The sequence below is a fragment of the Symphalangus syndactylus genome, chromosome 18, assembly GCF_028878055.3.
Source record: "Symphalangus syndactylus isolate Jambi chromosome 18, NHGRI_mSymSyn1-v2.1_pri, whole genome shotgun sequence".
NCBI lineage: Eukaryota > Metazoa > Chordata > Mammalia > Primates > Hylobatidae > Symphalangus > Symphalangus syndactylus.
The window spans coordinates 33,591,127-34,655,512 of record NC_072440.2 but is presented as its reverse complement, the minus strand read 5'-3'; the positions used below and the strand labels follow the sequence as shown (position 1 = coordinate 34,655,512).

At 38.3% G+C, this 1,064,386-nt stretch overlaps 10 protein-coding genes, 1 long non-coding RNA gene and 4 pseudogenes across 74 annotated transcripts; 9 read left to right on the top strand and 6 right to left on the bottom strand.

The window, feature by feature from the left end:
* Positions 1 to 63,822: 63,822 nt before the first annotated feature.
* On the bottom strand, positions 63,823 to 82,223 carry LOC134733420 (uncharacterized). Its single transcript, XM_063622347.1, has 5 exons — positions 81,983 to 82,223; positions 64,870 to 64,999; positions 64,534 to 64,655; positions 64,042 to 64,174; positions 63,823 to 63,994 (listed from the first exon to the last, which is right to left on the bottom strand). Exons 1-5 carry the CDS (start codon positions 82,221 to 82,223, stop codon positions 63,823 to 63,825), a joined length of 798 nt encoding a protein of 265 aa, XP_063478417.1.
* Positions 82,224 to 125,382: 43,159 nt separating this feature from the next.
* ADAMTS6 (ADAM metallopeptidase with thrombospondin type 1 motif 6) lies at positions 125,383 to 453,597 on the bottom strand. Of its 6 annotated transcripts, XM_055252144.2 has the most exons (25): positions 451,531 to 453,597; positions 443,725 to 444,099; positions 440,837 to 441,201; positions 430,220 to 430,388; positions 422,864 to 423,075; positions 422,292 to 422,375; positions 421,632 to 421,777; positions 307,270 to 307,313; positions 302,618 to 302,723; positions 275,082 to 275,228; positions 266,452 to 266,593; positions 248,173 to 248,280; positions 237,678 to 237,823; positions 235,460 to 235,523; positions 216,510 to 216,612; positions 194,832 to 194,965; positions 193,669 to 193,792; positions 193,062 to 193,142; positions 187,510 to 187,673; positions 186,980 to 187,118; positions 169,515 to 169,644; positions 160,511 to 160,715; positions 145,379 to 145,555; positions 141,495 to 141,651; positions 125,383 to 128,596 (listed from the first exon to the last, which is right to left on the bottom strand). In XM_055252144.2, the coding sequence occupies exons 2-25, from the start codon at positions 443,819 to 443,821 to the stop codon at positions 128,487 to 128,489; spliced, it is 3,354 nt and encodes a 1,117-aa protein (XP_055108119.2). In that variant the 5' UTR covers positions 443,822 to 444,099; positions 451,531 to 453,597; the 3' UTR covers positions 125,383 to 128,486. The 6 variants fall into 6 exon arrangements, 5 of the variants coding, with proteins under 5 accessions (XP_055108119.2, XP_055108121.2, XP_063479307.1 ...); XM_055252146.2 differs by lacking the exon at positions 237,678 to 237,823 and having other exon boundaries at positions 248,173 to 248,276; XR_008652403.2 differs by lacking the exons at positions 125,383 to 128,596; positions 141,495 to 141,651 and adding an exon at positions 186,224 to 186,312 and having other exon boundaries at positions 145,447 to 145,555.
* On the top strand, positions 147,532 to 153,761 carry LOC134733526 (uncharacterized). Its single transcript, XR_010117093.1, has 2 exons — positions 147,532 to 148,380; positions 149,529 to 153,761. It is a non-coding gene; the product is annotated as an uncharacterized lncRNA (long non-coding RNA).
* Positions 182,464 to 183,233, top strand: LOC129468483 (large ribosomal subunit protein uL18-like; annotated as a pseudogene).
* Positions 453,598 to 455,796: 2,199 nt separating the features above from the next.
* Positions 455,797 to 540,776, bottom strand: CENPK (centromere protein K). Of its 33 annotated transcripts, none has more exons than XM_063623246.1 (16): positions 540,566 to 540,623; positions 538,968 to 539,035; positions 532,601 to 532,750; positions 530,263 to 530,319; positions 529,325 to 529,397; positions 528,744 to 528,836; positions 520,568 to 520,614; positions 498,922 to 499,004; positions 498,726 to 498,824; positions 498,262 to 498,388; positions 494,409 to 494,531; positions 491,321 to 491,374; positions 485,318 to 485,334; positions 485,152 to 485,198; positions 476,356 to 476,430; positions 464,837 to 466,552 (listed from the first exon to the last, which is right to left on the bottom strand). In XM_063623246.1, the coding sequence occupies exons 3-16, from the start codon at positions 532,709 to 532,711 to the stop codon at positions 466,197 to 466,199; spliced, it is 1,362 nt and encodes a 453-aa protein (XP_063479316.1). In that variant the 5' UTR covers positions 532,712 to 532,750; positions 538,968 to 539,035; positions 540,566 to 540,623; the 3' UTR covers positions 464,837 to 466,196. The 33 variants fall into 33 exon arrangements, 27 of the variants coding, with proteins under 27 accessions (XP_063479327.1, XP_063479323.1, XP_063479326.1 ...); XM_063623245.1 differs by having other exon boundaries at positions 538,934 to 539,035; positions 540,566 to 540,599; XM_063623257.1 differs by lacking the exons at positions 464,837 to 466,552; positions 540,566 to 540,623 and adding an exon at positions 455,797 to 456,349 and having other exon boundaries at positions 538,934 to 539,034.
* PPWD1 (peptidylprolyl isomerase domain and WD repeat containing 1) lies at positions 540,707 to 564,617 on the top strand. Of its 4 annotated transcripts, XM_055252151.2 has the most exons (12): positions 540,741 to 540,974; positions 541,268 to 541,304; positions 544,948 to 545,050; positions 547,069 to 547,169; positions 547,316 to 547,436; positions 549,280 to 549,727; positions 554,083 to 554,273; positions 556,545 to 556,734; positions 560,138 to 560,319; positions 562,086 to 562,167; positions 563,064 to 563,246; positions 564,322 to 564,617. In XM_055252151.2, exons 1-12 carry the CDS (start codon positions 540,906 to 540,908, stop codon positions 564,463 to 564,465), a joined length of 1,851 nt encoding a protein of 616 aa, XP_055108126.1. In that variant the 5' UTR covers positions 540,741 to 540,905; the 3' UTR covers positions 564,466 to 564,617. The 4 variants fall into 4 exon arrangements, with proteins under 4 accessions (XP_055108125.1, XP_055108126.1, XP_055108129.1 ...); XM_055252150.2 differs by lacking the exon at positions 541,268 to 541,304 and having other exon boundaries at positions 540,707 to 540,974; XM_055252154.2 differs by lacking the exon at positions 540,741 to 540,974 and having other exon boundaries at positions 541,145 to 542,417.
* Positions 564,618 to 566,443: 1,826 nt separating this feature from the next.
* On the top strand, positions 566,444 to 566,598 carry LOC129468760 (uncharacterized; annotated as a pseudogene).
* A 420-nt stretch (positions 566,599 to 567,018) lies between these two features.
* TRIM23 (tripartite motif containing 23) lies at positions 567,019 to 601,488 on the bottom strand. Of its 4 annotated transcripts, none has more exons than XM_063623243.1 (12): positions 601,289 to 601,488; positions 595,177 to 595,339; positions 591,154 to 591,275; positions 588,653 to 588,931; positions 587,920 to 588,102; positions 586,302 to 586,517; positions 581,963 to 582,097; positions 574,093 to 574,222; positions 573,472 to 573,582; positions 571,567 to 571,691; positions 568,888 to 568,993; positions 567,019 to 568,554 (listed from the first exon to the last, which is right to left on the bottom strand). In XM_063623243.1, the coding sequence occupies exons 1-12, from the start codon at positions 601,367 to 601,369 to the stop codon at positions 568,496 to 568,498; spliced, it is 1,710 nt and encodes a 569-aa protein (XP_063479313.1). In that variant the 5' UTR covers positions 601,370 to 601,488; the 3' UTR covers positions 567,019 to 568,495. The 4 variants fall into 4 exon arrangements, with proteins under 4 accessions (XP_063479313.1, XP_063479314.1, XP_055108134.1 ...); XM_063623244.1 differs by having other exon boundaries at positions 568,917 to 568,993; XM_055252159.2 differs by having other exon boundaries at positions 567,019 to 568,993.
* On the bottom strand, positions 581,713 to 581,813 carry LOC129468782 (uncharacterized; annotated as a pseudogene).
* Positions 601,489 to 602,143: 655 nt separating the features above from the next.
* On the top strand, positions 602,144 to 640,824 carry TRAPPC13 (trafficking protein particle complex subunit 13). Of its 4 annotated transcripts, none has more exons than XM_055252164.2 (13): positions 602,144 to 602,285; positions 612,560 to 612,628; positions 613,205 to 613,304; positions 614,958 to 615,042; positions 621,963 to 622,090; positions 625,710 to 625,782; positions 627,382 to 627,426; positions 630,497 to 630,514; positions 633,220 to 633,353; positions 635,515 to 635,713; positions 636,854 to 636,954; positions 638,991 to 639,138; positions 639,270 to 640,824. In XM_055252164.2, the coding sequence occupies exons 1-13, from the start codon at positions 602,240 to 602,242 to the stop codon at positions 639,375 to 639,377; spliced, it is 1,254 nt and encodes a 417-aa protein (XP_055108139.1). In that variant the 5' UTR covers positions 602,144 to 602,239; the 3' UTR covers positions 639,378 to 640,824. The 4 variants fall into 4 exon arrangements, with proteins under 4 accessions (XP_055108139.1, XP_055108138.1, XP_055108141.1 ...); XM_055252163.2 differs by having other exon boundaries at positions 638,988 to 639,138; XM_055252166.2 differs by lacking the exon at positions 630,497 to 630,514.
* SHLD3 (shieldin complex subunit 3) lies at positions 602,185 to 607,903 on the top strand. The gene is made up of 2 exons (XM_055252178.2): positions 602,185 to 602,285; positions 606,653 to 607,903. The coding sequence occupies exon 2, from the start codon at positions 606,773 to 606,775 to the stop codon at positions 607,523 to 607,525; it is 753 nt and encodes a 250-aa protein (XP_055108153.1). The 5' UTR covers positions 602,185 to 602,285; positions 606,653 to 606,772; the 3' UTR covers positions 607,526 to 607,903.
* On the bottom strand, positions 640,679 to 703,027 carry SGTB (small glutamine rich tetratricopeptide repeat co-chaperone beta). The gene is made up of 11 exons (XM_055252177.2): positions 702,796 to 703,027; positions 701,567 to 701,688; positions 692,323 to 692,426; positions 687,870 to 687,939; positions 683,639 to 683,738; positions 660,003 to 660,107; positions 655,249 to 655,387; positions 655,087 to 655,149; positions 646,829 to 646,866; positions 646,498 to 646,581; positions 640,679 to 644,950 (listed from the first exon to the last, which is right to left on the bottom strand). The coding sequence occupies exons 2-11, from the start codon at positions 701,664 to 701,666 to the stop codon at positions 644,839 to 644,841; spliced, it is 915 nt and encodes a 304-aa protein (XP_055108152.1). The 5' UTR covers positions 701,667 to 701,688; positions 702,796 to 703,027; the 3' UTR covers positions 640,679 to 644,838.
* NLN (neurolysin) lies at positions 703,019 to 806,971 on the top strand. 4 transcript variants are annotated; one of them, XM_063623239.1, is made up of 14 exons: positions 703,533 to 703,560; positions 733,972 to 733,981; positions 742,092 to 742,351; positions 746,451 to 746,599; positions 760,948 to 761,055; positions 763,704 to 763,806; positions 765,109 to 765,269; positions 769,605 to 769,740; positions 772,141 to 772,507; positions 776,321 to 776,522; positions 793,287 to 793,473; positions 793,809 to 793,937; positions 795,926 to 796,062; positions 806,398 to 806,971. In XM_063623239.1, the coding sequence occupies exons 1-14, from the start codon at positions 703,548 to 703,550 to the stop codon at positions 806,530 to 806,532; spliced, it is 2,097 nt and encodes a 698-aa protein (XP_063479309.1). In that variant the 5' UTR covers positions 703,533 to 703,547; the 3' UTR covers positions 806,533 to 806,971. The 4 variants fall into 4 exon arrangements, with proteins under 4 accessions (XP_055108243.2, XP_055108244.2, XP_063479309.1 ...); XM_055252268.2 differs by lacking the exons at positions 703,533 to 703,560; positions 733,972 to 733,981 and adding an exon at positions 703,019 to 703,269; XM_055252269.2 differs by lacking the exons at positions 703,533 to 703,560; positions 733,972 to 733,981 and adding an exon at positions 703,034 to 703,269 and having other exon boundaries at positions 776,321 to 776,468.
* Positions 806,972 to 909,921: 102,950 nt separating this feature from the next.
* On the top strand, positions 909,922 to 1,059,746 carry ERBIN (erbb2 interacting protein). 15 transcript variants are annotated; one of them, XM_055254318.2, is made up of 27 exons: positions 909,922 to 911,046; positions 967,524 to 967,571; positions 971,624 to 971,821; positions 973,632 to 973,749; positions 991,077 to 991,155; positions 992,562 to 992,651; positions 993,683 to 993,739; positions 1,000,180 to 1,000,243; positions 1,002,163 to 1,002,237; positions 1,003,186 to 1,003,330; positions 1,004,365 to 1,004,437; positions 1,004,736 to 1,004,865; positions 1,005,196 to 1,005,311; positions 1,007,161 to 1,007,230; positions 1,017,458 to 1,017,557; positions 1,022,190 to 1,022,311; positions 1,023,236 to 1,023,397; positions 1,025,376 to 1,025,561; positions 1,027,650 to 1,027,764; positions 1,029,426 to 1,029,609; positions 1,032,063 to 1,033,605; positions 1,047,773 to 1,047,916; positions 1,051,090 to 1,051,209; positions 1,054,286 to 1,054,492; positions 1,055,583 to 1,055,675; positions 1,056,136 to 1,056,210; positions 1,057,660 to 1,059,746. In XM_055254318.2, exons 3-27 carry the CDS (start codon positions 971,633 to 971,635, stop codon positions 1,057,765 to 1,057,767), a joined length of 4,365 nt encoding a protein of 1,454 aa, XP_055110293.2. In that variant the 5' UTR covers positions 909,922 to 911,046; positions 967,524 to 967,571; positions 971,624 to 971,632; the 3' UTR covers positions 1,057,768 to 1,059,746. The 15 variants fall into 15 exon arrangements, with proteins under 15 accessions (XP_055110293.2, XP_055110290.2, XP_055110297.2 ...); XM_055254315.2 differs by having other exon boundaries at positions 1,023,236 to 1,023,409; XM_055254319.2 differs by having other exon boundaries at positions 910,492 to 911,046; positions 1,023,236 to 1,023,409; positions 1,054,364 to 1,054,492.
* Positions 962,464 to 963,213, top strand: LOC129468575 (T-cell leukemia/lymphoma protein 1B-like; annotated as a pseudogene).
* Positions 1,059,747 to 1,064,386: the final 4,640 nt, after the last annotated feature.

Below are 1,064,386 nucleotides of genomic sequence, written 5' to 3'. Positions count from 1 at the left end.
CCTTTTTTCCTATAATTTGTTATTAACATAGAAGCCAGTTAAACTTTTTAAAATAAGTCATGTTGTTATACTTATCTGTTCAAAACCCTTCAATGGTTTCCCATTTAATTCGGAGTAAAAGCCTAAGTCCTTACAAAGGCCTAAGACTCTTTGTAGTTACCACCTCTTCCTCTCAGTCTCTCTGACTTTCTCTCTTACTACCTTCCCCATCACTTACTCTGCACCAGCCACACTATCCTTCCTGCTGTTCATCAAGTAACCTAGGTGTGTTCCATATCAGGGCCTCTGCAATGGCTGTTCCTTCCACCCGGAATACTGCCCCCAGGATGTCCATATGGCCAACTCCCTCAGTTCCTTCAAGTCTTTACTCAAATGGCACCCTCTCAATGAGTCCTACAATAAGCACTCTACTTTAAAATTCCAGCCACCCCTCCCACATTCTCAGTCTCTCAATCTCCCTGTTTAGTTGTATTCAATAGTGCTATTAACTCCCACGTAATTTGCCTTATTTGCTTAATTCTTACAAACAACTCTATGAAGTAGGAACTTATCAATTGTACAGATGAGGAAACTGAGCCTTAAAGAGGTTAATTTATCCTTTATCATCCCTCTCCCACCCTAGAATGACCTCCATGAAGGAAAAGATTTCTGTCAGTTTTGTTCCCTGTTGTTCCAGTGCCTAGAACCCTGCCTAACAAATAGTAGACACTTAATAAATATTTGTTGGATTAATGACTAAACCACTCAGGATCCAGTGTAGGGTTATTACATATATTATAGTTTAATGTCACCATCATTTCACAAAGATAGGACACGTTTACACTAAAAATGAAGGAAGGATACAACCTCACTTCAGGGACTGCTCTAACAATTGAATAAATGTAACTTTAGGGAAATATCACCACAGTCTTTTTCTCATTTAACATAAGACACTTTGTCACAGATGGGCTGTAAGTCCAGAGATTATGAAGAATTGAGGGCCAGCATGTGATATATAGAAAGCAAGGCTGTAAGGCTTCAGAACTGCAACTGATTTAACAGGCAAATGATACAACCTCTTGACATCTGTTTCCTCCTGTCTCAGACGGGAACAGTCACCGCTGCCTTACCTACCTGTCAAGGTGTTGTTACAGTCAAAAGAAAGAATAGACAAGAAAACCAAGCTTTTACAAAGGTAAAGCCCCTGTAGTGGTAAGTGCTAACGTTTAATGGATATCTACTTGATGCCAGACTCTTGTCTAAGCACTTTATCAACTCATTTAATCCCTATAAACAATTCTATGAAGCAGGCTCTATTACTGTTTCCATATCATAAATGAGGAAGAGACTTGAGGCTTACAGAAGTTAAATAATTTGTCCAAGTCACATGGTAAGCAGAGGAGCTGGAGTACAAAACAAGACTAACTTCCAGAGTTTCTGCCCTTTGTCACTGGACTGCTGAGCCTCTCACTACACAAGCCCAGTTGTTTTCATTATATACCTCGGATTCACCTCTGGAGTTTAGGATCTAATGGGGTTGAGGAGGAGGACAGTGCCCAAAAATAAAAAGACAAAACACAGTGATTTCAGTTGAAAAGTATTATACATGTAGAAACTAAGCGAATGCCAGAATGAAGCAAGAGATGGGTTTAGTGGGATTAATCTAGAACTGCTTTGTGGCAGACAGAATTCTGAACATAATTTGAAAGAAAGGGAAAACATGGCGTTGAGGAGACAGGTCATGTTCCAGGTGGGGAGAAGGTTGTGCAGACAAGTTATTAAGACAAATGTCGGAGACAGCAGTGTGTCTACGTGATGCCAAAACATCTGGTCAACTCAGTTTAAAAAAAAAAGAAAACAACTCCATCAATGCAGTGAATTTCTTCAGTCAATCCAGATGTTTGGCATCTTGTAGACAAAACATCCAGATGATTGAAGATTTGACAGAATTGACTGGATTAACCAGATGTTATAGCATTGTATAGACATAGTGTCAGGCCGTTTGCTTGGCTGAAGCAGAGTCCAGCTGTAGAGGAGATAGAAGGCCCAAGCAGAGAGGCGGGATTTGGAAGAGAGGACCTGGAGATTGGATTTGATGAAATTGGTAGCTGCTAGAAGAGGAGGGTGATGGAAATGATGCTTAAGGAAGAGAATTCTGTGTGTGAAAAGGCGAAAAAAATGCTGAAAGGAAAAGTTGTAGACAGGAAAAGGATATTAGAAGAGTGCAGGTGTGTGTGAGGTAATTAAAGCCTGGACCAGACCCAGGCCTGGGAAGGCAACAGGAAGAAGCAGATCTGAAAAACATTACAGAAAAAGAACAGGAAGTCATGATGGGCTAGACAAGGGAGTGAAACTGCACATCACCCCAAGCCTGGAAACTCTGAGGCCTGGGAAAGCAGCCGCCGTCAGCCTCATCACAGTAATGAACCAAAGGACCCCTCCCCACAGCCTCCCATCCAAGGGCTACAGCCAGGCCTACAGCCAGAGGGAACTCAGAGACCACAACACAACCCTCATATTCCAGTTCCTTAATTATTTTAATGCTGCCTAAATTGATTTCCCTTTAAGCCCAGTTTCATGAAGTGATCAGGAATGCTAGATTAGGATTATCAGGTAGAAACAATTTCAGTGAAAAGCCTTAAAAAACTAAGATGTAAAGTCTTAAAAAACTAAGATGTGTAAGTAAATTAGATAAAATAAGATTATGAGAAATTGCACACCACCTGTTACCTGACAGATTAGCATTAGAGAAGCCTATTAACAGGCAGAAATAAAAGTCTGAATTCAAGAATTTATGATATTTTTAAATCTCTAATTTATGAAATTTTAGAAGGTACAAATCTTGGTTTAGATATTTCACAGAACTTTTTAAATTCCAAATATTGTATTTGATAAGAATCAAGTTGATCTTATAGTCACAAATTCCACTTTATTAGGATTTAACTGTAATAGTTATATGACAGAGTATACTCCATCTTATTTTTTAAAATTCTCAATATCCATACACTCGACGGTTTTGCAATTTTGCAGTTTCAAATATTTTTAGCCCCAGGCCTATCAGCCCACACAGCCAGTTGTGTGCCCTTTATAAATACACCCAGATTTTCTCAAACTACTCCTTTGTTTATTTCAACAGAGAAAGAACCTTCAATAGAGACTAATCTCTCTTTGTTCGTGGATTGGTACTGCATTGAGAATCTATCTCCATCCTGCTCCCGACAACACAGAATGTGAACTCGTAAATGTATTAATGTGCTTCAGAATCACCCTGCAGGAAGTGGAGGGGCAGGAATCTTGTCAAAATCAGTTTCCCAGGCCTCAGAAATGACAAGTCCGTTGATCTGGGTAGGGGTCCAGGAATCTGTTGCGTTTGTTTCTTTTTGAATAAGCTTACTCAACTAATTCTGATGCCTATTTTCTGAAAATCAGAAATCAGACTTAGACACTGCCCTAGAGCAGAAAGCTAAAAGAATGAAAAACATCGAATGGACATGAGAATCTTAAATGGCAAAATAGGCTTTTTTTTTTTTTTAATCAAAGACTCACATTCTCTTGGGTATTTCTTTATGTAACGAGCCCCTATGTAAATTTACCATATTCTTTGATGTGCAAAATTTTTCACAGAAACTGCATAACATCAGATCCACCTATACAATCAGAGAAGCCAAGAAGACAAGTAGGACAGCTTGTCTATGCCCGATTCCCAGAACTGCCTACTACACCCTTCCTGAACATAGTGTTTACATGATGGGAAAATGCAATTAATGATCTTGGTAAGTCTTTCTAGTGCTCCAAGTTTAAGTCAGTCACTTATTTATAAGACAGAAAATAAAAGAAGTTCGGTTCACTGAAACAATGAGTGATTTCTCCAGGTATTTAAATATAGCCTTCCAATAGCAATTATTTTATAATAAAGACCTCAAACTTAGTAGACAGCAGCTAGTTATTCAAAAAGCTAATCAGGGAAATGTCCCCTATCAAAGCATCAAGATTAGAGTATTTGTTCTCTACCTATAATCATCTAACTGCCTCTTTTTCGGCAGCACAAACTATACCTACAAGAAAGATCAGTGGATTTTTTTCTGGTACTATAGTTCCATTTGCCTTAAACCTGACTCATTTTCCTAAACTTCTTTTTCCCAAAGGTATAGGAAAGAAAATAAGAAATTTGGAGAATTTTACTAGAGACTCTTCATTACCTACGATGTCACAATTAAAAGTCTAATTTATCAACTTGCTTTGAATGATGCTTTTGAAACACATCAAGAATTTTATATGTAAGCCAAGTGGCTTTGACTTGAGTAGTAATTCTTTCCCACTTATCCATTCTCCTGCTACCTTCAAATCACATCTAGCAACCACAGGAAATGGTCTCATGCCTAGTGGGAGGGAGTTAGGACCAGATAGGATTGCAAAAGAAAACTCTTAGGAATTTTCAGAACATATACAACATCAGTACCTGTGTTCTGATGCAGGTTAAAACAGAGAGATTCACTTCCACTGATCTCTTTCTTATCCCCCACATAAAAATATTAACCTTCAATATCTCCATCTGAACCATAATATTGATCAGGGTAAGAAATAAACAGAAGATTCTTCTTTTGCAAATTTCATTGATTCTACTACTTTAGTAGAATCATAGAATGCCTTTTGAGGCTTTTGAGCTTTTTCGCCTCAGGAGTATTGCTAGTCCATAGGCTGTGCTTGTATGAATTGGAAAAAGGTAGCCGGTCCCCAAGGCATTTTACTTCCATATGTCAGAAAATTGTGATAATATACTTACTCTGTTAAAAAGAAACACTACTAAACCTGCAAGAAAAAAAAATCGTCATGCTAATTATCAAAGCTATGTTGTTTGTGATGTGAATTATGTTTTTTAGACATGGCACCCTTATGCAGTGCTTACCTGTACAGCTCTTCCTCCCTCCCCCTTCACTGTCAGTCTTCTGCATTTGCTAGCCAGCCCAAATGCTCCTTAGACTCCTACTGAAATTCTGTTAAACGGCTCCACGAAAACCACTCATGCTGTTCTTCCTGCCAAATCCAAGTCTACCTTCTCGGAATTATTTGCCTTCTCTTAATCCTGATTCTCTTCCTCTCTTTCCTACCAGCAATTCTTGTCCTGCACCTGTTTTCTGTGGACCCCATTCTTAGACTTCAGTTCTGAGGAATCTGGTCAGTCCTCCCTGAGATAAAATGGTCCCCGGAGCTAACAGGTTTAGCATAGTGGAAGCTTCAGATGCTGTCTTTTCCACATGACTTAACTTTTACCACTTCACTGTTTCCCACAGTGAAGATTCCAGTCAAATACTTGCCTTCCTGTAAAAACTTAGGGCACAGCCCTCCAGACTTAGTGACATAATCTGTGACTTGAGCCATATGTTGTTCCATGTCATCTGCCGAGGCCCATGGCTTGTTCATAAAAAAGACCTAGAAGTCAGACTCCATAGGAACTAAAGAGTCTTCAGTGCAATTGAGAGACAGGGCTAGCTGGATTTTCTAGGCCAACTAAGAATCCCTAAGCCTAGCTGGGAAGGTGACCACATCCACCTTTAAACACAGGGCTTGCAACTTAGCTCACACCTGACCAATCAGGTAGTAAAGAGAGCTCACTAAAAAGCTAATTAAGCAAAAACAGGAAGTAAAGAAATAGCCAATCATCTGTTGCCTGAGAGCACAGCAGGAGGGACAATGATCAGGATATAAATCCAGGCATTCAAGCCAGCAAAGGCTACCCTCTTTGGGTCCCTCCCTTTGTATGGGAGCTCTGCTTTCACTCTATTAAATCTTGCAACTGCACTCTCTTCTGGTCCGTGTTTGTTACGGCTGGAGCTGAGCTTTCGCTCACCATCTACCACTGCTGTTTGCGGCCATTGCAGACCAGCCACTGACTTCCATCCCTCCAGATCCAGCAGGGAGTCCGCTGTGCTCCTGATCCAGTGAGGCGCCCATTGCTGCTCCTGATCAGGCTAAAGGCTTGCCCTTGTTCCTGCACAGCTAAGTGCCTGGGTTCACCCTAATCAAGCTGAACACTATTCACTGGGTTCCACGGTTCTCTTCCGTGACCCATGGCTTCTAACAGTGCTATAACATTCACCGCATGGCCCAAGATTCCAGTCCTTGGAATCCGTGAGGCCAAGAACCCCAGGTCAGAGAACACAAGGCTTGCCACCATCTTGGAAGCAGCCCGTGGCCATTTTGGAAGCAGCCCGCCACCATCTTGGGAGCTCTGGGAGCAAGGACCCCCTGGTCACACAATCGCTGAACTACAGCCCTCTGCTTCTGGCTCCCAACTTTCTGAAGCACTCTGGGGAAGATGGTTCTTCACCAATCCTGCAATCCAATGGCCACCCAGTAAAATGAGGAACAGACATTCTTCCCAGCCCTGTGGGCTAGATGAGTAGCCAGTGTCTCTTCTATAGGTTGGTAATGGTTCCAGGTTGTAGAATGAGGTCTTCATGACCTACTGGGCTGTGGCATCATTGGGTTCCTGGATGACATTCTAATATGGTCCATGACCTGCCTCAAGCTCCTGGGTAAACCCTCTCCGCATACATAATGTGGATAATGTATTTAGCGTCTTTCTCCAAAGAAAATCTCTATGCTAACAAGGGTTAGTAGTGTGCTAGAATGGTACACTCACCTCTCTTGCGCACGGTAGCCCACCCCCTACTCCCTTTAACTATCCAAAACACTCGATGTCTCCTGAGGCTTGTTTAATAATAGGGCCTTTTTTCCCTCCTGACAATCCCATCAAGAACCACCTAAAAAAAAAGACAGCTATTTGAAAATCTGTGACACTCAAAAAGCCTTCCAACATATGAATGCCAGCTCTTTTTGTCTTTAATCCTCTATTTTTCTTACTGTTGGTAAGTAAAACTTATGGGGAGGGGAGGGGGGTTTTGTTTTATTTTTTTTTTATAAGTGCACTTTTTCTTCAACCACCTTATATGCAGGAAGTGAAGTAAATATTGACCTAAAAACATTAAAGTACCTTCAAAAACCAAGTAGTTTTTCCCCTAGAATTAATGTAGAACTAGAAAATGACCTTGGTTGTCATTGACCTTGGTTTAATGCCTGGTTAAACCCTAAGGAAACTGCTTCCAAGACAGGATTTAGATGCTCCAGAAGTTGTTGGAATGTGGTGCACAAAAAATATTTCATATCCTGGTTTACTTGCCTGAAGAACCTCCATGAAGTAGACTCTATACAGGAAACAATTCCATCTTCCAGAGTGAATATTCACTCATTTGCTTTTCCAGCCAGGAGATTGGAAGAAGCCAGCAGGCAATGTAGTCATTTGGTAATGTTCTTCCTACTGCCAAGATGGATTAATGCTGGGAGACCTTACAACGGGTGAGTAATCGGTAGTGCGTGCAGGCCCTCCGAGATCCCGGAGGTGTGATTATTTTCATGCGTACATTTCTGTCATCGTCCTCCAAAGGGTGCTTTGTCATTTCCTTCACTCTTTCCTCACTGGACTCTCAAGTCTGTATTACAAGGATGACATGATATCCAAGTCATTGCCAATCTCCTCAAACTGAGTTGGTGAGCACTTTAAGGATATTACTAAAATGTGAGGGTTGTACTAACAAGATTACTCTGGTTTCCCTTTAAATGATTCTGGAAAAGTATGAATAGTTGTTTATTAAAATATGATTTAGAACCTAATCATCCCCTAGGTCCACTGCCTTGTTTACTATGTTCCCACCTAATCCTCAGGTTGACATTAAGATGGCATGGACCTACTAAGATCTCAGACTATGAGCAACTAAATTGAAATGACAATGTAAATATGTAAGATGTGAGTTTTAAAATTAATTGCACTTTGCATTTTTTAGCATTACTATCATTTACTCCCTGAGCTGCTCTCACCACCACCACTCCAACTCTTCAACCTGTGTTCAACTCCCTTCTGGAAGTAAACAGGCCTGTGAAATGGGAAATCAGACATCAAAAGAGCTCACACTCTAACCTTTTGTTCAAGTTCTGTCCCTGCCATCAACTAGCTGGGAGTCCTTAGAGGATATACCTAAACTTTCTGAGTTCAAAGTATAAAGTGATTAGCACAATGATCAATAAATGCTAAGCACAACAGCATTAGTTTAGTAATGTCTATCATTAGTATTATTTCCTGCTTTAGCCAAAGCTTGAGTAGTATAGAATCCTTGTCTAATATTGGGTTCCAGACTCCTATAAGCTTTACCTTACATCTCTTCTTTGCTGGCTGAGCAGGTAACCAAATGGATATATGCTCAGCAGAGCTGTGCAGCCATCTTGGATCCTCCTGTTACTCTCACCACTGGTGGTTCTTGGACCAGAGCCCAAAACCCTCTCTCTGTGTTTTAGGTACCTGCTAAGCTTTTTCCTACTGGTTACTCAGGAGGTTAGATGCTTCTGTCCTCTTTCCAGATCCCTTCTGCTCTGATTCCCAGGTATTAAGGCTATCTCCAATAGCAGGGCTAGAATTTTAGAAGACTGGGCCAAACGTATCTCTGAAACCTGGGAAGCTCTTAGCTTGATCCCTCAGAGGGCTCCCCAGGGATCAGTCTTCTATAGTTCTAAAAGCAACCCCAACCCCACATATGCCGTGTCGCCTAAGCTGGGTGCTGCTGCTGATTTGAGGTGGTCCAAGCCATAAGCCAGAGGCCCTGCTCTGGCTGATGTTAGAATCACTCAAAAACTTCAAAAAACACAGATGTCTGTCCCATTCCCAACTCTGGGACTCGATATTTTTTAAAGTTTCCTGGATAATTCTGATGATAAATGACAGTTTGAGAAGCTCTGATTTGAGCAGCTACCAAACATCCCTATCTACTCCTCCCATGTCTTGGAACTGGACTGTCTTTCTGAGCTACATAAACCTGCTGCTGTTTCTCCTAAATCCAGTTAGTTGTTGACTCCAGTTACCATGAGCTCTAAACAGGTGATAGGGAATCAAGCTGCTGATTGTGGCTTAGGAGCCTCTTCTCCCCACACTTAGACCCTTGAACCCAAAAAACATTAAAGATATCATATTTCATCCAAAGAAATATATCAAGCGAGAACAGGGGTTATAGAATCAGTAGCAGCTAGTGTGGAACAATGGATGTAAGTTCAAAAGATTTAAAGGCCTGAGACTCCAACAGTGATCAAAAGCAGATAAAAGGCCCTTCTCCCCAAGGCAGTCTAACATGCTGTAGCACTTACTGTACTGGTGAACTTCATGAAGCAACTCTAGTGAGACCTTTGTTTTGTAAGGGAAAAGAAAACAGAAAGATTGTGACAGCCTTGATGTGATTAAAACAAATGAGCAGAGCAATATGTTTGTAGGTATTGTTGAGAGGTGCCGGTGCTGCCCACCTGGCCCAAACTCCAGCTCTATCTCCGTCCATCTCTGGGTTCCAGGTACTTTCTTACACGCTGCCCACTGGACCACGGGCCTCTGTGGTTCACTGGTTAACACTTGTCTAATCAACTAGACAAACACAGGACGGGACAGCTGGGTGCCGAGCTGCCAGGGCACATGTGGGAGCTGCTTCAAGACTGACCACGAGGCCAAATTAATCTAAGAACCTGTTGCAAGAGCAAATGCTGTGAAGGCAAGATGGAGGTGTCCCTCAGGGCCGAGTGGCTTCTCAGTGGGTGGGCTTCCATTCTTCTTTTCTGTTGGACCAGCCTAAAAACAAGAGGCTGGCCTCACAGAGGATTCTTCTTAGAAGATATTGCAGAGCCACTTATAAGACCAATATGTTTCACAGCCCAATATCCTTACTGACATCTCAGACCACCCCTCTCCCCACCTTCTTTTAATCACTTTCTTTTCTCCTCCAGGGCACAAACAGCTTTTATGCAAATTATCTCTCAGGACAGGTGTGAGGGCTTTCCGCAAAGAAAGACTGATCGCATCCAAGGTCCTTTATCCCTCAGGGGGCTCCCCAGGGATAAGCAACCTGTTCTGCCCCAGGGCTGCCAGACGCCCAGTTTTCCCTGCTGTCTCTCATCACAGGGGCGGTGGGGTGCGCCCGCCTCCAGCCTGGCTCCGGACCCACGGCCCCGCCACCTCCCAGCAGCGGGCGCAGAGAGCCTTCCGGTTACCCCCAAAGCTGCGGATTGCAGTGTTCTAGCAATGGATGAAATCCTTTTTAACGGACTGTAATAAAAATAAGATTGTGAATAACATGTGACTATAGACCTCCACAAAACTGGCGGCTGTGAAACCCATACTTTAAGAAGCATGGCCTCTCTCTCGAAGTGGCTTCCAGTGACGGTCCAGGATCTAATTCACCCTTTTTGGCTCGGGTACTGGAACAGGTCTCGGCCAAACTACTGTCTCACCGCCATAGTGATAATCATCTTTAAAAGCACAGCTAGTCGGTGCGCGACCACTGCGCGGTACAATAAGAACCTGTCGGGGGATGGACCACGGCAGGCGATTGGGAGCTTGTGGGCTGCCAGGGTCTGGAGCGGCCCGGCCAGCCCGCCGCTGCGCATGCGCCACCCAGGCAGCTGGCCGGAGAAACCTCGGGCAGGCGGGAGGCTGGGAGTACGCGGGGGAAGCGGGAAGCGGAGAGACGCGAGGTGGGGGCGGGGCAGGGTGGGCCAGACATTGGGGGCGGGGCGGGCCAGCATTGGGGGCGGGGCGCACCGGCGTCCCGGCTGGGCGTGACGGGCCAGACCCCAGCCCGGTCGCGGCGTCTGAGATTGCAATCTCGTCTGGGGCACTCTCGCGCCTCGCCCCGACCCGACTTCTTTTCAGGGGTTAGTTCTGACTTCATGATTAATCAGCACCTTCTGGTTTCCTTAGGGTGACGTCATCTCTGCTCAGAGATAAAACAGGCTCCTCTTTGAGGGCTGCGGGCCGCCTGGGGGTCCGGGTCCGGGAGGCTGTCCCGGGGACCGCGCCCCGCCCACAGGCGACAGCCAGATCGCTCTGCCGGCTCCTCGAACGCTGGGTTCCCTGGCCACAGCGCGTCTTGTTTATTGCTTTTGCGGACTGGTTAAATGCAAAAGCTCAAGTTTTTCTTTCTTTTTTCCGTAATTATAAAAGTAGGACATGCTCTTTTAAAGGGTGGAAAATTACAAAGAAAAGAGTAATCACCCAAAGCCCCACCCTCTAGACTCAACCTCTGTTAACGTTGATGCATTTCCTTCCTGTCTCCCCCCACAACCCCCTTTCTTTGCAGCAGATCTTCAGGTTTTTAACATCATTTCGTCATGTTATATCATTTTGTAGGCTACCTTTTTCACTTCTATTGTGGCAGAAACTTTTTTGTGCTTTTTTCAAACATTTATTAAAGATCATAGTCTTTTTAGTGGAGGTATCATCAAGTACATAAATATTATTTCCGTTTATGAGCATCTAAGATGTTCCCAGTTTTTACTAGTATATGAGGTAGACCATCCCTTCACACTTAGGTTTGCCAGGGTTTGATGGTTGGTGGAGCATACAAGCCCAAACTAAAAATTTGATCAAATGTATGTCAAATTGTGAGCCAAACTTGAAAGCTTCTGCTCTTTTCTATATTGCTAATGGTAGAGAACCTGGGCAGAAGCTGATTATTTGCAGGATGAGCTTTTGTGCCTGTAAAGGAAGGCCCTGACCTGAATGGGACGTGGAGAGTTTTGCAGTGGAGATGGAGGCTGGTGGCAGAAGGCAGAATGAGAAAGAGGGGCCAAAGAAAAGAGAGTCAGCTGGCGCCTAAAGGAAAAACTCTCCATGAAGATAAATGGCTGATGATTTTTGGAACACTGATGTTGAACATGCTAATTCTGTTAGTCCAAGCTCCAGTGTCCTTGTTTCTTTTACTAAAAAACTAGAGAAGTACAGGAGAAAGAACTGGGCCTAAATGAAGGGAGAGTCACACTATTTAGTGCATTCTGTCTTCTGATCTGTCCCCCTTCTCCAAAGTCCTTTTCCCACTTCATGAAAGGGTAATATAAGCTTTCTGTAAGATTCTAGATATCTAGGATAAGCACAGGACATGAACCACCCAGATCTTCTCTCTCTCTCTTTTTTAAGATGGGGTCTTGCTCTGTCACCCAGGCTGGAATGCAGTGGTGATCTGGGCTCACTGCAGCCTTGACCTCCTATGCTCAAGAAATCCTCCCGCCTCAGCCCCCAAGTAGCTTGGACTACAGGCACACACCACCATGCCCGGCTAATTTTTATGCTTCTTGTAGAGATGGGGTTTCACCATGTTGCCCAGGCTGGTCTTGAACTCCTGCTGACCCCAGGCAAGCTGCCCGCCTCAACCTCCAAAAGTGCTGGGATTACAGGCATGAGCCACCATGCTGGGCCCATCTAGAACTTCTCTGTGAGGTCTGGCATGAGCCTACTTCTATTTATCCCCTGCAAATCACTTTAACTGAAAGCTGTTCACTTCTAAAATGAGGTTACAGGAAAAAAAAAAAGTATGAAAGGGTGACTCTGTAGGCTCAGACTCAGACCACGCCACACCGGTTGCAGTCAAGAGATCTTTATTGGAGGAGTCCGAGGGAGAGCCGAAGTGGAAGAAGAAAAAGAGCGAGGGCTCTGCAGCCTCCGTCTTTTATGCCTAGGGACGTTACGTGGGGGTTGCTGGTTGGCTGACGGGCTGGGTCTAGGCTGAGGCGGGAAGGCGTGACCTCTGATTGGCTCCTTTTGGCGGGCCTGTGTTGGGGAGGAAGAAGAACCCGGAACCAGCGCCATTAGGGTGCTCCTGTTACCTAACATTCCTCCCTTTTTTGTTTTTTAAGAAGTGGCGAGGTGGGCGTCGCTGTTCGTCTCGCTACTTCCTGCTGAACGGGGGTGTCGTGGGGAAGGGATATTGGAGGACTATAGGGGCGGAGCAACAGCAGGAGGCCAAAGAAGACGGCGCTGAAGGTGAACACTTCCCGCGATGTGAAGTCTAAAATGTCCCTTGTAAGTAGAGGTCATCTATGGACGCGAGCCATCCGTATGGCAGGGAAGGATCTGCTATGAGCCACATATCTTCTTGGAGGGCCTGGAGGAAATCTAAGAAATTATAGGTCCTGGAGGCGGAGGCCATAGGTACGGGAGTCCTAGTAGTCTTCCTCGGTTGCTAGGAGTTGGTATTGCCTAATGAGAGGCTGGTTAAAAGTCTGGTTAGTTAAGGAGGAGATTCGTTGTTGTATGAACTTTATTAGGCAAGGGAGGAGAATACACAAGGCCGCTATGCCTAAGAGGGGTCCGAGAAATGGTAGGACCCAAGCTAAAAGAGGCATTTTTAGAGTGTCCCAGGAGAAGGAACGAGAATCTGAGATGTGTTGTCTGATCTCAGAAGCCTTGTCCTGTATACGCTGGGCAGCATCTCGCACTATCCCTGACTGATTAGTGTAAAAACAACACTCTTCCCCTAAGAAGATGCAGAGTCCTCCTTTTTCAGCAGTGAGGAGGTCTAGGCCTCAGCGGTTTTGGAGAGTCACTGCTGCTAAAGAGTCTATTTGAGATTGTAAAGTAAGAATAGATTTTGTTATTTCCTGTAAACTGTCTGAGAAATCTTTTGAGAGGGTGTGGTAGTAGGATAATGACGTGGACAAGCCGGCTATTCCAGTCCCTGTGGCAGTGGCTATTTCTAATCCTATAAGTAGGGGTATTAGTTGCACGGCTCTCCGCTGACGGACTTGAGCTTTGAGGGGTACTGATAAGGTCTGATTTCCTGGGGCAATGTCAATGTGGGGGCTTAGAAAGACTAAGGTGCAGGTGCCTGTCCAGTTAGTGGGGAGGCAGATATAGGTTGACATTCCACATAAGAAGAATATGCCTTGGCTGGGTAGACAGAACTCGTTATGTATGTTTAAAAGGTGTGTGAGTTTGTTGTTTTCATTTTCCCATACTCCTAGAGTACTTGCTAAGGTAGCTCCAGTGAGTGGCTGGAAAGGGGTGTTGGGAGCAAACTGAGTGGCTCCCTGTGTTTTATTTTCCCATTGGAGGAAAAAACGTTTTGTATCTACTAGGAGCCATTCGAGAGAGCGATTGAAAGAGGGGATGAGAAGGCACTCACTAGTGGTGGGGGCGCTGCTGCAGGGAGTCCAGGGGTGAATGGTCATGCAGGGAGTATGTCTGCCATTACAGAACCCGGACTGTTTGTTGAGTAGGGAGGAGGTGATGATTTTGGGGGGCCCAGAGAAGCGGACAGGCTGGTTGAATTGAGCTGTTTGGGTGACTTGAAAGCTAGCATGATCCATTGGGGCTTGAAGTTGTAAGATGTAATTACACTGATGTGGTGGTAGGTGCCCTAGAGGCAGGCCAGATGACAGGTTGCATTGTATGCATAAAGGGGCTTGGAAAGTTAAAATAGTGTTTGTGGTTACAGGGCCGTGTATGGGCTTTTTATTGTTTGTGTAATGGGTGATGTTGGAAATGTAAGAAAGCAAAAGTTGGGTTGCACGTCCTGTCATGGTATTTTTGGTCATATCAGAGATGGGGAAGTCGGCTAATGACTGCATGTTTAGAAGTTGGAAAGGGTCTTTTCCTTCATAACGAGGGTGGTAGGTCAAGTTGGTGAAGACCTAGTTTTTTGCGGGAATGGGAGTGGCAACATAGCTAGAGGTTGATAGAGAGATACACAGCCAACAGTCATTTGCCAGGGAAGGATTGGACTGGTTTAACAGAGTGTGAGTTAAGTTGAGAGTCTTGTAGAGGTAATTAGGAGCTAGTGGAAGGGGAGGGGTGGTTGTATGAGGTATCCAAGGAAGTAGGAGGGATATATAGGCAAAGAGCAAATAGGAAAGTAAAGAGGGTGCTCTGGAAAACGAGATCATTTTATCTAGTATGAGTTCTTTCACCTGTGTTTTTTGGAGGAAGCGGTCGTTCCTCAGGGTTAGTGGTAGGAGCCTTTTAGTCTGGGATGTTTCTTTCTGAAATAGGAGGTGCAAGTCCTCTAATTGTTCACAGGTGTCTTGGGATTCCTGAGCTGATGATCCCCGACTATGGGAGGGCCAGAGGTGGAGACAGTGCCCCAATACCCCTGCAGAACCGAGGAAGTAGCTCCGGTATTAAGGAGGAAAATGACGAGACGCCCATCCACTGTAAGAGGCACCCTGGGCTCCTGCGTGGTGATGGTGTGTGTCGGGGAAGAGGTCCCAGGGCCCCGTCAGTCGTAGGCCACTAACCCAATGAGATCGGCTTCAGGACGGGGGTCTGGCCCAGCTCCCCCGAGGGAGCTGGGGCAGTCGGTTGCCCAGTGGCCGGATTGTTGGCACTTGGGGCACGGTCTTTTGGGTGGCCTGGGATTAGGACACTCACGAGCCCAATGACCTTTGTTCCCACATTTAAAGCAGGGTCCAGGGGGTTGGCGGTGAGTGGTGGACATAGAGGCATGGCGTCTGATAGGCTGGGTTGAGGCCTTGAAGGCCTGGGCCAACATCTGGCATTTTTGCCTCCTTGCCTGCTCGTCACAGTTGTGGTAGACTTTGAATGCAGTGGCGAGGATCTCGGTCTGCGGGGTAAAGGGACCTCTGTCTAGCTTTTTTAGTTTGGCCCGAATGTCTGGGAAGCTTTGTGCGAAGAAATGGGACATGAAAAGTTGCCTGCCGTCGGGGGCTTCGGGGTCTATGTTGGTGTATTGTTGGAGTGTCTATGTAAGGCGGGCGAGGAAGGCGGACGGGTTTTCATGTTTTTCCTGAATGATTTCGTGAAGTTTTTCAAAATTGACTGCCTTTTGGGCTGCCTTGCAGAGACCTGTTATTAAACAGGTGGTGAAGTGGTCTCAGGCCAAGACACTGTTCTGGGAGTTATAGTCCCAGCCAGGGTCGTGTTCGGGGACTGCCTGCGCCCCGATGGATAGGGCTGGGGTTGTTTGGTGAACCTGATCTGCATAAGTACGGGCCTGCTCCTAGACCTGCCTGCGCTTCTTGAGGAGGGTGTTAGAGAAAATTTGATATAAGAGGTGGAGTTAGAAGTGTAAGAGCCTAAGCGTTTATAAGTTAGCCATAGAGAAGGGAACATGGACACAAAGAATGCCTTCTGTCCCTGCAACTTCTGTAAGAGGGGCGAGGACGGAGAGATGTGATCTGGAATGAGTGGTGGGAGGGCTGAGCAGCGGAGGTTGTGGAGGAAGGGGAAAGAAAAGAGAGGTTGGGGGGAAGTGGTAAGGGGCGGGGCCGCCGCTGGCTGGGCGGTGGCCGGAGGGTGGGGTTGAGGGTGGTGATATGGAGTTAAGATCGGGGGAAGTTGGGGGCAGCGATAAGATGTTGAGGGTTATGCGGGGGCTGTGGGCATAGGGGATCTCTTCCCATTCTCCTGTTCACTCACAATATTTAGAGGCCTATAAATGGGCCATTTATTTTGGTTGCTTAAGGGGTTGTGAATTTGATTAAGCGTTTAAGTTTGAGGTCAGCGGCAAGGCCTAGGGTAGCCAGATTGTCTAGAAGGCATTTTAGGGGAGAGTCGGCCAGCAGGGATGCGGAGCCTCCCATAGTGGGAGAAGGGGCAGTGATGGCTAAGAGGGCGTCCCCTAATTAGCCGAACACTGTAACCAGGTTCAGAGCCTTTGGTTGGTCATCACCAAGGCGAAGGGACCGAAGGGCCAACAGGATGGCCGAGGGACCGTGAGCCACCTGGTACCAGGATTTTGTATGTAGCCAACAGTATGCCGCGGGGCGGAGGCTTGGGGTGGAGGCTCAGGCCAGAGGGGCGAGGAGGAGAGGGAGAAAACTCCATTCCCTGCGGGTCAAGGAGGGGAAGCAAATGATAGGGGCCTACCACTGCCGTAGCGGCATTGGGCGAAATGTGTTTGTCACGGGAGTGGCTACGGTCTGGCGATTTGCCCAAGAGGTAGGCCCAGGAGGGGAAAACTTACCGAGATGAGGCCGGTGGTGGGCGAAGAGCGTGGCGAACAGGAAAATGGGCGAAGGCTGACCGGGGCCTGGTCTGAGCCTGAGAGGGATTGGGGTCCCACCAAAGGCAGGGAGTCCCAATCCGAGTCACGGCACCAATGAAAGGGTGACTCTGTAGGCTCAGACTCAGACCACGCCACACCGGTTGCAGTCAAGAGATCTTTATTGGAGGAGTCCGAGGGAGAGCCGAAGTGGAAGAAGAAAAAGAGCGAGGGCTCTGCAGCCTCCCTCTTTTATGCCCGGGGACATTACGTGGGGGTCGCTGGTTGGCTGAGGGGCTGGGTCTAGGCTGAGGCGGGAAGGCGTGACCTCTGATTGGCTCCTTTTGGCGGGCCTGTGTTGGGGAGGAAGAAGAACCCGGAACCAGCGCCATTAGGGTCCTCCTGTTACCTAACAGAGTATGTTTTGGTAACTGAAGGTGATGGTGGGAGAAAGGCTGGTGGTTTGAGAATAAACTCAGCCTCCCAGGGTCTTTTGCCTAGAAGGTCTTACCCACTCTTCCAATGGTTAGCCTGGTTAGTAAAGGGCATGCAACTCTACTACTTCTAAGAACACTGTAGGTCCTTCCTGTGCTCAGAGTTGTGTGACTATCTGTAACTCAAGGGAGAAGCTGGAACAGCCAGCTTTTGACATCTCCCTTGTTGCTTGGTCTGGAGCAACTTTCCGTTTATGAGAAAAAGTGTGACACAAACTCTGTCTCCAACCAAGCCAGTTTTCTCCATGCTGAGTATCTGTAAGAAAAGCCAGATTGATCAAGAGGCATTCTCTGCTTGGTTTAAATTCGCATGACAAAGTAGGCAATTTTGTGTAATTGGCACGTGCTTTGCAAAGTAGCTGTCCATTCTTGATCCACCTGAGAACTGGCAGTGAAGCAGTGATTTAACTTCAAAAGGGAGAGACTGGCTGTGGTGGCTTTCTTTTCCCTCTTAAGGCGGAAGAGTTGCCTGTCTCCCTGTCTCCTTCCCAGAACAGCTCCCTCTGCTGACGGTACGGCTGTCATCCTCCCTCTAACCCACTTCCTCACCTCTGTGGTCTCTACCTAGAATGCAGGTGACTGTCTCCATAGGGTGAGATTTGCTCAAAGAGTAGAGAAAACCCGGCGTCCTGAGGGCAACACTCCAGACCTGGCTGCCAGCCACAAACCCACTAGCTCCTAGATCTCCAAATCTACTCCTTTGTTTAGTACCCAAGGATTCTCACTGTTTCCATTAGTGGAGGAAGGTTCCCTTCTAGCCATCCAGTTCACATAGGATTGGGAAGAAGCTAGCTCCATTATCATCATAGCCAGTGAGATCAGTCCCTCCAGGCTTGGGTTCCCAGCATCCCTTCTCCGAGTCACAACATTCTCTAGACACTTGCTGACCCTGCTATGTACTGCCTGTTAAAAGGTCATTTGCTTTTTGAATTCTTTCCACTCTCCTCCCAGTTATTTGTGATAGTCTCTTAGAAGGTTAAAAATAACATTTATTTCCCCAGTGGTTTTGTATATTTCCATTTGGCAAACTTTATTTTGTTCCATGTGTTTCTAAGGGAACAGAAGTGAAAATGGTTTATGTCCTACTTCCTACACTGGGCTCAATGATGTTGTCAGAAATGGAATTGTCCTTTGGTCCAAAGTGGGTACACCCAATCGTAAGCTAGGCTTTAATGCAGAAACTATATAAACTACAAAGACAATGGACATTGTTTGGCTACTGGAAAATCTACTGCGTTATACTTCCTTTAATCAAGCCATGAATTTTTTAATAGATTCAAGCCACTTTGCACAAAAACAGTATAAAAGCCTGATAAGAGTATAAAACTGGGTCACATTATGAGCATGAACCGTGACACTGTGTCCCATTACTGAAATAAAACTAAAGGCAACATAAGAAGTCAAGATGGAGGGTAGTTGTTACTGGAAGGAGCACATGGAGGGGCTTCTGTGATGCAGGAAATGTTCTATTTGAAATCCAGGTGATAATTACATGAGTATGTTCAGATTGTGAAAAATCACTGAGCTCTACATTTATAATCACATTTTTCTGCATTTATGTTCCACTTACACAAAACACTTAAACAGAGATTTTGTTGAGGTAGACAAGGCAATGGGAGCAATTGTTCTTTCATTCAACAAACATTGTTTTAGTTCTCACTTGGTGCTCAATGGTAAGCAAAGACTTTGTACATATTACAGAAATGAGTAAACTAAGGGCCACACAGCCTGATTTCAAGGATTTTACAGTTAATAGTCAGCTACAACGTAAGTTACAAGTGTTCAGTGTATATACCAATATTAGATTCTTAGTTGGGACAAATGGACCATAGTAATGTAAGATGTGAACATTGGGGGAAACTTGCTAAGGAGTACGTGGGAAATCTCTGTGCAATCTTTGCAAGTTTTCTGTAAATGTAGCCCTCTTCTAAATTAGAAATTGTTTAAAAAATACTCACTTTCATGAGAATGACTATGAGGGAGACATTATTTTTGGACCAAGGAAATCAGAAGTGACTTTGTAGAAGAAAAGAATGATTGAACTGGACCTTAAAGAAGAATGAGATTATAATAAAGGGAAATGGAAAAGAAGTTTTTTAGATACGGGAAACATGATACAAGAAACTATGGAATGTGTGAAAGGACAGGACAGGGACTGATGAATTGGGAGCATGAAAAGGGTTGTGTGCAATAGGACCCAAAGGGCAGAGGGCCTTGAAAGCAGATTGCGAAAGACTTAAATTTTGTAAGTTAGCTAACAGACAAAAATGAAGCTCTGAATTGCTATAGAAACCCATTGTTTTACAATGAAAAGTAAATATATTAATTACAAAACACAGGCCGGGTGTGGTGGCTCACGCCTGTAATCCCAGCACTTTGGGAGGCTGAGGCAGGTGGAACACCTGAGGTCAGGAGTTCAAGAGCAGCCTGGCCAACATGGTGAAAACCCGTCTCTACTAAAAATACAAAAAAATTAGTTGGGTGTGGCAGTGCATGCCTGTAATCCCAGCTACTAGGGAGACTGAGGCAGGAGAATCACTTGAATCTGGGAGGCAGACGTTGCAGTGAGCCGAGGTCACACCACTGCACTCCAGCCTGGGCAACCAGAGTGAAACTTCTATCTCAAAAAAAAAAAAAAGATAAAAATTAATATACTTAAATCATCTCCCCAAATCTCTGTATGTCTACCATAGAGCTAAAGGAATTAAGTCATAATATTTACAGAACACTTACTATATGACCACTACTTTATGTCTATTATCTTATTTAATTATCCTAAGGTTCTTGTGAAGTAGTTCTTGTTTTATTTTACAAATAGAAGATTGAGAACATGTTTATTTCCAATAAGTACAAAAGAGTCATAAATATAAAAAAACGGTTACAGCCACCTGACAACTTGTTTCCAACAAACACAAAAGTCATAAACATCAAAAATAATAAAGGACTTAGTGCTAGGATGTGCTTCAGGGGTTGAAATGGAACTCTGAGTTGGAAATATGTTTACATTTACAGTTTGTTTAAATTCCTTTTTTAACTGAAAAGATAGTCATCTGGGACTAATATGAGTTATTCAAGATATAATGGTATTGATAAGCCCATTAATCAAGTGTGTTTTAGGGAATAATTCTGACAAGTGTGTTTGGCAAGGGTAATTATCACACAGTACCAAAAACTGATAAAGTCTGGCCTACATAGACTAGACACAATACAGGAGAACTCTTTTCCTGTTCAGTTAGAAACTCGTGTTTTGTAGAGTCAGAGACAACACAGCTAACTCCGTGGACAATAGAATGGACATCCCAGCTCCAAGCTGTGAATGTTTCCAAGTAGTTCAAAGAGAATGAAAAGAATTTAATCTTCCCATCTTGGGGTTTCCTAGAAGCATTGTGACTTGCCTTCAAAGCCAAGTTACTACGTGTTTGGGAGTCAAATGGCTCAATAGTCGTTAATGTCATTTTTCTCCCTACTAAATACTTGGATAACACACAGTAAGAAGAAAATAGGTTTTATTTTGGCTTTTAATAATTCTCTAATCATGCAGAAATGAAAAGTTCATCAAAGATCCATAGTTTCCATTGAGAATTTCCTTATTTTGTTTTTTCTAAGAGTTCTCTTCCCCACAATAAACCACAAAACAATTTTTCCTCTCTTTATATTTGTTGAAAGAATTCAATTCTTGAGTGGAAATTTTGTTTTCCTTTAATTCCCAACAAACTGCATCCCATACCTGATAGCCTCAAGGTAGGAAGGCAGCTGAGTTATTCAAAGAAGGATTTTGTTCTTGGTCTTGCCATTCAATATCACAGGGTGTGATGAAAACTGGAACAAATATGGAAATCACAGAGGTGCCAGAACATTACATTTAAAAAATGGAATTATTTGAGTCAATCTGGAATGTCTGGTTCTTTTGGTTTGGGCCTCATGGGTAGCATTGTGCTTCAAAAACAACTTGAATTGGCTACCAGGATTCCAGAAGGGTAACATAATCCTGTACCTTTGTGGAGAGATGCTTATCTTTATGTCTACTCTTAGCAGAAAGAGGCTGGATTCTTCCACCTTTTCATGTTTCAAAATAAAAATTGTTCAAAAAGTTCCAAACCTGAATGGAATTTGGAAACAAGAGTGGGAGGAGGTACTTCCTCAAGTCTTTTTGGTTTGTGCTGTATTTTATTTGAAATAAATACTCCACCATGAGTCAATATCCTCTAGAGCTACAGAAATGTGGGGTTTGGGGAAGGTTCATCCTCACCACTTCCCCTTATGTGATTTGGAATTTAGAGAAAAGGTCCCAGAAAAGATTAGTAATTCTGAATACAGTGCTCATATCTGCTCAGGAGACAGAGACACTTAAAGGAGCAGGAGCTGGCAATAACTCAATTCCTGGCAAATGCAGCCCGCAGCCCAGTGACCTCCACCCCTTGGAGTGATGCGGCTACCACTTTTCTCTTGTCAACAACACACAAAGTGGTAGGGGTGTGTCTGACCTTGATAAAGGGCTGGAGAGAACCAAAGGGAATTACAGCATATGAAGAAATGAATTTTAAACTGTGTCATCCAACAATGGGGAAAAAATCCCCACCGAGTTTAGGGAACACACCCGAACTCCTAACCTCTGTTGACTTGCTGTCCTATAGTGGGAATGAATCCCTAGGTACCTTCAGGACTCAAGGGCCTCATCCCTTGGGGGTTTGTCTACCTCCAGCATTTTTCTTCTTCCTAACGTAGTACACATCTCCATCCTGGTATATCCAGCCTAGAAGATTCTAATGGTTTCCACAGGACAATCCATGGTGCTACCCAATAGTCTTGGATCCAGTTCCCTTGAAGGCCTCACCTTCAGGGTGGTGTGGATTGCAGACTGAATTCTCCCACTTAGAAGGCGTATGTGTATACATACACACATACACACACTGATTCATCACACAAGGACATTCTCCTGCCATACCATTCTCACATACCAGAAATGTAACATCGACACAGTAATATTGTCTGATATAATATTTCCCAATCTTCAATGTGTGGATAAATCACTTGGATGGGGCTGGAATTCTTCACTTCCAACAAGCTCCCAGGTGACACTGCCACCACTGCTGGGCCACAACGCACACTCCAAGTAGCACTGATGTAATATACAATCCATATTCAACTTTCTTCAATTGTTTCAAAATATCTCCTACAATTCTTTTCTTCCCTCCCCATTCAGGAACCAGGCAGGAATGGTGTGTTGTATTTGGCTGTCACGTCTCTTTAGGCAGAGGACATGAACTTTTTATTGGCAAAGACCCAGAAAGAGTGTGCAGATTTCTGCTTGTGAGACCCCCTCCTCCCAGTTACACTTAGAAAAGGACCACCCTCCTCACAGTCTCAGTAAATGAAGGGCAGAGAGAGAGTGGAAGGAAGCACCTGGAGATGACACTGTGAAGTGCTGAGAGGCTCTATGATGGCTAGGCTCTATGATATGTTTTTTTTTTTTTTTTGCAAATCACACACATTGACCACCAGGGATATGAGGCCTAACGCATATGAGGCCTAACAGCACAACATTCAAAAATAGCTTCAAAGATGTTTTGCTATTCTTATTCCCAGACTTAAAGAGTTGATTCCATCTCTCCAGAGAAATTAGAGTCCAACACTATCAACAAGCATGATGCATTCCTGCAAGGTGGACAAATGTCATTTCCTATTTTCTAGGGTTTAGAGTCTAGATAGACATAATCCTTTCTAGAAGAACCCTCCAAAGGGCTCCAGGCAGGATGGGCCATGGGGACCTGTAACTGTCCAAATCCCACTACTCTCTACAGTGTGGGTGGCAATCCCCTCTCGCTTAGTGTGCCCATAACCACTGAGCCCTGCTACCTCTTCATAGTGGCCTCTGTTAAAAGCAAATGTTGCCTGGAAAGAAGTATGTTAGACTAGTCCTTCTAGACAGCTAGCTGATGGAGACTCTCACCTGAAGAATTGGGAATGAGGATAGGTTATTTCTCAAGTTGACGGGGAGGGGCGTGTTATGTGGCATAAGGACTTCTCCAAATAGGAGTGGAGGGGCAAAGGGAACTCAGATAGCAGGAAGCACAGCAGATCACTGGGCATCTGCAACAAGAATAAACCTCTCAAGAAAAGAGGTGGCCCTGAATGGGGACTGAGAAGTTCCCTGTTCACCAGCCTCACACTTCGTCCTTAGGTCAACACGTTGCACTCCCATGCAGCAAAGGGATTTTTTCATAGAATAAAGAAAGAATCCAAGATTAGATGCTAGATCCAGCACCCCACTTTCACCACAATACGATATCCTACTCTCCTTACAACATTTTAAAAGAGTATTTTAGTCTCTTCTTGAGCATTTCCTTTGCGGGGTCCAAAATGTGCCTGCACTCTTAAAGAACTTATAACTCTAACAGCTATCAGTTATTGACTGCTTTCAACACAAGCACCATTCTAAGGGCTTTACACACAGTCATTTAATCTCCACAGTAGTCCTAAGAGGGCAGTGCTGTTATGATTCCCATTTCACAGATGAGGACACTAAGGCACTGAGAGATTTAGTAGCTAGCCCAAGATTACTTATTTCTAATCTGGGCCCAAGAAGTGGAGTTCCAAGTTCACTTCTCTAAACTACCTTCTAAGGAGACACAAAACGAAAACAACTGCTGCCTTACAGAAGCTTCAATACTAAAATAGGTAGCACATATCTATTAAGGACTCATTTAACTTATAATTTTTATTTTATTTTATTTTAGAGACAGAGTCTCGCTCTGTTGCCCAGGCTAGATGGAGTGCAGTGGCACAGTCTCGGCTCACTGCAACCTTCACCTCCCGGGTTCAAGCGATTCTCGTGCCTCAGCCTCCTGAATAGCTGGGATTACAGGCGTGTGCCACAATGCCCAGCAACCATTCAACTTATAATTTTTAAATTTATAATTCATTGCAATATACTTGTCTTTAAAATTTCTTGCCTTGGTTTTCTGCTTTTTCTATTTTCTAAGTTTTGCTTGTGGTGGGCGCAGTACAGGCCTCCTGGGGAAAAACTTGTGCCAGAGAGGAAAGATAAAGGTTTCTTCCATAACTCACTCATGACAGGAAGCTTCCCCACAGCTGCAGGTGGGATTTGAGAAGGGATTTATGGGGGAAGGAAAAGGGAGGGAGACGGAGTTGGGAGGTTTGCTGGGACAGAGAGACAAACACCAAAACATTAGGTAGATAACGGTATTTGTGAACACACTGAGGTAGCACCCTTGAAGCTCTCTTTTCCACATCCTTCTTATTACCCCCACCCCATCCCCACTGCCATCCCCCACCCCAGCACCCCCCACCATCACTGAATCTTGCCTCCTACTTCAGGGAGAACATAGAGGCCATCAAGTAAGAACTTCCTGACTCTTGGACCATTATGTGCATCTCTTTCCATCTTTGCCTCCTTCCTCTTACCTTGAAAGAGTTGTCCCTCCTTCAGGGTGAGTCCTCCACCCTGTGCTCTAAATCCTCCCTCTTCCATCCACCATCACCCTCTACTCCTGCACTCCCATCTTCTCCTTCCTCTCAACATATGTTTATGCTGAAATCCCTCTTCCTGAAAAATAAAAATTTCCCTCAACTGTGGCTCCTTATAGCAGTTTTCTCTCCTTCCTTCTCAAAGAGTGGCCTGAGTTTATTCTTTCCATTCCTCACCTCTGTTCCTTCCCCACAGAACACACCCTGGCCTCTACCTTTGCCGCCATTGAAATTACCTCTGTTAAGATCACCAAGAACTTCTTAACAGCTAACTCCAGAAGTCCTTTTTATCTGGGCCACCTGCAACATATGACTTTGCTGACCACCTCCTCCTTGCAACCTCTCCTCTCTTGGTTTCTGGGCCATGGTACTTTCCTGCTTCTCCTATCTCAATCTATCTTCTGAGGAAATTGTCTCCATTTCTTGATGTTTCCTAAGGTTCTATCTCCAACTCTCTTCTCATTGCAATCTACACATTTTCTCTGGGCAATCTCAACTGTGCCCCCCATTTCAGATACTGCCTTAACCATTTGTCTCCACCCATTGCACTGCCTCTTGTTAGAGCTCTGTTCTCACTGACCCCACTCTTATACTTTCTACTCACTCTTTTTTTTTTTTTTTTTGAGATGGAGTCTCGCTCTGTTGCCCAGGCTGGAGTGCACTGGCGTGATCTCGGCTCACTGCAACCTCCACTTCCTGGGTTCAAGCCATTGTCCTTGTTCAGCCTCCCGAGTAGCTGGGAATACAGGTGCCCACCATCACACCCAGCTAATTTTTGTATTTTGAGTAGAGATGGGGTTTCACCATGTTGGCCAGGCTGGTCTTGAACTCCTGACCTCGTGATCAACCCGTCTTGGCCTCCCAAGTGCTGGGATTACAGGCGTGAGCCACCGTGCCCGGCTCTACTCACTCTTGAACCCACTCTAATTAGTCTGTCATCCCCACCACACCATCTAAACTGCACTTGTCAAGGTCCCAGCAGCAACCTCCATGTTCCAGTGGTCAGTTCTTAGAATCTTTCTTTACTCAATCTCTTAGCAAGTTAAGAAATGATTGGTCACTCTTGGATGGGCGTGGTGGCTCATGTCTGTAATCCCAGCACTTTGGCAGGCCTAGGCAGGTGGATCACGAGGTCAGGAGTTCAAGATCAGCCTGGCCAAGATGGTGAAACCCCATCTCTACTAAAAATACAAAAAATTAACCAGGCGCAGTGGCAGGCACCTGTAATCCCAGCTACTTGGGAGGCTGAGGCAGGAGAATCGTTTGAACTCGGAGGGTGGAGGTTGCAGTGAGCCGAGATTGCACCACTGCACTCCAGCCTGAGTGACAGAGTGAGACTCCATCTCAAAAAAAAAAAAAAAAGAAATGATTGGTTACTCCTTCTGTTTTGAAACTACTTTTTTTTTTGACTCATGAAACACCGCAGTCTCCACAGAAGGAGCTAGTTTTTATCAATGAGTAAAAGAATACCAGGAGAGTTGGTATTCTTTTATTCATTAATAGAAATTAGTTTCTTCTCATCTGTTCAAATGCTACCCATGGGCATGGCCAAAAGGCTCAGTCCTAAGTCTTCTTCTCTATCCACATTTACTGTCTGGAGACTTCATCCAGTCCTGTGGATGGGTGTTCCCATCCTGTCCTCCAGTGACCTCACCTGGTTCTGTATCTGAATATTGTTTCTGAATTAATGATTTCCGAATTGATAATTCTGGTCCTAGCTTTTCAATTTTGGTGTCTCATGTCACTTTCAATTAATATTCAAGCCAAAATATTTGATTTCCACTACCAAGCCCCAATCCTGCCCTCACCCACCTCATTAAATCACACCACTGGTCACCTAGTTCTTAGGCCAAAAACATGGGAGTCATCCTAGATTTCTCTCTCTCTAATACTCACAGTAATTCCATTGGCAATCCTGTTGGTTGCACCTTCTAAAGATATTTGGCATTCAACGATTTCTCACCACACCACTGTTTTCATCACCTTCTTAGTCTAAGCCACCATCATCTTCTGCCTAGATTAAAGTACTAGCTTCCTGACTGATCTACCTTCTTCCACTCTTGTGACTCCCAAAGACCCCACAAGGCAGCTGTGAGAGTTAAAAGAATAAGTCACCTCATTTCTGTTCCTGCTCAGAGCCCCCTCATGGCTTCTTACCAAACTTAGAATGAAATGAAAATTTCTCATGCTGATCAAGTATATAGACTCTGTATCATCCGATCCCTGCCCACTTCTCCAAGATTATCTTCTGCCACTATCCTCTTACACCACTCTGGCCACATTAGCCTTCTTGCTCCTCCTTAAACACCCTCAGCTTATTTTTCTCTTTGCATTTGCTGTTCCCTTTGCTTAGAGTGTTTTCCCATGTCCTCAGAACTTGGCAGGGCTCACTGCCTAGTTCTGTTCAAATGTCACCTCCTTAGAGAGGGATTCCCATGGACACTCTTCTAAAACAGCTGTTTTAACCGTCACCCTTTATCTCTTCATTCTGCTCTGCTTGTTTGTTTGGTAGCACTTATCACTCTCGAGATCATTCTTTTAAACTGTTTACTTATTTCTGATTTATCCCATTAGATCATAAGTTTTATGTGAGCAGGGATCTTGTCTTACTGTTGTTTCCTCAGTGTCTGGACCGTTATAAGTACTCAATTAGTGTTAATTAATAGGTAAATATATTCTGACAAGTCCAAAATCTGATTTTAGCCCTCCTTGCAGATATCAAGGTTCATATTTTTCACCACCTTTGACTCATATGTTCCCAAAGAAATTCAGACTCAGTATTTCGAAAACTGAGTTTTCCCACTCTCTCCCCTAAGCTGCTCCCGTTCTCTCTCCTAAGCTGCTCTTTCCCACTCATTCCTAAGCTTACTTAGCAGCGCTATCATGCACCTAGGTACCTGAGAAAGATAGGGATGTTCTAAATTTCACCCTCTTCCTTACTCCCAGTTTATCTCCAAATGCCATCATTTTTACTTGTGTCAGATCATGTTCTAAGTTGCAGAAAACAAAAGTCGTTCTAGCTAACTTAAGAAAAAAAAACAAATGTATTAATTTATTAGGTAGCATGTAGAATCTTCAGGAAAGTCCAAGGGCCTGACTTGGATACTTTGCAGAGAGGAACAATGCCGAAGTCACCCTGCCAGGCTATCCAGTAGAAATCCTGCTGCTGCCACGGACTGCATGCCAACTCTGGGGTGAAAAGTGACTGCTAAGACTATTGTGCCTCAAAACTCACACTCACGAGGATGGTAGTCACTACCATCCTTGTTCAGAATGAATTCCATGCAATATCTTCTTCACATCTTTCTCTTCCAAATCAAAGTCCTGATGGCATCTGATGGGCAGAGCTCAGGTCACACACTTGCACCCTCCTGCCAGGGGTGAGAAAATGAGTTTCTCACTTCTTCCTTGAGGAGGACGGACTGTAATTGGGAAATTCTCTAATCATAGGAAGGGTGTTCAAGAAATACCCAGCAGTTACAAAGCATCACAGATGTCAACTAACACTATCTTCTATTTACCAACTCCACCCATGCTCCCACCACTGACTCAGTTCTAGTCTTTATAGTTTGTAGTCTTGACTAATGTGGTGACCACCTCCTATCTTGTTCCTCTGCCTCTTTTCTCCCCTCCACACCAATGCTAGAGCAGTATGTCTAAAAGCAAATCTTACCATGTCACTCCCTTCCTTACCGCACATTATTGTAAAACAAAAGTCCCTTAAAAGCTCTTCATTGCCAATAGATGATGTCAAACTTACTCAAATTGGCATATAAAGCTTCTTACAACGTGGCCCTGGCCCATCTTTCCAGGATCCTCTCCTCTCTCAGGATCCTGTGCTTCTGCTGCACTAAATTATTTGCCCTCTGCAAGTGTTGCCCATACTCTCTGGCTTCCGTTCCCTTGTTCATACTGCTTCCTGCTCCTTGGAATGGCCCTTTCCTCAACAAACTCTACTCAGCCTTCAAAACTCATCTCAGGCATTACCTCTTCTCTGCATCTACCCTAATCCTTCATTCGAGATGTGAAACCCCCAACTAGGTTGACACTTCTCTCCATATTTTTTCTATTTTTAAAATAATTGTTAGCTTCCACATCTGTCTTCAGTACAGGAAGGAACAAGACCGTAGCTCTGTGGAGGCAAAAACCATTGCCTTGTTTTCTTGATTATTTGTTTGTTTTTGTTTTTTTTTTGAGATGGAGTCTTAGTCTGTCACCCAGCCTGGAGTGCAGTGGCATGATCTCAGCTCACTGCAACCTCCACCTCCCGGGTTCAAGAGAGTTTCCTGCCTCAGCCTACTGAGTAGCTGGGATTACAGGCATGTGCCACCATGCCAAGCTAATATTTTATATTCTTAGTAGAGAGGGGTTTTGCTGTGTTGGCCAGGCTGGTCTCCAACTCCTGACCTCAAGTGATCTGCCCACCTCAGCCTCCCAAACTGCTGGGATTACAGGTGTGAGCCATTGCACCTGGCCCATTGCCTTGTTTTTGTATCCTGAGCATGGCATCTGGCTCAAAGGCAGACACAATAACCTTGTATTGGATGAATAGTGATGCTGCTGCTCCTGGCAGCAGCAGCTCCATTTATGGAATACTTACTATGTGTTACGAACTGTATTAAGCTATATATGTATATATATGACTATATATTCCAACACATTGTGTTACTTAATCCATATAATGATTCTGCAAGATAGGAATGATTATCCTCATCTTATAAATGGAGAAAATGAGCCCTAATGAAAATATATAACATTCCTGGTATCACATGACTAGAAACCAACTGAGCTAAAATTTGAATTTGGATTTATTTGACTTCAAAGCCAATGTATTCTTAACCACTTAACCAATACATTCTACAGTCCCCTGTGAATAAATGAATATGTGAAAGAAAAATCAATACTTGTAAAGTGTCATATTATACTCTGTAGTGAGAATTACGAATTCTCTAGCCTGAACAGACAGAGTGCTTCCTTTACTTTTTGTTATTTTACTTATTTCATTCTGCTTGAAATACAGCTGTTTCTTTCCAGGCCTTAGGAAACAGTAAGCTTCTTGGGGGCGGGAAGTCATATTTTTTCTATGTCTTTGCCCATTTGTATCAGTTTCTGAGTGTTTCCAAAATAAAGTGCCACAAACTGGATGTCTTAAGCAACAGAAATTTATTGTCTCTCAGTTCAGGAAGTCTCAGATCAAGGTGTGAGCAGGGCCATGCTCCCTCTGAAGGTATGAGGGGAGGATCTGTCTCAGGTTTCTGTCTTAGTCCACTCAGGCTGCTATAACAAAATGCTATAGGCTGAGTGGCTTATGAACAGCAGAAATGTGTTTCTCACAGTTCTGGAGGCAGGGAAATCTAAGACCAAGGTGCTCACAGATTTGGTGGCCAGTGAGGGATCACTTTCTGGTTCACAGATGGTCATTTTCTTGCTGTGTCCTTACATGGCAAAAGGGGTGAGGGAGCTCTTTGAGATCCCTTTTATAAGGGCTCAGATCCCGTTTGTGATGGCTTTGCCCTCATGATCTAATACCTCCCAAAGGCCCCACCTCCTAATACCATCACATTGGGAGTTAGGATTTCAGCATATAAATTTTGTGGTGATACAAACATTCCGTCTGTAGCAGGCTGTCTCTTACCTTCTGGAAGTTCTTTGACTTCTGGCACCATACCTCTAATCTTCCTATGGCATTCTCCCCATGTGCTTGTCTCTGTGTCCAAACTTCTCATTTCTATAGGGACACCATTTATATTAGGGCTCACCCTAACGACCTCATCTTACTGTGGTCATCTGCAAAGATCTTTCCAAATACGGTCACATTCACAGGTACTGGGGATTAGGACCTCAACAACTTTTGGGGGGACACAATTCAACCCATAACATCATGTGTCTAGCAAAATGTCCTGCACTTATCAGGTGCTCAGTTAAGGTTTGTTAAGAGACCTTGAGAGCCACCAGTGAGGCATGGCTTTCAGCCAGTGTGTTTGAGACCCATGGGCAGAGGTGAGGTGAATGAGCTTTGCCTAGTGGCCGCATCACTTCCTGCTAAGTTTCTGTAGGGCTGATGGGTGGGGAGGGGACACAGAGAAGCAGTTCATCTTCTTTTAAAAAAAAAAGTATTTTCTCCCATGAAGAATAGAATGTCCTCGGGCTCATTAGTACCTAAGAAGAAAGGGCTGGCTGCCTTTATGGCAGCAGTGTCAGGCCAAGAGGTTGTAAACATGCCATCCTCTGGAAAGCATCTGCTTGCTTCGCTTGGCAGATTCCTCAAGAGTTGGATGAACTCCAGCCAATGTCTGAGTTCTGCATCCCATGTGGGGCCCATGAGAATATGTCCTGGTGTCTCCAGCCCACCCCTCTGTGCCCTCCTGTCCTAACCCTAGTACTGGCCTGAGGTAAACATTATTTTATTCTATTTTTTAAATTTGGACACTTCATATTGAGCACTTCTTAGATGCTTGGCACTTTATGTGTCTTGTGTCATTCAGTCTTGGCCACAATATTACAAAGCTGACTTTTCATTTAATTGGGGGAATATATCATATATAAAAATGAATAAATGTTATCTGGAGAGTACAAAAAAATAATGAAATGTGCAGCAATTACCCAGGATAAGAAACAGAACATTACCAGTATCTTAAAGACCTCTGTGTACCTCCCTCAAATTATAGTGCCCTCTCCTCCCTGCAAGAAAAACAGCATCTGAATTTTGTATTAATCATACCCCGCTTTTCTTTATAGTTTACTAAGTATGCCTGTATCTCTTAGAATTTAATACTTAGTTTGGCTAGTTTTTGTTCTTAATATAAATGAAACCATACTGCCTGAGTTTTCGTAGCTTATTTCTGTTGATCATCGTTCATCTGTGTTTTTGAGATTCATCCGTGTTGATACATGTTATAGTCATTTGTACCTTTTTTTCTGCTGTGTAATATTCCATTATATAAATATACCAAATTTATCTATTCTACTTTTTATGGACATTTGAAGAGTTACCAATCATAGCTGTTATGCATAATACTGCTAGAGCATTCTTATACATGATTTTTAACACACATGCGATTTCTTTAAGCTACATACTTAGAGGGGTAAGGGATGGATTTCAGATACGCATGTATTAACTTTACTAGGTAATGTCAAAGTGTTTTTGAAAATGCTTACACCAGATTATATTCCTGCTAACAATGAGTTAGAGATCTCATTACTCCACATCCTTGCTAACATTTGGATTTATCATAATTAAATTTTTGCCTATTCAGTGGGCATGAAATTGTAATTTTATTATGTATTTCCCTGATTACTAAAAAAGATGAGCACTAATGATGTTGAACCCTCTTTCATTAAATGCTTGTTTTTGATCATTTTTCTATTGGAAGGCATTTTTTTCTTATAGAATTATAGGAATTTTTAATATACTCTGGATACTAGTTGTTTGTACATCTGTTGAAATATTGTCTTCATCTTTGTGATTTCTCTTTTTATTCTCTAGATAATGTCTTTCAATAGCAGACATCTAACAGAATTAGATTTTCCCATTTTTATTTTATGGTTTAGGTTTTCATATCTTGCTTAAAGAATTCCTTCTTTACATTAGAATATCATAAATATATTGTCCTAATTTATCTTCTAAAAGTATTATATCTTTGCCTTTCATATTTAAGTCTTAACTCCACTTAGACATGGTGTTTATGTATGGTATAATGAGAGACCCAACTTTAGGTTTCTCTATGTATGTAACCAATTGTCTCAACACTATTTCTTTCTTTCTATGCTGATCTATTAATACAGTGGCAATTCAGTGTTTTTCTTGGTACAAACTTATGGGATACATGTGAAATTTTATTACATGTATATAATGCATACTGATCAAGTCAGAAAATCAAGGGCGTCCATCACCCAAGTGCAATATATTTTTGTTAGCTATAGTCATCCTGCTCTGCTATCAAACACTGAATTTATTCTTTCTACTTTACTATATGTTTGTACCCTTTAACCCACTTCTCTTCACGCCCCTGCCAAATCACCCTTCCTGGTCTCTGTTATCTATCTTTTCACTCCCTACCTCCATGTGATCAAATTTTTTAGCTCCTATATACGAGTGAAAAAATGTCTTATCTGTCTTTTTGTGCCTGGCTTATTTCACTTAACATAATAACCTCCAGTTCCATCTATCCTGCTGCACATGACATGATTTCATTCTTTATTATGGCTAAGCAATATTCCATTGTGTGTGTATATGTGTATATATATATATATACATATACACACATATATATATATACACACATATATATGTATATATGTATGTGTGTATATATATATATACCATACTTTCTTTACTCATTCATCTTTTGATGGACACTTAGATTAATTCCATAGTTTTGCTGTTATGAATAGTGCTGCAATAAACGAGCAAGTGCAGGTATCCCTTAGATATAGTGACTTCTTTTCATTTGGGTAGATTCTAAGAGTGGGATTGCTGGGTCAAATGGTAATTCTATTTTGGTTTTCTGAGAAAATTCTATACTGTTTTCTATAGTGGCTGTACTAGTTTATATTCCCACCAACAGTCTATAAGAATTCCCTTTTCTCTTTATCCTCACCAAACATCTGTTATTTTTTATTTAATAATATCCATTAGGGTAAGGTGATATCTCATTGTGGTATTAATTTTCATTTCTCTGATTATTAGTGATGTTGAGCATTTTTTCATATACCTGTTGGCCATCTGTATGTTTTCTTTTGAGAAATGTCTACTTATATCCTTTGCCTATTTTTAAGGGGATGATTTGTTGTTGTTGTTGTTTTTCCTGTTGAATTGCTAGAGTTCTTATAAATTCTGGATATTAGTCCCCTGATAAATGAATAATTTGCAAATATTTTCTCCCATTCAACAGGTTGTCTTTTCTCTGTTGATTATTTCTTTACTGTGCAGAAGCTTTTTTGTTTAATTAAGTTCCATTTATCTATTTTTGTTCTGTTGCCTGTGCTTTTGAGGACTTAGTCATAAATTGTTTGCCTAGACCAATGTCTAGGAGAGTTTTCCCTAGGTTTTCTTCTAGTATTTTAACAGTTTTGGGTCTTATGTTTAAGTCTTTAATTCATTTTGAGTTCATTTTTGTAAATGCTGAGATAGGGGTCCAGTTTCATTCTTCTGCATATAAATATCCAATTTTCCCAGCACAGTTTTTTGAAAAGGGTGCCCTTTACCCAATGTACTGTTTTTGGCAGCTTTTTTGAAGATCAGTTGGCTATAAGTATGTGGCTTTATTTCTGGATTCTCAATTCTGTTCCATTGGTCTATATATTTTTATACCAATACTACAATACTATAGCCTTGTAATTTTTTTTTTTTTTTTTTTTTTTTTTTTTTTTTTTTTGGAGACAAGGTCTCACTCTGTCATCCAGGCTGGAGTGTAGTCTCAATCTTTTGGGCTTAGGTGATCCTCCCACCTCAGCCTCCCAAGTAGCTGGGACTACAGGCATGTGCCACCATACCCAGCTGCTTTTTTTTTTTTTCTTTTTTTTTTAAGTAGAGACGAAGTATCACTATGTTGCCCAGGCTGGTCTTAAACTCCTGAGCTCAAGCAATCCTCCTGCCTTGGCCTCACAATGTGCTGAGATTGTAGGTGTGAGCCATCACACCTGGTGCCTTGTAATATATTTTGAAGTCAGGTAATGTAATGTATCCAGCTTTGTTCTTTTTGCTTAGGATTGCTTTGGCTATTTGGGTCCTTTTTGGGTTCCATACGAATTTTAGGATTTTTTTCTGATTTTGTGAAGAATGACATTGATATTTTGATAGGGATTGCACTGACTCTGTAGATTGCTTTGGGTGATATGATCATTTTAATGCTATTTATTCTTCCAATCCATGAGTATGGGATGTTTTCCATTTGTTGGTGTCCTCTTTAATTTCTTTCATCAGTGTCTTATAGTTTTCATTATAGAGATCTTTCACCTCCTTGGTTAAATTCATCACTAAATATTTTACTTTTTGTGCCTATTGTAAATTGTACTGCCTTCTTGATTTTTTTTCTCAGCTAGATAATTACTGGTGTATAGAAACACTGCTGGGTTTTGTACATTGATTTTGTACCCTGTAACTTTACTGAATTCATTTATGAAAGCTAATAGTTTTTTGATGGAATCTTCAGTTTTTTTTTTAGATAGAAGATCATATCATAAAGAGGAACAATTTGACTTCCTCTTTTCCAATTTGGATGCCTGTTATTTCTTTCTCTTGCCTTATTGCTCTGGCAGAACTTCCAGTACAATGTTGAATAGGAATGGTGAAAGTGGGCATCTTTGTCTTGTTTCAGTTCTTTTTTTTTTTTTGAGACAGAGTTTTTGCTCCTGTTGCCCAGGCTGGAGTGCAATGGCACAATCTTGGCTCACTGCAACACCTGCCTCCCGGGTTCAAGCAATTCTCCCACCTCAGCCTCCCGAGTAGCTGGGATTACAGGCATGTGCCACCACACCCAGATAATTTTGTATTTTTAGTAGAGATGGGATTTACCATGTTGGTCAGGCTGGTCTCAAACTCCTGACCTTGTGATCCACCCTCCTCAGCCTCTCAAAGTGCTGGGATTACAGGCATGAGCCACTGTGCCCAGCCTCAGTTCTTAAAGGAAAGGTTTTCACCTCTTCCCCATTCATAAAGACATTAGCTGTGTGTTTGTCATATATGTCCTTTATTATTTTGAGGTATGTTTCTTCTATTCCTAGTTTGTTCAGAGTTTTCATTATGAAGAAATGTTGAATTCTATCAAATAACTTTTCTGCTTCTATTGAATTTTATCAAATGATTTTTCTGCTTCTATGATCACAGTGTTTCTTCTTGATTCTGTTGATGTGATGTATCATGTTTCTTGATTTGCATATGTTGAACCATCCCTTGCATCCCTATTATAAATCTCACTTGATTGTACTCTATTATCTTTTTGATGTGCTGCTACATTTGGTTTGTTAGTGTTTTGTTGAGGATTTTTGTTTTTGTGTTCATCGTGGGTATTGGCCTGTGGTTTTCTTTTCTGTTTTGTCCTTGTCTGGTTTTGGTATTAGGCTGGTGTTGGCTGCATAGAATGAGTTAGGGAACATTCCCTCCTCTGCAATGGTTCCAGGAGGATAAGTATTAGTACTTCTTTGTATATTTGGTAGAATTCAGCTGTGAATCCATCCAGTCCTGGACTTTTCTTTCTGGGAGACTTTTTATTATCACTTCAAACTTGCTACTAGTTATTGTTTTGTTCCAGTTTTCTGTTCCTTCCTGACTCAATCTTGGTAGGTTGTATTTATGCATTTCTCCTAGGTTTTCTAGTTTGTCAGCTTGTAGTTGTGCCTAACAATTTCTGATGATCTTTTGTGTTTCTGTGATATCAGTTGTGTTTCTGTGATATTAGTTGTAATGTTTACTTTTTCACTTGTGATTTTGCTTATGTCTTTTGCTTTCTTGGTTATTTAGCTATGGTGTATCAATTTTGTTTATATTTTCAAAGAACCAATTTTTGTTTCATTGATCTTTTGTATTGTTTTATTAGTCCCTATTTCATTTAGCTCTGCTCTGATCTTTATTATTTCTTTTCTTCTGCTAATTTGGGGTTGTGTTTGTTCTTGCTTTTCTGGCTGCTTGAGGTGCATTGTTAGACTGTTAATTTGTAATCTTTCTCCTTTTCTGATGTAGGCATTTATTGCTATAAACTTCCGTCTTAGCACTGTTTTTGTAACCCACAGGTTTTTGTGTGTTGTTTCCATTTTCAGTCATTTTAAGATCTTTTTTGATTTTCATCTTAATTTCTTTGTTGACTCAGTGGTCATTCAGTAGTATGTTGTTTAATTTCCATGTATTTGTATAGTTTCCAAACCTCCTCTTTGTATTGATTTCTAGTTCTATTCCATTATGATCTGAGGAGATATTTGATATGATTTTGATATTTAAAAATTGTTGAGACTTGCTTTGTGGCCTAACATATGGTGTATCTTGGAGAATGTTCTATGTGCTGATGAAAAGAATGTATATTCTGCAGTTGTTGGATAGAAATTTCTGTAAATGTCTGTTAGGTTCATTTTGGCCTAAAATACAGTTTAAATCCAATGTTTCTTTGTTGATTTTCTGTTTATGATCAATCTAATGCTGAGAGTGCGATATACTGTAGAAGTTCCCCACTATTATTGTATTGCAGTCAATCTCCCTATTTAGATCTAGCAATATTTGCTTTATGAATCTGGGTGCTCTGGTGTTGGGTGCATATACATTTAGAATTGTATCCTCTTGCTGGATTGATCCCTTTATCATGATATAATGACCTTTTTCTTTCCTTCTTCTTTTTTTTTTTAACTGTTATTGACATAAAGTCTGTTTATCTGATATAAGTGTAGCTATTCCTGCTCCTTTTTGGTTTCTGTTTACATGGAATTTTTTTTTTTCATTTCTTTACTTTCACTCTAATTGTGTCTTTACTAGTAAGGTGAGTTACTTGTAAGCAGCATATAATTAGATCATGTGTATTTTTAAAAAGTTTTTCATTTAGCCATTCTACATGCTTTTGTTTTGTGTTTTATAACTTTTAATTTAAGGGCTACATGTGCATGTTTGTTATATAGGTAAACTCATGTCACAGGTGTTTGTTGTACAGATTATTTCATCAGCCAGGTATTAAGTCTAGTTCCCATTAGTTATTTTTCCTGATCCTCTCCCTCCTTCCACCCTACCACCTCCAGTAGGCTGCAGTGTTTGTTGTTCCCCTCTATGTGTCCATGTGTTCTCATCATTTAGCTCCCACTTATAAGTGAAAACATGCAGTATTTGGTTTTCTGCTCCTGTGCTAGTTTGCTAAGGATAATGGCCTCTAGCTCCATCCATGTTCCTGTAAAGGACATGATCTCATTCATTCAACATGTTTTCAGTGGAAATTTTAATTCATGTAATATTGTTCATTGTTTTCTGGTTGTTTTATGTATTCTTTCTTCCTCTCCACTTATTTTATTGATTGTTTTTGTGGTTAGGTGAATTTCGGTAGTGATACAATTTGAGTCCTTTCCCTTCCTGTTTTGTGTGATTGCTTTACCACTAAATTTTATATTTTCATGTGTTTTCATGATGGTAGAGGGTTCCAAGAAACTGTTCACCTTCCCAGCCCACTGTGGTCACTACCAGCATCCATGAAAGCTATCTGGAGGCCCAAAAATTGGCCTACTGGTAACTACCAACATACACCAGTATATACCACCCTAGAACACAAAGATAAGCATACTCAGTTCACTGTTGCCACCAATGGGGTCTGAAGAATGGCTAATACAGTTTGTATCTGTGTCCCCTCCTAAATCTCATTTTCAATTGTAATCCCCAATGTTGGAGTTGGGACCTAGTTGGGGGATGATTGGATCATGGGGTGGTTTCACAGGAATGGTTTAGCACTATTTCCTTGGTGCTGTTCTCATGATAGTGAGTGAATTCTCATGAGATCTGATTTTTTGAAAGTGTATAGCACCGCCCTCTTCTTTCTTGCTCCTGCTCTCACAATGCCTCAATTCCCTTTGCCTTCCACCATGATTGTAAGTTTCCTGAGGCCTCCTCAGAAGCCAAGCAAATGTCAGAATCATGCTTCCCCTATAGCCTGTGGAACTGTGAGTCAATTAAACCTCTTCTCTTTATAAATTATCCAGTCTCAGGTATTTTTGTATAGCAGGGCAAGAACTGACTAAAACAGAGATTTTGTCTCATAAGTGGGGTAGAGCTATAAAGATACCTGAAAATATGGAAGGGAAGCAGCTTTGAGATTAGGTAACAGGCAGAGGTTGGAAGACTGTAAAAACTTAGAAGAAGACAGGAAGATGAAAAAGTTTGGAACATTCTAGAAACTTGCTAAATGTTTGTGACCAAAATGCTGATAGAAATGTAGACAGTGAAGTCCAGGCTGAGAAGGTCTCAGGTGGAAATGAAAAATTTATTGGGAACTGGAGCAAAAGTCACTTCTATTATATCCTAGCAAGGAACTTGGCTGCATTGTGCCCCTGCCTTAGGGATCTGTGGAACTTTGAACTTGAACATGATGATTTAGGATATCTGGTAGAAGAAATTTCTAAGCAGTAAAGCATTCAAGATGTAGCCTGGCTGCTACTAACAACATATTACATGAGCAAAAAAATGACCTAAATTTGGAGCTTATATTTGTATTTATATATATATTTTTTTGAGAAAGAGTCTCACTCTTGCCCAGACTGCAGTGCAGTGGAACAATCTCTGCTCATTGCAACCTCCACCGCCCAGGTTCAAGCGGTTCTCCTGTCTCTTTTTTTCTCACTCACTTTTTCTAGGAAATGCTGGCTTTTAAAAATGTCTCCAACACACGAAATGCTCTTGCCTCATTAGGAAAATAGTTCATAGTGGATCTATTTTATCAATGTGGTAGGTCATTACACAGTCTTTTGTGGTCCTCGACTCCTCTGTAATGCTGCATCAAAGAGTTTGTTCAGGGTGGAGGCCTGGCTACCTTTCTCTCTGTAGCCCAGGGCAATTTGATGACAGTCTGATGGTAACAAGGAAGCTTCTCTGCTCCTCTTCATGTGTTAAGTTCATGGCAAAGAGCCAGCTAGCACCCAGACCTTGTTTCCCGTCAAAGCGCCTGTCTCTCTCAACATGATTTTTTTCTTTCCACTTTTGAGGCTTGGTAAAGCCACCCAGAATTTCAGGCAGAAATGTAGCTGCAGGCAAATGCTGACAAAACATCCTTGTGATTTTCCACCATCAGGAGCCCAGGTGTGCCGCTGGTGACTTCATGCCCTTCCCCCTCACACTCCACAGACCTCAGTTACTGTTGACTGCCTGCAGCAGCACCAGGCCACCGAATCTGGCCAGAGGAGACACAGGCTGCTGATTTTCCAACCCCAGTGAAATTTCTTGAAATTTCACACAGGTTTCAAGAAATGGCCGTGCGCACAGAGCAGCCTTCTGAGTAGCTGGGGTTACTCCTGGAAGGCTGCTCTGTGCGCATGGTCACAGCCTTCCCAGAGTGGCTAATGTTTCCCCAAGGTATACTTCCTCCTGGCCCCTGGGGTTCACTGGAGATAGGAGAGGCAACATGTTCATTGGAAAGTTCTGTGACTCTGTAGGAAGTCAGATCTGGGTTCAAATCCTGGCTTAGCCACTCACTAGTTGTGTGATCTCAGAAAAGCTAAACGTTTATTTCCTCACCAATAAAATCTTCTGTAAAACATGAGGATGATAATGACTACTTTGAAGAGTTGTTGAATGAATTAGGAACAGTTATATAAAGAGCCTAGTATGAGGTGAGCATTTAGAAACTGACAGCTACCATTCATTAATAGTAGCATTTTGTAGCATTAGAACCTTAGGGTATTAGACTGCAAGATTTCAGTTTCTGAGAACAGAGGGTGGACGTGCACAGTTTCCTGCCAGGTCAGGCAATGAGGTAGGTTAGTGGTAGGGAGGTGATCATGCCCTGGCCTCCAGGGATTAAGAGCCTCTCCCTGATTATTGTCCTGTTCCCCATGGGGCAGTAGGGAGGTTAAAGGGTGTATCTTTTTCAGTAATTCACCTCTTCTCTGGGCAAGGGCATAGATTCCCTAGCTTCAGGGACTCCTCTGTCTTCTTTAGAAACCTCTTTTGCAATTTCCCCAATGCTAATATTTAATACATAATTTTATAATTAGCACGTCCCAGTCACCATCTCCAAGTGGTCTGCAACACCCTCTGGAACTTCAGTGTGATGGAACCTGTAATGCTCCCCTGTCCTCCCTCCGCAGAGTTGGCTGTGGGAGTTTCTCTCCTCATTCCTATTAGGTCTATTCCAGGCATATCCTCACTCACTGCAGGTTGGTATCTCAATCCAGCGGCATTCTTTGTTCTGGAATCATTCCAAACAGGGAAGGTCAGATATAATGCACATACAACCTACCTTTCAGGCACATAAACTTCAAATCCCCTCTACAACTGTGCCTGAGCTGTAGGCGTGGCAGGAAAAAGCAGAATGCTGCAAGGCTCCTCAAGTCAAATCCTTTGGGATTTGAGCAATCTTCCCAGCCAGACGTTACAATATGCTAACACCCTTGTGAGTCATGAAGTCACTCATGGTCAATTCTGTTTGGAGAACAGGATGAATAATTGAAAGTGACCGGGTGTTTGCCTGAATCCAGGCCTAACCCAGTATTTATTCTGTTTTTTTGTCTCTTTTTGCCGAAAACAAACATGTCTGGTTTCTCATCTTCCCCCACGTACCCTGCCTACCCTTCACTTGATCTCAGAGGAAAGTTCAAAGCCTTTCGCACAGTTAGACCCTATAGGGTGGCCCTATCTCCTTCTCCAGCATCTCTCTGCTTACCTAGAAAGCCCAGACGTGAGGGCAGCCACATCCTTAGGGTACGGACCTAAAAGTCATAAACTTAATTTTCTTTAACTTTTTCTGTTGGAATAATTTAAGACTTACAGACAAGTTGGAAAAATAAAACAGAACATTCCTCCATTTCCTTAAACTATCTCCCCTTGTTAACATCTTATGTAACCATAGTACAATGATCAAAGCCAGGAAAATAACATTGGTACAATATTAACTACACTACAGTCTTTATTCAAATTTCAACACTTTTTCCACTAATACCTTTTTTCTGTTTTAATAGTACCCAATCTGGGTTCCCATGTTGCATTTAATTGTCATAGCTTTTTAATTTCCTTCAATCTGTAATCATTTCTCAGTCATTAATTATTTTTCATGACCCTAATGACCTTAACTCTTTTTTTTTTTTTTTGAGACAGAGTCTCACTCTGTCACTCAGGCTGGAATGCAGTGGCATGATCTCTGCTCACTGCAACCTCCACCTCCCAGGTTCAAGCGATTCTCCTGCCTCAGCCTCCTGAGTAGCTGGGATTACAGGCACGTGCCACCACGCCCGGCTAATTTTTGTGTTTTTAGTAGAGATGGGGTTTCACCATGTTGGTCAGGCTGGTCTCAAACACTTGACCTCAAGTGATCCACCTGCCCCAGCCTCCCAAAATGCTGGGATTACAAGTGTGAGCCACCGCGCCCGGCCGACCTTGACTCTTTTAAAGAGTACTGGTCAGTTATTTTGTATAACATGCCTACATTTGGACTTGTCTGATATTTTATCATGGTTAAATGGAGATTATATGGTATTTTTTAGCAAAATTACCACAGACATGAAGGTGTGCCCTTCTCAATGCATCATATCGGGGTAAATGCTGTTGATAGGTCTTATTACTAGTGATGATAACCTTGAACATTATTGATTAGAATTATATTCTTTATGCTTAGCTCCTAAACATTTGTTCCTCTTCTCTAATTATCCTTACTCCCTTGGTGAACTCATCCTTTCTCATGGGTTGGAGTATCTTCTATCTAATCTCCAAAGATACCCAAATTTATGCATTTTTTTCTGGATCTCTCCTCTGAGCTTTAGTCCATATATCCAACAGCCTACTCAATCTTTCCACTTGCTTATTGAAAAAGGGCCTCAAACCTAATTCAAAATCAAACCCCTGGCTGGGTATGGTGGCTCACATCTGTAATCTCAGCACTTTGGGAGGCCAACACGGTGGATCACCTGAGGTCAGGAGTTCGAGACCAGCCTGACCAACATGGAGAAATGCTGTCTCTACTAAAAATACAAAAATTAGCTGGGTATGGTGGTGCATGCCTGTAATCCCAGCCACTTGGGAGGCTGAGGCATGAGAATAGCTTGAACCTGGGAGGCGGAGGTTGCTGTGAGCTGAGATCGCACCACTGCACTCCAGCCTGGGCAACAGAGAGAGATTCTGTCTCAAAAAAAAATTAAAATTAAAATAAAAAAAATAAGACCACTGAATTTCCAGAAGTCTTCTATAGTTTAGTAAATGGCAATCCATCTTTCCAATAGCTCAAACCAAAAGCTTTGGTGTCATCCTGTTCCTGTCTTTCATTCTCACTAAAACCAGTTCATCAGAAAATGCTGCCAGTCCTATATTCAGAATCTATCCAGGAACTAGCCACTTCTCACCACCTTCTCAGCCAACACCTTGATCTAAGCCACCACTACCATCTTCTATCTGGATTATGGTAATTAATGGTAATCTGGATTATTGTCACCCAACTGGTCTCCTTGATTTTGGGCTTGTCCTCCTACAAGACAGACTCTGCCTCCTTCTCCAATCATGCCTCTGTGACTTTAACAGCTACTATGCTCCCCTTGCTCTTCCTTGAAAACACCAAACATGCTTCTGCTTCAAGGCTTTGCTCATTATTTTCTCCCAAAATTTAGTTCCTTTTTTCAGTATTCCCCTGCTTAGTAAATGTGCAACCAATCCGGTTGTACAAATTGGAGTCTTGCAATTCTCCTTGATGATTACCTCTGCTCTATTCCTCATGTTCAACCTATCATCAAACCTTGTGGCTTTTTCCTCCACATAAATAATGCTCAAACCTGCCTACTTCTCTTTTCCACTGCTGACACCCAGCTTTGCTGTTATCCTCCTATCAGATCTCTTTGGCCCCTGCTAATTGATCCTCTCCACTGCAGCCCAAGTTGTCTTTTCAAAATGCAAACCTGACCAAATCACAACCCTGCTTAAACACTTTTTAATGGCTCATTTTAATGGTTAATTGAGAATATAGACCTCAATTCTTAACATGAGCTACATAACCTTCCCGGTGTGGCCCTCACTCTCTGTACTTCCAGCCATGCTGACAGTCTCTTCATTCCTCGAATGGCGTCATACTTCCCCCAGCTGCAGCCTTTCCTCTGATTGGAAAGCACTCCACCCACCCAACCCTGTCTATCCTCCCCAGCCCCTTTTCTGCCAAGTTGAGACCTGTTCATGCTTCACACTGCAACTTAATTATCATTGCCTTGGTGGAGCCTCTCCTGACTCCTCAATCTAGATGAGATTCCTTTATTTCACACTACCAAAGAATCTTGCTTCTTTCCTACGGTACACTCTTTTTCAAAAATTCGCCCCTTCTCTGGGCAAGGGCATAGACTCCCTAGCTTCAGGCAACTCCTGTGTCTTCTTTATAAACTCCTGTACAATTTCCCCAATGCTAATACCTAATATATAATTTTATAATTAGCACTTCCCAGTTACCAGCTTCAACTGGTCTGCAACACCCTCTGGAACTTTGATGTGATAGAACCTTTAATACTTTCCTCTTCCGCCTCAGCAGGCTTGGCTGAGAAGGAGGGTGCTGAAGAAGGGGTTGAAGAAGGTGCTGAAGAAGGAGGTGAGTTATTGAAAAAGAGTCTTCTGTAGGCAAGAAGCAAGATTATAATTGCTTATAATTATATGTCCAGGAGTGTGATTATTTGTCAAACATCTGTTTCCTCACTAGACTGTAAATTTTATTTATTATAGCAGGGAGCAAAGTGCTTGACATACAGTTGGCATTCAACAAATATTTGTTGAACAAATGGATACATAGATGGATTGATGAAAATCATGCTTTTGAAAGACAAATCTAGCAAATCAGTAGAAGGAAGAGAAAGTGAAGGGAAGGAATTCTGAATAATTAGGAGGCCAGTAGAACAACACAGGCCAAAAAAGAGGAAATGAAATCCTAAACTAGGGTGTTAAGAGAGGGAATGGAAAGTAACTGTCTTTGGAGGGACTGTATTATGCTACTGATATTACCAGGTCAACCACAAATAGCCTAGCAATATCCAAGACTCTGCTCTGTGCCAGCTGCTCACCCCACATGTGGGCGGGGAAATCAACAAACTCTTGGCCTGACCAGCAGTCTCAACACTGAGAGGGAAGTTCTGTGGCAAGGACAAAAGGCACTTTCTAGGACATCTTGTCTTTTAAAAAGACAAAGCCATTTGAACAATAAAGAAATTCCAGCACCGTTTTCTCATCCTCTGGACCTTGGGGGCTCATAAATAAGCTGGTTCTTGTGCTTTTAACAGCCTCTGATGTATTTGATTACATTTTCAATTCAGATGGTTCCATTACTACAAGAAGCAACTTCATTACCAGGAGGGCCCAGAGCCCAGACTATACTAGCTCTCTGTCATATAATTTAGCCTCAGTCATACCTCAGACAATATTTATACAAGGTCACTTCTTCAAACCATGTCTAGCCTTCCCAAATGACAATATTATTTATGCCAAATGCTTCTCCTAAGGGATGGAAAACTGCCAACTCTGGTTTAATAGGCTATACGGACAGGCTAGAAAAACATCATTTGTAGCACACACAGTTTATGTATTTAGTATATAACTAGGAGTACAGACTGATCATTGGAAACATAGCTGAAAACTGGCCTCAGGAAAAAAAAAAAGCCACAAAAGCACTAAGGTTTGGATCTTTCCTCCCTGATATTAGTTTTGGAAGCCCTAGGTTTAGCCAGAATTATGAATGCACAAGAGAGAGCTGCCTCAGACTTTAGTGGCTACCTGAATAACCAAAATAGGGAGAAAACCTGCAAAAGGAAATTTAACGTGGGCGTATGTGCCCAGCAGCCATCCTCCTGTGGCTGCAAATTAATGTGACCATCCAGTGGAACAGGCAGCCCAGGGGCCTTTGGTAACAAAGAACAGTCTAACCCATTGATGTTAATTTACCAAATTATTCACATCCCACAATCTGGAATAGAAATCAGCGGCCAAAAAAATGCCTCCTCTACACCTCAATCAAAACACCTATAAAAATCTAGATACCAGGAGGCAAAGTCTGGAACATAAACTACTTCATAATGCTGCCAGTGAGTTATTAAAGTACAGAATGATGGAGCTGTTAGAGGCGGCTGGGCTACCGTTGCTTCCAAGCTCCATTCTTGGTGGTGTCTTTAATAAGGTATTTGGTCAAAATATATTGGTGACAACTCCTTTCTCTTAAAATCGAGCGAAGGATACAAGTCATACATTCCACTTAATCCTTTATAGACCACTAGAACTTAAAAATCTCTCTACTAGAGAATGAAGAAACTTCAAGTACTGAGCTTTCAAATAAAGTGCAGAATGCCTGTTCATACTTGCATGATTTATTGATGATGAATATCACTAATAATTTATATATTAATGTCCTTTAAATAGATGCTTACGATTCCTACATTTGAATACTGTATCAATTTAAATTTTAGGAAGCAAAAATGTCAGATTATAGAGCGGTTTCGAAATTCAAAATTGTTCCATTGTACTGATACATTTGGTATGGTTTTTGTTCCTTAAGATGCATTTTTTTAAAAAGCTTTAAGTATCTTTTGTTTTTAAAAGCTCTCTCCAGAGGAACTGCTACCCATTAACCCATATTTAGTAGTATTTGATATCCTTATCATTACTTATTTACAATAATAGCACTTCTTATAATTAGCATAACCTATGGCCAAGCAATTTCATGCCCAAGGATTTATTTCAGGCCAATAATTTGAGATATATGCAAAGATGTATAAGCAAAGACATTCACCACAAAGTTTTTTTTATTGGAAATAAATATACAACAATAGAAGACTGTTTAAACAAATTATCCATGTGATATAAACATAAACAATCACGTTATGGAAAAAATATCTAACTCATTGGAGAAAGTTCATAGTAAACTACAAGTGAAAAAGAAGATGACAAAGCAATATGCATCAAATGTACATTCATATGGAATGACATCAAAGTATTAGCCCAGGCTGGACAGTCTTGGGGACACCTGGAAATAATATAGGTAGGCTTTGAGAAGGAGGTTAAGGAATTGATACTGATGTGACCTCATTGACAGCTGTAGGCAGGTGATACTTAGGGGTATTTGAATATTAGAATTTTTACATGCATTTTTATTATGGAAGTAAGTAGCTTTCTATGTGTTATTCCCCAGCTGAGGAAGGGATAGCATGGACATTTTCTGCTGCTCCTAGCCCAGTGGTGGTTTGGACAGGATCTGTGTAAGACTCCTTCTTGTCCTCCCTTTGAATCTCTTTCCTTAAGTCAAGTGAGAGAAACTTGACTTCAGTATCATGCAGTGAGGTCCCTGTGTCCTCAACAGTAAAGCATTGCCATCTGCTTCCTAACATTACAATACTCCTGGGTAGCCCCTGAAACTGTCCACATGTCCATATGATCCTGCAACATAGAGATTTGTTAGGATACTGTAAATAAAACTTGAATAAACAGAAGCAAGAAATGAGAGACCCCAAGGGCAAAAAAAGAAAAAAGAAAGAAAGAAACGACGTAAGAAAAATAGACCTGCTTCGTCAGCTTCTCTGTCAAACAGATATGGCCCATGATTTATTAAAATAGGAGCTTTTTCAAGGCATGATTACAGGCAAGAGAAACCTGAATAAAGCTTTTACTTAACAGTGTCTTTGTGTGCACTGGGGGAAATGTTTCTGTTGGACTTTTCTATTTAGACATCCTGTGGGCTCCCCAAGCTCAATGCTTTTGAAGTAGGGATCATTCACTTCTTTTTCTGAGCATTACTCTTTAGACAGCACCTAAATAGAAGTGACAGGCCAAACAATATGGATGACTAAAATCTCTGCAGTGAGGAGAGATTGGGGAAGAAGACCAGGCATAGACCTTTGGGACAGGCCCACATTTGAGGGAGAGGAAGACAGAAAGGAAATACAAAGAGATCATCCAAAAAGTCAGAGTATGAATGAGTCTTTTCTGTATCAAAGAGTATAAACATCATTTTCTTTAAGGTGAAAATTTTAGTCAAAAATATAGTTTGAAGACAACATAGTTTTGTGTGATGCTAATAGATCTTTGCCTAGGGCTAAAATAATCCAGATGTACTGGATAAAACAAAGCAGAACTACACTTAAATATTTCCAAGAGCTCAACTATTTCACTCTCCTGAAAACCTTAAAAAAATCCTTCTCAAGGAGGTAAGTAAATAATTACAGGCATATAAAGGAGAGCCAAAATCTTGAAAGTATCAAGAAAAATTTACAAATGAGTATGCTTTAAAAGGGTCCTACTTGCTTGATAAACCAAAAGATTCTCATTCTTAAACATTACATTGACATTTTTGCTTGAAAATACAATATTAAAAGGTGGGTGCTAATGTGGGTTGACTTTTGTTTCCTAGGGCCAACTGTTGTCTGGCTCACTCTGCACTGAAGTAACCAAAGGGCCAGTTTATTCAGCAGCAATGCTGGGAGCATCCTTGGGACTAGAAGATTGAAAACTGTTACCTCTGTGGTCTCTGAGGCTGGGTTCAGACTAGAGCAATTGTGCAGTGAATTTGGCCCGTCTTGGGGACTTTGGCTCTCAAATGGCAGGGACTGTTCAGACTAAACTAGAGGTTATTTTACAAGGACCATCAAAATTCTCATTTGCATGTGTGAAATTCCTGTGGAGAGGCTGGCTTTTTCAATCAAGCTGGTTGGGCCAGATTACAAGTGGAGTCTGCTAGAGTGCATGTGAACAGCATCAGACAGCTCTCAGCCCTTCCCAGTTGGTCTTTCCCTTCTCTGGTGGAAATGACCAATAGTTCAGTGACCCCTAGCACCTTCTATTCCCCAGGTGGAGAAGTGGTCTGCTAGCTAACAGGAAGACATCAGGCTTTCTTAAAACAAATTTTTATCAACAGCTACCACTATCACAATGACGTTATTGAGTGCTTACATTGTGCTAAGTGTATTACATCCGTCATCTCTTTAGAGCCTCACAATCCTTCTATGAAGTTTGACATTTTTTATTTATTTATTTATTTTGAGATGGAGTCTGGCTCTGTTGCCCAGGCTGGAGTGCAGTGGCACAATCTCAGCTCACAACAACCTCCGCCTCCTGGGTTCAAGTGATTCTCATGCCTCAGCCTCCCAAGTAGCTGGGATTACAGGCACCTGCCACCACACCTGGCTAATTTTTGTATTTTTAGTAGAGACAGGGTTTCACTGTGTTGGCCAGGCTGGTCTCGAACTCCTGACCTCAAGTGATCCACCTGCCTCAGCCTCCCAAAATGCTGGGATTACAGGCGTGAGCCACCGTGCCCGGGCAATATTTTCATTGCTTTTTTTTTTTTTTTTAAAGGAGAAAGCTTAGTCTCCATTAAGGTTAACTTATCTCAGGTCACACAGGTTGAAGGAAATGGATTTGGATGCAGATAGTTTAAATTGCACATCCATACTTTTTAAGCCTTTTTACATAATGCCATGTTGCTTCCCTATTAGTAGACTGGCCTCCACTGGCAATTAATAGCAACAATGAGCACTGGGCTCAAAACCAAAATCCTGGGTGATATGGAGCAAACCATAAATTTGATTAGGAATCAGTTACCTGTGTCATTTTTTTCTTATAATGGAGTTGTGTGGTTCACAGGAGCCCTACCGCTTCTGGATGGTGTCATAATTCTCACAAAAATCTGGACCTCATGTCAGAAGCACTGCCCCATCCCTTTATTTTCCATGGCATCCTTTTATTTGATTCCATCTGCTCTGGGATTCAGAGCTTTCTCCACAGAGGCTTGGGAGGGGGAAGAAAGCAACCTATAAACAAACTCCAAATTCGGGCTGTCGGGGGCAGTGCCCATAGCGTTGCAGGTGCACAGTCCACTCCCGACCACTGTTTCCGGTACAACTCTAGGGATTGTGAAGAAAATGGGCCAATTATTCTTCAGCTTGGACATTCTTCTGAGGCCAGGACACCCTCGGTCTGGGAGCTGTGTGATTCAGATCTCTAATGTCTTTTTCAGGGAGGGAGGCAGCACAGTAGTTAAAAATTTCCCAGCTCTCAGTCCCTCCAGATCATCTTCCACATGTGAAGGGGGGGTGTCCTGTACTCATCACCTGGACGGCAGTCTGGCAACCGCTGGCCAAAGTGGTTTATAACATCTGGATTATTGTTTCCAGATGTGGCATTGAAATACTTGATTAAAAGTTTCACACACAGCATCTTGTAATAACTGACATATGCACAGAGAGTTTCTATCATCTGGAGCCAGGGTGGAAGCAGCAGGGACACTCAGAAGATGAGACAGAGCAAGGACAGTTTCTAGGATCTAAGCGGCCTGAGAAAACTGTGAGGCTGAGTTTCTACTGGGTCCTCATTAAAGTCAAGCAAATGGTGCTGAGCCTGGTGGAAGTCAAGTAGACTGGACAGAGCAAGGCCTCAGACAGATGTGCATTTAAACACCAACTCCAGCAATCACCAGCTGAGATTTCTGTGAGATACCTAACCTCCTGCCTCGGATTTCTCCTTTGTACGATGGAAATGGCCATACCTACCTCAGAGGAGGATTGTGAAGTGTCTAGCACATAGCAGGCACTTAAGAAACAGTTGTTTCTCTTTTTTTTTTTATTATTAGTCAAGTCTATAAACACAATTCACTATTATACTCATTACAAAACTGTTAGCAAAGCACATAGGACTAGAAGTTCCTTTTTATTCTTTATACAGAACAATAACATTTTTAAAGGACAAACAATAGTAGCAGCTGTTTATTATGTGCCCCTTGGAGGAAGAGCTCAAACAATTTTCCACCAAGTACAAAAAGCTCTGCATTTGTCTTATAAACAGATTCAGACCAATCCTGACCCTCAGACTAAAATCCTGAAGTCCCTTACATCTTCTGGAGTGAGACATCTTGATGTTGCAGGGAAAAGGGAGCTCAGCTAGAGCTAATGTTAAGATGCGCAAGACCTGAGAGTGCATCAGACAAAGCAATCCTCATTTAATAGGTGTGGGGATGCTGAAGAATTGGCCCAAATGAGTAAACTAATTTTATTCATTCCACAGTATTTTCCCTTTTAGTTTGAAAGTCATTGCCAACATAATAATGGTTATAATTAATGGAGCATCTGCAATACTCACGGGTGGTGATAGGCACTTTACTTACACCATTCCCGTGTCATCTTCTCTACAACTTGCCTGTAAAGTAGGCATTATTAGCACCCTCATTTTCCACATGAGGAAAGTGTAGCTGAGAGTTACATAGTTTACCACAAATCATGAAGCCACCAGCAGCAGAGTTGGAATTTGAACTTATCAATCTAACTTATCAATCTAACTCCAAGGGCGTCTCCCAACAGTCCTGAAACAACTTCACCTTACCATTTGGTGCACAGAAAACTAGTGAAAATTATTTTTCTGCTCATCACTTAAAACAATCATGATAGTTACACCTGTGGCATCTCTTGTTTAGCATGTCCACAACCGGTGCTCTGTCCATTGTACCACGTGGCCTCTAGAACACTTCAGTTTTTTGGTCCTGATGGCTGAACAGGTGTTCAGTACAATAGCTCCCTTTTCTCCCCATCTGCTTCTCCATGCACGGTGGGGCCCCGAGCCGTCACGGGCGGATGCTTCCCACATGTGTTTGCAGCCCCGGTGATGAGAAATGGCAGAAGCAGGTATTAAAGGTGGAGGTTATGGCTTGTTACTCTGAATGTATTAAAAACCATTTCCAGACTCCACATAAAGAGTTTTACACACACAGCACATATGATACAAGGGAGACAGAGAAGCAGACATGGGGATAACCACAGTGAGACATGTAACCACAACAGAAGTCTGGAGAGATGGGCTCAAGGAAAGCTACTTTCACAGACTGGGTGATGGATCGTCTCCTTAGCAGACAGACAGACAGCTAGAGGTACTTATTTTTATAAAAAGTTGACAGAAGCAACTCCAGACATCCAGGCCTGCTGTCTTCTAATTCTCATGTCCAGAGCTGACTCAGCCCTGTCTGTTTCCCTTTGCAGGATGGTGAGTTATTCCATGCGCTCGTGCTAATTATCCACAACCCGCTCCTTTCTTTTCTCACAGGTCGTTTAAATGTCTACTTGTCTGGGTTAGAACTTGGATGGATGTTGAATTCCCCTCTGTAGTCCTCCCCAGTGATGAATTTCTCATACCTAGGGTATTGTTTGTAGGGAAATTCTTTAAATTTAAAGGCCCTTGAGATGGCTTTCCAAAGAATTTGTTTTACTAGGCTCTTAAAGAAGGTACTTACCATTTACTGAGTACATAGCAAGTGCCAAATATTTCCATAAGCTATCTCCTTTAATGCTCCTAGTAATCATAAGAGGTAGGTATTTGTCCCATTGTACAGATCAATAGTATATAGGACAGACACAATAAATGAAAGGGAGAATAAAACCGGATTGCATACAAATTTCCTCAGGGCTTCCCTTAGTGTCCAAGACGCAGAGTGGCATGGCGAAGGAGCTGCACCAAGTCCAGGAGACCCGCATTTTTTTCCTGGCATTGCCACAAAACAACTCTGTGATCTGGGCAAGACACTTTACCTCTGGGCACTTCTGCTTATCTAAAAAAATATGTATAGGTAGCTGGACTAGGTGATTTCCTCTATAAGACCCCTTCCTCCTCTAACTTTCTATGACTATTGCCTATTTTCATACCCAGTTAGTGTTCATAATGTCAGACTCTCCAAGAATAAATTACTAGAACATAGCTAATCTATTAGCACTGAACTGATGTCCACCATCACCCAGCTCTGGAGAATAGCTCATCCAAGCCACATCTGGATAGCAAATTAAAGTAGCTACTTTACCCTTTCTAGAGTAATTTAGCATGCCGTATCTATTAAAGCCAAGTAGAAGCAGAACTTCCAACCCTGTGGCACAGTCACAGATGCCATTGCTTTGCTACCTTGGATCTGAAGGGTTTTCTTACAAAAAATAGATACTTGGTATTCCAGTTATCTATTGACGTACACCAAACCATACCCAAAACTTAATGGTTTACAGCAATAATTTAATATTATATTTCAGCTGGGCGCCGTGGCTCATGCCTGTAATCCCAGCACTTTGGGAGGCTGAGGCAGGTGGATCACCTAAGGTCGGGAGTTCAAGACCAGCCTGACCAACATGGTGAAACCCCGTCTCTACTAAAAATACAAAAATTAGCCGTGCATGGTGGCCAGCACCTATAGTCCCAGCTACACGAGAGGCTGAGGCAGGAGAATTGCTTGAACCTGGGAGGCAGAAGTTGCAGTGAGCCGAGATCGCACCACTACACTCCAAACTGGGTGACAGATCAAGACTCCGTCTCAAAATAAAATATTATATTTCATGGTTCTGGGGGCTTAAGGGCTCAGCTGAGTGGTTCTTTTCTGAGGTCCCTCATATAATTGCAGTTGGATGGAGGCAGAGGCTGGAGTCTTTAAAGGTTTCTTCACTTGTACGTCTGGCATGTGGGCTGGGATGGCTGCGGGCTTATTGGTCATATTTTTGTTCATGTGGCTTATCCATGTGACCATGTTGGGCTTCTTCACAGCATGGTGGTCTCAGGGAAGTCTGATTTCTTATATTGTGGCTGGATTTTCCCAGAGTCAAAATTCTAAGACAGCCATGAAGAAGCTATAAGCTTCTATATTCTATTTATCATGGTATTCACAGACCAGCCCAGACTCAAAGAAGTGGAGGCATAAATTCTACCCTCAATGGGAGAAGGAATACAAGAAGGGAAGGACTTGATGGCTGCCATTTTGGAGACAAGTTACTTCACTTTACCTATCTCAGAGCAAAATGAACTATAGGTAAATGTCAGGTAGTCTCTCTCTCTCTGTCTCTGTCTCTCTCTCTCTCTGTTTCTCTTTCTCTCTTTTTCTCTCTCTCTCTGTCACACACACACACACACACTTACACAAACTGTTCCAAATGGTGCTTATTATAGTACCGTGCTCAAACACAACAGTTATCTACCTAAACATAAAGGGCGACTTACAGGTTGAATCCCATATGGAATAGTAGAGGAGAGAAAGCATACTTCCATTTCTATATGGGATAACATTAAACTCTGTCACTGATGGAAAGGAGAGAGTAACTTGATTGGAGAATATCTGTTCAGAAGAAATTGTAAAAGCATGTAGGTGATCTAGGCAAGTCTGTCAGGATGGATACTGATATTCCAGTAATTTTAAGACAACCAGATGCCATTTGCAATCATCTCTGAATGAAGGTAAAACCAACGGGATGAAGTTGCCAGACTCTCTTCCAGACATCCACACAGATAAGCAGGCCTGACGTGCAGCAGCTTTGACAGGGAGGCTTAAGAAACAAACTGAGGATCTGGACAATATCACTATCAAGAAAGCATGTCATAAACTTCAGAATGTGGCATTGTCCCCCACCAAAAAAACCAGCAACTGAGAAGCCAGCTGAAAAACTGGAGATGCTGGAGGAGAAGAGCAGGTCAGCTTTGAAAGCAGCAGGGAGCAGAGAAAAGTCTGGACAACATGTTGGAACCCAAGGAGAATGGCATAAGCACTGGAATCACAGACCCCTACAGGGCGGATATTATCTGTGAAAGAAAATATCTGCAGTTCCTGGGGAGGAAAGGAGACTTAGGGAACCATCAAGGAAGCAGCACAGTGATCCTTTGGGTTATAGATGCCAGAACAAAGCTAGAATTACTGTGGCTTGGAAGGTGAATCTAAAGGCCCCCGAAAGAAGCATTTCTTTTTCTTCATGACTCAGAGAAAGTCAGGAATGAATTCTCTAGACATGTAATTTAAGGAGGTTTCTGGCCTGTATCTGGAATATTTAGGAGTTGTCAGCTTTGCAATCTGATGGGCACTGCAAGAAGCTCTGTGAGTCTACAGGGCAGGGAGACGGAACAGAAGGTTATTTTCCTCTCTGGCCCTGCCTCCAGATGAGAATACGAGGCTTGCTCTTCAAATTACAAGACGTTTAAAGGCAGAGGGCCCCAACAGATCAATTATAATTCCCTCCCTACAGGGGGCACTAACTGAACCAATCTTCAGGTTATATAGCCTTTGGCCACACCCACCCCTCTGGCTCTTGAAGTACCTTCCTTAAATTGTGGCAAGCATACAAATCTGCAAATTCTCGGAACTCATAATCTCACTTCTGGGAATGGAATACAATGAAACCATCCCCAAGCAGGGGAAATATATGTCCATGAAGATGTGCACAGCAGTGTAAGTTGTAAGGAGACTCTCAGTGCTTCTCAAACTTTGATGTGCATCACTTGGAGATCTTAAAGGCAGGTTCAGTAGATCTGGGGTGGGGCTTACAACTCTGCATTTCTAGCATACTCCCAGGTAATATCCAGCGCTACTGGTCTGCAGGCCATACTTTGAGAAAGAATGGTTTACTTTATACGCTGCAAAAAAAGAAAAAAATCAAACACTGATAAGACATGACTAAATAAATGGTAAAGACATCTCCTTGGAATTATACTGAGATAGATGTTAACATGATCCTGAAGACTAGCCTGAATTCGTTGATGAATTTCATGGCCATGTTAGTTATAGGACATGTCTGGAGTCCGCTTGTGTACTTTCTCTGTCACTTTGAAGCATTTGAGAAGCTGAACTGAAGTGCCTGCAGGGAGGGTTCCGGGGCGGGCAGAGGTCATCTGGTGTGCCTGTTGTCTTTTGAAGGTACGTTTGGATTGTGGTATGAGGCCTTAACAGTGTATGCATAGAAAACATCCAACAAAATCATGAAAGCTAGAAATTCTGAAACGAGGGGAAGTCACGTAAACCTTTGCTGTACTTTAAAAACGCTCTTTTTTAGGTAGCCTTTTTTTGATCTTTTCTCATTATTGTATACTACAAATAATCTCATAAGACAATGTCCCAGACGTTTCAGGGCAACAAATTTTTATTCTACCGCTGCTGATTCTCTAGTAGGGTAATGTTTGAATCAGTTGAATTTTTTTTAAGGTATTATTTAAGGGAAAAACTATAAAACACCAACTAAATTAACTACTACAAACCAAATTTGTACTTAGTTAATTGTACAAATTCCAAAGCACTATTCCAATTCCTCTATTGACTTGGAATTTTATTATATTAAATATTGTTTTAAAAATATGAGCCATCAACTGCAACTTGGAAAATATCTTGCAAATACAACTTCTGCTGTGTTTTTTTTCATTATTTATTTTTTTTTGAGACAGAGTCTGGCTGTCGCCCAGGCTGGAGTGCAGTGGCGCGATCTCGGCTCACTGCAAGCTCCGCCCCCCAGGGTTCACGCCATTCTCCTGCCTCAGCCTCCCGAGTAGCTGGGACTACAGGCGCCCGCCACCTCGCCCGGCTAATTTTTTGTATTTCTAGTAGAGATGGGGTTTCACTGTGTTAGCCAGGATGGTCTCGACCTCGTGATCCGCCTGCCTCGGCCTCCCAAAGTGCTGGGATTACAGGCGTGAGCCACCACGCCCGGCCTGCTGTGTTTTATTAAAATTGAATTTAACTTGCAATGTTATTTCTTTTGTCCATGACATTCATCAATTTTTCTTTGTTCTTACAGAAATTATCTATCCCCCCCCTACACACACACGCACACACGCATCTTGATATGAAACACCTGAGTCCTAGACCTGGGGTGTTGTGCTGAGTCCTTGTTTGCTAATGATTACATAGGTGGGAACCCAGAGAATGAGGGAGTCTTTGTTTTTTTGTTCTCCCTGGCATATATTCTATTTCATCTGAGCAGAGCTAAGCTTACACCCCAAAGGACAATTGAGCTGGGTGGATGACAAGAGAAGATTCTAATTTGAGAATAGCTATTCAGTATGAATGTAAGTTCTGATTGGTAGTGCTTTTAGAAACAAAAAAATCGGGGCCCTTGGGTTGAGTATTGGACTTCAGCTTTTGGGTCATTTTAAATAGCAACGAAAGAAAGACAGGGGAGAAAGAGACAGAAAGAGAAAGGGAGAGAAACAATAGTTTGCTATTCCAAGGAAATAGAAAAAGAAAAAAAGGCAGTGGATAGGGCCGAAAAGCCATGCCTTCTTAAAATACACATGAAAAAAGAAAGAAACAAAATAAGTAAAATGGAGTATCAACAAATGCAAGGAAAAGCGAAAAAATGTTTAGGGACAAAATGTTACTAAAGAAAGGAAATCCTAGCTTCTGAGACTTAACTTGAAACAGGAAGATAAGAATCCTTTAAACAATCAGCAAACAAAAGCAAGGAAATATAAATTTTCAAATCCCATGGAGAGCCTGGAAGGGAAGTTACCGAGACAATGCTGAGCATACAGTTGAGAAGATAAATCATTTCTTTACCTCACTCTATGCAAAAAGAAGATAACAGACCAGGGATGAGACGCATTTTCCGGCATAAGCATAGGGAATTGTCGAAATGATTTTCTCTTACCACAAAAAGCTAACAGAACACACAATTCAAATGAGCACTATTCTCACAGAGAGACAACATTCTTTTCTGTTGTTGACATGGGTGAGGTACTTGAGTATGGAGGAGAAAGGGATGGTCCCCTTCGATACCACATGAAATACTCATTGATTCACTGTTAAAGGAAGATCAGTGAGGACATTAGAAATCACTGGAGCAGCCTCTCTTAAGGGAAAATTTTGGGGCTTCCCGGGGGTGCAATCCTTGAGCGCTTGGAAACTTGGATCATTGAAGCACGAAGACTATGAAATTCTCACCCATACCTACATTTGTGAGAGGGAAATTTTCTCAAACATGTACTTAAAATAACACATGTTTCAATGTTTACTTAAAAAACAACACACACACACACACATGTGCACACACACACATACCCTTTAAGACACTACATTCCAGAAGTAGAAGTCCACTAAGATCTTACAAACTTAAGAAAAAAATATCTGGCACAAAATCGAACCAAATATATTTTATCTTGGCCAAAAAGCATTTAAAGATTATTTTTCTGATAAAACACAAGACTGAGGAAGAGTTCAGCACATATACAGAATGTTTATTTTTGAAAATGCTTGGAAAAACAGGTAACCAAAGCGTGAAACATCAATGAACCTTGTACATCAATCGTCCGGGATCGGAGATAGGGGGTAGGTCAAAACCAGTGACATGAGCGGCATGTGTAATTAGATAGGAGCATTCTTGTGGTTGGATTTTAGAACCATTGGTAATTCTTGACTCTGACATACTCTCAACGTTCACCTGCAAAAATGGGCTCTGTGATAATACTGGCTTTTCTCCACACTGGCTTTTTATTAAAACTTCTGTTCAAATCTATTTTTAAACACTCAGGAAAAGATCTAAGCTTCTTTGAGAAGCCATTTTAAAAACAACTAGGAGCTTAGAATTCAATACAAATTAATTTTTATACAAAATTGGGCTTCAATTCTGTAGAAAGAGGAGAGAGTTTACAAAAAGGAGTGCTTTTTCCTGTGAAATCTTTTCTAGTTAGAAAGAAACCATCATGGAGTTTTTACAGGCTATGGAAAGTCTCATTGACATCTTGATCATCCTGCTTTTTCCCCCTTGTTTTTTTATTTAGAAACTTCCAATTTGGAAAGGAAACATACAGTATAGGCAAATACGAGTTACATTTTCCCTAGTAGAATGTAGGTTTCTCTCCCACAGCTTGGAAGCAGTCTAGATCCTTTTGGGGCACAAATAGATAGTTAAACCCTTTTGATGTGTATGAGCAGTAAGTTTAAAGGAGATTATTGTGAGAGAATTTCCTGCTGTTTGAAGCACTGTGTGGAAATAGCATTTTCTTTAAATCAAAATAGAAAAAATAAGGTTGGTAAAACAGTGGTTAAAAATGACTGAAGTTCAAGAAAGTACTTAATTTGCACCTAGGTAGTCATGTTTCTTTAAGAATTTGTTTAGATTGTGTGAGCATATATCTTATAAAAACATTCTTCCTTCCTTCCTTTCCTTTTTCCTTTCTTTTTTCTTTCTCTTCCTCCTACCCTCTCTCCCTCCCTTCCTTTCTTTCTTCCTTCCTTCCCTTTTCATTCTGTTAGTACTATTATTGCCAAAGGAAGGGCCTATAATTTTTCTACATGATAAACAGAAACCAAAGCTAACTATTTTACATTCATACTTATTTTATGAAAGCTTTTGCCTATTACATGTGGTTCTAGCTGGTAAGCTGTAAATATCTTTAAACTACATATTCTGCCTTGTGCGTTTAGCTCTAACTGCAACATATAAGCCTATTTCATTACTTATAAAAATTTTTTGAAACAAGAAAAAAATTGCACTATTACAAGAGGATAAAAGGTAAGAAAAGATAAAAGGTAGGAAAAGAGATATTAAAGGAAAGAGACTTTTGAAGCACAATTTTCTTGTTTTTATTAATGATGATTATTTTGTAATGAGAAGCTTCTGTTAAACCAGGAAAGCCTATTAGAACTGAGAAATTTGTTATAGATTATCTGAGGTCAATATACTTTTATTAGGTCAGTGCAAAAGTATTCACAGTTTTTGCCATTAATTAAGGTTTTTTGTTGTTGTCGTTGTTTGTTTTCCGTTTGTTTGGGTTTTTTTTGAGACGGAGTCTTACTGTATGGCCCAGGCTGGACTGCAGTGGTGCAGTCTCGGCTTACTGCAACCTCTACCTCCCAGGCTCAGGTGATTCTTCTCCTGCCTCAGCCTCCCGAGTAGCTGGGATTACAGATATGCACCACCATGGCTAATTTTGTATTTTTATTAGAGACGGGGTTTTGCCATGTTGGCCAGGCTGGTCTCGAACTCCTGACCCCAGGTGATTCTCTCACCTTAGCCGCCCAAAGTGTTGGGATTACAGGTGTGAGCCACAACACCTGCCATTACTTTCAATGTAGTAAAAGTACAATAGTTTGTAGTGAATCTCTCTATTCTAAGCTACTGGGAATGAAAGCCAGGGTCTAGAAAATAATCTTTATGGTTTGTTTGCATGTTCAAAATAACTAATTTGTGGATACCGATCTCTTTCAAATGCTGGTTTTTTTAGATGAACAAAAGGGTCATTTGTGAGTAATAATAAGGAAGAGGCTGCCTCCAGGCTATGCATTCCATTCATTACCAGGCCATCCCTGCAGGACCCGTTCTTTGGCCTCCAGCCTGCCTTATGGCATCACTTTGAATTTTGATTTCTTTTTTCCTTTTCATCTTTGCTTGTTCTTCCTTTTTCCCTTTCTCATTTTTCCAAAATTAGAAACTGTAGTATATAATTTAAAAAGTATGGATAAAATTACTCTTCAGGTTTAAACTACTTCCAAAGGTAGAGAAAAATCTTAAATTGTTTAAATTGTGAAATGTCAAAGAGTCATTGAGATGACTCTTTAGCAGTTAAATATTTTATATGAAAATTATATATATTTGAAATATATGTATGAAAATTAGACTTTACTAATTATGGATTTGTGATAATTCAACCTGGTAAAGACTAAAGTTAAGTTTTTCACTATTTAGAAATGACTTAACAGAGAAGCAATACTATACATATGATTATAGAACTAAGTTTAAATTACTTAAGACAAAGAGTATTTGAATATATGTTTAGAGCCAAAAGATATTGTTATCTATTCAACAGAATACATCTAACAAGAAGTCTTAGTACATTTTCTTAGCAGATAATTGGAGTCACTTTTTTATTTTGAAAGCAAGAGGCGCATATAACTTTAAAGAAATACTTTGTATGTGTGTGTGGAGACAGGGTTCCATTATATTGGCCAAGTTGGTCTCAAATTCCAGGCCTCAAGCAATCCTCCTGCCTTGGCCTCCCTAAGTGCTGGGATTATGGGCGTGAGCCACCATGCCAGGCAAAAACTACTGTAAATGAGATTTTAAAAAATTAATTCAGAATATCTTTCCTTTTTGAGTCGTTCCATATTGGTGAGGTTTTATTGTAATTAGCTGTTCTGTAGGCAACAGGAATCCTTAAGAGGAGGTAACTATTTGCCTTCCACTGACTTCCATGAAGAAAGCTAATATACTGTATAGCAACATTACACTTTTATAGAGGTTTTCCAGATGATCTCAACTTCAAAATATAATTTTCAGAGCCAGGACATGAACATAAGTCTCTGAGCAGTCAAAAACAACTATTAAAAAGCACAAAATCTCATACCTTAACTCTGAAAGAGATCTCTTACATGCTCAACTCATATCCTACTCATTTTTACTTTGCATATATTTCTAACAAGCTTCCATATTAGTTTCCCCCCCTTGAGAATGAAATCAACACATTAGACATAACACAATGTTAGAAGCGAATTCATTGACAGTAGCAAAAAGGAAGAACTCACAGTCTTTAGATCAAAGGAGGAATCGAAAAAGAACTATAAGAGCAGAAATATTTTCTCAAAAAATCTGAGACCATTTAATATAGGAACACACAGTTCAATATTTCGATAATACCTGACAATATGAATGAATTTCAGCATCATTCTGGAATTGACAATCCATGATAGTGGCCCTGAATCATCAAGAAAAGATAGAAGTAATTTAAGGTAGCAAAGTAGGTATACTGTATTTTATAATTATTCTACCTAGAATTATTACAATAATTTTTAAAATTTAAAGGCAAGAATCATATTTATCTGGAAAATGTTTATATTAAAGATTATGTTCCTTGAAAATGCCAGAAAAACGAGGCATCTCTGTGACTGTCAGATTTGGAATATTTTAGAGAGCAGCTGGGTAATTGCCTCTGAGCTATAATCTCTACTGCTTTCAAATTTTCTGCTGGGAGGAAAGAGGAAAGCACCACAGATATCTCAACTGTGTGGCCAGTTAGACCATTAGCTCTCTCTTTTTCAGCATTCTCTGTGTGATGGAAAGGGCACAGGCGTTGACGTTCAATCTGTTTGACCCCTGGTTCTGCCGCTCAATAGTTTGATAACATTGGACAAACTACTTCAAACCTCAAATTTCTATCTGTAACTAGGGATTATGTTACCTACTCAGGGAACTGTTTTAAGTGTACAGTGCCAGAGTCCAATTCTGAGCTTAATCTTGTACATTTCTTTCCTGTCGTTTTGCTCTCAGTGACCAGCTTCTGGGCACTTACACAGAGAGTAGAAGTGGAGAAGAGTCAGAGGAAGGAGGTGGCTTTTGCAAGCTAGTGTTAAAGAATTGGTTCAAATACAGTTAATACAGAAAGATTAGCCCATTGAGCTCCCTACCATCACTGTGACATTCCAGAATGTCTTTCTTCAAATGCTTGATGTGGAGTTTCTTTTCCTTTCCAAGAAGAATTTTAAATGCATAAAAATGATGAAGCATGGGAAAGGTAAGAGGCCCTTCACATTGCAATTATTGTATGGCCAACTTATCTTGGGAATTATTATGAACTGTTCAATACCAAAGACATACTCCTAAGAGCATAGACTCATGCATTCCTCATTCACCAACCATTCAACCAGCATTTGTTATGTGCCTGTCATGTTCCCAGCACTGCTCCAAGCACTGGGTATTCAAAGGCATAGTCTTTGACCTCAGGAATATTATAGCCTTGTAGACGAGTGCTCTAAAGTCTTGGCACTCAAAGTGTGAACTGTGGACCAGCAGTATCAGCACCACCTGGTAGCTTGCTAGAAATTCAGAACCTCAGGTACCAACTCAGGCCTAATGAATCAGAATCTGCATTGTAACAAGATTACCAGGTAATTCACGTGTACATTATAATTTGAAAAGCACAGCTTTATCATATTACACCTGATGGGATTGGGAGATATTCTTGGGACAAGCTAGGGTTCAATGGTAGGCTATTCATTTTGATGTTATGTGGCTCAAGAAAGGTTGTACACCAAAAGTGACATGTATTAGTTTGCTAGAGCTGCTGTAAGAAAATATTACAAACTTGCTGGCTCAAACAACAGAACTTTATTGTCTCGCAGTTCTGGAGGTGGGAAGTCTTAAATCCAGGTGTTGGCAGTGTTGGTTCCCTTTGAAGGCTGGGAGAGAGAATCAGTTCCATGATTCTTTCCTAGCTTCTTGTGGCCCGAGTCATTTCTTGGCTTATGGATGGCCATCTCCTCCCTATGTCTTCTCATTGTCTTCCTTCTATGCATGTCTGTCTCTGTGTCCAAATTTCCCCTTTTTGTAAAGACAACAGTCATTTTGGATTAGGGCCTACTTTAATGACCCCGTTCTTGACTAGATCATCTGCAAATACCCTATTTCCAAATAAGGTTACATTCACAAGTATTGGGGTTTAGAACTTGAATATCTTTCAGGGGGATATATTTCAACCCTTAACATGACCCATGATCTCAACTTGGAAGATGATTAGTAGGCCAAGTGCAGTGGCTCATGCCTGTAATCCCAGCACTTTGGGAGGCCAAGGTGGGCGGATCACCTGAGGTCAGGTGTTCGAGACCAGCCTGGCCAACATGGTGAAACCCCGTCTCTACTAAAATATACAAAAATTAGCCAGGCGTGGTGGCAGGCGACTTAATCCCAGCTACTTGGGAGGCAGAGGCAGGAGAATCATTTGAACCTGGAAGGCAGAGGTTGCAGTGAGCCAAGATCGAGCCATTGCACTCAAACCTGGGGGATAAGAGTGAGACTTCTCTCAAAAAAAAAAAAAAAAAAGAAAAGAAAAGAAAAAAAGAAAGATGATTAGTAAAGCAAACTGGGAAAAAGCGAGGGATGGCATTTTAGGAGGTGGTGGGACCAGCATGAGTAAAGGCATGAGTGAAGCAGTCTGCTTAAGAAACTGCCTGCCTCTTAGTAACCATGGCTGAAGGACAAGAGGTGGGGTAAGGAAGGAGGCAGATCTACTAGGGAAGTAGGCAGATCTCAAAATACTGTGGCAGGGTTGAACTTTTATTTTGTAGGCAATGGGAACCAACAGAAAGCTTCTAACTTTTGGTGATATGGCTACGTTTTCAGCTCCCTGGAAATAGGGCATAGGGTAGACTCAGTTTACTTTGGGGATTAGAGTCATCTCTGAAGAGGTCACCCCTCTGGTCTCAGTGATTGATGATGAGGGCCTGAGCTGGGGTAACATCAAAGAAGAGTAGGGGAAATGATAAAAAGAAATGGTGCTGTATGCCAGCCCCGGAGTTTGTTTAAATCCCAGGTTCTCACCCAGTCTGCAGGTGTGGGGGGTGCTTAGCCTCAGGGGGCAGGGATTACCCTACCCACATGAGCCTTGGGATTTGTGTTGGCCCAAAAAGTAAGCAAGACAAAGGATGCTCCCTGCTCCATCTCCCCTACTGTCGGCCCTCTGTAATCAGCCTAGGGGTACATCAGCAGACTGAAGATTTTCCTTCAAGATACCAGCAATATTCAGACAAAGCTGCAGCAGCAGAAACATTCGTGACTCTCCTGGGATCCAGATCAAAGAACAAAGAAGAACCTGGACTGAAAGGCAGTCTCTATCTAACTGGAGAATTTAGGAATTAATTTAGAATCTTATCTTTCCAAAACTTTGCGGGGGGGCCAGCTCTTAAAGAAGAGTATTAGAGGAAAAACACCAAAGTATTAAATGGCTCCAAAGCTCTGATGAACATGTGTAATCGCTGAAAGGCTGGCTGTACTGGAAGCCCTGTTGTGGTCTGGGGAATTAGAGGGGATCTTTCTAATTCATGTTCAGTGTAATTTCTGTAAGCTCTTGGTTCTCCATCTAATGACCTGCTGAGCACAAACATAAAGCACTGTTAGGTTATACTAAGGCCTACCTGAAAGTGGTGCAGGAAACCCCAAAACTACACATGGTTCTCATAGAATCCCTTAAGTCAAAGTCAAAGTCCTCTCCTGGGCCCACTGACAATTCAGGTGGACTCTGAGGAAGACAGAGAAGTGGTATGGCAGCTAGAAATGAAAAACTTATCTTCATTATTGCACCCTATTGCTTAGATATTTTTACTGTAAAAGATCAGATAGTAAATACTTTAGGGTTTGTGGGCCACATACAGTCTTTGTCCCGTATTCTTCTGCTTTTGGGATTAAAAAAAAAAAATAACGCTTTAAAGACATTTTTAGTTTGTGAGCCATACAAAAACAGGCTAAAGGCCTTCATTAGCAAACCTTGGCTTAGAGCAGGCTCATGATGCCTAGAAAACAATAGATAAGCAGCCAGTTTTACTTAATCATTTGAAGACATTTGGGTTTTTCTTCACACTTCTTCCGACCATAAAGTCTGATTCACTGGAGTCTTGTAGTTTGCTCACTTGTTTGAGTGCTCTCCAAGAATTCAGGAGTGAAGCTGTGTGGCCTGCTTTCTGCTGAGGCCTCAGGTCCAGAAGTGATTGATTGATGTGCAAGAAGCAAATGGCCTCTTGTCTTCCACTGACTGCAATAAAACCATCAGCACTAATAAGAAAACAAGCTCCCCACTGAGAAGCCAAAGGAATGGGCCTGCCTCTAGGATGGTATGATTTTGTCTTCCCCAAACAGTCATGGATTATACTTCCAATTAGCTCCAACCGTCATGGCATCCTGTACAGCATCTCTTGGGGAGATGTCTGGCCAGTTCACACATGTCAGGTGTTATATTAGTAACACACCTCCTGGTATCAATACAACAGGCCTGGTGTTTGCTTTCTGACTCATAGACATGGTTTCCATGGAACTGCAGTACATACCACCAACAATGCCCAGTCTGTTCCATGTACAGACCCTTTTGGAGTGTCTGGCCTAAAGCAGAATAGAAAAAAGGAAAAAATCTGAGAAAGAATTTTTTAAAAACAAACTAACAAAAAACTCAATATAGGTGTATCTCAATTGCAAATCCAAATCTCTATTCCAACATCATAAAATGCAGACAACTATGTACAATGATATGGATAGATAAATACTATGTACAATGATATACATAGACACAATAGAATGAATTAGGCTGTAACATATATGCAAAGACAAAAAAATATGGTGTGTATCTGTGACCCCAAACAGTGGTAGCATTTTATTCCAGAAGCATTATTAAAGAAGTTGATTAGCATCTCCATAAAGATAGTTAGGTACTGACTATAGGGGAAATAAACTTCTGATGTATACTACTCATGCTGGGGGAAAGAAGAAAAATTGTTTAGGCACTTTGTTATCTTCTCACCCTGCAATTCTGCTTAGCATGCAAACTACTATAGTGGACAACCTGCCAACAAACAGAAAGAAAAAGATGTGTCTATCATTCAAGTGTGAGTTTTTTGTCACATGAGCCCAGAAGAAAGTCACTCTCTTCCTAGCAGATAAAGTTGTTCCCTGGCTATATACATGGATGTTTCCCTGTGTGCCTTGAAATCCACACAGAGTGAGTTTGCAATTGTGTTTTCCAGAAAGGTGTAAGGTGAAAAATAAAAGCCCACTTCTCAGCTGTTGTATTGCTGGCTTATTTTATGTGCAGAATATTTAAGTAGAGCATTTGTAGAAAATTTTATATAACTTGAAAAATTCTCACTAGAATTTCTACAACATCAATGTAAATCTCATGTTGGCTTAAGATTTAAACACACACATGAGCTACTATTGAAATGCACAAGTTTAAAACTGTCTACAAAGAAATATAATTGACTAATATGGGAGGAATATACAACAGTACAAATGATGTAAAGTAAATTGCCCTTTAAATTATATGCACTTTAATAACTAAAAACATTGTACTGCACATAAGGGATTTTACAAGTCATAGCATTTAAACTGCTGTTCCTTAATATATCTTCTTCCTATCTGTTTCATCTCCTTCTAAAATGCCACAACCCAATGTCCTGCAAATGCTAAGACAGGACAGATTTTGAGTTATAATGTTGGGTTCTGCCACGCACAGCTGCCTTCTTAGAATAGTACAACCCACTGCCAAAATAAATGAACAGCATCTTTTTTGTGGGACTTAGCTGTCAGAAATGCTCTAGTCTCAGGTCTGCAAGTTTGATTGGTAACAGAAGCAACCCAAGGAAAAACGTGTGATGCCTGCACCCTGCTAATGGTGCTGTCTCTGTATTTGTTATTTCAGATCTAGCTTTTCATAGGAACCATTGAATATACAAAATGAATTTAGGGGTGCCAGAGTTAATCACACCAGCTCTATTTGATGGACAAGTTTTGTAAACAATCAGGATTCTAACTTCTCTAGACTTGAATTTGTATCCCTTTATCGAGTTAGAAATTTTGAATAATGTATACATAGACAGATGAGTTCAGGTCACATTTACTTGTCCAAAGATGGAACACAGATTGGTAAAGATGCTTGCACATCTATAGGCTACTGAATACAGAAGGATTTTCACTTTCTTTTTTTTTTTGAGACAGGGTTTCGCTCTGTCACCTAGGCTGGAGTGCAGTGGTGCATGATGGCTCACTGCAGCCTCGAATTCCTGGGCTCAAATGATCCTCCCACCTCAGCCTCCTGAGTAGCTGGGGCTAGAGGCCTGCACCATCACATCCAGCTAATTTCTTTTTATTTTTCATAGAGATAGGGTCTATCTATGCTGCCCAGGCTGATCTTGAACTCCTGGGCTCAAGTGATCCTACCTCTTTGACCTCCTAAAGTGCTGAGATTACAGGCATGAGCCACTGCACCCAGCCGAATTTTCACATTTAATCGCTAGCAGTAATATTTCGTTTAAATTTGGAGAGATGCCCAGGCTTTCCCTCCAGGGAAAAGCAATAATAAAGTTTAGTTCTTGGGCAGGCTCTTCAGAACTCCTAGGTTGTAACTGACTTTTTTTAAAATTTTCTCCTACACATATCTTCAACAATAACTACCACTTTGTTGTCCTCGAAGTGACAAGGTAGTTAGTTGGATGCAACATAAGAAAGTTTAATTTTTTTCCATGTAATACACAGTGCCCTAAAGATATTTAGCATCATTGCATCTTGCCAAAACCAAATATTCTTCACATTCCCCTCAAGTTACTTACGACCAGCTCCATACACATCATCCCCCCATACAAATTCATCCATATTGCCACAAAAGTACTCATCTCACATCTGACACCTAGCAATGGACACTCAACACTCAGAAGTTACAAAACCAGGCAGGTGCTCCTCTCCTAGATGACAGTAGACTCCAGTAAGTTTTCTGTTTTCCAGGGGTTGAATGTCCAGGTTGCCGCTCTTCCTTTGGCCACTTGCCTCCTGGCCTTCATTACCCATTTGCACCTTCACCAGAGCCTGTGCAAGAGAACTAAGTGAAGTTAAAATTCAGATCTGCCAATCTTGGTTTTTCTTAGATACTGCCTGGTAAAGGAGTTGGCCATGAAGAATGCTGAAACGTCTCGATCATTAAAAAATATGTCATCTATGGATTGCAGGCATTCGTGTTAGTGACTACAAAAAGTTACACTTTTTGTAAATGAGCAGCATATTCCTACAACCTAGGAGGAATGTTGGAGTCAGGATTCAAAGAAAATTAATCGAGAACCAGAATGTGGAGGAAGTTGAAAACTGTGTTACTTCATCTAGAAAAGAAAAGGCTCAATGTTGTCTCTCGATCTGCAATATGAAGGAGTCGTATTGGATGACAGCTGCAGTTCCCTCCGGTTGTAACTTTCTATACTTTTAATGGCTAAATATATGATTGATTATTATTTGTTCTGGTATGGAGTGGTAATTATGAGAAAAGAACCTGGACATCAAGGGCAGGACTATCTTACTTTTTTCCTCTGCCAGGAAACTGCTCTAAGGTTGCTAAAAATATCCTAGCAGTCACTGTGAATCCATCAACCTCTATTTACAGGAACACCTACTACGTACCAGGCACTATTTCAGGAGCCCAGGATATAAAGATGAATAAGACCCAGTCCCTGCCACCTAGGATCCCAGAATCTGGCAAGGGAGTCACATGTAAAACCCATCCCAGTAAGAGCTCTGCTTGAGATGATGTGTGAGATGCTATGAGTTGCGTGAGAGTGCGACTAACTCTAAGAAGGATCTGAAAAGGTTTCTCCTGATGTTTTTGCCAGGTCTTAAGGAATAAGGTCAGGGTGTTCCAGGCAGAGAAAAGGAAGAAAGGGCATTCCTGGGAAAAGTGATGAGTGAGGAACGGCAGAAAGAGGGACAGCTTGTGTGGCTGCCGTTGAGTGAGAAGGTGAGGAGAGCAAAGTGACCAGAAGGTGAGGACAGAAAAGTGAAATGTTGGTTTCCAGAGTTTAAAGCATCTTTTATAGCCCACTAATTAATTTGATGTCATCTCTAAAGCCATGGGTCTCAATTGGTGGTAAGTAGTCATTGCAAGGCATTCACCAATCCACCAATCATCGTCTCCAGATTGAATACATGTTATCTTTCCAAATATATATTACTATTGGTTCAATGTATGTAAATTCCATGCTTATTAATCATAAAAAATTTAACATTATTGCTGGATTCAGAGTAGCTTTTGGTTTACATAATTTCTTAATTAATATATATGTAGGTATCCACAATGTTTCTTGACACGAAAAAAACCAATGAACCGTTGTTTTGGGTAACAGCAAATGGTTACACATTTTAAAACAGAAATGTAGGATGATCAGCTTGTTATTTTAGAATGATCACTCTAAACAGATGTTGGCAATGGATCTGAGGGGAATGGAAGGAAAAGCAAGGATATTGGTTAGAAAGCTGATCAACGTGAACAATAATTAGGACCTCTGACAGGGAAGGGGAGTGAGAGAGGAGACAATCAACACAGGAGGTATGTAGAAAGTAAAAATAAAAAGAGTTTCAACAAATTTAACATGAAGGAGAGAGAAGAAAGGCAGAGTGAGGACCACCCCCAAGTTTCAAGTTTAGACTGTGAAATGGGAATGGAAATAGAATATGTAGGAAGTAGGATTGTTGGAGAAGATAATAAATTTGATTTGAGATATATTCATTCAGGGTTCCTGAGGGACAGAGAAGACAAACCCTTGGTAAGAGATGGGAAAGAGGCAGAGGCCACAGATAAAGACACAATAGAGTAATAGCTGTGACCTGTGGCATATACATGGAAGATGCACGAATCTCTTTTTGAAACAACTAGCACCTTTCTTTTGCTCCCTTTTCCCCATACCCTTTTCCATTCTACTGTCTAGCATTCTAATGGTTACTTTGGATTCCGATAATGAGCGCCACACCCTAGGGATGTGGAGCAGCAGGCTGGGGAGAGCCTGGGTTCCGAGGACTTTGTGGAACACAACTGTCATCGTAACCTTGGATGTCTTTGGACTCTTTTTTGAGAAAGAAAGGAATGTCTCTTTAGTAAGTTGCTGTGATTTTTTCTTTATTTCATGCATTGAACCAAATCCTAATTAATTCATAGTATGTGCTGGGAATTATATTTTTCCTGTATCATATGTTCTCAGAATCAAGGAATCAGAGAGGAGATAAGAGTGTAACATTTCAACATTCTAGAAAACTGGACTAGAAAGTATACTGATATGGTTTGGCTCTGTGTCCCCACCCAAATCTCATCTCTGATTGTAATCCCCCTAATTCCCATGTGTTGAGGAAGGGACCTAGTGGGAGGTGATTGGATCATGGGGGTGGTTTCCCCCCATGCTGTTCTCTTGATAGTGAGTGAGTTCTCACCAGAACTGATGGTTTTGTAAGTGTTTGACAGTTCCTCTTTCACATGCTCTCTCTTGCCTGCTGCCATGTAAGACGTGCCTCCTTCCCCTTCCACCATAATTATAAGTTTCCTGAGGCCTCCCAGCCATATGGACCTGTGAGTCAATTAAACCTCTTTCCTTTATAAATTTTTCAGTCTCAGGTATTTCTTTATAGCAGTATGAGAACAGACTAATACATATACCTAGCATCTTCATTCTTGAGAAGGGGAATCCATCTGCTGAACAAGACAGTGAAAGGGACAAGGCAATCACCACCCAGTCTGTTGGCCAATACCAGATCTGGATCTATCTCTTCCTATTTCACAATAACTGAAAAGGTAAAATAAATAAAATGAAATAACTATTTATATAAAGTTTTAAACCAGGCAAAACTAATAGATGGTGACAGCAGTCAGGATATAGAGATTACTTTAGGAGTGGTAACTGGGAGAGGATGTGAGGTGTGCTTCTCTCATGCTTGCACTGTGCTCTTTCATGATTTGAGTGGTAGTTACATTTTGAGAAAATTGATGGAGCAGTCCATTTATGTGTTATATATAGTTTTATATATGTAAGTTATTAAGCAACAAAACACTTATAAAAAATATAAAATAAGAGAAAGAATGAGAGAAAATTTTTTGCTGAAACAGACATCTGAAAACTATGAATATTTGATAAAGCTATTTGGCATCATCAATAAGACATAAGGGGATATGTACTTTATGAAACAAGACCAGAAAACTATGAGTAGTAAACAGGCTGGGATGAAAAGAAAGCTGCTTGAGATTTTAAAACATTTTAAAATAAAAGACGTAATAGTAGATGTGACATATGCATCACAGCCCCAAAAGTGTACAATTGACATTCTTGATAACAGAGTGGGGGCAGAGCAAGATGGCAGAATAGAAGACTCCCACTGATCAGCCCCCCTGCAGGAACATCAAATTCAACAACTGTCTACACACAAAAAAAGCACCTTCATTAGAACCAAAAATCAGGTGAGCACTCACAGTACTTGGTAAGAGGCACTGAAGAGGGTAGGACAGACAGTCTTCAATCACCGACATTACCCCTCCCCCACCCCCCACCCCAACAGTGGCAGTGTTGCATGGAGAGAGGCTCTACACTTGGGAGAGGGAAGTGCAGCGGATTGTGAGGCTTTGCACTGAACTCAGTGCCGCCCTATTACGGTGGAAAGCAAAACTGGGCTTACTTCAGCTAATACCTGCTCATGGAGGAAGTATTCAGACCAGCCGAAGTCAGAGGAGAATTGCCCATCCCAGCGGTCAGAACTTTAGTTGTGGCAAGCCCTGCCACTGTAGGCTGCAGTGCCCAGGGGCCCTAAGTAAATTTGAAAGGCACTCTAGCCCACAAGGACTGTAAGTCTTAGTGCTGAGCTGGGTTGAGAGCCAGTGGAGTTGGGAGGCATGAGACTTACTGAAACACCAGCCGGAGAAGCTAAGGGAGTTCTTGCACCACTCCTCACCCAACCCCAGGCAACACAGCTAGCACCTCCAAAGGAGACGTATTGCTTCCACTTGAGGAGAGGAGAGGAAAGAGTAAAGAGGACTTCTGACTTACCTCTTGGATACCAGCTCAGCTACAGTAGGATAGGGCAACAGTCAGAATCCTGAGGCCCCTATTCCAGGTCCTAGCTCCTGGACAGCATGTCTAGGTACACCCTAAACCAGAAGGGAAACTGTTGCCTTGAAGGGAAGGACCAAGTTTTAGCAGGATCCATCACCTACTGACTAAAAAGCCCTTAGGCCTGAATAACAACAGCAATACCAAGTAGCATGACAGAGGCCTTAGGTGAGACTCTGAGATGTGCTTTCTTCAGGTACCACCTCAGCCACAGTGGGGTAGAGAACCAGGCAGGCTCCTGGGGTCCCTGATTCTAAGACTTGGCTACTGGATGGCATTTCTAGACCTTCTCTGATCCAAAAGACAGCCCACTGCACTGAAGGGTGAGTCCTGGGCCTGTTAGCATTCACTACAAGCTGCCTGAAGAGTCCTTGGGCCTTAAGGGAGCATCAGTGGTTACCTGGCATTACTCTCAGTGGGCCTGTGGTGGTAGTGGCCATGGGGCGAGGCTCCTCTGCCTGTGCAAGGGGGAGGGAAGAGTGAGAAGGACTGTGTCTAGTGGTTTGAGGGCCAGCTCAGCCACTAAGGTTTTTAACTCCAGTCTCTAGCTCCTGGATAGCATCTCTGGACCTGGCTGGGACCTGGGAGAACTCGACACCTTGAAGGGAAGGACACAAGTCTGGCTGGTTTCAACACCTGCCGATTGTAGAGCCCCAGGGCCTTGAGCAAAAATAGGCAATAGCCAGGTAGTGGTTACAGCAGGCCTTGGGCAAGACTTAATGTTGTGCTGGCTTCAGGTCTGATCCAACACAGTCCCAGTGGAGGCCACAAGGTGCTTGTGTCACCCCACCCCCAGTCCCAAGCAGCTCAGCACAAATAAAAAGACTCCATTTGCTTGTAAGGAAGGGAAAAGAACAAGACTCTCTGCCTGGTAATCCAGAGAACTCTTCCAGATCTTATCCAAGACCACCAAGACGGTACCTCTGAGTCTGCAAGAACCACAGCATTACTGATCATGAGGTGCCTCCTAATGCAGTTATGGCTTAGATCACAATGCCCAATTCCTTTCAAATACCTGGAAAGCCTTTCCAAGGAGGACAGGTACAAATAAGCCCAGACTGCAAAGACTACAATAAATACCTAACTCTTCAATGCTCAGGCACCAGTGAACATCAACAAGCATCAATACCATCCAGGAAAACATGACCTCGCCAAATGAACTAAATAAGGACCCAGGGGCCAATCTTGGAGAAACAGAAATACGTGATGTTTCAGAGAAAAGGAAATCTTTATACACTGTTGTGTGTTGGTGGGAATGTAAATTAGTACAACCACTATGGAGAACTAAAAACTAAAAATAGAGCTACCATATAATCCAGCAATCTTTCTGCTAGGTTTATACCCAAAAGAAAAGAAATCACATTACTGAAGACATATCTGCACTCCCATGTTTACTGCACAATAGCCAGTTTGGAAGCAACCTAAGTGTCTATGAACAGATGGATAGATAAAATGAGGTACATATACACAACGGAGTACTATTCAGCTATAAAAAAGAATGAGGTCCCATCATTTGCAACAGCATGGATGGAATTGGAGGTCATTATGTTAAGTGAAATAAGCCAGGCACAGAAAGGAAATCTTCACATGTTCTCAGTTATTTGTGGGAGCTAAAAATTAAAATAATTGAACTCATGGAGATAAGAGACTAGAAGGATGTTTACCACAGGGTAGGAAGGGTAGTCGGGGATTGGAGGGAACTGAGGATGGTTAATGGGTACAAAAAGCAGTTAGAAAAAATAAATAAGTATTTGCTAGCACAATAGGGTGACTACAGTCAAAAATAATTTAATTGTACACTTAAAAATAACTAAAAGAGTATAATTGGATTGTGTGTTACACAAAGGAGAAATGTTGGAGGTGATAGATACCCCATTTACCCTAATGTGATTATTACACATTGCATGCCTGTATCAAAATATCTCATGTAACCCATAAATACATACACCTAGTATGCTTCCACAAAAATTAAAAATTAATTTAAAAAATAAAAATAAGAAAACAGAATGAGAGGTATAGAAGATAAGGTTGTAATTTTTTTCAATTTTGAGAAGGCAAACTAAATAGAAAAATAATTTTAATTCCTTACCTTATGCCATTTGCCAAAACTCCTTCTAAATATACATTAAATGGGCAAACTGATAAAAATTAATGATTGATATAAAGGAAGAACCTGGGATCCAATCTCAAAACCAGTCATGTTTCTGAAAATGGATCCAGAACAACTGTACAAAACAGAAAAATATATAACAGAAAAAAACTTTCCTGAATTTAAGAGTGACTTAAATTTGAAGATTAAAAATGTCTCATTTTTTTTCCAGGTAAAACCAATATAAAGAAACCAAAATATAGACATACCATGGCAAAATGTTTAAATGTAAAAAAAAAAAAAAGACTAAATAATTAAGTTCGTTGGAAAAAGAGAGAGACACAAGAACATTATTCGGGAGTAAAAAGTAGATTTATCACAGAAAAAAAAGTCATGCTTTTATCATAGAACAGAAGGACATTCTATGATGTGCAAAGGCTTAAATTCTTCATTCATGCATTTATTCAGAAAACATTTATTGAGTACTGACTATAAGATACTTTTTTGAAAACAATTACTTGAGGGCATATTTCAGTTATCTGAGTGATATAAAAAATTAAGAACTCAAGCCGAGCGCAGTGGCTCACGCCTGTAATCCCAGCACTTTGGGAGGCTGAGGAGGGTGGATCACCTGAGGTCAGGAGTTCGAGACCAGCCTCAACATGGAGAAACCCCGTCTCTACTGAAAATACAGAATTAGCCTGGCATGGTGGTGCATGCCTGTAATCCCAGCTACTCGGGAGGCTGAGGCAGGAGAACTGCTTGAACCTGGGAGGCGGAGGTTGCAGTGAGCCGAGATTGTGCCATTGCACTCCAGCCTGGGCAACAAGAGCGAAACACCGTCTCAAAAAAAAAAAAAAAAAATTTAAGAACTCAAAATAGGAGAAAGTGACATATGAAAGGATCAATGATGAGAACAAAAATCAATTTAGCAGAGTTAAGATTAAATCACAGTTACAAAAATGAATACAAAACTATATGCAAAATAAAATTGAAATGGTTAAAAAATTAAAGCTGGGACAATGATCTTAGGTAAATGCAGTCATCAAAACCAGAGGTGACAATATTAATTTCAAATACAGTAGAGTCAAAACAAAAAACACTACAATGAACCAGAAGAATCATACTCTTTTACAAGTATCAACAATCCTCAACTGTTAACGTGCTAAATAACACAGCATTGAAATACTTAAGATAGAAACTCTTAAAAAAACTCTGAGGAGAAATTAATAGACATACAACAATGGTAAGCTTTTTGATAAATCAGGTACACTTTTAAAATAATGTGATAAATTTCAGGATTAAATAATTGCATTACAAATGAAATCCTTAAAAAAACTTAGGAGAGCCAGGTTCAGTAGTATGTGCCTGCTGTCCCAGCTTCTTGGGAGGCTGAAGCAAGAGGATCGCTAGTGGCCAAGGAGTTTGAGGCTGTAGTGTGCTACGATCATGCCTCTGAATAGCCACTGCACTCCAGTCTGAGCAACATAGTGGGGCCCTGTCTGTAAAAACAAGGGAAGTGAGGGGAGAAAATATAGGTGAAGAATTAACTATTTGGGGAATAGGTAGACCTAAAACAATGGAACAGACAACAAAGGGATAGTGACAGATTCACCTACATTGTTTGAATATAAGTAAATAAAAAGAATAAACAAAATTAAAAGGTTAATGGCATAGTGGAAAAACTACAACAAATAGGATAGACAAAAACTAAATATATAAAGTTTCCTTATAAAAAATATCAAAAGCTCTAGCTCCATGCTAGTGCTGTCCAGTTGAACTTTCCACTATGATGGAAATGTTCTGAATCTACACTGTCCAATATGGCAGCCACTACTCACAAGAGCACTTGAAATGTAGCTAGTGCCAGTGTTGAAATGATAATATTTGGGGTGTATGTAGTTAAATAAATTTTATTATTAAGATTTTTATTACTAAAATAATTTTATTATTAAATTTTATTTTACCTGTTTTTTTTTTTACTTGTTTAATGTGGCCACAAGAAAATTTGAAATTACATACATGGTTTGCATTAGGTCTCTATGCAGTACTGTTCTAGAATAATGATCAAGGAAACAATGAGAAAATTCACAAAAGAAGAAATACAAACAGCCAATAAACTATGAAAAAAAGTTCCACCTCACTTATAATCCAAGAAATACAAATTAAAACAAGATACTATGTTTTCTCTATCAAATAGACAAAGTTTAAAAAAAATACTCATTGTTGGCAAGCGTTCTATAAAATGGGCACTCTCATACACTGCTGGTGGGAGTATAAATTGCTTCAACCTTTCTGGAAAGGCATTTGGCAATCTGAATCAAGAGCCTTAAAAACTCTTATATTCTTTGACCTAGTGTCTCTATTTCTAGGAATTCAGCCTAAAGAAATAATTTTTTAATGTGGTTAAAGTTTTATATATATATATAAAGACATTCATCACAGTGCTATTTCTAATAGTGAAAGATTGGAAACAACCTCAAAAGCCAATAATAGAGAAATTGTTAAATTATGGTACTTCTACTTTGTTAATAGTCCATAGCCTTAAAAAGTTTTTTTCTAATATTTCCTAGTTATGAGGAAAATGTTCACAACAAAGAGTGAAAAAAGCAGAGCTTATCATACAGTATAATCATACAGAATACTGTAAGCATATATAAAAAATGCATAAACACTTTATTTCATAAAAGTAAGATCATAATTTCATATTTTCTAGCACATGTCATAGAGTTAGGATCAAGGTTAAGTAACACAAAAAAGGTTACAAGTGGTTATCTCTGGGGAGTGAGATTTTTAATTTTCACCTTCATACTTTTCTGGGTTTTCTTTCCCCCAAAGTTCTTATGACTATATTTTTACTATAAAAATCAGAAAAGTATTAATAATTTCGTTAAAGTATTTAATGCCACATCAATGCTCACCTTCTCTCTTAGGTTTCCGGTCCTCTATAAACTGGGTCCCTTTTCCCTTCCAAACTTCCTTCCCACTGCTCCACATTAGTCATGTCCGAATTCCCTCTATGGGATATCTGTCCTCACCTCCTTTCCCTAATGCGGTGCCATCTAACTTCCCACTGAGCACCAGGCAGTGTCACAATGGAAATGTTCACAGACACTCTCATTTATCCTGCCTAACAATCCTGAAAGGTAGAGATTATTATCTGCACTTTAAAGATAGAGGAAGGCAAGGAAACAGTGTTTGTTCCACTAAACGACAATTTTCCACCCACTTTTTCTCTTACTTTCTCCTATACAAATGTTTTTGGCTTAGTTGTGCCATTTTCTTGCAGGGTGACCTCAGGCAAGCTCCTTAACTTTTTTAAGGCTCAGGTTCCTCATGTGTAAATGGGGGGAACAATGGTACAAATATCATAGAGCTGGTGTGAAGATGAACAGAAATGACCTACTCAGTCCATTTGGCACACACAGTGCCTGGCCTGCCATATTATCACTACTACCTCAGGTCCCTCCTTGCACTCCAACCCCTCAGACCCAGGCCCTCCTTGTACTTGGTACTTGGTTGTTTTGCGTGTATTAGCTTCAAATCCTCAACTACTCAACAAGTTTCCAACAGGAAGAGACAGTGCCTTCTCCTCCTCCTCCATCTCCCACCACATTGAGTGCTATGGAATGTTCTGTCTGGAATCAATAAATATCTAATTGTTTGAATAATCAGTAGCATTGTTTCTTATGCCAACTCCTGGACAAACTTTTCCATAAATTCTCTTACAGAGTGAGCAGCCAACCATGTGGATTTAATGGGGGTCTCCCAGATATGTTCTTATTTGCCAGCCAAAGACGGAGGAGAGGCCTGTCTACTTTATTCAAGCAAACTTAAACAACCTGCATGTTGTCCTGAGCTGAATACTCACACTGCATTCCTTAGTAGGCTCCCGACAAATACCAATTTTCTAGCTAACTGCTTTCCTTGCCTTCCTGTCCTAAGCCCAAACATCACTTGCTAGATTTCAGTGAGATAGAGCATCTCTGTAAGGAAACTTAGATAAGCCATGTCTGACAAAATCCTTAAGGATTTCCCTTATTCCTTATGGGTTAAGAAATCCTTAACCCATAAGGAACAAGGGAACTCCACAAGGAAACTTTTAGAAGAGATTTCATGAGAAATGCCAGGCCTGCCTTTGGGTCAATGCACACGGACTCCCATCTCCTACAACCTCTGGCTGCAGTACTCACTACCGACCAGTTGCAATCCAAGATCGGAATGTTGAGTCTATAACCATCCAAGAAGAATGTTGAGTTTATAACCATCCAAGAAGAAAAATAAAATAAACCAAAAAACAGCTTTGTGGCTGGGTGCAGTGGCTCAAGCCTGTAATCCCAGCACTTTGGGAGGCCAAGGTGGGCAGATCACGAGGTCAGGAGATTGAGACCATCCTGGCTAACACGGTGAAACACTGTCTCTACTAAAAACACAAAAAATTAGCCCAGTGTGGTCGCAAGCGCCTGTAGTCCCAGCTACTCGGGAGGCTGAGGCAGGAGAATGGCGTGAACCTGGGAGGCGGAGCTTGCAGTGAGCCAAGATTGCGCCACTGCACTCCAGCCTGGGTGACAGAGCGAGACTCCGTCTCAAAACAAAAACAAAAACAAACAACAAAGAAACAAAAAAACAGCTTAGTTTAGCACACAACATTACTAAAGTAGTATTGTTGCCAGAAAAAGGCATCCTGATCCAGGCCCCAAGAGAGGGTTCTTGAATCTCACGCAGGAAAGAATTCAAGGCAAGTTGCAGAGTACAGTGAGAAGAGATAGTTTATTAAAAGCTACTCAGATACAGAGTAGGGCGTCCTTAGAAAGCAAGAGGAGAAATACATCATCTTTGTTGTAAATTCTTCTACAGGGGTCTTATCTATGTAAAGGGTAAGCTAAGTTATATGTATGTGTAGGTGGGCTGACAATGTGACAAAATGCATTACTTTGTTGATATAATGAAAGTTATCCTTGGCATTTTAGTGTGTGGGCACATCAAAGCATGGCTATAATCATCTTAAAAGTATATATTATCCTGTGATATTGGTGCATCTGGGCATTTTGTCGTCATAGGAGTTTGTTCTTGCTGGTATTATGAAGCTGCTTCCTTAGCTGTAAACATCTTAGGACATGGTCATGACTGTGCCTTGTTAGATTTAAGATGCAGTTGATTTTAAAATGGTGTCACCCTGGCTCTCCTATGCACCTGTTTACCTAACAGTATCGATAAAAGATACTTAATAAGTTGGGAAAAAAAGTTGGCTTAGGAATAACATAAAGTCACCCACAATATTTCATCCTTAAAGAGATTTAACAAGTATTTCCTGAGCACACCCACCTCCATCTCCTTTTGAAGTAAGAAACACCATTTGCAGCAGAATGCTTCATTTCCTGAGCATCTGCTTTGTGCCAGCCACAGCGCTAGACATGGGCATACGGCAGCTTTACTGCTGCTCAGCTCCTGTGTGCCCATCCTCTCTCCTTGCCTTTCCCCATCCTCATCACTCCCCACGATGACTCAGAATTCCCCCCTCACCCACAAGCCTGCCTCCCTTGATAGCCTGGTGAAGAGTGATATGGACACAGCAGGTAATCAACAAATACTTGTTGAAAGAGTGAATTGGAGGAGAATCCAAATCTTCAGATTCCTCAGGCCTTCAGCTCATGACACATAGAGAAACAGTCACTGGTCCCCTGGGAAGCAGGGTCCTCCAAAGCTGTCCACACCACCACCTGGAAAGGGGGAAGAATTCCTTTCTAGTTGAGCCGCACACCGACTTGCACCAGGGGGCAGAGTGAGCAGCACTTTTGGAGTTTGACATGGAGCCAGGGCCTTTTCAAGGGAGTCCTCCCGGAGCCACTTGAGACCTCCCAGTAAGACAATATGTTTTCTGTGCTTCTCAGCACATTCATGTTTCTAGTCAAAGTGCTATTGGGAAATGTTAACTTTTTCTACCCCTGAAGGAACGGTGGCCACCGAGAGACAGTGTGACAGAATTGTGCTGTCTGAGGGGTCTTCCAGTCTGAAAGGCCAGTTCCAGGAAGCCTGCAGTGGGAAGTAAAGGCCAGTTACAGTAATCCCATCAGTGGGAGGTATTCTTAGTTTTATGTACCAAGAAGACAGTATAATATTTAGAGGACAGTAAACCAGACCCACACTGTTTCATTAGACTCTTCCTTACTAGGTCAGAGGCAGCACTCAGGCACTGTAAGCCCAGCTTTATCAAGACATAATTCAGAAATGCAAACGGAAGAAATTTTACTGCAAATGGTATTTCTTACTTCAAAAGCGAGAACTGTTTTGCCTTTTATGGTATCTTAGATATCCATTTTTTGAAAATGTTTTCCCAGCACATTACAAATTATTCAGAGTTGGGAAATGCTTCTGCTAGGAAGAGGCTGAGTGCTCGGAGGGTTGGTCTCGAGTCCCAATCAAAACATTGTTTATTTGGGCAACTACATTCTTCTGTCAGTAAGGCCTGGGGAGTTTACTATTAATCCCAAATGTAAACCTCAGAGTTGCTTACAAAAGGCGACTACTATTTAACCTTATGTTCACAGCACATCTTGTTAATTCCTCCAATAAAGGCGAATTCAGCTCTTGCGTTTGAAATTTCCAATTTTTGGTTAGGTGACCTTAAACTACTTCACCCCGATCTCTACTCCCATCTTTATTCTCTCCACTTACGGTGGGACTTCCCTAGAAAACACCTGAGGTGTACCAACTTTAGAGGGGACCGAGGGAGAGGCAGGAAATGGAGCCTGGTGAGAGCACGCTCCCTTCCTGTCTCAGAGGGTTGCTGTCTGGACGGGAATTGAAGAAGAATCAGAAATACGTACTGAATTAGGATTGCTAGAGTTAATAAAACAAACGCACACGAATTTTTGTGTGGGTCATACTTATGCTCAAAATTTGTCGTTGTCTGATATTCATATGGAACCCAGTGTGCTGTATTTTATGTGGCAACCCTTTACTGAATGGATAACCCAGACTTGGACGAAACAGTGGCTGGAAGGCGGAGGCCCTCAAAGTCTCAAAGACAGAGGTCCTCAAGATTTCTTTTCTAGGGCATCCTCTAGTACTCAGGGTAGAAACACAGAGTCTGTGGTGGCCTTGGGGGCAAGGACGAATGAGTCCTCTAAGGCTGGCCCACCATGAGGAGGAATCCGTGTTGAATGGAGACAAAGAGAGGTGTTAGGAAGCAGCACTGGCGTCCTGCTTCCTCACCCTATGGGTTCCCTCTGCCTTTTCTCTCCCGGAGGGCTCTCTCTCTCCCCTCCACACGCCTCCTCCCCAAGAAACCAACATAAGATAACTCTCTTTAGTTCTCCTGTGCCTGGGTGTAGATGGGAATAAAGCGATGAACCTATGGGGCGAGCCGTGGGCAAAGCTTCCTGTGTATTTGCAGCTCAGCAGTCGAGCGTCCACCCTAAGCTGCATAAACTTGGGTGCCGTCGCCTCCGGCAACCCCGGAGCCTCAGTGCTCCCGACCTTCCTCTGCCGCCCCTCGCCTCGGCGGCCGCCGGGAGCGGCTATGGGGTGCGCCGGTCGCCCAGGGCCTGCGCGGGAGGAGAGTCCCGCCCCGCCGCGCCCCGCCTCCGGGCGCACCGACGCTGCCGGCGCGGACGCCATTGCCGCGGCCGCTGTTTGTTATTAAACTGCCCACAGAAAGGGCTTCGAGTAAAAACACCAACTTTCCAGTCGGGGCGGCGCAGGTCCCCGGGCCCTGGAAAGTTCTGGGACGGCCGAGGTCTCCCCGGACACCCGCACCCACGCCCCCGTCGTGCCCTTTCTGGCTTTTGGCTTCTTCTCCTCGACTTCCCTTCTGTGCGGCCCCCGGCAGCTTCCTCAGGCCCTGCAGCCCCCACCTGCCGCCCTGGGAGCTGTTCCTACCCCAGCAGCAGGAGCATCCAGCTCGGGTTTTATTTCCTCCCGAGACACCCGAGGAAGCCTCAGGTGGGTTTCCATGTCAACCTTCACTGAAATCCAAACATTTGGCGTTCTCAAAGGCAGTTTAACCTCTGCCACCATTTTTTTTTTCAAAGCTTAAAAAAAAAAAAAAACCTAGAGCTTTCAAAAGCCGCAGGCTTCTGGGGGTTTCTAGTCAGAGGGTGATAACACATCTTGAGACAGGATATGTATAATTTGTTTGGTTTCACGTTTATCCTCACAAAGCTAAACAGTAATGGCTGAGAGCTGTGAAAACACTTAGGTAAGGAGAGGGGCTAGAGCAGAGATAAAAGGGATAATTGGAAACAGAGGCGAAGCCTCCAAGTTGCACCTTCTTGAATACCGTCACAGCCAGGCAGGCCGGGGAGCTCATGGCAGGACGCGGCAGCATCTCTTAATTCTGGGCACTCCGCAGCCTCTCCTCTTCCAACGTTTACTTACGCAAGCTTAGCTGCAATTTTCCACAGATACTCGTCCTGGTTCCGGGCCACCTTCCCCAGTAAGAGACCTCCTGAGACGGGAGCTGGGGGTTGAACATGTGGTGAATGAACACAGGTTCCGAGCTTTGGAACAGGCCACCTGGAAATGGGAGATAACCTGTTGAGATAAGGGATTTACTGAGGCCAGGGCGCACTGTAGGGAGCGGGGAGCAGAAGGGGTGCGGCTCCACATGTCCAGTCATGGGATGCATCTGGGAGGTAATATATGATTATAGTGAGACCACACGGGGAATACTGTGTTCCTCATTGCCTCCCAAGGAAGATGCACATAATGAGCTGGCTGCCTTTCAGAGAAGAGCAATTAGGATGCTTAAGGGGCCAGAGGGAGTGACTTAGGGGGAGAGATTAAAAGAATTAAGTATGTATACCTTGGCTGAGCTCAAAGCACAGGGAATGTGGAAACTCTATAAGCATCCTCCGAATATAAACATAAGGAGAGTGGAATTGTTTCTCATGGTCCCTGAGGGATGGAACTGGAAGTAATAGGATAGAAGAAAAGAAAACTTAACTACCTGTTAGAGAAAGCTTCTGAGCAGTCCCAGATACCAAAAGTGTCAGAGTCACACCTAGTATTTTTAAAAATAAAGTCAACAGAGGAAGACACGACATGATAGGAGAGAAATACGTTTAGATAACAGGGACTGGTCTCACAGGGATGCTTCGAAGGGGTAAGAAAATAACACAAGTCAGTTTCTTTTAGGGAGTATCTGAAACCTTTGAAGGCTGCCTACTAACTAAAGTTTATTACCAGGTGTTTTTGCTTGGCATTCAAGACCCTCTCCATCTGGCCAAGCTTACCTCCTAAAATAATCTGTCATCAGTCCCCAACATAAGCACATCTCCTGAGTGCTCCTGGTGTAGTTCTTCCTTTGTGTGTGAAATTCCTCCAACCTGAAATTCCTCTAACCCGAATTTCCTCTCTCCGATGCCAGTGTCCAGCTATTCAAGTCTTACTCACTTTTCAGGGTCTACTTACATCCTACTTCCCCTGGCTACCCCAATCCATAATGCTCCTGCTCTCTTCCTCCTCCTAGAACTCGTGTTGGTACCTGTCATACATTACTTGCATTGTTAGCAGATGTATTCTGATCTGATCTGGTCTTACAGATTGTGAGCTTCTTAGAAACTAGAGGGCATGTCCTCTCCCTTCCACTTCCCACCACTTTTTAATTCTCCGTGCTAGCTCTCATAACCATTATGAACCATAATTCACACAATAATAGGATTCTTTCCTGGTTTCTTCCTCTCTCTTGCTGCTTCGTAGTTTTCTCTTATCTTCCTTTAGATGTTGGTGCCCCCAGACTTCCTCCTCTTTTCTCACTCTCCATTCTTCCTGGAAGATCACATCCAATCCTGAGGCTGCAGTGACCCTGCCAGTGCTGATGATTCCCAAATCTCTGTCCAGCTTGGCTGTTCCTTCTGTGCATCAGGCCCTTATTGGGCATCTCAAATTGGCAGTCCCATGTGCTGTTCAGCACTCCTGTGGTACAAATCTGAACTCATTTTCTCTTTCAAATCATCTCTTTCTATTCTTGTGTTTCCTGTCTCAGAGAATGGCTCCTACATCCTCCCATTTTCCCGAGCTAGAAATCTACATGTCATCCTTGGCTCATTGCTGCCCTTGCCCCACAATCAATCACCAAATTCGGTTAATTCTACCACCAGAAAATCTGAAGTGCTTTTGTATCAATTCTATCACCTGAATATCCGGAGTGCTTTTGTGTCTGCCCGGGACTGCCGGCATCTTCCCACAGCCTTCCTGGTAATAGACCTTACATCCTTGACCATTGGGGTGACCATGTCCCTTAGACAATGCTTTTATCTCTCCAAGGGGAGAGGTACTTTGGCCACAGAACTGAGTCCAGACATTAGCACATGATCCGAGCCCAGCCAGTCCCAGCTTTTCTTGGGACCTTATATTCTGAATCTATTCTGAATCAGAGTGAAAAGGTCTCCTTTAGTTAGAAGCTGTAGAGATGTGATCGCAGAGCCACCAACAGACCATGTACCCTACCAGGCCTGAAAGATGAACAGCAAACTTTCCAAGATGTGCAGAGATGAGGGCAAAAATAGAAAAGGGGTCCTGGCAGCACTCCATTCCCCCATCCATCCCTTGCTGGCCAGCAGCTCCCTTGCCTTTCTGTGATTCAGTTACTGAAGCCAAGAAGTTTCTCACTTTTAATTGAACTTTTTGAGGTGATTTCTGTCTCCTTGAAATAATTCTTATTAATAAGTCAAATCTGTTATTTTCTTCATTCCTTCTGTACGGACTGCCATCAGTCTCATCTAGGCCACTGAAAGCCTTCTAACTGATTTCTGCAAACAACCTCACACCCTTCTATGTCATTCTCTTGTGAGGCACCATGACCTTTCTAGAACTCAGTCTTATCAAGATACTCCCAACCCAAACACCCAGATTTATTTCCAAGGCTTATGAGGCCCCTCACATCCTCACTCCTGCTTGCTTCTTTTCCCCATCTCTTGCATTCCCTGCTCTAGTATTCCTGAATGTCCTTCAGGTCCTCAGGGGCAGTGCTGTCTCTCCTTTAGGCCTTTGTACATAGTGTTCATTCTGCCTAGTTTCTCTTCTCCAGCTAATTGCAACTTGCCCTTAAAGTCAAAGTGGAAATGTTATATTGTCAGAGAAGCTTCCTCTGACTCCTAATCTGGGTTAGCTATTCTGTATTTCATTGATTACAACACTGCTTTTCACACATCTTAACGTATCTACTTGTGAAATATCTTACCTATCCCCACTAGTCTATAAACCCCTAAGAGCAAGTCCATGTCATAGCATCATAGAACTTAATACCTTGCTGGACATAATGAATTAATGATACCAGCTACCACCTATTCTCAAATGTGTATCTCCCCATTGGGTTCCACATATATACAGGTGTCCTTCTGTATCTGTGGGGGATTGGTTCCAGCACCTCCTGTGGATACCAAAATCTTTAAATGCTCAAGTTTCTAATATAAAATGGTGTACCATTTGAATATAACCCATGTACATCCTCCCATATGCTTTGAAGCATCTCTAGATTACTTATAATACCTAATACAATCTAAATGCTATGTAAGTGGTTGTTATACTGTATTGTTTAGGGAATAATGACAAGGAAAAAAGTCTATACATGTTCAGTACAGATGGAATTTTTTTCTAATATTTTCAATCTGTGGTTGGTGAATCCAGGGATGTGGAACCTATGGATACAGAGAGCTGATTATATTTCTGACTGTATCCCAAACTGCTCCTCTTCCTGTGGTCCTTATCCTCCAAGGAGCACAATCTAGAAGCCTAGGGTCACTTTTTTGGTTTTGTTTTGTTTTTTTTTTTAGACACTCTTGTTCTGTTGCCTAGGCTGAAGTGCAGTGGTGCCATCTCAGCTTACTGCAACCTCCACCTCCTGGGTTCAAGCAATTCTCCTGCCTCAGCCTCCTGAGTAGCTAGGATTACAGGTATGTGCCACCACACCCAGCTAATTTTTGTATTTTTATTAGAGATGGGGCTTCCCCATGTTGGATAGGCTTGTCTTGAACTTCTGACCTCAAATGATCCTCTTGCCTCAGCCTCCCAAAGTGCTAGGATTAGAGGTGTGAGCCATCACGCCTAACCCTAGAGTTACTTTTTGATGCCTCCTTTCTCTCCTCCAATATCCGTTCAATCAACAACATTTGATTCCAAGAGTTTTAATCTTTATATTAAAGTCTTTAGTCTATTTGAGTGAATTTTTGTATATGGTGTGAAGTGAGGATCCAAATTCATTCATTCTTGCATCTCATCAGTTAAATTTATCCAGTTGTCTCACCGCCATTTGTTGGAATTATTTTCTTAATTTTATTTTTATAACTTTCATTGCTACTGTATAGAAATGCAACTGATTTTTGTATGTTTTCTTTAGAATTTTCTGTATATTAGATTATGTCATCTGTGAATAGAAACAGTTTTACAACCTCCTCTCCAAGTTGGATGTGTTTTATTTCTTTTTTCCCCCTTTTTTCCTAGCTGCTCTGACTAGAACTTCCAGTAGAATGTTTAATAGAAGTGGCTAGAATGGATACCCTTGTCTTGTTCCTAATCTTAGGGGAAAGCTTTCATTGTTTACCATTAAGTATGATGTTAGCTGTGGGTTTTTTCCATATGTGGCTTTTATGTTGTTAAGGAAGTTGTCCTTTATTCCTAGTTTTTAAACTGTTTTTGTCATAAAAGAGTGTTACATTTTATCAAATGCTTTTTCTACATCGGTTAAGGTAATCATGTGGGTTTTCCCTCCATAATTAATATGGCATATTACATTGATTGATTTTCATATGTTGAAGTACTTCTGCATCCTGGGATAATTAGAAATCAATGTTAATGGGCATAAAATATAGAGAGATGTATTGTCAAAATAACAGCATAAGCAAGGTGAGAGAGGAGTGGAACTCCATAGGAGCAAAGTGTGTGCTGTTGATATTAATTCAAAGTAGATTTTTATAAATTAAGATGTTAATTGTAATCCTCAGGGCAACTACTAGAAAATATTTAAGAAATATGTAGTAAAAGAAATGAGAAAGAAATCAAAATGGTACACTAGAAAAAATCTAACACAAAGAAGACAGTAGTAGAGGAACTGAGAAATAAAACAAAGATAGGACACATAGAAAAATAGCAGAAGTAAGTCTTTCTTTATAATTAACTATATTAGATGTAGATGGATTAAACTCTCCAATTAAGATGCAGAGATTGGTAGAATGGGTGTGCTGTCTTTTAAATTATATAGAAAAAAAGAAAGTTATGAGTCAAAAATAATTTAAAACTGAGTCTTCACCTATATAGTTACCTTCACTGGTGTTTTTTATTTCTTTGTGTGGAATTGAGTTGCTTTCTGGTGTCTTTTCATTTCAGCCTGAAGGATTTCTTGTAGGGCAGGTCTATCAGTGATAAACTATCACAGTTTTTGTTAATTTGGGAAAGTCTTAATTTCTCCCTTATTTGTGAAGCATAGCTTTGCCAACTATAGAATTCTTATTGACAGTTTGTTTTATTTTTTATTTTGAGTATGTTGTCCCACTACCCTTTAGCTTCACTGATTTCTGATTAGAAAGCTGTTTATCTTATTGAGAATCCCTTGTCCATGATAAGTCACTTCTCTCACACTGCTTTCGGGATTCTCTTATCCAGTTTGGGAAGTTTTCAGCCATTATGTCTTCAAATCAACATTTTCAGTATAGTCAATGTGCTAAAGGAAGCCATGTACACAGAACTAAAGGAAAGTATGAGAATGATATTTCACCAAACAGAGAATATCAATAGATAGACTTATAAATTATAGGAAAAAAAAACAGAAATTATAGTGTTGAAATGTATAATAACCAAAATTTAAAAAAAATTGATTGGAGAGGTTCAACAGCAGAATTGAGCAGGCAAGAGAAAGACAGCATTGTAAACTGCCCGGCTGAGTGTTGAAGGCATGCCCCAATATACACACACAACCTATTTACAAAGACTGGGAGTTTGGTTTTTGTTTTTGGCTCCAGTTATTTCAGGGAATCTCTGTTGAATCACTAGATGACCACTAAGCTAAAGGAACAAAGACTTCTGTGGCCACACACAAACACAGACTTTACAAAATTTGTTCAAAAAATGACAACTGCAACAACACCAACAACAAATCTCAGAGGAGAGAGAACCTGATTTCTGGAGTTGCAACATTATAATCCCCAAGATGTCCAATTTTCAGCAAAAAAATTATAAGTCAGGAAAAGAAACAAGAAATTATGGCCCATCCACAGGGAAAAAATTAATAGAAACTGTTCCCAAGGAAGCCCAAGCATTGGACTTACTAGACAAAGACTTGCTCCAGGTGGCAATGGTTAATACATTTGCCTTTCAGTATTTTCAGCAAATTCCTCCTGGGTAGCCACCTCAGTCCTAGGAGAGTTCCAGATAAGGTTACATAAAGGTAAGTCCTTTGAACTGGTCCTTCAGAGAACCCTGAGAGAGGTCAAAACAACCACAAATCTTTGAGAATAAGATCTGTTCTGCTCCCTTCAGTATTAGGAACCTATACCAGAAATGTGGGCTGTTGTCTTCAATTTTGCCAACAAGCTGAGGTATGGTGTCAAGATTAAGATAAAATGCCATAAAGCTCTCTTATGAAGCTTCAGGTCGGGGTGCAGTGGCTCACGCCTGTAATCCCAGCACTTTGGAAAGCCGAGGCAGGCGGATCACGAGGTCAGGAGTTCGTGAACAGCCTGGTCAACATGTCGAAACCCCGTCTCTACTAAAAATACAAAAATTAGCCTAGCATGGAGGCATGCTCCTGTAGTCCCAGCTACTTGGGAGGTGGAGACAGGAGAATTGCTTGAACCCGGGAGGCAGGGGTTGCAGTGAGCCAAGATCACACCACCGCACTGTAGCCCGGGCGACAGAGTGAAACTCTGTCTCAAAAAAAAAAAGATTCAGCTGGGTTTATTTTTTTTGGCATTCAACTACTTGCTGTAAACTTTTGATTCATTTCCAGAGTTCCAGTAAAGTTGATTCTGATAGTTTTTGCTAGTTCATTTGCTGCTTTTAGGGAGGAACAAACCTTTGGCTTTCTCCACTCCACCGTTTTCACTGATGTCACTCTCTTATCCAGTCTTTTGATAGCTGAATTCATGGGAATTACATTCAGAATGATGTGACTGCAACAAATTAAGTGCACTTCAAAGGGGAAAAGGAAAGAGTTTACCAAGTTCTCTTTGGGAGTGCCTAAGGGGTGGTTAATAACAGGTTAATTGGGCTGGGCACGGTGGCTCACGCCTGTAATCCCAGCACTTTGGGAGGCTGAGGCGGGCGGATCACGAGGTCAGGAGATCGAGACCATCCTGGCCAGCTTGGTGAAACCACGTCTCTACTAAAATACAAAAAAAAAATTAGCTGGGCGTGGTAGGGCATGCCTGTAGTCCCAGCTACTCGGGAGGCTGAGGCAGGGGAATCACTTGAACCTGGGAGGCGAAGCTTGCAGTGAGCCGAGATCGCGCCACTGCACTCCTGCCTGGCAACAGAGCAACACTCCGTCTAAAAAATAAAAATAAAATCATAATAATAACGGCTTAATTGTTAACAATCTACTGTAGGGCAGTAAGGTAATGGCTACATAATGGGTGACCCTAGAAGGTTTACAAGGAAAGTGTGGAAGTTACCAGGAACTGTGTGAAGAGTGAGCTAAGGACTGCTTGCTTATATTGAGGAAACTGCTCCAAGGACCTTACATTTAAGGACTCTGATCCCTACTTAGCATAGTCCCTAAGTGTGTTCACTACAGATGCAGGCTGGTCTCTCTGCTGAGGGAAGCCAAAAGGCTCAAGAGACATGGGCCTACTCTCTAGCATACTAGAGAGGATGATGATTTTCTTGGCAGAATGGAAGAAATGTAGAAAGTCAAAAAAAAAAAGAAAAAGAAAAAAAGAAAAGATGAAAAAGACATATAAGAAACGATCAATGTAAAGGAATGAATTAAATAATACGATCCGGTAGAAAACCATGAGGAAAATAAATTGTGCTTTCATAGTTACTAGTGGCTAGTCAACTAAAAATAACCTTTGCTTCAGTTTGATTTTAAAGCCTGGAATACTAAAGCTTCCCAGATATCATCACATCAGAAAGCTCCTGGCATTTGTTTGGGAAGAGTACAGGGGTAATATTGGCTGATGACTCCCACTCTAAAGATTGTGGAATCAACCTTAGCTGTAAGCTCTGGAACTTGTACTTGAGCCTGTTCATGTCTGCTGATTCACATGTATAGAACTAGATAGAGTCAGAAAAAGTCTGGAACGTGTTTCTAATGACAGAGACGGTGGGTAGAAGACGGAATGATTTAGGAATCGATTTTCTTTCTTTTTTTTTTTTGAGACAGAGTCTCTCACTCTATCACCCAGGCTGGAGTACAGTGGCGTGATGTTGGCTCACTGCAACCTCCGCCCACCGAGTTCAAGTGATTGTCCTGCCTCAGCCTCCCAAGTAGTTGGGCTTACAGGTGCCTGCCATCACGCCTGGCTAATCTTTGTATTCTTAGTAGAGACGGGGTTTCACCATCTTGGCCAGGCTGGTCTTGAACTCTTGACCTCGTGATCCACCCACCTCAGCCTCCCAAAGTGCTGGGATTACAGGTGTGAGCCACCGCTCCCGGCCAGGAATCAATTTTTTTTTTAAAACCTTTTCTGCTATTTTGTGATTCTGACTTTGAAAAGTAAACGAACAGCTTTGCCAGTGATGTCAAGAAGTTGTCGAGTTTCCTGGCTGTGAGCCAGAAATCAAGGGACAGAATATGCCACAAAAAGTCCTGCAAGAATGTATTTGACAGAAGACTCACCAAAGAAATCAAAAGGGTTATAAATTGAATTTCAAGGGCAAATCATTTCAAAAAAAGCTAATTTTTATTAAGCTCTATGTACACTGACCTCAACATTTTAGATGTATTCACTCATTTAATTTTTACCACTTTATAATATAGGTACTATTATTATCCTTATTTTATAGATGAGGAAACTGAAGCACAGAAAGGTAAAGTACTTGCTTAAGAAAACAAAGCTCTTAAGAAGTAGAATCAGGATGAAAAATGGACTTTAAAAGGATCTAGGCCAGGCGTGGTGCCTCATGCCTGTAATCCTGGCACTTTGGGAGGCCGAAGGGGGGTAGATCACCTGAGGTTGGAAGTTTGAGACCAGCCTGGCCAACGTGGTGAAATCCCATCTCTACAAAAATTAGCTGGCGTGGTGGTGCACATCTGTAATCCCAGCTACTCGGGAAGCTGAGGCAGGAGAATCGCTTGAACCCAGGAGGCGGAGGTTGCAGTGAGCCAAGATCGCACCACTGCACTCCAGCCTGGGCAGCAGAGTGAGACTCCATCTCAAAAAAAGATACCTGAATAAAAAATGGTGAAAGTCTACCCTACTGAGGAATACCAAGGTGCCCGAGGAAGAAGAAGCGTAGTGAAGAAAGTACCAAAAAATTCCCTGTTGAAGAGAAAAATGAAAGAAGGCTGAGAAACAACTTTTGGCTTTGTTATTAGTGTACTAATGGACTGAAGGTAGAGACAAGCATGGCAAACCAATAAAATGCTAACTAAAATTTTTAGAAATGTAAGCTTATACAGATCTACTGAAAGTACACTGGCTTTATATGAATAAATGGAATATTATACTGAACTAAGATCATTTGAAAGAAGCTTAAGATAGAATAAGGGTTAGGGAAATAGGACTTGAGTCATGAAGCTATGTACCTGTATGGGAATTCATAAACCTGAGGGCAGAAGCAAGGCAAAGAACATCTGGATGAAAAATAAAAGAATTCAGAAATGGATATGATAATGTCACAGGAGCATATTGCAGACAGCCTGGCCAGACTGAGCATGTGAGAAATACTTTAGTTTTAAATAATATTTTCTTAATACAGGTTATTAAACTGACGTAATAGCAATAAAATGTTTTAACTATGTAGACATGTGTTAAAAGTATTATTCAACCAAAAGCAGAACATTTGATAACATTTTGGCCTTTCCTACCTACAATTTCATCTCTTAAAAGAATGAGTAAACAACAGGGAAGCTGCTAGTCTGGACTTAATTTTGGCCAAGAAGAATTTGGTTGACGGCGGGGAAATAAAGTACAAAAACTTGAAAGAAAGTCATAAAGTCATCTCATTTACTGTGTATAAATGTTTCTTTTAGACTTTAGGAAATCAAATTTAAATTTATTATTGATTTCTAATTCTATTGGAGTGTGGTGAGAGGATGGGATAAATGTTATGTCAATTATTTGGCATTTGTTGATATTTATATTGGGACTCAGTTTTAAGTATTCCCTTTTTGTCTAAAAAGACTATCTCTATCTTTTGCATGCAGGATTTGATCTATGTCCATTGACATACACTGTGGTTAAGTGTGTGGTTCAAATCTTCTCTATCCTACTATTTTTAGTCTATTTGATCTTATCAGTTTCTAAGTGATAAGATTAATATCTTCCCAATTTCTCCTTGAATGTTTGTCATATTTTGCTTATATGCATTACTGTTAGGTGTGTATATAGGTTCAGGATTATTATATTGCCCATAGTGTTATATTACTCATAGTATTATTGTGTAAAATTTTTATATTTTCATAAAGCAAGTAAATTGTTTATATTCTAATTAAGTAGCTTTTTCATATTATATAGAAGTAAATTGTTTATATTATTATTTGAAAGTTTATATTATTTTATTCATATAATACCTTTTTTTCTTTTCTTTTTTTTTTTTTTTTTTTTTTTTTTGAGATGGAGTCTTGCTCTGTCACCCAGGCTGGAGTGCAGTGGTGCAGTCTCCAATCACTGCAAGCTCCGCCTCCTGGGTTCACACCATTCTCCTGCCTCAGCCTCCGGAGTAGCTGGGACTACGGGCGCCCACCATGATGTCCAGCTAATTTTTTGTACTTTTAGTAGAGATGGGGTTTCACTGTGTTAGCCAGATGGTCTCAATCTCCTGACCTCATGATCTGCCCACCTCGGCCTCCCAAAGTGCTGGGATTACAGGTGTGAGCCACCGCGCCCGGCCTACCTTTTTTTCTTAAAATCTGTTTTTTTCAGATAGAATTCTTGCCACACTAGCTTTCTTAAATTTAAAATTTGCCTGGTACATAGTTTTTCCATTCTTTTATTTTCAAACTTTCTGTGTACTTATGTTTTAATCAGTCTCTTGAAAACATCAAATAGCTGGATTTTGTTATTATAATAATACAGTCTCAGAATTGCTATCTTTCAACAATTAAATTTAAGCTACTTAGTCTTAGGATTACCAATATATTTGAACTTATTTTTACCATATGATTTTGTTTCATCTTTTTAATGTGCTGTTTCTTTCCTTTGTAACTTCTCTTTTCTTTTCTTTTAGATTGATACAGATTTGTTTGGTTTTAATTTTTTATTTATTCCTTTTACTGGTTTCGAAGTGATGATCCTTTTATTATTCTTTTAGTGCTTACCTTCAAATTTTAAATGGACATTATTGAGGCTTGTCAACTTCTACAAAAGTCTACTGGAATTTTGATTGGGATTATGTTGAATCACTGGATCAATTTTGGGAGAACTGACAACTCAACAATATTGAGTGTGTAGATTTATATAAGTGATATAGCTCTCCATGTATTTAGATTTTTAGTTTCTCTCAGCAATCTTTTATAGTTTTAATTAAACAAATTGCACACATATTTTAAAAAATGTATCCCTAGGTATTTTATTTTTGATGCTACTGTAAATGCTATTGGGTTTTTTAAAAAATCGTTTCAATTTTCTGTTGTTTTTGTTAAATATAAAAATGCAAATAATTTGTGTTCATAGACCTTATATCTGGAAACTTTGCTAAATGCATTTTTTTATTCCATTAGCTCCTTTGCTTATTCCTTACTATTTTCTTTGTAGGCAGTCATGTCATCTACAAATAAACAGTTTTACTCCTTTTCAACCTATATAATTTTATTTCTTTTTCTTGCCTTATTGCACAGGTTAGGACCTCTATTTCTATGTTGAATAAGATTAGGAAAAATGGACACACTTGTCTTGTTGTTGATATTAAGGGAAAAGCATTCTGTCTTTCACCATTAAATATGATGCTAAGTGTAAGTTTTTTTCTCTATTGACTTTATCAGGTTGATGAAGTTCCCTTTTATTCCTTGTTTGCTGAGGGGTTTTCTTTGGTTGTTGTGTTTTGTTTTGTTTTGTTTTCTTTAATCGTGGATGGGTATAGAATTTTGTCAGATGCTTTTTCTGCATCTATTGAAATGATCATATGGTTTTTCTTTTTAAGTTTACTAATATAGTGAATTACACTGATTGGTTTTCAAATATTAAGCCAATCTTGCAATCCTGGGATAAACTTCGCTTGGTCATAATAATGTTTTATCCTTTATATATATAGTTAGATTGGATTTGCTACATTTTTTTCTTCATGATTTCTCTTTCAGTGTTCCTGAGAAATATTGGTCTTTAGTTTGCTTTTCTAGTAATGTCTTTGTATGATCTAGTATTATAAAATGAGTTAAGAAGTGTTTCATTAAATTTTCCTGTTTCTTGATCAACAGAAATGTCTCTTAAGCTTTGAGCCTTGTGGAAGAGGATCAATTCTGACATGAACAAGGCCATATTTCCTTCCAAAGCCAATAGAGTATAGCACTGAGGGCCTTTGGGGTGAGGGTCTAGGTTCATTAGAATCTCATTAAAACCCTAGACCCTTACCCCAAAAGGGCCTCAGTGCTATACTCTGTTGGCTGCCAACATAGCAACTTTTGATTACTGCTATATTACATCAATTTTTAGTTATTATTATAGTTCATATTTCTTTTTATGGTGGAAGGGGTCTAATCTATGTCAGCTTAATCTGCCGTGTTGCCTAAAGTTAAGGAAAGAAGATTTCAAAAATGTCAGAAGAAATACAGACAAGATTTCACAGTTAAGGCCAAAGAAAACTATGTATAAGTTAAAAAGTATGAGAGGTTATTGAAAATTAAATACATAATCAAAGAGGCCAGGCACAGTGGCTCATGCCTTTAATTCCATCACTTTGGGAGGCCAAGATGGGAGGATCACTTGAGGCTGAGAGTTCAAGAACAGTCTGGACAGCATAGCAAGACCCCCATCTCTAAAAAAGAAATGTTTTAAAGTAAAAAATTTAAAAAGACTTTTACATAACTGCAAAATCTTGATATTAACTCCTATGGTGACAAGAAAGAAATTGTCCAGCTTCTGGGAGTGCTGTCAGTGGACAGACTTCATTTGAGGGGTCCTTGCCAAGGTATTAAATTCTGAATTTAATTGATAAGTCACTGCTAGGATAGCTCCTAGTAGCATGAAAAAAGTGATGGTTATGCTAAGTGAGGTTGAGATGCCAGAATTGCTGTAGCAGTTGGTGAAGGAGGAATTAAAAGACTTGGAGAGGTGGGCATGTTGAAGTAGATATACTATGTGAGGCTGAAAAACTTATCAATGTTTATGTTCCATGGGAAGGTCCAGAGAATTCATCATTGTTATGGTTGGAATGTTTGCGTCCCCCCTGAAATTCATTAGTTGAAATCCTCATCCCCAAGGTGTTAGGGGCTGGGGCCTTTGGGAGATGGTCATGGGTGCTTTGCCCTCATGAATGGAATTAATGTCCTTGTAAAAGAGGTTTGAGGGAGCTTGTTCACCTCTTCCATCATGTAAGAACACAGCGAAAAGACTGTTGTCTAGAAGTGCCTGGCACAGAATCTGTCAGAGTCTTAATCTTGGAATTTCCAGCTTCCAGAACTGTGAGAAATAAATTTGGGTTGTTCATAAGCAACCCAGTTTATGGTATTTTGTTATAGCAACCCAAATGGATTCAGACAATTGCTATCATTTGGATGTTTGTCCTCTCCAAATCTCATGTTGAAATATGATACACGTGTTGGAGGTGGCGCCTGGTGGGAGGTATTTGGGTCATGGGGGCAGATCTCTCATTAATGGCTTGGTGTCCTTCTGACGGTAATGAGGTAATGACTGACTTCTCTCTTAGTTCAGACAAGAGCTGGTTGTTTGAAGGGCCTCCTGCCTCCTTCCTTCCTTCTTGATTGCCCCCTCACTTGCCATGTGACACGCTGGCTCCCCTTCCCTTCTGCCATGACAGAAACTTCTGAGGCCTCACCAGAAGCAGATGGTGGCACTGTGTTTTTTTGTACAGCCTGCAGAACCCAGAGCCAAATCAATCTCCTTTCTCTATAAATTACCCAGCCTTGGCTTTTCCTTTATAATAATGCAAAACGGACTAACACAATAATCATTTACCACGGCCAGCAGGGGTACACTAGTGAGGAGGCAGCAACGTCATTAATAGATGTTTGATAGTGGCCATTACAGAACCAGATTCCCTGATAGCAATGAGGATGCTACAACCCTGAAACAATAGAGTTGAGACAGTGGCATGTAACCCTCAGAAGCCAAACAGTAATTATAGATCCAATTATTTTAATGTGATAAGACGGGAGTGGCAGCCAAGCAGGCCTGACTCTCAGAGAGTTATGGAGATAGATAATAAAACATGGGTATATTAGTCAAGGTTCCCCAGAGAAACAGAACCAACAGCATGAGTACATATAGAGAAAAATCTATTTATTTTAGGGAGTTGGTTTACATCATTTTGGAGGCTTGGTCAGAAATCTGCAGGGTAGGCTAGCAGGCTGGAGACCCAGGGAAGAGTTGCAGTTTGAGTTCAAAGAACTCTGCAGGAAGAATTTCTTCCTGCTCTGAGGAGGTTAGCTTTGTTCTGTTAAGGCCTTCCCCAGCAGGAGCCAGGGGAGTACACCTCCCCTGAATTCTGAAGGTACTTGATTAAGGAGGCTAGAATATAAGATTGGATAAGGGAGAGTTTATTGACTGAGAAAGGAGAGCTTATCAATTAAATTCAGAATTTAATATCTTGGCAAGGACCCCAGGAGGTGAACATACATCAACATCACCCCTGGGCTCCTTGCCAACATCACCTTCTGGGGTCCTTGCCAAGGTATTAAATGAGGCCTAACCACATTATGGAGGTTAATCTGCTTTACTCGAAGTCCATTGATTCAAATGTTAATCTCACCCAAAAAGACACCTTCACAGAAAAATCCAGAATAGTATTTGACCAAATATTTGCGCACTTTGGTCCAGCCAAGTTAACACATAAAATTAACCATCATAGTGGGGCAGAATAGATGAGCAGCCCACAAGAGTAGTGTTCTCTTTGTACTATCAGAAGAACCAAGGATGAATGATCAGGAAGCTGAAGGAAGTTGCCCTAATAAGAAGCCATTACCTTATCCAATTTCCAGACCTGAGCCAGTTTTTAGGCCTGAAACCACTAAAAGGAAAAATAAAAGGATCCTAAAATACCCTAACAGATGTACATGGTAATGATTCCACAAATACTCCCTCAAAGGGATCTACAGACATTTAATTGGTTGACCGAATGCTGGGGAAAGGGGAATGCCCAATATTTTGAGGACTGTTGGACAGAAGGTCTGAGCTGACATTGATTTACCTCATCGATGACATCGAGCCAGAGACCCAAAACATCATCATGACCCCCTATTAGTGTAGGTGTATTCAGGGGTCTTAGACCATTCATGCTGCTGTAACAAAATACCATAGACTGGGTGGCCTATAAACAACAGAAATTTATTTCTCATAGTTCTGGAGGCTGAGAAGTCCAAGATCAAGTTGGAGGCAGATTTTGGTGTCTGGGGAAGGCCCACATTCTGATTCACTGATGGTGTCTTCTTGCTGGGTCCTCACTTGGCAGAAGGAGCAAGCAAGCTTCCATTGGCTTCTTTAGTAAAGGCACTAATTTCATTCATGAGGGGTCTGCCCTCATGATCTCATCACCTCCCAAAGGCCCCACCTCTGAATACCATCATACCCCATACAACTGGGGATACAGTTTCAAAACATGAATTTTGGGGGGGACACAAACTTTCCAACCATAGCAATAAGGGAAGTAATAAATAGAATGTAATGGGCCATGGTCCCACTCACAGTGGGTCCACTGGGGCCATGGACATTTCCCCGTTCCTAAATGCATAATTTGGAAAGATATACTGGTGATTGGTGTGACCCCAGATTAGCCTGTGGGATAAGGAATATCATAATGGGGACTGTCAAGTACAAATGTCCGAAACTTCCCCCCAAATAGTGAATCGAAGTCAATATGGAATCCCAAGATGATGGGAGAAATTCTTGGCGTGCTACTGGGCCCTGATCAATTATCTGACCATGGGACACCATGTGTCCAGAACTGCTCATCATGAGCTTGGTTACGTGACTCACCAAGTCATATGGTCGAGAGGGCCCAGCAGCAATCTACCCAGGGTTGAGCACAAATAGGACCAGAACGCATGTGCACACCCATGTGTCATCCACCGCTGTTGCATCAGCTCCCCTCCCACACACCTATTGCTGCATGAGATAGTCCTTAAAACCAGCTCTCAGAGGAGGAGAAAACCTGAGCTTCGTTCACAGGTAAATCTGCTTGGTATGTGAGTGACAGTGGAAAACAGATGCAATTATACTACAATCTGACTCACAAGTGGTCTTGAAAGAGAATGGTGAAAGAAAATGCTTCCAATAGGCAGGGATTTTAGTGATGTACTTGATCATCTATTTTGTGTAGATAGAGAAGTGGCCTCAAGTTAGAATATAATCTGACTCATAGGCAGTGGTGAATGGCCTGGCCAGCTTGTCAGAAGCTTGTCAGAAGAAATATTGGAATGTAGGGGCAGGTTTTCTGGGATAGAAGCATATGGATGAATATATCGAAGTGGGTGCAAAGAGTGCAGACCTTTAATATAGCATGTTTATTCTCACCAGAGAGCATCTTCTACAGTAGAGGTATTAAAAACAGACAGATACATGCCAATGAGTAAATGAACAAAGTGGTCTTAGTGGCAGAGATGGACACTATAAATGGACCCAACACTGTGGGCAACCACTTACCAAGATTGATTTAACTGTGCCTGCTGCTAGTGAATGTCCAATCTGACTGCACCAGGGATCAATGTTCAGTCATTGATATGGTCCCATCCATCAAGGAGACCAACCATCTACTTGGTGGCAAATTGACTTCATTGAGTCCCTTCCACTTAGGAAGGGCTAATGATTCATTCTGAAAGGAATAGCTAGACACATAGTCTGCACATAGATTTGCATCCCATGTCCTAAGACCCTTAGCCCCATGATCTGAGAGCTTTTGGGGCATTCGATCTGTTGGCATAAGATCTACATAACATCATATTAGAGCAGGGGCCCACTTTATAGCAAAGGAGATGAGAGAATGGGTTTCTTAATCATGGGATCCACTGGTCATATCACCTACTATATCACACAGAAGCTCCCAGCCTGATAGGACATAGAAACTGCCTATTTAATACAGAATTGGAGTCCCAGCTTAGACACTTTAAGAAGATGAGGCCTCATCCTCTGTGATGCAATGTTTACTTTGATCAAAGTCTTTTATATGTATGTATTCCCCGTGAGGAAGAATACACGGGTCTGGGAATCAAGGGATGAAAGCAGGAGTTGCCCAGTGGCTCAGTGTTTTTAAAATATGGTGCCTAGAGGTTTGTCTGAAGGTAGCAAGTGATCTCAATGAATTGTACAGTTACAGATTGAACCCCTTGTTCTATCCTTTCCCCCTTCTCACTACTGCACTTGACCAGATATAAAAAATAAAATAGGCCAGGCGTGGTGGCTCACACCTGTAATCCCAGCACTTTGGGAGGCTGAGGCGGGTGGATCATGAGGTCAGGAGATCGAGATCATCCTGGCTAACATGGTGAAACCCCATCTCTACTAAAAATACAAAAAATTAGCTGGGTGTGGTGGCAGGCACCTGTAGTCCCAGCTACTGGGGAGGCTGAGGCAGGAGAATGGCGTGAACCCCGGAAGCAGAGCTTGCAGTGAGCCGAAATCACACTGCTGCCCTCCAGCCTGGGCGACAGAGCAAGACTCCGTCTCAAAAAAATAAATAAATAATAAAATAAAATAAAATAAATTGTGGTGCCTAGAACGGTGCACAATATTCCAGCTCTTTTGTGGAGCACAGAGGGACCCCATGTTCTGTACTCCAAACAATACAGTTATCTTCTCAGAGTCTGCTCTCATGTTGAGCTTGAGGCCGACTTTCTTTCTATGAACTGGTGTCAAGACATGTAACCCCATCCTGTACTTACTTTTAATGAAAAAATTTATATTTATCCATAGGAAATTACTCCTTGATACTTCAGTCTCTTGTTTGTGACATCTTTTGCATTTGCTATTCTACTTAGTTTTTTTATTCTCAAATGTGACAAACAGGTCTTCCATACATATTTATCAAAAATCATGGCTAATATTGAATAAGATATGGGCAATGCCTAATATTCATAGCATGCCACTGGGGACCCCCCTATAGAGGTCCCTCTGTGTGCCACAGAACACCTGGAATATTGTGCTCAGTTCTAGACACTGTATTTTAAGAACACTGATCCACTGGAGTAGGTTTGGTAAATGGCAGGTAGGATGTGAGGGAACCTGGAAATCACACCATTTAAAGAGAGGTGGAAGGAACAAGGACCAGAACCTAGAGAATACAGAACCAAGAGAAACAGGGTAGTTATCCTTGAACATTTGAAGGCCTTTATGTAGAAAAGAGTAACTTGTATTTTGCTCCAAATAACAGAATTAGGAACAATATCACTTGGTGATAAAGTGTGATGGAGTACAGTCACGTAACCCCAAAATATGGCCCCTTTGCATACTGAGTATTTAAAGCTGAAGGAAACTGTAAAAAGCTCAGAAGCAGAAAGGTCTCTCTGAGCTTCTCCCACTCCCTCTCTTTCAAAGACCCTCATGTGGCCAGTGTCCTGCCCTATGCACGAAGGGAAGGCATGTTATACAGAGAGGCCAAGAAGCATCTGAACAAACAGACCTGGCTAAGGTCCCCACAGTTTATTACCATTAGGTCACACCCCCTTTTTTTCCAGTCATACCTCCACATGGACTGTCCATTCCTTGCCAAACCTAAACATAAAAATTCATTATTTTCTTCAGGTCTTTGGGTCTTCATTTCCGAAGGCTCTCCTGTCACATAAAACTTTGGTTAAATAAATTTCTTATGTTTTTCATTTTTTAATCTGTCTTTTGTTATAGCAGTATCAGCCATGAACCTTGTGATGGGCAGGAAAAGATACTGCTTTTCCTCCCCTACAAATTCCAAAGAACAACCCTGCCACAGAACTGTCCCATAGACTGATATTGTTCACAGGCCACTTAGAAAGGTATAATGTAGGAGTGGGGCATTGGATTTGATTTCTTTCTTTGTTTCTTTTTGACACAGAGTCTTGCTCTGTCACCCAGGCTGGAGTGCAGTCGTGCAATCTCGGCTCACTGCAGCCTTGACTTCCGGGGCTCAAGCGATCCTCCTGTGTAGCTGGAACTACAGGTGCACACCACCACATCTGGCTAATTTCTGTTATTTTATTTTATTTTTTTTGTAGAGACAGGATTTCGCCATGTTCCCCAGGCTGGTCTTGAGCTCCTGGGCTCAAGCCATCTGCCTCCCTCGGCCTGCCAAAGTGCTAGACGTGAGCCACTGCACCTGGCCTAGATTTGATATTCTTTCTGTAAGCTGTTTCCACTCTAACATTCTATAATTTTCTATCAAAATCTGCTCTCAAATCTTTTATTCAGATTCAGGCATAAACAACAGATGATAAATTTGTAGCCTCCCCAGTCCCCTGGTAGCTAAATTTTAAAGAGTTAAAGACATATTGAAGATAGAATTTGCTAGCTCGTGGTGTGAGGCATTTTGCCTATGGTTGGAGTGAGCCTGGGAAGGTCCGAAGTCCTTTCCCCTGCCTTGTGTTCACATGGACACAGCGGCTTTCTTTCCCCCATGAAGCTCAGAGCCTTTTGCTTTCCTGGCACAAGGAAAAATTCTGCAAGAATAATGTATTTGTTGTTAAATCCGCTCTTCCAGCAAAGGCTGTCATTGCTTCCCATGGAACATCTTTACATTACAAAAGCATCAGCCTCCTTTTAAAATGAATGAATGAATGGACCAAAATGTCAATGCTTTCATTTCTTTTGATCAAAAGCCATGCTTACAGTAATAAAGGACAAACCAGGGTAACTGAGTATACATGAAAGAGAAAGGAAGTACCTAGTAAAGCTTACATTATAAAAGCTCCTTTGGCTGACAGATATGCCTGTCTGGATATGAAATTGCCATTTCAGAGCCATACAATTTATGTAAACAGTAGCCACTAACACATTTTATCTTGGTCATGTGCCCAATCTGAAAAGAAAAAACTTGAGATTCTCCTTGAGAAGAATTTCCTGCTGGAGCTTTCTGGAGGATTTCTCATGAGACTGCACATGTGGCCACCTCTTTAGGTGGTGGACACTTTAGATGTAATCTTCATGACCACTATCTGAGCGCCACTGGAGTCTGGGCTCGGGGACCCCCTCCCTAGCCCCTCGGGCTTGCTGCCACCTCCTGAACAATGGGTCTGACAGCTGTCTCCACGCAGTCTTGCAGCATCCAGCTTCACTGGGAACGATTAGCCCGTCCTGACGAAGCTCTTCCCCCACTGAGACACGCTGGCAGTGCTTTCCTTTGGAGACAGCCCGTGAGTGCTCCTGGCTTGGCATTTGCTGTTCTCATAGATGTCTGGGGAGCTTGGCCAGAACCAGCCAGGCCGGCAGTTTACAGCAGCGCTTCAGAACGAATGTGTGGTTTTTTGGGAGCTGGGAGGTGGTGGGGGTTGGGGGTTGTCTATACTTAGTATAATTCCATGCCGGGGTGAGAAAACAGTAGGTGCAGTGAGGAGGTTGGGAAAGAAGTGGGATAAAGATGAATCCCAAGCAGTGAGATGTCCGGGGCTCTCTCACTGCTCTTACTGTTCACGCCCCCACAGGCCTTCAGAGGACCCACTAGGGTCAGCTTCACTGCAGTTTCCTGGTGGCACTTTGACAATTTACAAACCAGCTGGAAAGCAAAGACCATCATCAGGAAAAGGCCCTGGGCAGCAAACAGAGCCCCGCCTTCCATCCAGAGCTCAGCCTGAAGGAAAGCTCCAGCCAGAGGCTCCAGCCACTGGGTCTCAGAGCTACAGGCACTTTTACACAGGGGTAGACAGAGATGAGGTGGGAGCTGATGCATTATGCCCGGAAAGTACCAAGAAAATGATCATGGATATTTCTATTTGACACTTTATTGTGTGTTTCTTTTTAAAAGATTTGAAATCGTTCAGGACAATTTCTTATTTCTAGCAACAGAGTGATCTGAACCACTGATTGCTTGGAAATCAAGAGATTCTGTTATGGATCTGAACTTAGGTCTAACAACTCTGTTTCACACTATCGGTGGGCTTTAGCAGTGCAGTTTCCAGATAGTACCTGAAATTTAAGAAAAAGGAAGCGGGGGGGAGAGAAAATAATTTGGGAGTAATCTGAGCCTCTTGGAAACGGATAAGATCCAAGAAACCTCAGTCTCAAATGACATGCAGAGCAACTTCTACATTCATTTACTGACTCCTAAATGGTCTCATTATTACTGAATCGGTTTTTGTCCTGTTTCTTTTAAAACCTAACGTCCTTAGCTGTTAGCAACATATTTTTAAATGACATTAGAGTGCCCTTTTCTAATTGGTAAAAAGCAATCATCATGAGGATGAGTCACTCCAGGACCCAGACGTCCCCTCAGTGTCCAGTTTCCTCCAGAAACACTTAGGTACGAAAGTGGGTCAGAAGTGCCCATCATCCCAGGCATATTCCTTCTTGAATGTTTAAACCAACATTGTTTTGTACTTATAAGGAATTGTTATACTAATCATTTTTTTGCCAAATTGGCCATAATATAATCCACCTACCACTGACCAACTGCAGAAGAAAAATTAAACAAAAGTTTTGCTGTTGTTATCCTTTTTTTTTCCTAGGGGTTGAGCTTCTGAAGCCAGGAGGTCACTTGGATTATGTATACAACCTTAGTAATTGCATTCCAAATTCTACGAAATGCCACAGCACTCACTACAGTCCAAAATAGCTGTTGCAAACAATGACAATTACTGCCCAGACATTTTCAAACACAGCAGGTTACTGGCTGAAGCTGTGATGGAAACCCTAAAAAAAATATAAATATTTTGAAATGCTCTGTAAATCAAACTGATGCCCCAGACACAGAGTGGATTGTCTTGAAGAAAACTGAAGTCATTTGGAGGCTGTGAGGCTTTGTTGAAGGGTGTTGGAAAATGTTGAACTTGTTAATATTAAGCCCAAATGTCATAATTAAATGATTTTTAAGCTTTCTTTCTCTCCGGGAATAGAGATCTCAGTTTTGTCTGATCACCCCCACCCTATAAAGGCCCCTACTCTATTGGAAAAAAGATGACAAACCCTTAAATTCCCCCACTGCTTTCATATGTTCAGTAATTCCAGCATCTGATGAGCGCTAATGGGTGACTGTGACAAGTGTTAATGGAAGGGAGATCTGAGGCCACTGCCTGTGGCGATCTGAGAGGCCTTGAGGATAAGCAGCCTGGGCCAGAGGGTAGCAATAATGGCTGCCAAGGGGCCAGAGCCACAAGGAATTTTGCTTAAACATTCCAGCAGCTTCTGCCGCTCTGGGCCAGCCTGTGGAGGTTCCGCTTGCAGAGTCACGGGGCTTTCTGTCTGGTCGGGCTGATTTTCCCATGGTGACTTTTGGAGGGAGCTTCTGTATCTGTTGGGGTTGAGGGGTAAGATAAGAAATCTGACACTAATATAATCCCTCTGCCAGGGGCCAACCTGCCAGAAGGGCCAATCTCATCCTGGGACATGAAAGAACCTGCTTCAGACACCCATATAGGGCAGGCCTCCCTCCACTGCCCTAAGCAAATGGGAAATTAGAATTAAATACAGGACACAGGGCCATCTCCTCCAGGGAGGAGTGCACCTGGGGTGAGTCTAGGGAGAGTTTCTTGTCCTAGTGAGTATACTTGGATTTTAGATAAATCTCTGAATTCAAGTAATTTCCTTTAAATGCTGCAAATTATTAAAACGAAAACAATCCACCTACATTCTAATTTATTAAGAAATGTTTGTGCCAGGTGTTGGCACAGAGGAGATAGCTATTAAATAAAGATGAGTAATAAATTCCCATTGTAATTGAGTATAGTATTAATTTATTTATATGATTTACTGGCTTTTTATTTTCATATGGCATGTCTGATGCATCGTTTTCAGCTTCCCAGTGAATAAACTGCAGGGAGAATGTTACTATTATGCAGTAATCAGGAGGTGAGGAGGGGTCACAGTTAGTGCAGACAGCATCTTCTTGGTTTTTCGCTCTTCTTTTTTTTTTTTTTTTTTTTGAGATGGAGTCTTCCCGTGTCGCCCAAGCTGGAGTGCAGTGGCACTCCACTCAGCTCACTGCAAACTCCACCTCCTGGGTTCAAGTGATTCTCCTGCCTCAGCCTCCCAAGTAGCTGGGACTACAGCCGTGCACCACCATGCCTGGCTAATTTTTGTGTTTTTTTGTTTTTGTAGAGACGGTGTTTCACTACGTTGGCCAGGCTGGTCTCAAACTCCTGACCTCAAGTGATCCACTCGCCTTCGCCTCCCAAAGTTTGGGAATTACAGGCATGAGCCACCGCACCCAGCTAGTTTTTCAATCTCTGAAGCGACCTCATGAAGCTACTTCTTGGCCCTCTGTGATCATGCCGCATGGTGGGAACTCACTGCTTAGAAACTGCCTGCTTCTTGTCACATCACTATTATAAATCCTGGGCAAGACTCTTTCAGTTGCTTGCAACACGGATCCAACTTGGCTTCACCAGGAAAATGAAATTCACAGGTCATGCAGCAAACAATAGAAAGGGACAAGGTATACATTCCCTGAGAGGCCCTGCCTCTTGGGTCATAGGCCCACTGTGTGGCACTGCTACTAGAAGAGGTAGAAAAACCATAAGAACTATGTAATGTTGGGACAACAACGATGTTGGTTGTTTCAGATGAAAAATATGTACCTGTGGTCTATCCCTCTGGAATAATCCATGACAAGCTTAATTTCTCTCCAACTTGAAAATCTTTAAGATATTTAAAGATATTTAAGATATTTAAAGACAGGTATAAAGATAACCTGCAAAGGTTATCTTAGGACTGCTATAACAAAATACCATAGGACTACTATAACAAAATACTGTTCAGGACTGCTATAACAAAATACCATAAACTTCGTGGCTTTTAAGCAACATAAATTTATTTCTCACAGTTCTGGAGGCTGGGAAGTCCAAGATCATCAAGGCACCAATAGATTCTGGCGAGGGCCCTCTTGGTAGATGGCAGTCCTTTCTGTGTCCTCACAAAGTGGAAGAGGGCAAATAAGCTGCCTCAGGCATTTTTTAAAAGAACATGAATCCCATTCAAGAGAGTGGACCTAATCACCTCTCAAAGGCTCCACCTCTTAATACCATCACATTGAGGATTAGATCTCAACATATGAATTTGGGGCCGGGGATCCATAAGCATTCAGACTGCAGCAAAGACATCTTCATGCCAAATATTCTCTGATCCAAGACCTTGTTCTTGAATGTTTTCTCCTCACCATGGTATTTTTATGTGTTCATTCTCTAGTTTATCTGTGTCCATTACTCTGGGGTTTTGAACACAGTCTCCAAATACAACATGAGGCTGGGCCTGGTGGCTCACACCTGTAATGCCAGCACTTTAGGAGGCCAAGGTGGGCGGGTTACTTGAGCTCAGGAGGTTGAAACCAGCCTGGGCAACATAACAAGACCTTGTCTCTATTAAAAATAAAAATAAAAAATTAACCAAGCATGGTGGTACACACCTGTATTCCCAGCTCCTCAGGAGCGCTGAGATTGGAGGATTGATTGAAGCTGGCAGATCAAGGCTGCAGTGAGCTATGATCATGCCACTGCACTCCAGCCTGGCTGACAGAGCAAGGCCCTGCCTCAAAACAAACAAGCAAAATCAAATCTAGCATGAGTGAAGAGTTGAGAAGTACTGTATTGCTGGAAAGGAAATATCTAGGTTTCCTCTCTTAGCATTTTTCTAATATTTATATCTATTTGGAAAATACCTATTCCTGGAAGTATTTTGTCTGTAATTACCATACAGAAAAGAAGACCTCATTAACGTTGCCTTTCTTGTACTATCTAAACACTATTTGATGCCAGAATATATACACATATTCTGAAAAATACACTACTTAGAAGAGATGAAGCCCCTGCCATTTCCTAAATAAATAGATTATTTAATTGTTAGGAAGATCAGTGAGAGGTCGCAGCAGTTTGTTTTCATTGTTTTGCTCTCCGTTACTAAACTACAGTATTAGTCCTGCACTTGACTTATATCCTATCTTGATGTTTTAATTCAAGGACCATATATTGAGAGACCATGATGTGCAAGATGTTGTGTCAGACACATTCCAGTGTTGTATTTAAGTGATAGTTTGAGGAGCTTCTGCTTTACTGGCTGTGTACTGTTCCCATTGCTTATGAGATAAGGGCTAAGAATTTTCATCTGACCTGCAAGGTTCTTGATGGTTAGCTAAGGTTATTAGAATTGCAAATAGAAGTGAACTCAAATCTAGTGGGAGTTTAAAAAAGAGAACGTGGTATAAGAATTTAGGAGGGTCTCATGGAATAGCAGTGAAAGAGCCACAATTAACAAGGGACTGGACTCGGACTCTGCGATGCTGTCTGGAACAAAGGCAGCCACTCTCTCTGTGGGGCCAGACAGACTCTCTTCTTTGGCTGTCTCTCTGTGGCTGCTTTCTCTCCTATTTAATTTTTTATTGATTTTTTTTGAGGCAGGGTCTCAGCTCTGTTGCTGAGGCTGGAGTGCAGTGGTATGATCATGCCTCACTGCAGCCTTGACCTCCCAGGCTCAAACGATCCTCCCACCTCAGTCTCCTACATAGCTGGGACCACAGGCATGCACCATCACACCCAGCTAATTTTTTTTTCTTTTTTGTACAGAGTCTTGCTTTGTTGCCCAGGCTGGTCTTGAACTCCTGGACTCAAGTGATCCTTCCTGCTTGGCCTTCCAAAGTGCTGGGATTACAGTCATGAGCCACTGTGCCTGGCCTCCTCTCTATTTAAATCAGCACTCTCTGTGCCTCCACACACATGGCAGATGTCCACCCCACAGAGCACAAGTGTATGTGTCCTGCAGGTGCCACCATACACATAGATGGGCTGCATCCTTGAATCCCAATTCCACATTCCCAGGGAAATTCCACTGGCTCATCTGCACCAAGGTTCCATGCGATTAGCTGCGGATGAAGTGGAAGGCCAAGCCCCTACATTGACAAGGATGGTGGGACAGGACCACTTTGAGCTCTACAACAAGCCAGGGTAATGGTGGAATAGCCCTGGGGCACCCACAACCTTACATCTGACACATAGAATGTCATTCGAGCCTCAAGTCAACACACAGGGTAGGGAAGTATGAACTCCACTTTACCTATAGGGAACTGAAGCCGGTGATGTACAGAGAGGTTGCAGAAGCAGGGGTAGGACTCAGCTCTTATGATCCCTCATCCAGTGCTCTTTCTGCCAGTGTCACCTTGGCCCTCTGGTTAACCATGCTTGGAAGATTCTTCTCAAGACAGGGCCACTGTTCTTCCGAGGGGACTGCAGCCAGGTTTCTGAGGCACAGGGCTTGGAATATAATCTTGTGTAATATTCCAAGGAACAGATGTAAACAACTGTGATCATCCCAGAGCAATACCATCCAAACCCATCTCCCTGGAGGACTCTCCCCATCAACAACAATCTTGTCATTTTGGCCAGCTGGTGCGCCACATTCAATATGCCATGTCTCTAAGGACTGGCAACTCCTCCTGGCTTTGTATTTTATCCTCTTTTCTGGCTTCTAGTGAATTTTTAAAAAACGGAGTATTTTTCCTCTTTGGTTAAACTAGTTGGCTTCCATTTCATTTTTTAAAAAAAATTCAATATATTGATTTTTCCTTTTACTGATGATCTCTTTGGCAACCATGCTTGTAGAGAAGCCATTTAGTTTTCTGGTTAAGTTGGACTAGGCGTTTCAAACTCTCCCAGACTAGCAGCCCCTGTGGGCACTTCCAGGGGTTCTGAGCCATGCGCTCATTTTCAGAGATGGGGCTGGGCCGAGCCAGCCAAGTGTGGAACCTGTTGTTCGCACCCGTGTTAGCCAGTGCCTCAGATGGCCAACCGAGCACTGAGGGGTGAGTCTCTCCCATTTGCCAGGCTGGGCATTGTCTGTGGGGCCCACTGGGGAAAGCAGAGGTGTCTAGTGTCTATCTGCTCCCTCCAGCAGAGGACACTGGGGAAGTGGAGCCACACTCACCTCTTGCTTGGCTGTTTCCCTGCCCCTTCTTGGAAAGGTCTCCATTTCACATTGCCAATCATTTGCCAACTTAAGTTCCAAGCCAAAGCCATGTTGGGCCTTTTAATTTTTTGGATGTTTGGCAGGTGACATTTGTATCAGAAGAGTCCCGTGGAAGAGGCAAGAGGCCGGAAACATGCGTCCCTTGGTTGCAAGGCAGAAAACCTAATTCTGGGGCTATTTGCACTCTACAACCATGGAAGAGCTGACTCACACCTCCATAACTCAACCTCTCCTCCTCAAAGATGGGGATGATGTGGTCAGTCAGAACTTTCTGAGGCCACTGGACACATTCAGGAACTGTGTTCAAGAGTACCTTGGCCTGTGGGATCAAAAGCTCTCTGATCATAAACAAGCATGATTACTTATCATTTTGTTACAACTTCTCAACCAGGCCAGACTCGGACTGCTGGCTGAATCCCATTTCTCTCCTCTTGGACTGAGTGCCTGAACTATTCAGATCCAGTATGTCCTTCCCTCCCCACAGCCTGCCAGGTCTCCAGTGATATTTATTGACCAGCCTGGTGCACAGGGCACACCATTGGCAGCTTAGACTACAAACTCCCCCAGCACAGATTGTTTCTCACTCTGTGTTCAGCACGGTAACTAGAAATTAGCAATCAAAAATAGTTGAGATCATCATGTTGGGCTGTTTTCTGTCTGGCAAGTGTGTGCATCCTGATCTCTGCCACAGGCTCTCCTAGGAAAAACCCACTCTCATTCCTTCTGTCTGTTCCATAGCCCAGGGGACAGCAGCCTGCATTTTGTGGGCAGCAGCAGCTCTCATGACTATACCTATTTTGGTCAGACACTGAAGGAACAGGCAAGAATTCCTACAGAGTTACACAGGGGAAGAAGGGATCTGCCCCACATTTAGCAACCTACACATCTCAAGTGAGATGAGGAGAAAAATTCTGAAGATTGGAATAGAAAAGAAAACCAAGAATAATGGGGAATGTATTCACATGGGCTAAAGACAAAAGTTCAGGGACCAGGCTATTGTCAAAGAGCATTCTCCCTCCACTCTGAGTTTGGGCACCCTCCTCTGTCTGGAGCAATGGCCTATCCCTTCTGATGCTCTGGCAAGAGCTCCAGGATTTTCCCATAGGCTATGAGGATGGACTCTTTTCATTTCTCTACACAAATTTGGAGGAAGAAGATTTCACCACAGAATCTCAGAATAGTCACCCTTAGCTGGGACCTTACTCACAAGATAGGGAAGCCAGGCATGTGATGGAAAAGAACACTCTATGAACAGGCAACCTACAGAACGGGAGAAAATTTTTGCAACCTACTCATCTGACAAAGGGCTAATATCCAGAATCTAAAATGAACTCAAACAAATTTACAAGAAGAAAACAAACAACCCCATCAAAAAGTGGGTGAAGGATATGAATAGACACTTCTCAAAAGAAGACATTTATGCAGCCAAAAAACACATGAAAAAATGCTCATCATCACTGGCCATCAGAGAAATGCAAATCAAAACCACAATGAGATACCATCTCACACCAGTTAGAATGGCCATCATTAAAAAGTCAGGAAACAACAGGTGCTGGAGAGGATGTGGAGAAATAGGAACACTTTTACACTGTTGGTGGGACTGTAAACTAGTTCAACCATTGTGGAAGTCAGTGTGGTGATTCCTCAGGGATCTAGAACTAGAAATGCTATTTGACCAGCAATCCCAATACTGGGTATATACCCAAAGGATTATAAATGATGCTGCTATAAAGACACATGCACACGTGTGTTTATTGTGGCACTATTCACAATAGCAAAGACTTGGAACCAAGCCAAATGTCCAAAAATGATAGACTGGATTAAGAAAATGTGGCACATATACACCATGGAATACTATGCAGCCATAAAAAATGATGAGTTCATGTCCTTTGTAGGGACATGGATGAAGCTGGAAACCATCATTCCCAGCAAACTATCGCAAGGACAAAAAACCAAACACCGCATGTTCTCACTCAGGTGGGAACTGAACAATGAGAACTCATGGACACAGGAAGGGGAACATCACACTCTGGGGACTGTTGTGGGGTGGGGGGAGGGGGGAGGGACAGCATTAGGAGATATACCTAATGCTAAATGACGAGTTAATGGGTGCAGCACACCAACATGGCACATGGATACATATGTAACAAACCTGCACATTGTGCACATGTACCCTAAAACTTAAAGTATAATAATAATAAAATTTAAAAAGAACACTCTATTTAGGGCAAATGCTTTCCGGAACCATTCCCCCTACTGAGCAAAGTGAGGTTGAGGATTATGGAGAGAAGAGAAGGCAGAGGATGCACTAAAATGAGCCTCCAAAATGGAAACCATCCAAGCAGCGCCTATTTGGGAGAAGCCGATGTCATGGCAGAGGGAAAAAAGAAAGCGTCAACCACTAATGGCCAGGATACAGAGTATATCACATTTGCTCACATTCCACTGGCTGAACACAATAAGTAGGATGGCCAGGCCAAAGTCAATGGGGCAGGGAAACAGACTCTTTTCCATAGCGGGAGCCACTGTAAAGCACACGGCAATTGGCAGGGATGAGGAAGGCAGGGAGCAGCTGGGAGCAACCATGCATCCCACCGCAGGCCTGTATCATGAACCCATACATGTATGCAGCTGGGAGATCCCTTTCCTGTGGACATGGAAGCTTTTCCCCAGTCTGCACAGTGCCCTTGGTGATGGCAAGTCCTTGTGGCTTGTCTTTCTGTCTTTTTTGTGTGTGGTACCATATACATAACATAAAATTTACCCTTTTAACCATTTTTTAAAATTTTGAGACAGAGTCTTGCTCTGTCACCCAGTCTGGAGTGCAGTGGCGTGATCTTGGCTCACCTCCACCCCTTGAGTTCAAGCGATTCTCTTGCCTCAGTCTCTGGAGAAGCCGGGATTTCAGGTGTGCACAACCATGCCCAACTAACTTTTTTTTTTTTAGTAGAGATGGGGTTTCGTGCCATGTTGGCCAGGCTGGTCTCGAATTCCTGACCTCAAGTGATCCACCCACCTCAGCCTCCCAAAGTGCTGGGATTACAGGTGTGAGCCACCATGACTGGCCATTTTAACCATTTTTAAACATAGAGTTCAGTAGCATTAAATATATTCACACTGTTGTACAACCGTTGTCACCATCCAACACCAGAACTTTTTTATCCTCTCAAACTGAAACTGTATACCCATTAAGCGCTCTTTCCCCTGCCCCCTAGTCCCTGGCAGCCACCATTCTACTTTCTGGCTGTATGAATTTGACTGCTCTAGATAGCTCATGTATGTGTTAGCATTTCTTTCCTTTTAAAGGCTAACATTCTATTATATATGTTATATATGTATATGTGCATAACATATATATATTTTGTTATATATATCACATATATATTTTATTATATGGATTATATATACCACATTTTGTTTATCCATTTATCTGTTGATAGACACACAGGCTGCCCCACCTTTTGCCCTTGCGAATATTGCTGTGAACATGAACATGTAGGTATCTCTTCAGGCCTCTGCTTTCAGTTCTCTTGGGTATATACACAGAGGTGGGATTGCTGGATCACATGGTAATTCTGTGTTTAATTTTTCATGAGAAAGGCCCTTACTGTTTGTCATAGATTGTGGCCTTTCTTGTCTCTGAAGTGCAGCAGGCAGGGGCTTCTGCTTGTGATAATTTTTTCTTGTTTTTGCCAGAGCCACCTGTGCAGTCCCTCGGTCTGCTTCTTTCCCCATTTGAGTGCATTAGTGAGAATGTTCAAGAATCTGTTGATTCATCTTTCCTGAGTGCCGTTTTTTAATACTGACAGCAGAAGGCTATTCTGTGTCTCTTGCTTGTTTACTGCTGGTGATTTGGGGCGTGGGGGTCTTTTTATTCTTTTTTGTTTGTTTGTTAGATTTTCTTAAGTTGCGGGGAAGAGAAATTCTATATTATTGTTTCATTCTGTCATCTTATCCAGGAAATCTGTTTCTTCAGTTTTTGCTTAATATTATAATGTATCTTCTATCCAATTTCAGTGATGGTGCATATCATGAAAGAGACAGCTACTGCAGGCTAAAATGCTGTTTTAAAATCACTGTGTGTTATGGCACTTTCCATAGCTCTTCAAGATACTAAAAAGTTCCTTTTAATTACACCAACAACTCTAACTAGGAGCTGTTACAATTTCTTTTATGTAGCAAAGGAAGGCCGATTCTGAGGGTTTGAATATCTTTGTTTTCATGAATATTCAATAAGACTCTTAATAAAGAAAATAATATGCAATTGGGGATGAAATGATAGGAAATTATTCAAGCTTTTCTCAACAGAGCTGTGATATCTGGCTAGGCTTCTTCAGGCTCCCTTGAAATGCAGGAAGACTGATAGTTATTTTTACAAATCTTTGCTCTAAACTTGGATGAGGCTAAATAAAAGATACTTAGATTGTGGATAGATGCTCAGCAGGCACTGCAGGCCTCAGCATGGGAAGTTCTAATTGATTCACTCCTAAATATTGGGCTTGTTAGCCCCAGATGAGGCTTTTCCAGACCTGATGTGATCTCCTGGTCTCTACTAACAGCCATTCCTGGCTTCCCTTTGCAGAGGCAGCTTCCAGTACAGAGGCAAAAATACTGCAGATCTTCTCAGCCTCCCTCGTGCTAGGGCGTAGGCATGTGGCTTGGCCCTGGCCACTGTGTCCTGAGGGTAAATTTACTGGGGTTTCTGGAAACACTATTTGTCCAGGATAGAAAGTGACACACATGCAGAAACAGCCTATCCTCTTTGCTAGCCTTGGCGTCTTCTGCATGTGTCCCTGGCACTGCTGCTGCCATTGTGCAGATGAGGGAAGCCACACATGAGGGTCGGTGGTGGAGATGGAAGAGGAGCACCTGGCACCTTGCAGAACAGGGACCTGTTTTAGTGTCTAAGTCACTTGTTCAGTCTTCTACTTTTGCAGCTAAAATCCTTATTTGAAAAGGACACTAAACAGAAAAATAAGGGCAATGTAGTAGCTTCTACTAAAACAAAAATGTATACACTTTGTGATGGTATTATAATGTACTTTCTTTTAGAAAGGTAACTTTTATGGTAATAATAAATGAAAGATTTTTTTTAAATGCCCTTACTTGGCAGAGCAAAACGTTAGCAACCCTACATTAGTCTCCAAAGTATTTTTGAAATTTTACTGATCCATGAAATCTGAAAGTCTGGGAACCACTGCTCTAACTTGAGAAAAACTCATTCTCGGACTAAGGCTCAGATTGGTTTGTAGCCCGGCAGCTCTCCTTTCTGACCACTCTTTTACATGCAAGGTTTGTGATTCTCACTCCTGCCCTTCATTCGGTTTCCTGCTTAGAGAGAAGGAAAAAAAGAGGAAAGAGTCATTCACTGAGCTTTAACTTTTTTGACTGAGATACCAATAAACCCTTGTGTGCCCTCACACACTCTGTCTCTATACACACGGACACATAGACATGCACACACTTTTCAACTTGCTGATTGTAAAGAAAAATAGAGCTGAGGGCATCTGCATCAACAAAGCAGTTGCACCAAGGCAACACTGTCTTATGCAGCTAAGGCTCGATCTAGCCATGACCCAAAAGGCCAAAGAAGGAAGATTTGTTTTCTTCATGAGTTACTTATTTTTATAACATTCTTCTGGGCCCAAGAAGCAGAGGATGATGTTGGATGTTTGTCTTCCTGAGTATGATTTGCGCTGGAAAAACAAGACGGGCACTGGTGGTAGAAAGGTTTTCTTATAAGTCTTGATCCTCTGCAGTCTTGCTGGGCTGGGACTTGCCAGTGGATGAGTGCCTCAATCTCTTAGCCTCAGTTTCCTTTTCTATAAAATCAATAATGATGATGATGATGATAAGATAATGGACAAAAAGCACCTACTATTCTGCCTGGAATATAGTATATACCAGGTGCTCATTAGGTGGTATATACAACTACTATTACTTTCCCTAAGTTTGGTGACAGTAGTTTAAAAAAGAGCAAACTCAATTCTACAACAAACATATGAATTAATAGTAGTGTAGTTTAAGAGTCCTTAGCTTGTAGGAATGCATTTCAAAGTATTTCATGATGAAATGATATAATGATGGCCTAAATAATCCAGGGTAAGTCAGTATAGTTGGAAACAAGATTGGTCACATGTTGATTGCAGATGCTGGGTGAAGAAAGAGTAGTCATTAAATGATTCCCTCTACTTTTGCATATGTTTGATGATTTCCAAAATAAAACAAAACAAAAATAAACAAATAATAGTTGATAAGTTCTTGCCCAAAGCAAAGAACACCAAATTAAATATTTTCAGTGGTGTAGGAAACACCATTTGTTAGCATCCCATTCCCTCATAAGGATATTGCTTTAACTAAATACATAACCTCTCACTCTTTCCTGCATTAGAACTCCTTGAAGGGACCCCATCTGTCTGTCTCATAGGGCTTTTCTCTTAATCATTTATTGGCAATTGAATTATTATGAAATTGATGGAAAAGAATGATCTGATTAGAATATTTTTATGTGGAATTTTTTTTAAAAAAATTTCAACTTTCATTTTCTTTTCTTTCTTTCTTTATTTGAGCTAGAGTTTCGCTCTTATCACCCAGGCTGGAACAATGGTGCAATCTCGGCTCACTGCAACCTCTGCCTCTCGGGTTCAAGTGATTCTCCTGCCTCAGCCTCTTGAGAAGCTAGGATTACAGGCACCCGCCACCACACCCAGCTAATTTTTGCATTTCTAAAAGAGACAAGGTTTCACCATGTTGACCAGGCTGGTCTCGAACTTCTAACCTCAGGTGATCCACCTGCTTTGGCCTCTCGAAGTGCTGGGATTGCAGGCATGAGCCACTGTGCCCGTCCCAACTTTCATTTTAGATTCGGGGGCACATGTGCACATGTGTTACTGGGTATACTGCCTTATGCTGAGGTTCGGGGTATGATTGATCCCATCATCCAGGTAGTGAGCATAATACCCAATATATAGTTTTTCCATTCTTACCCTCCCTCCTCGAGTTGTCCTCAGTGTCTATTGTCCCCCTCTCTATGGCCATGTATAACCCAGTGTTTGCCTCCCACTTATAAGACAGGACATATATTTGGTATTCTGTTTTTGTATTTGGTTTTCTGTTTCTTCGCTAACTCACTTAGGATAACGGCTTCTAGCTGCAATCATGTTGCTACAAAAGACATGATTTCATTCTTTTTTGTGGCTGGGTAGTACTCCATGGAGTGTATATACCACATTTTTTTTTTTTTAAACTTTTAAGTTCAGAGGTACATGTGCAGGTTTGTTACATAGGTAAACTTGTGTCACGGGGGTTTGTTGTACAGATTATTTCATCACCCAGATTAAGCCCAGTACCCATTAGTTATTTTTCCTGATCCTCTCCCTCCTCCCTTCCTCCACCCTTCAGTAGGCTCCACTGTGTGTTGTTTTCCTCTATGTGTCCATGTGTTCTCATCATTTAGCTCCCACTTATGAGTGAGAACATGTGGTATTTGGTTTTTGGTGCCTGCATTAGTTTGCTAAGGATGATGGCCTCTAGCTCCATCCATGTTCCCACAAAGGACATGATCTTGTTTTTTTTATGGCTGCATTTTCTTTTTCTTTTTTTTTTTTTTTTTGAGATGGAGTTTTGCTCTTGTTACCCAGGCTGGAGAGCAATAGCGTGATCTTGGCTAACCACAACCTCCACCTCCTGGGTTCAAGGATTCTCCTGCCTCAGCCTCCCAAGTAGCTGGGATTGCAGGCATGCGCCACCACGGCTGGCTAATTTTGTATTTTTAGTACAGACGAGGTTTCTCCATGTTGGGCAGGCTGGTCTTGAACTCCTGACCTCAGGTGATCTGCCCACCTCGGCCTCCCAAAGTGCTGGGATTACAGGTGTGAGCCACCACACCCGGCCTATATGTACCACATTTCCTTTATCCAGTCTATCATTGTTGGGCATTTAGTTTGATTCCATGTCTTTGCTGTTGTGAACAGTCCTGCAATGAACATATGCGTGCATGTGTCTTTGTGGGAGAACAATTGATATTCCTTTGGGTGTATACCCAGTAATGGGAGTGCTGGATCAAATGGTATTTCTGTTTTTAGGTCCTTGAGGAATCACCACACTGCTTTCCACAATGATTGAACTAAATTACACTGTCACCAACAGTGTATAAGCATTCCTTTTTCTTCATAAACTTGCCAGCATCTGTTATGTTTTGATTTTTTAATAATAGCTGTTCTAACTGGTGTGAGATGGTATCTCACTGTGGTTTGGATTTGCATTTCTCTAATAATCAGGGATATTGAGCTTTTTTTCATATGCTTGTTGGCTGCATGTATGTCTTCTTTTGAAAAGTGTCTTATCATGTCCTTTGTCTACTTTTTAATTGGGTTATTTGTTTTTTTCTTGTACATTTGTTTAAGTTCCTTATAGATGCTGGATATTATACCTTTGTCAGATGCAAATTTTGCAAATATTTTCTCCCATTCTGTAGGTTATTTACTCTGTTGATAGTTTCTTTTGCTGTGCAGAAGCTCTTTAGCTTAATTAGATCGCATTTGTCAATTTTTGCTTTAGTTGCAATTGCTTTTGGCATCTGCCCATTGCTAGATTCAGAATGGTATTGCCTAGATTGTCTTCTAGGGTTTTTATAGTTGTGGGTTTTACATGTAAGTCTTTCATCCATCTTGAGTTGACTTTTGTGTATGGTGTAAGGAAGGGGTCCAGTTTCAATCTTCTGCATGTGGCTAGCCAGTTCTCCCAGCACCATTTATTGAATAGGGAATCCTTTCCCCATTGTTTGTTTTTGTTAGCTTTGTTGAAGATCAGATGGGTGTAGGTGTGCAGCCTTATTTTGGGCTCTTTTTTCTGTTCCATTGGTCTATGTGTCTGTTTTTGTACCAGTACCAAGCTGTTTGGTTAATGTAGCCTTGTAGTATAGTTTGAAGTTGGGTAGTGTGATGCCTCCAGTTTTGTTCTTTTTGCTTAGGATTGCCTTGGCTATTGGGCTCTTTTTTGAATTTTAAAATAGTTTTTTTTTTTTTTAACTATTTTAAACATACACATTTTAAAATAGTTTTTTTCTAGTTCTGTGAAGAATATCATGGGTAGTTTGATAGGAACAGCATTGAATCTATATATTGCTTTGGGCAGCATGGCCATTTTAATGATATTCTTTGTATACATGAGCATGAAATGTTTTTCTGTTTGTTTGTGTCATCTCTGATTTCTTTGGGCAGTGTTTTGTAGTCCTCATTCTAGAGATTTTTCACCTCCCCAGTTATTATGTATTAATACCACATTTTCTTTATCCAGTCCACCATTGATGGGCACCTGGGTTGATTCCAAGTCTTTGCTATTGTGAATAGTACTGCAATGAACATATGAGTGCATATGTCTTTTGGCAGAATGATTTATATTCCTTTGGGTACATACCCAGTAATGGGATTGCTGGGTTGAATGGTAGTTTTATTTTTAGTTCCTTGACAAATCTCCAAATTTCTTTCCACAGTGGCTGAACTAATTTACATTTCCACCAGCAGTGTATAATGTTCCCTTTTCTCTGCAGCCTCACAAACACCTGCTATTTTTATTTTTTTAACAATAGCCATTCTGACTGCTATGAGATGGTATCTCATTGTGGTTCTGATTTGCATTTCTCTAATAATCAGTGATGTTGATCTTGTTTTCATATGCTTGTTGGCCATTTGTCTGCCTTATTTTGAAAAGTATCTGTTCATGTTCTTTGCCTACTTTCTAATGGGGCTATTTGCTTTATGCTTGTTGAATTATTTAAGTTCCTTCTGGATTCTGGATATTAGACCTTTGTCAGATGCATAGTTTGCAAATATTTTCTCTGAGGGGGAGAAATTTAAACATTACTTTTAAGGTTAAGTTTTCATCTTGATTTAGGGACAATCAACTCTAACAGTGTCCATAGCCATAGCCATCGTTGCTAAATTTTGGCATAGGAATTCCTGGCCACCCATGGAGCCTTTAAAAGCTGTTTAGAGGGGCTATGTATTAAAAAGGTTCTTTCAGGGAGAAAAAGATGTAAAGATTGTGGACTTTAAGGCAAGTTTCCACAGAAATGTTAGGAAAAAATGTTTGTGTCTTGATATATATATATATATATATATATATATATATATATATAAAACATTTTAAAAAAAACTCATGATGGGAACTCAAACTTCAAAGTTAAATAAAGGAGTAATTATCCTCTCCAAAAGATTCACTCTTGGAATTCCTTAAAATAATAGTATTCTCCCCATAGGTTTAAGTATTTGTTTACATATCATTAACAACTTCCTTGAAAACTCTGGAAGGAAAGCAGGCTGAGGGGGAAGACACTCAATGCTGGAATGTCAGTTGGTGCACACAGTCCATTAAGGATCAGTCAAAAGTCAGGCTCATTTTGGAATTCTCGTGTAAGTAAATGGGAAATGATTCAAGCTACAGAACTTGAGCAAACACAGTAGTGTGAAAAGGGCACATCTGTATGGTCCTATCTCCCTGACTCTGCAGTCAGGAGCAGACTCTGGGGCTTGCATGCTCCACAGTGGCTTCATTAAAGTTGCTGACAGACTTCCCTTAATTAGTCCCTTGGGAAGGAGACTTTGTACTCCAGGGACTCTAAGAAAGAGAATCCCGTAAGGACAGCTGTTTGCCCATTTCCAGTTTCTGGAGAAGTGGTTTGTTTTCCTGGCTTTAAGGGTTACTCAGTCCTCAAAGATGTCAGAGATCTTTCTCTACCCTGACAGACAGATATGCCATTTAGGTGGTTCAGGTTCCAGCTAATTTTGGAATTGGAAATAACAGTATATTTAATGAAATGTTGTATTATATGAATTTTAAGTAGAATAATGAAGACATCCTAATAATTTTTAGGCAAAAACACTAGCTTTTTTTTTTATCCAAATGAACAAAATCCTTTAAAGATCACTTACTCAAAGCATATTTGGAATACCTTTCATGGTATTACCTTGGGTCAGTTTGTAAGATACATTTGGGGCCAAAATGATTATATGCAAATTACCTACCGGATTTTATTTTGAAAGAGTTAGGGCTTTTGTGAAAATCAAATTTATCCTACCCTGGGAGACAGTCTAAAAAGCAATTTTAAGACTTTCTTGAATGATGATTTTACTCTTACAGTGAGTACAGAGTGATCTCCAGTTGCTACATGGAAGGAGACAACATTCATTTGGAAAGTGAGGTTCTAATGTGTTGATTTTAGAGGCCAGTACAGGATAGTCTGTACAATTATTTCTGTAATTGAATTTAAATGTGAGATAAAATGAAACAGTGGGTCCCCCTACTACTTCCCTCTAGCAGGAGCTTTCCACATTGGTGGGGACCTGGACCCTAAGCACATCAGGTGGGGTCCTGGCCCTACCTACACTGAGATACTCCTCAAGCTAGATGTGCCCGCAGCTTATTATCGTATTTCGTAGTTTCAACATAGAGTCTCTTTTAAATCTCAAAATAAAATACTTGATTTCTCAATTTTGCTTTTTTCCTATTCTAAACTTCATGAATAGAATTATTTCTTATTGCAATTAGCCTGGCTGTGATAACATGGATGTTGCTACCCTCTTTCATTCAGCTCATATTATATTTTAGCCACTTCTGTGGGTGCTTTTTCAGTATATCCAATCATGCTCCTGTGGTCGTTATTATCTGGGCACCTAGCATGGTCTCCCAGATAGCATTTTGCTGAAGTTGGGATGTAATCCTTTTTTACCTTCATATTTATTATAGATACATAGCAACAGGAAAAGATTTTTATTCTAACAGTAATACAAACAAGAAACAGGAACTAAAGTTCTATTCATTTACATAACATTAATTTGAATGAGTAAAAATAAAATACCAAAATTGATGATATTGAAAGAAGTATTCTCTTGTTTATTGCCTTTGGGCCACGAAACAGGTTTATGAGTACATTTAATACACAGTGTATCTACCCTTTGGCTTTCCTTCTCCCTAGTCCCTGAGTGACCTGGCTCAGGGAGAAGTTGGGGCACAGGAGGGTCCATCTTGCCAGGATGAATCAGGCCAATGCAGCTGCTGGCCTGGGCACAAGCGTGGGTGGCCACCTGTGTCTCCCCAAACAGCTGTTTGGTAGAGGGCCAGCCAAAGCCCCGCTGGTGGGGTGGAGGCAGGCGGCCAGTTGGGCGGCCAATACATTCTGGCATGGGCTGAAAGAACACCTGGTTCCACTCTGTGGACCCACCACAGAAGGTCAAAGAATGTGCTTGCTGGCGGCAACCCGATGGCCCAACTTTTCAAGCCCTGATGGTCTTGCTGTGATTGAAACAGAAAGAAACCCACCTTTCTCCCTTATAATGTATCCTAGAGTCAACATGGAAATCATTCTGTTCCAGTTATGTTGAAATAGGTCAGCTAGGCCATCTGTCTGGCAAGTCTGGAAATGGTACAGTAGACTATCAGGCAGGGATAGGCTCCATGATTTACGACAAGGTATTTCAGGGAGATGAGAGCTCCCTGTGCTGTGTTTGGTTGCTAACTGTCATTGAGACATCTTCCATCCTAGAATGTTTCTGACCTTCCTTTTCCTCCTCTTGCCATTAACTCTTAGAAACCACTTTAGGTCCCCACTTGTAATTCTGTTATCACACACTGAGATTCCCATAGTCAATACCACCAGCTACCAAGACGGGAGCCCAAAGCTCCCTGTTCCCTGACTCCTGAGGCCCCTCCTAAGGCCTCAGGACCATTGTTCCTCAGGAAAGAGGACGTTATTTCCTGTGGTTTGGTGAGTGGGTATCTCTCTAGCCAACAAGCACCCTTCCCAACTTCCTTGCCCCAGATGCAGATCCAGCAGCTGCCCCTCTATGTGCTGACGAGGTGATATTTCTCGCATTGGTCCTGTGACCCCTGGCAACTTAACCTCTCTGTGCCTCAGTTTTGGCACTTGTTAATGGGGACTGATAGTACTGTCCTCCTAGTTTTGTTGTAAAACACTCAATGAGACAGCGTATGTTAAGTGCTTAGCACAGGACCTGGGTGCAGCAGATGCTCAGCAAATATTAGCTGTATGAATGAATGACCATGATTGATGCCACTCTCCCGACACAGAGGCTCACACCTGGCCTGGAGTGGCCCTGGACTGGGACTTCCTGCTGCCACCTTTGCTTGGAATTTCAGGGGCCTCATCTCACAATTACTGCTCTGCCAGCAGGAATTTCAAAGTGAGCATAGTTCTGTGAGCCCATAAGGTAACTTGCTATCCACAACTCCCCTTGCTGGGGGGCACAGACTACACTTCTCCCAGAATCCTATCAGCCTTGAGCTAGTAGAAGCCACCTAGTGTTGAACCATCGACCTGAGGAAGGCACTCTGACTTCTGAGAGGCCTAAAGTTGGTGGGATAACTTGTCCCCTCTTACATGAGAACTTTCTGCAAGGTAGGGTATCCAACCCAAGAAGAAACCTCTTGATTTCACAAGCCTTAAGGGCTGGGCAATGAAATCTGATTGGTTAGGCATAACGTCTTGTGCCCTGAGGTAAATGGGAATATTCAGGCTCCCGAATCCCTGGAGTCAGGGACATCGTGTATTATTGGGCCCTTATGCAAACCACACAGTGTCTTTCTGGTGAAGACAGGACATAGCTGTGGAAATTCACTTCATTACCTATGCAGCTGAAGGCTTTCAGTGGGCTAAGGGGAGCCATTGATCAAAAGACAACACGGGCATAACCTTGGTTTCCCCACAAAGTGGAGCCAGCTTTCAAACCACAGTTCCATTTCAGGCCTCAGATATCATCTGTGGATGGAATGAGGGACAATGAATGCTAGAAATAGCCCTCTGAGAAAAAGATGGGAGAAAAGACCATTTTCTTTTTAAGTTGAAGCTTGAGGTTTTGAAGTTAGGCAAAAAACCATTGTGAACAGCTGTTCTTTTTAAAAACGTATGTTAGTTTATTCCACACATTCTGATATGAATGAGAGAGAATTGCAAACAAAGCTTATCTGTCACTTTTTTTTTTTTTTTTTGAGACGGAGTCTTGCTCTGTCGCCCAGGCTGGAGTGCAGTGGCGTGATCTCGGCTCACTGCAAGCTCCGCCTCCCAGGTTCACGCCATTCTCCTGCCTCAGCCTCCCGAGTAGCTGGGACTACAAGCGCTCGCCACCACACCCGGTAAATTTTTTTTTTGTGTGTGTGTGTGTTTTTAGTAGAGACAGGGTTTCACCATGTTAGCCCGGATGGTCTCAATCTCCTGACCTCGTGATCCGCCCGCCTCGGCCTCCCAAAGTGCTGGGATTACAGGCGTGAGCCACCGCGCCTGGCCACTTATCTGTCACTTTTAAATGCAGCGACTTTCCTGTGACCACTTAATTAGAATTTTTCAGTTCTCTTGGGCTGTGACTTCTTTTTCTACCTGAACAAGATTTCTTTTTCCTTCTTTAAAAAGTAGTAAGTCTTATACTAGCCATGCAAATTCACGTTTTTGTTACCAACACCTAACTTTTTCCCGAATTTGCTTGGAAAAACATCTGGAGTTTTGGAGGATAAAGGCTTAAGGATGATCCCCATGCTCCCTGAGGAGTGGCCAAGTCTCCATGGAAGGCAGACTGTCCTTGGAGTCAGTACCCTAAGCAGGATAGTGTCCTTTTGATACGTCAAAGGGAAAAAAGGCATTTAATTGGAAACTTGAAAACAACTGTAGCTGAAAAGATACTAGACTCAAGAATCTAAGCTAAAGTAAATCTTGTTTCTTGATATTCTTCCCTCCCTAACCCCAGCAGAACTATCCTTTGCAACTGCAGTGGGAGGTTAAAATGGTTGGTATCCACGGTCTTCTCATGAACTGAGTATTCATAATTCAGCAGCTTTTGGCTGCTAGGGTAAGCTTGGAGAAATACTCTTCCAAGACTATCTAATTGTCTCACGTGATGCAACCTGATTTCTTCTAATGAAGAAACAACTGGGTATGGTGTGTATGAGACATCAGAGTGGGTAGAATAAAGCACCATCAAGCCTGGACATTTCACATCTTTTTTTTTCTTTTTTGGTAGAGATGACGTCTCACAATGTTGTCTAGGCTGGTCTCCAACTCCCGGCCTCAGGTGATCCACCTGCCTTGGCTTCCTACAGTGCTGAGATTACAGGCATAAGCTACTGCACCCAGCCAATTCCACTCTTATGTAACTGATGAAGTTGTCATTATGAAAGTACTCCAATAGCTGACTGGGAGTGGTGGCTCATGCCTGTAATCCCAGCACATTGGGAGGCCGAGGTGGGCGAATCATGAGGTCAAGAGATCGAGACCATCCTGGCCAACATGGTGAAACCCCATCTCTACTAAAAATACAAAAACTAGCTGGGTGTGGTGGCGTGCGCCTGTAGTCCCAGCTACTCAGCAGGCTGAGGCAGGAGAATCGCTTGAACTCAGGAGGCAGAGGTTGCAGTGAGCCAAGATCACGCCACTGTACTCCAGCCTGGTGACAGAGTGAGACTCCATCTAAAAAAAAAAAAAAAAGAAAGTAAAAGAAAAAGAAAATAAAGTACTCAAATAGCTAAGCATGCAAGAGGGTCAGCTTCATATTCAAATTTTTTTCTGAATTCCTTTGCATATCATTGTATTCCTCAACTCAGCAAAGACTGAGCCATTAGTTCATCTTCAGCCCAAAAGGAAACGCTAAAGGTAGAAAGTGAGCTCATCATGTTTCTTTGCCCTGACTAGAAAAATCCCTCAAGTATGAATTCATTTGGTTTAGTGACCTTGGCACAATGAACTATCTTGCATCCTCTAATATACTAAATAATTTACATGGAAGGCAAGAAAAGGAGAGCAGGGCCGGGCGCGGTGGCTCATGCCTGTAATCCCAGCACTTTGGGAGGCCGAGGCAGGCGGATCATGAGGTCAGGAGATTGAGACCATCCTGGCTAGCACGGTGAAACCCCATCTCTACTAAAAACACAAAAAATTGGCCGGGTGTGGTGACGGGCGCCTGTAGTCCCAGCTACTCGGGAGGCTGAAGCAGGAGAATGGCATGAACCCGGGAGGCAGAGCTTGCAGTGAGCCAAGATCGCACCACTGCATTCCAGCCTGGGCGACAGAGCCAGACTCCGTCTCAAAAAAAAAAAAAAAAAAAAAAAAGGAAAGGAGAGCAAAAGAGTTGTGCACTAGCAGTTGAGGGGGTATGGCAGTGGCCAGTCTGGACTTCTTTTGGGGCCTTAGAAGAGTGGCTGATGATGGCTGGGGATGTAGCCCCACCAGTAATACCTGACGCTCTTGCATTTAGATAGGACTAAAACACACAGAAATAGATGCAATCTCTGAGGAGGGTAATAAGGATACAGCAAATCATCCCAACCGAGATACTACTTGGATAATTTGGATAATGTAGGTGTGGTATCCCAAGGGAATTCATTCCCGGTACTACAAGTTTAACAGGCTTTTCAGGGAATAGACAATTTCAATCTGTATCATCATTATTATAAGCTGAATTTTTATTTTACTAAATTATCTATGTCAAAAAAATTCTGTGCCTGGCGTGGAATTTCACTCCATCAAGTGTTACAATGATTTTTTTCATTTTCATTACAAGCAGGGGAATGAATGTAGGACAAGTGTTAGGAAACATGGCAATAAATTAGAATATAATTTACAAAAGCAAAAAAATTAACAGTGTACCACATTATTACTGAGTATAAAATAATAAGCAACAACTAATCACAATAATACAAAGGTAATTTCGTTCTGTGTTACTGAGGATACCTATGTGACATTCATTCAAACAAAAAAGTTCCTAATGAAATGGACTATTTGGAAATCATATGTATCTCACAGGGTTTAATCATTAGGGTACATTATTTACCTTTCCTTTTTTAGTAGGCCTTTATCCCAGTGGCAGATACTGCTCCCAGGTGTAGGGTACCAGTTTCCCCCGGGTTCCCTAAGTAGTCTATGTAGCTCACTACTTTTGGAAGGTCTGCCATGGTGGCCCAGCCTCCACTGACAATCCTGTTGTTATTATTTAGGAATAGGGCATCATGTAGCCATGGGGGTGGCTACAGAGTAGCAGCAGTATTGTGATGTGCTATGAAAGAATTGTTTTAACCTACTCAGGTTTAAATTCAAGGTTTACTTGAAACTGTTTCATCCTGTTACATTCTGTGTGTGGCTCCCTCTAGAAAGGCATTCTGATGCTGCCCCGGGGGGGTGCCTGCATTTTGTTCTCAGTGCTGGGGCACATCCCGGAAGTGACACTGCCTGCCCTCTTCCAGCATCAGCTAAGGTGCTGTGCAGTGCCTGGGGGATGGCCCTCACAATGGTAGTTTCCAGGTGAGGTAAAAAATAGCTTTTAGTCGGTAATAAATCTTTTTCAAATAAGAACATGAGCTGATATTTATGTTGGAGAAAATCAGATCTGGATTGCACACCTATGCCTAAAATGCCACAGAAACCACCCATCTTTTATTTATTTCACCAGGGCACACTGGCACCAAGTAAACTGTTCTTTGAAAAGGCCCAAGGGAATTCAGTGCTTGGGCCATGCTGCCCATGGGCTGTTTGCCCTTCACTGAATGGCTAAGATGGCACTTGGGCTGGTCTTCTAAGGGCATCTTAGATCCGGGCCCTGGTGATTCCTCTTGTATCATCAATAGCTCTCTCTGGAAGGCTCAGGGTTGAGAACTGTGGTGTTGAGAGAGAAAGCAGGTAACAAGATACAGATGGTCATGACTGAAAGTGCAGAAAACATTCCATGCTGATTGTCCACAGCAAACCTGGGAGTTTAGATTGGCTTTTGGTGTCTGAGGGTCCGTCTTCCTTTTGGAAAAAGCCTAGTCATCTGCATTAGATCATGATATATGTGATGCACTGACATGTAATTTAAGAGCACCATGATGGAATCAAGTCAAACATGCTGTTTAACTGAAAGTATTAACCTTACAAAATAGCCATTTAGTTTTGAGTTTTAGGTGTTGGTGCATGCATGGTGTACACCTGTGTACAATGGGGAGGCATTTTGGACACAAAGCACATTCATCAAGAACCTGCTGCAAGCTACACGTTCAAGTAAAAAATATTAATATAAACAAGTACCCTTTTTCATTCTAAGTCTTGCTGTCGAGTCTTTTGATAAGCAGGATGTGAAACTTGAAGATAGGGAAAATACGAGCTAGTCATTTTAATTTAGGTGGATATGATTCCAGAATTTGACTTGCCCAAGAAACTGGGCTTCACATTTAATTGCCATTCAGAGTATCCATAAAAAATAAAAAATACTTGGTTGAGTGACTATTAAAATTATGCTTTATGATGTCTAGTCTTCATGAAATTTTCCTCTTTGGTTATTATCCCTTGCCTACTTTAAAACTCACAGAAATAGCACATTATGTGCAAGCACACTCATCTATCCACACACTTAAAAGCGCCCGCACACACACACACATTTGCTCTCATATAAATAAATGCCCTTCTACCATATCAAAGAAGGGACATCTGGAACTCATCGTAATTGTCAACAAACTGCAAAAGGGTCTGCCTGGTTACCGAGCCAGTCTATCTTTTGCATGGTATCATCTCAGTAAGCTCAACACACGTGCAGCAATCCAAAGGGCAGAAGCCGTGCTCTGGCTGGAGAGGATGTAAACACAAGTGAGTTGGGGGGACTCAAATAAGAACTAAGGCATCCTGTGTGGTGGCAGCAAAGAGCCTGGTCCTTTGGTCTCTACCATACCCCAGGTCTGGTTTCTGCATGAAATTGAAATGTTTTTCTCTTAAAGTTTTAATGGAAATCTCAGCTTTACTTGCACAATGGCAAGTTGGCCACAGTCTTTCAGCACTGAGTTTATAGACTCGCACAGCTGCAGTAACTGATGCACTGCTTTAAACTACGGCCCTCATTATTGTTCAGTTTAATATCGTTTTCTACATGGCTCACAGCAGTGTTCAGAACCGGGGGGGGGGGGGGGGGGGGGATTATTCCTAAGGAAATTAAGTGGAATGAAGAAAAATAATACAAACTTTCATTACTTTTGATTTATAATTGCTCCTTAAATTATAGTTCAAAGCCCGTTTTATAATTTAAATTGTGGTGCTGTTGTAGTGAGATAAAGTACAGTAAATATTTCTAAGCTGTGACTTAAGAATTCTGAACCTTCTTCACTTCCAAAGTTGACCAAGTCATAACAGCTACATTTTAAACAGTTTTAAATACAAATGGATTCAGTGTCATTGCTAAGTCCATAATAAAAATTATCTTAATGGTCCAAGGAGGTAAACAGGCTATTGGATTTACTCGAAAGAACACAAACGCTCCACAGTAAGCAAGTCTCCCTGTGTTGTTTGGATCTCTCCAATCTGGCATTCCCTCCTAATACCGTGTCCAGCACTTTGGATCAATAAATCCCACTTCACAGAAGTTAAAATAATATTGAAATTTTGTCAGCTAGGGCTGACCAGTGGTTACGTTTTCCACAGGGTAATGCATTTGCAAGGACATCAATTCTCTTCCTCTGGGTGGCTCTCTTTGATGGATGCATTTCCATGATGAAATGACAAGGCACTCTCTCTGGCTTTCTGTGGGTCAGTGTCCTTGGCAGGTCTTACAACACATCTGTCTGAAGTATGCTCGACTGCAGAACTTGAACTTCAGCACCAGTGGGCAATAAGCCACTTTATTCACATCTTTGCACTCTAACGAATGGGGGCAGAAAATGGAAAACAATTAGAGGCACATAAACATGTACATAAACAAGTCGATGTGCCTACATGTTCAGCAAGGACCCCCTTTGGGCCAATCCACCTTGGCTTCGACCTCCATGTGGTTTTTGTTTTTGTTTTTAAGCATACCCTGCCTGGTACAGTCTACTAGAAACATTCTTTTGATATAATTTAACACAATTTAAAAAAAATGTTTGCAAGGCTTTCCTTCCAGATTTTTGTAAGTATGGTGTATGCCCACTGTGTCTTGAAAGAATTACCATTTGCTAGGATAAGTGATCACTTTAGACAGCTTGGAAACATGAGTCATTTTTCTTAACAGCGCTTTTATTGCTTCTTTCTCAAGGGTTATTTTATTCAACAGTGCAAGGTTATCCAAAATCAAACATGAGTTGCATTGTTTGATACCAAAGTACACATGTCTCCAGAGAATCTCTGCATCTGTGAGGCGTGGGGATGGGCCTGGGTGAATGAAAAGGATTTCTGAGAGTGGCCTAGATTCAGCAACTACACTAGACAAAGAAGAAAGCTTTGAGGGGTTGGCCTCAAATGGCAGCAGTCTGTGGGTTATGGAAACATGTAGAAATGTCTTTTTTTAATTTGGAAGTGAGACATGGTCTTCTTTTTTCCTATGTGTATTTTCTCCTCAGTGCTAGAACTGCCACAGTTGCAGTCTGCAGTTCTTGCAGCCAGAAGGTGAATAAATGATTCTTTCTCCATCTCCCCTTGAGGCTGGTTGCAGAAGGTGGGATGAGGGTCCAGTGTAGAGAAAGGGACATGGGCCTTTGATTCTCAGAACTCCCCCTGGCTCCATACAACCCCACTGCTAGCAATAATATTCTTTTCCAGTATTCTGGTCACTTTTATTTGGAGATTTTAGGATACTCTGTAAACTTAGTAATGAAATTTTCACATGCCTGCTAGAACCAAAGTTCCACCCTCATTTTTCCAGGTAGTTATACTGAAGCATCCTGGGTAAATTATTGAAGGTAATTAGGAATGCAGGCTGGGCAGTGGGTAATGTTCAGTGTTACAGACAGTTTTTGTTGTTTGCTTGTTTTTTCCTGGCTTCAAAAACCCACCGAAGTTCTAAGAGATCAGATACATTGTAGTTTATCATATGAGCCATATGATAAACATGGAAAATTAAGTACAAAGAAATGGGGAAGTTCCCAGTTCCTATCATTGAAGATTAAGGTAACAGTCTTATTGATCTCAATTTTTAAAGGCTCCTTTGGTGAAAGTCTTAAAATTTGAAACTGGAACTCTGAAATCCACTGAAAACATCTCTGCCACCACCCAGCTCCCTTACTCAACATTTGACTTACAAAGAGATTAATAGCTAGAAATCTGAATTAAAACTTTTCACACTAGGATTCTCAGTAAATTTAAGTTTTAGCTGGAAGAAGGTAGAAGGGACAAATCACTTAACCTCTTTGTGCTTAAGTTTTCTCATCTGTAAAATAGAAATGATTAGAGAACCCACACTCACGTGCAGATAATGTAAGACTACACGTGTATCCTTATGAACGTCAACTAGAGCAGTGCCTGGAACACAGGAAGTATGGGATAAGTGTAGGATACTGAATTGCTATTATTATTACAATTGTTAGTTATTAGTATCTTTATTGCCTGACAGAAAGGAAGTAAGGAGTTACACTCCAAATATCTCAATGAGGATGCAACATTTGAACTACTACTGAGAAAATACTGCCCTAAAGACATGAGTCAGTTTGAAGACAAAACAAAGTGGAGTATTTCCTGGGGAACAACTTCATTAGATTTACTACTCCATTTTTGGAAGAGTAGCTGGACCGAGAAAACTCTGAGTTGAGCAAATTGTAAGTAAATTCACCAATTTAAATTATAATACATAATGAATGAAATAGAATATTCATAAATTGCTTCTCCCTTCACCTGTCTACCCACCCACCCATTAAGGCTATTATAAATAGTTGGCTGGGCACGGTGGCTCACGTTTGTTATCCCAGCACTTTGGGAGGCTGAGGTGGGTGGATCACCTGAGGTCAGGAGTTCGATACCAGCCTGGCCAACATGGTAAAACCCCATTTCTACTAAAAATACAAAAATTAGCCAGGTGTGGTGGCACGCACCTGTAGTCCCAGCTACTCAGGAGGCTGAGGCACAAGAATCACTTGAACCTGGGAGGCGGAGGTTGCAGTGAGCTGAGATTGTACCACTTCACTCCAGCCTGGGCGACAGAGCTAGACTCCATCTCAAAAAACAAACAAACAAAAAACCCAAATATGAATAGTCAGGGATTCTGTTCCTTAGATGAGTGCTAGCAATAAGACTCTTCTCTACGTGCAGAGGCCCAGAACACAGCCTTTTGTTCAGAGGCAGTATCTAGCCTGTGGGCAGGCTGGAGGCCAGCTATCAGGATGTTCCTTTCTGAACTTCCCAATATGCTTGTTAAGTTAGTTCCCACTTAACTTGATTGAAAGCAGGAAGCCAGTAGGTCCTGGGAACAGGATCGAGCTTAGGGACGCTGGGATTATGAGTGTCCCCTGAGTTGCCTGCAGCGGCAACACAACCCAGTAGTTAGGGGCAGGAGATCTGGATTCAGGTGGGCCTGGGAGTGAATTCTGGCTCTGCCTCTTCTAGGAGTTGATTGTCCTCTGCCAAGTTACTTCACCTCTCTAAATCTCAGATTCTTCATCTCCAAAATAAAGACTATGATAAGGTCTGCCCACAGGATGTTGTGAGGTTTGCATAAGGTAATGCAGATAATGCATGTGCCATGGCACCTGGCTCAGAGTAAGCATTGTTCATTAGTTCTCATTATTAACAGCAAAACATCTGCCTCTGAGAACAACCATCATGTATTATTTCTCTGGGATCCCTGTCAAAATAAATATAGTCTCAGGAAGGGTTACACATTTACGCATTTAAGCAAAATATCAGAAAACTATTAAACAGAAAGCAAGAAAATTATGATGAGGGCAGGAGTGGGGAAAGACCTGTGGGAGATCTGGAGACTTCAGGACTCAAACATTAATATGGAGATTCCTAGGCTGTATGGAAGATCCAGTTCCTACTTCTTGGTTTTGCCTTCTAGGAACTGGCCTGACTAGAAGAATCAGTTCATTACATCTTTAGATTTGATGAAAATCTATTCACCAACCACGACTCATCATTTATTCCCTTTTAACTCCACAAGAGCTTAATTTAGTAGTGACAGCATTAAAAATTATAATTTATCAAGCATATCATTTGTGTAAGGCACAACGTAAACATATATTATATATATATATATGTTAATCTTTTAAGTTCAGTCGTGTTGCTCAATGATGGGGATATTCTCTGAGAAATGCATTGTTAGGTGATTTTGTCAATGTGCAAACATCATAGAGTGTACTTTCACAAACCTAGATGGTGTAGCCTATTGTACACCTAGGCTACATGGTACAGCCTCTTGCTCCTGGGCTACAAACCTGCATAGCATATTACTGTACTGAATATTGTAGGCAGTTGGAACACAATGGTAAGTATTTGTGTATCTAAATATATCTCAACATAGAAAAGATCCAGTAAAAATATTATAATCTTACAGGACCACCTTTGTATATGTAGTCTGTTGTTGACCAAAACATCATTATACAGTGCATGACCATATATAAAATGTCAGCTTTATATAGACAGCAAAACATAAGCTCAAAAAGATTATGAAACTCATGCTGGGTCACACAGCTAGTTGGTCTAAGAACAGGTTTATCTGACTCCAGAGCCACTCTATTTCAGCAATATTCTTAGCATCTAAATGCAAGAAGTTTTTACCTGTCTCTGACTCTGTATTCTTGGCTGACACCACTGATAAATCAACTTGGAGCATCATAGTCAGGTTTCGTTTCTTTAAGAGTTTGCTGTTCCACATTAGAGAAGGGGATCTATGTTTTTTAAAAGGAGGTTTCCAGAATAGCATCTGAATTATTTAGAATAGCCTGAATTATCCCTTTATACTTTTTGTCACTAGATATTCCTCCTCAAATTTTGTAAAAGTAGACAAGTGAAAAGGTGACTGTAGACACACCAAGAATTTTTAAAGCCCCATTATTACAGAAAACTGAATGTAATCTTCAAAATATTAGTACCAGTTTTAAATTATATTGGGGCATTCAACCCATCTACCACTTTTAGCTTAGCTAGAGAGGACTGATTTGCTGTGCTCATTGAAATTATGCTGATATCGTTGAGAGGCCTTAATTATAAAACTTATTTCATTAATCTGCCTCATCCTTAAAGCCCAGTGAAATTATGAAAGCCTTTTCTCTTCTACCCTTGAGCAGTACAACTTACTTTTGTTTAAAAAAAAAAAAAAAAAGGCTGGGCGCGGTGGCTCACGCTTGTAATCCCAGCACTTTGGGAGGCCGAGGCAGGCGGATCATGAGGTCAGGAGATCGAGACCACTGTGAAACCCCGTCTCTACTAAAAATACAAAAAAAAGTTAGCTGGGCGTGGTGGCGGGCGCCTGTAGTCCCAGCTACTTGGAGAGGCTGAGGCAGGAGAATGGCGTGAACCCGGGAGGCGGAGCTTGCAGTGAGCCGAGATTGCGCCACTGCACTCCAGCCTGGGCGACAGAGCAAGACTCCGTCTCAAAAAAAAAAAAAAAAAAGAAAACAAAACAAAACAAAAAAACAAAAAAACACCAAAAAAAAAAAAAAAAAAAAAACACCCAACAACAACAATAAAAATATTCTGGAAAAGTTGTATATAAATTAAATCACATATCCCATTGAAATTAAAACAATAACAAATGTTCTGTTTTAATTTCTGAATGATTTACAGTTGGCACTGATTTCTAGCTGATACTTAAAATGTTTAAAAATTTAAAATTCCTCTATACCCAAGTAGTGCATAATGTGCAAATGGATAATACTAAGAGATCCATTAAAAAGAATTACTTAGTTTGAGTTTTTTTGGTATTATAATCACTCTGTAGTTAATTTGTTTTGAAGGTTTGAGCTTTACTGTCATATTTTCTTCATGCAAACACACTTATATCTATCTACTTACTGCTTTCTAAGTAGTGGAATCTGAGCCAGTGGGTCAAGGATTTTAAGATGAAGGAGGCTTGTTTTCTCTTCGACTATCATCATGTACCAGCTAAGTACTCTCCTAGGAGAAGAATGACAAGACACCCTTTCTACCCTTTTCCTGTGAGGATATTGGAAAGGTAAGAGGTCCTTATCATGTGGTTTCTAGTTAACATTTTGTAAACCTAATTATTCTCTCCTCTTTTTACACCCCACTCCACCCCTGAAAGAAAAGTTACACTTTACCCAGGACTAGAGACTTCTGGTGGGAATGACTTTATGGAGAATTCCCAAATTCTTCTCAGGGAGACTTGGGAAGACATCAAGGGCTGAAAGCCAGCCCCTAGGCCCTGCAATGTGAACTGGATCCATTATTAGAATCTGAAGTAATTTGCCAGGCATGCTGGAGTGGTTCCCATTGGTAATCTGGGTTTTGGTAGAGTTGAATGATAAAATTAGACAACCTGTTTCATAGGCAACACATTAGTCTACTTATCATTGATGTGCCAATGAGTTTTTCCCCAGGTGCTTTACGTTAATCTTTCAAAACTCTGACCTAAAAGACATGCTTTCAAAATATACTGAATAGAGGTTTATGAATTTAGAATGCAATTAGATTCAGATTAATTGTGACTTTGAAGGCTTGATTTGGTCCAAGAAATACAAGACCAAGTCCTCAAATGCAGGGCTTTTGCATTTATGTCATTGAATGTTACAAAGCTTGCCTACTTGTCTCACTGGAGTTGGGAGATAACCTTCATGACCAGGTTGGACCATTAGCATCTCTCTTTGGAGAATGCATGCCCTCTGTTCCTGTAAACTCCTTATGTGGTTCAGAAGAAGAACACAGTAAGTGAAGAGTTACGACTTAAGCATCTAAAGGTCTATCTTTTGGATTTAAAAAGTACAAACAGCTGTGCTTCTGACAAACTGCCCATGGAAATACAGAACCTGATGATAAGTGAGGTAGCAAAGGCTGTGCATGCGTGGCGCAGGAGTTGGGGTGGGGAATGTGAACTCAGCGTAATTCTCCTAATAGTTGTACTTGACCCCTTGACATTTTACATATTCAGACTAGAAAAGGATGAAATGGCAACTTTTGCTTGGGAACCTAACATTATTCATTGTAACAGAACAGTCCACCAGCTTATTTTTATCCTTGAAGCAAGATGGTATCAGCTATCGAACTTTACACTGATTTCAATTTCCCATAGACTAGACCATTCCTTTCTCTCTTTGCTTTCTCAAGTTTCTTTTTATTTAGTCTTATTCCCTGGATGCCACCCACATTCAACCTGGAGGTGGTATAATCTCAACCCAAATCCAGGGTTCCCTCCAGACCAGACAGCCAGGAATGTGAAACTGCATGCTAAGTGAATTATGAACTCTTTGAAGTGGTAAAGAAAAAACCTGGCCTTCCTCACCTCTTTGAAACCAAAGTCTTCAAATGACCTTTGTCATTCCTTTACTGATTTTAATACATCAGGTTCCACATTAAAACCCAAATGCAGTAGCTAGTTTGACCAAAATTCTTGGTTTGAGATTTCTGGAGCTGCCTAAGCTTTCCCAGAGCTATTTACATGAGGGAGTCTGAGAGCCACCAAAGCCACCATTAGACATCCTGGGCTGGTAAACCATTGTACACTAACTAACTGCACCTTTCCTGGATTGGTTACCAGCCCATGGCACACCATGAATCACGACCTGGCAGCAGTAAATACTCTGTGACAGAGTTCCTTATGCTATTGAGAAGCTGAAAAGACTCACTATATAAACTACAAGGGAATCTGAAACTGCATGAAAGATGAATAAAATGGCATTTTGGATAGAATTTCAGGTGAGCTTGAGTAGGTTAGTCCCAACTGACATATGTGCTTTAAAAAATTACTCTGAGTAGTATTGCAAATGTACTGATACCCAGGGTGTCTTTAATTCACTGTTAGCAGCAACATAGTGTTACCCTCATCAGTGGCAGTCTGTCAAGATCATGCCTATAATGTTTTAACCCTTTGCCAAAGGCTTTCAGAAACAAAAAACTAAAGCAGATGTTGAACACAGCAAATTGTTATCTCCCTTCTTCTTCCTCCCATTTCCCTCTTGCTATTTTAATTTTTTGAAAACCTGCTTCTGATTCCCTTATCATTTGTTGCTTGACCTCCCTCCATTTCTTCAATCTCTCTCCATTTATTTTATTTTTTAATCTTATTCAAATTCCATTATCTTATTAAAGCTTCGGGGACTAATGTGTTTAATTTCCCTACAGATGCCTGAATTCCTTCATGATTAATGATGGTACACAGTTACCTAAATCTGAAATGTGGGAGTCATCCTGAATGCCTCCATATCTCTCATCTCCATGTCTAATTGTTCATCAGGCTCTTTTTATTCTCCTTTCATTTTATTATTTTTCCCCCAGTTCATCACTCTCCTTTTAATCCCTACAATATCTGCCTTAGTTCACGCCTCCATCCTCTCTTGCCTGGACTCTTAGAGCAATTCTTTCTCATTCTACTCCCACACAAGGCTGCCCTCCCTCTGCTCCTTTCCCCTTCTGTCATCCTGAGCATATCATGCCCCAGTTTTTTTTTTTTCACTTGTTCCCTATAACCCAAAGATAGAGTCCTAGCTTCCTTCCACTACATGTGGAGTCGCCAAAACCAAGTCCCTGCCTCTCTCTCTGTAGCCTCATCTGCACTGCCTGCTCATCTGCCAACCCACAGCAGCAATAATGAACTGCCTCCATGCCCCTGTGACTGCATACACTTGTCCTCTGTCAGGAATGCCCCGCATTTCAATGTCTTCTGGGTAAACTGTTTCCTACCTTCTATGTCCAGCTCAGCTTGCCTTCTCTGTGATGCTTCTGCTGATTACCTGCTCCTCTGTGCACTCATGGTCACTTCTTCCCACGCCTGGAACAGTACTGCTCATATTGTCACAATGATCTGTATGTTGCCAATCCTACTAAACCTTTGAGAACAGGGAACCTGTTGTATTGCGTTCATAGTCTCGGTGCCTAGCACATGGTAAGTATGTTTGCTAAGTAAATAAATGATTGGATGAATGTAGGATGTTATTTAAAAAATCATAAGCTTGAGGAATGGACGGGCGGATATATGCACATATATGAAAAAAGCATGTTCAGTAAATGATAATGCTATGGTTTGGTGCAAAAGTAATTTCAGTTTTTGCCATTAAAAGTAATATAATCTAGATGGTGGATGTTCATTGTAAAATTCTTTCAGCTTTGCTGTATGTTTGAAACTTCTAATTTTTTTCATAATGAAATACTGATAGGAGGGAGACGATTACCTAAACCTTGATAGTCAAAACAATTCTCAACATTCTATCTGTGGCCCATTTCATTAATAGAGATTCAACTGAAAGACTATTTTAGATCCCAATACATCTCCCCAAATTCTGCCCTGTCTTGGGGTAGTGCTGAAGTGGTTTTTCAGTAGCCTCCTACTATGAGTCATGGGAATTTGACTGTGCTGGAGGAAGGGGGAGCCTCTTCCACCTCTTCCACTCTCCTCCATTAACCAGAAACTGCTCCTTCTCCAACTTTCTTTTTTTTTTTTTTTGAGACAGTCTCGCTCGTCGCCCAGGCTGGAGTGCAGTGGCGCAATCTCGGCTCACTGCAAGCTCTGCCTCCCGGGTTCATGCCATTCTCCAGCCTCAGCCTCCCGAGTAGCTGGGACTACAGGCGCCCGCCACCACGCCTGGCTAATTTTTTGTTTTTAGTAGAGACGGGGTTTCACCATGTTAGCCAGGATGGTCTCGATCTCCTGACCTCATGATCTGCCCGCCTCGGCCTCTCAAAGTGCTGGGATTACAGGTGTGAGACACTGCGCCCAGCCTCCAACTTTCTTCTTAACTTTTCCTTGCTAAAAGGCATTTCTTTCCTCCATTTTTTTTTTTTTTTTTTTTTTTTTTGAGACAGAGTTTCGCTCTTGTTGCCCAGGCTGGAGTGCAATGGCGTGATCTCAGCTCACCGCAACTTCTGCCTCCCAGGATCAAGAGATTCTCCTGCCTCAGCCTTCCAAGTAGCTGGGATTACAAGCATGCGCCACCATGCCTGGATAATTTTGTATTTTTAGTAGAGACAGGGTTTCTCCATGTTGGTCAGGCTGGTCTTGAACTCCTGATCTCAGGTGATCCGCCCGCCTCAGCCTCTCAAAGTGCTGGGATTACAGGCATAAGCCACCATGCCTGGCCTCTTTTATTCCTTGATCTACCTCCTACAAACCGTAACAGACCACTTTTGCATTATTTTCACACTGGAACCTCTTCTCTCTCTCTCTTTTTATTTATTTATTTTGAGACAGAGTCTCACTGTCACCCAGGCTGGAGTGCAATGGTGTGATGATGGCTCACTGCAACCTTGACCTCCCAAACTCAAGTGATCCTCCTACCTAAGCCTCCCAAGTAGCTGGACTACAGACGTGTGCCACTATACCCAGCTAGTTTTTAAATTTTTTGTAGAGAAGGGGTCTCCCTATGTTGCCCAGGCTGGTATCAAACTCCTGGGCTCAAGCAATCCTCTCCCCTCAGCCTCCCAAAATGTTCAGATTGCAGGCGTGAGCCACCGTGCCCGGCCTCCTTGTCTCTTTTGAAATCTATGTTATCTGTCCATTCCATATCTCTATGGATGAAAACTTGTAATTCAGCTTATAATGTTTTACTCACTTTTCCCAAGGTACGCACTGGGTTTTTCCAACTATGTGTTATATAGATGGCTTACTGATTACTTAGTCTACGAAGCCTGCCTTGATGGAAAATGTTAAGTCATTGGTCCTTCATTCAAGCACTTGTGTAAACTGCTCCACACAACACATTTCACCTTCCTTTCTTAAAATTTTTTGAATTAAAAAAATTTTCATTTAAGTATTTGCCCTGAAAGACTATGAACTTATAAATATATTTGAATTTTCCATAATAAATAGCAGAGGCTGGCCACAGAAAGCATTCAATAATTAGCTGCTGATTAAATGAACAAATAGTTTCAGATATTTAAATGCATTCCATATATGCTATTGGGAAATTAAAGAGAACACAAAACAAGTTATGACAGACGTATCATTTGTACTTTAAATCTAATTTTGTAAAGAGAGTTATCTTCTTTCTTTTAAATGAGTTGACAGCTTTAGATAATAATGATTCTAACATGAGTCATACTTTGCAGGATTAGTAATTTCCTAAAAATTTCCTCCTTTACTGAGAAGTCTAAATATATTGTTCTTACTGCTTACTTTAGAATAATATTAATAAAAAGCGATTTAGCCAGGTAGATGAAATAACCATGAGGTGTTTCTCCAAATAACCCAAGAAACCTCAAATTAACACATATCCATTTTAAGACAATTCCCTTAAGGCAGAAATTAGCACAGGTACAAATGATATTCTGCCTACTCTGAAAATAGTTTTGAAACTTATTATACATAAACTGCAAAGTTTATCTATAATGATTATGCATTATAGAGAAGATTTTGGAGAAATTATTAAAATTGTCTGAAATGAAGCTATGAGCATAACTCCCACAGATACATTGTTTTAGGCATGTCAAAAGGCAGTTCTTTCAGCAATGACTTAGGCTTAATCTATTGAATTAGGCTGACAGTCATGCCAGAAATGTTTTACTTCAAAATCAGAAACTCTTGCTTTTATGTCAAAATACCCTACTTTAACGACTAAATTAAGAATAGCATGCAAATATAGTTGAAATGGACAGGTACTTGGACCCTACCAAATGTGGGTTCAGATCCTGACTCAACTACTTCCTAATCTTTAAATTGGGCAAATCACTATCTTCCCCTGTGCCTCACTTTCCTCATTAATAATACCAACTCTTAGAAGCTTGTTGTCAGGATTATATAAGATACTACACACACACACACACACACACACACACACACTTGCAGAGAGAGATCTATTTGTGTATGTGAGATATATGACAGATAATATATATAAAAGACCTAACATAATACCCAATATAGAATAATTTAATATGATAGTTATATCCTCTCTCCTACCTTAACCTTGTATCTTCCAATTCTGAAAGAAAAAGAGAACCCCAAACTCATGTGATCTATTGCTAACTAACTTACAATGGATAAAAGAAATTATTTGCTGGAGTCTTACAGAAGACAGATTTTGTTCTGTTTTGTTTTGGGGGGGTTCTCTGAGACAGAGTCTCAGTCTGTTGCCCTGGCTGAAGTGCAGTGGCATGATCAGGGCTCACTGCAGCCTCAACTTCCTGAGTTCAAGTGATCCTCCTGCCTCAGCCTCCCAAGGAGCTATGATTACAGGCACATACCACCATGCCTAGCTAACATTTTTATTTTTTGTAGAGACAGTGTCTATGTTGCCCAGCATGGTCTTGAACTCCTGGGCTCAAGTGATCCTCCCACCTCAACCCTCCCAAAGTGCTGAGATTACAGATGTGAGCCACTGCACCCAGCTGAGAGATTTTTTTTTTTAAAGATAATTTAAAAGATAATTTTTTTCCACGAAAAATATTTTTGTTTGTTATGGATTTTTGAGCCCTTCTCAAGAGAGGGAAAGCTAGATTTCCAGAATCTAAAGGGACAAAAAAGAAGTAGCAGTAAAGCCAGAGATTCTGCAAAATTTAAAGTTGTGATTTTGAATTAATGTAGCATAGGGTTATACATTTTGAAACAGTGAATTAGGTGTATAATAAGTGCATTGTGTTGAGGCTTAAGTATAAAAAAACAGACCATTTGCAAAGATGCAAGGTGTATGGATCTTGTCATGCAAGATCACTTTCTTAAAACAAAATTCCCAAGAAAACACTTTTAAATAGTGAGTATAATTTTTAAGAATCCTTTGAATTAGACAGAGTTGATCAAAAGAAAGAGCTCTCTCTTGAAGATGTTTATAAACATAGAGTTTTCACTTGAAAAATATTAAATTATTTGACTATATATTAATGATAGTTTTTTTTCAGGGCCTTATAATTTAAATTTGTGGCTTCAGCTGTTGTTCATGTGCATATATTTGACCCTGCCTGTATTTTCATGTGAGAAGGCAGTCTAAACTTCTGTACTTTGCCATGTCTGTCTTCACATTCTTGATAATTTCTGTCATAGTGACTCGTACATAGTAGCGTTCAAGCAATCCTAATGAATGCCTAAATGAATACAGAAATTACTTTCATTTAAATAACAGATTTTAAAAAGTCACGATTGTGGCCGGGGGGTGGGGCATCTGCTGTTAATAAAGGGATTTCCCAATGAATAAAAAACAGAAAGAGAAATTCCAGAGCACAAAGACCTTTGTCCTCCTTTATAAACAGCTACATAATTATTTTTCTACTTTTCTACGATAAGAAAATTAGCATTTAAAATGCAAGTAGTTTCAAACATATGCTTTCATTATATGTATAACAAGAATGAATTTAAATCTTCAGAATGATAGAGATCCACTGTCATATCCAAAAAGAAACAGAAGTTTGCATTTCAAGAGTAGTTCATTAGGAAAGAGCTCTAAAGTCCTACTATAAATCAAACATAGAATACAAGGCTGGATATGATGTTTGTTAGAGATTATCTACTCCAATTTCTTATTTTACAGATAAACTTAGTTCCAGAGAGGTTAAGTGACTTAACAAGGTCATAAAGTTACTTAAAAAGTCAGGAAAAATCTTTGGTTTCCTGATTGCTGTCTGCATATAAGCAGCTTTCACAAATGCTCTACTCAAACTACATTATAGTAGTGGGTTTATTGTGCTCTTCAAACCCTGGGAACAGTAAAAGTGGGTCATTAGAGACCACAGGCCCCTCCTCCATGGAAAAACTCACCTTCAGTATTAGAAATGGGGGTACTGTCACATTTGCTTTCACACTGCTGCATTGATGGAGGCCGAACAGTTTCTGGACAGTCACTAGATGCCTGTCCGGTGTAGGAGAGACACTGCACAGTTCTCATCTGCTGTCCAAGGCCACACTGAGCAGAACACTAAATCCAAAGACACAAAGAAACAAAATATTAATCTCCACAATTTTCAGGAGGTAAAAAATATGCTATGTCATTTCAAATACAACACAATGTGAACTTTTTTTTTTCTTTTGAGACACAGGGTCTTGCTATGTTGGCCAGGCTGGTCTCGAACTCCTGACCTCAAGCAATCCTCCTGCCTTGGCCTCCCAAAGTGCTGGGATTACAGGCATGAGCCACCATGCCCAGCCACAATATTAACTTTTTTTTTTTTGAGACGGAGTCTCGCTCTGTCACCCAGGCTGGAGTGCAGTGGCACAATCTCAGCTCACTGCAAGCTCTGCCTCCTGGATTCACGCCATTCTCCTGCCTCAGCCTCCCGAGTAGCTGGGACTACAGTCGCCCGCCACCACATCCAGCTAATTTTTTGTATTTTAAGTAGAGACAGGGTTTCACCATCTTAGCCAGAATGGTCTCGATCTCCTGACCTCGTGATCAGCCCGCTTCGGCCTCCCAAAGTGCTGGGATTACAGGCATGAGCCATCACGCCTGGCCACAATATTAACTTTTAAAGCCCACATGTGGTTCATTTTTGAGAGGTGTATGATTAGGTCATTCTACTATCAATCAAACTGGTTTGGAAAGTCAAAGATCATGTTATTACCCTAGCAAATAGACTCAATATGCTTCCCAGAAGATAATACATAGAGATTTCTTGTTGTCACTCCAACAATTCCCAGCAAGGCTGGTGAACTCTAGCAGGAGTGTCATGAGAAAATCCTTGTGATAAAGTAGAATAATGAGAAATTGTAGGGCTAGGAAATCACTATTGCTCCCTATTTATTATAGGTGTGCAGGTAAATAACCTGATGGCTTATTGGAGTGTCCTGTATGTGATTAAACTATTAGTTCAATGTAATAGCAGTGACAGCTGTGGAGCCTGGTGATGGGGTCATTTAAAAAAAAAAAAGAGCTTAAATAAGTCCCTCAGGTTTTCTAAGGGATTGCCAGCCACACAAACCTGAGAAGTAATCTGTGTTCTCAAATGAGCGTTGTCTCCCTCTCCTTTTGCATCTACTCTGGGATTCAGTCACTTCTGGACTGAAGTTACTGTCCGAGAGGCTTAGTTTCACTTGGGACTGATCAGCTGCTGAGGCTGAAGAATGAAGCTGGGTTAGTCTATGGGCCTTCCATCGAGAATACCAGAAAGCCTATGAAAGTTGGAATCAAAGGCATGAGGAAGTAACTGGTGCCAACACAGAGGATGGTGATGTTTACAGGGTCAACACATTGAAGCCCTGTTGGATTTGTTTGCAAAAACTCTGAAAGCACCCACAGGACTTGTAAGGATATTCATGAAGAGCCTTAAAAATACATATATTTTTGGCCAGGCACGGTGGCTCACACCTGTAATCCCAGCACTTTGGGAGGCCGAGGCAGGCAGATCACGAGGTCAGGAGATCAGGACCACCCTGGCTAACATGGTGAAACCCCGTCTCTACTAAAAATACAGAAAAATTAGCTGGGCGTAGTGGTGGGCGCCTGCAGTCCCAGCTACTCGGGAGGCTGAGGCAGGAGAATGGCGTGAACCCCAGGAGGCGGAGCTTGCAGTGAGCCGAGGCTGCGCCACTGCACTCCAGACTGGGTGACAAAGCAAGACTCTGTCTCAAAAAAAAAAAAAAAAGTTTTCATACAGAATGACAAATAAACGTACTATAAAATATATTAAAGCATCTTTGAAAATGTATTTTCACTGGTTATTTTGAATTTTAGGAAACTGAGTTGAAATTGTAAATGAGAACAAAAGGACTTAACAACATTTAAAAGATAATCTCAAACTGACAATGGTAAATTCAGCAAAATTACTAAAACACAAAAACTTCCAACTGACTTTTATACAGTAGACTGCAACAAAGAATATAGAGAAGGAAATGCCCACCTGGTTTAAAATAAAAATCATGTAGCATGTCTGCTCTGATTCTTTAATAGCATCATATCAATCATGTGTTGTGAAGCTGTCACACTTCTATAGTAGAACATAATTTGACACTTAACTGTATACAGTGCTTAACACTGTCATGTGTATTCTACTTGAACATTTTGTGAATTAAACTAAACACTGCTACAGAGATGCCAAGCATTACTTATTTTATGATTATATTTCTTTTGTCTCCTCAAAGTGCTGAGCACAGAGCAAGTATACTTAATTACCTTCATGGGTACCGAAAATCTTTGCCCTCTCCAAAATGAAACAAAAGAGGTGTCTAGATGTTACTGTACTCTGGCAATATTGAATTTTGGCCAGAGTTTTGGCAACTACTTATATGAAATGCCATTTTTAATAAGTAAAGGCAGACCCAGAGCACAAACAAAATCATGCCGGCATAAATCACAATATGCCATTATGATTTATTTGAGTCTCAAATATTAGAAAATGACTTGCTACAGGTCAGTTATGAAACTACAGGATAAGGGCATTGATTATAGTTAGATATTTACTTTCTGGGGCATTATTTTTTAATGCAACCTAATAGATTTCCTCTTTGATATTTAGAAGAACAATACTTAATTTTCCTTCTATCTAAATATACCAACTTGGTCTTTTTTATTAAGAATTTTTTTAATTGGCAAATAAAATTATGTCTGTTTACCATGTATGACATGATGTTTTGAAGTATATACCCACTGTGGAGTGACTAAATCTAGCTAATTAACATATTACTTCACAAAGTTTTAATATTGTGCTGAGAACCGACTTGTTTTTATAGAATTTAAGGTGGCCTACAGAAAGATAACACAATTTAAAAGCAGATAAGACAGAAAAAAAGAAAAAATAAGAATTGGAACTTAAGGTGGAAATGAGTCTAATATAAAAATACATACCAAAATTCCTATATACTTGTTTCCCAATTCATAGCGTCCATCAGATAAAAACAAATCAATTCATGAATAAGTATTAATAATATGTCAAGGATTGTCAATCACATTATCAAACTAATTAAAAACCCCACAATTTTTTTGTGAGTTTAAGAGTAATTATCTCGGCCGGGTGCAGTGGCTCATGCCTGTAATCCCGGCACTTTGGGAGGCCGAGGTGGGCGTATCACGAGGTCAGGAAATCGAGACCATCCTGGCTAAGATGGTGAATCCCCATCTCTACTAAAAATACAAAAAATTAGGTGGGCGTAGTGGCGGGCACCTGTAGTCCCAGCTACTCGGGAGGCTGAGGCAAGAGAATGGCATGAACCCAGGAGGCGGAGCTTGCAGTGAGCCGAGATCGCACCACTACACTCCAGCCTGAGCGACAGAGCGAGACTCCGTCTCAAAAAAAAAAAAAAAAGAGTAATTATCTCTATTTTGCAAGTGGGAAAATGAAGACACTGGTGTTAACTGATTTGTTCCTTTTCAGTTGAGCAAGCTGGGACTAGAATCCAAAGTTTTGGTAGCTTGTTCAAATCTCTATCGGTTATTCTATTTCTCTTTTAATTTTAACCTACAATGGATCTGAAGAATAGAATCTGAAGTGGGAAGTGTGTGGGTGTGGGAGAATCAATCACTGGCTCACTCTGTATGTGTCCACATGTGGTGGCTGTGATTTGTGCACTGTTTCACACTCATGCCTCATACTTAGACTTCTATGTGTTAATTCTTACTCATCTCTCAAGCCCTTACGATGATCACACAAGGAACCTCAGGTTTGTGTCTCAAGGTGCTATTTCAGCAGGAGCCCACAGTACAAACGCCTTACCTGGCCCCAGTCTCCTGTGACCCAGCGAGGAGGAGGGCAGCGGCCCAAACTGCAGCGGATGCGGACAGGAGGTTTGCTTTCCTCTGGACATTGTGCAGCTGGGAATGTCTTAGAAAGGTCATTGCTCTTGCACAGAACAATCCGATGCTTGAATCCTGGACCACATTTTGGAGTACACTGGAAATAAAACAAATAGTAATGAATCACGACAGTTTAAAGACAGAGGAAAATTTGAGGAAAGTCTTTCTTCACGTAAATGTGCGTTTTAGTATAAAATATACACATATACTACGTTCTAGGCAAAGTCTCTCAGATACAAAGTTCCTTAAAAGATTTTAAGCAGAGGTACTTTTATCTTTTTCTTAAGGTCTTGAAGAGCTAAATCCAACATTTGCTTTTCTTGGCTAACTCATTTTCTTGCTCTATTGGGGATAGGTTGATTCCTCTATTCCTCTCTATCCTTAGCCTCGTCAGCTGTGATAAGATTCTGCTAATTTTTGGAATGTGGAAACCTTCGTTTCCTACTTGGTGGGTGTGGTCTTCCAAAAGGAATTTGTATGTTATTAGTAGACCAAAAGAACTTGTCTCTGTGAAGCAAGCTCAGGGTTGATTTAGATAAACTATTCTTATGTCGTGTCGCTAAGAATACTTGGTCACAGGTGAAGGTTTCTTGCACAGAAAATCTCTGGACTTTTCCCCGTCCATCAGTTACAAATCTAAGGAAGTTGTTCTTTAGAATTGGGTCTGTTTTTTCTTCATACTGAGGGAAGGATGTTTTTCCCTATGTCACAAATCTTATGTACCTCATCTCCAGGTGTTTCTAGAACTCACCTGTTTAACATGGTAGCTGACTTGAGTCTTCCAGCTTTCTCCCCTGTATGTCTGGACCCTTCCTTAAAATCTGTAATTCAGGCTGGGCACGGCAGCTTACGCCTGTAATCCCAGCACTTTGGGAGGCTGAGGTGGGCAGATCACGAGGTCAAGAGATCAAGACCATCCTGGCCAACATGGTGAAACCCTGTCTCTACTTAAAATACAAAAATTAGCTGGGTGTGGTGCTGTGTGTCTGTAGCCCCAGCTACTTGGGAAGCTGAGGCAGGAGAAGTGCTTGAACCAGGAGGCAGAGGTTGCAGTGACCCGAGATTGTGCCACTGCACTCCAGCCTAGAGACAGAGCAAGATTCCATCTCAAAAAAAAAAAAAAAAAAAAAAAATCTATACTTCCCCTCAATCAAGTGAGGACCTTACCCACCACATCTGGAAGCACTGTATATATACCTTTCATGTGAGAAACATTTCCAGATCTCCTACAAGAACTACACTAGACTGGAGAGATACAAAAATGAATGAAATAGGAGCTCGGCTGTTGGAGACGTGAGTCTTGCTGAAGCTCCTGGCTGAATAAAGCCCTTCCTTCTTTAACTCGGTGTCTGAGGGGTTTTGTCTGCAGCTTGTTCTGCTACATTTCTTGGTTCCCTGACCGGGAAGCGAGGTGATTAACGGACAGTCGGACAGTTGAGGCAGCCCCTTAGGTGGCTTAGGCTTGCCCTGTGGAGCATCCCTATGGGGCACTCCAGCCAGCTTGAGCGATGCAGATCCTGAGAGCATTCCTGGGTAGACAATTGGCCTGGTGGAACGCCTCGCCAGAGGAGCGTGTGGCAGGCCCCCATGGAGGATCAACGCAGTGGCTGAACACCGGGAAGGAATTGGCACTTGGAGTCTGGACATCTGAAACTTGGTAATACTAGTATTTGGAACTTGCCCACTCCATTTGAGTGGAAGCATGGCCTGATCACCCACAGTCTGCCTGTACTGGCACTTTGGTTTTTGTTTTTGACTTGACTTGCATTGCTTGGTACTTTGGTTTTGGTTTGGACCTGGCTTGGATTTCTGGATACTCTGATTTTGGTTTTGATTCTGGGTTTGGTGTAAACTGTAAAAGTGTGTTTGTGTGTGCCCTTTTTACTCGTTCTTTGTTTTGTGGTGTGAGAGTGGTGTTTTGTCTCGAAGAAGCATGGGTCAGGCACAAAGTAAGCCCACCTCACTAGGAACTATGTTGAAAAATTTCAAGAAAGGATTTAAGGGAGATTATGGTGTTACTGTGACACCAGGAAAACTTAGAACTTTGTGTGAAATAGACTGGCCAGCATTAGAGGTGGGTTGGCCATCACAAGGAAGCCTGGACAGGTCCCTTGTTTCAAAGGTATGGCACAAGGTAACCTGTAAGCCAGGGCACCCAGACAAGTTCCCATACATAGATCCTTGGTTACAGCTGGTTTTGGACCCCATACCCTCCCACCAGTGGTTGAGAGAACAGCAACATAAGTGGCTGGCAGAGGCAAGGAAAGACCAGCAGAGAGAGACAGAGGAGGAAAGAGACAGAAAAAGGGGCAAACAGAGAGAGAGGAAGAGACAGAGAGACAAAGAGGGAGTCAAGGAGAGAGAGAGAGAGAGAGGCAGAGAGGCAGGAAGAGACACAGGCAAAAGCAAAGTCAAAAAGAGAGAAAGTCAAAGAGAGAAAGAGAGAAATATACAAGTAGTTAAAAAAAAAACAGTGTACCCTATTCCTTTAAAAGCCAAGGTAAATTTAAAACCTATAATTGATAATTAAAGGTATTCTCCATGACCCTGTAACACTCTAATACCACTTTGTTGTCAGTAAACAAGGGTGTATTCCCGAAAGCACTGAGGCCTTCCTATCAAAAATCCTTAACCCAGTAACCTGTGGATGGCCCAGATGCACTCAATCTGTAAGCAACTGCTTTGCTAACAGAAGAAAGTAAAAAAAATAACTTTAAGAGGAAACCTCATTGTGAGCACATCTCACCAGTTCAGAAGTATCCTAAGGAAAAAAAAAAAGGATGATTTAACATTAACCACTGAAAATTCCCTTAACCCAGCAGGTTTCGTAACAGGGGATCTAAATCTTAATTACCATACAAAGGTCTGACCAGACCTAGGAGGAGCTCCCTTCAGGACAGGACAATCGATGGTTCCTCCCAGGTAATTGAAGGAAAAAAAAAAAATCTATACCAATTCTAAGTTAATTTGGACTGAACAAGGTCTTATTAATAGCAAAGGATAATTGAAATCCCAAACTTACAAGGTTTTCAACAAAAGTAAAGTTTGCTAAAAGTTAACAGTGTAACATGTATTATAGTAACTTCTAATCCTGTGGCCTTAGACAGTCTAGTCCACAGACATAAAAGAAGTTCGCTTTGGAAAAGAATGGTTATCATCTTCGGGAAAAAAAAGGGAAAAAAAGGGGGGGGGCAGAATTTATGTAAAAAGAGTGTTATATGGTAAATTCTTGTCCTGAAATAAATTAACTGGTTGTTTAAAGAAAGAAATGTTTGTAATAAGTCAGAAAGTTGAGGCATGTCGAAAAATTGTCTGTGAAAGTCATGAAAGAAAAAAATTTATTAAAAAAAGAATTTATGCAAGAAATGTTGTGTAATTTAAAAGTAACTAGGCCTCCTGAATGTAGAACAAAACAGTTTATGTGCAAGGTGTATAAGGAAAATAAAATATACCTTTGGTAAAAGGATTATAAGGAGGCATAATAATGTAAATTTTTACCTACATTAAAAGGTTAAAAAATATATACTGTTTTGAAGATTTAACCAAGTTTTAAAACGTTAATTGTAAAGAAAATTCTGTGTGTAAACATACTGGCTAAAGTTAAAGGGGTATCATCCAGTTTTTCTGTGAACTGGACATTAAAGTAAAAACACAATGGGTTTTTCTTAAAGCACTAACCTGCTCTTTAACAGAGATTATAAAATGTTAAAAAGAGTCTATAAAAATCTTACCTTATGGTCTACCATTAAAAATTGAATAAATATCTACAAAGTTTATTAAAACTAAGTTTAACATTAACAGCACAGTAATATAAAGGTGAAATTTAGCTTATCTGGTATAAAAATCGTACAGGAAGCATTGTCAGATATAAAATGGTGTTTGGCTTCTTTGGTCTAAAAACTAATAAAAATAGGTGCTAAAGGAAATTTCTCAGTAGAAAGCCACCAAGGACTATAAAGTCCACTGGTGATGTCCCCACATTTAAAACAAAAGGTCAATTTCTTAGAAATTATATACTCAGTTTATCTTCCACTTTCCTTTCCCTCAAAACTAAAAGTCTTTTACCACAGGTACCACCCCTAGAATTTCCAGTAAACCAGCACCAGCCTGAAGATCACCTTCTCATCAAAGGGTGGAAAGAAGAAATACTCGAGCCAGCCTGGGAAGGACCCTACCTTGTGCTGTTAACCACTGATACTGCCGTTCGTAGAGCGGAAAAGGGATGGACTCATCACACCCAAGTCAAAGCGCCCCCACCTCCAGAGTCGTGGGCCACAGTCCGAGGGGAAAACCTTACCAAACTAAAGCTAAGAAAAATTTAACTCTTTCATCTATTCTATTATTCTTTCTTCTTCCCTCGCTCTATTGCTGACCATCTAGTTATTAACATAACCAAGTCAATTTCACCTCAAACTATTGCATTTAATGCTTGCCTTGTTATACCCTGTGGGGACCTGCCAAATCAAAGACAGCTCTCTACTTCAGAAAAGTACCTCTGTCCCTCCTGACTCTCCTCAGACTGGGCATTAGTAAATTAGGACCATTTAATCCGGGGAAATTTCGATAAAGACCCCAGTGTCAACCAGGATTCTTGCCCCACAATGTAGAGCTTTTATGCCGTAGTTGGTCCAACGTTCTGTGGACCACTAAAGAGCAAGGATGGACTGCCCCAACCAGTTTTTGTACTTTCCTAAAATCATACATTCATTTTACTAGAGGATCATAAAAGTTAGACTTAAAACAAACTTTGGCAATTAAAACAGGATACCAAGATGCAAATGCCTGGTTGGAATGGATCAAATATCCCATCTGCCCGTTAAACAAAAGCAATTATTATGCTTGTGCACATGGCAGGCCAGAGGCCCAGACTGTCCCCTTTCCACTAAGGTGGTCCTCCAGTCGACCAGGCGTGGGCTGCATGGTAGCTCTCTTCCAGGATTCTACAGCCTGGAGTAATAAGTCGTGCCAAGCTCTCTCTGCTATATCCCAAGTCCAGCGCACCTTGCAGGTCAGTCCCCGAGGGCCATCCAGCCTCCATCTTCCAAGACTAAGTTCACTTCGTGTCTCTCATGACAGGGAGGAAACTTAGCATTCCTTGGAGACCTGAAGGGATGCAGTGAGCTTGAGAATTTTCAAGAGCTTATCAATCAGTCAGTTGGCTCTTGTTCATCCCCGAGCGGATGTGTGGTGGTATTGTGGTGAACCTTTACTGGGCACTCTGCCGAATAACTGGAGTGGCACTTGTATTTTAGTCCAATTAGCTATCCCTTTCAACCTGACATTTCATCAACCAGAGGGAGGAAAAATAAGACATCATGCGAGAGAAGCCCCTTATGGGTCTTTCAACTCTCACATCTATTTAGACACAATTGGAGTCCCATGGGGAATACCTGATCAATTTAAAGCTTGAAATCAAATAGAGGCAGGATTTGAGTCAATATTTTGGTGGGTGACAGTTAATAAAAATGTAGATTGGATAAACTACATCTATTACAACCAACAGCAACAAGCTTTTCATGAGTTAAAAGAAAAACTCATGTCGGCCCCAGCCCTGGGGCTACCTGACCTGACAAAACCCTTTACACCCTATGTGTCAGAAAGAGAAAAAAATCGCAGTTGGAGTTTTAACCCAAACTGTGGGGCCCTGGCCAAGGCTAGTGGTCTATCTCTCAAAACAACTAGATGGGGTTTCCAAAGGCTGGCCCCATGTCTAAGGGCCCTGGCAGCAATGGCCCTATTAGCAAAAGAAGCAGATAAACTAACCCTTGGGCAAAACCTGAATATAAAGGCACCCCATACTGTGGTAACTTTAATGACTACCGAAGGACATCATTGGTTAACAAATGCCAGATTAACCAAGTACCAAAGCTTGCTATGTGAAAATCCCCGCATAACCATTGAAGTTTGCAACACCCTAAACCCCACCACCTTGCTCCCGGTATCAGAGAGCCCAGTTGAACATAACTGTGTAGAGGTGTTGGACTCAGTTTATTCTGGCAGGCCCAACCTCCAAGACCATCCTTAAACATCAGTAGACTGTGAGCTGTACGTGGACGTGAGCTTCACCAACCCCTGCAAAATGACTCTGAAAAAGACGACAAGCCCTGCTCCAGTCACACCCGGAAGCTGACTGGTCCACGAACGGCCGAAGCATGAGAAAACTCATCGCGGGACTCATTTTCCTTAAAATTTGGACTTGTACAGTAAGGACTTTAACTGACCTTCCTCAGACTGAGGACTGTTCCCAGTGTATACATCGTCACTGAGGTAGGACAAAAAGTTGCTACTCCTATCATTTTATGGTTATTATAAGTGTGCCAGGACTCTAAAAAGAACTTGTTTGTATAACGCTATTCTATACCAGGTATGTAGCCCAGGAAATGACCAATCTGATGTGTGTTATGACCCATCTGAGCCTCCCATGACCACAGTTTGTGAAATAAGATTAAGGACTGAGGACTGGTGGGGGCTCATAAACGATACAAGCAAAGTGTTAGCCAAAACAAAAGAAAAAGGGGTGCCCAAACAAGTCACCTTGAAGTTTGATGCCTGTGCTGTCATTAATAGTAATAAGTAAGTTAGGAATAGGCTGTGGTTCTCTTAATTAGGAAAGAGGCTATATGGCAGAAAATAAGTACATTTGTCATGAATTAGGACTGTGTGGAAATGAACATGGATACTGGTCTTGTGTCATTTAGGCTACTTAGATAAAAAATAAAAAGAATCCTGTCCACCTTCAGAAAAAAAAATGAATGAAATAGTCTCTACCCTCAAGGAGCTCAGAGTCTTATTTAGGAGACAGACATGGAAACACACGTTAATGTTAAAAGTACCATATAAGTGGATGTAGAACACATAAATTATCATGCCCCTAACACCATCAGCCTGTTTTATAATTGTGTATTTACATGTCTTTCCATCTCTACTAGATCATAAGCTCCTTAAAATTACTCCATTTGTTTCACCTTTGCATGCTGGTGTGCATGCAAACACACACATGCGCACGCACACACACACACACACACCCCAGGAGCCAGCTGAGGACTCTAAGTAAACACTTGATAAATATATGCTCTTCTTTATCTGGAAAGGTGACAATTTTGATTTACCATTAGGTAAATCAAGATGTACTAGTTGTGGATGGGGCTATCTAGGTGAACACCGTGCACATGTACACACATGGATTTTGTTAGGGGCAATCTTTGAACTTGGTGTATGTCATAGAAAGAAAAATATTAACAAATTTTTCAGATGAACATCAATGATTCAATGCAAACTCTTCATCACAATGAATATAATCACAATGCATTTCCTCTAACTTAGAAAAGGTTTCATTAAGATGCATTTTGAAGGGGGATAACACAATTTTTTTCAATGTAGCTCGAGAAGAGGCTTTAGTTAGGGAGTGAAGATCAAGAGAGAAATTACGGATTCCTTTTATTCCTCTTCATAGCCAAATCAATATCCTCATAACCTGGTGCTGCCTCACTCTACCCCTACAATCCATCAGTAGATCTTATTAATCCAACTCCAAAATCTGTCTCACACCTGTTGATTTCTCTTCATCTCTACTGCCACTAACCTTACTTCAGACAAACATCATTTCCCATATGAAATTTTGTAATGGCTTTCTAGTAGGTCTCCTGTTTCCTCCTCTTGCCTCACTCAAATCCACTCCCTAAACTTTACTCAGAGGGATCTTTCTAAAGCACAAATCCAGTTATACTGCATTTTGATTTAAAAAAAAAATCCCTTAATGGCTTACTATTGCCTTCAAGATAAAAATTCAAACTCTATATATGCTTAGTACACCACAGTAGTAAGGCTCCACTTACATCTTGAGGCTCATCTCTCTATATGTCAGCCATATAAAATAATTTCCAATATTCTCCAGTGCTAGCCCAGTGTCAGGCACAAAGCGAATAGTGTTGCTGTTGCAGTGACAGTAACTACTACTACTACTGCCAATAATAGCATCTGTCATTTAATAAATACTGTATATACCAAGTGTGCTAAATGCTATAATTTATGTAGTCCTTACAACTCTCCTATGAGGTGGCAATTATTATTCTGTTTTTAAAATGAGAAAACAAACTTACTTAGAGTGGTAAAAAGTCACACATTTATTAAATGGTGGAGCCATTCTAATACTAATTCTTACTAAGTGTTTTCTGGATGTCAGGCACTGTACTATGTACTTTGTATGTATTGTCTAATTTAATACAACAATCACTTATATTTCAAGAAACCAAGGCATGCAATAATTTCTGTAGAATGAATAAAGCCCTAATCCAAGTCTTTGAGCTTGCCTCACTTGTGTCAAGTCCATTTCTATCTCTTGAACTTGTTCCACTTGTTTTAATCCTCTTCACTTCATGCCAAGTCTCCTCCACTGTTCAAACAGAAGACTTCAGAGGATTTCTGCCTCTCTTAAAGCTTAATATTATCATTGGTAACAAAAACACTACAATACTACTTTACATATCATTAAAGATGAACGGTTCAGAAAATATTTTCAAATATTAAATATTATTAAACCAATTTTTAAGAATTATTATAGATGAGGAAAGCTTAGGAGACTTCATTAAGGATAAACAGCAAATGGTAAAGCTGGAACTAAATCCTAGGCCTTGTGACCCATACTTTAGGGCCTACTCATTATCCATTTCTCTGTTATTATTGTATTCACAGGCTGCTGTTAGTATTGGCAGAAACAAACTCATGACAATACATAGTAAATATGAATTATTATAAGAATGAGTTGAGGTGAAGTACAAGAGGATACAAGGCCACTTCATCCACATGCTAGGCAAAAACATATAGGATGTATAGGGAACTCAGTTTTTGTATTTTGAGGCTATGATTAGTTTCCTAACGGAAGCATTCATTGAAAAATGCACTTGTGCCACTCCCCTGCCTCCTTCACATTTTAAAATCATGTGTATGCATATTAAAGTCTGGGACATACATCTCTTGTTTATTCTAATAACTAACTTTTTCCAGTGGCAAGAAGCTTCTGTTATTATTTTAGGAATGTAGTAGTATCTAGCTGCCTTTCCTAAAATCATATGCCAGGTTGTGCTTACAATTAGGGGAGACAAAGAATGCGAAGACAGACAATTCATTCATCTCCATCTGAGAAGTCCCCAGGAAACCCAAACCAAAACCAAACCAGATATGATTGACAATAAGAAGGATAAGCCTGGGCGCGGTGGCTCATGCCTGTGAATCCCAGCACTTTGGGAGGCCGAGGTGGGTGGATCATGAGGTCAGGAGTTTGAGACCACAGCCTGGCCAACATAGTGAAACCCTGTCTCTACTAAAAATACAAAAAAAATTAGCCACGTGTGGTGGCACGTGCCTGTACTCCTAGCTATTCGGGAGGAAGAGAATTGCTGGAACCCAAGAGGCAGAGGCTGCAGTGAGCTGAGACTGTGCCACTACACTCCAGCCTGGGTGACAGAGCGAGACTCCGTCTCAAAAAAAAAGAAGGATAAGAAGACAAAGCAGCACTAATATTTACTGTGTCAAGTAGTGTTCTAAATCCTTGGCACGTAATAATCTACCTAATCCTCATAGAAACTCCATGAAGTGAGTACTGTTACACATCCATTTTACAGGTGAGGAAACTGAAATGCTAAGAGGTACAAACAAATCCTGATGGCAGTTTCCTACTAAAAATAAAGCTCTGAAAGATACATCCACAAAGACTAACCCTCTGTAGAACAATGTGCAGTTATGTGTAAAGCTAAACACATAATAACATTTACTTAGGCAAGAAATCATTTTAGAAAAATTACACCTCAAAATTCACTATTTTAGCCAAGGATATTTTATCTTACAGTAACAGAGGTACAGACATTTTCAACCATATTTTCAAGAAAATGACTGAAAATCAACCAGATTTTCAAGACAGTGAATGACTGAAAACTACATTGCTATCACATTTGTTACTCAGTGAATACACCAGGCCTGAACCCTGCAGATCCAGCCACAAATATTACATGTCTACAGCCAGTCTCAACTCTGTTCTCAGCAAATATTGTACTTCTTACAGGTGATTATAAAATTAAATGTTTAAAAATTGCTTGTAAAAATAGTAAAGGCACAGGAATGCCACTTAAACCTGGTTCATTTAAGTAGAACTCTAGCAAGTCCTTCTGACCTTATGTCAGAGATGTTCAAGCAGAGAAGTCCTCAGTTTGTTTTTATATTTACTTATTCCTTCTGCTTTCTTGAGCCTAAATTTCATTTTTCCCTCTTTACCCTACTGATAAATACAGAATCCCTTCCTTATCCACAGTTTCATTTTCCAGTTTCAGTTGCCAACAATCAACTGAAGTCTGAAAATAGATGAGTACAGTACAGAAAGATATTTTGAAAGAGACGTTACATTCACAGAACTCTTATTACAGTATGCTGTTATAATATTTTAATTTTATTATTATTGTTAATCTCTTACCATGCCTAATTTATAAATTAAAATTTATTATAGGTTTGTATAGATAGGAAAAAAGTACATAGTATATATAAGGTTCAGTATTATCTGCAGTTTCAGATATTGACTGGAGGTCTTGGAATATGTCCCCTGTGGATAAGGGGGGACTACTATCAATGTGTTTGTCCGTCTGAAGTCCTCTGTTTTATTTAGCTATGTAAAACATAAAAATAAAAATTAAAAATAAAATAAAATAAATAAAAATCTCTAGAAAAGCAAGATGAGCCACAGTTATGTATGTATAGACATGTATGTTATGTAATGTATAGACATTAATTTAATTATGAATGCTTCAGCGCATTCTCCAGAGATAATCATTGGCCTATACCCATGCAAAGAGTGTTTTTGCTTAACTTTTGAGTGTGCATTAAAATCTATTAGTAATAATTAGAAATTGGGATATTTAGTTCAATAATAACTTTTTTAGATCAAAGAATAGTTATAAACATCAAAATTCATCTCATTCTTTCTCATAATAAACCTTTAGGTAGCAGGGTAGAAGACATAGAATTTAGAAGACTAGTGGTCAGTCTCTTCTTTAGTAAAATTATTTCTCATTATTTCTCCTTACCGTGGGTAAATGCCTATTTTTTCCTCTTTATTCACATAATTATAATCTCATGATCATTTAAAATCCGACCAGACCTTCTGTTTTTTGTTTTCATCTCAGTGACATAGGAGGTGACTTTTATGAGAGATGCATTTATGCTTCAGCTTAATGTTCCATGATTAAAAAGAAGCAAAAATATATTTTGCAGAAAAAGTATTTGAAACCAACCAGGGAAAACAATTTGGCCCTCACTTGTAAAAGACAGAAACATCAACATTTCGGGGTACACTGAGTTCTCCCTGGAAAGATGAGTTTAAATTACTTAGTCAAAGGACCAGAGTAGAACCTAGGAGCATGCAAGGTGCTGACACAATTGTCTTATCAAACAAAACACAGTCCCTTGTAGGTAGATTTTCCCCAACTTCCTTAAGTAATGCTATCTAAACATAAGTACTATAAAGTCAGTTGAGTAAGATGCCAGTTACCCACTTGTCCAAGAGTAAGTATAAGAAATGTATCTTTTTCAATGGGCATTATTCTATAGGAGTCAAATAAACCATTTTGATACATCAAAAGGATGGGTTAGGGCTGCTGGACCCCATCCACAGTATGCAGCAATGCTTTCAAGAGCTACTTGCCAAGTGAGGGCAAAAACAGAAAACTATTTAAAGTTCAAATAGCCTGGGTGATCCCAAGTACAGATTATAGGACATGCGAAAGCTGTGGCTTCATTAGTTCCAGAAAAGGCTGCTGATGAGCCATTTTCCGCCAAGGTAATTTAACTTTTTTTTTTTTTCCTTTTGCCATAAGTACTGGGTGGGTTTCACTGACGCTGGCTTTACAACAATGGAAATTTTATACTAGAGTAGCTGGCAGAGAAAAGGAAAGGGTCAAAGGGCAAATTCCTCTTGCTGCAATATGTTTTCACCAGTTGAACCTCACCCTTGTGATTAGCAGAGCTCAGACAGCTGAGAGTTGGAAGTGGGGAGGGGGCAGAAAGGGGAGGTTTTCATGGGTGTGTCAAAAAAATTGTGTGAAATATTTGCCAAAGGTTAACTGAAAGAGACTGAATACCGCCTGCTCTTCTGCTGGGACCTTCTCTTTTTGTTAGTGGGAGGTGTTCCATTCCTTTGGGAAGAACAGGCTCCTTGTTCTCATTTTGTTCGCAATAGCTACTCAGACATCTATTTAATTTAACGTTATTTATTCTTACTTATTGTTAACCCATCTAGGGAAGGAAAGAGGTGGGCTGCCTGGTAAACTAAGGGAATGGAAGTGTGAGAGTAAAGACACCCCACATACCCCCCTTGGGGAAATAAACAGGAGAAACAGTATGGGGCAAAAACCATCTTTCCTCTTGAACAAAGGATGATGACAGTGGTAAAGATGGTGCTCAATTTCAAATTTCGAGACAGTAACAGCAGCAGTTTTCGACCTGTGCTTACCCCAGAATTGTTTTCTGTCTGTGGAAAGACAACAGCAGCTCCCTTGGACAATGCTTTACCTGAGGTAGTAGTCCCCACATGTGTACTCCAGCCCCTCAGCACCGTTTCTTGCCCCTAAGCTTTGACTCAGCCATGTTAAAGAGTATTGCAGAAATGTGATTAAAAGTGTCCTCAGCTTAGATGTACATCTTCAGGCAGCCTCCAAAAATGCCTTAGAGCCTCTTAGAGCCATTTGAGTGAGTCACTTCAAAGACTGGATAGATAAGAATCAAAATTCTAATGGAGGGGTAAGATCAACCTATGTGAAGTTGAATTCTGAAGGAAACTTTAAAATAGCATTTGGAATGGAAGCATATCAGTTAATATACACAAGCTCTCTCTCAAGGTGATTATATTTGGTTGTTTTACTTAAAAACATACAATGATACAGAATAGTGTAGGTCAGAAGATCAGTGTGAAATGAGGCTTACATGAAGTTTTGATATTTCAGTGGTTGGCAGCAATTTCTTCTAGAAATTTCTCAGAAGGCATTCCTTCTGCTTATGAAGGGTGATATAGTATAGAGTTCTGTATTCAAACCTTCCTAGTACCTATCACTATCAGTCTTTCATTTATTCTTAAAAACAAACCCTTTTCTCTCACACTGCTTTCATCATCCACTCATTGTGTTTCTGTTCAGTCGTTTCTCTTTTCAGGCATCCTTTCTCTAGCTTCCCTATTCTCTTCCCTACTCCCAACTCTATATCCCTCCATATTCAGCTTAAATCCCATCAACTAAAAAGCCTTCTGATCCTACTCCAGGCTATTCTGCCCTTCTCAGCTCTGAATTTCCATATTAATTATGTATTTATACCTCACAATCCACTGTTTTATTACACACTGCCTTATATGTATTATTCTCTAGTTGTTTCATGGGTATTTTTCATTTGCCCAAGCTTACAGGATTCTTTCATATCACCCATGGTGCCTATCCCAGTATGTTTAGTAATCACTCAAACTGACTGACTTGACCTGAAGCCCTCAAACTGTGGCAGCCAATCATCAGGTCTCCTATTATGATTTTCCCATAACAAATTTCTCATACCAATGAATATTTATGGATTTCTATAAGGGTCCTGGGCATTAACATGTGTACAACTCTGCAGAATGTCTATTCTTTATCAATGGATTTTATCTTTCAAATCAATTTAGGAGTTAACGCATCCCATTAGGGAACAGAAGAGTCCATACTGTTTTCCGTAACCACTGACAGAATAATACCAAGGATATCTCTACATATGATTGAAATATATAACTAAAAAATCTAACTTAGGTAGGCAGCATGTAATTACTGAAGCTGGACTATGGCCAGGAAACTTGGAAGAACACTCCCAATTCCTGCCAAAGATTCCATGGATAACCACAACTGGTCTCCACTTCCATGTACCATCTTAAACACAGTGCTTCTTTCAGCCCTGTGCTCCAGCAAAATAAGGCCACTCAAGCAGTAAGATTCACAGGGGAATAGTTGCATCCAAAGGTTCCTAAAGAACAATGTTTAATATTTTTGTTTGTATTTTGACAAATGTATGAGGTCTACAGGAAATACCCAAAGCAAGTACCACAATGTTTCTGGCAGGATATATTAGAATAGAGTCTGAGATGCATCCTGTTTTGCTAAATTGAAAGAAATATCTCTGGTTATATAGCAAGGTCCTCATTCTTAACACTTAACATACTCTACAGAAGGCTTCAGCTCTTCTTTGGGAGATGTGGAAAATGATATAGTATGCGTATGTATGTGTCTCATGGATACTGAGGAGTCAAAAATTAACTATCTCTTACCTAATTTTTCATAAGGTAATTTTTCTGAGTGGCTCTGGATTTTATTAGGCTATTTTGTACACATCTATGCCAAGAAAACATTATCTTGGTCAGGTCTTCCTCATGTAAGTGAAGGGAATGATCAATTCAAATTTGATGTTTTCCTGTGTTATAACCTTCAGCTCCATGTTTCTTCCACAGTTGAAATAGAAGACATAAAATATATAGATATGGATATGTCATAAGTGATAATGAATTGACAACAATTCATATCTAAGAGTTATGTAATTAGGCTGCTACATTACTTGAAAAAAGATATTTTAAAAATTTTGCTTTCCAAATGAGATCCTAGAAAAGGTCATTCGAGGTCTTCAATAACTTTTGGGGTAAGAAAGGTTCTTGACTTTCCTTTTGAACTTCAATTTTTAATCACGTATCACAAATTCTAAACTTGTGATGTGCTCAATAGTAAGAAGGAGAAAAACCACTTATAAGAGTACCCACTATAATGTTATTTCAAATTTACTTTAGACTTATTTTTAATCAAATTGATGACAAGTTTCTCGCTGATTTCCCTTACCCACCCAAAAAATATCCTTATTTCCTGACAAGCAGCAATAAAATATAACATGGTCACTATTACACAGCTCTTACTTGTTGAGTTCTAAGATGCTCAGGTGTCCTTAATATTAACTGCTTTAGGATAGATAGATAGGACATTTCAAAACATATACATATAGCCTCAGATTTCCTTACCTCAGACCAGTCCAAAGCCACCCACTGTGGTGGACATGACTGGTTGTTGCAGGGCTCTTTTTCGACAGGCCGGTGTGTTAAACAACCACTGTAGTCCAGCGTCTCCTCCTCAGAAGGTCCAATCTTCCTGATGCAGAGCACTGCCCTTGTGCGCATCCCACCATCACAAGTCTTGCTGCACTCCAACCAATCCCCAATGAACCACCTGCAGCAAGACATGGAAGAAACACAGAAAAGCATTTCCTCAGTGCATCCAGAGATTTTTAGCTAAGTGAAGGCACTTTCACTGATGGACTACGAACTGACATTTCAATGTTGGTTGATAAGACAAATGGCAAATGAAAGAGCTGCTAAGGAAAAGATCTTTACTGTCATTTGCTTTCTAAAGTGTAGTGTGTGGGCAGAACCCAGGTTCAAACAAGTGCACTGTGTCTTTAAACCTCTTTTATTTTTCTCCTTTTTAATTACATTCTAAAATGAGGATAACAATGATCAATCTCATAAAATTGTCACAAGGGTTAAATAAGGTCATATATATATAAAGCTCCCAGTGGTGTGCTAATAAATGTTTAACCACTGGCTCCCCATGGCGGGGGGTGGGGGAGTTCTGATTTGTGGCATTTGCCAATTTTTGTAGTGTAAAAACCTCACTATGGCCAATTTCAAGCTACCAGCTTGATATACTAAAGGTAAACAGGAGAAGATATGCTAATAATAGGGTCCTATGAACCAATACTAGCTGGCTCCAGCACACCACTGAATGCTTCTAACATAGTGTCTGTCATATAACAAACAAGAAATAGTAGGTATTTTTATTATTATCACATTGAGGCAGGTTCTCCCATAATTAAAAATTTTATGCTAAAACCACTCTAAGGAAGCTGGGGATTTGTTTTTCAATTTCTAGAAATAAACCTCTATGAAGATAGGACTTGAATGTCCTTACAAGGACAGAGAAGGCCGGGTATCCATCCTGAGGACGTAGGAGTCTTAAAACACCTTCGGCAAGAGCACAGCTCGAGCTAGCTCTATGAAAACAGGCAGATCTCTTGTTTCAACGTTTTGGCTCCTAAAAACAGCTTCTACACAGCTAATGTGGAAAGAAATGCAAATATCTTAGAAAAAAATAACATGTCTCACATTTGTAGGTATACTACACCTTTACCCTAAAGTCATAAACTTTCACATACATAATTTCAGGGGGTTTGTGGTTTGTTTTGGTTTTCTTTGCAACACTTCTGCAGGATTCACTCTTCTGGACACATTAATCAGTCTAAGGGATGTAACTCATGATCTAAACCAGATCAATGAGAATTCTGGTTTAGAATTTTTATATCTCAACTAGAGCAAAAGAGACCCTTTCCTTTCTGGTCACAAAGGTGCATAAGAAGATGAGTCCAGAGCTGCAGTGGCTGGGTTCCCTGTCAAGTGGAATTAGCTGATTTCAAAGAATGCAGAGGAGCTAGAAAGTCTGGATAGTGTGTGAGTCCTTGATTCCAGCCATTTCTCAAGCTAGGTTCCCCCTTACACTTCCCTCAGCTGTGTTACGTAAATCTTATGTGCTGAAGCCAGCTCAAGTTGAAGTTTTGTTATCTGTAACAAGGGTCTTGACTGACATATTGTATTTCATTTATTAAATATTTGCTGAATGTCTACTATGTTCAAGGCATTGTGCTTTGTTTTATAGAAGAAAGTAAGATCCAGTGTTATGAAAACAGTTCTCCAAAATCATGAAAAGAGCAATGATGGAATCAGGACTAGATTCCCCATTGATTGCTATTTCAATCGAAATTCATTTTAACATTGCTGAATAGTAAAATATAGGTTACAAGCATGGGATCACAAGACATTTTCTTCAATCCATAATTATAAATCATGCCGTTATTCTCAATGGACATGCTCATGCTTTTAGGTGGGAGACTCCCAAGAGAGAAGAATATGGAAAGCTTAAGAGCAAATTTCTCACTATTTCTGTGAGCATAGCTCCATTGTGCCAGTTTTGTATACGGAAGATAATACTTTAGTGAAGTCAGAGTACTAGTATCCTAAATTTGAGCCTGCATTAAGCCAATTAAGCAACACTGGCCTTTGTTCATTATTATTTGTATTGTCTTTACTTATAAAGAAAACCAGCATTTAGAAATATAGTTAGCCAGTTTTTCAAATTTAAATTATATTTTATCAACATCTACAAAATTTCAGCCTAAAATTCATTTAAAGAATGATGATTTAATTTTGAATTTTAAAAATCTGACACAAACATTTTTTCTAAGTCATTTTCCAAGGGATATTTAAAGTAATTTTCATATTCTTTCCTTTCTGTTTTCCACATATGAACATGATCCCCAGTTGTTAGTACCATTTTTGGTAAGGAGGAAAATGTGTACTGAAAATAATAACTTGCATGCCAGCCATAGTGAAACTCTGATTCAACTTTGCAACAGTGATTTCATCACCAAGATTAGGGGATAAAACAGAAATGTGTATTACAGTCACAAAAAGTTCAGTCACACCACCTCCAGCCATGATCTCATTAGTTCTCATAATGTAAGAGGGAGGGAGGCCTTCAAATTAAACACAGGTGCCCCAAGTAACCACAATGATTCAGAAGTGTTGCAAAGGGTCAGGGACACCTCTGTCTTTTTATGCTTTGTCCCCTCAACCATTCCATCTCTCCTCAGAAACTTAACCTAGATGTATCACTCTAGCCTTTACCTTGGAATATATGAAATTAAAAGTATTAATCACCCTCCCAATTTCCTTTCTGACTTTAACACTGATTTCAGGCTTCACACTCAGTCCCTGTTGCATCTTTATTGCTCATCATATCATCCCTTCCCATGTCTCTCTGAAGGATGAAATCACACCCTAGTTATTTAAATAGTTTTGCAATTCTACCACTGCATCTGCTTGTCTCAGTTTCTCCACTCTCCCACCTAGTTTAAGACATACTGCTTTCCCTTGTCTTCCTTCTCCACATATTTGACCCTCTGATGGCATTCTTTTCTTTCTCTGTCTTCTTTCCCTCCTCTAGACTTGGCGGTAAAAACATGAATACAGAAATTCTCTCTGGGAATATAAATTGCTGAATCGTTATAGCTGGAACAATTCTGGGGCTATTTCTTTCTGAGCTTTTCTCAATACACAAATTGTCTTTATCTTCACAAGTCCTTCATAGCCATTAGACGTTAACAATTAGTGGGATTCATGTTCGAGTGTCTGAAATAAGAGTGGCTTGCTGCAGCCTGTGTAATCTGACCTACAGTCCCAATCTCTTATTATTACAAAAAATAGTATAATTTGGAGAAGGGAATAAGAGAGACAGTATAAAAAATTTGCCCCAACCTTGGTAAACCAGAATATTTTTGAAGAAATAATCATCATAAAACCAGAATATTATTTTTGCTTTTTAATTTAAAGGAAAATGGCAGAGCATATGAAAATAAACTGATATTAAATATTTGGATTAAGAGAGAGATTTCCTAGGCTTTGTCCCAGAGTCAGGGTCTAATCATCAACCCTTTTTACAAACACAACATAGCAAAATTGTAAAAATCTTCAGAATTTGACAATAATATCTTTACTCAACGAGAAATTCAGTTATATAACCTATTGTCTACTTACAAAGATAAAGAACTTTCCTACGTTTTAAATTAACTTTAAAAAAATTTCAAAACAAAAAGTGGTTAAAAAAATAAAAAGAATTTTTTTTTCATTTCTCAGCTAATTGGAAAGTGAAACTAATATTAAGCAGAACACTCTATGCCCTAAACATTATACAGTCAAGGTTTTTCTAAATTTTTAAAAATCAACATAATAAACATCTCTGAAGTTGTAGCAACTGAGAATGTGTCAATGAAGCAAGCAAAATTAGATGTATCAAAGTGCCACCAGACATTTGATTTGTACCTTACAAAGCTGGTGATGTCTGATGTAATGGAAAAGACATCACTGGATATTAGCATACCTCAGTCTGTGAAATGATGAGAGTTGACCTAAATAATTTCTATGATTCTTCCTAGGTCTTAAATTTTGGAGATTTATAGATGACTCTGATGAATCTTTTTCTAAACTTAAAATAAGAGATGACAGTTGTCCATGGGTGAGGTCCAATGACTCAAAATAATGGTTATTAAACATTATACCTTAAAATATACCAATTAAATAAAACCTAGCCACTGGATAAAAATCAATCTCTTCTCACCCTGTTTCCTTCAGCACTTTTGCTTATAACTCTCTTATTGTACTTAACAGATTTTGTCTTGTACTGTAGTTATTTTTGTATATATTTGCCCATTTAGATTACCCTCAGGAAAGGGAACCATTTCTCCCAAAGTACAGTGTCTTCCAACTTGCAGTTGATTAATAAATGTTTTTAAATTCTTGATCACAATATTATTAAAATGAATAGTTCTCTTGTTTTCACCTCTCTGTTTTTCACAATTTTAAAAACCACAGTATCATACAGGAATAATATTTATCACTCAAGGATTCTTCACATGAGGTCATATGCAGAAATACTCTTGCTATTAAAACACGGCATGGTAAAAACTGAACTCAGCCTTTCTCTTTGGATTCCAACTTATTTTTTTTTCTTATGGTTGGGGATTAGCTTCTTACCAATCATATCCCTTAATATTAATTCCTTTCCTTTTTTTTCCAGTTATTTAAGGCTATGTCATGGATCCCACTACTTTCATTCATAGTCACTTTACTACCTTGACTACTATACTCTTTCTTATAAAAAGGGTTGCTGCTATGAACATGGTAACTTTCCCCAGCAAGGCCTCCTCTGGGCCTTCAAAGTCTTCCAAATAAACATAATATTATTTCTCTATCAATGCCTGTTTTGTCCATTTTTCCTAGTCCTCCGTCATTTTCTCTATAAGGACAAATCTTACTGTTCTCCCTTTTTGTACACTGTACTTATAAATTCTCTCAATATAACTAAAGACATTTGAAATATTTCATTATTTGAAAAAATACTTTCTGATAAAAAATATGATTTAGAATTTTAAACTAATGCTATAGGGAAAACAATCGTAATTGAAAATAAGTATAGATCCCTTCCTCAAATCAGGCAAAACATTTCAGATAGGTCAATGTTTACATTAAAAATAAAAAAAGAAACTTTGAAAGAGTGGGGAAGACCTTTCTAAACAGTATACCAATGAAGAAATAAAGGTTTGACAGCTTTCTTAAATAAGATTTTCTAAATTTTGTAAGTAAAAATAGATCAAAACACCATAAATAACATGGAAAATAGATGACAAACTAGGTAAAAATACTTAGAACACAGATAAAAGAGTTCATATCCTAAATACATTAAGAGTTCATGCAAATCAATAACAAAATAATAAATACTTCAATAGAAGTATTGATAAGTAGTTCAATAGGAAAGGCCATGATGATAAAAGGCAAAAGAGAAGTAGTACAAACAGCCACTAAACAAAATTTTAAAATGTTCAGTCCCATCAGCAGTCCCATATATGCAAAGTAAAACAGCAATTAGATATCAGGGCTTTTCCCCTATAAAATAATGAAAGATTATTTTTAAAATAATAATACCCACTGTTGTTCACTTCCAGGAAATGGCATTCTCATAGACTGTTAATGGGAATATAGATTCACACAATCTTTCTGGAAAGTAATTGGACAGTGTGATCTCAAAGACTAACATGTGCTTCTATTTGAACTATAAATTATTTTCTTCTTTATTTAGCATATATAATTATAAAGAACAGTTTCAGAAGCAAAAGTGGTTAATGCTGCATTATTGCAGGGGATCAAAATAAAAAATACAGCCAAAATTGTTTAAGAGTGGAATACCAATTTAAATAAACAGTCACATATATACTAAATGTTGTCAAAGACTTCAAATGTACAAAATGTTGAGAACTGACTATAAAGTGTCATAAATAGAATAATACAATTTTTTTATAAACACACGCCTCTGTATACATAGAAAAAATACTGGAAATATATACATCAAAGTATTAACAGTGGTTTATAGGTTTTTTTGTTTTCTTCTTTTTGCTTATCTGCCTGTCACATGATCATCTAAAAAAAAACCTATCTGCTTTCTTCACACTTGTAAAGTTTTACTGAATTCAGTAGCCTTTCTATGATTTCTATCTCTATAATAACAATGTCAACTGGGAATCTCAGATGGTCCCTGATGTTTGATGGTTTAACCTAACGGTTTTTCCACTTTACAATGATATGAAAGCAATACACATTTAGTAGAAACTACTTGAATTTTTGAATTTTAACCTTTTCCTACCCTAGCAATATGAGGTACAATAGTCTCTCTAGATGTTGGGCAGCAGCAGCAATCTTCAGCTCCCAGTCAGCTACGCTATCACGAGGGTAAATGACCAATACTCTACAGTGTACTGTGTTGCCAGATGATTTTGCCCAATAGTAGTGTTCTGAGCACATTTACGGTGCACTGGGCTATGCTATGATGTTCAGTAGGTTAGGTGAAGTAAATGCATTTCAACTTACAATGTTTTCAACTTTGTATAGGTTTATCAGGATGTAATCCCACCGCAAGTCAAGCATATACAATAACCATTTTGAAGAATTAAAATTTCCTTTTCCATAGTCTGAATTCAAAAGACTAAAGAAGAAACTAAAAAGCAACTAAGAGAAGTAGGCTAATAATGAGTAATATTTTAAATATCTACATTTAGGTCTTTAAAAAAAAAGCCATCAGACTGAACTTTCTATTTTTCCCATATTCTCTGTATCTTTTCTTTTGAATTCCATTCCCCATCTCCAAACTTAAATAAGTAACTTCACTTCAGAACTACATAAGGAGACAGAAAGCTTAATTTTAATAATGTACATCAATATGTCAATTATCCTTAAACTGTTAAAAAACAAAAACCTCCAATGTAATACTCAAACACACAACTTATGGGATGAAACAACCAACAACTGAAATCTCTAAGGACATTGGACATTTAAGCTTTTAAGCTTAAACAAATGAAAAAGCTTAGGCCAAAATGGAATAGGGTGTGACCAGGCTCACTCAGATGCCTTCAAAGGCTGATGAAATGCCAAATATACTACTTAAGATCCTGAATGTCAGAGAATTAACATAATAGACTGAGACTCACAATGACATGAAAATATGCTGAAGTTACTGGAAACATAAAAAGGGACAAAATTGGCCCATGGATTTTGAGTATCCCATTGCTTTACAGTTTCTCAGTTTCTCTTGAGATAAATTTATAAAAATACTTGGCAGAAAAGAGGAATGTGAAAAAAATTTAATAACTTGTCTTTATAACACATATGATAGGTCACATTTCGATACTTTCCCATGTCTGGATTTTAAGAGATTAGTTATATGGTGATAATATTTTGAAAAGAACTCAATGTAAAATTACAAAAGTCTTAGAACAAAAACTATCACTCTAGATTCCTTGTGCTTCTTATTTGGTTGCCAATACCCTACACCTCTTCAAAGGACTAGTAGTGAGTATCACCTTTAAGATTCAGATGTTAAGGCAGACACTGACTTTAGATAATAGAAGTTCATAAGGCATTATTGCTTTGGAACAACAAATGCACCTTGAACAAGAAATGCACCTTGGTTTAAACGTTATTTGGGACATGGATTATTTATGTATTTTAAGTTCCATGTTTTTGTAGCTCCACTCTAGTCATTTTTAGAAAAGCTTCATTATAAAGTTTTTCTCTCCAGTTGTAGAGAGTTTGGAACATACAAATTCATTTGCTTATTCTCTTTTGCCTTATCAGTTTCATGTTGGGATGATTAACTAACCAGGCAGATAACAGTTCATCCAATTTCTCAAACAAGAATGAAATACCATTCACACATGTTTTCTCTTGCAGTTTTCAATCAGGCAAAATCTCTACAAAGATTACTTTTGTCGTGATCAACTCAACATCACATAATCATCTTGAACCTTTTGCTCAATCAAGAAACCTTTCTGTTCTTACAGATTATAATGTGTGGCTCATTGAGAGCAGGTCTCATTTAAAACCATCATTAAAATGAATGGGCTCTCTCCTTCTTAATCCCTTTACAGTGAGTTGTAATTGCTGCATTAATCAACAGAAAGAGACTAAAGTATACCTCTATGCCTGTACCCAACACTCAGAAGATAGGATGCCTTACAACAACAGAACTTTAAATTGGGTCAGCAAATTAAAGCCCTGATATTCTATTCCAGAGTATTTCTAAACCATTTTAAAAGTCTTTAGGTCTTGGCTGGGTGCGGTGGCTCATGCCTGTAATCCCAGCACTTTGGTAGGCTGAGGCTGGCGGATCACGAGGTCAGGAGACGGAGACCATCCTGGCTAACGCGGTGAAACCCCGTCTCTACTAAAAATACAAAAATTTTAGCCGGGTGTGGTGGCAGGCGCCTGTAGTCCCAGGTACTTGGGAGGCTGAGGCAGGAGAATGGCATGAACCCTGGAGGCAGAGCTTGCAGTGAGCCGAGATCGCGCCACTGCACTCCAGCCTGGGCGACAGAGCGAGACTCCGTCTCAAAAAAAAAAAAAAGGTCTTTAAGTCTTCAGGACAAATATGTAGAAAAGACAGGAGTGTAAATAAATCACTATATTTTATTACATCTAAGACTTTTTTTATGTGCCATTAAGATTGGGGAAAAGTGTCAATTATTATGGTAAGACACCATTAGCTGCAAGTTGAATCCTAATTTCAGAGATGTTAAAATGTGAAAAGATGTGTGCTTTAGAACTGATGAAATATGATCATTTCCAGCATTGTGTCAGAACAAAATTCATTGAAGTTCCTGCTTTAAAGAAGTTAATGACTGAAATCTATGGATAAATAGGAATCTTTGCTCAGTAAAAGAGACACCAAAATTCCTCCCTCTCAGGATGTTTTCTAGCTTTTTTCAGCCTAATTTATTCTCATCATATAAATATGTTTCCAGACATGAATACATAAGGTTTTTCTCTTTGCACCTGGAGAAAATAATTCTCATTTCTTTCCCTTACTTACTCAGGTGGGCAGGGCTCAGTGTTGCAGGCTCTTTGATTTTCAGGTGGCTTACTGTCAGGGTCACAGTAATTGTTCTGGACAATGGAGTTGTCATCCAACCTTTTACAGACCACCTCCTGTCTTTGGACACCTTGAGAAAAGGAGGACATCATTAATTGAAGAGAAGTTTACCTTCCATTAAGTTAGGTATGCATAGCTTTCCTCTGTGGGGAATTGACCTCACTGGATCACTGCCGTCTTATCTGCTCCACATTGGACTGCTTCTCTAAAATGGAGAGAAGACCTGGTCATTATACTGAAATTTTAGGCAAAGTTATTTTTCTCATATTTAGAAATATAACTATTTCAAGTCCAGAAAAGAAACTATTGGTAATCTTAAACAATTTTATTCACATTTGTAAATTTTTCTTCGTGCTTCCCTTAACAAATAAACAAAACAACAGATTACAATTTCCCAAAATAATATTATCAATAAAATGTACGAATATGCATTTCAATGCAAAACAATGATTGTGTATTTATTTAAAAATAGAACAATAGGGACAAATTTACTTTTTGATATTTTGTAGAACAAATCCCATCTATTTAGTTTTTGTTAGGAATACATCCCATCCACACATTTCATTTTTTCTTCCATTTATATATTTATCTCTCTAAAAGCCCATTCATTGTTTAGAAATTAGAGATTGCAGTGGGCCTCTTTTGGACTGTAACCAACTAGTCTGTTTATTCCAACAGAGTTGATCCCTGTTGATTATACCATTGTCAAATAAATACATACATAGTTCATTCAAATATTAACTGATCTCATTTTAAAAAATTAGTCTATGTGATCTGTTTACCACAGCTAAAAACATTCCCATACAGTTTATTAAATATATGTCAATTAATCATTGGCAAAGATATTCACCATAACTTGCTCACATTTCACAAAATACAAAGACACACACAAACACACACTCGTATTTTTAAATGTTCCTGGTGAGCAGATTTTATGTATACTCATTTTCTCTTTAGTGTCAAGGAATCAAAAGAAGCAGATAAGTATATCAAGATATCAAAGAGAAACAAGTCAAACTACAAGACAATGCTAAATGTTTCAGATCATATAGCGGTAACAGGTTACTCCTGGCAATAGAAATAAAAGCACACACTAAGCTATTCCCCCACTCACCCACCCCATCTCTATAAACAGGTAGGCTAAATTACCCAGAAAGAGTTGTAAAAGCAGCATTAGCAGTATCCAGGAAACCACAGCTTCACACCTAGCTAATCCCACAGAATCCTTCAGTTGTTTTTCTTTTTTTTTTTTTTTTCCCAGTTGTTTTAAGTAATAATGCCCTAAAAAAACAGTGTGATCACTTGTTAGGGAAATATATGTGAAACAGGATCATTCAGTGAAAGAAACTGTCACCTAAAGGGCTAGACACCAAATGCTTCCCCCAAGTTCCCCTAAATCATAGAAATTCTGCAGGTAGGAGTGCCTCCGTTATCATGTTATGCACACCTTTAACTAAGCCCTTTAAATTTAAAGACTGACAGGGCAAACTATTAAATCCACCAAGCTCATGATACTTAAATCATGTAGCCTCCATGACAGTGGTGAGCAGTTAAAGAAAGTCTTTTTTATTGCTTGCAGTGACCCAGGGTTCTTGCTGATCACCTTCTGCAACCATTTTTTATGTTTTCCTAAACTTAGCGGTCTTAAACATAGTCAAACAACTTACTGGCAAAATGTCCTAGAGTATGTATTGTATTCCTTCCCTCCCAACCCCTAAAATAAGCCAAACAACGAAGTTTATGTGACGACAACAGTTTGGAATTTTTTAACTATTAAACTTTAGAATTTTTGAGGGAAGAATGATTCACACCAGGCATAGTTATGATCCATTCACAGATGTTCCATGATATTCATCGGATATCTCCCCATTGTGTCATTCCAGTGGGCAGATAACTAGGTCCATGTGGTCCACCTAGACAGATACCTCTACCATTAGTCATAGGAGTCAACTACCAACTGCAATAGTGGCTCAGATTATCCATCCACCCTGGTTAAATATTTTGCCTCTATCGGGGAGAGCAGGGGATTTTTTTTATCGGTTAGTGTGATTATTTTTTTTTAAGTCATTCAAAGATCACTATACTTGAAACAAGAACATTGGCATTCAATAACATATCTTGGTTATTTCTCAGGAAAGAATAAACATTCTCAACACTACAAAATACAACTGATCTGGTTTTGTTTCAGTGGCAGAAACATTAACTCAGCTTCCTAGGGTTAAGTTAAAGAAAGGAGAATTTTATCTTGACTTGTAGGAACTGAATTAAGTCAAGATAAAATTCTTCTTTCTCTAACTTAACCCTAGAAATGTTGTTTGGCTATAATTACATTTGTTTTCAAAAGTAGCCTTTATTGCAAAAGCAGGGCCTCTGCAATTTGAATCACAGATATGAGTTAGTAGAGCTGCGATTTATATTTCATTTTAAGATAAATTCTAACAATGTATGTATCTTTAAAAAAATTTGGTACATAATATTTGTTATCAAAAATTTGGAAAATTACACAAAACCACAAGGAAGAAATAAAACTGACCCATAGTCCAATATTTTGTTTCAGACCCCTTTACTTTCAGGGCTATTTTGCTCTTTAGTGGGATCCAGTAATTAATTTAAAAATTACATATATACCCAAACTAAAACTGTCAAGCTAAATGCAGTTGGCAGGTCATTCATTCATTTACTCATTCATTCATTCAACAGAGATAGTTACTAAACCAAAGCATTGTGTTTATGAGATATAAACACAGTATCTCTTAGGAGATATTGGGCTAAGTGCTAAGAATTATGAATTGACTTAATTTTGATCATGCCTTCCTACTATACTTCTTAAAAACTGGGAATCAAGAGTACTTGGGGGTTCATTTTAGCTTCATGATTTCAGAATGCTATCTTTTATGAAGTAAAAATTAAAGTCCTTGAATAGACAGCTGAAATTGCTCTATATTTTATGAAGATACATTTTTTTCCTTACATTTGTCTTTTATTAATTTTCTTCTAGAATGTTATATTAGACAGTGTGGTATTTCACACTCAAGAGTTGACTATATCAGTAATCTATTCCAAATCTTCCCACAACACTGTACTATCTTCCTCCAACAGCATACAAAGCTCCTTCCAACTATTACTCCCACACCTGGCAGGTTTACAGATTTTTTTTTCTTTTTAAGTCAGTAGCAACAGGATAACTCTATAAACCAATGCATCTAAATGAATGGATTTTTAAACACATACTTTTGAATTAAGGAAAATGAAGCTTTTAACTTTAGAAAGTAGAAAATACAGATCAACTGGAAATAATCTAAACTAAGTCCACAAGAGAAATGATTGAGTTTAGATTCTTTTTATATGATCAAGCCTCTTGTATATAACTTCTTCTAAAGTAGTCTGTAAAACATTGCTAAGATGCTGATTTTAAACCCAGTTGGGAATAATTACATCCAGTTACACGAAACCACGATGCTTTCAAATCTAAAGACTTATAGTTTATAACCAAAACATAAAATGTCCACATGACCAGTCAGTGTGTACCTAATCAAAAACAAAATTCTAGTGGCTTAGTGTCCAGATCCCCTGGAGATAAGCAGATGTTCTGCAGAATTTAATAAAAATGCACTAATTATATTTTATTCTTAAACACCTAAAGTTACTGGCATGCAAACTGTATGTATATGTTTTTTTAATGCAATCCTTCCTCCATGCTTAAAAAACTAATGGCTTCATACTACAAAAGTTAATTATAAAAGATGATATTGCCAATATATATTTACTTTAAACCCTCTACAAAAGGTATATTCTGTTTAGAGACTTTTAATTTGCTTATCTTTTTATTATTTGATACTAAAGATTCAAATATGATGGTCCTTACCATGGAAATGTAACCCTCACTTTTTGTCCATAAGTTTAAATGTCAGATCCTATATTTAATTTTCTGCCTATAGTTAAAAGTTAAAGATCTATTTTCCCATCAAAGGTTCTTTTATACAATGAGAAGAAGGCATATTCCACTTGAATCACTGCTCTAGCTACATATCAAGAAATGGCTTTAATGGCATTTTTATACAGTACATACCAAAGGAAAAGGTGCAAGAAGCCCATCAAATGGCAAATGAGTCCTGGATGGAAACCATCTGCTGTTCTTACTCTAGGGGGTGGTGATGGTTCAAGTGAATCCCAGTCTGAGCAAAGACTTCAGAGACCATCGCTCCTCTTCATTTCTTGCCTCCATTCCAGTCCCTCTACTCCTCTTATCAGCTGCCCAATGTTCTCATGTGTTCCTATCTTTCTCTTCTTTCAGAGAATTAAATAATTTTGTAAACTCATTTGTAACATAGTATTTGGCAATATATTGCTTTTCTCAGGGCAATTTACCACCTTAAAAGTAGAAAGAAGGCACTCAAGGTACAGAAATTACAACTTGAATTTAACTTGAAAGGGTGATATGTGTTAAACCAAGAAGGATGGGTCGGGGATGGTTAAGGGCAGGAGAAAGACCTTCTAAGTCTTCTCAACTCTACTCATCAGTCCCATCATTTCAGTGATAGACCATGTAATGGATAAATGGGCATTCTATAACCACCTGTGAATGAGTCAATAATAAAAAGAAAAATATAAATGTATTCTTGGAATTGATAGGCTAACCAACATCTAAACAATTTAACCTAATGACATAGCACATCATATCTACCCAAGAAACAGTTTTCTGAAGAGAAGGGGGGAACATTAAAAAGTCAGAGCTTGTACTAAAAATGTGTCTGGTGGCTAAGGCAACAATTTGCTTAACCACAGCATCCATAGTAGCTAGCAACCAAGACAACACTATATAACTACAGTATACAGAGCATATGGCCAGCAATATTAATTTAATTTAAATCTTTAATGCAGATAGCATCCAAAGAGTGACAAGTGCCAGGAAAAAAAATGTCTCTCCGCTCTGCCTTTCACTGCTGGAATCTGGCTGTTGTGCCTTGTGATTGTTGGCCAGACACAAGCATTTGCAGGGCAGAGCAAAGCCCATCTGCCTTGGATCTAACAGCTGGTACCCAGGGTACCAATCAACTCCACTCATATGGTTCCTTCTTCTGAAGAGCCTCCTGCTAGTTTTTATCTTTCAAAGGCTTCCCTTCTCTTTTCAGTGTCTTTCCTTCTGTCCTTTTCAGTGTATTTCCTTCTGTCCTAAGCAAAACTGAATGTCCTAAGTAAACACAGGATGATCAAAAGCAAAATGTAGCTCTAAAAATATTGTATTCTTCTAGAACAATTGTGTTTAGTAATGGTAAGGTAGGGTGGAACATACATATACTGAGCTTATCCCTGGAGAGAATTCCTATTACTCCTTAGCTATTAAGAGTAATCTTTTCCATATAAAGTATCTAACTTTTTAACTAATTTAGTTCCTACTATGTCTAATGTATACTTTTTTAGTACTATAAGGGAGAAAGTTACTGAGTAAGACAGTCTTGACCTCAGTGAGATTACATTAAAATGGGGGTGGAGTGGAATAGGGCAAGTACCATTATAATTATAGTACATGATGGAAGATATCTAAATAAATAGTGCATTTTCAGGTCTAATATTTTTAGTTTATAGTTTCCCCATTTTATCTTATTACTGTCTGATTTCTCTTTTCCTGATCCTCACTGATCTGAAGAACTCTTTTCATAGCCAAATTTCATAGCCAAACTCTTTTCATAGCCAAATGATATCATTACCTTTCACTTTATCTTGTTCCTTTGTTTTTTCTCATCCCAAATTCTGCCAGGTTTAGTTACCTCTTTTTGACTTCTAAGTGGTTTAGGTAAATGACCTAAGGCAAGTTTTCATTCTTCTTTGTAAAATGAGATAATCAAATACATAGAGATAGTTTAGAATGCTTCTTCCAGATCCAAAATTCTATAAAAGTTGCCTTCTCTTCTCTTCCTCCACATTTCAATTGTTCAACATTTTTTTCCACCAATTCTCTCTCCCTTATGTGTCTGCTTTTCCTCTGTATTCTACAGAGTAAGTCTAGAAAACAGGCATGTTTCTTTTCATTTGGTTTTGCAGTCTTGTTTCAGTGCCTAAGTTTGTACCAGTGTGAGGTACATGTCAAAGGGGTTACACATGTCAAGAGGCAGAATACTAACTAGAAATAGGAAATTGTGAAAGGCCAGTTTCCTAATATAAAGAATTAAATCATGCTGGTATACCTAGCATGGGTGTACATGCTCACGCCTGTAATCTCAGCAACTTGGGAGGCTGAGGCAGGAGGATCACTTAAGGCCAGGAGTTCTAGGCTGCAGTGAACTATTACTGTGAAACTGCACTCCAGCCTAGGCAACATAGCAAGACCTGTCTCTAGAAAAAAAAAAAACAATTAGTTATATTATACTAGAAAGTAATCTCCATGACCTTAAGTAAGAGCTTGTTTTTGGTATTTTATTTAAATTTTAGAGGAATATTGTTGAGAGTACAAAGGCCTTGAGCTTCTTCCACACAGTGTGATGTATTTATCATCAATAGACAGGCTTTTCTTTTAAACATATATAAAATCCCTTTCTAGGAACCAAATCTTGAAATATTTCAAATTTGAGTTAAAATAAGGATATAATCATATACAAACTGTATAGCTTTTAAACTAAAAATCTTCATTTTTTTCAATTAAAAATGGAAATAGTAATATCATAAGTTCCCACAAAATCAGGATGATCATGCTTACCATAATAAAAGGCTTTATTTTTAAAAGGCTTTATTTTTTCCAAAAGTATTTTATGCATTCAAACATGTAAAGATGAATAATGTTATGACTGTTAAAAATACTATTTTGGAAAGAATTTTTGTGAAGTGAAACATGACCTGTGATATATAGATCGTTAATACAATAGGAATGCACTCAAACTTTGGTTTCAGATTCACCCAAGTTTTTCAATGACTGAATATGTATCCAAACCCTCCTCGTGTTAGGGAAGAATATAATCACTAAAGCAATAGAAATGATGAAAGAGGACTGATGAAATGATGGAACAGTACTAGGAGAATATTTTGGCTTAGCAGAGATTTCTTGCCTTCAGTTATAAATCTTCACATTAGAGAAAATGCAACCCACAACATGCAGAAGTAAACAGCAAAACATGTCAAGATTATCAAATAACCCTTCATATGTAAGACTTTAAGCTTAAGTTATATTGAAAATATACAGGATAATTCAAAGAATTTTTGTAAAAGTAGTTATATAGGAGAAGCCATATGCTTAAGGAAAAAAGATAAATGAAAATTATTATAGATAAATAAATGAACACACATATTAGCTTCCAGAAGTGTGAACCAACCATGAACATGAGTTTGTATAGAAGAGTTACTCTGCAATCTCAAGAGTCAAGTTATATAAGAACTAACCCAGTAAGGTTAATGATTACAGAGCCTAGGATCTTGGGGGCTGTGATGTTCACAGGTGCCCTGTTATGATGCTGGGTACAGCTAATCCCAGGTTAAAGGACACTCTTCCTTCACAACATTGAAAGTGACCTGAGACGAGGGAACTGTGGGAGACAGTGAATAGGGGGATGTCATAGTTAATGCTGCGACAGACCATTGTCTAGTCCGATAAATATATTATTTTTCAAAGACCAAAGTGAAAACTAGGGAATAATGATGAACAAAGCTGAATGCAAACCTTTGTTCTTTCTAAACTCAAGTCATTTTTTTAATAGGGGATTTGTATTATTTTAAAAATCTCAGTGATAGGTTTTATATCTAAGTTTGATATATACAGGACTCAAATGTAAAAGGACCTTCCGGATTTCAAAAAATAATAGTACATTGTACAATCCCACACAGAAACTATCTTTCACAGGGAATTTTTCTTTAAAACTAACTATATAACTATGTTTCTTCAGAGGGAAATGAATGGCATTGAATAAAGTGCTTTTAACTATTCAAACTAAAGTTTCCCTCTGTAATCTTTTATTTAACTCTGAAAATAACTTCTGGATTGGTAACTCCTAAGTGAAAGATAAGCACATTTAGTTATAAGATTCAACCTTTTTTATGTCTTTTGCTCTTAATTTCAATCAAGTCTATTTTGAATCTTGAAAAAAAACAACTGGACTTTGTTTTCCTATGCTCCATTTTGGGCTCCCCTGCTTTGAGTTTCTGTGAAAGTTATAGTGAATGTGTCCTTTCTAAGCTGCAATACAAGTGTTAGTCATTATTTTTGTTATTATGTCTGTAAAACGTAAGTCTCAGAACTCTTGTTTGTTTGAAGCACATTCTGTTAGTTCACTAATAATGTGAATTAACCTCTTAGTGATATTAAATGTGTTAGACATCTTAGAATTGACAAAAAATTAAAAGGACATCTGTGAAAATGTAAAGCATTTGTCTCTGTTTTATCTGGTACTTTGAGAACTGTTCTCTTTTAGTCAGCTATTAGTACTGGCCTAAAGACTGTACTACATATTTTCTAATAATTACTTTTTAAAATAATTTAAAAACTGTCATTTTAGAATGGACTTACTATACTTTAAAGTCAACATTATGCTTTGTTGTATCATTCCTGAAATATATAACATGAACAAACAACATTTCCATAGAAACAATGTAGAAATACCCAACTTTTTAAAGGGGCCAAGGCATGATAGATTCGTTAAAAGTAATCTGAAAATTGTGTTATTAATAAATGCAATAGTATAGGTTATCACATAAACTTGTTAGCTGTCACGAAAGAAGTTGCTAGCAATTTCTCCTTTAATTATATAGTTCCTTCTTTCCTTCATTTCTTTTTTTCCTTTGCTTTAATCACCCACCATTCTTACCCCAAACTAACAGAGACGGAGGAAGGAAACATATTCAGAGGACGCATCAGAAGGAATACAGATATGAGAGAGAAATTTACATATTATTCAAAACCTCTAGTCTCTTAGCTAGAAGTACAGAAGTCTCCAGTTTTAAATTCTGAACATCACCAGGGCCCTGAATAATGAGCAGCTTATATGCATTTATTTTCTCTTCTGAAATGAAATTCAACATCTAGTGAAAGGAAGTTAGGTGACATTTTTAATCCAACTTTAATGATACTCATTTTACCCTAAATCAGGGGTTCTCAAACTTTTTCAGTTCACAGTATCCTTAGTATCTCTAATTTTAAAAATAACATCCCCAAGACAGAAAAAAAAGACTGAGTTTTACTTGTAGTTAGTTCCAAATAACTTATTTGTAATGATTTGTATGCTGTAAGATCAATATCGCTACGTTTCCCCTGAAAATGTACAACGTTCTGCAGTGCCCTTGGGAACCTTCGTACAGTTTGAAAAACATGGTCCCACATCAGGAAAATTCAAAATAGTAGTTGGAAATCATATAAATCATCTTAAAAATCTCAAAGAGTAGAAACCAGCCACAACATGTATAAGAATCCAGATGATTTTGGGAGGCTGAGGCGGGTGGATTGCCTGGGTCAGGAGTTTGAGACCAGTCTGGCCAACATGTGAAACCCCGTCTCTACTAAAAATACAAAAAAATCAGCCAGGCATGGTGGCATGCGCCTGTTAATTCCAGCTACTTGGGAGTCTAAGGCAGGGGAATTGCTTGAACCAGGAAGGTGGAGGTTGCAGTGAGCCATGATCATGCCACTGCACTCCAGCCTGGGCAACAGAGCCAGACTCCATCTCAAAAAAAAAAAAAAAAAAAAAAAAAAAAAGAATCAGGTAAAGACTCAAAAAGTAAAATAAAAACAATTTGTCCTAGCTCAAAAAAAAAGAAAGACATAAATATCTTCTATGTTTATATGCTGTTTTCTCTCTCTCTCTCTCTCTCTCACACACACACACACACACACACACAAATACACACACACACACACAGACTCATAAATTAGGCTTAAAATGACATTCAGGGAAGAAAAAGTATAATAAAAGAAGCATCAAACATACAAATAAAATTAGACTATGTAGATGTAAAAGAAAAAGTAATGATAGCATTTTAAATAGTCAATGATGATTGATCAGAAACATTCCTGTATAACCATACAGTATATGTAAAATAATATCTGTGCTCTTTGATCTTCAAACAAAATAAAAAATATCTCTAAGACTAAACCTGTCTCCTTCCTAACTACTCAGTAATCTAAGCATAGCTTTATCTCTTCCCCCAAAGACCTGCAAAGCAATGTTTGGCAGAGAGATGCTTTTGTGTGTTAGCAGAAACTTTGGTACACAATTTTGCACTTCTATTCAAAGAGGAAGAAAGAAAAATCTAGGAAAAAAAATTGGAGAAAGTAATCAGGAGTGTCAATAGAGCCAATGGCAGGACAGACTGTATATTTAGAGCACAAATATAAAATTGCAATAAATATAAAATATCATATGTATTTCTGATATTTCTTTGTACTGCAAATAAACTATTCTTAAGGTTTATTTTCTAACAGAACAGGTACAAAGTTAAATACAACACTATAGCATCAATTATCAGTTAATGGGCTTTGGAAGGTTTCACATTAAAGCCTAAGCATTGTATAATATTAAATAAGAGGAGGGGATGCGAGTGAAATGAGAATGGAATGAACAGAGGGAAATGAGAACACACTCAGAAAAGTAGGGTAGAAAATTATCATGAATATTGCTGCATTCTGCAAAGATTCATTCCCTTAAAGAAAGTAATTTCCTAAAAAATAGAAGGCCTTCTCTGATTAGAACTGTAATTTAAAAGAAAACAAATTGTATCAGTGTTCACAATAACTGAGTTCTGTTATGGGGCCATATGCCTCTTCTGTTCTGACTTGTGCATCTAAATTAAAGTTGGTTGAATACCCAACCATCTACTCATTTTAGCTCTGTAAGTATCAGATAAACTTGAAATCAGAATAAAGAGCTTTGGGAAATCTGTTTAGCACAATTTCAGTCAGTTTTAAAAGTATTTATTACATTAATTGGATGTTTATAAATGATCCATCAAGTGAAGGAAGACTGTAAATATATAGGCATGCCCAAGGCCAATGGCCATATTAAACAAAATTATGAAATTAAGTGGCATGCTATCCCTTCTTTCATTCCCTTCTCTGATGCTCCTCTCTACTTTCCCATCCCAGATACTCATTCCTAAGTCTCATAACCTTAGAATTCAACTAGTAGCCACTTAAAAACAGAGTTATGTGTTAGTAATGCTCCCAGAGGTATTTGCATCTGAATGTTAATTTTTTGAAGACTAAAACTTTTAATCAGTTTCAAAAGCAGTACTTCTCAACTGTGGCTGTACATTAGAATTACCTATGGAACTTTTCAAAGCCTGATGCCCAGGCCACACCCCCAGCCAATTAAAGAAGACTCTCTGGGGGTGCGGATAAAGTATCATCATTGTTTAAAGTTCTCCTTGGGTATTCCATTGTGCAGTTAAGAACCATTGCTCTACGGAAGGCATTTGAAAAAATGAAATTTCCAGCTAGTGAAGGAGATCTTTATGGGTGGGGATATATCATGTTTCCCTACTGAGGCAGCCAACTGGTGAAAAAGCTCTTTTTATTACAAAAGAACACCTCATTACTAAATTAAAAAGGTCACTAGAGACTAAATTGCTAGGTCTTGATTTCAGCAAATTACTTGAATTCTATCTATAAATTATGACTAATAATTTCAATGCCTATCTTATGTAGCTACTGAAGATGATCAAATGAAATACAGTACCAGAAAATGTTTTAAACTTTATAATTTTATTATTACGTAGCTGAGCAGTAGAACCACCTGTCACCAAAAAGATTAGTGATACTATGGTTACAACTATAATACGGATTATTACCTAAAAGACTTGTCACTCTGTTTAGTGGGCATTTACTTTAGGAAATCTAAGTGTCTACCCCAGAGCCTCGAAGTATAGTTCCTGAGCCAGTGGCACCAGCAACACCTGGAAACTTAGAAATGTAAATTCTTAAAGCCTCTCCTAGACTACTGAATCAGAAATTGTTGGTAGAACATTGCAATCTGTGTCCTAACAAGCCCTTCAGGTAACTCTGATGTGTGCTTAAATTTGAGAACCACATATCTAGCCAAACATCAGTAAAGAGAGAATACGTATGAACAAAATCAAAGGATGAATATACAATATTTGTTATATGAAACTTTAGAAGTCACAGTGCATAGGTATACTGGCATAAATTACTACTTTTAAAAATCTCCTACAGCTTTGTATTTTAAAACAATACAACTTTTCCTACCCAGTCAAGATTTATTAATTAGCACTTGATTATAATCACTAATCCAATGGTAGCACATAAATTTGGGAGTCAGTAAATTACAAAGTATAAATGTGTTTGGGTAAGGAATACAGAAACAAATTCTAGTAGCAATGGTTCTGGAAATAGTCATGTTTTTGGGCTTGGATTTCTCTCTGAGGAAGAGTCGCAGCAGTATCTCAAAAATCACACATATAGTGAAGACAACACCCCATAGCATCTCAATGTTCCTTATGAGGCAAAGGAAGTGTTTCATTACTGACTCAGAGAAAAGACCATTACATGGACTGAATCACCAATGTTTCCTGTGGCATTAGATTTGTCACTGGATCTGCTAAGCAACAGAAAAAGTCCCAAGCTTCTTATCTTAAAAGATCACATAAGAGAAAGCTATCATTATTGCTCCCAAACTCAATTAAAGCCCAAAGGTCTGGATATTAATAAAACATATGCAGGACAATAACAAGTGAGAACACTGAAAGACTTTGTGAGACTGCCACCGAAAGTTCTTTGCGATCTTTCTTGTTTTCTCTTTGCCACTTAAAAGAATTTTGACAGCCTCAAGACACCCAGCACCTCCTTGGAGAGATGAACATGGAGTATTCCAGTTAAGAACTGACTTTATCCCTTTTTCCCACCTAGCACTGCTGGGCCTGCAGGTCTCTGTCAAGCGGTGGACAATAAATAAATAAAAAACACACAACCAAATACAGGCTGATAGCTCATGTAACAAACAGAAATACCATTTGTCAGATTGCTTATGCCCATATATAAGGGGATATGATAGTTTGCACAGCATATGCACATGAACTGCCAAAATATGGTGTGAAGATTGGCCTGACAAATGATGCTGCAGCGTATTATATTGGCCTGCTCCTGGCCCACAGGCTTTTCAATAGGTTTGGCATGGATAAGATCTATGAAGGCCAAGCGGAGGTGATTGGAGATCAACATAATGTGGAAAGCATTGATGTTCAACCAGGTGTCTTTATCTGCTATTTGGATGCAGGCCTTGCCAGAACTACCACTGGCAATAAAGTTTTTGGCACCCCGAAGGGAGCTACGGATGGAGGCTTGTCTATTCCTCACAGTACCAAACAATTCCCTGGTTATGATTCTGAAAGCACATAATTTAATGTAGAAGTACACCAGAAGCACATCATGGGCCAGAATGTTTCAGATTACATGTGCTACTTAATGGAGGAAGATGAAGATGCTTACAAGAAACAGTTCTCTCAATACATAAAGAACAGTGTAACTCTAGACATGATGGGGAAGATGTATAAGAAAGCTCATGCTGCCGTAGGAGAGAATCCAGTCTATGAGAAGCCCAAGAAAGAAGTTAAAACGATGAGGTGGAACAATCCCAAAATGTCCCTTATAAAGACAATAGACTTAATGACAGCAAAAACAAAAACAAAAAACCAACAAAAAAAAGAACTGACTTTAGAATTCATCCTTAGTTTCTGAGTGAAAGGTAGGTAGAAATGACTTCTTCTTGAAAGGTTTCTTAACTATAAAATGAAGTTTCATTAAGGAGAAGATGATTCTGGCTTTTTCTTGGGTCAAAGTTCATAAACTCTAAAGGGACTTTACTTCCCTCAGTCATAAGCTTCTTAAGAACCTGGGGTTAAAAGTGAGGGTATGTGTAAGAAGAGCAACTTCAATAATTGATTCCTGCACTCTATATACTAGGAAATATTTTCCACCTATTCAAAGTAAGCAAGATGGCTGGGTGCGGTGGCTCATGCCTGTAATCCTAGCACTCTGGGAGGCTGATGCAGGTGGGTCACTTGAGGTCAGGAGTTCAACACCAGCCTGGCCAACATGGTGAAACTCCGTCTCTACTAAAAATACAAAAATTAGCCAGGCGTGGTGGTGGGCGCCTGTAGTCCGAGCTACTTGGGAGGCTGAGATGGGATAGTCGCTTAAACCCAGGAGGCAGAGGTTGCAGTGAGCCAAGATCACACCACTGCGCTCCAGCCTGGGCGACAGAGTGAGACTCTGTCTCAAAAAACAAAAAAACCCAAAACAAAACAAAAAACAAACAAACAAAAAACAAAGTAAAAAAGAGAGGAGCTTGGTTTTACTTACCTATGCTAATTAAAATTATACTGTTTTTCCTTGGCAAAGCTTTGCCTCACTCTATAAGAAAAGTAGCAACTCTAAACTTTCATCTCCCACATTAGAAAGGACAAGCACAAATATATAATTGCCAAAATTAATTCCTTTTACTCATTCACTCATCTAGCATTTTGGGAGGCTGCCATTGGCCTCATTAAGGTGCTCAATAAGGTGCACTTATTTGGCACCTACTATGTTTCGGATACTGTTCTAGGGGCAAAATGAGTCTACAAAGATGCACAGACTTCAGTGATGAAGACAAGGATTCCATGTGTCTAGAGTGCTGGGTTTGGTTTCTCTGGCAGCCAAGACCAGTGTTACACAAACTTGAGCGAGCATCAAAATCACCTGCAGGGCTTGTTACAACGCAGCTTAATGCGCTCCACTAGAAGAGTTTCTGTTCAGTAGGCCTGTAATGGGGCACTCAAATTAGCATTTCTAACAAGTTTCTAAATGATGTTGATGCTGCCGCGGGTGGGGACCAGACTTTAAGAAACACTTACCAAAACAAATGGCACTCTTTACACCACGCCCTCTATATCCCTCATTTGAAGAAGGCAATAGCCTCAAGAACGCTCATAATCACCCACAACCAAGCCTAATGTGAGTTCCCAGAACCACCTCCAGTATCTAAGACCAGTAGCTCCAGATCATAGAAAGAAGAATAAATAACAAGGAAGAGAAAGCTCTCCCTTCCAGAGGCTTTTCTGTCTCCCTGTCTTTTTTTTTTTTTTTTTTAACCCCCTAACACAAGAAATCACTTCTATTTCTCAATACAAGTGTTATGGAAAAAAATAACACTCATTTAGACTTTTTACTTTCTGACTTCAACAAAATTATATTTTTTTCTTCCAAATTCAGTTCTCATGGCCTTTTTCCTCTTCTTCTTCTTTGTTTTTTTGTTGGACTATCTCCTTTCTGAACAAACAGAATCATAGGATTGAAGGAATATTGAGAATTCATTTAATCCCTTCTTGGTCTCAGACAAGACTGTGTCTAAACCATCCCCAAATATAGCAATTTCAGTACAAAGATGAACCGGCTCTAAGAATTTCCCATTCAACCTTCTGTCACATACTAATATGCATCCCCTTAGCTTTCTTTTCTCCAAGCTAATCCACTTTAAGTTTAGACTATACTTATTAGATTTCCTAAACTTTAAATTATTTTAATTATTCTTTAATAAGTTTATCCCACCTTGCCTCAGGGCCTGAATTGTGTATGCATTGTTCTAGAAGACTTTTTGTTGGAATATGCAAAGGGAAAAGTTAACTTATAGAATAAAAAGAATTGAATTGGATAAAAGAAAGATATATGTATAAATGCCACTAAAAATAATGCAATGGCATATATGTGATCAATTAGTTGCAAATATCTCTATTTAAAAATGGTAATGTCCTATGGCTTTAAAAACTTTACATTACAAATCACCAGCCATTTTACACATAAAATGGATGGGAACTAGAGATCTTTTAAAATATGTCACAAATTATACATAACCATGTTTCATGATACTTTACACAGTAGAGAACATTAATATATTATTATTCATCTTCTTTTTTGTTTTTTTCATGTTGTATAGACTTCATATTGAAATTGGAGTTGTAGTTAATCATTACTTTAATTCTGTGTGAGACTAAAAATACTGAATTAGGCTGGGAGTGATGGCCCATGCCTGTGATCCCAGCATTTTGGGAGACTGAGGCAGGAGGAATGCTTGAGGTCAGGAGTTCAAGACAAGCCTAGGCAACACAGTGAGATCCTGTCTTTACAAAAATTTTAAAAATTAGCCGGGTGTGGTGGCATGCTCCCTAGCTACTCAGAAGGCTGAGGTGGGAGGATCACTTGAGCCCAGGAGGTTGAGGCTGCAGTGAGCCATGATTGTGCCACTGCACTCCAGAGTGGGCAACAGAGCAAAAACATGTCTCAAAAAAAAATAGTAATAAGTAATAAAATAAAATAAAAATACTGAATAGATTATATATTAATTATTTCTCTAAAATAATCTCTCTGATTTAAGACTTGAAAATCAGAAGATGCAAATACAAGACAGGATGAAGTCTATATAAAAATCATATATTTCTGCATAGTTTAAAAAAGGAGTATAGGTAATATATTGGATGATTTACTTTATTTTAATTTTGCCCAAAATAAATATGACTATTTAAAATTTAATCTTTGCTTCTGGAATGGTGAGGTGATCTAGTCCAGCCTAGGCCTGAAGGACAGGTTTGTTTCCTTGCCTATTAGGATCAAGGTGTACGGTGGAGGCGATGCATTTAGTCTCCAGAGAGAAGGAAGATGCTGCTTGCACAGCACTTCTACTCACCAGTCCATGCAGCAGCAAGGGTGTTGGCTTTGAAGGAAGCCAACTGTCCTGCTCTCCCAGCCAGAGGTAAAGAATTGCATTGGTGGCCACTAGAGGGAGGAGGATTAGGAATAGAGTAAATTGTAGGGAAAAGGCACCCATGAAAAACGCACATGGGACAACCAACACATCACCAACCACCGCCTAGCAGCTACCTCTGAGGGACTGTAATGGGGTCAGTATACACCATTAACCCAGAACCCAGATACCAGTAATTATTGTAGCATCCCAGTATACAGCCCCTTAACTTTGATGGCAGGAGAAGGGAGTTTGAACAGGATTGTGGCAAACACACAGGCACACAAACACACACAACAAGCACACAGCCGTACATTCTCATCTCCCATTACAAGAAGTTGCATCTGTGATGTCTGATTCTTGCTCATTTTCTTTTTTAAAACTTTTGATGTTCTTTACCAAGAATGTGTTCACGAAAGGCAAACAGCCCACCTTCAAGATAGTCTTGGGAGAAGCACCAGCAGAGACACTCATTGTGCCAGGATGTATTTTACCAACAAATCTGCACAAATTACATGAGGTTGAAAACAAATGGAATATAATGTAATTAAAGCAAAGTTTCTTTTGCTAAATTACAGCTTGAAACAAACCTGCAAGAAATGTTTCCAATTAGCTTTTTTAACAAACACAAAGCATAGCTCAGAATGTGTTTTGTTCTCCATCTTGCCCTCTGGGTGGGCTCCCTAGTGGGCATCTTACCTCCAGCACAAGTAGCTGAGCATTCTGACCAAGGCTGATGATTCCATGTAAAGCCAACTTCATTATCTCCACTGCCAGTTCGAGTGATGGGAACATTGAACTTATACCTAATTCCCAAATTCTGTTCTTGAAGCAGAACCTGCCATTGAAAACAACTGGTGAAGACAATTAAAATACAATGAGCCTTCATTCAGATATTTACTATTCCTTTTGAAGAAGAAAATGTCAAAACAAGTCTTATAGGAAACTTAACATAAAACACATGCATTTATATCAAATTTTCTCCTCCCATTTTCATGGGTATTTTGGAGCCATTGCTTTCATCTGTCTTGTTTGGTTATAAAAATACTATTCAAGCAAGAGCACTATGGCCTTAACTCCGCACAGTTCTAACACCCTTGGGTAAATCATTTTATCTTTATTTACCTTAATTTCATCACCTGTAAAGTAGAGATAATAAAACCTGCCCCTTCCTCTCTCACAAGGGGGAATTAAAAACAGAAGAAATACAATGGCAAAGACGCATTTACCATGACGATGAGATTTTCTGAGGTAGGACCTAGAGCTTCCAAGGATTCTGGTTCATCAGTTGGTCTCTTGTAGTGAAAAGCTGTCCCAGCGACATCAAATTTCCTAGGCCAGTCAATAGTCCAGGCACCATTAATATAGTAATCATCTCCTTCAGATTTTAAAGCTAGAAAACAAATCACAATTCACCTAAAAATGTGAAATTTCATTTACCAAAGTGTCACTGATTAATTACTGCAATAAAGTATACAATGAATACCGATTTCCATTTAGAGATATGACTCTTGGCCATATTCTTAAATACAAATTAAAATGGTATTTTTCATGTGAATGGCAAGAAGATATTACTTAAGTATTTATAATGTCACTAACAGAAAGCAACGAAAGCCTAACCTGGAGGAATAAACATGTGGAACTACAAGGAAAATTATGAGAAAAGGAATAACTAGGGATGAGAGTTAACATGAGGGTGGGGAGCAGGCTTTTCTTTCCAAATATTGAAATAGTAATTAAATGGATATGGGGTGGGGACAACCTGTTGCACTTGGACACAGACTGATCGATCGAACATGAATCAAACAGATTTAAGAAATAGACCCAAGTTCATATGGGAATTCTGTTTATGATAAAGGAGGTATCTTAAATTAGTAAAGGAAAGAACAAGAAATGGGGCTAAGGCAAAATACTACTCTTTTGGCAAAAAAATGCTGAATTTATATTTCCTTCTTTATATAAGAATAAATGCCACAATTCAACTCCTAGGCACATATCCAAAAGAATTGAAAACAGGTACTCAAACAAATACTTGAACACACATATTCATAGTAGCACTATTTCCAACAGCACCAAATCAAAACAACCCAAATGTTCATCAGTGGATGAATAAATAAACAAATTGTAGTATTATAATGTAACAGAATGTTATGCAGCCATAACAAGTAATGAAGTATTGATAACCAGCTATGATGTGATGAAACTCAAAAACATTAAATGGAAGAGACCAGACAGGAACGATCACATATAATATGCTTCCATCTATATAAAATGTCCAGAGTAGGTAAAAAGCCACAGAGACAGAAAGCAGATGGGTAGTTGCCAGGGGATGGGGAATGGGGAGAATGGGGAGTCACCTGCTTAATGGATATGGGTTTTTTTCTGGGGTGATGTAAATGTTTTGGAATGTTCTAAACGCCACTTAATTGTTCACTTCAAATGGTTAATTTTGTGTAATGTTAATTTCACCGCAATAAAAACAAAGTTAAAAAAAGAGAGAAAGGATAAATGCCAGATGGGTAAATATTTAAATATAAAAATAGTTAAATCTTAAAATGTCAGGAGAAAATATAGAAGAACTTTTTTTTCTCATAATATTGGGGTATGAAAAGTTTTTCTAAGCATGACAAAAACTCAGAAAAAATGTTGATAGATAAACATGCATACTTTAAAAGAAATCTCTTACAAGAAATACACACACACACACACACACACACACACACAGTTTAAAAGCACATGTGGCTGAAAAAGTATTTTTAGTACTACCATACAAAAACTCCTATAAACAAACAGGAAATAAATAAACATGTCAGTTTAATATTTTCTTAGTATGCTAGCTGACTGTAAAAACTTTGATTCGTCAGACCTGATAAACAAGTAGCCCAAAAGGACTAAAGGGTCATGGTGCAGAGTCTCTGACTCCCTAGACCTCCAGCTCTTTCCTTCATACTACAGACCATTGTCATCACCCGACCCCATTTGCCTGGCAAAAATATTTGCAGTTTCTTAACTTCAGATATGTTTTGAAGATTCATTTAATTGCCAAAAAATAAATCTAATTAACCTTTTGAGATAGGAACAAGCAAATGAAAGAAATACCTGGCCTTGAACTTTTTGTGTACTTAAAAATTTTTATTTTCAGCTCTCACTTGCAGTGGTTTTCTGTCTAGTTTAAAACATTTGGTTTTATAAGGACATCTGAGACTGTCATATATGAAATAGTAAAAATAAAGATAAAAACAACTATGCGGCTTTAAATTCTCCTTCAGTTTGAGCTCTCGCTTCCTTTTTTCCTTTTTTTACAACTACTAAATGAAGGAATTCTAACATCTCTTGGCTGTTAGGAATATATAACTAATGGTGCCATAATGTAGCTCAGAAAAACACCAACCATTTAAGAGGCATTAAGGAAGAATGACTAAAGGAAGACAATGTGCATTATGAAGAGAGAATTACCAAAGGGGGAAAAAGCTGAGGCTAGAAATCTTTTTGTTTTGAGTATTATCGATGCAGAAAATAATTCAAAATTATGGTGTAAAAATAAAGGAGTCTTCTTAAATAAAAGAAGAGCCTGATGATACTGGTGTTCTGTCTGAAGACACACTCTGGATGTACCCTTATTTTTAAAAGCTTTAAGAGAAATGGAATGATATTTTAACTAAAATAAAAACTCATTTAGAACTCACTAAGGGTTTCTGGAGAGACTAAAACTATCTCAAAGGATTAAACATCAAATAAATAGAACTTCTCCTCACTTTCATGTTAAAATAACTGGTATTAGACTTGCCCTCCTATTGTAAATAATCAGAAAACTCATAAAATATATGAATCAGCTTTTCTCATGCATTGAACAGGACTGTGCAGAGACCATGATCTCCACAACTTTCTGCTTGGAGACACTTTCTTTAGGTGGAGAACCCAAGCAGAACATAGTGGTCTCACCAAGTGAAGAAGACAGATCAGAAACTGGGAAGGCTGACATAGCTGGAATATGCAGGACCAGAGAACAAGAGAGGAGGGAGGAAATCTGTTGCTGAATATTGATCTGCATATGTATAGGATAAAATTACATAAAGCCAGGCAAAAAATCTACTGTGGAGCTGTAAGCAGAACTACTGCATTTCAATCACCAGGCCATTCAGTAGAGACCCAAGAAGAATCATGCTTTTATAGGAGGGCTGAGCAAGCTCTAGAATAAAGAATATTCTGGATTTACCCAAACAAAGCTCAAAAGCAAACATCAAAAGGATCAAGCAGATCTACAAGTTACTTAACATCCTTTAAAGAAATAAATCAAAATCCAGGCTCTCAACAAAGAAACATTCACAATGTACAACATCCAATGAGAAATTACTACCAATGTGGAAAAGGAGGAGAATGTGATTCAAACAGGAAGAAGGCAAAGCCAAAGAAACAGACCCAGAAATAACAAAAATTATGGAACTAGCAGAAAATAATTTTCAAGTAGCTATTATAAATATATTCAAGAACTTTAAAGGAAAACATAAATATAATGAGAAGAAACATGATGACATTACATGTATATACACACATATTTATAACAGATGGAAACTGAGATCTATACAAAGAAAGGAAGTATGCCAAATAATGGTAAATATGTGGTAAATACAAAATAATTTTGCTTGTTTTAAAATTTTTTAAAAAGATAATTGGCTCTTTGAAACAAAAATAATTACCATATATTGTGGGATTTATAACATATAAAGAAGATGAAAGTATTAAAAAAAAAAGCACAAACAATGGAATGGGACAATGGAAGTAAACTTGTAAGAGTCTTACATTATACATAAAATGGTGCAATATTATTTGGAAATGTATTATGATAAATTAAAAACGCATTTTGTAAATCCAAAGCAACCACTAATTAAACAGAGCAAAGAAGTATAGCTAATAAGCTATTTATTAGAGATTAAGTGGAATACCATAAAACCCATGGTTAATCTAAAAGAAGGCATGAAAGGAGAATTAAAGGGAAAAAAACACACAGGACAAATAGAAAAACAGCAAGATGGTAGGCTTAAACCCAACGATATTGATAATTACATTAAATATAAATGATGTAAACAAGAAGTCACCAAACTTATGACCCACCTCTTGTGTTAGTAGATAAAGTCCTATTGGAACACAGTTACACCCATTTATTTATTACCTATGTCTGCTTTCACACTACAATGGTAGAAGTGAATAGTTGTAACACAGACTATAAGATTTACTGTCTGACCCTTAACAGAGATAGTTGCCGACCCCCGACCCCCCCACCAAACTAAAGATTAGAATTTAAAAATGCAATGATTGTTAGACATAATAAGAAATCAAGATCAAATTACACGTGTTCTACAAGAAACAGATTTTAAAGACAGACGTATCTACATATGAAAAGTGAATAGATAGAAAAAGATTTACCATGCAAACACAGATCAGAAGACAGCTGGGGTAGCTAGATTAGTATCAGATAAAACAGACTTTGGGTCAAAGAATATTTTTAAGAGATGGGTATCTCACTATGTTGCCCAGGCTGATCTCAAACTCCTGAGCTCAATGATTCTCCTGCCTCTGCCTCCCGAGTGGCTGGAATTACAGGCATGTGCCACCATACCAAACTGGTCATAGAATATTATCAGGAATACAGAGGAACATTTGAAAATCATAAAATGCTCAATATATCAAGAAGATGTAACAATCATAAATGTCTATACACCTAAAACATAGTTTCAAAATAAATGAAGCAAAAATCTTACAAACTATTGGGTTGGTGAAAAGTAATCACGGCTTTTGCCATTAATAAGAACAGTAAACAAATCCACAATTCTAATGGGAGATATCAACATAATTCTTTCAGTAGTTCTTCAACAAGAAGGCAGCAAATAAGAATATAAAAAATGTGAAAAAACTATCCAACCAAAGTATAGTTGTGTCCTTTAATTTAATGAACATTAATGGAATACTAACCCAAAAACAGCAGAATATGCATTCTTCTCAAGTGCACATGTGCTAGACTATAAAACAACATTAACAAAAAAACTAAAATCAAATAAGGTGTGTTTTCTGTCCAAAATAGAATTAAACTAGAAATCAGTATCAGAAAAGTAATTGTGAAACACCAAAATATTTGGAAATTAAATAATACCTTCTAAGCCACGAGTCACAAGATAAATAAGGAAATATTTAAAACTTCATAAGGAAAATGCAATGTATCAAATGTCTGACAAATTTATAGTAAAAAAATGCTTGTTTTATAGCAGAAAAAAGATTTTTAATCAGTAATTTAAGTTTGTATCTTGAGAAGCTAGAAAAAATAAGAACAAATTAAACAAAGTGAATAGAAAAAAAGGAACAAACAGAAGAGTGGGAATCGGCCAGGCGCGGTGGCTCACGCCTGTAATCCCAGAACTTTGGGAGGCCGAGGGGGGTGGATAATGAGGTCAGGAGATCGAGACCATCCTGGCTAACATGGTGAAACCCCGTCTCTACTAAAAATACAAAAAATTAGCTGGGTGTGGTGGCGGGCACCTGTAGTCCCAGCTACCGGAGAGGCTGAGGCAGGAGAATGGCGTGAACCCGGGAGGTGGAGCTTGCAGTGAGCCGAGATTGGGCCACTGCACTCCAGCCTGGGCGACAGAGCAAGACTCCGTCTCAAAAAAAAAAAGAAAAAAAGAAAGTGATCTGCCTCAAAGCAGCATGCCTTTTCCTTCATGATACTGTGCTACTTTTCCTCATTTACTTTTAAAATCCAGCAAACTAACATACCAGTCTAACATACCAATATAGTTCTTTGACATGGCAACTTCTCTGACTTCGATGTGAACAGAGCCTCTTGGTATCTGCACCACTTCCATGTAGCCTGGAACAGAGAAGATAGCCAGTATTAAGCAGCCTAGGTCAGGAAATGAGTATTTGGTAACCATTCAATACTAATAGTTTCCTTATTATTCCATTCTTTCTTTGACTTTGCATTTTATGAATTATGAAATATGGGCAAATTACCCTTTGGGTTCATGAATACATTTTAGAGAAACAGTATTTAACAGTCCTTTTCTCTAAAATTATCTCAAGATATTTTAAAAGCCTCAACACGTATAATAATGGTTCCTTTTCTTCCTCAGCACATGCCCCTCATATCAATGCTCTGTGAGAATGTACACCTTAAAGAAACATGGCTAAATGAAGTTAAGTAGAGAGAGAGAATATTTCCTTAAAATATCTTACATGAAGCCACATTTAACACTAAAACGACTGAAAGCAATTTGGGGAAGAAAACATTGTCTGCCTAAATAAAGAAATCTGAAAAACAGGGGGAGGCAAAACAAGGGTTTTGGCTCCTCCAAGTACACCAGAGGTGTGAGGAAGAGTTCTCTCTACATACTCACCTCCCCTGGGCAGTGAATCATTGAAGAACCCTTCAATGGCATCACATGTGCTTCCGTCCCCTCCACAGACTCGACATCTATCTTCCCTAGCATCAGATCCCAAAATATTATCACAACCTACGTGCTGAAAACAGAGAGGAATATTCAGTGTGTCAAGAGAGAAATTCTTGGAATCATAACTAATGAAATACATATAACTTATTTATTTGCTTGTTTTTCCAGTAAAGGAAAGAAAAATAAGGTAATCCGTGAATAAAAACCATACTTGGGTCTTTGTTATTTGAAAAACTTGAATACTACCACAAAAATAACTTTTTCTTCATGAAAATAAACTACCCCTTGCCCACAGATACATAAACACACACAAATATCATACACAAACTGAATCATCAGATATATTTGTAGACAAGTAGCCAGAAGGATAGAAACTTTTCCAAGAAATTATGAGACTAAGTAAAATGGTGCTTTTTATCTTGTCTTTCTCAGTTTGAAGCACTCAATTTGTCCTTCTCTTTAAAGTAAAACAAAACCAGACAAGTAAAAAAATTTATGAAAATAGTGGTTTTTGTGGCTTTTCTTATTACGTTACAATCATACACAGGTCTAGGAAAATAGCATGGGTTTGCTCCTACAATTCCCAACTAGTCTGACTAATTCCCTAAAGCAAATGCTTTAATAAGATAAAGACTAACTCCACAATGAAAACCACTGTAAATGCTTCAAAAGGAGATAAAGTAGGAGGAGCATGGCTGTTTCACACTTTGAGGAAAATTTATGCTATGAAATGTATCAAATAATCTTTCAAAAAGAACATATGGTAGGCATATGAATAAGAGCTGAATCCTCATTCTCTCTCTTTTTCCATCATCTTGTTCGTAAACAGAATAGAAGAATAACAGAAATTAAAATCCAAAATATTTTCATACTTCTGGAAATCACTGTAAAAATAACTAGAATACCAGAATAAAGCACATTTGTACGGTGCTTGAATATGAATGGGTCATTTTACCTTTACATATTTTATTATTCTTAATGGAAATTGAATTTCTCTAAAATGTGGCCCCCTTTTTTTAAAAAAATTAAACATAGTATTAAATAGGAGTTAATGAGAAAAAGATAAAAGTCTCAAAAACCCCAACAGAAAGGAGTAAAATCTGAGCAACCTTGCATTCTCCATTGATGCAGATATCCAGTGAATCCGCATTGCACTGGGTCCCATCGATCACTGCAGGAGCACGTTCAGTGTAGAAATTATAACCTTCAGCCAAGCAGTTTAATGCACAAGGTTTTACCCCACCTGGACAAATACAGTAGAAGAGAAATAAGTGGAGTGGCTGTCCTAATGAACAGTGATTCAGTATTATCCATGGCAAATTTATAATTCACATAGACATCATTTCCTGCTTATATGCCTGATTGTGTAGGTTTCTTTCCTCCTTTTCTAGAATTTCACCTTTATTTTAATTGGTTGTGCAATTTAAAGGGGGACTTGCTCAGCAGTTTTCAGGTTTAAAATTTTCAGGTATTTCCATTATGTATTTATAATATAATTATATATTTATAATGTATTTTATATTTCTATATTCCATTATATATTTACAATTTAGGTAAAAAGGGATCATAGTGAAGGTAATTGAATGTTTAAAAAAAAAATGAAAGGAAAACAATTTTTTTTTTGAGATGGAGTCTTGCTCTGTCACCTAGGCTGGAGTGCAATGGCGCCATCGCAGCTCAATGCAACCTCTGCCTCCTGGGTTCAAGAGATTCTCCTGCCTCAGCCTCCCGAGTAGCTGGGATTACAGGCACCTGCCACTATGCCCGTCTAATTTTTGTATTTTTAGTAGAGACAGGGTTTCACCATGTTAGTCAGGTTGGCCTTGAACTCCTGACCTCAGGTGATCCACCTGCTTTGGCCTCCCAAAGTGCTGGGATTACAGGCGTGAGTCACTGTGCCTGGCCAAGAAAAACTATTTTTAAAAAAAACCCAAGAAAATAAACTTTAAGGATGCTTGAAAAAATAACCTTGTCTAACAAATAGAAGTTTCTGCTACATATGTTACTGAAGCTGATACAAAAACTCTGCTACATCAAGCAAGGATATGGTAGTTATAAAATAAAACTAAATTTGTACCTGCCTTAAGCATATCATAGTCTGTGAACTTGGCTTTAGCATGGATATAAATTTTTATGAGATTAGCAAATCAAAACTAAAATTAATTATAGCTTTAAATTTGATTAATTCTTATGAAATTAATTAAAGATAAATATAAAATATAGTATTACATTTGAATAATTAAAACACTAATTTTGAGAATAAATACATACAGCAACTTGAGCATTTTCATTTTGTCATTGAAATTTGTGTTTTTTAAGGCTGAAGTTAAAAACAGGCTTGGTAACTGCAATTTTAAAAAACAGAGTACATATCATAACTACAGTATATTGGAAAAATAGCAATAAATGTGGACTTCTTGTATTAAAAGCAGCACAAGATAAAGCTACTATTTGTAAGTATGTAATTATTGACTAAAATCATGACAAAATATTTTCTTTTGTAATTCTATTTCATCACTTTGACCATATCTAATTATGCTGCTAAAATTTCTCTTTGAAATAAAGAAGACTACTTCTAATAAAGGAAATAAAGCAGAAAGATGAAATGACATGCCTGCATCTCAGTGAAGTTCTTAGAAATCATGTTTCTGCAGGTTGACGGTAAGCAAAGAAAAAGAAAATAGACTGGGTGGTAGAGTCAATGATAAATTAGAGAGAGCACATTCCAGTACAGGAGATCATTGCTACAGTTGAATGTTGTTATGCAAGAAGATAGTCCAATATTGTCAGTCTGTTTTTTCAAGACAAGATGAAAACAAGTTTTTTTTTCCATCTAATCTCTTCTTGTTTTTAAAAGTAACGATTCGAAGTTTTGTTAAAAAAAATACTGTGGCAGGCTAAAATATGTATGTAGATAAAAACTGGTCCCTAAATTGCCAACTTACAATCTCTGGCCTCAGTCTATGTTTTCTTCCATTTTCAATGTTTCTAGGCTATAGAGATTCTATCGAACTTATAAATGTGATTTTTAGTGTTAGGTTAATGATAATTTTGCCATACTGAGCATAGAAACAACAAGTAATAAATAAAATAATTTCTTCCCAAACTGATAATAAAACTACTTGCATTTATTTTTATATGATTCTCATGAATTAAATTACCCTAAATGTCCATGAATCTTACTGGAAATTTTTTCATTATTACTCAATACAGTTCTTCTCTCATTTTTTATCATAATGCTTTGGAAATTAATATAGCATTTTATGCATTAGGGTTTAAAAAGAGAAGCTGAGTCTTCTGTTTATTCAATTTTAACATTAATTATGTAATGTAATATTTGATAAGCAGGACATATAAATACTACGGTTATATTCCTTAGCCCACTATACTATGTGATGAAAATGGGAAGAAGTTTCTTGTTTACTGCTAAAGATGTCTTCAGCTTCTTCTGATACAATGAGCTTTCAGAAAAGGTACCATTACAGTGACATCAGCAAGACGGTGGAAGAGGAGCTTTCTACTATCATCTCCCTGCAGAAGGATCAATTTTGACAGCTACTTATAGACAAGTGTACCTTTATGGGACTCCAGCAGAAAAGTTCCAGCATGCCATTAGAGGAAAAAAAAAATCCCCAAACAGAAAAATTAAAGAGGTTTAAGACCAGTTTCATTTCACCTGTATCACACCTCCCTCAAGGCAGCACAGCTCAGTGAAAAGAGAGACTCCCTGCCACCCTCCCCAGCCTGTGACTCTCCCACAGGGGAAAGTGAGAGTATAGAGAGTAGGCACCAAGTTCCCCTAGCTGTGTGGGATGCTGCCCAAGAGTCCTACTGTTTTCTTGCCTCATCCAGAATACTGAGGTGATCAGCATGGCTAAGTGGTTGGAAGAGGCTGGGAGCAGAGAAGAGAGGCCATAGGCCCAAGTAACCACTCCACGGACTCTGTTGGAAAGCCAACTCGTGAGCCATTTGAGATGTTTTGCCTATGGGCCACCTCACAACTAGTCAACAGTTGCCTCAAAAACTCTGCATGCCCCATCCTCCCCCAACTGCTGTAGGCCAGCAGCCCAAGCATGCTCCCATGGACTGAAAGTAAGCATTTTATGCAGACAGCCAACACAACTTTGCAGGACTGGGAGAAGTCATACAACTTGAGCATTTAGGGAACCACCCTAGAAAAAACAAACAGGAGGCTCTCAGCACCTGGTCCAGCTTTGTGGAATCCAGAGACGGACACATTCTTAAGAATTCCTCCCCAAGAGAGAATAAGAGGTGTGGAGTAGGCACATCCATAGAAAAGGTCTGAGAGAGCCTCAGAATCTTTAACTGGGCTGTTTGGTGAAGACATTTTTCTATGGAAGCCAGTTAGTAAAGACTGCGTTCTCCAAACGCAAAGACAGCAACACAATACTTCAAGGAACCAGAAGAAAAATCAAGAAAACATGATACCACCAAAGAAACATGGTAATATTCCAATAACCAACCCCAAAGACATGGAGATCTATGAATGGCATGAAAAATAATTCAAAATAATTGTTTTAAGGAAGGTGAGGGAGCTATAAGAGAACACAGACAACTTAATGAAATCAGAAAAACAATACATGAACAAAGTGAGAAGTTCAATAAAGAGAAATCATTAATAAAAACAGATTCTGGAGGTAAAGAAAACAATGAATAAAATGAAAAATGTAATAAGAGAGCGTCAACAGTAGACTTGATCCAGCAGAAGAAAGAATCTATGAACTTGAAGAGGGGTCATTTAAAAATCTCCAGTCAGAGGAAAAAGAATAAAAAGGATTTATGGGACATCACCAAGATAACTACATTTTCACATTATAGGAATCTTAGATGGAAAAGAAAGTGGAATAGGCTTATTTAAAGAAATAATGGCTGAAAAATTCCCAAATCTAGAGAGTAATATGGACATTCAAATACATGAAGCTCAAAGATCTCGAATAAGGCTGAACCCAATGAAGACTTCACACACACATTATAATTAAACTGTCAAAAATCAAGGACAAAGAATTTTGAAGGCAAGAGAAAAAAGATTCAGAACATACAAGGGAACTCCATAGGTCTATGAGCAGATTTCTCAGCAGAATCCCTGCAGGCCAGAAGAGGCTGATAGCTACACTAATTTGTGAATGGACTACAATATAAAAAGATGTAGACTGTAACATGAAAAATATAAAATAGAAGAGTAAAAGTGTCAAATTTTTGTATATGATTAAAGGTAAGTTGCTAACAGCTTAAAACAGACTATTATAACTGTAGATTTTTCTATAAGCCTCATGGTAATCACAAAGCAAAATACCTATAGCAGATGTGTATGTGTGTGTGTATATATATATATATATGAAATCAAAGCATACTACTACAGAAATCATCAAATTACAAAGGAAGACAGCAAAGAAAAATAAAGGAACAAAAAAAGTCTACAAAACTGCCAAAAACAATTGACAAGATATAACTAGTAAGTAGTAACTAGTAAGTAATTATTTTTCAATAATTATTCAGTAATTATTGAAAAATAACTACTTTAAATGTAAATAGATTCAATTCTACAATGAAAAACAAAACGAATGTTTTTTTTAAAAAAAACAAGACAACTCTATATTGCCTACAAGTGACTCACTTCAGATTTAATAACACACATAGTCTAAAAGTTAAGTGATGGGAAAATATATTCCATGGAAACAGAAACCAAAAGGGAGCTGGGAGAGCTATACTTATATCAGGCAAAATAGGCTATTAGTCAAAAACTGTAATAAGACACAAAGAAAGTCATTATATAATGATAAAAGAGTCAATTCATGAATTCAGTACAATTTACCATTGTAAATATGCACCCAACATTGGAGTGCCTAAATATATAAAGCAATATTAAAATACAATGAGACAAATAAACAGCAATTCAATAGGAAGATACTTCAGTAGTCTACTTTCAACAATGGATAGATCATCCAGACAGGATAACAATAAGAAAAAGATGCACTTGAATTATACTTTAGAGCAAATACAATTAATAGACATACAAAAAAAATTCCAGCTAGAAGCATCAAAAGATACTGCCTTTTCAAGCCCACACAGAAAATTTTCCAGGATACATATATGTTAGGCCACAAAACAAGTCTTAACACATTTAAGATTGAAATCATATCAAGTATTTTTCTGACCAAAATGGTATAAAACTAGAAATCAGTTACAAAAAGAAAACTGGAAAATTCACAAATATGTGGAAATTAAAGAACATGCTCCTGAACAATCAATAAAGAAGAAATAAAAAAGTCAATCTAAAAGTATCTTATGACCTGCGGCCGGGTGCAGTGGCTCACACCTGTAATCCCACCACTTTGGGAGGCCGAGGTAGGTGGATCACTTGAGGTCAGGAGTTCGAGACCAGCCAGGCCAAAATAGTGAAACCTAGTTTCTACTAAAACTACAAAAAGTTAGCTGGTCATGGTGGTACACGTCTGTAATCCCAGCTACTCGGGAGGCTGAGGCAGGAGAATCACTTGACCCTGGGAAGTGGAGGTTGCAGTCAGCCAAGATTGCACCACTGCCCTCCAGCCTGGATGACTAAATGAGATTCTGTCTGAAAAACAAACAAACAAACAACAACAAAACAAACAAAAAACCTTAAGGCAATCAAAAATAGAAACACAACATTCCAAAACTTATGAGATGCTGCAGATGCGCTTCAAGGAAAAAGGATTATAGCAATAAATGTCTAACATGAAAAAAGGAGAAAGATTTCAAACAACTTAACTTTACACCTCAAGTAACTAGAAAAGGAAGAACAAACTAACCCCAAAGTTAGAAGAAGGAGAGCGGGGAGGAGCCAAGATGGCCGAATAGAAAGAGCTCTGGTCTACAGCTCCCAGCGTGAGCGACGCAGAAGATGGGTGATATCTGCATTTCCAACTGAGGTACCAGGTTCATCTCACTGGGGTGTGCCAGGTAGTGGGTGCAGGACAGTGGGTGCAGCACACTGTGCACGAGCCAAAGCAGGGCGAGTCATTGCCTCACCCAGGAAGCTCAAGGGGTCAGTGAATTCCCTTTCCTAGTCAAAGAAAGGGGTGACAGATGGCACCTGGAAAATCGGGTCACTCCCACCCTAATACTGCGCTTTCCCAAAGGGCTTAAAAAACGGCACACCAGGAGATTATATGCTGCAGCTGGCTCGGAGGGTCCTACGCCCACAGAGTCTCATTCATTGCTAGCACAGCGGTCTGAGATCAAACTGCAAGGCGGCAGCGAGGCTGGGGGAGGGGCGCCCGCCATTGCAGAGACTTGATTAGGTAAACAAAATGCCGGGAAGCTCAAACTGGGTGGAGCCCACCACAGCTCAAGGAGGCCTGCCTGCCTCTGTATGTTCCACCTCTGGGGGGAGGGCACAGACAAACAAAAAGACAGCAGTAACATCTGCAGACTTAAATGTCCCTATCTGACAGCTTTGAAGAGAGTAGTGGTTCTCCCAGCACGCAGCTTGAGATCTGAGAACGGGCAGACTGCCTCCTCAAGTGGGTCCCTGACCCCCGAGTAGCCTAACTGGGAGGCCTCCCCCAGTAGGGGCGGACTGACACCTCACACGGCCGGGTACTCCTGTGAGACAAAACTTCCAGAGGAATGATCAGGCAGCAGCATTTGCGGTTCACCAATATCTGCTGTTCTGCAGCCACCACTGCTGACACCCAGGCAAACAGGGTCTGCAGTGGACCTCTAGCAAACTCCAACAGACCTGCAGCTGAAGGTCCTGTCTGATAGAAGGAAAACTAACAAACAGGAAAGACATCCACACCAAAAACCCTTCTGTACGTCACCATCATCAAAGACCAAAGGGAGATTAAACCACAAAGATGGGGAAAAAACAGAGCAGAAAAACTGGAAACTCTAAAAAGCAGAGTGCCTCTCCTCCTCCAAAGGAATGCAGCACCCCACCAGCAACGGAACAAAGCTGGATGGAGAATGACTTTGACGAGTTGAGAGAAGGCGGCTTCAGACGATCAAACTACTCTGAGCTACAAGAGGAAGTTCGAACCAATGGTAAAGAAGTTAAAAATTTGAAAAAAAAAAAAAAAAAAACTAGATGAATGGATAACTAGAATCACCAATGCAGAGAAGTCCTTAAAGGACCTGATGGAGCTGAAAACCAAGGTATGAGAACTATGTGACAAATGCAGAAGCCTCAGTAGCCGATGTGATCAACTGGAAGAAAGGGTATCAGTAATGGAAGATGAAATGAATGAAATGAAGTGAGAAGAGAAGTTTAGAGAAGAAAGAATAAAAAGAAATGAACAAAGCCTCCAAGAAATATGGGACTATGTGAAAAGACCAAATCTACATCTGATTGGTGTACCTGAACATGACGGGGAGAATGGAACCAAGTTGGAAAACACTCTGCAGGATATTATCCAGGAGAACTTCCCCAATCTAGCAAGGCAGGCCAACATTCAAATTCAGGAAATACAGAGAATGCCACAAAGATACTCCTTGAGAAGAGCAACTCCAAGACACATAATTCTCAGATTCACCAAAGTTGAAATGAAGGAAAAAATGTTAAGGGCAGCCAGAGAGAAAGGTCGGGTTACCCACAAAGGGAAGCCCGTCAGACTAACAGCTGATCTCTCGGCAGAAACTCTGCAAGCCAGAAGAGAGTGGGGGCCAATAGTCAACATTCTTAAAGAAAAGAATTTTCAACCCAGAATTTCATATCCAGCCAAACTAAGCTTCATAAGTGAAGCAGAAATAAAATACTTTACAGAAAAGCAAACGCTGAGAGATTCTGTCACCACCAGGACTGCCCTAAAAGAGCTCCTGAAGGAAGCACTAAACATGGAAAGGAACAACCGGTACCAGCCACTGCAAAAATATGCCAAATTGTAAAGACCATCGAGGCTAGGAAGAAACTGCATCAACTAATGAGCAAAATAGCCAGCTGACATCATAATGACAGGATCAAATTCACACATAACGATATTAACTTTGAATGTAAATGGGCTAAATGCTCCAATTAAAAGACACAGACTGGAAAATTGGATAAAGAGTCAAGACCCATCAGTGTGCTGTATTCAGGAAATCCACCTCACGTGCAGAGACACACATAGGCTAAAAATAAAGGGATGGAGGAAGATCTACCAAGCAAATGGAAAACAGAAAAAGGCAGGGGTTGCAATCCTAGTCTCTGATAAAACAGACTTTAAACCAACAAAGATCAAAAGAGACAAAGAAGGCCATTACATAATGGTAAAGGGACCAATTCAACAAGAAGAGCTGACTATCCTAAATATATATGCACCCAATACAGGAGCACACAGATTCATAAAGCAAGTCCTTAGTGACCTACAAAGAGACTTAGACTCCCACACAATAATAATGGGAGACTTTAACACCCCACTGTCAACATTAGACAGATCAATGAGACAGAAAGTTAACAGAGATATCCAGGAGTTGAACTCAGCTCTGCACCAAGCAGACCTAATAGACATCTACAGAACTCTCCACCCCAAAACGACAGACTATACATTCTTTTCAGCACCACACCACACCTATTCCAAAATTGACCACACAGTTGGAAGTAAAGCACTCCTTAGCAAATGAAAAAGAACAGAAATGATAACAAACTGTCTCTCAGACCACAGTGCAATCAAACTAGAACTCAGGATTAAGAAACTCATTCAAAACCACTCATCTACATGGAAACTGAACAACCTGCTCCTGAATGACTACTGGGTACATAATGAAATGAAGGCAGAAATAAAGATGTTCTTTGAAACCAATGAGAACAAAGACACAACATACCAGAATCTCTGGGACACATTCAAAGCAGTGTGTAGAGGGAAATCTATAGCAATAAATGCCCACAAGAGAAAGCAGGAAAGATCTAAAATGGACACCCTAACATCACGATTAAAACAAATAGAGAAGCAAGAGCAAACACATTCAAAAGCTAGCAGAAGGCAAGAAATAACTAAGATCAGAGCAGAACTGAAGGAAACAGAGACATAAAAAACCCTTCAAAAAATTAATGAATCCAGGAGCGGGTTTTCTGAAAAGATCAACAAAATTGATAGACTGCTAGCAAGACTAACAAAGAACAAAAGAGAGAAGAATCAAATAGACGCAATAAAAAATGATAAAGGGGATATCACCACCGATCCCACAGAAATACAATCTACCATCAGAGAATATGATAAACACCTCTACGAAAATAAACTAGAAAATCTAGAAGAAATGGATAAATTCCTCAACACATACATCCTCCCAAGACTAAACCAGGAAGAAGTTGAATCTCTGAACAGACCAATAACAGGCTCTGAAATTGAGACAATAATCAATAGCTTACTAACCAAAAAAAGTCCAGGACCAGATGCATTCACAGCCGAATTCTACCAGAGTTACAAGGAGGAGCTGGTACCATTCCTTCTGAAACTATTCCAAGCAATAGAAAAAGAGGCAATACTCCCTAACTCATTTTATGAGGCCAGCATCATCCTGATACCAAAGCCTGGCAGAGACAAAACCGAAAAAGAGAATTTTAGACCAATATCCTTGATGAACATTGATGCAAAAATCCTCAATAAAATACTGGCAAACCGAACCCAGCAGCACATCAAAAAGCTTATACACCATGATCAAGTGGGCTTCATCCCTGGGATGCAAGGCTGGTTCAACATATGCAAATCAATAAATGTAATCCAACATATAAACAGAACCAAAGACAAAAACCACATGATTGTCTCAATAGATGCAGAAAAGGCCTTTGACAAAATTCAACAACCTTCACGCTAAAAACTCTCAATAAATTATGTATTGATGGGACGTATCTCAAAATAATAAGAGCTATCTATGACAATCCCACAGCCAATATCACACTGTATGGGCAAAAACTGGAAGCATTCCATTTGAAAACTGGCACAAGACAGGGATGCCCTCTCTCACCACTCCTATTCAACATAGTGTTGGAAGTTCTGGCCAGGGCAATCAGGCAGGAGAAGCAAATAAAGGGTATTCAATTAGGAAAAGAGGAAGTCAAATTGTCCCTGTTTGCAGATGACATGATTGTACATCTAGAAAATCCCATCGTCTCAGCCCAAAATCTCCTTAAGCTGATAGGCAACTTCTGCAAAGTCTCAGGATACAAAATCAATGTACAAAAATCACAAGCATTCTTATACACCAATAATAGACAAACAGAGAGCCAAATCATGAGTGAACTCCCATTCACAATTGCTTCAAAGAGAATAAAATACCTAGGAATCCAACTTACAAGGGAGAACTACAAACCTTCAAGGAGAACTACAAACCACTGTTCAATGAAATAAAAGAGGATACAAACAAATGGAAGAACATTCCATGCTCATGGGTAGGAAGAATCAATATCGTGAAAATGGCCATACTGCCCAAGGTAATTTATAGATTCAATGCCATCCCCATCAAGCTACCAATGACTTTCTTCACAGAATTGGAAAAAACTACTTTAAAGTTCATATGGAACCAAAAAAGAGCCCACATCACCAAGTCAATCCTAAGCCAAAAGAACAAAGGGGGAGGCATCACGCTACCTGACTTCAAACTATAATACAAGGCTACAGTAACCAAAACAGCATGGTACTGGTACCAAAACACAGATATAGACCAATGGAACAGAACAGAGCCCTCAGAAATAATGCCGCTTTTCTACAACTATCTGATCTTTGACAAACCTGACAAAAACAAGAAATGGGGAAAGGATTCCCTATTTAATAAATGGTGCTGGGAAAACTGGCTAGCCATATGTAGAAAGCTGAAACTGGATCCCTTCCTTACACCTTATACAAAAATTAATTCAAGATTGATTAAAGACTTACATATTAGACCTAAAACCATAAAAACCCTAGAAGAAAACCTAGGCAATACCGTTCAGGACATAGGCATGGGCAAGGGCTTCATGTCTAAAACACCAAAAGCAATGGCAACAAAAGCCAAAATTGACAAATGGGATCTAATTAAACTAAAGAGCTTCTGCACAGCAAAAGAAACTACCATCAGAGTGAACAGGAAACCTACAGAATGGGAGAAAATTTTTGCAACCTACTCATCTGACAAAGGGCTAATATCCAGAATCTACAATCAACTCAAACAAATTTACAAGAAAAAAGCAAACAACCCTATCAAAAAGTGGGCGAAGGATAGAACAGACACTTCTCAAAAGAAGACATTTATGCAGCCAAAAGACAGATGAAAAAATGCTCATCATCACTGGCAATCAGAGAAATGCAAATCAAAACCACAATGAGATACCATCTCACACCAGTTAGAATGGCCATCATTAAAAAGTCAGGAAACAACAGGTGCTGGAGAGGATGTGGAGAAATAGGAACACTTTTACACTGTTGGTGGGACTGTAAACTAGTTCAACCATTGTGGAAGTCAGTGTGGCGATTCCTCAGGGATCTAAAACTAGAAATACCATTTGACCCAGCCATCCCATTATTGGGTATATACCCAAAGGATTATAAATCATGCTGCTATAAAGACACATGCACACGTATGTTTATTGTGGCACTATTCACAATAGCAAAGACTTGGAACCAACCCAAATGTCCAACAACAATAGACTGGATTAAGAAAATGTGGCATATATACACCATGGAATACTATGCAGCCATAAAAAACGATGAGTTCATGTCCTTTGTAGGGACATGGATGATGCTGGAAACCACCATTCTCAGCAAACTATCGCAAGGACAAAAAAACCAAACACCGCATGTTCTCACTGATAGGTGGGAATTGAACAATGAGAACACATGGACACAGGAAGGGGAACATCACACACCGGGGACTGTTGTGGGGTGGGGGGAGCGGGGAGGGATAGCATTAGGAAATATACCTAATGCTAAATGATGAGTTAATGGGTGCAGCACACCAACATGGCACATGTATACATATGTAACAAACCTGTACATTGTGCACATGTACCCTAAGACTTAAAGTATAATAATAATAAAATTTAAAAAAATGTTGGAAACAATCTTTAAAAAAAAAGAAGGAAGGAAGGAAATAACAAAGCTCAGGGCAGAAATAAATAGAGAAAAGAAAATAAATTGAAAAGATAAACAAAATTGAATTGATTTTTTTTTTGAAGATAAACAAAACTGACATACCTTTAGCTATACTTGGAGAGAAAGAGAAAAGCCTCAAATAAAAATCAGAAATGAAAGAGGAGACATTACAATGGACACTACAGGAATGCAAAGGACCATGAGACTACTATGAACACTTATATGTCAACAAGTTAGATAAACTAGAAGAAATGAATAAAGTTCTAGAGACATACAATAAAGACTGAATCATGAACAAATAGAAAATCTGAGCAGAACAATAAGAAGAAGAGAGGTTGAAACAGTAAAAAAAAAAAAAAAAAAAAACCTCTCATCAAATAAAAGTGCAATACATTATACTTCACCAGTGATTATATCAAACCTTTAAAGAAGAATTAAAACCAATTTTTCTCACACTTTTTCAATAACATTGCAGAGAAGGGAATACTCCAAATACATTTTATGAGGGCAGCATTACCCTGATAACAAGCTAGACAAGGATACTAACAGAAAAGAAAATTAAAGGCCAATATCCCTGATGAACATGGATGCAAAAGTTTTCAACAAAATACTAGCAAATTAATTAAATGGTAAATTAAAAGGATCATTCACCGTGATCAAGTAGGGTTTATCCTGAGGATGCAAGGATGGTTCAACATACACAAATCAGGCACTGTAATACACCATATTAACAAAATGAAGGACAAAATCCAAATGATCATCGCTATAGATGCAAAAACAGCATCTGACAAAATTCAACATGTTTTCATATAAAAATTAAGTACAGAAAGATATACCTCAACACAATAAATGTACCATATGACAAGCCCACAGCTAACATCATACTCAGTGATGAAAGGCTGACATTTTTTCCTCTAAGATCAGGAACAAGGTAACGATGCCCATTCTCACTATTTCTATTCAACATAGTACTGAAGTCCTAGTCAGAGCAAGTAAGCAAGAAAAAGAAATAAAAGGCATGCAAGATGGAATGGAAGAAGAGTAATTGTCTCTGTTTGCTGACAACATATTCTTATACAAAGAAAACCCTAAAGGCTCCAGTTTTTTAACTGTTAAAACTAATACAAAAATTCAGTAAATACAGATAAAAAAATCAACATACAAAAATCAGTCCATTTCTATACACTAACAATGAATTACATCAGATAGAAATTAAGAAAACCATCTTATTTACAATAGCATAAAAATACTTAGGTATAACACTGATGAAAAAAATTGAAAAAGACACAATTAATGGAAAGATGTGTTCATGGATTGGAAAGATCAATATAGTCAAAATGTCCATACTTCCCAAAGTGATCTATGGATTCGATGCAATCTGTATGAAACAATCCTAAAATTTGTCTGAAACTAAAAAGGACTCCAGATAGCCACAGCAATCTTGAGCAAGAACAACAAAGCTAGAGGCATCATACTTCCTGATTTTGAACTATATTACTAACCTGTAGCAATCAGAACAGTATAGTACTTTATTAAAACAGATAAGTAGAGCAATGGAACAAATATTAAGCCTGAAAATAAGCCTGTGCATATACAGTCAACTAATCTTTGACAAAGGTACCAAGAAAATAGAGTGAGGAGAGGATAGTCTCTTCAATAAGTGGTGTTGGGGAAAATAAAATTCACATGCAAAAAAAAAGAAGAAGAAAGTGAGAAAAAGAAATTGGATACTTATACCATACACAAAAATCAACTGAAATGGGATTAAAGAATTAAACGTAAGACTACTAGAAGAAAACATAAGGGCAAAGCTCCAGCACAATGGTCTTGGCAATGATTTTTTGGATATGACACCAAAAGCACAGACAAAAAATGCCAAAATAAATAAGCGGGACTATGTCAAACTAAAAAGTTTCTGCACAGCAAAGGAAACAATCAACAAAATGAAAAGGCATTCCACAGAATAGGAGAAAATATCCAAAACATATAAGGAACTCATACAACTCAATAGTTAAAAAAAAATCTAATTAAAAAATAGGCAAAGAATGTGAATAGACTTTTTTTTCCCAAAGAAGAGATACAAATGGCAACAGGTACATGAAAAGGTGTGCAAAATCACTAATCATCAGGGAAATGCAAATGAAAACCACCATGAGATATTACCTCACATATGTTAGGATGGCTATTACAAAAAAGTCACAAGATCACAAGTGTAGGTAAGGATGAGGAGAAAAGAAAACTCTTATATACATTATTGGTGGGAATGTAAACTGGCAGTGCCATTATAGAAAACAGTATGCAGGCTTCTCCAAAAATTAAAAATAGAATAACCATATGATCCAGCAATCCCACTTCTGGGTATATATCCAAAGGAAATGAAATTACTATCTTGAAGAGATACCTACACTCCCACATTCATTGAAGCATTATTCACATTAGTCAAGATATGGAAACAACCCAAGTGTCTGTCAACAGATGAATGGATAAGAAAATTGTTTTATACAGACATATATTATGAAATATCATTCCATCTTAAATGAGAAAGAAAGAAAGAAATCCTGGGGCACATTGCTAAGTGAAATAAGCCAGATACAAATACTGTATGATCTCATTTATATGTGGAATCTAAAAATGTCAAACTCATAGAAACAGAGAGAGCTTATCAGGGATTGGGTGGAAATAGGAGATGTTGCTCAAAGGGTACAAGCTTTCAGTTATAAGAGGGATCAGTTCTAGAGATCTAATATAGTATAGTTAAGAATAATGTATAGTATACTTTAAATTTGTTAAGAGAGTAGATCTTAGGTATTCACATCATACACACAAAAAAGGTAAATATGTGAGGTGACGGATACATTAATTAGCTTGATTATGGTAATCATTTCACAGCATATATGTATATCAAAACATTACATTGTACATCTTAACTATATACAATTTTTATTTGTCAATTATATCTCAGTGAAACGGGGGAAAAAAAGGTAAGGCTGTTGTGATGGTTAATACAGAGTGTCAACTTGATTGGATGGAAGGATACAAAGTATTGATCCTGGGTGTGTCTGTGAGGGTACTGCCAAAGGAGATTAACATTTGAGTCAGTGGCCTGGGAAAGGCAGACCCACCCTTAATCTGGGTGGGCACAATCTAATCAGCTGCCAGCGCTGCTAGAATATAAGCAGGCAGAAAAATGTGAAAAGAGAGACTGGCCTAGCCTCCCAGACTACATCTTTCTCCCATGCTGGATGCTTCCTGCCCTCGAACACTTGACTCCAAGTTCTTCAATTTTGAAACTCAGACTGGCTCTTCTTGCTTCTCAGCCTGAAGATGGCCTATTGTGGGACCTTGTGATCATGTGAACTAATACTTAATAAACTTCCCTTTATATATATTCCATCAGTTCTGTCCCTCTAGAGAACCCTGACTAATACAGTTGTTAATTCCAGAAAGAATTTAAAATGATTTTCTAAATGAAAGGTCATATTAACCAATTACCTTAAGTTAATGCTTAGTATGAACTTAAGATTAATTCACTATGCATGAAATTATGTAGATGGTAATTATTAAGTCTGTAAATTATTTCAGACACTTCTTCTTCTCCTATACTATGGCAAAACAATCTCAAAGGTATATGCACCTAATAAAAAAGATTCAAATACATGAAGCAAAATCTTTCTAAAAATGAAAGCAAAGCCATATAATAGTTGGAGATTTTAACACAGCACTCTCAATAATTGATAGAACATGAGTAGAAAAAAATCAGAAATATAAAAGACTGAAAACAGCATTCTCAACCAAGCTGATCTCATAGATATCTGTAGAACACTATATGTAGCCAATAACTGCAGAAAACATTACTTTCCAAGTATACATAGAACATTCACCAAGAAAAGAGTATTCTCTAATCTTTTTCTTTCTTTTTTTCTAAGACAGGATCTCACTCTACAGTGGTGTGATCATAGCTCACTGTAGCTTCCACCTCTTGAGCTCAAGTGATCCTCCCACCTCAACCTCCTGAGTAGCTGAGACTACAGGCATGTGCTACCACACCCAGCTAATTTTTTATTTTTTGTATGGACAAGATCTCACTATGTTGCCCAGGGTGGTCTCCAACTCCTGGGCTCAGGAAATCCTCCCAACTTGGCCTCCCAAAGTGCTGAGATTACAGGCATGAGCCACCACACCTGGCCTATTCTCTAATCTTAATGCAATTACATTATATATGAACAACAAAAAATTCTAGAAAATTTCAAATATTTGGAAATTAAAACAAAACAGTTCTAAGTAGGGTCAAAGAACTCACAAGGTAAATAAAATAGTTTGAACTAAAAGCTATAAAATATCAAATTTTGGAAATGTAAAAGAGCAAAAGAAACTGAAAATAAGAAAATAATAACTATAAGAGCAAAAATTAATAAGCTAGAAAAAAGACAAATTACAGAAAAGAGTACCAAAGCCAAAATTTGGTTCTTTGAAAATACTAATAAAATTGATAAATCCCAAACAAGACTGACCAAGAAAAACAGTGAAAACACAAATTATCAATACCAGAAATGAAAGCATACATCACCACAGATTTTATAAATATTAAACAGCATAACAAGAGAATGTTATGATCAATTTTATGTCAATAAACTGGACCACATGGATATAACATAAATTTCTTAAAGACACAAAATAAAAAACTGAAACAAGGCCAGGCATGATGGCTCACACCTATAATCCCAGTACTTTGGCAGGCTGAGATTGAAGAATCCCTTGAGCTTAGGAGTTCGAGACCAGCCTAGACAACATAGGAAGAAGTAGTCTCTACTAAAAATAAAAATTAAAAATTAATTAGCCCAGCGTGGTGGCCAGCAACTCAGGAGGCTGAGGAGGGAGGATCTTTTGAGCTCGGGAGATTGAGCCTGCAGTGAGATATGATTGGGCCACTGCACTGCAGCCTGGGTGACAGAGGGAGACCTCATCTCGAAAAAAAAAAAAAAAAGAAAACCCCACAAGAAATAAAAACAAAAAAACAAAAAAAACCAAATAGCCCTTTTCTCTTAAGGGAGTTAAATTTTTAATAACAAGTTTTCACAAAGAAAATATCAAGCCTGGCTGCTTTTACTAGTGAAATCTATTCTAAGGAAGAAATAATACCAATTCTAAATTCTTTTAAAAATAAATAAAGATTCTATTTTGGGAAACCAGAATGTATCTGATACCAAAACTTATCAAAGACATCACAAGAAAAATATTTATAAATTATAAGAAAAATATTTACAAGTTTAAACACAGATGCAAATATCCATAATAAAACATTATCAATTAAGTTAAATACAATAACAAATAAAAAAAAAATCATGATCACATGAGGTTTATCTTAGAAATACAAGCTTGGTTTGAGGTTTGGGCCCATTGGTTCATGCCTGTAATCCCAGCACTTTGGGAGGCTGAGATGGGTGGATTGCTTGAGCCCAGGCACTGGAGACTAGCCTGGGCAACATGACAAAACCCCACCTCTACAAAAAATACAAAAATTAGCCAGGCATGGTGGCACACACCTGCAGTCCCAGCTACTCAGGAGGCTGAGGTGGGAGGATGCTTGAGCCCAGGAGGTTGAGGCTGCAGTGTGCTGTGATCACACCACTGCACTCTAGCCTTGGCAACAGAGCAAGACCCTGTCTCAAAAAAAAAATCTTGGTTTGAGATTGTCAAATCTATCAGGTCACTCAGCATATTAATAGGATAAAGAATAAAAAATACAATCAATACATGTGCAAATTATACTCTAGGCCCAATCCAGTTCATTAAGGCAAGAAAATGAAATAAAAGGCATAAAGATTCAAATAGATTGTCTCTATTTCAGGACAACATGACTGTTTATCAAAAAAATCCTGAGTATCTGTAAAACAATTAGAATATGGGAATTTAGGCTGGATGTGTAATTCCAACACTTTGGGAGGTCGAGTCAGATGGATCACTTGAGCCCAGGAGTTGGAGACCAACCTGGGCAACATGGCGAAACCCTGTGTCTACAAAAAATACAACTAGCTGGACGTGAGAGTGTGCGCCTGTAGTCTCAGCTACTCAGGGGGTTGAGGTGGAAGGATCGCTTGAGCCCAGGAGGTGGAGGTTTCAGTGAGCCGAGATTGCACCACTGCTCTCCAGCCTGGACGACAGAACCAGACCCTGTTTCAAAAAAAAAAAAGGAATATGGGAATTTAGAAAGGTCACAGAATACAAAGTTAATATACAAATATCAATGAATTTTCAAAAGTTTTATTAACAATAGTGTCAAAACCATGAATTACTCAGGAATCGATTTAGTAAAGTACATGCAGGACCTTACACTTAAAAGTACAAAACATAGCTGGGAGAAATTAAAGACATAAATAAATTGAGGGATATACCATGTTCAAAAACTGTAAAATTCAATAGGGTTTAATACTCAGTTTTTCCCTCAATTGATCTATAGACTCAACATAACACCATTCATAAGTCCAGCAGGTTTTTCTGTGGACATTAACAACTGATGCAAAAATTTACATGAAAATGCAAATCAGTTAGCATATTGGAAGAACTCTTATAAAAAACATCAAAGTTAATGGAACTTAAACTACCTGTGTTCCCGCATATTCTCACTCATAGGTGGGAATTGAACAATGAGAACACTTGGACACAGGGAGGGGAACATCACACACCGGGGCCTGTCATGGGGTGGGGGGAGGGGGAAGGGATAGCATTAGGAGATATACCTAATGTAAATGGCTAGTCAATGGGTGCAGCACACCAACATGATACACGTATACATATGTAACAAACCTGTATGTTGTGCACATGCACCCTAGAACTTAGTGTATAAAAAAAAAAAAACAACTACCTGTATTCATGACTATATAGTTACAGTAATCAAGTCAGTGTAGTACTGGCACAGGACTGACAGATCAACAAAAAAACAGAAAATCCAAAAATACACTACAGATACAAATCATACCAAAAATTATTTTGAGATAGATCATAGATGTAAATGTAAGGACTAAACAATAAGGCTTTTGGAAGAAAACATAAGAAAATATTTTCTTAAGTTGAGGTAGGCAAAGATTCCTTAGGACACAAAACACAATGACTAGAAAGAAAAATTATTTAAAAATTGGAATTAAAAACAGAAAAATTAAAAGCTTATATGAATAAAAACACCATTTAAAAAGCAATGAGAAAGCCACAGAATGTGACAAAACATTTGTAAAACTTATAAATGACTACCACTTGAGAAGGTAAACAACCCAATTAAAAATAGGGAAAAGATTTGAATAGACAATACAAAAGGAGATATATAATGGCCAATAAATATATGAAAACATGCCTAACATTATCATCAGAAAATGGAAACGGAAATTTTGCTGAAATACCACTCTACTCCCACTAGAAGAAGACTGAAAAGACCAAATATTGACAAAGATGCGCGGCAAATAGAACCCTCAGACATTGTCGGTGGGAGTGAAATATCCTACAATCACTTTGGAAAAACATCTGGCAGTTTCTTTTAAAACTAAACTAAATTCACATCTAATCCATTGCCCAGCAATTCTACTCCTAAGTAGCTACCCAAGTAAAATGAAAACATATGCTCACAAAATGATAGTACACAAATGTTCATAGCAGTTTACTCATAACAGCTAAAAACTAGAAACAACCCAGGTGTGCATCACAGCAGAATGGAAAAACTGGTTATTATGATGGAATACTGCTCAGCAATAAAAAAGAATAAACTACTTTTTTTTTTTTTTTTTAAGAGAACTCCTAGACCCAAGTGATTCTCCTGCCTCAGCCTTCCAAGTAGCTGGGCTTACAGATGTCTGCCACTGCGCTTGGCTAGAGTGAACTACTTCTATACACAACAATGTAGATAGATCTCAAAAACATTAGGCTTAAAGAAGATTTACAATAGAGTATGAGGTTCTGGAACAGGCAAAACTAAACTATGGTGAGAAAAAAATTAGAATGATGGTTGCCTCTTAGGAGGAGTAGGGTGAGGCAACTATTGACTGCAAAGGACTATAATGACTTTTATGGACTGAATGTTTGTGTCCCCCCAAAACCCATATGTTGAAATCCTAATCCCCAATTTGAAGATGGTAGATAACTACCATGGGAAGGTAACTAGGTCATGACAGAAGATGGTAGGTTACCTACCATTGGAAGGTAACTAGGTCATGACAGTGGAGCCCTCCGAATGGGAATAGTAGCCTTATAAGAAGGATCCCAGCGAGCTCTTTTTCCCACTCTTTCTGCCACGTGAGGACACAATGAGAAAACAACAGTTCACAACCCAGAAGAGGGCCCTCACCAGACTCTAACCATGCTGACACTTTGATCTTGGATTTCCAGCCTCCAGTACTGAGAAATAAATTTCTATTTTAAGATCTCCAGTCTATGGTAACTTGTAATCACAGTCCAAACTGACTAAGGCAAAGATTAGAGGAATTTTGGAGGTAAAGCCAATGTTCCATATCTCAATAGGATTTTTTAAGTGTGTGCATTGGTCAAAAACCAGAGAAAGCATAGTTAAAATTTCGCATGTCACTGTATATAATCTTGCCTTAACAGAAAAAAGTAAACAAATAATTGAACTGTGGATAATGTTACTATGCTGAAGTACTTAGAGGAAAGTACATTAATGACTGCAATTTACTTTGAAATATATCAAAAAATAAGATGGATTAATAAATAGAGAGAAGAACAGACATGTATGAAGAAAGTATAGTAAAATGTTAATGGTAGAATCTTGGTGGTAAATATAAAGTTGTCACTATAAAATTCTGTTAATATAAGATACTGGAAAAGCAAGCAAACAGTAAACTTATCTTAAGAGTATATTTCTTTTATTTTCTTTTCTTTTATTTATTTATTTTTTTTGAGATGGAGTCTCACTCTGTCGCCTAGGTTGGAGTGCAGTGGTGCTCTCTGCAACCTCCGCCTCCTGGATTCAAGTGATTCCCCTGCCTTAGCCTCCCAAGCAGCTGGGACTACAGGCACATGCCACCATGCCCGGCTAATCTTTGTATTTTTAGTAGAGACGGTGTTTTGCCATGCTGGCCAGGCTAGTCTCGAACTCCTGACCTCAGGTGATCCACCTGCCTCGGCCTCCCAAAGTGCTGGGATTACAGGAATAAGCCATTATGACTGGCCTCCAAGAGAAATTTTCAACAAAATGTAATTTATATTTTGGGAGTGTAAAATACTTCTGCTTATTGAACAATCAGTGCCTGATACATGCCCAAATTAAAGAGCAAAAATGTTTTCTAACTCTGAAAAAGAATAACAATAATCTTGGCCTTTGACTAAGCAACAACACAGAGTTTCCTGATTTATATTCTCATAACTTGTTTTAGGGTGATAATTGCAAACATTTAAAGATTGTAATTTAACTTACATATACCCCAAGAAAGCCTCAAGCAGAACTCAAAAAATACTACATGGTTTTGATGTCCAGATATCCTTTCTAGGAATTTTATACCTTGTTAAACATAATTAGGTTTTAAGAAATGATTTCTGATCATTTGTACTAATATATAAACCTTATTACAAGGCAAATAAACCATGAAGCCTTTATAGTACTATAAGCATTTCCCTGCTTTTGTTGGCAAACACTAATTTTAACTAGTATGTACATGAATGTATGCATGTGTTTGTATGTATTTGTATATTCTTTGATATTTGCAAAGTGCTCAAGCATGAATGCTCTGTCAGGTTATACGTTACCTCCAGTATAGGGTTTCCAGTTATAATACTTTCCTCGGAAAGGCATATTGTCAAAGTCTGCACACTGTTTCTCTCGAAAATCTCGGGAACCCAAAGGGCATGGCTAAAATAAAATAAAATCATAAATGGTACCATTGTTGGAAAATACCAAAAGTAAGGGACAATGTCCCTAAAATGAACTCCATCAAATTAACTCACTACCTTATTCTGTGGCTATAATTCTGGCACTTGCTTTACTGTTTTACAATCAGTATTCAGATTGAAGTGTGTGAATTATAATCTTAACTATAGAAGATATAACTGAGGCAATTTAAACAAAGCATTACACAATTTCCCTATAAATTTACAGTTGGATACATGTCGTAATCCTCTTTGTAGTCCATCAGGTATCTCCTTATAAAGACACATAAAACCTAGATGAAGAAATTAAAACACAAAATCCTTTGTGGTAACAGTATTTGAGGTCCAGTTGCCATAGCTACTCCCTGATCTTTATTTTAAAAAATCAAGAAGCAGGTTTGTAATGACATTCAGCCCTATTAATTGTGGTTTGGACTCCTACTACTATAGGTATTTACTGTTTAGCCTTGACAAAAACCATACTTTAAATGAGGAATAAAGTAGGCAAAATGCTAGACCTCAAGTATAAACATCTTTAAATTAAAGGGATTTGAACTTATTAAGATTTACATTTAATTTATTAACATCACAGAAAATAAAATACAAAATGGCCAAAAACATATACATTTGTTTGAGGTGTGGAGAGGGATGTTAAGAGGGTGAAAAAAGGATTATCTGTTTTTAAAAGTTGGAAATGTTCCTTCTATTCGGAAATGCTTCTGAAGTTTTTTAAAGAGAAAAATCCTGCCAATCCAGCTAGCTCTAGATTCTATATACCACAGGGTCATCCTAAACTCAACCTTTAAGTTCACAAAGAATTATAAAGCTCATAGTGTTTGAGTGATCTGACTTAATTTGACTTATCTTGTAAAGTTCAACAGCCGTAGTACTTAAAAACTAAAAATATTGATTTTGAAAGACTGAGAAAATATTCTCCTTAAATACAGAAAAAAAAGAATATGTCACTAGAGAAAATTGTGAATTGGGAATAAATAACAAGTATGTTACAGGCACACTCAGAGATTGTTTTGAGGACTTTTTACTACCCTCCCTTAGATCTCTGTGTTTGCTTTATATAGTTTTCTGAGGACAGTACATTGTAAATGGTCACTTTGAAGCGTATGCAGTAATAATAGACCACAATGTGCATATATTTGCATGGTCATCATTACTTCCTATATAATACAGTTCAATTTTCACCACATCAAGTCCAAAGCCTCAGATTCTGAAAATAGTGGCAGCAGGTCCATACTCTGTTATGAGCCCTGCATTTTAAAATGTTTTTAGCACATTAAAATATGACATTCCAATGCCAAATCTAGCAACTAATCTTGTCAAATTACCTTCTTGCTTGCCTTAAAAAAAAATGAAAAATATTTACCATAGGCTAATAGGTGTATCAGGCTGGAAGGATATGTTTTCAGGGTCTTTTTTTTCCTGGTCTGCTAATCTTTGGATCTTCAGAGTGCTCTAGGTTAAAGGAGTCCTTGACTTTTCAAGCTATTTTTAGTGAATCCCACACAAGGACTAAAGTTGTTAGTGACTTTTGTCATGCAGCAAGACTACTTTTAAAAGCAAATAACGATTTCAAAAACAAAACAAAAAAAACAAACAAATAATTTGAACTCTAGCTATAAGTTTTCACACAGCACTTAAGTATTTGTAAAGCACCAGTCACCTAAAGTTCATCCAAGCATGGCTTTCAACTTTGTTGGAAAAACAAGACACAAATGGAAAAACGACCATGAATAAAGAACCATCTCGAGCAATATATACAGTATATGACAGCATGTTACAGGTTGTCTATATGTGCTGGATACAAGTGAAATATAAATGTGTCCTATGATTAGCTAAGGATATATCAGTTAAGAAAAAAATCTTCAGCATGTACCAAAGTACTATAGAAATTGTTCTAGTTAAGAAAGAAAAAGGACTTGTCGGGGAGTGGGAGACTATTAAGAATGAAGCCAAGAAAAGCCATGGGAATAGGAAGGAAAAGGTCACATATTGGGAATGGTTGGAAAAAGGCCAACCTAGATGAAAGAGATGAACTATATAGAAGCGTAAGAGGAAATGATATTTCACATGTATAAGCACTGGTACATTAAAAAGACCTTGAATTAAGAAACTAAGACATCATGAGGGCCATTTGCTTAAAGGCAAATAAAACAAAAATGCAATTTTTTAGTATCTTCTAACAATTCTCCTAAATGGAAGAAAAATAAAATGCCCAATATGAGGATATTACTATTTAATGAAGCACTTGATAACATTTCATGACATTTTTGATCCACTTTTTTCCTGTGATAACCACTCTCAGGGTGAGCATAATAAAAAGATTAACAATAGCGAGCTAGTATTTACTAAGTACTTATTAAGTGGCACACTGTTCCGGGATCTTTAGATATATTATCTATATACTCCTTCTCAACACTCTTTTGAGGTAGATATAATTAATAATCCCATTTTACAACGAAGTAAACTGGGGTACAGAAAGGTTGCTTAGTAATAGTTTCAGCGTACAAGGATACTTTCACGATAAGTGTGGGAGTCTCCTCTGGACACTCTCCAAATGCTACAATAATAGCATTACAGGTTTTAGCTTCCTTAAAATGTACAAAAACCTAATAGGAACAATTTGGGTTCTAGACTTGGCCCTGTCATTAACCAGATGCAAGTTTCTTATCTTTCCAAATTACGTTTTTTCTCACTTGTAAAATGAGAGGGATAAAAGCAAGAGTTTTGGAGTAAGGCAGACCTGGATTATTTCTAACTTGGTCATTTATTTAATTCATGGCCTTGAGAAATTTACTTGTCTAAGCCTCATCTATAAACTGGGGGTAATACTCGTATTTACTTCCCAGGCAACATATTCACGCAAACTGTTTAGCTCTGTATCTGGCCTAAGGTAGCACTTAATAATTATTAGCAGCTATGCAGATGTCCTTACACTCATTCCTTACTCTTCTGCTCTGCTCTGTATTTTAGGGGAACAAACCCTGAAAGCTCCATTTCCCAGGCTTTTTTGTCAGCTGACTTGTGGTTGGGTTCAGGTAATGGGAGGCACTAGTTGGAGAAGTCAGGGTATTTTTCTCTTTTCCTCTGTGCCTTGGGCATCTCAGGCAGAAGAATCTTTTTTGTAGCTCCACCTTCAGGTAACAGTTCCATCCTCCCTACTCTTCTACCCTATGATTCCAGCTTCTGCTGTGTGATTCTAGCCTCTGGGCTCTGACAAAACTACCTCTTACGTATCTTTCTGGAAGGAACTAGTCAAACTCTCATATTCCATGTAATCAATTTCCTGCATTAAATTCCCTCTATTCTAATATTCAGAGTGGTCTATTATATTATAGTTAAATCTTAATTGATACAACAGTTATCGTCATCATCATCATCATGAACTACTTGGAAAACTGAATAAAGATAGGTTTCCACATAATATTTTTTCGCTTTAGGGCAGAAGTTGTCAAGCTTTACCTGTAAAGGTCCACATAGTAAATATTTTAGGCTTTGCAGGCCATGTGTCTCTGTTGCAACTACTCAACTGTGCATTATAGTATGAGAGAAGCCATAGACAATATGTAAATAAATGGCCATGGTTGTGTTCCAATAAAAATACTTACAAAAAGAGTTAACCAATAAGATTTGGCCCAAGAGGTACAATTTGTCAACCCCTGGTATAGGGTGTTAACATAATATAGATATATCTGTCTGGCAGCATTTCACAGAAGAACTGAACTCAATTATTAATTTCTCAGTCAATATAGAATCATACCTTTTAAGAACTCAGGTTAGAAGTGACATAATCTAATTTGCATAAGATGCTTGGATTTCCTCTATAATTATCCCCAAAGTGGTCATACAATCTATATAAACATCTACAGAAAAAAAGATTAAACACTTTTCAAACAGCTGCAATTATTCGCAGGTTCTTCCTTACTTTCAGTCAAAACCTGCCTTCCTATAACCCAATTATCTTTCTCCTTTCTTCCCGATCCACACTGAACAAATCTTACCCTAAACTGAAAGGTATATGGATCTTGATGGCTTTCCTTGGGGCACATCATAACTTATTGTTAGCCCTATTAAAACAAGGCAGCAAGAACAGGCCTTAAGTATCTTTTCATTTTAGCAAGTATTAATACAATGCTTAAGATGTGGCAGATATAATCTAGGCTGCAGGGTTACATAAAAACAAAACTCAAATAGATTAGAGTTCTGCTTTCATGGAGTTTACTCTAGTTGGAGATGAGAAAGAAGAAAAATCAAGCAAGATAAGGAAATTGACAGTGAGGTGGGAGGGAAGTTGTTTTAAATAGTATGATCAGAGAAATCCTCTCTGATAAGGTGGCATTCAAGTGGAGAGTGAAAAGAAACTGAAGGAATGATTTATGTACATATCTGTGAAAAGAATCTTCTAGAACACAGTAAATCCAAAGGCCCTGAGGCAGGAGTGTATTCAGAGTGTTCACAGAATAGTATAGAGAATGGAAAGGCTTCAGGGAATTGAAGTAGACTTGGGGACTTGATTCCATGCCATTGTTTCTAGAATACATCAGCCAGTATTCTGCTTTCCTGATTTCATTCCATCAGGGAATGCTCTGAATTTGCATTGATTAAAAATAGACTCAGTTGGAATTATATATGCTGGTTTGAAAAAATGAGAGTGAAAGAGGAATTCCTTAAGGAAAAATTATGTAAAATACATTTTTGTTTTGTTTAGGAATAGTAGAGCGTTTAAAGAATAATGCTTTTTAAATTACTTAAGGATAATAAATGCTGACACTATGCAGAAACCATAACAGAAAGCAGTGGGCATAAGCAACAGATATTTAAAGTAAAAGCGTGACAGATTTTCAGCCTTCTAGTGCTAACACTCATCAAGCATCTTCTCCTTTAAAAAACAAACTAGCAGGGCCCCACATAAATCTAGAGAGCAAAGCTGCAGGTCTCAGCATCTTTAGATCTTAATATTTTCAAAGAAATAAATTAATAATAGCATCTTTATCACCACTCTCTTTCCCAAAGATCTGTGTAAGTTAACAACAGTCTTCCAACTATCTTGTTTAGAAGTATCTCCTTCTGACTAAACTCAATACTTTGTACTGGTAGATAAATCTAAAAAAAAGAATAATTCATTGAGGCCTAAAAGTTGCTACAGAAAGAAATCTAGCTTCTGCTTACAAACTTTTCAGTGGCATTTCTATTACTGGGGTTCTAATCCTGGTTTTGTCCCAAAGAATAGGGTGATGTTGGCAAGTCCCCAATCCTTTTTGTGCCTTCTTTTTTTCATTTGCAAAATATACCCCCAAAACGCTTACCTTCAAGAGAAATACACATCAAAATGTCTTGCAAATGAGGAAGATTCTGAAAATGATGTATCATTTCTTATTGGTAATATGATAAGAGAGCCAAGAATGAAAACGCCTTTGTCCCTTTCCCTTTCCTTTCCTCTCCTCTTCTAAAGGAAGGTATGCAGGCTGGAAAGAGAGAATGACTCCTATGGCCTCAGGGAAAATTGCAAACTGAGCAAAACTGGCCTTCTGTTCATCTGCTTCCTTTCTCTACTTCTTTCCCGCCTTCTGCTTCTTCCGTTTTGCTTTCATACCAAATTCACTCTTGCGTCATCCCTGTTAACACTAGATCAACCTTCAACACTTTCAAAATTTCATTTACTTCTTCCTCTACAGGAAAACAACATATTCTTAGCAGATTGTACCCTCTTTGTTGAGGGAGTTTGAAATCCAACCCCTGCCCTGCTTAGCAAGTCATGCATTTGACAAGGGACTGTGAAAGGATACATTTTTATGTGTTCACCCAGATGGGCATCTTTTTATAAATTACACAAAGGTACCATACACGCTAACAAAAGCCTTGCTTCTATACCCTCTTTTAAAAGTTGCAAATAGATTTCCTGATTCCCTAGTTATCAGATAGTACTGATAAAGTAATTCATACTAGGGCATTCAAATAAAGTTAAATTTAGTGGTCAATGCCTGTAGTGAAGCATCTCAACCTCAGTTTTTATTCAACTTTCTTCTCTTTTTTCTCCCAAATAGTTTCTGATTTTTTTCACTATATATTTACTTTTAAAGCAAAAGAAAACAAAGGGCAGATAACCCACATTGTCCAGACAAACTTGAATCTAGTGTCATGCTTGATACCATAATCTTTTATGCAGGTTTTAAAAATTAAAGTTACTTGTATATGCCTTAACTAGTCTGAATTTAATTAAAATGCCATCTACCTATATCAAAACTCTTTCCCCGAGTTTATAAACACATTAAAAAACAGGTCAGGCATAATGGCTCACTCCTGTAATCCGAGCACTTTGAGAAGCCAAGGCAGGGTGGATCGCTCAAGTTCAGGAGTTTGAGACCAGCCTGGACAACATGGCAAAACCCTACAAAAAATACAAGAATTAGTCGGGTATGGTGGCCCATGCCTGTAGTCCCAGCTACTTGGGAGGCTGAGGTGAGAGGATTGCTTGAGCCTGGGTGGCAGAGGTTGCAGTGAGTCCAGATCATACCACTGCACTCCAGCCTGGGCAACAGAGCCTGACTCTGTCTCCAAAAAAAGGTTAACAAACAAACTTTTACTTTGTAATTTTTAAAAGTATTTTTAAAGCACAAAATAAACAAACAAGCTCTATTTTGTGCTTAAAACCTAGTCCTTATTTCTCAAAACATAATATAATAAATACAATATACCATAAATATATAAATATAATACACCATAAAATTCATATTAACTTAAGAAAGATTACCAAGATATTGTTCCTGTTTTTTGCTGTGTGTGTGTGTGCGCGCGCGCGCGCGCGCGCGCGTGTGTGTGTGTGTATGTTACAGGTAGTTAGATAGGCATGAGCAGGGCAGGAAAGGATTTTCCTCCACCCACTAGGAATGTCAGGTGACAGTTTGGCAATTATCATATTGCCTCTCTAAAAGTGATAAATTGGCAGCTGGCGCCAGGGACAGGCCATTTCCTGATGGTCCACACCTGTTGCACTAAAGTGTTAACTGAATGCAAGTGCCGGGGAGAAGCAACTTCCTGGGCATGCACATTAAGAGACAAAATGGTGGAGTATGACCTTCCAGGGTCACTCCACCAGAAAAGGGAAGAAAAGCTTCAGATGGGAATGCGTACAACTTCCTAAACACACTGGGAATGCTCACCTCCCAAGGGCAGGAGGGTACTGCATATGTGGGCAGCCCACCCTAAGGGAAGAATCATGAGAAAGGGGCCAGCCTATTAAGTTCTAGGATGAAGGTTAAACACTGCACTTGACCTCGGTGCCCACTTGAGTCTCTTCCAAGCATCCTTTCCTTTCCTTTCTTTCCTGTTCTAAAGCCTTTTAAATAAACTAAACTTCTACTCCAGTTCTGAAACTTGCCTCAGTCTCTTTTTCTGCCTTATGCCCCTCAGTTGTATTCTTTCTTCTGAGGAGGCAAGAATTGAGGTTGCTGCAGACCCATAGGAATTCACCACTGGTAACTGGGATACCTTCTACCAGTAACATATATAAAGTATGTTTATAAGAATAAAGTGATTGACACATATTTGTTTTCTAATTATAATTTAAGACATGATTATAACACTGTTCGTCAATGGATTAACTCTGTACCTTGTCTTCACTTACCCTGCAACTCTCCCTGAGGGCAAGATGTGTAGTTTCAGAATGTTTTCAGCTATCTGGTTCTCAGCTATCTGGTGAGGTTACACTGGAAGTAAGACAATGTCTAACGTGACCCAATTCTTTCAGAGAAGCTTACCTTGCCACACCCACCTCCCAAGGGCTTAATCTCTTTTAAGAGCACTAGATAGAAATTCCATGCTTTACTGGACATAAAAATTTCCAGTGTGGAAATAAAAATTTCTTTACTGTGTAAGAGTTCACAGCACTAGCCTGTTGCTAAGCTTTAGTTTCCTCTTTTTAAAAATACTTGTCTTTCCTCTCCAGAAAAGTGATTTGAAGATTTGATGAGGTATTGAATACCAATTAGGTACCAGAAATAGCACTAGATGTTTTATGTATGTTACTTCTTTTAATTGTCAAACAACTCTGCAAGTTTCATAGAGCCTATTTATATAAGAGTCAACTGAAATTTAGAGAGGTTAGGTGATTTGCCAAGGTCAAATAGCAACATGTGTCACAGTCAGGATTCACACTCAAGTCAATTTAACTTCCAACTGCATGCTTTTATTTTCACCACAATCTTACTTCCAAATATATAATTTTCCTGTCTGCCACAACCAAAGCAAAAACACTGTTTAATGATCTTAGGCAATGCATTGAAAAGGAAAAAAATTGCTGAATAATATACTCCTCTAGCAGAGCTGACTGAGAACACACCCAAGTACTACATAACCCATACTTAAATCTTAGAACAGACCACAAATGACCTGGAAAACCCTTTTCCTCCATATATTTTTTATAGCTTTTATGCATAAAGAAGGGAAATCAAATGTTTAATATGCAAGAATAATGTGCCTTTCCATCCCAGCCAAAGCAGAGCTTATATGTTTCACCAGACGTTCTATCATAATCATATTATCAAGTAAACACCAAATCACCAGTAATATGGAATAAGAAAAATACAAAGATCATTTTGGTTTTGGAAAACAACTAAGCACCAGGAAACTCCTTTTAGAAATGTGGAAAAGTCCTTTTCATAGTAGCTAATATTTCTTCTTTAGGCTTTGATATAAAATTTGGTTTATAACTTTTATATAGCCATATTTTTACTCTTTACAAAAATTAAGTTGTCTAGTATTCACAACACTAACCTTTAACTTCTGCTACTTAAAATAGTTATAATATGTACATCAATTTTTATCCTCTTAGAATATTCTGCATGATAGTTTTAAGTCATTTGAATGAAAAATTGTTCAGAAAAACAGAAATGCCTGATTAGTAGTCAGTGTTCTTTAGGCCAGTAAAAAGAAGATTCCATATACATAATAATTAAAAGTATATTTTTGAGCAGCTCCTAAGCAAACATTTTTCAGAAGATTGAGCACAGATCTGGGGTCTTCACTTTTCATAATGGCTCTGCCAGAAAATCATGTTAGTTTCTACCTTTGCATATTTATAAAAACTGTCAGGACCTAATCAACCATTTATCTCTATGTGCAAAAACAAGAACTGTGTCCTCAACCAATGAACTCTCAAGCATTATGAGTTCCATAAAATTCTGCCCTCCAAACCCAGGTTCCACAAGGCCATGTGTATTAGATTAGCTCATGATGCCAAAAACTCTATTGTAGTTCCTGGCTTAATAGAAGGACCAAATTTTATACAGTTCTCCTATATATCTTTAATAAATGCTCCTGGTTTCTCAGTAGCTTCAAGATGAAAAGTATATTAATTTGTTCCTACTGCAGCTATTGTCTTTACCTGTTATTCCAGCCTGGAGACCATAATGTGTATATCAAAGAAAGGGTCCTTGTGTAGCTGCTTTTGAAGACTTCCTAGGGTGAAAAACAGTGATACAGGAAACAAACCGCCCATCCAACACATCCTGATGCAACTAATCAGCCTCAGAGTCTAGTAACTGAATACCTTTGGCATCTAGGCTGGTTATGTTGCTGTTGAGAGTGGGCAGGCCAATTTTACAGCTTGACATCCTTTTCTGATCTATTCTTAAATTCTTAGAATGAAAGTTTTGTCTTCATAAGTTGCTTCTTCTATCCCTGTGGATCTTTTCTTTGAAATTGGGTTAAGAGGGATAGGAGTTAATGGCAACACTGTTCCCTTTCCACCAAAGAGCTCTCTTCTCTTCCTACCATTTCTATACCTTTTAAGTGTTTGGGGTAGAAATTAAAACAGCATTAGAAAGAAACTGCAGATATACTGTTTTTGTGCTTGCTACTTTTTAAGACTACTTGGCCTATGTTGACTCTAGGTCCTAATTTCTCCATTAACCTAAGCAAAAAGAGTCCTACAAGCCTTGTATGTTTCAGTCTGATTCACCAGTGTAGGGATCCACACAGGAGGAATACCAAAGCTTCAAAATAATAAAGTATTCCTTTTTGGTTGTGGATGTATCTCCTTTTGTCATGACCACATGACATTATGAATCTTAGAACTGATAATATTTGTCTCTTTACTTGGGTTACTAGGAAGCTCAGAGCAAAATTTGTGACCAATCTTTTTTTTTTTTCTTTTTCTGAGATGGAGTCTCACTCTGTTACCCAGGCTGGGGTGCAGTGGCACGATCTTGGCTCACTGCAACCTCTGCCTCCCAGGTTCACACCGTTCTTCTGCCTCAGCCTCCCGAGTAGCTGGGACCACAGACGCCTGGTTAATTTTTTGTATTTTTAGTAGAGACGGGGTTTCACCGTGTTAGCCAGGATGGTCTCAATCTCCTGACCTCGTGATCTGCCCACCTCGGCCTCCCAAAGTGCTGGGATTTTATAGGCGTGAGCCACCGCACCCAGCCGTGACCCATCTTTTTTAAGTGGAAGAACCTTGTGGTACATATTTAACATACTGCTTAAAATATACATTATATATATATACATATATATATATATATATATATACACACACATAGTTTTTTTTTTTTTTTCTAAGACAGAGTCTTGCTCTGTTGCCCAGGCTGGAGTGCAGTGGCACGATCTCGGCTCACTGCAACCTCCACCTCCTGGGTTCAGGCAATTCTCTGCCTCAGCCTCCTGAGTAGCTGGGATTACAGGTGCCCGCAACCATGCCCAGCTAATTTCTTGTATTTTTAGTAGAGATGGTGTTTCACCATCTTGGCCAGGCTGGCCTTGAACTCCTGACCTCATGATCCACCCGCCTTGGCCTCCCAAAGTGCTGGGATTACAGGCGTGAGCCGTTGTGCCTGGCCAATTTTATATATATTTTAAATTATATATATTTATATTATTTTCCTTTTCCTCTGATCTTCTAATTTATTTTTTAGTTTTGATTTTAATATAGTGCTATAAGCTAACAACTCCAATCAGAGTTATAACTAATAACAATTATTATATGTAAAACCATGAGAACCATGCAGTAATCCATAGCACCAACTACTCAGCCACAGAAATGAGAGGATCAAGACTACTATATTACATGGGCTATGTAGAATGGGTTGCAAGGTCTTAAAAGGAATTCAGGTAAAATCTATTGAACACAGTTGAATCAGCCTAATATTCTGGATTTTCTATTTTCTTTTCTGTTTCTTTTTTTCTATTTTTTATTTGTTGAGACAGGGTCTCTGTCACCCAGGCTGGAGGGTAGTGAGCCTCTCAGCTTACTGTACCCTCAACCTCCCGGGCTCAGGTGATCCTCCCATTTCAGCCTCCCAAGTAGCTGGGACTACAGGCATGCACCATCATGCCCAGCTAATTTCTATATTTTTTGTAGAGATGGTCTCTTGCCATGTTGCCCAGACTTGTCTCAAACTCCTGGGCTCAAGTGATCCACCTGCCTCCGCCTCCCAAAGTGCTGGGATTGATTACAGGCATGAGCCATGGTACCTAGCCAATTTTCTATTTTCTATTGTAACTTACACTTTGAGCATACATTAGAAAACACACAGCAAGTCTCAAAGATTCATGGCAATAAAGAACTCTGGTTCTCCAGCTGTTTGGCTATCTGACATTATCTTATTTTTTTGAGCACTGATTAGAAAATTCTTTCAGGATCATTTGAACTTATTCTTTGTATTACTTCTAATTAAGTTTCAAGAAAAGTTTTGGGATTGCAAATGACCAAGGCAAAAACGCTTATGAATTGTTATCTAGTCCTTGACTGTCAAATTAATTTTAACTAGTTGGAAAGTTTTCTTTCAAATCTTATTTATAAGACCATTCAATGTGATATGCGTAGTATTAAATTATGTAAAATATGTACTAAGGCAGGAAGCTGGTTTGATAAAAGAAAGGTATATTCTTTTAAATCCTTTAAATTGGGGTGGCTCACACATAACAGACACCTAGGCATCATTGGAAAAAAGAACATTTAAACTATTATACATTTAGAAAAAGCATCAAAGTTAATTTAAAGAACACAGACATAATACCATACTGTTCCAATAGTAACACCTATTCTTTGTTAACTGGAAAATACTAAAGTCTTGCTTACATTACTCAATCTTTTTTTTTTTTTTTTTTGAGACAGGATCTCCCTCTGTCATCCAGCCTGGGGTGCAGTGATGCGATCTTGGCTCACTGCAACCTCCGCCTCCTCGGCTCAAGCGATCCTCCCACCTCAGCCTCCCAAGTAGCTAGGACTACAAGCACACACCACCATGCCCAGCTAATTTTTGTATTTTTTGTAGAGAAGGGGTTTCGCCATGTTGCCCAGGCTGGTCTCAAACTCCTGACCCCAAGTGATCCCGCTCACCTTGGTCTCCCAAAGTGCTGGGATTACAGAAGCAAGCCACCACGCACGGCCACATTACTCAATCTTAACTCCAATCACCTCACCTTTTATGATTTATTATTAAATTCCATAGGTTATATAAGCTGTTAGAATAGATTTTTAAAATGTAGACGCTTCTGCTCTAATATGACACACACGCATTCATGAAAAATCTCTTTCCTCAAAATTGCACACTAAAAATAACAGGCATATGGGAAAAATTGGGTTAGAGGCTGACGATTCAAAGACAGGGCATTAAAACAAAAAGAAAAAAACTATAATAAAATACTAGCACAATATTTTAAACACATGGCAAATTCCTAGCAAAGAAATACTGGAGTAAATGTAAGATTTTATCTTTTTGAAAACTTGAAAAAATAAGGAAAGCTTATCAGTTGAGTCTGCTGAGTTAGAGAAACAGGAGGCCAGTGTAGGAAAAACAGGCAGAAACACACAATAAGGGCTCCTATGACGCTACACGTGGCCAAACTGAGCAAAAAAAGGAATGTGGGGTGAATGGTCATCATGTGCAGTACAATTTTCCTTTGCTCCTCAGCTATGCTGATGTTGTTTGACTCCCACTGCTATGTTATTTAATATCACAAAATAATAATCAAATATAAGATAATTTGTGTTGCAGAAGCAAGTTTGTAAAAGAGCAAACTATACCAAAACTTTATATTATCATAGTTTTTCTAGATTTATGTTGAAAGAATGGAAATATAAAATACTCCACCAAACCAACTCACTACTGACAAGGAGGAGGAGAACTTCTCTCAGTATGGGAAGAGAATATGATTACAATAATATGTTTGGTACATAGTAGTGCTCAGTAAATGTCAGCAGCAGTTGCTCCTACTACTACCACTACTTCTGTGGCTACTACGTCTACTAGTAAAGATAGAAATTAAAATAGCTCTGAGGTAGACACCTGTGGCTTACCCAATATCCATTACTCTCTGCTTTCTTGCTAACAGAAGTTCAATATTTTGCTTACGAATCTCCTCTCAGGAAGGGTGACCCTAACCCCATTTTAGGGCAAATCACTACTAATCTAAACCAATTCCGGTAATCTCATTCCTTTTGTCAATGGCTGCTTTAAGGGTGGCCACAATGACCTCCTGGCAAATAAAACCTGAAGAAATTTTTTTTTAATGTTAATTTTTTTATTTCAATAGGTTTTTGGGGAACAGGTGGTGTTTGGTTACATGCCTAAGTTCTTTAGTGATGATTTCTGAGATTCTGCAGTGGACACTGCACCCAATGTGTAGTAGTTTATCCCTCAATCCCCTCCCACCCTTTCCCCCAAGCCCTCAAAGTCCATTGCATCATTCTTATGCCTTTGCATCCTCATAGCTTAGCTCCCACTTATGACTGAGAGCATATGATGTCTGAAAACCTGAAAAAAATTTGCTGAGGAGCAGCGGAGGAGATCCGGGAACAACTTTCGTAATACTTAAGAAACGACACTGGAACAGTTTATCTTTTCTCTTCCTCTCAATATCGTCAGGGCAGAAGTACTTTAGGTGCTTGGATGCTCTACTTATCTTTTTATGTTCCCCTTTCTCATAGAATTTGACCTCCTGACATCCCCTTCGTTATCTTGTCAGTTCTTTGCTAATTTTTAAATGATAAAAAAAAATCTTACTGAGCAATTTAAAAAAATAATTTTGTTAGAATAACCTAGTCTGTCATGACCAAAAATGGAAGTCTCTCTACATTTATGTATTTATTCATTTTTAATTTAATTTTTAAAATTTATTTATTTTGAGTCAGGGTCTCACTGTCACCCAGGCTGTAGTGTGGTGGTGTGATCATAGCTCACTGCAGCCTCAAACTCCTGGGCTCAAGTGATCCTCCCACCTCAACCTCCTGAGTAGTTGGTACTACAGGCATGAACCCTTTATGAGCTAACAGTGATTTGTTTTGAGAATTTTACACATAAAATTTACAATCTTCTTTATAACAAGAATTTTTCTGTTGCATAGCTAGACTGTCGAGCTCTGTACTGTCCTATATGGTTGCCACTAGCCACATGGGGCTGTTCAAATTAAAACTAATTAAACTTGGAATTTCTGTTCTTCAGCTGTACTAGCAACATTTCAAGTCCTTAATAGCTAATTTGGCTAGTGGCTATCGGGCTGGACAGTGCACACATACAATATTTTCATCACTGAAGAAAGTTCTGTTAGACAGTGCTAGTGTAGATTAGGTATTTGGGAAATTTTTATATATTAGATTACATTAAAGCAAGCCCCAGCTTAAACAAAATTACATTCAGACAACTTTATTAACTTGGATAGCATGAAAATACATTTTAGTATGACAGCAGAATTGTCTCAAGTTCTGAGCTAGTAGAGTCAATATTAATGAAGAAAACATAAATATATATGTATCCATAATATAATCTGCTGAAAGATGAAACAGAAGACAAAGATAGTAATAGAAATCTCAACCCACCAATAGTAAGTTCTACAATCTGAACATCTAACACATAACTCATGAATAAAATGCAACAAGCTGAGATGTTTGGCATTTTTTTCCTGTTACCATTATTCACATTACAGTATATAATACATATATCATTAGGGTCTAAATGTATGCCCAACCCTGCGATTATATAATAATGGAATGAGTTGGGAATTGAGAGGTGGGTTTGATTTTCTCACTCCTACCTAAAAGTGTGATATACTGTAGACAGGTATTCAGTTCTTCTACCCTTATATAAAACTTACATTCTTCTGAGATTCATACCATTCATCCAAATCACTATCTGGCTTCAAATCACTATCTGGCTTCACCCCTATCTGGTTTAATAAATCAGGGTCACTTTCTCTCTCTCTCTCTCTCTTTCTCTCTCTTTTTTTTTTTTTTGCTTAAGACAAGTTTTCACCATGTTGCCCAGGATGGTCTTGAACTCCTGGACTCAAGAGATCTGCCTGCCTCAGCCTCCCAAAGTGCAGGGATTATAGGCCTGAGCTACAGTGCCTCGCTTTCTCACTTATTAAGGAGTTTGATAGCCTGTTCACAGTATTACCCTATATTTTAAGTTCCAGTAGCATCCTGAGTGACTTTAACATCCACATGTTAAAGGTCCCCCTCCTCAAGACTTAAGTTCTTTGAACTCCTTTACCTCCAGTCAACTTAGGCACACACTCGCATGGCCACACTCCAGATTTGTCATCATTGAGAATATTCTCACTTGTCATATCTTTAATTCAAATACATTTCGTTCTCTTATCTCCTCACCTTCTATCTCTCTCACCCTGTATTTCCTACAATTCTGGTTCTTTGATTTTTATGGCTTTTTAAGTTAGGCCCTTAATTTATTCCCTGTTAGCCCTCTTTGGACTCCACTGTTTTTCCTAGCGCAGAGCCCATGGCTCAGCACTTCAACCATTCTTACCAATATCCTTACATTTTTCTTGATTTATTGTTCTGTTGTAATCTTGTCTTTCACCAATCCATTCTCATCTAAAGCATCAATCTGAGGCTCTTTCAATGGTTTCTTAATGTCTCAAGATAAAGATCACACTTCTTAGCCTCTAGGCCTTGCACTTAATTTTCCTTCTAAGATGCTCTCATTGTCACTTTTTTCTGGTCTCCTTAGATTTGCCCTTCATGTCTCTAGCTTCCTGTGGGACAAAGTCCTTAAAGTCCCTAATTAGGTTAGGTGCCATTCTACGCACTTTTATAGCATCCCATACTAATCCCATCATATCACTTACCACTCTGTATTATAATTTTCTGTACCTAAGTGATTTCCCAATAAATTTATAAGCTCTTTGAGGGCAGAGATTGTCTTTCTCACCCAAGCATGGTCTAATATACAATAGGCATTCAATTATTTTTTAAACAAATGAATAAATAATATTGGTAACTCTAAAAGATCATCATAATTGAAGCTACATGTAATTATTCCAAAATACTCCAAAATACAATTTTAATAGAATTAAATATGGCAAATCAACTATATAGGTGATAGAAGGGCAGAAAATAGAGTAGGGTAAGGAAGATTAGGAGTCCTAGAGTTGTAGGGAGTGGAGAGGGTTGCAATTTTAAATTCAGTACTCAGAATGGTCTCATTGAAAAGGTGACAGTTGAGTAAAGGTGAGGCGAGAGAGTTAACCACATAGATATTTTGGAAGAAGAGTACACAAGGCAAAGGGAATAGTCACTGCAAAAGCCCGAAGGTAGGAGCATGTCAGCCACGTTTAAGGAAGGAGACCTATGTTGCTGGAGCAGAGATAATGAGAAAGAAAATAGCAAGAGATGAGTTCAGAGAAGTAATGAAAGCCAGATTGTGTAGACCTTGCAGGCCATTGTAACGACTTTGGATTTAAGTAAAATGGGGAGCCACTGACGGGTTTTGAGTAAAAGATAATCTGATTCACTCTGCCTCCTATATTGAGGACTGTATAGTAAAGGGGAATCCTCATAAAAGGCTATTAGAGTAATCCTGTGAAAGATAATGGTAACTTAGACCAGAGTGGCAGTAGTGAAGTTAGGCAGCACCTACCATATACTTTGGAGGCAAAACTAATGGGATTTCCTGAGGAATTGGATATAAGCTATGAGACAGAAAAAGGTGTCAAGAAAGACTCTAGGATTTTTGGTGCAAGCCAAATGGAATTACATCTGAGATGGGAAAAACTGCCGGAAGAACGAGTAGAGAAAATGTTTTGGGGATAACAGTTGGACATGTTAAACATTAGATGTCCATTAAAAGTCTATTTAAATATAAGATATGAACCTGGAATTCATGAAAGAAGTACAGGCTGAAGATATAAATTTTTGGGTCAAATGGCAAATAAATGGTACAAAAGCAATGGAACCAGATAAGATCACCAAAGAAAAGAGTAGTGGTAGAGCAGAGACACAGGCCACTGACTAACTCCTGGGTACCCTAACATTGAAGTCAGAGTAAAGAGTAGTAGGAACTGGCCGGGCGTGATGGCTCACGCCTGTAATCCCATCACTTTGGGAGGCCGAGGTGGGTGGATCACCTGAGGTCAGGAGTTCCAGACCAGCCTGGCCAACGTGGTGAAACCCCAGTCTCTACTAAAAAGTGTGTGTGTGTGTGTATATATAGATATATATGTATATATATAAAATTAGCCAGGTGTGGTGGCACACACCTGTAATCCAGCTACTTGGGAGGCTGAGGCAGGAGAATTGCTTGAATCCAGGAGACAGAGGTTACAGTGAGCCAAGATGGTGCCACTGCACTCCAGCCTGGCCTGGCCAACAGAGTAAGACTCTGTCTCAAAAAAAAAAGAGTAGGAGCCAATGAAAGAGGAAGAGGAGTAAGCATTAATGTAAAAGAACAACTAAAATGTTATAGTTTCCTGGAAGCCTATTGAAAGTGAAGTAGTAAGCTGAAGACTCAGAATTGACTATTAGATTTAACAGCATGGAAATCATCTGTGACTTAACAAGAGTATTTCCATAGAATGATCAAGGCAAAAACCTGATAGGAGCAATTCTAGAAAAAAAATGTGAAGAGAGGAAATGGATTCAGTAAGTATAGACAAGTCTTTTGAGAACATGGAAACAAGGCAATGGGAAAATAACTAGCATGGTTTTTTGGTTTGTTTGTTTACAGATAGGAGCATGTTTGTATGTCTATGAAAAAAATCCAGAAGAGAAGATGTTAGGACAATCATCTGCATATTTATAAAATCACCAAGAATTAAGACAGAAGTAGAGGTGGAGAGCATGAAAATGTTAGCAGTCTAATGACATTAATTAAAAGCTGTGGTTTTTAGATAGCGGGAGGAAGAGTGATCTGGAGGAGTAATGAGATATAAACATTGTCAATCCACTTTGAGTCTCAGTCATTCGAGGGCTAAGAGAGAAAACAAAAGCCTATCCAGTTTGAAGACTATAGGAGAAGGAGTATCTTCAGAGGAGGAGCTAGTTTCCATTAAAGTAAGAAGGTGAAAGGAAGGAAAATTCAGAGAAGTGAGTATTAGGGGTTTTGAATTCCTGAAGGTACAGAAGAAGTTTCAGTAGTTGGGCAGGGATAGAAAACAGAACAGAGGAGGAAATATACAGCATCTTATCTATTGGATGAGGGATAATGTAGGAGTCTGGGGCTTCTTGCAGTGGCAAACATAAAATGGAATAAAGGGCATAGTAAGATTAATGTGGAGTCAAGAAAGATAGTGGTGTTGAAATTGTGAGTGTGTGGGGCAGGGCAGTTCAGGGTGTGTGTGCCTCTCTTGATATCTGCTGGGGAAGAATATACTTGTTCCCAGTACTGGAGCTCCTCCTTGACCCTTATTAATGGAATTGATGGAGCTGAGGCCAGCTCCATTCATTATTAACAATTTAGAAAATTAATGTGACCTTCACACACATGTATTTTTTATTAAATAGTTTAAAATTAAAAAAATTTCCCTACTCTAGGGAAAGAGTAAGCTAATTTTTCATAGCAGAGTTTGGTTTTACTTACATCTGTGTTACAGGAGCGATACCGTTTCCTTTCCCCAAGGCAATATTTTCCGCCTCCTGAAGGTCTGAAAAAACATTGTGTTTAAAATGTGAATATAATATATCTATCCATACAAAGAGTATATATATTACTTGATGAAAACATACTAAAGTTTACTTTCAAAAAATATATCATTTGACATGTTTTAATTATTAAAGTAATCATGCTGGTTATTGTTAGCAATAATTATGGTTGTTGAACATAAAAATTAAGGCAATTTATTATTAATTTGTATTAATAGTACTATTAATTTTGTATTAATTTACTAGTAATTTATAAGATTCTTAATTGTCATGATTTACATTCTCAAGAGAATCAATTGAATCAGTATATTTTCTAATTATCATAGTAAAAATCACTTATTTACAATGAAAAGCCATTTAAATCATATTCAACAAAATCCATGATCTGATGCTATATGTTCACCAACTAGGAAATGGAAAGTTTGTTTTTACTCCAGACGGGAAGCAAGGAAACATGAAATAACTCCTTGGAAATAGCTTTCATTCAAAGTGAATAATGCAAAAACAAATTTCCATCTTATTTCAAAATAGTCTATGAAGTTTAAAAATTTAAATCTAAAAATCAGATGGCTTTGCATTATAGAAATACTAAATATTTTATATTTCACCAAAATTAATGAAACAGTAAGACGTCAAATATTTGACCAGTATAAGTTAATCTTTAAAGGATTTAACATTAGGGAAAACTATTGCTATTATTTGGGCATACTACCATTGAGTGATAGAAACAACTGATTTCCTCTTTTAAAAGAGGTCCAGTTTTTTCCCTTAAGTACCTGGGTATATTATTTATCACAGGGCTTTTTATACTTTGATTAATTTATAGCAGCTTTCAGTTGAACTTACGTTAGTTATTCTGTAATTTTTTTTAAAAAGATCAAGTCTAAATTATAATTTTGGCTCACTGGTATCAATGGGATCATTAAAGCTACATTTTGAATATATTTTGAATGCCAGTGAATGCTGACTCTAAGGAATGAAGGGAAATGGCTCAGCTTGAACCAGCTTGAGAGAAATGGGTTGGTCAGACAAAAACAAGATAGTGGGGATGGTGGTAGCATGACTGGTTTATGAATGGGTAACAGGAAGCTCTGTTTAGCAAGAGGGGAATAATTGATAGGAAGTGGGAGAATGGAAACACAGAACTAACATAAAGCAAAACAAGCTAAAAAGAGTAAAAGAAAAGAAAAAAGACAGTTGGTGACAGGAACCAAACAGAGGGATCCTGAGTTAAAAATGGAGAAAAACTAAAAAATAAAAACAGACCATCTTTTATTTCAGGGAGAAAAAAAAGGAAAAGCCATTATGATAACATCATTCTCCATCAAATACTAGCTGGGAAAGAAGGTCCTCAGCCAGTGTTCTAGACAAAAATGGGCACTTGACATGCGGCAGCCAGAGAACAGTTTAGTCTCAGGGAGGACAAGAAAGTACAACTAGAGGAACCGTCCACCTGTAATGGGCATGGAGCACTGGTAGGAGGGAGAAGCAACAGAGCTAGCAAAGAATACTGATGGCACTGGCCTTGTGCCAGGGGGACTCTGGCTGGAGAAAACAGTGGTGGGAGAGGTGCAGTCTGACCTGCATAAAACAGTCACGGGGAGAAAAGTGGTGGCAGCTCCGGAAGATGATTAATGGGGGCATATGAATGGAAACTATTTTAACACATGGGCAGTATTCTTTTCATTGTGATTTGTGATGCGAATCAAGGCATTTCAACCCTTGAAGTGCTCTCATTGGTCCTTTTAATACTAATGTAGCAGTAATAATTTTATGTGACATGTGAAAAGACCTTAGGTTTCCTGGGAATAATAGTAATGTAGCTAAGACCAGATCTGGATTCATCTATAATTCAGTAGTTTTTGGAGGAGGAAATCTATCTGATTATTATTAGATTAAAAGTCTGGCTTATCTGGGACAGATACACAATACTTTCTATTTTTTATATTTTATTTTTAGTTACACAATAAGGGGAAAGGAAGAAAAAGAAAGTCTGTCTAACAAAGCTCCTCCACTTTCCTGTGCCTATGGCTTGTTCTGAAGACAAGTACTTGGCTCACTAGCGAAACGTTTTTACAGATAACATGTGAAACCACAGCTTTGAATCATTTCCAACTGTGTCTTTTTGTTGGCTCCGGCTTACTTTAGCTACTTACGCTGGACTGTCACAGTGTCTTAGGGATGAGGAGACGCCTCCCCCGCAGGTCCTGCTGCACTCTCCCCATAGTGACCAGGGACCCCAGCCCCCATCTATGCTCTGGGGCCAAGTGCCAAAAGGAACACAATCTCCCTGATAACACCACTGCAAGATTTCACAGAAAACACAGAATTAGCTTTTAGGCAGATAGAGCTATCAGGATAGAAATACATAAGGGTCAGGTACTGACCAATTATAGGCATTAGCATTCTCTCAATAGATAACAGACAGATAGTTCTCTAACTGTGTTTAGACACTGGTGAAGGTGCATGTGACTTGCAAATTATCTTAGCTAGACCATGATTTATAAGCCTCTAACATGTATCAGGAGTTCTAAAAAAAAGTCACATTGCTTCTTTTCCCTTGTTTCTGTTCCTCTAGACTTTTAATGTTTCTCATTATAGAGCTAGCTATAGACCTCAAAGTCTTTTTTAGATATTTTAGTATTTTCTTTAAAATGTCTTTATATTCCACTATTATTAGACTCATGGAATGATAACACAATATGGAAAGTTCCCCAGTAAGGAATTTTTATGATGGTAATTGCTCTTTCCTAAAAAAAAAAAAAAAAAAAAAAAAAAAAAGCCAGTTGAGGCTACAATAGTAAAAGAATGTGTTGTGGCATTTCATCTACGTGAGCACTGCAGACATAATAAAAGTAATGCCAAGACATTAGGGACTAGGTACAAAAAAACCCTTATATACACTGACTAGCCATGTGTATGGCCCCCACATGAACATATGTACTGGAATTCTGCTCAGCTCTACTCTCCGCAATAAACCACACATACTGCACCTAAGTAGAAAGCCAGGAATAATTTATCGAGACACAGACATCACAAAATCAACTCATAACTCTAGCATGATAAATCTTATTTGCAGAATATGGCAAAATGAAAGTCTTTTTTAAACCAAGCATTTGTAGACTTTTGTTGATGCATTTTTCAAATTATCAAACTTTGACAAACCAAAATAATGCTACTATGAAAGTCATTTGTTTATATGAATAACAATAAGGAACATGGTTATCAGCAAAGTTGAACAAATGTCATCAATGTTAGGTTGTTTAATAAAAATTCAACCTTATATTAAAATGAAAAGGGATCATGATGTGGTACTTAGAAAGTGATCAGTTTATTATACTAATTCTACCACCAAGCTTTGTTGGCTTTATCTCCAGAATATCCCTGGAATTCTTTTACTTTTCACCTTCTTCATCACTATACTCTAGATCAAACTGGCAAATGGAGTAGCTTGTTACCTGATCATTGTGCTTCTACGTTTTTCTCCTAGAATCTATTTTCCAGAGAGCATTTAGCAAGATCTTTTAAAAACATTTTATCACATTATGTCACCTTTTTGCTTAAAAAAACTCAGTGGTTTCCTACTTCCATAACACTGATAAACAGTAGATTTAGTGATCTAGCCCCTGCCTCCTTCCTCAGCCCCATCCTCTCTCTTACACAGATTACTCCAGACACATTGGATTTCCACCTTCATACACTAAGCTTGTTCCTCCTTAGAGCATCTAAATTTACTGGTCCTTCTAGTAATGCTTTGTTCCCAATTCCTTCTACTGCTGTCTTCTCATCTTTCAGTCTCAGGTCAAGTGTCATTTCAACAGAGAGATCTTTCCTTGACCATCCTTATTCTAAAATGATACCTCAATACTCTTTCCTGCTCCCAGACCACGTAATAGTGATTCTGTCCTACTGCTTTAGTTCCCTCTTACCACTTAACACTACTTTAAATTGCCCTGTTTACTTATCAAATTACTTCTTTGTAATGTAAAAGCCTCAAGAGTCACTTGTGGCTATTTAACTTTAAATTAATTAAAGAATTCAGTTCCTCAGACCCACTAGCCACAGGTAGCTAGTGGCTACTATGTTGGACAGAGCAGATGCAGAACATTTGCATCACCACAAAACGTTTTATTGGAAACAATGAATGCCTAGAATAGCACTTGGCATGTAGTGTGTAACAAAAATTTATTAGATTAATTAATTGGCACATAGTATGTATGCAACAAAAATTAATTAGATTAATTAATAAGTAGTTAAATTAAGGAATTGTGTCCTATTTTGGTTATCACATGTCAGGAAGGAACTGGAGATTCTGAAGGGTAAAGAAACCAAATTCATATTTGTTTCCTAGTAGGTGGTACCAAATTGACAATCAATGAGCTGTGGTAGTTGTAACAGCATAACGGACTTTTTAGAACAGTGCTGAGCAATTATTTGTCTATAAAAAATTAGGTAAGAGGAAGTTAACATTTCCTTGGCTGTAGGGAAGAATATCTGACCCTAAGTCTGATAAATATTAAAACAGGATATTAAGAAAGATTATTGAGTTTTGAGCAATAAAAATTATCATGAAGAAAAAAAGATCATCTGTCCAAAATGATGAAGAAGAGGCAGCTGGCTAAACCAATAATATAGTATCAACCCTGTGATCAGGCTTACTGATAATGTATACTTGAGAGGGAGAAAATGTTCCACTTGAAAATTTACGACTTAGCTAGTTGGTCTTGAAGAACAATAATTTTTATAGTGATATGTTAATTGTATCAGATCTGCACCTATACAAAAGTCACAACATCTGGCCAAATAATCTCCAGTTTTGTGGTTTTCTTACTAGAAGTAACTGTGTGTAAAAATATTTATGTCTGCACCCAGTTTTCCTATGCAAATAACTGAGCATTATAGTCCTGGCCAGCAATTAACTGCTTTTTTTTCCGTCTGCAATTAATGAGAACTGACACTTTTAGAAACTTCAAATCTTAAAACATGCCTATTTTTTCAAATTGGAAACTTAGCATTATTGATTTCAAATAACATTAAAGCTTGATTTTACATTTATTTTATATAATCACAGAATTGAATCTAAAGCTCAAAGGAATTTCAGAATTCAAAAGGCCTAAGCACTTCAGTTTTTCAGATGAGGAAACCAGAACCTAAAGGAATTGACTTGCCCAAGATCACATACTAGTAGAAAAGGGATTATCTGTCTAAAATACATAAAAAAATTAGTGGTAAAAAAAAATCCATTGGAGGTGTATGATTATGTATTTGAAGACATTAAAGAATAATATGCTTTACTGGATTTTTATAACTACATAAAATACAAAATAATACTAGAGATTTTTTTTTAAACACAGGTGTAGATACACATGTTATTTCAGACCTCTTTGTATATACCTATGATTTGTAGAGAAAAAATAGTCAGGTTTTTTCATTTGTCAGGTGACGAAAGAATTGTGAGAGCTACAAGAATACTTAAAGATGTAGGTTCCAAAGTATTTATTAATATTATTACACATTTCTAGAATGCTCACAAAATGTAGGGCAGTGAGAAAAGTCACATGAACTAAAGTCATTCTTTAGGTAAAAGATAAATACAATATTCACTTTGTAAAATGCTGCTCAGTGTTCATCACTAAAGTCTACACAGCAGTAGTATTTCATAAATGGTTTGCTAAAAGGCCTTATACTGCATAAATTCATGCTTTGGTTGTATCTATTCCATGGAGCTATATCATAATAGGTAATTTTATCAGAAAGTTAAATAACAAAGATTAATGGGTAAATAATTCATAATATAAGTATCAGTCACCTAGCAATTGACAAGAGCGTAGTCTCTAATGTAATACTAGTTAACAACTTAGTTAACTAGCTAACAAGTTAACAACTTTGGTCTGTGTAGGACTTTATGTTACAAACTTCAGTTCTAGCAATATCTTTGGTCCAAAGCAAGTCATTTTTCTTTCTTCTCTTTTGTTTCCTTAACTATAAAATGGAAACTAATTTTAGTTCTTGATTCCAATATGGTTTAGATTAGGAAAACTTTTAAAATAGTTCAATGCATACATACCTTCAAAAAAGTTAAAAACCTATGTAACAACTTGTTTGATTTTGATCTCTGCAGAAGTGTTCTTTTGTGTTTTGTTTATCTCCTTTGTTATTTATAAAAATGGATCTCTTTATAATTATGGCTACTTTTCTCCTTTGGTAGTAGTAAACATCATTGCAGTATATGATTTTAAGAGAAGAAACTTATTTAACTTAACAAAAGGGCTTTAAGAAGCCCATGGGGACTTCATGTGGATCAAGTGATTTGAATGACTCTTCTAGCTGATTGCATTAATCAATATAAATTAAGAGTTTAATGTGTGCAAATAATGAGTAGAAAGATTATACCAAATAAAGCACCTTGGAATATATAAATCTTATAAGCACATAATAATGAGATTCTGAGTGTTGCGCCATCTGTTTTTACTCTTTCTTTTACCTGAAGTTACCAAACCTGTAAAAGCTCTATTTACAGAGACATAGAATTTTACTTTACATTTTAAACTAGAAAAGTTAAATATGTAGATGCAAACAAGTTTCTAATCTTTATTTTCAAAGGTTATCCAATCCAGTGATTTTGGACTATTCTAAATAACAGTCATGTTACTTTAGCCTAAATTATCCAGATAAATTGGATAAATTTGGCCTTCTTCTTGCTAATTGGGGTATGTTTAACCACATTCATAAAGGTGAAAGAAGTGAAGCCACCATATTTTTTTCCAATAATAAAATCTTGTATTGTTCATTATTGCTTTTCACATTTCTTCTAAATTAAATAAATGTTTTCAACACAATCTAGAAAGATGGCATATTCCAGTCAGGCTTTAAGAGCCTTCTTTAGAAACACTACTTATTATTAAACAACATCTCTTGCTATTATACTACTAAATATTATGATCTACATCAGGGGACTTTAAGAAAGATACATTATAAATCAAATAATTTAACTTTGAAAATTTGTCACATTCCCATGAAGGAAAACTTCAAAATGAGTATATGCAGTATTTTTTAAATTTTTTTTTAGATGTGATTATGGTATATCTTGTAATATCCAGTACTGGGTCCAGGCAGCATCTGGAATAAGAGACCTCTAAGGAAATTCTAAGATTTTGCAGGAAGTAATATTAGTGATTCAATACAGAACATTCTTCCCAAGTCAGAAGAGCTGAGTGTTGGAGCACAGCACTATTAAAAGCCTTATCTTTCCACTGTGCAGGTGCAGGAACGCTAAAGCCACATTTCAGCCCAAATTCTAAATCAGAAGTTGTCATCCCATACTACGTAAATTTCTACAGCAATTGGAAGAACTATTCTTTCTTCACTTCCTGTGTTTATAGCTTGGGAAGCAGTCAAAACATACTGTATTCTGCCCTAAGTAAATTAAGATCTAAGGCTGCAAACGTCCTATTATATATCCAGTGCTTTAGAAGGGCATTTAGTAATACTATTCTAATCCAGCCCTATGTTTCCTATGGAAAGATATTAGGAATCAATGTCACTTACATGTAAACCCAAATGCTGGGCTATATCTCTAATTGGGTCTTGTGGAATCATTAAATCAATCTATTGGCTATAAGCCAGTACTTGAAGCCTTCTTTGTGGTCACCAACAGGGATTACAAGGATTGGGTTTTGATTATCCTTAATATCGTGTTCAGTAACAATGCCAACACTACTATCAAAGTTTTCACAATCTAAATCCTTATTTACTATTTCGTCAATTATGGCATTGCTCTGATTCCTGTCCAAAGGGCTATTGCTGATGCTGTATCCAAGGAAAGCTCTCTGGATGAAAGTTATATTAATTGATTTGTAGGCGACTGACCCATAGACACACAGTACCAGCGCACCGTCTGGGCTCATCAGATTTCCTCCTTTGGTTAATGCTACTGTCCCTGGGCACATCCATTCAGACCATATGGTTCTTATTCAATCCTTGAATGGCTTATTCAGGCGAACATCCAATGGCTGTAATAGCGATGTCAGACCCCCCAGGACTCACGCAAAGATCAGTTTTTAATTTTTTGGCTATATTTCTTACTCCATCTGTTAAATGTGCATGGAACAGTTCCCATACTTACATGGAACATTTGTGGAACTGCGCCCCTGGGCAGGGATCCCATATCTTTTGCAGCCAGAGTTTGAAGAGATCATCATGGATTCAATCCTTTGGATATGTCTATGCTATCACTCGAGCAGTATTTCTACCCCCTCCCTTTTTAAAAAGATTTATTCAGAAAACTGTGAGTAGCTTTGGTTTTATTCTGCTGGCTAGACAGTGTATAGGTTCTTTCTTGTTCCTTCTGGTGAGAGTAGTTTTGAAACTCAGAGTTAAGATCAGAGGTTGTGAATATTTCATCCATTTCTCGGAGACACACAAACTCATGCTTATACTCTCTACTGCCAGCTAAGGCAGTCTGCCAAAGAATTTTCTGCCCACCATCATCTAAGGTTGGCAAATAATAATCAAAAGTATTGATGATACTCTAGTAATATGTTAGCACTTTCCGTCTGAGGAGGCCCGCAAAAAGCTCACTGAAATATTATCTAATTCTATCCTCATATTATCTCTATGAAATATATAGAAATTGGTTGTCTCCCATTTTAGAGATTCATTATTTTACCAATTGTCACACAATCATATATGCTTAGCTCAATGTTCTACTCACATTTCTATCTTATTGTGATTCCTAAAAGGAGACACTGCTTACAGGTAGAAAATGAAAAATCTATTTAGTACTAAAGGGCGAATTACATTGTCACCACCTAGATTAGGCTTAGTGACCCACTTGATTCCTGTGACAATGAAAAATTGCTTTTTAACTTTGCAAAATTTCTCATGTGAAGATAAAGTAAAATTAGAGTCAGCATAGAGAGGCAAAGATTTCAACTCTGAAATTAGAAAGACCTGGGCTGAAATGTCAGCTATGCCATTAAATTACTGTTCAATTTAGGGCTAGTAAGCCTTATTTTTCCCTTCAGTAAAATGGAGTTAAAACTGTACCTACCTCATATGATTTCTCTTAAGATTAAACAGAAGAATGATTGTAAAGCACTTAGCAACATGTGCTGGGCATAGTTTAAGTACTTTTTTTTTTTTTTTTTTTGAGATGGAGTCTCGCTCTGTTGCCCAGGCTGGAGTACAATGGTGCGCAATCTTGTCTCACTGCAACCTCTGCCTCCTGAGTTCAAGTGAGTCTCCTGTCTCAGCCTCCTGAGTAGCTGGGACTACAGGTGCCTGCCACCACGCCTGGCTAATTTTTGTATTTTTAGTAGAGACAGGGTTTCACCATGTTGGCCAGGCTAGTCTCGAACTCCTGACCTAAGATGGTCAGCCCACCTAGGCCTCCCAAAGTGCTGGGATTGCAGGCATAAGCCATCAGGCCCAGCCGTAAGTACTTCTTAAATATTCATCATCTTTGTCATTATTGTTACTGGGATGTCAATTATTTTTAGATGGCAAGTATACAAACTAACCACAGAAAGCTGACTAGATTAATTGAAAATTCCACTTTAATTTTGTCACTAGTTCTTTGCAGGGCTGTTTTGCTTTGGGTCAAAATTCTGAGGTCTGGTTTACTTTCCAAATATTATAGCCCTAAGGGCAAAATCTCCATTTGGCAACAGTAAATATTCTTCCTTCTTCAGGAGAAAAAAATAACAAAAATTAACAACAAAAATTCATACAAGAGATAACATGGTCAATACAGTTAGTAAAAGATAAAAAATAAAGAAGTGTTTGGCTCACGTGTCTAGTTCTTTTTGTTTGTTTTTTCTTAAAAATGCAGGCTGATTTAGTTTTCTGAAAGCTTCTTCGTAAGTTCAAAATTAATGATAAGGTTATTCTGAGGACCATCTACTGCTCTATCCTTTTCCTTTCTAGGAGTCTGCATTTGTATTTTTTTCATTCATTTATTCATTCTTTTTAAGACTTACTAGTGTCATTCCTAAAACTTTATCTATCTTCCAGGTCTCTGGAAAAACAACAAAGATTTGTTTTGTAGATAAGTTTTAGACAGTGATATCTGCTATATTGGCCTTATGATAGTACACTCTTATGTTGTGAATATAAATGACCCCTTGACATATAAACTTTGCCATATTTACAAGGTTTTTAAAGAGTTTTTCATGGAGGCCGTTGGAGGTATGTCAGAAGCTGGCAAAGGTCCAAAGACAGGGTAAAGGGCAGGCAAGAGGCTTTTTAAACCAGAGCATTTCCATTTTTTTCAAATGTATATATATTAGAATTCTATAGACTTCATTTAAAGAAAGCGTTTATGGACCAAAAAGTTGATGACTAACCTAGATTAAGAATGTGAATCTTTAGAAATCAAACATATTTTGCCCCATTTTATTCACTTTCTCTTGTCTGTGATCATTCTTATTTGTGCTTAGAAGTAATTATATTTGGTTGGGCACGGTGGCTCACACCTGTAATCCCAGCACTTTGGGAGGCTGAGGTGGGCAGATCACAAGGTCAGGAGACGGAGACAAGCCTGGCCAACGTGGTGAAACCCCATCTGTACTAAAAACACAAAAATTAGCTGGGCATGGTGGTATGTGCCTGTAATCCCAGCTACTCAGGCAGGAGAATTGCTTAAACCCAGGAGGTGAAGGTTGCAGTGAGCTGAGATAGTGCCACTGCACTCCAGCCTGGTGACAGAGCTATACTCCCGTCTAAAAAAAAAGAGAAAAAATTACATTTCCCCTCTATTTGCTTATTGAAATTTAAATTCAATACTGTTAGCTTTAAAATTGTCTGAGAGTGTTTCTAGTTATCCCTCAAATTGTAATTTCCAAGAAATTTATCATCTCTATCATATATATGCACATATATGCTATAAGATACGACATTTGATGGCCCTGCTTTAAGCACAAATGATAGGTATTAAATATGTATTTACAATATAATTTACTGGTGGAGCTGAGCTATGTGTTCTCAGATAGCCACTACTAGTGGTTTACTGTGGCAAATAAAGAAACAGATTCTCCCTGTGACTCTCCCTCTTTATGGTTGTGTATTTCTTCTAAGTAGAGACAGGTAAATTGACAAGAATTATTGGTTCCAAAGTAAATATAGATTGTTGTTTCAAGAATGCAATTCCTAATATTTTCTATTACTTCAGTGAAAAAAAAGAGAAGGAATTTTTTGGTAGTGCATGAATTTCTTTGTATTTTTATTGGCTACTTACAATATCTAAAAAAAAAAACATTCTAAATCCTTTTTAAATTACCCTATCAATTCATATATTTAGCATAATTTACCAACATTTCCAAACTTAGCATGGAAAAGCCATCAACATGGCACTAGGTCATGGGTCCTGAATGAAGCCGTCAGCAAGGATTAATAAACTGTGACAGCTGCCCAAAAGCTTTCATTCTTTTTTACTTAAACATCAGATTGCAAGCTGAAACTCAGTATAATCCTTGTTGAAACTAGCCCAGCTAACATGGAAGAAGTCAGAACTGAGAACAGACGACAGTAATAGTTACTGCAAATTCAGTCTATAGAAATAAATTCTAGAATTTAAATTTACATAAATAGCAATTCCTAGAAAATTTTAAGAGTAGTACACAAACTGCTACTATCTGTTTCAACAATTGTTGCTGTTTTTCCTTTTTTTAGAGACAGAGTCTCTCACTTTGTTGCATAGGATGGACTCGAACTTCTAGGCTTGAGTGATCCTCCCACCCGAGCTTCCCACTTAGCTGGGACTACAGGGGTGGGCCACTGTGCCACGCATGTTTAAACAAGTCTTAATAATTATATTTTTGAAAACTAGATTGATGAATCTAAAATTATTTGCTCTAATTTCTATGTTCAATAAGTTATTTAATTATTATTTTTCTACTAGTCCCTTCTCTCATACTGCAATCTAAAAGTGACTTTAGATGGGGTGTGGTGGCTCATGCCTATAGTCCCAGTACTTTGGGAGGCTGAGGTGGGCAGATCACTTGAGCCCAGGAGTTCGAGACCAGCCTGGGCAACATGGCAAAACCCCATCTCTACCGAAAAATACAAAAATTAGCTGGGCGTGGTGGTGTGTACCTGTAGTCCCAGCTACTTAGGAGGCTGAGGTGGGAGGATTGCTTGAACCCCAGAGGTGGAGGTTGCAGTGAGCCAAGATTGTACCCCTGCACTATAGCCTGAGCAACAAAATGAGACCATGAGACTCAGTCTCAAAAACAAAACAAACAAACAAAAAAAAACAGTGACTTTAGTAATACTATAGTTATAAAGTCTACTTCTGGGTCACATAATTTTCTGGGGAATTATTTATCAGAAAAACTAGACTATGTTATATGAGTAAACAGACTAAATTACATAACAAAAAGACTGTTGTTGCGTTACTTTTGGTACAAATATAACATACATATACCAAAATAAAGGTGAAACTGACCTAAAAGATAGTTACCAACTGTAATTTCCTAAATAATGCATATTTGCAGCTACCAAGGTATGATAATTAACCTATTGTTCTAGGAATTAATTATTTTTAAGTAGATTTTAAATGAATATATAAGACTTCCTAGTGGTTGAATATCAGCACAAGCAATTTATCACTTTTGTATACATGTCAAACAGGTAGTAAATCACTGAGCTTACCCCTTTTTCAATATTCCCAGTTTGACACAGTGTCCCCTCAGCTGCTGGAATACTGTTGGTGACACAGCGGTTGCTTTTGCTGAGACACCAGAGCTCTCTACACACTTCCTAGGAAAGAAGGCAAAAGCAAGTTGATCAGAAATAGAGTCGTGTCCAATTCTTCCATAAAATACACTTACAGTCATTCTGCATTACTTTCAAGAGACCCTGGGTACCTTTTGCTGCTGAAGCATCAGAGATGAGGATTTTGGAGGAGGTTTTTATGAAACATCTTGCAGTATCATTTAACTATTTGTCTTTATAATTCTTATTTTAGCAGATAAAGTATATCTTAGCTTTTAATATTAGTTAGGATCTTTTTGCAATAGCGTATAGAAATTTCATTAATATAGATGACTAGGGAGAAAAAAATGACTATGTAGAAAGGAAATATATGTTTATTACACTCAAGAATATACAATAGTACAAACTTACCAATTACTAATAAAGAGATGCCAGGAAAATGACTTCTTAGATCTACCATAATATTCAAATGAAGACAATTTTAAAACAGGAAAATAGACCATGGAATGGATAGGAATTTAATGTATGAATTTTCTAAATTTTGAAGTATATTTTGGAGTAATTTTTAGCATTCATATATGCCTAGGCACAATCTAACAATGTTATTTTCAGTACATCAATATAGCCTACCTCCATGAAAGGAAACTTGGTTTTGAACAAATGCTGCTGTTTATAGAATGCTTTGGGTATGTTGCGTGGAGTTGTCCTGTCTCCTTTCTTATGATTTTCCATTATCCTACCTCAGCATAGGAAAATTACAATACTTATTCTAATATCGACAATATAAAATACTTTTTTGTTAATACTATGTTAACATATCAGATTTTAAAATAAGCTGTCCAACATTATTCCTACATAAAGTGTTTCAACAGCCTCCAAAAAGCTTACTTTTGAAGAAAATACTCAAATTTTCAGTTTATTTTTATATATAATCACCAACTAGCATCATTACCAATGTTACAAGTTTTTAATTTAAGCTAGAACTTAGTATAATATATATTTATAATAAAAATATGATTATCTGAAATGCAAAAGTAAACTAACATGACATTTAATCTTTTTGCTTTTATTCCTCAACTGATCTTTTAACTCCCAAAACATAAGAACTCATATTACAAACACAATCAGAATTAAGGCAATGAAATATCGATGTCACTAGTTAACTGGTCCAACAAATGGAAGTGCCCCACAGAGTATAACAAATTGAGGGGATCTCTTTGAGTTCCTCTTTAGGGTGCCTCCTACCAGGCAGAGAGGAGACATATAGTGTCTATTAAGGTTTTTTGTTTGTTTGTTTGTTTTCTGAGACAGAGTCTCACTGCGTCACCTAGGCTGGAGTGCAATGGCACGATCTCAGCTCACTGCAACCTCCACCTCCTGGGTTCAAGCGATTCTCTTGCCTCAGCCTCCCAAGTTGCTGGGACTACAGGCACCTGCCACCATGCCCAGCTAATTTTTGTATCTTCAGTAGAGACAGGGCTTCACGATGTTGGCCAGGCTGGTCTTGAATTCCTGACCTCGTGATCTGCCCCCGCTTGGCCTCCCAAAGTGCTGAGAATACAGGTGTGAGCCACCGTGCCTGGTCCTATTAGGCTTTTAAATACCTAAAAATGTTTAAACTCCATTTGGAGAACTAGTGGCCTAGAGAGAGATAAAATATTAGAAAAGAAGAGTATGGGCCAGGCGCAGTGGCTCATGCCTGTAATCCCACAGTTTAGGAGGTCGAGGTGGGAAGATCGCTTGAGCCCAGGAGTTAGAAGTTGCAGTGAACTATGATTGCACCATTGCACTCTAGCCTGGATGACAGAATGAGGCTCTGTGTCAAAAAAAAAAAGGAAAGAAAGAAAGAGAGAGAGAGAGAGGGAGGCAGGGAGGGAAAGGAAGGAAGGAAGTTAGGAAGGAAGGGAGGGAGGGAAAGAAAGAAAGAGAGAGAGAGACAGAGAGAAATGAAGAAAGAAAGAAGAGAAAGACAAAGAAAGAAAGAAGGAAAGAAAGAAAGAAAAAGAAAGAAGGAGAAAGAAAGAAAGAGGGATCATGTACTATGGATCATAACATAAACATAAAACGTTCTCATGTTTATAATCCAATATTACAAATTCACTTTTCTTTTAAAGCTTTAGTTTTTGTTTTAAGAGGTTATTTATACTACTCTATTCTTTTTCTACAGAAGATGGTTTTTAAACCTGCAGGTTCTGCACATGTATCCCAGAACTTAAAGTAAAATAAAAATAAATAAATAAATAAGTAAAATAAAAATAAAATAAACAAATAAAAAGAAGATGGTTTTTTAGTTTATATTCTTTAATATATTCTTGTAGTTTAATATTTAAAAAGCAGTAAGAGTAACATTTAAGGGCTTTGAAATATTGCTCCATATATCAAAAATCTATCCAAATTCAAGGAAAAATGTGTTCATAAAAACAGAGGAGCATTAATAGAGATTAAATAGAGATTATGAAAAATTTTCATCCATAGTCCTGGATAATACTCCTGGTCTTTTGTGATATTTATGAGGTTGCATTCTTACTTTAGGCAAAGGTAAAAGAAACCTAAAGTTTACTTTAGACAAAACTAAGCGATGAAAGTTCTGTTATTGAAAAAGACGATACTTATTGCATCTATCAGGAAAACACACAATTAAGTCAGGTTACAGAAACTTTATTTTCCAAAAGTGCCTTGAAAATCTCTACCCAAAGTAGCAGGTGCTTAAGATACTTTTTTCAAAACCTTAATCTGAAGATTCACAATAGAGCCCTCTTACCTTTTAGAGAATGATGCATTTTGAAAACTAGATCCCCACTTCTAATGCATTTTATTACCTGGTGGGCTCCTGGGGATTCAAATTTTGTTACCACATTAACTTCTCTGTTTACAGTAAAATCACTGTTTAAAGTATGGGAGTGGAATTCTATGTTGAGGAATACTCCCAAAATGTAGAACTAGTCATGGAGAAGGCTCTGAAGAGTTTTCAGACAGATCTTGCAATTGGAATCTCAACTTGAGTAAGAAAGATACTGATATCCAATTTAGGAATGTTTCCCAAGACTTTTTTTTTTTTTAAAGGATACTCTCTTGAAAGATAAAAAGAAAATTTCATTTCATACAAAGTAAACAAGAAGTACACTTCCTGAATGAACTTGAGATCAATTCCACACTTTCAGAAATACACTTCTTTCTCTAAACTGCTAAATCCTAGAACATGGATGATATATTTGCATAGGTATGTCAGTTTCATTTGCACATGCATATTAGTTGCTGAATAAGCTGCCTAACATAGGTTCCAGGCTCTAATAAAGTTAAATGGATGCTGAAATTGTTTGCCTCTTGGGGAATTTGCATGGCAACCATCATAGTAGGCAGATTTCCCTAAATAAAATATAGGAGGTGCTGAAGTATAGTGAGAAAGAATAATTTTTTTCTTTTTACTATCCACCAGCTTAGCTCTAGTTCTCTTTCACATACTCATGAATCCTGATAGAAATTAAGATGTATTAAGATTAGTTTCATAACCTCTGTGAATTAACAAATCAGCCCCTGTGTGTTAGAATCCCCTTGATAATCCTAAATTTTGTTTTGGGAAGACTCTGTAGGGGATATTTGGGTCTTTGTGCTTGCTCTTGAGTTTAAGGAAGGAGAGAGAAGTTATTCACAGTCCCCACTAGAGGACATTTCTGTTATATGACACTGGAAATTTGAATTGGAATCTCTAATGTTATGGGGTCAACTTCTAATCAGCCAGGAAGAATGCCTGGCAATACAAAAGTAATAGCTTTTTCCCAACTCATTCAAGAATATTTATCAAGAATCTGCTATGACCAGGCATTATGTTGGTTTTATAAAAAAAAAAAATCACTTAGAATTCATGGGCACTTCAGAGGAAAAGGTAGGTTATAGTCAGACATGTAGCCCAAATGGCATGGATTGGTATTGCTCTATGATAAAGTTTTTAATGTTCTTTGACAAAATTAGAAGGATGATGTCAATGTGAACAGGTGCTTGCTTTATTTTGTTTTGAGGTCTCACTGCAACCTCAAACTCCTGGGGTCAAGAAATCCTCCTGCCTCAGCCTTCCAAAGTGTTGGGATTACAGGTGTTAGCCACCATACCAAGCCTGGACTGTTTGTTTTTTTTTTCCATAAAACTAATGCTTTTTATTTTAATGGACTGTCCTTATTTGTTAAGTTGTAATCTTTTTACTTTATTGGTGTTACAGTAGACTGTAAAATTCCCAAGGGCAGGGTCTGTATGCTTATGGCAGGCTTTGCAAAATGTCCCTTCCTGGCAAAGTTAAGAATTGACATCTCTAGCCTTGTCTGCTAGTTTTTAGAAGGAAATTTTCCTTGCCTACAAAAGTCTAAAAGTGTCTGAACGACCCGCTGCCCAAGACTTTTTTTTAAATTTTTTATTTCAATAACGTTTGGGGTACAAGTGGTTTTTTGTTACATGGATGAATTATATTGTGGTGAATTTTGAGATTTCAGTGCACCTCTCACCTGAGTAGTGTACACTGTAACTAATGTGTAGTTTATCTCTAGACCCCCCCACCCTCCCCCTTGAGTCTCTAAAGTCCATTATATCACTCTGTATGCCTCTGTATACTCATAGCTTAGCTCCCACTTATAAGTGAGAACATACAATGTTTGGTTTTCCACTCTTGTGTTACTTCAATTAGAATAATGGCCTCCAGCTCCATCCAAGTTGCTGCAAGACATACTTTGATCCCTTTATGGCTGAGTAGTATTTCACAAGGTGTATATACCACAGTTTCTTTATTAACTCATTAGTCGATGGGCACTTAGGTTGGTTCCACATCTTTGCAATTGTGAATTGTGCTGCTATAAATATACGTGTGGAAGAGTCTTTTCCATATAATGACTTCTTTTCCTGTGAGTAGATACCCAGTAGTGGGATTGCAGATCGAAAGGCAGACCTACTTTTAACTCTTTAAGGAATCTCCTTTATGCTTTCCATTGAGGTACTAATTTACATTTCCATCAGCAATGTGTAAGTGTTCCCTTTCCCTCACATCCATGCCAACATCTATTGTTTTTTGACTTTTTAATAATGGCAATTCTTGCAGGAGTAAGGTGGTATCTCACTGTGGTTTTAATTTGCATTTCCCTGATGATTAGTGATGTTGAGCGTTTTTTCCATTGTCCAAGACTTGACAGTCAATGTTTGTTTAGTTGTATCTATGTGTTTACCAGTGCTTTTAATGCCAGTTTCTTCTTATATCTTACCCCTATCTTCTGAATCCAATTTCGTTCTTTTTGACATACATCCATTAGCAGTTAATTTAGCAAGGGACACTTTTTCTTATTTTTCTGAAAATATCTTAATTGTATTCTCATTTTTTTTTTTTTTTGAGACGGAGTCTCGCTCTGTCGCCCAGGCTGGAGTGCAGTGGCGCAATCTCGGCTCACTGCAAGCTCCGCCTCCCGGGTTCACGCCATTCTCCTGCCTCAGCCTCTCCGAGTAGCTGGGACTACAGGTGCCCGCCACCACGCCCGGCTAATTTTTTGTCTTTTTTAGTAGAGACGGGGTTTCACCGTGGTCTCGATCTCCTGACCTCGTGATCCGCCCGCCTCGGCCTCCCAAAGTGCTGGGATTACAAGCGTGAGCCACCGCGCCCGGCCTCTCATTTTTTAATGATATTTAAATTGAATATACTAGGCTGACATTTATCTTACTTTAGCATTTGAAGGTGTTAAAATTCATTGTCATTTGACTTCTGTGGAGGCTGATGAAGAATCACTTGTCAGTCTAACTGCTGTTTCTTCTTTAGTCTTTTTTTTTTTTTTTTTTTTTTTGAGTCAGGGTCTCACTCTGTAGCCCAGGCTGAAGTGTAGTGGTGTGAACACAGCTCACTACAGCCTTAACTTCCCAGGCTCAAGTGATCCTCCCACCTCATCCCCCAAAGTAGCTGGGACTACAAGCACACGCCACCACGCTCAGCTAATTTTTGTATTTTTTGGTAGACACAGAGTTTCACCATGTTGCTGAAGCTGGTTTTGAACTCCTGAGCTCAAGGAATCCTCCCGCCTCGGTCTCTCAGAGCACTGGGATTACAGGTATGAGCCACCGCACCCAACCTTTATAGTCTTTCTTGTTGCTTTCGGTATTTTTTTTATCTGCTTTAGGACAATTTCATCACTGTATCTTTTATTTATTTATTTTTTTTGTGAGACATAGTCTCGTTCTGTCACCCAGGCTACAGTGCAATGGTGCAATCTAGGCTCGCTGCAACCTCTGCCTCCCGGGTTCAAGCAATTCTCCTGCCTCAGCCTCCCGAGTAGCTGGGATTACAGGCGCCTGCCACCACTTCTGGCTAATTTTTGTATTTTTAGTAGAGACAGGGTTTCACCACATTGGCCAGGCTGGTCTCGAGCTCCTGACCTCAAGTGATCTGCCTGCCTCGGCCTCCCAAAGTGCTGGGATTACAGGCATGAGCCACTCTGCCTGGGCTTCATTACTGTATCTAAGTGTTCTTTTTATTTATCTACTTGAGATTCATGCTCTGATTTCTATGTCTTTCTTTGATTCTAAAAAACTATTAGTTATTATCTCTTTTAATGTGTATCCTTCCTGTTCTTTCTTCTAAAGCTCCTATTCAACTTACATTAGACCTTCTCATTTCAATCACCTATTTCTTAACCTCTCTTAGATATTTCCCTATCTTTTTTTCTTGGGTCATTAATCTTCCTACCTGTCAACTTCATGGTGGATTGTTTCCTCGTGTTGTTTGTTATTTTGTATTCAAGCTTATCTTCAGTGAATATTATTTTTTCTTTGCGTATATTCTGTGCCTCGAATTGTAGAAGTGCACCTTCATTTATTTCTATCACACATCCCAAGGTTTTCACTGAACCAATTTGTCATGTTGATTTATTTGGTCAGCACCATGTAGGCTGTATATGGTTTTACTTTGTTCTTATGTGAGGCACAAGCCTGGGGCTTCGGTTTCTTATGGGAGCCATTTTTTGCCTCATTAAAGCATTTGCACAGTTAAATCTCTGCTGGCATATGTTCCCAGCATCCCAATCAGCTGGTCCTTTGCAGCCTTAATCTCTGTGGTTTGTAATGCTTCCTTCTTAGAGGCATTGGCTTTTGAGGACATTTGCCTCCAATAGAGACCTCTTTCATAAAAATTAAGAATTGGATCCAGACTTTAGCTTTATCAATCAACCTTTAAACTATAACACAAATGATACAAAAGATGTGTATCTTCACAGCTTCTTCATCTGCCCTCATGGCTACAATAGAGAGCTTAGTGTTTTGGAAATAAAGCCACTAAGCCAACCACCATGTTGAATTAAAAAAAAGACCTTTCTTTAGGCCTTTCTAAGATTCTTTAATGCTATAGACTATATCTTTAAATGTGAGAAAGCTTGCCTGGTAACTTCAAATCATTAATATACTAGGAAACATTCACACATGAAAAAAACAAGGCTTGTGCATTATACTGGCCTCATTCCTCAACTGTTCCTATGTCCTTTCTGATTACATAAGTACATGTTGTAGCTAAATGAACTAAATTTAGTTGAGTTTATTAGTTTTATTTTATCTAGCATTTTTGTTTTCATACCTGAAGGAATGATTGTGTTTACTATTTGTCCTGTTGTTGAAACTGGAACTATTTTCCTAGAGTTTAGAAAGTCAATTTTATAAATGATTGGGGAAAAAATGTACAGGTCAACCTAGAAAAGAAGTCAGTTCAATCAATGCGTAAAAGCAGATTTCAGTTCTATATATAGAAGAATCTTCCAAAAGTCAGAGTGAACCATGATGAACTAAAACTGAATCCCCATCACTGTAGATACTTCAGCAGGTATTTCATGATCACTTAGCAGGGATGTTGTAGACAGGAATAAAAGAAAGGAACTAATGTTTTTTTCAGGGTATACTATCAACTACTATGCCAGGCATATTCATATTTGTATCTCATTTATTCATCATGGTAATCTCTTTAGAAAATGTGAGAAACTTTAGGTTCAGAATAATTTAACAATTTGTTTCAATTCTAACTAGATGTAGATTTGAATCAGCTCTGTTCGATATCAGTGTCCCAGATAATCACCACACACCTAAGCTACTTTCCCATTTCTCTTAAATATATCAGAACTGAATAATGTCACTGGCCAATTAAGGCTGATTAGTAATGGTTTACTTTTGTATTCCAATAAAATATAAAACCTCACTAAACTTAATACCCTATTTTTTACTTTGATTTTAACGGACAATATCTCCAAATTATAACTATTATGTACTAATTTATAACATCTTCACTCAATATATGAGTTTAGGAATCAACTTATGCATTATTATTACTGGAACTTCTAAATGTAATATCAACACTTGTGTGTGGATTTTAAAAAGACACCGTTAACATATTTCACAAAAGTGTTTCATGGTCTTCCAAGAAACAAGACATTTAAAAATACTCCTACTTATTTAAAATTTTAGTATCAATTCACAATTTTCAGTTTACATGAGTTTTGAAATGAACAACACTATTTGCAAATATTAACAATAATTTAAAATATTAACAAATATAACTGTGTAATAAAAGTATATTTAGAAAACAGAGTTTTATGGTAATCATCTAATGTAAAATAACTTACCTAATATGCAGAAAATAATCTTGTAAAGAACTAAAATAGGGCTTTTTTGATCAGAATAGAATGATTGTTTCACAAAGACTATAATTTCTAAAAAATGTTAGAATTACCTTTTCTAATGTTTTCATTATTTTTAAGAAACTATATATGGTAAACCAGACTAAAAAATGGGAAGAGAAACTCTTCTATTTACTGAGGAAAATTAAAATTAGCAGCTTACACAAGGGGAGGAGGTGACATCATGAAAGTACAAAATCATTTTACAATTATTATGTCACTAAGGAAAGCAGTATGTGAAGAGAAAATGGTGTCTTTATTGTGTTGGCAAAACAGTGTCAAACTCTGTAAAATATTTGAAGAGATTTATTCTAGGTCAAATATGAGTCATCAATGGCCCATGACAGGGCCCCAGAAGATCCTAAGAACATATGCCCAAGGTGGTCAGGCTACACCTTGGTTTTATACGTTTTAAGGGGTGAGGAGTTCCAGGTCATAGATGGAGTAAAAGATTTTCTGATTGGCAATTGGTTGAAAGAGTTATTATCTAAAGACCTGGAATCAATAGAAGAGAATGTCTGGGTTAGGATAAGGAATTGTGAAAATCAAGGTTCTTATGATGCAGATGAAGCCTCCAGGTAGCAGGCTTCCCAGAGAGAATAGTTTGTAAATGTTTCTTATTAGACTTAAAAAGGTGCCAGACTCCCAGTTAATTCTCTGCTGGATCAGGGAAAAGACCTGGAAAGGGAAGGGGATTCTCAGCAGACTGTGCATTCTCCCTACAAGAGACAGCTCTACAGGGCCACTTCAACATATGCCAAATAAATAGATTTTAGGGTAAAATTCTTCCATTTCTTTCGGGCCTGCTATCCGTCATGTGATGCTATACGAGAGTCAGATTGGAATTTGGTATCTTATTGCTACAAAGAGTCTGTTTCATCAATCTTAAGATCTCTGTTTTAATGATAACGTTGGTCAGCTCTATCTTCCAAAGAGAAGACGGTATAATGAGGTATGTCTGACCCCACCTTCCCATCGTGGCCTCAACTAGATTTTCAGGTTTACTTTGGAATATCCTTGGCCAAGAAGGAAGGCAAGGGTCTAACAGTTGGTTGAGGAGCTCAGGATTTTATTGTTGGTTTACAGTTGCTGGCTGGCTTTAAAATTTTTTTTTAAATAAAGTTTAAAGACTAAAAAAGAGACATGCGAACACTTTTGGCCCTTGGGAAACTCTAAATTCTATGCATGTTGGGTCCTTGATTCTAAATATGAAACATCCTCTTTGTCCACATTAGCCTATCAGTAACACCTCTCAACAGCTGCTTGCAATAAAGGATCCTGAAGGTAAAGAGGGAGAGCAGAGCCCTAAAGGTCAGGAAGGAGCATCAGTGCTTAGAAAGGTTACTTATCATTTGATCACACAAAGGAAAATTGAAAACCAACATATGGTGACCTTATGGCCTAGTTTCAGGTGTTTAGTAGCCATCTGAAGAAAGAGGATAATGTACCCTTATTTTTGCCTTAAATAGTTTAATCCTGTTACGTTACGGGTAATGGGAAATTTAAGTGCAACAGATCCTAGAAAGGCAAAAAAACAAAAACTAAACTAAAAAAAACCCTTAATCCACAAATCCCGTTTATATAACTAATCACCAACTTAAAAGTATTCAAAACTGACTAAATGGTAAAAGAAAAGAAAAGAAAAGGAAAAACCTCTAAGAAGCAAAGGCAGGGTAAAAACTAGTAATCTTTAAAGATACAAGTGATCATGGACTTATGATTTTAGCTTAGAATTTAAGAAAAAAATCAAATAAACTTCTTGTCAAGTATATGCCTGATAAATACATGTTTGGATTTCAAAAGAATATTGAGGTGCTAAAATAATTACACACGTTTTATTCCCTAAGCCCGTAAAAAATGACACTGTAGAATATTTATACCACCTTAAAATCTTCAAGGAAAGTGTGATTCTGTAATCTTTCTCAGTTTAACATTCCAATATTTAATAACTTGAAATTCTTCCTAATACCTAATCTACAACCTTCCAGCTGTAAAAATTAAGACAACTGTGGGATATTTTATGCTCTTGGTAGGGAAGCAGAACAATTTGTTACCAGCAATCAAACTGTAATAAGTGTTCCAAAACCAGAAAATGGTTTTTGAGGCCAACATTTAGCTTTCTTTTTTACAGGCTACTCAAACTCATTTTCTCGTTCCCTTATATGTACTTCTCAGTATTTCCCCGCTATCCTCTCCCAAGTTGTCTGTATCTCTTAAAAAAGTTGCATAGGTGGCCAGTGATATCCCCAAAAGACTCGTACAACTAACGTACAATTATATGAAAGAATGATTCTCAATAACAATGCAATAATAACTGAATCTTATTTAATTGGTGGTGATAAAATAATGAAATAAACAAAAGGGAATAAGCATGAGTCTGAGAGACAAAGTATGTGGGTTTTTATTAAATACTCTCCAGGGAAAGGATACCCTGATCAGAGAACTCAACTATCTTGTCTCTAGCAGTTACCCTGACATCAAAGAGCTATATTCAGGTAGGCATAGCTTGATGGCATTATTATTATAGTTATTAATTAATATATTAAGAAAATAATCTATGCACTACCCCATATTTTTATTCAATGCTTACTGAATAATTTTTCAATAATAAATTGGCCTACCCGGGTAGGTTTGTTTCAGTGAGAAAATATGCAGATTTCAATAGAATTGAATGAATATAAACTATGTGGCTAGATTTCTTATTATAAATTAATAAATCCAAATTTATATCTATATTTACTCTTTTGATCTTCATTTCTAATATTAAATCCTAAAAGTCTCTTATCACTTAAAGTTTGGAACAAATACGGTACTCAACCACTTGTAGATTATTCTATCAATCATCTAATTGAGGTAAGTAGAAGAGAAAACTTTCAAGTTTGGTGATCTGTAAGTAAAATATAACAATGGCCACAAATATATTTCCACTGGAAAGAGTAAAAATTAATGTGAAGTCTTAAAGTTATGTCATATTCTCTTTTTATAAGTTATTTTATGTTTCCACTACAACACACTGGGATTCTGCAATCTTAAATCAAAATTACGGAGCCCACACATCTTTACACACAAACATCTCCATTCATCTCATTTCAGAGTTATGAGCACCCTCTAGTATAAAAAGAGTAAATTCTATATTTACCTAGAAAAGTAAGGACATTGCTACACTGAGAATTATTAGTGGCAGAGCTGTTTTAGTACTCTGCGTAGGGTGTGTTTGGAGTGCAAGAGAAAAGGGAAAAGAGGACACCACAGATCACTTTACAAAAGCCTTTAACTTTCTAACATGGGTTTTCCAGATTACAGAATTACATTTGTTTCCTAAGACATAATATGCCTTAGACATTATGTTATTTTCTGGCATCTCGCTGCTTTTAAGATAAAAACTTAACGTGGCCTATAAGGTGCAGTTACACTTGGCTTCTACCTTTTTCTCCTGTTTCTTTTGTGTGGTGTTTTAGAGCACTGGGCACAGTGGCTTTCTCTCAGCTCTTCAAATACACAGGCTCAGGGTCTTCACAACGGTCCTCTCTCCACTCTTCACCAGATAACTCTTCTCACTCATCTATTTATCAAATATTTATTGAGTTCCCATATGAGCCAGGCATTGAGCTAGTCACTACACAAATAGCCATAAACAAGTCAGGTGGAATCCTTCCCCTCATGGCAATTACACTCCCATTATAATTATCAGCTCATTCATTCGACAAATATTAACTGAGCACCTACCATGAGCCAGGCACTGTTCTAGTCACTGGGGATACAGCTGTGAATAAGACAAAATATCTGCCCCCAAGGAAAATACTTTCTAGGGGGGAAAGTAGTAATAAGCAAGATAAACAAGTAAAACAGATAGTATGTCAGGAAATGATAAATGTTAAGGAGAAATAGAAGACAAGGAAAATGATAGGAAGTGTGTGTGTCTGTGTGTCTGTGTGTGCACATGGATGTACAATATTAAGTAATGTTGTTAGAAAAGGCCTCATTTACATGATCACACTTAAGTAACCAAATAAGCAACATGATTATGGATTTTTAAAAGTGCTATGAAAGAAATAAACAGTATAATGTGAAACAGAGTAACTGAGGAAAGCCTTTTTAATAGCGAATAATCAGAAGGCCTGTCTGAAGAGAAACTGGCATTTGAGCTGAGACTGAAGAGTGAAATTGAGTCAGTATGTGCGCCTTGGAATATCTTAACATGCTCCCCAAAGTACAAAAGGTTCAGATTCTCCTAAAGCAGTACCAGCATTATCAGCTATACTGAAATGTTATCACGGATGACAGAGATTCATAGAGGAAATGAAAACATTTATTGAATGTCATGTGCCAGGTAAATAAAGACAATTTGCATGCTTGTCATACCTTTCTGCTATCTGAAGTTTACAAGAACAACCTGGCTGCTGTTCACTGAAAAAAAGTGTCCAAATCTATTAATGGTCAATTTTAGGTCATAGTAATAGTTTATGGTGAACATTTTTTTAATTTAAAATATTCTGATAAAAATATGCTGTTCCATCCATCATGACACCATGTATTAGATCATGTGTTCCCATTTATGGTTCAGGATATATGGCCTACTGATAAAACATTCTTCAGTTCTACATGTAAAATAAGCAGTAACATGTACAACACACTGTTTATGCATTTATGTGCGAACACTTAAGTCCATGTAAACAGTGACAAACTTCATAGACAATAAAAATTTCCCATAAATAAACAAAGCTATGATGTCTATAAAGTTTCTTTGATTTTGCGGTCTTAAATCTACCTGTAGATGAACAATCAGCTCTTAATAATTAACAGTAAATTATGTACTGGATATTGTTAACCTATACTGAACCATTAAGTGTACTGGAAAACAATATTTGAGATATGATTTAAGTGACAGAATAAAGAAATAAAGAGCTAAAGCTGAGGCTGAGCCTTGAATTAATCTATGCTTTTTGGGAAGCAGTCAAAAGATTACCCACGGCCCCTACATTATATAGGCTCATTAGTGACTTCCTTCCTACGTTCAAACTTATTGTTATTACTGCAGTATGCTTTTTGGTAATTCAGTTTTTGTAATTCTTTTCTAATAAAAAAGAGGAGATTAATGGAAAATGGAAGAGACAACAGATTCTCCAGAGTTTTACAGGAAAGATCTTATTACTCTAAAAAGGCAAAGAAACATTTCTTGGACATACTGATACTGCTGTTTTATTTGCAATGTATTTTCATCCAGGAATCATCCAAGGCCCCTTAGAAACCTACAACAGAGCTAGCAGATATTTTCAGATGATCTAGTAAGAATCTAGCTTTGCAGGTTACTTGTCTATACTTGTATTTTACCTTGAAGACATCCTATCTTTTTATATAAGGTAAAAGAAAAGAAATTCACTCAAATCCAGGACTCAAGAGTTTCAGACATCTGATAACTTATGATCCTAAAAAATGACTTTAGAGAAGGTCTCCCGACCACCTCTCCCAAAAAAGACTGGGACAATACAGGGACTTTTGAGAATATTTTTAGTAACAGACATTAGCTGATAAAAATTAGTAACAAGTGTCTTGTGAAACAAAATACATCTGCTACCTGTGTTTCATTAACATAATTACTATTCCTAATAGAAAACAGAACTGACATCAATTAGGACTTTATTTATTTATTTATTTATTTACTTTGGAGTAGGTATATCACATTCTGTATTTTTAGTTTCCTCACCTATAAAATATTATATAATAATTATGATTTGTTTGTTTTTTGAGATGGAGTTTTGCTCTTGTTGCCCAGGCTGGAGTGCAGTGGCACGATCTCAGCTCACTGCAACCCCCACCTTCTGGGTTCAAGCCCTTCTCCAGCCTCAGCCTCCCGAGTAGCTGAGATTACAGGCATGTGCCACCACGACTGACTAATTTTGCATTTTCAGTAGAGACAGGGTTTCTCCAAGTTGGTCAGGCTGGTCTCGAACTCCCAACCTCAGGTGATCCACCTGCCTCAGGCTCCCAAAGTGTTGGGATTACAGGCGTGAGTTACCGCGCCTGGCCAATAATTATGATTTTTATCAACTCAATCTGAAGTAGCTCAGAAAAGTCACTACACAAATACCAGAAACTATATATCATTTATAGAATACTGCATTATAGAACTATATTATTCTGTATATTGTACTGTACTGTTTTGTTCTTTGTATTTATAGCCATTACAACCTCCTCACAACTTCTATAGGAATTTAAGAACACTTGAAAAATAAGAAAAGATGATATGCAAGAATAATAGTGAAAAATGTTGCCCTGAGTAAAATAAAACAGAAAAATTTTCATGTAAATTTACAAACATAACTAACATGTATATTAATGAACCTACTCACTAAGAATTCAGGCAGGATTTTTCATAACTACAGATGTAATCATTGGTAACCCAGCAATGACTACTTCATGGCCAAGTGAAAGAGATGGAAAGCTGATCACTTCTGCAGTATAGATCCTTTGGTAGTTCTTTTCTTTTTCTTTTTTCTTTTTTTCTTTTCTTTTTTTTTTTTTTTAAGATGGAGTCTCCCTCTGTAGCCCAGGCTGGATTGGAGTGCAGTGGCACTATGTCGGCTCACTGCAACCTCCACTTCCCGGGTTCAAGCAATTCTCCTGCCTCAGCTTCCTGAGTAGCTGAGACTACAGGTGTGCGCCACCACGCCCAGCAAATTTTTGTATTTTTAGTAGAGATGAGGTTTCACAGTGATGGTCTCGATCTCCTGACCTCTTGATCCACCCACCTCGGCCTCCCAAAGAGGTGGGATTACAGGCGTGAGCCACCACACCCGGCCCATTCTGCAGTTCTTTAAAATCCTTCCTGACATCATGAGAGACCCGCTAGTTGAAAGGGAATCATTTCATGATTTTTCAACACCAGATGTATCCCCTCTCAAAAATTCTAAAATGTTCTCCTAAGTCTACAGCAACTGTATTTAATGTTCATTTCAGCATGCTATACTCAGACAGCTACCTAAATCAGGGCTGGTTTGTTTTTCCCTTCAGCTGCCATCTGAAGAATGATTTGCTTACCCACTGGACTCTGACCTTTGAAGCCACTATTGTTTTCCAAAGTAGTATTTAGAATTGTTTAAAACTTTAGGGATTCGCCAGATATAAACCAGCGTAGATTTGTGTAAACTGACACAAGTTCAGAGGTGGGAGTGAATGTAAAGAATCAATTATGACTCAATACACTTTGTTAGTAACATATAGCACTTAAAAAAATAACACAATCATTTTCATATAGTATATGAATCTAGGGAAACCATTATTTTGCTACAAATCTAAGTGAAAAGGATTCACGATAAAATACTTAAAACTGTATAGGTCTGTAAGATGCTAATGTCTTTCTCAAAGTTTTCCAATTTTATTTTCTATCTATTACAGAAGTCTTTATAAACAAAACATATTAAGAATATAAGGGCAAGCCACACACGGTGGCTCACGCCTGTAATCCCAACACTTTGGGAGGCCGAGGCGGGCTGATCACTTGAGGTCAGGAGTTCAAGACCAGCCTGGCCAACATGGTGAAACCCCATCTCTACTAAAAATACAAAACAGCCAGGTGTGGTGGTGCGTGCCTGTAATCTCAGCTATTCAGAGGCTGAGGTGAGAGAATCTCTTGAACCTAGGAAGTGGAGGTTGTAGTGAGCCAAAATTGTGCCACTGCACTCCAGCCTGGGTGACAGAGCAAAACTCCATCTCAAATAAAAAGAATATAAAAGCAGAATATCAGGAACATAAAGTAAAAATATGTAATTTTGTATTCTTTATCTCATTTCAAATCAATTAGTCTGAACTGAATTAGATATATAGATACAGCAAGAAGAATTAAGTCAATTTTTTATTAATTTATTTGAGAGAGAAAAAGACTATATCATGTAGCCATAGATTCTATAAAACTGATAATATAAATTATCTAATGTAGAAATTTGCAGGTGGAGTTAAAAACCCAGTTTCCAATAGAAAATAAAAATATAGATTATTTCACTTGCTAACAAAGAAATGAGAGACATAGTACGAATAACGTAACAGAAATTTTCTAAGTTCATTTGATCATGAATTTCAATGTATTAATCCATAAGTATATATAGAAAGACTATGATTAAAGTTCGACTGACTTTTATTGAAACAAACAACCTAAGAACAAAAGAAACTAGAACCATACAAAATAAGATTAAGGATAAGCCAAAGTTTTACACAAGGTTCTACATATCATATAATCACACACAATCTTTAAATCTAGTGCACAAATATGCTGCTAAAGGCTAACAAGAATAATAATAATACACTTGTCACCTAAGAGATATTTAAGAAAATACTTCCCTTTATTCTGTACCCAAAGAGGATACATACAGTGCAATGATCCAGTACAATACTACCTTGACACTTAATTATTATTATTTCTAAAAGAGGATTTAAAAGACTATTTGCCTGAAAATAGAAATCAGGCCGGGCGCAGTGGCTCACGCCTGTAATCCTAGCTCTTTGGGAGGCCAAGGTGGGCAGATCACTTGAGGCCAGGAGTTCGAGACCAGTCTGGCCAACATGGCGAAACCCCGTCTCTACTAAAAGTACAAAAATCAGCCGGGCATGATGGTGCACGCCTGTATTCCCAGCTACTCAGGAGACTGAGGCAGGAGAATTGCTTGAACCTAGGAGACAGAGGTTATAGTGAGCCAAGATTGCACCACTGCACTCCAGCCTGGGCAACAGAGCGAGACTCTGTCTCAAAAAAAAAAAAAAAAAAAAAGAAAAAAAGAAAAAAAAAAGAAATCCAGGATTTCAACTTATTTTTTAAATCTGAATTTTTTTGGTAAGCAATTTGACATATTAAAAACCATTTTTTTCATTCACTATGCTTATATTGTGTTCTTAATAAGAACATATCCACTAAAATCTTGCTCTATCAAACTTAAAAAGAATTTTATTCATTTTCTGATGTAGACACTGTGACTTTTTTTTAAGGCAGACATGCAGAGTAAATTATGATGCCTACATTTTTTTTTCTTCCATAGCAATTTTCCCTGTTTCACTACTTGAGCTAATGTCATCTTGTTCCTGCTTGGTTGTGGTGCTGGAATGCGGGCAGTGGATGAAGCAACATGAAGTGACTTAGTACTATCAAGTATGAATAAAAGTAAAGCTGTCTAGCTAATGTAAAAATGCCCTAATTTAGCTCAATTATAAGAGTATCAGAAAAGTGGCAGAGGGATTTTAAAGCCATAACATTTCAAAAGATGAAATAAAGTTGGCATCATAAATTCAAGATTTAAAGAAAAAACACATTAAGAATTACTAAAATTCTACCTGCATCCCTCACAAGAAATCTGTAATGTGCTTAACTTAGGATTATTGAAACATTTAGAAAAAATATTGTACATATGATATCAGAAAAACTGCAGTGTCAAAAGCCATATTTAAATTAAAGATATTACTAGAGGGAACCGACATTCATCATAATTCCATCTTAACGTCTGTGTCATGGAAGAACACATATAAATGACGAAACATAAGGATGAAGACTTCTTACCCCATATTTACATTGGCGGGAAGTTGCTCCATACTGGAAACGACATTGCTCATCAGCATCATACACCTGACCTGGGGCCACAGCTGGATAAAGAAAGTCACGCTTGGGAGGCTCATTATCAAGGCAAGTACCACGGCCTGAACTGTTCAACATAAAGGATCAAAGGAAATTAGGTACTCTATGGACTATTTCAGTCACAATTATGAAACCATGTGTTGAGCTTTGTTTTAATAACTTGATGCATGAAAAACAATACATTCTCCCAATAAATAATCACATGGCAGAACAGAATAGCTTTACTGAAACCTGAATAAGAGCTCCAAATAATTCATTTCAGCACCAAGACACAATAAAATCATTTCAGACAACAATCTGAAAATGTCACGTTGGCCTTGATTTAAACTAATTTCTCAAGGAATCAAAACAGAATTTCATATTGCTCTAAGCTTCTTGTTTGTTTTTACTGAAAATATAACCACATCTGGTAGTAGAATTAAAAACATGAAATGCAGAAAATTTAAAAAAAAAAATTATGGTTGTAATCCTTAAAGACCTAATTTATATAGTTCCACCTTGGGCAGAACAATAGATGTTATGTTAAAAGGCATGTCCATAGGTTCTTGAAATATTTCACTAATAAATGGGTTGAATGACAGATGAGGCCAACGACCAAAGTTTTCCTCTCAAATATATTAGAAGTGTTTAGTCTCTCAAAAATTTCATATTTCATCTAGGATCATCAGAATTGGAAAAGAGAATGTTCTCTTCTTTGTATAATTTCTGCGTTTCAAGCTATGCCTGCACTCAAACATAATATTTTAATTCAGTGGAACAAATAACATAAAGGTTGCCAAAACCCAGACAAAATACCTTAGTTTAAAGAACTTTAAACCTTGCTAAATATAATTGTTCATTTTTATTTAGTCAGTGTGCATAAAATAGGACAGATGCTTTTTTACTTTCATTTCACATGTGAGTAAGTTAGAATTTTTAAAGAATTCCTATGCCAACATTTAAAAATTTTTTCCAACATTCCTGTCCATTGTGCCAGCACTTGTGTTTTTTTTTTTTCCCAAATCTTTTCCATCCACTTTGCCAAAGGAAAATAATTTCACAAGTAGAAGTTCCTCAACTGTTATTTAGGACAGTACAATTTTTCATTTATAGATAACTAAGAAAGAACTATGCATAACAATGACTTTGCTATTCACTTAAAAGTTTCTCATATTCTTATCATGTCAATGTGTTCTATAAAAAGGTATGTTCACACACAGCAGCAAATTAATACCTTTTAAAAACTGAACCACACTATTCCTAAGGTGATATAAAGACCAAAGAGACAGACTACTGTCTTCTTTATATCCTTCTCCTTTCTCTCATGCCCTCCTAATTTTTTAATCAATAAGAAATATTTAGATGGAACATTAAGTATGGTACTGATATAGATGGATTTTAGCACTGGCTACTACAATCATTTCATTTGTCACTGCTCAAGGTATCTAACTAACAAAGAACAACCTTTTTTCACCCAGCTATCCAGTTTTCATAACAGAACACTTTTTTATTTCCTTTTTATTATACTTTTATAAATTGACATGTACCTCAGCAAGAAAAATTACCTCTAGATGAATTTTTTAAATAATGCTTTTTTGGTTTTATTAAGTAAAATATCTTTAATCTATAAGGATATGCAAACTTCAGGCAAATGTAATGCTACTAGTAAATTTTAAATTATATATTAAGGTTAATGACAAAGAGGTCATATTTGAATAGTATAATGGAAAAAGAACCATTTTGATAATATGGATATTGGTGAGATAACTGAATTAGTAGTTTAATTCCCCAATTTTCTTCTAAAATATCTGTTTCATTTCTATTGACAATAAAATTATAAATATCTTTATGAAAGGAATTAAATATGTAATAAAAATACAATAACAAGTTAAGTACTACTATAAATCTTTTTTATGGAAAACATTTATTTTAAATTGTGTACTGAAGTAGGTATCCGATAGGCAAAAAGTATTTAAAATGGCATAACCAAAAAAGTGTAGGACATATTCACCTAAGTGACACCAGCTTTTGGTGACACCAACTTATTTTATTTAAATTTTAAAATAATTACTTTTAGTAATACATAAAATTAACCCAGAATCAGAGGAAGAACTGTGTAGATCCCAAAGAAGAGTTTAAGAATAGATATCCTGAGGAAAAAATTGTTTTCTGATGGCAAACTGGAAACTGACTTAACCCAGAGGGAAGCAAGAATAATTGCTTCATCTAAAATTATTGTTTCAATATATTAATATTAGTGGTTTTCTAATCATGGTTCACGTTCTTTAAAAAATACCAAACCAGAGGACAACTGCAATGGCCTTCATACCACCAAGAATGCCACGAACTGCAGGCACCTGTGGTCAAAACTCTCCTAAGGAAGTTTATCCCAAAAGTATATTTTTGTTTTAGTTCTTTGGAAGCAACTATTGCTTTGTATTAATGTAGTCTAGACAAGTCTTGTTCTCCCTTTCCAGTATATTTTTACAGAAGAATAAAACACCATATGAAATAAAATATAAAGGAAAACCATATGGATCTTTAAAAATGACCCAGCATTTAGAAACATGGAATAAACAAAGGACTTTTGAAATGGATTTGGCTATATTTGTACAAATTAGCAAGGCTTACAAGTCAAGTATCTTCCAGTAAAGCAAATGTGGGGATATATCTGCAAGGTGGATTTAAATTGGTTGTACATTTCTACACGTTTACTACATGTGTAGTACATTTTCCTTCTAGTAACCATATCTGGTATATACAGTAAAACCTTGATTTAAATATTTGAGGGATGGGATAGTTTTCCTGTTTTAATTCATTTGCTTTTGTTTTAAGATGGGATCTCGCTTTGTCACCCAGGCTGGAGTGAAGTGGCATGATCACAGCTAACTGCAGCCTTGAACTACTGGGCTCAAGTGATCCTCCCACTTCAGCCTCCCGAGGAGCTGGGACCAGAGGCATGCCTGGCTAATTTCTGTATCTTTTGTAGATACTGAGTCTCATTATCTTGCCCAGGCTGGTCTAGAACTCCTGGTCTCAAGAGATCTTCCTGCCTTGGCCTCCCAAAGTGCTGGGATTATAGGCATGAACCACTGCATCTGGCCTATATTTTAATTCTTAACTAAGGGTTAAGCAAGAAAAATGCTTTTTGCACTATGTTAACCAAAATTTGTCTGCTACTTTCCTGCTATGTTCAAGTAACTAAAGTCTATAGATGATAATTATTAGTTACTAATTAATTCTTAAAATAATTCTGGATATTTTCATGCCTCTGAGTCATCAATTACCATTATGAAATATTACAGATATAGGTACAGAGGTAAAAGACATAGATGTGAGCAATGTATATTTAACCCTGGGAGTGCTTTTCCTTATTTCTTTTCTATGAAAATTCTCAAGTGCTTAATTCCAGTAATATCCCTCATTTCCCCCCATCCCCAAAGGTAACTACTATTCTAACTTTTTATAATAATAATTTCCTTGCTTTGCTTAATAATTTTACTAATTATTCATCTGCCAGTTTTGAGACTCTATATAAAAGTAGTCACACTGTGGGTAGTCTTTTGTGGCTTTATTCTTTTGCTCAATATTGTGAATACGAGATACTTCTATGTTGATGTGTGTAAATGTAATTGTAGCCTGTTCATTTTTATTGTTCTTTAATGTTCCATTTATAAGTATGTCACAGTTATCTATAATTCCTCTACTAATAAACATCTGGATTATTTCCAATTCCTAAGAATTGCAAATTATGCTGATATGAACACTTTTTGTATGTCTCCTGGTATAAATGTGTAAATCTATTAGGTTGGTGCAAAAGTAATTGTGTGTTTGCAATTACTTTAATGGCAAAAACCACAATTACTTTTGTGCCAACCTAATATTTCCTTTCATAAAATATTAGATATAAGTTGTCTTATAGCTAATTGAGATATAACTATACAATTCTTACAATGTCCAGTGTTATTTATGCTACTATCAAAATTATAATAGCACTGTAGTGATATTATATACAAATCTTCTCATCAAATAATAATTTTAAACATAGATGGTTTGTATGTTGGTGTAATATGCAAATTTTTCCACTCAGAAAACATGAATCTCACTCATTATTAAATGTAGAATAGTGTTAGTCTCCATCTATGATATGTAGTTACAACTTATTATTAAACATATACTTGTCAGATCAAAATTGTACATATAAAAAGTAGACCTGTGATTATTTCCCTAGCAGCATATAATCACAACTAAAAACCCAAACCCTAGTTAATATCTACAGCAACACAGATAATTATTGAATTCCTAGACTCTTTGTTTATGCTTCTAAGACTAAGCAAAAAAATGCATTAGTTTTATAATATACTTCTCCCTTGATTATGAAATTCATAGTAAATCGAAGTATATTTACATTTCCCAAAATGTTTGCAGTATGATGAGAAAGTCATATTTTATGAATTCTACTTCTAATTTAGAGAGGTCTTATTTACATAATCCAAAAATTAGCCTTGAATATAGGAATATGAGTTAGAAGTCGGTCATCAGCAAAAATTTACAGATCCCTATGTAAAATATGCACTCATGGCTTTGTTTCCAGAACACATTAGGATGTACTCTTAATTATGATTTTAGATGTATTTTCACTAAAACAGTTATACCATAAAATATGAATTTTAGTCTATAATACAGTGGGTCAATCTAAAAAATAAATCTTTCTATATAACCCTGTATATATCTTAACAGTCTCTTAACAACAACAACAAAAAGTTAACACTTAATGCCACCTCCTATTTTTATTCCACTAAGTTGTGCTGATTCACATAAATTAAGCAAAATAGCATTGGGTTGATATCATCTATAGTAAGTCAACTGTCTTACGCACTATAGTCTCATAAACTGCTTTGTCAGTCTTCTCAATGAAGCTAATAATGCACTGCCTTCTAAGGCAAATCTTTTTCTCTCACCCTTAATATAACTGAGCTTGAAGCTTTCAAGACACAAATACTGTATTGAGAATGGTTTACCCTTTTCCCCCTATATGTAATTATGACTTATCAAAGTTACTATGGTTAGAGTAAGGTTCCCCAAATGTATCAGATAAACAGAAGGAGGAGAAACCTGTTTTGCCAAGCTCTTAGATTCTACATTTTTTAAAAAAGGTCCCATCTATAAAGATTGTTTTTTATACAACAGTCTGATGTTGACCTTTGAAGGTCATTGCTAGAGAGCAAATGTGAGTGCTTTGGTCATCTTGCTCATCTTATATCAGTTCTCTTGTAGATCTACAATCACCTTTCTTCCTAGGTCAACTCCGACTGTAACATTGCTTCTCTTAATATGTTCAGCTTCCATTCTTTCTGTGAAAATGTCTACTCTGTATTTAATTTGGAACTGTAGGAAATTTTGCTATGGATCTTTGACAGTTCAAAAAAGTTAACAGACTTTAATTTTAATAGAGCAAGAGTTGATTCACAGAGCCCCCATAATTTTTGAAAGCTTTATGAAATTATTCTGTACTATTGCTAAGTGGTGGAAAATGTATGAAAAACTGGCTTAAATTACTTCTGGCTGTCTTCCACTGCTTGGTAAATTGGCCCATAGTCATCAAAGAGTGTGAGCCATAATACCAGGTTCACCTTTCTCTATAGTCTAAATAAATAAATAAATCAGTCCCGCAGGCAGATAGGAAAGACACTACCTGCAAAGCCGTCGCCGGAAAACATCAGAAGCTGGCATAACACGTCCATTTTAACGGAAATGGGTTCTTTATTATTTAATCAGGACGGCTTCTGGGCGATTCATGAACCACTTATTGAATCACCGAGTTTAAGAAATCTGAAAAAAAATATTGGGAGTTGGTAAACACCATCTCCTGATTGATCAATAGCACCTAGTGTTTTAGAATGACACGAGAGACTTTGTATTCTATTGGCCATGGAATCGTTTTCAGTTGAACATAGTGAATAGTGAATCTCTATAAATCATAGAAAGCTCATTGTTAAAATCCACCAACATCTTTGGCCTATACAGCTACTAAGTAGAGAAAGGTATGCGTTTTGTTGGCTGGGCTGCAGTTCCTAAACAATTCATCTTTCAAGATTCTTTTTCTTGAGAAGAGAAGCTAAAATAAAATGTTATGAGCCTTTTCGAGCCAAGTATAAAACATAAATGTAACCTCAATCCCTGATCAAAATAGCACTGGATTTTAAAAAATATCACGCATAGCTGTTAAAGCAATTAAGTTCACTGCATTAATAAAAAGGAACAAAGAAATTCAAGAAAGTTACTGTTATGTCTTTGTGCTCCGGTGAACTGACCTTTTTAAAGAGCCTTGTGTTTAAAAACCCTTTATTGCTTGGTCAGATTATAATCAGATTTGTTTAGTTTTATTATTAAAGAGGAGGGAAAGCCAAGTTTTCCCCAAGTCTCTACCCATTGTGCTTCACATCTATCTTTCATTAATAGTTTTAACTTTGTGAGCATTCCCATGAGGATGTACATGAGAAATATTTTTATAAAATACAGGATAAATAAGCCCATTAGAACCCTGTCAACACTAATCATGCTTACACATACATGCAATAAAGCTTAAATAATGCTTTTTGGATCAATTCTTTTAATTAATTCAATGGAACACTTTATTGAAACTAGTAATATTTTTATGTCCCTCACCAAACCAGTGGTGATTTTTAAACTGTATTTTACCAGCAATTTAGGGATTCCCTTTTGGAGTGTCTTAGCCTCAATATGCTTTCAAGTAGACAAGATCTGGTAGGAGATCACAACTGGTCCTTGTATTTAGTATACAGAGATGGTACTAGCAAATGAGCTGTGCAATATAGCCAATGGGACAGAAACAAGATAAAGGAGAAAAGAAAAAGGTACAAAAACAAACAAACAAACAAAAAAACAACAACAAAAAAACAAGATAAGAGCAACCATCAGAAATGCACAGGAATCCTGAGCATGTTATACAGTTTGTCTTTCTGGTGATGGACATTAAGACTCCATTATAAAAACATAAGCCAAGTCAAGGGAGAAATTCCAGATCTGACTTGATGTCTAGGGAGAGTGGATCTTCAAAAATGTTTAAAATTTAGGTAAATGATCTCATTAAAACCATCTTAGAAAATGATATTGCTAATGCTTTGTATTAAGAACGACCAAAAGATACCTTACAAATGCTCTGTGGTCTACCTTTATAGCACTTCAATCAGTTTTCACTGTAGGCAAGTATAATCATATAATTTTCTGTTACTAAGATTAAAAATTATTAGGTTATAATACGGTTATCAGAAGAACTACCTTCTGAAATAAATTTCAAATTCCTTCAACTTTATTATTACATTAATTTAAAAGAGCTCATTTTAAACATTTATCTTTTGATTTGTTTTTTAATAAAGCATTGTGCTAGGTAATTTAAAGTCTCTTGTTTGTGACCTTTTAAAAATATCTCATCATAGTTTTCAAAATATATGCTCTGGCTATTAGTAGATATGAAGGAAATTTTAATAAATAATGTTACCCTATGTAACTTGTTTGAATTTTTAAAATTCTACAACATAATCATTTTAATATAAACTTTGAACACAGCCAATTTTTAAGAAGAATTTCCATTGCTGGCCTGTACTTTATGTATACCTTACTTTTTCACAGAGTATTTAATTTCTCCTCCCCAAGGAAAAAAAATGGCACAAAACAGTTAAAAATAATGGTAAAGCAATAAAACACTGAAATCTTGATATTATTTAAAATAATATTTACCATTTAAAGAATGTCTGTTATGTATTTTATATACATTATAGCATGACATATAATTAAATATATAACACCTGATGACATACACAGTATGACTTAAATTCATTTAACAACTTAGGACGCTGAAGATTAGAAAAGTTAAGGAACACGCACTTAGAAAGTCAGACCTAAGTCTATCGGCTTCCAAAGTACAATCCTTAAGCCCTATGCAAGTGAGATGTGGAAGAGCATCTGATTTTCTTAACATAGTTATACCTGAGCTAATTTGTATTCTTCACATTTAAATAACCAGACTCTTGGAATATACATTAAAGGTCGAAAAAGTTCTCAAACTGTAGAAAAATGGATCGCTTAATACATTTTCAAAAACAAATCTTTTTCTCAAAGTGTTCATTTCCTTGGTGTTTGGTTTTTTGTTGTTGTTGTTGTTGTTACTATTAGATACTTTGGCTCTCCTATAGAACTCAGTTTTTTCACCGACAAAATAAAATATGTAATCACTGAACTCAAATTTGGCCTATGTGCTATTAAATCATGCAAATCTGAATGCTTTCTGAAATTGTCTCCCATTTATGAAACAATTGTAACACTCACACCATCAGTCCCACTTATATCCTTGCTCCACTTCCTCTGTTCTATAAATTCTATATGAAGAAAAAAAATTGCCACAACGATATATTAAAGTATTTAGGAAACAGTTGAAACATCAGTAGGCCCTATAAAAGTTACTCATCATGCAAAGTTGAAAGCACTACATGTTAGGCTTCTACCAGTGGCTTACTTCTGGAGCAATTTATCATCACTCTCCAGAGATTACTTACTCTAGAAAGCTGGTGATGTAGTCTCGACTGCACGCAGACCAGGAAAAAGGATTGGTATTTGCAGTAATGTGAGCTGCCATAAGTTTTGCTGCTTCGTGACCTTTCGTCCCACAAGAATTTCCAATTCCATCATGGTTCATACCAAAACTGTTTTAATGAGGAAAAAACATAGAATAAATAAATAAGAAAAAAAAAACCAATACATCACTTATTTCCTTATTTGGCCATTTATTAGCCTTATCAACCTATGCCTTCCATCAGGATAGGCCAGATCCTCTAAAGAAATTTAGGATTAAAATTAAAGAGACTAAGGAATAAGGAATACTTCAGTGATACATGTCTAAATGTCTTTAAATGTAATCACATACTCTCACCTGTTATCGCACGTTTCAATTTCTCTTTGAGCCAAATATATTATATATCAATCCTTACTTTATAAATTAGAAAATAGATTTAGCAAAGATAAACGACCTGCTAAAGATTACACAGTTTGTCAGTGTTGGAATTGTTAGCAGAACCTGCCTTTTAACATGTTAGTGTTCATCCTACCTCACTATGCTGAATCCAAAAGCGAACTACAAGAAGATAGCTATGATTAGTTGAGTTTTAGGTTATAGGCCAAATACATAAGTTCTTTTTCTTTTTCTTTCTCTTTTTTTTTTTTTTTTTGAGATGCAGTCTCGCTCTGTTGCCCAGGCTGGAGTGCAGTGGCGCCATCTCGGCTCACTGCAAGCTCCGCCTCCCGGGTTCACGCCATTGTCCTGCCTCAGCCTCCCAAGTAGCTGGGACTACAGGCACCTGCCACCACACCTGGCTAATTTTTTGTATTTTTAGTAGAGACGGGGTTTCACCATGTTAGCCAGGATGGTCTCGATCTCCTGACCTCGTGATCCGCCTGCCTCAGCCTCCCAAAGTGCTGGGATTAAAGGCATGAGCCACCGTGCCCGGCCGTAAGTCCTTTTTCTTATTAATATTAATAAAAGGGAATTTAACACACATGTAATTCGTGGTCATTTGTACGTGTGTTTCAAAACACCTTTTGAAAACCATTGATATACTTAAGGATTATGGTTTTTCTTTATCGTGGCCTCCTTTATTTTTAAAATATTTTCTTTGTCATTTTTTTCCTGTGTTATATAGCCATGCTTAGTTCTAACAATGTGATCTAAAAAAACATTTTTACAATAAAAATCTTTTTCTGAAAAAGATATACCCACTACATACCATATATATATGTATGTGTTTATCCAATGTATGTGTATAAACAGATTACATATACATTTTAACATTTCTTCACAAGTAACCAGAAGTTTAGGTTGAATATTACTAAGAAAATAAATTTATGTGTCTGTTACAACATATATTCTAATAAGTGCACCATGATATGTGTTCGAGAAAATGTCACTAGAGTGTAAAATAGATGAGGATAGTTGCTGGAGAAAAAGTCCGGAAAGGTAGTTGGGAATAGGTAAGTACAAGATAATTAATAAAAGTAAATATTAATATGAGTCCTCTTGGCAGCATAGAAACAGGGAAGACTTGTAAGTAAGAGCAATGGAAGATTTCTGAGTCAGGGAATATGGAATTGATCTGTCTATTAGACAAGTAAGTAACTCCATGGTGGAGATCCTGAAGTAGGAAGAGAATGGAGCCAGGGGAGTAGTCAGAAGATCATTACCAACTGAGAACTGATGTTGGTCTGAACGAGGGTGCCGGATAAACAGGTAGAATTAGATTTGAGACATGCTTAGGAAGCAGAATGAATTGACTTTCCTAAGTACAATATAAAAAATGCTATAATAAAGACATATAATATGTCCTCATAGGCCAGGCCGGGTGGCTCACACCTGTAATCCCAGTGCTTTGCGAGGCTGAGGCAGGAGGATCACCTGAGGTCAGGAGCTCGAGACTAGCCTAGCCAACATGGTGAAACCCTGTCTCTACTAAAGATACAGAAAAAATTAGCCGGGGGTGGTGGTGTGCGCCTGTAGTTCCAGCTACTCAGGAGGCTGAGACATGAGAATCACTTGAACTCAGGAGGCAGAGGTTGCAGTAAGCTGAGACCATACCACTATACTATAGCTAGGGTAACAGAGCAAGGTGTCTCCAAAAAAAAATATATATATATATAATATGCACATAATATATATTTACATATAATATATATTATATTATACATATATTATATGTATATATACATATGCAATATATACATATTATATACATATACATATAATTATATACATATACAATATTATATATTTATATATAAATTATATATAAATATATAATATTAATATATAAAAATTATTATACACATATATGTATTATATATAAATATATATTATATGTAAATATATATTATACATAAATATGTATATTTTCCTCCCAGCCCCATATATGTGCATATACACATATTAGGAAGAGCTAGTAATTCAGGTGGAGGAACAAAAATAAGCAAAGAAAGGGAAATGTATGAGAGTATCCACAGCCCTAAATTAAAACATCAAATAACCTTCCAAGAACACCAATATTTGGTATTCTAGTCTGACCTCAACACAGTGGAGTAAGTCTCTTCGAATGGTCTTCAAGGAACGTGAAGGTGAAGTTTCAAGTGTGTCGAATCAGACATATATTCTGTCAAAATAATCAACTATAGATTTACATAAAGACCTCAGTAGTGTAAATGTGTAATGTTCTTTATTTCTCTGAAAGGTTGATGCTTCTGTGTTAATAACACTATGATTCTTTTCAAGTAATGATAGCTTTAAAAATACTATCTCCTTTTAGTGGTAATTTTATACGTATCCCTGTTTCATGTTAAGATAGGTGTGTAGACAGACTTAGATGGCTTTAAGAGAATCAATTTTGAGATTTTCGACTCCTTATGCACTCTTTTCTAAAAAAACTCAAGCTTCTACTTTCAAAATCCTATCTTCTGTCTTACAAAGAAAGGCGTATCTTTCACCTATCTATAATTTTATAATAGTGCATTGCCTTGGAATATAAAAACATGGTGCCAAGAAAAGAGGCAATTGAACATTTGTGTCAATGTTAAGAGAATAACTTTTGATGGTTGATTTTAATTAAACCATATCAGGTAGTTTCCAGTTCCTCACTTTTATCAGGTTTGCAGGAGCACATAATCACATAACCAGCTGATCAATGGTTAAAACTATTCTTTGATGACAGATTCCCATGGTTATATTTTGACAAATAATTCAAAAGGAGTTCAAAGAGTTGAGTGGTATTTCTGTAATAAAGTCCTTTTATCCCTGTCTACTTCTTATGTGAACAAATTTTCTCAGCATTCACATCTATAGAAATTGAATTGATGCTGAAATCCTGCCTCATTATAGCAATACAGAGATAAATGCAATAATTGAAAAAATACATCCAATTAATGATAGGTCTTCTAATAAAAACTTTACTTATGTATTTAATTATTTATCAAAATTTGTAATATGTATATATTCTTCCAGTCAGTGAAACTAATAATTATTGTAATGTAATGAACATTAAATCCAGAAGAAAATTATTTTCTTTCTGATCATAGAAACAAATTAATAAACTTTAATATACATGTTTTTGCTGTAGAGATATATAATACAGTATATAATTTTAAAATACTCAAGCATAAAATATCTTTTAAAATATATTAGGATATATTAAAATATACATTAAGATAAAGTTCTAAAGGGGAATGAGCACATTGAATTAAAAGATGGGAAAATCATGTAAATTTTGACTATAGAACCTGTTCATGTATTTTTTAAATGCATAATGATAGTTACCTAATTGCTATGGCATTTAGATTAAACTGTATATATTTAAGAGAGGGATATATCAATTCTATTTTTAAATAACAATATTTGCAAGGAAATTCTATCCTTTGCAATTACTTAGACATAAAAGGAAAAATTTTAGACATCAACTGAAAAATACACAATAAGGTACATGATTTTAAAAAATCCTTTCAGATGTATGTAAGCCAACAGATTTTAAAATCAATGAACTCAAGTACTGAAGGAGAAAATCTTGAGTTTTATTTCTATTAACAATCTTTATAGTTTGGGTGTCAGATGCAGATAGTTGTCTCAAGGATTTAGGTTTTAGTCATCTAAGAGAATATATACTTCTGTAATCTATATTTCAAACATAAGAAATCCCAGAAATGATCTGGCAATGTCAAATAGTTCACTTACAGTGACACAAAGTACAATGCAAGTTTACAACTGACATTCACGACATCAGCTTCAAAAGATCCCTTTAATAGGACGTTCAGGCTGGAGTATAAAATATATTTCCTTTTTGGCAGATGTATACGTGGAATACTAAGCAGAAGTTAGAAGCAACAAACAAGATAGATGTCTACACATTAATATGAGTGGATCTTTTTGGTGCGAGGAGCCAGGGTCTAGCTCTGTCACCAAGCCTGGAGTGCAGTGGCGCAATCATGGCTCACTGCAGCCTCGACCTCCTGTGCTCAAGCAATCCTCCCACTTCATTCTCCCAAGTCGCTGGGACCACAGGTGTGCAACACCAAACCTGGAAAATTTTTAAATTTTCATAAAGATGGGGTCTCTCTATGTTACCCAGGCTGATCTCAAACTCTGGGCTCAAGTGATCCTCCCTTCTTGGCCTCCCAAAGTGCTGGAATTGCAGGCGTGAGCCCCCATATCTGGCCTATATGAGTGGATCTTAAAAACAGTAAAAAAAATTAAGAAAGGGAACAAGATCTTTAGCACCACACCACATAAGTAAATAAAAGTTACATACACAACCTTGAATAACAAAAAAGTCTGAAGATTATTCCAGATTAAATACTCAAAAGATAACAAGTAAATGCAATGGAAACTGGATTAGGGAGAAAAAAATGCTACAGAAAGCAAACATTGCTGGGGACAATAAATGAAACTGGAGTATGAACTGTATACTAGATAATAGTAGTGTATCAATGTCAAACTTTCTAATTGGACCATTGTATGACAGCTATATAAGAGAATATCTTTTGTTCTTAGGAAATACATGCTGAAATGTTTAGGAATAAAGGATATAATGTCTACAACTTACTCTCAAAGAGATCAGAAAAATTTTTATGGATATATAAATAGAGAAAGATAAAACAAGTGTTGTAAAATCTTTACTATTTTTGAATCTGGGTAATGAACACATGGTAAATCTTTCTACTATAACAATATTTCTGTAAATGTGAAATCATTTCAAACTTAAAAAGTAAAAAGTAAACACACGTGCAAAACAACGTGCAATATTTTACGAGGATACATAGGGATTCAAATATACATATCAAATTTATCTGAGTAGCTGTCTATGAGAGGGGATAAGTGGGACTATAGAAATATAAAAACTAATACAAGTATTAAACAAGAAGGGTCCCTGCTTGAACTGATACTGATAATGATGCTGTGCCTTGAACTAAGTATAGATAAATAGAGAGAAAAAAAACTAACTCAACTCTGCTGTTGAATTTCAAAAATAATAATTTAAAAAAAGAAGAATAAAAAAAAGAACAAAGGAGTGTTTGGCAAACCTCAGGCCCACCCCAATGGATGAACAGTGGGTAACAAGAGAATATCTTCATTGCCAGTTTTATGTGTTTAGTAAACATTTCAGATTACATCGAGTTAATGATTCTCATTTGTGGAGGGTTTTAGGAACATACACAGATAGAGACAAAGAGTCAGAGGGACATACACACACATATGCACACATGGAGACAGACACACACACATATGCACACATGGACACACACAAACATACGCACACATGGAGACAGATACATATTGGGAGAGACAGTCGTCCTTGGGCCTTTTGTGATCCTCCACATCTTGCTGCAGGTGCCTGATCACTTGTTCTTTTACTCAGGCCATTTGTCCGGGTAATTTTGAGAGATGAGGTAACATCTCTCCTCTTGGACAATGAACAGGTTAATTTATTACTTGCCATAAAAGTGGTAGATTCCTTAAGCTCTGTGTTTCTCAGTTGCAATGCAAACTCACTGCGTGTGCAGCATTTATATGGGCCATATTGTGTCACTGTTGTGGAATTTGGGGCCAAGGGGAACCAATGTAAATATGTTGATGCTTATGATGCTTGCTGTACTGTAATAACATCTTTTGCCCCTGACCCAGAAATATCATGTAGCCAGCATTCATGCAGCAGTAATGGGCAACATAGACTATTAAGAAGACATGAACTCAAGGGTTGTGATTTAATAAAACTAATAATTTTGCTGCTTCATCAAGGACACTCAAGTAAAAATGGTGTGGGTTTTATTGTGACTGTATGGGAGTTACAAACGCACTGAATACTAGTATGGCTGTCTTGATTCATGCTAAGGTGTCAGCATTTATTCCCACAATTGCTTTTGCACAATCAGTGCAAATATCAATTTTTTTTTTTTTAAGGCAAATGAAGTGTTAGTACTCTTGTGAAACTAGCTTTGATCTGAAAATGCCTCAGACATCCCAGGGATCACTGCTCTAGGATAGATGTCCAAAATAAATGGTTGGGTCGTAAGTTGTGTAAAATTTCAAATTTACTGGACAATGCCAAACAGCTTTTCAAAGTGATTGCACCAATTTACATTCTCACCTGTAGTGTGTAAGAATCCTTTTTGCACCACATCTTCACCAATATTTAGTATTTTCAGATTTCTTAATTTGTGCCAAACATAGTTGGTATAATTTGCCTTTCTCTGAATATTAACTAGGTTGAACATCTTTTTATATGCTTATTGACACCTCGGATGCCTGCTTTTGTAAAGTGTTCAAGTATTTGCATATTTTCTATTGAAGTATTTGATTTTATTAATTTGTACTTCTTTATATATTCTTGAAACTGGACTGTGTCAGTTAAATGTGTTTAACTGTAACACAGTAGCAAACACCTTTTCCTCCACTGTGCTGTTTGCTTTATGGTATCTTTTGATTAAACTCTTAATTTTAATGTGGTTGAACTGGTTAATCATACATTTCATGTTCCTTATGTCTTGTTTAAAAAAATCCTTCTTTACCCTAAGGTCATGGGGATTTACTTCCATATTATCTTCTGAAATCGTTAATAGTTTGATTTCCACATTTAAGTATTGCTGGATCCTATGTTAAAAGTATGCTTAGTTTTGTAAGAAACGGCCAAAGTGTCTTCCAAAGTGGCTGTTAATAATAAATTTTTAAGCCTATCGGTATAGCTTGACACTGAATTCCATTTTTACTGGTTATCCCACTGAGCAAAAAGTATGTTTTATATTTCATTTTATTCTCTGTACCTAGCATATAAACAGTCTAACAATTGGTGATGAAGGCTTAGAGGTTTAGTGAAGTGAACTGAATCTCAGTGGAGGTCGATTTATTTCATTTGGATAAACTGAGGAGACTCACGAGGTTAAAATGCAGACCCAATCAACAGTCTCTTAGAAAACGTGGGATCCAAAGGATCTGCCACGAATTCCATTTTCACTATGATGAACTTTGCCCTTTTTTCTGCCCGTTTGTTCCTGCAATTACCATACAGAAGTTATGCAATTCACATATACAGCAAGGCTCCACTCTGCTCATGGGATCAGGGACCAATTTCATTCACTGTTAGAATTTAAAGAGATGGAGGCCATTAGCTTTGTAGAGCAGCATTAAAATATGGCATATTGTTGGTCCAGTTCTATTCTAGTCTTCAAGTGAATTCTAGTAGTTAGGCTCTGGTCCTGTTTCTTGTGAACAAGACACTCTTTTATATCCCAGTCTGAGAAACTAAATCATTTGTCTAGTACCCCTGCTCCTGAGACTCTGAGATCCTGGCCAGTACTTCATTTCTTTTTAAGCAAGGATCCCATTTGACTTTGGGGTATTAAAGTCGCACCTCCCTTGTTCTCCAACCTCTGGGACATACACTTACAGCAATCCACAGGACTTCCATGATGTTGACAATTTCCTGACTGAATCTTTATCTAAGCTTTGATGCCAGACTAAACTAGTAAAGTTCTCATAATGTGAATTGGATATAATGTGCTTAATTCATTAGTTAACATAATTTGCTTTAACTAGACCCCTGTTGGTTATACAGCAGTGGGTATTGGGAACTAGACCAACTTTGAAGAAAAAAATAAAAAGCCTAGGTCTATAACATAGGAACACATGGTTGCTTTAGTCTAGGTACTTCATTGGAGTGTTATTTGGTTATGTGTGCTTTTGTTAAGAACTACTGGTGCCTATGCATTATGCTCCATGTAAAAATGCCAGGTCAAGGACAAAGGAATAGAGAAGACAGTGTTAGTGGAGTGTGGTTTAAAAGGAAAAAATGATGCAATTATGTTTGTTTTGTTAGGTTTGATCGAAACCTTTAATCATTTAATTTCTGCAGGAAAACTAACTATAAAATTGTGAACTGGAAACTCTGGCTGGTAATCAGTTTTTTTCATATGCAAGTAACACTTTTAAACATAACTTTAAATAACATAGGATCTTAAGAATTGCAGCTATTCCACTATAGGGGAAAAAAAGACATTCTTTTCATTTGGCCTTATCTCATCACCTGTCCTATCCAAAGGTTTCTCTCTTCTCTGGAGCATAATTCTCCCTGGATGGCCCTACCTAGGTTCTTACATTACCTTATATAAGAACAGGTCTTCATTCAGTGCACGAGAAAACACTTAGGAATCATGTAAATTTCCTGCAAACCCATCATCAAGGCTGAATGAATAAGCAGCTTAATTAAAATTCTATCAGTTTTTTAAATAGAAACTGACACTAAGATTCCAAAATTAATATAGGAAAGTAAAGACTCAGAAAGGGCCAAAATAATTTTGAAGAAGGAGGGGAGAACTTCAATACCTATTATAAAACTATGGTAATTAAAAGCAATATGATATTGGCAACCTTTTCAAGGAACAACAATAAAAGCCCCAAAACAGCAACGGGACAATATTAATATTTGTTAAATCTGAATGGTAGACACATGGATGTGTGATATAACAGTGGTCCCCATCCTTTTTGGCACCAGGGAGCAGTTTCGTGGGAAGACAACTTTTCCACAGACCAGGGTGGGGTTGGGGGGGAGTGGTTTCAGGGTGATTGAAGCACATTGCATTTATTGTGTACTTTATTTCTATTATTATTACATTGTAAGATATAATGAATTAATTATACAACTTACTACAATGTAGAATCAGTAGGAGCTCTGAGCTTGTTTTCCTGCATTTAGACAGTCCCGTCTTGGAGTGATGGGAGACAGTGAAAGATCATCAGGCATTAGATTCTCAGAAAGAGCAGGCAATTAAGAACCCTCGCATAAGATGTTCACAAAAGGGTTCTCGCTCCTATGAGAATGTAATCCCTGTTAATCTGACAGGAGGTGGTGGAGCTCAGGCAGTAATGTGGGCAATGCGGTGGCAGTGGGGGTGGGGAGGGGGCAAAGGGGGCAGCTGTAAATACAAATGAAGCTTCCCTTGCTTACCTGCAGCTGACTTTCCGCTATGTGGCCCGGTTCCTAACAGGCCACGGTTGGGAACCCCTGTTATAATACACACACACACACACACACACACAGAATATTTTAAAAGAAAGTTTCTATATAGTTAAATATATATACCTGAATATATACAGAATACTTTGTTCTACAATTTGGCAATTGATTTCTCCTCTCAGATTAACTACACAAGACAGCAGGCTTGGCTTTGTAAATTGATTTGGTTCTCAAGTTTTGAAGCTCATTCTTGGAACCCTGAAAAAATTTGCTCTAAAAATAATGGTATAGCTGCGCGCCGTGACTCATGCCTGTAATCCCAGCACTCTGGGAGGCTGAGGTGGGAGGATCACTTGAGTCCAGGAATTCCAGACCAGCCTGGGCAACTGATATGGTTTGGATCTGTGTCCCTGATCAGATTTCATGTCAAACTGTAATCCCCAGTGTTGCAGGTGGGGCGTGGTGGGAGGTGACTGGATCAGGGAGGCGGTTTGGTACCACCTCCCTTGGTACTGTCTTTGGGACAGTGAGTGAGTTCTTGTGAGATCTGGTCTTTTAAAAGTGTGTGGCACCTCCTCCCTCTCTCTCTTGCTCCTGCTCCCCCTATGTGAGATACCTCACTTCCCCTTTGCCTTCCTCCATGATTGTAAGTTCCCGGAGGCCTCCCCAGAAGCCAAGCAGATGCCAGCATCATGCTTTCTGCACAGCCTGAAGAACCGTGAGCCAATTAAGTTTCTTTTATTTAGAAATTACCCAGTCTCGGGTATTTCTTTACAGAAATGCAAGAGTGGATGAATACAGCAACAAAGTGAGACTCTGTCTCTACAAAAAATAAAAAAGTTAGCCAGGTATGGTAGCACATGCCTATGGTCCCAGCTACATGGGAGGCTGAGGCAGAAGGATCACTTGAGCCCAGGAGGTTGAGGCTGCAGTTAGCTGTGTTCATGCCACTGCACTCTAGCCTGGGTGACAGAAAGACATCGTGTCTCAAAAAAAATTAGATTGAATTGAATTAAAATAATGGTATAAATTGTTATTTTATCTCTGAGAATGGCTCAAATAAGCCTATTTAACCTACTTTGCACACTAAATCATTGTCTGTGAAATGAGGAATAGTATATGACAATACTATTGGCATTAGCAATTTAGCAGAATGAAATATATTTTAAAGTTTTCTATAGAACTAGTGGTATTTAAAGAAAAGCAGTTTTAACAAGGAAAAGGTGAATGAAAATAACTGAAGAAGTTCTAAAGGGGACTTTTAAGTATTATCAAAAATTTCTACAGGTAAATGACTCTGATTTTATTTTATGTTCAAACTTAAAATTGCATATTGTTATTTTTCTTCATAACACTACACATCCCTAGCCTAGTAATTTTGCTTTTTGTTTTGGCTCATGAATGCAAGCAGGTTAGAGGAAGATGCTCTTGAAGTAACTGATCGAGAGTTGGAGAAAGAAAAAGAGAAAAGTGAAAAAAAAAAAGATGTTCTTCCAGGATAAGACTTTTATTTTCATCATCACTATATCCACAACGCACAGTATCCCTTGTAACCATCTCAGTAAATCTCCGGAATTAGGTGCTCAGTAAATCTCTGAATCCAAATAAATTGTGTATCAATGAGAGACTACTGCTGACTAACTGTAAACCATGAGAGGCAGAATTTTGGAAGCATCATATGTGTACATACCTCCCTTAATGGTGGATAATGTAATAAAATATATAATACTATATAATAAGTAATAAAAGGGTAAAAGGGGAGAGTTTTTGGTCAAAACAAGTGGCATCATCAGTCAGAGACAAAGTGGTTACTATACAGAGACGGAGAGAAATTGTGGCATAAAGGTTATTCATTAAATTAAGCTTCTGTAACTCAGCATCTATCAGTCTATTGACATGCATGCTTTTCTGAGATATTTTAAATATTAAAGCAGATCATTTTCTATGCAAATGATATTTTCCTTTGAAATGTCATTTAACAAAACAAAATTTCCCTATATAGGGTAAAAGCACGCTATTATAAAGGACAGAATTTATCATGTCTTTTCATTTTTTAAGATATATGAGGCAGCCCATTTGTGATCATACTTTGTGTTATTTCCTCCTATATTATATGATCCCCCTTAATTAACTGTGAAAATAACATAATGCATTTTGTACCACAAAATAATAGCTTACTCTTGATTTAGGTACACAATTCTTATTGGTTCTGTTGGGAGATTTGTAAGAATGGAAAGAGCAAACATAGCCTACTGAGTATAAATTTAATTTGCATTTAGTCTGGAGATTCTTTTTAAAATCATAACAGATGTTTTCAAACCAAACAGAAGATCTGTATAGCGAAGGAAAATCTTAAAATGCCTCGTTAAATTTTTCTGTCTAAGCAAACTTAATTTTTAAACTGAAGATAATCGTGTTGCTAATATATCAACATCATTGTTTTTGTTAGATAATCATGGTACTTTAAACTCTGTCAAGCATTTTGTTAAACAATCAGTAGTACATAGAACATGTACTTTTAAAGTCTGCCTCCAAAGGAAAAAATAAATAGATGATCAGTCAGTTCTTCAAAGAGATAAAACACATAAAATTACCAGATTAAAGAACAGTTTCCTAATGCTGTTTAATATGATTAATTTTTTCTTTAAGAAGCAACTTTTTAAAATGATGAGATAATGATAGTCTAAATTGTGCCAACTGTAAAAATCTCAAAGTTAAGCTTTCCCATTGGAGCAAAAAAAAAAAAAAAAGAAAAAGAGAATAAAATGACATTCTTAATTTAGAATGATTTTCCATTAGAGAACTGTTCTTATACATAACTGAGCTTGGCTATGAATCACTTGTTATAATAAAGAAAAGACAGAATTTAAGGGATGTACTCAGAACCTTTTATGCCCACATCTGGCAAACATTTTTAGATTTAGTATTTACCCAATAGGATAATTATTACAATTTGCTCATGTGTTTTCTAAAACAGAGTTTGGAATTTAATTCTACTTTTGAACTTTATATGCAATCTACTTTAAAAAGTGAATTCAAGATACTGAACTTAGGTAGGAATGTATTTAATAAGGGTGGTGCCTAGCAGAATCTAGGACCTAGACTCTCCCCATACCATACACAATAATGATCACATTTGGTCTAAGCACTTCTAAGTTGAAGGTTAAGTTTCCAATAGTCAAAGAAAGTACCGTAACTTATTTATATCTTTTCTGCTACTACTTTACACATTTTTCTTTCATGTCACTGTAAAGATGCCAGGTACCAGAGGAAGCTAGCTATTAGAGATATACTAACATGTTGGGGTGTATGTATGTGTGTGGGGGTATACATAATAGTCATTGCAAAGATAGGGAAGGTAGTTGGAACAAGGAAACTTTGGCCATTGTAGTCTTCCTTAGTACTATGAGAAAAATGTTGCTTGAATTAGTTAATGATAGCTAAAACTCTTACCAGTCAATTAGGACAATGGTGTTTGTCTACAAATTAACTTCTTTATTTTTCCAGCAAAATGAAGAAAATCTCTTATCAAAGTTCCAAAGTTTGAGAGTGACAAAATCTATTTCAGTAGTTTTATTATTTCTGCAACACACACACACACACACACACACACACACACAGAGTTTATTCTGAAATTCCAGATACTTAATGCAGTAACTAGCAGACTGGACTTATCTATTTTTTGGCATTAGTCCATACTATGGCAAAAGCCTAATTATTGAAATACTTTAATTGTTAGACTTTATTTTAATAACTTTTCTAAAGAATATCTTTACGTTGTTTTAGCTATGTTTTAGCTACTACATGAATATGTCTACATTATGTGAATGTCTACAGATGAAATTTTATATATATTGTATATATAATATGTATGTGTGTATATGTATGTGCATTTATTTATGTGTGTGAATTCATAGATAGCATAATTTTGGCATCTTACTGGCCCTGACCAAAATTTAGTATTTATTAAAAGACAATATAGAGTACTAGTTTAATAATAATAGCAATATGTTCTAATCTGAAAAATCTAAAAATTTTAAAGCGATTAAAACTTATAATGTAAATGTGGAGACATAAGAAAATAATATTATTAAGCATGATTTTACAAGTTTGGATAAAAAACTATGGCACTATATAGCTTTGAAACTTAATCAACTGACAGAGTAAAATGCTTCAGTCATGCTACATTAACTGAAAATGTTTCCATACCAGAAAAAACTGAGTCCATTTGGTTCTTCCAGAGTATAAAGACTTAAAGGAGCCACAAGTTTCATTTTAGAGTTACACTTTACGATGCAAACATGCATAATTCATGAGCAATTATTGACAGAATATCTACTACCACACATTAAAAGACTGTTTACCTCAGTTCCCATTACCCAATACATCATGTCTGGCTTTCAGTAAAAGAAATATATATATATATATAAGACATACTGAAATATGGGCAAAAAAGATAAAACAACCATCAGAACTAGATTAAATATGACACAGATTTTGGAATAAACAGGGAATTTAAAATAACTATGATTAATATGTTAACAGCTTTAAAGGAAAAAGTAGACAACACGCAAGAAGAGATAGATAATTAATGTATGCAGAGTGATGAAAACTCTACGAAAAAAGCTTTTTAATGCTAGATATCAGAAATGATGAATGTCTGAATATGCTAAGGACTGAACATGCGAAGGAAAGAACCAGTGAACTTGATAATAGGGTGAATAGAAACTTCCCAAACTGAAATACAGAGACAAAAAAGAATCACGCACATACACACATACATACACACACACATGCACACGCATACCCCAGAATAGACCATCCAGGAATTCTGAGACAATATCTGAAGGTATGAATTCCATGTAATTGACATATTAGAAGGAGAAGAAAAACAGAAGGGAGCAGAAAAGTATTTGAAGTAATGGCGAGGAATTTTTCAACATCAATGACAGATACCCAACTACAGATCCAGGAAGGGAAGTTCAGAAATACCAAATAGGTAAATACCAAAAAATCTGCATGTATGCATATCATATTCAAATTGCAGGAAATAAAAGACACAGAGAAAATCTTGAGAGAATACAGAGAAAAAATACACCTTACTCGTGGAGAAAAAAGAATAGAAATTTCAGCTATTTCTATCAGAAACCATGTAAATTCTGTGTCCTGTGAAATTATCTTTCAAAGATTAAAGAGAAACAGAGTTTCTAAGACAAACCTAAACTAAGAGAATTCATTATCGGTAGACCTGCACTGCAAGAAATATTTTTTTAAAGCTCTTCAGGAAAAGGGAAAATGACATCGCTCAGGAACTTAGGTCTATATACAGAAAGGAAGGATATCAAAAAAAGAATATCCCAATCACCCAGATTTGATCATACACCTTGTATCCTTGTATCAAAATATCACACATACCCCACAAATGCATACAACTATTATGTATCTATAAAAACTAAAAATTAAAAAAGACTAAGGCTAAAATAAAATATATTTTTCTTATTCTTAATTGATATAAAAGATAACTATTTAAAGTAATAATAGTAACAATGTATTAGTTATTATAGTAAGTGGATAAATAAAATGAAGGACAGCAATGTCATAAGGAACAGGAATGAAGAACTGGACATACATTCTTTAAATGAGCCTGCATTACACATGAGGCAATTTAGTGTCATTTGAAGGCAGACTTAGATTAGTTACAAATTTATATATATGTACACATTAAATGTATTTTATATATAAAATTGTCACATTACAAACTCGGGCAGCAACTAAAATGTTTTAAAGTATAATTGATATGCTAAGAGAAGAGATAAATAAAATAGAATCATAAAATGCTCAGTTAAAACAAGAAAAGGCAGAAAAAAGAAACAAAATACAATAAATAGAAAAGTTACACACATGACAGATATTAATTCAATTATCTCAATGATCACTTTAAATATGAAAGTTTTAAATATGCCAATTAAAAGCCCAAGATTGTCAGAGTGGCGAAAATGTAAGCGCCAACTATATGTTGAATACCATAGAGATCTGCTATAAATATAAAGACTCAGCTAGGTTAAAAGTAATGGATGGAAAAAGATATACCATGCTAACACTAATCTAAAGAAAACTGGGGTAGCTATATTAACGTGAGACACAGCACGCTTCAGATAAAGGAAAACTCTCATGGATAAGAATGACATTACATAACACTAAAAGCATCAATTCTCTAAGAAGAAGAAAAAAAATTCTTAGTGTGTATGCACCTAACAACCAAGTGTAAAACAAAAGTGAGTCAAAAACTTATAGAACTGCAAAGAGAAATACACAAATCCACTATTATAGTTAGAAACTTTTTTTTTCCTTTTTGGAGACGGAGTCTCACTCTGTCGCCCAGGCTGGAGTGCAGTAGCGCGAGCTCGGCTCACTGCAACCTCTGCCTCCCAGGTTCAAGCAATTCTCCTGCCTCAGCCTCCTGAGTAGCTGGGACTACAGGCACCCGCTGCCACACGCTAATTTTTTTGTATTTTTTAGTAGAGATGGGGTTTCACCATGTTGCCCAGGCTGGTTTCGAACTCCTGAGCTCAGGCAATCAGCCCACCTCGGCCTCCCAAAGTGCTAGGATTACAGGCATGAGCCACCGCGCCCAGCCTAGAGTTAGAAACTTTTACACCCCTTTTCAGTAACTGATAGATCAATCTTAATAAAAAGTCATTAAGGATATATAGTTAGTTGACCTGAACAGCACTATCAATTAACCTAATCCAAATGACATTTATAGAATACTCCATCCAAAAACTGCAGGATACACATTCTAAAATGAAATATTTTTAAAATATTCAATTAATTGAAAAAGAAACTGGAACCAAAACAAATGAAAAAAGCTAGAAAACAAACAGCAATATTATCAACTAAAACCTAGTTATATCAGTAATTACATTGTATATAAGTGAAAGAAATAACACAATTGAAAGATGAATACTGTCAGACTGGATTTAAAAAATGACTAAACAACTATAAGCTGCTTAAAAGAAATTCACTTTAAATATAAAGATGTAAGAAAGTTACAAACAGAAGAATTACAGAAGTTGTAACATGCAAACAATAAAGTGAAAGCTGGGGCCACTATATTAACAAGACAAAGAAGATTTCAGAATAAGTAATGTTATTAAGGATAAAAATAAACATTTCCTTTTTCCTTTTTATAATGATAAAGAGGTTGATTCATCAAGAAGACATAATAATCTTTTTCTTTTTTTTTGAGACGGAGTCTTGCTCTGTTGCCCAGGCTGGAGTGCAATATCGCAATCTTGGCTCACTGCAACTGCCGCCTCCTGGGTTCAGCCATTCTCCTGCCTCAGCCTCCCAGGTAGCTGAGACTACAAGCATGTACCACCACACCAGCTAATTTTTGTATTTTTTTAGTAGAGACGGGGTTTCACCATGTTGGCCAGGCTGGTCTCGAACTCCTGACCTCAAGTGATCTACCCACCTTGGCCTCCCAAAGTTCTGGGATTACAGGTGTGAGCCACTGTACCTGGCTGACATAAAAATCTTAAATGTGAATGCACTTAATTTAAAAACTTAAAATACATGAAGCAAAAACTGACAGAGTGAAAAGGAGAAGTAGACAAATCTAGATATGCATTTGGAGTTGTCAACACTCCTCCCTTAGTAATTGATTGATCAACTATAAAGAAAAGGTATAATACCAAACACTTGAGAAACATTATCAACAAAAAGGATCTAATTGACAATGCTAGAACACCAGGCCCAACAAGGGCGGATATACTTTTCAAGGATGAAAGATACACCCTATCTCTCACCATATATAAAAATCAAATCAAAATGAATTAAACACTTAATTAAACCTAAGACCCCAAACTATGAAATCATTACAAGAAAACATTAAGGAAAATCTCCAAGACAGTGGTCTGGGCAAAAATTTACTGAGTAATATCCCACAAGCTAGGCAACCAAAGCAAAAATGGACAAATGGGATCACATCAAGTTAGAAAGCTTCTGCACAGCAAAGGAAACAATCAACAAAGTGAAGAGACAACCCACAGAACGGGAGAAAATATTTTCAAACTATCCATCTGACAAAGGATTAATAACCAGAATATATAAAGAGCTCAAACACCTCTACAGGAAAAAAGTCCAATAACTGGATAAAAAAACAGGCAAAAGATTTGAATAGACATTTCTCAAAAGAAGATATAAAAGTGGCAGGCCAGGCGTGGTGGCTCATGCCTGTAATCCCAGCACTTTGGGAGGCCGAGGTGGGTGGATCACGAGGTCAGGAGATCGAGACCATCCTGGCTAACATGGTGAAACCCCGTCTCTACTAAAAATACAAAAAAAATTAGCCGGGTGTGGTGGTGGGCCCCTGTAGTCCCAGCTACTCAGGAGGCTGAGGCAGGAGAATGGCATGAACCTGAGAGGTGGAGCTTGCAGTGAGCTGAGATGGTGCCACTGCACTCCAGCTTGGGTGACAGAGCAAGACTACGTCTCAAAAAAAAAAGAAGATATACAAATGGCAAACAGGCATACAAAAAGGTGTTCAATGTCATTAATCATCAGAGAAATGCAAATCGAAACTACAATGAAATATCATCTCACCCCAGTTAAAATGGCTTATATCCAAAAGACAGAAAGTAACAAATGCTGGCAAGGATGTAGAGAAAAGGGAATCCTCAGACACTGTTGGTGGGAATGTAAATTAGTATAGCCGCTATGAAGAACAGTTTGGAGGTTCCTCAAAAACCTAAAAATAGAACTACCATATGATCCAGCAATCCCTCTGCTAGGTATATACCCAAAATAAAAGAAATCATGTTATGGAAGAGATATCTGCACTCCCATGTTTATTGCAGTACTATCCACAGTAGCCAGTTTGGAAGCAACCTCAGTGTCCATCAACAGAAGAATAAATAGAGAAAATCTGGTACATATACATAATGGAGTACTATTCAGCCATAAGAAAGAATGAGATCCTGCCATTTGCAACAACGTGGATGGAACTCGAGATCATTATGTTAAGCGAAATAAGCCAGGCATAGAGAGACAAACTTTGCATGTTTTCACTTATTTGTGGGAGCTAAAAATCAAAACCATTGAACTTATGGACATAGAGAGTAGAAGGACGGTTGCCAGAGGCTGGGAAGGTAGTTGGGGAGGGTGGGGGGATAGGTGTAGGCTGGTTAATGGGTACCAAAAAAATAGAATGAACAAAACCTACTACCTGATAGCACAGCAGGGTGGCTATAATCAATAATAATTTAACTGTACATTTAAAATAACTAAAATAATATAATTGGATTATTTGTAATACAAAGGATACATGCTTGAGGGGTTGGATACCAAAATTCTCTATGATGTGATTATTACGCATTGCACACCTGTATCAAAACATCTCATATATCACATAAATATATATATCAACTATGTAAACACAAAAATTAAAAATAAGCATGTGAGACACATTCATCAAGGTAGAACATATGATAGACCATGAGGCATATTTCAATATTAGAAAGATTAAAATCAGAGTATATTATCTAATCACAATCCAAGAAGAAATCACACACAAAAAATTTTTAACTGAATGAAAATAAAAATACAGTATAATAAAATTTGTGAAATGCTGCTAGAGGGCATACAAAGAAATTTATAGCTGTTAAGTGCTAATTTTATGAAAGAAGAGAGGTCCAAAATCAATGATTCAAACTTCTCTCTTAAAAACATTTTTAAATAAAGGACAAATTAAACCCAAAGTAAGAACTAGGAAGGAAATAATAAGAAGTAGACAATGAAATAGAAAATGAGCAAACAGGCTAGGTGTGGTGACTCGGGCCTGTAATCCCAGCACTTTGGGAGGCTGATGTGGAAGGACTGCTTAAGCTCAGAAGTTGGAGACCAGTCTGGGCAACATGGTGAAATCCCATATCTACCAAAAAAAAAATTATATATATATATATATATATATATATATATGCAAAAATACAAGAAAACAAAAATTAGCTGGGTGTGGTGGCACAAGGCTGCAGTGAGCCGAGATTGTGCCACTGCACTCCAGCCTGGGTGACAGAGCAAGACTCTGTCTCAAAAACAAAAAAAAGGAAGGGAGGGAGGGAGGGAGCGAAGGAAGGAAGGAAGGAGGGAGGGAGGGAGGGAGGGAGGGAAGGAAGGAAGGAAGGAAGGAAGGAAGGAAGGAAGGAAGGAAGGAAATGAGCAAACAATAGAGAATATCAAAGAAACCAAAAGGTTTTTTTCGTTGTTTGTTTTTTTGAGAAGGAGTTTCACTCTTTTTGCCCAGGCTGGAGTGCAATGCTGCGATCTCGGCTCACTGCAACCTCTGTTTCCTGGGTTCAACTGATTCTCCTGCCTCAGCCTCCCGAGTAGCTGGGATTACAGGCATGTGCCACCACATCTGGCTTATTTTGTATTTTTAGTACAGACGGGGTTTCTCCTTGTTGGTAAGGCTAGTCTCAAACTCCCGACCTCAGGAGATTCACCCACCTCAGCCTCCCAAAGTGCTGGGAATACAGGCGTAAGCCATCCCGCCTGGCCACCAAAAGATGTTTTTTAAAAAGAGAACAATAAAATCAATAAACCTATAGCTAGACGGATCAAGAGAAAGGGGAGAAAACACAAACTGTACATATCAGGAATAAATGACGGAATATAATTATTTACAGGCATTAAAAAACAGTAAGAGCGTATCACAAATGTTAATAAATGTGGCAATTCAGCTGAAATTGAGTAATACTTGAAATACATAATTACAAAACAAGGACTCAGAAGATTTAGAAAATGTTATATCTAATAAGGAAATTAAATTTTTAATTAAAAATCTTCCCACAATAAAAATTCTAGGCTCCAATGACATCATTGATGAATTCTAAAAATATTTAAAGACAACATAACATTAAATATACAAACTATTCCAAAAAATAGAAAACTTAAACCATTTTATTTTATTTTTTTTTTTTACTTCTATTTTAAGTTCAAGGGTACAAGTGCAGGTTTGTTACATAGGTAAATTTGTGTCATGGGGGTCTGTTTTATAGGTTATTTCCCTAATACATCCAAGTTTAAAAAGCCTAGTACCCATTAGTTGTCTTCCCACTCTCTACCCTCCAAAAGGCTCCAGTGTCTGTTGTCCCCCTTTATGTGTCCATATGTTCTCATAATTTAGCTCCCACTTATAAATGAGAACATGTAGTATTTGGTTTTCTGTTTCTATGTTAGTTTGCTGAGAATAATGGCCTCCAGGTCCATCCAAGTCCCTGCAAAGGACGTGATCTCATTCTTTTTATGGCTGCATAGTATTCCATGGTGTGCATGTACCACATTTTCTTTATCCAGTCTGTTATCGATGGCCATTTAGGTTGATTTCATGTCTTTGCTACGTGCATAGGGCTGCAATGAACATACATGTGCTTTTGTCTTTGTAGTGGAGTGATTTATATTCCTTTGGGTATATACCTAGTAATGGGAATGCTGGGTTGAATGGTATTTCTGTCTTTAGATCTTTGAGGAATCACCACGCTGTCTTATACAATGGCTGAACTAATTTATACTCTCACCAACAGTGTATAAGCATTCCTTTTTTTCCACAACCTCACACCAGCATCTGTTAATTCTGACTTTTTAACAGTAGCCATTCTGACTGGTTTGAGGTGTTATCTCACTGTGGTTTTGATTTGGATTTCTCTAATTATCAGTGATGTTGAGCTTTTTTTTCATATATGTATGTATGTATGTCTTGTTTGAAGTGTCTGTTCACGTCCTTTGCCCAATTTTTAATGGGGATTTTTTTTCTTGTTAATTTGTTTAAGTTCCTTATATATGCTGTATATTAGACCTTTGTCAGATGCATAGTCTGCAAAAATTTTCTCACATTCTGTACACTGTCTGTTTGCTCTGTTGGTAGTTTCTTTTGCTGTACAGAAGTTCCTTAGTTTAATTAAATCCCATTAGTCAATTTTTGCTTTTGTTGCAATGCTTTTGGCATCTTCATCATGAAATCTTTGCACATGTCTATGTCCTGAATTGCATTGCCTAGGTTGTCTTTCAGGGTTTTATAGTTTTGGGTTTTATATCTAAGTCTTCAATCCATCTTTTTCTTTTTTTTGAGACGGGATCTCACTCTGTCACCCAGGCTGGAGTGCAATGGCATGATCTCAGCTCACTGCAATCTCTGCCTCCCAGGTTCAAGCAATTCTCCTGCCTCAGCCTCTCGAGTAGCTGGGACTACAGGCATGTGCCACCATGCCTGGCTAATTTTTGTATTTTTAGTAGAGATGGGGTTTCACCATCTTCGCCAGGCTGGTCTCAAACTCCTGACCTCAGGCAATTCACCCACCTCAGCCTCCCAAAGTGATGGGATTACAGGTGTGAGCCACCGTGACTAGCCTTCAATCCATCTTGAGTTAATTTTTGTATATGGTGTACAGAAGGGGTCCAGTTTCAATCTTCTACATATATGGCTAGCCAGTTATCCTAGCAGCATTTATTGAATAGGAAATCCTTTCCCCATTGCTTGTTTTCGTCAGGTTTGTTGAAATCAGATAGTTGTACGTGTGCAGCCTCATTTCTGAGTTCTCTATTCTGTTTCATTGGTCCATCTGTCTGTTCTTGTACCAGTACCATGCTGTTTTGGTTACTGTAGCCCTATAGTATAGTTTGAAGCCAAGTAGCATGATGCCTCTAGCTTTGTTCTTTTTGCTTAGGATTGCCTTGGCTATTTATTCAGGCTCCATTTTGGCTCCATATGAATTTTAAAACTGTTTTTTCTAGCTCTGTGAAGAATATCAATGGTAGCTTAATGGGAAAAGCACTAAATCTGTAAATTTACATGCAGCATGGTCATTTTCTTGTTATTGATTCTTCCTATCCATGAGCATGGAATATTTTTCATTTGTCTGTGTCATCTCTGATTTCTTCGAGCAGTGGTATGTAGTTTTTTTTTGTAGAGATCTTTCACCTCCCTAGTTAGCTGTATTCCTAGGTATTTTATTCATTTTGTGGCAATTATGAATGAAAGTTCATTCCTGATTTGGCTCTTGGCTTAACTATTGTTGGTATATAGGAATGCTAGTGACTTTTACACATTGATTTTGTATCCTGAGAGTTTGCTGAAGTTGTTTATCAGCTTAAGAAATGTTTGGGCTGGGATAATGGGGTTTTCTAGATATAGGATCATGTCATCTGCAAACAGGGATAGTTTGACTTCCTCTCTTCCTATTCGAATGCCCTTTATTTCTTTCTCTTACCTGGTGGCCTGGCCAGAACTTCCAATACTATGCTAAATAGGAGTCGTGAGAGAGGGCACCTTTGTCTTATGCCAGTTTTTGTGGGGAATGCTTCTAGCTTTAGCCCATTCAGTATAATGTTGGTTGTGACTTAACCCATTTTATAAGACAAACCTTATTCTGATACCAAAACTGGACAAAGGCATTAAAAGAAAATTACAAACCAACCAACTTTATTTATTTTTATTATTATTATACTTTAAGTTTTAGGGTACATGTGCAGAACGTGCAGGTTTGTTACATATGTATCCATGTGCCATGTTGGTGTGCTGCACCCATTAACTCATCATTTACCATTAGGTATATCTCCTAATGCTATCCCTCCCCCCTCCCCCCACCCCACAACAGTCCCTGGTGTGTGATGTCCCCCTTCCTGTGTCCACATGTTCTCACTGTTCAATTCCCACCTATGAGTGAGAACATGCAGTGTTTGGTTTTTTGTCCTTGTGATAGTTTGCTGAGAATGATGGTTTCCAGTTTCATCCATGTCCCTACAAAGGACATGAACTCATCATTTTTTATGGCTGCATAGTATTCCATGGTGTATATGTGCCACATTTTCTTAATCCAGTCTATCATTGTTGGACATTTGGGTTGGTTCCAAGTCTTTGCTATTGTGAATAGTGCCGTAATATACATACATGTGCATGTGTCTTTATAGCAGCATGATTTATAATCCTTTGGGTATATACCCAGTAATGGGATGGCTGGGTCAAATGGTATTTCTAGTTCTAGATCCCTGAGGAATTGCCACACTGACTTCCACAATGGTTGAACTAGTTTACAGTCCCACCAACAGTGTAAAAGTGTTCCTATTTCTCTACATCCTCTCCAGCACCTGTTCTTTCCTGATTTTGTAATGATCGCCATTCTACTCATTGCAGAATGGAGTGCAGTGGTATGATCATGATCACGGTTCACTGCAGCCTTGATCTTCTGGGCTCAGCTATCCTCCCACCTCAGCCTCTCGAGTAGCTGGGACTACGGTGCATGCCCCCTCACCTTGCTAATTTCTGTATTTTTTGTAGGGACAGAGTTTGGCCATGTTGCCCAGGCTGGTCTCCAATGCCTGGGCTCAAGCATTCCTCCACCTTGGCCTCTCAAAATGCTGGGATTACAGGCATGAGCCACAGTGTCTGACTACAGATTGTAATCCTTTAAAAATTCTCTCAATATTAGACTTAAAGTTCACTCAATCATGATTAATAAATGAGTTAAGCCACACCTAAACAATGTATGATCTTAGAATTCATTTTGTGGAAAAAGTCAGACATATACAATAGTAGAAACAGTGGCATAATGAACTGCCATAAACACATCATCAAGATAATAAAATTCAAGATGTTGCTATTCTTGTTTTCTCTTTCTTTTTTTCCTTTCTTTTAAAAGAAAATCCTGGACATCATGTCACTTCAGTCTCACATACTTCAATATGCATTCATAACCAAAAAATGAGCATTTTTAAGACCTTTGTTAAGATTATTTGTTTTTGTACAGTTTAGATACACTAGATAGCTTTCTCAATATACTAGATGTCTGGCTGAATTCTTGCCACCCCTCTTTGACATTATAATCTTTTCAACTTATAAAATTCACGGCAACTACATAATTAATTTTTAAAATCTTTCAAAGAACATTCTTTCCTATAAGGTTTCATTAAGTGCCTTTGGCTTATAGCCTATATTAAACCTAGACATGTCATTTAAATATAGTATAAACCTCAATTTTTCACTTGACAAGGAAACAAATTTCTTGTTTTCACAAAAGGATGGAGAGGATGGAGGGAAATAAAAGTGGTCACTAAGGCCTAGCCAAAGAAAATGTTATCTCACAGCTATTTTAAATAAGTATTATATCCCTACACAAGTATACACTGGGTGCAAAACCATATTCTACACAATTTAAAGAAAGGGAGAAAATATTCACACAGTCTAGTTACTCAGTAGGGGCTCTTCTCAGTAGTTTATGGTCAAATATTCTTCACTGTAATTAATCTGCTGATATCATCACGTCACTTAACATCCATTCTCATAAAGGATACAAGTCACAAAAAATCAGTATACTTCACCTGAAAATATATTTGATATATTTACTATGGCTACTGCTTTGGTTCAGGAAGAATAGAGATCACTGTATTTTAATGATGACATGAATTGTGCTAGAGTTGACCGCTAAGTCCCTAAAGGCTAAACCCTAAGATCTTAAAAGCAAGTAAAGGGATCTTTACATATGAAACAAATTTTCCCTAATTGACCAAATAATAATTTGACATATTGAAAAAAATAGTATGTTGATATAGTCTGGATGTTTGTTCCCTTTAAATCTCATATTGAAATGTGATCTCAAATACTGGAGGTGGGGCCTGGTGGGAGGTATTTGGGTCATGGGGGCAGATCCCTCATAATTGGCTTGGTGCCTTCCTGGGGAGAATGAATGAATTCTTGCTTTATAATAAGTTCACATGACAGCTGGTTGTTTAAAAGAGCACAGCATCTGCCTTGCTCCCTCTCTTGCCACGTGGTGCACTGGCTCCTGCTTTGCCTTCCACCACGAGTGGAAGCTTCCTGAGTCCCTCACTAGAAGCAGATGCTGGCATTATGCTTCTCATACAGCCTGCAGAACTGTGAGCCAAATAAACCGCTTTTTAAAATGAGTTACTCAGATTTAGGTATTCCTTTAGAGCAATGCAAAACAGACTATATATGCTAAACACATCTGCCCAGTTGTCTGGGGAAGGGGGATAGAAACATGGTAATAAACTGGACATGGGGAAAAAGCTATTTTTTTTTGGTCTGTCAACATTTTTAAATGGAAGCATTTTTCTGGCTCTCAATCCAAGGATTTTGTGGAATTTTTTCCCCATTTTTAACACTCATACTTTCAAACAAGAGTTAACTGTGAAACAAAGTTACTCCAAGATACATAAAATTTCAGAGGTATATTCTATTTCTCTTTCACAATTTTTCTACATAAGGTACAAGCCATTCATTGTAGGAAGAACTGAAAGAATTTACCTATAAGGCCAACAACAACAAAATCTAGGAAACCTGGAAAGTTGCCCAATCAGAACCTTTATAAAAGATACAAAGAAAGATAAACCCTCACCTCAGCTATTTAAGTACGTACATACAAGAATGGAATGTGAAATGTGTGTGTTGACATTGACTAACTAGTGACTACATAAGATAATAGTGTTTTCACATACACAGTGTTCACCCACTGTATGTTACTTTTCCTAACCTTCCAATTTAACTGAATCTAACAGAACCTATTAAATTCAGTTTGATTGCATAAGAGTATGACAGTCATTAATTAGCCATATTTTTAAGTGAATTAAAGATAAACTGCTTGGTTAAGAGGGCGTTTTCCTTTTATTCACCTGATGCTTAATACAATGGAAAGTAGAATACCAATATTTTTAAGTCTTCATTAAGAGTGTAATACTGACTTTTCCTGTGTCTGAATCAAGCCAGGTTTGAAACTTGTTGTTTATTTAAATTTACACCTAAATCATATCAACTTGATAAAATTTGATTGCAATTTTGAAATAATGCAGCCGACTGACCCAATTTTACTCTCCACTTCAACAACAACAAAAAAGCTGAACTACAGATTTACCTCAGGAATTACCTCTGAGGTAAGTATATAAAAAACATTGATTTTTATTTGTTCTTTTTCCCCTATCTATGTCGCCACCAAAAAGGCAGAATATAAAACTTAAATTATACAAATGTCAGGAGTTCTTGCAAGTAAGCTGGTTGTTTTAGCTAAAAATGCTTGACTAATATTTTAAAGTTTTCTCTCATTTTTTGTTAGCAGATATAATTAGTCATTTGCTAAATGTTAACTGTTTCTGTTTTAGAAGAGCTTTCCTGCTAAAAAAAAAAAAAAAAATCCCGTTAGTAAATTGGAAGGTCTTTTGTTTAGTTTTTACCTTTATAAAAGCATCAGAATCAGCTTAGAAATTGACTGAGGCAAGTCATCTTTCAGTCAAATTTCAACAATTCAGTCAATTCAAGTCAAATTTCAACACAAATGTTGAAATTTTTTAAAAAAGTATTGTCAAGCTTCTCTCCTCTCCCTCCACATGAATAGGCTTTCATATTACTACTGCCTGTTGTTTAGAATTTTTAAAAATGGTATTTTTTGCATGGGTGGGGGGCAGGGTGCATAAGATAGTTTTTCCTTCGGCACAGGTTCACTTAAAACAAACATTAAAACCTTCAGGTCCTCCTAGAAAGAAAGGAGGATGGTATTGTGTACATCTTGCAGTTTTTTTTTTTTTATCAATGACACAGAAATGCACCTGAAAATACAAGTTACATAGCAATGTCTGCACAAACTTTATGCCTGGAAAAGTGATGCTGACAGCTGTATGAAGAGTGAAAACTAAAAGTACATTTTATGGTAGTGATGTCAATGATTTTAAAATATATACGCATTGTCACTTGAGGAAAAGAAAGATCATTTAAATAACTGGACTTTATAAGGAAACAGGTATTGAGGAGACTGAACAAAAACTTAAATGTGGTGCATTCACCACTGAGGATACTACTCTTTGAATAACAAAGATTATCTAACAAGTCTCCAGTTCTTAAGATGATTTATCCCAATACCAAGAATAATAACATCCTCTATTGGAATCAGACAAAAAGGCAGTAAAATAAGGTTCAGCACAGCCTTTCCATACAGTAGTTACAAGTTGCTCAAGAGTGGAGTTATAAAATTTATTTTGATTTTCTTAAACTCACTCACTTGTGACCAATCTCATGTGCAATGGTAAAAGCTGAACCCAGGCCAATGTCTTCATTAATGCTGCAGCTCCTTTCAGGCTCACACATTCCAGCCACAGAGGCCAAGCCTGAATAAACAGAAAGAGACACAAAGGGTCAAGCCAAGGTGTTTCAGTCTTTAAAAGCCTATACTTATAAATGCCTGGATTCTTTTTAATAACCTCCATGCACAGAAGGAGCCATTGGCAAAAGGTTAACTTTCTAGTCATTTGCAAAATCACTGGGGGGAATTTCACTTTGCCGGCTAGACATTAATATTTTTTGAACTGCAGTCAGTGCTGGAAAATGTCTAGACTAGGGGTTAGATTTATAAATTTTACTTCTGGTAACTTGGGACCACCTAGTAACTTGAGCCAGAAGAGGGAATTCAAGAAAGCATTTCTATTTTAACATTCTTCAGGCTGTAGAAAGCAAAATATATCCACATTATTTTTCTAAAGAGATCTGTTTAAGTTTAGTGGGTTCATAAAAATATACAAGCAACTTTCTAGTTACCAAAAAAAGGGGGAATCCCAAATGATTTTTAAGTGATATTTTTATTAAAAATAAAATGAATGATTCAAAAGATGGAAAGGAGAACTGTTAAAGATGGGAGGTTTTTGCATATTTTTTTAATCTTCTCAAATTAATCCTGACAGTGATGCAACAATTTCTTTTAGTATTTTAATAGGAGGAAAGTCATTCACACATTCAGTGTCATTTTTCCTCTCTCTTATCCCTTACTTCAATGCATTAGAGTTTTACTAATAAAGCAAATACTATGGTGTTAATTCGCTGATTCCAGTGAAATGTTATGTTACTCAAGGTATTCTCTCCTTGGGGATTTTAGTATGTAAAAGTTTTAATAATTACTTTCAAATGAATATCATGGTGTGAAATACTACAGAACTTTAAAACAGTGCTTAAAAAAAGAATTTTTGTGCAAAAGCAAAAATGTCATCTCTTATAAGGAAACAGATGCTAAATCACACTTCATGCACATAGAAACAAAAAGTTATTTAGAAGAAGTTGAAGGGGAAGTAGGAAAAACATTTTTTACGGTCAGTAGTCTACTATCGTCACCCAAACATTAATAATTACTTTCCCACCAAAAGTGATTTCAATTCAATTCAATGAATATTTATTGAATACAATAAGCAATGTTCTGTGCTAGGTTTAATTTCCCAGCTGTACTAATTAGAAACAATAAATGGTATTCAATCCATATTTTTACTGACAAGAAAGCTCTAGAAGTTGTGTTTCTCTGTATTTTCTAATATAAGTATCAACAGCTACATTGGAACAGAGATGAGATTAATGCTGGATTTGCTAATAGATTGTTTGCTTTTCCTACTGTTTTATGCGAGAGAGGCAGGAGTTGGGGAGGGAGTTGATTTCTGCCTTACAGAGTTACAAATACTGGTGATACCCCTGGGCTGCCCTTCCATTCATTAGAGATATTGGGACCTGAAAAAGGAAATGTAAAAAGTGGAGCAGGGTAACTTATTTTTTTGTTTCAGTTCATTTTTGGTTAATATTTAATATTTGTTTAAATATTTAAAATATTTTAATGAATGTCATTTCCAATCTCCACTGAGAGAAAGAGAGAGACACACACAGTGAATTTTACTTTTATTTTGAGAAAAATAAAATGAGAAGTAGAATAGGAAAGTATCTGAAATCTTTTTTAAAAAATTGCATTATATTATCTGGCTTTAAGTTATTTGGTTCAATGTGGCCTATTATATGGGAAGAACAAAGCCACTCTGAATACTGTTTCTGTTTTGACCTTTATGAAATGTATGTTTTTTCAAAAGAAAAGCAGAATTACTAAGAATAATTATTGTTAAATTAATGTTTCTTACATTTCCCAAAATCTATTATTCCATGGGTTAGCTTCTGGGTTTTGTTGTTGTTGTGTCGTTTTTTGGTATGTGCCATGTGGCTGTATTTTCAATTGAGAATTCTCAATGACCCCTCAAGGTGTATTTACAAGCAGAGATTTACTTCTGCCATCTTATATAAAATTATTATCTCTGCTAAAACAACAACTTCAGAAAGAATATACTTGGAAAATTCCTACTTATTGAAATATAAAGCTAAATCTTAACTAAAATGAAAGCATTTTAAATGCTAATGTATTTTCACAACCCCCCACGATTTTCTGTAAACCTATAAAATTGAGACTATCAAAATTCTTATGTGTGATTGTGTTAATGGTGATTTGATAACTATTTGGGTCATTTAGGTTTCCTCAGCTTGATGGCCACAGTTTGCACCCTTTGGCCTACTAAGCCATGTTACAATTGGTCATCAGAATTATTAAGCAAAAGACTATGGAAAAATCAGTATAAAAACCAATATGAAAATGACTAGGATACAACTTAAAAAGTAATCTGCTCAATTCTGTACTGATAGTATATTTTCCATAGATGAAGTTAAAACGTGTGTATATATATATACATATATATGCAGCTCATTCAGTTTTCACAAGTAGTATAAAAACAATATACAAGTTTATAATTTGAAAAATAACTTATATTGAGCTTGAAAGTGCATTGACATATACCTATTAATGTACTGATTCTATAAATTAATAAACCATCAAAGTTAGAACACATTATTTTGAGAAAAATAAAATGAGAAGTAGCATAGGAAAACACCTCAAATCTTTGCCAATAATGACAATCAAAGTACTAGGCAGTACTCAAAATACTTTATTTATCAAAATAAAAGTAAAATTCACTGTGTGTGTGTCTTACTAATGTCATTAGGTTGGTGCAAAGTAATTTGCACCAATCTAATACAATGAAGAGCATATGGAAATAACCTACCTTCAAAAAGCAGAATATATATATAGGGAGAGAGAGTGAGGGCATATATATATATATATATATATAGAGAGAGAGAGAGAGAGAGAGAGAGAGAGAGAGAGATAGAGAGAGAGAGAGAGAGAGTGTGTGTGTATATGTGCAAATGTGTATACATGTGTATATACACATTTCTTCAAATATAGATACACTAGAAAAATACTAGCTGTGGCTAATATGTGCACCTGGTTTGAGGTCTAGTGTCTATTATATCCAAAATTGATTGAACACTCAATGAATACTTAGAGAATCTGTGAACAGTAAATATGGGGGGTAAGTTTAAAAGTACAGGCAATTTCTACATTAAATAATACCAGTTCATTTTTATAAACCTCTTTACTAAATACAACTATATTTTTTTCCTTAAATGATTTTAACAATGTCCATGTAGCATAAGGGCAGATATTACTCCTACATCATAGATAACAAAATTGAGGAACAAAGAGCTTAAATACACTGTAAAAGTTTATGTACTGAAACTGTCAAAGCCAGTTGTTAGTTCCCAGTTCAGAGTCCCCTCTGTTGGATTATGTTGGTCTTGTTAGCTTAAAACACTACAAAGTAAATCTTTTTGATGTGAGCTCGCTCAGCAAAGAGAGCTCTGTCTCCATTATGCTTTTTAACTAGCAAGCTTCTCCATAGTTAATACTCAGCATTGGCTATTTGAGATTTCTCCTTCAGCCATAAATCCTAAGGGAAATGGGTAGGAGAAGCCTGGGAAGTCAGGTAAAATTACCAAGAGAAATTTAGTTTCCAAAGAGATATTTCACTGAACTTCCCAGGCAGTTGGATAACACTTTTCCTCCTACATTTACTTTAATTTGATCTTCCCAAAATGCTTATGAGGTGCATAGGAATCAATTTCATAACTATTATTTTACAGATAAGAAAACAGACTTGTCATAGAGAAACTAGAGAATTCATCTTCAGTTGTTTACCTTCTGAGTCTGTAAAAAGTCTCTATGACCTCAAAAAATTGAGAAAAAAAGCTTCTGTCCTTTAAAATAACTCTAGTTGCTTAATAATTTAGACTACTGGAGAGCTACCTTTTTTGCCCATTTGTATTTGCTGTTAACTATGAAATTATGCTCTGTAACAATGTGTAATTTTTAAAATTCTAGAATACTACAAAAATGTTTTAAAAAGACAAATGACCCTTAGGGAGCACAAGAAAGATAATCCTGTCCTCTCTTTTCACCTATGGCTATAATATTTTATCAGATTATTTTTTGTTGTTGTTGTTTGGGTAGTGTAAAATTTCCAATACTATCTTAATTTATGGGACTATACTTTTTCCACAAAATTGTACCAAAAGAAGTATTGTTCTTGGTGCCTCCTCATTAAGTATCCTTAGTTGTTTTTTTTTTTTTCCTTTCCTTTTCTAGCCTGAAATTTCAAGATGTTGACTGCTTTCATTTACTCTCACAATCTTGGTATTTCTAGAAAATACATTACAGAGATGGATTATATGAACATGAGTGATAACCTCGATATAATTCTTTAATGATTTTGAATCATATTCTAAGTTAATTTTAATAATCATTCCAGTTGTCAAAAAAGCCAGTGAAATTTATATAATATTTATGATGGTAATAAATATTTGTTTCCTCGTAAATGACATATCCACAAAGGCTGGGTGTAACAGGTTTTAGGGATTTCAGATGTACAGAAAGGAAAATGACCAAATTAATAATAAAGATTAAAGTCACTGGTCCAAAAAGACAATCTGAACCATTCTACCTTTATTAAAAAAAAAAAAACTTACCCAGTGTTCCACAGGGCTTATTTTTATAAGTGCAGATATCATATCTACGGAGAAAAAAGAGATGAAATTTGTAATCTGATCAAATTTGTAACAGATTTTTCTATATTCACATACTTCTCTCCTGAAGTTGTCAGACCACAATTAATGCAATTATGAGCAATCAACTGGAGTGTTGGCATTTTCAGCACTCTACAGTGCTGAGGGACACCACAGGCAGCACTACACTCACAGCCTCTGGCTGCAAGCCAATAGAACACCTGCCAGTAAGAAAGAAAGGTTAAAGTGGATTTTTGTAATCGCAAGTTCCATAAAACTATCTGCCATACTGTTTTGAAGCTAGAGTACCTTGTCTGCAGACTATTACTACTTCTGCAAAACGCAAATAGGTGGCTTCTTATTTCCAATCTCCTTTGAACCTGTGAGAATAGGGTTTTGTTACAGACACAGACTGTATTTTATACTTCTGAGCTATAGGCACTATTTGGAGTTGCTTTAATTCTAGCACAGGTTCTTGTTAAAGAAAAAAAGATATTGTAATACAACAATGGGAATAAAATTGATATTACGTATTTCTCCTAGTTGTATACCAGCAAATTAGCATGGCTAAAATACAAATGTTTTTAAGTGATTTTACAACAGGCTAAATGAATCTCTCAACAGAAAGCTTCCCTAATGTTGATCAGATCTATTCTATACCATGCTGCCTTATAACTCAATACAAAAGATTGAGTCCACAATGTTGCATATTTTTAAAATATTACATTTAGAATCCTGTCAATATTGATATAAACATTTATTTTAAGCATTTTCAGTATATCCTTGTAAACATTTTTAAAACCAAAAGTATTTAAAGTTTCCAAAGTGAGAGTAAAAAATAAATGTAAAAGGCTAAAAATTTTTGTCTGTTTTTTGCTAGAAGCGAAAAGATTTTCAGTTAAAAAGTAAACCTTCACAAACTACAGGGAAATTCAAGTTGTAAAAGTTCTCTTTTATTGTATATAAATAACGATTAGTCAATATTAGTAGGGGAGAGGGTTAGTAAATAATCCCATTCTTACTTATCAGTCACCAGACTAAATTGTGTTTTCATGGAACAAATGTTATAACCAGCCATATCACTGGGTTGTTGAACTCATTAAAATTTCTGGAGATACCCTCTGTCTATCTTTAGAATTTCAAACTCTTCATCCTACTCATTTTACATTTGAGGAAAGGGATTTTCTTTTCCTCTTGCATAAACTTCTCTTCTGACCATTCACATATTCATTCTCTCTATTTCTTCTTTTGTAATTGGTAAGCCATGGGATTGCAATGCTTCGAACACCCTCGAATGTAAGATACAGAGAGGGTACCAGTGTACTCATCGAAGCACCATAAAGTATACTCTTGGTGTCACAGTCAATTTATCTTGCAATCATAGTGTGTTATGCCTATCGTTACATAGCCACAACCCTTTCTAGCAGTCTTCAAGAAAACGTAAAGGAAGACTTTTCATGGTAATGCAGATGCAGATGTTTCAATAGAATCTATTTCTAAATCTCCAAGTTCCACAGTGCCCTTCCTAAAACTGGTCTACCAGTTTGCTGAACATTTATCATATGCCCAGGTATACTGCCATATTCTAGGAATAGAAAGATAAATAAGTTACTTTTGGTCTATTTGGGGAAATAAAACACAAGTGATATATTACAGAAAAATGTTGAAAAAAGATTAAATAAAATAAATGCAAAAATAGAGTTACATTATGCAATCAGCATTTGTTAATTACTATCATGATGATTATTGCCATAACCTACTTAAAAACAAAATATAGAAATACAGACAAAACAGTGAATACACATAGAAAACTAGGAAACAGATTCATATAGGACATACATCTGAAACAGGTCTTAAAGATTAAGCCAGATTAAAAAAAAAAGAAAAGTAAAAGCATTCTAAGCAAAGAATAGAGTATTCAAAGGAACAAAGTGTAGAAAGAGTATGGCATATCTGAAGAACTATGAGAATTTCAGAGAGGCTGAAACATTGAATGCTAAACCAGATTTGTTTTTCTTATAGACAAAAGCAACTTAGAAAATAGTTTGTATAGTAGAAAAGGATTTTTTCAAACTATGAGTATATATACAGATTGAGTTTATATAGAGATATAAATCTGGAAGGATAACAGTGGGTAACTAAGGGAGAGGTGGGAGAGTAGGGAGAATATACATACATACATACATTTCTGTACAACCAACTTTAATCAGAAAATCTTTCAGCTATGCCTGTCTCTGATGATAAACACAAGAGAAACTTGATAATTAGCCAATGAATGTCTAATGAATGTTAAAAATGTGTTTTTCATTGCATTGAAGGAAAAAAATCAGTGGTGCTCCAGATCTGTAGATTGGCCACAATATTTCAGAAGTACTGCCCCACTTTGCATGAACCCATACAAAAACCCCACAAGCTTTGCAGGATGTACACTTAGGTAACACATCTGAGATTTGTCCTGTATGTCCACTCAATGGTTTGGAGTATTAGGGTTCCTGATAACAAATATAAGGGTAATAAATTCTGTCCCCAAAATATTTTCATATACATATTGAGGGTACTCTTCATGCAAAGTATTGTCAGAGCCCCCAAATAACAGAGTTGGAATGTCATCAAGCTTATAAAATAAGGAATATGAAATATTTGTGCCTTCCTGCTTATTTTACAAATATTTATATTTATAATGGAATTTGATCTAAAACTTCCCTTCATTATAACTGATAACCTTTATCAATCAAATCCGAAGGTTTTACCTGAACATACCAGCTGAGGTCAGTTTGCAAAAATAAAAATTCCAGATTGATAAATGGAAGGCATGACATGGTAATAAAAAAATAATTTATATGTGGCTATATCTACCATGATACCTACTTCTAATAGATTTATCTTCTTTAGGCCATTCTTATAATAGCCTTCCCTGAATATGTATCATGGAATAGTAGAAACAGACCATGGGCAGAAGAAAGACTTCAGTCATGGATTAAAAAGTACACCATCTTATCCATGAATTATATAATATAGAATCAAGTTGTATTTATATAATAAATTGGGAATAATAAATCTGAAACATTAAAGTTTCTATTGAAGGTAAACTTCTTCAACTATATTGAATTTCCATTCAAATATAGAATTGATGAATACAAATATTTTTCCATACTTTGTGTATACTTGCTCAATATCATGTTACCTGCACATAATAAAATGTTCAGCAGAAGTGCAAGGTAATCATTTGAGACATTTTTTAAAACTCAAAATTGCTTTTAGTTTATTATTTACATATTTTATAAACTTACTATTATCTCATATTTTACCTTTTTCAATTTCTTTTTTGTGGGATATTTCTTATTCTACTCTTTCCCTTATTCCTGTTTTCCTTCTTCTTCATGTATAAACTCCTGATTCTTTCCTTTCCCACAAACTATTCTCTGTGCTGTCAGACCCATATTTCTTACAAATGTAAAAATCTTGAGAAATCATTTAATTCAAGCTGTACTACACTTAAGCCATTGTCTCTTAAAGTAGACCAAATATAAACCAGCTTATTTCAGTTCCTCGATATAACTCTCAGTCGTCTCCTATCTTATATTTAAATATCATTTTTTAATTTTATGCCATAATAATAATCTTCACTAACTTCACACCCTCTTTCTTTCTTTCTTTTACCTAACTTTCTCATTTTTACTTTGCATCATATTCACTCTACATCCCATCAACTCTTCTCTGCCATACTATGGGTTTGCCTTATTTTCCTCAGATCCAAGCCACTTCAGGAAAAATTACAAAGAAAAATAATGCAAGGAGTCTTGCTTTATCCCAAATAAATAATTGGTATACTTTTAGGACGTTTATTGCAGCAGTACAAATTGAAGAAAGAAGAGATTGAGGAAAAGGAATTCTGATTGCTTACTCTCAACACCCTTTACAAAAAACAGTCACTACTAAATCCTTACCAACCCACAGGAGGCAGGAGACCCCAAACTTAGGCCTGTGATCCTAACTTCAGACTAGGCTAAGAAGTACACTGGAATGCTAAGAATTAAAAGGAAAGCCGAAATAAAATTGGAAAATGTTCTTTATTCTGAATTTGGATAGAAAAATACCACCTTATCCCTATGGTACATTTTTGGTTTTCTTTTTGTGAAAGTGTAATAATGGCTTCAGGTCAGATGAAAAAGAATTGAGAAGGATGGTCATAGGGAATCTACATAAAGCCCAATACTTTAGGGAAATCAGGGTTCCACTTTTGAGAGAGTAGATGAATGCATATGTTGCCATTCTTTTACCCTAAATTCATAATGAGGTTGGACAGTTGAGCAAGATCAAAACTAGAGAATTCGGTTGACACTGTAACGTTGGTATACTTTTCAGGTATGGATACTTTCAACTCTTTAATCTTCTAGTCACTTTTGCCTAGGCATGGCTATCAGAAGAAACTGACCAAAACACATGATTAAGTTGCATTTTAAGATCTCCAAAATATAGCATTACATTCCACCACCAGCAGACATGCCCCCAGGGCAGCCAAGCAGCCTTTTGCCTGAATCCCAAGCCTGAGAAGCAGCCCCATGGGATGCCCCTGAAAGACACACCCTCCCAGCCAGCCAAGCAGCTGTGTGCCTGGGCCCAGAGCCAGGAATATAGCCCCATGGGCCACCTGCAGCAGACACCCACCCAGGCCAGCCAAGAAGTCATGTGACCACATCCCAGGCCTAAGAAACAGCCGTGTGGGCCACCAATGGCAAACATGCCCCTAGGCTAACCAAGGAGCTGTGCAGCTGTGTCCTAGGCAAGATAAACAGCCTGCCCCCAGTAGACTTGCCCCCAGCAGACTTGCCACCAGGCCAGCTGAACATCCTTATGCCTGCATTACAGGCCTGAGAAATAGCCCTGTGGGCTAACCCTGGCAGACACATCCCCATGCCAGCCAAGCAGCTGTGCACTCATGTCCTGGACCTGAGAAATAGCCCTCCAAGCCACTCTTGGCAGGCACACCCCCAGGCTGTCTAAGTAACTGCATGCCTGTGTTTCTAATCAGAGTAATAGCACGATGGCCCTAAACCTAGTGAGTCAGACTGCAAGCTAGCCAACCCACCATGTGCATACATTTCTGACCTGAGACATAGCCCAGCAAGCCCACCCCTGGCAAAGCTACGCCACCATCAAAACAAACTCTCTCAGCCGAGGTCACTGAGAAATTCACAAATACCACTAATGTGAATTACAGCTGAAGAAACTATACACAGATAATACTACTGTGTCTATCTAGAACCAAGGCTAATGGACCCCACCAAACTGACACCCCAAGACCTATTTATATGGATTAACCTTTCCCTATGAAACCTACTCCATAAAATTAGAAGAGGTAGCTTTTCTACCAGTTGCATAGAAATCAATATGGGAACATGTCAATCATAAAAAAAGCAAAAAAAAAAAATGTAACCCACAAAGAAAAACAGCAATTCTTCAGTAACAGAAACCAAATCATAAGGAAATATATGAAATGCCAGAAAGAGAATTAAAAAAAAATCTTAAGGAAAGTGAGATATAATATAGACAATTTAATGAAATCAGAACAATTAATGATTTGAATGAGAAATTCAATAGAGATAAATATCAAATAAAAAATAGAAGAAAAGAGAAATACTAGAATAGAAGAATTAAATGAAGGAAATAAATACAATCAAGACTTTCAACAACAGACTAGATCAGGCAGAAGAAAGAACTTCCAAACAGAAAGACAGGTATTTTGAAACAACACAGGCAGAAAAAGTAAAGAAAGAAAAAAGAACAAAAAAGAATGAAGAAAGTCTATAGGATTTATGGAACACCAATAAGTTAACAAAAGTTTGTATTATGAGCTTCCAGAAGGAGAAAAGAAGGAAAAAAGTCAGGAAACCATATTTTATGAAATACTAATAGAAAATTTCCAAAGACTTGCGAAAGAGATGGGCTTCCAAAGCCTTAGGAGAGAGTCCAGAAAGCTCGAATAACTCTAAATGGATTTACTCCAAACAAGTCCTCTCCAAGGCACATATAGTCAAATTGTCAAAAGTCAAAGCAAAGAATTTTAAAAGCAACAAGAGAAAAGTGTCAAGTCATATATAAACAAATCACCATTAGACTAACAGCTAATTTCTCAGCAGAAACCTTATAGGCCAGGAGAGAATGAGAAGGTGTATTTAAAGCATTGAAAGAAAAAAAAATATGCCACCAAAGAATATTACACCCAGCAAAGCTATCCTTCAGAAATTAAAAAAAATATTATTTCACAGACAAGCAAAACCTAAGCAACTTTTGTAACACTAGCCTGGCCTTACAAGACATGCTCAGGGAAATCTCACATCTGGAAATCAAAAAATAATAACCACCATCATGAAAACATGTAGAATTATAAAACTCACTGGTCAAGCAAATACACAAAGAATAAAGAGAAAGGAGGCCGGGCGCGGTAGCTCATGCTTGTAATCCCAGCACTTTGGGAGGCCAAGGAGGGCAGATCACGAGGTCAGGAGATCGAGACCACAGTGAAACCCCGTCTCTACTAAAAAATACAAAAAATTAGCCAGGCGTGGTGGTGGGTGCCTGTAGTCCCAGCTACTCAGAGAGACTGAGGAAAGAGAATGGCATGAACCCGGGAGGCGGAGCTTGCAGTGAGCCGAGATTGCGCCACTGCACTCCAGCCTGGGCGACAGAGCGAGACTCCGTCTCAAAAAAAAAAAAAAAGAAAGAGAAAGGAATCAAACCTCAGCATTACAGAAAACCACCCAATGGCAAAAGTAAACAATAAGAGAGGAAGGAAGGAGCAAATGATAAACCAAATAACTGGAAAATGATCAATAAAATTACAGGAATAAATTCTTATCTATTAATAGTAACCTTGAATGTAAATGGATTACATTCCCCATTGAAAAGATATAAACTGGCTAAATAGATTAAAAAAAAAAAGGACCCAATATATATTGTCTGCAAGAAACACACCTCACCTGTAAAACACATAGAGACTGAAAGTGAAGGGATAAAAACAGCTATTCCATGCAAACTGAAACCAAAAGAGAGCAGGTATACCTCTATTTATATCAGATAAAACAAACTTGAAATTAAAAGCTGTAAAAAGAGACAAAGTATTATTTAACAAATAATAAAGGGATCAATTCAGCAAGAGAATATAACAATTGTAAATATATATACACACTACACAGGAACACCCAGATACATAGAGCAAATATTATCAGATCTAAAGAGAGAGATAGGCTGCAATAATATGTCACTCTCAGCATTGAACAGATCATCTAGACAGAAAATCAACAAGGAAACATCAGATGTTCAAGAAGAACATTCAAAACTATACAAATGTATGAAATTAAATGACATGCTCCTGAATGACCAATGGATGAAGGAAGAAATTAAGAATAAAATTTTAAAATTTCTTGAAACAAATAAAAATAGAAACACAACATACCAAAACCTATAGCACATAGCAAAAGCAATATAAGAGGAAAGCTTATAGCAATAAACGCATAAATCAAAAAACTGGAATGATTTCAAATAAACAACTTAACAATGCATCTCAAGAAAATAGAAAAATAAGAAAAACCTAAACCCCAAATTAGTAGAATAACGTAATCAGAGCAACAATAAATGAAAATGAAACTAAAAAATATGAAAGATCGATAAAACAAAAAGGTAGTTTTTTGAAAAGATAACAAAAACTGACAAGCCATTTGCTAGACTAAGAAGAAAAGAGAGAAGACCCAAATGAATAATATCTCAGAAATAAAAAAAGTGATGCCACAACAGACACCACAGAAACGTAAAGGGTCATTAGAGGCTACTATGAACAACTATATTACAATAAATGTGAAAACCTAGAAGAAATGGATAAATTCCTGGACACATGCAACTTACCAAGGTTGACCAAAAAGAAATAGAAAACCTGAACAGATCAATTATAAGTAAAGAGATTGAATCAATAATAAAGTCTTCCAAGAAAGAAAAGTCCAAGACCAGATGACTTCACCACTGATTTCTAACAAATCTTCTAAGAAGGGTAAGTACCAATTCTTCTCAAACTACTCCAAAAAAGTGAAGCAGAGAGAAATCTCTCCTAACTCATTCTATGAGGCCACCATAACTCTGATACTACCAGACAAGCAGACAAGAAGAAAAGAAAACTCCGGGCCAATATCCCTGATAAATATAGACACAAAAATCCTCAATAAAATACTGGCAAACCAAATACAACAGCATATCAAAAAGATAATACACCATGATCAAATAAGATTTATCACAGGAATGCAAGGATAGTTCAACATATGCAAATCAATAAATGTCATATATCACATGAATAGAATGAAGGATAAAACTCACATAATCATCTCAATAGATGCAGAAAAAGCGTTTGATAAAATTCAACATTGCTTAATGATAAAAACTGTTAAGAAATTAGGTATAGAAGGTGTATTAGTCCATTTTCACACTGCTGACACAGATATACCCGAGACTGGGCAATTTACAAAAAAAAAGAGGTTTAATGGACTCACAGTTCCATGTGGCTGGGGAGGCCTCATAATCATGGTGGAAGGTGAAAGGCATGTCTCATGTGGTGGCAGACAAGAGAAGACGGCTTGTGTAGGGAAACTCCCCTTTATGAAACCATTAGATCTCATGAGACTTATTCACTATCATGAGAATAGCATGGGAAAGACCCACCCCCACGATTCAGTTACCTCCCACCGGGTCCCTCCCCACAACATGTGGGAATTGTGGGAGCTAAAATTCAAGATGAGATTTGGGTGGGGACACAGCTAAACCATATCAGAAGGAAAGTACCTCAACATAATAAAGGCCCTATATGACAAACCCACAGCCAAAATCATATTTAACAGAGAAATGAAGAAAGCTTTTCCTCTAAAATCTGAAACACGACAAGCATGCCTATTCTCACCACTCTTGCTCAACATAGTACTAGAAGTCCTAGCCAGAACAATAAAGCAAGAAAGGGAAATAGAAGAGCATCCAAACTGGAAAGAGGATGTCAAATTGTCCCTGTTTGCAGATGACATAATCTTACATATAGAAAACTTAAAAGACTCTACCAAAAAACCTCTTAGATCTGATATACAAATACAGTAAAGTTACAGGATACAAAATTAATATACAAAAGTCAGTAGCATTTCTATACATAAATGAACTAGTTGAAAAAAATCCAGAAGACAATCCCATTTACAATAGCTACAAATAAAGTAAAATACTTAAGAATAAATTTAACCGAGGAGGTGAAAAACCTCTACAAGGACAACTACAAAACACTGATGAAGGAAACTGAAGAGGATACAAACCAATGGAAGGATATCCCATGGTTATGAATCAGAAGAATTAATACTGTTAAAATGACCATACTACCCAAATCAATCTACAGATTCAATGTAATTCCTTTAAAAATACCAACAACATTCTTCACAGAAAACAAAAACCCTAAAATGTGTAAGAAACCACAAAAGACCCTGAATAGACACAGCAATCATAAGCAAAAAGAACAAAGACGGAGGCACCACACTACCAGACCTCAAAATACATTACGAGCTGCAGTAACCAAAACAACATGGTGCTGGTATTAAAAACAGACATATAGACCAATGGAACAGGACAGAGAACACAAAAATTAATCCATGTATATATGGCCAATTGATTTTTGACAAAGGTGCCAAGAACACTCACTGGGCAAAGGACAGTATCTTCAATAAATGGTGCTAGGAAAACCAGATAACCATATGCAAAAGAATGAAACCAGACCCCCAGTTCTCACTCTATACAAAACTCAACTCAAAATTGATCAAAGACCTGAACGTAGTATCTGAAACATTAAAACTAGAAGACTAGTTTTAATTAAGACTAGAAGAAAACGTAGAGGAAATGCTTCAGGACATTGGTCTGAGAAAATAACTTTTATAAATAAAACCTCAAAAGCACAGGCCACAAAAGCAAAAATAAACAAATGGAATTATATCAAACTAAAAACCTTCTGCAGAGCAAAAAAAAAGCAATCAATAGAATAAAACGCCAACCTACACAATGGGAGAAAATATTTGCAAACTGCTCATCTGACAGGAGATTAACACCACACCTAGAATATATAAGGAATTCAAACATCTCAACAGCAAAAGTACAAACAATCCATTTAAGGAATGGGCAAATAATCTGAATGGACATTTCTCAAAAAAAGACATTCGAATGGCCAACACATACATTTTTAAAATGCTCAACATCACTAATCATCATGCTTTCGCTGATAACATGAATTAAAGATTTACTATTTGTAAAATGTCTCCCTGGCTAGTCACATCATAATTTGAGTTTTACATTCATTCTAATGTAGGGTATTTTTTATTGGAAAGCATAGAGATAGCCAGAAATATCTTTTGCCCTGGCAAAACTGTCCCCACACCATTTTAAAATATTGATTTAGCTAACAAGAGCTCAGTTACAAAAGCCTACGAATACAGAGTGTTCACTTCTTTGCCATCATCAATAACCCCAATTCAACAGATTATAACATCTGTCCTCTGGGCCTTTCTTCATTACTATTCCAACCCTCTTCCTTCTCCTGGATAACAAAATAACTCTCTTTGATTGTTTTGTCACTAAATTATGTTACATATTTATTTACAATAAATAAGTTATTACTATATTTCTATACATCCACAAAAATGGGGTATTACATCATTTGCATCCTGATTTTTAGTTACCAACATATTTTGAAAATCTTTCCATGTCAGGAAAGATATATGGATATCATTTTAATGGCTTTATCATATTTTACCGTATGGATGTAGAAAAGTGTAATTGAAGAATTCTCTATTGTTGAAAATTTTTGTTTCTAAGTTTTCACTGATACAAAATTAATCACAATGAACATCACTATATTTTTATATATTTGTCTGATTTTTCCATGATAAATTCCAAGGAGTGAAACATATTTAAGGATTATCATTTATATTGTCATGATCTGACTCCTATCCAATTCTGTTGCCTTATGTCCATTCTGTCCTCTCTTTTCAGTCTCAAGACATATTTGTCTTATTTTCATTTCCCAAACAAAAATGCTTTGTTCTATTTTATGTCATCTGACTATGCTATTCATGCTATCTGGCTCACTTTTCTACTGACTACACTTTCTTCTGCTAGGTTATTCCTACTAATTCTTCGGATTCTTTTCAATGGATTTCCTGAAGGAAATGTTTCCTAACTGAGATTCCCGTAATAAAATTTAGCTCCTTAAATTTTTCTTACATATCTCTCATCAAACTGGGAATTAATTTTTATGTATGCGTTTTTTTACACTAGACTCAAATTCTCTGAGATTAGGGAGTGGTCTCTGTTGCTCTCGATTGTATTCCAGCATCTAAAAAAATTCCTGGAGCATAGTAAGTGTTTATAACGTTTATAGAGTTAAAGCCCTCTAGAAAGGTTATATCAGCTTATGATTCCACAAATCCATTCTCAATATCCTTAATTTCCAGTAATCTAATAACCTTCCAATTTCCACTCCCTATTTCCATTTCCCAATTCACAGAAAACAAAAATCCTAAAATGTGTAAGAAACCACAAAAGATAAGAAAAAATAAGAAAAAAATTATTTTTGAAGTATCAAAATACAGATCATGAAGTTGTATGTTTGCAAGGGAATCAAAACAATTTTAAAAGGTGTATTTAATATATATTGCCTTGGTAAATAGATAATGGAATACGTTTGATTCACGTAAAAATTCACCTAATAAGATATTCTTTCATGATTAGTAAATCAAAAAAATTAAACCACTTTTTCAACAAATACCAGAGCTTACCATGTATCAGGGAAAGGAAAAACACATAAGACTGACATAATCTCTCAACTTAGAAAATTTAGAAACTTTTCTATAATCAGGAAAGGTTTGATTACATGTTACCAGAATAAGAAAGTGTTTTCATTCTTTTACACCATTGGAGTACAATTTATTAGACTGAACTTTGGTCACTTTGAAGACACTTTTGAGTCTTCCCTTTCCTTTCTTCTTTCATACGAATGAAAAATCTTTCCTCAGTGTAGCTCTATTTGTCCTTTCAGTTCTGACCCTATTTACAAATCCCTAATTTATACCTTTAACTGTATTAGGATTAATACAAACATCTTTTATTCAAATCTATCTTATACAGTATATAGCTTATTATTCCTAAAGAAAGCACAGTTGTGCTCATGCCATTCTGGCACTCAAAACTCAATTGTCCCCAAAATCTAAACACATTAGCCTGAAGTTCAAAACCCCTAATAATCTAGCTTAAATTTACCTTTACAAAATCTTCTGCTGCATCCAACTTTGACTTATCTAAAAAAGAATTTATACCAATCCTTCTGAAAGTTTTCCAAAAGATTGAAGAAGAGGAACTACTTCCAAATTCATTTTATGAAGCTAGCATTATCATGACATTAAAGCCAGAGAAGAACATTACAAGAAAAGAAAATTACAGGCAAATAACACTCATTGATATAGATGCAAAATTCCTCAACAGAAAACCAAATTCAACAGCATGTTAAAGGAATCATTCATCACGATCAAATGGGATTCATTCTGGAGATGCAGGATGGTTCAACACAGATATCAATATGTGATACATCACATTAACAAAATGAAGGACAAAAACCATATGATCATCTCAATGGGTAAAGAAAAGGCATTTGACAAAATTGAATAATCTTTCATGGTAAAAATTCTCAACAAATTAGGTATAAAAGAAATGTATCTCAACACAGTAAAGATCCTATATGACAAACCCACAGCTAACATCATACTGAATAAAAAATAGGTGAAAGCTTTTGTCTTTAAGATTAGAACAAGACAATGATGCCCACTCTTACCACTTCTAGTCAACATAGTACTGGAAGTCCTAGGCAGAGCAATTAGGCAAAAAAGAAAGAAAAAAAGGAAAAAGAACAAGAAAAAAATAAAACACACAAAAATTTGAAAGAAAGACATAAAATCGTCTCTGCTTTCTGGTAATATGATCTAACATATAGAAAACTCTAAAAAACTGTTAGAACTAATACATAAATTCAGTAAATACAGAAATAGACTGTACTAAAAAACTGTTAGAACTAATAACATAAATTCAGTAAATACAGAATACAAAATCAACGTAAAAAGACTAGTAGCATTTCTATACACTAACAATGAACTACCCAAAAGAGAAATCAAGAAAATAATCCCATTTACAATAGCATTAAAAAAAAAAAACCTTAGGAATACATTTAGCCAAAAAGGTGAAAGATCTGTACACTGAAAACTATATGACATTGATTAAAAAAATTAAAGAAGACACAAATAAATGGAAAGATAGCCCATGTTCATGGATCAGAAAAATCAATATTGGCAGAGTGTCCACACTTTCCAAAGCAATCTACATATTCTATATAATCCCTATCAAATTTCCAATGACATTTTTCACAGAAATAGAAAAAACAATTCCTAAAATTCATATGGAACCATAAAAGACCTCAAATAGCCACAGCAACCTTGAACAAAAAGAACAAAGCTGGAGGCATTGAACTACCACATTTCAAAAAACAGATACATAGCCCAATGGAACAGAACAGAGAGCCCAGAAATAAATCCGTGCTTTATACTCAATTGCTCTTTGATAAAGGTGCCAAGAATAAGTAACGGAGAAAACACAGTTTCTTCAGTAAACAGTGCTGGGAAAACTGGATAGCCACACACCGAAGAATGAGATTAGACCCTTAACTCACACCATATACAAAAATCAACTCAAAATGGATTAAAGGCTTAAACATAAGACCTGCAACCATAAGACTACTAGAAAAAAAAGTAGGAGAAAAGCTCCACAGCATTGGTCTGGGCAATGATTTTCTGGATATGACTTCAAAAGCACAGATTAAAAAAGCAAAAACAGACAAACGGGATTATATCAAATGAAAAGCTTCTGCACAGCAAAGGAAATTTAACAGTGATAAGACAACCTATAGATTAGGAGAAAATATTTTAAACCATACATCTCATCAGGGGTTAATGTCCAAAATATATAAACAACTCAATGGCAAGAAAATCAATCACCCTATTAAAAATGTACAAAGAATCTTGTGATCTGTAGAACAAAAAGTGGGCAAATGACATGAACAGACATTTCTCAAAAGAAGGCATACAAATGGCCAAGAAAGATATGAAAGAATGTTCAACATCAGTAATCATCAGGGAAATGCAAATTAAAACCGCAATGAGAAATCATCTCATAATTGTTAGAATGGCTATCATCAAAAAGACAAAAGATAACAAGTGTTACAGAGGATGTAGAGAAAGGGAGCCCTGCTACACTGTTAGTGAAATATAAATTAGTATTATGGAAAACAGTGTTCTTTCTTGGCCATTTGTATGCCTTCTTTTGAGAAATGTCTGTTCATGTCATTTGCCCACTTTTTGTTCTACAGATCACAAGATTCTTTGTACATTTTTAATAGGGTGATTGATTTTCTTGCCATTGAGTTGTTTATATATTTTGGACATTAACCCCTGATGAGATGTATGGTTTAAAATATTTTCTCCTAATCTATAGGTTGTCTTATCACTGTTAAATTTCCTTTGCTGTGCAGAAGCTTTTCATTTGATATAATTTTAAAATTATAACTACCATAGGATCCAGCAATCCCATTTATGAGTATATATCCAAAGTCAGTATGTCTAGGAGCTATCTGCACTCCCATGTTCATTGTGGGGTAATTTACAGTAGCTAAGACATGAAGTCAATCTCTGTCTGTCTACAATGAATAGATAATGAAAATGTGTTATACATACACAATGAAATATTCAGCCTTAAAACAGAAGGAAATCCTGTTATTTAAGACACCATAGATGAACCAGTAGGACATTATGGTAAGTGAAATAAGCCAGGCACAGAGGAACAAATACTGTCTGATCTCACTTATATATGGGATCCAAAATATCTCTACTCATAGAAGTAGAGAGTTGAATGGTGGTTACCACAGGCTAGGGATGGGAGAGAAGGGAATGGGGAGATATTGATTACAGCATCCAAGGTTTCACTTAGGAGGAATAAGTTTTTGAGATCTATTGCACAGCATGGAGACTATAGTTAAGAATGTAACGTATATTTAAAAATTACTAAGGAAGTAGATTTTTAAATGTCTGTACCACAAAAAAAATGTGGGGTGATAATTATATTAGTTAGCTTAATTTAATCATCCAATAATGAATATATACATATATCAGAACATAACATTGTACCCCATAAATATATACGATTATTGCCCGTTAAAAAATTTTTATAACTTGTCAATATACGATAAAAACAATAAATTTTTAAAATACAAAAAAATAAATTTAAAAAGGAATTAAAAACTATACTTGATACCAGCATATAATGAAAATGCTTTATGAACAATAAAAAATTGATCAGTCCATTTAACGTTACTTGTAATATAGAGTTTATACACTTTACTACATCTAAGATTTTTTCTTTCCAAATTTTTACTACAGTATCATTTTAGTTTTACAGAACATGGTAGACCACAACAGCTCTTTGCCTTAAAATAAAGTACACAGCTTATTTTGTCTTCTTCCTCAAAAACCTCAAAACCAAAGAAGCTATTTAAGTCAAGGAAGAAAAAGCATAATATACATGTTACACATTGCTCAATAAAAAGAAAAATTTTTCTATTGTTAGTAGGGTCTTTTAAGTCTAGCTTCAAGCAGCCAATAGTCTAATTCTGTTAGGCAGTACCTTGAAAGCTGGTTTGCAAAGATAAAGAATTTTTATTTACAGTCTGGCAAATTATTCAACAACACTGATTTTGAAAACTGGACTTCGTAATAAAAATGCAGATGAAAGGGCTGCTCTTTAAAAAAATCACCACAGCACTTTAAAATTTTTAAATAGGTATATAAAAATTAAAATCTAGAATTAAAATATATTTAAATTTCAACATAATCCTTTCTCTTTTTTACTGGTATTTATCATCAAACCAACTGATAAGAAACAGCTATCCTTTGCCTTTTAAAGTTTTGTGTAGTTAAAAGAAAGTAGGCTTAAAAAAGACTTTGAGGCCAGGCATGGTGGCTCACACCTGTAATCCCAGCACTTTGGGAGGCCGAGGCGGGTAGATCAGCTGAGGTCAGGAGTTCGAGACCAGCCTGGCCAATATGGTGAAACCCCATCTCCACTAAAAATACAAAAATTAGCTAGAAATGTTGGTGGGCACCTGTAATCCCAGCTACTTGGGAGGCTGAGGCAAGAGAATTGCTTGAACCCAAGAGGCGGAGGTTGCAGTGAGCCGAGATCATGCCACTACACTCCAGCTGTGCAACAGAGTGAGATTCTGTCTCAAAAAAAAAAAAAAAAAAAAAAAAAGATTTTCAGAGGTCAGATTGTCTATCCTTCTGATTTAATGGAGCAGCACACTACAGTGTCTTATAAACAGAATTGATTGTAACTTTAATTACATTACTTCTATGAAATCAACCACATTTTCCATAGAACTGATCATAAGTCAGAATGTCCAGATCAGCTGTTAATTTTCTTCACTCAGAATTCAAAAATGCTAAAATACATGTTTACTAATGAGCTACTAGAATGATAAGTGCATCAAATGAATGCCCTTCGAGCTCTTTGATGTTGTCAGTAAGTATCTATAGTGTTTTAAAGGATGTCACATGTTCCATAGTGGCTATTCTAACATTCTCAGTGTAAAATTTTCCTCATATTTAACTTAAATCCTTCATGATGCAGGTTAAGTTGATTTCTTTTTTGTCTGACCTTCAGTGAAGATTGAGAACATCTGGTCTCCATCCTTTAGGCATAAGTTAAATACCTCTAAGTCTTCTTTTCTCTGGAATAATAATCCCTGCTACTTTAATTTTTTTCTTTTAGGTTTCTTTTTCAACCCTTTAATTATCTCTGTGGTCCTCCTCTGAACTTTCTCCAACTTTTCCACGTCCTTCTTTAGCGGTAACGCAGAGAACTAAAAACAAAGCTCATGTAAGGGTCTGACCAAGTGACAAGAACAATGGAAAAATAATCTCATGTTTCCTACATGTTTTATTCATATTTATGTCACAATGTATTGTGTTTGCTTTAAACACATTATATTATGAGCTAATGCCAATACTTTACTACTAAGGGAGTTTCTAACTTTTTTAGCGGGGCTGACGGGGTGGGGAGGGTGTCTCACTCTGTCACCCAGGCTGGAGTGCAGTGGTGCGATCTCAGCTCACTGCAACCTCTACCTTCTGGGTTCAAGCAATTCTCCTATTTCAGCCACACGAGTAGATGGGATTACAGGCATGTGCAACCAGGCCTGGCTAATTTTTGTAGGAGAGACAGGGTCTCACTATGTTGGCCAAGCTGGTCTCAAATTCCTGACCTCAAATGACCCACCTACCTTGGCCTCCCAAAGTGCTGGGATTATAAGCGTGAGCCACTGCACCCGGCCTCTAACTTTATACATAGTCAGTTACTCATTCTCTGGACTTTATGCTATTTTCCCTCTCTAACCATAATGCTTTATGTTTGTCTCCTACTATATTTCATAATTCTAATTTCAAATCAATATTCTAATTTGCAAAATTATTTTAGTCTAACACTAATCTCTTTTATGATATAAAGCTTTGATGGCACCATATTTCTTTCCAATTCCAGTTGCCAATAATTTAATATTGGAAATCTAACCATCGCATATCTACAAGAGGTGTTTAAGTGTTCTACAAGACTGAGTGACAGAATTCACAGTCCTCTGAAAATACATAATTATGAAAGACTTATTAAATTTGCTCCATCACTTTCTTTTTCTTTCTTTTTTTTATTATTGTACTTTAAGTTTTAGGGTACATGTGCACAATATGCAGGTTTGTTACATATGTATCCATGTGCCATGTTGGTGTGCTGCACCCATTAACTCGTCATTTAGCATTAGGTATCTCTCCTAATGCTATCCCTCCCCCCTCCCCCGCTGCACAACAGTCCTCGGAGTGTGATGTTCCCCTTCCTGTGTCCATGTGTTCTCATTGTTCAATTCCCACCTATGAGTGAGAACATGTGGGGTTTGGTTTTTTGTCCTTGTGATAGTTTACTGAGAATGATGATTTCCAGTTTCATCCATGTCCCTACAAAGGACATGAACTCATCATTTTTTATGGCTGCATAGTATTCCATGGTGTATATGTGCCACATTTTCTTAATCCAGTCTATCGTTGTACTTTCAAGTGACTGTCTCAAGTGACATTGACTGTCTCAAGGGCTATAGAGCATAAAGTATAAACAACCAAAATGTTTTTAAAACTTCACAAAGTCTCAAAGAGTTAAGTTTAAAATTTCCCAAAATGCTGACATTTCTTTTGCAGAAAACAATGAAAATCTTGGGGAATCACAATATGTTATAACTCTTTGGGTTACCTTGGTCTACTAGGCATTTGATTCTGTCATTAATTGAATAAATCTGTTTGAATGTTTACGGATAAATATCTAAACAAGAATGTGGAGCTATGCCAGATAAAATACCAAGAAAATCAGCCAGGCACAGTGGTACAGTGGTGTGAGCCTGTAGTCCTAGCAACTCAGGAAGCTGAGGCGGGAGGATGGCTTGAGGCCAGGAATTTGAAGCTCCTGTGTGCTATAATCACACCTTTGAATAGCCACTGCACTCCAGCTCGGGCAACACAGAGAGAACTTGACTTCTTAAAAAAAAAAAAAAAAAAAAAAAGAAGAAGAAGATGAAGAAGAAGGAAAAAACATCAACAACAACAAAATTAAATTAAACTGACCTAATTCCCACTGGATAGAAACTTTGACACATAAATCACTTGCTAACATGGAAGTACACATAGCCAGATAGTATCTATCAAGTCACCCACTACTATCACAGATATGAATTATATAGCATACATAGTTCAGAAGTAAATGTACTTAAGAGATGGAAGACAAAGATCAGTACTCAATTGCCATGGTGAAGAAAAGTAATCTTGATGTTCTATGCTCCATCTGAACAAAGCTGTTCTAGCCAACTTGTCAAAACATCTAGTAGGCACTGATACTGCCCTCTACAAAGCATAGATGCAAAGATGTTTACAAGTGATAAAATAAGAAAAAAGGTGAATTTGTTGCTTAAAGTTAAAATGATAACCAAAAGAAGAATTTAAAATGATTAAATGTATCAGGAAGATAGGCATAGAGTCCGTGCTTTGAATCAGTGAAATTCTTACCCATAGAGAAGCAAATAAAAAGAATGTCTCAAATTTACAAATCAAAAACTAGTGGTAAAAATTCTATTATTTAGAAATATGGCACCAATTTCCAGAAGTAATGGTTTAAAAAATTAACAGTGGTTTTTGGCTAAGCTACTCAACTATGAGTGGGAAGGGACGGGGCAAGAAACTGTTGCTTATCACCATAATTATATACTATAATACTTTGGTAAAAAAAAATTTTAACAAAGAAAAATCCTGTCCTACACAAGACTAATTAAAATATAATTCATGGCCAAACGAAATTTAGAATAGATCAGATAACTCTAAAATAAATTTAAGGTAAGACAGAGTAATATCATAACCACTACTGTTTTTACTTAGCCTAAAAAATGTACAGGATATCACAGAGCATATATATAACTGCTCATCTCTCATAATCCAGTTGTGTATATACATATAAGTTCTCTTGATTTCTCTTCCAATTAAAAAGTAAGATAACACTGCCATCCTCAGTTGAAAAGTACTATATTTCAAATAAACATAATGATATATATATTTGCCAATAAATTCACCCTACTTATCATGGCCTATAAGACCCTAAATGATACGTAAATGATCTAAGAACCTAAACGACATATGAGACCCTCCAGCACTATGTTCCTTCTCATTCACTATTGAGCACAATGGCCTACATTCTTTCCTAAATATGAACAACTTCTTTATGCCTGAGGATTCCTCCTTAGATCTTTATATGAATGAATGAATCTTACCCTATAGGTATATACACACATTCCATAATTAATGCTATAATAATAACAGGCTTAACATTATGTTGTTATCTATGAGGTGCGTCTTGGCCAGAAACATTGTTAATATTAAAGAAATGATTCAAAACATGTAACATTTCTACAATATGTTAATGGTTCCCCCATAGAAATTATCTCATTTGGATCTCATAATAACCTCTGTTGTATAGGAAGCAAAAAGGTTATTTTCATTCTACAATTTCAATCTATGATGAGCAAACTGAGATTTATAGAAGTTAAGTAACTTACCCAACAGCATAGGGCTAGGAAGTAGTAAACTTGGTGGGATTCAAACTCAGTAATTTTGAAAACAGTCTACTGTTCTTATCATTTGTTGAAGGTAACATAATGAAAACTTTTACTTTTGGAAGAGAGGAAATGTGAAGATTCTTGTCCCTAATATTGAATCACTATGGAATGCTGGGTAAACATTAACTCTCACTATTCTTTAGTTTCTAGTTAAATAAAATTACTGTGATATTTATCAATGATTAACATTTGGAAAAAGCTTAAATGTTCTCAGATTTAAAAACTGTGATGTTACAAATTCTATATATTTATATATTAATTCATTTATTCAACAGATAATTAATGTGAACATAACATGTGCAGGGAGGCACTGTTCTAGATTTTGTGAATACAGCAGTTAACAAGACACACAAGCTTTCTTTCTTTGGCTCATTTAAAGGGAGTTAGTCTCTTCCAACACGTTTAGGCAATGGAAACTTTAGTGAATATTGACACTATAACAAAAATATATGCAAAAAAACCCAAAGCTTCTCTCTGGAAGACTATTTAAGCCTTTTCTTCAAATAGATTATTAAATTGTTGCAGTAGTAATGACTGACATATTAGTTCATTGTTCTTTTTGGACTGGTATCAAGTGCAGTGTTCATGGCTTCTTCCATACGTGTTCTTTTCTTTCCCCATACCTCCTCTAACATCTTTCTATGTAAATATGAGATATCCAAGATTCACCTCATCCATGAAGCATTTTATGCCTACTCTTCTGCTGATCTCTTCCTTGAGCTCCAGCTGCTCTTAAATTATGCAATTAATTCTTTATTGCTTTGCATTTTTCATTTAATTTTATCTCTCCAACTAATTTGCAATCACAATGAGAGCAGAGGCAATGATTTCTACTGCTTCTGTGTCCTCTATAATAGGGTTCTAAAATGGGTTCTAGTTTCAGAATTATCTCATCCCTCACCTAGTTATGTAACTTCAGTTTTGTTTTCTATAAAATGGGGAAAATAAAGACTACTATACCTCCTTAAGATTTCTACAAATAATACAAATAATGTATACATACATTATCTAGATAGATAATGTATATAAACTGTGCATTCATGCAATAAGGCTTAACAAATATTTTTGACATTTTAATTATTGTTGCTTCTGTTAATATGAGTAAATGTTTGTAAGCTAATTTATTAGATTAGCCTAATTCAGTCGTTAATAAAATTGTTATTTTAAATTGATATTTGATAATACTACTAACTTTATTCTTCTATTTCTTTACTAAAAACTAATTACAAATTTCAAATTTCGCTCAGTAAACTGCTTTAATTTAGGAATAATACCTCTTTTACTAAATATTATGAAGCAGCTAACAATATTCTAATTTCTGTAGATTCTCACCTAATTGAATTCAAAAAATAGACACTGAAAGACGGTATTTGTGGTATTATAATGTAACTAATATCAAGCCTCGTATTTTATTCCGAATCTTCAACAAGGTTTTCCTTGGAGGTTGCCAACCTAAAAACTTATTAGCCCTAATATACTTAAGATAAATGAAGTGTCGGGAAAGGTATTGTGGCAACTATGAAGGCATATTTGGCTTGTAAATTTTCTTCATTTGCCAATTCAAATATTCCTCAACCTTTCTTCCAAAAACATTAGTATTCTTTTAGTCTCGTGAGTCCTGTAAAAATAGTTAACTTTCATTTTTAAAGAAGTTATAAATCAGATTTGAAATCCCTGAAGTACTCTTGTTGTTTGTTGGCCAAAATCTAGTATATCTTCTAATTTCTTCCTCTAGTTCCTTAACACCGACACTGCTTCCAATCCTAAACATTTTTCTGATAAAATAGTTAAAAGATGTGATGATAATGGTATGTTAAAACTGTACAAGGATGAGTTTTCCAAGGTGGTGACTTTTTTAGACAAGAAGGGCAAGATTCAATAGTTCAGAATGATCCTCCAAGTAACAAATTAGTTGGAAAATTTATCTTCACCTGAGGTTTCAACTTCCATCATCAACTTACTCAATTCCTATGCTATATAGGACATGACTCTCTCACAAAAAAATCATTAGGGCAAAAGGGAAATTGAACTGTGACACCCACATCTGGCATTACTGAAACAAGAGAAATACATTTGACCAAAGTAAAGATAACCTTTCTCTCACTCAAATTACATGCCTTCTCTAAATCCATCTTTAGCCCGTCATGGCATTTAGCCACCATTTCAAAATAATGACTGTTTGAGAGGTAAAACACAAAGCCAATTTGGATAAATAGAATTGGATTTACTCTATCTACAGGAAATAATAAACAAGGGAACTAAAGCATCTTATCTAAAGCATGACCAAGAAGTCTAATCTAGAGCCAAAACTATTTTAATTATATTAACATTATCAGCTTCATTTTAATTAATTTATTAGAGTTTGTATATTATAATTGGATCAGGAATTTGTACAAAACTAATAATACACACTCTTCAGGCATAAGATTATTTCAGAAAATATGTTCTAGAATTATAATCGCTGTCATAAGGTTGGTTTATCTATTCTAATTGTTTCTTTATTTTTAAAATTGTTTCCTGTTATCCCCCAATTTTATTGTTTCATTCCTGCACTCCTAGCTCAAACACAAGCACACACATTTATACAGTAAAGTAATGCTAAGAAACAATTCATGTTCAGACATTTTTTTTCCTTTTTTTAGTATCAGGGATCCTGCATTTAGTAGACATATTGTTAGACTACATTTAAATGACTAAAAAAAGTTCCCCATTTTGAATTTTTTCAATGTATTTCATATATTCAATTCATCAATATGGTATTTATTTTGCAAGCTGAGAGCCAGAAAAATGTAAACAATCACAAAAGTGTTAGATGAAGACAGACATAATAATCCACTAAAATAATCTCAGGTGCAAATATTTTATCTTAAAAATAAAACATTTTTGTGGGTCTCTTGAAAACTAGCTGTCATCAATAGAAAGATCCCTAATCTTGGCAAACAGGAGAACTCCATTCTGGTTCTGGTTGTGGTGTGTCATTGAACCTCTCCACAATTATGTCAAATGACAACTGCTATTCTTTCCCTCTTGTTTATCTCAAAAGCATATTTCATAAGAATGGAAGGCATGCAATACAACAGGGACAGCCAAACAAGAGGACCAGAGAGCAGCTGGCCAGCTCCAAAGAGCCATGCTTTTCAGTTCTTTTCTTGGAAAATATTTTGCACCTTTTCTGGTTTAGCATTTAGTATCTTTTGTGTATATGCATTATCATTACTGCCAAGGATCCCCTCTGTGTATGTCTCTTCAAATTAATTCAAGCCAATAATACCATACTAACATTTATCACTTTGCTCAAACTCTATCTTGCTGGGAAGTTGGACTCTACTGGGGATTTTAAGTTCCAACTAAATATTGATGCAGCTGCTCTCTGAAGTTTTAGGATATCTTAAAATTATGTATTTCAGAGAATAGGCATTGAAGGTGTTTAGCTTTCTACCTCTACTTTCCTTCTATACCTCAATTCTGTTTTACTTAGCTTCTTATTTTAAATGAAGATATTTTTCAGGGGTAATAATATTATTAATAAAATATCCTCTAGTGCAGACAGGGAAATGCTAACTGGGTTTGGTAAAGAGTCTGCTGTGAGGTATAACGGGGTGAAGACAAAGGAGGAGAGGAGTGTCAAATAATAAAAGCATAAATAATAGAATTTACTGGACTCAAAAACTGTATAAAACTACTTCATGTGTATCAATGGTATGAAACTAGAAATAAATAATAGAAAAAATTTGGAAAATTCACAAATATGTGGAAATTAAACAACACACCCCTGAACCACCAATCGGTCAAAAAAGAAATACAATGCAAAATCAAAAAATATCTTGAGACAAATGAAAATGAAAACACAACATAACAAAACTTATGGGATGCACATTCTTACATTTGTAAGATGTAATGTGAAAACACAATATACCAAAACTTTTGGGATGCACACTATTACATTTGTAAGAGGAAAGTATATAGCAATAGATACTTATATTAAGAATAAAGAAAAATGTCAATAAAAACCAATTTTGCACCCCAAGGAACTAGAAAAAAAAGAGCATATTAAGCCCAGAGTCAGCAGAACAAGGAAGATCAAAGCAAAATACATGAAATAGAGATAAAAAAAAAAATCAAGGAAATTAGGAGTTGGTCTTTTGAAAAGAAAAACAAAATGAATAAATCTTTAGCTAGACTAAAAAATAAGAAAGTTTCAAAAAAATCATAAATGAAAGAGATGGCATTACAATTGATACCATAGAACTATAAAAGATCCTAAAAGATTACTATGAAAAATTACATGGCAGCAAATTGAATAAGCTAAAAAAATGGACAAATTCTTAGAGATACATGACCTATCATGACTGAATCACGATGAAATACAAACTCTAACAGACAAATAATGTAAAAGGAGATCAAATCAGTAATCAAAAAAACTCCGAGCAACAAAAACTCCAGACTAATGGCTTCACTAGTGAATTATACTAAATATCTAAAGGCTTTACATCAATCCTTCTCAAAATTTCCAAAAGACTGAAAAAGAGGAAATACTTCCAAACTCATTTAATAAGGCAAGTATTATGGTACCAAAGCCAGGGAAGGACACCACAAGAGAAGAAAATTACAGACAAATATCACTGATAAATTCTAATGTAAAATTTCTCAATAAAATACTACCAAAGCAAATTCAACAGCACATTAAAAGGATCATTCACCATGAGTAAATGAGATTCATCCTGGGGATGCAGGATGGTTCAACAATAAATGTGATACATCACATTAACAGAATAAGGAACTAAAATCAAATGATCATCTGAATGAGTGCATAAAAAGCATTTGACAAAATCAACAACCTTTCTTGGTAAAAATTCTCAACAAATTAGGTACAGAAGAAATGTACCTAAACACAATAAAGATCCTATATGACAAGCCCACAGGTAACATCATATTGAGTGGGGAAAAGGTGAAGGTTTTTCCTCTAAGATCAGGAACAAGACCAAAATGTCCAATCAATATTGTCAAAATTTCTGTACTCCTCAAAGCAATATACAGATTCTATACAATCCTTACCAAACTTCCAAGGACATTTTTCACAGAAATAGAAAAAAACAATTCCTAAAATTCATATGGAACCACAAAAGACCTCAAATAGCCACAGCAACCTTGAATAAAAAGAACAAAGCTGAAGGCATCACACTACCTCATTCAAAATATACTATAAAGCTATAATAATCAAAACACCATGGTACTGACACAAAAACAGATACATAGCCCAATGGAACAGAATAGACAGCTCAGAAATAAATTCATGCTTTTGCACTAAATTGATCTTTGACAAAGGTGCCAAAGACAAGTAATGGAGAAAACACAGTTTCTTCAATAAACGGTGCTGGGAAAAGTGGACAGCCACAGGCAGAAGAATGAAATTGGACCCTTAACTCACACCATATACAAAAATCAACTCAAAATGGATTAAAGGCTTAAACATAAGACCTGCAAACCTAAGACTACTAGAATAAAACATAGGAGAAAAACTCTACAACATTGGTTTGGGCAATGATTTTCTGGATATGACTTCAAAAGCACAGATTTAAAAAGCAAAAGCAGACAATGGGACAGTATCAAATGAAAAGCCTTCTGCATAGCAAAGGAAACAATTAGCAGAGTGATAAGACAACTTACAGAATAGGAGAAAATCTTTGTAAACCATACATTTCATCGGGGTTAATGTCCAAAATATATAAGCAACTCAAACAATTCAATAGCAAGAAAACCAATCAGCCAATTAAAAATGTACAAAGAATCTTCTGATCCATAGAAGAAAAAGTGGGCAAATGATATGAATGACATTTCTCAAAACAAGGCACACAAATTGGCCAACAAACATATGAAGGAATATTCAACATCACTAATCATCAGGGAAATGCAAATTAAAAACACAAAGAGAAATCACATCATACCTGTTAGAATGGCTATCATCAAATAGACAAAAGATAATAAGTGTTACAGAGGATGTAGAGAAAGGGAGCCCTGCTACACAGTTAGTGAGAATATAAATTAGTATTATGGAAAACAGTGTGGAGGGCATTCCAAATTTTAAAATTGTAACTACCATAGGATCCAGCAATCCCACTTACAGGTATATATCCAAAGTCAATTCATTGTGGCATTATTCACAGTAGCAAAAATATGAAATCAGCCTAATTGTCTATCTATGATTAATGGATAATGAAAACGTTCTACATAAACAAACTGAAATATTATTCAGCCTCAAAACAGAAGGAAATCCTGTGATTTAAGACAACACGGATGAACCTGGAGGACATTATATTGAATGAAATAAGCCAGGCACAGAGAGACAAATACTGATTCGCGTAGAATCTAAAAAAAAAAAGTGAAACTCATAGTAGAGTTGAATAGTGGTTATCATAGGCTAGGGAGAGGTGAAGTGGGAAGTTGTTGATTAAAGGATGTAAAGTTTCAGTTAGGATAAATACGTTTTCGAGGTCTATTTTACAGCATGGTGACTACAGTTGATAATAATGTATACTTAAAAATTGCTAAGAGAGTATATTTTCAGTGTTCTCTACCACAAATAACTGTATGTATGTGTATATCAGTCTGCTCTTGCACTGCTATAAAGAAATACCTGAGACTGGGTAATTTACAAAGAAAAGAGGTTGAATTGGCTCATGTTCCACAGGCTGTACAGGAACATGATGCTGGCCATTTGTTCGGCTTTTGAGGAGGCCTTAGGAAACATACAATAATGGCAGAAGGCAAACGGGGAGTGAGTCACTTCAGATGGCCAGAGCAGGAGGAAGAGAGGGAAGTAGGAGGTACTATGCACTTTTAAACAACTAGATCTCGTGAGAACTCTATCAAGAGAATGGCACTAGGAGAATTGTGTTAAACCACAATAAATCACCCCCAAGATCCAATCACCCACCAGCCGCCCCCACCTCCAACAACTGAACATGAGATTTGGGTGGGAATACAGATCCAAATCATATCAGTATGCAAGGTAAAGAATATGTTAATTAGCTTGATGTAATCATGTCACAATGTATATATATAGCAATACATTGCATTCTACACAGTACATATATACTATTTTTGTTTGTTGATTATACCTTAATAGAGCTGAGGAAAAAACAAGAAACAAGTCAATGTGTTATAATTAAGTGTAAAAAAAAGTAGAAAATGTAGGTAACTGTGTAAAAAATTAATGAAATTGTAGATTGAAGGCAATATTGTATTTGTAATCCAAAATTCAAGACCATTTTTCTTGTTTCATTCACACATTGGGAATTGACAATTACAAAGCAATGTGATCTGATTCTTCAATCCGACACCTAAGAAAAACAGTGACTATAAGAGTTCAAAAGAAGAAGCAAAATATGTTCTTAAAACAACTCCAAACTTATCTACCTCATGTAAGTTGCTTACTGCTGTATATCTTATAAAACTTTTTACTAATTTTTTTTAATAGTTTACCATGCTGGTCTAATGACCTATAACATGGGCTTTTGGCAGGCATTGACCATATCTTCTCTTTATCACGTCAGGTCTCCTAAGAACTTAGTGAATCCTGTGGATCCTCAATATTATTTGTAAATAAAGATTATAATGGATTTAGTGTAACAGAGTAGCACGAACCTCTCTTAGGACCAGTATGGAAGTGATTTAGCAGGCCAACTGAATATGAATCCCATAGTGAAAAAGAAAAAGCTAGCCTTAAACACAAAAATACAGACTACAGAAAGAAATTTTAGTAAGATCAAAATGGTTTAAAATAGTTTAGACAAACATGAAATGAGTTTTGTTTGGATTCTAAATTTACAGTGAATTTACAACCCATCCTGCTCCAAAATTCCACTTTATAAGATGTACAATTATGCCGAATGTCTCAGTATTCCAAAGACACTCAAATAGCCACCACTACTATCCACCTTTAAAAAAATGTTTTAAATATATACATAAATCTGGTACTCAAAGTTCAGTACCAATACCACTTCATAGAACCAGGCACCTCAGTTTCAACCTACAACTCCCAAAGTGTTTCCGCTTCTACACCACTGCAACTAACAATCCTGCCAGACTACACAAAACCATTCAGTGGTTTTGTCTGATGTAGAAAAAAAGTCCATGAGGGACTAGGAGGTGCCACCAAATTCAAGCCAGGATAAAGATTTAAATCAGTTGGGCTAGAAATGGTACCTTAGCCGGGCTAGGAAATAGTAAGTCAATGCATCACCTTATTTAGTCTCTACCTTTTTGGGTGAAAGTTATTTTTACTATGGTAATTTTTTTCTTTTTCTTTTTTTTTTTTTTGAAACAGGGTCTCACTCTGTCACCCAGGCTGGAGTACAGTTGCATGATCACGGCTCACTGTAGCCTTGACCTCACAGGCTCAGGCCATCCTTCCACTTCAGCCTCCATTAGTAGCTGGGACGACAGGCATGGGCCATCATGCCAGTCTAATTTTTGTATTTTTTGTAGAGAAAAGGTTTCACCACGTTGCCCAGGCTGGTCTCAAACTCCTGGGCTCAAGCAATCTGCTCACCTTGCCCTCCCAAAATGCTGGGATTACAGGCGTGAGCCACTGCAGACAACCTACCATGGTAATTTTTAATTTATCACTCAAGAAAACTGCTTGGTATTAAGTAGTGGTAGTATACCTGAAGGAATCATTCTGGTAGATTTTTGAAAGGGCTAATCTCTGTAACATTAAAACTTTGCCTTCATAGTGATCAACAGATTATAAAATGAGGCTGTGGTTGGCTGAAGAGAACATGAAGTTAGCCTGTGAGGTGATGTGAATTCTAGTCCTGGTGATACCCAGTCAGTAGTAACTAGCTATATATACCATTTGGCAAGCATCTCATTGTGCTGTAATTTTCCCATATCGGCTCTCTCAACTTCACAGCATTGCTAGGAAGGCAGGTGAAATCTTCTACGTGACAGAAAAGTACTTAAACTTATTAAACAATCTAATCAAAAATCATTTCATTTCATTGTTGTCATTTTGACCAGAGACAATTTTGTCAAAGAATATTGTTTTTCCTCCAAAAAATTATCCAAGGCTAAGTACTTCTCTGAGACTGTTTCTTAAAAAATAAAATTATAAATCTAGAAAAGTAAACACTGCTCATAATCATATTCTATAAATATTTCTATATTAATTCAACAATGGGAAGTAGAGCTTGAAGAGTACTCTACATGTTTCAAATGTAAGTACTATAATGGCAAGAATAATTGGGCTCAATTCTTTCCATCACATATTTTTCTTTTCACCTGTTAACCTTTTATTGACTTCAGAAGAGATTTCTGCCTTCAGTGGTGTGAGAGACAAATAGAGTTTAGTCTACAATTTTCACTCCAGTACAGGAATCATTCATAAATGCAATCAAATAGAGCTATCCTATTTCTGTCAAGAAATTTTTTTAAAAAGCAAACTTGAATATCACTGAATAAAAATAATTTGCTTCTTAAATTTCTGCATCAAAGAATATAGCAGGAATATATAACAAACCCCAGTTTATCCAAAATCCAAAAGGTAAAATGAGAAAAACTAGCATTTTTCCAAGGTACTATATAATATCTAAAATTCATAAAGATGTACCCCAAGATACAGCAGAAGCCTGTCAGGGTTTCACATTCATTGTATATTAAATTATATTCAAAGTAGTGTTTGTATTAAATATTATTGTACTATAGTTCTGTGAATACATACTAATCCATGGATAAGATATAATTCTCACGTAAATAAAATGGCTAATACTCAACCTTTTGGGGGAAATAATCAGAAAATAGTATGTTACTGATACAATTTCAACATAAGCTGCTTCAAATACGGTTATTTCTATTTTTCTACTTTTAGGTTAATATGATAACATACTAAAATGGTTTGTTTAATCTATGAACCAGCAAGGTTGTAACAATAGCTTCACACCCCTTTTGTTCTACAAAAATTATACATCCCTTATGCATAGACTGAAAATAATGCTATGTTGGCATTTTAAAATTAGCATTAGAAAAGTAAAAGAAAATGTTATAATTAACATAAATTTGAAAAATCTTTACCTTTTCATCCCAAAATGGTACTTTCTGGTATCAAATAAAACGCCTACTTTTAATTCATTTCAGACCAATATTTATTCTTCTTTTTGGCAATGAGTGGTTCAACATCTTGAAAATGCATTTAAGCTTACTCCTTTCATCAGCTCTAAAATGCGGTTATGCATAATCCACTAAATGCAAATAATTTTTGGAAGCATTGCTTAGTGGACTTCTATGCTGTGTAACATATTCAATTAAGAATAAGAGACTTTTAAATAATCTTTAGGGAAAACTACCAGCCAAACAACACAATGTTCACGGTAAGAAAACTATCTTTGGGATTTAGAATTTCAAAGCAAAATAAATCACCAACTATTCAAAAAGAATGATTTTCTGTATCAAATAGAAATGTTGTTAATGTTGTGAAAAGCTTGTGCCTAACTATAAATCATTTAAAGATAATCCCAGGATATTTAATTTGATCTAAGCCATAACTTAAAATTATCAGAGCCAACTGAGAAGTATCTTCACAATCTATTTTGAATTTAGAAAAACTGAAGCACAAAAATCACATGAAGATTTGATAAGGACTCTAGTGTCCTGAACTCCTGTCACCTGGCCAAACACAGTTCATCCATCTAAAAATCCAACCGCTCTGTGTTTGAAGGGGGCAAAACTACCCTCAATTTGACTGCAGGATATGGCTCTCTCTTCAAATATTGATTGAAAGGTTTTTGGCTAAGTACAAGGACTATTTTTCCCTGGAGAAACTGCAGCTGTGACAGTTGACCTCAGCCTTTTAAGACGAAGATTCTCCCTGGCAAAATGACTTACTGATTATCAGAGTTAGCCAGAATAAAAGATCTCAATCTTCAGAGCTCTTTCATTAAACAACTCTCTTTCAATATTCTTAAAATATCATGGAGTATCATCATGTTGCACAACTCCAGAGGATAACAGAGAATACAATATGAGTATGCCCCCTGGAGTTTTGAAACACAGCGCTGGTAACACCATCATCAGTAAAGCTTTCCTGCTGCCGTTTGTTAAGTTATTGACTATGGAATCCTGATTGAATTTCATTCTTTTTCCTTTGGGACAGAGTCTCGCTCTGTCGCCCAGGCTGGAGTGCAGTGGTGGGATCTCGGCTCACTGCAAGCTCTGCCTCCTGGGTTCACGCCATTCTCCTGCCTCAGCCTCCTGAGTAGCTGGGACTACAGGCGCCCACCACCGTGCTCGGCTAATCTTTTGTATTTTTAGTACAGACGGGGTTTCACCGTGTTAGCCAGGATGGTCTCGATCGCCTGACCTTGTGATCCGCCCACCTCGGCCTCCCAAAGTGCTGGGATTACAGGCTTGAGTCACTGTGCCCGGCCTGCCTGATTGAATTTCTTACAGGCTTCTTATTATAGATATGATGCTCAAATCAGATCAACTTACGAGGTTATAGATCTTGCCAAACTGATGAAGATCTGCATCATTTATAACCTAACACCACCTATTTCTGTCCTTTTAAAAGAGGTTTTGCTTGCTCAAGGCCCAGGCAGAGAGGAACTACTTAACTTGTACTGAAACCAAAACAACTGATCATCCACAGTAAACAATATGATGTCATCCACGGTAAACAGTATGATGTGGCAGAAAGACCACTGGAATCAGGAGATCTACCATTTGTTAATTATATACTCCAGATCACTCATCTGGAGTATACGGACAATACCAAGATTAGGGGCAATAATATGTCTTAACAATTCCACAGAATTATGCTAATCAAGTAATAAAAAAACCAAAGTGCTCATAAGCTGAAGCATAGTATTCACATATGATTTTGCAAGTGGGCAAACTTAGAAAATTCTTGTCAATATTAACTGAACAGGCTGGGCGCAGTGGCTCACACCTGTAATCCAAGCACTTTGGGAGGCCAATGCAGGCAGATCACCTAAGGTCAGGAGTTTGAGATCAGCTTGGCCAACATGATGAAACCTCATCTCTACTAAAAATACAAAAAATTAGCCAGTCATGGTGGCACATGCGTGTAATCTCAGCTACTTGGGAGGCGGAGGCAAGAGAATCACTTGAACCTGGGAGGCGGAGGTTGCAGTGAGCCGAGATCATGCCATTGCACTCCAGTCTGGGCAACAGAGTGAGAATCTGTCTCAAAAAAAAAAAAAAATTAACTGAACAAAGCAATATTCAATAAATTATTTGGAACAGAATTTCTAAGGGACTAGGAACTCTTATAAGGACTCTATTTAGGATATCTTTTATAGATGGTCATATTTTTATGTAAAATTAGCTCAAATACAAACTATAAAACATCCTATATAAGCTCTTATTTTACAAAGTAAAATGTGTTTTTGCCTGCCAATTGTTTCACTTGAGTACATGCTTTTCAGCACTTTACAGATTTAATACATCTATAGTTCCAGGAAATGAGCATTTCTATATAATCAAATGCTAAGAGATAAGTTTCTGGTTCTGTTTTTGAACTTTATAATCATTAAATAAAACAAAAAAAAATCTCTTTTGGTACCATAGGTACAAAGTCATTGAATAAAACCCCCAAAACAAAAATCCATTTGTTCTGGGTTTAAAACCAATCATTGCATCGGATCTCAGAGAAACTTGTTTTTAAAACTAACCTGAAGCAAACACACCTAACCTGATAAATGCAACCTCCTAAGCGACAAACGAATGCAATAACTTTAGTTTTAGATAAACGTAGAAGTAAAAATTATGGTTCAGAGAATCCTATATAAAATATTTTAAGTTATTTACTAATGGCAATGGTAAAAAAAAATGTTGGCAGGTCTTATAAAAGTACTATCTATAACATTTTCATTCTGATTATGTCTTAAAATAGTCAAAGAAAAAGAACAACGGGAAGGAGAATAAAATATTTAATATAGAATTCTACCAATATCTACGAATGATATTTGAATCCAACCAAGACCAGAAACACTTCAACCAAGAAGTTAGTCGCAATGCCCCTGGTAGCTGAGTAAAATGGTGCTTAAACTATTACTGGTTTTTTTAGCCTTGTAGATTTTCACTCCAAAAATTCTAATTCTACTATATAAGATGCGTGGGACCATCACATAATTAGTGTATTCATTATAATCTAATTTCATAAAAATCAATGCTCCTAAAGCTATCATCTTGCTGACCCCAGATTCTTACTAACTGTTCATAGATTTAAAGTTCACATTATTCTAAGTATTAAATCAGTAAAATCTAAATTCAATCCATCTGACTGCTGTTCTTGCAGTAAATACACACTCCAGAGTATACCCTCCCACCCCCACCCCCTGCCAGGTTCAGTAGTAGAGCTGCTCTGTTCTATAAATACTGTTGCTTCTGGATGACTTTCAGGGAAAGGCCAAAAGAAAATAAATTTTAGCAGTCTATCCAAGAGGCAAGGAGGCATGGATAACAACCAAGACAGACTCTGTGCTTTCTGAGCTCTCATTCCAAGAAAAAGAATGGTGCAGGGGGTGGGGAGACTTTTTAAATAAAAGCCAGTTATTTTATGAGACAGGACAAGGGAATCAAGAATTATGCATTACATCAGAATCCTTAAAAATATTACAGAGATAATCATGGAGCTGTACTGAAATGAATATTCCCATGATCAAATTGAATTAAAAACTAAAAAACTGAATAACAACTCACTATTCCTCTTTAGTATTCGGCATACACAGGATGCTGTTACAAATAAGTGACTTAAACAGAATTAACTTAATATTTTTGGAGATGGGAGGAGTCTCAAGTGGAGCTTCCATATTAACCTTAAAAGAGCATTCTTTATCCTGAGCTAGAATAAATCATCTTTAATACTCCAACCTTACAGCCTTGAGAACACATATGGGTACAATATTGCACTTACCATGGGTAATATTCCCAAAAAGTAAGATGTAAAACTAAAATTTATAAGTTAAATCTTATTTTCCCAAGATACAATTACGTTTGGAGAATTTACTTCTCAACTGCTGTCATCCCTCAGCTATCTAGTCCTCTCTGGGAATTACCCTCAATTGTACAGATTGCCTTGCCCAGGATCACACTATCTCCTAGGGGCAATTTGCATTAAATGACTGGTCAATACTGGGGTACAAAGGATCAGCCTCCTTACTTCAACCTGGAACAACTCCAACAGCCTTCCCATGCAGTTGGTTGAGGCCTTTCTTCTGACTGCGTCACGATCCAGCTTCTCCTTTTGTCCAATCTTGCTTCCATCCCTTTCCCTACAGGTGTAAATCCCAAGAGTTCCCACTTACAAACTTCCTGAATATTAATCTTGTTTCCTGGGGAACAAACTGGCAACTGTTGTATATAAACCAAACAGTACTACATATATACATACATATATATATATATATGTATGTATATATGTGTGTGTATGTATATATGCATATATGTGTATATGTATATATGTGTGTATATATGTATGTGTATATATATGACCAATCATATAAAATTCTATTTGTGATTGTACCATGTCATATTTTACTACAAAAAAATTATCTTTTTTAATTCATTATTTTATTTCACAAAGTAAACAAAGGCTAAAAGTCTACTGTCACTAAGGTCACAAAATTCAGAAGATTTACAGGGCTATATTTTGAAAGGAGAGATTTAATAAAGATAAGACTAAAGGTTACTTAACTTTTATGAGTTGGTCCTAGTATGTCTGTTTTGTCCTCTTATTCTAATTTCACATTTCCCTGTAGCAAGATGGTTATCAGAAATCAATTTGTCTCTCTACATTTAAGAATAGAAACTTCTTTTGCTTTTTTAAATGATCATTTCACCAGCAACAGCATTTCTTTTGGATCCTGATGCTATTCAAAGCACACTTGCCTTTAAAATACAAAAACCAACTCAATTGGCCTACAATTTATTAGTCTTGAATGGCTTACCATTTGTTGCTTCAAAGTGTCCCTCACTTTGCTTTTCAATGCTTTTTTCTGTGCCTTCCTCCACTAAAGAGACACAAAGCTAAAATAGTTAACTGAAATACTCTCAGGGAGAAGCCCCTCAAGATAACTTCCCTTCTTTGTAGGCAATGGGAGGAAGCCTCAAAAGAATGAGGCTTTTAATTCTTCTCTTCTTCCTGCCTGGAAGGTAGATGTAATACCTGGAAATGCGGTAGCCATCTTGGGTCTAAAGCAACATGAAAAAGAATGAAAGCCACATGCTAAGTATGTCAGAGTAGAAATATAGAAAGAGCCTGGAACATCAATGTTATCGTGAAGCCACTACACCTGCCCTTGGACTGGCTACCTCCAAACTTCTTGGTGCATAAGAAAAACAATGAGTTGGCCAGGCTTGGTGGCTCACACCTGTAATCTCAGCACTTTGGGAGGCCGAGGCGGGTGTATTACTTGAGGTCAGGAATTCAAGACCAGTCTGGCCAAACATGGTGAAACCCCGTCTATACTAAAAAATACAAAAATTAGCTAGGTATGATAGCACACACCTGTAGTCCCAGCTACTTGGGAAGCTGAGGCAGGAGAATCGCTTGAACCCGGGAGGCAGAGTGGGCAGTGGGCTGAGATCGAAGCACTGCACTCCAGCCTGGGCGACAGAGTGAGACTGTCTCTACAAAAAATTAAAAAACTAGCCAGGTTTGGTGATGCATGTCTGTAGTCCCAGCTACCCCAGAGGCTGAGTTGGGAGGATCCCTTGATCCTAGGAGTTTGAAGCTGCAGTGAGCTATGATCATACCACTGCACTCCAGCCTGAGTGAGATCCTCTCTAAAAAAACAAACCCTAATAACAAAAAATAAAAACAGAAATAATTACGCCAAAATTTGTATAAATTGGATAAGTTTATTTTATAGCCCACAAGTTAAAGTTTTATGTAGAGCTGGCTAGGGCAGAGTAGACTATAGACATTATTATTCTAAACCATATAATAGGTTGAACCATAAAAAGTTGTCTATTTGACCTATAAAAGTGGCAATTTCATATAGTTCAAACTAAGAAGTATAGAAACATCAGAAAGAAAAACTATCTTTTTTTTTTTTTTGGCTGGGCATTCACATCTTTCTTATGTTCTTAGCTAGCTAAACCATTAATCACTGTTATGCTTCATTAAAAAATAAAAACTAGAATCTTAATACAGCAAATGTGAACTATAATTACAGCCACTCAGATTTCACAGAAAACAACTGATAAATCAAGAAATTGTAAGCACTCACATAGCCTTATGATATCTCATGAGAGAATATTAAAATATTTTGACATCTTATTTAATAAAATTGGCAGTAATAGGGATATTAAGTACTATACATTGGGTATATTATAAGCAAGCTATATAAATATGAGCTATCTGGCTTCTTTTTAGCCCTTATATTTTTCCATATTGATACATTTTCTCTTGCTGTGATTAATTCTGCACCAACGTAGCAATTCTAAAAATCATCTGAAGCAACAAAAGTGTAGAGTCACTCAGATTTCACAGCTGTTAATAGAACTAACTTCCTAGGGAAGTTAGTTATTTTTTTCTTTATTTATTTTCCTTTATTTCCTAGGGAAATAAAGATTACTCATTACCAGTATGTTCAAGGGGAGAGTTTTACATGGAAACCAAATGAACAGTACATACTCTTCTGGGAAAAGGAAACTATATTTTAAGGTCAGTGAGCCTCAAAATCTGTTTTCATTTAGAAAGAAATAAAAGCGGCCAGGCACGGTGGCTCACGCCTGTAATCCCAGCACTCTGGGAGGCCGAGGCAGGCGGATCACGAGATCTGGAGTTCGAGACCAGCCTGGCCAACATGGTGAAATCCCATCTCTACTAAAAATACAATAATTAGCCGGGCATGGTGGCGCGCACCTGTAGTCCCAGCTACTTGGGAAGTGGAGGCAGAAGAATAGTTTGAACCCAGGAGGTGAAGGTTGCAATGAGCCAAAATTGTGCCACTGCACTCCAGCCTGGGAGACACAGGGAGACTCCATCTCAAAAAAAAAAAAAAAAAAAAAAAAAAAAAAAAAAAAAAAAAAAAAGAAAGAAAGGAAGAGAAGAAGAAGAAGAAAAAAGAAGGAAAGAGGGAAAGAGGGAAAAGGAGGAGAAGGAGGAGGAGGAGGAGGAGGAGGAGGAGGAGGAGAAGAAGAAGAAGAAGAAGAAGAAGAAGAAGAAGAAGAAGAAGAAGAAGAAGAGGAAGAAGAAGAAGAAGAAGAAGAAGAAGAGAAATAAAAGCTTGTGGCTTAGGCATAGTTAGTTCCCCCAAATTCATATATTCACATGCACTTAAAACAGCTTTACAGGTCGGGCGTGGTGACTCATGCCTGTAATCCCAGAACTTTGGGAGGCCAAGGCAGGTGGATCAATTGGCCTCAGGAATTCAAGACTATGCTGAGCAATGTGACAAAACCCCATCTCTACAAAAAATACAAAAATTAACCAGGCATGGTGACATGTACATGTGGCCCCAGCTACTTAGGAGGCTGATGTGGAAGGATCACTTGAGCCTGGGAGGTAGAGGCTGCAGTGAGCCATACACAGCACTGTACTCAAGCCCAGAAGACAGAGTGGGACCCTGTCTCAAAAAAATTAAAAAGCGAAAAAAAAAAAAATGAACAAAACAGCTTTACTTTCCAGATTATGTAAAATATTTGGTTTCCAAGTTATGTAAAATGTTTGGTAACCTAATTGACCAATCTCTAAAAGTTGTTGATTTAACAGTCGAAAAAGGGGTGAGAGTATCCCCCCTACCTCATGGAAGACTTTTATATATATATATATGTATATATGTGTATATATATATATATATATGTGTGTGTGTGTATATATACATATACATATATATATACACACACACACATATATATATATATACATGTGTATATATACATATGTATATATATACTCAACAAGAAAAACAGATTAAGAAAAGAGGGAACAGTTTCTGGAATGGAATATGACTCTGATCTCATTTCAATCATTAAAATTTTTAAAAAATCAGTAAAGACAACAACATTAATACAAATACTCAAGTGAGAAATTTCTGGTGGGAGTGACAGAGACAAGCACTTCCTTCTCTCTCCATTTTTATATTTCCCCTTACTACAGTGGGTCCTCAAGGCATTCAAGCATATGCCTTTGCCCACGTGCTCTATGACCCATACTGCCTTGCTTACTTTGTGATCCCCATATTCTTCCCATTTCCACATGGCTAAGTTGTCACTTCATTCTGACATCTGATATTCTTGAATGAAGTTAGGCAATGGAATTCTAGACTGCCAAACAAGCTGGAGAGACATTACTATCTTTAAATACCTCTTAAAAGGATATGCAGAGCACACACTCCAATGAGCTATCCCTGCACAATCCAGAGAGATGATTTAGCCCCTTTAAAAATCCCATTTAAGAATGATAAAGAGAATAAAATACTAGTAGATACAAAATATTACAAAATGTTAACACATTGTTCACTCTAATTTTGACTCTATGTACCTCATTTGTGTTTTGTACAGCTTTTTGCTTTATTTTGTGTTTATAAATTTTTTCCAGGGAGAAAGTTTCAGTGGGTGGGAGGGATGGTAAGAAGGACGAATGAAAGAATAGTACCAGCATCGTAGCTTCTCATGTCAGCCATAACAAAGTACCACAAATTGGCTAGCTTAAAATAACACAAATTTATCATATCACAATTTCTGGAGGGTAGAAGTTTGAAATGAAGGTATCAGCAGGGCCATACTCTCTCTGAAACCTGTAGGGGAGAATCCTTCCTTGCCTTTTCTGGCTACTGGTTTTTGCCGGCAATCATTGGTATTCCTTGACATGCATCATTCCAATATCTGGTTCTACCATCATGTGGCCATATTCTCCATATATGTCTCTGTTTCTGTATCTCTTTTCTTCTTATAAGGACACCAGGCACATCAGAGTAAGGGTCTACCATACTGGAGTAATCTTAACTGCTTGCATCTGCAAGACCCTATTTCCAAATAAGGTCACATTCTGAGGGATTGGGAGTTAGGAATTCACCATATCTTTTGGGGGGATACAATCCAACCCATACAGCATCTGACAAATGGACATTTCAAATTAGATGCAGAACTGTTGCTTCAAATATAAAAAGCATTATTTTATTCTACAGATTTTTCTTTCCTTTCATTCTTCTCCCATACCTCTTGGAATAATCTTTAACTTATCCTTCTCTATCTTCTCCCAATATCCAATCAACCATCAATGCCTATCAATCTTTCTCTTTATTCTCATGGTACTAATTCAATTTAGTCCTTTGAGTTTCATTTGTTCTCAAAAGTCTCCGAATTGGCCTCTCTACTTCCAGGCTCTCCCCATCAAAAGAATCCATTCTATATACACTGCTTTCTTCACTCCTCTCCATATGCGTGAAATTATATAATTCCCTTAAAAACTCCTCCAGTTTCATTTTTGCTCCTCTGCCTTGTCTTATGATGTTACACTCATGTAAAGGGATTTTCATCCACCTAAAGAAGCAACATCCAAAGCTAACCCCAAACATACTTCTAAATAACCTTTCTTGAACTTAAGAATACCCTGAGTTCTTTCTCTTTTTACTACAGCACCATACTACACACTGTAATCCCTGGATAGATATCATTTGCTTGTATCATTCACTGCTATTCCATATAAATTAAGCTTCTAACTCTGAATATATTATAAACTCTTGAAGACAAGGTCATTCTCTGTGCTTCTTTCTGTATTCTCCAGAATAGAAAAGAGAACATAGTAATAAACTTCTGCATACATTGATTAACAATAAAACAACTGGAGATTTTAAAAAGGAATCTCAAGAGAATAAAAAAAAGTCATGATCTTATTGTAAAATCAAGTCTTCAAAATCTGTTTTTAATAACATTTTTTCATAATTATAAGATATATGTGTTCATTAGAAATATCTGGAAAACACAGGTAATCATTTAAAAAAAAAAGCCAGTCATCAACCACTTTAAAAAATTGTTTTAGTCCTTATTTAATCCTTTGTTTTAGTCCACATTTACAGCTGTGTAAGAGTAAATACAAATTGTTTTCCCAATTTATAAAGGGCAAAGAGGCCATTTTTTATCACTCTTCACTTTTGTAGAGTTTTTCCTTGAAGACATAGTGAATCCAAGTCTTTAACTTTTGGAATATAGATAAATATTTCTAGGGATTGAACCCCATCTTTGCTCCATTTTTATAGTAAAGAGATACATGAAAGTTTGTAAGACAAAATAACTTCTACATATGTAAACACATACTGCCAGAATTAGCCCAGGGCCCTCATGAGATGTACAGGTGTCACAAGGTGATAAAAATTATTGTTCTTTTCTCTGCTTTGCCATATAAATTATGTGAGATTTCATCCTAACTTTGTAGTCTCTAGCAGGCTGCCTATGTGCATATTCTGTTATGCTTACTTAATAATAAACTGATTTTCTTTCTTTTCTACATTGTCACAGAGAAGACTCTGTTGGTAGCACTTTTATTTCCTCAACACCTGGCAAACAGTGCCCGCGCTTTCTCCTCCCACCCCTCCTAAACACATGCACACACACGTACATAACTTTCATGTCCTCAATACCTGGCAAACAGTGTCCCCGCTTTCTCCTCCCACCCCTCCTAAACACACGCACACACACGTACATAGCTTTGAAACAAAATTGGGATCACACGTATGCATGTGTGTTTATATATAATTATATAAATAATTATGTATGTACAATAAATATTTGATACATACATTTGCCTTTTAAGGTTAAATCAAGAGTAACTTTTATGTTTATTTCTCGAATTCCTAATATATATACATTATACTATTTAACAGCATGCTGGAGTCAGTTCTTACTGACTCATGACGACTGATTATCCATGTCTCTTTCCATCTCCACTTTCAGTGACAGCGTATCAGTAATAAAATAGGCCATGGTGGAGTTAGTTACACCAAGAAAATATAAAAATAGTATAAATCAGAACTTTTTTTCTCCAGACAGCCATTTCACCAGCATACCACTGACAATGCTGTATAGGTTCTGCACCTTGCTTTTTAAATTTAGTTATATATCTTATAGATTATGCATATCAGTACATACAGAATTAACAACTAGCACTTTATACTATACTACCTTTAAAAATATACTGCGGGCGGGGGGTGGTGGCTCATGCTTGTAATCCCAGCACTTTGGGAGGCCAAGGTAGGCAGATCACTCGAGGTCAGTATTTTGAGGCCAGCCTGGATAACATGGCAAAACTCCATCTCTACTAAAAAAAAAATACAAAAATTAGCAGGGTATGGTGGCAGGCACCCATAATCCCAGCTACTTGGGAAGCTGAGGCAGGGGAATCACTTGAACTTGGGAGGCGGAGGTTGCAGTGAGCCAAGATCATGCCACTGCACTCCAACCTGGGTAAAAAAGTGAGACTCTGTCTCAAAAAGCAAAAACATTGGGAATATGACTCATCACTTCTGAAATGCCCCTAAATTAATGGACAAAATGTTTTAAATTTATTTTTGCATTTCTTTGTTTGCTGGTGAGATCTAACATTTTTTCATCACAGATTTTTTGTGTGTATTAAATTATCTACCCATGTCTTCCATTTTGCATCTGGAATGTATAGCTTTTTCTCATTGGTTTGTAAGAGTTTTTTACTATTAAAGATATTAGACACTTGTCCAATACATATGATATAAACAGTTTTACATTTTGACCATCTGTCTTACAATTTTTCTAATAATGATTTATGACATATAAAATTCTATATGCAGTAACAGTTCTGTAAGTATTCTGATTTGAAACTGGAAATTCTGGCTACTGATTGAGGAAAGCTCAATTAATGTAAATTAAGCAAATACAGAATTCTTAGAAAATTATTTTCTAAATGATAAACATAATTATAACCTTATAAATACAGTAACTGCACTTGAGATAATTCATGTACTTTGCAAATGTTAATTTTCTTTCTTTTCAAAAACAATCTAATGAGGCATATACTAAATGATTCTCTCTCTTCGTCTCTCTCTCTTTTTCTCTCTTCCTCACCAAAAAGTCAGCAAAATGAAAATTTTTAAATGGTCAAATACAGAAAAAAGCAAATGTGCTAGCTTTATTGTGACAGTTAAAAAGGCAAACATTGTATTAAACATTAAATTTGGCTATAAGCTTCTAGGTAACCAAAGCAAAATGGAAATTATGAAGGATTATATCTTTTTTTTTTTTTTTTTTTTTGAGGTGGAGTCTCACTCTGTCGCCCAGGCTGGAGTGCAAGGGCACCATCTTGCCTCACTGCAACCTCCACCTCCTGTGTTCAAGCGATTCTCCTGTCTCAGCCTCCCGAGTAGCTGGGATTACAGGCATGGATCACCGTGCCTGGCTAATTTTTTTTTTTTTGTAATTTTAGTAGAGATAGGGTTTCACCATCTTGGCCAGGCTGGTCTCAAACTCCTGACCTCAGATGATCCACCTACCTTGGCCTCCAAAAGTGCTGGGATTACAAGTGTGAGCCACTATGCCCGGCCTCTGTATTACACCATTTTTGTTGCTGATAAAAGAAAACATAGCAATCCTTTGAAAGACACAGACTTTTCCTATTGAGATTCTTCATAGAGTTTTAAAAAATGACACTAAAGAAAAGTTATAGAAAACTTAATTCGGGTAACACATGATATCTTTAACAATAGTTTTATAGATACAGAGTAAAAACTCACTTGATAAATGCCATTCTGTGAGGAATTAAGGCTATTTTCAAATTCGCATTTGTGGAATGTGTAAAATGAATCACATTAATATAATTCAAACATGGTAATATATCATAATGCTAAAAACAGACTTTTGTATAACTAGAAGAGTAGATAGCTAGCAGCTCCCTTGGACTATTTTTCTTAAAAATTATTTCGGCTAGACTTTTGCTTTTTGGAACACACACAATTTGAGGTTGAAGTCTTTGGAAAAAGCTGGGAGCACAGGAGTTCTAAATGAAGGAAACTCCGTAACTCTTGGATTTTCTAATATAATAAAAAGCCAAAATGGTATTGTCACCTCAACAGAAAGTAAGGCAAATCTGCAGGCAAAGCTAAGATTTTCCTCAAGATCAAATTTGGCTCCACTGATTAAGATTTCTAATAAATGTTTAGATAAGGTATAAGTCATTACCTGACTTGGCCATATAAGAAGTCTCAATATTACTCCTGTGAAACATCTGATTTGAGCCCCACACTTTCCTGAAATACAAGTAATTGAACAAGTTGAACTCCGAAAGTACTCATTTGAAATTGGATACTTATATTTTGGGTCATGATTGTCAAATTCAATTTTAATTTCTATGTATTGATGTTGAGCCATCAGGTTGTATCCTTGCATAAAAACTTAAGAATTTCAAGATGATGACAAGACAGCATTGCACAAAACACAGAGCCTTTCTAAGAATGGGGACCTGGCACTTTATTGATCTTCAACCTCATTTCATACTTCATTTTTGCCTCTCCAAAAGGGATTCCTTCCCTCCTGCCACAGGGCATATGCTATTTCTAGGCCTGGAATAGTCTTCTCGTTGCCCTTCACAGGTGATGCCTCATCTTTCAGATATTTGCTTAAGTGCCACTCCTAAGAGAGGTCTTTCCTGACCACCACATCTAAGTATGCCCTCTATTGTTCTCTTTAATGTATCTTAGTCCGTTCAGTCTGCTGTAACAAAATACCTTAGACAGGGTAATTTATAAGCAACACAAATTTATTGCTCACAGTCCCAGAGGCTGGAAAGCCCAAGGTCAAGGCACCAGCAGATTCTATGTCTGGTGAGAGTCCACTTCCTAAATGGCAATTGTTTGCTGTGTTCTCATATGGTGAAAGGAGAAAATAAGCTCCTTTGGATCTGTTTTATAAGGGCACTAATTCCATTCATGAAGACTAAGCTCTCAGGACCTAGTCACCTCCCGAAGGCTCAACATCTTAATATCATCACCTTCAGGGTTAGGTTTTAACATATAAATTTTGGGAGGACATATATATCCAGAACATACACTTTTTGCTCTGACCCCACAAAATTCACATCCTTCTCACATACAAAACACATACATTCCATCCCAATAGTCCCAAAAGTCTTAACTCGCCCCAGTATCAACTCAAAAGTCTAAAGTCATCAAATATTGGTGAGACTCAAGGTTTGACTCATCCTGAGGCAAACTGCTCTCCAGTTGTGAAATAAAACAAGTTATAAACTTCCAATATACATTGGTGGGTCAGGCATAGGACAGATGTTCCCAAATCAAAAGAGAGAAATGAGAAGGAAGAAAGGGGTAGCTGGTCCCAAGTTCAAAACCCAACAGGGCAAACAACATTGAATTTTAAGACTGGAGAATAATTGACTCCATGACTCACCCTCCAGACATACTGGGACAGGAATTAGGCCCCCAAGGCTCCAGGCAATTCTACCCTCACGGCTTTGCTTGGTGAAGCCCACACTGCAGCTCTCACCAATTGTAGTCATGTGCCTGTGGCTCTCCCGGGCTGGAATTGCACTTTCGTTCCTCTACTGCTCTGAGGTGTTGGGGGCAATCCCACCCCCACAGCTCCACTGGTCATTGCCCTAGTGGAGACTCTCTCCAAAGCTCCACTAGGCATTGCCCTAGTGGGGGCCCTCTGTGGTGACTCCCCTCATAGCAATTCTCTGCCTGAGCCCCAAGGCTCTCTGTGGCATCCTTTGGAATCTAGATGGAGGTACCCATGCCACCACAGTTCATGCTCTCTGCACAGTCATGAAGATGGTACTGCATGAACACCAGCGTGATCTACCACTCATGCCTTTTGGAGAGGCAGCCCGAGCCACAACTAAATCTGTGAAGGAGCACTGCATCAGAACTCAGGGAGTAGAGCCTTGAAACGTTCCATCTCCAAGACCCTGGCATTTTGACCCTGTGATGGGTGGGGCAACCCCAAAGATTACCAAAATGCCTTTAGGGTCATTCTTTCATTGTCTTGATGAATAGAATCTGGCTTCCTTCTGTCCATACTAATCTCCTTATCAAACGTTTGATGGGCCACACCCTTAGTATTCTCCCCCAAACATTTTTCATTCTTTACCATATAGCCAGGCTGAGAATTTTCCAAGTCTTCAAATTCTGCTTCCTTTTTGATTATAAATTCCATCTTTAATTCATTTCTCTCTCACACATTTTGCTATAAGGAGTCAAGAGAAACCATGCCACAAGAGAAACCATGTCACATCCTCAACACTTTGCTTAGATATTTCTTCTGCCCAATATCCTATTTCATCACTCGGAAGTTCCATCTTCCACAAAGCAGCAGAACACAAACACAATTCAGCCAAGTTCTTTGTCAATTTATAACAAAGATCATCTTTCCTGTAGTTTCCAATAACATATTCCTCATTTCCATGGGAGACCTCATTAAGATGACCTACTTTATCCGTATTTGTACCAATATTCTGCTCAAAACCACTTAAGTAATCTCTAAAAAGACTGAGGCTTTTTCTACAGCTCTCCTCTTCTCCTGAGCACTTGACAGAATTGTCCTTAAGCCTCCTTTCACAGCTATGTACCACAAAACTTCCAACCTCTACCCATTACTAAGTTCCAAAGTTGCTTCCACATTTTTAGGTATTTGTTATACGGCAACACCCCACTTCTTGATACCATTGTCTGTTTCAGTCCATTAAGCTTGCTACAGCAAAATACCTTAGACTGGGTAATTTATAAGCAACAGAAATGTATTGCTCACAGTTCTAGAGGCAGGGAAGAAGATCAAGGGAACAGCTGATGTAGTGTCTGATAAGGGTTTTCTGCATCATAGATGATACCTTCCTGCTGCATCTTCACATGGTAGAAGGCAAAAGGGGCTAACAAGCTCCCTCAGGCCTCTTTTATAAGGGCACTAATTCCATTCATGAAGGCTCTGCCCTCACTATTCACTCCCTCAAGTCCCCACCTCTTAACACCATCACGTTGGAGACCGGGTTTCAAGATATGAATTTCAGGGGCAGGGAGGGACATACATTTAGATCATAGCACATTGTATCTTGTTTTCTCCTGTACAGAATTCATCACAATTAGCAAATATGTATTTGTTTACTTGTTTATTGCCTATCTTTCCCCTTCAGAATAGAAATTCCAGTAGTACAGACTGTATGAATTTTTTATTCACAAGTGTAGAATCACTTCATTGCACAGTAGCATAAAACAAACACTAACAAATATTTGGATGACAATGACTGTTAACTAAACTCAGAGAGACCCAAGTTTGGACTTCAGCTTTGTGATTATTTAACTGGGTCATCATGATCTTGGGTAATATCCTTTGTACTTCAGTTTTCTTCACTGTGAAGTGAGATTATATTAGTATGAAATCAATTGCTATGTATAAAGGGCTTAGCAGAGGACTGATTCATAGTACCACTCAGTAAAAATTATTATCATTTTTTGTTTTATTTATTGTTATTTATATTTTAATTTCTTAAATTATTTACATTTTTAGCCACTCTATATGAAGATCAATTAATTCTGATTCCCAATAAATTTTTAAAGCATGAGGATAGAAAGATGCTTGTAATTCCTTTGCTATGGCATGATCTTAGATTACAGAGGATTTTATAAAGAAAGGGGCAAATACAGCCAATTTTATAATACATGAGAAGAAGCAATTGTAGGAATTTAAAATTAACATAAGAAATACATTATGTGAAGTATCTCATAAAGTAAAAGCACTGACCAAATGTAAGGTTCAATGTGGTCATTACAATTTACCACTGCTTATTTTGGCTGAGCACTGGAGAAGGGACTAAGAATTAAGAAGCAGTGATGTCTTCTATGGTTAGAGAAAAGATAAGCTGTTTACGGCGACTAAATTTTATCAGAATCCCTCCAGCCTATTATTGAACATTTTAACAATATGGGCTACGTAATTTACTAAATAAGCTATAATTCTACCAGAATTATGAGTCCTCCACAAAGAATACCAATGATTTCTCAACTACATCTTAAATATGTTTTTCTTCTCATTGAATTCCAGGCATATATTATGTCATGTCTAACATTAATAATATTTCACATTTTTATTTTTTTAAAAAATGTTCCTTTTTAAAGTTGGGTGATGAGTACATTTATCCTATTTTTCATATATTTGAAAATGTATATTTAAACATTCCCCTTTATTGGATATTTAAGTTGCACCTGATTTTTATCTGTAATAAATAGTATGGCAATATCCTTGTACACAAACCTTTGATGATACATTTGTTTGTGTCCTTATAAGGCATTTCTAGAAGTGTACCTGATAGATCAAAGGTAAGTTTGAAAAATGTTTAACACCGTTGATTCACATTAACAACAAGATGCAGAAATATTACGCTAATTTACACTACTAAGCACAGGAGATACGAGGACCTATGATACAGTACCTTAACTATTAATTTCTTTTTTGGTTGGTTGGTTGTTTTTGAGATGGAGTCTCACTCTGACACCCAGGCCAGAGTGCAGTGGCCTGACCTTGACTCACTGCAACCTCTGCCTCCCAGGTCCAAGCAATTCTCCTGCCTCAGCCCCAAGAGTAGCTGGAATTATAGGTGCCCACCACCACACCCCACTAATTTTTGCAATTTTAGTAGAGACGGGGTTTCACCATGTTGGCCAGGTTGGTCTCAAACTCCTGACCTCAAGTGATCCATTCGCCTCGGCCTCCCAAAATCCTGGGAATACAGGCATGAGCCACTACACCCAGCCAAGTATTAACTTCTTTAATCAACATCTTAACAAGCATCGACTGTTCATTTTTTGCCAAAGATAAGCACAAAATGATTATTGAAAAACAAAGATGACTTCACTGTATTTGCTATGGAAAGAAGAACCATAATGCAAGCCAATTTATATTTCAGTCATTTGGAAATGACACAATTTTAAAATTATCTCATGTTGGTTTTCTGTGGTACCTGAAACTCCATGAGTAGAGAGTCATTCTTTGGTTCAAATATAAGGCAGAATTATTGATATCAGCATAAGTGCTAAGAAACAAAACCTACACTATTAGTCTGAAGTTTAATTTGAAAGCTAGAAAACTAACACTATATATACAATTACCCATGAGTGCAAATACATACTCATATTCATATTCACATTTAAAACATATTTAAAATAAGAATAAAATGTACTTCATAGATTATTCTTTTATTCTTCAATCATCAAACTATTGTAGCTAAGTGATTAATATCATATTTTTAAAATTTTGTAATTCTATATCTAGCACAGGACCAGGACTTCACACCTTATATATACTTACAGTGTGCCTTTTAAATTAAAAGTTTAAAATGTCTGACAGGTTGACAGTAAGGTCATTGTTAACTCCAGATTCATGGTTGGGTCAAATGAGCCTGATGTCTGAAGGATACAACAAGACACTGGATTGCATGAATGAGTTTCTTACTCTCCGAGTAGGTAATAATCAGCAGTTTTATAGTGGTGACATTTATGGTCTCAGAGGGTGGTAAAGAAGGAGAGCATCAATAACTCGTTTGATGTGCACCTCATGTGGATTTTCATGGGTCACTCTGAAAATTTCCAGAGTGAGGTTTGTTGGTTAATCTTCTGGCCAAAAAAAAGAAAAAGTAAGTGGGGGGAGATTACTATACTACCACAAATGAAAGACTATTCAGTGAATTGAAACAACGGTGAACTTAAATACCATAGCATTCTTATGCCTTAGAATACCTATATTAGGTATGAGACTAAAGTAAATAAACAAATAATAGAATTTGTACAATAGGCCGGGCACAGTGGCTCACACCTGTGATCCCAGCACTTTGGGAGGCCAAGGCGGGCGGATCACCTGAGGTCAGGAGTTCAAGACCAGCCTGGCCAACGTCGCAAAACCCTGTCTCTACTACAAATACAAAAATTAGCTGGGCGTTGTGGCAGGTGCCTGTAATCCCAGCTACTCGGGAGGATGAGACAGGAGAATTGCTTGAACCCAGGAGGCGGAGGTTGCAGTGAGCCAAGATCGCACCACTGCATTCCAGCCTGGGCTACAGAGTGAGATTCCATCTCAAAAAAAAAAAAAAAAAAAAAAAAAAAATTTGTACAATAAATGTTTTCAGATTGTCACACTAAATATATCATGCAACCTGACTGTTACCATTCCTACAACTACCATCCTTCTGTAGTCCACTGCATCTGAAGGTTCTGATGAGGTGCAGGCGATGAAGTTATAACACTGAAACCCTCAGCCTACACTCAGTTGAGCTCCTAAACTTTTAGTTTAGGCAAGTTGTTTCAACAGAAAGAGCATGATGTTTGGAGCTAGAAAAGCACGGGATTAAATGTACTTTCTCACTGCGTGACCTGATGCAAGTTACTAAATTTTCTAGACCTCAATCCCCTCATCTGCAAGATTAGATCTGATAATACAATGTCATCATCCTAGGAGTCTATAAAATCCTTTTGATAATTTCTTATTTTATTTAGATTTAAATCTTGATGACGATCTTTTAAAAAATGAACATGAGTATATTCTCATAAAAACAAACAAAATGTGAACATGTTACAACAAAATACTGCTACGTAGTGTCAGTGCCTGCTTTGGCATTTGTGTTCTGGGTGGCACTGTCCCCAAATATTACTACTTTGTCATAGCCATATGAGAAACAGAGAAATACTTACATAAAGAATGTTTTCGTGTCAAGTGAAGGCTCAAAAAAGTCACAATGCTATAGAAATGAAGGTTTCCAGGCCGGGCGCGGTGGCTCAAGCCTGTAATCCCAGCACTTTGGGAAGCCGAGGTGGGCAGATCACGAGGTCAGGAGATCGAGACCATCCTGGCTAACACGGTGAAACCCCGTCTCTACTAAAAATACAAAAAAATTAGCCGGGCGTGGTGGCGGACGCCTGTAGTGCCAGCTACTCGCGAGGCTAAGGCAGGAGTATGGCGTGAACCCGGGAGGCGGAGCTTGCAGTGAGCCGAGATCGCGCCACTGCACTCCAGCCTGGGTGACAGAGCGAGACTCTGTCTCAAAGAAAAAAAAAAAAAAAAAAGAAAGAAAGAAATGAAGGTTTCCAACATTTGGAATAAAGAAAAATGATGGGAGAATAATTATCATACAGTGGTACAGGCATACTAAGCCTCAGAGAAACCTGTGTCATACTCACTTTGAGAAAGCAATTTAGTTTCAGTAATGATTTCTGCCTTCCTAGTAAGGTGTAACTCCTATTGGTTTTGTACTTTTGTTGTTATTAAAATTATAACTTATTATGACTTTATAATTCTGTAAGAGCTATAAGCATAAAAACATTTTGTTTTATATTTGTACATATTTAAACAAAACAAAAATAATTTAATATTGGAGGACACGAGAGTATATTTTTTTCTTTACAAGGAGTCTGTACATTTCTCTTTTGAAACTGTGATACTAGACACATAGTACCTAGCCCAAGCCAGCTGTTAGTAAAATGTAGTACCCATCCTTTTTTCCCCCCGGTATACATTTATTATCACATAGCTATCTGGCATTTGGCTGGGCTTATTTGTTTTTTCCAGTTCCTGGTAATAATTGGGACGTCTAATGTGCAACATTTGATTTCAGTTTTCAGGCTTTATATGGCAAAATTAATCACTGGGCATAAAGATAGGCCAATTTAGCAATTACTGCTTGTGCAATGTCATTTGAGTGACAATAAAGAGAAACCTTTAATGGCCATTTTTGGAATTTTGTCATTAGAAATGTTTTTCTTTGATTTAATGAAAACAACAGGATGTAGAGTGTTCAAGAGAACTCTCAAAGCCCGAAATCTCGGTGTCTTAGAAGTATAAGTAATTAGGACTTAACAGATTATATAGTAATTCTAGCACTCTTGAACAATTCTGAAAGCAGAAATAAGTCATTGAAAAAAAACTATTTAGTTTTATTCATTTATATATGGCCTGTCGCTTTTTCACAATTTGATACAAGCATATTAATATTAATAAGGTCATAAAAATATGACAAATTTTAGTATAGACCAGGTCCACTATAGTGAGAGATTTCACCTGGTGTTGTGACTTGCTTAGTCGAGCATTTTAAATTGTCTGAATGTATCAAGATTCCTCCTGACTAAACAGTTCATAAGAGGAACTTTAACATCCAATCAAAGATGAGCGAAAAAAATAAGTAAAAAAGGCATTGATAGAGTAGGCTGCCAGAGATTTCTGTGAGCTGGTAAAAACTAGAGTAGATTAGAGGATTAATGAATCTAATTACAAAGCTTCAGGACAGAAGGGAGCTTTCAAAGCAAGATACAACAGAATGGTTAATATACCAGCAGAGGTCAGGCAACTATTTTCATGAGTAACAGTATAAATTCAGTCATTCAGGCCATTGAAAAGAATGTATGTTATTTCTTCTCTTATTCTGCATATGTTCTAAAGGAAAGACAATAGTTTAGGTCCTTTTTTCGTACTGTACACGTGAATAGTCCAAAATAACAGAAACAATAAATTAGGATATTATCAATAAACACTGCTATTTTGTTTCATCTTTACTACAACCTTTCTTTTCTCACATCTTTGGTTATATCGGTTGAAACAGTCACAGAGAGAAAGAATTATAGACATCAGAGCTAATTATATCATATTGTTCACTTTGACGCTCATAAAGAATCTCCTTCATGTCTTTATGTGATATACTTTCAAATGTCTCCAAGTAATGGATCTTCTACTTATTAAATTATGAAACTGTGCCTTGGGAAGTTGGTTTTGTTTGCTTTTTGAGGGTTTTTTTTTTTTGAAAGGTTCTCACTTTGTCACCCAGGCTGCAGTGCAGTAGCACGATCTCTGTTCATCCACCTCAGCCCCCCAACTAGTTGAGACTATAGGCACACACCACCACAGCTGGCTAAGTTTTGCATTTTTTGTAGAGACAGGGTCTCGCCATGTAGGCCAGTCTCGTATCAAACTCCTGGGCCCAAGCGATCTGCAGAACTTGGCCTCCCAAGTGCCAGGATTACAGGTATGAGCCATGAAGCCTGGTCTTGTTTGTTTGTTTAATTTCAAAATGAGGTAGGTGTTTTCAGGTTCCTTAAAAAAACTTCTTATTGAAAATAATTTAAATTAAAATAAAGTTGCAAAAATGAAAATAGCACAAGGAATACCCATATTCCTTTTACCCAGAATTATCTATTGATACTGCTAACATTTGCTTTATTATTTGCAGCCATGTTCTCTGTCTCTGCACACAGACACACACACACACACACACTTTTTTTCTCAACCATTTGAAATCATGGCCCTTTACCCCTAAATATTTCAGTATGTAAATCCTAAGAAATCCATTTAATGCATACCTTAATGCACAAATTTACATTACAACATTTTTACCTACTCTACCATCCATATTCCAATTTTGTCAGTCTTTTATAGTATTTATTTTTTCTCCTCTAGTACAGGACCCAGTTTAGGGTCAGACATTATATTTAGCTGTCATATCTCTTTAGTCTCTTTTAACATGGAATATTTCAACAGCCTCTTTGTCTTTTACGACATTAACTTTTTTTTTTTGAAACAGAGTCTTACTGTGTCACCCAGCTGGAATGCAGTAGCATGATCTTGGCTCACTGCAACGTCTGCCTCCCGGATTCAAGCAATTCTCGTGCCTCAGCCTCCCAAGTAGCTGGGATTACAGGCACCCACCACCACACCCAGCTAATTTTTGTATTTTTAGCAGAGATGGGATTTTGCCACATTGGCCAGGCTGGTCTCAAACTCCTGACCTCAAGTGATCCACCCACCTCGGCCTCCCAAAGTGCTGAGATTATAGGCATGAACCACCGCACCCAAGCTGACATTAACATTTTTTAAAGGACACCATCTTCCTTCCTTTCTTTTAATAAAAAATTCCTCATTTTGCATTTGTCTGATGTGATTAGTTTGAGGTTATACATTCTTGAGAAGAAAATCACATCTGGAGAAATACCAGATCTATCTGTTCTTCATTCATTGCATAAACTTTTATCGCCTGGTCAAGATGTTATCTGATTTCTCCACTATATAAATAGTAGACTTTTTTCTTTATTGCAATTTAATAAGCAGTCTAACACTTGAAGTTAATCAAATACCCTGCTCCTCATCAAAATCTTCCCTCAAGTTTAGCATCCATACATGATCCTTGCCTAATATAATCTTTATCATGATGATTTTTCAACTCCAGGTCTCTCTATATATTAATACTAGTCAGCCCTCAGTATTTTACTATAAAGAGGAACCTCTCTTTCTCATCTATTTATAGGCCTATCAATTCCTAGTTTTTCAGTGATTTACAAACTATTACTATACTTTATATTTTTGTGCTCAATTGGTCTCAAGTTCACCAGTGAGAATGCCTCCAATAGGATCCCTGTGTCCTTGTTATATGATCCCATTGTTTTATTTAGCACTGACCCTAACCTATACTGAAATCAGCTACTTCTCTGAGAAGCCTCCTTTTCTTTGCAAAGTTAAATTATCTTTAAATATTAGAATTTAAAGGTCACTTTCAGAAGGTTCTAACACTTTGGAAAAACCAACATTATAAAACTGCCTGGTGATTTAAAATAAAAAATCTCTTCGATTGTTTAAGAGTTTAAATGTTTTAATTATCCAGCAATCTTACAGCCATCTGAGACATGATAATCATGAAATATTAAAAATTATATTTTATATGTCTTTCTAACTTATCTAGAATCTCAAGATGTGAGTAGTATACTCCAAATACTCCCTGCCAACTCTACCAAATTTTCTCAACATTTGAAGTTAGCAATGCTTTTATTTTTCCCATTAAAAACTGATTTTCAAAATGTGCTCAGTAGATCTCATTTATAGCCATTCATTGCAAGCCAACTTTGAAAATTAGTTCAAATACTAAAGCCAAAAACATTATTTACCAAAACTATCCTTTCTCCATAGAACAGAAAGGTAGGAAGCTAAAAAGAATGTCTTATTACTCTCTAGGCTTAAAATATTACATGTATTGAACATATGGAAAGTTGACCAGTTGAACAATTGCTTAAAAAAGTGTGTAGGAAAAATGTCATTGCAAACTCCTTTTAAAAATGTGTACCCCTAAAACTGTTTTATTCCAATCGTATTACTTTAACATAATCCTTCCATGAACATATGCCAATCTAAGTATATTAATGCATGTTTGTATCCATACTTGTTATGCAAAAGGTAATTTTTATATCCATAATTTTAACACTATGACCTAGCTCTCATCATTTCTCTAAATGGCTGAATTATCATCTGAAAACTTGTAATTCCTTGAGGTGTATTAGGACATTTCATTATGTAAACAGATTTCTACTATTTTTGAATTTTTTCTTACACAAAGACTCAGCCTATAAAAAATCAGTGCCTTGGGAAATAAAATTAAACATCCTCAATGCCTGTCAGAGCACAAATGATTCTCTGAGCATGAATTTCTGGAGTTTTAATGCAAGTCAGTAGCAATGCTTTTTTTCTATTTAATATGAGCTTTCCAAAACAATATTTAGGAGCATATCTTTTGTTAAGAAAGTAAGATGTCAAGAAAAATTGAGAGTTTTTCTTTTTCATTATATGTGTCAAACAATCTTTCCAAAATGACGTTGATTTTAGGTTTAAGAGGATATAAAAAGAGTAGTTGTTACTTTTAGTTAGCTTTTATTTCTTTCTTGTTCATTTGTGACAAGAAAACTGTGTAGCTGCAAAATAAAAGGAAGAATAAATCATTCCATACAGTGGCCCTAGAGAGGTCAGGTAAATAGGGAGCAAAAGCTATATATGAAGTGACAGAGTTAATCATTTATATGGCAAATTGTTTTTTCCAAAGATGGTCACAATGGCCATCATTAAAAAATCAGGAAACAACAGGTGCTGGACAGGATGTGGAGAAATAGGAACACTTTTACACTGTTGGTGGGACTGTAAACTAGTTCAACCATTGTGGAAGTCAGTGTGGCGATTCCTCAGGGATCTAGAACTAGAAATACCATCTGACCCAGCCATCCCATTACTGGGTATATACCCAAAGGACTATAAATCATGCTGCTATAAAGACACATGCACACGTATGTTTATTGCGGCACTATTCACAATAGCAAAGACTTGGAACCAACCCAAATGTCCAACAACGATAGACTGGATTAAGAAAATGTGGCACATATACACCATGGAATACTATGCAGCCATAAAAAATGATGAGTTCGTGTCCTTTGTAGGGACATGGATAAAACTGGAAAACATCATTCTCAGTAAACTATCGCAAGGACAAAAAACCAAACACCGCATGTTCTCACTCATAGGTGGGAATTGAACAATGAGAACTCATGGACACAGGAAGGGGAACATCACGCTCCGGGGACTGTTGTGGGGTGGGGGGAGGGGGGAGGGACAGCATTAGGAGATACATCTAATGCTAAATGACGAGCTAATGGGTGCAGGAAATCAACATGGCACATGGATACATATGTAACAAACCTGCACATTGTGCACATGTACCCTAAAACCCTAAAGTATAGTTAAAAAAAAAAAAAAAGGAATATTAAACTATATGGGAGAGAAAAAAAAAAAAAAAAAAAAGATGGTCACAATAGCATCTCCTATCCACATATAATGTGACTTTGACATTCTCCTCAAGAGGCAGGATCTATGTTTCTTTCCCTTGATTCTTGGCAGGCTTGTAGTGTCAGAGGCTAAGTCTTACATCACAGTCCAGTTCCCTTGTTTCTCTTGCAACACTGGCCTTTGGAGCCTCCAAGTAAGCAGGCTGGTTGCCCTGAAGCCAGCATGCTGGACAAAAGCCCAAACTAGTCCACTTGGAAAAACCACATTAAGAGAGAAAGATGCCCGGCCATCCCCCAGCTGCTTCAGTCCCCTGCTGTTTCACCTCCAGTAACAGTCTAACTGCAACTGCGTTAGAGACCTAGCCAGAACTGCCCAGCTGAGCACTTCCCAAACTCCTGACCCAGAGAAACCATGAGCAATAATAAAAATGACTGCTGTTGTTTTAAGCCACCAAGTTTTGGGGCAACTTATCATGCAGCAATAGAAAACTGGACATGTCAGCATTCCAGATAGTGAATACTGAATAATAACATGGATTGGGTTGAGGAGGATTGCTCAAGTAGGGAATTAAGGTATGGAAGTCATGCTGAATGTTCACTTAATTCTCATTCAAGTTTCCACAGGGCTCTCAGTTTTCTTCAAATTCTATTCAATGATATGGATCTAATATAAAATCCAAAGGAAAAAATCCATGATGCATGTGTGGTAAATCAACTTAGGTCTACTAAAAAGAGTTAGCAGCAGCATTAAGTAGAGCTATGTTTCCAATATTTGAGCCTCCAAACTTACAGAGTCTTAGCTTCTGTCTTATCTACTCTAATCTAATAATAATATTATATATAGTAAGTTTAACACTTGATAATTTCCAAAGTGCTTTCATGTACCTGATTTCATATGATCTTATAAATCACCCTATGAGCCTCATAGAGAAAAAAACTGAGTCTCAGAAAAGTTACAAAAATTGCTCAGGATTAAGGAACTAGGCGAAAAAGAATTTAATTCAAGCAAGTAGAAGACTAGACCTGCTACCCTGATTTGGGAGCCAAGATCTAAGTATGTGTATGGAACACACATGATAAATTATACTCTAATCACTGACCATGTGACACAGAGTCTGTGTGTGCCACTCTCTAAGGAACCAAGATTCAGGTGTATATTAAACATTATGCTCCTAAGTGTTACACTATTTTGCTTTTTAAATATCCTCTTCTGAAAATCTTGCATTTTTATTATACTCTGGATAATCACAAAAGACTATTCCAAGGACTAGTCTCGTGAGCCTTGTAATTTTTTAAATGTTAAACAAAGTAGGTGCTATTTCAAAGTCCTTTAAGGTTTGATTTAATGAATGCCAAGCATCTCAAATCCACAGGAAATTTTTTTAACACAACACTGTTGGATATCTTCTGAAAAGGAAAGTTAACATATGCACCAAATGGAATTCTCATTTCGTGAGCTCCAAGATACTGCTTGTCAGACAGAGGAGGTTTCTTGTTGTTGCTGTTGTTAAGTGTGCCCAAACACTGAATATTATTTATACAAAAAACAAGCTTTTAGAAATTCTCTGCCCTGTTCTTTGCCACTAACCATGCCTCCCCAACCATTGGAATAGTTCCATCTCCTTTTAACAACTTCCCATTAAACCTCATGAACCATATCCTGTACTTAATGGGCTGTTAATATTTTAAAGCTTCTGTAGTTCTACTGTAAATCCCTGGTCCCATTTGCAACATTGAAAAGATATACCAAAAAAATCTTCCCAGCCAATGATACAAAGAAATCATATAACTGAAATTTTGACATTCAACAATAACTTGTACCATTAACAATAGACTCAATCATAATGGTGTAACAGGCGCAGTAACTGACAGCTATATATCTGAAAACACTAAGTAGGGTTGGGAACATACAAACATTTAACTGGCTTCAAGCCACATACTTGTCACATTAGCCCAGCATAAGCCACAATACACTTGCTTAATCACTAACATGGCACTTCAGTTCTTAAAAAAATAAATACATAAAATTAAGGTAATATGCCAATAAAGTTCAACCTGATTATTTATTTCATCATAGGAAATTTACAGAAATAAAAAAATGAAGTAAACTAGTTAATTATCTCAAAAAAAGCAAACTAGAACTCTAAATACATTTTGTACAACCTTTCTTTTGGGGAGAAAGTGAATAAATAGTCCAAAGGATATCATTTCTTGTTTCTACTCCTGTTTTTATGCATGCATACAACCCTTTTAATAATTCTTGCCACGAATTAGAATGCTGTTAAGTCTTCATCTAAATTCAGAAAGAAACTTTAAAATAAAGTTTACAGGATTTCAAATGTCTTGATTATGCGATAAGAAAGAAAACGACACTACTATCTGTTTGAAACAGACAGATATTTTCTGTCTATGGCCACCCAGTTTCTCTCCTGGTTACTCTTAATCTAACTCATCTCATTTGTGCTGTCAAACCGTCACCTCTTTCCCACTCCAACCCTCTGGCTACCTCTCCAGCCACTAGAGATTTAAAAGCAGAAAGCATCTTATTGTCCATCGGATAAGTACTCAGAAAATTCAGTCATCACTGATTCTGCCTTTAGAAAACACTAAATACATCTTTTAATGGCTAGGACGCTGTTTCAGTTAGAACAGAAGACCAAATGGTGCAGTATTCAAGATTTTCCCACGTGGTCATGATATGTCATTCTTTTTATACATTGCTGGATTCTATTTGCTAATATTTTGTTAAGAATGTTTGCATCTATGCTCATAAGAGATATTGGTCTGTGGTTTTCTTATAATGTCTCTGTCAGTTCAGGTATGAGGGAGATGCTGGGTATGAGGGAGATGGGTTCCAAAGCATTCTGTCTGCTTCTATCTTCTGAGAGATTGTAGAGAATCAGTATAATTTCTTTCGAAAATATTTTGTAGAATTCACCAGTGACTCTATCTAGGCCTAGTGCTTTCTGTTTGGGAAGATTATTAACTGTTGGTTCCATTTCTTTAATAGCTAAAAGGTCTATTCAGATTGTCTGTCTCTTCTTGTGTGAGTTTTAGCAGACTGTGTCTTTCAAGGAATTAGTACATTTCTTGTTATCAAATGTGAGAGCATAGAATTGTTCATAGCATTCCATTATAACATTTTTAATGTCCGCAAGATCTGTGAATGTTCCCTCTTTCATTCCTAGTATTAGTAATCTGCATCCTCTTTTTTTTCTTAGGCTGGGTAAAGGCTTATCAATTTTATCTTACCAAATTTTGGTTTTGTTGATTTTCTTTATTGATTCCCTGTTTTCGAATTTATTGATTTCTGCTCTAATTTTTATTATTCATTTTCTGCTACTCACTTTGAGTTTAATTTGCCCTCCTTTATCTAGTTACCTAAAATGGAAGCTTAGGTTTTTTTAAGTCTACTCCCCTTTCTAATATATGCACCCTATGTTATAAATTTCCCTCTATGCACTGCTTTTGCTGCCTCTCACAAATTTTGATAAGTTATGCTTTCATTTCATTTAGTTCAAAGTATTTTTAATTTCTCTTCAGATTTTTCTTTTGACCCATGTGTTATTTAGAAGTATGTTGTTTATGGCCAGGAGTGCTCACACCTGTAATCCCAGGATTTTGGGAGGCCCAGGAGACCAGATTGCTTGAGCTCAGGAGTTCAAGGCCAGCCTGTGCAACATGGAGAAACCTTGACTCTACAAAAAACAGAAAAATCAGCCAGGTGTGGTGGCACATGCTTGTAGTCCCAGCTACTTAGGAGGTTGAGGTGGGAGGATTGCTTGAGCCCAGGAAGCAGAGGATGCAGTGAGCTATGATTTTGTCACTACACTCCAGCCTCAGTGACAGAGTGAGACCCTGTCTTAAAAAAAAACAAAGTATGTTGCTTAATCTCCACATATTGTTTGGGGCTTTCCAGTTATCTTGCTGTGATTGATTTCTAGATTGATTCCATGTGGTCTGAGAACAGATATTGTATGATATCTATTCTTTTAAATTTGTTAAGATGTGTTTAATGGCCCAGAATGTGGTCTGTCTTGGTGACTGTTCCATGTGAGCTTGAGAAGAATATATATTCTGCTGTTATTGGATAAAGTAGTCTATAGATATCAATCATATCCAGCCGATTGATGGTGTTGTTGAGTTCAACTATGTCCTTACTGATTTTCCAGTTGCTGAATTTGTCCATTTCTGATAGAGGGGTGCTGAAGTCTTCAACTATAATAGTAGATTCATTTATTTCTCCCAACAGTTCTTTCAGTTTTTGCCTCCTGTATTTTATTGATCTGTTGTTAGGCAAATATACATTAAGGATTGTTACGTCTCTTGCAGAACTGACTCCTTTATCATTACGTAATACCCTTCTTTATCCTTGATAACTTTCCTTGCTTTGCATTCTGCTCTATCAGAAATTAATGCACCTGGCCGGGTGCGGTGGCTCACGCCTGTAATACCAACACTTTGGGAGGCCAAGGCAGGCAGATCACTTGAGGTCAGGAGTTCGAGACCGGCCTGGCCAACGTGGCAAAACCTCATCTCTGCTAAAAATAAAAAAACTAGCTAGGCATGGCAGCACGTGCCTGTAATCCCAGCCACTCAGGAGGCTGAGGCAGGAGAATCGCTTGAGGTTGTAGTGAGCTGAGATTGCACCACTGCACTCCAGTCTGGATGACAGAGCGAGACTCTGTCAGAAAGAAAGAAAGAGAGAAAGAGAGAGAGACAGAGAAAGAGACAGAGAGAGAGAGAGAGAAAGAAAGAAAGAAGAAAGAGAAAGAAAGAAAGAAAGAAAGAAAGAAAGAAAGAAAGAAAGAAAGAAAGAAAGAAAGAAAGAAAGAAAGAAAGAAGCAAGCTAATTCTGCTTTGTTTTGCTTAGGATTGGCATGGTAAATCTTTCTCCATCCAATTACTTTTAATCTATATGTGTCTTTATATTTAAAGTGGATTTCTTGGCTGGGCGCGGTGGCTCACGCCTGTAATCCCAGCACTTGGGAGGCCGAGGTGGATGGATCGCCCGAGGTCAGGAGTTTTGAGATCAGCCTGGCCAACATGGTGAAACCCTGTCTCCAATAAAAATACAAAAATTAGCTGGACATGGTGGGTGCCTGTAATCCCATCTACTCGGGAGGCTGAGGCAGAAGAATTGCTTGAACTCAGAAGGTGGAGGTTGCAGTGAGCTGAGATCATATCACTGCACTCCAGCCTGAGCCACAGAAAAGACTCTGTCTCAAGAAAAAGTGGATTTCTTGTAGACAACATATAGTTTCATTGGGTCTTATTTTTCTTATTCACTCTAACAATCGCTGTCTTCCAATTGGTGCATTTGGAGCATTGATATTCACAATGTTTATTAATATAGTTGGATTAATATCTACCATATTTGTTGCTCTTGTTCTTTGTTCCTATTTTTCTTTTCCACTCTGTCTGCCTTTTGTGGTTTTTAACAGAGCATTGTGTATGATTCCACTTTCTCTCTTATTTTAGTGTATCAATTATGCTTCTTTTTTTTTCCTTTTTAAGTGGTTACCCTAGAGTTTGCAATATACATTTACAACTAATGCAAGTTCAATTTCAAATACAACTATACTGCTTCATAGGGAGTGTAACTTATAATAATGAAATAATCCTAATTCCTTCCTCCTTTCCCTTGTGATATTACTGTCATTTATTTCATTTATATATGAGCATATATACAGATACATACATATGACACGTAGCACACATAATCACATTGTTGCTATTATCATTTTTAACAAACTGTTATCTGTCTGATAGATCACTCAATAATAGTAAAATTGAAGTTTTAATTTTACCTTCACTAATTCCTTCAATGATGCTCTTCAATTATTTACATAGATCCAAGTTTCTCATCTATATTATTTTTCTTCTATCTTTTAACATTTCTTGCAAGGCAGATCTATTGGTAATAAAATTCCTCAGTTTTTGTTCATCTGAGAAAGTCTTTATTTCCCCTTCACTTTTGAAGGATAATTTCACAGGGTACAGAATTCTAAGTTGGTGTTCTTTTCCTCAAACCTTTAAATATTTCACTCCTCACACTTCTTGCTTGCATAGTTTCTGATGAGTAGTCAGACGTAATTCCTACCTTTGTTCCTCTATAGGTAAGACTTTTTTTTCTCTGTCCTCTTTCAGGATTTTTTCTTCATTTTTTTTGAGACGGAGTCTCGCTCTGTTGCCCAGGCTGGAGTGCAGTGGCGCACTCCGCTCACTGCAAGCTCCGCCTCCCGGGTTCACGCCATTCTCCTGCCTCAGCCTCTCTGAGTAGCTGGGACTACAGGCGCCCACCACCACGCCCGGCTAATTTTTTGTATTTTTAGTAGAGACAGGGTTTCATCATGGTCTCAATCTCCTGACGTCGTGATCTGCCCGCCTCGGCCTCCCAAAGTGCTGGGATTACAAGCGTGAGCCACCGTGCCCGGCCTTCTTTTTAATTTTTAAATGTACATTTTATTTTATTAGAGGTAGGGTCTCACTCTGTGGTCCTGGCTGGAGTGCCGTGTCGTGATCATAGCTCACTGCAGCCTCAAATTCCTGAGCTCATGAGCTCAAGCAATCCTCCTACCTTTGCCTCTTGAGTAGCTGGGATTATAGGTACACACCACTGCATATGGCTTTTTCGTTTTTTGTGTTGTTGTAGAAACCAGGGTGTTGCTTTGTTGCCCAGGCTGGTCTCTAACTCCTTGCTTCAAGCACGCCTCTTGCACTGGCCTCTCAAAGTGTTGGAATTATAGGCATGAGGCACTGCAGCCAGCTAGGTTTTCTCTTATTCTGTGATTTTCTGTAATTTAAAAGCGATATGCCTAGGAATAGGTTTTCTGTGGTTTGGTGTCTGACATTAATTTAGATAAATTCTCAGTCATTATTGTTTCAAATATTTCTATTCCTTTTTCTTTTTGCTTTCTGGTACTCTCACTGCACATGTATTACATCTTTATAGTTTTCCCACAGCTCCTGGATGTTCTCTTCTTTTTTTTCTCAGTCTTTGTTCTCTTAGTTTTTGAGATTTAGAGTCTTCTGTTAATTTATCCTCTGGCTCAGAAATTCCTTCCTCAGTCATGTCCAGTCTACTACTAAGCCCATCAAGGCATTCTTCATTTCCGTTACAGTGTTTTTGATCTCTAGTACTTTCTTTTTGGCTCTTTTTTAGAATTTTCATCTTTCTGCTTACAGTTCTCATCGTGCTTGCATGCTGTTTATGTTCTCCATTAACACTTTTAGCATATTAATCATAGTAGTAAATTCCATCTGATAATTCCACCATCTCAGCCATGTCTGCTTCTGATGCTTGCTCTGTCTCTTCAAACTGTGTTTTTTGCCTCTCAGTATGCCTTGTAATTTTTTCTTGAGAGCCAGACATGATATACTGGGTAAAAGCAATAGCTGTAAATAGGCCCTTTAGTAATGTAGTGATAAGGTGTGGGGAAAGGGGAAACATTCTATAGTCCTACAATTAGGTCTCAGCCTTTCAGTGCACCTATGCCTCTGAACTCGAACAAATATTTTCTAGTCTTTTTCTCCCCTTTTAGGTGGGAGAGGATGACTAGAGTTGAGTATTTCCACTCCCCCAGATCACTTAGGCTTTTATCAAACCCCACAGATTAGGCTCTGATCAAACCCCACAGATTAGGCTCTGGTTAGTTAGTTTCTCCTGAGGTCAGACCTTATTAAAAAGAACAGAGTGCTGTGGCAAATTCCCAGATAAGTCCCTTTCCCCTTCTGCTGCTGGGAACACAAGGGAGTTTTTCTCCAATATTTACTGTGAGAACCTAGTCAAGCTCCTACAGGTACAATTCTCAAGTGTGAGGGTCCATCTAAAACTAGGTCCTCCTGGAGTTTTTAACTCTTAGACTTGTCCACACAGAGCCTCCAGCAATGTGTCAATTACAGGTCAGGTTTTCCTATCCCAGCACTGGTTTCCATGGAGGTTTCTGCTCTGATATGTTGTGATTCTCTGTATTTGTCTGTCACTCCAATTTTGGGAGATGCTGTTTGTCCTGTGATCTCACTTCTCTTATAGATGTAAGAAAAGTTGTTGATTTTTCAGTTTGTTCAGATTTTTGTGTACTGTTAGGATAGAGTGGCAACTTCAAAGCTCCTTACCTGCAGAAACTGAAATTCTTTAATTTTTTCACTTTCTCCTTCTTCAATCCCTCCTTCTTTCTTTCCCTCCCTTTCTGCCTCCACTATCACATGTCATAACTCTCAATGATTTCAATACCAACTTAAATCATCCTAATACACTGGCCTCTCATTTATTTACCATTGTTATTTCCAGTGCTTGTTTCCTCCTTCTGCCTCAGATATCTACTTCCATAATCATATCCAAGACCTTGTCATTACTAGTTTCAAGCATTACACTCTCTACCATCGCTCATCTTCCAAGCTTAACACTTTTCACTGTTACTCACTGTCTTCACATAATTTTTTTCTCTCTTTACCTGGCTTACACTCCACGGTTAGTAATTCTTACCACCTTCTTGCATCTACTTTTATGTCTCTTTCTCTTCTCTCTCTCCAATGAACTCACTTGCAAAAACACATATCCTAGGGAAATCCAAATCTCTAACTATCCTGCACTTCTACCCAACCAGATGAATGTGACTGAAGACAAAATACAACCATGCTGACTGATTTCACTTTAAAATCAACAAGTGACCTCAAGTAAGACCTTAGCAATACCCAACAATGCCTACATTTCACTAGGGACTTTCTCCTACTTTCATCAATGATTACTTCATACTTCTTCTCTCTCCTCAAATCTATAACATCACCTTCTTATTATTTACTCTCAGCTAATGACTGCTTTCTATTTCACTGAGAAAACAGAAACAACCAGAAGGAAACTTCCAGATGCTCACACACCAAATCTGGCCAATATACTTTGATGCACATACTCTGCCCTCCTTGCTATCACAATGAATAAATGTCCAAGCTCCTATCCAAGGACACCCCCCGATATTTGGCACTGGATCCCTTCTGTTTAAGTCTTCTTAAGGACACTGTTACTACTGTTTTCCCCCGTCTCTCCTACATCATCAAATTTGGCCTAGCTTTAATAATTTTCACTATCATACAATATATGATCCTAAAAAGCAAAACAAGATGAAATGAAAAAACTTCATGAACTCCATGGTCTCTTCAGCCTGACTTCTATGGTCTGCTTTATGACAAAACTCATTGAATAAGTTGTGTATATGCACTGTCTCTACTTCCTTTTCTTCCTTTTTTTTTCTCATAAACCCATTCCAATCAATCTTTCTGCTTACCCCTCTGTTAAAATAACTTTTCAAAGTCATCAATAGCTCCATCCCTCCTAATCCAATAATGAATCTGAAGGCCTCATTTTACTCAAACTATCACAGTCATCTGATATAGATGATGATGCTTTCCTCCTGAAACAATTTTTTCACTTGTCTTTCTCGTGATTCTCTTTCTAACTAGCGGCTTTTTCTGTCTGCTTTCTTGATTTTCCCTCTTCTCTCTAATCTTTAAATACTGAAGGAATCCAGATTCCACCTTTGAAACACTTCTTTTCTGAACATACATTTACTTCCTGTATGATCTCATCTAGTCTAATGGCTTTGTATACTACCTATATATTTATGTCTCCCAAAATTTTAACTCCGTTTCTATCTTCCCTTCTGAAATCCAGACTCATCAATAAGCATCTTAAAATTAGGAAGATCATGATCAAGAATTCTCGATCTTCCCCTATAAACCTGTTCCTCCAGCATGTTTTCTCCTATCTTGTAAGAAGCAATTCCATTCAAATAATTGGCGAGTCTAAAACTTTCACATTTTCATTTATTCCTCTTTCTCTCATACTCCTATACAACAAATTTTGAAAAATCTGTTGGCACTCTCTTCCAAGTACATATTTAGAACGAGACAACTAGTTACCACATAAAATAGCAAGACAACAAGTTACCATCTAAAAAAGTTACATGTAAAATAACAATTCCCACACACATATATACACATAATATAACTCTCTAGACTCCATTATCTTCATGGATTTATCACTACGTACCTTATTCCATATTTCTTTATCTTTCTTTTCACCTGGGTCCCCTAGTAAAATGTAAGCTCTTCAAAAGAGAACAAGAATCTTGGATGTTCACTGCTATATTTCAGTGCATAGAATGCACACAAAAAAAAGAGTGCCTGATAAAAAGGAATAACTTCATGAATATTATACTTTCTCCCAATATAAAATCAATGCTTAAGAATCTTTGCCCAAGTTGTCAATTAAATCCAGAGATTATATACCAAATCCTGAAAAACTCCAATAAACCTTGACAAAACTTTAGTATTGTATATCATTAATTCATTAACGAATTAAGAAAATATAATTGACTTAGTTTTTTTCATACTTTAAGTTCTAGGGTACATGTGCACAACATGCAGGTTTGTTACATACGTATACATGTGCCATGCTGGCATGCTGCACCAATTAACTCATCATTTACATTAGGTATTTCCCCTAATGTTATCCCTGCCCCCTACCCCCACCTCACGACAGGCCCTGGTGTGTGATGTTCCCCATCCTGTGTCCAAGTGTTCTCATGGTTCAATTCCCACCTATGAGTGAGAACATACGGTGTTTGGTTTTCTGTCCTTGCGATGGTTTGCTGAGAATGATGGTTTCCAGCTCCATCCATGTCCCTACAAAGGATATGAACTCATCCTTTTTTATGGCTGCATAGTATTCCATGGTGTGTATGTGCCACATTTTCTTAATCCAGTCTATCATTGCTGGACATTTGGGTTGGTTCCAAGTCTTTGCTATTGTGAATAGTGTTGCAATAAACATACATGTGCATGTGTCTTCATAGCAGCATGATTTATAATCCTTTGGGTATATACCCAGTAATGAGATGGCTGGGACAAATGGTATTTCTAGTTCTAGATCCTTGAGGAATCACCACACTGCCTTCCACAATGGTTGAACTAGTTTACAGTCCCACCAACAGTGTAAAAGTGTTCCTATTTCTCCACATCCTCTCCAACACCTGTTGTTTCCTGACTTTTTAATGATCGCCATTCTAACTGGTGTGAGATGGTATCTCACTGTGGTTTTGATTTTCATTTCTCTGATGGCCAGTGATGATGAGCAGTTTTTCACGTGTCTGTTGGTTGCATAAATGTTTTCTTTTGAGTGTTCATATCCTTTGCCCACTTTTTGATGGGGTTGTTTTCTTCTTGTAAATTTGTTTGAGTTCTTTGTAGATTCTGGATATTAGCCCTTTGTCAGATGAGTAGATTGCAAAAATTTTCTCCCGTTCTGTAGGTTGCCTGTTCACTCTGATGGTAGTTTCTTTTGCTGTGCAGAAGCTCTGTAGTTTAATTAGATCCCATTTGTCAATTTTGGCTTTTGTTGCCATTGCTTTTGGTGTTTTAGTCATGAAGTCCTCGCCCATGCCTATATCCTGAATGGTATTGCCTAGGTTTTCTTCTAGGGTTTTTATGGCTTTAGATCTAACATTTCAGTCTTTAATCCATTTTGAATTAATTTTTGTATAAGGTGTAAGGAAGGGATCCAGTTTCAGCTTTCTACATATGGCTAGCCAGCTTTCCCAGCACCATTTATTAAATAGGGAATCCTTTCCCCATTTCTTGTTTTTGTCAGGTTTTTCAAAGATCAGATGGTTGTAGATGTGTGGTATTATTTCTGAGGGCTCTGTTCTGTTCCATTGGTCTATATCTCTGTTTTGGTACCAGTACCATGCTGTTTTGGTTACTGTAGCCTTGTAGTATACTTTGAAGTCAGGTAGCGTGATGCTTCCAGCTTTGTTCTTTTGGCTTAGGATTGACTTGGCAATGCGGGCTCTTTTTTGGTTCCATGTGAACTTTAAAATCGTTTTTTCAAATTCTTTGAAGAAAGTCATTGGTAGCTTGATGGGGTTGGCATTGAATCTATAAATTACCTTGGGCAGTATGGCCATTTTCACGATATTGATTCTTCCTATCCATGAACATGGAATGTTCTTCCATTTGTTTGTGTCCTCTTTTATTTTGCTGAGCAGTGGTTTGTCGTACTCCTTGAAGAGGTCCTTCATATCCCTTGTAAGTTGGATTCCTAGGTATTTTATTCTCTTTGAAGCAATTGTGAATGGGAGTTCACTCATGATTTGGCTCTGTGTTAGTATGTTATTGGTGTATAAGAATGCTTGTGATTTTTGCACACTGATTTTGTATCCTGAGACTTTGCTGCAGTTGCTTATCAGCTTAAGGAGATTTTGGGCTGAGACGATGGGGTTTTCTAAATATACAATCATGTCATCTGCAAAAAGGGACAATTTGACTTCCTCTTTTCCTAATTGAATATCCTTTATTTCTTTCTCCTGCCTGATTGCCCTGGCCAGAACTTCCAGCACTATGTTGAATAGGAGTGGTGAGAGAGGGCATCCCTGTCTTGTGCCAGTTTTCAAAGGGAATGCTTCCAGTTTTTGCACATTCAGTATGATATTGGCAGTGGGTTTGTCATAAATAGCTCTTATTATTTTGAGATACATCCAATCAATACCTAATTTATTGAAAGTTTTTAGCATGAAGGGCTGTTGAATTTTGTCAACGGCCTTTTCTGCATCTATTGAGATAATCATGTGGTTTTTGTCTTTGGTTCTGTTTATATGATGGATTACGTTTATTGATTTGCATATGTTGAACCAGGCTTGCATCCCAGAGATGAAGCCCACTTGATCATGGTGGATAAGACTTTTGATGTGCTGCTCGATTCGGTTTGCCAGTATTTTATTGAGGATTTTTGCAACGATGTTCATCAGGGATATTGGTCTAAAATTCTCTTTTTTTGTTGTGTCTTTGCCAGGCTTTGGTATCAGGATGATGCTGGCCTCATAAAATTAGTTAGGGAGGATTCCCTCTTTTCCTACTGATTGGAATAGTGTCAGAAGCAATGGTACCAGCTCCTCCTTGTACCTCTGGTTAGAATTCAGTATGATATCGGCTGTGGGTTTGTCATAAATAGCTCTTAGTATTTTGAGATATGTCCCAACAATACCTAGTTTACTGAGAGTTTTTAGCATGAAGGGCTGTTGAATTTTGTCGAAGATCTTTTCTGCATCTATTGAAAATGACATGAATGAAATGAAGCGAGAAGAGAAGTTTAGAGAAAAAAGAGTAAAAAGAAATAAACAAAGCCTCCAAGAAATATGCGACTATGTGAAACGACCAAATCTACATCTGCTTGGTGTACCTGAAAGTGACAGGGAGAATGGAACCAAGTTGGAAAATACTCTTCAGGATATTATCCAGGAGAACCAGCCCAACCTAGCATGGCATGCCAACATCCAAATTCAGGAAATACAGAGAATGCCACAAAGATACTCCTCGAGAAGAGCAACTCCAAGACACAAAATTGTCAGATTCACCAAAGTTGAAATGCAGGAAAAAATGTTAAGGGCAGCCAGAGAGAAAGGTTGGGCTACCCACTAAGGGAAGCCCATCAGACTAACAGCAGATCTCTCGGCAGAAACTCTACAGGCCAGAAGAGAGTGGGCGGCCAATATTCAACATTCTTTTTTTTTTATTATACTTTAAGTTTTAGGGTACATGTGCACAGCATGCAGGTTTGTTACATATGTATACATGTGCCATGTTGGTGTGCTGTACTAATTAACTCATCATTTAGCATTAGGTATATCTCCTAATGCTATCCCTCCCCTCTCCCCCTACCCCACAACAGTCCCCGGTGTGTGATGTTCCCCTTCCTGTGTCCGTGTGTTCTCATGGTTCAATTCCCACCTATAAGTGAGAAAATGAGGTGTTTGATTTTTTGTCCTTGCGATAGTTTGCTGAGAATGATGGTTTCCAGCTTCATCCATGTCCCTACAAAGAACATGAACTCATCATTTTTTATGGCTGCACAGTATTCCTTTTTTATGGCTGCACAGTTGTATATGTGCCACATTTTCTTAATCTAGTCTATCATCATTACTGGGTATATCCCCAAAGGATTATAAATCATGCTGCTATAAAAACACATGCACACATATGTTTATTGCGGCACTATTCACAATAGCAAAGACTTGGAATCAAGATTCTTAAAGAAAAGAATTTTCAAACCAGAATTTCATATCTAGCCAAACTAAGCTTCATAAGTGAAGGAGAAATAAAATCCTTTACAGACAAGCAAATGCTGAGAGATTTTGTCACCACCAGGCCTGCCTTAGAAGAGCTCCTGAAGGAAGCACTAAACATGGAAAGGAACAACCGGTACCAGCCACTGCAAAAACATGCCAAATTGTAAAGACCATTGATGCTAGGAAGAAACTACATAAACTAATGGGCAAAATAACCAGCTAACATCATAATGAAAGGATCAAATTCACACATAACAATGTTAACCTTAAATGTAAATTGACTAAATGCTCCAATTAGAAGGCACAGACTGGCAAATAGGCTAAAGAGTCAAAACCCATCAGTGTGCTGTATTCAGGAGACCCATGCTATGTGCAGAGACACACATAGGCTCAAAATAAAGGGATGGAGGAAGATCTACCAAGCAAATGGAAAACAAAAAAAAAGCAGGGTTTGCAATCCTAGGGTCTGATAAAACAGACTTTAAACCAACAAAGATCAAAAGAGACAAAGAAGACCATCACATAATGGTAAAGGGATCAATTCAACAAGAAGAGCTAACTATCCTAAATATATATGCAACCAATACAGGAGCACCCAGATTCATAAAGCAAGTCCTTAGTGACCTACAAAGAGACTTAGACTCCCACACAATAATAACGGGAGACTTTAACACCCCACTGTCAACATTAAACAGATCAACAAGACAGAAAGTTAACAGAGATATCCGGGACTTGAACTCAGCTCTGCACCAAGCGGACCTAATAGACATCTACAGAACTCTCCACCCCAAATCAACAGAAAATACATTCTTCTCAGTAATACATCGCACTTATTCCAAAATTGACCACATAGTTGGAAGTAAAGCATTCCTCAGCAAATGAAAAAGAACAGAAATTATAACAAACTGTCTCTCAGACCACAGTGCAATCAAACTAGAACTCAGGATTAAGAAACTCACTCCAAACTGCTCAACTACATGGAAACTGAACAACCTGCTCCTAAATGACTACTGGGTACATAACAAAATGAAGGCAGAAATAAAGATGTTCTTTGAAACCAATGAGAACAAAGACACAACATACCAGAATCTCTGGGACACATTTAAAGCGGTGTGTAGAGAGAAATTTATAGCACTAAATGCCCACAACAGAAAGCAGGAAAGATCTAAAATGGACACCCTAACATCACAATTAAAAGAACTAGAGAAGCAAGAGCAAACATATTCAAAAGCTAGCAGAAGGCAAGAAATAACTAAGATCAGAGCAGAACTGAAGGAAATAGACACAAAAAACCCTTCAAAAAATCAATGAATCCAGGAGCTGGTTTTTTGAAAAGATCAACAAAATTGATAGACCACTAGCAAGACTAATAAAGCAGAAAAGAGAGAAGAATCAAATAGACGCAATAAAAAATGATAAAGGGGATATCACCACGGATCCCACAGAAATACAAACTACCATCAGAGAATACTATAAACACCTCTATGCAAATAAACTAGAAAATCTAGAAGAAATGGATAAATTCCTGGACACATACACCCTCCCAAGACTAAATCAGGAAGAGGTTGAATCCCTGAATAGACCAATAACAGGCTCTGAAATTGAGGCAATAATTAATAGCCTACCAACCAAAAAAAGTCCAGGACCAGACAGATGAACAGCCGAATTCTACCAGAGGTACAATGAGATGCTGGTACCATTCCTTCTGAAACTATTCCAATCAATAGAAAAAGAGTGAATCCTCCTAACTCATTTTATGAGGCCAGCATCATCCTGATACCAAAGCCTAGCAGAGACACAACAAAAAAAGAGAATTTTAGATCAATATCCCTGATGAACATCGATGCAAAAATCCTCAATAAAATACTGGCAAACTGAATCCAGCAGCACATCAAAAAGCTTATCCACCATGATCAAGTGGGCTTCATCCCTGGGATGCAAGGCTGGTTCAACATATGCAAATCAATAAACGTAATCCATCATATAAACAGAACCAAAGACAAAAACCACATGATTATCTCAACAGATGCAGACGTAGTTTTTTATCATATGCAATATAAGCTACATAAAAGGTTTGACCGCTATTAAAATCACATACTCTAGAAAGAAAAAACACAGTATTTGTAATTTCACAAAATTATTTCCAACTTCATTTGATTGAATTCATCATATTCTTTCCTAAAAACACTTGTGCTTTGAGAAAAGAAGACGGGCAATACTGAGAGCAGAGAAAAAGTGGGAAAACGCATCAAAAAGAAAAGTTAGGACTTCCAATGACAAACTTAACTCATGTCATAAATGCTCAAGTTCCAGAACTTGCAGATAGCCAACTATGCAACAAAAGTCAATGTATTATGAAAAATAACATTTCTTCATATATAAATTATTGTTAGATACAAATTCAATCATGTTATACTTAACAGTTTACGTTGAGCTACTCATAACTCAATCAGTTGAATAAATTATGGATAAAAGTTACAGCCAAGAAGAGTTAGCATTCTTTCTTTAATTGGCAAGTAAAAATTGTATATATTTATAACATACAGCTTGATGTTTTGATATATGTATACATTATGGAACAGCTAAATCAAAATAATATATGCATTACTTCAAATATTTATTTTCCTATGGAAAGAACACTTAAAATCTACTCTCTCCTATACCATTGCAATTTTCAAGTATGCAATATATTAATATTATCATTAACTATAGCCACCATGATGTCCAAGAGATCTCATGAATTTATTTCTCCAAATTGAAATTTTGTGTCCTATGATCAACATCTCCTAACCCCCACAACTTCTGGCAACCACCATTTTACTCTCTGTTTCTATGACTTTGACTTTTTTTATATACTCTACATATAAGTGAGATCATGCAGTATTTGTCTTTCTATGCCTGGCTTCCTTAATATAATGTCCTCCGGCTTCATTCATGCTATCACAAATGACAGGATTTCCTTTTCTTTTAGGAACTCATCCTGTCACCCAGGCTAGAGGGCAGTGGTGCAATCATAGCTCACTGCAGTCTTGAGCTCCTGAGGTCAAGCAATCCTCCTGCTTCAGGCTCCTGAGTAGCTGGGACCACAGCCGCACACCACCACGCTCAGCTAATTTTTTGCATTTTTTGTAGAAACGGGTCTTGCCATGTTTCCCAGGCTGGTCTTGAACTCATGGGCTCAAGTGATCCTCCCACCTCAGCTTCCCAAAGTGCTGAAATTACAGGTGTGAGCCACTGAGCCTGGCCTGTTTCTTTTTAAAGGGTAAATAGTGTTCTACTATGTGTATATATCATATTTTTAAAATCTGTTTATCCATCGGTAAACAGTGAGTTTCATTCGCTATGCTGCAATGAACATGGGAGTGCAGATATCTCTTCAACATACTGATTTCATATCCTTTGGATATATACCTAGCAGTGGGATTGCTGGAGCCTATGGCAGTTCTATTTTTTATTATTTGAGGAACCTTCATACTGTTTTCCATAGTGCCTATACAGCTTTCTTTCTCTTAATAATTTTTGAATAAAAAGTCTTTATTTAGAAGTGGAAAAGTTTAAGAGCCAAATTTCTATAAATGACTGTAATCTAATGGAATCCTATTACCTCCTTCATCAGCATTTTCCTCCTACTCCAGCTGTCTTCCATTTATGTGTCAATCCTTCCCCATAGTCTATCTGGTCCCTGTATGTCTCAAACCGGAGTATGAGTGACCTGGGAGTTTGATAGGTTGTCACAGGTAGGGAAAAATATAAGTTAAAACATGCCGCATCTTCTTGCTGATTCAACTTTATTCAAAGATAAGTGTATAAAGGGAAGGAGGAAGAGAGAAAAACAATTTAGTCACTGAAAACATTTATATTAAATAATATTATGTAGTAACATTTAAATATAGGTCTTTGAAAAATTATGCCTTTGTAAAAGGCTGACACAAACTAAACTTCTAGAGTGCTCTTTAGCTCCCTTTACTATATCTTTAAATATAAAGAAGTAGGGAATTAGAAATGCCATACTATGTATCCCATTAAGTCTTCTACCAAGTCAATTAGTCCCACTACAGTACTAATGTTAATAATAGCTACCATTTATTGAGTCATAATTTAAACCAGGCACCATTCTAAGACATTTACATGAATTATTTCATCTTCACAACTATTATATAAGGTAGGTTATTATTATACTCTCCATTTTATGGGTAAAGAAATTTAAGCACGAAGTAAAGTAACTTGCCTCAATTTCACACAGTAAAGTGGCAAAATGCAAGAAAAGATCTTTAATGCTATAAATCCTTAATATGTGATATATTCTGGAAGAACATACATTTTTAAAATGAAAATGGGAATGTTAAATACTAAAAGCCTTTAAAAACCAAGAAATTAAATTGTAACAGTGGAATGACTAACACTAATGCAAAGTCTCACCTGTTCATAGTTAGTCCTCGGAAGAGAGGATTAGGATTACAGTGTTATATAGAAGTACTTTTTTAGGAAAACACATACACACTTGCATACACACATACACACATGCATACAGGCACACACACACACACACACATGCACACACACAATACTTGACCAAATACACATGATTTGATATCAAAACAATACCCTTTAAGTATTTCTAAAGCAGTAATCGTATTACTCTTATCTTGACAGTGTATTATAAGCTATTTTCACATTCATAGGCACACATCACCGATAATATGTCACTACACAAATAAATTTGGAGAAGATGGCATTTTGCATACATCTGCATTAGTAACAAAATGATCCATATAGGAAATATAACATGACAATTTGGTTATTAGAAAATTTTGGTCAAAAACAAAAAAATGCTTATGCAAAATACATATTTGATATCAAATAACAACTAAAATCAAAATAAATGATGAAACTAAAAGTAATAATATAATTGAAAATTAGCAGTTGAAGTAATTGAAAACCATAACTAATTCAAATAATACTGATACCAAAGAGTTTTTTAATCCAATTATTTGTAGTTGAAAATGTTAATATTAGTTTACAATTCTCTAATTATATGTACTTCATTACTCTTTGCTATACTATTTAATCTTATGAATATCAAGATTTAGCAACCCTCTATAGCTTGCTTAATAGTTTGCCAACAAACAGTTCTAACCTACATATCAAAAATCAAAGTTCATGAAACTGCATTTACTTCTGTGTAACACCAAAGGAAGAACTTGTCTTTTTGATCAATTTCTAGCCTCTCAGAATGGCCTTATAAGACCTAGCAACAGGCCTCCATATCTTAAAGAATCACAGACTAAAACAGGCTCAGCGGGGCATCTTCACACACGAGAATAGTTTCTGTAAAGGAACTCTGTGGTAAGCCTATGTTTTTCTAAATTTCTTTCCACTTTCAAGAAAGTGAATAAATGAAAACTTGGCATGATACCTACGCAAGATTGCAAACCTTAACATAAGCTGTCAATCACAGTTTTCCCAGGCAATTTTCTTCAGTAGGACAATGTAATAGATTTTCCAAAAACATTTCTCATAACAAACATGGCAGGGATTTTTTTAAGGAAAATTCTTTTAATAATATTATAAACATCTAATTGTAAAAAGATTCAATATTTTCAATATGACTTAAAATATAAGCAATATTATTAATCACTCCCAATTGGCCAATTAAATTATACAATGCAGCATTCCTCTCTATCCCTAAAGAATGCTTTTATCTAATGTTTGCCATTTCAAACCCCATCAAAATTGCATTTGTAACCTGATTCCATAATGTTAACATCATTTTACAATAAAAATATATATCCTGTTCTTACATGTTTAGAGCAATTAAATTAATAAAATATAATGTACATTAATAAAATAAAATATACATGTTATATATTCACAGTGGTCACTGAAGATTGCTACTCTACTGGTGTTTTAGACTAAACTTACTCTGTCTCTAAACAATTATAATTTCCTTTTGCCCCCCACTATACCAGAAATCTATTAACATAATTAAATCAATAGACATATACTAACTGCTAATGATGGGGTTCAGGACACATTGCTCCAAAATATGATCCTGTGGCATATTGAATATGTTAAGCTGAACAAATCTGAGAAACAGCAGGTGCATGAAGTACTGTCTGATCACTCCCTTTTCCTAGGAAGGAAGTCATAAAACCCTCATGTACAAAGTGCCCTCCCTATATCCAGAGGAAGAAAGCATCCTTATCTCTGAAGAAAGAGGAGGAAATCCACGAGGAATCTGAATGAATAGGCCTTGCTAAGTTTTCCGCAGTTTACTACTCTTAGCTCATACCCCTTTGTCTATCACATTTTCCTACAACTTTCCATTCTTTATCAAACCTAGTATAAAAACACTCAGGCTTTTAAAATTATTTTTCATTATTTTCATTGTTTATTTTTTATTTACTTTTGTTATTTCTTTGTGTCTTCATTTCCTTATGAAGACTTCTGTGTCACATAAAACTTAAATAAATTTGCGTGCTTTTCACTTGTTAACATGTCTTACTCCATTTAATTTTCAGACTCAACTGGGAACTCTAAGAAGGTCAAGGGAAAGATTTTCCCCCCCCCCAGACTAAATGATGAAAACAAATAAAACTATGAGCTTTATCTTAGGGAAAAAATGCCAATATATTTACATAAACAGCTATAATATTAGATGGAAAGTGACAAAAGTGTTGTAAGAGGGATATATATAAAGCCATATGAGAGGTAAGATTATTCTTGGTTTCTTGGCAGTAAAGGAAAGAAGTTTTAAAAGAATTTCTGGGCATTTGAGCTAGAACATAAAAAAATAGAATTTGGTGATGATTTAGAATAGGAGAAGACTAGCTCAAGTACAGGAACACTTTTAAGTAACAGGACAAATTGTGAAAATGTGTTTTGTATACAGAAGGACAAGTACTCTTTGTCTCTATCTCACATCATACGCAAGCGTTAATTCAAAATGAACCCAAAGACCTAAATGTAAGAGCTAAAACTACAAAAAGCTTAGAAAAAAACATAGGAGTAAAACCTTTATGACCTTGTATTAAGCAATGGTTTCTTAGATATGACACCAAAGGCACAAGCAACGAAAGAAAAAAACAGGTAAATTGGAATTCATTGAAAATAAAGCTTTTCGCGCTTCAAAACACACTATCAACAAAGTAAGAAGTCAATATAGAGTATGAGGAAAAATATTTGCAAATCATATGTGATAAGTCTAATATTCAAATTTATTTAAAAAACTATTACAAGTGAACAATAAAAAGGCAAATAACTCAATCAAGAAACGAGTAAAGGATCTTAACAGACATTTTTCCAAAGAAGATATACACATGGCCAATAAGCACATAAAAAGATTGTCAACATCATTCATTTGGGAAAATCAAATAAAAACCACAGTAAAATACCACTTCAAACCCACTAGGATGGCTATAATAAAAAAGACACAATAACCTTCTCTGAGAAAATAACAAATGGCAGATGATGCCAGTGCAAGGGTGCATCCCGGGGACCCAGGGATGCGAAACCACAGTGGCTTCTGTGGAGGCTTTGGCAATGGCATCTGGGGCCAGGGTCACGGCCATAGTCAGGGCCAGGGCCGAAGCCATGGAGCTCACAGAGGCAAGGCCTTGGACTAGAAGTGGATGCCTGTAACCAAGCTGGGCCACCTAGTCAAGGACATGAAGATGAAGTCCCTGGAGGAGATCTACCTCTTCTTCCTGCCCATCAAGGAGTCTGAGATCACTGATTTTTTTCTGGGGGCTCTCTCAAGGATAACGTTTTCAAGATTATGTCAGTGCAGAAGCAGACCTATGCTGGTCAGAACACCAGGTTCAAGGCATTTGTTGCCATTGGGGACTATAATGGCCAAGTAGGTCTGGGTGCTAAGTGCTCCAAGGAGGTGGCCACTGCCATCCACGAGGCCATTAACCTGGCCAAGCTCTCTATTGTCCCCGTGCACACAGGCTACTGGGGGAACAAGACAGGCAAGCCCCACACCATCCCTTGCAAGGTGACAGGCCACTGCAGCTCTGTGCTGGTGACCTCATCCCTGTGCCCAGGGGCACTGGGATCATCTCAGCCCCCATGCCCAAGAAGCTGCTGATGACAGCTGGTATCGATGACTGCTACACTTCAGCCAGGGGCTGCATGGCCACCCTGGGCAATTTTGCCAAGGCCAACTTCAATGACATCTGTAAGACCTACAGCTACCTGACCCCTGACCTCTGGAAGGAGACTGTATTCACCAAGTCTCCCTATCAGGAATTCACTGACCACCCCATCAAGACCCACTCCAGAGTCTCCATGCAGAGGACCCAGGCTCCAGCTGTGGCTACAATGTAGGGTTTTATACAAGAAAAATAAAGTAAATCAAGCCTGTTTTTGTTTTTGTTTTTTTTAAAGACACAATAACAAGTGTTGGTGATGATGTGAAGAAACTGGAACACTTAGACACTGAAGATGGAAATGTAAAATAATGCAGTCACTTTGGAAAATAATTTTTAAGTTCTTCAAAAGATTAAACATAGAATTACCATATGACTCAGCACTTCCATTCCTAAGTATATATCCATGAGAATTGAAAACATATGTCCACACAAAAACTTGTATGACTATTAATAGCAGCATTATTCATAATGGCCCAAAGGAGGCATCAATCCAAAAATCTGTCAAGGGATGAAGGAATAACTAGCATGTGGTATATCCCCAAAAATTAGCCAGTCATGGTGGCAGGCACCTGTAATCTCAGCCTGGTGGGAGGCTGTGGCAAGAGAATCACTTGAGCCCAGGAGGCGGAGGTTGCAGTGATTGATTACACCACTGCACTCCAGCCTGGGCAACAGAGCAAGACTCCATTTCAAAAACAAAAAACAAAAAAAAACCAACAACAACAAAAACACAAATAAAATAATATAAAATGTGGTATATCCCAATTCTACTGAAATTATTCCAAAAATTCAAGGAGGAGGGACTCCTCCCTAACTCTACAAAGCCAGCATCACTGTAATACCAAAACCTGGTAAAGATAAAACAAAAAAAGAAAACTACAGACCAATATCCCTGATTAACACAGGAGCAAAAATCCTCAACAAAATACTAGAAAACTGAATTCAACAGCATAACAAAAAGTTAATTCACCATGATAAAGGAGGTTTTGTTCTTGGGATGCAAGGTTGGTTCAACATACACAAATCAATAAATATGATTCACCACATAAACAGAATTAAAAACAAAAACCATATGATTATCTCAATGGACACAGAAAAAGCTTTCTATAAAATCCAACATCCCTTTATGACAAAAACCTTCAAAAAAACTAGGCACTGAAGGAATAAATCTCAAAATAATAAGAGCCATCTATGACAAACCCACAGCCAACATCATACTGAATGGGCAAACACTGGAAGCATTCCCCTTGAGAACTGGAATAAAAGACAAGGACGACCACTCTCACCATTCCTATTCAACATAGTATTGGAAGAGCTAGCCAGAGCAATCAGGCAAGAAAAATAAATAAAAGGCATCCAAATAGCAAAAGAAGACGGCAAACTATCTCTGTGCATAGGATGATATAATCCTATATCTAGAAAACTCTGAAGACTGCCAAAAGGTTTCTGGAACCGATAAACAATTTCAGTAAAGTTGTTTCAGGATACAAAATCAATATACAAAAACCCATAGCATTTTTAGACACCAATAACATTCAAGCCGAGAGCCAAATGAAGAATGCAATCCCACTTACAACAGCCACACACACAAAAATAAAATACCTAGGAATACATCTAAACAAGGAGGTAAAAGACCTTTACAAGGACAATTATAAAACACCATTAAATAAATCATAGATGACACAAACAAATGGGAAATATTCCATAATCATAAATCGGAAGAATCAATATTGTTAAAAAGGCCATACTGCCCAAAGCAATCTATGGATTCAATGCTATTCCTATCAAACTACCAATGTCATTTTTCACAGGACTAGAAAAAACTATTCTAAAATTCATATGGATCCAAAAAAGGGCCCAAATAGCCAAAGCAATCCTAAGCAAAAAGAACAAAGCCGGAGTCGTCATATTACCTGGCTTCAAACTATACTATAAGGCTACAGTAACCAAACAGTATGGTACTGGTACAGAAACACCTAGACCAATGGAATAGAATAGAGAACCTAGAAATAAAGCTGCACACCTACAACCACTTGATCGTCAACAAAATAAACGAAAATAAGCAATGGGAAAAGGACTCCCTCTTCAATAAATGGTGCTAGGACAGCTGGCTAGCTATATTCAAAATGAAACTGGGCACCCACCTTTTACCATATATAAAAATTAACTCAAGATGGATTAAAATTTTAAATGTAAGACCTCAAATTATAAGAATCCTAGTAGAAAACCTGGGAAACACCATTCTGGACATTGGCCTTGGGAAATAATTTATGACTAAGTCCTCAGAAGCAATTGCAACAAAAACAAAAATTGTCAGTTAGGATCTAGTTAAACTAATGAGCTTTCACACAGCAAAAGAAACTATCAACAGATTTAAAACACTCCTCCACCAAATGGGCTTTTCCCGTATTGTTTATAGAATCAGATGAATTAAAAGATGTGGAAATAGGCAGCTGTAGAACTTGATCTTCCAAGTACCCCATGTGCATTTATTGAGCTTAATAATAATTGTCTGGGTTTTTTTGTAAATGCAGTACAATAAACAATTTAATAACTTTAAAAAATAGGAGAATGGAAGAAAATATTTGCAAACTATGCATCCAAGACAGGTCTAATATCCAGAATCTATCAGGAACTTAAACAATTCAACAAGAAAATAAATAACAGCATTTTAAAATGGGCAAAAACATGAACAGACACTTCTCAAAAGAGGACATACAAGTGGCCAACAAACATATGAAAAAATGCTAAACATCACTAATCATCAGAAAAATGCAAATCAAAACCACAATGAAACACCATCTCACACTAGTCAGAATGGCTATTATTTAAAAAAACCAAAACAACAAATGCTGGCACGCTGTGGAGAAATGAGAATCCTTCTACTCTGCTGGTGGGAATGTAAATTTGTTCAACCAGTGTGGAAGGCAGTTTGGAGATTTTTCAAAGAACTTGAAACCAAATTACCATTTGACCCAGCAATCCCACTTATAGGTATATATCCAAAAGAAAACAAACCTTTCTACCAAAAAGACACACACAATCTCCTGCTCATCACCGCACTATTCACAATAGCAAAGACATGTTATCAACTAGGTGCCCATCAATGGGGGACTGGATAAAGAAAATGTGGTAAATATACACTATGGGATACTACACGGCCATAACAAAAGAATAAAATCATGTCCTTTGCAGCAACATGAATGCAACTAGAGGTCAGTATCCTAAGCAAATTAATGCAGGAACACAAAACTAAACACCACATGTTCTCACTTACAGATGGGAGCTAAATATTGGGTATTTATAGACATAAAGATGACAACAATAGAAAGCGAGAACTACTACAGGGCAGAAGGAAGGAGGGGAGAAAGGGTTGAAAAACTAACTATTGGATACTATGCTCACTACTTGGGTGATAGAATCATTTGTACCCCAAACCTCAGCATCGCACAATATACTCAGGCAACAAATCTGCACGTGTAACTCCTGAATCTAAAATAAATGTATAAAAAAAATTTTAAAAAGAAAAATATTTTTGAATTAATGAATAAATCAATGAATAAAATAAAATAAAATGTGGTATATCCATATAATGGGATATTATTCAGGCATAAAAAGGGATGAAGTACTGATTTATGCTACCATATAGATGAACCTTGAAAACATTATGCTACAAGAAAGAGGTCAAACACAAAGGGCCACATATTGTGTGGTTCCATTTAAAGGAAATGTCCACAATATGCAAATTGATAGAGAAATAATGTAAATTAGTGGTTACCTAGGGCTGGAGAGAATGGGGAACAAAACAAATGGGCACAAGGTTTCTTTTTGCGGTAACGGAAATGTTCTGAAATTTAGATAGTGGTGATGGTTGTACATCTTTGTGAATATACTTATATTAGTCCATTCTCACATTGCTATAAGGAAATACCCAATACTGGGTAATTTGTAACAGAAAGAGGTTTAATTGACTCAGAGTTCGGCATGGCTGGGGAGGCCTCAGGAAACTTATAATCATGACAGAAGGTGAAGGGAAAGCAAGGTATCTTCTTCTCAAGGCAGCAGGAAGAAGTGCCAAGCAAAGGGTGAAAAGCCCCTTTTATGTAATAAAACCATCAGATCTTGTGAGAACTCACTCACTATCATGAGAACAGTATGGGGGAAACCACCCCCATGATTCAATTATCTCACCTGGTCTCTCCCTTGGCACATGGGGATTATGGGGATTACAATTTAAGATGAGACTTGGTTGGGGACACAAAACCTAACCATATCAATACTAAAACCACTGAATTGTACACTTTTGAAAGGTGAATTTTATGGTATATAAATTCGATCTGAATTTTTTTTTTTTTCAGACTGAGTTTCACTCTTGTTGCCCAGGCTGGAGTACAATAGCATGATCTCAGCTCACCGCAACCTCTGCCCCCTGGGTTCAAGTGATTCTCCTGCCTCAGCCTCACGAGTAGCCTGGGTTACAGCCATGCATCACCACACTAGGCTAATTTTGTATTTTTAGTAGAGATGGGGTTTCTCCATGTTGGTCAGGCTGGTCTCAAACTCCCAACCTCAGGTGATCCAACCGCCTTGGCCTCCCAAAGTGCTGGGATTACAGGTGTGAGCCACTGCTCCCGGCCTCTGAATTTCTTAAAAAGGAAAAGAAAGAAAAACAAATGCCCTTTGAAGACAACATAAAGTATTAGATGTAGCTGGAAAAAAAGCTAGAAAGGTAGACTTAAAGTCAAATGGTAAAGTATTTTTGAATCCTAGTCTAAAGTTTGAACATTATTTAAAGGACAAAAGAGCATACTGACAATAATAGTAAGGAGGATGGATAATTACAGGAAGAAAAAAATCAATAGGCCATTTAAGGAAAAAAAAACTTGTTCTACTCCTTTACCTCGAGTCTGTAAGAATTCTTACATGTTAGATGAGTCTCTTGAAAAAAGCAGATGTTTGCTTTGTAATTTTTAATCCAGTCTGCCAATCTGTGTATCTTTTAAGTGGAGCATTTAGAACATTTACATTCAATGTTAATACTGAGATATGAGGTACTGTATTAGTCATCATGTTGATTGTTATCAAGATACTTTGTTTTTTTCATTGTGTTATTGTTTTATAGTCTCTGTGAGTTTTATGCTTTCAAGAGGTTCCATTCTCTTGCATATCAACCTTCTGCTTCAAGATTTAGAACTCCTTTTAGTATTTCTTATACGTCTGATCTAATAGTGACAAATGCCCTCAGCATTTGCTTGTCTGAAAACGATTTTATTTCTCCTTCATTCATGAAACTTAGTTTTGCTGGATACAAAATTCGTGGCTGACAGTCTATTTAATGAGGCTAAAGATAGGACCCCGATCCCTTCTGGCTAGTAAGGTTCCTACTGTGAAGTCTGCTGTTAGCCTGATAGGTTTTCCTTTATAGGTTACCTTGATGCTTTGGTCTCACTGCTCTTAGAATTTTTTCCTTCACATTTACTTAACATGGCCTGAATAAAGGCTCTTCAATAAACAAATCTGGAAGCATCATATTACCCAGCTTCAAATTATACTACAAGATTACAGTAACAAAAACAGCATGGTATTGGTATAAAAGTAGATATGTAGACCAATGGAACAGAATAGAGAACCCAGAAATAAAGCCAAATACTTAAAACCAACTGCTCTTCAACAAAGCATATGATAACATAAATGGTGCTTGGAAAACTGGATAGCCACATATAGAAGAATGAAACTGGATCCCTATCTCTCACTACATAAAAAAGTCAACTCAAGATGGATTAAAGACAGTCTAAGACTTGAAACTATAAAATTTCTAGAAGAAAACCTAGGAAAAACTCTTAGAAAAATTGGCCTAGGCAAATAATTTATGAATAAGACCACAAAAGCTAATGCAACAAAAACAAAAATAAATAAATGGGACCTTGTTAAAAAGCTTCGTGGCTCACACTTGTAATCCCAGCACTTTGGGAGGCCGAGGCGGGCGGATCACGAGGTCAGGAGATCGAGACCATGGTGAAACCCCGTCTCTACTAAAAATACAAAAAAATTAGCCGGGCGTGGTGGCGGGCACCTGTAGTCCCAGCTACTCGGAGAGGCTGAGGCAGGAGAATGGCGTGAACCCGGGAGGCGGAGCTTGCAGTGAGCCGAGATCGCGCCACCGCACTCCAGCCTGGGTGACAGAGCGAGACTCCGTCTCAAAGAAGAAGAAAAAAAAAAGCTTCTGCACAGCAAAAGAAGCAATTATCAGAGCAAACAGACAACCCACAAAATGGGAGAAAATATTTGCAAACTATACATCCCACAAAGAACTAATATCCAGAATCTATAAGGAACTCAAACAAATCAGCAAGAAAAAAAAAATCCCATTAAAAAGTGGGCAAATGACATGAATAGGTAGTTCTCAAAAGAAGATATACAAATGGCCAACAAATATATGAAAAAAGTGCTCAACATCACTATCAACAGGAAATTGAAGATCGGCAAATTAAAATCACAATGAGATAACACCTTACCCCAGCCAGAATGGCCACTATTAACGAGTCAAGAAACAATAGATGTTGGTGTGGGTGTGATGAAAAGGGAACACTTCGCCAGGCTTGGTGGCTCATGTCTGTAGTCCCAGCACTTTGGGAGGCCGAGGCAGGTGGATCACGAGGTCAGGAGATGGAGACCATCCTGGTCAATAGGGTGAAACACTGTTGCTACTAAAAATACAAAAATTAGTTGGGTGTGGTGGCGCATGCCTGTAATCCCAGCTACTCGGGAGGCTGAGGCAGGAGAATCGCTTGAACCCAGGAGGCGGAGGTTGCAGTGAGCCAAGATCGTGCCACTGCACTCCAGCCTGGCAACAGAGCAAGACTACATCTCAAAAAAAAAAAAAAAAAAAAAAAAAAAAAAAAAAAAAAAAAGAAAAGAAAAGGGAACACTTATACACTGCTGGTGAGAATGTAAATTACTACAAACTCTATGGAAAGCAGTATGGAAATTTCTCAAATAACTAAAAATAAATCTATTATTTGATCCAGCAATCCCACTACTGGGTATCTACCCCAAAGGAAAAGAAGTCATAATATCAAAAATACACCTGCATTCATATGCTTATTGCAGCACAATTCAGAATTGCAAAGATATAGAACAAGCCTAAGTTATAAGTTCCCATCAAACAATGAATGGATTAAGAAAATGTGATATATATACATATACACACACACACACTGGAATACTATTCAGCCATAACAAAGAACAAAATAATGTCTTTTGCAGCAACCTGGATGGAGCTGAAGGCCATTGTTCTAAGTGAAGTAACTCAGGAGTGGGAAACCAAATACTGTATGTTCTCACTTATAAATGGGAGCTACGCAACGGATATGCAAAGGCATACAAAGTGGTGTAATGGACACTGGAGATTCAGAAGGGGGAAGGATAGGAGGAGGGTGAGGAATAAAGAAGTACATATTGGGTACCATATACACTCTTCAGGTGGTGGGTGCACTAAAATCTCAGACTTCATCCCTATACAGTTCATCCATGTAACCAAAAACCACTTGTACTTCAAAAGCTATTGAAATAAAAGGTATATATAAATTTTAAAAATTCCTCTAAGTAAGTATCAAATAAATTGAGTGACTTACTGGACTAAGAATAAAGTTCAGCTTAGGTTCCCCAATTTTCATTAATAGTAATAAGATAACATAATTTGGATAAAACCCACCTAATGTAGTAGATGGTAAATTAATATTAAAAACAATTATTCTATTCCCCTTTAATACCTATAATTTAGCATTTTAGATGTAAATCTTCAGTACCATCAGCTGATAATCAATAGCAATTAAAAGCAAAAGCCTGTGTAAAAGCTATTGTTTAAGATAAAATATTTTCTTCTTTTTTTTAATGCCAGTAAAACTAATCTCAAATTCATACTAGGATGAAAAACACTACAGAATAAACAAAAGTATGACATGAATGTACTTGAAGTTATATTCTCTTTTTGGATTGCTGTCTAATTTTAATCATAAAATACAGAATGCAAACTATCAACACCATTTTGCCTACTATACATTTTGCACTTTAATAGCTGCTACTTCAAAAAACAGAACTAAAAGCCCATTTTTTGGAACCATTTCACATTTTGCAACTAAGAAGCAATACCAAGAACAAAGAAATTCATACAACTGATCAATATGTATTGACTATTTATCTTAATTTTTTTCTTTCCTAAACATCACGATTAAAAAAAACATTGGCAGCATTTATAAGAACTAAATAGTTATAAGTAGTTCACTAGGAATCACCTCATCACAGGTTTTAGCTGAAACAATATAAAACTAAAGAGGTCAAATTTATTCTCCAGGCTGCGACTACTTTTTCTTTTCTTTTTTCTTAAAGCATAGCTTACTTTGATTTTACCCCTTCCTCACCACCCCTCTTCCTCTAAGTGTAATCAAGCAAGGAAAATTCCACTTTGAAGTACGGATCATGAAAAGAGAATAAATCAAAGCTTTTCTGAAACCCTCTGTTCCCCAAAAGGTCTACTACAGAACTCATGAAGTAGGCAATTAAATGGACAGTTTTAGTTAGAAAATCAAATTTATATATAAAGATTAAGTGTGCTCAACCTCATCCACCTATGAACCAAATGTACTGTTTGTAAATTGGGACTTTAAAAAACTGTTTTATTGTATTGTCAATGGACTTTGGAAAATAAGTACGCAAAGTTAACAAAGTCTCTTGATCTTACTACATCAAGACTCTTGGAAGTAAATGGATTGTACCTTTAAAGGCTAAATGAGCATAGTTGGGGAGGTGTCATTTCTATTACTGCTGCATTTCAGATTAAAGCTCTGAGAACATCTCACTAATGATCCTATGACAGTACATTCTGAAACATAGTAATGGATCAAAGAAGCATTAAAGTTGCATCTATGGTCTGTTTAGAAAAAAAAGTACACACAAACCTCAAGTCGATTCTATTTTAAAAATAATAAAACTTACCATTTCAATAACTATAGCCATTGTTTCCTGATCTTATTCATCCTGGCTTTTTAATTATGCTGTTTTCCTTGATCAGTGGACTCTACATCAATTTCTAGGACCTAATTTTGATTATATTTCATTCTTAACAGCCTAGGACTTCATCTTTTCCCTTTTCAATTTAATTCCTCTGGATAATTTTTTACTCCCTTGGTTTCAACTCTCCTTCTCCTAGTGATATACACAGATTGTTTTTTTGTTTGTTTGTTTTTGTTTTTGTTTTTTTTGAGATGGAGTTTCGCTCTGGTCGCCCAGACTGGAGTGCAATGGCGCAATCTCGGCTCACTGTAACCTCTACCTCCCAGGTTCAAGCGATTCTCCTGCTTCAACCTCCCAAGAAGCTGGGATTACAGGTGCGTGGCACCACGTCCAGCTAATTTTTGTATTTTTAGTGTATTTAAAAATTTTGTATTTTCGTGTATTTAGAGACGGGGTTTTGCCACGTTGGCAAGGCTGGTCTCGAACTCCTGACCTCAGGTGATCCGCCTGTCTCAGCCTCCCAAACTGCTGGGATTACATGCGTGAGTCACCGTGCCCGGCCAATATATAAAGTTTTACTTTTTGAACAACAGACCTGCATTTTTTCCTACTCAATGGATTTTTCTATCCTAACATCCTACCATCACTCTCATATTCTGAAGCCAATAACCTCATCTTTTCCATACCTGTAAATGCAAGAAATCATTCTCATCGTACAAGTTGAAACTCAGTGTTATTTTTGACTACTCCCTCTTGGCTTTCATGTAGAATAGTCCAGACTTGTCTTTGTGATGTTCCTGCTTAACGTAAATTTCCTACTCTCAAATTCTACAGTATGGTATTTATGTCATATATATACTTCCTGGGTTCATGCCATTCTCCTGCCTCAGCCTCCCGAGTAGCCGGGACTACAGGCGCCCGCCACCGCGCCCAGCTAATTTTTTGTATTTTTAGTAGAGATGGGATTTCACCATGGTCTCGATCTCCTGACCTCGTGATCCGCCCGCCTCAGCCTCCCAAAGTGCTGGGATTACAGCCGTGAGCCACCGCACCCGGCCTTTTTTTTCTGAGACTAAGTTTTGCTCTTGTCTCCCAGGCTAGAGTGCAATGGTGCAATCCTGGCTCACTGCAACCTCCGCCTCCCAAGTTCAAGCGATTCTCCTGCCTCAGCCTCCCAAGTAGCTGGGATTACAGGCACCTGCCACCATGCCTGGCTAATTTTTTTTTTTTAATTTTTAGTAGAGACAGGATTTCACCATGTTGGCCAGGCTGGTCTCGAACTCCTGACCTCAGGTGATCCACCCACCTTGGCCTCCCAAAGTGCTGGGATTATAGGTGTGAGCCATGGTGCCTCGACTAAGTCGTGCTTCCAAATTAACCTAGTTTTATCACTTCTCAGCCTTTTGGCTAAAATCAAGTTTAGATTAATCTTCTTTTTATTTTACATAGGGGAACTGGACACTTGGGGAAAAAAATGAAAGTAAAAGCAAAATATAAAAAATTTAAAAATACATAAAACATTTTAAAAGCCAAAAAAATTGTCAAAAATGGATAGGAAGATAAAAACAACACTTTCAAAAATACGTATAATTTTAAAACAAAAATTTAGTGGAGTTAAGTGGCAGATTAATCACAGCTAAAGAGATACTTAAGAACTTGTAGATATGAAAAAATTACCCAGACTGCTGCATAGAGTGACAAGTAAAGCTTATTAAAAACAAAACAAAACAAAAAGTTTAAGAGAACTGCAGGATAAATGAGAAGGTCAAAAATATGTCAAAAGAGACCCAGGAGAAAACAGAAAGAACTGAGAAGCTGTATTTGTAAATCTAATGCTGCAATACATCTAGTACTGATGAAAGATATGAGCCCACAAATAAAGAAGGCACATTATATATTAAACAGGATAAACAGCTCTACTCAAGATTACAGAAGCCTACTCAAATACATCAAAAATCACACTAAACGGAAACAGAACAAACTTTACAGCTGAAAGATTGAGGTTGTCAAAAAGGATGAATAAATAAGCCCCCTAGTGATTTGCTATTTAATAGAGGCACACCTATGATAAATAATAGAAAAGGGTTAGAAGTAAAAAGATAGGAAAAATACCAACACTACCTAAAAGAAACTTCAACTATAAAAATGCCACTTCAAAATATTAGCAACTTGTTATGGTTATAAAAATGTACTGAATAGCAACATAATTGAATAAATTTTCTATTTTTCTATTTTTATTTTTATTCTATCATTTGACATCAAATTAGGAAGTTGAATCAATCACTTAATTTTATTTTATTATTTTTTTTTATTTTTAGAGACTGGGTCTCACTCTGTCACCCAGGCTCGAGTGTCAAGGCATGATCATAACTCATTGCAGCCTCAAACTCCTGGCCTCAAGGGATCCTCCCACCTCAGCCCCCCCAGGTGGCTAGGATTACAAATATATTATTTGGTATACATACAAACTAAAATTTAGAATAAAAGTAGATAAACAAATTCAGCTAAATGCAGGTATGAGTCAAAATGCCAGTATGGTAATCCCAGCACTTTGGGAGGCCGAGGCAGGCGGATCATGAGGTCAGGAGATCGAGACCATCGTGGCTAACATGGTGAAACCCTGTCTCTACTAAAAATACAAAAAATTAGCCAGGCGTGGTGGCGGGCACCTGTAGTCCCAGCTACTTGGGAGGCTGAGGCAGGAGAATGGCGTGAACCCGGGAGGCGGAGCTTGCAGTGAGCCGAGCTCGCGCCACTGCACTCCAGCCTGGGCGACAGAGCAAGACTCAGTCTCAAAAAAAAGAAAAAAAAAAAAAATGCCAGTATGACTCAAAACAGTATTTGAAAAAAAAATTATTTAACTTAAAGCCAAACTTGTAGGAAAAAAGGTAAGTTTGGAAAGTAAAAAAACATAATCAAAAGTCTAATCACGATTAAGTTAATAAAGAAAGCCAGGCACAGCTCACGCCTGTAATCCCAGCACTTTGGGAGGCCGAGACAGGTGGATCATCTGAGGTCAGGAGTTCGAGACCAGCCTGGCCAACATGGTGAAAGCCCGTCTCTACTAAAAATACAAAAATTAGCCAGATGTGGTGGTGCGTGCCTATAGTCTCAGCTACTTGAGAGGCTGAGGCAGGAGAATCACTCGAACCTAGGAGGCAGCAGTTGCTATGAGCGAAGATTGCACCATTGCATTTCAGCCTGCCCAACAGAGTGAGACTCCATCTCAAAAAAAAAAAAAAGTTAAAGAAAGTTTTATTACATTTTCCTTGTTTTAAGAAATCATTTGTGAAACAGGAGAAATAATACAACAGGTTCGCTTTAAAAGCTCAAAAACCATTATTTCAACATGGATTCAATTGTTGCCTCTGTTTCCAACAAAAAAGGTTCACTAAGAAAGTGTTACCATTTTTAGTCTTTTTTTATTTAATAAACATTCAAACCCATGAATATAATCATTATTCTTCTACAACTCTGTTGAAAAGTAAAAGTACTTACATGCTGAAGGATCAGATTTAAAAGACTTCAAGGAAAAAACAGGGGGAACTTCAAGAAGTACTTAACTGCCAAGCACCAAAATGGCTCCTCAGTTTACATGCTACACTCAAGTTGCTTACTTTTCTATGCAAACCATTTAAGAACTTATTTTACATATTTGAATTTTCCTGGGGACCCTGATACACAACAAAGTACCTTGCTGTCTGGCAATGATGATGACTTTTTAGAGCGTTTACCTGGGAGAAGACCAAAGGGCATGTTCAGTTTGTATTGTCAACCCTTGTATGGAAATCAAGGCTTGCTTTCTCACTAGACTTAATTAAGGACCACACAAAAATACTACAGAAAAAAGTTGAAATGAGGAACTGCCATTGGGAGAAAAAGGATCAACAGGAAAAAATATTCAAACATGAAATTGAAAATAAATTTACATTGATGGGGTTCAGGCCATGCTATCCCAAAATACGGTACCTAGGCACACTGAGTATTTTTACTTGAAGGAAATTGAGAAAACTGCAGAAACAGGAAGATCTCTCTGACCTCCTCTCTCCTAAACCAGTCCACAGAAACTAGAAAGAATTTCCCTTGCCCCTTCTCTACTGAAGCAGGTCATAAAACCTAACTGACCTTCCCCTGAAAATCAGCTATTAGACCCTTCTTCCAGAGGGTCCTCCTTATACTCAGAGTAAAGGAATGTCCTCATCTATGAAGACAGACACAAAGAAGAATCTGGATAAACAGGCCTTGCTGAGTTCCCCCCAGTTTATTACCATTGGATCACTCCCCTTTTGTCCAGTCATGTTTCTCCACAATTACCCACTTCTTCATCAGACTTATCATAAAATGTACAGTTTTCCCTGTTTCTTTGGGTCATCATTTCTGAAGGCTCCAGTGTCGCATAAAACTTACATTAACGATGTGATTAATACGCATTGCCTGTCTGTCTCAAAACATTTCATGTACCCCATAAATATACATACCTACTATGTACCTACAAAAATAAAAAAAATAAAAATTTAAAAAATATATTAAACTTGTATGCTTTCTTTTGTTAATTGGTCTTTTGTTATTAGGGGTGTCAACCATGAACCCTTAAGATGGGTGAGAAAAGAAATCCTTTCTCCTCTATGCTTTGTATATGATATTGTTTACCATCATACTACTGAAAGTTTAATCAGAAGAAGCCAGCACTAAATAACAGTACAGCATTAAAATTAAATCATTAAATTGCAGAAGTTTTAAAAGAAAGTCAATAAAATACAGAGCTAGTAACATATCTGACATAGAAAATATGTACAATAGTTCTACTTGAATAATCAAGAGTTCACAAACAAAATTAGAAAGTATTACATACTATGTACCTCTATCTTTTCTGTTTTATAGGTAGTATTTTAAGAAAGTAGGCATTCTAACAACTATCACTTAACAATTAAGGTGTTACCAGAGTACATTCCGTGAAGTTGTTAAAATTATATTTACTAATCTGTCTTAAATTTAATAAAATTTTGTCTACTCCAATAACATTATTATCATTTCAGCAGATAACTTCAGTTATCATTATAATAGCTGATAACTGCAACTATTATTATCAACATTAGTTTTCTATTTCTGAATGAAGGTGAAGTTAATTTAAATAACAATAAAATTATCTTTGTTAAAAAAAAAAAAAAGACGGAAAATCAAGAATTAACCACCTTTGAAAGGGCTGAGATATAAGACTGAAAACAGAAATTGGTTCAAGGACTATATACAAAAGACTTGGTACCCCTACAAACCTAGACAACTGCTCTCTCTCCCAGCCCTGACCCCAGTTTTATTCTCTGGAAAAACAGAATTCGAGAGGCTCAGTTTCAAGGACACCCAACCCAGTATAAGGCAAAGGTGAGGCCCAAGGCTGAAAACAATGACAACGTGCCTACTTGGAACACTCTCACACTCCTTTCCCATCTTACTTTCAGAACATTTAAAACCAAGCAGGACACTACTGGATTATTCTTTGGAGAAACCAGATGGTCTCACAGACAAGACCTATAAACTGTTTTGCTCCCTCAGGAAAAAAGTCAACCAATATCCAATCACCCTAATGGAAGCCCTCCATAACCAACCTTACCAGTGTAAATAAACCTCCCAGTTAGCAGTTTTTCAAAATGAACAGACAGGCAAGGGGGTTCAAAGAATAAGAGAGCCAAAATAAACAGGGGCAAAAAAAAAGCGCGTTTTCAGACTCTTCTAGCAAATATTCTCAAATAAGCCAAGCTCTGTCCCATCTCATTTACACATGCTTTTTTCTTTGCTTAGAACACATGCCATTGTTATTCTTTGTTGACTCCTCATTCTTCAGAATGTTTTAAAAAGTTATCTCAACAGACTTTTCTACTACTTGATGTAGTTACTGTTTCTCTCTACCCCTAGATGCATATCACACATTAAAATTGTGTACTTATTTGTTTACTTATTCATAATCAAGTTTCTCTTAAGTGAAAGTTAAGAGGTGAGATTTTTATCAGTCTTATTCAGTTGTATAATCCCAACAACTTACACGTAGTAAGCACTCAGTAAATGTTTGTTGAGTGTCTCAATGAATGAATAAACGCAGTTTCAAGGTATTTCTTGGAGGAGATAACTATTTCTACAGCCTCAAAATTATTTTTTAATAATTTCCCTGTTACTTTTCCCAGTCTTTCCACTGTAGCCATATAAACATTATATGTCTCATAGCCTTTGGTTTATCAATAGCCCTTATAATTGGTAAAATGAAGGAATAAATGTTTATCTTTCAAGGGAACTTTTGACGCCATATTGTATCATATGTCTTTCAGGCTTTCCAAACCTATATGGACACTTAAATAGATAACTCCAGAGAAATACGCTGGTAGGCAGAATCCCCTAAATACTTCATTTCACATGCCTTTTCAAAAACTGTAATTCATCTTCTTCTATCTTAATTGTACTTTTAAGTATGTGTGTTTTGCTAATTTAGCCCATGATATGTGTAAACTAACCATAAGACAGGACCAAAGATATGAGACACAGGCAAACAAAAAATACCAATGTAAAACAAGGTAACAGAGGAAATGATTAAATATTCTGTGGGAGCTGAACCTAATATATATTAATTTCCCAATGCCAATTTCCTGATATTAGTTTTCTAACTGAAACCACTTTTGCATTTTGTATAACAGGCAAACATAATTGCCACACAGAAAATCTGAAATGAGAAAAACTGCAGAAAGAGCAGGTTTGAGGGAAAAATTGGGAATTTGGTTTTGGACATTTAAGGTTGAGATGCATGGAGATGTCAATTAAGCAAATGGATATACAAATAGAGAATTTAGGGGAGGTGTCACGGCTAGAGATGTATATTTGGATATAGATAATTCTTAAAGCTGTATATACTTAACTATAGATGGTACTTAAAACCATGAAAATGAATGAGATCACTAAAACTGAATGAAAGTTGAGAAGAGATTTTGAGAGAGGTGGGTAAAATACTCAAACATTGTTTTCTCTTAGTCTAGAAAGACTTTTTAGAATTATTTCTATCAGCATTACTTTAACATTGGCCTATTACTAAGGTGTAGAGAACTTACGAAATAAGAATAAAATTTTTAAAGATGCTAGTTTTTGATAAATTTGTAGTGGGGTAGGGTAGGAAAGATAGCTGATTTAGCAGATATCATCTCAAAATAATCCACCATGAAATTTTAACCAAAAAAGAGGAAAAACTTCTAATAAATAAGTTTCTAAATGGAGTTTTCACTCTCCTTATTCCCCAAATCTCCTCTCTACCTCACTCATCAAAGTTCTACCTCACTCATCAAAAACTCCCCATCTCCCAACATCAGAACTCAACAATTTTTGCCTGGCATCCAATTCTTTGGGATAAAAGAAAAAAGAAAGTGAAATGTTAATTCAAATGGTTTTTAAAAGCCTTTCTGAACTAGAAAGAAAAGAGCCATTGAATTTTTCCACCTATTTTTCACTGCTTTGCATACATTAGCACTTAATCACACACACACACACAGAATCTATTCTCCACACCCCTGCCAGGAACATTTTTCGAATCTGATCATGTCATTTTTCTGTTTAAATTTCTCCAATGCCATCCATTATGTAAAGTAATTAAAAGCTAAATTTCTTTTTTTATTAGTTTTGTTGAGTTTGTTTTAACATAAAAGAAATGTTGTATGATTTATTCTATAACTTTGTTTGCTTGTTTTACTTTATATTATGTCATGTACTGGCCTCTGCAAGCTCTCTAACATTATTGCATATCATCCTCCCCTTTGTTCACTACATGTCACTTCTTTTCCTCAAACCCAGTAAGCTCATTCTTTAACTTACTTCATACTGGTACCTAGAAGATAACAGCACTATGACATACTATCAGTTCAATACATATGGGCTGAATGAATCAATCAATTAATGAATTTCTACTGTCCAATCATATATTCTATAATTCTTTACCCACTCTTTCCCCTCTAAAAATACTGACCATTTAGTTCCCCAAATGAGGCCATTGTCTTTCTCACCTTTTCCATATCATTATACATGCACTGCCTTCTTCTTGGGCAGGCATCTGTCATTTATCCAAATCCCTATTCAACTTTCAAATCCTTGATAAAACATCACACCCTAATGAAGTTATGCTTGGACGCTTCTCCATGCAAAATTGGGTGCTGCTTCTATGATTCCACCGTATTTTTTCTTCTCAAAACCTAGTATGTGACTAACACACAGTTAATAATAGCTCCAAATTATTAATATGCCTCCTTACCAGGTGCTTAGCACTGTACCAAAAACCTCACACATGACGTCGTAACATTATAATCATTCAACAAACTCAAAGAGCTTTGGTGTTCAGCCCCAAATAACAACAAACAGATGGCAAGAGCAGGATTCAAGGTTTGCGTGACTACAAAATCCACTTATTTTCCATTATGCAGCATATCTATTGAATAAATACTTGAATAATTAATATAGTCCAAGTGACTACTTGATTTTTCATAAAGTTGTGTTCCTTTTTAATAACTTTTTATATAAATGTAATACAAGAAATACAATCTAATCAAGTAAAAGTACCTTACATATTTCTCGAAAAATGATATACAAATAGACAATGAATAAATTTTAAAATGCTCAATATAACTAGCTATCAGTGAGCTGCAAGTCAAAACCACAGTTAGGTATCACATTACACCCACTAGGAAGATTATAACTAACAAGACAGACAATAAAAAATGTTGGCCATGAAATGGAGAAATTGCTGGTGGCCATGATGTGGAGAAATTTCTGGTGGTAATGTAAAATAGTGCAGCCACTTTGGAAAACAGCCTGGCAGTTTCTCAAAGGTTAACACAAGGTTATCATATGGGCCAGCAATTCTACCCCTAGGTATATACTCAAGAGAAATGAAAACACACATCCACACAAAAACTCACACATGAATGTCCACCATAGCATTTTCTACAATAGTTGAAAAGGAGAAACAACCCAGTCCATCAACTGATGAATGAACAAATAAAATGTATATCCACATAATAGAATATTATTTGACCATAAAAAGTAATGAAGTACTGATACATGCTACAACATGGATGAACTTTGAAAACAAGTAAAAAGAAGCCAGTTAGAAAAGATCTCATATTTTATGATTCCATTTATATGAAATGTCCAGAATAGGCAAATCTATAGACAGAAAATAGGTTTATGGTTTCCTAGAACTGGGGAAATGCAGGGTGACAACTAATGAGTATAAAGTTTCATTTTGGGGTGAGGAAGATGTTCTAAAATTAATTGTGGTGATGGTTGCGCAAGTCTATGAATAAACTAAAAAACCGTTGAATTATATTCAACTAAAAACCGTTGAATAAACTAAAAACCGTGAATTATACAATTCACTCAGGCTAAATGGCTGAATTGTATGGTGTGTAAATTGTGTGGTATGAATTGTATGGGTGAATTGTATGGTGTGTAAATTATATGGTGTATAAAGCTGTTATAGAGAAAAGAAATATAACTGGAACTACCCTTGATTTTATTCATCTACGACATGAGAAGGGAAAAGTACATTACAATAAGACAGTAAAGCTAGAAGACAATGACAAACTAAGTTCATAACAGATAAATACACAAATTACTTCTCTAAGTCTTCCCTTATTGTTTACTAGTAAAATTTTTAAGATAGTAAAATAACATCAACTTGGGTACAATAATAATAAAAAAACTAATTGCTACTTATTGACTATTTACAAGGTATTAGCATTCAAAGCAAGCTGGGACAAACTGGAACTCTTCTACACTGCTTTGGGGTATGTGAATTGGTAAAATCACATTGTAGAGCATTTAGTCAGTGCTTAGTAGACATAAAATGATTATCCCTTATGACCCATCAGCTCTACTTCTAGGTATTTGCCCTAGAGAACTCCTAAGGAGACAGATACAAAGATGCAGATTGCAGCATCGTTTAAAATTGTTTATAATAATGGAAAAATGATAAATAATCTAAATGCTCATCAGTAAAACTCTGAATATATATCCATACTACACAGCAACTAAATAGACCTATGTCCATCAGATAGATAAATCTTGAAAGTAAAGATGAATTTAAAAAATCAAATCAGAAAGGATAACTGCAGTTTTTTAGATAGTGTAATTAAAAGACAAAATTAAACACAAAGTTAATTTTAAAAATAAAACAAAATAAAAACATATTCTATGTATTGTTATTCCTTAACCTTTGGGTATATGTGCTGATGGAGCAAAAGAATACAAAGGTGGATATGGAGGATACATACAAATTCAGGATAGCGGTTACCTCAGAGCAAGGAATTAGGGGGAAAAAGTTGGGTGCAGGAAAGCTTTCAACTTTATGAGTAATTTTTTTTTCTTCAAATAATTCAAAGCAAATATGATAAAAATGTTTACATCTGCTAAATCTACATAGGTTTCTTATATTTTCTCTGTATTTTCTTTCAGTTTGGAATGTTTTAAGTTACTTAATAATACTATACGAATGTTAATTTCCTGTTCCTGCTAAGTGCATTATTGTTACATAAGACGTTAACATTAGGAAAGGCAAGGTGAGGATCATTAAGAGAACTCTGCACTTTTTTTTTGTAATTCTAAAATTATTTTAAAATTATATTTTAATTTTTTTTTTTGAGACAGTCTTGCTCCATTATTCAGGCTGGAGTACAGTGGCACGATATTGGCTCACTGCAACCTCTGCCTCCTGGGTTCAAGCGATTCTCCTGCCTCAGCCTCCTGAGTAGCTGGGATTACAGGCACGTGCCATCACCGTACACTAATTTTTGTATTTTTAGCAGAGATGGGATTTCACCATATTGGCCAGGCTGGTCTTGAACTCCAGACCTCAAGTGATCCACCCACCTCGGCCTCCCAAAGTGCTGGGATTACAGGTGTGAGCCACTGAACCCGGCCTTAAAATTTTTTAAATAAAAACAGTAAATTTTTTTTTTTTTTTTTTGAGACGGAGTCTTGCTCTGTCGCCCAGGCTGGAGTGCAGTGGTGCGATCTCGGCTCACTGCAAGCTCCGCCTCCCAGGTTCACGCCATTCTCCTGCCTCAGCCTCTCCAAGTAGCTGGGACTACAGGCGCCCGCCACCGCGCCCGGCTAATTTTTTTGTATTTTTAGTAGAGACGGGGTTTCACAGTGGTCTCGATCTCCTGACCTCGTGATCCGCCCGCCTCGGCCTCCCAAAGTGCTGGGATTACAAGCGTGAGCCACTGCGCCCGGCCAGTAAATATTTTTAAAAATAAAATGCACTGTAGAGGTCAAATAAATGTTGATGGTAATCCTTATTGTCTATTATTCCTAAAAACCATTATTATTTAAAACATTTTTGCAAACTTTTTCTGAAGCTTAATTAGGGGGCCAGGCACTGCAGCTGACACCTATAATCCCAGCACTTTGAGAGAGGCTGAAGAATTGCTTGAGCTGAAGAGCTCGAGACCAACCTAAGCAACATAATCTAAACAACATAGAACCCCATCTCTACACACACACACACACACACACGCATGCACACACTCACAAAGCCAGCCATAGTGGCGCGACTGCATTCCCGCCTGGGTGACAGAGTGAGACCCTGTCTCAAAACAACAAAAAAGCCCAATTAAAGGATTGAAGGCCACCGATTTATTTCTTATCAAATTTGCTTCTTCTTCAACAAATTGTGACATTTCAAGACGTGCTTTATTTTACCTTAGCGTGGAATCATAAAATTAAAAGAACCTGGAAAATTAGTCATTGCTCCCACCTCAAAGCCAGGCTTCATTCAAATCATTTAAGAAAAACAGCTGCAAGCTGCATCCCTTTATTTAAAAAAAAACTTAGCCGGGCGCAGTGGCTCATGCCTGTAATCCCAATACTTTGGGAGGCCAAGGTGGGTGGATCACCTGAGGTCAGGAGTTCGAGACCAGCCTGGCCAACATGGTGAAACCCGTCTCTACTAAAAATATTAAAAACAAACAAAAAACAAACAAACAAAAAAAAAAAACTAGCCAAGTTTGGTGGTGGGCACCTGTAATCCCATCTATTCAGGAGGCTGAGGCAGGAGGATTGCTTGAACCCAGGAGATGGAGATTGCAGTGAGCCAACACAGTGCCACTGCACTCCAGCCTCAATGACAGAGTAAGACTCCGTCTCAAAAAAAAAAAAAAAAAATCTTTCAAAATGGAAATACCACTATCTTTATTAACAAGGTGTATTAGTCAATTTTCACACTGCTGATACAGACATGCCTGAGACTGGGCAATTTACAAAAGAAAGAGGTTTAATCGACTTACAGTTCCACATGGCTGGGGAGGACTCACAATCATAGCAAAAGGTGAAAGACATGTCTCACATGGCAGCAGACAAGAGAAGAGAGAGCTTGTGCAGGGAAACTCCCATTTTTTTTTTTTTTTTTTTGAGACAGAGTCTTGCTCTGTTACCCAGGCTGGAGTGCAGTGGTGCAATCTCAGCTCACTGCAAGCTCCGCCTCCCGGGTTCAAGCCATTCTTCTGCCTCAGCCTCCCGAGTAGCTGGGACTACAGGCATCCACCACCATGCCGAGCTGATTTTTTGCATTTTTAGTAGAGACAGGGTCTCACCGCATTAGCCAGGATGGTCTCGATCTCCTGACCTTGTGATCCACCTACCTTGGCCTCCCAAAGTGCTGGGATTACAGGTGTGAGCCACCGCACCCGGCCCCAGAAATTCCCATTTTTAAAACCATCAGATCTCATGAGACTTATTCACTATTACAAGAATAGCAAGGGAAAGACTTGCCCCCATGATTCAATTACTTCCCACTGGGCCCCTCCCACAACAGGTGGGAACTGTAGGAGTTACAATTCAAGATGAGGTTTGAGGACACAGCCAAACCATATCACGAGGTATAGTCATCCTTTGGTATCCTCTCAAGACTGGTTCCAGGACTCCTGCACATACTAAAATCCAAAGATGTTCCAGTCTGATATAAAAGAGTATAGTATTTGCATATGACCAAATACTGTAGTATTTGTACATCTTGTTGTATACACTAAATCATCTCTAAATTACCTATAATACGTAGTATAGTGTAAATGTTATGAAAATAATTGTTATATTTTTATTGTTGTATTGTCATCTTTTATTGGGGGTTTTTCCATGGAATATTTTTGATCCACAATTGGCTGAATCTGCAAACATGGAACCTGCGAATCTAAAGGGCCAACTGTATTTCAAACCTCTCAATCAAAAAAGTATTTTTAATATTCAAGTGAATGCTTTCTTACTATAATTTAAATCTTACCCCTTTGATAGAGTGATGTTATTAAAGGGCAAGAGTATTTACTCAATTTTCAAAAATAGTTCCTTGACAATTTGAAGACTATTCAGAACTAAATCGGTTTTGTCACCTCCAAAGATAAGTAAGCCTAGATGGATTAGCCTCTCAACACAAAACCTATTTCCCAAGGTTTTATTCATTTTGCTGTTCACCTCAAACTGATTTTCAAAATAGAATATAATATTTTACCAGAGGCTTCACCAATGCTCAGTATAAAAAAAAGATTCTGGCCGGGCGTGGTGGCTCATGCCTGTAATCCCAGCACTTTGGGAGGCCAAGGCAGGTGGATCACCTGAAGTCAGGAGTTTGAGACCAGCCTGGCCAACATGGCAAAACCCATCTCTACTAAAAACACAGAAATTAGCCAGGCGTGGTATCGGGTGCCTGTAATCCCAGCTACTTGGGAGGCTGAGGCATGAGAATCGCTTGAACCGGGAGGTGGAGGGTGCAGTGAGCCAAGATCACGCCACTGCACTCCAGCCTGGGTAACAGAGTGAGATTCCATCTTATAAATACATAGATACATACATACATACATACATACATACATACATAAAAAAATAAAAAACAGATTCCTACATCATACCTATATATTTTAACAGGCAGTGTCAGAAAACTATAGTTGAATCCATCTCCCACACAAGAAAATTGTGCTATTATATCTTGGAATACTTGTTTTTGCTGTTGGTCATCTTCTCCCTTGGACAGTGCTGCAGATATAGTATGTACTTTGGGGTTCACTTAATTTGCCTTTACGTTAGCTACTTCCCTTCATTTAATACATTTTTTATTCAGAACATAAAAATATATTCGAAAAGATTTTATAACCATTTATTAGACAAAAGGTCATAAAGATTTGGCAGAAATAAACTATCAAACAAAAACACAAGGTGCAAACTCTAGAATTTCTGTACAAGAAAGATTAAGAGGAGGCAATCTGTTTCATTTAGGTCCCTCCTCTCTTCCCTATCCTCAGTTTATTGAAGCTATTTACTGGCAGGGTGGTAAAATATAAAGCAGAAGATGGCAGTCTTCTGATTTGAGGAATCAAATGACAGAATGCTACAGAAATGGGAGGGCTGCTGGAAAGTGAGAGGAAATCCCAAAAAGTAGGGAGCCCTAGAAAGGAAACCTCCAAATTTGTATTTTTTAAAAAGTGTGAGTCCATATTTAAAGAAAGAAAGAAAAAAAATTTTATTTACATAGCATGCCAACTACCTAATATCGAAAGAATAACGAGAGTTAGAATATCATCACTGGATGCCAAAATTGGAGGGTAAAATTTTCATAAGAAAGTAGATCTTTACAGTCTCGAGGTAACTTGCCAAAAATTACTTATTAATTAAAATGGGAAAAATTACAAAGGAGAGACATGGTGGACATTAGATGAACCAAGGGATCAAAATAAACTTTTCCAATATTTGGAAAACCCAGTATCAAATGTCTTATGATACGGAGTATTTAAAAGGACATAATATATGATCCTAATTTAATCCTGAGGAAATATCGGAAAACCCAAATGAAGATATGTTTCATAAAATAAAAAATTGCTATGTACTCTTTTAAAATGTCAGTCAAGCAAAAGAAAGGTTGAAGAACGGTTCCAAATCAAGAGAGACTCTTGAACAAGACAAGTAAATACAACGTGTGATCCTAGGTTAGTTAGTGGCCTGAGGGGGAAAATAGCTATAAAGAATATTATTAAGACAACTGATAAAATTTGAATATGAACTGAAGATTAAATAATAGTACTGTATCAACACTACGTATCTTGATTTTGACAACTGTACTGGGGTTATATAAGAGAATGTCTTTGTTCTTTTTTTGTTTTTTTGAAAGTGTCTCACGTGGTCACCCAGGTTGCAGTGTAGTGGGCACGATCTCGGTTCACTGCAACCTCCACCTCCCATGTTCAAGCAATTCTTGTGCTTCAGTCTCCCAAGTAGCTGGGACTATAGGCATGCGCCACCACACCCAGCTAATTTTTCTATTTTTAGTAGTAGAGATGGGATTTTGCCATGTTGCCCAGGATGGTCTCGATCTCCTCACCTCATGATCCACCTGCCTCAGCGTCCCAAAGTGCTGGGATTACAGGCATAAGCCACCATGCCCAGCTAAGAATGTTTTTGTTCTTAGAAAGCACAAACTGAAGTACTTAGGGGTAAAGAAGAATGATGTCTACAATTACTCTCAAAAGTAAGATAGAAATATTAAAATGTTTGCCTGGGACTTATGCTTCCAGACAAAATGAATTAATAGGGATCAAATTTATCCTGCTTTCTCATACAATTTTTAAAATGAACAAATTATATGAAACATCAATTTGCAATACAATAGACATCAGGAAGCAAAGGACAGTGATCCCTGAGAAATGGGAAAGTAAACAAAGTGAGCCCTAAGACTGCCCCCTGCTTACTACCTTGAGAAATTCAATGCCATGAAATAGAGTGGGGAAAACAAAGTAGAGCCCAATGGACTCTCTGAGTTGAAGAGACAGAACAGAAAATAAAGGAGACAAAGACAGTTAAAATTTACAGGACTAAGTACAGCAGCAGAAGCAGCTACACAAAGAGATAACTGTGGAGATTTGCAAAGGATTCCCCTTAACTATTCAGTTGAGTGTGAATCTGGCTCATATGACATAAGAGAAGCACTTAAGGCCAGGCAAATTATCACCCAAAAGGATTAGAGGTAATAATGCCTAGCACTTACACAACATTAAATATAGGGCCTATATCCACCCAGACCAACTGGAAAACCACAAGATTCACAGGCAATTGGGTAGAGTACCCAGAAGGGACTTGCCTCAGTACTGGGGAATAATTAGCCCTAAACTGAACACTGAATTGTTTCTACAAAACAAATTTTAAAAGCAAGAATCAGTTTCCAAAGAACTTAACTGCACCCCAAGGAAAAGCTCAAGAATAATTACAGAAACACAAAAATATCTGACACCGAACAAGGTAAAATAACACAATGTCAGGCACCTAATCAAAGATCACCAAGTATGCAAAGAAGCAATAAAATACAGTACATAATGAAGAAATTGTCAATTGAAACCAATCCAAAACTGACACATATAATAAAATTAGTAGACAAAATGTTTAAAATAGTTTTTGTATTTTCTAAAGCCTAGAGATCTGAAAGATTTTTTAAAAGACCCAAATTAAACCACTAGAGATGAAAAAAATTACACTACATAAGATGAAAATACATATTAGATCAGACTGATGGATTACTCATTGTAGAAAAAAAGTCACCTTGAAGACATAGCAATAGAAACTACCCAAAATTGAATGCACAGAGAAGAGAGAATTTAAAACCATAAACAGACCATACGTGAGTTGTCTTCAAGCAACCAAATATATCTGCAATTAAAGTCACCAAAGCAAGGCAAGAAGGGCAAAACCAAAAAATATATTGAGAAAATATTGGCTAAAATGGTGAAAATTTGATTAAATTAGATCTAAGAAGCTCAATGACCCCAAACATGATGAAAACTACTCCAAAACATATCATAATCAAATTGTTCAACTCAGTAAGGGTAAAGAATAATTAAACACCATGACCACCCAAATTAACCTAATTGATATATATAGAAAATTCCATCCAACAGTAGCAGAATGCACTTTCTTTTCAAGCGCACCCACCTGGAACATTTACCAAGAAAGACAATATTCTGGGCCATAAAGCAAGTCTCAGTAAACTAAAAAGCATTCAAGTCATGCAAACTATATTATCTGACCATAGTGGAACTAAATTAGAAATTAATAACAGAAGAATTTCTGCAGTGGGGGAGAATTTGGAACTAAATAACACAATTCTAAGTAAGCCATGGGTCAAAAAAAAAAAAAAAAAAAAAAGAAGTACTCTAAAGGAACATTAGAAAGTATTTTGAACTGAATGGAACTGAAACTCAACATATCCAAATTTGTGAGATGCGATAAAGCTATATGTAGGGGGAATTTTCTAACACTAAACACTTACATTAGAAAAGCAGAAAGGTCTCAAATTAATGACACAACTTCTGCCATAAGGAACCACAAACAGAATAAACCTGAACCAAGTAGACGGACAGAAACAAATCAATGAAACAGAAAACAGAAAAATGAAAAAAAAATAACTGAAACCAAATTTGAGAAGATTATTAAAACGTCTAGCCAGAGTGATTAGAAAAAGACAAAAGACAAGAAAAAGACATAAAAGACAAAAGACAAAAACTACCAATACCATAGAGGTGATTTTACTATACATTCTACAGATATTATTAAAAGGATAATAAGGTATTATAAACAACTATGCCAATACACTTCACCACTTGGAAAAAATAAACATATTCCTTGAAATACTCAAACTATCAAAGCTCACTGAATAAGATAACCTAATTAGCCCTATATTATTAAACAATTTTAACTGGTAGTTTAAAAAAATCACTCCACAAAGAAAACTCCTAGTGCAGATGGTTTCTTGTCAATTCTACAAAATATCTGAGGAGGAAATAATATCAATTCTATACAAACTCTTCCAGAAAATTGAAAAGGAGGAACTATCTCGTAACTCATTCTGTGAGGGCAACATTACCCTAATACCAAAATCAGGCAAATACAGTCTAAGAAAAACCTACAGAACAACATCCCTCATAAATATAAACCTAAAAAAAAAAAACGTGATTTTGGAAAATGATATCTAACTATATATATTTTTTATTAAGTTCCAGGGTACATGTGCAGGATGTGCAGGTTTGTTACATAGGTAGACATGTGCCATGGTGGTTTGTTGCACCTATCAACCCATCAGCTAAGTATTAAGCCCAGCATGCATCAGCTCTTTTCCCAAATGCTCTCCCTCCCCTTCCCCTACTCTCAACAGGCCCGTGTGTGTGGTTCCCCTCCCTGTGCCCATGTGTTCTCATTGTTCAACTCCCACTTTTCAGTGAGAACATGCAGTGTCTGGTTTTCTGTTCCTGTGTTAGTCTGCTGAGGATGATGGCTTCCAACTTCATCCATGTCCCTGCAAAAGACATAATCTCGTTCCTTTTTATGGCCGCATAGTATTCCATGGTGTATAGGTACCACATTTTCTTTATCCACTCTATCATTGATGAGCATTTGGGTTGATTCTATGTCTTTGCTATTGTGAATAGTGCTGCATTGAACATACATGTGCATGTATCTTCATAATAGAATGGTTTATATTCCTTTGGGTATATACCCAGGCCACACCGTCTTCCACAATAGTTGAAATAGAAACACTTTTACACTGTTGGTGGGAATGTAAATTAGATATCTAACCATATTAAAATAATAATACATTGATGACCAAATTGAGTTCATCTTAAGAATGAAAGGTTGTTTTGGCCAGGCACAGTGTGGCTCATGCCTGTAACCCCAGCACTTTGGGAGACCAAGGTGGGAGGATCACTTGAGCCCAAGAGTTTGAGACCAGCTTAAGCAACATAGTGAAATCCCATCTCTACAAAATATACAAAAAATTAGCTGGGCATTGTGGTGCACGCCTGTAGTACCAGCTACTCAGGAGGCTGAGGTGGGAGGACTGCTCGAGCCTGGGAGGCAGAGGTTGCAGTGAGCTAAGATCATAACACTGCACTCCAGCCTAGGCGACACAGTGAGACCCTGTCTCAAAAAAAAAAAAAAAAAAAAAAAAAAAGTTGGTTTAACATTCTAAACCAATCATTGCAATTCAAATTCACTGTATTAATCCACTTTAAAAAAGATAAACTATATGATTATCTCAATTCAGAAAAGGCATTTGGTAATATTCCAACACCCATTCCTGATTAAAAAAAAAAAAACCCTCAGCAAACTATGAACAGAAGGAAATTTTCTCAACCAGAAAAAGTGCATCAACGAAGAAACCTAGAGCTAACATCATACTTAATGGTGAAAGATGGAATTCTTTCCTCGCTGAGGTCAGGAACAAAACAAGGATCTCTGCTCTCACCACCTTTATTATACATTGTATTAGAAGTTCTAGACATTCCAATAAGGCAAAAAATAAATAAACAAATAAAAGTCATTCATTATTAAAAAGAAGCAGCATAATGTCTTTCATCTCAGACAACATGATCATCTTTATACATGGAATCTATTAAAAAGCTATTAAAACCAGGCTAGGCTCAGTGGCTCATGCCTGTAATCCCAGCACTTTGGGAGGCTGAGGCAGGCAGAACATCTGAGGTCAGGAGTTCAAGACCAGCCTGGCTAACGTGGTGAAACCCCATCTCTACTAAAAATACAAAAATTAGCTGGGCATGGTGGTGGGCACCTGTAATCCCAGCTATTTGGGAGGCGGAGGCAGGAGTATCACAAAGCCGAGATCATGCCATTGCTCTCCAGCTTGGGAGACGAGAGACAGACTCTGACACACACACAAAAAGCTATTAAAACCAGTAAACGAACTTAGCAAGGTTACAGGATACAAAATCCATATAAATATCTACTGCATTTTTATATACCAGTGAAAAACTATTAATATTGAAAATGAAATTTTAAAAACAGTATCATGGACAATCAAAAAATATGACCAAAAGTATAAAAACACTGAAAACCACAAAACACTGCTAAGAGAAAGTAATGAAAACCTAAATAAATGGAGAGATAGACTTTGTTCATGAGTTGGAAGACTCCATATGGTTAAGATGTCAATTCGCTAGACCACACTCCAGAGGAGAAGATTACATAAAGTCATGAATACCAGGAGACAGAGATCACTGAGGGCCATCTTAGAAGTCTGCCTACCACAGCTGCCAATGTTATTAAAGGATACTACAATATTTTTTTGTTGCATATCCTTATAACTCTTCTAAAAGGACTTTGTAGCCAGAGTGCATGGTACAAATCCTAGTTTACTAATTACTGTGTGACCTTGCCAATCAATTTACTTTCCTGTGCTTCAGCTCTCTCTTCCGCAATATGGAGAAAACAGCAGTACCTATTTCATGTAGTTATTTAAGGTTTAAATGATTAAGTGTTTGTAAAGCACTTAAGTATCTGGTACTTGGTTATATACATACATCAATACATCCAGTAATGTAATGCTTAATATAAATACTTAAGTTACTATTCCTTAGAGTTTAGTACAATACATCCTTCTGTAACTGTTTAATGATGCCTCCTACAAATAAGGTACACTATTTATTCAAGGTGTGTATAAAGATAACTGATTAAATTTGGGCACTGAGGAACTAGCATCTTCTTGTTTCCATTTTTATTTGAACTTCAACAAACAAACATAGGTAATGCCTGAGATAACCGTAATCCTGTTTCACCAGGTCCTAATTTGTGCCTGTTTTCCAGACAACTGTCAATGGCACACTCTTTCAGTTTTTTTGTGGTTTGTTTTTTGTTTTTTAAGACGGAGTCTCACTCTATTGCCCAGGCTGGAGTGCAGTGGTGCAATCTCAGTTCACTGCAATCTCCGCCTCTCGGGTTCAAGCGACTCTCCTACCTCAGCATCCTGAGTATCTGGGATTACATGCGCGTGCCACCACACCTGACTAATGTTTTTGTGTATTTTTAGTAGAGATGGGGTTTCGACATGTTGGCCAGGCTGGTCTTCAACTCTCGACCTCAAGTATTCCTCCCACCTCAGCATCCCAAAGTGCTGGCATTACAGACATGACGCATCACACAGAGCCCCCCTCTTTCACTCTTAAAAGTGTCCCAGTGTACACAAGAAATTACAGTTACTCCAGTTTGTCACAGTCCTAGACTGAAATGGTAAGTGAATCAAGATAAACACTTTTGAGTAAGAAACCAACAAGGCACGGATAAAAGGAAAGGAAATTGAAGAGGAGGAATATGGGCAATGGGGGTGGGTAGATAATAGTGGGCAACAGAGTTAGACCCTGTCTCAAGAAAAAAAGAAAGAAAGGTTGGTTTAATATTCTAAACCAATCATTGCAATTCACTGTGTTCATACACTTTTAGAAAGATGAACTACATGATCATCTCAAACAATTCAGAAAAAGCAGCATGGTAAGAGAAAAATAAATGCTTCAAAATGTCCACATACCAAAATTAATTCACCCACAATCCGAATTCACACTTCCTATAAACCAAATATATTCTTTAAAAGCTTAGTGAAATAAAATATTTAACTGGTCATAAAACAGGTAACTGGCATTTCTTTAAAGATTTTTAAAAATCCATAAATGAATACCAAATAAATGTTAATATATCACATTTAACTTCCCTTTCCTCTATCTGTTCTAATACATTACCATGAAACCAATATATAATCCTGATAAACACATTATTTAAAAAATAAGAAAATTTGTTTAAATGCACACACTGCAAGCCAAATTTTAACAATAAACCATTTTTATAGCTATTTTTGTACTCCCAACTGAAAACATTAGGTGACTTTGGAAATTCTAATTCCTTTATAATCCAGCAGCACCAAAGCAAACAGTCATGACCCCTTAAGAGGATAAAATGCCCATTTTAATTAAAGACTAAATTATTTGACTTGGTGTGCAATTTTTGCATCTGTATTTTGAGATCTATTTATAAATCCTGTGCTGTTCATTAATGAAAGACTGTACAAGTATAATAATTGACAAATAGCCTATAGAGGCAGTCTTAAAAGGTGTGTTGAATTCTGAAGAACTCAGGCTAGTAAGAGGAATGAAGTACTGATACATGCCACATTATGGATGAACCTTGAAAACACTGTGCTAAGTAAAAGAGGCAAGTCACAAAAGACCACATATTGTATTATTTCATTTATATGTATGGTCTGAGTAGGTAAATCTATATAGACAAAAAGTAGATTAGCAGTTGCTTACGACTAGGGTAGGAGTGGGGACTGAGGGGAATGTGGGGAATGGAGGATGACTTCCTTTGGGAGTGATGGAATGTTCTAAAATTGATGATAATGATGATTGCACAACTCTGTGAATATACTAAAAACCAGTGAATTGTATACTTTAAATGGGTAAATTGTATGGTCTGTGAATTATATGTCAATAAAGCTGTTACCATAAAAAGAACTTAGGCTATAATTCCTACCCTAAATATAAACTGTTACATATTATTATCTTAAAAATGGAAAAACCTAATTCCAATACTTTATAGGAGAGAAAGCCAAGAAACATATGCATTAGTCTGTTCATGCTAATTGCCAAACATTGATGCAAATATACTCCATGTCTTTGAATTCCTATTGAATTTCAGACAACAAATAGATTTCTTGAGTATTTTACCACAAAATAGATTTAGATATTGGCTTGACTTTAAACTTGTGGTGGATATTTCCTGACTTCATCTGAAAATTAAATTAAATTAAATAATCTGTCAACTTGCAGGTTTTTATTCCTAAGTAGCTATTAATTTGGTTTATCAATACAAACCTTAATAAAGTATGGGAGGCAACACATATCAAGCCAATGCTAGATTTAGCCATTTTACAATGTTGAGATATATCTAAACATCATTTGTAAACCATAAAGACACACAATTTTTGTCAATTTAATAATTTTAAAACAAAATACAAGGCTTAATAAAGACAACTTGCAAGTTTTATAGCAAGTTAACTTTTTAACTATATACGTACAGTTGTATTTTGCCTTCAAAAATTCTGCTTCTAGAGTGTCAAGTAAAGCATATTAATCATTTCTTGACCTAGGTATATAATGTCATATTTCACCACTGATATATTGTGAATTTCATTCACTAATTTAGGTGAATATTAATAATCATCAAATAATTCTAATAGATCTTAGTCTATGAAAGCAATCATACCAGTTACTAATACTGATATTTTAACTAAAATTATAGATCACAAAAATGAAAGATCAGTTTTATTATTCTACTATTAATGTATATTTATAATATATGAAATAAACTATAGAAATATTGCCATATTTCCCACAAATTTATACATTATAGCACTAACTTTGGTATTCAGAGCTAAGATGTCAGGTAGTTAATACAACATAGAGAGGTAATCATCATTTTAGGAAGTGGCCTAAAGCTGCTCTTTGGTATAGCATAAATTTAAGATTTGATAAATCTAGGTAGTGATAACAGGTATTCATTATATTATATATTATTTATTATGAATAATTACATAGAACATAGTATACACACATATGTACATTTAAAATACACATATATTATATATAAATAATTTTAATATGTTCTTTGGTGTTCATTCAATATTATTGATATCAGATAAAACAAAATTCAAAATTCCCTTATTTTCTTCCTCTCTATTCAGAGTGATCTGATAGCTTTGCAGAGCACAGTTTGTTTTAAATGTAAATCAACAAAATAAAACAATAAGATATAATTTGTAAAAAACGGGATAACATTTTGAGTTTTTAAAACTACTGTTATTTAAGTAACTACAATCTCAAATGGTTTTCTGCATAAACCTTTGAGTCCCTGGGACAAAATTTGGCCTAGTGGAAATAAACATATCCATCATTTTTCCTCTGGCATTCTTTTTTTTTTGCTCGCTCTGTCACCCAGGCTGGAGTGCAGTGGTGCAACCTCGGCTCACCGCAAGCTCCGCCTCCTGGGTTCACGCCATTCTCCTGCCTCAGCCTCCCGCATAGCTGGGACTACAGGCGCCCGCAACCACGCCTGGCTAATTTTTTTGTATTTTTAGTAGAGACAGGGTTTCACCGTGTTAGCCAGATGGTCTTGATCTCCTGACCTCATGATCCACCCTCCTCAGCCTCCCAAAGTGCTGGAATTACAGGTGTGAGCCACTGTGCCCGGCCCTGGCATTCTTGATAAACACATTATACATTCTCCCTAGTGAGTTGACATTTCAAGCAAACATACATCATGATCTTACCCATAAACAGTCAGGTCACACCCCCGAACATGTTAATAAGTGAGTTAGATCAACCGATTTTCAACATTAATATAAAATCATCTGTGGAATTCTCAAAAATATTTTTACAAAAATTAGCAGTATGATTTAAACACATGTTGGATTTCAAAATAAAAAATACATAAGAGAGAGTCCAACACTGGTACCTCTCCTCTGATCCTCAAAAAAATAACAATTTTTAAATATTAAAGATGATACTCCTCCCATTTTGATAAGTCACTCTATGGCCCTAGTAATTCAAACATAATTACAGACTTTTAAATAGGCTAGAAGTTACTTTGAAACTTTAATAAGAATTCAAAAAAGAATTCTACACTGTTGCACAAAGCATTTTTCTAACCTCTGTTACATTAGCCCATCTAAAATAATATGATATGAACTCTTCAAACTACTACTCTATTAAATCCTGATATCATTTCTAGTACTAGTCTGATCATTAGCAGACAAGTTTAAAAAGAAAATTTTGGGCCGGGCATGGTGGCTCACGCCTGTAATCCCCAGCACTTTGGGAGGCTGAGGTGGGTGGATCACGAGGTCAGGAGATCAAGACCATCCTGGCTAACATGGTGAAACCTCGTCTCTACTAAAAATACACAAAATCAGCTGGGCATGGTGGCACGCACCTGTAATCCCAGCTACTCATGAGGCTGAGGCAGGACAATCACTTGAACCTGGGAGGTGGAGGTTGCAGTGAGCCGAGATCACGCCACTGCACTCCAGCCTGGGCGACAGAGCGGGACTCCATCTCAAAAATTAATAAATAAATAAAATAAAAATAAAAAATAAAAATTTATGTTTAAATCTCAAACATCAAAAAAGCACTCAAAGTAGCTTACAAAAGCAAAGAAGAGCCCTGCAGAGAATCAGGCAAATATCCAGGCGAATTCAGAGTAAAAAGTTGGACAGCTGAATGTTGTAGACAGTGCAAAGGAAGGTGGGCTAATTGCCCAGAGGTACTCTACTACTTGAATACCCATATATGTGCTTGGTGTAACTTCTGTCATTCGAAGCAAAAGGTAAAAATCCAATGGAGATAGAATAATGCAAATGTGAAGTATTGGGAGCCCACTGTTCGTCACATTTGGGAAGACAGAAATGGCTTTACAAATATAAATACAAAAGCCATGTAAATATTTATGATCATTTTGTTAGCTATATACAACAGACATCTTCTCCTAGTAATTTCATTGACACTAATCAATGTCCATATTTTTTAACAGAAAGGTTTCTACATTCGCACAATTCCTAGTATATTTTTAATTCCTTAAGTATATTTAAGAATATTCCAGACCACAAGACTCTAAGGTGTTGCACACTTTCTCAGACTAAAATGTCAACATATATTAATATAGAACCATATGCTTTTATTCAGCAAGCATGTCATAAACCAAATTTTCTCACCTATGATGACCGGTAGATAAAGTCAATTAAAGTAAGTATAACTATTAAAAAAATTCAGAAATTTCACTGTATGACTCAGTTACCCGGGAACTTTTTCTAAAGTTTACATTATCTTACTGGATCTCAAGATTCTAACTCATATACTTTGTATTCCCTCCCTAGAACGTAATGTAGAGTCAATGAACATACCACAGATGAAATGTATGTTAAATACTGCGTTGCAAATTGAAATAACCATCATACCAAAGACTATTTCACCTAGCCAAGAGAGAATAATGCTTCCATTTTGCTTATTGTTTATTGTTACTTTTTATTTTAAAATACTGGTAAGAAGTCAAAAGGCACACTTATCTTAAAATAATTTAAGTATAATGTTTCTAACCAATTATAATTAAGAGTATTAAAAACTATAACAGATAGCATCGTAAAATCAAAGACAGGATCACCAGGATCTGAGCCCTATTCTTTCACTTATTAGCTGAGTAATCTTGAGAAACTTACCTATCAGTTCCGTCATTCCTAACATGAGTAACATAATAATACTATCTACAGAATTGTTGCTGGAGAGTAAAGAATAAAATGGATCTCAAAACAGTTTTGTAAAACTGGAAAGCAATATAAGAATTCAATGGGTTATCATCAAATAATAATTTTGCTTGAGAGACAAGCTGTTCAACACATAGTGTAATCAATCTGCTTCTTTATGTTTATATATCTTAAAGTATTTCAAATTAAATAAACATTCAAATAAGTTGTATAACTGCCAGTCTCCGCCTCCCTTTTAATAAACTTTAACACAACTGAAAGGTAAAAATAGTTAATATATTTTATAACCGATAATGGTCACTTTATTTTTAAGATACATATTTTCTCATATGTTTTAATCTTGTTTTAGTATGTATTTTGTTCAGTTAACAAATCATCTGGCTGGGCGCGGTGGCTCACGCCTGTAATCCCAGCACTTTGGGAGGCCGAAGCGGGCGGATCACGAGGTCAGGAGATCGAGATCATCCTGGCTAACACAGTGAAACCCCGTCTCTACTAAAAATACAAAAAATTAGCCGGGCGAGGTGGTGGGCGCCTGTAGTCCCAGCTATGTGGGAGGCTGAGGCAGGAGAATGGCGTGAACCCCGGTGGGGCAGAGCCTGCAATGAGCCGAGATCGTGCCACTGCACTCCAGCCTGGGTGAAAGAGCGAGACTCTTTCTCAAAAAAAAAAAAAAAAAATCATCTACATGCTTTCAATTAAATACTATGAATAGAACTTATCAGTAGAAGGAAAGTTATTTATTAAATTTCTAAGTCAAATCTTAATATTTTCTTTTTTCTTATTTGGTTCATTTGATGCAAACACAATAATAGTGTAATACATTCTTTCTCAGTAGTGAAAAATAAATTACCATTTTGCTTTCTCTATACTCATTATCTGAATGAGGCTTTAGATAGAACCAAATTTATTACAATAGTGAATAAACACAACAATCAATGGAAAAATACTTGCAACAAACCATACCTAGTAATAAGAACTGCATTATCGTGGTGGGCAATCCCATTTTCTGGAATGGTGTTTCCATCACTTTGGTGAGAGAGAATGGATTTCTGCCATTTACAGAAGCTATCGAGGGACTTGTCTGCATGGTGGTTTATCTCCAAGTTTGGCTGCAATACAACATGCATACCAGAAATGTTCCAAACAAATTACTAAGGTCAGTTGTTAAAACTTCTGAAGACTAAAGTGGGACGATAATTAGAAGCAGTGGTTTCTAGGAATAATCTCTTGCCAATTTTTATCTCTGTAATATCTGACCTAGAGCTCATTTGGTATATTATTGAACTGGTATTTTTTTCCAGTTCCAGCTATAATGATAATGTGAACATATGTGAGATTATCAACATAAAAACTAATGAAAATCATTATTATAAGATATGCCATGAAAATGTTCACCCTTATACTGCAACATAGCTACTCTATATAGCTTTAACATAAAAGGTATATTCTTGTAATATATTTAAAATTTGCTTAAGATATTAAATGTGTAGAGCTAAAAATCATATCCAACTAGAATTTCCTAATAGGAGCAATAATAAAACATATTATTTAATAATAAGTGATTCTATAGCTCTATAGCCTCTCTGTTAACAATCTTAGATTTATAAACTAACTCATTCTTACCTGATCTTCTGTGAGAACAATTAAGCGGGCCACTATAATATTCACAACGTTTCCTAGGCTGGAATCACGGTAAAGTTTGGCAACCTGACCTCCAGAAAATAAGAAAAGACACAAAGTCAGACAAAAATTATAGGGTGATAGTTTGGTTTTTTAAGTGCTAAAATAATTTTTTTATAAATTTAACCATTGTATACATTACCCCATATCACTTAGAACTCTGCCCTCAAGGTGCCTTGGTAAAAGGTTTTTATACAAGTCTACCTCAATAAATATTTTCTCCTAGACATGAACTACAGCATGGAAATTAGAGGGTGAGCTGATGTTTCAAGTTAAAAAAAAAAAACCCTTAAACAAGATTTAACAATCCACTAAAACTGTCATATTATCTAAAAATGAATGATAAGGTCATCTTTAAATGTATTTTTATGGAACTGAAACATTACTAGACCAATTTTTTACCATCTTAGACAGGTAAATTCTCATCATTATTTACTTCACAGCAAAAATTTATGACCTTAGTCACAAACACAACAAATATGAAGTAAAATATTATATAGAGGGATCAAACTTACAATATTCATCACACTCAAAATGTAATGTTCAATGTCTTTGCGGCCATGGTAGCCCACCATCATTTTGTCTGCCACTACCAATGTCTCCACAAACCGTTCAATGCTCACTGATCTCTTCTGTCTGTGGTGGATATGTGTGCTGTTAATTGGTAGTGAATAAGAAACAGTGGATGTGTCATTCAGCCACCAAGGTTTGCCACTTCTTGTGAAATCTACAATAAAAGCAGCCAATTCAGATAGGTTCACTAATTAAAAATATTTATTTATAGATCTTTCATGTAGACATGCTTCTCATAAATTCTCTAATATATTAAGATTTCTCAAAGGGAAGAGAATGAGAAAATGCAGTAGTGAGAAGAAAGTCTGTACATTTTTGAAAATAATCATCTGAAAAAAATTAAACTTTCAACTGCTCATGAAAACAAATCTAAGAAATGAATTAATTAATAAAAATAATTTTCAAACAATCATTTCATATTCTTCCAGTAATTACATCTTAATACATTTAAATTTAGGATATATACTTTAAAGAATCATTTAAAGTTATTTAAAAAGCATCTAGAGTATGAACTTTTCAATCAGTCTAAGACAGCTCTGACAGAGAACCCTGATTTCGCAAAAATCTATTCCAAAGATACTTTCGATTGTTCATTTTAAAATAAGATGCTTTCATCAAGCTATTTTAATTAGAATCAATTCTACTGCTCTAGAAATCTCAATTCTAAAAGGCAATGAATTACTTTTTTCACTTAGGTTGGCAGTCTACAACTATTTATTCTGACAGAGTACTCAGAATATTTCTTTTCAAAGCCTAGAGGTAAGAGACATTCAATTAGAGTTGAAAGATCACGATTCTGGCATAATTTGCTTTGAACCACATTTAGCATGGATTGCAATGTATCCTTTGTTTTCTATACATTTGGTTCTTCAGTATAGAAGCAGCCTTTTAGTGCTATGGCATTTGTAAACACCTGCCTCACTGATTATCATCTTCATTAAATAAACTTGAGCATGTAGAGGTCCTCTGTATATCTCACTTCCACATCCTTATATTGAACAGGAAATCTTTCTCACCCCCTCTTATTGAAGACTTTAGTGAGGAATAATTAGATTAATATATATGGTACACTTGACAGAAAGTGTAACTATTCTCATTTTTCTAACTTCTTTAGCCTTTGTGTTTTAAAAATTGCATTGGTAGGTGCTATGGTTTGAATATCTCCTCCAAAACTCATGTTGAAACTTAATTGCCATTGAAACAGTATTAACAGCTGGGGCCTTTAAGAGGTGATTAGAACTTGAAGGCTCCACCCTCATGAAGGAATTAAAACCATTATTGTAGGAGTGGGTTGGTTATTGTGGGAGTGGGTTCCTGATAAAAATAATGAGTTCAGGCCCAACTTCCTCCTTCTGTTGTGTGCACTCACTTCCTCCTCTTGCCTTCCTCCATGAGACGACCCTCAGCAGATGCTGGTGCCATGCTCTTGGACTTCCCAGCATCCAGAACCATATGCTAAGTAAACTTTCATTGTTCTTAAATTATCCAGTCTCAGGTATTCTGTTACAGCAGCAAGAAATGTGCTAAGACACTAGGTTGGATAAATTTTGAGAAATGAGGTGGAAATGATCATGAGACCCATCAGTTAAATACTCCTGAAACTCCTAAGTTAAATGAGTGTCTTCATCCCTAAAGGTGAAGAGAAGCAAAGACATAAACACCACTTCTTATTTCGATAGTATATCCTCCAGATAGTGTTTATCTCCAATTTTGGCAGTCAGACTCTCCAGATGGCCTCCATGACCTCTGTCTCCTGATGTTCACATCCTTTTGTGATTTCCTCCTTTTGAATACGGGTAGGACCTGTGACTTGTTTCTAACTAACAGAATACAGCAAAGATGAGGAGATGCATGTGATTTTGAGTATATTAGTACATGATTATGTTACATAATATTGTAGCATTTGTCTAGAGTCTCTCCCTTGGTAACTTAGAGAAAGCAATCAATCATGCTGGTGAACTGACACTGGCATCTGAAGACAATCATCCAAAAACTAAAGCTACTTGTAACCACAAAGAACTGAATGCTGCCAACAACTATGGGGGTAGAGAAGTGGATTCTTCCCCAGTCAAGATTCTAGATGAGAATTCAGCCCTGGTTGAAGCTAAGCAGATGACCCATCCATGCACAGACTCCTGACCAACAGAAACTGTGAAATACTAAAAGTATACTGAGTAAGCATACTTTTGTGCTTACAATAAAACCTAAAACACTAGGTTTTATTGCCTAATATTGTTACAAAACAGCCAAAAGCTTTTCCACATCAATATAACTCCAATTTCTCCTGCTCAATCCTCTGTGATCATAAAACCACTCATGTATTCAAGTCATGCCTAGTCTCTTACTCTGGCTAAACAGCTTAAATGTCCAAATCTAGGATTTTATTTTCATTCTTTTGATCATTTCCCCTTCTCTGACCCATTCAATTTCTCCTTTTTATTTAAAATATTGTGAAAATAATTAGACATTATTGTGCAATAAACACATAGCAATGGTAGTTCTCATTTAAAATGTATTCAGGTCGGGCGTGATGGCTCACGCCCGTAATCCCAACACTTTGGGAGGCTGAGGCGGGTGGATCACCTGAGGTCAGAGCTTGAGGCCAGCCTGGCCAACATGGTGAAACCCCGTCTCTACTTAAAATACAAAAATTAGCCAGATGTGGTGGCAGGCGCCTGTAATCCCAGCTGCTCAGGAGGCTGAGGCAGGAGAACCACTTGAACCTGAGAGACAGAGTTTGCGGTGAGCCAAGATCACACCACTGCGCTCCAGCCTGGGCGACAGGGTGAAACTCCATCTCAAAAACTAAAAAATTAAAAAAGAGAACAGGTTAGTAAAATATTTCAAATCCTAAATTAATGTTTCACCTAAAAAAAAAAAAATACAAAAATTAGCTGTGTGGTGGCACACAGCTGTAGTCCCAGCTACTCAGAAGGCTGAGGCAGGCCAATTGCTTGAACCTGGGAGGTGGAGGTTGCAGTGAGCTGAGATGGCACCACTGCACTCCAGTCTGGGCAACAAGAGCAAAACTCCATCTCAAAAATAATAATAATAAAAAAACAAAAATGTATTCAGTGTAAGGTAATTGCTGTTATCATCATCTTTGTTATTGTAAAAATTTTCAACATTTTAGTTTTTAAAAATTTTAGTTTGCTTAGCTATCACTCTAACAAACTAGAAATTATTTGAACGTTAAAACTATATATTTTTATTTATGACTATCCATCAAAGGCATTTTATATATGTCATATATAATTATATATTCAATATTTTATACATATATATATATACTGAATAAAATCAAGGGAGAGAACATCTTCAGTTTCATTTTAAAAATTAAATTAATCCAGCATAATTAGCTCATTATAAAACTATACATTCTATAATTGCCAATTGACTTCTTAATGTTAAGCTTAATGATCTGTAACTACTATCTTTATTAGTCTAAAATAGAAAACAAGATTGACTTGTTTTGTTTCAAAATAAAGATTAGTAGTTCTTCAAATGATACCTGTTACAGATGCTTTGCTCAATTTAATTTTGATTAGATTATAGCATGTTAGGAAAACATTGCTCATAAACACATACAACACAATAACTTTTTCCCAAAATCAATATGGATTTCATTGCCATCTGAAATAAGATTTTAACTTTTTGATCAACATCAAAGTGTTTTTTGATATTGATCAATATCAAAGTGTTTTGATCAATATCAAAGTGTTTTAACTTTTTGATCAATATCAAAGTGTTTGAATATATACAGCCATTCACCATTATTTCATTGACCTGCTTTATTTTTGTTCATAGTACCTACTACTTCTGGACAGTTGGTCATATATTTATTTGTTTGTTTGTTTGTTTATTTAGTTAACTGTCTTTCCTCACTAGATATAAACTCCATGAGAGCAGGGACTTTTTCTGCTTTATTTATTGCTGCATCTCCAGCACCTAGAATAGCCTTGCATATGGGTACTAAATGAATATTTATTTAATGAATACATAAGTAGATAATGAAGATATAGCGACATAATAATATCTATTTCAATGGACTAGAAGAATACTTAGTTATCTCTGGGTATTTGGAATAAGTAATTTTCAGTTTCTTCTTTTCCTTTTTGTCCTGTATTTTCTAAATTTTCTAAAAGGAACATTTATTACTTCTATAAAATGTTTAAAAATTCATAGTTTGAATCTAATTAGAATGGAAAAAATTAATATCTGAATATAAGATAAATATATCCAGTGTCAAGGGGGTTTCATATCTTATATTTTGACATAAACTTGAATTCCAGGTAATAGGCTAACTGGCAGTGTATGCCTATAAATTCACATCTCTCATTTGACCTATGCTGTTGAAACAGTATTACAATTAAGATGTTAGCCAGACATTTCTCAAATTTACTACTAAACACAAAACGTTTTTTTTCGCCAGTAACACTTGCGCAGAACATAGGGAAATACTATTATATTCCCAGTAATGGTAAGCCAGTGAAGTTTTTCAAGGTGTGTGATACAGCCAGATTTAGGGGACAGATTTTACTGAAAACAAGAACACAAACCTGGAGACAGAAAGCATAATTAGAAAGTCAGTATAGTGGTCTCGGCAAGAGATAATGAGGGTCTGAAATAAATAGACTAGAGTTTGGGGTAGTAGAAATGGCAAGTGAATTAAAAACATTGAAATGGAACACTTTAGGAAATTCTCATAGTAATCCAAATGAGAGATGGTAAGAGAATATCTTTCCCCAAAAGGGCAGAATTTTATGATAGCCATAAGAATGGATTGGAGAAGTGTTTGACTAACGCGTAAACCATTAAAAAATAAGGATCTGCCTGAGTTAAAATAATGTGATACATACTTCAAAAAAGAATAATTTAAACATGAAAGGATTAAGAGATAGGCTTTTCAGAATATGATAAAATCTTTAAATATTTTTGCAAAAGGTGATCTTCTTTACAATCATACAGTGAACATTGGCATATTATGGAAAAGTGATAGAATAATTACATTATAATAAACAACTGAATATTTGAATCCTAGTTTTTTTCTTTTTCCTTTTTTTTTTTTTTTTTTTGAGAAGGAGTTTCGCTCTCGGCGCGATCTTGGCTCACTGCAACCGCTGCCTTCAGGGTTCAAGCAATTCTCCTGCCTCAGCCTCCCGAGTAGCTGGGACTACAGGTGCATGCCACAACGCCCGGCTAATTTTTGTATTTTTAGTAGAGACGGGGTTTCACCATGTTGGCCAGGATGGTCTCGATCTCCTGACCTGGTGATCCGCCTGCCCCGGCTTCCCAAAGTGCTGGGATTATAGGCGTAAGCCACTGTGCAGGGCCTGAATCCTAGTTTTTAAAGAATTTACATATAGTTATACTTACAGTCTAAATGTTGTTAAATATAAGATAAACTTGTTTCCATAATGGTTCATTTCATTACTCAATATAAAAACCCAACAAACCTTTTGTTTTCATTATTAACTATGAAATTTTATTTCATGTTTTAAGTAGATTCACTGTAAGTTGTCTTTTTCTGGTACCAACTATTCTCGACCAACAAGTACCTAATTAACAGCCTCAGAGATTACTCAAGAAGAAAGTGTGCAGAATGGGAACAGTAGGTTAAGACAAGAAGCCTCAACACTTAAGAAGAAAACAAGCCCATGAAGAATATGGAGAAGAAACAAAAGGATGATGCATATCATACACTAATTCACAAGGCAATCCTTTCTTTTTTTTTTTTTTTTCGTTTTTGAGATGGAGTCTCACTCTGTCACCCTGGCTGGAGTGCAGTGGCACGATCTGGGCTCACTGCAACCTCTGCCTCCCGGGTTTAAGAGATTCTTCTGCCTCAGCCTCCCAAGTGGCTGTGACTACAGGCAAACGCCAACACACCCGGCTTATTTTTGTATTTTTAGTAGAGACAGGGTTTCACCATATTGGCCAGGCTGATCTCGAACTCCTGACCTTGTGATCCGCCTGCCTTGGCCTCCCAAAATGCTGGGATTACAGGCGTGAGCCACTGTGCCCAGCCAACCCTTTCTATTTTTTACTAAATCTATTTGTTGGTGACTTTACCTTTGCATTAAGCTGAAATCTCTCTGAAACATTCTGCCGCTGGTTCTAGCTACTGGAACTACATAGAACAAATCTTTAAAAATTTTTGTTAATATAATAACACTTTAGTGTACTAGAAACAGTCATCTTAATGATAGCTACAATTTGATTGGGTAACTAGTATGTGCTGAGATGAGCACTCAGAGAGGTTGGGGAATTCGTCCCATGCTATACCAAAGTGCATGTACTTTTTGCTATGCTATGTTATATCCACTGTTTCTCTACATTTTCTCACCTTTAGACTAACATCCTCCTAACTCCTTAGCTCTAGTCTTGCTCTTCTCTAATTCCATCTCCATGTTGCTGCAAGAGTAGTCTTTCTAAAACACAAATCTGATTATGCTATTCTTCCTGTTTAAATCCTTTCGGTGGGTTTCTAGTGCACTTAGGATAAACAAACCCCTTAACATGGTTTATAAGCTCTTCATGATGTGGCCTCTGCTAATCTTTCCAGTTTCATCTCTCACAACCACTTCCCCCAACCACTATGAACCTCACCTTTATCCCTCCAGCCCACATTCTAATATCCAGTTACATGAACTGTCTGTCAATTTATAAAACATGACATTCTCCCTTTTGGTTTAGGAGCTTCATAAACACTATTTCCTCTATGTGAAACACTAATAGCCACTGTTTTCTCCACTTCTACACAGCTACCTTCACTTTTCCCCCAGCCCTCAGCTTAGAAGTCACTTCTTCCATGAAGCTCTCCTTGACCACTGAAGTCTAGGTTTGTTGCCCGTACTACGTATTTCCATAGTATCCTCGCTCACTGCTAATACTACTTTTGAATACTACCTTAAGACTCTTCAAGTCTTATTCAAGTGTCTAGATTCCTGCTACTAGCATAAAAATATCAGGCTAAACAAACACCACAGAGTACTACAGTATAACTGTGCAAAAAAGCTATAGCTGTTATCTAAGTAAAATAAGATGGTTATTTTTTTCCCTTCAACCCAAAAAAAGAAAATGAATTTTATACAAACTAACAGCTTAAAAACTTCTCAAAGAGCTCCCAAATTGATTTAAAACTACTGGTAGGTGACATCTATTAAAAGGGCTCTGGACATTATAATTGTAGTCAAATTCCTACTTACTTTTATTGCTAACCTTACTATACTTGCCAGAAGAAAGAAAAAGCAGCAATCCAATCCAATACGCTTTGTAAAAGCTGCACACTCACTCACCTGAAACCCCACAATGAGAGTGATCATACAGATGTCGTTGTTGAAGGGCAGACTTTTTGTAAATAACATGAGGGTGGCCATTTTCATAACTAAAATGCTTGGAATCCTCTGTGGTATTCTTTAAAGGTTCAATAAAATATTCTTCATCTTCTGTAACAATAACACCATGCTAAAAGAAAAATAAACAAAGAACTTACCAAAGAGAATCATTTTAAATATTAGTTATCATTATTACCAAGAGCTAAAAGTAAATGGACACTTCTCCATTTACAGGGTTATAATACATGTTAATAAAAAAAATTAGCAAATTATCTGTACTCAGTTAAAACATTATATAAATGTTCCTATTCTTTAAAAAGGACATTTAAATACCTCTATATGCTATGCGCTGTACTAAGCATGTCACATACGTGATTTCCTCCAATCTCACAACGACTCTGTGAGGTAACAGAGATTTTATGTGAACACTAAAACCTATTTCAGTTCCACATTATGCACATAACTATGTCCTCTGTTTAGATATAGCTTTGTGATTGAGTTTTGCACAATAAAAATATGTGCAGAGGATTATGTAACACTTTCAGCCCAACCTCTGAATACCTCTGCAGTGGAATCTTCTACTCTCTTTCCACACTGAACGAAGAGAACTCCAAATACCTAGGGTAGGTAGAAACCAAAAAAGAAGGAATCTGGGTCCCTGTGTGACCTCTTAGAAAGATGTCTGATGTAGACACAGACATACAGGAGAGCTTCTATTGTGATAAATCATTGACATTTTGAGGTTTATGTTACATCAATTAATATGTTCTTAATTAACACACATCCTATACATCCCCCATTCTGCAGATGAAGTAACAGGCTCAGAGGACTTGCCCAATATTACATAGAGGTAAGTGAGGGTACTGGAATTCAAAGTTCTGCCCTTATTTACAGTATTATATCACCTTATCCCTATTTACTTAGCCAAGTGCTACTCAGTTTAGTTATCTCTCCTCTTTAAAAACCTTCTCTAGTCCAAATGGAGTAGCTTCACCCTCCACTGAGCTCCAATAGAGCTAATTCTCAGTATCACTTATTTTCAATTAATTCCACACCGCTTTGTTGTATCTCAAGTCTTGAAGTCTTATTTAAAGTTGGTATAAGTTTTCAACTTCATGTTTTAGCTTCCCAATTAGATTATTTGCTTTTTAAGGCAAAGGGTTATATCTCATATTTCTTTATATCAGTTACAATCATAGAAAGTGTCCCACATGTAATAGGTATAAATAAAACTTTGTTGATGAAAAAGAATGAGATGGTAAAAGTTAGCTACATCTGAAATAAGAATTTCCACCCCTGTCTAATAGTGTTTTCCTAAGTATGGCACATGTGAGGACTGCTCTTAATCCAACTAATTTACCCTGTAACACCAGATAAAATAAAAACTCTCTGGGTATATTTCCTCAGCTGGAAAAATGAAAGAATTGGTCTAAATTAGCAGTTTTAAAACAGCACTCTGGGGAGCCCTAAGGGTTCCATGGAAGTGCCCTCAGGGGATTGCCCCAGACAACAAAGGGAGACCTACATGGCTTGGATTCCTGGGTTTAGGAATCAGCTGTGCTATTAATCTATATATTAAGTTTCCATATAACATTTCATTTGAAAAAGGGGTTTTGCTGCTTTAAAAAGAAAGCTGAAAACCTCTAGTCCAGATAATCTCTAAGGTCCCTTTGAATTCTAAACCTCTATGATTCTGTTTAGGGAAATTCATGTTAAGTACCTCATGCTTGGAAGGAATGATAAGACATAATCAGAGTTGCTCTAATTTATAGATTAAGTTGGCAGTCACCTACATGAAATGAGCTGAGGAATGCAAACAAAAAAAGCAGCCCTGAGTCGCTTCATATAATTTTCACCATTGTTTGCTTTAATTTAAGGAAAATAGTCCCTATATTAAATGCAAATACTGGCAGAAATAACATAATATGCCATTAACATATTATAATACCTCAGTATGAAGTACTTTACCAGGTAGATCAACAATGTGCTAAAAAACTGAACACAGTTCCTGCAGAATACGGGGGAAAGTATAAGTTTTGATAAGAGGGATATGTAGGAAGCAAGGTCTAGGCAACAGTCCAGAAAGGCTAGAGACTAAAGTCATGCTGGTCTGTGGGCACAAGAAAATTGAAAGTTACCGACAAGGGACTTGATTTGCTGGGGAAAAATGAAGTCAGAAGCCTGGTAAGTAAACACAATCTCTAATTTCAAGAATGAAAAGACTCTAGAAGAACAATCCAGAGATTTTATATGTTAGGTACTTTGTAAAATGTTTATAACATTATCTCTTCTTAATAGCTCTTTGACGTACCACTAACTGTTCCACTTTGTAGATGAGAAACTGAGATGCAGCAAAGTTAAACAATGAACTCATGATTGACTTTGGAGCCTGAACTCTTAACCACTAAACTATAATTCTCTTATCCTCTAAGGGCTGTTTCTGTATTTATTTATTTTTTCACAAAATATGCTTTCTCAAGTGCCTATCACAAGGCAGATACTATGCTACGTGGTAGGGATACAGGAGTGAACCAAAGTTCTAGCTGTATCATGTTGCTTACATTTTGGTGGGAGGAGCTAGAAAAAGCTAATTAGGTTGGCGTGGTGGGTCATACCTGTAATCCCAGCACTTTGGGAGGCTAAGGCAGGTCAATCACGAGGTCAGGAGTTTGAGACTAGCCTGACCAACATGGTGAAACCCCGCCTCGACTAAAAATACAAAAATTAGCCAGGCATGGTGGCGCACGCCTGTAATCCCAGCTACTCGGGAGGCTGAGGAAGGAGAATCACTCGAACCTGGGAGGCAGAGGTTGCAGTGAGCTGAGATCGTGCCACCGCACTCAGCCTGGGCAACAGAGCAAGACTCCGTCTAAAAAAAAAAAAAAAAGCTAATTGATTATACAAATAAATGATGAAGCAGGTACTGATAAACATTAAGAGGGGAGATAAAAGCAATCAAAAAGGACAGAGAATAATTAGAAGTCAGAGAATTATACAAACTATATTGGATAGTTGCAACCATCCTCTCTGATAAGGTGGTACTTGAGCAGAAACCTGAATCAAATGAGGGAGCAAGCCAAATATACATATTGGGAAAGGGCAGACCAGATACTGGGAACAGCAAATGCAAAGGCAATGAGGTAGGAGCATACTTACAGTATTTCAGAAACAATCAGGAGCTACAGTGACTGAAGGGAGGGAAGGGGAGAGTGATTATGAGATTAGAAAGGGTCTGAAAACCAGAAGATGGAGGGCCTGAATTTAGTGGGAATACCAGAAATCTATGCATGCCTGGCAAAAGCCTTGCTCTCACTTACCTCAGTATCTCCATTCACCTTTACACTATCTGCCTCAAGACCATTAGGGCTAATTTCACCATGCCTCCTCTTTCCTTGCAGTATAAATTCCTATGAGAAGCCCAAACCTCACCCCCTGAATTCTAATTCTCATATGATTATGTACATCATGTTTTCTGATCCCATCTCCTACCTCTCCCTATTATTTGAAACACTTCTACTGTGTTCTCTCAAACTCAAGGTCAATCATCAACAAAATCTCCTCTACCACCAGCTTCATCTGTGAATATTCACTTCATCTTGCTCTAACAAAAACTCGAAGCTCCCTAAATGACACTCCTTTCCTGTAGTCCTCTGGAACAGTGGCTGCTTTCTCTTCTACATGCCTCCTATTGGACCTGAAGGTAGGGTCCGATGTTCTTGCAACTCACTGTCATTTCCAAACAACTCTTTCTCCTTCCTCAACAAACACCAGCATTGAACCTCATGCCATGATCTTCTCCCTCCTTTCCCAGTTGCATTTATCTATTGATCCCAAGTCAGTTCCCTCATTCCTTAAAAATAAGAGATTCTAGATCACTGTCATTCTCTGCAACATCATTCCTGAAATAGTTGTTGATTTCAATATCTTCTTATATCACAGGTTCTTAAAATACGTGTATGTGCATGTGCACATACCCTGAATCCCTTTGGAAGTCTAAGGGTGAAACCTAAGGACTCCGCCTCAGAATATTTTAAATGCAGAAAAAATATATAGGATTATAAATAAACCAATTTAGTAAAATACAGTTATCAAAATATTTTTAAAATATAATACATATAACTTGTGTAACACTTTAAATAAGATATTCAGTGGCTCTAATAATTTCACAGTTAGTGATGAATAAAAATATTTTTAAAAGAATGCAAAAACTGTAACAATATGAAAATATCTGTGGTTTCTATTGGAGGCAAAGTCACAGGTACTGCTATCAACATATTGGTTTGTTACCTATATTTAAAAGTGAGAGAAATGTTAAATTTCCGTTAAGAATTAGTAAAGATAAAGATGTGATATTTGCCCATTTCAGTTCACAATCCTCCTGAATCCCATCCATGGACCTAGTTTAAAAACTAATGACATAGATGGTCTCTTAATTTCCTGCCCTCTCAATTCCTTGACCTCCTCTCCTTCAAATATCTTGTCCCTCACCTTACCTTTTACACCACGCCCATGGTCAATCCCTAGACTTTGAGCATTATCACTATTTGCAGCCTTCTGTAATCTTGATTTCAAGTATCCCATTCTTCTATCTTTCTAAAACTGTCCCTCTAATATGCCAACTCCAAGGGATAGTCCTTTTATCCCCATGAGGTCCTATAATCCATTGATCCTATCACCTTTTCACTGTCCTTTACCCACCTCATGTGATCACTTCCCTCACAACCCAGCTTCAATTCCACCTTCAATTCCCTTACCTCTTTCTCACTTCATGGAATCCAGCTGGCTAAACCCGAACCTTGATAAGATTCAACTTTGCTGGGCCTGCACCTTTGCAGCTGCATTTAGCCAGAGAAAAATACACCAAAATGCTGACTGGTCTCACATTAGATTCATTAATAATTTTAACTGTAACTGTAATGCTTCACAGAAATTATATAATTATCAAGTTCATTCAGTATCCCATTCTCCTGGATAACTATTTCATGTTTTCTCATCTCTATTTAATCCTCTAAAACCTTCATATTCCCCTCCAATAGACATTGCAAAACCTCCTACAAATTCCTACAATCACAAATACCCATCTACCTGCATCTTATGTCCATATAATCTATTTTTCCCTATTATTATGGATGAACTATCTATTCCCCTAGCTAAAGATAATTATTCTATTTGTGTGGAAAATTCTATCCTTTCTCACCTATCAAGAACTTCATTCCAGCACCCCTCACTCTACCTAATCATTCCCATCTTCAAACAAAACAAAACCTCCTGTGACCACACTTCTGCCTGCTACTGAAAATTTTTTTGCTTTTCCAGAAGTCCTTGAAATAACTGTCTACATACTCTTTTTCTCTCCTCCCACTCCATTTTAAACCTACTCCAATCATGTCATTGCCTCTTCTTCAAACTCTTCTTCACTGAAACTGCTTTTGTTAAGGTCACCAATAACCTCCTCAATGATAAATTCAATGCAATTTGCAGTGCTACTCTTATTTGGACTAATCAGCAGCATTTTCCTCTTGAAATATTTCCTTCTGGCTTCCAGAACATTTTCCTGATATTCCTTCAACTTTATTACTCTGTTCTCTGTTGTTTCTGCTACGTCTCTCTGACCTCCCTGACCTCTTGGAATGCCCAAGGGCTCAGTCCTTAGACCTCTTCTCTATTCTACCTGTGCTCCCTTCAAAGCAATTTCATATAATCTCTCCGCTTTAAATGGCATCTATATATTGATGACTCCCAAATTTATAACTTTCTAATTCATATCTCTCCCCTGAACTCCAGACTGACATCCAATATCCTATACAACATCTCACGTTTAACACCTCCAACTGAACTCATGATATACATCCCCCATCTACTCCTCGAACAGCTTTTTCATCTCAGTTAATTCCAGAGTCTTTCTCATCTTAGTTGATGGCTGCTAGATTATGTTAGTTGCTCAGGCCTCGAAGTTGTAGTTATCATTGATTTTATTTTGTGTCCCCTAAAGCCTTTACATCTGGCTCCCAGTTTCCTTTCTGATCTCAACTTCCATTACTGTCCCTCCCTTTCTCTTGGCTACAGCCATATGACCTCCATGCTGTTCCTCAAACACTCTCAGATCATATCTTTGTACTTGAAAATTTCTACCTGAAAATCTTATCCTTCAGATGCCAGCATTTCCTTCCTCCTTTCCCTTAGGGTCTTTGCTCAATACTTTTTCCTCCTTGGCATTTATCACTACCCAATATATTATAGTTTTTATTTATTTATTGATTTGTGTGTATACCCTACTAGAAAACAAGCTATATGATAATAGAGATTTTTATTTTTCACTATTGTAATCCTAACACCTACAACAGTGCCCATTATATGGAAGGTACTTATTAGTGAAATGAATGAATAATGAAAAGGGGAGAATGACAACTGTGGCAATGACTAAGTGAACAGAGTGAACAGAAAGTCTAATGGGATCATTGAGCTTTTCTAACTAGCTATGTGGTCTTTATAATATTCAGAGGGACTGAAGATAATCAGTTTTCATGAAATAAGAACAGAATAGGCCGGGCGCGGTGGCTCATGCCTGTAATCCCAGCACTTTGGGAGGCCGAGATGGGGGGATCACGAGGTCAGGAGATCGAGACCATCCTGGATAACACAGTGAAACCCCGTCTCTACTAAAAATACAAAAAATTAGCCGGGCATAATGGCGGGCGCCTGTAGTCCCAGCTACTCGGGAGGCTGATGCAGGAGAATGGCGTGAACCCGGGAGGCGGAGCTTGCAGTGAGCCGCGATTGCACCACTGCACTCCAGCCTGGGCGACAGAGCCAGACTCCGTCTCAAAAAAAAAAAAAACAACAGAATGTAAGAAAATCCAAGAAAAAGAGAAAGAACTTCTGAAAATTAGAAATATGACTGCTGTAATTTTTTAATCAACTGAAGGAAAAGAAGACTAAATCGGGGAAACCTCATAGAACTTAGAACAAAAAAGAAAACAATGGAAAAAGAGAAAAAGATAAGTAGAGAACCAATTCCAGAAAGAGAGTGCAGGGAGGAAGAAAAAACTAAGAAGATAAAATTATTAAGGAAATAATTTTTTTTAATTTCTCTAAGCTGAAGGAGGGTCTTTATTAAAAGCACCCATCAAATACCAAGCAGAAATTAGGAAAGAAAAGCCATAGTTAGCCATGTTATAAATTCCTGAAACAGGAAGGATAAAAGGAACATGCTTTCACTGAGGGAAAATTTTTAACTAAAAAAATTTTTTAAAGAATAAAAGGACAAGAATCAGACTACCAGCAGACTTATACCTGTGAATCAATGCTAACTTTTAAGACCTTGAAGTATTTTTCCTTTTTTAAAGCTATAAAACCATATAAATAAATTTTATGCCCTATATATTCCCTTTCCCAGTACCACCATCCATCATTCTTAAGGAAGATGATTTTTTGAACCCAGAATTTCACATTCAGCTAAATTATTAATCAAACATGAGGGCTGCATAAGGTCCCTTTCAAATAGACACAGACTCAGAAACTTTACTTCCCAGTCGCCAGTTCTGAGGTAATTATTTGAAGATATTCTCCAACAAAACCAGGATGTAAACTCAGAAAGAGAAAGATGTGGAACTAATTTAGGAAAGAAATCCCAAAATGAGAGATGTTATGGAAACTAACATCAAGAAATTAGCCCAAGAAATTAATTAAATTGCTCCATGAAAAATGCCTCCAAAGAAGAATGGAATGTATTTCAAGCAATAGATATAAGGACTAAGGAACTGGAAAACATTAAATCACTTGATAAAGAAATGATATGTTTTTTTCTCAATGAAAAAAGTAAAAGTAAACAGAAACTCCAGAAAAAACAAAACCTGAGTAAGAAACCATGGTCCAAATACACAGCAAATTAAAATATGATATTATATGAAGCTGACAGACTATAATGTTAGGAATTTTGTCTTTTGAATGGTGCAAGAGTCCAGCACTAAAACTATGGGTGAGGAGATAGGATTAGAAAACACTAATGATCTCTGCATTAACAACTATTTTATATAGAATGATTAAAAACAGAATTTATTAAAAGTGGTGGCCTTTGAAAAGTAGAATTTTTAAAAAAACGCTTGTTTACATATTCCATTTGATTAAAAATGTAACATCCATAGGACGTGGAGGTTGCAGTGAGCCAAGATCACGCCACCGCACTCCAGCCTGGGCAAGAGTTAGTAACACCCTGTCTCAAAAAAAAAAAAAAAAAGTAACATTATACAAAATAAGAATGAAGGTAAAGTTTACTAAAACTGGTGTGTAAAAGTGTGAAGTATGTGCTCACAAATTCCTTCCAAACTGCCAAGGGAAAAAATAGTAACTTCAGTGGACAAACCTGGCAGATCACACCTTAATCAAATCATCAAACTTAAGTTAACACGGACCATACAGTGTCAATAAGAGACGAAGTAAAATAGAAAGGTGTTAACAGAGGGAAAGAGAACAAGAGACAGAAAGTCTCAATAAGGATGAATAGGTGACATTTTGTCATCTCCTTCATTGTAGAAAAGGTCCCATTTTCAACTTTATTCTCACTTTTGAGTCATCAAACAGCATGTTGCACAATTTCATAAAGTCACCTACATTAATGGCTCTGAAGTTACTTGTTTCCAGAATTGAATTCTTTTCTAAACTTCAGAGCTATATTTCTCAAATACCATTAGACATCTTTAATCTTTATTTATTCAGATTCCTCACATTTGCTGTATCAAAGGCATGCTCTTCAAATTCCTCTCCAATCCAGCTCTCCTCTGACATTCGTTCTCAACTCATAACATTCATATATACTTTCATCCAAAAGAGGTATCTCAGCCATCTTCAATTGCTTTCTCTCCTGTATCTCACAAGTTCAATTCTATTTCAATTTTTAAAAATATTATTAACTACCTACTATGTATTCTCTGTCTTACTATATGTCAGGAAAGAAAAAATTAATAGGATGCAAATATTTTAAACTTTGTCCCTAAATGTGGTTCAAATTCATTCTGTCTTCTTTATTCTCAATGCCATAGTCTTTGAATAGGCCCTTATTGTCTCCTACATGTTCTAAATTATCTTCGTATCTATAATCACTCTTCTCTCAAATCCCACAATGGAATTAGTTTTGTTTTGTTTTGTTTTTCTACATCTTGAATTTGCTCATTTCATCACCCTGTTAAAACTAGCAATGGCATAATTAATGTTAATGCCAAATATAAATAACCTAGTCAATGACTAGGAATAGTATTTTTCTATGATAATGAATAGTGTGTCATTTTAACATATGAGAAGTTTTAGAACACATTTTGGATAATTTTATTCAAAAAGATAAATCTGTTTTATAGATAAAGTCCTAACACTGCTTATAGAGAAACTAGTAATGAGTGTACTCAATTTGTCTATTTATAGAAATTAAACCTAAATCTTATAAGCTAAGTAAATACTTTGGTTCATTTTACTTAACAGTGATAGAAAGTAGACAATTGGAGCACATTCCTATATACATCTACAGGGAAATGTTTTTCTCCATTGTGTAGTTCTTGATAGTCCTTTCAAATTTAAAACTTATGTAAACCCACCTCGAATTATAGTTATTTTATATTGAAACAGAAATAAGAATATGGGTATATTATAATAAAAAAGAAAAACAGTTTCTGAAAATATTCCTTGAGCATCAAAATGTTTGTATCCTTTTCACAGATACAGCTTTAATGGAACAGCTACATTAGCCTGAACAGGGTAAACACAGAAGAGAAAGCATGGAAATTTGCTTTGTTTTGCAATTATTACTATGTGCAACTTTGAACTGTGTATTTACCATTAGACTAGAATGGATTCAAATGCCCAGGATAAACCCTGTAGTCTTGAACCCATTTTCTTTTTTCTATTCTTTCTTAAAAATATATTTTTAGAAATAGGTGCCTCGCCATGCTGCCCAGGCTGGTCTTGATCTCCTAGCCTCAAGTAATCCTCCCATCATGGCCTCCTAAAACACTGGGATTAGAGACATGAGCCACCTCACCCAGCCTAGAACCCATTTTCTAACTAAAATAAGATTTATATCAATCTTCATATAAATGTATAAAAAATTATCTCATAGACACTAGTGTAAAAGATTTTACTTCGAGAACTTCTAACTTTAAGTAGGTCATAAGTAATTTTAAGATATGTTACCTACCAAAGAAAGATATTATAAAAAGAATGTCAGTGTTGTGGCTTCCTGCCATAATATACATATACATACAAACATACCCTAAAATTCTTCAAAAATGACTGAGTCTTGTTTATGCATAAAAGATATCTTATTTGAACAGAAAAACTTAAGTCTAAAGGGAAATCTGAAGTTTTGTTCATTCCTCTTCTAATAATAGAGTTTTAAAAGCTGCCCTTTGAAAAATCAATACATTATTAAAAAGAAAATCAAAATGAAAGGCAGCAGAAATAGCAAAAAATTTTAAACTATTACCTTCCTACTTAAACTACCTATATATATTTTTTTTTAATCTGAGGAAAGACATTTACATTGCAAACTTATTTTCCCATCAGAAGTTTAAAATTATAGCATCTACTTACCAACCCAATACAGTTGCTTAAAGCCACTTTAGTTGTACTACGTTGATCTTGCAAATATCCTGTGTAATGACAGTTGTCTAAAAAATCATGTTTCCACTGGGGTCCATCTTTCCCCCAATATTCTACTGTAAAATGTTTGGACACAAAATCTGTGTTGAGAGTCAAGTTTAGATGAAAGTGCTTGCCATAGGCTGAAAGTTTAAAAAATAACTTAGATACTGCCTGCTGTGGATCAATAGGGTCCATACTCCGTCTTCTCCTTGAGTGTTTATCATTTTTCACAGTAAAGCTGAGAAATGCTCCATTTTGATCAACCCTTATTGGAATAGTTAGCTGGTAGTGTTCAAGATAAGTCAGGAATTCCTCTTTGTAATCACAAGGCAGAGAATCCAGAAAAAAAAACACATGGAAGAAAAGAAAATTTAACAGAACAAAGAAGCAGCAATATAAACAACAACTATGTCAATTAAAACTATGAATCATTATATGTGAGGTATGTACAAAAAAAGTTATATTAAACAAAAATAAAAGAATAAAAGTTGAAAATCTGAAGATTAATTTGCAATTATTTTAATATTACTTGTGAAGGACTATTTTACTTTTTTAATTTTTAAAACATGGATCCTAAGAGCTAAATTCTACAAGAAATATGAAAATTTTACATTGAAATAAAAAATAATGAGAAGTACACATATGTAAAAGAAAAGAGTTTAGCTCAGAATCTGTTTTTGAAAGTTATCCAAAAAAGAATCTCTATAGCCTTGCAGAAATTATCTTTTAAGAAATCATCACATGGTGAAACCCCGCCTCTACTAAAAATACAAAAACTTATCCGGGCGTTGTGGCACACGCCTGTAGTCCCAGCTACTCTGGATGCTGAGGCAGGAGAATCGCTTGAATCTGGGAGGCGGAGGTTGCAGTGAGCCGAGATTGCACCACTGCACTCCAGCCTGGGCGACAGAGCGAGACTCCATCTCAAAAACCGAAAAAAAAAAAAAAAAAACACGTCAATGGGAATGTAAAATGCTGTAACCACTTTGAAAAACAGTCTGACAATTCCTCAAAATTTTAAACATGGAGTTAATCATATGATCCAGCAATTCTACTCTCAGGTATATACACAATAGAAATGAAAACGCACATTCACATAAAAATTTAGATGTGAATGCTCTTACCAGCATTATTCATCATACTCAAAAAGGGGAATTAAACCAAATTTCCATCAACTGATGAATAGATAAACAAAATGTAGTATATCCACACAATGGAATATTATTTTACAATAAAAAAGAATACAGTACTGATACATGCTATGACATGAATGAACCTTCAAAACAACTGTCTTCATAATCAAAGTTCATTATCTAACATTTAAAACATTACGCTAAGTAAAAGAGCAAGTCACAATATGCCACATATCATTGAATGTATATGAAATATCCAGAATAGGCAAATCTCTACAGACAGAAGGTTTAGTTGCCTACAGCTGGAGGTGAAGTCTGGTTTGGAGGGAATTTGGGAGTGACCACTAAGAAGTATAGGCTTCTTTTTGGAGTGATGAAAATGTTCTAAAATTGATTATGTTGGTGATGACACTAGTGCCAAAATAAGATAAGATAAAATAAAATAGGTTATAGTGATGGTTGTACAATGCTGAAAATACTAAAAACCACTGAATTATATACCTTAAATGGGTGAATTCTATGCTATGTGTAGTAATATCTCAATAAAGCTATTTTAAAAACAGCTTGACTAAAATTTCAGAGAACTATTAGACATATTTTCCTCATTTAGATGTATTAAAAATTTTCCATCTACCTTCTTAGCTGTACCTTCTTTCAGCTAGATTTACCACTAAAATTTCAGAGAACTATTAGACATATTTTCCTCATTTAGATGTACTAAATATTTTCCATCTACCTTCTTAGCTGTACCTTCTTTCAGCTAGATTTACCACTAAGGTAAACCAAATGTCTGCTTATTTGCCTCAGTGTCTATACATGGAGTTTACACACTAATATAAACTCCCATAAAACCATAACCAAATGTAAATAAAAGACAGTATTTATTTCACTTCTTATAAATAATTAGAGTTCATACTAAATGTCATGGCTTCATTGATTTACTTTGACAGCTACACTTTTTAACATGGACTTCTAGACATATACATCAATCTGTAATAGTCTTGAAAATCTGGTTCATCAGCACCAAAAAATTATCTATTACTCTGTATTCATGGGAGGGAAATCCAAAAGGTATGCCTTTCAATAATTCTATAAGGACTGGACTGGTCCATGGAAAACAAAATGGCATTTACTCCTGGGCCTGCTTTGTTAAGATCATTTCTATGATATAAAGCTCAATTCTATAGATTAAAATTATAAAGATTAGAATGTGAAAAGTTGCACTTCTTACAGTTCTCATTCTTACACTCAGATTCTAGTCTTTAGATCAGAATTCTTAGGTTTGGAAAAGCATTTTTTCACAAAGCGTTCATATTAAAAGGGTCCTGCATCATAATTTATCTGGTTTCTTCTTCCGCAGCATAAATGTTTGGATTCTCTTTGAACATGTCCTTGCCCATAAACTCTAGTAATGAACAAGCTTATTAAAGTTTAAGTTTCAGAAGAACAAGGCCTGGGGTCTATCATTTTCCAAGAAAGACCAGTCAACTCTAAAATCCACTAGATGTTAATACTAGTAGGACAAGTTAAATGACGCATAGCCCTTAACATTTATGAAACTAATACTGAATTGACACAGTAGGCCTCTATTCCTATCACTACGCATCCCAAAAAAAAAATACCCACCCAAACTAAATATGCAGAATCTTTTCTTGTCCAATTAATAGCAATATTTTGTGTCAGTTTCAAAAGCAAGAATCCTACCTTGAGAACTGTATGAAAGCCTGTGGTCACTATGAAATTCCGATGAAGCCATGATGAGGCTCAAAATCCAGGTCAACGTCTTCCACAAAATTTCCATAATTTAGAAAACTGGATGATTTTTTTGAGGGCTACCTATGTGCTAAAGAGTCAATACCATACCAAAACTGAAGCATAACAATTTAATTTCTTTAAAACTTCTTGTAAATTAGTTATTGGATGTTCCACTGTTTAAGAGCCACTTTTATCCAACATCCTGCACTTTCTTCTATATCTGGATTCATTTTCTCAATCCAAAATGAAAAAATAGTGATGGTAAAAGTTTTCATAAGCAAAGCATTAGGCTGATTAGTTACTAAAGTATGGCCATTTTTTAACCTAGAAAAAAAAAAATTTAAGTTAACTGAAAAATATCCAGAATGGAAAAATCCAAGTCCTATATAGTACTGAATCCTTGCCAAAAGACATAACTACAAAATAATATAGTTAAATTAGACTACTGTTATTCTTTATAGTCTAAATAAACATTCACAAGATTAGACACAGAATTGGAGACCTAAATGGTTATCAGCATAATGCCAGAGCTACTTAATAATCAAATAAGGAATCTAAAGAGAAATCATAATTCTTTTTTAAAAACTTTGAAGATAACAATGATGGGCAATGAGTTAACTTCCTTTTGATAAAATAAAGTCGGCTGACTTCACTACCTCAGTTCATTATATGTAAGTGACAAACAATATGTAATCCCATTCCATAACATGCCTTTTAAACACACTCATATCCAGATATTGTTGTGTTGCTTTATAAGGCACCTATCATTTTTTTTCTGACAAAGTAGATCTATAAATACAGTGACATTTAGCAGCCATCTGTGAATACTAAGACAGTATCAGAAGCTAAACTTCTAAAACTATATGTACTATAACCCTTGACTTTACTTGGAAGTCTTATGTGACTTATAAGGCAACTCATGAGTCAATTTCAACTCTCTGGAATGTAACTTAAAAGAAATTTTTAAAACTTCACTTCAGGTATTACAACAGATTTCAAGTCCTATCTCATGTACTTTACATCCAAGTAACAACCTCACTCAGAGTCTCCATTCACACTTGATACAGAATAGTATATTTGGCTGCCTGGTTTCCCCACATACAGCAGATCAGAAGAAGAAAATAACTAAGAGACTAAAAACTAGCCACAAACAGCCAAACTGTAATCAAAAAAAAAAAAAAAAGGATAAAAAACAAAAATGTAGTTTTAGAACTCCAAAGTAATATAGTTTGGGGTAGCGGCAAATGGGTCTTACATAGTTTAACAGTTCCTATTGTATGCATAACTGTGTTATATAGTTCAATATCTGATATTCATAACACTATGCCTGAGTCCAAAATAAGAAGATAAATGCTTTTAATAAGTTACTGTTAGTAAGTTAGGAAAGCACACAAAAGATATTAGAAAGATTTTCATTCCAAATCCCTAATATATGAAATTTTCACATAATAAATGCTTACTATATATTTGTTGGTTGAAAAAACGGATGAGTAAAAGAATGAATAAATGAATAGTGGTTAAAATAAAATCACTTTAGGCATATAAAAAGTATTTGTAGTTAACTGTAAAATTAACTTACGTGAAACACTTTATTCCCTACGGTGCTAGAAATATTGGTATATACAACATATAAAACAACAACAGCCATTTAGATCCCTTACATCTGTCTCTACAAGTTATTAAACTGCTAAGCCTTGGAAAAGCTAATTCATTAATCAACAAATATTGTCCTACTATGTTAAAAAGATATGTTATAACAACATCAGAATACAGAAAAGGATTAAGAGAAACAGAAAAGATTAAGATTCAATCCTTGCCCTTGGAGAGCTCATAATCTAAGTAACAAGGAAAAATGTAAGGCAGACTGACAAATGCCGTAATAAGTTTGTGCAAAGTTGTTGCAGGAGATCAGATGAGGGAGATGACTTCTGGGTCAGAGAAGAATGGATCAAGGAATGTTTATGGAAAAAGCAGCATTTCAGATAGATCCTGGAAGACGAATACAATTTTACAAGTCAAATTGCTGGAGGTAATCATTACAAATAGAAGAAATGCATTCCACAAAGTCTAGATAACCAGAAAAAAATGGGAAATAGTAAACAATATTAGTAATAATAGCAATAGCAAATTTTGTTCCTGTGCAAAAAAACTAACAGGTAATAACCAGAAAGGTAGTTTAAGATCAGACCAAAAATAAAAAACTTTAATATATATTGCTTCTTTTAATCTCCAAAACAATCTTGTGAAGTAAATATACGCTGCCCCTGTGGCAGAGTAGACTCTGATGAGCCCAATAATCTGGCTTCCTCATATCCATTCCCTTGTTCCCCTCATCTTAATTTGATTCTAACCAATAGAATACCTCAACACTGAGGGGATGTCACTTTCGTTACTACATACAAAAGATTCTGACTTCCATCTTGCTAGCCACATCTTTCCCTAATTGGTTTAGATGAAGCAAGCAAGCTGTCATTTGGTGAGGCCCACACTGAAGAAACGGAGAGCAGCCTCTGATATAACTAACAAGGAACTAAGGCCCTCAGTCCAGCAGCATGCAAGAAACTAAATCCTATTCAGTAATAGGTGAGCTTAGAAACAGGTTTTTCCCCACTCAAGCCTTCTGTAAAGACCCTAGTCCTTGCCAACACTTTGTGGCTCGTGAGATACCCTAAAGCTGAGGACATAACCCCTAGATTCCTAACCCAGAGAAACTGTGTGATAATAAATGTATATTGTTTTAACTCACTAAGTTTGTGGTAACTTGTTACACAGCAATTGACAACTAATACAGCCACCAATTCACAAATAAAGAAGCTGAAGCTCACTGGTCAGATAGGTATAAAACAATAGAGCCCAGATTCACACAAGGCTGTCTGGTTCTAAAGTCTAAATTCTTTGTATTATATCACACTTCCAGTTTAAGGCACTCAAATTTAAACAGTCAATAGTAGTTAATAACAACCAATGTCAAAGATTTTTTTTTTTTTTTTTTTTGAGACTGAGTCTTGCTCTTGTCGCTCATGCTGGAGTGCAGTGGCACGATCTCAGCTCACTGCAACCTCCGCCTCTCGGGTTCAAGTGATTCTCCTGCCTCAGCCTCCTGAGTAGCTGGGATTACAGGTGCGTGCCACCATGCCCAGCTGATTTTTTTGTATTTTTTTTTTTAGTAGAGATGGGTTTTACCGTGTTAGCCAGAATGGTCTCGATCTCCTGACCTCCTGATCCGCCCGCCTCAGCCTCCCAAAGTGCTGGGATTCCAGGCGTAAGCCACTGCGCCCAGTCAATATATTTATAAGTGGTATTGGTTAGTTAATGTGAATAGTTTTTAACAACTTCACATACAGTCATTGTTTCTTTTTGAAATTACTTCTACACTAATTTAGGCAAGATAGCAGGTAAAAAATTTCTCAGGTAAAAATTTATAGAGAGATTAAGTTATACCATTATTCAATAACGGCAATAAGAAGAATTCCATTATCTTGGTTTCCAACCTACTTATATACAGATTCCATACTCTAAACCTTCCCATGTAATATTAAAGTATAATTGTCACCTCTTGAACAACATTCATTCTCATTGTTTTAATTTTTTTAAATCACTGGAGTGTTTTGAGTAATAACATCTGACATTAAATTAGTCCCTCATATACTTTAGATTATAATCTTCCTTTAAAGAACATATACTTAACACATTTGAGTTAATTTTCTAGCAATGGAGATAGATTTGATTGAATCATTCATCCCTTTTTCTCCTATTTTTCTAGGTTTTGAAACTACTGAGAAACTTAGAATATAGTTGACTGGATTTAGGGAGCAACTATTTTTCCCTCTTGAGAAATGTCCTGCTCTTTTTGTAAACTGTTACAGTTTCATAACCTTCACTCTTACCTACTCTCCTGTAAATGCTCAAGTTAACTAAGCCAGTAGCATTGAGAAAAAAAAGTAATACCTATTTGGCCAGAAGTAGACTACTATATGATTTAAGGATTTGCAGTAAAAAAGGCATTGGTGCATAGCTGAAAAAGCAGGAGCTTTGAAGTTAAACAAACCAGTTATAGTCTGGTTCCAACACTAGTTACAATAGCTGGCAGTGAGTTTCTTTCTCCTTTATCACTCTCTTGCTCCCTCCCCACTTTTTTTTTCTTTTTTTTTTTTTTTTTTTTTGGCCTCCAGTGCTCAGTGAAGAAACTTAACATTAAGTAAATGAGTCTAGATAGAATTCAACTAAAACTGGCCAGGCATGGTGGCTCATACCTGTAATCCCAGCACTTTGGGAGGCTGAGATGGGTGGATCACCTGAGGTCAGGAGTTTGAGACCAGCCTGGCCAACATTTCAAAACCTTGTCTCTACTAAAAATACAAAATTAGCCAGGTGTGGTGGTGCACACCTGTAATCCCTGCTACTCAGGGAGCTGAGGCAAGATAATCACCTGATCATGGGAGGTGGTGGCTGCAGTGAGCCAAGATCACGCCACTGCACTGCAGCCTGGGTGACACAGCGAGGCTCCGTCTCAAAAAAAAAAAACAAAAAAAAAAGGAAGTTAACTAAAATCAACACAACTAACAAATCTAACTGCTCTTAGTCACCTACACAATAAAAGTGAATGAGTTAACCCACCTTCTGACACCTGGTGGGGAGGTTAATCTGGACACCATAAATATGTATAGGCTGTGACTTTTCCAGATACAGTTTCCAAAGTTCAGACTAACATTGAAATACCAAACAGTTGTCCAAAAATCACAATGCATTGACCTTTTAAATTGTATAGCAGAAACATCATTATGTTGTGGAAAGCACAAAGGCTTTGAGTCCTGGCCTGACCCCCAGTTACTTAACCTCTCTGCATCTGCTTTCTAATCTATAAAACCATGACACTGATGTCTATCTCACAAAGACTTGTTAAGAGATTAGATTACATACGATGTAAAGTGTCTCTGTACTTCACTTTAAGCTAAATAATATTAGCCCTCCTTCCTTCATTATCTAACATCACTTTTCAAAGGCCTTCCTTCAAAAACAGTTCCTCTTTCCCTCAAAAATGTGAAATAAGTTAGGTATGATGATGGAGTCAATCAACTAGTTATATTGTCTTTTACAGCAAGGAGTAAAGAACTTTGGTCACGATAATGATACTTGTAACTACTTTAAATTTGAAAACAGAACCAAAACGTCCATTTCACTTTGATTTCACATATGCTTTTTTCCCTAACACAAATGCACCAGGCAGTAAAGTTAAGGGATCATTTACCTGCTTCCATGGATCAAAGCTACACTACCTAAGAAGAAAAAAGATCAGACAACTTGCACTACAGTGATTTCCTCAGTAGTCTGCCCTGATTGGAGGGTATTACTTGTCTTTTTTCCTCTATCATCTTTACTTCCCACTCAAGTGATCTGGGAGTAGCCAAGGTAACAATTTCCTCTTGTGAACTATTATTATGAAGCTAAAGAACATGTATAACGTTCTTCTCAACTTCTTTCATCCATCTTAACTCTGGTTATTTATTTAAGGCTGATTTGGTCTCCATGGAAGAAACAACAATACCATGCTCCTTTCAGGTATTTAATTTTTATATATGAAAATTAACTTCTCCTTTCATTTTCCATTTATTCTCTCAACAAATATTTATTATCACCTACTGTATGCGAAGGGCACAATTAGGGCTCTAAGTAGAAAGGTTTCTAGATCATTTATAAAATTTGTGAGACTGGTTTCCAAGGAAAGGTGAAACTAAACACATAAATTACCCAAAACATATCTATCAAGAAAAGCAAATGAGCTAAAAGCAAAAATACAAACCATGATTTATAAAACTCAAGCCCTAAATTACATGTAGTCTCACACTTTTTTCCAGATAGCAAGTAAATACACATTATCTGTATTATAAGTTTTTTCTCTTGAGGTTAGCTTGATAATCAACCATGATTTTTTGGCAGAAGCAAGAAAGCTATTCACCTCTTCCCCTCTTTTTCTCCCCACTACCCCCAACACATATTCCAAATATGCTGTTAACTATCTCTTAATATGGTAACTCCCTTCATTCACTCACTAAAGTCACAAACTTGATAAGATTTGGCATAAAGACCCATCCTAGTTACTACTACTAGTGATTACTAAGGAAAGAAAGAGGAAGTGCTAAGAGTAGACAAGAGTAGGAATTAATCTTACAGGTATTGGAACCAGACATAAGGAGTATTACAGTATTTTCAGTCTTGAGGCTAGAAGTTTTTCTTCTTGGGAATCACAAAAATATTAAGACCACTACACAGATTTCATTTGCAGCTGTGGCAAATGAATGAATTTGATTTGCTTGAAATCAACGTATTTGCCTCTAAACGCTATTCTTCAAAAATTCAAAACACTAACGATCACATTTAAGCACGAAATTAACATAAACCAGACTGCAGCTACCACTTTGCTGCAACACAAGAAAACAATTATCTCCAAAATTAATTTTCTTAATTTCTTTCAACTACCCCAATTTTGTGTTACATTTCTTTTCCTGTCATGAATTCTGAAAACTGTCATTCCCACATCTAAACATTTCAGTCTAATCAACAGAAACTAAAAAAGAAAGAAAAAAGAACAGAAAATAAGTCCGCGACATTTGAACATAAAAAGAATACGTTGAAAATCACACTCAAGTGTCTTTTTTAAAGTTCCAAGCAATGGTTCAGTTTCCCTTTTTCTCTCTGCTCTGCACACCCTCACCTCCCCCCGCCCCCACCATTCCACTTCGCCCAGACAGAGGGTAACAGTCTGAGCTGCCCTGGTTGAGTTGATCCTAAAGTTAACATTCAGCAGCCCATTTCCAGACAGCAGCGCTAAATCTATTTGGATAAAACGCGTGTGACCCAGACAGTTGGCATCTGGCCCAAACGCGTTGCACCGGCAGCTCAAATAAAAACAAGAGTAAGAAACTCACTCTCTTGTTCCCTCTCAGTGCGCTTTCTCAATCTCTCGCTCACTTTTCCTCTAGTACAGGGAAAGAAAGCATCAAAGACAGGAATTGTAGCACATATTATCAGAAAGAGGCTTTCCAATACCCCATTCCTGCACTCTCGCTCTCCCTCCTCAATCCCTGAACTTTGGTCCCATACACCATATATACAGACATACCCCGATAAACAAGGCTCCGGAGGGTTATGAGTCCAGCACGTCCCAAGTGGCCAAAAGTAAATCAAAAACACACGCTTCCATCTCTTTGATTAGCCTATTAAGAGCCTAACATGTCCTAGAGCATCGGGGCTACAGCTAGCACATTAATGCTACCCTCTGAGCCCAGGCATAAAATATGCACTTGTCTGAAGACTTAACGACACTGACATGAAACTACAAAATGCAGAAGACTTTTCTTTAAGAAAACTGTAAATCAATTTAAAACACACACATCATTATTACCTTCCAGATTACTATTTGGTGATCAGTTAAAAGATAACAATAATCATAATCAAGTCCACTTCACAAAACATGTATTGTATATTCATAAAATAAACGTATTTTTTGCATCATAAAATAATTGCAAGTCCCAGAATTCTACAACCCCCGACAAGTCTGGAGCTAAAAAGATAACTATTTGTAAAATGAGTTCAGTCAAGCTCACTCATTGCCATTAAAAAAAACAAAAAACAAAAAAAAAACACACACACAGAAAAAAAGTTTTCTAAGCGTTATTCGGAAGACAAGCAAAGCACAAGTTGTTGGTTTTTTTTAAAAAAAAAAAGCTTCATTGAATATTGTTAAGTCTTCCTTACCGTTTTCATCTTCAAATTCTGATAAAAAGTAAGTTTCAGACAATAGAGATTGCACTGGACGACTCACGTACTCCCTCTCCTCTCTAACTTTTTTGAATTTTTTTTTTTTTTTATTTTTTGCCCCTCTTTGCAAAGCCACACCAGCCAGTTATTCTGCAGCCAGAATAAAACCCTATGGTCTGGCTAACCCGGGCTTTAGAGAACTGACTTTCCGATTTGGCAGAGTAAGAGATGCCTTCAATACATCTAGGCTATCACTCTGAGATGCTGCCTTTGCAAACCCCCTTTCTCTCCCTCCCCACCCCCCAAAAAAGGAAAGGAAAAGAAAGAAAAGACGGGGAAAAAAGACTTATTGGGGGTGGAAGTGGTGCCCTCTCTTCCTGGAAAGCTTAGTGCCTTTGCTATGCAAATAACATGTGCAGAGCATCAAAAGGTATCAGGAGAAAAGAAGACAAGAGGAGCAGGAAGGGCAGCAAAGTTTTGTTGAAGTAGCCCTAGATCTCACTACCGGCCCCCAGCCAACTTGAATTGCAGCAGGAGAAAATTTTGGCAGCTTTTCCTCGGAGGCAGAGCACACTGACGTCAGTCTGCAGATGTGCCTGGGCTGCGTCGGGTGCGCATGTGTCCTGGGTCGTCACGTGGAGGGGGAGGGGAGGTAGAGGTACAATCGGGGTAACCAACTACCAGCCATTCAGAAGGGCTTAGACAATGTCAACTTTTCCACACTGTGAATGAGAGAAATTCTGGCCTCTCTAACCTCTCTGTCCTATCTCACTCCGCCTCTTTTCCTCCTCCTCCTCTAAACTCTCTTAGAAATTCTAGCCTGGTTTGCTATTAGTTGTTTCTTGGAAAAATGAAGGGGGAGGGAGAAGGATGAATGACTTTAGATGGACTAATGTCACTGTTAAGATCTCTGGTGTCATTCTCCGTGTAATTTTATTTTTAAAATCCACACAATCAAAATGTTAAAACTTGCACGTAAACAGTGCCTCTGAGGAAACTTAAAGCTTAGATTCGTGGAGCAAGCACAAGACTCAGTAGCTACAAGTGTACAAAATGCCTGTGTTTTATACATACTTCAGCAAGTAAGGTTAGCACCAAAAGGGAAAGTAAACTAAAGTAAACTAATACCAGCACATTTTCCATCTGATTATCGACTTCAGGTTATGTGGAGCTTTAAAAGAAAAAAAAAAAAAAAGTAGGGGAGGAGGGAGCGGGGGAAGGAAGAGAGAAGCTTGCATTATTTCCAGATGAGGGTGAGACTGGATGGTGTTTTAAAGTGCAACCGGGAAAAGCCACAAGTGGAGTGTATTTTTTTAAGTCGGTCCATTGAATGAAACTTCAATGACTGCCCAAATGAAAATAAATCCGAAGTAGGACCCCACCACCACCAAAAAAAAAAAAAAAAAAAAAAAGGAAGGGAAAAAAACAGGAACCCTGCTGCGATCTCAAGATAAACAAACAAAACCTCAAAACTGGTTCTTCAACCTTCCCAAATCCCACCCACCCTCCCCCCTACACACCAGCTGCCAGTCCAGACTTTAAGGATAAAATACCGCTACAATGTAGCACTTTCACTTTCATTTGCTGAGAGAAAGCCACTGGGGAGAAAATGCCCAGCGTTTTCCATGTCCTAAGCAAGCAAACAAAGTCTGGCACATACATCGGAAACAGGAAAAAATGTGAAAACAGCTCAGGACAAATGTTGCCTTTCAACAGTGTAATCTGCTGCATCATTTATCTGTCTCTACCATTGAGTGTAGAATAGGGAGCTGTTTAAGAGTTTCCGAGGTTGGGGGCAGGGGAAAATTGACGCCTTGAAATTCCAGCCCTTAGTTAATGCCAAGTCGATTTCCGATGGCGAGAACCAGAAAGGAGAACTGGACCGGAGGGAAGGGGGTAGGAAGGATGATCTTTGTGAATACCGGCTCTTAAATTTCAAGCTTCTGCTAACATTATTGCCCATTTGATTTTTTTTTTTCTTCCTACGCCGGAGGTAGTAGGTGTAATTCTTCTGGTGAATCTATGAATAGTTGGCTAAAAGGAGGCATGAATCAGACTGAGAACGTCCAAGAATACAGTTATTTCACTTCTTCTTCAAGGGTTGAAAGTGGAAAGCATCTGTCGACAGAGTCAATAGTCCTCATCCTGACCTTAATCAGTAGTATTTGGCTAAATGCCATTTAAAATGTAGAAATCTGTTCAATAGTGGGCACTGAGTTTTCAATAAAGATGATTCATATGTATGTATGTATGCGTATGTGTGTATTTGCATGTGTATATATATATGTGTGTGTACATATATGTGAAATACATGAGGTAGCAAAATATAGCAATAATTGTAAACACCAAAAATAAGAAAAGTAGGCATCAAATGACTATTTAAATAGTGTTGAACCTTAACCTTCCTTAATTTTTCAAGTACTGGCAGTAAATAGGGCCAGCCAGCACACACACACAAAATAAAGGTATGAGCAGTAAACATCTATATAAGCTCTCTGAAAAGGTTTTACCCTCAACTAAGATAAACTGCCCTACAAAGTAGCAGCTTGTAGAGGAGCTTACTTAGTGGGAGTGGACTTTGGCTAATTACTTATTCAAAGAGTGCCATCCTGTGTCTAAACAGAGTAATGAAATTTTTCCAACAGATTCTGTCTGAACAGATTAGGTCAAGAATGCTGTGAATAATTGGTGAAAATTGATTAGGGTGGGAAACGGCGAACTGTCAATTTAACTTTATATATGTGTATATATATATGTGTTTGTGTAAATATTTTAACTGCATTGCAGAAAATTTCAAACATATACAAAAGTAAAAAAAACAGTATAATGAACACTCATGTAGCCATCATCCAGTTTCAAGTGTCCAAGTGTGACCAACTTTGTTTCATCTATCATTTCATCAGGTATCATTTCATTTCATTCATTATTTCCCTGTATTTCTAAAATAAAAGTACTAAAAAATAAATACACACCACTATTATTCTTAAAACATTAATAACTCATGTCATCAAATATTGTCTTCAGATTTCCCAATTGCAAAAAGGGCTTTAAAAAATGCCTCTTTTTATTAGAATCAAGATCCATACATTGCAATGGCTCGATTTTTTAATAAACTTTTAATTGAAAATATTCATGCAGAAAAATGCATAAATAATTATAGTTTGATGACAAGGGTCCAGTCTAATGAATTTTCACAAGTCAATTGGCCCATGTAACCGCCATTCTCTTAAGTCTCTTTTTAAAATTTTTATTATCTACTTATTTAAATTGGCTAATAAAAAATATATATTTTAGCTGGAACTACAGGCATGAACCACCATCCCCAGCTAAGTTTTTATTTTTGCAGATAGGGTCTCCCTGTTGCCCAGGCTAGTCATGAACTCAGCCTCAAGTGATCCTCCCACCTTGACCTCCCAAAGTGGTGGATTTTAAGCATCAGCCACTGTACCCAGCCACTAAATCTATTAAATCTTGTTTCCCCTTCATTTCTTCTATTTCTTGCAATATAAATCCTATATAAATATCTTGCTTTTTTTTTTTTTTTTTTTTTGAGACGGAGTCTCGCTCTGTAGCCCAGGCTGGAATGCAGTGGCGTGAGCTCGGCTCACTGCAAGCTCCGCCTCCTGGGTTCACGCCATTCTCCTGCCTCAGCCTCCCAAGTAGCTGGGACTACAGGCGCCCGCCATCACGCATGGCTAATTTTTTGTATTTTTAGTAGAGACCGGGTTTCACAGTGTTAGCCACGATAGTCTCAATCTCCTGACCTCGTGATCCGCCTGTCTCCGCCTCCCAAAGTGCTGGGATTACAGGCATATCTTGCCATTTTTAATACTGTATTTAGCACTTCTGTTACCATGGAAATGTATGTACTATACCCATCCATTTTTTTCTTCATAAACTAAACACTGAATTTTATTTGCAGTAAAAATTCTTCAAAATTATTATAGAGACCAATTTTTTCTCTTTCAAAGCTTTTCCCTCCAGCTTTTCTTTTCCTTCTTCGTTTAATTAAGAAATGAAGATTATGGGCAGAATAGAGTTGACAGGAAACTCCTTAGTCACATCTAAAAAAAAAAAAAAAAGCTAGCAGTCTTTAGAAAACCAATATACTTAAGTGAACCCCATTCAGGAAACCAAAGGTGAAATAAATGGAAATTGGGGAGGGGAAGAAATTTGTTTATATGTATATATTTCAAAAACCAAAAAATAGAAGCTATATTAGTCAGGGTTATCTAGAGGGACAGAACTAATAGGATAGCTGTATATACGAAGGGGAGTTTATTAAGGAGTATTGACTCACACGATCATAAGGTGAAATTCCACAATAGACCATCTGCAAGCTGAGAAGCAAGGAAGCCAGTCCAAGTCCCAAAACCTCAAAAGTAGAGAAGCCAACAGTGCAGCCTTCAGCCTTTGACCAAAGGTCCAAGGGCCCCTGGCAAACTACTGGTGTAAGTCCAAGAGTCCAAAAGCTGAAGAATTTGGAGTCTGATGTTTGAGGGCAGGAAGAATCCAGCACGGGAGAAAGATGAGGCTAGAAGACTCAGCCAGTCCAGTACTTCCATGTTTTTCTGCCTGCTTTTATTCTAGCCATGCTGGCAGCTGATTAGATTGTGCCCACCCAGCTTGAGGGTGGGTCCTCCTCTCCCAGTCCGTTGACTCAAATGTTAACCTCCTTTGGCAACACTCTCACGACACAGCCAGGAACAATACTTTGCATCCTTCAATCCAATCAAGTTGACGCTCAATATTAACCATCAGAAGTCTACCTTTTGTCAGCTTGAACCCATACACATCTCCTGAAATCATACATAATCTTCAAATAAAGACAATAGTAAGGTCATAATTATGCCTAACATAATACAGCTATCCCTATCCTTTGTAAAACTGGAAGCACACTAATCCTTAAACTAAATGCTATTACATAAAGTTATCACTTAAATGCTGATATGAAGTCAATAAATTTTATGTCACACGATAAAGGAAAAAGGAAAATGAAGATATTTTCTTAGTACAACTGTATACATGCATAAACATGTTCTTAACAAAATAAGGAGGAAATACTCATGAGAATTACAGTTCTCATTTCTGCAACTGGTAATTGTGGTCATAGCCGGTACTCATGACAACCTTCTTCTACTACCCATTCTGTATTCCCTGTGTCTCTTCAGCAAGCACCTCAGCAGGTCGTGGTTTTGTACCTGGTAGAGTGACCCAAACCTTCATTCCGGAAGGGTCTGGGTCATTTTTAGTCCTGCTTGGATTGGGTTGTTGTAGTTTCCCATTGACCTTAATCACTGGGCATAGTAATACTAAGAGAGGCCCTAAACGATCTCCTGTATTCCACGCATATTCTTCCTTACCTCCATCAGGTAAGGAAGAGTAGACTGATTTCAAGATGAGTAGTAGATTGATTTCATCTCGAAAGTCCAAGCCAATCACCCCAGGCAACACTGTAACTCCTTTCTTAGCCTGTTGACTTAAAGGTAGGAGGAGCTCAAAGTGTCCAGGTGGTAATATTAACTTCCAGTTTAATGGAATCATTGTTGTGTGTCCTGGTGGCAGCACTCTCCACTCTGGACCTAAGACCTTTAGGCCAGCAGAACGTAATGTTGCGGGAACAGGAAGCAAAAATTTTTCTAATGGGCCACTAGGGGTGATAGTGAGTGGTGCCACTTCCACTTCCACCCCTTGATTCCTGGACCCATGAATCCTGGCTATGGGAGGAACTGTACCATATATTGGACACCGATTCAAAGCATACACAGCCTTCTGGAGAACTCTGCGCCAGCCCTGCAAAGTATTGTCACCTAGTTGATGTTGTAATTGTGACTTTAAAAGGCCATTCCACCGTTCTATCAATCCAGCTGCTTCAAAATGATAAGGAGAAGTCCAGTGAATTCCAAGAGCATGAACATACTGCTGCACTTCTTTAGCTGTAAAGTATGCGCCTTGGTCAGAGGCAATGCTATGCAGAATACCATGATGGTGGATAAGGCATTCCGTGCAGGATAGGCAAACCCATATCTGGAGTAAGTGTCTATTCTGGTGAGGACAAACCGCTGCCCTTTCCATGATGGAAGAGGTCCAATATAATCAACCTGCCACCAAGTAGCTGGCTGATCACCCCAAGGAATGGTGCCATATCAAGGGCTCAGTGTTGGTCTCTGCTGCTGGCAAATCAGGCACTCAGCAGTGGTCATAGCCAGGTCAGCCTTGATGATTGGAAGTCCATGTTCCCAAGCCCATGTGTAACCTCCATCCCTGCCACTATGGCCACTTTGTTCATGGGCCCATTGGGTGATGACAGGGGTGGCTGGGGAAAGAGGCTGAGAGGTGTCCACAGAATAAGTCATCCCATCCACTTGATTATTAAAATCCTCCTCTGCTGAGGTCACCTTTGGTGAGCACTCATAAGAGATACAAATATAGTTTTTGACCACTCAAAAAGAGAGGTCCATCCACATACCTCTTCCCCAAATTTCTTCATCACCAATTTTCCAATCATGCTTCTTCCAAGTCCCTGACCATCTGGCCAAACCATCTGCTACAGCCCATGAATCAGTATATAATCGCACATCTGGCCATTTCTCATTTCAGGCAAAGTCCACAACCAGGTGCACTGCTCGAAGTTCTGCCCACTGCGAAGATTTCCCTTCACCACTGTCCATCAGGGATGTTCTAGAAAGCAGCTGTAGTGCTGCAGCTTTTGGGTGGTGCTTTCATATCATGCAGAACCATCTGTAAACCAGGCCCTTGTCTTCTCTTCCTTTTTCAAATGTTCATAGGGAGCTCCCCATGAGGCCAATGGTGCAGGCTGGGGGAAAGAGAGCTAGGAGGCAGGAGCAGGGACCATGGGCATTTGAGCCACTTCCTCACATAACTTACTTGTGCCCTCAGGACTTGCTCAAGCCTGATCACATATATACCCCTTCCATTTGATGATGGAATGCTGCTGTGCATGCCCCACTTTATGGCTAGATGGGTCAGAAAGCATGGGTTTATGACAGGCAGTTTAGGTTACATGGTGACTTGATGGCCCATTGTCAAACATTCAGTTTCTACCAAAGCCCAGTAACCAGCCAAGAACTGTCTCTCAAAAGGATAGTAGTTATCTGCAGAAGATGATAGGTCCTTGCTCCAAAATCCTAGAGGCCTCTGCTGTGATTCACCTATGGGGGCCTGCTAAAGGCTCCAAATAGCATCCCTATCTGCCACTGACATCTCAAGCACCATTGAATCTGCTAGGTCATATGGCCCAAGTGGCACAGCAGCTTTCACAACAGCCTAGACCTGTTGCAGAGCCTTCTCCTGTTCTGGACCCTACTCAGAACTGGCAGCCTTTTAGGTCACTCGATAAATGGGCTGGAGTAACACACCAAAATGAGGAATGTGTTGCCTTCAAAATCCAAATAGACCCACTAGACGTTGTCCCTCTTTCTTGGTTGTAGGAGGGGGCAAATGTAGCAACTTATCCTTCACCTTAGAAGGAATATCTGGAGAGGCCCCACACCACTGGACCACTAGAAATTTTACTGAGGTAGAAGGTCCCTGAATTTTAGTTAATTTCCCATCCCCTGGCATGCAAATGTCTCATCAATAAGTCCAGTGTGTTGGCTACTTCTTGCTCACTAGATCCGGTCACATATTGTCATCAATGTAATGAACTGGTGTGATATCCTGTGGAAGGGAAAAGTGATCAAGATCCCTGCAAACAAGATTATGACACAAAGCCGGAGAGCTGACATACCCCTGAGGTACAACAGTGAAGGTATATTGCTGGTCTTGCCAGCTGAAGGCAAATTGCTTCTGCTGGGTCTTACAAACAGGAATGGGGAAAAAGGCACTTGCCAAGTCAATGGCTGCATACCAGGTACCAAGAGATGTATTAATTTGTCCAAACAATGAAACCACATCTGACACAGCAGCTGCAATTGGAGTCACCACTTAGTTAAGCTTACGATAATCCACTGTCATTCTCCAAGATCCATCTCTCTTCTGTACAGGCCAAATAGGAGAGTTGAATGGAGATGCGGTGGGAATCACCACCCCTGCATCTTTCAAGTCCTTGATGGTGGCACTAATCTCTGCACTCCCCTCAGGGATGCGATATTGGTTTTTGTTGTTGTTTTTTGTTTGTTTTTACAATATTGTTTTTGATTTACTATTTTTCTAGGCAGAGGCAGCTCTAGTGGCTTCCATTTGGCCTTTCCCACCATAATAGCCTTCATCCTACCAGTCAGGGAGCCAATGTGGGGATTCTGCCAGCTGCTAAGTATGTCTATGCCAATTATGCATTCTGACACTGACGAAATGACCACAGGATGAGTCCAGGGACCCACTGGACTCACTATAAGTGGGACCGGAGCTAAAACTCCATTAAGTACCTGACCTCCATAAGCCCCCACTTTAACTGGAGGACCACAATGATGTTTTGGGTCCCCTGGAATCAATGTCAGCTCAGAGCCAGTATCCAGTAAGTCCCTGAAAAGTCCGCTCATTCCCCTTTCCCCAGTGCAGTTACTCTGGTAAAAGGCCAGAGGTCTCCTTGAGGAAGGATGGGAGAAAGATTAACAGCATAAATTGTCAGTAGTGTAGTGGGGTCCTTCCTCAGGAGACCCAGGCTCCCCATCATTCATTCCCTCCAGCTTTTCTTTCCTTTCTTCATTTAATTAAGAAATGAAGATTATGGGCAGAATAGAGTTGACAGAAAACTCCTTAGTTACACCCCCCAAAAAAAGTTAGAGGAGTCTTTAGAAAACTAATAAATTTAAGTGAACCCTGTTCAGGAAACCAAAGATGGAATAAATGGAAATTGGGGAGAGAAAGAAATTTGTTTATATGTAGGTACATATTTCAGAAGCTGAAAACTAGAAGCAAAGACAGAAGAATTTGACAGCCAAAGAACAGGGATTGAGGAATTTATAGAGATAAGAACAAACCCTTAAAAATTTTAATACATTAACCTATAAATTAAACTTAAATGTTTAAGTTGAAAACCAAGCCATTTCTTAAATAAAATTAGACTGCTGGTGTTTTCAGAAAAATGACATGAAGAATTCTGATTATTACTTGCTTGGAATTAATTGCTACATTGAAGCAGGTGACTCTCTCTAAAGATGATGAATTATTAATTCAACTCCTGAGATATTAAAACTAGATGTAACACATTAAAACCAAACTCCCATGGTGACTCATACCTGAAATCTCTTGCTTTGGGAAGCTGAAGTGGGAATTCCTGGCTTGAGGCCAGGAATTTGAGACGAGTAGGCAATAGCAAGACAGATTCTATTAAAAAATTTTTTTTTAATTAGCTGGGTATATTGGTGCACACCTGTAGTCCTAGCTACTTGAGAGGCTGAGGTAGGAGGATTGCTTGAGCCCAGGAGTTTGAGGTTACAATGAGTTATGATGCTGCCACTATACTCCAGCCTGGGTGACAGAGCAAGAACTTGTTTCAAAAAAAATAAAATGTTAAAACCAAATTCCATATACTTTTTTTTTTTTTTTTCTGTGATGGAGTCTCACTCTGTCGCCCAGGGTGTGATGTCAGCTCACTGCGACCTCTGCCTCCCAGGTTCAAGCGATTCTCATGCCTCAGCCTCCCGAGTAACTAGGATTACAGGCTCATGTCACCATGCCTGGCTAATTTTTCTATTTTCTGTAGAGACGGGGTTTCACCATGTTGGCCAGGTTGGTCTCAAACTCCTGACCTCAGGTGATCCACCTGCCTCGGCCTCCCAAAGTGCTAGGATTACAGGCGTGAGCCACCACGCCTGGCCAAATTGCATATAGTTTCAATATGATACATTTTACTCCTTCAATACGATGGGATTTGAATCTCATATAGTAAAAATAAATATTTTCTAATTATTGTAGAATTTCTTAAATAAGTGCAGACTCAAAGCATAAAGGAAAAGACTGATGAGTTTTACTTTATTAAATGAAAATTAAAAGATCATTAAAAAGTGAAAAATATAAACCACAGATTGGGAGGATTTGCAATATATATAATTGAAACAGAATAAATATCTCTCATTAAATAACTCTCACAAATCTATGAGAGACAGACCCAAAAAATTGGAAAATGCCATAAATAGGCAAGTCACAGGAGAAAACAAGCTAAGACCAATAAACAAATAATGAAGTGTTCAGTCTCACTAGCAATCCTAACTATGTGGTATGCAGTGGAGTATTCCACAATGAAGTTACTCTTCAGCCATAAAAAAGAATGAGATCCTATCATTGGCAACAACATAAATGGAACAGGAGGTCATTATGTCAAGTGAAATAAGCCAGGCACAGAAAGGCAAACTTCAAACATTCTCACTTAATTGTGGAAGGTAAAAATTAAAACAATTGAACTCATGGAGACAGAGAATAGAAAGATGGTTACCAGAGGCTGGGAAGGATAGTGGGGGGCAGGGTGTTGAGGAGAAGTGGGGATGGTTAATGGGTATAAAATAATAAAGAAATGCATGGCTGGGCATAGTGGCTGTAATCCCAGCACTTTGGGAGGCCAAGGTGGAAGATTCCTTAAGCCCAGGAGTTCAAGACCAGCCTGGGCAACATATGGGGACCCTGTCTCTACAAAACATAATTTAAAATAAAATTTTAAAAAAAGAATACATAAGACCTAGTATTTGCTAGTTCAACAGGGTGACTACAGTCAAATATAATTTAATGGTACATTTTAAAATAACCAAAAAAGTATAATTAGATTGTTTGTAACACAAGAGAGAAATGCTGGAAGTGATGGATATCCCATTTACCCTGATGTGATTATTACACATTGCATGTCTGTATCAAAATATCTCATGTGCCCTACAAATATATACACCTACTATATGCCCATAAAAATAAAAATTAAAAAACTAAAACAGAATGAAAGATATAGAAAATAAATGTGTATTTTTTTTTCAGTTTTGAGAAGGCAAGCTAATTAGAAAAAAAAACTTAATTCCTCACCTTATGTCATTTGCCAAAAATCCTTCTAAATATACATAAAATGAGCAAGCAGATGAAAATTAATTATTGATATGAGGGTTAGAACCTGGGATCCAATCTCAAAATTAGTCATATTCCTGAAAATGGATTCAGAACAACTATACAAAAACAGACAAATACATACCAGAAAAAAACTTTCCTGAATTTAAGAATGACTTAAATTAGAAGATTAAAAGTCTAATTCTTTTCCAGGTAAACATCAATGTAAAGAAACCAAAACCTAGACATATCCTGGTAAAACGTTTAAATGTTTAAAAGAAAAAAAAAAAGCTAAAAAATTAAGTTTGTTGAAAAAAAAGAGAGAGACATGAGACTATCATTCAAGAGTAAAAAGTAGATTTATCATAAAACAAAAAGTCATATGCTTTTTACCACAGAACAGAGAGACATTGTATGATGTAATGATGTATAAAGGCTTAACATCCTTCCTTCCTTCCTTCCTTCATTCATTTATTATTTTATTCAGGAAATACTTACTGAGTACTGACTATATGTATTTGAAAATAATTACTGAAGGCATATATCAGTAGTCTAAGTGATATAAAAAATAACAACTCAAAAATGGGAGAAATTGACATATAAAAGGACCAGCAATAAGAAAAAAAATCAATGTAACAGAGTTAAGATTAAATCACAGTTACAAAAATAATTACAAAAGGCTGGGTACAGTGGCTCATGCCTGTAATCCCAGCACTTTGGGAGGCTGAGGTGGGTGAATAACTTGAGGCCAGGAATTCGAGACCAGCCTGGCCAACATGGTGAAACTCCATCTCTACTAAAATTGTAAAATTAGCTTGGCATGGTGGCAGACATCTGTAATCCCAGCTACCTCAGGAGGCTGAGGCAGGAGAATCACTTGAACTTGGGAGGTGGAGGTTACAATGAGTCGAGATCACGCCACTGGCACTCCAGCCTGGGAGACAGAGTGAGACTCTGTCTCAAAAAAAATAATAATAATAATTACAAAAGCATATGCAAAATAAAATTGGAAGGTTAAAAATTAAAGTTTGGGCAATGATTTCTTAGGGAACATGCTGCCACCCAAACCAGGGGTGACAATATTAATTTCAAATAAAGTAGAGTCAAAACAAAAACTACTACAAAGGACCAGGAGAACCATAGTCCTTTACAATGATCAACAATCCCGAACTGTTATGCACTAAATAACATAGCATCAAAATACTTAAAATAGAAACTCCTACCAACTCCAAGGAGAAATTGATAGACATGCAACCATAGTAAGCTTCTTGATAAATCAGGTACACTTTAAAAATAATGTGATAAATTTCAGGATTAAATAATTGCATTACAAATGAAGCCATTAAAAAATCTAGGGTAGCCTGGTTCAGTAGTGTGTCTCTGTAGTCCTAACTTCTTGGGAGGCCAAGGCAGGAGGATCACTTGTGGCCAGGAGTTTGAGGCTGTAGTGTGCTATGATCATGCCTGTGAATAGCCACTGCACTCCCAGCCTAAGCAACATAATGAGGCCCTGTCTGTAAAAACATGGGGGTGGGGGGACAGAAGAAAATATAGGTGAAGGCCGGGCATGGTGGTTCACGCCTGTAATCCCAGCACTTCGGGAGGCAGAGGCAGGTGGATCACAAGGTCAGGAGATCGAGACGATGAAACCCGGTCTGTACTAAAAATACAAAAAATTAGCCGGGCATGGTGGTGGGCACCTGTAGTCCCAGCTACTCGGGAGGCTGAGGCAGGAGAATGTCGTGAACCTGGGAGGCAGAGCTTGCAGTGAGCCAAGGTTGCACCACTGCACTCCAGCCTGGGCGACAGAGCAAGACTCCGTCTCAAAAAAAAAAAAAAAATAGAAAATATAGGTGAAGAATTAACTATCTGGGAATAAGTAGACCTAAAACAATGGAATAGACAACAAAGGGAAGGAATGACAGATCTACCTATATTGTTTGAATATAAGTAAATAAAAAGAATAAACAAAATTAAAACGTTAATGGCATACTGGAAAAAACTACAACAAATAGGATAGACGAAAACTAAATATATAAAGTTTCCTTATAAAAAATATCAAAAGCTCTAGCTCCATGCTAGTGCTGTCCAGTTGAACTTTCCACTATGATGGAAATGCTCTGAATCTGCACTATCCAATATGGCAGCCACTACTCACAAGAGCACTTGAAATGTAGCTAGTGCCAGTGTTGAAATGATAATATTTGGGGTGTATGTAGTTAAATAAATTTTATTATTAAGATTTTTATTACTAAAATAATTTTATCATTAAAAATTTATTTCATCTGTTTCTTTTTACTTGTTTAATGAGGCCACAAGAAAATTTATTATAAAATTACATACATAGTTTGCATTAGGTGTCTATTCAGTACTGTTCTAGAATAACGGTCAAGGAAACAAAGAGAAAATTCACAAAAGAAGAAATTTAAACAGCCAGTAACCTATGAAAAAAAGTTCCATCTCACTTATAATCCAAGAAATATAAATTAAAACAAGATTTTTTTAATCAAATAGACAAAATTTTAAAAAATACTCATCGTTGGCAAGGGATCCATAAAATGGGCACTCTCATACACTGCTGGTGGGGGTATAAATTGCTTCAACCTTTCTGGAAAGGCATTTGGCAATATTCATCAAGAGCCTTAGTGGCCAGGCAAGGCGGCTCACGCCTGTAATTCCAGCACTCTGGGAGGCCAAGCTGAGTGGATTGCTTGAGCCCAGGAGTTTTAGACCAGTCTGGGAAACATGGCAAAACCCTGTCTCTACAAAAAACACAAAAAATTAACCAGGCGTGGTGGGGCACACCTGTAGTCCCAGCTACTTAGGAGGTTAAGGTGGGAGGATCACTTGAGCCAGGGAGGTTAAGGCTGCAGTGAGCCATGATTGCACCACTGCATTCCACCCTGGGCTATAGAGACCTTGTCTCTAAAACAAAACAAAACACTTATACTCTTTGACCTAGTGTCTCTATTTCTAGGAATTTACATAAAGACATTGATCATGGTGCTATTTCTAAGAGTGAAAGACTGGGAACAACCTCAATAGCCAGTAATAGAGAAATTGTTAAATAAATGATGGTACTCCTACTTTGTTAATAATCCAGTAGCCTTAAAAATGTTTTTTCTAGTATTACCTAGTTATGAGAAAAATACAACAAAGAGTAAAACAAGCAGAGCTCATTATATAGTATAATCATAAAGAACATTATAAGCATATACATAAAATGCATACATAAACACTTTACTTCATAAAATTAGGATCATAATGTCATATTTTCTAGCACATGTCATACAGTTAGGATCAAGGTTAAGTAATAAAAAAAGGTTACAAGTGGTTATCTCTGGGTGGTGGGGTTTTTAATTTTCATCTTTATACTTTCCTGTTTGTTTTTTTTCCAAAGTATTTATGAGTATATTTTTACTATAAAAATAAAAAGGCCAGGTGCGATGGCTCACGCCTGTAATCCCAGCACTTTGGGAGGCCGAGGTGGGTAGATCACAAGGTCAGGAGTTCAAGACCAGCCTGGCCAAGATGGTGAAACCCCATCTCTACTAAAAAAAAAAAATACAAAAAAATTAGCCGGGCATGGTGGCGGGCGCCTGTAATCCCAGGTACTCGGGAGGCTGAGGCAGAGAACTGATTGAACCCATGAGGCGGAGTGCTGCAGTGAGCTGAGATCATGCCACTGCACTCCAGCCTGGGCGACAAGGGCGAGACTCTGTCTCCAAAAAATAAAAATAAAATAAAAATAGTGGCCAAGTGCAGTGGCTTACACCTGTAATCCCAGCACTTTGGGAGGCTGAGGCGGGCAGACTACCTGAGGTCAGGAGTTCAAGACCAGCCTGGCAAACATGGTGAAACCCCATTTCTACTAAAAATACAAAAATTAGCTGGGCATGGTGGCACATGCTTGTAATCCCAGTTACTCGGGAGGCTAAGGCAGGAGAATCGCTTGAACCCGGGAGGTGGAGGTTGCAGTGACCCAAGATTGCCCCCACTGCACTCCAGCCTGAGCGACAAAGTGGGACTCCATCTCAAAAAAAAAAAGAAAAAAATTCAGTTCCTCACGGGCTGTTAGAAGCAGTCACCCTTAGTGATAAGAAACTACAATATGGACAATCACAACATGGCAATTGACCTCATCAAAGTAAGCAAAGGAGAAAGAGCAACAGAATAACAGCAAGATAGGAGTCACAGTCTTTTGTAACCTAGTCTCAGAAGTGATGTCCCTTTCTTCTATCGATTCATTACAAACAAGTCATAAGTTCCCCGGTCCACACCTAATGGGAAGGGGATAACACAAAGCCAGGGATACCAGGAGGTGAAAATTATTGAACAGGGTTTTAGAAGTCTGTCTACTGTAAATATAAATGAACGAAATGTTCCAATAAAAAGGCAGGCCGGTGGCTCATGCCTGTAATTCCAGCACTTTTTGAGGGTGAGGTGGGAGGATCACTTGAGCCCAGGAGTTCAAGGCTGCAATGAGCTATGATTGTGCCATTGCACAGCAGCCTGGGCAACTGAGCAAGACCCTATTTCAAACAAACAAACAAATAAACAAATAAATAAAATATACACATATATATATATTCAAAAGTCTATTTAAGTTAGAATAAAAACAATATAGTGCGGAGTTTGTAGCATCTGTCAAAATAAAAGACCTGACAATAACAAAAATGCCAAGAAGGAAGAAATTGAATTTCAGCATTATAAATTTCTTATACTATATGTATAAGTGGTATGAATTGTTTTTCTAGTATTTTCTGTTGGATTTTGCATCTATGTTCATAAGACTAGGCTACAATTTCCTTACATTATCATTTGCTACCCTAGCCTAGAAATAATTTACTTTTAAAATATCTTTAATATTTTCTGAAACATTTTTATATATTATATATCTCTCTAATGTTATGTAAATATATATCAATATACACATATAGATATATTCCCAACCTTTAAGGAATACATCTAGGGATTGAGGGCATATCTCTTTATATATGTTTTTTGTATGTGATTGCTTTATTTATTACATTTACATAACACTTACACAACTTACCATAGTCTACTGGTATTGACATTTTATCAGTTTGAATGAAGTAAAACCCTACCTTCCTTTAAACCTCTTTACCTTTCCCCAGTTATAATCGTCTTAAATATTTCCCCTACATCACTGAGAATCAAATCATACATTTTGTTTCAATCATGGACACATAACTTAGAAAATTCAAGAAGGAAACTATTGTATTTGGTCATATATCTTCCTTCTCTTTTTTCTTTCTTTGTTTTCTTTTTTTTTTTTTTGTTAGGAACAGGGTCTGATTCTGTCTCTTTTTTGAGACAGCATCTCACTCCACCCAGGGTGGAGTGCAGTGGCATTGATCATGGCTCACCACAACCTCAAATTTCTGGGTCAAGCAATCTTCCTGCCTTAGGCTCCTTAGTAACTAGGACTACAGGTGCACGACACCGCGCCTGGCTAATTTATTTTTTGTAGAGACAGGGTCTCGCCATGTTGCCCAGACTGGTCTCAAACTCTAGGCTTCAACCTCCCTAAGTGTTGGGATTACAGGTGTGAGTCAACATACCCGGTCTTGTATTTGGTCACATTTTTGCTCTTTCCTGTTGTCCTTCTTTCCTAATGCTCCAAGATTCCTTCTTTTATGATTTCCTTTATGTTTCAGGACTTTCTTTTTTTAAATAGAGAATAAAGCCTCATTTTATTGCCCAGGATTATCTTGAAATCGAGGCTTCAAGCTGTCCGCCTGGCCTCAGCTTGGCAGGCCTCAGTCTCCCAAAGTGTTGGGATTACAGGCGTGAGCCACTGCACCCAGCCAGGAACTTTTTTTAGCCTTCTTTTAGGGTAGGTCTGCTAGCAACAAACTCTCTTAGTTTTCCTTCATCTAGTATATATTTATTTCCCCCTCATTCCTAATTACCAGATATATATCTGACAGGGCTGACAGTTCGTTGAGCAATTGAAAAACATTGAGCCACTTCCTTCTGACCTCCTCGGTACTTGATGAAAATCTACTGTCCTCCCAATTGTTTTTCCCCATAGGTAAGGTATCCTTTCTCTCTCAATGCTTTTAAGACTTTTTCTTTGCCTTCTGTTTTCAGTTTACTTACAATGTGTCTTGGTGTCGATTTCTTTAGGTTTATCCTTTCCTGAGCTGGGGTTCTCTCAGCTTCTCGAATCTGTAGGTTTATGCTTTTTACCAAATCTGGGAAATGTTCAGCCACTATTTTAAAACCCACCCTCTTTTACCTCTCTTTCTGGGACTTTGATGACAAAAATATTAGATCTTTTATTATAGTGTCACAGGTCTTTGAGGCTCTGTTCATTTGATTTCATCATATTTTGTCTCTGTTAATCAGATTAGGGAATATCTATTGTTCTTTGTTTTTTCATTTGTTTTTTTTTGTTTTTGTTTGTTTGTTTGAGACCAAGTCCCACTCTGTCTCCAGGCTAGAGTGCAGTGGCGCAATCTTGGCTCACTGCAACCTCCGCCTCCTGGGTTCAAGCAATTCTCCTGCCTCAGCCTCCCGAGTAGCTGGGACTACAGGTACACACCACCATGCCCAGCTAATTTTTGTATTTTTTGTATTTTTAGTAGAGACGGGGTTACACCATGCTGGCCAGGATGTTCTCAATCTCTTGACCTCATGATCCGCCCACCTCAGCCTCCCAAAGTGCTGGGATTACAGGGGTGAGCCACGGTGCCTGGCCGTATCTATTGTTCTGTCTGCAAGTTCGCTGATTCTTTCCTCTGTCCTCTTCATTTTGCTATTGAGCCCATCACTGAATCTTGAATCTGGTTATTGTGCTTCTCATTTTAAACGTTTCAATATGATTCTTCTTTATATCTTCTATTTCTTTGCTGAGACTTTCTATTTTCATTTGTTTCAGGCATGTTTGCAATTGCTGAGTTAAGCTTGGTTTTTTTTTTTTTTGAGACAGAGTCTCGCTCTGTCATCCAAGCTGGAATGCAATGATGCAATCTCGCTCACTGCCACATCCAGCTCCCGTGTTCCAGCAACTCTCCTACCTCTGCCTCCCTAGTAGCTGGGATTACAGGCACCCACCACCACGCCCAGCTAATTTTTGTATTTTTAATAGAGATGGGGTTTCACCATGTTAGCCAGGCTGGTCTCGAACTCCTGACCTCATATGATCCACCTGCCTTAGCCTCCCAAGATGCTGAGATTATAGGCAGGAGCCACTGCTCCTGGCCCTTGGTTTTATCTTGATGTTGCTGTATGTTGTCTTTTTTCATTAAAGTTCAGATTTTCCTAGTTCTTCGGGCATGTATTGTACTCTGGACATTTTGGTTATTATTAACACTCTAGATCTTACTCAAATCTTCTGTTTTAGCAGTCCACCTTTGACATAATTCTGGTGGAGGGAAAATGGGGCACAGTCTCATTACTACCAGGTAGTGGTGAAAGTCCACGTTCTCTGCTCAGGCTTTTTGACACCCAGGGGTAGGGAAACAGAAGTGCTTTGTGACATCTGGGCAGCTGTAGAAATTCAGCCTCTTCAAAGGCCTCCACTGACATCAGTCTGGCTAGGAAAGGAAGGAGCACCTTGTTACTGATTGCCAGGTGGCCTCTACTGATTCTACAGTCAAGAGTAGGAGGCCTCCTTACCTCCGGGTGGTGGTGAAAGTTCTGACGTGGCTTCCTCTAATGAACAGGGTTGCCTCTTTACTACTGGGTGGGTATGTAAGTTCAGAACCCCCACATGACATGGCCTTCTTACTGCTGGCAGGGAAGAAAGTCCTGACTCCCAATTCAGTCTTCTCTGATCACCCCAAGGGCAGGACACCATGTTATAGCTCAACAAGGGTGGAAGCTGAGGTCCACCACTTTTGGCCTTTTTGGACAGCGGTGGTGGTAGGGTGGTATCTTTTCCATGGTATTTAGCTGCAGTAGGGTGGTTATAGTTGAAAAGTTTTCTGTCTTACTGTGTTGCCTCTTTCCTCATCCTTTTGAAAGAGCAAAGTTTTGGGAGACTTTTGTCTTCCATTGGTGTTTTCAAGGTTATGAGCTTCTCTAGCATCCAGTCTGGTACATATAAGGCAAAAAGAAAACTGCTGTGTCCCTCTTTGTGTCCCAAAGTCCCTAGGCAGTCTGCTGCCTTCGCTCCACTTTTCAGATATTTCCTAACATGTATATTACACATAATGTGCAAAGTTTTAAGCTACAATTAACAGGGGGAATAGAGAGGAGTGTGTCTATTCCATCTTAGTCTGAAACTAGAAGTCCTCTCTTTCCTTTAAAACATTTTCAAGAAATTTATTCTCTAATATGGAGATAGTTAAAACATTTTCAAGATATTTATTCTCTAACATGAAGAGGCTTTTTTGTTGTTGTTGTTTGGTCTGTTTTTTTAAGAAATAGGGTCTCACTCTGTCACCCAGGCTAGAGGCTAGAGTGCAGTGGTGGGATCACTGCAGCCTCAAACCATTGGGCTCTAACAATCCTCCCACATCACTGGGATTACAGGCATCACCTACTGTGCCTGGGTTCTTAAGTCTTCTAACCAATATAAATTTTTAAATTTTATTTATTTATTTTTGAGATAGTCTTGCTCTGTCACCCAGGCTGGAATGCAGTGGTGCAAGCTCGGCTCACCGCAACCTCCACTTCCCAGGTTCTCCTGATTCAGCCTCCCGAGTAGCTGGAACTACAGGCACCAAGCCTGGCTAATTTTTGTATTTTTAGTAGAGACAGGGTTTCACCATATTGGCCAGGTTGGTCTCAAACTCCTGACCTCAATTGATCCATCTGTCTCAGCCTCCCAAAGTGCTGGGATTACAGGTGTGAGCCACCGTGCCTGCCCACCAATGTAATTTTTTTTTTTTTTTTTTTTTTTTTTTTTGAGACGGAGTCTCACTCTGTCTCCTAGGCTGGATGCAATGGCTCGATCTCAGCTCACTGCAAAATCTGCCTCCTGGGTTTAAGTGATTCTGCCTCAGCCTCCCGAGTAGCTGGGATTACAGGCACATACCACCATGCCCAGTTAATTTTTGTATTTTTAGTAGAGACAGGGTTTTGCCATGTTGGCCAGGCTAGTCTCGAAATCCTGACCTTAAGTGATCCGCCTGCCTCGGCCTCCCAGAGTGCTGTTCTACAGGCGTGAGCTATTGCGTCCGGCCTATAATTTTAAATTAGGATGAATGTCTTCTAATTGTTGATTTTAGGAGAGCTCTTTATGTATTTGAGATGTGAATTCTTTGTTGGATAGAGTTACCATACTTTCTCCCACTCTATGGGTTGCCTTCTAACTCTGTCTAAAGATGTCGTCTTTTTCTATAGACAGAAATTTATAATTTAAATTGGCACATTTAAAATTTTAAAAAATATTTAGAACTCTTTCTATTATCTTTAAGACACTTTTTGTCTACTTGCTAAACTCTTTTTTTTTTTGAGACGGAGTCTCACTCTGTCGCCCAGGCTGGAGTGCAGAGGCTTGATCTCGGTTCACTGTAACCTCTGCCTCCTGGGTTCAAGCAATTCTCTGCCTCAGCTTCCAGAGTACTGGGACTACAGGCACATGCCACCACACCCGGCTAATTTTTGTATGTTTTAGTAGAGATGGGGTTTCACCATATTGGTCAGACTGGTCTAGAACTCCTGACCTCGTGATCTGCCCACCTTGGCCTCCCAAAGTGCTGGGATTACTGGCGTGAGCAACCGCGCCTGGCCTGCTAAACATTTTTTTTTTTAACAGAAAAGCAAAAAACATTGGCTTCTTTGTAATATGCAACTGTCCTGAAGCAAACACAACTCTTTGCTTGCAATCATTATACTAAGTATGAATATCATGTTCCACAGTCAAAGAACAACCAGAAAACACTTTGACCCAAATATAAGCTAAAAATAAGGGAAATCTTGTCTTACATATTTTTTTTAAAAACCTGGCCGGGCACAGTGGCTCATGCCTGTAATCTCAGCACTTTGGGGGAGACCAAGCGGGGGTAGATTACCTGAGGTGAGGAGTTCGGGACCAGCCTGGCTAACATGGTGAAACCCCGTCTCTACTAAAAATACAAAATTAGCCGGACGTGGTGGCACATGCCTGTAATCCCAGATACTCGGGAGGCCCAGGTGGGAGAACCGCTTGAAACTGGGAGGTGGAGGTTGCAGTGAGCCAAGATTGTGCCATTGCACTCCAGCCTGGGAGACAAGAGCAAAATTCCGTCTCAAAAAAAAAAAACCCACGAGTATTTCTCTCGTAAGTTAACTTTCCACCAGATGTTTATTACTTACTTTTGCAATACTAATGTCTGAAGATATGCACTTCTGTGCATATGATATCAATGTGAAAAAACTGCTGTTTTTTTTTCCCACTATGAATAGGCTAATACAAACTTTGTAACCTTGCAGGTAATTTTCCTTTAAACATATATTGTATTTTTTAATTGACTGGCCAGTTGCTCTGAAGTATGATATCCCTGCGACATCTCTTTAAGAAACACTTTTTCTGTCTAAATGTCTTTACATTCTTCTTTCCATAACTGATTTTAAATAAATTTATGTGCTCATGGCTGATTCCTTAACCCTATCCTCCCCTGGATTAACTTTTCTTCTGGTTGAAGTTATATCTGTTAACTCTTATTTTAAGGAATGTGTATGGGTGGGAAAGATTTTTAGTTTTTATATGTCAGAAAGTTTATTTATTTATTTATTTATTTATTTATTTATTTAAAGATGGTCACTCAGTGTCACCCAGGCTTGATAGAATATAGTGAATAGTTAGCTGCAACCTTGAACTCCAGGTACAACCAATCCTCTGCCTTAGCCTCTCAATTAGTTGGGACTACAGGTATGTCCCACCATACTCAGCTAATTTTTTTTTCATTTTTATTTTTGTACAGACAGGGTCTCACTTTGCTGCCCAGGCTACAACAGTTATTTTGTCCTTATTCTTGAGTAATACTTTAGCTGGTTATGTGATTGAAGATTGATTATCCTTTTTACCCCTCAGCACCAATGTCTATTGTTTCTGATGAGATATATAACTACTGTCCTTATGTTACTATCCTTTCTCTTGGTATCTTTGAATACTTTCTCTTTAATGTGTTATAGTTTCACTAAACTATGTATGCTGAGCATAGTGTCTTATGCCTGTAATCCTAGGATTTTGGGAGGCCAAGGCAAGAGGATCAGTTGAGGCCAGGAGTCTGAGAGCAGCCTGGACAACATGGTAATACCTTGTTTCTACAAAAATAAAAATAAAAAATACATTAGCTGGGCATGGTGGTGCACACCTGTAGTCCAAGCTACTTGGGAGGCTGAGGTGGAAGGATCACTTGAGCTCAAGAGGTTGAGGCTACAGTGATCCATGATTCTGCCACTGCACTCCAGCCTGGGTGACAGAGTGAGACCTCATCTCAAAAACAAAACCAAGCAAAAACCTATGTCGCGCTGTGGATTTAGCATATTTAGATTTTTTATCCTGCACAGCATTCAGTGTACATGCTTTTTCCAAAGACTTCTGTTTTTCTCCATTCTGGAGATTTTTCAGCTATAATCTATTCAGATACTACTTATTTATATTCCTTCATTCTTTTTATCACAAACGTCTATGTGGCATATGGTAGAGTCCTTTGATCTCTCCTCTACGTCTCTTATCCACGTCTCTTATCCATGCTTCATAATTTTTACCTCTTAGTCTTTCTGGGTAAATTTTTCAACTGTCTTTCAGTTCATTCTCTCTGACTCTAGCCAGTGAAGAGTTATCCTACTTGTAGAAACTGTGTTGAAATTATTATATTTAATCCGATATGGAATCTGTAATTAATTCAATTTCATAACCAAATGTTGGTTCATTTGTTCCTATTTTTGTTTTAAAGGTCCTTGCTCTTTTTAACCAGGCATGGTGGCCCACACCTGTAATCCCAGTGCTTTGGGAGGCCCAGGCGGGAGAATGTCTTGAGACCAAGAGCTCAAGACCAGCCTGGGCAACATAGCAAGATCCCATTTCTTAAAAAAAAAATTAGTCAGCATGGTGGCAGGCACCTGTAGTCCTAGCTACTCATGAGACAGGAAGATGGCTTAAGCCTAGGAGTTCAAAGACACTGAACTCCAGCCTTTGCAACAGTGAGAACTTATCTCAAAAAAAAAAAAAAAAAAAAAAAAAAGGCAGGTGAGGTGGCTCTCTCCTGCAATCCCAGCACTTTGGGAGGCTGAGACTGGTGGATTGCTTGAGCCCAGGAGTTCAGGGCCAGCCTGGACAACATGGTGAAACCCTGTCTCTACTAAAAACACAAAAATTGGTAGGGCATGGTGGCTCACACCTGTAATCCTAGCACTTTGGGAGGCCAAGGCAGGCAGATCACTTGAGGTTAGAAGTTCAAGGCCAGCCTGGCCAACATGGTGAAATCCTGTCTCTACTAAAAATACAAAAAATTAGCCAGGCGTGTTGATGAGTGTCTGTACTCTCAGCTGCTCAGGAGGCTAAGGCAGGAGAATCTCTTGAATCTGGTAAGAGGAGATTGCAGTGAGCTGAGATCACGCCACTGCACTCCAGCCTAGGCAACAGAGTGACACTTGGTCTCAAAAAAAAAAAAGTCTTTTAAAATAAATTTGTTCAAACATCTTCAAAATACCCATTTTAAAGCCTCTGTCACACTATTCTATAAAACTTATTTTATCAAGACTAAATAAATGTTCCACTTCATGATTTTGTTAGGTGTTGCTACTAGCTAGGATGCTTTCAGTTTCAAGCAACATAAAACCTTGTCTCAATCGACTTAAACCAGAAGGAAAATTTATTATCTTACGTATCATGTTCCCAAGTAGGAAAGCTCTAGAATAAATTAATTCACTTGCTCAATAACATTATCAGAATTTGCTTTTTCTTTTGTGTTTCTGCCATACTAAACATGCCAGATTTGTCCATGGCAAGCTCTCCTTATGATTACAAAATGACTAAGCAGTTCCAGATGTCCCATGCAGACCAAGTAATATCCACCAGAACAAGAGAAGCCACTTCTTACTGGCATTTTTTTAATCAGTGAAAAAAATATTTCCCCAAAGTTCCTCAGAAGATACATAATAAGTAAGTATTGAATCAAATATATTCTTTAATAAATCACTAAAGAAGATTCAGATAAGCATGTTTGGTTTAGCTAAATGCACAGCTATATAGAGGAGTGGATTACCCAAACAAAAATCAGTTCTGTTAGAAAGCAAGAAGAGGAGAGCCAAACAACAAAATCTGCTTGCCTTGGCTATCTTTGCATTAGAGTCCTTCATTTTGATTTGCACGGTCATATTACTAGAAAAGTGTTATGTTTAAGGTTTGTCACTTTTATTCTCTTACTCCCACTCTGTTTTCGCCCCTTCCCACCTAAAGGTTTTAAATTGCTTCAGTCTGCCCCATCTACAAGCTCCAAGTCAGTTATCATGACACAATTATGTGTAACATTTTATAATAATTATGTTAAAATTATTAAAACCAGTAAACTAACATTGATATAATAGTATTAACTAAACTGTAGACCGTATTCAAATTTCACCACTTTTTCCAGTATTGTTCTTTTTCAGTTAAAGGAACTTATGTAGGATCCCATCTTACAAGTAATTATTAATTCTTTTTAGTTTCCTCCAATTTGAGTTTCTCGGGCTTTCCTTGTATTTCATAACCTTGACACATTTGAAGAATACTGGCAAGTTATTTCATAGGATAAACTTCATTTACATTTGTCTGACATTTTCTCATGATTAGAATGAGGTTATACATTTTTGGCAAAAATACTACAGAAACAATATTGTGTCTTTCTAATTACATCATATCAAGAGATTTTGATTATTGAGACATCTGATTACCTGTGATATTAACCTTGACCACGTGATTAAGGTGGTGTCTGCTGGGTTTCTCCACTATAAAGGTACTATATTTCCCTGTGTAAGAAACACAAAATACAATTTTAGATGATGCAAAGATCCTATTTCATTCTGAATTTTCACCCACTAATTTTAGCATCCTTCAGAAGATGCTAAATTATTACTCTGTGTCTACAAAATTATTACTAGGGTATTTGCCTAAAGACAACTTTTCTTCTGTTTATTAGTTGTAATACCTCTATAAGGAAGAATTATCCATTCTCTCCCATTTGATTGTAATTTTATATCACTATGGACTTGAAATATTTATTTTATTCAGTGTATTAAAATCAAAACTATCTCCTTATATCATATCCGACACAAAATTTAATTCAAAATAGTTCACATACACGAACATTAAAAGTTAAAACTATGGACCAGGTGCGGTGGCTCATGCCTGTAATCCCAGCACTTTGAGAGGCTGAGGCGGGTGGATCACCTGAGATCGGGAGTTCAAGACCAGCCTGGCCAGTATGGTGAAACCTCATCTCTACTAAAAATACAAAAAATTAGCCGGGCATGGCGGCAGGCGCCTGTAATCCCAGCTACTTGGGAGACTGAGGTGGGAGAATTGCTTGAGCCCGAGAGGCAGAGGTTACAGTGAGCGGAGATCATGCTACCACACTCCAGCCTGGGTGCGACACAGCAAGACTCCATCTAAAAAAAAAAAAAAAAAAAAAAAAAAAAAGCTAAAACTGTGAAACTTCTAGGAGAAAATGTTGTGCATTGGTTTGGCAAAAAGTTTTTAGATATGGCACCAAAAACACAATCTATGAAAGAAACCATTAATAAATACAATGCCATTAAAATTTCAAATTTTTGTACTTCAAGATGCCATTAAGAAAGTAAAAACAGACAAGACACAGACTGGGAGAAACTATTTGTAAACATACATTTAAGAAAGGACTTGTATTGAGAATACACAAAAACTCTTTTTTTAATGAGTATTTTATTTTATTTTTTTGTACTATATTTTATTTACCTATTTTTCAAGTGAAGGACATTTGGGTTGTTTCTGGTGATTATAAATGAAGCAGTATAAACAGTAATGTTTAGGATTTTTTTGCAAACATAAGTTTTCATTTTTCTTAGGAAATACCTTCATGTCCTTTGTGGGGACATGGATGAAACTGGAAATCATCATTCTCAGTAAACTATCGCAAGGACAAAAAACCAAACACCGCATGTTCTCACTCACAGGTGGGAATTGAACAATGAGAACACACGGACACAGGAAGGGGAACATCACACTCTGGGGACTGTTGTGGGGTGGGGGGAGAGGGGACGGATAGAATTAGGAGATATACCTAATGCTAAATGACGAGTTAATGGGTGCAGCACACCAACATGGCACATGTATACATATGTAACAAACCTGCACATTGTGCACATGTACCCTAAAACAAAAACTCTTAAAACTCAATAAGACCACCCACTTTAAACATGGGCAAAAGAATTCCATTTGATACACTTTTTCCCATCCCTTTATGTTTACCCTTTCTCAATCATCTTGTCTTGGTGTATCTCCTGTATAGTGCATTTGGGTTTTGCTTTGTGAGTCAGGCAGATTCTCAGCTACAAACAATATACTTGGTCTTACCTCTATATTAGGAAAGTCAGTCCTCATTGGGACAACCTATGCATTGCTTCCACTCTCCCTTCTCAGTCTCAACCTCTGGCAACCACTGATATTTTTACCACCCCCATAGTTTTGCCTTTTCCAGAATTCATATAGTTAGAATCATATAGTATATAGCATTTTCAGACTGGCTTCTCCAACTGAGTAACTGGCATTATGGTTCTTCCATGTCTTTTCATAGCTTCATCGCTCCAAATATTTTTGTAAAATATTATTCCACTGTACGAATGTACCTCATTTTGTTTATCCATTTATTTACTGAAGAATATCTGTGTTCCTTCCAATTTTTGACAATTATAAATAATGCTGCTATAAACATTCATATGCAGGATTTTGTATGGACATATTTTCAATGCATTTGGGCCAATACCTAGGAGTGTAATGCTAGATCATATAAAGGCATGCTTTATTTTAATGAGTTTCCCTTTATTGTGTTTTACAGATATTGTCTGTTGTACAAATGGAAGGTTTTTGGTAACTCTATGTTGAGCAAGTCTACCCCTACAATATCTCCAACAGCTCATGCTCACTTTGTGTCTCTCTGTCACATTTTGATAATTTTCACATCTCAAAACTTTTCATTATTATTATGTCTGTTATGTTGATGTGTAATCAGAGATCACACATCCCTGTAATTGTTTGGAGGAATCAAGAACTACATCGATATAAAACAGCAAACTTAAATAATAAATGTTGTGTGTATTTTGACTGCTCCACCAACCAGCTGTTCCCTTGTCTCCCTCTCCTTAAGCCTCCCTAGTCCCTGAGATACAATATTGAAATAGGCCAATTAATAACCCTACAATGACCTCTAAGTGTTCAGATGAAAGAAGAATCGCATATTTCTCACTTTAAATCAACAGCTGAAAAAGAATTAATCTTCGTGAAAAAGTCATGTCAAAAGTCAAAATAGGACAAAAATTGGGAGTCTGGCACCAATAGTTACCCAAGTAGTGAATATAAAGAAAAAGTCTTGAAAAAAATTAATACTGCTGCTCTAGCAAACATATAAATGGTAAGAAAGTGAAACAGCCTTATTGCTGATCAATGGAGAAAGTTTGAGATTTCCAGACAGAAGATCAAACCAGCCTGCTATGGTTTGAATGATTGTCTCCTCCAAAATCCATGTTGAAACTTAATCCACAAAATGTGGCAGTATTGAAAGGCAGGGACTTTAAGAGGTGATTGGGTCATGAGGGCTGTGCTCTAATGAATGAAAAATGGCATCTGGGCATGGTGGCTCAAGCCTGTAATCCCAGCACTTTGGGAGGCCAAGGAGGGCAGATCACCTGAGGTCGGGAGTTCAAGGCCAGCCTGGCTAACATGGTGAAACCCCGTTTCTACCAAAAATGCAAACAATTAGGTGGGCACGGTGGTGAACGCCTGTAATCCCAGCTACTCGGGAGGCTGAGGTAGGAGAATCGCTTGAACCCAGGAGACAGAGGTTGCAGTGAGCCAAGATTGTGCCACTGCACTCCAGCTTGGACAACAAGAGCGAAACTCCATCTCAAAAAAAAAAAAAGAAAGAAAAATGGCTTACCCAATTCATTAATTAATGGAGTAATGGGTTATCATGGGAATGGGACTGGTGGCTTTATAAGAAGAGGAAGAGAGATATTCCTCTCAGACCCTTCACCATGTGATGTCCTGTGCCACTCTGGGATTCTTCAGTCACCAGCAGCAAGAGGGCCCCACAAGATGCAGCTTCTCAACCTTGGACTTCCTGGCTCAATAACTGTAGAAAGAAATTCCTCTTTACCCAGTTTTAGTTATTCTGTTATAAGCAACAGAAAATGGACTAAGACACAACCACAACATTCCTCTAAGCCAAAGCCTAAGCCACAAGGCCTTAACTCTTTTCAATTCTATGAAGGTTGAGAGAGGTGAGGAAGCTGCAAAAGAAAAGTGTGAAGCTAGCAGAGGTTGGTTCATGAGGTTTAAGGAAAGAAGTAATCTCCATAACATAAAAGTGCAAGGGGAAGCAATAAGTGCTGAGGCAGAAGCTGCACCAAGTTATCCAGAAGATCTAGCTAAGATATTGATGAAAGTGGCTATGCTAAACAGCAAATTTTCAATGTAGACAAAACAGCCTTCTATTGGAAGATGCCATCTAGGGACTCTCATAGCTAGAGAAGTCAATGCCTGGCTTCAAAGCTTCAAAGGACAGAAAAACTGTCTTGCTAAGGGCTAATGCAGCTGGTGACCTTAAGTTAAAACCAGTACTCATGTACCATTCCAGCAATCCTAGGGCCCTTAAGAATTATACTAAAATCTATTCTGCCTGTGCTCTGGTACCAGTCCATGGCCTGTTAGGAACCGGGTCACACTACAGGAGGTGAGCAGCAGGTGAGTGAGCATTATGGCCTGAGCTCTGCCTCCTGTCAGAGCAGCATTAGATTCTTACAGGAGCACAAACCCTTTTGTGAACTGCACATGTGAGGGATCTAGGTTGCATGCTCCTTATGAGAAGCTAATGCCTGATGATCTTAGGTAGAACAGATTCATCCCAAAACCATCCCCCCAGCCCCACCCTGGGTCCATAGAAAAATTGTCTTCTACAAAACTCGTCCCTGGTGACAAAAAGATCAGAGACGACTGCTCTGACGGATTTGGATTTTAAAGTACATTGAAAATCTTCTGGAAATTATTCGCCACTCTAGATGCCATTAAGAACATGTGCGATTCATGGGAGGAGGTCAAAATATCAACATTAACAGGAGTGTGCAAGAGGCTGGTTCTAAACTTCATGGATGACTCTGAGGGGTTCAAGTAACCACACGTGGTAGAAATATCAAGAGAACTAGGAGTGGAGCCTGAAGATGTGACTGAATTGCTACAATCTCATGATACAACTTGAACAGATGAGGAGTTACTTCCCATGGATGAGCAAAAAATGGTTTCTTGAGATGGCATCTACTTCCAGTGAAGATGCAGTGAACATGGTTGAAATGACAAGAAAAGATTTAGAATATTACATAAACATTGTTGACATGGCAGTGGCAGGGTTTGAGAGGAGTGACTTATTTTGAAAGAAGTTCTACTGTGGGTAGAAAGCTATCAAACAGCATCTTACCATGCTACTGAGAAATCTTTTTGCGAAGGTAAGAGTCACTCGATGTGGCAAACTTCACTGACTTATTTTAAGAAATGGCCACAGCCACCCAAACCTCCAACAACCACTACCCCGATCAGTCAGCAGCCATTAACACTGACAAGACCTTCCACCAGCAAAAAATTATGACTAGGTGAAGACTGATTAGGCATCTCAGCACTTTTTAGCAATAAGGTTTGTTTTAAATAATGTATGTACATTTTTAGAAATAATGCTATGTATAGTTACTAGACTACAGTATAGTGTAAACAAAACTTTTACATGTACTGGGAAATCAAACAGTTTGTGTGACTTACTTGTGGTATCTGTTTTATTGCAGTTGTCTGGAACCAAACCCACAGTATCTTCAAGGTATGCCTGTATTAGGGCTATATTTAGCTTTGTAAAAAACCGTCAAACTGTAACACTAAGTGGATGTATGTTCCTGTTGCTCCACATCCTCATCAGCCTTTGGTAATATATTTTAATTTTAGCCATTGTGGTAGGCACAGTGATATCTCATTATTTAAATTTGGAATTTTCTAATGACATATGATGTTGAACAACTTTTTCATGCTTATTTGCTATCTATATATCTTCTTTTGTGAAGTGCCTGCTCAGATCTTTTACCTAGTTTTTAATTGGTTTTTCTCATTGTTGACTTTTAAAGAGTTCATTGTATATTTTGGATACAAATCCTTTACCAGATATATTTTGCGAAGTTTTTATCCCAGGTTGTGGAATATCTTTTCATTTTAACAGTGTCCTTCACAGAGCAGTTTTTAATTTTAATAAAGTCCAACTGATTTTTTTCTTTCATGAATCATGCTTTTGGTGTAGCTAAAAAGTCATCGCCAAAGTCAGTGTCAGTCCTCCAACTTTGTTCTTCTTAAATATCTTAGCAGCTATTCTGGGTCTTTCCCTCATTAACTATAAAATTTTGTCAATATCCACAAGTACCTTGCTGGGATTTTTATTGAGATTTCAATGAATCTGTAAAGTTAGGAAGACATAACACCTTAACAATATTTAGTCTTCCTACCCATGAACATGGAATATTCTTCTATTTATTTCTATCTTCAATTTCTTTCATGAGACTTTTGTAGTTTTCCATATAGATCTTGTACAAAGTTAATTTTGTTTCCTTCCTTCTTTCTTCTCTCTCTACTCTCTTTTGGTGGTAATGTAAATGTTTTAAATTTCTAATTCCAAATATTCATCCCTGGTATATCTAAGAAAGTAATTGAATGTGTATGAACCACACATTCGCTGTAAACTTGCTATATTCAGGTTTTAGTTCCAAATTATTTTTCGTTGAGACATAGGAATTTTGTCTTATTGCATTAGCAAGAACTTCCAGGGCAACATTAAATAGGAATGATGCGATCTACTTGCCTTGTTCCTGTTCTTCAAGGGAAAGCATCTGATGTCCCACCATTAAGTATGTTGTTAGCTGTAGGTTTTTTGTAGATATTCTTTATGAAGTTGAGGGTTTTCTTATATTCCCAGCTGGCTGAGAGGTTTGTTTTTAATCACAAATAGATGTTGCCTTTTTTGTCAAATGGCTTTTCAGCATCTATTGATACAATAATGACTTTACTCCTTTAGTGTGATAATGTAATGGACTGTATGAACTGATTTGTTGAACCAGCCTTGCATACCTGAAATAAATGCCACTTGACTGTGGTGTGTAGTTTTTTGTTATGTATTGTTATGTTAGATTTGCTAATATTCTGTTGAGAATTTTTACAGCTATGTTCATGAGAGATACTGGTCTGTAGTTGTCCTTTCTTGCAACATCTTTACCTAATTTTGTTATCAGGGTAATGCTGGCCTCACATAATCTTTTTTTTTTTTTTTTAATTTTTTTTTGAGACGTAGTCTCACTTTGTCATCCAGGTTGGAGTGCAGTGGCACAGTCTCAGCTCACTGCAACCTCTCTGTCCTGGGTTCAAGTGATTCTTTTGCCTCAGCCTCCCGAGTAGCTGGGATTACAGGCACGTGCCACCACACCTGGCTAATTTTTTTGAATTTTTAATAGAGACGGGGTTTCACCATATTGGTCAGGCTAGTCTCAAACTCCTGGCCTCATGATCCGCCCGCCTCAGCCTCCCAAAGTTCTGGGATTACAGGCGTGAGCCATCGTGCTCAGCCTCACAGAGTGTGTTAAAACATTTCCTCTGCTTCTATTTTCTAGAACAGACTGTACAAAATTGGCATCACTTTCTCCTTGAATGGTAGAATTCACTAGTGAAGCCATCTGAGACCAGTGCTTTGTTTTGGAAGCTCATAATTGATTCAATTTATTTTATAAGTTTATGCAAGGCAGTAATTTCTCCTTCTGTGAGTTTTGGTAGGTTGCGTCTTTCACAAAATTGGTCCATTTCGTCTGTTATCAAATTTGTACACTCAAGAGTTGCTCATAACATTCCTTTATTATCCTTCTAATGACCTAATGTTCACAAGAAGAGTAATAATGGCACCTCTTTTCATTTCTGATTTTAGTAGTTTTTGTTTTTTCTTTTGTTATGGCAAAAAGTTTTATAAATCTTAACTTTTCATTGAATTTCATTTGTTTCACTGAATTCCTCTATTGCTTTTGTTTCAATTTTATTGATTTCTACCCTATTTCTTCTGCTTACTTTGGATTTAATTTGCTCTTCTTTTTCTAATTTCCTAGACGCTTATTAATTTTAGATCTTTAACATTTTCCAATATATGCATTCATTTACTATAAATTTCCCTCTAGCCACTGCTTTTGCTGCATCTCACAAATTTATTTATTTATTTATTTTTTTGAGATGGAGTCTTGCTCTGTCGCCCAAGCTGGAGTGCAGTGGTGGAATCTCAGCTCACTGCAAGCTCTGCCTCCCGGGTTCAGGCCATTCTCCTGCCTCAGCTTCCCAAGTAGCTGGGACTACAGGTGCCTGCCACCACGCCCAGCTAATTTTTTGTATTTTAGTAAAGACGGGGTTTCACCATGTTAGCCAGGATGGTCTCAATTTCCTGACCTCGTGATCCACCCGCCTCGGCCTCCCAAGTGCTGGGATTACAGGCATGAACCACGGCACCCAGCCGCATCTCACAAATTTTGATAACTTGTATTTTCATTTATTTAGTTCAAAATATATTTTCTCGAGACTTCTTTGACCTATGTGTTTAGAAGGGTGTTCCTTAATCTACAAGTATTTTGGAATTTTCCAGGTATTTTCATTACTTATTTCTAGTTTAATTCCTTTGTAGTCAAAGACATCGCTTCTATGGTGTCTTTTTTGAAAAGAAAAAGTTAATTACCCCTTTATCACCATATGTTGCCTCTCATTTTCCTTGCTCTGAAGTCAGCTTTGTATGAAATGAATATAGCTACTCCAGCTTTCTTCTGATGAGTATAGTTTCATATGTTAGTCTATCTAGGCTACCCTAACAAAACACCATACACTAGGTGACTTATTAAACAACAGAAACTTTCATTTTCTCAAATTTCTGAAGATGAAGTCTGGGATCAGGGGGTCAGCACAGTCAATTTCTGGGGAAGGCTCTCTCATTTGTAGACAGCTACCTTCTAGTTGTATCTTCACATGGCAAAGAAAGCAAGCTTTCTGTGTCCCTTCTTCTAAGGGCACTAACCTTATGTTAGTCAGGGTGCCACCTAACCTTAAGTATCTTCCAAGATCCCTGTCTCCAAATACTATCACACTGGGGGTTAGGGCTTCAACATATAAATTTGGGGAACGGGGGAACATGAACATTCAGTCCATAACACATGATGTATCTTTCTCCATCTTTGTATTTAAGGTGGATTTCTTGTTTAGTCGTTTTTTAATCCACTGTGACAGTATCTGTGTATTTGTGTATTTAGACAGCTCACATTTAAACTGATTGATATAAATTACTATATTTGTTAATGTTTTCTATTAATTGATCTTCTTTTGTTCTTGTCTTCCACTTTTCTGCCTTCTCTAAGTTTAATCCAGCATCTTGTACGATTCCATTGTCTCTGCTCTCTTACCAGGATTAAACAGATACGAACAATCCACCATCATGTGAGTCGGCTCTCTGATTATTGCAAAACAAGATTCATTAAAATGGATGATCTTCTGGACACAGTCAAATGATAGAAGAGAATAATCATAATGTAACATGAAAAATAATAGTATGTATCAAATAGTGGTTACCCCAAGGCAGAGAGGACCTGGATAGGAAACATCAAACGAAATTTCAGTTTTATCTGTAGTATCTGCATTTATTTTTTGTATAATCAAAAATAAGTTAAAAATTTTACATCTCCACATGTTAAAAAAAAGCAAGATTCCATCAAAACAAAGTTGTAGGATAAACAATAAACTAGGGAAAGTATTAAGAATATTAAAAATAAGCTATTAGGAACTTTTCACTTACTAATTTTTGAGTCAACATGTCATAAAATGCAATAAAGTATTTGATACACTACATTTAGCAACTGGTAGCATATTGACATACCCCACATAAACTTTTAGAAAAATATAGTCTATTGGTAGACACTGCAAGCATAAAGATTACTTTCTTTTTCTTTTGAGACGGAGTTTTGCTCTTGTCACCCAGGCTGGAGAGCAGTGGCGCAATCTTGGCTCACTACAACCTCTACCTCCCAGGTTCAAGCAATTCCCCTGCCTCAGCCTTCAAGTAGCTGGGATTACAAGTGTGCACCACCACACCCAGCTAATTTTTGGTATTTTTAGTAAAGACGGGATTTCACCATGTTGGCCTGGCTGGTCTCGAACTCCTGACCTCAAGTGATCCACCCACCTTGGCCTCCCAAAGTGCTGGGATTATAGGCATGAGCCACTGTGTCTGGCTTGATTACATATTTTTAATGTTTTAATTAGCAAACACCAGAAGTGTTTTGCTAGTACTTCATGGACAACAGTACTACCTGCTCTGAAGAATTCTTGTCAGACCTACACTGCCATTTCTTCCCTCTCCAGTAACTTCATAGAGTAAAAAGTTGCTCACCTCCTCAATATCCAACTGGAGTATTATAGGAGGTACTTCACATATTATCTTCCCCTAAAAGAGTTACATTCCCTAAAATATAATAGTATTTGTATTTTCTACAGAGGGATTTGGTATACTTCAAACATTTGTTTACTTTAGAAAATATGAAGTAATTAAGGTAAGCAAGAAACTCGGATAATATACAGTAGAAAGCGCTTTCAAGTAAAAAAATAAACAGAAATTTCTCTTAGAAAACTACTGATACCATCCCATTACTGGGTATATACCCAAAGGACTATAAATCATGCTGCTATAAAGACACATGCACATGTATGTTTATTGCGGCACTATTCACAACAGCAAAGACTTGGAACCAACCCAAATGTCCAACAACGATAGACTGGATTAAGAAAATATATATATACATATACACCATGGAATACTATGCAGCCATAAAAAATGATGACTTCATGTCCTTTGTAGGGACATGGATGAAACTGGAAACCATCATTCTCAGTAAACTATCGCAAGGACAAAAAACCAAACACCACATGTTCTCACTCGTAGGTGGGAATTGAACAACGAGAACTCATGGACACAGGAAGGGGAACATCACACTCCGGGGACTGTTGTGGGGTGGAGGGAGGGTGGAGGGACAGCATTAGGAGATATACCTAATGCTAAATGACGAGTTAATGGGTGCAGCAAACCAACATGGCACATGGATACATATGTAACAAACCTGCACATTGTGCACATGTACCCTAAAACCTAAAGTATAATAAAAAAAAAAAAAACCCAGAAAACTAATGATACTAAATGGATTTAGGATTCTCTAGTTTAGCTTGTATGTAATACTAAATGAGTCCTATATCTTAGTTTATCGACCTTTAAAAAACATTTGCTACTTATAAAAATATCCCACATCACCAATAGCTAGAGATTTTCAGAAATAATTTTATTTACAGAAAATTCAGAGGATTAATAAAATGTCATGAATACAATTTTGTTGGTAATAATTAGCAGAATCAAGATTAGATTAATATATAAGGTAACATGGTATATTAATAATACAAACTAAAATATCAATTTTATGCTAGCTTTATCCATTAGTTTTTCATATTCCAATTTTAAACAAATCTAGAAATAAGAGTACATATGAAACAAATTTGCTAAATATTTTTAAATTATGCCACCTTCTATATTAGATATTACCTCAATTTTAAAACCATCTGCAAATTAAATGACCTTCCCATTATAATTTCTAAATATAAAGAAGCACCAACTGGAACTCAAAATGCATAAAAGATATTGTTATATATTTTAAGAAAATATTATATTAGCAATATCATAAATCAACAAAGAATCCAAAGAATATTGCATGAGGTAAGGTACATTAAATGTTTTATGCCTAGAATATTATCTACCTGCATTCTTATCCATATAGTTTAAAACACCAAAGCACTGACTGAATAAGAAAGGACTATTTAAAAATGAATAATAGATAGCAGCACATGCCATTTTGCAATAAAAGTAAAATGGCCTATGTGCATTAATTTGCAAATAATGTTTTTTATCCAAATAGTCCTGTGGTTCCAATATCCTTGAATGATAAGATTTGTTTACTGTGTGAAAAAAGAAAACATCCTTTTACTGATGGAAAGCTTCTAATCTTATTCGGGTTGGATCTTCTGGATGTCTCAAGGCAATTCCATTACGCAGCAGCAGCTCAACATAAGGTGGCCAAAAGGAATCACTAATTTTGACATATGGATCATGTGGAACATCAAATAATCTATTTATAAGAATCTAGGAGAAAATATCATTCAAAATATACTTTACTTGGGAAAAAGTCAATATAGCTATAAGAAAGTTTTTTGTCAAAGAATATTGACCCCTTTTCTTTTTCAACAACTGTTTAATACTTTTAATCTACAAATCTGAATTTCCTTTTTGAAAGGACTATGGGTATTAGCTAATGAAAAAAGCTTTAAAGTGAATTTTTGCATCTCTAATTTAGAAAAACATTTCCTAAAAATTGGTTAGAAAGAATTTACAATCCTCCCACTTCTTTTGAGATTAATATCTTCTTTAGGATAAAAACAAAAATCTTAAAAAATTAATATTTCACAAAAAACACAAAGTTAAAAAGAAAGTGAGCAAGTGTGTCTTAATATTTGAAGGAAAAATAACTGGTCCTGTCCCCCACAAAACACCTATTCTTCTGATAAATCTTTGCAAGAATCAATTTTATCATCATTACTTCCTTCAGCTTCATCCTGAGTATCCCTGATCTTCGTTAAGGATATTGTGGAATTACAACCACAAATTGAGTTTTGAGTATTTGTATTAAATTATATAGGCTAGCATTTTCCAAACTGCATTCCATAGAATTAGTCTCCCTAAAGATGTGCTTAGTTCGTGAAAAACAAGGTTCTGTGATCAAACAAGCTTGGGAAAGCTGGCTAATGTGAATTGAGAATCAGCTGTCTTTCCCAAATCCACTGCTATTATAAAAGTTTTTTCAAGAAACAAATATTTACAGTTGTTTGAATACTAATGTTATGAAATACAGTGAAAAACGCTAAATGTAGATCAATTATTATTTTGCCTCCTAAGCTATCTTCCAGTGCCTTCACAAATTACAAAACTAGAACTCAGAAGACTTAAGAGATTCCTTAGGGGCACATAATCAGTGGTGGATCTTGGATTAGACTCAGTATCTCTGAATTGTCAGGCCAAATTTTTAACTGAAAGATGCTATTATTTTAAGGAACATGGAAAAGAGAATGCATAATTTATACAATTACAAAGTGCCATAGAAATAAATCAATCCATCAAGCTCTAATCTCAATTAAATTTTATAATAATACCTTAGTTCTTGAAATAACATTTTCAACTATCATTAATTATTTCAAGTCCCACATTCTGCAGGAAAAAAGCTTTGGCCTCATTTCTTTTGAGTATCATAATATAGAATTAAATATTATTTGTATTTTAGAGCAATGGCTTATTTTAGTACAAACAGCTTATTTTAGTACAAATCTTTCCTATTTTGCATTTCTAATTTTAATCATATTGTTTTATTTTTAACCTAACTGCAGTTTTAATATTAGTTCCTTTATCACTGACAATACGAGCCTTAGAGACAAACTTAGGATTCTAATGCTAAGTTTTATATGCTGATATAGTTTAGGTGTGTCCCCTACCAAATCTCATATTGAAATGTAATCCCCAATGTTGGAGGTGGGGCCTGGTGGGAGATGATTGGATCATCAGGGTGAATCTCTCATGAATGCTTTAGCAAATCCCCTTGGTGCTGTCCTCACGATAGTGAGTTCTCGCAAGATCTGGCTGCTTAAAAGTGTGTGTGGTACCTTTCCCCCTCCCTCTTCCTCCCACTCTGGCCATGTAAAGTGTCTGCTCCTGCTTCACCTTCTGCTATGAGTAAAAGCTCCCTTAGGCCTCCCTAGCAGCTGCGCAGATGCTAGTGTCATGTTTATACAGCCTGCAAACCATGAGCCAATTAAACTCCTTTTCTTTATAAATTATACAGTCTTAGGTATTTCTTTACAGCAACACAAGAATTGCCTAACACAGATGGTACATACTATGTACACTATTAAAAAATTATACATGTGGTCAGGTGTGGTGGCTCACACTTGTAATCCCAGCACTCTGGGAGGCTGAGGCGGGCGGATCACGAGGTCAGGAGATCGAGACCACGGTGAAACCCCGTCTCTACTAAAAATACAAAAAATTAGCCGGGCGTGGTGGTGGGCGCCTGTAGTCCCAGCTACTCGGAGAGGCTGAGGCAGGAGAATGCCGTGAACCCGGGAAGCGGAGCTTGCAGTGAGCCGAGACTGCGCCACTGCACTCCAGCCTGGGCGACAGAGCAAGACTCTGTCTCAAAAAAAAAAAAAAAAAAAAAAAACAATTATACATGTAATACCTTTCAGTATTTCCATGACTGACAATTTTTATCCCAGCACTTTGGGAGGCTGAGGCGGGCGGATCACGAGGTCAGGAGATCGAGACCATCCTGGCTAACACGGTGAAACCCCGTCTCTACTAAAAATACAAAAAATTAGCTGGGCGTGGTGGCAGGCGCCTGTAGTCCCAGCTACTCAGAAGGCTGAGGCAGGAGAATGGCGCAAACCCGGGTGGCGGAGCTTGCAGTGAGCCGAGATCGCGCCACTGCACTCCAGCCTGGGCGACAGAGTGAGACTCCGTCTCAAAAAAAAAAAAAAAAAAAAAAAAAAGTTAAGTCATCCATGAGAAACTATAGTCATCTTAGTTTCAGCATAAACTAGAGTAGCTAGAAATACGTTAAGATATTCTAATTACGAATCTAATAAATATTTGTATCTTGCTTTTCAAAGCAATAATATTCTGTATTAAATCCTCAGGAACCAAAACGTGTCAGCTGGGCAAAAAGAGCCTTTAACACCTAGTTCATTAAGTTAACTGAAATGCGTTTTCTGAAATCACTCTTTCTTCAAAATTTACCAATGATTTTAAAAGGGAGTACACGAATTGGTAAATACCCTGTTCTTCATACACTATTTCATTTTCCTTTCTGCCCAATTTATCATGAATTGTCACATCAAGATCTTCCAAAGTATTTAATATAATTGATAATATGGTTGAGGTTCAAAAACATTTTTGAAAAGGCCGAAGATATTATAAAACAAGGTATATGTCAAATCAGAGAAAGTTGGAAAAAGTACTTACATTATAAGAACCTGATGCTATTTTTTAAAAATTGTACAATTTCTACAACTTTGTGAAAAGAATCTTTAAGTACATTACGTATTTCATATAGAGTACAGAGCCACCAACTAAAGAGTCAATGTAACAGCATAGAATTTTACTATATAAATACTAGATAACATCATTAAAAAAATTTTTTCACCCTGTCAGCTCATACCTAGATAAAAATTTTACCTGTAATAAATCTTGGGAACATGATTAAGAGATAGACCTTAAATTCACATTGTTTAAAAAAATAACAATATTCCTCTCAGTACTGTACAGGGAACAGAAAATAATTTTATACCAAAGATATATCATTACAAATATATTTAATAAAGATTGATGAATACTTTAAGAATTAAAGCAGTACTTTTTGTTTTTCAAGTCTAATTGTTCACAAATGACTAAGAGACAGCTTCAAGACAAAACAAACTACACAAAACACTTACCTCTAACATTTCATGCAGTGTTATCAGGTGTACAGTTGATTCTTGAATGTTTTTCTTCAAGAGAAATGTGAATAACAAACAATTACCACTTCACTTCTGCCAATGGCAAAATACTGGACTGTTTTTACAAGACTTTTATTTTATTTTTGAGACAGAGTTTCATTCTTGGCGCCCAGGCTGGAGTGCAATGGCGCAATCTCAGTTCACTGCAACCTCCGCCTCCTGGGTTCAAGCGATTCTCTTGCCTCAGCCTCCCGAGTAGCTGGGATTACAGGCTCCCACCACCACGCCTGCATAATTTTTGTATTTTTAGTAGATATAAGGTTTCACCATGTTGGCCAGGCTGGTCTCGAGCTCCTGACCTCAGGTGATCTGCCCACATCGGCCTCCCAAAGTGCTTCGATTACAACAGGAGTGAGCCACCGTGTTCGGCCAAGACTTTTAAAATTAATATTTCTTAGTTGTAATGGTACAAAGTAACTAAAATCAAATATTCGTAATTAAGTGACAAAAAATTCTGAAAGTAAACATTGTATTTAAGTCAGATTCATAAAAATGCAGCTGAAATATGTTCTAAGACAGTGAAAACTCTTATAGTAACTGGAAGATACAATTAAAACTATCGATAAACATATAATATACATTATATATAAAATCATATAAAAAATTTAGTATTTAAATCCCCCAATAAAAACTCCCCAAATGACATTCCAGAGTACATTTATGCAGTTTCATTATAGGAAACTTGCTCTTATGAGAGACTTAATCATCTTTCTATAGCTCTTGACAGTTTGCCATGTTAACTCAACTCATTAGTTGTTTCTTCCTTGGAATGACGAGAATAAATCTCATTCCAATTCTACCCAAGAGTTCCTCAAATATTTGAAGACTGCTATTATAAGACCCGAATCTTCTCTTTTTCAAAATACTAATCACCATTTGTTTCTTCAATTATTTTTCTTTTTCTTTTTTTTGGAGACAGGGTCTCACTCTGTCACCCAGGCTGGAGTGCAGTGGTGCCATCATAGCTCATTGCAGCCTCAACTTCCTGGGCTCAAGCTATCTTCCCACCTCAGCCTCCCGAGTAGCTGGGACTACAAGCACATGCCACAGTAATGTTTTTGTTTATTTGTTTGTTTTGTAGAGGCAGGGTCTTGCTACGTTGTCCAAGCTGGTCTCAAATTTTTGGCTTCAAGTGATCCTCCCACCTCAGTCTCCTAAAGTGCGGGATTACAGGTGTGAGCCACCACACCCCACCTCAATTACTTTTCATATGGCATAAATTTGAGGCTTCTCAATACCATGATTATTCTCTGAACGTGCTCTAACTTGTCTTTTGTTTTCCTTCATCCAGTCTCCCACAATGATCTAGGTGTGATTTGACTACCAAAGACAAAAAAAGAACACCCACTTGCATAATTACGGAGACTAGAATTCTATTCATTAAATTTAAGATGGTATTAGCTTTTAGACATCTATTTTTTCCTTGTGGAATTCTGAGAATACTAACATCTAAAATGCCAAAGTATTTTTCATATATCTAGCTAAAAATGTCTTCCTTATTCTGTAATGTAATGTATTCTATATGTATGTAAATACATAGATATTCTATGTATTTCTACTTAAACATCATCCTATTTTATTTGCCTTAGTTCCTAACTAGCTAAGAAATAAAGTCTTCAATCTGTCATCCAACATATTTATTATCTAGCCCTCTTACTTTCACATCATTTGTAAACTTTGATAGCCACATATTCTATCTCTGTAAGTTATTGTTAAAAATGTTCAACAGGACAGACTCTAAAGGAAACTGCTAGAAAGTTCCAAGATAATACTAATCCTCATCAGAAGGTTTTGAATTGAGACATTCAATTAATTATAAAGTTGCCTACTACAGTGACAGCTATTACTTTCCTGATACCAGTCAGAGATTACCATGGAATTCTTATAAAGCCTTGCAGAAATACAAATATATTAAAGAAATAGTAAAATAACACAAACAAAAATATATATGATTCCTAAATAAAGACAGCTGAGCAGGCTCTGAAACTCTAATACCTTAGTAAAGGAAAAAGAGTGGTATAAATGAGCATTCGATTAGTGGTGAAGACAGCACAATTATAGTATTGATTAATAAATGAGAAGCAAGATACAGGTTAAATTATAAAGACTTGAGACAATCAAACAAAATGCAGAAGAAAAATATAAAAGAAAATTTCTATGAAATGAAATATGAATTAAAACTGCCCAGAAAAATGACATATCTTTTTCAAAGGAAAACTGATATTGAATAACCAACATTGTGAAATACTCTTATGTTATAGGTTCAAATACAAAGAACTCTCCAGATATAGTCAGAAGCAACAAGTCATCCATAGGCTGGCCTCAAACTTCTCTACACCACATTCCATCTTAAAAGACAGGGAGCAATACCTAACAGAACTTGAGATTAAAAAAAAAATGTGCTTAAAATATCCTTTTAGTATAAAGACAAAGTATTTACACCATCCAAGAATCCAAAGACTAAACACCCAGGAATTCTTGAACAAATTACTTGTCAAAGAAACCCACCAAACCAAGCGATGGATTAAACTTAAGAACTCTTGGAGGCTTGGCCCGGGCATGGTGGCTCATGCCTGTAATCCCAGCACTTTGGGAGGCAGAGGCGGGCAGATCACCAGCTTAGGAGATCGAGACCATCCTGGCTTACACGATGAAACCCTGTCTCTACTAAAAGTATACAAAAAAAAAAAAATTAGCCAGGCGTGGTTGCGGGCGCCTGTACTCCCAGCTGCTCGGGAGGCTGAGGCAGGAGAATGGTGTGAACCTGGGAGGCGGAGCGTACAGTGAGCCGAGATCGCGCGACTGCACTCTAGCGTGGGCGACAAAGCGAGACTCCATCTCAAAAAAACAAACAAAAAACAAACAAAAAACTCTGGGAGGCTGAGTCAGACGGATCATAAGGTCAAGAGATCGAGACTATCCTGGCTAACACAGTGAAACCCCGTCTCTACTAAAAATACCAAAAAAACAAAACAAAACAACAACAACAAAAAAAAACAAATTAACTGGGCATGGTGGAACGCACCTGTAGTCCCAAGCTACTCAGGAGGCTGAGGCAGGAGAATCGCTTGAACCCGGGAGGTGGAGGTTGCAGTGAGACGAGATCATGCCACTGCATTCCAGCCTGGGCGACAGAGGGAGACTCCATCTCAAAAAAAAAAAAAAAAAAAAAAAGAGGTAATGAGCATTGACTCCAATATAAGGTAGAATGAAGGCTAAATATAAATGGTGTTTTCTGAATAAAATATAAATATAAGTTCTGAATAAAATATAACCTGCCAAAGTAAAAATAACACAAAATAGAAATAAGGGTATAGGAAAAAGAATGTTAATTTTCTTATCTTTTACAGCAGAGTCAATAACTGCCTAGAATTGAGATATGAAGTTAAACAAACTGTAATTAAATTTTCCATGTTTTTCATGATTCACTTGTTTCCTTTATATTGAAAGGATCTCTCCAGAACTAAAATCATTTGATGCAAAGAAATATTTATCTAAGTTCAACTGTTCAACTTCACTCATTCTTTTTCTTCTCTCAAAATTAAGTAAAATTAGGCCAGGCACAGTGGTGCACACATGTAATCCCAGCACTTTGGGAGGCAGAGGTGGGTGGATCACCTGAGGTCAGGAGATTGAGACCAGCCTGGCCAACATGGTAAAATTCCATCTCTACTAAAAAACAAAGATAGAAAAATTAGCCAACATAGCAGTGCGCACCTGTAATCCCAGCTACTCAGGAGGCTGGGGCAGGAGAATCACTTGAACCCAGGAGGTAGAGGTTGTAGTGAGCTGAAATCTCGGCTACTGTACTCCAGCCTGGGTGACAGAACAAGAGTCCATTTCAAAAAAAAAAAAAAAAGTAAAATCACATTTATTTTATTATTAGCATTTACAAAATTACATTGATCCAGCCATCCAACAATCCATCTATTTATGGTTCTATATGTATATGTGCTTAGCAAGATGTCTCAAATGACATTCACCTAATATTAATTGTGATGTTCACCTAATGGTAATGATCTGATGGAGGGAGTTTTGTTGTTTTTAGCTTTCTTCTTCGTATACATCTTTGAGTTATAAAGTCCAGTGTTGTGGACTGAACGATGTCTCCCCAAAATTCATATGTGGAAGCCCTAATGTGACTACGTTTTTAAAAATAAAGTCTTAAATAAGGTAATTAAGGATAAACGAGGTCATAAGAATGGGGCCCTAATCCAGTATGAATGGTTTCCTCATAAAAAGAGGAAGAGACACTTGAGAATTCTTTCTTTCCTTGCGTACACAGAGCCCAATGTGAGAACACAGTGAGCAAGTGGTCACCTACAAGCCAGGAAGAGAGACCAGAAACCAACCCTGACAGTACCTTCCCTTCGTCTTGAACTTCTAGCCTCTACACTGTGAAACTTTTGTTTAAAGCACCCAGTCTGTGGTATTTTGTTATCATAGCCCAAGTAGACTAATAAATACAGTATTGTTGGGGGGAGAGAGAGAGAAACACACAGAAAGAAACAGAGAGACAAGAATCACTTTGTAACATGTATCAATAGTCCTTATACATCATAAAAAAAAGTGAGGTTATCAAATCCGACTTAATGACCCGATAATGGCTCATGGTAATCAAGCTTCCTTTTCAGGATGCCTCAAACCTCTGGTTCTATTAGTGGAGCAACAGCAACAAAAAAAATGTTGAAAAAAATGGAGGAGACTGGGACCAGAAAATAAATCAGTGAGTTGTTGCAAGATTAAGGTCACAAAGAGGCAAGGAATCATGACTTTAATGAAATGGCCAACAGGAGGCTGTCATACTTTTACAAATAAATAAGAGGTAAAAAACAATAATAGAATGGAAGACACAGTCCATAACAAATGTAAAGCCTATACACAATTATAAATAAGAAAGGGAAGAATAAAAAGAACACAGACAGTAAAAAAAACAAAGAGAACTTTTTCTCCTTTTCCTAGTATATTCACATCCATTCAATAAATATGAACTGAGAAGGTTCTATATAAAAGATATGCAAGATAGAAGAGATACAAAGATGAATTAAACACACCAAGTAGCTCACAGGGCATGGGGATAAAGGGAGAGATAGACATAAATAACACTAACAAAATCATTTGAAAAGTGTTACTAAAAGTACACCTAGAGCCAGATTCAGTAGCTCACATCTGTAGTCCCAGCTGTGTGGAGGCTGAGGCGGGAGGATAGCTTCAACCCAGGAGTTCAAGTCTAATCTGGACAACATAGCAAGACCCCGTCTCTAAAAAACTCAATCAATAGGTCAGGTGTGGTGGTTCACGCCTGTAATCCCAGCACTTTGGGAGGCTGAGGCAGGCGGATCAATTGAGGTCAGGAGTTCGAGACCAACCTGGCCAACACGGTGAAACCCTGTCTACTAAAAATACAAAAAAATTAGCTGGGTGTGGTGGCATGCGTTTGTAATCCCATCTACTTGGGAGGCTGGGACAGGAGAATCTATCACTTGCACCTGGGAGGCAGAGGTTGCAGTGAGCAGAGATCATGCCATTGCACTCCAGCCTGGGTGACAGAGCAAAACTCGGTCCCCAAAAATAAAAATAAATAAAAAGTAAAAATAAATCAATAAAAGAACACCTAAATTTCATAATACGTTTCACTCAAAAGATGTTTGAACTATCTTAAGTAGGAATCTGCTACTCTCACCAGATCGGAAGGGTTTTAACCTAGGCAGAAAAAATAGAATGTATAAGGCACAAAAAAGTGAGAGGTCAATTGGTGACATAGCTGAATGGATTCATGTAAGAGATGGATGAATGCTTGGAGATAGGCAGAGGAGATAGAAGTCCATAGTATAAACCCTAATGAAGAGATTTCTAAGGAGTTTACAGACTTAATTCCCTAGGGAGACATGAAAGATTTTTATGCTGAAAATGATTAAACTAAACATATTAGTATTCAATGATTACTCCAATTTCAAAAGTCTTATTAACACCATATATATGAACTGTTCACAATCTTCTGCCACTCAATAAAATATTTATTTGCTTTTTCAGAAAAGGTTTATTTCATTATAGCTACTATTAAAAGTCAATAACTTACATTAATCTGTAACAAATTTTAAAACATCATTCTTTTGATTTAAAAAGTTGTACATATTCATCACAGAAAATTGAAAAAATTGTGAAAAGCAAAAAACCACCTACAATCCTAGCTGTCAGACATAAGCACTATCAATTTTAAACATAAATTAGATTCAAACAACTTAATCATCAGTGTTTTATTCATTCAACAATAAGTTGTATTTCATTAACTTCTTTGAAGGTCTTCAATACATTATATGAAAAGCTGACTTACTCCCATTATATGGATATAATATAATAAATGTACTCTGGCTGGGTGCAGTGGCTCACACCCGTAATCCTAGCATCTAATCGTCCCACTTGGGAGGCCGAGGTGGGCAGATTGCCTGAGCTCAGGACTTCAAGACCAGCCTGGGCAACTTGGTGACATCCCCTCTCTACTACAAATACAAAAAATTAGCTGGGCATGGTGGCACACACCTGTAGTCCCAGCTACTCTGAAGGCTAAGGCACAAGAATCACTTGAACCCAGGAAGCAGAGGTTGCAGTGAGCTGAGATCACACCACTGAACTACAGCCTGGGTGACAGAGAGAGACTCTTTCCCCCTGCCCCACCCCGCCCAAAAAAAATACATATACTTAATCCCATTTTATTGAATAATTAGGTTGCTTCTAGTTTTTCAATAAGTATAATGTGATAAGGGCATTATTTCCATACATGTGCATACCTTTGAACTAAATAAGAAAATATGCTTCTAAACCCACCTAAAATAGTTTCAAATATGATAATTTACATAAATGTCTTCCCTAAAACTTACCTTTTTCTTTTTAACACTTCTATCAGGCAGAGGAAAACGGTCTTCTAGAAACTCGCCCAAGGTACTCAAGAGTTTCTCCTTATATTCTTTTACATTAAGCATTTTAGTTTTCAGCTCATTAAAGATTCTAATAGATTTAAAAAATTAAGAGAAACATTTAACTGATAAAACACATATGTACATGTAACTAGTTATCACGAAGTTGATCGAACTTTGTTAAAACTTCATTTGCTCAAACCAAATAACTACCTTTTTGAAAATAAAATTGTCTATATAACAAGTAGAGAAACCAAAGGTACAGTCAAGTCAAGTCACTCATAAAAGATCATATAATAGCTAATAGTTAACAAAAGTTAGGGCAAGACTCCTGATTCCTGGTAACATTTAACTTCATCTATGTTTCATGTAACACAAAAAATAAAATACTTTTCCTATTTTAAAAACCTAGAACATAAAATTAATACCTTGATTCAGAAAATGTTTCAACCTTATTTTTCAATTCACTGTGTAGTACATTAAGAGATTCCATTATCTGTTGCTGTTCATCCAACCACTGTTGTTCCCTTTCGACATGGAAAAACAAAACAACCAATGTCTAAATAAAACTTTAAATGCCACTTTATATATGAATGATTAGTAGTAATTATAACATAAACAAACCTTTCTAAGTCTTCCTTTAACTTTTCATTCTTTGACTCCATAGTGGACAGTACCATTTCAAGATCTTGTCTCAGCTTTTGGAACTAGAATAAAATAATTCAAATTAATTGCTTGGTCTTTAATCCAACAGTTTTATTTCTGAACGATACTCAAATTTACATAGTGGTCCAGCATACTTTCATTCAGACATCAGTAGTAAAAAAGCCTAGCAGAAAGCATTTGAAAAGGTAAATATACAGTAGGTGCTAAATTTGTGGTAATATTCTATGGTTAAATTCAAAAATATAAGAGGTTTTGAGCAGTAAATTTTAATATCATATTGAAACGCAAAATAATGGTGTGTTTTCAGTAATCAGAGAGTAGGTACCTTTTTTTTTTTTTTTTTTTTGAGACAGTCTTGCTCTGTCACCCAGGCTGGAGGGCAGTGGTGCCATCTCAGCTCACTGCAAGCTCTGCCTCCCGGGTCAAGCCATTCTCCTGCCCTAGCCTCCCGAGTAGCTGAGACTACAGATGCCCGCCACCATGCCAGGCTAATTTTTCGTGTTTTTAGTAGAGATGGGGTTTCACCATGTTAGCCAGGATGGTCTCGACCTCCTGACCTTGTGATCCGCCCGCCTTGGCCTCCCAAAGTGCTGGGATTAGTGAGCCACCGTGCCTGGCCCAGGTACCTTTTCTTTTATTTTTTGTTTTTATTTTTTGAGACGGAGTCTTGCTTTGTCGCCCAGGCTGGAGTGCAGTGGCGTGAACTCGGCTCACTGCAACCTCTGCCTCCCGGGTTCAAGTGATTCTCCTGCCTTAGCCTCCCGAGTAGCTGGGAATACAGGCACGTGCCACCACGCCCAGCTAATTTTTGTATTTTTAGTACAGACGGGGTTTCACCACATTGGCCAGGCTGGTCTCGACCTCCTGACTTCATGATCCACCTGCCTCAGCCTCCCAAAGTACTGGGATTACAGGTGTGAGCCACCACGCCCGGCCCCAGGTATCTTTTCTAAGGAGACTGTACAAAACAGACACAAATGACTCACTCATTCAATATTTATTCAATCAATCATTTAATCAAATTTGTTGATCAATCATTGACTATTAGGCACTGTTGAAGAAGGGAGAGATGCAAAACTGAACAGAACAAAGAGGGGAATCCAGACGTTTACTCCAGCAACGGTCAAGTGACATAAAGAAAAAAAAATCAAAATAAAAGTAAAGGTATGAAGAGCAAGAAATGGATGTTTTAGGTAGTATGATATGGAAAGACTTCTCTGATGAGGTAACATTTAAATAACAGAGAAAGAAGACAAAGGAAAACATCATGTTATTCTCTAGCAAAAGAATGTTCCAGGGGAAGGGAATAGTAAGTACAAAGGCCAAGGGGCAGAAGTATGCTTGAGAGATTTCAGGAACAACAAAGACTAAAGAGAATTACAATAAGCATTAGTGTTCCATTCTCCTGATCACAAGGGTTTCCATTAGCTTTTTCTAAACATAAATCAGTGATAAGTTAAACATGTATATTACAAACCCTAAAGTAACTATGAAAACAAAGAAAATAAATAACTAATAAGCCAATACTGATAATTAGAGACCAGCCTGGGCAACATGGCAAAACTCTGCCTCTATAAATAAATACAAAAATTAGCCAGGCATGGTGCCACATGCCTGTAGTCCCAGCTACTTGGAAGGCTGAGGCGGGAGGATCACTTGAGGCCAGGAGGTGGAGGCTGCAGTGAGCTGAGATCATACCACTGCATGCCAGCCTGGGTAACAAGGCAAGACCCTGCCTCAACAACAACAACAACAACGACAACAACAACACACACAATCCAAGAAAGTGGGAAAAGAAGAAAACAGGAACAGAAAAACAGTAGGATGAAAAGAAAGATAAATCAAGGCCAAGCCTGGTGACTCATTCCTGTAATTCTACCACTTTAGGAGGCTAAGGTGAAAGGGTTGTTTGAGGTCAGCAGTTCAAGGCTGCAGTGAGCTATGATATCAACACTGCATCCAGCCTAGGCAATGGAGCAAGCTCCTCTGATCCCAACCCTCCCTCCACCCAAAAAATATAAATCAATAACATAGTTTTCAATGCAATCATATTGATTATATTAAATATGGTCTAACAATGGCATTAAATTGAAAAATAACAGAAAGGTATCTAGAAATCTTTGCAACTACTTGGATACCAAAAACATACATCTAAATAATCCACGGGTCAAAGAAGCAACCAATATGAAAATAGGAAATTATTATAACTGAATAGAAATAAAAACATTAACATCAAAATTTGTCTTTTTTTCATCCCCCAAACAATTGACATGCAACATCAAGATTTCTGGGATGAAGCAAAAGCAGTAATCAGATGAGAATTCAGAGCACTAAAAATGTATTTTTTTTTTTTTTGAGACGGAATCTCACTCTGTTGTCAGGCTGGAGTGCAGTGGCACTCTCTCGGCTCACTGCAACCTCCGCCTCCCGGATTCAAGCGATTCTCCTGCTTCAGCCTCCCGAGTAGCTGAGACTACAGGTGAATGCCACCATGCCCAGCTAATTTTTGTACTTTTAGTAGAGATGGGGTTTCACCATGTTGGCCAGGATGGTCTTGATCTCCTGACCTCGTGATCTGCCCGCCTCAGCCTCCCAAAGTGTTGGGATTACAGGCGTGAGCCACTGCGCCCGGCCTAAAAGCCTATTTTAAAAGAAAAGAAAGCTCTCAAATTAATAACCTCAGCTTCTATCATAAGAAATATGAAAAAGAGTAAATAAAACCCACAGTAAGTTGAGGAAATAATAACAACAAAGAAGTTAAATCAGTACAAAATAAAAAAATAAAAATAAGGAAAAAGCAATGAAAATTGGTTTTTTGAGAATGTCAATAAAATTAGATTAATTACAGGGTGGGGAGGACATAAATCACCAATATCAGGAATGAGAGAGGTGACATCACTACAAACATTAAAATGATAATGGAGAAATGTTATGGACAATCTTGTCACTAAATTTAACAAATCAGATGAATAAATTCTTTGAGACACATAAACTACCAAAGCTCATTTAGACAAATAAGAAACATGACTAGCTCCAGAGATATAGAATTTGTAATTAAAAATTTTCACAGATGAAAATTTTTTTCATCTCTAAATTTTTATTCAGTTTATGAGAAAATTTTAGGCCCAGATGGTTTCATCTGTGAATTCAAACAAATACTTCAGGAATAAAAAATTACTATTCTATACAAACTCTTTTGAAGAGGAGAGAATACTTCCTAATTTGTTCTATGAGGCTGGTATTACCCTTATATCAAAGCCTAACAAAGACATCACAAAAAAGAAAACCACAGACCAATATTCCTCATGAACACAGAAGCAAAAATCTCATAAAATTTCAGCAAATTAAATTCAGCAATAAATAAGAAAGATTAATATAGCATGGCAAAGTGGGGTTTATCACAGGAATATGCAGTTAAGCAGACAGATAAAATCAATTATTGTATTTTTAGTAGAGATGGGGTGGTGGTGGGTCATGCCTGTAATCCCAGGACTTTCGGAGGCTGAGGCGGGCAGATCACCTGAGGTAGGGAGTTTGAGACCAGCCTGACCAACATGGAGAAACCCTGTCTCTACTAAAAATACAAAATTAGCCAGGCGTGGTGGAACATGCCTGTAATCCCAGCTACTTGGGAGGCTGAAGCAGGAGAATTGCTTGAACCTGGGAGGTGAAGACTGCAGTGAGCTGAGATCACACCATTGCACTCCAGTCTGGACAACAAGAGCGAAACTCCATCTCCAAAAAAAAAAAAAAAAATCAATTTTAAAAATCAATCAATGTAATTCACCATATCAACAGATTTAAAAAAGGAGAAAAACATTTAATAACCTCAATAAATTCAGGAAGAGTAAGTGACAAAATTCAGTATTAACTTGTGATTTTAAAATAAAAGACTTAGGCCAGGGGTGGTGGCTCACGCCTGTAATCTCAGCACCTTGGGAGGCTGAGGACCTGAGGTTAAGAGTTCAAGACCAGCCTGGCCAAAATGGTGAAACCCCGTTTCTACTAAAAATACATAAATTAGCCCAAAGCGGTGACAGGTGCCTGTAATCCAAGCTACTCGGGAGGCTGAGGCAGAATTGCTTGAACCCAGGAGGCAGAGATGGCAGTGAACTGAGATCATGCCATTGCACTCCAGCCTGGGTGACAGAGTAAGACCCTGTATCAAAATAAATAAATAAATAAATAAATAAATAAATAAATAAATAAATAAATAAAATAACATAACATAACATAAAATAAGACTTCATAAACTGTAACAGAAGAAAATTTCCGCAATCTGATTAAAAGTGTCTATGAAAAACCCACTGCTAACATCACACTTAATGGTGAAAGTGCAAATGCTTTCCGATAACATCAGGAACAAGGCAAAGATGTCTATTCTTACCATTTCTATTCAATACTTTACTGAAGTACAAGTTCTAGGACAGCAAATTAACCCCCCAAAAAGATATAAAAATCATACAGAAGGGAAAAGATATGTAAAACTGTGTTTGATCTCAGATAATGTGTATGTAGAATAAAAGTTTCTCAAGTTCACTGGATACAAAATCAATATATAAATATTAATTGTATGTGTATTTATTAGTAATAAATAAAAATTGAAATTTAAGGCCGGGTGCAGTGCCTCACGCCTGTAATCCCAGCACTTTGGGAGGCCGAGGCGGGCAGATCATGAGGTCAGGAGATCGAGACCATCCTGGCTAAAATGGTGAAATCCCATCTCTACTAAAAATACAAAACAAAATTAGCCAGGCGTGGTGGGGGGGGCCTGTAGTCCCAGCTACTCGGGAGGCTGAGGCAGGAGAATGGCGTGAACCCGGGAGGTGGAGCTTGCAGTGAGCTGAGATGGCACCACTGCACTCTAGCCTGGGTGAGAGAGCGAGACTCCGTCTCAACAAAAAACAAAAGAAAAAGAAAAAAATTGAAATTTAAAAGAATACCATTTAATAGTCAAAATTATGAAATAATAATGGGATGAATTTGACAAAAGATGTGCAAGACCTGTATGCTGAAAACTACAAAACACTGGTGAGACAAAATGTTTAAATACCAAATAAATGGGGACCTAAATAAATACAAAGATGATACAGTGCTAATGGATCTGCATTCAGCCTAAGTATGTTAAAGATAGCAATCTTCCACAAATTAACCTATAGACTCAGGGAAATTTCAATCAAAGTTCCAGCTTTTTATGGGGCACAATGACAAACCATTTCCAAAAGTTACACGGAAATATGAAACAATTTTGAAAAGAACAACAAAGTTAGAGAATTCGTAACACTTGATTTCAAGATTTATTTTAAAGCTTCGGTAAAAAACATAATGTGGTATTGGCTTAAAGACGGAAACACAGAACAAAAAAACAGAAATATCCAAAGCACAGAATAGAGAAAAACAGAGTTCAGAAATAGATACACATATATATAGTCATTAATTTTCAACAAAAGTGTAAAGGAAATTCAAAAAAGAAAAGATAGTTTCTTCAACAAATACCACTGGAACAGTCAGTATCCAAATGAAAACAAATGACCCTATATCACTAACTCATACTATATATACATAAACATTAACTCAAAATGGATCATGAACCTAAATACTGAAACCTAAAACTTAAAAACTTTTAACAGAAAACACAGGAGAAAATCTTTGTGACTCTGAGTTGGGCAAACAGTTCTTACTTAGATTTGAGCTCAGACCTTAATAGAAAACTTGATTAAATGGAGTTAATCAAATTAAGAACTTAAGTTCTCCAAAACACCACAGAGAAAATGAAAAGAAGTCAGGCACCATGGCTCATGCCTGTAGTTCCAGCACTTTGGGAGGCTGAAGCAGGCAGATCACTTGAGCCTAGGAGTGCAGACAAGCCTGGGCAACATTGCAAATCCTATCTCTACAAAAAAATACAAAACTTAGCCAGACATGGTGGTACACACCCATAGTCCCAGCTACTCAGGAGGCTGAGGTAGGAGAATCCCTTGAGCCTGAGGTCAAGGTTATAATGAACTGAGATGATGCCACTGCAGTGCAGCCTGAGTGACAGAACAAAACCTTGTCAAGGATGGAAGGAAGGAAGAGAGAGAGGGAGGGAGGGAGGGAGGTGAAAAGACAATTGTGCAGGAAAGAGTTAACTCAGCAGACCTACACTGCAAAAACCTTGGACACTACTAAAGCCAGTCTTCAGAACTGCCCTTGGTCAGTTCCCTGAAAATAAGCTTTGAGCCCGTGGAATATTCTGCTTGATGAGCATTTTTCTATGTCTAGAGCCTTGGGTCACATGGCACCAGCTTGATTAGAGAGTTTATGCTAACTATGTGATTTGTGTTAAATGCATTTTTACTCTAGGCGGATGGAGTATAAATAGTTAAGGTCAGTTACACAAGCACTGCATGCATACCTGACTGACCCCCAATAAAAACCCTAAACAAGGCTCAAGTGAGATTCCCTGGCTGCCAACTCGCCACGTCACACATCGTTGCAGGGAGAATTAAGCACATCCACACAACTCTACTGGGAAAGAACTCCTGTAAGCTTATCCCATGTGCCTTTTCCTTTGTTCACTGTAATGTTCTCTCTCACTTTAATGAGCTGCAACCAAGAAAACAGCAGTTCTTCTGAGTCCAGTGAGTCTATCCCACAAATCATTTCACCTGAGGGTAGTCTTAGAGAAAACTCTGACACAACTAGCATTACAAATAAGATTTGCTATAACTCCTGCTAGCTAAAACATGAGGAAAGCACTGTTTGAGAAAAGGAAGGATTACAGGGTGGGTAAAGTTTGATGCCAGATGGTTACTGAGTCACCGATGGTATAAAACAACAGCTGCACCGCGGTAACTTACTGTAGGTAGAAGTTGCCAGTAAAATATACAATGACAGAACCAGCTCCTGTAGAGCTGGCCCACTGAATATACAACAAAATGTAAAATGAGAAGCAAGCTAAATATACAATCCCCTTCTTATTTTTAACTGTAATGAAAAATAGCTAAAATGAAAGCTTTTGGGACAGATTCTGGCACTGCATCAAGTTTGGATTTTGGTCACTCTAAGCTACAGTTGCTAGTTTGGGGTTGCTAAGAGTTGCTACGAAAGGGAAAAAATTTGCTGGATCATCTACCATGGGTCATTCTAAATTTATTGTGTTGGAAATTTGGTGCATCTTTTTCAATGTAAAGAATCATTATCTTAGCCAAGCACAGTGGCTCACGCCTGTAATCTCAGCACTTTGGGAGGCCAAGGTGGAAGGACTGCTTGAGACCAGGAATTCAACACCAGCCTGAACAACATAGTGAGACCCCATCTCTACAAAAAAACAAAAATAAAAAATAAAAAAATTAGCCAGGCATAGTGGCACACACCTGTACTCCTAGCTACTTGGGAAGCTAAGGCAGGAAGATCATTTGAGCCCAGCAGTTTGAGATGAGACAGTTATAATCTTACTGCACTCCAACCAGGGCAATACAGTAATAACCTGTTTCAAAGAAAAAAAATATATATATATAGATAGGGGTGGGGGGGAGGAGAATAATTGTCTTTTATTCTGAGAAAATGTCCATGTATTATTTCTTGCCTTCAATTTTTTAATATTCTGCAACTTATAACGGTAAAATTTCATAATTCGACTTCAGCTTTATTTTTTCTATTATTCCAATTGTCCTTTTTTCCCATTCCTCACCCATTATTTACATTTCCATGACTATAGAAACTTGGTTGCCATTGTGGTAGTGTTAAGAGGTAGGGTCTTTGGGAAGCAATTGGGTCGTGGGGGCTCCACCCTCATGAAGTGATTAATGCCATAACTGCCAGAGTAGGTTAGTTATCCTGGGAGTTCAGCCCTCCCTTTTCCTGTCTCTTGCATTCACTTCCACCTTCTATCCTTTTGCCGTGCTATAATACAGTAAGATGGCCCTCCCTCACCAAAAACAGCACCATGCTCTTAGATTCTCAACGTTTTTAAGTTCTGCAGTTAAAAAAAGTTGGAACTTTGTTCTGTTGGAGTTAAAGTGAGAGGAAACATTAATACAAAGAAAAAGGCACATGGGATAAGCTTATAGGAGTTCTTTCCTAGTGGAGTTGCATAGATGTGCTCAATTCTCCCTGCAACTATGTATGAACAGACTTTTTAAATAAACTTTTTCAGCTATAGGTGAACAAACTTGCTTCTTTTTCTTTTTTTTTTTGAGACGGAGTCTCGCTCTGTCATCCAGGCTGGAGTCCAGTGGCGCGATCTCGGCTCACTGCAAGGTCCGCCTCCTGGGTTCACACCATTCTCCTGCCTCAGCCTCCCAAGTAGCTGGGACTACAGGAACCCATCACCACGCCCGGCTAATTTTTTTGTATTTTAGTAGAGACGGGGTTTCACTGTGCTAGCCATGATGGTCTCTCCTGACCTCGTGATCCGCCCACCTCAGCTTCCCAAAGTGCTAGGATTACAGGAGTGAGCCACCACGCCCGGCCAGTGAATAAACTTTTAAAAAATAAATTATCCAGTCTCTGATGCTCTGCAATAGCAGAAGAAAACAGACTAAGACAGCAGTTTTTTTGTGGCTGGCTTTTTTCATTTAGCATGTTTTCAAGGTACATCCATATTTTAGCACGTATCTCTACTTCATTTCTTTTTATTGTCCAATAATGTGCCACTGTTAGGATATACTGCATTTTATTCATTCATCAATTGATGGATATTTGACGTTGTTTTCCCTTTTTGCCTGTAAGAAAAATGATGCTATGAACATTCATGTGTAACTTTTCGTGTGGATACATACATGTTTTCATTCCTCCTGGGTATATATCCAGGAATGGAACTGCTGCGACATACAGTTACTCTTTTACCTTTTGAGAAATTTCCACACTGCTTTCTAAAATAGTATACCATTTTACATTGCCACTAGCAATGTATTGCTATTCCAATTTTTGTACTTCTTTACCAACCCATGTTATTTTCTGTTCTTTGATTATAGCCATCCTAGACGGTGTAAAGTGGTCCTATTTAAAAAACTGGCATTGTTATTTTGTGGGATCAAAATTTTTTCTTATCCTGTGGATGGTATTATTTCTTTAAATTCTCGTTGGTTCCCTGAATTGTCTCTCCTTGAGGCTCATCTTTGTTCAGTTGTTTCGAACTTCTGTCTTTCAACCTGGAGACATTTCACAGATGTGTATGATCCTCGTCTGGACATTCCTATTTAAAACTCAAAAACTTACTATGAATGCTATGTTTATGAATAAGGCTTTATGATGTGTGGCCACCCTGCTTTTTCACTGGGGACTCCATATATTATTACTTAGAAATATTTTCTTTTCAAAATATTTTATCTATCTAAGGCTATGTTCTTTTTTGATTAGCAATTTCTTTAAGTCATTTTTCTCTTCTCACTTTTACTATACATTCAAGAGAAGCCAAGCCATAACTTCAACACTTCGTTTAAATATTTTCTCAGCGAAAGATTCAACTTCATTCCTCGTAAGTTTTATCTTTCATAAAACACTAGGGACCTCTGCAGACATAGCAGTGGAGGGAACTAGCAGTACACCATGCAGAATAAAAATGTTAACCTGTTCCATTGATCTATGTCTCTGTGGTGGTACCAGTACCATGCTGTTTTGGTTACTGTAGCCTTGTAGTATAGTTTAAAGTCAGGTAGCGTGATGCCTCCAGCTTTGTTCTTTTGGCTTAGGATTGACTTGGCAATGCGGGCTCTTTTTTGGTTCCATATGAACTTTAAAGTAGTTTTTTCCAATTCTGTGAAGAAAGTCATTGGTAGCTTGATGGGGATGGCATTGAATCTATAAATTACCTTGGGCAGTATGGCCATTTTCACTATATTGATTCTTCCAACCCATGAGCATGGAATGTTCTTCCATTTGTTTGTATCCTCTTTTATTTCATTGAGCAGTGGTTTGTAGTTCTCCTTGAAGAGGTCCTTCACATCCCTTGTAAGTTGGATTCCTAGGTATTTTATTCTCTTTGAAGCAATTCTGAATGGGAGTTCACAACAGAGCCCTCAGAAATGATGCCGCATAGCTACAACTATCTGATCTTTGACAAACCTGACAAAAACAAGAAATGGGGAAAGGATTCCCTATTTAATAAATGGTGCTGGGAAAACTGGCTAGCCATATGTAGAAAGCTGAAACTAGATCCCTTCCTTACACCTTATACAAAAATTAATTCAAGATGGATTAAAGACTTATATGTTAGACCTAAAACCATTAAAATCCTACAAGAAAACCTAGGCAATACCATTCAGGACATAGGCGTGGGCAAGGACTTCATGTCTAAAACACCAAAAGCAATGGCAACAAAAGCCAAAATCGACAAATGGGATCTCATTAAACTAAAGAGCTTCTGCACAGCAAAAGAAACTATCATCAGAGTGAACAGGCAACCTACACAATGGGAGAAAATTTTTGCAACCTACTCATCTGACAAAGGGCTAATATCCAGAACCTACAATGAACTCAAACAAATTTACAAGAAAAAAACAAACAACCCCATCAAAAAGTGGGCAGAGAACATGAACAGACACTTCTCAAAAGAAGACATTTATGCAGCCAAAAAACACATGAAGAAATGCTCCTCATCACTGGCCATCAGAGAAATGCAAATCAAAACCACAGTGAGATACCATCTCACACCAGTTAGAATGGCCATCATTAAAAAATCAGGAAACAACAGGTGCTGGAGAGGATGTGGAGAAATAGGAACACTTTTACACTGTTGGTGGGACTGTAAACTAGTTCAACCATTGTGGAAGTCAGTGTGGCGATTCCTCAGAGATCTAGAACTAGAAATACCATTTGACCCAGCCATCCCATTACTGGGTATATACCCAAAGGACTATAAATCATGCTGCTATAAAGACACATGCACACGTATGTTTATTGCGGCACTATTCACAATAGCAAAGAGTTGGAACCAACCCAAATGTCCAACAACGATAGACTGGATTAAGAAAATGTGGCACATATACATCATGGAATACTATGCAGCCATAAAAAATGATGAGTTCGTGTCCTTTGTAGGGACATGGATGAAACTGGAAAACATCATTCTCAGTAAACTATCGCAAGGACAAAAAACCAAACACCGCATGTTCTCACTCATAGGTGGGAATTGAACAATGAGAACTCATGGACACAGGAAGGGGAACATCACGCTCCGGGGACTGTTGTGGGGTGGGGGGAGGGGGGAGGGACAGCATTAGGAGATACATCTAATGCTAAATGACGAGTTAATGGGTGCAGGAAATCAACATGGCACATGGATACATATGTAACAAACCTGCACATTGTGCACATGTACCCTAAAACCCTAAAGTATAATTAAAAAAAAAAAAAAAAAAAAATGTTAACCTGATCTTTCTGACTTTTGACCTGCACACCACCCCTACTAACCACCCAACCTGGTATCCCTGAGTCAAGAGCCTCACTAGTTTAATTTCTCCATTTCATATACTTCCAGTTTTCAGATACATAGGTAAGAAGTTAGCAACAGTAAGCTAAGAAGATTTAACCATCTATATTCTGACTTTAAAGAAATAGCCTTGATTTTAGCTCCACACTTGAACTCTGAGTTTTGCAGTAACAGGTTCCTTCAAATCCCAAGACTTTCTTCAATTTTGTGGGGGCAAACTCTTTTCATCATGATTTCTGTCTGTAGGCACATACTTACCTCTTTCCATGCTCTACAACTTGTAAAAATTTTTGTTTGCTTCCATCTTCTCTTCTATATTTTAACCTTATGAACTGACACTTTAAAAACATGATATTATTGACATTTAAGTTTTGAGAAAGTGTCTATGATCTTTGTCTGGATATTCATATTTAAAACTTGAAAATTCATGTCTTCCTCACATGCAAAAATACATTCATTCCATCCCAAAAGCCACAAAAGTCTTAGCTTATTCTACCAACAATTCAAAGGTTTGAAGTCTAACATCTCATCTAAATATGATTTAAATTAAATGAATAAAATTCACAGTACAATAGATTTTGAAGCAAATTGATCTCCAACTGTGAACCTGTGGAATCAAACATGTTATGGGCTTCAAAAATACAATGGTGGGAGGGACATAGGATAGACATTCCTATTCCAAAAGAAAGAAATAGGAAAGAAGGGGTAACATGTCCCAATTAACTCCCAACACAATAGGGTAAACAACATTAAATCTTAAGGCCCAAGAATAATCTTTAGTTCAATGCTGTCTTCAAGGCCCACTAGGGTGAAGGTGGCTCTGCCCCTGCAGCTTTGCTGAGCAGGGGTTTGGGGACCCACAGCTCTGAGCATCCTTGTTCCCACAGCTTAGAAAAATGGCCCTCCAGCAGCTCTCTGTGCTTCACTCACAGTATCGCTGTGCCTGGACATCATGGCTCTCCTGGACTGAAGTCATAAGCTCAAGGCTCTGCCAGGAGGCTCCTTCCTTTAAAATCCAGGTGGAACCAGCCATTACCCCTGGCTTGCGCTTTCTGCACCCTGGAGGAGATATGACCCTCCAGAAGGGTGACCACTGCAGCCTCTGCCACACCTAGACACACTGAAGCTGCACCTGGGGCAACTGATAAACACAGTCTATGTATAGGAAGCAGAGCCCACAACATGAGTTCATGCTAGGCAGTATCACCCAAGGTCCCACAGACTTCTGTAGCCCTTACATTGCATTCTTCCATTGTCTTGAACAACAGCACCTGGCTTCAGTTGAGATGGCTGACTAATCTCCTTATCAGATGGTCATTTGGCCACACCCTTTAAGTTCTTTCCCGAACAGCCTTTCTCATTCTTTACAGTAGGGATAGGCTGACAATTTTTCAAACACTTAAATTCAGCTTCATTTTTTATTAGCAATTTAAGTCATTTTTAGCTTCCCACATTTTACTATACAGTCAAGAGAAGCCAAGCCATACCTTCAACACTTTTCTTAAATATTTCCTCAAAGATTCAACTTCATTCCTGTAAGTTCTATCTTTCACAAACACTAGGGCAGGAATGCAATTCAGCTTTCTGCCTCTTTGTAATAAGAATGATATTTACTCCACTGTGCAATAACATTGTGATATTGTAAAATATATATTTGGTCTTTATCCCTATTGTGGTATCTCTTCATATGCATGAGCTGACTGATGGCTGGGAGCCCCTCAGTAACATCAGGATGGGGGCTGGTCATAAAAAAAGACCAAAACCTGACTAGAGGGTTAGGACTTTCAGCACCACCCCTCAAAACTCTGGAGACGGGAGAAGAATTGAGAGTCAAGCTGGTAATCAATGGCAAATGACTTAATCAATCGTACCTACATAATGAAGCTTCCATAAAACCCCAAAAGAACTGGGTTTGGGGAGCTTCTACATAGCTGAACACAGGCAAGTTTCCGGAGAGTACCATGTCCAGAGATGGCATGGAAGCTCCATGTCCCTTCCACCATGACTTGCCCTGCACATCTTTTCCATTTGGCTGTTCAACTGCATCCTTTTTTTTTTTTTTTGAGACAGGGTTTCACTCTGTTGCCCAGGCTGGAAGGCAGTGATGTGACCATGGCTCACTTCAGCCTCAACCTCCCAGGCTCAAGCAATCCTCCCACCTCAGCCTTCCAAGTATCTGGGACTACAGGCACACACCACCACACACAGAAGATTTTTGTATTTTTTTTGTAGGGACAGGCTTTTGCCATATTGCCCAGGCTGGTCTTGAACACTTAGGCTCAAGTGATCCATCCTCTTCAGATTCCCAAAGTGCTGGGATTATAGGTGTGAGCCACCATACCCAGCCATATATCCTTTGTAATATCTCTTATGACACCTGAGTAAATGAAAGTAAGTTTATCTCTCAGTTCTGTGAGCTGCTCTGGCAAATTAATCAAAGCAGAGGAGGGGATCATGGAAACCCCTGATTTATAGCCAGTCAGAATACAGGCAACAATCTATTACTGGCAACTGGTATCTGAAACTGGGGTCAGGTATGTGGGACTGAGCGCTCAACCTGTGGGATCTGATGCTACCCTTCAAGCAGATTGTGTCAGAACTGAAGAGAATTAAGAGGACACCCAACTGGTGTGTAGGAGAGAATCGTCTTCTGCAGAATCCGCCAAAGAATTGGTTGCTGGTGAGAATTCCCCACACATTTTGGTAACCAGAGGTGCTATGTTGTATTGAGTGGTGAGGGAGACTAGGAAAAACACTTTGATTTTTTTCCTATCTATTCTTAGACACATGTTCTTTCTTTCCAGGTGAGACCTATCGAAATGGCCATTACTGTGCATATTTCTACCAACATTCTTTTCAGGACTATTCTGGTATTATCTAAGAAAACTGAGGCTATCTCTACAGCTCTCTTATAACCTCAGTTCCCAACAGAATCGCCTTTAAAGGTCTGCTCACAGCAATGTAGGCTTTTGCACGCATTTCAAAATTCTTCCAGCTTCTACTGATTACCCAGTTTCAAAGGTGCTTCCATATTTTTTGGTATCTGTTATATAGTACCACCTCCACTTCTCAGTACCAACTTTCTGTCATAGTCCATTCGGTCTCCTATAACAAAATACTACACACTGGACAGCTTATAAAAATTTATTTCTCGATGTAGGGTTGGAGCCAAGATGGCCGAATAGGAACAGCTCCGGTCTACAGCTCCCAGCGTGAGTGACACAGAAGACGGGTGATTTCTGCATTTCCGTTTGAGGTACCGGGTTCATCTCACTAGGGAGTGCCAAACACTGCGTGCAGGACAGTTGGTGCAGCACACTGTGCACGAGCCGAAGCAGGGCAAGGCATTGCCTCACTCGGGAAGCGCAAGGGGTCAGGGAGTTCCCTTTCCTAGTCAAAGAAAGGGGAAACAGACGGCACGTGGAAAATCGGGTCAGTCCCACCCTAATACTGCGCTTTTCCAATGGGCTTGGAAAACGGCACACCAGGAGATTGTGTCCTACACCTGGCTTGGAGGGTCCTACGCCCATGGAATCTCGCTGATTGCTAGCACACCAGTCTGAGATCAAACTGCAAGGTGGCAGCGAGGCTGGGGGAGGGGCGCCCGCCATTGCCCAGGCTTGCTTAGGTAAATAAAGCAGCTAGGAAGCTCAAACTGCCTGGAGCCCACCACAGCTCAAGGAGGCCTGCCTGCCTCTGTAGGCTCCACCTCTGGGGGCAGGACACAGACAAACAAAAATTCAGGAGGAACCTCTGCAGACTTAAATGTTTCTGTCTCACAGCTTTGAAGAGAGTAGTGGTTCTCCCAGCACGCAGCTGGAGATCTGAGAATGGACAGATGGCCTTCTAAAGTGGGTCCCTGATCCCTGAGCAGCCTAACTGGGAGGCACCCCCCAGTAGGGACAGACTGACACCTCACTCGGCCAGGTACTCCTCTGAGACAAAACTTCCAGAGGAACTATCAGAAAATCCGCTCACGAAAATCCGCTGTTCTGCAGCCACCACTGCCGACACCCAGCCAAACAGGGTCTGGAGTGGGCTTCTAGCAAACTCCAACAGACCTGCAGCTGAGGGTCCTGTCTGGTAGAAGGAAAACTAACAAACAGAAAGGACATCCACACCAAAAACCCATCTGTACATCACCATCATCAAAGACCAAAAGTAGATAAAACCACAAAGATGGGGAAAAAACAGAGCAGAAAAACTGGAAATTCTAAAAAGCAGAGCACCTCTCCTCCTCCAAAGGAATGCATCTCCTCACCAGCAACGGAACAAAGCTGGACGGAGAATGACTTTGACGAGTTGAGAGAAGAAGGCTTCAGACGATCAAACTACTCCGAGCTACGGGAGGAAATTCAAAACAATAGCAAAGAAGTTAAAAACTTTGAAAAAAAAATTAGACGAATGGATAACCAGAATAACCAATGAAGAGAAGGGCTTAAAGGAGCTGATGGAGCCGAAAGCCAAGTTTTGAGAACTACGCGAAGATTGCAGAAGCCTTGGTAGCCGATGTGATCAACTGGAAGAAAGGGTATCAGTGATGGAAGATGAAATGAATGAAATGAAGCGAGAAGGGAAGTTTAGAGAAAAAAGAACAAAAAGAAACGAACAAAGCCTCCAAGTAATTTGGGACTATGTGAAAAGACCAAACCTACGTCTGATTGGTGTACCTGAAAATGACGGGGAGAATGGAACCAAGTTGGAAAACACTCTGGAAGATATTATCCAGGAGAACTTCCCCAATCTAGCAAAGCAGGCCAACAATCAAATTCAGGAAATACAGAGAACGCCACAAAGATACTCCTCGAGAAGAGCAACTCCAAGACACATAATTGTCAGATTCACCAAAGTTGAAATGAAAGAAAAAATGTTAAGGGCGGCCAGAGAGAAACGTCGGGTTACCCACAAAGGGAAGCCCATCAGACTAACAGCTGATCTCTCGGCAGAAACTCTACAAGCCAGAAGAGAGTGGGGGCCGATATTCAACATTCTTAAAGAAAAGAATTTTGAACCCAGAATTTCATATCCAGCCAAACTAAGCTTCATAAGTGAAGCAGAAATAAAATACTTTACAGAGAAGCAAATGCTGAGTGATTCTGTCACCACCAGGCCTGCCCTAAAAGAGCTCCTGAAGGAAGCAGTAAACACGGAAAGGAACAACCAGTACCAGCCACTGCAAAAACATGCCAAATTGTAAAGACCATCGAGGCTAGGAAGAAACTGCATCAACTAACAAGCAAAATAACCAACTAACATCATAATGACAGGATCAAATTCACACATAACAATATTAACTTTAAATGTAAATGGGCTAAATGCTCCAATTAAAAGACACAGACTGGCAAACTGGATAAGGAGTCAAGAACCATCAGTGTGCTGTATTCAGGAATCCCATCTCACGTGCAGAGACACACATAGACTCAAAATAAAGGGATGGAGGAAGATCTATCAAGCAAATGGAAAACAAAAAAAGGCAGGGGTTGCAATCCTAGTCTCTGATAAAATAGACTTTAAACCAACAAAGATCAAAAGAGACAAAGAAGGCCATTACATAATGGTAAAGGGATCAATTCAACAAGAAGAGCTAACTGTCCTAAATATATATGCACCCAACACAGGAGCACCCAGATTCATAAAGCAAGTCCTCAGTGACTTACAAAGGGACTTAAACTCCCACACAATACTAATGGAAGATTTTAACACACCACTGTCAACATTAGACAGATCAACGAGACAGAAAGTTAACAAGGATATCCAGGAATTGAACTCAGCTCTGCACAAAGTGGACCTAATAGACATCTACAGAACTCTCCACCTCAAATCAACAGAATATACATTTTTTTAGCACCACACCACACCTATTCCAAAATTGACCACATAGTTGGAAGTAAAGCTCTCCTCAGCAAATGTAAAAGAACAGCAATTATAACAAACTGTATCTCAGACCACAGTGCAATCAAACTAGAACTCAGGATTAAGAAACTCACTCAAAACTACTCAACTACATGGACACTGAACAACCTGCTCCTGAATGACTACTGGGTACATAATGAAATGAAGGCAGAAATAAAGATGTTCTTTGAAACCAACGAGAACAAAGACACAACATACGAGAATCTCTGGCACACATTCAAAGCAGTGTGTAGAGGGAAATTTATAGCACTAAATGCCCACAAGAGAAAGCAGGAAAGATCCAAAATTGACACCCTAACATCACAATTAAAAGAACTAGAAAAGCAAGAGCAAACACATTCAAAAGCTAGCAGAAGCCTAGAAAGAACTAAAATCAGAGCAGAACTGAAGGAAATAGAGACACAAAAAAGCCTTCAAAAAATTAATGAATCCAGGAGTTGGTTTTTTGAAAAGATCCACAAAATTGATAGACCATTAGTAAGACTAATAAAGAAGAAAAGAGAGAAAAATCAAATAGATGCAATAAAAAATGAAAAAGGGGATACCACCACCGATCCCACAGAAATACAATCTACCATCAGAGAATACTACAAACACCTCTATGCAAATAAACTAGAAAATCTAGAAGAAATGGATAAATTCCTCGACAAATACACCCTCCCAAGACTAAATCAGGAAGAAGTTGAATCTCTGAATAGACCAATAACAGGCTCTGAAATTGTGGCAATAATCAATAGCTTACCAACCAAAAAGAGTCCAGGAACTGATGGATTCACAGCCGAATTCTACCAGAGGTACAAGGAGGAACTGGTACCATTCCTTCTGAAACTATTCCAATCGATAGAAAAAGAGGGATTCCTCCCTAACACATTTTATGAGGCCAGCATCATCCTGATACCAAAGCCAGGCAGAGACATAACCAAAAAAGAGAATTTCAGACCAATATCCTTGATGAACATTGATGCAAAAATCCTCAATAAAATACTGGCAAACCGAATCCAGCAGCACATCAAAAAGTTTATACACCATGATCAAGTGGGCTTCATCCCTGGCATGCAAGGCTGGTTCAACATATGCAAATCAATAAATGTAATCCAGCATATAAACAGAACCAAAGACAAAAATCACATGATTATCTCAATAGATGCAGAAAAGGCCTTTGGCAAAATTCAACAACTCTTCATGCTAAAAACTCTCAATAAATTAGGTATTGATGGGATGTATCTCAAAATAATAAGAGCTATCTATGACAAACCCACAGCCAATATCATACTGAATGGGCAAAAACTGGAAGCATTCCCTTTGAAAAAGGGCACAAGACAGGGATGCCCTCTCTCACCACTCCTATTCAACACTGCTGGAAGTTCTGGCCAGGGCAATCAGGCAGGAGAAGGAAATAAAGGGTATTCAATTAGGAAAAGAGGAAGTCAAATTGTCCCTGTTTGCAGATGACATGTTTGTATGTCTAGAAAACCCCATTGTCTCAGCCCCAAATCTCCTTAAGCTGATTAGCAACTTCAGCAAAGTCTCAGGATACAAAATCAATGTACAAAAATCACAAGCATTCTTGTACACCAATCACAGACAAACAGAGAGCCAAATCATGAGTGATCTCCCATTCACAATTGCTTCAAAGAGAATAAAACACCAAGGAATCCAACTCACGAGGGATGTGAAGGACCTCTTCAAGGAGAACTACAAGCCACTGCTCAATGAAATAAAAGAGGATACAAACAAATGGAAGAACATTCCATGCTCATGGGTTGGAAGAATCAATATCGTGAAAATGGCCATACTGCCCAAGGTAATTTATAGATTCAATGCCATCCCCATCAAGCTACCAATGACTTTCTTCACAGAATTGGAAAAAATACTTTAAAGTTCATATGGAACCAAAAAAGAGGCCGCATCGCCAAGTCAATCCTAAGCCAAAAGAACAAAGCTGGAGGCACCACGCTACCTGACTTCAAACTATACTACAACGCTACAGTAACCAAAACAGCATGGTACTGGTACCACAACAGAGACATAGATCAATGGAACAGAACAGAGCCATCAGAAATAATGCCACATATCTACAACTATCTGATCTTTCACAAACCTGACAAAAACAAGAAATGGGGAAAGGATTCCCTATTTAATAAATGGTGCTGGGAAAACTGGCTAGCCATATGTAGAAAGCTGAAACTAGATCCCTTCCTTACACCTTATACAAAAATTAATTCAAGATGGATTAAAGACACGTGTTAGACCTAAAACCATAAAAACCCTAGATGAAAACCTAGGCAATACCATTCAGGACATAGGCATGGGCAAGGACTTCATGTCTAAAACACCAATAGCAACGGCAACAAAAGCCAAAATTGACAAATGGGATCTAATTAAACTAAAGAGCTTCTGCACAGCAAAAGAAACTACCATCAGAGTGAACAGGCAACCTACACAATGGGAGAAAATTTTTGCAACCTACTCATCTGACAAAGGGCTAATATCCAGAATCTACAATGAACTCAAACAAATTTACAAGAAAAAAACAAACAACCCCATCAAAAAGTGGGCAAAGGACATGAACAGACACTTCTCAAAAGAAGACATTTATGCAGCCAAAAAACACATGAAAAAATGCTCATCATCACTGGCCATTAGAGAAATGCAAATCAAAACCACAATGAGATACCATCTCACACCAGTTAGAATGGCCATCATTAAAAAGTCAGGAAACAACAGGTGCTGGAGAAGATGTGGAGAAATAGGTACACCTTTACACTGTTGGTGGGACTGTAAACTAGTTCAACCATTGTGGAAGTCAGTGTGGCGATTCCTCAGAGATCTAGTACTAGAAATACCATTTGACCCAGCCATCCCATTACTGGGTATATACCCAAAGGACTATAAATCATGCTGCTATAAAGACACATGCACACGTATGTTTATTGCAGCACTATTCACAATAGCAAAGACTTGGAACCAACCCAAATGTCCAACAATGATAGACTGGATTAAGAAAATGTGGCACATATACACCATGGAATACTATGCAGCCATAAAAAATGATGAGTTCATTTCCTTTGTAGGGACATGGATGAAACTGGAAACCACCATTCTCAGTAAACTATTGCAAGGATAAAAAACCAAACACCACAGGTTCTCACTCATAGGTGGGAATTGAACAATGAGAACTCATGGACACAGGAAGGGGAACATCACACTCCGGGGACTGTTGTGGGGTGCGGGGAGGAGGGAGGGACAGCATTAGGAGATATACCTAATGCTAAATGACGAGTTAATGGGTGCAGCAAACCAACATGGCACATGGATACATATGTAACAAACCTGCACATTGTGCACATGTACCCTAAAACCTAAAGTATAATAAAAAAAAAAAAAAATTTCTCACAATTCTGGCAGCTAGGAAGTCCAAGATTCAATGTCTATGGAAGGCCCACCTCTTCATAGACAGTACCTTCTAGCTGTGTCCTCACAAGATGGAAGGGGAGGACACTGGTCTCTTCAGACATTTATAAGGGCGTTAATTTCATTTATGAAGGCCCTACACTCAGCACCTAATCACCTCCTAAAGGTCTCACCTCCTAATATCATCACACTGGGGAATAGATTTCAACGTATGGATTTTGGGAGACACAAATATTTAGTCCACAGCAGAAGGGGAGATGTATGTATGGGGTTATTAAGTGATGTTTAATATTTTGCTTTTATTATGAAGTTTAATTAACTAAAAACTAGATATGAGATTAAGGTTTACATATAACCACTAACGTCAGTAATAGTTCTGATGCAAAAATCGAGTTCAAAATTCAAATCTTTAGGCCGGGTGTGGTGGCTCACACCTGTAATCCCAGTACTTTGGGAGGCTGAGGCGGGCAGATCACGAAGTCAGTAGTTCAAGACCAGCCTGGCTAGCACGGTGAAACCCCGTCTCTACTAAAAATACAAAAATTAGCCGGGCATGTTGGTGCATGCCTGTAATCCTAGCTACTCGGGAGGCTGAGGCGGGAGAATCGCCTGACCCTTGGAGGTGGAGGTTACAGTGAGCCGGCATTGTGCCACTGCATTCCAGACTGAGCAACAGAGCCAGACTCCGTTTCCAAAAAAAAAAAAAAAATCAAACATTATGTTCAATAAAACATAAATAAAAGCAGAAAATTTAATATGGTTTTAGAGTGGTTTCATCCTATTTCTTATGCCATGAACTTATCTAAAATAGATCTAGTTAGAAATTATTTGGGGTCACTACAAATTCATTGAGTGGCTTACCTCTTCTTTTCCTAATGTTATGAGAACATCTTCAGTCAAGGGAATTACTACAAAAACAAAACAAAACAAAGTTACACATATATTTAGTTAATTCTCAAAAATCAAGAATTTAATTTTGCGGTTTTCTAAGGTAATTCTTTCCATCTCCATTTATATAATATACAACTTTTTCTCCCCCGCAAGGCAGAGTTTCCCTCTTGTCACCCAGGCTGCAGTGCAATGGTGCTATTTGGCTCACTGCAACCTCCACCTCCCTGGTTCAAACAATTCTCATGCTTCAGCCTCCTGAGTAGCTGGGATTACAGGCATCCACCAACATGTCCGACTAATTTTTGTATTTTTAGTAGAGATGGGGTTTCACCATGTTGGCCAAGCCAGTCTTGAACTCCTGACCTCAAGTGATCCACCTGCCTTTACAATACACAACTTTTTATGAAACGTGTGCAGTTTTCATTTTATTTATTTTTAACATCTTTGCACATATAGCCAACTATATATAATTTTAGATAAATTTGATCCTATTTATGTACTGTTTAGTGCCTTTTTCTTTTCTTCTTCTTCAAACTCTCAAAAGCAAAGCTGATAATCTATAGTGTGTTCCTCAAATACTTCCCCTGTAGTCATATATCCTATGTACACATATGTAACATATATTTACATACACTTAAAAGGGTTATTCTTATCATCATTGGTTTTATAAGAATGAGGTCATATCATACATATTATATTCATCTTACTTTCACTAAATAAAACCCCCAGGGAAACCTAGACCTATATAGGTCTAATTCATAACTTTTAATGGCTGCATGATATTCCAAAATGAATATAACATAATATACTGAGTGACTGCCCTCTTGATTGAACACTTTGATTTTAGATTAACTTTGTGTCTAGTTTCTAGCCATAACAAACAAGGATGCAGTAAGCAGACTTTTATTCATGTTTTTATGTACTGGTGCTCTCATTTCTATAGAACAGATTCTCAGAAATGAAATTTCGGAGAATGAAATATGTACTTTGAATCTGAATACAGAATGTCAGCTTCCTTTCTAAAGACGTTCCCATGAGCTATGAAGAAAAAACAGCAAGAAATATTACAAACTCTTCTAAAATTATTGCCAGGCTGATGAGTAGAAACAAATGTGTAATTTTGTATAGCAAATTTTAATGCGTTCAATCCTTATGCTAGAAATTTTCCTTTCCTAATGAAGTGCTATTTGAAACTTTTCAAATGGTAGGCTAATGAAAACTTTCAAAGGTATCTGCTATTCTAGAAAGCCTTCTAACAGGGAAGAACTTTCTACATGTGCTTCACAGATAGGTTTGTATTAGAATATTCAGTGTCTGGGAAGGGTTTGCTCTCTGCTTCCAAGATGGTGTCTTCTTGCTGTGGCCTCACATAGTGGAAGGCAAAAGGGGAAAAATAGACACTACCTTTAACCTCTATAAGAAGCTCACTGATCACATCCTAAAGACCTCACTTTTTAACACTATCATACTGGTGATTAAGTTTTAACATGAATTTTGGGTGATATATTTAGGCCATAGCAGACAGCTATTATCAAAAAAACAAAGTAACAAGTGTTAACAAGGATGTTGAGAAACTGAAACCATGTGCACTGTTGGTAGGATTGTAATATGGTGCAACCATTATGGAAAATAGTATAGGTGGTTCCTCAAAAAACTTAAAATAGAACTATCATATGATCTACTAATTTTATTTCTGGTAGACATCCAAAAGAATTGAAAGCACAGCTTCAAAGAGATAACTGCACATCCATGTTCATAGCAGCACTCACATTCACAGTAATGAAATTATGAAAGCAACCGAAGTTTCCGTTGACAGATGAACGGATAAGCAAACTGTGGTATATACCTACAATGAAATACTATTCAGCCTTAAAAAAGAAAGGAAATTCTAACATGTGCTACAACATGGAAGAACTTTGAGGACATTACACTAAGTAAAATAAGCCACCCACAAAAACACAAATACTATATGATTCCATTATATGAGGTATCTAAACTAATCAAATTAATAGAAAGTAGAATTGAGGTTGCCAGGGCTGGGGGATGATAGAAAAGGAGAGGTGTTGTTTAATGTGTACAGAGTTTCAGATTTGCAAGATGAAAAAGTTCTGAAGATACACTGCACAAAAATGTGAATGTACTTAACACTACTGTGAACTATACACTTAAAAATGGTTAAAATTGTAAATTTTATATTTTACCACAATTAAAAAATTTTCTTTAAACTAAACAAAACCTGAGAGACTTGGGTAACCGTAACAAAAGGTCTAACATTCTTCTTATTGGAATTCCAGGAAAGGAGAAAGAAGGTGGGGGGAGTTGCTGAAAAAATAAATCAAATAATAGCTAAAAAGTTCTCAAATTCTGCAAAAGACATAAATCTACACATTCAGGCATCTGAGTGATTCCTAAGTAAGACAAAGCCAAAGAAATCCAGGCTAAGATACAACATAATTGTTCTTCTAAATGCTGAAGACACAGAAAAAGTTCTCAAAGCAGCCACACACACACACACACAAAAGCCTCTATAAAGCAAAGCCCATCAGAATGACAGCACATTTCTCATCAGTACCAAGAGAGGCAGAGGTAAGTGGCACGACATTTTTAAGTACTAAAAGCAAACAACCCTGAATTGCGTATCCAGTGAAAATATCCTTCAGGAATGGAAGAGCAATCAAGAAATTCTCAGATAAACAAAAACTAAGAAAATTTGTCGCCAGCAGACCAACTCTAAAAGAACGGCTCAAGGCAGTTCTTGAAACAGAAACAATAAAAGGAATTTTGGAAGATCAGGAAGGAAGAACAACAACAGAAAGAACAAAAACATGGACTAAAGCTACCATAAATCCTACAGTCAGAAGGAAATAAATTCTGCCAACAACTTCAGTAAGCTTGGAAATGGATCCCTCCTCAAGCCTTTGAGGAGAATCTATCGTTGCAGCCATGAGATCCCTAAGCAGAGGACCCAGTTAAGCTGTGTACAGACTCCTATCTGCAGAAACTGTGAAATAATAAATGTCCTCAGACCCCTGAACTACAGAAATCGTGAGATAGTAAATGTATGTTATATAAAGCCACTCCAAAAAAGCCTAAAACAAGATTGAGAAAATGTTGGTAACTGTAGAATCTGGTCTCTGAGTTTACTACAGTTAACTCTCTATATATGTATTTTTTAACTTTTCTTTAAGTTTGAAAACTTCTATCATTGCCAGGGTGGGGGAAACCCATTGTGGTCAAGAGATTAAAAAGTCTGTTATAATAACCTAATGGACTGGTGATGAAAACCCGAAGTAAATCTGTGACAGTAGGACTCGATATTTAGTAACTAGCTATATGTTCTAGTTCTAATGTTTTTGTTCTATTCTCCCCCCCTCACCTCAGGTGATCCACCAGCCCCGGCCTCCCAAAGTGCTGAGATTACAGACGTGAGCCACCACACCCAGCTGTTCTAATTTTAACAAATATGCTATATGTGCAAAATGAAAAAGCAAGAATCTAGGACTCTTAAATTGGGAGCTGATCAAATACGCTCCATTCAATGAGTGAGGAAACAGAAAAGGTCAGTTCATGAATCTGAGGTGTCTATGAAATATTTTGGAAAAGATGCCTAGGAGGTACAAAGATACTTGAGTCTGATATTGCAGAGAAGTCTGGTTTAAATATACAGATTTTAAGTTGTTATTGGTTGATGTGTCCCCACCCCCAAATTCCTATGTTGAAATCCTAATCCCCAATACCTTTGAATATAACTGTATTTGGAATTGGGTATTTCAAGAGATAATTAAGTTAAAATTAGGTTATTAGAGTTGGCCCTAATCCAGTAGGACTGGTGTCCTTATAAGAGGAGGAGATTAGGACACAGAAGGAAGACCATGTGAAGACACAGGAAGAAGAGGGACATCTGCAAGCCAAGGGGAGAGGCCTCAGAAGAAACCAACCTTATTGACACCTTGATCTTTAACTTGTATCTTCCAGAACCAGAATTGTGAGAAAATTAATTTCTGTTATTTAAACCACCTAGTCCATAGTAGTTTGTTATGATAGCTCTAGTATACTAATATGGAAGTTATTATAGATATAACACATAAAAACAGAAGAAGATATAATGCTGGCATAGTATATAGGGTCCTCTGGAGAATATGAACATATAGAAGTTATTATTACAGATATAACACATAAAAACAGGAGCAGAAGATATAATGCTGGTATAGCTTATAGGGTCCTCTGGAGAACCTGAACATTTTAATATTTGAGGCTGGGTGTGGTAGCTCATACCTGTAATCCCAACACTTTGGGAGGCTGACGCGGGAGGATCACCTGAGGTCAGGAGTTCGAGATCAGCCTGGCCAACATGGCAAAACCCCGTCTCTACTACAAATACAAAAATTAGCCAGGCGTGGTGGCAGGCACCTGTAATCCCAGCTACTCGGGAGGCTGAGGCACAAGAACTGCTTGAACCTGGAAGACAGAGGTTGCAGTGAGCCGACATTGCACCACCGCACTCCAGCCTGAGCAACAGAGTAAGACTGTCTCAAAAAAAAAAAAAAAAAAAAAAAAAAAAAAAATTTTTTTTGAGTATGAGCAGCTTTTGAGATGCTAACTATACTACTGAAAAGGCAATAGGACGTACGGTTGAAGACAAATTAAAATCACAATTGTAATACTACACACCTATTAGAAATGCTCAAATTAATGACTAACGGGTAGTAATAACGATGTGCAAAAATGGCTGACATTGGCATGAAGACAGTCATTAATGCAAGAATATGGATAAAATTGTATAGGAAGAGAATGAGGAGAAAACAGCTGAAGATTGCTCCTTGGGGAATTTCTTTTTTTTTTTTTTTTTTTGAGATGGAGTCTCGCCCTGTTGCCCAGGCAGGAGTGCAGTGGCACGATCTCGGCTCACTGCAAGCCCTGCCTCCTGGGTTCATGCCATTCTTCTGCCTCAGCATCCCAAGTAGCTGGGACTACAGGTGCCCACAACACCTGGCTAATTTTTTATATTTTTAGTAGAGATGGGGTTTCACCGTGTTAGCCAGGATGGTCTCGATCTCCTGACCTCATGATCCACCCGCCTCGGCCTCCCAAAGTGCTGGGATTACAGGCATGAGCCACGGCGCCCGGCCTGGGGAATTTCAATAATTGGGAAAGAGAATGATAAGCCTACAAAGAAGACTAAGAAGGGAAGCATGGGGTGGAGAACAATTAAAGGAAAGAAAACAGAGTGGGAGAAGAAAGAAGCAGGAAGACATATAGAAAAAGAGGGTACAATCCAAATAGAATATCATATGCAGGGATACTTTGGAGATAGTCCAGGTTTGGTTCTAGACCACCACACTAAAGCAAATATCACAACAAAACAAGTCACACAAATTTTTTGTTTACCCAGTACATATAAAAGTTGTTTACATTATACTGTAGTCTATTAAATTATGCATTAGCATTATTTCTAAAAATGTACATACCTTACTTTAAAAAAAGCCTTATTGCTAAAAAATGCTAACTGAGATGCCTAATCTAAGCCTTTCGTGAGTTGTAATTTTTTGCTGGTGGAAGGCCTTATCTCAGTGTTAATGGCTGATGACTGATCAGGTTAGTGGCTGCTGAAGGTTGGGGTGGCTGTGGCCGTTTCTTAAAATAAGACAACAATGAAGTTTGCCATACCGATTGACTCTTCATTTCACAAAAACATTTCTCAGTGGCATGAAATGCTGTTTCACAGCATTTTACCTTCAGCACAACTTCTTTCAAAATTAGTCACTCCTCTCAAACCCTGACACTGCCTTACCAACAAAGTTTATGTAATATTCTAAATCTTTTGTTGTCGTTTCAACTGTGTTCAAAGCATCTTCACTGGGAGTAGATTCCATCTCAAGAAACCACTTTTTTTGCTCATCCATGGGAAGCAACTCCTCATCTGTTCAAGTTTTATCATGAGATTGCAGTGATTCAGCCACATTTTCAGACTCCACTTCTAATTCTAGTTAGATACTTCTACCACATTTGTAGTTACTTGAATCCCTCAGAGTCATCTGTGAGGGTCAGAGCCAACCTCTTGCACACTCCTGTTAATGTTGTTATTTTGACCTCCTTCCACAAATCATGCATTTCTTAATGGCATCTAGAATGGTGAATACTTTCCAGAAAGTTTCAATGTACTTTGGCCCAGACCATCAGAGGACTTATGACAGCTATAGCCTTACAAAGTGTATTTCTTAAATAATAAGACTTCAGTTGAACTGGCTTCTTGGTCCCTGGGCTGCAGAACAGATGTTGCATCAACAGACATGAGAACATTAAATTCCTTGTACATCACCATCAGAGCTCTTGAGTGAAGAGATGGGGAGCAGTAATATTTTGAAAGGAATCTTTTTTTTTCCTGAGTGGTAGGTCTCAACAGTGGGCTTAAACTATTCAGTAAACCATGCTATAAACAGGTGTACTGTCATCCAGGCTTTACTGTTCCATTTACAATGCACAGGCAGAGTAGATTTGGTATAATTCTTAAGGGCCCTAGGATTGCTGGAATGATAAATGAGTGTTGGTTTTAACTCAGGGTCACCAGCTGCACTAGTCCTTATCAAGAGAGCAAACTGTCCTTTTGAAGCTTTGGAGCCAGGCATCAACTTCTCCTCTCTAACTATAAGAGTCCTAGATGGCATCTTCTTCCAATAGAGGGCTGTTCTGTCTACATTGAAAATTTGCTGTTTAGCATAGCCACCTTCAAGTACCTTAGCTAGATCTTCTGGATAACTTGTTGCAGCTTCTGCCTCAGTACTTGCTGCTTCCCCTTGCATTTTTATGTTATGGAGATGGCTTCTTTCCTTAAACCTCATGACCCAACCTCTGCTAGTTTCACACTTTTCTTCTGCAGCTTCCTCATCTCTCTCAGCCTTCAAAGAATTGAAAAGAGCTAGGGCTTTGTTGTGGATTACGCTTTGGCTTAGGGAATGATATGGCTGGTTTGATCATCTAAGTAGACTAGTAAAACTTTCTCTGTAACAGCAATAAGGCTGTTCTGCTTTCTCATAATTTGTGTGTTCACTAGAGCAACACTTTCAATTTCCTTTAAAATTTGTTCCCGCACTTTGGGAGATGAGACAGGTGGACCACGAGGTTAGGAGATCAAGACCATCCTGACCAACATGGTGAAACCTGTCTCTAATAAAAAAATACAAAAATTAGCTGGGTGTGGTAGCATGCGCCTGCAATCCCAGCTACTTGGGATGCTGACACAGGAGAATCGCTTGAACCCAGGAGGCAGAGATTGCACTGAGCTGAGATCACACCACTGCACTCCAGCCTGAGTGCAGTGCAACAGAGGGAAACTCCATCTCAAAAAACAAAAAAACAAACAAAAATGTTCCTTTCCATTCACAACTTGGCTAACTGGTGCCAGAGGCCTAGCTTTTGGCCTATCTTGGCTTCTGACATGCCTTCCTCATGAAACTTAATCATTTCTAGCTTTTAATTTAAAGTTATCGATGTGCAACTCTTCACTTAAAAACTTAGAAACAATTGGTTATTAATTGGCCTAATTTCAATATTTTTGTGTTTTAAGGAAAAGGGAGGGCCAAGGAGAGGGAGAGAGATGGGGTAACAACTGGTCAGTGGAGCAGTCAGAATACACACAACGTTTATTGGTTAACTTTACTGCCTTACACAGGTGCAGCTTGTGGTCCCTCAAAACAATTAAAATAGTAAGATCAAAGACCACTGATCACAGATCCCCCAACCAGATGTAATAATAACTTAAAAGTCTAAAATACTGTGAGATTACCAAAATGTGACACACGCTCGCCACAAACTGAATTTGTTAAACATAGAGTATCTGCAAAGTGCAATAAAGTGAAGCACAATAAAATGAGATGTGCCTGTATAGACATATATTGCATAGAGAAACTTAAGCTCTCATAATTTAAAAAAAAGAGATGTACTAGGGGAGTATCACAATTATAAATTTTTATGCTGTCTTCTACTTCCTAACTGAAGACAAAAATATAGTTGGCATCAGCTGGATGAGACAGAAGACATCATACAAACTATGTGGCCCTTTTGTGTAAGTATCTAAAATAAATTAACTTTATAACTTTTCACTTCCACTAGGTAAATTTCATTCATAAGAAACAATTCACTGGCACACCTGTAATCCTGGCACTTTGAGAGGCCAAGGCAGGAGGATCCCTGGAGCCCAGAAGTTCAAGACCAGCCTGGGTAACATGGTGAAACCCCGTCTCTACAAAAAAATACAAAAACTAACCACTAATCAGGCATGGTGGCGCAAACCTGTAGTCCTAGCTACTCAGGAGGTTGAGGTAGGAGGATCCCTTGAACCCAGGAGATCAGGGCTGCAGAGAGCCATGATTGTGCCACTGTACTCCAGCCTGGGCAACACGATAAGATCCTGTCTCAAAAAAAAAAAAAAAAAAGGAACAATTTACCATTTCTAGTGAGCATAAGGCAGTGCCTATGAGGATAACATAATAGCTATAATAACGTCTCCATAATCAAGCTTATTATAATCTAATGTAAGATATGTTTATCAATAATAATAAAAGAAGTACAAAATAATTCGTAGAAAAAAAATAAGTGGCTTCTCGGTATCAATGAAATTTGGGCAATTTCAAAAAGGCCAAAAGGATCTTGCAATTTTTCTTACAATTATTAAATTAATTTGCCATTAATAGGTTTACAAAAAATTCAAATTTAAAATAAGAATCTTACTTTCAGGTGTTTTTTTCTGCCATTGACTGAGTTCAGCGGTTAAACATTTTACTTGCATAATTAATAGTGATAGCTACAAAAGAAGAAAACAAAGTCATTTTCTGTGGACTATTCATAGCTATTGATAGATGGAAATATAAACATTCTTAATACTTTAATACTTTGCAGGGGGTTGGCATCCCTAACTCTCACGCTGCTCAAGAGGCAACTTTATTTTAATTCTTAATCTGTTTCACTGATCCACTGATCTATTCCTACAGCAATTCCATAATTCTGATTATTATAATGAATAAGTTAGTCCTTTTTTTAGGCCAAGAGTAAAATCAATTCAGATTCGACAGAGATAGTAAAATATCTGTGACTATTATACCTAACACAAAGTTAGCAGTCTTTGTTCTATTTTTTTTTTTTTTTTTTTTTTTTTGAGATAGTTTTGCTCTTTCGCCCAGGCTAGAGTGTAATGGCGCAATCTCAGCTCACTGCAGCCTCCGTTTGCTGGGTTCAAGTGATTCTCATGCCTCAGCCTCCTGAGTAGCTGAGATCATATGACCACATCACGAAGACCAGCTAATTTTTTTGTACCTTGATAGTGACGGGGTTTTGCCATGTAGGCCAGGCTGGTCTTTGTTCTAATTTTAACAAGGCAGCATAATAGCAACTAACAAGCAATTTACTCAGTTGTTAAATATATGTATAGTTGCTAAAAGACAAATAATAAAGAAAATACTCTTATTTATAATAGCTTGTTCTAGAAAGTTTTTAGAATATTCTTCCAATTCTTAAAGCAGGAAGAGTAAGAAGTTTTCCAAATGATTAAGCACACGGGTATTAACAAAGCTATTAAACTTGAGAAAAATATAGACACATATATTTATTTTCCAAAATACAATGAATTCCACTTACCTTGTATTTTTTAGGAAGAAAAAGAAGATTCATACCTGAGCATTTGAATCGGTGAGTGTTTCAGTTCCAATAAGTGATAATTTATTCTGACACTTGATTTAAAAAGTAAAAAAAGGCAAGTCACACACGATAATTCACAGAAAATTCCCTTCCCCTCCCCTTTTGTACCAGGCCAATACAACACTCTTCTAAAGCACAAACATCTGATGGAGAAGAGTTTGTTGAAATTCCTCACTATGTAAGACAATTAAGGCAGCCAAACAAGTCCCAAAGTGAATATATCACAAATAAAAAGAGATACTAGAATAAAGAGAAAAAAAAAAAAAAAAAAAAACAGAAACTAATAGCTAGAATGAATTATAAGTCACATAATTGGAAAGTGGGAGATAAAAAAATAAGAGGGAAAGCACTATAGAAAAATAACAAGCAAGAAGATAGTTAAGATCCTAAGAAATCCTAAGAAAATAAATAAAACCTTCAGGAGACATTGTTTCTGCGCCATTAAAAAAGTCCAAAACTGTTCATGATGATTGTATGAGATAAAAATATGAGTAAATTCTATTTCTGCTCATTTGTAGTGCAGCATTTCTCTATACAAATTTTAAGTAATTTTAAAATCCAAACTTCTATACTGAAAAAATACCTGAAGCAAAAAATAAAAAGCTGGGGGGATTATAAAAATTTTCCTGAAAACACATTAATAATATAAAGTACAAAGTATTTATGTTAAAAATAATTGTAAGAAAAGAGAAAAACCTCACTAATTTGACCAATTCTGAAACTTTACTGGGAAGAATAGGATGCTAAAAATATCTGTGCCCTATCTTTTGGCTTCCCTGAACTACACTGGAAGAAGAAGAATTATCTTGGGCCACACATAAAATACATTAACAATAGCTGATCAGCTAAAAAAAAAAAAAAAAAAAAAGAAATCCATAATGCTTTAAGAAAGTTTGTGTCGGGCTGCATTCAAAGCCATCCTGGGCCGCAGGTTGGACAAGCTTGCTTTAAGTAGAACAAATTTTCACCAACATACTCTAGTGTACCAAAGGCAGTTTTATCTCACCAACTTAGAAAAAGTGCACATATTTCAAACAACATTTTCTAAATTAATTTATGTTTTCACTCATAATTATGTGTTCTTCCCACTTCCATATTCTCTATTTGGGGAAATAATCCCATCAACCACCCAACAGCCCAAACCAGGAACCCGAAACTAACCATATATCCCTCGCATTAAACATAAATTAACTTCTAATCCTACCTACTTATCTTTGAATCCACTCTTTTATTTGCAATGACAATACTTAGGGCTTCCTTACTTTTTACCAGGACTATTACTAGAGCTTCCTAAATGCTTTCTATCTGTAGTCCTACTCTTCTACATTCTATTTTCTTCAAAAACACCAGAGTAATTTTCCCAAACTGCTTATCTGATCATGTCACTTCCATACTTAGAATCTTTTAGTGGCTCCCCATAGTACACACTCAACAAAATCCTTTATGTTCTGGCCGCTGATTACTTCTCCAGGCTTACCCCAGAAGTCCTTCTCCTAATTTACATTATCCATAATATTCTATTTAATGTTCTGTCAACTCTCTCAGCTTTTACACATTTTCTTCTTTATGCTTTGTATACCTCTTCTACTTTTACAGGCTAGCTCCTAATTATCCTTTAGAAATGAAACCAGTAATTACTTTTTTTTTTTTTTTTTTTTTGAGATGGAGTCTCACTCTGCTGTCACCAGGCTGGAGTGCAGTGGCACTATCTCGGCTCACTGCAACGTCCGCCTCCTGGGTTCAAGCGATTCTCCTGTCTCAGCCTGTCTCAGCCACCCGAGTAGCTGAGACTACAGGTACACACCACCATGCCCAGCTAATTTGCCTATTTTTAGTAGAGACAGGGTTTCACTGTGTCGGCCAGGATGGTCTCAATCTCTGGACCTCATGATCCCCCAGCCTTGGCCTCCCAAAGTGCTGGGATTACAGGTGTGAGCCACTGTGCCCGGCCCAGTAATTACCTCTTTTAGAAAGCTATCCTTGACCCCTTCACCTGGATTTAGTACTCCTCCTATGTATAGTCTTTGTGCTTCTACAATACATCTAATATTGTACTACAACATAATATAATGGCTATTGTTTCCATAAGATGGTAATCTCCTTGGGAGCATGGATTGCCAAAATTTTTCTTTCTATAGCTCATCTAGTGTAAAGTTTCTTGAATGAATGCTTACAGGTCTAAAAGCTATATAAATATTTATCATACATAATGGCTTTTGGAAACTAGCACAATCATTTCTTTCCTGAGTCTATTTATTATTGAAGTTGATTTAAATCTTATATTAACTATCACTTTTATCTTCTGATACTTACTTCTTCCATATCTTTCCACATTTCTTCACATTCTCTAATAAGTTCTTCTTCAGTATTTGTAACATCTCCCACATCTGTAGTACTATCCAGATCTAGATCTTGCTGATTCATTGAGGTATGCTTTGTGAATTTTTAGCCTTATAAGAAAAACTAAGGCAAAAAATATTTATTCATTCAGCAGTACTGGTTGAACACTTATTACCTGCCAGATACTCATCTAGGGGGTAATAATATAGTAATGAACAAAACAGACAAAAATCCCTCCTACCATGAACCTTATTCTAAGTAAGGAAAACAGACAATAAAATAAAAAATAAAACATATATATACTGTAGTATATCAAATGATTTATAAGTGCCATGGAGAAAAGACAAGGAAGAAACATAGGGAATGCTAGGGCAAGGACAATATAATTTTAAATAAGGTGGTCATATAAGGTTACTGAGAAATTGACAACTGAGTAAGAAGACATGAAGAAGATAAAGAAATGAGGTACAGGGATGAACAGGGGCAGAGGGTCCAGGCAGAGGGAACTGCAAGTGCAAAGGCCTTGATGCAGGAATATGACTGCCATGTTTCCACAGTAGTGAAGGAGCTGGTGTGATTACAGCAGATTAAGTAAGACAGTAAAATATGAGGTCAGAGAGACAATAGGGATGAGATCACGTGGGTTTGGTAGGCTATTTTAAGGACTTTGAGATGATAGGCAGTTAGTTTTAAACAGAGGAATGAATCATTTGAATTACATTTTAACAATACAACTCTGGTTAACTACAGGCAGTAAGGATAGAAGGAGGAAAACCAGTTAGAAAGCTACTGCAATGACCCAAGCAAGATGTACACCAGGATAATATTGATAGAAGCAGCACAGAATGTCCCATTCTGGATATATTTTCAAGATGGAGCCAACAGAATTTCTTAACAGCATGTATATGGACTGTCAGAGAGAAGTGAATTATTACGTTACCAGTTACTGAGGTGAGAAAGATGGTAAAAGAAACAGATTTGGCAAACATGGGAGAAGTGCTGATTAAAAACTCAGTTTAGGATATGCTACATTTGAGGTGTCAATTATTGGAGCTGCTGATTAAGCAATTAGACATACATGTCTGCAGTTGAAAGCAAAGTTTTGAGCTAGCAATATGAATTTGACAGCCATCATCACACAGATAAGAGTTACACACTACATAATGACATTTTGGTCAATCACAGACCGCACATATAACAGTGGTTGCAATGGAGCTGAAAAATTCCTATTGCCTACTGATGTCTTGATGATCCTGACCTTGCCTTACGCCTAGGCTAATGTGTTTGTATCTTCGTTCTTAACAAACAAATTTAAAAAGTAAAAAATAAAAATAAATAAATTGGCTAGAAAAAAAGACAAAGAAAATATGCCAGGTGCAGTGACTCACACCTGTAATCACAACACTTTCAGAGGCCAAGGTCGTAGGATCACTTGAGTTCAGGAGTTCCAAAACAGCCTGGCAACAAAGTGCGACCCCTATCTCTACAAAAAAAAATTTAAAAATTAGCTGGGTGAGGTGGCCCAGTCCTGTGGCCCTAGCTGCTCAGGAGGCAGGGGCAGGAAGATCGCTTGAGTCCAGGAATTCAAGGTTATAGTAAGCTATGATCACACCACTGCATTTCAGCCTGGGTGACAGAGACAAACTCTGTCTCTAAATTACAAAAAAAAAAGGAAAGAAAATATTGTTGCACAGTTATACAACATGTTTATGTTTTAAACTGTTTTTACGAAAGAAATGTTAAAAAATTAAAAAGATAAAGCAAAAAACTTACAGCAAGCTAAGGTTAATTTATTATTGAATAATTAAAAAAATAAATTTAGTATAGCCTAAGTGTACAGTATTTACAAAGTCTACAGTAGGGTACAGTAATGTCCTAGGCCTTCACATCTTCTCACAACTCACTGACTCATCTAGAGCAACTTCTAGTCCTATAAGCTACATTCATGGTAAAAGCCCTAGACAGGTGTTCCACTTTTTATCTTTCATACCATTTTTTTTACTGTACCGTTTCTATGTTTAGGAATGTTTAAATACAGAAATACCATTCTGTTACAATTACCTACAATATTCAGCCTAGGTATGTAGTAGGTTATACCATCTAGGTTTGTGCTCACATGATGAAATCATCTAACTGCATTTCTCAACACATATCCCCGTTGTTAAGTGACACATGACTGTACTTACAGTTGTGAGGATGGGTGAAATGAGAAAAGGAAGAGTGTGCAGCTAGAAATGAGAAGATCTTCAGGCCAGGAGTTATTGAGGTAAGAACCAACTGAATAGTCTGAGAAGGAGCACTCAGTAAGTTAAGAGGAAAATCAAGAGCATGATACCCTGAAATCCAAGAATGTATTCAAGGAAGAAATGATAACTGTTAAACACTGGAGACAGGTCAAGTAAATTACAGAGAATTTACAATTTATTTAGTAATATAGAGGAGCAAACTGTCTTTTCTAAAAATAGTCACAGCAATATTTCAGGTTGCATTCCCCATCAAGAGACAAGAGTCTTTTTCCTCTCCCCCTGAAACTGAGTGTGACTTTGTGGCTGTCTTTATAAAGAGAATACAATGAAAATGACACCACATGACTTTCAAGACTAAGTCATAAAAGGCAATATAGCTAACTTCTGGCTCTCTCTTTCTTGGAACACTCACCCTTGCAACCCAGGCACCATGTTATGAGAAAGCCCAAAGTAGTACAAAAGGAAGAGCTCACATAAAGTCCATGTGGAAAGGAACTGAGGTTCCCAGACAAACGCTAGTATCAACTGCCAGACATACACATGATCATTTCTGACAATTAAGCCCCTGGGCTTTGACCTTCTAGCCAAGGCTCCAGATACTGTGGAGCAGAGAAGCTGCTCCTGCTGTGTCTTGTCTGAATTTCTAATGCACAAAACCCATGAGCGTAATAAATAGTTGTTTTACACCTCTACATTCTGGGGTAATTTATCAAAACAATTTTATTGGAGTAAACATACAAAAATGAAGGCCACAGATAACCTTTACAGGAGTAGTTTTAGAAGAATGGCAAGAATAAAAGTCTGATTGGAGTGGATTCAACAAAGAACGGAAGGCAAGGAATTAAAAATATTAAGTATATGAAACGTTTTCAAGAACTTTTTCTCTAGCCAGGTATGGCAGCACATGCCTCAGCTATTCAGGAGCTGAGGTGGGAGGATCACTTGAGCCCAGTGAACCCAGGAGACTGAGGCTGCAGTGAGCCATGATCACACAACTGCACTCCACCCTGGGTGACAAAGCAAGACCGTAAGACCATACCAAAAACAAACAAAACAAACAAACAAAAAGAAAACACACACACATTTTTTTTTTTTCTTTAAAACACAAGACAGAAATACGGTTCGTAGCTGTAGGGAGATATAGGGTTAAAAGAGACTTTTTCTTTTTCAAAGATGGGAGAAAATATAGCATCTTTATACGGTATAGTAAAAGAAGGAAATGTTGCTAATACAAGAAAGGGGAGAAGAAAGAATGGGATCTAGTGCATAAGTAGAGGGGTTGGCTTAAGATAAATGGACATGCAGTTCATCCATTTTAATGGGAGGGTCATCAGAACATCAAGAGTGTAGATGCAGGTAGGTAAGTAGACGTGTTGCTAGGAACTTGTAGAAATTCTATGTGGATTGTTTCTCTTTTCTCAGTAAAATGGTAACCATGGTCATCAGCTATGAAAGGATGGGAAGAAAGTACTGCAAGTTTAAGAGCACAGGAAAACATGTATAAGATAGATATATAAAAAAATGGGAGAGGATAAAGTTACAGGATTATTCAGTAGTAGCATTATAGGCTCACCTGAGATTAGTATCATGAGTTTAAAGTAAAACCAGAGCATGGTTGTATGTTTTCTTCTATGGTGTAGCACCACAGGTACAGACAGGGACAAAGTGAAAGAATGGCCATAGGAATAAGCAGCTAAGACAAGAGAGAGAACGTAATCACTAGGGGAAAGAAGGTCAAGAAAAAGAGAGGCCAAGTTATTGGATCATCTATACGGATATTAAAATCACTAAGAATTATAGTAGTACTGCAAAGGGCAACAGTGAGCCAGGAGCTAAAAATCTTCAAGGAATGAGGGTGAGTAGAACAATCTTGCTAGATGATTCCTGCAAAGAATGGAAGGGGATTAGAGTCTGGTGGCATAAGATTCAAAACTGGGCAATTTTAAGGAGGTAGACAGTGCAATAAAGAATGATGAGGATGTCTACCCCACATCAAATGCAAATCAGAATACCCCTCCCAATATCTTTATTCATATGGAACTTCTGCATTTTATACTGCTTAATCAATAACTTATTAACAGAGAAGTTCTAAGGCAGACCAAAATAAATGGAAAGATATGTCATATTCACGGACTGAAAGACCCACATTGTAAAGACGTTAATTCTCCCCCAAGTTGAGCTACTGAATCTTAACCAAAATCCTGAAAGTTTTTGTTTCTCTTTATGGGACTTGACGAGCAAATTCTAAAATTTACATGGAAGTACAAAAGGCCAAAACTAGCCTAAGCTCCTCATGAAAAATAACATGGGAGGACATACCCTACACTATTATGGCAATGTAGAATTGGCATATAAATAGGCAAATTGAGCAATGGAACACAATACAAAGCCTTTCCTGACTTTCTATATTCACATACATATGGACACATGACACATGACAGAGATGACAATGCAAATCAAGGAGAAAAAAATAATCCAAATAGATATTTTATATATAATACTGTTTTTTAAATGTATATTTTGGTCCATATAAATCTTCCTCATTTTTTTTAACAAACTGAATAGTATGTGCGGAGAAAAAAATAAGTCTAAATTCATACCTGAATCTTTACGTCACTCCTCACTCCCTCAAAAAACCCAAAATAGAAATCATAAAAAGTAGAATGAAAACACAGAAACTTTTAAAATCTTAGATTAGGAAACACCTTTCTAAGCAAACCTAAGTAAAATCTTTACATCAGTTTTTTTTTTATTCTGCATGGAGAAACATCTCTTCAACAAAGTTAAAATTTAAAACCCCCAAACCTAGGAGAAATACTTGTAATATATATGGCAACCGAAGACCTAATTTCCTTAATATATAACAAGTGCCTACAAATTCATAAAAAGAAACCAAACAACTCACCATTAAAAAAAATTTAAAAAAAGATTACCAAAAAAGTCAGGTTATCAATTACTTTGGAGGAAGAGAGGAAGGGGGAAAAGGGTTGTGGCTGGGATGGGCTAAATGGAGAGATTTCTGAGGTAATTATCAAAGTTTTATTTCTTGACTACCATGACGGTAAGAGTGTTCACCTCATAATAATTAGTAAACTTTACGTTGATTTTGTGTCTGCATTTTTACAATAAAAAGATAAACAACAAAAACAATTCGATAGAAACGGGCAAAGAACACAAATGAGGAATTCAAAGAAAAAACAAATACCTTTTAAATATAGAAAAAGTACATTCATAAGCTCATATATAATTTATGAAAATGCAAATTAAACAAGCATTAATTTTCATTCAGAATGGCAATAATGTAAAATTGGTAAGAGATAATACTGGCAAGCATGTGAAATAAGAGGCTTGCACTGTTGGTGGAACAACCACTTTGTATAACATCCATCAAAATTTTACATGCATTTCTTGTGACCCAGAAGTTCTATTCTTAGGAATAATCCTAAAGATAGATATGTCTGCATAAGTCTATACAATTATGTTTACTGGCACATTACTTAGAGAAAAAAAAACTTTAAAGGTATGAACTCTGCAACCAGACAATACAGGTTTAAATCTGTTTTGATACTTAAAAGCTATGAGACTTGGGCAAGTCACTTAAACTTTCTATGCCTCAGTTTCCTTTCCTATAAAATGAAGATAATATTAAATACTCCCTAGGGTTATGACAATTAAATGAGTATATATACATATATATATAATATAAGCACTGTAGCTAGCATATAAAGAGCTTTATCAGTGTTAGCTATTAACAATTTGAATGTCAACTAGTAGAAGGCTGAACATCTCACCTGCTATACCCGTAAGATATAGTTTAAGTTCACAAAGCCAAAGTCAGTCATCATGAATTTTAGAATATTTTTAAGCAAAAAAATCAAACATAAATATTTCTTTACTGACCACTAAAATACATTATCAAAATGCAAAAGTAATGCAAAACTCTGCACATGTGGTGGGGGCAGAGGGTGAGGGATAAATATTCAACAAATTATCTGGCTTGACGATTTAATGTGGCAGTAGAATAAAAATATATAGAAACATTTAAAAGTTTGCTCTCTACCACTTGAGGATGCAAGATGTGAGTTGTATGTAACCTGGAAGAGGGTCATCAACAGAACCAGAAAATGATGGCACCCAGATCTTGAATCTCCAGCCTCTAGACCTGTGAGAAATGAATTTCAGTTGTTTAATTAAAACACACAGACACACACACACACACACACACACACGCTTAAGAGTTTAACTTTTCCCTTTCCCACATTTTGTATCCTTAAACCTATCTTCCTGGAAAGGGAACAAGTCAACTTTTTGAGGTCCCCAGTTAGGACTATAATACTTAATCATTTATTGAAGAAAAATAGTATCTCTTTAGGGATAATACTATACTTAAAGAACTCGCACTATTAATTGGGAAAAGATTAATATACATGAAATAAGCAAAAAATACCCACATAATTCTAAAATACATTCATTTATTCAACAAATATGTTAATGTGTGCCATTGGTCAGACACTGGCTTTAGCTGTGTAAGTGAAAAAGTCTTTGTACTTGTAGAGCTTCCATTCTAATGTAGACAATATAAATGAATGGATAACTAGATACATGATATGATTTCAGGTAGTCGGAAGTGCTATGAAATGGTTAAGTATACAACACTCCCTGCAAGTACTATTGGAATTCAGGATAGTGAAGGTTAGTAAAACCAACCCGGAAGGACTTAGTTCATAATAATGCTTAATAAATGTTAACTAGCTACATTATTATCATCATTATCATCTTCATCCTCATTATTGCCACGGTCTCTGAAAGATGAGAAGCTGTAAACATGAAGGCTAAATCGCTGTGGAGATGCTTTCAAGCATAAAAACATAAGAGTAGGAGGCAAGAACGAACAAGGGAAATTTGTGAGACACAAAAGAAAGTAGTCTGATGAGAGCAGTGGGCAGAGAAGAAATGAGACTTGCTAGGTAGAATGGTCAAATAATGAGAACCTTTGAAATAAAATAAAGTGCCTACTATGGAGGGCAGTTCCTTCCCTGTACGTGGTGCCTATCTCAAGGCAAAAGTAGAGAAGAGATTTACCACGAGGATTTTATTAGGTTGGTGCAAAAGTAATTGCAGAGAAAAAAGTAAACGGAGGTCATTTTGACAAGTTGTATTTGATTTTTTTAAAAAAGAGATTAAGATAATTCATTTTATGTTATGTGCTTTTTACCTAATTTTTTAAAAATGAAGAAGACAGATGAGAAGGAGGAGAAAGAGTTCAGATGACTGCTAGGAGATGAAATCCTATACCAGAGAGAAGACAGAAGGGTGACCCGTTCTGCCCTAGGTCTTTTGGTTACTTGAAGTAGCAGCTTCTCCACCCCACCCCCAGAAACAGTAACAAGCACTCACCACCTTCTTCAGAGTGTGTGTGAGAGAATAAAGGTCAGGTGAGAATACATGTTTAGTGCATTTGAAAGGAAACCCGCGAGTTAACCAGTTCCTTCTGTCCCCGCCCCTCCATCTTTCTCTAAATATTGGCGAGGTTATGGAGCTGGCGTCGGCGCGCGGGAAGCCGAGAAGAACGGGACTCAAAGCCCGACTGGGAAGTCAGGTATCCAGTTCCCCGGCGATAAGGGTTCCACCTTCGGGAATGGAGCGCCACAAGCTTCAACCGTTATATCGACTTCCCCGGCCCAGGTCTTACCGTCACAGCGCCACAAACTCCAGGTCGCCTCCGCTCTGCGTAGGCAGCGCTTGCCAACCCCCGACTTCTGCGCGCGCTGCATGCCCATTGGATGTGCTCATTCCCACCCCAGCCAATCCCGAAACTCGCTCGGACGCTGACAGAAGACTGCGCCGCTGCTTTGGGATTGGTAGCTGAGTTGTGTGTCGCGCCTTTTCTGACGATGCGAACAACATGGCGGCGGAAAGTGGTAGCGATTTTCAGCAGAGACGTAGAAGGCGCCGGGACCCGGAGGAACCGGAAAAAACAGAACCCAGCGAAAGAGAGCTGGCAGTAGCAGTGGCGGTGTCCCAGGAGAACGATGAGGAGAACGAAGAGCGCTGGGTTGGACCTTTACCTGTGGAGGCAACACTGGCCAAGAAGAGGAAAGGTAGCTGCAGACATAGTACCGGGACGAATTGGAGTGTTGCGTCCGCTGAGTAGGAGGGTTCAAGCCAGTTCCGAAGAGGATGGTGTGTGGAGTTTTGTGCCCTCAGAAGAGAGGGCCGACCTCTCACTTCTGGCCACTCCATACTTGCATGTCTTAACGAAATAGTGATTTAAGCGTAGTACAACGTCTTTTTGATAATATCTAACATTTGATCATTGATTTGTTATGATAGATGCTAAAACTAACATTTTCCTATTCTTATGTGTTTGGCGCCTCTTATTTATTCCCCACAGCAGCCACATGAAGTTGGAATTTCGAACTCTTATTTAGGTATGCAAAAGGGTACCAGTTCTCTTTAAAGCTTTAGTTCAGGAGTGGTGTTAATGCATTAATGTGTTGGGGCGCGAGAGGAAGGCGGTGCTTATTTCGAATCATGGTAGGTAAAGATAATTTCAACTCTGATACTTCCACTAATAAATTTTCGCATCTAGGGAAAGTGACGTAAGCTTCCTAGATCACAGATTTGTTTTCATCCAAAACCCGAAGTCTGTGATTTTGAAATCATACTCTTCATACGATGGGCTGAGGCATTTTGTCACTAACGAGGAATAATCACAAATTATCATCAAATAAAAGGGGTAGATTAAGTTTTCTTGTCTTTGTTGTTTTCTTATCTTGTTTTTCTGTGAAATGTTTTCCTTAAGTATTTAAGACATTTTAAATGTGGTCTAAGCTCAAATCGTACTTTAGCACTTTCCCTTAAAAAACTCTTCAGTATTTGTCATTATTTTCTCTCTTTTTTTTTTTTTTTTTTGAGACAGAGTCTCGCTCTGTCGCCCAGGCTTGAGTGCATGCAGTGGCGCTATCTCGGCTCACCGCAACCTCCGCCCCCGGGGTTCAAGCGATTCTCCTGCCTCAGCCTCCCGAGTAGCTGGGGCTACAGGCGCACGCCCGCACGCCCAGCTAATTTTTGTATTTTTAGTAGAGACAGGGTTTCACCATGTTGGCCGGGATGGTCTTGATTTCTTGACCTCGTGATCTGCCTGCCTCGGCCTCTCAAAGTGCTGGGATTACAGGCATGAGCCACGGCGCCCGGCTCATTATTTTCATTAAAGCCCAAACTCCCTCACATGGCATATAAAGCCCTTTATGATGTGATCTCTCCTTACCTTCTTAGTGCATCTTCCATTATCTTCCTCTCCCAGCCCCTTACTTTGTACTCCACCCATTCTAAAATCACTCGAGAATGGGTCATGTACTCTTTTTTCCTCTGGATTCCTACCCAGATAGGGTGTTTCTACCGGGAGTAATTTCCCTCAACCCTTCCTTCCACTGAACTGACTTTTGGTCAATCTTTAGCACTTAGCTATCATCTTCTCTGGGAAGCCTGTGAGTTCTCCAGTCTGGACTGGATTTCTGAAGCACTTTGATCGTAACTCTGAGGTAGTTATCTATCGATACTGAATTTACAGGTAGCCTTCAAATTTTACGTATCCAAATTTTGAAGAAGCTGTTTTTTTGAACGTTGTATATTGGCACGCTTACAGTGCATTATCATTTTTACTTCCTGGTCCTCTTATTAAATGTTTCCATAGTAACCATTTTATTTATGGCACTTGCCGCAGTTTCTAATTGTATATTTATTCATGTGATTGATGACTGTTTCTCTCCACTGCTAAGACTGTAAACAAGTAAGAACCAGGATCACGCCTTTTTTGTTTCATTGCTTGGTGTACAGTGCTTTGCCTGAGTATTTAATGAATGAATATTAAAGCTTTTATGCTGGTCTTTAGCTATTTTGTTGCATATGAATATTTTTGCAAGTTCTTTTTTAATAAAACGCATAAGGAGAAATGTAAAAATCCAGAAATATAGAAATGCTGATATTAGTGTTACCAGACAAGTGTCTTATAAACTTAATATAACGGAGACAGATATAAATTAGTAGGTGTGAAAATCTTTACTCTTAATCAGTTGTTTATTGTTTTAAGACAGCCAATAGTTGGCCAGGTGTGGTGGCTGACGCCTGCAATCCCGGCACTTTGGGAGGCTGAGGCGGGCAGATCATCAGGTTAGGAGTTCTAGACCAGCCTGACCAACATGGTGAAACCCCGCCAGTCTCTACTAAAAATACAAAAAAATTAGCCGGGCGTGGTGGTGTACACCTATAATCCCACCTATTCAGGAGGCTGAGGCAGGAGAATCGCTTGAACCCGGGAGGCAGAGGTTGCAGTGAGCCGACATTGTGCCACTGTACTTCAGCATGGGCAACAGAGCGAGACTCCGTCTCAAAAAAAAGAAAAGAAAAAGACAGCCAATAGTGTATTCAGTTTGAAGAAAAAAATTGAAACTAAAAAACATACATGGAATGTTACAAAAATATTTAAAATTTTGTCTAAATGAACAAGTATTTAACAATTTCAGCTTTCTAGAAATGGAGTCACCCATTTCTAACATGTTCTTTGGACACTGGACTGTTGTATATATTTTCAGAAAGACGTGATTATTTAGCACTAAACTTTATCTCTTCAGGACAGGAACTGCGTTTTACTCTTCTTTATGCCATTGTGACCTAGAACGTATTTTGTTCTTAATAAGTATTTGTCCACAAGTGAACTATCACGCAGAAAAAGGAATCTGAATCAGATAGGATTAAGTTTATCTACATATTACAGAAAAACCCAAAATAGCAATGATGTTGAAGAGAGAGAGCTGTACTTTAATGTGTAGAAGTACCAAGACAGGCAGTCCAGGATTGGTGTGGACAGCTCCAGAAGTTCCTAGGCTCTCTCCAGCTTTCTGCCCTAACATAACTAAGGTACAGCCCTCATCTTCATTTCTCTGAATGATTATATCCCAGTTCCAAGCTATAGGATTGAGGAAAGGAGGAAGGGCACACTTTTTCAAGACTTCCTGTGACAAAACATTTCCACTTTTACTCATTAGCATATGGTTAAACCTCACTCCAGGGGAAAGTGAGAAAGGTCATGTTATAGCTGGACATCAATATGCCCATATATAAATGGGGGTCCTGTTCCTAAAAATGAAGGGAAAAGTGGTTTATCAGACACAAGCCTGAAACAGCTCATCATGTTTAATTTATCAGCTTTTTTTAGGCACGTTTGGCCATCGTTCGGTTATTTTATTTGGGATACATATAATTCTCCCCTCCCCTCCTTCCCTCCTTCTTTCCCTTCCTCTCTCCCTCCCTCCCTTCCTCTTTCTTTCCCTCCCTTCTTCTTTCCTTCCTTCCTTCCCTCCCTCATTCCCTCCATCCCTTTCTTTTTTTCTTTGCTAGTAAAATTGTTCATACCTCATATAATAAATCAGTATTTCCTGACATTCCTCAGATTACTACTCTTTCAGGTGGGTTTTTTCCAGATTTTGCCGTTGGAAAAAATTTGAGATACATTCAACTGGATACTCCCTAGGATGTTCTCAGGCATAAAAATCTAAGAATTTTACCATGTTTAAATGTTTCAAACACAGTATCAACTTGAAAGAGAATCAGTGCTTTAAATATTAACTGAGACATCTTACAGATGGCCACTGGACTCTTTTAAGTTAGCACTAAATTATGTCTACAATGTTAGGAAGATGGTTGTGATATTTTCATGAAACTTTTAAGTTTTTTCTTCTTTTTCTTTCTTTCTATTTTTTTCTTTTTTTTTTTTTTTTTTAAATAGAACATTCACATTAAGCCAGAACCACTCATTTCTTAAGTCCTGGGGACAGTTAGCATGTAGATAGTACCTGGGAACCTGTTGTAACTGACTAAATAATGATGCTATTCAGTGCTCTGAAATAATAGACGTTAAAAAACTCAGATAATATACTGGATTTTTTAATTATGAATTGAGAGAAACTAAAATCCAGGAGAAAATACCAAGTAGAGTGTAGGCTAAAGAAAATACAAAATAGTATTTGGTTTATTTGTTAAAAATAGATTTTATACTTTACTTTTTTTCTTCAGTCTTAGAGTTTGAAAGAGTCTATCTTGATAATCTCCCCAGTGCATCCATGTATGAGCGCAGTTACATGCATAGAGATGTTATCACCCATGTGGTATGCACCAAGTAAGTCTATCACATCTTCTTTACTTTGTTCTGAGAAGTTTATTTAAAAAAAAAAAAAGCTTCAATTTTGAGGTAGAGTTACAGAGGTAATTTTAAGATGTTATAGATTTTTGTTTAATTTCTTAAGTTCTAAAATAAAGGCCTACATGTTCTTTCCTATATCGTACAAATAATGCATTCTCTAAGATAGAACCCCTGAGTTTATATGTATGTCTTTGGAGATAAATGCCAAGATGGGAATGAACCAGGTAGTGTCTGAGCTTCCCTGAAGAAGAGGGTACATTAGTTAAGTTACGAGTAATTGGTACCTGGCCTCTTTGGCATTAGTGGAGAAAATGTGGGCTAACATACCCTAGGAATAGCAAAGGACCTTCAAAACAGATGAGTAGGTTCGTGGAGAAGGATAGTAATAGTACAAGTTGAGCACCCCAAATCTAAAATGCTCCAAAATCCAATAGTTTTTGAGTGCTGACATGATGCTCAAAGGAAATGCTCTTTGGAGCATTTGAGATTTTCTGATTAGGCATGTTCAACCAGCAAGTATAATGTAAATATTCTAAAATCTGAAAAATTGAAACTCCAAAACACTTCTGGTCCAATGCATTTTGGATAAGGGATACTCAAACTGTAGTAATATTCTACTGTTTGTTGAGCTTATAGTATGTCCCAGGTACTGTGCTAAGGCTTTTTCTTTTTTTATCTGTCAAGTTAAGACTTTTTCATAAATTTTCTTATTTATCATAAGAAAAATCTTGTGAGTTAGTACATGCCCTTCATTTTAGAGATGACGAAACTGAAGTTTAGAGAGGTTAGATAGCATGTTAGGCTGCTATTTAAAAGGCAAGGGCTAAATCCTTGAAGACTTTTTATTTCTTATACGGGTTTTGAACCTGTGAGCAGGAGAGTAACATCATCAGATTTATTTTTATTAAAGGACCACCCTGGCTGTGGTGAGATGAATGGATTCAAACAGGGCAAGAATGGATACAGGGAGATAAGTTAGGAAGCTGGTATAGAAATCTGGATGAGAAATGGTGGCTTGGATGATACTAGCAGTGAGTTTGGGAAGTAGGTGGATTACTTTATGCTTTTTAGATCAGTCTGTTCTTGATGTCACGAAGACAAATTTAATTTCATATATAAATCTAAATAAAATATTTATATTTCATGTAAAACAGGGCAATTCTGACCAAATATTAGCACCTTTTCTAGTCTCAAGTTCTCAGTGTGGTAAAACAGCATATATATAGATACTAGCATTGCCGTCACTGTCTTCTCAAATATTTTTGTTTTGTTTTTTTAACCCAAGACAGTGGAAGGTAATACAGAGAATATAGGTTTTGTGGTGTGGTAGATTGAAAGCCACTCTAGCTATATGGACCTGAGGCAAGTACATTTAACATTTTAAGACTATTTCCTACTTATAAAATGATGATAAAAATACATAGAGTTGCTGTAAAATTAACTAAGGTAATATGTACAAAGTACCTGACATATACTGGGTTTCCATAAATGATTTCTATTTTTACATATCTAATAGGAAAGATTCTTCTGTACAAAATCTTTTTGTACTTAAGTAACCAAAATACCTTGTATAGGATATAAAACAAACTTTTGTTGAATTTCGTTGTATATGACAGTAGTAGTTTAGATTTACTTATCAGCTACTGACAAATAGTTTATTTTCTTGTGAAAAGACTGTCTATAGGGTAATTTTAGCAATAAGGAATCCAAAGTGTAGTGATTCCTAGTGAGATTTTTATTTTAATGTCAAATTCTAGTTCAGTTCTGATCCTAGCTCTTGAGGTTAAAATTAGTGCAGCTGTAACTGTTTTGACATCCAGAAAGGAGTTTCAAAATTTGCAGTGTTCTGTAATATAGTGGTCTGCTTAGAGAAAGGTTTTTTTTAAAAAAAATATTATGCGCAAGTCAGATTCTTAGTGAATTATTGCTTTGGGAATACTGAGTGATTCATAGATCTGTTTTAGAAATTAACTTTTAACATTTCATATATGCAGAACAGATTTTATTATTACTGCCAGTCATGATGGACATGTCAAGTTCTGGAAAAAAATAGAAGAGGGAATTGAATTTGTTAAACATTTTCGTAGTCACCTGGGTAAGAATTGCACCTCATTTTCTTGTAGCTCTTTCCTAAACTATACTAATTAAAGTTTAAATTTTTTTAATTTTTTTTTCTTTGAATCATGCGCATTTACTTTACTGGTATTTACTAGAATGTTTTAATTTCATTTATTGAAATAGGAGTTATTGAGAGTATTGCAGTTAGCTCTGAGGGAGCATTGTTCTGTTCTGTGGGTGATGATAAAGCAATGAAGGTGTTTGATGTAGTGAACTTTGACATGATCAACATGCTGAAACTTGGGTGAGTCCTTTTAAAAGTATATATATTTTAACTTATTGAAGTAATTTGTAAATCAGACTTTACCATTTAATAGGTTATTTCTAAATAGTGTATTACCATATCTTTAAATAAAATGTGCCTTTGGGTTTTGCTTGGGAAAATTAGATACAGTGAAGCCTTATAATGTTTGAAAGCATCTGCTGTGGTTTGTTATCAATCACAGAAATTTCTAAACAGCATCATAACAAGGATTCCTTATATCCAAATTGACATTACTTAGTAATAGTACTGGAGCTCTGTCATATCTAATTACTGGTAGTTACAGTTAACTTCCTTGCTTTACTTAGTAATATAGAATTGAGTTCCTATAAGATTTATTCACATTTTTGGAATTAAAGCTATTTATTGGTGACTTTAAACTTTGGAATATATTGATACTAAAACTATGGTTAGATTGTACAGTATTAAGACTGATACTTTGTTTTAAGCATGACTTTTTTAAGATAACATTGAATTTATACACATCTAAATGAATGTCAGCTTGAAAGTCATAACAGTGTCAGAAAGTTTTGGGACTTGCCTTAGTCTGCTTGGATGCCATAACAAAAAAACCATAGACTAGGTGACTTAAATACAGAAATCTATTTTCTCACAGTTCTAGAGGCTGGAAAGTCCAAGATCAAGGTTCCATCAGGTTTTGATTTCTGATGAGAGCTGTCTTTCTTACTTCTCCCTATGTTCTCCCATGGTTGGAGGAAGAAGGAAGGGAGAGGGATGAAGGAAAGGGAGATCTTTTTTTCTTCTTATAAGGCCACAAGCCTATCAGATTAGGGCCCCACCCTGACCCTTATGAGCTCATTAACCTTAATTACCTCCTGAAGACCCTGTCTCTAGAAATTCCAACTGATGGAATTCCAACTGTGGGCTGAATTATGTCCACAATTCAAATAATTTCACATCTTAGAATTCCCTTCAAAATCAGTTTATGACTTTATGAGCCACTAAAGGAAATCAATCTCATTATTTATGGCTAGAATGGCACAAATATAGTTAGCTATCTTGATCATCTGTCCTACTCCCCAGGTTTGTTTCCTCAAAGCTTTCCATTCATAGATACTGAACGTTTGCCCTTTGAGAATACTTGGAAGAGTATATTTCAGACTTTGATAGAAATTCTTGAAGAAGAGGTCCAGAAGGTTTTGAGCATCAGCACCATGGTTAGAATAATAGTGTCACTTCTCGGAATCACTACTTTGAAGGAAACAACATTCATTTCTGAGTGTTTTAGTGCAATTGATTAGATCAATCTGAATTCTGTTATGCCTTGTTCATCAGGTAGAATGTTTAAAGCTTTGAGTTTTAATACCAAGATTTAGTTAGTAATGAGAGTGTTTTAGGATAGTGTTTTTCTTTGAAGTATTGTCATAATAAAATATTTGATTTAAATATTTCAAGAAAGGATTTATAAAATATACTATTACATGCTAATCTATTTTAAAGTAAGTTATACATAGACTGTTGTACAGAGATCCAAAAAGCAATGTCCCAGAAGATCTTAAGGTCCAGATCTGATTAGATTTCCTTATCTGCCCAAGAGAAATAAATGTGCTGCCATATGCAGTTCTCGTCTTGTGTTTTGACACATCCTCAGAATTATCATTATATTGATGAGGTCAGATAGAGAAAAAATAAGTAACTATTCTTAGCTGTTCCACCCCATTCTGTGTCTCTGCTACTTTTGAGCAAGGAATCCAAAACTATCTAAATCACCAGCCAAGACATTTTTGGTAGTGGGATAGGGAGGGATGCTTGCTTGTTGCGCTGACCTTTTTTTTTTTTCCCTCTCAATTCTTTACGATTTTAGCTATTTTCCTGGACAGTGTGAGTGGATCTATTGCCCAGGGGATGCAATTTCTTCAGTTGCTGCTTCCGAAAAGAGTACAGGAAAAATTTTCATTTATGATGGCCGAGGAGATAACCAGCCACTTCATATTTTTGACAAACTCCATACATCACCTCTTACTCAGATACGGCTAAACCCAGTTTACAAAGCAGTAGTGTCTTCTGACAAATCTGGGATGATTGAATACTGGACTGGGCCTCCTCATGAATATAAATTCCCTAAAAATGTGAACTGGGAATATAAAACTGACACTGATTTATATGAATTTGCCAAGTGTAAGGCTTATCCAACCAGCATATATTTTTCACCAGATGGGAAGAAAATAGCTACTATTGGTTCTGATAGAAAAGTTAGAATTTTCAGGTTTTTAACTGGAAAACTCATGAGAGTCTTTGATGAATCACTAAGCGTAAGTGTAATTTAAATTTAACCATACTTTACTTTTCTAAAAATGCTTTATTTTATGCCTTTTCTTGAAAGATCTTTTTTCTACACATAGACATTTAGGTAGACTTATTTTTTTCTTAGCACATTAAAGATATTCAACTGTTTCTGTCTTCTAGTGTTGCTGTTTGAAACTCTCTTCTCTAGGGGTTTATGATGTGCGTTTTTCAAGTCAGTGATTGTCTTATTTTTGTGGTTATTGTTTTTTACAATTTTGTTTTGTTTGCAAGCTGTTAAGATCCTCAAAACTCATTCTAGGACCCCTTATCTTCTCACTCTTTATTCACTCCTGTCCATATGACTACTTCCAAGTTTACTTCTCTAGCCTTCTATTACAAGCAAACCTGGTGCTATCTCTTTCTTATCCTGCCTTCATAAATGGTGCCAGTATCCATATAGTTGCTCAAACCAGAAATCTAAGAGTTATCCTTAACTCTTTTACCCTTCTATGTAATTCATTGGAGTCCTGCCAATTTTGCTTTCCAAATATACTTTAAATTCACCAATTTCTTTTCAGCACAACTGTCACTAACCATAGTTCATGTCTTTTGCCTGACCTATTGCATGGCCTACTATTTGTATTTATTCTGGCTTCTTCCTAATATCCACTCTGCACCCAAGGCCATCTTTTAAAAGCATATATCTAGTCATGTCATTCCTTTGCCTAGAACTTTTCAGTTAATTCCTTCTGTTCTTGGGATCAAGACCAGAGTCATGGCTTACCATGTTGTGACACCATAAGTCACCTTTCTCCCTGCCTCTTATTCTGCCATTTGGATCTTCTTTTTATTTCTTGAACCTGCCTTCCACCACAGGACCTTTTTATAAGTTGTTTCCTCCACCTGGAGTGAGGCCCTCCCTCCCTCCTCATATTCCTCCATTACCTATTGAACTGGTACTTCAAATTTCAAATGAAGAGTCACTTCCCCTGGGAGGCTTTCACTATTCATCCTGTCTTGCACAGTTTTTTTTTTTTTTAATTTAATTAATTTATTTTCTGAGACAGAGTCGCACTTGAGTGCAGTGGCATGATCCAGCTCACTGCAACCTCTCTGCTCTCTGGGTTCAAGCGATTCTCCTGTCTCAGCTTCCCAAGTAGCTGGGACTATAGGCGTGTGCCACCACACCTAGCTTGTGTGTGTGTGTGTGTGTGTATATATATATATATATATATATATATACACACACACACACGTATATATACACATACATACACACGTATATATATACGTATATATATACGTGTGTGTGTATATATATATACGTGTGTGTGTGTGTATGTGTGTGTATATATATATATATATATTATTTTTTTTTTTTAGTAGAGATGGGTTTCACCATGTTAGCCAGGCTGGTCTTGAACTCCTGGCCTCTAGTGATCCGTCTGCCTTGGTCTCCCAAAGTGCTGGGATTACAGGCCTGAGCCACCGTGCCAAGCCAGCAGTTTTTTTTAATGTGACTGTAGATCACTCTTTCTTTTAGAGCATTTGATATGGTCATATTATTTGATTAATGTGTATCACCTCCAGTAGACTAAGCCCTATGTGATCTGTTTTAACTCATGATTCTATCTCCAGCAGTAAGAACAGTACCTCACACAGAGTTACTCAAATATTTTGAAAGAGTGACTCTAGCCATCACTTGTTAGACTGCTAACAAGAATTTGTTACAGCATGTAGTTGTGGAATAAGAGTTTTTAATCCATGCAGTTAAGTGGTTTCTGTGATTGTAACTATTGCCATCAAGTGATTCTCTGAATCCTCTGAGTCTGGATTGAACCTTTCTAGCAAAGTTTATTGTATGACAGTGTCAGTTCTTTTGTCCTTGGCAGTGACCAATTTGCATTGGATTCCCTGCTGTAGGCTCTTCAAAAATTCTGTCAACTCTTTCTAGTGGCGCTCTTCTTGATTTGGTGGCACGTGGTAATAAATGAGTTGGTTGTCTGCCTGTCTGTCTGTCTGTCTGAAGTAATATAATTCCAGACAAATGTGAAGATGTTTGCCAGCCAAATTATCCTCATGACAAATTTTCTTGTTGGAAGAAGATAGCTTTCCATTCTGCTTTTAAGGAGAAATATTTATTGGTAATACTTTCTTTAATGGTGGCAGATAACTAAATATGACTTGCAATTTAAATATAATTTTAAAACTCTATTAACTTGCAGCTCTTCCAAGATCCCTTAGGCAAAGAAATATTCAGAATCTAGTCTCTGGACACAAATCTCTTAACACACATACTCTGAGCTGCTCAATCCACTCTATTTGCTCGTTGTTGTCTTCAACATTTGCTTAAATGATTAGCCTGAGGTGACAAGAAGGCAGTAGTAGAACTTAAGACAGAAGTGGAGATTGAGAATGACAGTTTGCCAAAAAAGCCAACCATCAGTTAAATTACTTACAGTGCTAGTGACTAGTAAATGACTGGAATCTCAAGGAGGTGGTAGTGGAGGAGGGTAGTTTCTAACCAGTCGGAATCCTAGTTTAACAGAAAAGAAATTGAATGGAATGGTGTAAATTATCTTTTAGTATTTATTAACCAGGGTCACTATATATGGCCGTGCAGTTGAATATCACAGAAGCCCTGCTATGAAGTCCAGAGCACTCTAAAAAGATTCTGATCAGGTACTTACCAGGTTGGATAACATTTATGGAATACTTATATATGGACAGATGAACACCTACAGACCTTATGCCTTAAAAACTGAGTCTTCTCTTCAGCAGAAATGATCATTAGCCCTTCCCTGCAAAATGTGTAGTCCAGCATCCTAGGCTATTCCTGGCACATGAATAAGCAGCGTAATATGTCTCAGTCTCTCTGTCTTTGAGACTAGAGACAAGAAAACCTAACAACTAGGCTTTTTAACTGTTCTGTAAGACCTTGACCTTGTGCTTATACCCTAACACACATACCTCATTTTGATTTTTTGAGTTTTGTATATAGTTCTAACCTTATCTAGAAAACACAAGATTTTGGTTGATGTAAGCATGAAATAAGGATAGAATTAGATGGGACAGAAGTCTGGCTTATTTTCATCTGCAATGGAGAGCTAGTTTTGAATGCTACTGTTTGATGCCCTGATTGTGTAGAAAACAATACAAAGATCGTTATTATCTTTTGGAAGGTTCATAATATGTTAATACAGTTATTGAGATGTGATGCCTATCTTGAAATTTGTGTAATATCAAAAGAAAAGTAAACCAAATTTCCAAACTATAAAGGGCACTCATAGAAATAGTCATGTCTACTAAATCACATGTACCTAATGGTAATCTCACTGCCCTGTGTCAGAATAACTTGAAACATTTTCTGAAATATCATGAATTTGTTATAAATTAGTGAGATGAATTCATTCAGCAAAAATTGAGTGCTTGTTATGTCAGGCACGTTACCTTGCTCAGGGACCTCATAGTCTATAGCTGTATTATCCAGTATAAATAGCGTCTACTGAGCATTTGTAGATGGCTAGTCCAAACTGAGATATGCTGAAAGTGTAAAATACAAGATTTCAAAGACTTAATTTTTTTTAAAAGAATGTAAGTTATCCCAATTTTTTATATTATTAATGTTGAGATGATATTCTGGATATTTTGAGTTTAATCAAACATTAAAATGAAATTCACCTGTTTCTTTTTACTTTATTTAATGTAACTACTAGACACTTTAAAATTACATATGTGGCTTGTGTTATATTTCATTGGAAAGTGCTAGTCTGTGACTTTTAAAAGGCAGCAGATGTATTCTGTAGAGAAAGCAGTAGTTATATTAACCAACTGGGTTTTGTTTTAAATTAGAAGAACCAGTTACCATTTTGAAATACGATTTTTTTTTTTTTTTTTGAGACGGAGTCTCACTCTGTCACCCAGGCCAGAGTGCAGTGGCACAATTTCGGCTCACTGCAGCGTCTGCCTCCTAGGTTCAAGCGATTCTCTTGCCCCAGCCTCCCAAGTAGCTGGGATTACAGGCACACATCACCATGCCCGGCTAAGTTTTTATGTTTTTAGTGGAGACGGGGTATCACCATGTTGGCCAGGCTGTTCTTGAACTGACCTCAGGTGATCCACCTGCCTTGGCCTCCCAAAGTGCTGGGATTAGAGGCATAAGCCACCACGCCCAGCCTGAAATACTATTTTTTAGTGATTGGACTTACTAATGTCTATTTCATATTGTTTAGAATCCCTCTTAAGAAGTACAAACAGTTAGTGGCTCTTAATATATATTCTGCTTCTATTTAAATTCTCATTGCATATATAGATAGATGAGTTGATATAGATATAGGTGTATGTATATAGAGTTTTTGTTACTAAATGGTTTATTTCCTAGATGTTTACTGAACTGCAACAGATGAGGCAACAGTTACCAGACATGGAATTTGGCCGACGAATGGCTGTAGAACGTGAGTTGGAGAAGGTTGATGCTGTAAGATTAATTAATATAGTTTTTGATGAAACTGGACACTTCGTGCTGTATGGAACAATGCTGGGCATTAAAGTTATAAATGTAGAGACAAACCGGTAAGCTTTGCTATGAGGTATGTTTTTTAAAAATGTGTTTGTGGGGGACAGTTTCCTCCATCATGGGAACAGTGGTAGTATTGTTTGTTCCAAGAAAAGTGGAATGGCCCCAAATGTCTAAACTTAACCAAATGTTTTGACTGGATTTTTCTGTGGTCTCTTGGTTGTTTATAATCTTATGTAGAAAGTTTCCACTCATGTTTATAAAAGAAATGGAAAGAAGATATGCATAGTTTCAAGTTGTTGTGTGTTTTTTTTAACAAGTTTGTCTGTCTTTTGCTTATTGGTTTAAATTAGCCTGGTTCATGTTAAATCTTGCCAAAGATTTTAACCACAGAATTCAGCATTACTTCCTGCTAGACATAAAATCAAAAGTTAAAATGCATGAAACCACAGTAAGCCTTTTTTGTGAAAACAGTCCATTTGCTCTTAGTACAAAATAGCTACAATCAGATACTCTCACTGAATGTAAATGAACAGAACTTAATATTTTAAGGAGAAAAAAATGTCCTGTACATTTCCATGTATAAACATATTGTAGTTCTTGGCAATACAAAATCTTCGAAGTTTTGCAGAACAGTTAACAGACATGGAATTTTAATAAGAATAGGTTAAAACTGGATAAACAAATGATTGATTGTTTTTCATAGACCTTACTTTTTTGAACAGTTTTAGGTTCACAGCAAAATTAAGAGGAAGATACAGAGATTTCCCATATACCCTCTGCCCCAACACATGCATAGCCTCCCCATTATCAACATCCCCCACCAGAGTGGTACATTTGTTACCATTGATGAACCTACATTGACACATCATTGTCACCCAGAGTCCATAGTTTACATTAGGGTTCACCCTTGGTGTTGTATATTCTATAGGTTTGGAGAAATGTATAATGGCATGTATCCACCATTATATTATCATATAGAGTAGTTTTACTGCCTTCAAAATCCCCTGCTCTGACTGTTCAACCACTGATCTTTTCACCATCTCCATAGTTTTGCCTCTTCCAGAATGTGATATAGCTAAAATCATATAGTATGTAGTCTGTCCAGATTGGCTTCTTTTGGTAATATGCATTTAAGTTTCTTCCATGCCTTTCCACAGCTTGATAGCTCATTTCTTTTTAGCACTGAATAATACTCCATTGTCTGGATGTACCACAGTTTATCCATTCACCTACTGAAAGACATCTTGGGTGCTTCCAAGTTTTGGCAGTTATGTATAAAAGCTGCTATAAACATCTGTGTACAGGTGTTTGTGTAGTCATGCCAGCTCCTTTTGGTAAATACCAAGGAGCACAATTGCTGGATCATATGATAACAGAATGTTTAGTTTTGTAAGAAACAGCCAAACTGCCTTTCGAAGTGGCTGTACTCTTTTTGCATTCCCACCAGCAATGAATGAGTGTTCCTGTCACTCCACATCTGTGCCACCATTTGGTATTGTCAGTTTTCCAGATTTGGGCCATATTAATAGATGTGTAGTGGTATCTTGTTTTAGTGTGGATTTCCCTGGCAACATAAGAGGTGGAGTATCTTTTCATATGCTATTTATCATCTATATGTCTCTTTGATGAAGTATATGTGAAGGTCCTTGGGACATTTTAAATTGGGTTGTGTTCTTGTTGTGTTTTAAGAGTTCTTTATATATATGAATATATACATATATACTTTAAAAAAAAAAAGTTCTTTATATATTTTGGATAACAGTCCTTTTTGAGCTGTTCTCCTAGTCTGTGACTTTTCATTCTCTTGATTGGTTTTTTGTGGTTGTTGTTTTTTATTGAGATGGAGTCTTGTTCTGTCACCCAGGCTGGAGAGCAGTGGCACGATCTCGGCTTACAACCTCTGCCTCCTGAGTTCAAGTGATTCTTGTGTCTCAGCCTCCCTAGTAGTTGGGATTACAGGTGCCTGCCACCATGCTTGACCAATTTCTTGTATTTTTAATGCAGATGGGGTTTCACCACGTTGGCCAGGCTGGTCTTGAACTCCTGACCTCAAGTGATCTGCCTGCCTCAGCCTCCCAAAGTGCTGGGATTACAGGTGTCAGGCACCGTGCCTGGCCTCATTTCTATTTTTTAACCTGAAAATTATAGCTGCCTACCGGTTTAAATTGATACCTTTTGTGGGGTAGAGAAACACTTTTAAAAATCTTTCACTAGTTGTTTTGTACATAGATAAGATAGTTGATTCCCAGCTTTTATCTGTAAAGTTGTCATAATTGGAATTAACTTCGGAGATTCTGTTGTATAAAACATTGTTATATTTTTAGGTGTGTGCGGATTTTAGGCAAACAAGAAAATATTAGAGTGATGCAATTGGCTTTGTTCCAAGGGATAGCCAAAAAGCATCGTGCTGCAACTACTATAGAGATGAAAGCTTCTGAAAATCCTGTTCTTCAGAATATTCAAGCTGACCCAACAATAGTCTGTACATCATTCAAAAAGAATAGATTTTATATGGTATGTATAAGTACTAGGAGATTAGACCATAATGTTCCTTCCAGGTTGGTTTGACTTTTCTTTGTTGTACCTTCAACTGACGAGAATGTTGGCATGAATAGCAGACTTCCTAAACAACCAGAATACCATCTTACATTAATATTGTAGAATTTTAAAGTAGGAGTTGATTGTAAGTATCTCTGTACTGTTTTCCATCGTGTTTTGACATTTTTCAACCTCACTTCCACAACTATTTGTGTTTTTTTAGATAGTAGGAAGTTAGTGGTTATAGTCATAATTACATCCAAAATAGTTTCACTGTGGGATTTTGAAATAGTGTTTTTATTTTTTCAGCCTTTACTCTTGAATCTAATTTATCTTCCCCAAATTAGCACAGCTTCCTTCTCTAAATGCATTTCCTTTTTTACCTTTTGACTTTTATTTTAATGGTGCTACCTTGGGATTATATATTCCTGTGGAATTTTTTTTTTTCCTCTGGAGAACTAAAAGTACTTTGCATGTTAACTAGACTGAGATAGTTAAAATCAAACTACTATGCCATCTAGGAGTAGCACAATTTTATTTGTTCATCCAAGCAGGAAAATCAAAAGTGTAGAGACCTATGCCCTTGCGTTCTGTCCTTCACAGTGGAATCAGAGAACTTTTTAAGACCCAAACGTGACTCTTATTTTCTGCCTAATACCCTTTAATGGTGCCCCAGCTATCTATGCTGGCTGGCCCTCCTCACTTCTGTAGCTTTATCTTTCTTCATTTTTCGTTCATTTGCTACACCAACCATACTGAAAGTTCACATGTAGTTGAGTGTGCTTTTTAAACTCTGGGCCTTTGCACAGGCTATTCATTCTGCCAGCCACACACCTCTCCAACTCCTAACTCATACTTCAAGTCTCAGTTTGGAAGCCCCTCTTTTTTTTGGAGATGGCATCTTGCTCTGTTGCCCAGGCTAGAGTGCAGTGACGTGACTTCGGCTCACTGCAGCCTCTGCCTCCTGGGTTCCAACAATTCACCTGCCTCAGTCTCCTGGGTAGCTGGGATTACAGGTGCATGCCACTACACCCAGCTAATTTTTGTATTTTTAGTAGTGACAGGGTTTCACCATGTTGGCCAGGCTGGTCTCGAACTCTTGACCTCAGGTAATCCACCTGACAGCCTCCCAAAGTGCTGGAATTACAGGTGTGAGCCACCGCACCCAGCCTGGAAGCCCTTTTTAACATCAAGTCTGAGTTAGATGTGCCTGCTATGTTTCTCTTATGCTTCCCCTGTCATATGATGTGTCATACTTTTTGTGTGAACATCAATAATTTGTTTCTTTCTTTTGTCTCTGACGCTGTGCTCTTCTTCTGAAGATAAAATCCATAAATACAGGCACTATGTCTTCTTCACTGTTAAATCCAGAAAGTTAGGAAATGACTGTGGCATTATAATATATTCATTCATTCCTCCAAAATATTGTAAACTGTTACAATGCTATTAAGGTTAACAGCATTTGATAAATGTATGAAATAGCAGTTTCCCTACCCCAACCAACCTTCCATCTAAATGGGTAAATTCTTTTAAGATGAGAATTTCATTTACAACTTTCAAAATCATTACTAAAAATTTATTAGTATATGAAGGAAAAAAATTAATCGTTTTTACCTTTAATTTAACTTTGTTAGGAAGTAAAAATTACCCATAAAAGATAATTCTTGGCCAGGAATGGTGGCTTATCCCTGTAAATCCAGCACTTTGGGGGGCCCAAGCAAGAAGATCATTTGAGCCCAGGACCAAGACCTGCCTGGGCAACATAGCAAGACCTCATCTCTACAAAAAATTTAAGAAGCTAACCAGGCATGGTGGTGTGCACATGTGGTCTCAGCCATGCTGGAAGCTGACGTGGTAGGATCTCTCGAGCTAAGGAATTCGAGGTTGCAGTGAGCTATGATCACACCACTGCACTTCAGTCTGGGTGACAGAGCAAGACCCTATTGCTAAACAAAAACAGGCAAAAAAAGGATATTTCTTGATATACACTAAAAACACATACACTAATTTTCCATGCACTTTATTCAAAAAACTTTGTTATATTTTTTCTTTGCCAAGTTTACTTGTATGTTGATTGAAGTATATATATTCATTATAAAGTTTGAAAAAATAGAGAAACAAAATAAGTCATTCATTGTAGCTTTATACAGCTAACATTGTTATGAATTTTCTTTGAGTCTTACTAGTACATATTCTTAAGCAAAACTAAAATGGTATGCATATATATGAATTTTGTGTCCCATTTTTCAGATCCAACATAAAAGTATAATTTTACAAATCCATATATGAGCTAAATCATGATAATTTTTCAGATCCAACATCATGAAATAAAAGTATAATTTTACAAATCCATGTATCAGCTAAGTCATAACTTTAAAAAATTCATATAAACAAATAGTACAACAGACATGCCATTCCTTTGAAAACTGGAGAATAGGATGTTAAGGTGATAGCATCCTAACTTGGTTGTTTATTTGGAATCTATCCAAGCAGATCAAGGAATGACATTAGGCAAGATAGGGATGGAGGCACTAGCTTTACGTTCCCATAATTTACATCAGATAGAGGTTGCTTAGGAGAGAGCATTTCTACTTAAAGTAAAAGAAACAGGCCTTGAGAAGTCCAGAGTTTTAACAACTGAAAGGTTTTTCTCAATTCTTCCTAGACCCTGAGGATCTGAGATTTCTACAACTTCACTGAAAATTTGCATTCTTTCTCCTATGCTTCAGGGTTTAGATTCTAGGTCAGGTGGGACTGTGAAAAAAAATCAAGGATCCATTACGGATTCATTTTTGTGAGCTCATAGTAGTAATAACAACTGTTAATATGTATATAGTACCCTCTACGTATTAGGCACTGTTCTCCAAGGACTTAATATCTATTCGTTTAATCTTTACAACTACCTTCATTGCAAGGTAGGTACTGTTATCATCATATATGAGTGAGGGAAGAGAAGAAATGAATTCACATCCCCAAAGTCGCAGAACTGGAATTCAAATCCGAACAATCTAAATAATGAAGTGAGCAACAAACAGGTGGCACGTTAGGCCTTACTAGAAGGCATTAAGTCGAGAGCTACCACAAATGAAACAATTATTCTTGTTAAATGTTTGCCCAAGAAAATTTCTAACCAAAGAAATTAAATTCCATTTGAAATCAATGTGTGCAGTATGTTATGTGGATCCTTTTCATATTAGACAATGTAAAAATAATTTAATTGCCTGACACATCCTGTGATGGGAAGTGATTCCTGAAATAAGGATTCTGACATGAATTCTTACATTTCTTAAGTACTTCATTAGAAATTCTATTGTTCATAAAATTTTTTACCAGATGAAAACTTTAATTCGTTGACTCACTTTTTACTTTCCTCCTGGAGTTTACCAAACGAGAACCAGAAGATACGAAAAGTGCAGATTCTGATCGAGATGTTTTTAATGAGAAACCTTCTAAAGAAGAAGTCATGGCAGCTACTCAAGCTGAAGGACCTAAACGAGTTTCGGACAGTGCCATTATCCACACTAGCATGGGAGACATTCACACCAAACTTTTTCCTGTTGAGTATGTGTAACAGCTGTTTTTATTGGCTTACGTAATTAAGAATGTAAATGTGTATATCTGAAGAAACCATGCAACTTAAAATTCCTGTTACTTTGACTTAAGGAATGTTGAAGAAACGTTTGATAAAAAACCATCTATTCCTGAGCTTTCTGATAAGTGTTATGGTAGAAAATGGGAAATTTTTATACATATATACTTTATAGGTTCATTACAAGGACAAAATATATTGGCTATGAAAGTGCTGAGTGTAAACTGTAAAGTGATATACAAATGTGTATCACTGTTACTGTTAACAGCACATCTGAACTCTAGGTTTTGTGGATTGCTTTGCTTTCCTCTCAAAGCACATCCTTAAGAGAAAGATAATTATGTTTCCTTACCAACAGTTGCTAGATACCTATTATCTCTTTATAGTTTCAGTAGTTCAGTGTTTTAAAAGTGAACTACAAGCTGGGTGCAGTGGCACGCACTTGTAATCCCAGCTATTCAGGAGGTTAAGACAGGAAGATCAGTGGAGGCCAGCAGTTTGAGACTAGCCCGAGCAACACGGCAAGACCCTGTCTCTTAAAAAAAATTTTTTTTTATTAGCTGGGCATGGTGGCACGCACCTGTATTCCTGGCTATGCTAGAGGCTGAGGTCAAAAGATGTCTTGAGCCCAGGAGTTTGAGGCTGCAGCTAGCTATGGTCACACCACTGCACTTCAACCTGGGCAACAGAGTGAGACCCTGTTTCTACAAAAACAAATTACAACAAAACTATAAGGGCTTCAATTGAAAAAAAGGTGAACAGTTTTCTGGACAGTTTAAAAGACTGTAAAATTAACATACAATGTCAAATACAATAGAGTATCTCTGGCCATTCTTGACCCCAAAAATGACATCTTTTACAACACTTTTACTTAAAAGTTCTTATTTATTAATATTTTGAATATGAATGTTTTATACCACATCTTGGTACTCAACAAATAACTAGGCAGTTCTAGACTCTTGGACAGTCTCACTTTAAGTGCTCAAAACCCATGTACTCTTTGGTGATGTACTTGGGTACAAGATTCTCTTGGTTCGTCCATTTCCAGCTCTTAGAAGTATTACATGGTAATGGACCATATGAAATAATTGCATAATATCAGTTAATATTATTGAGAAAGCTTCATACTCTGAGTGTGATTGTCATTTAAAGGTGAATAAATTTAGATGTCATTTCTATGATTAAGGTTTTGGCCAAGAGTATGTCACTGTAGCATAACAATGCTTTTGTAAGAAAATGACCTTTCCCAGGAACTTAACCTATACTACTACATGCAGACCTATAATACTATATGGAGTAAACTAACTTAAGATATTGGGCCAGGTGCAGTGGCTCAGGCCTGTAATCCCAGCACTTTAGGAGGCTGAGGCAGGAGGATCTCTTGAGTTCGGAAGGTCAAGATCAGCCTAGGCAATATAGTGAGACCTTTTCTCTTAAGAAAAAAACATATTTTTAAGGTGCTGTGGCTGTATTTTTTTTGACTGCTAAATGACCTTGAAATTTTAATACTGTCAAATATTAAGCAGTCATGTTCTAAAGATAACTAAGTTAAACAATAAGAATATACTACTTACATGACCCTCCATGCTTGTCCTGAGATTGGAGATAATGAAAAAAAAAAACTGTCCTTCTGAAACATTCAGAAGACATGGAAACATCATTAGGAAGCAGAACTGCAAAGAAAACTGTTTTAAGATGCTCTGAATAGGTTTCATATTTGTAACATATGTCTTAATAGGTGCCCTAAGACAGTGGAAAACTTCTGTGTTCACAGCAGAAATGGTTATTATAATGGGCATACATTTCACCGTATAATTAAGGTAAGTTACACAAATTTCATGTGATTTAAGAAATACTGTATTATTACATAGCAAGAGATTTAAGTGCAAGGAATCTTCTTCTCTCACACTTATCAGTTTAGTGGAAAGGAACAGGAAAAATATACTATGGAAGCCAAAGAAGGAGTGGATGGTCATAAATATCAACATCTAGAATCAACAGGAATAGTGGCATGATTAGAAACACTGAAGCAATATTTTGTCAGCAGCTAAAGGGTAAGATGATGAATAAAGGGTCATGCTGAGATAACATCAGTAACCTAGGTAACCTGTTTGTAGTGGCTAGATAGGGTCTAGATCTAGAAGATATGATTTTTTAATCATAGAGGAGCCACAATGCCATCTGATCTGTGAGAACGTGTAATATACCAGAGGAGGAGAGAGAACTCAGCCCCTGGATTTTGTTGAGCAGCTTTCTATAAAGTGGATGGGGCACTGATACAGTGCGTGGTTTCTGGCAGGTCAGAAACGGCAGGATGAAAAGTCAGATCTCAGGTTCCTAAAGGAATCAGCGAAAAGGCTTTCCAAGAAATCCAGAGTATTTGGGGAAAGGGAGAGGGAGAAGAGGAGGGCAATTATATAAAACATAACATACAGATCCTAAAATTTATAGTATTAACTGGCTTTATTTAGGTTATTGGGAAAGATAGAACATGTCTATAAATGTGAAGATGACCTTTGCATTTATGTTTCAATCAAGGTAGTGGTTGAGCAATGGAAATACATCATCCAAATTTAAGTGTAAGGGTTTAATCAAATCACTTTATAGTGACAGTTAATGTTACACTGAATACAAAGCACTCTTGGCAGAAATAAAACTTCAAAGCGTACGTATATAGAAAAGGACAGTGTAATGTTTTTGTGTACTTTCTGTTAAGGGCTTCATGATTCAGACAGGAGATCCAACAGGTACTGGTATGGGAGGAGAAAGCATATGGGGAGGAGAATTTGAAGATGAATTTCATTCAACATTACGACATGACAGGCCATACACACTCAGCATGGCTAACGCAGGATCAAATACTAATGGATCCCAGTTTTTCATAACAGTAGTACCAACGGTAAGTACAATATCATTGTTTATAAACTACAGATTGATAGGTTATGATGTAAGAGAGTGAACTCAGTAGAAGAACTGCGTTATTCTGTATTTTCTGCATTATTTATATCATCTACCAGAATACAAATATGAAAATGATCGAAAATATAAAATTATGTGACTAACGAGTTTAGAATTGGTAAAACAATACTTCCACTGTAGTAAGAAATACAATAGACTGCGATTCAAGATATTTGAGTTTCAATCTCAACTCTGCCTTTACTGATGATGTAACCTAAAATAAATTATTTCACTTCTGTGAGCCTATTTCCTCATCTTTAGAATATAAAGATTAGAGTATATGAATTCACAATTTTGAGACAATTTCCCCCACATTTTTAGTATCTCTGAAATCAGAATACATTAAAATTTGATGAAATACAGTGTAAGGTAACCTAGCTCTATTGCTATGCCGTAACACAAAATTATAAAAATTACCTACTTTTTGTTTTGGAATTAAGCACTAAGTGATGAAGAAGGGAAAAATATAACTACCATCTGCCAGGCACATAGTTTTATGTAGTATTCACAGTACTTCTACTATCAGTATCCCCAGTTTTCAATAATAGATGAAGAAACAGTGAGACATGATTAACTTGCCAAAAGGTCAAGTAGCCAAGCTAGCATTTGAACTCCCATCTGTCTAATGCCAAAGTATGTGCTGCATAAACTATTTCAAATTGCCTCTGAATAAACTGTTCAGGTAAGAGTCCTCCAGAGACCTTTTAAAGCCTTAGCCACAATTCTGTAAGCCATGTGAAGTAACTTACCTTTAGGGAAGATCTTCCAGTTCCCTTTGGTCTGAAAGATGCAGATATTTAATTAAACATTATACTATGCTTCTATTTTTTTTTTAATACGCTGGAAATAACTTTTAAAAGCTGCTACATTTTTATTGCTAAGAAATTATTGTACTTCTTTTTAAATATATGCTAAAGGGGAGCGTAAACTTCAATTCTCTTTAATTTGCTCAACCGGAGGATATAATTTAAAGAAATTGGGGTTTACCAAGATTTTCCATTTGTCCTCCAACACAGCCTTGGCTTGATAATAAGCATACAGTATTTGGACGAGTGACTAAAGGAATGGAAGTTGTACAGAGGATCTCCAACGTCAAAGTCAATCCCAAAACAGATAAGCCCTATGAGGATGTCAGCATCATAAATATTACTGTCAAGTAAAATAAAATTTGTTTTAATGTACTTGCAAATAAAAATACAATATTAAACAGATTATTTTACATAGGAAGCTTAGGACTTGCTGAATATACAGATCATGTTTCAAAGATACAGTATTTTTGTATTTTTTATTAAAGGCTATTTTTTTAAAATTACCTTTGACTTTTCTCACAATATTTCTAATCCTGGGAGGTGATAAATTGAAATGGACTAAACTCAGGCAAACAGCACTCATTATAGGTAATTTCTAATGAGCCTCAAATTAAATATTAAATAATTACGGTACTCTCCTCCACCCCTTTTCCCATGGTTTTCTTTCTGTCAACCATGATCCAAAAATAGGTGAGTACAATCCAGTGAGATATTTTCAGACAGCAAGACCACATTCACCAACTTTTATTACAGTATACTGCTATAGTTGTTCTATTTTATTGTTGTTAATCTCTTATTGTGCCTAATTTATAAATTAAACTTTATCATAGATATATAGATATATATATAGGAAAAAACAATATATATGGGGTTTAGTATCATCTGAAGTTTCAGGCATCCACTGGAGGTCTTAGAAGGTATCCCGTGCGATGACAACTCTATTAAATAATGACAGTGGTACACAACTGTGCTTTACTTTTTGAATACATGCCAGATACTCCGCCCTTATGTTTAGAGGAGTGCAGATCCCTCCTTTAAGAAAAAAATATTAGGATCTGATATTATATGTCATTTCCTTTGTTTTACAAGGTTTGAATGCCAAATATTTTAGTCTTTTGATAATTGTTTAGTAAGTAGTGGTAAGTAAAGCCTCAATAAACAGGAAGTCACTTTGGTCAAAGTGTTATATTCCTTAATAATTATGAAATATTCTTTCAAATGAAAGATTCAGAATAAGTGAATACCTGAGTCCTTTACTCAGGTAAAGAACTCTTTCAGATTATTTTTCTAACATAGGTAAACAATTTTTTCTGTCCTCAAGTTATAGTATATCTTTAGAAAATATACCATTAAGAAGTATACATAAAAATTTTGGTATCAATAGAGAGATTAGTAGAAATTGGAGCAGTAAAACAGTATAAGCACAAATTCTTATATTGATCTTCTTCACGTACACTTATAACTTACTTCATAACTATTAAGACTCATTGCTTCGTTTCCAGAAAGACTCTTTCAGACACTTACAGGAAGAACATTCTCAACAGACCTGTGTAGGGAATTTATACTCTTAAGTTTTAAATCGGCTTAAAATTTTCCTTCTGTTGATCAGCAGGATTCTTTCCTTTATTTATTTCGTGCTACAAACTTGTGAGATAGGAGATTATGCCAGATTGTGCTCCTGTAATGTATTAAGTAGAACTTAAAGTTGGACATGAAAATGACTTTTCAATGTGACATTTACTGTTTCTAATTTTAGTTGTTTAGTCTTATCTACCTAGCTTTATTCCTTCCTAAAAATTTAACCTAAATTTTTGGTAATGTTGCCACCAAGTGGTGATGATGCCTAATTCCCCAACAAATACAATTATTTTGCTTCGAGTGAAAATCATATTTGACTAATGAATTTTTCGACTAATATCAAAAAACAGCAGACCTAAAAACATACATTGCCCATGTCTTTTTAAAAGCATGTTTTAAGTTATCAGGATATAATTTCATTCTTATTCATTAGTCCTTTTCATCATTTATTCTTTTAGGGAAGAATACAGCTGTCTTCTTCTTTGTTACCACTTTGCCAATTGAGAAGTATCCCAGTGTTACATAAAAAGCCTTTCTCTTAGCAGTATTAATTAATTCATGAGCTACTGCTAAGTTTTGCAAGCCATTTTCTAAAATGGTCATTTAAAATACTATGTTTTCTTATGAAACAAGTTTACATTTAAAATTTAAAAGGCAGTAACAAAGTTTCACTTTGTTCAATGTAAAACTTCTTTTTAGCTCCACCTTCAAAACACTATGGTTATATTACTTATTTAAATGTGGCCTGCACATCACTTCTCGGCCTTTTGGCTAAGATCAGGTGTAGTTAAGATCAAGTTTAGTATCTGTTCTCATCAGTAAATGTGGCCTATGTTGCAAATTCAAAACGTTATTATTTCTAAAATTTTGCTGTGTCAAATTACTACATCTCAAATTTGACAGGCATGCCAACCCATACCCATTTTGTTTTATTTTCTCTCCTAACCACAGCACAAATAATGACTTCTTAAATTGGTTACGACTAGCAATAATATTAGGTAGATGGTTCAAGAAAGAGACTTTCAAGAATAATGATGGGACTTCTTAAAAATGATCTTAACATTTTATTGCTGTCTATACTTATCATATATGTAGTGCAAATAATGGCTTCTGATGGTTATAAAGCATTCCTGAATTATAGACTACGGCTATACACTTGACATACCTGCTTTATATAACATACAGTAATATTTGGACCTAATACAGAAATTCAGCTACTAGGAAAATTCTAATATACTGTATATAAAAAAGCTGTCTTAGTTTCCCAGGGGAGACTAGCACAGTCTTAACTAATGATTAGTGAAATAATACAACCACAAATAGTAATAGGAGCTTGAGAAAAATATTTCTTTAAAAATGAATCACACACAAACACCTGCCATTATACATACATTATAATCAGGCACAATTTTTAAATTGTGTTCAGTTAAATGCTAAGAATGTGCATTACAAAGTTTAGCAAAATTAGTGAAAAGGGAAGCAAGTTCACCTTAGCGTTACACTTTTTTTCTTCAATTAACTAGTAAACAAGTTCTCACAAGCAATACAACGCCTTTTTTATTTTTCACAGTTATTGAAATCAGTCAAATATTAAATAATTTAATTCGGAAGTATTATTTATACACACAAACTACACTTGTAACAGCATGACCTTTTACCTGAAAAATAAAGGATGAAATACTACATTTACTTATTTACATATTGCCCATAACACTGACAGGCTTTTTTTTTTTTTTTAATGCTTTGTTTTCTAAAAGTTGTATTGTTTTTAAACAAAAATAGATTTGAAAAGAATGAACCACAACAGTGCTACCGAAAAGTCACATCTTGTTACCAGACATCACTGTCCTTATAACAATTCAACTAATAAGGTTTAAGATTTAACTTCATCCTAATGTATCAGAACATTAAAAAAAGCACAGTCTCAATGTACCTATTTAAATAAATCGTGCTTCCATAATAAGAGAGTATCCTTTAAAAATGAAAAACAGTAAAGAGCACACATTTTTATTTACTCACAACACTGAATAATTAATGTAAACTTTTTGAATTTTTTTTTTCCTTTAGACATTTTTCCTCTAGAGTAACTTTTCAAGGCCTTCTCATGAAGAGCCTTAAGTTTTATTGTTAAAATAAATGCACTTATTTTGGGAAACAGTTTGAAGTAAGTAATAAGCATTCGCCACTGTACTAACAACTCTTGAAGTTCATTTTCTATTTAGGTCACTAGCTTTTACATAAAGCCAACCCTGGTTCTGTGTAACTTACTACATTTTACCTATAGTCATTCCCACAAAGGATGCAATATTATATTAGAAAGAAATATTACTTTAAATATGTTGAAAAATGAAGGACCAATTTAGAGCTCTGACCTAGGTTCAGTCCTGGAAATGGGTCTTTCATAGATGCAGATCCAATTACTTTCACAGTTTTATTACTGTTCAGTTTATTACTAACCTGACAAGCCTAATTAGGTAACATTTCACTCTGTCTCATTGTGTTTTATACAAAATGTTGTAGGAGAAAGTTAATAAAACACTATATAAAATATTAATTTTCTATACCTTATAGTTCTTAGCATTAAAGGTGTTCTGTTAACTCTGAACATAAACATAAAGTAATCCTATTATCCAAAGTTTGGATTCTATTTCATTAAGCAACTGTCATTTCTACTACTAAATGCTGCCAACATTCAGTGAAAAGGCAGGTTAAAAGAAGAAGCTATACTTCACTTGCTTCACACAGAGGTCTCATTAGGCACTCAACTGGCTATTCTTTTTTCACTGGAAGAATAAACCTTCACTTACCCTTTCTCTGTGACTACCTCTTTCCCAGTATATTGGTCACATATTATTTGAAAAACTTAAATAACAAATATACTTTTTAAAAGAATGTATATTCCATAAATTTCTATTTAATTCAATCTAATCTGCTCAATTAGAAATTTAATTCTGCCACAAAATTTTTTTAAAGCAGTGTACTGAATTCCCAATCCAAGATTCCTTTATATATATATATATATATATCCTAAATTACCATCTTTTGAGATGTATTTCTTAAAACATATTATGTGCAAAGTTACTTTTAACCACAAAACTTCAAACAACTGCTGCCTTTAAAATCAAGCAACATCCAATACTCCAGCAGCTACAAGTTGCCGTGAGAGCCAGTCCAACCCTTCATACAGTCCCATACCACTTCGAGCATCACAGCCCTGAATATACCAGCTACGGCCACAGCATAATTTATGGAGACTGAGTAGTTCAGTGATTTCTTCTACTGACAGTGCTCCAGCAACATCCTGAAAGATATACACACATTTTTTATCAGTCCATCCAAATTATAATTTTTCTAATTATCACTATTTATAGAGAAATTTGTTGACAGTGTTCTAACAGAAGCCTAAACAAAAAACCTAGATTCATGTTTCAGTAATTACTCTGAGATTAATAAGTATAGATAAAATTAGTTTGGTTTAACTAATTTATATGTGTGTGTATGTATATATTTTGTAAGGCTAGCTTAACAATGAAATCAATAAAGGCCTTGCAACCTAAATGGAAACATACTGCCTAAGTAATTTTTTTATCTTTTGAGACGGAGTCTTACTCTGTCACCCAGGCTGAAGTGCAGTGACATGATCTTGGCTCACTGCAACCTCTGCCTCTTGGTTCAAGCGATTCTCCTGCTTTGGTCTCCCAAGTAGCTGGGATTATAGGCATGTGCTACCATGCCCGGCTAATTTTTTTTGTATTTTTAGTAGAGACGAGGTTTCACCATGTTAGTCAGGCTGGTCTTAAACTCCTGACCTCAAGTGAGCCACCAACCTCAGCCTCCCAAAATGCAAGGATTACAGGCATGAGCCACCGCGCCTGGCCTGCCTAAGTGTAAGGCATCAACTTAAAAGAAAAAAAAATTAACACAGAGAAACCTTAATAAATGGTTTATATATAGGGTTATATATTGAAGAGTTCACTACATTCCCACTCTGAACACCCATTGCCCCAACTTCCCAGGAGCAACCACCAGTTTTACAACCTATTTTTCCAGAAAATTTCCGTGCACACTCATGCAAGACACAAACAGGAACATCGTTTAGACTTTCTCTAACTTGCAGGGTTTTCTGTTTGTTTTTTACGTAAACATGTTGAAGATGAGTATCTTTCCATTATCAGCACAGATGGTCTGCATTATTTTTAATATCAGAATTCCCTTCCATTGTGTGGCTGCAACATAATTTAACCAGTCCTATACTGAATGTTCAGATTGAAGTTTTGTGCTTATGTGCTATTATAAATCCATATGTATACACATACGTACATAAACATACATAGACAAGTTGACATACATTTATGTATATTTGCAAAATTATCTGTAGGATAACCTTTGGATATCTACCAGATATATAAAGGTAGAATTGCAGGGTAAAGGACTTTGATGAGTATTGCCAAACTGTCCTCCAAGAAAATGTCTCAGTTTAATAACCCACGAACAGTGTTGACCAGGCGTAGTGGCTCACACCTGTAATCCCAGCAATTTGGGAGGATGAGGCGGGCAGATCACTTGAGTTCAGGAGTTTGAGACCAGCCTGACCAACACAATGAAACCCCAAATCTACTAAAAATACAAAAGTTAGCCGGGTGTGGTAGCAGGCACCTGTAATCCCAGCTACTTGGGAGGCTGAGGCAGGAGAATCGCTTGAATCTAGGAGGGGGAGGTTGAAGTGAGCAGAGGTTGTGCCACTGCACTCCAGCCTGGTGACAGAGCAAGATAATAATACAGTCTCAAAATAATAATAGTAACAGTTGTGTATAAGTCTGAGGATTATAAAACACTTTCATCTTTAACCATCTGATGAGCAGAAAATGGTATTTCACTGACTTATTTGCATGTCTTAAATATACCAGTTCTTGATAGTTTGCCTTTTTTATTAAGGGGAAAATTTATTCTTCAGCCTACTCTTCCCCTCCCATGACATATCCTGTGCTCCACTTCTACTCTCCTTCTACCTCTACTTAAAAGCATCTCATCCTCCTAGAAAGGCTCAAGGTCTAGGAATCTTCAGCTACTCCCAGTCCTTCATCCTCCCCATTCAGTCACCAGTTCTGCCTCAAAGTCTTTTCCATCTGCCTCCGCCTTTCTATTCCTCTAATTCAGACTCTTGTTAATGCTCACTTGAATTATTTAAGCAATTTACTGCATCTCCCTGTCTCCAGTCCTTTGCCCTGATTCATTCTACCCCCAGAATTACAGTATTGATACACTGATATGATCTTATTACCCACTAATCCAACATTTTGATGACTCCTCTTTGCTCATAGAATAAAACCTAAATTTCTCACCGTAGCCCTGTCAGACCTTTACAGCATGGCCTTGTCTGTTATTCTAAATTCTCTTCATCCTCTACTTAGACCTGACATATAGATCTGCTTGATGTTCCCTAAACTAAAAACATTCATGCTATAATCTTCTCTGTCTATAATGTTCTTCCTTTCACATACTGACTCAGCCTCATCCATAATTTCAACTCAAATCCTATATTTTGCAATGTTACAACATGCCACATTTAGAACTACTTTCCTAATTCCCATAACACTGTGTTACTGAAGTTACTTATCAGTCTTCTTTGTATTCAGATCTCACTTATATGTTCATACGCATACACAGGAGTTTCTGGTGAGAATTAACTACCTTATTTCTATTTTGTATACTCCCAGGTACCCAGCACAGCATTTTCACATAGATTGTACTCAAAATACACAGAAGAAACTTTATAAATATCTGTTGAACTGATTGTCTTCTGAAATATTTCCAGTTGCCTTTTGACATGCACAAAACTACTAAAATAAATATTCCAATATAAAAATGCATTACCTGTTTGTTAGCAAAAATCAGGAGCAGAGCATCTCGGAGTTCTTTTTCTGTTAACAACTTTGCAAGTTCGCTGTGTGCTTCACTAATTCTGTCTCTATGACTGCTGTCTACAACAAACACAACAGCTACCCCAAAAAACAAACAAACAAACAAAAAACAGTCACTTGCTAAAGTTCAGTAAATGAACCAAATATTTAATGATGTCATTATTATGTTATGGTTAGAGTTTGTCTACCATCATTATTTTCACACAGAGGCTGCCTAGTATGGCAGGGGCACCTACAAATAATTAACAGTATGATTTCAAGTAGTTTACGTAACTTCTCAGGTTTAGTTTCCCCATCTAGGAAAGGATTTATAACACTTGCTCTATCAAATGCAAATTGGTCTGTATATCAAATAACATTTTTTACATAACGAATTTCAAAATATGCCTCATGATCCTCTACCTACTGATGCTACTTGTTCTTCGAATACTACTTTTGTAATATTTAGTCTTTGAATAAAAGACTAAAAGATAAAAACCATCACCATTTTTATCTCTCCAAAGTATTATGTCTAAGTTAACTATCTCCAGACTTTCAACCATTCCTCATATTCAAAATTTCATTTTTGTAGGGCACAGTGGCTCACACCTATAATCCCAGCACTCTGGGAGGCTGAGATGAGAGGATCACTTGAGCCCAGGAGTTCGAGACCCCTGGGCAATATAGTGAGACCTTATCTCTACAAAAAAAAAAAAAAATTAAAAGTTAGCTGAATGTGGCCGGGCGCGGTGGCTCATGCCTCTAATCCCAGCACTTTGGGAGGCCGAGGTGGGCGGATCACGAGGTCAGGAGATCGAGACCATCCTGGCTAACATGGTGAAACCCCGTCTCTACTAAAAATACAAAAAAATTAGCCAGGCATGGTGGCGGGCGCCTGTAGTCCCAGCTACTCAGGAGGGTGAGGCAGGAGAATGGCGTGAACCTGGGAGGCAGAGCTTGCAGTGAGCCAAGATCGTGCCACTGCACTCCAGTCTGGGCAACAGCAAGACTCCATCTCAAAAAAAAAAAAAAAAAAAAAATATTAGCTGAATGTGGTGGCCTACACCTAGTCCTAGCTACTTGGGAAGCTAAGGTGGGAAGATTGCTTGAGCCCAGGAGACAGAGGTGACAGTGAAATGCAATCACGCCACTGTACTCCTGCCTGGGCAACAAAGCAAGATTCTGTCAAAAAAAAAAAAAAAAAACCACATTTTTTCTATTAATTATGGCTCATAATAATATCAAAAATCCCAAAGTAAAAATAATTATTCAGTCTCTCATCTTGGTGGAAAGCAGGATAACATACAGAATAAGTGGCATAAGCGTAAGCACTATGTTGGGGTCTATGAAGCAAAAGTGTAGAATAAGACCCAAATGTGACTAAAACCTATGTATAGATATGATATAATACAGTTTGGTCAAAAGCAAGCCACTGTAAGTTCTTCTGCAGGTAATGACTATTTGTGAAAGAACTGTGGGAGTGGGGCTATGGTGAGATTATAATGGGATAAATGTTGAGTTTAACTGAATTCAGCAGAATCATACAACATAAATTCAACTCTATACCACTACACTACCAGCAGTCACACCCATATAATACTGGTAATATACACTCTCTGTTAAGAGAAGCAAGAGTACTCTTAACTGACTATGTATCTAAGCTATGTATGGTTTTTATTCTGTAATAACGGTATATCAGGAATAAACTAAAAGTACATATCCTAATCTTTCTACTTTCATTTTTTACAAGATAAGAAACTGGCCACCGGTACTTAAGTCAAGGACTTAATCGTAAGTATCAGCTTTGCTAGTTAAATCAGTACACTGAAAACTATCATCCTAAAAATGTGAAAAATTAAATGTCATGTTTAACTCTCACCTTGAGTATTGAGGTAATAATGTTTCCACAACGGTCTTAATTTGTGTTTTCCACCTACATCCCAAATAGTGAATTTTAGATTTTTATATTCTACAGTTTCCACATTAAAACCTGTTTTAAAAAAAAAAAGTTATACTATATTGGTATTTACAATGAATGACACATCAAACACAGACAACCCCCAGTTTATAACTGTGACTTATCAATTATCTATATGCAGCAATATCTACTGAAGCCTCATCAACCCCATTCCTACTCCTACATGGAGAATGTATACCTGTAACAGCTCCTAGCCCTCTAAACTTCCACCTTGGGATCCATGTACCTTCCAGCTCTGTTCCACTACTACCCCCCACCCCACACCCTCAGCCAGGATCACCAATCCTCTATTCCTTCCAACTGTCCCACTAATACTCTGTTTCTTCTTTTTATCCCCATCCACATTTCAATCTCATAGCCATACAATCTTGCATTTTTTCTCTGAGATGCTGATATCTTAGAGCCAGAAAAGAGCCCACCACCATGATAGATCAGTATCAAATAAGACCCCAAGAACTCGGCTGTAAGCTAGGGTTTGTCTATTAACTGTCCTTTAAGGTAAAAACCAATATTCATACTTACCAATTGTTGGAATGGGCTGCATGAATTCATCCTGTTTTAACTTAAACAAGATAGTAGTTTTTCCAGCACCATCCAATCCTAACGTAACAACCCGAATTTCCATTTTTGGTCCAATGTGAACGCGATTATCCTATAATTTAAATATTTTTAAATATGTTTGACATGCAGTTAAAAAGTAGTAGCATTTAGCACCTTTATTATTTCTACATCTCCTATTCATTCCTCAACCATTGCAATCTGAATTGTATTCCTCAAAATCCTGGGTCTGATCTCAAGAAGATGAACTCCTTCCCCATGGCTAAATCTTGCCTTAGTAAAACTGACCACTTTGTCTTTGTATAACAGAATATACATACCCACTTAATTTTCTCAGATTTTCTAACTCAAATGAATCCTCTAAATCTTAAACATGTTTTTATGCTATACTAAAATCTCACAATAAGGCTAAATTAATTAAAATGAAAAAGTGCTGCTCAATTCCCAGAAATTTCTACTACGAATCTGATGTATATCCCTCCAGACACTTTCCCATGCACATACTGGCCAACATACACAAACAAAACAATTTTTTTAAAAAAAAATATTACCCAAACATTGAAACTAATGGGTTTCACTCAACAGTATATTATGGAATCCTTTCAATACCTATTGACCAACCTTTTACTTTTAATGGCTTCTTTACATTTCATAAACCACAATTTAACTAAACCCCCAACTGATAGATTTTAGGTAATTTCTGATTTTATGATATTACCAATAATGCTATAATGAACATTTTTATATATTACTAGCTGCATAATTTCTCTGCTTCTTTCATCTCATAAAAGGAGGATTAAAATAGTACAAAATTTACATAGGATTCTTGAAAGGATTAACTTTTAAGAATACATATAAAAGTCCTTACAACAGTTCCCAAAATATATGTGTTATTTTTGCTTACTCCTTTGAGCACTCTTTGCTTGGATTTTATGATACAAACTTTTCCTGGTTTGGTTTTATCCCATTTTTGGATGCTCCTTCTAATTTTTCTTTAATCCAGCTCTTAAATGTTGGTATTCTTGAGGGTCTATATGAGGCCTCTTTCTCATTCTACATATTTTCATTCTCATCATGAGCTTTAATTGCCATCTATATTATGGCTCCAAATCTATACTTAAGTCCAGTTATACACCTCAGAAATAAAACAATATATGGAACAGAACTACTTCTGTGAGAACTCTAGAAAACAGTTAAGAAACTATAGCACCCAGGCCATAAAACCAAGAAGGCATTCCAGTGAAAGGGGTAATAAAATTTGGGGCATTCTGTGCACTCATCCCTGCCCTTCCGCATATCCGACGTAGTGAGGATGAGGTGCAACGAGGAGGAAACTACAAAATACTAGCAAACTGAATTCAACAACACATTAGGCCAGGCGCGGTGGCTCATGCCTGTAATCCTAGCACTTTGGGAGGCCGAGGGGGGTGGATCACCTGAGGTCGGGAGTTCGACACCAGCCTGACCAACATAGAGAAACCCCGTCTCTACTAAAAATACAAAATTACCCAGGCATGGTGGCGCATGCCTGTAATCTCAGCTACAAGGAGGCTGAGGCAGAAGAATCGCTTGAACCTAGAAGGTGGAGATTGCAGTGAGCCGAGATCGCACCACTGCACTCCAGCCTAGGCAACAAGAGCGAAACTCTTCCTCAAAAAAAAAAAAAAAACAAAAAAAAAACCACACATTAAAGGGATTGTACACCATGACCAAATGGGCTTTATACCTAGAAGGCAAGAATTATTCATCATCAATCAGCGTAATACACAGAATGAGAGAAAAAAAGCACATAATCATCTCAATAGTTGCAGAAAAAGCATTTAACAAAATTCAATACCCTTTCATAATAAAAACATTCAACAAACTAGGAACAGCAGGAAACTGCCTCAGTTAACATATACCATATATGAAATGCCCACAGCTGACATCATACTCAAAAAACTGAAAGCTTTTTCTCTAAGATAAAGAACAAGAAGATGCCCACAGAGCAATTAGGCAAGAAAAATAATAAAAGACATCCAAATTGTAAAGGAAGATGCAAAATTATATCTCTTCACAGATGACATGATCTTGTATGTTAGAAAACCCTAAAGAGTCCACACAAAAAGACCTATTAGAAAGAATAAAGTCAACAAAGTTTCAGGATATAAAATCAACATGAAAATCAGTTGCATTTCTATACATTAACAATAAAAATCCCAAAAGGAAATTAAGGAAACAATTCTACTTACAATAGCATCAAAATTATACTTTCAGGGGTCATTTTTATAGTTCATGACTAAAGAAGTTTCTCTGAACATGGAGAGAAAAAAAAGTTTAAGATACTTAGGAATAAACTCAACCAAGATGGTGAAAGACTTAAGATACTATGTTGGTGCAAAAGTAACTGCGGCTTTTGCCAGTACTTTTAATGGCAAAAACCACAATTACTTTTGCACCAACCTAATATGTAGGCATACACCTAACCAAGATGGTGAAAGACTTGTACACTAAAAACTACAAATATTGCTAAAATAAATTAAGACATAAATAGACATTCCATGTCCATGGATTGAAAGACATAATATTAAGATGTGAATAATAGCCCGGGTAATTTATATAGATTCAATGCAATCCCTATCAAAATCCCAATCATGTTTTTTGTGGAGATAGAAAAAATTAAGCTAAAATTTATAAGGAAGCTCAAGTGACCCTGAATAGCCAAAACAATTTTGAAAAAGAAAAAAGTTGGAGGACTCACACTTCCTTACTTCAAAATATATTACAAAGCTAATGTATTGTTCTGTTTTCACACTGCTATAAAGAAATACCTGAGACCGGGTAATTTATAAAGAAAAGTTTAATTGGCTCACAGTTCCACAGGCTGTACAGGAAGCATGATGCTGGCATCAGCTTGGCTTCAGGGAAAGCCTCAGGAAACTTACAATCATGATGGAAAGCAAAGAGGGAGTGAGGCATTTCACATGGCAGGAGCAGGAGCAAGAGAGAGCAAGAGAGAGGGTGGGGGAGGTGCCACACCTCTCATGAGTTCTCATGAGAACTCACCTATTATGGCAAAGACAGTACCAAGGGGGATGATACTAAACCATTCATGAGAAACTGCCCCCATGATCCAGTCACCTCCAACCAGGCCCCATTTCAACATTGGGGATTACAACTGGACATGAGATTTGGGCAAGATAGATCCAAGCCATATCAGCTACAATAATGAAAACTATGTGGTACTGGCATAAAGATGAGACATACAAACCAACAGAATAGAAGAGAGAGCCCAGAAATAAACCCTCAGGAATAGGGTCACATGATCTTCAACAAGGGTGCCAGGACCACTCAGTGAAAAGACAGCCTCTTCAATAAATGATGCTGGGGAAACTGAATATCTACATGCAAAAGGATGTTGTGTATCTTACACCACCTACAAAAATTAACTCAAAATGGCCATACACTTAAGACCCCAAACCATAAAACTCCTAGAAGAAAAAACAGAGGAAAAGCCTCATGATATTGCATTTGAGAATGACTTCATGGATACACCAAAAGCACAGTAAAAAAAAAAAAAAAAAAAAAAAAAAAAAGCAAAAATAGACTACATCAAATTTACAATTTTTGTGCATAAAATGACAAAATCAACAGAGTGAAAAATCGACCTATGAAATGGGAGAAAATATTTGAAAGTCACAGATCTGATAGGGAATTAATATCCAGAATATATAAACTCCTACAATTCAACAACAAAAATAGTCAACCCAATCACAAAGTGAGCGAAGGACTGAAATAGACATATTCAAGGCAATATACAGATGGCCAACAATTATATGAAAAGATGGTTAACGGCACTAGTCATCAGAGATATGGATATCAAAACAAATAAGGTATCATTTCAAACCAATCAGGATGACTACTATCCAAAAACAGAAAATAACAAGTGTTGGTGAAAATGTGGAGAAACTGCACCCTTGTGCACTACTGGTGGAACTGTAATATGGTGCAACCATTATGGAAAACAGTATGGTGATTCCTCAAAAACAGAACTACTATATGATCTACCAACTTCACTTCTGTGTATATATCCAAAAGACCATGAAAGCAGGGTCTTGAAGAGATATTTGTACAATCACGTGCACAGCAGCAATATTCCCAGTAAACCAAGAAGTGGAAGCTACCCAAGTTTCCATCAACAGATGAATGAACAAACAAAATGTGGTATACACATTGTATTAGTCCATTTTCTTGCTGCTGATAAAGACATACCCGAGACTGGGAAGAAAAAGAGGTTTAATTAGACTTACAGTTCCACATGGCTGGGGAAGCCTCAGAATCATGACAGGAGGCAAAAAGCACTTCTTAAATGGCAGCGGCAAGAGAAAAATGAGGAAGAAGCAAAAGCGGAAACCTCTGATAAACCCATCAGATCTCGTGAGACTTAATCACTATCACGAGAATAGTACAGGAAAGACCAGCTCCCATGATTCAATTACCTCACCCTGGGTCCCTCCCATAACACAAGGGAATTCTGGGAGATACAATTCAAGTTGAGATTTGGGTGGGGGCACAGCCAAAATCTCAAGCATATCATTCTGCCCCTGGCCCCTCCAAACCCTGCCCCTACAGCAAACTTTTGCCTAGGCTTCTAGGTGTTTCCATACATCTTCTGAAATCTAAGCAGAGGTTCCCAAACCTCAATTCTTGACTTCTGTGCACCCACAGGCTCAACAACAGCACATGGAAGCTGCCAAGGCTTGGGGATTCCACCCTCTGAAGCCACAGCCCGAGCTCTACATTGGCCCCTTTCAGCCACAGCTGGAGCAGCTGGGACTCAGGACACCAAGTCCCCAGGCTGCACACAGCATGGGGACCCTGGGCCCGGCCCATGAAACCACTTTTTCCTCCTGAACCTCCAGGCCTGTGATGGGAGGGGCTGCCATGAAGGTCTCTGACATGGCCTGGAGACATTTTCCCCTTGGTCTTAGGTATTAACATTAGGTTCCTTGCTACTTATGCAAATTTCTGCAGCCGGTTTGAATTTTTCCCCAGAAAATGGGTTTTTCTTTTCTATCGCACAATCAGGCTGCAAATTTTCCAAACTTTTATGCTCTGCTTCCCTTATAAAACTGAAGGCCATTAACAGAACCCAAGTCACCTCTTGAATGCTTTGCTGCTTAGAAATTTCTTCCACCAGATACCCTAAATCATCTCTCTCAAGTTCAAAGTTCCACAAATCTCTAAGCAAATGTCACCAGTCTCTTTGCTAAAACAGTAACAAGAGTCACCTTCGTTCCAGTTCCCAACAAGTTCCTCGTCTCCCTCTGAGACCACCTCAGCCTGGATTTCACTGTCCATATCATTATCAGTATTTTTGTCAAAGTCATTCAACGAGTCTCTAGGAAGTTCCAAACTTTCTCACACTTTCCTGACTTCTTCTTAGCCCTCCAAACTGTTCCACCCTCTACCTGTTACCCAGTTCCAAAGTTGCCTGCACATTTTTGGGTATCCTTTCAGCAACACCTCACTCTACTGGTACCAATTTACTGTATTAGTCCATTTTCACACTGCTGATAAGGACATACCCGAAACTGGGAACAAAAAGAGGTTTAATTGGACTTACAGTTCCACATGGCTGGGGAGGCCTCAGAATCATAGCGAGGGGCAAAAGGTACTTCTTACATGGTGGTGGCAAGAGAAAAATGAGGAAGAAGCAAAAGCAGAAACCCCTAATAAGCCCATCAGATCTCATGAGACTTATTCACTATCACAAGAATAGCATGGGACAGACTGGCCCCCATTATTCAATTACCTTCTCCTGGGTCCCTCCCAAAAACGTGGGAATTCTGGGAGATACAATTCAATTTGAGATTTGGGTGAGGACACAGCCAAACCATATCACACATGCAATGGAATATTATTCAGCTTTAAAATGGAAGAAAATCCTTTCACATGCTACAATATGGATGAATTTTGATGACAGGCCAAGTGGAATAAGCCAGCCACAAAAAGGCAAATACTGTATGATTCCACTTATATGAGGTATCAAGTCAAATTCATAAGGGAAAAATACAATAGTGGTTACCAGGGACCGATGAAAGGGGGCTGAGGGGAATTGTTTAAAGGGTATAGAGTTTCAGTTCTACAAAATGAAAAATTTCTGGATATCTGTTTAACAATGTGAATATACTTAACAGTACTGAACTGTATATTTTTAAATGGTTGAGATAGATAGTAAATTTTTTATTATGTGTTTTTTACTACGATAAATAAATGTGGCATATCCTCACAATGAAGTACCTTGCAGCTGGAAAAAGGGACAAAAAATGTCACTTTATACTGCTGCAGAGTGATGTTTAAGATGTGCAGTTAAGCAAAAAGAGCAGGAAAAAAAAGTGTGTAAGGTATTTCACCTTTTAAATCCAAGTGGTGTGCATACAAATATATAAAATATGTCTCTATACTTTTTAAAATGATGACTAAAACTAAGAAAAAATTCTAAATGATTTTCTATGGGGAATGAAGTAAAAAGGGCAGAAGGAACAGGCAAAAAAGTCAGATTTCTCTGAATAAACCTTGCTTTGAACATTTGACTCTGGATCACATAAACATTTCACATAATTGTGAAAACATAATTAAATTAAAAAAAAACAGCCCCTAAAAATAGAAAGCAAAATGGTACACATGAACACTTTTTAATCAGGGAGAACCCACTTTAAAAGAGGTTTAAATATATCAACCAAATCCCAAGTATGAAACTTGCTTGGATTGTATCTAAAATAAAGCAACCATTAAAAAAATTGTTTTGAAAACGATCTGAGAAATTTGAATACTAACAATAGTTGATAATATTAGTGAAAATATTAGAGACTTATTATTAAACTTTTTAATGTAATAATGATATTTTGGCTTTTTTTTTTAAGTGATGGGAATTTCACTATATTTCCCAGGCTGGTCTTGAAGTCTTGGGCTCAAGCCATCCTCTCACCTCAGCCTCCTGAGTAACTGAGACTATAAGGTATGCCACCATGCCCAGTTATTTTTGTTTTGTTTAGTTTTTGAGGTGGAGTTTTGCTCTTGTTACCCAGGCTGAAGTGCAGTGATCTCAGCTCACTGTAACCTCCGCCTCCTGGTTTCAAGTGATTATCCTGCCTCAGCCTCCCAAGTAGCTGGGATTACAGGCATGCACCACTACGCCAAAAATTTTTGTACTTTTAGTAGAGATGGGGTTTCTCCATGTTGGTCAGGCTGGTCTCAAACTCCTGAACTCAGGTGATCCACCCGCCTCGGCCTCCCAAAGTGCTGTGATTACATGTGTGAGCCACCGCACCTGGCCCCAATTATGTTTTTAAAAAGAGTCCTTATCTTTTGGAGATACACCCTAAAATATTTCATAGATGAAATAAGATGTTGGGATGAAATAATATGATATTAGGATTTGCTTCAAAATACCCTGGGAGATTGCAGGTAGAAAAAGGAGTAGGTAAAAGGGGAGATGAAATAAGTTTATAATTGCTCAAGTGGGTGATGGATACAGGAAGATTCAATATATATACCATATATATACCATTTATATTTTCTTATTTTTACTTTTTTAAATTTAAAAATATGGCACACCTCACAAATTTGTGTGTCATCCTTGCACAGGGGCCATGCTAATCTTCTTATTCCAATTTTAGTATATGTGCTGCCGAAGTGAGCACACCATTTCTATTTTCCACTGATAAAAGTTTTCTTAAAAATCCCCTAATTCAGGAATTTCATGGTTGTCTCTTTAAGGTGATTATCATGAAACGTAAATCAATTATGACTTGTCAGAAAAAATACCTAAAAATAAAGTACAGTACATTACCTTTGTAAAAGTGACAGGGATGCTGGCATCCAACTGAATGTGATCTGCAACTTCTGTAAACTGCTGCTGCTGTTTCTGCAATGTTTCCAGTAACCTTGTAATTTCCTGTTTTGCCAAGACAACTCTACAATCATCCTATAAGAGGCAAAACAATATTTCTTATAAACTTTTTATAAGAAATAAGGAAAAGAGACTTATATTACCAACTCACAATAAAAGCAGTTTTAACATTATAGTAGTCAAAGTTAAATGTAAATTTGACAAGAATAATAATTGGGCATTAATAAATAATTTCAGGATCTAGCAACAAAAGAATGGATAAATTGTAGCATATAGATAAATGGAACACTACATCACAGTGAGAATAAACCATAGCTACAAGTGATGATAGAAATTTCACAAACAATGTGCAGTATAAGAAGACATGGCATGGAGAATTCATACTGTATGATTTCATTTAATTACCAAAACAACCAAAATTAAGATACACATTAGAAGTCAAGATAGTGGTTTATCATGGTGGGAAAGGCAGGTAGTGGCCAGAAGTGAGTATGAGGGGACTACTGGGGTACTGACAATGTTCTGGTACTTGATCTGAGTGCTAGTTACACATTAATGATCAGTCTGAAAATTCAGCCAACTGAATACTTATGCATACATTTCTGTATCTATGTTCTACGTCTATAAAAAGTTTAAAAAATAATTTCAGATATACGCGTATTCGTTAAAACAAATAAAGAATACAGGTCCACTCCTCAAAGTTAAGAACTTTCCAGTTTCTTGAATATTATTCCACACTATCTATACATATACCAACATAGTCTTTATATGAAAGAGATCTCCCAATAATATGCAAGCTCCATGAGAACAGCAGTATTATGTTTTTGCTTACTGTTAGATACTCATGTTAGTTGACAGCAATTCCACTGTTTCAGTTGTTCAGGACAAACGCTGAAGTCATTATTGCTTTCTCTTTCCCACATGCCCTACATACAATCTGTTAACAAATCCTTTTGAACATCCAGAATCTGGGCACTTCTAATCCCCATTATCCAAGCCACTATTACCTCTCACCTGGAATTCTACAACTGCTGCTTAACTGTTGAATTCCTTCCTTCCATTTTTGCCGCCTTTCAATCTATTTTAGACACATAGGCCAGAACAATCCTTTTAACACGTAAGATTAAGTCACTCTTCTACTCAAAACTCTACAATGGTCCTCCTATCCCAATCAGTAAAAGCTGAAGTCCACCCAGGCAAGGTGGCTCACACCTGTAGTCCCAGCACTTTGGGAGGCCGAGGCAGATGGATCACTCGAGCCCAGGAGTTTTAGACCAGTCTGGGCAACATGGCGAAACTCTTTTGAATACAAAAAAATTAGCTGGATGTGGTGGCTTGACCCTGTAGTCCCGGCTACTCAGGAGGCTCAAGCAGGAGGATCACTTGAGCCCAGGAGGCAGAAGGTATAGTGAGACAAGCCTGCATCACTGCACTCTAGCTAGCCTGGGAGCAAGACCCTGTCCCCAACCCACTCCTCCCGCCCCCAGCCAAAAAAAAAAAAACAAACAAACAATTGAAGTCCTTATAATGCCTCCCAGGGCCTTCTTTACATATAATTCTCTATTAACCTCTGATTTCAGCTCCTATTACTCTGTCCTTCGCTTATTCTACTCCAGTCAAGAGGCCTATTTTCCTGTTCCTCAAACATACCAGGCATGCTGCCCTAGGGTTTTTGCTATGAACATTTCCTCAACTAGAATGATGTTCTTCCAGTTACGGCCTGAACGAATTCCTTCAACTTTTTACTTGAATCTTTGCTCAAATCTCACCTTCCCTCAATAATGCTTACCCTGACTACTCTACTTAATAATGCAATCTGCTATACAAACACAAACATGTAGTTGCAGAATTCTTTTTTGATTAGCTCTCAGAACTTTCTAACATATAGTATAATTAACTTACTTAGATATGGTTATGGCTTATTGCCTGTCTTCTTGCTAGAATGCTAATTTCACAAGATTATGGCTTTTTGCTTATTATGTCCACTGATATATTTTAAATACATGGCATATGTTAGGTACTCAATACATATTTGCTAAATGAATAAATTATCAGCATCCAGTATCATGCCAAGAACTTTAGATGATGCATAATTTGTTTAGAGTGGATGGATGATTAAATTATGTTCTCAGAATTGAAGATCAATTTGTGATGTTCCATCCATTCCTCTGTTCAATTTTCTCTGTAGTGGGAACTTTAAAGAACATTGGTTAGTATTCTGTAGTTATAAAATAGAACAAAACTAATAGGTCCATATGAAAAATGAACCCAAGACCTTGATTTTTTTGCATTAACATAGATAATACTGTATCATTAAAAATTACCAGTTGATATGGTTTGGCTCCATGTCCTCACCCAAATCTCATCTCGAATTGTCATCCCCACATGTCAAGGGAGGGACGTGATTGGATTACGGGGGCAGTTTCCCTCATGCTGTTCTCATGATAGTGATTAATCATGACATCTGATGGTTTTAAAGTGTGGCACCTCCCCTTTGCTCTCTCTCTTTCTCTCTCTCTCTCTCTCCTGCCATCTTGTAAACAAGGTGCTTGCTTCCCCTTCGCCTTCCCCCATGATTGTCTAACTTTCCTGAAGCCTCCCCAGCCATGCAAACCTGTAAATTAAGCCCCTTTCCTTTATAAATTACCCAGTCTCAGGAAGTACCTGTAGAGCAGTGTGAAAATGGACTAATATACCATTCATTTTGGCATAACATTTCAGAAACTCTAAAACACTTAAATATTTCAGCAACTATGAACACACTTTTTCATAAAATAAATATGAAAATACTTTTAAGTGTTCAAGTAAATATGATTTAGGACACGACTCCACTCTGATTTTGCTGTGTAGCTTCATTATCCGCCGTGAGTTAAACATGTATTTAAGCTCTTTCTATCCAGATGCAAAGAATTTAGTGACACAATGATGAACAAGATGCATCAAAGATGAACAAGGTCAGCATCTAAAACACATAGGCATATTATGTCATTCAAGGTCAAATCAGAAGACACAAATCACACCATTATTTGAATAGAAAGAACTTAAAATAAAAACTGTTAACTAGGTGTAGTTATTAACTAGGTAGCTAAAAGGGTAAAAGGAACTCTGAAGTATTATGGAGGTAGCAATTGTATGAAATAACATAGCTACCACTTCCAGTGCTGAGGGAATAAAAGGAAGAGGTTAGAATTATTAAAACTTAGAAACTTGCAGGAGTGGCTCATGGAGCTGAAACTCAAACCTCCGAGAAGGCTGGTCTCCTCACCTGAGTAACTATGCCCCCTCTTGACAGTACCTAACATGGGCCCAGCTGGCAACACAATTATGAGGTCTGTAGAGTTCTAGCCCTAGTATTACAAAATAGAGGATAGAAGAGTAGGTTTGGAGCTGAAAATCAACTTAATAAATAGCATACATATCAACTGTTACAATTCAATGTGGTAAGGACTAAATGATAACCCAAGACTGATGAGGCTATAGACTGGCCACTCTCATGTAAGTGTAATCAGATATTTAAGAGAAAAAGCTCTACAATGGTAAAAGGCTTAGCCTACTCTGATTTGAAATCAACACAATTATTAGCAATATATCAGTGAAGATAACACAGACTGCAGCTTTTCTGAAATTCCTAGGGCAATAGTTATTCTTATACCTCACACTTACGAAAACAGATCCAAAACACAAATGGGTAAAGCTGACATTTGTGTTAGAATAACTGAATCTCATTTATTTAAAAAAGTCAGTCATCTGCAAACTGGGTAACAAATTGCTTATGGTATCTCAACCATCACAAAACATACGTTTGCTCTAACAGTGAAGGATCACTGAATTACAGCAGAGGTAGGCAGTACATGCTAGAGAGGCACTCAAAAAAAGACCAACAAATAGAAAGCTTCAAAGAAAGGCAAATATTTAAGCTGGACCTTGAAGGAGAAGGAAGATTTCCACTATTAGAAAAGAGAGATAAATGCACTCCAAGCAGAAAAAAAAAAAAACTACATATATGCTTGGCAAAGAAGAGTAAAAGGATTTGGCGTAACTGAAGAATGGCAAGAAGTTAGAAGGCCTCAAGAACCCATGGTTTATGGTGGGGAGGGCACATGAACGACACTGATAATTCCACACTAGTGAAATAATTCAAGGTTGCAGACCATTTCCTAAGCACAAAGTTACTGCATACAGAAGACACAAAATATTAATAAAATACACTAATGTATACCTCTGGTAATTCTCTACTTAAACTTACAACTAAGTCCCTAACCACATTTAAACTACCTACCTGCTGCAAAGTCTTTTCACAATGGAGGCAGGCTGCGGAAACCTCTGATAACAAAATAGTCATATCTTCTTGTTGCTGCCTGAGCCAAATCAATTTTTCACGAACGTGAGCATCAACAACACTTAGAGCCATTTCTTCTTGACGACACAGAGTTTCATGTAGATCATAAAAATAAGCTCGAATACATGACCGGGCATTCTCTGCAGTCCCTGGTACCTAAGAAAATGAAAATAAATTTTAAGCAACTGTAATGTTAATAAAGATTTTACCTGTGACATATTTAAAATTTAAGCCTAGGCAACATGGCAAAACCCTGTCTCTACAAAAAATAGAAAAAATTAGCCAGGCGTGGTGGCATGTGCCTGTAGTCCTGGCTACTCAGGAGGCTGAGGCAGGAGGATTGATTGAGCCCCAGAAGTCAAGGCTGCAGTGAGTGGTGATCACATCACTGCATGCCAGCCTGGGTGACTGAGCGAGACGTTGTTTAAATACCATCTATATTAAATTCCAAAATATAAATCTCCATGCTAGATCTTTCCCCTAATGCACAGACATTGGAAATTCAACTGTTTATAAATGACATCTCAAGCAAAATGGAATGCCTAATCTCCAGTCTCCCCTATTCCCAAACCTAATTGCCTCTGTCTTGGTAAATGGCAACTCCATCCTTCAGGATGTTGAAGCAAAAACAACTGGAGTCATCATTATCACCTCTCTTTCATAGCCCACTAGTCCCTCAGCAAATTCTGCTGACTTCAAAATACACCCAAAATCTGATCATGCCTCATCACCTCCAAGTTACCTATCCAATCAATATTAACAATTAATCACTAAGACCTATCTATTCTACTTATTTAAAATCTCAAATCCATTGACTTGTGTCCACTCTCACTACCCTAGTGTATTATAGGCCATAAACATCTCCAGAATTTTAACTAGAAAACTTTAACAACATCCTAATAGGTCTACTTGATTCCAATTTTGTTGCTCCTCCAATTCATTTTCTGCATTTAAAACAAACTTTCTTAAGGAAAACCTGATTATGTCATTCCTATGTCAATTCTCCAATGGCTCATCACTGTCCTTAAACTAAGTTCTGAACTCCTTAACATGGCTGACAAGATCCTGTATGATTTGGTTTTGAACTCTCCATATCCTCTTTTCTTGTCATGTCCCATTCAATACTTAAAGCTCTAACTACAGTGAGCTTCTTTAAGTCTCTACAATATGTGCAATCCTCACTTCCAAACATTTTAACATATTGTTTCCTTCTTGGGACAACTCATTCCCCGTTCTGCCCTTTTCCCTGACTGAATTTCTTCAAATCTCAGCTTAAACATCGTTTCTTCTATAAGGATTTCTCTAACCTCCATAAATCATTGCCCCTGTTTTGTGATGCCAAAGCACCCTGTACTTCTCCTCCATAAAACAATTACCATATTTCAAACTCTCTCTTTTCCATGATGAATGAGTTCCTGAAAGACAGAGACTTTTAAAAAACTTTCTAATGACCGGTGCAATACTGGCAAATTGTAATTGCCCATTAAATACTTAGTAGAAGGTGAAAATATGAAAAATAAAAAAGAAGGAGAAAGTGAAGAAGAAAAAAAATCCATACATGTTCTGTGTGAGCCATTCCAATTCCATCTTCCACGATTTGTTCTCCTCCTTCAATGTGCTGCACAATTCCAACTAATTTTCTGGAATAATCTGAGATTTCCTCTGTGAAGGTCCGTATGCAGTGAGCCATATCTAAAATTGATGCTCGGATCTGATTAGCTTCTGGTTCCAGTACTGAATGCTATAAAATGTAGCATAATTACAGAAAAGAAGTCATAGTATTGACTAATATAAAAAACTATTTAAATCCCTATTAATACAATAAAGCATCAGCCACAAATGACTTTTATAACACAGAAAAATACTAATTTACTTTCACTCCTTTATAAGAAAACTGCACTGCAAAGAAGTAAGTTAAAATTGGGAAGTCCATTTATTGCTAAACAAGAAACCAAGAGACTATCTCTAAAATTATATCCTAAGTAAGAGCTAACAGACATAAATATTGTCAAAACAATCTGGTGCATTATGAAAACATGCACGCAAACAGGATGTTTGTTTCCTGCTCGAAAGCTATTTTTTTGTGAAGAATCATGACGCCTCTTTGAAGTTTTTTTTTATAACATTCAGAAATTAAATCTATTTTATTTTCATGCTACCAAACCCAATCATTCATCACTTAACTCTTCTTCAATCCCTACTTTCAGAATAAAGAACCAGGTCAGTGAAAATGAATACTGAGCTGGTAAAGTAGCTACAGTGATCCAATTGATTAATAATTAAATTCATACCTTGTGACCTTGGTGTTTTCCATATTCTTTGCAGACACAGCACATGAGTGGGCTAGTTTGACAACCTTCTTCCAAGCAAACAAACTCAATGGCATGCACCTGGTGCTGAGAGCACATGGTTTTCTCATGAGGTTTATCAGCTAGAGGAACTCGCCTGTGCTTTGCTAATGTCTTTGTAGAATGAGTAACTTGAGAACACTCAGAGCACAAATGTGTTGCACACACAGTGCAATACACAGAGGCAAGGTGAGCTTCATCTTCATCACAACGAATGATGCTCTGATAAACAAAAAATTAATGCCTTAAAATTGAACCCAATCGGTATAACATGACAAATTTTTAAATATAGAATCCCATAATCTTTTTTGCTTAACTGAACAATATTTACATATGAAAATATATTGGTCATTAAGAACAAAGGTCATTCAATACTCATTTGAGAAGCATTCATTTCTACGGATAAGAAGCTATTTCCAAGATTAACTGGCCAATATATGTTATGAATTTGAAGCCAAAAATAAAACTATTCTCATAGATTCATATTTGGTGCAAAGATCTCCTCCACCAAATCCCCTCACTTTACACAAAAGAAACTAAACCATAGAGAAGTCAAAAGTCTTTTTGTAAAACTACAAAAATCTGATATTAAATACATCCCCATAGCTTTAAATATTAGTTGTCATGATGATGTATAGGAAGGACAGAAACACAAATGCTATTTAGAAAATGTAGGAGTATGCATCAGAATTAGCTGTAAGCTTTTAAAAACATAGCTGCCTGGAAGAGAAATTCTTATTTCAACAGGTTGTGGATGAACCCTAGACTTGTATATATTTTTCTAATTATATACCATGTATTTTAATAGCTCCACAGGTGAGTCTATTGCACAATCATGCAGAAAACCACTGATTTAAACAAATAAAAAAAAAATAGGCCAGGCTCAGTGGCTAACATCTGTAATCCCAGCACTTTAAGAAGGCTGAGGCAGGTGATCACTTGAGGCCAGGAGGAAGAGACCAGCCTGGCCAACATGGGGAAAGTCCATCTCTACTAAACATCCAAAAATTAGTCAGGTGTGGTGGTGCACACCTGTAATTCCAGCTACTCAGGTAGCTGAGGCACAAGAATTCAATTGAAGCCAGGAAGTGGAGGCTGCAGGGAACTGAGATGAAGCCTGACGCCACTGCACTCCAGCAAGGGTGACAGAGCGAGACTCTGTCTTAAAAAATAACAATAAACAAATAAATAAAACCTATATCTAAGCATCTAAATATTATTTCTAGTTTTCAGGAATTACAAAAAATAACTAATTATGAAATAATTACTTTTATTTCAAGTAGATAAAAAATTACATGTCAGATAATCAAGAATGCTTTGAACACTTTTACTCAATATTAAAAGGCCATAATTGGAAGGGGAGAAATTTAGTATAAATTTTTTCAAAAATAAAAATGTTTAAATACATCAATGGTGTCATTCTTTATCACATTAAATAAAAAATGAATCCAAAGTGGAAGAGTTTTGTTTGCAATTATGAGAAATGAACATATGTACCATAAAAATTCAGGTCTTCTGTTTCCCAGACCTGACAAATAAATTATAAATTATAATGTCAACATTAGCTAACAGTAATGTCTTTTGAAATAAAGATTAAAGATTTAGCACATGAAAGAACTGCAAAACTTCTAGAAAACAGTGTTGCAGTTTGAAATTCATTTCACTGATTCACTTTAGTATAAAGAAATCACCATCTAATAAAGAGAAGTGAAAGCAATCCGACATTTTTTTTCCTTGATACAAAATATGTGGTTTGCAAGTTGATCACCAAAATCATTAACTGATATTTACTCCAAATATATTTTTATCCATAACAGCCTACGAAAGCCATGTCCTATAGTACGTATGTGCAGCTATGCAAATAATACATAAGTGCTAAAAATATACTTTTACATTATTAAAATCCAGTGTTCATGGATTCTGATATTTACTAGACATCTACCTGTATGGATAAAGAAAGTACATCTATACAAAGTTTAACCTTTTCTTGAAGCTATAACTAACAATTCCCTCAGAAGCTACTGGTATCTTTAAGTCATTTTTCCCTTTGTACTAAATGGCCTCTTACATCCAGTTTTTCTTTCTCTCATTGAGTTTTACTGTTGACTAATTTACTTTTGCATCCTCTGCTCTACTGTTGCTTACATATCTTTCTTACTATTCCATAATCTTCTTCCTCTTTTCACTTTATTCTTGGTAGAACTGAATTATGATAAGGAAAAAAAAGTTCACACATAAAGCATAGTTTAGGCATAGGATTTTCAAATAATTCTAGTTTTTTCTCTTGGGAATAGTCTTGTCCTTCAGAACTGTAATGTAATGAAAAGTTGTGTTTCTAGAAATTTACGTGCTGAAATAAATGAGGTAATATTGTGCTAATAATGGCATATATTAAAAGAAAAATTCATGCTCGTAATAAATATTTCACCAAGTATGATCAATACCTCTCCAGATATCCCAATGGATTCTTCTGCAGCTCCATACTGACCAATAGGCCCATTCTGCAGTCGTTCCAAAAGCTCCAATAAAGCAAAATTTTTTTTCAATCCCCAGACACCCGAATCGCCTAGAATACAAAAACAAAAACTAAATCTAACAAAATGGACGATTAATCATTTTACCCATACCTCAAAAGTAATTTCTAATACATATAGTTCAGTAGTTAATAACGTCTAAATTTTCAAAATTCAAATTTCCCCCATTTTTTAATACCAAAATAATTGCTTTGTTAATACTCTCTCTTAAAAAAACAGAAGAATCCTTCAGCCTTCCAAGTAGAAACACACTTTAAAATTTATTATTTTCCGGCCAGGCGCTTTGGCTCACGTCTGTAATCGCAGCAGTTTGGGAGACTGAGGCGGACAGATCACTTAAGGCCAAGAGTTCAAGACCAGCCTGGTGAACATGGTGAAATCCCGTCTCTATTAAAAATACAAAAATTAGCCAGGTGTGGCGTCAGGCACCCATAATCCCAGCCACTCAGGAGGCTAAGGGACGAGAATCACTTGAACCCGGGAGGTGGAGGTTGCAGTGAGCCAAGATCACACCACTGTGCTCCAACCTGGATGACAGAGCAAGACTCTATCTCAAAAAAAAAAGAAAATCTAAATACACGTTAAAAAATTATGGTGGTAAAGGCTGCACAACAATATGAATGTACTTAATGTCCCTAAACTTAGAAATGGTTAAAATGGCAAATTTTATGTTATACATATATTTTGCCACAGTTTAAAAAAATTATTTAAATCTCTTTTACTTTTTTTTTTTGAGATAGAGTCTTGCTATGTTGCCCAGGCTGGTGTGCAGTAGCGTGATCTCTGCTCATTGCAATCTCCACCTTCCGGGTTCAAGCAATCCTCGTGCCTCAGCCTCCCAAGTGGCTGGGACTACAGGTGTGTGCCACTACGCCCAGCTGATTTTTTTGTATATTTTGGTAGCGATGGGGTTTCACCATGCTGGTCAGGCTGGTCTCAAAACTCCTGGCCTAAAGTGATCTGACTGCCTCAGCCTCCCAAAGTGCTGGGATTACAGGTGTGAGCCACCATGCCCAGCCTATTTCTCTATCATTTAATTTTACAAGTCCTATTTTGTCATTGACTTTTACTATATATGCTAAAACAAGCATTTTCAAATACTTTTTGCAGCAACCTACCTTAAGAAATACATATAACATTGTAACCCAGGACAACATACACACCCTTCCTGAACCTATGAATAAAAGCCAGATCCTTTAGCAGAAGGAATACTTGTTATGGTAAACTCCTGTGCAACAAATAACATCTGACATAGCTGCCACCTAATACATATTCATTAAATGAATAAATATATAAAAGGTTGATGGAGTTATTGCCTGCAGGGCTCCCCTTCCTCCTGGCTCTTAAAAAAAAAAAAAAAAAAAAAAAGGCATTCTGTGTTGTGGTTCTCCCAAAAAAACTAGACTGAACATATCTATCCTAAGCCTTGCCCCTAGAAGGCTTTCTCCTTAATTTTTAACACATATTCTACAACAAGCTGAGTTCTATCTATTTACATAAAGGTTATGAAGTACACTAAGTGATCATTTAAAAATATAGTCTTGACAATTTTCTAAATATCCAGTCACTATATAATGAATATATACAAATAAACTTCTAGCATTATTACTAGGTAGTGCCTAATATTTATCACTTAATTCTGTAAGTGTCGAAACAACTCTATAATCTCAATGGCTTAACACAACAAAGATTTATTTTTTGCTCATGCAACATCTCAGGGATTAGGGAAGACAAAAGAGACTCTGTTCCCCACTGACCACAAACAGGGACACAGGCTACCAAGCCTCCATCTGGACCACCTCACTGTAGCAACGAGAAGAATTTACTTTGAAAATCATAAACCTTCTCTTATTAACTTCTACCTGGATGCTAACACTTCACTTCTGCTTACATTTCACTGATCAATGAACATCACACAGTGATGCGTAAGAGGGCAAGGAAGTATAATTTCACCATATGAGCAGAAGAAAATCAGGAATATTGCTGAACAGTATTAATAACTACTCATATTCTTCTTGGACTAGAGAGAAATTCTGATTCAGGATTCAGAGAAGTCAGAGAGGAGAATGGATGTATTCAGTCTAGTTCCCTGTCATAAATTTCTAGTTTTGTTAAACATTGAGGATAGTAACTCTTCACATTGTGGTATTAATGTAGAGAAGGTAAAGTGCTCTTCAAAAAGGTAGAAGAGCCAGGTGTGGTGGCTCATGCCTGTAATCCCGGCACTTTGGGAGGCTGAGGTGGGTGGATCACTTGAGGTCAGGAGTTCGAGACCAGCCAGGCCAACATGGTGAAACCCCATCTCTACTAAAAATACAAATTAGTCAGGTGTGGTGGCAGGTGCCTGTAATCCCAGCTACTCAGGAGGCTGAGGCAAGAGAATCGCTTGAACCCCGGAGGTGGAGGCTGCAGTGAGCTGAGATCGCGCCACAGCACTCCAGCCTGGGTGACGGAGTAACACTCTGCTGTAAAAAAAAAAAAAAAAAAAAAAAAAAAAAAAGTAGAAGAAAGGTTCTATCCTCTATTTGAAAAACATTACTATTTCTTTTAGCATAGTTTTTTTGTTTGTTTGTCTGAGACCGAGTTTTGCTCTTGTTGCCCAGGCTGGAGGGCAATGGCACGATCTAGGCTCACTGCAACCTCCATCTCTCAGGTTCAAGCGATTCTCCTGCCTCAGCCTCCCGAGTAGCTGGGATTACAGGCATCTACCACCACGCCTAGCTAATTTTTACATTTTTAGAAGAAAAGGGGTCTCACCATTTTGGCCAGGCTGGCCTTGAACTCCTGACTTCAGGTGATCCACCCACCTTAGCCTTGCAAAGTTCTGGATTACAGGTGTGAGCCACCTCGCCTGGCCTAAGTACAGTTTTATATAAAGAAATAGTATGATATATGCATATCTCACAGAATAAAAGACCAAATAAAAGTACAGAGACTTTCCCAATCCCTATTATTTTTTGGCTACTGGTAAGTTAATGCTATCTATAATGTTATTATTGTCCTATATTAGTTGTCAGGCAAATAGACTATTTATATACATCAAAGATCACCAAAACCTTAAAAATCCTTTTCTTTCTCCAGAAAATATTTTAAAACCATGTTTCTTAGCATTTCAAAGTCTTCCAGCCTAAAATTATAGGTACTCTTGCTTCCTTTTTTGGTGGATAAATTATTTTGAATGTGTTCCACTTGAAAAATAGTATGAATATATTAAAACTGTCTTAGATAGTTCAACTGACCTGGAAAAAAAAATGGCAACCTTAAACTCTTTTGGAGAAAACTCCTGTATCAAAAAGAGTAAACTTACAGAACTTACGTTTGTGAAATAACTGTTCAAATGTTAGTAAATGCTATTATTTCCAAATCTGGTACCTGAAAATAACTTAGTTTGAAATATATAAAGAAAAGTTTTAAAAGTATACAGAAAACTGCAAAAAAAATCCACAAACCCTTCAAACTCATTTTAACAGAAAATAAAGAGGAATTATCACAAGCTACAAACACTTCTGTCCTTGATATTAGTAAATAAAAACACGCTGAGACTCAAATGACTTATCTGTATTTTCATTACTGGCTTATTTATTTGTTAAGAAAATATTGTTCTATTGGGTTTATGGCTTCAGGCAAATGATTCACTCTGTGATACACATTCTTATTTATTTGAATCAGGGTAGCACGTTTTTCTCAGGTGTCTTAAAGCTCTTTACAGATAAGTATTAAATATAAACATCTCAGAAGATAAAATAAAATTAGTAACTAAGAGTGAGATAGTTTATAGCTTGAAGATTATTGACCTTAATAGAAACTCAGGCTTTCTGAAACTTTCTGGGAATTTTATCATTCTAAAAATCAAGTGGAAGGAAATTGTTTTCTATGACATTTGCATTACATGAACAATTTTCAATCTTAAATCCATACAAATACTTTTCCTACCTAGGTCTGTTACTTGTCGATCAAATGGGCAACGGATTGCTCTTCCATGAAGAGGTAGTCGAGTGAGACAGTCATGACAGACGGTATGGCCACAAAGCAAAAGGCGAGGAACTTTGTCTCCTTGCAAAGAAAAGACGTCTTCACAAACTCCACACTCTAGCACCTAATATTTGAAAAGGAAGGATGTGCTCTTTAAACAATTTTAAAAGCATATATATTTTAGGTATATAAGAAAATTCACCTAATATATTGAATCAACATTGTTACTTTATTCCTCTATGAAAAAAACTATGTAGGTTGTGAAATCTTAAATCACTTTAAAGTCATTCCATTTGACAGACCCTGCCAAAATTATATCATAATGAAATATCTTTGAAATACTAAGTGTTAGGGGCAAAGATGCTGTAAATTAACATCTTTGTTATCTTTTGAAAATTATGATTTCAGTCATTATATCTGAATCTGTACAAACAGTATATAATTCTACTGAAGGTGGGTTCTTAAGCAATTTCTCTGCAACTACCTAACCCATCATTAATTTCAACACAAATAAACTATCATTAATTTCAACAAAAATAATCTAAAATATGTGCTGAGATAACAATTACCCCTGTAAATGATAAAGAACTTGTTAAGAAAAGACAAGTAACTTTCAAGTAACTTCTACTATCTAATGTACATTAAATACAAAGGCAAAAAAGCAATCACCTTAAACTTAAATTTCAATTCCTGTTCTCTATCAATAAATATAGCTCTGAATTAGAAACTAGTTTGTCTTTCTAGCTCTAGTTACAGACACATGACTTGCACAAGGCTACAGTCAGTCAAAAGAAAGGCCATTTATCAGCATATTCTGATTCTCAAGTCCGTAAGTTTATGTTTTACAAAGAGTCAACAAATTGTATTTATAGCAATAAAGCATTTTCAGCACTTATTTCTAAGTATATTTGTAGTGTTTCATACCTTGAGTTAACTTTTTTTTTAAATACCCACACTGTACTATTCAATCATACCTCAAACTCCTGTCATTCAAGACCTGCTACAATCTGGTCCCTGTCCTATTGCTTCACTGCCATACTTCTGACCCTATGCTCCAACTATATCCAACAGCTTATAGTTCTAAGAACATGAGAAACTGTTTCATGTCTCTTCATGCTAACACTGAGGAAAGGACTATACTTGTCCTTTGGGCCCCCATGTACTCTGTATAAGCGTCTACCCTAACACCCAAAGCACTTTAATACCTTGGTCTTTTAGCCCGTCTTTCCCTGTTGGACCAAAGAACCCTCAGGAACTGGGTATTTTAAATACTAAGTACCTACTGCTTACATAAAGTCCAGTAAAATAATTTAAAAACAATTAAGCTCACCATCATCAAACACACAACACAAGGTAAAAAACGGAAAACCCAAGGTAGAAATCGACTAAATCTACCATGATTTTAAACCTAACTCTACAATTAACTTGGACTTAGTGCTTGAGATGCAAATATCTTTCACCATACAGTGATAATTCATAATTGCTTTGCATCTTATTATGGTTCAAAAGAAATTTAAATTTAGTCCTTCAATGTAAATAAGGGTTTGGGAAGAGAAAAATGAATAAAAATAAGAAACATAATATTGTTCACAGAAAAGATGAAAATTCTTTACATGAAAAGATGTTCAATCTAACTCATAATAAGAAAAATGCAAATTAAAGCTAGGCACAGTGGCTCATGCCTGTAATCCCAACACTTTGGGAGGCCGAGGCGAGTGGATCATCTGAGGTCAGGAGTTCGAGAGCAGCCTGGACAACATGGTGAAATCCCATCTCTACTAAAAATACAAAAAAATTAGCCGGGCATAGTGGTGGGTGCCTATAAGCCCAGTTTACTCAGGAGGCTGAGGCAAGATAATCGCTTGAGGCTGGGAGGCGGAGGTTGCAGTGAGCCAAGATCACGCCACCGCACTCCAGCCTAGGTGACAGAGTGACACTCGGTCTCAAAAAAATAAAGAAAGAAAAATGCAAATTAAAGCTACATCAAAATACTTTTTTCAGATTAGATCAAAAATGTTGGTAACACTTTGTTAGTGAAGGTGTAGGAAAGCAGACACTCTCATACATTACTAATTGCTATGAAATGTTTATTGAGCAATACAGCTTCTATGGAGGGCAACTTGTCAATATTTACCAAATTTAAATAACTCAGTAATTCTAGTTGCAGGAATTTATCCTACAAGCATATTAGACATGTGTGACAAACTCTGTATGTTATTCCTTAAAGCATCATTTGCATTAGCAAAAAATTGGAAGCAAAGTAAATATACATCAATATCGGCTTGGAAAATAAATTGTGGCACATTCATAACACTATAAAACTATATAGGATAGTGAGAAAGATGAAGTTTTTCATGTATACACAGAATGATTTCATATGATTAAAACAAAAAGAAAAATAATAGAATATATTCGTTTTTTCATAAAGGTGGGGAAAGAGCAAATTTTTTTTATATTGTTGTATAAGCATACTGTCTTCCTGGAAGGATACATAGGACACCAGTAACATTGGAACATTGGTTCCCCAAGAGAAAGGCAAACAACTGGGGAACAGCTACCCATGTATAATTCCATCTATTATTCATATATACACATACTTCAATTTATCCTACATTTTTTAAAAAGGGGAAAGTTTCACGTTATCAAATTCATTTAGGCCAGGCACCGTGGCTCACACCTGCAATCACAGCACTTTGGGACGCCAAGGCAAGAGGACTGCTTGAGGCCAGGAGTTCAAGACCAGCCTGGGCAACACGGCGAGACCCTGTCTCTACAAAAAAATCAAAAACTGAGGTGGGAGGATCACTTGAGCCCAGGAGATCAAGGTTGCTATGAGCCATGATCATGCCATTGCACTCCCACCTGGGTGACAGAGAACCTGCCTCAAAAAAAAAATTCAATTAAATACAGAAAAAATATTCACAGGCTGGGCGCGGTGGCTCACGCCTGTAATCCCAGCACTTTGGGAGGCCAAGGAGGGCAGATCACAAGGTCAGGAGATAGAGACCATCCTGGCTAACATGGTGAAACCCCATCTCTACTAAAAATACAAAAAATTAGCCAGGCGCAGCGGCGGGCACCTGTAGTCCCAGCTACTCGGGAGGCTGAGGCAGGAGAATGGTATGAACCTAGGAGGCGGAGCTTGCAGTGAGCCGAGATTGTGCCACTGCCCTCCAGCCTGGGCAACAGAGCGAGGCTCTGTCTCAAAAATTCACCATAGATATAAAACAAATGCAACATTTTATAAATGCTGTATTATGATACTCTAATAAATTAAATTTGTTTATGACAATAAACTCCAAAGAACCATATTAAAATTGTTTAGTTCATTTCAATCCTGTATCTCTGATCCCATCACTATACAAGATTTAAAAGAACTTCCTTATGCTGTTACCGTATTTTTCAAAAAGCACTAATAAAATTCCATTGATTAGCAAACCAAACACAGGTCCAAAAATAAAGTTACTGGACTATTTTGCATCAACTCGATAAATAATACAGCAAGAAAATATTTCTTCAGTACCTATAAATAGGAATTGTGGTTAACAGCAAAAAGCCCTAGATAGGAAAAAGCTCTTTATTTTACACTTCAAAAAATGCCAAAAAAGCTTCAGACTTATTATTTGTAAATCAAACTGTAATCAATCAGATCATATTTTATTTTATATTGTTATTTATTATTATTATTATTTTTTTTTGAGAAAGGGTCTCACTCTGTCAGCCAGGCTGGAGTGTAGTGGCCTGAGCATGGTTCACTGCAGCCTTGACCTCCCAAGCTCAGGCAATCCTCCTGCCTCAGACTCCCAGGTAGCTGGTACCACAGGCATGTGCCACTATGCCTGGCTAATTTTTTTTATTATTATTTGTAGAGGTAGGGTCTCACTATGTTGCCCAGGCTGGTCTCAAACTCTGGGGCTCAAGCAATCCTCCCACCTCGGCCTCCCAAAGTGCTGAGATTAAAGGTGTGAAACTTTCTGTGATACATTTTTAAATGTCAGTTATTTCACAATATCAGATTTCTTATCTTTTATTTTTCAGATGGGAGTCTCACTCTGTCGCCCAGGCTGGAATGCAGTGGCACAAACTCAGCTCACTGCAACCTCCGCCTCCTGGGTTCAAGTGATTCTCCTGCCTCGGCCTCCTGAATAACTGGGATTAACAGGCCCACACCACAATGCCTGGCTACTTTTTGCATTATTAGTAGAGATGGGGTTTCGCCATGTTGGTCAGGCTAGTCTCGAACTCCTGACCTCAAGTGATCCGCCCACTTCGGCCTCCCAAAGTGCTTCCCAGGCACTTTGTGCTTTACAGGCGTGTGCCACCGCGCCTAGCCACAATATCAGATTTTTATGTTACTGTGTTCCCTAATGATAAAATCCATGTCATTATCAACTTGTTCACAAGCAAAAGGCCATTTTACACAGTATTAGCATTATATACTTCAACTTTTACCTTCCAATAAATACTTCTTGCTTTCATCTATAGAAATGACAGTGAGGTTTTTTTAGTTTATGCCACTATACCTACTACAAATTATGGCATGAAGATTTTGTCAGAAAGGCCTATTTTATTGCACAGTTCAGGAACATTTTACATGTTAAGACGAAAACGAACAAGGTGAGCCTCCAATGTATCAAATTCTGTGCTGTAACAAACTGGAGTTACATCAGGCTTTGGTAAACTGGAGTTACATCAGGCTTTGGTACACTTTTGAGACTGTAAGGCAAACAGGGTAACAAAAAAATAGATACTGCAATGATACCCATTCCAATTATGAAATAAAACTTAAACTTCAAGTTAATTCACAAAGTATTCTGCAAGTATTCTCTACTTAGCAAAAGCACAATTCAATAAATAAAATCTCAATCACACAACATGCCTACTAATGAGGGCTTCTTTGCATATCAGATATGCTGTGTACCTGTAGAATAACTTCATTAGTACCTAAAGGTCATCTGAATCAACAACCACCAATATTGACTGATACTAAATTGTGGGAAGAAATGTCTCATTTGCTGTCATATAAAACCAACATTACCTGAATAATCATAGGTGTCTATTTTTCAAGATGTTAAAAAAACTTCATGTATTACCTTGATCAGTAATTCTTAATCCTGGTTGCACATTAAAATAACTTCTGGTAATTCCTAAAATATACTGATGTCAACCTCATCAGAACTGGAGGAGGAGTGCATCAGTAGTGTACTAAAAATCCTCAGTGATCCCAATATGTAGCCAGGAATGAGAATTATCAATCTCTTAGATTAGAGATGCTCCTGAAGGTTACTCTATAAACCAATGAGATCAGTTCTCCCCTCCAGATCTTTCCGTGCACAACAGTGAAGGGAAAAATGAGTGCCACATATTTCAAATGATTTTTTAGCAAATTCATTCTGGAGCATGTATACATGGTAGAATCTCAAACTTCAAGCATAAGAAAATTCATAAACTCTATCGTTAATGCCCAGCTATGACGATGTTGCAGACTTGTGAAAAGTGTTAATAGACTGTACTACTAACAGAGGAGAGGGCAGCTCAGCCAATAACAGATGTCTGATTACAGACGCAGTACAATAGCGAAAAGCATAGACTTTAAAGCCGGTCAACCCGGGGCTCTGCCACACACTGTGTTTACCTAAACCTGGGTTTCCTCCCTGTAAAATGGGAATTAACATCTACTTCATAAGTAGATATTAACGAGCTAAAACACCTAACGTAGTACGTAGTTACGATGATGATGACTCAATTTATAATATTAAGCTAATTAATGCCTGTTGAGTTTAACTAAAAGCAGAGGACCTGGAGAAAAGACCGGTCTAGATCACTGCCACTGGCCCGCAAGCTCCTTTTCACAAATGTTCCGATGATGACAGGTCATGAGCAGAAGACCAGGCAATTTCAGGCCATAGGAGAGAAAGGATGCAGAGCAGAGGACGAGACTTGTAATGCCAAAAGGGGCCCAGAGGCCGCGCATCCCACCTATCGAAGCCTGGGCCGCGGCGATGCCGCCAGGTCTCCAGGATGAACCGAAGGGAGGCCGATGGTGGAGAACAGAGCACGCAAGGTCCCTCACCTTCACTACAGCTGTCCCCCGGCTGCCCTGCCGGCCACTGTCTACTCCCGCTCCAAGCTTGTTTACAACCAGGGTAGCCATCCTCGGAGGGGCAGCGCCACAGATACAGCCTTCAGAGTCCTCAACTGAGAGGCGGGGTTGAGCCACCTACCCAGAGGCCTCTGCGCACGCCACCGGCGCACAGGCGCAGTAGGACACTGGGCGCCGCTTAGCCGACTCTTACTCCTCCTCCCCGTAGTCGTCGGGTGGTTAGTTGCACAGCCTCGCGGCACTTTTGTTATTTTTCATTATGTAGTCTGCAGCTGCTGGAGGAAAGACAAGAAAAAAAAGAAGGGATAAAACAGAATTAAAGTTTTGGGGTGAAACTCCAGATCCTTTAATGATTTTTCCTCTCGAATCGCAAACCAGCCAGGGTGTAAACTGAGGGCGGTGAGGGGATACGGGCATCTCCCTGCATGCAACGCGGTTTTTGCATAAACTACAAATCCCAGCATGTCTCTGTCTGTCTGTCTGTCTCTCTCTCTCTCTCTCTCTCTCTCTCTCTCTCTCTCTCCCTCTCCCCCTCCCCCTCCCCTCTCTCCCGTCTCTCTCTCCTCTCTCTCTCCCTCTCTCTCTTTTTTTTTTTTTTTTTAAAAAACTCCGGCAACGTTGGCCTTTGGGAGGCCGCCTATTGTTACCGAGGGGTGGTTTCTTTTCCTGCAGTCCCGATGTGTGATTGCAGATGGAAAACAAAGTATTTTATGCCTACGTTTCTAAAATAGAAGAAATGGACTTGGTGAAAAGAAGCCAGTCTGTAAAGGACATAGTAAGAGAATTTAAGGTACCACCACCTGAGAGAAGTTGAGAGTGCGTTTGACTTGGTTTTGCCAAACGCGACGTTTTCCGTTTCCTTCCGGGCCAAGTTGAACCTGCCCAGCCCCCGTAGGCCGTGGGTCAGAAGTGCCGGTCAAAATGGAAGTGAATCCCCCTAAACAGGAGCACCTGCTGGCGCTAAAAGGTAAACTTTTGCGAACCTGAGTCCCCTTTTCTGTTTTCTTGCATTCCCTATTTATCTAAGCCTTTGCCATGTAGGCCTCATCCTTCTTAAACACTCAGTGCTCGCCCTCCTGCTCTGTCCTTTGCCGCCAAGTGGGAGGAAGCGATTTCGCCTGGACGCTTTTTAGGTTTATGGGCCCCTTTCTAGAATGAAATAGATACCTGGTAAATCGTTCTTTCTGATCTGTGCTGCTTCAGTCGCGAGATTTTAGCCGCAGAAGCTAACGTCCCGCTCCTACCGTGGAGGTCTCTGTGAATTACAGCGGGCATCCAAAGTGCTTTTTCCTTCTGTCTTTGTTTCTTCCTGTGGCACTGGCGAAGTTAATCAGGCTTCAGCTTCCCCTATAAAATTAGTATTGCAAGACAGTAGTGCAAAGAATTTAGCAATACATAGTAATACAACATATAACTTAGATTTATTCAAAACAAACTGCAGTTTACTTCAGTGTACGTGGGAAATATGTCCGAGATCTAATGTCAACTCTCATTTTTTGTACACAGCCATTTTGAGTAAGTTTGGTGATTTAATTAGATCATTATTTAGGAAAAAACAGCAGGACTTTTTTTTGGACAATTTTTTAAATGCCTATTTTCTGGAAACCTTTTATTTGAAATCTTTTCAGCTTTATTTGTTTTTTACTACAACAAATGCACTTTTTGTTTCTTGGATGCCTTAATATATCGTTAACAATGACTTCTTGAATGAGCTGAGGAAATGCTCAATGGACATTTGGGTTCAATTGAATTGCACTTACTTCACTTATGGCATCCATTTTGAGGAACGCCTTATCCTTCCCATTATGATGTAGTCATCAGACTTTCCAGAAGCTCATCAGTCTCATATAATGATGCCTGTGTTAGCGAGATTGTCTCTTGCTGTGGAACTTTGTAATGTTTAGTGATACAGTGATGGGACCTGTAAGCTTAACCTGAGCAAATGGTCTAGACTAAAATGGAGATTAAAATGGATTGTTACTCGTGGAGAAGAGGGAAAAGAAGAAAAGCAACTAATTGTCATGTTCTTTATCTCACAATCTCACTTCAAGTATGTGGAGTAAATATTAATTCTCAGAGTTTAAGCAGCTTTTCCAAGATCACATAGCTGAGGATTGAGGCAGTGTTTCAACGCAAGGCCTGCCTCTCTTTCCAAGAGTCCGTGTTGCCTCCTAAAGAATGAAGCAGCATTCTCAGAGATAATTCCTCTACCAGCTACTCTGATGGGAATTTGGACCAGTTCTATTAGCTGCTATGTATGATTTATACAAATTAGAAGCTATTAAAAACAGTTAAATTCCAGCTGGGCGTGGTGGCTCACGCCTGTAATCCCAGCACTTTGGGAGGCTGAGGCGGGTGATCACGAGGTCAAGAGATCGAGACCATACTGGCTAACACAGTGAAACCCCGTCTCTATAAAAATACAAAAAATTAGCCAGGCGTGGTGGCGAACGCCTGTAGTCCCAGCTACTCGGGAGGCTGAGGCAGGAGAATGGCGTGAACCCGGGAGGCAGAGCTTGCAGTGATCCGAGATCACGCCACTGCACGCCAACCTAGGCGATAGAGCCAGACTCCGTCTCAAAAAACAAACAAACAAAAAGTTAAATTCCAGTGATACAGAGACTGCCACTGGGAATTTTTAGTTTTCTGTTATTCTTTTTTTTCCAAAACAGAGATACCTAAGAAAGAATATTTAAGCAGCCTAAGCCAGGCGTGGTGGCTCACGCCTGTAATAGCACTTTGGGAGGCCAAGGCTGGCAGATCACTTGAGGTCAGGAGTTTGAGACCAGCCTGGCCAACATGGTGAAAACCCGTCTATACCAAAAATACAAAAATTAGCCAGGTGTGGTGGTGGACACCTGTAATCCCAGGTACTCGGGAGACTGAGGCAGGAGAATCGCTTGAACCTGGGAGGCAGAGGCTGCAGTGAGCTGAGATTGCGCCACTGCACTCCAGCCTGGGTGACAGAGTGAGACCCTGTCTCAAAAAAAAAAAAAAAAAAAAAAATAAGCAGCCTAAACGGACAAGTGCTTTAAAATTGACTGATAGTTTCAACTTTATTAAACCTCTTTGGTACCATCTTATAGTTAACCCATTGTTCTAGTTAATCAACAATTTTCACACATTTCAGTTTACTGATGCTGAATGTCAAATGTATTAATTTAAGTGATCATTTAAGTTCACTTTATCTTTTAATATGTAAAATGTTAAAGATAATATCTTGTTATTCTTGGTTGGGTGAGGTGGCTGATCACTTGAGATCAGGAGTTCGAGACCAGCCTAGCCAACATTATGAAACCCTGTCTCTACTGAAAATACAAAAATTAGCCAGCCGTGATGATGCACACCAGTGGTCCCAGCTACCCAAGAGGCTGAGGCACAAGAATCACTTGAGCCTGGGAGGCGAAGTTTGCTGTAAGCCGAGATGGTGCCACTGCACTCTAACCTGGGCAACAAAGACTCTGTCTCAAAAAAAAAAAAAAATTGTCCCTTGAGTATAACACTGATTGACTTTAGACAACAAGAGAATTTCTCAGTGCCATATTTTACAATGTGAAAGTATAAGGAACAGGGAAGAAAAACATTAGTGCATTATTCTTGAAAGAATATATGATAACATTTAGATCCATATTTAAAATTATGGATGTTAAAGATCACAATTATTTATGAATTCGAGAGTTGTCAGATCTGGTAGTGGGCAGTATCAGTAGGTAAAAAGAATTATGAAATTATTTCTTCTAACTCTTCAGAATCAGACAGTGATTCTATTGTGACAAGATGACAAGAATCCATACTCATGGTTATCCTAGCAGTGGGAGAACCCTCATCAAGTAATTCTCTAATGATTTTTGGGGAGAAGGGATTCAACTTATTTTTTTCTGCTGTTGTTAGGATGTGAAAAAGACTGTTTTATGGCTCTTACAGCTTTGGGCCTGATTAGGAAGCCTAACTTGCAGATATTGGAAGGCTCCATTCTTGAGCCTATGCACCATATGCTGGAATTTATTATCAGTGACTTAATTTGGGGCAACTTGAGGACTTCTGTGCTCTAAGAGAAAAAAATAGGAGTCTAGACTTCTTGTTCTCCTCCAAATTGGAATTCAAAAGCCATGGTATTAGGGTCTCCATACTGTTTAATTGCCTGGATTATGAGGAGAAGACAGTGTCACAAAACTGGTTCTTAGCCTGGTTAAACCATATTAGCAAAGTTAAACCATATTAATGGTTTTAGTTTTTACTACAGAGAATGATGTGAAATCATCAAATATTCTATCTATATATTTGTTTGGTGGAATCCATATAATTTTTTTTTTTTTTTTTTTTTTTTTTTGAGACGCAGTCTTGCCCTGTCACCCAGGCTGGAGTGCAATGGGAGTGCGATGGCGCGATCTCAGTTCACTGCAAACCTCAACCTCCCGGGTTCAAGCGATTCTCCTCCCTCAGTCTCCTGAGTAGCTGGGATTACAGGCACATGCCACCATGGCTGGCTATTTTTTGTATCTTTAGTAGAGACGGGGTTTCACCATGTTGACCAGGCTGGTCTTGAGCTCCTGACCTCGTGATCTGCCTGCCTTGGTCCCCATAAAGTTCTGGGATTACAGGCGTGAGCCACCACACCTGGCCAATCTATATAATTTTAAGTATAAAATGATTAATTTTCTTCCAGACAGATTAGAATTTTTTTTTTTTTTTTTTTTTTTTTTTTAATGAGATGAAGTCTTGCTCTGTCGCCCAGACTGAGTGGCACGATCTTGGCTCACTGCAGCCTCTGGCTCCCAGGTTCAGGCTATTCTCCTGCCTCAGCTTCCCTAATAGCTGGGACTACAGGCATGCACCACCACACCCAGCTAATTTTTTTTTGTATTTTGAGTAGAGACGGGTTTTCACCATGTTGGATTAGAATTTATAGTGATTTCATTGTCCTCAATTTAGTTGCCTCAAATTTTTAAATATTACATTTTTTGTTCATTCATATGAAAACAATATTTTAAGAATCATTCATTTACTCTTTCTTTCTGCTAAAGTTTTAAGACTATTATTACTTAATATATTAATATCAATACTGCCAAGTCCTTTATATCTATTGAGTTAAACATGTTGACTACTAGTATTTTTAGGCTGGAAGTGATTTTATAGGGCATCTAGTTCAGATTCCTTATTTTGGTAAGAGAAAGAATTTTCAGGTTTGTAGATTACATTCACATTTACCAATAGCACTTTGGTAAAATACCACGTTGGGATTGGTTTTTGGTTTTTGTTTTTCCTTTTCTCCCTGCCTGTTGGTAGGCAGGGTATCCCTACCATATCTTATTCTTTGCAATACTTCTACTTTAGGTCCTGTTTCCCTCTGATTTGGCAAGAGAGACAATCTTGCAATAATAAGTTAACATTCTAGCTCTGAGGAGTTCAGCTAAGAAATTTTCTCATCACTAAGAGTAACTGGATTACGGCAGAATGACTACAGAAGTAATATTACATTATCGACCATATGAGAGTGATCCCACACAACTGCCAAAAATTGCAGAAAAAGCAATTCAAGACTTTCCTACTCGTCCGCTATCAAGATTTATACCTTGGTTTCCATATGATGGGTCCAAGCTTCCACTCAGACCTAAAAGATCACCACCTGTGATTTCTGGAGAGGCAGCTGAAGATGTGAAACAGTACTTAACCATTTCAGAACATGATGCTAAGTCACATAGTTATGATTGCACAGTAGATCTATTGGAGTTTCAACCTTGCTTGAAAAAGCAGCATTTAACCTGGTCACACACACTGAAGGAACAGACTAATTCTGGAAATCTTGGTAAACAATCAGAAAAGGGAAAACAGCACAAGAGGAGATCTTGGAGTATTTCCCTTCCCAGCAATAATTGTACTAAAAAGGTTTCTCCTTTGTCTAAAAAATTGCAAGATAGTTTAAAGGCACTAAATTTACACTCACTTTATAGAGCAAGATGGACAATAGAACACACTATTTGTAACAGCCAAACTCTGGAAGACATTTGGACAAAACTCAATCACATTATTAGGCACAATGAACTTCCATCTTGTAATGCTACAATTCAGAGGCATTTAGGCCAAATATGGGTGTTCTGTGATATTATGTATTGTGAATATGTGGGAAGTCTTCTTAAAGGAAGATTAGCTCTTACTGGAAAAATTAATTTATTTGTGCATAAATATGGTGTTATCTTTAGTATGTAATGAATTCCACTGATAGTCAAAAAGAATGTTCTGAATGAAATGAATATGGATTGAAAGAGATGAAATAATTTTTACAGGTTTTAAAATTTTTAATGACTTTTTAGAATTCCTAGGCTTGTCAATTAAGTCAAGAAATTTCTGAGTTCTACTTATGGGCAGCATTCTTTTAAATGTAATAAGTTATTGTTTACACTGAATTTGAAGGTAAAAATGTTCTGTTCCTTTTGTTTTGTTACAAACTGTGATTGAATTAAATAGTCATAAATTAAGTTTGGATTTTGGTTAATCTCTAAAATCTAATTTTACTGTATTTTTTTCCTTACCTCAAGTGTAATTTTTTAAAAAATAAAACTCGAAACAATTCTCTTTGGAATGCTATTTATGTGGCATGAATGTAGTTCAAAATGGGAGACTAGTCTAGATTCATAATGATGTTTCCAAAGATATGTAATAACAATTGATAGGCTGTTTTCAAACAAAGATACAAAATGTATACTTTGCCTAAAATGATAATTTATCTTTAAGGCTATAACCTGTTTTGAAGGAAAGTATCAAATGTTGAATTATTGTTTATTTCTTCTAATATGGATAATTCAATATTAATGATCGTGCTAATTATTACTTGGCTGATGATTGGAGTCGTTGTAGGTTCCCCATAAGCATAATCTTGTAATTGGTTTTACACATCACCTCATAAAAATGCTCAAAGGGATTAAAACAATACAAGTTTTGTAGAAGCATGTATATTTGTTTAACATATTTAAATGCCTACTTTGCACTAGGTGCTAGGATATACTAGGGAAGGAGACAGACATGGACCTTGCCCTCACGTAGCTTACATATCATTACTACTATTAAACACACCAGCTCCCTAAGAAAAATAAGACTGCACTTACTAGGAATATAGACATATTTACCTTGAAGCACAGTGCCTGTCATGGTAGGAGCTTGATAATGCATGGTAAATGTTCCCTTCAGAGGGATTCTTCATAGCCTGAGATGGCTGAGGTTGCTTAAAATGGAAGCCCACTAATTTTTTTTTCTTTCTAACTTTTATTTTAGGTTCAAGGGGTACATGTGCAGATTTGTGATATGGGTAAATTGTGTGCCACAGGGGTTTGGTGTACAAATAGTTTTGTCACCCATGTAATCAGCATAATACCCAGTAGGTAGTTTTTTAGTCCTCACCCCCTGCCACCTTCTACCCTCAAATAGGCACCTCAGTGTCTATTCTGTTTTTTGTGTCCATGTATACTCATTGTTTATCTCTCGCTTGTGAGAGTATGTGGTATTTGATTTTCTCTTCCTGCATAAAGTGGCTTAGGATAATGGCCTCCAGTTGCTTCTATGTTGCTGCAAAGGCCATAATCTGAAAATATGAAGAAAAAAGTTGCTTTTAATACCAAGTTGGGATCACTTTATTTTTAATGGAGGATCATTTTTTACCCACCATCTCATCCCCTGCTAAACCACAGGAATCATGAAAAACTAAGCTTTATAGGACTTTTCTTTATAATAGAAATTTGAACCTATAATAAGCAAATATGTTAGCTACACGTTTGGGTGAACTCCAGGACACTAAAAAAAAAAAAAAAAAAAAAAAATGTTTCAGGATTCCCTTGAGACTGTATTTTCTCTTTATTCGGATTTGTTTTCTAATGAAATGAAAAAAATAATAGGGAAGAAATAGAAAACACCAACTGGTACTAAAAGTGGACTTACCAGCCTGGGCAACATGGTGAAACCCCATCTCTACAAAAAATACAAAAATTAACCGGGCATGGTGGCATGCAACAGTAGTCGCAGCCTCTTGGTGGGCAGGGGGAGGGGGTGGGTCTGAGGCAGGAGGATCACTTGAGCTCAGGAGGTCAAGGCTGCAGTCAGCCATGGTCGTGCCACTGTAGTCCAACCTGGGTAACAAAGTGAGACCCTGTCTCAGTGATTTTAGCTGTTTAAATTGGGAGAAACTGCCTCCTATGTATCACTTTCAGGGCACCTTTTAATCTGTTTTCAGGGCACCTTTTTATCTGTTTTCGTAGTTAAAAATAAGAGTGAAGGTTGGAAACGCCTCCCCATATTCATCTATAGCTGATTAATACCCTTTGGAATACATTCCTACTTTGAATTCCCATGGGGTGTTTCTGGTAAGGCAAGACATTCCAGGTTTATGGCTCCAGGCTTATAATTAATGATTATTATAGAGAATTATTTTTGAACAGAGTGAAATCACCAGGGTTCAAATCTAGATTCTACCACTTACCTACTAATATAATCCTTTGTATGCAGATTACCCTCTGCAGGCATTGTCATTGCCCTATCTGTGTATTGGGGTTAATGTAATACCAATTTAGAGAGTACTCATGAGAATTAATTGTGTTCAGCTTGTAAAATGTTTAGCATAATACCTGGCGCTAGTAAATGCTCAGTAAATGCTAGCTATACAGAGTAACCTCAGAAATTTTAAGGGTAGCATTTGTTGACTATTTCAAAAGCCAGCTGCTTAATATAGCAGGTTGTTATTGGCTTCAGTTTCTGAAACTTACACTTTCAAAATAATGTGAGTTATTTAGGGACTTTCATGAAGTGCTAATTATTTTATTCAGGGAAGATCTGAATAGCAGAACCTATACCAAATATGGATGCTACAAAACTGAACGTAGTACATAAGAGCCTAGACCTCATGAAGTTTGGAAAGGAGTGCCATAAACAAATAAATATAGTGCATGATAAATACAAGGTACCATGAGTGAAGCAGAATGACCTGTTATTCTTTTTCTGAAAAAGATGACATTTAAGCTGAAACCAGAATGAGAAAGCCACTAAATTTGATATGAATGCCATAGTTGGTTAATTAGTAGTTGGGTGGTACATTTTTACATATGCTAGAACATTAATTATATTCTGAATTGACCATGTAGGTCTAGTCTTTATAGTATTTTGGCTTTGATTTGAAGGAATACTTTTTTTTTTTTTTTTTGAGGCGTGGTCTCGCTCTGTCGCCCAGGCTGGAGTGCAGTGGGCGATCTCCGCTCACTGCAAGCTCCGCCTCCCGGATTCACGCCATTCTCCTGCCTCAGCCTCTGCGAGTAGCTGGGACTACAGGCGCCCGCCACCACGCCCGGCTAATTTTTTTTATTTTTAGTAGAGATAGAGTTTCACCGTGGTCTCGATCTCCTGACCTCGTGATCCGCCCGCCTCGGCCTCCCAAAGTGCTGGGATTACAGGTGTGAGCCACTGCACCCAGCCAGATTTGAAGGAATACTTTTAATAATGAACTAGCCCTCTGTGATTCATTTTCTGAAAAATTTTACAAGTTTTTATGATTTTTTAATTTTATGTTTTTGTTTTTATTTTGATGTGGTCAAACAACAGTCTTTAGAAGTAACTGAAAAAGATTTTTCAAAAAATTATAGTGTTTACTCTCATTAGACTATATTTAATAAATATTCAGTTTCATTTTTTTAACTTTTCTGTGGCTTAATTTTTGTCTATTTATATTTAAAGTGAATTTTTTAGTTAAATTTTATTTTTCCAGATAGCTAACCATGTCTTTGCACCTGATAATGAATAATCCTTTTGCTAATTGATTTTTTTAACTTCTAATCCTTTAATTGATTTTTTTTTTGTCAAGAGGTTGTTTTTTAAAATCTCTCTCCCAGCTATTTTTTTTTTTTTTAATGAGACAGAGTCTTGCTTTGTTGCCCAGGCTGAAGTACAGGTGCCGCAATCTCGGCTCACTGCAACCTCCGCCTCCTGGGTTCATGCCATTCTCCTGCCTCAGCCTGCAGAGTAACTGGGACTACAGGTGCCCGCCACCACGCCTGGCTAATTTTTTGTATTTTTAGTAGAGATGGGGTTTCACCATGTTAGCCAGGATAGTCTCAATCTCCTGACCTCATGATCTGCCCGCCTTGGCGTCCCAAAGTGCTGGGATTACAGGCGTGAGCCACCATGCCTGGCCACTCCCAGCTATTTCTTTATATAAGTATATCCTATCTTTTTTTTGAAAAACTAATATATCGGTATGTTCTTATATTACTAAGCCAATTAGTTGATTACGGACTTAAATATATTATAATATGTAGTAAATTCAGTTCTTCCTCTTCTTTTTCTCTGTTAATTTCCTTAGCTTATTTTCATTTATTTGTTTCTCTAGATAAGCTTTAGACACATTCTCTCATGTTCCAAAAATAAATCTTACTTTTGGTTGGAATTATATAAACCTATATGTTTTCTGACATTTTTGTAATTTCTACACAGAATTAATATTACTTAAAGAAACACTTGGCCAGGCGTGGTGGCTCATGCCTGTAATCCCAGCACTTTGGGAGGCCAAGGTAGGCAGATCACTCGAAGTCAGGAGTTAGGGACCAGCCTGGCCACCATGGTGAAACCCCATCTCTACTAAAAATACAAAAAAAATAATAATAATAAGCAGGCATTGTGGTGCATTCTTGTAATCCCAACTACTCCGGAGGCTGAGGCAGGAGAATCGCTTGAACCTGGGAGGCGGAGGTTGCAGTGAGCCCAGATCGCACCACTACACCCCAGCCTGGGTGACAGAGTAAGGCTGTCTCAAAAAAACAAAAAAAAAACAAAAAAAACACTTACTGAGTTTCCAATGTTAATATTTTGTTGATATTGTTTACGGCGAAGTCACTTAGAATTTTTTTTTAAAGCCTTATGCTTTAAAAATTTAAAATTTTTTTAAAGCCTCATGCTCCTAATATTCTTTAAGCTTTAAAAATTATATTTTCCAGTTTTTCTATAATGAATGTATATTGCATTTACACTTAATTTTTATAATTCATAGGTTGTAAATAAATGGTTCTTATATAAAATTCTTTTTGTAACATTACAATTCTTAATAAATCACTGATGTGTGATATAGGAAGTATGCAGTATTATGTTTAGGAAGTATTTAGGTTATATTTTATGTTAGTATAAAATGGATGAATATCATACACTAGACTTGAGAATATTAACCCTAAGCAGTATTAATGTTTTGTTTTCTTTTACTTTTTTACTTCACAGTGATGCGGCTGACTAAGCCTACTTTATTCACCAATATCCCAGTAACATGTGAAGAGAAAGACTTACCTGGTATGGCACATGCTTTTCTCTGTTTGCACCTAGGGAAAAGTTGAAACCTGAATTGCCTGCATTACCCTGGACTAAGCTTAGCCCTGTAAATTTTATGCTAACCATTTGCTGGATTCTTTGTTGCCTATTTTTGTATCATGTGAAAGGTGGCCATCTGAGTAACAGGCCTTACTTATGCTCTACAAGCCCAAATTATGTTGATATCTTATGGTAATATGAGACTTACAGTTTAAGATACATTCATATTCATAATACTATTAAAATTGCCTTCATCCTCAAATGTTGCATCAATGTATGTATTAGCATTCCCTTTTTTTTTAGAATTATTGGGGCTTTCTCTAGTATATTTTCTATCTCATGACGTACATTTTTCTTTGTTTCTAAAGTTTCCATTCCCTATGAGATCAGAATTTTTTTGGCATGCTTTGTTGTATTAAAATCTAGAAGTTAGACTTTTTAAATACCATCTTTGTCAAGAGGTTGTTTTTTAAAATATCTCTCCCAGCTATTTCTTTATATAAGTAAAATTTACTTAAAAGATAGATGTTAGAATTTTATGTTTTTCTCTTCATTCAGGAGATCTCTTTAACCAGCTGATGAGAGATGATCCTTCAACTGTTAATGGTGCAGAAGTTTTAATGTTGGGAGAAATGCTGACTTTACCACAAAATTTTGGGTAAGAATGACATATTCACATAAGAAACCTTGTAAAGCCATTACAAGTTATATTTTCAAAAAAGAACCATGGGATGGGGAAATGCTCATGATACATTTACTTTTTTTTTTTTTTTTTTCTGAGATGGAGTCTTGCTCTATTGCCCAGGCTGGAGTACAGTGGTGTCATCTCGGCTCAGTGCAACCTCCACCTCCTGGGTTCAAGCAGTTCTCCTGCCTCAGCCTCCAGAGTAGCTGGGATTACAGGCGTGCGCACTGCCCTGGCTAATTTTTGAGTTTTTATTAGAGACGGTGTTTCGCTATGTTAGCCAGGCTGACCTTGCACTCCTGACGTCAGGTGATCCACCTGCCTCAGCCTCCCAAAGTGCTTGGATTACAGGCGTGAGCCACCACGCCTAGGACATGATACATTTGAGGGGCAAAAATATTATTAAAAAATCATACTATGTGATTATGGCTTTCTGTTATTAAAAAAAGATATATACCAAAATAAAATGTTAATAGTGGTTCCTAGCATAATAGAATTTTAACTTTCTTCTTTAGATCTTACTATATTTTTTAATGGCCACATAGTCTTTTAACTACTAATGTAAATGTCTTTTTCAGAAGCCACTCTTTGTTTTTTGCATCATAGTCCTCTCCCAAAATGAGTTATCAGACTTGTCAGCTAATTAGGAACTCTAAATTTATTTCTTCTGTTATTCTTAGCTGTATTGTTATTCTAGATTAATAATAAGGTAGAAGCCCCTGGTTCCACTCTGTTTGCAACAGACAGAATTTGAGACAAAAAGAAATTTTACAGATTGTTCTTACAGTTTTACAGAATGTGGTCATTGACTAGCCTCTTGAAAAACTGGGAAATATATTCATGTAAAAAGTATAAAACTATGTAAAATAAAACCACTGGTGGTTTTTATTCAAGTAACTTAGGAAATAAAATAAATTGGTAAAAATACCCCAATATCAGTAACTTAGATCTCTTCTAGATTCAGGGAATAAGTTATTTCAAGAATGGAAACTTGGCTTTCTCTAACCTATTCAGATACAAATCCTAAGACTTTAGCATAGATCTAATTTCAATGAGTCTTATCTCTAGTGAGGGTGGCATTTTGTACAGTAGTCAAAGGCCAAGATATATCGTGTTTTATAGATTACATCCATATTTTGAATTGCACTAGGTAATGAATGAGTGGCCTAGTGTGAACAAAGGAATGTTGAAGCACTATTTCACAAGATTTCTATCCTTCAGTAAATGTTTCTCCATTTGAAGTTCTTAGTGATTCTCAAACAGATTATTTAATGTAAAACCTGATGGGCACGGTGGCTCACGCCTGTAATCCCAGCACTTTGAGAGACCGAGGTGGGCGGATCATGAGATCAGGAGATCGAGACCATCATGGCTAACATGGTGAAACCCCGTCTCTACTAAAAATACAAAAAATGAGCTAGGCGTGGTGGTGGGTGCCTGTGGTCTCAGCTACTCGGGAGGCTGAGGCAGGAGTATGGGGTGAACATGGAAGGCGGAGTTTGCAGTGAGCCCAGATCATGCCACTGCACTCCAGCCCGGGTGACAGAGTGAGACTCTGTCTCAAAAAAAAAAAAAAGAAAAAAAACCTGAATGGATTTCTGCCTAAATACTTATTTTATTTTACAGGAATATATTTTTGGGAGAGACCTTTTCCAGTTATATCAGCGTTCATAATGATAGCAATCAAGTTGTAAAAGACATATTGGTAAAAGTAAGTAACATTCTTACTTGGGAGGTATTTTAGTCTTTAACAAAGGTTTTTTTTTTAGGCCGGGCATGGTGGCTCATGCCTGTAATCCCAGCACTTTAGGAGCCTGAGGCAGTTGGATCACCTGAGGTCAGGAGTTCGAGACCATCCTGCCCAACATGGTGAAACACCATCTCTACTAAAAATACAAAAATTAGCCAGGAGTGGTGGCATGTGCCTGTAATCCCAGCTACCTGGGAAGCTGAGGCAGGAGAATCACTTGAACCTGGGAGGCTGAGGTTGCAGTGAGCCAAGACTGTGCCACTGCACTCCAGGCTGCCTGGGTGACAGAGTAATACTCCATGCCCCCAAAAATAAAAATAAATAAAACCATCAGATCTCATGAGACTTATTCACTGTCATCAGAACAGCACAGGAAAGACCCACCCCCGTGATTCAGTTATCTTCCACCAGGCCCCTCCCACAACACATGGGAATTACGGCAGCTACAAGATGAGATTTGGGTGGGGACACAGAGTCAAACCGTATCAGTAGCCATACAATAGAGCATCTTGAAAGCCAGGTTGAAAAATTATTTTTTAAAACGGACAAAAAAAGAGAAAAAAAAAAAAAACAGGCCTGGCACAGTGGCTCATACCCGGAATCCCGACACTTTGGGAGGCTGTGGCAGAAGGATTGCTTGAGGCCAGGAGTTCAAGACCAGCCTGGGAAACATAACGAGACCCCCATGTCTACAAACAATTGAAAAAGTAGTTGAGCATGCTGGCACACACCTGTAGTCCCAGCTACTCATGAAGCTGAAACTGGAGGATTGTTTAAGCCCAGGAGTTTGAGGCTGCATTGAGTTTTGCCTGGGCACTCCAGCATGGGCTACAGAACAAGATCTGTCTCTGAAAAGAATTAAATAAAAAACAGCAGGCAGTTGGCTTTTGAGCACTCTTTGTGTTAGAAAGACTGATATGAGCACATTGTATGGGATGCTTTGTAGAAAATAGAACAGTTAGAAGACCTTTGAAGTAGTGTAGAAATTAAAAGATAGAATATGCTAACTCCACTAACAACGTGAAATTTCTTCAAAAGAAAAAGAGCAAAAAGAAGGTAAGAATTCACAGTATGTGGGGGAGAAGTTGTTGTAAAACCTGTCTTAGAGTGATGAGTTCAGGTAATTGGAGTATTGCCAAAAAGGACCTCTAATCAGAATGAGTTTGAAAATGATCATAGAGTTTTAAAGTTAACAAGGACGTTAGAGAGCAAATAGACCCAACTTCCAGAAACTGGATGCAAATTTGTGCATACATGTACATATGTTTGTCATATATGGATGGGGTCTCTGCCTTTCATTAAATTAGGGGTTGACAAACTACAGCCTAAAGACCAAACTTGGTCCATTGTCTGTTTTTGTAAGGCTTTTGAACTAAGAATGGTTTTCACATTTTCAAATTATTGAAAAGAATATTTTGTGACATGTGAAAATTACATGAAATTGAAATTTCAGGCCAGGTGTGGTGGCTCCTGCCTATAATCCCAGTGCTTTGGGAGCCAAGGCAGGAAGATTGCTTCAGGCTACGAGTTTGAGACCAGCCTACACAACATAGCAAGGCACCGCCTCTACAAACAAACAAAAAAGAAATTCAAATGTCAGTGTCCATAAATAAAGTTTTGTTGACACACAGCCATACTCATTTGTTTATGTATTATCTGTGGCTGATTTCCAGCTACCACAGCAGAGTTGTATAGTTGAAGCAGAGATTGTATGGCCTCTAAAATCTAAAATATTTGCTAATGACTTCAGAGAAAAAGCTTGCCAACCGCTGCATTCGATTGTGAAAAGATCTGATTTTCAAAAGTTTGAGAACATATACTTTTGTCTTTCTATGTTGTAAATATTGAATTTCTTGGCAATTCAGTAAATGCTGGCAATTCAGTAAATTCAGTAAATATTGAATTTATTTTTATAAGATAGATTAATAAAACAGCAAAGGCATATACTTTAAGATGTCAGTAGTATAAAGATCAAAGAATACAGTAGTATGCATGTTCTAAAACATGATTTTATATTTCATGCCTTTATTCACTTTTATAATAACAATAATTATAAGCAGTGCAGTACTCACCAGGGGTCTTCTTAGGCTCAACTAGACATTCAGACTCATGATATATAATAATACTATTTTTCTTTTTCCTTCTTTTTTTTTTTTTTGAGATAGGATCTAGCTCTGTCACCCAGGCTGGAGTGCAGTAGTATGATCATAGCTCACTGTAACCTCAAACTCATGGGCTCAAGGGATCCTACTGCCTTAGCCTCCTGAGTAGCTGGGACTGCAGGGGTGTGACACTATCCCTGTCTAATTTTTTAATATTTTTTAGAGACAAGGTCTCGCTGTGTTGCTCAAGCAGGTCTTGAACTCCTGACCTCAAGCGAGCCTCCCGCCTCAGCCTCCCAAAGTGTTGGGATTACACATGTGAGCCACCGTACCTGGCCAGATAAGCCAATTGTGACATCAGAATCACTTAAGAGGATATAGGTCATGAAGCATAGCATGATATTGACCTATATTTGTGTGAGTGTTGTCTTTTGATCAGGTTTTAGGTGTCAGTATTATGGTTGCTTAATAAAAGATTTCAGATGTTTTTCCAGTATTTTCAGTGCTTTGGAACAATATGTGCATCAGGCTAGACTCAGTGTCTCATGGATGTCATCCAGCACTTTGGAAGACCAAGACAGGAGGAGCCCTTGAATCCAGGAGGATCCCCAGGACTCGCCTGGGGAATATAATGATCGACGTCTCTACAAAAAAGAAATTTAAAAATTCTCTGGCCATGGTGGCGCATACTTGTAGTCCTAGCTACTTGGGAGGCTGAGGCAGGAGGATCACTTGAACTCATGAATTCGAGGCTGCAGTGAGCAGCTGTAATTGTGCCACTGCATTCTAGCCTGGATGACAGGGCAATACCCTGTCTGAGGAAAAAAAAAAAAAGACAGGACAAAACAAATACAGAGAACTGTGGATCATTTAGATTACCTATTATTTGAACGATTTATAGAATTCCCTGCAAAATCATTTGAGCTAGTTCTTTTCTTTTTTAAAATGGGGAAGCTCCCTGATAACATTTTTTTCTTTTTTTTTTTTTTCCAATGGATACTAGTATGTTTAAGCAGTTTATCTCTAAGGGTGTCAATTTTGTTAAGCTGTTTTTTTCTAGGAAATAATCCATTTCATTTCGTGTAGATTTTCACATTTATCTGCATAGAGGTCTGTAAAGTAGGCTCTTAAAATTTTCTTCTGTTGGCCGGGTGCAGTGACTCACGCCTGTAATCCCAGCACTTTGGGAGGCTGAGGCAGGTGGATCACCTGAGGTCAAGAGTTTGAGACCAGCCTGGCCAACATGGTGAAACCTCATCTCTACTAAAAATACAAAAATTAGCTGGGCGTGCTGGCGGGCGCCTGTAATCCCAGCTACTCAGGAGGTTGAGGCAGGAGAATCGCTTGAACTCGGGAGGCGGAGGTTGCGGTGAGCTGAGATTGCGCCACTGCACTCCAGACTGGGCAACGGTGTGAGACTCCATCTAAAAAAAAAAAAATTTCTTGTATTGCAACATTTTCCCCTGGTCATTTCTAAGGTTTGGTTTTTTCCTTGATTAAGTTAGCTAGCTCTTGGTTTGTGTATTTTAACTTCAAAAAAAATCCAAGACTTAAAAAATTATATCCCATATGTTTCTATTCTCTTTAATTTGTGCTTTTATTTCTTTTATTATGCTTCTGTTTATTTACTTTATTATTTTTCTACCATTTTTAGCTAGGAATTTTATTTTGATTCTTTGATTTATATTGATAAAAGTTAATTTTCCTCTGATTCACTGCTTTTTATATCCTAAAGATTCAAATGCATAGCATTTTTATTCTCATTACTTTTGATTTTAAGAGGTGAGGTTTCACTCTGTTGCCCAGGTTGGTGCGATCATAGCTCACTGTAGCCTCCACCTCCAGGGTTCAAGCAATTCTCCCATCTTAGCCTCGTGAATTGCTGTAACTGCAGTTGCATACCACCACACCTGGCTAATTATTTTTTATTTTTTGGAGACAGCATCTCGCTCTGTTGCCCAATGTAGTGAGACCAAATTTAAAAATAGATTAAAAATTAAAAATTGATGGTGGAAGGAAGAGCTGATGCCTATACTGTACAATGGTAAAGAGGTAGTAGCATTGTTGAACATCCCAAACACCGTATCTTACATTAAGACAATATAATAAATGTGAAAATACTTTGCAGAATTGCCCAAATTAAAAACTTTTTTTATATTTTTATCATTACTTTTTAAAGAATTCTGTAATTTCATTTGTAATTCACCTTCTACCCAAGGGTTGTTTAATGGAAAAGCTTTTTAGGGGGAAAGGCTTATTTTTTTTTCTATTTTGTTGTTAATAATTTATAGTTTTATTACATTCCAGTCAGTGTTGTTCTTGTAATATTTCAGCTTATGGAACTTACTGATGATGTCTTATGACCCAATACTGATTTTTTATGAATTTTCCATGTGTACTTGAGAAGAATGTGTATGCTTTATTATTGGCTGTAAAGCTGAGATACATATATGTATATTCATAAGAGCTATTTTATCAATTGTGTTGTTTAGGGCTAGATTCTATATCTTTATTTATTGTCAACTTCATCTGTCTTATACTAAGAGTGGCAAGTTTGTCTCATATTACTAGTGTATTTCTATATATATATATTCTAAAATCTCATATGTTTTGCTTTATAAAGACTGCTGTTTCGGCCGGATGCGGTGGCTCGTGCCTGTAATCCCAGCACTTTGGGAGCCCGAGGGGGCAGATCACTTGAGGCCAGAAGTTTGAGACCAGCCTGGCCAACATGGTGAAACCCCGTTTCTGCTAAAAATACAAAATTTAGCCAAGCTTAGTGGCGCTTGCCTGTAATCCCAGCTACTGGGGAGGCTGAGGCAGGACAATCACTTGAACCTAGGAGGTAGAGGTTGCAGTGAGCCAAGATAGTGCCACTGCACGCCAACCTGGGTGACAGAGCGAGACTCCGTCTCCAAAAAAAAAAAAAAAGTTTAAGAATTTTTAGGGCTGGGCGCAGTGGCTCATGCCTGTAATCTCGGCACTTCAAGGTGGGCAGATCACCTGAGGCCAGGAGTTCAAGACCAACCTGGCCAACATGGTGAAACCCCGTCTCTACTAAAAATACAAAAAATTAGCTGAATGTGGTGATGGGCGCCTGTAATCCCAGCTACTCGGGAGGCTGAGGCAGGAGAATCGCTTGAACCTGGTAGGCAGAGTTTGCAGTCAGCCGAGATCATGCCATTGCACTCCAGCCTGGGCAACAAGAGTGAAACTCTGTCTCAAAAAAAAAAAAAAAAGCATTTTGAATCTCAGCTTTATTACTTATGAATTATATAACCTTGGGAAAGTTGTTACTTTTCTGTGCCTTGGTATCATTGTCTGTGAAATGGGGATAATACTAATACCTACTTCAGGATATGGGGATTAAATGAATAATATGCTTAGAAAACAGGGCCTTGCACATAATAGGTACCAAATAAATGTGAGCTACTATTGTTTTATAACTGAGTATAACAAAAGACACAGCACTAATAAATATCCCATTTCAAAGTGTCTAACATGAGATCATTGGGTTAGAATTAACTGCAAAACTGTTTTTTAAAAGAAACAAAAACTTAAAAGAATCCTAACTCTCATGTAAAAACCTCCACTAATTCCCATGACCTAATGTGATCTTTGCTTTCCCTCAATTTTTTTTTTTTTTGCCTTGGAAGTTTTATCATAAATTCATCCGTTCATTATTCAACAAATATTGATTAATTGTCTACTATGTGCCAGGCACCATGCTATAGTGGTGAGCAAGAGAAGACGAGGTTCCTGCCTCCATAGTCTTTTCTGGTAGGGGAGACAGAAAGAAACAGGTAAACAAAATCATAAATAAGGTAATTATAGATTGTGATAAATGTTACAAAGGAAGCAAAAGTTGAATGTGATAGAAAGTAATTGAGATAAGGGAGAGGGTAGTTTTAAGACAGAGTGATAAATGTTCAAAAAGAGAAAAAAATATAATGGAGCATCATCGGGTGGAGGGAAAGTGCTACTTTAGACGAGGTAGTGCTTTCTTAGTTGGTGGCTTTAATGTCATTTTCTAGTTCTCTTATAAACTAATTGGTCTCTGACATCTAATTTTGTTTTGGATGATTACTTATCTTACTTTAGTGTTATATACTAGCACATACATACATGTCTATTTGTTTCAGTGAAGTCCATCTGAATATATATTTAAAAACCATGTGTTCATACTGATGCCTCAAATTCCAGTCCAACACCAAAGGCTTCATTGTAGCTTCCCCTCTTTCCTTATTTGTACCTTATTTTTTCTCTGAAGGTAAGAAACCTGTCTCTTGTTATCCACAATGTATTATTTTGTTTTGTCCTAGTATACACATAAAATAGTGAAAAAACACATGTGTCGTAGCTAGAGTACATTTGTATACCATTCTTTTTGTCTTTAGCCATAGATTACAGTTAAGATTTTGTTTTCCAAACTTACTTAGGTTAGTTCCACTTTTACCCTTCCCTCTGCTATAGCCCAACTGTATTCTTCATTTGTAATACAGTTAGGTTCATTTGTTACTATTTGTATTCCATTTTGAATTCTCCCTAATTCCTGCTTGATTTTATTTATTTATTTTTTTGGTGGGGGGGTGGTGTGCCATTGCCATGGTTCTAAGCATCAGAGCTATACAGAAAGGTTTACACAGAATAGTGTTGCTCCCCCTTTCATCCTTCTTTCCTAATTCTTATTCCCCTATTCTTTCCACTCATAGCCATGCACACCCTTTAGGTAACCAGTCTCATTTGAACTTTTTTTTTTTTTTTTAACTTTCTTTCAAGGCTGATCTTCAGACAAGTTCTCAGCGTTTAAATCTTTCAGCCTCCAATGCTGCAGTGGCTGAACTTAAACCAGATTGTTGTATTGATGATGTCATACATCATGAAGTCAAAGAAATTGGAACACACATGTAAGGATTAATTTTATTAGTTCTCAAAGGTTTTTACTTATATATGGCTTTGTTTGAAATTTTTGCTTTCTTTTCATTCACCATGAAGCGTAGGAACCTACTTCGAAAGGAATTTTATGTTCTGTGTTTGCATGTTTACCAGAAATAAAGTTTAAACCAAATGTTTGTTTTGTAGGGAGAAAATCCAATTTATCATGATTTATCTCTAGTTTTATTTTTTTACATCTACAATCTCTAAAAAATGAAAAGCTGTGCAAAATGTTTAAAACCCAGGTAGCACTCTAGAAGTAAATTTATTGTGTTTTGAAATGCTAGTAACTGATGTTCATAGTGTTTATTTTTAAATTCAGTTTTTCAGTTTTGTATTTAACCAGGTATATACACTCTGTCCTGAGAACTCAGAAATGTAGGACCAAAATAAGGCACACTGTGAAAAAAAATCAAATTCTGTATTCCTGCCCTGTGTATGTATTTGAATGTGAATGCTCTATTTTTCTTTCAGTCTGAGGCAATATGAAAATTTTAGCCATCTGAAGTAACTTTAGACTTCTTCATCTCCTTTAGAAATCCTGCATCCAGTCAGTTCACAAAATCCTATTAATTCTCCTGAATATCTTTCATTTATCTCTTCTTCATCTCTACTATACCACTTTTGCTTCTCTTTGTGCCCATTGAAGTATATAATATTAACTGTTATTTAATCAGTTAATTTTGGTGACAAGCTCTGTTGTAGGGACTTTTTCATGTATATTCTTTGGGCTTTGGAGTCAGACTTCCCAGAATTCAAATTTCAGCTTCATCATTTGTTAAGTGATCTTGTATAAGTCACTTAATTCTTCAGTGATCTCCCATTGTCCTTAGGAAATTCTGACTTTGCAAATGTTTTACAAAGTTGTCTGCAACCTAATTCTTACCAACCACAGTAGTTCTTACCATCACCACCCATCCCTCCCTCTCCACCCTGCAGTCATTATTTGACTTCTTTTATCTCCAGACTCCATGGATTGAAATGCATTCTTCCCTTACAAAGGAATACCTATGGCATTTTATTTAGTTTACTTCTACTTCTCTTTCATATCTCAGATTCAGCACTACTTCCTCAAGAAGTTTTCCTAACCTCCTAGACTAGATTAAATCCCACTTTTTGTATCTTCTATAGTACCCACCATTTATCATTTTTTAAAATGTTTCGTACTTACTTATTGAGTGCCTGCCTTTCCCATTAAAGTGGGAGATGCATGAAGTCTGCTGTAGTCCAAGGATTTAGCAGAGAACAGAAGACAGTATTTATTGAAATGGTAATAAATGTGTAAAATCTCCATTTTACAGAAAATGAGACTTGTACAATTAAGCAGCTAGTTTAGAAGACATAGAACTCAAATCCAAACCTAGTTTTAGATCCTCTACCTTGCTATACTATTCTTACTGTGAGCACTTAGAAGGCATGTATTGTGCTTTGGTCAGTCCTCTTCCTAGCCCCTGCCTTACTTAGTCAGTACTAGGCAGCACAAGTATAAAGGAGAAATTAAATTACCTGCTAATGTTACCACCCCATATAACCAACCACTGTTAAAATATTAATATATTTCTTTCCAGTCTTTTTGAATACATATATAAAATGTGTATGAATAATTTAATATTTTACAAAATTTTGGCCATATTGCTCATAGTTTTATTTTTTTAAATACACTGTGAACATTTTCACACACAATAGACAGTATTTTTTGAAAACACAGTTTTTGAGCTGGGTGTGGTGGCTCGTGCCTGTAATCCCTAATCATTTGGGAGGCTAAGGTGGGCAGATCGCTTGAGCTCAGGAGCTCAAGACCAGCCTGGGAAACATGATGAAATCCCATCTTTACAAAAAATACAAAAATTAGCCAGACGTGGTGGAGCATGCCTGTAGTCTCAGCTAGTCAGGAGACTGAGGTGGGAGGATTGCTTGAGCCCAGGAGGTCAAGGGTTCAGTGATCCATGATCACGCCACTGCTCTCCAGCCTGGGTGACACAGTGGGACCCTGCCTCAAAAAAAAAAACTTTTTTTTTACATGACTCCATCTAACACAATTGTACAGTGTTTCTTGTTTACTATAATGTTGGATGTTTATTTTCATTTTTTCACTGTTAAAAGTAACACGGAGATGAACACCTTAATGTTTCCTTATGTGGAATATTTGAAGTGGTTTTACTATGAGAACACATAAGCATTTTTAAGGCTTTTTCACCTAAAGATTGTTTTCTAAATTTCTTCCAACCACTAGCAGGGTAGAAAGACAGTTTCTCTAAAGCCCCACCAACTCTGATATCACTTATAAAGAATTTTTTTCAAATCTTGATAAACAGAAAAATATTACCTCATTATTTTAATGTGTTTCTCTGACTACTTGTGAGGCTGAACATTTTCACATTTTTGTTAGCAGGTTATGGTACTGTGATTTAACTGTGTATTCCTTTTTTCATGTTTTGAGTTATCTGTTGGTGTTTTGCTTATTAACTTATGGGAACTCTTTGTCATATTAAGTATTAAAATGTAACCACTTTCTCGTATTGTTACAAGTATTTTATCCTAGTTTATTTCTGCTTTGTAATTGTTTTAGTGTTTTTGATTCAACTTAAAATTTTTTACATAACAGTATTTCTCATTGCATTTATGTTAAGAAATCTATCTGGATTTTTTTTTTTTTTTTTTTTTTTTTGAGATGGAGTCTCACTCTGTCGCCCAGACTGGAGTACAGTGGTGCAATCTCAGCTCACTGCAAGCTCTGCCTCCTGGATTCACGCCATTCTCCTGCCTCAGACTCCCAACTAGTTGGGACTACAGGTGCCCGCCACCATGCCCGGCTAATTTTTTGTATTTTTTTAGTAGAGATGGGGTTTCATCATGTTAGCCAGGATGGTCTCGATCTCCTGACCTCATAATCCGCCCGCCCTGGCCTCCCAAGGTGTTGGGATTACAGGCGTGAGCCACCGCACCTGGCCTTTTTTTTTTTTTTTTGAGATGGAGTTTTGCTCTTGTTGCTCAGGCTGGAGTGCAATGGCGCAATCTCAGCTCACCACAACCTCCACCTCCTGGGTTCAAGCGATTCTCCTGCCTCAGCCTCCTGAGTAGCTGGGATTACAGGCGCCCGCCACCACGCCCGGCTAATTTTTGTAATTTTAGTAGAGACAGGGTTTCACCATGTTTGCCAGGCTGCTCTCGAACTCCTGACCTCAAGTGATCTGCCCGTGACCTCCCAAAGTGCTAGGATTACAGGCATGAACCACTGTGCCCAGCTGGAATTTTTTTAATCCATATTTTTTTCTAGTTTATATGAACTTGTTTTATATACTCAAATATTTGATTATTCTGAGAATTATTTTGGAATATATCTCACCTTTCAGATGAAGTCAGGAAATTTCTGATTTTGTGGTCCAAAAATGTTATATCTCATTTTACTAATCAGAGCTTTCTTGTTCATGTAATTATGTCCGTATCTATTCTTTTTCCCCTACTCTAATCTCACACATCCACACCATAGATATAAGTGTTTTCCAAGTTTCTTAGTAGAATTGAGGTGTGTTTGATTTACTATTAAAATTAAAAATGATTCAGAATCATTAAGACATCTTTCTGTTTCAGCTTGGTATGTGCTGTGAGTTATACAACTCAGGCTGGAGAAAAAATGTATTTTAGAAAATTCTTCAAATTTCAGGTATTGAATATGACAATGGTAAATAGTTTTTATATGCCTTTTTCTTCCTGGTAGTATACAGTTATTCCTGTTTATCTGCAGGAAAAACAAGCTCCAAATAAAGCAAATAGCTCAATATTTTTGAATTTGTCATATGACTAGCAGTCTAAACTCAGACTAAATTAAGGTGAATAAAAGCAGAGGAATTATCATTGCCAATATGTTTTTGTAATGAAACTTTAAGCTGTTTATTCAAAATAAAAAAATAGCTGAGTCTGGCACAGTGGCTCACACCTATAATCCCAGTGCTTTGGGAAGCAAAGTGGGGAGGATCACTTGAGGCCAGTTCAAGATAGCCCAGACAACATGACCTAGGACTACAGGTAGCACAAGCCTATAATCCTAGCTAGTTGGGAGGCTGAGGCAGAAGGATCGCTTGACCCCAGGCTTCAAGGCTTCAGTGAGCTGTGATGATGCCACTGCACTCCAGCTTGGTCAACAGAGCAAGACTCTGTCTCCAAAAAGTAAATAACTTCTTTTTATGGCCTGACAAAACACACAGTGTAGACAAGGGATAAAATGAGTGTAAAGTCCAGATAAAATGAGGGCAAATAATATCAAATTTCTAAAGAAATTTAAAGGAGAAACAATTGACTTGGAGTGAGTAGACTGAGCTTCCTTCAAAGACTCCAGGAATCACTGGAACTTTAAGTTGAGTTTTGTATTAATATACAGTTTTCAGCGTCCATCAAAAATAGTTTCAAAACACTGGTTTAGCACATTTATGTGGGTGGGGGGTGAGGAAATGTGAATACCACGTATGTCTATTATAAATATAGATCTAAATATGATGCTTTATATGGTTTTTTTCATTCCTCTGTAAGTAGAAGAAAAAATACTATTCATAGGGAAAAAAATCTGCCATTCTTTTGCTGAATCATTCATTTGCATGCTTTTTGAAAGAAAATAAAAAGTGATTCAATTTTTTTTTTTTTTTTTTTTTTTGAGACGGTGTTTCTCTCGTTGCCCAGGCTGGAGTGCAATGACGCGATCTCAGCTCACTGCAGCCTCCGCCTCCTGGGTGCAAGCAATTCTCCTGCCTCAGCCTCCCAAGTAGCTGAGATTACAGGCGCCCGCCACCATGCCCAGTTAATTTTTGTATTTTTAGTACAGACGGGGTTTGGCCATGTTGGCCAGGCTTGTCTCGAACTCCTGACCTTAGGTGATCCGCCTGCCTCGGCCTTCAAAAGTGCTGGGATTATAGGAGTGAGCCACTGCACCCAGCTCAGTTGCTTTTTTTTGCAAACAGTTCTTGTGAATATACATATAGAAAAATACATAAAATATATGTGTTTTGTTTAACAAAATATGGAGCAAAAACCCATGTAATGTAACTATCACCCAGTCAAGAAATAATGGTAGCCTTTCAAAAAATACATTTGAGATTCTTTTTTCTTTTCTTTTTTTTTTTGGAAGAATATTGCATGCCTATTAGAAAAGTCTTTTAACAATTAAAATTGGAAAATGACTGACAAACTTACACTATTTGATTTAAAATAAATAAATAAATAAATGGTCACATGATAACAATCTCCTGATTGACATGCTTTATTTAACCAGGTTCTCAAACCATTGGATGTGAAAACCAAATTTTACAATGCAGAGGTAAGTGTTGAGTGCTTAATGAGATTTCATATTAAACATTAAGATCTTATTTGACTAAAAATCTCTTATATACATTTCTAATACTGAAGCAAATCGCCAATGTGACTGTAAATTATTTGAAAAAATCACAAATTTCAGTTAAAATTGAATAATTTTATTATAGGTCTCATAATCTTTTTCAACTTACATGGAATCAATGTGTCTTGATTTTTATTCTCATTGTTAATTTTATAGGGCTTTCATCTCCTTTAAATGATTGCCCTCTCATTCCATTTAATGGTGGTTGTTACACTAGCAATCTTGAATATTTACATGTGGTTCGGGATTTTACAAAAATTGAATTAGTAGATCTAACGCTGCAAAATAGATTTAATATTCACATGGAAAAATACTGACAAGTGAAGCTTAGCACATTAAATTATTTCCAGGGTAGTCAGTTTGCCAGCCAGAATTAGGTTGCTGAGTTTGGTGTAATGGCTTTAAAAGCTCTTTGGGAAAAACAAGTTTGGCAAAAAGAGAAGTAACTTTTATAATAGAAGATACTCTATCTTTTACCCTAAAAGTAAGAGATAAAATAGAACTTGCCATAGGAGAAAGGATTTATTGCTTGGATTTCTTTTCTAAGATTCTGTTTTATCTTGGCTTCTAGAGCTGCAGAAAAATCAGATCTCTTGCTAGCCCTCTTATCCCCCAAAATCATGTGTTTCATACCAGTGATAAATTCAAAGATATCCAAATACAGTATTTTGAAATGAAGATTATATCTCTACTACTCTAAAACCAGATAATGATCAGACATTTTCAATCACATGGCAAATTTTATATATATATTTTCCATCCACAATCTGAATTTTTACTCAGTAAAATTTATACGATAACTAGGATTTCTAAGATGTCAAAGTTAAGGAACCTAACCTGCAGCGAAGACCTATTAGGAGAAAAGAAAAAATGCGTATAGTAACAAAACTACCTAGAATGGAATATAGTGAGAATGATATGAAAAGATGTGCTGCAAGAGCTCTCGGGAATGTGATCTTGGAATAGTTTAAAGAAGCTTTATGGAAGAGTAGGAAAACTGGATTGGAGACTGAAAGGAAATGCATGTTGGAAACAGACAAGTGTCAAAGCAGTGAAGGCATTCAAGCAGGGTTACAAATGGATATGAAATATCAAGTACATAGGAAAGAGCATACATATTTGACGAGAGGGAAAAGCATCATCAAGAAGATTACTAGATGTTTACAAAGTTGATGTTTCTTTTGTGGGGGATAGGTGAGTTGGAGTAATACGCATTTATTCCCTCTTTTTTGTTATTAATTGCATATTGTTGATTAATTACAGTATAGCTAGTCAGCATGGTGAGATTTAAATAGTCTAATTTTTGCTGGAAAAGATTTCATTTATAGTATGAGGGGAAAATGTTAACTATTCTGTTAGAAAATTAATTTTAAAATAGGGCAATAGGTGGGTTTTTTTCTGTAACTGGCTCCTAGGAGTCACATATTCAGCTATTTTAGGTTTTCTTCATTAAAAATATGGTAGTACACTAAGATACCTGTCAATTAGTTTTATAACGCTAATAGAGTGATTTGTGAATAATTTTAAAAATTGCTAGTTTTTCTACAAACATTATAGAAGTGACATGCTCTCCATAAAGAAATAAAAATTCACAATTCCACCACACCAATTGATTTTTCATTAATACATACTCTTTTGCAGTTTTTATTCACTTATATGTAATATTCTATTTTTATAATCACGACAATTTTGTTTGCTTCCTTTGTCGGTTAACATTACATGTTGACATAATCTTTAAATCTTGCTAACAAACTTCAATCAAAATAATTTCAGTAATATTCTGAACTTTTGAAAATAGATCTCACTTTAAAAATTAGGAGTGAACAAATAGCATTTTGGGTCTCTCTAATACTTAATATTACCTATTAGACAAACAAATACTGTTCAGCCACTAGCATGAGGCAGATTATGTTGACCCCAACCAAGAATTTCAGGTAGATTGTAGGAGTTAATAAACCACAGCAATATCAGTAAGTGATGCTTATTGCTCTGTGCTGTAGTCCTTTTACAGTTAATATTATTGGCCCCACATCTGTCTCAAACATATATTTTGATACTGTTACTAATAATGCTGTAATATGTGAATCACCTAAAGGAAAACAAGTTCATGAAAAAATTTGTTATAGTCTTCCAAGATAGAAAAGCCTTGCAGGAAGATTGGTGAAAGTAGAAGCTAGGATTCAAACATTTGGTCACCTGCCAGGTACCGAAGAGAAATATAAACAGAACATCTTCCCAATTCTCCAGGGACCTGCATCCAGTAGAGGAGACTGACATGACGTAACTATAATGTAAGCCCCTCCCACACATATAACCCAAATCATGAAGTAACATATCCTGGGTACCTAGAGAGGTGAAAAATGATTTCCAGCTATGCATTTGATGGAGGTGACATTTGAGATTGCTCTTAATAAAACGTTGAAGAAATATATAAGAAAAAAAAGGCTAACTATGAAATCTACTAAGAAGAAGAGAATAAATTCTCAATTTTTTCGAGTGGTTCAGCCCCACATTCCCTGAAGTGATCAACAGAACTCTAATTGCCCAAGATATTCCTTAAAAAGAGGATTCCATTATTACATAAATTTAAGAGAAGGTATACAGTGTATATCTATTCTGAATGTGGAGGATAGTATATATTCATCCTAAATTATCTATGAAGAATTGCAATGTTGGTAAAGAATTATAGAACTAGAAAGTCATGGGGTATACCTCTCTGCTCCAAAATGTGCCCTTAACAGTTTGCTACTGTTGAGTATTCAGCCATAGGGTCCTTCTCTATTCCATTGTCATTTAACCTTAGCAGTTTCACCTTTTTAGAAAAATGGTTTGTCATATTTCTTTGTTGCTTCCTGTTTACTTTCTTATTTACTAATGCTGTCTTGTTTAGTAATTTAAAAAATGCAGAAATGCATTTTATTTTAAAGTAATTCTTTTTTCTTTAACATTTAACTCTGATTTTTCTAATTATTCTTTTTTATTTTTCCATTAGAGTGACCTCAGTTCTGTGGTAATTTGATTTTTTATTATAAATTTTTATACGTTTCTTACTCACCACTTTTTGACTCTGCCTAATTAATCTCTCTTTACAAAACATAGTGGAAAAACAGTTAGTTGTGAATATCACCTATGTGACTTCAGAAAGATTATATATAATTTTATGTACTTTTTAATTATATCAATTTTCTATTCTGTGGGGGAAAATTAGCTCAAAAGTTAAATTGTCATATTGAAACAATTCTCATTTTCGGTGTTTCTTCTTTAGATTTTTTTTTAAAGAGGTATGTTACCTTGTGTAAAATGGCCTTGTGATTTTCATCGTCTTACTGTAAAATACCCGATTATCCTAGCCTTCAGTTCTTTGAGTAGACTGTATAATCGAAATTCATTTTCAGATGCACAGTGGTTTTAGTTTTAAGTCTGAGTCAGGTAATGATGGCCGCTTGACAAAATGAAACAAGAAAAGCAAATTTTCCCAACTTGGCTAAAATTTTATTTTCAAAGTTATATTTACAATAAGCAGCATTTGCTTATATCACATTACATATGTAATAACATCAACTGCCTTAGCACTGAAATCTTAATTTTTAAAATATCAAATTGCTTTACACTAACTGTTCAAACTAACTTGATTTTCCATTATGCTGCTTGTTTTTCTTTCGTTTTATCTAAGCTCTTCCTAAATTTATGCAGAAAATTGCAGTTTTTAAATTGGAATGTGGGACTGTGGTTATTTTTTTAAAAGCAATGGATTGATGGGATATATGTACTTTTTTTTAGAACCAGTAACCAAAAAATGCCATTAAATGATACACTTTTTTAAACTGATTAATCATTTTATTTCTATTTTCATTTGAACACATGTCCCAAAGACTAAAGAATCTGTTTTATTTTAGATAATAGTACGTTATAACTTAATCATTGTATTTTTGCAAATGATTTTCATTTTCTTGGTGTTAGTGTTTAAAAAGCTCAGCCAGGCGCAGTGGCTCATGCCTGTAATCTCAGCACTTTGGGAGGCCGAGGCGGGCAGATCACGAGGTCAGGAGTTCGAGACCAGCCTGGCCGACATGGTGAAACCTCATCTCTATAAAAAATACAAAAATTAGCCAGGCATGGTGGCACTTGCCTGTAATCCCAGTTACTTGAGAGGCTGAGGCAGGAGAATCACTTGAACTCAGGAGGCAGAGGTTGCAGTGAGCTGAGATCACACCACTGCACTCCAGCCTGGGTGACAGAGTGAAACTTCGTCTCAAAATAAATAAAAATACAAAAATTTAGCTGGGCATGGTGGCACTGCCTATAGTCCCAGCTACTGGGGAGGCTGAGGCAGGAGAATTGCTTGAACCTGGGAGGCGGAGGTTGCAGTGAGCCGACATCTTGCCACTGCACTCCACTCTGGGCAACAGAACAAGACTCCATCTTGTGGGGGTAGGGGGAAGCTCATAGGCCAGGCACGGTGGCTCACGCCTGTAATCCCAGCACTTTGGGAGGCCAAGGTGGGTGGATCACTTGAGGTCAGGAGTTCTAGACCAGCCTGGCCAACATGGTGAAACCCTGTCTCTACTAAAAATACAAAAATTAGCTCAGTATGATATTGCGTGCCTATAATCCCAGCTACTCGGGAGGCTGAGGCAGGAGAATCCCTTGAACCCGGGAGGCGGAGGTTGCAGTGTACTGAGATCACGCCACCACGCCCCCGCCTAGGTGACAGAATGAGACTCTGTCTCAAAAAAATAAAAAGCTCTTAAGTGGCAAATTTTTCTGGTCATAGTTGATTTTATGTTACTTATGTGTAGTAAACATATTACTATGAAACTTTTGTAAAAAATTCTTGAATACCCTTAGTGTATCATTTTTTATGTAGGTTTGTTTCAAAGATAAATCAAGTTAGTCTGTTATCCTTCAATTACATGAAGGAAAATAATAACCAAATAGCATAAAATAATGTTTAGCATAATTAGGGGAGTTAATTTATCTAAATTTATCTAGTTATCTAATTTATCTAATTATTTAAATTACCTACTGGCAAATATTGCCGAATAGCATCAGCTTTAAAATCTGTCACTGAGGCTACAAAATACCTTTTGCCTGATTTAAAAGCTCTACGATGGTGAAGTATAATCCACATATTCTTTTTTTAGCCCTCAATATACATTTAAAATGAACTAAGAAATCACTAATGACCACTCGCAAATTGCTTTAATTTAAAAAGTTAAATCCTTCAAGATTACAAAATAGATTATTCATAGTATTAGTGGTCACTACACTATCTAAATTGACATTAATATGACAATCAAAGTTATACTGCCATATTATGAAGACTTAATTATCTTAACATAATACTGAAATTATAGGAGCATAGGTATATTCATCATACTAAAGCACATTTTAATATTTTAATACCTAATGAAAAGAATTAGAGTATTTGTAAATGAAATTCCAGTTAAGTATTTTGGGATGTTAAGACAAAATATAGTTATCCTCCATCCATTGTTTGACAAGGTATCAGCTGACTAACACTTGACTTTGCCCCTTAATTATGATAGGGTGAAGATTTCTTTTCTTGCGTTAATTGTGGTAACTTTGATTTGCAGGCATGAACTAATCACATTTGTGGTTAATATTTTTTCTTCATGTAGATAAGATATTTTTGTTGAGATAAATATTTTAAATGCTGCCACACTTTGGTGGATATTTTTTTCATGTCCTCAGACTGATGAAGTATTTCTGGAAGCCCAGATTCAGAATATGACAACCTCACCTATGTTTATGGAGAAAGTTTCATTGGAGCCATCTATTATGTACAGTGTAACAGAATTAAATTCAGTCAGCCAAGCTGGAGAATGGTAAATATTAATTATGAAGTCTTTATCCTTGTTTTGAAAGATACATGCTTTTCTAAACATCCATTGCTCTTCAGTGGGTTTTTTTTAAATTAAGACTATTTTTAAAGAATTTGAGGTTCATAGAAAAATTCATCAGAAAGTAGAGTTTCCACATACCCTCTTCCACTCCTCGCAGTTTCTCTTGTTATTTATATCTTGTTTTTTATTTTATTTTTATTTTTATTTATTTATTTATTTTTTTTTTTGAAAGAGTCCAGCTCTGTGGCCCAGGCTGGAGCGCAGTGGCATGATCTTGATCTAGGCTCACTGTAACCTCCACCTCCCGGGTTCAAGCAATTTTGGTGCCTCAGCCTCCCAAGCAGCTGGGATTACAGGTGCATGCCATCACACTTGGTTAATTTTTGTATTTTTAGTAGAGATGGGGTTTCACCATATTGGCCAGGCTGGTCTTGAGCTCCTGACCTCAAGCGATCTGCCCGCCTTGTCCTCCCAAAGTGCTGTCCTTACAGGCGTGAGCCACTGTGCCTGGCCTACATCTTGTTTTAATGTGGTACATTTACTACGATTGATGAACCGATACTGACACTTATTACTAACTAATGTCTATAATTTACATTAGAGTTCACACTTTTTGTTGTATGTTTTATTGTTTTTGGTTTTTGGTTTGTTTTGTTTTAAGAGACAGGTCTCATTAATGTTGCCTAGGCTGAAGTCAAATTTCTGGACTCAAACGATCCTCCCAAGTATCTGGGACTATAGGCAAGCACTGTAGGTTTTGACAAATATATAACATGTATCCACCTTTACTATATTATGCAAAATAGTTTCACTTTCCAAAAACTCTCCTGTGCTCCATCTTCATCCCTCCATTACATAAAAATAAAGATCCTAGCCCTTTGCATTTCATGTTTTACTATTCAAAGCATTTGGTCTTTTAAGTCTCATAAAAATCCAGTAAATATGAATCCCATCATTGCTATCCTGCAAATGATAAAATGGAGGAATGTGAAGGAATGGTGGAGAAGTTAAAAAGAGTAAGGGTGAATGTGGGTTTAAAAAAGAAATACTCTCTCAACATCAAAAGAAAAGGACATAGGAATAGATGGTTTAATATTTTGTGAAAAGGAAATACATATACCTTTCTACAGCTGATTTAAAAGAGGAAGAATAAATGTAAGGTTGACAATAATACAGATAAGAAAGTAATAGGCTGGGTGTGGTGGCTCATGCCTGTAATCCTAACCCTTCGAAAGGCTGAGGCCAGAGGATCACTTGAAGCCATGAGTTCTAGACCAACCTGGGCAACTTAGCATTTTTTTTATTTAGCTGGGCATGGTGGTACACTCCTGTATTCCTAGCTCCTTGGGAGAGAGGCAGGAAGGCTGCAGTGAACCATGATTGCACCACTGTACTCCATCCTGGTGACAGAGAGACCCTGTATTTTAAACAAAAAAAAAAAAAAAAAGAAGAAGAAGAAGAAGGTAATAGCTTGGGATAGCACCTGAATTTCTTAATTAGGAATGAAAAGTTTGCTTTTATATTATTAGGTTGGTTACACGCAGAAAAGTTCATAGCTTCTTTCATCTTCACTGAGGAAAACAATTTTCCATTCTTTTCTAGATGTTTTAGTTCGTTTTGAAAATTAGTTTAGAATGGTATGTCTCTTATTATTCTAAACTATTATCTTTGATAATTTTAGAGAAAAGAGACAGGATACTTAAGGTTCTGGTTCCTGTTGCACTTTTCAGTTAATTGATACATGTTCAATTTTATAAGTAATATATTACATTCTGTTATAAAGAACCTCCTTGAACCCAGAAGTTAGAAGTTGCAGTGAGCTATGATCATACCACTGTACTCCAGCCTGGGTGACACAGCAAGACCCTGTCTCTTAAAATTATTTAAAAAAAAAGGCACCCCCCTTTTGGGGTCCAATTACTATAAAGAACCTCAAGATTTTCGCTAACTGAAAAAAATGAAGGAAAAATAAATCATTGCAGTATACGTTCTTTTTATTTGTGCTGAAATCGCTAACATGTTCTGTTGTTGATCTTTGGAGGGTATATCATCCAGTTCCTGTCCAAAGGAACAATCACAGCCATGGTTTTTCTTTTAAAAGATGCTAGAGAATTTTCTCCATCTCTGTCTCCACCCCTCTCAGTGTGTCTACGTTTGGGTCAAGAGCATATTTGCAACCAATGGATACACGCCAGTACTTATACTGCCTAAAGCCAAAGAAGGAATTTGCAGAAAAAGCAGGCATCATTAAGGGAGTAACAGTAATTGGAAAATTGGATATAGTATGGAAAACAAATCTAGGTGAAAGGGGAAGGTTACAGACCAGCCAACTTCAAAGAATGGTGAGTCTGGAAAAAACTTCGCTGGGGTTTTGGTGTGTGAGAGACAGGTAGTTAGAACAACTTAATTTTTTCTACATCCAGCAGTAAGAAATTGGAGCACTATAAAAGGCATTAATACTACTGGAGAAGAAAAGATTAATAGTTTCACTGATAGGTAGGTAGAAGACTGGTGTTGCCGTGAATGAAAAATGGTCAAATGTTAATTTATCCTTAATACATGTGTTCTTTATCAAACAGAAATTAAAATAACTGTTTATCAACAGTTATCCTTTGGTAACACATGCTCACTCTTCTTCTGACTTCCAAACACATTAAGGTTTTCTATTTTGCAATGTCCTGAAACTCTTGGACTTACTTCATTTACCTACTCAGTTCCCACCATTTTTAAGAAGTTAAAAATCTGAGGCATCTCCTCAGAAGGTGAGTTCTACTCAAGTTATCTTATAAGCATTGGTTGCATATTTTACCTAATTTCTTCTCTGAGAGTAGGGATAGCTACCAGTCTTCTTTTTTTACGCTTGTAAGAATATATGACAGGATTCTCCTCCCTTTGTGCTGAATATTACCTGTTTTGACATATTTCAAATTTTACTTTTCTTTCCACTGTTTGAGGCAGTAATTTAAAAAAATGATGATTCCTCGGCCCACTTAAGTATAGCCGTTAGTTATTTTTCTGCCATGGCCTGTTCCAAGCCTTCGTGTTATTATAATCCATCCTCATCTGTGCATCTTGTAAAAAGTCATGATTTTCTTCCTGGCTCCTTTCAACATCATCCCCCTCTTTAGACAATAACTTTACCTATTTAGAGTTACAGACATAGAAGCTACAGCATCTGGAAAGTGTCCCTTCAACTCCCTGAAATTTCTTTACTGACTACTTACCGTTGAGATTCATCTTAACTCTACTGAACATGGAATAATTATATAACAAAAACAGTCCAGGTCTGCCGGGCTATTCCACAGGCAGTAGCTGCAAAAGAACTTAAAATGAGAGACAAGTAAAGTGAATCAGAAGTATTTTCTTAGAACATCAGCTTGGAAACCCAACAGCTGTTGAGTGAATGTGCTGCTGTGGTGCCTTCATTGAAATGGAAAGGTTTTGTGATAGATATACATTAACTGTGTTGCTTGTTTTCTTAGGCTCCAGGTTATGGAGATGTTAGGTTGTCTTTGGAGGCAATACCAGATACCGTAAACCTTGAAGAACCTTTTCATATTACCTGTAAAATAACAAACTGCAGGTAATGCCACTGTGGATGGATGTCCTTTCTACCTCACCTGCCTAATAGATAATTTTAAAATCTTTTTGTTACTGTCTCCTTTTAAGTTTTCCTCTTGACATACAGCCTTCTCTGATGTTGATATTGAGTACTGTAAAATTCTTCACCTGGTAGCAGTATAATTACATATTTTTAAAGGCCTATTGTATTATGCATCTTCTGTATTGTATTTCATTCGTCACACCCTATGAGGTAGGTATTCATTGTTTATACTTCCTTCACCAAAACATGAACTAATAGGTTCTTACGTATTAATATATTATGAATTGAAGTAGTAAGATTTTTTTGAGGCATGCTTGTACTTGAGCTGTATCTTGAATATTAAGAAACCAAACATTGCTTATGGATTTAATGTAAGGGGAAATCATTGATTCGAAAACTGGGTTTTGATGGTAAAGAGAGAGCGTAATCTGAACTGTCAGGAAGCAAAGAGCACAGGGCATTGAAACTAGAAAAAAATAGAATTAACTTCCAGTCCTATGCCCTCTGCTCCTACTTGTATTACCACTTGGTTTGTATTATTATTTGGGGTATTTTGATAATATTGCAGTGATGAATCCCAGTCCTCTTAGTGTGAATGTATAATCCTTTTAATTCTGTATTTATTCTTTTTGGTATTAGAAAGATAGGAAATATTTATCCTTCAAAATTACAGAAATACCCACTTCCTCTATGAAGCTACCCAGACTTTCCAAAGCACAGGTATTCATGCCTTCTCTATCATAGAAAATCTTAACTTAGTTTTTTACCGACACTCATATATTACTGTAAGTATTAGTCTCTTTCTCACTGGACTGGAATTATTCAAGAGAAGGCACACGGCCTTACTCAGTGTCTGCCACATCGTGAGCTCAGTAAACAACAATACAGGGCAAAGACCCTGTGCTTATAGGGGGTTACAGGGTGTTGGGGAATTTTTTTTTTTTTTAAGTTTTTTCAGCAAATCAGTTTATTGACCAGCTCACAAGTGTTATTTTTTTCAAAAGTTAACTTCTTTTGGTGTTCACTTTAACTTTTGGTGATTCAAACAAGTTTTCTAAAAAGCACATGTCTCTTAGATCTTTAGTTTCCTCTCTGTATAAATGTCATTCCCTGCCCCTACACACCAGAGACATGCACAGACACATGCACACAACATATATTAAGTCTTACTGGATTTTTGTGAAATTAACAATATTCATGTAGTGCATCTACCCTGGTCTCTGGCACATAGTAGCCATCTCAAATGTTTGTTAGGGAGATACAGACATATACAAGTTAATATTATAAAGTCAGTATGTCTAAAAAAATAAAATTTAAATAAGCAATTTAAAATTTGGAGCCAAGTATAAGAATAAACAGCTAAAAGCCATAAGTAGCCATGAATGGTGGTAGGAGACTATTTTTCATTATGAGCCTTTTGGTTATTTAAAAAAGAACAATGTGCATACTCTCATTAACAGTTTTTTTAACTTATTTAAGCTGAACTGGTGATACCTGTTATAAGCAGAAGTAGTCTTTTCTTGGTAAATAATCCAGTTAGCAAACCTGAATAGTATTTACGTCTTACAAATCCTGCCAGTTGTTTCCCAAATTATGGTAAAGTAACATAGATTAGATATCAAAAGGACTAGACCAGAATCAGTTGTTTTCTTCTTTTCCTGTAGAGTACGTAACAGAAATAGTGAGAATACATGGCAACAAGATTAGACACAAATGTGTGGAAGTCTCCCAGAAAAACGGCAGCACCAGGAGGCCAGTGTTGAGTAATAGAACCAGAAGGCCAACATCCAGACAGGCAGATTAGTCTGAGGCCATTTTAAGTGCTAGAAGGTGTGACTTCCTTTCATCTTCCTGATTCTATCTTAAGTGACATAAAAATGTTATAATAGCTTTTCTCTTTCTGGTTTTTATTCTGGATATGGAGAAAACAAGTTTACTGTCAATAGTAGAAATATTGCAGTACCTCTTTATGAAGTGAACAAGATTTATTCCTATTATTCTGATTCCTCCAGCAGTGAAAGGACTATGGATCTGGTTTTGGAAATGTGCAATACCAATTCCATCCACTGGTGTGGAATTTCAGGAAGACAGCTGGGAAAGCTGCATCCAAGTTCTTCGCTCTGTCTTGCCCTTACTCTGCTTTCTTCAGTACAGGGACTGCAAGTATGCTGTCTTTTCAAAAATTCCACTATTTGGGTGCTGTTAACTTACAAGTCATTTGCGGTATCTGTATTTCCTCTGAATGAATGAAAACTTAGACTCATCTCTCTCTCTCTCTCTCTCTCTCTCAATAGAGCATCTCTGGCTTAAGACTAACAGACACATTCTTAAAGAGAACATATGAATATGATGACATCGCACAAGTCTGTGTGGTATCTTCTGCCATTAAAGTGGAAAGCTGAAGGAAACTTCCAATGTTAGGCTTTTCATTTAGTTTCACAGAACTGCTCTTTTTGTCACCTTTGTAAAATGATGACGTCAACAATGAAGTAAATATGTTTCTTAAATTTCTTTCCTGTAAAATGGTTAAAATATTAAATATTTGTTTTGAAGAGATCTGATTTTATCTTGTAAGTTATGTTCAAAATGAACATGTGTATATTTTCTACACCTATTATTTAATTTCATTTCATTTTAGATGACCATTGGACTTTGTTCTCCAAAAGCTGTGTATCTAAGACCATTTGTCCCTAGCAAGTATCTAGAACACGAGTCAGCACACTTTTTATGTAAGGTACAAGATACTAAATATTTTAGGCTTTGCAGGCCGTAAAGTTTCTGTCACAAATACTAAACTCTGCCATTGTACAGCAAGAGCAGCCAGTAGGCAAAAAAAGTACAGTGGTGTACACAAAAAGAAGCAGTTGGACTCGGGAAGCTGAGGCAGGAGAATCACTTGAAGCCGGGAGGCAGAGGTTGCAGTAAGCTGAGATCATGCTACTGCACTCTAGCCTGAGCGACAGAGTGAGACTCTGTCTCAAAAAAAAAGAGGCAGTTGGGCAGATTTGGCCTGCAGGGTATAGTTAGCTGACCTCAATCTAGAAGATAGAGTTGTTTCTTAGAACTTTTTAATATTTTGTTTAGAAATATTTCAGTTAACTCCGGTTTTTTTCCTAGCTATTCAGGCAGCAGAAAAAGTTTGCTTAAAACAAAGGGGGTAGTCCTCTTATAACCTGATATTTGTTAACACAGTATAAGCTTTCTAGTTGTTTTCGAAATTACTGTAATGGTTTGTGTCTGTATTTGTATATTATACCTACAAACATACATATCTTTCAGCTACTGAACACATCAGAATTGGTTTTACTTTTTAGGTTGTTTTTTTTTATTAACTATTAACTAGAATAATACTTATTTTCTAATTAATTATAAGCCAAAAACTCCTGGTTTTTTTTCTCATTGATTAAGCCACTTATTTTTATAAGGTATATTTAAATAATTCCCATCTTCTGATATGATTTTAAACTCTAAATCATGTGTTACTGTTACAAAACTTTCTCTCTCCATGTAATCACACTTAGTTATGAGAAAGCTGAGGTGATAAACAACTTTGCAGCATTAATGTAACAAAAAGTTTCCGTATTTGTCAGGAAAACAAAAGCTTAGGCTGTTAAATAAAAGCTATTCTATTTTGGTAAGTTGAAATTCAAGAATGTATATATAATTTCTTAAATGTAAGAGTGCATTAAATCAAATACAAAAATTGGTTTTTCAATGCATCATTATTTATTGCCATAACAAATTGTTTGGTCCAAAATGAAAGCTATATTCAGAAGGTTTGCACCTCAAAATTGAGCAATAATTAATGAAATGTCTGTCTGTACAAAATAAAGTGCAAGCAGTGTAAAATTGAAGTCTGTCTTTGTTTCAAAATGACTAAGGTTGATTAAATGATGAAATAATATTTTATAGCCACTGCATTGGACACTTGGATTGTTTTTCAAGCATCTTCTTATGATTGAATCTTCTGTTTCATTCTGTTTTAAATCTTAAAAGTAACATGATGGTCACTTGGAATCTGCTCTATATTTTAATTATAGTCTCTTTCTTCTGTTTATAAACAATAACTTAGACACATATTTTTCATAGTTTTAAGTAAAGATTAAATAATGCCATCTTAGAAAGGATCTGTTTAACCTGTATTATAAAAGTTAGATACACAATTTGGTACATTAAATGAAAATGTCATTTGCATATATAGAACCTGTTCTGTTTTACACAGTATCATAATAGCTACAGCTACTACAAGAAATATGGTTAATGGAAGTCAAACATTTAGTAAGATGCTTAAAGAGTTACTTTAATAATGCCCTCTTATTTTTCTAGTTAGATAGCAACTATATTTCCCAGACAAGCAAGAAAATATATGGGGCATTTTTTTATAAATTTAAAAGTAGCTAGCACAACCCAACCACGCAACATTTTTTTGAAATAGCTTGCAATGCTATGATTCCAAAGTGATCAAGTTACTTGAAGAGCAAAAGTGGCTTGAATAGAATGGAAATGTAGGTAAGTGGACAGATAGATAGCATCTAGATTGAATTTGTTACAGGTGGTATATTAGCAAAGAAATAGAAAAATGAAATGGAAGAAATATACCAATTCCCATTATTTCATGTAAAAAGAATGGCTAAGTTAACTACAGATGTTAGCATATGAAGACATTGTTTTAAAGTTTTTTTTCTTATAGTATCTTTGTCTGGGTAGTACTGGTCAAATAAAATGAGTTGGGAAGTACTTCCTCCTCTTCTGTTTCCTGGAAGAGATTGTTTAGAATTGATATTATTTCTCCCTTAAGTGTTTGGTAAAATTCATCATTGAAGTTATCTGGGCCTGTAGTTTTCTTTACTGGAAGGTTTTTAACTTAACCACAAACTCAATTTCCTTAATAAATATGGGTCTGTTTAGGTTATCTCTTTCTACAGTAAGCTTTCTAGTTTGTATCCTATAGGGAATCTGTTTCATCTAAGTTGTTAAATATACAATCCTTGAGTTGGTCCTGGTGTTTTCTAGTTAGCCTTTTAATACCTATAGTGTCTGTAGTGTATCCCCTCTTTCATTTCTGACACTGTGAATTTGTATCTTCTGTTTTTCTAGGCAGTCAGCTAGAAGCTTATCTTACTGCTCTAAAAGCATTTTTAATGCACTCAAGATAGTTATGCTAGAAACTTTAACTTCTCATTCAACACTGAATATGAGTGACTAATTTTTAATTAAGGATCTATTTTGCTTTTTATATCACAGTAATGACTTCTATGTGTTAGCAGTAGTACTTCGTTCTGTGTAATACTGGAATACTAGGAGTTCATTCTAACTTAATGAAAATCAAAGTTGGCTTAGATGGAATACGAATTTAACTTCTGAGGGCCGAAGACTTAAATTGTGCTCTTTTTAAATTCTGCAGAACTATATATCTTCATTGTAGCTTTAGCCCAGGTGCTTAGGTGTTTGCAGGTCTAACTGAGAAACCTCTAACCTAGTGTTCCTCTAAATTAGAGTCCTTGGATCTGTATCAAAACCACCTAGTGTACTGTTTAAAATGGTCATTCCTAGGCCTTATTACAGGACCTACTATATCAGAATTGAACATGTGGCCCTGAATCTGCATCTTTAATGAATTCTCCAGGTGATTCTTACAATGAAGTTATAGAACTACTGTTCTAACGTCACAAAGGAGAAAGAGAAAAGTTGGACTTTAAACTTCAAGATACAAAATAATTAGTCTCTTTTTCTTTCTTTCTTTCTTTTTTTTTTTTTTTTTTTTGAGATGGAGTCTTGCTCTGTCACCCAGGCTGGAGTGCAGTGGCGCAATCTTGGCTCACTGCAACCTCCGCCTCTCAGGTTCGAGCAATTCTCATGCTTCAGCCTCCCGAGTAGCTGGGACTACAGGTGCCCGCCACCAAGCCAGGCTAATTTTTGTATTTTCAGTAAAGGTGGGTTTCACCATGTTGGCCAGGCTGGTTTCAAACTCCTGATCTCAGGTGATCCCCCCTGCCTTGGCCTCCCAAAGTGCTGGGATTACAGGCATAACCACAGAGCCTGGCCAATTAGTCTTTTGATAAGGGTTCTATAAGGCCTAATCATCTGCATTATTACTCAATTGTATATTACTTCCTGGCCAGGCACAGTGGCTGACACCTCTAATCCCAGCACTTTGAGGGGCCAAGATGGGCAGATCACTTGAGGTCAGGAGTTCGAGACCAGCCTGGCCAATATGGTGGAACTCTGTCTCCATTAAAAACAAAAATTAGCGGCCAGGCACGGTGGCTCACGCCTGTAATCCCAGCATTTGGGAGGCCAAGGCAGGCAGATCACGAGGTCAAGAGATTGAGACAATCCTGGCCAACATAGTGAAACCCTGTCTCTACTAAAAATACAAAAATTAGCTGGGCATGGTGGTGGGCGCCTGTAATCCCAGCTACTTGGGAGGTTGAGGCTCAAGAATCGCTTGAATCCAGGAGGTGGAGGTTGCAGTGAGCTGAGATTGCAACACTGCACTCCAGCCTGGCAAAAGAGTAAGACTCCATCTCAAAAAAACCCCACAAAATTTATATTACTTCCTTTTTCAGTTTTCCCTCGTAAAACTTGTGAAGTCATTACATGTCAGCACCAATTTCATGATTAATAAACAAAAAATATACTCTAGTTGGAATTAAACTATCATCAATGTAGTTAGACCCATGCAATTAATACCTAATGCCCCTTTTCTCCACTAATATGGCATCTAATTTATAATAAAATATTTTAAGTCTCCTGTTATATTTAAACTGCATCAAATTTAAATTATGTTAATTATAAGACTGGCATGCCAAGCCAAATTATCACAGAAGATTACATGAACAAGCAATGTTAGTGACAGATGCTTTTTGTTATCCATCAAATAATTACTAAGTTCTCTTTTAAAAAAAAATCAGTGTTTATGGGCACACAATTAAATATCATTTAGAAAATCCTTAACTTAGGACCAGGTCACTGGCTTAGTTAAAATATATTTATATTTGATAGTTTCCAAGGTAAGGTTACCACTTGGGGAAATTGTGATAATTAAGTCAAACAGTTATACCACTGACCTAACCAGTACATTAAGGATTTCTAAATGTATCTTATTGTGTATTTAGCATAAGTGGCCATGCTAATGTTATCAATACCAAACTGCAGACAAGATTAGTTAAGAACTATGCAGAAAACCTGAGCATCCTACCTTTACTTTCTATACATTCACATTACCAATTTTTTCTTTTCAAAACATCCCTTGCATCAAGTGTTACTTTCTAACAGCTCTTAAGATTCTCTGTTCACCAGAACAAGCAACATTAAAGATAATATTGGTTCCCATGTTATATATTCATTACTGATAGCACTTATCAAAGCTAAACCTAGATAATATTCCTTCTTTCCTGACATACTGCTCAGTGGCAAGTACACTTCTTCTCAACCAGCACAGGAAACCTTTCCTTTGGGTCATTTCCCTTCTCAAAAAACTTTGCTTAAGGGAAATTGGAGCTAAAGAGCTTACCAACAAATAGCCCTACTAGAGTTCAATAAATATACTTTGCTATTAAGTCTAATATACAAATATGATAGAAGTTTGAAAATGGAACCTTATCCCAGTGCTATATTGGCACTTAACATGGCTAGTGATCATTTCAAAAGGAGTCGTTACGTTTTGAGTTTGTTTGTGATAAACCTATTGTCTAAACAGATTTATTCTTTAAGAATATACACAAGAGGTTTTCCTCCATTATTTTCACACATCAGATATGGTGTTTGGTTTTTTGAAGGAGGGAGGGGGTACTATCTACAACAAATACTTCATTCATAGCCATAAACCATTTGTATCTTGGGCTTGAGCCCCTGGTTAAATCAGGAATGCTCTTCAGCGCTGCTGCTGAATGATCTGCTCCGGATGTGATTTCTCAGTTGCTCTATAAGTTCAGGATTTTGTTGCTGTATCTGCTGAGCAAACTGCTGTCCCCTGTAGTAAAGAGGCAATGTGGTTTGAATAGGGAATTGCCAGTCACATTTACCCATGCAAAAAGAACTGCAGAAAATGTGGGAGCTACCTAAAGGGGGCTTTTTTCTATAAAAACAAGTTTTAGAGCCACGACTTTAGAATCTACAAGTTTACCAGTGCCTCTATATAGCATTATTACAATGCAGTGTTATTTATAAGAAACAAAACACCCAGCTAAAAAAATTAAGTACCTCAACTGGGTGAAATCTACTTCTCTAGTGCTAATGACAAAGAAGCAAAGGGCTAAGAAGTATATGTTTTTATTGTATATGCTCAAATATAATGCTTTTATACGCAAGTCTTAATAGTCTCATATAACACCCAGTTTGGGATGCTTTTGGAGGTCACCTAACAAGTAATTTTAAAAACACTAAGAAGTTTAACACAAATTGTAGTATGTGACCCTCTATTGCCAGTGTTAGATGTTATTATATGCCATTTAAAGGTCATTGTAAAAATGCAATATTCTAAGTGGATACACAGTTGTGCTGAGAAACAACAAGTGGTACTGTGGCTTCATATAAAGTGTCCAGCGAGAGCATCAGACACAGATTCGAAAAGCAAAGTTATCTTCACCAATTTGATATAAGTGAAGGCAATGTGCTCAAGTAATGAGAAGATGCAAGTAGTTCCTCTAAGTGTTGACAGGCACTAAAAAGTTTGAATAAAAATTTCCTGAATTGCCTGAACATTAAAATATGTAACATGTGACTTTAAACTACGTATGTGTACCTAAATTGATATATATTTAAGAGGATATTTGACCTTCATCTGCGTCCCTGAGTAGTTTGAAGTCTGCTGAAAAACTTCTTGGATCTTCATTGGGAAAAAATGGGGGATTAGTAGCTTTATATATATATGAGATCACAATTTATTTGGACATATGATTTTTACTGTTTGTCTCCATACCCTCAAAGTACCAGGTCACCAATCATTGGGACCCTCTGTAAGCAAAGATATAGTATTGATAGCCCCACTTAAAAACCAAGGACCCTAATTTCATGCTGACAACACAATCAAGTAAAATTAAAATTAGGCTGTAAATGAAAAGACTGAATGTGCTGTGGGTTCCTTAGTAAGTCACTAACCTGTACCTCAGTTTCTGTAGCCATTGGGTAGGGATATAAATTATCTACTTTTCTAATATCTGTCCCTCACCCGCCTTATTGAGATGGTGCCAAAAAAGAAAAGAAGAAAAAGATTCTGCTGGTACTTGAAAGTCCCAAAAATAAAGCATAATGAATGGGGGAAAAAAAAAGCATAATACACATGGTTCTTTTTCTCAACAGACAGGGCTGGCCAGACTATCTAGGTATGGATTCCTGCCCTGCAGTCTAAAAAGTGGTTCTAATTCATGAACTTCTTTCAGATTTAGTAACATTAAGGAGGCCAAAGTTACTAACGGTAAAAGATAAACATTTAAAAAGAAAGCCCTGACCCCTCACCATAGAGATAAGCTGTAAAACATAAAATACATCTTCATTATTTCTGTTTTAAATAATACTTACGCTTGGATGAGGCTTGACAGGTCAGTTAGGCCCCCAACTCCAGCAGCAGGTCCCCCAATGGCATTTGTCATCATTCCTGACATTCTAGAGTACACAAGAAATACATCACGGGGATTGGTATATATTCTTAACAAACAGGACAACTGGATGAGGAAAAGTTAATAAAATATGCTCATGTTATACCAGAGGCTAGGCCAAATGTGTGTTGCTTTAAGCTCCAACTGACTGTCATTCAGAACAGTTTCATCATTTTTAAGCTGATGTGCTCAAATTAGAAGCCTGGCAAGTAGAAGGGTTGGGGAAGTGTAATAAGCTCTTTCTATATACTTACAGCTGTTGAACTTGAGGGTTCTGCATTAAACTTGCCGCCTGGAATTGAAAAATAGCACCTCCCATTAAAGGCAGTTAATATGTAGGGATCTTTAACAAAGATTTTTTTTTAGAAGAATGAAAGCTGAATCATGTATGCACTAACATTTTGTAGAGTTTCAGTGTGCTATGCAAAGTAAAGGGGAATGTAAAAAGAGAGGAGGTACTAGAAAAAGTGGCATTAAGAAGACATGGTGAGGATAAAGAGATTACAAACAACACTATAAACTGAGGATGTTGACAGCAGTTTACTTACTACTGCTGATCAGACCAATTAAGCCAAAAGGAAAAATAGGAACTTTAAAAGTACAGTTAAGGGATCTCCTACACTTGAGAACGTCCATTCCAAACGAGCTCTTAAGAGATGTGACTTTGCTCCATGGGACCCAGCAATTTCAATCCTTCCCATGCTTACAGTGGCACAGGGAATTATATTTACATGCACACACCTTTTTAAAACATTCTATTTTGAAAGCATCACATTTTTTTCCCCTCAAATTGGTAATGTCAACAATATTTATGTAAAATTTGAATTTAGTCTAATCTTTGTAGACAATAGATTTTATTCACAGACTCTCTGTGAGGTGTTGGGAAAAGCCACCACTTGCTTATATTACCAGAAAGATCACTGACTGATTCGTAAGTAATTCAAAACTTTCCTCAAGTCCCAGTCAGGATTGATGCCTCTGAGCCAACCCATAAGTGCTAAAGGCATTACACAGGAAAAGCAGGATATATGAGCTGTAAACATGAAATGCTGTGTTTTGCAATCCCTTTAAACTAGTTCTGAAACAGTAGTTCTTCCCCTTCTCCCAGAATCTATGACCTAGAGGAAATTTAGAACAGATCTATGCTTTTCCAGTCACTTTTCAGTAAGCAATCCTCCTGTCACTTTAAGTTCTATAAAATGACCTCCAGTTCAGCAATTAATGTCTCAGCGTAACAACCAAATACATAAAGCTTCATTTATAGGTAAAACTCTCCCTTCCTAGCATGGGCCTGCTACAGATTGACCAGTTGTAGTAGAAAAGAGGCACCATTGACTGCTCTGTTTACTATAGTAGCAGTGCCCAACCCCTGGGCCACAGACTGTTAGGAACCAGGCTGCACAGCAGCAGGTTAGCGGTGGGCGAGCAAGCATTACTGCCTGAGCTCCGCCTCCTGTCAGATCAGCTGCAGCATTAGATTCTCATAGGAGCAAGAAACCTATTGTGAACTACGCATGTGAGGGATCTAGGTTGAGTGCTCCTCAAGAGAATCTAACGCTTCTCTCCCCATCCTGCCCCTACCCCTACACCCGGTATGGTCCACGGAAAAACTGTCTTCCACGAAACCAGTCCCTGTTACAAAAAGGTTGGGGACTGCTGTCCTATAGTGCTTTTTTTTTTTTTTTTTTTTTTGAGATGAAATCTCACTTTGTCACCCAGGCTGGAGTGCAATGGCATGACCTCAGCTCACTGCAACCTCTGCCTCCCGGAGTCAAGTGATTCTCCTGCCTCAGCCACCCAAGTAGCTGGGATTACAGGCATGCACCACCATGCCCAGCTAATTTTTGTATTTTTAGTAGAGATGGGGTTTGGAACTCCTGACCTCAAGTGATCTGCCCATCTCAGCCTCCCAAAGTGCTGGGATTACAGGTGTGGGCCACCACACCAAGGCCTATAGTGCTTCTTTATCCTGTAGTACTTCCAGTCCTCTTCCCCCAGCTTGCTGATTAAGAGTTGTGGCCCTCCAGGCTGAGGGTTAAATGGAGGGAAAGGTGAAAGGAGCAGCAAAGTTCTTATTTGATGACTGATATTATCTTACTAGTTTTGCATTGGTGCTTTTTGAGTTTGCAAGGTATTCAAAAACTACTGTGGTTCTCTTATGGGGTACTTTCTGGTGTTCTTCAGACACTTCTTTCCCTAGGCCCCTGGAGATTTCTTATCTATTCTTTGAAAAGGGTAATTTAATTTACCCTCCGGATGGATGCTATGACTTTCCCTTCAGTCTTAGGTTCTTGGCAGTCCTCCAGAGATTCTCTGTGTTGGGATCCTGTCACACTTCCAGGAAAGCCTCTTGAACATATTCAGACACACTCTCACAATTGTGTGTGCTCACCTTGGTCCACAGGAAACACCTCTGCTCCACTCTCATCAGTACAGTAACTGCCCAAACCACACAGCTAATTCTGCCACTGGCTTTCCAGTTGAACCATCAGGTAGAAAGTCTCTGTACCAGAAAAGCCCTTTCTCAGTGAGAGCTTGAGATGAGAGCAAGCCTCCCTAATTCCTTCATATAGGGAGCCCTAAAACTCTAATAGCTCTCTCCAAAAATCACGTTTTAATTTCCATCAACCTGGCCTTTTTTAAGAGTCACAAAACATGTTTCTTATCCCCATCTTTTGCAACTCCTACATGGTGGTCTCACACCTTATTTTGGTACATAGCAGCTTGGAGCCTAAGCCAAATCTGAAACTAAAAGAATTCCATTTTTCACATCTTGTTACAATGCCATAACCTGAGTCCTAAAACGTGTAACCATTTTTTAAAAAAAAAATGAAGTCACAAGATCTACAAAATATGTATTTGCTAGCATGGTAAGAAGGCTGAAATTTGATGCGGGAAAAATAAAAACTACCAATTGCTGAAAAGACTTATCTCACTGGGAATGAGTCATCTGTGCATTTCAGTTCAACAGAAGATTTAATGGATGCAAGACACATTTTTTGAAGGAAAAAAAAGATGAATAAAAACTGATTCCTGCCTTCCAAGGGCATATCATGTGATAGAATAATTCTCATCCAAAGTATACAGTCACCCCAGGAGCTTGATATGCCCTGGTAACATCCTAAACCCACTAAATCAAAGTTACCACATATTGGACCACAGCGTGTATGTTCTCAAAAAGGCCCATACATTATTTTGTTGTTTTGTAAGAATAGAGGACATACATATGAGATATCTATATCTATATCTATCTATCTATCTATATCAAATAAACTCTAAAGATAGAAAACATGGCAGACAATGCTGAGGGGCAAGCCTAGGGAACCACAATGGACAAATACTCAAACTGCAGATGTTAGATATCTTCCTAGGACCACTTTTATGTAAGAGAGTAGTTTTTAACCTTTCATATATTGGCAGATTCCTGTGCCAATCTCATGAAAAATATGATGCTCTCCCTGGAAAAATGCACACATACACATGTACACAGATTTTTATATATAATTTTGGGAAAATCCATGAGCTTCCTAAAGTCCATCCATGGCTTTCCCACAGGAGGTACATGGACACATTAAGAACCCTGCCATTCAGCCAGAGAGAAAGGCCAGGCCACCTACAAAGGGAAGCCCATCAGACTAACAGCAGATCTTCAGCAGAAACCCTACAAGCCAGAAGAGATTGGGGGCCAATGTTCAACATTCTTAAAAGAATTTCCAACCCAGAATTTCATATCTGGTCAAACTAAGCTTCATAAGCAACGGAGAAATAAGATCCTTTTCAGACAAGCAAATGCTGAGAGAATTCATTACTACCAGACCTGCCTTACAAGAGTTCCTGAAGGAAGCACTAAATATGGAAAGGAAAATCTGTTATCAGCCACTACAAAAACACACTGAAGTATACAGACCAGTGACACTGTGAAGCCACCACATAAGTTTGCAAAATAACCAGCTAGCATCATGATGACAGGATCAAATTTACACATAACAATACTAACCTTAAATGTAAATGGGCTAAATGCCCCAATTAAAAGACACAGAATGGCAAACCAGATAAAAAAACAAGACCCATCAGTAAGCTGTATTCAAGAGAACCACTACACACACAAAGACACACATAGGCTTAAAATACAGGGATGAAGGAAAATTTACCAAGCAAATGGAAAACAGAAAAAAGCAGTGGTCGCAATCCTAGTTTCTGACAAAACAGACTCTAAACCAAAGAAGATCAAAAAAGACAAAGAAGGAAGCAGAGGTTGCAGTGAGCCGAGATCGCGCCACTGTACTCCAGCCTGGGTGACAGAGCAAGACTGTCTCAAGAAAAAACAAAACAAAACAAAAAAAAGACAAAGAAGGGCATTACATAATGGTAAAGGGTTCAATTCAACAAGAAGAGCTAACTATCTTAAATATATATGCACCCAATACAGGAACACCCAGATTCATAAAGCAAGTACTTCGAGAGCTGCAAAGAGACTAGACTCCCACACAATAATAGTGGGAGACTTTAACACTCTGCTGACAATAGTAGACAGATCATCAAGACAGAAAACTAACAAAGATATTCAAACCTGACCTCAGCTCTGATCAAGTGGACCTGATATCTACAGAACTCTCCACCCAAAAACAACAGAATATACATTCTTCTCATCACCACACGGCACTCAATTCACTCAAAACTACACAACTGCATGGAAATTGAACAACCTGCTCCTGAATGACTTTTGGGTAAATAATAAAATTAAGGCAGAAATCAAGAAGTTCTTTGAACTTCTTGAATGAGAAGAATGAACTTCTTTGAATGAGAACAAAGAATCTCCGACACAGCTAAAATTTCTTTCTTGTTAAGAAACAAATTTATAGCACTAAATGCCCAAATCAAAAAGCTAGAAAGATCTCCAGTTGACAACCTAACATCACAACTAAAAGAACTAGAGAAACAAGAGCAAACAAACCCCGAAGCTAGCAGGAGACAAGAAATAACCAAGATCAGAGCTGAACTGAAGGAGATAGAGACACGAAAAACCCTTCAAAAAAAAAATGAACACAGGAGCTAGTTTTTTGAAAAAATTAATAAAATAGATAGACCGTTAGCTATACTAATGAAGAAGAAAAGAGAGAAGATTCAAACAAACACAATCCAAAATGATAAGGGGGATATTACCACTGACCCCACAGAAAAACAAACAACCATCAAAGAATACTATAAACAGTCCTACGCACATAAACTAGAAATTTTACTAATGAATTTCTAGAAGAACTTGATAAATTCCTGGACACAACATCCTCCCAAGACTGAACCAGGAAGAAACTGAATCCCTGAATAAACCAGTAATGAGTTCTGAAATTGAGGCACTAATAAATAGCCTACCAACCAAAAAAAAAGCCCAGGACCAGATGAATTCACAGCTGAATTCTACCAGAGGTACAAAGAAGAGCTGGTATCATTCCTACAGAAACTATTCTAAAAAATTGAAAAGGAGGATCTCCTCCCTAATTCATTCTATGAGGCCAACATCATCCTGATACCAAAACCTGGCAGAGATACAACAAAAAAGAAAACTTCAGGCCAATATCCTTGATGAACATTGATACAAAAATCCTCACCAAAATACTGGCAAACCGAATCCAAGCAGCACATCAAAAAGCTTATCCATCACAATCAAGGAGGCTTCATCCCCAAGATGCAAGGCTGTTTCTACATATGCAAATCAATAAATGTGATTCATCTCATAAACAGAACTAAAGACAAAAACCCCATGATTATCTCAATAGATGCAGAAAAGGCCTTCAATAAAATTCAACATCCTTTCATATAAAAAACACTCAATAAACTAGATATTGAAACAACATACCTCAAAATAATAAAAGCCATATATGACAAACCTACAGCCAATATCATACTGAATGGGCAAAAGCTGGAAGTGTTCCCCTTGAAAACCAGCACAAAACAAGAATACCCTCTCTCATCAATCCTATTCAACATATTAATAGTATTGGAAGTTTTGGCCAGGGAAATGAAGCACAATAAAGAAATAAAGCATATTCAAATAGACAGAGAGGAAGTCAAATTATCCCTATATGCAGATGACAGGATCCTATATCTAGAAAACCCTATTGTCTCAGTCGAGAAGTTTATTAAGCTGATAAGCAACTTCAGCACAGTTTCAGGATACAAAATCAATGTGCAGAAATCGCTAGCATTCCTACATACCAACAACAGGCAAGTCGAAAGTCAAATCACAAATGAACTCCCATTCACAACTGCCATAAAAAGAATAAAATATCTAGAAATACAGCTAACAGGCAAAGTGAAGGAACTCTTCAAGAAGAACTACAAACCACTGCTCAAGGAAATAAGAGAGGACAGAAACAAGTGGAAAAACACTCCATACTCATGGATAGGAAGAATCAAAATCATGAAAATGGCCATATTGTCTAAAGCAATTTATAGATTCAATGCTATTCCCATTAAACTACCATTGACATTCTTCACAGAATTAGAAAAAACTATTTTAAAATTCATATGGAACCAAAAAAGAGCCCAAATAGCCAACGCAATCCTAAACAAAAAGAACAAAGCTGAGGCATCATGCTACCCAATTTCAAACTATACTACAGGGCTACAATAACCAAAACAGCATGGTACTGGTACAAGAACAGACACATAGACCAGTGGAACAGAACAGAGAACCCAGAAATAAGACTGCACACTCACAACCATCTGATCTTTGACAAACCTGGCAAAAGCAATGGGGAAAGGATTCCCTGTTTAATAAGTGTCGCTGAGAACTGGCTAGCCATATGGAGAAAATTGAAACTGGACCCCTTCGTTATACCATATACATACAAAAATCAACTCAAGATGGATTAAAGACTTAAATGTGCAACCCAAAACTATAAAAACTCTGTAAACCTAGGCAATATCATTCAGGACATAGACACAGGCAAAGATTTCATGATGAAGATGCCAAAAGCAATTGCAACAAAAGAAAAAATTGACAAATGGGATCTAATTAAACTAAAGAGTTCCTTTTCCACACCAAAAGAAACAATCAACAGAGTAAACAGACAACCTACGGAATGGGAGAACATTTTTGCAATCTATCTATCTGACAAAGGTCTAATATCCTGCATCTATAAAGAACTTAAACAAATTTACAAGAAAAAAAACAACCCCATTATAAAGTGGGCAAAGGAAATGAACAGACACTTCTCAAAAGAAGACACATATGTGGCCAAAAAACATATGAAAAAACAGCTCAACATCATTGATCATTAGAGAAATGCAAATCAAAACCACAATGAGATACCATCTCACACAAGTCAGAACAACTATAATTAAAAACTCAAAAACAGGCCAGGTGTGGTGGCTCATGCCTGTAATCCCAGCACTTTGGGAGGCTGAGGCAGGTGGATCACCAGAGGTCATTTGACCAGCCTGGTCAACATGGTGAAACCCCATCACTCTGACAATACAAGAATTAGCCAGGCGTGGTTGTGGGTGCCTATAATTCCAGCTACTCAGGAGGCTGAGGCAAGAGATTCGCTTGAACCCAGGAGGTGGATTTTGCAGTGAGCCAAGATCGCACCACTGCACTCCAGACTGGGTGACAAGAGTGAAACTCTGTCTCAAAAAAAAAACAAACAACAACAAAAGAAAAACAAAAACCAACAGATGCTGGCGAAGTTGTGGAGAAAAAGGAATGCTTTTAACACTGTTGGTGGAAATGTAAATTAGTTCAACCATTGTGGAAGACAGTGTGGTGATTCCTCAAAGACCTAGAAGCAGAAATACCATTCGACCCAGCAATCCCATTACTGGGTATATACCCGAAGGAATAGAAATCATTCTACTGTAAATACACATGCATACATATGTTCACTGCAGCACTATTCACAATAGCAAAGACATGGAATCAACCCAAATGCCCATCAATGATAGACTGGATAAAGAAAATATGGTACATATACACCATGGAATGATATGCAGCCAAAACGAGAAATAAGATTATGTCCCTTGCAGGGACATGGATGGAGCTGGAGGCCATTTTACCATTTTACTTAATAAACTAACGCAGGAAAAGAAAACCAAATAACACGTGTTCTCACTTACAAGTGGGAGCCAGATGATGAGAACACAATGACACATGTAGGGGAACAACACACACTGGGGCCTGTTGGAGGGCAGAGGATGGGAGGAGAGGAAGGATCAGGAAGAATAGCTAATGGATGCTGGGCTTAATACCTGGGTAATGGGAGGATCTGTGCAGCAAACTACCATGGCAGACGTTTTACCTATGTAACAAACCTGCACATCCTGCACATGTACCCCTGCACTTGAAATAAAAGTTGGAAATAAAAAAAGAGAACCCTGCTATAGCCTTATATCAATACTCCACTACAACCACCACCACAAAAACTCACACTTATTTGTTTCTAAAAAAAATTGCATAGCTACATAGCTCTATGGAAAACATAGCCAGTAGAGGCAGAAAAGAAAGAATACTCACCATACTAATGAAGGCTGGATTATTTATCAAGCTAGCCATGTCAAAGCTCAGTCCAGTTCCTGTCTGTAAAACAATTATATCTGAGAATCAGTCCAATAACTACAATTACAATAAATTGTGAATGACAGAAAATACTTCACTCATTTGGCATTAACAACTTACAGGACTGGATACCTCTCTTAACTTCTGTTCTGCTATTTTCAGATTTGACTTATAGGAATCATTTTCAGGGTCAAGATCTAATGCCTTTTGATAACTTGTAACTGCTTCTTCAAATTTATTCAAGGCAGTGAGGGCCAGCCTGAAGGGAATACAGAGTACAAGAATATCAGATAGATGATTAAAGAACATCAGGACATCACAAACATCGTCAAACGTCTGTCTGTCTTGGTATTCAGTTCTAATCCAGATTACACTTAATTTATTCACTGTACTATGGCTCACGGGAGTAAAATTCTCTCCAACTTAAGATTCTATATATCTGAACTCACTCCATTCTGCTTGCTGATAACCTGGTTGTCCTATAGATCATGAATTTAATGCGAGGAGATTATCTTACTTACTCTACCATTTTTAAGCTTAATATGTAAAATAATTTGCTTTATAAATGCCTAGAGTAAGTTCCAAAAGATGTGAGTTGACAGTCCTGTGATCACATAAATCCATGATGCTAACACCATTTTTAAGGACTCTAAACTGTATTTGTGCTTCAAAATGGCCCACGTGCTTTCTTCTTCCTAACAGAGGAACAATTAATATCAATTTGCCATTAAGAAAACAGGATATAGTTATCAGATAACTATTCCTGATCAAAACAGATAGATAAAATTAGCATCCTTTACAACTCAAATAACAAATTATACCAGGCACAAGTCAAAGAGGTATTAAATTTTAATGTTCATATTTACCTAGTTATAATTTACTTATTGAAAAATTACTGTAGAACTAAACAATAACTGTATATATGGTGAGATAGTATTAGGGGTTTCTGTTTGTTCTAGGTTTGTTTTAAACAAATTACTATTTTCTTTTCTCTTTTTCTCTTTATCGGAACCTAATTCATTTTCTACCAGTCAACTATGTGTGATACTTTATCAGAGTCCCCAGTTAATCAAGAGTTAAGTCAGTAACTATTTACTGAAACTCTATGATGTATAAGAATATTATTAAAATAATATCTAAAGATACTGAGGATCCTGGCTGGGTGCAGTGGCCCACGTCTCTAATCCCAGCAGCACTTTGGGAGGCCGGGGTGGGTGGATCACTTGAGGTCAGGAGTTTGAAACCAGTCTGGCCAACATGGTAAAACCCTGTCTCTACTAAAAATACACAAATTAGCCAAGCATGGTGGCAGATGCCTGTAGTCCCAGCTACTAGGGAGGCTGAGGCACGAGAATTGCTTGAATCCAGGAGGTGGAGGTTGCAGTTGGCCAAGATTGTGCCATTGCACTCCAGCCTGGAAAACAAGAGCGAAACTCCATCTCAAAAAAAGAAAAAAAAAAAGATAAAGTTTCCCGTCTTTAAGAAAATTTCATTCTACCTGGGGAAGACAGGCAACAAGCATGCAAATAAAAAGGGCAATATTAAAGGAATGAATAGGAGAGCTGCTCAAAAAGTAGCCACATTGGAAAGATCTGAGTGATGTAAAGAAAGCAGTCATGAAAATGAGGGAGGAGCATTGCAGTGGAAATAGCAGTAAACAGACAGGTCCCGAGAAAGATGCAAGCTTCGTATTCTTAAGGAACAGGACAAGGGCTGATGAGGAGGGAACACAGAAAACAAAGCATGGAGAGACGATGTCAGAGAACAGTTGGGTGCCAGATGATACAGGACCATTGCTTGGAGTTTGAACTTTATTCTGATTGCAATGGAGTCACATGATATAATTTGCGCTTTTGAAAGCTCACTCTGGCTTCTATGTAGAGGATCTACGTGGGCAGAAGGGTAGAATGGAGGCAGGGAGATCAGTTAGGAAGCTATTGCAGTAGCTTAGGTAAGAGATGTAGTTTGGACTAGGGCTACATGCAAGATAGCGATCAACACTTGGATTCAAGATATATAGAGAAACTAGAATTGACAGGACTTGATGACAGAGTATCAGTACTTATGTCAGGCGTAATGACAATGAAGGATGACTCTTAGGCTTCTGACCTGTGCATGGGATAGACAACTAATTGTACAATGTATTGAGATCGGAAAGATTTTGGAAGGGAACATGAGTTCTGTCTGGGACATGTTAAGTTTAAAATACCTATTAAACATCCAAACATAGAGCTGAAGAGTAGTAGAACATATGAGCACGGAGTTCAAACATATAAATTAGATCCAATAATATATACAGTTGATTCTTATTCACAGTAGTCCTGTTCTGTAAAGTCACCATGAACAATGAACTAGCAAATACTGAACAATTGTTCCTAGGGAAAATACAGAGTTAGGTTCCTGCAACTAGTTGTAAATAGTCATATTTTCATCAACTGATCAATATATAATCTTGTTTTTATGTGTGTTTCTGATAAAAGAAACTTTATTTAATATATGTATTTTATTCATTAGCATTGAATTCTTAGCCAACGGCACTAACTCATGCCTGAATGAAGCTTGTCTCATAAACGTATTTTCTCCATAAGGCACATTACAGTCCTCTTGCACTTAGGAACACTAGATAACACTTCAGCCTACAGTTGGGGGCCACTGTAAACAGCAAAATCACAAATAAAAGGCACAAAAATAAAAAAAAAAGTAGCACTAAATAGACTGTTTCAGCATGAGAGCTGAAAGAAAAAGGTAGAGCATGACCTTATTCACCCTCAGCTGAGATAGAGGATATCAGAAGACACATTTTCACTAATTGTGCAGGTACATGAATGACCACAGAAGCAGTGTAAATATTGATTTGGGGATTACAAATTAATTTAGCAAGCAGGCAAATTCATAAATACAGAATCTGCAAATAATGAGTATCAACTGTAGATGAATTTTAAAAGCATGGAGCAGGATAAACTGAGCAGAGAGAATAGACAGAGAAACAGCAGCAGCAGAGGATGCAACCCTAAAATACAGCATTGTTTAGAGATGGTAGAGAGGAAGAACAAGCAAGGGAGACTGGAAAAGAGCATACAGTAAAGTGGAAGGGGAAACAGGGCAAGTGTGGTGTCAGGATCCTAGAGAGTGATGTATTTTGACAATAAGTTAATAGCGTCTGGGCACGGTGGCTCACGCCTGTAATCCCAGCACTTTGGGAGGCCAAAGTGGGCGGATCACGAGGTCAGGAGATTGAGACCATCATGGCTAACACGCTGAAACCCCGTCTCTACTAAAAATACAAAAAATTAGCCGGGCATGGTGGCGGGCGCCTGTAGTCCTAGCTACTCGGGAGGCTTAGACAGGAGAATGGCGTGAACCCAGGAGGCAGAGCTTGCAGTGAGCTGAGATCGCGCCACTGCACTCCAGCCTGGGTGACAGAGCGAGATTCCATCTCAAAAAAAGAAAGAAAAAAAGACATGACAAAGATGAAACAGCAAGTACAGATAACCATCAGGGGCAGAGAATGAGGAACCGAGAAGTGGGATGGTGGCTGGAGGGGAATGCCGGGTAAAGGGATGGGTCCAACTAATGAATTTTTTTCTTTTTTTTTGAGACAGGGTCTCACTCTGTCACCCAGGCTGGAGTGCAGTGACACGATCACGGCTCACTGCAGCCTCAACTTCCCAGACTCAAGTGATCCTCTCACCTCAGCCTCCCAAGTAGCTGGGACTACAGGTGTACACCACCACTCCTGGATAATTTTTGTATTTTTATAGAGATGGGGTCTTGCTATGTTGCCCAGGCTGGTTTTGAACTCCTGGGCTCAAGCATTTCTCCCACCTTGGCCTCCCAAAATGTTGGGATTACAGGTGTTAGCCACCACACCTGGCTCAGTGAATGACTTTTTATGACCTTATCACATGCCAGCCATTATCATCTGTTAGAGATGGAAGATCTAATGCTGTAGAAAATGAAGGGGATTGTAATAGTTGCAAAGTTGTGGAGAAGGTACAAGGGAATGGGATCTTAAAGCATGAATGGAGGCAATGGTCTCAGGTAAGAATGCTTCTTTTTTTTGAGACAGAGTCTCAATCTGTCACCCAAACTGGAGTGCAGTGGCTCTATCTCAGCTCACTGCAACCTCTGCCTCCCAGGTTCAAGTGATTCTCCTGCCTTAGCCTCCTGAGTAGCTGGGTCTGCAGGTGCTCACCACCACGCCTGGCTAATTTTTGTATTTTTAGTAGAGACGGGGTTTCACCATATTGGCCAGGCTGGTCTTGAACTCCTGACCTCAAGTGATCTGCCCACCTTGGCCTTCCAAAGTGCTGGGATTACAGATGTGAGTCACCACGCCCAGCCAGAATGCTTCCATTTTAACAAGAAAAAAGGGCATTCTGTGTAGATACAAATGTAGGTAGACCGATGGATTTGCAAGGAGGAAAATGAGTTGTTTTCCTTCAAAAAGCATCTATCTTCTCAATCAAGTATAAGGCAATAGCATCAGTTGAGAGTCACCAGAGAGGGGGTAGTGGAAATTTGAAGGGAGAGGAAGAGGTATGAAATCGTCACATCAGAGAGTGGAAAGGTGACTATAGAAGGAAAAATAATAGAATTGTCTGCAATATTGAGTGCTCATCTGAGATTTGTGGTCATGGACATGAAATTAGTCGACTAAGTACGGTTATATAATTTTCTCCAACAATCAAATCAGTCATCGATCATCTCACTTCCTAGTCACAGAAATTGTAGTCATTTCCTCCCTTATGTTTTATTTATCTTCTTATTAGTTCAGAGGGTAAAATATTAAGCAGGAAATTCAAAACCAAGCCATTAAGAACAGCATACCTGATGCTACATGGTACTACTTGGAACATTCTCCCAGAACTTACCCCATTCTCCCATAGGCCTTGCTGTACTTTGAATCAATTGCTATTGCTTTTTCACAATCCTTTATCGCATCTGTATAATGACCTAATTTGCTCTGAGCAGCAGCCCTAAGAGAAAGAAAAGAGAATTTTATTAAAGGCAGTTTTCAAGGCACTAATTTAGATTTTCAGGTACTAATAATACTACCTTTTTCTTGTTCCAATTTGTAGATCACTCCCACTAAATTTCTAAGTCAAACTGTCTAAGATAATTATGTAATAAAATGAAAAAAAAAAGAAAGCTCAGAAACTTCTGTGCAGAAAAAAGTATGCAGGCTGCCTTTCACTGCTTTGCTATGGAAAGGACAAATATGCAAGTCATACAACTGGTCTACCTATTTATACCCTTTCTAGTTTGTCCAAACAGAAAAGTGAAAAAGCTAGGACATCTTGGCTACTATGGAGGCACAAAGAGTGAGTGACTGCTGTGAATGGCTACACAGAAGGTTGTGCTATTATCACTTTAATGGTAGGGTTAAACTACAAGTAAAAGTGATATCCCAGTCCCCTGGCACTTTCTCTCATTCATTCATTTCTAAGGCCAATTACATTTTATTTCTTTCAGTCTCCCAGAAGTTCTCATAATCTTGTCCCTCATCAAAAGGTTGAAGAGCCAGCTTTGGAAAAAGAACACTTGCCTAGATCAAAATCCCTGCAGTTGTGACCTCTCCTCAATAACGTTTCCAAATAGGAAGAAATAGCTCAGAGGAGAAACAGGAAAGAAGAGAAGCTCTAAGATGGATGCTCGGAAGTCAAAGTGGGGGCCGGGCGCGGTGGCTCACGCTTGTAATCCCAGCACTTTGGGAGGCCAAGGAGGGCGGATCACGAGGTCAGGAGATCGAGACCACAGTGAAACCCCGTCTCTACTAAAAAAATACAAAAAATTAGCCGGGCGTGGTGGCGGGCGCCTGTAGTCCCAGCTACTCGGAGAGGCTGAGGCAGGAGAATGGCGTGAACTCGGGAGGCAGAGCTTGCAGTGAGCCGAGATCGCGCCACTGCACTCCAGCCTGGGTGACAGAGCGAGACTCCGTCTCAAAAAAAAAAAAAAAGAAAAGAAAAGAAGTCAAAGTGGGGTGCCAGCAACCAAGAAACAGAAGTTTCTTGGACCAAAGAGGGCCAGGGTGTGGTGACCACTTCTTCAATTTCTCACAACTGCAAAGGAGAATGCTATGCTGCACAGCACCTCTGCCTCCACCACTGTAACTCCAAGACCTGGTACCCTTTGTATTAATAAAGGTAAAGAAGCACTCTGAAAATTTTGCTTGCAAGCCCAGAAATGAACTTAGGCTCCTTCATGTTCTTCAGTCTACAGACAAAAGTCTCACGCTAATCCAAGGTCTCTGAACACATGTTCCTCTCCCACTGCAATCTGAGAAGCACTACTCTTGTTTTTGCTACCTCTATTCTCTCTTTACCCATATTTTTCTTTTTTTTTTCCTTTTTGTGGTGAACAGGGTCTCGCTATATTGCCCAGGCAAGTCTCGAACTCTTGGGCTCATGCTATCCTCCCGCCTCTGCCTCCCTAAGAGCTGGGATTACAGGCATGAGCCACCGCACCTGGCCCCATATTTGTTGTTTTAATTGTCCTTAAAAACAATCTTTTTGCTTAACCACCCAGTAAACCATCTCTCTTCCTTGAAATTAGTCAAAGGTCATGTCTTTCAAGGACCTAGCTGGAATCTAATAAGCACACATGAAAACAATAAAGCTGATTAAAAACACCACCTATCTCCAAGTATCAGTGAGGATCCTTGCTGATCCTCAATATTCCTTAAGTATGTTCTAATCTCCTCCTGTCAATCAAACTATAGATTAGGGTTATCTAATACTACTTCTGTATCACATCCAGCTTATTATTATACTCTACAAATACTGGATGTACATAGTAATAATCAATTATTTGCTTGGTATCCATGAAAAGATGTGTTATGTAAAACCAATCCTGGATAGAAGAAGCTAAAAGAAATACTGCCAATTCTGGAAGCTGAACCTGGGAATATAAACTTACTAAATTTTCACTAAAAATTCAGCACATTTAGTGGAAAGAACAGGAGAAGAAATAGGAGTTTAGTTCTAATAAACAGGAAGATGCTGAGAAATTCCCATCATAGCCTGGCTTCCACAAAGCAGATTAACAACATGTGAGTCTGGATCACTGACTTTTCCCCATCCAACGAGAGGATTCCAGGTCAATAAGCATTCATTAAAGTTATGCTGTATAAGGAGCACAACCTTCCAGACAAGTACAGATCTTCCCTTTAGAGTAGCTTAACTCAGAGAAAATTTTAAGAGACCAACCTTGAAAAGTTTATATACTTCAATGGGTGACACATAGATACATATGTACTCCCAGAAAGGAGATTTCAAGAACACTCATATTTATGCTTGGCCTTCTAAGCCACAGTGCTTTCAGGACAAAAACTTTGTGTCACAATAACAATAAGGGAGGAATGAGACGTTGTCTCTGAGCAAGCTCCTTTTTCTACCACTATAGAACGCTCTTGTCCACAGGTGATTTTAGTTCATAGAGCCAGGAAGGTCCCTCAGAGGCCTCAAATGTTCTGGTCTGTTCTGCCTGGTTGCTTGAAGGAGAACAGTTCAGAGAGTGACGTAATGCAAGGAATTAACTGAATGACAATGGAATCCTACCAACTCAGGGAGTTTTTTGTCATTGTTGTTGTGTTTGTTTTTTTTGAGACGGAGTCTTGCTTTGTCAACCCAGGCTGGGCTGCAGTGGCGCGATCTCGGCTCACTGCAACCTCCGTCTCCCAGGTTCAAGTGATTCTCCTGACTCAACCCCCAAGTAGCTGGGATTACAGGTGTGTGCCACCATACCCAGCTAATTTTTGTATTTTTAGTAGAGACAGGGTTTCGCCATGTTGGCCAGGGTGATATTGAACTCCTGACCTCAAGTGATCGTGCCACCTCGGCCTCCCCAAGTGCTAGGATTACAGGCATGAGCCACTGCACCTGGCCAGGAAGTTGAATCTAGGATTAGAAAACTGCTAAACCAAATTTCATCTAAGAATTAACAACATTTATTGAGAGAAAAGGAGTTAATGGACTTTTTGAGACAGATTTTTAAAATAATTTTATTATATATAATAAGCAGAGCCACTGGAAGAAAAAAAATCTTGTCCAAAAACGGAGCATGAGATATATACTAAGTCCAGGGCTTATATCTAACTCATTAGGCAAGGCAATACTATCTGCAAATTCACAGGCCTAGAGTCTGATCTATCACTGACATCTGATTCTGGAAATCTGCTAACGGTGATTTTGTAGAACAGCAAATGCCCCAATCTCATCTCTTTTCTGCCAAGAGTCTCACTTTCTAAACAGTTTATTTGTCCGCACATATGCACAGAAACATGCAAGAAGGGTAAAAGGGCTCATGGGAGGATGGAGAGAGAAAGTTTTGGAAAGGGAATTCAGAGAAAGAACTATGTGGTTTTGAAAAAACAACAAATCTGTTCCTAAACACTTGCTAAACACCTTCAGGAAACTGAAAGGCAATACTTGCCTTTAGATATCTGATTTGCGATTTTTAAAATATAATCAGAAAATGACTCCTCTATACATAATACATACAACTTAGCATACTCTGAGCATCTGGAATGTTACCTAGCAAAAGTTTTCAAAGAGAACAATAATACCATGTGGATTGCATTTTAAGTGGTTATATATGGCTACATTCAGGATTTAATGTTAACTATTTTTAATTTTTTTTTTTTTTTTTTGAGGCAGAGTCTCGCTCTGTCGCCCAGGCTGGAGTGCAATGGCGTGATCTTAGCTCACTGCAAGCTCCGCCTCCTGGGTTCATGCTATTCTGCCTCAGCCTCCCGAGTAGCTGGGATTACAGGCGCCCGCCACCACGCCCAGCTAATTTTTTGTATTTTTAGTAGAGACGGGGGTTTCACCATGTTAGCAAGGATGGTCTCGATCTCCTGACCTGGTGATCTGCCCACCTCAGCCTCCCAAAGTGCTGGGATTACAGGCGTGAGCCACAGTGCCTGGCCTTTTGATTGTATTTATTTGTTTAGTTAAAATTTATCTTTAATAAATGCATATTCATGCCTTCCCAAAACACTAGTCATTCTACAGGTACACATAATATTACAATATATTAAGATTATCTAGCAAATCTAAAGTAAAAACACTTATCTGTGTACCTAAATCTGGCTGTAAATTAAGGATGACAACTATTCCATCTACTTTGCACAGAATCTCAGAGCAATCAAGGACCATTTATCTGATCTGCTAACGCTTGCTATATCACATCTACCAAAAAAACTCTTCTAAAATGACTGGGAACAATACAAAACAAGCATAATTATTGTCTGACATGCAAATCTTTCAACTCAAAGTTTCCATAATGTCTCCTGCCCTCATAATTATAAACCAATATAATTGTAATTTATAATTATAAACCAATTATATTGGTTTATAATAACAACTGAAGGATACTGAAAGATACAGCGAAGGAGTAAAGCTACACCACTCCATTTGTTCTTCTCTAAATATTTCTACTTGATTCATTCAACTAATATATCTATTGAGGGCCAGTGAATGCACACTTTTCTAAGAATAATGGATACAGCAATAAGCAAAATAATATTCCTGTCCTCAATAGCACTTAGATTCTACTGGGGGCATGGAGGGGGAGGAGAGTCTGGCAGACTATAGAGAAAAGGTGGTTTTAGGTCTAGTTTTCTGCCAATGTTTCTTCATACAGCATGACTGAGGCCCTTTTCAGACTAATTATAAAAATGTTAATATTTATTTAAAAATAAACACACAGTCCTTTGCTTCAGTTTTAAAAAATTAAGATTTGAAAGTATAGAGTTAAACAAACCAGTTTTGGTAGTTCATGTGAAAAAGTGGTATGGGTTTCTTCAACTTAATACTCAATACAAAGTAACAGCAGGACAAGAATAACCATTAGAAGAAGAGATATAAGATGTGTAACTTCCAAATAATTAGAAAGAAAGAAAAAAAATCAATCCAATAGAAGGGGGGAAATGGGGGAGAGAAGAAGCAGCCAAGAAAAAGCATGCTTAAAAAGAGCCAGGTGCAGTGGCTCATGCCTGTAATCCCAACACTTTGGGAGGCCAAGCCCAAGAGGATCACTTGAGTCCAGGAGTTTGAGACCACCTTGGGCAACATAGTGTGACCCTGTCTCTATGAAAAATTTAAAAATTACCCAGGTGTAGTGGTGTATACCTGTAGTCTCAGCTACTCGGGATGCTGAAACAGGAGGATCACTTGAGCCCAGGAGGTTGAGGCTGCAGTGAGCCATGTTCATGCCACTACACTTTAGCCTGGGTTACAAAGCAAGAGTGTGTCCTCCCCACTCCCCCAAAAAAGGCAGCAGAAAACAATTCAAATTTATCACACAAAACTCAGATTCTCAACTTGGATACAAAATATATCACTTAAACCATAATCATACAGGTTGAAGTTAAAAGGACAGCAAAAGACAAACAGGAGAACTGAAACAACAAAAAAGAAAGCTGATGTAGAAACATTAATATTAAACACAAGGCAAATCAAATCATTAAGGAGAGAGGCATTATTTTTACTAATCATCCTTTTAAATTTAATTTTATGTAAAAAACGTACAAAGTTCAGAAGTTAAACCTACATTAGAAGTCTCACTCTCATCCTATAGGGGATGGGTGAGAATGGGGTAGATAGGATAGAAATGGGAGTAAGACTTCAGAAAGATGAAAAAGCAAACCTTCAAACTGAATAAAACAGAAACAATTGACCCTAATTGTATATCAAAAACAATTCAAATCACTTTTGAGCACAGTATTCTGAGTATATATGCTTAGTGAGATGCATTCAAAGACAAAAGAAAAACTGCAAAGAAATCCTGAAGTTTACATAGCAGGCCTGCTACTGGTGTAATATTGGCTTATAATACCAACTGAAGGATACTGAAAGACACAGCAAATGAGTAAAGCTACTGGTGGTAATGGAAGAAGGGTTTTCACCCTGGGAGAAGGAAGATACAAATATAAAATAGGGGAAGATGAGGGAGAATTCTGTGATGCTAGAATGTGAATTGAAGGTATCTGTATAAACTGATGACTTTTCAAAAAATCAATTTCCTAGCTCTGTCCACTGAAAGGACCTAGAAGCAATAAGACCTTCGTAGCAAAGATCATCTCCTGCAATGCAATCTTGGTTTCTAAATACATCCTCCACTGAAAAGGACAGAGCTTCCTTGGAGAAATAGTTGAGCTCAGGGCTACAACAGGGAAAGTACAAAGGAAATATGGAATGTCTTATTATCTCAGAAAGCAAGTAAGTGGTTGGTATTTTTATTTATTTATTTATTTATTTTTTATTTTTTTTTATTTTTTTTGAGACAGAGTCTCGCTCTGTCGCCCAGGCTGGAGTGCAGTGGCACAATCTCGGCTCACTGCAAGCTCCGCCTCCCGGGTTCACGCCATTCTCCTGCCTCAGCCTCCGAGTAGCTGGGACTACAGGCGTCCGCCACCGCACCCGGCTAATTTTTTGTATTTTTTAATAGAGACGGGGTTTCACCGTGGTCTCGATCTCCTGACCTCATGATCTGACCGCCTCGGCCTCCCAAAGTGCTGGGATTACAAGCGTGAGCCACCGTGCCCGGCCTTTTTTTTATTTTTTGAGACAGTCTTGCTCTGTCTCCCAGGCTGGAGTGCAGCGGCATGCCCAGCTATTTCTTGTATTTTTAGTAGAGACGGGTGTTGCACCATATTGGCCAGGCTGGTCTCAAACTCCTGACCTCAAGTGATCCACTGACCTCAGCCTCCCAAAGTGCTGGGATTGCAGGTGGTGAGCCACTGTGCCTGGCTAAGAAAGTGTTTTTTAAAAATGAAGTTAAAGGCTGGGCACAGTGCCTCACGCCTGTAATCCCGGCACTTTGGGAGGTCAAGGCAGGTGGATCACGAGGTCAAAAGATTGAGACCATCCTGGCTAACATGGTGAAACTCCGTCTCTACTAAAAATACAAAAAAATTAGCCAGGCATGGTGGCGGGCGCCTGTAGTCCCAGCTACTCGGGAGGCTGAGGCAGGAGAATGGCATGAACGCGGGAGGTGGAGCTTGCAGTGAGCCAAGATCACGCCACTGTATCCCAGCCTGGGCAACAGACCAAGACTTCCTCTCAAAAAAAAAAAAAAAAAAAATGAAGTTACATAAAAGGATACACAACCAATTTAAAGGGGCTCTCATTAGCCAAACGTGGGATAATTTAAGAACCAAAAATAACTATTAAGGTAACTGATTATAATATATTGAATAGTGAATTTTTAAAAAATTAATGAGTCCAAATGAATATTCAAATGACACTCAAAAAAGTTGCAGTGAGGAAGAGGGAGAAAGTCAAAAAAGGAAGAGAGGAAAGCTCTTCTTTATAGAAATATGTGAGGAAATATATGTAAAGGAAATGACAAAATTAGAAAAATTACCATTTTGCAACTATCAACGTATGTGATAAAGAGAAAGATCATGAATAGATGATAAAATATTTAATAAAAGTTTGTTGGAGGAGGAGCCAAGATGGCCAAATAGGAACACTCCAGTCTATAGCTCCCAGCGTGAGTGACGCAGAAGATGGGTGATTTCTGCATTTCCAACTGAGCTTTGAAGAGAGAAGTGGTTCTCCTAGCACGCAGCTTGAGATCTGAGAACAGGCAGACTGCCTCCTCAAGTGGGTCCCTGACCCCCGCGTAGCCTAACTGGGAGGCATCCCCCAGTAGGGGTGGACTGACACCTCACACGGCCGGGTACTCCTCTGAGACAAAACTTCCAGAGGAACGATCAGGCAGCAGCATCTGCGGTTCACCAATATCCGCTGCTCTGCAGCCACCGCTGCTGATACCCAGGCAAACAGGGTCTGGAATGGACCTCTAGCAAACTCCAACAGACCTGCAGCTGAGGGTCCTGTCTGTTAGAAGGAAAACTAACAAACAGAAAGGACATCCACACCAAAAACCCATTGGTACGTCACCATCATCAAAGACCAAAGGGAGATAAAACCACAAAGATGGGAAAAAAACAGAGCAGAAAAACTGGAAACTCTAAAAATCAGAATGCCTCTCCTCCTCCAAAGGGACGCAGCTCCTCACCAGCAACAGAACAAAGCTGGACGGAGAATGACTTTGACGAGTTGAGAGAAGAAGGCTTCAGACGATCAAACTACTCCAAGCTACAGGAGGAAATTCGAACCAATAGCAAAGAAGTTAAAAGCTTTGAAAAAAAATTAGACGAATGGATAACTGAAATAACCAACGCAGAGAAGTCCTTAAAGGACCTGATGGAGCTGAAAACCAAGGCACGAGAGCTATGTGATGAATGCAGAAGCCTCAGTAGCTGATGCGATCACCTGGAAGAAAGGGTATCAGTGATGGAAGACAAAATGAATGAAATGAAGCAAGAAGAGAAGTTTAGAGAAAAAAGAATAAAAAGAAATGAGCAAAGCCTCCAAGAAATATGGGACTATGTGAAAAGACCAAATCTATGTCTGATTGGTGTACCTGAAAGTGATGGGGAGAATGGAACCAAGTTGGAAAACACTCTGCAGGATATTAACCAGGAGAACTTCCCCAATCTAGAAAAGTAGGCCAACATTCAGATTCAGGAAATACAGGGAACGCCACAAAGATACTCCTCGAGAAGAGCAACTCCAAGACACATAATTGTCAGATTCACCAAAGTTGAAATGAAGGAAAAAATGTTAAGGGCAGCCAGAGAGAAAGGTCAGGTTACCCACAAAGGGAAGCCCATCAGACTAACAGCTGATCTCTAGGCAGAAACTCTACAAGCCAGAAGAGAGTGAGGGCCAATATTCAACATTCTTAAAGAAAAGAATTTTCAACCCAGAATTTCATATCCAGCCAAACTAAGCTTCATAAGTGAAGCAGAAATAAAATACTTTACAGACAAGCAAATGCTGAGAGATTTTGTCACCACCGGGCCTGCCCTAAAAGAGCTCCTGAAGGAAGCACTAAACATGGAAAGGAACAACCGGTACCAGCCACTGCAAAAACATGCCAAATTGTAAAGACCATCAAGGCTAGGAAGAAACTGCATCAACTAACGAGCAAAATCACCAGCTAACATCATAATGGCAGGATGAAATTCACACATAACAATATTAACTTTAAATGTAAATGGGCTAAATGCTTCAGTTACAAGACCCATCGGTGTGCGGTATTCAGGAAACCCCTCTCTTACCACTCCTATTCAACATAGTATTGGAAGTTCTGGCTAGGGCAATCAGGCAAGAGAAAGAAATAAAGGTATTCAAATAGGAAGAAAGGAAGTCGAATTGTCTGTGTTTGCAGATGACATGATTGTATATTTAGAAAACCCCATTGTCTCAGCCCAAAATCTCCTTAAGCTGATAAGCAACTTCAGCAAAGTCTCAGGATACAAAATCAATGTGCAAAAATCACAAGCATTCTTATATACCAATAGCAGACAAACAGAGAGCCAAATCATGAGTGAACTCCCATTCACAATTGCTTCAAATAGAATAAAATACCTAGGAATCCAACTTACAAGGGATGTGAAGGACCTCTTCAAGGAGAACTACAAACCACTGCTCAATGAAATAAAAGAGGATACAAACCAATGGAAGAACATTCCATGCTCATGGGTAGGAAGAATCAATATTGTGAAAATGGTCCTACTGCCCAAGGTAATTTATACATTCAATGCCATCCCCATCAAGCTACCAATGACTTTCTTCACAGAATTGGAAAAAACTACTTTAAAGTTCATATGGAAACAAAAAAGAGCCCGCATTGCCAAGTCAATTCTAAGCCAAAAGAACAAAGCTGGAGGCATCACGCTACCTGACTTCAAACTATACTACAAGGCTACCGTAACCAAAACAGCATGGTACTGGTACCACAACAGAGACATAGACCAATGGAACAGAACACAGCCCTCAGAAATAATGCACATGTATACAACTATCTGATCTTTGACAAACCTGACAAAAACAAGAAATGGGGAAAGGATTCCCTATTTAATAAATGGTGCTGGGAAAACTGGCTAGCCATATGTAGAAAGCTGAAACTGGATCCCTTCCTTACACCTTATACAAAAATTAATTCAAGATAGATTAAAGACTTACATGTTAGACCTAAAACCATAAAAACCCTAGAAGAAAACCTAGGCAATACCATTCAGGACATAGGCATGGGCAAGGACTTCATGTCTAAAACACCAAAAGCCATGGCAACAAAAGCCAAAATTGACAAATGGGATCTAATTAAACTAAAGAGCTTCTGCACAGCAAAAGAAACTACCATCAGAGTGAACAGGAAACCTACAGAATGGGAGAAAATTTTTGCAACCTACTCATCTGACAAAGGGCTAATATCCAGAATCTACAATGAACTCAAACAAATTTACAAGAAAAAAACAAACCACCCCATCAAAAAGTGGGCAAAGGATATGAACAGACACTTCTCAAAAGAAGACATTTATGCAGCCAAAAAAAACATGAAAAAGTGCTCATCATCACTGGCCATCAGAGAAATGCAAATCAAAACCACAATGAGATACCATCTCACACCAGTTAGAATGGCCATCATTAAAAAGTTAGGAAACAATAGGTGCTGGAGAGGATGTGGAGAAATAGGAACACTTTTACACTGTTGGTGGGACTGTAAACTAGTTCAACCATTGTGGAAGTCAGTTTGGTGATTCCTCAGGGATCTAGAACTAGAAATACCATTTGACCCAGCCATCCCATTACTGGGTATATACTCAAAGGACTATAAATCATGCTGCTATAAAGACACATGCACATGTATGTTTATGGCAGCACTATTCACAATAGCAAAGACTTGGAACCAACCTAAATGTCCAACAACGATAGACTGGATTAAGAAAATGTGGCACACATATACCATGGAATACTATGCAGCCATAAAAAATGATGAGTTCATGTCCTTTGTAGGGACATGGATGAAACTGGAAACCATCCTCAGCAAACTATCGCAAGGACAAAAAACCAAACACTGTATGTTCTCACTCATAGGTGGGAATTGAACAATGAGAACACATGGACACAGGAAGGGGAACATCATACACCGGGGCCTGTTGTGGGGTGGGGAGAGGGGGGAGGGATAGCATTAGGAGATATGCCTAATACTAAATGACGAGTTAATGGGTGCAGCACACCAACATGGCACATGTATACATATGTAACAAACCTGCACATTGTGCATATGTACCCTAAAACTTAAAGTATAATAATAATAAAATTTTAAAAAAGAAAAAAAATCTTAATTTCTTCTTCCTTCCCTCCCTTCCTTCTATATTTCATTAAGATAGCATTTACAGCATAGAAAAATCTATACCAATAAGTTCTGCATTCTGATGTAAAACCATTGAAAATCCAACCAAACTAATTTTGAGGAATTAACTTAAATCACATTCTAATAGATAATGATATTCTATTACTGACAAGAATAAATCAAGCTGTTCTCTTTGTTCTATTCTTTGTGTACTTGTTTTTACTTTAAAAAATGCAATGATGGTATTTTAAATTATCTATAAATAAAGCCGTATGAATGTTAAAAAAAATAGTTTGTTAGGGAATAATTTTTTATTCATATCACCAAATCCTACAGATTACCTATAAATTACAAAAGGAATAATAGATCTGATGGTCATCACCTTAAGATATCAAACTTAGAGTCACCAGTAATGGGACAGTCTGAAAATATGTACCTCCTAACACAATGCAGTAAGTGGTACACATAATTATTTTTGTAGGCTTCATAACAAAATTTAACTTAAATTTAATCATGAGGAAGCACCATATAAATCCAGAATATGGCTCATTCTATAAGACAATTGGCCTGAACTCTTCAAAAATGTCTATCTCATGAAAAACAATCAATCAAAAAAGTCAGGGATACTTTGTAGATTAAAAGAGACTAAAGTGGCATAACAAAATACAATGCAAGAAATTTGGTTGGATTCTGGATAAAAAACACAGCTATAAAAGATGTTTTGGGGACAAATGGAAAGATTTCAGTATTAATACTAATTTTCTTACATGTAAATGGTATGATAGTTACATGAAGTATATCCCTATTCTTGGGAGATACAGCTGAAGTATTTGGGATCAGCAAGAAAATTCTATGTATTTGTATAAGGCGTATATACACCCCCACCCCCATATACCCCAATAGAAAGACAAAGAGAGGCCAGATGCGGTGGCTCATGCCTGTAATCCCAGCACTTTGGGAGGCCGTGGTGGGTGAATCACTTCAGGCCAGGAGTTTGAGACCAGCCTGGCCAACATGGTGAAATCCTGTCTATACTAAAAATACAAAAATTAGCTAGGTGTCCCGTGGTCCTCGCTACTCAGGAGACTGAGGCATGAGACTTGCTTGAACCTGGAAGGCAGAGGTTACAGTGAGCTGAGGTCATGCCACTGCACTCCAGGCTGGGTGACAGAGTGAGAGAAGGACAGGACAGTATGGGATGGGACGGGATGGGAAGGGAAGGAAAGGGAAGGAAGGGAAAGAGAGAAACCGAGAAAGAGAGAGAGGAAGGAAATAAGGAAGGAAGGAAGGAAGGAAGGAAGGAAGGAAGGAAGGAAGGAAGGAAGGAAGGAGAGAGCAAGGAAGGAAGGAATCAAGAAAGAAAGAGAAAGAAAGAAAGAAAGAAAGAAAGAAAGAAAGAAAGAAAGAAAGAAAGAAAGAAAGAAAGAAAAGAAAGAGAGAAAGAAAGAGGGGAGGGGAGGGAAGGAAGGAAGGAAGGAAGGAAGGAAGGAAGGAAGGAAGGAAGGAAGGAAAAGAGTGAGGAAGTAAACATGGCAAAATGTTAACTACCATTGATTCTATGATGAACATACATATAGAGAGAGATGTTCATCATACTATTCTCTCTCAATAAGTTTAAATAGGTTTAAATTTGTTTTTTTCTTTAAATAGACACATATACATGCTGCCATGTCGCTGTTTCATCAGTAGAAGTCATCAGGTAGAGACAACTTTCCCTTCTAAAATTCACTGAACCAATTCAGCTGACTTTTGTGGAACACCTATAATATGCTAGACACTGAACTCAAAACCACTATACAAAGATGAAGAGAATATCTCCCTGCCCTTCAACCTTTCCTAGTCTAATAGGGAAGCAGATATGCAAATAAACAAATACTATAATAAATTGCAAAAATGGAAGTATAAAAGGAAGAGGCAACACAGAGAAAGGTGTGGCTAACCCTATGTCAAGCTGTCTAACAGAACTTTCTGCAACAGAAAAGTTCTGTATCTGTACTATCCAATACAGTAGCACCTAGCCACATGTGTGACTAATGAGCATTTGAAATATGCTAATGCAACTGAGGAATTGCTAATGCAATATTTAATTGTAATACATTTTAATTAATTTATATTTAAATCGCCACATGTAGCTGGGAGCTACCATATTGGATAGCACCACTCCATAGGACATGGAGGGGAAGGGCATAGGGGCATGGTCAGGAGGTTGGGAGGAAAAGACATTAAGAAGACCAGGCACAGTGGCTCACACCTGTAATCCCAGCACTTTGGGAGGCCGAGGTGGGTGGATCACCTGAGGTCAGGGGTTTGAGACCAGCCTGGCCAACATAGTGAAACCCTGTCTCTACTAAAACTACAAAAAAATTAGCCAGGCGTAGTGGCGGGAGCCTGTAGTCCCAGCTACTCAGGAGGCAGGAGAATTGCTTGAACCTGGGAGGCAGAGGGTGCAGTGAGCCAAGATCGCGCCACTGCATTCCAGCCTGGGTGACAAGGAAAAAAAAGAAAAGAAATTAAGAAAGTCTTCCCAAAAGAAGCAACACCTAACAGGGTTTTTTGTCTTTTGTTTTTTGAGACAGAGTTTCGCTCTTGTGGCTCAGGCTGGAGTGCAGTGACGTGACCTCAGCTCACTGCAACCTCCACCTCCTGGATTCAAGCAATTCTCCTGCCTCAGCCTCCAGAGTAGCTGGGAATACAGGCACGTACCACCACACGCAGCTAATTTTTTGTATTTTTAGCGGAGACGGGGGTTTCACCATGTTGGCCAGGCTGGTCTCGAACTCCTGACCTCAGGTGATCCACCCACCTCGGCCTCCCACAGCCTAATGAGTTTTGAAGGGTGACTAGTAGTTAGATAAGGTAGGAAATATTCTAGGCATAGGGGGAAGCACATACAAAGCATGGAGAGATGTCCCAACATGGTATTTTTAAGAAATCAGTAAGTTTCATATTACATGTGCATAGGTAGTAGAGAGAAGAGGAATAGGGTAGGAGGAAAAGTGAAGATAATGAAGTTGAGAGAAAAGAAAGAGCCTAGATTAGAAAAGATCTTATGCGTCATGTTGAGGAGCTTAAATTGGATCCTGTAGGTATTTTGGAACTACTGAACAGAAAGCAAGCATTAGATGATCAATTTCACATCTTAGAAAAAAACGTTTTGGCAGAAGACAGGAGTGGGGAGTGCAAGCAGAAATGGAAAGCCATTTTGATGTCCCTATTGCACTAGTTCAACCAAAGTTAAGAACCTGGACTAAGGGAGTAGGAAATAAATTAGCTAATTGGGAGGTGTATGGAAAAGGGAAACAGAAAGACACCCTGAAATCTGGCTTCAGATTCTGACAATAAGATAAGAAATAAGCAGGGAGGATCAGACTCAGAGAGAAGAGTGGGTGTAAGGAAGGAGGGGGACTGTGTTTCAATCTTAACAGCTTTGGATCACAAACTGCAAGTTAGGGTGAAAGCAGATTTGTGCAACTCACAAAAGGAACAGGAGAGGCGTCTGAGCCTCAGAGGCCAGGAAAGGAAAGAGAAGACAGGCTATATTTGAACATTCTGGAAGATGAAGCGAAACATGCCAGTGTCTGAACTGAATAACAATGTGGTCTGCACTCTCTGCCTCTGTTGTCTGGTTATCAGGGCATAACTAATGAAATTTCAGTGGAACAGTACAGTCAGAGTCACATGTTTCCAGGCACCCTTGCTTTCTTCACCTTATTAGAAACAAAAGCATGAATATGATTTATGTTCTATTTTTACAGAAAGACAGAAAAAAATCAAGCTACTTCACATTTCTCACATCATGCATAAATAAATTATGGCAAAAATCTATTCCTACAATTAAAGAAGCCTTATCTTGTTTTTGAAAGAAACAAATGTTGCAAGTCTAGGACTATGCTGGGGACTTTGTACATATTATCACTCCTTACAACTACCCTTTGAAGTGGATAATATCCTTATTTTACAAGTGAGGAAACTGAGGCTTAAAAAGATACAGTGACTGCCCAAGTTCATGTAGCTAGTAAGTGCAGAACAGAGATTCAACAACAAGCTCAAATCCCAGTGGACTGACTGACCACATGCTGCTCACAGAAGAAGAGGAAACAAAATGCAAAATGGGGCCTCTGTTCCCATCTTTCTCAGAGCTCACACGGCTACGTGCTGTCACTAGCATTTCTTATTACAATGGCCTGAGGCTTCTTGATTGTGCCTTTTATACTAAGCTCTCCAATCCGAAATGCCTTCCCCTCTCCTCCGCCTATCCAAGTTCTACCAGTCCTTCAAATCCAACTCCAGTTCTCCATCACCTGAGAGGCCTTCCAAATTCCCTCCATCATGCTCTCTCTCTCTCCTGTCTTTTATTGCCTTAAGTCATTCAACTATCCATCCACCCCTGAAGCATGAGCTTACTATGAGTAAAGTACTCAGCACTGAAGTACAAAAGAAGTAAGAATATCGTGTCTGTGTAGGGACAGAAGACATCCAAAACTGTTGTTCATTTCATATTATGGAGAACTTTGTGGTGTTTTAGACCTATACTCAATCATTTGTTGTTTTATGTACACAAGCGTTAATGCGAATGGCTGGTTGCTTCAGTATCGTTTCTACACTCATCCTACAAAAATTGGCTGAACTCCTACAAGGCACAGTATAAGGTGCTATAGGGGATACAAATAGATACAAGTGCCAATCTCTGCCCTTCACCTGAAGAAATAAAACAAATATGCATATAAGATAAGGCAGAACATATGATAAGCATATGATAAAACATATGACAAACCTACATAAATGTTACACATTGTGGCAAGTGCTAGAAGTATATTCAAAAAGCAAAACTACATGGTATGTTTACAAGGAAGGATTCAGGTTTTCCTTTTATCAAAGTGGAGCCTAAAGCATCAGTAGGATCCTAAAAGGCCAAAATAGAAGACAAGTACCAGAAAAGAAAGACTCATGCTTAAGAAATGTGCCAGATGATCATTTTCTAACAAATTAAAAAGTCAGTTCTATAAAAAGTAATTAGTTCATCCTAGTGAGTTATGTAAAAAAATTTTGATTAGTAATAAAATTGTGAAAATGAATTTAAAATGAAGATTTAGATTGGCTATTCTGAGCTTTGAATTCTTGGCAGCCAGTTGGCAAAGAAAAATGGCAGAGGTAGCTGGCAAGATTACAGACTACTGAGATATTTATAGCTACTAGAGTCTCAAAAAAACCAAAGTGATCCTAAAGCTTTGTTTAGTACTTATATTAAATATATGAAGTTTTCTGATTATTTAATATTAAATAGCATGCTCTTTTACTGCACTTTTCAGGGAAAAAGATACAATTTAAGTGCAAAAGAGAAGCATAATTATTTATTTCAGTTTTACAAAAATTAAATAAAAAGCAAGCATAGGTATTGCCAAAAATTTCTTCTAATACAGTACTGGTGGATATAAGACTATTCTCATCAACAATAAACTTTGTAGGCTCACATTTTTCATATTAATACTTAAAAGTACATGGCTTATTGTGCTCTACAAATAAGAAATTTTGTGATAATATTTGTATCTGGTTACAACATTTCACGACACTTAAGTATTTATTTCAAGACTGCATATGCTAAAACATTAAAATATTATATAAATTAATCTGATTACACTTAACCATCAAACCACAGCTAAGAGAATTCATTCTCCACAAATTATTTGGATTTTCTATTTTGGGGAGCTATATTGATGATTAATAAAGGAATTTTTGTGTATGTGAAGAAGAAAATGAAGTTCTCTAGTGAGGCCAACTAAACTTCTTAAGGATACGACCTCCCACAAATAATAACTATAAAATCTGGACAACATTTAAAGAAATTGTTTTAACTAGAAGCAGCCCAGGTGGCCATAGATAGGAAAATAGCTAAGCAAACTGATATATTCAAACAATAGAATATTATTGATCAATAAAAAAGAATGAACTAATACATGCCACAACATGGTTGAATCTCAAAACCATAATGCCTTGCAAATAGTCTTGCACAGAAAGTATGTATGATTTCTTTCATATGAGACTCTAGAGGAAATGAATCTAATCTATTAAAACAGTGGTTACCTCTGGTGAGTGTTGTAGGCAACAGACTGTGAAGGGGTTTAAGGAACTTCCTGGACATCTGATGGTAGCTGGGATTACAGGCACCCTCCACCATGCCTGGCTAGTGATGGTAATTTTCAATATCTTGATAGAATTTTAGGTTACACGGGTTGTACGTATTTGTCAAAACTCCATGAAAGTACAGTTAAGATTTATGCATTTTTGTATGCAAATTTTACCCCCAAAAAAGTAAATACTAAACTCTAGTTAATGATATGCATGCTAAGTATTTAGGGAGGATATATATTGATGGCTGCAAGTTGACTTGAAATGCATCAAATGTACTATACTGCTTGATCTCCATAACAACCCTACAAGGTAAATACTAGTATTACCCACATTTTACAGATAGGGAAACCAAGGCATAGATGCACTAGGAAATTTGCTCAAGGTCACATAGGTAGTAAGTGTCAGAGCCAGAAATTAGAATCCACAGAGTCTGGACCCATCAAAAATAAATAAGTGAGACCTAATTAAACTAAAAGGCTTCTGTACAGCAAAAGAAATAATCATCAGAGGAAACAGACAACCCACAGAATTGGAGAAAATGTTTGCAAATTGTGCATCCAACAAAGGACTAATACCCAGAATCTACAAGAAACTCAAACAAATCAGCAAGAAAAAAACAAATTATCCCATTAAAAAGTGGGCAAATGACATGAATAGACATTTCTCAAAGTTATACAAATGGCCAACAAACATATGAAAAAACGCTCAACATCACTAATTATCAGGGAAATGCAAATTGAAACCACCATGAGATACCACCTTACTCTTGCAAGAATGGCTGTTATTAGAAAGTCAAAAAACAACAGATGTTGGCATGGATGTGGTGAAAACGGAATGCTTATACACTGCTAGTGGAAATGTAAATTAATATAATCTATATGGAAAACAGTATGGATATTTCTTAAAGAACTGAAACTAGAGTTACCATTCGATCCAGGAATCCCATTACTGGGTACCCACCCAAAGGAAAAAAAATCATTATATCCAAAAGACACCTGCACACATGTGTTTATTGCAGGACAATTCACAAGTGCAAAGATGTAGAACCAACTAAGGGCTCACTGGCCAACGAGTGGATAAAGAAAATGTGGTATATATGTATATACTATGGAATACTACTCAGCCACAAAAAAGAACAAGATAATGTCTTTTGCAGCAAGTTGGATGGAGCTGGAGATCATAACTCTAAGTGAAATAACTCAGGAACGGAAAACCAAATGCTGTGCATTCTCACTTATAAGTAGGAGCTAAGCTATTGGTACACAAAGGCATACGGAGTAGTATAAAGTACTTTGGAGACTCAGAAGTGGGAGGATGAGAGGGAGATGAGAGTTAAAAAACTACATGTTGGGTACAATGTACACTACTCGGGTGATGGTTTCACTAAAATCTCAGACTTCACCACTATACAATTCATCCGTGTAACCAAAAACCACATGTACCCCCAAAACTACTGAAATACATATATATTTTTAGGAGTCTGGGTTCAGAACCCCTGCTCTTAACCACTTCTCTATTATAGTTCCAGTAGTGGATTGGTTTGTTTGGTTTTTGTTTTTGTTTTTTAGTAGAGACAGGATTTCATCACATTGGCCAGGAACTGCAGACCTCAAGTGATCCATCCGCCTCAGCCTTCCAAAGTGCTGGGTTTATAGGCGTGAGCCACTGCACCCAGGCAACTTGTTATTGATATAAGATAAGATATGGTACTCTTCTCAAGTTTGTGGATAACATGAAAACGGGAGGAAGAGCAAATTCATTACTTTACAGATTACTTATCAAAAAAGCTTTAAAAGCCAAATAAATAGAAGATTATAACAAGATAGAATTTGATAGGGGCAAAAGGTAAGAGCCTGCATTTGAGTATAAGCAACCAATTGTTCCTCCAGTGGCAGTGCTAGTGCATAGCAGGTATTTGGTAAAAACCCATCAAATATATATACGATTGAGTTACATGATAGAATCTATGAAAAAAGAGGGCCATAATATACCAAAAGCAAAATATGAACTTAACAAATAATGCTAGACTATGCTGATATATAGTTATGTTATCTAGAAAGTAGGTTAAATGAGAGTCTTACAAGACTGTTGGTCTAGTTAGACTAATGCCAGGTATACTGTGTTATCTTATGGGAACTATATCTAACAGACAGAGGTAAACTGGAACAAGTTTCAAGTGAAGGTACAGGACTTAAAGCTGCACTACCTGAAGTATAACAGAAGAAACTTCAAACATTGAATGTGGAGAAAAGTGAACATGGCAGCAAATTTTAAAATGTAAAGTACTGTCATTAAAAAGAAGAATGAGCTGGGCGCGGTGGCTCATGCCTGTAATCCCAACACTTTGGGAGGCCGAGGCGGGTGGATCACGAGGTCAGGAGATCGAGACCATCCTGGCTAACGTGGTGAAACCCCAACTCTACTAAAAAAATACAAAAAAATTAGCCAGGCGTGGTGGTGGGCGCCTGTAGTCCCAGCTACTTGGGAGGCTGAGGCAGGAGAATGGCGTGAACCCAGGAGGCAGAGCTTGCAGTGAGCCAAGATCGTGCCACTGCACTCCAGCCTGGGCGACAGAGTGAGACTCCGTCTCACAAAAAAAAAAAAAAAAAAGAAAAGAAAAGAAAAAGAAGAATCATGGCTGGGCGTGGTTACTTAGACCTGTAATCCCAGGACTTTGGGAGGCTGAGGCAGGTAGATCACTTGAGGTCAGGAATTCAACTCTGGCCTGCCCAAGATGGTGAAACCCCATCTCTACTAAAAATACAAAAATTAGCCGGGAGTGGTGGCACATGCCTGTAGTCCCAGCTACCTGGGAAACTGAGACAGAAGAATCACTTGAACCTAGGAGGTGGAGGTTGCAGTGAGCCAATATCCTGCCACTGCACTCCAGCCTGGGTGACAGAGCAAGACTCCGTCTCAAAAAAAAAAAAAAAAGAATCATAATTATTCTGGAACTACCCTTAGGTAAAACCAACCGACAGAAGCTACAGGAGCTATAGGAAAACAAATTCACTGTCAGTATAAGGAAGACCTTTCTAACAGATATAACCACAAAAGAAAAGGTAGGGGAAGAGAGTGCTATCTCAGAAAGGTGATAATATGATATATGATAAATATGATAATAATGAGTTTATGAAATATTGGACCAAGTTAACTTAAAGATCTCTTTCAAACCTAGGAAACTACTATAAAATAAAAGGTGATAAGGCCGTCATAACAAGTTTCGAATGGGTTAAAATAGTAATACCAGTAACCAAAACAGACTTGAGATGATAAAATTTAAATGAAAGGAAAAATAAGAAAATAGAAGTTATTTGTCAAGTCTGTAAATGGGGAGAGCTTTAAGTCTAAAAGCACTGGAATAAAATTCAAAGGAAAAGAAAAATTGGACTACATAAATTTTTAAAACTTTTACATATGAAAAACATTAAAAGGCAAATAAGACACACGGATTTTTGTTCTATATCTTTAATATAGGGATCTGCTGTCTGATACAGCAGCCATAAGCCACATGTGGCTACTTAAATTAAATTTTTTTTTTTTTTTTGAGACGGAGTCTTGCTCTGTCACCCAGGCTGGAGTGCGGTGGTGCCATCTTGGCTCTCTACAAGCTCCGCCTCCTGGGTTCACACCATTCTCCTGCCTCAGCCTCCTGAGTAGCTGGGACTACAGGCGCCCGCCACCATGCCCTGCTAATTTTTTTTATTTTTTAGTAGAGATGAGGTTTCACCGTGTTAGCCGGGATGGTCTCGATCTCCTGACCTCGTGATCCACCCGTCGGCGTCCCAAAGTGCTGGGATTACAGGCGTGAGCCACCGCGCCTGGCCTAAATTAATTTTAAATTGATTTAGACATTAAAAATTTAGTTCCTCAATTGCTCTCTAGCCATATTTCAAGTGCTCAACAGCCACTGTGGCTAGTGGCAACTGAGTTGGACAGTACAGCTATACAGCATTTCAATCACTGTAGAAAGTTCTACTGGAACTTCAATATTTAAAACAGAATAATTTAATTCAGGGAATTTATTACATAAGGTGGTAAAAGAGCTGAGAGGCCAAACAGGGTTGTACAGCAATCCAGAAATTCACAACAGGAAGCCACTACCATCCCTAAGACTGAAGGACAAAGTACAAAGTCCAATACCGAAGGTCCCCTGGCAAAGACCAGAACCACAGTTATGTGTCTCGGGTGGAAGTAGGAAGACAAGGATGAGAAGCAGCCTCTGCTGAATATACACCATGATGTTAAAAAATAAAATAAAAATGCAGAAAGAAATACCTAGACTTCTCTCTTCTTTCTACCCTCCAAATCTCCTGCCAGTACCTCCATGGCTGAACCCATACAAAAGCCAGATGGTAAAGGAGCCTGGGAAATGCAGCCTATAGGGGTCAGACCCGTGTTAAAAAGGACAGAGCCAAGAAACAGGAAGAAGGAAGTCTGGGGTCAAACAAGCTAAGAACTGGTACGGGTACTCCTCCTGCTGTGTCCTCACATGGCAAGAGGGACAGGGGAGCTCTCCAGAGTCTCTTTCATAAAGGTACTAATCCCCGCCTCATGACCTAATCGCCTTCCAAAGGTCCCACCTCCAAATACCATCGCATTGGAGACTGGGCTTAAAATTCACATTAGTATATGAATTTTGAGGGGATAGAAACATTCAGTCTACAGAAGGTATAAATAGAAAATTTAGGAAAAAACAAATAAAAATGGCCAACATTTGAAAAATATCCAACCTCACCAGTACTTAAATATAAATTAGAACAATATGAAAACAAGATTAAATTAGCAATAATTAATCATTTGCATACTTAGTGCTGATCAAGGGCATAGCCAAAACAGATACATTCCTAGGGAGAGAATTTTCAAAATATTTTCAAAGAAGGTGGGACAATTTTGTAATTTGCATCAACAATTTTAAAAATAATTTGCACTTCTATATCTACTAAGTGCATTTCCAGGGATAAATCCAAAGTCCAGAAAATCTAAAGCATGAAAAATATTTTAGAAACAACAGATGTTCATTGCAGCTTTATGTAATAATATTGAAAAAAAATGGAAGCAACCTCAATGTCCACCAGTAGGTCAATAGGTAAGTAAACTAAGGTATGTTTATCTCCTTATTCAAAAATAACCCTTGCTGAGTACTTCTTTGCTAGCCACAATGATAGGTGCTGGAAATATAAAAAAGAATAAGCAGTAGTAATAGAGACTAATTTGTAACCATTTAAATAATGCTTATGAAAGATTGCAATAAAATAAGGACATATTTTTGATAAGACCAGTGAACAAAGGTGAATCTAAAAATGAATAAACTGGCCGAGTGTGGTGGCTCATGCTTGTAATTCCAGCACATTGGGAGGCCAAGGCAGGTGGATCACTTGAAGTCAGGAGTTCAGGACCAGCCTGGACAACATGAACAGTGAAACCCCATCTCTACCAAAAAAAAAATACAAAAATTAGCCAGGCATGGTGGTGTGCACCTGTAGTCCACCTGGTGTCCCAGCAGAGGCTGAGGTGGGAGAATCACTTGAACTCAGGAGGCAGAGGTTGCAGTGAGCTGAGATCATGCCACTGCACTCCAGCCTGGGTGACAGAATGAGACCACATCTCAATAAAAATAAAAATAAAAATGAATAAATTTAGGCCAGGCACGGTGGCTCACACCTGTAATCCCAGCACTTTGGGAGGCTGAGGCGGGCAGATCACGAGGTCAGGGGATTGAGACCATCCTGGCTAACATGGTGAAAACCCGTCTCAACTAAAAATACAAAAAAATTAGCCAGGCGTGGTGACAGGCGCCTGTAGTCCCAACTACTTGGGAGGCTGAGGCAGGAGAATGGAGTGAACCCGGGAGGCGGAGCTTGCAGTAAGCCGAGATCATGCCACTGCACTCCAGCCTGGGTGACACAGCAAGACTCTGTCTCAAAATAAATAAATAAATAAATAAATAAATAAATAAATAAATAAATAAACTTATGTAAGACAAAATATGCTAACAGATTAATAACTGGTTGCCTCTGAGTGGTGAGTTTGTAAGTTTTTCTTCCTTCTTTATATTTTTCTGAACTTTCAAAATTTTCTAAATAATTAAGATTTGCATTTTCCTTCAGAGCTATTAATCTAAATGTTTAAGAATTGTAAACCTGCCACAATAGTGCTAGTTTACCTGTTGCAATAGTAAACTGCATTATTGGGATCCAATTCTATTGCCTGTGTGTAACAATCCACTGCAGCAGCATAATTTTCTTCTTTCATGTGGTTATTGCCTAAAATAAAGTAACCAGTATGTACAGTAAGTATAATATACATTAAAAGCATACACTCTGATAGACACATTTTAATCGTGGAAACTATAATTATATGAAAGTTGGCCTCATGATTTTTCAGTCACACTGGAAAAAGTTTTACATTGTACTATAGAGTTGATATTATTTAGCTTTCAGTGTGTGTGAATCATTTTAACAATGCGAAGTCTTTTAAAAAATTAATGTTTATATGCCTTATAAAATCCAGACTTAAAAGAGTAAATGCAACAATTATGACTATCTCATGGCAAAAGTGAATCTCTTCTCACCTTCCTTATCTTCATCTCTCTCCTCCCTTTTACAGCTGCCCCAGCCCCTTCCAGATGCAACACCCTCCCTAATCACCATCTCAATCTGGACCTGGTCTTCCACTCTTTCCCTGTTAAAACACACATCTGCTGATAATCAAGTTCTCAGAACACTGCTGAGGATAAGCTGATAAAACTAATCATGCTATCATGATAGTGGCAGATAATATTTTTATGTGCTGTCCCTTCCAGAGTTAAATTCTTTTTAAAAGGGGATTTGAAGAGATTAATTTCTAGAAAGAGAGTTTCAGATACCATGGCTAGCCTGCAAAGTACTGATTTTCAGGAAGGGCATCTGCAGATACATCTGGCAGTAATTTAGCTAAGTTAATAAAATGTCAGCAAAATAAGAGATTTCCTATGGGTATTTTTTGTATACAATTAAATGAAAAAGTAGTGTCCTCTGCACTTGTAAGAACCAATGTTCAAAACATGTCTGGGCGTGGTGGCTCATGCCTGTAATCCCAACACTTTGGGAAGTGAAGGTGGGAGGATCACTTGAGGCCAGGAGTTCGAGACCAGCCTGGACAATATAGTGGGACCCCCATCTCAACAAAAAGAATAATTAAAAAAAATTAGCCAGGTGCAGTGGTGCACGCTTGTAGTCCCAGCTACTTGGAGGCTGAGGCAGGAATATCACATAAACTCAGGAGGTTGAAGCTGCAGTGAGCCGTGATTGTGCCACTGCATTCCAGCATGGGTGACAGAGTGAAACCCTGTCTTTAAAAAAAAAAAAGAAAAAAAAAGAAAATATTAGAAACAATGGAGATTAGGAGGAATGATTTACATCTCAAAGGTATCTGTGATTCTTTCCAGTTTTCTTAAACCAGAAACTCTCACATTAGCCTTGTTCTTAATAGATCATTAGCTGCTTAACAGGAAGAGTGGGGCATAAATTTCCAAGGAACAAAAACAGAATATTCAAATTACTGTAAAGTAGGAATCAAAAATGAATATAAAGGGTGACTGCTAATAAGCACACGGTTTTTGTTTGTTATAAAAATGTTCTGTAGGCTGGGTATGATGGCTCATCCTTGTAATCCCAGCACTTTGGGAGGGCAAGGCAGGACTATGGCTTGAGCCCAGGAATTAGAAACCAGCCTGGGCAACATGGTGAAACCCTATATCTACAAAAAAAAAAAATTAGCCGGGGTGGTGGCATGTGCCTGTAGTCCCAGCTACTCAGCAGGCTGAAGTGGGAGGATTGCTTGAGCCCAGGAGGTTGAGGCTGCAGTGATCTATACTATTGCCACTGCACTCCACCCTGGTCGAAAGAGTGAGACCCTGCCTCAAGAAAAAAAAAAATTTCTATAATTGATTATGGTAATGGCTGCACAACTCTGTGAATATACGAGAAACTAATGCACTGTACCTTTTAAAGAAGTAAATTGTATGATATATGAATTATATCGCAACAAATATCTTTTCTAGTTAAAAAAATTAATTTGGATCTTCCCCAAAAAAGAAATCAATAGAAAGCCTCTAAGGAAACTGAGAGGATAACATTGTTTTTTATGAAGAAACAAAAAGTTTATATTAGCAAAGATAGTTTGATTTCCATGTCAAACATTTTAATTTTCTAGGTTATTGAGACTTTGATGTTGCTATTAGGCTCTTTGTCTTGATGGCATTTTATGATTACATTATAAAACTGTATTGTATGTCTTTTCCTGTGTCACCTCAAAGGTGTAGATATCATAATGTATATATACATACCACAAATATTATACACATGTATACTATAAGTTAATGATAAAAGGCTTAACATATTTAACATATAAAATATTTAACATATAACATATAAAAATTCAGGGTTGGGTGCAGTGGCGCACATCTGCAATCCTGGCACTTTGGGAGGCTGAGGTGGGTGGATCACCTGAGGTCAGGAGTTCGAAACCAGCCTGGCCAACATGGTGAAACTCCATCTCTATTAAAAATACAAAAATTAACCGGGCTTGGTGGCATATGCCTGTAGTCCCAGCTACTCGGGAGGCTGAGGCAGGAGAATCACTTGAACCTGGGAGGCAGAGGTTGCAGTGAGCCAAGATCGCACCACTGCACTCCAGCCTGGGTGACAGAGCCAGACTCCATCTCAAACAAAAACAAAGTAGCAAAAAGAAATATTGACAAAAATATCAAAGACAGTGTTATTTAGGATTACAAAATTATCTGTCTAGGTAAGTAAGACATGCTCAAACAGTATCACGTAACACTACACAGCCATTAAAAACAGTGATATAGGCCAGGCATGGTGGCTCAGGCCTGTAATCTCAGCACTTTGGGAGGCTGAGGCGGGCGGATCACATGAGGTCAGTAGCTCAAGACCAGCCTGGCCAACATGGTGAAACCCCATCTCTACTAAAAATACAAAAAAAATTCACCAGGCGTGGTGGCACGCGCCTATAATCCCAGCTACTCGGGAGGCTGAGGCAGGAGAATTGCATGAACCCAGGAAGCAGAGGTTGCAGTGAGCCGAGATCCTGCCACTGCACTCCAGCCTAGGCGGCAGAGAGAGACTCTGTCTCAAAAAAAAAAACAAAAAACAAAAACAAAAAACAAAAAACAAAAACCACAGTGATACAGGTATATATTTACAGACCTAGAGAAATGACCATGCCTAAGGAATAGAAACAGTATAATTGTTTCATATCCACCTTTTTAGATACCAGGTGATTTTATATATACACAAATACACACACACACACACACACACACATATATATATATATTTTTTTTTTTTGAGATGGAGTCTCCCTCTGTTGCCAGGTTGGAGTGCAGTGGCGTGATCTCGGCTCACTGCAACCTCCACCTGCCGGGTTCAAGCAATTCTCCTGCCTCATCCTCCTGAGTAGCTGGGATTACAGGCACACACCACCATGCCCAGCTAATTTCTGTATTTTTAGTAGAGACGGGGTTTCACCATGTTGGCCAGGATGGTCTTGATCTCCTGACCTCGTGATCCACCCATCTCAGCCTCCCAAAGTGCTGGGATTACAGGTGTGGACCACCGTGCCCGGCCGTGATATATATTTTTTAACTCAACTGCCTTCTTCAAGGTATGAAATAAAGAAAAGGCTAGAAAATGTTTCTGAACATAGCATATTCCCTAGTAACCCTCTGTCTATATATAGAACAGAGGATTTATTGGCTGTCACTCACTGCTAAAGATAAGGACTATACCCTACAGCTTTGTAGTACAAATCTTACAGGCCTGCCCTGGCTCTCATCTATAGCTTAACATAGCTGACATAATGGAAAAATGGAATACAAATCCTCAACAGTGACTTATTTCTTAAAACCAAGAATGCTTCAATAGCCAACTAGTATAAAATTTAATAATGTAGTAATCAAAAGTGCTAGCTAATAAACAAATACCATGTGCCTACCTTAACAAATTTCAAAGAACTCAAAAACACTAAACATATGAAAGCTAAAATAATGCTGAAAACTATTTTCCTCTTTTTAAGTTAAAGAAGAATTTGAGATCCTACAGTATAAGTAGCAAAAACAGTCAGAAGCAATTTGCCCTTAAGTTATGTGTTCTGCAACTTTTACTCACAATAGATCTGCTTCTCTTGAAGCAAGCCGTAACTGTACTGCCCACAAGCCATTCTGTACTTCCAGGCTTCTTACCCATCACATTCATTTCTGTTTCGTAATTGCCATGTGCACTTATGACAATCTAGTCTTGGTGGTATAATCAGAACTATATCAATTGACAGTAATTTCCTCCACAGTTTCAGAAAGCTTTACTAAGTACGTCATTTTTGTATGAAATATTCACCTTCATCTTTTAATTGGTCAGCTTTTCCCACATCTTCAGGCACTGAGTTTGAAAGGGGCAGAACGTCATTCTGAAATTAAATAAAAATCAATGCACTTCCCTTTAGCTGCATAAAGAATCATCCTAGAGTACTATAAAGTAAGAATAAATTACCCACATTTTAAATCATCTGTAACTCCACATCATGAAATCAAATTCCTAAATAATAGTATTAACAAAAATAGGGGACAAGTCCTCTCATATATTTTTTATTAGAAATATGAATATGTGTGAGTGGGTGTGGTGGCTAATGCCTTAATCCCAGCACTTTGGGAGGTTAAGGTGGGTGGACAGCTTGAGCTCAGGAGTTCGAGACCAGCCTGGGCAATATGGTGAAACCCTGTCTCTACAGAAAACACAAAAATTAACAAGGTGTGGTGGCATGTGCCTGTAGTCCCAGCTATTTGGGAGGCTGAGGTAGGAGGATGGCTTGAGCCCAGGAGGCAGAGGTTGCAGTGAGCTGAGATCAAGGCACTGTACTCCAGGCTGGGCAACAGAGCCAGGCCCTGTCTCAAAAAATAAGAATATGAAGAATATGTGAATCAAAGTTTTAAAAAATGTGCATTTCCCATACCCGGCAATCCTACCTCATAAACAAAAAAATGGAATTAGTATGTAAAGCATAGGAATAGAAATATGATCAAGCGATTGTTTATATTAGTGAAAATTTTGGAACAAAATGTCTAATATCCTATCTAAGATATACCCTACTAAGTTAAAATCACAATCTACAAAAAATCATTTTTAATATGATATTATATAAATATGTTCACACACACATTAAAAACAGCCTGGAAAGATAGGTATCAGAAGTAAAATTTTAATTTCTTGTATCTTTCCATATTGTCTAATTTTTTTTTTTTTTTTTTGAGATGGAGTATTGCTCTTTTGCCAGGCTGGAGTGCAATGGCATGATCTCGGCTCATTGCAATCTCCGCCTCCCAGGTTCAAGAAATTCTCATGCCTCAGCCTCCCGAGTAGCTGGGACTACAGGTGCGTGCCACCACACCCAGCTAATTTTTGTATTTTTAATAAAGACGGGGTTTCACCATGTTGGCCACGATGGTCTAGATCTCTTGACCTTGTGATCCACCCGTCTCGGCCTCCCAAAGTGCTGGGATTACAGGCGTGAGCCACCGCACCCAGCCGTGTTTTCTTATCTTGTAGTAAAATTAATATATGTTCATTGTTTTAAAAAAGTTGGGGCTGGGTGTGGTCAGCAGCCACCACACCTGGGTAATTTTTTTATTTTGTATAGAGACAGGGTCTCCCTATGTTACTCAGGATGGTCTCAAACTCCTAGCTTAAGCAATCCTCCCACGTTGGCCTCCCAAAGTGTTGGGATTATAGGCATGAGCCACCATGCCCAGCCCTATGTACTGTAGTATATATCCATCCTTACCTTTGTCTTGATTAGTTTCCACAAAATTGATAGCTCTACATCAGAAATATACTTTGCAAATTAGACATAAAGATTCACAAGTAAAAAAAATCACTGACAAAGTATATGAGTCTTGTCCTTATTTTTTTTTAAATCATTATCTACTAATCAATTTTCCTAAGCATAAAATATTGGAATAAAAGTATAGAAACAAAATGAGAACCTTCCTAAGTAGAGGTCACTACTTAAAACTGACTGTAGTTACTCAGGATCTAAATATAATTCAAAGACACATTATTGTCCTATAGCACTTGGCTTTAGGGTTCCTTGTATTTTAAATTTTCCAATAAGCCTAGGCACTTTACACATGGGAAAAAGTGATTTGGGGGTCAGAAAAATAGCATATTAAAAAATAGATTATAATCTCTTCTGTCTTCCCAATCCTTCTGAATTATTTGTGAAAACTGCCACTGTTTTATACTTTGAAAACTAATTATCATATTCATTGCATAAATTTGAGCAGTTCACCATGTGGGGGCAAGAGCTACCTATTTTAAATAAAGGGAATGAATCCACTTGATATATAAACATAATTGGAGAAAAAAATAGAAAAGCAGTATCCTAAAGATAAAATGACCAATATAACAACCAAGTACACTTGGTAAGACAAATAATTTCTTTAATTACAACAATCTTGATGCTATTTCAGGTGAATTTACACTTTCTCTGCCATATTCTGTTAACAAACATATATGGAATGAAGCCATAGCTGTAAAATAAGACTACTAAAGAATTATGAGACCAGGCATGGTGGCTCACGCCTGTAATCCCAGCACTTTGGGAGGCCAAGGCAGGTGGATCATGAGGTCAGGAGTTCAACACCAGCCTGGCCAAGATGGGGAAACCCCGTCTCTACTAAAAATACAAAAATTAGCCGGGGCCAGGTGCGGTGGCGGGTGCCTGTAATCCCAGCTACTCGGGAGGCTGAGGCAGGAGAATCACTTGAACCCAGCAGGCAGAAGTTGCAGTCAGCTGAGATCGTGCCACTGCATTCTAGCCTGGGCAACAGGGCAAGACTCTGTCTCAAAAAAAAAAAAAATTAGCCAGGTGTGGTTGCGCGCACCTGGAGGCCCAGCTACTCGGGAGACTGAGGCAGGAGAATCGCTTGAACCCAGGAGGTGGAGGCTGCAGTGAGCTGAGATCGCGCCACTGCATTCCAGCCTAGGTGACAGGGCAAGACTCCATCTCAAAAAAAAAAAAAGAAATATGATACCACATATAACACAACTGAAGATATACTAGGCAGCCAGTTTCAATAAACTGTATTTTAACAATAGTGAGCAACAAATTTCTTATAATTAAATGCAATCAGGGAGATACAGCAAAAGAAAGAAAAAGCTTTATTCAAACAGACGGTAAAAGTCAATTAGAGCTTCCTGAGAAGAAAAAAAAAAAAAAGAAGTAGTTCTAATATCTTCAGTATTAAGTCAATGGTGACAGTAGCTAAAGAGTGAGCAAATCTAAGAACTGTCTCAAGCACAGGCCTCACATACCTGACAGCAAAGAAGGTCTGCTTTAGCCATAACCACATCTAGCCACTGAAACAGGGTTCCCTGAGGGGACCACAGGCCCAGACAATGAAAGAACCACAGCCCACCATCACCAAAGGGAAGAAAAAGGGTTAAACATCACTGTCTCCTTATATCTTGTCATACAATAAGAATTCATCTGTTTGATGAATTAATGTATAACTGCATTATTTTTCTCCAAAGTGTAATAAAAGGGAATGATTTACTGCCAAGTTGCCATCTTCATTGCAACTCTAACAACCTCTTCCCAAGAAGTTCTAGAAACAGAGCCTGGAAGATCCAGTCAAGTGTGGTATTGTCAGCAATGTCCACTCCAGACTGAAGTGTGCAAGATATGTTTCAGCTTCACTCCAGAATTCTTCATTATATACTAAAGCTCAAGCACTGAGTTAGAAAAACAAAAGGAGCCCATGAGGCACCACATTGTCATAAAGAAACATGTGGGGCCAGGTGTGGTGGTTCACAGCTATAATCCGAGCACTTTTTGGAGGCCAAGGCAAGACGATGGTTTGAGCCCAGGAGTTCAAGACCAGCCTAGGCAACAAAACAAACAAAGACCCCGTCGCTACTAAAAAACAAAAACAAACAAACAAACAAACAAAAATTAACTGGGTGTAGTGGTGTGTGCTTGTAGTCCCAGCTACTTGCGAGTCTAAGGTGGGAGAATTGAGGACTGCTTGAGCCCAGGTGGTTGAGGCTGCAATGAGCCATGATCACACCACTAGACTGCAGGCTGGGTGACAGAGAGAGACCTGCCTCAGAAAAAAGAAATAAAGTGGGAGTTCACCCACATGTGGGAGCCCTAAACTCACTAAACTTAGCATTTTTCAGACAGTCTCATGGTCTGTTTCCTGAAAAGACCAGAAACCCAAGACCACGTATAAACAGTCCCCAGGAGCAGGGATCAGAAAACTTGGATTTCAGTCTTAGTTTTGCACAGTGACCCTTAACCTGTCCCTGTTTTAAAGAGCCCCATCAATGGGCAAATTTGATGAATTCTGCTTTAGAAATGATTATTCAATTCCAGAGGAATCTATTTCTGCATGGCTGCTTCCTAGACATTAAAACTTTTTAAACCTGTATTCCACGCTTTAGGGAAACATCAATTCAGATGCTGGAAATCAAAAAATACTCAGATTCATTGAAATGACATTCAAGAAAAAAAATAGTCAGATACTGTAAAGAACTTAAAAGTCGACTAATACATATCATTAAATATAAAAGGTGAGAGGATGAAAATAGTTATCAATATGAAAATCTAAAGTACATTAAATGAGTTATATTTTAGATACCCAATTATATCCATATAGACAGGCTATTTACCTTATACACAGGATGAAGTTAATTACTCATATATCTGGCCCCTCAACTATTAACAATCTATTAACATAAAATTGTAGTCATACTTATATCAGTTAATAATGAGAAAATAATGACAACATACCTTACAGAAGGAATTGGTAAACATTTCTGTCAAAGGCTGTGAAACTGCTAGGTGTGTATCTTCTGGGCTGATCTTAAAAACTGTCTCCAAGCACTGAATTGCAACTTGAAATAAATTTTAATAGTAAAAAACAATTAGCAATTTTAAAAAAGAAACAAGTTTTTTTTTCTGATAGAAATGCAATGTATGGAAATTCAGTATTTATGATCACAGACATAAGGAAAACATTGGTTCAGCTGCAAAGAAATTTCTGTTTATAGACTAGCTATCGAAGGAAAACACACTGATTTTCCTTCTTCCTTCCTCCCCCTCACACTCTCCCTTCCCCTTCCCTCCCTTTCTTTCTTTCTTTCTTTCTTCCTAACTTTTTTTTAGAGACAAGGTTTCACTTTGTGGCCAGGCTGGAGTGCAGTGGCACAATTATAGCTCACTGTTGCCTTGACTTCCTGGGCTCAAGGGATCCCCCTGCCTCAGCTCCCTTAGTAATTGAGACTGTAGGCATGAGCCACATGCTAACTGTTTAAATTCTTTTGCAGAGACAGGGTCTTGCCAGGTTGCCCAGGCTGGTCTCAAACTCCTGGGCTCAAGCAATCCTCCTACCTCGGCCTCCCAAAGTGCTGGGATTATAGGCATGAGCCACCACACCTGGCAACAACTGGATTTCTTATTCCTCACTTAAGGAAAAATGTTGTCTAGAATATAATTTCTCAATACATGTATTATGTCATATTCTTGTTGAAGGCTACCAGAAAGAAAGAGCAAGTCATTAATAACAACTTACTCAGCCAAGTGTGGTGGGTTACGCCTGTAATCCCAGCAATTTGGGAGGCCAAGGAGAGTGGATTGCCTGAACTCAGGAGTTCAAGGTCAGCCTGGGCAACATGGCAAAACCCCATCTTTACCAAAAATACAAAAAATTGGCTAGGCGTGGTGGCGTGTACCTATGGTCCCAGCTACTCGGGAGGCTGAGGTGGGAGGACTGCTTGAGCCTGGGAAGAGAAGGTGGCAGTGAGCCAAGATCTCACTACTGCACTCCAGCCTGGGTTGAGACCCCATCTCAAAAAAACAAAAACAAAAACAAAACAAAAAAAGTATTCTCACTACAAACCTAAAATATTATCTTTTTTAAAAAAATGTGAGAAACAGAATTCTCCATTAATTAAAAACATTAATAGTAGCAGAATATAGCCCCCAGCACATAGGAAGAAGCACTAAATATTAATCTTGGTGTACGTATGTGAAGATAGATTTTAAAAATTCATTCATCCACGCAAATTTGCCAAGTGCCTACTATCTGTAAGGCACTGGTCTAAGGTGGTAGAGAAACAGTAATCAACCTAACAGAAAAAAATCACTGTCTACCTGATAAAGCTTATATTTTAATAAAGGAAGACAACAAATATCATAAGCAAAATATAAAGCATGTTAAATGGTGATAGAGGCCTTGTCTATTTTTATTGTATGGCAAAATAAGTGGTTGTTATGGCTAGGGTATACAGTTGGTGGAAAGACATGGTGAGGGATTATGTTTGAAGTCTGTCGTTGGAGGCCAGGTTTGGTGGCTCACGCCTGTAATCCCAGCACTTTGGGAGCTGAGGCAGGCAGATCACCCGAGGTCAGGAGTTCAAGACCAGCCTGGCCAACATGGTGAAACCCCATCTCCACTAAAAAAGTAAAAATTAGCCGGATGCGATTGCATGCCCCTGTAATCCCAGCTACTCGGGAGGCTGAGGCATGGGAATTGCTTGAACCCAGGAGGCAGTGGTTGCAGTGAGCCAGATCACCCTACTGCACTCTAGCCTGGGCGACAGAGCGCGACTCTGTCTTCAAAAACCAAAAGAAGTCTGTCATTAGATGACAAGGCACCTGAAATGGCATTTTTAAAAAGATTTAGACTTCAAGGAATGAGCAAATGGAGAGCCACTAAAGAATTTAGTGAGGGAGAATAATGTAACTAAATTATGTTTAGAACTAAAAGTCTGGCAGGAACATTGAGAATGAATTAGAGAGAAAAGTTGGGATTCGAGAAAATGGGAGCAGGTAGTTAATAGTGAACAGCATATATCCTGTCCTCTCTGCAAGTACCCTTTGAGGGGAAGGGAAGCAGATTCTCACCCTAATAGTGCTCTCCTTTGGAAAGGAATTCACTCCTGGCTCAAGGAGATGAGAATGTACCCAAAATGCCCAGTGTATTTCCAGACAGTGTGGAGTAGATTCCCTTATATTTGTATGTAACTTTTAAAAGATACATTATGTATGAATTGTGGTCCTGGGAAAATTACCTCTGTCATAAAAGAAACACTATAACTTTCACTAATCACAGAACAATTCTCCTTAGAGAGTGTTTTAATAAGAAACTAAATTACCAATGATAAAAAGTCAAAGTGTCTTTTAGATACAAAATAATCTACTGTTTACCCATTCCTATTCTCTCCTTTTCTATTCCTACCAAGCAGTTGCACTTGCACTTAAAACACTGGGCCACAAGAAAATAGGCTCTCATTGCCATGAAGACTGCTATTTAAAATAATAATAGTAGTAATAATAATAATGTATGTGGCCAGGTGCAGTGACTCATGCCTGTAATCCCAGCACTTTGGGAGGCCAGGGTGGGTGGATTACCTGAGGTCAGGAGTTCAAGACCAGACTGACCAACATGGTGAAACTCCGTCTCTACTAAAAATACAAAAAAAATTAGCCAGGCATGGTGGTGGGCACCTGTGATCCCAGCTACTCGGGAGGCTGAGGCAGGAGAATCTCCTGAACCCCGGAGGCAGAGGTTGCAGTGGGCTGAGATCGTGCCGTTGCACTCCAGCCTGAGCAACAGAGCAAGACTCCATCTCAAAAAAAAAAAAAAGTATGTATATGTATATATTTATTCTTGATAAACATCCTCTCTTCTTGATCAGGTTAGTCGTTTCATATACTTTGCCATGTGGTTTGTACATGTTTCCACTATTGTACTTATCACACTGTATTATATGCACTTAAATGTTTGTCTTCCCATATTAAATGGTCTACATCTTGTTTTCCTTAAAGTCTTTTATCCCTAGCAGGGCCTACATCTTATTTGTCTTTGACTTTAACAGGGTCTGGCAAAGGGTAGATGCTCAATCAACTTAATCTACTGCCTTCTTTGCAGTGAAAGTCACATTTGAATTTGGAGGAAATGAAAACAATCAAATCTGTGGAAGAGAGCGTTTATCTGCCTCCCCACCAAAAAAAATTAATCTACAGCCTTGTAAAAGATGGACAGCACCAAACCAAGCCCCTAGCAAAACACTAAATTATGGAACTTCAGAGCTAAACACTGACAGGTGAAAAGTCCATGTGATAACTCTGAGGGATTTTATGTCCTATCTTCTTAAGGCAGTCAGTCCACCTTCTTTATCTCTGCTGCCACTAACCTCATGTCACAGATCTGGCACATACTAGACACAATTAAGTATCCCTAAAGGAGGTGGCTTTTTTTTTTTTCTAAATGCAATTCTATTTTGATAAGTAAACCTAGTTGCCAAAATGTATAGTGTTCAACAATAACACATATTTAGAAAGGCATATGATTTAGTGAACAAAGCTAACCACAGCCTTGGAACTCAGGACTGTCTCATTATCCTTATTAATCCAGGCTGAAAAAATTAAATAACCTGGGTACAATAATTTAACTTACATTTACCTCAAGATTCTCATTTATCAAACAGAGATTATTACATCTGATCTTCCTTTTAGAAGAATCGATTCCTATTTATTCCTAATGAAAATAATAGACATTCAGGAATAAGTCACAAAATCTAAACAAATACTATATATACTTATTGTTCCACTGTAACACCGAACAAAAATAGTCTGGTACTGATAGAGAAAGATGAGTGAAGAATTCTATTCAGTAATACCACATCCTATCTGTATAACACTTAATTCAAAAGTTTTCACATGCTATGTACCTGCCATTCACTGATTCAGTTTCTCTTCACAAATATATTGGCTGCAAGGAAGGCAAGTATCTCTATCAAACAGACTTAGAAACTAAGATCCAAACCAACTAAGGGGAATGCCCGAGACCACTGGATTCAATTCAACAGATATTTATTAAGCACCTACTATGTGTCAAGCACTTTTCTAGACACTTTCAACATATCAATGAATAAAACAGAAAAGATCCCTAACCTCTTGGGATTTACTTCCTAGTAGGGGATGGAGAGGTGGACCATAAACAATAAACAGGTAGTAAAGGGTAAGGAGGATGGAGAGTGTGGGCAGCTGAGCAGAAAAGCAGCTGCAGGGTTTTTGTTGTTGTTGTTGTTGTTTTTGAGACGGAGTCTCGCTCTGTTGCCCAGGCTGGAGTGCAGTGGCGTAATCTTAGCTCACTATAACCTGTGCCTCCCAGGTTTAAGCTATTCTCCTGCCTCAGCCTCCTGACTAGCTGGGATTACAGACATGTGCTACCACACCTGGCTAATTTTTGTATTTTTAGTAGAGAGGGAGTTTCACCATGTTGGCCAGGCTGGTCTCAAACTCCCGACCTCAAGTGATCCGCCCGCCTCGGCCCCCCGAAGTGCTGGGATTACAAGTGTGAGCCACCGCACCCGGCCCACAGCTGCAGGTTTAACAGAGAGTTCAGGGTAGGCCTTACTGAGAAAAGAGATTTGACAAAGACTTGAAGGAGACGGGGCGGGGGGCGGGGGTGTTAGCATCATCTGTGAAGACCATTCCAGGCAGAGGAACCAGCCAGAGCAAAAGCCTTAGGCAAGAGGATATGGTACATTTATAAAGAGAAAGCTAATAATGGCTGAAGCCAAATGAGAAAGGGGAGGAGTAGGTGAACAATATGTCACAGAAGTCAAATTATATAGATCCTTTAAACAATGTTTTGAGTACATAAATGATAGAAACTCACATACTCTGTTTGTAAAGATCACTGGTGCCTGTGTTTGGAACAGCCAATGGAGGGGCAAGAATAAAAGCAGAGAGACCAGTTAGAGGCTAATCACACTAAAACAGTCAAGAAATAGTTCAATCCAGAGGTGGTATAAGAGATGTCAAACTCTAGACATATTTTGAAAGTGTAGCCAATAGGATTTATTGAATGATTAGTTACAGGGTATTTGAGAGAGAGAACAGTCCAGAATGATACTCAAGTTTCTGGCCTGAGCAACAGAAAAGATGGCGCTGCCATAAAGAGAGATAGGGAAATTGCATATAGAACAGATTTTGGGTGGGGGAATCAGAAGTTCGGTTTTGGCAATGTTAAATTTGGGATACCTGTTAGACATGCAAGTGGAGATATCTAGTAGGTACTTGGATATATAAGACCTTCAGAAGAAAGGTCGGGCTGAGGGCATACATTTTGGAAATAGCATATAAATGAGGGGTATTTAAGGCTAAGAAACCGAATGATATCACCAAAGAAATGGGTATAGATAATGAAAAGAAGAGGATCAAGCAGCGGACCCTGGGTACACCAGGTCAGGGAAAAGAAGAGGAACCAGAAAAGGGGACAGAAAAGAAGCAAACAATGAGACAAGAAAGCCAAGAAAGTATGAGGTATCCTGGAAACTAAATAACTGGGGTTGCGGGTGGGCGGGGGGTGGCAGTGAAGAAATGATCATCAACATTATCAATGACAGCTAACAACTCAGATGAAAGCTGAGAACTGACCATTAAATTAAACAACACAGAAATCACTAATGACCTTGATGACAGTGGTATAGATTGAGAGACTGAGGCAAAGGCTTAATCAGAATGGGTTTAAGAAGAATAGAAGGAGAGGAGTTGGAGAAACCAAGTATAGACAATTCTTTCAAATGGTTTTGCTGCAAAGGGAGACATACAATTAAGCAGTAATTATTTGCTGTTTGTTTTTGCTTTTTTGAAGAAGGGAGAATAATGGTAAGTTTATATTATGATGGAAATGATCCAGTAGGGTATGAAAATTTTATGATATAAGATTTAAAAAATAAAATAACTAAAGTGATATCCTGGAGTAGGTGAGACAGGATGGGATCTAGTATACCAGCAGAGGGGTTCCATTTAGAAGGGAACACGAATAGTCCATCTATGGTAATAGCTAGTCAAACAGGCAGGCAGGCCGAGTATGTGGGTGCCGTCATATCCAGCTATTTTCTTATTATTTCAGCTTTCTTGGTGGAGTAGAAAGCAAGGTAACCAACTAAAAGTGAGGACAGTGAAGGAGGTTTGAGGGTTTGAGAAGATATGAGAAAGTATTAAAATGGTCATCTAGGAAAATAAATGTATGAATGAACTTCGAACAGATAGTGTGATTGCCTGACAGCATTAAAGGTCTACTTGAAGTTCACAGTCATGAATTTAAAGTTGGACTAGTCAGCAAAGTGGTGTGTTTTGCTCCATTTATTTACGGCTATATAAGTGGGTGTGAGTAGTTGGGCACAGAGTAGGTGGAGAGTTGGATTTAAACAAAGTTGGGCTTTGCAAGAAAGGGAAGGAGATACAAGGGAATAATTATAATTATCAACCATGGAATTTAAGATGAGTAAAAAGAGGTGTGGGAAAAGGTGAGGGATGAACAGACTGGAGGTATTAGTTGGGTCAAAGAATAGCTGGAATAGGTCTTCTAGAGGGAGTAAGCTTGGAAAGACAGGCAATAGTGGTCAGGAAGTGAAATGTTTAGGATAGAGATTAGGGAAGGAATGCAATTCTGGTAATGATTAAGTCTAGGGAAGACTTTCTCAATCTCCGCATACTGACATTTTGGATCAGGTAATTTCTTCTTTCAGGGGCTGTCCTGTGCATTAGCAGCATCCATAGCCTCTACCCACTCACTAGATGCCAATAATACCAGCCACCCGCCTCACCCAGTTGTGACAATCAGAATGTATCCAGATATTGCAAAATCACCCCCAAGTTGAGAACCACTGATCTAGAATACGATCAAGTGTTTGAGATCACTGGATGAGGTCAAGAACTGACAGCCAGGGAACTAAAATAATCATCTATCAGTATATTGCAATTGCCAAGAACTAAATAGGAGTAGTGCTAGAGAGAGTGACAGTGAGCAGGAACCACAATCAGTCAAGGAATGAAGCAAATGTCAGTAGATGACAATAATTAAGAGGAGTGGGTGACATAATCTGATGGCAAGACAAAGCTGATGATATACCAGCTTCACAGTAGTGGTAAAGCTGGTATTAGAACTGAGGCTTTTCTCCTAGGGCTTTTAAAAATGTCTAGAAGGTGGGCAGACACCTCCACATGATTTCATGTTCAATTAAATTAGACTCACAGAGTCAAAAATAGGGGTCAGTCAAAAGCAATTGGCACCCTTTCTGACTGCCATATATAACAAACAGCTGAAGGCACATATTTTTGGCTGAATACCATCCTAAAAATAGGACATAACATCTTGGTTTAAAAAAAAAAAAAACCCTCAATTTTCTTTCTGGCCCTTAAAACTTTTATGCTGTCTTTGATTAGAAAAGAAACATCTTTTCTTAAATGACTGCATTTATCTCTTTGCTACAGAGCAATCATAACTAACATTCTCCTTAGATAACCAATTAACTCTACCTTCACATAGTCTAATCATCAAGGAGAACAAAAAGACCTTAATATTAAATGGACTGATTGCAATGTTCTCCAACTGTGCATCACCTGCTCCTCTCACTGCCACCTGGAAAGACATCATCTAACCAGACTGCAAGCAGGTTTAGAGTAAATGCCCAATTTTCATCTCCACCTCCTAAAAGCATATTCCCAGGGAAGTGCTTGTTGAAATTATAAAAGCAGTTTCAAGATGGGATTTAAACTATACTGTCATTTATTAAGTTCTTCCAAATGCACTCTCACTGCAATAATTAAGACTTTGGGGTTGGGAGGGGTGGCTCATGCCTATAATCTCAGTACTTTGGGAGGCCAAGGCGAGTGGATCACTTGAGCCCAGGAGTTTGAGACCAGCCTGGGCAACATGGCAAAACCCTGTCTCTACAAAAAAAAATACAAAACTTAGCCGGGCATGGTAGTGTACTCCTGCAGTCCCAGCTACTCGGGAGACTGAGGTGGGAGGATCACTTGAGCCCAGGAGGTGGAGGTTGCAGTGAGCCGAGATTGTGCCACTACACTCCAGCCTGGGTGACAGAGCCAGACAGACCCTGTCTCAAAAAAAAAATAAATAAATAAAAGACTTTATGCCACAGGGACACCAGATTCACTGAACCTCCATAAGCCCATCTGCAGAATTCTACCTTGTTATGGTTGTACTGAATTTAAATTTTATAACACGTAAACATGAAGAACAAAGATGGTGTCGAGGAAACATATGATGCTATCACCCACATCCTGTTCAACTTTACAGATTACCGAATCCAATATTAATGTTAACGTAAAACACAGGTGAAATGCTCTCATTTCAAGTTCCAAATTAGGCACTGGTCAGATCTCACTAGTGGTATAATTATTAGACTTTCACATAATGCTATTAAAATGACTCAGGTATTTTTATATATTATTTCTAAACTGGATGCTTTCCTATTAGGAAATGGAGACAACAAGATCTTCAGAGTATTAACCAGGATTTAAATCTCAGCTTTATCACATATCAGCTGTTGTTATCTGGTTACGCTATTTGGTTTCATTTTCTTTTTCTTTTTTTTTTTTTTTTTTGAGACAGGGTCTCCCTCATGGCCCAGGCTGGAGTGCAGTGGTGTGATCTCAGCTCACTGCAACCTCCACCTCCTGGGTTCAAGCCACTCTCCTGTCTCAGCCTCCCGAGTAGCTGGGACTACAGGCAAGTGCCACCACACCTGGCTACTTTTTGTATTTTTAGTAGAGACAGGGTTTTGCCATGTTGCCCAGCCTGGTCTTAAACTCCTGACCTCAAATGATCCACCTGCCTCGGCCTCCCAAAGTGCTGGGATTACAAGCATGAGCCACCAAGCCTAGCCCTGGTTTCATTTTCTCACTTGTTAAATGGGGATAATACTAACATAACAGTTGCTTTGAAGAAAAAATTGCCTATAATATGAACAGCATACTTCTGACATATAGTATTTGTTCAATAAATGAACAATAGTCCTCTTAATTTGTTGTTAAAACAAACAAAACAAGCTTCAGAAAATGGAAATACAATAACCTTATAGTTAGGCCTCTCTTCTTGAAAGATCAAAAAAAATTCTGATTATGTTACAATAGATCATCAAGTTGGGCTTACAGCTATTTTAGTCTTCGTTTATAATTATAATATAAATGAACACAAAGAGCAGATGCGTACCTTCCAAACTTTCTTGTTCATCCGAGGTATAAGTGTCCATCTGACTTTGTTCCCGTAAGAAACGAATAACTGCATAAACCAGGTGCTTGATAGATGACATTTTAGAAACTTAAACACTTTTCCTTGGTAAGAAAAATGAAAACACTGAACTAAGTTATTTTAAAGAATCAGTCAGGAAAGTCATAAATTACAAAGATGATATGGGTTATAAACTGTATTAAAGGTAAAAACAAAACACAAAACTGTATGACCTTTCATCTTTTCTCTTTTTAAAGAGTCAGGAGAGCACAAAGTATTGTGAAGGTAATTTATTACATATTTTCATTAATACCCAGTGGTATACGAGTATGTTAAATCTTGGAATAAGTAAAAATGTCTTCAAAACATGTACAGCATAAGCTTAGACTGTCACTGCATATCTCACCATACAGAAATCCCCTAAAGGCCTCAGTACTAAGTTGAGAGGCATTTCATACTGCTGACTAAAAGCTGATCTATACCAAGCATCTTCCTCTATTTCATGGGATCTAAAAAAATATTAATAATGTACACTCTACCCACTTTTGTAGGTTGAGAGTTATTTGATGAGAAAACACATTCGCGAAAGGTTATTCAACTGGTGAGTGTCGTTCTTAATAAAAATGGCATTTCTATTTAATCAGCAGACATGTCAGGAAATTGCTGCCCAAGTCGATGGATACTACAAGCCGACCGGCGCTCCCTGCAGAGGCTGTGCTCTCGTGGACAAGCTGGAAGCTCCCGGTCATGTTCATTCACATGGAATACTATTGCATCCAAACAGTGGCGCAGGGCCAGGCGGCATTCATGGCTGATTTCCACCAAATCCCATCATCCATCTGCTCCCCAGGTTCCCTAATTCAAAGCCAGGGTGTGGTACCCGCCGCTATAATGTTTATTATTTGTGTAGTTATTTTAAAGGCGATGTCAGCCTCTAGGCCACGGGGTCATAAGCACTAAATAAGGCCCCAGGGCAGAAGGTAAAAACAGAATGGTGGGGGGAAAGGGGTGCGAAGAGGGAAAGAGATGACCAGCCTCGTCCAGGCTTCTCCCCCTTCCTCTCCCCAGAGCGCATCGAGCTCCCCCTCCCTCCCGTCCTCCCTCGGGTACCCGGCCTCGCCTCGGCCCTGCCGGGTGAGCAGCGGGTGCCGGTGTGGGCCTCGGTCCGGGGCGGCGGGAGGCGCACCCTTGCCGGACAGAAGCCCCCTTACCAAGCAGGAGGACGCGAGACGACGGCTGCTGGTCCGCGGGGTTCCGTAGGCCGGCCCGCCCTACCCCTGGTCCTCGGGGCTGGAGCCCGGCTCGGGATCGCAGCACTGGTCGCGGCGGCGCAAACTTCCCCGGCCCCTAGGCCGTCGACCCCAGAGCCCACCAGGCTGTGCTCTCTCTCAGGCGGCGGGGTCTGGGCAGCACCGCCCCTGGGGCGGGGCCGGACGCGTGGGCTGGGGCGGGGCACGGCGCGGGGCGGGGCTGGTAGGCGCCGGCGTGGAGCTGCCGCACGTGGGAGGGCGCTGGCCAGGCAGCCACTGTGGCCTCTGCGGCTAGGCCGGCTCGAGAGTCCCGGGCGCCCAGGCGCTGCCGCCCGCCTCGCCGCCCCACGCTGAAGGACCACGCGCCCGCCGTCGCCAGCCTCTCAGCGCTCCCATGATCTCCCGGTGCCTTTTGGCTGTGCGAAGCCTCCGCAGGTACCTCCAGCGCGCGGGTTAACCTTGGCAGTGGGCAGGGCGGGGTCTTTCGCCGTGTGGTGCCTGGAGCCCGGACCCAGCCCTTCCCGACCGCGCCTCTCCGACGCTCCTGGGACGCACCCTCCCCGTGGCTTGCAAGGTGGACCCCTGGGGGACACCTGGCGCGGCCACCTGGGGCCACCTTTCCCGCCTCCGCTCCCTCGGGAGGACGTCCATTCCTCTTTGTTTGGGACTGCCTCAGCCGCAGTCAGCGAGTCTGGTCACAGACGCGGCCCAAAATGAATGCAAATAGTTTGGATAAGAAAATCATTTCACGTTCAACCCCAATGCAGAACTACAGACCTGTCATTAAAAGTGCCGCAGCTGTGGACTCAGAACAATTGTGTTTGCTCCTCGCGCCCATTATTAGCATTCCAATCGTTTAACATCCACCTGAGATGAAACCTCTTTGGTGGTGTTGCTTCCGTCCGTGCTCTCTAACTTCCTTTTTTATTTTCCTCCTCCCCATAAGACAAACATTCTGCCTCTTGCCGGTGCAAACTGACTTGGCCCAAAATGGAGAATATGATTGCTTGGACACGGTTTTGGGCAGCCTGAGCTGCTGTTTTGGAATGCTTCCTAGCCCTCTAACCACACCCCACTGCAACAGACCAGTAGCAAGATGGTGAGGGAATTAAATCCTTTGCACGGATGCGCTGGTTTTCGGAAACAATGCCGCCACCATCCCCGTTTCCAAATCTGCCCAGAACTGTAAATCCAAATGAAGATTCAACAAAATAAAGAAAATGTGTGCTCCTTGCTAGCTATCAACAAAACTACTTTGTTAACATGTCAACATTTAAGCTTTCTACAATTCCCTTTTGCACATTGCCACTCGTCTGTGTGGATGGAGCTTTGTGTTGCTCAGTCCGTAGAGTTAGGGAGCAGGCAGGCGACAGTGGTAATTACAAAGAGTTAATGTGGTGATTGGTGACCATATTTCAGCCTGTCGTTTTTTGCTAGTCTCCAGGCTGCAATCGATATAGCTGTCAAATGAAGTTATACCAAGAAATGAAGACTTCACACAATGCAGGTGTGAGAAGAGGGAATAAATTTTCATATAAGAGCAGTTCTTGGCCGGGCGCTGTGGCTCAAGCCTGTAATCCCAGCACTTTGGGAGGCCGAGGCGGGCGGATCACGAGGTCAGGAGATCGAGACCATCCTGGCTAACACGGTGAAATCCCGTCTCTACTAAAAAATACAAAAAATTAGCCGGGCGTGGTGGCGGGCGCCTGTAGTCCCAGCTACTCGGGAGGCTGAGGCTGGAGAATGGCGTGAACCCGGGAGGCGAAGCTTGCAGTGAGCCGAGATCGCGCCACTGTACTCTAGCCTGGGCGACAGAGCGAGACTCCGTCTCAAAAAAGAAAAAGAGCAATTCTCAAACTTTTTATTCTCAGGACCCCTTTACCTTTCAAAAATTACCGTGGACCTAAGAGCTTCTGTTTGTATGGTATATCTGTCTATATTTACCATATTAGACTTTAAAGCTGGAAAAAAATTTAAAGTAGTTGTTAATTTACAAAACTAATAAATAGGCTACGTGCATAAATAATGATTTTAATGAAAAATAACTATTTTCCAAACCAACCCCCCCCCCACATCAGTGAGAAGATTAACATTGTGGGGTTTTTTTCCTTTTTTAAAAATTGTGGTAAGATATAACAAAATTTACCATTTTGATAATTTTTAAGTGTACAATTTAAAATGTACAATTGAGAGGTACAGCGAACACCACTGTCCATCTCCAGAACTTGTCATCATCCCAAACTGAAACCCTGTACCTATTACACAATAGCTGCCCATTACTTCCTCCCCCAGTCTCTGGTTAACCATTATTTTTTCTCTATGAATTTGACTATTTCAGGTCCCTTATATAAGTGGAATTAGACAATATTTGTCCTTTTGCGTCTGGTTTATTTAGTATAGTGTTTTTAAGATTTATTCGTGTTGAAGCATGTGTCAAGATTTCCTTTTTAAAACTGAATAATATTTCATTGTATGTATATACCACATTTTGTTTATCCATTTGTCAGTGGACATTTGGGTTGCTTCCACCTTTTGGCTATTGTGAATACTACTACTATGGTCATTAATGTGCACATGTCTGTTTGAATCCCTGCTTTTAATTCTTTGGGATACTGTATGTACCTAGAAGTGAAAATTGCTGAGTCATAGGATAGTACTATGTTTAGTTTTTGAAACCATACTGTTTTCTTCGGTGGCTGTGCCATTTTTACATTCCCATTGGCAGTACATAAGGATTCCAATTTCTCCACATCATCATCAGCACTTATTTCCTGGTTTTGATAACAGTTATCCTAGGAGTGGCATTGTTTTGCATTTTTGCAAAACTAATGTGTGACGTAATAGAAAGTAACTGGATTCTTATGTCTGCCTCTGCATTTAAGCTGCTGCACTGTTTCATTTTGGTTTAAGATGAAGAAAATCCCATCTCACAGTCATATGAAGTTGGAAAGAAGAATATTTTAATAGCTTTTTAAAGATAATCATGGATATTCTTTGGTATCACATCAAAGTTTGACAAATGGTAGCTTTTTAAAGGTTAGTTACAAAGTGGAATTTGAAACTATATCAATGTACTTTTTTTACACTGTTACATTAATATCCAATGGTGTACCTTACACTTTGAATGGATGTTGAATCCATGCCTGTTTTTTTAAACATTAAGCATAAGTCCTTCAGAAATTTTAGTGGTTCACTGTGTTATACAGTTCTTCCTAATGTTGACATATTTCATTATACAGTATCAAACAATCACTTTCCTTAATGTCTTCCTGTTTAATCAGAAAAGTCTTCAAGTATTGGGAAGCCATCAAGCTCACAGTGGCAAATAGGATTTTCCAAAATTGTAATTTTCACTTGAAAGCTAGAATTTTATCATTGGTAACACAAACTGTCAGTTGTTTTACTTGAAGTGACAATCTCACTTTGTTACATTTTTGACAGAATTTCTGCCACATACTTAAGTCTGAATAACCCTGGTTTGTCTGTCAGTAGTTTTTTTTTCTGGTAAAAATGATGTTCCATGGGCTGGGCACGGTGGCTCACACCTGTAATCCCAGCAGTTTGGGAGGCCAAGGCAGGTGGATCACGAGGTCATGAGATCGAGACCATCCTGGCTAACACGATGAAACCCTGTCTCTAATGAAAATACAAAATATTAGCCGGGCGTGGTGGCGGGCGCCTGTAGTCCGAACTACTCGGGAGGCTGAGGCAGGAGAATGGTGTGAACCCAGGAGGCAGAGTTTGCAGTGAGCCAAGATTGCGCCACTGCACTCCAGCCTGGGCGACAGAGTGAGACTCTGTCTCAAAAAAAAAAAAAAAAAAAAAAAAAAATGGTGTTCCATGAAAAAAAAACTATTTCAGCTCACAGTTCAACCAGTTGCAAAAGTGCTTTTGATTTGGGCAACCAAATCCTCAGGACAACCCTTATACTCAGGTACACAGCAGAAATGCTTTGTGTGTACTTGGTCACATATAACTCAAGGGTAGCGATTTAATAAAAATTCGTACTTTTTACCATTTCATTAAGGATATTCTAAAATGAAATTGACATTATTTTTAGCCTCAGTGCATGGCAATGAAAAATACAGCTACTAGTACAGTTTGGTGTCATTGCCTCAATTCGTGCTGAAGTACCAACAATATTATCCACCACTGCTTTTCACCATCAGTGCAAATGTTCACAAAGTAAAAAGGATAAATAATGTCTTCGTATTATTATGAAAGATTTTTAACCTCACAGACTCCTTGAAAGGGTCTCAGGAACCCCTCCCCATACCTCTACCTTTAAGGTTTGTGGACTACATTTTGAGATCTGCCGACATGTGGTATTAGATTCTTTGTTTATGCATGGAAGAAAATAAATATACTAATAGCCAAAAAATTATTACCTTGTTAGAAGCTACCATAAATATATTAACTATTTTGTTACATAAGGGCATATCTTACAGTTAATCATCATATATGGTAGTCCTTAACCCAGGGCTTCCTTTACTTCATCACAGAATCTGCTCTGTTTCAAAATCAGTATCTTCCAAAAGAGTTCATATTAGACAACATGGAGGACCCCCTGTGTTCTCCTGTTTTTCCTGTTTCCTCTGACACTTGGGAGTTCATTTTAGTGTTATGGAGTAACTAGGCTTTTGCCTAACTGACTTATGGTTTCCATTGGGTTTTCTTGTTGGCAGAGCTGCTATATCCCCTTCCCAAGGCCAGCTTGGCAGCCAGGATCATTGATGGGGGTGTTCAGCCAATTTCTTGGGAATAAGTGGGCTGAGAATCTGGAGTTTGGATTATAGTTGCTGTTCAATTCACTTTGTGACCTTAAAAAAATCACTCACTCCCTTGGACCTCTTTCAAGTTACGTACGTATGTATGTATGTATTTTAGAGACAAGGTCTCACTCTGTCATCCAGGCTGAAGTGCAGTGGGGCATGATCATGGCTCACTGCAGTCTCAAACTCTGCTTTCAAACAGTCCTCCCTGCCTCAGCCTTCTGAGTAGCTGGGACTACAGGTGCTCACCACCATGCCCAGCTAATTTAAAAAAATTGTTTGTAGAGACAGGATCTTGCTATGTTGCCAACGCTGGTCTAGAATTCCTGGCCACAAATAATCCTCCCATCTCAACCTCTAAAAGTGCTGGGATTACAGGAGTGTGCTATCATGCCTGGCCCAGGTTCCTTATATTGTAAAATGAAAAGGACTAGACTAAATAATAGCTAAGGCTTTAAAAAAAAAAACAAAAAAACCTCTATATTGCCATAGCAAACCAGGAGAATTCCTCCTCCTACCTCAGTCCGATTGTACAGCCTGTGACCCAAGCAAAGCCTAATGTATATTATAGAATATGAGGGATGAGTGACATGGTCAAAGAAACAAACGAGAAGGTTGACTCAACAATATTTAGCCAAAACAATAGCGGTAATAGCCTAGCTTCCTCTTTCAATTAGAAAAGACAGCTTGGTTTGTTTTTTGGTTTGTTTTTTTTTTTTTTTTGAGACAGTCTCGCTCTGTTGCCCAGGCTGGAATACAATGGCACGATCTCGACTCACTGCAACCTCTGCCTTCTGGGTTCAAGCGATTATCCTGCCTCAGGCTGCTGAGTGGCTGGGATTACAGGTGCCCACAACCACGCCTGGCTAATTTTTTGTATTTTTAGTAGAGGTGGGGTTTCACTATGTGGGCCTGGCTGGTCTTGAACTCCTGACCTCAAGTGATCTGCCCACCTCGGCCTCCTAAAGTGCTGGGATTATAGGCGTGAGCCACTGCACCTGGCCTAAAAAACACAGCTTGGTTTTTTAAAATGATGACAGCAATGCGTGTTCATTATTGAAAACTTAGCAAGTAATGACAAGCAAAAGAAAATATTAAATGTATATATAATCCAACCGTCTGGAACAGCCAATTCTTAACATCTTTCAAAATTTCTTCAATGAGCAGACTTTTTTATAAATATGATATTGTTATTCTTTTATAATTTTTAATATTATACAAACATCCTCTAAAATATAAATAGCTATAATATATTCCTTTTGGGGATGTATGCAATTTGATTAATACATACCTTTACAAATGTCAACTATTCCCACTTCTTGCAATGAGTAATAGTGCTTGGATAAACATTCCTATTGTCCTTTTCCAAATCTTTAATTATTTTCTTAGTATAAATTCTTACAAATGGAATTTGTACATCAAAGGGCATGCATACCTTTCATGTCTTTGGTACTTTTCATCTTATTCTATTCTAAAAACTTTCTCCCAAATTATAATCTTACCGGGTGAGTAAGTAAATGCTGGTTTCCTATACTGTTACCAACACTGAGCATTTTAATTTTTTTTTATCCTTACCAGTTTGATAAGTGGAAATTTCTCTTATTATAATTTGCATTTTCATACATTTTTGGAAGGTTTATTCAGTGAGTATAATTCCTAAACAAAAATTCAGGAGTTGTGGTCTGGAAACCAAAAAGTTATTTGTTGTCTGATGTGAAAATTTATTTATATGGAAAATCTTAGACAAATTCAATTACAGTTTTCTTGGTGTTTTTGTTTGTTTGAGACAGGGTCTCACTTGGTTGCCCAGGCTAGAGTGCAGTGGCGTGATCATGGCTCACTGCAGCCTCGACCTCCCGGGCTCAAACGATCCTCCCACTTCAGCCTCCCGAGTAGCTGGGACTACAGGTGTTTGCCACCACACCTGGCTAATTTTTGTATTTCTTGTAGAGACAGGGCTTCGCCATGTTGCCCAAGCTGGTCTCTAATTCCTGGGCTCGAGTGATCTGCCCGCCTCAACCTTCCAGAGTGCTGGGATTACAGGCGTGAGCTACTGGGCCCAGCCTAAATTACAATTATTAATAAACTTAACAATGTTTACATGTCTAAGTGTAATTAAATAAAATTGAGATTATTCCTCTAACACCAGTAGGCATAATCTCCAAAATGTTAAGAGAACAGTACTGGGGAAAAAAATCTAATAAAGAAAGGGTTTTTTAAGTTAAAGTATCAAGAGCTAGATTGAGATTATTTGTACAAATGGATTTGGTTATAAAATAGGATTTCTTTCTTTTTTTTTTTTTTTAAGATGGAGTCTTGCACTGTCACCTGGGCTGGAGTGCAGTGGCATGATCTTGGATCACTGCAACCTCCACCTCCCAGGTTCAAGTGATTCTCCTGCCTCAGCCTCCGGAGTAGCTGGGATTACAGGCGCCTGCCACCATGCCCAGCTAATATTTTGTATTTTTAGTCGAGACGGGGTTTTACCATGTTGGCTAGGCTGGTCTCGAACTCCTGATCTCATGATTCACCCGCGTCGGCCTCCCAAAGTGCTGGGATTACAGGCGTGAGCCACCGCGCTTGGCTGAGGATTGATTTCTTTCTTTTTTGTTTGTCCTTTAACCCTGGTTTTGGTCAGAAGCAACCTGGTTCTTTCTCAAAGTTAAACATTATCACCTCTTTGGTTAAGACAAAGCACAGGACTTACTTGGGGAGAACCCCCTGAACTAAAGATATGAAGAACCAAGGAAACTGATGTGTATTGAGTACATATGTAAATGCCAAGCTGCCTCATTACAAAGTGCACGTAGCGTCATAGAGTCGACTATGTAAATGTAGAAACAGCTCTCCTGAGTTTGAATGCTGGTTTTGCCACTGACTAGCATTGTGATCTTAGGCAAGAATACTTAAGTTCTCCATATCTGTTTCCTCCTCAGTAAATTGGTAATTGATTGGCTGATTTCTTCATTCACCAAATATTTATTGTCTATTATATGCGAAATAGTATTCTTGGTCTGGGGATATAGCAATGAACAAAGCAGACAAAAATCTTTGCATTAATGGAACTTACATTGCAGTGGGAGAGACAACAAAGGAAAATATAAAGTAAGTTAGATGGGAAAATGTGCTGCAGAGCAAAAGTAAAACGGGAAAGGGGAATGCTCAGTACCGACAGGAAAGAAATTGTAGAGTCAACAGGAAAGGCTACCAAGAAAGTGATATTAATACTTGAGTAATGATTTAAGAGAAATGAGCAGTTGTGCTGTGTGAATACCTGAGGCAGGTCATTCTAAGCAGGAGAAACAGCACACACCAAGGCTCTGAAAGCCAGGGCTATGCCTGGTGTTTTTGAGAAAGTAAAGAGACCATTGTGACTCGCATGTGTCAGGCAAGTAAGTAGGAGATGACAGAGGGAAAAATTGTACTTATCCTTTTTTTTCTATTTTCTTCTTCTTTTTGTTTTTGTTGTTGTTGTTGTTTGTTTTTAGATGGAGTCTCGCTCTACTGCTTGGGCTAGAGTGCAATGGCGCAATCTCAGCTCACTGCAACCTCTTCCTCCTGGGTTCAAGCGATTCTCCCACCTCAGCCTCCTGAGTAGCTGGGATTACAGGCACCTGCCATCATGCCCAGCTAATGTTTGTATTTTTTTTAGAAACAGGGGTTCACCATGTTGGCCAGGCTGGAACTCCTGACTTCAAGTGACCCACCTGCCTCTGCCTTCCGAAGTGCTGGGATTACAGGCGTGAGCCACTGTGCCTGGCCTGTACTCACCGTTTAAGATTGAAACAAACATAGAACACTTTGAACATTGCCTGGTTATATCCATTCCTATTACCACAAAAATGCTGTATAACAAACTGAGTTTCAGTGGAGTACAATGATCAATGTTTATTTTTGCTGACAAATCTAGATTTGGGCTGGGCAGGTTTTCTGATCTTAACTCATTCATGCTCCTTCAGTCAGCCGTGGGTTGTGTAGGCAGCTCTGCTGATCTCTGCTGTCCTCTCTCACATGTTTGGTGATGTAGGGTCACCACAGCTGGGGCTATTTGGCCCTCTTTCCTGTGACTTCTCCTCCTCCAAGAAGCTACCTCTGGCTTGTTCTCATGGCAGTGGCAGGGTTCCATGAGAGAGTGGAAGGCAGTTGGAACTGGAACCTCATCAGCTCTGCCACATTCTACTGGTCAAAGCAAGTCACAAGGCTAGCCCAGATTCAAGAAGTGGGGAAACAGACTCTATCTCTTGATGGGTAGAACAGCAAATTCACATTGTTAAGAGACATAGACACATAGCAGGTGGAAAATTGAGGCCGTGTTAGTTATCAGTCTACCACATCGGCGCATAATAAAATCTCGAGAAATATTAGTTACTGTTTTTACTTGTGTGAATTGCCTAGTTTTATTTTGGGAGTTTTAAAATTAGGATTATTACTTTGTAAGAGCCCCTTATAGATGTTTCAGTTGTTTTTGGTCTTTGAACTTTTGGGGTAGATTATTGTTGCTTTTTGCTTTTTCCCTACAAAAGTTTAAATTTTTATATAATCAGAAATATCAGTCTTTTCCTTTATGATTTCTGCCTTCGGTCTCATTTCTAGAAAGTCCTTCTCCACCCCAAGATTATGTATTTTAAAAATCACCTACATTTTCTTTTTTTTTTTTCTTTTTTTTTTTTCTTTTTTTAGACAGAGTCTAGCTCTGTTACCCAGGCTGGAGTATAGTAGAACAATCTCATCTATCTGTAACCTCTGCCTCCCAGTCTCAAGCAGTCCTCCCACCTCAGCCTTCCAAGTAGTTGGGACTACAGGTGTGAACCACCACACCTGGCTACTTTTTGTATTTTTAATAGAGACAGGGTTTCACCATGTTGCCCAGGCTGGTCTCAAACTCCTGGGCTCAAGCAATCCTTCCACCTCAGCCTCCCAAGTGCTGGGATTACAGGCATGAGCCACCACACCCAGCATCTACATTTTCTTCTAGTACTTTTATGTTTCATTTTTCACACTTAAACCCTTTATCTATCATGAGGGCTGACTTTTTTAAAAAGACTTCCTCAAATTATTGAGTGAAACAAAAAGGAAATCAACACCGAAACTGCAAAACTGCAAGAAGTATAAAAGGGAGTCCAGCTTATGAAATCTGGATTTCCCGTTCACCATAGCTTACATTAGAAAGACTCTGCCCCATTCTACCCACTCTGAGATTGTCTGTGCTTCCTGTTTGGCATTCAAGAGGAAGTCCTCATATTTCCCACCCATACTTTGCTGGTATCTTTAATATTTAATCCCACTTGTAGTTAACACCGAAAGGAAAATTCTTTTTCTGCCTCACATCTCAGGTGGAGTTGTAGTGACTGAAATAATCACAGCTTGATGAAGCCTGCTTGCTACAATGTATAATGTCCATACTGTCAGGGCTACATATATCTAACCATTCTAACACTGAGATTTATACATCTATACATTATTTTTATTCTCATAGGAATTCTTTTTAAGGTTTCGTAGCTTTCTTCTCTGCCAAGATACAAAATAGGGAATCACAAATTATTTATTTAAAAAAGAAATAGATGAATGATATTAGATTCCAACTACCAATTGGACAGCCCCTGAGGTCTCACATAGCCACTTTTTTTAATCTTATAAGTGATATGGTTTGTCTGTGTCCGCACCCAAATTGAATCATGAGGCAGTTACCCCCATGCTGTTCTCATGATACTGAGTTCTCACAAGATCTGATGGTTTTTTTATCTTCTTTTTTTTCTTATTTATTTTATTATACTTTAAGTTTTAGGGTACATGTGCACAACGTGCAGGTTTGTTACATATGTATACATGTGCCATGCTGGCATGCTGCACCCATTAACTCGTCATTAAACATTAGGTATATCTCCTAATGTTATCCCTACCCCCTTCTTCCACCCCACAACGGGCCCCGGTGTGTGATGTTCCCTTTTCTGTGTCCATGTGTTCTCATTGTTCAATTCCCACCTGTGAGTGAGAACATGCAGTGTTTGGTTTTTTGTCCTTGCCATAGTTTGCTGAGAATGATGGTTTCCAGTTTCATCCACGTCCCTACAAAGGACATGAACTCATTATTTTTTATGGCTGCATAGTATTCCATGGTGTATATGTGTCACATTTTCTTAATCCAGTCTATCATTGTTGGACATTTAGGTTGGTTCCAAGTCTTTGCTATTGTGAATAGTGCCGCTATAAACATATATGTGCATGTGTCTTTATGGCAGCATGATTTATAATCCTTTAGGTATATACCCAGTAATGGGATGGCTGGGCCAAATGGTATTTCTAGTTCTAGATCCCTGAGGAATCACCAAACTGACTTCCACAATGGTTGAACTGGTTTACGGTCCCACCAACAGTGTAAAAGTGTTCCTATTTCTCCACATCCTCTCCAGCACCTGTTGTTTCCTGACTTTTTAATGATCACCATTCTAACTGGTGTGAGATGGTATCTCATTGTGGTTTTGATTTGCATTTCTCTGATGGCCAGTGATGATGAGCATTTTTTCATGTGTTTTTTGGCTGCATAAATGTCTTCTTTTGAGAAGTGTCTGTTCATATCCTTCGCCCACTTTTTGATGGGGTGGTTTGTTTTTTTCTTGTAAATTTGTTTGAGTTGATTGTAGATTTTGGATATTAGCCCTTTGTCAGATGAGTAAGTTGCAAAAATTTTCTCCCATTCTGTAGGTTTCCTGTTCACTCTGATGGTAGTTTCTTCTACTGTGCAGAAGCTCTTTAGTTTAATTAGATCCCATATGTCAATCTTGGCTTTTGCTGCCATTGTTTTTGGTGTTTTAGACATGAAGTCCTTGCCCATGCCTATGTCCTGAATGGTATTGCCTAGGTTTTCTTCTAGAGTTTTTATGGTTTTAGGTCTAACATGTAAGTCTTTAATCTATCTTGAATTAATTTTTGTATAAGGTGTAAGGAAGGGATCCAGTTTCAGCTTTCTTCATATGGCTAGCAAGTTTTCCCAGCACCATTTATTAAATAGGGAGTCCTTTCCCCATTGCTTGTTTTTGTCAGGTTTGTCAAAGATCAGATATTTGTAGATATGTGGCATTATTTCTGAGGGCTCTGTTCTGTTCCATTGGTCTATATCTCTGTTTTGGTACCAGTACCATGCTGTTTTGGTTACTGTAGCCTTGTAGTATAGTTTGAAGTCAGGTAGCGTGATGCCTCCAGCTTTGTTCTTTTGGCTTAGGATTGACTTGGCGATGCGGGCTCTTTTTTGGTTCCATATGAACTTTAAAGTAGTTTTTTCCAATTCTGTGAAGAAAGTCATTGGTAGCTTGATGGGGATGGCATTGAATCTGTAAATTACTTTGGGCAGTACGACCATTTTCATTTTCACGGTATTGATTCTTCCAACCCATGAGCATGGAATGTTCTTCCATTTGTTTGTATCCTCTTTTATTTCATTGAGCAGTGGTTTGTAGTTCTCCTTGAAGAGGTCCTTCACATCCCTTGTAAGTTGGATTCCTAGGTATTTGATTCTCTTTGAAGCAATTGTGAATGGGAGTTCACTCATGATTTGGCTCTCTGTTTGTCTGTGATTGGTGTGTAAGAATGCTTGTGATTTTTGTACATTGATTTTGTATCCTGAGACTTTGCTGAAGTTGCTTATCAGCTTGAGGAGATTTTGGGCTGAGATGATGGAGTTTTCTAGATATACAATCATGTCATCTGCAAACAGGGACAATTTGACTTCCTCTTTTCCTAATTGAATACCCTTTATTTCCTTCTCCTGCCTGATTGCCCTGGCCAGAACTTCCAACACTATTTTGAATAGCAGTGGTGAGAGAGGGCATCCCTGTCTTGTGCCCGTTTTCAAAGGGAATGCTTCCAGTTTTTGCCCATTCAGTATGATAATGGCTGTGGGTTTGTCATAGATAGCTCTTATGATTTTGAGATACGTCCCATCAATACCTAATTTATTGAGAGTTTTTAGCATGAAGAGTTGTTGAATTTTGTCAAAGGCCTTTTCTGCATCTATTGAGATAATCATGTGGTTTTTGTCTTTGGTTCTGTTTATATGCGAGATTACATTGATTGATTTGCGTATGTTGAACCAGTGTTGCATCCCAGGGATGAAGCCCACTGGATCATGGTGTATAAGCTTTTTGATGTGCTGCTGCATTTGGTTTGCCAGTATTTTATTGAGGATTTTTGCATCAATGTTCATCAAGTATATTGGTCTAAAATTCTCTTTTTTGGTTGTGTCTCTGCCCGGCTTTGGTATCAGGATGATGCTGGCCTCATAAAATGAGTTAGGGAGGGTTCCCTCTTTTTCTATTGATTGGAATAGTTTCAGAAGGAATGGTACCAGCTCCTCTTTGTACCTCTGGTAGAATTCGGGTGTGAATCCATCTGGTCCTAGACATTTTTTGGTTGGTAAGCTATTGATCATTGCCTCAATTTCAGAGCCTGTTATTGGTCTATTCAGAGATTCAACTTCTTCCTGGTTTAGTCTTGGGAGGTTGTATGTGTCCAGGAATTTATCCATTTCTTCTAGATTTTCTAGTTTATTTCCACAGAGGTGTTTATAGTATTCTCTGATGGAAGTTTGTATTCCTGTGGGATCAGTGGTGATATCCCCTTTATCATTTTTTATTACGTCTATTTGATTCTTCTCTCTTTTCTTCTTTATTAGTCTTGCTAGCGGTCCATCAATTTTGTTGATCTTTCCAAAAAACCAGCTCCTGGATTCATTAATTTTTTGAAGAGTTTTTGTGTGTCTATTTCCTTCAGTTCTGCTCTGATTTTAGTTATTTCTAGCCTTCTGCTAGCTTTTGAATGTGTTTGCTCTTGCTTTTCTAGTTCTTTTAATTGTGATGTTAGGGTGTCAATTGTAGATCTTTCCTGCTTTCTCTTGTGGGCATTTAGTGCTATAAATTTCCCTCTACACACTGCTTTGAATGTGTCCCAGAGATTCTGGTATGTTGTGTCTTTGTTCTCGTTGGTTTCAAAGAACATCTTTATTTCTGCCTTCATTTCGTTATGTACCCAGTAGTCATTCAGGAGCAAGTTGTTCAGTTTCCATGTAGTTGAGCGGTTTTGAGTGAGTTTCTTAATCCTGAGTTCTAGTTTGATTGCGCTGTGGTCTGAGAGACAGTTTGTTATAATTTCTGTTCTTTTACATTTGCTGAGGAGAGCTTTACTTCCAACTATGTGGTCAATTTTGAGTAGGTGTGGTGTGGTGCTGAAAAGAATGTATAGTCTGTTGATTTGGGGTGGAGAGTTCTGTAGATGTCTGTTAGGTCCACTTGGTGCAGAGCTGAGTTCAATTCCTGGGTATCCTTGTTAACTTTCTGTCTCGTTGATCTGTCTAATGTTGACAATGGGGTGTTAAAGTCTCCGATTATTATTGTGTGGGAGTCTAAGTCTCTTTCTAGGTGTCTAAGGACTTGCTTTATGAATCTGGGTCCTCCTGTATTGGGTGCATATATATTTAGGATAGTCAGCTGTTCTTGTTGAATTGATCCCTTTACCATTATGTAATGGCTTTCTTTGTCTCTTTTGATCTTTGTTGGTTTAAAGTCTGTTTTATCAGAGACTAGGATTGCAACCCGTGCCTTTTTTTGTTTTCCATTTGCTTGATATATCTTCCTCTATCCCTTTCTTTTGAGCCTATGTGTGTCTCTGCATGTGAGATGGGTTTCCTGAATACAGCACACTGATGGGTCTTGACTCTTTATCCGATTTGCCAGTCTGTGTCTTTTAATTGGAGCATTTAGCCCATTTACATTTAAGGTTAATATTGTTATGTGTGAATTTGATCCTTTCATTATGTTAGCTGGTGATTTTGCTCGTTAGTTGATGCAGTTTCTTCCTAGCCTCGATGGTCTTTACAATTTGGCATGTTTTTGCAGTGGCTGGTACCGGTTGTTGCTTTCCATGTTTAGTGCTTCCTTCAGGAGCTCTTTTAGGGCAGGCCTGGTGGTGGCAAAATCTCTCAGCATTTGCTTGTCTGTAAAGTATTTTATTTCTCCTTCACTTATGAAGCTTAGTTTGGCTGGATATGAAATTCTGGGTTGAAAATTCTTTTCTTTAAGAATGTTGAATATTGGTCCCCACTCTCTTCTGACTTGTAGAGTTTCTGCCAAGAGATCAGCTGTTAGTCTGATGGGCTTCCCTTTGTGGGTAAACCAGCCTTTCTCTCTGGCTGCCCTTAACATTTTTTCCTTCATTTCAACTTTGGTGAATGTGACAACTATGTGTCTTGGAGTTGTTCTTCTCGAGGAGTATCTTTGTGGCGTTCTCTGTATTTCCTGAATTTGAATGTTGGCCTGCCTTTCTAGATTGGGGAAGTTCTCCTGGATAATATCCTGCAGAGTGTTTTCCAACTTGGTTCCATTCTCCCTGTCACTTTCAGGTACACCAATCAGACGTAGGTTTGGTCTTTTCACATAGTCCCATATTTCTTGGAGGCTTTGCTCATTTCTTTTTATTCTTTTTTCTCTAAATTTCCCTTCTCGCTTCATTTCATTCATTTCATCTTCCATCTCTGATACCCTTTCTTCCAGTTGGTCACATAAGCTACTGAGGCTTCTGCATTCGTCACGTAGCTCTCGTGCCTTGGTTTTCAGCTCCATCAGGTCCTTTAAGGACTTCTCTGCATTGGTGAGTCTAGTTATCCATTCATCTAATTTTTTTTCCAAAGCTTTTAATTTCTTTGCCCTTGGTTCGAATTTCCTCCTTTAGCTCAGAGTAGTTTGATCGTCTGAAGCCTTCTTCTCTCAACTCATCAAAGTCATTCTCTGTCCAGCTTTGTTCTGTTGCTAGTGAGGAGCTGCGTTCCTTTGGAGGAGGAGAGGTGCTCTGATTTTTAGAGTTTCCAGTTTTTCTGCTCTGTTTTCTTCCCATCTTTGTGGTTTTATCTCCCTTTGGTCTTTGATGATGGTGACGTACCAATGGATTTTTGGTGTGGATGTACTTTCTGTTTGTTAGTTTTCCTTCTAACAGACAGAACCCTCAGTTGCAGGTCTGTTGGAGTTTGCTAGAGGTCTACTCCAGACCCTGTTTGCCTGGGTATCATCAGCAATGGCTGCAGAACAGTGGTTATTGGTGAACTGCAAATGTTGCTGCCTGATCGTTCCTCTGGAAGTTTTGTCTTAGAGGAGTACCCGGCTATGTGAGGTGTCAGTCCGCCCCTACTGGGGGTGCCTCCCAGTTAGGCTACTCGGGGGTCAGGGACCCACTTGAGGAGGCAGTCTGCCTGTTCTCAGATCTCAAGCTGCAGGCTGGGAGAACCAGTACTCTCTTCAAAGCTGTCAGAGGGACATTTAAGTCTGCAGAGGTTACAGCTATCTTTTTGTTTGTCTGTGCCCTGCCCCCAGAGGTGGAGCCTACAGAGGCAGGCAGGCCTCCTTGATCTGTGGTGGACTCCGCCCAGTTCGAGCTTCCCAGCCGCTTTGTTTACCTAATCAAACAACTAACCTGGCAATGGCAGGCACCCCTCCCCTAGCCTCGCTGCCGCCTTGCAGTTTGTTCTTGGACGGCTCTGCTAGCAATGAGCGAGACTCTGTGGGCGTAGGACCCTCCAAGCCAGTTGCAGGATATAATCTCCTGGTGTGCCGTTTTTTAAGCCCGTTGGAAAAGTGCAGTGTTAGGGTGGGAGTGACCTAATTTTCCAGGTGCCATCTGTCACCCCTTTCTTTGACTAGGAAAGGGAATTCCCTGACCCCTTGTACTTCCCAGGTGAGGCGATGCCTCGCCCTGCTTCTGCTCGCGCACAGTGCGCTGCACCCACTGTCCTGCACCCACTACCTGGCACTCCCCAGTGAGATGAACCCGGCACCTGAGTTTGAAATGCAGAAATCACCTGTCTTCTGTGTCGCTCACACTGGGAGCTGTAGACCGGAGCTGTTCCTATTCGGCCATCTTGGCTTCTCCCAGATCTGATGGTTTTATAAGGGGCTTTTTCCTCTTTGCTCAGCACTTCTCCTTCCTGCCGTCATGTGAATAAGGAGGTGTTTGCTTCCCCTTCTGCCATGATTCTGAGTTTCATGATGCTGCCCCAGCCATGCTGAACTGTGAATCAATTAAACCCATTTCATTTATAAGTTACCCAGTCTTGGGCATTTCTTCATAGCAGCATGAGAATGGACTAATACAATAAATACTTATTGAACACCTATTATGTTGTTGAATCTCAATATCACCTTTTCCTAAATTGATGGAATTCCCCTGTCTTGCTTTTTTGCCATTGTTCTTTGCCTCCATGTCACCATTACCCAAGTCCAAAGCCTGGGAGCCATTCCTTGCTTTTTTCTCTATTTCCTTTACCTTTTCCACCAACACCAAGTCCTGGATAGTCTTAACATTCTTTCTCCTTTCTTTGTTCCCGGTATCACCATCATAATCCAAATCCTCCTCATCATGAGTCCCAGCATCAATTTTTGCTTCCCACTAATGTATTTTCCTTATGAAAATAGAGATCTTTAGGAACTACATATGTGACATGTCTTCAGTTTGCAATTTTTCTTTACTCGTCATTAAACAATCAAAACTCTCATGTGGTTTAGAAATCCCTATACAGTCTGACCCCTGTGTAGCTCTCCTAGCTTCCCCTCTCGCTCAGTAAACTCAGTGCTTCAGCCAGAGAGTTTATGTCCTTATCTCCTGGCCTTAAATTGACATAAGCTGATCCCTTATTTGGAACATTCTTTTCTTTCTCTCCCATTTCCAGAGCCTAATACTTATTCATTTATCTTAAGAGTTATGAAATATTATACACAAAAAATGTAATTCATATACATATATAAATGTGACTAAAAGAATGAAAAATGTATTGATATATAAAATGATATTTCTAGTATGAAAAGTGTATCTATATATAAAATGATATTTCTAGTACCTTTGAAGTTCCTTGAGTGCACCCTTCAACCATGTCCCTTTCCTCATACCAGAGATAACCACAATCTTGAATTTTGTAATCACTGTCCTCTTGCTTTTCTTTATAAATGTTACAACAAATGTATATTTCCCTAAACAACCTATGATTTAGTTTTGCATAATGAAACTAGTTTCACATGGATATAGTTCATTTTTACTGTTGTAAGATATTTCATTGTGTGACTGTTCCAAAAATTTACTATTTATTTTGTCAATGAATATTTGGGCTTCCATTTTCTTGATATTACAAGCAGTATTGCTATGAATATTCTTATAATGTCTCCTGGTACATATGTGTAAGAGTATGAATTTAAGAGAACAATTACTAGGTTGTAGGATGTACATTCTCAACTTTACCAAATAATGCCCAATTCTTTTTCCAAAGTGGTTATACTAATTTACTTCCTTCTCTCCATATAGTATTCATGAGTAGCTATTGATCCACTGTCCTTAGCAACTCTTGTTGTTGTCAGGCCTTTTGCCAATCCAATGATTGTAAAATGGTATTACTTGGCTTTTATATATATTGCTGTGTTACTAATGAGTTTGAACATGTTTTCATGTTTCTTTGCCATTTGTATTTTATGCCTGTTTATGTCTTTTGCCCATTTTCCTGAGTTATCTTTTTCATATTGAATTTACACTCTACAGTATTTATATATTTTAGATATTGTTCACTTGTTTTCCAGTATCCAAAAGATATGACTAGTCATGGTGGCTCACGCCTGTAATCTCAACACTTTGAGAGGCTGAGGCAAGAGCATTACTGGAGCCCAGAAGTTTGACACCAGCCTGGGCTATATAGGAACACCCTGTATCTACAAAACATTAAAAAAAAATTAACTGGGCATAGTGGCATTCATCTATGGTCCCAGCTACTCGGAAGGCTGAGGTGGGAGGATTGCTTGAGCCTGGGAGGTCGAAGCTGCAGCGAGCCATGACCATGCTGCTGCACTCCAGCCTATGCGACGAAGGGAGACTCTGTCCAGCCTATGCGACAGAGGGAGACTGTCTCCAAAAAAATATGTATATTTAATCTGTGTTTAATCTGTACGAGCCACTGAGGTAAACTCTGGGAATACAGCTGTGGATAAGACAGAAACTACTCCTGCCCTCATGGGTTTATCCCCTCACTTAAAGGGGGTCAAAAAGTAAACTGATAAATCTCTAAACTAATAAATGTCTAAATAGTAACATCATCTTAGCTTTGTACTTTCTGAGGGTGAAGTTACCAGACCCCTACTAAATTCTTTCACTCTGAATCCTGTATTAATACTTCCACAGTACAAACATTATTATTAATAATGTTTTTCTTCACCACTAGTTGACAAGTTTTCTGAAATCGGCAGCCTATTTTTTTGTTTTTCATTTCCGTACCTCCACTACTTAACGTGGTCATTACATAAGGGATGCTAAATAAATATATTCATTGAATGGATGAATGAAAATGTCATTAATAATAATAACTGAAAATTCAGTGTTCACTATTGATACCTAGGGAGTGTAGGCCTAGATTTGGCATTTTGATACTGACAATTACAGGTATAACTTTCAGTAGAAAGTAGATATTTCAAGCCCTATATAAAGTAGCTAGGTGCAGATTTCTTAATACAAAAACCCGGTTGCCTATGTCTACATGTTAGGTAAGCCAATTTAGATTTAGTTGTTTTATACCAAAGTTATTTACAGAAAAAAAGTAGACCTAGTTGTATTATCAAAAAATTAGAGTTGACTGGGCACAGTGGTTCACTCCTGTAATCCCGGCAATTTGGGAGGCTGAGATGGGTGGATCACTTTAGCTCAGGAGCCCAAGACCAGCTTGGGCAACATGGCAAAGCCGTATCTCTACAAAAATTACAAAAATTAGGGCATGGTAGCATGTGCCTGTAGTCCCAGCTACTTGGGAGGCTGAGGTAGGAGGATCGCTTGCACCTCGGGAGGCAGAGGTTGCAGTGAGCCAAAATTGCACCATGGCACTCCAGCCTGGGTGACAGAGCTAGACTTTGTCTTAAAAAAGAAAAAAAAAAAAAAAAAGCCAAGGCAATACAATCTAGTAAGAGTGATAAGGCACATACTAATAAATAATTAGAATACAAGGCAGAAGGTGCTAAGTACCATAGAGTGGAGAGATTGATATGGAAGATCAGGGAAAAGAGATTACTTCCAGGATAAAAAGGAGGGGGAAAGGCCAGGTATGGTGCCTCATGTCATAATCCCAAGCACTCCTAGGAGGATGAGAAAGAAGGATTGCATGAGCCCAGGAGTTCAAGACCAGCCTGGGTAATATAGTGAGACCCCGTTTCTACAAAAAATGTAAAAAGCCAGATGTAGTGGCACACTTCAGTGGTCTCAGGAGGCTGAGGTGAGAGGATCACTTGAGCCCAGGAGGCAAAGGTTGCAGTGAGCCATGATTGCGCCACTGCACTCTAGCCTGGGCGACAGAGCAAGATCCTGTTTCAAAAAAATAAAACCAAGAAAAAAGAATACAATATATTGTTAACTATAATCATCATGTAGTACAGTTCTTCCTAAGTGAAATTTTGTGTCCTTTGACCAGCATCTCTCCAACTCCCTCCTTTCACCAGCAGTCACCCCAGCTGCTGGTAACCACCTTTCTACATTTTTTTTTTTTTAAGACAGAGACTTGCTCTGTTGCCCAGGCAGGAGCGCGGTGATGTGATCTCAGCTCACTGCAACCTCTGCCTCCTGAGTTCAAGTGATTCTCCTGCCTCAGCCTCCTGAGTAGCTGGGATCACAGGTGTGTGCCACCTGTGATATATATGTATATATATGTGTGTGTGTGTGTATATATACGTATATATATATATATATGTGTGTGTGTGTGTGTGTGTGTGTGTGTATATATATAAATTAGCCTGGCTAAATTTTGTATTTTTAGTAGAGATGGGGTTTCACCATGTTGACCAGGCTGGTCTCGAACTTCTGACCTCAGATGATCTGACCACCTCTGCCTCCCAAAGTGCTGGGATTACAGACATGAGCCACCATGCCTGGCCAATTCTACTTTCTGTAGTACTTCTATGAGATCAACTTTTTTACATTCCACATATGAGTGAGATCATGCAGTATGTGTCTTTCTGTTGCCGGCTTATTTCAGTTAACAGTGTCCACCAGGTTCATCCATGTTGTCACAAATAACAGAATTTCCTTTTTTATGGCTGAATAATATTTCATTGTGTATGTATACCACATTTTCTATATCCATTTGTCGGCTGATGGACACAAGTTGATTCTATATCTTGTCTATTGTGAATAATATATAGCAAGCATGAGAGTGCAGATATCTCTTCCGTATTGATTTCATTTTTTTAAGATATATTCCCAGTAGTGGGATTGTTGGATTGTATAGTAGTTCTATGTTTAATATTTTGAGAAACCTCCATACTGTTTTCCATAATGGCTGTATGAATTCATATTCCTACTAACAGCATGTGAGGGTTCCCTTTTCTCCACCAAAGACTTGCTATCTTTAGTCTTTTCCATAATAGCTATTTTAACAGGTGTGAGATGATGTCTCATTGTGGTTTTAATTTGCATTCCCTAATGTTGATGTTGAGCATTTTTTTCATATACCTGTTTGCCATTTATATGTTGCTTTTGTGAAATGTCTATTTGAGTCCTTTGCCCATTTTTTATTGGGGTTGTTTTCTTTCTATTGAGTCTATTGAGTTACTTATATATTTTGGATATTAACCCCTTATGAGATGTATAGTTTGCAAATATTTTCTCCCATTCTATAGGTTGTCTCTTCTTTCTGTTTATTGTTTCCTTTGCTGTGCTTATTGGTTTGATGTAATCCCATTTGTCTACTTTTGCTTTTGTTGACTCTGCTTGTGGGGTCATATCCAAAAAATCATTGCCCACACTAGTGTTATGGGGCTTTTACCATATATTTTCTGTCTTAGTTCATTTTCTGTTGCCATAATTGAATGCCTGAGGCTAGGTAATTTATAAAGAAAAGAAATTTATTATTTACAGTTCTGGAAGCTGGGAAGTGCAAGGTCGAGGGTCTTCTGCATCTGGTGAGGGCCTTCTCAGTGTGTCATAACATGGTGGAGGACATAACGCAGTGAGTGGGGCACACTGAGAACCAAACTGGCTCCTATGACAGATCCACTCGTCTGATATATATATATGAAATTCTTTTTTTTTTTTTTTTTTGAGATGGAGTCTCGTTCTGTTGCCTAGGCTAGTGTGCAGTGGCATGATCTTGGCTCACTGCAGCCTCTGCCTCCCTGGTTCAAGTGATTCTCCTGCTTCAGCCACCTGAGTAAGTAACTGGGATTACAGGTGTGCACTAGCACACCCAGCTAATTTTGTATTTTTAGTACGGGGTTTCACCAGTTGGCTAGGTTGGTCTGAAACTCCTGACCTCAAGTAATCCGCCTGCCTTGGCCTTCCAAAGTGCTGGGATTACAGGTGTGAGCCACCATGCCTGGCCTTTGTAATAAGTTTTGAAGTCAGGTAGTATGATACCTCCAGCTTTATTCTTTCTGCTCAAAATTGCTTTGGTTATTTGGAGCCTTTTGTGGTTTCATACAAGTTTTGAGATTGTTTTTCTATTTCTGTGAAGAATGTCATTGGTATTTTGATAGGGATTGCATTCAATCTGTAGATCACTTCGTGAAATTTTTTTTTCAAAAACATAATCATAATACCATTGTCACATGTAAAAATAATCAACACTTATTTTTGACTGAACCAGTCTTAACAAGAAGCATACTAGCTATTAGCCAGGCCCCAGATGAGGATCTAGGCGTCATCATTCACACAACAAAATGTTTATATGTAAATGACACACACACACAAGCCTAAGTATTAAATAATGTACTGAAAGAGGAGAGTCTCTCTCCTGAGTAATTTACTGTGGACTTCAATTGGGAAAAGTATGCCCCAAACACCAATTAAGTGTGCCAAAAGCAATTTATTCATGTTTCTAGAGAAATAAAAGGGGAATATCTGAGTTGTGGTTTTCCATGTATGTGGATAGTCCCTTTAGTAATGAATCAAGGAACACTTCATTTCATTTGTGAAGCAGCACTTGATTTTATATGCTCTGTGATCTCAGTTGGCTTTACATAAGCCAGGGATAGGATTTAAGAAAAGAAATCTCTTCACGTTCATGTATAATCAATTTCTTTAGAACCTATAATCATTAAGCTAGCTGTGTCATATACAAAATTAGAAGAAAATTAACCAATTATCTTTTGTTACTTACTTTTTAGAACCTGAGATTTTTGTTCAACTTTGTAATATGAACCTTTTCTAAAAGCTCTATTTGTCAGTGGCAGAAATATTACAAATATTTCTAGCATCATACAGTTTTTCATATGCCCTTAGTTTCTAACATTTTAAAATTTTTATTCATATCTCTTAAAAAAGAAAATTTTGAAGAGTCCCTTTTCATTTATTTACAATGAAATTTGGAAACAAGAACTTATTATATTACAAAATCTAAAATAAAGTTACCTTTTTTAAAAAAATGGATCATGAACATTTTGTAAAAAGAGTTGAAAATAAATCATTGTTCATTCCTATGGGAGCCTTTGTGTAACCAGTTCTACTTTTAAGTCCTACTGCTAGAGGAAGTTGTACACATTAAGGATGTATGTGGCACTGTCTGCAAAATAAATGTATATTTATGCTACATAAGACCAAGATTAGACCACTGAAGTTGTAATGATCATTCTAGTCCTCAAATTTAAATGCAGTTTTTTTTTCAATACAAAAAAGAGACTGTACAATGAAGGAAAACTCATAATGCTTTTGACTTTACCAAATGCTAGAGGCTACTCAGAATAAAGGCCAGAATGTCTCCATATTTAGGGTAGTTCTCCTCTATACTCAAAATACTTGTAGCCGAGTTCATGGTGTACATTTTTCGTGAATGGTTGTTTATAGGAAGTTTATATATTATCTTGGCAAGATAACTTTGAAAGCCCACTGTTTTCCTAGCATTTTTCTATTGTTGCTAAACAATTTCTGCCCAATCTAAAAAATTACTTTCCTATACCAGCAGGTGGAGGCAAGAGCAGTCGAATTGTAGCACTTTGCTCTTCAAGTGTACTGGCATGTATTGTAGATTATCTATCCATGACTCAAAGTCTCTTTATGACATGTCTCTCACATAATTATTTTTCTTCAACAACTCTGTTATTAGCATCTTCTTTTGATTGCTTTATCATTTGCTTTATTTACTTGGTGTCTGGGACTGAACTTAATGGTCATTTTAGGACAGACTAATTTAGATTTTCATCACTTTTCTATACTCATTGATTGAACAGTTAAAACATATATGTTATATGCTGAACACATTCTTCCACATTTGCCAAGAAATACAAAAATGACTAAGACGTGGACCACATTCCCAAAGAGCTTACATTCTAGTAGAATTAAAAGGAAAAATGTCTTCAATTTCTCTCCTGACTTGGGGAAGCAGATCAGTCAGCCTTGCTGGTACAGCTATGGCTAGCATTGGGTAGTAATAAAGCTCAGTATTCACGTGGATTTTAATTCCATCAACAAATATTCACTAAGCACCGGGGACTACATAGGGGATTAATTTATAAACATAGTCTGTTTGTCTTACAGATAAAAAAGGCCAAAACAGTCTTCAAAAGAAGTATCATTTATTTTTAAACTTTTTAATACAGATTATATAGAACAAATAATTAACCGACATACAGATCCTGATGCATTGAATTTAAGGAACTTTCAGTTAGAAGTAACTGTGCGTAACATTTTCTGGAATATACTTAGAAAACTTTCCACAAATCCTGGTTGAAATAAAATAAAAGTATGGTACTGTAGATCAATTCCATTAGCTGTTTATTAGTAGCCAATAATGATAAAAAATGCTTTATACAAACAGTGTGAAAGAGGAGAACTGAGTTCTAAGGTTATGTCTGTATATGCAGAATGAGAAATGGAGAAGAAACTCATAGTTATGGAAAACAGAAAAGAATGGCCCCAGAATTTCTTGCAAGACTTAGCAGCCACCAATATTCAGAACTGTATTTAAGCCCCAACCTGTCCATCATCTTAATACATTGTACATCAGAAATTTCCAACCCAATTAAAGCATTTTTGTTTCCTTCATTGGTTTATTTATGAAAGCCACTAAAAAGACACAAATCTGGTCTAACCTATTTTAGCCTTACCTCTCATCCCTCCACACCCCATTAAACCCGTGTACCCACCTTACCTCATAGAGCTGTCTTGAAAGACTCAGCCAGTTTAGAAGTTACATCCTCACCAAAGTCTTCCCTAGATTCCCCAAGGCAGAGTCACATGCACTGTCCTCTTCTTTCTCCATTGCTTTATTAATATAGAATTTGTTACCTGATATTCTTTTATTTCATTATTATTTTTAGAGACAGGATCTTACTCTGTTACCCAGGCTGGAGTGCAGTGGCACAATTGTGGCTCACTGTAGCCTTAACCTCCTGGGATCAAGTGAGCCTCCCAAGTAGCTGGGACTATAGATGAGGTCTCACCATGTTGCCTGGGCTGGTCTTGAACTTCTGGGCTCAAGTGATCCTTTCTCTTTGGCTTCCGAAAGTGCTGGGATTACAGGCATGAGCCACCACACCCGGCCTGCTACCTGATGTTCTAATATCTCTTTCCATATTTCTTCCTTACAAGTCTATACGCTCCTGAAAGCTAATAACTTTGTCTTATTCATCTTTGTAACCTCAGTAAATATTTGCTGAAGGAATAACTGAATCAACTATTTCTTGGGAAGTCCTTTTATAATAAGCCTCTCTCTCCCCCCCTTTTTTTTTTTTGCTGATGTCTGAATTATAGTCATAATTCCAGATGATAGATGATAGTAACAAGTCAATAAATCCTATCAATAGGGAATAAAGAACCAGCATTTATTGCATAGAGTGTTTTCTTAGGATACCTCAACTGAGGCTGGGCACAGTGGCTCATGCCTGTAATCCCAGCACTTTGGAAGGCCAAGGTGGGCGGATCACCTGAGGTCAGGAGTTCAAGACCAGCCTGGCCAACGTGGTGAAACCTTGTCTCGACTAAAAATACAAAAATTTGTATTCCAGCTACTCAGGGGGCCGAGGCGGGAGAATCACTTGAACCCGGCAGGCGGAGATTACAGTGAGCCAAAATCAGGCCATTGCACTCCAGTCTGGGTGAGAGAGCAAGACTGTCTCAAAAAAAAAAAAAAAAAAAAAAAGAATCCCTCAGCTGAACCTTATCAATAAAAGTACACTGTTTCCTAGTGGTTTATTGATTACCTATGAACAGTTCATTAAAGGACTCTGGAAAAAAATGAGACTTGGGTACAGAGGGCAGCCATCCAGGTCATCCAGGTTTGAGTGGTTTTACTCTTTGAGAACAGGTGACTAAAAAGCTGCCCAAGTCTATGTGACCTGTTTTTCAGAGCTGGATGAAAGCTAAAGTGGGGCACTCCTCCACAGCCCCTGCAGCAATCTCTCAGGGAGTGGTAGAGATAACAAGTCAGACATGTGATGTAAGCATGTATGCTTTAATTCACCTTATTCTCTCCCCGTTAAAAGCAAAGTACAAAATCAGAGAAGTACAGTTGGTGAGAAATTTGATTATTTCCTTTTCTGGGATGGGAGTTGCAACATCAGTATAGGATAATAAAGAATGAGGGCCCTCAGATACTTTTCAGTTTACAAATAAAAATACAAAAGAATATGGGCTCTGGAGTCAGGCTTGGGTTTGACTCCCAGCCACACAAATGCTATGTGACCTTGAACAAGCTACTTTACTTCTCTGTACCCAGTAAATTGGGTTGATAATATCTTCCTCTTGGCTTATTGGGAGGATTAAATAAGAACATGCATGTAAACTCTTGGTGTAGTATCTTGCAAAGGCCTGAGGAGAGCTTAACAGTTTGAGGGAGATGTGAAAGTAGTTCATTACGTCTGGAACATAGATATGAGAGCAAAAGGATGGCACTGAGAAAGCCAGCATGGTAGTTAGGGTAGATTCAGAAGTAGGTAGCTTGAACTTGATCCTGAAGTCACTGGGGAACCATGCCACTGAAAGGGAGTGTCATGATCAGATTTACGTTTTAGGATGATTACTCTGCAGGCAATCTGGTGAACAGATTAGAAGGCATCCAGAAAGAACCTCCTGGGTTTCTGATTTGGATAACTGAGTACATACTGGTGATCATCCTTGAGATAAGGAATAAAGAATGAGGACAGATTTGGTTCTGGGGGCAAGGAAGATGAGCAATTTAATTTTAGGCATACTGTATTTAAGGTGACCATTGACATCCAAGTGGAGCTACCCAACAGGCAGTTGGTCATGTGGGTCTAGAACTCAGGAGATTTGTGCTGGAGGTACAGATCTGGAAGTGTTTAGCTATAGGTGACATGTGTGTAGCCATACAAATGGAACAGGCATGGTGTGCAAGGTGAAAAGAAAAGAGGCCATAGAACTGAATCCTGAAGAGCTCTAAGGAATCCTGAGAAGGGGCTAAAAAACAAAAACAAAACCTAAAAAAAGACAACTGATGATAAAAATCACGAGGGAACAGCCAGAGACATCAAATGAAAAGAAGAATCATTATCACAAAAGCCCAAAGAGGGAAAAGTTCCCAAAAAAGAGGGAGTTAAAAACAGGAAACAGTGGAAAACACTGTCATGTATCACAAAAAGTCAAGATGTAAATAGTGAAGAATGTCTGTTGCATTTAGTATAAATCACTGGGGACCTTGGTGAGAGCAGTTTCCATTTTTTTATGAGACCAGGACCCAGATTGAAGTAGGGTGAAGAGTGAGTGGGACATAAGAACAAAAAGATATCAGGGCTGGCTGGACCACTTTGAAAAGTCTTGAGGATGAAGGGAAAGGAAGAAATAGTGGTGTCTAGTGGGGGACCCAGGATCAAGGAAGTTTTTTTTTTTTACTTAAGGTGGAGAAATGTAAGTACTCCAGCACATGTGTGTATAAAGGGGCAGTACGAATGACACATTTAAGATTTTGCTGAGAGAGATGATATTTCATAGGGTGATGTCTCTGGAAGAGATTGGATAGGACCCAAGCACAGAGCAAGAAATTGTCTTTAGGCGAGTCAGATTTGTCTTATACTAGTTAGGAGTAAAGAGAAATGGATGATACAGATGCAGCTATGTTCGTAGGAGGGAAGTGGAGGGAATTTCTGTGTGATGGCTTTAGTAATGTAGGCAGCAAGGTCAGCTACTGATGGTGAGAGGAGAAATTCGGGGAGGCTGGTCACAGTTTGAAATAATAGGTCATGGGAGGCAGATGTTCGTGGATGGGTTTTCCTGAAGCCTTAGGAGTCCAACTCAAATCAGAGGCCATGATATAATAGTATCAAAACCCATAGCTCTATTCAGAACCTGCTATGAGAATAGAGAAGGTAGCTGGTTAAAATGGTCCTGAGCAGAGGTTTTTAAGATTGATATAGCAGAAGGACTGGAAGTTGGGGTTTTGGTGAGAGATGGTTGACCTGATAGATGAAGTTCACTTCTAACAGTTGTGCAACTTGAGGTGAAACTACAATTGGAAGCCCGCCCCTGGCCCCCTCCTGTACCATGAGGGGCCTCACATGTGTATGGATGCCCCCACCTATATGTCCAAACTCTGACCACACTCCCTGCTCTTAATGGCCACCCCTCAGTGCAAGATATGTACAAACCAATGGTGCAGTTCACCCTCAGGAAAATGGACCCTGGGAAGGGGCCCACACAGATTCTGGGAGCCATTTGAGCAAGGAATTCTGGAGTCTTGTCACCCAAAGCACAGTTGCAGGATGGTAATGGCAAGCTTTGCATGAGCACATCCCCTTACCTCTCCTGAGCTGAGTGCAGACACAGGAGGGCCAGAGTGAAGCCTGCCAAAGTACAGCAGTCAGCCAGTCGCAGTGGCTCACACCTGTAATCCTAGCACTTTGGGAGGCCAAGACGGGTGGATCATCTGAGGTCAGGAGTTCAAGACCAGCCTGGTCAACATGGTGAAACCCCGTCTCTACTAAAAATACAAAAATTAGCTGGGCGTAGTGGCACATGCCTGTAATCCCAGCTACTTGGGAGGCTGAGGCAGGAGAATTGCTTGAATCTGGGAGGCAGAGGTTGCAGTGAGCCAAGATTGCATCACTGCACTCCAGCCTGGGCAACAGAGCAAGACTCTGTCTCAAAAACAAAAGCAAAGTACAGCAGTCATCCAGGTCTAAGGGTTGAGCTATGGGAGAAGTCTGTTAGAGTGAGAAAATAGAGGAATTAAAGGACTGGAGTTCTAAGGAAGATGGAAAACTAAGAATCATGGGAGTAGATAAATGGAAGCTGAAAACAGAAGGTTGTGGTTACAGTGGAATAGCTGACTTTATCATTTCCAAGGAGCATCTACAAGTGGTGGTAAGAATAATAAACACAAAGGTTCTTGGAGTGAAATAGGTTAAGGAAGTGACATTGGCTGGACACAGTGGCTCATGCCTGTAATCCCAGCTCTTTGGGAGGCCAAGGTGAGAGAATTGTTGAGCCCAGGAATTTGAGACCAGCCTGGGCAACATAGGGAAACCCCATCTCTACAGAAATTAAATTAGCCAGGCATGATGGTGCATGCCTATAGTCCCAGCTATTAGGGAAATGGGAGGATCAAGTGCTTAAGCCCAGGAAGTTGTGGCTGCAGTGAGTTATAATCACACCACTGCACTCCAGCCTGAGCAACAGAACGAGACCCTGTCCTAAAAGAAAAGAGAGAGAAAAAAGAAACTGAAGTTAAGGGAGTGGTAAGCCTTGTCCACCCACCCTTAGAGTCTCCCTGGGATGATTATGGAACTTTAGACAGGGACTGATATGATTTGGCTGTGTTCCTACCCAAATCTCATCTTAAATTATAGCTCCCATAATCCTCATGTGTCATGGGAGGAACCCAATGGGAGGTAATTGAATCTGGGGACAGATTTTTCCTGTGCTGTTCTCATGATAGTGAATAAGTTTCACGAGATCTGATGGTTTCATAAAGGGCAGCTCTCTGCACACACTGTCTTGCCTGCTGCCATGTAAGATGTGACTTTGCTCCTCCTTCGCCTTCTGCTATGATTGTGAGGCCTCCCAGCCATGTGGAACTGTGAGTCCGTTGTACCTCTTTTTCCTTATAAATTATCCAGTCTTGGGTATTTCTTCATAGCAGTATGAAAATAGACTAATACAGGGACTGTAGAGCTAATAATTCTTTGGTGAATATGAGAAAATGGCAAAGAGTTTAGTTGATGACAGCAACAAAGAGAGTTAGTAAGGGATGTAGCAGGAAGCCAGTAGCCTCAGAGGGTTAGAATTTTAGTGCAGTAATGATTTGGACAGCCCTTTGAGGATCAAGGAGAGGTTTACCCTGTGTCAAGGCCTCCTAGTGTGAGGAGCCTGAGAGAATGTGAGTGCACTTCATGGGAGAGGCAGTGCATTCACCAGGAATCCAGGTTACAGTTCAGACAAAGTGGAAAAGCCAGTGCCCTGTGATAAGGTTGAGGATGTAGGGCAGGGGGATGAATGTCGGAGAAAGAGACTGGCATGATGGGAGAGCTTCACCAACTGGTGATGCTGAACTTTTGGGACAGTGGCAGAATGTATGCTGTGAAAGGACACAGCAGAGAGGAAACAGTAAGTTCACAAATATTTGCTGTGTTGAAGGTCTCATACTAGAAACCTTTAGGTAAACTTTTATGACTTCTATCTTAGTAAGCTCAGTCAGTGAATAAGATTAATTCTCACTTGTAAAATAATAAGGACAGGAAATTTAAACAGTCTTGTGGAAAAACCATTTTTATATTCTAATCATGTTATCAATACCCTTGGCCCTGCTCCCTATGGAAAGAACTGAAAGTCTTTTCTGCCACACTGTGCTCTTGAAAGTAGTGCTTACTCCTTATTTCTGCATGTTGTGGGGATTAGATGAGTGTTTTAACACTCCTGCACACATGAGCTACTCAGTAAATGAGTTCTCCCTTCCTCTGTTTCTCTGTCCTTTCTTCCTTCCAGAGAAGACACCTAGGAACCTGGTTTGCGAGTGGAAAGGAGAAAGGGTACCCAAGGAAGGGCACAGGCAGGGCTGCTTGGCATACGTGTGCTGTCACGTGGAATCTCAGGAGTGAGATCATCCAGTCAGTGCTGTCCATTCGAACTTTCTGCAGTGGCAAAAACATGCTCCATCCGTGCTGTCTAGTGTGGTACCCACTTACTGCAAGTGGCTATTGAATGTTTGAAATGTGCCTGGTAGAACTGAGAAACTGAATTTTTTATTTTATTTACTCATAATTCATTTAAATAATCACATGTACCTGCTATGTTGGACTGCACAGGTCTAGTGGATAATGTGCTGCTTGGCTGAAGGCTTCAAGAAAGAAATGGACTAAGTACCTGAAGAAATAGATAAGTTGGCCTGGCGCGGTGGGCCATGCCTGTAATCTCAGCACTTTGGGAGGCCAAAGCGGGTGGATTGCTTGAGCCCAGGAATTGCTCATTATGGGCAACATAGCAAGATTCCATCTCTATTAAAAATTTTTAAATTAGCTGGGTGTGCTGGCATACGCCTGTAGTCCCAGCTACTTCGGAGGCTGAAGCAGGAGGATTGCTTGAGTCCAGGAGGTCTAGTTTACAGTGAGCTATGACTGCACCACTGCACTCCAGCCTGGGCAACAGAGTAAGACCTTGTCTTTTAAAAAAGTAAAGAGAGAGAGAGAGAGGGAGAGAGAGAGAAATAAAGAAAAAAGAGAAATAAGGAAAGAAGAAAGAAAAGAAGGAAGGAGAAAGAAAAAGAGAAACAGGTAAGCCTCAGTGAGGTGTGTAGCTGGGCTTTGGCATTGCAGAAATCAGAAATAAAGGAGTCCTATATGCTCTGATGAAATGACCCTGGACTTGAGCTATGGCCTGAGAAGTTGTGAGGAGAGGGGTGATTTAGTCAAAACAATGGCTGGAAAGACAACTTTGTAAATAGTAGAAATCAGGATTAGAGTGTTTCTGATGTAATAGCCACACAAGATAAATAATTAAACTTATACAGGAATTCCGGTCTTGTGGGGGGATTGATTTAATGCAGACCTCAAGGGCAGCTTGTAGAGAAACATTAATTGCAAAGCAAATACTAGGAATATTTGCCAAGGGTTTCAAAGAATTGGGACAAATTTCTGGAAATATCCTGCAAACCATGTAGTACAACACAGTGACATGGTGACAGGGAAAGGATGGAAAAAATGTAAATTGGTAGGAGGTAGAAGTTGTAAAATTTTACATAATATAGTTTCACTATAGCCCTGGCTGTAATAAAACGTGTTTCCCTATATGAATGTTTACTTGTGATCATGAGGGAAGATGGTGTTGCTTTAATGTTTTTGTCATATTTGTCCCATCTTGTTTCAAGTATATAATGAACATCTGTCTGCTCATCAGTGTGCAGTGCATTGGGATGGGGGTTTGTGATGAAAGAAATGTACAGTGGCCATTGTGCTTGAGAAAGTCCTAGTTTCATTTAGAATGTAAAACAAACTAATTGAATAGGTGATGACAGTAATTTAAATGTCTAAAATGAATGGCACAGATGAAAGGTGATAGAAGCTCAGATCTGGGTGAACTGGAATGGTGAAAGCCTTGATGAGAGGAAGTAGAGGACTTTAAACTATGCTTCAAAAGAAAATGAACCCCATAAATCAACATTTCTGAAAGTACATTCCATAAAATATTTTACAAAAGTCTCAAGGCAATAATTAACTCAGAATAACTATGGCATATTTATTTGTCCAAATGAAATTCTGTAACCTGATGATTTCTGTCAAAATTTATCCAGCTTTCTTCCTTTGCCTGAACACTATTATTATTATTATTATATTATTTTGGACACAGGAGATTACAGTGCTAGCAAATGCACCTTCCTGTCAATTCCAGTATGGTATTCTGTATTATTTCTTGGTTAGAAATTTCACAGGGTTGGCCTGGTGCAGTGGCTCATGCTTGTCATCCCAACACTTTGGGAAGCTGAAGTGGAAGGATCACTTGAACTTAGGAGTTCAAGACCATCCTGGGCAACCTGGCAAAACCACATCTCTACAAAAAGTACAAAAAATTAGCCAGGTGTCATGCACACCTATAGTCCCAGCTACTCAGAAGGCTCAGGTAAGAGGATCACCTGAGCCTGGAAGGTTGAGGCTACAGTGAGCCATGATCACGTCACCTGGACTCTAGAATGGGTGAGAGAGTGAGACCCTGTTTCAAAAAAAAAAAAAAAAAAAAAAAATTCACAAAGGTCGTGTTTTGAAAAGTGCTTTCAAAACAGAGATGATGAAGAAGGTATGATTGAGACAGAAATAATAAAGAGCCTGGAATTTTGTAGTAGGAAAAAGAAATCTAGTGTTTAATTAGACAACTGGAATCTCAGATTTGATCTACTTTTTCATTTTCAAATTATTAGATATAATAACTGCTGTAGGAAAAGACAGGCTCATGCCGGTTGTCTGCTTTTGACTTATGTAGCTCTTAGTTGCAAAAAGTCAGACAAAAATCTTCACCAGATTCTCAAGAATACAAGTGCAGCTGCTGGAATGACTACAGGTGCACTGGTTTTCCCACCCGGGTGCAGTTCTTTCCAGGGCTGCAGAGGCACAGAAGGGGAAGACGAGATCAATCTACCAGCATCCAAAGCATTGGGTGAGCTTGAAAATGTAACAAAAGGGAAGAGGAGGGATGCTCTACAAAAAGATGGGAGAGGAAAGGCAGAGATAATGCAGAAAGAAAGTACTCAGTAGATAAAAATGTTTTAGTTAGAAGTATAAGGCATTCCCATGTTACCATTCCTTTTCTTTGGTAACAAGAATTATGAATCCTGAAAAGAATTAAGGTAAAATCTCAGAAGGTGAGAAAAAAAGTATTAAGATAAAAATTTTAATATGTTTAGTTGGCCCATGACATCATGATTTCTAGCTTTTGTTTCTGTCTTTTTAGCCCTTCCAGGTTCAGGGGATAGTATTACATTAAGGGAGAAATAGCTTTTCACTAGTTGCCTTAGAAACTATAAAACATATATGCATCCAGCCGAGGTGGAGGTATTGACATCCTTATCAGTTTAACTTTCCCACTACAAATAAATGACAAGTGTTTGAGGTGATAGTTATGTTAATTAACCTGGTTTGGTCATTACACAATGTATACGTGTATTGAAACATCGCACTGTACCCTATAAAGATGTGCAATTATTGTGTGTCAATTAAAAACAAAATAAAACTTAACAAACAATCAGATATGCTGTGACCACTCAGCCTTCCAGTAAATGTTAGGAAATAGATGAAAACCAGTGAAGGTCATTTTATCAGTGAAATGCTTAAAGTAATTTTCTTTTAAAGCTGAATAATAGGCCAGGCACGGTGGCTCATGCCTATAATCTCAACACATTGGAAGGCCAAGGCGGGCGGATCACTTCCTGTTAGGAGTTTGAGACCAGCCTGGCCAACATGGTGAAACCCCGTCTCTAATAAAAATACAGAAAACTAGTCAGGCATGGTGGCACAAGCTTGTAATCCCAGCTACTTGGAAGGCTGAGGCATGAGAATAGCTTTAACCTGGGAGGCGGAGGTTGCAATGAGCTGAGATTGTGCCACTGTACTCCAGCCTAGGGGATAGAGTGAGACTCCATCTCCAAAAAAAAAAAACCTGAATATTAATGGAAATTTGTCTATAGTCATTGGTTTATACTAAGGGGTGGTGAAAAGAACAGGGTATTAAGATGGATACGTCCTATGTTTTAGTCATTGTTCTTCTCTTTAATATTCATGTAACTCAGTCATCTCAGGGCCAGCCTTTTTACCTATACTGGGACTTCCTTGAAGTACAGCCTGTCATGGCCATGACTGACTCTTTCTTAGTGGCCTCTGTTGGCAGAAATAATTATTTTTGAAATTTTCAGCCAACTGTATAAATCCTGAACTTCACATCTTTATTATTTTGCACCAACACCAAGTATGTGAGACCCTCTACTCATCTGCCATTTCTTGTACTCTGACCTCCATACTGTTGGTTTCTCCCTGTACTTATTCCTTTATCAGTTTTCATTCCTTTATCAGTACGATCCTATATGAGGCAAATAACATAAAACCCCATTCTAACTGATTTCATCATAGAGGGGACTTACTGACTCATAACTGGAACGGTCAGGCTTTACAATTAGTTGATCTCTGGGCTCTCTGGTGTCTTTAAATATTTGGTTTCCTTCCTTCATTCTGCCATTCAAAGTGTCTGTTTTATCATAAATCAGATTCTGCTCATTGTCATAGGATGGCTGCCAGCTGCAATCAAGGACATAAGTGTACTCACACTTAGTGAGAATGAGACCCCCTTCTCTTACAACATTCCAAGCAAGAGTACTGAGGGTAGGGACAGCTACCTTCAAAGAACATGAACTGTGTTGGGGGTATATGAGTGTTGGGAGGAAGATGTGCATATATTTAGATAGGGGAAGAGGTTAATGGCTAGACAACCAATGTATATCTAACCATCTACTGCACTGACTTCTCCATTGTTATTTCTGGAACCCTTGTCCTATGGTAAATAAACTCCTCCACTTTTTCATACTCTTCCCTGGATCTTCCCTTCTCTTCCTGACCTTTTCTAAAACCCATTGAACCCTGACAAAAATTTTTCCCATGCGTCTCTCTTCCTCCCACACCCCATAGCACAAAGTAAGGAGGAAAGATCAGTTCTTCTTTTCCCCCAGAGGCCCCCTCCAACCACTGTGATGTCCTGCACTTCTTCACCATTGTGTAAAAACACCTTTGAGGCTCATGATCTGGTTTTCCCATTTTATATCCTGCTCATGTTGTCTCTCCCAGTCAGCTGGGAGTTCCTTCTTCAGATACTCGGGTTCCTGGTTCAGTCTTCCTTTCTACTCCCGGGATCCACCATCAACCTGCTGACTCCAGTGTTCACATAGGCAATTTATCCAAACTAGACTCTTGTTTCTTTACACTCTTGCAAAAAAACTGCTTAACCCTTGAGGTCTTAAATTCAGATATCTCACATTTTTACTATAACCTGATTTCTCCCATTTTACTGTTTTATTGATTTTACTGAGACTGTAGTTTTTCTGTCTAAAACATTGCTCATGTTTTATATTCCATTTCTTCCTATCTCTGTAGGGAGCTCAGTCTCTCTAAATATCTTAATAATGTAATTGAAAAAAAAAGTGGTTTCAAGTAGAATCATAACTATGATAAATTGCTTAGATATTTTGTGCAAATTTAAAACATATTTATTCCCAAATCTTTTGATCTAAAACCAAGGCCTTTTGTTAACTATAAATGATTTGATTGGCATTTCTCACTATCCTTCTTGTATAAACTACACCTATAATACATCATCTTTGATTTCCAGTTTCAGCTTCTCGAAAGTGGAACATGAGTATAAGGAAACATATAAGTAGTATGAATTCAGAAGCCTTCTGAATTGTCACAATTCCTTTCCCAGTCTTTCCTAAGGACAAGTTTTTTGTGGGAGTTGATTTTTTTGTAACTCTCTTTTTAAAAGTATTTCTGAAACCTTTTACGTATCCCAGAAATAAGTTTTTAAATGTTGTATACATTTAATCAGTCAAATATTTAAATTATGTGAAAATAAGCATGACAGGCATAAACAGGTTTTGAAACAACAGGCTTAACCATTAGTTAGTATATAACTCAACTGGTGGAAGAAGAAATGTGAAAATGTATTGGAAAATAGCCTGGCAGCCTCAAGTTGTAAGCATCAACTAGTATGTGGATGTGAGTTCTTGTGGAGACTAAGTTGAAGAGGTCAGTATTTAGGTCTCTCCTATGTGAAAAATGTATCTATTCTGTGCCTCAGCCTCTTTTAACTACACTGCGTTAGCTCTGCTTATTACCACGGCCAAATCCACAGAGAATTACCTAGGTGCACACTCTCTCCAGTTCTTCACCTCTTCCTTATTCCTCCATCGTTGTAGTCTGACCTATATACCCCTGCTGCTTGCCTGACACTGGTTTTGCCAGAGTCATGAATGGCATTCTGCTGCTGTATTCAACAAAGACTTTTCAGTTTTTCTCAACGTCTGTACGTTTGGTACCGTTTTCACTGCTTACTTGTCACAACCCACTGCTTACTTGTCCTAGAACCCATCTTGGCCTAATGTTCCTTCTACCTCAGTGATCATATTAGAGTTAGGGCCCCAATGCTTTTCTCTTCTCACTCTGCAAACTCCTTGAGTACTCCTATAAGTACAATTACCACTTAATGTTAATGAATTCCTCTTACATGTTCTGTAGCCACTTCAAACTTGGCATGTCCAAAATCGAGTTTCTCTTTTTTCCCCCAAAAAGCCTCCTTTCCCTTGACTCTCTTGACTCTCTCACCTCCACCGCCTCCATCCGTTCAGTACCAAGTCCTTTTGAGTCAACTTCCTGAATATATTTTAAATCATTCCAATTCCTCCTATTTCCTAGTTTTGTGTGCTTTAATCATGAGGCCCAATAGCTCCAATAACAACTTCTCTCTTGAATGATCTCTTTTACAAACCTTTCAACTCATTATAATTTGAGTGATTTCTCTAAAACACAAATCTAGTATCTCTCACCTGATTAAAACCTTTCTATGGCTCTCGAATTGCCTTCAGAATAAGATTGGATGTTTGGGGGCATTTTTTGTTGTTGTCGTTGTTGTTTTAATGTTTTGTAGAGACAATGTTTCACTATTTTGCCCAGGCTGATCTCGAACCCTGGACCTTAAGCAATCTGCCTGCCTCAGCCTCTCAAAATGTTGGGATTATAGGCATGAGGCACGGCGCCTGGTCAAGGTTGGATGTTCTGATGATTCCCAAGGCTCTTCATTTGCTAAATGACCTTACTTACCTTTTCAGCCTTCTCTCCCCTTATGGCATTACCTTTGGATAATTCCTACACATTGTTCAAATGTTGGTTTGCTAGTTGCTCTTCTAGAAAATCTTTCTTGACACATTCCCCCTGCCCCAAGACCAGAATGGGGTTCCCTTCGTTTGGAGTTCTCTCTGCTTACCCTTGTCATAACACTCATCTCTGTAGTATAATTGCATATTTATCCATTTGTCCTTTCTACTGTATTAGAATGTCAGGGTCTAAGAAAATTTGCCATTTATCCACATTGCCTGTCACGTAACTAGATACAGTACATGCTCATAAATATTAGCTGGGTGAATGACTTTAAACAAGTCACTTAGTCTTTCTGAGGCTTCAATTGCTTTATCAGAAGAGAATACAGTAATGCCCTACCTACCTTATAAGGTTGTTTTGGGGTCCTGTAAGATAATAGAAAGGAAGCTTAGCATAGTGGTTAAGAGTATGGGTTCTGGATCCATACTGCCTGGCTTTTAATCCTACCTGTGACCCTACAACTAGCTGCGTGGCTTTAGGCAAGTTACTTAACTTCTCTGTGTTTTAGTTTTCTCTTCGTAAAATGAGACTAACCACAGTATATAACTTAGAGGGTTGTTGGATGACTGAGTGAGTTACTACATGGGAAGTATTTTGAACCGTGCCTGAACAGACAATAAATGTTAGCTACTAAATATAACATTTTTATTTGTAAGCCCTAAAATTATATATACTTATATATATATGTATATATTGTGTATGTATATAGACAGAGAGAGAAACATGGCATCAGTATTACTAGTTTGAATGTTTTAAGGGAGTAAAAACTGGTATCATTATTCTTAACAATTTCTTTTTTCTTTTTTTCTTTTAGGATAATGGCATAGCTATCCCAGAGTTTATTTTCCAAGTCTTAAATTCAAATTGTCATTCTTAATTTACATGAAATTTTGGTTAAAAAAAATGGTGTTCAGTATAAGAAGAGAAGCTTTTAAATGTTTCCTTGCTAAACTTGCAAGGTTTTTTCGAGTCTGTGTACATAGTAGGTGGAAGTTAGCATTGGAAAAATATTAAAATAAAAAAGATACTGGCCAGGTGCAGTGGCTCACACCTGTAATCCCAATACTTTGTGAGGCCAAGGCAGGAGGATTGCTTGAGCTCAGGAGTTCAAGACCAGCCTGGGCAATATGGGGAAACCTCATCTCTACAAATAATTTTTTAAAATTAGCTCAGTATGGTGATATGTCCCTGTAGTTTCAGCTACTTGGGAGGTTGGGGTGGGAGAAACACTTGAGCCCATGAGGTCAAGGCTGCAATGAGCTATGATCACATCACTGCACTCCAGCATGGGCAACAGAATGAGACCCTGTCTTAAAAAAGAGAGGGAGGGAAGATTACTGATTTAATTTATAAAGGAGAATTATTACAGCTCCAACACCTGACTTTATTTTTCTATATGATTTAATTACACAAACAATCCAGTGTTTGAATTATACAAATTTCATTAAAACTATGTAATTATGCAAGAAAAATAGGAAATACAGGGGCACTTAGTTTTGTGCATATGTGTTCACCTGAGAGTATTTGCTTGTTTTTTTAAAAAGGTTCTTTTTAATTTAAAATTTAATTTTATAATGCACATTCATATGTTGCCTTTGGACCAACAGAAATCCCTAATTCTTATTCTTTTTCTGATTCTTTTTAGATTTGGTGGTTCCAGGATTTTACTCAGAATGACATTAGGAAGAGAAGTGATGTCTCCTCTTCAGGCAATGTCTTCCTATACTGTGGCTGGCAGAAATGTTTTAAGATGGGATCTTTCACCAGAGCAAATTAAAACAAGAACTGAGGAGCTCATTGTGCAGACCAAACAGGTGTACGATGCTGTTGGAATGCTCGGTATTGAGGAAGTAACTTACGAGAACTGTCTGCAAGCACTGGCAGATATAGAAGTAAAGTATATAGGTGGGTCAGATGCAGAAGCATATCAGTGTTTCACTTTGCGGACATCTTAAATCATTTCATGCTTTCTCTCTTTCAGTTTTCCAGTTTTACAAGCATTGATTTTTACATAATTAATTGCTTAGAATTTAATTATCTAAGATTTTAAAATTGTTTATGTTGGCAAAGGTGCTATAAAATGTACACTCTGATTACACTGCTTTCTGGAGAGCATTTTGACAATGTGTCAGAACTTTTAAGACATTCATACCCTTGCTCATTAATTCCACACCTAGACATTTATTCTAAGAAAATAATCATGTATATGGAAAATTCATGTATCAATTTATGTATAAATAGGTATTCTTGTCATATCATAGGCTTAGAAACAATTCCCAAATGTCAACTAATAGATTAGATAAATAAATTATGAAACATCCTTCCTCTGTAATGCTGTATAACCATTAAAATCATGGTTTACAAGCAGTATTTAATGACGTGGGGAAAAGGACACAGAAGAACTGGAAGAAAATAAATTTTATCAGTGGTTTTGTTAGGATTCACTAGAGAAATTGAACCTATAGGGTGTGTGTGTGTGTGTGTGTGTGTAAGTATATATATATATAAAAATATATATATGTGTGGGGAGAGAGAGATTGATTGATAGATTGATTATAGGGAATTGGTTTACATGATTAAGGAGTCTGGAAAGTACAGAATCTCAGTGTGGGCTGGTAGGCTTGAGACCCAAGAGAGCTGATGTTCCATCTCCAGTCCGAAGGCCAGTAGCCTAGAGGCCCAGAAGAGCCAGTAGTGCAGAAGTCTGGAGACTGCAGGAGGATTCTTCCTTGTTCAGGGAGTCTTTTAGGCCCTAAACTGATTGGATATTGACTACCACATTATAGAGGGCAGTCTGCTTTACTTCAGGCTCATCACTCTAATGTTAATATCATCAAAAACACCCTCCAAGTTAACACATAAGATTAATCATCAGAATGTTTAGTATATCAGGTGATGGGTTTATAGCTAATTTTTACTTTCCTCTTTATGTATTTCTCTATTTTCTGTATTTTCTGCCATTACATACATTATTTTTATAACATATTAGACCCTTCGAGTTATAAGGAGTGAAGATTCCCTTTGGTTACCTCTAAGGGTTGGACATATTTTGTAGAATAATTATGACAGACAACTTTGGCTGTATATCCAGGCTTCATATGAGAATATAAGATAGCTGCAGAACTGGATATTGTAAACATTCATGGGCATTTTGAAAGATCATCAGAATCCAGCATAGCCCTAGTGACCTGGTCATCTCCTTGCCTCCACTATCCCTTCATCCAAGAGTTCTCTACTCTATGTTTCACTGTAAAAAGGACTTGGCTATTTTATCTCAGCGTTTGTTGGCTATTTTCTCTTATCTCAGCATTTGTTTCAGTTTCTGCTCCTACTACCAACTGCTTCACTTTCATTAATGGCTTCTCAATCTTATTACACGTTTTGAATTTAAACTCCTGAATAAAAGGATCTGGTTGTCTTCATTAGTCAAAGTCAAAGGGATAGAGTTAGTCCCTATTCAGCAGAGCTTTTCCAGCTGGCAACTTCATGTGCATGTACCATCCTGGATGTGGTTTGTCCTTGGTTCAGGTGCTCACTTCTTCAGTCACTTGTGGCCAAGATGGTATACCAACCCATAACTTAGGCATTTGAGACAAATGCCTGGAGTGCTATGGCACAATCCTAGCTCACTGCAGCCTCAAACTCTTGGGCTCAAGAGATCCTTCTGCCTCAGCTTCCTGAGTAGCTGGGACTGCAGACATGTGCCACCACGCCCAGCTAATTTTTACATTTTGTGTGGAGATGAGGTCTCACTATATTGCCCAGGCTGGTCTCATGTATGTTGCCCACTCCTTGTCTCAAGTGATCCTTCTGCCTTGGCCTCCCAAAGCACTGGGCTTACAGATGTGAGCCACCATGGCTGGCTCAAACAAAATCTTTTAAAAATAATTACTTAAATTGTGTTTCTCTCAATAATAGATCTTTTCAGCATACTTTCAAGTTTGTGATGTTTGTTCTTGCTCCTCTATAAACTTACTTCTGTGGGTTAATTATCGAAATTTTTGAATTTAGGAATAGATTTCTTAAAAACTAACTTTCTCTTATCTGGGCATATTCTCCGAGTCCATTATGCCTCTCGCAGTAGCTGTTGAAACCTTGTTTGCCTAGTGTCAGGCACTGGGCATCAGCATTGTCTATAGTTTGGCAGTGAGAGCATAAATCTGGTTCCAGGTCTTTGTGGCAAAGTAAGGAAGGAAATGGCTTTCAGCATCTTTGTTTGTTTAAGAATATGTTTCTAATTTTAGGCTCCTGCATTTGATGTTGCTTATGTAAGTTTTTGAGCAATTTTTATTCCTTCTTAATATATTTTATAGCTAATTTATTTTATTTTATTATTATTTTTTTTTTTTTGAGATGGAGTTTCACTCTTGTTGCCCAGGTTGGAGTGCAGTCACGCAATCTTGGCTCACTGCAACCTCTGCCTCCCGGGTTCAATCAGTTCTCCTGCCTCAGCCTCCCGAGTAGCTGAGATTACAGGCATGCACCACCATGCTCAGCTAATTTTGTACTTTTAGTAGAGACAGGGTTTCACCATGTTGGCCAGACTGGTCTCAAACTGCTGACCTCAGGTGATCCACCCGCCTCAGCCTCCCAAAGTGCTGGGATTATGGGCGTGAGCCACCGTTTTATAGCTAATTTTAAAAAGTGAACATATTGCAACCATATAGTTAACCAATATCACTTAAATATGTGCTGTAAGTATTAAATTTCAAAGTTTTCTATTCCATTCTTTCCTTAACCAACAGACATAAAATTATATATTAAATCCTAAAAGCATAATTTCATAATTTGATATTTCAAAAATATACCTTATGGATTTATTCTGATATTTTTGGCAGGTATTTCTAATAGCTTTATTTGTAACAATGTTTTAAGAGGACTGATACGAGTGTTTAACTATATAATTTCTTGCTGTATAAAGGATAGCTTTTCTGTCTACTATATATCATATGGAAATTTTTCTATTTATAATACCTTCACAATACTGAAGTTAATCAAATAAAAATTTACTTATTTTCACAGCATAGCACAACCATCACTATAAACCATACTTATTTTTGTTCTGTAGTATTGGTTATTTCATTGACATCAGAGATTTTTACCCAATTAAAGTCAAAATACAAATTGATGAAAAACCTAAGAACCAACTTTAATATGTGAAGATTAAACCAAACTAAATTATCATTATTATTTAACAGAATGTCTCCAATGTCTAGCTACTTGTTGGATGTGTCCACTTAGATTTCTGGGAATCCTTTGAAATTATCTGGAATTTTGGATGTTTTTATGTATGTGTGCATTTGGGGTAGGGTCCGTTGCTTTGATTAGATTTTCTGTGGAGTCTTTATCTTTTTGTGTACCCTTTTCCCATCTCAGATCCTAAGATGCCTCAGTATAGGAACTGTGTCTTTCTCTTCCTACATTCCCAGTTGATAAATTACACTCTCAGGCCAGATGCAGTGATTCATGCTTGTAATCCTAATACTTCAGGAGGCTGAGGTGGGAGGATCACTTTAGCCCAGGAGTTTGAGACCAGCCTGGGAAATATGGCAAAACTCCATCTCTACAAAAAATATAAAAATTAGCTGAGTGTGGTGGTGCATGCCTGTAGTCCCAGATACTCAGTGGTGTTGGGGAAGGGGGCTGCTGAGGCAGGAGGATTGCTTGAGCCTGGGAGGTTGAGACTGTAGTGAGGTGTGATTGCACCACTGCACTCCAGCCTGGGCGACAAAGCAAGACCCTGTCTCAAAAAAAAAAAAAAATTGTACCCCAATGTACTTTGATAAGTGCTCAGCTCACATCCTTACCGTTCATAATGATGCCAGCTGGAACAGCCAAATCCTGCATTACATGCTTTTTCTTGGTAGCCTTAGGAGCCTTTACAGAAAATATAAAATAAAAAAACTTTTATTGGCATGATCATTCATCTGGGTATGAGGTATCTGGCTTAATACTGATTTGACAAGTCCTGTTGTGTGGTAATAGTTTTTTTCTCCATCCGCAGTGGAAAGGACCATGCTAGACTTTCCCCAGCACGTATCCTCTGACAAAGAAGTACGAGCAGCAAGTACAGAAGCAGACAAAAGACTTTCTCGTTTTGATATTGAGATGAGCATGAGAGGAGATATATTTGAGAGAATTGTTCGTTTGCAGGTAAGTAATGTTATAAATCCCTTTAAAGAGGGGAAAACTACAACAAAAAAGAACTTTCAATCATAAATAAAACATACTGACTGGACTTTCTTAACTTTTGTTTCCAATGATTATAATACCATAATGGGCATTATATAGTATTACATAATGTTAATTATATCGTTGAGGTTATGTTGAGATGCTAATTCCATTCACTTAAAGACCAAATGTAGAGGAGTGAACATCTGTAAAGTTAAGGCTTTTTAACGACATTATGAACTTGATGGTTACATGTAAGGGTTATCTTAGACCAAATCAATTAGAAGCAAATGGAATCAAGTTGTTTATCTGTAAATATCTTGTGGTTTTGGAACCATAATATTGATGACATACTGTTGATGCTGTATGCCAGAGTCATTCCTGTCATCCTTACATTTTTCAAGACTTGCGGAAATTATGGATAATAAATGTTCTAGGTGGGTCTCTCCAAGTGTTTTTGATCTTTTTACCAATGTTGATTTGCCTCCTAGCAGCTTTCAATTTTTATTTTCATGACACTTCAGCAATTTGTTTGGGGAAAAAAGCAGTTTTAAAATTCCAGGCATTTTTTTAATTTAATTTTGCATGTTTCTTTCTGCAGAATCCCAATTTTTTTTCCTTTTTAGCAGACCATGACAAGAGTTGGAATATAATATTTTAAATTAAATAGCATTTTAATTTGTAACTCATTATACAATGTGTAATCAAGATTTAGACATGCAAGATGTATATCCTGTTTATCTTTTCATATCAGACAAGCATTTTTCATCCTATAATTGATAATCATAATTCATAATAATTCACATTTGGTCTATAAACTTCATGGTGAAAGTAACTTATGAAAATAACTTTATGATTATTCTTCATTAGCTAAATTGTTCTTCTTGCTCCTTTTGACCACAGTTATTCGATGTGATTTGAATCATGGCCTTTATAGTCTCCTCGTTTTATTTCATCCCCAAATTATATTTCTTTCTTGTTCTATATTTTTTTATGTAATTTGGAATTTTTCCTAGAATTTCTAGTTTCCTTTAATTAATCCTATTTTCATCATGATTTCTAAGTTCTCATTTGGAATAATGTTTTTGTTTTTATTTCACATTCTGTGATTCTTATGAATGTTATCAAGATATGAAAGGTTTGTCACTTTAGATTTCTTTGTCACAAAGTACTTTTAAATTTCTTATATTTGAGACCAGCCTGGACAACATGGTGAAACTCCATCTCTACTAAAAATACAAAAATCAGCCAGGCATGGTGGCAAGCACCTGTATTCCCAGCTACTTGGGAGGCTGAGGCAGGAGAATCACTTGAACCCAGGAGGCAGAGGTTGCAGTGAGCCGAGATCATGCCACTGCACTCCAGCCTAGGCAACAGAGTGAGGCTCCTTCTCAAAAAATAAAATAAAATAACTTTTCTATAGTTTTGGGATTGATCCCACTAAACTTGGGAACAAATTGCTGCCTGTAGAGTAGACTAGCATACTATAGTGACTTGATAGACACCAATGCGTTCATCAGATTTGTGTCTTTATTTGAGCTGGTTCATTTCGGGCCTTTATTTTAACAATTTAAGGTAATTTCAGATTTGGTTCTATAATTTTGGTTTCTATAATTTTTATTGTGTGAACATTTTTTAGGGGCTTCTACAATATTTGCTAACTCTACATCAGGATAATAAAAAATAACTATTGTGTTTGTTTTTGCATTGAAGGTCATTAGGTGAATTTACCTACCTTTAAACACCTTCCATGACAAATGGTTATGTTTATTTAGGCAGTATTTTTTTAAAACCTAGAATTACCAGTATTAGTTCTCTGCTGGAGTTGGACACTTTAATAAATGGTAAAACTTACCCCATTCATACCTAAAGGGCAAAATCAGATATCCAAATATTTTATTTATTTTCTCCATAATACTGTAAGTTAAATAGGATAGCCATGATATAGCATATAAAGCCTTCATTAATGGCTGGGCATGGTGGCTCATGCCTGTAATCCCAGCACTTTGTGGGGCTCAGGCAGGCAGATCACTTGAGCTTGGGAGTTCAAGACCAGCCTGGGCAACATGGCAAAAACCCATCTCTACAAAAATAAAAAATAGAGGCCAGGTGTGGTGGCTCACGCCTGTAATCCCAGCACTTTGGGAGGCCAAGGCGGGTGGATCACCTGAGGTCAGAAGTTCAAGACTAGCCTGGTCAGCATGGTGAAACCCCGTCTCTGCTAAATATACAAAAATTAGCCAGGCGTGGTGGTGGGCGCCTGTAATCCCAGCTACTTGGGAGTCTGAGGCATGAGAATTGCTTGAACCGGGGAGGCGGAGGTTGCAGTGAGCCGAGACCGTGCCATTGGGCTCCAGCCTGGGCAACAAGAGCAAAACTTCGTCTCAAAAAAATAAAAAATTAATTAATTAATTAAAAATAGAAAAATTAGCTGAGCATGGTGGTGAGTGCCTGTAGTCCCAGCTACTCGGGATGCTGAGGTGGGAGGATTGCTTGTGCCCAGGAGGTTGAGACTGAACTGAGCAGTGGCTGTGCCACTGTACTCCAGCCTGAGTCACAGAGTGAGACCATGTCTCAGAAAGAAAAAAAAAAATCGACACATAAAGGCCTCATTAAGCTGGATAAATAGGATCTTAAACTTATATGATGTCAGCAATTTCAGGCCTGCCCTACTAAAATTAGGATGCTCTGAATAATATTCCCAAGACAGCAATAATGTATGTAATAATCAAATATATTATCCCAATTGGATATAAAATGTTATTTTACCTCTCTTTATTTTCCACTTAAAATTAATACATAGAAAAGTGAAATTACTTTTCATAATTCTTCATGCAATAAGGGCTCCAGTTATCTATTGATGCATAACATATTACCCCAAATCTTAGTGGCCTGAAATAGCAACAATCATTTTCTTTTCTCTCACAGTTTCTGTGGATCAAGAATTCAGAAAGGAATTAGTTGGACAGTTTTGACTTGGGGTCTGACATGTGGTTTCAGGCAGTGGTGGCTTGGGTTGAAGCAGGTAGGAACTAATCAGGCATCTGTCTTTATTCATGTAGTCTCAAGGTGTCTGTATTTGTCCATTTTCACACTGCTATAAAGAGTACCTGAGACTGGGTAATTTATAAAGAAAGAGGTTTAATTGACTCACAGTTCCACATGGCTGGGAGGCCTTAAGAACTTACAGTCATGGCATAAGCCGAAGGGGAAGCAAGGCATGTCTTACACGGTGTCAGGAGAGAGGGCGCAGGGGAAGCACCAGACACTTATCAAACAATCAGATCTTATAAGAACTCACTCACCATCACAAGAACAGCATGGGGGAAATCACCCCATGATCCATTCACCTCCCACCAACTCCCTCCCTTGACTTGTGGGAATTATGCAATTTGGATTACATTTTGACATGAGATTTGGGTGGGGACACAGCCAAACTATCATTACACCCCCAGCCCCTCCCAAATCTCATGTCCTTTTCACATTTCAAAACCAATCATGCCTCCCCAACAGTCCCCCATAGTCTTAATTCATTCCAGCATTAACTCAAAAGTCCAAGTCCAAAGTCTCCTCTGAGACAAGGCAAGTCTCTTCCGCCTATGTGTCTGTAAAATCAAAGACAAGTTAGTTACTTCTAAGGGACAGTGTGGGTGCAGGCGTTGGGTAAATGTTCACATTCCAAATGGGAGGAATTGGCCAAAACAAAGGGGCCACAGGCCCTATGCAAGTCCAAAACCTGGCCAGGCAGTCATTAAATCTTAAAACTCCAAAATCTCCTTTGACTCCATGTCTCACATCCAAGGCACACTGATCCAAGGGGTGGGCTCCCATGGCCTTGGGTGGCTCCACCTCTGTGGTTCTCAGGTTACAACCCCTGCAGCTGCTTTCACAGGCTGGTGTTGAGTGCCTGCAGCTTTTCCAGGTGCAGGGTGCAAGCTGTCATGTGGATCTCCCATTCTGGAGTCTGGAGGGCAGTAGCCCTCTTCTCACAACTCCACTAGGCAGTGCCCTAGTGGGGACTCTGTTTGGGGGCTCCTATGCCACATTGCCCTTCCCCACTCTCCTAGCAGAGGTTCTTTGTGAGGTCTCTGCCCCCACAGCAGACTTCTGCCTGGACATCCAGGCATTTCCACACATCCTCTGAAATCTAGGAGGAGGTTCACAAAGCTCAGTTTTTGTCTTCTGCACACCTACAGGCCCAATACCATGTGGAAGCCACCAAGGCTTGGGGCTTGTGTCCTGTGAAGCAATGGCCTGAGCTGTACCTTGTCCCCTTTTAGCCCAGCTGGAGCTCGAGCAACTGGGATGCAGGGTACTATGTCCTGAGGCTGCAGAGAGCAGGGGGAGGAGGGGGGACACAAAACCATTTTTTTTCTCCTATGCCACCAGGCCTGTGATGGGAGGGGCTGTTGTGAAGACCTCTGACATGCCCTGGAGACATATTCCCCATTGTCTTGGGCACTAACATTTGGCTCTTGTTACTTATGCAAATTTCTACAGCTGGCTTGAATTTCTCCCCAGAAAATGAGCTTTTTTTTTCTACCACATGATCAGGCTGTAAATGTTTCAAATGTTTATGCTCTGTCTTTCCTTTAAACATAAGTCCCAATTTCAAACCGTCTCTTTGTGTACACACATGGCTGTATGCTTTTAGGAGCACCCAGGCCACCTCTTGAATGCTTTGCTGCTTAGAAATTTCTTCTGCCAGATACCCTAAATCATCTCTCTCAAGTTCAGAGTTCCACAGATCTCTAGGGCAGGTGCAAAGTGCCCAGTATCTTTGGTAAAGTGTAGCATGGGTGACCTTTACTGCAGTTTCCAAAAAGTTCCTCATCTTCATCTGAGACCACCTCAGCCTGGACTTCATTGTACATACCACTATCAGCATTTTTGGTCACAACCATTCAATAAGTCTCTAGGAAGTTCCAGACTTTCCCACATCTTTCTGTCTTCTTCTCAGCCCTCCAAACTGTTCCAACCTCTGCCCGTGACCCAGTTTCAAAGTCGCTCCTACATTTTCAGTTTGTCTTTATAGCAGTACCCTACTATCCTGGTACCAATTCTCTGTATTAGTCCGTTCTCACACTGCTATAAAGAATACCTGAGACTAGGTAATTTATAAAGAAAGAGGTTTAATTGACTCACAATTCCTCATGGGTGGGAGGCCTTAGGAACTTACAATCATGGCAGAAGGAAGAAAGGCACATCTTACATGGTGGCAGGAGAGAGAGTGAGCTCAGGGGAAGCATTAGACACTTATAAAACAACCAGATCTTGTGAGAACTCACTCACTATCATGAGAACAGCATGGGGGAAACTGACCAAATGATCCAATCACCTCCTACCATGTCCCTCCCTCAATACGTGGGGATTAAAATTCAGATTACAATTCAAGATGAGATTTGGTTGGGCCACAGCCAAATGATACCAGTGTCTTAGTTAGATTGGGCTGCCATAACAAAGTACTGTAGACAGAATCCTTTAAATGACAGAAATTAACTTTTTCACACTTGTAGAGGCTGCAAGTCCGATATCAGTGTGCCAGCATGGTTGGGTTCTGGTGAGAGTCCTCTTCCTGGCTTGCAAATGGCCCCTTCCCTTCCCTGCTGGCCTTTCCTCAGTGTGTGCACATGGTACGGGTTGGGAGGTGGGGGACAGGAAGGCAAGGGGAGAGAGAGACAGGGAGAACTCTCCTTCTCTTCCTAAAAGGCCACCATCCTGTCAGATTAAGAACCACCCTTCTGACCTCATTTAACCTTAATTACCAGCCAAAATCCTATTTACAAATACAGCCACATTGGGGATAGGGCTTCTACAAAAGAACTTGAAAGGGCACAGTTGAGTCCATAGCGCAGAGCGTCTCCATGTGGTCCGTTTGTGTGGGTTAATTTGGGCTTCCTTACAGTGTGGTGGTATCAGGATAGTAGGACTTCTTTCATGAGACTCAGTGCTCCAACATGAGTGTTCCGGCAAGCCACATAGAAGCTACTTTGCACTTATGCACTGTCACAGAAGTCACATGACATCACTTCTGCCGTACCATGTTGGTTGACAAGTCACTGCATTCTGCCCAGATTGAAGGGATACCATATCTCAGTCTGGGGAGTATCATTTAATTGGCAGTCATGTTTCAAAACCTTCAAAATAGGGGAGGAGGTGGGGACGGTTAATGGGAACCAAAAGAAAAAAAATAGAATGAATAAGACCTGCTACTTGATAGCACAACAGGGTGACTATAGTCAATAATGACTTAATTGTACATTTGGAAATAGCAAAGCATAATTGGATTGTTTGTAACACGAAAGATAAATGCTTGAGAGAAGGGATACCCCATTCTCTGTGATGTAATTATTACATATTGCTTGCCTGTCTCAAAACATTTCATGTGCCCCATAAATGTATACACCTACCATCTACCCACAAAAAAATTTCTTAAAACCTTCAAAACAAATAATTTGTTGACTAAATGGATGGAAGAAATTACGGTAGAGGATAAGACTTAACCAGTGTGTTGTGGTCCTCTCCCTCCCAGTGTGTGACTACTAAGACTGCCTTATATTTGTATAGCAGTATGACTCATATAACCTTGATTCCAATCTTATGAGGTAGGCTTTTTTATAATATAAGTGGAGAAACTGAAGCTTAGAAACAATAACTTTCCAAGGGCCACATCACTGGTGGATAAGCGCTTGCCAAAAACCATGCAGACTGTTTGTTAAACCCTTCAAGGGAGGGAGGTATCATGTTTGATTCTATTTTGCACCTCTGGCGGAGTGCCTGATAAAAAGCAAGCATTCAGTAAATGTTCATCAAACGAAAGTGAGAAACCAGTTAGTGGCAGATCCAGAAAACAGGCCTTCGGTAATTGCTGGGACATAAGTTACCCATTTGGAAAAATAAAATGAAATTGAATGTCTTCCTCGCAACCAACTGAAAAGCAATTCCTAATGGATTAAAGTCATAAAAGGCTAGAGCTTAAAGCTTCTAGATGCCTGTACAGGAAGATATCTTTATGACATCTGGGCAGGGATATATTTATTAAGACGCAAAAAGTGCTAACTACGAAATATAAGGCTAATAAACTTGACTATGTTAAAATAACTTCTATTCTTAAGGAAAAGTGAAAAGAGTTCAAATACTGAGAAAATAAATTTACAAAACATTAAACTAGTGATGCATTCTAGGATATATAAAGAACTACTATAATGAATAACAAAGAAACATCCCAGTAGAAAAATGGGCAAATGATACGAAGAAATATTTCAACAGAAACGCACATAGCAATCAAATGTATGAAAAGATGTTCAACTTTATTAGTAATCAGAGAAATGCAAATGAAGACCATAATAAGTTACCATTCTTCATTCACAAGCTTGGCAAAGATGAAGAAAACCAACAATGCCAAGTTATCTTTGTGGATATGGATCAACAAGAATGTTTGTGCACTGCTTCTAAGAGTGTAACTGATACATCACCAAGTTGGAGAAAAACTTAGTAATAGAAAGTTGGAGCTTACGTTCTCCACAACCTAGCACATCCTCCCACTCCCACCTCAGTATTTACCTAGAGATACCTTTGCATTTGTGCAAGGTAATATTGAACAAGTGTTCATAACAACCCAGATTCCCATCAGCAAGAAAATGGATCTATAAATTGTGGTACATTTATGCAATGAAATATTTTATAGCATTAAAATAAATAAGTATAACAACATGAAACAATATAGTTGAATCTTAGTAAAAGTGAAGGAAAGAAATTGCAGAATACTGCATACAATATGATACTTTATAAAGCTCAAAAAGAAGCAAAACTGTACAATATGTAAGTGGTAAAACTGGAAAAAATGTTTATCACAAAATTCAAGAGAGTAGTTATTTTTTGCACAGGTTACCTGTTGCATAAGTAAATGCAACGGTATTATTAATGTCCTAGTTTATAAGTTGAAGGGTGGATTTAATTTGTCCTCACTACATATATATAGTTATATTCATTTGCAGATATCAGGTTACACATAAAAATTTAACATATATTAAATGTATCCTTAATTCCACCAAGAAAAAAAAAGAGAAAAAGCAGTGAAAACAAGGACTTCCTCATCCTTTTAAGCTAAAAAAAAATGCCCAATGTCAGAAGCCAGCAATTATGGCTGCAGGTATTAGTATTTCCCAATTCTGACAAGGGCTTCTCAATTGTTGGCTTTTAAAAAGCCAACAAACATCAAAGATTTCATACCTGCTCTTTCCAGCCATTTTGGTGAGAAAAATGTACAATGTCTTCATGTCAAAACAATCAGGCATATTCTATTCCAGTGGCCTGCTAAGGAATAAATGCACAAGAGGAATTCTTTCATGAAATAGAGGCTGAATTATGCAAGCTAAATTTAAGAAGTACAGTGATCTATTGTAATATTGTTTATTTATTTTTTTTAGAGTGGCAGGCTTTGGTCTTGCCAATTCATCTTAGCCAATTAGTGATTTAAATAGGAAAGCTTTAATGTTACAGTGCAGATGAATAGGTCATGGGATTAAGTATATGATTTTAAACATTATGTAATCTCTCCTACTTGGCCAACCATGGAGACCCAGCTCCAAATTAAAATACAAGAACCAGAACCGGCTGGGTATAGTGGCTCATGCCTGAAATCCCAGCACTTTGGGAGGCCAAGGTGAGTGGATGGCGTGAGCCCAGAAGATCCAAACCAGCCTGGGCAACATGGCGAAACCCTGTCTCTACCAAAACTACAGAAATTAGCCAGTCTCATAACCCAGTCTCAAAATAAATAAAGAGATAAAAATTTTAAAATTAAGTTAAAAAAGAACCAGTACCTTAAAACAATGACCAAAAACCAAAAAAAAAAAAAAAAAAAAAAAGATATCCCAAGTTCATTTACAGTTTAATTCCCTTTATTTTCCTTGTCTTCTTGATTTTTGAAATATGTAAGTCTAGTCATTGGTCATAATACTACTAAACTTATAATTTTGTTGGGGTCTTAAAAGCCTAGGGATCCAGGTATAAAGCATCAACTACCTTGGCTTAGTTTCCCCCTTGGCCAGGCACCCTTCTTTTGTGCCCCTCTTTTTTCCAAGTACTTACCTATTTTTTTACGTGCTGTGTGAGATTGATGTTATCTATTAATATGTGTTTCTTTTCAAACTTCATGTGACTTAAAGCTCTTCAAGAATATTCCTTTTTGTTTCCTTAGTGCTAGGAATAAATAGGAGCTCAGTAAATGTAAATGTATGTTGAATTGAACTAGCCCCAATGAAAATGTATCTTCATGCAGTGTGATGCCTCACTTCAGCAACCCCACGCTGTGGCTCACACAGAAGCAGTGAATCTTGTGATGGCATATTGAATTAGTAGTCAGCAAGCAGTGCTGGCTGTATCCACCTAGCCCAGGAGTGCAGACAACTACCTAAGAATGTCCTCTTCACCGTGTAGCAACCTTACAGTAAATGTCATGGACTGGGGCAGGGGGCAAGGGGGAGCAGAAGAACTAAATTACAAATATAATACAATTAGTTATTTCTCTATTTTAGTTTAATTTTTTTGGTTTGGGTTTTTGTTTTTTGGTTTTGGTTTTTTTTGTTTTGTTTTGCTTTTTGTTTTTTATTTATTTATTTATTTTTAGAAACAGGGTCTGGCTCTGTCACCCAGGCTGGACCGTAGTGACGTGATCTCAGCTGACTTCCACCTCCGCCTCCCAGGCTCAAGTGATTCTCCCACCTCAGCCTCCCAAGTAGCTGGGACTACAGGCACGTGCCACCAGACCTGGCTATACTCTTTTATCCTATTATAATTCCTTAGCAAATTCAAAGTTCCTAATTCCTTTTTTTTTTTTTTTTTTTTTTTTAATGAGGCGGGGTCTCACTCTGTCACCTAGGCCAGAGTGCAGTGGCGCAGTCATGGCTCACTGCAGCCTGAACCACCTGGGCTCGAGCGATCCTCCTTCCTTGTCCTCCCAAACTGCTGGGATTACAGGCATAAGCCACCACACCCAGCCCTGAATTCTATTTTTTTTTTTTTTCTGCAACCAGTTCTCACTCTGTTGCCCAGGCTGGAGTGCAGTAGCTCAATCTTGGCTCACTGCAACCTCTGCCTCCTGGGCCCGAGCGATCCTCCCGCCTCAGCCTCCCAGGTAGCTAAGACTACAAGCATGCACCACCATCTCCAGCTAATTTTTGTATTTTTAGTTGTTGTAGAGACGAGGTTTCACCATGTTTCCCAGGCTGGTGAACTGAGCTCAATTGATCCACCCACCTCAGCTTCCCACAGTTTTGGGATTATAGGCGTGAGCCACTGTGCCCAGCCCTGAATTCATTTTTTAAATGATATTCAGAGAAATATAGTATCTTAATCTCCATAGTTCTTTTAACGGCATTGTAATTTCTCCTTTGTATAATACAGAAAATCCCACTGAAATAATTTTTTATTTACATATTTTAGAAACAGAAAATATAAAGTTCTTGTGAAGAAAAAGACAAAGTCATGAGACAGAAGATGGGGAGGGTTTGGGGGAAATTAAGAAACTCATTATTTGGCCAGGCACAGCGGCTCACGTCTGTAATCCCAGCAGGTTGGGAAGCCAAGGCAGGTGGATCACTTGAGCTCAGGAGTTTTAGAACAGCCTGGGCAACATGATTAAACCGCTTCTCTACAAAATATACAAAATTAGCCAGATGTGGTGGCATGTGCCTGTAATCCCAGCTACTTGGGAGGCTGAAGTGTGAGGATCTGTTGAGCCTAGAAGTTCAAGGCTGCAGTGAGCCATGATCACACCACTGTACTCTAGCCTAGGTGACAGAGTGAGACCCTGTCTCAAAAATAATAATAATAATAAACTCAATTTTTGTGATAAAATTTTAAAGAATGATTAAGGATGGTAATATAGTAGTATGGTACATTGGGAAAAACATTAAACTAGAATTCGAAGTTGTTTTTTTTTTTTTTTTTGCTGTTTTTAACCATTAGATAGCTATATGATCTTGGGAAAATCATTTAACCTCAGTTTTCTTGTCTATAATATGAGTATATAATCATACTTGTGAGAAAGATGCAGACAGAGAGAGAGAATACACATTCATATTAAAACTCTTTGTTGCAGGAGGAAGTTAGGGGAAAATTAAATCTTGTCACTACAGAGACTAAAATAAGGTTCCATACTGTCAGATCATATAAATTTAAAAATCACTTCTAAGAACTTTAGCTCTCTACTCTTTAAGCAGAAAAACTTCACCTAAAGAGGCCCATGGCCTGGCTGAGATTCAAGGGGAGAAATTTTTGTTAGGAAGGAAGGTGCAATTACAGCAAGACAGTCTAGAAGTGTTGGCTGATTCCCTCTTAGAAAATCCTTGGGCAGTAATTCTGACCTTGCCTGGGGATTGTAAGAGAATATTACTATGATCAGCTCTGGGATAGGAATGTGCTTAAGTAGCACATTTTAGAAGTGCCTTCTACCAGAGAACTCTGGGGATTTCCCAGGACCTGTGTCTGCCTAGCAAGGATTGTCTGGTTATAATTAGTCAGATTTCTGTTCTGTCATTTTTGTAGTAAGTTAAAGATTTCATTACAGTTAATTAGTCATACATATATAAATTTTATATATATATATATATATATATATATTTTTTTTTTTTTTTTTTTTTGAGACAGTTTTACTCTGTCACCTGGGCCAGAATGCAGTGACAAGATCTCAGCTGACTACAGCTTCCACTTCCCAGGTTCAAGTGATTCTCCTGCCTCAGCCTCCCAAGTAGCTGGAATTACATGTACACACCACCACACCCGGCTGATTTTTGTATTTTTAGTAGAGATAGAGTTTTGCTATGTTGGCCCTGCTGGTCTCGAACCCTTCACCTCAAGTAATCCACCCAATTTGGCCTCCCAAAGTGCTGGGATTACAGACATGAGCCACTACTCCCAGCCTAATTAGTCGTATTTTAATTAGACCTAATTCAGGGCTGATTTTTCTCAGAATATCCTTCTACCTGTTTGCACCTGTGTCATTTATTTTGGGAATAAGTAGTTTTAACTTTAACATAGACTATGAGTTTTGAGTTCATATCCTGAGTATATTTTAGGCTTTCTGAAAGAGCAGCCCTGCTACATGCTGATATGGCAGATTGCAGTCTACCTAGTATGAGAGCCCATCCTCATCAAGCATAGCCATAGGGTAGGAATTCTGCATTCTTCAGCTGTTGAGGCTTTGTCATGAGTCTGTGTCCTGAGCTTATGGCCAAATGTGGCCCAGGAACCCAAGTACACACACGGCTGTCCCCCTGTAGCCTGAGCTTCTCACTGGCTCCTTTCCTTGCTGGGATGGCCTTCTGCTCTGGACCTTAGCCTGCTCGCCTGGGTCCTTAACAACTTGCCCAGCTCTTGCCAGGCCCTTCTCACCAGGGATTCCTCCCAAGTCCCCTGCACGTAACTACAGCCTGGATTCTCCCCAGCTCTACAGCTTGCAGTATTGCACTGTCTAGAGACTCCCGTTGCTGTGCTTCACACTATAGGACAGACTTCCCGGCGCTACTAAAGCCAGCCTAGATCAACCCAAGTTAATCATATCCGCAGGAACACTGTGATTGGAGCTGCTGGCCACCCCTGAGGGAACCAGCCCATAGCCCAGTTATCTCCCTGGCCACTGTGGGTTTCTTCCCTTTGCAGCCACCTGCTGCTAGCATCCCATTGTTCACTGATACTAGCTAGGGAGGGTTCCAACTCCAATCATGCCAGCATGCACAAATTCTCCAGGGACACAAAGGGAGGTTTCTGTGGAAAAAGGAGCCTATTTTCTGCCTCCACTGAGGATAACCTCAGAGTAAACATATGTACAACAAATGCTTTAGTACTGTAACATAAAATTATTTGTTGGCCAGGCATGGTCACTCAAACCTGCAGTCCCAGCACTTTGGGAGGCCGAGGCAGGTGGATCACTTGAGGCCAGGAGTTTGAGACCATCCTGGCCAACATGGCAAAACCCCATCTCTACTAAAAATGTAAAAATTAGCTGGACATGGTGGCACATGCCTGTAATCCTAGCTACTTGGGAGGCCGAGGCATGAGAATTGCTTGAACCTGGGAGGCGGAGGTTGCAGTGAGCTGATAATCGCACCACTGCACTCCAGCTTGGGTGACAGAGCAAGACTGTCTCCAAAAAAGTAAAATAAAATAATTTTTTAGGCAAAGTGAGATACAGTTGGCTGTATTAAGTAGTATTAAGTTAAAATACAACTCTGTTACCTGCTGCAACAAAAGATATACAATTACGGAATTATTGCAGCACAGATCTAGCACCAACAATCTAAAATGCAGTCTCTAAGCTAAACATAGTCCTTTTACAGATTTAATTAGTTGGGAAATTAGGGATGCTCAGAGTTGACCAGCCTGGGTCTGTCATGGAGAGAATGTTTAACCAATAGAAGGCCTATAAGTGTTTAGAAACAGAAGTCCCTCATTGGCTTTCAACCAAACTGAATCCATTACAGTTGCTGAATCTGTCCAGAGTCCATTTCTTCTTAGGAACCACTAACTACCCAGCCATCCAGATGTGCCATGTGTATTCTGCCATCTGCTTTAGAGAAAGATCTGGTGTCTTTATTACCTTGCTGTGGCTGGGGAAATTTTCCATTCCCCTCCATTGCCCTCTGTTCTTTTGAGTGAGTGTTGTTTGTGCTGCTGCATGTAGATTCAAATTTACTGTCCGGCTTTCCTCCTCTTTGTGCAGTGCTGACTCATTTTCCCCAGATACTTGTTCCTATGCGGCTTGCTGTAGTCCCTTGATCGCTCTTGACAAATGACAGTAAGGCATTTTTGAAGTGTTGGAAGGCTTTTGCTGGGGCTTTATCCAGCTCTCCCTGTTTGGTATATTGGCAAAAGAGTCCCACTCTGCATTTGTGTAGAATTTACCCATTATTTCTATTCCTGCCTTTCAAGTTGGAACCAGGTTAGCAAATGATAGAAAATTAAATCCAGATGATTTGTGATAAGAAATATGTTTTGTGAAAAAGACCACTCAGTCATAAAGAATGCTCAGAATTAGATTATGCAAATGCTTCTGTTATCACACTTTCAAGTGGTACAGGCACTCCTGATTTTGATTCAAGGCAAGGAAATTCTAGTTAGCTTTTTATTTATTTAATGTTTCTGTTTTAAATGAGCAGGAGCTCACTAAAGCATAAAAGAAATTAGGTCTTCAATAGGTCCTGCCTCGTAGTCACCTATGTGCTTCATAACCCAACAGAGATGATGAATAAATTTGCTGTGGCCTCATAGTTTATAATTTACCTATGCACTGTCTCAACAGAAATGGTTTTCACGCTCTTTAATTTCAGGAAACCTGTGATCTGGGGAAGATAAAACCTGAGGCCAGACGATACTTGGAAAAGTCAATTAAAATGGGGAAAAGGAATGGGCTCCATCTTCCTGAACAAGTACAGAATGTGAGTTTATGTTTCCTTTTCTTATCAGAAAAAAAAATGAATAAATAAAACAAAATACTGGTTGAACATCCCTAATCCAGAAATCCAAAATGCTCCACAGTCTGCAACTTTTGGGTGCCAACATGATGCTCAGAGGAAATGCTCATGGGAGCATTTCAGGTTTTGCGGGTTAGGCGTGCTCTACTGGTAATAATGGGAATATTCCAAACTCCAGAAAACTCCAAAATCTGAAACGTTTCAAGCCCCAAGCATTTCGGATAAGGGGTACCCAACTTGTGCAACAAAAAACAGAAAATAGGAAAACAGATGGGTTGTAATAAAATAACCGGTAATACAAATTCATCTACAATGTATTTCGTATTTAGTGGTTTTAAATTCTACAACTCCTGTTAACTTCATGGTGAAAGACAAACAACTGATAACTTAAAGTTGTTCTTTAACCTTGTACAAGTTTTGTTTGTTTCATGTGTGTTGAGCTTATTTTCCCTGTCCTGCTTTACATTCTTTAAGAGCTGTTCTCAGGTCTTAGTAGTTGATTTGTCTTTTCACTCCCTTGGTCATACAGAGATGGGGCACTGATTATAAAATCCTTACTGATGGAAAGTTTTAAAACCAGCACTTTGGAATGGAGTATCCTATGTTTAACACATGCCCCTTAAAAGAAGAGAGATTAGCTACTGAAAGATGCCTCTCAAACTTTTTCTTTTGTCTAATGCCAATCAAGTCTTCCAGGCTCAAAAATAAACTCGGCTCCAGAATTAACCTTTTTCTTCTTGGAAAGGAAATATACTCCATGATTTATTTCCAGGTCATTCTTCTAGCCAGCAGGACTGGAAATAAGTTTGGAAGAAATCCAGATCAAGCGTTGTCAGCATGTTAGCTATAACCACAGGCACCACTGAGATATGGGTACCTTTCTCCCACGTAAAGCCCTTTGATAACCTTCTATCCTCTTCCTTCACTGAGCTAGAGGAGAAATGTGATTGATCTCACTTACCTGACCCTTTGTCTTCCTGGTCAATTCTTAATTCTGTTTGGAGCATGAACACTGTATAAGTTAAGATATATTTGGTTGCAGCTAACAAAACCCTGTTTAAACAAGAGATTTATTTGCTTGTATAACTGGAAGGTCAAGGGATTGGTGAGCTGCGTGGGTTGGTTTGATCCTGATGCACAGTGGAGTCATTGGCCAGCTGATTTTTCTATTTCTCTACTGTGTCTTCCTCAGTGTTAGTTTTATCTAAAGGCTGGCTTCCTTTCATTCCTAAAATGGCTATAAATCTAAAAACTCCACCATCCAGAAGGACATAGAGAAGCCACCAGTAAACCTCTCCTCACGTCTTAATGGCCTAGAGTGGATCCTATGGTTAATCCTGAATTCTCTTTTAGTCAATGGAATACCAGGCCTGGGTTATCTGAACAGTCCTGAGGGCAGTGGAGGTGGAAGGATGGCCCAACTGGTGTAGAAGTCACACACCTAGAGTTGCAGATAGGATCAGGTCCTATCTGAACTACATGGGAGCTGCAAAGTGGGGCAGAGGTAGAAAGGGGGTTGAGGGAGAGTATCGGAAAACACCACTGAACAGTGTGTTAGGTCAGCAGTCTCAAATTTAGTGTGCATCAGAATTACACGGAGGGCTTATTAAAACCCTGATTATAGGACTCCACTTTTAAGAGTTTGCACTTTAGTAGGTTTAGTGTGGGAGTCCCAAGAATTTGCGTTTCTAACAACTTCCCTGGTGATACTGATGCTCCTAGCCAGGGCCACACTTTGAGAAGCAGTAAATTTCGTTATGTAACATTGTTAGAAGAATGGGACAGATTAATAAAATTGTATCTTTTTTTTTCTGGTGGTTTCCTTCTTATTGCTTCATTTGATCTCCCACCTAATACTTTTTATGCAAATCTTAGAGTCTATAAATCATCTTTGTTTACAAAAGGTTTATAAAACTAAAACATCACCTTTTTCCCGAAGCAACAATAGAATGAATTATTCAGCTTATATCTCTTGGTTTACTTCATAACCAGATGCTGATTACTGAATTAAAATTTTGAATTGGAAATGATTAGAAATTTGCTAATTGGTAATGCACTGCTAGATTTATTCATTCACTCAGAAACTATTTATTGTGTATGTACTATGTGCAATATATTGTGTTTACTGTACCTCCTAAATTTATTCTTCAAATTCACAAGTAATTTCCAAGACATCACCAGGCTTGCCTGTCTATAAGTGCTATACACAGATACACGTGGACATGACATACTGGACTGCAGAAGCCTGTTTTATCAAGCACATCTCTACAGAAGTACTTCCTGGAGTTTGGGCACAGAAGTCAATCTTCATATGAAAGTGAAACTTACTCAATTGATGACGATAAAAATGAGTTGTTTTTTTGAACAATTCTGCCTCAGCCTCCTGAGTAGCTGGGATTATAAGCACATGCCACCACATCCAGCTAATTTTTGTACTTTAGTAGAGACTGGCTTTCACCATGTTGGTCAGGCTGGTCTCGAACTCCTGACCTCAAGTGATCCACCCGCCTCAGCCTCCCAAATTGCTGGGATTACAGGCGTGGGCCACCGTGCCTGGCAAAAAATGAGTTTCTTTTTATTGCTAATGCCCTGTATTTTTATCTTCCTTTCAGGAAATCAAATCAATGAAGAAAAGAATGAGTGAGCTATGTATTGATTTTAACAAAAACCTCAATGAGGATGATACCTTCCTTGTATTTTCCAAGGCTGAACTTGGTAAGTTTTATTATTTTTCTAGATTAAATCATATAATTTAGGCAAATAGTGTTACCTCACAGTTTGTTTTACTTTCCGGATACAAAATTTCTAAATCATAGTTCAAATAATTATTTTAAAAATGATCCCGTACCTAAGCCCACCACCCGTTCTACAGAAGAGACAATCAAACCAACCAAAATTAGATTTTAGGCTAATGAGAGTATATAAAATTTCTAGAGACAGTCCAGAGGGGACTTGATAATCTTTTTTTTTTTTTTTTTTTTTTTTTGAGTCAGAGTCTCGCTCTGTCACCCAGGCTGGAGTGCAGTGGCGCAATCTCGGCTCACTGCAAGCTCCGCCTCCCGGGTTCACGCCATTCTCCTGCCTCAGCCTCTCCGAGTAGCTGGGACTACAGGTGCCCGCCACCACGCCCAGCTAATTTTTTGTATTTTTAGTAGAAACGGGATTTCACCGTGGTCTCGATCTCCTGACCTCATGATCCGCCCGCCTCGGCCTCCCAAAGTGCTGGGATTACAAGCGTGAGCCACCACGCCTGGCCTTCTTTTTTTTTTTTCTTCATAATTTTTCTTGGTAGTTTATAGTTGTGTTTAACAGCCTTCAGTGCCTTAAAATTTTTTTTGACTTGCAATGTTTCCTGCATTGTATCTTAAACTAGTCTCTTCTTACTGAGTCCTGGGTCTTTTTTCTTTTCTTTTCTTTTCTTTTCTCTTTTTTTTTTTTTTTTTTTTTTTGAGATGGAGTCTCGCTCTGTTGCCAGGCTGGAGTGCAGTGGCGCAATCTCAGCTCACTGCAACCTCCACCTCCCTGGTTCAAGCAATTCTCTTGCCTCAGCCTCCCAAGTAGCTGGGACTACAGGCATGTGCCACCACACCCAGCTAATTTTTGTAATTTTAGTAGAGATGGGGTTTCACCATGTTGGCCAGGATGGTCTCGATTTCTTGACCTCATGATCCACCCACCTCAGCCTCCCAAAGTGCTGGGATTACACGCGTGAGCCACTGTGCCCAGCCTTTCTGGGTCTTTCTTCGCTTAATTTTGCCTGTTCTCCACTGAAACATCATTTGCACAAGTTTACTGAAACCTGTTCATATTTTGAATTACCATCTCCCAAGGCACCTAGCCTCTAACAGCCACCCCAATTCCAGCAACATCAAAATGATATTTAAAGGATTGTCATTATTTTACTTGAATTTCAGTTACTACACAAAATTCCTAGAGCTACTAAAAGGCACCATGCCAATGCTAAATAAACCAGCAATGAGTGGAAAATTTGATATATGAGAAAATGATTTTTTGCAGGTGCTCTTCCTGATGATTTCATTGACAGTTTAGAAAAGACAGATGATGACAAGTATAAAATTACCTTAAAATATCCACATTATTTCCCTGTCATGAAGAAATGTTGTATCCCTGAAACCAGAAGAAAGATGGAAATGGCTTTTAATACAAGGTGCAAAGAGGTATTATAAATGTTTGTCTTTGTTTTGTTTTTAATGGAATATTTTAAGAAAAGGGTTTACTTTGTTCACCAGTGTCAAAGTCAGCTCAGAGACTGATATTCCTGTGTGTGCACTGTATCTCTAATTCCTCAGACTTACAAGACTTTTAGCTTTTTCCTTGCTCATTGATAACCTGCTTGGTGTGGTCACAGGAAAAGCTTTTCTAATAAAAATAGAATGGATTAAATAAATTAGAAGTTGCTCCTCTCCTAAATCAACAATCCAGCACTGGTGAGTCCTGCTTTAATATGAAAAAGAAAAAAGGAAGTAGACAGGGATTCTCAGTCACCTAGCCAGTTCTACCATGATCTGCCTCTCTAGCTATCCAAGTAACCATGAGGACCCTTTTTTCCTTACATAGGACCCATTCACCATTTGTTAATTCCCAGTTATTGCCTGAAGCTCAAAGACCAGGATCCCTGGGTGATAACAGTTCTTCCTGGTTGTAGCTTCTCATAATCCAGCAAACTATAAAAGGAAGACAAGTTATCAGCTCCTCACCCCCACACCCTCCCCCAACACCCCAGTGATGGCATAGGAAAAGAATAACCGCACTGAAAAATCCCATTTGGAAAAAGAAAGACTGGGAAACATAGCAAGCTCATAGCGATTTTCTAAAACTTTCAAATTCCTCAGGAATTGGGAAGATTCTGTACTATGGTGAAGTTTCTTGGTTAGCTTGTTGGACTAAACTTGGGTCTGCTTTCTCACAAGAATTCCTCTATCAATTGTACTCCATGGCCCCCAGTTTTGCCCACAGGGAATTGTTTTTGTCCATTATCCTTGATGACCATATCTTGGGGGACTGCTGGTCCTGCTAATGTCAGGTAGAATCCCAAGGGTTGCTTCAGGGATCAAATAATCACAAACTTTTGTAGGCCAGACTTATGATATCTTTGGTAATACAGCCTCCTCAAAAATGTAGGTTTCTTGTCTGTTTGCTGCTAATCAGATGCACGTCAAAATAACTATACCCAAATATCACTTTTGGTCATAGTTCTTGAACTTGCCAAATCTTATATACTGGCTTCTGAATTTATCCATCTCACTCTTTCTCCATTTAATGAAGTCTGCTTTCAGGCCCTCTGAACATAGTGAGCTTGTGGAGGAAGGCAGCATTCTCAAACTCATGTCTGCAGTTCAGTAACTCGGAGTGACAGCCTTTTCTCCTGACACTAGGAATACAGAGCTATTGGCTTTTCCAACCATCTGAAGATTGTAGACCATAGGCAGAACCTCCCTGAGCAGAATTCTTTTCCTTCCATCTTTAGAAACTGGCCAATTCTCACCCAAGCTCATCTCTCCCATGTAATCTTTCAAAAAGCAACAAATGCCAAAAAAAAACACCTCCCAACAGTATTAGTTTTCCCAAACAATTCCTCTAGACTAAGACTTAGTAGGTACATGGCCTGCCGTCTGAGTTATGGCAAGCAACAGTTTTCACAAATGCCCATGGTATAATGAGAACCTGCCTCCCGGCCTGCAGTGTCTGGGTCCTTACCTTCCACTGCTGTACATTTTTCATTTTTATTGTTAGTACCACCCGATTTCTGGTATTAATCTCTACATATGTCAGGGTCTAGGCTAAGGGACTTGACAGAAGTCAAAAGCACAGTAACTCAAGTCAGATAAAAGTTTTATCTTTCCAGAAAGTAGATTAGAGGTTACCAGGGAATGGGGAGAGGGAAGACTGGGGAGTTAATGGTTACAGAGTTTCTGTTTGGGGTAATGGATAAGTTTTAGAAACAGATAATGGTAGTGGTTGCACAACCGAATGAGTATTATTGCCGTTGAATTTTACATGGCTAAAATGGCAGATTTTACCACAATTTTTTTTTTTAAAAGATTCGTCTTGTAACGGTAAGTCAAGAGGTGAGTGGTCCAGAGGTGGAAGACAGCTCTACCATCCTCATTGTGTGGCTTTCAGGGTCATTGTTGTCATCTTCAGTTCACAGCCAGCAAGGCAAAGATCTATCAGACATGACCCAGAAATTTCACTCATCACTTCATTCACATCCCATTGTCCCATTGAGTATCACATGGCCACAGCTGGCTTTGAGGAAGGCTGGGAAACATAATTAGGTAACCAAGTGTCCAGCAAAAATTCAGAGTTCAGCCAGGCACAGTGGCTCACACTTGGAATCCCAACACTTTGGGAAGCCAAGGCAAGAGGATTGCTTGAGGCCAGGAGTTTAAGACCAGCCTCAGCAATATGGCAAGACCTCACCTCTATGAAAATTAAAAAAAAAAAAAATTCAGAGTTCTATTATTAAAAGAAAAAATGAGAGAACAGATATTGGGAGAAAATTGGCAGTCTAGAGAGAAGATCTGGAGAAACTGCAAAAAATGAAAGAAAAATCTAATTAAACTATTTAATTTTAGAACTTGGAGAATTACATTATGTATGTTTCTCTTCTATGTTTTCCATTTTAGTTTTAAAATAATAATAATTATAATTATATAGTGTTTGGTTATGTGCCAGGCATTTGTCTAAGCACTTTACATATATTCTCATTTGAATCTTCATAACTACTCTCCAGTGTAGGTAATTTTATTTTCCACATCTTGCAAATGAGAAAACTGAGGGTCAGAAGGCTTCAGCATTTGCCCAAGATTAGGTAACTAGTAAATGGTGGAACCAAATTTTGAATGCAGGTAGTGTGACCTCAGTGTGTGATTTTCCTTAGAAACCAGTCTATAAATAATTTGCTGATTTGATTATTGGAATTAGTTTTTTCTTTTACTTTAACATTTATTTACTTCCTCTAGGAGAATTACTTTTTATTTCATTGTTAAGAAAATAATAAAATAATATCAATTTTTGTATTTTTAATACAAATAAAATATAAAAGATATTTGTAATGTTAACTTGGGAAAAATCCCTGAAACATTTTTAAAAGCAGAATTTTATGGTGCCTTAGTTCATTCGTGCTGCTATAACGAAATACCACAGACGAAGTAATTTATGAACAATAGAAATTTTTCACAGTTATGAAGGCTGAGAAATTCAAGATCAAGGGGCATCAGCATTCAGTGTCTAGAAAGGGCCTTTTTTCTATGTCCTCACATGGCAGAAGGTGGAAGGGCAGAAAAGGCCCAAGTTCTTTAGCTGTAGCCCTTTTATAAGGCACTAATTCATTGGTCACTTCCCAAAAGGCCCTGCCGTTTAACACTACCACAAAAGGGATTATGTTTCAACACATGAATTTTGGGGGACATTCAGACCATAGCATGTGGCATTAAGTATATTCACTTTGAGAATATGTTTATATTTTTTCTGCAGCCATCACCTGTATCCACCTGCAGAGTTTTTCCATCTTCCTTAACTGAAACTGTACCCATTAAGCATTAACTCCCCATTATCCCCTTTCCCCAGGCCCTGGCAGTTACTATTTATTCTGTGTCTCTGTGAATTTCACTACTCTAGGAACTTCATATAAGTGGAATAATAAAATATTTGTGTTTTTGCATCTGGCTTATTTCACTTAGCATACCTTAAAGGGTCGTCCATATTGTAGCATGTGTCAGAATTTCCTTCCTTGTAAAAGCAGAGTTATATTCCATTGTATATATATACCACATTTTGTTTACCTGTATATCTGTCCATGGGCACTTGGGTTGCTGTTATAAATAATGCTGCTGTGAACATGGGTGTATAGATCTCTCTTTGAGTCTCTGCTTTCAGTTATCTTTGTTATTTACTGAGATGTGGAATTGCTAGATCGTATGGTTTAATTTTTTTAGGAATCACCATGCCATTTTCTACAGCAGCTGAACTACTTTACATTCTCATCAGCAATGTGCAAGGGTTCCAATTTCTCCATTTCCTCACCAGCACATTTTCTATGTTTTTAAAAATAGTAGCCATACAAATGGGTATGAAATTAAAAAGATAAATATTATGTGTATTTTACCACAATAAAAATGTCCAAAAGAACTGAAAGTACCAATATTTGGTGCAGTTCTGTCAGTAGAAGTAAATGTGGATTCGCTATATTCCTTAAAAATATTTTTTCTCTCTAAGTTTATAGCACCTACAATTTTATTAAGACCTCATAGTTATCTCCTGAAGTTTAAAAAGTCATAAATTATGTCAGAAATAAAACGAAATCATGAATCAAAAAAAAAAAAAAAAAAAAAAAAGCCTGTAACACCAAAATGGAACCAGAAGTTTGAATGGTCTAAAAATATTTGATGATTTTACAAACCTAAAAATACATACAGTAATTCTTCCTTTTAGTGCTTTGGATCAAATTATTGATTAGCCTTTATTTTGTTGCTGTTGTTTCTTACTAGGAAAACACCATCATTTTGCAGCAGCTACTCCCACTGCGCGCCAAGGTGGCCAAACTACTTGGTTATAGCACACATGCCGACTTCGTCCTTGAAATGAACACTGCAAAGAGCACAAGCCGCGTAACAGCCTTTCTAGGTTAGTTCTTTTTTTTTTTTTTCTATGACTGTTTTGCTATACCATGTCAACCAGACAGAAGGCCTCAGAACATAATATGCCTTTGGGGACATCCTACTTTTCCTTCATTCGAGAGAAGTATATTGATCACCTATTAAGTGTTAGATAGTATGCTTGGTTCTAGGGACTGCTTATTGTTTATATTGCTAGTATAGGCCTGGCTTCACTGTATCTTAATCTTGTTAGGCTTTTTATACTAATTCCTAACATGACATGTAAGTTCTAACAGAGAGTTACTAAAGTTACTGGCTTTATTCACTGTCACTAGGGATTTAGTAGTCATAGCGTGGCTGCTTATGAATGTGTATAAAATAAGCTGACAAATATGATGTACATAAAAATAAAACATAAATAAACAAAAAACATTTAATATTCCAGAAACCACTTGTTAATATACAGAACTAATATAAAATAATATACATAAAACTATTATCTAATAACTGTAATATAAAATAATATACATAAAAACTATGATCTAATATCTATAACGTTAAACTCCATAAATGATACATAGTTGTTATTGTATAATTCACTCATTCATTCATGAGACGTTTATGAAATAACTGTTGAGCCTTAGGCTAGCTGAATATTCAGCCTTAGGCTAGCATACTATTTAGTATGCTAAATAGTAGGATTACAGAAAGGAATAAAACAAGGTCCCTTTGGCTGCGCATGGCAGCTCATGCCTGTAATCCCAGCACTTTGGGAGGCCGAGGTGGGAGGACTACTTGAGACCCAGAGTCCCAGACCAGCTTGGGAAACAAAGAGACCCCAACCCTGTCTCTACAGAAAAATTTAAAAATTAGCCAGGCATGGTCGCATGTGCCTGTAAGTCTAGCTACTTGGGAGGCTGAGGTGGGAGGATCCCTTGAGCCCAGGAGTTCAAGGCTGCAGTGAGCCGTGATCATGCCACTGTGCTCCAGCCTGGGTGACAGAGCAAGACCCTGTCTCTAAAAATAAAAATAGTTTTTTAAACAGAGACAAGGTCTTTTTCTCAATGGATTTGTCACTTACTAGAAACAACAGAAGTGTGAACAGGTAATTACTCTACAGTCTGATGCATGGTATACAAGAGGATGGCACAGAGAGTTAACAGGTTTGTAAAGAATGTTTCCTTCAGTGGTGATTGCATACACTAAAATTTTCCTTAGTAACCACCTGATTAACTTAATTCATTTAAAGGAGTTTTCCTTCTAATTTGAGATTGGCATATTCCTATGCAAAGTGTCCTCTTGAGAGGCTAAGGTGCGAGGATCCCTTGAATCTGGGAGTTGGAGTCCAGCCTGGGCAACATAGCAAAACTCTCTCTCTCTTTCTCTCTCTCTCTCTATATATATATATATATACACATACATATATATATATATGTATATATATGTATGTGTATATATATATGCACATACATATATATGTATGTGTATATATATATGCACATACATATATATGTATGTGTATATATATATGCACATACATATATATGTATGTGTATATATATATGCACATACATATATATGTATGTGTATATATATATGCACGCACACACATATGCACGCACACACACACACACACATATATATGGAAAACTATATCTTTGTATCCTCCGTGAGTTTCCTCATTTCTCTTCACGGTATTCCTCGGGCTGCTCCTCCATCTCTCACATTGTGGGGTTGCCTTCTGAACTGCCATGTCCTTTGCAGAGCCAGGCCCATTTTTGTCTTAACATATGTAACAAAATGTAAAAAATAAATACATAAGACCATACTCATTTAGCCAAATACAGTAAAGTGAAAAATTGACCACAGCAATATAATTTGTGGTTCTCAGAAGTTTCTCCAGCTAAAAACTGGAATCGCTGTGTCCAGATAGACCTTCATAGAAATGGGGTAATGAGAAACTAAACCCAGTGATAGGAATTTCTAGATAACATTGACCACAGGTCACATCTGATGTGTTTTCCCTAGCTTTCTTAGGAGTCTGACTAACTTCATTGAAGAATAATCACATACATGACTTTAGTTTCACTAGTGCTTTGTTCCCTGAATAACATTCTTCAGTCAGCGTTCTCTGAGATAAACTTGAGCTTTGGTGATGAATTGAGGAACTCGTGGCCCAGTTCTGGTGGTGGTAAAAGAAAAAGGTGCTAGGACGATAAAATCAATAACCCCGAAGAGCAAAATGTGCTTCCATAATACAGCCTGCTTTCCTCCCTCACTTTTTTCCTCCTCTTTTCCCTCTTTCCACCTGATTTATCTGTATTGAGTACTGCAAAGGAGGAAGCACCATGCTAAAACACAGGTGGTATTTATGAGTATGCTTGCTTCCAAAAGCAAGTAGATCACTAACTTTTCCTTTTCCTTACAGATGATTTAAGCCAGAAGTTAAAACCCTTGGGTGAAGCAGAACGAGAGTTTATTTTGAATTTGAAGAAAAAGGAATGCGAAGACAGGGGTTTTGAATATGATGGGAAAATCAATGCCTGGGATCTATATTACTACATGACTCAGACAGAGGAGCTCAAGTATTCCATAGACCAAGAGTTCCTCAAGGAATATTTCCCAATTGAGGTGGTCACCGAAGGCTTGCTGAACACCTACCAGGAGTTGTTGGGACTTTCATTTGAACAAGTGACAGATGCTCATGTTTGGAACAAGAGTGTTACACTTTATACTGTGAAGGATAAAGCTACAGGAGAAGTATTGGGACAGTTCTATTTGGACCTCTATCCAAGGTACTGAGGATCACGTTGTTGGAAGGGACCTTAGGGATTCAGCTACTACCTACTTTAAGACTCTACTCTTGGCCAGGCAGAGGCCAAGGTGGGAGGATTGCTTGAGGCTAGGAGTTCGAGACTAGCCTGGGCAACACAGTGAGGCCCTGTCTCTACAAAAAATGTAAAAAATAGGTCAAGTGCGGTGGCTCATGCCTGTAGTCCCAGCACTTTGGGAGGCCGAGTCAGGTGGATTGCTTGAGTCTAGGACTTCAAGACCAGCCTGGGCAACATGGCAAAACTCTGTTGCTACAAAAAATTCAAAAATTAGCCAGGTGTAGTGGTACATGCCTATAGTCCCAGGTACTCGAGAGGCTGAGGTGGGAGGATCACTTGAGCCTCAGAGGTGGAGGCTGCAGTCAGCCAAGATTGCGACACTGCACTCCAGCCTGGGTGACAGAGTGAGACCCTGTCTCAAAAAAAAAAAAAAAAATTAAAAATTAGCCAGATGTGGTAGTGCACACCTGTAGTCCTAGCTGTGCTGAAGCAGGAGGATCACTTGAGTCCAGGAGTTTAAGGTTACAGTGAGCTATTATCACACTGCTGCATTCTAGCCTAGGTGACAGAGCTAGACCCTATCTCTAAAAAAATTAATTAAAAAAAAATCTACTCTTTCATATTTCTCACATGGGCTTCTTAGTATAGAGATTTTAAATGTAGGTCTGAAGCCAGAATGTCTGGCATCATCATTTACTAGGTAGGTTACTTAATTTTTCTGTGCCCCAGTTTTCTTAACTGTATTATAGGTCCTATAAACTGGGAATATTAGTAGTACCTGCTTTGTATGGTCATTGTAAGGATTAAATTGATTGAATACATGCAAAGCATTTAGTAGAAGACTGCTCAGCACATAGCAAAGGCTTAATCAGAGTTAGCTGCTACCATTGTCATTATCATCATCATCTAGTTTGTGCACTACATTTACTTAATTTAATATTGACCACCACCCAGGCATGGTGGCTCACACCTGTAATCCCAGCATTTTGGAAGGCTGAGGTGGGCAGATCACTTGAGGTCAGGAGTTGGAGATAAGCCTGGCCAATATGGTGAAACCCTGTCTGTACTAAAAATACAAAAATTATACAGGCATCTGTAGTCTCAGCTACTCGGAAGGCCAATATGAGAATAGCTTGAACCCTGGAACTGAGATCACGCCACTACACTCCAGCCAGGGCGACAGAGCAAGACTCTCTCAAAAAACAAAAATAAATAAAATTGAGCACCAAAATGTTTATTAGGTAATCTGTCTGCCAATAATCTATGGCCACTCCCTTCAGTCTGGCTGAGAGGCAGCACAGTTTAGTAGAAGTAGCAAAACCTTTGCAGTCAGTCAGATTTGAATTTGAATGCTTGAGTGACATAACCTCTTTGAGATTCTGTTTCTTCCTCTGTAATATGGGACTGAAAATCCTTTTACAGGATTGTTTTATGCATTAAAGACTATATATGTAAATCATCTTGCCCAGATATCAGTGGTAACAATTTTAAAAATGTTATAATTGTATCTATAGCATGTAGTAACTATAGATTCCATAGTGTTTCATCAGACACAAAAGGATTTGGATCTCTTTCTCCCCAGGCTACTTTCTAAAGCAAAGTCAACCTCTTACAATTACTAATCACTTAAATAGATCAAAGGAGAGTATAGTATCCCCCTCATTCAGTAATACATACAGGTTTGTAATCCACTGACTTTGAGTGCTGAAAAGTAGGTTGAGTAACTGTGTCATCTAGTTGGTGGGCAGAAGTGTCTTTTAGCACTGAAGTGATTATCCTGGTGTATTAGTCCCTTCTCACAATGCTATAAAGAACTGACTGAGACTGGGTAGTTTATAAAGGAAAGAAGTTTAATTGACTTACAGTTCTGCAGGGCTGGGGAGACCTCAGGAAACTTACAATCATGGCAGAAGGGGAAACAAACACATCCTTCTTCACATTACGGCAGGAAGGGGAAGTGCCAAGCAAACGGGGGAAACTCCCTTATAAAACCATCAGATCTTGTGAGAACTCACTCACTATCATGAGACTGGCTACCCCATGAATCAATTACTTCCCACTGGGTCCCTCCCACGACATGTGGGGATTATGAGAACTACAATTCAAGATGAGCTTTGGGTGGAGACAGCCAAATCATATCACCTGCTGCTTTATGGACTTACTTTCACTTATATTATGACCTAAAAGTAAAACCCTGCCAAATATAGATGAGTCTTATTTTTAACTAAAAAGTATCAGGATATAGTTTTAACCGAAGAACTCTTTCAGGAGTAAATCTTTAATATTGGAGTCTCCTATAACTGTCCTCAGATTTTCTTTCCAGGGTCAAAGAACAATTCTTGCTACTTCATTCTGCTGTCTCACTGCCAGGATATAATTAATTTCTTTTGTACTCAGAGATCTGGTCATTGCTACCAGCACCCTGGTATGGGTAACAGAGAGTAATCTTTGTGAAAGTAGTGACCTAGTTAATACTCAACTAAGTATTAACTAAGATGACTTCCTGTCATCTTAGATGTTCTCTTCATAAAGGTAAAAGGGATTAACTTGTTTTATTTGTCTAACTGACTTTTAAAAAGGGTATTCAGAATAGGTTTTAAAAAGACCAGGTACTGTCTGGGTGCAGTGGCTGTAATCCCAGCACTTTGGGAGCTGAGGCAGGTAGATCACTTGAGGCCAGGAGTTTAAGACCAGCTTGGCCAACATGGCGAAACCCCATCTCTACTAAAAATACAAAAATTAGCTGGGCATGGTGGCAGGCACTTGTAGTCCCAGCTACTCTAGAGGCTGAGGCAGGAGAATCATTTGAACCCAGGAGGTGGAGGTTATAGTGAGCCAGGATCTTGCCACCGCACCCCAGCCTGGGCAACAGAGCGAGACTCCATCTCAAAACAACAGAACAAAATTAACCAACATGGTGTTGCATACCTGTAATATCAGCTACTCGGGAGGCAGAGGCAGGAGAATTGCTTGAACCTCGGAGGCAGAGGTTGCAGTGAGCTGAGATCATGCCACTGCACTGCAGCCTGGATGACAGAGCAAGACTCTGTCTCAAAGAAAAAAAAAAAAAGACCAGGTACTATTAGTCTTCTGAGCAAAAGAAAAGGGGGAAAGGACACTTACTCCCAGAATGAAGTCTGATAGCTTTTGGAGACTGAAGTCTAATAGCTTTTGGAAAGACCACACAGATACGACACTGTACAAGAATAGTCTAATTGATAGTATAATTTATGCATTTTCCCAGGCTAACTAAAAGCATTCTGTTTCAAAAAGGCCTGTCTAGTTTATAAAAGAAGCTTATTTAATTGTGATTACTGATTCTTTCCTCCTCAAATAAAAGGAAAAACCTTATCATCTGAAATTCAGTTTTTTATTCCGATTTTAATAAAAAGGCTGCCTAGTGAGTCAAACTGTATCTTTTATTTCAAATGTGTGTTTCAGCGTTGTTTAGTGTTTAATAGTCCCAACTTTGAAAAAAAAAAAAAGTAGAACCTCATTAAACTAAATTGGACATTCAGCTGTCAGTGTGACATGCATTCTTCATTCTTACCTCGAGATTTTTCAATAAAAGAAACTTGGGAGCTCACACAGAATGTTAGTGGAGTTGTTTAGCTTTAGTTTTTCCATTTTAGCAAAATGACCTACTTTCTAAAAGTAAATTAATGTTTAAAAGCATCTCTGGTAACAGATATGGCGTAATGACTGGAAGAGGCCATGCCAGTGTAGTTGCTAGAGGAGAATTTTCCTATCTTGCCAACGCGTGTTTCTGGCTCCTAGGGAAGGAAAATACAATCATGCGGCCTGCTTCGGTCTGCAGCCGGGCTGCCTTCTGCCTGATGGAAGCCGGATGATGGCAGTGGCTGCCCTCGTGGTGAACTTCTCACAGCCAGTGGCAGGTCGTCCCTCTCTCCTGAGACACGACGAGGTGAGGACTTACTTCCATGAGTTTGGTCACGTGATGCATCAGATTTGTGCACAGGTGAGTTTTTTTTTTCCCCCAGTAAACCTGCCAATTAGTTTTTTTAGAAAACTTTTTGACTGCTGTCAGGTTTCTGCTCCTAACATGTTTTTTCAGAAGCTGAATGTGTTCAAGAATTTTATAGGCCTTCTGCAAAACCAAAATTTTCTTTATCCTGTCCTCTTTCACAACATATTTTTACTTGGACGTTCATCTACCAGTGAAAGAGGTTTGTTGAATAACAGCCTATGGAAAAAGAATAAGACTATCTGTAAGGAAAGGTTACAAATACTTTGCTTTTTCCTTTTAATATTTTTCTATAGGAATTTGATACAAATTTCTCAGAAAAACTGTGCTGTAATCTGTCTCTTCTGCTTATCAATGCTTTGTTTAGTGATTTTTCAATCCTCTTAGACCGATTACTCATTTTTAAATAATAATTTTGTAACATTTCCCTTTACTAACTTCAAATTAAAATCATAGATAATATAGTATAACCATGCCAAGAATTTGCCAGAGTGGAGGTGTATGTGTGCAGTAGATTAAAACTGATTTTTTTATTTCTGAAAATAAAAAGTACATTTATTCTCAACTTTGTAATACAATCCATTTAATTAGGCCCAGACTATTCTAGCATAAACCATATGAACTTGCTAACATTTAACCATTATTAACATATGAAAATGACTAGTTCAGCAATTCACCATAATAGTTGAAATATACTGTTACTGGCTGGGCATGGTGGCTCATGCCTGTAATCCCAGCACTTTGGGAGGCCAAGGTGGAAGGATCGCTTGGGTCTAGGAGTTTGAGAACAGCCTGGGCAACATGGTAAAACAAACAAAAATATAAAAATTATCCAGGCATGGCGGTATGTGCCTGTGGTCCCAGCTACTTGGGAGGCTGAGGGGGGAGGATCACTTGAGTCCAGGAGGTTGAGGTTGTAGTGAGCCATGATTGTGCCACTGCACTCCAGCCTGGGTGACAGAGCAAGACCTTGACTTAAAAAAAAAAAAGAAAACCACCCAAAAAACTGATAGTAACAGAAATGAAGGTACAGTTTTCCAAATTTGAAATCTCTGTATGTCTCTAAAGGTAGACTTAAAAAACAACAACAACAAAAACAAAAACATTTTTATTAGGATACTTTTAGATTCATAGAAAACTTGCAAAGATGATATAAGGATTGCCTGTATACCCCTCAGCCTCTCACCCCTACTTCTAACATCTTCCATTCCAATAGCACATTTGTCATAGCTAAGAAGCCAGCATTGATACAGTACTCTAGGCTGAACACCACAGTTTATTTGGATTTTACTAGTTTTCCTTAATGGTCTTTATACAGAGAATCTTTTTAAATCCGTACGGTGTCCTCACTGAATATAAATAGAAGAAATTTTTGTATTTTTCAAGTGATAATGCTTAGATATGACTATGCAGTAAGACATAATGAAGTATGCTGGAGGTTTGCACTGTATAGAAGTAAACCTGAACGGAGCAGCAGCAAGTGCAAACTGATTGAAGTGGTTTATGTTGTCAGCTCAAGTCCTAGAACAGTGCTGACAATGGTGGCATGATGTTCCAAAATGATGAACACCTCCTGGGAAACTTCAAAAAAAAGTAATCTCACTTCAACTTACACAGTAGATCCTAGTACTTGTAGTCTTAGAAATTAAAATTGTGTAAAAAATGCTTCGCAAGGCTAGGCATGGCGGCTCACACCCACAGCCCCAGCACTTTCGGAGGCCAAGGCCGGCAGATTGCCTGAGCTCAGGAGTTCAAGACCAGCAACATTGTGAAACCCATTGTCTACAAAAAATACAAAAATTAACCAGGCATGATGGCACACACCTGTAGTCCCAGCTACTCGGAAGGCTGAGGCAGGAGGATTGCCTGAGCCCAGGAGGTCGAGGCTGTGGTGAGCTGTGTTCGTGCCACTGCTCTCCAGCCTGGGTGAAAAAGTGAGACCCTGTCTCAAAAAAAAATGCTTTGCAAAATTATTACAGTGGGGTTAGTTTCTCGGTTCAGTTACTGCTAGTTTTTTCAATTTATGTGAATAGTCCAGCAGGGGGTACGAATGACAAGCAGGATATGGAACAGTCTTTCTGTTGTCCTGACATGTGCAGAATCAGTCCTGTGCATCCAGCATCCCTGTATCCCAGAGTAGCCCTAATCATTGTAATAACCCAAAATGTACCCATTCATTTCCAAAATACTTCTGTCACCTTTGTTTAAAAACTGTTTGGTTCTTTCAACATTTTATCTTTAATCTGGTGCTTCCATCTTTTGTTTTAAAAAACAGGGGACTAGTATATGAATATGTCCAGAGAAATGTCCTGATATGGCCATTTTTAATCTCTCTTTAATCCAAGGAAAATAAATCTTGCAGAATAATCTAACCTTTCTTTCTTACGTGTTTTTAAAATTTATTGTCATAGCACTGACTGGACATGGTGGTTCATGCCTGTAATCCCAGCACTTTGGGAGGCCGAGGCAGGAGGATTGCTTGACCCCAGGAGTTCAAGACCAGGCTGGGCAACGTGGTGAAAACCCATCTCTACCAAAAATACAAAAAATTAGCTGGGTGTGGTAGTGTGGCTAGGCTTCGCAAGGCTAGGCATGGCAGCTCACACCCACAACCCCAGCACTTTGGGAGGCTGTAGTAGTCCCAGCTACTTGGGAGGCTGAAGGGGGAGGATGGTTTGAGCCTGGAAGGTGGAAGTTGCAGTGAGCCGAGAGTGTGCCATTGCACTCCAGCCTGGGCGATAGGGCCAGAGCCTGTCTCAAAAAATAAATAAAATAGGCCAGGCGTGGTGGCTCACACCTGTCATCCAAGCACTCTGGGAGCCCAGGCAGGCGGGTCACCTGAGGGCAGGAGTTCAAGACTAGCCTGGCCAACATGGCAAAACCCCGTCTCAACTAAAAATACAAAAATTAGCCAGGCGTAGTGGCACATGCCTGTAATCCCAGCTACTCAGGAGGCTGAGGCAGGAGAATTGCTTGAACCCAGGAGGCAGAAACTGCAGTGAACCAAGATCATGCCACTGCACTCCAGCCAGGGTGACAGTGTGAGACTCTGTCTCAAAATAAATAAATAAATACAGTCTATTATCATAGCACTAGGATCCCTGAAATATTTATTGTGTGGACCTTCTATCAGTGTCCACACTGTGGTTGACATTTCCTTTAATTAGGATAACTCCAGTTTACATTTAAAAAAAGTTTTTGTAATTTAGAAAAGTCAAAAATACTCTTCTTAATTTTAGACTTATGGTATATTACTTATATTATCCAAAATCCAGTTATATGTTTATACATAGATTAATAATGACCTGCTTTTAAAATAGTGGATGCTCACATTTTTGGATCTGAGGACGCTATGAAAATCTGATTTATGCTGTGTGTACCTCTTGTAGAAAAATACACCTGCAAATATGCGTGAAATTCCAAAAGGCTCACAGACCCTCGAAGCCCTCACCATAATGAATCACAAGTTAAGAACTCCTAAGTTATAGCAATTTCCTTCTTATTTGGTGATTTCACAAGGAAGCATTTTGGTCTTGTAATCACATTTATTAAGATAATAGTGATCTTCAAATAGGGTTTTCAGTGCTCTTGATGCGTGTTCTTTTTTCAGGCACAGCCCTCTTATCAACTTATTATCACATGCTTACCATGTATTTCGTCAGTTCTCCACAACTCATTCCATTGTTCCCATTATTTCTTACATTAATTGTGATCTTTTGAGGTAGTCACTTTAGTACTAGAAAAATCTTTTCTTGGTACTCTGACATTTTAGAGCTGTCTGACTCGTGACTGAACTATTAATATATATATTGCATTCACCAGCTTAGTGTTTCTCTCTTGAAACAGTAGACATATTCAGTTCTTAAAGTTTTGCCTAACCTCATCCATGAGCACAAAGTGTGTCATACTGATGAATAATGTGTTGGTACAATTCTTTACTTGATGAGATTATCTTCATGAGATTATCTTTGAAAAATCTCTTCTTGTCTATTAATCCTTTCAGATAGCCTGTAATATTTTAAGAACTTTTAAGGTCATCACCAGTGATCACTACTTTTGTTTTTCATAGGCACCAATCCATATATTTGCAAATTTATAATTTCAAAGCCTTTCGTACTGACCTAAAATGGATGACAGTGAATACAGAGATTGACAACTTCTATGTTCACTAATACTTCTAGCTTACCTAAGAAATATATAGTGAATTAAAAATTTGCCATATGTATTCAGTACATTGGTTTTAAGAAATGGCAGCTCAGTGTTTGAGCTCTCCACTGTGGCAGTTGGCAGGTTTCATGACTAGAAGGGCTCGTTTGAGCTTGTCATCGTAATATTTAAACATGTTGGCAAGAACATCCCGTTTTCAAACATGTAGATGCACTAGTTCAATATGTCTACTATCTCATCATTCAGGACATGAGTTTCACTCGTATTACGTTTACAGGGTAGGTAGGTAGGTAATTTTGAAGATAGCAATCAAGAGGTGATATTTATAGTATCTGTTCCTGTTGCATGGCTTTATTGTGGTTTGAGCTGTCAGTAATCACTAGCCTTTGAACTTCTGTAGAATAGTAATGCCTCTTAGCCTCCATGGTGATGTCCGTGTTATGTTGTACATTAAGAGCGGTGATGAATTTTGAACTGTAAAGATGTCGTTATTCTAAGGAAACACATCAGAATTACGCTAAAGGCTTCTTAATTAAACGTGAAAGGGATGGGCAGAAGAACTTCAAATTATGTGACTTGAAACATTAATTTGGTTGAAAACTAATAAATAAAGCAGCTTGTCTGCTCTAAATATTTGGATTAGATACTGCTGTAGATAAATGTACCCTGTATTAGTCAGTAAGGCACCCTGGTGTTATGACAAGAGCACTGGATCAAACATCATTTGTGTATCTGTGGACCTGGCTGTATGACTTGGGGAAAGTTATTTAAACTCTTTGAACCATCTCATTTTTCTTATTCAGAAAATGGGGACAACAGCAATTCTATGTACTTCCCTGGACGGTTGGGAGAATTAAACCAAGCAGTATGTGAAAAGGTATTTGGAAAAGCATAAGGAGCCATATGTACGTGAAACATTCTTGAAACTATGCTTATGTATAATTCAACTCTTTTGAGATCAATATACAACTCGAAACTAGAAAGGGGGTAAAAAAGACCATCTGCCATGAGACAATTTACTGCCACTTGAGGTTCAACAGAATTCACAAATGCTTACCTTCAATGGGTTTTGAGTGAAGATCTGTAGAAGGTGATTGGAAACCCTCACGTTTGTATTTGGTTCTGTTTTGTTTTCATGATTGCTGCCTACTTAGAAGTTTGATACCTGAAACAATAACAGAAAGAGCAGCTTAGAGTATTGGGAGTGATGGAGGATTAGCTGAAGAGCAATGTGGGTATATTTATCTCCAGTGTTAACCCCCAGGAAGCGAAAGACAAGCCAGGCTAGACCAGCCAAGACCATACCTAGTCAGGCAGAATATGCAGGCTCAGAAGAAGATAGGCAGCTGAGACTTACTGAACATGTACCAGGTGCCAGGAAATATACACACTGCTTTACATTCACTCATTTTTATCTTCACAGTACGCTCTGGAGTAGATGGGTACTGTTATTGTCCCCATTTTCCAAATGAAAAATCTGAGACATAGAAGGACCTGCCCAGGGTCCAATAGTCATGACCTAACTGCTCTACCTTATTGCGTATTTGTGCTCCCATTCCATGCACTGGAGACAGCACTATTCATGGTCTGAATTTGGTCTTCCAGATGTTTTGGATGTCTTCCATCCTGTTGGATGGACTTCCTTCTCCTAAGTTTATTAAATGACAGTCTAATAATGTAGAATGAATGCAAATGTGGAATGAATGCATTTATTTATTTCTAGGTTTCCCTCTGTGTGAGTTGACCCTTGAGGTTTCAGTCCTAAAATGCAGTGAACTCCCTGTCATCAACCTTGTGGCCTCTGCTGTCACCCTGTCTCCCTAGCCCCAACTCCTGCAACTGTTTTAGATTGTGACTTTAACATCAGATGTAATTTCTTTTAAGATCTTCCTTTTGTTATTTTGTTTGCTTATACATATACAAACAATACATACATGTGTAAATAAAATAAATGAAGTCATAAACCAAAATATGAATGTATTAACACATAATGTTTATTTGGGAATGTGCTTATTTCTTTCATTTGCTTAGTGCATTTTCTACATGTATTATTTTTTAAAAATCAAAATATTTTTTAAAGAGAGGGATGTTTAGTTTTTTATTTGTTTTTGGAGACAGGGTCTCACTCTGTCACTCAGGCTGGAGTGCAGTGGCACAGTCATGGCTTACTGTAGCCTCCACCTCTCCAGGCTCAGTTGATCCTCCCACCTCAGCTTCCTAAGTAGCTGGGACCACAGGTGTGTACCACTACACCAGGGTAATTTTTGTATTTTTTGTAGAGATAGGGTTTCACCATGTTGCCCAGGCTGATCTTGAATTCCTGGGCTCAAGCAATCTGCCCACGTCAGCCTCCCAAAATGCTGGGATTACAGGCGTGAGCCACCATGCCCAGCCTATATAGTTACTTTAAGAAACAGAATTATTGACTATCTATGTGTCTGACATGTCATATTATCTATAGTAGGATGGGGTTCAAAAGAAAGAAAAGTTATAGTATTTGAATGTTTAGAATTTAGCTTGAGGACATGAAGTGCAACAAATAAAAAATTAAAAGCATAATATTAAGTAAAATAATAAAAGTAGAATTTTAAGTATTGAAAAAAAGTAGAGAGGTGAGAGGTTGAGGTCAAGAATGATAACAAGAGAAAATATCTTTGAGTTGTTTAAGTTTGAATCTTCATATAGAAATATTCTCCCCAGGGTCTCATCCATTTCACAGATATTTATTGGACATCCTCTACTTTCTGTGCTGGATTTTGGAAATACAGTGATGAATAAAGCATACTCTCTAGCATTTGAGTTTGAATAGTACCTTTATTTGTTTTCATCTTAAAAAGAAGCAGTTTAAGTAAGATGTACCTGATCAGGAAGGTATAGCTAGTTTGGGAGCAAGCCTGTGAACTAAATATGCAGTTTTCAAAACTTCCCCAAATTATGTTATTTCCTGGGTCCTTTAAATTATTACTATTATTTCCAGTGATCACTCGGTATGTGTGAAGTTAAAACTATGGCCTTTTAATCATCTGTTTATGGCAAAGTCTAGCAGATAGTGGTCACTTTAAAAAAAAAAAATACCTTGCCTTGTTATATAAACTTCTCCGTCATCCCTGGATTTAGGGATAGATTAGACAGGCCAGGATATGGAATGACTGCTAAGAAATCAATACTGGATCACCTCAGACAGTCAATGTCAGGTCTCCTGAGGCCTGTCCTTTTTCATGAGCACAATACACTTATTGATTTCAGCAACTGCCTTTTCTTTGAGTTGGGATTTGCTATCATGAAAATAACACTTAGTTGTAGCCATTAAAAGCAACTGGTCTCTTAATTAGAATAGTCACATGTAAGATTTAGGCCTTTAAATACAGCAAAAGCTCATAGGACTTCTGAAGCCTCAATTTATATGATTCTGCTCCTGTTCTTACTTCACTGTAGGAATTGCAAAGTTAATCTCTATAGCATCAAGTTATCTGTTGTAAAAATCTGAAAGAGTACATTTTAGACATTGTATTGTTTGTTTAAAAGATAGTAAAGAAAGCCGGGCATGGTGGCTCACACCTGTAATCCCAGCACTTTGGGAGGCAGAGGCGGGCGGATCACGAGGTCAGGAGATCGAGACCATCCTGGCTAACGCAGTGAAACCCCGTCTCTACTAAAACTACAAAAAATTAGCTGGACATGGTGGCAGGCACCTGTAGTCCCAGCTACCCAGGAGGCAGGAGAATGGCATGAACCCAGGAGGCGGAGCTTGCAGTGAGCTGAGATTCCACCACTGCACTCCAGCCTGGATAGTGAAGAAAACTCTCTTATTTATTTATTTATTTATTTTGAGGCAGGGTCTCACTCTTCTGCCCAGGCTGGAGTGCAGTGGCATGATGATGGCTCACTGCAGCCTCAGCCTCCACCTTCTAGGCTCAAGCGATCCTCCCATCTCAGACTCCTGAGTAGCTGAGACTACAGGAATGAGCCACCATGCCCAGCTAATTTTTTTGTAGTTTTTGTAGAGATGGGGTTTCACGATGTTGCCCAGGCTGATCTTGAACTCCTGAGCTCAAGCGATTCTCCTGCTTCTGCCTTTCAAAGTGCTGGAATTATAGGCATGAGCCACCGTGCCTGGCCAAAATCGTGTATTTAGACAACTGTCTTCCTCTCAAGAACTTCTAACCAAACAGGAATCTAAGTTTACATTGTTTTCTAGGCTTTTATTATCTAAATATTTCCTGCAGCAAAAAAATGCCCTAAAACTCTTTGAAGTGTCAGCTGCAAAAAATATTTGTTAATTGGATTATTTTGTGTGTTTTTTACTGCTTTATCTGGGAAATACATTAGCATCAATAGTTATCATGGCCCATAAGCAACTATTACCAACACCTTCAAATTGTTTGCATTGATAACTATATGAAGTACTTTTTTAGGGTTCTTTGGATTATAGTTTAAAAACTGGGGAATGGTATTTGTTGGCTGGTCAACAGCGAGTAATGGTTCAGCACCCATGCTGTTTTGTATAAGATCCATCAGGCTGCTAGACTGTAAGTCTTACCCATGGTTTCTGTGTGGACATACACAGCGGCTGACTGTGCATTCCTTTCTCTTGAGAATTCGGTTGTTTGCTGGAAATTGAGCTTTCAAATTTTGTAGGTTCTTTGTCCTCCTTTTTTGAAAAATATTTAAATGATGTTGCCCAAAGGGCTCACAGAGAAACAGCATGACCAACTTTCGGGAAATTAGTAAGCAGTAGGGTTATTTTTAGCTTTTTCTCCTTACAAACATTTCCTTTTGTTCTTTAGAAGACATTGTTGATCTTTCATTCATTTGCCGTGCTCTCTCCCCAGCTACAAAATGGCTTTGGAATAGAATAAGCCCTCTCTTCTCTACTCTGCATGACGTTAACTGTGTTCTTATTTTATTCGATTTTTACTCTAGCTCATGAATTATTCATTTGTGTATGCTTTTTTCTGGACATTGAATCCTCCCCTACACACACAAACACCTACACACACATTTTTGTTGTCATTTGGGGTTGACTTCCTCCCTCATATGCAACTAATGACTGAAAAATCTTCATACAAGCAGGATATACAAAGTCTGTATTTTTGTCAGTATATCATATGGTGGTGGCTGATGGTGTGATTTGGCCTTTATTTGCTGTTAGTACCTATTTAAAAACCATCACCTTGAGAAAATTGTGCAGTAGTGTCACGGGATCCTTGGGGTGTCGCATCACCAGCCAGAAACCTCTGTGACCAGTGGTACCTTTGCCCAAGTTTTGCTTGGGCCCACTGGGCCCACTCAGCCTGGCAGGCTGCACTCAGCTCACACTACTGGCCTGGATCCCATGCCTGCCAAGGGTAAGTGGAGTGGCAAGGGGTGCATGAGTGAGCAAGCATGGGGTCCAGCCACTGCACACAGCCAGGCATGCTGGCTATGGTGATGCAAGCAGCTCCAGGTGCCAGCACAGGCCCTGGAGGCAAGGCTGCCTGCAAGGCTGCAGCTGGACCAGGCGTACCACAAGCAGCTTTCACAGCTGGCACTGGGGAACACAGTGGCACCCAGAAGCTTAGAGACGCTGGGAACCACATAGCCCCAAAGAAGGTATCACAGCCCTAGCTTGGGGAGCTCCTAGGTCTGGGTTCCTTGAAGCGCCACAGCTCTTCTCTCCTTGTTGCCCACAGCATGGTGAGCAAGGGGCATGTTTCAGCCCTGTTTGTGTTACAGCCCTTTAGGCCCCACCATTCGGCAGGTCCCGAGTTCCTGTCCCGTGCCCAGGAAGAAGGAGGTATATGAACAAGTGGAGGGTGAGCAAGGCAAAGAGGAGCTTTACTGAGCAATAGAACAGCTCAGAGGAGACACACAATGGGTAGCTCCTCTCCACAACAAGGGTGTCCCAATGTGAGTGTTCAGCTATCAGCAGAGAGTAGAGCCTGGAGTGGGAAGCTCCTCTCCACAGGCAGGTCATCCCGTAGAGGGTTCAGCTCTCAGCAGAGAAGAGACCTTTGGGTGGGTAGCTCCTCTCCGCAGCTGGTTGTCCCACTGTCTTTTCAACTTTCAGCAGAGAGGAGACCCTGGGATATGTAGCTCCTCTCTACAGCTGACCATCCTGATGTCTGCTCAGCTGTCAGCAGAGAGGAGACCCTGGAGTGGGTAGCTCCTCTCTGCAGCTGGTTGTCCTGACATCAGCTCAAGTCTGGCTGAGTCCAGTGTTTTTATGGGCTTCAGAGGGGAAAACGTGCAGGCTGATTGGCTTATGGGTGGGCCCGGCTAAAGCACCATAAGTTCCCACTCTGGTCTGCAGGACTGGCAGCCTGGCCCCCAGGCTTCAGGCCTTCCCTGCCTTGAAGGTCAGGCTTCACCAGGGACCCACCCCTTTCTGCCCAGGAACCTGTCTGCCTGCTACCACTGTTTATGGTGCCCAGGCTGTTCATGCAGAGGGGCGCCTGCAGGCCAGTGCCAAGCCACGCTCAGTTCCCCCCTCAGCTTCCCTCCCATGCTCATCAGTGCCCAAAGTTCAGTAGGGGCTGAGGCAGCAAGGGGCTGGCATGTCAGTGCTGTCTTGAGCATATGCACACCTGACCAGGTTGTGACAGTGCCTGGGCTTGACCTCAGCTTTGCTCCAAGATCAGCGCAGGTGCCGCTAATGGGTGGTGGGAGCTTCCTGGGCCCCTGAGAGTGCAGAGATGCCTGGGTCCGCAGCCATGGCCGGGTAGCTGCAGCTACACCCAGGAGAGTGGGGCTCCTGCCTTCTCCCAGCCCCTAAGAGTACAGGGATGCCCAGGTCTGCATCTATGGCTTAGGCAACTGCAGCTGTGCCCAGGAAGGTAGGGCTCCTGCGGGCTCCTGGCCCCCAAGAGCACAGGCATACCGGGGTCAGCAGCCTCAGCTTGGGCAGCTGCAGCTATGCCCAGGAGGGTGAGGCTCTTGCCCTGCCAACTCAGAAGGGGGAAGGACTTCTGCCTGTTCCTGGCTCCTTCCAGCTCCATGGAGCACACAGCCCCAGCCGCGCTTCCCCCACTGCAGCCAAGATGGGCCACCACTACTGCCATCAGTAGTATTGCAGAATCGCAAATTCAGGATAGATGGTTACAAAGGCTGGTCTTTACACTTCAGCTTCATGTTTGATCTTTGAAAAATCTTCCAGTATAAAGAAGAAGTCAAATTTCTAAGGAAGCACACTGAAAACTCACTTTAACTCTTCATATAAAGGAAGGTTTGATATAAGACTTGTATTTTAGATCCTATCCAAGAGGATTTAGTCATTTTGTAATATCACTTAACTTTTTTTTCCATTTTACTCTAAGATATGGAGGCAGTTAGCATTTGTGGTTAAGATTGTGGGTTATGAAGTCAGACTGCCTGGTTTCAAATTGAAGTTACATCATTAATCTCTGTATGCCTTAGTGTCCTTATCTCAAAAAGGAAGGTAATAGTTACTTCATACAATTATTTTGGGATTTAAATCAGATAATCCATGGAAAGAGTCCATGATATAAGCACACCTCATTTTATTGTCCTTCACTTATTGTACTTCACAGATACTATGTTTTTTACAAATTGAAGGTTTATGTCAATCATGCTTTAAGCAAGTGTGTTAGTGCTGTTTTTCCAACAGCATGTGCTTACTTCATGTCTCTGTTCACATTTTGGGATTCTCACAATATTTCAGACTTTTTTCTTTGTTTTTGATGGAGTCACACCCTGTTGCCCAGGTTGGAGTCCAGTGGTGCAGTCTCAGCTCACTGCAACCTCCGCCTCCTGGGTTCAAGCAGTCTCCTGTCTCAGCCTCCTAAATAGCTGGGATTACAGGCACATACCACCACACCCAGCTAATTTTTTTTTTGTATTTTTAGTAGACATGGGTTCACCGTGTGGGCCAGGCTGATCTGGAACTCCTGGCCTCAAATGATCTGCCTACCTAGGCCTCCTGAAGTTCTGGGATTACAAGTGTGAATTACCACACCTGGACAACTTTTTCATTGTTATTATATCTGTTATGGTGATCTGTGATCAGTGATTTCCTTTTTTATTAAATAGAGACAGGGTCTTGCCATGTTGCCCAGACAAGTCTGTCAGTGCTATTTTTCCAACAGAATGTGCTCACTTCATGTCTCTATGTCACATTTTTGTAATTCTCACAGTATTACAAAATTTTCCATTATTACAGTATTACACAGACTTTTCCATTATTATTGTATCTGTTATTGTGACCAGCAATCTTTGATATTACTATTGCAATTGTTTTGAGGTGCCACAAATCATGCTCTTTATAAGATAGCGAACTTAATTGATGAATGTTATATGTGTACTGACTGCTCCACGGGCCATTTCCCATTTCTCAGCCCCTCTTTTGGCCTCCTATGCTCTGAGACTCAACAATGTTGAAATTAGATTAGTCAATAACCCTACAATGACCTGTAAGTGTTCAAGTGAAAGGAAGAGTCATATAAGTCTTTTGCTTTAAATCAAAAGCTAGAAATTATCAAGCTTCATGAGGGAGGCATGCTAAAAGATGAGATAGGCCTCTTGTGCCAGTCAGTCAAGTTATGAAACAAAGGAAAAGTTCTCGAAAGTTCTTACAAGTGCTACTCCAATGAACACACAATAAGAAAGCAAAATAGACTTGTTGCTGATTGGAGAAAGTTTTAGTGGTCTGGATAGAAGATGAAACCAGCTACAACATTCCCTTAAGACAAAGTCTAATCCAGAGCAAGACCCTCACTCCCATTCTATGAAGGCTGAGAGAAATGAGGAAGCTGCAGAAGAAAAGTTGGAAGGTAGCAGAGGTTGGTTCATGAGGTTTAAAGAAAGAAACTGTTTCCATAACATAAAAATGCAAGGTGAAGCAGCAATTGCTGATTTAGAAGCTGTGGCAAGTTATCCAGAAGATCTAGTTAAGATCATTGATGAAGGTGGCTACACTAAATGACAGATTTTCCATGTAGATGAAATAGCCTTCTATTGGAAGAAGATGCCATCTAGGACTTTCAGGAATGCTAGAGAGAAGATGTCAATGCCTGGCTTGAAAGCTTCAAAGGACAGGCCGACTCTCCTCTTATGCAGCTGGTGACTTGAAGTTGAAGGCAATGCTTATTTACCATTCTGAAAATTCTAGAGCCCTTAAGAATTACGCTGAATCTGTGCCCTATAAATGAAACAACAAAGCCTGGATGACAACACATCTGTTTACAGCATGGTTTACTGACTATTTTAAGCCACTGTTGAGATCTACTGCTCAAAAAAAAGATTCCTTTCAAAATATTACCGCTCCTTGACAAAGCATCTGGTCAGACAAGAGCTTGGATGGAGATGTTCAAGAAGATTATGTTGTTTTCATGCCTGCTAACACAACAGCCATTCTGTTGTCCATGGATCAAGGAGTAATTTCAACTTTCAAGTCTTATTATATGAGAAATACATTTCATAAGACTACAGCTGCCATATATAGTAATTTCTCTGAGGGATCTGGGCAAAGTACATTGACAACCTTCTGGAAAGGATTCACCATTCCAAATGCCATTAAGAACATGCATGATTCATGGGAAGAGATCAAAATGTCAACATTAACAGAAATTTGTAAGAAATTGATTTCAACCCTCATAGATGACTTTGAGGAAGGGGTTCAAGACCTCAGTGGAGGAAGGAGCTGCAGATATGGTAGAAACAGCAGGACAACTAAAATTAGAAGTGGAGCCTGAAGATGTGACTGAATTGCTGCAATCTCATGATAAAACTTAAAAGAGATGAGGAGTTTCTTCTTAAGGATGAGCAACGGAAATGACTTCTTGATATGCAATCTACTCCTGGTGAAGATGCTATGAATATCATTGAAATGACCACAAAGGATTTTAGAATATTACATAAACTTAGTTGGTAAAGCAGTGGCAGGTATTGAGACAATTGACTCCAATTTTGAAAGACATTCTATTGTGGGTGAAATGCTATCTAACAGCATCACATGCTACCAAGAATCTTTCATGAAAGGAAGAGTCAGTCCATTGATATGGCAAACTGCATCTTTGTCTTATTTTAAGAAAAGGCGGGTGGCTGCAGTGGCTGCCACCTGTAATCCCAGCACTCTGGGAGGCTGAGGCGGGTGGATCACCTGAGGTCAGGAGTTCTAGACCAGCCTGGCCAACATGGTGAAACCTCATCTCTTTTTGTATTTTGTAAAAATACAAAAAGTAGCTGGGCATGGTGGTGCCCACCTGTAGTCCCAGCTACTAGGGAGGCTAAGGCGGGAGGATTGCTTGAACCCAGGAGGCGGAGGTTACAGTGAGCTTAGATCGTGCCACTGCACTCCAGCCTGGGCAACAGAGCAAGACCCCATCTCAAAAAAAGAAAAGAAAAGAAAAAAAGGAAATAAATTGCCACAGCCATGCCAACCTTCCATAATTACACCCTGATCAGTTAGCACCCTAATTATAACTACCAACATGATCGGTCAGCAGCCATCAACATTGATGGAGGCAAGACCCTCCACCAGCAAAAAGATTATAGCTTGCCAAAGGCTCAGATGATCATTAGCATTTTTTAACATATAAGGTATATGCATTGTTTTTGTGGGTGTTTTTGGGTTTGATTTTTTTTTTTATTTTTTTGAGACAGAGTCTCACTCTGTTGCCCAGGCTGGAATGCAGTGGTGCTATCTTGGCTCACTGCAACCTCCACCTCCCAGGTTCAAGCAATTCTCCTGCCTCAGCCTCCTGAGTGGCTGGGATTGCAGGTGCCCGCCACCATGCCTGGCTAATTTTTGTATTTTTAGTAGAGACAGGGTTTCATCATGTTGGCCAGGCTGGCTCGAACTCCTGACCTCAGGTGATCACCCTCCTCGGCCTCCCAGAGTGCTGGGATTACAGGCGTGAGTCACCGCACCCAGCCATGTACATTGTTTTTTAGACAATTCTTCTGAACAGTTAATAGACTAGAGTATAATGTAAATTTATAGACTTTTATCTGCACTGGGAAATCAAAAAGTTTGTGTGGCTTGCTTTATTGTGATATTCATGTCATTGCAGTGGTCTGGAACTAAACCCACAATATCTCTAAGGTATGCCTGTAATGCCTAACATAGGAAAGTCTCAACAGTTGTTAGCTATTATTATTGTATAAGACTGTTTTATTTATGATATAAGATGTAATCTTAGAATATCATATACTGTAATGAGACAAAATATTCAATTTCTGGGGACCCTTACCTCTTTCCCTGCATGATTTTTTTTATTGGGATGTCCTTAGTAGAGGTGTCTTAATTCCACAACTAGTGAATTTAGTTATCCTTGCCCTTTTAATATTTGCATCTCTTCATATCTAGAATCGGCACAATTATAATGAGAAATCAAGCAAAACATTTTTTTGCATAAAGAGAGGAAGGCAGAATGTGAGATGGCGTTGACATCTGTGCCTCTGCCCTGGGCCAAAAAGCAGAATGGGTATTTGCTGCTGATTTGGCACCCCATCTGCTGCCTTCTCTGGTGGTTACATGCCTCTTCCCTTTCCCCTCCGTTTGGAGCCCCAGGGATGATGAAGTCAGGGAGAGAAGGATGGAATGTAATGCATCAGAGGAGAAAAACAGGACAGAGGTTCAGTGAAAGACAACGGGATGAGGAGCCCCATTCTGCAGATGACCCAGTAGGATAAATGCTAAGTCTTCTCTGCCAATGGCAGTTTTACAAGTGTTTGAAGGACTGTGTGAAGGTTAAAAAACACTAGCCTGTTTTAGTGAATCTCTGTTTTTCTACTTGAGAGCTTTTCTGACGTCTGACTCAAGAATTTACTAAACTTGATTTCATTAAACTCTTTTTAAACCTCTTTTGTTTTTTTAACTCTTAGCTCAGGCCTTCAGAATAAGTCCTTTATTTTTACCAGGAGTGCTCGAACTTTTGAATACATCCGTTGTTTCTCTTTTCCTGTAGCATATAACTCACTCCAGTTGCCAATTAATTTACAAACCTAACTCCTACTAAAGCAGCTTCTTATTTTAAGGTAACATTGTCTACCCAATCTGAGAGGTAGAAATCTGACTTTCTACAAGATGGTAATCTTAGAACCACTCATTTAAAGTTTAAAATGCAAAGCATCGCACACTCAAAGTCTACAGTGTTGTGATTTAACTAATTAATTTTGGTTAAGACCTAAGTAGTTAAGCAATAGAGTGATGAGTGCCCCAGAAAGGCATGGATTGAGTAAACAAAAATAAGCAATCAGAAGGAGGAGCTAGGGAGAAATTGCTTGTTGAATGGATCTCTTCATTTTTAGTGGAAAATTTTAAAAATATTTCTGCTTTCAAAGCTTAAGGCTTGTTTTTAGCTTACACTGATTGTATTTTTCAGTTATGATTTTCTGATGATTGTTCCAACTTTGTCTACAATTCAAAGGAATGAAATTACTACTGTAATATAGAGTATTTGGGGGTTATTTTTCATACTGTTCAGCTGCTGTGTTTCATTTTCACTTGACTATGAGGTTATTCTAACCCCTCATTCAAAGGGACAGTTGAGTCTGATCCTACCTTAAGTTTTCGTGACTCTTAATAATTATTCATTGCATATGTACTTTTCATTCAGTTCTTTAAAAAAATTCTCTGTGTTTGCTTTCTAGACTGATTTTGCACGATTTAGCGGAACAAATGTGGAAACTGACTTTGTAGAGGTGCCATCGCAAATGCTTGAAAATTGGGTGTGGGACATCGATTCCCTCCGAAGATTGTCAAAACATTATAAAGACGGAAGGCCTATTTCAGACGATCTGCTTGAAAAACTTGTTGCTTCTAGGCTGGTCAACACAGGTATGACTTGTAATTTTAAAAAGGAAAATAAATTAGAATCTCTTAATGCAGAATTGCTGTCACCTTCTCCTGTAGAACTTATTTTCATTTTAAATGGTATCCCAACTGTGCTAGTATGAGGAGTGAAGAACATTAAATATATTGGAATAGGAAACCCTGGAATTTTGTCTGAGGCAAAAAACCACATCTCCTTTTAAATCTTAAGTAGAATGAGATGTCCTGCTCCCATTTTGTGAGTACTACTGGAATCTGTTTTTGGAATCTACAATCTTGTGATAATAGAACACACAGTTCTCTCTTCTTCAAAACATGCCCAAACATTCTTCTGTTATTAGGTCTTCTGACCCTGCGCCAGATTGTTTTGAGCAAAGTTGATCAGTCTCTTCATACCAACACATCGCTGGATGCTGCAAGTGAATATGCCAAATACTGCTCAGAAATATTAGGAGTTGCAGCTACTCCAGGTATGTAACTACTATGAATTGAGTTCATTTCCCTGTGAAGCACAGGGCGTTCTAACACTGCAGGGGAGATGGAGTTTGTCAGACAGATTACCTAATTGTTTCTGATTTCTGTAATCAGGCCATGACTTTCAGATAAGCATACTATGTCCTTATGAGTTATCCTGTCCAAATGCGCTTGAAGGAAAGGTGGCTCCAGATCTGCAGCATTTTAGTGTAATCAGGCGTGAGCAGTTGGCCTCCGCCCCAGAGCTGGGAGAGCCATTTGCGTTGGCAGCACACTCTCAGCTCCTCCCTCCCTGTATGCATCATGACTTCCCTGTGTTTTTCAGGAAGAAATTGGCGGAAGGGAACTCCTTAAATTTTTTTTCCTTTGCATATGTATTTTGTTTATTTTTTCCATCCCCTCAAGCATTTATCCTTTGTGTTACATACAATCCACTTATACTCTTTTAGTTATTTTTAAATGTACAATTAAATTATTATTGACTATAGTCATCCTGTTACACTATGAAGAAGGAGCATTTTTAGGCCTGGCATGGTGGCTCACACCTGTAATCCCAGCACTTTGGGAGGCTGAGGCAGGAAGATCACTTGAGCTCAGGAGTTCGAGACCAGCCTAGGCAACATGGCAAAACCCGTCTCTACCAAAAATACAGAAATTAGCCAGGTGTGGTGGTGTATGCCTATAGTCCTAGCTACCCAGGAGGCCAAGTTGAGAGGATCACCTGAGCCTGGGGAGGTGAAGCCTGCAGCGAGCCGTGATTGCACCACTGCACTCCAGCCTGGATGACACAGTGAGACCCTTCTCAAAAAAAATAAAGGGTATTTTGGGGGAGAAGCATGAACTTCACCTTGTTTCTGATTCTGAAATCAGTTAAAGCATTTGACTAGCATGTAGTTGGTAAGGTGGATTTTTTTTCACCAAGGAAATTGTTATTAAAATGAGTCAGCCACATTTATAGAGAGAATAAAGATAAGAATGGTCCGTTGAGTCATTCTAGGCTCCCCACATAGTAAGCCATAGTGCACCTTTGTGTCACAAGCCTTTGTGTCGCAATTACATTTTTAAATGTACAATTACATTAATCCTGTTATGCTCTCAAGAAGGGGCATTTTTAGGCCTGGCATGGTGGCTCACGCCTATAATCCAGCATTTTGGGAGGCTGAGGCGGGAAGATCACTTGAGCTCAGGATTTTTGACAAAATCCTGTACAAAGTAGCCCTACAGGTAGATCAAATTGGTGAAAAGTTCTTTTTCAGGCTAGGCACAGTGGCTCACGCCTGTAATCCCAACACTTTGGGAGACCGAGGCAGGCAGATAGATCACTTGAGGTCAGAAGTTCGAGACCAGCCTCACCAAAATGGTGAAACCTTGTATCTACTAAAAATACGAAAATTAGCCAGCGTGGTGGCATGCACCTGTAATCCCAGCTACTCAGGAGGCTGAGGCAGGAGAATCCCTTGAACCTGGGATGCTGAGGTTGAATTGAGCTGAGATCTCACCACTGTACTCCAGCTTGGGCGACACAGTGAGACTCTGTCTCAAAAAAAAAAAAAAAAAAAGTTCTTTTTCAGTAATTATCAACCTAAAATAAGTGCAATTCTGAGACATTTTAGATATAAAGAGGTGTGGCAAAGAGTAGGGTTAATATTATTTTTCAAAACACATACATGTTTAAGGGATAAGAAAGGACTGATTTCAGTTCTAAAACACTGAGCTATCTGGTGGGTGTGGACAAAGCTGCTGAAACTATCGTTAGGCATTCCAGAGCTTGGGGCCGAAACCAGCTCTGAGGTTGAGCCATTGATAGATGTTTATAAACATCTTGGCCAAGAGGACACATCAGCCCAAGGAGTACTAGAGGTGAGATGATGTCATGCACTCTCTCCTCCCACAGCTGGGCTCCCCAGAGGGAAACCTTAGCTAGCTGTAAACCTGATCGTTAACATTTGCCATCACATTGATTGAAATGTATCTTTTTTTAAAGGCACAAATATGCCAGCTACCTTTGGACATTTGGCAGGGGGATACGATGGCCAGTATTATGGATATCTTTGGAGTGAAGTATTTTCCATGGATATGTTTTACAGCTGTTTTAAAAAAGAAGGGATAATGAATCCGGAGGTATAGTATTATTTTTCTCCTTTTATTAATTTTTTAGTTGCTCCCTCCCCTTTAACTCCTAGTGTAAAATATTGATCACACCTAGATTTTACTGTAAGAGGCTTGGTAACAGCTTTTACCTCTGAGGCCTTGCATCTTTCAAATCATCATACATCATTAAGTTGCAGTATACAAGTGATTAATTCTACAGCTTGAAAAAAACTAGTATATTTTCTTGCTTATTAACATTCCAATATATTACATAATTAAAAATTCAAAGCTTTGTTTATGGATTTGAGAATCTATAGATGCTAGTTTTGACATGTACCATACAACGTTTTAGTTTTATAGGAGGTTGGGAAAGAAAGGTAAACTCCTTCCTGATGTAAATGGTTTCCCTGTGTTTTGATATTCTCTACATACTTTGTGCACTTTCTGTGGGAGACGCCCTTTTTCTGTGGCTGTCATGCCCCACCCACTACATAGTTTGTGACCTTTGTCACAAAGTTGCTTCATTAACCTGAGCCATTACTTTCTGTGTGCAGTGAATTGACTGCCAGGTAGCTGCCAGAGAAACCTTCCTGATTTACAGCCCCCAATCTCCATTCTCATTGAAGTCTCATCCATCAGATTATTTCCAAGGCTGATGCATTTTCCAATGTATGTTTTTAAATTGTTTGATTCAGAAGAACAAATTATCAAAATCAGGCTGTCTGTGCTTATTTCAACCAATTGATTTGTTCTCCAAATGTTTTTTTCTAGATTGCATAGTACCTTATACATATGTATTGAAATACATTGATGTGATTTAGATCACCATTCCCTCCCCATCTTCCTCCTGAAATAACACCTCCAAGGTACCCATGCTTCATTATTTTGAAGCATTTCATCTCCCGTCCCACCCTACCCAATCTGTTAAGTCCTTGTAATTCTTTTTCCATTACCTGGCCAACCCATTTACAAAGGTCAACTGCTGACTATTGTTCTCACAGACATACCTGCTCCTGCATGACCTTCAACCAGGACCCATCCCTTAATGCCTCCACCATAGAGATGGTGCCCTTAGGATTCAAAGTGTTCTGGGGAAGATTGTATGACTCCACTGACATGCCCAACTGCAAAGTCATGCTCTCTAGCCTGAACTGGACCCCAGTGTTCTCTGTGCTCCAACTCCATTCCCCTTATTGATTTCCCTCCAAGTCCCCACCACCTCTCTCCTCTGTCAGCAGATGATCTCTCCTCTTTATTAAGAAAATTAAGATCATTGAAGCTGGCTGCAGTGGCTCACACCTGTAATCCCAGAGCTTTGGGAGGCTGAGGTGGGAGGATCGCTCGAGTCCAGGAATTTGAGACCAACCTATTCGATATAGCAAGACCTCGTCTCTACAAAAAATAAACAAAATTAGCCAGGTGTGGTGGTAGAAGCCTATAGCCCCAGCTACTCTGGAAGCTGAGATGGGAGAGTTGCTTGAGCCCAGGAGAGGTGGAAGCTGCAGTGAGCCGAGATCATGCCACTACACTCCAGCCTGAATGACAGAGTGAGACTCTATCTCAAAAAAAAAAAAAAAATCATTGAGAATGAGTACCTTCATCTTTCTTTCTGTGTACTTCAATACTTGTCTTATTTTCTCCTGTCTCAGAGGAGATGTCTGTAGCTCCAAGAGTTCCTGGTAAGAGTTCCTGGTTTGCTGTCTTGGAAAAAAAACTTGCTACTGACTCTGATAACCCCAAACAGTGCTACTACTCTGTTCTTTTCACAGCCTAATTTCTTGGTATAAGAAGTCTTTGCAAACCTCTCTTTCCTTGCTTTTGCCCCAGCCAACAGAATTGGAAAGTTACCCTTCCTCCGTAGTTACCACTGATGACCCAGTTACCAACTCCAAAGGCCCTTGTCCTTCTTCTTTACTTCCTGCTTCTTGTTATTCCTCTCTCTGTTCACAGCCCTCCGCTGGGCAATCAAACCCTTTTTTACTTCCCAGTACTCCCTGTCAGACAAGTTTGTGTGTTCCCTTAGGTCTCTCCACCTTCACAAATTTATTCGTTCTATTTCGTTCACCTGAAATATATGCTTCCTTCATCTGTGCATCTCAAAAATTCCAGCATTCTTAAAGGTCTCACTCACATAACCACATGTTCAAGAAGTCTTTGAGATTATCCAAAACCAAAAGTGATCTTTACATCCTTTGAACATACGAGTGGACTTGGAGGAGTGGACTAAGCCTTCCCCGTCACCTCCTCAGTGCTGCCACTATGTGACCACATACCCAGTACCTTCTCTCATTACCTTTTCTCTTCTCTTTTGGAGAACTGTCCCCTAAAACAAATAGAAATTAAAAATCCAAAGATAAAAATAAAAAATGAAAAATAGACTAGTTTTTAAAGAAAAAAGACAAAAAAAAGTGGTCTTGGGCATGGAAGAAGGGCTTCAATAAGCTTTTACTATGTCTGAAGTATTTAATGTAACCATTATCAGTGAAAAAACATCATATTATAAAATATTTTATACCATATAATACAAATGTTGATTTTAAAGTGTGTTTAAAAAAAAAAGCACATCAAAATGTCAATGATTATCTTTGGGGATAAGTTTATGAGTGATTATTAATTTTGTCTGTACTTTTCCTAGAGCTTTTCCTTATTTTTACATAGTACATAGATTATTTTAGAAGCCAGAAACAATGTTTCAAAGCGAAAAAAGTCTAACTAGGTAAAGGTACAATTATGACGTCTTACTGGCAATCATTGGTGAGGCTTCCTGGCATAAGTGTACACTGCCTCTCCCAGCCAAGATTCGCCATCACCTCCTCTGTGCGTGCCCTTATGTGACCATGTACCCAGAACCCTCTATCATTACCTTTTCTCTTCCAGCTGTCAAGGTAGCAGCCAGATTACTGATCCCTGTGGTTCCAAGGAACTTGCAAGTGTAATAGAAGCAATTCCTGCATTATCTTCTCTATACCTCCTCGTATTCTCAGGCTTCACAGTTTGGCAGGCAGCCATACTACTCTTATTTAGACAAAGGTGCTGGGTTGAACTTAGAGAAAGCATCATCCCAACAACTTGGAGTTAAAACTTGTGATGTTAAAAACAATTTTCAGTGTTACTAAAATTCTGGATTCAGCAGTGCTGTGTATTATTAGATGTCTTGTGCCATAAGGCTGGTGTTAATTCCTTCCTTTACACCTTTTCCTTTCCTTTCAAATGCTCTGAGTATCATGGCACTTCCTGATCCTCTGCTGTCACAGCAATAATGGACGTGGCTCCAAAAGCCAAGAATCCCTTGGCCCCTCACCCTCACACCCTTTGCAGATACTAAAAGATGATTTTTAAACAACTGTTTTATTCCCTCATACAATACAACAATACTATTTGGGGTTTTTTGTTGGTTTGGGGGGGGGTGTTCTTTAAAAAAAAAAACACAAGTATTTGCTCTAAAATAACACTTGCCTTACAAAATACAGGTACCCAGTTATTAAAAATTAATGCTTTGGGAAAACAATCCTAGTCTCCAAAAAACTTAGATCATTATTATAGCTATGTGTGATGAAGAGAAAAACAAATTCTTTTGTTGTCCCAAAGCATTAATTTTTAGTAACTGGGTACTTGTATTTTGTAAGGTGAGTGTTACTTTAGAGCAAACATTTGTTTTAAAAAGAAAAGAGGAAGAAGAACTTCCCCCACAAAAACAATGTATACCACAGAATACAGTGCAGCCAAGAAAAAGAACAAGATCTGAACCCAGAAGGCAGAGGTTGCAGTGAGCCGAGATTGCACCATTGCACTCCAGCGTAGGCAACAAGAGTGAAACTAATCTCAAAAAAAAAAAAAAAAGAACAAGATCATTTCCTTTGTAGGGACATGGGTGGAGCTGGAGGCCATTACCCTTAGCAAACTAACACAGGAATCAAAAACCAAATACCTCATGTTCTCACTTACAAGTGGGAGCTAAATGATGCGAACACATGGACATGTAGAGGAGAACAGCACACACTGGGGCCTTTTGGAGAAGGTGAAGGATGGGAGGAAGGAGAGGATCAGGGAAAATAACTAATTGGTACTAGCTTTAATACCTGGATAATGAAATAATCTGTACAGCAAACCCGCGTGACACAAGTTTACCTATGTAACAAACCTGTACTCATACCCCTGAACTTAAAAGTTAAAAAAAAAAAAAGAAACAAAAAAATACTTCTTCAGACCAGTATACCATATATTACTTATTTTGTGCCACAACCACAGAGTGTTATTAGCCAACACTGAGAAAGGTGGCATTACCTTGAGTTGTTCCAGACTCTGTGCATTTGCTCTAGTTTCACATGTCAGTGAGTGGTGGCATCAGACACATAGACAGGATAAAAATATGAATTTTTATAGTATAAAGGAATACTTCATTTGATCTGAAGTCATGGGACTCAGAGCAATCAAAATATATCCTTTGTTGTCTCACCCTCCCTAATGTGTGTATGGGTCATTTTGAGAAGATAGCGGGATGGCCCTTCAAAGCATCAGTGCCTTCTATTGTTAGTCCCCAGGCACTAGAGAGGCTGGGAGCTGAGAAACCACATGTTGTTGACGTTATTGGTTATGCAATGGAGAAGACTGTGTCCAGGCCTTCCTTCTCTCTGTAACCTCCTGCCATCCTACAAACCCCAGGGTCTGCTCTGGGGACCATTTCAGATCTTGGCAAGCAGAACTATAGAAAGTAGCAGTAGAATATTTTAGGGTATAGTTTTCATTCTGTTTTGAGGGCCTCTATCAAAGTATAATAACTGGCTGCTTACCTATAGCCTAAAACTTTGCTACCTCTGGTTTTATCTGTAGTTTTTAAAATATTGTTCTTCATAGTAAATAGACGTCACATCTTAGCTGTTTGATTACTTTGTTATATATTACCTAAAGTACTTTTTTCTCAGTGAACATGAAGTTGTCTCATTGTCAGACATACTTTTCACTTTTCTAACTGTTCTGTTAAATAATTACGGAATGGAACTGCTAGGGATTAATGCTTTTCCAGGAAGCTCTCGAAGGTCTTTAAGGTCACCAAATGTGAATTCAGAATCCAGCAGCTAATCACAGGTTGAAATAATGGGGGCATTTTAACCAAGGCCATTTCTTTTTATAAGGCAACTTCATTGTGGGAACATTTTCTAAGAGGTAATAGACATTGTGAATTCAAAGGCAATTATATTGTTAAGCTACTATTATCTTCCTCCTCTTTTGCATTTGAAGAAATTGCTAAGCTTTGTTTCTTCCATCAGAGGAGGAGAAATACGAACAAGTATCACTTCTGAAAGAAATACTGAGAAAGTCAAGAGAGTTAAGTGTAACCATACTTCAGTCTGTAATGCCATAAGGAGGGAGCTACATCTTACACACAATAAAGCCACAGAAACATGAAGAGTCTTGGTTAAACATGACAAAGAACCACTTGATAGAGAATCTATAATATAAAGCTAAAGATCCCAGTGCTTTAAACAGCATCTTAGGCCCAATTCTTCCTGTAATGTGTTGCTAAAAAAGAATATGAAATTTCCTCTCCAGAAGGTTTTTACAAATGGCTTTAATTCTCTTCTCTGTCTCAGCTCTCCTGATGTACCACCCAACAGCTGATTTTTCTTATAACTGAACCTTTTCTAGTAGCCTCAGGTTTTGCCTGACTTGAGGGACAAAGGAAGGAATTCGAATTGATTTCCAACCTACTTCTTGAATATTTACAAGGCCAGGCCTTCTAAATCTTGAATCCCAACCAGCTGGAAGCAGTTCATCTTCCTTTGTGCTCTTACAGCCCTTCTTTGTTTGCTCTTAGCACCCCAATAATCTGCCTGGTTAGGGTTCTATTTCTTTATCTTCCCTGATAGATCATAAGACTCTTGTAAAAGGAACTATTTTATTCAGCGTTGGGTTCCCTTCTCTGCTTCACAACTATTTAATTTAATTACTGTTTTACATATTTGTACCTCTTTGGACCTGACTGATGGTTTTCTCCATCCGCTTCCACTTCTCTACCCCCCATACATACTCCTACCCAGCGTGTTTTTTCCTTTGGATCTCCTCGCTCCCCATAAATAAAAGTTTACCCTTCTATCCTCACAAATCAGTAAGGTTTCCAGAAGGCCCCTTCTAATCAGGCAATGATTCCTACTACTGTTCTTGTATCCATCTCCCTATCAGTACCAGTTTTGTTCTCTCCCTCCTTTGTTGTTGTCAAAGCAATTCTTTTTTTAATTTTTGTCCATTCGGGATCTCCCCACCCTCACAGAAAACAAAGGGTGTGCTCTTGGGAGGGAGTTATGGACTATGGAAGGAGAGGTTTCAAAGTCCAGCTTTACAGCAGGCTGGTGAGCTTGTCAGGTGCCCGATCGTCATCACCCATCCTTGGCTGGTCGCTCTCTGCCCTGATGACTGTCCCTCAGTGTAGGAAGGAGACAGCTCTGGCTGCACTCCCCAGAGTCATCCATGCTGGGAAGGACGGAGGAGGGGTGGAAAGTTAGTGAGAGCCTGCATGTGCTGCTGCAGAGATGCCCAAGATAGCAGGAGACCCAATCTATTTCCCATTTATATATTCTCATTGCCAATAGATGATGGACATCCTTCGTGTAGGTAATTATTATTGCTATTAAAATATTACCTGAAAGGGCGCATATTATTGGGTAAAATGAGTGCCTGAGTGCCTTATCTCTCCCACTTAATACTTCTACTGAATTATGTATTCTATTTCTTACTAATAGTGGAAATGAAGTTCCTTATGCCTTTCTTTAGCTTTATTAGGAGATAGAACTAATTTTGAGGAAATGCCACACCAGGAATGCATTTGTTTCCCTGAACTGTATATAAGTAACTGAGCTGGGGCAGTGTGAAAGGAAAGAGAGGAGAGTGGAGGAGGAAAGGAGATGGGAGGAGGAGAGGTTTGTTGATTACCGCTATATGCCAGATATTATGTTAGGGAGCGAACAGAATACTGAAATCGCCTCCTCCAACTGCCCAAAAACTGAGTGAGGTAGGCATATTCCCATTTGACAGATGAGGAAATCAAGGCCCCAGGTCACATAGCTAAGGATTGAGCCAAGATTCAAACCTGGGCCTGACTCTAGAGTTCCTGATTTTGCTTCCGAAATTGTCACTGTTAGAGAAGACTTGCATAGTTGCCAAAAGATACATGCTAATCTTCTAGGATTAAAAAAGCCACAGAGGTGAATGACACTGGTTTTCCTTCATAGGAAAGCTCTAGTTTTTACTGTATGCAGATCTTCCTGAAGGATGGTTCTAATACGAAAAATTTTAGCAGTTGTCTTAGAGCTTCTTTTCTTGATTTCCTCACAGTTACAGTTTCTTTATAAACAAAGAATTCATAGAACAACTTAGGGCAAAGACTCCCTCCACCTGTGGCATATGTCTCCCAGACCACGTTCTCTCACACAAAGAGCCTGGTACCCCCCGAAACACAAAATTCACTTAACTGGTTTTTTTTCCTAAGAAAAGCAAGATCCTGTTACCAAAATGACTCTTAAACTCTTCTCAAAACTTCATTGCAAAGGAAATGAAACTATTAAAAGACCATTGCTCTGTAATTCAGGAAATTGAATCAACTTGTTTGGAGCCATAGGCAGAGGAAGATTTGAGCTGTACTGAGCCACATATTGTGAGACGAAACAGTGCCCTGCTCTGAAATGATTTTACCATTCATGAGCTGTCTCTTTACAACACCATGGAGCTCCTCAAATGCTTCCTTTTCTTTACTACCTAAAATTACAATTCTCTGCACAAAATGAAAATACTTTTATCAGATGTTCACATTTGGAGTGATTTTCTAAAACTTTCATTTCAATTTTCCTTAATGTTTCTATACTTGTCAAATGCGTATGTCTTTTTAATAAATGAAAGATACATGATACATACATCTTGAGCTTGAAGAATTTCTGCAGACGAAATATTGATGATTGAGACTGGATGATAGGTTTGTGAGAGCTCATTATACTGTTGTCTCTACTATTAGTATGTATTTTAAGTTTTTCATAATAAAATGTTTAAAATATTTTTGTAATTCTGCAGAAAAATTTAATTCACATTGTCTGCGTTCTTCCTGTACTGCCCCACCCAGAGAGCACAGTCTTTCCATGCTCCTCCCACTAATTTAACACTAGTCAAATTTTGGCATTTTGAGAAAGAAAGGAAGGGAAGGGAGGTAAATTGTGGCTGGGCTCAAGAGCCACGATATGCTCCTTCTTAGCTTGATTAAAATCCATGACAAACACAGCCATCACTCACATTTTAGATTCTAGATTGCTGCTGTGGTAGTAATGAATTGCTGCAGAACAGGCAAGAAATGACATGTTTTTTTGTTTGTTTTCCTGAAAGCTAATTGAAGGCTGGGCACGGTAGCTCACACCTGTAATCCCAGCACTTTGGGAGGCCGAGGCAGGCAGATCACTTGAGGCCAAGAGTTAGAGACCAGCCTGGCCAACATCGCAAAACCCCATATTTACTAAAAATATAAGAAATTAGCCGGGTGTGGTGGTGTGCTCCTGTAATCTCAGTTACTCAGAGGCTGAGGCATAAGAATCACTTGACCCTGGGAGGCAGAGGTTGCAGTAAGCCTAAACTGTGCCACTGCACTCCAGCCTGGGTGACAGAATGAGACTCTGTCTCAAAAAAAAAAAAAAAGAAAGGTAGAGGCAGGGGCAGGGGCAGGGGCAGGAGTGGGGGCGGAAAGGGAAGGGAGCTGATTGAATCTAGCTTCAAGCCCTTGTCATCAGTTTTGGGAAGGTCGGTATCAGTGACTGAGTGCCTTCTCTTAAGAAAATTGATTTAAAACTTGTAAATAAGGCAACAAGACTGCTGCGTACCTTTTTAATATCATACTAGAACACTGTGTAACAAGCCTTCCTAAAGACTATTTTATGCTCTGGGCCCTAGACCTGTCCAGTGTGGTAGCCATGTGTGGCTGTTGAGTGCTTGAAATGAGGCTAAGTACAACTGAAGAACTGAATTGAGATGTACCATAAGTATAAAAAACACGTTGGATTTTGAGCACTTACAACAACAGCAACAAAAGTCTCCATAATGTGTATATTGACACGTGTTGAAATGATACTGTTGTGGATATAGTGGTTTAAAATAGTAAAATTAATTTTACCTATTTGTTTCTTTAACTTTAAAAAAATGTGGTTAGTAGAAAGTTTAAAGTTACATATGTGCTTCATATTATGTTTCTGTTGGACGGTGCAGCCCTAGAGTTTCTGAGAAGGTAACTTTGACTAGTTATTTACTCCTGATTAGAGTCCAGACTGTGAAGTTACATGTTAGCCTATGGATGATTAATAAGCTGCAAATGATTTCTATTTATAGCCAAAAGGTAACCCCAAAAGTTTGTATTCTTATGGCCCTAGGACATAAATCGTTTTGTGTCTAACTTGGTAGATTTCATCCATGTTTTATTTTGCTTAACAGTTTGACTAAATTTACCTCTGATGGTTGTACCAATCAAAATCTTGTTATACGACAGAGCTGGAAATTCTCTAGCTCTTCTTGTACTAAGTCTTTTTGATCAAGTGGTATAATGGATATAAATCTAAGTGTTACTCTGTGAATTGTTTATTATGTGTATATTTGGAATTATGCTTCTGAATTGTCTTGCCTTGTTTCCTTAAAAGGACAGTGAAAGGGAAGTGAAAATATTGAACAATGCTGATACTGAATAACAACTATTTTCTTTCGCTCTATCTGCTCCTGTGTTTGTGTAAATAAAAGTAGAGGAACTGTGATGTTTTAAAATTCCAGACCTCCATCCCCAAAGAAAACTTTCCAAAGGCCCTCATTCCCAGCATCGGACCCACAAAAATGTCTTGCCCTACCCTGCGGGGCACATGCGGCCCTCCTTCTCTCATCCATAAGGAAGAGGGTTCTGTTGTTGTTGTTTTGAATGAGCCCGTCATAAAAGCAGCAGAAACCATTTGACAGTAGCCATGCTACTGTTTCCAAGTACCCAGGCCTTCTTGAACACTTGCTTTCTAACCCTTTTGAAACCACAAGAGATAGCATAGCAAATAGGAACCTGTTGTGTATTCCATTTGGCTGTATTTTGTTTGTTTGTTCATGTTGTCAGCTCACTGCTTAGAATCTAAGGAGACAAGACCATAATAAAGGACAGTGTAGAAGACCTGAAGTTTAAAGCTCCAAATCTCTTAGCTACCAAAATAAATAAATACTACAGAGCTGTTTGTGAGCAAGAGAAAACATCTAGACAGAGTAAGACTAAAGTCCTTTTTCCTTCACCCCTACCCTTTCCTCTTTTGCATCTAGAGATTTGGAAAATTGCTAGAACCATGAATTATTAGGTATGATGTTTTATTTTATTAGGTTGGAATGAAATACAGAAACCTAATCCTGAAACCTGGGGGATCTCTGGACGGCATGGACATGCTCCACAATTTCTTGAAACGTGAGCCAGACCAAAAAGCGTTCCTAATGAGTAGAGGCCTGCATGCTTCGTGAACTGGGGATCTTTGGTAGCCGTCCATGTCTGGAGGACAAGTCGACATCACCGTGTGTTACTGGCCTGGAAACTGAAGGGAGTTTTGCAAATGAAAATTTAGATTTCTATTGACGTCCTTTTGTTTTCTGATTTTAAAAATTATAAAGATGTAAATGGAATTATAAATACTGTGACCTAAGAAAAGACCCACTAGAAAGTACTTGTACTATAAAATTTCATAAAACTGGATTTGATTTCTTTTTATGAAAGTTTCATATGAATGTAACTTGATTTTTTACTATTATAATCTAGATAATATGATATAAGAGGGCTAAGAATTTTTAAATTGAATCATATACATGATATAATTTGATCCTTCTTGTATCTTGAAGTTTTCTACTTGGGATTTCTGGACTGATAAATGAATCATCACATTCTTCTGGTAAATATTTTCTTGGAGCTCTGTGTCAACTTTGATCCTTTGTCTCCCAGGAAGGTGTGACCTCTCCTTTGCCTGCATACCTCAAGGCCAGGGGAATATGCCTCAGTGATGCATTTATCTTTGTATATCAGGCCGCATGATTCCCAACTTTCTGCCACACTTAAATTACGTTCCTCCATTTGAGTTTTGTCTTTTCTGTCTAAAATTCAGTCAAAGAGTATCAAAAAATTATGTTTCCGCTAGACTGGTCTAATGTATAAGTTTTTGCGTCTTGTGTTAGAGGATTTCGTAGCTTGTATTAGAGGCTCATTTCCACCTCAGCATACAGGATCGCTGGTCTTTTGGCGTGTGTGCCGATTAGAATACTAAAGCAAGTCCAGGCACATTTTTCTCTTCTCGTGTTTCTAATAAGTGTTAGAGACTTTGCCTCTTTTACTTACCACATCCCCAAAAGTGTCAGGTAGACATGTCACAAATGGCTCTGTAGAGAGCCATGGGAAGAGAGAGGAGGTGGATGTGGAACATAAAGGGTTCAGCAACTCCAGAAGAGGAGTGGGTTTTGGACAGAAGCATTTGAGGACAGCTGCTCCAAAGCCTTAAGTGTGTGATGAAATGTAACCACGGGGAAGAGACTCTTCAGTAGCCTGTTCCGTCTGGTGATTTTTATTTTAAGTGAACCTTTGGATCTATCTTTAACTCTCTTTATTGTGAGTCTAAATTCCAATTCTGCAGCAGATCAGTAAACTCGCAGTATTTTTCCTGTAGAAATCTATTCAATAAGGAAGCCAAGAAAGGATAATAAAATTAAAAAAAAAAAAAAAAAAAACTTTGAATGTCCCCTGCCTAGGTCTTCCGGTTGTTTTCCAGTGCATACCTCTGGTATGACTTTGCTAGCCAGGGACAAAATTAGCACCTTCCAATTCTCTAGTCCAAATGAACTTTGTGCTAAATAAAAAATTATTATACTACATAATAAAATTTCAGACAGCAGGAAATGCAAGAGCTAGGAGATTCCTAGATTATATCTGCCAAGCAAATACCTTAAACATCCACCTGAAATCCTACTACCCTCTCTTCTGAGATAATTTGCCCAGCCTTCTCTTCCCCACACTCACTCAACGTCACCCCCCTCTAATCCCCAAAACTGTTTTTGTGGTCTTTGTAGCCTATAGTAGTTTTCTCACATCTTTCCCCCCTAGACTTTTCTGTTTTCCAGTTTTAGACAAAAAAACTCTTCAGCTTTTTCCAGTGTGTCTCCTTAACAGTAACTTTACCATTTGAAATCTTATTTCATAGAAAAACTAAATTGGTGTGGAAAGGCTGCACACAATAAAGTTATATTATTATCCATGAAAATGAACTCATATTTCTTTTTTTTTTTTTTTTTTTTTTTTTTTTTGAGGCAGAGTCTTGCTCTGTCGCCCAGGCTGGAGTGCACAGTGGCGCGATCTTGGTTCACTGCAAGCTCCGCCTCCCGGGTTCACGCCATTCTCCTGCTTCAGCCTCTCTGAGTAGCTGGGACTACAGGCGCCCGCCACCACGCCCGGCTAATTTTTTTTGTATTTTTAGTAGAGACGGGGTTTCACCGTGGTCTTGATCTCCTGACCTCGTGATCCACCCGCCTCGGCCTCCCAAAGTGCTGGGATTACAAGCATGAGCCACCCCGCCCGGCCTTGAACTCTTATTTCTTTCATACTTTAACGTTAAAACCGAAATGCATGAGAGCAAAAGCACCATGGTGTTCTTTTTATTTAGGGCCTACCTCTAATATTTAAAATCTACCAAAGAGCAGTCACAAAATTAAAACTCAGCCCGGGCGCAGTGGCTCACGCCTGTAATCCCAGCACTTTGGGAGGCCAAGGCAGGAGGATCACCTGAGGTCAGAGTTCAAGACCAGCATGGCCAACATGGTGAAACCCTGTCTCTACAAAAATACAAAAAGCTGGGCATGATGTTGGGTTCCTGTAGTCCCACTTACTTGGGAGGCTGAGGCAGGAGAATAGCTTGAACCCAGGAGGCAGAGGTTGCAGCGAGCTGAGATCGTGCCATTGCACTCCAGCCTGGACGACAGAGTGAGATCCAGTCTCAAAAAAAATTAATACTCAAATAATTATCTAGCATAATTTAAAAGAAAGGACTTTTTAAAAATTCTCTAGCATAATTCAAAAGAAAGGACTTAACTTTTTTTTTTAATGTGGCTATCCGTCTAGTTGTTCTTTTTTTCCAGATCAGAGCAGAGAATATCACTGACATGCTTGAAATGGTGGATAACTATGGAAATTGTAATTGGACAAATGTACACTTTAGATTTACGGACTGAGCCACATATAATAAGGTCTCTCCTGGTAATTGATCCAGGGGATTTAGGCCTCTTTCGGGTTTTTTTTTTTTTTTTAAGGCATTGTTGTGTTGTGAAGGATAAAATCTTAAACATCTTATGCTAATGGATAGTAGGCATGATCCTAAAGGTTTAGTTTTACGATGCTGCAAAGAAGAGAAATGTCTTGACGTTATGCCACCTGATACGGACTTTGTCCCCCTCTAGTATAAATGTTGCATGTTACCTAGATAAACAACTAAAAATTGCCTTGAGTTATCACCTGAGCTACTTATGCCAAGGTCTTGCCTTTCTAAAGCTAATAAGGTGAGAGGTGGATATCTGTAGCTCTTCAGATGAAAAGTTGCATTGTGGAAGATACCAAAATTGAGGAAATAGCTCTTCAAAGAAAAATTACTGATATGATCATTGTACTTGTAAATGCCTTAAGTAGTAGGCAGTGACTCAATTTTCTGCTTTACCATTTTACCTTTAGCCTTTATGTATGAATTATAGGTCTGTGGAGATTGTGCCTCCCCGCTAGGCCAGTGTGTGTTTACCATTTATTCATTTTCTATCATACACAGGTGGAATTTTCCATGTGCCAAGGAAATTGCATTAAAATTTACATTAAAATACCATCTTACTTCAGGCTGCTATAACTAAATATCATAGACTGGGTGGCTTCAAAAGCAGACATTTCTTACAGTTCTGGAAGCTGGGAAGTCCCACAATCCACATGCTGGTAAATTTGGTTCGTGGTGAGGCCCCTCTTCCTCTTTTACTGACCACATCCCCAAAAGTGTCAGGTAGTCATGTTACAAATAGCTCTGTAGAGAGCCATGGGAAGAGAGAGGAGGCAGATGTGGAACATAAAGGGTTCAGAAACTTCTGCAGGCAGCAGTGGCAGGGAGCAAGCCCTAGGGTGTCTCTTTTTACGAGAGCAGGAATCCCATCATGAGAGTTCCATCCTCATGACTTTATCTAAACCCAGTCACCCCCAACAAAGGCCCCACCCCCTAACCCCATCACATTGGCTGTTACGGTTTCAATGTAGGGGATGGGGCACAAACATTCAGTCCATAACGAATACTGATTCCTCAAATAGGGTTAAAACATAGTTAACTGAGCCCCCAAAGAATGTTAAAAGAGAAAATCCGTTTTATTTGAATAGATACAGTGACCACAGCTTCTTCCCTCAAATCAACACATTACAGTTAGATGTCTCTCATCTGAAATTGGATAGCCATTGAAATTGAACATGCCTTCTCTTATAAATGTGTGGTGAGAATAAAAGCAACAAAGAAATGAATGTGGTGGCTCACACCTGTAATCCTAACACTTTGGAAGGTTGAGGCGGGAGGATCCTTTGTGCTCAAGAGTTTGAGACCAGCCTGAGCAACATAGTGAGACCCTGTCTCTACAAAAACTTAAAAAATTAGCTAGGGATGGTGGCACATGCCTGTAGTCCCAGCTACTTGGGAGGCTGAGGTGGGAGGACTGCTGGAGCCCAAGAAAGTCAAGGCTGCCATGAGCCATAATCACGCCACTGCACTCCAGCCTGGGTGACAGAGACCCTGTCTTAAAATAAAAAAATTTAAAAAAAAAAGGAAAAGGAAAGACATACATACCCTCAGTTCTTCGAAAAACAGTCAACGTCCAAAAAGTTTATTTTCTGAGTCACCTTTAATAGAGAAATTTCCCACTGGAAACAGATCCACCTGAGTGGTTATCTAGTATCAGCTATATCAAGGCAAAAGGTAAAAGTTATAGGATGTAAATATTAGACCAAAATAGCCTTTTTCAACAAACACAATAATGCTGTAAGTCTGTAACAAAACAAAATTTGAAAAATTGAGATAATGTACACAACCATGCACACACCCCCACACCACACCGTGAGTGATTCCTGAGTTTTTATTTGGTTGAATTCACCTTGTAGTTCCCTTTCCTGAGAAAATACAGGTTCAACACATCTAGTCCACGATGTACGTACAAGGGGAAGGGGTGAACGGGAAATAGCCTCCCTTGTTCTGCTCACATGAGCTGCAACCTGTACTAGCTGCATATTTCATAGACCCCAGAGGCTCACCTCAGTTGTACTCCTATGATAAAATGTCTCTAGCATTTGTCATGAGAGAAACTGGCTAGAAATAGTTTGTTCATTGAGTCCAGCAAGACACGCATTGCTGTTGATATCTTTGTGGCTAAGATGGAGAATGTGACTGGATAGTAGTTATCCAGGTGGATGCCTAGCTATTGAAACAGTCTGAGATAGTTGCATAATGATTAACGTTAAACTGGGGGTAATTTCAAGTCATTTGGCTAAAAATGAAAAAAAAAAATCCCATAAAAAGGTATCAAGTGTACAGATAACTGGACTGGAATTATTAAGTATGATGATGTTAACATTCACAATTATTTTGGCTGGACGAGGCAGGTCACGCCTGTAATCCCAGCACTTTGGGATGCCAAGGTGGGTGGATCACCTGAGTTCAGGAGTTCAAGACCATCCTGGCCAACATGGCGAAACCCCGTCTCTACTAAAAAATACAAAAATTAGCCGGGTGTTGTGGCACATGCCTGTAGTCCCAGCTACTCAGGAGGCTGAGGCAGAAGAATCGTTTGAACCCCGGAGGTGGAGGTTGCAGTGAGCCGACATTGTGCCGCTTCACTCCAGCCTGGGCAACAAAGTGAAACTCTGTCTCAAAAGTAAAAAAATAATAATATTTAAAAATATTTCAATGTGGAGACAAGCTCAAAATGAAATTAGACACATTCCATTACCCAGGTAAAAGAAGCGGAAGCCTGACTTGATAGTAGTATTCAGGAAAAAAGAGTTGGCAGTTTTATTTGGCCAAATTCCAATATCAGCTCATAGTACAGCACACCTGGGGAGGGGGACGGGAGGAGAGAACTAAGGCTTTTTAAGAATGTGCTGATGGAAGTATGTGCCTAGATCAAAAGAATAATCCCCCCGGACTCCAGTGTAAGATCAATCACTGTTGGAATATCGTGTTCCTTTCTAGGTATCACATTTTAAGCAGACTTTGGCCAAGTATTACAGTCTTTGCAGGAGCAGTAACAAGATGGTGATAACTTTGAAAATACTTCTCAAAAGAAATATAAAAAAGAATTAGGGAAGTTCAGTCTGGAGATAATTCAGAAATACAGATGATAATTGTTTTCAAATTCTTAAAGGAAATGGGAGAATAGGCTAATTCTGTATTGCTTCAGAAACCAAATGGAAACAATTAAATTCCATTAGACAAATGGTTGGAAAATATGAGGAGGATTTAGTTCAGTTCGAGGAAGCTGTTCCTAATAATTTTTGTTGGTTAAAAATACATTCTGCTGCTGTGAAAAGCCTGTAGCTGCCAGGAGTGTTACAGAGAGCATTCCTCCCTTGAGTTGACATTTGTGCCAAATCGGCTTTGAGGGCTTCTCCAGCTTTTAAGATGCGATAATGATAAGAAAATCATCAGGAAAACATCCCTCAGATGAAACGTTCACAGGCTGGCTCTGAAAACTGGCATTCAGATGATTGTGGCTCCCCCATACTGTAGGAATATTGTTTATGGCTTAAGGTTGCCTCGCTCGTCATCTGTAATCAGTGAAAGTTTATCCAGAGGTTAATTACCAGTTTTCTGGTGGGTATCTGGGAACTGAGGATGGGAGACTAACAGTTGTATGTGCAACTGTATATGCATTGTATATGCATAGTAAAGCAAAAGACTGTTAGAGAATGAGTAAACGTTCGTTTTCCTCCCTTACAGAATTTACAGTTACTCTCTGTGCATTCCACTCACTACTGTCTTCGTCACACACACAGAGGCAAACATCTGATTCAGATACCCAGGTGTGCCATGCATGCACTCCACCATATTGTGGTCTCTTCGAGGCTTATTTCTGTCCCCTGTCCTCCACAGTCCTGGATTGTTAATGAATAGTTCATACGTGTTTGTTAAATAAATATACCTTCTTTAAAATTATCTTTTGTTATAAAGATGCCTTTTTCTATGGTAACTGCAAAATACCTAATTTGTAACTAAACCTAAAACTATATGGATAAGTTATTTCTACCCTGCGGGGGGGCGGATTTCAAATGAGAGTCCTTTCCTTAGTGTACTGAGAGTTTCTGCATGGGGTAGATGAAAGAAACATGTTTTTTGTAAAAAAAAAAAAAAAAAAAAAAATTGGCAATGGAGAACAGCTTCTCAGCTTCTCCCTATGATTATGTATTGAAACCTGGGAATTTGTTCATCTAGAATCTCTGGTTTTCTTGGGGGGTCTATGAAAAGGGCAGAGCAAGCAGATGTCCCATGATTGCCCTGAAATTATATTAGATATGTTCGTGTGCATGGATACATGCATTTTTCTAGGGATAGAGTCCTTAGCTTTAATCAGAACAAATTAAGAACTACTGTCTTTAAAAATGTGCTTTCAAACGTTTGTTTTTTAATTCATTTCAAAGACTCTAATGTGCCCATTATGTGTCAGGCACTGTGCTTTGCAATGAGGATACAAAAAGACACCCCAGAACTGGGGCTGCTCGCAGTGGAGTAGAGAAGGCAACTTAGTTCATAATTTATTGGGATAAATTATAATAGAAAGGCATGTATCCAAAGCTTTTCTGTGTTTTCCCCTCAACCCTGGTTGACTCCACTATACAATTTGACTGTGGTGCCACAAAATTTTACATAGTTACCCTGCCACCTGCCACCACAGGCTTCTATTTTTAACAAAATGATTGCTTTTCTCTTTTCAGCATTTCAGGAGTGGGACCAAATGGTGTTCTATATCTGGTATATCCAGGAGTTTCTTAGATCTGGTAGTTAAAGGGCTTATAAACAAGAGATGAAAATGTTCACTTTGCCATTTTTGTGCAAGTGGTTATAAATTGATAGCCATTAGAAGAATGATATGGGACCCCTTTTAAGCTGATATGTATTAGATAGCCAAGAGGCATTGGTACATCCTATAAATCTAGAAAACAGGTTGTTAAAATAATCACTGAGTTGTTTAGAGATGGTCCAGATTTAGTCAAGATTTCTTACTTCCTGTTCCCAGCAACTTTTTTTTGAGATGAGATCTTCCCATGTTGCCCAGGCTGGTCTGGAATTATTGGGCTCAAGAGATTCTCCCGCCTCAGCCTCCCAAAGTGCTGGGATTACTGGTGTGAGCCACTGCGTGCGGCCCCATCAGTGTTAATAATTTCCCTTACCACCAGTAAGAGCCAAAAAAAAGCACCCTAGCATTTCAACCTCTTACTGCCTATTTGTGACTTCTTTATGTAGGGATAGAAGCTGATTAAACAGATCAATGAAAGACTAAAGAAGCCTCAGGGCTCCAAGGTTCAGACAAAGACTGGGCCTGGACTTTAAACTTACACTCCATTCACTTCTGTTTCTTTAAGTAATCATCTCCTTCTCAGAAATCCTTGTTTTTGTCTATCAGACCTATATATTTTATTTTCTTGTCTTTTACTTATTCATGTAATTATTTAAATTTTTGATGAGATAATACATTTGATGAGAGAAAGTGGTAGGAGTGATTCCAGACAGGAATTTTCTTTCTCTTTTAATGACTGGATGGATAGGTCTTAAAAGGAATGTAAGACTTTATTCCAGAGCAAAGCAGTCATCAGTCCCTTTGTATTCAGGGCAAAGTGGGGAACACCAAAAGATGCATTTTGTCCTCCCTGTTCCAAATCAGATGCCTTTCTATGGTCTTCAACATTTGTGTGACTGACAAGTGGGACTTCTGTTGTAATTCACAATGCAATCACTGTTCTAAACATGCACATGGCCCACTCTGTCTCAGCTTCAATTATAAAATCTTCAGCCAGAGGCTATTATCCTCTGTTTTGTTCAGTCAGTGAGATAGCCAGTGAATTTCCAACTGAGATCAGGTGGCAGGAGAAAAATTTCTCACACTTCATCTATCAAGCCCTTATAGACCCCAGTATATTTCCTCCACTGGGGGGTCCTGATAGGGAAGTTTTTCTGAAGTCATTTGGGAAGGTGTCCTAACATTGCATTTCCATTCCTAATTCCACCTTAGATGAGGGCAGGGAAATAATAGCTTAAGAAACTGTAAATTCACAGAGCCCCATCCTCCTGTTTCATTATTTTCATGTCACTAATTTTTTAGTAGATAAGCTACGTCCTGTGATCTACCCAGCCATGTGAAGCATCTCTTTCTCTCCTGCCCACCCTTCCTTTCTCCCCAAAGTCCAATTAAATAAATGAAAGATTCTGGGCAAATCTCTCCAAATCCCAGCAGGAACACAATAGAAGTCTGAGGCAAAAAACATAGTGAGGCCACGGACAACAAATCTAGGTGCTTTTTAATTTGGGAGTGGGGGATTGGAGGCTTTTCTGTGAAACACCCTAGTTTTAAATTACAGTCAGTGTCCCAATGCCTGCAGGCTAAATGAGAGGTTTGGAAGGATTAGGATAAGAGTAGACTATATACAACCACTTCTACAAGTAAATGCCTTTTAATTTTTTTCTAACATACATATTGCAGGAAGAGTAAATGCCTTTTAAAAATGTCTGTGCAAGCTAGGCATGGTGGTGCATTCCTATAGTGCTAGCTCTTCAGAAGGCTTGAGGCAGGGGGATCGCTTGATCCCAGGAATCAGAAGCTGTAATGAGCTATGATTGTGCCACTGCACTCCAGCGTGGGTGACAGAGTGAGACACTGTCTCTTAAAAAAAAAAAAAAAAAAAAGGTGGGGCCGGCCATGGTGGCTCAGGTCTGTAATCCCAGCACTTTGGGAGGCTGAGGTGAGGGGATGGCTTGAGCCCAGAAGTTCGAGGCCAGCCTGGGCAACATAGCGAGACCCCTTCTCTGCAAAAATTTTTTTAAAATTAGCCTGCTGTGGTGGCACACCTGTGGTTCCAGCTACTCAGGAGGCTAAGGTGGGAGGATACTTTGAGTCTGGGAAGTCAAGACTGCAGTGAGTTGTGATTGCACCACTGCACTCCAGCCTGGGTGACAGAGTGAAGTCTTGTCTCAAAAAATGAATGAATGAATGAATGAATGAATGAATGTCTGCAGAATCCAGAAGAGCTCTATGGAAGATTTGGCATCTTTCAAAACTCATTGACCAAATTTTAAGTATAATTATGAACTTGTTCCAGGAAAGCCAAACTGCTATCTGGTTGACTTTTATCTTCTGAAGTTCAAGTTAATGGGGAGGTGGGGGAAAAGCCAGTTAAAGTCAACTTGTTTTATAAGGGTGGTGCGTATTTGTGTTAAGGCATACAAAAGCCTGATTAATTCCTCTGTCTACCTAGTACGTTTCTTAATACCCTATCAGAATTCAGCTGGAGCACTAGTACAGCAACACACTGTTTTCTGTGGTGCCAGTAGACAAAATGTCAGAACGCCTGCTGCATTCCTCTGGGATAATAGAAATGAAGTCATTACGTTAGAAAGTGGATCATGTGCCCAGGATACACTTCTCTCACCCTGAACCCAGTGACTCTTTCCCGGGTTAAAGTTACTGATCTGGTGGCAGATGCAGTTCTGGTAGCCAGAAGAGGGTGAGACAGAAGAGCCACTTAAGGAACATTGAGGTTTTATGATATTTGAAATGGCAATGACAGGTTGGTGTGGTGTGGTGCCTATCAGAAGGTGAACACTGAGAGAGAAATGTTAGGACAGAGAGCCAAGAACTTGATTGCTGGCAAGTGCTGGCTTGAACAAGGGCAATTGCTGGAATCTAAGAGGGGTGCTAGGCCGGGCGCGGTGGCTCACGCTTGTAATCCCAGCACTTTGGGAGGCCGAGGCGGGCGGATCACGAGGTCAGGAGATCGAGACCACGGTGAAACCCCGTCTCTACTAAAAATACAAAAAATTAGCCGGGCGTGGTGGCGGGCGCCTGTAGTCCCAGCTACTCGGAGAGGCTGAGGCAGGAGAATGGCGTGAACCCGGGAGGCGGAGCTTGCAGTGAGCCGAGATTGCGCCACTGCACTCCAGCCTGGGCGACAGAGCGAGACTCCGTCTCAAAAAAAAAAAAAAAAAAAAAAAAAAAAAAAAAAAAAAAAAAAAAAAAAAAAAAGAGGGGTGCTAATATTCAAGAGAAGAAGGTGTCCAGTTTCACAGCTTTCCTTGATTAGCAAACAATTGTTTTGTAATTCAAAGTGACTAGAAGTTTTACTTTTCAAAGGTACTGTAAGAGACTAACCTCCTCCAAAGGATTTTCAGGACTTGTTAACCATGAATAATAAAAAGTATGAGTTGATGGCCAGGTGGGGCAGCTCACACCTGTAATCCTAGCTCTTTGGGAGGCTGAGGCAGGTGGATCACTTCTGCCCAGGAGTTTGAGACCAGCCTAGGCAATATGGTGAAACCTCGGCTCTACTAAAAATACGAGAATTAGCCAAGTGTGGTGGCACATGCCTGTAGTCCCAGCTACTTGGGAGGGTGAGGTGGGAGGATCACCTGGGCTTGGGAGGTCAGGGCTGCAATAAGGCAAGATTGTAGCACTGCACTCCAGCCTGGGCGATGACAGTGAGACCCTGTCTCAAAAAATAAAATAAAATAAAATAAAATAAACGGTATCAGTTCAAAGAAAACTCCTTAAAACTACCTTATTACCTCTTATGTATAAAAACTTTTGTAGTCATGTTTTAATGGAATATTACCAAAGTTGACCTTTATTGTACCTGTCAGAAAAATCTGGCTGTTATCTTGAGTTCCTAAAGGAAGAAGTAATAGGAGCTGTTTGGCAGACTTGACAACAGTTTCTAACATTTCTCAACAGTCTAATCAATAATCAAAAGGACAGGCAGGGCTTGGCGACTCACGCCTGTAATCCCAGCACTTTTGTAGGCTGAGGTGGGCTGATCGCTTGAGCTCAGGGGTTTGAAACCAGCCTGGGCAACATGGTGAAACACCTGTCTCTGCATAATATACAAAAATTAGCTGGGCATGGTGGTGCATGCCTGTAATCCCACTTGAGCCTGGGAGGTAGAGGCTGCAGTGAGCAATGATGGCACCACTGCTGTCCAGGCTTAGCAAGAGAGTGAGACCCTGTCTCAAAAACAAAAAGACAAAACAGAACAAAAACCACAGAAGGACAAATTGTTTGGCTCAACCCTCTAGAAACCATAACAATATAAATAACTCACCCCAATGAATTGTTTCTGTCTTAAATCTTGGAAATAATCATTTTTATCATGATTTTTATCATTTTTATCTTGAATATTTGTTTCCACAAATCTCACCCTCTTCCTCCATCCTCTTATACACATTCTCCCACCACGTTCTTTAAGCAAAGAAAATATACTTTCAAGCTAAGTGTTTCTTTTGATGCTAAGACACTTAAAAAATAACAGTGGGGAAAGCAAAAGAAATAAATGCTTATTCCTTTCCCACCTGGATTTTACAAAGCAAACTGCAAGAGAAAACAATACAAGCTCAGTCAGTATGCATTTTATTTCCTCCTGCCGCTCTCTCACTCTGCTTGGGATTAAATGTTCCCTTAGTCCTCAACCAAAATGGAAATATGATCTCATGTTTGTTTATTGTGTTGTCTTTGTATTTCCTAGGTCAATAGGGTGCAAATTTTGATTTACTGATGTAGCTTCTTCCCCCAAACACAGAGAAATTCTTCAGGGAGCTTGCTGTAAGCATATCCAAGTGCAGCTGAATCTCACAGGTAGACATTATATAAAAATAGAGTAGCACTTTAAGATGCAAAAGTGGCATCATTCAGTAGTGCCATCTCTGCACTCCAGGTGCAAGTCCAAGGATTCTACCAAACAGGGTTGCCAAATACTAATTGAACTAATTGGTTATCAATGCTCTTCTTAAATGTTATGATCCTGGGGTTTCTACAATGAGAAGAAAAGGGGATGCCTTCCATTCCCCATACAAAATGCATAAATTCTATTATGTACTCTCAAATCAGTAAGAAATTACCAAGAAAAAAATTATCTTGTCTCGAATAACAATTTGGAGAGAAAATGACCAGTATCTGTATATGTGTATTTATTTCCTTTTATCTTGTCATTTCTCTGTGTCCAATACATAATAAACTTTAAAAAACAGGCTAACATATCAAGATGAAGAGATTCATTATAGCCGCTATGATTTTCTATGATAAAAGAAAGAAAAAATTTTTTCAATACACTAAAATGGGATAAGCTCAACAGACTAGAGAGTTTCAAATGCATAGGAAAAGGAAAAAAAAAAAGAGATAAAAGAAATTATAATACTTCTGAAACCAGCAATGTGATTCTGCTTCACACCCATGTGACTGGCAGTAATCTAGCTACTAAGGCTGAAGATGAGCACACCCAGTAGTTCCACTCCAAGATATGGACCGCCAAACAAACTTCTACATGGACACCATGAGATATCTACTACAATGTTCACAGTAGCTTTGTTTACAATGGCAAAGCATTGAAAACCACCAAAGCGTCTATCAGCAGAAGAGTGGATAATGTTTATTTGAACAATGGGCTGTATTGTAATTAGGATGAGGGAACTAAATCTCCATGTATCAATGTAGATACAACTCAAGAGCAGTGTTACAATGCCATTGCAGAAGGGTTCGTTCAGATTGCCCTTTATATAAGTTAAAAATATATATGTAATATATATATTCAAAATAATGATGTATCTTTGGTGGAGCTATACATACTAGTATAAAAACATCCACATGAAAATGGATAATAAATTCAAGGCTTCCTCTGATGAGGGAGAAAGGAGAATAGGATTCAGAAGAGATATACAAGGAGCTGAAACTACAACTACAATAAATGTTTTTATTTAAAAACCCAATGCAAGGCCGGGTGCGGTGGCTCATGCCTGTAATCCCAGCAGTTTTGGGGGGCCAAGGCAGGCAGATCACTTGAGGTCAGGAGTTCTAGACCAGCCTGGCCAACATGGTGAAACCCCATCTCTACTAAAAGTCCAAAACTTAGCCACGTGTGGTAGCGGGTGCCTGTAATCCCAGCTACTCGAGGCTGAGCACAAGAATAGCTGGAACCTAGAAGGCAGAGGTTGCAGTGAGTCTAAATTGCACCACCACACTCCAGTCTGGGCAACAAAGCAAGACTCCATCAAAAAAAAAAACAAAAACCAAAAACAAAAAACCCCAAATATGTCAGTATGTTAAAGATTTCTTTAAGCTTTTGTTTTTTATTGTTTGATCTCTTTTTATCATTTTTAAAAATGCTTCTGAGTGATTTATCAGAACGTGTCTTTCAAAGCACATTTTTTTAAACCAGAAATCCATCTAACTTCTATCACGCAAAACCCAGGCATATGGGATTCCCACATACAGTTGTTTCTAAAGACTACCCCTTGGATGCCCCCCATAAAACCCAAAAATGAGCATCCTAATCTACTGAAAATCTAAAATAATTGAAGTCATTATACAAGAAGCATAGAAGTTAGGTGGCCTGCCTCCTGCCATCTTGATTATTCTGAACCACCTTTTCTTGCTCTGGGCATCAGTGCTTTGAGCAGAGGGAGACCCCTGGGCTTAGCCTCAAGAGTTGGGTTAGACTCCTCACTGCTCCTTCCCAGGTTGTAGTGCTCAATCAGCATTCATTATCATTCATTATCATTCCCTTTTTCCTCCTTCCTAACAGAGCCTTAATTTTCTTTTTTTTTTTTTTCTTTTTTCTTCTTTTTGAGACAGAATCTTGCTCTGTTACCCAGGCTGGAGTGCAGTGGCATGATCTCGGCTCACTACAACCTCTGCCTCCCGGGTTCAAGCCTCAGCCTGCCGAGCAGCTGGGACTACAGGTGCGTACCACCATGTCCGGCTAATTTTTGTATTTTTTGATAGAGACAGGGTTTCACCATGTTGGCCAGGCTGATCTCAAACTCCTGACCTCAAGTGATCCACTCGCCTCAGCCTCCCAAAATGCTGGTATTACAGGCGTAAGGCACCACGCCTGGCCAAGAGCCTTTATTTTCTTTAAGTATCCCAAGTCATCTAAGGATAATTTCATGCCTCTTGCCAATAATTGATTCAGGAATAGGTATGTGAATTAATCAAGGCCAGTGATAGGTGAGGAGAAGTTTGCTAAGGACTTTTGAGGAGTTTCCTAGTTTTCAAGAAAAAGCTACAGAAAGAAACAATCTCTTCCTCTGGCATTATTGTGTGCAGATTTGAGGCCCAGAACTGCAGCAGCCATTTAACTATGAGGCTGAAGACTAAGCCAACCCTTGGTGAAGGGTAGAGCCAAGAGAATTGCAGAGAAACAGAGTCAGCACAGCTAGGTATGTCAGCCCTGAAGACCACCTCACCTCTGAAGGTTCACACAAGTAAGCCAATATCTTTCTGTATTGTTTAAACCAGTTAAGATAGATTTTTGTTAGCTGTGGCCAAAGACATTCTAACTGACACATACATACATGATTCAGCTTCTGCAGTTGTCAGCAGGGATATTAATTTCTGCCTTGCTAGTTCCATCAGTGGTTTTGGAAAGCAAAATGATTCAATGCATGTGAATGTGCTTTGTAAACTATAAATTGCTATTCAAGGGCAGGCTGTTACTATTAGTAATAATTTTGCTACTAAGTCTCAGGTCTTAGATACCAATTTTCTTTCTTTCTTTTTCATTTTTATTTTTTTAGAGACAGGGTGTTGCTCTGTGTTTTTTTTTCTTTTTTTGAGACAAAGTCTCGCTCTTGTCTCCCACGCTGGAGTGCGATGGCACGATCTCGGCTCACTGCAACCTCCGCCTCCCGGGTTCAAGCGACTCTCCTGCCTCAGCCTCCTGTGTAGCTGGGATTACAGGCGCCTGCCACCATGCGCGGCTAATTTTTGTATTTTTACTAGAGACGGGGTTTCACCATGTTGGCCAGGCTGGTCTCGAACTCCTGACCTCAGGTGATCCACCCACCTTGGCCTCTGAAAGTGCTGGGATTACAGGCATCAGCCACCGCGCCCGGCCTGTTGCCCAGGCTGGAATACAGTGACACAGTAACAGCTGACCTGTTACTCAGGAGCCTCGAACTCCTGAGCTCAAGCGATCCTCCTGCCTCGGCCTTACAAAGTGCTGGGATTATGAGCATGAGCCATTGTGCCTGCCAGATACAAATTTTAATTCACTATATAAATTGTATGTCTTAGAATGTATTTAACTCATTTATTTTAAATTGATACTTCCAGTGACCGTATGAGCACTTACAGGTCATCATTTTAAATCATATAAAGCAGTTATATATTTATAGTATCTGTTGAGGATATTTTCAGCAATTAGTTTTTATATAAGGGCCCTAAGGCCTTTTGAATAGCCATTATGTTAAAGGGTTAAAAAATGCCCACAAAATAGGGTCTTCTTACCTAAAAACTAGTCTTTAGCATATCCTCTGTGTCAGTATCTACATTTGTAAAGAAGGTTTTCATAAAAATTAAGGGAGACAGTACATGTGAGGTACTCACAGCAGGACCTGAAACATAGTTACCAGCAGAATAGTAACAGTTCGACCTAACACTATGTTCCAGGGATGTTCTAAGAACTTCACATTAATCCACTGGTACTGCAGAACTGTATTCTTGTTCTATTGCATTTTTTAATTTTTAAAGTAGTTTTATTGCTTAAGGAAAAATGTCACATTTTTATTATTGAGACAAGATTGGGCACGCTGAAGGTATTATGGCTGTAGACATATATTTATGGCTGTAGACATATTATTTAAAAAATTCAAATACAGAAAAGTATGAAGATGAAATGAAAGTCACCCCAATTTCCATCTTATTACATGTATGCTGGATAAGCAACCAGGCCTTTCTGTTTAATAAGGCAGGTACACATATGTATACACACATATACACACAAATATATATATGCACTTATGGCGTATATGTGTGTGTATATATATACATACTTATGCATACATAAGTTATTTCCATATGTACTATATACATGTCTATTTTTAGTTGGACAAAATGAAAAACTGGTATTATTTTTTAAATTATAGTTGATTCCACATCCTAGGGTATAAAAGAAGCCAGATTTCTCATATTGTTTGGGATATTGCTTGTAAGTGGGTAGGGTCTAGTTAGGCAGCAGATACTTAAATACATATTTACTTAAATAAGGTCATACTGTCTTTTTAAATGCTCTTAATTTTTTTTAATTTAAAATAGCCCTTTAGTCACATAACATATCGCTATGATTTTTTACATCATAATTACTTACTTCTACCCAATTTCTCTTGTTTATTTATTATTCTCCTTAACAGCTGCCTTTTTTCTTTTATAAAAAAAAATAATTTTTTTTTGAGACAGGGTCTCACTCTATCCCCAGGCTAAAATGCAGTGGTGTAATCATGGCTCACTACAGTCTCAAACTCCTGGGCTCAAGTGATCCTCACAGCCTCCTGAGTAGCTGGGATTATATGCATATACAACCGTACCTGGCTAATTTTTTCTTATTTTGTACAGACATGTTCTCCCATGGAATCAACCTAAATGCCCATCAACAGTAAACTGGATAAAGAAAATGTGGTACATATACACCATGGAATACTATGCAGCCATAAAAAGGGCACAATTATGTCCTTTCCAGCAACGTGGATGGAGCTGGAGGACATTATCCTAAGTGAACCAACACAAGAACAGAAAACCAAATACTGCATGTTCTCACAACTGGAAGCTAGACAATGAGAATATATGGATACTAGGAGGGGAACGACAGACACTGGGGCCTACTTGAGGATGGAGGCTGGGAGGAGGGAAAGGATCAGAAAAAATACCTATCAATACTATGCGTATTACCCAGGTGACAAAATTATCTGTACACCAAACCCCATGACACGCAGTTTACCTATATAACAAACCTACACATATACCCCGGAACCTAAAATAAAAGTAAAAAAGGACCAGGCATGGTGGCTCATGCCTGTAATCCCAGCACTTTGGGAGGCCAAGGCTGGCAGATCACCTGAGATCAGAAGTTCGAGACCAGCCTGGCCACAACGGTGAAACCCTGTCTCTACTAAAAATAAAAAAATACAAAAATTAGCCAGATGTGGTGGCAGGCCCCTTTAATCTCAGCTACTCAGGAGCTGAGGCCAGAGAATCCCTTGAACCTGGGAGGCAGAGGTTGCAATAAGCCGAGATCATGCCATTGCACTCCAGTCTGGCGACAGAGTGAGACTTCATCTCAAAAAAAAAAAAAAGGTAAAAAGAAGAGAGAGAGTCCCTGCCCAGGCTGGTCTCAAACTCCTGGGCTCAAAAGATCCTCCTGCCTTGGCCTCCCAAAATGCTGGGATTATAGGCATAAGCCACCACACCCAGCCTTTTTTAGAAGTTTCAAATTGTGGTAAAAACTTATAACAAAATTTACCATCTTAATCATTTCTTAGTATGTAGTTCAATAGTGCTAAGTGTATTCACATAGTTACTCAGTAGATTAATAGAACTTTTTCATCTTGCAAAACTGAAACTGTATACTGACCAAAAAAATCCCCTTTTCCTCCTCCTTCCAGGCCCTAGTAACCATCATTCTACTTCCTTTTTCTGCGAATTTGCAGCAGTCGTATATTTTATGTCAATTTATATTCTCCAGCACCTAGTATAGTCATGCTCCATAAATATTTGTTAAGTGATGAATGAATCTGTATTTGAGCTATACACAAACAAATGAAACAAGAAGAAAGGCACACAGCCTCATTTGTACTAAGGAATCAATACCCGCTGTCTTAGGCCATTCTTGCCATTGCTATAAAGAAACACCTGAGGCCAAGATTTTTTTTTTAACACTTCAGCAATTTGTCTAAGGTCTCAGCATTTGCAAAGTGGCAAAGTTATAATTCAAACTCAGGTGTGTCTGATTCCCAAGCTTGTCTTCTTTGTATGAGGTTATGCTGCCTACCCTAACCTCTGCCCTCCCTCGTTTCCATAACTGGCCCCACTGAGCTCTTCACCACAGGACTCAGTCTCACTATTTTCAGATTATTCTCAGATTTATACATCTCAGGGACAGGCAATACATTTTTGGCTATCTCTTTCTCCCATTTTCGAAGTACAAGGCAAATAAACACAGTGTGTTTCCTAGGACAAGAGTCATTACCTCTCAGAAGCTTGGATTCCAAATCTAAAATCATATGCTTAACTGATACTCAATGATAATGTGATTGAGAGTTCTATTTGTCAACTTGTCTAGGCTATATGGTACCTAGCCATTCAACCAAACACTGTGTCACAACCAAAGATGTTGTTGTGAAGGTATTTTGCAGATGTGATAAATATCTACAGCCAGCTAACTTTAAGGAAAGGGGATTATCCTGGATAATCTGGATAGGATAAATCCAGTTTGTTGAAAGTCTGTAAGAGTAGAATTGAGGTTTCCCAAAGGAAAAAAGAAATTGTGTCTATGGACTGAAGTGTCCGCCTCTGCCTGAGAGTTTCCAGCCTGCCATTCCTGATGGCCTGCCCTGCACATATCAGACTTGCCTACCTTGCCCCATAATCACACAAACCAATTCCTCACAATAAAGCTCTTTCCTCTCTCTCTCTCTCTCTCTCTGTGTGTGTATGTTTCTGTGTGTGACACGAAAAGCACCCAGGAGTGCTGAACAAACATGATTTCTTCCAACTATTAGTGTCCTGATGGTAACCCCTGGGGCTAATTAGTCCCCAAGTATTCACATTGTTAACTGGATAGAGTGTCTGTAGGGACAAACCCTAGAGCCCTGGATGATAGATATGTTACCATCTCTTTCCTCTCCCTGCCTCTGATGGAGTGGGCTTTGTATTGATCTCTACACCCAACTTATCCCAGACTTAAGCCCGGCCCTATCTCTCCAACACTTGCCTCATATTTCACCCTTTAGCCTGAGTCCTGAGTGATAAGTACCATCTGACTTTCCTACTACTGTGCCCAGCCTAATTTATTGGAAACCCGGTGGTTACCATTTCTGGAATTGAAATGTGTGTCCTTTAGACACTTCAAGGGTGGCTCTGCCTGGCCCAGCTGGTTAGGCTTCTGGAGTCGTCCTTGGCAGCCAGGTCTATCTTACTGTCCAACCTTGATGGGCAGCTCTTAAGCCATCCCCATCTTACCAATTCCCTGCAGCCACCAACAGAGCATCCTGCTTCCTAATCATTGCACAAGCCATGAAGGATGGCTAGAACGATCTATTCCAACTAACCATGAGTGACCCAGCCATGGAACGTACGGCCTTTCCCAAAAATGAGTAGAACCTAGTTTTCCAAAGCTGAGCTTGAAAATATTTGGCATGTGTTTGTGTGGCACATTCCTAACTTCGTGACTGAAGTTTCAGAAATCAAATTCACTTTCAACTAGCTGTGTTGCTATGTTATCTATAGTTTATAATGATTCTGTCTCTGCAGCAATTGCAGTATATGCTAAATTCTGTCTACTCTTTTTTTTTTTTTTTTTTGAGACGGAGTCTCGCTCGGTCCCCCAGGCTGGAGTGCAGTGGCACGATCTCGGCTCACTGCAAGCTCCGCCTTCCGAGTTCACGCTATTCTCCCGCCTCGGCCTCCTGAGTAGCTGGGACTACAGGCACCCGCCACCATGCCTGGCTAATTTTTTATATTTTTAGTAAAGACAGGGTTTCACCATGTTAGCCAGGATGGTCTCGATCTCCTGATCTTGTGATCCGCCCGCCTTAGCCTCCCAAAGTGCTGGGATTACAGGTGTGAGCCACTGCGCCCGGCCCTGTCTACTCTTAAATATCCATGAGAATGGGGGACTGTGGAGCAGATACAGAGTCTTAAGAAAATTATTCATTTTAGTCATGAATTCAACTTCCTTCACCACAAAAACTTAGATCCAAGTTGTGAACAACTACCAAGAATGGCCAATCGGGGATTCTTTTTATCTCCTCACTTCTCCCCTGATGAAAGCACGTAAAGCAGTGATTAAAAGCCAACTACAAAAAGGGAGACGTCTTCATTATTCCTAGACTTAATAGTGGAGATTTCTACAGGCAATGGTTGTATTCTTGGTCAGATCATTTAACATCCTTGAACTTCATCCAAAACTGGAAGGAACTGGACTTTTTTTCCAAAGTCCCTTTTGCCACTGAAGTCCCATGAGCCTTGAGAATCAAAGTACTGTTGAGATGTCCATTCACCCAAGGAAGGAGGAGATTAAGGGCAGGCAATCAGAAGTTCTGTTTGCAGGAGGTTCTCCTAAGCTCCGTAGGCAGCGGCAGTGGGCTAATCGGTAAAAATATGGCCAGTACAACGTGAAGGCCCACTGCATATAATGGCAGGAAGAACTCACTCACTTTCTCTTTCCAGAAGATTTTTTTCTTTTTTTTGGAAACAGGTCTTGCTCTGTCGCACAGGCTGGAGTGCAGTGGTGTAACTGGCTCACTGCAGCCTCCATCTCCCAGTCTCAAGTGATCCTCCCACCTCAGCCTCCCAAGTAGTTGGGACCACAGGCATAGGCCACAACACCACAACACCTGGGTTTTTTTTTTTGTCTTCTAAATTTTGTACAGACAGCATCTCATGTTTCCCAGACTGATCCTGAACTCTTGAGCTGCAGCAATCCTCCCATCTTGGCCTCTCAAAGTGCTGGGATTACAGGCGTAAGCCACCATGCCCAGTTGAAAGTAAGTTGAACTAAGCAGAATTGGGCTTTGAATAGTGAAAAGGAACTGGAACAGTGTTTGGTGGTGTTTTATTTTTCTAATGGTGGTGGAAGGGACGATGGTATAGGGTAGACTTCTAAGTTCTGGATGCTGTCAGAGTCAGACAGAGCATCAGGCAGCTGCTGAGATGCCTGGGTCTAATGGAGCCCGGGCAGAAGCCCATCCTGCCCAGGTCTGTTGTGACCCGGCACTCTTGTCAGTACCACTTCGTGCTCACCCCAGCCCCACTCAAGCACCATCTGTCCACCTTAGTTTCACCTCGTCACTGCATCAGCAAAAGGGATTTGGGGACTGATAATAAAGTTCTCCCATTAGGAGAGATGAAAGCTGCTCCAACTCTGAGGAGAGAGTCCCCGAAAAGGACAGAAACTTACCATCAGATTGAAGAGAAGGGGACATGTTCCTTTTGCGACCATGAGCTGAGGTTGTTGAGCGTGCCTGAGAGAGTGGTGCAGACTAGGGTCACAGGAATAGTGACCCCCCTCTAGCCCAGAACCTGATCAAGATAAATCTCTCCGTGTCTATAAGGATCTGGTGCAATCTGGAGAAATAAGGGTCATATGTAAATAAACCTAATTGGATTGAAGGGAACTGAGAGGATAGAAGTTAATTCCTATAAATTTGGATTGATGCCACTAATACCTCCCAATGTAGGCCAGACCATGGGCAAGAGAATAGGAATTGAGATGAATCTAAGTTTTCTGTTTTTTAAAGGCTTTAGATAGTTTTCTGACAAGTTAGATCTTCCTTAGTCATAATAGAATTAGGGCCAGGCATGGTGGCTCATGCCTGTAGTCCTGTTACTGGAAAGGGGTTCCTATCCAGACCCCAAGAGAGGGTTCTTGGATCTTACACAAGAAAGAATTAGGGGCCAGTCCATAGAGTAAAATGAAAGCAAGTTTATTAGGAAAGTAAAGGAATAAAGAATGGCTACTCCATAGACAGAGCAGCCCTGAGGGCTGCTGGTTGCCCATTTTTATGGTTATTTTTTGATGATATGCTAAACAAGGGGTGGATTATTCATGCCTCCCCTTTTAGACCACATAGGTATCTTCCTGACGTTGCCATGGCATTTGTAAACTGTCATGCTGCTGGCAGGAGTGTAGCAGTGAGGACAACCAGAGGCCACTCTCATCGCCATCTTGGTTTTGGTGGGTTTTAGCCGGCTTCTTTACTGCAACTTGTTTTATCAGCAAGGTCTTTATGACCTGTATTTGGTGCCAATCTCCTATCTCATCCTGTGGCTTAGAATGCCTTAACTGTCTGAAAATGCAGCCCAATAGGTCTCAGCCTCATTTTACCCAGCCCCTTTTCAAGACGGAGTTGCTCTGGCTCAAACGCCTCTGACAATCCCAGTGTTTTGGGAGGCTGAAGTGAGAGGATTGCTTGAGCCCAGGACTTTGAGACCAGCCTGGGCAAGATAGCAAGACCCTGTCTCTAAAAAAAAAAAAAAAAACATTAGCCAGGCATGGTGAGCTATGATCCTGCCACTGCACTTCAGCCTGGGTGATAGATTGTCTCTTAAAAAACAAACAAACAAACAAACAAACGAATAAATACCTCTTTGTAGAAAAGAATTGTTTTTTATTTTATTTTTATTTTTATTGAAACAGGATCTCATTCTGTCACCCAGGCTGGATTGCAATGGCACGATTTCATCTCACTGCAATCTCCGCCTCCAGGGCTCAAGTGATCCTCCCTGCCTCCCGAGTAGCTGGGACTACAGGCACATGCCACCACACCGAGCTAACTGGCTAATTTTTGTATTTTTTAGAGACAGGGTTTTGCCATGTTGCCCAGGCTGGTCTTGAAATCCTGGACTCAAGTAATCCTCCTTCCTTGGCCTCCCAAAGTGCTGGGATTACAGCCACCATGCCCAGCCTAACCGTTGTTTTTTAAATTAGACAAGATAATAATATAACATAAAATTTGCCACTTAAAGCACTTTTAAATATACAGTTCCATGGCATTAAACATATTCACATTGTTGTGCAATCATCACCACTATCTATCTCCAGAACTCTTCTTGCAAAACTGAAACTTGTACCCATTACACAACAACTCATTTTGCCCTCCCACCCAGCCTGTGGCAACCACAATTCTACTTTCTGTCTCTATGAATTTGACTACCCTAGATATGTTATGTAAGTGGAATCATACAGCATTTGTTCTTTGTGTCTAGCTTAATTTACTTAGCCTCAAGTTTCATCTATGTTATAGCATGTGTTAAGAATTCCCTTTCCTTTTTAAGGCTGAATAATATTACGCGTGCACACGCACACACACACACACACACACACCATATTTTCTTTCTTTCTTTCTTTCTTTCTTTCTTTCTTTCTTTCTTTCTTTCTTTCTTTCTTCTTTCTTTCTTTCTTTCTTTCTTCTTTCTTTCTTTCTTTTTTTTTGTTGAGACAGAGCTTCGTTCTTGTTGCCCAGGCTGGAGTGCAGTGGCGCAATCTTGGCTCACCACAACCTCCAGCTCCTGGGTTCAAGCAATTCTCCTGCCTCAGCCTCCCAAGTAGCTGGGATTACAGGCATGTGCCACCACACCCGGCTAATTTTGTGTTTTTAGTAGAGACAGAGTTTCTCCATGTTGATCAGGCTGGTGTCGAACTCCTGACCTCAGGTGATCCTCCTGCCTTGGCCTCCTAAAATGTTGGGATTACAGGCATGAGCCACCACTCCTGGCCGCCATATTTTCTTTATCCATCCATCAGTGGACATTTGAATTGTTTCTAGCTTTTGACTACTGTGAACAATGCAGCTACAAACATTGGTGTGTAAATCTCTAAGACCTTGTTTTCATTCTTTTGGATGGAAGAATGGACTACCCCGGAGTGGAAGTCCCAAGATCAGCGGTTTGCAAGCTGTAGTATCAAGAGAACTGATAATATATTTCCACCCTGAGTCCAAAGGCCTGAGAACCAGAAGAGGCAATGGTGTAAGTTCTAGTTTAAGTTCAAGTACAAAGGCAGGAGAAAACTGACAACTTGCTGGTGGCAACTTGCTTGCTGGCAAGGAGTTGTGTTCCTTTGGAGGAGAAGAGGTGTTCTGGTTTTTGGAATTTTCAGCCTTTCTACTCTGGTTTCTCCCCATCTTTGTGGTTTTATCTACCTTTGGTCTTTAATATTGGTGACCTACAGATGGGGTTTTGGTGTGGATGTCCTTTTTGTTAATGTTGATGCTATTCTTTTCTGTTTGTTAGTGTTCCTTCTAACAGACAGGACCCCCAGCTGCAGGTCTGTTGGACTTTGCTAGAGGTCCACTACAGACCCTGTTTGTCTGGGTATCACCAGCAGAGGCTGCAGAACAGCAAATATTGCTGCCTGATCCTTCCTCTGGAAGCTTCATCCCAGAGGGGCTCCTGCCTGTATCAGGTGTCTGTCAGACCCTACTGTGAGGTGTCTCCCAGTCATGCTATACAGGGGTCAGGGACCCACTTGACAAGGCAGTCTATCTGTTATTGGAGCTCAAATGTTGCGCTGGGAGAACCACCGCTCTCTTCAGAGTTGTCAGGCAGGGTCGTTTAAGTCTGCAGAAGCTGTCTGCTGCCTTTTGTTCAGATAGGCCCTGCCCCCAGAGGTGGAATCTACAGAGGCAGTAGGCCTTGCTGAGCTGTGGTGGGCTCCGCCCAGTTCAAGCTTCCCTGCCACTTTGTGTACACTGTGAGCATAGAACCGCCTACTCAAGCCTCAGCAATGGCAAACCTCCCCGTCCCCACCAAGCTCCAGCATCCCAGGTCGATCTAGACTGCTGCACTAGGAGCGAGCAAGGCTCCGTGGGCATAGGACCCACCAAGCCAGGCACAGGAGGGAATCTCCTGGACTGCCAGTTGCAAAGACCATGGGAAAAGCACAGTATTTGGGCTGGAGTGTACCGTTCCTCCAGGTACAGTCACTCATGGTTTCCCTTGGCTAGGAAAGGGAAATCCCCTGACCCCTTGAGCTTCCCGGGTGAGGGAAGCCCTGCTTCAGCTCGCCGTCTGTGGGCTGCACCCACTGTCCAACCAGTCCCAATGAGATGAATCAGGTACCTCAGTTGGAAATGCAGAAATCACCCGTCTTCTGCGTCGATCTCACTGGGAGCTGTAGACTGGAGTTGTTCCTATTCAGCCACCTTGGAAGTGACCCTAAATCATCAATTTTTTAATTGGATTGTTTGGTTTCTTTGGTGTGGTTGAGTTATAGGAGTTCTTTCTATATTCTAGATGCTAATCTCTTATCAGATACATGATTTGCAAATATTTTCTCCTAAAAACAATTGTTCAAGTTGGCATGTTGATATAGTTTGAATGTATATTCCCACCAAATCTCATACTGAATGATAACCCCCAATGTTGGCGGTGGGGTCTGGTGGGAGGTGTTTGGATCATGGGGGCAGATCTCTCATGAATGGCTTGGGCCATCCTCTTTGGTGATACATGATCTCTTGCTCTGAGCTCTGGTTGTTTAAAAGTGTGTGGCATGGCTCCTACTCTTGTGCTTACTCTTGTTCCCGCCATGTCATGTGCCTGCTCACCCTTTGCCTTCCACCATGATTGGAAGCTTCCTGAGACCTCCCAAGAAGCAGATGCTATGCTTCCTGTACAGCCTGCAGAATTATGAGCCAATTAAATATATTTTCTCTATAAATTATACAGTCTCAGGTCTTTCTCTTTCTTTCTTTTCCTTCCTTCCTTCCTTCCTCCCTTCCTTCCTTCCTTCCTTCTCTGTCTTTCTTTTTTTCTTTCTTCTTTCTCTTTCTCTCTTTCTCTTTCTTTTCTTTTCTTTCCTTTTCTTTCTTTCGAGACAAGATCTCACTCTGCCACCCAGGCTGGCGTGCAATGGCTTGCTCATAGCTCACTGCAGACTTGATTTCCTGGGCTCAAGCAGTCCTCTTGCTTCAGCCTCCCAAGTAGCTGAGACAATCTGGGTAGGTGTGGGCTATGAGGTGTGAGACACCATGCCCAGATAATTTTTAAACTTTTTGTAGAGATGGGTTTTTGCTATGTTGCCCAGGCTGTTCTCAAATGCCTGGCCTCAAGCAATCCTGGCCCTGTAAAGTCCTACAATTACAGCCGAGAGCCACCATGCTCTATTTCTCTATTGCAATGCAAGAAGGACCTAACATACATGTCTTAATTGTTTTTCAAGCCAGAAGACATGTCATCAACAAAATTCATATGTTCAAGCCTTAATGTTCAATGTGACTATATTTGGACATAGAGCTTATGAGAAGGTGATAAAGGTTAAATGACATCATAAGGGTTAGGCCCTAATCCTATAGAACTGATGCCCTTATAAGAAGAGGCAGAGCGGCCGGGTGCAGTGGCTCATGCCTGTAATCCTAGCACTTTGGGAGGCCAAGGTGGGCAGATCACTTGAGGTCAGGAGTTTGAGACCAGCCTGGCCAACATGGTGAACCTCCGTCTCTATTAAAAAAATGCAACAAGTAGCTGGGCGTGGTGGTGGGCGCCTGTAGTTCTAGCTACTCGGGAGCCTGAGACAGGAGAATTGCTTGAACTGGGAGATGGAGGTTGCAGTGAGCCGAGATCATGCAACTGCACCCCAGCCTGGGCAACAGAGCAAGACCCTGTCTAAAAAAAAAAAAAAAAGAAGAGGCAGAGCCTGGGTACAGCAGCTCACATCTGTAATCCCACACTTTGAGAGGCTGAGGTGAGAGGATCACTGGAGACCAGGAGTTCAAGACCAGCCTGGGCCACAAAATGAGATCCTGTCTCTATAAAAAATAAAACTTAGCCAGGTGTGGTGGTGTGTGCCTGTAGTGGCAGCTACTCATGAGGCTGAAGCTGGAGGCTCACTTGAACCCAGGAGTTGGAGGTTGCAGTGAGCTACGATCACACCACTGTACTCCAGCCTGGGCAACAGAGTGAGACCCTGTCTCAAAAAAAAAAAAAAAAAAACCCTAAAAAAAAAGCAGAACAGGCAGAGGTACAAGGCTCTCGGTCTGTCTGTCTGTCTGTCTCTTTCTCTCTCTCTCTCTCTGTCTCTACCATGTGAGGACACGGTGAAAAGGAGGCCATCTGCACGCCAGGAAGAAGGCCCTCACCAAGAACAAAACCAGCTGATTTCTTGATCTTGGACTATTCAGCCTCCAGGAATGGGAGAAATAAATTTCTGTTGCTTAAGCCACCCAATCTGTAGTATTTTGTTATGACAGCCCAAGCTGACTACTATGACGTATATTTTATGATTAAACTAGTGATACATGCTGATGGGACAGTTTCAACAAACATAAAAGGAATAAAGAAGTAAAAATCATTTGAAACCCGGAAACCGGGAGATAATCATGTTATGTTATGTATCCTTCCAGGCTTCTTCATATGCATGTAGAAAACTTTTCACAATCCAGATGCTATTTTGTAACCTTTTCTTAGCAATAAACACAAGTGTACATGATGGTTTTGTTTTGGTTTGTTTGGTTTTTTTGAGGTGGAGTTTTGCTCTTGTTGCCCAGGCTAGAGTATAATGGCATGACCTTGGCTCACTGCAACCTCCACTTCCCAGATTCAAGCAATTCTCCTGCCTCAGCCTCCTGAGTAGCTGGGATTATAGGCATGCGCCACTATGCCCAGCTGATTTTGTATTTTTAGTAGAGATGGGGTTTCTCCATGTTGGTCAGGCTGGTCTTGAACTCCTGACCTTAGGTGATCTGCCCGCCTCAGCCTCTCAAAGTGCTGGGATTACAGGCATGAGCCACCACGCCCGGCCACATGGTCATTTTAATGCACTGCAAAATACTCCACTCAACAGATCTACCATAATGTATTTAATCAGTCCCCTAGTGATAGAGATTTAGGTGATTTCTAATTTATCATTATTGTAAACAATGCTTCATGAAGGCCTTTTATGTATATCTTTGCATGTTTGTCCAATTTGTTCAGTGGGATCAATTCCCAGAAATTAAATTTCTGGGCCAAAGGATATGCTTATTTAAAATTTTGACATCCTGTATATTGCCAAATTACCTTCCAGAAAGGCTGAACCAATTTATACTCCTACTGTGCATGACAGTGCCCACTGCTCCACACCCTTGCCAAATTGGCATGCTTTCAACAGCAGTAAAAATAGGTTCTTGTCTGCTTTTCTCCTATGAGTCCTACCCAAGTGCATGATGTGAAAGTGAATGAGAGGAATATAAAGTTGACAGATGGGAGGTATTTTGGTCACTGTAATGTTTTATCTAAAGCACACCATTTTCCTCTCAAAACAAGTGTGATAGATAAGCCCCCTTCATATTTTAGTACAAGTTCTAGGACATAATTTCCTAAATGGATTGATTCCTTAGAGAATGAATGTCTCTGAGGATGTGGAAATTATTCAAGCCAAATGTGCTTTGGGCTGATAGAGGATATACAATTTTGACATAGCAGTATCCATGTGACCCCTTTTTTAAAGATGCAAAGTATAATATTTTTGCCCTGTGCTATCCAAAGTGTCATACTGCAGCCTACTCCGAATGTACTCATTCATTTGCCTGAAGTTCCCACAGAGAAAATTTTTCTCTGACTTTGTTTTATATTGAAAAAAGTTTTTTAATTGAAGTATAATTTACACACAATATGAATAATTTTTTCTCTTTAAAATCTGATTGTGAATAACTGCAACCTTCATAGATAACCTTTCATTACATTAAATGAGAGAGAAAAGCTTTTTTTTTTTTTTTTTTTCCTCAAGACAGAGTCTCACTCTGTTCCCCAGGCCAGGGTGCAACGGTGCAATCTCGGCTCACTGCATCCTCTTGTCTCCTGGGTTGAAGCCATCCTCCTGTCTCAGCCTCCCAAGAGGCTGGGATTACAGGGGTACGCCACCACACTCAACTAATTTTTGTATTTTTAGTAGTGACAGGACTTCACCATGTTGGCCAGGCTGATCTCAAACCCCTGACCTCAGCTGATGCGCCTGCCTCAGCCTCCCAAAGGGCTGGAATTACAGGTGTGAGCCTTCCTGCCCAGCAGAAAAGCATATAATTAAACACACGCTCTTTGAAAAGCACAGAGAAAAGAGAATGGAGTTTTACATTCAGCTATTTGGAAGCACATCCAACATCTCTAGGGAGGTCCTTAGCACTATAGTGAGTTAAATTATATATATTTTTAAAAATGCGCATCCAGTCAAATATATCTCATCTACTTGTATCTGAGCTTAAAGTTTTTGTGCTTGAGGGGAATGTATTTCTTTTTCAAATGAAAACATGTTGATCAGATAAATGTTTACGATGGAAAATTATCCTTTTGTTTTGGCATTAATATCAATTAAAAGCATTTTGAAACTGTACAGCTTCACTGACGATATTAATGAACCTTACATGAGACAAAGCCAGAAAATAATTAGCATAATTATAAAATGTGAGCTGTACATTAATAATTCTCTTTATTTTTTCCCTTTTAGCCACTTAATAAATTGTATGTATCAAATTATTATAAATGTGGTACTTCTGATGTTAGCAGAATTATGTTTTAAAAGGCATAACAATACTATTTGTTTAATTTAGAAAAAAGAAAGATCACTTTACATCCTGTTATCCTAGTGATACTGTGAATACAATTCCTTTCAAATTTATATTCTAATATCTTCTTTCTTCTTATTTATTATTTAGAGACAGGGGCTTGCTCTTTCACCCACCTGGCCAGAGTGCAGTGGCACTATCATAGCTCACTGTAGCCTTGACCTCCTGGGCTCAAGCCATCCTCCTACCTCAGCCTCCCTAGTAGCTAGGACTATAGGCTCTCAGCACCACACCTGGCTAATTTTGTTTTGTTTTGTTTTGGTAGAGATGAGTTCTCGCTATGTTGCCCAGGCTGGTCTGGGATTCCTGGCCTCAAGCCCTCCTGCCCTGGCCTCCCAAATCACTGGGATCACAGGCATGAGCGCCTTGCCCTAATGTGCCTGCCTGCCTGTCTGTCTGTCTGTCTGCCTGCCTGCCTGCCTTCCTTCCTTCCTTCCTTCATTTCTTCCTTCCTTCCTCTTTTCTTTTTTTTTTTTTTTTTTTTGAGACAGAATCTTGCTCTGTCACCCAAGCTGCAGTGCAGTGGCACAATCTTGGCTCACTGCAACTTCTGCTTCCCGGGTTCAAGCAATTCTGGTGCCTCAGCCTCCCAAGTAGCTGGGATTAGAGGTATGCACCACCATGCCTAGCTAATTTTTGTATTTTCAGTAGAGACAGGGTTTCACCATGTTGGCCAGGCTGTTCTCAAACTCCTAGGCTCGACCAATCCACCTGCCTGAGCCTCTCAAAGTGCTGGGATTACAGGCACCCTGCTTTTCTTTCAACACACTGGTTGGGGTGAATGCTTATCCCCTCAGCTCTCTGTCTGCTCCCCACGAGTGACAGCTTGGGACGCTTGGGCTTCTTCCCTTGTCTCACTCTCTCCTCGGGAAAAAGCACCTTCTTTGGCAAGATTGAGGGAAAGAATTGCTAAATGTGTGACTCAGCCCCTCTTTCTCTCTGAGTGGCCAAACCCTAAAGACTTACCTTGCAATACGCTTCCTAGCGTAAGCCCTGCCCTGCAAAAAGGACTGAAGTTAGAAGAGGTTTATTTTAATTCAGGGAAGTGAGTATCAGTAAGCGCATTTGGCCACAGACTATGCCACATTCTTCAACCAGCTTTATTAGCTGTGAACTAACTTTTTTTTTAAATAATATTTTATTGTGGTTTAAAAAAATAGATGACACAAAATTTATCATCTTACCATTTTTAAGTGTACAATTCAGTAGCGTTAATTATATTTGCATTAACCAATCTCTACCAGCCTCCAGAACTTTTTCCTCTTGCAAAACTGAAACTCTATATCCATTAATCAACAATTCATCATTTTCCCCTCCTTCCAGCCCTTGGCAACCACCATTCTACTTTCTGTGTCTATGATTTTCACTACTCTAGATACCTCATAGAAGTGGAAGCAAGCAAGCAGTGTTTGTCTTTTTTGTGACTGGCTCATTTCACTTAGCATGATGTCTTCAAGGCTCATCCATGTTGTAGCATGGTGTCAGAACTTCCTTCCTTTTTAAGGCTGACATTTTGAGCTCCCAGATTCCCTGCTTCTATGTCTCCACTGACTCAAAACTGAGAGCGAGAGGGAGGGTGTAATTAATTTTCATCCCCTCAAGCCCCATCCAACTGGATAATAGTGTGTTGTGGTAGACATCTATTGTTTTCTCTGGCCAGGGTCAAATAGCAACTCTGGACAGAGGTAAAGTGAGACTTTACTCAAAAGGGTTATTGCAGTAAGAGGAAGAGGACTATTATAATAGAGAGAATGCTCTGATGGTCAACTATAAGATCTGCAAGCATCTCCAAGGCCAGGCAGAAAAGGGCTTTTCTTTTATAGGAAGGAGGAAAGCAGGCTGGAAGGAAGCAGGTGAGGGCTACTGGGATGAGCAGGTTATCCTGCGGTGCGTCAGGGAACAGTTCCCCCTGCTGGGTACGCTAGTCTCAGTAGGGGCCATTAAGGAGGGCTTGTTCCTAGCTCTAATGTTTAAGGGCGGGCCAAGTTCAGGGACTTGGAAGAATGATAGAGTCCTGACTAAACTTTAGCCCAGTTAGCAGGCATTTTGTCCAGATTGGCCTGTGGAAACAAACAGGTCAGCTAATCATTTATGAGGCAAAGAATGGGAAATTAGAGGATCTCTATATGGCTTTGTCATAGTTAGAAAAGGGGGTCACTCTAAGTCTCTAAGTCATATGGGGAAGGGCAATTATTTGCTGTAAGTCATTTCCTGGAACACAAAGGTTGGAGGGAGGCTGGGCGTGGCGGCTTATGCCTGTAATCCCAGCACTTTGGGAGGCAGAGGCAGGTAGATCATTTGAGGTCATGAGTTTGAAACCAGCTGGCCAACATGGCAAAACCCCGTCTTTACTAACAATACAGAAATTAACCGGTGTGATGGTGCGCACCTGTAGTCCTAGCTACTTGGGAGACTGGGGGAGGAGAATCACTTGAACCTGGGAGACGGAGGTTGCAGTGAGCCAAGATCACAACACTGCACTCCAGCCTGGGCAACAGAGCAAGACCTTTTCTCAAAACAAAACAAAACAAAAAAGTTGGAGGGAGATGGTTTCCTGATCCTTGCTGTTTTCCAGGGGCACAAGGCTTGACGTTGTCACTAACACCCTTTCCCACTCCAGGTGTTGACAGAGCCTCTTTCTCATGGAAAATCCACCTCACGTATTTTGAGTGAGGCTGATCCCACTTTCTACTCATATGGATGGACATGTGGCCCAGGCCTTGCCAATTCAAATCACTTATTCTGATTAGTATTATTGCTCCAGCAAATAGGTAGATGCTCCAAGCAGTACCAATCCATCTCTCCTGAGATTTGATCATGTAGATGCTGGGAGAGAACCCTGATATGAACCCAGCCATGCCTAGCTTAGGTCTACCTCCAGACTTCCCAGTTATGTGAACAAATAAAACCGCTCTGTGCTTAACTGTGTGATTCTTTTGTTACCCCCCACCTCACAAATAACTATGTTTTGGGCCCCGAGGCCTTGTTGGCTTGGGGTGTTTGAAGGATCCTGGCTACCTCTGATGCTGAAGGATTTCAAGGGTCCTATTTTAGTTCCAACAGTGAGACTGTTGACTGCAGAGTTGTGGCTCTATTTCAAGCTTGAGTAATTTCATCTGCCCTCCTTGAAAATTTTTACTACAAGATATTTAATATTCTTTCTTCCTTCATAGACTTCTAAATGTGTCCGGAATTGGTGGGTTCTTGGTCTCACTGACTTCAAGAATGAAGCCGCGGACTCTCGCGGTGTTACAGCTCTTAAGGCGGCGCGTCTGGAGTTTTTCGTTCCTTCTGATGTTCGGATGTGTTCGGAGTTTCCTCCTTCTGGTGGGTTCGTGGTCTCGCTGGCTCAGGAGTGAAGCTGCAGAACTTCGCGGTGAGTGTTACAGCTCTTAAGGTGGTGCGTCTGGAGTTGCTCGTTCCTTCTGATGTTCGGATGTGTTCGGAGTTTCTTCCTTCTGGTGGGTTTGTGGTCTCGCTGGCTCAGGAGTGAAGCTGCAGACCTTCACAGTGAGTGTTACAGCTCTTAAGGCAGCGCGTCTGGAGTTGTTTGTTCCTCCCGGTGGGCTTGTGGTCTCGCTGGCTTCAGAAGTGAAGCTGCAGACCTTCGCGGTGAGTGTTACAGCTCATAAAAGCAGTGTGGACCCAAAGAGTGAGCAGTAGCAAGATTTATTGCAAAGAGCGAAAAAACAAAGCTCCCACAGTGTGGAAGGGGACCCGAGCGGGTTGCCACTGCTGGCTTGGGCAGCCTGCTTTTATTCTCTTATCTGGCCCCGCCCACGTCCTGCTGATTGGTAGAGCCGAGTGGTCTGTTCTGATAGGGCGCTGATTGGTGCGTTTACTGTCCCTGAGCTAGACATAAAAGTTCTCCACGTCCCCATCAGATCAGTTAGATACAGAGTATCCACACAAAGGTTCTCCAAGGCCCCACCAGAGCAGCTAGATACAGAGTGTTGATTGGTGCACTCACAAACCCTGAGCTAAACACAGGGTGTTGATTGGTGTGTTTACAAACCTTGAGCTAGATACAGAGTGCCGATTGGTGTATTTACAATCCTTGAGCTAGACATAAAGGTTCTCCAAGGCCCCACCAGAGCAGCTAGATACAGAGTGTCGATTGGTGCATTCACAGACCCTGAGCTAGACACAGGGTGCTGACTGGTGTATTTACAATCCCTGAGCTAGACATAAAGGTTCTCCACGTCTCCACCAGACTCAGAAACCCAGCTGGCTTCACCCAGTGGATCCTACACCAGGGCCACAGGTGGAGCTGCCTGCCAGTCCCGCGCCGTGCGCTCGCACTCCTCAGCCCTTGGGTGGTCGATGGGACTGGGCGCCATGGAGCAGGGGCTGGCGCTCGTCGGGGAGGCTCGGGCCGCACAGGAGCCCATGGATGGGGTGGGAGGCTCAGGCATGGCGGGCTGCGGGTCCCAAGCCCTGTCCCAGGGGAAGGCAGCTAAGGCCCGGTGAGAAATCGAGCGCAGCGCCGGTGGGCTGGCACTGCTGGGGGACCCAGTACACCCTCTGCAGCTGCTGGCTCGGGTGCTAAGCCCCTCATTGCCCGGGCCGGCAGGGCCTGTCGGCTGCTCTGAGTGAGGGGCCCGCCAAGCCCATGCCCACCTGGAAATCCAGCTGGCTGGCAAGCGCCGCGCACAGCCTCAGTTCCTGCCTCTCCCTCCACACCTCCCTGCAAGCTGAGGGAGCCGGCTCCTGCCTTGGCCAGCCCAGAAAGGGGCTCCCACAGTGCAGTGGTGGGCTGAAGGGCTCTCAAGTGCCGCCAAAGTGGGAGCCCAGGCAGAGGAGGCGCCTAGAGCAAGCGAGGGCTGTGAGGACTGCCAGCACACTGTCACCTCTCATAAACATCATGGAATCTCCTTGATCATGTTTCACTATTCAAAGGTAAGTCCTGGCTGGATGCAGTGGCTCATGCCTGTAATCCCAAAACTTAGGGAGGCCAAGGCAGGTGAATCTCTTGAGTCCAGGAGTTTGAGACTAGCCCAGGCAACATAGGGAGAGCCTGTCTCTACAAAAAGTTTAAAAATTAGCTGGGTGTGGTGGCATGTGTCTGTAGTCCCAGCTACTTGGGAGGCTGAGGTGGAATGATTGTTTGATCCCAGGAGATGGAGGCTGCAGTGAGCCAAGAGGTCTCACCCCTGATTTGGAGGGAAAAAATATAGTATCCCAACATAAATTTTAAAAAGAAATCCTGTTTTTCCTTTAAAAAATAAGCTGTAATGCCCTAGATGTTAAATTGATTTTCAAGTTATTATTATTATTTTTAATAGAAATGGGATCTCATGCTGTCCCCAAGCTAGAGTACAGTGGTATAATCATAGCTCACTGCAGCCTCAAACTCTTGGGCTCAAGAGGTCCTCCTCCCTCAGTAGCTAGGACTACAGGTGCATGCCACCATGCCCAGCTAAGTTTTGTTTTGTTTTGTTTTTGGTCTGGTAGAGATGAGGATCTGAATATGTTGGTTTGGGAACACCTGGCCTCAAACAATCCTCCTGCCTCGGCCTCCCAAAGCACTGAGATTACAGGCATGAGCCACCACACCAGGACTCGAGTTCTTTTTGATGAATTATATGAGCAATAGATTAACATAAAGAATGGAAGGAATTGTTTTTGCGAGTTTTCAGGGATAGTGCATGAAAAGGCCTTATAGAAGAAATACAATGGGGACACTCATAAACCACAAAGCTTTAGTTTACATTTGACATTTTCCCAACTTCAACAGATAGGTCTACTTAATGACTAGATTGATCTGGTAAATTAGAAAAGTCATGAAATGGATCACGAAAATGATTTAAAATGTTTTAATTATGGAAGGGAAAAAATAAGAAATAGCAGCTAATCTTCCTAAGTAAATGTGAAAAAAAACAAAAGGTAATTTAACAAATATTCCTGGAGTGCCACTTATGTGCTAGTCACTGGGGATATAGCAATAAACAACACAGACAAAATCTTCTGCCATCATGGATCTTGTAGTGGAAAAATGCATCGATAAAATAAAATGAGGAATCTCCAAGAATAAACAACATTTGGGTTCCCAAGGCAAGGGAGCCTTTGACTGACTTGACATTTTGCTGCTCTCTGTTTGTTGGAAATTGCCCTATACCAGCCTGGGCAACATGACGAAACCCCATCTCTACAAAAACTACAAAAATTAGCCAGGCATGGTGGTGCAGCTACTCAGGAGGCTGAGGTGGGAGGATCACTTGAGCCCAAGAGGTTGAGATCGCAGTGAGCTGGGATCACGCCACTGCACTCCAGCCTGGGTGACAAAGCAAGACTCTGAAAAAAAAAAAAAAAAAGAAGGAAGGAAGGAAGGAAGGAAGGAAGGAAGGAAGGAAGGAAGGAAGGAAGGAAAAATAAATAGTACTATACCAAAATGTTACAGTGTTCATCTCTGAGTCATTTTTTTATTTCTCCTTAATATTCTTCTGCATTTTCCAAATTTTCTACAATAAGCTTCTATTACTTTTTAATCAGAGAAGTAACTTATTAGGGAGAAAAAAACCCTAATAAACTGGAAGTTGAAATCCTTCAGTGTAGAGGGCTGACCCGAATACCTGCCTTTGGCACCTTCCTGAACTGAAAAACTCTAAAAAGCAGGACTTGTTGCTTTCACTTTGGGTAACTGTCCCCTTCCCTCCTCTCATTCTTGAGTTTCCCTGATGTATCCTAAAGCAATTTGTTTTATAGTATCACATACCTTTTTTTGTTCACTTTTAAACATTCTGGGTGCCTGGAGCCTTGTCTCTTTCTTGCCTCTCTCTCTCTCTTCTTCCTGACTACCTGGTTCTTCTGACCTTTTCTCTACAAAGATCACCATTGTTCTACCTCTCTGTGGACCAGATAAACCCTATTACTCCACATTGCCCTTGTCCCTTCCAAGTCTAACTGTCACTTTTCAACAAACTGAACTCTCTCTTTTGGTTACTATGGCATCCCCTGAAAAAATGTCAGTCAAAGCTTTCTCCTATACGCTTACATTTCTAAAAGTTGTTTAACAAATTTATGAAAGCACTTTTTTAGCCGCTGACGGGCTGAAGCATTATGTTACAGTCTTTGAGAACTTAAGGTCATGATAGATAATTCTTTCGTTTTGTTTTTTATAATTGGTTTAATCAGAATTTTATTGTTGCAATGAATAGTTGCTTTACTTTTCTCTCTCTTTAGTTTAAAGAAATCCCTAGTAGTTTCCCTATTTTTTTTTATTGGTTCTTAGTATGAAAGTTGCATTGCCTTTTTTTTTTTTGAGATGGAGGTTTGCTCTTGTTGCCCAGGCTGGAGTGTAGTGGTGTGATCTCTGCTCACTGCAACCTCTGCCCGCCGAGTTCAAGCGATTCTCCTGCCTCAGCCTCCCAAGTAGCTGGGATTACAGGTGCCTGCCACCATGCCTGGCTAATTTTTTGTGGTTTTACTAGAGACAGGGTTTCACCATGTTGGCCACGCTGGTCTCAAACTCTTGACCTCAGGTGATGCACCTGCCTCAGCCTCCCAAAGTGCTGGGATTACAGGTGTTAGTCACCACACACAGCCACATTGACTTTTATCAATGTAAAGGGAGAAGTCAGTTGATATTTAGGTAAATTGTTTAATAGTATTTTATCTACTTTTTTCAAATCGGTAAGATGTATTTTTCATGCCTTAAAAATGTCTTTATTGAAGTATAACATACAGTAAAATACATTTAGTGTATTTAGTGAGCTTTAGCATACAGCTCAGTTTTTTTTAACATAGGTTTATTCCCATTTGACCACCACCAGCTCAAGACACAGAACACTCCCAGCAACCCCACAATTTCTCTTATCTCTTCCCAGTCAATATCCTCCTGCCCCATACTCCTAGCCTACTCTTGCCAGAATAGTTACCACTATTCTGACTTCTATCACCATTTGTAAGTTTTGCCTGTTTTTAAACTTGAAATAAACAGAATCATCCAGTATTTACTCTTTTGTTTTGGTTTCTGTAACTCCACATTATTTTCCTGTTCAGTTGTGTCATCATTTTTTTCTTTTTTATTACTGTATGGTATTCCATTAAATAAATATATTTCAATTTATATATCTATTCTTCTGTTGATGGACATTTAGGGGTTTTTTGATTTTTTAGTATGATGAGAAAAGTTATTACAAACATTCTTGTACATGTCTGTTGGTGGACATATGCACTAATTTCTCTTGGGTATATACCAAGGGGTGGAATTGCTGGGTGGTAGAGTAGACATACTTTTACTTTTGGTAAAATTCTTAACATATTTGCATGGCACAAAATTCAGAAGGCACAAAAGAGTGTACAGTGAAGTCTCTCTGTTATCTACATCTCAGTTCTACAGTTCTCTTCTCCAGAGGAAACCATATTACCAGTTTCTTACAGAAACGTACTTTGTGTATAGAAGTATATGTATGTATAGTCTTGTGTTTTACACCAAAGCTACTACACAATCCAAACTCCTTTACACCTTACTTCTTTCACTAAACAATTTCTCTTTGGGATTAGTCTATATTAGTAACATTGAACTGCTTCATTCCATTAAAGCAGCGGCCCTCGAACTTTTTGGCACAAGGCACTGGTTTTGTGGAAGACAGTTTTTCCACAGAGGTCAGGGGCTGGGGAGATGGTTTTGGGATGAAACTATTCCACCTCAGATCATCAGGCATTAGATTCTCATAGGAACACACAACCTAGATTCCTCACATGTGCAGTTCACAAATGGGTCCGTGCTCCTATGAGAATTTATTGCTGCCTCTCATCTGACAGAATTCAGAGCTCAGGCAGTAATGCTGGCTCACCTGCTACTCACCTCCTGCTGTGCAGCCTGGTTCCTAACAGGCCATGGACCCATACCAGTCCATGGCCCAGAGGTTGGACCCCTGCACTAAATGACTGCATAGTATGATAACTTGCACATCTAAGAATATATCTGTAGGATGAAAACAGCTTTGGGCATTTAAAATTTTGCCTTAATTTTATAAGAAAGCCTGTTTTCCCCCACTTTCACCAACACAATGAGTTTGTAGACATTTTAATTCTTGCTAGTCTTATGTGGAAAATGGTATCTCATTGTACCCTTAAACCTTAAATCTCCCTTAATATAAGGAAGGTCTTTCCATATGTAAAGATTTATTTTTATTTCCTGACCTGTAAACTGTTTATATTGTTTGTGTATTTTTCTTTGATTATTTTTTCTTATTTTATAATAATTATTTATATATTAAGGGAATTAGCCCTTGGTCTGTGATATGAGTTACACTTTTTTAAATGAAAATTATTTTATTTTATTTTTGAGACAAGGTCTCATTCTGTTGCCTAGGCTGGAGTCCAGTGGCACAATCATGTTTCACCGCAGCCTGGACCTCCCAGGCTCAAGAGATCCTCCCACCTCAGCCTCCTGAGTAGCTGGGACTACAGGTGCACACCACTGCACGGGGCTAATTTTTTTTGTTGTTTTTTTTTTTAGAGATGGAGTCTTGCTATGTTGCCCAGGCTGGTCTTGAACTTCTGGGCTCAAGCAATCCTCCCAGCTCAGCCTCCCAAAGTGCTGGGATTACAGGCATGAGCCACCACCCCTAGCCTGAAAATCATATAATACATAGCAATTTAAGCTCCCACATATATTAATTTAGAAAGGATTGCAACTTAGCAAACATTTATTGTGCCAGGCACTGCGAAAAGTGCTGAATATATAATAAAGATTGATTTGTACCTTTAAAACACTTACAATCTAAGAACAGAAAGAGACTCCCAAACCAAATGATCATTACTTTATCATTTGGTAAGTTTTATTATAGGATAGACGTGTACACTACATGCACTTCAAGCTCAACGAGTCCAAAACTGAGTTTGTTGTCTTCTTCCAGGACCTCTTTTTCCATTGTTCCGTATCACAGATAATGGCATCGTTAGTCATTCAGCTGCCTTGTTCAGAAACCTTGGAGTGACCTTGAGTCCTTTCTCTCCTTCATTCTCAAAATGGGTTTGCCATTTATCTGAAAGATCATTGTGAAGGACTGAAGGAAGGAGGAGGCTGGTGGCTGAGAAACTATTAATTGCATTAGTCCAGATAGCAATTGATGAGGTAGCAAACATGAGAATGGGGAAGAAGACAGAAGAGGGACTTGATGATTTTTAAGTATAGCCAGTGAGGAAGAGTTGGGGATGAGTTCCACATTTCTGGCTGAGTGGATGATGGAAGTCATGCATACAGATGGGGATGGAGTGTGTAACTGTTTCAGGAAGGGAAAGATACAGGATTCAGTTTAGACATTTTGTGTTTGAGGTCTGGTGTGACACCCAAATATAATTTTTTTTTTTTTTGAGACAGAGTCTTGCTCTGTCGCCCAGGCTGGAGTGCAGTGGCGCAATCTCGGCTCACTGCAAGCTCCGCCTCCCGGGTTCACGCCATTCTCCTGCCTCAGCCTCTCCGAGTAGCTGGGACTACAGGCGCCCGCCACCACACCCGGCTAATTTTTTTGTATTTTTAGTAGAGACGGGGTTTCACCATGGTCTCGATCTCCTGACCTCGTGATCCGCCCGCCTCGGCCTCCCAAAGTGCTGGGATTACAAGCGTGAGCCACCGCGCCCGGCCCCAAATATAATTTTAAGTACAGTACTGCCAACTCCTATTTTCCTGAGGTCATAAAAGGACATGTTACTATGGTTAATTAAAAATCTATACTGGTAATTCTTTTTTTTTTTTTTTTTTTTACTTTTTTTTTTTTTTTATTATACTTTAGGGTTTTAGGGTACATGTGCACAATGTGCAGGTTTGTTACATATGTATCCATGTGCCATGTTGATTTCCTGCAGCCATTAACTCGTCATTTAGCATTAGGTGTATCTCCTAATGCTGTCCCTCCCCCCTCCCCCCACCCCACAACAGTCCCCAGAGCGTGATGTTCCCCTTCCTGTGTCCATGAGTTCTCATTGTTCAATTCCCACCTATGAGTGAGAACATGCAGTGTTTGGTTTTTTGTCCTTGCGATAGTTTACTGAGAATGATGTTTTCCAGTTTCATCCATGTCCCTACAAAGGACACGGGCTGCATAGTATTCCATGGTGTATATGTGCCACATTTTCTTAATCCAGTCTATTGTTGTTGGACATTTGGGTTGGTTCCAACTCTTTGCTATTGTGAATAGTGCCGCAACAAACATACGTGTGCATGTGTCTTTATAGCAGCATGATTTATAGTCCTTTGGGTATATACCCAGTAATGGGATGGCTGGGTCAAATGGTATTTCTAGTTCTAGATCCCTGAGGAATCGCCACACTGACTTCCACAATGGTTGAACTAGTTTACAGTCCCACCAACAGTGTAAAAGTGTTCCTATTTCTCCACATCCTCTCCAGCACCTGTTGTTTCCTGATTTTTTAATGATGGCCATTCTAACTGGTGTGAGATGGTATCTCACTGTGGTTTTGATTTGCATTTCTCTGATGGCCAGTGATGAGGAGCATTTCTTCATGTGTTTTTTGGCTGCATAAATGTCTTCTTTTGAGAAGTGTCTGTTCATGTCCTCTGCCCACTTTTTGATGGGGTTGTTTGTTTTTTTCTTGTAAATTTGTTTGAGTTCATTGTAGATTCTGGATATTAGCCCTTTGTCAGATGAGTAGGTTGCAAAAATTTTCTCCCATTGTGTAGGTTGCCTGTTCACTCTGATGATAGTTTCTTTTGCTGTGCAGAAGCTCTTTAGTTTAATGAGATCCCATTTGTCGATTTTGGCTTTTGTTGCCATTGCTTTTGGTGTTTTAGACATGAAGTCCTTGCCCACGCCTATGCCCTGAATGGTATTGCCTAGGTTTTCTTGTAGGATTTTAATGGTTTTAGGTCTAACATATAAGTCTTTAATCCATCTTGAATTAATTTTTGTATAAGGTGTAAGGAAGGGATCCAGTTGCAGCTTTCTACATATGGCTAGCCAGTTTTCCCAGCACCATTTATTAAATAGGGAATCCTTTCCCCATTTCTTGTTTTTGTCAGGTTTGTCAAAGATCAGATAGTTGTAGCTATGCGGCATCATTTCTGAGGCCTGATGGATTCACAGCTGAATTCTACCAGAGGTACAAGGAGGAACTGATACCATTCCTTCTGAAACTATTCCAATCGATAGAAAAAGAGGGAATCCTCCCTAACACATTTTACGAAGCCAGCATCGTCCTGATACCAAAACCTGGCAGAGACATAACCAAAAAAGAGAATTTCAGACCAATATCCTTGATGAACATTGATGCAAAAATCCTCAATAAAATACTGGCAAACCGAATCCAGCAGCACATCAAAAAGCTTATCCACCATGATCAAGTGGGCTTCATCCCTGGGATGCAAGGCTGGTTCAACATACACAAATCAATAAATGCAATCCAGCATATAAACAGAACCAAAGACAAAAACCACATGATTATCTCAATAGATGCAGAAAAGGCCTTTGACAAAATTCAACAACCCTTCATGCTAAAAACTCTCAATAAATTAGGTATTGATGGGACCTATCTCAAAATAATAAGAGCTATCTACAACAAACCCACAGCCAATATCATACTGAATGGGCAAAAACTGGAAGCATTCCCTCCAAAAACTGGCACAAGACAGGGATGCCCTCTCTCACCGCTCCTATTCAACATAGTGCTGGAAGTTCTGGCCGGAGCAATCAGGCAGGAGAAGGAAATAAAGGGTATTCAATTAGGAAAAGAGGAAGTCAAATTGTCCCTGTTTGCAGATGACATGATTGTATATCTAGAAAACCCCATTGTCTCAGCCCAAAATCTCCTTAAGCTGATTAGCAACTTCAGCAAAGTCTCAGGATACAAAATTAATGTACAAAAATCACAAGCATTCTTGTACACCAATAACAGACAAACAGAGAGCCAAATCATGAGTGAACTCCCATTCACAATTGCTTCAAAGAGAATAAAATACCTAGGAATCCAACTTACAAGGGATGTGAAGGACCTCTTCAAGGAGAACTACAAACCACTGCTCAATGAAATAAAAGAGGATACAAACCAATGGAAGAACATTCCATGCTCATGGGTTGGAAGAATCAATATCGTGAAAATGGCCATACTGCCCAAGGTAATTTATAGATTCAATGCCATCCCCATCAAGCTACCAATGACTTTCTTCACAGAATTGGAAAAAACTACTTTAAAGTTCATATGGAACCAAAAAAGAGCCCGCATCGCCAAGTCAATCCTAAGCCAAAAGAACAAAGCTGGAGGCATCATGCTACCTGACTTTAAACTATACTACAAGGCTACAGTAACCAAAACAGCATGGTACTGGTACCACAACAGAGACATAGATCAATGGAACAGAACGGGTAATTCTTAAACTGTCCCTCTTTATTGCTCACTGCTTTCTTGGGTGTTCGCAGTCTTCCTGGGCGCCCTGGTCACTGGCCCTGATCCAGCCACACCTTCTCACAGGTACTCTTATGAAAATTAAGCCCTGAAATAGGCAGAATATTGTCTGGTTTGAGTCTCACAACTTTTTCTCCTGGATAGAATTAAGGAGGCAATGAACAGCCAAAACAGAAACAGGAGGGAGTTGTGAGAGAGTAGCAAAGGGGTTGAATAATTTGAAGTATAGTTAATTGGCCTTTGAATAATCAGATTGCTACAAAAGTATCAGCTTATTTACTTTTGAAATATTATATTACCCCACACCAGGAAAATAAAGGAATGAGGGGGAAATTACCTATAATCCAGTCACTCCCATAGGACCACTCTAAGCATTATGTAATACTATACTCCCTCCCATTTTTTCCCAGCCTCCTCTTCAAATGGTTGTAAGTCATAGTGTAATCATTAATTGTCTGAAATGAATAGTGGTATCTTGGTAGCATAAAATAATTTTTATAAGTGGCCTTAGAGGAACATTGAATATAAAGTAAATGATCATTGTACCCTCTTTACTCTGCTATAAATCATTACTGTCTTTAAGGACATAGAAGGAAATGTGGGCTTATGTTCCAGGTACCTAACATACAAACAGGAAGTAGTGCAGACCTGAGACAGTCTGGTATATTAGCACTGAAATACAGCTACCTTTTAAATTAGTAAGAACTTTTTTTTTTAACTTATGTATGTTTTGTGGCATGGTAGCATGAAAAGATCACTGGGCTTAGAGGTGGGAGACTCAGGCTATAGTCCTAGCTTTGGCATTAACTGTGTGGTCTTGGGTTTAGTTTTTCCTTCTGTACTAAATCAATTCAGATCTCCCACATACCTGTCAGTGAGTGCGTTAATGTGACCCTGTTTGTCCATGCCTGATACATGCCCACCCCTGAAGCTGGAGGTGAGATCACCCCTCTCTACACTAAAAAGACCATGAGTCGCGAAAGAGTCCAGCCCCCAAAATTCCATGGGATGGGTTGTTACCAGAAGGGGAAATGGATTTGAGCAGGCAAAAACACTAGATGTTATCTAACTTTGTTCTCGGTACCTTTATCCGCAAAATGAAGGGATTGGTGTAAAAAGTTCTATTAATAAGTCTCTCTAGATCTGTCTTCACAGGATTGAAAGTACAGAATTGTACCAGTTAAAGTATGAAAAAAACTGTGCTCTTCATTTGACTTCTAATTTGTGGTATCTACTCCCTATGACTTCAGGGCAATTTCATGAGTTCAGACCAGGAGTTTTAAACCAGGTTCCTGAGTGACTTTCCTGTTTTTGTGAGCTGTCTGTGTATACTTCCTGCAGAGAGAATGTTTTATTAATAGCAACATATGCCCTGAAGCAACATACTTCTTTGACCCCATCACCGTTTTTATCTTTGGAAAACTGATGATGTGTTACTAAGTGTTAAGAATAGTTTATTCTTTACTGTGCAGTTGCCAAACCGAATTTATTTTTACTCAAACTGGACAGTACCTGGCTAATACAATGACTCCCCAAATTCAAGTTTTTCATGGCGTGTCTTCGTATTCTACAAGCTGGGAGAGTGTGTGAGATCAAAGGAATGTGCAAACAGGCCGGAGCCATGGCTCACGCCAGTAATCCCAGCACTTTAGAAGCCCGAGGCGAGCGGATCACTTGAGCTCAGATGTTCAAGACCAGCCTGGGCAACATGGAGAAACCCGGTTGTATTAGGGTTCTTTGAGAGGGACAGAACTAATAGGATATATAAAATATTTTATATATATATATATATCTCATATATACACATATATATCATATATACATACATATATATCATATATATACACATATATATCTCATATATATATATGAGAGTTTATTAAGTATTAACGTACATGATCACAAGGTCCCACAATAGGCTGTCTGCAAGCTGAGGAGCAAGGAGAGCCAGTCCAGTCCTAAAACTGAAGAACTTGGAGTACAATGTTTGAGGGCAGGAAGCATTCAGCATGGCAGAAAGATATAGGCTCGGAGGCTAGGCCTATTTCTCTTTTTCACCTTTTTCTGCCTGCTTTATATTCAGTGGTAGCTGATTAGGTTGTGCCCACCAGATTAAGGGTGGATCTGCCTTTCGCAGCCCACTGACTCAAATGTTAATCTCTTCTGGCAACACTCTCACAGACAAACCCAGGATCAATACTCTGTATCTTTCAATCCAATGCAGTTAACAGTATTAACCATCACACTGGTCTTTGCAAAAATACAAAAATTAGCCAGGCATGGTGGCACATGCCTGTAGTCCCAGCTACTTGGGAGGCTGAGGTGGGAGGATCGCTTGAGCCTGGGGGACAGAGGTTGCAGTGAGCCTTGATTGCACTACTGCACTCCAGCCTGGGTGACAGAGTAAGACCCTGTCAAAAAAAAAAAGGAATGTGCAAACATACTTTAAGCATAATTTTGCCCTGACAACTCTTTTTTCCCCAATCTCTACTTCAACGATTATTTTTAATGAGACTGGCTCTGACAAAATAATCCTCACAGGACTTTTAAATTACATAATTAAGCAGAATAAAACAATGTATAATAAAAAGTTTCCTGTTCTTCAATTCTAATAGCAAATTTGCCTATATATTCTCTCCATTAGCAAACTGGGGTAATAATAGTGGCTCCCTATCTCAGAAGGTTGTTGAACTGATTAAAACGAGATAATGCATGTAAAATACGTGGCACAATGTTTGATGCAAACAAAATGGCCATAAATATTAGCTATTACTGTATTACTATCCATAAAAAGAATATAATGCCTACCTCAGAGGGTGACTCTGATGATCGAAAGGGATACAAAGTGTTTAACAGGCCAGCACAGTGGCTTCACGCCTGTAATCCCAGCACTTTGGGAGGCCGAGGTGGGCAGATCACCTGAGGTCAGGAGTTCAAGACCAGCCTGACCAACATGGAGAAACCCCATCTCTACTAAAAACACAAAATTAGCCAGGTATGGTGGCGCACCTGTGGTCCCAGCTACTTGGGAGGCTGAAATGGGAGGATTGCTTGAGCCTGGGAGGCGGAGGTTGCAGTGAGCCTAGATCTGGCCATCGCACTCCAGCCTGGGAGAAAGAGCAAGACCCTGTCTCAAAATTAATTAATGTAATTAAATGTTTAACATATGTTTAAAACACACATATATAAGCATATAAAGTGTTTAATATTTAGAAATAATTTCTGCTGCTGCTAATAGAAGAAATTTGTGGTTGTTTTTAAGGAATAATAGAATTTCCAAAATGAGTGTCTAGCAACATTTACCTTACTCATGAATTTAAAAAAACCTTCTGATTAGAATACCAGTTTCACTGCTATTTAATAGTTTAACCCTATTTTGAATCAGCAAATTAGTGTTATGGTTAATTTTATATAAAACATAATGAAATGCATGTCCCAGCTCTGTCATCAAGCAGCTATTTCATCTTGGGCACATTCTTAATGTTTCTAGGCCTTCATTACCTTATCTTTAAAAGGGCTATTATAATTCTTATCTTGTGTACTTCCCATCATAATAATAAAATATTCTGAGGTTGAAAATTTCCTTATCTTTAAAAGGGCTATAATAATACTTATCTTGTGTACTTTTCATCATAATAATAAAATATTATGTGAGGTTGAGTTGATTAAAGAACCTTGTAAAGGATCAAAAGAACAACAATCTGGCGGGGTGCAGTGGCTCATGCCTGTAATCCCAGCACTTTGGAAGGCCAAGGCGGGTGGATCACCTGAGGTCGGGAGTTTGAGACCAGCTTGACCAACATGGAGAAACCCCATCTCTACTAAAAATACAAAATTAGCCGGGTGTGGTGGTGCATGCCTGTAATCTCAGCTACTCGGGAGGCTGAGGCAGGAGAATCGCTTGAACCCGGGAGGTGGAGGTTGTGGTGAGCCAAGGTTGCGTCATTGCACTCCAGCCTGAGCAACAAGAGTGAAACTCCGTCTCCAAAAAAAAAAAAAAAAAGTAACAATCTAACAATAATTTCTTGACTTGTCGTGTACCAACTAAATGCCAAGCCTATGCTAAGTGCTATATTTATATTGTCTCATTTAATTCTCACAACAGCTCGATTAAGTAGTTGCTATTTTTATGTCTATTTTACAAATGAGGATCCTAAGTCTTAGAGATGTTACATAACTTGCTTAAAGTCGCATTGCACATTAAATGTGCAAATAAACATCTATTCAAACTCCAGATTACTCTTAACCTTTCTACTATAAAAATGCAAGTTATTATTATTTTTGTATAATAAGCAGTTTTTTTTAATGACATCGTGATAGGGAAGCCCATAGAGGTGATTATTTCAAATAGTGATTTTTTTTTTTTTTTTATGAGACAGAGTCTCACTCTGTCACCCAGGCTGGAGTGCAGTGGCGCAATCTTGGCTCACTGCAACCTCCGCCCTCTGGGTTCAAGCAATCCTCGTGCTTCAGCCTCCCAAGTAGCTGGGACTTCCAGCTAATTTTTCTTTTTTTTTTTGTTTTGAGATGGAGTCTTGCTCTCTCACCAGGCTGGAGTGCAGTGGTGCGATCCTGGCTTACTGCAACCTCCACCTCCCGGGTTCAAGTGATTCTCCTGCCTCAGCCTCCCGAGTAGCTGGGACTATGGGCATGAGACACCCCACCCAGCTAATTTTATTTTTGTATTTTAGTAGAGAAGGGTTTTCACCATGTTGGCCAAGATGGTCTCGATCTCCTGACCTGGTGATCTGCCTGCCTCAGCCTCCCAAAGTGCTGGGATTATAGGCATGAGCCACCACGCCCGGCCTAATTTTCGTATTTTCGATAGAGACGAGGATTTCCTTGTCCATCAGGCTGGTTTCGAACTCCTGACCTCAGGTGATCCACCCACCTCTGCTTCCCAAAGTGCTGGGATTAGTCATGAGCCACCTCATCCGGCTCAAATAGTAATTTACTAACACATTTTACTCACACATTTCTGACATTTTTAAGGGAACAGTGCTAAATAAAAATGACTACTCCTTGAAATATGTGTTTAAGTTTCTAGGGAGAGGTGGATCTTGTTCCTTTTTGAAGTAGAAGCCAGGCTAGCCAGTGTTCCCTTCTCCTCTAGGAGCTATACACTTGATGGACATAAAACCTTGCAGAGAAAACAGAAGCCCTTTCTTCCAAAAAGATTACAACTCATATTTGCTTCAAATAAGACCTGAAATAGCTGCTCACTCCTAAAAGAGTATTTGAACTTTATGAGAAAAGAAGAGCACCATCAAGTAGGCAACCATTCCTGGGGATAAGTTGATTTGGCTATCAGATTAAATAAACATCTTTTATATTTCAGTCTATTCCATGGCCCTTGTATTAGTCCATTTTCATGCTGCTGATAAAGACATACCGAAAACTGGGTAATTTATGAAGAAAAAGAGATTTAGTGGACTCACTGTTCCACGTGGCTGGGGAGGCCTCACAATCATGGCAGAAGGCGAAAGGGACATCTTACATGGCAGCAGACAAGAGAGAATGAGAACCAAGCAAAAGGGGAAACCCCCTTATAAAATCACCAAATCTCATGAGACTTATTCACTACCACGAGAACAGTATGGGGGAAAACACCATCATGATTCAATTATCTTCCACCAGGCCCTTCTCACAACATATAGGAATTATGAGAGCTACAATTCAAGATGAGATTTGGGTGGGGACACATCCAAACCTTGTAAGTCATGGTCCAAAATAATTATTTTGCTTAATTTTAGACTATAGATTTTTACAAATAAACCTCTTTGAAGCATTAATAGCTGAGTTTTTCCGCTATTAGACCCTTAGGGTCTTTGAAAGTAGGTACTAAGAAACTTGTGGTCTAGGCGTAAGAAGAGCTCTGCTGCTTGTTTAGGCTTAATTTTTAGCCACAAAATGACCTCAAATTTTATATAATTATACTATATCTTGGCTGTCAATTTATAATTGCCCACCAGAAAACCAAGATTGTTGATTCTTAATGAGGCAAACCCAGCAGTGTGATGGAGCCACCTCCTACATGCTGTGGATAATTGATTATTAAACATTTAAAAATTTTTAATCCCAACATTTTTGAAGGCTGAGGCAGGAGGATTGCTTGAGGCCAGGAAGACAATACCAGCCTGGGCAATATAGTAAGAGTAAGACCCCGCCTCTCCCTCTCTCTCTCTGTCTCTGTCTCTGTCTCTCTCTCTCTCTCTATATATATATATATATATACACACATATATATATACACATATATATACACATGCATATATGCACATATATATACACATATATATACACATATATATACACACACACACATATATATATATATATATATACATAATATTTTTTAATTAGCCTGGTGTGATGGCATGTGCCTGTAGTCCTAGCTACTCTGGAGACTGAGGTGGGAGGATGTCTTGAGCCCAGGAATTTGAAGTTACAGGGATATATATATCACTGTTATCTATCATCTATCTATCTATCTATCTATCTATCTATCTATCTATCTATCATCTATCGTATCATCTAATCTATCTTTCTGTCTATAGAGAGAGAGAGAGAATTTTTATGAGAGTTATATGAGCCAATGTTAAACCTTGGTAGCTTGAAATCAGACATGATGGGGGTATTTATACCTTAGAAAATGGCAAATGCTGCCAATCAGGCCCTCCATTTCCCCGTTTCCTTTCTACATGTATCCCCCACCCATCCACCCACCCAACCTGCCCTGAGAGCCTGTCCACCAGCACACAACTGAGTAGAGCCATCCTGTTTCCAATGAAGTATCAGAAAATGAACCCCAGGCCTGATGCTCTGTTACCAATGATCAGCAACCTGCTTCTCATCATACTTAGAAAATGGCAGCTCTCACAGCCTTGGTTACCAACCCAGGCAAATGTGAAACTCCAAATACCAATGGTAAGAGAGTAATTTTCATCTCTGAAGGTCAGAAGTTCACTTTAAAGTGTCAGCTGCTGTTTGGCAATGATAAGTTGACATGGAGTACCAAAATATTCTAAGATCTGTGGGAAATGAGTGACTCATTTTCCCAATCAGCAAAGTAGGGGAAATTCATCCCTCAAAACATGATGGGATTTTCCTTGCAATGTCATTAATCGCAATGAATATGTTTGAGGATTATACAGTAACAAGGTGGGAAAAACTAGATCTTATGCAGTCAAAATACGTGAAGAACAGTTCTCCATTGGACTAAGTAATTCATTATTCTACTAATGTTGCCTTGTGTAAATCTTGCCTTCTCTGTATATCAGCCAGGCCAGAACTGTTCTAACTTGTACATTTCATCTTCCAGCGAATGTTCCAAGAACCATGTTTGTTTATTTTGTTTGTTTTATGCAGATTTACCAGGACTTTATTTAATTCACCTGAGGCCTAACATAACATCTGACTCAAGCCTGGGAATATTTGTGTTTCTTAGTCTTCAGGCTCACAGTATAGAAATGAACTAAAATCCTGGAAAACAATCCAGGGTCTTTGCCAAAAAAAGAAATATTTATTCCTTCAGACTATGACTACATAGTGCCTGATTTGAGTCTAGTGAAATCTCCCCCAACAACTGTGGACCCCATACACACTTTCAATTCTCATTATTTTTTTAAGGCCTTAGGAAAAAGAAACTGCATCAGGCATCTTTATGAGACAGGTGAGCATGAAGTTCAGGAAGTTTTAAAATTAACATCTAAAGCAGAAATTCTCAATTGTGGCTCATATTAGAATCATCTAAGGGGCTTAAAAAAATCTCAATATTCAGGCCACACCACAGACCAATTAAATGAGAATTTTGGGGGTGAGACCCAGGCATTGATAGTTTTTAAAGCTCCCTAGACAATTTCAATGTGCACCAAGGCTTTTTTGTTTGTTTTTATCTTTATCATTTATTTATTTGTGTATTTATTTTCAATGTGCGCCAAGGTTTGAGAACCACTGACTTAAAGCAATAAACTTGGTTTTCTGCCAGGTGAGATTTATTCTGTGTTTAGTCACTCTTCCTAATATATTAGAAATCTTCATTTCCTTAGTGTCTGATTGCCCAGTTGTTGGCTTTAAGACTTTAAATAGACAATGAATCATGCATTAAAAACAATGATCTGGAATAGGCCAGCTACCTGATGTACCAAAGCTATGATCATGTTACATCCTTGCTCAAAAAACTTCTTTGTTAATAAGATCTGATATTCATGAAAGTACAGAGCAGAAAGCATTTGAATACCTTCTTTAAGAGCATAAATTGATGCAAATTTTCCAGAGAGCAAATTGAAAGCATATCTCAAATTTTAATACGTATATATCCAGCAATTCTACTTTTAAGAATTGAGTCTAAAGAAATAATTGGCAAGTGTGCAAAGGTATTCATACAAAGATATTGATAGCAACATTGGTTATGTTATTAGTAGTATATATTTCCTAGATATGTTTTCATTTCAGTGCATCCAAGCTTTTGAAATGCTGGAGGCTTGTTGACATGCAAAAGTGTTCACAACCCATTACTGTATTAAAGAAAAATACAGATTGCCAAAAAGCATGTCTAGTATAATTCCACATAGGTTTTTAAAAAAAGAAGATCTATATTTTTATAAATTTTAAAAGGCTGGGGCTAGGTGTGGTGGCTCATGACTGTAATTCCAGAACTTTGGGAAGCCAAGGCAGGAGGATCACTTGAGCTCAGGAGTTCGAGACCAGCCTGGCCAACATGGTGAAACCCCATATCTACCAAAAATACAAAAAATTAGCGTGGTGTGGGCGCACACCTGTGGTCCCAGCTACTCAGGAGGCTGAGGTGGGAGGATTGCTTGAGCCTGGAGGCAGAGGCTACAGTGAGCCTGCAATGAGCCACTTCCACTCCAGCTTGGGTGACAGAGTGAGACTCCTGTCTCAAAAAAAAAAAAAAAAAAAAGGTTGGAAAATTGTACCCAAACTATTAACTGATTGCATCTGAGGAGTAAAATTATACCAAGATAGGAGGAGAAAGCTTTGCCTCATTCTTTCTACACTTGTGTATTGTTTGAATTTTTTAAATGTACATGTGTTACTATTATATTTTACACAATGCAAACATGTTAACTTATTTTTTACTCACCACTTTCTATAGAATAAAGTCTAAACTTCTTAGCTTTATATTTAAAGCACTCAACAATTTGTCCCTCAACTACCTTTTGCCAGTCATTTAGGCAAGTTTGTTGACAGAATTGAATTTCACTTTCATCTCTCCTATTTATACTCACTTCAGCCCAACTGTTCCCACCAAATTTTCCTTCATATTTGATCTTTGGGAGTATCCTTTCCTTTGCCTGAAATGCTCTCACTCTTCCTCCCCATTCGCTAAAATCCAACCAAGCTATGAAGGCTCAGATTGAGTGCTATCTAGTAGAGCTCTCCCTCCCTTGAATTACTGTATTATACAATATCTGATACTTAAGAAATGAGTATATCAAACAGAGGAATGAATCCTCACAGTGAAGTTCAAGGTCCTGTTTAGTTTTCTCATTGAGGAAATGGGGACATAGTACCTATCACGTTAGATTATTGTGAGGATTTAATGAGATAATTATGAAAAACACTTCGGACAATACCAGAATATGGTAATTCATAGTTCAAAAAAGCTAGTATTACCATTATCTTTTTTAAACCATTGACATCTTATCTCCATAGACACTTAATCTCTGGATACCATAAACTGCATGCTAGGTACTCGAGTATCCTTCTTCAAACTCTGTGCAGTAGAACCTTCTATGTGATACATACTAATATTTGTTGCTGATGGCAATGAAGATTATTAAATCTGTATACTACTAACTTCGTTTTATTTTATTTTATTTTATTTTATTTTATTTTTTGAGATGGAGTCTCCCTCTGTTGCCCAGGCTGGAGTACAACTGGTGCTATCTCAGTTCACTGCAGACTCACTGCAGCCTCTACCTCCTGGGTTCAAGTGATTCTCCTGCCTCAGCCTCCCAAGTAACTGGGACTACAGGCATGCGCCACCATGCCCGGCTAATTTTTGTATTTTTAGTAGAGATGGAGTTTCATCATGTTGGCCAGGCTAGTCTCGAACTCCTGACCTCAAGTGATCTGCCTTGGCCTCCCAAAGTGCTGGGATTACAGGCATGAGCCACTGCACCTAGCCACTACTAACTTTAAAAAATAACAAATCACTTAGTTTGGACAATATTATAACTTCACGGTGTCAAGAATAAAATACAGACATACCTCATTTTATTGTGCATCACTTTATTATACTTTGAAGATACTGCATTTTTTACAAGTTGAATGTGGCAACCTGGCTTCAAGCAAGACTATTGGCACCATTTTACCAATGGCATGTGCTCACTTCCTGTCTCTGTCATAGTTTGGTAATTCTCACAACATTTCAAACTTTTTCATTATTGTTGTATCTGTAATGATGATCTGTGATAAGTGATTTTTTAAAAAAATAGAGGTAGAGTCTCACTGTCACCCAGACTGGAATGCAGTGGCACAATCACAGCTCACTGCAGCCTCCATATTCTGGGATCAAGTGATCCTCCCACCTCACCATCCCAGGTAGCTGGGACCACAGGTCCAGCACCATGCCTGGCTATTTTTAAATTTTTTATTGAGATAGGGTCTTCCTGTGTTGCCCAGGCTGGTCTTGAACTCCTGGGCTCAAATGATCCTCCTGCCTCAGCCTTGCAAAATGCTGGGATGGACCACAGGATCAACCACCACACCCAGCCATTGTCATCATCTCTGCCTCCTCCTCTTCCTCCTCCTCCTCCTCCTTCTTCTTCCTCCTCCTCCTCCTCTTCCTCTTTCTCCTCCTCCTGTTCTTCTTTTTTTTTTTTTTGTAGCGATGAGGCCTTGCTGTGTTGCCAAACTGGTGTTGAACTCCTGCCCTCAAGCAATCATCACACCTTGGCCTCCTAAAGCACTAGGATTATGTGATCAGTGATCTTTAATGTTACTATTGTAATTGTTTTTGTATGCCACGAACTGCACCCATATAAGATGGTGAACTTAATCACTAAATGTTGTGTGTGTTCTTACTGCTTTGCCAACTGGCTTTCCTCCATCTCTCACCTTTCCTTAGGCCTCCTATTCACTGAAACACAACAGTATGGAAATAAGGTCACTAATAACCAACCCTACAATGGCCTTTAAGTGTTCACCTTTCAGGTGAAAGGAAAAGTTGTGTGTGTCTCACTTTATATCAAAAGCTAGAAATGATTAAGCTTCGTGAGGAAGGCATGTCAAAAGCTGCATTAGTTCTAAAGCTAGGCCTCTTGTACCATACAGTTAGCTAAGTTGTGAATGCAAAGGAGAAGCTGTTGAAGGATATTAAAAGTACTACTCCAGTGAATACACAAATAATAAGAAAGCAAAGTAGTTGATATGGAGAAAGTTTTAGTGGTCTGGACAGAAGATGAAACCAGCCACAACATTCCCTTAAGCCAAAGCCTAATCCAGAGCAAGACCCTAACTCTCTTACTATGAAGGCTGAGAGAGGTGAGAAAGCTGTAGAAGAAAAGTTGGAAGCCAGCACAGGTTGGTTCGTGAGGTTTAAGGAGAGAAACTGTCTCCATAAAAGTGCAAGGTGAAGCAGCAAATGCTAATACAGAAGTACAACAAGTTATCCAGAAGACCTAACTAAACTCATTGATGAAGGTGGCTACACTAAATGACAGGTTTTCCATGTGTATGAAGCAACCTTCCATTGGAAGAAGATACCATCCAAAACTTTCATAGCTACAGAGTTCAATGCCTGGATTCAAAGTTTCACATGACAGGCTGAATCTCCTGTTAGGGGCTAATGTAGCTAGTGACTTGAAGTTGAAGCCAATGCTCATTTACCGTTCTGAAAATTCTAGGGCCCTTAAGGATTCTGGTAAATCTGCTCTATGCTGTGTAAATGGAACAACAAAGCCTGGATGACAGCACATTTGTTTCAAGCATGGTTTACTGAATAGTTTAAGCCCATTGTTGAGACCTACTGCTACAAAAAAAAAGACTTTTTTCAAGATATTACTGCTCCTTCACAAGGCACTGGACACCCAAGAGCTCTGATGGGGATGTTCAAGGGGATTAATGTTGTTTTCATGCCTGCTAACACAACAGCCATGCTGCAGCCTATGGATCAAGGAGTAATTTCAACTTTCAAGTCTTGTTATATAAGAAATACATTTCATAAGGATATAGTTGCCAAAGATAGTAATTCCTCTGATGGATCTGGGCAAAGTACATTGAAAATCTCCTGGAAAAGATTCACCATTCCAAATGCCATTAAGAACATGCATGATTCATGGGAGATCAAAATATCAACATTAACAGGAGTTTGGAAAAAGCTGATTCCAACCCTCATGGATGATTTTGAGGGGTTCCAGACTTCAGTGGAAGAAATAATTGCAGATATGGTGGAAATAGCAAGATAACTAGAATTATTATTATTATTATTTTTTTTTTTGAGACAAAGTCTCACTCTGTCACCCAGGCTGGAGTGCAGTGGCGTGATCTTGTCTCACTGTAACCTCCACCCCCTGGGTTCAAGCAATTCTCCTGCCTCAGCCTCCCGAGTAGCTGAGATTACAGGCACACACCACCACGTCCGGCTAATTTTTGTATTTTTAGTAGAGAAAGTGTTTCCCCATGTTGGCCAGGCTGGTCTCAAACTCCTGACCTCAGGTGATCTGCCCACCTTGGCCTCCCAAAGTGCTGGGATTACAGGCGTGACCCACTGAGTCCAGTAATTCTAGTTCTCACAGTGAGAACTAGAATTAGAAGTGGAGCCTGAAGATGTGACTGAATTTCAGCAATCTTATGATAAAATTTGAAGAGATGAGGAGTTGCTTCTTACGGATAAGCAAAGAAAGTGGCTTTTTTTTTTTTTTTTTTTGAGACAGAGTCTTGCTCTGTTGCCCAGGCTGGAGTGCAGTGGTACAATCTCGGCTCACTGCAACCTCCACCTCCCGGGTTCAAGTGATTCTCCTGCCTCAGCCTCCCAAGTAGCTGGGACTACAGGAGCATGTCACCACGCCTGGCTAATTTTTTTTTTTTTTTTGTATTTTTAGTAGAGATGGGGTTTCACTGTATTAGCCAGGATGGTCTCGGTCTCCTGACCTTGTGATCTGCCTGCCTCAGCCTCCCAAAGTGCTGAAATTACAGGCATGAGCCACGGAGCCTGGCCTGAAAGTGACTTCTTGAGATAAAATCCAGTCCTGGTGAAGATGCTGTGAACATGGTGGAAATGACCACAAAGGGATTTAGAATATTATATAAACTTAGTTGATAAAGCAGTGGTAGGCTTTGAAAGGATTGACTCCAATTTTGAAAAAAAGGTCTACTGTGGGTAAAATGCTATCAAACAATATTGCATGCTACAGAGAAATCTTTTGTGAAAGGAAGAATCCATCAATGCAGTGGACTTCACTGTTGTCTTATTTCAAGAATTTTTCACAGCCATCCCAGTATTTAGCAACCACCAATCACTCTGATCAGTCAGCAGTCATCAACAGTGAGTCATGACACTCTACCAGCACAAAGATTATGACTCATTGAAGGCACAGATGATTGTTGTCATTTTTAAGCAAGAACGTATTTTTTAGTTATGTACAGTTATTTTAGACATAATGCTATTAAACACTTAATAGATTACAGTGTAGGCTGGGTGTGGTGGCTCACGCCTGTAATCCCAGCACTTCGGAAGGCTGAGGTGGGCAGATTACTTGAGGTCAGGAGTTTGAGACCAGACTGGCTAACATGGTGAAACCCCATCTCTACTAAAAACACAAAAATTAGCCAGGCGTGGTGGCAGGCACCTGTAATCCCAGCTACTCAGGAGGCTGAGGCAGAAGAATCACTTGAGCCCGGGAGGCGGAGGTTGCAGTGAGCTGAGACTGCACCACTGTACTCCAGCCCGGGCAACAGAATGAGACTTCATCTCAAAAAATAAACATAAATAAAAAATAAAGATTATGGTGTAAACACAACTTTTATATGGGCTGGGAAACAAAAAAATTCATGTGACTTACTTTTTTTGTGATATTTGCTTTATTGCAGTGGTCTGAAACTGAACCTGCAATATCTCCAACGTATGCGTGTACCAACAGGAAATTATAATACTAAAACATTGCTGCCCTAAAATATACAAATTAAAAAAAATGCTCTTTCTTTGGTGAAATCACAGAATATAGGGTAAGTCATTTTCAGAATTCTATTTTCATAAACACAGTTGACACTTACAAGATGCTGGACAACTATAATGAAGTATTTACAGAAAACACCAGATGAGTTTGGTTTATTTAATATATTTTTGGCAGATAACACACCATACTTCAGTAGAAGACTCCATGTGTTCTAGAGTTTTCACATATGGGACTTTATATGCAGCCGTAGAAATAGAGTGCTCCCACTCCAACAATCATAGCAAGAATGACCAAGTCTTGATGTGTTTAGTTCCTCACGTTTTTCTAGTTTAAAATCACCACTAGATTACACTTGTAAAATCTCAGTAACGTTATTGGCAGGCTGATTGGAACAGTTTCTGTTCTCACTTAATCCCACCGGACAGACATGATCCGTGTGTCCTGGCACAGTGCCATTGAAACAACTGGAGTCACCTGATACAGTACATTACTCTAGGATAAAGAGAGTCAGATTGTTATTTTATCTTTGGAGGCCTAACAAATATTTTGCTGAGCACAGCTTCTTCTTTTTTAGTTTGTGTGTCCATATACTACTTTATAGGTTAACAGACTTGGTCCCTCAACACTGTGTGTCTAACTTTAACTGTGTCTTCATTAGGGTCAACACCTTGTTTTTTAGTCAAAAATGTCAAAATGTGAATCATTAAGAAAAGATAATATATACCTTACCTGTGTTATTTAAACTGATAAATGTAAGTAACCCAGCAATCTTTTGAAGGAGGGTCAAAGCCTTCATCTTTAGTCTCCTGGTTATCCAGTTGTTGTTGTTGTTTTTAAGTAGAGATAGGGTCTCACTATGTTGATCAGGCTGGTCTTGAACTCCTAACCTCAAGAGATCCTCCCACCTCAGCCTTGCAAAGTACTGGGATTACAAGGTGAGCCACCGTGCCTGGCCTTTTTGGTTTTTGTTTTGTTTGTTTCTTTTTTAAGAGTGAGGCACTCAAACTGACCAACCAAAAAAACTAACCAGCATGTATGATATCAGTTCATTTATGTAAAACATATAAAGATACTAGAATAAAAGAGTTAGGGAACGTCATGATAATAAGCGAGTGTAAAAAGCAGGTTGCAGAATCATATGTTTAGTATAGTCTTGTTCTGGTAAAGCAAAAAACCAACACTTTGCATATTTATATATATACTAAATGAACAAGGAGAAAAGTGTGGAAGGCTGTTAATAATAGTAAACATGAAGTAAATGTGAAGACATGGAACCTGGAATGTGACAGGGGAGGAGGAAAATAATTAGTTTTGTTTTTAGACATCTTTGTGTTGTAGTGAATCATTATACAAGCATGTTGTTGTCCATTTGTTAACATGAAATAGATACTATGATTATTGGCAAACTGAAAATAATTTATTAAAAAATTAGAATTAATGTGAGATTAGTAAGATTGTTGGATAAAAATAAAAATCCATTGTATTTCTAAAATTGGCAACAAGCTGTTGGAAAATACCAGTTATAATGGCAACACGAAGTGTAAAGTACCTGGGAATAAATCTAATAAAACATGTGCAAGACTTGTATGGAGATTATTATACTTTATTGAATGACATTAAAGGAGGCTTCAATATCTAGAGAGATAAACCATCTTCATGGATAGGTAGACTCAAGATTTTATAAATACCAATTCTCACAAAATTTATCTATAGCTACAACAAAGGTATATAATAGTGTGTTATTGGTAGAAGGATAAACAAATAGACCAGTGGAACAGACTGGAAAGCCTAGAAACAAAACTATACATTATGGAATCAGCTGAAGAGAATTGTCTTGCCCAAGGTATGCACCCTCCCTGGGGGCAGCCTGCATCCAATGACTGGTCACATGAGACCTAGCCTTCTCCTCATCCTAAATAGGGACAACTCTAAAGGGCTATCTCAGCTTCAGAGCTCTCTGTGGGGTGAGCTGAGGCTTTCCTTGAGATTGCATCACAGTCCAACTTGTCTCACAGCCCAGGCCTGCTTCATTCCCTGCCCCTTCACAACCGTTGATCCCAACAGCACTCCCTAATAAACCTTCTGTATGCTAATTTCTGTCTCAGAGTCTACTTCCCTGGGGGAGTGCTCCTTTTAACACATCTCCCACTGGTAGGAATATAAATTGATATGGGCACATTATAAAATAGTTTGGAATTACCTGGTAAAGTTTAAAATGTAAGCCAGGCAGGGTGGTGTGCACCAAGGAGCTGAGGTGGGAGGACCACTTGAACCCAGGAGTTGAGTCCAGCTTGGGCAATGTAGCAAGACCCCATCTCTTAAAAAAAAGTTGAAAATGCATATACCTTACAATGTAAATTTCCACTCTTGGGTATACAATCTAGAGACACTTTCACACCAAATTCACAGTGGCAGTTCTTGAGTGGAGGGATGAGGATGTCATCAGGATGGAGAGATATTGGGGCTTCAAAGGTACTAGAAAAGACTAAAAACTTCAAACAGGTACAAAAAAAGAGAAGAGCATTCCTATAAAACGAGAAACTTGTCTGGGGAAGCTAAGTACTGAGGGACTGAGCATGAGCTCACTGAAGGTTGATTGGATCAAGGACAGTTGCATATCTGTAAATGGGGAGTCTAGAATGGGCTCTGGGGTTTGAAAATGTGGGAAGGAATCTGAGACGGTGATATAGGTAAGTGGAATAGCACCAGCAAAAGCTTTCTAGAGTGGCCAGAGTAGGATTCATGCAAGTAGTCAGAAAGAATTTTTACTACATAGAATGAGGCCAGATAATGGATTGCCTTGAAAGCCAATTAAAATGATGCACATTTGCTGCATCAGAGAGAGTAACCACGAACGGTTTCGAGCAGAGGAGGAGCATACTAGAAGAGGTCTTTCTGGAAGGTGAATCCAGCGTAGTTCCTGTCCCTGGGAGTAGCATTTTCACTTTGATCAACACATGCTTTAGTCCTGACTGAAAAACAAAATTCTTCTAATAAATGGCATTGGCGAATAGGACCAGTAGCTAGCTTGGAAAGATCTGCAAACTTAATTAATTACCGGACTTCTATTTGATTGCCCAGTTTGGTGCTGGTCTCTGATGACTACAAGGTATTCTCAGATGCAGCTGTTGTTTATGATGGCATTGTTCTTTGCATGATAAAACGGTTAATGTTATCCTTAAATGACTGCATGGAGAGCCACTCTCTCCTTCTGATTACAATAGCATCCATGTCTGATCCTAGACAAGCCATGCTTATATTCATGAATCTACTGATTGCCATGAGAGACTCCACCCTGCCATTCCGTTATGTGTCACTATGCCAGTGACATGGTATATTTATCCCAAAATTTAAAGTCATGCAGGTAATAGACAAGGTCTCATATCCTGAGAAGATTCAATATTAGATTTGTTTTGAGTGCCTCTACCTCTTTGTGGAACACTAGATTAAAATGTGATGTAAATGTACCTGAATGGAACTGAAGATCATTATGTTACGTGAAGTAAGCCAGGCATAGAAAGACAAAATTGTCCTCACTTACATGTGGAAGTAAGAAGTTGATCTCGGCCGGGCGTGGTGGCTCACGCTTGTAATCCCAGCACTTTGGGAGGCCGAGGCGGGCGGATCACGAGGTCAGGAGATTGCGACAACGGTGGAACCCCGTCTCTACTAAAAAATACAAAAAATTAGCCGGGCGTGGTGGCGGGCGCCTGTAGTCCCAGCTGATTGGAGAGGCTGAGACAGGAGAATGGTGTGAACCCGGGAGGCGGAGCTTGCAGTGAGCCGAGATCGCGCCACTGCACTCCAGCCTGGGCGACAGAGCGAGACTCCGTCTCAAAAAAAAAAAAAAAAGAACTTGATCTCATGGAGGTAGAGAGTAGAATGATGGTTACTAGAGACTAGAAAGGGTGGGGCAGGTAGTAGGAGATGAAGACAAGTTAGTTAATGGTTACAAAAATATAGTTAGATAACAGGAGTAAGTTCTAGTGTTTGATAGCACAGTAGAGTGACTATAGTTAACAACAGTATTGTATATTCCAAAATAGCTAGAAGAGAATATTTGAAATGTTCCCAACCCAAAGAAATAATAAATGTTTGAGGTGATGAATATACTAACTACCTTGATTAGATCATTACACATTGTATGTATGTATCAAAATACCACATATACCCCACAAATATGTACAATTATTAGGTTTCAATTTAAAAACTTAAAAAAAATACAACAAAAACTAGTTTAAGGTTTCGGGCTACTTCCTTGATGAGAGCTGGTTTCCCTTGGCTTTTATGGCCTCAGGTGGTAGTTCTAATGGATTGCTCTGGCTCCTTTTATAAAACAGGGTCACACAACAATCCTTACTTGTAGTTTAATCCCACCACAGAGCTTGTTCTTAGACCAGGAGAGTCACAGATCCAGGGCTATTAGCTCCATGGTGTTCAGCAAAATCATTGCTGCTTCTGGTCCTTCAAGGCAGGAAAGGACTCTGGCTTTGCTTTTGTGTCCAAGTCTTCCTTTCCCTTTCCCTTTCCCTTTCCCTTTCCCTTTCCCCTTTCCTTTCCTTTCCTTTCCTTTCCTTTCCTTTCCTTTCCTTTCCTTTCCTTTCCTTTCCTTTCCTTTCCCCTTTCCTTTCCTTTCCTTTCCTTTCCTTTCCTTTCTTCTTTCTTTTTTTTTGAGATGGAGTCTCACTTTGTCACCCAGGCTGGAGTGCAGTGGCACAATCGCAGCTCACTGCAACCTCTGCCTTCTTGGGTTCAAGCTATTCTCATGCCTCAGCCTCCTGAGTAGCTGGGATTACAGGTGCACACCACCACACCCGGCTAATTTTTATATTTTTAGCAGAGACGGGGTTTTGCCCTGTTGGCCAGGCTGATCTTGAACTCCTGGCCTCAAGTGATCCACTGGCCTCAGCTTCCCAAAATGCTGAAATTACAAGCATGAGCTACCATGCCCGGCCTTTTTTTTTTTTTTTTTTTTTTTTTAAATGGGCCGGGGACTGAACCCAGGCCTCCTGTGTGGTGTGTTGCTTTGATGTGGCCAAGTCTTGTTAGTACCTAATCTTACCCCTGTAATTTCTCCTTTCCTTTAGGGTTCCAGACTTGCCCACTCCACTCCCAAATGTCAGGAAATGAAGTTCCACTCATGTATCCAGCACCCTGGCCTGGGACTATGTTCTGTGCCACTACATTCGTGGCACCCTTACCACTGGGGGAAACGCAAGGTTGCTCCTTCCTACACTGCCTGAGGAAGGGGAACTCAGAGGTAAACTGGCCAATGCACTTGGCCTATATAGTGTGTGTGTGTGTGTGTGTGTGTGTGTGTGTGTGTGTGTGTCCAGTGAAAGTCAGGTTATTGTTGGCTTTTATTATCTCATTTCAAAGAATCCTTGCTGCTTCACATTTCACTTTCATCCTGGTATTGATGCTGTCACAGGTGTTTGAGGAAGAACATGGTTTATCTACATGCAAGTTATTTTTATTTTATTATATATATATTTTTTGAGACGGAGTCTTGCTCTTTCGCCCATGCCGGCTGCAGTGGCACTATCTCGGCTCACTGCAAGCTCCGCCTCCCGGGTTCACGCCATTCTCCTGGCTCAGCCTCCTGAGTAGCTGGGACTACAGGCACCCGGCTAATTTTTTGTATTTTTAGTAGAGACGGGGTTTCACCGTATTAGCCAGGATGGTCTCGACCTCCTGACCTCGTGATCCACCCGCCTCAGCCTCCCAAAGTGCTGGGATTACAGGCGTGAATCACCGCGCCCGGCTGCAAGTTATTTACTTACCTGTCTTCCTCATTAGATTAGCCTTCCTAGGGTAGGATGGTCTTCTCTCTCTCTCTCTCTCTCTCTGACTCATGGGCTGAGCATTATGCCTGGAGCACAGCAGCTTCTTATAAATGACAACTGCTATGTCACCAGGAAGGCACTGACTTCCAGGATATTCACCCTTCACCCCTGCTTGGAAAATCCTTTGCTGCTGGTAGCCACTTATCATTTGATTCATATCCAAACACAAAGGGAAAATAAATTCTGATGTGATCAGTATGACTGTTTTTGATGCAGAGCCAAATTTAGCAAATAGTCTAATAAAGATCTTCACTTTTTTATATAAAGGCTTAGAACTTCCAGAAGTCAAACAAAAAGCCTCGTTTAAGGCTAAGGCTTCTCCCATTACTCACCACTATTCAACAACATCGTTTAAGCACTGAATATGCACTAGGTGCTGGGAACACAAAGGTTGGTGAGGAAAGGGTCCCTGGTTTCCTGAATGAGACGAATCATTCAGAGGAAAAGACTAACACAGTAACGTAGATGACAATTCAATGTGATGTGGTGAGTGCTGTAATGAAAGGAATAAATGCAGGGTTGTGGTGGCTCAGACGGGTGAGGTGCCAGCTCTGCACAAGGCAACCTATAGACCTCACGTGGACGTCACTAACAAAAGAAATTGGCAGGTGAGGGAAACTCCGGGAAACAGGATTCTCTACTTGCAGTTTGGGTGCCCTGGGAGGCAGACTCCGAAACACAGCTTAGTGTTTGGGATATTTATTAGGAAAGAAGAGAAGGAAGAATCAGGCAGAGGGAGAAGCCAAGCTGTGATGCCAGCCTGGCAGCCTCGGCCAATTCTAAGGGGAGCTCTGGAGCTGAAATTGCTCCTCAGGGTTATCCCACAGTGAGCCAAAGTAGCCAGACCTTTGTACTCTCACTCCAGTCATTGGATAAGGACTACCTCTAGAGGGATGTAACCTTGGTAGGGGGGTTTCTGCAGCTGAGGCAATTTCTACAAGAACTGACAGTTGAAGGCTGTCTTGTCAATTGCATTCCCAGCAGCTGAGACAGCAAATCTTTCCTCACAGGGGAATGTGGGCAGATCATCTCCATGTTCAGCATAGACTACCCCATGTGTTACTTGGATTCATTGCTTCATGTATGAATGGGGCTCTCTTCCTTAGAAGGAGAAGGTTGGTGGAACAAACTACACGTGCTGCTGTGACTGGTCTTGGGGCTGCAACTGGTACTCATTTTATCTCTTCTCTTAACCATTCTAAAATCCCTGGGCCCTCAGCTAACATCTCTGCTGGTTTTGGTGGCTTACCTGGTGGCATGACCCAGACTCTCATTCCTAAGGGCAGTGAGCCCATGATCTCCATGTCCTTCTCAGGCAAGGAACACTTCCTTTGTCTATTTCCATCACCATTTGGCAAGGATGTAACAAGGATGCCCAAGTAGATTACCTGAGTTCCACAACATAGTCCTCCATGTCCTATTGTGTACTAGCAGCCCTGCGTCTTTCTGATAATCAGTCAATTATCTTTGCCTAGAGAGTGACTCCGCTTCTTGTCTGCTGGTCCCTCAATGCAAGGAGCTCTAAGTGCTCAAGGACAACCTGCTTATGGTTCAACAGGACTCTTATTGTGTTTCCTGAAGGCAGTGTTCTTCCTGTGGGGATCAGAATCTCTAACCCTGCAGAACCTAATGCAATGCAGATGGGCAGCACAAAGTCCCCAGATGGGTCATTGGGAGTGATAGTAAGTAGGATCATTCCTGCTTATGCCCCTTGGTTCTCAGTCTCATGATTCTTCCCACTGGGACACTACACCCTGGAGGATAATGCCCCATCCTTACAAAGTATTGGCTTTGAGCTGGTGCTTAAGCATGTTTTCAGCAAACCATTCCAATTCTCTGTCTGGCTAGTAGCTTCTGGTTGGTTCGTTATGTGATAAAGACCAGGGACATTCCAAGGTCGCGGGCCCACTGTCACATCTCCTTTGCTGTAAAAAGGGGATGTGTTCTGGGCTGGGGGCGGTGGCTCAGGCCTGTAATCCCAGCACTTTGGGAGGCCAAGGCGGGCGGATCACAAAGTCAGGAGCTCAAGACCAGCCTGACCAACATGGTGAAACCCTGTCTTTACTAAAAATCCAAAAACATTAGCCGGGCGTGGTGGTGCCACTTGTAATCTCAGCTACCCAGGTGGCTGAGGCAGGAGAATTGCTTGAACCTGGGAGGCGGAGGTTGCAGTGAGCCGAGATCATGCCACTGCACTCCAGCCTGGGCGACAGAGTGAGACTCCATCTCAAAAAAACAAAAAACAAACAAACAAACAAAAAAAGCAGGTCTTCTGGTCAGATGGATATTATGTGGAATTCAGTTGGTGGATCAAATACTCCATAAGCTCTTGGCAGATAGTGCTGGCAGAGGCTCTGTAAGCAGGAAAAGCTAACATATAACCAAAATATTTATCTATTACTGTCCAAAACAATTGAGTGGAAGGGGCCCACTCTATTCAACTTCTCATCAAGTAGCTGTCTGGTCTCTTGGGGATGGTGTTGCAGTAGTGGCTCAACATTGGTTTCTGTTACTGCCATGTTGGACATCTGGCAACGGCACTAGTTAGGTCAGATTTGGTAAGTGGTAGCCCATGCAACCGGGCTAATGCACAGCCTCCATCTTTCTGCAAGGCTCTACTCATGCGGCCATCATGCCAGCACTGGGTGGCCAATAACATAGTCTGATCGACATCAGCTAGCCAAGTCATTTTTGGCTTTTTAGTGTCTTTTTCATGATTGATTGTTAATATGTGATACAAAGATCTTTACACTTTATGCTCACTTTCATATATCCGTACACAAATACATATGATACTTAATGAGAAATATTGTCAAGACACCCAAAACCAATTATTTCACCTTAGTCTCTGGGCACTCATTATTCTGAGTTTCCCAATCTAACCTTTGGATGCGTTTTCCCCACAAAGACTGCCACTAACTTGGTAGCAGAATTGAGTGTTAAGATTCTTTTCATTTGTTTTTAGAAAAAAACACCATTTAAGCTTGTTTTCTATAAAAAGTCAGTAATTTCTTACTTTCATCTTGTCTTCAAATATTCTAGGACCTCTATCCCTATTATTGTTTGTCCTCGAAGAATCTCAGGCTGTATTGTAAAACTTGATTTTTAGAATGTGTAACTTGGCAGGGCAGAGAAAAATTTACACCTTGAGGGATCAGTATCCATTACAGGAAGATGAATGAGAGGCAAAGCCTTCTTATTCTGAGCTATTATTTTCCACATGAATTTTTGGACCATTCAAAAAATATTACAGGTCAGGCATGGTGGCTCATGCCTGTAATCCAAGCACTTTGGGAGGCCAAAGTGGGAGGATCACTTGAGCCCAGAAGTTTGAGACCAGCCTGGGCAACATAGTGAGATCCCATGCCAATTTTTTTTAAATTGTGGATTAACTTTACCTTTTTTACTTTCCACAAAGGAAACAGGACTTTGGAAAACCACTCTCATTTTGTAGTAATGATGCTTGTATTCTCTGTAACATTAAGAATTATTAAAATGTTGCTATACATTTTACTGCTGAAAGCTAGTATCCCAAACTCATTTTGTGCATGAGTAAAGAATGAAATTATTTCTGACAACTACAATAAAAATATGTTGTTGTTAAATAAAGGGTTGTTATTAGAAAGAAGTTATCCAACCAATTAGGCCTGTGGTAGCTGCATTAATAGGACCACGCTCCCTGTTAATGTTAGGATCCTACAAACCCTGTGAGCTCATAGGGTTTCCAAAAGCATAAGCCACCTTGGCATTTGGGCTTATAAGAATATTTCTCCTTAGTGATCTTGTTCTGATGTGAAACATTGAAGATTTGGCAAGAAGTCCTGGTCATTAGCTCATCCCCATTTTTGCTACCCTCACCAATTAATTATAGAATTATTAAGGTAAAAGTCTGAAAAAGTTGTGTTATATGTCATGAACAAAGATATAAAGAACTTTTTGTAGTTTGTTCCTTGTCTTCAAGGCTGGAGATAATGTAGAAGTATTTTTTGGTTCCTTTGAAATAAGTGTTTAATTTTTTTTTTCTCCCACAATGCTTGCCTTCAGACAATGAACCACATGGCCTTTTATTCTCTTTTTCCATCTCTTTGGTTCTATATCTTGTTCATACCCACTAGGGGGTAAAGCTAAAGGAAACAGAAGAAGAGATTCAGTTCAGATGAGGAGGTACCTGATACAAGAGAGAAGAGACCTTTTGCTTTCCTCGAAAACCAATGTGTAGCAAATACTCCACCTATGTTAGATTCTGTCATTACGTCCTATTGATAGAAGTAAGAAGTCAGCAGGAATTTGAGTCTCAAGAAGAATCATTAATGCAATTGATTGAAACCTTCTTCATTTGACACCATGGATGTAACTAGGATATCAACTCCTTGTCAAATGAAAAGAAAGAATTAGGCATTTATCCTCTCTTTAACCAACTAAGCTTAGTTGATAAGGAAAGTTTCTCTTCACAGAAGCATTTCGGCTAATAAATGCAGAAGGAATAATAAGATTAGAAAATAATGACTTGAGACCTCTGAAATAACTGATTCAAGCAAAGATAATGAATGACTGATGATACCCTTAGTTGAAAGGCTGGTGGGAAACATTACAATGGAGGGATCAAGCTGTCACCACACTAACCCTCTGATCAATGTTAGCATCATCACTAAGAGTGGAACAACCAGACACTCTGGGCCTCTTCATATGAGGTAACAGGAAGCTCACAAGCACCTCCTATGAAGCGTTCTTGCAACAACGATAAAAAAAATGGGTTTAACTTGAACCTAATCAAGTCTCTAGGGCTAACTTCCATTCATAGAAAATATGAGAAATAAAGAAACAAGTGATACCATGAAAAAGCAAACAGATAATTTCAAAATCTGGGACATTCTTCAGGACAACTTACCCGGTTTCTACAACTAGTCAACAGCAGGGTATGAGACGAAAAAGAGAGAGAGCTGTGCCAGAGTGCCAGAGTGACATGGCAGCCAAATGCCACGTTTGGTTTCCTATTTGAATGCCCCAACTATGAAAGTACTGTTTTTCTAAAAACAATCTGAGGAATTTTATTAAGGAATGGATTTTATTTCAATTTATTTTTTAGAGAAAGTGTCTCACTCTGCTACCCAGGCTGGAGCACAGTGATGTGATCATAGTTCACTATAATCTCCAACACTTGGGCTCAAGGAATCCTCCTGCCTCAGTCTCTTACTAGCTAGGATTATAGGTATGCCAATGCCTGGCAAATTAAAACGAAATTTTTTTTTTTTTTTTAAGAGATGGGGTCTTGTCATGTTGCCCAGGCTGGTCTTGAACTCCTGGCCTCAAGCAGTCCTCCTGCCTCAGCCTCCCAAAGTGCTGGGATTACAAGCATGAGCCACTTTACCCAGCCAGGAGTGGACTTTAGATGATACAAAGACATAGTTAAATTTTGGGGTGGTGGATAATGGCATTATGACTACGAGTTAAAAGTTCTTATTTTTAGAGACTCATACGTAGGTCAAGTATACAAGATGAGATTACCTGATATCTGGGATTTTTTTTTAAAGTTTGGCAAATGCAAAAAAAGGGACAAATGAAATGTGTTTGGTAAATCTTCATAATTATATGATTATAATTGCATGTAATTGCCATCAGGATGATAGGTACATAGAGGTTTATTGTAATATTCTTGGTATGCCTGCGTGTGTTTGGAATTGTTTACAATAAAGAATCAGGCATAGGAGTGAGAAGAGAAGGCAAAAAAGGAAGAACATACACTAATATGATAGGACATAAAGCACTCTACAACCCAAGAACCAAAGCTTAAACAACTATAACTTTTTACAGGAGCCTACAGATTTCAAATATCCTATTATGAAGAAAAAGCATTCAATAGGAAAATGATACAATGAAGTGTATGTGTGTGTGTGTCTCTGTGTGTATTTTTTTCCTTTTTCCCTTTTTTTTTTTTTTTTTTTTTGAGGCAGAGTCTCACCCTGTCACTCAGGCTGGAGTGCAGTGGTGTAATCACAGCTCACTGCAACCTCCACCTCCTGAGCTTAAGTGATCCTCTCACCTCAGCCTCCCAAGTAGCTGGAACTATAAGAGAATGCCATCATGCCTGGCTAAATTTTGTATTTTTTGTAGAGATGGGGTCTTGCTATGTTGCCCAGGCTGGTCTCGAATTCCTGGCCTCAAGCAATCCTCCTGCCTCCATGTGAAATGTGTTTGGTAAAATCTGGCTTCCCAAAGTACTGGGATTACAGGTATGAGCCACTGTGCCCAGCCTGTTTCTAATTCCTGGGTTTTCTTTTTTGAGACAGGGTCTTGCACTGTCACCAGGGTGGAGTACAGTGGCATAACTATGGCTCACTGCAGCCTTGGCCTCCTGGGCTCAAGCTATCCTCCTGCCTCAGCCTCTCAAGTAGCTGGACCACAGGTGCATGCCGCCACACCTGACTAACTAAAACAAATTTTTTTTTTTTTTTTTTGTAGAAACAGTCTCACCATGTTGCCCACACTGGTCTTGAACTCTTGGCCTCAAGTGATCCTCCTACCTCAGCATGTCAAAGTGCTGGGATTACAGGCATGAGCCACCGTTCCCAGCCTATGTTTCTAATTTCTTAAACAGCAGGTAATAAGTCTAATCTTTAGCAAAATAATAAAGTTTCTATTGACAGTAGAAGTTCCTAGACAGGCAACCACGTGCAATACATGAGATGAAATGTTTTAATCTCACTGCACTGTTTAAACCCCTCAAACGCCTTCATTTAAAAATAATAGTTAAGAATCATCGCCAATGTAAACAGCAAACAGAGATATGACCTTGAACAGATGTCGTATTAGTTCATTGTAATTGTATACATGAGGACTCAAATGTACCAAGCCAAACAAGAACTGGTTTGGTACCTGCCCAACGTTATAAAATGCCAGATCTCTGAGAGTGAGAAGACCTGAGATTCATCCCTTCCCTGCCACTGACGTATTATATGTCCTTGGGCATGTTCATTCATTTCTCTTGGCCTTGTTCCCCAACTATTAAATGTGCATAACACTTTCCATCTACTTACCTTGGGGAAATGGTGAGGACTAAAGAGAAAACATCAGTGAAATGCTTTGACCTCCTCAGGAAAAACAATATTTTTTCAGTACTACAGTATATTACATTTTTATTTTGACAGAGAACCACATAAAGTTTCTAAATTACAGATAATAAACCCAGCTTTATAATCATTAACAAACACTATGTAGATAATATTTCCAGCAAGGAACGCTGTCCAAATAACTTTTTAATTACACTCAGATTCAATTCACCTTTAAACCTCACAGTTTCACTAGAAAGGCTGTGTAAATTGCAATTAAACAGAGAAGATTTGCAAGATTTCAGCTATTCACTTAAAGGTCTAGAATGAAGGTTTAAAACTGACTTCTGGTTGGATGTGACTGTTAGAAGTTCTGATTTTAATTGCGATAACCACATGGGAGCAGAATAGGTTAAAATTAGTGACTGCTTTAATTTTAGTTCTTAAACAAAATTACTTTCTAATCTCCCATTGGGTAAGGACACTAAAAAAATTACAATGTGCAAGAAGTGTTCGTTCTTTACCTAGAATCATGAATGGCAGTGATATTTCTAAGTTCTTCAATTTAGGAAGAACTACAATTTATTAGGAAATAAAATGTGTAATCAACGTGTTTTAACAGATCAGCAATTCATTCTGAGTACAGAAATGCTGGAAAGCACAAATACGCAGTTTTAGTTTAAGGAGGAAAGGTTAAAAAAAAATTCTCTTTTCCCCACTTTACCCTCTACCTGCTCAGTCTGTAAATTCAAGGATATATAGATAAAGTCAATCACTTGCTCAGAACCCTCCAGAGGCTTCCCAGTGCACTGATTGTTAAGCCCCAACTCCCCAGAGTGTAAACATGTAAGCACCCCTCCCTTTCTCCATAACGTGCAACTATGCTCCCCTTGTTCGCACCACTGTTTCTGCTGTTCTTCAAACTTGTAAATTTTTTCTTTGCCTTTGAGATTCTCCTGCCTCAGGCCTCCAGGTGGCTGAGACTACAGGCACGCCCCACCATACCTTGCTAATCTTTTTGTATTGATTGTAGAGATGGGGTTTCATCACGTTGTCCAGGCTGGTCTTAAGTGATCCGCCTGCCTCGGCCTCCCAAAGTGCTGGGATTACAGGTGTGAGCTACCATGCCCGCCTTTTTTTTTTAAACATTTCTTTACATGCCTTTCTCCTTTTCCCCATTCAGATCTCAGCTCAAATCTTCAAAGAGGCCTTCCCTGACCCCCTGTGATAAGCAGCTACTTCCCCACCCCCACCCTCTATTACATAACCTTGTTTTGACAACATAGTATTTATTACGTTCTGATTTTATCTTGTTGATTTGTTTGCTTGCTTGTTGTCTGATGCTTCCCTTCTACACAGCAGAGGCATTGTCTCTTGTTCACCTTTGTTTCTGCATGTTCCCATAAAAGTATTCCATTTGCTGTGCAGAAGCTCTTTAGTTTAATGAGATCCCATTTGTCGATTTTGGCTTTTGTTGCCATTGCTTTTGGTGTTTTAGACATGAAGTCCTTGCCCACGCCTATGTCCTGAATGGTATTGCCTAGGTTTTCTTGTAGGATTTTAATGGTTTTAGGTCTAACATATAAGTCTTTAATCCATCTTGAATTAATTTTTGTATAAGGTGTAAGGAAGGGATCCAGTTGCAGCTTTCTACATATGGCTAGCCAGTTTTCCCAGCACCATTTATTAAATAGGGAATCCTTTCCCCATTTCTTGTTTTTGTCAGGTTTGTCAAAGATCAGATAGTTGTAGCTATGTGGCATCATTTCTGAGGGCTCTGTTCTGTTCCATTGATCTATGTCTCTGTTGTGGTACCAGTACCATGCCGTTTTGGTTACTGTAGCCTTGTAGTATAGTTTAAAGTCAGGTAGTGTGATGCCTCCAGCTTTGTTCTTTTGGCTTAGGATTGACTTGGCGATGTGGGCTCTTTTTTGGTTCCATATGAACTTTAAAGTAGTTTTTTCCAATTCTGTGAAGAAAGTCATTGGTAGCTTGATGGGGATGGCATTGAATCTATAAATTACCTTGGGCAGTATGGCCATTTTCACGATATTGATTCTTCCAACCCATGAGCATGGAATGTTCTTCCATTTGTTTGTATCCTCTTTTATTTCATTGAGCAGTGGTTTGTAGTTCTCCTTGAAGAGGTCCTGCACATCCCTTGTAAGTTGGATTCCTAGGTATTTTATTCTCTTTGAAGCAATTGTGAATGGGAGTTCACTCATGATTTGGCTCTCTGTTTGTCTGTTATTGGTGTACAAGAATGCTTGTGATTTTTGTACATTAATTTTGTATCCTGAGACTTTGCTGAAGTTGCTAATCAGCTTAAGGAGATTTTGGGCTGAGACAATGGGGTTTTCTAGATATACAATCATGTCATCTGCAAACAGGGACAATTTGACTTCCTCTTTTCCTAATTGAATACCCTTTATTTCCTTCTCCTGCCTGATTGCTCTGGCCAGAACTTCCAGCACTATGTTGAATAGGAGCGGTGAGAGAGGGCATCCCTGTCTTGTGCCAGTTTTCAGAGGGAATGCTTCCAGTTTTTGCCCATTCAGTATGATATTGGCTGTGGGTTTGTCGTAGATAGCTCTTATTATTTTGAGATACGTCCCATCAGTACCTAATTTATTGAGAGTTTTTAGCATGAAGGGTTGTTGAATTTTGTCAAAGGCCTTTTCTGCATCTATTGAGATAATCATGTGGTTTTTGTCTTTGGTTCTGTTTATATGCTGGATTACATTTATTGATTTGCGTATGTTGAACCAGCCTTGCATCCCAGGGATGAAGCCCACTTGATCATGGTGGATAAGCTTTTTGATGTGCTGCTGGATTCGGTTTGCCAGTATTTTATTGAGGATTTTTGCATCAATGTTCATCAAGGATATTGGTCTGAAATTCTCTTTTTTGGTTATGTCTCTGCCAGGTTTTGGTATCAGGACGATGCTGGCTTCGTAAAATGTGTTAGGGAGGATTCCCTCTTTTTCTATCGATTGGAATAGTTTCAGAAGGAATGGTACCAGTTCCTCCTTGTACCTCTGGTAGAATTCAGCTGTGAATCCATCAGGTCCTGGACTCTTTTTGGTTGGTAAGCTATTGATTATTGCCACAATTTCAGAACCTGTTATTGGTCTATTCAGAGATTCAACTTCTTCCTGGTTTAGTCTTGGGAGGGTGTATTTGTCGAGGAATTTATCCATTTCTTCTAGATTTTCTAGTTTATTTGCATAGAGGTGTTTGTAGTATTCTCTGATGGTAGATTGTATTTCTGTGGGATCGGTGGTGATATCCCCTTTTTCGTTTTTTATTGCATCTATTTGATTCTTCTCTCTTTTCTTCTTTATTAGTCTTGCTAGCGGTCCATCAATTTTGTTGATCTTTTCAAAAAACCAGCTCCTGGATTCATTAATTTTTTTTTTTTTTTTTTTTTTTGAGACGGAGTCTCGCTCTGTCACCCAGGCTGGAGTGCAGTGGCGCAATCTCGGCTCACTGCAAGCTCCGCCTCCCGGGTTCACGCCATTCTCCTGCCTCAGCCTCTCCGAGTAGCTGGGACTACAGGCGCCCGCCACCACGCCCGGCTAATTTTTTGTATTTTTAGTAGAGATGGGGTCTCACCGTGGTCTCGATCTCCTGACCTCGTGATCCGCCCACCTCAGCCTCCCAAAGTGCTGGGATTACAAGCGTGAGCCACCGCGCCCGGCCGATTCATTAATTTTTTGAAGGGTTTTTTGTGTCTCTATTTCCTTCAGTTCTGCTCTGATTTTAGTTATTTCTAGCCTTCTGCTAGCTTTTGAATGTGTTTGCTCTTGCTTTTCTAGTTCTTTTAATTGTGATGTTAGGGTGTCAATTTTGGATCTTTCCTGCTTTCTCTTGTGGGCATTTAGTGCTATAAATTTCCCTCTACACACTGCTTTGAACGTGTCCCAGAGATTCTGGTATGTTGTGTCTTTGTTCTCGTTGGTTTCAAAGAACATCTTTATTTCTGCCTTCATTTCATTATGTACCCAATAGTCATTCAGGAGCAGGTTGTTCAGTTTCCATGTAGTTGAGTGGTTTTGAGTGAGTTTCTTAATCCTGAGTTCTAGTTTGATTGCACTGTGGTCTGAGAGACAGTTTGTTATAATCTCTGTTCTTTTACATTTGCTGAGAAGAACTTTACTTCCAACTATGTGGTCAATTTTGGAATAGGTGTGGTGTGGTGCTGAAAAAAATGTATATTCTGTTGATTTGGGGTGGAGAGTTCTGTAGATGTCTATTAGGTCCACTTTATGTAGAGCTGAGTTCAATTCCTGGATATCCTTGTTAACTTTCTGTCTCGTTGATCTGTCTAATGCTGACAGTGGGGTGTTAAAATCTCCCATTATTATTGTGTGGGAGGTTAAGTCCCTTTGTAGGTCACTGAGGACTTGCTTTATGAATCTGGGTGCTCCTGTGTTGGGTGCATATATATTTAGGATAGTTAGCTCTTCTTGTTGAATTGATCCCTTTACCATTATGTAATGGCCTTCTTTGTCTCTTTTGATCTTTGTTGGTTTAAAGTCTATTTTATCAGAGACTAGGATTGCAACCCCTGCCTTTTTTTGTTTTCCAGTTGCTTGATAGATCTTCCTCCATCCCTTTATTTTGAGTCTATGTGTGTCTCTGCACGTGAGATGGGTTTCCTGAATACAGCACACTGATGGGTCCTGACTCCTTATCCAGTTTGCCAGCCTGTGTCTTTTGATTGGAGCATTTAGCCCATTTACATTTAACGTGAATATTGTTATGTGTGAATCTGATCCTGTCATTATGATGTTAGTTGGTTATTTTGCTCGTTAGTTGCTATAGTTTCTTCCTAGCCTCGATGGTCTTTACAATTTGGCATGTTTTTGCAGGGGCTGGTACCGGTTGTTCCTTTCCATGTTTAGTGCTTCCTTCAGGAGCTCTTTTAGGGCAGGCTTGGTGGTGACAAAATCACTTGCATTTGCTTGTCTGTAAAGTATTTTATTTCTCCTTCATTTATGAAGCTTAGTTTGGCTGGATAGGAAATTCTGGGTTGAAAATTCTTTTCTTTAAGAATGTTGAATATCGGCCCCCACTCTCTTCTGGCTTGTAGAGTTTCTGCCGAGAGATCAGCTGTTAGTCTGATGGGCTTCCCTTTGTGGGTAACCCGACCTTTCTCTCTGGCTGCCCTTAACATTTTTTCCTTCATTTCAACTTTGGTGAATCTGACAATTATGTGTCTTGGAGTTGCTCTTCTCGAGGAGTATCCTTGTGGCATTCTCTGTATTTCCTGAATCTGAATGTTGGCCTGCCTTTCTAGATTGGGGAAGTTCTCCTGGATAATATCTTGCAGAGTGTTTTCCAACTTGTTTCCATTCTCCCCATCATTTTCAGGTACACCAATCAGATGTAGGTTTGGTCTTTTCACATAGTCCCAAATTTCTTGGAGGCTTTGTTCATTTCTTTTTATTCTTTTTTCTCTAATCTTCCCTTCTTGCTTCATTTCATTCATTTCATGTTCCATCATTGATACCCTTTCTTCCAGTTGATCGCATTGGCTACCGAGGCTCCTGTAATCTTCGTGTAGTTCTCGATACTTGACTTTCAGCTCCATCAGCTCCTTTAAGCCCTTCTCTCCATTGGTTATTCTAGTTATCCATTCGTCTAATTTTTTTTCAAAGTTTTTAACTTCTTTGCTATTGTTTTGAATTTCCTCCCGTAGCTCAGAGTAGTTTGATCGTCTGAAGCCTTCTTCTCTCAACTCGTCAAAGTCATTCTCCGTCCAGCTTTGTTCTGTTGCTGGTGAGGAACTGCGTTCCTTTGGAGGAGGACAGGTGCTCTGATTTTTAGAGTTTCCAGTTTTTCTGCTCTGTTTTTTCCCCATCTTTGTGGTTTTATCTACTTTTGGTCTTTGATGATGGTGATGTACAGATGGGGTTTTGGTGTGGATGTCCTTTCTGTTTGTTAGTTTTCCTTCTACCAGACAGGACCCTTAGCTGCAGGTCTGTTGGAGTTTGCTAGAGGTCCACTCCAGACCCTGTTTGGCTGGGAGTCAGCAGTGGTGGCTGCAGAACAGCGGATTTTCGTGAGACCACATATTCAGCTGTCTGATAGTTCCTCTGGAAGTTTTGTCTCAGAGGAGTACCTGGCTGAGTGAGGTGTCAGTCTGTCCCTACTGGGGGGTGCCTCCCAGTTAGGCTACTCGGGGGTCAGGGACCCACTTTAGGAGGCAGTCTGCCTGTTCTCAGATCTCCAGCTGTGTGCTGGGAGAACCACTACTCTCTTCAAAGCTGTCAGTCAGACAGGGACATTTAAGTCTGCAGAGGTTCCTGCTGAATTTGTGTTTGTCTGTGCCCTGCCCCCAGAGGTGGAGCCTACAGATGCAGGCAGGCCTCCTTGAGCTGTGGTGGGCTCCACCCAGTTCGAGCTTCCTGGCTGCTTTGTTTACCTAAGCAAGCCTTGGCAATGGCGGGCGCCCCTCCCCCAGCCTCGCTGCCGCCTTGCAGTTTGATCTCAGACTGCTGTGCTAGCAATCAGCGAGACTCCGTGGGCATAGGACCGTCTGAGCCAGGTGCATGACACAATCTCCTGGTGTGCCGTTTTCCAGGCCCATTGGAAAAGCGCAGTATTAGGGTGGGACTGACCCGATTTTCCAGGTGCCGTCTGTTACCTCTTTCTTTGACTAGGAAAGGGGACTCCCTGACCCCTTGCGCTTCCCGAGTGAGGCAATGCCTCGCCCTGCTTTGGCTCGCACACAGTGTGCTGTACCAACTGTCCTGCACCCAGTGTTTGGCACTCCCTAGTGAGATGAACCCGGTACCTCAAATGGAAATGCAGAAATCACCCATCTTCCTTGTTGCTCAGGCTGGGAGCTGTAGACCGGAGCTGTTCCTATTCGGCCATCTTGGCTCCACCTCGATATTTTCTTTACAAATGTCAAGTTTATAACTATTGCCATAGACGGTAAATTATCCAAAGATATGCGATATTCTAATACCATGTCAATTCATGTTTCTAAATAATGTAATAATTCTTTTCCAGGTAAGCAGATCTCATTTTAAATTTAAGTAAACATTTAAGAACTTATAGGAGTACATGACCTAATGTGTTTTGTAAATACCATAAGAGCCTGAATGAGACTCACTCATCAATGGTTCTGCCATTATCTCAAATTTCTGATTCATTGTTCTGCATATTTCTTGTTCTAGTCTAGTTAAACAGAGAATCTCTTACTATGCCCATTATTCTCTTTTCTCAATCCCAGCTGTATGGTGTAGGACAATTTTTTTATTGTTTTCCTGAAAATCATGTCCATTCTATTCCTCAAAATATTTTAAAAACAACCTCTTCTAAGAGATTGACCCTAAAACTCTCCAACCTTTGGAGATAATTTGGGATAACTTGGGAATGTTATGAATTCCTTATCCTTGCTGTATATTACCCCATTTTTCCCTCAAATCTGAAGCCAGTCATCCCTTTGAGTCTTTCAGTTTCAAAAGACAATACGTTCTCTTCAGTGTGTAAACTGGTTTGAATTGAGTTGCAAGATGACTAATACAGATACCTTTTTATGGCTAGGTTCTCCCTCCCACCAGACCCAAAATGCCCCCTAAAGCTTTCACTCATTTACATTTCGTACTTGTAAAATGAGATTAAGACTATTACCCCGTCTGCAGAACAGCTGTTCACATACAGATTACAGTTGTACCAACTACACATCATTGCCTTTTCTTGTCCAGGTTAAACTCCTCCAGTTTCACCAGCTTTTCCTGGTGTAACATAGTCTTTCTCAGTCTTTTGGCCAAGATCAAATGTGTACATATGGTACGATTTGTAGGTATTTCATCATCTTGGCTGCCCTTAGCTTATCAATGTCTGTCTCAATAAGATTCCCATAACCAAATAAAATGTTCCATCATAGAGTGAACTAAGACTTGCCAAATCTCTTGCTAAATTACTGGGGCCCAAGTTTGATCCAGACCAGAATTTCTGGGGTGGCTGTGGGAGTGGACATTGCTGGCTTGGGTCTCTTGAGCACAAAGCAATGACAGTTGGTGGCCGTTTCCCAAGCGTGATAGTTAATTTTAGGTGTCAATTTGACTGAATTCAGGAATACCTGGAAACTTGGTAAAGCATCATTTTTGGGTATGTCTATGAGGGTGTTTCCAGAGAAGATTAGCATGTTGTGAGTCTGAGTGGAGGAGGTGAGGAACATCTGCCCTCACTGTGGGTGGGTACCACCGAAGCAGCTGGGGCTCCTAAGAGCACAGAAACAGAAAAAAGGCGAATGTGTTCATCTATCTGTGAGAGCTGGGATACACTCTTCCTCTCTTGCCCTTGGACATCAGAACTCCAGGCTTCCCAGCCTTTGTACTCCAAAACTTACACAAGCACCTCTTCCCCCCAGCCCCCAGGTTCTTGGAGCTTGCCTTCCCTGGTTCTGAGGCTCGTCAGACTAGGACTGAGCCATTCTAGCAGCATCCCATGGTCTCCAGTTTGCAGACGGCTTGTGGGACTTCTCAGCCTCTGTAATTGTGTGAGCCATTACCCTAGTAAATTCCCTATCATCTATCTGTCTGTCTGTCTATCTATCATCTATCTATCTATCTATCTATCTATCTATCTATCTATCTATCTATCTATATCTATCCATCCTATTTCTTCAGTCTCTCTGGAGAACCCTGACTAACACACCAAGTAAGAATAGGCCAGAAGTAAGGGACAATCCGAAATGCCAAATAAGGGGAACAGGGGGCAAGAATCAGACCTGAAACAAAGAATTGGTAATCAAGAATGATTATAATTGGAAAGTCTTGGCCGGGCACGGTGGACTACACATGTAATCCCAGAACTTTGGGAGGCCGAGGTGGGCAGATCGTGTGAGGCCAGGAGTTTGAGACCAGCATGGCCAACATGGCAAAACCCCATCTCTACTAAAAATATAAACGTTAGCCAGGCATGGTGGTGCACATCTGTAATCCCAGTTACTCAGGAGTGAGGCATCACAATCTCTTGAACCCAGGAGGTGCAGGTTGCCGTGAGCTGAGATTGTGCCACTGCACTCCAGCCTAGGCGGCAGGGTGAGACTCTATTTCAAAAAAAAAAGAGAAAGTCTTAATCTGTTCTTGGATACTTTTCTGTATGAAGTGAAGCCTGTATATTTCTGGTGATAGTAAAACACAAGGACACAAAGACAAGGAACTGAATATTTTTACAACATCCTGTCCCAGACATTGGTCAGGGAGATAAAAGTAAAAGGTGCTGAGCTGGGTTGAACAGGACTTTCACTGCTTTAATATGTTGATTAATGCAGCTTCAGACAGAATTCGCTTTTTTAATGGTATATCACACTGTGGGCTCAGCTGACATTGTGGTCAACCACAGCCATGAGGTCTGTTTTATATGAGCAGTGGCCATTAACAATACACAATTCTGTACTTGTGCAACTTATCTTTGCCTCTTCAGGGCAGGAACTTACATTTACCCATTAGCATTTCTTTTCTGAGTATTCCACCTAGTTTAGAGGTTAAGTGCTTTGGAGTTAGTCTGAGATTCTAACTCAGCTCATTAATGTTTTGGCTGTCTGCGTTTGGGCAAACTCCTTTTAACATTATTTGCTTAAATAACATTTAACAAAATTAATCATATTGATTTTGCCCCAACAGTCAATTTTCCATCTATCAACTCATTTACTCATTCATTCAACAAATACGTGACTTCTAAGTGCCAGGACTGTGTTAGATATGCAGTAAATGCCTTCTCTGGGGTCTTCATTAAGTTCACTAATAAAATTGTTTTACAAACGGAATTCAAAAATCAACCCCTGGACACATCTCTTAATTCTAGGTTTTTCTCTAAGTGGGTAAGTAGATAGAAATCTATCAATAAAAATGTAGAGGCCAGGCATGGTGGCTCATGTCTATAATCCCAGCACTTTGGGAGGCTGAGGCAGGCGGATCACCTGAGGTCAGAAGTTCAAGACCAGCCTGGCCAACATGGTGAAACCCCGTCTCTACTAAAAAATACAAAAAATTAGCCAGGCATGGTGGCGGGCGCCTGTAGTCCCAGCTACTCGGAGAGGCTGAGGCAGGAGACAGGCGCCTGTAATCCCAGCTACTTGGGAGACTGAGGCACGAGAATCGCTTGAACCCGGGAGACAGAGTTTGCAGAGAGCCAAGATCGCGCCACTGCACTCTAGCCTGGGCCACAAGAATGAAAGTCTGCCTCCAAAAAAAAAAAAAAAAAGAATGCAGAGAGTATGATTGTTGAACCTGATATAAATACAACTAAGTAGGCCGGGCATGGTGGCTTATGCCTGTAACCCCAGCACTTTGGGCGGCTGAGGCGGGCAGGTCGCTTGAGGTCAGGAGTTTGAGACCAGCCTGGCCAACGTGGTGGAACCCTGTCTCTACTTAAAAATACAAAAATTAGATGGGCATGGTGGCACACGCCTGTAATACCAGTTATTCAGGAGAAAGAGGGAGGCTGAGCCAGGAGAATCGCTTGAACCCAAGAGGCAGAGGTTGTACTGGGCCGAGATCACGCCACTGCACTCCAGCCTGGGTGACAGAGTAAGACTCTGTCTCAAAATAAAAATAATTAATTAATTAATTAATTAGGCCAGGCGCGGTGGTTCACGCCTGTAATCCCAGCACTTTGAGAGGCCAAGGCGGGTAGATCACAAGGTCAGGAGTTCGAGACCAGCCTGACCAACATGGTGAAACCCCATCTCTACTAAAAATACAAAAATTAGCCAGGCGTGACAGCGTTTGCCTGTAATCCCAGCTACTCAGGAGGCTGAGGCAGGAGAATTGCTTGAACCCGGGAGGCAGAGGTTGCAGTGAGTTGAGATCGTGCCACTGCTCTCCAGCCTGGGTGACAGAGTGAGACCCCGTCTCAAAAAAAAAAAAAAAAATTAATTAATTACAACTGAGTAAACTATTTTCCAGTCCATGGGCACATCTGTATGCCTTTTTTTGTTAAATGTCTCACATTGGGAAAACAAGAGCTCGGGACCCAGTCAGTATGATTAATAGAATAACACACACACACACACAAAATACAGTCAACATACATGTTTTCCTAATCAGTGCACCTTTTTAGCCTTTTTTTTTTTTTCCAGAAAATAACTGTTCTTAATATCTAAAACTGAAAACAACCCAACAGTAGAGAAATTAATTGTGGTATATGAACTCATTGGAATAACAGCTAGCAATGAAAAAGAAAATTACAACAATCTAGATGAATCTCGCAAAACAATGTCAAATGAAAGAAGACAGACATAATAATACACATAGTATTCCACTTATATAAAGTACAAAAACAGGCGAAAGTTTATACTGTTAGAAGTTGGTCTAGTGGGGAAGGGGGAGGTAGTGACTGGAAGGGGGCATGAGATTTAGCCTGTATTTTGCACTAGTGGTCTTCAGAGTACCAATTCATGAACCATCCTGTTGTCATAACTTAAGACTTTCTCATAAAAACAAAACTTTTGTCCATAAAATATATACAAATACATAAAGGAGGCTAAAACACATTTTGCCTAAATGTGGCAGAAACACTATCAAATTACATTTAAGTTAGAAGTGATTACTTCTTCCTTCTTAAAATCCTTAGTCATCACCTCCTTATCTTCTCAGGCCCAATATGCATTTTGAGATTGGTTGCATGACCCAAGTGTCTGGCAGCCTTTCTGCTAGACCAGCTGTCAATGACTGAAAAACAAGCAAGCTCTCAATTGCACAATGTGTATCAAGTCATGCAGTTCTATAAAAGGAATACTTGATTTGATCTTCAGCAGCCAGAGTCGGGTAGCCGGAAGGTGATTATAACTACGTCCGGTATTTATATCAACCTCAATCATTCATTGTCTACCAATTGACTCTAATAAGATGCTCCCAACCATATATTTAATTCTCATGAATTAGTTGTTGATTATCCACACTGCAGGTTATCTGCAATACATTTTCTTTGTCCTGGGCCAGCTTCATCTTGTTCTCTCCTAGATTACTTTCCCTATTTTCCAGCTGGTGTGTGCCCAGCAGAAAAGGTGAACTAATCTTTATAGTGGTGTAAATCAGCGGTTTCCAACTGGGAGAGATCTTGGCTCCAAAGGGGACATTTGGCAATGTCTGTAAACATGTTTGGTTGCCACAAATATGGGGTGCTTTTGGCATCTATTGATAGGGATGCCAGGGATGCTAGTAACATCCTACAATGCACAAAACAGCCCCTACACAAAAGACTCGTGCAGTCTAAAGTGTCAATAGTGTTGAAGTTTTGAAGCCCTCACCTAAGTAAAGGTAAAATAGGGAAACAATTTACAATTAACAAATACACTTCAAATTGAAGTATGAGTGATTTGGAGGTTAACCTTTGTTTTGGATTCTCTATTTCACAGCTTCCCTCATGAACAAGGGTAATGGACATTGAATATACATTTATTATTTCCTGTGCATGCCTTTCAATGGTTATTTAAGTTTGTAGCCTTTGAATTAAGGTGGTAAAAATGCCTTCTTTTCAAACAGGATTTTTTTTTTTTTTAAGAGACAGGGTCTCATTCAGGCTGGAGTGCAGTGGCACCATCATAGCTCACTATAGCCTCGAACTCTTGGACTCAAGCAATCTTCCTGCCTCAGCCTCCCAAAGTGATGAGATTACAGGTATGAGCCACCTTGCCTGACTCCAAATGAGAAAGTTTAATGCTGATCATTTGTACAATGGCTGGGGCACATTTATCGGCAGTAGAAATTCATGTAAAGAACTTCTTCTAGGTGCTTAACAAAGAGTGTGGAAGATATTCTCAGTGTCAAATATTTTGGATTCTATGAGGGTCAAGCCTGTGGGAGGTGGTTTTTTGTTTGTTTGTTTCTGCATGTTTATCCAATTTTTATATGTTCTTTATATGTCTCAAAGGCCTATTTCATTATCCTCCTTTGATTCTGACTGAGTCACTTGCATGCTCAGACTTCAGTTCTGCACGACTGAACAAATTCTTGGCATGAACTTTACCTTTTCATCCTCATACTAAAAGCATAGGTGATATTGATAATTTTAATTGTTTTTCATATTTCTTTCAGTAGTGAGTTTGCAAAGCTCCCAAATTTCCATATGTGTTGACAGCTCTCAAATAGCTTCCTTATTTTAAATGAATTCATTATTATATTTTACTTGGGGAAATTAAGTCAATGCAGTGCAAAGTTATTAGCAGGCTTCCTGTATGCTGTTTCATTTCATTGCTCATCTGAACTTCAAATCCTAGGTAGCTTACTGCATCCCAAACTTGAGCCTTCAGTATCCAAAGGATCAGTCCAAGGGTCTCAAAGAAACTTGTTCCTATTAATTGCTCATCTAAGAGAGTGAGTCAGAGGTCTGGTTCAAAATTGAAACTCATAATAGCATCTAAGGGAGTGAATTCATTCTAGGGTTCTTGCAGGAACTCTAAGCCATGCCAGAAGATCCTAGTGCATATAAATTCTACCAACCCTTAACCAGCACTCACTCCTAAGAACTTTGGAGTATGAGGAAGAAGTAAGGGGTTGGTCTTAGAACTAATGTGCTACCCTTCCAGTATACTAGCAAAGGATAAAATTTAAGCTTCCAAATTGGAAAAAGAATGTGTGAGCTGACTCTGTTTTTTAAACTCGGGACCAAACCTTGGTCCTCTCTTTGGACCCTGTAGACTCTGAATTGATGGATTTAGAATGATAATTGGGTGATTCTTTTCTACATCATTTCCAGAAAGCTACGAACCTTGCTTCAGAAAAATGTGTTCAAAATGCATCTTAAATTGCATCTTCTTGTTGACTTTGTCTCTAACCAAAGTAAATGTACCACAATGATCATGTTTAGCATGATGATAAAGTTAATAAAAATAATAATCATGTGAATGATTTCCATGAAAACTCTGTTATTCAGGTTTTGGTTTTTGTTTTTTTTAACGGAGTCTCACTCTGTTGCCAGGCTGGAGTGCAGTGGCATGATCTCAGCTCACTGCCAACTCCACCTCCTGGGTTCAAGTGATTCTCCTGCCTCAGCCTCCCGCGTAGCTGGGATTACAGGTGTGCGCCACCACACCCAGCTAATTTTCATATTTTTAGTAGAGACGGGGTTTCACCATGTTAGCCGGGATGGTCTCAATCTCTTGATCTTATGATCTGCCTGCCTCGGGCTCCCAAAGTGCAGGGATTACAGGTGTGAGCCACTGTGCCTGGCCTAATCAGTTTTTAAAATATAGTGGAAACAGAAAATTTCAAAGTAAACATGGCAGACTTTTTAAGTAAACTCATAGCTGGAAAGTTAGGAAAGAACTTTTTATAACCATGGAGATGCTGTGTAACAAGTTTCTATATGGCAACACTGTATAGAGCCGGTGTAGTCAAACTGCTGTAACAAGGAGGTGAAGAGCAGTGATTTGATGTCAAACAGACCTTGAATCAGACCCTGGTTTTGACACTTAACTAGCTGAGCGGCCTTAAACTTTCTTAGCCTGTTTCTTCATATTCAAAATGGAGATAATGCTATTTATCTCATTGACTTTGGGGACTATTAAATGACTTATTGTGTGTAAAATGTACACACATTTTATGTTTAAAAACTCAGCCCCTCTATGTGAAAAAAATGCATATATATATATTTAAAAAAAATGAGGCCAGGGATGGTATCACACGCTTATAATCCCAGCACTTTGGGAGGCCAAGGCAGGAGGGTCACTTGAGCCCAAGAGTACAAGAACAGCCTGGGCAAGATGGCGAAACCCCATCTCTAGAAACAATACAAAAATTAGCCGGGCCTGGTGGGGCTGCCTGTAGTCTTAGCTACTTGGGAGGCTGAGGCAGGAGAATCGCTTGAACTCAGGAGGTGGAGTTTGCAGTGGGCAGAGATCATACCACTGCACTCCAGCCTGGGAGACGGAGTGAGAACCTGTCTCAAACAAAAAGAAATAAAAAGAAAAAAGAAAAGAAAAGTATCAATTTCGTAGGCTTGTGGGAAAAAAAGAAAAAAGAAAAACTCAGCCCCTCAATAAATATTAATTTATATTTTTTACTCTTATACACTGAGCAAGTAATAATGTTTTGGATACTGGTCTAAAGAATATAAGTGAAGCATGGCAAGATCATGGTCCATAAGAAGTTTCATTTAATTCTAGGGATCATCTGCAGTAAAAAATATATATATATTTTTATATATATATATTTTTTGGGGATGAAGTCTCACTCTGTCACCCAGGCTGGAGTTCAGTGGCCAATCTCAGCTCACTGAAAGCTCCGCCTCCCGGGTTTACACCATTCTCCTGTCTCAGCCTCCCAAGTAGCTCAGATTACAGGTGCCCGCCGCTGTGCCTGGCTAATTTTTTGTATTTTTAGTAGAGACGGGGTTTCACCGTGTTAGCCAGGATGGTTTCCATCTCCCGACCTAGTGATCCGCCCGCCTTGGCCTCCCAAAGTGCTGGGATTATAGGTGTGAGCCACCGCACCCGGCCCATCTGTAATAATATTTTTAACTCCTTTATGTAGTTTTTAAATTGTGGTATAATATGCATAATACACATTATTATTTTAACCATTATAAATTGTACAATTCAATGGCATTAAGTACATTGACAAGATTGTGAAACAATCAATCACTATGCATTTCTAGAACTTTTTCATCATCCCAAACAGAAACTACATCCATGAAACAGCAATTCCACTTTTGAGTGGTCATTTTAAAATGCATATTTTATCTTTTAATGTAAAGGAAAGAAAACTACCTTTTTAGCATTATTTGAGTATATTATCATATGGAAAATGAGAAAATAGAGATAAAAACGAATGAAAATGGAATCACTTTAAATTTCACTCTCCATAAATAAGTAGCTTCAATATTTTGTGATATGTGGGAGCTAAGCTATGAGAATGCAAAGGCATAAGAATGATACAATGGACATTGGGGACTCGGGGGAAAGGGTGAGAGGAGGGGGAGGGATAAAAGACTACAAATAGGGGACAGTGTATACTGCTCAGGTGATGGGTGCACAAAAATCTCAGAAATCACCACCAAAAAGCTTGTTCATGTAACCAAACACCACCTGTTCCCCCAAAACCTATGGAAATAAAAATAAATAAATAAAGTCTTGTGGAAAAAAAAAATGAGATTGGAGGTGTGGAGCTGAAACCAGAGATATCACACCAAATGTATTAGGCCTTGGCCAACTCAATGAAAACTTGTCAACCTCACAAACCTAAATTGATATGAAATACTGACTTGAATAAATTATTCCAGTGCCCTGGAAAAAAATTTTTGTGATCTAGCTGTCACTAGTTTTCCTCTTGCAAACATCTATATATGTAAAATGAAATCCTGTTATGAATTCTACTTTCTAACCATTTAAAAAGTATTTTAACTAGATAAGCACATTTTAGTAAATGTGGTAGGTAAATAACCATGAGGAAGAGAGGCAGAGAACTACTTCTCCATTTTAAAAAGACTTTGATGAGGAAGCAGTGAGGGGATAAAAACCAAAATGACCTGTTTTCATGAAGACCACTTCGTCAGAAGACTAATTCTTCCTCAATCTACAACTGTCATGATCCTAAAAATTACTGTAGCAATTTGGCCTAAAGCCTAATTGTCATCCCTCGTGGTGTCTCAAAATGAACATAAATGAATGAAAATCTTTAAAAAATATAACACAAAACAAAACTAACAGAAATGACTCCCTAAAGGGAGGGAACAGGATAGTGGAAGAAGGAATGAAATGAGTTTATTATCTTATTATTATTTATCTTATTATATAGTTATATATATAACACATATATAACATATATATAACATATATATATATATAGTCAGAGATATATTATAAGATGGTGGAGACAGAAGTAAGCCATGATCACATCAGTGCACTGCAGCCTCGGCAACAGAAGGAGACCCTGTTTCTAAATAAGTAAATAAATACAATTTTATTTTACATATAAAACATTTATGTAATTTATATGGCCAAACTATATAATATATATCTTATGGCTAGAGCTGAACAGTTAGGGAGAAGGGAGGGTGAGGCAGCTGGGAGCTGGCCAGGCAGCTCTCTCTCTTTGTCTCTCAATTCCTGTATGTAATCACAGGGCCTCTCCAAGTGGTCTTTCCATGTGGGCTAGTTTGGCCTTTCCCATACATGGCACCTTCAGGGCAGTCAGAATGCTCACTTAGCAGCTGATGTCTTTGAGAGCAAGTATTCCAGTGAACAAGGTGGAGGCTGCATTGCCTTTTATGCCCTCACCTGGGAAGTCACACAATATTATTTCCTCTGTACTCTATTGGTTGAAACAGAATAAAAAAACAGCCCATTTTCAAGGAGAGGGTTCATAGATTGCACCTCTCAGTGAGAATAATGTCAAAGAATTTGCAGACAGATTTTTAAACTGCCAGCCGTAGCATCCTTAAAAACCTCACAACAGTACCCAACTCAAAAGGCCACAAAAGAATGGATAGTCTACGTATCATGGTTACTCACAAGTAGGGACTTTTCTGATTCCCGGGCCCATGGAACAACAAATTCCTCTTAGAATTGCATATATCTTATAGATTTATCTAAAACATCATAACTTGGTATCTTTTAAATTACTTTATGACTTATCACATGTGAAACGCCCAGCCTAGTACTGGGTCCATAATAGACACTCTAAATATTGATGATAGCTGACACTTGTTTGAATTCCTCAGAAGATTTTACTGATTGAGCACACTATTAAATAGTAGTTTGTGTGATCTCATGATTCTCTGAAAGACTTGACGGAGTTACAGTTTGAAAGAAGAATGGACCTCTGGAAAACTAAAATTCAGTATAAAATGTTGCAGTTGGCTGATGTTTAGGGATAACAGAGAATGGGTAGGCCAGAAAAGTGCCATTTCTCTCTCTTTTTTTATTTTTCTGAGACAGGGTCTCGCTCTGTCACTCAAATGGGAGTGCAGTGGTGTGATCATGGCTTACTGGAACCTTGAACTCCTGGGCTAAAGCAGTCCTCCCACCTCAGGCTCTGGAGTAACTGGGACTACAGGTGCATGCCGCCATACCTGGCTAATTTTTAAACATTTTTTGTAGAGATAGGATCTCGCTATGTTGACTATGCTGGTGTTGAACTCCCGCCCTCAAGCGATCCTCCTTCCTCAGCCTCTATTTTTACTTTCTATCAGCTTTCTTTCTCCACAGATTGCCCTTTTGAAAAACTCCTGAGCAACAGAAAAAAAGGAGCATCTCCCTTATGTGAAGTATCAATGTATCACGCCAAAGCTTTTTAAAGAATACTAATGATGGTTAGAATCCAATCTGTTTAAAAATATTTCTGAAGATTAAGCAAAACATACACCAGATTTTTGAATCTAGAGTATTCCTTTGGCTTATAAGAAACCTTAGATTTTCTGTTAAGTCTGAAATATCAAAAATGACCTTAAGTTATGGTTTTAGATACAGTAATTCATTTTGTAATGTAAATTAGTGTGTAATTTCCCAAACTGACAGAAATGTTAGATAGTACCTATAGCTATTCAAAGAAAGAAAATCTAATATTATACTAAAGTAGAAGTTCCCTTAAAATTACAAGTCATAACAATGAGTAATTATAAATTATGAGTATTTATTTATTAAAATACTAAATTGTAATTGATGCTACTATATTACCCAATAAAATTACAACATAGTGTTCCAACTCTTCACTAATATAGATTGCCCACAATTACATAAATTCCAGTGCTTTTACTTTTTCTATTTAGCGACTTTTATTTACCTCAGAATATTTGTGGAATTGATATCTAGCTCCACGTATCTTGATCTAAGAAGCTCAAGAACTCTGTGTACCCAATCAGTCAATTATGATGTATCATAGGGCACAAAATTTCAGAGGTTCAAAGGCTGTTGACTGAATTCAACTGTGCTTTTTATATCACACATACCAAAAAATCTCAAAAATTGCAAACAGATGACTCTAGAACTATATGAAAGTCTCTTCACATTCTCTGCAAAATGACCTTCTAAATCATGTCCTATAAGAAAAATGCTTTTTTTGTTGATGGAATTTTATTAAGATTAATAATAGGCCTGAAAAAAAGAGAAGTACTACATATACTTTCTTTATTACATGCTTTGTGGAATATGTTCTGGAAAAATAGAAGGCATTACAGAAATAATTTAACTGAGGAAGAAGTTCAACTCTGCACAAAACTCCCATTGATGTCAGTGGGAGTTCTGTGAATGGAACAAATGTTGAACTTGACCCTGCAATGTTTAAACTGCAATCCTCCCTGCTCTTGGCTTAGCCTGGCTTCCCACTGAAAGGCGTTGCGGTCCGTGCAGGGATTACACAGCAGGTTAATAGTCTGATTTTTCACTTCTTCTGGAGCAACAGATGAAACACATAATACCTTCTTTTAGGGCTATTACATACTTTTAAACACAAAAGACTTTACATGAGGTAGTGTGAGAAAGTAAAAGGTAAATCTGTGAATGGAAACTTCTGTTGGGAATGATTTTTAAACTATCTTCTCCACTAGTGCCTGAGAAGCATCAATGAGTCCTATTTACATAAAAGGAAAAGGGAAGAATACCAAGATCTGAGACACCACTTAGTATATCGGTATTGAAAATCATCACCGAGTGAGCCATGTTCACCCTGTTTTTGTTATACTCCATTACACACGTATAAGGAATGGTTACCAGCAAGATCCCAATACAATTGTTTTTTGGTCAAATAAGACAGTATGATTATAAATAAAGTTAAGAAAAAAACACGTTTTTACCACAAGGTAAGCTACTGCAGAACCAAACTAGAGTGGCTCGTTTTTCACTCAATCTCACAAAAAAAGATGTGACTGTAGTTATGGGTCTAGCATAATCATGTATTGCTGCTACCAAAAGTATTACGCTCTGGAGCAAAGGCCTTGAAATCACCTAGTCTATATAGTTATACTCAGGCACTTGAATAACAACATAATCAGGGTCTTATTTTTAGCTGTTGGTATTCAGTGGAATTATTTGTCCTCCTTTGTATACTTTGTAAATCCTTTATTTTCTATAACACATACATATTGCCCTTATGGAGAGGAAAAAATAAAAGAAAGGGATCAGCTTTTGTTTGAAAGGAGCAGAAGAAGAGGAAGATGAGAAAACAGGAAGTATTTCAAGTGGAAATTAAAACTTTTTGTTTTTATTTGACAGACGATTGTGGATTTAAAAACAAAACAAAACAAAACCCAATGATTAAAAGTGAAAATGTTGGCTTATACATGGTGTGGGAAATCTACTGTTGCAGGCATTAAAAGTAGTTACAGGTTTACATATAGTTTATGGTTGGCATTTATGTGTGGTCTTTCAGGTTGCTGGGTTCAGATTCCAGCTCTCCAAATTCCTAGCTACACAGTCTTGTACAGGCAGGTTATCTATTAACCAGCATCCTAATTTATTATTCTGATAGAAATGTATTGAAGAGGAGGAGAGAATGGAGGAAGGCTTGGGAGTTTACAGAGGCTGAGCTGTGTTGCTTGGATCAGCTGTAGAAGCTTGGGCTCTCAGGCGTCAGATGCTTGCTTGCACAGCTGAGAAGGACACTTGGGAGCCATGAGCTTCAGGGTCTCAGAGCAGTTTCAGAGTGGCCTTCTGTTTCATTAATTCTCTACCCAGGAGGCTCGTGGTGCTGCAGGATCCTCTTTCCAGGGGAAATCAGACTCACTCAGGAACTGAACGACCTCTAGCAGTTCTCTTTCTTTTTAACTAATTCAGAACTTGTTACTGTTTAATTATTTTTTATATTATAGATTTAAAAGTTTTAAATCAATACGTCTTTTAATGTTCATGCCATTCATTTTTAAATATCGAAAATTTTTCTTATGTATACATTATACTGAAATCCGTTTCATGTTCTGGCTTTTATGAAAGTTTAATCCTAAATCTTTTTTTTCCTCTACTTGCCCTTTTTCACAATGTTAACTCTCACATGTCTCTCTCATCTCGTTTTCTACAGACATTTTAATCTTTTAAAAAGATGTTATTTCAATTCCTAGTTTTAGGTCTGTTTTAGTCCTTTATTTTTTATTTTTATTTATTTATTTTTTGAGATGGAGTTTTGTTCTGTTGACCAGGCTGGAGTACAATGGCACGATCTCTCCTCACTGCAATCTCTGCCTCCCAGGTTCAAGTGATTCTCCTGCCTCAGCCTCCCAAGTAGCTGAGATTACAGGTGCCTGCCACCATGCTAGGCTAACATGCCAGCTAATTTTTGTATTTTAACTAGTGACGGGCTTTCACCATGTTGATCATGCTGGTCTTGAACTCCTGCCCTTCAGTGATCCACCCATCTTGGCCTCCCAGACTGCTGGGATTACAGGCCTGAGCCACCGTGCCCAGCCTGTTTTAGTCTTTTAAAAATTTATGTTTCTGGGTGTGGTGGCTCACACCTGTAATCTCAGCACATCGGGAAGCCGAGGTGGGCAGATCACCTGAGGTCGGGAGTTCGAGACCAGCCTGGCCAACATGGCGAAACCCTGTCTCTACTAAAAATACAAAAAAAATTAGCTGGGTAATCCCAGCTGCTTGGGAGGCTGAGTCAAGAGAATCACTGTAACCCGGGAGTTGGAGATTGCAGTGAGCCGAGACTGTGCCACTACAGTCCAGCCTGGGTGACAGAGTGGGGACTCCATCTAAAATAAATAAATAAAATTGGCCGGGCGCGGTGGCTCACGCTTGTAATCCCAGCACTTTGGGAGGCCGAGGCGGGTGGATCACGAGGTCAGGAGATCGAGACCACGGTGAAACCCCGTCTCTACTAAAAATACAAAAAAATTAGCCGGGCGTAGTGGCGGGCGCCTGTAGTCCCAGCTACTCGGAGAGGCTGAGGCAGGAGAATGGCGTGAACTCAGGAGGCGGAGCTTGCAGTGAGCCGAGATTGCGCCACTGTATTCCAGCCTGGGCGACAGAGCGAGACTCCCTCTCAAAAAAAAAAAAAAAAATTAAATAAATAAATAATTAAATAAATAAAATTTATGTTGAGCCTAGTTTTTTCCCTTCTTCTACCTGAGCCTGTATTTTTTCTCTATTACTTGTCTTTATAATAGCTGGCAGGAAGTAAATTCAAGGAAGTGTGAAGAGTGGATAAAGTCCACATTATAAATAGAGGCAGAAAGAGAAAGACTTTCTTCCTCTCTCTCTCCCTGACTCCTGCAGCTATTCCTGCACTAGCGTCCTTAGATCCTTCCATAGGATTCTTTAGTCCAAATAGAACCTTAATCCATTTAACCTGGGAGAATTTGAGAGTTAATTCCCTTCAGGGCCTTAAATCCATTACACAAACAGCCCTTTTGATTTGCCAGAACAATTTGCTGCCAGCTCACACTGTTCAGCCCTTATTTTAAAATCCATGGTTTCCAAAGTATATAATTATTGGAATTGGGCGAAGTATATAATTATTGGAATTTGGGGAAACTATGGCAAATACATACCCAGAAGCCTGGTGGTCTGTCTAGAGGAATATGCTCAAGTAGGGGTTCACTAGGATATGCCCAGGTCTGACCCTTTTGAGATGGTGCTTCTTCCTCAAAAAGTTCCATGAACTTCCCTACTGACATTCATGGAGAGTGGCACCAGAAAGACTCTTGTCTAGTTTCAGGGACCATGTTTAAACCGGTTTAATTCCAACCCACGATCGTCAGATTAGTTCACTTCCCTTTCTGTTCAGGTCATGGGAGCACCCTTTAATTATAGTCCAGTGGAGTTCTTTTTGCTTGAGAGAACTGGAAAACAATCACTGCCCCAAATACAATAATAACAGCCGAAGCTGGCTAGAGTTTCATTATCATTTCATTTCAAACAGGGTTATTCCTCACCTAGGTTTTCAAAGCCCCTACATGTTTTCAAATCTTGATTGGCTCTTTATATATATATTTTTGTAAACTTTTAAAATGTCTTTTGTAAATAGTTTAATTGGAGTGTCCAGTTGGATTTTGTAAATAGTTCAACTGGATTGTTATTTCCTTCCAGACTTATAAGAGCTCTTTGTATATATGGATATTAAATTGTTTCTTATATTGTTTCTAATGTTTTAACTTTGGTGTCTTTTGCCAACAGGAGTTTTAAACACAGTTCTGTCAAACTTTTCTGTGGTGGCTTCTGGGTTGTTCCGTGTTTGGATTGCTATGTGGTAGCAATGTGGCATGGTTGAACATATACTGAGGTGAGAGAACTGAGTTCTAATTATGGTTCTGCCACTAACCAGTAAAGTGACTTTGGGCAAGTCTTCAAACCTGTGTTCGCTCAGCTATAAAATGCAGTTGAAGCAGAAACAAGATGACCTCTGAGGTTTCTTCCTGCTTATTCTTCCACTACTGAACATTCTCAGATTCTAGAGTTTGAAAAGCTTGTTTTCTTGAAGTAGGCCAATCATTCTCCCTGAAACGAACACTTCTCATTTGCCTAGTCACATTTTCATAGTGTAAAATCTAGCTAGTGTCAGAAATATCAAAATTTCTGAATTTTTGGCATCTGGATTAATAATACATTTTTATATAAGATTTGGTGAGTTTATGCTTGTTTTCTCTTATGGGTTATAGCATAGGCTTTATAGAGAATAGATATTGCATTTAATATGTAATCTCAAATATGTATATTACAGAGCAACTAAGTCAACGGACATTTAATATGGCTTATTATATTTTACTGATGATAATGAATTGTAGTCCTCTTGATACAAGAAAAAAAGGATAGCTTTTATTTGTGTAGTGTTGATAGTGTGCTTTCATGTTCATCATCTCGTTTGGTGCCCACAATAACCCTATGAGAAAGACTAGATAGGACTTATTCTATTTTATAAATCATGAAGCATTACACAAAGAGATTAAATGATTTATCCAAAGTCACCAGCTAGTAAATGCTAATGTCAGTGCCCATACTTTTTTCTTTCTTCCTTCCTTCCTTTCGTTTCTTCCTTTCTTTCTTTCTCTCTTTCTTTCTTTCTTTTTCTTTCTTTTCTTTCTTTCTTTTCTTTCTTTCTTTTCTTTCTTTCTTTCTTTCTTTCTTTCTTCTTTCTTTCTTTCTTTCTCTCTCCTTCCTTCCTTCCTTTTTCTTTCTTTCCTTTCTTTTTTCTTTCTTTCTCTCTTTCTCTCTGTCTCTCTTTCTCTCTTTCTTTCTTCCTTTTTTTGAGATGGAGTTTCACTCTTGTTGCCCAGGCTGGAGTGCAATGGCACAATCTCAGTTCACCACAACCTCCGTCTCCTGGGTTCAAGTGATTCTCCTGCCTCAGCCTCCTGAGTAGCTGGGATTACAGGCACGTGCCACCATTCCCAGCTAATTTTATATTTCTAGTAGAGATGGGGTCTCTCTATGTTGGTCAGAACTGGTCTTGAACTCCTGAACTCAGGTGATCCATCCACCTCGGCCTCCCGAAGTGCTGGGATTACAGGCATGAGCCACCACGCCTAGCTGCCCATACTTTTCTTAAAGATGATAATATTGATGAGAAAAAATGTATTGGCTAGGTTTCATTACTACAGAAGACACAATAGAAATATCAGTTATCTACAAGGTAGGGTGGTCAGATATAGGTAAATTAAATAAAATATCAAGAATAAAAAGTATTTCTATTAATAGCTTGGTATGCTACATACCAGGAGATATGAAAGATATACTACATATAGTTTTGTATAAGAAAACAAAAAGCCTCAGAGGGAATTTCAAGAAGTAGAAAGAAACATCCATCTTAGAGAAAAACTAGGAGAACAAAAGAATTGAAAGTAAATTAGAATTGGAAAACTATCCATCTTAGAGAACCATTCATCTTAGAGTAAAACTAAAAGAACAAGAGAATTGAAAGTAATTAAAAACTAAGGAAACTAGAGCCAGGCATGGTGGCTCACACCTGTATTCCCAGCACTTTGGGAGGCTGAGGTGGGAGAATCACTTGAGCCCAGGAGTTTGAGACTACAGTGAGTTACGATCATGACACTACACTCCAGCCTGGGAAAAATGCTAAGAAAACTAAAATAATAGATCTGAAGCTAGAGAAAAACAGAAGGGAGAGGAAATATTTAAAAATATGTTATAATTTAGATCAGCATTTTTGAAGGAAATTGACAGCATTTATAGTCACTTCCCAGAAAATAAATTTCATCCCAAGGGAATGAAGTATGTGTGCCAAAGTATATTCAGAATTATTTTAGAAAACTCAATGGAAAAACATCATTTTCCAATACTGATTAAATCAGACGTAGGTGAGATTTGCCCAGTCGTCTGCTTATGATACAGTAGTTTTTGACAATACAGAGAGAATTTACTCTGACTTTACTTTTTTTTTTTTTTTTTTAATTTTTTTGAGACGGAGTATCCCTCTGTCGCCCGGGCTGGAGTGCAGTAGCACGATCTTGGCTCACTGCAAGCTCCTTCTCCCAGGTTCCCGCCATTCTCTGCCTCAGCCTCCTGAGTAGCTGAGACTACAGGCACCCGCTACCATGCCCGGCTAATTTTTTTGTATTTTTAGTAGAGACGGGGTTTCACCGTGTTAGCCAGGATGGTCTCGATCTCCTGATTGTGATCCACCTGCCTCGGCCTCCCAAAGTGCTGAGATTACAGGCGTGAGCCACTGTGCCTGGCCTACTCTGACTTTAAAATAGGAATGATGTGAGACTTAACTAGTAAAGTTTCTATATAACATAGTTGGCATTTTTGAACAGGGCATTTAAGCATCTTACTACACCTCGAATTATGTTTAATTCCAATTTATTGGCTGTTTTCATGGCATTTTTGATGCTAAACAGTTTTCTAAAATAAAATATTATAGAAAAATGTAAATTTATTAAGTGTGGGAATAAGTGAGGAAAAGAGCAATTTCATTACCCAAAGAAAGATAATATTAAGTGAAAACCTGCATGGAAGGGCAATAAGCAGTCTAATAGAAGTCTAAGTAGAAGTCTAAATAAACTTCTTTTGTTGATTTAATACTGCTCTGATTTGGAAAGAGGTATGCATATTGTAATATGATAGAAATAGATTATGATTTATACTAGGGAGGACTGGAGCGGAGAAGTGGATCAGAAGAAGGCACAAAGTTGAAAATTATTAGTTTGATCATTTGCCTCAGTTGATCCAGGACAGTCTTTGTTTTACATTTGTTGTCTCTGTGTAATTCTTACTTATTGTTATAATTATTTTGAGACAGGATCTCACTCTGTCACCCAGGCTGGAGTGCAGTGGCACGATCTTGAGAGGTGACAGCGTGCAGGCAGTCCTCACAGCCCTCGCTCGCTCTCGGCGCCTCCTCTGCCTGGGCTCCCACTTTGGTGGCACTTGAGGAGCCCTTCAGCCCACCGCTGCACTGTGGGAGCCTCTTTCTGGGCTGGCCAAGACCGGAGCCGGCTCCCTCAGATTGCAGGGACGTGTGGACGGAGAGGCACAAGTGGGAAACGGGGCTGCACGTGGCGCTTGCGGGCCAGCTGGCGTTCTGGGTGGGCGTGGGCTTGGCGGGCCCCGCACTCAGAGCAGGCGGAGGGCCCTGCCGGCACTGGGCAATGAGGGGCTTAGCATCCAGGCCAGTGGCTGCAGAGGGTGTACTGGGTCCCCCAGCAGTGCCAGCCCACCGGCGCTGCGCTAGATTTCTCGCCGGGCCTTAGCTGCCTTCCCATGGGGCAGGGCTTGGGACCTGCAGCCCGCCATGCCTGAGCCTCCCACCCGCTCCGTGGGCTCCTGTGCCGCCGGAGCCTCCCCGATGAGCACTGCTCCCTGCTCCACGGCGCCCAGTCCCATCGACCACCCAAGGGCTGGGGAGTGCGGGTGCACAGCGCGGGACTGGCAGGCAGCTCCACCTGCAACCTCAGTGCGGGATCCACTGGGTGAAGCCAGCTGGGCTCCTGAGTCTGGTGCGGAGGTGGAGAACCTTTATGTCTAGCTCAGGCATTGTAAATACACCAGTCGGCACTCTGTATCTAGCTCAAGGTTTGTAAACACACCAATCAACACCCTGTGTTTAGCTCAGGGTTTGTGAATGCACCAGTCGACACTCTGTATCTAGCTACTCTGCTGGGGCCTTGGAGAACCTTTGTGTGGACACTCTGTATCTAGCTAATCTGGTGGGGGAGGTGGAGAACCTTTGTGACTAGCTCAGGGATGGTAAACGCACCAATCAGTGCCCTGTCAAAACAGACCACTTGGCTCTACCAATCAGCAGGATATGGGTGGGGCCAGATAAGAGAATAAAAGCAGGCTGCCCGAGCCAGCAGTGGCAACCTGCTCGGGTCCCCTTCTACACTGTGAAAGCTTTGTTCTTTCGCTCTTTGCAATAAATCTTGCTACTGCTCACTCTTTGGGTCCACACTGCTTTTATGAGCTGTAACACTCACCGTGAAGGTCTGCAGCTTCACCCCTGAAGCCAGCGAGACCAGGAGCCCACCATGAGGAATGAACAACTCCAGATGCACGCCGTTTTAAGAGCTGTAACACTCACCGCGAAGGTCTGCAGCTTCACTCCTGAGCCAGCGAGACCACGAACCCACCAGAAGGAAGAAACTCCGAACACATTTGAACATCAGAAGGAACAAACTCCGAACACGCCGCCTTTAGAACTGTAACACTCACCGCGAGAGTCTGCGGCTTCATTCTTGAAGTCAGTGAGGCCAAGAACCCACCAATTCTGGACACAATCTCAGCTCATTGCAACCTCTGCTTTCTGGGGTCAAGCGATCCTCCCACCTCAGCCTCCCAAGTAGTTGGGACTACAGGCACCCACCCTATACCCAGCTAATTTTTGGATTTTTTTGAAGATATGTGGTTTCACTATGTTGCCCAGGCTGATCTCGAACTCCTGGATTCAAGTGATCTGCCCACCTTGGCCTCCAAAAGAGCTGGGATTATAGGCATGAGCCCCACCCCTGTGTAATTATTAATAATGTCTTTGTTCACTCTCAAAGTATCCTAGTTTGGATGATAGACTATATGGTCACCTTAGAAATAATGGAAGCATAGTACATATTATTGGTGCCTTTACTAGGCCACGATTGGCCCAGTAGTATACTAGTCCCAGTAACTCAGGAAGCCGAGGTGGCACAATCGCTGGAGCCCAGGGGTTCTAGGCCACAGTGTGCTATGACTGTGCCTGTGAAGAGCCACTGTAGTTCTACTTGGAGCAACATAGTGAGACCCTTGTCTCTAAAAAAAGAGTGCACTACTGGTAATAGCTAATACTTTTGAGTCTGCGAAGCACTGTGATACTGCGTTAAATACTTTATGAGCATTGTCCCATTCAGTTTTCCTAATAATCTGTAAGGCAGTATTATAATCCCCTCTCTAGAAAAGTGGAAGCTCAAGTATATGTTTATAGATGTTCAGGAACTTGCCCAAGGTCACTCAAGTAGCCAAGTTTCTAATTCAAGCAGTCTTGTTTCAGAAGCCACACAAATAATCACAATGCATTATTTGTTTCTCTCCTCATATTTAAAAACTTAATAAGACATCTGAAAGAAATTCAACTTTGATAGTTTACAAAATATACAGCATAGAAAAAAAGATTATTAAGCATATACAAGAGGAAAAAAAAATCAGAAGTTTTCCAAAAGCTATTCACACATAGAGGCAGACTTTCCATGCGATGCATAAAATATTTTTAAAAATATGCTTGAAATGTCGAAACATGTTATGGGAGAGGTGATTCCATTCTCAAAGTATTACAAAATCCATAATGTTGGTTCTTGCATGTACAGCCTCTTTTGAGCCAAAGAACTTCTTTCCTGCAGACTTGCCACTGTAACCTCCTGGCCTCTCTATCAAGAGTCTAAGATGGAAATAAAAAGGGGGAAGTCAAATCCCTATTAAAAATACATGTTATAGTGCATTTTGACCTAACCGAACCAATGCTTCTAGACTTCATTCAAATCTAACCCTATTCTAGCCTGAAGATTCACTTTTCCCAAACACTACTCTACTAAAAACTGGTTTTAGGTAACCAGTTCTTTACTAGGGGTCTGGTAAAGGAGAAAAGAAGAATTATCATCCAAAACTTGTCCTTGCCCTCTATTTTTGTCTCCTCAATGCTCCTATGCAGGTGCTTGGCTGGTATGGGGAAGTGACAGGGGTATCCTTTTTAAAAGTGGATGAGCTCTCTCTTAGAGCAGTTTCCCTCCCCCCCAGTGGATGCTGTGTACATTCCTTGGAATGGTTAAGTCCCTAAGCTTTCCTTCAGTTGAAATAGCTGATCTCTAGCAGACAGTAATTCCTTTCCTGAGCCCAGCCATTGGGAAGGGGAATCCCAAAGAAAAGATTTTCTGCCTTTCACAGAGAATCCAGAGAATCACAACAGGGAACTTGAAGCTATACTATTAATAAACATTAGTTAACTTACTCTCTAAGGTGGTCTTGGAATTCAGTTAATTGTTGCAGACTCACAGGCAGCCTTGTTTAAGGTGGGGTTTTAGTCCTTCTTTAATCATAACTGAAAAGTTAAGTCCATCTTAGCGTAACTTCCTGTGGGAGGATTTTCAAAGGAAACTAATCTGTAAAGCATAGAATGAGAGTACCTTGTAGAATAAATGGAAGATTTGGCTCTATCTGTGTGTGCTGCTTATATGAAACAAAATTAAATACTCAGTGATTAATAACAAAGATGAATTGTTTGATTGCTGAACACTCTGATCATATACCCGCCATTTCACCCTTCTGTATGCACACAGATGCAGAATTCCAGAGAAAATACTTTATAAATAGATTATTAAAGAAATATTTGACAAAATAGATAACTACAGTTGACCTTTGACCACACAGGGTTGACTGCATTGGTCAATGCAAATTTTTTTCAATAAATATATTAGACTTTTTTTGAAGATTTGCAACAATTTGAAAAACTTGCAAACTGTGTAGCCTAGAAATACTGAAAATTTTTTTTAAGTTATGTATGTCATGACTGCATAAAATATGTGTAGACACTAGTCTATTTTTATCATTTACTACCATAAAATATAAACAAACCTATCATAAAAAGTTAAAATTTATCATAATGTAGGCACACACTTACAGACCAAACATGGTGCTATTTGTAGTGGGGAGAAATGTAAACAAATGTAAAGCTACAGTATTAAATCATAACTGCCTAAAATTAACTGTCATACAAACTGTACTACTGTAATAATTTCATAGCCACCGCTTGGTGCTATTGCAGTGAGCTTAAGTGTTGCCAGTATTCGCTTTAAGCTGTGTAATGCTAATCATCTCCGAGTGAGCAGTTCATCTCTCCAGTAAATTGCGTATTGCAGTAAAAAGTTCTCTCTCATGGTTCTCACATATTTTCCATCATGTTTAGTGCAATACTGCAAAACTTTAATAACACTATGGCATCCATACGAAGTGCCACTGGTGATGCTGGAAGTGTTCCCATGAAGCAAAGTCATGACATTACAAGAAAAAGTAGAACTGCTTGATATGTACCATAGACTGAGGTCTGCAGCTGAGGTTGCCTGCTATTTCAGACGGACAATTCATCTTGTAAACAGACAATGTAAACTTATGATATTGACATAGTACATTTCTGTGAATGTAGTTTCTCTTATGATTTTCTTAATAACATCTATTTCTCTACTTATTGTAGGAAGACAGTACATAATAGATATAAGATACAAGAAATGTGTTAATCAACTGTTTTATGTCATCAGTTAGGCTTCTGGTCAGTAGTAGGTTTATTAGTAGTTGTTCAGTTTTGGGAGAGTCAAATGTTATATGCTCACGTTTGGTTGGTGCCCCTAAATTCCATATTATTCAAGGGTCAACTGTATTGACAAGTGTATCCTGGATTCCATCCTCCTCTTTTTTTTTTTTTTGTAGGGACAAGGTCTCACCATGTTGTCCAGGCTGATCTTGAACCCCTGGGCTCAAGCAATCCTCCCGCCTCAGCCTCCAAAGTGCTGGGATTACAGGTGCGAGCCACTGCAACCAGCTAGATTCCATCCTCTTAAGGCCAGTGTATTGGGGGGCTCATTCTTACAGTATGAGTAAGCAGGACTTATTTCGCCATCAAAAGCGTCCTTCTATTGCCTGTAATCCTCTACTCTCTATATATCGCTCCAAGGAATGAGACTACATTTCCCTCTCCTATCAACTCAGCCTCAGCATATGTTATCTCTAGTTATCTCTATTTTTCCCTTCCAACAAAAGCTGCTTTAGGGAAACAATCTGATGAATTAGGTATAAATGACTAATAAGGATTAAAATATTACTTTTCCCAGGATTATGGTTTTGTGCTAGAGAAAAAAACTACTTAAAGGGATAAAACTCTAATGGCAGAATTTCAGGTGAGTTGGAGGGTTTTTGGTTATAGGTACTTTTCTAGCCTGGATGGTAGTCTGTCAGATTGGTCCTGAGTATGAGTATAAATTTTAAAAAGGCTAGGACCAGGGCAAGTCTTAGCCTAAAGCAGTGGCCTGATCAGTTAAGTTTAGAGAGGGGTGTTAGGTTTACTCAAATCTGTGGCATCACATTTAAAGGGGTCTCGAATCAACCTGAGATTAGAGGCAACACTGGAATCCCAGAATGTAGCTGGTTTTCCATTAGTATGGGAGATATTCCACCCTGGGATGCTTTAGGAGAGTGACCCTTTCAGTTCAGAGCTATGCCACTGAGTTCTGATCAGACGCAAAACGGGTTTTGAAAACGGAGCAAGAAATCTTCCCAGCGATGACTACAAATAGCTTGTACAATATGCTTTTAGCTTTTTATGCAATGGTTAAGATTCATTTTCACATAGATATCCAGCTTGGTAACACTGGCATAGCTACTGCCATTTCCTAGCTTCCAGCAAATACTCTTACCTCTGATTCAGCACTGAATATATCTGAACACCTCAGTACTACCTGTAAATCTTCAACTTCTGCTCTATGCTAAATAACCTAACACCTGTATTAATTCCAGCAGTTCTTCAAGTAGTTAAAAATGCTCCCAACCTGAATAAAATGACTTGAGTATCTTCGGCGTTATTTCAAGTGTTTGTAACTAATGTACAACTCATTTTGGTAAATAATTACTTGTGGAATTTATGAACTCTTTCCATTGGCAAGCCAAAAAAAAAAAAAAAAAAGGTCTGTAGGGGATATAGTTCTTTATTCAAACTTGGTAATAAATAATTATCTCTAGAATACAGACGGAAGAACTGAACCAGGGACTTCAGGGAGCCAGAGGCTAATTATCATCACTGTACACAGTTAAGTGCGGCAGAGAATGGGGGTGGCGAATGGTTCACTCCGCATTGCGCTCCTTCTCTGGGTAAAACAAGGCCGTCTTTTCTGTGAACATATTTAAAGCAAGAACTGCAAAAACTGTGCAATGTTATGGTTGAGGCTTTCTATTTGCCATATGTGTTGACAGAATGCTTCAGAGTCTCTCTCCGCAATAAATGCAAACCCTGCCAGGCTGAAATTATTAGGGCCAGCGCAATTTAACGACAGCACTACCACCGAACCGCTGGGGTTGGAAGCCTGCGTCGCATCGGAGCGTACCCATGTTTCCTCTAACAAAGGCACGATCTTGAGGCCATTTCGCGGGCCCTTTTCCCACTCCCAGCGCCAGCTTTGTCTCCCCGCCGGTGTGAGGCTGAGACTTGGAGGAGGCTGAGCTGCGCCGCTGGAGAACAAGCTCGAAGGGCGGGCGTGGGAAGCTGCAACCGCGCTGCCGCTGTGGTTTCCTGCGACCTGACCGTGCCATTAGAGGAAGTTGGAGTGCTGCAGCTGCAAGAGATACCTGCTGCCTTCAAATCAGGGCTGGACTCCAACAACCCCTGTGCACCGATTACTGTCGTACAAAGAAACTCCATCGGCCGGGGCGGCGGAGGCCTGTGGGCTGTCTATCTTCCTGGCTGGGCGCTGGGCCGCGAGCAGACAGCAGGGTCGGCGTTGCCAGCGTTCCCCACCTTGGGGGGCTCCGGAGTGGGGGAGTGCGGGGTCGGGGAGCGGGCAGGGAGCAGCAGGCAGGACTCGAAGGGCCTGGGCCAGGGTGGGCCTCACGGCGCGCCTTGCACGCGAACCCACGGCCGCCGTCTGCCCCTCCCCCGGCCGCCAGCCCCCGGCCCCCGGCCCCCGGCCCGCCGCCCCCAGCCGCCGACGTCGGCCCGCACCGCCCCCGCGCGCTGACTGGCCCGCGCCGGTCTCCTGCCCGGCTGTTGGCGGTTGGGGCGAAGCCGGCAGGAGGCCGCCCCGCCCACGCCGCGGAGCCGCGGCGCGCAGCCTCTTCACCCGTCGCGGCCGGGGCGGTGGCGCTGTTGCCGCCGCGGCCTGTGAGGCAGTAACTCCCCTCCGCCCCTGTCCCATTCCTCCTCCTTTCTCTCCGCTCCCTCCGTCCTCCCTCCCCTCGCGGTCTCTCGCTCGAGTGAATGTGGCGCGGCGGAGCGGGACGCAGTCTCGGCCCCTGCCGCGGCCTCGCAAGCTCGTGAGGAGACGGAGCTGCCGCCTGCTCCCGCCCCCTGCGCGTCTCGGGGAGCCACTGCCGCTGGGGAAGGAGAACGAGCAGGGCAGCGGAGGGACGGCGGCGGGAAAACGGGAGAGGGAGGAGAAGAGGGTTCGAAGGCGAGTAGGGAAAGCGGGGAGGGACAGACGGAAGGACGGACGGCCCGACGGACGGCCCGGGGAGGGGGCCGCCATTGAGCCTGCCCGACTCCTCGGCTCCGGCTCCGGGTGGCGGCGGCAGCGGCGTCGCGGACGAAGGGCGCGGCAAGCGCTATCGAGACAATAACCCTGCCGCCCGGCTCTGGGGGCGGCGGAGAGGAAGCGGTGGCGGCCTAGCGCGGCTGAGGCTCGCCGAGCGCCCGGGCAGCGTCCTCGCCCCCGCCGGCCGGGTGCCACTGCCGTCCGGTGTGCGGGGCGCGCCGGTTGCCCGGAGCCCGAGGCTCCCGGCGGCCGTCCCTTTCCCTCCCCCTCTCCGGTGCGCGCCGAGCTGGTTTTCCGGGTTCCCCTGGACGGAGCTGGATCCTGCTTCTCGCCAAAGCAGGAAGTGAGTTTCGCACAGAAATTCCGGGCGGTGTCACGAGTGAAAAGTTTTTTTTTTTTTTTTTTTTCGGCGGAGATCCTCGTTGGGGCTGGGAAACTCCTGCAAAACTCGAGACCAGGAAGCCAGCCCGCACCCCAACCCCCACCAAAGCCACCTACTCTTCTTCTGCGGGAGGCCAGTCCACATCCGCTCTCACCCGAGAGAGATATTCAGCTGGATCCAAAGTGGCTGATGAAGGGAAGGAAATCATGTCAAGCGAAGCCTTGAAAAAGCTGCCCTGAGACGCTGTCCCGCCGAAAGGTAATTTTCACGAAAAGTGTCTCTGAGTCACAAAGTTCATGGGACTTTGTGACTCGGAAAAGAGATAATCCTTTAGTGTTTTTCACTTTTCTCCAAGTTGCCGTAAATCCTCCTTTTCTCATATCGAAGCGGATAATAATTGAGGGGCTAAATCGAACTGCACACCCCCTGCGTCCCCTCTCCCCCCTCCCCGCCCCACCATCTGGACTTTGGATTTTTTGGAAGAGGTTGTAAGAATGAGGTGGGACGAAAAGTTTTTAGCAATCCGAAGAACGAGTGCCTTTGTTCAGCACAGGGGCCAGAAGTTTTGGCTTTCTGGAACATATAGAGTGTGTATTAAGTTGCTCAGCCAGGCACCTTCTGTTTGGGAAGAAAGTTTGGTCGCTGCAGCGAGTGATTTGCTGTTATTGAGATGGCTGCCGCGTTTGTTTATACTCATACCGATTATATTGGCGCTTGCGTTAATCGTATATAGAGGTTTTTATTTTTATTTTTTTATTTCCAATCCTGATCAGTATATTTAGTTAGATTTTAGAAACCAAAAAATCTTGGCATTCTTAGTTGTTTTTCAGGGTGAGTAATATATTTCTTTAGTTGTGTGTAGTGTGTGTTTTTCAGACGTTTGGCGCCGTATAACTTGTTTAATTAATTGAAAGCAAGTATCGACTAGGCTTTTCTTGTAACTGATCCATTACGAAGAAAAAAGGAGTAAGGACTAAGAATAAAGAGAGAGATATAATTAAACAACTGTAACAACAACCTGTAAGACATTTGATAGGACTTCTGTACAGTTCAGAACAGACTATATGGGAAGGGAAGTAAAACGCTTAAAACGATTTTCAAGGGAATCACAGTGATTGTGATAAAAAGCTGTGCTTTTCGAGTGGTATGGTATTTACATTTTTGTGTTGGCCCAAATATTTTTGGTCGGTTCTGCATAAATAGTGATAGGTTCTGCCTACATCTGTGGGGGCAGGATTCATGAAGCATGGCAGACATTCCACCAGTCAGAGCTATGAACACTTCTGAACCAATGGGGACTAGTTTTGATAGCAGCAAACCCAAACTTTTTTTCAGTGGTGTTTTAGTCTTTTTCTGTTTAGTATTTTTCCCAGTACTTTTGCGGTACCGGGAGGTGAAATACAATACTGTGCTTTGGAATATATATTGAATAAATTTGGTATCCTGTTGGTAGGTATATCCTAAATATATATATTGATGTTTAGATTGCCTGTGCTGTCTCACGTAATGACCGGAAACCCGAGGAGAGAGTTGATTTTCTTTAGTTCGAAGAGAAGAAATAAGTTTTAAAGATCAGGATCAAATTATTTCACAATTTGTTCTTTGCTACTTCAGCTTCATTAAGTACATTTCCAAAGGCAGTCTTTTATTTATTACTGTAGTTTTGATTTTTTTTTTTCCTCCCTGGGGCATGGTCTCAGGAGAGTTTTTTTTTTTTTCATTGTTGGTAAGATTTGTGAACCATGGAGTAATTCCTGTTAAGTCAAATAGCTTTATCAAATAATTTAAAGTGCATAACTCGTCTACTTTATGATTTTGGAACGTATCATTGGGCTGCAAAAGAGGTTATTCTTGGGCATCTGAAAGAGGTGAACAAAATAAATGGCATTGAACTTCAGTTTCCTTACATGGCTTATACTTGGCTTCAAAAGCAACAAAACCTTAATAGAGCAAGTCCTTTACAGAGAATTAATCGCTTTATGAAGATGGTTATTAGTAAATTTTGTATAAAAAAAGTATTGTAGCACTTGAAAATGACTATTTAAGCCTCTATTTTTAGATTTAGTTCTTGATTTTTTTTCCCAGGAGAAGAGTAGTATGTTTCGATGCAGACAACACGTTTTATAAAGTGAGGTGCTCACCTTTGTGTTTCTTTTTTTTCTCCTCAACAAGGCATAATTTACTTCGTAGTTTTCTTGGAATTCTGTTAGTTTATCACTGAATTAACTTATAGGTTTTATACTATTGTCAAACTAAGTATTTTCGAAGCCTTGTTTAAATTGTGACAAAGGTTTAAAAAGAGGTTAATAGAGGAGTCATCAGTTAAAATATTTTTAAATGGCTTCAAAATTTGGATATTCTTCTAGTATGGTGTGGATTTTCGAAGATTAAATTGGCAAATAGAGAGTACTTCCAAAGTGTATATTGCACAAAATACACACTTAAAGGCTCTGTTTATTGAAGGTAATTGTGAATTTTCAGGACTTCAACTGATTAAAGTAGTACTGTTACGAAGTCTCCTTGCCATTTTGAGATGAAACTATTGTAAACTTTATGTATAAAAAGCTTACAGAGGTACAAACATGGAAACCAAATTTTTATTGTATGCTGTTTCTTAATGAAGTGATAACTGTAGATACATTACACATATATCATTGGTAAATCTCAAAAATCGATTATTTTACACATTGTTGGTATTGCACTATTAGTAGTAAATACTACCCTCTAAGAAATACAGTTAAAAGTTTCAGAAAATAGGTGTATATTTCAAAATTACTTACTTGAAATAATTGCTTATAGATCATACGATTTAGACTTTAAGCTGCTTTTGTTTTGGAAATAGATTATGGCAGTACTTAAACAGAGTATTTGGGATTATGCAGAATTTTAGTGATGCTGGGTAGCAATTTCTTTTTTTTTTCATAATTGCTGCTTATCCAGATTCTCCTTACATACCCTACTTGGCTGCCTGCATTTTGACTCTTTGCCTTGCTCATTCATATCTCGAATCTGTTACATGCTTGCTTGCGTTTTCTTTTTCTGGGAATACATCTCTATTATAAACCTCTAAAGGTGTCTTTGTCTTTTCCTTTTTTTTTTTTTTTTTTCCGAGATGGAGACTTGTTCTGTCGCTTAGGCTGGAGTGCAGTGGCACAATCTCGACTCACCACAACCTCTGCCTCCTGGGTTCCAGCGATTCTCCTGCCTCAGCCTCCTGAGTAGCTGGGATTACAGGCGTGCATCATCACGCCTAGCTAAATTTTGTATTTTTGCATGTTGGCCAGGCTGGTCTCGAACTCCCGACCTCAGGTGATCTGCCCACCTCAGCCTCCCGAAGTGCTGGGATTACAGGTGTGAGCCACTGAGCCCGGTCTACTCCTAACTCCCATTTTTCAGATTCATCTTTTAGCTGTCTCTTCTTAGGTTTCCTAATTGTAAAAAAGAAACCTAGCTGCTATTCAGCTTTCTCTTCTGATTCCCTTAGCTTCCTATATTTATAGTTAGCTTCCTTTACCTAGCCTTATTTTCTCTGTGTTCAGCTGGTCGTTCTTAATTACATTTTTCCATTTCCCTCTTTTCCAAACTGTGTTAGTCTATGTTTATCACCTCAAAAAACTGTTCAAAACATGCAGTAGAAAAAGTTTATCTGATCTTATCAGCCCATTTAATTCTGAATATCCCTTTTGCATTTTGACTAAGTGTACATGCCAGTATTTTAACTTTATATTCATCAGTATATTGCTTTGCTTTTTTTGAGACGGAGTCTCGCTCTGTCGCCCAGGCTGGAGTGCAGTGGCAAGATTTTGGCTCACTGCAAGCTCCGCCTCCCCTAGGTTCACGCCATTCTCCTGCCTCAACCTCCCCAGTAGCTGGGACTACAGGCGCCCGCCACCATGTCCGGCTAATTTTTTGTATTTTTAGTAGAGACGGGGTTTCACCGTGTTAGCCAGGATGGTCTTGATCTCCTGACCTTGTGATCTGCCCATCTTGGCCTCCCAAAGTGCTGGGATTACAGGCGTGAGCCACCGCGCAAAGTGCTGGTCACGAGGTCAGGAGATCAAGACCATGGACAACATAGTGAAACCCTGTCTCTACTAAAATACAAAAAATTAGCCGGATGTGGTCGCAGACGCCTGTAATCCCAGCTACTCAGGAGGCTGAGGCAGGAGAATTGCTTGAACTCGGGAGGCGGAGGTTGCAGTGAGCCGAGATCGCGCCACTGCATTCCAGCCTGGCGACAGAGCAAGACTCCGTCTCAAAAAAAAAAAAAAAGACATAAACCTGGGAATATGTAGTGGTGCTAGTGCAACTTGAAGGCATTGCCTTTGTTAGAGGTGTTAGCTGTTTTATCCACCATTGCTTTTGCAACATCAGTGTAAAATGTAAATATAATGGAAAAGGGAAAAATGACATTTCAATGTTATTATAAACACAGTTTTGACCTGGAAGATTCCTTGAAAGTGTCGCAGGGACTTCCAGAGACTGTGGACTTCCAGGGCCTATGGACTGCACTTCAAGAACTTAGGTGGAAGTTGGGATTTATGGAACTTTCATTAATTAAATTTTTTTTCTTGTCTGTTCGTATTGGATTCTGGGAAAGTGTTGAAGCTTGATCTTTTAGCCCACTTACTTGATTTTCATTTGTTTTCAGTTATTTTGTTACTTGTTTTTGGAATAGAGTTTCTAAGAATTCTAGTTTTTCATAGGAGTTGATTTTTATTTTAATTTTTTTGAGACAGGATCTCACTGTGTTGCCCAGGCTGGAGTGCAGTGGCATACTCACGGCTCACTGCAGCCTCGAACTCTTGGGCTCAAGCTATCCTGTCACCTCACCTTCAGCTGAGACTATAGGCATGCACCACCATGCCCGGGTAATGTTTTAATTTTTTTTGTAGTGATGAGTTCTTGCTTTGTTGTTCAGGCTGGTCTTGAACTCCTGGCCTCAAGCAGTCCTCCCTCCTTGGTCTCCCAAAATGCTGGGATTATGGCATGAGCCGCTGCACCTGGCCCAATTTTGGTTTTCTAGCTCTATTTTTGGTCTGCATGTAATCTTTAATCTCTGAGATGTTCTTTTAACATTGTCTTTTTTTTTTATTCTACTAACACTACAGAAAATTTGATCTTACTGTGCTTTTGGTGTATGTCATGCTTTTTGTTTTTTCTTCAAATACTAGATTTTCATGGTAGTCAAAGTTTTATATGATGACCTAGTCTCTACTGTACTGGTCATTTAAATATATGTTCCCAGCCCAATGTATCCTTCTTCTGGCTTTGGTGATTGCTTAGAAGAGGACAGGGAGATATATTTAATGAGTTTCTCTTTGAAGGTATGCGGTAGCTTCACCTTTTGGTGCAGGTGCTTACTGTTCCTCAGGAGGCAGTCTCCTTTTTTCATAATCACACTGTCCAAGTGTCACATCCCCTACATACATAGAGCTGTACTAGAGGCTTTAGCCACACGGTGTTCTACTATGGTTTTGCTCTCTGGCTGACTGCTCAGGATATACTTCTTTTAATCCTTCTTGCTAAGAAAACTCATCTTTTTTGGAGATCCCACTTTCTTCTTGTTTTGGGTGTCTGGTTCCTCAAGTATATTGCATTTTGTTATTTCCCCGACCCCAATCTACTTTGTATTCTTTATAAATTCCGTTCTGTTCTTATCTGTAGGTATACCCCTCCCAGGTTTTCAGCACTGCTATAGATATTTTTAAATTAAATTTTAATTTTTGAAACAATGACCGACATATGGAAAAGTTTGAACATTTTTTTTCCTGAACTATTTGACTAAGTTGCTAACATGATGCCCTGTCGTCACCTCTAAATATTTTTATTTTTTTATTTTTTATTTGAGAGCTCTGTCGCCCAGGCTGGCGTGATCTTGGCTCACTGCAAGCTCTGCCTCCTGGGTTCGCGCCTGTTCTCCTGCCTCAGCCTCTCAAGTAGCTGGGACTATAGACACCCACCACCACGCCTGGCTAATTTTTTGTATTTTTAGTAGAGACGGGGTTTCACCGTGTTAGCCAGGATGGTCTCGATCTCCTGATCTCGTGATTTGCCTGCCTCGGCCTCCCAAAGTTCTGGGATTAGAGGCGTGAGCCACCGCGCCCAGCCCTTCACCCCTAAATATTTTAATGTTTATTTCCTACAAACAAGGATATTCTCCTGCATATAATGACATCATTACCATCAATATCAGAAAGTTAACATGAATATATTACTAACATCTGAACCTCATTAATTGTCCCAATAATGTGTTTTACAGCAAACTATTCCAGTTTAGAATCATGTGTTACATTTTGTTGTCATCTCTTTATTCTCCTTCAATCTGGAATAATTTCTTTCTCTTTTCTTTCAAGGCCTTGACACTTTTGAAGATCTGAAGATGACAGGCCTAGTTATTCTGTAGAATACCCCTCGATTTTCATTTGTGTGATATTTTTCATGATTAGATCTTTGATTAGATTTTTATGATTAGATCTTTGGCAGGGTTATTGTAAAAGTGATGCTGCATTCTTCTTATTACATCTTATCAGGTGGCAGGCAATTTCAGTTTGTCCTATTATGGTATTCACTTTATGTGATTAAAGTTGTGGCTGCCAGACTTGCCCTTTTTAAGGTATTCATTCCCTGTTTGTAATTAACTAATATTTTGTGGTAGGTGCTTTGAAACTATGTAAATATTTTGTTTTGTTTGTCGTATTTTAAATTCACTTATTTACATGTACCTAGGTTTAGCTTCACAAGGACGTAATGCATTACTGTTTATTTTGGTGCTCAAATTATTCTTGAATGGCCAGTGAGAACCCCCTGGCTTATTTTCTTTTTGGTTTTGATATCTCTTCCTTTTTTGAGTACTCCTTGTTTTTTAGCACAATTAGATATTCTAACATATCTTCTACTTTTCCTGGTTGTTTTTAGTGGAAAATGATACTTAGAAGCCAAGATCTGGGGCTTGTGTACATTGTCGTTCTTAGGGTATTGTTACCCTCAGGCCCTCTTTTATATAAAGCTAGGAAATATTTTTATGTACTTACACATATTTACATCTATTTTTATTTATATATCTATAAATATATACAGTGGTCCCTGATTCATACTTCTTTGACTTTACCAGGGGTTTTAATGGGGTACTAAGTGCATTTTCAACCTATGATATTTTTGGCTTAAATGATGGGTTTATCCAGATGTAAACCCATTGTAAATCGAGGAGCATCTGCGTATTTCTATAATGCAATTCTAATCCAGTACCACAAGGTTCACTCTAAGTTTTTTTTTCCCCTTTCCATACTTGTAACTTATCGCTAACAGTGAGAACTAGTTTTGTTTCCACATGTTTTGTGTGTGAGGAAGTTAAGGTAAACATTTGTTCAAACATTTTTGAGCCAGAAGTCTCTGCAGTCCAGTTAATTTCTGAAGTATTTAAGAGATAAAATTCCAAACTGTAAAAAGGCAAGTTTTAATTCCGTGATAAAGTACGTTTATGTGAAATATTTCATTCATTAGTGATTCTTGAGGCGACTGTGAAAGGGGGATGGAAGAAATCCAGTACTTTTATTATTTACATTGGACAAGTTATTTGTGGAGATAATTGCTCAATTTCAGTATGAGTGCAGTGATTTTGATGCAGTTGTGTTTTTCTTTTTTATTCTTTTTTGGAGAAGGGTCTCGCTCTGTCGCCCAGGCTGTAGTGCGGTGGCATGATCACTGCTCACTGCAGCTTTGAACTCCTGGCCTCAATCAATCCTTTCACCTCAGCCTCCCGAGTAGCTGAGAGTACAGGCATATGCCACCACGCCTGGCTAATTTTTCTATTTTTTATAGAGATAGAGGTCTTACTGTGTTGCCAGGATTGGTCTCCAACTCCTGGGCTCAAGTGATCCTTCCGCCTCGAACCTCCCAAAGTACTGGGATTACAGGTGTGAGCCACTGCACCCAGCTGTGGTTTTCATATATTGAGATTATGTTGTTTGTGTGATCCTGAAGTCTTCAAGCACCTAATAATGGTGTTCTTGGAATTTCACACCTTAGGTCACTCTAGACTCTTTGTGGGAGCACGGAGGGAAGTCTGATGGGGGCAGGGTGGGGAGGGGAGGGTATGTTTGTAGTAGGACCAGTGCAAGAAACTAGTGATCTGAAAATGAATCCCGTTGCCAAGGTTATCACGCAACCTAGAATAAATTGGTTTGACTTTCCTCTTCCTTATAGATTTTGGAAGTGGTTTAAGAGGCATATCTTTTGAGACTAGAATAAATCTCTCAGTCTTCTAGGAAAAGATAAGGATCTTGGCAGCATCAAATGGATCCTTTGGGTGCCCTATTAATCCCTGGGGACTTCAGAAGATTTAGTTTATTGTCTTGATACTGACTGCAAAATAGCAGGGACTGTATATAGTAGATGCTTTTTGATTTGTCATGGATACCTGGTATCAACAGAGTGTCCTGTCTGCTCTTTCTTTTAAAAGCCATTCCCAAGCCAAGGACCCTAGGAGTCTTTATTTTCCTGACCTTAGTAATTGAAATTTCTGTCGATTCTGTCTTACAAGTGTCTACAGAGTGAGACACTTTAGGGTAGGATAGGATAGGAAGTCTGGATAAGGTGAAGGGCTTTTGATAGGCAGAGGGTAAAAACAATTACCTTAATCTTTTTTTCCCCAATTATAGAAGTAATCTTGCCGTAAAAATTCAAACATAGAAATATATAACATAGAAGATGAAAATTCTCTACAGTTCCATCTCCCAGATATACTCCGGTATGTGTAGTTAAAATTGATAGCTAGAATCAAATTCCCTCTGAAGAGTGTGTATCAATTTGTACTTACACCAATGGTATATAAAATTACCTGTGTGCATTTTTGACCAAAATGAGTATTGGTTATCTTATAATACTTGTGGACATCTGAGAGAGGCAATATAGTATAGTATGTAAGAACATAAGTTTTGGAGTCAGATTGCCTGGATTTAAATCCACGACTTACTAATTATGACATTGAGAAATTAAATGTCAGTTCTTTTAGATATAGTACATATACAGTGTGCCTTTTGTGTTCTACATGGTTTTTATTGATTTGTTGCTTATCCTTATGCATTGGCTCTGGTGTTTGCCATATAGATGCTTAAATTTTAATGTAATCAAATTTGTCAGTCTCTTTATGCCTTTTGGTTTTAATGTTATTCTTGGAAAGTATTTGCACCAAGATTATAAAAGTAATAACCTGGCTTTTTAAATTTTGGCTTAAGGAGTGAAAAAATCATCTAGCTTTATGCTCCCCAAATTTCTAACTAGTTGTAGTGCCGTTTGTTGAATAATCGTTTTACTTCTAAAACGATTCTGAAAGTCTGCCTTTATCAATAGTAAATCCCCAAATATGTTTATACTATGTCAGGATTTTCTTTTTTTATTTGTTGTGTTTTTTATGATACTATGCTATTTTGACCTCCCTCCCCTTCATTGTATATTTAATATCTGGAAGTGTTGCTTTGTTACTCTGCTTTTAAAGGAATTTTCCAGGTGGACATGAATCATTTTTATCAGCTTCTAAAAATAATTCTTGACTGGGCGCGGTGGCTCATGCCTGTAATCCCAGCACTTTGGGAGGCCGAGGCGGGCGGATCACGAGGTCAGGAGATCGAGACCATCCTGGCTAACACGGTGAAACCCCGTCTGTACTAAAAATATAAAAAAATTAGCTGGGCATGGTAGCGGGCGCCTGTAGTCCCAGCTATCCGGGAGGCTGAGGCAGGAGAATGGCATGTACCTGGGAGGCGGAGCTTGTAGTGAGCCGAGATCCTGCCACTGCACTCCAGCCTGGGGAACTGAGCGAGACTCCATCTCAAAAAAAAAAAAAAAAAAAAAAAATTCTTGGTGGTATGTTGATTGAGAGGGTCTGCATTTGTAGATTAATTTAGAAGATCATTGATAACTTTACGATAGCATATCTCTTTCTAGGAAGATAGATTTCCCATTTATTTGATGTTTGATGCCCTTTAGTGGCATTTATGATTTTCATCTTGTCATATCTGTGTTTCTTGTTGATACGCATATTTGTTATTTTTAAGAAACATATTTTTGTTATATTTATTTCTAAAAACATTTTGGAGGGAGGGCAAGGGCTTCTGTTTTTATGAGGGTATTTCATCAATTGTATTATCTGGCTATTTAAATAAAGGAAGCAATTGAGTTTCATGTTTATTATCTACTATACTCTAGTGATGACTTTTGAAAAATTGCTTTTAGTATTTTAGTTGATATGTTTGTATTTTCTAGGTGTATAGTGATAGATTCATGAGCAGGAATACGTCTTTTTTTTGAGACAGGGTCTCTCTCCATCACTCAGGCTGGAGTCAGTGGTGTGATCATAGCTCACTGCAGCCTCGACCTCCTGGGCTGAAGTGACAGGTGTGCACAACCCAGTTTGCGTATTTATTTGTAGAGATGTGGTCTCACTCTGTTGCCCAGGTTAGGACTGATTCTGTTTTTTTTTTTTTTCTTGAGACGGAGTCTTCCTTTGTCACCCAGGCTGGAGTGCAGTGGCGCGATCTGGGCTCATTGCAACCTCCGCCTCCTGGGTTCAAGCAATTCTTCTGCCTCAGCCTCCCAAGTAACTGGGACTACAGGTGCATGCCATCATGCCTGGCTAATTTTTGTATTTTTAGTAGAGACGGGGTTTCACCATATTGGCCAGGCTGATCTCGAACTCCTGACCTTGTGATCTGCCCGCCTCGGCCTCCCAAAGTGCTGGGATTACAGGTGTGAGCCACTGCGCCCGGCCAGGACTGATTCTTTCAAGTAGAAATTGGTCCCTTCTACTAGTCTTCTGCCCCTTGAAGGTGTCATCAGTCATATGAGAATGGCCTCTTGAACTTTGTTGTTCTGAACTGGTTTTTTATTTATCTCTAAGAAGTTAATACTAATTATAAACATTTTCTTTGAACTGCTTAGTATTTAGTGTGATGTACACTAATAGAGCTGGCCTGCTTCATCCATGGGTTACATATGTACGGATTTTGTACTCATGAATTCAACCAATCATGAATTGAAAATAATTTGAGAAGAAAATAAAAAAATACAATAGCCGGGCGTGGTGGCTCACACCTGTAATCCCAGCACTTTGGGAGGCTGAGGTGGGTGGATCACAAGGCCAGGAGGTAGAGACCAGCCTGGCCAATGTGGTGAAATCCCATCTCTACCACAAATACGAAAATTAGCCGAGTGTGGTGGTGCATGCCTGTAGTCCCAGCTACTTGGGAGGCTGAGGCAGAAGAATCACTTGAACCCGGGGCGGGGTAGAGGTTGCAGTGAGCCGAGGTTGCACCACTGCATTCCAGCCTGGGCAACAGGGTGAGACTCCATCTCCAAAACAAACAAACACCAATAAAGAACAATACAAATAACAACAATATAGCAATTATTTATATAGCATTTGCATTGCTTTAGGCATTATAAGTAATTTAGAGATGATTTAAGGTATATGGGAGAATGTGCATAGGTTATATACAAATACAACGCCATTTTATATGAGGGATACTTGGAGCATCCTCAGATTTTGGTATATGTGAGGGTTCTGGAACTAATCCCCCATAGATACTGAGGGATGACTGTAATTATGTATATCATTAAATGATAGTTATTTTGAGCCTTTATTTGATTATTATAGTAGCCTTGATGTAATTTACATGTATGATAAACATGTAAATGTGTAACAAGGAAAAGGATCTTTGTCACTACTTATACCCTAAGGTTTATTTTTGTCCCATGTGTTTCACTGACCTTAACCTTACCCTTTCTTGTAATATTTTTTTTTTTGAGACGGAATGTCGCTCTCTTGCCCAGGCTGGAGTGCAGTGGCACGATCTCTGCTGACTGCAAGCTCCGCCTCCCGGGTTCACACCATTCTCCTGCCTCAGCCTCTCGAGTAGCTGGGACTACAGGTACCCGCCGCCATGCCTGGCTAATTTTTTGTATTTTTAGTAGAGATGGGGTTTCACCATGTTAGCCAGGATGGTCTCTATCTCCTGACCTCATGATGCTCCCGCCTCGGCCTTCCAGAGTGCTGGGATTACAGGTGTGAGCCACTGCGTCTGGCCCTCTTTCTTGTAATATATTTAACAGATAATTTTGTGTAAATGATAGGTGTGTTCCCCAGAATACTGATGTTTTCCTCATACTCACTATCACTGTAAATGACTAGTCTGGAGTACCACCTCTTTTTTCTTTTTAATTAGTACAACAGGAAGCTGTTAGGCCAGTTGGAGAAGTGAAATGTGGAGGTAATTTAGCTTATTAATGACATAACTCAGATTAGAAAAAGAAATCCAAGTTTCCTGACTCTGTTGGTTTTTTTTTTTTCTTATTATACCAGCATTTTACTTAGGTATGTTCTGAAGAATACAGTTTCTTCAGAACTACTATTTCCCAAAGATTTTTAATAGGTGTTAGAGAAAAAAAGAGTTTTGGTCTCATGTAAGTGAGGAAATTCTGGGTTGATAGACCTGGTTTTCCGTCTTCTCTTTGGCGGACCCCAGTTTGTTATAGATGATTATTTTTTTAGTTTAGAAATAACTGGATACGGCTAATTTAAAAAAAAAGTTTACATCAGTTTTTGAGCCAAGAAGTTTCAGAGAAAGATTTATCCTTAAAGTAGTGTGTAATTCTTCATGATCTCAAGTTTTAAAAAATAGACATAAGGCTGGGTGTGGCAGCTCATGCCTGTAATCCCAGCACTTTGGGAGGCTGAAGCAGGTGGATCACTTGAGGTCAGGAGTTCGAGACCAGCTTGGCCAACATGGTGAAACCCTGTGTCTACTAAAAAATACAAAAATTAGCCGGGTGTGGTTGCGCATGCCTATAATTCCGCCTACTCGAGAGGCTTGAACTCAGGAGGCGGAGGCTGCGGTGAGCTGAGGTCACGCCAGTGCACTCCAGCCTGGGTGACAGATGGAGACTCCGTCTCCAAAAAAAAAAAATATATATACCCTCCTCCTTCTCCATTTCCCCTATTATTAACATCTTGCATTCATGCAGTATTATTTGTTAGAATTGATGAGCCAATAGTGATACATTATTATTAGCTAAAGTCCATTGTTTATATTAGGCTTCACTCTTTGTGTTGTACATTCTGTGGGTTTTGACAAATGTATACATGTCCCTGATTGTTGCTGATAATGGCAACAATTTGTTCAGTAATTACAGCTTATGGATGAGTGAAATGAATTACAGGAATGTTAGAAGGGATGAGAAGGAGGAATTGGGAATACTCTCTAATCAGGCACTTGGCGTTACCTGAGATCAGATTACTTTTTTACTGACAGCATATGTGGGAATAATGTATTACTGATGTTGAAATTACCCTTATTGAATCTTTGGAAGCAGATTTTTAGAGTTATCTCTTCTTTAAAAATGTTTATCAACATTTGGTAATCCATGTTCACAATTTCTGGGAAACTGAAATTTGAATGTTGGCATGTTTTCATTCTGAGAAATGATTTAAATGAAAGTAGAAGCTCTCCCATGATTACTTTTTTTAAGTCGTTGCTCTATAGCTCTTAGTTGGCCTCTTTCTGTACATCCTATTCATCCAAGTCCAACTTAAGTACCATTATTTCCACTGAAGCTTCCACCCGGTGTTTAAAATTTCCCTTCTCTGGATTTATATATTTTTCTTCTGAACTTTTTTATTGTGATAAAATACAAATAAAATATCTTAAACATTTTTAAGTGTATTCTACACTGGTATTAAGTACATTCATATTATTGTATACCCTTCACCACTGTTCATCTCCAGAACTCTTTTCATTTTGCAAAACTTTTAACTCTATACCCATTAAACAATAACTCCCAAAGCCTCCTAGCCCCTGGCAGCTACCATTTAACTTTCTGTGTCTGTTATTTTGACTACTCTAAGTACCTCCTGAGTCACTTAGCATATTGTCCTCAAGGTTCATCTGTGTTTTAGCATATGTCAGAATTTCCTTCCTAAGACCAAATAATACTCCATTGTATGTATATACCACATTTTGCTTATCCATTCATCTGTGGGTAGACACTTGGGTTGATGCCACATTTTAGCCATTGTGAATAATGCTGTATGAACATCGGTCGATAAATATCTCCTTGAGACCCAGCATTCATTTCTTTTGGATATATACACCGAAGCGGAATTGCTGGCTCATATGGTAATTCTGTGTTTAGTATTTTTTTTTTTTTTTTTTTTTTTTTTTAGGAACCACCATATTGTTTTCCACAGTGGCTCTACCACTGTGTATTTCCACCAAAAGTATACAAGTACAAGAGTTCCAGTTTCTCTACATCCTCACCAACACTTGCTATTTTGTTTCTTTGATAATAGCAATCCTAATGGGTGTGAGGTGGTATCTCATCATGGTGGTTGTTGGTTTTTTTGTTTTGTTTTGTTTTTGAGGCAGAGTTTGCTCTGTCACCCAGGCCGGAGTGCAGTGGTGCAATCTTGGCTCACTGCAGCCTTCTCTTCCTCCCATGCTCAAGCAATCCTCCCACCTCAGCCTCCCAAGTAGCTGGGACTATAGGCATGTGCCACTGTGCCTGGCTAATTTTTGTATTTTTGGTAGAGATGGGGTTTCACCATGTTTGCCAGGCTGGTCTCGAACTCTTGGGCTCATGTGATCCACCTTGGCCTCCCAGAGTGTTGGGGTTACAGGTGTGAGCCACTATACCTGGCCTTATTATGGTTTTGATTAGCATCTCCTTGATAATTAGAGATGTCGAGTATCTTCATATGTACTTGTTGGCTATTTGTATATCTTTGGAGAAATGACTATTCAAGTTCTTTGATTGTTTTTGAATTGGGTTGTTTTTTAGTTGTTGAACTGTAGTAGTTATATATTTTCAGTACCAGTCTGTTATTAGATACATGATTTGCAAATATTTTCTACCATTCTCTGGGTTTTATTTTTACTCTCTTGATAGTCTTTTTTAAGAAATCAAAAAGCAAACATCAAATTTAAAGAAAAAAATGGAGCAAATGAACTCCTGAAAAAATTCTGTATCTTGATCACATTTATTGGAATGGTTGGAGAAAAATAAAAATACCTCTTAGCTTAGGAAGTTGTGAGTTATCTGCAAATCTCCTCAGTTTAGGAGTGGAAGAATCCTGGAGTCATTTATTTCAAAATGTATGCAGATTTCTCGTTTGAATGTCTTACAAATTTAAAGAGGCGTTGAACCAAGCCTTGTATTTTTTATACAGGATAAATTCCTTGTTTCAGCCAGCTGTCAGTGGAAGGCAACTAGTATGACACCATCTCCATGGACAAAGAATATTGGAATATTCCATTTCATTGATTTATATATCTCTTTATCTGTTTCTTCATCAGTTTCTATAGTAGTCACCGTTTCTTCCAGTGTCATATAAATGTCGATCACATGCCTGTAATCTGCTTTTAAGTTCTTGGTCATTTCTCATTTTCACATAAATTTGTTTATTCAGGATGAGCCTGATGGAGATCCAGGAGCTCCTTTATGGTGCCGGTAATTTGTTTGGGTCCATGTTGCCTGCCATATTTCAAACACTGCACCCTTTTCCTCCTCTCTCGAGTAGTGTCTTTGGATTTATAACTTAAAAACTGCTTAGCCATTCAATTTAAAACTTAAATATATAAACTATTTTATGTAGTTTTCTAATTGTTCTTGGATATTTTAGTTGCCTTAGCTAATTTTCTTTTTAAAATAAAAATAAAGTTAAAATTCAGATCTCTCTACTACCAGTTTATAAATATATTTCACTTCAGATTTCTCATTGAAATTAAGTTTTTATTTTGAGATAACTATGGATTCACATACAGTTTTAAGAACTACTACAGTGAGGTCTTGTGTATCTTTTATCCAGTTACCCCTAGTGGTAATATCTTGCAGAATTATAGTATAATTTCACAACCAGGATATTGGAACTTTGGTGGTCAAGATACAGAATAGTTCCATCATCCCAAGGATCACCTGTTTTTTTTTATTTTTTATTTTTATTGCTGTCACACCCGTCTGCCTCCTATACTCCCTTTACCCCCTGCATTTTGTCTTTTCAAAAATGTTATATAAATGGAATCAGGCTGGGCATAGTAGCTCATGCCTGTAATCCCAGCACTTTGGGAGGCCGAGACGGGCAGATCACTTGAGCTCAAGAGTTCAAGACCAGCCTGGGCAACATGATGAAACATTGTCTCTACAAAAATACAAAAATCAGGTGGGTGTGGTGGTGTGTGCCTGTAGTCTCAGCTACTCAGGAGGCTAAGATGGGGGTATTGCTTGATCCCAGGAAGTCAAGGCTGCAGTGAGCTGAGATTACACCACTGCACTCCAGCCTGGGTGACAGAGCAAGACTCAGTCTCATAAATGAATGAATGAATGAATGAGTGAATGGAATCATATAGTACATGACTTTTGGGACTGGCTTTCTACTTGGAAGTTTCCAAAGTTGTTGCTTATAGCTATAATTTGTTAATTTTTATTGAGTATTACTCCATGGCATCCATGTACTACCAGTTTGTTGAATCATTTCATGTTGAAGGTCATCTGGATTGTTGTCAATTTTTGGCTATTAGAAATAAACCTGCTGTGAATATTCATGTAGAGGTTTTTCTGTGAACATCCCAGTTTTCACTGGGATAAAAGTATAAGAGTATGATTGCTGCGTTGTATTGGATACAAACTGCCAAAGAGTGTTTTCCATAGTGGTTGTACTATTTTGCATTCCCACCAGCAGTGTATGAGAGATATGGTTTTTCCACATCCTAGCCAGCAATTGGTTGTTACTTTTTTTTTTTTTTTTTTTTTTTACTGTTTTAAAAACTATTCTTATAGATAAGGAGTGTATCTCATCATGGTATTTCATGTTAGCCTTTTCTTAATGGCTAATATGTTGAACATCTTTTCCTGTGCTATTCAACATCTGTATATTCTCTTCATATCTGTTGCCCATTTTCTAACTGGATTTTTTTTTGTAAGTATTGAATTTTGAGAGTTCTTTATATGGATCCTTTTTTGGATATATAGTTTGCAGGTATTTTCTCCCATTCCATACCTTGTCTTTTAATTCTAACAGCATCTTTTGCAGAACAAAAGTTTTTAATTTTGATGAAATCCCTTTTATTATTCTTTTATGGATTGTGCTTCTCTTGTGAAGTCCAGGACTTTTTGGCTATTTTTGTATCCTGAAAAATTTCCCTCATGCATTTTTCTGAAAGTTTTATAGTTTTGCATTTCCGTCTGTGATCCATTTTTTTTTTTGAGATGGAGCCTCTGTCATCCAAGCTGGAGTGCAGTGGTGCCATCTTGGCTCACTGCAACCTCCACCTTCCCTGTTCAAGCGATTCTCCTGCCTCCGTCTCCTGAGTAGCTGGGACTACAGGCACATGCCACCACGCCTGGATAATTTTTGTATTTTCAGTAGAATCATTTAAAATAGGATCCCTGTATGTTCAGCTTCATTGATTATTATTTTTAACATTTCTCCTTACAGATGAGATTTGAGGTGACACTTAATAAGATGTCAATACATAGTTAATAGAAGTAGAAAATCAGATCCAAGGAAAGAAGTGAAGAAATATATTACTTTTAAGTAATTTAACATAATTGCTGTGATAAAACATAAATTTAGCTAAGCTTCCTGGGAGCCAGAGTTTTCATTACCCTAAATGAAGAAATATGTCACAAATTCTCCAGAAGAGACAAATATTTTTCTTGCATTAAATCTTAAATAAGCTGGGTGTGGTGGCTCACGCCTGTAATCCCAGCACTTTGGGAGGCCAAGGCAGGCAGATCACGTGAGGTCAGGAGTTTGAAACCAACCTGCTCAACATGACAAAACCCCATCTCTACTAAAAATACAAAAATTAGCCAGTCATGGTGGCAGGTGCCTGTAATCCCAGCTACTCGGGAGGCTGAGGCAGGAGAATCATTTGAACCTCGGAGGCAGAGGTTGCAGTGAGCCATGATAACGCCATTCCACTCCAGCCTAGGCAACAAGAGTGAAACTGCATCTCAAAAAAGAAAAAGAAATCTTAAATAATTTCTAATGTGCGCATTGTTTATGTAAGAGCTATTGAATAATGAATGGATAGTGTTGTTGAGAACGATTTTACAGCACATATTCTATAGCTGTCAAGATCTTTTTCATGAGTTTTTTTTTGTTTTTGTTTTTTTTTGAGACAGGATGTTGCTCTGTGTCCCAGGCTGGAGTGCAGTGGGTTGATAACTGCAGCTTGGGTATCCCAGGCTCAAGCAATCTTCCCACCTCAGCCTCCCAAGTAGCTGGGACTACAAGTGCGGGCTACAATGACTGGCTAATTTTTTTTTTTAAGTAGAGATAAGGTCTCACTGTGTTGCCCAGGCTGGTCTCAAACTCCTGAGCTCAAGTGATTCTCCTGCCGCAGCATCCCAAAGTGCTGGGCTTTAAAGGTGTGAGCTACTGCATCCAGCTGATTTTTTTTTCCATTTAAATAATAAAAAGAGAAAAGTAAAATATACAAAACACTCAGGGAAGATAAATTATATGTGAGGGTAGGCTAATGTAGTTTACAATGGTAGATTTTTTTGTTTCTAACTTGACCTAAAGGTAACATAGACATAGCCATTTGTGGAAACAGTATTGTTACATCCCTCTAAACATCATTATTCTGATTTTGATTTTTGCTACGTGAGTAACAGACAATTTCAGCACTTTACTTCCTAATGAAAGGATGACATACTGGAGTTCTGTTTTGCCTTTTTTTTTTTTTTTTTTTTGAGACAGAGTCTCTCTCTGTCACTTAGGCTGGAGTGCAGTGGCCCAATTTCAGCTCGCTGCAACCTCCACCTCACAGGTTCAGGTGATTCTCCTGCCTCGGCCTCTCAGGTAGCTGTGATTAGAGGCATCTTCCACCATGTCCGGCTAATTTTTGTATTTTTGGTAGAGATGGGGTTTCACCATGTTGGCCAGGCTGGTCTCGAACTCCTGACCTCAGGTGATCCATCCGCCTTGGCCTCCCAGAGTTCTAGGATTACAGGTTTGAGCCACCATGCCTGGCCATGTTTTGCTTCTTGATGCAAAATCAATTGAGGAAATGGTATGTTTAGTATCATATTAAGAAAGTTGAGAAATATTTATATTTACATAGAAGTCCCTTTCTTCTCCACAAGGGCTACTTGCTATTATTATAAAGTTTATAGTTTATTCAGGAGTCAGGTATAGATCTACTCCTGGCACTTAATGCAAGTGCTTTGAAGACCCCTGAAAATACTAAAGAATATGAGGAGATTTTCAGACTTTCTAATAGTTACCAGTCACATCTGTGCTATAAAAAAAATACTGAGTCTCAGTCCCAGGAAATATTTAGTTTCGGGCAGGGTAGTGTCTCACTTTGTTTGACTGTACTAGCTAAAAAACAAGCAAAAAACCCCACTTTCTGGTAATTGAAGGAGGTGAAGTGTTGACACTAAATGGTTGAATGTTGGGATATGAGTGCTGCTGTCAGACATAATTCCTCCAGCTAATGTTCAGCCATTCGTTTTTCACAATAAGTTAAATACCTGGATTAGTTGTCTTTTAGAAAAACTTTATTTTGAAGTGATTGTATATTTCTAGAAGAACTGCTAAATAGTCCAGAGGATTCTTATGTATCAACATCTTATATAGACATGGTACATTTATCAAAACTAAGAAATTAACCTTGATAAAATGCTATTAATTGAACTACAGAGTTTAATTGAATTTCATCAAGATTTCCACAAATGTCCTCTTGCTATTTTGGGATCCAGTGTAAGAGACCATGTTGTATTTAGTTTTATGTCTTTTATTTTTTTAATTTTCATTTTTGTGGAGACAGAGTTTTGCTACCTTGCTCAGGCTGGTCTCAAACTCCTGGCCTCAAATGATCCTCCTGCCTAGGTCTCCCAAGGTGTTGGGATTACAGGCGTGAGCCACTAAGGTATGCAGGAACCTAAAATATCTGCCCAGCCCAATTTTCAGGTATTCCCCCCTCCCCTGAGATGGAGTTTCGCTCTGTCGCCCAGGCTGGAGTGCAGTGGTGCGATCTCTGCTCACTGCAGCCTCCGCCTCCCAGGTTCAAGCGATTCTCCTGCCTCAGCCTCTCGAGTAGCTGGTACTACAGGTGTGTGCCACCACACCCAGCTAATTTTTTGTATGTTTAGTAGAGACGGGGTTTCACCGTGTTAGCCAGGATGGTCTCGATCTCCTGACCTCGTGATCCCCCCGCCTTGGCCTCCCAAAGTGCTGGGGTTACAGGTGTGAGCCACACCTCGCCCGGCCTCAGGTCTTTAGTTTCCTCCACTCTGACAATTTCTCAGTCTTTCCTTGTTTTTCACGATTTTGATTTTTGAAGAGTACTGGTTGGATATTTTGTAGAATGTTCCTAAGCTTGGGTTTTTCTGATTTTTTTTCATGATTATATTAGATTGTGGATTTTTAGAAAGAATATCACACAAGGGAAGTGCTCTTCTTACCATATCAAGAAGAGGGTATGATATTAACATTATTTATTACCAGTGATTTGAACTTTGATCACTTGGGTAAGGTGGTGTCTGCCAGGTTTCTCCACTGTAAAGTTACTATTTTTACTTTTCCATCATGCATCTGTTAGAAGCCCAGCTCACCCTTAGGGTGAGGGGAGCTAAGCTCTGTCTTCTTGAGAGAGAAGTACCAAATAATTTGCAGGCATGTTTAAACCACCACATAGATATTTTCGGGGAGATACTTTGATACTATTTCTCCTTAATGGTTTGACTAGTAATTTTAGCATTCATATGTAATTTTTTTTCCTGTAGGATCAGTTGTCTTTTAAGGAGTATGTCATTGGCATATGAAAGAGAATATGGCATAGTAAGAGGGCTTGTATCTAGTTCATGTAAAAGCTTAAACCAGTAAAGAATAGTAAAAAGGGGCAATCAAATACAGTCACTTTACACTTTTGAAATTCATTTGATCTATAAGATTGTTCTGGATCTCAATTCTTGCTGTGCTGTTACATTAGATGGTAGATTTTGTGAAGGGAGTGATCACCAATCAAGTGTGTGCTGGACTGTAGCTGGATTTTATATAGAGACTAAATGCTGGTGACACGCCAGTGGAAGCCCTCAGTTTAACCCCATTAGTGAATTTTTCAAGTGAACATAAAATTGGTATGATGAGGGGAATACTAATTCTAAAGACTGCTGGCCTCTTACATATTTTTCACATTTTTTTCCCTCTCTGGCAGTTTACCTTGTTTAGTATTTAGACTACTTAGACTATTGTGTTTCTCTCTCTTGCATTAGAAATAGGTTTCATGAGGGCAGGACTTTTAACTTTATTTTCTACCTCACTACCTTGAGCAGTATCTGGCACATAATAAGTGCTCAATAAGTATTTGTTATGTGAATGAAAAAATAATATTAAGATAAAGAATTTCAGTTGAATGAGAAATCTGTCGTGAGGCCTTGATATGTTCAGTTAAGTAACTTCTGTAATTTTGAAGGTGGAAATGGTGTGTATTTTTAGGTCCTCTGCAGAGACCCTTGCAGTGAGTAGTAATTCAATAGGCTTAGTCACTATGACTATTTTGGAGCAATATTTCCTAAACTTTTGTAATTTTTGTAAACTTTTGCCCTCAATTAAATGAAAAACAAAAAATCAAGGAATACCACCTCAATGTTGAATTTTCAAAATAGTGGTACTTAAATATCTCCATTCATAAAGCTGTGTATAAAATCCTTGTTTTTAGACTGTGTACAGTTATAACAGCACAAGTTAATTATATATAAACTATAACATTTATTTAAATTTTCATTAATACCAAATTCATATAACAAATGATGTTTTGCTGAAATTTAATTGGAGGTTGTATCATGACTGATTGATTTGTGTTTGACACATGTATGCTGTTAAGTGCCTTGTGACGTTAATTTGCCTGTCTTTCTCTTGGAACTGTCGCAAGTTTTGGACAACATGTCATTGTGGATTTACTTTGCAAGTTTGAATCTGCATTTATAGATTTTCTACTTGTGTGATTTTCCCAATAGGATGTAAATACAATTCAGACACTAGGACTCATGTTCTGTGGGATGACTCCCAGACAGATGGCCCCAAGTATAATTGTATGGTATACCTGAAAAGTCAGAAAACACAGGATACTCTTATTTTTATATCCATTATATTTTCACATAAAGAATCATTAGCTTTTTTTTTTCCCCAACTTTCAGACCCCTTCACTGGTGCTGAATTTGAAGCAGTATATTCTATTAATCTGGGGAAAAAAGCACCATACATATACTACAGAGAATCCACAAAGTCTGGAATAACAGGTTAAATACTGTATTATACTTCTAAAATTTTTATTTTTATTTTTTAAAGAGATGGGCTCTCACCATGTTTCCCAGGCACAAGTTCAGTGGCTATTCATAGGCATGATCATGGTGCATTGCAGCCTCAAACTCCTGGCCCCAAGTGATCTTACCACCTTAGCCTGCCAAGTAACTGCAACTATGATGAGACCATGGGTTGGCGCCACTGCTCCTGGCTTGTGTATTTGTTATACTTTTTTTTTTTCCTAGATTAACAATTGGACTGTTTAAACTTTGAGATACTTTCCCTGAAAAGGTATATGGAAATAGAAGAAAAACATAATGAGCATATTATATGAATATGTAGCTAGCATACTTTAAAATTTTTTATGCTTCTTGACTTCACAGATACCTTGTATATTAATTTGTCTTAATTTGAAACTCAAAGAACTTGTGGTTTACAGTTTAGTGAATACTATTAGCTTAAAGGATCTTATCCAAATGCTTTATTTAGATTGAGGTGATTTAGAGAAATAAGCCTTTCAGACATGCTTGCGCTTAACTTTTGTGGGTCTAGGAACAAGAGTACAAATGGAGTCTCACATACCGTATGTCTAATTTAAAAGTTATAAATCAATCTTAAAAAAGAACTTGCCAAGAAAAAAAATAAAAGTTTCATCCTCCTTCCTTCGTAAGTATACCATAATAAGACCCTGGGAGGCCAGGTTAGAATTTAGTATTTTCAGACTTGTTGGAGTTTCTCGTGTCAGACTGTGGTAGTACAAAGTTACTGTCTGGCTTCTGGTCCACAGCCCTGTCTGCGTCTCCTTTCTCCACTGCTCGTTACCACAGTTAAGAGTATTTGGGCAGACCTGTATAGACATCCCAAGCAACATGTTCAACTCTGTTCACACCCTCTGCATACAGTTGTCTGTTGGTACCCTTCAAGCCTAAGGATACACAGTCTAGTTGGTATAGTTTTCCTTCTGGAGTACTGATCTGGTGAAAGAGGCTTTGGAAGCTTGTTGAGGGCTGTTTGGGCAGATATTTTAGGTTCTGCATACCCATAGAATGATGTAGCATTAGGGGAGGAAACGTGTTCCAGTTAGACAAGTCCTCTTGGCGCAATAGACTCCTTGCTTCATGGGGAGGGTCGTATAGCTGGAGTGGTACACCCTAACTCGAGGAATCTGGGGCTGGAGCCACTGTTGTTTAGGTCTAAGGGATCCATGTTGCTACATTTCTGTTTCCTGAAAACTACAGTGGTCATCCAAGTCACAATACCTTGGGAAAACTCAACTGGTATTTATTATGCTTCAAAAAAATATATAATACAAACATTGTGGGGAGATTTGATATCAGTTATTTCCTAAGTTTTTCTTGATAGTTCTACTTAACCCACTCAAGTGAATTTTTTCTTTGTTGTTTTGAAACTAGAAGCTTACTGATATTAAGACATGGATTATCTGGGAATAGTTTTTGGTTGTCAGTCCTTTGATATAAAGCAGAGGTGGCACATTCATAAGCCAACATGTCTCATATTGCATATAAGCTAGGAATGTTTAGGCTGTGGGGGATTGTAGAACATTAATTTGACATTCTTTTGTGCCTATGCATGAAATTAGACCCCCCCCCCCCCCCGACATTATAGACCTGGATTCTTTTTAAAAAGGTAAAACTTACTGATTTCAGAATGTTGGTTTCCCTACACTCTCTACTCCCCTATCCGCTACCCCTTTTAAAACTGTGGTGACCAAAGAACACATTAGCTGCGAGCTGGGTTTAGTTTGCTGACTGACAGTTGGGTAATAATGATGTGTGGAGTGAATCAGCTTGTCTTTGATTGAGACGATATAGTAAAAGCGCATATAATTTACCCCCCACCCAGATTGTTCTCCTCTCACCCCCAGATTGTTCTCAAGAGTAATAAATTTTGAAAATAATCTGTGGGGGAGAGGAGAAGGAAAAAAGAGCTGAGCTGCAACTCTCGTTACAGAGGTTGTGTCCTGTGCTTGAAAAACATGTAGGAATTGGTGAAAATTAGTCTTTTTAGTCTATGCATTGACTCTTGGGAAAGTATGTTGTGCAAGAGATGAGAGTAACAGATGAGAGTACTATACTGTATTAGAAAGTGAGGAAGCCCTTTGTTACATGTAAGACTTAATCTTGCCAGTCCAGTTTTGGTTACATATGGACCTGAGTACATAAAATTTGAGGATTCAGTTTAATGAAAATGATAAACATTGTAACGTTTTAGTTTGATTTTTTCATAGTGCTGTAAATACTGCTTCATACTGTTTCTTTTTTGTTAATTCGCTTTTATGAATATATAGCACTTATCTGATAAACATACTACAAATGTGATTATTTATTGAGGTTGGCATGTCCCACAAAAGTTTAAAAATTGAATGTGAAACAATTTTAGTAGGAATATCTTTGATCAAAGAATGAGGTTTTTCAGAACTGAAAAAAAAAATACATTGTAGGCCAGGTGCGGTGGCTCACGCCTGTAATCTCAGCACTTTGGGAGGCCGAGGTGGGGGGATCACTTGAGGTCAGGAGTTTGAGACCAGCCTGGGCAACATGGTGAAACCCCGTCTCTACTAAAAAATACAGTAATTAGCTGGGCATGGTGGTGGGCGCCTGTAATCCCAGCTACTCAGGAGGCTGAGGCAGGAGAATTGCTTGAACTCGGGAGGTGGAGGTTGCAGTGAGCTGAAATTGCCCCACTTGCACTCCAGCCTGGGTAGCAGAGCGAGATTCCATCTTATAAAAACAAAACAAGAAAAACGAAACAAAAAGTGCACCGTAGATTCTTAGGACAACTTTTATGTTAAAAAAAAGTCTTAAAATGGTTCGGATTTTTAAAAAATGCCAACCATTTTTTTCTAAAGAAAATTGTGCTAGCAAATATGGGGGCCAATGAGAATATTTAGGAATTTTTGTGTCTACCAAGTATGTGCTGAATTAGAAACACTGAATTTTTTTAGCTTTTGGCATTGCTTCTCAATTGCTCTAATCTGCTTCTTGAAAAGAAAATCAACTCCGAGGGGCCGGAGATGGTGGCTCATGCCTGTAATCCCAGCACTTTGGGAGGCCGAGGTGGGTGGATCACTTGAGGTCAGGAGTTCAAGACCAGCCTGGGCAACATGGTGAAACCCCATCTTTACTAAAAATAGAAAAATTAGCTGGGCGTGGTGGCGGGTGCCTATAATCCTAGCCACTTGGGAGGCTGGGGCAGGAGAATCGCTTGAACCTGGGAGGCAGAGGTTGTAGTGAGCCAAGATTGTGCCACTGCACTCCAGCCTGGGTGACGGACTCCATCTCAAAAAGCAAACAAACATCAGAATATAGATTGATATATGTGTTTCTTTGAGAAAATTTTCTCATATCCCAGGTGATTTTGGCTATCGGACAAGAGGTAACTTCAGGTCAGTAAGTTGTTAGAATTTAGTGACAACTACAATGGTTTTCCCTTACACGAGACTTTGCCTTCTGCAATTTCAGTTACCCACAGTCAACTACAGTCCAAAAATATTAAATGGAATATTCCAGAAATAATTCATAAGTTTGAAATTGCATACTGTTCTGAGTAGAGTGATGAAATCTTGTGCCATCATGCACCATCCGGGGCAAGATGTGAATTATCCCTTTGTTTAGCATATCTATATATGATACCCGCCCATTAGTCACTTAGTAGTAGCTGTCTCAGTTATTAGAGCAACAATACATGGTGTACCCAGCACTTTGGGAGGCCAAGGCTGGCGGATCACGAGGTCAGGAGATCAAGACCATCCTGGCTAACACGGTGAAACCCCGTCTCTACTAAAAATACAAAAAATTAGCCGGGCGAGGTGGCGGGTGCCTGTAGTCCCAGCTACGCGCGAGGCTGAGGCAGGAGAATGGCGTGAACCCTGGGGGGCGGAGCCTGCAGTGAGCCAAGATCGCACCACTGCACTCCAGCCTGGGTGAAAAAGCAAGACTCCTTCTCAAAAAAAAAAAAAAAATACATGGTGTATATAGAGTTCGACACTATCTGTGGTTTCAGGTATATTCTGAGGGATCTGGAAATGTATTCAGCCCTAATAAGGGGAGACCACTGTATAGCAAGAAGAGTTCACATTTGTCCAATGTTATGTTAGAATGTGGCTGTTGTTAGATATTAGGAATGCTCTCTGTGGTAGAGTGTCTACTGCATTATTGAATCTGGTGGTAGTTGGGGATCAGAAACTGAAGGCCCTTCGGAGTGTGTGTGTGTGGTGGTAGTGGTGATGTTTTTTAAATCCCCATATAGCGTGCATGCATGCATTCATTTACTTATCTTTTCACTGAACTGGGATGATTAATAATCATATAGCATTCTTTAAGGTGATTTTTTTTTTTTTTTTTGAGATGGAGTCTTGTTCTGTCACCAAGCTGGAGTGCAGTGGCGGTGCCTTCTCGGCTTGCTGCAACCTTTGCCACCCAGGCTCAAGCGATTCTCCCACCTCAGCCTGGGACTACAGACATGCGCCACCACGCCCAGCTAATTTTTGTCCTTTTTTTTTTTTTTTTTTTTCCGGTACAGATGGTGTTTTGCCATGTTGCCTAGCTGGTTTTGAACTCCTAGGCTCAAGCAGTCCACCTGCCTCAGACTCCCAAAGTGTTGGGATTACAGGTGTGAGCCACTGCCCCTGGCAGGAAAAAATTTCTTAAAAAGAAATTTCAACCTTCAAAACAAAAAGTATATAAACCTGAACACAAGTTGTGCATTTGGAAGAATCTGCTCTAGTCTGCCGACATTTTTTCACCCTGAAGCACAACATAGCTCGAGTTGGATTTCTGGTGAAGACTTTAATAATTCCACTTGTAAATGACATTGTCGTATCACCAGTGATCTCCACAATACACCTAAAACGGGGATTTTGAAAAGTGCTGGGATTACAGGTGTGAGCCACCACACCTGGCCTTCTTTAAGGTATTATAACCATGCTGCTATTTGTGTATGGTAACAATATTACAAGCAGCTTAGAATGTAGTTGTTTGGATGAGTCAGAATATATTTAACCAGTCACTACTTAGGTATATTTATTTAGCACCCTCTCCCATTATTTTTTGCTATTATAATTTAACCCTTTTTGTGAAACTGTGGCACATATGTCTAGGTATATTTTTTAGTACAGATCGTCCCCAATTTAGGATGGTTCAATTTAGGATTGTTTTACTTTATGATGGTGTGATGCAATACATGTTCAATAGAAATCCTACTTTGAGTACCAATACAACCATTCAGTTTTTCACTTTCAATACAGTATTTGGTAGAGTACATGATATGTTCAACACTTTCTTATAAAATAGGCTTTGTATTGGGTGATTCTACCCAACTGCAGGCTAAGGTAAGTGTTCTGAGCATGCTTAAAGTAGGCTAGAGTAAACTATGATGTTTGATAGGTTACATGTATTAAAATGCATTTTTTACTTAAACCTATCATAAGTGGAAAATGTTTCATCGGGATGTAACCCCCATTATAAGACAAGGAGCATCTGTACTTTCTAAGGATAAATTTTTAAAAGTAGACATTGCGTATACATATTAACTTTATACGTGTTGTCAAATTGTCACCGAGGACATTTGTACTAATATATGCTTCCACTAAGAGTGTGATAATAGATGTGTCTATATAATGCTAGCTAACACGTGGTGTTACCAGTTTTTTTTTAATTGCCAATCTGATGGAAATAATGGTAATTTGATCACTTAAAAATTCTTCTGATGAGGTGAGCATCTTACATATTCTGGCTGGTTTTATTTCATTTCAGGAGTCATGTGTTTATTGCCCTTTTTTCATTTTTTTGTGGAGGCCATCTTTTTCTTATTGATTTGGAAGAAGTATTAATATTTAGATTCTTTTTTTTTTTTTTTTTTTTTGAGACGGAGTCCCTCTGTCGCCCAGGCTGGAGTGCAGTGGCGCAATTTTGGCTCACTGCAAGCTCCGCCTCCCGGGTTCACGCCATTCTCCTGCCTCAGCCTCTCCGAGTAGCTGGGACTACAGGCGCCTGCCAACACGCCCAGCTAATTTTTTTGTAGTTTTTTAGTAGAGACGGGGTTTCACCATGGTCTCGATCTCCTGACCTCGTGATCCGCCCACCTCGGTCTCCCAAAGTGCTGGGATTACAAGCGTGAGCCACCGCGCCTGGCCAATATTTAGATTCTTTAATTTCATAACTTTTAAAAACACTATTGATAGTGTCCTTTGTCATATGTTTTATGTAGTTTAATATATTTTGTGATTTCTAGCTTTGGTCATCTTACACAAAGTGAAGTCAAGACTCATAGAATTTAATATAAGAGCGGGAGATTTTCATTTGGCGTTGGTCCGTGGACTTGTAAGTATTCTGAGAATGGACTTCATAGTTCTCAAATACAAATTGAATACAACATTGGAATTACACATAAATTTTTATTTTTCTGATGACAGGTTCAGTCAAATTCATCTGGTTCTCAAATCATATGATACTTATGACTGTGTGCCCCCTTTTATATAGCATATATATTTAAATGCCCCTTTTTTTCTGTTTCAAGTGAAATTCATAGATAGTATAATCTTCCAACCCATACAAAGAATTTAAAAAGAGAAAAAGCAACATAATTTTTTCTTGACTGGAACAAAGAACACGTGACAGACAAAAATGTTAGAATACTTTGCCATGACCTCATTAGAAAATATTGTTAAGGCTTTGCATTGGAGTTACCCGGAACCTTCAAAAAGTGTTGATGCCTGTTTCTTTTAAAATTAAACATACAGCCACATCAGTTCCACTCCTAGGTATTTGCCCGAGAGAGGTGAAAACATGTCCCCAAAACGTATAGGGAGATTTATAACAGCTTTAATAGTCCACAAATTAAAACAACTCTGCTGTCGGTCAGCAAAAAGAACAGATAAACAAATTGCAGTATATTCATACACTGGAATACTACTCTGCAATCAAAAAGAACTACTTTTTTCATGATGAAATGAATATGAATGAATCTCTGAAACATTGTGTTTAGTGAAAGAAGTCAGATACAGAAGAGTACACACTATATGATGGATTACGTTTATATGAAGTTCAGAAATGAGGCTATAGCATTAGAAATATGAGGAGTGATTGCTTGTGGAAAGTAGGGGCATTGACTGGATGTGGGGCAGGAGGGTACTTTCTGAGTAGTGGAAATGTCCTGTATCTTGATTGGGGTGTTTATTATTCCAATACAGTTGTACACTTAAGACCTTTGCATTTCGCTGTACGTAAACTTTACCTCAAAAACAAACAATGAAACAGAGCAAAAATACTGATGCCTATGTCCTACCTTCTAGAAATTCTAATTTAATTGGTTAAGGGTGTTGGCCTGGGCATAGATGATTCTCATGTGCAGCCAGAGTTAAGAATCACTGATTAAATGCTTTTGCCCTTGGATGTAGGCTCTTCGTGAATGCAACTGCTACTCATGCAGATTGACAACCAAATTATAATTAAGAGAGGCATTGCTATCCTTGACAAGATTTTTTGAAGTGGAGAGACAACACTTGGGGAAATTTGAAACAAGTTTAATCTTCCCTTAATTTACAGTCTGTTAAACTGATGTGTAAAAAAACTCCGTCCCTTTGTCTTTATATGTGTATAGTTAGGTTCTAGGCTTAGATAATTATAAAATTTTTTCAGCTTCATGGCTGGAGGACATTTGAAAGTTGGTACAGGATATTAACCATCACTGGCCTTTGGCAAGTCTATTCATTGTGACAACGAAAATGTTTTCATGTATTTTCAAAATGACTCTTTTGACAACCACTGACAGTCTTAATTCCCTAAACCTCCCTATCCATATGTGTTTAATTTCCATTAAAAGGGAAAAATTTTGATTAAAAACCTTCTTAAAACATCCCAGTTTTAGGTCCACAATTCCTTCTGTGTAATTCTGAAATTCCGAAATTCCTGAAAATTGAACTTTTCTCTTTTTTTGCTGTCTTCACTTTGCTCCCGGTTAAAAGGATGCCTGAAGAGAGCAGGTGGCCTTAATTATGCACAAGCAAGTGTTCTGGCACTATAGCCTCACCCCTGGGCATGAACTTTTTCCCCTAATTCATTTGGTTGATAAAATGTGACTTACGCTGAACTGTGATGTGAGGCTGATATTGGTGTTTGTTTATATCTTTTTCCCATCAGAGTTAATATTTGTAAATTATACTTCCCTGCAGCAGTATTTTCCAAAATGAAAAATTCTCAATTCTGAAACACATCTACTGTCCTGAAGAGTTTGGATAAGAGATTGTAGATCTGTATTGCCAGTGTAAATGTATTAATTGTAATTATTAAGAGCAGGAGTTTTTAATTTGTGGTTGATCCATGGACTTGTAAGTTAACATTAGCTAGCAGTTAAAGTTAGTGAAAATGCTGTTTTTGAGGGGGTTGGGAGTCTAATAAAGAGCATCTAGACTTATTTCCATTAGGAAATTCCAGCTTTATTTTATAATACTAAGTATGACTATTGATGACCTTTTTTTTGTCAGTTCTCTTATTCTGTAGTCTACTTCTTTCACATTTGAAGTAGAGAATGTGTGGTGATGAATTTTAGGTATCATTGTTGGGGAGGGTGCTTTTTGGTTTTGAGAGCAAGTGGTCAATTTGACTGACATGATTCCTGTGCTGGTATCATGGGAGCATACAGATGAGTCACTAATGAGGTGCCTTACATAGTACTGTATCTTTTTGGTGCTGCAGAAAGCTAGTTGTCTGACATTTTTTACCAGAGAGTTGTTGTAAAACCAAGTAAGGTTTCTTATAAGTTGTATATATTTCAAGTTAATATCTGAAAGAAATGCCTGTTAGAGTAATTACTACAGTGCTTGACTATGTCACATTTTTTTAAAGCTATGTGGATGGAAGAGCAATTGTTATTTGTAAATGTATAATGTATATTAAAGATGATGTCTGAATAAAGAGAATCAAGAGTGAGTGCTTTTACATTTGAATGCAAAAGTTCTATAGGTCAGTGATTTCCTTCCTGACTTGTGTCCCAAAATGTATATAAAATGTGTTTGATTGCAACGTTTCTTCTTTTCTTCATAAATTGCCACTATGAAAATTTTATTGGGAAATTGGAGAAATTGGCTATTAAGCTACTAGAAAAATGTCAGAATCCATCCATAAGGCTTCACAGTTTAAAATACAGGTTTACAGATGTGTGTGTGTGTAATTTGGGTGTGGAATAACCAAAATCAAATATTAGGACTTATGCAATGTGAGAGAAGAAACAATGAATTTGTATACTATGGTTCTGCCTAAACCTCCATAGCTTGTTACTATAATATAGTGTGTTAAATGATGGCATATTTATATTTAGACATTTCATAAATGAAGGTGTTTCATATTCCTGCTTTTATATTTAATGCTGGGGAGTTAAGTATCTTAAATTATTTCCCCCCCCTTTTTAGTAATTTTCATCAGGGCCCACAGTTTTCTTCAAATGTAAGGTTCATCCCGAGGTTAGAAAGGTAAACAAGTAATACTTGAACTGGAAAAATTATTTTTCCATGACTGCAATATTCTCTGTGTAACTATGCACTTCTAATTAAAGCCTCTTTAAATCTGATATTCATCAATGAACAGTTTGGTTTAGTAATACTAATTAAGGATGGTTCTAAAATTTAAAACTTTGAAAATTAGGATTGTTTCATTTAGTCTAATGCTTTTGATTTGTAATTCTTACAGTGGTTGTTCATAGGATATTAACTTTTCCAGTTACCAGTTAAAGGTTTTTTGTTTTACAGATGATCTGTCTGTCCTGAGATTAATTTTTGAAACAACAAAATATACATTTGTCTCATTTGAGTATCAGGTCATAATTCCATTATTCACAGAAGTTTCATCATGTGATTGATTACTTTTTAAAAGATAAATTTTTGACAGAATTAATTAAAATAACTACTTTAGAATAGCTTTTTATTGCATACCAATAATTCTCATAGATCCATCCAAATAAAAGTGAATAAATTACTTTTTTATTCTTTTGTTCTTTTCTAAAGTAGTTTTCTATATGCATTGGTTGTTATTATTTGGAAACTATTAACTGAATAATATTAAATTGGCAACTTTGAGGTAGGATACAACCAAACAAATGGAATTCTCAGGTTATCACTCTGTCAACTATATCTAGAGTTTACTTTTGATCTTTAAAAACTTTACATGACAGCCTGGCCAACACGGTGAAACCCCGTCTCTACTAAAAATACAAAGCAATTAGCTGGGCGTGGTGGCAGGCGCCTGTAATCCCAGCTATTCTGGAGGCCGAGGCAGGAGAATTGCTTGAACCCGGGAGGTGGAGGTTGCAGTGAGCTGAGATTGTGCCGTTGCACTCCAGCCTGGGCGACCAGAGCGAAGCTCCATCTCAAAAAGAAAAACAAAAAAAACTACTTTACATGAAATTCTTAGGGAAAATAAATGAGAATGTATTGTTACTTTACAAATGCAGATACCACTGCTGAGTTGTATTTGGTAGTGAAATTTTAATATAGAGAAATTTCATTTTTTTTTAAGTGATTTGCGTTTTTGGTGTGACTATTTTCTTTTTTTTTTTTTTTTTTTTTTTTTGAGATGGAGTCTCGCTCTGTCGCCCAGGCTGGAGTGCAGTGGTGCGATCTCAGCTCACTGCAAGCTCCGCCTCCTGGAGTATTAAATATAAAAGCCATTCTCCTGCCTCAGCTTCCGGAGTAGCTGGGACTACAGGCGCCCACCACCATGCCTGGCTAATTTTTTGTATTTTTAGTAGAGACGGGGTTTCACCATGTTAGCCAGGATGGTCTTGGTCTCTTGACCTCGTGATCCGCCTGCCTCGGCCTCCCAAAGTGTTGGGATTTACAGGCGTGAGCCACTGCGCCTGGCCGGTGTGACTATTTTCTTTCAAGTTGAAAGTCGGGTTCCATGAAACTCTAGCATTAGATGGATTTAGGTGAGGGTTAATAGCTCTGATTGTTTGAGGCCTGAAATATAACTAATTAAGCAGTAGTGAATCTCTTAACTACATTTGCTTCAAAGCAGCTACTTCATAATTGAACGTATGTGTCATTAATTCTAGAAATCTGTTAAACATTGATTTGGTGTTGTATCGGGGAAGATACAGAAGAGGAATGGCACTGACTAGTGGTTTTAAGGCACAATATTGGAATCACCTGGGGAGCTCATAACATGTACATACCTTGACTGTGCCCCAAGCCTTTTGGGGCAGAATCCTGCTGGTTGGAGAACAGGCAGTGTAGTTTGGTAAAATCTTCAGATAATTCTGATATACTCATTTGTATAAGATTACTGAAATTAATTCTATCCTCAAGGAATATATACTTTGTCAGAGGAAGGAAAACTAGATACTTGCAACAACATGGGCTGTGTATAATGACAGCAATAATAATAATGATAGCCAACGTTTGTAGGACACATATCCTGTGCAGAAGCATTGATTTTCAGGTACTATAGACATTTACATTAATCTTGCCTCTCTATAGCTCTTTCTCAATACAGCAGCCAGAGCAACCTTTTTTTTTTTTTTTTTTTTTTTTTTTTTGAGATGGAGTCTCGCTCTGTCGCCCAGACTAGAGTGCAGTGGTACAATCTCCGCTCACTGCAACCTCTGCCTTCCAGGTTCAAGCGATTCTGCCTCAGCCTCCCAAGTAGCTGGGACTACAGGCGTGGGCCACCACGCTCAGCTAATTTGTGTGTGTGTGTGTGTGTGTGTGTGTGTGTATGTATTTTTTTTTTAATAGAGATGGGGTTTCACTATGTTGGCCAGGCTGGTTTGGAACTCCTGACCTCAAGTGATCCTCCCACCTCGGCCTCACAAAGTGCCGGGTTTACAGGTGTGAGCCCCTGTGCCTGGCCAGAACAATCTTTTAAAAACTTAAATTAGATATTACTCTTCGTGTTTAAAACCCTGTAAAGAATTCTCATTGTGATTAGAATAAAATAAACTGCTTAAAATGTAAACTGCTTATTATGATTTATAAGGTGGGTACTCGGTCTGTTTGGGTTCTGTGATGTCATCTTACATAATTGTTTCTGTGTTCATTATGCGGTTGTCACACTGGTGTTTGTTCCCACATCCAGGCATTTATACCTTCTCTTTCGGCTGGATTGCTTTTCTCCAGATCTATGACAGGCTGTTTTTACCAGATTTGTTTTTTTTTTTTTTTTTTTTTTGAGATGGAGTCTCACTCTGTTGCCCGAGCTGGAGTACAGTGGGCGATCTTGGCTCACTGCACCCTTCGCCTCCTAGGTTCAAGCGATTCTCCTGTCTCAGCCTCTCAAGTAGCTGGGACTGCAGGCATGTGCCACCATGCCTGGCTAATTTTTGTATTTTTAGTAGAGGTGGGTTTCACCATGTTGGCCAGGCTAATCTTGAACTTCTGAGTTCAAGTGGTTTGCCCACCTCGGCCTCCCAAAGTGCTGGGATTACAGAAGTGAACCACTGCACCTGGCCCCGTTCTTATCAAGTTTAACCTTCAGTGAGATTTCTCTTGTTCACTCTGTCTGAAGTTGCTCTTCCTCTGATTCCTCTCCCCTTAATATGTTTTTGGTTCATGGCACATAACACAATCTGAATTCTCCTTATCATTTACTATTGTTTTTTCCTTCTTGGAATGTAAGCTCATTAAGCCCAGACATCTTGTATATATTTATTCATGCCTGTATCCTCTTGATAAATCCATGGGATCAAATAGTGTCCGTTGATGCATCATCACATGCAAATAAAATGACGGTGCAGTTAACCTCTACTATAACAAGGTATGTTAGGCTTTTTCTGTATATGTTCTCATGTGAAATTACGTTCGAGTTGAACATTTTCTGTAAAATTGTTTAATATACAGTCATGTGCCACATAATGACATTTTGGTCAATGATAGACTGTATAAACAATGTTGGTTTCATAACATAATTAAGCTGGAAAATATCTATTCCCTAGTGATATAGCTGTCATAATTTTATAGTGTATTACGTGACTCATGGGGTTGTGTTGATGTTTGTGTAAACAAACTTTCTGCACTGCCAGTTGTATAAAAGTATAGTACAGTTATGTACAGTACACAGTACTTGACAATGACAGTAAACAACTGTTACTGGTTTATGTATTTACTGTATGATAACTTTTATTATCTTTGAGTGTGCTCCTCCATATAAAAAGGTAGGCCAGACATGGTAGCTCACGCCTGTAATCCCAGCACTTTGGGAGGCCGAGGTGGGCGGATCACCTGTGGTCAGGAGATTGAGACCAGCCTGACCAACATGAAGAAACCCTGTCTCTACTAAAAATACTAAATTAACCGGGCATGGTGGCGCATGCCTGTAATCCTAGCTATTGGGAAGGCTGAGGCAGGAGAATCGCTTGAACCCAGGAGGCAGAGGCCGTGGTGAGCCAAGATCGCACCCTTGCACTCCAGCCTGGGCAACAAGAGTGAAACTGTCTCAAAAAAAAAAAAAAAAAAAAGGTAACCGTAAATCATCCCATGACAGGACCTTCAGGAAGTATTGCAGAAGGCATTGTTATCATAGGAGATGACAGTTCCAGTTGTGTTGTTGCCCCTGAAGACCTTCCAGTGGGACAAGATATGGAGGTGGAAGACGGATAGTAATGATCCTGACCCTGTGTAGGCCTAGGCTAATGTGTGTGTTTGTGTTTTCATTTTTAACCAAAAAGTTTAAAAAATTAAAAAAAATTTTCTCTTAAATAGGAAGAAAAAAGCATATAAAATAAGGATATAGGAGCTGGGCATGGTAGTGTAGGCCTGGTAGTGCCAACTACTTAGGAGGCTGAGGTGGGAGGATCCCTTGAGCCCAGGAGTTTGAGTCCAGCCTGGGTAACATAGTGAGATCCCATCTCTAAGAAAAAGAAAAAATATTCTGGTTGGCTGTACAGTGTGTTTGTGTTTTACACCGTGTTACTACAAAAGTTAAGATTTTTTTTAAAAAGAAAAAGTTTACAAAGTTATAATAAGCTAAGGTTTATTATAAAGAAAAAACATTTTAAATAAATTTACGTAGCCTAAGTGTTTATGAAGTCTGCAGTAGTGTACAGTAATGTCCTAGACCTTCACATTCACTCACTACTCACTCACTCACTGACCCAGAGCAATTTCCAGCCCTGCAAGCTCTATTTATAATAGGTGTACTAGCTTTTTTTTTTTTTATCTTTCATACCATATTTTTGCTGCACTTTTTCTATGTTTAGATATGTTTAAATACTCAGATACTTAACACTGTGTCACAGTTGCCTGCTGTATTCAGTACATCAGCATGTGGTACGTGTTCTTAGTTTAGTGGCAATAGGCTACACCATATAGCCTAGATGTGTAGTAGGTAATACCATCTAGGTTTCTGTAAGTAGACTCTGTGATGTTTGCACAATGATAAAATTGCCAAAGAGTGCATTTCTTAGAACATATCCTGTCAAGCAATGCACGATTGTTCCTTCCAACAAAGATGCCTTTGGTTAATCAGACCTTATACCAATTATTTATTATGAAATAAACCATCTGAAACTTAGTGATATTATAAACCAAGAAGAGTCATCATTATTACCTATCATGGGTCTAGGGCTTATCTTGGCTTAGCTAGTTGGTTCTTGCTCAAATTCTTTTGTGGTTGCAGTTAGATGGTTGCCAGGGGCCATGAGCCAGAGCACCTGCTTGTGACTTCTCAGTAAGACTTGAGTTTCCTTACAGCAAGTAGCTGGTTTCAGAGGGCAAGTGGATGAAAGGAAAAGGGCAAAAGCCTATGTGGCAACTGTGTTAGCCTTTTTATCCTAACCTTGGACATCATGTAGCATCACTTCTGTTGTATTTTGTTTTTAAGAAGCATGTCACTAAGACTAGCTCTTATTCCAATGACGGGGAAGAGGATTTCACCTCTTGAGGGGAGAAGTCTAAAAGAATTTGTGGAAAATGTTATACCTACCACAGACCTCATTCTACAAAATAGTGGCATCTTGTTGGTTAGGGATTAAGTTCTAAAGTCAGTGTAAATAGAAGGTATCATGATGGGGAGACCATTATGCATTCTCTGTCCAGCATGATGAGGATTTTCTATAGGTTCAAGAAAAAGTCACTGTTTCTTCAACTGAATATCAAATAAGATATATTTGGCTTGTGTTCAGTGCCTCTCTTGTATGGAAAATATATTTAAGTGCTAGAGTAGCATTCAGCAAGGTGCAATTACCAGACTTTGAGGGGCTCTGTGGAAAAGAAAATTGACATCATTATCAAACTCGTTACAGGACCTACATTTATTGAGTAAAGAAGGAAGGTAGGCAGAATTACTTGCATTATTACTTTTATTTTATTTTAGTTTTATTATTTATTTATTTGAGATGATGTCTCGCTCCATTGCCCAGGCTGGAGTGCAGTGGCCCGATCTCGGCTCACTGCAACCTCCACCTCCTGGGTTCGAGCAATTCTCCTGTCTCAGTCTCCCGAGTAGCTGGGACTACAAGCGCCTGCCACCATGCCCTGCTCATTTTTGTATTTTTAGTAGAGACAGCGTTCCCTGTGTTGGTCAGGCTGGTCTCAAAACTCCAGACCTCAGGTGATCCACCTGCCTTGGCCTCCCAGCGTGCTGGGATTACAGGCATGAGCCACTGCGCCCGGCCTATTACTTTTATTTTTAAATTTGGAGAAATTATATAGCTCAGTTCATAAATAAGTAGATGAACAAAGCAACTACTTTCTTTTCCCAAATTTTTGTTTCAAATAAGAAGGGAAATATCATGATTGAGAGGTCTCTTCCTTTCTTTTAGTAAAAATAATGCAATACTGTGTTTAAGGGCATGTTAGTGAATGAGAGTTAGTATTGACCTTATGCTACTGTGATATATGTCAATTAAAAAATGCTAATGTGTCAATTTCGGGAGGATAAAGCAAAAAGAAAAAAATGCTAATGTGAGAACAAGCATGCCAGCAAGCCATGGTCACCCCACACCCAATAAAACAGGTAAACAGGAGAACACGAAAAGTACCTGTGAGGATGAATAGTATATATAAAATATTTTCAAAGAAACAAGTTACTCTTATGTATCCTTAGTAGAAAGGAAAAACTATTATTTATTCAGCTTATGTATAATTATGTTTTCTGTTGCTGATTCAGTTACTTTTGGGAAAGGTAGTACAAGTAAAGCCACTTAATATGGCTTTTTGTTGGACATTTGGGTTTCTTAGAGCAGCTAACGAAAATGTAGCTTTTATGCCCTTTGTTTTTTAACATAAAGAATCTGAGATTGAAGAGGTAACGTGTTCAGGATTACAGAATGGTAAATGGTGGCATCTAGACTCAAATGTAAAGCAGTATCATTTCCAAAGCCAGCTACTTTTGTGTTCAGCTATATTGTTTTTGAATTATCAGTGATTTATTGGTAGGCTTTTTGTTATCTGGGAATTCCTTCTATTAAAATTATATTGTCAATTGTTGAAATATGCAGGTTTTAACTAGTTGCATTGACACAGCTTGATTTTGTGTCACTTTAAAACTCACCCCCTGCTCCCCCAGGGAGCAAAAACAAATAAAAACCACATATAAACATAGCTTTCTAGGAACAGTAGTTTCAGATACTGCTTCCTAAATTGTTCAGATATCTTAGCTTTTCAGTTCTGTTTGTTCCAAGGTGGTCATATATTGTTATTTTTCAATAATCAGATTTAGTTGTTTTGCCATTTTTGTTTAGGGAATTACTATTAATTTTTTTTAATATTAAGCATGATAAGCTTCAGATGTTCCTCTTTTTTAAGACCTGGTTCTCATATATTGAGTTGTTTCACTTTTGTTACCTTGCCCCAAAGTAATTGAATCAGCAACAGAAGAAAGCATGACATTTTAATTGTCTACATCAAATTACATAAACTGGTGAAGTATGAAGACTACACTGTTAAATTATTAATGACTTTTGTTTATTAAACCAAGCAGTGAAAGAGATGGTATAGGGACATTCCCCTCGTATTTTATAAGTCATATTATTGGCTACAGAGTATCAGGATTGTTTTTAGCTCTGCATTGCTGAGTGATCTGTCTAAAACTTAAATTAGACTATGTCCCTCCTTTGCTTATAAGTCTTAAAAACTGCTGCTTGGCTGGGCGTGGTGGCTCACGCTTGTAATCCCAGCACTTTGGGAGGCCGACGCGGGCGGATCACGAGGTCAGGAGATCGAGACCACGGTGAAACTCCGTCTCTACTAAAAATACAAAAAATTAGCCGGGCGTGGTGGCGGGCACCTGTAGTCCCAGCTATTCGGAGAGGCTGAGGCAGGAGAATGGCGTGAACCCGGGAGGCGGAGCTTGCAGTGAGCCGAGATTGCGCCACTGCACTCCAGCCTGGGCGACAGAGCGAGACTCCGTCTCAAAAAAAAAAAAAAACCTGCTGCTTACCAAAGTCTATATTACTTAGTATGGTATTTAAAGCTTTTAAGTTCTAGCCCCCTGCTGACTACTCTAACGTCATTCCTATATATTTCAAAGCCTATCCTACCGAAGTTTGTCTGCTGGCAACACTAACTACTTTTTTTATGTATGTAGAGAGATTCTACACTTTGGTTTATATATTCTGTTCTGTCCTGTTAGACTGTTTCCCTTACCACCAGACTATTTGGTCTCTTTTTTCCCCACATTTGTAACTTTTTATATTCTTTTTAAGACGTGCTCTTGCTCTTTTGCTCAGAGTTGAGTGCAGTCGTGAATCATAGCTCATCGTGGCATTGAACTCCTGGGCTCAAGCAATCCTCCTGCCTCAGCCTCCCAAGTGTAGCTGGGACTACAGACATACACCAGCATGCCTGGCTAATTTTATTTTTATTTTTATTTATTTTTAGAGACAGGGTGTTGTTGTGTTGACCAGGCTGGTCTTGAACTCCTGGCCTCAACTCCTGCCTCAGCTGGGATTACAGATGTGAGCCACTGGGCTGGGTGGCTATCATGTTTTATCTAAAATTAGAAACTCCTTGAGGCAGGGACCATTTATGTTTGTATCTTCAGTGTTCAGCACCTAGTAGTAACTCATCAAATGTTTGTTTTCTTTCTGACATATTTGTCATATTTGTATTTGTTGTATTTAGCATCAGAAAGCCAAATATGGTCATTCAACATTAATTTGACTGATTCCGTTGGTTATTTTAGTCCAGAATTGCTACCAAAGTGTTTAGGTTTGACCTTTTTGTGCCCATGAAGTCTAGTCATTTTGATGATAAATCTAAATTGGTTGAGGTGTAATGGAAAAGGCAGCCAGGTATCTAGAAGTGACTGTGACAGTTGCAGATTTATCTTGTTTGTGCATGCTGGTTTTTTTTTTCAGTGTTCAAAGCCTGTGTTGCATCAGGTTTTCAGGTTTAGATTTCCTAAATTTGGAACACAAAGTTCCCTTTTTAGAAGAATAGGTATTGAGCCCTTGAGCATGGGTAGAAAGATAGAGACAGCCCTTGAGCATGGGTGGAAAGATAGAGACAGAGTGATTTGCAAAATAATGGAGGATCATATTTATATTTGAATTTTCACTTATTTGAACTTTCAGATTTCAGCTCAAAAGCTTTGGTATAAGTAAAGTATATTAATAAGACTCTTTGGATGAAAGTAACCGAAACCAGTAAAAATAAGGTAATAAGGATGTAATAGTTTCTTATGGGCACTCAACAGCTAGAATGCAGTTAGTCTCAGAAAAGAATTAGAACAAATAACTGGAAGGCCATCAGGAATCCAAAACCATCACTCTTTTATATTTTATATTTTATTTTTCTCTCTTCAGATGAGCATTCTCTTTCTATGTCCATATGGTAGAAGGCGGCAGCTCCATAGATTATGGCTTCAGATGTTACAGTTCCGCTAAATGCAGAGACAGACTTGCTATCTTTCAGTCCCACTTACATATCCTGGGGAGAGAGCAAATGATTGACTGGCTTGAGTCAGGTGCCCGTTCCCTTTCCAGTCTGCTCCATCTAGGAGGGCAGTGTTACCTGGTACCAAAATAGATGTTAGAGGGCCACCCCTTTCAAATGGGACAATAGCTCTCGCAACAGGGCTACTATATTGTGCAGATTGCTTATTCCACATGCTGCTTGCCAAGCCGTATACCTATAAGGGCTGCAGTTTTAACATTTGTACAAAGGTGGTTTATGGATTTGTGGTAACCTTTTCTCAGAGAAAGGAGGAGTCATTGTGAATTGGGGGGCTATTCCAAGGGGGTCTGCTACGTCATTTTGGGGGGATATTTATTGTCCATCTTAGTATTGCCAAACTCTTAGCATTGAAATATTAGATTGTCTCTCACCCTTGGGCCATGGAGTTTTATTGCAGCAAAAACAAAAATCCATATGTATATAAGTGTTTTCTCAATAGGTATACTGACAGTGGACTTACTATGATGTGGAGCTTTTTGACATTTGTGGACCTGCTGAGGTGTCCTTACACTCACTGAGAACCATTGATGTTATGCAAATGCTATTAAACTTTGCATCTAAGACTTCTTATTTGTCCTGTGACCTCTGATTATATTTCAACATGCATAAAATACCTTAGAGAGATGGGGAGTGCCATGTATGTGAATGAACTTGGCAGTAAGCACCCCATAGTTTCTACAGAAAAATTTAAAGAATATTTTTTACTTAAAATTAAGTACTTTCAAAATAATGTGTGGTTAAGTAGAAGCTTAAATTTTTGTTTTTCTTTTTTTCCTCTCCATATCTGTTGTACTATTTCACTTACAAAATAAATCTTCAGACCTAAGGGATGTTTGGGATAGTTTTACAGGATTATGGATTTTATTCCTAAAATAGACCTGAATGCTACTAAAAGTGAAACTTTTTAAAGATAAGATTTTCATCAAGTGGTGGTATTTTAAAGCTTTACTTATAAGCGGTAATAATTAACCTTTGAAAATCCTGCTGTAATAAGGTGTTGGGAGTGATCTAGCTTTCTTTGGAAGGTTTTTGATGTTCCTAATCATTCCCAGCCTAAATTAACCCCAAGGAAAATGTGAACTTCAACCTGACCTCTCATTGTTTTGCCGATTCCTACCTTTTTTTCTGTTTCCTTTTGGTTCTTTTATTTCTGTTCCTTCTGTTCAGTTTAGGGGAAAGAATAAACTTATAAAGAAATTCACCTTAAGAAATTAGGGCCTTGTCACATATACACCATGGAATACTATGCAGCCATAAAAAAGGATGAATTCATGTCCTTTGTAGGGACATGGATGAAGCTGGAAACCATCATTCTCAGCAAACTCGCAAGAACAAAAAACCAAACACCACATGTAGTAGGTGGGAACTGAACAGTGAGAACACTTGGACACAGGAAGGGAAACATCACACACCAGGGCCTGTTGTGGGGTGGGGGGAGGGGGAAGGGAAAGCATTAGGAGATATACCCAATGTAAATGACGAGTTAATGGGTGCAGCACACCAACATGGCACATGTATACATATGTAACAAACTTGCACGTTGGGCACATGTACCCTAGAACTTAAAGTATAATAAAAATAAAATAATAAAATAAATTAAAAAAAGAAATTAGGGCCTTGTCTCTTCCAGATTAATTTGCATTTTAATAGAGGATGTATGAAGAGGGACCAGAAGAAATAACTAATGGTGGAATTTCATGCACTGTGGCACCCACATCTAGGATTCTCAAATCAGGTCATGCTTTTCATCAGGTCTGGTTCAGTTTCTAGGGCAGTAGACACACTGCATAAAAACATTTTATTTATAGCCACTTTCACTTAAAATACTACTTAAAGAACCAAAGAAGTAATTAGTGTATTGAATTGGATAGGTGGAATGAGGAGTCAGTAGTAAGGCAAAAGGCCTCACCTGAACAAAGGATTTGATTCAGTAGTAAAGTTGTGTAAAGGCAAATTGAGAATAGATTAAGGAGGTTTGGGGATTAAGAAATGTTTTTTAGGTTTTTAAAGAGGAAAGGGAGATAGTAAAATAAATGATTTTAAGGAAAAAAATTAGGTGCTGACTAAATAGAATTAAGGAATCAGTTTGGAATCTATTGTGCTAATACATAAAAGTGGGCTGGGCCAGGCGCGGTGGCTCACGCCTGTAATTCCAGCACTTTGGGAGGCTAAGGCGGGCGGATCACGAGATCAGGAGATCGAGACCATCCTGGCTAACACAGTGAAACCCCGTCTCTACTAAAAATACAAAAAATTAGCCGGGCGAGGTGGCGGGCCCCTGTAGTCCCAGCTACTCGGGAGGCTGAGGCAGGAGAATGGCGTGAACCCCGGGGGGCAGAGCCTGCAGTGAGCCGAGATCGTGCCACTGTACTCCAGCCTGGGCGACAGCGAGACTCTGTCTCAAAAAAAAAAAAAAAGTGGGCTGAGGCCAGGCGCGGTGACTCATGCCTGTAATTCCAGCACTTTGGGAGTCTGAGGCTGGGGGATTACTTGAGGCCAGGAGTTTGAGACCAGCCTGGGCAACATAGCGAAACTCCGTCTCTACAAAATAAAAACTAAAAAAATTACCCAGATGTGGTGGTGCACACATGTGGTCCCAGCTACTTGAGAGTACCCTTGGGCCATGGAGTTTTATTGCAGCAAAAACAAAAATCCATGTGTATATAAGTTTTCTCAATAGGCATATTGACAGTGGACTTATTATGATGTGGAGCTTTGACATTTGTGGACCTGCTGAGGTGTCCTTACACTCATTGAGAACCATTGATGTTATGCAAATGCTATTAAACTTTGCGTCTAAGACTTCTTATTTGTCCTGTGACCTTTGACTATTAGAAAGCAAGCATAGATTGGTAGTGAGGCAGAGGTAATGCCTAGAGAGGCAGTGCTGCTCCTGTATCATACTGGATGGATAAAAGCTCACGTCTCATCCTATCTGGAGAGAATTTTCAGAGACCATCTATATGCTTCTTGGGAGGTTTAATTAGATTGATCCCCTGTTATCTCTAGGGATGACATTGATAGTATACTACTCCTTATATTGGCTTTTCTTCCATCCCTGTCTTACTCTTCCTGCTCCTGTAGGTCATTCTCTAGACAGATTGCTTTTACTCAGGTTCTTACCTCAGCCATTGCTTTTGGGAGAACCCAAACTAAGACAGCAGTCATTAGAGTACTTAGTATTTAGAAGGTAGATAAGAGTTCGGGAATTGAAACTGGTTGATCACCAAAGGTGTGAGTATATATAGAAAAGAAGGCCAGGATATATGTTCTTTGTATCATTAGGAATGTGGTAAGAGGTTGGCATAAAGAGGAGCAACTAGCAAAGGAAACTGAGGTTTGACCAGTGGTATAGGAACAAAACTAGGAGGATGTGTGGTGTGTTGGAAGCTAAATGAAGAAAACTTGTAAAGTGAGGGGAAGCGATGCTACTAAGAAAGCAAGGGGGAGAAGTGAGTTTAGATTGTCTATTTAATTTATTTTATTTATTTATTTATTTATTTTTGAGGTGGAGTCTCGCCCTGTCACCGTGGATTGCAGTGGTGCAATCTTGGCTCACTGCAACCTGTGCCTCCTGGGTTCAAGCAATTCTCCTGCCTCAGCCTCTTGAACAGCTGGGATTACAGGCATGTGCCACGATGCCCAGCTGATTTTTGTATTATTAGTAGAGACAGGATTTCACTGTGTTGGCCAGGCTGGTCTCAAATTCTTGACCTCAGGTGATCTGCCTGCCTCAGCCTCCGAAAGTGGCTGGGATTACATGCGTGAGCCACCACATCCAGCCATATTTTTTTATTTTTTGCAATGGAGTCTCACTCTGTCACCCAGGCTGTAGTGCAGTGGCGCAGTCTTGGCTCACCGTAACCTCCGCCTCCCAGGTTCAAGTGATTCTCTTGCCTCAGCCTCCCGAATAGCTGGAATTACAGGTGCCCGGCATCACGCCTGGCTAATTTTTGCATTTTTAGTAGAAACGGGCTTTCACCATGTTGGCCAGGCTGGTCGCGAACTCCTGGCTTCAAGTGATCCACCTGCCTTGGTCTCCCAAAGTGCTGGGATTACAGGTGTGGGCCACTGCGCCTGGCCAGATTGTCTATTGAATTTAGATGTTTTAAGAACAGTTTTTCTTGAAATGATGGGGACAAAGTGTGATTGGAGTGGATTTAGGAACACTTGATAGAATAATTGAAGTCAGTGCATGTGGACAACTTGTTTGAGGAATTTCTCTGTAAAAGGCAGTAGAGTAATGGGTTGGTAGCTGTAGAGAGAGATGTGGTTTCAGAAGAGATTCTTTTTTAAGATGAGAGAAAAAATACACCTGCTTTGGTATAGCATATTGCTGTGTGTGGTCACAATCAGTTTAGAGTATTTTAGACTGTTTCTCTTTGTAAGGATAGACTTAATATTCCCCATCATAATTAGGGTTCTTTCTAGTTAATTTGACTGCCTTTTTCTGTTTCCATTTAGGGCTCCCTAAGTCATGCATAATGAATTCATGGAGGAAAAGAAGTTGTTACAAGTTACTAGGAGAAACAAAGGTGATTGGGAATTACTCTGGCATAGACATAAACATGAGGAAATGAAGTGATGGAATACCTGTGGGGAAATTAATCCTGCTACAGGATCGTATCTTATGGGGAAGAGTTTAGAATCCAGTCAAGACTATATGAGAGGCTGGGCACAGTGGCTTACACCTATAATCCCAGCACTTTGGGAAGCTGAGGTGCTTGGATCACTTGAAGCCAGGAGTTTGAGACCATCCTGGCCAACATGGTGAAACCCTATCTCCATTAAAAATACAAAAATTAAATATATGTAGTTGCATACACTTGTAATCCCAGCTACTGTAGAGGCTGAAGCATGATAATTGCTTGAACCCGGGAGGCAGAGGTTGCAGTGAGCTGAGATCGCACCACTGTACTCCAGCCTGGGTGACAGAATGAGACTGTCTCACCCAAAAAAAGAAAGATTATACAAGAAAGTTATTTCTAGGTTTGAAACAATGTCATGATTTAATTTCCCTGTCATATTAAGCAACAGCTTTGTGAATATACATATTTGTGATCCATATTGTCACAAATGTCTTCTTGCACACCTTTTATTGACCTATTGTTGAAAATAGCCAAGTCAACTCTATGCTAGGAACAGGTGAAATTTACCCACAGACTTCCAGTCTTTATTTTATGCAGTTTCACCTTTTCCAGGTATTGTTATGAGCCATATTGAGCTGTTTTCTTTCCTCATTCTCTCCCACCTTTTCCTTCAGATTATAGAATGGTCTAATGTCAGTTTTTCATGGTTAATTCTGTCTGAGATGTTTGCATTTGTAGTCGTATTTCTAATTGTGGAATGAACAACTTTTTCTCTTGAAAAAAAATTGAGGCTCCCTTGTTTCCTAAGTTACATCAGTCCTGCTACACTGAGATGGAAGAGGATTCCACAGATTCTTCTGCCTTGACCTACACTTTATAAAATAGGGCTAGCAAAAATTGGTGGACTCAAGGAAGCCTTAGTGATCTGAATTTCAGAAATAACAAGAGTTCTGTGTAGGTGAATGTGGCATTTTGCCTGCCTGGGGGCAGGTGCCTGGTATCAGTATAGGTGGATAATATGGAGAGACATTGAAGGGATAGGATAAAAGCATTCAAGAGTTAGGATCCTTGAATGACAGTGTGGGCTTTAGGGAAGATGTGGGACTCTGACAGAGCCTCAAAGGCAAAAATCAAATAATTAAACATGATACTTGGGTCTGTCTTTCCCTGTTACATTTTGCCAAGAAGTCGCAGGAGGGGAGAGGATTGAAAGCATAGAGAAATCATGTAGTCCTGCAAATTCAAGGAGTGCTTGGAATTTGGGACCCTGTTGGACTTGAATCTGAAGGTAAACTGAACCAAAAAATATTTGGAACTGCAACCCAAGCTTCTACTACCTCAGATTTGACAAGATCGAAAAGGTGGCTGTGGGTTGGTGATGGGGAGGTTGGGATTTGGGCTGATGACAGATCGATTGAGTCTAATTAAAGCTGCTGCCAGCTCAAATGGACTCTACTAGAAATCTGAATTTCCAACCTTTATCCTGGGAGAAGTAGAAGGACCTTACACTCCCTGGGAAATAACACTTAAAACAATATTATAGTGGGGCGTGGTGGCTTATGCCTGTAATCCTAGCACTTTGAGAGGTGGAAGCAGGAGGATTGCTTTAGCCCAGGAGTTCAAGACCAGCCTGGGCAACATAGTGGGACCCCGTCTCCACAAAAAATAAAAAACTGCTGACTGTGGTGGTGGTGCATGCCTGTAGTCCCAGCTATTTGGGAGACTGAGGTTGGGGATTACTTGAACCTGGGAGGTTGAGGCTGCAGTGAGCTGAGGTTGTGCCAGTGCACTCCGGCCTGGGTGACTGAGACCCTGTCTGGAAAAAAACCCGCAAACCAGATGAATAAAAATTATACTGAATTTCTGACTATTACCTTACAGTGTCTAGAATATTATAAAATATATGAAACATACAAAGACATGGAAAAGGGTGATTGTATAGGCTTATAGATGACCGAATTATTGGAATTAGGAGAAAAAGAACATTAAGGCAATTGGCAGGATAATATATGGGGGATTGAGTATTTCAGGTGAGTAATGGACGTGCCAAAAAACCAAATGCATATTCTGGAACTGGAAAATAGAGTATATTAAATTTAAAAAATTGATCAAATAGCCTTAATAGCAGTTCTATGATAAGAAATAAAGACAGAAGGAAATGGTATATGTGTGAATAAATACGAAAGTTTATTTTCTAGTTTTTAAATTTATATAAATGACAGTGGATAGCACAAAGCCAAAAATAACAATGTATTATCGAATTTATAGTATGTATCAGTAAAATATAAGACAGCATAAAAGATGGAAGTAAATATACGCCTACTCTTTTATAGTACTTAGGTTATATGTGAAATGGTGTAATATCATTGAAAATGGGCTATGATGAATGAAGAATGCATATTGTAATTTCTAGAGCAACCAAAAATGTAGGATAGCTAAAAGTCCATAAAAGGAGATAAAATGGAGTAAAAGGAAAACTTTATTAGAAGGTAAGAAAAGAGGAACAAAGAACAAATAGAAAATAAATATGATGCTGGGTGTGGTGGCTCACCTGTAATCCCAGTGCTTTGGGAGGCCGAGGCAGGGGGATCACTTGAGGTCAGGAGTTCGAGACCAGCCCGGCCAACATGGGGAAACCCTGTCTCTACTAAAAATACAAAAATTAGCTGGGTGTGGTGTCGGGTGCAGTGTCGGGCGCTTGTAGTCCATGCTACTCAGGAGGCTGAGGCAGGAGAATCGCGTGAACCTGGGAGGTGGAGGTTGCAGTGAGCCGAGATCATGCCGCTGCACTCCAGCCTGGGTGACAAAGCAAGACTCCATCTCAAAAAAAAAAAAAAAACAAAAACAAAGCAAAAATAAACAATAATGTGATAGTTTTAAGTTCTGTCATAGCAATAATTACATAAAATATGAAAGATCTAAGCCCACCATTAAAACATAGAAATTGTCAAATTTGATTTCTAAAAAGACCCAACATTATGCTTCCTACAAATGGGTACTTGAAATGTAAAGACATTTGGTTAAAAGTAATAGATGGAAAATATATACCATATTAACACTAATCAGGAGAAAGCTCCTATGGCTATCGTGACATCAGGCAAAATACTAAAAGACAATGATTACTAGCAGGAAAAAAAAAGCCTTGTAATGTGAGAAGAAGGATCCATTCACCAAGAAGATAGGAGCCCTAAATATCTATTCACTGTATAATGGACCTCCAACATACATGAAATAATAGACAAATTTACAACTATGGTTAAGAGATGCCTATACTTTTCAATAACTTACAGAAAAAGCCATAAATTGGTAAGGCTATAGAAGATTTGAACACAACTGTCAACCAATTTTATCTAATTGACATTTGTAGAACATTATATGCAAGAGATGCAGTATGTGACATTCATGAGTGGAACCTCTCACTAAGAATTATGTGGGGCCGTCAAAAGTCTCAACATATTTCAAAGGCTTGAAATGATAGTACTGTTCTATTGACCGCATTGGAATTACACAGCAATCAGTAACGAAATGAGGTTTGGTAGATTACCAAATATTTTGAAATTAAGGAAGTCAATTTTGAACAACCCATCAGTAAATGAATAAATCAAATGGAAAATTAGAAAGGACATTAAATAAATTCAGCAAAAGACAACATCAAAATTATTAAATGCAGCGCTTAGATTATTAAAGTAGTACTCGGATAATTTATATCTTTAATGAAGAAACAAGGATTAGAAAGTTTTATTCTAAAGACAGAAAAAGAAATTCAGAATAAGTGAAAGGCAGAAGATATAGAGAAGAAAGCAGAAATCAATGAAATAGAAAGCATATTCTAAGAAAATGAACAAAATATAACATTTCCTCTTTGAAAAGATCAATACAATTGATAAACCTCTAGCAAGATTGACTGAGGGGAATAAAAAAATCTGCAGATTACTGGTATAAAAAATGAGGGAGGTGCTTATGGTACAGATTCTGTAGCTGTTACAAGGATAAAAAGGAAATAACTTTAAAAATTTTGTTTTAGTTATTTTTAAACAACAAAAACCAATTGTTTCAGGTAACTGTTTCTGTGTTAAGAATCTCTCAACCACTTGGTGGCTTAAAACGACAGCAGTTGACTATTTCTCTGAATTATGTGAAACAGCATGTGGTCTTTTATCCCAGGCTTCTTTGTGGCATTGTGTTCTCAGGGCAACATTCAAAGAAGGTAAAGGTGGACTTTGCAAATCGTGAGGCATAGGGACTGTCACTTGCCCAACAAAACTTATGCTGCATTGAGTTGATGTAAACAAGTCACAAGGCCTGCCCAAATTCATGGGGTTGGGGAAATAGATTCTATCTCATGATTTTAGGTGGTGTAAAACATTCTGGCCATGTTTTTCAGTCTACAGTGGTTAAGTCAGAAATAGTGAAGTCTGAGATTTTACCCTGTTTACAAACTAAAAAGTTAAGCCTGCCAGAAAACAGAATACCTTTAGATTAGAGACAAAGAGAGATTATTACCACAAAAGCAGTAACTAGAGCAATGTCTTGTGTCAGTTCTTTGAGCCTTAATCTTCACAGGGTGACGTACTGAAAGTCCTGTAATACCTGCTCATGCAGTAGTGTACGTTACAGGAGAAGAACCCCAAATTGGAAAACCTGAGCTTACTGGTAACCTGTCCATCCTCTCCTCTGGAGTATAAGCAAATCTTTTCTGGGGAGGGGAAGGTGGACTCTCTGAATCTTGCTTAGTGTTATTATCCTAGAATGTCTCTATACAAACACCTTTGTAAATGACATTGCTTAGAGAACTGAGAACATGCAGGAATGTGAAATGTCTGTGGAGAATTGTCTTTCAACACAGTGTACTCTCGATCACAATAATTTGCCTTCCTCTCATATACAAAATTTGATCACTCTTCTCCAAAAGTCTTATTCCATTAGAGTATGAGGCTTGATGATCTGTCTCATCAAAGTGAGATCTAGATAAAGATAAGGCTCCTCAATGCCATTTGTAATTAGAAAAATGCAAAATAAAAACCAGATACTGCAATTACGTAGGCTAAAATTAAGAAAGACTGACAGTGCCAAGTGTTGGTGAGAATGTAATTGGAATTCTCTTTGCTGGGAGTGTTAACTAATAAAACCACTTTGTAAGACAATAGTTTTGAATAGAATTAAATTACTTATAGACTATGACCCAGCAGTTTCATTCCCATATATTTACCTATGAGAACAGAAGCCTGTGTTCTTATAACGCTTGTACACAAATGTACTTTTATTCAGGACAGACTGTCTTGGTCAGGATGTTGACTGGGAAGGATCAAGTGTGAACTTTGTAGGGTGATGGAAATGTTACATGTCTTGATTCCTGCTGGTTATATGATTGTATTTCTCTATCATCTATACTCTTAGAATGTGTTCATTATGTAAATTGTATCTAAAAATATAAAAATGGAAAATTTTGCAAATGTAAGGATTCCTTGGTAACTTCAGTGTATATGTCTACCACTTAATTGCACAGTAATAAATTTTTAGACATGTTTAGGCTAACTATAGTTTAATACAAAATTTTAACACTGTTCATATTAAAAAAAACACCCAGCTTTCTTCTCGATTAGAATTAGGCTAATGGGACCAGACATTGATGTTGATCTTCTAGTTATAAGTATCATCTAGCCATCAGCATCTTTTCCTTATTTCTTGTATATGTTGTAGGCATATCACATTTTATACATATTTAGTTTTTGACTATTGTCCTTAAAACGCTCTTACACAGTGTTTATAATTTTTTCATTACATAAGTTCAAAAACTTTTTACTCTTCTTACCTTCCTATCTTTATTCTTTTTCATATTATTATTTTAATTGTTTACTATTTATGTACTTATCAGTAAGGGGTTAATAATGTTCATAAAATGCCTTGGAACTAAGCACAAATATACCAAATACAGATTAGCAACATTGTGATAACTATGATTAAACTAAATGATCTTACACAACCACTAAATACCATCTAATAGGTGTGGGCATGCCTGAGGAGGCTTTGCTTTACATTTTTACAAAATGAAATATTGCACCACATAAGATTGCTCTTAAATCCAGCCGAGTATACATGTGCGCCTCGAGGCGACCCCAGAGTGCAGTGTTGCCATGGCCTCTGAAGCTTCTCCGCATCTCAGGGCACCCCCTCAACTGTCTGTGGATCTGGAGGCCTGGCATCTATGAGGATGACGAGGGGAGGACCTGGGTGACTGTGGTGCGCCCCAGTCCCCCTGCACAGAGAAAGGGCCAGGTGCTTGAGCTCCCAGGGCAGCACATATGAACCCAGCATCATGGTGCACATGTGGCAGATGCTAGTGCACACCCGGGAGCCACTGTCCCCCAGCCAGCTGCCCTTCTCCCACCTGTTCCCCTCGTGGCAGCTCTACCCCAGGAGGAGGTACCAAGCAGCAAATTCCAGTTTCTGGGAAATAGTGGACCAGATCGTCTCCATGGAGCAGCTGGTCCTAACATATTGGCCGGCAAGGAATAACTGACGTTGGGAGTGGCTGGCCCTGCTGGCCCTGACTCCTCTGGCCTCATGTCTCTTTGGGCCCCCTCAGTGAGGATCTTTGTGTACTTGCTATTCTGTTTGCACACCCAGCATGGCCTCCTTGCAGGCAGTAGGCAGTGGGGCCCCTGCCCACTCAGCTTCTCTCATTTTCTTCACTTATCAGTCTTGTCCTGTCACTCAGATCTACACTGAGGGCAGTTGGCCTGGATGGGCTTCACTAGGGGCCCTGTCTGTGCACTGGGTCCGTTTCCCCTGCTGGCTGCAAGCCATGGGTTCTCTTTCTCCTCTCTGCCCCTCATGCTGACCTTCTAGATGCCACTCCCAAATCCCCTTCACTCCATACCCACCAGGCTGCATGCCTAGCCAGTCCTCTGGCACCCTCAGTGCAGCCCATGATGGGGAACTCACCATCAGCAGTCAGTGGCTCGGTTTAAGAGATGGCCGCAGAGGGAACTGGGTCTGGATGTGGACTTGGATGCCCTGTGGGTATCAGTTCTGCTGACACTTTGGCCTGAAATAGATAAAGTGCTGAGCAAGCAGTGTATGCTGGAGCCTCAGTAAGCCCATCTGCACAGTGGGGAGCATGGAGGGATGGGTTTAGCCTGTGCTTCACCTTGTTCAGTCCTTCAGCTCACAGCGGGATGCTAATCCATGAAGGTGACCTTGCAGTACTGGTTAATTAAACTTTATTGCTCACTGAAAAAAAAAAAAAATCTAGCCAGGTATGTCTTGTGATCTCTTTAGGTAAACAGAAAATGTGCTATATTAAAAAAAAAAAAACTTTATAGTGATTTTACTTTTCAATTTTTGTAGTAATTCTCAAACTGAGACTTCTGTCAAAATAATCTCAAGTAGAGGATGGGGAAGGCTAAATAATAGTGGCTGTGGTATGGATGAAATAAGATTGACCATGCATTGATTATTGTTGAAACTGTGTTGGAAAAAGGAATCACATGACATTTTTTTGTTGTTGGTTTGAGACGGAGTCTCAGTCTGTCGCCCAGGCTGGAGTGCAGTGGCGTGATCCTGGCTCACTCCAGCCTCCGCCTCCCGGGTTCAAGCAATTCTCTCGCCTCAGCCTCTTGAGTAGCTGGATTACAGGTGCACACCACCACGCCCAGTTAATTTTTGGATTTTTAGTAGAGATGGGGTTTCACCATGTTGGCCAGGCTGGTCTCAATCTCCTGACCTTGTGATCCACCTGCTTCAGCTTCCCAGAGTGCTGCGATTACAGGCGTGAGCCACTACGCCCGGCCCGACATTTTGTTTAAGACAAAGAATTTTGAGTTTTATACTGTACCTAATTTACTAAATCAGAATCTCTAGGGAGAGGGTATAGTATCTGTATTTTTCAAAAATAACGAGTGAATATTAACTAGCTAGTTGCAATTACAGCCAAGATTTGTTTTTCTTCTTCATGAGCAGCTTTCTAAATTGGTGGCAGAGTTTACTAGGGCAGTCTATGAATGGTTGCCCAAATCCTACTTATGAAAATTATCCATGAGCTCCTCTCTTTCTCTACTAGATTATTTCTATCTATCTGCCTACAAATCTGCTGTTGGATCTCTTCATTCATATTCGGGTCTGGCAACTACTTGATTTTTCTGATGTTTTATATAGCAAAACTACCTGAGTTGTTGATTCTAGTTCTTCTGTTCTTTCTTGAATCCCTTCCAAATAGTGTTTTGCCCCACCAACTGGAGGTGGTTTTGTCAAGATAGTCAATGACTTTCACATTAATAGACAGTGGCCATTCTAAGTCCTTATTAACAGAGTTGCTAACATCTTCCTCCTTGAAACATTTTTTTTTCCCCCTGGCTTTTAGAATATCATACTTTTTCTCTTGGGGTGGGGTGTTTCTTTTGCCTCACTTGACTGCTTCTCTTCAGTGTCCTTTGCTGGTCTTCTATAATGTTTTGGGGCTCAGCCATTGAACCTGTTCTCTTTTCTGTCTGCCCTCCTGCCCTTGATGATCTCATCTAATTTCATTGCTTTAAATATCATCTATAAGCAGATGACTTTCAAATTTATATCCACAGCTTGGATCTCTTCCCACATCTCTGAATGCCTATATCCAGCTGCTTACTCAGTGTCCTACTCAGATACCTTTCAAGTATTTCAAAGTAAAGTTTTTGAATACAAACATCTCTCTTCTCTCTGCCTTGCTCCTACCATGGTCTTACTCCATTTCAGTTTAGTGGCAGCTCCATTCTACCAGACTGTCATGTCTGTGGGAGTGTGTATGAGTGACAGAAGATTTGGTGGCCAACTTTGCTTGCTGTACACACAGCTTTGTTGTTGTTGTTGTTTTTTGTGGCATGCCGTATATGTAGAATTCTTAGAGAACATTAAACACACACGTTAAACACGTTAGTCCTATACCATTTGGCATAGCAACAAATAGTTTGATGTATTTAGGGCAGTTCTGAAATTCTGAAACACATAAATAGATATTACTCTGAGTTTTTAAGAAAAAGATGATTTATGATGTATGTACTTTTTATTAAGAGTATTATTTTTTGTTTTAGGCTGTCTCACTTTGGAATGTGTTGGCTGCAAGTACAGAAAACATATCAATAGTTTAAGCAAATAAGGGAATTAGTTTTCCCACATACCAAGAAATCCAGAAATAGAGAATAGTTAGCATTAATTCAGCTGCTCAGCAATGCTGTTTCCTCTGTCAGTCTTATTTATTGGCTGGTTATTAATCCTCATGCTTGTTGACTTAACGGTAATAGGATGGTTGTTGCAGCACTAGATACTGTGTACACACATACAAGGCTAGAAAAATGGGAGAGTGGTGGTGTCAGACGTATTTGCTCCCATTTATCAGGAAAGCGAATGTTTTTCCAGAATTAACCGGCACTTCACCCCCAAAGCAGACTTCAGAATATAAGTCTTTGATTTTCACTGTGTTACCCATTTCTTGTTTACCCCTCCAGGCATGGGAAACTCAAAAGTGGTAATTGAGCTGGGCCCCTTACTGCCCTGAATAATCTAGAGTCTTGAAAGGAAGGCCAGGTCACAGCTGTAAACCCAGCACTTTGGGTGGCTGAATTGGGTGGGAGGATTGCTGAGCCAGGAGTTTGAGACCAGCTTGGGCAACATAGTGAGACACTGTCTCCACACACACACACACACACACACACACACACACACACACACACACACAAAGAAAAGGTTAGCTGGGTGTGGTGGTGCACGCTTATAGTCCCAGCCACTCAAGAGGCTAAGGCAGGAGGATCCTTTGAGCCCAGGAGGTTGAGGCTGAAGTGAGCTGTGATTGTGCCACTGCATTCCAGCCTGGGTGACAGAGCAAGACCCTGTCTCAAAAAAAAAAGTCCAGGCATGGTGGCTCACACCTGTAATCCCAGCACTTTGGGAGGCCAAGGTGGTTGGATCGCTTGAGGTCAGGAGTTTGAGACCAGCCTGGCCAACATGGCAAAACCCCGTCTCTCTAAAATAAAGAGTTAGCCAGGTGTTGTGGTGCACGCCTGTAATCTCAGCTACTCGGCAGGCTGAGGCAGGAGAATCGCTTGAACCCAGGAAGTGCAGGTTGCAGTGAGCTGAGATTGTACCACTGTACTCCAGCCTGGGCAACAGAGTGATAACGTCTCCAAAAAAAGAAAAAAAAAAATCTTAGAAGGGAAAATAAATCCCATAAACAGCTAACAGTGCCTGCCACGTAGAACTATGAAAAATTACTAAAGTATAATTGGCCATTCGAGTTTATTTGCTTGGAAAATTATTTCTCAGTAAGTTCAAATTAATGGCATTTTAATGGTAGGTGAAAGAGTATTTATATAATGAGGGCTCTCAAGAGTTTATAAATGTATGAAGACTATCCACTATAAAGATAGCCATTTGGCTGGGTGCAGTGTCTCACATTTGTAATCCCAGCACTTTGGAAGACTGAGGTGGGAGAATCGCTTAAGGCCGGGAGTTCAAGACCAGCATGGCCAACATAGTGAGACCCTGTCTCTAAAAAAATTTTTTTAATTAGCTGGGTATGGTGGTATACACCTGTAGTCCTAGCTTCTCAGGAGGCTGAGGTGGGAGGATTGATTGAGTCCAGGAGTTTGAGGCTGAAGTGAGTCATGTTTGTGCCATTGGGCTCCAACCTAGGTGACAGAGTGAGACCCAGTCTCTTAAAAAAAAAAAAAAAAAAGGCTAGTCATTTATTTAGAAGCTAGTAAATATGTGTGTGTGTGTGTGTTTTTAAGAGGCAAATATTTTGGTTTGACTATTTGGCCTTAACTATTTTCAGTTTACAGAGGTTAATTTTTGAGAAGTTTAATTTAACTTTTTTATAAATTAGATATTTAAAGAGAAGTTCCTTAAAGTCATAAAGATCTGTTTTTATTGTTAATTTTGGTTCTTTTTTTGCTTTCCATAGAATGTTGGCTCAATTTAGAAACATCAGGGAGATAAATTCAACCCAGTGGTAAGTAACTTCAATTTCTTTTGGTAGAAAGTGTTCAGCATCCAGTTGCAGTGGCACATGCCTCTAATCCCAGCACTTTGGGAGGTCAGTGCGGGAGTTTGAGACCAGCCTGGGCAACATGGCGAAACCCCCATCTCTGTAGAAATTACAAAAATTAACCGGGCATGGTGGCTGGTGGCCTGGTGGTACCCTTGGGAGGCTGAGGTGGGAGGATCGCTTGAGCCTGGGAGATCGAGGCTGCAGTGAGCCAAGATCGCACCACTGCACTCCAGCCTGGGCAACAGAGTGTGACCCTGTTTCCAAAAAAAAAAAAAAAAAAAAAAAAAAAAAAAAAAAAGGCTTATTATTGTGCTCATTTTCTGGGTCGACTTATATACATTGTGTACGTTCTTCTCCATTGTGATTAGAAGATTCTTGTGTCTACAGTGTTACTTCTGATTTATAAAGTGGCTCTTCCTTATCATATACCTGAAATTCTAATGAGCAGTTCCCATGTTGATCAATTTAGCTCTGATCAGGCTAGGCTTTCTTCCTTTTGGATTACTTCCTTGTGTTATTCTGTAAAGGAGAATCAGTCTTTGGGTACTGTTACTCATTTACTTCTCTTTCATATGTTACTTTCCTCCTCTGCCCTCAAAAATTAAGGTTCTCAACCTTTCTTATCAGTCAGCAGTTTTTAGTCTGTACCACTTCCACTTGCAGGCCTATATAGATTTGGTGTTCATTTTTATATTGGCACCAGGCCCACTGAATTTGATCTGAGGTCTAAACCGCTGTCTTTATAGTCTCTATTCACAGAAAGTTTTCCTTTGAGATTTCAACTCTATTTAGCTTCCTAGAGCCCAATCTAATCTTCCTTTTCTGAATTTATTCTCCTTTCAGAGAAGTTCTACAATTTCTGTTTGTCTGTCTGCAACATGATTAGCTCTACAGAAAAAAAATTGGAAATTATTATATCTCCATTAACAATTACTTGACCCTATAAATTGTCTTATACCTCAAGTGCCCTACATCTTTATATGTTATCTTTGTATGTTTGGACCCAGTATGGTCCAGTGGCCATTAAGCGTTTACATGTGTGACTAATAAGCTGAATTTTTAATTTTATTTGATTTAGCTTTTAATACTAAGTTTAAATAGCCACATGTGTCTAGTGGCTACCATACTGGACATAGCAGATAGAATTCTTTCCCATTCTAAAGTGTCCTCCTAACTCAGTATCAGTTGTATTCTTAAAATGTCTAGAACAAGAAATTTTGTATTCATTTTTGGAATTTTTAAAATGATCTCATAAGCACATAAGTAAAATCTAAATTGTCTTCTGGTGATTAAAATCTTATTAGATGAACTGTTTATTCTTATTGGTAAAATATGTCTTAATATAAACAAAGATTGTTACTAAGTAGTAAACTTTTCTGGATATTTATTTGTTGATAGAGATTTTAGAGGGAAACGTTTAATGTTTGACATCTTAGTTTCTTTTTTTAAATTCTGAAGGAGAAGTATGTAGTGAAGATTTACTGATATTTGAATTGTTTTAAGAACCTTCCTTCAGGTATGCATTATTATATATTGAGAAGCAGTATAGAAGAGCACAGACTCAGTTTCTTCATGGAAAAATGCAGATAACAGCACATATCTTAGAAAGTTATAGTGACGATGAAATGAGAGTCTGCATATAGTTTATCTAAAGAACTTAGCACAGTGCCTGGTATAGAGTGACTGAGTAAGTAGGCCGGGTGCGGTGGCTTATGCCTGTAATCCCAGCACTTTGGGAGGCCAAGACGGGCGGATCATGAGGTCAGGAGATGGAGACCATCCTGGCTAACACGGTGAAACCCCATCTCTACTAAAAATACAAAAAAAATTAGCCGGGCGTGGTGGCAGGCGCCTGTAGTCGCAGCTACTCGGGAGGCTGAGGCAGGAGAATGGCGTGAACCCGGATAGTGGAGCTTGCAGTGAGCTGAGATTGCACCACTGCACTGCACTCCAGCCTGGGCGACAGAGCAAGACTCCATCTCAAAAAAAAAAAAAAAGTAGTGACGATGAAATGAGAGTCTGCATATAGTTTATCTAAAGAACTTAGCACAGTGCCTGGTATAGAGTGATTGAGTAAGTATAGTCAAAAAAATAATTTTTTTTTTTTTGAGACGGAGTCTCACTGTGTTGCTCAGGCTGGAGTGCAGTGGCACGGTCACGGCTCACTGCAGCCTCTGCCTCCCAGGTTCAAGCAGTTATCCTGCCTCAGCCTCCCAAGTACCTGGGATTACAGGCACGTGCCACCACGCCTGGCTAATTTTTTTGTATAAAGATGGGGTTTCACCATGTTGGCCAGGCTGGTTTCGAACTCCTGACCTCAAGTGATCCGCCTGCCTTGGTCTCCCAAAGTGCTAGGATTACAGGTCTGAGCCACTGAGCTCAGCCTAGAATAATCAATTTTTTAAAAAGATTGCAAGGGAAATACGTATCTTACTCTTTGTCACTTTTAAAATATATAATGTGAAGTAGAAGAATTAGAAGCAGTGCCTTGCAGATCCCTGTTACAGCTTGAGGCAAAAGGAAAAATCACTAATACCAGATCCTGTCTTTATTTTAACCTTGGACATTTTGTTTATACATGGATTCTTTTTCAGTAATCTGTATTTTTAAAACATTATATTAAGATATTGTATTTATCTTGATTACTGAATTTTTTGATACTTCCTTATATTTTGTGCCTGAGGCCTTACTGGCCTTAACCTAGTCTTGGTTCTGGTTAGAGGTAATCTAATACTCTAATAGAATCTTCTGACTACAGCAAGAATGGATTGTTTTATATAGAAAGAATTGATAACACTAATTATTTTTATTTTATTTATTCCTAATATTGCTATAAAATTGCCAATATATTTGTGTGGTGTTTGAATTTTTTGGTTTAATTTTATCTTAGAGTATGCTGCACAATTCAAATTTTTAAAAGTCGATTTTTAAACTTTTATTTCTTCAAGTTAATTGCTTCATTACTTGTGCAAATATAATCTTACTTTGCTAATATAATCTTAGTCTAGTTAGAATTAACCTATGTATATACATTATGTACTTAATAAAGTGGCCCTGAGAATGTTCACTAATTCAGAATTGGCCTTTTCCCTCAATTAATTTGAAATCTGTTCTTTATTTAAGCAAGTTTTTGCACCATTGTGTAACCTTAAACACATTTAAGACATATAAGTTCTTTAGAAAAACTATATGGCCAATATTTAATTGAAACAAAATATACTTGGGGTAGGTGGGAATTTTCATGTGGAAACTTGGACTTTTCATAGGAAGGTTATAAAGTGATTGATCCCTGATGGCTGGTTAAGAAGACCTGAAAATATCTTTGCATTCCCACTTCCTACTCAAAACTGCACTTAATCAAGTCCTTAATGAAGACTCATAGAACTCTTAGTCAGAAATTAAGTAAAATTAAATAAAAATCTTTGTCTTATTAGAGTTTCTCTTGTTGAGAACTAAGAAGCAGACTCAAAGCACAGTTTTTTTTGTTGGTTTGTTTGAGTCTCGCTCTGTTGCCCAGGCTGGGTGGTGGTGCAAGCTCCACCTCCCGGGTTCACGCCATTCTCCTGCCTCAGCCTCCCAAGTAGCTGAGACTACAGGTGCCCACACCTCGCCCAGCTAATTTTTTGTATTTTTAGTAGAGACAGGGTTTCACCGTGTTAGCCAGGATGGTCTCATCTCCTGACCTCGTGTTCCTCCTGCCTCGGCCTCCCAAAGTGCTGGGATTACAGGCGTGAGCCACTGCGTCCGGCCTCAAAGCACAGTTTTTGAAGAAGCATGTAAATGGCTACTTCATGGATTGTTTTGTGAAGTACTAAAGAGCTTGAGTTTAATTTGAAATCCAGTAGTTATAAATGTGGGTATTAAAGCAATGTTAAATGGGTTCCATTGTGCTTGTATAGTGGCGGGAGAAGTGTTTATCTGTGACATATGGATTGTGATAGATTGGAATGATTTGTTCTGAAAAACCATTGTAACATGTATGTTTTTAATTTCTTTTTATTCGAATATTGCAGTGTCTAAAAATGACTACGAAACGAAGTTTGTTTGTGCGGTTGGTACCATGTCGCTGTCTACGAGGGGAAGAGGAGACTGTCACTACTCTTGATTATTCTCATTGCAGCTTAGAACAAGTTCCGAAAGAGATTTTTACTTTTGAAAAAACCTTGGAGGAGCTCTATTTAGATGCTAATCAGATTGAAGAGCTTCCAAAGGTATGCTAATACTTTCTTTCAAGAATTATCTTTGGTTATTTTTATATCTAGAAATATGATATTCCTAATATTGCTATAAAGTTGCCAGTATATTTGTGTGGTGTTTGAATTTTTTGGTTTAATTGTATCTTAGAGTATGCCGTACAATTCAAATTTTTAAAAGTTGATTTTTAAACTTGTATTTCTTCAAGTTAATTGCTTTTATACTTGTGCAGATAGCGTAAAATTTTGTATTTAATTTTAGTTGTATTGTAGCCATTAAGGTAAATAATGAGACTAATTTCTGGAGTCAGTAGATTTAACTAGAGCAATAATTGAAATTAATGCTGTCTTTTTCTACTTTTCATAAGACATTAATGTGTATTGTTATAATTGAGGGTAATTGTCCTTTTACTATATCATAATTTTATTGTTAAACAGCTTTTCTTGAGTTCATACAGATACTGTTTTCCTCCATTTACAATTTGTTTGGAAAGGTTTTGGAGGACTTAACATTTCTGAAGTCTAGTAACAACTGAAAGGAGAAAGTTGGTTTGTTGCCATGAAACACCTTCTCAAGTTATCACCTTTTTTTCCACTAAACTTTTTTCAGTGTACTTTTTCTTCTTAAATCCCAGTCTCGTTATCCTATATCAATTTTCCCTCTCATTATCTTATACCAATTAAATTGCTATAATTTAATTGTTGGGATCTTTTGCCACCCAAACAGCAGTGTTTTTGAAACTGTGCATGGAGACCCATTTGTAGCTCATAAAATCAATTTAGTATGTGTGGGCAGCATTTTGGAAAAAAACTATAAATTTGGACTGCGAGAATTAGGAAATATAGGACGCTTAAATTAGAATTTTCAAATAAACAAGGAATTATTTGTTAGTGTAAGTGTGTCCCATCAAATTGTGGGATATACTTGTACCAAAAAATTATTTGTTTGTCTGAAATTCAGATTTAATGGACATCTTATACCTACTCTTGCAACCTTAATTATAAAAAATAGAAAATAGAGTGTGTTGTATATAGCCATTGTTTCATGAAAATATTTTGGATTTGTGTGTATATACATACTGGATGACAGTATGCAACAGGCTTTTTTCTGGTGGTCAGTGAGAACATTTTGAAAGCCACTGCTATCCTAGGGGTCATCTTACAGAGAAATCTTTATAGGGCTATGGATAAAAATTAAAGGTTGTTGGTCTCATGTTTATGAACTAGAAACCTAGGTTGTGGTTGGATAATTTACTGTTCTTCCTTATATGTTGTTCTTCAGCAGGCAATTTATCTTCCTTAGCTAGTTCTAGAGAATATAGAAGACCAAAATTTGTCTCCATCTCTAATCACCACCAGTAGAGTCTTGGTTTAGGGGTTTTGGTGAAAAGAGAAAGTCTTGCTACAACACTGCAAATAACTGAATCATTTATGTCTTATCATACCTAACACTTTTACATTTTTAGAAGAATACTCTTCTTAAATAGGGCTTTCATTTTGGAATAAGGTTGCTTGAATGACAAGCTCCAGAGTTTATCACATTTAATAGCCACTTATTTTTTTTTACTAACTCAACAGAGGATATAGCCATATACTTATTCTCACTAAGTGTATTTTACTTAAGGTAGAAGTATGAAGATATAAATTAATCTGAATGGTTCAGTTGTATTCATATCCATAATAGCATAACCAGAACAATGAGGCATCTTTCCCGGTATTAGTGTAGGTTATAACTCTTTCAGTTTTAGTATGGCTGATAATAAAAGTTAGCTCATGAAATATTTAAATATATATATAATTGACATTCTTTCCTCCCTTTTTTCAATAGCAACTTTTTAACTGTCAGTCTTTACACAAACTGAGTTTGCCAGACAATGATTTAACAACGTTACCAGCATCCATTGCAAACCTTATTAATCTCAGGGAACTGGATGTCAGCAAGAATGGTAAGGCTTTTTTTGCCCATAATTTTTTGTACTTGGGAACATGTTTCATTACTAAGATTTCTATTGAGTTTTCAAAAATAAAAATATAAAAATAAGTTAAATCTAATGTATTAATATGAACTTCATCTGAGAATGTTTTATGTAAAGATAGTTGCCCCACTTTACAAGTTTTGCCACCTGTTTTGTATCAAATACAGTAAAATTAAATGTTATAGCCTTGGCTTAGAATTTGTTTAGTATGTAAATGTAAAATCTGTGATAGCTTAAAGCACGTGGAGAATAAATGTAAGGGTTTTTTGTTGTTGTTGTTTTTACATTTTTAATTGCGGTCATCATGTTGCAGGATAGATCTCTTGTGCTTATTTCTCCTGTCAAACTGAAATTTTATATCCTTTGAACAACATATTCCAATCCTCCATCCCTGCTTCCCTATCCCCAGCCCCTGGTAACCACCATGCTACTCTGCCTCTGCCTCAGCAAGATTCCATATGTAAGTGAGCTTATGTGGTATTTTTTTTTTTTCTGTTCCTGGCTTGTTTTACTTAACATAATAGCCTCCAGGTTTATCCATGTTATTGCAAATTAACAGGGTTTTCTTCTTTTTAAAGGCTGAATAGTATTCCATTGTGTATATCATATTTTCTTTATTCATTCATCCGTTGATGGACACTTAGGTTGGTTCCTTGTCTTGGCTATTGTGAACAGTGCTATAATGAACATGGGAGTGTAAATATTTCTTCAGCATACTGATTTCATTCACTTTGATACATATCCAGTAGTGGGATTGCTGGATCTTTTGGTAGTTCTAATTTTTTGAGGACTCTCCATACGTTTTCCATAGCAGCTATACTAATTTACATCCCCACCAACAGTGTGCAAGCATTCCCTTTTCTCGACACCCTCATCAGCACTTATCTTTAGTCTTTTTACTCATTCTAACAGGTGTGAGGTTGTATCTCACTATAGATTTAATTTGCATTTCTCTGGTGATTAATGATGTTGAACATTTTTCATATACCTGTTGGTCATTTGTGTGTCTTTTGTTGAGAACTATCTATTCAGGTCATTTGCTGATTTTTAAGGCAGATTACTTGTTTTCTTGTTATTGAGGTTTTTTAGTTTCTTATATATTTTGAATACTAACCCCTTCTCAGATGTACAGCTTGCAAACATTTTCTCCCACTCCGTAATCTGTTTCTTCACTCTTTTGTTTCTTTGGCTGTACAGGAGCTATTTTGTGTGGTGTGATCCCATTTGTCTGTTTTTGCTTTTCTTGCCTGTGCTTTTGGGATCATATTAAAAAAATCATTGTTCAAGCCATTGCCAGGCTCCAGAATGTCATGGAGCTTTTCTCCTATTTTTTTTTTTTTTTTAAATAGCTTTGGGTGTTACAGTTTTTAATCCATTTTGAGTTGATTTTTTAAATTGTGTAAGATAAGGGTTTAATTTCATTCTTCTGCATGTGGATGTTCAGTTGTCCCAACACCATTTATTGGAGAGACTGTCCTTTACCCATTGTGTGTTCTTGGCACCTTTGTCAAAAAATAATTGACAAAATACATGGATTTATTTTTGGGCTGTCTGTTCTCTTCCGTTGGTCTGTCTATTCATGTTATTACCATGCTGCTTTGATTGTGATTGCTTTGTAGCATATTTTGAAGTCAGGTGTGATGCCTGCAGTTTAGTTCTTTTTGTTCACCATTGCTTTGGGTATTCAGTCTTTTGTGGCTCCATATGAATCGTAGGATTTTTCTTTTTCTATGAAAAATGTCATTGGAATTTTGGTAGGGATTGGGTTGAATCTGTAGACCACTTTGGGTAGTATGGACATTTTAACAATATTGATTTTCAAGTCCATGAACACAGGATTTCTTTCCATTTATTGTGCTGCTTCAATTTTTTTCATCAAATATTCTATAGTTTTCAGTGTATATGCCTTTTACCTCTTTAAAGTTATTTCTAAGTATTTTTTTTTGGTAGCTATTATAAATGGGATTGTTTTCTTAATAACCTTTTCATATAGTTTGTTGTTAGTATGTAAAAATGCTACTGGTTTTTGTATGTTGATTTTTGTATCCTGCAACTTTACTGAATTTATTCTAACAGTATTTTGGTTGGAGTCTTTAGGGTTTTCTATATATAAGGTTATGTTGTCTGCAAATAGGGACACTTCAATTTCTCCTATTCTAATTTGGAATCCTTTTATTTCTTTCTCTGGGTAGGACTTAAGTACAACGTTGAAAAGAAGTGGCAGGAATAGGCATCCTTGCCTTGTCCCAGATCTTAGAGGAAAAGCTTTCAACTTTTCATTGTTAAGTATGATGTGAGCTGTGGGTTTGTCACATATGGCCTTTATTGTGTTGAGGTGCTTTCCGTCTATACCTGATTTGTTGAGAGTTTATTATGAAAGGACGTTGAGTTTCGTCAAATGCTTTTTCTGCATCCATTGAGAGATTTTTTCCTTTGTTTTGTTAATGTGATATATCACTTTTATATATATGTTGAAATTATTAAGGCCAAGTAGTCTTGTTTAGTATGTTTAGTTTGATATTCATTAAGTATGGAAGATACATTCTAAAATGTTAAGTCCTTACCTCAGAAGGAGAGAGAAATCAGCCCTTGAAATTTTTAGAATGTGTATGTATTTCTTTTATAATTACAAAAAAGAAAGAATCACATGAGGATAAATTTTAAATGGACTGACCAAATATAGGACTTTCACTAAGCACTAAATACTGTCATATAATACTTCTTAATAAGAATTGGGGAAAAAAACTTTATAAACAAGTTCCACCAAGTTAGTGCAGCAGTGCCAGCAAATACGTAGTAATCATATTCCACAGCTCTTAGCTTCAAAGTCATTCTTTGTCCTAGTGATATGAGTATCCAGAAGTAATCCTTCTCCTATCAGTTTTCCTAAATTTTAGGACATTATGAAGCATTTTAGGGCTTATTAGAAGTCATCCTGTTTTCACAATTAACAGTTAACTTTGGCAAGCTAATTAACCAGCTGTCTGTCTACACACACACACACACACACACAAAGTTGTGTTGGCTCACGCCTATAATCTCAGCACTTTGGAACGCTGAGACGGGCAGATCACTTGAGGTCAGGAGTTCAAGACCAGCCTGGCCAACGTGGTGAACCCTGTCTCTACTAAAAATACAAAAATTAACCAGGTGTGGTGGCACGTGCCTGTAGTCCCAGTTAGTCAGGAGGCTGAGGCATGAGAATCACTTGAACCCCAGGAGACGGAGGTTACAGTGAGCCAAGATAGCACCACTGTACTCTAGCTTGGGTGACACAGCAAGACTCTCAAAAAAAAAAAAAAGAAAAAAAAAATACATATATATATCTCCACTTATTAAATTCTGTTTATTTTAGTTGCAGGTCATCGAAATGTATGTTTTATAGGATTATGATCAAATCAGGACTTCTGTTTTAAGGATTTATTATTTACTTATGTTCATCCTAGGTTAAGGTGAAGGTTTTAGTGGTTAGTGCCATACTAATGTTCAGTTCACAATAACTAATAAATTTTAGCTTTAAAGGTAGTACTGTATTTTATTTTACCTTTTGTTATTGAGCTGTTTAACTTGAGCTATTTGTATTTTTAATAAATTTATTATTTAATTTTTATTTAGATTGGATTGTCCTGCTTTTTATCTAGCTATCTTAAAAATTTTTGGCCAGGCCCAGTGGCTCACACCTGTAATCCCAGCACTTTGGGAGGTCGAGGTGGAAGGATCCCTTGAGCTCAGGAGTTTGAGATCAGCCTGGGCAACATAGCAAAACCTTGTTTCTACAAAAAATCATAAACTTAGCTGTGCATGGTGGCATGTGCCTGTGGTTCTGACTACTTCAGGCTGTTGTGGGAGGATTGCTTGAGCCTGGGAAGTCAAGGCTGTGGTAAGCCGTGATCATGCCATGGCACTCCAGCCTGGAAAATAGAGCAAGACCCTGTCTCAAAAAAAAAAAAAAAAAAAAAAAAAATTATACCTAAATAAGAAACCTATGTAAAAGGTAAAAGAACACACATGGCTTCACCAGTTGTTAGCATTTTGTTACATTTGTCTTACTTCTTTTTTTCATGTATGTGAATTTAAATATGTTCAGGAAAAAGATATATGCATATCATTGCTTATATAAAATGTTTTTTTGGCTGTGCGCGGTGGCTCACCCCTGTAATCCCAGCATTTTGGGAGGCCAAGGTGAGCAGATCACCTGAGGTCAGGAGTTTGTGACCAGCCTGGCGAATGTGGTGAAACCCCGTCTCTACTAAAAATGCAAAAAATTAGCCAGGCGTAGTGGCGGACGCCTGTAATCCCAGCTACTCGGGAGTCTGAGGCAGGAGAATTGCTTGAGCTCGGGAGGCAGAGGTGGCAGTGAGCCGAGATTGTGCCATTGCACTCCAGCGACAAGAGCGAGACTGTCATAAATAAATAAATAAATAAATACAAAAGTCTTTTTGCTAAGCTTATTTAAATTTAAGTTGGAGGCATCATGTCTTCACTCCTAAATGTTTGAATATGCATCCCCTAAGAACAGGGGAATCGGAATAACCACATCACTCTCGAGAAATTTAACACCACATTTCCCCTGTTGCCTAATAATGCTCTTTTAAACTCTTTAGGCTCCTTCTCCATATCCCTCCTTTCAAGTTAAAGCTCATGTAAAGCATTTAGTTGTTGTGTCTCTGGTCCTTTTAAATCAGGAACAGTTTGCTCATGATTTTCATGACAATTTCCATTTTTGAAGTGTTTAGATTGGTTGGCTTTTGATTTGTGTGACTTTTCCTCTCATTATTTTATTCAGGCTGAATGTCTGCCATTTCAAACTTTTCCTTGAGGGCAGTGTGAAATTTGTGTTTCCATCCCTAGTAGTTAGTATTAGTGCCTGGTGATGCCTGATACATCCCAAAGTAAATGAATTTGATTACCATCAGATCTCTATGGATGTTGACACATAATCCAGAGTATTATAGAATTCTAGAATTATTGTCACTTTAGTTGTCATCATATCTACCTTTTCATCCTAAAGGAGTATCTCTACATATGTTGACAGATAAATTAATCCAGAGCATTATAGAATTCTAGAATTATTGTCACTTTAGAAGTCATCACATCTACCTTTTCACCCTAAAGGAGTATCTTTCTGGTCTTTTTAAATGGGAGTTGTTAAGGTATAAGGAAACGGACTCAAGATAATTTGGGTATTGATTAAAAATCTTATGCCTCTGGAATTGTATGTATTGGGTAAACTTTGCTATCAGTCTTTATGGTATAGAAGTATTGCTTGGCTCAGTAATGAAAATAACTTGCATATATGCTTCATGAAAATGGATTAACCTCATGTTTATTACTCTAAAATGAGAATGGTGGAATTATGGCTATGTTCTAACCCTACAGCATCATTAAGTTAATATCCTAGGCTTTTGTATAACTATTTAAAGAATTACATGTTGCAGAGTTAGGCAACCTGTTAGACTGCAGAGTAGCTCTTTTACCTTTCTAGTTTAGCATTTTGTTGTTGCTTCTACTATATTGAAAACTTTTAAACAATTATTTCAACCTGTGAATGTTTTTGAGGCATTGGAGATGATCTTTATGTGATCAAAAGATTTAGGAAAAGTACTTAAGTGTTCTGCCTCAAGGAGGAATGACATTACTTATTGCTGCCCATAAGTCTTAGTTTATTTGACTAAAAATCAAATTGGTCTGTTCTTTTTATATGATTCCTCACATAGAAAGGACCACATCTATTCTTTAACTTGCAGAATCAGTTTTTTGCATTTTACTTGTTACTTGTATTTTCTCTCCTTTTAGTCTTGAATTGATGTCTAAGTGAAACTTCATTGTTCATAACAAGGCTAGCTGAAAGGAGACGAGACTGTGATAGTGTCAGAAGTTACCTTGCCAAGTAAAAATTCTAGTTATTTTAATTCCTCATCTTATATTCTTCATAAGTGGTGTATTTAACCCATTTTACTTTTAGAGAGCTGAGATAATTTTAATCAACCTGTGGTATTCAACCCTAATATATATGCTTGTATAGGTCTATTGTGTTGAAAAAAAATTAATAAAGCACGCATATTAGGTTGCATATTAGGTTGATGTGGCTGGATGTGAGAAATTCAAATTTTGTTGCATTTTTGATTTGATAATAGACTGCTTAAAAGAAAGGTTAGTACATTTAAGCAAATGTAATTACATTTAAATTACATTTAAATTTATTACATTTAATTTATTACATTAAATTACATGTACATTTAATTTATTACATTAAATTACATGTACATTTAATTTATTACATTAAATTACATGTACATTTAATGTAAATTACATTTACATTTAATTTATTATATTTAAAGTTATTACATTTAAATTACATTTAAATGTTATTACATTTAAGCAAATGTAATATTTTGAAATTATTAAAATGTAATAATTTCATGAAATTATTAAAATGTAATAATTTCATGAAATTATTAAAATGTAATAGTACAATTTAAGCTCTTACTATTTTGCTTATATTTAAGCTCTAGTGTTTTTTTAGGTTTTTGTATCATTTCAGTCTTATATTTAAGTTTATCATAATATGCTAGGTACAGTTTTCAGATTCATTAGCTGTTGTGCACTGTTTGGAAGGAGGCAGGAAACTTGTGGCATACTTTGTTATTCATCATATCATCGGGTTGTATTTCTTTAAAAGCACTTGCTTTTAGGATTTTGGCTTTTAGGCTGTGATAGTTTCTGATTTTTTTATGTAGTTCTTATCAGTGTTTTTCATTTGGCAAGTTAGCATGGTTTAGGAATAAAAAGAAATGGCCTCTATTCTTTGCTTCTCTGTTTATTGGTCTGGTTGTTAAATTGGGGACTTAATCTAAATTTGTTAGTTTATCTGTAAGATTATTAAACACATGAAATGGATCATTCTAGGAAGTACATAATTTTAAGGGATTTAATATTTGTATTTATCAAGAAATTCAGTTTTTTCTTTTACAGTCTATGATAAAACTGGAATGTTAATTTGTTCTGGGTCTTAATTTGCTCTTCTCTTTCTTTTCTCGAGTTTTGGTTTACTGTATGCTTTTTATTTTATTTTAAGTTCTGGGATACATGTGCTGAACGTGCAGGTTTGTTACGTAGGTATACACGTGCCAAGGTGGTTTGCTGCACCCACCAACCTGTCATCTAGGTTTTAAGCTTCACATACATTAGGTATTTGTCCTAATGCTATCCCTCCACTTTCCCCTCACTCCCCATCAGGCCCCAGTGTGTGATGTTCCCTTCCCTGCGTCCATGTGTTCTCATTGTTCAACTCCCACTTATGAGCAAGAACATGCTGCATTTGATTTTCTGTTCCTGTGTTAGTTTGCTGAGGATGATGGTTTCCAGCTTTATCCATGTCCCGGCAAAGGACATGAACCCATTCTTTTTTATGGCTGCATAGTATTCCATGGTGTATTATGTGCCACATTTGCTTCATCCAGTCTTGTCATTGATGGGCATTTGAGTTTGTTCTAAGTTTTTGCTATTATAAATAGTGCTGCAATAAACATATGTGTGCATGTACACTTTTTAAAATTATAAAAAGTTCTCTAAGCTGCTATCCCAAGCTATTTGCCATTGCAAATAGCAACCAGTATTAGAGAAATGATCTGCTGTGGCAATCAAATGGCTTTTCTTGTAGGGAAGTCTGAGATGATGTGATTACAATATTCTGTCAAAGTGGTTGATGGGGAAAGCTGGTGGGGAGGGGAGATAAAAGAAAAACCGTGTAGCTATTAATTCTCTTATATGAACATACTGGATAAAATGCCAGGGATTACAAGGCAGAGAAACCAGAAAGAGTAGTTTAGATCCTTCTGTCTAATATGGCAATACTAACGAGGTTAACCAAGGTATTTCTTTTTAGTTCAGTCAGAAAGCCCAGGAAGAGTGAATTGAAAGTTTGTGGTCAAAGCAGAAAGCAGTTCTTTTAACTTGAGAAAATCTGATGATTGGGGACAAACCATTGGAAAAGCCTTTTAACATTAAACTAAAAGAAGTTAAATTGATTAAGAGGATATTACAGATTCATGGGGAAGTTACAGTGTTTTGAATTTCTAAAATTGCCATTTTGCTTTGTAGTTGATGTTTGAGCCCAGCTGTTTTAATAAATCACTTTATTTAAGATAATGAAAGAAAGAAAACCGTGTTTTACACTGTCCATGTTTAGACTGGTGATTTCTGGCCACTGTCAAGTGTTTTGATAAATGTAGACTGTTAACTAGAGTGTGCACTCATTTGTGCCCTACCATAGCATAGGCATTATTATTTGTTGTGTTATATCTGGTCCAAATCATACATGTGTTATCCTCTGGAAACTATCATCATTTGAGTTTGCAGTTTCCTGTTGGTTTTGACCAGAACTCGAGTGTTTTATTCTGTAGTATGGTAATCATTGCCTTTGGAGTGCGGGAAGAGTAAGGGTGTTGACTTAAATTCAACAACTGGGACGGTGGGATGTTGACACCTGCCTGGCAGAGACCACCAGGGACTCACCTGCAGTTGAACAGTTTGGGTTTATTACTTCATGGTGAGCAAAAACTCATATTATTGGGATTCATGAGGGTCGCAGAAGGTGTAAAAAAAAAAAAAACACAGGATTTGGGCTTTTGCTTGGTGATACTGGGAAGGTTTCAGAAAACAACGATTTGCCATGGATGGGATGCTGTTCAAGAAGTGGGGTAATTCTATGATTGGGTATCTTAATGTTATCTATAGGGAAGTTGATTAGAGTACAACTAAAGCTGTAATCAGTAAACAATCCATCAGTCACTTATTATCTGGGAAAAGGTACTGTTTGGTATTTTTTGGCTTGGACAATATCGTGTTTTGTCTTTTTTCAGACACGATTATAAATTTGTTTTTGTCTTGATATATCATGGTTACAGAATGGCTTGGTGTGATATTGATATTCTGTGAAATAGTTTTGTTCAGCAGGAGAACACTGAGGCCTCCATCTGAATGCCAGGGCTTGTTTGTATTAAGACCAAGGACTAGTGATAGTACCAGGCCAGCTCCTAGGTGTCAGAAGGGGTTTTCTCTTTCTCAGAAGTTAAGAGAGAGAGAGTTCTTCTGTAACTAAGTGAGAGTGATTTGAAGAAGACAGTTGTGTTTTATGATATCTAATGTAGAGCTTCATTTTACATTTGAGCAGCAGTCTTTTTTTTTTTTTTTTTTTTTTTTTTTTTTTTTTTAAGAGGAGGTGTCTCGCTCTGTTTGTTTCCCAGGCTGGAGTACAGTGGCATGATCATAGGTCACTGCATCCAGAACTCTTGGGCTCAAGGGAGACTTCCCCCTCATCCTTCTGAGTAGCTGGGACTACAGGTACGCACCACCATGCTCGGCTATTTTTTTTTTTTTTGTAGAGATGGGGTTTTGCTGTGTTGCCCAGGCTGGTCTTGAACTCCTTGGCCTCAAACAGTACTCCCAATACCTTGGCCTCCCAAAGTGGTGGGAATACAGGCGTGAGCCACCATGCCTGGCCAGCAGAATTTTCTTACTAAAAAAGTATACATCAAAGGAGAAGCATTATTTATTGAAGTCGTGATAATTAGAAAAGAACAGATAGTTGACACTGTTCGAGAATTAAGTATATTGTGATAAAATTCAGTCTGTGTGTGTGTGCATGCGTGTGTGTGTGTGTGTATGTATGTATGTGTGAGTTGAGACAGAATCTCTGTCACCCAGGCTGGAGTACAGTGGTGTGATCTCAGCGCACTGCAATCTCCACCTCCCAGCTTCAAGCAATTCTGGTGCCTCGGCCTTCTGAGTAGCTGAGACTACAGGTGCAGGCCACCATATCTGGCTAATATTTTTTGGTATTTTTAGTTTACACGGGTTTTCGCCATGTTGGCCAGGCTGGCCTCGAAATGCTGACCTCAAATGGTCTGCCCACCTCAGCCTCCTAAAGTGCTGGTATTACATGCGTGAGCCACTGTGCCCTGCCCCTGTGTACTTTATCTGTAAGGATAAAATGAGCCATCTTTGGAGAGTAGGTAACACAGTTGTTGAGGGTAGGCCTTGAGCAAGAACTTGAGGAAGCTATGTGAATAACTAAGGTAAGGATGTACCAGAAGCTATTTTGTAAAGTGTGAGCGTCTATAGCATGTGTGAGGACTGTTCCTGGGGTAACAAACAGTGTGAGCAAGATGGGAGTGCAATAGGAATAGAAGCCAGGGAGGTGGGGATTTACAGGAGCAGCTAATGAAGGGCCTTGGAGGCATTTGTATGCACTTTGACATTTATCGTCAGTAGAATAGAGTCACTTGGAAAGTTTTGAATACATAATTCAGAGCATGATGTGACTTGTGTTTAAGTTTAATCTGGCTATATATATAGACAGGGACTGTGGGCATGTGGGTGAAAAACAACCAGTTCAAATGCTGTTTCAGTTATCTGAGGTGATAGTGATGGACATAGTGAGATGAGGACAGCCCCTGGATATGCTTGAAGGCAGAATCGACAGCAGTATATGACAGATCAGATGTGGGATGTGAGAGAAGAGTCAAGGATGCCCTCAGTGATTTTGGTCATGCCCTTGGAAGGACAGAGTTGCCATCAGTTGAGATGTGGAAATCTGTGGGAGTTGTAATTTTTAATAGAACAAGTCAGGAGCTCAGTTTTTTTGAGATCTAGTTGTTCATAGGGGTCTGGAGTTTAGTCAAGAGAAAAACTGTGCTAGAGATAAATATTTGGGAGTTGTCACCATATGGGTATTTAAAGCCTGAGATTAGATGCATTCGCCAACGGTATGATTGTCAATAAAAAGAAGGCTAAAGAATGAGCCCTGGTTGGGCAATCAGGCAGGAGAAGGAAATAAAGGGTATTCAGTTAGGAAAAGAGGAAGTCAAATTGTCCCTGTTTGCAGATGACATGATTGTATATCTGGAAGACCCCATCATCTCAGCCCCAAATCTCCTTAAGCTGATAAGCAACTTCAGCAAAGTCTCAGGATACAAAATCAATGTGCAAAAATCACAGGCATTCTTATACACCAATAACAGACAAACAGAGAGCCAAATCATGAGTGAACTCCCATTCGCAATTGCTTCAAAGGGAGTAAAATACCTAGGAATCCAACATACAAGGGACTGAAGGACCTCTTCAAGGAGAACTACAAACCACTGCTCAATGAAATAAAAGAAGATACAAACAAATGGAAGCACATTCCATGCTCATGGGTAGGAAGAATCAATATCGTGAAAATGGCCATACTGCCCAAGGTAATTTATAGATTCAATGCCATCCCCATCAAGCTACCAATGACTTTCTTCACAGAATTGGAAAAAACTACTTTAAAGTTCATATGGAACCAAAAAAGAGCCCACATTGCCAAGTCAATCCTAAGCCAAAAGAACAAAGCTGGAGGCATCACGCTACCTGACTTCAAACTATACTACATGGCTACAGTAACCAAAACGGCATGGTACTGGTACCAAAACAGAGATAAAGACCAATGGAAAAGAACAGAGCCCTCAGAAATACTGCCACATATCTGATTTTGACAAACCTGACAAAAACAAGAAATGGGGAAATGATTCCCTATTTAATAAATGATGCTGGGAAAACTGGCTAGCCATATGTAGAAAGCTGAAACTGGATCCCTTCCTTACACCTTATACAAAAATTAATTCCAGATGGATTAAAGACTTAAATGTTAGACCTAAAACCATAAAAACCCAAGAAGAAAACCTAGGCAATACCATTCAGGACATAGGCAGGGGCAAGGACTTCATGTCTAAAACACCAAAAGCAATGGCAGCAAAAGCCAAAATTGACAAATGGGATCTAATTAAACTAAAGAGCTTCTGCACAGCAAAAGAAACTACCACCAGAGTGAACAGGCAACCTACAGAATGGGAGAAAATTTTTGCAATCTACTCATCTGACAAAGGGCTAATATCCAGAATCTACAATGAACTCAAAAAATTCACAAGAAAAAAACAACCCCATCCCAAAGTGGGTGAAGGATATGAACAGACACTTTTCAAAAAGAAGACATTTATGCAGCCAACAGACACATGAAAAAATGCTCATCACTGGCCGTCAGAGAAATGCAAATCAAAACCACAATCAGATACCATCTCACACCAGTTAGAATGGCCATCATTAAAAAGTCAGGAAACAACAGGTGCTGGAGAGAATGTGAAGAAATAGGAACACATTTACACTGTTGGTGGGACTGTAAACTAGTTCAGCCATTGTGGAAGTCGGTGTGGCAATTCCTCAGGGATCTAGAACTAGAAATACCATTTAACCCAGCCATCCCATTACTGGGTATATACCCAAAGGATTATAAATCATGCTGCTACAAAGACACATGCACATGTAGGTTTATTGTGGCACTATTCACAATAGCAAAGACTTGGAACCAACCCAAATGTCCAACAATGATAGACGGGATTAAGAAAATGTGGCACATATACACCATGGAATACTATGCAGCCATAAAAAATGATGAATTAATATCCTTTGTAGGGACATGGATGAAGCTGGAAACCATCATTCTCAGCAAACTATCATAGGGACAGGGAACCAAACACCACATGTTCTCACTCATAGGTGGGAATTGAACAATGAGAACACATGGATACAGGAAGGGGAACATCACACACCGGGGGCCTGTTGTGGGGTGGAGGGAGGGGGTAAGGATAGCATTAGGAGATATACCTAATGTTAAATGTCGAGTTAATGGGTGCAGCATGGCAGATGTATACATATGTAACAAACCTGCACGTTGTGCACATGTACCCTAAAACTTAAAGTATAATAAAAAACAAAAAAAAACAAACAGTGAGCCCTGGTTGTACCCAACATTTAACAGATCTGGAAGAAGAGAAAATACAAAAGCTACCGAGAAGGAACACTACTAACGGGGAGAAGCTAGTCAAGTGAAAATGTTTGTTTTCCTTATTGCATTTTAGCTTCTCATGAAAAAGGACTGTGCCTTAAATATCTATGGTATATAGCATAGTGTCTGATACTAACACATTTGCTGAATAACTTTGAAGATAGGTAATTTCAGCTTGGGATAGGTTGAGTTTGAGGCACATGAACAAAATCTAATGGGCATTTGAAAATTCTTGGCAGCAGCTAAGGAGGGAGGTGGGAACTGGAGATACAGATTTAGAACCTACAGATGTATATGGTAGGAACTGAAGTCAGACTAAACACATTGCTGGCAATTTTCAAAAGTAGAAAACCCGTGTTTCAAAACTATTTGCTTAGGGCAAAATGACTACTATGTATCTGAAAGCTAATAATAATTTAGAATTTGTAATTTCACAGGCATTTGTGGAGTACTTTTTATAAACCACATGCTATGAAATAAAGTACTTTATAATATAAATGTATGAAGTATTCAGGGCCAGGCACGGTGGCTCACACCTGTAATCCCAACACTTTGGTAGGCTGAGGCGGGCGGATCAGGAAGTCAGGAGATCGACACCATCCTGCGTAACATGGTGAAACCCCATATATAAAACCGCTAATATAAAAAATTAGCCAGGCGTGGTGGCGGGTGCCTATAGTCCTAGCTACTTGGGAGGTTGAGGCAGGAGAATGGTGTGAATGCGGGAGGCGGAGCTTGCAGTGAGCTGAGATTACGCCACTGCACTCCAGTCTGGGCAACAGTGCGAGACTCCGTCTCAAAATAAATAAATAAATAATTATGAAGTATTCGTTTGTATTTGTGATCCAAGCATTAATTTCCACTAAATAATATTAAGCTAATAAATATATTTTTATAGGAATTAAACACAATATTTATAATTTAAAGCTCTTGAAATTATTCTCCATATGGTATTTTAGATCAGTAGAACATATTATATAGTCTTAGGTCTTTTTCTCTTTAGATAGACTTTATCATATACTAAAAATACTGTTAACTCCTGGAAATAATATCTTTTACTTGGCTATTTTGAAATACTGTATAGATTTTAATAACAACCAATAAAGATGAGATATTTAGCTAAATTTTAAAATGAATTTGAATGCCAGTGAGAACTGTATAGAATGTTTTCTTGCTCCACCCAAACATAGAATGTTTGACTTCTTAAAAAGTATTAGGAATTATGCACCACAACCAAATCCATTCCATGTATTCAAGGTTGGATCATTACTTGAAAATCAGTGTAATCCACCACATCAGTAGACATATAATTAACTCAGCAATTCCAGTCTTAGGTATTTACCCAAGAGAAATGCAAACATTTCCACAGAATGACTTTAAAAAAATACAGAAATTTTCGGTGCAACTTGTTCACAGTAATTCAAAACTCCCTCTGCTTACTCTGTAACTCCACAACTCCACACTGACTCCTGAGCACGACTTGTACCCTAGAATTCTAGCCCCACTGCCACCAGGCACCGCTACATGCTCTCCCTAGGCTCTGCAGCAGCAGACACTGCCCTTTCATTTAAAAAATATTTAGTCAGTTCAGCAAAGGGACGCTCTTGTAATATATTAGGAGCATCATTTTAATGCATCCTCAATGGAATGATCACTTAAAGACAATTGTTCGTCGAAGAACTAATAAAGATTTCACCCCTAAGGAAAAATTCAATAATGTTAAGTATTTTGTATGTAAATGAATGAGAGAAAAGAAGATGATAGGTAAGTGAAATTCAGCAAACGTTTGTTGTACAAAGGTACAATGTGCTGAATAGTAACATGTACTTAAAGTGGAGAATTGAGTCAATCTAAATAAAACCTGGCAGTAATACAAAGAGTACACAAGTACTACAAAGTAAACAATTGTAAAAATGCCATAAAATGCATAATTGAACTTTTTGGAGAGTTAAATTTCATTGAGTTTAGAGATCAAGTTAGGCTTTCAGAAGATCCTACTGGTTTTGCTGGGAGGAAGGGCATTCTAAGTAAAAAGAGTGTCTTATAGATCAGTGTTCAGTGTTAATTTGGAGGCTTGGAATAGGATTGCCAAGTTTGTTTTACTGGTAAGAAAATTCCCATCTCCCATCTTCAAAAGAAACATCTCCCACATTCCTATTTTATCATCTTTTTATTAAAAATGACTTTTTTCCACTCAAAAGGGGAAGAATGAATGATACAAAGCTACTAAATTTTAAAACTTAGATTAAGTGAAAAATAAATTACCAAAATCAATGTAAGAAGTAGAAAACTGAAAAGACCAGGGAATGCAACATTAATTTGAATTAGTAGTTCAAAAAAATGCCAGTTAAAAATTCTATGTTTAGCATTTTGAACAACCACCAAACTGCTTTCCATACTGGGTATATCAGTTTGCATTCTTAGCAGCAATGTGTGTAGTTCCCAATTTCTTGACATCCTCACAAACACTTGTTACTTTCACGTATTGCATTTATTTGTTAGGTCTCATGGGTCCTTAGTCTTCCTCTGATTACTTCCTTAGTCTTCCTTTGTCTTTTTTTTACCTTGATAGTTTTGAAAGTTATTGGCCATTTATTTGACAGAATTTTACTTAATTTGGATTCGTTTGGTGCTTGCTTATGATTAAATTCAAGTTGTGTGTTTTTGGCAAGTGTATGTCCAAAGTGATATGATATTGTTTCTTAGTACATCTCAGATTAGTTGCCACATTATGATGATGTGAACTGATGATGCCAACTTTCAAGCAATTTTGAAGGTTAAGGTGGTGCTTGTCAGATTTCTCTACTGTGAAGTGAATTTTTCCTTTTTAATTGCTAAGTGTCTTGTGGAAATAATCTTTTGAGTCTCTATTAATACCCTGTTTTTCATCATACTTTTACCCACTAGTTTTAGCATCCATTGATGAGTTTTGACTGAAACAGTTACTACTGTGTCATTTCCTATTTGGTGGTTTTGCATCATTCATTTTTCATCACCTGACATTCTATATATGATATTGTGGTAAAGTTGTTTACTTAAAATCATGTAGTGATGAAGTTGAAAGGGTCTGAAATGGTTCTCTAATGACAATCCTGTTAATCATATCATGTTAATGGAGCAATGGATCTTACAAACACAGGCTATATAAAATTCAGTTTTGGAATGTCTTAAATGTTGTTAATTAGCATTCCTTTAGTCTAGATTAGAACAGTGCTTTTTAAAGTTGATCTGTGGACCAATGGTAGTCCACAAAATTATTTGTTACTTCATTTTGGCTGTGATAATTTCAAGGAATTAGTAAATGCTCAGAATCTTTCCCTGCAGTTTGATATTATTCCAGTTGTACAGTATTTTGTAAATGTGTTGGTCCACAACAGATTGGAAAATTTAAAAACCATAATCCTTTACTTCATTTGGCTCGAAAAGCACTGGTCTAGGATACTCCAAAGCTGAAGTGTCTAATAGATCTATTGAATATATCTATCACAGTATTCAGAAATCACTGCATTTTAAGGCAGTTATCGTATTTTTAGCATGACATTGGGTTATGTGAAGGGAAAAGGTTGAGAAAAGGGGAATATACATATAGTTAGGAAAAATAGGATAGGTGCAGGAAAGAGAAAATGTTTCATTATCTTAGGGTGGACAGTGCTGCCTTCAGGCATATCCACTGGCATATCTGATGTAGACTGTCTTCCTCTTCTATCTGCAGCTTTATTTTCAGCTTTGCTTACGTATATTAGAAACCAGCTCAATCAAGAGCCCAGCATTTAAAAAAAAAATCCTTGGCCTGTGGGGTGGCTCAAGCCTGTAATCCCAGCACTTTGGGAGATCGAGGTGGGTGGATCACCTGGGGTCAGGAGTTCCAGACCAGTTTGACCAACATGGTGAAACCCCATCTCTACTAAAATACAAAAATTAGCTGGGCATGGTGGCGGGTGCCTGTAATCTCAGCTATTCGGGAGGCTGAGGCAGGAGAATCACTTGAACCCAGGAGGCAGAGGTTGCACTGAGCCTAGTTCGCCCGCACTGCACTCCAGCCTGGGCAACAGATCAAGACTCCCTCTTAAAAACAAATAAAAATAATAAAAAACGGTCCTTTTTTAAAAGTGAGAGAAACAGAATGTTAAATATTCTACATTTAGGTCCTTAACATCACATGTAGAAGGCACTAATTTTCAGTAGAAGGAAAGAAAGGTAAAAACCAATTAAAGTAATTAGCAGTTATAAAGAGGCAAATAAAAGGAGGAAAGATAAAGAAATTGTTGTGGAGGTCATTGTTTAGTTCACATTGATGTTGTCGGTTCATCTAGTTCCTTGTTAATTGGTATATTACTTTAGAATCTGGAAGGTATATATTATTGTTACTGTTATTATTTTGTCCTTTGTAATAGATCTTTTAATTTTATCGTTGTTTGTTTTCTAGGAATACAGGAGTTTCCAGAAAATATAAAAAATTGTAAAGTTTTGACAATTGTGGAGGCCAGTGTAAACCCTATTTCCAAGTAAGTTCTCAGGTGAATTATAAATTACTTTTGTGAATAAAACAATTAAGAAACAGTAGTAGATATTATTGTACATATTTTAACAAAAATTTTATATCGGTCTTAAGTCTATACAAAATTTCAATTTTAGAGTTAAAAAGTAATCTTTTAAATAATCTTTCTAACCCCATGTACTACTGAGGTAAATTTGTGATCCCAAAGAGATAGTGAGAGTGTTTTGCTCCAAGTCTCACAGATAGTTAATGTCAGAAATGAGAGTAGAATCCACATTTCCTCACTCTGTGTTATTTACACCCTAGAAGAGTGTCTTTGCCTTCAAATCAGGTGTGTGGTACCTTCAAACTTTTGAAAACAATAAAGGAAACCAAAAGTTTCTTCACAGTTTTAATAGAAGGCAAAACAACAGGAAACAAACAAAACAATAACAAGAAAAAAAACTATGTGATTGGTTGCGGTGTATCAGAAGATTGTGAATGTCCATTTATGATAGTGATGACTGTAAACAGAAAGCTTTCCTGGCACCAAGGCTGTTAAATTTTGCAAAAATGGAATGGTGAAGCAAAAAGATGACTAGAAAGAAGCATAGCAATCCAGAACCAACATGTAAAGATTATGTATAGCCTCTTCATTTGAAAATATTGCTCTAGCATCAAATTCTGGATCTTTACTTGTTTCATAATCAACAAAAAATAGAAGTAAAGCTAACACACGTAGATTGTTACATAGCCCTAACATCATTTAGCTTTAAATGTTTTTTCTTTTCATTTGCTTGTTGTAAAATTGTATAATCTTAAAATTATTTAGGAGCCAAATATTGAAATTGGAAGTAATCTAAACCAGTGGTTCTCAGCTGGGGGCTCTCATGCCCCAGCAGACTTTTGGCAGTTTCTGCACACATTTTTGGTTTTCACAGTGGGGTATTTGTGTGCATGCATGCACACTATTGGCATCTAGTTTGTAGAGATCAGTGTTGTAGCTAAACATCCTACAGTGCACAGGACAGCCTATATACACCAAAGGATTATTCAGCCCAAAATTTCTCTGCCAAGGTTTAGAAATTCTTATCTAGTCCTTTTGAGAGTAGATAAGACAGATTTCAAGAGTGCCTGCTGATTTCAGAGTTATACTCTAAATATATTTTTATGTATTGTGGCTCATTGATAGTTGACTGTTTTGTTCAGATTTTACATTATTAAAACAAATACTACCTCATTTTCTGTTTACAAAGTGATGAAGATAACATTGAAACAAGTAGGTTATTATAAAAGGCAAATCTTTGAAGGGGCTCTCATAAAAGTAAAGAAGCGACTGTTTTCTGTCTGTTGGGAAAATATGAGAGTCTTGGATTTTAATAAAAGACTGAATTTCTTACATGAACTTAATTTAAATTCTGGTATTTTATGTAGGCTGCCTGATGGATTTTCTCAGCTGTTAAACCTAACCCAGTTGTATCTGAATGATGCTTTTCTTGAGTTCTTGCCAGCTAATTTTGGCAGGTAAATTATGGTTTCTTCTAAAACGTTTTATTATTCTTATAAAGTTTACAAAACTATAAGCTGCTTTGGTAGTACTACTCATTACAGTTTCATAGGCTATTTTTAAATTATTCCCAAGCATTGTGACTTTTATAGTTTCTTTGGTGGCTTTGACTTAATTTTTCCAAGTAAACAATAATCAGTGAGAGTTTGAAAGAAAAAAAAGAGTTTTCTTAGGTGGCCAAAAGAGGACGTTTCAATGGGGGTAATTTCTGTATGCTTGAGATACTGAATGCTATATTCTTAGCATTCTAAAATGATTTAATAATTGATTTATCTGTCTTCTCCACTGGAATCAAAATTCTTGAGAAAAAGAGAATCTATTTCTGAGGGCAACCTCATCATCTCCCTGCCACCCTCAAGTCTCTGAGTAATTTTTTAAACAAACAGATGAATGTGTAATAGATATGAAGTTATTGCTGAGTTTAACTACTAGAGAAAATGCTGGCCAACTAAATGTTAATTTTGTAGCCATCTTTTATCTAAAAATCATTGATGTACTTGTCAGAGTCCTCTTCTGTATCTGGCATTCGCATCACTTGATCTGCTCATTTTCTCTCTAGTTTTAGTGGAATGTACATCAGTGAAGTGCCAGAGGATTTCTCCTCCTCTTTTTGTTTCTTTATTTCTTCTCAGAGCAGCACTTGAGAGTTGCATTATTATTCTTGAATCTACCAAGAGTTAATAATTTTTGTGAGCATTTTTGGTAAAAGGTATGAAATTCTGGGGGATTGATATTTTGGGATAATCATTTTGTCACTTTGAAAATGTGTGGAAGTGCTAACCCTTTTCCTCTGACCATAATTTTGAGGAGCAAAAATAAGTCTTTTCTTCGTTTGTATTTTATGTTGTATTCTGTAATTTTTAATATACTACTTTGCATATAGTAATTACACAATTACATTGCTTCCTTTAAAACATTAGAATATGAAATTAATTTATTAAATTCATTGTCTTTGTCCTAGATACATGATTTGTTTTTTGTATTGCAGATTAACTAAACTCCAAATATTAGAGCTTAGAGAAAACCAGTTAAAAATGTTGCCTAAGTAAGTAAAGGTGCTATTCTTTAAAAAACTTAATTTATATTTTTTAATGATTAAGTCTTTAAAAATGTAAATTTTTATTACCTAAAATGTGGTGCAAATTATTTGTAAATCCTGACTGTGTGGTCATCATATTTTAATTAGTGGTGTTAAAATATTAAAATGTATGTGTCTGTTGTTGGTGTTTAATGTGGTACTGTGTTGGTAATGATTTATAGCTGTCTGAAATGCAATCTTGTGTGTGACATCAAAGTCAACATAATAAATATGTAAAGCCCACCTCAATACTGAATAGAAATCAGAAATCCCAGGTTCATCTTCTAAAGTTCATACACATATTGCTCATTAGAAAGATCCATAGGATCTTCATGTGAAGCCTGGTAACGGTGGAACTTGATTGTCTGGCTTTCTAGTGTATTGTAAAGTAGAAATGGGATGATTGGTTCCCTAATGGTAAGCTAACAACAAGAGATGCCAATCCAGGAGCAAATAAAAAGATTTAATTATAAAAGGAACAGGTCTACAAACTCAAAATGCACTGTAGTCTGTGGCCTTTTATTGACCAAATATCTTAAAACACTGTGAATGCATTGCTATAGTGTTACATTTTAAGGGTTGGTGAACTACAGTCTATGATTAAATCTGGCCCACTGTCAGTTTTTGTAAACAAAAGTTTCATTGGAACACAGCCACATGCATTCATGTACATATTGTCTGTGGTTGCTTTTGCTTTACAGTGATAAAGTAGTTGTCACTACCGTATGCATCTGTTGTTGGTGTTAGAGTGGTTGTCACTGCTCTATCACTGTAGGCCCTAAAATTTTTTAGGTATACAGGACCTAAAATATTTACTGTCTGGCCCTTTACAGAAAAAATTTTGCCAACTCGTGTTGAAATCGCATCATCAAGATTTGCCCACCCAGCCTGGGCAACAAAGCGAGATCCCCATCTCTATAGAAAATTAAAAAATTAGCCGGGCACAGTAGCATGTAGCTATAGTCTCAGCTACTCTGGAGGCTGAGGAGTGAGGATCGCTTGAGTCCAAGAGTTTGCACTTGCAGTGTGCAACAATTGTACCACTGCATTCCAGCATAAGAACAGAGTGAGACCCTGGCTCAAAACAAACAAAAATTCTCACCTCTTGAGAAGGAAAACATCTCCAGTTATCCCAGGAGTTGTTCTGTTTACTCAGCTTCTATGACATATTTATATCTGTTACGGTATTTGCTGGATAATGTTAATGTACCTGTTTTTATTATATGTCACTCTCTTCTTCCCTGACCAGCATATAACCTGCATGTATGTGCATGTGTATTTTCCCCTCGGTTTCCCATGATTATCTGTGAGGACAGAGACTGTGTCTATTTTTTATTCCAAAAGACAGTGTTTTGAGTAATTGTTCAATGCATGGATGAATGTTTATAGTGATGATTGTGAGTATAAGTTAAAGTCAAATTATAATCCATATTAAAATTCAAAAAGACATGTATATATTACAGATTTGATACTCTCAGTGATAATTCCTTAGCTAAAAATGTGACTGGTTTCTAAGAGATTTGAATAACAAGATGTAAATTGTTTACTGTAATAGCTCAGCCTACAATTACTATGTGATATCATAGGCAATTAACTGATTTTAACACCTTTTAGAGATTCAAATTAGACTCTCAGTGAATTTGCAAATATTCTTTTCTCCTTTTAAGATATGATTGTAGCCTTTTTAATACGTTTTTATTGAGCTAAAATATGTGTGAAATTTACTGTCTTTACCATTTTTATGTGTACATTTCAGTGGTAATAAACACATTTATATTCTTTCCCCTTCATTCCTTCCTCCCCACTACCCTCCTCAGCCTCTGGTAATCACCATTCTACTCTTATCTTCATGAGATCTTTTTTTTTTTTTGAGACGGAGTCTCTCTCTGTCGCCCAGGCTTGAGTGCAGTGGCATGATCTTGGTTTACTGCACCCTCCCCCGCACCCCCCACCCACCGAGTTAAAGCAATTCTTGTTTCTCAGCCTCTAGAGTGGCTGGGACTACAAGCATGTACCACCACGTCTGGCTAATTTTTTGTATTTTTAGTAGAGACGGGGTTTTGTTGTGTTGGTCAGACTGGTCTCGAACTCCTGGCCTCAAATGACCCGCCCTCCTCAGCTTCCCAGAGTGCTGGGATTACAGGCGTGAGCCACCACACCCAGCCTGGGATCTACTTTTTTTAGCTCGCACACGTGAGTGAGTACATGCAATATTTATCTGTCTCTGCTTGGCTTATTTCACTTAACGTAATGGCCTCCTGATGAACCCGTGTTACTGCAGGCAGCCTCTTTTATGGCTGAATAATATTCTGTTGTGTATATGTACTATACTTTCTTTATCCATTTTTCTGTTGATGGTTACTTAAATTGATTCCATATTTTGGCTGTTGTGAATAGTGCTGCCATAGACATAGGAGTTCAGATAACCCTTCAGTGTACTGATTTCCTTTCTTTTGTATATATACCCAATAGTGGAATTGCTGGATTATGTGATAGTTCTATTTTTAATTTTTTTAAGGAACTTCTATACTGTTCTCCATAGTGGCTATATTAATTTATATTCCCACCAACAGTGTTCAGAGATTCCTCTTTGTTCACATCCTTGCTAGCATCTATTATTGCCGATCTTTTTTGATATAAGCCATTTTAACTAGGGCAAGATATTTCATTGTAGTTTTCTCTGATTAGTGATGATCATTTTTTCATATGCCTGTTTGTCATTTGCATGTCTTCTTTTGAGAAATGTCTATTCAGATCTTTGGTGCATTTTACAATAGAATTTTTTTTTTGCTATTGATTTGTTGAAGCTTCTTATATATTCTAATTATTAATTCCTGTCAGATGGATGCTTTGCAAATATTTCTTCCATTCTGTGGTTTGTTCATTTTGTTGTTTCCTGTGCAGTTTTTTGGCTTGCTGTAATCCCATTTGTCTATTTTTGTTGCTTTGATTGCCTGTGGTTTTGAGGTCGTACACAAAAAAATCTTTGCCCAAACCAGTATCCTTGATATTTATATTGGGAATTAGCATTCTCCAGTGTTTTCTTCTGGTAGTTTCATAGTTTCAGGTCTTAGATTTAAGTCTTTGATCCATTGTGGTTTAATTTGTGTGTATGGTGAGAGATAGAGATCTAGTTTCATTTTTCTGCATATAGTTATACAGTTTCCCAGCATCAATTATTGAAGAAACTGTCTTTTCCCCCATTTTATCTTCTTGGCACCTTTTTCTAGGATGACTTGGCTGTAAATGCATAGATTTATGTGTGGGTTCTCAATTCCTTTCCATTGGTCTGTGTGCCTATGTACCATGCTGTTTTGATTACCATGGCTTTGTAGTACATTTTGAAGTCTAGTAGTATGATGCCTTCATCTTTGTTCTTTTTGCTTAGCATCACTGTGATTATTTGGAGTCTTTTGTTGTGGTTCTGTATACATTTTAGGATTTTAAAAATATTTCTGTTAAGAATGTCAGTGTTTTGATAGGGATGACATTGAATCTGTACATTGCTTTGGGTAGTATTGTCGTTTTAATTATCCTAATCCATGAGCATGGAGTATCTTTCCATTTTTTGGTGTCCTCTTTAATTTCTTACATCAGAGTTTTATAGTTTTTCTTGTATAGATCTTTCACGTTTTTAGATTGATTCTTAGGTATTTTATATGTATATACCTAAGAATTATATATATATATATATATATATATATATATTTATTTATTTATTTATTTATTTATTTATTTTTATTTTGTGTGTGTGTGATGAAGTCTTGCTCTGTCACCCAGGCTGGAGTGCAGTGGCATGATCTCGGCTCACTGCAAGCTCTATCTCCTGGGTCCATGCCATTCTCCTGCCTCAGCCTCTTGAGTAGTTGGGACTACAGTCGCCTGCCACCACACCTGGCTAATTTTTGTATTTTTAGTAGGGACAGGGTTTCACCGTGTTAGGATGGTCTCGATCTCCTGACCTCATGATGTGCCTGCCTCGGCCTCCCAAAGTGCTGGGATTACAGGCGTGAGCCACTGCACCTGGCCAGTATTTTATATTTTTTGTAACTACTATAAATGGGAATGCTTTCTTGATTTTTCAGATTGTTTGCTGTTGGCATATGTAAATCCTCCTGATTTTCACATGCTGATTTTATATCCTTCAACTTTACTCGTTTATCAGTTCTAACAGTTTTTTGGTGGAGTCCTTAGATTTTTCTAGGTATAAGATCATGTTGTCTGAACAAGACTAATTTTGACTTCTTATTTTCCAATTTGGATGCTTTTTATTTCTTTCTCTTTCCTAATTGTTTTTGATTGATTATAACTTTGAGACCTCACAAACAAGAGGATATAGTTTTAAGTATTACCAAGCCATGTGCATTTAGGTTATATGACTATATCAAAGATTAGAGCAATGGAAAGAGCTGTTGTTTTAGATATATAGTTAAGTGAAATTTAATGCTACCTAAAGAATACTGGAGGGCACAGTACCAAAATCACAAAAGATGTTTTACTTTTCCTTTGAGGAGAGGAGAAAGTAAAATGAGTTCAATACAAATGAAGTTTAGAAACAGATGGGAGAAAATTTGAGGGATATTGTTTATGTTTTCTCCTTGAGATAGGCAGCGAGATCTTATTCTAGGATGCAGTTTTATTTCTGAGATTCTAAAGTGTATGAGTATAGCCACAGTTGTCATTATTAACTATAGAGAGTTGAGGTGGAGACACTTTTTGACGTGACAGTATATTTTCTTTTTTATTACATATCTGTATCACTCACATTTTCCTAAAATGGTTTTAAAATTTAACTTTTCCAGGCTATCATCTGTAATTGAATTTTGCCAATGCACAGCTTTTCATTTTTGTACCTTCTTCTAAAACTGTTATGCCGTTGACATTACGTGCTCAATAGTTGCATGTGAATTTTCTGTTATCTTGTCATTGTAACAATACTGAAGCAAGAAATGTAAGATTATGTTTTGTTCTTTCAGTCTTCTCTTCCTCCTCACAATCCTCTTTACTTTTTGCAAATCGCCACCTGGTATGGTTATTTGAACATAGGAAATTACTATCATAGCATGTGATTTTATACATCTGGAGAAAGATCCTGGAAGCAACCTTTCGCTTGTTAATGGAGGAAGCTAGACCCTTAAAGGTTTTCTGGGGAAAGATATGACTAAGGAAGCAGAATTATGGTACCTGAGAATAGGCGCTTAGTAAATCTAGGTGAAAGCAGTTTCATAAAAATTGGCATTATGAGATGAAGAGTTGATGACAGAATGGCATATTTAAAATGTAAAGGGAAAATTTGCTTCTAATGTAGATCAATGACAGTTTCATTACAATGATGGTGTTTGTTCTTATATTTTTTAACTAAAAAGCTGGAGAAATGTTGCAACTGAGTTTTATTTTACTTATTACTAATTTTTGTTAAAATTCCAGAGAAGATAGAAATAGTCTGTGTTTTTCGTGCCGTAATTTGAAGTGCCTGTGGATTTTAAATGATACTTATTTTCAAAGTATTAACATATTAATGTAATATACTGATATTGTGATTATAACTATATTTTGCTCTCATTTTTTCATACCCTACAAAATCCTTAATACAGAATTTCTTATCTGGGTAACTGGTAACATCTCAATGTATTAAATAATAGGTATTGTACAAAAGTAGCAACTTAAGAGCATAAATATTTGTTTGAATTAGTTTCAAAAGGTACCTTTGTAAAAGGAGAGAGAAAGGATAAAAGTGCAACATAGTTTATTTCATTACAAAACTGGTTTGTACATCTTTCAAGTTCCTGTAGTTTCAGAGAAGTGTTGATGTTAAGTTGGAAGTTAAAAATACTATATTATTGCTTTTATTTAAAAGAAATGTCAACTACTAATTTGTGATTCATACAAAACTTTATTTTGAATTGTATTGTATTTAATTTGAACATGTGGGGAGTAATACAACATGTACTGTTAGCATTTTGAATATTAATTTTCAGAGTTACAGTTATCTTAAAGTCTTACAAATATATGAGCAGTTTTGAAAAAGAATTTTTGTAATTATGGTAGTAATTACTATGCATCTGCCAAAATTTATTAGCTGACTTGTACTATATGAAAATTTATTATGTGAAAAAATGGAAACTTATTATTTGTATTCTGGCTTGTGGGTTTAAATTTATTGCAATTGCTTCTTAAAAATAGAAATGAAAAGACCAATGAGAAGGCAAAATAAGATAATAACTGATAATTTATTTTATCTAGAAATCTGACTTTTAAAATTTTTTAGAAAATTACTATTTTTATTTTGTCAACATGTGAAAGCCCATAAATAATTACATATTCCGTAAGAATGTTTTAGACTGTTTGAAAGCTTCTGTGCAATTGATATTTTTGTAGTTAATTTTTCATTACTCCATTATGAACAGAACCATGAATAGACTGACCCAGCTGGAAAGACTGGATTTGGGAAGTAACGAATTCACGGAAGTGGTAAGTTCTCATCAGTCTCACTTTCCCTAAGTTCTTATATTTGATGAAGAACAAAATATAAAAATTAATGTATTTCTCTTACAAATTGGATAAAGGTTTACTTTTTTTTTTTAGTTATAAGGTATGAAAGTTCTTAGCCAGAACTTTCCAGACAGATAGAAAAATTAACCAGACAGATGAACTTCTGACCACAAGTGAGCATAAAATGTAAAATCAATGAGAGGTCCATGGAAGAGATACCTAAACAATTTTTAGCATAGAAAGCAGAAAATTTGAGTGATTATAAGTGGGAAACATCAGTCTGGAATGCAGCAGGTAAAAGTAGTTCTGAATCAGAGAGAGCTCCATGGGATATTGCTTGTGAATTTATTCAGTAATAAGATACTTCTCTGTAATGTTACTTAATAGCTAAGGGGAAAATCATTGAGTGAAACAACTGTTATTTTTGAAGTGGTAATGAGAACCTTTTTGTTTGTGCTTTGTATGCCAAGTGCACTATGAAGCTGACTCTAAAAGGAAAGGAGTAGTGTTTGAGTAGCTTTTGTCTTTAGTGAGTTTTCCAAAAGAACTCAGAAAATAAGCTAGATTTTTTTTTTTTTGAAGAGGGACTCATCCAGCTGAGTATCATTATTAAACTTTTAAATTAGTTTACAAGTTTGTTGTTTAAAATTGTGGTAGCTCACAAATGATGGTTTTAAGCATAGGAATTTCTCAGAACTGCTTGCTATAGTATTGCCCTGTGGGTATTATATTAATATTATAAATTTCAGCTGAGGTTTGAGGAGGACCATGGTAGTTTGGAGTACCTCATTCTCTAAAATACATGCTGTGCTTCCCAAATTATTTATCTGTCACGTCCTTTCTCAATATTTGTTCTGTATGAATTAATCTGTTTCCGTATTAACTATTTCAAAAATCTCATTTGTTCATTTTAAGAATCCAACAAGCTTTCAAAATCATCATTAGTTTTTGTACCATTTTGGTCTTCCAACATTATACACTTTTTAAAACTTACAGTAGAATTATAACAGTAATGCACAAAAGGAAATTTCTTTTAATCCAAGTTACATCTGGGATTCTTACCTATATTTATATGTTAACAGTAAATCTGATTGACGTGCCTTTATGTATGACTGTTAACTATGGTCATTAGATATGATAGTACTCTGTGCCATCACATGATCATTGATTGCACATGGCTTTGTGAGGTGATAGAAATAACTTTGAAGAGGGCAGCCTTGAAGGGACAATGCCCAGGAGCAAATTTTACCTGGATATGAAGGTCTGCCACAACACTTGGATTAATTTTGATGTCCTCAACACCATATTATAAAGAACTTTCCACCATGTAATTAGAAGTTTTTACTAGAGGTTTAAATTACAGTGTATTTGTATCATGTAGTTATGACTTTGTCTATTTATCTTTCCCTGATTATGGACATTTAAGATGCATGTTGTCTTTTATCTCCCTCTTAATGAATGTCACCAGGGAACATTTGTAATTTTTCTGTTTTCTAAAAGGCTGTATCTTCTTACTGATAATGCATGAGTGCCTGTTTTTATTGTATACTTCTAAGCAGTGAGTCCTATTTTTTATTTCTTTACAAATTATATAAAAACTTGACCCTGTCGTGTAATCCAAAGCTTAAATGTGTTTTTTGTAATCTACTGCTATGGCATGTCTCTTTGATTTCTCCATTAATAATTTTACTGTAATAATTTTACTGTAGTAACTAGCTATAATGCAGTAGAAAGGCTCACATCCTGGCTCTTCTTTTTTATTTTTCCTTCTCCCTGCTCCGTTTATTTAATGATTTGAAACTAAAGGTTATTAGAAATTCCCAGGGTTTCTTTTGCCAGATAAAGACATTCATATAAATTAATTGAATTACTGCTATCCCCTACCCTAATCCCAACAGCCTGAAGTACTTGAGCAACTAAGTGGATTGAAAGAGTTTTGGATGGATGCTAATAGACTGACTTTTATTCCAGGGGTATGTATATGAAATTTTAAATGGCATCACTTATTTCTGGCTCTCCTTTGCAGTTTTGTGAATTGTACCTTTTGTAATTACTTTTAATTAATAAAAAGAAATTGAATTATTCTTTATTAAACAGAAGCAAATTACATTTTTTCATGAGCACATTCTTGATTATAATCTAAGAATTCTCATAATGAACATTTGTAAGTCTCCTTTTAATACTGTTGAATGTGTCCTTTCCAATGGTATCACTTGAACTTATGTCCCAATTTGCTTTGCCCAAGGAATTGGTAAACTAGGATATTTTTCATGAACTTTCTGATTTTTTTTTTTTTTTTTTTTTTTGAGACAGAGTCTCACTCTGTCACCCAGGCTGGAGTGCAGTAGTGCGATCTGGGCTCACTGCAAGCTCCGCCTCCTGGGTTCATGCCATTCTCCTGCCTCAGCCTCCTGAGTAGCTGGGACTACAGGCGACCGCCACCATCCCTAGCTAATTTTTTTGTATTTTTTGGTGGAGACGGGGTTTCACCATGTTACCAGGATGGTCTCGATCTCCTGACCTCGCTGTCTGCCCACCTCGGCCTCCCAAAGTGCTGGGATTACAGGCGTGAGCCACCGCGCCCAGCTGAACTTTCTGTTTGAACAACTGACAAATTGTTTACTCCCATAAAAAAAAAAAAACACAAGAATCCCCATATATGCTATCTCCTTAGGAGGTAATGGACACCTGAATTCCCAAAGAATATGTCCTTTGTCACTTTTGCTATGCTACAATTAGTAGAACATCTTAGCTATATTACTGAATACATTTCTAATGGCATTTAAAAAACTACCTGGGAGTCTTTTTTCTTGTATTATCATTTAATTTTGAATTAAAACTTGGTATCAAGTTTATTCCCTAAACTTTTTACAAATTACTAATGTTAATAGAGTCATTAGATTTTCTTTTTTTACTTATAGTTTATTGGTAGTTTGAAACAGCTCACATATTTGGATGTTTCTAAAAATAATATTGAAATGGTTGAAGAGGGAATTTCAGCATGTGAAAACCTTCAAGACCTCCTATTATCAAGCAATTCACTTCAGCAGCTTCCTGAGACTATTGGTTTGTATTGCTTTCAAATTCATGTAATTTTTATTAAAATAAATTCAAGGCTTCCACATAATCTCAAATTTCACTTATTATAAGGTAGTTATACTGCATTACCACAGGAACAGATTTTATTTGAATTTTTCCTGGTATGATCAGTTGTATAGTTTGCTCCTTTGTTGACATTACTGTTTTTTATTTACTCTAAGGAAATCTCATTTTTATTTCTAATATATTTAAATTCTTTAAAATAAGTTAATTTATCCAAATTTGGCTTAACTGTTAGCTTTTATTGTCATAGCTTTTATTTTGTAACTTTTTTCAGTCCTGTTTCATTATAAACACTCAGACAAAACAGATCAGTTGAACAGATCATGAGAGATCTATAATTGAGTCTGTGTAGTTGCTTGTTCAATGATATGTCAATGGAATTGAATTATTTTGATGAAAGGACCCAAAACTTCAATCTTGACACCTTTTTGATGTTTTAATATAAAAACCAAAAATATTTTTATATATTTCTCAGTTAAATCACATAGTGGTTTTAGGTAAAACTACATTTTTGTAAGTTTGTTATGATTCTACTCTTAGTCAACACTTCTTAAACTTAAAAAATATTTTACTGTTTTAGTATTTAGTATATATGGAATAGTTTTTTATATACCTGTTATGAACTACCTTCATACTACCATTTCTTTAGTCTATTAATTTAACAAGTTTGTATTGTCTGTCTTTTCTGTGCCATGACATTGTTTTTAGAAGCAGAGCTACAACAGTGAACAAGGAAGACAAAAAAGTTCCTACTATCAGTATATTTCAGTGGGAATTAATAAACAAATGTACACTATGTTAAATAGTGATGTGGATGAAGATTGAAAGGACAGGATGAGGGAATAGAACGTTGGGACTGGGAGTGGTATCTCTTTTAGATACGTTTGTTAGGAAAGTTGTTCTAATTCTTGTCAGATGTAGTATGTCTCACATTGACTGTTGGTGGACTTGCTTGTATTTTAAGCTGAAAAATTGTATGTTGTTTCTTCCCTCATTAGGTTCGTTGAAGAATATAACAACTCTTAAAATAGATGAAAACCAGTTAATGTATCTGCCAGACTCTATAGGAGGGTAAGTTTTTTGTGAATGTATACACCCTCGAAGATTTTACTTTCAGTTCAGCATGTCATACATATTTTCAAATATTTGCATAAATGACCTAAAGATTTTGTAAACATTTAAGTAATTAGTATACAGGTTGAGTGTGTTTATGATAGTCAAACCTACTTATTATTGGTGAAGTTTAGCTTTGTGAAATGGTTTCACTAGGTTTTCAAAGTCAAGTTCAAATGTTTATATGTTCTGAAATTTTGGATTATGTATAGGAAATTTTTAACAAATAATATGTATTTCTTTTTTTAAATTAAAGGTTAATATCAGTAGAAGAATTGGATTGTAGTTTCAATGAAGTTGAAGCTTTGCCTTCATCTGTTGGGCAGCTTACTAACTTAAGAACTTTTGCTGCTGATCATAATTACTTACAGCAGTTGCCCCCAGAGGTAATGTATTTTAGATTTGTTTAGATTTTTGTCTTTTCATTTTTTTCTGATTATCTTCATTATAGCTATTTAGTGCGGCTTCATTTATTTTCTTTCTAAAATAGTTCTCAAGTTATTTATTTTCTGAATAATAATTAGCTATGTTAATTTAGAAGAGGTTCTTAAATGTTTTCTTATGTACATAAAAATTAATAATTGTAAAGAAAGTCTAATCATTATTCCTTTTATAAATGTGGAGTATTTTTCATAACTTTCAAAAATGATGTTTTTTATATGTTGAACAACCTGTAGGCCAAATTTTTTGATACTCAGTTTATATTTCTCTTTCAGATTGGAAGCTGGAAAAATATAACTGTGCTGTTTCTCCATTCCAATAAACTTGAGACACTTCCAGAGGAAATGGGTGATATGCAAAAATTAAAAGTCATTAATTTAAGTGATAATAGGTTCGTAATACTATATTCATCAGTTGGTTTATAGGAGATGTTGGTTAGATGAAATTAAGTTTCATATGATATATAATAGAATAGCTAGTGCTTGTTCCTCTTTAAATATACATAGTAAGTTCTCAGTGTTATTGATAGGCTCTTGGAAAGTGTGACTTTCAGTGAAACAACATATAATGAAATCACTTCTTTCGTTCATCAATGTTATAAGAAAATGACTTTATTTGAGGACCTGCCATACACAGTTTTGCTAAGTTTTGGTTTCCAAGAACCTGTCAATAACTTAAATGAGGACTTAACTGTATATATATTTTTTTCTTTAAATACGAAGAGTGGTCTAATTTTATCGGATGTTAATTTATCATATGGTGGTTGTTACTGTTCATTTTGGGTTGACTTAGCTATATAATCTTTATTCTCTTCTTACAGTTACATTTTGTTTCTGAAGTCACATCTTCACCTGAATATTGCTATTCAACAAAACAATTTTGGAATGTATCTAGTCTGTTGCTAATATTTCCTAGACAGAGATCTGGTTTCAACAAAGCCAAAGTGCAGAGCAAATTGATCACTAGGGTTGTAAATTGGAACAGTGTTTAAGTTAAAAACAGAATGTCCATACATTTTCCTGAGGTAAACATACTAATGATGATTAAACAGCATTTGTAGAGTGTTTTCACTTTTTGCTTTCATAGTGTCTTGTGAAGTCTTCAAAACAGCTTTATGAAATAGTATAATAGTATTCCCATTTTATGTAAGAGGGTTTTAAGACTCAGATTTAAGGTGACTCATGTAGCTTGTAAGGTAGAGCTTTAATTTAAACTCAATTTTCTGACTAATTACGATATTCTAACTTCTGTTTTATTTAAAAGAACCACTGCTTTCTTAAGTCACTGTTTCAGCCTTTAATTCCTATGGCCCACAGTAGGTTGCTGAAAGAAAGGCACAGACTAGTTAGGCATAAGATAGCAAGGCTGAAGTAGATAATTCTCTCTTAAATAGGATATTTTCATTTAGTATTCTAATGAGTATTTATAGTTGACCGTCTGTATTTGTGGGTTCTGAAGTGTGGATTCAAACAACTTCAGATCAAAAATATTTGGAAAAAAATTGTGTTAGTACTGAACGTGTGCCAACTTTCCCGTTGTTATTCCCTAAACAATACAGTATACCAACTATTTACATAGCATTTATATTCTAATAGGTATTATAAGTACTCTAGAAATGATTTAAAATATATGCGGGGGATGTGCGTAGGTTATATGCAAATACTATACAATTTTATATAAGGGATTTGAGCATCCGCAGATTTTGGTATCTGAGGGAGATCCTGGAACCAGTCTTCCACAGATACTGAGGAATGACTGTACTTTGTTTTTAATCATTATCATCTTAGGATAGTCTTCTTGATTATATAACTGCTGGCTCACATATAGAGAGCAGTGCAGTTTTTATAGTGAACTATCACTAAGAGTGCTTCCTATAACAGTTTGTTCTCCCTAAGTACAAATAAACCAAAGAAATTTTACGAGACATTCCTTAATGTGTTCTTTTCTCTAAGGCAGGGACAATTAATTTTTTAACAGATTTTTAAGGTTATTCTATTATCCATTTTCTTGCCAGGTGAATTGATTCAACTGAAGAATTATATTTTTGAAACTAATTCTTATAAAACTAGATATTTTGTCTTATGTCCTATACAAAGTATTATATTGGACTTTTCTCAATATTTTTTCTATTTTCATGGGCAACTATATAGCATTTTTCAGAAAACCTTTAGATTGAGCCCTCATTCATTTTAAATCTTCTCATTTTAAAGTTTAATTTTTGTTTGTATTTTTTCCTACAGATTAAAGAATTTGCCCTTTAGCTTTACAAAGCTACAGCAATTGACGGCTATGTGGCTCTCAGATAATCAGGTGGGCATTCTGATTTTATAAGTTAATGGAGTTCCTATTTGTGTTATATAATTTTGCACTCTGATTTACATAGGGTCATTTAAAAGCAGCTATACAGTGGTACACATGTAAACATATCTTTTATATAAGAAAAATCTCAAAATACTTAGAAGCAGATACTTTTTATAAAATAGGTGTAGATTTATAAGTAATGAATTCTGTTGGACTTGCCTAATTTCTCCTAAATCTGTTAAAATATTGAGCGATTAGGAAATCAGACTCAAACTCTGACTTTAATAGCATTATCTCATACACTTGTCCTATTTTATAGTGAGAACACTTAAAGTCTACTCAGCAATTTCAAGACTATAGCAGTGTTAACTGTAGTCACCATGTTGTACAGTAGAGCTCTTGAACTTATTCCTCCTAACTTAAATTTTGTACGCTTTGACCAGTATATCCCAATCCATGCTCCAGCCCACCCCGCCAGCCCCGGAGCCCACCGTTTTACTCTTAGTTTCTGTGAGTTTATCTTTTTTAGATTCCTCATGTAAGTTTATCTTCTTGTTCCTGCTTATTTCACTTAACATAATGTCCTCTAGGTTCATCCATGTTGTTGCAAGTGACAGGATTTCCTTCTTTTCTTAAGGCTGTATAGTATTCCATTGTGATTGTATGTGTATTTGTGTACACACACTACATTTTCTTTGTTCATTCATCCATTCATGGGTGCTTAGGCTGATTTGCTATTGTGAATTCTGCTGCAGTGAACATGGGAGTGCAGACATCTCTTCAACATACTGATTTTATTTCTTTTGGATATGTGTCCAGTAGTGAGATTGCTGGATTATATGATAGTTCCATTTTAAATATTTTGAGGAACCTCCATAATATATTCCCACCAACAGTGTGTAAGAATTCCTTGTAAGTTTTTTTAACAAAATAGAATATACAATTTACTGATCTTTTGAATTAAAAAATTAATGCTCATTATTTGATGTTGAGCAATATTTTATAACAATTTATTTAAAACTCTATTTTCCCAGTGTTGGATACACTGGTCTCATATGATACTCATGAACTTCGCAGCCAAATTTTCTTGGGAAACTATATTATATTCTAATTCTGGATTATATTAACAGCCCTGAGGTGTTAATACAGTAAAGAAACCCACAAGGATTCTTCATACTTTTTAACTGGGTACCCTTTTCTGTTCTGTTCTGTCCTGTCCTGTCCTGTCCTGTCCTTTTCTTTTTTTTGAGACAGAGTCTCGCTCTGCCGCCAGGCTGGAGTGCAGTGGCGTGTCCTCAGCTCACTGCAATCTCCACCTCCCGGGTTCAAGCAATTCTCCTGCTTCAGCCTCCCGAGTAGCTGGGACTACAGGCATGTGCCACCACTCCCAGCTAAGTTTTGTATTTTTAGTAGAGACAGGGCCAGGATGGTCTCAATCTCTTGACCTCACGATCTGCCTGCCTCGGCCTCCCAAAAGTGCTGGGATTACAGGCATGAGCCACCACACCCTGCCTTGGGGACCTGTTTCTTACCTAGCCCTTACTAATATCCCAAAAGCCTTAAATTTGTGTTAATCCGTGGTTATGAATAAGACAGTATTATTTACCTGCTTTGCAAATTTAGAGAGGAAATATTAAAATGATACATTGCCTTTATTAGAGTTGTTTTTTTTTTTTTTTTGACAGAGTCTTGCTCTGTCACCCAGGCTGGAGTGCAGTTGCATGATCTCGGCTCACTGCAACCTCTGTCCCCCGGGGCTCAAGCAATTCTCCTGCCTCAGCTTCCCGAGTAGCTGGGATTACAGGCGTGTGCCACCACGCCCGGCTAATTTTTGTATTTTTTTAGTAGAGACGGGGTTTCACCGTGTTGGCCAGGCTGGTCTGGAACTCCTGACCTCGGGTAATCCGCCTGCCTCGGCCTCCCAAAGTGCTGGGATTACAGGTGTGAGCCACCATGCCCAGCCTTACTGGAGCTTTTTAACATAGGCAATTACTGTATCTGTTATATGTGGAACTGATTTCTCTTAATTGAATAGTATATGTTTAAACTTGATTTGAAATTTTGCGACTAGATTCAGAAAACATTTGCTGGACCCCATCTTATGCCATTTACTAACTTCACAATGAATGAAACATACCTGCTGGTCTTGAGGAACTCTTAAGACTAATTCTATCAGTACAGTAGCACTTTTTTTTTTTTTTTTTTTTTTGAGGCAGGGTCTTACTCTGTCATCTAGGCTGGAATACAGTGGTATAATTAAGACTCACGGGAATCTTCACCTCCTGGGCTCAAGCAATTCTCCCACCTCAGCCTCCCAAGTAGCTGGGAGCACAGGTACATGTCACCATGCCCAGCTAAATTTTTTTTTTTTTTAACGTTTTTAGTAGCGACAAGATCTCATGATATTGCCCAGGCTGGTCTTGAACTCCTGGACTCAAGCCATCCCCCTGCTTCAGCCTCCCACAGTGCTGGGACTACAGGTGTTAACCACCATGCCTGGCCTGCAGTAGCACTTCTGTGGATAAATTAATGCCAGCAAATTATACCAGATGGTTCATTTTAATGAAATTAACCAAGTATCTGCTACGGTTTCTTCATATTTATAGTGTTCTCTCATTCTATTCACACTCTCCACTTGGTTTAAAACAAAAATTGAGACCACGGTGAAACCCCGTCTCTACTAACAATACAAAAAACTAGCCGGGCATGGTGGCGGGCGCCTGTTGTCCCAGCTACTCGGAGAGGCTGAGGCAAGAGAATGGCGTGAACCCGGGAGGCGGAGCTTGCAGTGAGCTGAGATCGCGCCACTGCACTCCAGCCTGGGAGACAGAGCGAGACTCCGTCTCAAAAAAAAAAAAAAATTGTATGGTAGGAGTCTTTGTTCTTCAAAGCTTGACAGAATATTGAGTAAAACAAATCAGATATACCTAGAAAATTTCCCTTACCCTTACCGTATGAAGCAATAATTTTGCTATGAAAGAATGACATGTAGAGGAGAAGGTATACAGAGGTTTGGTTGTGAATTATAAAAATAAATTGTTCTATTTAATGTTTATGAAAATAAATTGCTCAGCTATGTAGAACAGTACATGCAGTAATATAATTTTCATGAGTTGCTGAAGGCATGAGCAGAACAATTATTTATTAATTTATTCCCTTATCCATTTTGTGATTCTCAAGAACCATTTATTGAACAACTGCTTTGTGCCAGGCAATTTAAGGTGGGAACAATATTTAGAAAGTTACTTTAATACAATGTGGTTAAAAGACTTAATAGGACTAAGCTTTAGGATCAAAGATGGGGAAGATAACCGAGGGATGTAAAGGCAAATTTCTCAGAGGAGGAAATGCCTGCAATGCCTGAATTATCTCTCAAAAGAGGAATGGGGCTGGATATGGTGGTTCACACCTCTGATCCCAGAGCTTTGGGAAGCTGAAGTGGGAGGATCTTTTGAGGCCCGAGTTTGAGACCAACCTGGGCAACATAGCGAGATTCTGTCTCTGCAAATAAATTAAAACATTAGCCAGGTGGGGTAGCACATGCCTGTAGTCCAAGCTACTCAGGAGGCTGAGGCTGGAGGATCCTTTGAGCCCAGGAGTTCAAGGTTACAGTGAGCTATGAGCATGCCACTGTACTCCAGCATGGGCAACAGAGCAAGATTCTATTTCCAAGATAAAGTTTTTTTAAATAAAAAAGAGGAATAGGATTTTTTGTCTATTTTTTACCCCTTAAGATGGGGTTTTCCTGTGTTGCCCAGTCTGGTCTCAAACTTCCAGGCTCAGGTGATCTTCCCACCCCAACCTCCTGAGTATCTGAGATTACAGGCCTGCACCACCATGATCAATTAGGCATAAGATTTAAAGAAAAAAAAGAGAACAGTGTTCTGGTTTGGAAGAATATCATGAGCATAAGCATTTAGGTGCAAAGCAGCATAGTATATTCCATAACCCTGCAAGCAGGTCATTGTGACAAGAGTGTAACAGATGGGAAAGGTAGAAAACGAGGCTACAAAGGCAGATAGAGATCAGTTGGTGGAGGATCTTCTATGCCATGCAGAGGAACCTGTATTATATCTCAAGGATGGCAAATAAGATTTTTTAAAATCTTGTACTCTTATCAATTATGAGTGGCTTCCTGAAAAATTGTGTTGCAGATTCTGACTTATGATCAAATTCAAGCTAGTGGAAAATTGCTGTGATTTGGGTGGCTGTGTAGTTTATTGTCCCTAATAGGACACTTTTGGGGGAGTGAAAGGGGCCCCACTGATAATTACATGAGAACAACATGTGTAAATTGTGTCTGTCTCGGGCAAAATGGACATTTGATCATTCTAGTCATGATCAAATTATTCATATCTGCCATCAGTATAAAAGGAAGAAGTGATTTTTATGATACATACAGGATAATACAGAAACCAGTGTAACATTGAAAAGGCAAATAGTATGATCACACTGATACTTTAGAAAGGCCTTTTTGGCTGCATGGTGGAAGGTGGATTCATCAGGGGTTAGTGCCAAGCACGAAGGCAGGGGAGACTGAATTGGAGGACATTGTGATACTCTAGGCAACAGAACATTTTGCCTTGAACTAAAGTAATGAAACAGAACTGGGGGAGAGCAGGTATTTTTGAGGAATAGTTTAAAAGATTGCATCAATAGAGCATGAAGAATGCATGTATGTGAGAAGAGAGTAAAAGCAAAGATGAGGGTCAGAGATTTGGCTTCAGTGACTAGGTGGATAATGCTGCCACAACCAAGAAAAGTAACCACAAATGAAAGAAATATGTTTATGGGAAGATGCTAAGTTCTAGTTAAACATGTTGAGTTAGAAGTATCTTTGGTATATCCAAGTTAGCCATGCATAGAACACGCTGGTGACCATGAACCTCCTGACTTCATTTTCTTCTGTATGGTTTCTGTGCTCTTGGTTTCTCTATTTAAAAATTTCTAACCTTCAGAAGTTTCTCAAAATTGCTCCTGAAGGCTTCATTTTCTTTTTTCAGTACTGTTACAGGTTTATTCTTTGTGCTTATTTGTAAAAATATATTCACTTTATTTTAAAAGAGTTGTGGCACAAGAAGAAATACACATTTGTTTCAGCCCATGATCTTAATTAACTTTTTCTAGGGAACGGTCTCATAGCTTTTGTTGTTTCTCAAAAGGAATTATATAAAATAACTTTTAAAATGTTAGTGATGGATGAATCCTGACGAACACCAACATTTAAATGGCGGTAGACTAAGAGGCTTAAAGAGAGTAGCCATAGAAGTAGAAGGAGAACTGGATGATGATGGACTCAAGAGTGAAGAAACTGGCCTGAAGGAAGAAGTTGTTAATAGGATAAATGCTGTTGAGAAGTCAGTTCAGATTATATCTGAAAAACATCCATTATATTTGGCAACTAGCTAAAGTAATTACGGAGGTATATGTCAAAACCCAGATTGAAGGAGTTTAAGGAATAAATAGATGATGAAATGGAATCACATAATATTGATTACTCTTTAAGAAGGTTGGATGAGAAGGAAATAGAATGGAACATAAATTGATAGCTAGCAGTAGGAAAAGCGCAGGGATCCTTTAATATTGCAGAGCATGTTTACAGGTTGTTGGAAAGAAGCTGTGTGAGTAAGATTAAGAATTATGAGGGTCTGGTGCAGTGGCTCATGCCTGTAATCCCGACACTTTGGGAGGCCGAGGCGGGTGGATCACCTGAGGTCAGGAGTTCAAGACCAGCCTGACCAATATGGTGAAACCCCGTCTCTACTAAAAATACAAAAATTAGCTGGGCGTGGTGGCATGCGCCTGTAGTCCCAGCTACTCGGGAGGCTGAGACAGAAGAATTGATTGAACCCAGGAGGCCGACGTTGCAGTGAGCCGAGATCACTCCAGTGCACTCCACACTCTAACCTGGGTGACAGAGCGAGACTCTGTCTCAAAAAAAAAAAAACAAAAAAAAAAAACAAAAACAGAATATGAGAAGCAGTTGCATAATGGGTGGAAAATGATGGAAAAGCTATGGCAGGAATTCTTAACCTGTTGGAGAGAGCTTGGGTATGACGTTTGTGAAAGGGAGGAGAGGAAATAGTGTACATTATGATACTCTTAGAATGTAGAATTTTCCGTACTCATAGCTGTTTTTTTTTTGTTTTTTTTTTTTTAAGACAGAGTCTTACTCTGTCGCCCAGGCTGGAGTGCAGTGGCTCCATCTTGGCTCACTGCAACCTCCGCCTCCTGGGTCCAGGCAATTTTCCTGCCTCAGCCTCTTGAGTAGTTGGGACTAAAGGCTCCTATCACCACACCCAGCTTTTTGTATTTTTAGTAGAGACGGAGTTTCACCATGTTGGCCAGGCTGTTCTCGAACTCCTGACTTCATGTGACCCACCCACCTCGGCCTCCCAAAATGCTGGGATTAGAGGCATGAGCCACCACGCACAACCTCATAGCTGTTCTTGAATCCTTTTTTTTTTCTTTTTTTAAGGAAGATATTTTCAGAATGCAGTTTAGGAAACATACAAGGATTTTCAGGTAACATGTAGAGCCTGGTTGAAGTATTATTAGTATCAGTACACAAATATGAGTACAAATTAATCACTCCACAAGTTTGTGGTGACACTAATTTGCTCAGCAATGTAATACAGAGAAAGCACACAACTGGAAGGATTTTGGGCTGTAATTTTGCCAAGACAGGTGCAAGAAAAGAATAATGCAGCAAGGAGGTTTTGGTTTGTGGCAAGAAAGTGGTTTAAATAAGATACAGTGTGGTACAAAAGGGGAGTCAAAGACAGGAGTAAATAGTGGGAAGAATGTCAAAAGGTCAAGGGAATAGTAGTCTTGCTGAGGGTGATCAGCAAGTACTGTGAGTGCAGTGGAGTAGGAGGGCTGCATGATGTCTGTGTTACCATACTCTGCTGGTTGTCCTTTTGCCGGACTGCTCCTCAGTCTCCTTTTCAGACATATTTGTTCTGCCTGTGCCTTACATGTTTGTGCTCCTCATGGTTACCCTAGGCTCTGCTTTAATTTCTCCATACTTTCTCCCGAAATTGCTATCTGAATCCTCATTATTCTTAACAATATCTTCAGCCCAGTTCTTGTGCCAGAGCTTCACATTCATATAGCTCAATTCCTACTTAACATTGCCACCTAAATGTCTCAAATTCAACAAGCCCAAAACTGAGTATACCATCTTCTGCCCCAAATATATTTCCCCCACACCCCTCAGCTTCTTTAGCTTGCTAAATAATACTTGATGGAGGCAGAGGCCTGGAAATGCAACCCTTAACTACTGTTTTTCCCCTGTACTTCAGTCCAGTTGATAGACAAGCCCTATTGAATCTTAAACATCCTCAAGTGTTTGTGTATTTTGCTTTATCCCTACTACCACTTCCCTTAAATACTGTTCACCATCATCTTTCACTTAGACCTGCACTGTCCAGTACCATAGCCACTAGTGTCAGGTGACTGGTCCAAATTGAGATTTGGTGTGAGTGTAAGATACGCACTGGTATCTGTAGCCTTAGTATGAACAGAGAATATATATGGTCATATTCATAATTTTTTTGAGTATATGTTAAAATGATATTTTGAATATGTAAAGTTAAATGCATTATCAAAATTTCATCTTTTTTGCCATTTTAAAATATGTGGCTACTAAAAAATTATAAGTAATCAGACTGGGCATGGTGGCTTACACCTGTAATCCTAGCACTTTGAGAAGTCAAGGCAGGAGGCTTGCTTGAGGCCGGGAGTTTGAGACCTGCCTGGGTGACATAACAAGACCCCATCTCTTAAAAAAAAAAAAAAAAATAGCCAGGCACAGTGGCACGTACCTATAGTACCAGCTACTTGGGAGGCTGAGGCAGGAGGATTGCTTGAGCCCAGAAGTTCTAGGTTACATTAAGCTATGATCATGCCACTGCACTCCAGCCTCCAGCCTGGGTGACAGAACAAGATTCTCTTAAAAAAAAAAAAAGGAAAAAAATAAAATTATAAATACTCTGTGGTTCTCATTTTTGTCTTACCTTACAGTTCTTTCAAACAGTGCTGACAGACTATTGAGCTAGCTTCCTAATAGGTCTCTGCCTCCGGTGTTGCTACCAATTCCAATCCCTTATTACCCATTCTGAACCACATTGGGATTTGAGTGATTCTTTAATCTGATCCCAGCACTATCCTACTTAAAACCTTTTCATTGTTTCTTTTTTCTTTATATCATATGCCTCAAGAGCCTGCTCATCTTGTGGCTTCATCTCTACCCCATACACAATACACATTCATTCTTATTTCCAAATCAGTTCTGCTTTCTTGGAACATTCTTCCTTCTGTTTCTTACCTGGCTTCTTACCTTCTTATCCTCACCTTAGACTTTCTTTCAGGAATGCTTTGCTAATCATTCAAGATAGTGGTAAGTGAATTTCTCCTCCTATATGTTCTCCTTGCACACTGTACCCTGTCTACTCTGTAATTTCACTTGGAATTACAGTTGCAGTTGACTATTTTGTTACCTGTATTCTTCCTCTCATAAACTCTACAAAGTCAGTAAAGATACATGCTTTGCTCACCACTCTGTACACAGGGCCTGTCATAGTGCTTTGCAATATAAAAGGCTCTTAGTAAATATTCATTGAATGAGTGATTTTTATATTTCGGAGAAGAATATTTTAGGAATTACGGCATAGGAATAGAATACGTAAAATGAAATCGGATTAAAGATCTCCGAAGTTAGGTGTTTAGGGAACTGAGAGGCCAGATATACTGTTCTCAATTCCTTTTTCTGTCTCTGTGCCTCATAAACAACAGGTGACTAGTTTTCTTATCACACCTTTGTTGACATGTAATTCATGTACCATACAGTGAACCCCTTTTAAAGGATACAATTCAGTGGTTTTTAGTATAGTCACAGAGTTGTGTAACAATTAAAACAATTTTAAAAGATTTTCAGGGTGATGAGTTTTTAAAAGCCTCCCATATAATTTTTATATGTTCATCTAAGGGGGCTAATTTTTTTCTTCTCACAAATTGTTCATCTACTAAGAAGCCAAAAGTATGGAAATGTCATCTGTGTTTTGTATATGTTGAATTACCCATGACTTTGGAAAAATTTGGTGTAAAGGAGCCAGGAATAGATGAATACCACCAAGAGGCCAGTAGATAATAGGACAGGAGATTGACTATGGAAGGTATGGGTTATATGCCTCAAAGGAACAGGAATTTAAATCTGAGGATAGGGGAGGAATGATGTCACAGCATTGTAAGTGCTACCCTCACCTCCTGACTTGGGGTGGATGAGGTAGGAGAGAATAAAATACCTATATTTGAGGCCTGAGAGAAGCACTGTCTTTGGGAAGGGAGTAGAGCTACCGTTTCCATTATCTGAGGGTCAAGGAAATTGTTCAGGAGTTTGAAATGTAGGGCAGTTTTTGTTTGCTGAGGAACAGAAGGGAATGTTTAAATGGGAGTAAGATTGCAGGATGGAATTAACTAGCTGGAAGGTTTTCACAGGAGTTAGGTGCAAAGAATTAAGTAATAGGGTGACATGTGAGGGGAGAATTGGGTAGTTCTCTGTCCGTCTGGAGTCAGCCAAGGCTTTTATTGGTAGGATTTTAGGTGAATAGCAAAAAGAATTAGTTATATTAAAAAATAGATGGATAACATTTGTTGACTAGTTAGGGAAAAGAATCATAAGAAAAAAGAAGGTCCAAATTTCCTGGGGGGCTCCACCACTGAGTGACTTACTGGTGTCATTACTGTAGACAGGATACATGAGAGGAAGAAAAAGAAGCAGCTGATTGTTTTCATCATTCTCTTTTCAGCTGCTAACTAGAATAAACATTTAGATAACCAGACTAACCGTTCCAAATTTTTTCCAAAAGCATCTTAGTGAAGGGGAATACTAGAGAGGGCAAAATAATATACAATGGAAAGGCTTATTTTATATTAAATATATCACTGTGTTAATAAGTAATGGACTATGGATAAACTTAGTATATGAAATCTTTTAAAACTTGGTATTTCAGTAACTTGATTTACTTGCTTTATACTAAAAACTAAATTTTATTTGTTGGATTTTAATATGGTCTCAAATCAATGCCTAAAGTGTTATTGTGTATAGTTAGATTTGTTTGTAACCTACACATTGATACTTTATAGAAAAAGTGGTGTGTACTTATGCAGAGGAATTGCTGAATATATATTTGCTTTAGGGTTATTGAAAATTAAGCATTTATTTTCCTTCTCTAGTCCAAACCCCTGATACCTCTTCAAAAAGAAACTGATTCAGAGACCCAGAAAATGGTGCTTACCAACTACATGTTCCCTCAACAGCCAAGGACTGAGGATGGTAGGAGTTTCATAATCTATTTTCTTGTTAAAAACAGATACTAATTTAAAAGGTGTGAAGTGAACTTTAAGTCTCAGAGACTTTTACTAGTTTGATGGGACTTTAGAGAATTGACCAAAAAAGTTTGTTTGAAAATAATGGAAAAATAGGGCACGATTTCAGGGGTTGAATTTAGAGGTATAAGTGTAGCATATACTTCCTTAAATGATTCCTTTAAATTAAGCCGCAGTGTTAAAATTGATAACTTAAAAACATTTAGCTGTGTGCTAGGAATACATGTTAAGTGTTAATGTGATAAGAATTATTAAACCAGGAAATATTTTCTTCACTTGTGAACTTAATATTACACTTGGATCTACACACTGGATCAGGATAATCTGTTGAACTCTGACTATAAATGCTACTCTTAAATTCTTTTCTTTATTTTGCCCGACAAGGGGGAATATACCTTTTACTACTGGGCACAGATTTTTTTATAGATTATGGTATGACGACCTTTTAGACTAACTAGCAAATTGTTTCTAGTGTATGTTGTACTCTGTGTGCATGTGTGTGTGTGTGTGTGTGTGTGTGTTTATTGTGTTACACTTAAAGTAATTAATTTTTATGTATCTTCTTTCTGACACCAGTGAAAATCTCTGTGGTTTGAAATTATTTATAAATTAATTCTTAGAAACACTGAAGAAAAAATGTAAATCAGTCATTTCAGTCATCAGTCTTAATTTATAAACTGTACCACAGGCAAGTTAAATAGGTTCTTGAACTTCAGTTTCCTTATCTTGAAATGATGATAATAGTTCTTTTGGAGCACAACCACATTCATTCACTACAAAACGCTCTGGAACCAACCATTTCACATAAGGGGTACTTAACTTATGCTAGTATTCTGTCCTCTCATGTAAAAGAACAATTATCTAGTATATTGCATAGCTGATTATAACATTATTTAGAGGATGCTTACCCTTACTTCCTATTTTCCAGAAATCATCTTCAGAGACAAAGAAAAGTAGGAATTTGAGACATAAGTTTCAGTGAATAAGACAAACAAAAAACTTAGCTATTGATGCATTCGAGTATTTGCTGTAATTCCCCACATGGCACTGCTTATAGCACAAGCAGAGTTTGCATAACTTAATTTCTAATTCATGAAATTATTGTTCACATAAAACAGTAATCACTATTGGCAGCCTAATATTAAGTATACTATATTTTGTTATGGAAACATACTTCCGTATTTTATTGTATTGCTTAATTTAGAGATTATGGGTGAATTTAAATACATGGAAGAGAGGTTGTTTGTAAACCTATTCTCAAAGCTTTAATTGTAGAACCTCCAGTGAATGAAGCTCTTTACATTAGTTATCTCACAAATCTTCTAATTGGATTAGAAAGCTGAATAGGTTTTGCTACATCTAAATACAAGTCATCAGATATACCCACGAAGTAATAACTTATCAAAGCAAGTCTTTTATTGCTTCTGGCAGAGAGCAAGAAATAGTTATCCTATAGAAGGTAAAGAGTTTTCTAATAGTTTAGCACTAGTTCTGGAATACAAGAGTATTTCAAAGCTAAACCTGCTATAGCAATGCAAGAATAATAGCCAATTTGAGTCAGACACAATGCTAAGCACTTTACATATCCATAACTTCTCATCTTTACAGTAATCCTCCAAAATAGATGCTATTATCATTAGTTGCCTCTAACAAAGCTTAAAATATTTATCTGACCCTTTATAGAAAAAGTTTACTCATCCCGCCTCTAAACTGTCTGAATCATGGGTATATTAGTGCCTTGATTTCTTCTCATACTGGTTTCTACTTTAGTGATTCAAATCTACCTTTCCTTCTTTTTCTATTCTTAGTTTCTACTTTAGTGATTCAAATCTACCTTGCCTTCTTTTTCTATTCTATCATTGAAATTTCTTCCCTTCCTGTTTAATTTGAAAAGAGATCACAATTCAGGTAAAACATTTATTTCTGATAGGAAGAATAGAAGTAGCAAAATCTTGCCACTACTAATTTTTGATTTTGAGATTTGTTTTAGGATGGAAGAGTTTCTAATAGAAAAGTTTGAAATACAGTATCAGTTATGATATTCTGGGTCGTCTTAGAGTTAATGTGTCACCTAAAGTATCTCATGGGTATTATAAACACAGCACTAAACAAGGTGAATGAATTTCCTTTCACCTATAAGAAAGGCTTTTGTCTTTATCCCGGTGCCTCCAAGAAATAGATGAGTCAAAAAATATTATGTGTTTGGGTTTGGGTTTTATACCAATTTGAGAGAAGTAGGCACTGTTCACACTTAATTAATTCTATTTTTCATCCCACCTTTGTGACAGGTATTATGCTAGAGCTAAGTAAAGGCAAAAATTCTTGCCTTCAAGATTCTGAAGGTGGGAAGATTAAAAAAAGGAAGAAAAGAAAGATTCTAAAAGTAGATAGTGATGAATAAATATGCAAGAGTAGGGGTGAGATCTTGGGCCTAGGTAGAGGAATCAGTCTTAATCAGAGAGAAAGGGAAGTATGCCTTCATATAACAACACATTTGTAGCTAAGAAAGCAGGATATTAGTGGAAATATGAGTCTGAGGGTTTTTATTGCATTTCTTTTTGCAATGAAGTGAAAGTTGCTTCTGGAAGCTGGAGTAAGGGCATTTCAGGGAAGTGGTAGTGATTAATGTATCATAAAAATCTAAGCTTAATAGAGAAGGAAGTAAAACCTAGAGTGATTTTACAAGGAGCAAAAGAAAGGTAGTTAAGGAACTGAAAGTTTACCAGCAATAATAAGGAATTGAGTGATTTGAAAGAACAGGTGTAGTGGTCAAAGAGGTGGAAAAGTCCTGAGTATGACTATGGTTGTGAATCATTTAGCTGATGTGCATAGGGACATTGGGATTGAGGACGTCAAGGAATTATAAAATTGTAGTGTGGGGGTGGTGGGCTTATCATCCCACATTGACATCATTCAGGATATTAGCAGATCTTAGGTGGAGAGAAAATCTGTAGCTAAAATATTAGAGTCCTCAGTAAGTCTATACCTGGGTGATCAGTTTGAGTAGTCTCTAGAATGGATAGAAAGTGATATTACCTGATGTCCTGAATCTTCAAAGATGTGAGATGTACACTAAAGAGTAGAAAGTGTAAGTGACTAGAATTTGACAAGAATGAGAAGCATGGTAAAAGTTAACTTACCTTGGGCTTCTGAATAAATTATGGTGTAAAATTGCTTTAGAAATAATCTAACACTAATTGGAATCTCTGGGCCAAGCTGGTGATTGAAATTACTGCCTGGAACAAGGGAGAGGGAATTATATGAATTAAAAAATAGACTTTGTTGGAAACTTCTGGGCTGTCCTTGCCTTTCAAATGATACCACAAAAGTATGTCAATAGGAATTTGAATCACATTCCACATTTGTTTTGAACAAAAGCAAATACACCACTTCATTGAATACATGTTAAGCAATTTAAAAAAGCAATTATAAGGAAAGAAAAATCTTGAATGGAGTAATGAAAACAAAGAAAAGGCTAAATCAAAGAATTTCATTCCCGTTGGTAAGATTTGGTTTCATGACATCCTTAGTTTGGGTATGAGATTTTAAAAGGTTAAGCAAGCCCCAAATAAGGGCTTAATAAAAATGATAATTAGAAGTTTTTGTATTATGTTATTTTGGCAGAAATACTTGAATTGACCATATTTGGGTATTCCAGGAGTTCTGGGGTTCTTTAAAGCTCATTTTGGGTACTTATAATCTCTCTGTTTTGAGTAAGGGATAGTCCTTTTAAATTTGTGATTTTATTTTGTATTACACAACTTCTATGGAATGATATAAATAGTTGAATGAATTTTAAGCCTTATGTATTTTTTAGATGCCTAATAATAACAAAAAACTGAGAGTTGTTAAATCTTTGCTTTTGATATTACAGGTTGAATATCTCTTATCCAAAATGCTTGAGACCAGAAGTGTTTCAGGTTTTGATTTTTTTTTTTGACTTTGGAATATTTGCAGAATTCATATCAGTTAAGCCTCCCTAACCCAAAATTCAAACTATGCCAAAATCCAAACCTTTTGGAGTGCTGACACAATGCTCAAAGGAAATGCTCATTAGAATTTTTTGCATTTTGGATTTTTTGAATTAGGGATGTTGACCCTATATATCTGATAGAATATATAAGTGTTGGGTTTACCTTAAAATTTCCATTATTTTTACATTTTGATATAGAAAATATATTGTAAGAACTTTACTTAGCATATAATCCATATTATGTATAATGTTTAATACAGTGATGAAATTGCATTTCTACCATAGCACCTTTTAGAGCACTGCCCAAAACCATATATCTGTGGTGTTTTAATTGGTAGATTCTCTTCAGGAACCCTTTTGGTAAGAAAACAAGACGAATCAGCTTCAGGGAAGAAAGGATATGTGACTGACATTGTAAAGAAATCTTACATGGACATTATAAACAATCAGCCGACGCATTAGGATTTCTGATTTCTTGCATTGACCATTCTTAACTATTTTAGACTTATTGTAGTGAACATAACTCATACAGAAATTATGAGCAAGTGATAGTTTTCCATAATTACAGTAAAATATAGTAGGTTTTTGTTTTTTACTTTTCTCTAGTTATGTTTATGTCAGATAATGAAAGTTTTAACCCTTCATTGTGGGAGGAACAGAGGAAACAGCGGGCTCAAGTTGCATTTGAATGTGATGAAGACAAAGATGAAAGGGAGGCACCTCCCAGGGTGAGTCTGTTCTTTATTCTTTAAAATTTGAAACAAACCTGCTGATATTTAAGTTGGTATTACATATACTGTGATGTTTGGGGATATAAAAAAGTATTGGCTTTATTCCTTGTCCTCAAGGCACTTGAAGTGTTATTGATTCCAAATATTTCAGACATGAAAGAATTTGGGAACAATATAAAACTATGTGATTTAAAGCTAAATTTCATAGTATATATAAATATAAGAGGAAAATGTTATTATAGGCTAGAGAAATTAACCAGCACTTTATTTCAAATTAGTGCCCTTTATGTTTAACTTCAGTTTAGCTGACTCCTGCCCGCCATATTCGTAATGACTTTTCTCCCCTTTCCCTTTCTTTAATGATTTATTTTTATAAATCTTAGAGATAAAGAACATTTTGTTCCTTTATGGAATTGAAAACATGTCACAGTGATAGGAGCAGTAAATACATATTTTTTAGTTACTTAATGAATGTAATTATTTGCCCCTTATACAAACTTAGCTGAATCTCAGAAAATGACAGGCTGACCTTGGAAAAATATGGCACTTGGTATGTGAGACATAAATATACGAATATCTGAACTTTATATATACGTAGATGAGTAGCTGAAAAATGTGTATCTGTTTCAAAGCTAAGTGACACAATTTTTGGCAATATTCATACTATATATCTCTAAATGGAAATATTTGAGTCTGATAAAACTTTTAAAACACTGAAATTTACTGTGAAGTCTTAATATTTTGTTATAAAACCAAATTTTTATCAAGCCTAAAATGCCTTCAAAGCCTATCATCTGTCTTCACAGTTATCCCTATGAGCTTGATATCTAATGTAATTCGAATGGATTACAGATTAAATTTTGTTTGAGATTGACATTAGAAATATTTGTACTTCATATTTTACTTATTTTGTTTCTCTAGGAGGGAAATTTAAAAAGATACCCAACACCATACCCAGATGAGCTTAAGAATATGGTCAAAACTGTTCAAACCATTGTACATAGATTAAAAGATGAAGAGACCAGTGAAGACTCTGGAAGAGATTTGAAACCACATGAAGATCAACAAGATACAAATAAAGATGTGGGTGTGAAGGTTAGAAAATTCAAAAGGATTAACCAAAGCCTATTTCAAGTTCTTATTTTGAAATGACAGTTGATATATTGCCCCTTTTCATGTACTCTGAATGTGCAGTCATGCACCACAGAATGATATTTGGGTCGACATGCTCACATACATATGATGGTGGTCCTATAAGATTATAAGGGGCTGGGCGTGGTGGCTCACACCTGTAATTCCAGCACTTTGGGAGGCCAAGGCAAGCAGATCACTTGAGGTCGGGAGTTTGAGACCAGCCTGGCCAACATGGTGAAACCCCATCTCAACTAAAAGTACAAAAATTAGCTGGGCGTGGTGGTGGGCACCTGTAATCACAGCTACTTGGGAGGCTGAGGCAGGAGAATCGCTTGAACCCAGGAGGCGGGGATTGCAGTGTGCTGAGATCACACCACTGTGCTCCAGCCTGGGTGACAGAGCGACACTCTGTCTCAAAAACAAAAAATAAGAATATAAGGGAGATGCCTGGCCATGGTGGCTCACCCCTGTTATCCCAGAACTTTGGGAGGCCGAGGTGGGATGGTCACTTACACCGAGGATTTGAGAACAGCCTGACGAAGATGGTGAGACTGTTTCTACAGAAAGTTTAAAAAAAAAAAATTAGCTGGGCTTGGTGATGTGTGCCTGTTGACCTAGCTATTTGGGAGGCTTAGGCAGGAGAGTCACTGGAGGCCGGGAGTTCAAGACCAGCGTGGGCAACATAGCAAGACAACCTGTCCTACAAAAAATTTTAAAAATTAGCTGGGCATGGTGGCATGCTCCTGTAGTCCTAGCTGCTTAGGAGACTTGAGGTGAGAGGATCCCTTGAGCCTAGGAGTTCAAGGCTGCAGTGAGCTATGATCATGCCACAGCACTCCAGCATGGGTGACAGAGCGAGACCCTGTCTCAAAAAAAGAAAAAACGTGTAATGGAGCTGAAAAATTCCTATTGCCTAATGACGTCATAACACAGCTTTTCTATATTCAGATATGTTTGCATACACAAATACTTTCTATTGTGTTAGAATTGCCTATAGTGTTCGGTACAGTAACATGTTATACAGGTTTGTAGCCTCAGGGCCATAGGTTATATTACGTATAGCCTGTATGTGTAGTAAGCTATACCATCTAGGTTTATGTAAGTACACTCTATGATGTTCACAGAGGAAAAAAATCACCTAATAAATTTCTCCGAACATATCACTGTTGTTAAGTGCCACATGACTGCACTTGCAAATTTAAGGTTTTGTTCTCAGCTACCTGAACTGGGAAACTATAATAATCAGTGAAGTCCATAATTACTGTCATTACCACTCTGGCTATAGAATGTCCAATTCACAGTGTAGTGTCAGCATAGCCTTTAAAAAAATCATTGTCTGAACAAAGAAGATAATGAATGCCAGGAAAAGTATTAGTAGGGAAATTTTTTCCCCGTGGTAATATTGGTCCATTTTACCTAATTCTCATTTTAAATGTAATTGCAATGACAGACAGTTGGCATTTCCTTGGGATGTTTCAGAAACTTTCACAAATCCCTAAATGATATGTATATTCCTTTAGGACTTTGCCACACACACGTTACTGTATCACAGAAACAAAAGTTTTACCATGTCGTTAGAGTTACTATACAGTCCACAATGAGCAGAAAACAATTTTAACCATCCGGAGTTGAGTATGCTGAGCTAAGTGACTCAGTTGTCCACACTTACAAGCCTTGCAGCTTCTAAGAGGAAAGTAACCTTGGCTAACTTGTAAATTTTAATGTGTCTCATGGATCTTTGAGAGCCACATGCTCCTAAAATGAGCATTTTATCTGTGAGTGTCACAGGTTTCTATGTTTAAAGTTTTCATGTTTGAGATTAGTCCAGAATTGGAAGTTGGCAAATTGCTTACAAATTTTTATCTGAACTTTTAAAATAGATATAAAACTTAATAAATATGAGCTCTTTATCTTTTCTTTTACTTAGACCTCAGAAAGTACTACTACAGTAAAAAGCAAAGTTGATGAAAGAGAAAAATATATGATAGGAAACTCGGTACAGAAGATCAGTGAACCTGAAGCTGAGATTAGTCCTGGGAGTTTACCAGTGACTGCAAATATGAAAGCCTCTGAGAACTTGAAGCATATTGTTAACCATGATGATGTTTTTGAGGTATGATTTGATGATTATTCTGGAGCAATCATAAGAACTTTCAATTTAATATTTTATTGTTGCTAAATAAAGACCTGATATTGATTGTAGAAAATACGTTAATGCCTTCATCATTGAGAAATTTCATATCTGCAAAAATATCACTCACTTGTCACTTTAAACTTACAAATTATTATGCCCTTTGTATTCAGATGTTTATGCGAATTAGATTATAGATAGTCTAGGCTACTGTAAAATACATAATTGCTTTTATTTCTGTAACTTAAAAATGAAAAGACTACTATAGGCATACCCAATTATTTAACTTATTTATGCATTTATCCTTGAAAGTGAAAGATTTTTTGGTTGACTGCGTGAGACAGTTTTTAAATGGGGAGTTTCTTCTAGTGGATCAATAAAAGCTGGAACTTTTTTTAAAAAACAGCTTTATTGAGATATAACTCACATACCATACAAATCACTTATTTAAATTATTCAATTCAGTGGCTTTTAGTATATTTACCAAATTGTGCAGCCATTACTACAATCACTTTTAGAACATGTTTCTCACTCCAGAAAGAAATCCCATACTCCTTACCTGTTACTCCTCACTCTTTATCCCCTTCGGCCCTAGGCAACCAAAAATCTACTTTATATGCCTCTGTAAATTTGCCTATTCTTGACATTTCATTTAAGTGGAATCATACAATATGTGGTCTTTTGTGCCTGGTTTGTTTCACTTAGCATAATGTGTTCAGGTTTTTCTATGTTATAGCATATATCAACACAGCATCCATTTATATGACTGAATAATACTACATTGTGTATATCCACCCTTTGTTTATCTATTCTTCAATTAATGGACATTTTAATTATTTCCACTTTTTGGCTGTAATGAATAAGTCTGCAGTGAATTTTTGCGTACAGGTTTTTGTGTGGATGTATATTTTCATGAATGAAAAATGATTGCACCATTTTATATTCCCTTCATACACTGCTAGTGGTAATGTAAAATGGTGAAGCTGTAACTTTTTAATATGAGTATCTGAAGTGTTTCTGATTTATAGCTGCATTGTTCACTGCAGTATGTACTAGCTACGAGTGGCTATTTAAGTTAATACATCTTCATCCCTAAAATTTCAAAGTGCATTCAAGCACACCATCTCTTTTCCTGGTTATCCTGTGAGCTGTCACTTACAACAGGAATAATTTTTTTAAAAAAAGGGTGGTTAATATCACTCAATACACTATGGTATGCACTAAAGCTAATGTAACATAGGCTGTGAAAAAATTATTAGGTTTGTTACAGTGAACTTATGACTCATTTAGTGTAATTTCTATGTGTAAGGCACTGTGGAGGTAAGGTGGCAGAATGGATACGTGGATATAGGGATTTAAATAAATGCAAATATATATAATTAAGGATAGACTGTGCTAAGTGTGTTAGAAATGTACTAAGTGTTACAGATATTTAGAAGGAAGATTTATGGCTGCCTTAAGGAGAAGAGGGCATTTTACCTGTGTTTTGGAAAATTTTAATTCACAGATACAGGAGAATGGAATGAAATGAGGAAGGAATGATGAGAGCAAAAGAATGGCATTTGGAACATATGGAAAATAACATTTTATGTTACTGAATAAGTCAGAGGCAGTATTATGAAATAAGATCAGTAGAGTAGATAGGGCCCTGACTACGAGGCTCTGAAAAGCCAAGCTGAGAAGTTTGGACTTAATGTTCTGTAGTCTTGAGGAGCCACTAAAGGCTTTTAATAGAGTGTTACTCTAATTCATAGAGCTATATATGGTTGAAAGTTATTATAGTTGTAAGAATATTATAGGAGATGCAGCACGTGAATATCTCAGTATAAAAAAGGGAATAGAGAAGCAGTATCCTAATGTTTGATTAGGATAATGGTGCCATGAAAAGGATAGAGGTACAAATTGTACGAACAGTCTTGGAAGGACTGGTTGTATTTTATTGCCCTATCTTGAAAAGGTTTAAAATGTGTTTATAATATTTGTTTTCCCTTTAAAGTCTTATGACTTAATATTTATTTATTTGAAGAAACAAAAATTTAATTTTTATCCCCCTCCCCGCCTTTTCACTAGGAATCTGAAGAACTTTCTTCTGATGAAGAGATGAAAATGGCGGAGATGCGACCACCATTAATTGAAACCTCTATTAACCAGCCAAAAGTCGTAGCACTTAGTAATAACAAAAAAGGTTAGATGTTAAAGGAAAGTACTAAGAATAGAAATTGCCTCAATAAATTTATAAATTTATTTGGAATAAATTTCATTGAATATTATATTATTTGATACATTTTAGAAACAAATTTTTAGACATGGCTTTCTGAAAGATTCTCTTTCCTTCTCATTTTTGGGGAAAGGCATTGATAGTCTTTTCTTTCTCCTCATGCAAATTTACTTATAAAGGCATGGACTTTACCGACAGCTAAGCCTGGATTGTGCGTTTCTGCCACTTATCTGCTGTGTGATCCTTGAGTTAATTTTATCCATGTGTACATACCTGATTTGACATACAGTGAGGCTAATGAAGGATTTTTGCATCAAATAGGCTAGATAATGTATCTTTTAGCACAGTATCTTATGTACAGTTAGGTGCTTATTATTTTATTGATTCTATCACAAGACATTTTTTTACACTCCATCCAACCTCTGCCAGCCATTCTTTCAAATAAGACAATCTTAGACTCTTAGAGATCTTGAAGGATATCTATCCCTTCCCTCACCCCTCCCCTCTAGCACCTGAGTATCTTTACATCATCTTCCTCAAATGTTTAACCGTTTGTCTTTATGGCATCAATGATACTTATTATCAAGTTGGCCCTTCGATAGCTTGGGTTCATTTTGTAGTAATGATACCTAGAATTTGTTGAGCACTAATTGCTTAGGTACTATACTAAATATTGTACGTGTTATTATCTAATTGTCACAATAACCCCCATGATGAGGTGGAAGTGGAGTGTATCTGAGAAAGAACTTAACAACCATCTATTTTAATGGTTAAGAGCTCAGAACCTAAATACACTGAGATCAAAGTTAGAGTCTCATTTGCTACTGTTAACTGTAAATACAATCTGGACTACTTGAGCTGTGCTCCTAAAATCTCAGAACATCAAAGATATCCTTAATTCATATAATCATCTATGAATATGTCTATATACACTATTTCTGTGATTTGGCTAGAATTCAGTTAGTTAAAAAAAAAACCTTTTTAGCACTACTTTGAAAAAATACTACCTATTATAGAATATGAACACTTGTCTGTTTCTGTTCGTATAATTGCTACACACAACCACCTTACATACTGAGAGTTTACCATTCATAAACAAGTCTATGAAATGTTTTAAAAACATTAAGAAAGAGCTGACTTTTGAAAATTCCTTGATTTGTTTGGGGATTATATGTTTCTGGATTGAATTGCTTATTTTTATTAGAGTAGATGGGAAAAAATTCCATATATATATATGAAATAATTTCTTGCCCAGTTGAGTTCAGAAAGGTTGTAAACGATATTTTCATTATCAGTTTTTCAAGTTGTAAATGGGTGAAAAGTATATTCATTGAAATTAACTGACCTTAGAAAACAGTATATAATAATGTCACCTTGTCAGTAACTAAATTGAATTCTTAGTAATCCCAACACTGGTTACTTTTTAAAAAATAATATCACCATCTAAAAATTATTTAATCTTTGTGTTAGGACTGAATTTTCAGGGGTGCTTCCAATTATCTTATCAATATAATTTATTACCTCATATATAGAACCAGGATGGTATAATTGTCATTTATCATCACTGAAAACAATTTCACACAATTCTTGGGGAATTTATCATTAATCTTAAATTTGTTTTGTTTCAGATGATACAAAGGAAACAGATTCTTTATCAGATGAAGTTACACACAATAGCAATCAGAATAACAGCAATTGTTCTTCTCCATCTCGAATGTCTGATTCAGTTTCTCTTAATACTGATAGTAGTCAAGACACCTCACTTTGCTCTCCAGTGAAACAAACTCATATTGATATTAATTCGAAAATCAGGTGTGTGAACATCTTTTACAGTTTTTTATTTATACAATAAATGGAAGTAGTAAGGCAGATAACAAATACATAAACATACAGGGTTTAATAAATATTATAGAAGTGGTTCCAGTAATATGTTTTCTTTCTCCATTTTTATTGCTGATTTTCTATTTAGTTTTTATACATTTCCATCTTAAATTAGATTTTTAAATGGGGAAGGATAGACTAGATTCTCAGTCTCCAGTTAAAAAGTTGAATATTTATATATTTTTAGATATGGCAACATAAACAGCATATTTGAGGTAATTTAAGTTGGAAAGAGTACTTTTATAGTTAGAAATGCAGAATCATTTTGAGGGGCTGCCATTAAAGGGTTCATTCAAATACTCTTGACTGGTCGTGTATATTTGGCTTAGGCCTAATTTTATAGGACACACTCACTGAGAGGGAGATAAATGTTAATTTGTATAGCCTGGAATTTAGCTGAAGTCTAAAACACATTTTATTACTTAGGCTTTTGAGAAATTGGTTGTCTGTAATGTTGGCGGTGGGTTTGAAAAGAAAAAAAAAGAAATTTGGTTATCACAGTAAGGCCGTGCCATTCTACCATAGTGTTACTCTATCAGCTAAACTCCATTAGAAAGATGGGGATTAGCTGGGCTGGGCATGGTGGCATAAACCTGTAATCCCAGCACTTCAGGAGGCTGCAGCAGGTGGATGGCTTGAGCCCAGGAGTTCGAGACCAGCCTTGGCAACATGGTGAAACCCCATCTCTACCAAAAACAGTACAAAAGTTGGCCATGTGTGGTCGCATGTGCCTGTAGTCCCAGCTACCTGGGAGGCTGAGGTGGGAGGATCGCTTGAACCCAGGAGGCAGAAGTTGCAGTGAGCTATGATCACACCACTGCATTCTAGCCTGGATGATAGAGCTAGGCCTTGTCTCAAAAAAAAAAAAAAAAAAAAAAAAAAAAAAGAGATTGGGGTTGGCTGGATGTGTTGGAATGCCTGTAATCCCAGCACTTTGGGAAGCTAAGGTGATAGATTGCTTGAGTACAGGAGTTCAAGACCAGCTTGGGCAACATGGTGAAACCATGTCTCTACAGAAAAATTAGCCAGGTATGTTGGCACATGCCTGTAGTCCCAGCTACTCGGGAGGCCAAGGTGGGAGGTTAACGAGCTTGGGAGGTTTAGGCCTCAGTGAGTCATGATCAGGCTACTGGACTCCAGCATGGGTAACAGAATTGAGACCCAGTCTCAAAAAAAAAAAAAAAAAAAAAGATTGGGGTTACTACTAAACCAAAAGTTTAATGTGTGGATATTTTTAATAGTCATTTAGAGTTGTTCTTAAATTTCAGGCATATTTAAGTAAAATTTGTACATTAATGTGTATTGTTAGAAAAGGGAGGTGAATTTTATGCCTGAAAATGAGTTTAGGTATTGTGTAATTATAATCACAATCATTTATTTCTATTCTTTGAATTTGAGGCTATGAGCTACTATTTAAAATACTAATTTTTATAACCTCCTAGATATTATCATATTAATTTGTTGAATAATAAAATTTTATTTATTGTTGGGAAAGCGGTATGATATTTTCTAAATCCTGCTTTTAATATAATGAAATAAAGCCTAAGCAAGGAATACAGCAACACCTTTTTGTGCTGTATTTCTAGTAATGAAAGTTATCTTTTTTGTAATGGGAAGACCAGTATTAGGGAATTTTTGTGGAAACATAACTTGAATATGTATACAAGAGGACACAAATACTTAATACCACAGGTAAAAATAAAATATTTTCTATAATTTTGGAATGATACATTTAAAAGTATTTGCCAAATACAGCTAGCTACTTAGAAGAGTGATTAGACTTCATTTAACTTTTTATGCCTTTTACATATTTGGTGTCAAACTTTGGACATTTATTCAGTTCTTTGCTTTGTACAATTTTCTTACCTATATGAAAGGTAAGTACCTAACAACTGTGTACTTCGTTAACTATGGTTAATTTGGTTAATAATGTAAGGCTTCAAAATTAACTGCACAAATGTCCTGTGCTCTTTACTCCACTATTCATGTTACTAGCTTTCTCTCCATATATCTGCCCTCCTTCAAGCATTTTGTTTTTTTAGCACATTCATGAAAAGATGTAGCAAAGATTAAAAATTCCAGTTTTATTCATAGTTCAGCCCTTTAAGTTATTTTGTGACAAATCAGATTGAGTGTATTGATGAAAATTAATCTTGGTATTATCTGTGAATTTTAATTGTATTACTTGTCTCCAACTGAAAATAAAGCTCTATTAACTATTGAGATAATATTTTTAAATTACATGCTTGATAATAAATGCCTTTTGTCTTTGACTTTTATTAACTTTTTTAACTTGTCCACCCACACAATTTATTTATTAATGTTCCCTGTTACTAAGAAAACTCGGCTTTATTATGTTTTTCATAAAATTATCTTTATTTTAGGCAAGAAGATGAAAATTTTAACAGCGTTTTACAAAATGGAGATATTTTAAACAATTCAACAGAGGAAAAGTTCAAAGCTCGTGATAAAAAAGATTTTAACTTACCTGAATATGATTTGAATATTGAAGAGCGATTAGTTCTAATTGAGAAAAGTGTTGACTCAACAGCCACAGCTGATGACACTCACAAATTAGATCATATCAATATGAATCTTAATAAGCTTATAACTAATGATACATTTCAACCAGAGATCATGGAAAGATCAAAAACACAGGATGTCCTGTTTGGAACAAGCTTTTTAAGCATTAATTCTAAAGAGGAAACTGAGCACTTGGAAAATGGAAACAAGTATCCTAATTTGGAATCCGTAAATAAGGTAAATGGACATTCTGAAGAAACTTCACAGTCTTCTAATAGGACTGAACCACATGACAGTGATTGTTCTGTTGACTTAGGTATTTCCAAAAGCACTGAAGATCTCTCCCCTCAGAAAAGTGGTCCAGTTGGATCTGTTGTGAAATCTCATAGCATAACTAATATGGAGATTGGAGGGCTAAAAATCTACGATATTCTTAGTGATAATGGACCTCAGCAGCCAAGTACAATCGTTAAAATCACATCTGCTGTTGATGGAAAAAATATAGTCAGGAGCAAGTCTGCCACACTGTTGTATGATCAGCCATTGCAGGTATTTACTGGTTCTTCTTCTTCTTCTGATTTAATATCAGGAACAAAGGCAGTTTTCAAGTTTGATTCAAATCATAATCCCGAAAAGCCAAATATAATAAGAGGCCCCACAAGTGGCCCACAATCTGCACCTCAAATATATGGTCCTCCACAGTATAATATCCAATACAGTAGCAGTGCTGCAGTCAAAGACACTTTGTGGCACTCCAAACAAAATCCCCAAATAGATCATGCCAGTTTTCCTTCTCAGCTCCTTCCTAGATCAGAGAGCACAGAAAATCAAAGTTATGCTAAACATTCTGCCAATATGAATTTCTCTAATCATAACAATGTTCGAGCTAATACTGCATACCATTTACATCAGAGACTTGGGCCAGCAAGACATGGGGAAATGTGGGCCATCTCACCAAACGACCGACTTATTCCTCCAGTAACTAGAAGTACAATTCAGCGACAAAGTAGTGTGTCCTCCACAGCCTCTGTAAATCTTGGTGATCCAGGCTCTACAAGGCGGGCCCAGATTCCTGAAGGAGATTATTTATCATACAGAGAGTTCCACTCAGTGGGAAGAACTCCAATGATGCCAGGATCACAGAGACCTCTTTCTGCACGAACATACAGCATAGATGGTCCAAATGCATCAAGACCTCAGAGTGCTCGACCCTCTATTAATGAAATACCAGAGAGAACTATGTCAGTTAGTGATTTCAATTATTCACGGACTAGTCCTTCAAAAAGACCAAATGCAAGGGTTGGTTCTGAGCATTCTTTATTAGATCCTCCAGGAAAAAGTAAAGTTCCTCATGACTGGAGAGAACAAGTACTTCGACATATTGAAGCCAAAAAGTTAGAAAAGGTAATTGAACATGAGTTTTTCATTCTTTTCTTTTTGAACTTATTTTCCTTAAAAATAATTGGCACTCTTTGTTTTCTAAACAAGATGAAACAAGATTCTCTGAATTACTGATTATCTCTTTATATTCTAGGTGTTTTTCTCTGGTACTGGGAATAGAGTTCCAAATTTAAACTCAGCCAGGACAATTGGGATGATAATGTGTGTTTCTATCCTCTCCTTTACTCCCCACTGTTTCTAACAAAAATGTATTAATTTTATATGTTTATGTGTCTGTCTCTTTGAGATTGTGCACACATACTAAAAATACATGTACCTCTGTTTAGCATTTTCTGAACTTTGCTATGGTTGATTATCTAAATTTAAAAAATAGCTTACTGTACAGTTAACAGAATAACAAAAAATGTATTGCAAATGTGAATATTTCATCTAATATTTTTTCCCCAGTCCACAGTATATGAACTAACATTGTCACTGACACAGATGGCTTCTGGCATGGCGTTTATTCTTAACTTTTCTGAATTTCTACATTTCTGACCTACTTAAACTCAGTTAAGTGTTTCTGTGGCTCTAGTGTGGCTTAGCAATAGTTTATTAAATAACTAATGCTCGCATTCAAATTATAATTTTATGTGTAGATGTTCGTCTTTTGAAAGGAGTTAAAAATGTAGATATAGATATATATCCTTGTAAAACCAATATGAGTGCCATAGTCATGTGGCCCAAGTGTACAAGACATGATTTTTCTTTAAGATTTAACTTTATATTTACTCACAAGATTTTACCCAAGCATTATCTTTCTTTCTTTATTAAATATAAAATGTGTTCTTAAAAACAGGTGAACATACAACTTCAATTAGCCATTTTTTAAAATTCCTTAAATAAAATTTTCAGAAATGCCTAAAATATATTAGTACCTCATATCAGTTTACATGAAATCTCAGCCTATAATTGTTCTTTTTAGTGCAGTCCTCAACTTTAAATAAACTTTAAATAGGTAAACATCCATAAGCATTAGGCTACTTCATTCTCATCTATCCGTTTTATTTCATCTAGTAACTCTACACACTGTTGAGGCTATTTGAACTTTTGTGCTTTTTCTAAGGCACTTGGAAATTTCTTAAGCAGAAGAGTAACATAGGTGTGTTTTATAAATTTGTGGTGACATTGTGGAACTAGATTTTAGAGGAAGAGGCTGTAGTCAAAGAGATTGAGATATGATGCCATTTAGTAATCTAGATAAGAAATGAAATGTGAACTGTTACCAGTGCAGTTAAGACAAATGAGTTCAAGAGAGAGTTCTGAAATAGACTTTTAACAAGAGTTTACTTCTGATTGAATATTCCTGTAATCAGTCAGAATGGAAAAGGGATAAAGCTTGAGACTGTGCCTTGAATAACTGGTTGTTGGGAATGTCTTTGGCTATTAGTGGACATAGAGGAGGAGTAGGAGATTTGGAAGAAGAGATGAGTTTGGTTTTTATGTTCTGTGTAGTTTCATCTTACATGGCTGTTCTCCTACTCCTGTCTGACAGAGATATACCTGGATTTTAGTACATAAGAAGCAAGTAGTAACTATCTCATTGTTCAGTGTGCCAATCCGCTTTTTTCTGAATTGCCTAAAATATTTACGTATTTTGAAATTCACAGTACAGGTTCTTGAAGAGAATATCACAGTAGTTTCCTAGTTGTTTTCACTAGTAATTTAGAGGTGTGAATTAGTTGATTGAAACTAAAGAGAAGCCTTGTGAGAAAAGAAACAGGGCAAACTGCGTCTGAACACAAATCTGCAGCTAATAACTCCCATTTTCAAGGATATCATACTTCGAAGTTACGAGGGGTGCTTCTTCTCTCATCATATGCTTGCCCAGACTCCTGCCTTCCAGGCCACCAGTTGACTACACTGTAGTATCTTCTAGCTCATCAGTTGGGAGGCATTTCTAGCAAATACCAAAGTATATATCCTGCTGTTACCATAGCTCTACTGCATTCCTTTTAGGGTATTTTATTCTCCATGTCTTTCTTAAACGTATGCTGTGTTTGCCTGTTTCAGTTCTTAAAAAGTATTCACATGTGAGACTGCTTTTACTTAACATACGTGAAAGTTTTATCTTAAATGGATTCATGTTTTATAAATCACATTTTTAAAAGAATTTAAATTTTTAAAGAATTACTTAAAAAAATTTTTTTTTAAAATCATTTAGAGAGACATTTTAGTCTTAACAGTTCAGAATCCTAGCTGTGCTGCTCAGTTAGCTACTTGGACAAGTAACTTTGACTTTCGTTACCTTGGTGGATTCATGTGTATGTTAGGTGCAATGAAAGGAACTACTAGGATTGTTTAAAAATTAAATGGGTTAATACATGCAAAGCACTTAGAATGGTACCTGGCATATATAACTAAGTGCTAAATAAGTGTTTATTGCTATTACCTTTGTCCTCATCATCACTATCTTTTAAATACAAAGAAATTATCAGCTGATTAAAGTTATTTTTTTAAAACAGCAAAATATTGTGCAATAGGTTATTTTATGATGGTAAAATAATTATTTTTCTTAAAAATTTAAATATAGTTCATAATTCTAAAATATAAACAGATTTCTTATATCAAAGATTAAGGCTTTTTTTATTATTATACTTTTAGGGTACATGTGCATAACGTGCAGGTTTGTTTCATACGTATACATGTGCCATGTTGGTGTGCTGCACCCATTAACTCGTCATTTAGCATTAGGTATATCTCCTAATGCTATCCCTCCCCCCTCCCCCCACCCCACAACAGGCCCCGGTGCGTGATGTTCCCCTTCCTGTGTCCATGTGTTCTCATTGTTCACTTCCCACCTATGAGTGAGAACATGCAGTGTTTGGTTTTTTGTCCTTGCGATAGTTTGCTGAGAATGATGGTTTCCAGCTTCATCTATGTCTCTACAAAGGACATGAAGTCATCATTTTTTATGGCTGCATAGTATTCCATGGTGTATATGTGCCACATTTTCTTAATCCAGTCTATCATTGTTGGACATTTAGGTTGGTTCCAAGTCTTTGCTATTGTGAATAGTGCCGCAGTAAACATACGTGTACATGTGTCTTTATGGCAGCATGATTTATAATCCTTTGGGTATATACCCAGTAATGGGATGGCTGGGTCAAATGGTATTTCTAGTTCTAGATCCTTGAAGAATCACCATACCGACTTCCACAATGGTTGAACTAGTTTACAGTCCCACCAACAGTGTAAAAGTGTTCCTATTTCTCCACATCCTCTCCAGCACCTGTTGTTTCCTGACTTTTTAATGATTGCCATTCTAACTAGTGTGAGATGGTATCTCATTGTGGTATTGATTTGCATTTCTCTGATGGCCAGTGATGATGAGCATTTTTTCATGTGTTTTTTGGCTGCATAAATGTCTTCTTTTGAGAAGTGTCTGTTCATGTCCTTCGCCCACGTTTTAATGGGGTGGTTTGTTTTTTTCTTGTAAATTTGTTTGCATTCATTGTAGATTCTGGATATTAGCCCTTTGTCAGATGAGTAGGTTGCAAAAATTTTTTCCCATTCTGTAGGTCGCCTGTTCACTCTGATGGTAGTTTCTTTTGCTGTGCAGAAGCTCTTTAGTTTAATTAGATCCCATTTCTCAATTTTGGCTTTTGTTGCTGTTGCTTTTGGTGTTTTAGACATGAAGTCCTTGCCCATGCCTATGTCCTGAATGGTATTGCCTAGATTTTCTTCTAGAGTTTTTATGGTTTTAGGTCTAACATGTAAGTCTTTAATCTGACTTGAATTAATTTTTGTATAAGGTGTAAGGAAGGGATCCAGTTTCAGCTTTCTACATATGGCTAGCCAGTTTTCCCTGCATCATTTATTAAATAGGGAATCCTTTCCCCATTGCTTGTTTTTGTCAGGTTTGTCAAAGATCAGATAGTTGTAGATATGCGGCATTATTTCTGAGGGCTCTGTTCTGTTCCATTGGTCTTTATCTGTGTCTTGGTAACAGTACCATGCTGTTTTGGTTACTGTAGCCTTGTAGTATAGTTTGAAGTCAGGTAGCGTGTTGCCTCCAGCTTTGTTCTTTTGGCTTAGGATTGACTTGGCAATGCAGGCTCTTTTTTGGTTCCATATGAACTTCAAAGTAGTTTTTTCCAATTCTGTGAAGAAAGTCATTGGTAGCTTGATGGGAATGGCATTGAATCTATAAATTACCTTGGGCAGTATGGCCATTTTCACGATATTGATTCTTCCTACCCATGAGTATGGAATGTTCTTCCATTTGTTTGTGTCCTCTTTTGTTTTGTTGAGAAGTGGTTTGTTGTTCTACTTGAAGAGGTCCTTCACATCCTTTATAAGTTGGATTCCTAGGTATTTGATTCTCTTTGAAGCAATTGTGAATGGGAGTTCACTCATGATTTGGCTCTCTGTTTGTCTGTTATTGGTGTATAAGAATGCTTGTGATTTTTGCACATTGATTTTGTATCCTGAGACTTGGCTAAAGTTGCTTATCAGCTTAAGGAGATTTTGGGCTGAGACAATGGGGTTTTCTAGATATACAATCGTGTCATCTGGAAACAGGGGCAATTTGACTTCCTAATTGAATGCCCTTTATTTCCTTCTCCTGCCTGATTGCCCTGGCCAGAACTTCCAGCACTATGTTGAATAGGAGTGGTGAGAGAGGGCATCCCTGTCTTGTGCCAGTTTTCAAAGGGAATCCTTCCAGTTTTTGTCTATTCAGTATGATATTGGCTGTGGGTTTGTCATAGATAGCTCTTACTATTTTGAGATATGTCCCATCAATACCTAATTTATTGAGAGTTTTTAGCATGAAGTGTTGTTGAATTTTGTCAAAGGCCTTTTCTGTGTCTATTGAGATAATCATGTGGTTTTTGTCTTTGGTTCTGTTTATATGCTGGATTACATTTATTGATTTGCATATGTTGAACCAGCCTTGCATCCCAGGGATGAAGCCCACTTGATCATGGTGGATAAGCTTTTTGATGTGTTGCTGGATTCGGTTTGCCAGTATTTTGAGGATATTTGCATCAATGTTCATCAAGGATATTGGTCAAAAATTCTCTTTTTTTGTTGTATCTCTGCCAGGCTTTGGTATCAGGATGATGCTGGCCTCATCAAATGAGTTAGGGAGGATTCCTTCTTTTTCTATTGATTGGAATAGTTTCTGAAGGAGTGGTACCAGCTCCTCCTTGTACCTCTGATAGAATTTGGCTGTGAATCCATCTGGTCCTGGACTTTTTTTGGTTGGTAAGCTATTAATTATTGCCTCAATTTCAGAGCCTGTTATTGGTCTTTTCAGAGATTCAGCTTCTTCCTGGTTTAGTCTTGGGAGAGTGTATGTGTCGAGGATTTATCCATTTCTTCTAGATTTTCTAGTTTTTTGCATAGAGGTGTTTATAGTATTCTCTGATCATAGTTTGTATTTCTGTGGGATCAGTGGTGATATCCCCTTTGTCATTTTTTATTGTGTCTATTTGATTCTTCTATCTTTTCTTCTTTATTAGTCTTGCTAGCAGTCTATCAGTTTTGTTGATCTTTTCAAAAAACCAACTCCTGGATTCATTGATTTTTTGAAGGGTTTTTTGTGTCTCTATTTCCTTCAGTTCTGCTCTGATCTTAGTTATTTCTTGCCTTCTGCTAGCTTTTGAATGTGTTTGCTCTTGCTTCTCTAGTTCTTTTAATTGTGATGTTAGGATGTCAGTTTCAGTTCTTTCCTGCTTTCTCTTGTGGGCATTTAGTGCTATAAATTTCCCTCTACACACTGCTTTGAATGTGTCCCAGAGATTCTGGTTTGTTGTGTCTTTGTTCTTGTTGGTTTCAAAGAACATCTTTATTTCTGCCTTCATTTCGTTATGTACCCAGTAGTCATTCAGGAGTGGGTTGTTCAGTTTCCATGTAGTTGAGCAGTTTTGACTGAGTTTCTTAATCCTGAGTTCTAGTTTGATTGCACTGTGGTCTGAGAGACAGTTTGTTATAATTTCTTTTCTTTTACATTTGCTGAGTGAGGAGTGCTTTACTTCCAACTATGTGGTCAATTTTGGAATAGATGTAGTGTGGTGCTGAAAGGAATATATATTCTGTTGATTTGGGGTGGAGAGTTCTGTAGATGTCTATTAGGTCCGCTTGGTGCAGAACTGAGTTCAATTCCTGGATGTCCTTGTTAACTTTCTGTCTCATTCATCTGTCTAATGTTGACAGTGGGGTGTTAAAGTCTTCCATTATTATTGTGTGGGAGCCTAAGTCTCTTTGTAGGTCACTCAGGACTTGCTTTATGAATCTGGGTGCTCCTGTATTGGGTGCATATATATTTAGGATAGTAAGTTCTTCTTTTTGAATCGATCCCTTTACCATTATGTAATGGCCTTCTTTGTCTCTTTTAATCTTTGTTGGTTTAAAGTCTGTTTTATCAGAGACTAGGATTGCAACCCCTGCCTTTTTTTGTTTTCCGTTTGCTTGGTAGATCTTCCTCCATCCCTTTCTTTTGAGACTATGTGTGTCTCTGCACGTGAGATGGGTTTCCTGTATACAGCACACTGATGGGTCTTGACTCTATCCAGTTTGCCAGTCCGTGTCTTTTAATTGGAGCATTTAGCCCATTTTCATTTAAGGTTAGTATTGTTATGTGTGAATTTGATCCTGTCGTTATGATGTTAGCTGGTTATTTGCTCATTAGTTGATGCAGTTTCTTCCTAGCCTTGATGGTCTTTACAGTTTGGCATGTTTTTGCCGTGGCTAGTACCGGTTGTTCCTTTCCATGTTTAGTTCTTCCTTCAGGAGCTCTTTTAGGGCAGGCCTGGTGGTGACAAAATCTCTCAGCATTTGCTTGTCTGTAAAGTATTTTATTCCTCCTTCACTTATGAAGCTTAGTTTGGCTGGATATGAAATTCTGGGTTGAAAATTCTTTTCTTTAAGAATGTTGAATATTGGCCCCCACTCTCTTCTGACTTGTAGAGTTTCTGCCAAGAGATCAGCTGTTAGTCTGATGGGCTTCCCTTTGTGGGTAACCCAGCCTTTTTCTCTGGCTGCCCTTACCATTTTTTCCTTCATTTCAACTTTGATGAGTCTGACAATTATGTGTCTTGGAGTTGCTCTTCTCGAGGAGTATCTTTGTGGCATTCTCTGTATTTCCTGAACTTGAATGTTGGCCTGCCTTGCTAGATTGGGGAAGTTCTCCTGGATAATATCTTGCAGAGTGTTTTCCAACTTGGTTCCCTTCTCCCTGTCACTTTCAGGTACACCAATTAGATGTAGATTGGCTCTTTTCACATAGTCCCATATTTCTTGGAGGCTTTGTTCGTTTCCTTTTGTTCTTTTTTCTCTAAACTTTTCTTCACGCTTCATTTCGTTCATTTCGTCTTCCATCGCTGATAACCTTTCTTCCAGTTGATCTCATCGGTTACTGAGGCTTGTGCATTTGTCACGTAGTTCTCATGCCTTGATTTTCAGCTCCATCAGGTCCTTTAAGGACTTCTCTGCATTGGTGATTCTAGTTATCCATTCGTCTAATTTTTTTTCGAAGTTTTTAACTTCTTTGCCATTGGTTCGAACTTCCTCCTTTAGCTTGGAGTAGTTTGATCGTCTGAAGCCTTCTTCTCTCAACTCCTCAAAGTCATTCTCCATCCACCTTTGTTCTGTTGCTAGTGAGGAGCTGCATTCCTTTGGAGGAGGAGAGGTGCTCTGATTTTTAGTGTTTCCAGTTTTTCTGCTCTGTTTTTTCCCCATCTTTGTGGTTTTATCTACCTTTGGTCTTTGATGATGGTGACGTACAGATGGGTTTTTGGTGTGGATGTCCTCTCTGTTAGTTTTCCTTCTAACAGTCAGGACCCTCAGCTGCAGGTCTGTTGGACTTTACTGGAGGTCCACTCCAGACCCTGTTTGCCTGGGTATCAGCAGCAGTGGCTGCAGAACAGTGGATATTGGTGAACCGCAAATGCTGCTGCCTGTTCGTTCCTCTGGAAGTTTTGTCTCAGAGGAGTACCCGGCCGTGTGAGGTGCCAGTCCGCCCCTACTAGGAGGTGCTTCCCAGTTAGGCTACTTGGGGGTCAGGGACCCACTTGAGAAGGCAGTCTGTCTGTTCTCAGATCTCAAGCTGCGTGCTGGGAGAACTACTACTCTCTTCAAAGCTGTTAGACAGGGACATTTAAGTCTACAGAGGTTATTGCTGTCTTTTGTTTGTCTGTGCCCTGCCCCTAGAAGTGGAGCCTACAGAGGCAGGCAGGCCTCCTTGAGCTGTGTTGGGCTCCACCCAGTTCGACGTTCCTGGCCGCTTTGTTTACCTATTCAAGCCTGGGCAATGACGAGTGCCCCCCCTCCCAGCCTCACTGCCACCTTGCAGTTTGATTTCAGACTACTGTGCTAGCACTGATCGAGGCTCCGTGGGCGTAGGACCCTCCGAGCCAGTTGCGGGATATAGTCTCCTGGTGTGCCGTTTGTTAAGCCTGTTGGAAAAGCGCAGTATTAGGGTGGGAGTGACCCGATTTTCCAGGTGCCATCTGTCACCCCTTTCTTTGACTAGGAAAGGGAATTCCCTGACCCCTTGTGCTTCCTGGGTGAGGCGATGCCTCGCCCTGCTTCGGCTCAGTCATGGTGCGCTGCACCCACTGTCCGGCACTCCCCAGTGAGATGAACCTGGTACCTTAGTTGGAAATGCAGAAGTCATTGGTCTGTGTCGCTCACGCTGGGAGCTGTAGACTGGACCTGTTCCTATTTGGCCATCTTGGCTCCACCCAATTTCTCAATTAAGGCATTTTTAAAAAGTGAAGATAGTGTCTGTATGTTTAGCTTGTAAAAATTTATTTTAAATACCTATTTATCCAGGATGATGATCTTGAATAATTTTCTGTTATATATACTTATCTGTCAGAAACAATACCAATTAAAGGTCAGTAGAGACATTCGTATTCATACACACACTTACATACATACATACACACATAAAACTAACAAAAATAGAAATTTCAATAGAAATTTGGTATTTTCTTCATGATTTCATTATTAATCATCTGTTCTTCAGAAAATATAGTTCAGAAGATTATTTCATAGTTTAGGTAGTAACTGTGGTTGAAAAGATGAAATGTTAATGTACTGCTAGTAATTATCTGTCGGTGAGATTTGGGGACTTTTTGATACATTTCTAAAATGTTTTCATTTTGAAAGATAAAATGGTAATGATAAATGCAAGAGTAATCACAGAAGCTGGGATTATTCAATAAACAGTGCTTTTTGAAAAACTTACAATTTTGATAAATAGGATTAAGATTAATAGATTAAGGCCGAGGCTGGTGGATCACGAGGTCAGGAGATCGAGACCATCCTGGCTAACACGGTGAAACCCTGTCTCTACTAAAAATACAAAAAATTAGCCGGGCATGTTGGCGGGCGCCTGTAGTCCTAGCTACTTGGGAGGCTGAGGCAGGAGAATGGCGTGAACCCGGGAGGCGGAGCTTGCAGTGAGCCGAGATCGCGCCATTGCACTCCAGCCTGGGGGACAGAGCAAGACTCCCATCTCAAAAAAAAAAAAAAAAAAAAAAAGATTAATAGATTAAGGTAAAAGTTTTGTATCAAGAAGGAATTCTGAAAGCAGACAGAGACAAGGAGTTCAACCTGGTTGAATTAAGGACTTATTTTGAGAACATTTGATAATAAAGTATGAATATTAGAAAGTCAGAATATATAAAGTTAATTTTATTTAGCATTTACAAAGTGCCAGAAACTACTGTTACTGTGCAGTTACCTTGCTATACAAATATTTCTCAATTTTCACATGAGTCCTGTGTGATATTTTTATTATCTCATTTTACCATAAGGAAGTTTAGGCACAGAAGAGTTAAGTAATTTTCCCGGGTTGATATGTGTTACGTAGTATAGAGGAACAACTTTAAAAGCCTATCAGAAGATTTTCAAGTTGACACAATAAATAAAAGAATGCCACTATTATTTCCTGGGCAGATAGAGTATTTTAGGATATCTTAGGCTAAAGTGTTCAGGATGAATTGATAAGAAGTAGCTTAGGAAACAGTTTCAATAATGAAACAGCCAAATGAGAGATACTTGAGCTGGGGTTTTGGCTCTTGTGGTGATGAGTCTGAAAAACACTTGGGTTAAAATTATTTAGTTTTAGGGATCAAATGAGAAAAAAGATTGAAGAGGTAGCCAAGGTTTCTGATTTGAGATATTTGGTCATCAACCTTATTTAATTAATTAATTGTTTTAATAGAGACAGGGTCTCGCTGTGTTGCCCAGGCTGGTCTCAAACTCCTGGCCTCAAGCAGTCCTCTTGCTTCAGCCTCTCAAATAAGCAGTCCTCGCTTCAGCCTCTCAAAGTGCTGTGATTACAGATGTGAGCCACCATGCCCTGCCAAATCAATATTTTTTTTAAAAGTTCTGGTAGTTGAGGAAATGAAGTCTTTAAAGCATTGTGGTATAGTATAAAAGATTGGCAAAAAATAGCTTAGTTGGCTTTGAATATATTGAATTTGATGTGATGACAATGTGTGCAAGTAACATGGAACACAATACGATACTAGGTTTAGTGATGCAAATTTGAGATACAAACCATGTGAATGAGTGAATTTTCCTAAGCAGTAATTATGTGGGATAAGAAAAAAGTGTGTTTTTAAGAGACTGAAAAGATACATTGTTTTAAGTAATGTTAAATTGCTGAGATTGCTAGACATGCTTATTATTCCAAAGAGCAGCCCATTCCAATTCAGTGATATGTACACCCTTAAGATTTCTTCAACATCTTTCATCTTTCCCCCTCTTGCCCACCATTAACTGCTAGAAATTTATTATTTTAAGGCAGGATGGTTTGAATAACCAAACATTTGTACCTAGATTTTACCTTTGTTCTTCCTTTAATCTAGGTGTAAGTGGTTTTCAAACTTTACTATATGGGGTCTATAAATAAAACTGTACATTCCGAGTGATTTCAGAGACTTTCAGATTAATTTTGACCTGTGTGTGTGTGTGTGTGTGTGTGTGTTTTGCTTTGTATGTGAACCAGCATCCATTTATTTGTTATCCCATTTTCCAGTAAGGAATTTGGGCACAGAATAATTAAGTAATTTTCCCAGGATGATATATATGTTATGTGAAGGAGGGGGAACAACTTTAAAAGCTGGTCCGAAGAATTTCAAGTTGACACAATAAAGAAGGTAAAGCCACTGTTACTTCCTGAGCAGATATAGTACTTTAGGGTATATAATGTTAGATATGGTTCTTTTGAGTTGTCTGAGAGTTCAATGTGATTCTGCCACCAGCCTCCTAAAAATAATTTTGTTCAGTAAAAATAATCCTTAATATTGAAGCATAATTTGAGTAATTTGCCAGTGAAAATTAACTCTTTATTTCTGCAAGTCTCTCGTGTGGGGATGCTTTCTTTTCATATGTTCAAAACATTCTAAATCGTGTAATTCTGAAAACTGTCTCTGTTTTATTTATAAAACTACTTTGTGCTACATTCATGCTCTTATTCATTAGATGGTGTAATCAGAATGTATGGGCATTAGAAGCAGATTGAAAGTGCTACATAAATATATTACTAATTAACTACTTTAACAGCATCAGGATTTAGACTCCAAACTTCAAAGCATTGATTCAAAGTGGTAGAAGATGATGGAGGATCTCTATTCACTCCCCTACTCCCACCATCTTAATTCTAATGGCAAAGTAGACATTTAAAAATTTTTCCCTGGGGGCTTTCACAGTGCCTGCCCTACCTCATGAGGTCAGTTCCCAAATTAAAATTTGCTACTTTACTCAGCTGAGAGTTAGTAATAATAATCTATTGAAGCTTAAGTAGTTTTTAAACCTTTTAGTAGTCACCTCTCTTACCTCCCACTGCCAAAGAAAAAAACAAACTATACCTGGAATTCAAAGATATAAAGTAGATGTCACCTTGAAAATTTCAAGATTTATTTGATTAATAAGCAAAATTTGAAAAGGAATAAGAACTTTTTATTTCAAAGGTGTGTGGTTACTATCAGCATTTACTAACATTCCTTATGAGAACTCAGATATTAAGCATTCCAAACCATATATGATTAACACAACATGGTAAGTGTTACGTTCACTTGTTATTATACGACTATTAGTATGTAATGAACAACATTTCCCAGGACATTATGCCTAGCATTTAATTGAGCACTTTGCACAATGTGTTGTGACAGGAAGCAGTTTTAAAACCTGAATTTAAAACCAGACCTGTTTTGAGCTTCAGCTTTATTCATCAGTAAAATATTTACAGTAAGCTCATGTGTTTAGAGATGACAGAGAAAGCTTTGCTGTAAGATCTGTGTAAAGGGTTAATCAGGCCACTTAAGTCAATAACACATTAAAGCTCTCTGCACGGCAAATGTGTGTGTCTGTTATTTATGTATGTATGAATGATTTATTAATTTTTTTTATTCCAGTCAAATGTTTATGAAACCTCCAAATTGCCTCTGCTAAATCCTTATCCTTGGTGAAATGGTTTGGGAAAATGCAGGCCTGGGCTGTAAGTTTAGCTTTTTCTTTAGTCATTACTTCAGAATTCACAGAATAACTGGAAGTGTACATGGTAATTTTATAGATCTTTTTCTTTCTGGAATCCTGTACTTCTTGGCATTAGATGTCAACTTCAGATTTTGAGAAGGAATATATTTGCTAAGAGTAATACAGAAATGTTTGTAATGATATTTCTGTATTAATAACAAGCCATGCTCAAAATGTGGTTTCACCCAGTTTGACCATTAAGCCCTCAGCACTCAGGGACATGACTAAAGGCACTCACATGAAAGAACAGCAGTTCATAACTGGGAATAAACAAGTGGAACAGTGGGAATCAGGCAGTGTGTTTATTGAGGTACATCCTCAGGCAGTTCTGGGATTAGCAATTAGGTATTCATATGAACTCAGTTTGTGAGAGGATTCCATCAATGGCTCTTCAAATTAAGCAGCAAAGGCCACCACTAACTCCTAAAATATAGTGATCTTTAATACCAATTTATTTGAATGGGGAAAATTTGCCACACATTTTCTTGTTTTCTTCTTCTTGTAATTTTAGAGCAGCAGGAGCATTTTAAAAGTTATATTCACCAGCCTTGGCAAGATGGTGAGACCCTGTCTCCATGAAAAATAAAAAAACTAGCCAAGCACGGTGGTGCACACCTGTGGTCCCAGCTACTCAGGATCCTGAGGCAGGAGGATGGCTTGAGCCCAGGAATTTGAGGCCAGCCTGAGTAACATAGCAAGACCCTTGTCTCTTTAAAAAATAAAATTAAAAAGGGTATATCATAAATTCTTGTATGTTGAAACTATTCTCTAATGCAGGATATTTTTCTAAACTTCGAAACATTTAGAAATTGAAATGTGGTCGGGCACACTGGCTCACACCTGTAATCCCAGCAGTTTAGGAGGCTGAGGCAAAAGGATTGCTTGAAGGAAGGAGTTTGAGACCACCCTGGACAAGTGCAGTGAGACCTCGTCTCTGCAAAAATAATAATAATAACTAGCCAGGTGTGGTGATGAGGACCTGTAGTCCTGTCTACTCAGGAGCAAGATCATTTGAGCCCAGGAGTTTGAGGCTGCAGTGAGCCAGGAGCATGCTATTGTACTCCAGACTGGGAGTCTACCTCTTAAAAAAGTAAAAAAATTTGAAATGGTATTTTTTTGCAAATATATTTTGTGTTATGTGTATTTAAACACTCAGTTTATTTAATATGTTAGAATTTGCATAAAATGAAGTAGATTGTCTAAAAATTCATTTGACTTAGAATTACTGGGTGTTGGTGAAATTTATCTTTATATAGAGAAATTAATTTCTGTTCTGTATATGACTTTAGATACACATACATCTGCATATGGTGTCGATTCCTATTTTCTGACATATATCAGATGTGTTAGGAGTAAAGGAAATAGCATTCTAAAAGCAGTTATATGTCTGTACTTTCTTCCTTTGCTTAAACATGTGAATGGTTGTATTTACATGTAATTTGTGTATTTGTATATGTTGTCATGTAAATACATGGTAAATGTTTCCAATTTCTTTCAGTGGCTCTGAAAATTAGTGTTGCATGATACTTCTCTGGTTTTGGGGTTACTTGTAAATAAGTCTACGTATATAACATGTCTCGTGGATTTTGCATGCTACACTAATCTCTGTTAAATCTATCCCCTCTTTATTCAGAGCACGCTGTCAAGGTCCTTTAATTCCAATTTTACTACTGTAAGCAGTTTTCACTGTGGCAGCTCTAGGGATCTGCATGGCAGCCAGGGCAGTCTTGCCTTGAGTGTTGCAGACGGAAGAGGTTCTGGTGGGCACATTTTTCGAGTGAGTACCTACACTAGACCAATACTTTTAGCTTGTAGAAGAGAAAACCCCAAATTTTAAGTGTTTTAATGTTTCCAGGAAAAAAAATGTTTACTCTGGGTTAGAAACCTTGATTTCCTCTGAGTTCTTCCATGGCTTAGCTCTAAATCTTTCTTCAAAGCTGATATATTCATTATCTCCTGAGTTTCTTTGGTCATAAACTAATGATGTAGTCAGCCCTTGTTTATGCAAAAAGCAGTGAACAATAGGAATAACTGAGAGATTTTTAAAAACTATTCTTCGTAGTATGTTTTCTCTTAATATTAAACTTTTCTATTCCTAACTAAAGATTTTAAGGCTATGCTATATGTAATCCATAGACCTGTTACAGGGAGGAATAATTTTAACTACAGTGATTGAGAATTGACTGAGAGAAAGCACTACCCTGAACTAACGTTAATCATAATTCACCGAGCATGATTAACTGTGAGACTGGAGAAATTGTAGTAAGTGTCGGTGAAAAGACAAAGCACAAATCCTTTCTTACTCACATTTTACTAAACATTTCCTTAGTAGTGAAGAAGAAAGGTTTATGATTTTAACCAAAATTAAGTGTGGGGGATAAAAAGGCAGAGAAAGAAAGAACAACTCTGGTATGGCCCTGTTTTCAGATTTTTTTCCCATAACAACTTGAAGTAGTAGCATGGTCTCTAAAATATTTCCTTCTGCCTGTCTCCTTCAATCCCGAAAAGACTGTTTTCTCTCTAATAACCCTGTTTTATCCCCTCCCCATAGTTTGCTTGTGAAGTATTTGCTTACTTCTGGGTCTTTTACTTCTACCTGAGCAATGGTATCCCCCATTTTAATAATATATCCCTGGCTTTCCTCTGATGTTACAGAGTAGGAGCAATCTCCTGGATTCTCTTGGCTCTGGCTGTACCTGACCTAGACGTATGCTGTCCTCTGTCACCTGCCACCATGTGATCCCTGTGCTGTTAAGAGTGGCAGCAGTTATGTTGAAACCTCCCAATTTCATTTATTTATTTATTTATTCATTTATTTATTTATTTATTTATTTTGAGGCAGAGTTTTGTTCTTGTCGACCAGGCTGGAGTGCAGTGGCGCGTTCTCAGCTCACTTGCAGCCTCTGCCTCTGGAGTTCAAGCGATTCTCCTGCCTCATCCTCCCAAGTAGCTGGGATTACAGGTGCCCGCCACCACACCCGGCTAATTTTTGCATTTTTAGTAGAGACGGGGTTTCACTATGTTGGCCAGAGGTCTTGAACTCCTGACCTCAGATGATCTGCCCACCTCAGCCTCGCAAAGTGCTGGGATTACAGGCATGAGCCACCACGCCCAGCTAGGAACCTCCCAATTTAAAAGATGAGAGAGATGGGTGATAACTATCAGTCTCTCATTGCAAGAGTCCCTGGGGGTAAAGATCAGTGGCTTTTATTAACTCAGGGGTAATCTTTGCCATTTATAGTCACCTGGAGCAATTGTATTTTCCAGATTCTTTTATAGTAACATTTTGTGCTTGTTTTTTTTTTAATTTGGAGCCTTTGAATACATTGAATTTTACTTTTACATTCATGGTGTGCTTGTTCTTTTAAAAAGTAGATAAACATAGTTGTACATTCACACTTGAGTTAAAATTTCAAGCTGAGAGCTAAATTCATTATTATGTATTCTAAAAGCACATCTCAAAAAGGGAGAAGGAAAATAAAGTATTCATTACATAAATACACAAAATTAGATCACGTCTAAAAATTCTAAGCCATGGTTTGAACTAACTGCACATGATAGATGTGTTGCAGATATAATTTCTAAGATTAAATTTGAAATCCTTAACTCCATGTGTATGCTGTAGTATGTCAGAACAAAGTAGATTTTAAATTAATTTTTCAATATGATGATGTAGTTTGCATTTCTATGTTGCTAGCCGTAAACTGTTTCGAATGTAACAATAGTGCTATTTATCACAATCTATTTTGTTTTCTAAAATATATATAGGGATGTGTTTAGAACTAAAATTGAAGTGAAAAACGTATGTGTCTTGCTTCCTGGCATATTTATAATAAGAAATATTCAGGGGCTCTGTGCAGTGGCTCACACCTGTAATCCCAGCACTTTGGGAGACCAAGGCAGGAGGATCACTTGAGCCCAGGAATTTGACACCAGCCAGGGCAATGTAGGGAGACCCTGTCTCTTCCCCCTCTTCCCGCCAAAAAATTAGAAAATTAGCCAGGCATGGTGACACCACAACTGTTATCCCAGCTACTCAGAAGACTGAGGTGGGAGGATTGCGTGAGTCCAGGAAGTCAAGGCTGCAGTGAGCCATGATCACACCACTGCACTACAGCCTGGGTGGCAAAGTGAGACTCTATCTCTAAAAAGAAAGAAAGGAAGAAATATTCAGGGGTAATGAGATTGATTCTGTTTTTCCCCTAAAGCTATCAGCTTGGTAAACTATAATACAGGAATATTATTTGGCCTATAAAGATATTAACCAGTTAATTGGTTTTAATAGCATTTCTCCAAATCAGTACTTCTGAAACTGTTGAACTCATATCAGTGTGGCAGAATTAAGCTAAAGCAAATTTTATATTCATTTCACACCCCAATCTTATCCCAATAAAATAAGTTTTATAAGACTGTAAGTGTATTGGTTCTGCTTACCATTAAAATTTAGGGGGAAAAAAATCCCATGGGGTACTGTTCTATTAGAAGAACAGCAGTTAATTTTTTTTTTTTTTTTTTTTTTTACCAAAAATCTTTTTGTAGTGCTCAACATGAGTGTGTTTTAGTTGGTCTTAAAATTTGAGACTCTAAACTTTGATTAATAACTATATTTGTTGTTCAAAGGTTTTAAAAGCTAGGTATTACTGTAAGTAAAACTAAAAGGAAAAAATAACGTGCAGAATTCATCTTCTACATATGTGTATTGTACATAAGTAGATTAACAATATATTTTCCTACAAGCTTTTCATACATACAAAAACATCTTGCTATGTGCCTTTGGAAGAAGTGAAAGATACTAATTGATGGCAGTAATGATGGCAATGTTTGATTTGGGTCTTCATCTTTGCGCTATTTGGCAATATTTTTTCCTAATCTTCTCTCAAGTGTCATCCTCTTGGTTTCACATCTTAAAGAACATTATTTGTTTACTTCTTATTTCCTGCTCATTTGAAGCATCCCCAGACATCCAGTTCAGGAGATCCTTGTCAAGATGGTATATTCATTTCAGGACAGCAGAACTACTCATCAGCCACACTTAGTCACAAAGATGTTCCTCCAGACAACTTGATGAAAGTGGGTGCTCGGGAAAACAAAATGTAGTATCTGTGAGCTTTCTATATTTTGCAGCTTTTGGACTAGATATTATATGTGCTTTAGATGAAAATACTTTTTTGAGGGCTTTCCCTCCTTTATTAGTAAGGATTTAAAAAATATCAGAAATACAAAATAGAATTTGACCCTGTCTACTATTTCTCAGTTCATTCCATGATTTTTCTACCCTGGAGAATTATTTTATTTTTGCATTTAGATTTCTGTTATATAGTACCACCTATTTATTTTTTCATTTGAATTAAGGCCTTTTTGGTATTCCTGATAGTAAAACTATTTGGAGAATTGAAAATGAACTTGTGTTAAATTCTTCATTCTAGGATCTTTTACTATGGCTAAAGTCAAATGTAATTACTTCAAATGATAATTAGAAATCATCTTGAAAGACTTTTGTATATGGTAGAATAGATGACGGTTGTGTTTTTAGTACTTTTGTTGCAATTATCTATGTATGACCAGTGCCAGACAGATAATTTTTTACTATCCTCCCTCAACTATTTTTTCTTGTTTTCTTTTTTTTTTTTTTTTTTGAGACGGAGTCTCGCTTTTTCACCCAGGCTGGAGTGCAGTGGCGCGATCTCGGCTCACTGCAAGCGCTGCCTCCCGGGTTCACGCCATTCTCCTGCCTCAGCCTCTCCGAGTAGCTGGGACTACAGGCGCCAGCCACCACGCCCGGCTAATTTTTTGTATTTTTAGTAGAGACGGGGTTTCACCGTGGTCTCGATCTCCTGACCTCGTGATCCGCCCGCCTCGGCCTCCCAAAGTGCTGGGATTACAAGCGTGAGCCACCGCGCCCGGCCTTTTCTTGTTTTCTTAACTGATTCCATGCCTCTAGTATGACCAGATATAATTATGAAGCATAGTTATTTATTACATAAAACTTCTATGTTGCTCTTCAGAGTAGCTACCTGGTCATCTAATATATAAGTTCATAAGTCATCTAATACTTATGAATAAGTTCATAAGTTCATCTAATATATAAGTTCATAAGTGTCTTATTTTACCCTCTTTTCTTTTAATTTAATTTTCTTTTAATTGAGCTTTGTCATCCAGTTTTTTCTCATTACATATATTTTGTGGTTTAGGGTTACTGAGTTTGTTTTGATACTTTCTAATTTCCTGAGCTGTCTGCTAATTGTAGCTTAATATATTCCATGTGTATGTTTAACACTGATGTAGGCAAGACCAAATATCTGGTGTCAGGGAGTCTTAAGGTCAGTAGTGATTATCACCTGGATTTTACCCAGGAGAAAGATACTGAATTTGCATGTAGGAATAAATGGTATAAACATAGAGAAAATCATGGGCTATCTGCAGAATTGTAGTAAGTAATAAAACAACAGCAGAACCATTTAATTACTCATGGGCAAATCAGTTGCATTAAATCTACAGTGATCAAGTAATAAACAGGTTTTTTTCTCCAGAAATGTAGGGCTAATATAGCACTTCATTTTCCTTCTCTCCAACCCACATAAGATTTGTCAGTAACATCCTTGTGTCCTATCAGAGAATACCCATGTGTGTTCCCAGACTTTAGAATTTAACTAAGTTCTCAAGTATAACACAGTTTAACAGTGAAATAGAATGCCTTTTTTAAAAAGTACAAATCTTTACCAAAGCTAGACAACTTTATATCTTTCAGCAAGGTTCACCAAGAAAAGCATGCAGTTCTGAAACTGTTGCCGTATCTTTCTCTAAACTTTTCGACTTTGGGATAATTTAGGGAACTGGACCTCAACTATTTCCCTCATAGTTTTCCCATAATTATCTTGTCAATGAGATTTTCTTTCTGTTAATAACCAACAAGGAAATTATAAGTTAATAGCTTAACCATATTTTTCTACACAAAAATCTTTTTATATGCAAATATTTGTAATATGACTGTAACCTCTTTTTTGTTGTTGTTTAGAGATGGAGTCTCGCTCTGTATCCCAGGCTGGGGTGCAGTGGCATGCTCATAGCTCACTGCAGCCTCAAACTACTGGGCTCAAATGATCCTCCTACTTGAGCCTCCCAAGGAGCTGGGGACTACAGGTGTGCACCACCATGCCCAGCTAAATTTTTTGTTGTTGTTGTTGTTGTTTTAGAGATGGGGTCTTGTTGTTTTGCCCAGGCTGATCTTGAACTCCTGGCCTGAAGTAATCCTCCTGTATAGGCCTCCCAAAGTGCTGGGATTATAGGCATGAGCTACTGCACCCTGCCTCTTATTTTTAAGATAGATTGCTCATGCTAACAGAATAAGCTATTAGCCACATTTCCACAAAGGTGATTTTAAGTCAGGTTTATTCTCTAAAAATGAGAGGCATTAAAACAAAGATAGTTCTCTAACAACAACAAACTAATAATTTAAGTTTTTTTGCTTTTTGCTTTATGAATAGGGTAGAATGTCAACATTTAATTTTTATGGCAAATAGTCTATGGAATTAATAATATTAAGAGAGATTGTAAACATTGCTAACATACACACAAGGAATAAATCAGTTTTCTACATAGATAGCTGAATTGACTTGTTAATTCTGGAAAAGAAGGAATAAAAGCAGAAAAATATATTTAAATTTGGAAAGAATTTTACCACAAAATTAGTTTTTTTCTGAAGAAAAACAGCAAATGTACCTTTTGTGTATGTGTGTTTGATTTAGTATGGGAAAAGATACGCATCCCATAGACTGGCTTAAATTTTAAAATTTTGGTGTACTATGTGCCCTTTTAACATTTGGTTATTATAAGAGAGATACATCTAAGAAAATACAAATATAGCTCACAAAAAAGTAATTTAAAGTGTAGATATGATGTACTTCCATTTGAAAGCTTAAAAAAGTGAATGTAACAACAAGCACTCAGGAAACTTTAGAATTAAGACATTAATAGGTTATTTCTTTTAAGGTTTAAAATTACAGAAAAATAGTAAGTGGCATGGTATTGTTTGACTTAATTAGAATGTGAAAACTCTAGTGCTTTTGTAATGCTCCAAGAAGAAATCCAAATATTTGAAATAAGACATTATTATTGGTCATTTTAAGATACTTCATGTTTTTCTTAGATGCCTTTGAGTAATGGACAGATGGGCCAGCCTCTCAGGCCTCAGGCAAATTATAGTCAAATACATCACCCCCCTCAGGCATCTGTGGCAAGGCATCCCTCTAGAGAACAACTAATTGATTACTTGATGCTGAAAGTGGCCCACCAGCCTCCATATACACAGCCCCATTGTTCTCCTAGACAAGGCCATGAACTGGCAAAACAAGAGGTAAGAATAATCAAGACTATTTGAAATATGGGACTAAGCTTTTTATGTATTTTTATAGGTTACTTAATTGTTAGTAAATCTATATAGAATGTTAACATAGTTTTTACCATTTAAAGTTTTATTTTTATGTTTTTATGTTACGTTTATAAGGTGTTAAACTTGGTAATTTTTATTTGACTTTGTGATCATGTAACAGGATTTAGTATTTTGGGCATGATTTATTTATTCTGATACAGTTTGTTTTCCAAAACTGGTTGATACTCCAGTAGTCAGACATTCCTTAAGAATATAAATAGGAGACCATTAAGCTGAAATTGTTCTGTGACACTTAAAATCTTAATTCCTTAGATTTTGAAATTTGACTACAGACTTCAAACTACTTTGAGTATTTAATCTTAAAAAGTACTTAAAAAGTCAGTGAGCTACACATTCTTATATCTTGATAGTTATTAATAAAATGATAATAATATTAGAAAGGTAGAGATCAAATGCTTTATTCATTTTGGTTGTGTCTCTGGTGAAAGGGAGTGTTTTATAACACAGTTTTAATTCTTGCATCTTTTTTTATAGCTTGGTTATAAAAACTCTCAGTTGGTCATGTTTTAAAATCCCAACTCCTTTGAAGCCTTTAAGCAGATTTAGTAAATGAAGAGTTAGTATCATAAAACTACCAGTGGATCTTTTAGATATCTTAGGAAACAAGCCACTAAACAGAGATACTGTGTAATTTAGATGTCCCACAAGTGGAAACTGATAATAATATACATGTTTTGTGTTTATGTACTATGTCATGTAAAATCTGTGATGTCTAAAAAGTAAAACAGGGTCAATATTGATTCCTTATCCTCATAAGACAAGCAATAAAATTAGGAGCTATGCTTTATATAATCCCAGCTCTGCCTTTAACTCACTAACTCATTAACATAATATTCTATGTTGTATTTCACGTCATCTGACCAAATGTTTATTTTTGATGAATTCTTATGTTTGTGTTTGCTTAGACTTAACCAATCAGTATTTAAATATGGATGTTGTTGCATTATAACTTTTTCTGAAATAGTAAGTTTCCTTTATTTTCATATTAACTCAGATTCGAGTGAGGGTTGAAAAGGATCCAGAACTTGGATTTAGCATATCAGGTGGTGTCGGGGGTAGAGGAAACCCATTCAGACCTGATGATGATGTAAGTTTTCTTTGTATATTCTTGAAACACCTATAAAGTTTTATTTACTGATTGAATACTTATAAGTAAGTGAAAATCTAATAGATGTTTATGTAAATCTAGGTAGACATCACGTTGATTCCCCACTCTATTGCTTACCTTTTTGTTTGTAATTTGATCAAGTTAAAACAATTTAACCAAAAACTATGAATGTTTATTATATAATCAAGTGATTTTTAACTTTCTTATTGCTTTTTCACACATCTATAAAAGTAATTTTATTACTCTCAAGAGAAATCACTAAAGTCAGAATTACTAGAGGTAAAAATAACTAGTTTGTTACAGTATTACTCAGAGAAGTCAGGGAGAAAACTTGTACCATGATTCAAATATTTGCATGGTGTGGAGGAAAAATTGCTCCTTGGTACTCTGTTATTTATACTTACTGTTTTTAGTTAAATAATTTTTTTTGTTATTAAAGGGTATATTTGTAACAAGGGTACAACCTGAAGGACCAGCATCAAAATTACTGCAGCCAGGTGATAAAATTATTCAGGTAATTAAAATAAATCTTTTTTTTTTTTTTCATTTTATAACACTCTAATGTTTTCATAGTTTAAAATGTTTTCACTTTAACTTTGAAAATCGTGGATGGGAGGCCGAGGCAGGAGAATGGCGTGAACCCGGGAGGCCGTGCTTGCAGTGAGCCGAGATCGCGCCACTGCGCTCTAGCTTGGGCGACAGAGCGAGATTCTGTCTCAAAAAAAAAAAAAAAAAGTTTGATACATCATAGGATTTTGTTTAAGCTCAGGAATGTTAATTTTTACTAATTTGAGGGGGATTAGAGTACCACTTCTTGAATGTGGGCTATTGTCCTTTCAGAAATGGAGAAGAAAAATTTTAAATCTGAGAAACTCATTTTTTCCTGTCCCCTCCTTTTCTTTGTTCATTCAGCTACTCATTTTACCTAAACACTTGCAGTCTTAGAAGGAAGACAAGCCTAGGACACAAGTATAGCTCTCATTTTCTACCCCTACTGTCACCATTCTTAGTTGAGAACTAAAGAACTAAAAAATAACCCTCAAACCAAAAAAAAAGGAGAGAGAGACATTAACGTCTAATAGCTGAAAGTACAGATTCTGAAGGCCAGACTGCCTGAGTTTAAATTCTGGTCCCAACACTTTCTAAAAATAAAATTAATTAAAAAAAATTTTTTTTGAATAATTTTAAGCTTAGAGAAAAGCCACAAAAATACTGCAACAAACACCAGTATTACATCATGGTCACCAGTCGCTCATAATTTGCTACATTATCTTTAGCATTTATTGTCCTCTTTCTTCTCCTTTTCTCCCTCCCTCCCTCTACACACACACACACACACACACAGTCACACTCATACACTCGTACAGTTATACACATTTATTTTTCTGAACCATTTGGGTTTCAATTTGTGACTGAGCAAGTTACTTTACCTCTCCATGCCTGGGCTTTCTCTTCTCTAAAATAAGATAGTGAAAGAATCTTTTTTGAGCATTGTGAGAATCAAAGGATCTAATTCATATTACACACTTAGAATTGTGTGTTTGGTACACAGTAGAACCTCAGTAAATATTAACCTTAATTGTAAGAAATATGGTGGTCTTGATGTGATGGCTCCAAGACAATGGGAAGAGTAGCCCTTGCACCCTGCTACGCTACAGTTTGGTCACCTCAGATGCACATTAGCATTATACGACACCATGTCTGACATTATTTCTTAAGTAAGTGATTTCTAACATGGGCTGCTACATAAGAATTGTCTGAAAAGTTGGACAAAATACACATTTTTAGACCCCATCTTCAGAGACTTTATTCCTTGGTTTGGGTAGGGCCTGTGAATCTGTATGTTATTTTAAGTTGCCGAAGTGATTCTTATTTTCTTCCAAGTTTGTGAACTACTTGGCAGAAATGCAAATAAATAACTATAAAATGTTTTTCCTAAAAGCATCTTTCCTCTTTCTTCTAGGCCAATGGCTACAGTTTTATAAATATTGAACATGGACAAGCAGTGTCCTTGCTAAAAACTTTCCAGAATACAGTTGAACTCATCATTGTACGAGAAGTTTCCTCATAAGCACTGTGGACAAAAAAAGCGGGGAAGACGGCAAGATTTATTGGAAGATACTTGCAGGGGAAATTAATATTTTGACTATTTTTATATATAAAGAAGAACTCAAAAAATTATGTTCAAATTTGTACATTAATGAAGTAATGGAACTTGTGGTTAGAGGGAAAGAACCACTGTACAGAATATAAAGGAGACTGTTAAATTCATACCATATAAAACTTGTTAGGTTTTTAAACATAGCAATCAAGGCTACAAAAACAAACCTGTGTTGTTTTTGTATAGATTGTAGGTTTATTTTTGGATTTCATATACATGACTGAACTGTGTGCAAGGCAATAGTTAGCCTTGATTTTAGCCCAGAGACAGATGGCAGAGCTATCTCTCTCATAGCTGTTATGCCCTTATTTTTATTCAACTGGTATTAATGTTTTTCTCCTGAAACTACTTTTTTTGAAGTGGGCAAGAGATTTGAAGTGTTGGCTTTTGCTATGTGCATATTGAATTGAAGAGTGAGTAGGTGAAGGTGGTGCTGGTGGGTTCACTTTCCAAGGCCAGATTAAAACAGTTATTTTCTATAAAAATCTGGAAGCAAAGAACGGGGACGGGGGGGAGCTATGTGGTAGTATGTTTTTATTAAGAGAATAATGCAATAAATTAGGTAATGTCTTTTTTATAAAGCAAAAAAGACAATAATTGCATTTTATGAGCTCAGCAGGATCTGTTCTTCTCATAGCCATTGACTACATTTGCTACTGGTGATTCAGTTTTTAATTTTTTAGTCACAGGAAATTTTTAACTCTACTGTAGATGCATGTCCATGCATTTTCTGTGTTATGGAAATCCCCTGATTTTTTTTTTTTTTTTTTTTGCAAATAGTGGTACTTGCCATCTGTTTTATAATTAGCGCTCCATTTAAATCTAATTTATAATTTTTATTTTAAGCAGCAAATGAAACAAAAATGGCCAGTTTTAAGATTGTGTTGCCTGTAACACAAAATGTTAAGAAGGTTTAGGAAAGCCTCTTGATTTTTGTTTGGCCTTGCATTGCCTTGGTAAAGTAAAAGGAAAACAGTACGCATGGAGCTAGGAAACCAAAGCAAGTTTGTGAAACTGGCACAGTGATAGAGAATTGCTGTGGAGAGTTGTAGAGCAAAGGAATGGGTCCTTGAGGCCTGCCAGTGTGTAAAGGTGTTCAAATAAAGGGCTGTTTCTACAGGTAACATTAAATGTGAACTCAACACTTCAGAGTCTTTAAAGGGTTTCTCTGTGTATCAGTGTAATAGTGTTTTACCACCAACTGCCTTTTTTTGTTCCTAGTTACTGTAACAAATATTTGATTATAGAGGTTTATTAATTTTGTCTATCCAGACCATTAATTTTATTTGTTTTTGTTCTATGTAATCAAATAAAATTTGAGTAACATGTAATGGTAAGGATTAATGCATGGTTATTTGGACCAGAAAAAAGTGCCATAGAAGACCAATAACTGTTTAGTTGAGGCTAGTCTGGAACCTTTCATTAGAGCAATATTTGGTTATTGCACTTCATTTTTATTTACTAAGAAATGCAATTTGGGAATTTTTAATCTGTTATGCTTTGTTTATCAACCTTGATTTTAATTAAGACTTCTATAAGACTAGCTTAAAACACCAACCCACATTATTTTTGCAAAAGTGAGTTGGACTCACTTTCCATTCTTGCTAGTCAGAGTAAGTAGGCAGCACTTTTAAAAATACGTGAACTCAAATATTGCACTTCTTTCAAGATGTTATCAATTGGTTATTGTACTATATAGTTTTAATAATTTTGTTTGAAACCCTTTAACAACTCTTTGTAAATTTTAACTCATTTTAGTTGATTTTCAGTACTATTTACATAGGAATTGATTTTTATGGATATAGTAGAAGAAATGTGCTGTATTTTGATAAAATTCACTTATTGTATGTGTGTTGTAATCTAAAAAAAAAGAATGACAGCTTCTTTAAGACAAGTCTCGGTGTTCCCTTTATTCTTAGTTTGTTTTTAAATATTAATTTTGACATTCTAAAATAGTTAACATTTCTTTTATTGATTTCAGATTTTCACAGGCACATTCTACTTTTAATCAGAAATATATTTAATAAGTATAATTGTGAAGTTTTCAACTACTTTACCTTGAACCACATATATAGATTATAATTTTGGAAAGGGAATTAAGCCTCATAGAATAATGGATCTTCAGCAAACCTTAACTTCATTGTCTGCACATTACATTGAAGTATTATAAATGCAACAGATGTTATATGCACTGGTATTTTATCCTACTCTAGTTAATTAAAATTTTATAGTATTCTTGCAACACATAAAGTTGAGTAAGAAACTTTAACAAGAGGAGTATTATAGCCAAGTTTTCTTTGAAAGTATTGGAAAACTAAAATGACAAGGACTTTGAATTAGAATTTTGCTGTAATAATAACTAAGTTTCAAAATTTGAATAAAAGAATAATTAAATTTTTTGAGGAAGTGAAGAAGACATTTTTAGTTTATATATTGTTGAGTAAATTGTAGTTAAGGCCTATACCCATAACTAACTTTATTTTAATAAGTATTATATAGCAATTCCCTCCCTTCCTTCCTTCCTTCCCTCCCTCCCTCCCTCCTTCCCTTCCCTCCTTTTCTTTTCTTTTCTTTTCTTTTCTTTTCTTTTCTTTTCTTTTCTTTTCTTTTCTTTTCTTTTCTTTTCTTTTCTTTTCTTTTCTTTTCTTTTCTTTTCTTTTCTTTTCTTTTCTTTTCTTTTCTTTTCTTTTCTTTTCTTTTCTTTTCTTTTCTTTTCTTTTCTTTTCTTTTCTTTTCTTCCCTTCCCTCTGTGGCCCAGGCTCTAGTACACTCGGCTCGTTGCTGACTCCCTGCGTCCGGCTCCCGTGATTCTCCTGTCCTGGCCTGCGGGCTGCCTGGGATTGCCGGCACGCACCACCACCCCTCCCTGGTTTTTCTCCTTTGGCTGGAGGCGTGGTTTCGCCATGTCGGCCAGGCTGGTCTCCAGCTCCTGACCTCCGGTGGTCTGCCCGCCTCGGCCTCTAGAGGTGCTGGGACTGCAGACGGAGGCTCGCTCACTTGGTGCTCGGTGTTGCCCGGGCTGCAGTGCGGTGGCGTGGTCTTGGCTCGCTGCAGCCTCCACCGCCCGGCCGCCGCCCCGTCTGGGAGGTGGGGAGCGTCTCTGCCTGGCCGCCCATCGTCTGGGTTATGAGGAGCTCCTCTGCCTGGCCGCCCCGTCTGGGAGCTGAGGAGCACCGCTGCCCAGCCGCCACCCCATCTAGGAAGTGAGGAACGTCTCTGCCCGGCCATCCATCGTGTGGGATGTGAGGAGCACCTCTCCCCTTCTGCGCATCGTCTGGGATGTGAGGAGCGCCTCTGCCCGGCTGCCCATCGTCTGGGATGTGAGGAGCGACTGCCCGGCCGCCACCCCGTCTGGGAAGTGAGGAGCGCCTCTGCCCGGCCGCCCCTTCTGGGAAATGAGGAGCGCCTCTGCCCGGCCGCCCCGTCTGGGAAGTGAGCGCCTCTGCCCGGCCGCCCCTTCTGGGAACTGAGGAGCGCCTCTGCCCGGCCGCCGCTTCTGGGATGTGAGGAGCGCCTCTGCCCGGCCGCCCCGTCTGGGAAGTGAGGAGCGCCTCTGCCCGGCCGCCGCTTCTGGGATGTGAGGAGTGCCTCTGCCCGGCCGCCCGGTCTGGGAAGTGAGGAGCGCCTCTGCCCGGCCGCCTCGTCTGGGAAGTGAGCGCCTCTGCCCGGCTGCCCCTTCTGGGAAGTGAGGAGCGCCTCTGCCCGGCCGCCGCTTCTGGGATGTGAGAAGCGCCTCTGCCCGGCCGCCCGGTCTGGGAAGTGAGGAGCGCCTCTGCCCCACCGCCCCGTCTGGGAAGTGAGGAGCGCCTCTGCCCGGCCGCCCCGTCTGGGAAGTGAGGAGCGCCTCTGCCCGGCCGCCCTGTCTGGGAAGTGAGGAGCGCCTCTGCCTGGCCGCCCCTTCAGGGAAGTGAGGAGCGCCTCTGCCCGGCCGCCCCTTCTGGGATGTGAGGAGCGCCTCTGCCCGGCCACCCCTTCTGGGATGTGAGGAGCGCCTCTGCCCGGCCGCCCCGTCTGGGAAGTGAGCACCTCTGCCCGGCCACCCCGTCTGGGAAGTGAGGAACGCCTCTGCCCAGCCGCCCCTTCTGGGAAGTGAGGAGCCCCTCTGCCTGGCCGCCCCATCTGGGAAGTGAGGAGCGCCTCTGCCCGGCCACCCCTTCTGGGAAGTGAGGAGTGTCTGTGCCCAGCACCCCCTTCAGGGAAGTGAGGAGTGTCTCTGCCTGGCCGCCCCTTCAGGGAAGTGAGGAGTGCCTCTGCCCGGCCACCCATCGTCTGGGATGTGACGAGCGCCTCTGCCCGGCCACCCATCGTCTGGGATGTGAGGAGCGCCTCTGTCCGGCCGCCCTGTCTGGGAAGTGAGGAGCCCCTCTGCCCGGCCGCCACCCCATCCGGGAAGTGAGGAGCGTCTCTGCCCGGCCGCCCGGTCTGGGAAGTGAGGAGCGCCTCTGCCCGGCCGCCACCCCATCCGGGAAGTGAGGAGCGTCTCTGCCCGGCCGCCCGGTCTAGGAAGTGAGGAGTGCCTCTGCCCGGCCGCCACCCCATCCGGGAAGTGAGGAGCGTCTCTGCCCGGCCGCCCCATCTGGGAAGTGAGGAGCGCCTCTGCCCGGCTGCCCCGTCTGCGAAGTGAGGAGCGCCTCTGCCCGGCCGCCCGGTCTGGGAAGTGAGGAGCGCCTCTGCCCGGCCGCCCCGTCTGGGAAGTGAGGAGCGCCTCTGCCCGGCCGCCCCGTCTGGGAAGTGAGGAGCGCCTCTGCCCGGCTGCCCCGTCTGGGAAGTGAGGAGCGCCTCTGCCTGGCCGCCCCGTCTGGGATGTGAGGAGCGCCTCTGCCCGGCCACCCCGTCTGGGAAGTGAGGAGCGCCTCTGCCCGGCCACCCATTGTCTGGGATGTGAGGAGCGCCTCTGCCTGGCCTCCCCATCCGGGAAGTGAGGAGCCCCTCTGCCCGGCCACCACCCCGTCTAGGAAGTGAGGAGCGTCTCTGCCTGGCCGCCCCGTCTGGGAAGTGAGGAGCACCTCTGCCTGGCCGCCCCGTCTGGGATGTGGGGAGCACCTCTGCCTGGCTGCCCCATCTGGGAGGTCTACCACAGAGGCCAGAAGCAATGTGGGGGCTGGACGTGGTGGCTCACGCCTGTAGTCCCAGTACTCTGGGAGGCCGAGGCGGGTTGATCACTTGAGGCTAGGAGTTCGAGACCAGCCTGGCCAACATGGCGAAACATATGAAAAATACAACTGACAAACCAACCAACCAAGCGACAACAAAACAGGTCTACCCTGGAGTCATACTCTAATTTTTTCTATTTTCCTGCCTTTCTGATCCTTTATCCCACTTTCTTTTTCTTCCTCTTCCTTCTCCTTTTTCTTTGTCAAGTAGAGGATTGAGTTATTATCATTGATCCATACAAAGTCCCTCTCTCATTTATTTTCTTTAATTCCCACCCCCCATTTCTATTCCCCGTCTTCCCATGTGCAACCTTCCTAATATGTGTGATATGCATCTTTTTGTATGTACTTTTAGAAAATGTTTATTGTTTTGTGTGCAAAAAAAATAAAAAAAAGAAAAAGGAACAAAGGAACAAAGCAAGATAGAGAATGACTTTGATGAGTTAACAGAAGAAGGCTTCAGAAAGTCAGTAATACCAAACTTCTCCGAGCTAAAGGAGGATGTTTGAACCCATCGCAAGGAAGCTAAAAACATTGAAAAAAAGATTAGACGAATGGCTAACTAGAATAAACAGTGTAGAGAGGACCTTAAATGACCTGATGGAGCTGAAAAACTTGGCACAAGAACTACGTGACACATGCACAAGCTTCAATAGCTGATTTGATCAAGTGGAAGAAAGGGTATCAGTGATTGAAGATCAAATTAATGAAATGAAGCAAGAAGAGAAGTTTAGAGAAAAAGGAGTTAATAGAAATGAACAAAGCCTTCAAGAAATATGGGACTATGTGAAAAGACCAAATCTACATTTGATTGGTGTACCTGAGAGTGACGGGGAGAATGGAACCAAGCTGGAAAACACTCTTCAGGGTATTATCCAGGAGAACTTCCCCAACCTAGCAAGGCAGGCCAACGTTCAAATTCAGGAAATACAGAGAACACCACAAAGATACTCCTCAAGAAGAGCAGCTCCAAGACACATAATTGTCAGATTCACCAAGGTTGAAATGAAGGAAAAAATGCTAAGGGCAGCCAGAGAGAAAGGTTGGGTTGCCCACAAAGGGGAGCCCATCAGACTAACAGTGGGTCTTTCGGCAGAAACCCTACAAGCCAGAAGAGAGAGGCGCCAGTATTCAACATTCTGAAAGAAAAGAATTTTCAACCCAGAATTTCATATCCAGCCAAACAGAGCTTCATAAGTGAAGGAGAAATAAAATCCTTTACAGACAAGCAAATGCTGAGAGATTTTGTCACCACCAGGCCTGCCTTACAAGAGTAACTGAAGGAGGCACTAAATATGGAAAGGAACAACTTGTACCAGCCACTGCAAAAACATGCCAAATTGTAAAGACCATCGATGCTAGGAAGAAACTGCATC

Bases quoted from the DNA above. Each gene is read 5' to 3' on its own strand.
- SHLD3 (XM_055252178.2), top strand. From the start codon at position 606,773: ATGACTACAGAAGTAATATTACATTATCGACCATATGAGAGTGATCCC.
- TRIM23 (XM_055252156.2), bottom strand. From the start codon at position 601,369: ATGGCTACCCTGGTTGTAAACAAGCTTGGAGCGGGAGTAGACAGTGGC. The intron at 582,098-586,301 runs GTAGGTAGTTTA...TGCCTCTTATAG, and splicing joins GTGAAAAGACTTTGCAGCAG to GATGATTGTAGAGTTGTCTT. The intron at 574,223-581,962 runs GTAATGTACTGT...TTTAAATTATAG, and splicing joins TCCCTGTCACTTTTACAAAG to GATAATCGCGTTCACATTGG.
- LOC134733420 (XM_063622347.1), bottom strand. From the start codon at position 82,223: ATGACTGGACATGTGGAGCCGCACCCCTTCTGCTCCCCGCTCCCTACA. The intron at 64,656-64,869 runs GTGTGTTACTAA...GTTTTATTGCAG, and splicing joins TGTTGTATTGATACCAGGAG to TCAGTGGAAGACAAGAGGCC. The intron at 63,995-64,041 runs GTAGGCCTTAGT...TGTGCTCAGCAG, and splicing joins GTTTCCTGCACCACTTTCAG to GTCATTAGATGGAGAACCAA.
- ADAMTS6 (XM_055252144.2), bottom strand. From the start codon at position 443,821: ATGGAAATTTTGTGGAAGACGTTGACCTGGATTTTGAGCCTCATCATG. The intron at 422,376-422,863 runs GTAAGTTTGATC...TCTGGAGGTCAG, and splicing joins TTTTGAGTGTGATGAATATT to GTTGCCAAACTTTACCGTGA. The intron at 160,716-169,514 runs GTAAGTAAGGGA...GTCTTGCTGCAG, and splicing joins ACTGAGCCCTGCCCACCTGA to GTGGTTCATTGGGGATTGGT.
- PPWD1 (XM_055252150.2), top strand. From the start codon at position 540,779: ATGGCGGCGGAAAGTGGTAGCGATTTTCAGCAGAGACGTAGAAGGCGC. The intron at 547,170-547,315 runs GTAAGAATTGCA...TTATTGAAATAG, and splicing joins ACATTTTCGTAGTCACCTGG to GAGTTATTGAGAGTATTGCA. The intron at 549,728-554,082 runs GTAAGTGTAATT...TTTATTTCCTAG, and splicing joins TCTTTGATGAATCACTAAGC to ATGTTTACTGAACTGCAACA.
- SGTB (XM_055252177.2), bottom strand. From the start codon at position 701,666: ATGTCATCTATCAAGCACCTGGTTTATGCAGTTATTCGTTTCTTACGG. The intron at 687,940-692,322 runs GTATGTTGTCAT...ATTTAATTTCAG, and splicing joins TTACCAATTCCTTCTGTAAG to AATGACGTTCTGCCCCTTTC. The intron at 655,150-655,248 runs GTAAGTTGTTAA...ATTGTTTTACAG, and splicing joins TAAGAGAGGTATCCAGTCCT to ACAGGAACTGGACTGAGCTT.
- CENPK (XM_063623246.1), bottom strand. From the start codon at position 532,711: ATGAATCAGCAAGATCTAGATCTGGATAGTACTACAGATGTGGGAGAT. The intron at 529,398-530,262 runs GTATGAATCTTC...CTTCTTTTGTAG, and splicing joins TCACCGATTCAAATGCTCAG to CTATCACTATTAATTATGCA. The intron at 499,005-520,567 runs GTAAGCCACTCA...ATTTTATTCTAG, and splicing joins TAACATTAGGAAAAGAAGAG to TTCCAAAAGCTGAGACAAGA.
- ERBIN (XM_055254315.2), top strand. From the start codon at position 971,633: ATGACTACGAAACGAAGTTTGTTTGTGCGGTTGGTACCATGTCGCTGT. The intron at 1,022,312-1,023,235 runs GTGAGTCTGTTC...TTGTTTCTCTAG, and splicing joins AAAGGGAGGCACCTCCCAGG to GAGGGAAATTTAAAAAGATA. The intron at 1,051,210-1,054,285 runs GTGGGTGCTCGG...TGTTTTTCTTAG, and splicing joins CTCCAGACAACTTGATGAAA to ATGCCTTTGAGTAATGGACA.
- NLN (XM_055252268.2), top strand. From the start codon at position 703,229: ATGATCTCCCGGTGCCTTTTGGCTGTGCGAAGCCTCCGCAG. The intron at 703,270-742,091 runs GTACCTCCAGCG...GATTCTTTTTAG, and splicing joins GCTGTGCGAAGCCTCCGCAG to ATTTGGTGGTTCCAGGATTT. The intron at 763,807-765,108 runs GTAAGTTTTATT...GATTTTTTGCAG, and splicing joins ATTTTCCAAGGCTGAACTTG to GTGCTCTTCCTGATGATTTC.
- TRAPPC13 (XM_055252163.2), top strand. From the start codon at position 602,240: ATGGAAGTGAATCCCCCTAAACAGGAGCACCTGCTGGCGCTAAAAG. The intron at 622,091-625,709 runs GTAAGGATTAAT...TTTCTGTTTCAG, and splicing joins AAAGAAATTGGAACACACAT to CTTGGTATGTGCTGTGAGTT. The intron at 639,139-639,269 runs GTATGCTGTCTT...CTCTCTCAATAG, and splicing joins CTTCAGTACAGGGACTGCAA to AGCATCTCTGGCTTAAGACT.